Below are 1,153,433 nucleotides of genomic sequence, written 5' to 3' on the forward strand. Positions count from 1 at the left end.
TCCGGGTAGTGTCAACGTCACTTTGCCTCCAATGCATTGTCCTGTCGTGTTGCGGTCGGGTTAGCCAACTCTATGGTGCCTGCAGTTTAGGTGACTCCTATGTGGGCTGCGGGATCTGGCAATGAAGGCTGGTTCCATAGTGCCAATAGGACAAGCACCTCCTGTAGGACTGTGGGTTTTGGTAACTGCGGCCGGCTCGCGGCCTTGAACTTTTTTTTACATGGGTACCTTCTGCTACCCATCCGGGTTCCAGTACCGTCAGCTGGTTCTCAGCAGTGCCTTTGGATTAGGTGCCTCCTTCTCGGTATCCAAGTTCCACCAACGTCTGCTGGTCCTTGGTAGTGCTTTCTGGCACAGGTACCTCCTGCTTAGTAACCGAGTTCCAGTACCGTCAGCTGGTCTTCGGCAGTTCCATTGGCTCTTGTACCTTCTGCTACCCATCCGGGTTCCAGTACCGTCAGCTGGTCCTCGGTAGTTCCTCAGCTTTCTTGTACCTTCTGCTACATTTCCAAGTTCAAGCTTTTTGAAATGGTTCTTGGTAATCACTCTAGATCTCCCTGACGAGGACCCTGAAGACGAGGACCCTGAAGACCAACCCTAAGAAGACGAGGACCCCGAAGACGACGACCCTGAAGACGAGGACCCTGAAGACCACCCCGAAGAAGACGAGGACCCTGAAGACCACCCCGAAGAAGACGAGGACCCTGAAGACCACCCCGAAGAAGACGAGGACCCCGAAGACGAGGACCCAGAAGACCAACCCGAAGAAGACGAGGACCCCGAAGACGAGGACCCCCGAAGACGACGACCCTGAAGACCACCCCGAAGAAGACCAAGAAGATGACCCTGAAGAAGTTGACCAAGAAGACAAAGAAGAGAAGACAAGCACCAAGATACAGAAGAACAAGAGACAGAAAACCAAGAAGCAGAAATACAAGAAGCTGCAGAACAAAAAGCGGAAGAACATTAAGCATAAGACTAAAAATCAGAGCAAAAGATAATATCTAAATTATAAGCAGAAGATGACTAAGCAGTGTATGGGGGTGAGTCCGTTCCTCCTCGTGGTGCCCCTGGAAAAGACCTGCTGCTGCAGGCCAAACTGAATGCGGACAAATCCTGTTGTAAATCTTTTGTGACGGGCAGAACGAAAGGTGTAATGTCCAACCTTTTATAGATAACAACTACAGGAATGCCTGTCACAAATAAGAATATGATGAAGAAGAAGAATATGAAGAAGATGAAGAAGTAGAATATGAAGAATGTAAAAAAAAGAATAATACGAAGAAGGTGAAGAAGAAGAAGGTGAAGAAGAAGTGGATGAAAAAGATGCTGAGGATGATGAAGGAGAAAGTGTGGGAGAAGTAAAAAAGAAGGTGAAGAGCATGGAAGTAGTGAAATATAAATATCTGACAAAATATAAAAATACTTAACATAGTCAATATTTTCGTAACTCAGAACGTCTTAAAAAAAAAATTAATTCCTGCTATTCCATTTGATTGGGCTAAACCTCTATGCCTTTATTGTCTCCCCCACCTCCCCCAATACATTCTACATTATTCTTAGTTGTTTTCCTTCATGTAGAATTAACCTACAAGGAAAGAAAGGGTTTATTTTCTTTCCGATATTTCTGTCCCATTGACTTGCATTGGTTTCCGGTATCGGAATCGGCGATATCCGATACTTTTTCGGTATCGGTCCGATCCAATCTGATCCGATATTTCCCGATATCGGAAGGTATCGCTCAACACTACTCAAGATCAGATAACTATGAAGAGTTGGTGGAAAATCTCCTCAGAACATATAAGGATCTTGGCTGTAACAAGTAGAGATGAGCGGTGTTCGACTAGAACTGTTCGCCAATCTCAAATTCGAGCTGTTTTGGGCGGTGTTCGAGTTGTTCGACGAACCCGAACGATTTGCAAAAAATTCGGCTGTTCGAGGTTATGTTCGATAACTGTTCGTGCACCAAAAGCGTGTCCTGCATGTCTGGCACTCTTTAGAGCACCAATCATGCAGGGATTGTCTGCCACTCACTGTAATGCCACAGCCATGGTGGTTGTGGCATTGCAGTGATTTCCCAAATCGATGGGAACAGTGCCAACAGTGAAACATGAAAAGCCGGCAATTCATCAGCGGCATACACCGGTACCCGACAATTTAGAACCGAAAGAATAGAGCTTCACACATAGATTACACAGATAGAAACATGTCAGTCACACATATAAGAAGCACAGTGACAGTGTTGCTTACTGTACTTGTCATTTAGTGTAAAGGATTTATCAAAAAAAATAATAGTGTTTTCATGCACCGTCTCTTTAAAAAAGCCGGCCGGCAATTCAGCAGCGGTACCCGACAATTTATAACAGACAGAATAGAGCTTCACACATAGATTAGATAGATAGAAACATGTCAGTCACATATATATGAAGTACAGTGACAGTGTTGATTACTGTACTTGTCATTTAGTGTAAAGGATTTATTAAAAAAAATAATAGTGTTTTCATGCACCGTCTCTTTAAAAAAGCCAGCTGGCAATTCAGCAGCGGTACCCGACAATTTATAACAGACAGAATAGAGCTTCACACATAGATTAGATAGATAGAAACATGTCAGTCACATATATATGAAGTACAGTGACAGTGTTGATTACTGTACTTGTCATTTAGTGTAAAGGATTTATTAAAAAAAATAATAGTGTTTTCATGCACCGTCTCTTTAAAAAAGCCGGCCGGCAATTCAGCATCTGTACCCAACAATTTAGAATAGAAGGAATAGAGAATCACACATAGATTAGGTAGATAGAAACATGTCAGTCACATATATATGAAGTACAGTGACAGTGTTGCTTACTGTACTTGTCATTTAGTATAAAGGATTTATTAAAAAAAATAATAGTGTTTTCATGCACTGTCTCTTTAAAAAAGCCGGCCGGCAATTCAGCATCTGTACCTGACAATTTAGAATAGAAGGAATAGAGAATCACACATAGATTAGATAGATAGAAACAGGTCAGTCACATATATATGAAGTACAGTGACAGTGTTGCTTACTGTACTTGTCATTTAGTGTAAAGGATTTATTAAAAAAAAATAATAGTGTTTTCATGCACCGTCTCTTTAAAAAAGCCGGCCGGCAATTCAGCATCTGTACCCGACAATTTAGAATAGAAGGAATAGAGAATCACACATAGATTAGATAGATAGAAACATGTCAGTCACATATATATGAAGTACAGTGACAGTGTTGATTACTGTACTTGTCATTTAGTGTTAAAATAAAGGATTTATTTAAAAAAAAATTGGCGTGGGGATCCCCATAATTTTAGGCTCTAGCGGAGGTTAACCAGACGGCTGGGGCAGATGTTTGAAGCCTGGGAAGGGGGTAATATCCACGGAGCTTCCCAGGCTACTAATATCAGCCCCCAGCGGAATACCTAGCCTTTACTAGCTATTAAAATGGGGGACCCCCCAAAAAAATGACGTGGGGTCCCCCTATTTTAATAGCTAGCAAAGGCTAGGCAGACAGCTGGGGGCTGATATTAATAGCCCAGGAAGGGTTCCATGAATATTGGCCCCCTCCCAGGCTAGAAACACCAGCCGTCAGCCGCCCCAGAAATGGCGCATCCTTAGGATGCGCCAATTCTGGCACTTAGCCTCGCTCTTCCCACTGCCCTATAGCGGAGGCAGTGGGGTAATAGGGTTGGGGTTGATGTCAGCTTATAATGCCAGCTGACATCAAGCCCAGATTAGTAATGGAGAGGCGTCTATAAGACACCCCCATTACTAACCCCATAGTCAAAGTTAAAAGAAAAACACAAATACCCAGAATAAAGTCCTTTAATTGAAATAAAGACACATTCCTTTATTGTTCTAAATTAAACCATACTTACCACCACGCCCATTCCAGCTGAAGCCAACGATCTCCTGCAATAAAAGAAAAATAATAAAGCAACCTCATCCTTACCTTTCCATGGTTCCCACGACAGCTTCAGCTCTGCTACATCGAGATAACAGGCTGGACCGCAGCACAACGCTGCCATCCAGCCTGTCATCCCGCAGACACTGAGAAGCGCAGGCTTGCTTGCGCTACTCAGTGTCTGGCTGTGACGGCATCCAGATGAGCCGAGGTCATGTCCAATGAACTCGGCGCACCTCATGCACGTCACTGACAGCGTGGGAGAATTCTCACGCTGAAGCGCTGAGTGCAGGAGAATTTTCCCACGCTGTCAGTGACGTACATGAGGTGAGCCGAGTTCATTGTCGGCTCATCTGGATGCCGTCACAGTCAGACACTGAGGAGCGCAAGCATGCCTGCGCTTCTCAGTGTCTGCGGGATGACAGGCTGGATGGCAGCGTTCTGCAGGTCCAGCCTGTCATCTCGATGTAGCAGAGCTGAAGCTGTCCTGGGAACCATGGAAAGGTAAGGATGAGGTTGCTTTATTATTTTTCTTTTATTGCAGGAGATCGTTGGCTTCAGCTGGAATGGGCGTGATGGTAAGTATGGTTTAATTTAGAACAATAAAGAATTGTGTCTTTATTTCAATTAAAGGACTTTATTCTGGGTGTTTGTGTTTTTTTTTTAACTTTGACTATGGGGTTAGTAATGGGGGTGTCTTATAGACGCCTCTCCATTACTAACCTGGGCTTGATGTCAGCTGGCATTATAAGCTGACATCAACCCCAACCCTATTACCCCCTGCCACCGCACCAGGGCAGCGTGGAAGAGCGAGGCTAAGTGCCAGAATTGGCGCATCCTATGGAATGCGCCATTTCTGGGGCGGCTGACGGCTGGTGTTTCTAGCCTGGGAGGGGGTCAATATTCATGGCTCCCTTCCTGGGCTATTAATATCAGCCCCCAGCTGTCTGGCTAGCCTTTGCTAGCTATTAAATTAGGGGGGACCCCACGTCATTTTTTTTGGGGGGTCCTCCATTTTAATAGCTAGTAAAGGCTAGGTATTCAGCTGGGGGCTGATATTAGTAGCCTGGGAAGCTCCGTGGATATTACCCCCTTCCCAGGCTTCAAACATCTGCCCCAGTTGTCTGCTTAACCTCCGCTAGTGACTAAAATTACGGGGAACCCCACGCCAATTTTTTTTAATAATAAATCCTTTATTTTAATACTAAATGACAAGTACAGTAACCAACACTATCACAGTACTTATTATATATGTGACTGACATGTTTCTATCTATCTAATCTATGTGTGAAGCTCTATTCTGTCTGTTATAAATTGTCGGGTACCGCTGCTGAATTGCCGGCTGGCTTTTTTAAAGAGATGGTGCATGAAAACACTATTATATTTTTTAATAAATCCTTTACACTAAATGACAAGTACAGTAAGCAACACTGTCACTGTACTTCATATATATGTGACTGACATGTTTCTATCTATCTAATCTATGTGTTCACACTAGCAAAAAGAAGCAAAACCTACAAAAGACAAAAGACAAAAGACAAAAATATATCTCATACCCTACCATCATTATATATAAATGTAAAGCAAAGTTGCATAATAAATATAGGGTACTTAGTGAACTATTTTTGATCAAAAAAAGTATACAAGCCGTCCCACCAGCGGCAAGGTGACCCTAAATTGGGACGGTACCTATACTGCCTATATTAAAAACCTTACTGTATATCAAAGTTGAAGTAATGCATATAAAAGGGTAGACAAATAGGACCGGGTCCCAACTCCAGACCACTCAGGCCCGTGGTAAGCTACATATGTACCAGTCAGCTCAACAAAGGGGATGCCACACCCTTAAATTGCACAGAATGCAAACAAGATAAAAAACCAAGCAATGTGAACTGAGGTCTAAGATGGTAGACATGCAAGAATTAGGAGCATGTTCACACTAGCAAAAAGAAGCAAAACCTACAAAAGACAAAAGACAAAAATATATCTCATACCCTACCATCATTATATATAAATGTAAAGCAAAGTTGCATAATAAATATAGGGTACTTAGTGAACTATTTTTGATCAAAAAAAGTATACAAGCCGTCCCACCAGCGGCAAGGTGACCCTAAATTGGGACGGTACCTATACTGCCTATATTAAAAACCTTACTGTATATCAAAGTTGAAGTAATGCATATAAAAGGGTAGACAAATAGGACCGGGTCCCAACTCCAGACCACTCAGGCCCGTGGTAAGCTACATATGTACCAGTCAGCTCAACAAAGGGGATGCCACACCCTTAAATTGCACAGAATGCAAACAAGATAAAAAACCAAGCAATGTGAACTGAGGTCTAAGATGGTAGACATGCAAGAATTAGGAGCATGTTCACACTAGCAAAAAGAAGCAAAACCTACAAAAGACAAAAGACAAAAATATATCTCATACCCTACCATCATTATATATAAATGTAAAGCAAAGTTGCATAATAAATATAGGGTACTTAGTGAACTATTTTTGATCAAAAAAAGTATACAAGCCGTCCCATCAGCGGCAAGGTGACCCTAAATTGGGACGGTACCTATACTGCCTATATTAAAAACCTTACTGTATATCAAAGTTGAAGTAATGCATATAAAAGGGTAGACAAATAGGACCGGGTCCCAACTCCAGACCACTCAGGCCCGTGGTAAGCTACATATGTACCAGTCAGCTCAACAAAGGGGATGCCACACCCTTAAATTGCACAGAATGCAAACAAGATAAAAAACCAAGCAATGTGAACTGAGGTCTAAGATGGTAGACATGCAAGAATTAGGAGCATGTTCACACTAGCAAAAAGAAGCAAAACCTACAAAAGACAAAAGACAAAAGACAAAAATATATCTCATACCCTACCATCATTATATATAAATGTAAAGCAAAGTTGCATAATAAATATAGGGTACTTAGTGAACTATTTTTGATCAAAAAAAGTATACAAGCCGTCCCACCAGCGGCAAGGTGACCCTAAATTGGGACGGTACCTATACTGCCTATATTAAAAACCTTACTGTATATCAAAGTTGAAGTAATGCATATAAAAGGGTAGACAAATAGGACCGGGTCCCAACTCCAGACCACTCAGGCCCGTGGTAAGCTACATATGTACCAGTCAGCTCAACAAAGGGGATGCCACACCCTTAAATTGCACAGAATGCAAACAAGATAAAAAACCAAGCAATGTGAACTGAGGTCTAAGATGGTAGACATGCAAGAATTAGGAGCATGTTCACACTAGCAAAAAGAAGCAAAACCTACAAAAGACAAAAGACAAAAGACAAAAATATATCTCATACCCTACCATCATTATATATAAATGTAAAGCAAAGTTGCATAATAAATATAGGGTACTTAGTGAACTATTTTTGATCAAAAAAAGTATACAAGCCGTTCCACCAGCGGCAAGGTGACCCTAAATTGGGACGGTACCTATACTGCCTATATTAAAAACCTTACTGTATATCAAAGTTGAAGTAATGCATATAAAAGGGTAGACAAATAGGACCGGGTCCCAACTCCAGACCACCCAGGCCCGTGGTAAGCTACATATATACCAGTCAGCTCAACAAAGGGGATGCCACACCCTTAAATTGCACAGAATGCAAACAAGATAAAAAACCAAGCAATGTGAACTGAGGTCTAAGATGGTAGACATGCAAGAATTAGGAGCATGTTCACACTAGCAAAAAGAAGCAAAACCTACAAAAGACAAAAGACAAAAGACAAAAATATATCTCTTACCCTACCATCATTATATATAAATGTAAAGCAAAGTTGCATAATAAATATAGGGTACTTAGTGAACTATTTTTGATCAAAAAAAGTATACAAGCCGTCCCACCAGCGGCAAGGTGACCCTAAATTGGGACGGTACCTATACTGCCTATATTAAAAACCTTACTGTAGATCAAAGTTGAAGTAATACATATAAAAGGGTAGACAAATAGGACCGGGTCCCAACTCCAGACCACTCAGGCCCGTGGTAAGCTACATATGTACCAGTCAGCTCAACAAAGGGGATGCCACACCCTTAAATTGCACAGAATGCAAACAAGATAAAAAACCAAGCAATGTGAACTGAGGTCTAAGATGGTAGACATGCAAGAATTAGGAGCATGTTCACACTAGCAAAAAGAAGCAAAACCTACAAAAGACAAAAGACAAAAGACAAAAATATATCTCATACCCTACCATCATTATATATAAATGTAAAGCAAAGTTGCATAATAAATATAGGGTACTTAGTGAACTATTTTTGATCAAAAAAAGTATACAAGCCGTCCCACCAGCGGCAAGGTGACCCTAAATTGGGACGGTACCTATACTGCCTATATTAAAAACCTTACTGTATATCAAAGTTGAAGTAATGCATATAAAAGGGTAGACAAATAGGACCGGGTCCCAACTCCAGACCACTCAGGCCCGTGGTAAGCTACATATGTACCAGTCAGCTCAACAAAGGGGATGCCACACCCTTAAATTGCACAGAATGCAAACAAGATAAAAAACCAAGCAATGTGAACTGAGGTCTAAGATGGTAGACATGCAAGAATTAGGAGCATGTTCACACTAGCAAAAAGAAGCAAAACCTACAAAAGACAAAAGACAAAAATATATCTCATACCCTACCATCATTATATATAAATGTAAAGCAAAGTTGCATAATAAATATAGGGTACTTAGTGAACTATTTTTGATCAAAAAAAGTATACAAGCCGTCCCACCAGCGGCAAGGTGACCCTAAATTGGGACGGTACCTATACTGCCTATATTAAAAACCTTACTGTATATCAAAGTTGAAGTAATGCATATAAAAGGGTAGACAAATAGGACCGGGTCCCAACTCCAGACCACTCAGGCCTGTGGTAAGCTACATATGTACCAGTCAGCTCAACAAAGGGGATGCCACACCCTTAAATTGCACAGAATGCAAACAAGATAAAAAACCAAGCAATGTGAACTGAGGTTTTTAATATAGGCAGTATAGGTACCGTCCCAATTTAGGGTCACCTTGCCGCTGGTGGGACGGCTTGTATACTTTTTTTGATCAAAAATAGTTCACTAAGTACCCTATATTTATTATGCAACTTTGCTTTACATTTATATATAATGATGGTAGGGTATGAGATATATTTTTGTCTTTTGTCTTTTGTCTTTTGTAGGTTTTGCTTCTTTTTGCTAGTGTGAACATGCTCCTAATTCTTGCATGTCTACCATATTAGACCTCAGTTCACATTGCTTGGTTTTTTATCTTGTTTGCATTCTGTGCAATTTAAGGGTGTGGCATCCCCTTTGTTGAGCTGACTGGTACATATGTAGCTTACCACGGGCCTGAGTGGTCTGGAGTTGGGACCCGGTCCTATTTGTCTACCCTTTTATATGCATTACTTCAACTTTGATATACAGTAAGGTTTTTAATATAGGCAGTATAGGTACCGTCCCAATTTAGGGTCACCTTGCCGCTGGTGGGACGGCTTGTATACTTTTTTTGATCAAAAATAGTTCACTAAGTACCCTATATTTATTATGCAACTTTGCTTTACATTTATATATAATGATGGTAGGGTATGAGATATATTTTTGTCTTTTGTCTTTTGTCTTTTGTAGGTTTTGCTTCTTTTTGCTAGTGTGAACATGCTCCTAATTCTTGCATGTCTACCATCTTAGACCTCAGTTCACATTGCTTGGTTTTTTATCTTGTTTGCATTCTGTGCAATTTAAGGGTGTGGCATCCCCTTTGTTGAGCTGACTGGTACATATGTAGCTTACCACGGGCCTGAGTGGTCTGGAGTTGGGACCCGGTCCTATTTGTCTACCCTTTTATATGCATTACTTCAACTTTGATATACAGTAAGGTTTTTAATATAGGCAGTATAGGTACCGTCCCAATTTAGGGTCACCTTGCCGCTGGTGGGACGGCTTGTATACTTTTTTTGATCAAAAATAGTTCACTAAGTACCCTATATTTATTATGCAACTTTGCTTTACATTTATATATAATGATGGTAGGGTATGAGATATATTTTTGTCTTTTGTCTTTTGTAGGTTTTGCTTCTTTTTGCTAGTGTGAACATGCTCCTAATTCTTGCATGTCTACCATCTTAGACCTCAGTTCACATTGCTTGGTTTTTTATCTTGTTTGCATTCTGTGCAATTTAAGGGTGTGGCATCCCCTTTGTTGAGCTGACTGGTACATATGTAGCTTACCACGGGCCTGAGTGGTCTGGAGTTGGGACCCGGTCCTATTTGTCTACCCTTTTATATGCATTACTTCAACTTTGATATACAGTAAGGTTTTTAATATAGGCAGTATAGGTACCGTCCCAATTTAGGGTCACCTTGCCGCTGGTGGGACGGCTTGTATACTTTTTTTGATCAAAAATAGTTCACTAAGTACCCTATATTTATTATGCAACTTTGCTTTACATTTTTATATAATGATGGTAGGGTATGAGATATATTTTTGTCTTTTGTCTTTTGTAGGTTTTGCTAATCTATGTGTGATGCTCTATTCCTTCATGTCTAAATTGTCAGGTACTGGTGTATGCCGCTGCTGAATTGCCGGCCGGCTTTTTTAAAGAAAGCGTCTTCTGAGCAGTTTGTGAGCTTTTGGACACCTTTGAAGGTGTTTTCTATGTGTTTCTATGTGTTTTTGTTTGCCTGCCATTGGTTTTAACGGTGTTCGACGGTGTTCTAAGGTGTTCGACGAACAGTTCGACGAACAGTTCCTCGAACATCCCGGTGTTCGACGAACCGAACCGAACCCGAACACTACGGGGGTGGCTCAACACTAGTAACAAGTCCTTAAAGATTCATTTCTTAAATTCGCATCTAGACATTTTTCCACCAAACTGCTAGCAGTGAGCGATGAGCATGGTGAGAGATCTCTCCAAGATATTGCAGTTATGGAGAAAAGATATTAAGGAAAATAGACTCCATCAATGCTTGTAGATTACTGTTCGACAATTGTAAGAGACAAGAGACAAGCAAAAAAGAGTTGTCACTGAATGAGGACCAAATTTTGTAGTGCAATTTCTGTAACTTTATAATTCACGATAGTGTTTGGACATGTTTTCGTTATTTGAATTGTTGCTAAGTTTCCTCTAAATAAATATCAGAAAATTGGCATAACAACAAATACTGCATCTTTATATTTGCAAAAATAATAATGTACTGAAACTTTTATGCATTAATAATATGTAGCAGTAAAAGGAAAACTCTTGATATCATAGAAACAAGAGACAATTAAAATTTTTCATTGTCCGATTTCAATTCAGGAGGTCAAAATTATTAAAAAAAATGGCTCCTTTCATAACTGAACCTGACAACTTTTAAAAATATGTAGAACAGTGTAATCAAAGTGCCAGGGCGGGCTCACAGCCGCCGCTCACAATGCTGTGAGCTGCGACTGTAGCCACTTTAGCTTCACCTTTACGACTTACCATATTTCTTTGGACTATAAGAAGCACTGGGCCATAAGACGCACCGAGGTTTTAGAGGAGGAAAATAGAAAAAAAATTGAAGCAAAAAATGTGGTCATGATGCACTGTTATGGGGGATATGGGGGAGGGGGTCTGCTGTTGACACTGTTATAGGGGTAATGTTCCCCAATTCTGTACTAATATCCCCTATATTGGTATATATATGCCCCCCTTACTGTTATATATGGCCACCATCTCCATCCTGGTATACATGGCCCCCATTCCCAGCCTTGTATACATGGTCCCCCATCCTATCCAGGTATGCATAGCAACCCCATCCCCATCCTGGAATGCATGGCCACCCCATCCTCATCCTGGTATACATGGCACCCGCATCCTGGTATACATGGCACCCCCTTTCCCACCACGCTGCACACACAAAAAAAATAAAGGATTCTACTCGCCTTCCCTCTGCTCCAGCACTGCATACTATTCCGCTGCCAGCAGCTGATCTCACCGTGTAAGTAGCGCATTACGTCACTGCCATACGCCCTCACGCTGAGCAGTGAACATTCATTCTCCTTAATAGCGTACAGTGTCAGATGCAGCTGCCGCTCCGGCAGCGGCTTGGCGATCATGTGTGCCCGCTATTAAGGGGAATGAATATTCACTACTCTCCACTACCATGGGCATGGGGAGCAGTGAATATTAATTTTCTTTAACAGCGGGCACAGTGTTAGCTGCAGCGGGCGGCTCCTGCCTCCTATGCCCTGTTCCTCCACTGCTGCCGCTCCCCCAAAACCCACCACCATTCACAGCTATAAGATGCACCCCCCACTTTCCTCCAAAATTTTGGAGGAATAAAGTGCGTCTTACAGTCCAAAAAATATGGTAAAGCCCCTGGTTCTCAGGAGGAAATCAGTTCATTTTCTCCCACTAGCAGGGCTTTCAGAGAGGCATTCGTACAACCTTATAACATTATTAGCTGCAGATTAGCCCCATATCAGCAGGTCAATATCATTTGGGGACATGACTGGTTCCTTTTAAATAATAATTAGTGTTGAGCGAGCACTAAAATGCTTGGGTGTTCGAAGCTCGGGCCGAGCTCACCGTGATACTCGGGTGCACGACCCGAGCAACGAGCCCAATGTTAGTCTATGGGAGACCCGAGCATTTTTGCGGCGGCACCCCGGCTGTCTGTAGAAAGCCTAAAAAGTGCCCAAAACGATAGTGACAGTGCTCAAATGACATGGGGACAGCATGGGGATAGCCCCAGGAAGCATTTCTGACCCCCAGGTCACTGCTGTCAACAACGTGGTAAGAGGTATTAAGCCACTTTTACGGGCTTACAATAAAACGTTAAAACGTTCAAAAACTAAACTGAAACGGTTTTCCTGTGAAATATGTCAAGGAACTTCCTTTCCAGGGTAAAGACTTGTGTATAAGGTAAAATAAATAACCAAAAACAAAAATACTCCTCCACACCTTGGGCTATGTTCACTAGTAGCATTTTTTATGCGTTTTTGCACTTTTGTATTGCTTTCAACTGTGACAAATGCATTCATTTTAACATTTTACAACCTTATCTGGCCATGTGCTGTGTGACACATGCATACAGTGCTGAAAAGACATGGGAACAGCATGGGGAAGACCCCTGGAAGCATCTCTGCGGTCACTTCCTAAAAGTGTGCCCATCAGAAGTGATCCTTGCCACATCAGAAGATGCAGACTTGCAACTATCCCAATGCAAGTCCTTGTCCCAGGGCAGTGTTCAATTGTACCTCCCCCATTCCTTGCAATGCAAGCGCAAAGATGCAGCCTGCCACCCACCCACCCCTAGGCTCCAATACCATACTGCTTGCTTGCACTTGAAATTGGGCCTTTTAGGCATGTGGAGGCGAAATCTGGCCACCAAGTCATGGCTGCGTCGGTGGCCTGGTATCCATACTCAGTCCCCAGCCGCCCGGCGGCCGGGTGTCCACGCTTGGTCCCCAGCCGCCAGGGGGCGGCCGGGTGTCCATACTCGGTCCCCAGCCGCCCTGTAGCCGGGTGTCCATACTCGGTCCCCAGCCGCCCCGTAGCCGGGTGCCCACACACGGTCCCCAGCCGACTGGGGGCGGCCGGGGGTCCATAAACGGTCCCCAGCCGCCCCTATTTGAAGGTCAGCCTAACCACAAACACATGGACAAGTGAATGTGGCCAGGGATGGTCCATCTCACTGACGCCTTCACACTGGGTTAATATTGTGGAAGCCGGGACACAGTTGGACACTGGGATGCAACATGTCCTCCAGACATAGAGGATTGCGGGTCCTGGGTCAATCAGGCTTCAACACAAAGTTCAGAAGGTAGACAGCAGCAGTGGTCGGCCTCCTACACAACGAGTAAATTATTCATGATCATGAGGCCATCCATCTCCTTAGCTTTCTGTTCCTTGGAATGCAAGCGCATGTCTGTAGTAGTGGCTAGGCCTGAGGTGGTCAGCGTTTTGGCGCATATCCTACCTCCTCCGAGGATTGCTGGATGTTTTACTGCTACTATCCCAGTTCTATGACTCCCGTTAAAACAAAGCTTCAGGTGATGAATGGTGGATGTGGTGGTGGCAAAGAAGAAAGAGCAGGAGGAACAGGGACCATTCACATCAATATCAGGCCAGTCAACCACACATGTCTTGTAGGATATGTTTCTGTACCAAAAGGAGTGGTTCGACTACATAGTTATAGGGCATACAGTGAGTGCAATGCATACCAAAAATTTCGAGGCACTCCAATGCCTCTTGGAAGTGACATAGAGGTCAGAGGGCCTTAACTAAACCGTTTTTTCCATTTATAGCAACTGGGTCTCCTGTACACTGTTGGCCTAAGCAGGGAATGGAAGGCTTTCCAAAAATCATGAGGAACTACAATGCCCCTTGAAACAGACGTGGATTACAGCATACTAAAAACCTTCTACCCATTATTGGGGAGTGGGTCTCCCTTAGTGTTCGCCTATGCATTGAAAAGCAAAAGCTGACTAAAATTAGGAGGAAATGCAATGCCCGTTATAAGAGTCGTGGAGGTTAGAGGTAATTAAAAACAACATTTCAATGCCCCTTGGAAGAGCTGTGGAGTTCAGAGTGGTTTAACAAGACGGTTTTAATGCCCCTTGGAAGAGCTGTGGAGTTCAGAGTGGTTTACCAAGACAGTTTTAATGCCCCTTGGAAGAGTGGTGGAGGTCACAGTAGCTTAACAAGATGGTTTTAATGCCCCTTGGAAGAGTGGTGGAGGTCACAGTAGCTTAACAAGACGGTTTTAATGCCCCTTGGAAGAGACGTGGAGTTCAGACTGATTTAACAAGATGGTTTTAATGCCCCTTGGAAGAGTGGTGGAGGTCACAGTAGCTTAACAAGACGGTTTTAATGCCCCTTGGAAGAGACGTGGAGTTCAGAGTGGTTTAACAAGACGGTTTTAATGCCCCTTGGAAGAGACGTGGAGGTCACAGTAGCTTAACAAGACAGTTTTAATGCCCCTTGGAAGAGTGGTGGAGGTCACAGTAGCTTAACAAGATGGTTATAATGCCCCTTGGAAGAGTGGTGGAGGTCACAGTAGCTTAACAAGACAGTTGTAATGCCCCTTGGAAGAGTGGTGGAGGTTGCAGTGGAATAAAAAGACAATATCAATGCCCCTTGGAAGAGTGGTGGAGGTCACAGTAGCTTAACAAGATGGTTTTATTGCCCCTTAGAAGAGTGGTGGAGGTCGCAGTAGCTTAACAAGACAGTTTTAATGCCCCTTGGAAGACTGGTGGAGGTCGCAGTGGAATAAAAAGACAATATCAATGCCCCTTGGAAGAGTGGTGGAGGTCACAGTAGCTTAACAAGATGGTTTTAATGCCCCTTGGCAGAGTGGTGGAGGTCACAGTAGCTTAACAAGACAGTTTTAATGCCCCTTGAAAGAGTGGTGGAGGTCGCAGTGGAATAAAAAGACAATATCAATGCCCCTTGGAAGAGTGGTGAAGGTCACAGTAGCTTAACAAGACGGTTTTAATGCCCCTTGGAAGAGTGGTGGAGGTCACAGTAGCTTAACAAGAAGGTTTTCATGCACCTTACAAGAGCCATGCAGTACAGCATATTAAAAACATTATTCCCATTATTGGGGAGTGGGTCTCCCATAGTCTTTGCCTATGCTTTCCAAGCAAAAGCTGCCAAAAATTAGGACGGAGGAACTTGCAATGCTGGCAAACAAGAGCCATGCAGTACAGCATATTCAAAACATTATTCCCATTATTGGGGAGTGGGTCTCCCATAGTATTTGCCTATGCCTTCCAAGCAAAAGCTGCCAAAAATTAGGATGGAGGAACTTGCAATGCCCCTTACAAGAGCCATGCAGTACAGCATATTCAAAACATTATTCCCATTATTGGGGAGTGTGTCTCCCATAGTCTTTGCCTATGCCTTCCAAGCAAAAGTTGCCAAAAATTAGGGCGGAGGAACTTGCAATGCTGGCAAACAAGAGCCATGCAGTACAGCATATTCAAAATATTATTCCCATTATTGGGGAGTGGGTCTCCCATAGTCTTTGCCTATGACTTCCAAGCAAAGGCTGCCAAAAATTAGGACGGAGGAACTTGCAATGCTGGAAACACAGACCACGGTCACCCTGGTGGTATAGTGGTGGTGGAGGCTGAGGATAAGGAGAAGAGCAAAATACAGCCGAAATGAGGAAGCGTATACCCATGTGTGGGTGTGAAGCGGTGCATGGGAATCCACCTCCCGAAATAACACAGTGGATTTGACTTTATGTTAATCTGCTGTCATTTGGTGGTGATGAGAAGTCTGGCCAAATCCAGCCCTTGTTCATTTTGATAAGGGTCAGCTTGTCAGCATTGTCAGTTGACAGGCGAGTGCGCTTATCAGTTATAATTCCCCCAGCGGCACTAAAAACACGCTCCGATAACACGCTAGCGGCATGGCAGGCCACGACCTCCAAGGCGTACAGAGCGAGTTCATTCCAAGTGTCCAGCTTGGATACCCAATAATTAAAAGGCACAAAGGAATCATGGAGGATGCTGGTAAGGTCTGCAAGGTACTCCCTCACCATCTTTTGAAACTTTCCACTCCTTGTGAGAGTACCCCACGCCTCAGGGCCTGTAAACTGGGCGGGTCTCAGAAAACTGTCCCAGAACGTTGACAGTGTTCCCCTGCTTCTGCTGGATTGGAGTTGCGTCTCTCTCGCCTGTACGCCTTGGTTGGGTAACGAACTGTGACCTCTGCCGCTAGTGTGTTCAGATGGGAATTTTTTTAACAGTTCTGCAGCAAGGGCCTTCTGGTACTGCCCCATTTTTGTAGACCTCTCAACCTCAGGAATAAGAGAGTGAAAGTTCTCCTTGTAGCGGGGGTCTAAAAGCGTTACCAACCAGTAATGACTGTCACCCAACATTTTGACAACGCGAGGGTCACGGTTAAGGCAGCGTAGCATAAAGTTAGCCATGCGTGCCAGACTGGTAACGGGCAAGACTTCCGTGTCCTCACCAAGATGACGACTGACCATGCTCTCCTCCTCCTCCTCCCCCTGTCCTCAGGCCACCCATGCTGAACCGACCGTATGACAGTTGTACAGGTACTACAGTCTACAGTGCATGATACCAGCTCCTGTTCTTCCTCCTCATCCTCCTCATTGTCCCCCAATGCACGTTGGGATGAGATGAGGCTGGGTTATGTGTAATCGCCCGCTACGGCTTCTTGATCCATCTCATCATACTCTGGCTGCAATGCCTCCTCTTTAATTCTCTGCAGAGAGCATTGCAAAAGACAGACAAGTGGGATGCTGACGCTAATGATGGCGTCATCGCCACTCACCATCTTGGCGGACTCCTCAAAGTTTGTCAGGATGGTACATATCTCAGACATCCAGGTCCACTCCTGCGGTCTTATGTGTGGAGTCTGACCTGAATATTGACGGCCTTGTTGCAGCTGGTACTCCACAACTGCTCTCTTCTGCTCACAAATTCTTTGCAACATGTGGAGGGTAGAGTTCCAACGTGTGGGGTCATCAGACAGCAGTCGGTGTGCCGGAAGCTGCAAACGCTGCTGCAACACAGCAAGGGCGGTGGATGCTGTAGCCAACTTCCGAAAATGAGCTGACAGGCGGCGTACTTTGACGAGCAGATCTGGCAACTCGGGGTACGATTTAAGAAACTGCTGAACCACGAGGTTAAGCAAATGAGCCAGGCATGGTACATGTCTGATCTCGCCTCGCCTCAAAGCCGCCATCAGGTTACAGCCATTGTCATACACGACCATGCCTGGATGTAGGTTCAGCGGTCTCAGCCACAGATCTGCCTGCTCTTTCACAGCTGTCCACAACTCACAAGCAGTGTGAGGTTTATCACCTAAGCTTATGAGTTTCAGCACAGCCTGTTGCCGCTTGTCTGAGGCAGTACTGCAGTGCTTCCAGCTTGTAACTGATGTGGTGATTAGAGATGAGCGTTGTTCTACTCGAACTGTTCGCCAATCTCAAATTCGAGCTGTTTTGGGCGGTGTTCGAGCCGTTCGGCGAACACGAACAATTTGAGAAAAATTCGGCTGTTCGAGGTTATGTTTGATAACTGTTCGTGCACCAAAATCATAACTGGATTTTTTCTCAGTAATGATGAAAATTAATGTTAATACGCAGTTTGAGTGTACAGCGGGGTGGGGGGAGGGGCAGGGGATGGATCTCTGCAGGAACAATGAAGATCTCCATTTTTTTTTCTCTTTCCCGCATTTACAGTGGGGAGGTGCAATCTGTCAGCCTATCAGCAGCGCACACACGGAGTGAAGTGCTTTTTTTCACACAAGCAAGGGCATGTGTCATTGGCAGTGTATGTCACATGTCCTTGCCCTATAAGACCAAGCCATTTTCCCCGTCGCCACCATTTTCTCACTGCTGCAGCTGCGTGTTAGACGGCACCGCTGTTGCTGTGTGCGCTATACCTTGTTAATTTCAAGCCAATTTTCGCACAAATATACAGATAGCTTGGGAGTAGGGAATAGTTGTGATTGCAGTCCTTTTAAGGACTAGGTTAGAGCATTTCCTACGACTTTTATCAGGCAGGTCTGTGCTCTTAAATAGCTAGGTTGTGAGAGTAAAGACTAATTGTAATTGGAGTCCTTTTCAGGACTAGGTTACATCAGTTCCTATCAGTTTTTGCCAGGCAGGTCTGTGCCAGTGCTGTGCAAGTTTTTTTCACAGCATTTGGCTGAATCTAGCAAAGCTAATCCTTTTTGGCCTATTGCAGAGTGTGTTAGTCAGTGGAGTAGCCTATCTGTGTTGCAAGATATACCACCTGTGTATAGAATACCAATTTTTTTACTGCACCTAGTGAAGTAAAATCTTTTGGGCATAGCATCATTCTATTAGTCCATCTATACTGACCTCCATCAGGTTGCAAACTGAATCTAATTTTTTTCTGCATCTAGTTCTGAAAAAATATTTGGCCTTCTAGCAGTGTGTCGGACTTTCTCTATTAGTCCATCTATACTGACCTCCATCAGGTTGCAAATTCAAAATAATTTTTATCTGCATCTACAGTACCTCTGAAAAAATATTTGGGCTTCTAGCTGTGTGTGGGACTTGTTGTATTAGTCCATCTATACTGACCTCCATCAGGTTGCAAACTGAATATATTTTTTTCTGCATCTACCTCTGAAAAAATATTGGGCTTCTAGCTGTGTGTGGGACTTGTTGTATTAGTCCATCTATACTGACCTCCATCAGGTGGCAAACTGAATATAATTTTTTTCTGCATCTAGCTCTGAAAAAATATTTGGCCTTCTAGTAGTGTGTCGGACTTTCTCTATTAGTCCATCTATACTGACCTCCATCAGGTTGCAAATTAAAAATAATTTTTATCTGCATCTACAGTACCTCTGAAAAAATATTTGGCCTTCTAGCAGTGTGTCGGACTTTCTCTATTAGTCCATCTATACTGACCTCCATCAGGTTGCAAATTCAAAATAATTTTTATCTGCATCTAAAGTACCTCTGAAAAAATATTTGGGCTTCTAGCTGTGTGTGGGACTTGTTGTATTAGTCCATCTATACTGACCTCCATCAGGTTGCAAACTGAATATATTTTTTTCTGCATCTACCTCTGAAAAAATATTGGGCTTCTAGCTGTGTGTGGGTCTTGTTCTATTAATCCATCTATACAGACCTCCATCAGGTTGCAAACTGAATATAATTTTTTTCTGCATCTAGCTCTGAAAAAATATTTGGCCTTCTAGCAGTGTGTCGGACTTTCTCTATTAGTCCATCTATACTGACCTCCATCAGGTTGCAAATTCAAAATAATTTTTATCTGCATCTACAGTACCTCTGAAAAAATATTTGGGCTTCTAGCTGTGTGTGGGACTTGTTGTATTAGTCCATCTATACTGACCTCCATCAGGTTGCAAACTGAATATATTTTTTTCTGCATCTACCTCTGAAAAAATATTGGGCTTCTAGCTGTGTGTGGGACTTGTTGTATTAGTCCATCTATACTGACCTTCATCAGGTTGCAAACTGAATATATTTTTTTCTGCATCTACCTCTGAAAAAATATTGGGCTTCTAGCTGTGTGTGGGACTTGTTGTATTAGTCCATCTATACTGACCTCCATCAGGTTGCAAACTGAATATAATTTTTTTCTGCATCTAGCTCTGAAAAAATATTTGGCCTTCTAGTAGTGTGTCGGACTTTCTCTATTAGTCCATCTATACTGACCTCCATCAGGTTGCAAACTGAATATATTTTTTTCTGCATCTACCTCTGAAAAAATATTGGGCTTCTAGCTGTGTGTGGAACTTGTTGTATTAGTCCATCTATACTGACCTCCATCAGGTTGCAAACTGAATATAATTTTTTTCTGCATCTAGCTCTGAAAAAATATTTGGCCTTCTAGTAGTGTGTCGGACTTTCTCTATTAGTCCATCTATACTGACCTCCATCAGGTTGCAAATTCAAAATAATTTTTATCTGCATCTACAGTACCTCTGAAAAAATATTTGGGCTTCTAGCTGTGTGTGGGACTTGTTGTATTAGTCCATCTATACTGACCTCCATCAGGTTGCAAACTGAATATATTTTTTTCTGCATCTAGCTCTGAAAAAATATTTGGGCTTCTAGCTGTGTGTGGGACTTGTTGTATTAGTCCATTTATACTGACCTCCATCAGGTTGCAAACTGAATATATTTTTTTCTGCATCTACCTCTGAAAAAATATTGGGCTTCTAGCTGTGTGTGGGTCTTGTTCTATTAATCCATCTATACAGACCTCCATCAGGTTGCAAACTGAATATAATTTTTTTCTGCATCTAGCTCTGAAAAAATATTTGGCCTTCTAGCAGTGTGTCGGACTTTCTCTATTAGTCCATCTATACTGACCTCCATCAGGTTGCAAATTCAAAATAATTTTTATCTGCATCTACAGTACCTCTGAAAAAATATTTGGGCTTCTAGCTTTGTGTGGGACTTGTTGTATTAGTCCATCTATACTGACCTCCATCAGGTTGCAAACTGAATATATTTTTTTCTGCATCTACCTCTGAAAAAATATTGGGCTTCTAGCTGTGTGTGGGACCTGTTGTATTAGTCCATCTATACTGACCTCCATTAGGTTGCAAACTGAATATATTTTTTTCTGCATCTACCTCTGATAAAATATTGGGCTTCTAGCTGTGTGTGGGACTTGTTGTATTAGTCCATCTATACAGACCTCCATCAGGTTGCAAACTGAATATATTTTTTTCTGCATCTACCTCTGAAAAAATATTGGGCTTCTAGCTGTGTGTGGGACTTGTTGTATTAGTCCATCTATACTGACCTCCATCAGGTTGCAAATTGAATATAATTTTTTTCTGCATCTAACCCAGCCAATAGTTTTGGCCTAATACCACAGTCTGGCCACTCAGCTCTGCTCGGTTACCATCCATTGTTTTTTTGTGCAAACAACTCCAGAGTTGTGAATTAGTTAACCACCAAAATGAGTGGAAAAAGGCCTGCTGCTGGTGGAAAGGGGAATAGGCGTGTTGGGAAGGGGAAAAAAGGTTGTGTCCGTGGGGTAGGTGTTAAAGCAACAGTAACATCTGCAGAAGAAAGACCATCTTCCAGCCAAACTAAAATGTCTACTTCTTTTAGCGGACAATGTGATAAGATCCCTTTCTTACGGCCACGCCAATCGCTACAAATTCCAGATGAGGCACAAAAACAGCAGGTGCTTCAACGGATATCAAGTGCTCCTTTAAGTGGGCTCTCCTCCACATCAACTTCAACATCACAAATACTCCAGTCCTCAAAGGTGTCACCCAAATCGCACTTGCTTCCTCACAGCTCCCAAATCTCCAGCTGCCCGTCTGAGTATGAGGTAGAACAGATGGTTGAGTCTGCAGAGCTGTTTACTCATACTATAGCCTGGGAATCAGAGGTTGACTCCAGCGCTTCTGTGAATCCAGATGAGGAAATGATCTGCAGTGATGCCCAGAATCTTTATGAGTCGGATCCAGGACCAGACGCAGAAGGTTCTGACCATAATGTAGACCCTCATTCCCAAACTGTAACTCCTGTTGGTGGAGACAATGAGGAAGACGATGATAAGACTCAAATACCTGATTGGAGCGACAACTTTAGTTTTTTGTCAGGGCAGGAACAGGTTGGCTCTGAGGACGACGGGTGTGATAACACACAGGGTGATGATGATGAGGTTGGAGATCCCACTTACTGTCAACCCACAGTCAGCCAAGAGATGAGGTCAGCAGAGGAGGTGGAGGAAGATGCTAGTGACGACGAGGTCAGGTTGCGCCTTCCTGGACAGAGACGTAGTACTGGAAGCACGTCAACAACTGCATCCTCAAACACAACTCTGCCTCTCACCACAAGTCGTGGTGGCTCTTCAGGTCGCATGGGTGCTAAGCCTTGCATAGCCTGGGCATTTTTTCAGATCGATAAAGATGACCCAACTCGTGTTATCTGTAACATTTGTCAGCAAAAGCTAAGTAGAGGCCAAAAAATACATAGTTTGAGTACTTCATGCATGAACCGGCACATGGACATGAAGCATAAGTTGCAGTGGGAAGCTCAGTGTGCTACAATGCGGCCTAGCCGGCCGGGCCAACCACCGTCTGCCATATCTTGTGCATCCGCGGCCTCTTCATCCTCTGTGACTGAGGGGACAGCAGTCACACCTGTTTTGGGGCGCAGACCTGCCACCTCTTTACCCGCAACAGCCAGCGTGATTGGCAGGTCATCATTTTCTTTGGAGGTGGTAACACCAGCTGGTGTTGAGCGCTGTCCGACATCGATAGCACCACCTTTGGATCAAGGCAACCTACCATGTCCGCCTGCATCTTCCTCACAGACCGGCAGTTTGCCGGGGACACCCTTATCAACCCCGTCTAAGCACAATAGCCAGCCCTCGGTCGCTCAGATGTGGACAAGTAAAAGACCATTTCCTCCTAGCCATGAGAAAGCTAAGAGGTTGAATTTCACCATCTGCAAGCTCTTGGCTACAGAAATGCTGCCTTTCCGCCTGGTGGACACAGAGGATTTTCGAGACCTTATGTCCGTCGCAGTGCCCCAGTACCAGATGCCCAGTCGGCACTACTTCTCAAAGAAAGGTGTGCCTGCGCTCCACCAGCATGTCGCACACAACATCACCGCTTCTTTGAGAAACTCTTTGTGTGACAGGGTGCATTTCACCACAGACACTTGGACGAGTAGGCATGGACAGGGGCGTTACATGTCGCTGATTGGGCACTGGGTAACTATGGTGACAGCAGGACAAGGGGCTGCTGTCCAAGTCTTGCCGTTCCCACGAGTTGTGCGTCAATCCTCTTTATGTCAAAGTTCCTCCACTGCTTCTGCCTCCTCAACCTCCTCTCGGTCTTCCACCTGCACCCAAAGCCTGTCTGGTCATGCCACAAGCTTTCTAACTGCGCAGAAGGGATCCTGCACACCTCCTTACTATGCTGGCAGTAGGGCTCAACGTCATCAGGCGGTTTTTACTTTGAAATGTCTGGGAAATGTGAGTCACACAGCTGAGGAGTTGTGGTCAGCTCTGGAGAACCAATTTCATGAATGGTTGTCTCCACTGGACCTGAAACCAGGGAAGGCCGTGTGCGACAATGCTGCAAACCTGGGTGCGGCCCTTCGCCGGGGCAATGTCACACACGTGCCTTGTATGGCTCACGTGTTGAACCTGGTTGTCCAGCAATTTTTAGCCCACTATCCCAGACTAGATGGCCTTCTGCAGAGGGCACGGTCGCTGTGTGCTCACTTCCGCCGTTCGCATCCCGCAGCTCAGCGACTTACATCTCTACAGAAGTCGTTGGGCCTGCCACTTCACCGGCTAAAATGCGATGTGCCTACCCGGTGGAATTCAACTCTACACATGTTGCAGCGACTGTGGCAGCACCGACAAGCCCTGGTGCAATACGTTCTGACGTATAGCCTGGGCCAACGAGATTCAGAGGTGGGGCAAATCACGCTGGAGGAGTGGTCTCAGATCAGGGACCTATGCACCCTTCTGCACAGTTTTGAAATGGCGACGAAGATGTTTAGTGCTGACGATGCCATTATCAGCATGACTATTCCGGTGATTTACATGCTGGAGCACATGTTAAACAGAATTCGGAGTCAGGTGGTGGCACAAGAGGAGGTGGAGGAAGTAGAGGAGGAGGAGTTGTATGCGGAAGGGCTAACATCTGCAAGGTCCAGACGGTCGGCAGCACCAAGGCGGCAGGCATGTGAGGGTGGGGGAGATGGTTTTACCAGGGCGCATGGTAGCAGCCAAACTAGTGAGGAAGGTGCAGGAGCCCAGGAAGAAGTGGAGGACGAACTGATGGAAGACTCATCAGATGAGGGAGACCTTGATCACATTTCTGTTGTGCGAGGTTGGGGGGAGAGGACAGAGGAAGGAAGCATGATTGTTACCTCGCCACCAACACAACAGGGACTTGGTGCTCCTGGATGCGCAACACACATGAGTGCCTTCTTGCTGCACTACCTGCAACATGACCCTCGAATTGTGAGAATTAGAAATAATCCTGACTACTGGGTTGCCACACTGTTAGATCCCCGGTACAAAAGTAAATTTGCAGAAATTATTCCTGCCATAGAAAGGGATGCACGCATGCAGGAGTATCAGCAGAGACTGTTGCAGAATCTTACATGTGCTTTTCCACAAAATACCAGTGGTGCACGTAGTGAATCTCACAGTTCCAACTTGCCAACCGTGGGACCGTCAAGTGTTCAGCACTCAAACCGTAACAGAACCACAGTATCTGCTGGTAACATCAATTTTGCGGAATCATTTCACCACTTTTTTAGCCCATCCTTTGCAAGGCCACAGGAGACAAGAAGTCTGACACATAGTCAACGCCTAGAGACGATGGTACAGGAGTATCTCCAAGTAAACATTGAAGCCACGACTGTGTCACTGGACCCTTGCTCTTTTTGGGCTTCCAATCTGGATAAATGGCCGGAGCTAGCCACTTACGCCTTGGAGATCTTGTCATGCCCCGCAGCCAGCGTTCTGTCTGAACGTGTGTTCAGCGCTGCTGGTGGTGTGCTGACAGATAAGCGCACGCGGCTCTCCACTGATAATGTAGACAGACTCACGTTCATAAAGATGAACAAATCATGGATCCGAAACGACTTTTCTACCCCTGTGTCATCCTGGGGAGAGTAAAAGCTTGATGATTGGTTAAAATCACCCTACCAACCGTTTTAAGCTTTCAAATTACTAATCATGTTTATCTGTATCTTGACTGGAAAATAATTTGGGCTTTGTAGCAGTGTGCAGCACTGATCCTATTAGGCCATCTATAATAAGCTCCACCAGATTTAAAATTAAAAATAATTTTTAGCTGCATCTAGCCCGGAAAATAATTTTGGGGCTCCGAGATGCACAAGACACATAAGTGCCTTCTTGCTGCACTACCTGCAGCATGACCCTCATATTGTCAGAATTCTAAGTAATCATGACTACTGGGTTGCCACACTCTTAGATCCCCCAAACTTTTCGATCAACCTTTTCATTTTAATAAAGACCAAAAAAATGGTCATTTTTGAAATTATAAGCATTAGCAGGTTGTTAGAAACTGAAATCAAACAGTTTTCAACTCAAAACTTTATTCTAGGTGATGTTACATTTTCACATAGGACCCCTTGTTCGAAAGGAGCTTCTGAACTCTCTCGTCCATTGAATTTGTCAGGTTTTGGATGGTTTCTGCTTCAATTGTTTTGCATGAGGACAGAATACCCTCCCAGAGCTGTTGCTTAGATGTGAACTGCCTCCCGCCATCATAGACACTCTTTTTAATGATGCTCCAAAGGTTCTGAATGGGGTAGAGGTCAGGGGAGCATGGGGGTCACACCATAAGTTTGTCCCCTTTTATGCCCATATCAGCCAGAGATGCAGATGTTTTATGTGCAGCATGAGATGGTGCATTATCATGCAGAAAAATGATCTTCCTGTGAAATACACGGTTCTTCTTCTTGAACCATGGCAGGAAGTGCTGTTTGAGAAAATCCACATACATTATGGAGTTCATCTTTAGCGCCTTCAGGGATCCTAAAGGGGCCGACAATCTCTCTCCCCATGATTCCAGCCCAAAACATTACTCCACCTCCTCCTTGTTGGTGCTGTAGCCGTGTTTGCGTGGGGTGTCCATCAACCAGCCATCCTCCACTCCATCCATCTGGACCATCGAGCGCTGCACGGCACTCATCCGTGAACAAAACAGTTTTGAAATCAGTCTTCATGTAATGTTTGGCCCACTGGAGCCGTTTCTGCTTGTGTGAAGTGGATAGAGGAGGTCGACAGGATGGCGTATCCACAGCTGCAAACCTCTGAAGGACCCTGCATCTTGTTGTTCGGGGGACGTTGGAGGCACCAGCAGCTTCAAAAACTTGTCTGCTGCTATGACAAGGCTTTCTTGCCGCTGCTCTTTTAACCTGACGTAATTGCCTGTAGGAAAGAGTCCTCAATTTGCCCTTATCAGCACGCACACGTGTGTACTGTGAATCAGCTACATACTTCTTGATTGCCAAGACACTTCATCCTGATCATCGCACAATGTTGATTGTAGTCATGCCTTGACCTAAACACTCCACAATTTGTTGCTTCTCAGCAGCCGACACATCCTTTTTCTTTCCCATTTTGGCAGAAAATGTAGGCTGCTTAATAATGTGAGAGAGCCTTCTTAAGTAGTCTTGCCTTTCATTGGACACACCTGCCAAACTAATTAGCACAAGTGTCTGCAATTGCTTACAGTGATATAAAGAGCCCTGACACACATCACCATCAATGAGTTTAACTGACAAACAAACAAATTCTTCCCTTATCACTCCTAAACACTTTTTGCATAATAATTTGGAACGCAGTGTACATGTGCTTTTCCACAAAACACCAGTGGTTCACGTAGTGAATCTTACAGTTCTAACTTGCCAACCGTGGTCTGTATGGAATTGTTCAATAAAGGGCCCAAAATTAAGATAACATAGATGGGAGAGGTCTCTATGAATAGGAATTCCTAAGTATTTGATACCCTGTGAGGGCCAGGCAAAGGGAAAGTTGGACTGGATGGAATCCTATATGGATTTGGGGAGGGAGACATCGAGGGCCTCAGACTTCGCTGCATTGATTTTAAAATTTTACCATGTAACAAAGTGATCTATTTCAGCCATAACAGCAGGGATGGATATATGTGATTGAGTGATATATACTAGGACATCATCAGCAAATAGAGAGCACTTGTACTCGGTGCCTCCCACCTCAATCCACCTAATATTGGGGTTATGGCGAATTGATGAGAGCAGGTGCTCCGTCACTAGGATGTATAAGAGAGGGGACAGAGGACATCCCTGCCTTGTCCCATTGGTGATTGTGAAAGGTGATGAAAATGTTCTGACGCACCCCCTGGGCCTTGGGACACCCGGAGCCGGACCCTTTTTGGTGGATGCTGGTGGTTGTAGTCTTCGTGGCGGCAACCCGGTTCCGTGGCTCAGGGCGGTCAAACCAGTGGCGGAACTATTTATGTGGTTTTGATGTTTAAATGTCCGACTACGCCACCCGTGGATTGCGGTCAGAGTGAACCGCCGCTACAGGGCAGACCGCTGAGGCTGGTGTTGTGGGTGCAGCAGAGCGGGAGGAGTATAGCCTCAGGGCAGTGTATGCGGAGGATGGGGGTGATGGTGCAGGGCAGCAGCAGTAACGACACGGAGTCAGTGATGCAGTCCAGGGCCTTTACTCACAGTTCTTATTATCCAGACCACGTCTGCAGGTAACGGCTGCCCACGTCGTACTGTGCTCACCAGGTGAGGGGCTTAGACAACTCCCAGATAACTTTGGAGCACTTCACAGGACCCCCTTTGTGTGTCCTTTGTCTGGCCTTTCTTACCAACACTTCTGTCCGGCTGCCTCGGGCCTCCTCTTGGTAAACTTGGCGCCAGTTTCCCTGACCCTATCTGGTGCCTTCCTAGCGGGTGTAGCGAGGGGCTGCGCCACATAAAATGTCAGAGCCTCCGGTTTCTAGCTGAGGGTCGTTTCCTGCCTCCACTAGTTCGGGGACCGGTCTCCCCCTTTGGCCTGACCCCTCCACGCAGGTGGATTCGGGCGTGCGGTGGCGACTCGCCCGTCCGCACCCCTGGGATCCCTTCATTCCTCGTTTCTGGAGCCTTCTCCGCTCCTCTTCCTTCCTTCTCCCTCTTCCAGGCCTGGGCCTCTGTTACTAGGCCCGCCTCCGGAGCAGAGCTCATGCAGAGCCCCTGCTCCCTGCCACTTCTGCTCAGACTTCTCTGCACTGAACTAAGATGGTGCCCACCTTTTATACTCCCTTCTCAATGCACCCAGGAACTGCTTCCTCCCTGCTCCTGCACTACAGGGTTCCCCTTCCTCAGTGTTCCCTCCCCCCACTCCAGCCAGGGACAGGGACTGTCGTGCCCATCTCAGGGGCATATTGGTCGCCCTGCCCCATGGCAATGTGGTGTAATGCATGCAGGTGTCGGGTCCTGATCCACACTCCATGCTTACCTGAGAGTGAGATATCACACCTCTGGGTGAGGTGCAATACGTCTGTAGCAACCGAGCCCTCAGGGTGCTACAGTTCCATTTATCTTCAGCCTAGGTGACGTATTGCGATACAGGGCCGTGATTTTGGCTATAAAAGGGTCCCCTAGACCCCTACCCCAAGCTTTTTAAGAGAATCATATATGGCGTGCCAGGAGACTCTATGGAATGCTTTCTCAGCATCCAACGAGAGTATCTAATTACAAATTTTTAACTGCATCTAGCCCAGGAAATACTTTGTGCCTAGTAGCAGTGTCTGCTAGTCAGCGGATTATCCCGGCTGTTAAGCAAGCTACACCACCTGTAGTTTAGACACTTAATTTTTTCAAAGGAAATGCTTCGGGACCATGGGATACTTAGTGAAGAGCATCAGGAGGCACCCCAAGGCATAGGGGCTGGGACTGGCAGTAGGATGCCTTGCGGTGGACAGCCGAGCTCGATCCTTATAAAAGCTTTTTAACTGCAGCAGCTTTAGTGGACGCTACTGGAGCTGGAATTACCGCGGCTGCTGGCATGAGACTTGCCCTCCAATAGATCCTTGTAAATGGATTTAAAGTGTATTCATTCAAATTAGAGAGACAATTTAAATTAAAAAGCTTAGAGCTGCCTCCACCACAGGGGGGCTCGCTCGACCCACCAGCGGACAGGCACCAGTATTGGGAGAGGGGGGCTGGCCGTCAGGGTTCACCGCGGCTCTGGCACAAACCCGGCGACACGGAGGTGGCACGGGCAGGAGCGGACTGGCCGTGTCGGCTTCTCACTTTTTGGATTTTAGAAGGGCATGACATGCCTATATCTGTGTCTCCCCCTCCTTTTACTCCTCCACCTCTTTTATTTTCGCATGACTATATGTACTTGTCACTTTTCCATGTGTTAGTTATGTCTTCTGAGCAGTTTGTCAGCTTTTGGACACCTTTGAAGGTGTTTTCTATGTGTTTCTATGTGTTTTTGTTTGCCTGCCATTGGTTTTAACGGTGTTCGAAGGTGTTCGACGAACAGTTCGACGAACCGAACCGAACTCGAACACTACGGGGGTGGCTCAACACTAGTGGTGATATCTGAGATGGAGGCTGAACATGAGGAGGAGGAGGAGGATGATGCGCAGGAGCTGTACACTGTGGGGGCAACTCGGACTGACATAGGGCCCGCAATCCTCGGTGTGGGGAGGATGTGTTCTGTCCCAAGGTCCGACTGGGTCCCGGCTTCCACTATGTTTACCCAGTGTGCCGTCAGAGAGATTTACCGTCCCTGGCCACAAGCACTTGTCCACGTGTCCGTTGTCAGGTGGACTCTCCCATTAACTGCATTGTTGAGGGCACGGCAGATGTTTTGGGACACGTGCTTGTGTAGTGCGGGGATGGCACACCGGGCAAAATAGTGTCGGCTGGGGACCGAGTACCGAGGGACGGCCACCGCCATAAGGTTGTGGAAGGACTCCGTCTCCACCAGCCTAAAAGGCAGCATTTCCAATGCAAGCAGTCGTGAAATGTGCGAATTTAGGACTGTGGCCTGTGGGGCGTTGGCTGCGAATTTGCACTTTCGTTCAAAGGTCTGGGATATGGATAATTGAACGCTGCGGTGGACGTGGATGCTGTTTCTTGAGAAACTGCCATAACAAGTGAAAACTGAGAGGAGGGGGCATCTTTGCATGCAGTATGTAAAGGGGATTGCCTTCAACGCACAACAGGGGGTTCTCTTACACGCACAACAGCGGAAGAAGCAGTGGTGATGTAGCACCCTGAGGATTCGGCTGCTACAGGGGTATTACACCTCACTCCAGAGGTGTGGTATTCCACTCCCGGGTAAGGATGGAGTGTGGGACTGAGCTCAGTAGGCTGCATGCACTACATACATCCCATTTCCGGGGGACAGAACTACGGTACTCCCACCAAGTAAATGTGCAGGTACGACAGCGTCTGTCCCTGGCTGGAGTGGGAGGGGGGTGGAACATCCCAGTAGTGTAGGGGCAGATAGGGGGAGTACTCTGGGTAAAGCTAGGAGCTCATTGGGTGCTAGTCACCTGGGCTCACACATAGAGGGAGTATATATGGTGGGCACCATCTTAGGACAGGGTCTTTTTAGCAGAGGAGCTCAGCCAGGAGGACTGACAGGGAGCTGTGGCTCCGGCTGGGCCCAGCTCCAGGGCCAAGCCTGCATTGAAGAGAGAGAGGAGGAAGAAAGGCCCAGAGAAGCAGAGCCAGAGGGAACCCTGAGATCCCAGAATTAAGCCAGAAGGGTGAAGGGTTGGCAGAAGAGGGCACCGGATCCCAAGCTGGTGGAGGCAAAAGTAACCCTTAACCAGGAACCGGAGGTCGTGGGCAAGCTTTGCCACGACCCTCACCACATCCACCAGGAAGGTACACCAAGAGTAGGGTCAGAAAAGCCAGAGAAGGTTTTACCATAGAAGGCCCAAGGGAACCGGACAAAGGTGGATCCCTGGTGGGGACGGCCAGGAGAAAGAGAGAGAGAAGGGAGCTCAGGACCACGCTCCAGAACTGCCTGGGGGTTAGCCGAGTCCCACACCTGGTGAATGCAGCACGGCTCGGGTGGTCACTCAAGGCCAGAGTGACTGAAGGAACACCAGTGAGTAAAAACCCTGAAACTGCATCTCACGTCTCTGACTTTCCTTTCTGCACTATCACTACCTCCATCATCCGCACCAGCTGCCCTGAGGCCATACCCCTCCCGTTGGGGGTTATACCACCATCGCTGCACACATACTACCGGCCTCAGCGGACTGTTCTGCAGCGGCGGCCTTGTGACCGCAAATCAACGGGTGGCGTAGTCGACACAGAAACAACATCTACCAAGACTGCCACACACTTAGTTTGACACCCTGGGCACGGACCGGGTCACCGCCACAAGGACTACTACCCCTATCCAGATCCGGCTCCGGGTATCCCCTGAACATGGCCCAGGGGGCGCGTCAACTTTGGCGTAGTCGGCAGGATAACGTGCCCGCAACCACCGGGTACTGCGTGCCTGAAGAAAAGTTTATCTGTACCGTAAAAAGAAGTCTCCCGCCAATTCCGGAGGGTCCCCGCCATCGGACGCCATCACGGGTCATTTCCCGCCGGTTGCCCGCCATCTGCAGCTTTTTCCCGCCATCCACGGAGTTTCCCGCCACTGGGAGACGATTCCCGCCATCTGAGAAGATTTCCCGCCCTGGCAGAGTGGACGCCATTATGGGCGTGCCAGAGGGTGGTAAGAGACGACCTCCCATCGTGGGCCAGGACCAAGAATGGCGCCAAAAACGAAGACCGCCCCCACCAGCAGAGGCTGCGATGCTAGCGATGTCCATCAGCGTGGGGGGTCTGCCCCTGGAACTGACAATCACCAAGTTGCCCCAGGACCGCCCTGAGTGTGGGCGGATACAGAACAAAAGAGCGAAGATGGGTGCAGCCTGGAGGAGTCTGGAGGAGCCGTACCCGGAGATGGAGGGAGAGGCAGGCAGCACCGACCCTGTGGTCAGGAGCCTGATGCAAGCAACCACCCCACAAGACCTGGTGGAGATCCTGGCACAGCTCCCCCGAGACCGGGAGCGTGCACAGACCGCGCTGGAGGGCCTCGCACGGAGGATGGCCCAGGTGCAGCGAGAAACGCTGATGGAGTGGAGCAGGGAGATGGCCCAGCAGGCTGGAACCCGCCAGCGGAGCACACCACCCGCAACGAGGAACACGCCTGCCCCTGAAGAGGATGCAGAAGGGACGGAGGCCGGAGACGACGCCGCAGAGGGAGCTGAAGAGACGGAGGCAAGTAAAGGGGACGTTACTACCCCGAGCCCAGCCACCGTAAGCCTACCCCCGCTCCCCGTCGCAGAGCCCGAAGTCCCACTGATCGTGCCCGTTGCCGCACCGCTACCGCTCCAGACTAGGCCCCAAGCAGGAGCCGCGACCACGCCCCCTGTGACGTCACGCGCCTCAACCCTGAGCGCGGCCAAGCAGGAGACGCCACCGGCCTGGTCGCAAGGCCGAGTGCCCCCGGGCGCCGCCGTCTTCACGGTGCCCTTTACCTTCAGGGTACCCCAAGCCTGGTCGCAAGGCCTAGTGATCCCGGGCGCCGCTGCCACCACCGCGCCCTCAACTTCCACTGTGCCGCACCTGGGTGAAGACTTGTTTGCCCAGCACACTTGCCCGGATGGGCAGCCCTTTGCGTGGCCACCGGAGTACCACCATCCCCGACTCCGGAAAGAAAGACCCCTGGATGAGCCCCTAATCCCAGCTCCGGCGCCCGTCAAGATGACCCCGCTCTCGTTAGAGGAGGCGCAGTTTGAGTGGGACCCCGCAGGAGGAGACCTCATCGGGTTCACTCAGGAGACCCGGGCGGCCGCAACTGAGCGTGCGGAGTGCTGCCGCCAGCAGTTGGAAGTCTTTGAGCGAGAATGGAGAGAGAGACGGGTCCGCGAGGAGCGGCTACAAGTAAAGAGTGCAGAACAAAAGAGCCGGACCCGAAGGAACCCCCGTGCAGCCCACGGTCCCCGTGCCACCGGGACTGTAATCAAATTCCAACTGCAGCACGGTTGGGGCTTCATCAGAGATCATCACACCCCCGGCGACGTCTTCGTGACCAGAAGAGATGTCAAGTCCCACCTACCGGAGGGACACAGAGGTCGTGACCTTTACCTGGGTGATGAGGTCACCTTCACCCGGCACCAATGTGCCAAAGGACCCTATGCCCTTCATGTACACCGACTGACAGAGAAAGAGCTGAGGTGTCAGGAGGAGCAAGAGGACCCGGACGGGTCTGAAGGGTACACGGAGGAAGGAGCAGGAGGACGCCGCTACTAAAGTACGGTAAATGGAACTGTAAAATAGTTACCCGTTAGGGTACAGGAACTGTTACCATTATAGTCCCCGTTGGGACCAGCAAATTAAACTGTTACCCGTATGTCCCTTAATCCCACTGGCCGAGGACTGAGAGCGGTCATTCTTCCCTAATCCAACTGGCCGAGGACTGAGAGCGGCCACCTCCCCTTGTATATAGTTGCGCTTTCTAAGGCGCCCCCTACTGGTATTATAAGGAACTGTGTTTTTTCCAGAAGAGACTGTTGCACTTTACCCGGTCACAAGTTGCACCGTGGCCGGAGGAACAAGAATGTTTATAATGAAAAGTTTTATATGAAGAGTATTATGCTGCTGATATATATATAGTGTTTTATATGTTTATGATGTTTAAAAAAAAAATAAAAAATTGTATGTTATTGGATATTTTATTCTTCTACAGCCCGAGGACGTGCTGTGGTTTACCAGGGGGGAATGTAGCACCCTGAGGATTCGGCTGCTACAGGGGTATTACACCTCACTCCAGAGGTGTGGTATTCCACTCCCGGGTAAGGATGGAGTGTGGGACTGAGCTCAGTAGGCTGCATGCACTACATACATACATACATTTCCGGGGGACAGAACTACGGTACTCCCACCAAGTAAATGTGCAGGTACGACAGCGTCTGTCCCTGGCTGGAATGGGAGGGGGGTGGAACATCCCAGTAGTGTAGGGGCAGATAGGGGGAGTACTCTGGGTAAAGCTAGGAGCTCATTGGGTGCTAGTCACCTGGGCTCACACATAGAGGGAGTATATATGGTGGGCACCATCTTAGGACAGGGTCTTTTTAGCAGAGGAGCTCAGCCAGGAGGGCTGACAGGGAGCTGTGGCTCCGGCTGGGCCCAGCTCCAGGGCCAAGCCTGCATTGAAGAGAGAGAGGAGGAAGAAAGGCCCAGAGAAGCAGAGCCAGAGGGATCCCTGAGATCCCAGAATTAAGCCAGAAGGGTGAAGGGTTGGCAGAAGAGGGCACCGGATCCCAAGCTGGCGGAGGCAAAAGTAACCCTTAACCAGGAACCGGAGGTCGTGGGCAAGCTTTGCCACGACCCTCACCACATCCACCAGGAAGGTACACCAAGAGTAGGGTCAGGAAAGCCAGAGAAGGTTTTACCATAGAAGGCCCAAGGGAACCGGACAAAGGTGGATCCCTGGTGGGGACGGCCAGGAGAAAGAGAGAGAGAAGGGAGCTCAGGACCACGCTCCAGAACTGCCTGGGGGTTAGCCGAGTCCCACACCTGGTGAATGCAGCACGGCTCGGGTGGTCACTCAAGGCCAGAGTGACTGAAGGAACACCAGTGAGTAAAAACCCTGAAACTGCATCTCACGTCTCTGACTTTCCTTTCTGCACTATCACTACCTCCATCATCCGCACCAGCTGCCCTGAGGCCATACCCCTCCCGTTGGGGGTTATACCACCATCGCTGCACACATACTACCGGCCTCAGCGGACTGTTCTGCAGCGGCGGCCTTGTGACCGCAAATCAACGGGTGGCGTAGTCGACACAGAAACAACATCTACCAAGACTGCCACACACTTAGTTTGACACCCTGGGCACGGACCGTGTCACCGCCACAAGGACTACTACCCCTATCCAGATCCGGCTCCGGGTATCCCCTGAACATGGCCCAGGGGGCGCGTCAGTGACACCGGCTGACACTGGTCGTGGACCCTGGGGTTCGCCCCATAAAGTCGGGTGCTTTGCTGACATGTGCCTGATCATGCTGGTGGTGGTCAGGCTGGTAGTTTTGTCACCCCTGCTGATGCTTGCATGGCAGGTGGTACAAATGGCCTTTTTGGGGTTATCAGCAGAGTCTTTAAAAAAATTCCAGACTCTGGAAGACCTACCGGTTGTACTGGCAACGTCCCTCGTGTTGGTGTTACAGGGAACTGTTGCCCGCCTTCTGTGTACGGCCACCACACTGCTTCTTCCTGCCTGTTGGGGTACTCTGCCTCCCTCCCCCTGTGTGCTGCTGGCCTCGCTCTGCGTGTCCTCCTGCCACATTGGTTCAGTTACTAGATCATCCATCACCTTCTCCTCTTCCACTTGCGCCCCACGATCCTCCTCCTCACTTCGTGGCAATTGTGTCTCGTCATTGTCCACCTCTTGTGACAAATTGCCAGCATCGACTTCCTGTAGCCGTTCAAATATTTGGGCATCGCTACATGGGATCTCCTCTTCCACGACTTCAAGCGGAGCAGGTGAGGGGCACAAATATGGAAATGGACCAGTGAACAGCTCTTCAGAGTGTCCAAGTGTGGGATCAGTTGCTGTCTGACGACACTCGGCATGGTGGGAGGAAGGAGCATCAGGGTGAGGAGGAGTATGCGGTCGAGACTCACGGCTACTAAAACTTGACCGTGTGGAAGACAGACCGGAGGTGGTGGTGCCCAGGTAACTGGAAGTATTATCTGCTATCCAATTAATAACCTGTTCACACTGATCAGTTCGCAATACTGGTGTTGTAGTGTGCTTCCCTAGTAATTCGGTCAAGAAGTGGGAGCGAGAAGATGTGGCTGTTGGTTGTGGCACTTTTTTACCTTGGCTACGGCCCCGTCCTCTACACGCACCATCACCAGAACGTCCAGTTGCACGTCCCTTGCCACGTACCTTGCCCATTGTAAATATATTTGTGTCTGAACAGTCAGCGAGACACTATTACCGTTTTTTTTTTACGGAAAAAAGGCCAAAAGCAGGATAATACAGAGATTTGAACCGTGGAACTGCAAAACCACAGTTATAGTAATCTGGCCTACACCAGAATCTTTTAAACAGATATATTTGTGTCTGAACAGTCAGCAAGACACTATGACTGTTTTTTTAACGGAAAAAAGGCCAAAAGCAGGATAATACAGAGATTTGAACCGTGGAACTGCAAAACCACAGTTATAGTTATCTGGCCTACACCATAATCTTTTAAACAGATATATTTGTGTCTGAACAGTCAGCGAGACACTATTACTGTTTTTTTTTACGGAAAAAAGGCCAAAAGCAGAATAATACAGAGATTTGAACCGTGGAACTGCAAAACCACAGTTATAGTTATCTGGCCTACACCAGAATCTTTTAAACAGATATATTTGTGTCTGAACAGTCAGGGAGACACTATTACTGTTTTTTTTTACGGAAAAAAGGCCAAAAGCAGGATAATACAGAGATTTGAACCGTGGAAGAGGAAAACCACAGTTCTATTTCTCTTGCCTACACCAGAATCTTTTAAACAGATATATTTGTGTCTGAACAGTCAGGGAGACACTATTACTGTTTTTTTTTACGGAAAAAAGGCCAAAAGCAGGATAATACAGAGATTTGAACCGTGGAACTGCAAAACCACAGTTCTAGTTATCTCGTCTACACCAGAATCTTTTAAACAGATATATTTGTGTCTGAACAGTCAGCGAGACACTATTACTGTTTTTTTTTACGGAAAAAAGGCCAAAAGCAGGATAATACAGAGATTTGAACTGTGGAACTGCAAAACCACAGTTCTAGTTATCTCGCCTACACCAGAATCTTTTAAACAGATATATTTGTGTCTGAACAGTCAGGGAGACACTATTACTGTTTTTTTTTATGGAAAAAAGGCCAAAAGCAGGATGATGCAGAGATTTGTACCTTGGAACTGCAAAACCACAGTTATAGTAATCTGGCCCACACCAGAATCTTTTAAACAGATATATTTGTGTCTGAACAGTCAGCGAAACACTAGTACTGTTTTTTTTTTTTACGGAAAAAAGACCAAAAACTGCATAATACTGAGATTTGAACCGTGGAACTGCAAAACCACAGTTCTAGTTATCTAGCCTACACCATACTCTTTTAAACAGATATATTGGTGTCTGAACAGTCACAGACACACTCAATTTTTTTTTTTGGGGGGGGGAAATACCAAAAGGTTAATAAGACGCGTATTTTTACAGTCTGACTGAGGAAAAAAATACAGGCTTTAGATGAAAAAAAAAGGATTTTTCCTGGCCCCTGTGACCGGGGGATAAGTCTAGCAATTTGACCAGCAGGAGCACACAGTGTTTGTTGGTATAACCACTGCGTCTCCTATACAGCCTGCCTGTCTGCCTGATATCTGGGATGGATTTTAGTCCTGAGAAGGACGGTTTGTTTAATTTGGCAGGCTTTAGAGACCCTACACTACCTATTTTGCACTATATATCTCTCCCTAACTCAGCAGCACTGACCCTACACTGTCTGATCCCGGGCGACTGTGTCCAAGATGGTGGCGCCTGGTTTTAAATACTCGAGGTGACGCTGTGCGGCCAGCCAATCACTGTAATGCCCACAAACAACATGGCTGCGGCATTACAGTGACTGGCTGGCAATCCCTGCATGTACATTGGCTCTGTAAAGAGCGCCAAACATGCAGGGTGGAGACCCAAGCTCCCACCCGAGTAACCTGGAAATGCTTGGTGCTTGCCGAACATCCCGAGTAGTGAGATGCTCGGGCGAGTACCGAACAGTGTCGAGCATGCTCGCTCAACACTAATAATAATACAAAATTATTATAGTGGTCACAGCTCTGATTTTCTTACACAGAGCTCAACATTTCTTGATTCCCTTCACAGAAAGGGCCAGATTCATCGTTTGTGATTTCTTGTAGTCACTTTTCTTATTTTTTGTCTTGCTTTATTCCCTTTTTAGCATCAAATTCTTAGAATTGGCACATGCGATTCATGAATTTGGCGCAAAATAAAAAATATTTATCGTTTTTGTCTTTGTCCTTTTTTTTTTTTTTGCTTTTCAGCACCACGAGTCACAAATTCTTTAAAAAGTCGCACACCTCCAGAATCCTTACTCCAATCAGGGACTGGAGTAAGATGCTCCAAGAAAAATGCAACATTTGGCAAAAGTGGCATCTGGTGCAGGATACTCATAATGAGCGGCAGTATCCCTGACTGGAGTAAGATTTGTGATGAGGCACACAAGGAGGCGCACGTCACTTTTCCGATGCACCGGATTTATTAAGAGGTGTGTGCCCGTTGATGAACCCTGAGCATCTGACTCCAGCATGCCCTCTAATCAAGATCTACATAAACAATGCCAGTCTTGAATTGGGCCAATGGAAATAAGTTGCAAATGCTAAAGTCACTAAAAAAAACAAATTACTCTAGAAAAACTAGAGAAACAGCAATTATGAATTGAGGCCATCAGTTACATGAAACAATCAGGTTCAAAGAAGCTCACTGCATATGGATAGATACATTTCCACTATTTATTCAGTTCCAACAAGAATCTGTGCAAAAAATAAACTGTATATGTTTAGCATCTGTAACTGATATGCATCTGTACTATATTCCGTAACCACCAAGCCCCTGTACCATATATCATAACTGCCTAGAATTTACCATAACTGCAGAAACGTTTGAAAAAAAAATGACTACAAAATATTAAAATGTCCAAACATTAGTCTAGAAATGCATTATCCTTCCTTGCTAAATGAATAAAAACGAATAACATTCATAGTTGGTTGGCAATTTCTATTTTAGCATCTCGATGATTATATTTGAAGCAGCCTATGTGACTATATAACTATAACTCAACTCCCAGAAGCTCCTTAAGCCGAGGACAAGCTCCCTACCATCATATTCCCGTCCACTGGTAAATTATCCTGCACATGTTTTATGACTGCATCTATTTTAAACACCTCTTCACTGACCTCTAAGACTGAACAAGTATCTAAGCAGATTGTACAGATACATCTATGTGTGACTACATTATTCTCGTAACTCATGTTATCAGTTGTGTATGAATAGCCGTGTTGATCATTGTGAAAAACAACCCAGCCAAAGGTGCAGCAATGCATCAGGATTCTTCCCAGACAACTAATAGATCTTTTTGTTCATTTTAAGGGAAAGCACTGTGACATTGTCATTGGACACTTTCTTTAGTATGCAGAAGGCATAAAACACATTTTGTGGCACATTCGCTGTTTAAAATATTACCAGGCCATAAATCTTTGAATACCAAGGACATCTGAAAAATAACATTTCTCATATAACCTTGCACAGATGGCATGATTTATACGAAAGAGCAAACCATTTGCATACTGATCCCCTAAAGCTCTTAATACAATAATAAAAAATCTCTCAAGTTATTCATTTATTTTTGTCCTTCATTCTTTGATTTCTTTTCAGCAGCATACAATTTGTTACAGCATCTCAGGTCGGATGGCATCTCAGGGGATGTGTCTATATCTTCCAAGACTTCATAAGGTTGAAACCTAAACACAGTAAGACATATTTCTGATTTCAAGGTCAGGTGGAACAATTCTAAAGGATGCTATGAGACCCATAGAGATACATATTGCAGCTGCATAAAAAAATTGTAACTTGAAGCTACATAGCCCCTATTCAATACCTGCAACAGAGACCCCTATCATATGTCATTTATCATACTGCTATTTATTATAATATTGGCCCTTTCAGGCACAATAGCCAAGGTGCAACTGCTACCTCTGCACCTGCTATAGCTAAGCACCTACAGAGTTAACAATTTTGAAAATATTAGTTCAAAAATATTTTTATATGATGGAGCACCTAAAGGGGTATTCCTATTTAATACATGTATGGCATATCCAAAGGAAATGCATCCATCTCAGAAACAAGTCCTTGACACATGTCAAGGGCCATCTGGCAAATGTCAGATGAGCCAGTACAGCAGTGGGCTGCATCAGCTCACAGTAATTGTATCGGTATCTGTATCCTTTGTGGTAGAGAAGAGAACCATCGGCTCCCTGCTCCACCACTTACTCCAGCAGGCCGTTGGCTGCTTGTGGACAGCGGTCTGCTGGAAGCCGGCACAAATTAGAGGACATTAAATTGTATGATGACTTCACTACATTGTGCCTCCTGTGCCAGGCGGGAGCATCCTTCATTACAAAGCTAATACCAAGAAGCGGTGCTGTGCGTGCAGATAAGAGGTGTGATGAACTGCAAGATGAAGTTTTGTACAGAGGGGCAAAAAGGAGTGATTAACTACAGGATGGGGCTGTGTATGTGGCACCCCAGGGGTCTGGTTTTCCACAGTAATGTAATGTTATGTCTGAGAGCAGGTGGGAGGTCCTTTGGTCAGGGATCCTGTGCATGCCACACCTCCTGCCCAGTCTTGGGAGGGGAAGAACTTCCCCTGTATAAACCCTGGGCTGAGGCAGGGTTAGTCAGTCAAGGAGAGTAGAGACAAGAAACAGTCACAGGAAGAAACAGCAGAAGCTCAGTGGGAGCAATACTACTACAAGTCAGGGGCTGGCAGCTGCAGAGCTCGCCCTGACTGAGAAGCTTTCTTACCGGACCCGGCGTCCGAGGCTGTGGGGACTAACTCTTACCCAGCAGCAGAAGCCGACCGGCAGGGGATTTCAGGTCCTCAGGCCCAGAAACCCGAAGGCACGGTCACACGCGTGGGACCAGCACCGCCATCGTGGAGCGGAAGCCATTAGAAGGCCCCGAGTCACCGGCCATACGGGTGCGCACCACACGGTACACTCAGGGACGTGGGCTACTGATATCCGCTTCTAGCAAGGTAGCCAGAAGAGTACAGTCAAATTGGGAGGCCTACAACTCCGCCTGGCCAGGGGAGATCCCATCTGCTCAAGGACTGACCAGGCCCCGTTCACTAGCAAGTACTCCGGGAGGGTCTATCGTTGTTACCAGTAAAGACCCTGAATTACACCGCACCGTCTCTGAGTGGTTCCTGCTACCCCCATCATCCACATCTGCTGCCCTGAAGCCATACCCCTCCCGTTGGGGGTTATACCATCTACGCTGCACCATCCATCCACCAGCCTCAGCGGACTGTCTTGCAGTCCATAGCTGCATTCAACGGGTGGCGTAGTCGTCCTACATCTACCGCTGTTACATCGCCGCTCAGTTTGACTCCCTGGGCACGGACCGGGTCACCGCCACGAGACTACAACCCTCAAGAGATCCGGCTCCGGGTAAGCTCCCACGTGCGCAACGCAGCGCGACACAGGCCCAGGGGCGCGTCAACTTTGGCGTAGTCGGCAGGATTTCGTGCCCGCAACCACCGGGTACTGCGTGCCTGAAAAAGAGACTTTTCAAACTTACCTGTGGTGAAGATTCCCGCCATCCGGCGCCATCTTCAGCCTTCTTCCCGCCATCGGTGAAGTTTCCCGCCATCCGGCGCCATCTTCTGCCTTCTTCCTGCCATCCGTGGAGTTTTCCCGCCATTGGACGCCATCTTGAGGACGCCGCGCGGGAAGAAGAGGGGCGTGGACTCCGAAAGCGCGCGAGAACTGAAGCCCCGCCTCACGTCCGGACGTTGCGTAAGGTCCTGGAAGGAGCCCAGCAGACGCCGACGTCACAGGAGCGCGACGGAAGGTCCTCAACCCTGACGATCCACTGCGGAGCCGCGGCCTACGGAAGAGGATCATCGCAAGGTAGGCCACGGTCCACTAGGGGGGAGGAAGATGTCGGATACGGAGGAGAGCTTCACTGCCTCAACCCCCGCCAGCGCTACCTCTGCTGCAGTTATGCCCTTCACCATGCCCTATATCCCGGGAGCAGCTTGGCTACCCCAGTACTCAGGGGAGTCACATACCCTGCATGACTTTAGAGAAAAGCTGGATAGCCTCTTCCAGGTGTACCCCCTCACAGAAGAGCAAAAAGTGAGCATCCTGGTGGCCCAACTAACCGGGGCAGCCAAAAGGGAAGTAAAATCCTGGCCACCTGGGAGGAAGACTGTCGCAGGGATACTAACCCGGCTGAAGGACACCTTTGATACCCGCACCTCAGCCGAGATTAAGCTTAGATTCTACGGGTGCAAGCAGCGAGCGCATGAGAGTATAAGGGACTATGCACTAAACCTACAAGAGGCCCTGAGGGCCATTAAGCAGACACGACCCTGATGGAGTGGGAAACGAGGACAGGCTGTTGACCGAACAGTTTATAGAGGGACTGTATTGTAATACCCACCGAACCCAGTTGCGGGCAATGGCCTTACAGGATCCCCATCTGGGCTTTGCACAGTTCAAGGACAGAGCCATCCGGGTGCTCCGAGAACCGGCACCGGGTGGCGTTGTGACCCACAAGCGCCCTGCTATCACTTACCACCAGGAGGCGGCGCCCTTGTCGGCAGGGCCTGTGGGAGCTGATGCGCAGGCTTTGGACAATGACCCGGCTCCAGACCTACACCATCAGGTCCAAGAGCTAGCTAAGAGCGTTGCTGCGCTAACCCAAACTGTGCAGTCTTTACAGGCTTCCACCCCAGGGAAGATCCAGCTGGCATCCGGACCGGAGGACATCCCGTGGCGTCGACCAAGGAGGACCCCACCGGCCAGAGGAAGACCCAGTGACCGATACAGCGAGGACGGACGACCCATCTGCCGCCGCTGCAATCAACCTGGACATATGGCAAGGTACTGCTCTTTAAACGGGCACAACCTGGGGTAGAGGGCCAACCCCCAGGAAAAAGATCACCAGGCCCATCGAACTGGCGCGACAGATATGTGGGAGGACGTCCAGTCTTGCCTGTGGTACTGGATGGCATTCCCATGAGTGCCCTACTGGACACCGGGTCACAGGTCACCACCATCCCGTACGTGCTCTTTAAGCAGTACTGGAATGACTCGGATATTACCCGCTACCCTGACGACGACTTGAGTATCATCGCCAGCAATGGCCAGCCCGTGCCACAGATCGGATTTAAAGAGGTGACCATCAAAATCGGTAGAGTCAAACTGGCAGCACAGGGACTGATCATTGTAGATATTGACAAACATGAGAGTCACCCAAAAATAACTCTAGGAACTAATGTAATTGAAAATTGTCTTGCAGAGGTGATTTTCCTTTTACAGCAGGTTGCCAAGAACGCCAGCTCCGGCGAGCAGCGGGTGCTCCAGAAAGAGATCCGGGCACTGATGCGACGGCAACAGGTGGAACTCTCCGGCGGTGAGATTGGTAGCGTAAGAATGTGTGACCCTTTTCCTATTGCCATGCCCCCAAAAAGTGAAATGATGATTTGGTGCCGGGCAGCTATTGGTCTGAGAGGTAGAGATTACCAGGCAATGGTAGAACCAGTTTACTCAGACAGTAGGCCCACCATTTTGACAGCACGGGGGGTGGTCAATGTACTCCATGGGAGGGTGCCCGTTCGCATAATCAATATCGGGGAGAGGGAAGTGTACCTGCCCCGGTATGCCACGCTAGCCAAATTATATACCATTAACCAAAATGCTATACAATCTGTGGAACCCTTGCCTCCATCTCACCCGGAGGAAGGTAACGGCTCTAAGAAAACAAAGGAGGACTGGTGTCAGCAACTACATTTGGGTACTGACTCCACTCCCTCACATCAGAAACAGGGAGTCTATCGGGTGGTTCAAGAGTACGAGAGAGTGTTTAGTAAACACCCGTTAGACTTCGGGCGAGTCAAGGGGGTAGAACACCACATCCCCACGGGAGACCATCCTCCCATAAAAGAGAGGTATCGACCCGTACCCCCTGCACACTACCAACACGCCAAGGGGATGCTTAGAGACATGAAGGAGGCTGGGGTGATCAGGGATAGCTGTAGCCCCTGGGCAGCTCCACTAGTCTTAGTCCGAAAGAAAGACAACACCATGAGGATGTGTGTAGATTACCGGAAAATCAATCGTATCACACACAAGGATGCGTACCCCTTACCAAGGATAGAGGAGTCATTGGCTGCTTTAAGATCTGCTAACTTCTTCTCTACCTTGGATCTCACTAGCGGGTACTGGCAGGTTCCTGTAGCAGAGGCGGACCGGGAGAAGACCGCATTCACCACCCCGATGGGACTTAGCGAGTTCACCTGCATGCCGTTCGGACTCTGCAACGCACCGGGAACCTTCCAACGACTAATGGAGTGTTGTCTGGGCCACAGAAACTTCGAGACGGTCCTGTTGTACCTGGACGATGTCATCGTATATTCCAAGACGTATGAGGACCACCTGAAACACCTGGCGGAAGTGTTCGAAGCTCTGGCAAGTTACGGCCTAAAGGTGAAACCCTCCAAGTGTCACCTCCTGAAACCAAAGGTGCAGTACCTGGGACACGTGGTGAGCGCTGACAGAGTGGCTCCCGACCCTGATAAGATCACCGCAATTAAGGAATGGCCAAGCCCCTCCAGCGTAAAAGAAGTGCGGCAGTTCCTCGGGTTGGTAGGCTACTACCGAAGGTTTATTCCCGGTTTCACCAAAAAGGCAGCACCTATGCAGGACCTCCTGATAGGCCAGTCCCGGAAGGCCAAGAACCAGAAGCCGCCCTTCAAATGGGAGGAGCTGGAAGAAGAGTCCTTCCGCCAGCTGAAGATGGCCCTCACGGGGGACGAAATCCTGGCGTACCCGGATTATAGCCAGCCCTTTATCCTCTACACCGACGCCAGTAACATCGGGCTAGGAGCCGTACTGTCCCAGATCCAGCAGGGGAAGGAACGAGTAATCGCCTACGCCAGCCGAAAACTGCGACCCACCGAAAGGAACCCCGAGAATTACAGCTCATTTAAGCTAGAGTTCCTGGCCGTAGTATGGGCAGTCACCGAGCGCTTTAAGCATTACCTCGCTTCTTCCCGGTTCACCGTGTACACGGATAACAACCCGTTGACACACCTGGACACGGCAAGACTCGGTGCCCTGGAGCAGAGGTGGATGGCCCGTCTGTCCAACTACGAGTTCACAATCAAATACCGGGCAGGACGCTCCAATACCAACGCGGACGCCCTGTCCAGGATGCCCAACCTGCCGGACGGAGGAGAAGATCCGGAGGGACTGGAAGAAGTTGAACTCCCTGCGTTCCACCGTCATGGGACTATTCAGTATTCCCACCAGGTAAGGAGTAAGCAGACTGCTACGTTGAACCCCTTACCCCACTACAACTGGGCGGAAACGCAAGACAGCGACCCTGCCGTCCGACTGGTGAAGGAGATGCTGACTCGGCCGGAGGCTCGCCTTGAACCAGACGCTCCGGAGGAAGCCAAACAACTATGGGCAGAGAAGAGTCGACTGTTCCTTTACAAAGGGAAGTTGTGCCGCAGAATGGTTAACTCCCGGACGCATGAATTACTCTGGCAAGTAGTGGTGCCACGAAGGGACGCAGCCATGGTGATGGAGGCATACCACGACGGAGCTGGGCACTTCGGGTGGAAGAAGCTGGAGTTCCTGCTGCGCGAGCGGTTCCACTGGGTAGGCATGAGGGGAACCATTGAGAAGTGGTGCAGAGACTGTGGCCCGTGCAACCTGAGAAGGAAGGACCGTGCCAGCCAGAAGACTCCCCTGCAGTCCATCGTCACCCAGCAACCGTTGGAACTGGTAGCCTTGGATCATGTAAAACTGACCCCAAGCAGAAGTGGCTACGTCTACGCGTTAACCATCGTGGATCATTACTCCCGGTTTCTGGTTGTCGTCCCCGTCAAGGACTTAACGGCTCAAACAGCAGCTAGAGCCTTCCAGCAGCACTTTTGCCGTCCACACGGGTACCCGGACCAAGTGCTGACGGACCAGGGACCTGCCTTTGAAGCGGAGGTCTTCCAGGAATTCTGCAATCTGTATGGCTGCCGGAAGATAAGGACGACACCCTACCATCCGCAAACTAATGGACTTTGTGAGAAAATCAACCAGGTGGTAATGGATCTTCTAAAAACGTTGCCCCTGGAAGAACGCAGTCTGTGGCCCGAGAAGTTGCCCGATCTGGTGGACCTATACAACCACATCCCGGTGGGTTCCACCAGCTGTACCCCGGCTTACCTAATGAGGGCAAGACCTGGTAAGTTACCTGTTGACCTGGAAATGGGAGTCCTGACACCCGAGGACACTTCACCAGAAACAGACTGGGACACAGAGAGGCAGCAGCAGTACCGGAGAGTACAGGAGAGCGTGGAGCGAAGTCTCTGTCAGGCTAGGGAAAGACAAGAGAAAACTTACAACCAGTATGCTCCCGCTGTTCCCCTGGTACCCGGAGAGCAGGTCTTGAAGAGGAAGAGACGGCTCCACAAGTTGGATGACCAGTGGGAGAAGGACCCGTACACCGTACTGCCCTCAAGCCACGAGAACCCGAAGGTTTGTACCATCAGTAAAGACAGAGGGGAAACCACCGCCATTGTATCCCGGGACCACCTGAAGAAGTGTCCCGAACAACTGAGGAACCCTGAAGAGGAACAAGAAGACCATCGACCCGTAGAGGAAAGGGAAGATATGGTTAGTACTGTGCTCGGGGACTTCCCTCGGTCTTGGACTCAAGTCAATGGTGCAGTTGTGGTACCCGTACTCACCTTCCTCCAACCAGCATCCCAAGCACCTACGGAGCAACAGGTAGAGCTGGAAGAACAGCCGGTCCAGGAGGCAGAAGACTCCACACAAGCAGAACAGGAGGATCAACCCTCTGTTTATAGTGAGCCTGCCGTACCCCTAGTGAGACAAAGAGCCGGTAGACAGCTGCCCAGTTTACCCTTGACAGCTCCTACACCCTGTAGTTCAGGGCCAGACAGTCAGCTCCGTAGGTCCACTAGGGCCACTAGAGGCCAGTCACCCGCACGCTGGAGGATTTGAAGTGTATAAATTGTTTTATTTATGTTTATCTGTGTATTGTTGCTTGTGTATAATTTTGTGTTTCCAGTTATTTTTAGGAATCCTTGGTGGATTTACCGGGAATCCTTGTACATAGTTGGAGCGTAACCCAGGATGGACTAGAGACTGTTAAGGACTCGGGGTAGGACAGACCCCTACCTGGTTACGTCTCCCTGTTTTGGTGAAATGGACACCTTGCTTTCTTCAAAGACTGCACCCGGTTACGGACATGCCGTGACCACCTTTATGTGTTTCTTCTTATTGTACTGTTATTGTTGTTATATCTTGTTATGTTTTTCTAAAATATGTTTAGTCCCGGAGTACTAAATTTCACTAGGGGGGAATGTGGCACCCCAGGGGTCTGGTTTTCCACAGTAATGTAATGTTATGTCTGAGAGCAGGTGGGAGGTCCTTTGGTCAGGGATCCTGTGCATGCCACACCTCCTGCCCAGTCTTGGGAGGGGAAGAACTTCCCCTGTATAAACCCTGGGCTGAGGCAGGGTTAGTCAGTCAAGGAGAGTAGAGACAAGAAACAGTCACAGGAAGAAACAGCAGAAGCTCAGTGGGAGCAATACTACTACAAGTCAGGGGCTGGCAGCTGCAGAGCTCGCCCTGACTGAGAAGCTTTCTTACCGGACCCGGCGTCCGAGGCTGTGGGGACTAACTCTTACCCAGCAGCAGAAGCCGACCGGCAGGGGATTTCAGGTCCTCAGGCCCAGAAACCCGAAGGCACGGTCACACGCGTGGGACCAGCACCGCCATCGTGGAGCGGAAGCCATTAGAAGGCCCCGAGTCACTGGCCATACGGGTGCGCACCACACGGTACACTCAGGGACGTGGGCTACTGATATCCGCTTCTAGCAAGGTAGCCAGAAGAGTACAGTCAAATTGGGAGGCCTACAACTCCGCCTGGCCAGGGGAGATCCCATCTGCTCAAGGACTGACCAGGCCCCGTTCACTAGCAAGTACTCCGGGAGGGTCTATCGTTGTTACCAGTAAAGACCCTGAATTACACCGCACCGTCTCTGAGTGGTTCCTGCTACCCCCATCATCCACATCTGCTGCCCTGAGGCCATACCCCTCCCATTGGGGGTTATACCATCTACGCTGCACCATCCATCCACCGGCCTCAGCGGACTGTCTTGCAGCGGCAGCTCCATAGCTGCATTCAACGGGTGGCGTAGTCGTCCTACATCTACCGCTGTTACATCGCCGCTCAGTTTGACTCCCTGGGCACGGACCGGGTCACCGCCACGAGACTACAACCCTCAAGAGATCCGGCTCCGGGTAAGCTCCCGCGTGCGCAACGCAGCGCGACACAGGCCCAGGGGCGCGTCATGTACATGGTGCTAAAAGGATTGATGTGCTTCAGGATGGGTCTATGTATAACTGGCTGAAAAGTGTGATATACTGCACGATAGGCTGCATGCAGGAGTTGAAAAAAGTGATATACTGGAAGATGGGGTTGTGTGTAGAAGACTGAAATGACTGATGCACTATAAGATGGGGTTGCATATAGAGGTGACTATCCCAGGGGATGGGGATGACTCGGTACCCGGGCCTTTGCCTGGCCTTTGGGAATGTCGTGGTGGTTGGCTCCCGGGCCCATACCCTGGGGTCAGCTTTAAAAAGGGGATTGTTTGTTAATTTTATGAAAGTTTGTGACGCCACCTGTGGTATCTGGTGAGAAACACCAGTGCTGCGGCAGTCCACTGAGGCTGGTGATAAGGCAGCTCGATGGTATAGCTCCCCACAGGTGGAGCTAGGCCTCAGGGCAGCGTACGGAGAGGGGGATGCAGGACTGGCGAGACCCAGCTGGGTCAGAGCAAGAACGGGGACGGACACGGTAGTCACTTCAGTACCTTTTACTGGTGGTAATTCAGGCACATCCCGGAGCACTGTAGGGTGAAGGGTGCATATCAGGATCCTCCCCAATGAGCGGGTGTAGGGCCTCCTGTTTCTTGCCTCTGCGTAGTAAGTTTCTGACCCGCCGGAAGCTAGGCCTAACTTTATCTCTGTCCTGCACCAGCTGACGTTGTGGTAGGGCCTTCTCTTGGAGTGCACGCTCCCAGCTTACGGGGCCTATGTGTCTCCTGGCTCTGTTACGTATCAGCTCTCTGGTGAACCTGGGACCTGTAGTTCTCCAGGGATTCCGGTTATGCCTTACTGGGTCGTAGAGATCCCGGTAAGCTCGGACCCGGTGTCCGGTTTATGTTTCGGGGTGAGCTGGGTAAGCTCCTCTGCCCCCACTGCTACTCACTTTCCACTCGCCTTCGGCCATGCTCGGGCCCTCACTAGGCTACTCACACTAACGGCAGCTTGCCGCTCTTCACCGATCTTATGGCGTCGGCACACCTTAAGCTCACTATTCTGAGCTACAACTGAGTCTAGACTGGGCTTACCTCTGTAGACAGACTTCTGCAAAAACCGAACTGAGAACTCGGTCCCTCTCTGACTGTGAGCAGGAACTCTGTTCTGGCTAGACTGAACTGCCTGGCTCCACCTTCCCTATTTATATCCCTAACGGGCTCCCTCTGCTGGTCTGAGGTGGAAGGTGGAGATGTGTGAATGTTTATGGGGGCCTCTTCTGGAGGATTCCATCAATGCACTCTTCTAGGATCTGTGGTACCAAGCGCAGCTGGGCGCCACAGAGGCTTGAAAGGAGTGCTATACTGTAGGATGGAACTATGCATATGGGCTGAAAGAAGTGAGGTACTGCAGCAAAAGGGCTGTATATCAAGGAGTTGAGAGGAGTGATATACTGCAGGATGAGACTGCTTATAGAGGAGATGAAAAGAATGATGTACTATTTGATGGGCGTGAGAGGAACAATGTACTGCATAATGGGGCTGTATATTGAGGGGCTGAGAAGAGCAAAGTACTAAAGCATAGATCTGTGTATATGGAGGTTGAAAGGAATGATAAACTGCAGGATGGAGCTGTATATGAATGAGCTGAGAAAAGCATCATACTGCATGATGTGGCTGGTTATAGGGGAAATGAGTGGAGTAATGAACCGCAGGATGGGCTGTTTACAGAGGGGCTGAAGAGAGTGATATATTGCAGGGGTGGTCATGAGAGGGCTGAGAGAAATGATGTACTGCAGGAGATGGCTGCATACAAAGGGACTCAGAGGAGTGGTGATCTACAGAGTGGGAGCTTTTTTTTGTAAAATGGGACTGTATATTGAATGGTATACAAGGGAGGAGAGTACAGTTGAGCAAAACTATTCACAGTACCCTGGACACGCAGCAACATCAGTAGTCCATGGTCACTGGACCAAAGCCTTGTAAACTTACTCCTACTTGCTAGCATGCCTGGCTTCTCTTTTTATTGGAAGGTCTAGTTTAATGCCATCTCTCCACTGTGACGCAGACATGAAATTTTGCTGGGACAACTAATGAAAAGAAGAGCAAGGGTTGATGGTAGTTAGGAGGAGGCTTGTAAGGGTCTGGTATAGTTGCAACAGACTACCAAAGTGGACACTGGACACTGCTAATCATTTTTCTTAGCTCTAGAGGACAGTGATGTATTTTTACATGGAAGGGGGCTGAATGGGGAAGAGTGAAGTTATATTATTGGGATCTGGTAGATGCTGAATGGAAGGAAGTAATGATATTTACAATTTATGCATATTTTACAAGGTAATGTATGCTGTAGTGTTCTGAAGTGAGAGGAGTGATGTTATTACCTGGGACTGTATGTTAGAGGAGTTTGAAAGTGTGAATGAATTTATATTATTGGCATAGGACTGTATGTTGGATGTTTTTGATGTGTTTTTTGATGGGACTATAAGGTGGGAGGTGATGTTTAATTAAATCAATGTTGGAGGAAGCAAAAGAAGAGGAGTGATGTTTTGCATATGGGAATGGGTCTTGGAAGGGACTGAAAAGTGGGGAGTGAGGTTATTTATGTGACACCTAGAGCACAGTGAACCCAGTACACCTGGCATGGGTGGGATCCTTTTTGTTGTCACATGGACGTGCCCGACGCCTGGAGCTCCGGTGCAGTAAAATTGGGGTTAACGCATGTAGTACTGTCCCCTCGTCTCTATAGTGTTTAGTGGTGCTCCCCGTGGTGTTGGTGTGGTGGAGGGAGACAGGGGAGTCAGCAGGCAGTTTTAAAAGTAAACCAGATTGTCAAGATAATCACCAGTCCGGGAGGTTTCGCAGATCCACCCGCTGTGATCGTTTGTCACAAACATCTCTCTGTTGCCCCCTATCATCTGGACAATTATGCGATTGGCCAATAATTAATGGAGGAGGCCGCAAGCTGTTTCCACTAATAGGCCGGTTATTGGGAAACTAACAGTGAGCGTAAGGTATGTATACCTCTGATTCCAATGCATGGAATAACCCAAGACTATTTGCTGCCAGTGACGCGCCTGTGGCACCCCAGGGGTCTGGTCTCCACAGTAACAGCAATGTTATGTCTGAGAGCAGGTGGGAGGTCTCTTAGTCAGGAATCCTATGCATGCCACACCTCCTGCCCAGTCCTGGGAGGGGAAGAACTTCCCCTATATAAACCTGGGGTTGAGGCAGGGTTAGAGAGTTGAGAGGGAGAGTTCAGCCAGGAGGGCTGACAGGGAGCTGTGGCTCCGGCTGGGCCCAGCTCCTGGGCCATGCCAGAAGTAGAGACAGAGAAGAGAAGCAGCTATGGGAAGAAACAACAGGAGCTCTGTGGGAGCAGTGTTACAAGGAGTCAGGGGCTGGCAGCTGCAGAGCTCGCCCTGACTGAGAAGATTTCTTACCGGACCCGGAGTCCGAGGCTGTGGGGACTAACTCCTACCCAGCAGCAGAATCCGTCAGGCAGGGAATTTCAGGTCCTCTGGCCAAGAAACCCGAAGGCACGGTCACACGCATGGGACCAGCACCGCCATCGTGGAGCGGAAGCTACTAGAAGGCCCCGAGTCACCGGCCATACGGGTGAGCACCACACGGTACACTCAGGGACGTGGGCTACTTATACCCGCCTCTAGCAAGGTAGCCAGAAGAATACAGTTAGTTTGGGAGGCCTACAACTCCGCCTGGCCAGGGGAGATCCCATCTGCTCAAGGACTGACCAGGCCCCAATCGCTAGCCAGTACTCCGGGAGGGTCTATCGTTGTCACCAGTAAAGACCCTGAACTACACCGTACCGTCTCTGAGTGGTTCCTGCTACCCCCATCATCCACGTCGGCTGCCCTGAGGCCATACCCCTCCCGTTGGGGGTTATACTATCACGCTGCACAATCCTACCACCGGCCTCAGCGGTCTGCCCTGCAGCGGCAGCTCCTTCGCTGCATTCAACGGGTGGCGTAGTCGTCCAACATCTACCGCTAATACATCGCCGCTCAGTTTGACTCCCTGGGCACGGACCGGGTCCCCGCCACGAGACTACTACCCCCATCTGATCCGGATCCGGGTAAGCTCCCCCGTGCGCGCGATGCCGCGCGAAGCAGCAGGCCCAGGGGCGCGTCACGCCCCCTGGGCCGTGGGGTACCCGGTGCCGGGCCGGTAAATGCTGGGGGATGTCACAGTGGCGGTGACCCAGTCCATGACCCAGGTCATTCAATAGGGGAATATTTACAGGGGATTATAGTTTATAAAGTTTGTGACGCCACCTGTGGTATGCGGCTAAGGGAGCCGCCGCTGCGGAGCAGGTCCTCTGGAGCTGATGTTACTGCAGCAGGGATGGTGTGGCTCTCCACAGGTAGAGCTCAGCTACAGGGCAGTGTAGATGGAGAAGGTTATGCTGGGCGTTGTAGTGCAGGGGCTGATGGCGCAGCAAGAAACACAGAGACAAGGAAGTGCAGTCCTCAGGGTCTTTACTCACGGTTATTGCAGTCCAAGTTACAGGCGCCAAAGTAACTTCCCTCGTCGTGCTGCGCTTACTCAGTGAGGGGTTCAGTCCACCCTGAGGTATCTCTGGAGTACTTAGCAGGACCCCCTTCTGTGTCCTCTCTCTGGCCATCTCCCTGCACCTCATACCAAGTGTCCCCATCCGGTACCTGCGGGCCTTGTCGGGCGACGTCTGTTCCGTCCCAAGGGTCCTATATAGCTACCTTCTTGGTGAGACTGATATGGAATGTTGGGTGCAGGACTTGAAATACTGCAGCCTCCGGTTTCTAGTTAAGACATAGAGTTCTCTGCTAGTTAAGGGCACTGCCCGTACCCCTGGGGTCCCTTCTTCCGTTCCTGGAGCCCTTCCTGCACACTCTCCTCTTTCTCCAGTCCTGGGCCTCTCCTCAGGCCCTCTGCCTGAGCAGAGCTCCTGCAGAGCCCTGCTCCACTCCTCTCACTGTAGATTGTTCTCTCTCCTCTGACTGGACTGGCTTCTCTTCCTTAGATGGCTTCCCTTTTTATACCTTCCTCTCATGTGCTCCCCTAAGCTACTTCCTCCACTCACACCCACTACATGGTTCCCCTCTCTCTGAGTTCCCCCCCACTCCAGCCAGGAAAGGGGCTCAGCAAGAACCAGAGGCATCTTGCCCCTCCTGCTGGCCTGGAGTGGTGTGTTGGATGCAGGTGTTAGGGTCCCGGGCAGTACTCCTTCCTTACCTGAGAGTGAGATACCACACCTCTGGGTGAGATGCAGTACCTCTGTGGCGATCGAACCCTCAGGGGCGCCACACCAGCACCAGTCGTTTTTACAGGCTGATTGGACACCTGATAGGTAGCGTATGACTTCGGGGTGCGGTTTACAAAACAAAAGGAGCAGAACTATTAAATCGTATATTTAATTCAGAACGTTAGGCAGTGTTTATAACACTGGAATAGGGGAATAATTTCTTTCCATGTTTTCCGGTAGTACGTGACGCGCCCCCTGGGCCATGTGTGTGTGGGGAAACCCGGAACCGGACCCGTTGTGGACGCTGGGGGTTGTAGTACTTGCGTGGCAGGGACCCGGTCCCGTGGCTCAGGGTGGTCAACCCGAATGGCAGTCTATATGCTGAATGTCCGACTACGCCACCCGTGGATTGCGGTCAGAGGGAACCGCCGCTGCAGGGAAGACCGCTGAGGCTGGTGTTGTGGGTGCAGCAGAGGATAGTATAACTCCCCACGGGAGGAGTATAGCCTCAGGGCAGTAAATAGGGATGTTGGTGGTGATGGTGCGCGGGAGCAGCAGTAACCACACAGAGTCTGTCATGCAATTCAGGGTCTTTACTATTAGTGGTATTAAGCGACCCGTCCGGAATACAGGTTAACAATGGAGGCCTGGTCAGTCTGAGAGCAACTGGGAAATCCCGCTGGTCAGGGGGAGTTTGTAGGCCTACCGTACTGACTTCACTCTTTTTTGGCTATCCCGCTGTACTGTGGTGGTAGCCCACGTCCCTGAGTGTACCGTGCTGTTCTCACCCGTATGACTGGCGACTCGGGCCTTCCGTACCTCTCACCCCTCCGGGGCAGTAGTGGTCCCTCTCGTGTGGCTGAGCCTCCGGGCTTCCTTGGGCCAGAGGACTTGAAGTCCCCTGCGTGGTGGTTTTCTGCTGCTGGGCTTATAACCCTCACAGCCTCGGACTCCAGTGTCCGGCTTTTCAAGTCTCTAGTCAGGATGAGCTCTTCTAGCTCCCCTCCTGGCCTTGTGTTCCTCCTGTGCCTACAGGGACTCCTCAGCCTGCTGCTGACCTGTTCCTATCTGCAACTTGTCTGGAACTTCTCTGGAACTTCACTGTCTAACCCCGACCCAGATCCAGTTTATAAAGGGCAGGTTTCTCCCCTCCCTGGACTGAGGCAGGAGGTGCTGCATGCTAATTGTCCCCAACCAGGGAACCTCCCACCTGCTCTCAGACATGACATTGCTGCCACTGTGGCGACCAGACATGGGGTGCCACATTGTGAAAATTTAGTACTCCGGGACTAAACACATTTTGCAAAAACACAACATAACAGAGGATAAGCAATAACATAAACATATATACAAGTACATTTAGTTTTTATAGGTAACGACACTTCCATGACCAGGTGTCCTTGTCACCCAAGATGCATTTTGAGGGATCCGTCCCGAACCCTCCACGTAGGCCCTGGGGTGGCTACAGGGCGATGATGATCCAGAGTTGGACCATGTCTTCAGCCACCTCCACGGGTTTTGTGTTCTGTGGTCATCTTCAAAAGAGGGCACCTTACCAGCTGCACCTATGTACAAGGTACAGTTCCGGTTATTCATTGTTCATAACCTGTTAGTCCATGAACCCTGTCAGGTAACTAGAAAAACATAATTAGTAACCAGGCAACAAACATAAAACATTTGCAATATACAGGTAGATATTTACTTTGCATTTAAATTCTCCAACGATCGGGCATTTGACCTTTAGTGCTCCTGGTGGACCTACGTAACCCACTGTCTGGTGGTACTCTATTCGGGTCCCCTGTTTCCACCCCCTGTGTACTGGGTGTGCTCGTGTCTGCACTAGCAGTGTTTGCAGATGTCACGGGTAGGTTGGGCAGCTTTCTGCGTACTCTTTGGCTCACCACGGGCATGGCAGGTTCACTACTAGCAGAGGGTTGATTCTCCTGGGCTGCTGGTATGGACTCTTCTGCCTCCGGGGCCACTCGCTCTTCCAACACTACTTGCTCTTCTGCATGCCCTTGAGGGACTGGCTGGAGAAAGGTAAGGATGGGTACCACTATAGCGTTGTTGATTTGTGTCCAGGACCGGGGAAATTCTCCGAGCACTGTACTGACCATTTCTTCCCTTTCCTCCACGGGTTGAGGGCTATCTTGGTCTTCATCAGCACCTTGCAGCTGCTTGGGACACTTCTTCAGGTGGTCTCTGGAGACAGTGGCTGTGGTCTCTCCTCCATCCTTACTGATGACACATACCTTTGGGTTTTCATGGCTTGAGGGCAGTACGGTGTACGGGTCTTCCTCCCACTGGTCGTCCAACTTGTGGAACCATCTCTTCCTCTTCAAGACCTGCTCTCCAGGTGCAGGGGAGCAGCAGGAGCATGCTGGTTGTAATTCCTCTCTTGCCTCTCTCTTGCTTGAGACAGACTCCGCTCCACACTCTCCTGTACTTTCCGGTACTACTGCTGTCATTCTGTGTCCCAGTCTGGTTCTGGTGAGGTGTCCTCGGGTGTCAGGACTCCCATCTCCAGTTCAATTGGCAGCTTACCAGGTCTTGCTCTCATTAGGTAAGCTGGGGTGCAGTTGGTAGAACCCACTGGGATATGATTATACAAGTCCACCAGATCCGGCAGTTTCTCAGGCCACAGGCTGCGTTTCTCCAGAGGCAACGTCTTGAGCAGGTCTATTACTACCTGATTCATTTTCTCACACATCCCGTTGGTTTGGGGGTGGTAAGGCGTTCTCCTTATCTTCTTGCAGCCATACAGGTTGCAGAATTCCTGGAAGACTTCAGCCTCGAACGCTGGACCTTGATCAGTCAACACTTGCTCTGGATACCCGTGTGGACGGCAGAAATGCTGCTGAAAGGCTCTGGCGGCCGTCTGAGCTGTTAAGTCTTTGACAGGGACCACCACTAGGAACCGGGAGTAGTGATCTACGATTGTGAAGGCGTAGACGTATCCTGATCTGCTTGGAGCCAGCTTTACATGGTCCACCAGCTCAAGGGGCTGCTTTGTGATGATGGGCTGCAGGGGAGTCTTCTGGCTGGCGCGGTCTTTCCTCCTTAGGTTGCACGGGCCACAGTCTCTGCACCAACTCTCTATAGCCCCTCTTATGCCTACCCAGAAGAACCGCTCCCGCAACAGGAACTCCAGCTTCTTCCATCCAAAGTGCCCTGCTCCGTCATGGTATGCTTCTAGGACCATAGCCGCATCCCGCCTTGGGACCACTGCCTGCCAGATCAGCTCGTGCGTTCGAGAGTGGACGGTCCTGCGGCACATCCTCCCCTCATAGAGAAACAGCTTGCTCCTCTCCTTCCACAGCTGTTTGGTCTCTTCTGGAGCATCCGGATCAAGGTGGGCATCGGCCTGGGTCAGCATTTCTTTCACCAGGTGGACTGCGGGGTCACTATCTTGTGTCTCTGACAAGCCGTGGTGGGGTAAGGGATTGAACGTAGCGGCGGCAGAGCACTTCTCCTTTATGCAGTGGGAACACTGGGTGACTCCATGACGGTGGAATGCAGGGAGTTCAATTTCTTCCAGTTCTTCTGGATCCTCTCCCCCGTCCTGCAAGTGAGGCATTCTGGACAATGCATCTGCGTTGGCATTTGCGCGCCCTGTCCGGTATTTGATGGTAAATTCAAAATTGGACAGCCGGGCTATCCATCTCTGCTCTAGGGCACCAAGTCTTGCAGTGTCCAGGTGTGTCAACGGGTTGTTGTCCGTGTACACAGTGAACTTAGAAGAAGCCAGGTAATGCTTGAAGCATTCGGTGACTGCCCACACCACTGCCAGGAAATCTAGCTTGAAGGAGCTATAATTCTCAGGGTTTCTCTCTGTGGGTCTCAGCTTTCTGCTAGCATAAGCAATTACCCGTTCTCTGCCTTGCTGGATCTGGGACAGTACGGCTCCTAGCCCCACGTTACTGGCGTCGGTGTGGAGGATAAAAGGCAGGCTGTAATCAGGGTAGGCCAGGATTTCATCCCCCGTGAGGGCCATCTTCAGCTGGCGGAAAGACTCCTCCTCCAGCTTGTCCCACTTAAAGGGCGGCTTCTGACTTTTAGTCTTTGACTGACCTAACAGGAGGTCCTGCATAGGGGCTGCCATTTTGGTGAACCCGGAGATGAACCTTCAGTAGTAGCCTACCAACCCGAGGAACTGCCGCACTTCCTTTATGCTGGAGGGTCTTGGCCAGTCCTTAATCACCGTGACCTTGTCAGGGTCTGGGGCTACTCCGTCAGCACTCACCACGTGTCCCAGGTACTGTACTTTTGGCTTCAGTAGATGACACTTGGAGGGTTTCACCTTTAGGCCGAAGCCTGCCAGGGCATCGAACACCTCTGCCAGGTGCTTTAGATGGTCCTCATAGGTCTTGGAATACACGATGACATCGTCCAGGTAGAGTAGGACCGTCTCGAAATTTCTGTGTCCCAGACAGCACTCCATCAGCCTCTGGAAGGTCCCTGGTGCGTTGCAGAGTCCGAACGGCTTACAGTTGAATTCACTGAGACCCATCGGGGTGGTGAAGGTGGTCTTCTCCTTGTCTGACTCTGCTACAGGAACCTGCCAGTACCCGCTAGTGAGATCCAAAGTAGAGAAGAAGTTAGCAGATTTTAATGCAGCCAAAGACTCCTCTATCCTAAGTAACGGGTACGCATCTTTGTGTGTTATTCTGTTGACCTTTCTATAATCTACACACATGCTCATCATGCCATCTTTCTTTTTCACAAGAACTAGAGGAGCTGCCCAGGGGCTACAGCTATCCCTGATCACCCCAGCCTCCTTCATTTCTCGCAACATACCCTTGGCATTCTGATAGTGTGCAGGGGGTACAGGCCGGTATCTCTCTTTTATGGGCGGATGGTCTCCTGTGGGGATTTGGTGTTCTACCCCCTTTACTTGCCCAAAGTCTAGCGGGTGTTTACTAAAGACTCTTTCGTACTCCTGAACCACCCAGTAGATACCCTGTTTTTGGTGTGAGGGAGTGGAGTCGGTGCCCACATGCAGTTTCTGACACCAGTCCTCCATTTGTTTCTTGGAGCCGTTACCCTCCTCGGGTTGAGATGGAGGTAAGGGTTCCACGGCCTTTACAGAGTTCTGGTTAATGGTGAACAATTTGGCTAGAGTGGCATACCGGGGCAAGTGTACTTCTCTTTCCCCAATATTTAAGATGCGAACTGGTACCCTCCCATGGCGGACATCAACCACCCCCCGTGCTGTCAAAATGGTGGGCCTACTGTCTGAGTAAACGGGTTCTACCATAGCTTGATAGTCTCTACCTCTTAACCCAATTGCAGTCCGGCACCAGATCATCATTTCACTTTTTGGGGGCATGGCGATAGGGAACGGGTCGCTCATCCTAACGCTACCAATCTCACCACCAGACAGTTCTACCTGTTGAAGCATCATCAGGGCTCTGATCTCTTTTTGTAAGACACGCTGCTGGCTGGAGCTGGCATTCATTGCAACCTGCTGTAAAATAACAATTATCTCTGAAAGACAATTTTCAATAACGTTAGTACCCAAGGTTATTTTAGGGTGACTTTCACGACGGTCAATGTCCACAATAATCAGTCCCTGCGCCGGCAGTTCAACTTTACCAATTTTGATGTTTACCTCCTTGAACCCCACCTGCGGCACGGGCTGACCACTGCTGGCGATGATGCTCAAGTCATTATCTGGGTAGCGGGTAATATCCGTGTCATCCCAGTATCGCTTGAAAAGTACATAGGGGATGGTGATTACCTGTGACCCGGTGTCCAACAGTGCACTCATGGGAATGCCATCCAGTACCACAGGCAAGACAGGTCGTCCCCCCACATACTTGTCACGCAAGTTTGACGGGCCTGATGATCTTACACCTGGGGGTTGGCCCTCTGCCCCAGGTTGGGCCCGTTTAAATTACAGTACCTTCGCAATATGTCCTAGCTGGCTGCAGCGGCGGCAGATGGGATGTCCATCCTGGTCATAGCGGTCCGTTGGCTTCCCTCTGGACGATGGGATCCTCTTCGGATCCACCACGGGACGTCCTCCAGACTGGTAGCCAGCTGGATCTTTCCTGGAGAGGATACCTGCAACGACTGCACAGTCCTGGTTAGTGCGGCAACGCTTTTAGTCAGTTCTTGGACCTGATGGTGCAGGTCTGTAGACGGGGTACTATTCATAGTCTGTGCATTGGCTCCTGCAGATTCTGTAGACTTTGGCGCCGCCTCCTGGTGATAAGTGATAGTAGGGCGCCTGGAGGCCGCAACGCCGCCGGGTGCGGGTTCTCAGAGTACCCGGATGGCTCTGTCCTTAAACTGTGCAAAGTCTAACTCAGGGTTCTGCAGGGCCATCAGGCGTAACTGGGTTCGGTGGGCGCTGGACAGCAGACCCTCAATGAATTGTTCAGTCAGCAGTTCATCTGCATTCCTCACACTGTCACGGTCTGCCTGCTTGATGGCTCTCAGGGCCTCTTGCAAATTCGAAGCATAGTCTCTTATACTGTCTTGGGCCCGCTGCTTGCAACCAAAAAAATCTCATTTTGATCTCTGCTGAGGTGCGGGTACCAAAAATGTCCTTTAGATGGGCCAAAATCTCCTTCACGGTCCCCTTGTCCCTGACTGACCAGGACTTTACTTCTCGTTGGGCCGCGCCGGTTCACTGGCCTATCAGTATGGTCACTTTTTGTTCCTCCGTCAGGGGGTATACTTTAAACAGGCTATAAAGTCTCTCTTTAAAGTCGCTCAGGGTATACGACTCCCCTGAGTACTGGGCAACCAGGCCGCTCCAGGGATATAAGGCATCGTGAACGGCATTACTGCGGCAGCAGCCGTGCTGGCGGTGACAGTTCCCTCTGCTTCCATCATCCTCTTCCCCCCTAGTCAACCGTGGCCTACCTTCCGTTGCTTTTCTTCTGTAGGCCGCGGCTCCGCAGGCGATCGTCGGGGTTGAGGACCTTGCGTCGCGTCCTGGTGACGTCAGCGTCCGCTCGGCTCCTTTCAGGACCTTGTGCAGCGTCCGTGCGTAAGGCGGGGCTCCAGTTCTCGCGCGCTTTCATCGTCCCCTCTTCTTCCCGCGCGGCATCCCAAAGATGGCGCCCGATGGCGGGAAAATGGCCGCTGATGGCGGGAAACGGCTGCGGATGGCGGGAAACTCCACCAAAGTAAGTTTTACAGTCTTTCCTCAGGCACGCAGTACCCGTTGGTGGCGGGCACAAAATCCTGCCGACTACGCCAAAGTTGGCCGTGTGTGTGTGGGGATACCCGGAACCGGACCCGTTGTGGACGCTGGGGGTTGTAGTCCTTGTGTGGCAGGGACCCGGTCCCGTGGCTCAGGGTGGTCAACCCAAATGGCAGTCTATATGCTGAATGTCCGACTGCCACCCGTGGATTACGGTCAGAGTGAACCACCGCTGCAGGGCAGACCGCTGAGGCTGGTGATGTGGGTGTAGCAGAGGATAGTATAACTCCCCACGGGAGGAGTATAGCCTCAGGGCAGTAAATAGGGATGTTGGTGGTGATGGTGCGCGGGAGCAGCAGTAACCACATGGAGTCTGTCATGCAATTCAGGGTCTTTACTATAAGTGGTAGTAAGGGACCCGTCCGGAATACAGGTTAACAATGGAGGCCTGGTCAGTCTGAGAGCAACTGGGAAATCCCGCTGGTCAGGGGGAGTTTGTAGGCCTACCATACTGACTTCACTCTTTCTTGGCTATCCCGCTGTAGTGTGGAGGTAGCCCACATCCCTGAGTGTACCGTGCTGATCTCACCCGTATGACTGGTGACTCGGGCCTTCCGTACCTCTCTCCCCTCCGGGGCAGTAGTGGTCCCTCTCGTGGGGCTGAGCCTCCGGGCTTCCTTGGGCCAGAGGACTTGAAGTCCCCTGCATGGTGGTTTTCTGCTGCTGGGCTTATAACCCTCACAGCCTCGGACTCCAGTGTCCGGCTTTTCAAGTCTCTAGTCAGGATGAGCTCTTCTAGCTCCCCTCCTGGCCTTGTGTTCCTCCTGTGCCTACAGGGACTCCTCAGCCTGCTGCTGACCTGTCCCTATCTGCAACTTGTCTGGAACTTCTCTGGAACTTCACTGTCTAACCCCGACCCAGATCCAGTTTATAAAGGGCAGGTTTCTCCCCTCCCTGGACTGAGGCAGGAGGTGCTGCATGCTAATTGTCCCCAACCAGGGAACCTCCCACCTGCTCTCAGACATGACATTGCTGCCACTGTGGCGACCAGACCTGGGGTGCCACATACGTACAGAATGGGACAGAATGGTATGAAATTAGAGCCATACAGGTACTAATGATTAAGTGATTTATTTTCTAACTTTTCCTCCTTATGATATCAGCAAAGTTTCGATCCTCATCTTTACCACTTGACTGTGGTAGATTCTTTTTAGAGGAGTTGAAGTTGCTTAATCATTGTAATCCTATGAGATCCTCTATGTAGGTATCATAGGACTGTATTGAGAAAATCAACTTCTGGTCCTCACAGAAGATTCCGTATAATTCGTCTAATCTGAAATATGGTCACAATCACAAGATACAGAATAGGACCAGAATGACGCTAATATCAGAAGAGGACAGTGATCAGTAAGTATATGGACACATGCACACTGTATAACATGTATATTGCTAAGAAACAAAGAGATCTAAATCTTCTTTAGGAAAGATTTTTTAAAGGGAATTTGTCAGCCCAAAATGACTGTTCATACTGAGCACAGGTGTTTGGTACAACCTTGCCCTGGCCAAGCTGTTCAGTGCACCTTCCAAGCTACTTGTTTCCTATTAGTCTCCATGTTGCTCCGAATTCTGTAAAGCTAAACCAGTCAATCAGGGAAGAAGTGGGTTAAGATTGATGCAAAGCAATGCATTGAGCACATGTCCATGGTTTGAACTGTTATTTTGTGCTGACAGACTCTCTTTGATCATTTCACTCTATAGCAGTGTTTCCCAAACTCCAGTCCTCATGGCCCCCAAAAGATCAAGTTTTCAGGATTTCCTTAGTATTGCACAGGTGATGGTGACGCGCCCCCTGGGCCGTGGGGTACCCGGTGCCAGGCCGGTAGGTGCTGGGGGATGTCACAGTAGCGGTGACCCGGTCCGTGACCCAGGGCGGTCATTCAATAGGGAATTATTTACAGGGGATTTATAGACAAAGTTCGTGACGCCACCTGTGGTATGCGGCTAAGGGAGCTGCCACTGCGGAGCAGGTCCTCTGGAGCAGATGTTACTGCGGCAGAGATGGTGTGGCTCTCCACAGGTAGAGCTTAGCTCCAGGGCAGTGTAGATGTTATGGATTATGCTGGGCGTTGTAGTGCAGGGGGTGATGACGCAGGCAATAATCACAGAGACAGTGGGGTGCAGTCTTCCGAGTTTACTCACAGTTGTTAAATTCCTCAGGTTGCACTGTCCAGCTTACAGCCTCCCACGTTGCGCTGCGTTCACCAAGCAGGGGTTCAGCAATCCCCCAGATAATTCAGGAGCACTTAACGGGACCCCTTTCTGTGTGCCTTTCTCAGTCGTCTTCCTGCACTGGCACTCACCCTCCTGCCCTGCGCCTCGCAACCAGTGTCACAATCCGGTAGCCTCGGGTCTTGTCGGGCGACCTGCAGTCCCCTGGACCCTCTATGGCCTCCTTCTCGGCGATATAGTTGCGGATGTGGCCACTGCACCTTGCAAGTACAGCAGCCTCCGGTTCCTAGCTGAGCCTTGTAGTTCTCCACTAGTTAAGGAGCTGGTCCCCTCTGCGACTTGATCCCTCCACCGCCTGGCAGATTCGGGCGTACGGGTGGCCTCCAGCACTGCCCGTACCCCTGGGATCCCTTCTGTTCCTGGAGCCCTTCTCCTGCTCCCTCTCCTCTTCTCTCTCTCTCCTTCTCTCTCAGTCCTGGGCCTCCTACAAAGCCTCTGCTCCCCTCACTTTCCTCCTCTGACTGAACACTCTGACTGGACTGGACTGGCTTGTCTTTCTAAGATGGCCCCCCTTTTTATACAGCTTCCTTTCATGTGCTCCCCTAACTACGTCCTCCACCCACACCCACTACATGGTTCCCCCTCACTAGGTTCCCCCCCACTCCAGCCAGGGAAGGGGCTCAGCAAGAACCAGAGGCATCTTGCCCCCTCCTGCTGGCCTGGAGTGGTGTGTTGGATGCAGGTGTTAGGGTCCCGGGCAGTACTCCATCCTTACCCGAGAGTGAAATACCGCACCTCTGGGTGAGATGCAGTACCTCTGTGGCGACTGAACCCTCAGGGGTGCCAAAATGGCATTATTATCAAGGCATCAGAAATTGGCACTGGTTCTCTCACCTGTACCATACTAGGGAAATCCTTAAAACATGATCTTTTGGGGGCCGTGAGGACTGGAGTTTGGGAATCACTGCTCTATAGCTACTTACTACCTTGCAGAAGACACTTTAGAGAGTTTTTCGCTTTAAGGAAAGTGAACTTGGAGCTCTCTTATATATCTAAAATAAATCTAGTGTAAATAACTATCTTAAAGGGGTTCCAATAAACAAAGTACATTTTAATCAATAGATCTTGGAATAATAATGAGTTCCACAAGTGGATGAGCTGAGATAATCTTATGAATGCGCCTCTGCTACCTACTGTTATTCGTTGTATCCCACCATGCAGAGCTGCTCCAGTTTATGGCTGGCACATACCAGGGCCCAGTGGAGAGGGAAGTCAACACTGAAATCAGCATAATATGAAGCTGGTAACCAGTAAGATAACATGAAACCCAGTCTCCCAAGACATGAACTATAGGTGGCATATATACAGTGCCAGCAAAAAAAATCTTTACAAATTCAACGAAGCCACAAAATCTTAACGTTCAAGTGTTTTATTGCGGATATTTCGTTACAGTTAGTATTTTAATTAATTAGTATTGATATTTACATTTTGCTAAGCCAGTTTTGCTATTATATAGTTTTTGATTATCTCCTTCATTGTGTGCACGTTTAAGAAGTGAAATCATGATGCGGATTTTACACGTAAAGTTTTTTTTACTGCACAAATGTAAAGATTTTTTTTGCCGGCACAGTAATATAATAAATACCATAACAACTATACTTTTAAATGAACAGCCATAGTAAAATGATAGTTAAAAGCAATAGTCATCACATTACAAAATTAGAAGAGAAACAGGTCAGATAAGTCTACCAGATTAGTCATACAGAAGGAGACACATTAGTCATACTAAATGGGAGGAGACACAGATTAGATATTAGAAAAAACTTTTTGACAGTTAGGGTGATTAATGAGTGGAACAGGCTGCCACGAGAGGTGGTGAGTTCCCCTTCAATGGACGTCTTCAAACAGAGGCTGGACAGACATCTGTCTGAGATGATTTAGTGAATCCTGCTTTGAGCAGGGGGTTGGACCAGATGACCCAGGAGGTCCCTTCCAACTCTACCATTCTATGATTCTATGATTCTACAGGGACCACTCCAAAGCCCGTTTCGCATTAGCTTCTTCAAGAGGGGCTAGCCTCTGGTAAACTTACTCATGTTTATTATGATACAATATATATTATCTAACTTTTTACAATTTGTTCATAGGATTATGTTTATATTAGGAGCCACTATTAATCTTTATAGAATTTGGCTTCTAGTGAGGTTAAATTTAAAGTCTAGACTTCAGTAGAGAATAAAGTACAGTATTAAAAAGGCAATGCAGCAGAGCAGGGTAAAAAGACCCCACACACATCACCACTGAGGATAATGGCTCCCTCAGGGATGAAATGTAGGGTATACACGAAATATCCTTTATATAATAGAATGGTCAATAGGCAAAGTTTGTTTACTGGAAGAGGGAGGCCTGCACGAAGATTTAGGCAAAATCCTTGTCATGTGGAAATACAGCAAGAGCATGCATGAAAGGCAAATCCGAAGTATAGATAGAGACAAGTATCAAACAGATCTAAAGCATAGAAAATTGCGCACGTGCCAGATGGCGAATATATGAAGAAGGCAGATACCATATCAGAATAAATTCTGTGCATACCAGGCAACCAACACAAATATACATTAGACACTGCAATAGGAGTTTGGCACTAGTCACAAACATAGAAGGTGAACATTGACTCCAACCATTGTAAGACACAAAGAATAAGTAGTATATAAGATACTAATGCTGCAGTCTGGACATAGATTGATTTAGATGTTTGAAACCATAAAGAGGGACATTTAAACAGGGGACCTTTTATAATAAAAATATAAGTATGGAGAGATCAAAAAAAGGGTGATCATAAACCAATGCAGGCCAGTGTGAATTATGTGAACCATCAGAAAAGGGAGATAGGAAATGGAAATGACTATAACTGAAACAAAGCCCTAATGAGTAAAAACAATATAAGTGGTATATAATGTGTGAGGAGCAGCCATGAAAAATTTGCGGCAAAAATGGCGAAGAAGTCACTAATATGACAAAACGGCAAAAGTAACAAAATAAATAGTTATAAATAGCAGGTGGGTATAAAAAAATGAACAAAGCACTTTATAAAGCTGTGAATACTATAAAAGTTCAACAATGATAAAACTGTAAGTAGCTATCCTTCTACGGGGAATTCAGGTAATCAGGATAATCCAAGCTCTGTAAAATAGTGAACAGATCCGTTAGGGACATGTAGAAATTGAGTAGCCAATGGCATGATTTTGTTTCCTTCTCTTAGATATTTCCTAGTCAAGGCTAGGCTATACTGGATAAATGCCTATTTACTCTTTTGCATAATTCCTGTGTAGTTTGACCCACATGGCTTTTAGGATAATTGCAGGCAAGAGCATCGATGACATTGTAGGGTCAGCAGTTGATGTAGTCTTGTGCCCTGGCCTGTGGCAATGCTGTCCAGAAGATGAGCAGGATGAAACTAGAGTAGTGTAAAAGACTTTTACAGGCTGTAGTTTTGAGGAAAAAGGTAGTTGTAATATGGTCCTCTGTGATGGAGATCTTGAGGTCCAGGAAATGTGTAGATTCCAGGAAGTGAGAGGCCGCACTTAGCCAGAGATTATGTTTGGTGCGTGTGTATAATGATTCCACATCCATGGATACCAAATACCATCGTTGGGGATATTCAGCTTTTCCAATTGTTGAATCAGATGTAGAAAGTCTCTGATGTGTGAATCTGGTATGTCCTGGTTCTCTTGAGACAATGCAAGAAGATCACGAAAAGTCTATCTCTCATTTTAGACATTATGTGAATAATAGAAGGTTGTTAGTATGGTACAGTAGCTTGAAGATGTCTGGACTGTCGGCTTCGGTTGTATTATAAGCTGCTTCTAGATAGAATATAACTTTTACTAATATAAGTTAAAATAAAATTAAGCCACATGACATTAAAAATACAAACCCAAAATGATAAATTTGTTACCTATAACTCCATAACTCCTGCTCAGATTATATGAATGTAGCACCCTGAGGATTCGGCTGCTACAGGGGTATTACACCTCAAGCCAGAGGTGTGGTATTCCACTCCCGGGTAAGGATGGAGTGTGGAACTGAGCTCAGTAAGCTGCATACACTACATACATCCCATTTCCGGGGGACAGACCGACGGTACTCCCACCAGTATATGTGCAGGTACGACAGCGTCTGTCCCTGGCTGGAGTGGGAGGGGGGTGGAACATCCCAGTAGTGTAGGGGCAGATAGGGGGAGCAGTCTGGGTAATGCTAGGAGCTCATTGGGTGCTGGTCACCTGAGCTCACACATAGAGGGAGTATATAAGGTGGGAACCATCTTAGAACAGGGTCTTTTGTAGAGGTTTGGTCAGACAAGCAGAGCAGCTCAGCCAGCTCCAAGGCCAAGAGAGTGAGAGAGAGGAGAAAAGAAGGACCCAGAGGGGGAGAAGAGGGAACTCCAAGAACCCAAAATTAGACCAGAGGGTGAAGAGTTGGCACAAGGGTACCGGATCCCAAGCTGGCAGAGAGAAAAGCACACCTTAGCCAGGAACCGGAGGTCGTGGGCAGGATCTGCCACGACCCTCACCAAATCCACTAGAAAGGCATACCAAGCATAGGGTCAGGGAGCCCAGAGGAGGCTTGACCAACAAGAGACCCGAGGGAGCCGGACATAAGTGGATCCCTGGTGGGAACGGCCAGTAGAGAGGACAAGTCAGAAAGGGAGCTCAGGAACACGCTCCAGAATCACCTGGGGGTTGGCCGAGTCCAGGACCTGGTGGACGCAGCACGGCTCGGGTGGTCACTGAAGGCCGGAGTGACCAACACAAAAGCAGTAAGTAAAAACCCTGAACTGCACAGCCCGACTCTGAGTTTCATTACCATCCTCACTGCACCTCCACAACCACCATCCTCTGCAACTGACCCCCTGAGGCTATACCCCTCCCGTTGGGGGTTATACTACCTGAGCTGCACACACACCACCAGCCTCAGCGGACCCTGCTGCAGCGGCGGCCGTAGTGACCGCAAATCAACGGGTGGCGTAGTCGACACTAAAGAACATCCAGTAACATCTGTAGGACTGCCACACACTGAGCTTGACACCCTGGGCACGGACCGGGTCACCGCCACTCGGAGACTACAACCCCCATCTGATCCGGCTCCGGGTATCCCCCAAACAACACTGGCCCAGGGGGCGCGTCAACTTTGGCGTAGTCGGCAGGATAACGTGCCCGCAACAACCGGGTACTGCGTGCCTGAAGAAAAGTTCACCGTTACCTTAAAAAGAAGTCTCCCGCCGGTTCCGGAGGGTCCCCGCCAACGGACCCCATCACAGGTCGTTTCCCGCCGGTTGTCCGCCATTTGCAGCTTTTTCCCGCCATTTCCAAAGATTTCCCGCCTTGGAAGAGCGGACGCCATTATGGGCGTGCCAGAGGGTGGCAAGAGGTCACCTCCCATCGTGGGCCAGGTCGAAGAATGGCGCCAAAAGCGGAAACCGTGCCCACCAACAGAGACTGTGATGCTGGAAGTGTCCATCAGTGTGAGAGAACTGCCCCTGGAACTGACAATCACAAAGTTGCCCCGGGACCACCCCCAATGTGGGCGGAGACAGAACAAGAGAACGAAGATGGGTGTCGCCTGGAGCAGTCTGGAGAGAGCGCACCCGGAGACAAGAAGTCTGGAGAGGAGTCCAGAGAAAGCTTACCCGGAGATGGAGGGAGAGTCAGGCAGCACCGACCCAGTGGTCAGGAGCCTGCTACAAGCCACAACCCCACTAGGCCTAGTGGAGGTCCTGGCACAGCTCCCCCGAGACCGGGAGTGTGCACAGACTGCGCTGGAGGGCCTCGCACGGAGGATGGCCCGGGTGCAGCGAGAGACGTTGGCGGAGTGGAGCCGAGAGATGGCCCAGCGGACCGAAACCCGTCAGCGGAGCACGCCACCCGAGACGAGGAGACAGACCGCCTCTGAGGATGGTGCAGGAGGACTCAAGGCCGGAGACGGCGCCGAGAAGGGAGCTGAACGAATGGAGGCAGGTAAAGGGGACGTCTCTACCCCGAGCCGGGAAACCGCGTGCCTGCCCCAGCTCCCCGTCGCAGAGCCCGAAATTCCCCCTGCCGTGCCCGTCGCTGCATCGTCACCGCCGCAGACTAGGCCTCAACCGGAAACCGCGGCCGCGACCCCTGTGACGTCACGCGCTTCGACCCTGAGCGCGGCAAAGCAGGAAATACCATCGGCCTGGTCGCAAGGCCTAGTACACCCGGGCGCCGCCATTCCAACAGCGCCCCCTACCTCCGCGGAGCCACCAGCCTGGTCGCAGGGCCGAGTAACCACGGGCGCCGCCGTTCTTACGGTGCCCTTTTCCTTTAGCGTGCCCCAAGCCTGGTCGCAAGGCCTGGTCAACCCGGGCGACGCTACCACCACAGCGCCCATAACACCTAAAGTACCGCACCTGGGTGAGGACCTGTTCGCCCAGCATACATGCCCGGATGGGCAGCCCTTCATATGGCCCCAGGAGTACTACCAACTGGAACTCCAAAGGGCGAGGCCCCTGTGTGAGCCCCTGATTCCGGCTCCGAAGCCCGTCAGGAGGACCCAGCCCCCGCTAGAGGAGGCACAGTTTGAGTGGGACCCCACCGGAGGAGACCTCATGGGGTTCACTCAGGAGACTCGGGCGGCCGCAGCGGAGCGTGCAGAGTGCTGCCGCCAGCAGCTCGAGGTCTTCGAGAGGGAGCGGAGAGAGAGGCGGGTCCGGGAACAGCAAGCACAGATAAGGAGCGCGGAGCAGAAGAGCCGGACCAGGAGAGATCCCCGTGCAGCTCATGGTCCCCGTACCACCGGGACTGTGATTAAATTCAACCTGCAGCATGGGTGGGGCTTCATAAGAGACCATCATACCCCCGGCGACGTCTTTGTCACCCGCAGAGACGTAGAAAGCCATCTGCCGGAGGGACACAGAGGTCGTGACCTGTATGTAGGGGACGAGGTCACCTTCACCCGGCACAAGTGTGCCAAAGGACCCTACGCCCTCCATGTACATCGCCTGACGGAGGAGGAGCTGCGGTGTGAGGAGGAGCAGGAGGACCCGGACGGGTCTGAAGACAAAGAAGGAGCAGGAGGACGCCGTCGTTAAAGTACGGTAAAGAGACTGTAAATAGTTACCCATCGGGGTACAGTGAACTGTTGCTGCTTTAAATATGTCCCCGTTGGGACAAGAGTGAACTGTTAACCCGTGTGTCCCTATTCCCATTACCTGGCCGAGGACTGAGAGCGGCCATATTCCCCCTGTATATAGTTGCACTTTCTAAGGAGCCCTCTACAGGTTTTATAGGAAAACCGTGTTTCTAAAGGAGACTGTCGCACTTTTCCCGGTCACAAGTTGCACCGTGGCCGGAGGAGCAAGAGTGTTTACAAGGATGTTATTTATGAAAAGTTTTATATGAAAAGTTTTATTGCTGATAATATATGTGATGTTTTATATGTTTATGTTTATGAAAAAAATTGTATGTTTTGGATGTTTTTTATATCTTACAGCCCGAGGACGTGCTGTGGTTTACCAGGGGGGAATGTAGCACCCTGAGGATTCGGCTGCTACAGGGGTATTACACCTCAAGCCAGAGGTGTGGTATTCCACTCCCGGGTAAGGATGGAGTGTGGAACTGAGCTCAGTAAGCTGCATACACTACATACATCCCATTTCCGGGGGACAGACCGACGGTACTCCCACCAGTATATGTGCAGGTACGACAGCGTCTGTCCCTGGCTGGAGTGGGAGGGGGGTGGAACATCCCAGTAGTGTAGGGGCAGATAGGGGGAGCAGTCTGGGTAATGCTAGGAGCTCATTGGGTGCTGGTCACCTGAGCTCACACATAGAGGGAGTATATAAGGTGGGAACCATCTTAGAACAGGGTCTTTTGTAGAGGTTTGGTCAGACAAGCAGAGCAGCTCAGCCAGCTCCAAGGCCAAGAGAGTGAGAGAGAGAGGAGAAAAGAAGGACCCAGAGGGGGAGAAGAGGGAACTCCAAGAACCCAAAATTAGACCAGAGGGTGAAGAGTTGGCACAAGGGTACCGGATCCCAAGCTGGCAGAGAGAAAAGCACACCTTAGCCAGGAACCGGAGGTCGTGGGCAGGATCTGCCACGACCCTCACCAAATCCACTAGAAAGGCATACCAAGCATAGGGTCAGGGAGCCCAGAGGAGGCTTGACCAACAAGAGACCCGAGGGAGCAGGACATAAGTGGATCCCTGGTGGGAACGGCCAGTAGAGAGGACAAGTCAGAAAGGGAGCTCAGGAACACGCTCCAGAATTACCTGGGGGTTGGCCGAGTCCAGGACCTGGTGGACGCAGCACGGCTCGGGTGGTCACTCAAGGCCGGAGTGACCAACACAAAAGCAGTAAGTAAAAACCCTGAACTGCACAGCCCGACTCTGAGTTTCATTACCATCCTCACTGCACCTCCACAACCACCATCCTCTGCAACTGACCCCCTGAGGCTATACCCCTCCCGTTGGGGGTTATACTACCTGAGCTGCACACACACCACCAGCCTCAGCGGACCCTGCTGCAGCGGCGGCCGTAGTGACCGCAAATCAACGGGTGGCGTAGTCGACACTAAAGAACATCCAGTAACATCTGTAGGACTGCCACACACTGAGCTTGACACCCTGGGCACGGACCGGGTCACCGCCACTCGGAGACTACAACCCCCATCTGATCCGGCTCCGGGTATCCCCCAAACAACACTGGCCCAGGGGGCGCGTCATGAACATCAATGAGATAATCTAATTAAAAGCATGGTGGTCCATCTAGGTGGAAACAATATGTGAAGCATGCACCGGCCTTTTAGGTGTTAATGCTCTAGACGAAAGTAGAATGAAAATGGTCAAACCTTATGCAAATACAAGTTCCCCCAGCTCCTAAGCACAAACTACACATAGATAGGTTGAAACAGACAATGGTCAGATGTCACTGGGTCTGTGAATCACTTCAATCTAGCAACATAGTCAAAAAATGAGACAAAAAAACAAACAAGGTAAAGTAACAGTCTCACCCATTTAGTTGATCCAAAATGGTGGAGTCAATTGATACCAAAGATGTCAGAGTCGTCTAGTAACAATGGCATGAAAGACCCTAAATGTCGCTAAATTCTGATAGTTGAATGGCCCTTAGGTCTAGTGTTGAGCCACCCCCGTAGTGTTCGAGTTCGGTTCGGTTCGCCGAACTGTTCGTCGAACTGTTCGTCGAACACCTTCGAACACCGTTAAAACCAATGGCAGGCAAACAAAAACACATAGAAACACATAGAAAACACCTTCAAAGGTGTCCAAAAGCTGACAAACTGCTCAGAAGACACAACTAACACATGGAAAAGTGACAAGTACATATAGTCATGCGAAAAGAAAAGAGGTGGAGGAGTAAAAGGAGGGGGAGACACAGATATAGGCATGTCATGCCCTTCTAAAATCCAAAAAGTGAGAAGCCGACACTTTCAGTCCGCTCCTGCCCGTGCCACCTCCGCGTCGTCGGGTTTGTGCCAGAGCCGTGGTGAACCCTGACGGCCAGCCCCCCTCTCCCAATACTGGTGCCTGTCCGCTGGTGGGTCGAGCGAGCCCCCCTGTGGTGGAGGCAGCTCTAAGCTTTTTAATTTAAATTGTCTCTCTAATTTGATTGAATACACTTTAAATCCATTTACAAGGATCTATTGGAGGGCAAGTCTCATGCCAGCAGCCGCGTAATTCCAGCTCCAGTAGCGTCCACTAAAGCTGCTGCAGTTAAAAAGCTTTTATAAGGATCGAGCTCGGCTGTCCACCGCAAGGCATCCTACTGCCAGTCCCAGCCCCTATGCCTTGGGGTGCCTCCTGATGCTCTTCACTGAGTATCCCGTGGTCCCGAAGCATTTCCTTTGAAAAAATTAAGTGTCCAAACTACAGGTGGTGTAGCTTGCTTAACAGCCGGGATAATCCGCTGACTAGCAGACACTGCTACTAGGCACAAAGTATTTCCTGGGCTAGATGCAGTTAAAAATTTGTAATTAGATACTCTCGTTGGATGCTGAGAAAGCATTCCATAGAGTCTCCTGGCACGCCATATATGATTCTCTTAAAAAGCTTGGGGTAGGGGTCTAGGGGACCCTTTTATAGCCAAAATCACGGCCCTGTATCGCAATACGTCACCTAGGCTGAAGATAAATGGAACTGTAGCACCCTGAGGGCTCGGTTGCTACAGAGGTATTGCACCTCACCCAGAGGTGTGATATCTCACTCTCAGGTAAGGATGTAGTGTGGATCAGGACCCGACACCTGCATGCATTACACCACATTGCCGTGGGGCAGGGCGACCAATATGCCCCTGAGATGGGCACGACAGTCCCTGTCCCTGGCTGGAGTGGGGGGAGGGAACACTGAGGAAGGGGAACCCTGTAGTGCAGGAGCAGGGAGGAAGCAGTTCCTGGGTGCATTGAGAAGGGAGTATAAAAGGTGGGCACCATCTTAGTTCAGTGCAGAGAAGTCTGAGCAGAAGTGGCAGGGAGCAGGGGCTCTGCATGAGCTCTGCTCCGGAGGCGGGCCTAGTAATAGAGGCCCAGGCCTGGAAGAGGGAGAAGGAAGGAAGAGGAGCGGAGAAGGCTCCAGGAACGAGGAACGAAGGGATCCCAGGGGTGCGGACGGGCGAGTCGCCACCGCACGCCCGAATCCACCTGCGTGGAGGGGTCAGGCCAAAGGGGGAGACCGGTCCCCGAAACTAGTGGAGGCAGGAAACGACCGTCAGCTAGAAACAGGAGGCTGTGACATTTTATGTGGCGCAGCCCCTCGCTACACCCGCTAGGAAGGCACCACATAGGGTCAGGGAAACTGGCGCCAAGTTTACCAAGAGGAGGCCCGAGGCAGCCGGACAGAAGGGTTGGTAAGAAAGGCCAGACAAAGGACACACAAAGGGGGTCCTGTGAAGCGCCCCAAAGTTATCTGGGAGTTGTCTGAGCCCCTCACCTGGTGAGCACAGTACGACGTGGGCAGCCTTTACCTGCAGACGTGGTCTGGATAATAAGAACTGTGAGTAAAGGCCCTGGACTGCATCACTGACTCCGTGTCGTTACTGCTGCTGCCCTGCACCATCACCCCCATCCTCCGCATACACTGCCCTGAGGCTATACTCCTCCCGTGGGGCGTTATGCTACGCTCTGCTGCACCCACAACACCAGCCTCAGCGGTCTGCCCTGGAGCGGCGGTTCACTCTGACCGCAATCCACGGGTGGCGTAGTCGGACATTTAAACATCAAAACCACATAAATAGTTCCGCCACTGGTTTGACCGCCCTGAGCCACGGAACCGGGTCGCCGCCATGGAGACTACAACCACCAGCATCCACCAAAAAGGGTCCGGCTCCGGGTGTCCCAAGGCCCAGGGGGCGCGTCAGAACATTTTCATCACCTTTCACAATCACCAATGGGACAAGGCAGGGATGTTCTCTGTCCCCTCTCTTATACATCCTAGTGACGGAGCACCTGCTCTCATCAATTCGCCATAACCCCAATATTAGGTGGATTGAGGTGGGAGGCACCGAGTACAAGTGCTCTCTATTTGCTGATGATGTCCTAGTATATATCACTCAATCACATATATCCATCCATGCTGTTATGGCTGAAATAGATCACTTTGTTACATGGTCAAATTTTAAAATCAATGCAGCGACGTCTGAGGCCCTCAATGTCTCCCTCCCCAAATCCATATAGGATTCCATCCAGTCCAACTTTCCCTTTGCCTGGCCCTCACAGGGTATCAAATACTTAGGAATTCCTATTCATAGAGACCTCTCCCATCTATGTTATCTTAATTTTGGGCCCTTTATTGAACAACTCCATACAGACCACGGTTAGCAAGTTAGAACTGTAAGATTCACTACGTGAACCACTGGTGTTTTGTGGAAAAGCACATGTACACTGTGTTCCAAATTATTATGCAAAAAGTGTTTAGCAGTGATAAGGGAAGAATTTGTTTGTTTGTCAGTTAAACTCATTGATAGTGATGTGTGTCAGGGCTCTTTATATCACTGTAAGCAATTGCAGACACCTGTGCTAATTAGTTTGGCAGGTGTGTCCAATGAAAGGCAAGACTACTTAAGAAGGCTGTCTCACATTATTAAGCAGCCTACATTTTCTGCCAAAATGGGAAAGAAAAAGGATGTGTCGGCTGCTGAGAAGCAACAAATTGTGGAGTGTTTAGGTCAAGGCATGACTACAATCAACATTGTGCGATGATCAGGATGAAGTGTCTTGGCAATCAAGAAGTATGTAGCTGATTCACAGTACACACGTGTGCGTGCTGATAAGGGCAAATTGAGGACTCTTTCCTACAGGCAATTACGTCAGGTTGAAAGAGCAGCGGCAAAAAAGCCTTGTCATAGCAGCAGACAAGTTTTTGAGGCTGCTGGTGCCTCCAACGTCCCCCGAACAAGAAGATGCAGGGTCCTTCAGAGGTTTGCAGCTGTGCATACGCCATCCTGTCGACCTCCTCTATCCACTTCACACAAGCAGAAACGGCTCCAGTGGGCCAAACATTACATGAAGACTGATTTCAAAACTGTTTTGTTCACGGATGAGTGCCGTGCAGCGCTCGATGGTCCAGATGGATGGAGTGGAGGATGGCTGGTTGATGGACACCCCACGCAAACACGGCTACAGCGCCAACAAGGAGGAGGTGGAGTAATGTTTTGGGCTGGAATCATGGGGAGAGAGATTGTCGGCCCCTTTAGGATCCCTGAAGGCGCTAAAGATGAACTCCATAATGTATGTGGATTTTCTCAAACAGCACTTCCTGCCATGGTTCAAGAAGAAGAACCGTGTATTTCACAGCAAGATCATTTTTTTGCATGATAATGCACCATCTCATGCTGCACATAAAACATCTGCATCTCTGGCTGATATGGGCATAAAAGGTGACAAACTTATGGTGTGACCCCCATGCTCCCCTGACCTCTACCCCATTCAGAACCTTTGGAGCATCATTAAAAAGAGTGTCTATGATGGCGGGAGGCAGTTCACATCTAAGCAACAGCTCTGGGAGGGTATTCTGTCCTCATGCAAAACAATTGAAGCAGAAACCATCCAAAACCTGACAAATTCAATGGACGAGAGAGTTCAGAAGCTCCTTTCGAACAAGGGGTCCTATGTGAAAATGTAACATCACCTAGAATAAATTTTTGAGTTGAAAACTGTTTGATTTCAGTTTCTAACAACCTGCTAATGCTTATAATTTCAAAAATGACCATTTTTTTGGTCTTTATTAAAATGAAAAGGTTGATCAAAAAGTTTGGGGGATCTAAGAGTGTGGCAACCCAGTAGTCATGATTACTTCGAATTCTGACAATATGAGGGTCATGCTGCAGGTAGTGCAGCAAGAAGGCACTTATGTGTCTTGCGCATCTCGGAGCCCCAAAATTATTTTCCGGGCTAGATGCAGCTAAAAATTATTATTAATTTTAAATCTGGTGAAGCTTTAGTATAGATGGCCTAATAGGATCAGTGCTGCACACTGCTACAAAGCCCAAATTATTTTCCAGTCAAGATACAGATAAACATGATTAGTAATTTTAAATCTGGTGGAGCTTATTATAGATGGCCTAATAGAATCAGTGCTGCACACTGCTACAAAGCCCAAATTATTTTCTAGCCAAGATACAGATAAACATGATTAGTAATTTGAAAGCTTAAAACGGTTGGTAGGGTGATTTTAACCAATCATCAAGCTTTTACTCTCCCCAGAATGACACAGGGGTAGAAAAGTCGTTTCGGATCCATGATTTGTTCATCTTTATGAACGTGAGTCTGTCTACATTATCAGTGGAGAGCCGCGTGCGCTTATCTGTCAGCACACCACCAGCAGCGCTGAACACACGTTCAGACAGAACGCTGGCTGCGGGGCATGACAAGATCTCCAAGGCGTAAGTGGCTAGCTCCAGCCATTTATCCAGATTGGAAGCCCAAAAAGAGCAAGGGTTCAGTGACACAGTCGTGGCTTCAATGTTTACTTGGAGATACTCCTGTACCATCGTCTCTAGGCGTTGACTATGTGTCAGACTTCTTGTCTCCTGTGGCCTTGCAAAGGATGGGCTAAAAAAGTGGTGAAATGATTCCGCAAAATTGATGTTACCAGCAGATACTGTGGTTCTGTTACGGTTTGAGTGCTGAACACTTGACGGTCCCACGGTTGGCAAGTTGGAACTGTGAGATTGACTACGTGCACCACTGGTATTTTGTGGAAAAGCACATGTAAGATTCTGCAACAGTCTCTGCTGATACTCCTGCATGCGTGCATCCCTTTCTATGGCAGGAATAATTTCTGCAAATTTACTTTTGTACCGGGGATCTAACAGTGTGGCAACCCAGTAGTCAGGATTATTTCTAATTCTCACAATTCGAGGGTCATGTTGCAGGTAGTGCAGCAAGAAGGAACTCATGTGTGTTGCGCATCCAGGAGCACCAAGTCCCTGTTGTGTTGGTGGCGAGGTAACAATCATGCTTCCTTCCTCTGTCCTCTCCCCCCAACCTCGCACAACAGAAATGTGATCAAGGTCTCCCTCATCTGATGAGTCTTCCATCAGTTCGTCCTCCACTTCTTCCTGGGCTCCTGCACCTTCCTCACTAGTTTGGCTGCTACCATGCGCCCTGGTAAAACCATCTCCCCCACCCTCACATGCCTGTCGCCTTGGTGCTGCCGACCGTCTGGACCTTGCAGATGTTAGCCCTTCCGCATACAACTCCTCCTCCTCTACTTCCTCCACCTCCTCTTGTGCCACCACCTGACTCCGAATTCTGTTTAACATGTGCTCCAGCATGTAAATCACCGGAATAGTCATGCTGATAATGGCATCGTCAGCACTAAACATCTTCGTCGCCATTTCAAAACTGTGCAGAAGGGTGCATAGGTCCCTGATCTGAGACCACTCCTCCAGCGTGATTTGCCCCACCTCTGGATCTCGTTGGCCCAGGCTATACGTCAGAACGTATTGCACCAGGGCTTGTCGGTGCTGCCACAGTCGCTGCAACATGTGCAGAGTTGAATTCCACCGGGTAGGCACATCGCATTTTAGCCGGTGAAGTGGCAGGCCCAACGACTTCTGTAGAGATGTAAGTCACTGAGCTGCGGGATGCGAACGGCGGAAGTGAGCACACAGCGACCGTGCCCTCTGCAGAAGGCCATCTAGTCTGGGATAGTGGGCTAAAAATTGCTGGACAACCAGGTTCAACACGTGAGCCATACAAGGCACGTGTGTGACATTGCCCCGGCGAAGGGCCGCACCCAGGTTTGCAGCATTGTCGCACACGGCCTTCCCTGGTTTCAGGTCCAGTGGAGACAAACATTCATGAAATTGGTTCTCCAGAGCTGACCACAACTCCTCAGCTGTGTGACTCACATTTCCCAGACATTTCAATGTAAAAACCGCCTGATGACGTTGAGCCCTACTGCCAGCATAGTAAGGAGGTGTGCAGGATCCCTTCTGCGCAGTTAGAAAGCTTGTGGCATGACCAGACAGGCTTTGGGTGCAGGTGGAAGACCGAGAGGAGGTTGAGGAGGCAGAAGCAGTGGAGGAACTTTGACATAAAGAGGATTGACGCACAACTCGTGGGGACGGCAAGACTTGGACAGCAGCCCCTTGTCCTGCTGTCACCATAGTTACCCAGTGCCCAGTCAGCGACATGTAATGCCCCTGTCCATGCCTACTCGTCCAAGTGTCTGTGGTGAAATGCACCCTGTCACACACAAAGTTTCTCAAAGAAGCGGTGATGTTGTGTGCGACATGCTGGTGGAGCGCAGGCACACCTTTCTTTGAGAAGTAGTGCCGACTGGGCATCTGGTACTGGGGCACTGCGACCGACATAAGGTCTCGAAAATCCTCTGTGTCCACCAGGCGGAAAGGCAGCATTTCTGTAGCCAAGAGCTTGCAGATGGTGAAATTCAACCTCTTAGCTTTCTCATGGCTAGGAGGAAATGGTCTTTTACTTGTCCACATCTGAGGGACCGAGGGCTGGCTATTGTGCTTAGACGGGGTTGATAAGGGTGTCCCCGGCAAACTGCCGGTCTGTGAGGAAGATGCAGGCGGACATGTTAGGTTGCCTTGATCCAAAGGTGGTGCTATCGATGTCGGACAGCGCTCAACACCAGCTGGTGTTACCACCTCCAAAGAAAATGATGACCTGCCAATCACGCTGGCTGTTGCGGGTAAAGAGGTGACAGGTCTGCGCCCCAAAACAGGTGTGACTGCTGTCCCCCCAGTCACAGAGGATAAAGAGGCCGCGGATGCACAAGATATGGCAGACGGTGGTTGGCCCGGCCGGCTAGGCCGCATTGTAGCACACTGAGCTTCCCACTGCAACTTATGCTTCATGTCCATGTACCGGTTTATGCATGAAGTACTCAAACTATGTATTTTTTGGCCTCTACTTAGCTTTTGCTGACAAATGTTACAGATAACACGAGTTGGGTCATCTTTATCGATCTGAAAAAATGCCCAGGCTATGCAAGGCTTAGCACCCATGCGACCTGAAGAGCCACCACGACTTGTGGTGAGAGGCAGAGTTGTGTTTGAGGATGCAGTTGTTGACGTGCTTCCAGTACTACGTCTCTGTCCAGGAAGGCGCAACCTGACCTCGTCGTCACTAGCATCTTCCTCCACCTCCTCTGCTGACCTCATCTCTTGGCTGACTGTGGGTTGACAGTAAGTGGGATCTCCAACCTCATCATCATCACCCTGTGCGTTATCACACCCGTCGTCCTCAGAGCCAACCTGTTCCTGCCCTGACAAAAAACTAAAGTTGTCGCTCCAATCAGGTATTTGAGTCTTATCATCGTCTTCCTCATTGTCTCCACCAACAGAAGTTACAGTTTGGGAATGAGGGTCTACATTATGGTCAGAACCTTCTGCGTCTGGTCCTGGATCCGACTCATAAAGATTCTGGGCATCAGTGCAGATCATTTCCTCGTCTGGATTCACAGAAGCGCTGGAGTCGACCTCTGATTCCCAGGCTATAGTATGAGTAAACAGCTCTGCAGACTCAACCATCTGTTCTACCTCATACTCAGACGGGCAGCTGGAGATTTGGGAGCTGTGAGGAAGCAAGTGCGATTGGGGTGACACCTTTGAGGACTGGAGTATTTGTGATGTAGAAGTTGATGTGGAGGAGAGCCCACTTAAAGGAGCACTTGATATCCGTTGAAGCACCTGCTGTTTTTGTGCCTCATCTGGAATTTGTAGCGATTGGCGTGGCCGTAAGAAAGGGATCTTATCACATTGTCCGCTAAAAGAAGTAGACATTTTAGTTTGGCTGGAAGATGGTCTTTCTTCTGCAGATGTTACTGTTGCTTTAACACCTACCCCACGGACACAACCTTTTTTCCCCTTCCCAACACGCCTATTCCCCTTTCCACCAGCAGCAGGCCTTTTTCCACTCATTTTGGTGGTTAACTAATTCACAACTCTGGAGTTGTTTGCACAAAAAAACAATGGATGGGAACCGAGCAGAGCTGAGTGGCCAAACTGTGGTATTAGGCCAAAACTATTGGCTGGGTTAGATGCAGAAAAAAATTATATTCAATTTGCAACCTGATGGAGGTCAGTATAGATGGACTAATAGAACAAGTCCCACACACAGCTAGAAGCCCAAATATTTTTTCAGAGGTAGATGCAGAAAAAAAATATATTCAGTTTTCAACCTGATGGAGGTCAGTATAGATGAACTAATAGAGAAAGTCCCACACACTGCTAGAAGGCCAAATATTTTTTCAGAGCTAGATGCAGACAAAAAATTATTTTGAATTTGCAACGTGATGGAGGTCAGTATAGGTGGACTAATAGAACAAGTCCCACCCACTGCTAAAAGGCCAAATATTTTTTCAGAGCTAGATGCAGAAAAAAATTATATTCAGTTTGCAACCTGATGGAGGTCTGTATAGATGGATTAATAGAACAAGTCCCACACACAGCTAGAAGCCCAAATATTTTTTCAGAGGTAGATGCAGATAAAAATTATTTTTAATTTGCAACCTGATGGAGGTCAGTATAGATGGACTAACAGAGAAAGTCCCACACACTGCTAGAAGGCCAAATATTTTTACAGAGCTAGATGCAGATAAAAATTATTTTTAATTTGCAACCTGATGGAGGTCAGTATAGATGGACTAATAGAGAAAGTCCCACACAATGCTAGAAGGCCAAATATTTTTTCAGAGCTAGATGCAGATAAAAATTATATTCAATTTGCAACCTGATGGAGGTCAGTATAGATGGACTAATAGAACAAGTCCCACACACAGCTAGAAGCCCAAATATTTTTTCAGAGGTACTGTAGATGCAGATAAAAATTATTTTTAATTTGCAACCTGATGGAGGTCAGTATAGATGGACTAATACAACAAGTCCCACACACAGCTAGAAGCCCAATATTTTTTCAGAGGTAGATGCAGAAAAAAATATATTCAGTTTGCAACCTGATGGAGGTCAGTATAGATGGAGTAATAGAACAAGTCCCACACACAGCTAGAAGCCCAAATATTTTTTCAGAGGTAGATGCAGATAAAAATTATTTTTAATTTGCAACCTGATGGAGGTCAGTATAGATGGACTAATAGAGAAAGTCCCACACACTGCTAGAAGGCCAAATATTTTTTCAGAGCTAGATGCAGATAAAATTTATATTCAATTTGCAACCTGATGGAGGTCAGTATAGATGGACTAATAGAGAAAGTCCCACACACTGCTAGAAGGCCAAATATTTTTTCAGAGCTAGATGCAGATAAAAATTATATTCAATTTGCAACCTGATGGAGGTCAGTATAGATGGACTAATAGAACAAGTCCCACACACAGCTAGAAGTCCAAATATTTTTTCAGAGGTACTGTAGATGCAGATAAAAATTATTTTTAATTTGCAACCTGATGGAGGTCAGTATAGATGGACTAATAGAGAAAGTCCCACACACTGCTAGAAGGCCAAATATTTTTTCAGAGCTAGATGCAGAAAAAAATTATATTCAGTTTGCAACCTGATGGAGGTCAGTATAGATGGACTAATAGAGAAAGTCCCACACACTGCTAGAAGGCCACATATTTTTTCAGAGGTAGATGCAGAAAAAAATATATTCAGTTTGCAACCTGATGGAGGTCTGTATAGATGGATTAATAGAACAAGTCCCACACACAGCTAGAAGCCCAATATTTTTTCAGAGGTAGATGCAGAAAAAAATATATTCAGTTTGCAACCTGATGGAGGTCAGTATAGATGGACTAATACAACAAGTCCCACACACAGCTAGAAGCCCAATATTTTTTCAGAGGTAGATGCAGAAAAAAATATATTCAGTTTGCAACCTGATGGAGGTCTGTATAGATGGATTAATAGAACAAGTCCCACACACAGCTAGAAGCCCAATATTTTTTCAGAGGTAGATGCAGAAAAAAATATATTCAGTTTGCAACCTGATGGAGGTCAGTATAGATGGACTAATACAACAAGTCCCACACACAGCTAGAAGCCCAATATTTTTTCAGAGCTAGATGCAGAAAAAAATTATATTCAATTTGCAACCTGATGGAGGTCAGTATAGATGGACTAATAGAATGATGCGATGCCCAAAAGATTTTACTTCACTAGGTGCAGTAAAAAAATTGGTATTCTATACACAGGTGGTATATCTTGCAACACAGATAGGCTACTCCACTGACTAACACACTCTGCAATAGGCCAAAAAGGATTAGCTTTGCTAGATTCAGCCAAATGCTGTGAAAAAAACTTGCACAGCACTGGCACAGACCTGCCTGGCAAAAACTGATAGGAACTGATGTAACCTAGTCCTGAAAAGGACTCCAATTACAATTAGTCTTTACTCCCACAATCTATCTATTTAAGAGCACAGACCTGCCTGATAAAAGTCGTAGGAAATGCTGTAACCTAGTCCTTAAAAGGACTGCAATCACAACTATTCCCTACTCCCAAGCTATCTGTAGATTTGTGCGAAAATTGGCTTGAAATTAACAAGGTATAGCGCACACAGCAACAGCGGTGCCGTCTAACACGCAGCTGCAGCAGTGGGAAAATGGTGGCGACGGGAAAATGGCTTGGTCTTATAGGGCAAGGACATGTGACATACACTGCCAATGACACATGCCCTTGCTTGTGTGAAAAAAAGCACTTCGCTCCGTGTGTGCGCTGCTGATAGGCTGACAGATTGCACCTCCCCACTGTAAATGCGGGAAAGAGAAAAAAAAAATGGAGATCTTCATTGTTCCTGCAGAGATCCATCCCCTGCCCCTCCCCCCACCCCGCTGTACACTCAAACTGCGTATTAACATTACTTTTCATCATTACTGAGAAAAAATCCAGTTATGATTTTGGTGCACGAACAGTTATCGAACATAACCTCGAACAGCCGAATTTTTCTCAAATTGTTCGTGTTCGCCGAACGGCTCGAACACCGCCCAAAACAGCTCGAATTTGAGATTGGCGAACAGTTCGAGTAGAACAACGCTCATCTCTACTTAGGTCCCATTGACTCCGCACTTACAAGGGCAGTCCACAGCTGTCTCTGGAAAAAAAAATATGCTCTAGGAGTTCCCTATGTGCTATGCACTGTGACTGTGATCTATAGAGTTATAAGAGTCAAATTTGTCATTTTGGGTATATGATCACGTATTTTTTAATGTTGTGTGGCTTAATTTTAATTTATTATTATTATTTATTATTATAGCGCCATTTATTCCATGGCGCTTTATATGTGAAAGGGATATACACAGCACAAACAATTACAATAAATTTTGAACAATACAAGTAGGCGACTGGTACAGGGGGAGCGAGGACTCTGCCCGCGAGGGCTCACAATCTACTTATATTAGTAAAAGCTATATTTTATCTAGTTCTCACATTTTTGTTGTGAACATTATATGATCTGTGAACTATATTTCACATCAGTCTTATTTTATGTTGCAGAGCAGGTAGATGTTTGCCTTATTAGGGACACACTTTAAATCACATTTATTGTACAAGCTTTGGGCTTTTTAAGTGTTAATTATTTTTGATATTTGTCCTTATTTTTTGATCCAATGAATATATTTCACTATTAGTGATCCTCACCATTTACACAGTTTATTTGCTCTAATAACCTTTTCTGATGACTGCGGATGACATGTAGTAGGTGCTGCTGGTTAATTTACAATCCTCCTAACATCTCTGCAAATACCTGTTCTCTGAAGTGTCACAAATACAAAGTAATTCAGTGGATATAAAAAGTCTAAACACCCTTATTAAAATGCCCGGCTTTTGTCATGTAAAAAAATCATACAAAGATGAAGCATTTCAGATTTTTTTCTATATTTAACCCCTTTACCCCCGTGGGTGGTTTGCACGTTAATGACAGGCCAAGTTTTAGAATTCTGACCACTGTCTGAAATGCTTCAACGGATCCCACTGATTCTGAGATTGTATTTTCGAGACATATTGTACTTCATGATAGTGGTAAAATTTCTTCAATATGACTTGCATTTATTTGTGAAAAAATCTGAAATTTGGTGAAAATTTAGAAAATTCCTCAATTTTCAAACTTTGAATTTTCATGCCCTTAAATCAGAGAGATATATCACACAAAATAGTTAATAAATAACATTTACCACATGTCTATTTTAAATCAGCACAATTTTGGAACCCAAATTTTTTTCGGGGTTAACAGTTGACCTGCGATGTCTAATTTTTCCAACAAAATTTACAAAAACATTTTTTTAGGGACCACAGCACATTTAAAGTGAATTTGAGGGGCCTTTATGACAGAAAATACCCAAAAGTGACACCATTCTAAAAACTACACCCCTCAAGGTGCTCAACACCACATTCAAGAAGTTTATTAACCCTTCAGGTGCTTCACAGGAGTTTTTGGAATGTGGAAGAAAAAAATGAACATTTAACTTTTTTCACAAAAATGTTACTTTAGAACCCAACTTTTTTATTTTCGCAAAGGGCAACAGGAAAAAATGGATCCCAAAGTTTGCTGTGCAATTTCTCCTGAGAACGTCAATACCCAATATGTGGGGGCAAACCACTGTTTGGGCACATGGCAGGGCTCAGAAGGGAAAAAGCGCCATTTGACTTTTTGAATGTAAAATTTGCTTGAATAATTAGCGGACGCCATGTTGCGTTTGGGGAGCCGCTGATGTGCCTAAACAGTGGAAGCCCCCCACAATTGACACCATTTTGCAAACTAGACCCCTCAAGGAACTTATCTAGATGTGTGGGGAGCACCTTGAACCCCCAGGTGCTTCTCAGAAATTTATAACATTGAGCCGTAAAAATTAAATTTTCACATTTTTCCCACAAAAAATGCTTTTTTGCAATTTTGCATTTTCATAAGAGTAACAGGAGAAATTGTGCCATACCAATTGTTGTGCAATTTCTCCTGAGCACGCCAATACCCAATATGTGGGAGAAAACCACTGTTTGGGTACACGGCAGGGTTCAGAATGGAAGGAGCGCCATTTGACTTTCTGAATGCAAAATTTTCTTGAATAATTAGCGAACGCCATGTTGCGTTTGGAGAGCCCCTGATGTGCCTAAACAATGGAAACCCCCCATAATTAACTCCATTTTGGAAACCAGACCCCTCAGGAAACTTATCTAGATGTGTGGTGAGCACCTTGAACCCTCGGGTGCTTCACAGAAGTTTATAACATTGAGCCATAAAAATAAAACTTTCACATTTTTCCCACAAAAATGTTTTTCAGCCCCCAATTTTGCATTTTCATAAGGGTAACAGGAGAAATTGTGCTATACCATTTGTTGTGCAAGTTCTCCTGCGTAAGCGATACTCCATATGTGAGGAAAATACACTGTTCAGAATGGGAAGGAGCACTGTGTGACTTTTTGAATGCAAAATTGGCTGGAATTGAGACCAGACAGCATGTATCATTTGGAGAGCCCCTGATGTGCTTAAATAGTGGAAACCCCCCACAGGTGACCCCATTTTGGAAATTAGACCCCTCAAGGATTTTATCAAGGGGTATAGTGAACATTTTAAACCCAGAGATACGACACAGAAATTAATAACATTAGGTCATCATATTGAATAAGTTGTCATTAGTCTTGAGCGCTAGTGCTCGCTACTTAAGTTTGCATCGGATACTCAGATATGCTCCATGTATCATGGGTGCTCGAATGACATGCTCAAGTCCCCCGCCCCGCATGTTTCACGGTTATTAGATACCCAAAAAAAACATGTGCGAATCGCTCGTGCATGGCAGGCAATCCCCTTGAGTTTTTTTTGGCCGAGAGGCATATAGAGCGGAGACTCAAGTATGTCACTCGAGCACCCGCGATACCCGAGCATACCCAAGCACCTGATGCAAACTCATGTAGCAAGCACTTGCGCTCACCACTAATCACCATATTGTCATCATTTTTTTTCTTTACTTTTGAAAAAATCCCAACCCCAACACAACCCTAACCCTAACACACCCTTAACCAAAAGCCTAGCACAACCCTAACCCTAGCACAACCCTAACCCTAGTACAACTGTAACCCTAGCATAATCCTAACCAGAACCCTAACTCTAGCACAACCCTAACCCTAGCACAACCCTTACCCTAACCCTAGCACAACCCTAACGCTAGCACAACCCTAACCCTAGCCCTAGCACAACCCTAACCCTAGCACACCCTAACCCTAGTACAACCCTAACCCTAGCACAACCATAACCCTAACACAACCCTAGCACAACCCTAACCCAGCACAATCCTAACCCTAACCATAGCACAACCCTAACCCAATCCCTAGCACAGCCCTAACACTATCCCTAGCACAACCCTAACCCTAAACCTAACACAACCCTAACCCTAGAGTTAATTTTTTGCGCCGTTTCTCATGCGGTATAAGTGACGCACCCCTGGGCCTGTGTCGCGCAGCGTTGCGCATGCGGGAGCTTACCCGGAGCCGGATCTGTTGAGGGTTGTAGTCTCGTGGCGGTGATCCGGTCCGTGCCCAGGGAGTCAGACTAAGTGGCGCTGTATTAGCGGTAGATGTTGGACGACTACGCCACCCGTTGAGTACAGCTAAGGAGCTGCTGCTGCAGGGCAGACCGCTGAGGCCGGTGGTAGGATTGTGCAGCGTGATAGTATAACCCCTAACGGGAGGGGTATGGCCTCAGGGCAGCCGACGTGGATGATGGGGGTAGCAGGAACCACTCAGAGACGGTACGGTGTAGTTCAGGGTCTTTACTGGTGACAAAGATAGACCCTCCCGGAGTACTGGCTAGCGATTGGGGCCTGGTCAGTCCTTGAGCAGATGGGATCTCCCCTGGCCAGGCGGAGTTGTAGGCCTCCCAAACTAACTGTACTCTTCTGGCTACCTTGCTAGAGGCGGGTATAAGTAGCCCACGTCCCTGAGTGTACCGTGTGGTGCTCACCCGTATGGCCGGTGACTCGGGGCCTTCTAGAAGCTTCCGCTCCACGACGGCGGTGCTGGTCCCACGCGTGTGACCGTGCCTTCGGGTTTCTGGGCCAGAGGACCTGGAATCCCCTGCCTGACGGATTCTGCTGCTGGGTAGGAGTTAGTCCCCACAGCCTCGGACTCCGGGTCCGGTAAGAAATCTTCTCAGTCAGGGCGAGCTCTGCAGCTGCCAGCCCCTGACTCCTTGTAACACTGCTCCCACAGAGCTCCTGTTGTTTCTTCCCATAGTTGCTTCTCTTCTCTGTCTCTACTTCTGGCATGGCCCAGGAGCTGGGCCCAGCCGGAGCCACAGCTCCCTGTCAGCCCTCCTGGCTCAACTCTCCCTCTGAACTCCTTAACCCTGCCTCAGCCCCAGGTTTATATAGGGGAAGTCCTTCCCCTCCCAGGACTGGGCAGGAGGTGTGGCATGCATAGGATTCCTGACCAAGAGACCTCCCACCTGCTCTCAGACATAACATTGCATTACTGTGGAAACCAGACCCCTGGGGTGCCACATAAGTGAGTAGATAACTTTATACTTCTGGTCGGTGCGATTACAGCAATGCCAGATTCATATTGGGTTTTTATGACTGACAGCTGTCACACACTAAGAGACGCTTTTTTTGCAAAGACTAGTTTTTGCATCGCCATATTTTGAGAGCAATAATTTTTCCATATTTCGTCCGACAGTCATGTGATGGCTTGTTTTTTGTGGGACGAGCTGACGTTTTTAATGGTACCATTTTCAGGCACATGACATTTTTTGATCGCTTTCTATTCCGATTTATGTGAGGCAGGATAAACAAAAACCAACAATTCAGGAATTGTTTTTTTTTTTTTATTGCCGTTCTGCATGTGGTAAAATTGATAAGGTAGCTTTATTCTTCGGGTCAGTACGTTTAGAGCGGTACCACATTTGCATCATTTTTTTATGTTTTGGCGCTTTTACACAATGAAAACTATTTTATAGAAAAAATATTTTTTTTGGCATCGCTTTATTCTGAGAGCTATAACTTTTTTATTTTTCGACTGATTTAGCTCTATGGTGGCTTGTGGGACGATGACGTTTTCAGTGGTACCATTTTTATTTACATTTGTCTTTTTGATCGCGTTTTATTCCATTTTTTGTTTGGCAGTATGATGATAAAGCATTGTTTTTTGCTTAGTTTATTATTTTTTTTACCGTGTTTACTAAAGGGGTTAACTAGCAGGACAATTTTATAGGTCAGGTAGTTCCGGACGCGGTGATACCAAATATGTGTACGTTTATTGTTCAATATATTTTTATTTTTTTGGGATTGTTTTTTTCATTTTTTTTTTTAAATATTTTTACAATTTTATTTTATTTATTTTTTTCACTTTCTGACACTTTTTTAATTTTTACACTTTGTCCCACTATGGGATTTTCACTTTTTGTAGTCTGATCGCCTGTATAGCATAGAGCTGCAGCAGCATTTCTATGCTATTCAGCCTGTCAGCACTGCACAGGCAGAAGTTACTTAGATCGCAGCATTTCGGGGGTTAATATTCTGGGAGCAGTGCGGGACCACTCCTAGCACATAGCACCGGGTGTCAGCTGTGACAATCAGCAGACACCCAGGGGCGATCGCGCTCGCACAGTCTGTGTGCGGACGCAATCGCAAGGGCGTATTAATACGTATCTGGCCCAAAAGGCCCAGGGCATATATATGTGTTAATACGCCCAATGCCAGAAAGGGGTTAATGACACAATTCAATTGAAAAATCAACTGAAATCTTTTTGGGTGGAAAAAAAAATAAAGAACTAAAATAATTTGGTTGCATAAATATGTACACTGTTAAACTAATACTTTGTTGAACACCCTTGAAATGTATAACAACATTCAGTCTTTTTGCATAGGAGTCTATCAGCAGGGCACATATAGAATTAGCAATTTTTGCCCGCTCTTCCAGATTGCAAGGACCTCTCCTGTGCATAGCGCCCTCTTCAAGTCAACCACAGATTTTCAATTGTATTCAAGTCTTGGCTATTCAAAAATTTTATCTTTTTCTGGTGAAGTAATTCTTTGGTTGGTTTGGAGATATGCTGAGGGTTGTTGTTGTGCTGAAAGGTGAAATTCCTCTTCATCTTCAGGTTTTTAGTAGAAGTCTGAAGGTTTTGTTGCAAAATTGACTGATAGTTAGAAATGTTAATAATTCCCTCCACCATGACTAAAGCCCCAGTTTAAGTTGCTGATAAACATCTCCAAAGCATAATGTTGCCTCCACCATGCTTCTCTGTGGGTATGGCTTTCTTCTGGTGATGTCAGTGCTGTCTTTGTGCCAAACATACGTTTTGGAATTATGAGTAAAACGTTCAACCTAGCTCTCTTCAGACCATAACCCATTTTCCCACATTCTTATGATAGACTTTTTGTAGGTTTTGGCAAAACAGAGCCAGAATTTGATGTTTTTCTTTGTAAGAAAGGGCTTCGGTCTTGCCATCCTAATCCACGGGCCAGACATATGTAGAATATGGGAGATTATTGTCACATGCAATTCCTAACCAGTACTTGCCAGAAATTTCTGCAGCTCCTGTAAGGTTTTTGTAGGTGTTTTGGTAGTCTCCTAGACGAGTTTTCTTCTCATCTCTTCATCAGTTTTTGAGGCATGTCAAGTTCTAGGTAATCCCAAAGTCCAGGGTCCGACAACAAAGTATTAGAAACTCAGAATGTTAAGAACAAGGCACAGGGGAACAAGCCACACAGAGCTGAAAGCTACGACTGGCAGTTATCTGGGATAGACAGCTCAGTTAAGTAGCTAAGTAATCACTGGAACAGGGAACACCTGAAGGGAGCTCAGCACCTCCCAGACTCAAATTGGACAGCTGAGCTGTCACTCAAAATGCTGACAGTTCAGCACTTCCCTGCACCAGATAGGATGACTGAGCTGTCAATCAATGCATCCAAGATACACTGAGCGGTGGAATCATGACAATGAAAATCAACAAGAGGACAACAAAAAGGATTTGGCTTATATAATCAAAATGTAACCACAAAAGTAAGGTATTTTCTAAATTAGAATTTACCGTTAGAATGTAAGCCCGCAAGGGTAGGGTCCTCTCTTCCCTCTGTACCAGTCTGTCATTGTTAGTTCGTTTACTGTAAGTGATATTCAGTATCTATGAAACCCTTTTCTCATGTACAGCACCATGGACTCTATGGTGCTATATAAATAAATAATAATAATAAATTGGCAGTATGATTTTAATAAGAGGAGAGCATGCTAAAACTTTAGTTCTTGATATTTAGGTCATGGTACTACATAAGGCTGTCAAGCTAAAGGCAGAGAGGTGATCAGAGATTGTTTTACCCTTGTTCTCCGGGAATAGCGCTGAACTCAATAGCAGCAGTTGACTGAAGCTAAACTTAATCAACGAAGTCCAAAGGCCAAGTGCAAGAGGTACCCAAAGGAGCTATGCCAATAAGCCAAGGTATACTAGTTCAGACTACACTAAATTACACTCAACCTTTAACTTTTTGTCCCTTGATTTCAAGCAGCAGTTAATGACAACTCATTTGCCAAAACTCAGAAAATAGAAAACACTATTGTCTGAGGAGGGTACGGTCCTCTCATGTAGCACATCACTGCCCTTACTATGGTTTCTCTGCAGAGGGGCGTCTTGAGGCAGAACAATCCACCATGAATGAATTTTTTTATTCTGATGTGGTAATTATACTAACATTCACATACACCGTAAGTGTGGAAAGAGAAGAAACACCATACTGAAGACCTTTTCAATATGCTGATGTATGATTAATGCCCCTCTATGCACTTGCATTGGGAAAGTGAAAGAAATAATGTAGATGTAGAGCACAAAAGCATTAACAGCTAACCCTGCAGATGGGAGGAGTTTTTGGGAGTAAGAAGAGAGTTACTTCCTATTAGAGAAGTCAGCAGTTAGTAGTGAAGTGAGGAGAATAAAGCCAGTCACAGGTACGGTGACAGTCTAAGCTGCATACTGTGTGTGAGTGCAAGAAAGAGATTTTCTAAGTTAGCTAGCCCTGTACCTTTAATGGATAAAGTGTCCGTTTTGATCCAAATACAAACAGAACATCTTGGATCCTGAAAATGGAACAGATTGAAGGAGGGCTCAGCTGCAGTGGGTATGGTCAGGTCCTAAGAAGGTATAGCTTTGGGTTGTGTGTAACCCTGAGACAGCAAAGGGAAAGAGGGGCTGAAGAGGCAACATGTAGGCCTGACCAGGGAACCTTAGTGAAGGGATACTGGACTTGCCAGGCGGCGCACAGGTAACGCACAGAAGTGGGCTCAGGTTAGTGAAGGACAGTTTGTTGAAATTGAGTATTAATGTCAGGCATGTCTTATTCCTGAAATGTTGTTGCTAACAAGTGATGTGCCACCACAAGTGACCATGGCCATTATGTCACTTATGTCTTCACAGAAGATGTGAAAGCCATGTTTTGTACTTGCTATCTTGCAATATAAATGTTTCACTAGTTCCAACAGTAAAGTTCACTTTATTTTTATAAAATGGACTGAATCATTCCTCGCTATTGCTTTACATCTAGTATTCCTAAACCATCTTACATAAACAGTGCCTTGAAAAAGTATTTATACACCATGAATTTTTTAAAAATGTTTTCACATTACAGCCACAAACTTAAATGTATATTATTGGGATTTTATGTGATATACCAACATTTGTGTATTTGTGAAGTATAAAGGAAATTATAAATTTTTTTAAAATATTTTAAAAATATAAATATGAAAATTATTACGTGCATTTGTATTCAGCCCCCCGAGTCAATACCTTTCACTGCAATTACTGCTGCAAGTCTTTTGGGGTATGTCTCTACCATCTTTGCACATCTACAGGCTGAGATTTTTGCCCATTCTTCTATGCAAAGTAGCTCTAACTCAGTGAGATTGGATGGAGAGTGTCTGTGAACAGATTTTCAAATCTTGTCACAGATTCTCAGTGAGATTTTGACCTGGACTTTGACTGGGCCACTCATACACATGAATATGCTTTAAACTAAACCATTCCATTGTAGCTCTAGCAGTATGTTTATGGTCATTGTCCTGCTGGAAGGTGAAATTATGCCCCAATCTCAAGTCTTTTGCAGCCTCTGACAGGTTTTCCTCCAAGATTACCCTGTGTTTAGCTCCATTTATCTTCTCATCTACTTTGACTTCCCTGACCCTGCGAAAGAAAGGCATCCTCATAGCATGATGTTGCCACCACCATGATTGCCAGTGGGGATGTTGTTTTCAGGGTGATGTGCAGTGTTAGTTTTCCACCATATGTACCGTTTTGCATTTAGCCCAAAAAGTTCTACTTTAGTCTCAGCTGACCAGAGCACCTGCTTCCACAAGCTATCTGTGTCCCCCACATATCCAAATGGACTCTTTTCTGTGACTCAAATAAGAGATGTAGCTAAGAGTTCAGCATAGGATTGTGAAGCAGCAAAAACATATTTGAGTGGGTCCGTAGCCTAGGTAAAAATGTTTACAACTACGGAGATGCATCCTCAATAGATAACAATGCAGTTACTGAATAATGTTCACTATACAAAGCCCAAGACCGATATTACCACCATACGGTGACAACATAGTGCTAGGTACCAGTCCTGCAGAACAAACAGTTATATTAGCTGATTTACAGGCAGTGTAGGACATACCATTGGTGCAACCTGTGCAGTCGCAGTGGGGCTCAAGACGCAAAGAACTGTACATTTTGTTGAGTTATTGGACTACAAAGGGCCCATATATTATTGTGACATTCTTTTAGATGGGGTTATTCACGTTTCCAGTTGTTTCAATTTAGGCCAGACTAACATGACAACTTCCAGTGATGTATCATCTGTAGAATTACAGCACAGACACATTTCACTTATCACATTTTTAGAACTGTTCCCATCTTTTCTAAAAGTACGCAACCTCCCCATTCTGCTTATACACCTAAACTGATCTTGTTGCTGACTTAAAAAAGTCAATTTTTTAAGCTAATCTGTGCTGTATTGTTATACAAAACACAGTGTAACATACCTGGCGGCGTCCTTGCAAAGTGGTCCATCTCCCACTGTGCAAGAGCGCGCACTTGATCTCCAGTCCAGGGTGTCTCTCTGGCTTCCCTCCATGCTGTCTGTTTGCTTCTGTGTCTGCTGCTTAAGGGCGGCGCCCGATCACTTCCTGCTTTTTGTACCTGCTGCAGGCACACCCCTTGTGCGTCCTCAGCCTATTGCTGTCTATCACCTGGTATTTAAACCAGCTGCCCCAATTAACTGATGCCTGAGCATCTTGCCCTGTCAGTTGGCTTTTGTCTCTGACATGCCAGGTCCTGTCTATGTTACCAGTCTTGCAGTATCTGTTTCCATGTCTGTACTGTGTCCTATCTGTGTACCTTAACCTGCAGTCTGTACTCATTCCTTGCCTGTTCGTTCCGCCTTCCTGGAGGCTGTATTTCCAGGCCAGTCTGAACACGCTCCTTGCCTGTTCGTCCTGCCTCTCTGGGGGCCGTATTCCCAGACCCGCTCCAGTATCCCGCTGCAGTGTCGGTCTCCTCCGTACACTCAGTTCCAGTCTGAACTCTCTCCTATCTTTTACCTGTTTTTTCTCTATGTCCGTTCCTTTCCTTTTTCTGCAGAGTCTGTACTCGTACCTAACTCCTGCTCATTGTCACTGTACTTCCGTTTGTGAGTTTGTGGTCCACTCGCTACTTCTCTGCAAGTACCCTGTGGGTATCTGGTTCTGCCTTTCTCTTCTAGTCTGTTCTGTGTGAACAGAGCCTTGTCCACCGCGTCTGCGGTTTTCGCTTTGCTCAGCTCTGTCCACCGCGTCTGCGGTTTTCGCTTTGCTCAGCTCTGTCCACCGCGTCTGCGGTTTTCGCTTTGCTCAGCTCTGTCCACCGCGTCTGCGGTTTTCGCTTTGCCCAGCTCTGTCCACCGCGTCTGCGGTTTTCGCTTTGCTCAGCTCTTTCCACCGCGTCTGCGGTTTTCGCTTTGCTCAGCTCTGTCCACCGCGTCTGCGGTTTTCGCTTTGCCCAGCTCTGTCCACCGTGTCTGCGGTTTTCGCTTTGCTCAGCTCTGTCCACCGCGTCTGCGGTTTTCGCTTTGCTCAGCTCTGTCCACCGCGTCTGCGGTTTTCGCTTTGCTCAGCTCTGTCCACCGCGTCTGCGGTTTTCGCTTTGCCCAGCTCTGTCCACCGCGTCTGCGGTTTTCGCTTTGCTCAGCTCTGTCTACCGCGTCTGCGGTTTTCGCTTTGCTCAGCTCTGTCCACCGCGTCTGCGGTTTTCGCTTTGCTCAGCTCTGTCCACCACGTCTGCGGTTTTCGCTTTGCTCAGCTCTGTCCACCGCGTCTGCGGTTTTCGCTTTGCTCAGCTCTGTCCGCCGCGTCTGCGGTTTTCGCTTTGCTCAGCTCTGTCTACCACGTCTGCGGTTTTCGCTTTGCTCAGCTCTGTCCACCGCGTCTGCGGTTTTCGCTTTGCTCAGCTCTGTCCACCACGTCTGCGGTTTTCGCTTTGCTCAGCTCTGTCCACCGCGTCTGCGGTTTTCGCTTTGCTCAGCTCTGTCCGCCGCGTCTGCGGTTTTCGCTTTGCTCAGCTCTGTCCGCCGCGTCTGCGGTTTTCGCTTTGCTCAGCTCTGTCCACCGCGTCTGTGGTTTTCGCTTTGCTCAGCTCTGTCCGCCGCGTCTGCGGTTTTCGCTTTGCTCAGCTCTGTCCACCGCGTCTGCGGTTTTCGCTTTGCTCAGCTCTGTCCACCACGTCTGCGGTTTTCGCTTTGCCCAGCTCTGTCCACCGCGTCTGCGGTTTCGAATTTGTCTCCCAGTCTGTACTGGACCCTACCCAGCCTGCGCTCTAGTCTGCCTGTCTCTGTATTCCCCGGTGTGGGTCAACAGCCGTGTCCGGAGTTTGACCTGGAGTAGACCCTGGTTCCTCTGCTCGGTTCCTCCCTGGTGCACTGGCGTCGTATGCCGTCGTGCGACCTTGGTCGGATCGGGCAGATACTTAGTTACGCCCCTCCAGGCACTCTCCGGTTCATGGCACAGTGGAATCACTACATAAACACGCACACGCCAGTCAGTCCGGGCGTGTGCATTACAGCATGCTCAGGCCATGGTTCCCGTTGAGCCCCACGGCCTTCGCTCTCTGAGACTTTTTTCCAGCGAATACGTGCATTAAAAATAAATAATTTTTTTTTTTTCTCTAGCTGAGTTCCAGGCGAATTACGCACCCGTCCAGATGGATCTATCAGCTCTCGTTCCTGCGGATCCGCCACGTTACTATGGGGATCCAAGACAGAGTCGTGCTTTTGTGGAGCAATGCATGCTACACTTCAAGGCTTACCCTCTCTATTTTCCTTCCGATTGGGCTAAAGTGGCCTTTATGATTGACTACCTAGCGGGTGATGCCTTGAAATGGGTCACCCCCCTATGGGAAGCATGGGATCCTGTCGTCCTTGACCTGCAGGCCTTCCTGGTGGCCTTTCGTATGGTCTTCGAGGACCCTAACCCTGAAGCCCCTGCTGAAGCTTCACTTCCCAATATCCCGGAGCAGCCCCGACGGGTAATGTGTGTGGGTAGCGCACCTGTTCTCCTGCCTGAAGAGACTACTTCCTACCCAGAATCAACACAGGAGGACTTCCTGCATCCGGTATCTGATGCTTCACCCACTTTAACCGGTGAGCCTTTCCAAGGGTACTCTGAAGCAGTGATTACCTCCGAGTCTGTGCATCTCTGCTACCTGGCGGAGGACCCCCTGTTGCCTCCTGAATCCTCCGGGATACCACCTGATGACAAATGGAGAGAGACTTCCCTACACCCGGTACCCGATACTTCGTCCGCTCCGTCCTGTGAGCCTGACAATGGGTACCTCAAAGCGGTAGTTAATCCCGAGTCTCTATACCCCTCCGACCAGGCGGAGGACCTCCAGTTGTCTCCAGAGCCCTTCGGGGTGCTACCTGGTAGCGAATGGACAGAGCCTTCCCTATACTCTGTACCTGATACTTCGTCCAGTGAGTCCGACCTAGTGTACTCCGAAGCAGAGGTTATCCCCGAGTCTCTACACCCCTCCGACCAGGCGGAGGACCTCCAGTTGTCTCCTGAACCCTTCGGGGTGCTACCTAATAGCGAATGGACAGAGACTCTCCTATACTCGGTACCTGATACCTCGGTCGCTTCGTCCAGTGAGTCCAACCTAGTGTACTCCGAAGCAGAGGTTACTCCCGAGTCTCTACACCTCTCCGATCGGGCGGAGGACCTCCAGTTGTCTCCAGAACCCTTTGGGGTGCTACTTGGTAGTGAATGGACAGAGCCTTCCTTATACTCTGTACCTGATACCTCGCCCACTTCGTCCAGTGAGTCCGACCTAGTGTACTCCGAAGCAGAGGTTATCCCCGAGTCTCTACACCCCTCCGACCAGGCGGAGGACCTCCAGTTGTCTCCTGAACCCTTCGGGGTGCTACCTGATAGTGAATGGACAGAGACTCTCCTATACTCAGTACCTGATACCTCGCCCGCTTCATCCAGCGAGTCCGACCTGGTGTACTCTGAAGCAGAGGTTACCCCCGAGTCTCTATACCCCTCCGACCAGGTGGAGGACCTCCAGTTGTCTCTTGAACCCTTCGGGGTGCTACCTGATAACGAATGGACAGGTACTCTTCTATATTCGGTACCTGATACCTCGCCCGCTTCATCCAGCGAGTCCGACCTAGTGTACTCCGAAGCAGAGGTTACCCCCGAGTCTCTGCACTATTCCGACCCGGCGGAGGACCCCCAGTTGTTTTCTGAATCCTCCTGGGTACCACCAGATAACAAGGTAACAGGGACTTTTCTACACCTTGTACCTGATACCTCGCCCATTTCATCCTGTGAGTTTGACAAGATGTACCCCGAAGCAGAGGTTACCCCCGAGTCTCTGCACTCCTCCAACCCGGTGGAGGACTTCCAGTTGTCTCCTGAACCCTCTGGGGTGCTACCTGATAATAAGTGGAGAGAGACTTCCTTGTGTGCTGTTCCTGGTACTCCACCCGTTTCGTCTGTTGCTGAGGATGGCTGGATAGGAGGTAGCATCCTAGCTACCCAGATGAGATCAGTTTCTCCAGTGGACAGTGGAAGTGATCTCCTTGAAGTAAAGGATTGGCCCTCGAATTCCCTGCGGAACATTCTGGCAGGCCTGAAGAAGATGGGGCGTAAGGGGGGGGGGGGTACTGTAACATACCTGGCGGCATCCTTGCAAAGTGGTCCATCTCCCACTGTGCAAGAGCGCGCACTTGATCTCCAGTCCAGGGTGTCTCTCTGGCTTCCCTCCATGCTGTCTGTTTGCTTCTGTGTCTGCTGCTTAAGGGCGGCGCCCGATCACTTCCTGCTTTTTGTACCTGCTGCAGGCACACCCCTTGTACGTCCTCAGCCTATTGCTGTCTATCACCTGGTATTTAAACCAGCTGCCCCAATTAACTGATGCCTGAGCATCTTGCCCTGTCAGTTGGCTTTTGTCTCTGACATGCCAGGTCCTGTCTATGTTACCAGTCTTGCAGTATCTGTTTCCATGTCTGTACTGTGTCCTATCTGTGTACCTTAACCTGCAGTCTGTACTCGTTCCTTGCCTGTTCGTTCCGCCTTCCTGGAGGCTGTATTTCCAGGCCAGTCTGAACACGCTCCTTGCCTGTTCGTCCTGCCTCTCTGGGGGCCGTATTCCCAGACCCGCTCCTGTATCCCGCTGCAGTGTCGGTCTCCTCCGTACACTCAGTTCCAGTCTGAACTCTCTCCTATCTTTTACCTGTTTTTTCTCTATGTCAGTTCCTTTCCTTTTTCTGCAGAGTCTGTACTCGTACCTAACTCCTGCTCATTGTCACTGTACTTCCGTTTGTGAGTTTGTGGTCCACTCGCTACTTCTCTGCAAGTACCCTGTGGGTATCTGGTTCTGCCTTTCTCTTCTAGTCTGTTCTGTGTGAACAGAGCCTTGTCCACCGCGTCTGCGGTTTTCGTTTTGCTCAGCTCTGTCCACCGCGTCTGCGGTTTTCGCTTTGCTCAGCTCTGTCCACCGCGTCTGCGGTTTTCGCTTTGCCCAGCTCTGTCCACCGCGTCTGCGGTTTTCGCTTTGCTCAGCTCTGTCCACCGCGTCTGTGGTTTTCGCTTTGCTCAGCTCTGTCCACCGCGTCTGCGGTTTTCGCTTTGCTCAGCTCTGTCCACTGCGTCTGCGGTTTTTGCTTTGCTCCGCTCTGTCCACCGCGTCTGCGGTTTTCGCTTTGCTCAGCTCTGTCCACCGCGTCTGCGGTTTTCGCTTTGCTCAGCTCTGTCCACCGCGTCTGCGGTTTTCGCTTTGCTCAGCTCTGTCCACCGCGTCTGCGGTTTTCGCTTTGCTCAGCTCTGTCCGCCGCGTCTGCGGTTTTCGCTTTGCTCAGCTCTGTCCGCCGCGTCTGCGGTTTTCGCTTTGCTCAGCTCTGTCCGCCGCGTCTGCGGTTTTCGCTTTGCTCAGCTCTGTCCGCCGCGTCTGCGGTTTTCGCTTTGCTCAGCTCTGTCCGCCGCGTCTGCGGTTTTCGCTTTGCTCAGCTCTGTCCGCCGCGTCTGCGGTTTTCGCTTTGCTCAGCTCTGTCCGCCGCGTCTGCGGTTTTCGCTTTGCTCAGCTCTGTCCGCCGCGTCTGCGGTTTTCGCTTTGCTCAGCTCTGTCCGCCGCGTCTGCGGTTTTCGCTTTGCTCAGCTCTGTCCGCCGCGTCTGCGGTTTTCGCTTTGCTTAGCTCTGTCCGCCGCGTCTGCGGTTTTCGCTTTGCTCGGCCCTGTCCACCGCGTCTGCGGTTTCACTTTGCTCGGCCCTGTCCACCGCGTCTGCGGTTTCGCTTTGCTCGGACCTGTCCACCGCGTCTGCGGTTTCGAATTTGTCTCCCAGTCTGTACTGGACCCTACCCAGCCTGTGCTCTAGTCTGCCTGTCTCTGTATTCCCCGGTGTGGGTCAACAGCCGTGCCCGGAGTCTGACCTGGAGTAGACCCTGGTTCCTCTGCTCGGTTCCTCCCTGGTGCACTGGCGTCGTATGCCGTCGTGCGACCTTGGTCGGATCGGGCAGATACTTAGTTACGCCCCTCCAGGCACTCTCCGGTTCATGGCACAGTGGAATCACTACATAAACACTCACACGCCAGTCAGTCCGGGCGTGTGCATTACACACAGCTATAAATTTAGTTTTTTGTTTCTGCCTTTCGTTCCTCTTGAATTTCACTTAATTTCCTGCACCCACTTTGTTTACCTGCGATTCTACCAAACTTGACAGCTCCCTGTGGATGGTTGAGGTAGAGATGGATGGAGGGATGAGGAAGGGAGGGATGGATGAGGTAGAGATGGGTGGAGGGATGAGTAAGGGAGGCATGGATGGATGAGGTAGAGACGGATGGAGGGATGAGGAAGGGAGGGATGGATGAGGTAGAGATGCGTGGAGGGATGAGTAAGGAAGGCATGGATGGATGAGGTAGAGATGGATGGAGGGATGAGGAAGGGAGGGATGGATGGATGGATGAGGTACAGGTGGATGGAGGGATGAGGGAGGGATGGATGAGGTAGAGATGGGTGGAGGGATGAGTAAGGGAGGGATGGATGGATGAGGTAGAGATGGATGGAGGGATGAGGGAGGGAGGGATGGATGGATGAGGTAGAGATGGATGGAGGGATGAGGAAGGGAGGGATGGATGGATGAGTTAGAGATGGATGGAGGGATGAGGAAGGGAGGGATGGATGGATGAGTTAGAGATGGATGGAGGGATGAGGGAGGGATGGAGGGATGAGGTAGAGATGGGTGGAGGGATGAGTAAGGGAGGGATGGATGGATGAGGTAGAGATGGATGGAGGGATGAGGGAGGGATGGATGGTCTGATCAGCTGAGTGATTCTCCTGCTGCCTTGCACTGTGAGCTGTGTGGGGGCTGGAGCAGGAGGCAGGGGGAGAGTATTGTAGAGACTGGGGAAGGTGTCTTTTGTGACATCACCGACTAGTCTCTGCCAGATCGGAAAACTCTAGTAGGGGAGTGAGGCTACTCCAGAATCAGTAGAGAGCTGCTCACATGACTTGGTGTGCTATCCAGGATACCATGCAGAATGCTGACAGGGAGTATATTACAAACTGTTGGCATTCTGCAGCCTAGGTTCACCCACAAATTATACAGAAAGCTCGGACAACCCCTTTAATTGTCTTTATTAGTGCATCTGCTGTGTGGCATATGCTCCTCTTAGTGTCCCACATATTAATAAACATCACCACTGTGTGCCTTACATAGTAATAATGTCCACTTCTGTGTCCCACGCATAGTAATAACTCATCTTAATGCCCCCTCAGTGTGCCAAAAGATTAATAATGTCCCTGGAGCTCCATACAAAGTAAAATGCCTCAAGTTTCCACAAAGACTGAAAATGCCCTTCAGTGTCCCCCAAAAGTATAATGCCCCGTAAGTCCCCCCTTGAAAATTAATAGTGCCATAAAAGCCCCACCAAAAGTATTGTTGCCACCTTAGTCCCCCAACATCTAGTGAGGTAAGGATCAGGCAGTACAAATCTAAATCCTTGAGCTTTGTGTTTTCAGGGGAGATACAATACGATGTTTTTGTCAATGATTTCCTCACCTCCTACCAATGAAACCACATGAACGCTCGACTGAGCTGAGCATTCATGTGTATGGGAAAGTCTGGAGGAATAGCAGTCCGCTGGCTGAGCGTTTGGCCGACAGCTATTGTTTATGGCCAGCTTAACAATCTTACCTATATAAGCTACTCATGAAAAGCTATATTTTTGTTGATGCAGTTACAAATGATTTCTGTATAAAATTTCTGGATATAAATTCATATTGGGTAGACTATCTGGGACTGGCTTTATACAGGATCAGAGACTTTTAAACAAGTCTAAATAATAAACTTTATTTGTTTTACAATTTGTCTGGTATAGGTGCTAGTTGTGAATCTGCATTTGGCTCTGGGCAGTGTATTGTGTTCACAGAACTAGTATTAAATATGGAGGAAACGGAGAAGAGATATAAGTAGATTAGACAGGTGAGATCCATCATGTTGGACCCTTGATTCCCCTGATGGCTGCTGGATATTAGACTGATGATGGATTCAATGAGAATTTGTTGACGAAAATGTTATATATGTGGAGACATCATTAGGGACTGTGTAAAGGTTCAAGGAATTTGTGCAATATGTGAATTCAGATAAGAATGTGTAAAGTAACTGGACATAATTCATTGTCCCAAAATTTTAGCAAAGCACAGAATGCCTAAATTGGAGAAATGCTTAAAAGTGGCATGTAAAAGTTTGGGCACCCCTGGTCAAAATTAATGTTATTGTGAACAGTTATGCAAGTTGAAGATGAAATGATCTCTAAAAGGGCTAATGTTAAAGATTACAGATTTCCTTTGTATTTTAGGCAAAAAAAATATTGTCATTTTTTACATTTTAAAAAATTACGAAAAGGAAAATGAGCCAATACAAACGTTTGTGCAAAAAATATATACAAAATTTTGCTAGTGACTAGTGTTGAGCCACCCCCGTAGTGTTCGAGTTCGGTTCGGTTCGTCGAACACCCGTGTGTTCGCCGAACTGTTCGTCGAACTGTTCATCGAACACCGTTAAAACCAATGGCAGGCAAACAAAAACACATAGAAACACATAGAAAACACCTTCAAAGGTGTCCAAAAGCTGACAAACTGCTCAGAAGACACAACTAACACATGGAAAAGTGACAAGTACATATAGTCATGCGAAAAGAAAAGAGGTGGAGGAGTAAAAGGAGGGGGAGACACAGATATAGGCATGTCATGCCCTTCTAAAATCCAAAAAGTGAGAAGCCGACACGTTCAGTCCGCTCCTGCCCGTGCCACCTCCGCGTCGCCGGGTTTGTGCCAGAGCCGCGGTGAACCCTGACGGCCAGCCCCCCTCTCCCAATACTGGTGCCTGTCCGCTGGTGGGTCGAGCGAGCCCCCCTGTGGTGGAGGCAGCTCTAAGCTTTTTAATTTAAATTGTCTCTCTAATTTGAATGAATACACTTTAAATCCATTTACAAGGATCTATTGGAGGGCAAGTCTCATGCCAGCAGCCGCGTAATTCCAGCTCCAGTAGCGTCCACTAAAGCTGCTGCAGTTAAAAAGCTTTTATAAGGATCGAGCTCGGCTGTCCACCGCAAGGCATCCTACTGCCAGTCCCAGCCCCTATGCCTTGGGGTGCCTCCTGATGCTCTTCACTGAGTATCCCGTGGTCCCGAAGCATTTCCTTTGAAAAAATTAAGTGTCCAAACTACAGGTGGTGTAGCTTGCTTAACAGCCGGGATAATCCGCTGACTAGCAGACACTGCTACTAGGCACAAAGTATTTCCTGGGCTAGATGCAGTTAAAAATTTGTAATTAGATACTCTCGTTGGATGCTGAGAAAGCATTCCATAGAGTCTCCTGGCACGTCATATATGATTCTCTTAAAAAGCTTGGGGTAGGGGTCTAGGGGACCCTTTTATAGCCAAAATCACGGCCCTGTATCGCAATACGTCACCTAGGCTGAAGATAAATGGAACTGTAGCACCCTGAGGGCTCGGTTGCTACAGAGGTATTGCACCTCACCCAGAGGTGTGATATCTCACTCTCAGGTAAGGATGTAGTGTGGATCAGGACCCGACACCTGCATGCATTACACCACATTGCCGTGGGGCAGGGCGACCAATATGCCCCTGAGATGGGCACGACAGTCCCTGTCCCTGGCTGGAGTGGGGGGAGGGAACACTGAGGAAGGGGAACCCTGTAGTGCAGGAGCAGGGAGGAAGCAGTTCCTGGGTGCATTGAGAAGGGAGTATAAAAGGTGGGCACCATCTTAGTTCAGTGCAGAGAAGTCTGAGCAGAAGTGGCAGGGAGCAGGGGCTCTGCATGAGCTCTGCTCCGGAGGCGGGCCTAGTAACAGAGGCCCAGGCCTGGAAGAGGGAGAAGGAAGGAAGAGGAGCAGAGAAGGCTCCAGGAACGAGGAACGAAGGGATCCCAGGGGTGCGGACGGGCGAGTCGCCACCGCACGCCCGAATCCACCTGCGTGGAGGGGTCAGGCCAAAGGGGGAGACCGGTCCCCGAAACTAGTGGAGGCAGGAAACGACCCTCAGCTAGAAACAGGAGGCTGTGACATTTTATGTGGCGCAGCCCCTCGCTACACCCGCTAGGAAGGCACCACATAGGGTCAGGGAAACTGGCGCCAAGTTTACCAAGAGGAGGCCCGAGGCAGCCGGACAGAAGGGTTGGTAAGAAAGGCCAGACAAAGGACACACAAAGGGGGTCCTGTGAAGCGCTCCAAAGTTATCTGGGAGTTGTCTGAGCCCCTCACCTGGTGAGCACAGTACGACGTGGGCAGCCGTTACCTGCAGACGTGGTCTGGATAATAGGAACTGTGAGTAAAGGCCCTGGACTGCATCAATGACTCCGTGTCGTTACTGCTGCTGCCCTGCACCATCACCCCCATCCTCCGCATACACTGCCCTGAGGCTATACTCCTCCCGTAGGGAGTTATGCTACGCTCTGCTGCACCCACAACACCAGCCTCAGTGGTCTGCCCTGGAGCGGCGGTTCACTCTGACCGCAATCCACGGGTGGCGTAGTCGAACATTTAAACATCAAAACCACATAAATAGTTCCGCCACTGGTTTGACCGCCCTGAGCCACGGAACCGGGTCGCCGCCACGGAGACTACAACCACCAGCATCCACCAAAAAGGGTCCGGCTCCGGGTGTCCCAAGGCCCAGGGGGCGCGTCAGAACATTTTCATCACCTTTCACAATCACCAATGGGACAAGGCAGGGATGTTCTCTGTCCCCTCTCTTATACATCCTAGTGACGGAGCACCTGCTCTCATCAATTCGCCATAACCCCAATATTAGGTGGATTGAGGTGGGAGGCACCGAGTACAAGTGCTCTCTATTTGCTGATGATGTCCTAGTATATATCACTCAATCACATATATCCATCCATGCTGTTATGGCTGAAATAGATCACTTTGTTACATGGTCACATTTTAAAATCAATGCAGCGAAGTCTGAGGCCCTCGATGTCTCCCTCCCCAAATCCATATAGGATTCCATCCAGTCCAACTTTCCCTTTGCCTGGCCCTCACAGGGTATCAAATACTTAGGAATTCCTATTTATAGAGACCTCTCCCATCTCTGTTATCTTAATTTTGGGCCCTTTATTGAACAACTCCATACAGACCACGGTTGGCAAGTTAGAACTGTAAGATTCACTACGTGAACCACTGGTGTTTTGTGGAAAAGCACATGTACACTGTGTTCCAAATTATTATGCAAAAAGTGTTTAGGAGTGATAAGGGAAGAATTTGTTTGTTTGTCAGTTAAACTCATTGATGGTGATGTGTGTCAGGGCTCTTTATATCACTGTAAGCAATTGCAGACACCTGTGCTAATTAGTTTGGCAGGTGTGTCCAATGAAAGGCAAGACCACTTAAGAAGGCTGTCTCACATTATTAAGCAGCCTACATTCTCTACCCTATTCAGAACCTTTGGAGCATCATTAAAAGGAGTGTCTATGATGGCGGGAGGCAGTTCACATCTAAGCAACAGCTCTGGGAGGGTATTCTGTCCTCATGCAAAACAATTGAAGCAGAAACCATCCAAAACCTGACAAATTCAATGGACGAGAGAGTTCAGAAGCTCCTTTCGAACAAGGGGTCCTATGTGAAAATGTAACATCACCTAGAATAAAGTTTTGAGTTGAAAACTGTTTGATTTCAGTTTCTAACAACCTGCTAATGCTTATAATTTCAAAAATGACCATTTTTTTGGTCTTTATTAAAATGAAAAGGTTGATCGAAAAGTTTGGGGGATCTAAGAGTGTGGCAACCCAGTAGTCATGATTACTTCGAATTCTGACAATATGAGGGTCATGCTGCAGGTAGTGCAGCAAGAAGGCACTTATGTGTCTTGCGCATCTCGGAGCCCCAAAATTATTTTCCGGGCTAGATGCAGCTAAAAATTATTATTAATTTTAAATCTGGTGAAGCTTTAGTATAGATGGCCTAATAGGATCATTGCTGCACACTGCTACAAAGCCCAAATTATTTTCCAGTCAAGATACAGATAAACATGATTAGTAATTTTAAATCTGGTGGAGCTTATTATAGATGGCCTAATAGAATCAGTGCTGCACACTGCTACAAAGCCCAAATTATTTTCCAGCCAAGATACAGATAAACATGATTAGTAATTTGAAAGCTTAAAACGGTTGGTAGGGTGATTTTAACCAATCATCAAGCTTTTACTCTCCCCAGGATGACACAGGGGTAGAAAAGTCGTTTCGGATCCATGATTTGTTCATCTTTATGAACGTGAGTCTGTCTACATTATCAGTGGAGAGCCGCGTGCGCTTATCTGTCAGCACAGCACCAGCAGCGCTGAACACAGGTTCAGACAGAACGCTGGCTGCGGGGCATGACAAGATCTCCAAGGCGTAAGTGGCTAGCTCCGGCCATTTATCCAGATTGGAAGCCCAAAAAGAGCAAGGGTCCAGTGACACAGTCATGGCTTCAATGTTTACTTGTAGATACTCCTGTACCATCGTCTCTAGGCGTTGACTATGTGTCAGACTTCTTGTCTCCTGTGGCCTTGCAAAGGATGGGCTAAAAAAGTGGTGAAATGATTCCGCAAAATTGATGTTACCAGCAGATACTGTGGTTCTGTTACGGTTTGAGTGCTGAACACTTGACTGTCCCACGGTTGGCAAGTTGGAACTGTGAGATTCACTACGTGCACCACTGGTATTTTGTGGAAAAGCACATGTAAGATTCTGCAACAGTCTCTGCTGATACTCCTGCATGCGTGCATCCCTTTCTATGACAGGAATAATTTCTGCAAATTTACTTTTGTACCGGGGATCTAACAGTGTGGCAACCCAGTAGTCAGGATTATTTCTAATTCTCACAATTCGAGGGTCATGTTGCAGGTAGTGCAGCAAGAAGGCACTCATGTGTGTTGCGCATCCAGGAGCACCAAGTCTCTGTTGTGTTGGTGGCGAGGTAACAATCATGCTTCCTTCCTCTGTCCTCTCCCCCCAACCTTGCACAACAGAAATGTGATCAAGGTCTCCCTCATCTGATGAGTCTTCCATCAGTTCGTCCTCCACTTCTTCCTGGGCTCCTGCACCTTCCTCACTAGTTTGGCTGCTACCATGCGCCCTGGTAAAACCATCTCCCCCACCCTCACATGCCTGCCGCCTTGGTGCTGCCGACCGTCTGGACCTTGCAGATGTTAGCCCTTCCGCATACAACTCCTCCTCCTCTACTTCCTCCACCTCCTCTTGTGCCACCACCTGACTCCGAATTCTGTTTAACATGTGCTCCAGCATGTAAATCACCGGAATAGTCATGCTGATAATGGCATCGTCAGCACTAAACATCTTCGTCGCCATTTCAAAACTGTGCAGAAGGGTGCATAGGTCCCTGATCTGAGACCACTCCTCCAGCGTGATTTGCCCCACCTCTGGATCTCGTTGGCCCAGGCTATACGTCAGAACGTATTGCACCAGGGCTTGGCGGTGCTGCCACAGTCGCTGCAACATGTGCAGAGTTGAATTCCACCGGGTAGGCACATCGCATTTTAGCCGGTGAAGTGGCAGGCCCAACGACTTCTGTAGAGATGTAAGTCGCTGAGCTGCGGGATGCGAACGGCAGAAGTGAGCACACAGCGACCGTGCCCTCTGCAGAAGGCCATCTAGTCTGGGATAGTGGGCTAAAAATTGCTGGACAACCAGGTTCAACACGTGAGCCATACAAGGCACGTGTGTGACATTGCCCCGGCGAAGGGCCGCACCCAGGTTTGCAGCATTGTCGCACACGGCCTTCCCTGGTTTCAGGTCCAGTGGAGACAACCATTCATGAAATTGGTTCTCCAGAGCTGACCACAACTCCTCAGCTGTGTAACTCACATTTCCCAGACATTTCAATGTAAAAACCGCCTGATGACGTTGAGCCCTACTGCCAGCATAGTAAGGAGGTGTGCAGGATCCCTTCTGCGCAGTTAGAAAGCTTGTGGCATGACCAGACAGGCTTTGGGTGCAGGTGGAAGACCGAGAGGAGGTTGAGGAGGCAGAAGCAGTGGAGGAACTTTGACATAAAGAGGATTGACGCACAACTCGTGGGGACGGCAAGACTTGGACAGCAGCCCCTTGTCCTGCTGTCACCATAGTTACCCAGTGCCCAGTCAGCGACATGTAACGCCCCTGTCCATGCCTACTCGTCCAAGTGTCTGTGGTGAAATGCACCCTGTCACACACAGAGTTTCTCAAAGAAGCGGTGATGTTGTGTGCGACATGCTGGTGGAGCGCAGGCACACCTTTCTTTGAGAAGTAGTGCCGACTGGGCATCTGGTACTGGGGCACTGCGACGGACATAAGGTCTCGAAAATCCTCTGTGTCCACCAGGCAGAAAGGCAGCATTTCTGTAGCCAAGAGCTTGCAGATGGTGAAATTCAACCTCTTAGCTTTCTCATGGCTAGGAGGAAATGGTCTTTTACTTGTCCACATCTGAGGGACCGAGGGCTGGCTATTGTGCTTAGACGGGGTTGATAAGGGTGTCCCCGGCAAACTGCCGGTCTGTGAGGAAGATGCAGGCGGACATGTTAGGTTGCCTTGATCCAAAGGTGGTGCTATCGATGTCGGACAGCGCTCAACACCAGCTGGTGTTACCACCTCCAAAGAAAATGATGACCTGCCAATCACGCTGGCTGTTGCGGGTAAAGAGGTGGCAGGTCTGCGCCCCAAAACAGGTGTGACTGCTGTCCCCCCAGTCACAGAGGATGAAGAGGCCGCGGATGCACAAGATATGGCAGACGGTGGTTGGCCCGGCCGGCTAGGCCGCATTGTAGCACACTGAGCCTCCCACTGCAACTTATGCTTCATGTCCATGTGCCGGTTCATGCATGAAGTACTCAAACTATGTATTTTTTGGCCTCTACTTAGCTTTTGCTGACAAATGTTACAGATAACACGAGTTGGGTCATCTTTATCGATCTGAAAAAATGCTCAGGCTATGCAAGGCTTAGCACCCATGCGACCTGAAGAGCCACCACGACTTGTGGTGAGAGGCAGAGTTGTGTTTGAGGATGCAGTTTTTGACGTGCTTCCAGTACTACGTCTCTGTCCAGGAAGGCGCAACCTGACCTCGTCGTCACTAGCATCTTCCTCCACCTCCTCTGCTGACCTCATCTCTTGGCTGACTGTGGGTTGACAGTAAGTGGGATCTCCAACCTCATCATCATCACCCTGTGCGTTATCACACCCATCGTCCTCAGAGCCAACCTGTTCCTGCCCTGACAAAAAACTAAAGTTGTCGCTCCAATCAGGTATTTGAGTCTTATCATCATCTTCCTCATTGTCTCCACCAACAGGTGTTACAGTTTGGGAATGAGGGTCTACATTATGGTCAGAACCTTCTGCGTCTGGTCCTGGATCCGACTCATAAAGATTCTGGGCATCAGTGCAGATCATTTCCTCGTCTGGATTCACAGAAGCGCTGGAGTCGACCTCTGATTCCCAGGCTATAGTATGAGTAAACAGCTCTGCAGACTCAACCATCTGTTCTACCTCATACTCAGACGGGCAGCTGGAGATTTGGGAGCTGTGAGGAAGCAAGTGCGATTGGGGTGACACCTTTGAGGACTGGAGTATTTGTGATGTTGAAGTTGATGTGGAGGAGAGCCCACGTAAAGGAGCACTTGATATCCGTTGAAGCACCTGCTGTTTTTGTGCCTCATCTGGAATTTGTAGCGATTGGCGTGGCCGTAAGAAAGGGATCTTATCACATTGTCCGCTAAAAGAAGTAGACATTTTAGTTTGGCTGGAAGATGGTCTTTCTTCTGCAGATGTTACTGTTGCTTTAACACCTACCCCACGGACACAACTTTTTTTCCCCTTCCCAACACGCCTATTCCCCTTTCCACCAGCAGCAGGCCTTTTTCCACTCATTTTGGTGGTTAACTAATTCACAACTCTGGAGTTGTTTGCACAAAAAAACAATGGATGGGAACCGAGCAGAGCTGAGTGGCCAAACTGTGGTATTAGGCCAAAACTATTGGCTGGGTTAGATGCAGAAAAAAATTATATTCAATTTGCAACCTGATGGAGGTCAGTATAGATGGACTAATAGAGAAAGTCCCACACACTGCTAGAAGGCCAAATATTTTTTCAGAGCTAGATGCAGATAAAAATTATTTTTAATTTGCAACCTGATGGAGGTCAGTATAGATGGACTAATAGAGAAAGTCCCACACACTGCTAGAAGGCCAAATATTTTTTTCAGAGCTAGATGCAGAAAAAAATTATATTCAGTTTGCAACCTGATGGAGGTCAGTATAGATGGACTAATAGAGAAAGTCCCACACACTGCTAGAAGGCCAAATATTTTTTCAGAGCTAGATGCAGATAAAAATTATTTATAATTTGCAACCTGATGGAGGTCAGTATAGATGGACTAATAGAGAGAGTCCCACACACTGCTAGAAGGCCAAATATTTTTTCAGAGGTAGATGCAGATAAAAATTATTTTTAATTTGCAACCTGATGGAGGTCAGTATAGATGGACTAATAGAGAAAGTCCCCACACTGCTAGAAGGCCAAATATTTTTTCAGAGCTAGATGCAGATAAAAATTATATTCAATTTGCAACCTGATGGAGGTCAGTATAGATGGACTAATAGAACAAGTCCCACAAACAGCTAGAAGCCCAAATATTTTTTCAGACGTACTGTAGATGCAGATAAAAATTATTTTTAATTTGCAACCTGATGGAGGTCAGTATAGATGGACTAATAGAGAAAGTCCCACACACTGCTAGAAGGCCAAATATTTTTTCAGAGCTAGATGCAGAAAAAAATTATATTCAGTTTGCAACCTGATGGAGGTCAGTATAGATGGACTAATAGAGAAAGTCCCACACACTGCTAGAAGGCCAAATATTTTTTCAGAGCTAGATGCAGATAAAAATTATTTTTAATTTGCAACCTGATGGAGGTCAGTATAGATGGACTAATAGAGAAAGTCCCACACACTGCTAGAAGGCCAAATATTTTTTCAGAGCTAGATGCAGATAAAAATTATATTCAATTTGCAACCTGATGGAGGTCAGTATAGATGGACTAATAGAACAAGTCCCACACACAGCTAGAAGCCCAAATATTTTTTCAGAGGTACTGTAGATGCAGATAAAAATTATTTTTAATTTGCAACCTGATGGAGGTCAGTATAGATGGACTAATAGAGAAAGTCCCACACACTGCTAGAAGGCCAAATATTTTTTCAGAGCTAGATGCAGATAAAAATTATTTTTAATTTGCAACCTGATGGAAGTCAGTATAGATGGACTAATAGAGAAAGTCCCACACACTGCTAGAAGGTGAAATATTTTTTCAGAGCTAGATGCAGAAAAAAATTATATTCAGTTTGCAACCTGATATAGGTCAGTATAGATGGACTAATAGAGAAAGTCCCACACACTGCTAGAAGGCCAAATATTTTTTCAGAGCTAGATGCAGATACAAATTATTTTTAATTTGCAACCTGATGGAGGTCAGTATAGATGGACTAAGAGAGAAAGTCCCACACACAGCTAGAAGGCCAAATATTTTTTCAGAGCTAGATGCAGATAAAAATTATTTTTAATTTGCAACCTGATGGAGGTCAGTATAGATGGACTAATAGAGAAAGTCCCACACACTGCTAGAAGGCCAAATATTTTTTCAGAGCTAGATGCAGATAAAAATTATATTCAATTTGCAACCTGATGGAGGTCAGTATAGATGGACTAATAGAACAAGTCCCACACACAGCTAGAAGCCCAAATATTTTTTCAGAGGTACTGTAGATGCAGATAAAAATTATTTTTAATTTGCAACCTGATGGAGGTCAGTATAGATGGACTAATAGAGAAAGTCCCACACACTGCTAGAAGGCCAAATATTTTTTCAGAGCTAGATGCAGATAAAAATTATTTTTAATTTGCAACCTGATGGAGGTCAGTATAGATGGACTAATAGAGAAAGTCCCACACACTGCTAGAAGGCCAAATATTTTTTCAGAGCTAGATGCAGAAAAAAATTATATTCAGTTTGCAACCTGATGGAGGTCAGTATAGATGGACTAATAGAGAAAGTCCCACACACTGCTAGAAGGCCAAATATTTTTTCAGAGCTAGATGCAGATAAAAATTATTTTTAATTTGCAACCTGATGGAGGTCAGTATACATGGAATAATAGAGAGAGTCCCACACACTGCTAGAAGGCCAAATATTTTTTCAGAGCTAGATGCAGATAAAAATTATTTTTAATTTGCAACCTGATGGAGGTCAGTATAGATGGACTAATAGAGAAAGTCCCCACACTGCTAGAAGGCCAAATATTTTTTCAGAGCTAGATGCAGATAAAAATTATATTCAATTTGCAACCTGATGGAGGTCAGTATAGATGGACTAATAGAACAAGTCCCACACACAGCTAGAAGCCCAAATATTTTTTCAGAGGTACTGTAGATGCAGATAAAAATTATTTTTAATTTGCAACCTGATGGAGGTCAGTATAGATGGACTAATAGAGAAAGTCCCACACACTGCTAGAAGGCCAAATATTTTTTCAGAGCTAGATGCAGAAAAAAATTATATTCAGTTTGCAACCTGATGGAGGTCAGTATAGATGGACTAATAGAGAAAGTCCCACACACTGCTAGAAGGCCAAATATTTTTTCAGAGCTAGATGCAGATAAAAATTATTTTTAATTTGCAACCTGATGGAGGTCAGTATAGATGGACTAATAGAGAAAGTCCCACACACAGCTAGAAGGCCAAATATTTTTTCAGAGCTAGATGCAGATAAAAATTATATTCAATTTGCAACCTGATGAAGGTCAGTATAGATGGACTAATAGAACAAGTCCCACACACAGCTAGAAGCCCAAATATTTTTTCAGAGGTACTGTAGATGCAGATAAAAATTATTTTTAATTTGCAACCTGATGGAGGTCAGTATAGATGGACTAATAGAGAAAGTCCCACACACTGCTAGAAGGCCAAATATTTTTTCAGAGCTAGATGCAGATAAAAATTAGTTTTAATTTGCAACCTGATGGAGGTCAGTATAGATGGACTAATAGAGAAAGTCCCACACACTGCTAGAAGGCCAAATATTTTTTCAGAGCTAGATGCAGAAAAAAATTATATTCAGTTTGCAACCTGATGGCGGTCAGTATAGATGGACTAATAGAGAAAGTCCAACACACTGCTAGAAGGCCAAATATTTTTTCAGAGCTAGATGCAGATAAAAATTATTTTTAATTTGCAACCTGATTGAGGTCAGTATAGATGGACTAATAGAGAAAGTCCCACACACAGCTAGAAGGCCAAATATTTTTTCAGAGCTAGATGCAGATAAAAATTATTTTTAATTTGCAACCTGATGGAGGTCAGTATAGATGGACTAATAGAGAAAGTCCCACACACTGCTAGAAGGCCAAATATTTTTTCAGAGCTAGATGCAGATAAAAATTATATTCAATTTGCAACCTGATGGAGGTCAGTATAGATGGACTAATAGAAGAAGTCCCACACACAGCTAGAAGCCCAAATACTTTTTCAGAGGTACTGTAGATGCAGATAAAAATTATTTTTAATTTGCAACCTGATGGAGGTCAGTATAGATGGACTAATAGAGAAAGTCCCACACACTGCTAGAAGGATAAATATTTTTTCAGAGCTAGATGCAGAAAAAAATTATATTCAGTTTGCAACCTGATGGAGGTCAGTATAGATGGACTAATAGAGAAAGTCCCACACACTGCTAGAAGGCCAAATATTTTTTCAGAGCTAGATGCAGATAAAAATTATTTTTAATTTGCAACCTGATGGAGGTCAGTATAGATGGACTAATAGAGAAAGTCCCACACACTGCTAGAAGGCCAAATATTTTTTCAGAGCTAGATGCAGAAAAAAATTATATTCAGTTTGCAACCTGATGGAGGTCAGTATAGATGGACTAATAGAGAAAGTCCCACACACTGCTAGAAGGCCAAATATTTTTTCAGAGCTAGATGCAGATAAAAATTATTTTTAATTTGCAACCTGATGGAGGTCAGTATAGATGGACTAATAGAGAAAGTCCCACACACTGCTAGAAGGCCAAATATTTTTTCAGAGCTAGATGCAGATAAAAATTATTTTTAATTTGCAACCTGATGGAGGTCAGTATAGATGGACTAATAGAGAAAGTCCCACACACTGCTAGAAGGCCAAATATTTTTTCAGAGCTAGATGCAGATAAAAATTATATTCAATTTGCAACCTGATGGAGGTCAGTATAGATGGACTAATAGAACAAGTCCCACACACAGCTAGAAGCCCAAATATTTTTTCAGAGGTACTGTAGATGCAGATAAAAATTATTTTTAATTTGCAACCTGATGGAGGTCAGTATAGATGGACTAATAGAGAAAGTCCCACACACTGCTAGAAGGCCGAATATTTTTTCAGAGCTAGATGCAGAAAAAAATTATATTCAGTTTGCAACCTGATGGAGGTCAGTATAAATCGACTAATAGAGAAAGTCCAACACACTGCTAGAAGGCCAAATATTTTTTCAGAGCTAGATGCAGATAAAAATTATTTTTAATTTGCAACCTGATAGAGGTCAGTATAGATGGACTAATAGAGAAAGTCACACACACTGCTAGAAGGCCAAATATTTTTTCAGAGCTAGATGCAGATAAAAATTATATTCAATTTGCAACCTGATGGAGGTCAGTATAGATGGACTAATAGAACAATTCCCACACACAGCTAGAAGCCCAAATATTTTTTCAGAGGTACTGTAGATGCAGATAAAAATTATTTTTAATTTGCAACCTGATGGAGGTCAGTATAGATGGACTAATAGAGAAAGTCCCACACACTGCTAGAAGGTCAAATATTTTTTCAGAGCTAGATGCAGAAAAAAATTATATTCAGTTTGCAACCTGATGGAGGTCAGTATAGATGGACTAATAGAGAAAGTCCCACACACTGCTAGAAGGCCACATATTTTTTCAGAGGTAGATGCAGAAAAAAATATATTCAGTTTGCAACCTGATGGAGGTCTGTATAGATGGATTAATAGAACAAGTCCCACACACAGCTAGAAGCCCAATATTTTTTCAGAGGTAGATGCAGAAAAAAATATATTCAGTTTGCAACCTGATGGAGGTCTGTATAGATGGACTAATACAACAAGTTCCACACACAGCTAGAAGCCCAATATTTTTTCAGAGGTAGATGCAGAAAAAAATATATTCAGTTTGCAACCTGATGGAGGTCTGTATAGATGGATTAATAGAACAAGTCCCACACACAGCTAGAAGCCCAATATTTTTTCAGAGGTAGATGCAGAAAAAAATATATTCAGTTTGCAACTTGATGGAGGTCTGTATAGATGGATTAATAGAACAAGTCCCACACACAGCTAGAAGCCCAATATTTTTTCAGAGGTAGATGCAGAAAAAAATATATTCAGTTTGCAACCTGATGGAGGTCAGTATAGATGGACTAATACAACAAGTCCCACACACAGCTAGAAGCCCAATATTTTTTCAGAGCTAGATGCAGATAAAAATTATATTCAATTTGCAACCTGATGGAGGTCAGTATAGATGGACTAATAGAACAAGTCCCACACACAGCTAGAAGCCCAAATATTTTTTCAGAGGTACTGTAGATGCAGATAAAAATTATTTTTAATTTGCAACCTGATGGAGGTCAGTATAGATGGACTAATAGAGAAAGTCCCACACACTGCTAGAAGGCCAAATATTTTTTCAGAGCTAGATGCAGATAAAAATTATTTTTAATTTGCAACCTGATGGAGGTCAGTATAGATGGACTAATAGAGAGAGTCCCACACACTGCTAGAAGGCCAAATATTTTTTCAGAGCTAGATGCAGATAAAAATTATTTTTAATTTGCAACCTGATGGAGGTCAGTATAGATGGACTAATAGAACAAGTCCCACACACAGCTAGAAGCCCAAATATTTTTTCAGAGCTAGATGCAGATAAAAATTATATTCAATTTGCAACCTGATGAAGGTCAGTATAGATGGACTAATAGAACAAGTCCCACACACAGCTAGAAGCCCAAATATTTTTTCATAGGTACTGTAGATGCAGATAAAAATTATTTTTAATTTGCAACCTGATGGAGGTCAGTATAGATGGACTAATAAAGAAAGTCCCACACACTGCTAGAAGGCCAAATATTTTTTCAGAGCTAGATGCAGATAAAAATTATTTTTAATTTGCAACCTGATGGAGGTCAGTATAGATGGACTAATAGAGAAAGTCCCACACACTGCTAGAAGGCCAAATATTTTTTCAGAGCTAGATGCAGAAAAAAATTATATTCAGTTTGCAACCTGATGGAGGTCAGTATAGATGGACTAATAGAGAATGTCCCACACACTGCTAGAAGGCCAAATATTTTTTCAGAGCTAGATGCAGATAAAAATTATTTTTAATTTGCAACCTGATGGAGGTCAGTATAGATGGACTAATAGAGAAAGTCCCACACACAGCTAGAAGGCCAAATATTTTTTCAGAGCTAGATGCAGATAAAAATTATATTCAATTTGCAACCTGATGGAGGTCAGTATAGATGGACTAATAGAAAAAGTCCCACACACAGCTAGAAGCCCAAATACTTTTTCAGAGGTACTGTAGATGCAGATAAAAATTATTTTTAATTTGCAACCTGATGGAGGTCAGTATAGATGGACTAATAGAGAAAGTCCCACACACTGCTAGAAGGCCAAATATTTTTTCAGAGCTAGATGCAGAAAAAAATTATATTCAGTTTGCTACCTGATGGAGGTCAGTATAGATGGACTAATAGAGAAAGTCCCACACACTGCTAGAAGGCCAAATATTTTTTCAGAGCTAGATGCAGAAAAAAATTATATTCAGTTTGCAACCTGATGGAGGTCAGTATAGATGGACTAATAGAGAAAGTCCCACACACTGCTAGAAGGCCAAATATTTTTTCAGAGCTAGATGCAGATAAAAATTATTTTTAATTTGCAACCTGATGGAGGTCATTATAGATGGACTAATAGAGAAAGTCCCATACACTGCTAGAAGGCCAAATATTTTTTCAGAGCTAGATGCAGATAAAAATTATTTTTAATTTGCAACCTGATAGAGGTCAGTATAGATGGACTAATAGAGAAAGTCCCACACACTGCTAGAAGGCCAAATATTTTTTCAGAGCTAGATGCAGATAAAAATTATATTCAATTTGCAACCTGATGGAGGTCAGTATAGATGGACTAATAGAACAAGTCCCACACACAGCTAGAAGCCCAAATATTTTTTCAGAGGTACTGTAGATGCAGATAAAAATTATTTTTAATTTGCAACCTGATGGAGGTCAGTATAGATGGACTAATAGAGAAAGTCCCACACACTGCTAGAAGGCCGAATATTTTTTCAGAGCTAGATGCAGAAAAAAATTATATTCAGTTTGCAACCTGATGGAGGTCAGTATAAATCGACTAATAGAGAAAGTCCCACACACTGCTAGAAGGCCAAATATTTTTTCAGAGCTAGATGCAGATAAAAATTATTTTTAATTTGCAACCTGATAGAGGTCAGTATAGATGGACTAATAGAGAAAGTCCCACACACTGCTAGAAGGCCAAATATTTTTTCAGAGCTAGATGCAGATAAAAATTATATTCAATTTGCAACCTGATGGAGGTCAGTATAAATGGACTAATAGAACAATTCCCACACACAGCTAGAAGCCCAAATATTTTTTCAGAGGTACTGTAGATGCAGATAAAAATTATTTTTAATTTGCAACCTGATGGAGGTCAGTATAGATGGACTAATAGAGAAAGTCCCACACACTGCTACAAGGTCAAATATTTTTTCAGAGCTAGATGCAGAAAAAAATTATATTCAGTTTGCAACCTGATGGAGGTCAGTATAGATGGACTAATACAACAAGTCCCACACACAGCTAGAAGCCCAATATTTTTTCAGAGGTAGATGCAGAAAAAAATATATTCAGTTTGCAACCTGATGGAGGTCTGTATAGATGGACTAATACAACAAGTTCCACACACAGCTAGAAGCCCAATATTTTTTCAGAGGTAGATGCAGAAAAAAATATATTCAGTTTGCAACCTGATGGAGGTCTGTATAGATGGATTAATAGAACAAGTCCCACACACAGCTAGAAGCCCAATATTTTTTCAGAGGTAGATGCAGAAAAAAATATATTCAGTTTGCAACTTGATGGAGGTCTGTATAGATGGATTAATAGAACAAGTCCCACACACAGCTAGAAGCCCAATATTTTTTCAGAGGTAGATGCAGAAAAAAATATATTCAGTTTGCAACCTGATGGAGGTCAGTATAGATGGACTAATACAACAAGTCCCACACACAGCTAGAAGCCCAATATTTTTTCAGAGCTAGATGCAGATAAAAATTATATTCAATTTGCAACCTGATGGAGGTCAGTATAGATGGACTAATAGAACAAGTCCCACACACAGCTAGAAGCCCAAATATTTTTTCAGAGGTACTGTAGATGCAGATAAAAATTATTTTTAATTTGCAACCTGATGGAGGTCAGTATAGATGGACTAATAGAGAAAGTCCCACACACTGCTAGAAGGCCAAATATTTTTTCAGAGCTAGATGCAGATAAAAATTATTTTTAATTTGCAACCTGATGGAGGTCAGTATATATGGACGAATAGAGAAAGTCCAACACACTGCTAGAAGGCCAAATATTTTTTCAGAGCTAGATGCAGAAAAAAATTATATTCAGTTTGCAACCTGATGGAGGTCAGTATAGATGGACTAAAAGAGAAAGTCCCACACACTGCTAGAAGGCCAAATATTTTTTCAGAGCTAGATGCAGATAAAAATTATTTTTAATTTGCAACCTGATGGAGGTCAGTATAGATGGACTAATAGAGAGAGTCCCACACACTGCTAGAAGGCCAAATATTTTTTCAGAGCTAGATGCAGATAAAAATGATTTTTAATTTGCAACCTGATGGAGGTCAGTATAGATGGACTAATAGAGAAAGTCCCCACACTGCTAGAAGGCCAAATATTTTTTCAGAGCTAGATGCAGATAAAAATTATATTCAATTTGCAACCTGATGGAGGTCAGTATAGATGGACTAATAGAACAAGTCCCACACACAGCTAGAAGCCCAAATATTTTTTCAGAGGTACTGTAGATGCAGATAAAATTTATTTTTAATTTGCAACCTGATGGAGGTCAGTATAGATGGACTAATAGAGAAAGTCCCACACACTGCTAGAAGGCTAAATATTTTTTCAGAGCTAGATGCAGATAAAAATTATTTTTAATTTGCAACCTGATGGAGGTCAGTATAGATGGACTAATAGAGAAAGTCCCACACACTGCTAGAAGGCCAAATATTTTTTCAGAGCTAGATGCAGAAAAAAATTATATTCAGTTTGCAACCTGATGGAGGTCAGTATAGATGGACTAATAGAGAAAGTCCCACACACTGCTAGAAGGCCAAATATTTTTTCAGAGCTAGATGCAGATAAAAATTATTTTTAATTTGCAACCTGATGGAGGTCAGTATAGATGGACTAATAGAGAAAGTCCCACACACTGCTAGAAGGCCAAATATTTTTTCAGAGCTAGATGCAGATAAAAATTATTTTTAATTTGCAACCTGATGGAGGTCAGTATAGATGGACTAATAGAGAAAGTCCCACACACTGCTAGAAGGCCAAATATTTTTTCAGAGCTAGATGCAGATAAAAATTATATTCAATTTGCAACCTGATGGAGGTCAGTATAGATGGACTAATAGAACAAGTCCCACACACAGCTAGAAGCCCAAATATTTTTTCAGAGGTACTGTAGATGCAGATAAAAATTATTTTTAATTTGCAACCTGATGGAGGTCAGTATAGATGGACTAATAGAGAAAGTCCCACACACTGCTAGAAGGCCGAATATTTTTTCAGAGCTAGATGCAGAAAAAAATTATATTCAGTTTGCAACCTGATGGAGGTCAGTATAAATCGACTAATAGAGAAAGTCCCACACACTGCTAGAAGGCCAAATATTTTTTCAGAGCTAGATGCAGATAAAAATTATTTTTAATTTGCAACCTGATAGAGGTCAGTATAGATGGACTAATAGAGAAAGTCCCACACACTGCTAGAAGGCCAAATATTTTTTCAGAGCTAGATGCAGATAAAAATTATATTCAATTTGCAACCTGATGGAGGTCAGTATAGATGGACTAATAGAACAATTCCCACACACAGCTAGAAGCCCAAATATTTTTTCAGAGGTACTGTAGATGCAGATAAAAATTATTTTTAATTTGCAACCTGATAGAGGTCAGTATAGATGGACTAATAGAGAAAGTCCCACACACTGCTAGAAGGCCAAATATTTTTTCAGAGCTAGATGCAGATAAAAATTATATTCAATTTGCAACCTGATGAAGGTCAGTATAGATGGACTAATAGAACAAGTCCCACACACAGCTAGAAGCCCAAATATTTTTTCATAGGTACTGTAGATGCAGATAAAAATTATTTTTAATTTGCAACCTGATGGAGGTCAGTATAGATGGACTAATAGAGAAAGTCCCACACACTGCTAGAAGGCCAAATATTTTTTCAGAGCTAGATGCAGATAAAAATTATTTTTAATTTGCAACCTGATGGAGGTCAGTATAGATGGACTAATAGAGAAAGTCCCACACACTGCTAGAAGGCCAAATATTTTTTCAGAGCTAGATGCAGAAAAAAATTATATTCAGTTTGCAACCTGATGGAGGTCAGTATAGATGGACTAATAGAGAATGTCCCACACACTGCTAGAAGGCCAAATATTTTTTCAGAGCTAGATGCAGATAAAAATTATTTTTAATTTGCAACCTGATGGAGGTCAGTATAGATGGACTAATAGAGAAAGTCCCACACACAGCTAGAAGGCCAAATATTTTTTCAGAGCTAGATGCAGATAAAAATTATTTTTAATTTTGCAACCTGATGGAGGTCAGTATAGATGGACTAATAGAGAAAGTCCCACACACTGCTAGAAGGCCAAATATTTTTTCAGAGCTAGATGCAGATAAAAATTATATTCAATTTGCAACCTGATGGAGGTCAGTATAGATGGACTAATAGAAAAAGTCCCACACACAGCTAGAAGCCCAAATACTTTTTCAGAGGTACTGTAGATGCAGATAAAAATTATTTTTAATTTGCAACCTGATGGAGGTCAGTATAGATGGACTAATAGAGAAAGTCCCACACACTGCTAGAAGGCCAAATATTTTTTCAGAGCTAGATGCAGAAAAAAATTATATTCAGTTTGCAACCTGATGGAGGTCAGTATAGATGGACTAATAGAGAAAGTCCCACACACTGCTAGAAGGCCAAATATTTTTTCAGAGCTAGATGCAGAAAAAAATTATATTCAGTTTGCAACCTGATGGAGGTCAGTATAGATGGACTAATAGAGAAAGTCCCACACACTGCTAGAAGGCCAAATATTTTTTCAGAGCTAGATGCAGATAAAAATTATTTTTAATTTGCAACCTGATGGAGGTCATTATAGATGGACTAATAGAGAAAGTCCCATACACTGCTAGAAGGCCAAATATTTTTTCAGAGCTAGATGCAGATAAAAATTATATTTAATTTGCAACCTGATGGAGGTCAGTATAGATGGACTAATAGAACAAGTCCCACACACAGCTAGAAGCCCAAATATTTTTTCAGAGGTACTGTAGATGCAGATAAAAATTATTTTTAATTTGCAACCTGATGGAGGTCAGTATAGATGGACTAATAGAGAAAGTCCCACACACTGCTAGAAGGTCAAATATTTTTTCAGAGCTAGATGCAGAAAAAAATTATATTCAGTTTGCAACCTGATGGAGGTCAGTATAGATGGACTAATACAACAAGTCCCACACACAGCTAGAAGCCCAATATTTTTTCAGAGGTAGATGCAGAAAAAAATATATTCAGTTTGCAACCTGATGGAGGTCTGTATAGATGGACTAATACAACAAGTTCCACACACAGCTAGAAGCCCAATATTTTTTCAGAGGTAGATGCAGAAAAAAATATATTCAGTTTGCAACCTGATGGAGGTCTGTATAGATGGATTAATAGAACAAGTCCCACACACAGCTAGAAGCCCAATATTTTTTCAGAGGTAGATGCAGAAAAAAATATATTCAGTTTGCAACTTGATGGAGGTCTGTATAGATGGATTAATAGAACAAGTCCCACACACAGCTAGAAGCCCAATATTTTTTCAGAGGTAGATGCAGAAAAAAATATATTCAGTTTGCAACCTGATGGAGGTCAGTATAGATGGACTAATACAACAAGTCCCACACACAGCTAGAAGCCCAATATTTTTTCAGAGCTAGATGCAGATAAAAATTATATTCAATTTGCAACCTGATGGAGGTCAGTATAGATGGACTAATAGAAAAAGTCCCACACACAGCTAGAAGCCCAAATATTTTTTCAGAGGTACTGTAGATGCAGATAAAAATTATTTTTAATTTGCAACCTGATGGAGGTCAGTATAGATGGACTAATAGAGAAAGTCCCACACACTGCTAGAAGGCCAAATATTTTTTCAGAGCTAGATGCAGATAAAAATTATTTTTAATTTGCAACCTGATGGAGGTCAGTATAGATGGACTAATAGAGAAAGTCCAACACACTGCTAGAAGGCCAAATATTTTTTCAGAGCTAGATGCAGAAAAAAATTATATTCAGTTTGCAACCTGATGGAGGTCAGTATAGATGGACTAAAAGAGAAAGTCCCACACACTGCTAGAAGGCCAAATATTTTTTCAGAGCTAGATGCAGATAAAAATTATTTTTAATTTGCAACCTGATGGAGGTCAGTATAGATGGACTAATAGAGAGAGTCCCACACACTGCTAGAAGGCCAAATATTTTTTCAGAGCTAGATGCAGATAAAAATGATTTTTAATTTGCAACCTGATGGAGGTCAGTATAGATGGACTAATAGCGAAAGTCCCCACACTGCTAGAAGGCCAAATATTTTTTCAGAGCTAGATGCAGATAAAAATTATATTCAATTTGCAACCTGATGGAGGTCAGTATAGATGGACTAATAGAACAAGTCCCACACACAGCTAGAAGCCCAAATATTTTTTCAGAGGTACTGTAGATGCAGATAAAATTTATTTTTAATTTGCAACCTGATGGAGGTCAGTATAGATGGACTAATAGAGAAAGTCCCACACACTGCTAGAAGGCCAAATATTTTTTCAGAGCTAGATGCAGAAAAAAATTATATTCAGTTTGCAACCTGATGGAGGTCAGTATAGATGGACTAATAGAGAAAGTCCCACACACTGCTAGAAGGCCAAATATTTTTTCAGAGCTAGATGCAGATAAAAATTATTTTTAATTTGCAACCTGATGGAGGTCAGTATAGATGGACTAATAGAGAAAGTCCCACACACTGCTAGAAGGCCAAATATTTTTTCAGAGCTAGATGCAGATAAAAATTATATTCTATTTGCAACCTGATGGAGGTCAGTATAGATGGACTAATAGAACAAGTCCCACACACAGCTAGAAGCCCAAATATTTTTTCAGAGGTACTGTAGATGCAGATAAAAATTATTTTTAATTTGCAACCTGATGGAGGTCAGTATAGATGGACTAATAGAGAAAGTCCCACACACTGCTAGAAGGCCAAATATTTTTTCAGAGCTAGATGCAGATAAAAATTATTTTTAATTTGCAACCTGATGGTGGTCAGTATAGATGGACTAATAGAGAAAGTCCCACACACTGCTAGAAGGCCAAATATTTTTTCAGAGCTAGATGCAGAAAAAAATTATATTCAGTTTGCATCCTGATGGAGGTCAGTATAGATGGACTAATAGAGAAAGTCCCACACACTGCTAGAAGGCCAAATATTTTTTCAGAGCTAGATGCAGATAAAAATTATTTTTAATTTGCAACCTGATGGAGGTCAGTATAGATGGACTAATAGAGAAAGTCCCACACACAGCTAGAAGGCCAAATATTTTTTCAGAGCTAGATGCAGATAAAAATTATTTTTAATTTGCAACCTGATGGAGGTCAGTATAGATGGACTAATAGAGAAAGTCCCACACACTGCTAGAAGGCCAAATATTTTTTCAGAGCTAGATGCAGATAAAAAATATATTCAATTTGCAACCTGATGGAGGTCAGTATAGATGGACTAATAGAACAAGTCCCACACACAGCTAGAAGCCCAAATATTTTTTCAGAGGTACTGTAGATGCAGATAAAAATTATTTTTAATTTGCAACCTGATGGAGGTCAGTATAGATGGACTAATAGAGAAAGTCCCACACACTGCTAGAAGGCCAAATATTTTTTCAGAGCTAGATGCAGATAAAAATTATTTTTAATTTGCAACCTGATGGAGGTCAGGATAGATGGACTAATAGAGAAAGTCCCACACACTGCTAGAAGGCCAAATATGTTTTCAGAGCTAGATGCAGAAAAAAATTATATTCAGTTTGCAACCTGATGGAGGTCAGTATAGATGGACTAATAGAGAAAGTCCCACACACTGCTAGAAGGCCAAATATTTTTTCAGAGCTAGATGCAGATAAAAATTATTTTTAATTTGCAACCTGATGGAGGTCAGTATAGATGGACTAATAGAGAGAGTCCCACACACTGCTAGAAGGCCAAATATTTTTTCAGAGCTAGATGCAGATAAAAATTATTTTTAATTTGCAACCTGATGGAGGTCAGTATAGATGGACTAATAGAGAAAGTCCCCACACTGCTAGAAGGCCAAATATTTTTTCAGAGCTAGATGCAGATAAAAATTATATTCAATTTGCAACCTTATGGAGGTCAGTATAGATGGATTAATAGAACAAGTCCCACTCACAGCTAGAAGCCCAAATATTTTTTCAGAGGTACTGTAGATGCAGATAAAAATTATTTTTAATTTGCAACCTGATGGAGGTCAGTATAGATGGACTAATAGAGAAAGTCCCACACACTGCTAGAAGGCCAAATATTTTTTCAGAGCTAGATGCAGAAAAAAATTATATTCAGTTTGCAACCTGATGGAGGTCAGTATAGATGGACTAATAGAGAAAGTCCCACACACTGCTAGAAGGCCAAATATTTTTTCAGAGCTAGATGCAGATAAAAATTATTTTTAATTTGCAACCTGATGGAGGTCAGTATAGATGGACTAATAGAGAGAGTCCCACACACTGCTAGAAGGCCAAATATTTTTTCAGAGCTAGATGCAGATAAAAATTATTTTTAATTTGCAACCTGATGGAGGTCAGTATAGATGGACTAATAGAGAAAGTCCAACACACTGCTAGAAGGCCAAATATTTTTTCAGAGCTAGATGCAGAAAAAAATTATATTCAGTTTGCAACCTGATGGAGGTCAGTATAGATGGACTAAAAGAGAAAGTCCCACACACTGCTAGAAGGCCAAATATTTTTTCAGAGCTAGATGCAGATAAAAATTATTTTTAATTTGCAACCTGATGGAGGTCAGTATAGATGGACTAATAGAGAGAGTCCCACACACTGCTAGAAGGCCAAATATTTTTTCAGAGCTAGATGCAGATAAAAATGATTTTTAATTTGCAACCTGATGGAGGTCAGTATAGATGGACTAATAGAGAAAGTCCCCACACTGCTAGAAGGCCAAATATTTTTTCAGAGCTAGATGCAGATAAAAATTATATTCAATTTGCAACCTGATGGAGGTCAGTATAGATGGACTAATAGAACAAGTCCCACACACAGCTAGAAGCCCAAATATTTTTTCAGAAGTACTGTAGATGCAGATAAAATTTATTTTTAATTTGCAACCTGATGGAGGTCAGTATAGATGGACTAATAGAGAAAGTCCCACACACTGCTAGAAGGCCAAATATTTTTTCAGAGCTAGATGCAGAAAAAAATTATATTCAGTTTGCAACCTGATGGAGGTCAGTATAGATGGACTAATAGAGAAAGTCCCACACACTGCTAGAAGGCCAAATATTTTTTCAGAGCTAGATGCAGATAAAAATTATTTTTAATTTGCAACCTGATGGAGGTCAGTATAGATGGACTAATAGAGAAAGTCCCACACACTGCTAGAAGGCCAAATATTTTTTCAGAGCTAGATGCAGATAAAAATTATATTCTATTTGCAACCTGATGGAGGTCAGTATAGATGGACTAATAGAACAAGTCCCACACACAGCTAGAAGCCCAAATATTTTTTCAGAGGTACTGTAGATGCAGATAAAAATTATTTTTAATTTGCAACCTGATGGAGGTCAGTATAGATGGACTAATAGAGAAAGTCCCACACACTGCTAGAAGGCCAAATATTTTTTCAGAGCTAGATGCAGATAAAAATTATTTTTAATTTGCAACCTGATGGTGGTCAGTATAGATGGACTAATAGAGAAAGTCCCACACACTGCTAGAAGGCCAAATATTTTTTCAGAGCTAGATGCAGAAAAAAATTATATTCAGTTTGCATCCTGATGGAGGTCAGTATAGATGGACTAATAGAGAAAGTCCCACACACTGCTAGAAGGCCAAATATTTTTTCAGAGCTAGATGGAGATAAAAATTATTTTTAATTTGCAACCTGATGGAGGTCAGTATAGATGGACTAATAGAGAAAGTCCCACACACAGCTAGAAGGCCAAATATTTTTTCAGAGCTAGATGCAGATAAAAATTATTTTTAATTTGCAACCTGATGGAGGTCAGTATAGATGGACTAATAGAGAAAGTCCCACACACTGCTAGAATGCCAAATATTTTTTCAGAGCTAGATGCAGATAAAAATTATATTCAATTTGCAACCTGATGGAGGTCAGTATAGATGGACTAATAGAACAAGTCCCACACACAGCTAGAAGCCCAAATATTTTTTCAGAGGTACTGTAGATGCAGATAAAAATTATTTTTAATTTGCAACCTGATGGAGGTCAGTATAGATGGACTAATAGAGAAAGTCCCACACACTGCTAGAAGGCCAAATATTTTTTCAGAGCTAGATGCAGATAAAAATTATTTTTAATTTGCAACCTGATGGAGGTCAGGATAGATGGACTAATAGAGAAAGTCCCACACACTGCTAGAAGGCCAAATATTTTTTCAGAGCTAGATGCAGAAAAAAATTATATTCAGTTTGCAACCTGATGGAGGTCAGTATAGATGGACTAATAGAGAAAGTCCCACACACTGCTAGAAGGCCAAATATTTTTTCAGAGCTAGATGCAGATAAAAATTATTTTTAATTTGCAACCTGATGGAGGTCAGTATAGATGGACTAATAGAGAGAGTCCCACACACTGCTAGAAGGCCAAATATTTTTTCAGAGCTAGATGCAGATAAAAATTATTTTTAATTTGCAACCTGATGGAGGTCAGTATAGATGGACTAATAGAGAAAGTCCCCACACTGCTAGAAGGCCAAATATTTTTTCAGAGCTAGATGCAGATAAAAATTATATTCAATTTGCAACCTTATGGAGGTCAGTATAGATGGACTAATAGAACAAGTCCCACTCACAGCTAGAAGCCCAAATATTTTTTCAGAGGTACTGTAGATGCAGATAAAAATTATTTTTAATTTGCAACCTGATGGAGGTCAGTATAGATGGACTAATAGAGAAAGTCCCACACACTGCTAGAAGGCCAAATATTTTTTCAGAGCTAGATGCAGAAAAAAATTATATTCAGTTTGCAACCTGATGGAGGTCAGTATAGATGGACTAATAGAGAAAGTCCCACACACTGCTAGAAGGCCAAATATTTTTTCAGAGCTAGATGCAGATAAAAATTATTTTTAATTTGCAACCTGATGGAGGTCAGTATAGATGGACTAATAGAGAGAGTCCCACACACTGCTAGAAGGCCAAATATTTTTTCAGAGCTAGATGCAGATAAAAATTATATTTAATTTGCAACCTGATGGAGGTCAGTATAGATGGACTAATAGAGAAAGTCCCCACACTGCTAGAAGGCCAAATATTTTTTCAGAGCTAGATGCAGATAAAAATTATATTCAATTTGCAACCTGATGGAGGTCAGTATAGATGGACTAATAGAACAAGTCCCACACACAGCTAGAAGCCCAAATATTTTTTCAGAGGTACTGTAGATGCAGATAAAATTTATTTTTAATTTGCAACCTGATGGAGGTCAGTATAGATGGACTAATAGAGAAAGTCCCACACACTGCTAGAAGGCCAAATATTTTTTCAGAGCTAGATGCAGAAAAAAATTATATTCAGTTTGCAACCTGATGGATGTCAGTATAGATGGACTAATAGAGAAAGTCCCACACACTGCTAGAAGGCCAAATATTTTTTCAGAGCTAGATGCAGATAAAAATTATTTTTAATTTGCAACCTGATGGAGGTCAGTATAGATGGACTAATAGAGAAAGTCCCACACACTGCTAGAAGGCCAAATATTTTTTCAGAGCTAGATGCAGATAAAAATTATATTCTATTTGCAACCTGATGGAGGTCAGTATAGATGGACTAATAGAACAAGTCCCACACACAGCTAGAAGCCCAAATATTTTTTCAGAGGTACTGTAGATGCAGATAAAAATTATTTTTAATTTGCAACCTGATGGAGGTCAGTATAGATGGACTAATAGAGAAAGTCCCACACACTGCTAGAAGGCCAAATATTTTTTCAGAGCTAGATGCAGATAAAAATTATTTTTAATTTGCAACCTGATGGTGGTCAGTATAGATGGACTAATAGAGAAAGTCCCACACACTGCTAGAAGGCCAAATATTTTTTCAGAGTTAGATGCAGAAAAAAATTATATTCAGTTTGCAACCTGATGGAGGTCAGTATAGATGGACTAATAGAGAAAGTCCCACACACTGCTAGAAGGCCAAATATTTTTTCAGAGCTAGATGCAGATAAAAATTATATTCAATTTGCAACCTGATGGAGGTCAGTATAGATGGACTAATAGAACAAGTCCCACACACAGCTAGAAGCCCAAATATTTTTTCAGAGGTACTGTAGATGCAGATAAAAATTATTTTTAATTTGCAACCTGATGGAGGTCAGTATAGATGGACTAATAGAGAAAGTCCCACACACTGCTAGAAGGCCAAATATTTTTTCAGAGCTAGATGCAGATAAAAATTATTTTTAATTTGCAACCTGATGGAGGTCAGGATAGATGGACTAATAGAGAAAGTCCCACACACTGCTAGAAGGCCAAATATTTTTTCAGAGCTAGATGCAGAAAAAAATTATATTCAGTTTGCAACCTGATGGAGGTCAGTATAGATGGACTAATAGAGAAAGTCCCACACACTGCTAGAAGGCCAAATATTTTTTCAGAGCTAGATGCAGATAAAAATTATTTTTAATTTGCAACCTGATGGAGGTCAGTATAGATGGACTAATAGAGAGAGTCCCACACACTGCTAGAAGGCCAAATATTTTTTCAGAGCTAGATGCAGATAAAAATTATATTTAATTTGCAACCTGATGGAGGTCAGTATAGATGGACTAATAGAGAAAGTCCCCACACTGCTAGAAGGCCAAATATTTTTTCAGAGCTAGATGCAGATAAAAATTATATTCAATTTGCAACCTGATGGAGGTCAGTATAGATGGACTAATAGAACAAGTCCCACACACAGCTAGAAGCCCAAATATTTTTTCAGAGGTACTGTAGATGCAGATAAAAATTATTTTTAATTTGCAACCTGATGGAGGTCAGTATAGATGGACTAAAAGAGAAAGTCCCACACACTGCTAGAAGGCCAAATATTTTTTCAGAGCTAGATGCAGAAAAAAATTATATTCAGCTTGCAACCTGATGGAGGTCAGTATAGATGGACTAATAGAGAAAGTCCCACACACTGCTAGAATGCCAAATATTTTTTCAGAGCTAGATGCAGATAAAAATTATTTTTAATTTGCAACCTGATGGAGGTCAGTATAGATGGACTAATAGAGAAAGTCCCACACACTGCTAGAAGGCCAAATATTTTTTCAGAGCTAGATGCAGATAAAAATTATATTCAATTTGCAACCTGATGGAGGTCAGTATAGATGGACTAATAGAACAAGTCCCACACACAGCTAGAAGCCCAAATATTTTTTCAGAGGTACTGTAGATGCAGATAAAAATTATTTTTAATTTGCAACCTGATGGAGGTCAGTATAGATGGACTAATAGAGAAAGTCCAACACACTGCTAGAAGGCCAAATATTTTTTCAGAGCTAGATGCAGATAAAAATTATTTTTAATTTGCAACCTGATGGAGGTCAGTATAGATGGACTAATAGAGAAAGTCCCACACACTGCTAGAAGGCCAAATATTTTTTCAGAGCTAGATGCAGAAAAAAATTATATTCAGTTTGCAACCTGATGGAGGTCAGTATAGATGGACTAATAGAGAAAGTCCCACACACTGCTAGAAGGCCAAATATTTTTTCAGAGCTAGATGCAGATAAAAATTATTTTTAATTTGCAACCTGATGGAGGTCAGTATAGATGGACTAATAGAGAGAGTCCCACACACTGCTAGAAGGCCAAATATTTTTTCAGAGCTAGATGCAGATAAAAATTATATTTAATTTGCAACCTGATGGAGGTCAGTATAGATGGACTAATAGAGAAAGTCCCCACACTGCTAGAAGGCCAAATATTTTTTCAGAGCTAGATGCAGATAAAAATTATATTCAATTTGCAACCTGATGGAGGTCAGTATAGATGGACTAATAGAACAAGTCCCACACACAGCTAGAAGCCCAAATATTTTTTCAGAGGTACTGTAGATGCAGATAAAAATTATTTTTAATTTGCAACCTGATGGAGGTCAGTATAGATGGACTAAAAGAGAAAGTCCCACACACTGCTAGAAGGCCAAATATTTTTTCAGAGCTAGATGCAGAAAAAAATTATATTCAGCTTGCAACCTGATGGAGGTCAGTATAGATGGACTAATAGAGAAAGTCCCACACACTGCTAGAATGCCAAATATTTTTTCAGAGCTAGATGCAGATAAAAATTATTTTTAATTTGCAACCTGATGGAGGTCAGTATAGATGGACTAATAGAGAAAGTCCCACACACTGCTAGAAGGCCAAATATTTTTTCAGAGCTAGATGCAGATAAAAATTATATTCAATTTGCAACCTGATGGAGGTCAGTATAGATGGACTAATAGAACAAGTCCCACACACAGCTAGAAGCCCAAATATTTTTTCAGAGGTACTGTAGATGCAGATAAAAATTATTTTTAATTTGCAACCTGATGGAGGTCAGTATAGATGGACTAATAGAGAAAGTCCAACACACTGCTAGAAGGCCAAATATTTTTTCAGAGCTAGATGCAGATAAAAATTATTTTTAATTTGCAACCTGATGGAGGTCAGTATAGATGGACTAATAGAGAAAGTCCCACACACTGCTAGAAGGCCAAATATTTTTTCAGAGCTAGATGCAGAAAAAAATTATATTCAGTTTGCAACCTGATGGAGGTCAGTATAGATGGACTAATAGAGAAAGTCCCACACACTGCTAGAAGACCAAATATTTTTTCATAGCTAGATGCAGATAAAAATTATTTTTAATTTGCAACCTGATGGAGGTCAGTATAGATGGACTAATAGAGAAAGTCCCACACACAGCTAGAAGGCCAAATATTTTTTCAGAGCTAGATGCAGATAAAAATTATTTTTAATTTGCAACCTGATGGAGGTCAGTATAGATGGACTAATAGAGAAAGTCCCACACACAGCTAGAAGGCCAAATATTTTTTCAGAGCTAGATGCAGATAAAAATTATTTTTAATTTGCAACCTGATGGAGGTCAGTATAGATGGACTAATAGAGAAAGTCCCACACAGTGCTAGAAGGCCAAATATTTTTTCAGAGCTAGATGCAGATAAAAATTATATTCAATTTGCAACCTGATGGAGGTCAGTATAGATGGACTAATAGAACAAGTCCCACACACAGCTAGAAGCCCAAATATTTTTTCAGAGGTACTGTAGATGCAGATAAAAATTATTTTTAATTTGCAACCTGATGGAGGTCAGTATAGATGGACTAATAGAGAAAGTCCCACACACTGCTAGAAGGCCAAATATTTTTTCAGAGCTAGATGCAGATAAAAATTATATTCAGTTTGCAACCTGATGGAGGTCAGTATAGATGGACTAATAGAGAAAGTCCCACACACAGCTAGAAGGCCAAATATTTTTTCAGAGCTAGATGCAGATAAAAATTATATTCAATTTGCAACCTGATGGAGGTCAGTATAGATGGACTAATAGAACAAGTCCCACACACAGCTAGAAGCCCAAATATTTTTTCAGAGGTACTGTAGATGCAGATAAAAATTATTTTTAATTTGCAACCTGATGGAGGTCAGTATAGATGGACTAAAAGAGAAAGTCCCACACACTGCTAGAAGGCCAAATATTTTTTCAGAGCTAGATGCAGAAAAAAATTATATTCAGCTTGCAACCTGATGGAGGTCAGTATAGATGGACTAATAGAGAAAGTCCCACACACTGCTAGAATGCCAAATATTTTTTCAGAGGTACTGTAGATGCAGATAAAAATTATTTTTAATTTGCAACCTGATGGAGGTCAGTATAGATGGACTAATAGAGAAAGTCCAACACACTGCTAGAAGGCCAAATATTTTTTCAGAGCTAGATGCAGATAAAAATTATTTTTAATTTGCAACCTGATGGAGGTCAGTATAGATGGACTAATAGAGAAAGTCCCACACACAGCTAGAAGGCCAAATATTTTTTCAGAGCTAGATGCAGATAAAAATTATTTTTAATTTGCAACCTGATGGAGGTCAGTATAGATGGACTAATAGAGAAAGTCCCACACAGTGCTAGAAGGCCAAATATTTTTTCAGAGCTAGATGCAGATAAAAATTATATTCAATTTGCAACCTGATGGAGGTCAGTATAGATGGACTAATAGAACAAGTCCCACACACAGCTAGAAGCCCAAATATTTTTTCAGAGGTACTGTAGATGCAGATAAAAATTATTTTTAATTTGCAACCTGATGGAGGTCAGTATAGATGGACTAATAGAGAAAGTCCCACACACTGCTAGAAGGCCAAATATTTTTTCAGAGCTAGATGCAGATAAAAATTATATTCAGTTTGCAACCTGATGGAGGTCAGTATAGATGGACTAATAGAGAAAGTCCCACACACAGCTAGAAGGCCAAATATTTTTTCAGAGCTAGATGCAGATAAAAATTATTTTTAATTTGCAACCTGATGGAGGTCAGTATAGATGGACTAATAGAGAAAGTCCCACACACAGCTAGAAGGCCAAATATTTTTTCAGAGCTAGATGCAGATAAAAATTATATTCAATTTGCAACCTGATGGAGGTCAGTATAGATGGAATAATAGAACAAGTCCCACACACAGCTAGAAGCCCAAATATTTTTTCAGAGGTACTGTAGATGCAGATAAAAATTATTTTTAATTTGCAACCTGATGGAGGTCAGTATAGATGGACTAATAGAGAAAGTACCACACACTGCTAGAAGGCCAAATATTTTTTCAATGCTAGATGCAGATAAAAATTATTTTTAATTTGCAACCTGATGGAGGTCAGGATAGATGGACTAATAGAGAAAGTCCCACACACTGCTAGAAGGCCAAATATTTTTTCAGAGCTAGATGCAGAAAAAAATTATATTCAGTTTGCAACCTGATGGAGGTCAGTATAGATGGACTAATAGAGAAAGTCCCACACACTGCTAGAAGGCCAAATATTTTTTCAGAGCTAGATGCAGATAAAAATTATTTTTAATTTGCAACCTGATGGAGGTCAGTATAGATGGACTAATAGAGAGAGTCCCACACACTGCTAGAAGGCCAAATATTTTTTCAGAGCGAGATGCAGATAAAAATTATTTTTAATTTGCAACCTGATGGAGGTCAGTATAGATGGACTAATAGAGAAAGTCCCCACACTGCTAGAAGGCCAAATATTTTTTCAGAGCTAGATGCAGATAAAAATTATATTCAATTTGCAACCTGATGGAGGTCAGTATAGATGGACTAATAGAACAAGTCCCACACACAGCTAGAAGCCCAAATATTTTTTCAGAGGTACTGTAGATGCAGATAAAAATTATTTTTAATTTGCAACCTGATGGAGGTCAGTATAGATGGACTAATAGAGAAAGTCCCACACACTGCTAGAAGGCCAAATATTTTTTCAGAGCTAGATGCAGAAAAAAATTATATTCAGTTTGCAACCTGATGGAGGTCAGTATAGATGGACTAATAGAGAAAGTCCCACACACTGCTAGAAGGCCAAATATTTTTTCAGAGCTAGATGCAGATAAAAATTATTTTTAATTTGCAACCTGATGGAGGTCAGTATAGATGGACTAATAGAGAGAGTCCCACACACTGCTAGAAGGCCAAATATTTTTTCAGAGCTAGATGCAGATAAAAATTATATTTAATTTGCAACCTGATGGAGGTCAGTATAGATGGACTAATAGAGAAAGTCCCCACACTGCTAGAAGGCCAAATATTTTTTCAGAGCTAGATGCAGATAAAAATTATATTCAATTTGCAACCTGATGGAGGTCAGTATAGATGGACTAATAGAACAAGTCCCACACACAGCTAGAAGCCCAAATATTTTTTCAGAGGTACTGTAGATGCAGATAAAAATTATTTTTAATTTGCAACCTGATGGAGGTCAGTATAGATGGACTAATAGAGAAAGTCCCACACACTGCTAGAAGGCCAAATATTTTTTCAGAGCTAGATGCAGAAAAAAATTATATTCAGTTTGCAACCTGATGGAGGTCAGTATAGATGGACTAATAGAGAAAGTCCCACACACTGCTAGAATGCCAAATATTTTTTCAGAGCTAGATGCAGATAAAAATTATTTTTACTTTGCAACCTGATGGAGGTCAGTATAGATGGACTAATAGAGAAAGTCCCACACACTGCTAGAAGGCCAAATATTTTTTCAGAGCCAGATGCAGATAAAAATTATATTCAATTTGCAACCTGATGGAGGTCAGTATAGATGGACTAATAGAACAAGTCCCACACACAGCTAGAAGCCCAAATATTTTTTCAGAGGTACTGTAGATGCAGATAAAAATTATTTTTAATTTGCAACCTGATGGAGGTCAGTATAGATGGACTAATAGAGAAAGTCCCACACACTGCTAGAAGGCCAAATATTTTTTCAGAGCTAGATGCAGATAAAAATTATTTTTAATTTGCAACCTGATGGAGGTCAGTATAGATGGACTAATAGAGAAAGTCCCACACACTGCTAGAAGGCCAAATATTTTTTCAGAGCTAGATGCAGAAAAAAATTATATTCAGTTTGCAACCTGATGGAGGTCAGTATAGATGGACTAATAGAGAAAGTCCCACACACTGCTAGAAGGCCAAATATTTTTTCAGAGCTAGATGCAGATAAAAATTATTTTTAATTTGCAACCTGATGGAGGTCAGTATAGATGGACTAATAGAGAAAGTCCCACACACAGCTAGAAGGCCAAATATTTTTTCAGAGCTAGATGCAGATAAAAATTATTTTTAATTTGCAACCTGATGGAGGTCAGTATAGATGGACTAATAGAGAAAGTCCCACACACTGCTAGAAGGCCAAATATTTTTTCAGAGCTAGATGCAGATAAAAATTATATTCAATTTGCAACCTGATGGAGGTCAGTATAGATGGACTAATAGAACAAGTCCCACACACAGCTAGAAGCCCAAATATTTTTTCAGAGGTACTGTAGATGCAGATAAAAATTATTTTTAATTTGCAACCTGATGGAGGTCAGTATAGATGGACTAATAGAGAAAGTCCCACACACTGCTAGAAGGCCAAATATTTTTTCAGAGCTAGATGCAGATAAAAATTATATTCAATTTGCAACCTGATGGAGGTCAGTATAGATGGACTAATAGAACAAGTCCCACACACAGCTAGAAGCCAAAATATTTTTTCAGAGGTACTGTAGATGCAGATAAAAATTATTTTTAATTTGCAACCTGATGGAGGTCAGTATAGATGGACTAATAGAGAAAGTCCAACACACTGCTAGAAGGCCAAATATTTTTTCAGAGCTAGATGCAGATAAAAATTATTTTTAATTTGCAACCTGATGGAGGTCAGTGTAGATGGACTAATAGAGAAAGTCCCACACACTGCTAGAAGGCCAAATATTTTTTCAGAGCTAGATGCAGAAAAAAATTATATTCAGTTTGCAACCTGATGGAGGTCAGTATAGATGGACTAATAGAGAAAGTCCCACACACTGCTAGAAGGCCAAATATTTTTTCAGAGCTAGATGCAGATAAAAATTATTTTTAATTTGCAACCTGATGGAGGTCAGTATAGATGGACTAATAGAGAAAGTCCCACACACAGCTAGAAGGCCAAATATTTTTTCAGAGCTAGATGCAGATAAAAATTATTTTTAATTTGCAACCTGATGGAGGTCAGTATAGATGGACTAATAGAGAAAGTCCCACACACAGCTAGAAGGCCAAATATTTTTTCAGAGCTAGATGCAGATAAAAATTATTTTTAATTTGCAACCTGATGGAGGTCAGTATAGATGGACTAATAGAGAAAGTCCCACACAGTGCTAGAAGGCCAAATATTTTTTCAGAGCTAGATGCAGATAAAAATTATATTCAATTTGCAACCTGATGGAGGTCAGTATAGATGGACTAATAGAACAAGTCCCACACACAGCTAGAAGCCCAAATATTTTTTCAGAGGTTCTGTAGATGCAGATAAAAATTATTTTTAATTTGCAACCTGATGGAGGTCAGTATAGATGGACTAATAGAGAAAGTCCCACACACTGCTAGAAGGCCAAATATTTTTTCAGAGCTAGATGCAGATAAAAATTATATTCAGTTTGCAACCTGATGGAGGTCAGTATAGATGGACTAATAGAGAAAGTCCCACACACAGCTAGAAGGCCAAATATTTTTTCAGAGCTAGATGCAGATAAAAATTATTTTTAATTTGCAACCTGATGGAGGTCAGTATAGATGGACTAATAGAGAAAGTCCCACACACAGCTAGAAGGCCAAATATTTTTTCAGAGCTAGATGCAGATAAAAATTATTTTTAATTTGCAACCTGATGGAGGTCAGTATAGATGGACTAATAGAGAAAGTCCCACACACTGCTAGAAGGCCAAATATTTTTTCAGAGCTAGATGCAGATAAAAATTATATTCAATTTGCAACCTGATGGAGGTCAGTATAGATGGACTAATAGAACAAGTCCCACACACAGCTAGAAGCCCAAATATTTTTTCAGAGGTACTGTAGATGCAGATAAAAATTAATTTTAATTTGCAACCTGATGGAGGTCAGTATAGATGGACTAATAGAGAAAGTCCCACACACTGCTAGAAGGCCAAATATTTTTTCAATGCTAGATGCAGATAAAAATTATTTTTAATTTGCAACCTGATGGAGGTCAGGATAGATGGACTAATAGAGAAAGTCCCACACACTGCTAGAAGGCCAAATATTTTTTCAGAGCTAGATGCAGAAAAAAATTATATTCAGTTTGCAACCTGATGGAGGTCAGTATAGATGGACTAATAGAGAAAGTCCCACACACTGCTAGAAGGCCAAATATTTTTTCAGAGCTAGATGCAGATAAAAATTATTTTTAATTTGCAACCTGATGGAGGTCAGTATAGATGGACTAATATAGAGAGTCCCACACACTGCTAGAAGGCCAAATATTTTTTCAGAGCGAGATGCAGATAAAAATTATTTTTAATTTGCAACCTGATGGAGGTCAGTATAGATGGACTAATAGAGAAAGTCCCCACACTGCTAGAAGGCCAAATATTTTTTCAGAGCTAGATGCAGATAAAAATTATATTCAATTTGCAACCTGATGGAGGTCAGTATAGATGGACTAATAGAACAAGTCCCACACACAGCTAGAAGCCCAAATATTTTTTCAGAGGTACTGTAGATGCAGATAAAAATTATTTTTAATTTGCAACCTGATGGAGGTCAGTATAGATGGACTAATAGAGAAAGTCCCACACACTGCTAGAAGGCCAAATATTTTTTCAGAGCTAGATGCAGAAAAAAATTATATTCAGTTTGCAACCTGATGGAGGTCAGTATAGATGGACTAATAGAGAAAGTCCCACACACTGCTAGAAGGCCAAATATTTTTTCAGAGCTAGATGCAGATAAAAATTATTTTTAATTTGCAACCTGATGGAGGTCAGTATAGATGGACTAATAGAGAGAGTCCCACACACTGCTAGAAGGCCAAATATTTTTTCAGAGCTAGATGCAGATAAAAATTATATTTAATTTGCAACCTGATGGAGGTCAGTATAGATGGACTAATAGAGAAAGTCCCCACACTGCTAGAAGGCCAAATATTTTTTCAGAGCTAGATGCAGATAAAAATTATACTCAATTTGCAACCTGATGGAGGTCAGTATAGATGGACTAATAGAACAAGTCCCACACACAGCTAGAAGCCCAAATATTTTTTCAGAGGTACTGTAGATGCAGATAAAAATTATTTTTAATTTGCAACCTGATGGATGTCAGTATAGATGGACTAATAGACAAAGTCCCACACACTGCTAGAAGGCCAAATATTTTTTCAGAGCTAGAAGCAGAAAAAAATTATATTCAGTTTGCAACCTGATGGAGGTCAGTATAGATGGACTAATAGAGAAAGTCCCACACACTGCTAGAATGCCAAATATTTTTTCAGAGCTAGATGCAGATAAAAATTATTTTTAATTTGCAACCTGATGGAGGTCAGTATAGATGGACTAATAGAGAAAGTCCCACACACTGCTAGAAGGCCAAATATTTTTTCAGAGCCAGATGCAGATAAAAATTATATTCAATTTGCAACCTGATGGAGGTCAGTATAGATGGACTAATAGAACAAGTCCCACACACAGCTAGAAGCCCAAATATTTTTTCAGAGGTACTGTAGATGCAGATAAAAATTATTTTTAATTTGCAACCTGATGGAGGTCAGTATAGATGGACTAATAGAGAAAGTCCCACACACTGCTAGAAGGCCAAATATTTTTTCAGAGCTAGATGCAGATAAAAATTATTTTTAATTTGCAACCTGATGGAGGTCAGTATAGATGGACTAATAGAGAAAGTCCCACACACTGCTAGAAGGCCAAATATTTTTTCAGAGCTAGATGCAGAAAAAAATTATATTCAGTTTGCAACCTGATGGAGGTCAGTATAGATGGACTAATAGAGAAAGTCCCACACACTGCTAGAAGGCCAAATATTTTTTCAGAGCTAGATGCAGATAAAAATTATTTTTAATTTGCAACCTGATGGAGGTCAGTATAGATGGACTAATAGAGAAAGTCCCACACACAGCTAGAAGGCCAAATATTTTTTCAGAGCTAGATGCAGATAAAAATTATTTTTAATTTGCAACCTGATGGAGGTCAGTATAGATGGACTAATAGAGAAAGTCCCACACACTGCTAGAAGGCCAAATATTTTTTCAGAGCTAGATGCAGATAAAAATTATATTCAATTTGCAACCTGATGGAGGTCAGTATAGATGGACTAATAGAGAAAGTCCCACACACTGCTAGAAGCCCAAATATTTTTTCAGAGGTACTGTAGATGCAGATAAAAATTATTTTTAATTTGCAACCTGATGGAGGTCAGTATAGATGGACTAATAGAGAAAGTCCCACACACTGCTAGAAGGCCAAATATTTTTTCAGAGCTAGATGCAGATAAAAATTATATTCAATTTGCAACCTGATGGAGGTCAGTATAGATGGACTAATAGAACAAGTCCCACACACAGCTAGAAGCCCAAATATTTTTTCAGAGGTACTGTAGATGCAGATAAAAATTATTTTTAATTTGCAACCTGATGGAGGTCAGTATAGATGGACTAATAGAGAAAGTACCACACACTGCTAGAAGGCCAAATACTTTTTCAATGCTAGATGCAGATAAAAATTATTTTTAATTTGCAACCTGATGGAGGTCAGGATAGATGGACTAATAGAGAAAGTCCCACACACTGCTAGAAGGCCAAATATTTTTTCAGAGCTAGATGCAGAAAAAAATTATATTCAGTTTGCAACCTGATGGAGGTCAGTATAGATGGACTAATAGAGAAAGTCCCACACACTGCTAGAAGGCCAAATATTTTTTCAGAGCTAGATGCAGATAAAAATTATTTTTAATTTGCAACCTGATGGAGGTCAGTATAGATGGACTAATAGAGAGAGTCCCACACACTGCTAGAAGGCCAAATATTTTTTCAGAGCGAGATGCAGATAAAAATTATTTTTAATTTGCAACCTGATGGAGGTCAGTATAGATGGACTAATAGAGAAAGTCCCCACACTGCTAGAAGGCCAAATATTTTTTCAGAGCTAGATGCAGATAAAAATTATATTCAATTTGCAACCTGATGGAGGTCAGTATAGATGGACTAATAGAACAAGTCCCACACACAGCTAGAAGCCCAAATATTTTTTCAGAGGTACTGTAGATGCAGATAAAAATTATTTTTAATTTGCAACCTGATGGAGGTCAGTATAGATGGACTAATAGAGAAAGTCCCACACACTGCTAGAAGGCCAAATATTTTTTCAGAGCTAGATGCAGAAAAAAATTATATTCAGTTTGCAACCTGATGGAGGTCAGTATAGATGGACTAATAGAGAAAGTCCCACACACTGCTAGAAGGCCAAATATTTTTTCAGAGCTAGATGCAGATAAAAATTATTTTTAATTTGCAACCTGATGGAGGTCAGTATAGATGGACTAATAGAGAGAGTCCCACACACTGCTAGAAGGCCAAATATTTTTTCAGAGCTAGATGCAGATAAAAATTATATTTAATTTGCAACCTGATGGAGGTCAGTATAGATGGACTAATAGAGAAAGTCCCCACACTGCTAGAAGGCCAAATATTTTTTCAGAGCTAGATGCAGATAAAAATTATATTCAATTTGCAACCTGATGGAGGTCAGTATAGATGGACTAATAGAACAAGTCCCACACACAGCTAGAAGCCCAAATATTTTTTCAGAGGTACTGTAGATGCAGATAAAAATTATTTTTAATTTGCAACCTGATGGAGGTCAGTATAGATGGACTAATAGAGAAAGTCCCACACACTGCTAGAAGGCCAAATATTTTTTCAGAGCTAGATGCAGAAAAAAATTATATTCAGTTTGCAACCTGATGGAGGTCAGTATAGATGGACTAATAGAGAAAGTCCCACACACTGCTAGAATGCCAAATATTTTTTCAGAGCTAGATGCAGATAAAAATTATTTTTACTTTGCAACCTGATGGAGGTCAGTATAGATGGACTAATAGAGAAAGTCCCACACACTGCTAGAAGGCCAAATATTTTTTCAGAGCCAGATGCAGATAAAAATTATATTCAATTTGCAACCTGATGGAGGTCAGTATAGATGGACTAATAGAGAAAGTCCCACACACAGCTAGAAGCCCAAATATTTTTTCAGAGGTACTGTAGATGCAGATAAAAATTATTTTTAATTTGCAACCTGATGGAGGTCAGTATAGATGGACTAATAGAGAAAGTCCCACACACTGCTAGAAGGCCAAATATTTTTTCAGAGCTAGATGCAGATAAAAATTATTTTTAATTTGCAACCTGATGGAGGTCAGTATAGATGGACTAATAGAGAAAGTCCCACACACTGCTAGAAGGCCAAATATTTTTTCAGAGCTAGATGCAGAAAAAAATTATATTCAGTTTGCAACCTGATGGAGGTCAGTATAGATGGACTAATAGAGAAAGTCCCACACACTGCTAGAAGGCCAAATATTTTTTCAGAGCTAGATGCAGATAAAAATTATTTTTAATTTGCAACCTGATGGAGGTCAGTATAGATGGACTAATAGAGAAAGTCCCACACACAGCTAGAAGGCCAAATATTTTTTCAGAGCTAGATGCAGATAAAAATTATTTTTAATTTGCAACCTGATGGAGGTCAGTATAGATGGACTAATAGAGAAAGTCCCACACACTGCTAGAAGGCCAAATATTTTTTCAGAGCTAGATGCAGATAAAAATTATATTCAATTTGCAACCTGATGGAGGTCAGTATAGATGGACTAATAGAACAAGTCCCACACACAGCTAGAAGCCCAAATATTTTTTCAGAGGTACTGTAGATGCAGATAAAAATTATTTTTAATTTGCAACCTGATGGAGGTCAGTATAGATGGACTAATAGAGAAAGTCCCACACACTGCTAGAAGGCCAAATATTTTTTCAGAGCTAGATGCAGATAAAAATTATATTCAATTTGCAACCTGATGGAGGTCAGTATAGATGGACTAATAGAACAAGTCCCACACACTGCTAGAAGCCCAAATATTTTTTCAGAGGTACTGTAGATGCAGATAAAAATTATTTTTAATTTGCAACCTGATGGAGGTCAGTATAGATGGACTAATAGAGAAAGTCCAACACACTGCTAGAAGGCCAAATATTTTTTCAGAGCTAGATGCAGATAAAAATTATTTTTAATTTGCAACCTGATGGAGGTCAGTGTAGATGGACTAATAGAGAAAGTCCCACACACTGCTAGAAGGCCAAATATTTTTTCAGAGCTAGATGCAGAAAAAAATTATATTCAGTTTGCAACCTGATGGAGGTCAGTATAGATGGACTAATAGAGAAAGTCCCACACACTGCTAGAAGGCCAAATATTTTTTCAGAGCTAGATGCAGATAAAAATTATTTTTAATTTGCAACCTGATGGAGGTCAGTATAGATGGACTAATAGAGAAAGTCCCACACACAGCTAGAAGGCCAAATATTTTTTCAGAGCTAGATGCAGATAAAAATTATTTTTAATTTGCAACCTGATGGAGGTCAGTATAGATGGACTAATAGAGAAAGTCCCACACACAGCTAGAAGGCCAAATATTTTTTCAGAGCTAGATGCAGATAAAAATTATTTTTAATTTGCAACCTGATGGAGGTCAGTATAGATGGACTAATAGAGAAAGTCCCACACAGTGCTAGAAGGCCAAATATTTTTTCAGAGCTAGATGCAGATAAAAATTATATTCAATTTGCAACCTGATGGAGGTCAGTATAGATGGACTAATAGAACAAGTCCCACACACAGCTAGAAGCCCAAATATTTTTTCAGAGGTTCTGTAGATGCAGATAAAAATTATTTTTAATTTGCAACCTGATGGAGGTCAGTATAGATGGACTAATAGAGAAAGTCCCACACACTGCTAGAAGGCCAAATATTTTTTCAGAGCTAGATGCAGATAAAAATTATATTCAGTTTGCAACCTGATGGAGGTCAGTATAGATGGACTAATAGAGAAAGTCCCACACACAGCTAGAAGGCCAAATATTTTTTCAGAGCTAGATGCAGATAAAAATTATTTTTAATTTGCAACCTGATGGAGGTCAGTATAGATGGACTAATAGAGAAAGTCCCACACACAGCTAGAAGGCCAAATATTTTTTCAGAGCTAGATGCAGATAAAAATTATTTTTAATTTGCAACCTGATGGAGGTCAGTATAGATGGACTAATAGAGAAAGTCCCACACACTGCTAGAAGGCCAAATATTTTTTCAGAGCTAGATGCAGATAAAAATTATATTCAATTTGCAACCTGATGGAGGTCAGTATAGATGGACTAATAGAACAAGTCCCACACACAGCTAGAAGCCCAAATATTTTTTCAGAGGTACTGTAGATGCAGATAAAAATTATTTTTAATTTGCAACCTGATGGAGGTCAGGATAGATGGACTAATAGAGAAAGTCCCACACACTGCTAGAAGGCCAAATATTTTTTCAGAGCTAGATGCAGAAAAAAATTATATTCAGTTTGCAACCTGATGGAGGTCAGTATAGATGGACTAATAGAGAAAGTCCCACACACTGCTAGAAGGCCAAATATTTTTTCAGAGCTAGATGCAGATAAAAATTATTTTTAATTTGCAACCTGATGGAGGTCAGTATAGATGGACTAATAGAGAGAGTCCCACACACTGCTAGAAGGCCAAATATTTTTTCAGAGCGAGATGCAGATAAAAATTATTTTTAATTTGCAACCTGATGGAGGTCAGTATAGATGGACTAATAGAGAAAGTCCCCACACTGCTAGAAGGCCAAATATTTTTTCAGAGCTAGATGCAGATAAAAATTATATTCAATTTGCAACCTGATGGAGGTCAGTATAGATGGACTAATAGAACAAGTCCCACACACAGCTAGAAGCCCAAATATTTTTTCAGAGGTACTGTAGATGCAGATAAAAATTATTTTTAATTTGCAACCTGATGGAGGTCAGTATAGATGGACTAATAGAGAAAGTCCCACACACTGCTAGAAGGCCAAATATTTTTTCAGAGCTAGATGCAGAAAAAAATTATATTCAGTTTGCAACCTGATGGAGGTCAGTATAGATGGACTAATAGAGAAAGTCCCACACACTGCTAGAAGGCCAAATATTTTTTCAGAGCTAGATGCAGATAAAAATTATTTTTAATTTGCAACCTGATGGAGGTCAGTATAGATGGACTAATAGAGAGAGTCCCACACACTGCTAGAAGGCCAAATATTTTTTCAGAGCTAGATGCAGATAAAAATTATATTTAATTTGCAACCTGATGGAGGTCAGTATAGATGGACTAATAGAGAAAGTCCCCACACTGCTAGAAGGCCAAATATTTTTTCAGAGCTAGATGCAGATAAAAATTATATTCAATTTGCAACCTGATGGAGGTCAGTATAGATGGACTAATAGAACAAGTCCCACACACAGCTAGAAGCCCAAATATTTTTTCAGAGGTACTGTAGATGCAGATAAAAATTATTTTTAATTTGCAACCTGATGGAGGTCAGTATAGATGGACTAATAGACAAAGTCCCACACACTGCTAGAAGGCCAAATATTTTTTCAGAGCTAGATGCAGAAAAAAATTATATTCAGTTTGCAACCTGATGGAGGTCAGTATAGATGGACTAATAGAGAAAGTCCCACACACTGCTAGAATGCCAAATATTTTTTCAGAGCTAGATGCAGATAAAAATTATTTTTAATTTGCAACCTGATGGAGGTCAGTATAGATGGACTAATAGAGAAAGTCCCACACACTGCTAGAAGGCCAAATATTTTTTCAGAGCCAGATGCAGATAAAAATTATATTCAATTTGCAACCTGATGGAGGTCAGTATAGATGGACTAATAGAACAAGTCCCACACACAGCTAGAAGCCCAAATATTTTTTCAGAGGTACTGTAGATGCAGATAAAAATTATTTTTAATTTGCAACCTGATGGAGGTCAGTATAGATGGACTAATAGAGAAAGTCCCACACACTGCTAGAAGGCCAAATATTTTTTCAGAGCTAGATGCAGATAAAAATTATTTTTAATTTGCAACCTGATGGAGGTCAGTATAGATGGACTAATAGAGAAAGTCCCACACACTGCTAGAAGGCCAAATATTTTTTCAGAGCTAGATGCAGAAAAAAATTATATTCAGTTTGCAACCTGATGGAGGTCAGTATAGATGGACTAATAGAGAAAGTCCCACACACTGCTAGAAGGCCAAATATTTTTTCAGAGCTAGATGCAGATAAAAATTATTTTTAATTTGCAACCTGATGGAGGTCAGTATAGATGGACTAATAGAGAAAGTCCCACACACAGCTAGAAGGCCAAATATTTTTTCAGAGCTAGATGCAGATAAAAATTATTTTTAATTTGCAACCTGATGGAGGTCAGTATAGATGGACTAATAGAGAAAGTCCCACACACTGCTAGAAGGCCAAATATTTTTTCAGAGCTAGATGCAGATAAAAATTATATTCAATTTGCAACCTGATGGAGGTCAGTATAGATGGACTAATAGAGAAAGTCCCACACACTGCTAGAAGCCCAAATATTTTTTCAGAGGTACTGTAGATGCAGATAAAAATTATTTTTAATTTGCAACCTGATGGAGGTCAGTATAGATGGACTAATAGAGAAAGTCCCACACACTGCTAGAAGGCCAAATATTTTTTCAGAGCTAGATGCAGATAAAAATTATATTCAATTTGCAACCTGATGGAGGTCAGTATAGATGGACTAATAGAACAAGTCCCACACACAGCTAGAAGCCCAAATATTTTTTCAGAGGTACTGTAGATGCAGATAAAAATTATTTTTAATTTGCAACCTGATGGAGGTCAGTATAGATGTACTAATAGAGAAAGTCCCACACACTGCTAGAAGGCCAAATATTTTTTCAGAGCTAGATGCAGATAAAAATTATTTTTAATTTGCAACCTGATGGAGGTCAGTATAGATGGACTAATAGAGAAAGTCCCACACACTGCTAGAAGGCCAAATATTTTTTCAGAGCTAGATGCAGATAAAAATTATTTTTAATTTGCAACCTGATGGAGGTCAGTATAGATGGACTAATAGAGAAAGTCCCACACACTGCTAGAAGGCCAAATATTTTTTCAGAGCTAGATGCAGATAAAAATTATTTTTAATTTGCAACCTGATGGAGGTCAGTATAGATGGACTAATAGAGAAAGTCCCACACACTGCTAGAAGGCCAAATATTTTTTCAGAGCTAGATGCAGAAAAAAATTATATTCAGTTTGCAACCTGATGGAGGTCAGTATAGATGGACTAATAGAGAAAGTCCCACACACTGCTAGAAGGCCAAATATTTTTTCAGAGCTAGATGCAGATAAAAATTATTTTTAATTTGCAACCTGATGGAGGTCAGTATAGATGGACTAATAGAGAAAGTCCCACACACAGCTAGAAGGCCAAATATTTTTTCAGAGCTAGATGCAGATAAAAATTATTTTTAATTTGCAACCTGATGGAGGTCAGTATAGATGGACTAATAGAGAAAGTCCCACACACTGCTAGAAGGCCAAATATTTTTTCAGAGCTAGATGCAGATAAAAATTATATTCAATTTGCAACCTGATGGAGGTCAGTATAGATGGACTAATAGAGAAAGTCCCACACACAGCTAGAAGCCCAAATATTTTTTCAGAGGTACTGTAGATGCAGATAAAAATTATTTTTAATTTGCAACCTGATGGAGGTCAGTATAGATGGACTAATAGAGAAAGTCCAACACACTGCTAGAAGGCCAAATATTTTTTCAGAGCTAGATGCAGATAAAAATTATTTTTAATTTGCAACCTGATGGAGGTCAGTGTAGATGGACTAATAGAGAAAGTCCCACACACTGCTAGAAGGCCAAATATTTTTTCAGAGCTAGATGCAGAAAAAAATTATATTCAGTTTGCAACCTGATGGAGGTCAGTATAGATGGACTAATAGAGAAAGTCCCACACACTGCTAGAAGGCCAAATATTTTTTCAGAGCTAGATGCAGATAAAAATTATTTTTAATTTGCAACCTGATGGAGGTCAGTATAGATGGACTAATAGAGAAAGTCCCACACACAGCTAGAAGGCCAAATATTTTTTCAGAGCTAGATGCAGATAAAAATTATTTTTAATTTGCAACCTGATGGAGGTCAGTATAGATGGACTAATAGAGAAAGTCCCACACACAGCTAGAAGGCCAAATATTTTTTCAGAGCTAGATGCAGATAAAAATTATTTTTAATTTGCAACCTGATGGAGGTCAGTATAGATGGACTAATAGAGAAAGTCCCACACAGTGCTAGAAGGCCAAATATTTTTTCAGAGCTAGATGCAGATAAAAATTATATTCAATTTGCAACCTGATGGAGGTCAGTATAGATGGACTAATAGAACAAGTCCCACACACAGCTAGAAGCCCAAATATTTTTTCAGAGGTTCTGTAGATGCAGATAAAAATTATTTTTAATTTGCAACCTGATGGAGGTCAGTATAGATGGACTAATAGAGAAAGTCCCACACACTGCTAGAAGGCCAAATATTTTTTCAGAGCTAGATGCAGATAAAAATTATATTCAGTTTGCAACCTGATGGAGGTCAGTATAGATGGACTAATAGAGAAAGTCCCACACACAGCTAGAAGGCCAAATATTTTTTCAGAGCTAGATGCAGATAAAAATTATTTTTAATTTGCAACCTGATGGAGGTCAGTATAGATGGACTAATAGAGAAAGTCCCACACACAGCTAGAAGGCCAAATATTTTTTCAGAGCTAGATGCAGATAAAAATTATTTTTAATTTGCAACCTGATGGAGGTCAGTATAGATGGACTAATAGAGAAAGTCCCACACACTGCTAGAAGGCCAAATATTTTTTCAGAGCTAGATGCAGATAAAAATTATATTCAATTTGCAACCTGATGGAGGTCAGTATAGATGGACTAATAGAACAAGTCCCACACACAGCTAGAAGCCCAAATATTTTTTCAGAGGTACTGTAGATGCAGATAAAAATTATTTTTAATTTGCAACCTGATGGAGGTCAGGATAGATGGACTAATAGAGAAAGTCCCACACACTGCTAGAAGGCCAAATATTTTTTCAGAGCTAGATGCAGAAAAAAATTATATTCAGTTTGCAACCTGATGGAGGTCAGTATAGATGGACTAATAGAGAAAGTCCCACACACTGCTAGAAGGCCAAATATTTTTTCAGAGCTAGATGCAGATAAAAATTATTTTTAATTTGCAACCTGATGGAGGTCAGTATAGATGGACTAATAGAGAGAGTCCCACACACTGCTAGAAGGCCAAATATTTTTTCAGAGCGAGATGCAGATAAAAATTATTTTTAATTTGCAACCTGATGGAGGTCAGTATAGATGGACTAATAGAGAAAGTCCCCACACTGCTAGAAGGCCAAATATTTTTTCAGAGCTAGATGCAGATAAAAATTATATTCAATTTGCAACCTGATGGAGGTCAGTATAGATGGACTAATAGAACAAGTCCCACACACAGCTAGAAGCCCAAATATTTTTTCAGAGGTACTGTAGATGCAGATAAAAATTATTTTTAATTTGCAACCTGATGGAGGTCAGTATAGATGGACTAATAGAGAAAGTCCCACACACTGCTAGAAGGCCAAATATTTTTTCAGAGCTAGATGCAGAAAAAAATTATATTCAGTTTGCAACCTGATGGAGGTCAGTATAGATGGACTAATAGAGAAAGTCCCACACACTGCTAGAAGGCCAAATATTTTTTCAGAGCTAGATGCAGATAAAAATTATTTTTAATTTGCAACCTGATGGAGGTCAGTATAGATGGACTAATAGAGAGAGTCCCACACACTGCTAGAAGGCCAAATATTTTTTCAGAGCTAGATGCAGATAAAAATTATATTTAATTTGCAACCTGATGGAGGTCAGTATAGATGGACTAATAGAGAAAGTCCCCACACTGCTAGAAGGCCAAATATTTTTTCAGAGCTAGATGCAGATAAAAATTATATTCAATTTGCAACCTGATGGAGGTCAGTATAGATGGACTAATAGAACAAGTCCCACACACAGCTAGAAGCCCAAATATTTTTTCAGAGGTACTGTAGATGCAGATAAAAATTATTTTTAATTTGCAACCTGATGGAGGTCAGTATAGATGGACTAATAGACAAAGTCCCACACACTGCTAGAAGGCCAAATATTTTTTCAGAGCTAGATGCAGAAAAAAATTATATTCAGTTTGCAACCTGATGGAGGTCAGTATAGATGGACTAATAGAGAAAGTCCCACACACTGCTAGAATGCCAAATATTTTTTCAGAGCTAGATGCAGATAAAAATTATTTTTAATTTGCAACCTGATGGAGGTCAGTATAGATGGACTAATAGAGAAAGTCCCACACACTGCTAGAAGGCCAAATATTTTTTCAGAGCCAGATGCAGATAAAAATTATATTCAATTTGCAACCTGATGGAGGTCAGTATAGATGGACTAATAGAACAAGTCCCACACACAGCTAGAAGCCCAAATATTTTTTCAGAGGTACTGTAGATGCAGATAAAAATTATTTTTAATTTGCAACCTGATGGAGGTCAGTATAGATGGACTAATAGAGAAAGTCCCACACACTGCTAGAAGGCCAAATATTTTTTCAGAGCTAGATGCAGATAAAAATTATTTTTAATTTGCAACCTGATGGAGGTCAGTATAGATGGACTAATAGAGAAAGTCCCACACACTGCTAGAAGGCCAAATATTTTTTCAGAGCTAGATGCAGATAAAAATTATTTTTAATTTGCAACCTGATGGAGGTCAGTATAGATGGACTAATAGAGAAAGTCCCACACACTGCTAGAAGGCCAAATATTTTTTCAGAGCTAGATGCAGAAAAAAATTATATTCAGTTTGCAACCTGATGGAGGTCAGTATAGATGGACTAATAGAGAAAGTCCCACACACTGCTAGAAGGCCAAATATTTTTTCAGAGCTAGATGCAGATAAAAATTATTTTTAATTTGCAACCTGATGGAGGTCAGTATAGATGGACTAATAGAGAAAGTCCCACACACAGCTAGAAGGCCAAATATTTTTTCAGAGCTAGATGCAGATAAAAATTATTTTTAATTTGCAACCTGATGGAGGTCAGTATAGATGGACTAATAGAGAAAGTCCCACACACTGCTAGAAGGCCAAATATTTTTTCAGAGCTAGATGCAGATAAAAATTATATTCAATTTGCAACCTGATGGAGGTCAGTATAGATGGACTAATAGAGAAAGTCCCACACACAGCTAGAAGCCCAAATATTTTTTCAGAGGTACTGTAGATGCAGATAAAAATTATTTTTAATTTGCAACCTGATGGAGGTCAGTATAGATGGACTAATAGAGAAAGTCCAACACACTGCTAGAAGGCCAAATATTTTTTCAGAGCTAGATGCAGATAAAAATTATTTTTAATTTGCAACCTGATGGAGGTCAGTGTAGATGGACTAATAGAGAAAGTCCCACACACTGCTAGAAGGCCAAATATTTTTTCAGAGCTAGATGCAGAAAAAAATTATATTCAGTTTGCAACCTGATGGAGGTCAGTATAGATGGACTAATAGAGAAAGTCCCACACACTGCTAGAAGGCCAAATATTTTTTCAGAGCTAGATGCAGATAAAAATTATTTTTAATTTGCAACCTGATGGAGGTCAGTATAGATGGACTAATAGAGAAAGTCCCACACACAGCTAGAAGGCCAAATATTTTTTCAGAGCTAGATGCAGATAAAAATTATTTTTAATTTGCAACCTGATGGAGGTCAGTATAGATGGACTAATAGAGAAAGTCCCACACACAGCTAGAAGGCCAAATATTTTTTCAGAGCTAGATGCAGATAAAAATTATTTTTAATTTGCAACCTGATGGAGGTCAGTATAGATGGACTAATAGAGAAAGTCCCACACAGTGCTAGAAGGCCAAATATTTTTTCAGAGCTAGATGCAGATAAAAATTATATTCAATTTGCAACCTGATGGAGGTCAGTATAGATGGACTAATAGAACAAGTCCCACACACAGCTAGAAGCCCAAATATTTTTTCAGAGGTTCTGTAGATGCAGATAAAAATTATTTTTAATTTGCAACCTGATGGAGGTCAGTATAGATGGACTAATAGAGAAAGTCCCACACACTGCTAGAAGGCCAAATATTTTTTCAGAGCTAGATGCAGATAAAAATTATATTCAGTTTGCAACCTGATGGAGGTCAGTATAGATGGACTAATAGAGAAAGTCCCACACACAGCTAGAAGGCCAAATATTTTTTCAGAGCTAGATGCAGATAAAAATTATTTTTAATTTGCAACCTGATGGAGGTCAGTATAGATGGACTAATAGAGAAAGTCCCACACACAGCTAGAAGGCCAAATATTTTTTCAGAGCTAGATGCAGATAAAAATTATTTTTAATTTGCAACCTGATGGAGGTCAGTATAGATGGACTAATAGAGAAAGTCCCACACACTGCTAGAAGGCCAAATATTTTTTCAGAGCTAGATGCAGATAAAAATTATATTCAATTTGCAACCTGATGGAGGTCAGTATAGATGGACTAATAGAACAAGTCCCACACACAGCTAGAAGCCCAAATATTTTTTCAGAGGTACTGTAGATGCAGATAAAAATTATTTTTAATTTGCAACCTGATGGAGGTCAGGATAGATGGACTAATAGAGAAAGTCCCACACACTGCTAGAAGGCCAAATATTTTTTCAGAGCTAGATGCAGAAAAAAATTATATTCAGTTTGCAACCTGATGGAGGTCAGTATAGATGGACTAATAGAGAAAGTCCCACACACTGCTAGAAGGCCAAATATTTTTTCAGAGCTAGATGCAGATAAAAATTATTTTTAATTTGCAACCTGATGGAGGTCAGTATAGATGGACTAATAGAGAGAGTCCCACACACTGCTAGAAGGCCAAATATTTTTTCAGAGCGAGATGCAGATAAAAATTATTTTTAATTTGCAACCTGATGGAGGTCAGTATAGATGGACTAATAGAGAAAGTCCCCACACTGCTAGAAGGCCAAATATTTTTTCAGAGCTAGATGCAGATAAAAATTATATTCAATTTGCAACCTGATGGAGGTCAGTATAGATGGACTAATAGAACAAGTCCCACACACAGCTAGAAGCCCAAATATTTTTTCAGAGGTACTGTAGATGCAGATAAAAATTATTTTTAATTTGCAACCTGATGGAGGTCAGTATAGATGGACTAATAGAGAAAGTCCCACACACTGCTAGAAGGCCAAATATTTTTTCAGAGCTAGATGCAGAAAAAAATTATATTCAGTTTGCAACCTGATGGAGGTCAGTATAGATGGACTAATAGAGAAAGTCCCACACACTGCTAGAAGGCCAAATATTTTTTCAGAGCTAGATGCAGATAAAAATTATTTTTAATTTGCAACCTGATGGAGGTCAGTATAGATGGACTAATAGAGAGAGTCCCACACACTGCTAGAAGGCCAAATATTTTTTCAGAGCTAGATGCAGATAAAAATTATATTTAATTTGCAACCTGATGGAGGTCAGTATAGATGGACTAATAGAGAAAGTCCCCACACTGCTAGAAGGCCAAATATTTTTTCAGAGCTAGATGCAGATAAAAATTATATTCAATTTGCAACCTGATGGAGGTCAGTATAGATGGACTAATAGAACAAGTCCCACACACAGCTAGAAGCCCAAATATTTTTTCAGAGGTACTGTAGATGCAGATAAAAATTATTTTTAATTTGCAACCTGATGGAGGTCAGTATAGATGGACTAATAGACAAAGTCCCACACACTGCTAGAAGGCCAAATATTTTTTCAGAGCTAGATGCAGAAAAAAATTATATTCAGTTTGCAACCTGATGGAGGTCAGTATAGATGGACTAATAGAGAAAGTCCCACACACTGCTAGAATGCCAAATATTTTTTCAGAGCTAGATGCAGATAAAAATTATTTTTAATTTGCAACCTGATGGAGGTCAGTATAGATGGACTAATAGAGAAAGTCCCACACACTGCTAGAAGGCCAAATATTTTTTCAGAGCCAGATGCAGATAAAAATTATATTCAATTTGCAACCTGATGGAGGTCAGTATAGATGGACTAATAGAACAAGTCCCACACACAGCTAGAAGCCCAAATATTTTTTCAGAGGTACTGTAGATGCAGATAAAAATTATTTTTAATTTGCAACCTGATGGAGGTCAGTATAGATGGACTAATAGAGAAAGTCCCACACACTGCTAGAAGGCCAAATATTTTTTCAGAGCTAGATGCAGATAAAAATTATTTTTAATTTGCAACCTGATGGAGGTCAGTATAGATGGACTAATAGAGAAAGTCCCACACACTGCTAGAAGGCCAAATATTTTTTCAGAGCTAGATGCAGAAAAAAATTATATTCAGTTTGCAACCTGATGGAGGTCAGTATAGATGGACTAATAGAGAAAGTCCCACACACTGCTAGAAGGCCAAATATTTTTTCAGAGCTAGATGCAGATAAAAATTATTTTTAATTTGCAACCTGATGGAGGTCAGTATAGATGGACTAATAGAGAAAGTCCCACACACAGCTAGAAGGCCAAATATTTTTTCAGAGCTAGATGCAGATAAAAATTATTTTTAATTTGCAACCTGATGGAGGTCAGTATAGATGGACTAATAGAGAAAGTCCCACACACTGCTAGAAGGCCAAATATTTTTTCAGAGCTAGATGCAGATAAAAATTATATTCAATTTGCAACCTGATGGAGGTCAGTATAGATGGACTAATAGAGAAAGTCCCACACACTGCTAGAAGCCCAAATATTTTTTCAGAGGTACTGTAGATGCAGATAAAAATTATTTTTAATTTGCAACCTGATGGAGGTCAGTATAGATGGACTAATAGAGAAAGTCCCACACACTGCTAGAAGGCCAAATATTTTTTCAGAGCTAGATGCAGATAAAAATTATATTCAATTTGCAACCTGATGGAGGTCAGTATAGATGGACTAATAGAACAAGTCCCACACACAGCTAGAAGCCCAAATATTTTTTCAGAGGTACTGTAGATGCAGATAAAAATTATTTTTAATTTGCAACCTGATGGAGGTCAGTATAGATGGACTAATAGAGAAAGTCCCACACACTGCTAGAAGGCCAAATATTTTTTCAGAGCTAGATGCAGATAAAAATTATTTTTAATTTGCAACCTGATGGAGGTCAGTATAGATGGACTAATAGAGAAAGTCCCACACACTGCTAGAAGGCCAAATATTTTTTCAGAGCTAGATGCAGATAAAAATTATTTTTAATTTGCAACCTGATGGAGGTCAGTATAGATGGACTAATAGAGAAAGTCCCACACACTGCTAGAAGGCCAAATATTTTTTCAGAGCTAGATGCAGATAAAAATTATTTTTAATTTGCATCCTGATGGAGGTCAGTATAGATGGACTAATAGAGAAAGTCCCACACACTGCTAGAAGGCCAAATATTTTTTCAGAGCTAGATGCAGAAAAAAATTATATTCAGTTTGCAACCTGATGGAGGTCAGTATAGATGGACTAATAGAGAAAGTCCCACACACTGCTAGAAGGCCAAATATTTTTTCAGAGCTAGATGCAGATAAAAATTATTTTTAATTTGCAACCTGATGGAGGTCAGTATAGATGGACTAATAGAGAAAGTCCCACACACAGCTAGAAGGCCAAATATTTTTTCAGAGCTAGATGCAGATAAAAATTATTTTTAATTTGCAACCTGATGGAGGTCAGTATAGATGGACTAATAGAGAAAGTCCCACACACTGCTAGAAGGCCAAATATTTTTTCAGAGCTAGATGCAGATAAAAATTATATTCAATTTGCAACCTGATGGAGGTCAGTATAGATGGACTAATAGAGAAAGTCCCACACACAGCTAGAAGCCCAAATATTTTTTCAGAGGTACTGTAGATGCAGATAAAAATTATTTTTAATTTGCAACCTGATGGAGGTCAGTATAGATGGACTAATAGAGAAAGTCCCACACACTGCTAGAAGGCCAAATATTTTTTCAGAGCTAGATGCAGATAAAAATTATTTTTAATTTGCAACCTGATGGAGGTCAGTATAGATGGACTAATAGAGAAAGTCCCACACACTGCTAGAAGGCCAAATATTTTTTCAGAGCTAGATGCAGAAAAAAATTATATTCAGTTTGCAACCTGATGGAGGTCAGTATAGATGGACTAATAGAGAAAGTCCCACACACTGCTAGAAGGCCAAATATTTTTTCAGAGCTAGATGCAGATAAAAATTATTTTTAATTTGCAACCTGATGGAGGTCAGTATAGATGGACAAATAGAGAAAGTCCCACACACTGCTAGAAGGCCAAATATTTTTTCAGAGCTAGATGCAGATAAAAATTATTTTTAATTTGCAACCTGATGGAGGTCAGTATAGATGGACTAATAGAGAAAGTCCCACACACTGCTAGAAGGCCAAATATTTTTTCAGAGCTAGATGCAGATAAAAATTATATTCAATTTGCAACCTGATGGAGGTCAGTATAGATGGACTAATAGAACAAGTCCCACACACAGCTAGAAGCCCAAATATTTTTTCAGAGGTATTGTAGATGCAGATAAAAATTATTTTTAATTTGCAACCTGATGGAGGTCAGTATAGATGGACTTATAGAGAAAGTCCCACACACTGCTAGAAGGTCAAATATTTTTTCAGAGCTAGATGCAGAAAAAAATTATATTCAGTTTGCAACCTGATTGAGGTCAGTATAGATGGACTAATATAGAAAGTCCCACACACTGCTAGAAGGCCACATATTTTTTCAGAGGTAGATGTAGAAAAAAATATATTCAGTTTGCAACCTGATGGAGGTCAGTATAAATCGACTAATAGAGAAAGTCCCACACACTGCTAGAAGGCCAAATATTTTTTCAGGGCTAGATGCAGATAAAAATTATTTTTAATTTGCAACCTGATAGAGGTCAGTATAGATGGACTAATAGAGAAAGTCCCACACACTGCTAGAAGGCCAAATATTTTTTCAGAGCTAGATGCAGATAAAAATTATATTCAATTTGCAACCTGATGGAGGTCAGTATAGATGGACTAATAGAACAAGTCCCACACACAGCTAGAAGCCCAAATATTTTTTCAGAGGTACTGTAGATGCAGATAAAAATTATTTTTAATTTGCAACCTGATGGAGGTCAGTATAGATGGACTAATAGAGAAAGTCCCATACACTGCTAGAAGGTCAAATATTTTTTCAGAGCTAGATGCAGAAAAAAATTATATTCAGTTTGCAACCTGATGGAGGTCAGTATAGATGGACTAATAGAGAAAGTCCCACACACTGCTAGAAGGCCACATATTTTTTCAGAGGTAGATGCAGAAAAAAATATATTCAGTTTGCAACCTGATGGAGGTCTGTATAGATGGATTAATAGAACAAGTCCCACACACAGCTAGAAGCCCAATATTTTTTCAGAGGTAGATGCAGAAAAAAATATATTCAGTTTGCAACCTGATGGAGGTCTGTATAGATGGATTAATAGAACAAGTCCCACACACAGCTAGAAGCCCAATATTTTTTCAGAGGTAGATGCAGAAAAAAATATATTCAGTTTGCAACCTGATGGAGGTCAGTATAGATGGACTAATACAACAAGTCCCACACACAGCTAGAAGCCCAATATTTTTTCTGAGGTAGATGCAGAAAAAAATATATTCAGTTTGCAACCTGATGGAGGTCTGTATAGATAGATTAATAGAACAAGTCCCACACACAGCTAGAAGCCCAATATTTTTTCAGAGGTAGATGCAGAAAAAAATATATTCAGTTTGCAACCTGATGGAGGTCAGTATAGATGGACTAATACAACAAGTCCCACACACAGCTAGAAGCCCAATATTTTTTCAGAGGTAGATGCAGAAAAAAATATATTCAGTTTGCAACCTGATGGAGGTCTGTATAGATGGATTAATAGAACAAGTCCCACACACAGCTAGAAGCCCAATATTTTTTCAGAGGTAGATGCAGAAAAAAATATATTCAGTTTGCAACCTGATGGAGGTCTGTATAGATGGACTAATAGAATGATGCTATGCCCAAAAGATTTTACTTCACTAGGTGCAGTAAAAAAATTGGTATTCTATACACAGGTGGTATATCTTGCAACACAGATAGGCTACTCCACTGACTAACACACTCTGCAATAGGCCAAAAAGGATTAGCTTTGCTAGATTCAGCCAAATGCTGTGAAAAAAACTTGCACAGCACTGGCACAGACCTGCCTGGCAAAAACTGATAGGAACTGATGTAACCTAGTCCTGAAAAGGACTCCAATTCCAATTAGTCTTTACTCCCACAATCTATCTATTTAAGAGCACAGACCTGCCTGTTAAAAGTCATAGGAAATGCTGTAACCTAGTCCTTAAAAGGACTGCAATCACAACTATTCCCTACTCCCAAGCTATCTGTAGATTTGTGCGAAAATTGGCTTGAAATTAACAAGGTATAGCGCACACAGCAACAGCGGTGCCGTCTAACACGCAGCTGCAGCAGTGAGAAAATGGTGGCGACGGGGAAAATGGCTTGGTCTTATAGGGCAAGGACATGTGACATACACTGCCAATGACACATGCCCTTGCTTGTGTGAAAAAAAGCACTTCGCTCCGTGTGTGCGCTGCTGATAGGCTGACAGATTGCACCTCCCCACTGTAAATGCGGGAAAGAGAAAAAAAAAATGGAGATCTTCATTGTTCCTGCAGAGATCCATCCCCTGCCCCTCCCCCCACCCCGCTGTACACTCAAACTGCGTATTAACATTAATTTTCATCATTACTGAGAAAAAATCCAGTTATGATTTTGGTGCACGAACAGTTATCGAACATAACCTCGAACAGCCGAATTTTTCTCAAATTGTTCGTGTTCGCCGAACGGCTCGAACACCGCCCAAAACAGCTCGAATTTGAGATTGGCGAACAGTTCGAGTAGAACAACGCTCATCTCTACTAGTGACGCCGTAACTTTTTCAATTTTCACTCGAGGTAGTTAGATAAGGGCTTGTTCTTTGTAGGATAAGATGTAGTTTTTATTGGTCTCAATTAGTGATGAGTGAACGTGCTCGCAACTACTCGGTACTCTCCCGAGCATCATGGTGCTCGACAAGCTCGGCGTTCGGCCAGTATTTCTCGGTTGCTCGGGCAGGAACTCGGGTCCCCTCCTTTCATATTTGGCACTCTTTAGAGAACCATTGAACATGCAGGGATTGCCTTCCACGCACTGTAATGCTGTAGCCATGTTGGTTGTGGGCATTACAGTGATTGGCTGGCCGCACAGCATCATCAGGTCTATATAAGACTTGGCGCCGCTATGCTCGTCACAGTCACTCCGGAATCAGACAGTGTAGGGAGAGGTTCTGCTGAGTCAGCGAGAGATTTGCTTGTTTATAGTTAGTATAGGTATTTCATAACATATATATGTACATATATATATATATCCATCTGAACTAACAGTCCTTCTGAGGACTAATCCATCTGCATATTTTCAATGGTGAAGGTGATAGCAGGAGTAAGGCAGTCAGGGTATGTGATAGACTACAGTGCATGATACAGCACAAGAGGGTCCATTGCACGTTCAACTTCTGACTGATCCTGCTGTGACAAATATTTGTAGACATAGCCCCAGATATCAGGGGTCAGGGCTAATTTTTTTTTAATCTTAATCCTGATTATTTGCTTAAAAAGAAAAACAAAGTACACCATTTTAGTGCTCCATTTTCTTGTTAGCACTGCAGAATACAGCCAGATCTTATCCATATTACAGCGATAAAAATCCAGAAATTTGAACTGAACATGAAAAATATTGGCCTCCATTTCCATTTTGTTGCAATGTGTCGGTCAAGCTATTAACATGAGGTCGCTGTGAAGAATAAGATAAGATAAGATAAGATATACTTTATTTATCCCGGAGGAAATTGCGGTATCACAGCAGCAGAACACAGATCTCGAACATGACACATATGATAACATAACATTTGGAATGCTTTAGACATTGCTTTTCAGACATTTGTTAAACACCCCCATAGCTGTTGGAACAAACGATCTCCTGTATTTTTCCTTTTTACACCTTAGTTGTATTAGGCGATTGCTGAATGTGCTCTTCTGTTTCGCAAACAGTTCATAAAGCGGGTGTGTGTTGTTGCCCATTATAGCTCTGCACTTCTTCTTAATCCTATCCTCTACCACCTCTTCAAAAGTCCCAAGCTGTAGGCCCACCGTCGCGCTAGCCTTCTTTATAAGTTTGTTGAGCTTGTTGGCGTCAGCAACACGCACACTGTTACCCCAGCAAATTATTGCCGCAAAGGTGGCACTAGCCACAATGGATTGGTAGAACACCTCAAGCATTTTGCCACACACATTAAAAGACCTTAACTTCCTTAGGAAGTACAATCTACTCATCCCCTTCTTGTAGACCTTCTCCATGTGGCACTTCCAGTCTAGCTTGCTATCCAGGTAAACCCCCAAATATTTGAAACTGTCCACCATCTCCACATCCTGACCGTCAATGGTAACAGGTAGGCATACCTTCTTGCACCTTCCATAGCTCATCACCAACTCCCTGGTTTTCTTAACATTTAGTTCTAGATGGTTAGCCTGGCACCATACTACAAAGTCCGCAACCACCCTTCTATATTCCTCTTCATCCTGGTCCTTCTCAATACGGTCAACTATCACAGAGTCATCCGAGTACTTCTGGAGGTGACAACGGTCTGATTTATACTGAAAGTCAGCTGTGTACAATGTAAAGAGGAATGGCGACAGCACTGTTCCCTGCAGGGCTCCGACACTGCTCAGTACACTATCTGATGTAGCCGTCCCCCACCTAACAAACTGTGGCCTATTCGACAGGTAGTCAATTATCCAATTCACAAGTCCCTCATCCACCGCCATTTTAATCAACTTTCCACGCATTAAGAGTGGCTGTAATGTGTTGAACGCACTAGAGAAATCAAAGAACAAAGCACGCACTGTGGTTCCATCATTGTCCAAAAAGGAATAGTATTAGTAAACTACAGGCCTGCTACTTAAAACCATGGTTCTCTGTCAGATGTATCACATATAACTGCGTTCCAAAATCAGCCATTTCTGGCTTCCATTTCCATTTTGTTGCAGTGTGTCAGTAAAGCTATTCACACTAGGTCTTTGTGAAGAATAGTATTAGTAATCTTCAGTCCTGCTATTTAAAACCGTGGTTCTCTGTCAGACGTATCACATATAACTGTGTTCCAAAATCAGCCATTTCTGGCGTACATTTCCATTTTGTTGTAGTGTGTCAGTAAAGCTATTCACACGAGGTCTCTGTGAAGAATAGTATTAGTAAACTACAGACCTGCTATTTAAAACTGTGGTTCTCTGTCAGACGTATCAAATATATAACTGCGTTCCAAAATCAGTCTTTTCTGGCTTTCATTTCCATTTTTAATTCAAGAGGAGAATGTGTGAAGCGATGCCCAAATATTTGAGCAGCCACGGTCACATGAAAGCAAAGGTGGGAAAGTGCAATTACTGTCGCAAGAGGTGGATGATGATGATGAGACACAATTGCTAGAAAGTCAGGAGGAGGATCAGGATGTGGAAGTGAAAGACGAGGTGGTGGATGATATAGTAACTGACCCAACCTGACAGGGAAACATGCAGAGCGAGGAGAGCAGCACACAGGGGGAGGGAGGCGTAGCACCACAACAGGCAGAAAGAAGCAGTGTGGTGCCCGCAGACACAAGCCGGGAAAGCATTCCCCGTAAAGCCAACACAACGGAAGTTGCCAGTACAACTGTTAGGTCTTTCAGAGTCTGGTTGTTTTTTTTAAACACTGTCAAACTTTTGGGACAGTTTTCTCAGACCCTCCAATCGCACAGGCCCTGAGGCACGGGGTACTCTCACAAGGAGGGAAAAGTTTCGGAAGATGCTGAGGGAGTACCTTGCCGACTGTGCCAACGTCTTCCATGATTCCTCTGTGCCTTATAATTATTGGGTGTCCAAGCTGGACATGTGGCATGACTCTGCTCTCTACGCCTTGGAGGTCCTATCCTGCCCTGCCGCTAGCGTTTTGTCACAGCGGGATTTTAGTGCCGCTGATGGAATTGTAACCAATAGGCGCATCTGCCTGTCAACTGAAAATGCTGACAGGCTGACTCTTATAAAAATGAACAAGTGCTGCATTGGGTCAGACTTCTCAACACCACCGAATGATAGCAGCGTAACATAAACTCAAATACAGTGTCTTTTTTTGGGGAGGTCTAACTCTATTCCCATGCACCTCTGTCTTCACACCCAGACATGGGTATACTCTTCCTGACTTTGTCTATTTGCTCTTGTCCTCCTCCTTCTCCCCATCCTCATCCGCCACCACCATATCACCACCATATCTACCATATCACCATTAGTGTTGAGCCACCCCCGTAGTGTTCGAGTTCGGTTCGGTTCGTCGAACACCCGTGTGTTCGCCGAACTGTTCGTCGAACTGTTCGTCGAACACCTTCGAACACCGTTAAAACCAATGGCAGGCAAACAAAAACACATAGAAACACATAGAAAACACCTTCAAAGGTGTCCAAAAGCTGACAAACTGCTCAGAAGACACAACTAACACATGGAAAAGTGACAAGTACATATAGTCATGCGAAAAGAAAAGAGGTGGAGGAGTAAAAGGAGGGGGAGACACAGATATAGGCATGTCATGCCCTTCTAAAATCCAAAAAGTGAGAAGCCGACACGTTCAGTCCGCTCCTGCCCGTGCCACCTCCGCGTCGCCGGGTTTGTGCCAGAGCCGCGGTGAACCCTGACGGCCAGCCCTCCTCTTCCAATACTGGTGCCTGTCCGCTGGTGGGTCGAGCGAGCCCCCCTGTGGTGGAGGCAGCTCTAAGCTTTTTAATTTAAATTGTCTCTCTAATTTGAATGAATACACTTTAAATCCATTTACAAGGATCTATTGGAGGGCAAGTCTCATGCCAGCAGCCGCGTAATTCCAGCTCCAGTAGCGTCCACTAAAGCTGCTGCAGTTAAAAAGCTTTTATAAGGATCGAGCTTGGCTGTCCACCGCAAGGCATCCTACTGCCAGTCCCAGCCCCTATGCCTTGGGGTGCCTCCTGATGCTCTTCACTGAGTATCCCGTGGTCCCGAAGCATTTCCTTTGAAAAAATTAAGTGTCCAAACTACAGGTGGTGTAGCTTGCTTAACAGCCGGGATAATCCGCTGACTAGCAGACACTGCTACTAGGCACAAAGTATTTCCTGGGCTAGATGCAGTTAAAAATTTGTAATTAGATACTCTCGTTGGATGCTGAGAAAGCATTCCATAGAGTCTCCTGGCACGCCATATATGATTCTCTTAAAAAGCTTGGGGTAGGGGTCTAGGGGACCCTTTTATAGCCAAAATCACGGCCCTGTATCGCAATACGTCACCTAGGCTGAAGATAAATGGAACTGTAGCACCCTGAGGGCTCGGTTGCTACAGAGGTATTGCACCTCACCCAGAGGTGTGATATCTCACTCTCAGGTAAGGATGTAGTGTGGATCAGGACCCGACACCTGCATGCATTACACCACATTGCCGTGGGGCAGGGCGACCAATATGCCCCTGAGATGGGCACGACAGTCCCTGTCCCTGGCTGGAGTGGGGGGAGGGAACACTGAGGAAGGGGAACCCTGTAGTGCAGGAGCAGGGAGGAAGCAGTTCCTGGGTGCATTGAGAAGGGAGTATAAAAGGTGGGCACCATCTTAGTTCAGTGCAGAGAAGTCTGAGCAGAAGTGGCAGGGAGCAGGGGCTCTGCATGAGCTCTGCATGAGCTCTGCTCCGGAGGCGGGCCTAGTAACAGAGGCCCAGGCCTGGAAGAGGGAGAAGGAAGGAAGAGGAGCAGAGAAGGCTCCAGGAACGAGGAATGAAGGGATCCCAGGGGTGCGGACGGGCGAGTCGCCACCGCACGCCCGAATCCACCTGCGTGGAGGGGTCAGGCCAAAGGGGGAGACCGGTCCCCGAAACTAGTGGAGGCAGGAAACGACCCTCAGCTAGAAACAGGAGGCTGTGACATTTTATGTGGCGCAGCCCCTCGCTACACCCGCTAGGAAGGCACCACATAGGGTCAGGGAAACTGGCGCCAAGTTTACCAAGAGGAGGCCCGAGGCAGCCGGACAGAAGGGTTGGTAAGAAAGGCCAGACAAAGGACACACAAAGGGGGTCCTGAGAAGCGCTCCAAAGTTATCTAGGAGTTGTCTGAGCCCCTCACCTGGTGAGCACAGTACGACGTGGGCAGCCGTTACCTGCAGACGTGGTCTGGATAATAAGAACTGTGAGTAAAGGCCTTGGACTGCATCACTGACTCCGTGTCGTTACTGCTGCTGCCCTGCACCATCACCCCCATCCTCCGCATACACTGCCCTGAGGCTATACTCCTCCCGTGGGGAGTTATGCTACGCTCTGCTGCACCCACAACACCAGCCTCAGCGGTCTGCCCTGGAGCGGCGGTTCACTCTGACCGCAATCCACGGGTGGCGTAGTCGGACATTTAAACATCAAAACCACATAAATAGTTCCACCACTGGTTTGACCGCCCTGAGCCACGGAACCGGGTCGCCGCCACGGAGACTACAACCACCAGCATCCACCAAAAAGGGTCCGGCTCCGGGTGTCCCAAGGCCCAGGGGGCACGTCAGAACATTTTCATCACCTTTCACAATCACCAATGGGACAAGGCATGGATGTCCTCTGTCCCCTCTCTTATACATCCTAGTGACGGAGCACCTGCTCTCATCAATTCGCCATAACCCCAATATTAGGTGAATTGAGGTGGGAGGCACCGAGTACAAGTGCTGTCTATTTGCTGATGATGTCCTAGTATATATCACTCAATCACATATATCCATCCATGCTGTTATGGCTGAAATAGATCACTTTGTTACATGGTCAAATTTTAAAATCAATGCAGCGAAGTCTGAGGCCCTCGATGTCTCCCTCCCCAAATCCATATAGGATTCCATCCAGTCCAACTTTCCCTTTGCCTGGCCCTCACAGGGTATCAAATACTTAGGAATTCCTATTCATAGAGACCTCTCCCATCTATGTTATCTTAATTTTGGGCCCTTTATTGAACAATTCCATACAGACCACGGTTGGCAAGTTAGAACTGTAAGATTCACTACGTGAACCACTGGTGTTTTGTGGAAAAGCACATGTACACCGCGTTCCAAATTATTATGCAAAAAGTGTTTAGGAGTGATAAGGGAAGAATTTGTTTGTTTGTCAGTTAAACTCATTGATGGTGATGTGTGTCAGGGCTCTTTATATCACTGTAAGCAATTGCAGACACCTGTGCTAATTAGTTTGGCAGGTGTGTCCAATGAAAGGCAAGACTACTTAAGAAGGCTGTCTCACATTATTAAGCAGCCTACATTTTCTGCCAAAATGGGAAAGAAAAAGGATGTGTCGGCTGCTGAGAAGCAACAAATTGTGGAGTGTTTAGGTCAAGGCATGACTACAAACAACATTGTGCGATGATCAGGATGAAGTGTCTTGGCAATCAAGAAGTATGTAGCTGATTCACAGTACACACGTGTGAGTGCTGATAAGGGCAAATTGAGGACTCTTTCCTACAGGCAATTACGTCAGGTTGAAAGAGCAGCGGCAAAAAAGCCTTGTCATAGCAGCAGACAAGTTTTTGAAGCTGCTGGTGCCTCCAACGTCCCCCGAACAAGAAGATGCAGGGTCCTTCAGAGGTTTGCAGCTGTGCATACGCCATCCTGTCGACCTCCTCTATCCACTTCACACAAGCAGAAACGGCTCCAGTGGGCCAAACATTACATGAAGACTGATTTCAAAACTGTTTTGTTCACGGATGAGTGCCGTGCAGCGCTCGATGGTCCAGATGGATGGAGTGGAGGATGGCTGGTTGATGGACACCCCACGCAAACACGGCTACAGTGCCAACAAGGAGGAGGTGGAGTAATGTTTTGGGCTGGAATCATGGGGAGAGAGATTGTCGGCCCCTTTAGGATCCCTGAAGGCGCTAAAGATGAACTCCATAATGTATGTGGATTTTCTCAAACAGCACTTCCTGCCATGGTTCAAGAAGAAGAACCGTGTATTTCACAGCAAGATCATTTTTTTGCATGATAATGCACCATCTCATGCTGCACATAAAACATCTGCATCTCTGGCTGATATGGGCATAAAAGGGGACAAACTTATGGTGTGACCCCCATGCTCCCCTGACCTCTACCCCATTCAGAACCTTTGGAGCATCATTAAAAGGAGTGTCTATGATGGCGGGAGGCAGTTCACATCTAAGCAACAGCTCTGGGAGGGTATTCTGTCCTCATGCAAAACAATTGAAGCAGAAACCATCCAAAACCTGACAAATTCAATGGACGAGAGAGTTCAGAAGCTCCTTTCGAACAAGGGGTCCTATGTGAAAATGTAACATCACCTAGAATAAAGTTTTGAGTTGAAAACTGTTTGATTTCAGTTTCTAACAACCTGCTAATGCTTATAATTTCAAAAATGACCATTTTTTTGGTCTTTATTAAAATGAAAAGGTTGATCGAAAAGTTTGGGGGATCTAAGAGTGTGGCAACCCAGTAGTCATGATTACTTCGAATTCTGACAATATGAGGGTCATGCTGCAGGTAGTGCAGCAAGAAGGCACTTATGTGTCTTGCGCATCTCGGAGCCCCAAAATTATTTTCCGGGCTAGATGCAGCTAAAAATTATTATTAATTTTAAATCTGGTGAAGCTTTAGTATAGATGGCCTAATAGGATCAGTGCTGCACACTGCTACAAAGCCCAAATTATTTTCCAGTCAAGATACAGATAAACATGATTAGTAATTTTAAATCTGGTGGAGCTTATTATAGATGGCCTAATAGAATCAGTGCTGCACACTGCTACAAAGCCCAAATTATTTTCCAGCCAAGATACAGATAAACATGATTAGTAATTTGAAAGCTTAAAACGGTTGGTAGGGTGATTTTAACCAATCATCAAGCTTTTACTCTCCCCAGGATGACACAGGGGCAGAAAAGTCGTTTCGGATCCATGATTTGTTCATCTTTATGAACGTGAGTCTGTCTACATTATCAGTGGAGAGCCGCGTGCGCTTATCTGTCAGCACACCACCAGCAGCGCTGAACACACGTTCAGACAGAACGCTGGCTGCGGGGCATGACAAGATCTCCAAGGCGTAAGTGGCTAGCTCCGGCCATTTATCCAGATTGGAAGCCCAAAAAGAGCAAGGGTCCAGTGACACAGTCATGGCTTCAATGTTTACTTGGAGATACTCCTGTACCATCGTCTCTAGGCGTTGACTATGTGTCAGACTTCTTGTCTCCTGTGGCCTTGCAAAGGATGGGCTAAAAAAGTGGTGAAATGATTCCGCAAAATTGATGTTACCAGCAGATACTGTGGTTCTGTTACGGTTTGAGTGCTGAACACTTGACGGTCCCACGGTTGGCAAGTTGGAACCGTGAGATTCACTACGTGCACCACTGGTATTTTGTGGAAAAGCACATGTAAGATTCTGCAACAGTCTCTGCTGATACTCCTGCATGCGTGCATCCCTTTCTATGGCAGGAATAATTTCTGCAAATTTACTTTTGTACCGGGGATCTAACAGTGTGGCAACCCAGTAGTCAGGATTATTTCTAATTCTCACAATTCGAGGGTCATGTTGCAGGTAGTGCAGCAAGAAGGCACTCATGTGTGTTGCGCATCCAGGAGCACCAAGTCCCTGTTGTGTTGGTGGCGAGGTAACAATCATGCTTCCTTCCTCTGTCCTCTCCCCCCAACCTCGCACAACAGAAATGTGATCAAGGTCTCCCTCATCTGATGAGTCTTCCATCAGTTCGTCCTCCACTTCTTCCTGGGCTCCTGCACCTTCCTCACTAGTTTGGCTGCTACCATGCGCCCTGGTAAAACCATCTCCCCCACCCTCACATGCCTGCCGCCTTGGTGCTGCCGACCGTCTGGACCTTGCAGATGTTAGCTCTTCCGCATACAACTCCTCCTCCTCTACTTCCTCCACCTCCTCTTGTGCCACCACCTGACTCCGAATTCTGTTTAACATGTGCTCCAGCATGTAAATCACCGGAATAGTCATGCTGATAATGGCATCGTCAGCACTAAACATCTTCGTCGCCTATTCAAAACTGTGCAGAAGGGTGCATAGGTCCCTGATCTGAGACCACTCCTCCAGCGTGATTTGCCCCACCTCTGGATCTCGTTGGCCCAGGCTATACATCAGAACGTATTGCACCAGGGCTTGTCGGTGCTGCCACAGTCGCTGCAACATGTGCAGAGTTGAATTCCACCGGGTAGGCACATCGCATTTTAGCCGGTGAAGTGGCAGGCCCAACGACTTCTGTAGAGATGTAAGTCGCTGAGCTGCGGGATGCGAACGGCGGAAATGAGCACACAGCGACCGTGCCCTCTGCAGAAGGCCATCTAGTCTGGGATAGTGGGCTAAAAATTGCTGGACAACCAGGTTCAACACGTGAGCCATACAAGGCACGTGTGTGACATTACCCCGGCGAAGGGCCGCACCCAGGTTTGCAGCATTGTCGCACACAGCCTTCCCTGGTTTCAGGTCCAGTGGAGACAATCATTCATGAAATTGGTTCTCCAGAGCTGACCACAACTCCTCAGCTGTGTGACTCACATTTCCCAGACATTTCAATGTAAAAACCGCCTGATGACGTTGAGCCCTACTGCTAGCATAGTAAGGAGGTGTGCAGGATCCCTTCTGCGCAGTTAGAAAGCTTGTGGCATGACCAGACAGGCTTTGGGTGCAGGTGGAAGACCGAGAGGAGGTTGAGGAGGCAGAAGCAGTGGAGGAACTTTGATATAAAGAGGATTGACGCACAACTCGTGGGGACGGCAAGACTTGGACAGCAGCCCCTTGTCCTGCTGTCACCATAGTTACCCAGTGCCCAGTCAGCGACATGTAACGCCGCTGTCCATGCCTACTCGTCCAAGTGTCTGTGGTGAAATGCACTCTGTCACACACAGAGTTTCTCAAAGAAGCGGTGATGTTGTGTGCGACATGCTGGTGGAGCGCAGGCACACCTTTCTTTGAGAAGTAGTGCCGACTGGACATCTGGTACTGGGGCACTGCGACGGACATAAGGTCTCGAAAATCCTCTGTGTCCACCAGGCGGAAAAGCAGCATTTCTGTAGCCAAGAGCTTGCAGATGGTGAAATTCAACCTCTTAGCTTTCTCATGGCTAGGAGGAAATGGTCTTTTACTTGTCCACATCTGAGGGACCGAGGGCTGGCTATTGTGCTTAGACGGGGTTGATAAGGGTGTCCCCGGCAAACTGCCGGTCTGTGAGGAAGATGCAGGCGGACATGTTAGGTTGCCTTGATCCAAAGGTGGTGCTATCGATGTCAGACAGCGCTCAACACCAGCTGGTGTTACCACCTCCAAAGAAAATGATGACCTGCCAATCACGCTGGCTGTTGCGGGTAAAGAGGTGGCAGGTCTGCGCCCCAAAACAGGTGTGACTGCTGTCCCCCCAGTCACAGAGGATGAAGAGGCCGCGGATGCACAAGATATGGCAGACGGTGGTTGGCCCGGCCGGCTAGGCCGCATTGTAGCACACTGAGCTTCCCACTGCAACTTATGCTTCATGTCCATGTGCCGGTTCATGCATGAAGTACTCAAACTATGTATTTTTTGGCCTCTACTTAGCTTTTGCTGACAAATGTTACAGATAACACGAGTTGGGTCATCTTTATCGATCTGAAAAAATGCCCAGGCTATGCAAGGCTTAGCACCCATGCGACCTGAAGAGCCACCACGACTTGTGGTGAGAGGCAGAGTTGTGTTTGAGGATGCAGTTGTTGACGTGCTTCCAGTACTACATCTCTGTCCAGGAAGGCGCAACCTGACCTCGTCGTCACTAGCATCTTCCTCCACCTCCTCTGCTGACCTCATCTCTTGGCTGACTGTGGGTTGACAGTAAGTGGGATTTCCAACCTCATCATCATCACCCTGTGCGTTATCACACCCGTCGTCCTCAGAGCCAACCTGTTCCTGCCCTGACAAAAAACTAAAGTTGTCGCTCCAATCAGGTATTTGAGTCTTATCATCGTCTTCCTCATTGTCTCCACCAACAAGAGTTACAGTTTGGGAATGAGGGTCTACATTATGGTCAGAACCTTCTGCGTCTGGTCCTGGATCCGACTCATAAAGATTCTGGGCATCAGTGCAGATCATTTCCTCATCTGGATCCACAGAAGCGCTGGAGTCGACCTCTGATTACCAGGCTATAGTATGAGTAAACAGCTCTGCAGACTCAACCATCTGTTCTACCTCATACTCAGACGGGCAGCTGGAGATTTGGGAGCTGTGAGGAAGCAAGTGCGATTGGGGTGACACCTTTGAGGACTGGAGTATTTGTGATGTTGAAGTTGATGTGGAGGAGAGCCCACTTAAAGGAGCACTTGATATCCGTTGAAGCACCTGCTGTTTTTGTGCCTCATCTGGAATTTGTAGCGATTGGCGTGGCCGTAAGAAAGGGATCTTATTACATTGTCCGCTAAAAGAAGTAGACATTTTAGTTTGGCTGGAAGATGGTCTTTCTTCTGCAGATGTAACTGTTGCTTTAACACCTACCCCACGGACACAACCTTTTTTCCCCTTCCCAACACGCCTATTCCCCTTTCCACCAGCAGCAGGCCTTTTTCCACTCATTTTGGTGGTTAACTAATTCACAACTCTGGAGTTGTTTGCACAAAAAAACAATGGATGGGAACCGAGCAGAGCTGAGTGGCCAAACTGTGGTATTAGGCCAAAACTATTGGCTGGGTTAGATGCAGAAAAAAATTATATTCAATTTGCAACCTGATGGAGGTCAGTATAGATGGACTAATAGAGAAAGTCCGACACACTGCTAGAAGGCCAAATATTTTTTCAGAGCTAGATGCAGATAAAAATTATTTTTAATTTGCAACCTGATGGAGGTCAGTATAGATGGACTAATAGAGAAAGTCCCACACACTGCTAGAAGGCCAAATATTTTTTCAGAGCTAGATGCAGATAAAAATTATATTCAATTTGCAACCTGATGGAGTTCAGTATAGATGGACTAAAAGAACAAGTCCCACACACAGCTAGAAGCCCAAATATTTTTTCAGAGGTACTGTAGATGCAGATAAAAATTATTTTTAATTTGCAACCTGATGGAGGTCAGTATAGATGGACTAAAAGAGAAAGTCCCACACACTGCTAGAAGGCCAAATATTTTTTCAGAGCTAGATGCAGATAAAAATTATTTTTAATTTGCAACCTGATGGAGGTCAGTATAGCTGGACTAACAGAGAAAGTCCCACACACTGCTAGAAGGCCAAATATTTTTTCAGAGCTAGATGCAGATAAAAATTATATTCAATTTGCAACCTGATGGAGGTCAGTATAGATGGACTAATAGAACAAGTCCTACACACAGCTAGAAGCCCAAATATTTTTTCAGAGGTACTGTAGATGCTGATAAAAATTATTTTTAATTTGCAACCTGATGGAGGTCAGTATAGATGGACTAATAGAGAAAGTCCCACACACTGCTAGAAGGCCAAATATTTTTTCAGAGCTAGATGCAGATAAAAATTATATTCAATTTGCAACCTGATGGAGGTCAGTATAGATGGACTAATAGAACAAGTCCCACACACAGCTAGAAGCCCAAACATTTTTTCAGAGGTACTGTAGATGCAGATAAAAAATATTTTTAATTTGCAACCTGATGGAGGTCAGTATAGATGGACTAATAGAGAAAGTCCCACACACTGCTAGAAGGCCAAATATTTTTTCAGAGCTAGATGTAGAAATAAATTATATTCAGTTTGCAACCTGATGGAGGTCAGTATAGATGGACTAATAGAGAAAGTCCCACACACTGCTAGAAGGCCACATATTTTTTCAGAGGTAGATGCAGAAAAAAATATATTCAGTTTGCAACCTGATGGAGGTCTGTATAGATAGATTAATAGAACAAGTCCCACACACAGCTAGAAGCCCAATATTTTTTCAGAGGTAGATGCAGAAAAAAATATATTCAGTTTGCAACCTGATGGAGGTCAGTATAGATGGACTAATACAACAAGTCCCACACACAGCTAGAAGCCCAATATTTTTTCAGAGGTAGATGCAGAAAAAAATATATTCAGTTTGCAACCTGATGGAGGTCTGTATAGATGGACTAATACAACAAGTCCCACACACAGCTAGAAGCCCAATATTTTTTCAGAGGTAGATGCAGAAAAACATATATTCAGTTTGCAACCTGATGGAGGTCTGTATAGATGGATTAATAGAACAAGTCCCGCACACAGCTAGAAGCCCAATATTTTTTCAGAGGTAGATGCAGAAAAAAATATATTCAGTTTGCAACCTGATGGAGGTCTGTATAGATGGATTAATAGAACAAGTCCCACAGACAGCTAGAAGCCCAATATTTTTTCAGAGGTAGATGCAGAAAAAAATATATTCAGTTTGCAACCTGATGGAGGTCAGTATAGATGGACTAATACAACAAGTCCCACACACAGCTAGAAGCCCAATATTTTTTCAGAGGTAGATGCAGAAAAAAATATATTCAGTTTGCAACCTGATGGAGGTCTGTATAGATGGATTAATAGAACAAGTCCCACACACAGCTAGAAGCCCAATATTTTTTCAGAGGTAGATGCAGAAAAAAATATATTCAGTTTGCAATCTGATGGAGGTCAGTATAGATGGACTAATACAACAAGTCCCACACACAGCTAGAAGCCCAATATTTTTTCAGAGGTAGATGCAGAAAAAAATATATTCAGTTTGCAACCTGATGGAGGTCTGTATAGATGGATTAATAGAACAAGTCCCACACACAGCTAGAAGCCCAATATTTTTTCAGAGGTAGATGCAGAAAAAAATATATTCAGTTTACAACCTGATGGAGGTCAGTATAGATGGACTAATACAACAAGTTCCACACACAGCTAGAAGCCCAATATATTTTCAGAGCTAGATGCAGAAAAAAATTATATTCAATTTGCAACCTGATGGAGGTCAGTATAGATGGACTAATAGAATGATGCTATGCCCAAAAGATTTTACTTCACTAGGTGCAGTAAAAAAATTGGTATTCTATACACAGGTGGTATATCTTGCAACACAGATAGGCTACTCCACTGACTAACACACTCTGCAATAGGCCAAAAAGGATTAGCTTTGCTAGATTCAGCCAAATGCTGTGAAAAAAACTTGCACAGCACTGGCACAGACCTGCCTGGCAAAAACTGATAGGAACTGATGTAACCTAGTCCTGAAAAGGACTCCAATTACAATTAGTCTTTACTCCCACAATCTATCTATTTAAGAGCACAGACCTGCCTGATAAAAGTCATAGGAAATGCTGTAACCTAGTCCTTAAAAGGACTGCAATCACAACTATTCCCTACTCCCAAGCTATCTGTAGATTTGTGCGAAAATTGGCTTGAAATTAACAAGGTATAGCGCACACAGCAACAGCGGTGCCGTCTAACACGCAGCTGCAGCAGTGAGAAAATGGTGGCGACGGGGAAAATGGCTTGGTCTTATAGGGCAAGGACATGTGACATACACTGCCAATGACACATGCCCTTGCTTGTGTGAAAAAAAGCACTTCGCTCCATGTGTGCGCTGCTGATAGGCTGACAGATTGCACCTCCCCACTGTAAATGCGGGAAAGAGAAAAAAAAAAATGGAGATCTTCATTGTTCCTGCAGAGATCCATCCCCTGCCCCTCCCCCCACCCCGCTGTACACTCAAACTGCGTATTAACATTAATTTTCATCATTACTGAGAAAAAATCCAGTTATGATTTTGGTGCACGAACAGTTATCGAACATAAGCTCGAACAGCCAAATTTTTCTCAAATTGTTCGTGTTCGCCGAACGGCTCGAACACCGCCCAAAACAGCTCGAATTTGAGATTGGCGAACAGTTCGAGTAGAACAACGCTCATCTCCAATCACCATATCTACTTCTCTTGCAAGGGGCATTTGAGTTCCTCCACATTTTTGTCAGCCGTGGTATTCACTGCATAGGCAAACAGTATGTGAGACCCACTTCCCAATAATGGGAACATTTTTTTCAGGAGGCCCTCCGACCTCTACGTCTCTTGCAAAGGGCGTTGGAGTGCCTCCAAATTTTTGGCAGCCATTGCATTCACTGCATAGGCAAACAGTATGAGAGACCCACTTTCTAATAATTGGAACATGGTTTTCAGGAGGCTCTCCGACCTCTTTGTCTCTTGCAAGGGGCATTGAAATGCCTCCAAATTTTTGGCAGCCTTTGCAGTCACTGCATACTCAAGAACAGTATGGGAGACCCACCCCTTTCTAATGGGAACATGTTGTTACTGTGGCCCACCTCTATGTGTCTTTAAATTGTTATTGGGGTTTTTCCTAAATTTTGGCAGCCATTGCACTCACTGCATACCCTATAACTGGATAGCAAAACCACTCCTTTCTAATGGGAACATGTCGTTACTGTGGCCCAGCTATATGTGTCTTTAAATTGTTATTGGGGTTTTTCCCAAATTTTGGCAACCCTTACAGTTACTGCATAGGCATTACCACTACAGGAAACCCACTCCTTTCTAATGGGAGCATTTTTTTTCTAAGACCCTTCTCTATGTCTCTTCAAAGAGGTATTGGGGTGCGTCCACATTTTTGTCAGCCCTTGCAGTCACTGTATACGCAATAACAGTAAAGGAGACCCACTCTTTAATTATGGGAACAACAAAGCATAGCCGACTGCTGGCCCTTTAAGAATAGTAAGGGCCGTCTGATGGCCCTATAAAAATAGTGTTTGTGACTTTCAGAGTCCCTCCTTCATAAATGAAACAAGATGCGTCTGATCATGTCTCACACACCACATGGCAAGATAAGGTAGTAAAATGTTAAAATGACATTTACCAGTGAATGTATTTTTCACCGTTGAAAACAATGCAAAAGTGGAAAACGCATTAAAAACGCTACGTGTGAGCATAACCCAAGGTGTGAAGGAGCATTTTTGTTTTTGAAAATTTATTTTGCCTTATATACAAGTCATTACCCTGGAAAGGATGTTCCTTAACATTTTCACCAGGAAAATCCATTTTGGTTTCGTTTTTGTATGTTTTATTGTGAGTCCGTAAAAGTGGCATAATACTCTGACAACATTGTTGACAGCAGTGACCTGGGAGTCAGAGATGCTTCCAGGGGTCTTCCCCATGTTGTTCCCATGTCATTTGAGCACTGTTCCTATCGATTTGGGCAATTTTTAGGCCCTTTGCAGACCGCCGGGGGGGGGGTCAGAAAAATGCTCGAGATTCCCAAAGACTTACATTGGGGTCGTTGCTCGGACCGAGCACTCGAGCATTCCAATTTGCTTGACCCAAGCAACGAGTAGCCGAGCATTTTAGTTCTCGCTCATCACTTGTCTCCATAACTAATTTTTTGGTCTTGGGTATTTGTTGGATCTGTTCTACATGTTTATTGTCTGTTTAGTGTTTTAATAAAGTATTGCCACACTGTTTTACCTCACCCTGTGTTGTCAGAGTAGTATAATGGCCACAGGAAAACCCCGTATCTCCACATCCACCATCCGGGAGAATTCGAGGGTCAGGGATAGTCTAGGGTGCCCCTAGTTCAAGGGATCGGATAGGTGCCCTCAGTCCCTTGTCACTACATGACATAAGGAGTGTATATTGAACTGGTATGTCACTGAAAAATTCAACCCATAAGTGCACATAAGCAACGTTTTCTTGCCAGTGCATAACAGCAAAACATCAGAGACAGGATAAGCATCTCCTTACTTGTGGACATAATACAGGGACCACTGATCATTAGTGATTAGCGAGCACTAAAATGCTTGGGTACTCGTTGCTCGAGTCTAGAAAATTGGAATACTTGAGTGCTCGATGTAAGTCTATGGGAAACTTTTCCTTCGCCCTCCCCTGGCGGTCTGCAGATGGCCTACCAATTGCCCAAATCAATGGGAACAGTGCTCAAATGACATGGGAAGACCCCTGGAAGCATCTCTGACTCCCAGGTCACTGCTGTCAACAATGTTATCAGAGTATTACGCCACTTTTACGGACTCACAATAAAACATGCAAAAACGAAACCAAAATGGATTATCCTGGGAAAAATGTTAAGGAACATCCTTTTCAGGGTAATGACTTGTATATAAGGCAAAATAAATATACAAAAACAAAACTTCTCCTCCACACCTTGGGCTATGTTCACACGTAGCATTTTTAATGTGTTTTTGCACTTTTGCATTGCTTTCAACGGTGAAAAATGCATTCACTGGTAAATGTCATTTTAACATTTTACTACCTTATCTGGCCCTGTGGTGTGCGAGAAATGATCAGGCACATCCTGTTTCATTTATGAAGGAGGGACTCTGAAAGTCATAAAGCCTATTTTTATAGGGCCATCAGGCAGCCGTTACTATTCTAAAAGGGCCAGCAGTCGGCCCTCACTATTGTTAGAGGGCCATCAGCCAGCTATGCTTTGTTTTTCCCATTATTAACGAGTGGGTCTTCTATACTGTTATTGCATATGCAGTGACTGCAAGGGCTGCCAAACATTTGAACGCACCCCAATACCCGTTTGAAGAGACATAGAAGAGGGCCTCAGTAAAAAAAATGTTCCCATTATAAAGGAGTGGGTGTCCTATTGTGGAAATGCCCATGCAGTGACTGCAAGGGCTGCCAAAATTTGTGAAAAACCCAATAACAATTTAAAGACACATAGAGGTGGGCCACAGTAAAGACATGTTCCCATTAGAAAGGAGCAGGTCTGCTATCCAGTTATAGGGTATGCAGTGAGTACATAGCCTGCCAAAATTTTGGAAAAACCCCAATAACAATTTAAAGACACATAGAGGTGGGCCTCAGTAACGTCATGTTCCTATAAAGGAGCGGTTATGCTACCTAGTTATAGGGTATGCAGTCAGTACAACGGTTGCCAAAATTTGGAAAAAAAAACAATAACAATCTAAAGACACATAGAGGTGGGACTCACTAACGACATGTTCCTAGAAAGGAGTGATTCTGCTATCCAGTTATAGGGTATGCAGTGAGTAGAAGGGCTGCCAAAATTTGGGAAAAACCCCAATAATTTAAAGACACAAAGATGTGGGCATCAGTAACGTCATGTTCCTAGAAAGGAGCGGTTCTGCCATCCAGTTATAGATTATGCAGTCTGTAGAGGGGCTGCCAAAATTTGGGAAAAACCCCAATAACAATGTAAAGACACATAGAGGTGGGCCCCAGTAACGACATGTTCCTAGAAAGGAGCAGTTCTGCTATCCAGGTATATGGTATGCAGTGAGTACAAGGGCTAGCAAAATTTGGGAAAAACCTAATAACAATTTAAAGACACATAGAGGTGGGCCTCAGTAACAACACGTTCCTAGAAAGGAGTGAGTCTGCTATCCAGTTATAGGGTATGCAGTGAGTACATCAGCTGCCAAAATTTGGGAAAAACCCCAATAACAATTTAAAGACACATAGAGGTGGGACTCACTAACGACATGTTCCTAGAAAGGAGTGATTCTGCTATCCAGTTATAGGGTATGCAGTGAGTAGAAGGGCTGCCAAAATTTGGGAAAAACCCCAATAACAATTTAAAGACACATAGAGGTGGCCCTCAGTAACGACATGTTCCCATTAGAAAGGAGCGGTTCTGCTATGTAGTTATAGGGTATGCAGTGAGTACATCAGCTGCCAAAATTTGGGAAAAACCCCAATAACAATTTAAAGAGAAAGGTAGGCCTCAGTAACGAGTATGACATGTTCCCATTAGAAAGGAGTGGGTCTCCCATACTGTTCTTGTGCATACAGTGAATGAAATGGCTGCCAAAAATTTGGAGGCAATCCAAGACCCCTTGCAAGAGACGTAGAGGAAGGCCTCCTGAAAAAAATGTTCCAATTATTAGGAAGTGAGTCTCCCATACTGCTTGCGTATGCAGTGAATGCAACAGCTGCCAAAAATTTGGAAGCACTCCAATGCCCCTTGCAAGAGATGTAGAGGAGGGCCTCCTGAAAAAAATGTTCCCATTATTAGGAAGTGGGTCTTCCATACTGTTTGCCTATGCAGTGAATGCAACGGTTGCCAAAAATTTGGAGGCACTCCAATGCCCCTTGCAAGAGACGTAGAGGAGGGCCTCCTGAAAAAAATGTTCCCATTATTAGGAAGTGGGTCTCCCATACTGTTTGCCTATGCCGTGAATGCAACAGCTGCAAAAATTTGGAGGCACTCCAATGGCCCTTGTAAGAGATGTAGATATGGTGATATGGTAGATATGGTGGTGGAGGATGATGATGAGGAGAAAAAGGAGGACAAGAACAAATAGACAAAATCAGGAAGAGTATACCCATGTCTGGGTGTGAAGACAGAGGTGCATGGGAATAGAGTTAGACCTCCCAAAAAAGACACTGTATCAATCAGTGGTGTTGAGAAGTCTGGCCCAATCCAGCCCTTGTTCATTTTTATAAGAGTCAGCCTGTAAGCATTTTCAGTTGACAGGCGGATGAGCCTATCTGTTATAATTCCACCAGCGGCACTAAAATCCCGCTCTGACAGAACGCTAGCGGCAGGGCAGGCCAGGACTTCCAAGGTGTAGAGAGCCAGTTCATGCCATGTGTCCAGTTTGGACACCCAATAATTATAGGGCACAGAGGAATCATGGAGGACGTTGGTACGGTCAGCAAGATACTCCCTCAGCATCTTCCCAAACTTTTCCCTCCTTGTGAGAGTACCCTACACCTCAGGGCCTGTGCGATGGGAGGGTCTGAGAAAACTGTCCCAGAACTTTGAAAGTGTTCCCCTGCCTCTGCTGGATTGGATTTGTGTCTCTCTCGCCTGTACTCCTTGGTTGTCCAACGAACTGTGACCTCTACCGCCAGCATTTTCAAATGGGAATTTTTTTTAATAATTCCGCAACAAGGGCCTTCTGGTACTGCCTCATTTTAGTAGGCCTGTCCGGTGCGGGAATAAGAGACAGAAAGTTTTCCTTGTAGCGTGGGTGTAGAAGTGTCACCAACCAATAATGACTGTCACCCAAAATTTGGACAATGCGAGGGTCATGGGAAAGGCAGCGTAACATAAACTCAGCCATGTGTGCCACACTGCTAACAGGCAAGATTTCCTCACCAAGAGGATGACTGACCATGCTCTCCTCCTTCTCCTCATCCTACTCCTCCCTGCCTTCAGGCCATCCACATTGAAAAGACGGTATGACAGTTGTGCAGGTAGTACTTTCTATAGGGCCGGAAACTATATCCTGTTCTTCCTTCTCCTCTTTCTCATTGTCACCCAATCCACATTGGAATGAGATGAGGATGGGCTGTGTGGAATCTTCCTGTATGGTTCCTTGCTTCATCTCATCGTGCTCCGCCTGCAATGCATCCTCTTTAATTGTGAGCAGAGAGCGTTTCAGAAGACAGAGAAGCGGGATGGTGATGCTAATTATGGCGTCATCGCCGCTCACCATCTTGGTGGAGTCCTCAAAGTTTTGGAGGATGGTACAGATGTCTGACATCCATGTCCACTCCTGAGGTCTTATGTGTGGAGTCTGACCTGAATACCGATGGCCTTGTTGATGCTGGTAGTCAACAACTGCCCTCTTCTGCTCACAAATCCTTCCCAACATCTGCAATGTAGAGTTCCAATGTGTGGGGACATCGCACACTAGTCAGTGAGTTGGAAGCTGTAAACGCTGCTGAAGCACGGCAAGGGCGATTGAAGCTGTAGCTGACGTTCTAAAATGGGCACGCAAGCAGCGTAGTTTGACAAGCAGATCCGGGTAGGTTTTGAGAGACTGCTGAACCACGAGGTTGAGCACATGGGCCAGGCACTTCAGAGCTCGCCTCGCTTCAGTGCTGCAGTGCTTCCAGCTCGTGATTGATGTGGTCATTTCAGAGATGGAACCTGAAGAGGAGGTGCAGGAGCTGTAGAATGTGGGGGCAACCCTGATTGACCCAGGGCCCACAATCCTCGGCGTCAGGAGTTCTGTCCCAAGATTTGACTGGGTCCCGGCCTCCACTTTATTAACCCAGTGTGCCGTCAGTGAGATGTACCGTCCCTGCCCACAAGCACTTGTCCACGTGTCTGTGGTTAGGTGGACTTTCCCAGTAACTGTGTTTTGAGGGCATGGCTAATGTTGTGGGACACATGCAATGTGGAGACGGCTGGGGGCCGAGTACCAAAGGACAGCCGCCGCCATCAGCTTGCGGAAAGCTTATGTCTCCACAAGCCTAAAAGGCAACATATCGAGCGCAAGCATTCGCGAAATGTGTGAATTTAGTAGTGTGACCTGTGGGGCGTTGGCTGCGTATTTGCGCTTGCGTTCCAAGGACTGGGGTAGGGGCAACTGAACTCTGCGCTGGGACAAGGACGTGGACGTGCTTGCTGATGGTGCTAGTTGAGATTGTGCAACGACAGGTATAGGGTTGGAGGCATCTTTGCATGCAGGGGATTGGAGTACACGCACAACAGCGGAAGAAGCAGTGGTGTCACCCGTAGACACTTTTTCTGGACCCTGGGGTTCAGCCCACTTAGTCGGGTACTTTTCTGTCATGTGCCTGATCATGCTGGTGGTGGTCAGGCTGGTAGTTTTGCTACCCCTGCTGATGCTGGCCTGGCAGGTGGTGCAAATGGCCATTTTTGGGGTTATCTGGTGAGTCTTCAAATAACATCCAGACTCGGAAAGACCTAACAGTTGTACTGGCAACTTCTGTCGTGTTGGTGTTACGGGGAACACTTTCCCGCCTTCTGTCTTTGGCCACCACACTGTTTCTTCCTGCCTGTTGTGGTGCTACGCCTCCCTCCCCCTGTGTGCTGCTGTCCGCGCTATGCATGTCCTCCTGCCTGGTTGGATCAGTTACTATATAATTCACCACCTCGTCTTCCACTTCCGCACCCTGGTCCTCCTCCTGACTTTCTGGCAATTGTGTCTCATCATCATCCACCTCTTGTGACAGTATTTGCACTTTCCCACCTTTGCCTACGTGTGACCGTGGCTGCTCAAATATTTGGGCATCGCTACACGCATTCTGATCTTGACACGCTTGAAGCTGGCTGGGCAAGAGGCCCGAATCTACAAATGGAAAAGTGAACACCTCTTCTGAGTGTCCAATTGTGGGATCAGCTGTCTCCGGGCACTTGGCACGGTGAGAGGAAGGAGGATGACGGTGAGGACTATGTGGTCCAGACTCACGACTACTGAGACTTGACCGTGTGGAAGACAGGGTGGCGGTGGTGGTAAAGTCACTGGAAGCATTATCTGCTATCCAACCAATAACCTTTTGATACTGCTCTGTGTTCAATAGTTGTGTTCTGTCATCCCCTAGTAATCGGGACAGGAAGGTCGAGCAAGAAGATGTGGGTGTTTGTTGTGGCACAATTTCAGCTTGCCCACGGCCTCGGCAAAATGGAAAGGGAAGCCATAAATGGCGGATATGTGATACGTCTGATGGAGAACAACGGTTTTAAATAGCGGACCTGTAGTTTACTAATACTATTGTTCACAGTGACCTCGTATGAATAGCTTCACCGACACACTGCAACAAAATGGAAATGGAGGCCAATATTTTCCACGTTCAGTCAAATTTCTGGATTTTTATCGCTCTGATATGGAAAAGATCTGGCTGTATTCTGCAGTGCTAACAAGCAAATGGAGCAGAAAAATGGTGTACTCTGGATTGCTTTTTAAGCAAATAATCAGGATTAAGATGAAAAAAAAATGAGCCCTGGCCCCTGATACCTGGGACTATGTCTACAAATATCTGTAATAGCAGGATCAGTCAGAACATGCAATGGACCCTCTTGTGCTCTATGCACTACAGTCTGTCACATACCCAGCCTGCCTTGCTTTTTAAGCAAATAACCAGGATTAAGATAAAAAAAAAATTAGCCCTGGCCCCTGATATCTGGGGCTATGTCTACAAATATCTGTAACAACAGCAGCAGCAGGAACGTGCTATGGACCCTCTTGTGCTATATGCACCGCAGTCTGCCACCTATACTGCCTGCCTGCCTAACTCCTGCTATCACCACTGAATATATGCACCAGGATTATTCCTCAGAAGTACTGTTAGTTCACATTGATATATAGATATGCTACGCAATACCTATTCTAACTATAAACAAGCAAATATCTCCCTAACTCAGCAGCACCTCTCGCTGCTCTGCCTGATTCCGGGGTAGACTGTGACAAGCATAGCGGCGCCAGGTCTTAAATAGACCGGATGACGCTATGTGGCCAGGTAATCACTGTAATGCCCACAACTAACATGGCTACGGCATTACAGTGCATGGCAGGCAATCCCTGCATGTTCATTGGCTTTTTAAAGCAAGCAACCCGGAAATACTGTCCGAGTGCCGAGCTTGTCGAGCACAGTGATGCTCGGGCGAGTACTGAGTAGTGGCCAGCACGTTCGCTCATCACTGCTGAATATTTTGCCTTAGCAGGTGCACGGTAATCCAATTCTTCTGAAGTCACAGCTCATGTTTGATAAAAACCAGCACTAGTTTTCCATTAAAACTTATTTATTCAGAATCCATTAAAATCATTCACATTAGTTAGCAGAATAATGGCATGAATTCATAAATGCACATTAACAGTGGAAAATGTACATCTGACTGACGCATTTCAGTCCGATCTGGTCATTATTTGTAGACATGTAACATTGTTTCTCTGTTGATAATGTGCACTTATGGATTCATGCTATATAATGCTGCTAAGGTGGAGTATTTCCATGTATTTTACTGTATATTGACGTTTTATCAAACTTGTACACATGTTGAAACAAAAGGCAAAAAAATCACAGTTCCTCTTTTCCAGCCAACGAGTAGTACTAGTGCTACAGAGATAGGAGTAGTGATGATCATTGGCTGCTAATTACAGGAGATATCATCTATTACCTGCGTCTTTTTATAATTACTTGTCCAGCAAGTGTTATTCACCAGTTGCAGCGTCTGACACTGTAAATCAGCACAATCATAAGGTCAAACAAACTTTGCAGCGAGATTTTGTGTTGTGGAGAAGTCATAGGCGGCACACTGCTGAATATATGGTAACAGCTGTCTAGCTGCGCCCCCTGCTGGCAGACTCCAGTCCTATATGATAATGTTACTCAATCTGCTGCACTGTCTGTACTGTGCATAATCCAGGCACCAAAAAAAGCTGATGTCTCCATAGTTCAATTGTTACTATGCTTTAACAACTACCATTTAATATTACTTGATTTACTTTAAGTTTTATTATAGCACTTAACTACATTATTATTATTATTATTAGTATTAGTTAGAACCCTGATATATAAATTGGCAAGACCACACAATGCAATACATCCTGTGTTGCACTGCATTTTGGGAGATGTAGTTCTGGGTGTATGGTACTTGCCTTTAAGGGAATATTTAATCAGAATATGATCTTTATGATTCTTATGTCAATTGTATTTTTTCTTTATTTTTGGCAATTCTTTAAATTTTTCATATTATTCTTATTATTTATTATTATTATAGCGCCATTAATTCCATGGCGCTTTACATGTGAAAAGGATATATATAGCAAACAACAAGTACAACAATTTGAACAACAGCGAGTCACCGACTGGTACAGGAGGAGAGAAGGCTCGCAATCTACAAGATATCACAATTAGTGTATATATATGTTGCAATTTCCACGCTGGATATTGAGGATATTTTAGACTCATTCTTTGTGTTTTGCCATGAAATCCACATGTACATTAGCAGCTATAAAGTGACTCAGACCTTATACTTTGTCTTGAAGCGTCTAATGAGCGTGTGTAAAATTTGTTGTGAATTGAGGGGAAGCAGGGGGAGTTGTGACTTGTGACTATTGTGATTGGTGGATCCTGTCTTAACAGCTGTATATAGGGGTGTTGCATATGATTATAATCCTATCTGTGATGTTGATGATGATGATGATGATGATGATGATGAAACCTCTGGAAACTCTTCTTTAAAGAACAGAAAGTCGATATAATATAGTCCCAATGGTGTGGTGAGAATTGCAAAATTTCAATTTTTTTAAAATGTAGATTGTGATATAAAAAAATCTAAACATTTTTAATTAATTTAATACTAAAATCTGTTTTAAACAATAGTTCACTTTTACATCATGCAATCCCTTTAAAGACTACACAGCTTTAAAAATTAATTATATGTTCTTGGAGGGAACCTTGGTTAGAATGCTATAAGAAATGCAATATGTGTTGGAATGTTCCTTAAAATCCACGTCTATATATATATATAAAAACAAACTTTAGCATTTGGGGACTATGTCTAATGTTAAGATACAATATACATTATAATACAGGATATTTCAGAAATATACTTGAAGTGCAGAGCAGGGTAAAGTAATTAGCTATGTGCTTGTTAATACCTAATTATAATATGTGTAGCTATGCATTATATCTAATATATCTCAGGCAGAATAATTAACAATATATTTCATTTTGTTAGTACCGATAAGTCAGAAGATATACTTTGCAATATTTCTACGTCTCTTTTTTGCCATCTCCAGGCCACATTGAGTACTGCAGTTAATATTTTTCATTACATTTTTTTCACTCATTGTTGACTTTGCAGATATCATTTCTTACCTAGGGGTAAATTTAGCAATTTTTACATCTGCCCATGTTTGCCTGCAACAGTTTAGCAAGTTGGAAACATAATATTTGTAACAGAATGGACATTACAAAAAGTCACAACATACAGTACAGACCAAAAGTTTGGACACACCTTCTCATTTAAAGATTTTTCTGTATTTTCATGACTATGAAAATTGTACATTCACACTGAAGGTATCAAAACTATGAATTAACACATGTGGAATTATATACTTAACAAAAAAGTGTGAAACAACTGAAAATATGTCTTATATTCTAGGTTCTTCAAAGTAGCCACCTTTTGCTTTGATGACTGCTTTGCACACTCTTGGCATTCTCTTGAGAAGGTGTGTCCAAACTTTTGGTCTGTACTGTATATATTTTGTTATTGTTTTGTTTTTATTTAATCCATGTTTTTGCTAAAACAATTAATATAAAAACATTTCTTTCAAGATCTTTTGGATTAAGAGACATTTTTTCATTATGATTTTATGTGAGATGTCATTAAAGACACAACTATCTAGTGATGTAACCAGGAGGATTGATTTTTCTATTTAGCTTAGTGTCATTATCAATTAAAATTTAATATGTTTACACAATTTTTATAATATAAAATGTTCTTTATATTTTATTGCTGCGATTCACATCCGAACGGCAAACTGAAATTATAAATTGTAATTAGAAAAATGTCCACAGGGTGGCACTGTCTACATATAAATGGAGAACAGAAAAAAAGACCTAGGTAATACAGATGTATGTTGAGTGTTCACTAGGAATTCTCTCAATAGCTTCAGAACTGTTATTTTTCTGTTTATATTAAAACTAGGAGTTATTTTTAAACAGTATATCAATCCATAATGCAGATTTAAAGGGAACATGTCACCCTGAAAACGCTTTTTACATGCAGATATAGGGTTAATCTGCAGGTAAATAGCGTTATAATGCTGCCCGGCTGCCTTATTGAAAGTGCGGCTACTGGGAGAAAGTGAACTTATTTCCTTCCAGGAGCTGCCGGCTTTCCATCATAGAAGCATAAAAGATCTTCAACCGTCACCGTTCAGAGCACAGCTGGTTTGACAGCACTTCTGCGCAGAGTGAGCTGTCAATCAAAGTAACGGGGAGTTATTAAAGCTGCAGCTCAGTATAGTGAGCAGTGCTGGGAGCGGCGACTGTAGCCGCTATGCACATGGCCCCATGATTGTAAACCGCTGCAATAAGGTAATTTTCTCCCACTAGGTGCATTTTCAGTAACCATTGTAACACTATGGACCTGCAGATTGACCCCTCATCTGAAGGTAAATAGCATTTTTTGAGGTGATGAGGTCCCTTTAAGTATTACATTGTCTCGGAGGAGATGCCCTAGTCACCAACTGCAAGTAAATGGAGTTTGCATTAAAGTGCTATTAGAAGGCAAGCTAGTGAGGAAGCTAAAACTTAATTAGACAATGTTTTTATCATTCATTTGCCCATAATGTTTTACCTCCACCTTGTGCCAGTCATTACACTGGTTACCCATTCACTACAGGGTCCAATATAAACTCATTGCTCTCACCCACAAAGCTCTCCACAGTTCTGCACCACCTTATATCTCCTCTCTCATCTCAGTCTATCGTCCTACACGTGCTCTCCGTTCCACAAATGACCTAAGACTAACATCCCCCATAATCCGAATCTCGCACCTCCGTCTCCAAGACTTCTCTCGTGCTGCGGCAGTTCTCTGGAATGCTCTACCCCAGACGATCCGATTGATGCCTAGCCCCGATGTCTTCAAGCGCGCTTTAAAAACCCATCTCTTTAAACAAGCCTACCACCTCAAATACCCAGTAAACTAACTTTCCCCTGTTCCCTCCTAAATACTATTCAGAATCTGTTCCCTACTATTCATCTGTCTCTACACCCTCCATGCACACGATAACTGCACTCAGTAATTGAGTATTGCACTTGAACATACAGGCTGATGACTGGATCATACAGCTTTATATGATAATCCCGACTTATTACAATTGCCAGACCTGAATTAATAAGCACTTTCCACCTATTGTGTCCCCCTTTTCCTTGTAGATTGTAAGCTTGCGATCAGAGACCTCACTCCTAATGTAACTGTTTAAACTGTCTTACCTTGTATTGAATTTATTGTCTGTATATGTCACCACTTAATTGTAAAGTGCTGCGGAATATGTTGGCGCTATATAAATAAAAATTATTATTATTATTATCTTTCTTTATTTAAAGAGAATTTTAGCACATTTTTAAGTATTAAAGTATTGATATGACTGTGTGGATGCTTTTCCCCAAAATGAAAATTATACCATTTTTGCAAAGATCTGATTTGCTTGCCATGAGAAATATACCGTAGCATAGACCATATATAAATCATCAAACTGGAAGTGTACCGGGGGGCGTTTTCATTTATACAACTTCTTCAAAGGGGATTTACACACCTCTAGCGCATTTCCAGCCTGATTTGCATATGAATTCTTAGATGGATTTCCCATGATAGTGTAACATGTTGACATGTCTTTTTAGTAATGAGTTCATATTACTGACAGCATAAATTTCTCTTGCAATGACTTAGTCCGGCCATTAGGGGTCAGCAAGAAACAAGTAAAGAAAAAGCCTGGGATCTGTAAAAAAGCCCGGGAAACAGAACGAGGAAGTCCTCTGAGAAGACGAGATGTGTCTGATGCCCAGGGGGACGTTTGGGCACTTGTACAGACTGCAGCCAAACGGTGTGTCCAAGAAGAAGCTGTGCCTTGTGAGTAACTGAGATATGTGACCGGTCACCAACTGTGTAGTCAGTTAGGGAAAGCTAGTTAGTGATTCCAGTAGTGCTGAGAAATGCCTGGTGTATATCACTGCTGATGGACTGATCAGGCTTGATCCAGAGATTGTGAAGGATCTGACATACTAAGATTCTGTGTATGTGGATACTACAAAGGAGCCCTGTAGTGAACTACACTTTGGGACTGAGATTGATTCCAATTCCTGCTTACACCTGAATGTGCTGGAGAGCTTGGTGGAAGGAGAAGCTGATCAAACCCTGTGGCCGGAGATCAGGGTCTAATTAAAGGTTTAGTTTGTTAACTGTTTGCATATGTATTTAGTCTGAGAGATTTCTCTTTGCTCTTGTAGGAAGAGAAACTGTACACAGTATAGGTAACGCGTTGGCTAAATATATACATATATGAGTGTTCTCTAAGGGGAAAACAAGGGTACCCAGATCCCATTGTATTAGTGTGGGAGGGGGGTATAAGGTTATATTCCAGTGAGGACCATGTGCCACATCCATGGTAACATCCTGGGTAGGCCCTGTACTGAATAAGGGTGGGAGCGGCATAGCCAAGGGGTAGTTTGGCTCATTCCCGCGAGATTGGCACTTGGGCTCTCTCGGGCTGCATAACTTGTATTTTGTGTTAGTGGCTGTTGTGGCCCATATTTTGTAGAATAGTTTAACCCTGTCATTTGTGTGACCAATATAAAGAAAGTAATTTGCCACTATACGAGGTCGAAGTCATTCATAGCAGCGCCGTATCCCTTATACACATTCGACCGGCGTACCGGTTGTTACAATAGGTACCTTGTATCTAGAGATGAATGGATCTTTTGAAATCCAAATTCACTGTCTTCATCAAATTTGCCCAGAAAATTTGAAACATGGTTTGCCGTGAATCACATAACTAAAAGCCTCTAGTTTCCTACAAAATTCGTATCTAATAGTGTTGAGCCACCCCCGTAGTGTTCGAGTTCGGTTCGGTTCGTCGAACACCCGTGTGTTCGCCGAACTGTTCGTCGAACTGTTCGTCGAACACCTTCGAACACCGTTAAAACCAATGGCAGGCAAACAAAAACACATAGAAACACATAGAAAACACCTTCAAAGGTGTCCAAAAGCTGACAAACTGCTCAGAAGACACAACTAACACATGGAAAAGTGACAAGTACATATAGTCATGAGAAAAGAAAAGATGTGGAGGAGTAAAAGGAGGGGGAGACACAGATATAGGCATGTCATGCCCTTCTAAAATCCAAAAAGTGAGAAGCCGACACATTCAGTCCGCTCCTGCCCGTGCCACCTCCGTGTCGCCGGGTTTGTGCCAGAGCCGCGGTGAACCCTGACGGCCAGCCCCCCTCTCCCAATACTGGTGCCTGTCCGCTGGTGGGTCGAGCGAGCCCCCCTGTGGTGGAGGCAGCTCTAAGCTTTTTAATTTAAATTGTCTCTCTAATTTGAATGAATACACTTTAAATCCATTTACAAGGATCTATTGGAGGGCAAGTCTCATGCCAGCAGCCGCGTAATTCCAGCTCCAGTAGCGTCCACTAAAGCTGCTGCAGTTAAAAAGCTTTTATAAGGATCGAGCTCGGCTGTCCACCGCAAGGCATCCTACTGCCAGTCCCAGCCCCTATGCCTTGGGGTGCCTCCTGATGCTCTTCACTGAGTATCCCGTGGTCCCGAAGCATTTCCTTTGAAAAAATTAAGTGTCCAAACTACAGGTGGTGTAGCTTGCTTACCAGCCAGGATAATCCGCTGACTAGCAGACACTGCTACTAGGCACAAAGTATTTCCTGGGCTAGATGCAGTTAAAAATTTGTAATTAGATACTCTCGTTGGATGCTGAGAAAGCATTCCATAGAGTCTCCTGGCACGCCATATATGATTCTCTTAAAAAGCTTGGGGTAGGGGTCTAGGGGACCCTTTTATAGCCAAAATCACGGCCCTGTATCGCAATACGTCACCTAGGCTGAAGATAAATGGAACTGTAGCACCCTGAGGGCTCGGTTGCTACAGAGGTATTGCACCTCACCCAGAGGTGTGATATCTCACTCTCAGGTAAGGATGGAGTGTGGATCAGGACCCGACACCTGCATGCATTACACCACATTGCCGTGGGGCAGGGCGACCAATATGCCCCTGAGATGGGCACGACAGTCCCTGTCCCTGGCTGGAGTGGGGGGAGGGAACACTGAGGAAGGGGAACCCAGTAGTGCAGGAGCAGGGAGGAAGCAGTTCCTGGGTGCATTGAGAAGGGAGTATAAAAGGTGGGCACCATCTTAGTTCAGTGCAGAGAAGTCTGAGCAGAAGTGGCAGGGAGCAGGGGCTCTGCATGAGCTCTGCTCCGGAGGCGGGCCTAGTAACAGAGACCCAGGCCTGGAAGAGGGAGAAGGAAGGAAGAGGAGCGGAGAAGGCTCCAGGAACGAGGAACGAAGGGATCCCAGGGGTGCGGACGGGCGAGTCGCCACCGCACGCCCGAATCCACCTGCGTGGAGGGGTCAGGCCAAAGGGGGAGACCGGTCCCCAAAACTAGTGGAGGCAGGAAATGACCCTCAGCTAGAAACCGGAGGCTGTGACATTTTATGTGGCGCAGCCCCTCGCTACACCCACTAGGAGGGCAGCACATAGGGTCAGGGAAACTGGCGCCAAGTTTACCAAGAGGAGGCCCGAGGCAGCCGGACAGAAGGGTTGGTAAGAAAGGCCAGACAAAGGACACACAAAGGGGTCCTGTGAAGCGCTCCAAAGTTATCTGGGAGTTGTCTGAGCCCCTCACCTGGTGAGCACAGTACGACGTGGGCAGCCGTTACCTGCAGACGTGGTCTGGATAATAAGAACTGTGAGTAAAGGCCCTGGACTGCATCACTGACTCCGTGTCGTTACTGCTGCTGCCCTGCACCATCACCCCCATCCTCCGCATACACTTGCCCTAAGGCTATACTCCTCCCGTGGGGAGTTATGCTACGCTCTGCTGCACCCACAACACCAGCCTCAGCGGTCTGCGCTGCAGCGGCGGTTCACTATGACCGCAATCCACGGGTGGCGTAGTCGGACATTTAAACATCAAAACCACATAAATAGTTCCGCCACTGGTTTGACCGCCCTGAGCCACGGAACCGGGTCGCCGCCACGAAGACTACAACCACCAGCATCCACCAAAAAGGGTCCGGCTCCGGGTGTCCCAAGGCCCAGGGGGTGCATCAGAACATTTTCATCACCTTTCACAATCACCAATGGGACAAGGCAGGGATGTCCTCTGTCCCCTCTCTTATACATCCTAGTGACGGAGCACCTGCTCTCATCAATTCGCCATAACCCCAATATTAGGTGGATTGAGGTGGGAGGCACCGAGTACAAGTGCTCTCTATTTGCTGATGATGTACTAGTATATATCACTCAATCACATATATCCATCCATGCTGTTATGGCTGAAATAGATCACTTTGTTACATGATCAAATTTTAAAATCAATGCAGCGAAGTCTGAGGCCCTCGATGTCTCCCTCCCCAAATCCATATAGGATTCCATCCAGTCCAACTTTCCCTTTGCCTGGCCCTCACAGGGTATCAAATACTTAGGAATTCCTATTCATAGAGACCTCTCCCATCTATGTTATCTTAATTTTGGGCCCTTTATTGAACAACTCCATACAGACCACGGTTGGCAAGTTAGAACTGTAAGATTCACTACGTGAACCACTGGTGTTTTGTGGAAAAGCACATGTACACTGTGTTCCAAATTATTATGCAAAAAGTGTTTAGGAGTGATAACGGAAGAATTTGTTTGTTTGTCAGTTAAACTCATTGATGGTGATGTGTGTCAGGGCTCTTTATATCACTGTAAGCAATTGCAGACACCTGTGCTAATTAGTTAGGCAGGTGTGTCCAATTAAAGGCAAGAATACTTAAGAAGGCTGTCTCACATTATTAAGCAGCCTACATTTTCTGCCAAAATGGGAAAGAAAAAGGATGTGTCGGCTGCTGAGAAGCAACAAATGGTGGAGTGTTTAGGTCAAGGCATGACTACAATCAACATTGTGCGATGATCAGGATGAAGTGTCTTGGCAATCAAGAAGTATGTAGCTGATTCACAGTACACACGTGTGCGTGCTGATAAGGGCAAATTGAGGACTCTTTCCTACAGGCAATTACGTCAGGTTAAAAGAGCAGCGGCAAAAAAGCCTTGTCATAGCAGCAGACAAGTTTTTGAAGCTGCTGGTGCCTCCAACGTCCCCCGAACAACAAGATGCAGGGTCCTTCAGAGGTTTGCAGCTGTGCATATGCCATCCTGTCGACCTCCTCTATCCACTTCACACAAGCAGAAACGGCTCCAGTGGGCCAAACATTACATGAAGACTGATTTCAAAACTGTTTTGTTCACGGATGAGTGCCGTGCAGCGCTCGATGGTCCAGATGGATGGAGTGGAGGATGGCTGGTTGATGGACACCCCACGCAAACACGGCTACAGCGCCACCAAGGAGGAGGTGGAGTAATGTTTTGGGCTGGAATCATGGGGAGAGAGATTGTCGGCCCCTTTAGGATCCCTGAAGGCGCTAAAGATGAACTCCATAATGTATGTGGATTTTCTCAAACAGCACTTCCTGCCATGGTTCAAGAAGAAGAACCATGTATTTCACAGCAAGATCATTTTTTTGCATGATAATGCACCATCTCATGCTGCACATAAAACATCTGCATATCTGGCTGATATGGGCATAAAAGGGGACAAACTTATGGTGTGACCCCCATGCTCCCCTGACCTCTACCCCATTCAGAACCTCTGGAGCATCATCAAAAGGAGTGTCTATGATGGCGGGAGGCAGTTCACATCTAAGCAACAGCATTGGGAGGGTATTCTGTCCTCATGCAAAACAATTGAAGCAGAAACCATCCAAAACCTGACAAATTCAATGGACGATAGAGTTCAGAAGCTCCTTTCGAACAAGGGGTCCTATGTGAAAATGTAACATCACCTAGAATAAAGTTTTGAGTTGAAAACTGTTTGATTTCAGTTTCTAATAACCTGCTAATGCTTATAATTTCAAAAATGACCATTTTTTTGGTCTTTATTAAAATGAAAAGGTTGATCGAAAAGTTTGGGGGATCTAAGAGTGTGTGTAGTCATGATTACTTCGAATTCTGACAATATGAGGGTCATGTTGCAGGTAGTGCAGCAAGAAGGCACTTATGTATCTTGCGCATCTCGGAGCCCCAAAATTATTTTCCGAGCTAGATGCAGCTACAAATTATTATTAATTTTAAATCTGGTGGAGCTTAGTATAGATGGGCTAATAGGATCAGTGCTGCACACTGCTACAAAGCCCAAATTATTTTCCAGTCAAGATACAGATAAACATGATTAGTAATTTGAAAGCTTAAAACGGTTGGTAGGGTGATTTTAACCAATCATCAAGCTTTTACTCTCCCCAGGATAACACAGGGGTAGAAAAGTCGTTTCGGATCCATGATTTGTTCATCTTTATGAACGTGAGTCTGTCTACATTATCAGTGGAGAGCCGCGTGCGCTTATCTGTCAGCACACCACCAGCAGCGCTGAACACACGTTCAGACAGAACGCTGGCTGCGGGGCATGACAAGATCTCCAAGGCGTAAGTGGCTAGCTCCGGCCATTTATCCAGATTGGAAGCCCAAAAAGAGCAAGGGTCCAGTGACACAGTCATGGCTTCAATGTTTACTTGGAGATACTCCTGTACCATCGTCTCTAGGCGTTGACTATGTGTCAGACTTCTTGTCTCCTGTGGCCTTGCAAAGGATGGGCTAAAAAAGTGGTGAAATTATTCCGCAAAATTGATGCTACCAGCAGATACTGTGGTTCTGTTACGGTTTGAGTGCTGAACACTTGACGGTCCCACGGTTGGCAAGTTGGAACTGTGAGATTCACTACGTGCACCACTGGTGTTTTGTGGAAAAGCACATGTAAGATTCTGCAACAGTCTCTGCTGATACTCCTGCATGCGTGCATCCCTTTCTATGGCAGGAATAATTTCTGCAAATTTACTTTTGTACCAGGGATATAACAGTGTGGCAACCCAGTAGTCAGGATTATTTCTAATTCTCACAATTCGAGGGTCATGTTGCAGGTAGTGCAGCAAGAAGTACTCATGTGTGTTGCGCATCCAGGAGCACCAAGTCCCTGTTGTGTTGGTGGCGAGGTAACAATCATGCTTCCTTCCTCTGTCCTCTCCCCCCAACCTCGCACAACAGAAATGTGATCAAGGTCTCCCTCATCTGATGAGTCTTCCATCAGTTCGTCCTCCACTTCTTCCTGGGCTCCTGCACCTTCCTCACTAGTTTGGCTGCTACCATGCGCCCTGGTAAAACCATCTCCACCACCCTCACATGCCTGCCGCCTTGGTGCTGCCGACCGTCTGGACCTTGCAGATGTTAGCCCTTCCGCATACAACTCCTCCTCCTCTACTTCCTCCACCTCCTCTTGTGCCACCACCTGACTCCGAATTCTGTTTAACATGTGCTCCAGCATGTAAATCACCGGAATAGTCATGCTGATAATGGCATCGTCAGCACTAAACATCTTCGTCGCCATTTCAAAACTGTGCAGAAGGGTGCATAGGTCCCTGATCTGAGACCACTCCTCCAGCGTGATTTGCCCCACCTCCGGATCTCGTTGGCCCAGGCTATACGTCAGAACGTATTGCACCAGGGCTTGTCGGTGCTGCCACAGTCGCTGCAACATGTGCAGAGTTGAATTCCACCGGGTAGGCACATCGCATTTTAGCCGGTGAAGTGGCAGGCCCAACGACTTCTGTAGAGATGTAAGTCGCTGAGCTGCGGGATGCGAACGGCGGAAGTGAGCACACAGCGACCGTGCCCTCTGCAGAAGGCCATCTAGTCTGGGATAGTGGACTAAAAATTGCTGGACAACCAGGTTCAACACGTGAGCCATACAAGGCACGTGTGTAACATTGCCCCGGCGAAGGGCCGCACCCAGGTTTGCAGCATTGTCGCACACGGCCTTCCCTGGTTTCAGGTCCAGTGGAGACAACCATTCATGAAATTGGTTCTCCAGAGCTGACCACAACTCCTCAGCTGTGTGACTCACATTTCCCAGACATTTCAAAGTAAAAACCGCCTGATGACGTTGAGCCCTACTGCCAGCATAGTAAGGAGGTGTGCAGGATCCCTTCTGCGCAGTTAGAAAGCTTGTGGCATGACCAGACAGGCTTTGGGTGCAGGTGGAAGACCGAGAGGAGGTTGAGGAGGCAGAAGCAGTGGAGGAACTTTGACATAAAGAGGATTGACGTACAACTCGTGGGGACGGCAAGACTTGGACAGCAGCCCCTTGTCCTGCTGTCACCATAGTTACCCAGTGCCCAGTCAGCGACATGTAACGCCCCTGTCCATGCCTACTCGTCCAAGTGTCTGTGGTGAAATGCACCCTGTCACACACAGAGTTTCTCAAAGAAGCGGTGATGTTGTGTGCGACATGCTGGTGGAGCGCAGGCACACCTTTCTTTGAGAAGTAGTGCCGACTGGGCATCTGGTACTGGGGCACTGCGACGGACATAAGGTCTCGAAAATCCTCTGTGTCCACCAGGCGGAAAGGCAGCATTTCTGTAGCCAAGTGCTTGCAGATGGTGAAATTCAACCTCTTAGCTTTCTCATGGCTAGGAGGAAATGGTCTTTTACTTGTCCACATCTGAGGGACCGAGGGCTGGCTATTGTGCTTAGACGGGGTTGATAAGGGTGTCCCCGGCAAACTGCCGGTCTGTGAGGAAGATGCAGGCGGACATGTTAGGTTGCCTTGATCCAAAGGTGGTGCTATCGATGTCGGACAGCGCTCAACACCAGCTGGTGTTACCACCTCCAAAGAAAATGATGACCTGCCAATCACGCTGGCTGTTGCGGGTAAAGAGGTGGCAGGTCTGCGCCCCAAAACTGGTGTGACTGCTGTCCCCCCAGTCACAGAGGATGAAGAGGCTGCGGATGCACAAGATATGGCAGACGGTGGTTGGCCCGGCCGGCTAGGCCGCATTGTAGCACACTGAGCTTCCCACTGCAACTTATGCTTCATGTCCATGTGCCGGTTCGTGCATGAAGTACTCAAACTATGTATTTTTTGGCCTCTACTTAGCTTTTGCTGACAAATGTTACAGATAACACGAGTTGGGTCATCTTTATCGATCTGAAAAAATGCCCAGGCTATGCAAGGCTTAGCACCCATGCGACCTGAAGAGCCACCACGACTTGTGGTGAGAGGCAGAGTTGTGTTTGAGGATGCAGTTGTTGACGTGCTTCCAGTACTACATCTCTGTCCAGGAAGGCGCAACCTGACCTCGTCGTCACTAGCATCTTCCTCCACCTCCTCTGCTGACCTCATCTCTTGGCTGACTGTGGGTTGACAGTAAGTGGGATCTCCAACCTCATCATCATCACCCTGTGCGTTATCACACCCGTCGTCCTCAGAGCCAACCTGTTCCTGCCCTGACAAAAAACTAAAGCTGTCGCTCCAATCAGGTATTTGAGTCTCATCATTGTCTTCCTCATTGTCTCCACCAACAGGAGTTACAGTTTGGGAATGAGGGTCTACATTATGGTCAGAACCTTCTGCGTCTGGTCCTGGATCCGATTCATAAAGATTCTGGGCATCAGTGCAGATCATTTCCTCGTCTGGATTCACAGAAGCGCTGGAGTCGACCTCTGATTCCCAGGCTATAGTATGAGTAAACAGCTCTGCAGACTCAACCATCTGTTCTACCTCATACTCAGACGGGCAGCTGGAGATTTGGGAGCTGTGAGGAAGCAAGTGCGATTGGGGTGACACCTTTGAGGACTGGAGTATTTGTGATGTTGAAGTTGATGTGGAGGAGAGCCCACTTAAAGGAGCACTTGATATCCGTTGAAGCACCTGCTGTTTTTGTGCCTCATCTGGAATTTGTAGCGATTGGCGTGGCCGTAAGAAAGGGATCTTATCACATTGTCCGCTAAAAGAAGTAGACATTTTAGTTTGGCTGGAAGATGGTCTTTCTTCTGCAGATGTTACTGTTGCTTTAACACCTACCCCACGGACACAACCTTTTTTCCCCTTCCCAACACGCCTATTCCCCTTTCCACCAGCAGCAGGCCTTTTTCCACTCATTTTGGTGGTTAACTAATTCACAACTCTGGAGTTGTTTGCACAAAAAAACAATGGATGGGAACCGAGCAGAGCTGAGTGGCCAAACTGTGGTATTAGGCCAAAACTATTGGCTGGGTTAGATGCAGAAAAAAATTATATTCAATTTGCAACCTGATGGAGGTCAGTATAGATGGACTAATAGAGAAAGTCCCACACACAGCTAGAATCCCAAATATTTTTTCAGAGGTAGATGCAGAAAAAAAATATATTCAGTTTGCAACCTGATGGAGGTCAGTATAGATGGACTAATAGAGAAAGTCCCACACACTGCTAGAAGGCCAAATATTTTTTCAGAGCTGGATGCAGATAAAAATTATTTTTAATTTGCAACCTGATGGAGGTCAGTATAGATGGACTAATAGAGAAATTCCCATACACTGCTAGAAGGCCAAATATTTTTTCAGAGCTAGATGCAGAAAAAAATTATATTCAGTTTGCAACCTGATGGAGGTCAGTATAGATGGACTAATAGAACAAGTCCCACACACAGCTAGAAGCCCAAATATTTTTTCAGAGGTAGATGCAGATAAAAATTATGTTTAATTTGCAACCTGATGGAGGTCAGTATAGATGGACTAATAGAGAAAGTCCCACACACTGCTAGAAGGCCAAATATTTTTTCAGAGCTAGATGCAGACAAAAAATTATTTTCAGTTTGCAACCTGATGGAGGTCAGTATAGATGGACTAATAGAACAAGTCCCACACACAGCTAGAAGCCCAAATATTTTTTCAGAGGTAGATGCAGAAAAAAATTATATTCAGTTTGCAACCTGATGGAGGTCTGTATAGATGGATTAATAGAACAAGTCCCACATACAGCTAGAAGCCCAATATTTTTTCAGAGGTAGATGCAGAAAAAAAATATATTCAGTTTGCAACCTGATGGAGGTCAGTATAGATGGACTAATAGAGAAAGTCCCACACACTGCTAGAAGGCCAAATATTTTTTCAGAGCTAGATGCAGAAAAAAATTATATTCAGTTTGCAACCTAATGGAGGTCAGTATAGATGGACTAATAGAACAAGTCCCACACACAGCTAGAAGCCCAATTATTTTTTCAGAGGTAGATGCAGATAAAAATTATTTTTAATTTGCAACCTGATGGAGGTCAGTATAGATGGACTAATAGAACAAGTCCCACACACAGCTAGAAGCCCAAATATTTTTTCAGAAGTAGATGCAGAAAAAAATTATATTCAGTTTGCAACCTGATGGAGGTCTGTATAGAAGGATTAATAGAACAAGTCCCACACACAGCTAGAAGCCCAATATTTTTTCAGAGGTAGATGCAGAAAAAATATATATTCAGTTTGCAACCTGATGGAGGTCAGTATAGATGGACTAATAGAACAAGTCCCACACACAGCTAGAAGCCCAAATATTTTTTCAGAGGTAGATGCAGATAAAAATTGTTTTTAATTTGCAACCTGATGGAGGTCAGTATAGATGGACTAATAGAGAAAGTCCCACACACTGCTAGAAGGCCAAATATTTTTTCAGAGCTAGATGCAGACAAAAAATTATTTTCAGTTTGCAACCTGATGGAGGTCAGTATAGATGGACTAATAGAACAAGTCCCACACACAGCTAGAAGCCCAAATATTTTTTCACAGGTAGATGCAGAAAAAAATTATATTCAGTTTGCAACCTGATGGAGGTCTGTATAGATGGATTAATAGAACAAGTCCCACACACAGCTAGAAGCCCAAATATTTTTTCAGAGGTAGATGCAGACAAAAAATTATTTTCAATTTGCAACCTGATGGAGGTCAGTATAGATGGACTAATAGAGAAAGTCCCACACACAGCTAGAAGCCCAAATATTTTTTCAGAGCTAGATGCAGAAAAAAATTATATTCAGTTTGCAACCTGATGGAGGTCAGTATAGATGGACTAATAGAACAAGTCCCACACACAGCTAGAAGCCCAAATATTTTTTCAGTGGTAGATGCAGAAAAAAATTATATTCAGTTTGCAACCTGATGGAGGTCAGTATAGATGGACTAATAGAACAAGTCCCACACACTGCTAGAATGCCAAATATTTTTTCAGAGCTAGATGCAGAAAAAAAATATATTCAGTTTGCAACCTGATGGAGGTCAGTATGATGGACTAATAGAGAAAGTCCCACACACTGCTAGAAGGCCAAATATTTTTTCAGAGCTAGATGCAGACAAAAAATTATTTGCTAGAAGGCCAAATATTTTTTCAGAGCTGGATGCAGATAAAAATTATTTTTAATTTGCAACCTGATGGAGGTCAGTATAGATGGACTAATAGAGAAAGTCCCACACACTGCTAGAAGGCCAAATATTTTTTCAGAACTAGATGCAGAAAAAAATTATATTCTGTTTGCAACCTGATGGAGGTCAGTATAGATGGACTAATAGAACAAGTCCCACACACAGCTAGAAGCCCAAATATTTTTTCAGAGGTAGATGCAGATAAAAATTATTTTTAATTTGCAACCTGATGGAGGTCAGTATAGATGGACTAATAGAACAAGTCCCACACACAGCTAGAAGCCCAAATATTTTTTAAGAAGTAGATGCAGAAAAAAATGATATTCAGTTTGCAACTTGATGGAGGTCTGTATAGATGGATTAATAGAACAAGTCCCACACACAGCTAGAAGCCCAATATTTTTTCAGAGGTAGATGCAGAAAAAAAATATATTCAGTTTGCAACCTGATGGAGGTCAGTATAGATGGACTAATAGAGAAAGTCCCACACACTGCAATAAATCCACTGCAATATGTTGCCATGGAGCGGATAGCACAGGTAGAGGAAGAAGTCAACCAGTTGGAAGTTGCCTAGGCATCTTGTTACGGGCACAGGAAGAGCAAGCAGAGACAAAATCCACAACGCCTTTGCGCAGGGTAGGCCACCTATAATGTTGGGAAATTAGTAGAAGCGTCATCCTCTGACTGGCATGACCTGCCAATTTGGATGAATTACCCTAGAGTAAGACCCTCTTCCTATCTGGAGCCGCCACAAAGGTCTTACCAGGGGGAAGATGAGACAGCTCAAATGGGACAGTCATTATTCTTGATGGCACAATGATGTGTAGAGGCTCCTCCTCTTGATCAGGAGACAGAAATGATCGGGAAAGCGTGTCTGCCTTAATATTGTTGTCTACTGGACGGAAGTGGAGAGTGAAGTTGAAGCGAGCAAAGAAAAGAGTCCATCTGGCCTGACGAGGATTAAGTCATTGAGTGAACTGCAAGTAGGTGAGACTCTTGTGGTTCATGTAGATGACCATTGGATGCAAGGCCCCCTCTAGCAGGAACCGCCACTCCTCTAGTGCCAGCTTGATGGCAAGCAGTTCTCGATCTCCAATGGAATAATTGCGCTCCAAAGGAGTGAAGAGCTTGGAAAAGAAGCCGCAGGTCACCATTCACCTGGACGAGGACTTCTGGGTGAGATCTGCTCCAGCCCCAGAGGAAGAGGCGTCAACCTCCAGGAAAAACTGCTTGTTACTATCAGGATGATGAAACACTGGGGCAGAAGACAAGGCTTGTTTCAAGGATACAAAGGCACTTTCCGCCTTGGGAGTCCATTCCTTGGGATTAACCCCTTTGCGGGTCAGGGCAGCGATGGGAGCAGTCCAGGAGGAAAAATGAGGAATGAACTGGCGGTAATAATTGGCAAACCCCAGAAACCGCTGAATAGCCTTCAACCCCTCAGGTCGGGGCCACTTTAGAATGACAGACACTTTTTCGGGGTCGATCTTAAGCCTGGTCTCCAAAATTATGTATCCCAGGAAGGGAAGAGAAGTCTGTTCAAAGACACATTTCTCGATTTTGGCATACTGATAATTCTTCCTGAGCCTCTGCAATACTAGTCGAACGTCTCTTTGACGTGAGGGCAGATCAGAAGAGGACACCAGGATATCATCCAGGTACACTACCACACAAGAATATAGAAGATCTCGGAAGATGTCATTCACCAGTTCTTGGAAGACTGCTGGTGCGTTGCAGAGTCCGAAGGGCATCACGCGGTACTCATAGTGGCCATCCCGAGTGTTGAATGCCGTCTTCCACTCGTTACCCTGGCGAATCCCGACCAGATTGTATGCCCCACGGAGACCGAGCTTAGTAAAGACCTGTGCGCCCTTGAGGGGATCAAAAAACTTGGAGATGAGAGGCAGAGGATACTTGTTTTGATAGTAATCTGATTTAGACCCCTATAGTCGATGCAAGGGTGAAGAGAGCCATCCTTCTTCTTGACGAAGAAGAATCCTGCTCCATTCGGAGAGGTGGATTTCTGGATAAACTCCCTAGCAAGATTCTCTTCGATGTATTAGGATATGGCACGGGTCTCGGCCAACGACAGGGGGTAAATTCGACCTCGGGGTAGAGAAGCACCAGGAATGAGGTTGATAGGACAGTCATACGGCCTATGAGGTGGTAGTGTCTCAGCCTCCTTCTTGTTAAAGACGTCGGCGTATGACTAGTAGGGTGCAGGCAAGCCGGACACATTTTCTGGAGTAGGCGGAGGTCATGCCAGATGGACAGGAACCAAGCAGGTCTGGTGAAACACCTGGCCCCAGCAGGCACCTCTCCCGAACTCCAATTCAAAACTGGCTTGTGTGTCTGAAGCCAGGGTAGTCCAAGCAGTAAAGAATGAGAGAGGCTGGACAGCACATAGAGGGAGATTTTCTCCGAGTGTAGCATTCCTATCTGAAGAACTGCAGGCTTGGTGATGAACAAGATGGACTCTGAAAGGAGACTCCGATCCACGGAGGTAACTGCTAATGGATCCAAAAGACGTTGAATAGGGATCTGATACTGCTCTACAATGGCCTGTTGGATAAGATAGGCAGTCTTGAAAAAATGTATGTTACCACAGGTTATCGATACAGACAGAGTCAGGGATGGAGAGGAAGAATTTTTGCCCAAGACGACCTCTAGTAGCGATCCTAGGCACTGGAGTTTCCCGGTCTATCTGGACAAGAGCGGATTAGATGCTCCGAGCTGCCACAGTAAAAACATCTTTCCTCGGCGCGGTGGACCTCCTGGTGGGACTTAACCACCTTTACCTGGTCTACCTGCATAGCTTCTGGGGTATATGCCAAGGCAGAGGCTTGTTGAGAGACTGGCCTTTGGAAGGTTGGTGCAAGGCGCAGAGATTTTCTCTCACGGATCACCTCCTTAGAATGCTCCTGGAAGATCCGTGTAGCCAAAGACACCAGGTCGTCCAGAGAGGTAGGTATGTCACGACCGGCTAGTTCATCCTTGATCTGCCCAGTAAGGCCCTCCAAAAAGGTAGACCCCAGAGCCTGGTTGTTCCAGGCCAGTTCAGACACGAGGGTATGGAAACGTACAGCGTACTGGCCCACTGTGGGGTTCCCTTGGCGTAGACAAAGAAGAGAGAAGGCAGGGATTGAAGCTTGAAGAGGACAATTTGCATATTCCAGGTGCCTTCTGGGAAAAGCGAAGAGTCTCCTTCAGCTAGAAGATCGTTGGGTACAGCATCGCCAAACCGCGTGCCTGACAGCGTGCAAATTTGTTTAATTTGTTTATCCTAGGGTATCACAAGAAAGAAGACAGACATCAACTCAGCAGGGACAAGGAGCAGCATGGCAGATGTGACAACCTACATGGTGAGCTGCAACATGTGCTACATGTTCACAGATCGACCAGAAGCTGAAACCAACTTCACCTGCCAGAAGTGTAGACTACTGGCTCTTTTAGAAGAAAAGGTGCGGGGACTGGAAGAAAGAATTGCGACATTAAAACTCATCAAGGAAAATGAAGACTTCCTGGACAGAACAGAAGCGTCACTACTGGTCACGGAAAGTGAAGGAAGCGTCAGAGAACCTCCAGAGCCAGACAAGTGGAGGCAAGTGACCAAAAGAAGCAAGAAGACCATGGAGACACCACCAACCACACAACTGAGAAACAGATTCCAAGGACTTGTGGAGGACGAAGATGGCACACCTAAGGATGAGGCACTACCAGCAAGCAAAAAAGAAAAGAGCACCCAGAAACACCCAGAAGCGACAAGAAAAAGGACAGCCAAGAAGGGAAGAAGTGTGGTGGTGGTGGGAGACTCACTACTGAGAGGAACAGAAGCAGCTATCTGCAGACCGGACATAACCGCAAGAGAAGTATGCTGCCTCCCAGGGGCGAAGATCAAGGATGTTACCGATAGGATACCGAAGCTCATCAGTTCCAAGGATGTCCACCCATTTCTTCTGATACATGTTGGCACCAATGACACGGCAAAGAAGGACCTACCGACAATCTGCAAGGACTTTGAAGCACTGGGGAAGAAAGTAAAAGAACTGGATGCGCAGGTAGTTTTTTCTTCTATCCTTCCAGTAGATGGGCATGGTGTCAGGAGATGGAACAGGATCCTTGATGTGAACAACTGGCTGAGACGATGGTGCAGACAACAAGGATTTGGATTCCTGGACCACGGTGTGAATTACCTCTATGACGGACTCCTTGCCAGAGACGGACTACACCTCAACAAACCCGGGAAACACACATTCGCCAGGAGACTCGCAACGCTCATCAGGAGGGCGTTAAACTAGAAGAAGAGGGGATGAGAAGAAAAACGCCGGACACGAACATGCAACCAGAGAACATACTAATGAAAGATATGAAGTGCGACAAAGAAGGTCCAAGACAAGATACTTGGAAGGGAGGTAAGAAAATTTCTAATACAATCCACAGGGTGAAAATTGGAACAAAACAAAATTGTGTAAACTGCGTGCTAGCAAGTGCCAGAAGCCTGACAAACAAGATGGATGAACTGGAAGCAGAAATATATACAGGTAACTATGACATAGTGGGAATAACTGAGACATGGTTAGATGAAAGCTATGACAGGGCAGTTAACTTACAGGGTTACAGTCTGTTTAGAAGGGATCGAAGAAATCGGAAAGGGGGTGGAGTCTGTCTATATGTAAAGACGTGTCTAAAGCCTACAATACGGGAGGATGTATGGGAGGGAAATGAGGAGGTCGAGTCCTTATGGGTGGAGTTACATGGGGCCAAAAACAATAATAAAATTATCATAGGAGTCTGTTATAAACCACCAAATATAGCAGAAGCCACGTAAAGTCTATTAATGAGACAAATAGATGAAGTAGCAAAAAATAAAGAGGTGATTATTATGGGGGACTTCAACTACCCCGATATAGACTGGGAAACCGAAAGCTGTAGATCTCAGAAAGGAAACAGGTTTCTGTCAATTATCAAAGACAATTATTTGTCACAACTTGTGCAGGAACCAACTAGAGGGACGGCCCTTTTAGACTTAATATTAACTAACAGGCCAGACAGAATAACTGAGGTGCAGGTTGGGGGGCACCTGGGAAATAGTGACCACAACATTATACAATTCCACATGTGCTTCAGTAGAGTGCCCAGCAAGGGAGTCACAAAAACACTGAACTTCAGGAGGGCAAAGTTTGATCAGCTAAGAGATGCCCTTCACCTTATAGACTGGGATAGTATCTTTAGTAATAGGAGCACGGATAGAAAATGGGAAATTTTCAAAACAGTCCTACATAGTCACTTTAGAAGGTACATACCTTATGGGAATAAAAGGGCTAGGAATAAGAGGAAGCCAATGTGGCTAAATAAGGAAGTCAAGAGGGCAATGAAAATCAAACAAAGGGCTTTCGGTAAACTTAAACAAGAAGGCAGTGAGGAAGCGCTAATATCTTATAGGGAAAAAAACAAAATCTGTAAAAAACAAATAAGAATAGCAAAAGAGGAGACAGAGAGACTAATTGCCAAGGAAAGTAAAACGAATCCCAAACTGTTCTTTAACTATATAAACAGTATAAGGATTAAAACTGATGGAGATGGCCCATTGAAAAATAACCTGGGTAAAATCATAGAGGGCGATGAGGGTAAAGCAAACCTACTCAATAGCTTCTTCTCCACTGTTTTCACAAAAGAAAACAATTTATCGGAGGAAATTCAGAGTGATAAAGTAAACCCTCCGCTAAATATCACCCACCTAACCCAGGAGGAAGTTCAGAAACGCCTAAATAATATCAAAATAGACAAGTCACCAGGCCCAGATGACATTCACCCCGGGTACTAAAAGAATTAAGTAATGTGATAGACAGACCGCTGTATCTTATATTCAAGCACTCTTTATGGACAGGGACTGTCCCACTAGACTGGCGCCAAGCAAATGTGGTACCAATATTCAAAAAGGGGTCTAAAAGTGACCCTGGGAACTATAGACCAGTAAGTTTAACGTCTGTTGTGGGTAAATTGTTTGAAGGATTTCTTAGAGATGCTATTGTAGAATATCTTAATGATAATAACTGTCTAACTCCATATCAACATGGATTCATGAGGGATCGCTCCTGCCAAACAAACCTGATCGCCTTCTACGAGGAGGTGAGCTCACAGCTGGACCGGGGAGAGTCAGTGGATGTTGTATACCTTGACTTCTCCAAAGCATTTGATACCGTGCCACACAAAAGGTTGGTATATAAAATGAGAATGCTTGGTCTGGGGGATAATGTGTGCAAGTGGGTAAATAGCTGGCTGAGTGATAGAAAGCAGAGGGTGGTTATCAATGGAGTAAGCTCAGGGGGTGTCAGGGTTACTAGCGGGGTGCCTCAAGGGTCTGTCTTGGGCCCTATATTATTTAATATATTTATTAATGATATAGTGGAAGGGTTGCATAGTAAAATAGCAATATTTGCAGATGATACTAAACTTTGTAAAGTAGTTAATACAGATGAGGATAGGGCACAGCTACAGGAGGATTTAGATAAATTGGGGAGTTGGGCCAAAAAATGGCAAATGGGGTTCAATGCCGATAAATGTAAGGTCATGCACATGGGAAAGAAAAACAGCAGTCACCCATACATATTAAATGGGAAACCGTTGGGGAAATCTGACATGGAAAAGGACCTGGGCGTCTTGGTTAATAGCAAATTAAATTGGAGTGCCCAGTGTCAGGCAGCAGCTGCGAAGGCAAATAGAGTCATGGCATGCATCAGAAGAGGAATAGGGGCATATGATGAGAACATTGTTCTTCCTCTCTATAAAGCACTGGTAAGGCCGCACTTAGAATATTGTGCACAATTCTGGGCTCCGGTGCTCAGGAAAGACATATTGGAGCTAGAGAGGGTACAAAGGAGGGCGACTAATGTAATAAAGGGAATGGAGGGACTAGAATACCCAGAGAGGTTGTCAAAATTAGGCCTATTTACGTTGGAAAAGAGAAGGCTTAGGGGAGACCTCATAAACATGTATAAATACATCAGGGGGCAGTACAGAGATCTCTCACATGACCTGTTTATACCAAGGATGGTGACAAAGACGAGGGGGCACACTATGCGTCTGGAGGAAAGGAGGTTCCTGCACCAGCATAGAAGGGGATTCTTTACGGTCAGAGCCGTGAGACTCTGGAACTCTCTGGGAGAGGAAGTGGTGATGTCCAACTCACTTAATGAGTTCCAGAGAGGCCTGGACGCCTTTCTTGAGAACAGTAAAATTACATCTTATGCTTAGTGATAGTTAATTAATCCAGGGATTTAATCTGACTGTCAGATTGGTGTCGGGAAGTGAATTTTTCCTCAATGATGTAAATTGGCCTATACCGCATGTTTTTTTTTTGCCTTCCCCTGGATCAACGCTGCGGAATAGCTGCAGTGCACAAGAAATAGGCTGAACTGGATGAACGCTTGTCTTTTTTCGGCCTTATAAACTATGCAACTATGTAACTATGTAACTATGCAGTCGAGGATGTGCGGCCGGGCTCATCGAAAACCCTCCGGAAGGCCGCAAGAAAAGCCTGGAGGTTAAACACCAGAGGATCCCCTCTCTCCCATAGGGGGTTGAGCCATGCCAACACTTCTCTGGTGAGATGAGACATGATGAATGCACTAGTTGATGAAGCCCCAACATAGAGCGGGATCACCGCCAAAGCGTGGTGGAGCACATAGTCAGGGTCCTAAGTTGGGTGCCACACTGCCACTGAGTTGAGGGGCTGCCGGAGCGGATGCCGCTTGGTTAGAGGTGGACACAACCGGGGTGGACAGTGCATCCAAGCAGGAGTTAGCAGTCCGCAGATAGGACAAGATTGTATTCTGTTGAGATCTCTGGCGGAAGACCTCCTGTTACAGGTCTGAAAGCGAAGGAGCCTGCGAGCCACTGGATTCCATTGCCTTTGCAAACTGTTACGGGTTTGTATGGTGGAACCACTATGCCGTTGTACAAGGAGGGATCAGAGGGGCATAACTAAGAGCCCACCAAGGCCGACCCTGGCTACACGGCGGCTTAGTCGACTCAATGAACCAATGAGGGACCGGGCAGGGGGTCCAGGTGCCACTCTGGGACCGACCTTGTGTGAGAGCAGGCGACTTCCATGGGACTGACAGCCAAAGCAGACAGACATGGCAGATGGTCTGGCAGATGACCATGACTGGTAGGCAGGCAGCGCAGGTAGACAGGCAGGCTCAGCTGGCAGGGTGACTGGCAGGCACGGCAGAAAGACAGGCTGGCGGGCACGGCTGATAGGCTGGCGGGCACGGCTGATAGGCTGGCAGGCATGGCTTATAGACAGACTAGCAGGCAGCACTGGGACCTGAGGGCTGGAGAGAGTGTTTAGCACACAAAACAACAACTTTGCACAGGCAGCTCCATTTTGGAGGAGGTGTCTTAAATAACGGAAGTCCTCCTGCCATTGACCGTAGACATCTTCGGACAGCGCGGGTGGCCCCTTTAAGAAGCAGGGAACGCGTGCGCCCTAAGCACAGTGCCCGGGGATCTGTGCACACCCGGTCGAGCAGAGCATTGCAGCCAGTCAGAGGAGAGGCAGACGCCGGACAGGGGCCGCGGTGGTAAGGTGATCGGCGTCTCTGCCGGACAGGAGGCTGAGACGCCGGCGCTACAGAAGACTTCTCATCATCCCTCATCTGGTGACTCAGAATGGCTGATGTAGTCTTCACCTGGACCACCGTCATCTGACGGCTTGGAGGTTGATCGCCCACTTTTAGATAAGATGGGGCTATCAAAGGCGGTAGTTAATAACATCCACTTAAGAGGTGCAAGCACCAATGAAACCTATTCTACAATCAGAAAGGTTTTTTCAGATTGGTGTATAAAGAGCCAGGTGTCCTCTCATTCTCCTACCTTGCGGCACATCCTGAACTTCCTGATGGAACATTTTGACAAAGGTCTCAAGCCTAATACTATCAGAGTTCAGATATATGCCCAGTCAACAGTACTGAGGATAAGATCGTCCCTGGAACCACTTATCCAGAGGTTTATGAAAGCGTTCCAAAGAATCTGTTTGGTTGATATTAGGATTGCAAGCCCAGGATTAGGATCACTGCAGCAGGATGTTGCTCCTAGGAACCAGGAAGACAACTATTGTAGCAAGTAGGGAAATAGGACTTCCGCCGAGACCGTGAATGCCGAACAGTGTGTTGTCTGCCAGGTGCTTGGATTCTGCATATTGTGGATCGGATATACAGATTGCTGGGTGGGGCTGGGGAAACCCAGCAGTCATGGTACATATTGGTACCAATGACAAAGTTAGAGGGAGGTGGAAGGTGCTTAAAAATGATTACAGGGAACTAGGAGAGAAGCTGAAGGCCAGGACCTCCAAGGTGGTGTTTTCAGAAATACTGCCAGTGCCACGAGCATCACGAGAAAGACAGTGGGAGCTTAGAGAGATATATAAGTGACTTATAAATTGGTGCAGGAAGGAAGGGTTTGGGTTCATGGAGAACTGGGCCGACTTCGCTGTCGGCTACAGGCTCTACGGTAGGGTCGGGCTGCATATCAATGGGTTGGGTGCAGCTACGCTGGGGGAAAAATGCTTGTACGAATGGTGGAACATTTAAACTAGGGTGTGGGGGTAGGGAGGATAGTCGTGCTAATAAGGGGATAGATAGAGTAGACAGACAGAGTGAGACAGTAGGGGTTAATGAGGATCTAGGGGGGGCAGGGATATGCAAGGAAAGTAGGTAGCTGAGTAGGAGTAATAAATGCACTAATAGTATTAAATGTCTGCTGGCAAATGCAAGAAGTCTCGCAAACAAAATGAATGAACTGGAGACTCTTATGTCAGTCAAAGAGTATGAGTATGATCTCTCTCAAGTAAAACTAACAGGTCAAGCAAATTCTTATCCTCTCTTGCTGACAACTTTATCTTCCAAAAGGTAGGGGAGAAAACAAGGGGATCTGCTACTTTGGATCTAATCCTTATAAACAGGGAGGAAATGGTTGATGAGGTAAAGGTGGCTGGGACCCTAGGAGGCAGCGATCATGCTATTATAGAATTTTGGATAACTAGAGGAGGAAGACATGTGAAGACTCAAACTTCAAGGTTAGATTTTAGAAAGGCAGATTTTAAGAGACTCAGAAAGAGAATAGGAGGGATCCAATGGCTGGATGTACTTAAGGACAAAAATGTCCAGGAAGGATGGGAAATTTTTAAAAATGAGATTCTCAAAGCACAATCGTTAACAATCCCGAAAAGTAGGAAGAATGGGAAGCATTTAAGGAAACCAGGATGGATGAACACAGAACTTAAACACATGCTAAAAAGAAAGAAAGAAATGTTTATTAAATGGAAAGAGGGAGGCATATCTAAAGAAGATTATAATGCAGTCTGCAGATCCTGTAGGGCACGTATCAGAGTAGCTAAAGCTGACAATGAATTAAGGCTTGCAAGAGATGTCAAAAGCAATAAAAAAGGATTTTGGGGGTATGTCAAAAGTAAAAGAAAAGTCAAAGATGCTATAGGATTTTTACAGGATGAAAATGGAGAAATGGTAAGAGAGGATGTTGAGAAGGCTGAACTTTTTAATTCCTATTTTGCATCTGTTTTCTCTCAGAAAGAAAATGTAACATCAGCTGATCTTCACTGTCCTTTTAAAGGAATAGAGGAATCCAAGTTATCTGTAAACAGAAAGATTGTGAGGGAATATTTAGCTAACATAAATGAGTTTAAGTCTCCAGGTCCAGATGAATTACACCCCAGAGTACTGAAGGAGATCGTAGAAGAAATTTTAGAACCACTCTCCATAATCTTTGAAAATTCTTGGAGAACAGGAGAAGTCCCAGAAGACTGGAGAAGAGCAAATGTTGTTCCTATCTTCAAAAAGGGGAAGAAGGTGGACCCAGGGAACTATAGGCCGGTGAGTCTGACTTCTATACCAGGAAAGATCTTTGAACAAATTATTAAACAACATGTATGTAAGTACATGGATAAGAATGAAGTGATTAACCAGAGTCAGCATGGGTTTGTAACTAACAAGTCATGTCAGACTAACTTAATTTCCTTCTATGACAGAATCACTGACTGGGTGGATCAGGGAAATGCTGTAGATATAGTATATCTTGACTTCAGCAAAGCATCTCACACCATCCTTATTGAAAAAATGACCAAGTATGCAATGGACCAGGCAACTGTTAGGTGGATTCATAACTGGCTTAGTGATCGGACTCAAAGGGTGGTTGTAAATGGCTTCACATCCAGCTGGATGAATGTCTCAAGTGGGGTACCACAGGGCTCTGTTGTTCAACATCTTTATCAATGATTTAGATGAAGGAATTGAGGGTAAACTGATTAAATTTGCTGATGACACAAAGCTAGGAGGGATAGCTAATACTAGAGAAGAGAGAGAGAGGATTCAAAAAGACCTAAATAAACTGGAGCAGTGGGCAGCAACCAACAGAATGGTTTTTAACAGGGAAAAATGCAAAGTACTACATCTGGGCAATAAAAATGAAAAAAGCATATACAGAATGGGAGGAAAAGAGCTAAGCAACAGTACATGTGAAAAAGACTTAGGTATACTAATAGATCATAGACTGAACATGAGTCAACAGTGTGATGCAGCAGCAAAAAAGGCAAATACAATTCTGGGATGTATTAACAGAAGCATACAGTCTAGATCACGTGAAGTCATTATCGGTCTTTACTCCTCTTTGGTCAGACCTCATCTGGAATACTGTGTACAGTTTTGGGCACCACATTTTAAAAAAGACATAGACAAACTGGAGCAAGTTCAGAGAAGAGCGACCAGAATGGTGACTGGTCTGCAAACCATGTCCTATGCGGAATGGTTGCAGGATTTGGGAATGTTTAGCTTGCAAAAAAGAAGACTGAGAGGAGACTTAATAGCTGTCTACAAATATGTCAAGGGCTGTCACATTGTAGAAGGATCATCTTTATTCTCATTTGCACAAGGAAAGACTAGAAGCAATGGGATGAAACTAAATGGGAGGAGACACAGATTAGATATTAGAAAAAACTTTTTGACAGTTAGGGTGATTAATGAGTGGAACAGGCTGCCACGAGAGGTGGTGAGTTCCCCTTCAATGGACGTCTTCAAACAGAGGCTGGACAGACATCTGTCTGAGATGATCTAGTGAATCCTGCTTTGAGCAGGGGGTTGGACCAGATGACCCAGGAGGTCCCTTCCAACTCTACCATTCTATGATTCTATGATTCTATTCTATGATTCTATGTGGTGGGTATTATGGAAACCTGGCGGATGAAAGTCATGAGTGGGTGACAAACATGGAAGGATATACTACATTTAGAAAGGACAGGAAAGACAAAAAAGGTAGAAGGGTGTGTATTTTTGTAAGATCCAACTTAAAACTCAATGATGACATTGGGAGAAGCTGTGACAATGTAGAGTCAGTCTGAGTTAATGTACATGGGAATGGCATTAATGGAAAGCTTTTAATAGGAGTTTGTTACAAGCCTCCTAATATAGTTGTACTGGTAGAGGATGAAATGCTGCAACAAATTAAAAATGCAGCAAATAATAATAGAGTCCTTATTATGGGGATTTTAACTATCCAGATATTCAATGGGACATAGAATATTCCAGTTTGTGCTAAAAGCAGCAAGTTCCTATCCACAGTTCAGGACAATTACCTCTCTCAGCTGGTAGATAAACCAACCAGGGGATGTTATCTGTTGGATCTGGTTCTGTCAAATAGACCAGATGCAATTTCAGATCTACAGGTCTGGGAGCATTTGAGAAGCAATGACCATAATATGGTAAGTTTCAATGTAATATTCAATAAAATATTCTTGATGTACAATACAAAGTTTTATTCTGGTACCGTGTTAGCCAGAAAAATCGATGTAAATACTTGTATGCCAAAAATGACAAAAGTATTCTTGGGGTGATACCTTTATTGGCTAACCAGAAAATATATATATGAATTTACACAGACACACAATTAAGAATGAACTGGATACACCTGTGGGAAAACATTTCTCTGGCCGGGGACACTGTATGAAAGATCTAAAAGTTTTAATACTAAAAGGTCACTTCAAGGGCAACAGAGAAAGAAAAATTTGGGAATTCAAATTGATAAGGATGTTCAATTCACTGACAACAGGACTAAATATAACACCTGGCTTTATGACTCACTACATGGACACAATTCACACCTCCAGATAATTAATCATTCCCAAGGCCTCTCATTTTGCAACAAGAAACCCCCCAAAAAAACAAATTTGCTCTCCCTAACTTATCTGTAGGAGGCATCACAACTTACACCTCATGAACAAATGTCTTGTTGTAACATCTCTCAAATGCTGTGCCTTTTGTCTTATGAATTCATTTGCAATATTGCCTGAAGAAGGAGCCTCTGTGCTCTGAAAGCTTGCATATATATATATTTTCTGGTTAGCCAATAAAGGTATCACCCCAAGAATACTTTTGTCATTTTTGGCATACAAGTATACATCAATAAAACATTTCAAAAGGAAAAGGCAAAAACCTGGAACTTTAAGAAAGCTGATTTCAACAAAATAAGGGAAGAGCTTAATCGTGTAGATTGGGACTATGTCATGGTAACTGGGGATACCGAACGTAAATTGGGCATGTTTAAGGAAATACTACTAGAATCCTATCGAAAATGTATACCCTCTTGTAATAAAATGTCCAGGAATAAAAAGAAACCATTATGGATAAATAAGACAGTACAAAGTTTAATAAGACAAAAACAAAGGGCATTCAAAATCTTGAAAGCCGAGAATACAGAAATAGCATTTCAGGAGTATAAAGACCTAAATAAGAAATGTAGAAAAGAAATCAAGCTAGCAGAGTTATCTACAGAGAAACATATCTCCAGCGACATTAAAATAAAGTCCCAAAATTTTATAAATACATCAATGCCAAAAAAAACAAAAACAGATGGTATCGGGCCATTAAAAGATGTTAATAACAAGATAATTATAGAGGACAAAGAAAAGGCTGAGATACAGGCACTTTTTATCCATGTTCAATAACAAACTGTTTGTTCCAGGGATCTTTTAACAGGGCAAAAAAGTTCACCACCTGATAAAACTAGTTTAACACAAAAAGAAGTATGCCTGTGTCTGAGCAAATTAAACATTTGCCAGATCGCATTCATCCATGGATACTGAGGGAATTGAGCTCAGTAATTGACAGACCGCTCTATCTCATATTCTTAGACTCACTTTTAACAGGGGTAGTGCCACAGGATTGGAGGATAGCCAATGTAGAACCGATACTTAAGAAAGGTAAGAAGGTGGATCCAGGTAATTACCGTCCAGTAAGTGTGACATTGGTAGTGTGCAAAGTTTTTAAGGGCATCATAAGAGATTACCTTATAACAGAGGAGAATGAGAGTCTGCTATTAGGACAAATAGACAAAGTAGCAAAACATAATGAAGTGATTGTAATGGGGGATTTCAACTACCCGGATATTGACTGGGAAACAGAAACCTGTAGATCTCAGAAAGGAAAAAGGTTCTTGACAAATATTAAGGATAATTATCTCTCCCAACTAGTGCAGGAACCAACGAGAGGGAAGGCCGTGTTGGACTTAATATTGACTAATAGGCCTGATAGAATAACTGAGGTACAGATAGGGGGGCACCTAGGTAATAGCGACCATAATATTATCGACTTCAAAATGCCCTTCAGGAGGGTTATCAATAAGGGAACAACAAAAACAATAAACTTTAGGAGGGCGAAGTTTGATCAGCTGAAAGAAAGCCTTCAACTTATTGACTGGGACAAAGTTCTTAATCAAAGGAATACGAATAGTAACTGGGAAACCTTCAAAAGAATTCTGAATACTCAGTGCGAGAGATATATACCGTATGGGAATAAAAGGGCCAGAAATAAGAGGAAACCAATATGGTTGAACAAGAACGTAAAAGGGGCGTTAAATAGCAAAAAAGAGGCATTCAAGAGATTAAAACAGGAAAACAGTAAGGAGGCACTAATGTGTTACAAGGAAAAAACGAGAACCTGTAAAAAACAAATAAAAATAGCGAAGGAGGAAACAGAGAGACGTATTGCTAGGGAAAGTAGATGAAATCCCAAACTGTTCTTTACGTATATAAATAGTAAAAGGATTAAATCGGATAATATTGGACCGATAAAAAGTGAGGAAGGCAAAATCATAGAGAAAGATGAGGATAAAGCTAATCTATTAAATAAATTTTTTTCGACAACTTTCACAAAGGAAATCGAACTAACAGGAGAAGTGAGAAGTGACAAACTTAATCCTCCACTAAGTATGACAAATCTAACCAAAGCTGGGGTACAGAAACGCCTCAGTAACATTAAAATAAACAAATCACCAGGACCTGATGGCATACACCCACGGGTACTAAGGGAACTAAGTAATGTGATAGACAGACCGTTATATCTTATATTTAAGGACTCTGTTGAGACTGGGTCTGTGCCACTTGATTGGCGACAGGCGAATGTAGTGCCAATATTCAAAAAGGGAGCGAAAAGTGACGCCGGAAACTATCGGCGGGTGAGTCTGACGTCCGTTGTGGGCAAAATTTTTGAAAGCTTCATTAAAGAGGCAATTACGGAGCATCTTGATGCTAATAATCTTTTAATCCCGAACCAACATGGATTCATGAGGAATTGCTCCTGTCAAACAAACCTCATTGACTTCTACGAGGAGGTTAGCTCTCGAGTAGATCAGGGGGAACCAGTGGATGTCGTGTATCTCAACTTCTCAAAAGCGTTCGATAGCGTGCCACATAATAGGTTGGTATACAAAATGAGAATGATGGGGCTGGGGGAAAATGTCTGCAAGTGGGTAGCTAACTGGCTAAAGGATAGAAGGCAGAGGGTGGTTATAAATGGAATATACTCAGATTGGGTAAGCGTCACTAGTGGGGTACCACAGGGGTCTGTACTAGGCCCAATGTTATTTAATATCTTTATTAACGACATAGTCAACGGGATACATAGTAAAATATCAATATTTGCAGATGACACAAAGTTATGTAAAACAATTAATACAAAAGAGGACAGTGCAGACCTACAGCGTGATTTGGATAAGCTGGGTAGGTGGAGCATTAAATGGCAAATGAGGTTTAATGAGGAGAAATGTAAGGTCATACATATGGGAAGGAAAAATGGAAGTCACCAGTACTCACTGAATGGGAAATCATTGGGGAATTCAGAGATGGAGAAGGACTTGGGCATCTTGATTGATAGCAAACTAAATTGGAGTGCCCAAAGTCAGGCCGCTGCTGTAAGGGCAAACAGGGTAATGGGATGTATCAGAAGAGGTATAGCTGCAAAGGATGAGAACATTGTTCTTCCACTGTACAAAGCACTGGTCAGACCACACTTGGAATACTGTGCTCAGTTATGGGCCCCAATATATAGAAAGGATATAAATGAGCTTGAAAAGGTACAAAGGAGGGCAACAAAATTAATAAAGGGAATGGAGGGACTGCAATACCCAGAGAGGTTGGCAAAACTAGGATTATTCAGCCTGGAAAAGAGAAGGTTGAGGGGGGACATAATAAATGTGTACAAATATGTTAGGGGACAGTATAGAGATCTTGCCCGGGATTTGTTCAAAAGGAGGGATATTACGGTAACAAGAGGGCATTCACTAAGACTGGAAGAGAAAAGGTTTCAGCACCAGCATAGGAAGGGGTTCTTTACGGTAAGAGCAGTGAGAATATGGAATTCACTGAGTGAGGAGACGGTAATGTCGGATTCACTACACCAGTTCAAGCGGGGACTGGATGCATTTCTAGATACCAGGCAGATTTCAGCATATACTTAAAAATAAAATAAAATAGTAGGTTGATACAGGGATTTATTCTGACTGCTGGTTTCAGAGTCGGGAGGGAATTTTTCCTCAGGTGAAGATTGGCCAAATCATTTGGGGTTTTTGCCCTCCTCTGGATCAACTTTAGCAATTACAGAACTAACAGGTCGAACTTGATGGACGCAAGTCTTTATTCGGCTTTACAAACTATGTTACTATGTTACTATGTTACCTGCAGAGTTATATCACAGAGAATAATATAATAAATGATAATCAGCATGGATTCTTGAAAAGTAGGTTGTGTCTAACCAACATGTTGGGTTTCTATGAGGAGGTAAGTGCAAATTTGGATGTTGGTAATGCGGCTGATGTGATTTAACTGGACTTTGCGAAGGCATTTGATACTGTACCACATAACAGCCTTAAACTGAAGCTACAGAAGCAAGAACTTGGGGTAACTATATGCAGATGGGTAAGAAATTAGTTAAATGACAGGAAATAGGTTCTCTAAATGGAATATAGTCAGCAGTGGGGTGCGGCAGGGATCTGTGCTAGGACCGATTCTTTTTAACCTCTTTATTAATGACCTTGGGGATAGGATTGAGAGTAAATTGTCAGTCTTTGCTGATGACACCAAACTATGTAGAATACTAAAATTTGATCTTGACATTACGATATTGCAAAACGATCTGGATAAAATGACTGAATGAGCAAACACTTGGCCAATGAGGTTTAATGTAGGTGAATGTAAAGTAATGCACCTAGGACAGAGTAATCCTATTGCTGCATATACATTAAATGGGAGTATACTCGGGACTACAGAACAGGAGAAGGACTTGGGTATTCCGGTTACAAGTAATCTGAGCAGCAGTACTCAATGTCCAGCGGCAGCCGCAAAACAAGATTTTGAGGTGTATAAAAAGAGAAAAAATATCCCGTGATCCAAACGTACTGCTGTCCCTTTATAAATCACTGGTGAGGCCACTTCTGGAATATGGGATCCAGTTTTGGGCTCCACATTTTAAAAAGGATATTCAGAAGTTAAAGTCAGTTCAAAGGCGGGCAACTAGATTATTACAAAGTATAGAAGGCCTCTCATATGATGAGAGGCTGAAAAAGTTGAGCTAGCTTAGAAAAGTTGTCTAGCTTAGAAAAACAGCACCTTAGATGAGATCTCATTTACATGCATAAATATATGTGTTGTCAGTACAAAGGACTGACACATGACTTATTCCTTCCAAAGACCATAATAAGGACCAGGGGGCACTCAACACGGGTGGAAGAAAGGTGATTCTGGCAACTAAACAGGAAAGGGTTCTTTACAGTCAGCGCAGTCGGACTGTGGAATGCCGACCACAAGAGGTAATGATAGCAGACACTATAACAGCTTTCAAAAAAGGGCTGGATGATTTCCTCGATACGCATAACATTGTGAGTTACAGTTAAATTAGACGAAATGTTACAACTATAGTAATACATTTAGTACGGTAATAGTAATTACATAAGTAGTATCATGATTAGTTTTGATCCAGGGTTCTAGGACTGATTGCCTTTTCTCGGGGTCAAGAAGGAATTTTCCCCTGTGACACAAATTGTCTGAAGGTGTCCTGGGGTTTTTGCCTTCTTCAGTAACAGATTGAGGCATAGGGATTTTATTAATACCATTATTAGAATCACAATACTAATGCAAAGTATAAAACTAATTAAAAAAAATATATATAAACGGGTACTTCTTAATTATAATAGTGGAGCAGCAATAAAAATGGTAATAATAATAATACATTTGTGAGGCCTAGTCCCAGTTAGTTAGTAAGTTAGTCTAGTGTTAGTGTAAGGAGTACAATTGGGGAAGGGAGGTTGAACTTGATGGACCTAGATCTTTATTACTATGTTACTTTGTTGCTATGCAGTCTGACCGAAAATCAAAGATCCAGTTCCCAGATGGGACCTAGGACCTGTCTTGGAGCAACGTGGTAAGTCTTCGTTGGAACTTTTGGAGTCAGCAGATATAAATTACCTATCCCTCAAGAGCTGTTTTCTTGTGGCTATTATATCTGCAAGGAGAGTGAGTGAGATTCAGGCTGTGGCTTACAGACGACCTTATCTATATTTCTATAGGATCGAGTCCTGTTAAGAACACTATCTTCTTTTACCCTAAAGTGCCTTCCTTCTCTAATATAAACAAACAGATAGAGCTGTCAGTTTTTTATCCAGATCCTTCTTCCTTCGTCCAGAGAATCCTGCATTCCCTGGACGTTGGCAGGGCTCTAAAAGCATATGTGCAGGAGAGTACAGGAAGTCTGAACATCTCTTCCTTTTCTTCTCAGAGAAGAATAGGGTCAGAAGGTATCAAAAGTCTCCCTATCCAGATGGTTGAGGCAGAGTATTACTATTTGTTATGAGCAAGCAGGCCGTCAAGCTCCACAGGCTATAAAAGCCCACACCACTAGGGCTATGTCCACATCATGGGCAGAAAAAAGCTGCATACCTATTGAGCAGATCTGCAGGACAGCCTCTTGGCATTCGGGCCTTAACTTTGTGAAACATTATAGGCTGGACATCCAAGGTTCTGAAAAATCAGCCTTTAGCACAGTGGTTAATTACCATATACCCATTTGTGCTGCTGCAGAAGGACGACAAGGAAAGCATAATTTCTTACCATAAATTCTCTTTCCTTTAACCCCTTCACCCCAAGCCTGTTTTCACCTTCATGACCAGTGTTGCTTCATGTAGTAAAACTCTTGAATGCTTCATCGGAGCCCACTGATTCTGAGAATGTTTTTTCATGACATATTGTACTTCATGAAAGTGGTAAAAAAAATTTGATATGACTTGCGCTTAATTGTGATAAAACGGAAATTTGGCAAAAATTTTGAACATTTCCTTAAACCAGAGTTATGTCACGAAAAATAGTTAATAAATAACATTTCTCACAAGTCTACTTAACATCAGCACAATTTTTGAAGCATGATTATTTTTTGCTAGACAGTTAGAAGGTTTAAAAGTTGACCAGCAATTTCTCAAATTTGCAAAAACATTTTTTGAGAGACCACATAACATGTAAAGTGACTTTGAGGGGTCTATATGACAGAAAATACCCAAAAGTGACAACATTCTAAAAACTGCACCCCTCAAGATGCTCAAAACCATATTCAAAAAAGTTTATTAACCCTTCAGGTGCTTCACAGGAACTGAAGTAATGTGGGATGAAAAAATGAAGATTTAACTTTTTTTCACAAAAATTTTACTTTAGACACAATTGTTTTTCTTTTCACAAGGGTAACAGGAGAAATTAGACCCCAAAAATTGTTGTGCAATTTCTCCTGAGTACGCTGATACCCCATATGTCAGGGAAATCTACTGTTTGGGTGCACGGCAGGGCTCGGAATGGAAGGAGCAATGTTTGACCTTTTGAATGCAAAATTGACTGGAATCGAGAGCTGACACCATGTCGCATTTGGAGAGCCCCTGATGTACCTAAACAGTGGAAACCCCCAACAAATGACCCTATATTAGAATTGATCTAGTGTTTCCTGGTATGTGAGTTTTATACATATTTATAATGTAGTGGCATACATGAGTAGTGTAGAGTGCATCAGGTTGGCTCATGTGAGTTGTGTAGTGTACATCATGTTGGCATACGTAAGTTGCGTAGAGTGCCTCAGCTTGGTATACGTGGGTAGTGTAGAGTGCATCAGGTTGGCATATGTGAGTAGTGTAGCTTGCAACAGGTTGGTGTGGCGCCCCTGCTGCGCATTAGTGCCACAGATCCTAGAGGGGTGCATGGACGGATTCCTCCACAAGAGGCCCTCGTAGCATTCACACACCTCCACCTTTCACCTCAGACCACCAGAGGGAGCCCGGATAGGGATATAAATAGGGAAGGTGGAGCTAGTCAGTCAGTGTTCCTGCAGCAGATGAGCCTGAGAGAGGTCAGCCTGCAGTGGAGCTCAGTCTAGGAACCCTTTCCTCAGGGGACATAGGTAGTTCCAGTCCCTCTAGAGAGAGTTCAGACTCAAGAAGCTCAGTCAGTGAGCCTAAGGCATGCCGACGCCATAAGAACGGTGAAGAGTAGCGAGGCCTACTGCCAGTGTGAAGCCTAGTGAGGGCCCCGAGCGAGGCTGAAGGCAAGTGGAGTAAGCGAGCTACATAGGGGGCAGAGGAGCTTAGCCAGCTCACCCCAAGACCATATACCGGACACCAGGTCCGTGTCTACAAGGATCTCTAGGACCAGCAGAAACAAACGGAACCTCTGGCGAACTACATGTCCCAGGAACACCAGAAGCTGACCGTTATCCCAGGGTCAGAAATCACAGAGGCCCAAGATACCAGGGAGTGTGACCTCCAACAGAAGGCCCTACCACCAGGTCAGCAGGTGCAAGACAGAGACCAAGTTAGGCCTAGCTTCAGGCAGGTCATAAACTTAACAGGAAAAGGCAAGAAACAGGAGGCCCCACACCCGCTCACTGGGGAGAGTCCTGATATGCACCCTTCACCCTACAGTGCCCTGGATCGTGCCTGAAACACCACCAGTAAAGGTATTGAAGTGAACTATCGTGTGCGTGCCTATTCTTCCTCCGACCCGACTGGGTCCGCTCTGTCCTGCTTCCCTTCTCCTACGCTGCCCTGAGGCCCCGCTCCACCTGTGGGGAGCAGAACCAACTAAGCTGCCCGACCACTGACCTCAGAGGACTGTAGCAGCGCTGGTGATCCTCACCAGACACCACAGGTGGTGTCACGAACTTTCCTTATCCCATACACCTTTCCCTCATTTTTCCTTGCTTTTTAAAGAGTGACTCCAGGGTATGGCCCCGGGAGCCGGCCACCGCAGCATCACCCAAAACCGACAACAAGGCCCGGGCGCCGAGTCGCCCCCAACCCCTGGGCGCGTCATCTCTTCCTGGCGTCACGAACAGGATTCCGCACTTGCTGCAATGACGGAGTGTTGTGCCCGTTGCCACTGGGTACTGTGCGCCTTTAATCAGAACTGTTAATTTAACTGTGGCGAAGATTGCCGCCATTGTTGTGCCGCCGAGCGGGAAGAAGGGCGTAACCACGGGAAACTGAGAGGTGTACCTGCTAAAGCGCGCAAAGCCTCGGACACGCCCCACGCCTTGACGTCAAACCAGGAAGTGCCAGGTCCTGGAAGGAGCGCCGTTGAGCGCTCTGACGTAGGACACAAGCGACGCAAGATCCTGAAGAAGACCGTCACCTGCGGAGCTGCAGCCTACCGGGAGAAAAGAAGGTAGGCCACGGTTCGCTAGGGGGGCGCCAGAATGTCCGAAGAACAGCACAACGCCGGAGCACCGGTTAACCGTCCTGATGTTCAACCCGCGCTCGGCGCCGAGCAGGCCGAAGCAGCCGCTCCACCAGCAGGGCTTGTAACCCCTGTCATACCCATGGCCCTACCGTACATCCCTGGAGCGAAGTGACTCCCCCAGTACAGCGGCAAGAGCCGCTGTTGTATTGGGACAATTGACTGGTGCTGCGGGCGAGAAGTAGAAACCTGGTCGGCCACAGACCAGGAGTCAGTGTCCTCAATCTTTAAAAAGTTACAGACTGTCTTTGAGACAGACCTCCGGATGAGGTTCTACAACTGCTCTCAGCAACCGGAGGACAGTGTTCGGGACTATGCCTGGCATTTTCAAGGGGCCCTGCGAGCTCTGAAACAGGTTAGTCCAACCAGCATCAATGATGAAAATGAAATGCTGAAGGAACAGTTTATCCAGGGACTGAGGTCCCAAGAGGAGAGCAGGACTGTGCGTTGGTGGTCCCTGGATCATCCTGATGCCACCTTTGACACCCTTAAGGACATGGCTATAAAAGGACTGCAGCCCCTGGAAACAACTGCTATCCAATGTTACCAGGGTGGGGTCACCCCAGTGCCTGCAGCGTCCACTTTTCCCCGGTGGCTGCTGAAGCCAAGGTGCAAGCAACGTCCCCTAGTGAGCTGGACAGCCAGCGCTCTGAAGTGCGTCAGTTGAGCGAAACCCTGACCACTGTACTGAGTGCCCTGCAGCTGCGGACGGGGCCCGAGGAGGAAGGAAGGATCCTGCTAGCCGACAGCCCTGAGGATGTCCCCTGGATGAGAAGGAAGAAGAGGAAAACGCCGTCCACCGAGAGACCCTCTCTGGCACTGCTGCCACAAGACAGGTCACGCCATCTGGAGCTATCCTTTAAACGAGCAAACCCTGGGGCCGAGGGCCGACACCCAGGAGTAGACCCCTCAGGCCCATGAAACTGGTACCGCAGGTTCGTGGGAGGAAGACCTCTTCTGTCCATCATGCTGGACGGCCTCGCGACACCTGCTCTGCTGGACACAGGATCTCAGGTAACCATTCTGCCTGATGTCCTCTACAAAAGGTTCTGGTCCATAGACGAACTTCACCCACCAGATCCAAATCTTTACGTTTATGCCTCAAACGGCCTCCCCCTTAACCTAGTCGGGGTTAAAGATGTGGCAGTAAAGGTGGGAAGAGTGGAACTGAAGGACCAGGGACTAATTGTAGTAGAGACTAATCCTGATGACACGGGCTTGTATATGGCACTGGGCATGAATATTGTTAGTAACTGTTTGGGAGAAGTGGTGTTCTTGCTCCAACAGATAGCTGACACTGCCGGACCAGGGCAGAGAAGGGCGCTCCAGAAAGAGATCCGACCCCTTATGTACCAGCAACAGGTAAAGCTAACAGGCGGTGAAATTGGTAATGTACAGGTGACAGACCCGGTACCCATTGTGAATCCCCCGATGAGTGAAATGCTGATTTGGTGTAGAGCAGCAATAGGTCTCAAAGGACGGAGCTACCAGGCGGTAGTAGAATCCCTTAGCTCGGAACATAGACCTACACTCTTGACTGCCAGAGGGGTAGTGGATGTACGCAATGGGAGGGTGCCCATATGCCTCCTAAACTATGGGGAGGACGAGGTTAGATTACCACTCTACGCCACTGTTGCCAAACTGTACACAGTAAATAACAACTCCATACACACGGCGGAGTCCTTAACCTCACCAGATGAAGTGGAAGATAATGACCCGGCAACCCAGGTGGAGGATTGGTGTCAACAGCTCCATGTTGGGACAGACACCACTCCTGCCCATCAGAAGCAGGGTGTACACCGGGTGGTTCAGGAATACGAGCAGGTATTCAGTAAACACCCATTTGACTTTGGGAGGATTAAGGGGGTTCAACACCATATCCCCACAGGTGACCATCCACCCATCAAAGAACGTTACAGGCCTATACCACCAGCACACTACCAGAAGGCGAAGGAGATGTTGCACGACATGAAGAAGGCAGGGGTAGTAAGGGATAGTTGTAGTCCCTGGGCAGCTCCCCTAGTTCCAGTCAGGAAAAAGGACGGAAGCATGAGAATGTGTGTAGATTACAGACAAGTAAATCGCATTACACATAAAGATGCATACCCTTTACCACGTATAGAGGAATCCCTGGCTGCCTTAAAGTCTGCAAATTACTTCTCCACCCTTGACCTCACCAGTGGGTACTGGCAGGTAGCTGTTGCTAAGGAGGATCGGGAGAAGACGGCCTTCACCACCCCGATGGGACTCTGCGAGTTCAATAGTATGCCGTTTGGACTCTGCAACGCCCCCGGAACGTTCCAGAGATTGATGGAGTGCTGCCTGTGACACCGCAACTTTGAGACTGTACTACTACACCTGGATGACGTGATAGTGTACTCCAAAACGTATGAGGACCACTTGAAGCACCTGGCGGAGGTATTTGAGTCGCTGTCCCGGTATGGGATGAAGCTGAAGCTCTCAAAGTGCCACCTGCTCAAGCGAAAGGTACAGTACCTGGGGCACATCGTTAGTCCAGAGGGAGTAGCACCAGACCCGGAGAAGGTCACTGCCATCCAGAAACGGCCGGAGCCGAAGAGCCTCAAGGAGGTACGTCAGTTCCTGGGACTAGTCGGGTATTACCGGAGGTTTGTGAAGGACTAAACCAAGAAAGCGGCACCTTTGCAAGATCTCCTGGTAGGACAGTCTGGGAGAGGCAGAAACCCCCCGTTCCAGTGGGGTAAGGAGCAAGCTGAATCCTTTGAGGTGATGAAGGGGATCCTGACCGGCGAAGAGATCCTAGCCTACCCTGACTACAGCCAACCGTTCCTGCTGTACACTGATGCCAGCAATGAAGGAATAGGAGCTGTACTGAGTCAAAAGCAGGGTGGCCGAGAGAAGGTGATCGCCTATGCAAGCAGGAAGCTCCGCCCGACCGAGAGGAACCCAGAGAACTATAGCAGCTTCAAGTTGGAGTTCCTGGCCCTGGTCTGACCCATCACCGAGCAGTTCAAGCACTACCTAGCCTCCAGTAAATTCACTGCCTTCACTGATAACAACCCCTTGACTCATCTAGAAACAGCCAAGTTAGGAGCCATGGAGCAACGATGGATGGCTCGGCTGTCAAACTACCAATTCACTATTAAGTACCGGGCGGGCCGCAAGAACGCCAACACCGATGCCCTGTCCAGGATGCCTCACCAGTCAGACACTGAAGAGGAAGTGGATGACCTGGAGGAGATTGAACTACATGCCTTTCATCGGAATGGGATGGTCCACGAGCAACGAGCCTCCAGGAGACCTCGCGGTAAGACGTTAAACCCCCTGCCTCACCACAGCTGGAAGGAGACCTAGGACAGCGACCCGGTTGTCAGCCGTATCAAGGAATTGATAACCCAAGAAGGTTCCTCCCTGGAGAAGGATGCGTCTCTGCAAGCCAAGCAGCTGTGGAATGAGAGAAGCTGGCTGTTTATCTATCGAGAGAAGCTGTGCCGGAGGTACATCAATCCCAAGACCCATGAGATGGTATGGCAGATAGTGGTGCCCAAGACAGACATCCAGATGGTGTTGGAAGCCTACCACGATCAAGCGGGGCACTTTGGCTGGAAAAAGCTAGAGACCCTACTGAAGTGTCGATTTTACTGGGTAGGAATGCGCAGTTCCATTGAGAGGTGGTGTCGAAATTGCGGACCCTGTAGCCTCAGAAGAAAAGACTACTGCAGCCAGAAGGCACCCCTGCAACCCATCAAGACGACTCGACCCTTGGAGATCGTGGCCCTGTACCATGTCAAGCTGTCAGCCAGCAGGTCAGGATATTCCTATGCCCTGACCATGGTGGATCATTACTCCCGGTTCCTGGTGGTCGCCCCCGTCAAAGATCTGATGGCAGAGACAGCAGCGAAGACGTTCCAAGCGTACTTCTGCAGACCGCATGGATACCCTGAGCAGGTGCTGACTGATCAAGGCCCAACCTTCGAAGCCGAACTGTTCAAGGAGTTCTGCCATCGGTACGGGTGTAAAAAGATCAGGACTACACAGTATCACCCCCAAACCAACGGTCTCTGTGAAAAGATGAATAACATCATCATTGACCTGCTGAAGACCTTACTACTAGAGGAGAGAAATCAGTGGCCAGACCTACTTCCTCACCTGGTAGATCTGTACAACTACATACCTGTGAGTTCCACCAATTGTACTCCAGCATATCTCATGCGAGCAAGACCCGGGAAGTTGCCCATGGACTGGAGCTTGGTGTAGTAGAACCAGAAGCAGATATGTCCACTGAGGACTGGGACATGACCAGACAGGAGCAGTACAGAAGAGTACAGGCCTGTGTCGAAGACAGTCTCACTTGGGTGAGGGACAAGCAGGAAGCCCACTACAATAAAAGTGCGCCCGCAGAACCTTTCACACCAGGAGAAGTGGTGTTAAAAAGAAAAAGAAGAAACCACAAACTTGATGACCAGTGGGAGAGAGAACCCTACGCTGTGTTAAATTCAAGATTTGGTAACTGGAAGACCTGTCTAATTACTAAGGATGGAGGAATAACGACTGCAACGGTATCTAGAGACCATCTGAAGTTGTGTCCAGACCTGCTAAAGCCCCAAGAAGAAGTGCCTCTCACTGTATCGGAGGAGCCTAAAGAAGCAGTACTCCATACTGACTTAGGAGATTTCCCGGCAGATTGGCCTCAACTAGGAGGAGCAGTAATAATACCTGTGATCCACTTCTTTCAACAGCGAGAAGACCCTCCACAGCAAGTAGAACCTGTAAGAGCTTCAGAAGAGCCTGCTCAAGAAGAATCCCCGGAAGAAGAATCCCCGGTTGGAGCAGAGCAAGAAGGCCCAGCCAATGGTATACTTGCCAGTCCTGTAGAGAGGTTAAGGCAACCCTGCAGTCCCCCAACACTTAGACCTGACAGAATGGGAGGTAGTGAAAATACTAGTGCCTCAAGCATCCCAGTACCACGTAGGTCGACACGTACCACACGAGGTCAGACCCCTGTCAGATACAGAGAGTAAAGAAGGAGACTCTGAGGGTATGTGCCCACGTGGCGTTTTACAAGCGTATATGCTGCGGAATTTCCCCAGCGTAAACGCTTTAACAACGCTAGGTAATCCGCCCCCCATGGTCCTCAATGACAAGCCGCACTGTCAATGCCCATGCTGCGGATTTTTCCGCTGCGTTTATGCTGCGCTCAAAAATCCGCAGCATGTCCATTAATTTTGCACACAGCGTAATCGCCGCCATTGACTTGCATTGAGACGCATATAATCCGTGTCAGTACATTTGTACACACGGATTATATGTGTTTCAATGATATGCATTTCAATGTGCGGATGATACCCAAGTCTGTTGGAGAGAAGACTCTCATCCAGACCTGGGTACCATAGAAACGGTAAAAAAAAAGAATTTAAAATAAAAAATAAAGTTTATACTCACCTTCCGATGTCCTCCCGGTGTTATCTCTGCCGCGTCCGCTCTCTTGTAATGCTCCTGCTGTTGTGAAGGACCTGCCATGACGTCACTGAGTCATGTGACCCATCACATGGCTCAATGATGTCACCGCAGGTCCTTCACACCACCGCAAGCCGCCCAACACACCGGACGCGGCAGAGAGAACACCGGGAGGACAACGGAAGGTGAGTATAAACTTTATTTTTTTATTTTTTACCATTTTATTCTTTTTTTTAACTAACTTGGTCACACTACTATAAATCCATGCCGGTTGCATGGATTTATATAGTGTGAACAAGTTGTCAAGCATTTTTCCAAGTGATGCTAAAATCGCTTGGAAAGCGCTTGATAACCCGCATGCAGAAATGCATGCAAAGACGCTTCACAAACTATTCTACCTGGCGGGAAAACCGCATGTAAAAACCGCATGCGTTTTTCCTGCCAGGGAGAAGCGTAAAAAATATGCAGCATTTCTGCATCGTGGGCACATAGCCTGACAGTGTAGATAGTTGCCCCTGGGGTATTATATTGTGTATTTTCATATGTATGTATTTATTAACTTGTGTTTTGCATTATAATGGACAATCTAAGTGAAATGGACACTTTTCTTGTTTGCCCCTAACTACCCGTAAGGGTACATAAAGAACTTTGTGGCTGAGGACTATGTGCAGCCCAAAAACTATTTCTTGTAAATAATTGCACTCCCTGGAGTGCCCCTTTAGGTGACCTCAGAAGCCAAACCTGTCTGGTGTGGCACTAACAGAGGTCAAACTCAGGATTTCCATGCCCTGCAGCCACCCCAGCGCCTACGTGGAGGGTTTGGGACAGGTCCCTCAAGCTACCAAGTACTCTGCCCTGTGAGATGGACATCCTGTCGGGGAACCTCACCAAAAGAGACTCGAATTCTGAGGTTGCTTATTGCATATATGTATATATTGATTATTTATAATGTTTCATTATGTAACGTTCAAGCAAGTACCTCCCATAAAGGGAAGATTGTTATTATTGTTGTTTTTAAAAAATATTTCAGTCTGGGAGTACTGAGCATTAGTGCCACAGATCCTAGAGGGGTGCATGGACGGATTCCTCCACAAGAGGCCCTTGTAGCATTCACACACCTCCACGTTCCACCTCAGACCACCAGAGGGAGCCTGGATAGGGATATAAATAGGGAAGGTGGAGCTAGGCAGTCAGTGTTCCTGCAGTAGATGAGCCTGAGAGAGGTCAGCCTGCAGTGGAGCTCAGTCTAGGAACCCTTTCCTCAGGGGACATAGATAGTTCCAGTCCCTCTAGAGAGAGTTCAGACTCAAGAAGCTCAGTCAGTGAGCCTAAGGCGTGCCGACTAGTGTTGAACGAGCACTAAAATGCTCGGGCCGAGCTCGCCGTGATACTCGGGTGCTCGACCCGAGCAACGAGCCCAATGTTAGTCTATGGGAGACTCGAGCATTTTTGCGGTGGCACCCCCGGCAGTCTTTTAAAAGCCTAACAAGTGCCCAAAACGATAGTGACAGTGCTCAAATGACATGGGGACAGCATGGGGATTGCCCCAGGAAGCATTTCTGACCCCCAGGTCACTGCTGTCAGCAACGTGGTCAGAGGTATTAAGCCACTTTTACAGGCTCACAATAAAACGTTCAAAAACGAAAGTGAAACTTTTTTCCTGTGAAATATGTTAAGGAACATCCTTTCCAGGGAAAAGACTTGTGTATAAGTTAAAATAAATGACCAAAAACAAAAATACTCCTCCACACCTTCGGCTATGTTCACAAGTAGCATTTTTTATACGTTTTTGCACTTTTGTATTGCTTTCAACTATGATAAATGCATTCACCGGGAAATGTCATTTTAACATTTTACAACCTTATCTGGCCATGTGCTGTGTGACACATGCATAAAGTGCTGAAAATACATGGGAACAGCATGGGGAAGACCCCTGGAAGCATCTCTGACTCCCATGTCACTGTCTAAAAGTGTGCCCATCATAAGTGATCCTTGCCGCATCAGAAGATGCAGACTTGCAACTATCCCCATGCAAGTTCTAGTCCCAGGGCAGTGTTCAATTGTACCTCCCCCATTCCTTGCAATACAAGCGCAAGTATGCATCCTGCCACCCACCCACCCCCAGGCTGCAATACCATACTGCTTGCTTGAACTTGAAATTGGGCCTTTTAGGCATGTGGAGGCGGAATCTGGCCACCACGTCATGGCTGTGTTGGCGGCCTGGAATCCATACTCAGTCCCCAGCCGCCCGGTGGCCGGGTGTCCATAATCGGTCCCCAGCCGCCCCGCAGCCGGGTGTCCACACACGGTCCCCAGCCGCCTGGGGGCAGCCGGGTGTCCATATACGGTCCCCAGCCGCCCCTATTTCTCCTTGGAACATCCCCCCACACACTTTTCTTAGCCCGGCCTGCTTTAGGCAGCATTGGACGAGCCCACCAGAGAACCAGACTCCTCCGGTGGGCCCTGACTTCTCCATCAGTGGAGTTGAGAGTGCCAAGGTGAGGTGCATGATGATGATGACAGAAGTTAGCATCTGCTATGTTTTCTTTTAATGCAAGTGTAAGTGTGCAGCCTGCCACCCACCCACCCCCAGACTGCAATTCCATACTGCTAGCTTGCACTTGAAATGGGGCCTTTTAGTTTGGAGGAGGCCGAAGCTGGCCACTACCTCATGGCTTCGGCAGCGAGGTATCCATACTCAGTCCCCAGCCGCCCCTATTTGTCCTGGTGTGCCTTATACATAAGATTAAGCGCGTATATCAAAACATTACCTGTGCCCTCCCCAGTGCATTTAGTGGGAAGGAGAGCCTATTCCGCTGTAGTGTGTGCATGCCAAACCCCTGCTCATAGTACATGTGAAGATGTCTCCCACCTTGCACCTGTCATTGCAGACTTGCAACTATCCCCATTCAAGTCCTTGTCCCAGGGCAGTGTTCAATTGTACCTCTCCCATTCCTTGCAATGCAAGCGCAAGTATGCAGCCTGCCACCCACCCACCCCCAGGCTGCAATACCATACTGCTTGCTTGCTTGCACTTTAAATTGGGCCTTTTAGGCATGTGGAGGCGGAATCTGGCCACCACGCCATGGCTTTGTCAGCGGCCTGGTATCCATACTCAGTCCCCAGCCGCCAGGTGGCCGGGTGTCCCCGCTTGCTCCCCAGCCTCCAGGGGGTGGCCGGGTGTCCATACTCGGTTCCCAGCCACCCCTATTTGTCCCGGTAACCTTTCCCACACTTTTCTTAGCCTGGCCTGCTTTAGGGCAGCATTGGCCGAGCCCACCGGACTATCAGACTCCTCCGGCGGGCCCTGGCTTCTCCATCAGGGGAGTTGAGAGTGCCAAGGTGAGGAGCATGATGAGGATGATAGAAGTTAGCATCTGCTTTGTTTTGTTGTAATGCAAGCGCATGTATGTAGTAGCGGCTAGGCCTGAGGTGGTCAGCGTTTTGGCGCATATCCTACCTCCTCCGAGGATTGCTGGATGTTTTCCTGCTACTATCCAAGTTCTATGACTCCCTTTAAAACAAAGCTTCAGGTGATAAATGATGGATGAGGTAGTGGCAAAGGAGAAAGAGCAGGAGGAACAGGGACCATTCACATCAATATCAGGCCAGTCAACCAGATATGTCTTGTAGGATATGTTTCTGTAACAAAAGGAGCGGTTCGGCTACACAGTTATAGGGCATACAGTGAGTGCAATGCCTACCAAAAATTTCGAGGCACTCTAATGCCCCTTGGAAATGACATGGAGGTCAGAGGGCGTTAACTAAACCTTTTTTTCCATTTATAGCAACTGGGTCTCCTGTGCACTGTTGGCCTAAGCAGTGACTGGAAGGCTTTCCAAAAATTATGAGGAACTGCAATGCCCCTTACAAGAGCCATGTGTGGCATCCCAGGGGTCTGGTCACCACAGTAATAGAGATATTACGTCGGAGAGCAAGTGGGAGGTTTCCTGGTCAGGATCCCTTAAACATGCAACATCCTCCTGCCCCAGTCCTGGGAGGGGAGAATTCTGCCCTTAAAAACTGGATCTGGGGCGGGGTTGAGTGAGTCAGAGAACAGAGAACAGTCAGAGTCAGAGTGAGAGCAAGGGAAAGTAACAGCAAGGAGCTCTGTAGGAGCTAGGAGCTAAAGACCAGGGGCTGGAAGCTGAGCAGAGCTCGTCCTGGCAGAAGACAATAGGAACCGGACACAGTAGTCCGAGGCTGTGAGGACTTATATATCCAGCAGCAGAAACCAGCTGGCAGGGGATTCCAGGTCCTCTGGGGAGTTATCCCATTCTCTGCTGCGCACACAACACCAGCCTCAGCGGTCTGCCTCGCAGCGGTGGTACTCCCTGACCGCAATCCACGGGTGGCGCAGTCGGACAATTAACCTCAAAACCTAAGAAAGGCTGCCACTGGTTTGACCAGCCTGAGCCACGGGACCGGGTCACCGCCACGGAGACTACAGACCCCAGAGACCCGGCACCGGGTATCCCACATATGTGCATACATGGCCCACGGGGCACGTCACATGCAGTACAGCATATTACAAACATAAGTCCCATTATTGAGGAGTGGGTGTCCCTTAGTATTTGCTTATGCCTTGCAAGCAAAAGCTGCCAAAAATTAGGACGGAGCAACTTGCAATGCCCCTTACAAGAGCCATGCAGTACAGCATATTACAAACATAAGTCCCATTATTGGGGAGTGGGTGTCCCATAGTATTTGCTTATGCCTTGCAAGCAAAAGCTGCCAAAAATTAGGACGGAGCAACTTGCAATGCCCCTTACAAGAGCCATGCAGTACAGCATATTACAAACATAAGTCCCATTATTGGGGAGAGGGTCTCCCATAGTATTTGCTTATGCCTTGCAAGCAAAAGCTGCCAAAAATTAGGACGGAGCAACTTGCAATGCCCCTTACAAGAGCCATGCAGTACAGCATATTACAAACATAAGTCCCATTATTGGGGAGTGAGTCTCCCATAGTATTTGCTTATGCCTTGCAAGCAAAAGCTGCCAAAAATTAGGATGGAGCAACTTGCAATGCACCTTACAAGAGCCATGCAGTACAGCATATTACAAACATAAGTCCCATTATTGGGGAGTGGGTCTCCCATAGTATTTGCTTATGCCTTGCAAGCAAAAGCTGCCAAAAATTAGGACGGAGCAACTTGCAATGCCCCTTGCAAGAGCCATGCAGTACAGCATATTACAAACATAAGTCCCATTATTGGGGAGTGGGTCTCCCATAGTATTTGCTTATGCCTTGCAAGCAAAAGCTGCCAAAAATTAGGACGGAGCAACTTGCAATGCCCCTTACAAGAGCCATGCAGTACAGCATATTACAAACATAAGTCCCATTATTGGGGAGTGGGTCTCCCATAGTATTTGCTTATGCCTTGCAAGCAAAAGTTGCCAAAAATTAGGACGGAGCAACTTGCAATGCCCCTTACAAGAGCCACGCAGTACAGCATATTACAAACATAAGTCCCATTATTGGGGAGTGGGTCTCCCATAGTATTTGCTTATGCTTTACAAGAAACAGCTGCCAAAGATTAGGACAGAGCAACTTGCAATGCCCCTTACAAGAGCCATGCAGTACAGCATGTTACAAACATAAGTCCCATTATTGGGGAGTGGGTGTCCCATAGAATTTGCTTATGCCTTGCAAGCAAAAGCTGCCAAAAATAAGGACGGAGGAACTTGCAATGCCGGCACCCTGGTGATATAGTGGTGGTGGAGGCTGAGGATAAGGAGAAGAAGATAAAACAGCTGAAACGAGGAAGCGTATACCCATGTGTGGGTGTGAAGCGGTGCATGTGAATACACCTCCCGAAATAACACAGTGGATTTGACTTTATGTTACTCTGCTGTCATTTGGTGGTGATGAGAAGTCTGGCCCAATCCAGCCCTTGTTCATTTTGATAAGGGTCAGCTTGTCAGCATTGTCAGTTGACAGGCGAGTGCGCTTATCAGTTATAATTCCCCCAGCGGCACTAAAAACACGCTCCGATAACACACTAGCGGCAGGGCAGGCCAGGACCTCCAAGGCGCACAGAGCGAGTTCATTCCCAGTGTCCAGCTTGGATACCCAATAATTAAAAGGCACAGAGGAATCAGGGAGGACGCTGGTACGGTCGGCAAGGTACTCCCTCACCATCTTTTGAAACTTTCCACTCCTTGTGAGAGTACCCCGCGCCTCAGGGCCTGTAAGCTGGGCGGGTGTCAGAAAACTGTCCCAAAACGTTGACAGTGTTCCCCTGCCTCTGCTGGATTGGAGTTGCATCTCTCTCGCCTGTACGCCTTGGTTGGGCAACGAACTGTGACCTCTGCCGCTAGCGTGTTCAGATGGGAATTTTTTTAAGAGTTCTGCAGCAAGGGCCTTCTGGTACTGCCCCATTTTTGTAGACCTCTCCACCTCAGGAATAAGAGAGTAAAAGTTCTCCTTGTAGCGGGGGTCTACAAGTGTCACCAACCAGTAATGACTGTCACCCAACATTTTGACAACGCGAGGGTCACGGTTAAGGCAGCGTAACATAAAGTCAGCCATGCGTGCCAGACTGGTAACGGGCAAGATTTCCGTGTCCTCACCAAGATGACGACTGACCATGCTCTCCTCCTCCTCCTCCTCTTCCTCCTCCCCCCTGTCCTCAGGCCACTCACGCTGAACCGACGGTATGACACTTGTACAGGTACTACCGTCTACAATGCATGATAGCAGCTCCTGTTCTTCCTCCTCCTCCTCCTCCTCCTCCTCTTCCTCATTGTCCCCCAATGCACGTTGTGATGAGATGAGGCTGGGCTGTGTGTAATCGCCCGCTGCAGCTTCTTGATCCATCTCATTATACTCTGGCTGCAATGCTTCCTCTTTAATTCTCTGCAGAGAGCGTTGCAAAAGACAGACATGTGGGATGCTGTCACTATTGATGGCGTCATCGCCACTCACCATCTTGGTGGCCTCCTCAAAGTTTGTCAGGATGGTACATGTGTCAGACATCCAGGTCCACTACTGAGGTCTTATGTGTGGAGTCTGACCTGAATATCGACGGTCTTGTTGCAGCTGGTACTCCACAACTGCTCTCTTCTGCTCACAAATCCTTTGCAACATGTGGAGGGTAGAGTTCCAAAGTGTGGGGACATTACACAGCAGTCGGTGTGCCGGAAGCTGCAAACGCTGCTGCAACACAGCAAGGGCGGCGGAAGCTGTAGCCGACTTGCGAAAATGAGCTGACAGGCGGTGTACTTTCATGAGCAGATCTGGCAACTCGGGGTACGATTTAAGAAACCGCTGAACCACGAGGTTAAGCACATGAGCCAGGCATGTTATGTGTGTGATCTCACCTCGCCTCAGAGCCGCCACCAGGTTACGGCCATTGTCACACACGACCATGCCGGGACGTAGGTTCAGCGGTCTCAGCCACAGATCTGCCTGCTCTTTCACAGCTGTCCACAACTCACAAGCAGTGTGAGGTTTATCACCTAAGCTTATGAGTTTCAGCACAGCCTGTTGCTGCTTGGCGGAGGCAGTACTGCAATGCTTCCAGCTTGTAACTGATGTGGTGATATCTGAGATGGAGGCTGAACATGAGGAGGAGGAGGAGGATGCGCAGGAGCTGTACACTGTGGGGCCAACTCTGACTGACATAGGGCCCGCAATCCTCGGTGTGGGGAGGATGTGTTCCATCCCAAGGTCCGACTGGGTCCCGGCTTCCACTATATTTACCCAGTGTGCCGTCAGAGAGATGTACCGTCCCTGGCCACAAGCACTTGTCCACGTGTCCAATGTCAGGTGGACTTTCCCAGTAACTGCATTGTTGAGGGCACGGCAGATGCTTTTGGACACGTGCTTGTGTAGTGCGGGGATGGCACACCGGGCAAAATAGTGTCGGCTGGGGACCGAGTACCGAGGGACGGCCACCGCCATAAGATTGCGGAAGGATTCCGTCTCCACCAGCCTAAAAGGCAGCATTTCCAACGCAAGCAGTCGTGAAATGTGCGAATTTAGGACTGTGGCCTGTGGGGCGTTAGCTGCGAATTTCCGCTTTCGTTCAAAGGTCTGGGATATGGACAATTGAACGCTGCGGTGGGACGTGGACGTGGACGTTGATGCTGTTTCTTGAGAAACTGCCATAACAAGTGAAGACTGAGAGGAGGGGGCATCTTTACATGCAGTATGGACAGGGGATTGCCTTGCACACACAACAGGGGGTTCTATTGCACGCACAACAGAGGAAGAAGCAGTGGTGACACCCGCTGACACTGGTCGTGGACCCTGGGTTTCGCCCCACAAAGTCTGGTGCTTTGCTGCCATGTGCCTGATCATGCTGGTGGTGGTTAGGCTGGTAGTTTTGTCACCCTTGCTGATGCTGGCATGGCAGGTGGAACATATGGCCTTTTTGGGGTTATCAGCAGAGTCTTTAAAAAAATTCCAGACTCTGGAAGACCTACCGCTTGTACTGGCAACATCCCTCGTGTTGGTGTTATGGGGAATGGTTGCCTGCCTTCTGTCTGCGGCCACCACACTGCTTCTTCCTGCCTGTTGGGGTACTCTGCCTCCCTCCCCCTGTGTGCTGCTGGCCTCACTCTGAATGTCCTCCTTCCACGTTGGGTCAGTTACTAGATCATCCACCACCTCCTCCTCTTCCACTTGCGCACCACGATCCTCCTCCTTACTTCCTGGCAATTGTGTCACATCATCGTCCACCTCTTGTGACAGATTGCCAACGTCGACTTCCTGTGGCCGTGGCTGTTCAAATATTTGGGCATCGCAACATGAAATCTCCTCTTCCACCACTTCAAGCGCATCAGGCGAGGGGCCCAAATATGGAAATGAACCAGTGAACAGCTCTTCAGAGTGTCCAAGTGTGGGATCACTTGCTGTCTGACGACACTCGGCAAGGTGGGAGGAAAGAGCATCAGAGTGAGGAGGAGTATGCGGTCGAGACTCACGGCTACTAAGAGTTGACCGTGTGGAAGACAGACCGGAGGTGGTGGTGCCCAGGTAACTGGAAGTATTATCTGCTATCCAAGTAATAACCTGTTCACACTGATCAGTTCTCAATACTGGTGTTGTTCTGTGCTTCCCTAGTAATTCGGTCAAGAAGTGGGAGCGAGAAGATGTGGCTGTTGGTTGTGGCACATTTTCACCTTGGCCACGGCCCCGTCCTCTGCACGAACCATCACCAGAACGTCCACTTCCACGTCCCTTGCCACGCGCCTTGCCCATTGTAAATGAAGTAAAATAGCTTACACTTGCACTATCAATGGAAAAAGGGTAATAAAGAGTAGATTAGAACCGTGGGATGGCAAAACCACAGTTATTGTTTACTGGGGTATACCACACTTTTTTAAATAGAGATATTTGCGGCTGAACAGTGAGCGACACACTCAAACTGCTTTTTTTTTAGATACCAAAGGCCCAAACTGGATAGTACAGCGATTTGACCCGTGGAACTGCGAAACCACACTGGGATGTCGGGCCTACACAAGACTATTTTCAACAGATATATTTTTGTGTCACAACAGTCAGGAGACACTACTGTTTTTCTTTGCGGAAAATATACCAAAACCTGAATAATAGAGATTTTTTTACCGTGGGATGGCAAAACCACAGTTATTGTTTACTGGGGTATACCAGACTTTTTTAAATATATAGATTTGCGGCTGAACAGTGAGCGACACACTCAAACTGTTTTTTTTTTAGATACAAATGGCCCAAAATGGATAATGCAGAGGTTTGAACCGTGGAAGTGCAAAACAACACTTCTGTTTCTCTAGCCTACACCAGACTATTTTCAACAGTTATATTTGTTTCTGAAAAATCAGAGACACGCTTTTTTTTGGGGGGGGGGACACACCAAAAGGTTAATAAGACGGGTATTTGTACAGTGTGAAGGAGGAAAGAAAAAGGAGGATTTAGATGAAAAAAAAAGGATTTTTCCTGGCCCCCAACACCTGGTGCTAAGTCCAGCAATTTCAGCAACAGGAGCACACAGGACTGTAATGCAGCGTTTGTTTGTCTAACCACTGTGTCTCCTATACAGCCTGCCTGCCTGGTATCTGGGATGGATATTAGTCCTGAAAATGACTGTTTGTTTGTTCTGGCAGCCTTTACAGACCCTACACTAACTATTTCGCAGTTTATATCTCTCCCTAAATCAGCAGCACTGTCCCTACACTGTCTAACCCGGAGCGTCTGTGTCCAAGATGGCGGCGCCCGGTTTTAAATACTCGAGGTGACGCTGTGCGGCCAGCCAATCACTGTAATGCCCACAACCAACATGGCTGCAGCATTACAGTGACTGGCTGGCAATCCCTGCATGTTCATTGGCTCTGTAAAGGGCGCCAAACATGCAGGGCGGAGACCCAAGCTCCCGCCCGAGTAACCCGGAAATGCTCGGTGCTCGCCGAACATCCCAAGTAGCGTGATGCTCGGGCGAGTACCGAGCAGTGTCGAGCATGTTCGCTCAACACTAGTGCCGACGCCATAAGAGCGATGAAGAGTCGTGAGGCCTACTGCCAGTGTGAAGCCTAGTGAGGGCCCCGAGCGAGGCCGAAGGCAAGTGGAGTAAGCGAGCTACATAGGGGGCAGAGGAGATTAGCCAGCTCACCCCAAGACCATATACCAGACACCTGGTCCGTGTCTGCAAGGATCTCTAGGACCAGCAGAAACAACCAGAACCCCTGGCGAACTACATGTCCCAGGAACACCAGAATCACAGAGGTCCAAGATACCAGGGAGTTTGACCTCCAAAAGAAGGCCCTACCACCAGCTCAGCAGGTGCAAGACAGAGACCAAGTTAGGCCTAGCTTCAGGCAGGTCATAAACTTAGCAGGAAAAGGCAAGAAACAGGAGGCCCCACACCCACTCACTGGGGAGAGTCCTGACATGCACCCTTCACCCTACAGTGCCCTGGTTCGTGCCTGAAACACCACCAGTAAAGGTACTGAAGTGAACTGTCGTGTGTGTGCCTATTTTTCCTCCGACCCGGCTGGGTCCCCTCTGTCCTGCTTCCCTTCTCCTACGCTGCCCTCAGGCCCCGCTCCACCTGTGGGGAGCACAGCCACCTGCCTCAGAGGACTGTAGCAGCGCTGGTGATCCTCACCAGACACCACAGGTGGCGTCACGAACTTTCCCTATCCCATACACCTTTCCCCCATTTTTCCTTGCTTTTTAAAGAGTGACCCCAGGGTACGGCCCTGGGAGCCGGCCACCGTGGCATCCCCCAAAACTGACAACAAGGCCCGGGCGCCGAGTCGCCCCCATCCCCTGGGCGCGTCATTGGCATATGTGAAGTGTGTAGATTGTATCAGATTGGCATACGTGAGTTGTGTAGCGAACATCATGTTGGCATACGTGAGTTGTGTAGAGTGCATCAGGTTGGCATACGTGGGTAATGTAGAGCGCATCAGGTTGGCTTAAGTGAGTAGCATAGAGTGCATTAGGTTGGCATACATGAGTTGTGTAGAGTGCATCAGGTTGGCATACGTGTGTAGTTTCGAGTGCATCAGGTTGGCATACGTGAGTTGTGTAAGTCAGAAATGAATTTAGTAGTTCATGGATGTGTGGTACAGTTTGAAGCATTCTTTTATACACAGGCTAGGTTTGGCGGGGCATGTGTCACATTGATAAGTGGTGTCCTTGAATATCCCCCTTCTGTAACACATTCGGCACCTCTTTTGCGACCTTTCTTTCTTTGTGGTTTGAGGGACGTCACTGGGGAAAAGAAGCCTGGTATGATATGGGCACCTTCAGTTCTGGAAGTACAGGTGCTTACTCCTTCGTGACCTCCAAAGATTAGGGCCTTGATCACTACCTCCTGGAACTGAAGGTACGTAATGGTCTGGCCTGCACATCATGATAAAACTTAAATGTTGTACATTGCCATCTGAAAGATGTTCATGGCTAGCTTCTTGTACCACACCTTGGCTTTTTTCATGACACTGTAGGGCTGGAGGACTTGATAAGAGAGATTAACTCCCCCCATATTGTTGTTGCACCCCAGGACACAGTCTGGGGTGGTGACCTGTATAGAGGTACCTCATACAGTGGTGGGAGTGCTGCAATCACTATGTATAATGGTCAAGAAAAGGACATACCTCTTGTCCTTGTACTTGACCACCAGCATGTTGTCGCTACATTGGGCTCTGCTCTCACTCTTTGAGACTCGGGTCATTTTTTCACGTATGCGGTGTTTGTGTGTGTACCAAATTTTATCCAGGTGTATGAGTGTTTGGTGTAAACTTTTTTTATTTTAAAGAGAAAAAAAAAAATTGTTAAAATAAAAAACAAACTTACTAAATGACCGTCAGTAAAAAAAAAATTACTGAGCTCCCTGACTATATTCAGAAAAAAATACTGTAGTAGTCGCCGATTACTACAGTATATTTTTACTGTCCCTAATCTAGTCCTATTAACTAATCCTTTTTTTTATTCTTTTTTTTCCCACCAAAAAAAAAAAAAAAACAACAACCGGAGGCCTATCAGTGATGTGCGTCACTGAACAACGCCTGACAGCTGTAGGATGCACGCACAGATGGGATTCTTTTTCTCCGCGCTACCTGACACTAACTCTAACTAAATTCAGTAAAAAATACTGTAGTAGACGCCGATTGCTACTGTCCCTAATCTAATCCTATCAACTAATCTAAATTATTTTTTTTTACTTATTTTTTTGTCGGCTTCACTATCTGACACTAACGTTGAATAAATTTTGTAAAAAATACTCTAGTAGACTCTGATTACTACGGTATATTTTTACTGCCCCTAATCCAGTCCTATCAACTAATCTAAATTATTTATTTGTATTCTTTTTTCACAACAAAAAAAGAACAACCGGAGGTCGATCAGTGATGTACGTCACTGACCAGCGCTTGACGGCTGTAGTACACATTCATGGATGTAGTGCAAACAGGGGATTAAAAAATAGACAGGAAAAAAAGTCCTTGCCAAAAGCGAGCATGGGTGCCAATCAGTGATGTGCTTCTGATCAGCGGCTCTGCAGTTGTAGGACGCACACACAGGGGTGGTGCAAAAGGGGCGGAGATATAGATAGGAGGCTGAAGGACGCACAAACAAAAAAAATAGAGTGATCAAGTACTGATCAGCGCTCTGCGGCAGAAAGTGGGGCTATAGAGAGGGGGAGAGGTGGAAAAAGGTAGTAAAAGGGGGGAAAAAGGGGAGAAGGGGGATTGAGGTGGATTAGGAAAGATCAGGGATCAATAACGGATCAGGAATGGATCAGGAACATCTTCATTCTTTTATCAGGAATCACGGGAACACCAGCTGACCAGTGGCAGTGATGGCACAGACTTCAAAAAGTCTATGGCACCACAAGGCCCAGCACATTGCAACAGAACAGCAGGATGACCGCTTGGCATATGTCCGAAGCTAGAGTGAGGAAGTGTCATACTGAGGACAGATCGCCTCTGTGCACTCTGATTGGTGTGATTGACGTCATCATCCAATCACTCCAATCAAAGCTGTGCCTGGTGACGCTGCCATTGCGATCATAGGCTGGACATCAGTGTTCCAGGCAATTTCAGTGTCAGAATTGAACAGCCAATCACAGCGATCGTAGTTGCAGGGGCGGCGTCAACTCCCGTGATGACGACTCCCAATACCCTACTGCAAAATGAAGCAGGCACCTTAATGCTGCATTAAAGATAGGACTTATTCATACATCCAAGGTTGGTAAGTACCTATCATACTGTTCGTATGGATTTGACCAAGGTCGTGAAGCTGTTAATCTGAAGCAGCAGCAGCATGAACTTTCCCTCTAAATAATGTTGTGTTTTTTCTACAATTTTTTCTGGGACTAAGGGCTCTTGTTTATATGCGATATGTACACAAGAAAAAGAGGGGAAATAGTAGGTATATAAAGACAATTTAAACTAATTGCTATCACCTGTCCTTTGTTCCAGGAGGATAAAATCCCCATTGCTGCTTCTGCTTTGGACTAAAGGAAAGATAACGTACGGTAAGAAATTTCACTTTATTATGCCCTCCACTCTTGTGAACAGAGCCCTATCCTGCCTGGCTGCGCTCTGCGGCATTCCCGCCTGGTCGCGCTCTGCGGCATTCCCGCCAGGCCTCGCTGTGCGGCATTCCTGCCTGGCCACGCTCTGCAGCATTCCTGCGTGGCCATTCCTGCGGCATTCCTGCTTGGCCACTCCTGTGGCATTTCTGACTGGTCGCACCTGTGGCTCTGCCCTGCTCTGCTCTACATCCCGTCCGCACCTGCAGCTCTGCCCTGCACTGCTCTGCTTCCCGTCTGCACCTGCGGCTCTGCCCTGCTCTGCTCCGCTTCCAGTCCGCACCTGCAGCTCTACCATACTCTGCTTCCCATCCACACCTGCGGCTCTGCCCTGCACTGCTCCGCTTCCTGTCCGCACCTGCGGTTCTGCCCTGCAATGCTTTGCTTCCCGTCCGCACCAGCAGCTCTACCCTGCTCTGCTCCGCTTCCCATCTGCACCTGTGGCTCTGCCCTGCTCTGCTCCTCTTCCCGTCCGCACCTGCGGCTCTGCCCAGCTCTGCTTCCTGTCCGCTCCTGCGGTTCTGCTCCCGTCTGCACCTGCGGCTCTGCTCCTGTATCCCAGTCTGTACTGGTCCCTATCCAGGCTTTCTACCCGTTTGTCTGTATATCAGCAGTGCCTGCCTGCCTGTCTGTATACCAGCCGTGCTCGCCAGTACCTGCCTGCCTGTCTGTATATCAGCCATGCTCGCCTTCCTGTATATCAGCCGTGCCTGCCAGTACTTGCCTGCCTATCTGCATTCTAGTTGGACCTACCGCACCTGCCGGTGCTTATCTACACACCAGCAGAACCTTCCTGTTCCTGCATAACCCAGGTGTGAGGCAACAGCTGTGTGATCACGGTCTGCCCTGGAGTAGCACCTGGGCCACGTCCCTTGTCCCTCCTTGGACCACGGAGTCGTTAAGCCGGTGTATGTCTGAGGTCGGATCTGGCAAGGCCCCTAGTCACGCCCATTCAGGCACTCCTTGGTTTGTGACCCAGTAGGACCACAAACCACGCTGACGCCAAACAGTCCGGGCGTGAGCGTAACAGTTTGCTCAGGCCATGATCCCCGTTGAGTCCCATGGTCCTTCGCTCTCGGAGACATTTGAATATTTGACTGGCGAATATATGCAACAAGAAATTTTTTTTTCCAGAGCTGAAGTCCAGGCGGTTTTTGCACCAGCCCAAATGGAGCTACCGGCACTCTTTACTGCGGATCCACTACGGTACAAGGGATGTCCAGTCCCCAAGCCTCCAGGTCAGTCAGCAATGTCTTCATATTCTTCACCAGATCTGCTAGTCGCCAATTCACTGTGTGCTGAAGTCTCCGAAGGAAGGGAAGTGGAGGCTCTGTCCCCACACAGTCCCGACAATTGTACCAATGATCTAGCTTCAGGTACCGCTCCGCCTCGTAGACGTGTCATCTTAGAGACCAGATTGAAGACGGTCCCTAAGCAGGTATCTTCCTTCCCTAATAAGTCTGCCAATGAGTACGTCAATGCTGTGGTTACCCCCGAGCCTTTGCACCCCTCCAACCAGGCGGAGGACCTCCAGTTGTCTCTTGAATCCTCCAGGGAGCTTCCTGTTTTCAACAAGTGGAGAAAGACTTTCCTATGCCCTGTTCCTGGTACTTTGCCCACTACATCTGATGCTGACGATAGCTTGATGGGAAGAAGCATCCTAGTCACAAAGATGGTGAAACTTGTCTAGTTCTGGTGGACAGGAGAGGCAGTCTTCTTGAAAAAAAAGTCTTGGGAGTCTGTGAAGAAGAGTCTGTCTTCAGCTTCTGTGCAGAGAGTCCTCGCGGCCTTGAAGAGGGGGGCATAAAGGGGGGGATACTGTAACATCCCTGGCAGCTTGCTGGCATGGCTTCCCATCTCCCACCATGCAAGACCACCGACTTACCCAGTGCACCGTGTTCCTCTGCTTGCTGTGTGCATGTCTCTTGCCTGCAGGATTAGGGTGGCGCCACCAACACTTTCTGAGTCTTAAAGTTACAGAGCGTGCATTTCTAATCTGTCCCCAGCCTATTACTGTGAGGCACTGGATACGTAAACCACCTTCACCCATTGGGAGGTGCCTGAGCAATATTAACTTTCAGTGTGTTCTGTGCAACTGCTGAGTTGCCAGGTCCTGTCCTGTATCTTGCCTGTTTCTGCCACCCTGGGGGCTGAGTACCCAGGCCTGTACCAGTGTCCTGTATCTATCCTGTTCCACCACCCAGGGGATTGTGTACCCAGGCCTGTTACCTGTACCTGTGACTTCTAGTCTATTTCCGCTACCCTGGGGGCTGAATTCCCAGGCCCGCACCTGTATCTCATTCCGTTTATAAACAGCAGCCAACATGTCAAATAACCCCAAAAAAACGGGTCAGAATCCCGGATAACTGGGCCTTACCCAGACAGCCTACTCACAGCATATATAAAACCAAACAGAGACTAGGAGTATAAATAGCTTACAAAAGAAGAATGTTTATTAATAGATAAATATACAGTACAAAAATCCATTTTAAATATCATAAATGTAGGAGAAGGGGAAAAAAGTGCAAAGTGCCTAAACCAAGGTCCCCAAAAGTTCACTGCATCCCATCCCAAATGCTGAGGAAGTTGCCGCCATCAGAATTTCAAGCCACACTCACCACTGTAGTAGTGGCCTGAATGGATGTGGGAAAACCCCACTTACCAAGTAGGAAACAGTATGTACTCACCGCAAAGTGGATGGGAACGCCGGGAAGCGGGGAGCCTCAGGGTAGCAGGCACACCTCGACGCACGTTTCGCTGGCACAGGACAGCTTTCTCAAGAGGTGTGGTGAGTGGCTTTTTTTCCCCCTTCTCCTACATTTATGATATTTAAAATTGATTTTTGTACTGTATATTTATTAATAAATATTCTTCTTTTGTAAGCCATTTATACTCCTAGTCTCTGTTTGGTGCTGTATCTCATTCCTGTCTGAACTGTGTCCTATCCCATTACCTGTTGGCCTCTATGTCCGATCCTTCCCTTTACCTCCTGTGTCTGTTCCAGTACCTTTATCATATCCTGCAGTGTCTGTACCAGAACCTACCTGTTGTCTCTGTACTTCAGTTTGTGAGTGTGTCCACTCGCTACTTCATAGTAAGTACCCTGTGTGAATCTGGCTCTGTCTGTCCCATTTCCCTGTCCCAGTACTTATCCTCTGCATACTTGCTATTCCTCTGTGCTTTCCTGTACCTGTCTGTTCCTTGTGAACAAAGCCCTGTCCCGCCTGGCCGCGCTCTATGGCATTCCTGCCTGGCTGCTCCTGCATGTGCTTTGCATGTGGTCCAGGTGGAGATGGAGAAAGAATGTTCACAGGGTGATAATACCCAGCTCAGCCTCATCTCATCTTCCCAGCGCGGAATGGGTGATAATGAGGAAGAGAAGGCTGAAGAGGAGGAGAAACAGGAGATGGTTGCCTGCACTACAGAGGGTACGACTCACATCAGCTTCATCCCGTCTGTTCGTGGATGAGCTGAAGAGGATGAGGAAGAGGAGGAGGAGAGGGAGGAGTGGAGAATATGGAAGGTCATCTTGGTGGGGACAGGGAAGTCTTGCCTGTTGGGAGTCTGGCACACATGGCTGACTTTATATCCCACTGCCTTTCCCGTGACCCTCGTGTTATACGCATTTTGGCCAACAGTAATTGCTGGTTGTTTATCCTTCTCGACCCACGCTATAAAGAAAACTTTCCATCTCTCCTTCCTGCAGCTGAGAGGGCTAGTAAAATGGTGCAATACTAGAAAGCCATAGTCGAACAATTAGTGCAAAAATTCCCATTTGACAATGCTGGCGGCAAAGGTTATAGTTCAATTTGTCAGGTACGTCCACCAATTTGTCAGGGACAGCACCAGGGAGATCACACAATATTCCACCTCTGTCGTCACTCTGTCTGGATTGAGCAGGGATTCACGCACACACGATCCCAATTACTCACTACGAAGCTATCGGGAAGCAAGCAGAAAGTGTATGGCATACACACCTCCGGATTCCAATTCATGGAATATGTGTATACGCCCCCGTACGGTTATTACCAGCTTCACGATAGCCCAATTATTATTATTATTTTCTGCCACCACCAACCAAATTTGAAATATAATACAGGCCGGGTCGGATGCCTGCATTCTGGTAGCGCATGGCTTTGGGGGAGGACACGACTGCAGAGCAAAAGAAACAGAACTATTAAATTTTATATTTAATCCAAAAGGGAGGCAGTGTTTATGAAAAATATACAAAGATTTTACAAATGGACATTTACAATACAGAATATACAGTTACACAAAATAAACAGGATTAAGGAAGACTTATGTACTAGACAGATCGCAGAGACGATTCAGGGGGGCGCTCCAGTGATTTGACCGTTATTGAACGTGATCCTTTGCTTATAGAATCTAGACAATGAACACTGACCTCCCCTTCAGCTGTGTCTTTTATGCTGAAGGGAGAGACCTGGCCACACCCCCCCGTTGATGGGGCTCCAACCTTCATACTTTTATTAGAATATCTGGTTTCTGCGATAATTTCTCGCTGGTTGATCACAAAAGCCTGAAAGTGATACCATATTTTCCATTATGAATTTACCTTTCTTTAAAGTCTACACATGACATAGCTGCGGTCTGTTATTCTGGTACTTTTGCGCCACAGCTCCCCGGAGGAGGCATACAGCTATGGAAAAAGATGCATATTGTTCCTTAGCTGACCCTGCCACTAAAATTATGGGTCCCATTATTATCAGACGTATGGAACTTCAGATATTCCATATTTCTTGTCGGTGCCGAAAATCCTGGAGTTGCAGCTGGGAATTGTCCTGGTTATTGTGAACAGTGTTTGAACTTAACAAGCTGCATCCGCCTCACCCAGGTGTAGATTTATCACAAGCCTGTGTCACTGGAATACACACCCGCATGCTAATAGGGTTTTCCACCTCTTTGGGCTAGCAGCTGCCTGTTAGCCTCTTCTCATGTGTGTGCTAATTTGCATACAGACAGCTATTTAGATCGTCAGCTTTCCTCCGGTGACAAATACTATAGGAGAGGGGGGGTTAAACGGGGCTTGGGGAGAGCGACATTTTCTTAATATTTCCTTAATATTTTCTATGACAGGCAACCAAGGAGGAGAGACAAGGGAGACACACACCAGGTCCAACAGAGGCAGGGGAACACTATCACAGGTCACGGTTAGGTACAGTTTCATTAGACCCTTCTAGGCCCTGATGCGAAGAGTAGTCTGAAAAGGAGAGAAAAGTTAATGAAGATGATGAAGGAGTACCTAGCCAACTGTACCAGTGTCCTCCCTGATTCCTCTGTGCCGTACAACTATTGGGTATCCAACCTGGACTCGTGGCATGAACTGTCCCTCTATGCCTTGGGGGTGCTGACCTGCACTGCCGCTAGTGTTTTGTCAGAGCAGGTTTTTAGTGCTGCCGGGGGCATAATAACTGATAGGCGCATCCACCTGTCAACTGAAAATGCTGACAGGCTGAGTCTTATCAAAATGATCAAGGCCTGGGTTGACCCAGACTTCTCAACCCCAACAGCAGCAGATCATAAAGCCAATTCAAATTTTTTCCTTTTTTTCTGGTGTATTCACATGCACCCCCTCCCACCAAAAAAAAGGGGTATACAGTTCATAGTTTCTTCTTTTTCTTGTCCTTCTTCTCCTCCACCATATCAACATGGTCTTCATGATGCCCTCGCTCCAAATTTTTAGAGGGTCATTAGGTGGCCCTCACTCATCATTTTTAGAGAATCATCATGTGGCCCTCGCTCATAATTTTTAGAAAGTAAACAGACGGTCCTCGCTCATAATTTTTAGAGGGTCATCAGGTGGCTCTCACTCATAATTCTTAGAGGGAAAACAGGCATTTCTCGCTCATAATTTTTAGAGGGTCATCATGCGACCCTCGCTCTTAAATTTTCCAGGGTGTGTATGATGCCCTCCTTCATAATATTTGCAGGATGTGTATGAGGCCTACTTCTCCAATTCTCTTACATATATATATACAGTACAGACCAAAGGTTTGGACACACCTTCTCATTTAAAGATTTTTCTGTATTTTCATGACTTTGAAAATTGTACATTCACACTGAAGGCATCAAAACTATGAATTAACACATGTGGAATTATATACGTAACAAAAAAGTGTGAAACAATTGAAAATATGTCTTATATTCTAGGTTCTTCAAAGTAGCCACCTTTTGCTTTGATGACTGCTTTGCACACTCTTGGCATTCTCTTGATGAACTTCAAGAGGTAGTCACTGGAAATGGTTTTCACATCACAGGTGTGCCCTATCAGGTTTAATCAGTGGGATTTCTTGCCTTATAAATGGGGTTGGGACCATCAGTTGTGTTGTGCAGAAGTCAGGTGGCTACACAGCTGATAGTCCTACTGAATAGACTGTTAGAATTTGTATTATGGCAAGAAAAAAGCAGCTAAGTAAAGAAAAATGAGTGGCCATCATTACTTTAAGAAATGAAGGTCAGTCAGTCCGAAAAATTGGGAAAACTTTGAAAGTGTCCCCCAAGTGCAGTTGCAAAAACCATCAAGCGCTACAAAGAAACTGGCTCACATGAGGACCGCCCCAGGAAAGGAAGACCAAGAGTCACCTCTGCTTCTGACGATAAGTTTATCCGAGTCACTAGCCTCAGAAATCGCAGGTTAACAGCAGCTCAGATTAGAGACCAGGTCAATGCCACACAGAGTTCTAGCAGCAGACACATCTCTACAACAACTGTTAAGAGGAGACTTTGTGCAGCAGGCCTTCATGGTAAAATAGCTGCTAGAAAACCACTGCTAAGGACAGGCAATAAGCAAAAGAGACTTGTTTGGGCTAAAGAACACAAGGAATGGACATTAGACCAGTGGAAATCTGTGCTTTGGTCTGATGAGTCCAAATTTGAGATCTTTGGTTCCAACCACCGTGTCTTTGTGCGACGCAGAAAAGGTGAACGGATGGACTCTACATGCCTGGTTCCCACCGTGAAGCATGGAGGAGGTGTGATGGTGTGGGGGTGCTTTGGTGGTGACACTGTTGGGGATTTATTCAAAATTGAAGGCATACTGAACCAGCATGGCTACCACAGCATCTTGCAGCGGCATGATATTCCATTCGGTTTACGTTTAGTTGGACCATCATTTATTTTTCAACAGGACAATGACCCCAAACACACCTCTAGGCTGTGTAAGGGCTATTTGATCAAGGAGGAGAGTGATGGGGTGCTACGCCAGATGACCTGGCCTCCACAGTCACCAGACCTGAACCCAATCGAGATGGTTTGGGGTGAGCTGGACCGCAGAGTGAAGGCAAAAGGGGCCAACAAGTGCTAAGCATCTCTGGGAACTCCTTCAAGATTGTTGGAAGACCATTTCCGGTGACTACCTTTTGAAGCTCATCAAGAGAATGCCAAGAGTGTGCAAAGCAGTCATCAAAGTAAAGGGTGGCTACTTTGAAGAACCTAGAATATAAGACATATTTTCAGTTGTTTCACACTTTTTTGTTAAGTATATAATTCCACATGTGTTAATTCATAGTTTTGATGCCTTCAGTGTGAATGTACAATTTTCATAGTCATGAAAATACAGAAAAATCTTTAAATGAGAAGGTGTGTCCAAACTTTTGGTCTGTACTGTACACTGTGATCCAAATTATTATGCAAATAATATTTTCTCAGATTTTCCCAAATTACCTATATGAATTGCAGTCATTGTAATTTTCCAGTCAAATAACTATTAGAGTACAATTGAAAGGTTTTTGTACAAACTGCCTATGATAACAGTATATTTAAAAAAAAAATAAAAAACTCAAACTGCTCTCAAAATGCATGTTCCAAATTATTATGCACTGCAGAGTTTTCAACCTTTTCATTTTAATAAAGAACAAAAAAATGGTCATTTTTGAAATTATAAGCATTAGCAGGTTATTACAAACTGAAATCAAACAGTTTTCAACTCAAAACTTTATTCTAGGTGATGTTACATTTGCACATAGGACCGCTTGTTCGAAAGGAGCTTCTGAGCTCTCTCCTCCATTGAATTTGTCAGGTTTTGGATGGTTTCTGCTTCCAATTGTTTTGCATGAGGACAGAATACCCTCCCAGAGCTGTTGCTTAGATGTGAACTGCCTCCCGCCATCATAGACACTCCTTTTGATGATGCTCCAGAGGTTCTCAATGGGGTTGAGGTCAGGGGAGCATGGGTGCCACTCCATAAGTTTGTCCCCTTTTATGCCCATAGCAGCCAGAGATGCAGATGTGTTATGTGCAGCATGAGACAGTGCATTATCATGCATGAAAATGATCTTGTTGCAGAATGCACGGTTCTTTTTCTTGAACCATGGAAGGAAGTGCTGTTTGAGAAACTCAACATACATTATGGAGTTCATCTTTACCCCTTCAGGGATCCTAAAAGGGCCGACAATCTCTCTCCCCATGATTCCAGCCCAAAACATTACTCCACCTCCTCCTTGTTAGCGCCGTAGCCGTGTTTGCATGGGGTGTCCATCAACCAGCCATCCTCCACTCCATCCATCTGGACCATCGAGATCATCTCATGCATGATAATGCCCTTTCTCATGCTGCACATAACACATCTGCATCTCTGGCTGCTATGGGCATAAAAGGGGACAAACTTATGGTGTGGCACCCATGCTCCCCTGACTTCAACCCCATTGAGAACCTCTGGAGCATCATCAAAAGGAGTGTCTATGATGGCGGGAGGCAGTTCACATCTAAGCAACAGCTCTGGGAGGGTATTCTGTCCTCATGCAAAACAATTGGAAGCAGAAACCATCCAAAACCTGACAAATTCAATGGACGAGAGTTCAGAAGCTCCTTTCGAACAAGCGGTCCTATATGCAAATGTAACATCACCGAGAATAAAGTTTTGAGTTGAAACTTGTTTGATTTCAGTTTGTAATAACCTGCTAATGCTTATAATTTCAAAAATGACACTTTTTTTGTTCTTTATTAAAATGAAAAGGTTGAAAACTCTGCTGTGCATAATAATTTGGAACATCCATTTTGAGTGCAGTTTGAGTGTTTTATTTTTTTTAAAATATACTGTTATCATAGGCAGTTTGTACAAAAACCTTTCAATTGTACTCTAATAGTTATTTGACTGGAAAATTACAATGACTGCAATTCATATAGGTAATTTGGGAAAATCTGAGAAAATATTATTTGCATAATAATTTGGAACACAGTATTTATATATATACATACATACATATATATATATATATATATATATATATATATATATATATATATATATATATATATATATATATATATATATATATATATATATATATATATATATATATATACAGTTGTGCTCAAAAGTTTACATACCCAGGCAGAATGTTTCTTTTTTTGGCCTTGTTTCAGAGAATATGACTGATAACAAAAAAACTTTTTCTCCACTCATGGTTATTGGTTGGGTGAAGCCATTTATTGTCAAACAACTGTGTTTTCTCTTTTTAAATCTTAATGACAACCAAAAACATCCAGATGACCCTGATCAAAAGTTCATATAACCTGGTGATTTTGACCTGATAAAATGCACAGAATTTGACACAAATGGGTTTGAATGGCTACTAAATGTAACATCCTCACATGTGACCTTTTTGCTTGTAATCAGTGTGTGTGCATAAAAGCTGAGTGAGTTTCTGGGATCCAGACAGACTCTAGCATCTTTCATCCAGCCACTGACGTTTGTGCATTGTGAGTCATGGGGAAAGGAAAAGAATTGTCTACGGGAAAAGGTAGTTGAACTGTATAACACAGTAAAGGGATACAAAAAAATATCCAAGGAATTGATAATGCTAGTCAGCAGCGTTCAAACTGTGATTAACAAATGGAAAATCAGGGGCTCTGTAAAAACCAAACCACGGTCTGGTAGACCAACAAAAGTTTTGACCACAACTGCCAGGAAAATTGTTCGGGATGCAAAGAAAAACCCACAAATAACATCAGCTGAAATTCCGGACTCTCTGAGGCTCTGTGACTGTTTCAAGATGCACAATAAGGAGGCACAAGGTCGAGTCGCCAGAAGAAAGCCATTACTGCGCAAATGCCACAAAGTATCTCTCCTACAATATGCCAAACAGCACAGAGACAAACCTCAAAACTTCTGGAACAAGGTAATTTGGAGTGATGAGACCAAAATTGAACTTTTTGGCCACAACCATAAACGTTACATTTGGACAGAGGTCAACAAAGCCTATGATGAAAGGAACACCATTCTTACAGTAAAGCAGGGAGGTGGATCGCTGATGTTTTGGGGATGTATGAGCTACAAAGGCACAGGAAACTTGGTAAAAGTTGAAGGAAAGATGAATGCAGCACGTTATCAGCAAACACTGGAGGCAAATTTGCACTCATCAACCCGGAAGCGGAAGCTGCGCATGGGACGTACTTGGACGTTCCAACATGAAAACGATCCAAAACACAAGGTCAGGTCGACCTGTCATTGGCTACAGCAGAACAAAGTGAAGGTTCTGGAGGGGCCATCTTAGTCTCCTGACCTCAATATCATTGAGCCACTCTGGGAAGATCTCAAGCGCGCAGTTCATGCTAGACTGCCAAGGAATTTACAGGAACTGGAGGCTTTCTGTCAAGAAGAATGGGCAGCTTTACCATCTGAGAAATTAAAGAACCTCATCCACAACTATCACAAAAGACTTCAAGCTGTCATTGATGTTAGAGGGGGCAATACACGCTATTAAGAACTGGGGTATGTGAACTTTTGATCAGGGTCATTTGGATGTTTTTGGTTGTCATTAAGATTTAAAAAGAGAAAACACAGTAGTTTGACAATAAATGGTTTCACCCAACCAATAAGCATGAGTGGAGAAAAAGTTTTTTTGTTATCATTCATATTCTCTGGAACAAGGCCAAGAAAGGAAAAATTCTGCCTGGGTATGTAAACTTTTGAGCACAACTGCATATATGTATCCCCCAAGGATAAATGTTTTTTAGCCCTTTTTAGTCCCACTCCTTAAAAATGGGAAAAAATGTTTTCTGAGGCCTTCCTTTATCGGTCTTCCAGACTGTATTACAGTCCCTCCTTCAAATTTTTGGCAGCCTTTGCACTTATTGCAAAGGCTTAAGAGCCTAGGAGTCCCACTAGCTAACAATTTTAACAGAATGTATATGAGGCCCCCCTTTAAGTCTAATACAGGGTGTATCAGAGTCCATCTTCCTTCTAATTTTTGGCAGTTCTTGCATTATCTGCATAGGCTTTGTGAGTTTCAGAGTCCCTCATTCATAAATTAAACACACACCACATGCCCAGATAAGGTACTAAAATGTTAAAACTACATTTACCGGTAACTACCGGTGGGTGTAGTTTTAATTCCCCCTCTACTATGTCATCTACTGTAGTCAAAGGCAACAGGGAAATACGATGAGAGATGGCCTGGGTATTAAAGGTTGGAGAAGGCGGGTTTTTTTTTCTCTTTTTAATTTTGCCTTATATAAAAGTCATTATATACGAAAGAATGTTTCCTAACATTTTTTTCCTGTAAAATCCATTTCATCTTCGGTTTTGTATGTTTTATTGTCAGTCCATAAAAGTGACATAATTAGTGATGAGCGAACGTGCTCGCCACTGCTCGGTACTCGCCCGAGCATCACGGTGCTCGACAAGTTCGGCGCTCGGTGAGTATTTCTGGGTTGCTCGGGCGGAATTTCGGGTCCCTGCCCTGCATGTTGGGCGCTCTTTAGACAGCCAATGAACATGCAGGGATTGCTTGCCATGCACTGTAATGCTGTAGTCATGCTGATTGTGGGCATTACAGTGATTGGCTGGCTGCACAGCGTTATTAGTAGTGTTGAGCGAGCACTAAAATGCTCGGGTGCTCGAAGCTCGGGCCGAGCTCGCCGTGATACTCGGGTGCTCGACCCGAGCAACGAGCCCAATGTTAGTCTATGGGAGACTCGAGCATTTTTGCGGTGGCACCCCCGGCAGTCTTTTAAAAGCCTAACAAGTGCCCAAAACGATAGTGACAGTGCTCAAATGACATGGGAACAGCATGGGGAACGCCCCAGGAAGCATTTCTGACCCCCAGGTCACTGCTGTCAACAACGTGGTCAGAGGTATTAAGCCACTTTTACAGGCTCACAATAAAACGAAATTGAAACTTTTTTCCTGTGAAATATGTTAAGGAACATCCTTTCCAGGGAAAAGACTTGTGTATAAGTTAAAATAAATGACCAAAAACTAAAATACTCCTCCACACCTTCGGCTATGTTCACAAGTAGCATTTTTTATGCATTTTTGCACTTTTGTATTGCTTTCAACTATGACAAATGCATTTCACCGGGAAATGTCATTTTAACATTTTACAACCTTATCTGGCCATGTGCTGTGTGACACATGCATAAAGTGCTGAAAAGACATGGGAACAGCATGGGGAAGACCCCTGGAAGCATCTCTGACTCCCAGGTCACTGTCTAAAAGTGTGCCCATCATAAGTGATCCTTGCCGCATCAGAAGATGCAGACTTGCAACTATCCCCATTCAAGTCCTTGTCCCAGGGCAGTGTTCAATTGTACCTCTCCCATTCCTTGCAATGCAAGCGCAAGTATGCAGCCTGCCACCCACCCACCCCCAGGCTGCAATACCATACTGCTTGCTTGCTTGCACTTTAAATTGGGCCTTTTAGGCTTGTGGAGGCGGGTGTCCACACGGTCCCCAGCCGCCTGGGGGCAGTCGGGTGTCCATAAACGGTCCCCAGCCACCCCCATTTCTCCTTGAAACATCCCCCCACACACTTTTCTTAGCCCGGCCTGCTTTAGGCAGCATTGGACGAGCCCACCAGAGAACCAGACTCCTCCGGTGGGCCCTGACTTCTCCATCGGTGGAGTTGAGAGTGCCAAGGTGAGGAGCATGATGATGATGACAGAAGTTAGCATCTGCTATGTTTTCTTTTAATGCAAGTGTAAGTGTGCAGCCTGCCACCCACCCACCCCCAGACTGCAATTCATACTGCTATCTTGCACTTGAAATGGGGCCTTTTAGTTTAGAGGAGGCCGAAGCTGGCCACTACCTCATGGCTGCTTCGGCAGCAAGGTATCCATACTCAGTCCCCAGCCGCCCCTATTTGTCCTGGTGTGCCTTATACATAAGATTAAGCGCGTATACCAAAACATTACCTGTGCCCTCCCCAGTGCATTTAGTGGGAAGGAGAGCCTATTCCGCTGTAGTGTGTGCATGCCAAACCCCTGTTCATGGTACATGCGAAGATGCCTCCCACCTTGCACCTGTCGTTGCAGACTTGCAACTATCCCCATTCAAGTCCTTGTCCCAGTGCAGTGTTCAATTGTACCTCTCCCATTCCTTGCAATGCAAGCGCAAGTATGCAGCCTGCCACCCACCCACCCCCAGGCTGCAATACCATACTGCTTGCTTGCACTTTAAATTGGGCCTTTTAGGCATGTGGAGGCGGAATCTGGCCACCACGCCATGGCTGTGTCAGCGGCCCGGTATCCATACTCAGTCCCCAGCCGCCTGGTGGCCGGGTGTCCCCTTAGCCTGGCCTGCTTTAGGGAAGCATTGGCCGAGCCCACCGGACTATCAGACTCCTCCGGTGGGCCCTGGCTTCTCCATCAGGGGAGTTGAGAGTGCCAAGGTGAGGAGCATGATGAGGATGATAGAAGTTAGCATCTGCTTTGTTTTGTTGTAATGCAAGCGCATGTATGTAGTAGCGGCTAGGCCTGAGGAGGTCAGCGTTTTGGCGCATATCCTACCTCCTCCGAGGATTGCTGGATGTTTTCCTGCTACTATCCAAGTTCTATGACTCCCGTTAAAACAAAGCTTCAGGTGATAAATGATGGATGAGGTAGTGGCAAAGGAGAAAGAGCAGGAGGAACAGGGACCATTCACATCAATATCAGGCCAGTCAACCAGATATGTCTTGTAGGATATGTTTCTGTAACAAAAGGAGCGGTTCAGCTACACAGTTATAGGGCATACAGTGAGTGCAATGCCTACCAAAAATTTCGAGGCACTCCAATGCCCCTTGGAAATGACATGGAGGTCAGAGGGCGTTAACTAAACCTTTTTTTCCATTTATAGCAACTGGGTCTCCTGTGCACTGTTGGCCTAAGCAGTGAATGGAATGCTTTCCAAAAATTATGAGGTACTGCAATGCCCCTTACAAGAGCCATGTGTGGCACCCCAGGGGTCTGGTCACCACAGTAATAGAGATTACGTCGGAGAGCAAGTGTGAGGTTTCCTGGTCAGGATCCCTTAAACATGCAACATCCTCCTGCCCCAGTCCTGGGAGGGGAGAATTCTGCCCTTATAAACTGGATCTGGGGTGGGGTTGAGTGAGTCAGAGAACAGAGAACAGTCAGAGTCAGAGTGAGAGCAAGGGAAAGTATCAGCAAGGAGCTCTGTAGGAGCTAGGAGCAAAAGACGAGGGGCTGGAAGCTGAGCAGAACTCGCCCTGGCAGAAGACAATAGGAACCGGACACAGGAGTCCGAAGCTGTGAGGACTTATATATCCAGCAGCAGAAACCAGCCGGCAGGGGATTTCAGGTCCTCTGGCCATAGAAGCCCGGAGGCTCAGTCACAAGCAAGGGACCAGCACCGCCGTTGTGGAGCGGAGGCTAACAGAAGGCCCCAAGTCACCAGCCATACGGGTGAGCACTACACGGTACACTCAGGGACGTGGGCTACTTCTACCCGCTTACAGCAAGCTAGCCAGGAAGAGTGCAGACAGACGGGGAGGCCTACAACTCCACCTGGCCAGGGGAACTCCTGCTTGCTCACAGACTGACCAGGCCTCTTATGCTAGCCAGTACTCCCGGGAGGGTCTACCTTATAATCATCAGTAAAGACCCTGAACTGCACTGCAAAGACTCTGAGTCATTCCTGCTGCGCTCGTGCACCATCACCCCCATCATCCACACTCACTGCCCTGAGGCTATACTCCTCCCGAGGGGAGTTATCCCATTTTATGCTGCGCACACAACACCAGCCTCAGTGGTACTCCCTGACTGCAATCCAAGGGTGGCGCAGTCGGACAATTAACCTCAAAACCTAAGAAAGGCTGCCACTGGTTTGACCAGCCTGAGCCATGGGACCGGGTCACCGCCACGGAGACTACAGACCCCAGAGACCCGGCACCGGGTATCCCACACACGTGTACACACGGCCCAGGGGGCGCGTCACATGCAGTACAGCATATTACAAACATAAGTCCCATTATTGGGGAGTGAGTCTCCCATAGTATTTTCTTATGCTTTCCCAGCAAAAGCTGCCAAAAATTAGGATGGAGCAACTTGCAATGCCCCTTACAAGAGCCATGCAGTACAGCATATTACAAACATAAGTCCCATTATTGGGGAGTGAGTCTCCCATAGTATTTTCTTATGCTTTCCCAGCAAAAGCTGCCAAAAATTAGGATGGAGCAACTCGCAATGCCCCTTACAAGAGCCATGCAGTACAGCATATTACAAACATAAGTCCCATTATTGGGGAGTGGGTCTCCCATAGTATTTGCTTATGCTTTCCCAGCAAAAGCTGCGAAAAATTAGGACGGAGCAACTTGCAATGCCCCTTACAAGAGCCATGCAGTACAGCATATTACAAACATAAGTCCCATTATTGGGGAGTGGGTCTCCCATAGTATTTGCTTATGCTTTCCCAGCAAAAGCTGCGAAAAATTAGGACGGAGCAACTTGCAATGCCCCTTACAAGAGCCATGCAGTACAGCATATTACAAACATAAGTCCCATTATTGGGGAGCGGGTCTCCCATAGTATTTGCTTATGCTTTCCCAGCAAAAGCTGCCAAAAATTAGCACGGAGCAACTTGCAATGCCCCTTACAAGAGCCATGCAGTACAGCATATTACAAACATAAGTCCCATTATTGGGGAGTGGGTCTCCCATAGTGTTTGCTTATGCTTTCCCAGCAAAAGCTGCCAAAAATTAGGACGGAGAAACTTGCAATGCCCCTTACAAGAGCCATGCAGTACAGCATATTACAAACATAAGTCCCATTATTGGGGAGTGGGTGTCCCATAGTATTTGCTTATACTTTCCCAGCAAAAGCTGCCAAAAATTAGGACGGAGGAACTTGCAATGCTGGCACCCTGGTGGTAAAGTGGTGGTGGTGGAGGCTGAGGATAAGGAGAAGAAGATAAAACAGCCGAAACGAGGAAGCGTATACCCATGTGTGGGTGTGAAGCGGTGCATGTGAATACACCTCCCGAAATAACACAGTGGATTTGACTTTATGTTACTCTGCTGTCATTTGGTGGTGATGAGAAGTCTGGCCCAATCCAGCCCTTGTTCATTTTGATAAGGGTCAGCTTGTCAGCATTGTCAGTTGACAGGCGAGTGCGCTTATCAGTTATAATTCCCCCAGCGGCACTAAAAACACGCTCTGATAACACACTAGCGGCAGGGCAGGCCAGGACCTCCAAGGCGTACAGAGCGAGTTCATTCCAAGTGTCCAGCTTGGATACCCAATAATTAAAAGGCACAGAGGAATCACGGAGGACGCTGGTACGATCGGCAAGGTACTCCCTCACCATCTTTTGAAACTTTCCACTCCTTGTGAGAGTACCCCGCGCCTCAGGGCCTGTAAGCTGGGCGGGTGTCAGAAAACTGTCCCAGAACATTGACAGTGTTCCCCTGCCTCTGCTGGATTGGAGTTGCATCTCTCTCGCCTGTACGCCTTGGTTGGGCAACGAACTGTGACCTCTGCCGCTAGCGTGTTCAGATGTGAATTTTTTTAAGAGTTCTGCAGCAAGGGCCTTCTGGTATTTCCCCATTTTTGTAGACCTCTCCACCTCAGGAATAAGAGAGTGAAAGTTCTCCTTGTAGCGGGGGTTTACAAGTGTCACCAACCAGTAATGACTGTCACCCAACATTTTGACAACGCGAGGGTCACGGTTAAGGCAGCGTAACATAAAGTCAGCCATGCGTGCCAGACTGGTAACCGGCAAGATTTCCGTGTCCTCACCAAGATGACGACTGACCATGCTCTCCTCCTCCTTCTCCTCTTCCTCCTCCCCCCTGTCCTCAGGCCACCCACGCTGAACTGAGGGTATGACATTTGTACAGGTACTACCGTCTACAACGCGTGATAGCAGCTCCTGTTCTTTCTCCTCCTCCTCCTCCTCTCCCTCATTGTCCCCCAATGAACGTTGGGATGAGATGAGGCTGGGCTGTGTGTAATCGCCCGCTACGGCTTCTTGATCCATCTCATCATACTCTGGCTGCAATGCCTCCTCTTTAATTCTCTGCAGAGAGCGTTGCAAAAGACAGACAAGTGGGATGCTGACACTAATGATGGCGTCATCGCCACTCACCATCTTGGTGGCCTCCTCAAATTTTGTCAGGATGTTACATATGTCAGACATCCAGGTCCACTCCTGAGGTCTTATGTGTGGAGTCTGACCTGAATATCGACGGCCTTGTTGCAGCTGGTACTCCACAACTGCTCTCTTCTCACAAATCCTTTGCAACATGTGGAGGGTAGAGTTCCAACGTGTGGGGACATCACACACCAGTCTTTGTGCCGGAAGCTGCAAACGCTGCTGCAACACAGCAAGGGCGGCGGAAGCTGTAGCCGACTTGCGAAAATGAGCTGACAGGTGGCATACTTTCACGAGCAGATCTTGCAACTTGGGATACGATTTAAGAAACCGCTGAACCACGAGGTTAAGCACATGAGCCAGGCATGGTACGTGTGTGATCTCACCTCGCCTCAGAGCCGCCACCAGGTTACGGCCATTGTCACACACGACCATGCCGGGATGTAGGTTCAGCGGTCTCAGCCACAGCTGTCCACAACTGACAAGCAGTGTGAGGTTTATCTCCTAAGCTTATGAGTTTCAGCACAGCCTGTTGCCACTTGGCGGAGGCAGTACTGCAATGCTTCCAGCTTGTAACTGATGTGGTGATATCTGAGATGGAGGCTGAACATGAGGAGGAGGAGGAGGAGGAGGATGCGCAGGAGCTGTACACTGTGGTGGCAATTCTGACTGACATAGGGCCCGCAATCCTCGGTGTGGGGAGGATGTGTTCCGTCCCAAGGTTCGACTGGGTCCCGGCTTCCACTATGTTTACGCAGTGTGCCGTTAGAGAGATGTACCGTCCCTGGCCACAAGCACTTGTCCACGTGTCCGTTCTCAGGTGGACTCTCCCAGTAACTGCGTTGTTGAGGGCACGGCAGATGCTTTGGGACACGTGCTTGTGTAGTGCGGGGATGGCACACCGAGCAAAATAGTGTCGGCTGGGGACCGAGTACCGAGGACGGCCACCGCCATAAGATTGCGGAAGGATTCCGTCTCCACCAGCCTAAAAGGCAGCATTTCCAATGCAAGTTTTCGTGAAATGTGCGAATTTAGGACTGTGGCCTGTGGGGCGTTAGCTACGAATTTCCGCTTTCGTTCAAAGGTCTGGGATATCTATAATTGAACGCTGCGGTGGGACGTGGACGTGGACGTTGATGCTGTTTCTTGAGAAACTGCCATAACAAGTGAAGACTGAGAGGAGGGGGCATCTTTACATGCAGTATGGACAGGGGATTGCCTTGCACACACAACAGGGGGTTCTATTGCACGCACAACAGTGGACGAAGCAGTGGTGACAGCCGCTGACACTGGTCGTGGACCCTGGGTTTCGCCCCACAAAGTCGGGTGCTTTGCTGCCATGTGCCTGATCATGCTGGTGGTGGTCAGGCTGGTAGTTTTGTCACCCCTGCTGATGCTGGCATGGCAGGTGGAACATATGGCCTTTTTAGGGTTATCTGCAGAGTCTTAAAAAAATTCCAGACTCTGGAAGACCTACCGCTTGTACTGGCAACGTCCCTCGTGTTGGTGTTATGGGGAATGGTTGCCTGCCTTCTGTCTGCGGCCACCACACTGCTTCTTCCTGCCTGTTGGGGTACTCTGCCTCCCTCCCCCTGTGTGCTGCTGGCCTCACTCTGCTTGTCCTCCTTCCACGTTGGGTCAGTTACTAGATCATCCACCACCTCCTCCTCTTCCACTTGCGCACCACGATCCTCCTCCTCACTTCCAGGCAATTGTGTCTCGTCATCGTCCACCTCTTGTGACAGATTGACAACGTCGACTTCCTGTGGCCGTGCCTGTTCAAATATTTGGGCATCGCAACATGGGATCTCCTCTTCCACCACTTCAAGCGTATCAGGCGAGGGGCCCAAATATGGAAATGGACCAGTGAACAGCTCTTCAGAGTGTCCAAGTGTGGGATCACTTGCTGTCTGACGACACTCGGCATGGTGGGAGGAAGGAGCATCAGGGTGAGGAGGAGTATGCGGTCGAGACTCACGGCTACTAAGAGTTGACCGTGTGGAAGACAGACCGGAGGTGGTGGTGCCCAGGTAACTGGAAGTATTGTCTGCTATCCAATTAATAACCTGTTCACACTGATCAGTTCTCAATACTGGTGTTGTTCTGTGCTTCCCTAGTAATTCGGTCAAGAAGTGGGAGCGAGAAGATGTGGCTGTTGGTTGTGGCACATTTTCACCTTGGCCACGGCCCCGTCCTCTGCAAGAACCATCACCAGAACGTCCACTTCCATGTCCCTTGCCACGCGCCTTGCCCATTGTAAATGAAGTAAAATAGCTTACACTTGCACTATCAATGGAAAAAGGGTAATAAAGAGTAGATTAGAACCGTGGAAGAGGAAAACCACAGTTATTGTTTACTGGGGTATACCACACTTTTTTAAATAGAGATATTTGTGGCTGAACAGTGAGCGACACACTCAAACTGCTTATTTTTTAGATACCAAAGGCCCAAAACTGGATAGTACAGCGATTTGACCCGTGGAACTGTGAAACCACACTGGGATGTCGGGCCTACACAAGACTATTTTCAACAGATATATTTTTGTGTCACAACAGTCAGGAGACACTACTGTTTTTCTTTACGGAAAAAACTACCAAAACCTGAATAGAGATTTTTTACTGTGGAACAGCAAAACCACAGTTATAATTTACTGGTGTATACCAGGCTTTTTAAAATATATATATATTTGCGGCTGAACAGTGAGCGACACACTCAAACTGTTTTTTTTAGATACAAATGGCCCAAAAGTGGATAATACAGAGGTTTGTACCGTGGAACTGCAAAACCACACTTGTATTTCTCGGGCCTACACCAGACTATTTTCAACAGATATATTTGTGTCTGAAAAATCAGGGAGACACTACTTTTTTTTTTTTTTTACAGCAAAAAATGCAAAAAGCATGATAATAGAGATTTTTTACCGTGGAACAGCAAAAGCACACTTCTGTCTCTCTGGCCTACACCAGACTATTTTCAACAGATATATTTGTGTCTGAAAAATCAGGGAGACACTATTATTATTTTTATACAGCAAAAAATGCCAAAAACAGGATAATAGAGATGTTTTACCGTGGAACATCAAAACCACAGTAATAATTTAATGGTGTATACCAGGCTTTTTAAAATATATATATATTTGCGGCTGAACAGTGAGCGACACACTCAAACTGTTTTTTTTAGATACAAATGGCCCAAAAGTGGATAATACAGAGGTTTGTACCGTTGGAACTGCAAAACCACACTTGTATTTCTCGGGCCTACACCAGACTATTTTCAACAGATATATTTGTGTCTGAAAAATCAGGGAGACACTATTTTTTTTTTTTTTACAGCAAAAAATGCAAAAAGCAGGATAATAGAGATTTTTTACCGTGGAACAGCAAAAGCACACTTCTGTCTCTCTGGCCTACACCAGACTATTTTCAACAGATATATTTGTGTCTGAAAAATCAGGGAGACACTAATATTATTTTTATACAGCAAAAAATGCCAAAAACAGGATAATAGAGATGTTTTACCGTGGAACATCAAAATCACAGTAATAATTTACTGGTGTATACCAGGCTTTTTAAAATATATATATATTTGCGGCTGAACAGTGAGCGACACACTCAAACTGTTTTTTTTAGATACAAATGGCCCAAAAGTGGATAATACAGAGGTTTGTACCGTGGAACTGCAAAACCACACTTGTATTTCTCGGGCCTAGACCAGACTATTTTCAACAGATATATTTGTGTCTGAAAAATCAGGGAGATACTATTTTTTTTTTTTTACAGCAAAAAATGCAAAAAGCAGGATAATAGAGATTTTTTACCGTGGAACAGCAAAAGCACACCTCTGTCTCTCTGGCCTACACCAGACTATTTTCAACAGATATATTTGAGTCTGAAAAATCAGGGAGACACTTATTATTTTTATACAGCAAAAAATGGCAAAAACAGGATAATAGAGATGTTTTACCGTGGAACATCAAAACCACAGTAATAATTTACTGGTGTATACCAGGCTTTATAAAATATATATATATTTGCGGCTGAACAGTGAGCGGCACACTCAAACTGTTTTTTTTAGATACAAATGGCCCATAGAACTGCAAAACCACACTTCTATTTCTCTGGCCTACACCAGACTATTTTCAACAGATATGTTTGTGTCTGAAAAATCAGAGGCACACTTTTTTTTTTTTTTGTGGGGGGGGGGCACCAAAAGGTTAATAAGATGGGTATTTGTACATTGTGAAGGAGGAAAAAAAAAAGAGGATTTAGATAAAAAAAAGGATTTTTCCTGGCCCCTGGGACCTGGAGCTAAGTCCAGCAATTTCAGCAACAGGAGCAGCACACAGGACTCTAATGCAGCGTTTGCTGGTATAACCACTGCGTCTCCTATACAGCCTGCCTGCCTGATATACCTGGGATGGATATTAGTCCTGAGAAGGACTGTTTGATCTGGCAGCCTTTACAGACCCTACACTAACTATTTTGCAGGATATATCTCTCCCTAAATCAGCAGCGCTGTCCCTACACTGTCTGATCCGGAGCGACTGTGTCCAAGATGGCGGCGCCCGGTTTTAAATACTCGAGGTGATGCTGTGCGGCCAGCCAATCACTGTAATGCCCACAAACAACATGGCTGCGGCATTACAGTGACTGGCTGGCAATCCCTGCATGTTCATTGGCTCTGTAAAGAGCGCCAAACATGCAGGGCGGAGACCCGAGCTCCCGCCCGAGTAACCCGGGAATGCTCGGTGCTCGCCGAACATCCCGAGTAGCGTGATGCTCGGGCGAGTACCGAGCAGTGTCGAGCATGTTCGCTCAACACTAGTTATTAGGTTTATATAAGACTTGGCGCCGCTATGCTCATCACAGTCTACCCCGGAACAGGCAGAGTAGGGGGAGCTGCTGCTGAGTCAGGGAAAGATTTGCTTGTTTATAGTTAGTATAGGTATTCCACAACATATATATATATATATATCCATCTGAACTAACAGTCCTTCTGAGGACTAATCCAGCTGCATATATTCAGTGATGATAGCAGGAGTTAGGCAGGCAGGCAGACAGTGTATGTGGAGGACTGTAGTGCATATAGTGCAAGAGGGTCCATAGCACGTTCTGTCTGCTGCTGCTGTTCTTACAGATATTTGTAGACATAGCCCCAGGTATCAGGGGCCAGGGGAATTTTTTTTTTTTACCTTAATCCTGGTTATTTGCTTTAAAATCAGTCCAGAGTATACCATTTTTCCGCTCCATGTGCTTGTTAGCACTGCAGAATACAGCCAGATCTTTTCCATATTACAGCGATAAAAATCCAAAAATTTTAACTGAACTTGAAAAATATTGGCCTCCTTTTCCATTTTGTTGCAGTGTGGTGGTCAAGCTATTCACACTAGGTCTCTGTGAAGAATAGTATTAGTAAACTACAGGACTGCTATTTAAAACCGTGGTTCTCTGTTAGAAGTATCACATATAACAGCGTTCCAAAATCAGCCATTTCTGCCTTTTATTTCCATTTTGTTGCAGTGTGTCAGTCAAGCTATTCACAGTTGGTCTCTGTGAAGAATAGTATTAGTAAACTACAGGCCCGCTATTTAAAACCGTGGTTCTCTGTTAGACGTATCAGATATAACAGCGTTCCAAAATCAGCCATTTCTAGTGAGTATGGAAAATATTGACCTCCATTTAAAATGGGCAAGGTGATGGTGATGGTGAATGCAGAGGCCGAGGATGTGGCCGTGGGCAAGCTGAAATTGTGCCACAACAAACATCCACATCTTCTCGCTCGACCTTCCTGTCCCAATTACTAGGGGACCGCAGCACACCACTATTGAACCCAGAGCAGTGTCAAAAGGTTGTTTGTTGGATAGCAGATAATTCTTCCAGTCACTTTGCCACCACCACCACCCTGTCTTCGACACGGTCAAATCTCCGTAGCCATGAGTCTGGACCGCATATTCCTCACCCTGATCAACCTTCCACCCACCATGCTGAGGGCCAGGAGACAACTGATCCCACACTTGGACACTCAGAAGAGCTGTTCACTTTTCTATTTGTAGATTCGGGCCTCTTGAGTTTATGTTACGCTGCTTTTCCCGTGACCCTCGTGTTGTCTAAATTTTGGGTGACAGTCATTACTGGTTGGTGACACTTCTAGACCCACGCTGCAAGGAGAACTTTCTGTCTCTTATTCCCATGCTGGACAGGCCTAATAAAATGGGGCAATATCAAAATGCCATTGTTGCGGAATTATTAAAAAAATTCCCATCTGAGAACGCTGGCGGCAGAGGTCACAGTTCGTTGGACAAACAAGGAGTACACAGGCTAGAGAGACACAAATCCAATCCAGCAGAGGCAGGGGAACACTGTCAAAGTTCTGGGACAGTTTTCTCAGACCCTCCCATCTCATAGGCCCTGAGGTGCGGGGTACTCTCACAAGGAGGGAAAAGTTTTGGAAAATGCTGAGGGAGTATCTTGCTGACGGTACCAACGTCCTCCATGATTCCTCTGTGCCTTATAATTATTGGGTATCCAAGATGGACACGTGGCTCTCTACGCCTTGGAAGTCCTGGCCTGCCCTGCCGCTAGCATTTTGTCAGAGAGGGGTTTTAGTGCTGCTGGTGGAATTATAACTGATAGGAGCATCCGCCTGTCAACTGAAAATGCTGACAGGCTGACTCTTATAAAAATGAACAAGGGCTGATTTGGGCCAGACTTCTTAACACCACCGAATGATAGCAGCGTAACATAAAATACAGTGTCTTTTTTTTTTAGAGGTCTAACTCTATTCCCATGCACCTGTCTTCACATCAAGACATGGGTATATGCTTCCTGATTTTGTCTATTTGCTCTTGTCCTCCTCCTCCTCATCCTCCACCACCATATCACCACAATATCTACCATATCACCATATCTACGTCTCTTGCAAGGGGCTTTGGAGTTCCTCCAAATCTTTGGCAGCTGTTGCATTCACTGCATAGGCAAACAGTATGGGACACCCATTTCCTAATAATCGGAACATTGTTTTCAGGAGACCTTCCGACCTCTACGTCTCTTGCAAGGGGCATTGCCGTTCCTCCAAATTTTTGGCAGCAGTTGCATTCACTGCCTAGGCAAACATTATGGGAGATCGACTTTCTAATAATGGGACCATTGTTTTCAGGAGGCCCTCCGACCTATGCGTCTCTTGCAAGGGACATTGGAGTTCCTCCAAATTTTTGACAGCCATTGTGTGTCACCCTGGCCTGGATGCCACAAAGTGTAATAAAGCTGTGTCTGAGAGCAAGGGGGAGGTTCTCTAGTCAGGGGAACATTAGCATGCAATGCCTCCTGTTTCAGGCCAGTAGGGGGAGCTGGCTGCCCCTATAAAAGCAGGTACTGAGGGCAGGGTTAGAGAGAACTGGACGACCTATCTGAGGATTCAGGTCCCAGAGCAGAGAGGGACAGTTGTGTTGCACCTAAGAGGAAGTGTGGCAGGAGGAGAGCCACAAGCCAGAGACAAGAGGCGAAGAGAGCCTGTCTTGGCAGAGAAAAGACTTAATTTTACCAGACTTTGGTGTCTGAGGCTGGAAGGATTCCACATCCCCCAGCAGAGAACCAGTCCGCAAGGGACTGTATATTCCTTGGCCTAAGAAGCCTGGAGGCCCTGCCACAACCGAAGGGACCAGTAAAGCCGTACAAGGCTGGGAGCAGAAAGGAACCCACGTTGCAGGCCATACAGGCGAGAATACACGGAAAGCTCGGAAACGTGGGCTGTTACCCTATAACGAGGAGATAGCCAGAAGGAGCGCAGAAAGCACGGTAGGCCTACACACTCACCCTGACCAGGGCCAATTTCCCCGTTGCTCTCAGACATCCAGGTCCCCTCCTAGCTGGGACTGTTTATGGGTCAGTTTACCTGTTTCAGTAAAGACCCTGGACTGCAACCTATTGTCTGTGTGCTCCTTCGCGCCTCCAGCACTACCGGTACTGGGACTCTCACCACCATCACTCCCATCATCCACTACACTGCCCTGGGGCCGCACTCTTCCCGTGGGGAGTCACACCATCCCAGCTGCACACATCATCAGCCCCAGCGGTCTGCATGCAGCGGCGGTTCCTAATGACCGCAAATCCACGGGTGGCGTAGTCGGACATAAACATCAGCACATAACGGACTACCACTGGCCTGACCACCCTGAGCCACAGAACCGGGTTGCCACTACTACTCCCATCGTTCCCCCTATTGCCCGGATCCGAGTGCCCCACGGCCCAGGGGGCGAGTCAATTGCATTCACTGCATACGCAATAGCAGTATGGGAGACCCACTCCTTTCTAAAGGGAACATGTCGTTACTGTGGCCCTGCTCTATGTGTTTTTAAATTGTTATTGCGGTATTACCTAAATTTTGGCAGGTATACGCTATAACTGTATAGCAGACCAGCTCCTTTCTAATGGGAATATGTTGTTACTGTGGCCCAGGCTCTATGTGTCTTTAAATTGGTATTGGGGTTTTTCCTAAATTTTGGCAACCATTGGACTCACTGCATACCCTATAACTGTATAGCAAACCCGCTCCTTTCTAATGGGAACATGTCGTTACTGAAGCCCACCTCTATGTGTCTTTAAATTTTTATTGGGGTTTTTCCCAAATTTTGGCAGCCTTTGCAGTCACTGCATGGGCATTACCACTATAGGAGACCCACTCCTTTATAATGGGAACATATTTTTTACTGAGGCTCTCCTCTATGTCTCTTCAAAGGGGTATTGGGTAGCGTCCAAATTTTTGGCATCCCTTGCAGTCACTGCATATCCAATAACAATATAGGAGGCCCACTCTTTAACCGGTTCCCGACCGCCCACTGTACATAAACGTCGGCGCTGCCTGGGCTCTGTGCAGTGCCGATGTTTAAAAACAGTGGGTGGTCCCGCAGCGCTCAGGACCCCCAGGGTCCTGCTAGCGCTGCGGTACCGGTTCAGAGCGATAGCTCTGACATGTGGCATCATGGGGACCTGATTGGATCAGGTCCCCATGATGGTAACCTGTTCCTATCTTCTAGATGCCGCGATCCATAGCGATGCGGCATTTAAAAGATAGTGACAGCCGGTGGTCGGCGATCGGGACCCCCCACATACCTGCCAGCGGCGGGGATCCCGGTGCTGTGACCTCTGACATCATCGAGACCTGATTGGCTCAGGTCTCGATGAGGTCAGCGTCACACCAGCCAATCAGAGAGATCACCAGGGAAGTTTGTTTTAGCAACAAACTTTCCCGGGCGATCTGCCTGATAAATACATTGTTTCTCCTCCGATCTCAGTGAGAGAGCATAGGAGAAACACTGTGACAAGAGCTGTCAGCCTTGCCACAGTAAAAGTGAAAAAAATAAAATAAAAAAGAAAGTAAGAGTTAGAGTCAGTCAGTCCTGTCAGATCAGTCAGTCAGTCCTATCAGATCAGTCAGTCAGTCCTGTCAGATCAGTCAGTCAGTCCAGTCAGTCAGTCCTGTCAGATCAGTCAGTCAGATCTGTCAGTCAGTCAGTCCTGTCAGATCTGTCAGTCAGTCAGTCCTGTCAGATCTGTCAGTCAGTCAGTCCTGTCAGATCAGTCAGTCCTGTCAGTCAGTCAGTCCTGTCAGATCAGACCAGTCAGTCAGTCCTGTCAGATCTGTCAGTCAGTCAGTCCTGTCAGATCAGTCAGTCCTGTCAGTCAGTCCTGTCAGTCAGTCAGTCCTGTCAGATCAGTCAGTCCTGTCAGTCAGTCAGTCCTGTCAGATCAGTCCAGTCAGTCCTGTCAGATCAGTCAGTCCTGTCAGGTCAGTCAGTCCTGTCAGATCAGTCCGGTCAGTCCAGTCCGGTCAGTCCAGTCCGGTCAGTCCAGTCCGGTCCCGTCCTTTCAGTCCGGTCCGTTCAGTCCAGTCAAAAAATATAAAAATAAAATGGCCCGTCAGACTTATACCGCAGAAGAGGTGTATGCCCTGCTATGTTCTGACACTGATGACAGTGCAATCTCAGATGGAGATATGGATTTTGAGGGCTTTAGTAGCGGTGACACTGAGAGCTCAGAAATGAGCAGTGATTCTGTTCCATCCTCAAGCCCAAGGACCAGTACAGCAATAGGGGCAAATAGCGCTACTGGAGAAACGTCTCCAAATCAGGGAACACTGCCCAATACAAGCGCTGTCCCTGCTACCAGTGAATTGGCGCACGCCAGTGTACAAGGGGCGTTGCCACATGATCTAGCATTTCCCAGATGGGAGGCTTCGGATTCGGCTGCTCCATTCAGCCCTGATTTCAACGCCATTCCTGGTATAAATGTGGAGGTGGAAGATTTTGGACCAATTCATTTTTTTAATTTGTTTTTTACAGACAGCTTGCTAGAGCATATTATCGTGCAAACAAATTTATATGCATCCCAATTCATAAGCCAGAATCCCCGATCTTACTATGCTAGGGTAAATTTATGGACACCAACTAATGTCCTGGAAATAAAATTTTTTTTTAGGACTTACATTTGCCATGGGGCTTGTTAAAAAACCGAGCATTCGATCCTACTGGTCCAACCACCCTGTTCAAGCCACCCCTATGTTTTCAGTAGTTCTCCCTAGGACCCGTTATGAAATGCTCATGCGGTTTTGGCATTTTAACGACAATAGTCAATGCCTGCCCAGAAATGCCCCAGAACATGACAGGTTATATAAAATTAGACCCATCATTGAAAATTTGTCAGAAAAATTCTTAAGCCTCTACACCCCAACACAAAATATTTCTATAGATGAGTCCCTTGTAAAATTCAAAGGAAGACTGCACCTCAAGCAATTTATCCCATCTAAAAGGGCAAGGTTTGGAATAAAGCTCTATAAAATGTGCGAAAGTTCAACCAGATACACATCCGCTTTTCGCATATATGAGGGGAAAGATAGCCAACTAAACCCACCAGGATGCCCTACTTATCTGGGGACATCTGGAAAAATTGTTTGGGAGCTGATAAGTCCATTTTTTCAGAAAGGCTACAATCTATATGTGGACAATTATTACACCAGCATACCCCTATTTAAAAGTCTGGTTGAACACAACATCGGGGCTTGTGGGACCATCCGTAAAAACGGCCAGGGGTTTCCACAACCAGGGGCTGTACGCAACGGAGAGCTGCTTGCCCTGAAATATAGGGATAAGAGGGATATTTTTGTCCTCAACTCGATCCACACAGATGCCACAAGGGCCACTGTAGAACTAGGATCCACCACTCCGAAGCAAAAACCTGTGTCAGTCATTGACTACAACAAACACATGGGGGGTGTGGACCTTGCAGACCAGGTTCTACAGCCATACCAGGTATCAAGAAAGTCCTATACCTGGTATAAAAAGTTGGTTATTTATTTGTTTTAGGTGGCCACATACAATTCTTTTGTGTTGTACAAAAAAGCAGGAAATTCAGATCCTTTTCTTGATTATCAAGAAAAGGTAATTGAAAATCTTGTCTTTCAAAGTGTTAGCCCCGCTCATCCATTAGAATCTGAGGATGTGAAAAGACTCACTGAGCGACATTTTATTGCACTTATTCCAGCAACGGAAACAAGAAGGAACCCCCAGAAAAGATGTTGTGTATGTACTAAGAGAGGAATGAGGCGTGATACCCGCTACTATTGCCCACAATACCCATCATTGCCAGCCTTATGCGTCACTGACTGCTTTAAAATCTTCCACACAGAACCACGTTTTTAAACTGTAAAAATGTATCCCAATTTGTCATTCAAACATTTGGTTCATTTAGTGAATGACACATTCGAGTAGAGCTCACTTAATTTCCAGGGGGGGTTCTTCAGAATCTAAACCTTCCATTGCGTGCTTGTTTCTGGAAATCATCCATTGAGTTAAAATGGTCAATAAACCCATAGATGAATTCCCAGAGGGGTGTCAATTCCAAAATGGGGTCACTTCAGGGGGGATTCTTTAGCTCTGGTACTCTGAAAAGTGCCAGAACAGCATAAACCCCCCTGAAGTGACCCCATTATGGAAATGACACCTCTGTGGGAATTCATCTATGGGTTTAGTGACCATTTACCTATCTACTTATTTTCCCAAAACTAGATTAATTTATACAGAGGAGTAGATTGTAAAATTCGGTCACTTGTTGTGGGTTTCCTCTGTTTAGGCACCTCAGGGGCTCTCCAAATGCAACATGGCGTCCACTATCCATTCCAGTCAAATTTCCATTCCAAAAGTCAAATGGCGCTCCTTAACTTCCGAGCCATGCCGTGCGCCCAAACAGTGGCATTGCACCACATATGGGGTATCAGCATGCTCAGGAGAAATTGCACAACACATTTTGGGGTCCATTTTTTCTGGCTGCCCTTGTGAAAATTAAAAATTTGAGGCTAAAGTAGCAGTTTTGTGTTAAAAATGTGTTTTTTTATTTTCACACTTCAACATTATAAAATTCTGTGAAGCCCCTGGGGGTTCAAGGTGCTCACCACACATCTAGATAAGTTCCTTGAGGGGTCTAGTTTCCAAAATGGGGTGACTTGTTGGGGGTTTCCTCTGTTTAGGCACCTCAGGGTCTCTCCAAATGCAACATGGCGTCTGCTATCGATTCCAGTCAAATTTCCATTCCAAAAGTCAAATGGCGCTCCTTACCTTCCGAGCCATGCCGTGCGCCCAAACAGTGGTTTTGCACCACATATGGGGTATCAGCGTGCTCAGGAGAAATTGCACAACACATTTTGGGGTCCATTTTTTCTGGCTGCCCTTGTGAAAATTAAAAATTTGAGGCTAAAATAGCAGTTTTGTGTTAAAAATGTGTTTTTTTATTTTCACACTTCAACATTATAAAATTCTATGAAGCCCCTGGGGGTTCAAGGTGCTCACCACACATCTAGATAAGTTCCTTGAGGGGTCTAGTTTCCAAAATGGGGTGACTTGTTGGGGGTTTCCTCTGTTTAGGCACCTCAGGGGCTCTCCAAATGCAACATGGCGTCCGCTATCGATTCCAGTCAAATTTCCATTCCAAAAGTCAAATGGCGCTCCTTACCTTCCGAGCCATGCCGTGCGCCCAAACAGTGGTTTTGCACCACATATGGGGTATCAGCGTGCTCAGGAGAAATTGCACAACACATTTTGGGGTCCATTTTTTCTGGCTGCCCTTGTGAAAATTAAAAATTTGAGGCTAAAGTAGCAGTTTTGAGTTAAAAATGTGTTTTTTATTTTCACACTTCAACATTATAAAATTCTGTGAAGCCCCTGGGGGTTCAAGGTGCTCACCACACATCTAGATAAGTTCCTTGAGGGGTCTAGTTTCCAAAATGGGGTGACATGTTGGGGGTTTCCTCTGTTTAGGCACCTCAGGGGCTCTCCAAATGCAACATGGCGTCCGCTATCGATTCCAGTCAAATTTCCATTCCAAAAGTCAAATGGCGCTCCTTACCTTCCGAGCCATGCCGTGCGCCCAAACAGTGGTTTTGCACAACATATGGGGTATCAGCGTGCTCAGGAGAAATTGCACAACACATTTTGGGGTCCATTTTTTCTGGCTGCCCTTGTGAAAATTAAAAATTTGAGGCTAAAGTAGCAGTTTTGTGTTAAAAATGTGTTTTTTATTTTCACACTTCAACATTATAAAATTCTGTGAAGCCCCTGGGGGTTCAAGGTACTCACCACACATCTAGATAAGTTCCTTGAGGGGTGTAGTTTCCAAAATGTGGTGACTTGTTGGGGGTTTCCTCTGTTTAGGCACCTCAGGGTCTCTCCAAATGCAACATGGCGTCCGCTATCGATTCCAGTCAAATTTCCATTCCAAAAGTCAAATGGCGCTCCTTACCTTCCGAGCCATGCCGTGCGCCCAAACAGTGGTTTTGCACCACATATGGGGTATCAGCGTGCTCAGGAGAAATTGCACAACACATTTTGTGGTCCATTTTTTCTGGCTGCACTTGTGAAAATTAAAAATTTGAGGCTAAAGTAGCAGTTTTGTGTTAAAAATGTGTTTTTTTATTTTCACACTTCAACATTATAAAATTCTGTGAAGCCCCTGGGGGTTCAAGGTGCTCACCACACATCTAGATAAGTTCCTTGAGGGGTCTAGTTTCCAAAATGGGGTGACTTGTTGGAAGTTTCCTCTGTTTAGGCACCTCAGGGGCTCTCCAAATGCAACATGGGTTCCGCTATCGATTCCAGTCAAATTTCCATTCCAAAAGTCAAATGGCGCTCCTTACCTTCCGAGCCATGCCGTGCGCCCAATCAGTGGTTTTGCACCACATATGGGGTATCACCGTGCTCAGGAGAAATTGCACAACACATTTTGGGGTCCATTTTTTCTGGCTGCCCTTGTGAAAATTAAAAATTTGAGGCTAAATTAGCAGTTTTGTGTTAAAAATGTGTTTTTTTTATTTTCACACTTCAACATTATAAAATTCTGTGAAGCCCCTGGGGGTTCAAGGTGCTCACCACACAACTAGATAAGTTCCTTGAGGGGTCTAGTTTCCAAAATGGGGTGACTTGTTGGGGGTTTCCTCTGTTTAGGCACCTCAGGTCTCTCCAAATGCAACATGGCGTCCGCTATCGATTCCAATCAAATTTCCATTCCAAAAGTCAAATGGCGCTCCTTACCTTCCGAGCCATGCCGTGCGCCCAAACAGTGGTTTTCCACCATATATAGGGTATCATCGTGCTCAGGAGAAATTGCACAACACATTTTGGGGTCCATTTTTTCTGGCTGCCCTTGTGAAAATTAAAAATTTGAGGCTAAAATAGCAGTTTTGTGTTAAAAATGTGTTTTTTATTTTCACACTTCAACATTATAAAATTCTGTGAAGCCCCTGGGGGTTCAAGGTACTCACCACATATCTAGATATGTTCCTTGAGGGGTCTAGTTTCCAAAATGTGGTGACTTGTTGGGGGTTTCCTCTGTTTAGGCACCTCAGGGTCTCTCCAAATGCAACATGGCGTCCGCTATCGATTCCAGTCAAATTTCCATTCCAAAAGTCAAATGGCGCTCCTTACATTCCGAGCCATGCCGTGCGCCCAAACAGTGGTTTTGCACCACATATGGGGTATCAGCATGCTCAGGAGAAATTGCACAACACATTTTGTGGTCCATTTTTTCTGGCTGCCCTTGTGAAAATTAAAAATTTGAGGCTAAATTAGCAGTTTTGTGTTAAAAATGTGTTTTTTTTATTTTCACACTTCAACATTATAAAATTCTGTGAAGCGCCTGGGGGTTCAAGGTGCTCACCACACAACTAGATAAGTTCCTTGAGGGGTCTAGTTTCCAAAATGGGGTGACTTGTTGGGGGTTTCCTCTGTTTAGGCACCTCAGGTCTCTCCAAATGCAACATGGCGTCCGCTATCGATTCCAATCAAATTTCCATTCCAAAAGTCAAATGGCGCTCCTTACCTTCCGAGCCATGCCGTGCGCCCAAACAGTGGTTTTGCACCACATATGGGGTATCAGCGTGCTCAGGAGAAATTGCACAACACATTTTGCGGTCCATTTTTTCTGGCTGCACTTGTAAAAATTAAAAATTTGAGGCTAAAGTAGCAGTTTTGTGTTAAAAATGTGTTTTTTTATTTTCACACTTCAACATTATAAAATTCTGTGAAGCCCCTGGGGGTTCAAGGTGCTCACCACACATCTAGATAAGTTCCTTGAGGGGTCTAGTTTCCAAAATGGGGTGACTTGTTGGAAGTTTCCTCTGTTTAGGCACCTCAGGGGCTCTCCAAATGCAACATGGGGTCCGCTATCGATTCCAGTCAAATTTCCATTCCAAAAGTCAAATGGCGCTCCTTACCTTCCGAGCCATGCCGTGCGCCCAAACAGTGGTTTTGCACTACATATGGGGTATCAGCGTGCTCAGGAGAAATTGCACAACACATTTTGGGGTCCATTTTTTCTGGCGGCCCTTGTGAAAATTAAAAATTTGAGGCTAAATTAGCAGTTCTGTGTTAAAAATTTGTTTTTTTTATTTTCACACTTCAACATTATAAAATTCTGTGAAGCCCCTGGGGGTTCAAGGTGCTCACCACACAACTAGATAAGTTCCTTGAGGGGTCTAGTTTCCAAAATGGGGTGACTTGTTGGGGGTTTCCTCTGTTTAGGCACCTCAGGTCTCTCCAAATGCAACATGGCGTCCGCTATCGATTCCAATCAAATTTCCATTCCAAAAGTCAAATGGCGCTCCTTACCTTCCGAGCCATGCCGTGCGCCCAAACAGTGGTTTTCCACCATATATAGGGTATCATCGTGCTCAGGAGAAATTGCACAACACATTTTGGGGTCCATTTTTTCTGGCTGCCCTTGTGAAAATTAAAAATTTGAGGCTAAAATAGCAGTTTTGTGTTAAAAATGTGTTTTTTATTTTCACACTTCAACATTATAAAATTCTGTGAAGCCCCTGGGGGTTCAAGGTACTCACCACACATCTAGATAAGTTCCTTGAGGGGTCTAGTTTCCAAAATGTGGTGACTTGTTGGGGGTTTCCTCTGTTTAGGCACCTCAGGGTCTCTCCAAATGCAACATGGCGTCCGCTATCGATTCCAGTCAAATTTCCATTCCAAAAGTCAAATGGCGCTCCTTACCTTCCGAGCCATGCCGTGCGCCAAAACAGTGGTTTTGCACCACATATGGGGTATCGGCGTGCTCAGGAGAAATTGCACAACACATTTTGCGGTCCATTTTTTCTGGCTGCCCTTGTGAAAATTAAAAATTTGAGGCTAAAGTAGCAGTTTTGAGTTAAAAATGTGTTTTTTATTTTCACACTTCAACATTATAAAATTCTGTGAAGCCCCTGGGGGTTCAAGGTGCTCACCACACATCTAGATAAGTTCCTTGAGGGGTCTAGTTTCCAAAATGGGGTGACTTGTTGGGGGTTTCCTCTGTTTAGGCACCTCAGGGTCTCTCCAAATGCAACATGGCGTCCGCTATCGATTCCAGTCAAATTTCCATTCCAAAAGTCAAATGGCGCTCCTTACCTTCCGAGCCATGCCGTGCGCCCAAACAGTGGTTTTGCACCACATATGGGGTATCAGCGTGCTCAGGAGAAATTGCACAACACATTTTGGGGTCCATTTTTTCTGGCTGCCCTTGTGAAAATTAAAAATTTGAGGCTAAAGTAGCAGTTTTGAGTTAAAAATGTGTTTTTTATTTTCACACTTCAACATTATAAAATTCTGTGAAGCCCCTGGGGGTTCAAGGTGCTCACCACACATCTAGATAAGTTCCTTGAGGGGTCTAGTTTCCAAAATGGGGTGACTTGTTGGGGGTTTCCTCTGTTTAGGCACCTCAGGGTCTCTCCAAATGCAACATGGCGTCCGCTATCGATTCCAGTCAAATTTCCATTCCAAAAGTCAAATGGCGCTCCTTACCTTCCGAGCCATGCCGTGCGCCCAAACAGTGGTTTTGCACCACATATGGGGTATCAGCATGCTCAGGAGAAATTGCACAACACATTTTGTGGTCCATTTTTTCTGGCTGCCCTTGTGAAAATTAAAAATTTGAGGCTAAATTAGCAGTTTTGTGTTAAAAATGTGTTTTTTTTATTTTCACACTTCAACATTATAAAATTCTGTGAAGCGCCTGGGGGTTCAAGGTGCTCACCACACAACTAGATAAGTTCCTTGAGGGGTCTAGTTTCCAAAATGGGGTGACTTGTTGGGGGTTTCCTCTGTTTAGGCACCTCAGGTCTCTCCAAATGCAACATGGCGTCCGCTATCGATTCCAATCAAATTTCCATTCCAAAAGTCAAATGGCGCTCCTTACCTTCCGAGCCATGCCGTGCGCCCAAACAGTGGTTTTGCACCACATATGGGGTATCAGCGTGCTCAGGAGAAATTGCACAACACATTTCGGGGTCCATTTTTTCTGGATGCCCTTGTGAAAATTAAATTAAAAATTTGAGGCTAAAGTAGCAGTTTTGAGTTAAAAATGTGTTTTTTATTTTCACACTTCAACATTATAAAATTCTGTGAAGCCCCTGGGGGTTCAAGGTGCTCACCACACATCTAGATAAGTTCCTTGAGGGGTCTAGTTTCCAAAATGTGGTGACTTGTTGGGGGTTTCCTCTGTTTAGGCACCTCAGGGTCTCTCCAAATGCAACATGGCGTCCGCTATCGATTCCAGTCAAATTTCCATTCCAAAAGTCAAATGGCGCTCCTTACCTTCCGAGCCATGCCGTGCGCCCAAACAGTGGTTTTGCACCACATATGGGGTATCAGCGTGCTCAGGAGAAATTGCACAACACATTTTGCGGTCCATTTTTTCTGGCTGCACTTGTAAAAATTAAAAATTTGAGGCTAAAGTAGCAGTTTTGTGTTAAAAATGTGTTTTTTTATTTTCACACTTCAACATTATAAAATTCTGTGAAGCCCCTGGGGGTTCAAGGTGCTCACCACACATCTAGATAAGTTCCTTGAGGGGTCTAGTTTCCAAAATGGGGTGACTTGTTGGAAGTTTCCTCTGTTTAGGCACCTCAGGGGCTCTCCAAATGCAACATGGGGTCCGCTATCGATTCCAGTCAAATTTCCATTCCAAAAGTCAAATGGCGCTCCTTACCTTCCGAGCCATGCCGTGCGCCCAAACAGTGGTTTTGCACTACATATGGGGTATCAGCGTGCTCAGGAGAAATTGCACAACACATTTTGGGGTCCATTTTTTCTGGCGGCCCTTGTGAAAATTAAAAATTTCAGGCTAAATTAGCAGTTCTGTGTTAAAAATTTGTTTTTTTTATTTTCACACTTCAACATTATAAAATTCTGTGAAGCCCCTGGGGGTTCAAGGTGCTCACCACACAACTAGATAAGTTCCTTGAGGGGTCTAGTTTCCAAAATGGGGTGACTTGTTGGGGGTTTCCTCTGTTTAGGCACCTCAGGTCTCTCCAAATGCAACATGGCGTCCGCTATCGATTCCAATCAAATTTCCATTCCAAAAGTCAAATGGCGATCCTTACCTTCCGAGCCATGCCGTGCGCCCAAACAGTGGTTTTCCACCATATATAGGGTATCATCGTGCTCAGGAGAAATTGCACAACACATTTTGGGGTCCATTTTTTCTGGCTGCCCTTGTGAAAATTAAAAATTTGAGGCTAAAATAGCAGTTTTGTGTTAAAAATGTGGTTTTTATTTTCACACTTCAACATTATAAAATTCTGTGAAGCCCCTGGGGGTTCAAGGTACTCACCACACATCTAGATAAGTTCCTTGAGGGGTCTAGTTTCCAAAATGTGGTGACTTGTTGGGGGTTTCCTCTGTTTAGGCACCTCAGGGTCTCTCCAAATGCAACATGGCGTCCGCTATCGATTCCAGTCAAATTTCCATTCCAAAAGTCAAATGGCGCTCCTTACCTTCCGAGCCATGCCGTGCGCCAAAACAGTGGTTTTGCACCACATATGGGGTATCAGCGTGCTCAGGAGAAATTGCACAACACATTTTGGGGTCCATTTTTTCTGGCTGCCCTTGTGAAAATTAAAAATTTGAGGCTAAAGTAGCAGTTTTGAGTTAAAAATGTGTTTTTTATTTTCACACTTCAACATTATAAAATTCTGTGAAGCCCCTGGGGGTTCAAGGTGCTCACCACACATCTAGATAAGTTCCTTGAGGGGTCTAGTTTCCAAAATGGGGTGACTTGTTGGGGGTTTCCTCTGTTTAGGCACCTCAGGGTCTCTCCAAATGCAACATGGCGTCCGCTATCGATTCCAGTCAAATTTCCATTCCAAAAGTCAAATGGCGCTCTTTACCTTCCGAGCCATGCCGTGCGCCCAAACAGTGGTTTTGCACCACATATGGGGTATCAGCGTGCTCAGGAGAAATTGCACAACACATTTTGGGGTCCATTTTTTCTGGCTGCCCTTGTGAAAATTAAAAATTTGAGGCTAAAGTAGCAGTTTTGAGTTAAAAATGTGTTTTTTATTTTCACACTTCAACATTATAAAATTCTGTGAAGCCCCTGGGGGTTCAAGGTACTCACCACACACCTAGATAAGTTCCTTGAGGGGTGTAGTTTCCAAAATGTGGTGACTTGTTGGGGGTTTCCTCTGTTTAGGCACCTCAGGGTCTCTCCAAATGCAACATGGCGTCCGCTATCGATTCCAGTTAAATTTCCATTCCAAAAGTCAAATAGCGCTCCTTACCTTCCGAGCCATGCCGTGCGCCCAAACAGTGGTTTTGCACCACATATGCGGTATCAGCGTGCTCAGGAGAAGTTGCACAACATATTTTGTGGTCCATTTTTTCTGGCTGCCCTTGTGAAAATTAAAAATTTGAGGCTAAAGTAGCAGTTTTGTGTTAAAAATGTGTTTTTTTATTTTCACACTTCAACATTATAAAATTCTGTGAAGCCCCTGGGGGATCAAGGTGCTCACCACACATCTAGATAAGTTCCTTGAGGGGTCTAGTTTCCAAAATGGGGTGACTTGTTGGGGGTTTCCTCTGTTTAGGCACCTCAGGGTCTCTCCAAATGCAACATGGCGTCCGCTATCGATTCCAGTCAAATTTCCATTCCAAAAGTCAAATGGCGCTCCTTACCTTCCGAGCCATGCCGTGCGCCCAAACAGTGGTTTTGCACCACATATGGGGTATCAGCATGCTCAGGAGAAATTGCACAACACATTTTGTGGTCCATTTTTTCTGGCTGCCCTTGTGAAAATTAAAAATTTGAGGCTAAATTAGCAGTTTTGTGTTAAAAATGTGTTTTTTTTATTTTCACACTTCAACATTATAAAATTCTGTGAAGCGCCTGGGGGTTCAAGGTGCTCACCACACAACTAGATAAGTTCCTTGAGGGGTCTAGTTTCCAAAATGGGGTGACTTGTTGGGGGTTTCCTCTGTTTAGGCACCTCAGGTCTCTCCAAATGCAACATGGCGTCCGCTATCGATTCCAATCAGATTTCCATTCCAAAAGTCAAACGGCGCTCCTTACCTTCCGAGCCATGCCGTGCGCCCAAACAGTGGTTTTGCACCACATATGGGGTATCACCGTGCTCAGGAGAAATTGCACAACACATTTTGGGGTCCACTTTTTCTGGCTGCCCTTGTTAAAATTAAAAATTTGAGGCTAAAATAGCAGTTTTGTGTTAAAAATGTGGTTTTTATTTTCACACTTCAACATTATAAAATTCTGTGAAGCCCCTGGGGGTTCAAGGTGCTCACCACACATCTAGATAAGTTCCTTGAGGGGTCTAGTTTCCAAAATGGGGTGACTTGTTGGAAGTTTCCTCTGTTTAGGCACCTCAGGGGCTCTCCAAATGCAACATGGGGTCCGCTATCGATTCCAGTCAAATTTCCATTCCAAAAGTCAAATGGCGCTCCTTACCTTCCGAGCCATGCCGTGCGCCCAAACAGTGGTTTTGCACTACATATGGGGTATCAGCGTGCTCAGGAGAAATTGCACAACACATTTTGGGGTCCATTTTTTCTGGCGGCCCTTGTGAAAATTAAAAATTTGAGGCTAAATTAGCAGTTCTGTGTTAAAAATTTGTTTTTTTTATTTTCACACTTCAACATTATAAAATTCTGTGAAGCCCCTGGGGGTTCAAGGTGCTCACCACACAACTAGATAAGTTCCTTGAGGGGTCTAGTTTCCAAAATGGGGTGACTTGTTGGGGGTTTCCTCTGTTTAGGCACCTCAGGTCTCTCCAAATGCAACATGGCGTCCGCTATCGATTCCAATCAAATTTCCATTCCAAAAGTCAAATGGCGCTCCTTACCTTCCGAGCCATGCCGTGCGCCCAAACAGTGGTTTTCCACCATATATAGGGTATCATCGTGCTCAGGAGAAATTGCACAACACATTTTGGGGTCCATTTTTTCTGGCTGCCCTTGTGAAAATTAAAAATTTGAGGCTAAAATAGCAGTTTTGTGTTAAAAATGTGTTTTTTATTTTCACACTTCAACATTATAAAATTCTGTGAAGCCCCTGGGGGTTCAAGGTACTCACCACACATCTAGATAAGTTCCTTGAGGGGTCTAGTTTCCAAAATGTGGTGACTTGTTGGGGGTTTCCTCTGTTTAGGCACCTCAGGGTCTCTCCAAATGCAACATGGCGTCCGCTATCGATTCCAGTCAAATTTCCATTCCAAAAGTCAAATGGCGCTCCTTACCTTCCGAGCCATGCCGTGCGCCAAAACAGTGGTTTTGCACCACATATGGGGTATCGGCGTGCTCAGGAGAAATTGCACAACACATTTTGCGGTCCATTTTTTCTGGCTGCCCTTGTGAAAATTAAAAATTTGAGGCTAAAGTAGCAGTTTTGAGTTAAAAATGTGTTTTTTATTTTCACACTTCAACATTATAAAATTCTGTGAAGCCCCTGGGGGTTCAAGGTGCTCACCACACATCTAGATAAGTTCCTTGAGGGGTCTAGTTTCCAAAATGGGGTGACTTGTTGGGGGTTTCCTCTGTTTAGGCACCTCAGGGTCTCTCCAAATGCAACATGGCGTCCGCTATCGATTCCAGTCAAATTTCCATTCCAAAAGTCAAATGGCGCTCCTTACCTTCCGAGCCATGCCGTGCGCCCAAACAGTGGTTTTGCACCACATATGGGGTATCAGCGTGCTGAGGAGAAATTGCACAACACATTTTGGGGTCCATTTTTTCTGGCTGCCCTTGTGAAAATTAAAAATTTGAGGCTAAAGTAGCAGTTTTGAGTTAAAAATGTGTTTTTTATTTTCACACTTCAACATTATAAAATTCTGTGAAGCCCCTGGGGGTTCAAGGTGCTCACCACACATCTAGATAAGTTCCTTGAGGGGTCTAGTTTCCAAAATGGGGTGACTTGTTGGGGGTTTCCTCTGTTTAGGCACCTCAGGGTCTCTCCAAATGCAACATGGCGTCCGCTATCGATTCCAGTCAAATTTCCATTCCAAAAGTCAAATGGCGCTCCTTACCTTCCGAGCCATGCCGTGCGCCCAAACAGTGGTTTTGCACCACATATGGGGTATCAGCATGCTCAGGAGAAATTGCACAACACATTTTGTGGTCCATTTTTTCTGGCTGCCCTTGTGAAAATTAAAAATTTGAGGCTAAATTAGCAGTTTTGTGTTAAAAATGTGTTTTTTTTATTTTCACACTTCAACATTATAAAATTCTGTGAAGCGCCTGGGGGTTCAAGGTGCTCACCACACAACTAGATAAGTTCCTTGAGGGGTCTAGTTTCCAAAATGGGGTGACTTGTTGGGGGTTTCCTCTGTTTAGGCACCTCAGGTCTCTCCAAATGCAACATGGCGTCCGCTATCGATTCCAATCAAATTTCCATTCCAAAAGTCAAATGGCGCTCCTTACCTTCCGAGCCATGCCGTGCGCCCAAACAGTGGTTTTGCACCACATATGGGGTATCAGCGTGCTCAGGAGAAATTGCACAACACATTTCGGGGTCCATTTTTTCTGGCTGCCCTTGTGAAAATTAAATTAAAAATTTGAGGCTAAAGTAGCAGTTTTGAGTTAAAAATGTGTTTTTTATTTTCACACTTCAACATTATAAAATTCTGTGAAGCCCCTGGGGTTTCAAGGTGCTCACCACACATCTAGATAAGTTCCTTGAGGGGTCTAGTTTCCAAATTGGGGTGACTTGTTGGGGGTTTCCTCTGTTTAGGCACCTCAGGGGCTCTCCAAATGCAACATGGCGTCCGCTATCGATTCCAGTCAAATTTCCATTCCAAAAGTCAAATGGCGCTCCTTACCTTCCGAGCCATGCCGTGCGCCCAAACAGTGGTTTTGCACAACATATGGGGTATCAGCGTGCTCAGGAGAAATTGCACAACACATTTTGGGGTCCATTTTTTCTGGCTGCCCTTGTGAAAATTAAAAATTTGAGGCTAAAGTAGCAGTTTTGTGTTAAAAATGTGTTTTTTATATTCACACTTCAACATTATAAAATTCTGTGAAGCCCCTGGGGGTTCAAGGTACTCACCACACATCTAGATAAGTTCCTTGAGGGGTGTAGTTTCCAAAATGTGGTGACTTGTTGGGGGTTTCCTCTGTTTAGGCACCTCAGGGTCTCTCCAAATGCAACATGGCGTCCGCTATCGATTCCAGTCAAATTTCCATTCCAAAAGTCAAATGGCGCTCCTTACCTTCCGAGCCATGCCGTGCGCCCAAACAGTGGTTTTGCACCACATATGGGGTATCAGCGTGCTCAGGAGAAATTGCACAACACATTTTGCGGTCCATTTTTTCTGGCTGCACTTGTAAAAATTAAAAATTTGAGGCTAAAGTAGCAGTTTTGTGTTAAAAATGTGTTTTTTTATTTTCACACTTCAACATTATAAAATTCTGTGAAGCCCCTGGGGGTTCAAGGTGCTCACCACACATCTAGATAAGTTCCTTGAGGGGTCTAGTTTCCAAAATGGGGTGACTTGTTGGAAGTTGCCTCTGTTTAGGCACCTCAGGGGCTCTCCAAATGCAACATGGGGTCCGCTATCGATTCCAGTCAAATTTCCATTCCAAAAGTCAAATGGCGCTCCTTACCTTCCGAGCCATGCCGTGCGCCCAAACAGTGGTTTTGCACTACATATGGGGTATCAGCGTGCTCAGGAGAAATTGAACAACACATTTTGGGGTCCATTTTTTCTGGCGGCCCTTGTGAAAATTAAAAATTTGAGGCTAAATTAGCAGTTCTGTGTTAAAAATTTGTTTTTTTTATTTTCACACTTCAACATTATAAAATTCTGTGAAGCCCCTGGGGGTTCAAGGTGCTCACCACACAACTAGATAAGTTCCTTGAGGGGTCTAGTTTCCAAAATGGGGTGACTTGTTGGGGGTTTCCTCTGTTTAGGCACCTCAGGTCTCTCCAAATGCAACATGGCGTCCGCTATCGATTCCAATCAAATTTCCATTCCAAAAGTCAAATGGCGATCCTTACCTTCCGAGCCATGCCGTGCGCCCAAACAGTGGTTTTCCACCATATATAGGGTATCATCGTGCTCAGGAGAAATTGCACAACACATTTTGGGGTCCATTTTTTCTGGCTGCCCTTGTGAAAATTAAAAATTTGAGGCTAAAATAGCAGTTTTGTGTTAAAAATGTGGTTTTTATTTTCACACTTCAACATTATAAAATTCTGTGAAGCCCCTGGGGGTTCAAGGTACTCACCACACATCTAGATAAGTTCCTTGAGGGGTCTAGTTTCCAAAATGTGGTGACTTGTTGGGGGTTTCCTCTGTTTAGGCACCTCAGGGTCTCTCCAAATGCAACATGGCGTCCGCTATCGATTCCAGTCAAATTTCCATTCCAAAAGTCAAATGGCGCTCCTTACCTTCCGAGCCATGCCGTGCGCCAAAACAGTGGTTTTGCACCACATATGGGGTATCAGCGTGCTCAGGAGAAATTGCACAACACATTTTGGGGTCCATTTTTTCTGGCTGCCCTTGTGAAAATTAAAAATTTGAGGCTAAAGTAGCAGTTTTGAGTTAAAAATGTGTTTTTTATTTTCACACTTCAACATTATAAAATTCTGTGAAGCCCCTGGGGGTTCAAGGTGCTCACCACACATCTAGATAAGTTCCTTGAGGGGTCTAGTTTCCAAAATGGGGTGACTTGTTGGGGGTTTCCTCTGTTTAGGCACCTCAGGGTCTCTCCAAATGCAACATGGCGTCCGCTATCGATTCCAGTCAAATTTCCATTCCAAAAGTCAAATGGCGCTCCTTACCTTCCGAGCCATGCCGTGCGCCCAAACAGTGGTTTTGCACCACATATGGGGTATCAGCGTGCTCAGGAGAAATTGCACAACACATTTTGGGGTCCATTTTTTCTGGCTGCCCTTGTGAAAATTAAAAATTTGAGGCTAAAGTAGCAGTTTTGAGTTAAAAATGTGTTTTTTATTTTCACACTTCAACATTATAAAATTCTGTGAAGCCCCTGGGGGTTCAAGGTACTCACCACACACCTAGATAAGTTCCTTGAGGGGTGTAGTTTCCAAAATGTGGTGACTTGTTGGGGGTTTCCTCTGTTTAGGCACCTCAGGGTCTCTCCAAATGCAACATGGCGTCCGCTATCGATTCCAGTTAAATTTCCATTCCAAAAGTCAAATAGCGCTCCTTACCTTCCGAGCCATGCCGTGCGCCCAAACAGTGGTTTTGCACCACATATGCGGTATCAGCGTGCTCAGGAGAAGTTGCACAACATATTTTGTGGTCCATTTTTTCTGGCTGCCCTTGTGAAAATTAAAAATTTGAGGCTAAAGTAGCAGTTTTGTGTTAAAAATGTGTTTTTTTATTTTCACACTTCAACATTATAAAATTCTGTGAAGCCCCTGGGGGATCAAGGTGCTCACCACACATCTAGATAAGTTCCTTGAGGGGTCTAGTTTCCAAAATGGGGTGACTTGTTGGGGGTTTCCTCTGTTTAGGCACCTCAGGGTCTCTCCAAATGCAACATGGCGTCCGCTATCGATTCCAGTCAAATTTCCATTCCAAAAGTCAAATGGCGCTCCTTACCTTCCGAGCCATGCCGTGCGCCCAAACAGTGGTTTTGCACCACATATGGGGTATCAGCATGCTCAGGAGAAATTGCACAACACATTTTGTGGTCCATTTTTTCTGGCTGCCCTTGTGAAAATTAAAAATTTGAGGCTAAATTAGCAGTTTTGTGTTAAAAATGTGTTTTTTTTATTTTCACACTTCAACATTATAAAATTCTGTGAAGCGCCTGGGGGTTCAAGGTGCTCACCACACAACTAGATAAGTTCCTTGAGGGGTCTAGTTTCCAAAATGGGGTGACTTGTTGGGGGTTTCCTCTGTTTAGGCACCTCAGGTCTCTCCAAATGCAACATGGCGTCCGCTATCGATTCCAATCAGATTTCCATTCCAAAAGTCAAACGGCGCTCCTTACCTTCCGAGCCATGCCGTGCGCCCAAACAGTGGTTTTGCACCACATATGGGGTATCACCGTGCTCAGGAGAAATTGCACAACACATTTTGGGGTCCACTTTTTCTGGCTGCCCTTGTTAAAATTAAAAATTTGAGGCTAAAATAGCAGTTTTGTGTTAAAAATGTGGTTTTTATTTTCACACTTCAACATTATAAAATTCTGTGAAGCCCCTGGGGGTTCAAGGTGCTCACCACACATCTAGATAAGTTCCTTGAGGGGTCTAGTTTCCAAAATGGGGTGACTTGTTGGGGGTTTCCTCTGTTTAGGCACCTCAGGGTCTCTCCAAATGCAACATGGCGTCCGCTATCGATTCCAGTCAAATTTCCATTCCAAAAGTCAAATGGCGCTCCTTACATTCCGAGCCATGCCATGCGCCCAAACAGTGGTTTTGCACCACATATGGGGTATCAGCGTGCTCAGGAGAAATTGCACAACACATTTTGGGGTCCATTTTTTCTGGCTGCCCTTGTGAAAATTAAAAATTTGAGGCTAAAGTAGCAGTTTTGTGTTAAAAATGTGTTTTTTTATTTTCACACTTCAACATTATAAAATTCTGTGAAGCCCCTGGGGTTCAAGGTTCTCACCACACATGTAGATAAGTTCCTTGAGGGGTCTAGTTTCCAAAATGTGGTGACTTGTTGGGGGTTTCCTCTGTTTAGGCACCTCAGGGTCTCTCCAAATGCAACATGGCGTCCGCTATCGATTCCAGTCAAATTTCCATTCCAAAAGTCAAATGGCGCTCCTTACATTCCGAGCCATGCCGTGCGCCCAAACAGTGGTTTTGCACCACATATGGGGTATCAGCGTGCTCAAGAGAAATTGCACAACACATTTTGGGGTCCATTTTTCCTGGCTGCCCTTGTGAAAATTAAAAATTTGAGACTAAAGTAGCAGTTTTGTGTTAAAAATGTGTTTTTTTATTTTCACACTTCAACATTATAAAATTCTGTGGAGCCCCTGGGGGTTCAAGGTGCTCACCACACATCTAGATAAGTTCCTTGAGGGGTCTAGTTTCCAAAATGTGGTGACTTGTTGGGGGTTTCCTCTGTTTAGGCACCTCAGGGTCTCTCCAAATGCAACATGGTGTCCGCTATCGATTCCAGTCAAAATTTCCATTCCAAAAGTCAAATGGCGCTCCTTACCTTCCGAGCCATGCCGTGCGCCCAAACAATGGTTTTGCACCACATATGGGGTATCAGCATGCTCAGGGGAAATTGCACAACACATTTTGGGGTCCATTTTTTCTGGCTGCCCTTGTGAAAATTAAAAATTTGAGGCTAAAGTAGCAGTTTTGTGTTAAAAATGTGTTTTTTTATTTTCACACTTCAACATTATAAAATTCTGTGAAGCCCCTGGGGGTTCAAGGTGCTCACCACACAACTAGATAAGTTCCTTGAGGGGTCTAGTTTCCAAAATGTGGTGACTTGTTGGGGGTTTCCTCTGTTTAGGCACCTCAGGTCTCTCCAAATGCAACATGGCGTCCGCTATCGATTCCAATCAAATTTCCATTCCAAAAGTCAAATGGCGCTCTTTACATTCCGAGCCATGCTGTGCGCCCAAATAGTGCTTTTGCACCACATATGGGTTATCAGCGTGCTCAGGAGAAATTGCACAACACATTTTGGGGTCCATTTTTTCTGGCTGCCCTTGTGAAAATTAAAAATTTGAGGCTAAAGTAGCAGTTTTGAGTTAAAAATGTGTTTTTTATTTTCACACTTCAACATTATAAAATTCTGTGAAGTCCCTGGGGGCTCAAGGTGCTCACCACACATCTAGATAAGTTCCTTGAGGGGTTTAGTTTCCAAAATGGGGTGACTTGTTGGGGGTTTCCTCTGTTTAGGCACCTCAGGTCTCTCCAAATGCAACATGGCGTCCGCTATCGATTCCAATCAAATTTCCATTCCAAAAGTCAAATGGCGCTCCTTACCTTCCGAGCCATGTCGTGCGCCCAAATAGTGGTTTTGCACCACATATGGGGTATCACCGTGCTCAGGAGAAATTGCACAACACATTTTGGGGTCCATTTTTTCTGGCTGCCATTGTGAAAATTAAAAAATTGAGGCTAAAGTAGCAGTTTTGTGTTAAAAATGTGTTTTTTTATTTTCACACTTCAACATTATAAAATTCTGTGAAGCCCCTGGGGGTTCAAGGTGCTCACCACACATCTAGATAAGTTCCTTGAGGGGTCTAGTTTCCAAAATGGGGTGACTTGTTGGGGGTTTCCTCTGTTTAGGCACCTCAGGGGCTCTCCAAATGCAACATGGCGTCCGCTATCGATTCCAGTCAAATTTCCATTCCAAAAGTCAAATGGTGCTCCTTACCTTCCGAGCCATGCCGTGCGCCCAAACAGTGGTTTTGCACCACATATAGGGTATCATCGTGCTCAGGAGAAATTGCACAACACATTTTGGGGTCCATTTTTTCTGGCTGCCCTTGTGAAAATTAAAAATTTGAGGCTAAAATAGCAGTTTTGTGTTAAAAATGTGTTTTTTATTTTCACACTTCAACATTATAAAATTCTGTGAAGCCCCTGGGGGTTCAAGGTGCTCACCACACATCTAGATAAGTTCCTTGAGGGGTCTAGTTTCCAAAATGGGGTGACTTGTTGGGGGTTTCCTCTGTTTAGGCACCTCAGGGGCTCTCCAAATGCAACATGGCGTCCGCTATCGATTCCAGTCAAATTTCCATTCCAAAAGTAAAATGGCGCTCCTTACCTTCCGAGCCATGCCGTGCGCCCAAACAGTGGTTTTGCACAACATATGGGGTATCAGCGTGCTCAGGAGAAATTGCACAACACATTTTGGGGTCCATTTTTTCTGGCTGCCCTTGTGAAAATTAAAAATTTGAGGCTAAAGTAGCAGTTTTGTGTTAAAAATGTGTTTTTTATTTTCACACTTCAACATTATAAAATTCTGTGAAGCCCCTGGGGGTTCAAGGTGCTCACCACACAACTAGATAAGTTCCTTGAGGGGTCTAGTTTCCAAAATGTGGTGACTTGTTGGGGGTTTCCTCTGTTTAGGCACCTCAGGGTCTCTCCAAATGCAACATGGCGTCCGCTATCGATTCCAGTCAAATTTCCATTCCAAAAGTCAAATGGCGCTCCTTACCTTCCGAGCCATGTCGTGCGCCCAAACAGTGGTTTTGCACCACATATGGGGTATCAGCATGCTCAGGGGAAATTGCACAACACATTTTGGGGTCCATTTTTTCTGGCTGCCCTTGTGAAAATTAAAAATTTGAGGCTAAAGTAGCAGTTTTGTGTTAAAAATGTGTTTTTTTATTTTCACACTTCAACATTATAAAATTCTGTGAAGCCCCTGGGGGTTCAAGGTGCTCACCACACAACTAGATAAGTTCCTTGAGGGGTCTAGTTTCCAAAATGTGGTGACTTGTTGGGGGTTTCCTCTGTTTAGGCACCTCAGGTCTCTCCAAATGCAACATGGCGTCCGCTATCGATTCCAGTCAAATTTCCATTCCAAAAGTCAAATGGCGCTCCTTACCTTCCGAGCCATGCCGTGCGCCCAAACAGTGGTTTTGCACAACATATGGGGTATCAGCGTGCTCAGGAGAAATTGCACAACACATTTTGGGGTCCATTTTTCCTGGCTGCCCTTGTGAAAATTAAAAATTTGAGGCTAAAGTAGCAGTTTTGTGTTAAAAATGTGTTTTTTTATTTTCACACTTCAACATTATAAAATTCTGTGGAGCCCCTGGGGGTTCAAGGTGCTCACCACACATCTAGATAAGTTCCTTGAGGGGTCTAGTTTCCAAAATGTGGTGACTTGTTGGGGGTTTCCTCTGTTTAGGCACCTCAGGTCTCTCCAAATGCAACATGGCGTCCGCTATCGATTCCAGTCAAATTTCCATTCCAAAAGTCAAATGGCGCTCCTTACCTTCCGAGCCATGCCGTGCGCCCAAACAGTGGTTTTGCACAACATATGGGGTATCAGCGTGCTCAGGAGAAATTGCACAACACATTTTGGGGTCCATTTTTTCTGGCTGCCCTTGTGAAAATTAAAAATTTGAGGCTAAAGTAGCAGTTTTGTGTTAAAAATGTGTTTTTTATTTTCACACTTCAACATTATAAAATTCTGTGAAGCCCCTGGGGGTTCAAGGTGCTCACCACACAACTAGATAAGTTCCTTGAGGGGTCTAGTTTCCAAAATGTGGTGACTTGTTGGGGCTTTCCTCTGTTTAGGCACCTCAGGGGCTCTCCAAATGCAACATGGCGTCCGCTATCGATTCCAGTCAAATTTCCATTCCAAAAGTCAAATGGCGCTCCTTACCTTCCGAGCCATGCCGTGCGCCCAAACAGTGGTTTTGCACAACATATGGGGTATCAGCGTGCTCAGGAGAAATTGCACAACACATTTTGGGGTCCATTTTTTCTGGCTGCCCTTGTGAAAATTAAAAATTTGAGGCTAAAGTAGCAGTTTTGTGTTAAAAATGTGTTTTTTATTTTCACACTTCAACATTATAAAATTCTGTGAAGCCCCTGGGGGTTCAAGGTGCTCACCACACAACTAGATAAGTTCCTTGAGGGGTCTAGTTTCCAAAATGTGGTGACTTGTTGGGGGTTTCCTCTGTTTAGGCACCTCAGGGTCTCTCCAAATGCAACATGGCATCCGCTATCGATTCCAGTCAAATTTCCATTCCAAAAGTCAAATGGTGCTCCTTACCTTCCGAGCCATGTCGTGCGCCCAAACAGTTTTTTTGCACCACATATGGGGTATCAGCGTGCTCAGGAGAAATTGCACAACACATTTTGGCGTCCATTTTTTCTGTCTGCACTTGTGAAAATTAAAAATTTGAGGCTAAAGTAGCAGTTTTGTGTTAAAAATGTGTTTTTTTATTTTCACACTTCAACATTATAAAATTCTATGAAGCCCCTGGGGGTTCAAGGTGCTCACCACACATCTAGATAAGTTCCTTGAGGGGTCTAGTTTCCAAAATGGGGTGACTTGTTGGAAGTTTCCTCTGTTTAGGCACCTCAGGGGCTCTCCAAATGCAACATGGCGTCCGCTATCGATTCCAGTCAAATTTCCATTCCAAAAGTCAAATGGCGCTCCTTACCTTCCGAGCCATGCCGTGCGCCCAAACAGTGGTTTTGCACCACATATGGGGTATCAGCGTGCTCAGGAGAAATTGCACAACACATTTTGGGGTCATTTTTTCTGGCTGCCCTTGTGAAAATTAAAAATTTGAGGCTAAATTAGCACTTTTGTGTTAAAAATGTGTTTTTTTTATTTTCACACTTCAACATTATAAAATTCTGTGAAGCCCCTGGGGGTTCAAGGTGCTCACCACACAACTAGATAAGTTCCTTGAGGGGTCTAGTTTCCAAAATGGGGTGACTTGTTGGGGGTTTCCTCTGTTTAGGCACCTCAGGGGCTCTCCAAATGCAACATTGCGTCCGCTATCGATTCCAGTCAAATTTCCATTCCAAAAGTCAAATGGTGCTCCTTACCTTCCGAGCCATGCCGTGCGCCCAAACAGTGGTTTTGCACCACATATAGGGTATCATCGTGCTCAGGAGAAATTGCACAACACATTTTGGGGTCCATTTTTTCTGGCTGCCCTTGTGAAAATTAAAAATTTTGAGGCTAAAGTAGCAGTTTTGTGTTAAAAATGTGTTTTTTATTTTCACACTTCAACATTATAAAATTCTGTGAAGCCCCTGGGGGTTCAAGGTGCTCACCACACAACTAGATAAGTTCCTTGAGGGGTCTAGTTTCCAAAATGTGGTGACTTGTTGGGGGTTTCCTCTGTTTAGGCACCTCAGGTCTCTCCAAATGCAACATGGCGTCCGCTATCGATTCCAATCAAATTTCCATTCCAAAAGTCAAATGGCGCTCTTTACCTTCCGAGCCATGCTGTGCGCCCAAATAGTGGTTTTGCACCACATATGGGGTATCAGCGTGCTCAGGAGAAATTGCACAACACATTTTGGGGTCCATTTTTTCTGGCTGCCCTTGTGAAAATTAAAAATTTGAGGCTAAAATAGCAGTTTTGTGTTTAAAAATGTGTTTTTTATTTTCACACTTCAACATTATAAAATTCTGTGAAGCCCCTGGGGATTCAAAGTGCTCACCACACATCTAGATAAGTTCCTTGAGGGGTCTAGTTTCCAAAATGGGGTGACTTGTTGGGGGTTTCCTCTGTTTAGGCACCTCAGGCTCTCTCCAAATGCAACATGGCGTCCGCTATCGATTCCAGTCAAATTTCCATTCCAAAAGTCAAATGGCGCTCCTTACATTCCGAGCCATGCCGTGCGCCCAAACAGTGGTTTTGCACCACATATGGGGTATCAGCGTGCTCAGGAGAAATTGCACAACACATTTTGGGGTCCATTTTTCCTGGCTGCTCTTGTGAAAATTAAAAATTTCTGGCTAAAGTAGCAGTTTTGTGTTAAAAATGTGTTTTTTTATTTTCACACTTCAACATTATAAAATTCTGTGGAGCCCCTGGGGGTTCAAGGTGCTCACCACACATCTAGTTAAGTTCCTTGAGGGGTCTAGTTTCCAAAATGTGGTGACTTGTTGGGGGTTTCCTCTGTTTAGGCACCTCAGGGTCTCTCCAAATGCAACATGGTGTCCGCTATCGATTCCAGTCAAATTTCCATTCCAAAAGTCAAATGGCGCTCCTTACCTTCCGAGCCATGCCGTGCGCCCAAACAGTGATTTTGCACCACATATGGGGTATCAGCGTGCTCAGGAGAAATTGCACAACACATTTTGGGGTCCATTTTTTCTGGCTGCCCTTGTGAAAATTAAAAATTTGAGGCTAAAATAGCAGTTTTGTGTTAAAAATGTGTTTTTTTATTTTCACACTTCAACATTATAAAATTCTGTGAAGCCCCTGGGAGTTCAAGGTGCTCACCACACATCTAGATAAGTTCCTTGAGGGGTCTAGTTTCCAAAATGTGGTGACTTGTTGGGGGTTTCCTCTGTTTAGGCACCTCAGGGGCTCTCCAAATGCAACATGGCGTCCGCTACCGATTCCAGTCAAATTTCCATTCCAAAAGTCAAATGGCGCTCCTTACCTTCCGAGCCATGCCGTGCGCCCAAACAGTGGTTTTGCACCACATATGGGGTATCAGCGTGCTCAGGGGAAATTGCACAACACATTTTGGGGTCCATTTTTTCTGGCTGCCCTTGTGAAAATTAAAAATTTGAGGCTAAAGTAGCAGTTTTGTGTTAAAAATGTGTTTTTTTATTTTCACACTTCAACATTATAAAATTCTGTGAAGCCCCTGGGGGTTCAAGGTGCTCACCACACATCTAGATAAGTTCCTTGAGGGGTCTAGTTTCCAAAATGTGGTGACTTGTTGGGGGTTTCCTCTGTTTAGGCACCTCAGGGGCTCTCCAAATGCAACATGGCGTCCGCTATCGATTCCAGTCAAATTTTCATTCCAAAAGTCAAATGGCGCTCCTTACATTCCGAGCCATGCCGTGCGCCGAAACAGTGGTTTTGCACCACATATCGGGTATCAGCGTGCTCAGGAGAAATTGCAAAACACATTTTCGGGTCCATTTTTTCTGGCTGCCCTTGAGAAAATTAAAAATTTGAGGCTAAAGTAGCAGTTTTGTGTTAAAAATGTGTTTTTTTATTTTCACACTTCAACATTATAAAATACTGTGAAGCCCCTGGGGGTTCAAGGTGCTCACCACACATCTAGATAAGTTCCTTGAGGGGTCTAGTTTCCAAAATGTGGTGACTTGTTGGGGGTTTCCTCTGTTTAGGCACCTCAGGGGCTCTCCAAATGCAACATGGCGTCCGCTACCGATTCCAGTCAAATTTCCATTCCAAAAGTCAAATGGCGCTCCTTACCTTCCGAGCCATGCCGTGCGCCCAAACAGTGGTTTTGCACCACATATGGGGTATCAGCGTGCTCAGGGGAAATTGCACAACACATTTTGGGGTCCATTTTTTCTGGCTGCCCTTGTGAAAATTAAAAATTTGAGGCTAAAGTAGCAGTTTTGTGTTAAACATGTGTTTTTTATTTTCACACTTCAACATTATAAAATTCTGTGAAGCCCCTGGGGGTTCAAGGTGCTCACCACACATCTAGGTAAGTTCCTTGAGGGGTCTAGTTTCCAAAATGGGGTGACTTGTTGGGAGTTTCCTCTGTTTAGGCACCTCAGGGGCTCTCCAAATGCAACATGGCGTCCGCTACCGATTCCAGTAAAATTTCCAATCCAAAAGTCAAATGGCGCTCCTTACCTTCCGAGCCATGCCGTGCGCCCAAACAGTGGTTTTGCACCACATATTGGGTATCAGCGTGCTCAGGAGAAATTGCACAACACATTTTGGGGTCCATTTTTTCTGGCTGCCCTTGTGAAAATTAAAAATTTGAGGCTAAAGTAGCAGTTTTGTGTTAAAAATGTGTTTTTTATTTTCACACTTCAACATTATAAAATTCTGTGAAGCCCCTGGGGATTCAAAGTGCTCACCACACATCTAGATAAGTTCCTTGAGGGGTCTAGTTTCCAAAATGGAGTGACTTGTTGGGGGTTTCCTCTGTTTAGGCACCTCAGGGTCTCTCCAAATGCAACATGGCGTCCACTATCGATTCCAGTCAAATTTCCATTCCAAAAGTCAAATGGCGCTCCTTACCTTCCGAGCCATGCCGTGCGCCCAAACAGTGATTTTGCACCACTTATGGGGTATCAGCGTGTTCAGAAGAAATTGCACAACACATTTTGGGGTCCATTTTTTCTGGCTGCCCTTGTGAAAATTAAAAATTTGAGGCTAAAGTAGCAGTTTTGTGTTAAAAATATGTTTTTTTATTTTCACACTTCAACATTATAAAATTCTGTGAAGCCCCTGGGGGTTCAAGGTGCTCACCACACATCTAGATAAGTTCCTTGAGGGGTCTAGTTTCCAAAATGGGGTGACTTGTTTGGAGTTTCCTCTGTTTAGGCACCTCAGGGGCTCTCCAAATGCAACATGGTGTCCGCTATCGATTCCAGTCAAATTTCCTTTCCAAAAGTCAAATGGCGCTCCTTACCTTCCGAGCCATGCCGTGCGCCCAAACAGTGGTTTTGCACCACATATGGGGTATCAGCGTGCTCAGGAGAAATTGCACAACACATTTTGGCGTCCATTTTTTCTGGCTGCCCTTGTGAAAATTAAAAATTTGAGGCTAAAGTAGCAGTTTTGTGTTAAAAATGTGCTTTTTTATTTTCACACTTCAACATTATAAAATTCTGTGGAGCCCCTGGGGGTTCAAGGTGCTCACCACACATCTAGATAAGTTCCTTGAGGGGTCTAGTTTCCAAAATGTGGTGACTTGTTGGGGGTTTCCTCTGTTTAGGCACCTCAGGGTCTCTCCAAATGCAACATGGCGTCCGCTATCGATTCCAGTCAAATTTCCATTCTAAAAGTCAAATGGCGCTCCTTACCTTCCGAGCCATGCCGTGCGCCCAAACAGTGATTTTGCACCACATATGGGGTATCAGCGTGCTCAGGAGAAATTGCACAACACATTTTGTGTCCATTTTTTCTGGCTGCCCTTGTGAAAATTTAAAATTTGAGGCTAAAGTAGCAGTTTTGTGTTAAAAATGTGTTTTTTTATTTTCACACTTCAACATTATAAAATTCTGTGAAGCCCCTGGGGGTTCAAGGTGCTCACCACACATCTAGATAAGTTCCTTGAGGGGTCTAGTTTCCAAAATGGGGTGACTTGTTTGGAGTTTCCTCTGTTTAGGCACCTCAGGGGCTCTCCAAATGCAACATGGTGTCCGCTATCGATTCCAGTCAAATTTCCTTTCCAAAAGTCAAATGGCGCTCCTTACCTTCCGAGCCATGCCGTGCGCCCAAACAGTGGTTTTGCACCACATATGGGGTATCAGCATGCTCAGGAGAAATTGCACAACACATTTTGGCGTCCATTTTTTCTGGCTGCCCTTGTGAAAATTAAAAATTTGATGCTAAAGTAGCAGTTTTGTGTTAAAAATGTGCTTTTTTATTTTCACACTTCAACATTATAAAATTCTGTGGAGCCCCTGGGGGTTCAAGGTGCTCACCACACATCTAGATAAGTTCCTTGAGGGGTCTAGTTTCCAAAATGTGGTGACTTGTTGGGGGTTTCCTCTGTTTAGGCACCTCAGGGTCTCTCCAAATGCAACATGGCGTCCGCTATCGATTCCAGTCAAATTTCCATTCTAAAAGTCAAATGGCGCTCCTTACCTTCCGAGCCATGCCGTGCGCCCAAACAGTGATTTTGCACCACATATGGGGTATCAGCGTGCTCAGGAGAAATTGCACAACACATTTTGTGTCCATTTTTTCTGGCTGCCCTTGTGAAAATTTAAAATTTGAGGCTAAAGTAGCAGTTTTGTGTTAAAAATGTGTTTTTTTATTTTCACACTTCAACATTATAAAATTCTGTGAAGCCCCTGGGGGTTCAAGGTGCTCACCACACATCTAGATAAGTTCTTTGAGGGGTCTAGTTTAAAAAATGGGGTGACTTGTTGGGAGTTTCCTCTGTTTAGACACCTCAGGGGCTCTCCAAATGCAACATGACGTCCGCTATCGATTCCAGTCAAATTTCCATTCCAAAAGTCAAATGGCGCTCCTTACCTTCCGAGCCATGCCGTGCGCCCAAACAGTGATTTTGCACCACTTATGGGGTATCAGCGTGCTCAGGAGAAATTGCACAACACATTTTGGGGTCCATTTTTTCTGGCTGCCCTTGTGAAAATTAAAAATTTGAGGCTAAAGTAGCAGTTTTGTGTTAAAAATATGTTTTTTTATTTTCACACTTCAACATTATAAAATTCTGTGAAGCCCCTGGGGGTTCAAGGTGCTCACCACACATCTAGATAAGTTCCTTGAGGGGTCTAGTTTCCAAAATGGGGTGACTTGTTGTGGGTTTCCTCTGTTTAGGCACCTCAGGGGCTCTCCAAATGCAACATGGCGTCCGCTATCGATTCCAGTCAAATTTCCATTCCAAAAGTCAAATGGCGCTCCTTACCTTCCGAGCCATGCCGTGCGCCCAAACAGTGGTTTTGCACCACATATGGGGTATCAGCGTGCTCAGGAGAAATTGCACAACACATTTTGGCGTCCATTTTTTCTGGCTGCCCTTGTGAAAATTAAAAATTTGAGGCTAAAGTAGCAGTTTTGTGTTAAAAATGTGTTTTTTTATTTTCACACTTCAACATTATAAAATTCTGTGAAGCCCCTGGGGGTTCAAGGTGCTCACCACACATCTAGATAAGTTCCTTGAGGGGTCTAGTTTCCAAAATGGGGTGACTTGTTTGGAGTTTCCTCTGTTTAGGCACCTCAGGGGCTCTCCAAATGCAACATGGCGTCCGCTATCGATTCCAGTCAAATTTCCATTCCAAAAGTCAAATGGCGCTCCTTACCTTCCGAGCCATGCCGTGCGCCCAAACAGTGGTTTTGCACCACATATGGGGTATCAGCGTGCTCAGGAGAAATTGCACAACACATTTTGGCGTCCATTTTTTCTGGCTGCCCTTGTGAAAATTAAAAATTTGAGGCTAAAGTAGCAGTTTTGTGTTAAAAATGTGCTTTTTTATTTTCACACTTCAACATTATAAAATTCTGTGAAGCCCCTGGGGGTTCAAAGTGCTCACCACACATCTAGATAAGTTCCTTGAGGGGTCTAGTTTCCAAAATGGGGTGACTTGTTGGGGGTTTCCTCTGTTTAGGCACCTCAGGGTCTCTCCAAATGCAACATGGCGTCCGCTATCGATTCCAGTCAAATTTCCATTCCAAAAGTCAAATGGCGCTCCTTACATTCCGAGCCATGCCGTGCGCCCAAACAGTGGTTTTGCACCACATATGGGGTATCAGCGTGCTCAGGAGAAATTGCACAACACATTTTGGGGTCCATTTTTCCTGGCTGCCCTTGTGAAAATTAAAAATTTGAGGCTAAAGTAGCAGTTTTGTGTTAAAAATGTGTTTTTTATTTTCACACTTCAACATTATAAAATTCTGTGGAGCCCCTGGGGGTTCAAGGTGCTCACCACACATCTAGATAAGTTCCTTGAGGGGTCTAGTTTCCAAAATGTGGTGACTTGTTGGGGGTTTCCTCTGTTTAGGCACCTCAGGGTCTCTCCAAATGCAACATGGCGTCCGCTATCGATTCCAGTCAAATTTCCATTCTAAAAGTCAAATGGCGCTCCTTACCTTCCGAGCCATGCCGTGCGCCCAAACAGTGATTTTGCACCACATATGGGGTATCAGCGTGCTCAGGAGAAATTGCACAACACATTTTGTGTCCATTTTTTCTGGCTGCCCTTGTGAAAATTTAAAATTTGAGGCTAAAGTAGCAGTTTTGTGTTAAAAATGTGTTTTTTTATTTTCACACTTCAACATTATAAAATTCTGTGAAGCCCCTGGGGGTTCAAGGTGCTCACCACACATCTAGATAAGTTCTTTGAGGGGTCTAGTTTCCAAAATGGGGTGACTTGTTGGGAGTTTCCTCTGTTTAGACACCTCAGGGGCTCTCCAAATGCAACATGACGTCCGCTATCGATTCCAGTCAAATTTCCATTCCAAAAGTCAAATGGCGCTCCTTACCTTCCGAGCCATGCCGTGCGCCCAAACAGTGATTTTGCACCACTTATGGGGTATCAGCGTGCTCAGGAGAAATTGCACAACACATTTTGGGGTCCATTTTTTCTGGCTGCCCTTGTGAAAATTAAAAATTTGAGGCTAAAGTAGCAGTTTTGTGTTAAAAATATGTTTTTTTATTTTCACACTTCAACATTATAAAATTCTGTGAAGCCCCTGGGGGTTCAAGGTGCTCACCACACATCTAGATAAGTTCCTTGAAGGGGCTAGTTTCCAAAATGGGGTGACTTGTTTGGAGTTTCCTCTGTTTAGGCACCTCAGGGGCTCTCCAAATGCAACATGGCGTCCGCTATCGATTCCAGTCAAATTTCCATTCCAAAAGTCAAATGGCGCTCCTTACCTTCCGAGCCATGCCGTGCGCCCAAACAGTGGTTTTGCACCACATATGGGGTATCAGCGTGCTCAGGAGAAATTGCACAACACATTTTGGCGTCCATTTTTTCTGGCTGCCCTTGTGAAAATTAAAAATTTGAGGCTAAAGTAGCAGTTTTGTGTTAAAAATGTGTTTTTTTATTTTCACACTTCAACATTATAAAATTCTGTGAAGCCCCTGGGGGTTCAAAGGGCTCACCACACATCTAGATAAGTTCCTTGAGGGGTCTAGTTTCCAAAATGGGGTGACTTGTTGTGGGTTTCCTCTGTTTAGGCACCTCAGGGGCTCTCCAAATTCAACATGGCATCCGCTACCGATTCCAGTCAAATTTCCATTCCAAAAGTCAAATGGCGCTCCTTACCTTCCGAGCCATGCCGTGCGCCCAAACAGTGGTTTTGCACCACATGTGGGGTATCAGCATGCTCAGGGGAAATTGCACAACACCTTTTGGGGTCCATTTTTTCTGGCTGCCCTTGTGAAAATTAAAAATTTGAGGCTAAAGTAGCAGTTTTGTGTTAAAAATGTGTTTTTTTATTTTCACACTTCAACATTATAAAATTCTGTGGAGCCCCTGGGGGTTCAAGGTGCTCACCACACATCTAGATAAGTTCCTTGAGGGGTCTAGTTTCCAAAATGTGGTGACTTGTTGGGGGTTTCCTCTGTTTAGGCACCTCAGGGTCTCTCCAAATGCAACATGGTGTCCGCTATCGATTCCAGTCAAATTTCCATTCCAAAAGTCAAATGGCGCTCCTTACCTTCCGAGCCATGCCGTGCGCCCAAACAGTGATTTTGCACCACATATGGGGTATCAGCGTGCTCAGGAGAAATTGCACAACACATTTTGGGGTCCATTTTTTCTGGCTGCCCTTGTGAAAATTAAAAATTTGAGGCTAAAATAGCAGTTTTGTGTTAAAAATGTGTTTTTTTATTTTCACACTTCAACATTATAAAATTCTGTGAAGCCCCTGGGGGTTCAAGGTGCTCACCACACATCTAGATAAGTTCCTTGAGGGGTCTAGTTTCCAAAATGGGGTGACTTGTTGGGAGTTTCCACTGTTTAGGCACCTCAGGGGCTCTCCAAATGCAACATGGCATCCGCTATCGATTCCAGTCAAATTTCCATTCCAAAAGTCAAATGGCGCTCCTTACTTTCCAAGCCATGCCTTGCGCCCAAACAGTGGTTTTGCACCACATATGGGGTATCAGCGTGCTCAGGAGAAATGGCACAACACATTTTGGGGTCCATTTTTTCTGGTTGCCCTTGTGAAAATTAAAAATTTGAGGCTAAAATAGCAGTTTTGTGTTAAAAATGTGTTTTTTTATTTTCACACTTCAACATTATAAAATTCTGTGAAGCCCCTGGGGGTTCAAGGTGCTCACCACACATCTAGATAAGTTGCTTGAGGGGTCTAGTTTCCAAAATGTGGTGACTTGTTGGGGGTTTCCTCTGTTTAGGCACCTCAGGGGCTCTCCAAATGCAACATGGCGTCCGCTATCGATTCCAGTCAAATTTCCATTCCAAAAGTCAAATGGCGCTCCTTACATTCCGAGCCATGCCGTGCGCCGAAACAGTGGTTTTGCACCACATATGGGATATCAGCGTGCTCAGGAGAAATTGCAAAACACATTTTCGGGTCCATTTTTTCTGGCTGCCCTTGAGAAAATTAAAAATTTGAGGCTAAAGTAGCAGTTTTGTGTTAAAAATGTGTTTTTTTATTTTCACACTTCAACATTATAAAATACTGTGAAGCCCCTGGGGGTTCAAGGTGCTCACCACACATCTAGATAAGTTCCTTGAGGGGTCTAGTTTCCAAAATGTGGTGACTTGTTGGGGGTTTCCTCTGTTTAGGCACCTCAGGGGCTCTCCAAATGCAACATGGCGTCCGCTACCGATTCCAGTCAAATTTCCATTCCAAAAGTCAAATGGCGCTCCTTACCTTCCGAGCCATGCCGTGCGCCCAAACAGTGGTTTTGCACCACATATGGGGTATCAGCGTGCTCAGGGGAAATTGCACAACACATTTTGGGGTCCATTTTTTCTGGCTGCCCTTGTGAAAATTAAAAATTTGAGGCTAAAGTAGCAGTTTTGTGTTAAAAATGTGTTTTTTTATTTTCACACTTCAACATTATAAAATTCTGTGAAGCCCCTGGGGGTTCAAGGTGCTCACCACACATCTAGATAAGTTCCTTGAGGGGTCTAGTTTCCAAAATGTGGTGACTTGTTGGGGGTTTCCTCTGTTTAGGCACCTCAGGGGCTCTCCAAATGCAACATGGCGTCCGCTATCGATTCCAGTCAAATTTCCATTCCAAAAGTCAAATGGCGCTCCTTACATTCCGAGCCATGCCGTGCGCCGAAACAGTGGTTTTGCACCACATATGGGGTATCAGCGTGCTCAGGAGAAATTGCAAAACACATTTTCGGGTCCATTTTTTCTGGCTGCCCTTGAGAAAATTAAAAATTTGAGGCTAAAGTAGCAGTTTTGTGTTAAAAATGTGTTTTTTTATTTTCACACTTCAACATTATAAAATACTGTGAAGCCCCTGGGGGTTCAAGGTGCTCACCACACATCTAGATAAGTTCCTTGAGGGGTCTAGTTTCCAAAATGTGGTGACTTGTTGGGGGTTTCCTCTGTTTAGGCACCTCAGGGGCTCTCCAAATGCAACATGGCGTCCGCTACCGATTCCAGTCAAATTTCCATTCCAAAAGTCAAATGGCGCTCCTTACCTTCCGAGCCATGCCGTGCGCCCAAACAGTGGTTTTGCACCACATATGGGGTATCAGCGTGCTCAGGGGAAATTGCACAACACATTTTGGGGTCCATTTTTTCTGGCTGCCCTTGTGAAAATTAAAAATTTGAGGCTAAAGTAGCAGTTTTGTGTTAAACATGTGTTTTTTATTTTCACACTTCAACATTATAAAATTCTGTGAAGCCCCTGGGGGTTCAAGGTGCTCACCACACATCTAGGTAAGTTCCTTGAGGGGTCTAGTTTCCAAAATGGGGTGACTTGTTGGGAGTTTCCTCTGTTTAGGCACCTCAGGGGCTCTCCAAATGCAACATGGCGTCCGCTACCGATTCCAGTAAAATTTCCAATCCAAAAGTCAAATGGCGCTCCTTACCTTCCGAGCCATGCCGTGCGCCCAAACAGTGGTTTTGCACCACATATTGGGTATCAGCGTGCTCAGGAGAAATTGCACAACACATTTTGCGGTCCATTTTTTCTGGCTGCCCTTGTGAAAATTAAAAATTTGAGGCTAAAGTAGCAGTTTTGTGTTAAAAATGTGTTTTTTATTTTCACACTTCAACATTATAAAATTCTGTGAAGCCCCTGGGGATTCAAAGTGCTCACCACACATCTAGATAAGTTCCTTGAGGGGTCTAGTTTCCAAAATGGAGTGACTTGTTGGGGGTTTCCTCTGTTTAGGCACCTCAGGGTCTCTCCAAATGCAACATGGCGTCCACTATCGATTCCAGTCAAATTTCCATTCCAAAAGTCAAATGGCGCTCCTTACCTTCCGAGCCATGCCGTGCGCCCAAACAGTGATTTTGCACCACTTATGGGGTATCAGCGTGCTCAGAAGAAATTGCACAACACATTTTGGGGTCCATTTTTTCTGGCTGCCCTTGTGAAAATTAAAAATTTGAGGCTAAAGTAGCAGTTTTGTGTTAAAAATGTGCTTTTTTATTTTCACACTTCAACATTATAAAATTCTGTGAAGCCCCTGGGGGTTCAAAGTGCTCACCACACATCTAGATAAGTTCCTTGAGGGGTCTAGTTTCCAAAATGGGGTGACTTGTTGGGGGTTTCCTCTGTTTAGGCACCTCAGGGTCTCTCCAAATGCAACATGGCGTCCGCTATCGATTCCAGTCAAATTTCCATTCCAAAAGTCAAATGGCGCTCCTTACATTCCGAGCCATGCCGTGCGCCCAAACAGTGGTTTTGCACCACATATGGGGTATCAGCGTGCTCAGGAGAAATTGCACAACACATTTTGGGGTCCATTTTTCCTGGCTGCCCTTGTGAAAATTAAAAATTTGAGGCTAAAGTAGCAGTTTTGTGTTAAAAATGTGTTTTTTATTTTCACACTTCAACATTATAAAATTCTGTGGAGCCCCTGGGGGTTCAAGGTGCTCACCACACATCTAGATAAGTTCCTTGAGGGGTCTAGTTTCCAAAATGTGGTGACTTGTTGGGGGTTTCCTCTGTTTAGGCACCTCAGGGTCTCTCCAAATGCAACATGGCGTCCGCTATCGATTCCAGTCAAATTTCCATTCTAAAAGTCAAATGGCGCTCCTTATCTTCCGAGCCATGCCGTGCGCCCAAACAGTGATTTTGCACCACATATGGGGTATCAGCGTGCTCAGGAGAAATTGCACAACACATTTTGTGTCCATTTTTTCTGGCTGCCCTTGTGAAAATTTAAAATTTGAGGCTAAAGTAGCAGTTTTGTGTTAAAAATGTGTTTTTTTATTTTCACACTTCAACATTATAAAATTCTGTGAAGCCCCTGGGGGTTCAAGGTGCTCACCACACATCTAGATAAGTTCTTTGAGGGGTCTAGTTTAAAAAATGGGGTGACTTGTTGGGAGTTTCCTCTGTTTAGACACCTCAGGGGCTCTCCAAATGCAACATGACGTCCGCTATCGATTCCAGTCAAATTTCCATTCCAAAAGTCAAATGGCGCTCCTTACCTTCCGAGCCATGCCGTGCGCCCAAACAGTGATTTTGCACCACTTATGGGGTATCAGCGTGCTCAGGAGAAATTGCACAACACATTTTGGGGTCCATTTTTTCTGGCTGCCCTTGTGAAAATTAAAAATTTGAGGCTAAAGTAGCAGTTTTGTGTTAAAAATATGTTTTTTTATTTTCACACTTCAACATTATAAAATTCTGTGAAGCCCCTGGGGGTTCAAGGTGCTCACCACACATCTAGATAAGTTCCTTGAGGGGTCTAGTTTCCAAAATGTGGTGACTTGTTGGGGGTTTCCTCTGTTTAGGCACCTCAGGGGCTCTCCAAATGCAACATGGCGTCCGCTACCGATTCCAGTCAAATTTCCATTCCAAAAGTCAAATGGCGCTCCTTACCTTCCGAGCCATGCCGTGCGCCCAAACAGTGGTTTTGCACCACATATGGGGTATCAGCGTGCTCAGGGGAAATTGCACAACACATTTTGGGGTCCATTTTTTCTGGCTGCCCTTGTGAAAATTAAAAATTTGAGGCTAAAGTAGCAGTTTTGTGTTAAAAATGTGTTTTTTTATTTTCACACTTCAACATTATAAAATTCTGTGAAGCCCCTGGGGGTTCAAGGTGCTCACCACACATCTAGATAAGTTCCTTGAGGGGTCTAGTTTCCAAAATGTGGTGACTTGTTGGGGGTTTCCTCTGTTTAGGCACCTCAGGGGCTCTCCAAATGCAACATGGCGTCCGCTATCGATTCCAGTCAAATTTCCATTCCAAAAGTCAAATGGCGCTCCTTACATTCCGAGCCATGCCGTGCGCCGAAACAGTGGTTTTGCACCACATATGGGGTATCAGCGTGCTCAGGAGAAATTGCAAAACACATTTTCGGGTCCATTTTTTCTGGCTGCCCTTGAGAAAATTAAAAATTTGAGGCTAAAGTAGCAGTTTTGTGTTAAAAATGTGTTTTTTTATTTTCACACTTCAACATTATAAAATACTGTGAAGCCCCTGGGGGTTCAAGGTGCTCACCACACATCTAGATAAGTTCCTTGAGGGGTCTAGTTTCCAAAATGTGGTGACTTGTTGGGGGTTTCCTCTGTTTAGGCACCTCAGGGGCTCTCCAAATGCAACATGGCGTCCGCTACCGATTCCAGTCAAATTTCCATTCCAAAAGTCAAATGGCGCTCCTTACCTTCCGAGCCATGCCGTGCGCCCAAACAGTGGTTTTGCACCACATATGGGGTATCAGCGTGCTCAGGGGAAATTGCACAACACATTTTGGGGTCCATTTTTTCTGGCTGCCCTTGTGAAAATTAAAAATTTGAGGCTAAAGTAGCAGTTTTGTGTTAAACATGTGTTTTTTATTTTCACACTTCAACATTATAAAATTCTGTGAAGCCCCTGGGGGTTCAAGGTGCTCACCACACATCTAGGTAAGTTCCTTGAGGGGTCTAGTTTCCAAAATGGGGTGACTTGTTGGGAGTTTCCTCTGTTTAGGCACCTCAGGGGCTCTCCAAATGCAACATGGCGTCCGCTACCGATTCCAGTAAAATTTCCAATCCAAAAGTCAAATGGCGCTCCTTACCTTCCGAGCCATGCCGTGCGCCCAAACAGTGGTTTTGCACCACATATTGGGTATCAGCGTGCTCAGGAGAAATTGCACAACACATTTTGCGGTCCATTTTTTCTGGCTGCCCTTGTGAAAATTAAAAATTTGAGGCTAAAGTAGCAGTTTTGTGTTAAAAATGTGTTTTTTATTTTCACACTTCAACATTATAAAATTCTGTGAAGCCCCTGGGGATTCAAAGTGCTCACCACACATCTAGATAAGTTCCTTGAGGGGTCTAGTTTCCAAAATGGAGTGACTTGTTGGGGGTTTCCTCTGTTTAGGCACCTCAGGGTCTCTCCAAATGCAACATGGCGTCCACTATCGATTCCAGTCAAATTTCCATTCCAAATGTCAAATGGCGCTCCTTACCTTCCGAGCCATGCCGTGCGCCCAAACAGTGATTTTGCACCACTTATGGGGTATCAGCGTGCTCAGAAGAAATTGCACAACACATTTTGGGGTCCATTTTTTCTGGCTGCCCTTGTGAAAATTAAAAATTTGAGGCTAAAGTAGCAGTTTTGTGTTAAAAATATGTTTTTTTATTTTCACACTTCAACATTATAAAATTCTGTGAAGCCCCTGGGGGTTCAAGGTGCTCACCACACATCTAGATAAGTTCCTTGAGGGGTCTAGTTTCCAAAATGGGGTGACTTGTTTGGAGTTTCCTCTGTTTAGGCACCTCAGGGGCTCTCCAAATGCAACATGGCGTCCGCTATCGATTCCAGTCAAATTTCCATTCCAAAAGTCAAATGGCGCTCCTTAACTTCCGAGCCATGCCGTGCGCCCAAACAGTGGTTTTGCACCACATATGGGGTATCAGCGTGCTCAGGAGAAATTGCACAACACATTTTGGCGTCCATTTTTTCTGGCTGCCCTTGTGAAAATTAAAAATTTGAGGCTAAAGTAGCAGTTTTGTGTTAAAAATGTGCTTTTTTATTTTCACACTTCAACATTATAAAATTCTGTGAAGCCCCTGGGGGTTCAAAGTGCTCACCACACATCTAGATAAGTTCCTTGAGGGGTCTAGTTTCCAAAATGGGGTGACTTGTTGGGGGTTTCCTCTGTTTAGGCACCTCAGGGTCTCTCCAAATGCAACATGGCGTCCGCTATCGATTCCAGTCAAATTTCCATTCCAAAAGTCAAATGGCGCTCCTTACATTCCGAGCCATGCCGTGCGCCCAAACAGTGGTTTTGCACCACATATGGGGTATCAGCGTGCTCAGGAGAAATTGCACAACACATTTTGGGGTCCATTTTTCCTGGCTGCCCTTGTGAAAATTAAAAATTTGAGGCTAAAGTAGCAGTTTTGTGTTAAAAATGTGTTTTTTATTTTCACACTTCAACATTATAAAATTCTGTGGAGCCCCTGGGGGTTCAAGGTGCTCACCACACATCTAGATAAGTTCCTTGAGGGGTCTAGTTTCCAAAATGTGGTGACTTGTTGGGGGTTTCCTCTGTTTAGGCACCTCAGGGTCTCTCCAAATGCAACATGGCGTCCGCTATCGATTCCAGTCAAATTTCCATTCTAAAAGTCAAATGGCGCTCCTTACCTTCCGAGCCATGCCGTGCGCCCAAACAGTGATTTTGCACCACATATGGGGTATCAGCGTGCTCAGGAGAAATTGCACAACACATTTTGCGTCCATTTTTTCTGGCTGCCCTTGTGAAAATTAAAAATTTGAGGCTAAAGTAGCAGTTTTGTGTTAAAAATATGTTTTTTTATTTTCACACTTCAACATTATAAAATTCTGTGAAGCCCCTGGGGGTTCAAGGTGCTCACCACACATCTAGATAAGTTCTTTGAGGGGTCTAGTTTAAAAAATGGGGTGACTTGTTTGGAGTTTCCTCTGTTTAGGCACCTCAGGGGCTCTCCAAATGCAACATGGCGTCCGCTATCGATTCCAGTCAAATTTCCATTCCAAAAGTCAAATGGCGCTCCTTACCTTCCGAGCCATGCCGTGCGCCCAAACAGTGGTTTTGCACCACATATGGGGTATCAGCGTGCTCAGGAGAAATTGCACAACACATTTTGGCGTCCATTTTTTCTGGCTGCCCTTGTGAAAATTAAAAATTTGAGGCTAAAGTAGCAGTTTTGTGTTAAAAATGTGTTTTTTTATTTTCACACTTCAACATTATAAAATTCTGTGAAGCCCCTGGGGGTTCAAGGTGCTCACCACACATCTAGATAAGTTCCTTGAGGGGTCTAGTTTCCAAAATGGGGTGACTTGTTTGGAGTTTCCTCTGTTTAGGCACCTCAGGGGCTCTCCAAATGCAACATGGCGTCCGCTATCGATTCCAGTCAAATTTCCATTCCAAAAGTCAAATGGCGCTCCTTACCTTCCGAGCCATGCCGTGCGCCCAAACAGTGGTTTTGCACCACATATGGGGTATCAGCGTGCTCAGGAGAAATTGCACAACACATTTTGGCGTCCATTTTTTCTGGCTGCCCTTGTGAAAATTAAAAATTTGAGGCTAAAGTAGCAGTTTTGTGTTAAAAATGTGCTTTTTTATTTTCACACTTCAACATTATAAAATTCTGTGAAGCCCCTGGGGGTTCAAAGTGCTCACCACACATCTAGATAAGTTCCTTGAGGGGTCTAGTTTCCAAAATGGGGTGACTTGTTGGGGGTTTCCTCTGTTTAGGCACCTCAGGGTCTCTCCAAATGCAACATGGCGTCCGCTATCGATTCCAGTCAAATTTCCATTCTAAAAGTCAAATGGCGCTCCTTACCTTCCGAGCCATGCCGTGCGCCCAAACAGTGATTTTGCACCACATATGGGGTATCAGCGTGCTCAGGAGAAATTGCACAACACATTTTGTGTCCATTTTTTCTGGCTGCCCTTGTGAAAATTTAAAATTTGAGGCTAAAGTAGCAGTTTTGTGTTAAAAATGTGTTTTTTTATTTTCACACTTCAACATTATAAAATTCTGTGAAACCCCTGGGGGTTCAAGGTGCTCACCACACATCTAGATAAGTTCTTTGAGGGGTCTAGTTTCCAAAATGGGGTGACTTGTTGGGAGTTTCCTCTGTTTAGACACCTCAGGGGCTCTCCAAATGCAACATGACGTCCGCTATCGATTCCAGTCAAATTTCCATTCCAAAAGTCAAATGGCGCTCCTTACCTTCCGAGCCATGCCGTGCGCCCAAACAGTGATTTTGCACCACTTATGGGGTATCAGCGTACTCAGGAGAAATTGCACAACACATTTTGGGGTCCATTTTTTCTGGCTGCCCTTGTGAAAATTAAAAATTTGAGGCTAAAGTAGCAGTTTTGTGTTAAAAATATGTTTTTTTATTTTCACACTTCAACATTATAAAATTCTGTGAAGCCCCTGGGGGTTCAAGGTGCTCACCACACATCTAGATAAGTTCCTTGAGGGGTCTAGTTTCCAAAATGGGGTGACTTGTTTGGAGTTTCCTCTGTTTAGGCACCTCAGGGGCTCTCCAAATGCAACATGGCGTCCGCTATCGATTCCAGTCAAATTTCCATTCCAAAACTCAAATGGCGCTCCTTACCTTCCGAGCCATGCCGTGCGCCCAAACAGTGGTTTTGCACCACATATGGGGTATCAGCGTGCTCAGGAGAAATTGCACAACACATTTTGGCGTCCATTTTTTCTGGCTGCCCTTGTGAAAATTAAAAATTTGAGGCTAAAGTAGCAGTTTTGTGTTAAAAATGTGTTTTTTTATTTTCACACTTCAACATTATAAAATTCTGTGAAGCCCCTGGGGGTTCAAAGGGCTCACCACACATCTAGATAAGTTCCTTGAGGGGTCTAGTTTCCAAAATGGGGTGACTTGTTGTGGGTTTCCTCTGTTTAGGCACCTCAGGGGCTCTCCAAATTCAACATGGCGTCCGCTACCGATTCCAGTCAAATTTCCATTCCAAAAGTCAAATGGCGCTCCTTACCTTCCGAGCCATGCCGTGCGCCCAAACAGTGGTTTTGCACCACATGTGGGGTATCAGCATGCTCAGGGGAAATTGCACAACACATTTTGCGGTCCATTTTTTCTGGCTGCCCTTGTGAAAATTAAAAATTTGAGGCTAAAGTAGCAGTTTTGTGTTAAAAATGTGTTTTTTTATTTTCACACTTCAACATTATAAAATTCTGTGGAGCCCCTGGGGGTTCAAGGTGCTCACCACACATCTAGATAAGTTCCTTGAGGGGTCTAGTTTCCAAAATGTGGTGACTTGTTGGGGGTTTCCTCTGTTTAGGCACCTCAGGGTCTCTCCAAATGCAACATGGTGTCCGCTATCGATTCCAGTCAAATTTCCATTCCAAAAGTCAAATGGCGCTCCTTACCTTCCGAGCCATGCCGTGCGCCCAAACAGTGATTTTGCACCACATATGGGGTATCAGCGTGCTCAGGAGAAATTGCACAACACATTTTGGGGTCCATTTTTTCTGGCTGCCCTTGTGAAAATTAAAAATTTGAGGCTAAAATAGCAGTTTTGTGTTAAAAATGTGTTTTTTTATTTTCACACTTCAACATTATAAAATTCTGTGAAGCCCCTGGGGGTTCAAGGTGCTCACCACACATCTAGATAAGTTCCTTGAGGGGTCTAATTTCCAAAATGGGGTGACTTGTTGGGAGTTTCCACTGTTTAGGCACCTCAGGGGCTCTCCAAATGCAACATGGCATCCGCTATCGATTCCAGTCAAATTTCCATTCCAAAAGTCAAATGGCGCTCCTTACTTTCCAAGCCATGCCTTGCGCCCAAACAGTGGTTTTGCACCACATATGGGGTATCAGCGTGCTCAGGAGAAATGGCACAACACATTTTGGGGTCCATTTTTTCTGGTTGCCCTTGTGAAAATTAAAAATTTGAGGCTAAAGTAGCAGTTTTGTGTTAAAAATGTGTTTTTTTATTTTCACACTTCAACATTATAAAATTCTGTGAAGCCCCTGGGGGTTCAAGGTGCTCACCACACATCTAGATAAGTTGCTTGAGGGGTCTAGTTTCCAAAATGTGGTGACTTGTTGGGGGTTTCCTCTGTTTAGGCACCTCAGGGGCTCTCCAAATGCAACATGGCGTCCGCTATCGATTCCAGTCAAATTTCCATTCCAAAAGTCAAATGGCGCTCCTTACATTCCGAGCCATGCCGTGCGCCGAAACAGTGGTTTTGCACCACATATGGGATATCAGCGTGCTCAGGAGAAATTGCAAAACACATTTTCGGGTCCATTTTTTCTGGCTGCCCTTGAGAAAATTAAAAATTTGAGGCTAAAGTAGCAGTTTTGTGTTAAAAATGTGTTTTTTTATTTTCACACTTCAACATTATAAAATACTGTGAAGCCCCTGGGGGTTCAAGGTGCTCACCACACATCTAGATAAGTTCCTTGAGGGGTCTAGTTTCCAAAATGGAGTGACTTGTTGGGGGTTTCCTCTGTTTAGGCACCTCAGGGGCTCTCCAAATGCAACATGGCGTCCGCTACCGATTCCAGTCAAATTTCCATTCCAAAAGTCAAATGGCGCTCCTTACATTCCGAGCCATGCCGTGCGCCCAAACAGTGGTTTTGCACCACATATGGGGTATCAGCGTGCTCAGGGGAAATTGCACAACACATTTTGGGGTCCATTTTTTCTGGCTGCCCTTGTGAAAATTAAAAATTTGAGGCTAAAGTAGCAGTTTTGTGTTAAAAATGTGTTTTTTTATTTTCACACTTCAACATTATAAAATTCTGTGAAGCCCCTGGGGGTTCAAGGTGCTCACCACACATCTAGATAAGTTCCTTGAGGGGTCTAGTTTCCAAAATGTGGTGACTTGTTGGGGGTTTCCTCTGTTTAGGCACCTCAGGGGCTCTCCAAATGCAACATGGCGTCCGCTATCGATTCCAGTCAAATTTCCATTCCAAAAGTCAAATGGCGCTCCTTACATTCCGAGCCATGCCGTGCGCCGAAACAGTGGTTTTGCACCACATATGGGGTATCAGCGTGCTCAGGAGAAATTGCAAAACACATTTTCGGGTCCATTTTTTCTGGCTGCCCTTGAGAAAATTAAAAATTTGAGGCTAAAGTAGCAGTTTTGTGTTAAAAATGTGTTTTTTTATTTTCACACTTCAACATTATAAAATACTGTGAAGCCCCTGGGGGTTCAAGGTGGTCACCACACATCTAGATAAGTTCCTTGAGGGGTCTAGTTTCCAAAATGTGGTGACTTGTTGGGGGTTTCCTCTGTTTAGGCACCTCAGGGGCTCTCCAAATGCAACATGGCGTCCGCTACCGATTCCAGTCAAATTTCCATTCCAAAAGTCAAATGGCGCTCCTTACCTTCCGAGCCATGCCGTGCGCCCAAACAGTGGTTTTGCACCACATATGGGGTATCAGCGTGCTCAGGGGAAATTGCACAACACATTTTGGGGTCCATTTTTTCTGGCTGCCCTTGTGAAAATTAAAAATTTGAGGCTAAAGTAGCAGTTTTGTGTTAAACATGTGTTTTTTATTTTCACACTTCAACATTATAAAATTCTGTGAAGCCCCTGGGGGTTCAAGGTGCTCACCACACATCTAGGTAAGTTCCTTGAGGGGTCTAGTTTCCAAAATGGGGTGACTTGTTGGGAGTTTCCTCTGTTTAGGCACCTCAGGGGCTCTCCAAATGCAACATGGCGTCCGCTACCGATTCCAGTAAAATTTCCAATCCAAAAGTCAAATGGCGCTCCTTACCTTCCGAGCCATGCCGTGCGCCCAAACAGTGGTTTTGCACCACATATTGGGTATCAGCGTGCTCAGGAGAAATTGCACAACACATTTTGCGGTCCATTTTTTCTGGCTGCCCTTGTGAAAATTAAAAATTTGAGGCTAAAGTAGCAGTTTTGTGTTAAAAATGTGTTTTTTATTTTCACACTTCAACATTATAAAATTCTGTGAAGCCCCTGGGGATTCAAAGTGCTCACCACACATCTAGATAAGTTCCTTGAGGGGTCTAGTTTCCAAAATGGAGTGACTTGTTGGGGGTTTCCTCTGTTTAGGCACCTCAGGGTCTCTCCAAATGCAACATGGCGTCCACTATCGATTCCAGTCAAATTTCCATTCCAAAAGTCAAATGGCGCTCCTTACCTTCCGAGCCATGCCGTGCGCCCAAACAGTGATTTTCACCACTTATGGGGTATCAGCGTGCTCAGAAGAAATTGCACAACACATTTTGGGGTCCATTTTTTCTGGCTGCCCTTGTGAAAATTAAAAATTTGAGGCTAAAGTAGCAGTTTTGTGTTAAAAATATGTTTTTTTATTTTCACACTTCAACATTATAAAATTCTGTGAAGCCCCTGGGGGTTCAAGGTGCTCACCACACATCTAGATAAGTTCCTTGAGGGGTCTAGTTTCCAAAATGGGGTGACTTGTTTGGAGTTTCCTCTGTTTAGGCACCTCAGGGGCTCTCCAAATGCAACATGGCGTCCGCTACCGATTCCAGTCAAATTTCCATTCCAAAAGTCAAATGGCGCTCCTTACCTTCCGAGCCATGCCGTGCGCCCAAACAGTGGTTTTGCACCACATGTGGGGTATCAGCATGCTCAGGGGAAATTGCACAACACATTTTGGGGTCCATTTTTTCTGGCTGCCCTTGTGAAAATTAAAAATTTGAGGCTAAAGTAGCAGTTTTGTGTTAAAAATGTGTTTTTTTCTTTTCACACTTCAACATTATAAAATTCTGTGGAGCCCCTGGGGGTTCAAGGTGCTCACCACACATCTAGATAAGTTCCTTGAGGGGTCTAGTTTCCAAAATGTGGTGACTTGTTGGGGGTTTCCTCTGTTTAGGCACCTCAGGGTCTCTCCAAATGCAACATGGTGTCCGCTATCGATTCCAGTCAAATTTCCATTCCAAAAGTCAAATGGCGCTCCTTACCTTCCGAGCCATGCCGTGCGCCCAAACAGTGATTTTGCACCACATATGGGGTATCAGCGTGCTCAGGAGAAATTGCACAACACATTTTGGGGTCCATTTTTTCTGGCTGCCCTTGTGAAAATTAAAAATTTGAGGCTAAAATAGCAGTTGTGTGTTAAAAATGTGTTTTTTTATTTTCACACTTCAACATTATAAAATTCTGTGAAGCCCCTGGGGGTTCAAGGTGCTCACCACACATCTAGATAAGTTCCTTGAGGGGTCTAATTTCCAAAATGGGGTGACTTGTTGGGAGTTTCCACTGTTTAGGCACCTCAGGGGCTCTCCAAATGCAACATGGCATCCGCTATCGATTCCAGTCAAATTTCCATTCCAAAAGTCAAATGGCGCTCCTTACTTTCCAAGCCATGCCTTGCGCCCAAACAGTGGTTTTGCACCACATATGGGGTATCAGCGTGCTCAGGAGAAATGGCACAACACATTTTGGGGTCCATTTTTTCTGGTTGCCCTTGTGAAAATTAAAAATTTGAGGCTAAAGTAGCAGTTTTGTGTTAAAAATGTGTTTTTTTATTTTCACACTTCAACATTATAAAATTCTGTGAAGCCCCTGGGGGTTCAAGGTGCTCACCACACATCTAGATAAGTTGCTTGAGGGGTCTAGTTTCCAAAATGTGGTGACTTGTTGGGGGTTTCCTCTGTTTAGGCACCTCAGGGGCTCTCCAAATGCAACATGGCGTCCGCTATCGATTCCAGTCAAATTTCCATTCCAAAAGTCAAATGGCGCTCCTTACATTCCGAGCCATGCCGTGCGCCGAAACAGTGGTTTTGCACCACATATGGGATATCAGCGTGCTCAGGAGAAATTGCAAAACACATTTTCGGGTCCATTTTTTCTGGCTGCCCTTGAGAAAATTAAAAATTTGAGGCTAAAGTAGCAGTTTTGTGTTAAAAATGTGTTTTTTTATTTTCACACTTCAACATTATAAAATACTGTGAAGCCCCTGGGGGTTCAAGGTGCTCACCACACATCTAGATAAGTTCCTTGAGGGGTCTAGTTTCCAAAATGGAGTGACTTGTTGGGGGTTTCCTCTGTTTAGGCACCTCAGGGGCTCTCCAAATGCAACATGGCGTCCGCTACCGATTCCAGTCAAATTTCCATTCCAAAAGTCAAATGGCGCTCCTTACCTTCCGAGCCATGCCGTGCGCCCAAACAGTGGTTTTGCACCACATATGGGGTATCAGCGTGCTCAGGGGAAATTGCACAACACATTTTGGGGTCCATTTTTTCTGGCTGCCCTTGTGAAAATTAAAAATTTGAGGCTAAAGTAGCAGTTTTGTGTTAAAAATGTGTTTTTTTATTTTCACACTTCAACATTATAAAATTCTGTGAAGCCCCTGGGGGTTCAAGGTGCTCACCACACATCTAGATAAGTTCCTTGAGGGGTCTAGTTTCCAAAATGTGGTGACTTGTTGGGGGTTTCCTCTGTTTAGGCACCTCAGGGGCTCTCCAAATGCAACATGGCGTCCGCTATCGATTCCAGTCAAATTTCCATTCCAAAAGTCAAATGGCGCTCCTTACATTCCGAGCCATGCCGTGCGCCGAAACAGTGGTTTTGCACCACATATGGGGTATCAGCGTGCTCAGGAGAAATTGCAAAACACATTTTCGGGTCCATTTTTTCTGGCTGCCCTTGAGAAAATTAAAAATTTGAGGCTAAAGTAGCAGTTTTGTGTTAAAAATGTGTTTTTTTATTTTCACACTTCAACATTATAAAATACTGTGAAGCCCCTGGGGGTTCAAGGTGCTCACCACACATCTAGATAAGTTCCTTGAGGGGTCTAGTTTCCAAAATGTGGTGACTTGTTGGGGGTTTCCTCTGTTTAGGCACCTCAGGGGCTCTCCAAATGCAACATGGCGTCCGCTACCGATTCCAGTCAAATTTCCATTCCAAAAGTCAAATGGCGCTCCTTACCTTCCGAGCCATGCCGTGCGCCCAAACAGTGGTTTTGCACCACATATGGGGTATCAGCGTGCTCAGGGGAAATTGCACAACACATTTTGGGGTCCATTTTTTCTGGCTGCCCTTGTGAAAATTAAAAATTTGAGGCTAAAGTAGCAGTTTTGTGTTAAACATGTGTTTTTTATTTTCACACTTCAACATTATAAAATTCTGTGAAGCCCCTGGGGGTTCAAGGTGCTCACCACACATCTAGGTAAGTTCCTTGAGGGGTCTAGTTTCCAAAATGGGGTGACTTGTTGGGAGTTTCCTCTGTTTAGGCACCTCAGGGGCTCTCCAAATGCAACATGGCGTCCGCTACCGATTCCAGTAAAATTTCCAATCCAAAAGTCAAATGGCGCTCCTTACCTTCCGAGCCATGCCGTGCGCCCAAACAGTGGTTTTGCACCACATATTGGGTATCAGCGTGCTCAGGAGAAATTGCACAACATATTTTGCGGTCCATTTTTTCTGGCTGCCCTTGTGAAAATTAAAAATTTGAGGCTAAAGTAGCAGTTTTGTGTTAAAAATGTGTTTTTTATTTTCACACTTCAACATTATAAAATTCTGTGAAGCCCCTGGGGATTCAAAGTGCTCACCACACATCTAGATAAGTTCCTTGAGGGGTCTAGTTTCCAAAATGGAGTGACTTGTTGGGGGTTTCCTCTGTTTAGGCACCTCAGGGTCTCTCCAAATGCAACATGGCGTCCACTATCGATTCCAGTCAAATTTCCATTCCAAAAGTCAAATGGCGCTCCTTACCTTCCGAGCCATGCCGTGCGCCCAAACAGTGATTTTGCACCACTTATGGGGTATCAGCGTGCTCAGAAGAAATTGCACAACACATTTTGGGGTCCATTTTTTCTGGCTGCCCTTGTGAAAATTAAAAATTTGAGGCTAAAGTAGCAGTTTTGTGTTAAAAATATGTTTTTTTATTTTCACACTTCAACATTATAAAATTCTGTGAAGCCCCTGGGGGTTCAAGGTGCTCACCACACATCTAGATAAGTTCCTTGAGGGGTCTAGTTTCCAAAATGGGGTGACTTGTTTGGAGTTTCCTCTGTTTAGGCACCTCAGGGGCTCTCCAAATGCAACATGGCGTCCGCTATCGATTCCAGTCAAATTTCCATTCCAAAAGTCAAATGGCGCTCCTTAACTTCCGAGCCATGCCGTGCGCCCAAACAGTGGTTTTGCACCACATATGGGGTATCAGCGTGCTCAGGAGAAATTGCACAACACATTTTGGCGTCCATTTTTTCTGGCTGCCCTTGTGAAAATTAAAAATTTGAGGCTATAGTAGCAGTTTTGTGTTAAAAATGTGCTTTTTTATTTTCACACTTCAACATTATAAAATTCTGTGAAGCCCCTGGGGGTTCAAAGTGCTCACCACACATCTAGATAAGTTCCTTGAGGGGTCTAGTTTCCAAAATGGGGTGACTTGTTGGGGGTTTCCTCTGTTTAGGCACCTCAGGGTCTCTCCAAATGCAACATGGCGTCCGCTATCGATTCCAGTCAAATTTCCATTCCAAAAGTCAAATGGCGCTCCTTACATTCCGAGCCATGCCGTGCGCCCAAACAGTGGTTTTGCACCACATATGGGGTATCAGCGTGCTCAGGAGAAATTGCACAACACATTTTGGGGTCCATTTTTCCTGGCTCCCCTTGTGAAAATTAAAAATTTGAGGCTAAAGTAGCAGTTTTGTGTTAAAAATGTGTTTTTTATTTTCACACTTCAACATTATAAAATTCTGTGGAGCCCCTGGGGGTTCAAGGTGCTCACCACACATCTAGATAAGTTCCTTGAGGGGTCTAGTTTCCAAAATGTGGTGACTTGTTGGGGGTTTCCTCTGTTTAGGCACCTCAGGGTCTCTCCAAATGCAACATGGCGTCCGCTATCGATTCCAGTCAAATTTCCATTCTAAAAGTCAAATGGCGCTCCTTACCTTCCGAGCCATGCCGTGCGCCCAAACAGTGATTTTGCACCACATATGGGGTATCAGCGTGCTCAGGAGATATTGCACAACACATTTTGTGTCCATTTTTTCTGGCTGCCCTTGTGAAAATTTAAAATTTGAGGCTAAAGTAGCAGTTTTGTGTTAAAAATGTGTTTTTTTATTTTCACACTTCAACATTATAAAATTCTGTGAAGCCCCTGGGGTTTCAAGGTGCTCACCACACATCTAGATAAGTTCTTTGAGGGGTCTAGTTTCCAAAATGGGGTGACTTGTTGGGAGTTTCCTCTGTTTAGACACCTCAGGGGCTCTCCAAATGCAACATGACGTCCGCTATCGATTCCAGTCAAATTTCCATTCCAAAAGTCAAATGGCGCTCCTTACCTTCCGAGCCATGCCGTGCGCCCAAACAGTGATTTTGCACCACTTATGGGGTATCAGCGTGCTCAGGAGAAATTGCACAACACATTTTGGGGTCCATTTTTTCTGGCTGCCCTTGTGAAAATTAAAAATTTGAAGCTAAAGTAGCAGTTTTGTGTTAAAAATGTGTTTTTTTATTTTCACACTTCAACATTATAAAATTCTGTGAAGCCCCTGGGGGTTCAAAGGGCTCACCACACATCTAGATAAGTTCCTTGAGGGGTCTAGTTTCCAAAATGGGGTGACTTGTTGTGGGTTTCCTCTGTTTAGGCACCTCAGGGGCTCTCCAAATTCAACATGGCGTCCGCTACCGATTCCAGTCAAATTTCCATTCCAAAAGTCAAATGGCGCTCCTTACCTTCCGAGCCATGCCGTGCGCCCAAACAGTGGTTTTGCACCACATGTGGGGTATCAGCATGCTCAGGGGAAATTGCACAACACATTTTGGGGTCCATTTTTTCTGGCTGCCCTTGTGAAAATTAAAAATTTGATGCTAAAGTAGCAGTTTTGTGTTAAAAATGTGTTTTTTTATTTTCACACTTCAACATTATAAAATTCTGTGAAGCCCCTGGGGGTTCAAGGTGCTCACCACACATCTAGATAAGTTCCTTCAGGGGTCTAGTTTCCAAAATGGGGTCACTTGTTGGGGGTTTCCTCTGTTTAGGCACCTCAGGGGCTCTCCAAATGCAACATGGCGTCCGCTATCGATTCCAGTCAAATTTCCATTCCAAAAGTCAAATGGCGCTCCTTACCTTCCGAGCCATGTTGTGCGCCCAAACAGTGGTTTTGCACCACATATGGGGTATCAGCGTGCTCAGCAGAAATTGCACAACACATATTGGGGTCCATTTTTTCTGGCTGCCCTTGAGAAAATTAAAAATTTGAGGCTAAAATAGCAGTTTTGTGTTAAAAATGTGTTTTTTATTTTCACACTTCAACATTATAAAATTTTGTGAAGCCCCTGGGGTTTCAAGGTGCTCACCACACAACTAGATAAGTTCCATGAGGGGTCTAGTTTCCAAATGGGGTGACTTGTTGGGGGTTTCCTCTGTTTAGGCACCTCAGGTCTCTCCAAATGCAACATGGCGTCCGCAATCGATTCCAATCAAATTTCTATTCCAAAAGTCAAATGGCGCTCTTTACCTTCCGAGCCATGCCGTGCGCCCAAATAGTGGTTTTGCACCACATATGGGGTATCAGCGTGCTCAGGAGAAATTGCACAACACATTTTGCGGTCCATTTTTTCTGGCTGCCCTTGTGAAAATTAAAAATTTGATGCTAAAGTAGCAGTTTTGTGTTAAAAATGTGTTTTTTTATTTTCACACTTCAACATTATAAAATTCTGTGAAGCCCCTGGGGTATCAAGGTGCTCACCACACATCTAGATAAGTTCCTTGAGGGGTCTAGTTTCCAAAATGGGGTGACTTGTTGGGGGTTTCCTCTGTTTAGGCACCTCAGGGGCTCTCCAAATGCAACATGGCGACTGCTATCGATTCCAGTCAAATTTCCATTCCAAAAGTCAAATGGCGCTCCTTACCTTCCGAGCCATGCCGTGCGCCCAAACAGTGGTTTTGCACCACATATGGGGTATCAGCGTGCTCAGGAGAAATTGCACAACACATTTTGCGGTCCATTTTTTCTGGCTGCCCTTGTGAAAATTAAAAATTTGAGGCTAAAATAGCAGTTTTGTGTTAAAAATGTGTTTTTTATTTTCACACTTCAACATTATAAAATTCTGTGAAGCCCCTGGGGATTCAAAGTGCTCACCACACATCTCGATAAGTTCCTTGAGGGGTCTAGTTTCCAAAATGGGGTGACTTGTTGGGGGTTTCCTCTGTTTAGGCACCTCAGGGGCTCTCCAAATGCATCATGGCGTCCGCTACTGATTCCAGTCAAATTTCCATTCCAAAAGTCAAATGGTGCTCCTTACATTCCGAGCCTTGCCGTGCGCCCAAACAGTGGTTTTGCACCACATATGGGGTATCAGCGTGTTCAGGAGAAATTGCACAACACATTTTGGGGTCCATTTTTTCTGGCTGCCCTTGTGAAAATTAAAAATTTGAGGCTAAAGTAGCAGTTTTGTGTTAAAAATGTGTTTTTTTATTTTCACACTTCAACATTATAAAATTCTGTGAAGCCCCTGGGGGATCAAGGTGCTCACCACACATCTAGATAAGTTCCTTGAGGGGTCTAGTTTCCAAAATGGGGTGACTTGTTGGGGGTTTCCTCTGTTTAGGCACCTCAGGGGCTCTCCAAATGCAACATGGCGTCCGCTATCGATTCCAGTCAAATTTCCATTATAAAAGTCAAATGGCGCTCCTTACATTCCGAGCCATGCCGTGCGCCCAAACAGTGGTTTTGCACCACATATGGGGTTTCAGCGTGCTCAGGAGAAATTACACAACACATTTTCGGGTCCACTTTTTCTGGCTGCCCTTGAGAAAATTAAAAATTTGATGCTAAAGTAGCAGTTTTGTGTTAAAAATGTGTTTTTTCATTTTCACACTTCAACATTATAAAATTCTGTGAAGCCCCTGGGGGTTCAAGGTGCTCACCACACATCTAGATAAGTTCCTTGAGGGGTCTAGTTTCCAAAATGGGGTGACTTGTTGGGGGTTTCCTCTGTTTAGGCACCTCAGGGGCTCTCCAAATGCAACATGGCGTCCGCTATCGATTCCAGTCAAATTTCCATTCCAAAAGTCAAATGGCGATCCTTACCTTCCGAGCCATGCCGTGCGCCCAAACAGTGGTTTTGCACCACATATGGGGTATCAGCGTGCTCAGGAGAAATTGCACAACACATTTTGGGGTCCATTTTTTCTAGCTACCCTTGTGAAAATTAAAAATTTGAGGCTAAAATAGCAGTTTTGTGTTAAAAATGTGTTTTTTATTTTCACACTTCAACATTATAAAATTCTGTGAAGCCCCTGGGGATTCAAAGTGCTCACCACACATCTAGATAAGTTCCTTGAGGGGTCTAGTTTCCAAAATGTCGTGACTTGTTGGGGGTTTCCTCTGTTTAGGCACCTCAGGGGCTCTCCAAATGCAACATGGCGTCCGCTATCGATTCCAGTCAAATTTCCATTCCAAAAGTCAAATGGCGCTCCTTACCTTCCGAGCCATGCCGTGCGCCCAAACAGTGGTTTTGCACCACATATGGGGTATCAGCATGCTCAGGAGAAATTGCACAACACATTTTGGGGTCCATTTTTTCTGGCTGCCCTTGTGAAAATTAAAAATTTGAGGCTAAATTAGCAGTTTTGTGTTAAAAATGTGTTTTTTTATTTTCACACTTCAACATTATAAAATTCTGTGAAGCCCCTGGGGGTTCAAGGTGCTCACCACACATCTAGATAAGTTCCTTGAGGGGTATAGTTTGCAAAATGTGGTGACTTGTTGGGGGTTTCCTCTGTTTAGGCACCTCAGGGGCTCTCCAAATACAACATGGCGTCCGCTATCGATTCCAGTCAAATTTCCATTCCAAAAGTCAAATGGCGCTCCTTACCTTCCGAGCCATGCCGTGCGCCCAAACAGTGGTTTTGCACAACATATGGGGTATCAACGTGCTCAGGGGAAATTGAACAACACATTTTGGGATCCATTTTTTCTGGCTGCCCTTGTGAAAATTAAAAATTTGAGGCTAAATTAGCAGTTTTGTGTTAAAAATGTGTTTTTTTATTTTCACACTTCAACATTATAAAATTCTGTGAAGCCCCTGGGGGTTCAAGGTGCTCACCACACATCTAGATAAGTTCCTTGTGGGGTCTAGTTTCCAAAATGTGGTGACTTGTTGGGGGTTTCCTCTGTTTAGGCACCTCAAGTCTCTCCAAATGGAACATGGCGTCCGCTATCGATTCCAATCAAATTTCCATTCCAAAAGTCAAATGGCGCTCCTTACCTTCCGAGCCATGCCGTGCGCCCAAACAGTGGTTTTGCACCACATATGGGGTATCAGCGTGCTCATAAGAAATTGCAAAACACATTTTGGGGTCCATTTTTTCTGGCTGCCCTTGTGAAAATTAAAAATTTGAGGCTAAAGTAGCAGTTTTGTGTTAAAAATGTGTTTTTTTATTTTCACACTTCAACATTATAAAATTCTGTGAAGCCCCTGGGGGTTCAAGGTGCTCACCACACATCTAGATAAGTTCCATGTGGGCTCTAGTTTCCAAAATGGGGTGACTTGTTGGGGGTTTCCTCTGTTTAGGCACCTCAGGGGCTCTCCAAATGCAACATGGCGTCCGCTATCGATTCCAGTCAAATTTCCATTCCAAAAGTCAAATGGCACTCCTTACCTTCCAAGCCTTGTCGTGCGCCCAAACAGTGGCTTTGCACCACATATGGGGTATCAGCGTGCTCAGGAGAAATTGCACAACACATTTTGGGGTCCATTTTTTCTGGCTGCCCTTGTGAAAATTAAAAATTTGAGGTCAAAGTAGCAGTTTTGTGAAAAAAAGTTAAATGTTCATTGTTTTCTTCCACATTCCAAAAATTCCTGTGAAGCACCTGAAGGGTTAACAAACTTCTTGAATGTGGTTTTGAGCACCTTGAGGGGTGCAGTTTTTAGAATGCTATCACTTTTGGTTATTTTCTGTCATAAAGGCTCCTCAAAGTCACTTCAAATAAGATGTGGTCCCTAAAAAAATGTTTTTGTAAATTTTGTTGTAAAAATGAGAAATCGCCGGTCAAATTTAACCCTTATAGCTTCCTAACAAAAAAAAATTGGGGTTCCAAAATTGTGCTGATGTAAAGTAGACATGTGGGAAATGTTATTTATTAACTATTTTGTGTGATATATCTCTCTGATTAAAGGGCATGAAAATTCAAAGTTTGAAAATTGCAAAATTTTCAAAATTTTCGCCAAATTTCCAATTTTTTCACAAATAAACGCAAGTGATATCGAAGAAATTTTACCACTATCATGAAGTACAATATGTCACAAAAAAACAATCTCAGAATCAGGGGGATTCGCTGAAGCGTTCCAGAGTAATTACCTCATAAATTGACAGTGGTCAGAATTGAAAAAATTGGCCCGGTCACGAAGGCAAAAACAGGCTCTGGCGCGAAGTGGTTAACAATGGGAACAACAAAGCATAGCTGACTGCTGGCCCTTTAAGAATAGCAAGGGCTGCCTGATGGCCCTATAAAAATAGTGTTTGTGACTTTCAGAGTCCCTCCTTCATAAATGAAACAGGATGTGTCTGATCATGTCTCGCACACCACATGGCAAGATAAGGTAGTAAAATGTTAAAATGACATTTACCGGTGAATGTATTTTTCACCATTGAAAGCAATGCAAAAGTGCAAAAACGCATCAAAAACTCTACGTGTGAACACAGCCCAAGGTGTGGAGGAGCATTTTTGTATATTTATTTTGCCTTATATACAAGTCATTACCCTGGAAAGGATGTTCCTTAACATTTTTACCAGGAAAATCCATTTTGGTTTTGTTTTGGTATGTTTTATTGTAAGTCAGTAAAAGTGGCGTAATACTCTGACAACATTGTTGACAGCAGTGACCTGAGAGTCAGAGATGCTTCCAGGGGTCTTCCCCATGCTGTTCCCATGTCATTTGAGCACTGTTCCCAATCCCATTCGATTTGGGCAATTTTTAGGCATTTTGCAGACCACCGGGGGGAGCCACAGGAAAAATGCTCGAGTTTCCCATAGACTAACATTGGACTCGTTACTCGGACCGAGCACTCAAGCATTCCAATTTGCTCGACCTGAGCAACGAGTACCTGAGCATTTTAGTGCTCGCTCATCACTAGGCATAATACTCTAACAACATTGTTCCCAGCAGTGACCAGGGAGTGAGAGATGCATTCAGGTGTCTTCCCCATGCTGTTCCCATTCCGCTTGAGCACTGTTTCCATCTATTTCAGCAATTTTCCTGCCCCCCAGCCTTCCTGTTTGGGTCTTCCGGAAAAAAGCTTGAATTTCCCATTGACTTCCATTATATTCATAACTCGAGTCGAGACCCTATCCCTGCTACATTAAGTCTCATAGGAGGTGGAAAATTATCTTCATGTAGTTTGGGCAACAAATGAAAGATAGCAATTTTGGGGCAATCAGGGACCATGAGGTTTTTTTTTTAATTAATTGCTAATCCGAAACCCTGATTAACCATTCCCATCAGTACGCTTTTGTATGTGTTGGTGGGATTAGCCTCCAGTTTGTGATATGTAGATATTTAATTTAAAAGCTACTCATTTACGATTTTGTAAATATTTGCATCTAAAATTGCCAAGGCCCGACAATTATCATATTTTCTTATTATAATGGATTTATTTTGTTCCATTTCTTTTAATGCTTTTTATTAGTTCTGGGTGAGATTGCACTGGCTGAACCTCTGTATTGTGCTCTCATGAAGAACAGTAAGGTCTCTCCCATGATTTCCTATTAATTGTCAAGTGCTTCTACTATAGCCTGAATAGGATAAAATAATTCATTTTGTCAAGTGCTTCTACTATAGCCTGAATAGGATAAAATAATTAATTTCTGATATTAAAAGAGCTCTGTATATTATGGGTTTCCTGGGAATTACCAACAAACTCACTTCTTAATGATTATAAATTACATATTGCTATGTCATCTTGAAAGAACAATGAAGGTGTTTTAAAAAATGAAGGTACTTAGTGTGATGAGCTGAGGTTGTGGGTTGTAATTATCACCTAGGCAGGTTAAAAATTGAACTATTTTTATTCCTTACATCCATGGTCTTGCAGCGATTCCAGGTAGATGGTCACAATGCAATGTCCCCAGTCCAAAAGATCCCATCCTGGGGCCGATAGTTCCACTGCCCCTATACTAGGTGATACCCACAGTCTCCAAATTTTGGTTGGCCCACAGGTTTTGTATCTCCTGCCAGTATGGTCTTTAGTCACAGTCCATGCTCTATACCACGATTGTAGCACATGTCTCCCTCTCCAGCTGGCAATAACAGTCCTTAAGATAGTGCCTCACATCAAGTCAATAGATATCATGACTATAGCACGTGTATCAAGCTCCAGCCAGCAACCAATCTCCAAACATTTTTGTGGGTTCAGTGATGGGCAGAGGAGCAGACCTGTGTTCCACCTGATGGAGCCATGGTTCCTTGGGCTGTTCCTGCAGAGTCACTCTGGAGTGGGAGCCAGAGACTTTATACCCATAGCTTGAATTCAGGACATTCTTCCACAGGATTGGGGGAAGGTAGGGGAGGTATTTTCCTGATGCGGAGCCCATCACCTGGGACTTCATGTGACACTCCCTGTGGTGACAGATCCACTGGGTCTACTACCCTCATCCGATGGGACTAGTGGCTGGGAGAACAATGGCTTCATTGAGGCCCCTGAGACACTGAGGAGAGTAATGGAATGATTGCTTTTACATTTACCTTTACCAATCTCCTTTCTGGCCTTATGTATACATAAGATTCAGCAGTGCTTCTCTGTTTACTGTCGCTTAATAGAAACATTGATTTCAGAGGCTGAACACTTTACAAGTGAAATTAGTGTACTTAAAATGACGAGCAAGCAAATCTCTAATAAAACACAACAATAAGTTCGACATAACCGATGCTCCATGAGGGAAAGAGCCTGCATGTCTTAGATCCGTGGATTTCGCTCTACGTGCATTTATCCAATAGTCTTTAGTCAAAAGTCAGTATCTCACACTTAGGCTCTCATGAATTGGACAATTTTTATACTATCGGCTGCGGCAAGGCATGCCACATTAATGGGACCTTAACCCCATATGCCTCCCCTGGATTGAAAGCTTACAACTTTAAGGGCAGGTGGGATCCAGCTTTAATTAATTAGAGCTAGAGTTTTTAATAAGAGCTGGATCCTGCCTGCCCTTATAGTTGTAGATTTTCAGCCCCAAGAAGGCATATGTGGTTAGGTTAAATGAAAAATTACATTATTTCCACTAAAATTCTGCTTGAACTCTACATTTATCATTTTCACAAGGTGTAATAGGAGATAATGGACCATACAATTTGATATACAATTTCTCTGGAATGTGTCAATATTATATATGTGGTCAAAAACTGTAGTTTGTACTTATAGCAGGGCTCAGAATGGTAGAAGCGTTATTTGATTTTTGAAGCTCAAATTTTGCTAGAATTAATTGTAGATAACATGTTGCATGAGTCCCTGAGGTGTTAAACAGCAGAACCCTCCTCCTCCCATAAGTGACCCCATTTAGGAAAGTTGACCACTTAAGGAATTTATCTAGGGAGTGTGGTGAGCATTTTGAACCTACAATTATTTTACATAACTTCATAACACTGGGATGTGAAAAAAAATGTTTTATTTCCCCCAAAATTGTTTTTAGTCCTAAATTTGTCATTTTCACAAGGGCAAAAAGAATTCAGACTTTACACAATTCACAGTTCACAATTTCCTGAACAACACCCAATATGTAGTTGAAAACTGTTGTTTGGGCACGAGGCAGAACTGGAAAGTAAAGAGCAAAATTAATTGTTGGAGCACAAATCTGGCGGGAACAGATTGCGGATGCCTTGTTGCTCCTGCAGAGTTCCTGTAGTACCAAAACAAAAGAAACCTCCAACAAGAGACCCCATTTTGTAAACTAGATTCCTAAAGGAAATATTTTAGGAGTGTAGTGAGTTGTAGTGTGCATTTTAAACCTTCAGTTGTTCACAGACCTTTATATAATTGGGATATTAAAGTATTGGTTAAGCTCCAAATTTGTCATTTTCACAAGGGCTAATAAGAGAAAATGGACCACACAATTTGTGTAATTTCTCCCCAACGTGAGGATATCCCATATGAGTTAGAAAAGAAGAGCTATTTTTGAACACAAATTTGGCTGTAATAGATTGCAAACATCATGTTGCATTTGCAGAGAGCTACTAAGGAGACAAAAAAGAAGCCTCACCACAAATGACCCTATTTTGGAAAATAAATGCCTACAGAATTTGTCTAGGCATGCGGTGAGCATTTTTAACCCACAGGTGCATCAACAGAACTTCATAAGATTGGGCTGTGAAATTGAAAATTATTATTTTTTTCAGCTAAATATTACTTAAGCCTTAAAAGTTTCATTCTCACAAGATGTAATTTGAGAAATGGATCACAAAATTAGTTATGCAATTTCTATTGAATGTGGCAATACCCACATTATAGGGTTGCACGTGACTTTTTGATCACACAGCAGGTCTCAGAAGGGAAGGAGCGCCTTTTGGAATACAGATTTTGTTTGCATAGATTGTGAATGCTATTGTCAGAGCTCCAAGAGCACCAGAACAGCAAAACTCCCCCAAAAGTGACCCTATTTAGGAAACTACACTGCTTATACAATTCATCTAAGGGTGTAGTGAGTATTTTAAACCCTCAGGTGCCTCATAGGAAATAAAAAATGTTACCTTAGCTAAAATGTTATATTAGGTGCAAATTTTTCATTGTCACAAGGGGTAATATGTAAAAATGGACCCCAAAATTTGTTATGCAATCTTTCACGATGATATTGCACATGTCATCAGAAACCACTGTTTGTCCTCACGGTATATCTCAGAAGAAAGGAGCATCATTTGAATTTTGGAAAGCAGGTTTTGCCGGAATAGTTTGTAGGCACCATTGCAAAGCCCCTAAGGTACCAGAGCAATGGAAAACCTCCAAACACAAGCCCATTTTGGAAATGATACCCCTTTATGTATATATGTATGGTTGTAGTGATTATGTTAGCCCCACAGGTGTTTTCTAGAAAAAATCATGGAGTGGATATTGCAAAGTGAAAATTGTAAGTATGCCAATTTAGTATCCATACATTGTGACCAGCTCATGCTTCTGGAGACATGTACCCCATGCACACTGTGCGGCTCTGAGGAGAAGGGGATATTAGGATTTGGGAGAAAAGATGTAGCTTTATGGTAGGACCTAACAGGCTATTGTAACCCAAGGACATTACTTGGCCTTGGGTTGTAATCGGGAATCGCATAGATGCCAATAGGAGTAAAGAGGGAGCCTTCTCCATCTGTAAGCCATCTAGACACCATGTTTGCAATTGACAGTGGCATCTAAGGGCTCAAACAGCCCAAATTGAAGCTAAATCAATCGTGTCCCATGCAACAGATTGTTCCATATAATGTACAGCTGACATCTGTTGCATTTTCGCCACTATTAAAAAGATGGCACTGAGGAAAAAGGCCCAGTAATGTCCTCTGTAAAAAGGCATAAAAGTACACAAAGAGTGCCATTAAAAAAATATAAAAATATCAAACAATGGTAGAATTGTGTTTTTTTTTTCATGTGGCCTTACAAAAAGCAGAATGAAAGGAAGATTAAAAAGTTATGCTGGTTGTCTCGCTGTATTATTAGCCTAGCGTGCCTTGGTGATGTACACTCTTTGTTTAATGTGACTATTTTTATTCACTTGGAGTTAAAGGCTTGCTATGAAAATATTCAATAAAATCTACAGCTTGCCTTGCAAAATCAGCCCTCACACAACTTTGCCAAAGGAAATCAAGTCTTTGACTAGAGCAACACAAAAACATATTTTAAAATAGCTGTTATTGTGCAAAAGTATATAAATATGATATTTCCACAATCACACTGACTCTCAGAATAAAGTTAACATGGCATAATGCACGTTGAACGGCGTAAACAAATATGTTTTTTTATCTTTTGCTACATTTTTTTCTGAGAATGCAAATATGATGGTCAGTCTCAGAAAATCATCTTCGTATTGTTAAAACTATTTTGTTTTGTTTAATATAGAAATACATTTTCCTGAATTTGTTTCCTCGTTCTCTTCTCTCTTTTCTATTTGGCTTATTACATTTAGAACATCTTTGATAGTAACTTAGAAAATGTTATATATATAAAACAATGTAAATATAAACCAATGGTTGGAGTAATTTTATTTGAATAATAAAGTAGTGATTTTGCATATTTCAGGACAGATAGTGTCAAGTGTGCTTGTTATAACTGTGATGGGCTCCTTTCACAGCTTTGCTTATTTTTTTTTTACTTTACTTTTACATTTTCAAGAAACAAACCAATTTTTATCTTGAAGCTTAAACCTGAACATTAATTAAAGAAGTTAAACTCCCACTGTGACATTGTTGTAAATTTACCCATATACTGTGGAGGAGCCAATCTGATTAAATCTACTAACGTTTCCATCCAACTGTTTTCTTCTTATGGGGCCACTTGGCTATCCCACACATTCCTTCATTTTACATTTACATTTATCATGCAAAAGTACAGTGATAAAACTTAAAAATACTATAATTAGTCAACTGTCCCTAATGTTAGGGTAGGGGATGAAGCTCTCTCACTTTTGCCTAACCTACTGCACCCATATCCATGTAGAGGAGTAGATGACCAGAAAAGAGTATTTAACCAACATCTTAGTTGGGCATGTCGAACTGTGGAGTGCACATTTGGGATTCTGGTAAGTGGAGGGTCTTTATCTATGCTATCTAGTTGGTTGGGGCAACATTAGCCACCGTCATCAAAGCTATCTGTTTTCTGCCCAACTATGTTCATGGTCGTGAGAACTTAGACTTGTAAGTGGAGACACAAGGTGACTTTGATGATCTTCATGTCTATTGAGGCATGTGCCACCCATCCAACAATGCTACACAGGACAGAGATGCATTCACTGACTTCTTCAAGGGTCTTGAAGGTGCTGTGCTGAGCCAATCTGAAGAATAATTATGTAGTGCAGCCATGCCTTTAACTGACGCATGATTGTTGTTCTGAATGTGGTGTACCTACATGCTTCCTTTATTAATACATGTACATATGTTTATGTTTTTCTATTTTTTGTGGGGTTTTAGTCACATTTTGTGTATGTGTTTGACAAACCCTTAAAATACTTGTTTTGCAAACTTTTATTATCTGTTTCATGGCACAATAATTTTTGTTTTGATTACATTTTGAAGTTTCTGTTTGATTCAGTTTAATTATGATACATAAAATATATTTAATTTATGTCTGACATGTATACTTGTTTGATCACTATTATGTGAAATACACATTATGATGTGCCTAAGACTGTGGTCACAAGGCCGTCGATTGTCACATGCGAGAGAGTTGGGGCCGAATTGGGTGCTCTGATTATCTCACATGAAAGAATCGCAGCACAGGTGCGGAGGAGACGGAGGTAGTAATTTCTCCATCTTCTCCATTGCCTGTGTCCACAGTAATCAGACTGCACTCGGATGACATCTGAGTGCATTCCAATGTTTCACATGCACACATTGACCCTCCGGATAAGGGACAGGGCCTCAGCTCGAAGTTGCAAGGTGTCCATTGCCCAGAAGATTATTCGAGATTGCTGACACCGGTGGAACTTGGATGGGCTAAAGGGAAAAGGACAGCGTGGAGGGTTGGCCAGTGGGGCAGTTGTCCTTGATCAATTGTTCTTTGTTGCAATTCGAAAACTGTCGTTGAAGGAGATGGAAGCACTGAATGGGTCATCCCCACCTGTGGCCCCTTCCACTTCGACAGTAGGACTACTTGGTTGGAGTAGCCTGCCGCTCCCTTGGATGCAGTTTATCCAGCTAGGCAGGGCTACTCTAAAATTACCGAATTACATGGAAATAAGTCACATATTGAATTAACGTTGACATGCAAAAAGTTAGCAGCAAACACTATAAACTTGTTCCACTGCAGAATAACTTTAAGAATGTATAGTATACTAGTTTTGGACTATCCGCTAAAGGTTAACATGTGAGTTAAGCAATGCATGAATGTGAAAGCAAGATTGATCCCATGTGCATGCTGGCCCAGATCAACTACATCCAGTCTAAATATTTTATGTGCAGATACAAAAATGGAGAGGCGCTACTTCGATGGTAAGTTGGCATCTGCTTCTTGAAGTGGTCCCGCAACGATTTCTACCGTGTTCTGACATCCAGGTTTTTGAAAATGTTAAGAAATAAAAAACAATTATTAAAATATTTGCAAAAGTGTTGATAAAATATTTCACTATAAAAATAAACAATTGGATGAACAAATCAAATGTGTCTAAAGTCAAAGATAATTACAATTGGGTCAAATTAAACATTTCTGGCCATGTCTACTTTACTTGTTTGGATTTTTGCGGAAAAGCAACAGCTTTGCAAATGTGGTAATGATATAAAGGTCATTTTTCAACCATTTCAAAACAAATAACGAAAAAATATTTGACAAAGAACTTAATAAAAGCATACTAATAACCCCTCTCTGGTGTTTGGGTGCCCACCCCACTCTGTATACTGTACCATACACACTGCTGTTCACCCTTCAATAGTGTCAGGTCTGGTCGCTGTTCCCCAGAGCACCTTTATCCCAAAGATCGGGGCGGGCATGGATCTGAGAGGACAAGTACAAAATAAAAGGAACACTTTAATATTTTGTTAATCAAGTACATTTATTCACAAAACAGGATATTTTATGGTTGGGACATTGTATTACAGCCTCATATAAACACACTCAAACAATATAAAACATCTCAGTTTGTCAAAGACAAAAAATGGATATGAGGCATCATCAGTGGCATAGCTAGATTCTGATGGGCTCCGGAGCAAAATTTGGACTTTAGCCCCCTCCTGCATGTGTTCGTCAGATGTATGCATTCCAAATCCTGTGAAGACCCACGTGTTCACCCCCTCATGTGAAAATGCCCCCATCCTCTAATAATGTCCCCGATTTTGGTCACTTTCTGTAATAATGTCCCACATCCAGGCTCCTACCTTTAATAATGTCCTTCATCTTGGCCCCTTCCTGTAGCAATGTTTTCCATCCTGGCCCCTTCCTGTCATAATGTCCCCTATCCTGGCCCCTTCCAGTAACAATGTTTTCCATCCTGGCCCCTTCCTGTAATAATGTCCTCCATCCTGTTCCCCTTCCAGTAATATATGTCGCCCATCCTGGTATAATGCCACCATCCTGGGCTCCTTCCTGTAATATATGTTCCCCCCTGGTATAATGCCACCCATCCTCGGCCTCTTCTTGTAATATATACCACCCTCCAGCATGGATGCGGTCTCTGTGTGACCACGATCATTACACCCCTGAGCATCATGGTCTATAAAGGGACCTGATAAATACAGTACAGACAAAAAGTTTGGACACACATTCTCATTTAAAGATTTTTCTGTATTTTCATGACTTTGAAAATTGTACATTCACAATGAAGGCATCAAAACTATGAATTAACACATGTGGAATTATATACTTAACAAAAAAGTGTGAAACAAATGAAAATATGTCTTATATTCTAGGTTCTTCAAAGTAGCCACCTTTTGCTTTGATGACTGCTTTGCACACTCTTGGCATTCTCTTGATGAGCTTCAAGAGGTAGTCAATGGAAATGGTTTTCACTTCACAGGTGTGCCCTGTCAGGTTTAATAAGTGGGATTTATTGCCTTATAAATGGGGATGGGACCATCAGTTGTGTTGTGCAGAAGTCAGGTGGATACACAGCTGATAGTCCTACTGAATAGACTGTTAGAATTTGTATTATGGCAAGAAAAAAGCAGCTAAGTAAAGAAAAACAGTGGCCATCATTACTTTAAGAAATGAAAGTCAGTCAGTCTGAAAAATTGGGCAAACTTTGAAAGTGTCCCCAAGTGCAGGTGCAAAAACCATCAAGCGCTACAAAGAAACTGGCTCACATGAGGATCGCCCAAGGAAAGGAAGACGAAGAGTCACCTGTGCTTCTGAGGATAAGTTTATCCAAGTCACCAGCCTCAGAAATCGCAGGTTAACAGCAGCTCAGATTAGAGACCAGGTCAATGCCACACAGAGTTCTAGCAGCAGACACATCTCTACAACTGTTAAGAGGAGACTTTGTGCAGCAGGCCTTCATGGTAAAATAGCTGCTAGGAAACCACTGCTAAGGACAGGTAACAAGCAGAAGGGAATTGTTTGGGCTAAAGAACACAAGGAATGGACATTAGACCAGTGGAAATCTGTGCTTTGGTCTGATGAGTCCAAAGTTGAGATCTTTGGTTCCAACCATCGTGTCTTTGTGCGACGCAGAAAAGGTGAACGGATGGACTCTACATGCCTGGTTCCCACCGTGAAGCATGGAGGAGGAGGTGTGATGGTGTGGGGGTGCTTTGCTGGTGACACTGTTGGGGATTTATTCAAAATTGAAGGCATACTGAACCAGCATGGCTACCACAGCATCTTGCAGCAGCATGCTATTCCATCCAGTTTGCGTTTAGTTGGACCATCATTTATTTTTCAACAGGACAATGACCCCAAACACACCTCCAGGCTGTGTAAGGGCTATTTGACCAAGAAAGAGAGTGATGGGGTGCTACGCCAGATGACCTGGCCTCCACAGTCTCCAGACCTGAACCCAATCGAGATGGTTTGGGGTGAGCTGGACCGCAGAGTGAAGGCAAAAGGGCCAACAAGTGCTAAGCATCTCTGTGAACTCCTTCAAGATTGTTGGAAGACCATTTCCAGTGACTACCTCTTGAAGCTCATCAAGAGAATGCCAAGAGTGTGCAAAGCAGTCATCAAAGCAAAAGGTGGCTACTTTGAAGAACCTAGAATATAAGACATATTTTCAGTTGTTTCACACTTTGTTGTTAGTATATAATTCCACATGTGTTAATTCATAGTTTTGATGCCTTGAGTGAGAATGTACAATGAAAATGATGAAACGATGAAAAATCTTTAAATGAGAAGATGTGTCCAAACGTTTGGTCTGTACTGTACATATATAAATGGCTTTTGGGAAAAATAAATAAAATAAACAAACAGTCTATCATGAGGTTTCAGCAAATAAAGTTTACAGACAAATAGGTAGTTCTGGCGAAAAAATATATTTCCTAAAAAGCTGCAGACAAAATAGATAGTATAGAGACAGCACGTGCTTTTGCAAATTTGTAAAATGCCCAGTAACAAGCAAACTACTGTAATTCTATATTCAAAGCAATACATGGAAATATGTATTTCTGCATTGTGCATGCAGAATTGAAAAAGCCATAGCATTATAGATGAAAGACAAAGCATGTCCTAGAAACTAGTGAATTGTCACATTTGAGATCATGTCAATTTATGAAAGCTAACCACACTGCCTCCCCACAAAAGCTAAAAAAAAAATGAAGAATGCCACGTGGTAAACAATGTAACATGTGATGGTGGAATGGATGAAATAACAGTGAGAAAAATGAATATATGATGAATTAATCTTCCACATATGAGCCATATCTATTATTACTATTATTTAGCTTACCTACGTACAGTACTGTATATAAATAATTCCACAGACATCATCATCACTGTCCCCATTGTTGATAAAAATCTAAATTCCCTAACAATCTATTTAGAGTGTGGGAAGAAACCAGAGTACCCGGAAGAAGCCCGCACAAACACAGTAAGAACATAAAAAAACTCCTTGTAGATATTGGCTTTGGTGGGATTTGATCCCAGAAACCCAGAGCTACAAGGCTACAGTGCTAATCACTGAGCCACCATGCTGCAAATACAGTTGGGAAATTAAGTATTTGATACACTGCCAATACACAAGTTTTCCCACCTATAAAGAATAAAGAGGTCTGTAATTTTTATCATAGGTACACTTCAACTGTGAGAGACAGAATATTAAAAAAAAATCCAGAAAATCACATTGTATGATTTTTACATAATTAATTTGCATTTCATTGCATGAAATAACTATTTCATACAATAGAAAAACAGAACTTAATATTTGGTACAGAAATCTTTGTTTGCAATTACAGAGTTCAGATGTTTCCTGTAGTTCTTGACCAAGTTTGCACACACTGCAGCAGGGATTTTGGGCCACTCCTCCATACAGATCTTCTCCAGATCTTTCAGGTTTCAGGGCTGGAGCTGGGCAACATTGAGTTTCAGCTCCCTCCAAAGATTTTCTATTGGGTTCAGGTCTCGAGACTGGTTAGACCACTGCCGAACCTTGAAATGCTTCTTACGGAGCCACTCCTTAGTTGTCCTGGCTGTGTGTTTTGGGATCATTGTCATGCTGGAAGACCCAGCCATGACCCATCTTCAAAGTTCTTACTGAGGAAAGGAGGTTGTTTTCCAAAATCTCATGACACATGACCCCATCTATCCTCCCTTCAATATGGTGTAGTCATCCTTTCCCCTTTTCAGAAAAGCAACCCCAAAGTATGAGGTTTCCCCCACCATGCTTCATGTTTGGGACAGTGTTCTTGGGGTTGTACTCATCCTTCGTCTTCCTCCAAACACGGTGAACGGAGTTGATAACAAAAAGTTCTATTTTGGTCTGATCTGACTAGATGACCTTCTCCCATGCCTCCTCTAGATCATCCATATGGTCATTGGTGAACTTTAAATGGGCATGGACATGTGCAAACATGAGCACAGGGACCTTGCGTGCCCTTCAGAATTTTAATCCATGACGGCGTAGTGTGTTACTAATGGTAATCTTTAAGACTATGGTGGCAGCTTTCTTCGGGTCATTGACCAGGTCCTCCCATGTAGTTCTGGACTGATTCCTGACCTTTTTCAGAATCATCCTTACCCCGTGAGACGAAATCTTGCATGGAGCCCCAGACCGAGAAGATTGACAGTCATCTTGTGTTTCTACCATTTTATAATAATTATGTCAACAGTTGTTGCCTTCTCATCAAGCTGCTGGCCTATTGTCCTGCAGCCCATTCCATCTTTGTGCAGGTCTAGAATTGTATCTTTGGTGTTCTTAGACAGCTCTTTGCTCTTGGCCATGGTGGAGAGGTTGGAGTGTGATTGATTGTGTGGACAGGTATCTTTTATACAGATAACGAGTTCAAACAGGTGCAATTAATACAGATAATGAGTGCAGAGTAGGAGGGCTTCTTAAACTAATAGGTCTGTGATAGCCAGAATTCTTGCTGGTTGGTAGGTGATTAGTAATGAGCGAGCATGCTCGCTACTGCTCGGTGCTCGCCCGAGCATCTCACTGCTCGGGTCCCCTCCCTGCATGTATGGCGCTCTTTAGAGAGCCCATAAACATGCAGGGATTGCCTGCCATGCACTATAATGCCGCAGCCATGTTGGTTGTGGTCATTACAGTGATTGGCTGGCCACACAGCATCATCAGGTCTATATCAGACGTGGCGCCGCTGTGCTCGTCACAGTCACTCCAGATCAGACAGTATAGGGAGAGCTGCTGCTGTGTCAGGGAGAGATTTGATTGTGTATTAGATAGTGTAGGGAGAAAAACCGTACATTACACATATCCATCTTAACAAACAGTCCTTCTGAGGACTAATCCATCTGCAGAGATATCAGGCATTCAGGGTGTATAGGCAGGCGGTGTATATAGCAGACTGCAGTGCATATAGCACAAGAGGCTCCATTCCAATTCTGCCTTCTGCTGCTGTTAAATATTTCTATGCAAAGGTCCAGGTCTCAGGGGCCAGGAATACTTTTCTTTGTATCTTAATCCCCATTATCTGCTTAAAAAGCAATCCATAGAACACCGTTTTTCTGCGCCATTTGCTTGTTGGCACTGCAGAATACAGCCAGGTCCTTTCCATATTAGAGTGCTAGAAATCCAGCTATTTAAAACTGTGTTTTCTCCATCACATGGATGACATATACGTTGTCAGAAAACACTGCCTTTTCTGGCCTCCATTAAAAATTTCCTTTAGTGTGTCAGTGAAGCAATTCACAGCAGTTTGCTGTTCAAACTACTTACCTACAGGCCAGGTATTTAAAACTCTGTTTTCTCTATCACACGGATCACATATAAGTTCGCTCCAAACTCAGTCATTTGTAGTGAGCGTGGAAGATAAATGTGGCGCCCCTGAGGGTTCGACCGCCACAGGGATGCTGCACTTCTCTAATGGAGTGTGGTGTTCCTCCTCTGAGGTAAGGACAGTGTGATAGTCATGACCCAGCCTTTGCATCCAACACCACACTTCTCCACCAGAGGGAGCTAGTATACACTAGGTGCTGCTCCCCTGGTTACAGGGAGACTGAGGAACCAAGAGTTAGGGGAACCAGTTAGTGGGTGAGGGTGGAGGACTTACAAGTTAGTTACACTTTAAATTTCATATTTAATAAAAAGCCATCTTGGATCTTGGTCTTTCGCTGGTCCTTTGTCTAGCCTTTGCTAGTCTGTCGGCTGTCTCTGTGCTGTCAAAATACTGTGTGTAATGTGACCTCCCTCCCGGAGCGCAGATCCTGTGTGGGCCTGCACTGGCCAGGGACACAGCCCTCGTACCCTGGCCTTGGGACGAGAGGTAGGTTGTAGACCAGGAATGTCTCAACCCGGCCAAGGACCAGGATCAAGAAGGCCCGGAGCTTAAGAGTGTGGCTCCATAGCAAATGGATCCCAGGCAGGATGCAGACGGAGCAGTGTACGCCACCTGTCCTCGCCATGCTGATATATTCAGAGAGACTCCGGCTGCAAGAGGGGTACCGGCCCCCGACACCCGACCTTGCTACTCTACGTCCTGGTCGGGAAAGCCCGGTAGGCCCAGAGGATCCAACCGGGTATCGGACGGAGCGGAGCACCTACCCGTGCCCTTGTTCTGAAAGGAGTTCAGAGGGAGTCCCGGCCTATTTGCACACACACGGACAGGAAAGGATTCGGTCTGTAGTTCAGGAACACTCTGGTGTAGGGTCCCGACTGAATGCTGGACTTACACGGAGGTTGTCGGACCCCCGTCCCTGGTGACCGCAGGACTCCGCGGGGAGCAGGGAGTCGCCTTCCTTCTGCCATCTCTAAAGTAAGTAAAGCCTTGGAAGTTCACTTCTATGGCCTCCGGACTGTTTATTCTGTGCTACACCACACGACGCGGCGCCCGTCTCCCTCTACTACTACCCATCTCCTCCTGTCCCTCTGCCCTGAGGCCCTGCTCCGCCTGTGGGGAGTAGTAATAACTTTGGCCACCATAACACCATGCCTCAGCGGACTGCAGCGGCGCTGGTGGCCTTTCACCAGGCACCACAGGTGGAGTAGTCGTTAAATAAGCCACTCAACCCGGACGAGCCCACAACATCCTTTTTAATTTGACGGCCCTGAGAACGGGTCGGGTCCGGGCCACGGCTGCACCCCATCTCTCCATCACAGGCCCTGACTCTGAGTCCCCCATCACCCAGGGTAAACTAAAAGGGCTCTTTCGAGAATGAGGCATCACATAATGTCCTCCATTTAAAATGGGCAAGGCACGTGGCAAGGGACGGGGAACTGGACGTGATGGTAATGGTGCAAGCAGAGGCTGAGGACAAGGCCGTGGGCAAGCTGAAATTGTGCCACAAGACCGCAGCACACCACTATTGAACCCAGATCAGTGTCAAAAGGTTGTTGGTTGGATAGCGGATAATGCTTCCAGTCACTTAGCCAGCACCACCACCACCCTGTCTTCCACATGGTCAAGTCTCAGTAGCCATGAGTCTGGACTGCATATTCCTCACCCTGATCCTCCTTCCTCCCACCATGCCAAGTACCCAGAGACAACTGATCCCACACTTGGACACTCTGAAGAGTTGTTCATTTTTCCATTTATAGATTCGGGCCTCTCGCCCAGTCCACTTGAAGCGGGGCAAGAGGAGATGGTGTATAGCAATGCCCAAATATTTGAGCAGCCATGCTCACACGAAGGCGACGGTGAGAAAGTGTCACAAGAGGTGGACGATGATGAGACACAATTGCCAGAAAGTCTGGAGGAGGACCAGGGTGCGGAAGTGGAAGACGAGGTGGTGGATGATATAGTAACTGACCCAACCTGGCAGGAGGACAGCAGCACACAGGGGGAGGGAGGCAGAGCACCCCAACAGGCAGGAAGAAGCAGTGTTGTGGCCGCAGACAGAAGGCAGGCAACCATTCCCTGTAACACCAACATGAAGGAAGTTGCCAGTACAACTGTTAGGTCTTCCCGAGTCTGGTTGTTTTTTAAAGACTCTGCCGATAACCCCAAAAAGGCCATTTGCACCACCTGCCAGGCCAACATCAGCAGGGGTGGCAAAACAACCAGCCTGACCACCATCAGCATGATCAGGCACATGGCAGCAAAGCACCTGACTTTGTGGGCCGAACCCCAGTGTCCAGATACAGTGTCTGTGGGTGGCACCATGGCTTCTTCTGCTGTTTTGCATGCAAGCCAATCCCCTGTCCATGGTGCATGCGAAGACGCCTCCTGCCCTGCACCTGTCATTGCACACTCTCAAGTAGCAGCATCAGGAAGCACGTCCATGTCCTTGTTCCAGCGCAGCGTTCAGTTGTCCATACCCCAGTCCTTGAAACGCAAGCGCAAATATGCAGCCAACGCCCCACAGGCCACACTACTAAATTCTCACATTTCACGACTGCTTGCGTTCGAAATGTTGACTTTTAGGCTTGTGGAGATGGAAGCATTCCGCAACCTGATGGTGATGGCCGTCCCTCGGTACTTGGTCCCCAGCCACCACTATTTCTCCCGGCGTGCCGTCCCCGCATTACACAAGCATGTGTCCCAAAACATTAGCCGTGCTCTCAACAATGCTGTTACCGGTTAAGTCCACCTAACCACGGACACATGGACAAGTGCTTGTGGGCAGGGATGGTACATCTTGCTGACCTCACACTGGGTTAACATAGTGGAAGCCGGGACCCAGTCGGACCTTGGAACGGAACACATCCTCCCGACGCCAAGGATTTCGGGCCCTTGGTCAATCAGGGTTGCCCCCACGGTCTACATCTCCTGCACCTCATCCTCCTCAGCCTCCTTCTCCTCTTCGGCTTCCATCTCCGAAATGACCACATCAGTCACAAGCTGGAAGCACTGCAGCACTGCCTCGGCCAAGCGGCAACAGGCTGTGCTGAAGCTAATATGCTTAACTGAAAAACAACCCAACGCTGAAGAGTTGTGGACAGCTCTGAAAGAGCAAGCAGATCTGTGGCTCACACCGCTGAACCTACAGCCAGGTATAGTCGTATGTGACAATGGTCGGAACCTGGTGGCGGCTCTGAGGCGAGGCAAGCTCACACACGTACCATGCCTGGCCCATGTGCTTAACCTCATGGTTTAGCGGTTTCTAAAATCCTACCCAGAGCTGCCGGATCTGCTTGTTAAAGTATGCCGCCTGTGTGCCCATTTTAGAAAGTCAGCTACATCTTCCGCCGCCCTTGCAGTGTTTCAGCAGTGTTTGCAGCTTCCGGCTCACAGACTGTTGTGTGATGTCCTCACGCATTGGAACTCTACACTGCAAATGTTGGGAAGGATTTGTGAGCAGAAGAGGGCAGTTGTTGAGTACCAGCATCAACAAGGCCGTCGGTATTCAGTTCAGTCTCCACACATAAGACCTCAGGAGTGGACATGGATGTCAGACATATGTACCCTCCTCCAAAACTTTGAGGACTCCACCAAGATGGTGAGCGGCGATGATGCCATAATTAGCATCACCATCCCGCTTCTCTGTCTTCTGAAACACTCTCGGCTCACAATCAAAGAGGATGCATTGCAGGCGGAGCACGATGAGATGGAGCAAGGAACCATACAGGGTGATTACACACAGCCAAGCCTCATCTCATCCCAAAGTGGATTGAGTGACAATGAGGAGGAGGAGAAGGAAGGATAGGAGCTAGTTTCATGCACTATAGATGGTACTACCTGCACAGCTGTCATACCGTCTGTTCAGCATGGATGGCCAGCTGACAGAGAGGAGGAGGAGGAGAGCATGGTCAGTCATCCTCTTGGTGAGGACACGGAAGTCTTGCCTGCTAGTAGTCTGGCACGCATGGCTTAGTTTATGTTACGCTGCCTTTCCCATGTACCTTGCCGACCGTACCAACGTCCTCCGTGATTCCTTTGTGCCTTATAATTATTGGGTATCCAAGCTGAATACGTGGAATGAAGTGGCTCTCTATGCCTTAGAGGTCCTGGTCTGCCCTGCCGCCAGCATTTTATCAGAGCTGGTTTTTAGTGCCGCTGGTGGAATTATAACTGATAAGCGCATCCGCCTGTCAACTGAAAATGCTGACAGGCTGACTCTTATAAAAATGAACAAGGGCTGGATTGGGCCAGACTTCTCAACACCACCGAATGATAGCAGGGAGGTGTATTCCCATGTACCTTTTCACACCCACACATGAGTATATGCTTTCTGATTTTGGCTATTTGCTCTTGTCCTCCTCCTTCTCCTCATCTTCCACCACCATATCACCAGGGTGACCGTGGTCTGTGATGCAACACCCACATCATTTTTTTAAAGGGTGTTTAAATTTTTTTATACAGTATGTTCATGTATACCCCCAAGGGTAAATGTTTGTCAGCCCATACACTTAGTGCATGGGCATTACAAGTATAGGAGGCCCGCTCATTTCTAATGGGAACATTTTTTATGAGGCCCTCCTCCACGTCTCTTCCAAGGGGCATTAAAGTGCCTCCAAATTTTTGGCAGCCCTTGCATTCACTGCATAGGCCAACATTATGGGAGACTCTCTCCTTTCTAATGGGAGTTTGTCGTTACTGTGGCCCTGCTCTATGTGTCTTTAAATTGTTAGTGGGGTTTTCCTAAAATTGGTCAGCCGTTGGACTCACTGCATACCCTATAACTGTACAGCAGACCCTCTCCTTTCTAATGGGAACATGTCGTACCTTGTTACTGTGGCCCTGCTCTATGTGTCTTTAAATTCTTAGTGGGGTTTTTCCTAAAATTGGTCAGCCGTTGGACTCACGGCATACCCTATAACTGTAGAGCAGACCCTCTCCTTTCTAATGAGAACATGTCGTACTTGTTACTGTGGCCCTGTTCCATGTGTCTTTAAATTTTTAGTGGGGTTTTTCCTAAAATTGTTCAGCCGTTGCACTCACTGCATACCCTATAACTGTATAGCAGACCCTTTTCTTTCTAATGGGAACATGTCGTACCTTGTTACTGTGGCCCTATTCCGTGTGTCTTTAAATTCTTAGTGTGGTTTTTCCTAAAATTGGTCAACCGTTGTACTCACTGCATACCCTATAACTGTATAGCAGACCCTCTCCTTTCTAATGGGAACATGTTGTACCTTGTTACTGTGGCCCTGCTCCGTGTGTCTTTAAATTCTTAGTGGGGTTTTTCCTAAAATTAGTCAGCAGTTGGACTCACTGCATACCCTATAACTGTATAGCCGACCCTCTCCTTTCTAATGGGAACATGTCATACCTTGTTACTGTGGCCCTGCTCTATGTGTCTTTAAATTCTTAGTGGGGTTTTTCACAAATTTTGGCAGCCCTTGCAGTCACAGCATGGGCATTACCACTATAGGAGACCTGTTCCTTTATAATGGGAACATTTTTTTTACTGAGACCCTCCTCTATGTCTCTTCAAAGGGGTATTGGGTTGCGTCCAAATTTTTGGCAGCCCTTGCAGTCACTGGATACGCAATAACAGTATAGGAGACCCACTTGTTAATAATGGGAACAACAAAGCATAGCTGCCTGATGGCTCTCTAACAATAGCTACGGCCGGCTGCTGGCCTTTTAAGAATAGTGAGGGCCGTCTGATGTCCTTGTAAAAATAGGCTTTATGACTTTCAGAGTCCCTCCATCATAAATAAAAAAGGATGTGTCTGATGATGTGTCACACACCACATTGCCAGATAAGGTTGTAAATTGTTAAAATGGCATTTCCCAGTGAATGCATTTCTCTTAAAAGTAACGTAAAAAAAACAAAACAATAGGATCTTTCTTTAGTATAAAAAACAGTGTCACCAATTTAACCTCAATGTAATTACATTGTTCAGCTCATGCACCTCCTCCTCCATCTCCAAAATGATCACATCAGTCACAAGCTGACAGCACTGCAGCACTGTCTTGGCCAAGCGGCAACAGGCTGTGCTGAAGATAACATGCTTAATGCTTAATTGACAAACCGCCTAGCGCTGCAGAGTTGTTGAAAGCTGTAACACAGCAGCCTGATTTGTGGCTCTCACCGCTGAACATACGGCCAGGCATGGTCGTGTGTGACAATGGGCGGAACCTGGTGACGGAGAAATGACAGCCGGGGTAGATACGGTTTCCCTCTATGCCAGCCCTTTCACCGAGCTAAATAATATGGCTGTGGTGAAATACAACTCCCACTGAGAAGCTGTTTCAGATTGAAAAGCATTTTGCCCACCAGAGGATTTGATTCTGATGGCTAACCTTTCTCACCCGCTCAAGAGCCCCATAGCAGCTGCAAAGTTAGTGCTATCATGAACTCTCCTGAGGTAGAAACCAAGGCACACCAGAGGATTCTCTGGTGGCACCGTCCACCCCTGCGGAGAAGCAGTCCTGGCTAAGAAAAGTGTGTGGGAAGGTTCCCGGACACTCTATGGCTGCTTTTTTACTGAGACGGAAACACATGCAAACACGAGGAGAACATACAAAGTCCTTGCAGATGTTGTCCTTACTGGGATTTGAACCCAGGATCCCAGCGCTGCAAGCTTCAGTGCTAACCACTGATCAATGTGCTGCTGTTCACCCTCTAATATCTAACAGGCTGGAGAAAGTTGCACCTACTGCCACTCTATCTTCAGCTCCTTTGTGAGAAAATGTATTTGGGCAGCCACTCAGTCTACCAAATAAAATTCCTGAGAAGGAAATTAGGGAGGGCTTCGCTACTGGTATTGGGGGCAGTGCTAATACCATGGCGTCGTAAAGTTTGCTGAAAATATTCCAGGCTAGTAGGAGGCAAGCAAATTCCCACAGAAAAGTACCAGTAGTAATGTTCAGGCCACATTTCAAGTGCAAGCAGCTTTAGAGGACTTTCTGGGAGAAATGACACGGTTAGGTGGTCCTTCCCAGTAAGTGCACTGGGGAGAGCACGGTTAATGTTGTGGGACCCGTGCTTGTGGAAGGCAGAGGCGATACCAGGAAATATTTTGACTGCTGGGGACTGAGTATGGACACCGGGCCGCCGCCGGCATGAGGTTGTGAAAAGCTTCCGCCTCCACAAGCTTAAAAGGTCATATTTCAAGTGCAAAGAGCTGCCCAGGAATCTGGCAGTTTAGTGTTGCGGCCTGTGGATGGGTGGCTGGCTGCATACTTGCACTTGCATTCCAAGTAACAGAAAACCTCGGCAATATGAACTCTCCTGAAGGAGAAGCCAGGGCCCGCCGGAGGAGTCTCCGGTTCTCTGGTGAGCCCGTCCAACCCTGCCGAAAAGCAGCCCTGGCTAAGAAAAGTGTGGGGGAAGGTTCCCGGACACTCTATGGCTGCTTTTTTAATGTGGATCAGCCATGCTTATGCATGTTATTTCTCAAAACGCTTTACAGATCAGGCCATTGTCCTACTCTGTATTCAAGAAATTAAATGCGCAAAGAAGGATGTGTGTGTGTGTCAAAGCACCACCGACAAGTGCGAGTTGAGGTTGTACAGGCTGCCATTGCTTCTGCAGCCAGCTCAATTACAGGACTTCCTGAGAGAAATGACACGCAGGGTACATACGTTTCCCTCTATGCCAGTCCTTTCACCGAGCTAAATACAACTCTTAGCAAAAGAAGTTGTGGACTGGCTCCGTACCGTCCCTGGCCACATTCACCTGTCTACGTGTTTGTGGCTAGTCAGTCCTTCCCAGTAAGTGCACTGGGGAGGGCACGGGTAATGTTGTGGAACCCGTGCTTGTGGAAGGTGGAGGCAATACCGGGAAATATAGTGGCGGCTGTGGACCAAGTATGGACACCCAGCGGCCGCTGGTATGAGGTTGTGAAAAGCTTCCGCCTCCACGAGCCTAAAAGGCCACATTTCAAGTGCATGCAGCTGTCAAAAATTTGGCAGTATAGTATTGCAGCCTGTGGGTGGGTGGGTGGCTGCCTGCATACTTGCGCTTGCATTCCAAGGAATGGGGTAGGGACAACTAAATGCTGCAGTGGGACAAGGACGTGGACGGTGATTGTTGCAAGTCTGCAACGACAGGTGCATGCCGGGAGGCATCTTCGCATGCGCCAAGGATCTTCCCCATGCAGTTCCCATGTCTTTTCAGCACTGTATGCATGTGTCACACAGCACATGGCCAGATAAGGTTGTAAAATGTTAAAATGACATTTCCTGGTGAATGCATTTGTCTTGGTTGAAAGCAATTCAAAGTGCAAAAACGCATCAAAAACGCTACGTGTGAACATAGCCCAAGGTGTGGAGGAGTATTTTTGTTTTTTGGTCATTTATTTTGCCTTATATACAAGTCATTACCCTGGAAAGGATGTTCCTTAACATATTTCCCAGGAAAATCCATTTTGGTTTCGTTTTTGTATGTTTTATTGTGAGTCCGTAAATGTGGTGTAATACTCTGACCACGTTGCTGACAACAGTGATCTGGGAGTCAGAGATGCTTCCAGGGATCTTCCCCATGCTGTTCCCATGTCATGTGAGCACTGTTCCCATCGATTTGGGCAGTTTTTAGGCCCTCTGCAGTCCGCCGGGGGGAGCCACCTGAAAAATGCTCGAGTTTCCCATAGACTTACATTGGGCTCGTTGCTCGGGTCGAGCACCCGAGTATACCAATTTGCTCGACCCAAGCATCGAGCACCCGAGCATTTTAGTGCTCGCTCATCACTATAGGTGATGAAATACTTACTTCACGCAATAAAATGCAATTTAATTATTTAAAAATCATGGAAAGTGATTTTCTGGTTTTTATTATTAGATTCTGTCTCTCAGAGTTGTAGTGTACCTACGATAAAAATTGCAGACCTCTCCATTCCTAGTAGGTGGGAAAACCTGCAAAATTGACAGTGTATAAAATACTTATCTTCCCCACTGTATTTATAGGACAACAACACTTGCTTTTTCTATGAGTTCCACCACACCTATGTCTTTACTTCAGTATGAAGATTTGACTGCCATAATGTTTCTCACTCCTTTGATGTGCTTTCCACAGATCAAGAATGGTAATGATTTATTCCAAACCACCTCTTTTTAAATGAGTAGCAACAAATTTGGGGTGTGTGTGTGCTAACCTTTTTTAAATTATGAATAAGCAAAGGTAATATTTATCTGTGAAAATGATTGCAAAATGCTACAAAAGACATTGGTCTTCTGGTCATCTTTTGAACTTTCCCATTGTCTTTCATTGTTAAGTACAGAGCAGCTTCAGAGTGGAAAATGCCCTGAAGAATGGACATGTCACTTCTTTTAATTACTCAACGGCTTTCGATTACAAAAGTGATTAAAAGTTGTTGAAAACCCTAAAAATATGCACTGCCAGTCGTTTTTATATAGAGATGAAAATGTTCATTCTTTTGAGCGTTTTCTGGTCTTTTAGATGGTTTCCACCTGCAAAAGACATTGTGTGCACCCACATAAATAGTAATGTGGATATTCTCAGAGGACCCAATGATGCGATTCAACACAGATGGCGTTGCACGCTACATTCAGAATGCTGAACTACCAGAAACCTTTTAAAATATGGCACTCATTCAGCTCCTGCTCATCACTTACTTCGAGCATGCCTCTGCCTTCCACACACCCATGGGGAATGTGGTAGATTACAAGTTATGTTTAAACAAAATTCTCATTTCTGCTCCATTTTTTTAATAATAAAAATACATAAATAATCTCATTAAGACTTTAACCGATTCATATGTAAGAAAACACGGCACTTCTGGACCTGAGGTACATAAGTAGTATACCAATCCTTGATTCAAACCGTAAAAGACACTTGGCACTCATAAAGTACATTCCAAATGTTTTTTTATTAAACAAATGTGAGAAATCCAGAGATAATATAAGATGTTTCGGTCAATACACGAAGTTCATCAGTCTATCAAAAAATCATTAAAACAAACATAACATGTGAAAACAGAATAGAACTAAATTTACATAAATCATAATTTAAAGATTATATCAGAGGATAATAATATCAACCTGTCAATGAAGCAGATCTGTGTTCCTCCAGCAAGGGCCATAGTCCCTTAGGCTGGCATCCTGTAGAATTCAAATCTGTGTCCCTCTTGATGGAGGCATGGTATCCTGAAGAGCTGTCAAGTAGAGTGTTCCTTGCTGTGGTTTTGTAAAAGATTTTTGATACGGAGGCATATCCCCTTTATATAGTTCACAGCTGTCCTTTCAAGCCAACATCCACAGGTCAGAGGGAGGTGGGATGAGTTTAACTCACATTGTTTGAGTATTTAATAAATCTGCCTATAGTTTGTCCCGCTCTCTTTTGCAGGTCAACAAATTAGCTGGCCTGGTATAATGTGTAATCAGCATATTAGCAAACATCAAGGTTCAATGACCCTGTGTCCCTGTCTTCCAGAGATAAGAGACAATAAGTTACAACAAACATAAACTCAAGTGTCAACATTCAGACAATATGACATTGTATCCTGACCTACTGAAAATAGATGTCTGAATAATTAAGATTAAATGCAGAGTCATCACAACCCTATGTGAGAGAAATTGCTCTCCAAAGTTACTGACTGAAGTTACCTTGACCTGGCAGGAGAGGTCCCTCTCCATTGCTGCTCATCTGGATTTCGGCTCCACGGGCAACTTAATTCATCTGGATCAGGTCCATCAACTTCAGCTTCCTACTGAACAGCTGGATCACCCCCTGGCTATTGCCTCTATTGGCGGATGACTTCTAGAAGAATCTATTCAACTCATCACGCTGCCAGTCATGCTGCGGATTGAAGCCCGGCATACTTAAATGATTTCCTTCTACATGCTACCCATATCTGAGAATTCTGTTCTCCTGGGTCTTCCATGGCTGCGTCTACATGCGCTGGTTATTTACTGATCCTCCACTCAGGTACTTTATTGGTGATAGAGATGAGCGAAACTTTAAAGGTTGGATTCATTTCAAATCTGCGAACTTCCCGTTTTTCGCCAAACAATTCGTCGAACTGTTCGTCGAACGTATCCGAATCCCATTGGATTCAATGGGAGACAAAACCAAATGCATACACAACACCTTCAAAGGGGCCCAAAAGCTGCCAAAAAAGTTCAAATTAGAGGCAAATACCACCAAAGTGGCATCAATTTCACAAGAGTAGAAATAGTATAATCGAGGACCGACACCCTTCCACTACAGCCAACACACTAGATGGAGACCCAATCAGGAGTCTTCACATTTCCAAAAATTAGGGGCTTACACCACCAAAGTGGCATCAATTTGGTGTGGCAGTCCTTTAGGAACATTAATTTGAAAGTTCCGTCGTGGAAACTGGGTCCAAGGTTTATCGGTCCTTATAAAATCATAGCCGTTGTCAATCCCGTAGCGTTTCGCCTTGCTCTACCACCAACCTTTAGGATCCATAATGTTTTTCATAGTTCTTTCCTCAAAAACTATGTTGCATCTTCTGTACCATCACCTCTACCTCCATCACCTGTCATTGTCAACAGTAATTTGAAGTTTCAGATTGCTAAGATCTTGGATTCTCGTCTTTTTCTTCGGTCGCTTCACTATCTGGTACATTGGAGGGGGTATGGTCCTGAGGAGAGGATGTGGGTACCAGCATCTGAGGTTCATGCAGCCAGACTGGTCGAGGCTTTTCATACGGATCACCCCGATAGGCCTGCTCCTGAGGGTCCCGAGGTCGCTCGTAGAAGAGGGGGTACTGTCACGTGGTTACTGCGACAGTTTGGAGCCAGAAGATGCCAACGTTGGATGGTTCCTACTCCAGCTCCGAGAAGAAGTATTTCCCCATCATTTTAAATGTGTTTATTTCTTCCGGCAGAACAGGGGTTAAGCGGCCATGTTGGAATTCCCTGTGCTCACAGCTGAGCTCGGTTAGCCACTCCTTTTCCCTTTATAATCTGTGCTCTGATACTAATCCTTGTCAGAGCTAGCTTTTGCTGCATGGCTAATGGAGGGAGAGGAGTTCTTATGAGGAGAGTTTGTGGCTGTTGTCTGGTTTGTATGCGTGGTAATTCCTTCTCCTTCTCCATTTTTTGGCTTATTCCCCTACCTTCACACCCCAGTGCCTTCCTCTGTTATATATGAGTGAGTATTTAGTGTTCCTGGAGTTTTCTGTCTACCCCTGTCTGTGTAGCCCTGTTTGTCGGGTTGGTGTACTACGGGGCACTGTAGCACCCCCCTTCTCTGGTTGCGGGGAGTGAACAGACGGAGGGCTAACTTAGGAGTTAGGGCAAGGGTGGAGGCCCTGGCATCCTCACATTCAGAGGGGAAGGTGGGCATCCCGGGGAATAGGGCAAGCTAGGGCGCCCCCTAATGTTAGGCACAGGGTAGGAGCCCCTGGTCCCTGGTCATCCGACAGCTGTGCCATGACACTAGTATAATGGAGGACTGACACCCTTCCACTACAGCCAACCCACCAGATGGAGTCCCAATCAGGAGTCTCCACATTCCAAAAAATTAGGGCAGACACCAAAAAAAGTGACATCAATTTCACCAGATTAGAACTAGTATAATGGAGGACCAACACCCTTCCACTACAGCCAACCCACCAGATGGAGACCCAATCAGGAATCTCCACATTTAAAAAAATTAGAGGCAGACACCACCAATGTGGCATCAATTTCACCAGAGTAGGACTAGTATAATGGGGGACCGACACCCTTACACTACAGCCAACCCACCAGATGGATACCCAATCAGGAGTCTCCACATTTCAAAAAATTAGGGGCAGACATCATCATCAGCAGCAACAGCAAGCACACAAGCCACGACAAAGATATCACAGACTGCAATAATGCAAGATCAATGCAGCACACTAAAAAATACATCATCGCCTAGTTTGCACAGTCTGCGATTGGGGTGCAAAAGTCCTTGGAGATCCATGACTTGTTGATCTTTATGGAAGTTAGGCAGTCTACACTTTCAGAGGACATCCAGATGCGCTTATCCATCAGGACACTACCAGCAGCGCTGAAGACACGTTCTGAGAGAACACTGGCTGCAGGGCATGATAAAACCTCCAAGGCATGACAGGCAATCTCAGGCCACCCTTCCACTTTTGAAGGACAAAATGTAAAAGGGTCCAAACCCTCCCTGATGGAATTGATATTAAGCTTGAGATACTCCTGCACCATCCTCTCCAGTTATTCACCATGTGTCAGACTTGTACTCTGTTGTGCTCATGCACGAGCTGGTCTAAACAATGTGTGAAACGACTCACAGAAATTGCTTCTGCCACTTGACGTTCCTGGGTTTGAAAGTCTAGATCTGCAATTCACATTGTGTGCCTCATAGCTGTCTTGGGGAAATCCTGTCTTTAGGTTGTGTAAAAGCGTGTTTCGATATTCCAGCATGCACTCGTCCCTTTCCAGGGCAGGAAGAATCTGGCAAAATTTACTCTTGTATCGTGGATCTAACAGAGTGGCAATCCAGTAATCATATCACAGACTGCAATTCCGGAAGATAAATGCAGCACACTAAAAACTACAATATTGTCTAGTACAGTCTGCAATTGGGGTGCAAAAGTCCTTTGAAATCCATGACTTGTTCATCTTTATGAAAGTTAGGCGGTCAACACTTTCATGGGACAGCCGGCTGCGCTTATCCGTCAGGACACCACCAACAGTGCTGAAGACACGTTGTGAGAGAACGCTGGCTGCCGGGCATAATAAAACCTCCAAGGCGTGACAGGCGAGCTCAGACCATTCATCCCTTTTTGAAGACCAAAATGTTAAACGGTCAAAATCATCCCTGATGGTATTCATATTGAGCTCTAGATACTCCTCTACCATCCTCTCCAGTCGTTCACCACGTGTCAGACTTGTACTATGTTTCATACTATGTATGAAAGGACTCACAGAAATTGCTTCTGCCACTTACTCTGTTGTTTATGTTCCGGAGTTGACAAACTGACGTGCCGGAGGTTGAAAGGCTACAGCTGCAATGCACACTGTGTGCCTCACTCCTATCTTGGGGACAAGCTCTATTAAGGTTGCTTAAAAGCTTGTTTCGATACTCCAACATTAGTGGGTCCCTTTCCAGGGTGGGAAGCATCGGGCAAAATTTACTCTTATAACGTGGATCTAACAGAGTGGCAACCCAGTAGTCAGCACTATTTTGAATCTTAACAATACAGGGATCATGTTGCAGATAGTGCAGCAAGAAGGTGCTCATGTGTCAGGCTCTTCCATGAGGTCCAAGCCCATGGTGTTGGTGGCTGGGTAACATTGATCCCTGTTTCCTTCATCCCCACCGCCAACCAGGAACAACAGTAAGGAATCATTATCCTCTTCATCTCCTGACTGTTGCTCGCCCATCACCTCTTCCTACTCATCCTCCTCCATTTGTTCCTCGACTCCTGCACTTTCACTAACAGTTTGTCAGGTAATACAAGCCCCCCTCGATCATTGTAATATACCCTGCCTTGGTACTTGTCTGTGGGACGACAGAGTGGAACTTAAAGACATTGTTATCCCTTCCGCATCCTCCTCTGCTTCCTCCCCTTTTTCTGGGACCACCACCTCTTCCTGCAGGCTATTCAAAGTGTGCTCCAGCATGTAGATGACCAGAATAGTGATGCTGAAGACGGCATTGTCTGCGCTAACTATCTTAGTAGCCATTGAGCCATGCAAGGCATGTGTGTGAGTTTGCCCCAGCGTAGGGCAGCCACAAGGTTCTCGCCATTATCGCACATGGCCTTCCCTGGCTCTGGGTTCAGTGGAGACTGCCAGTGCTCAAACTCAGCCTGGATAGCTGTCCACAACTCTTGACCTGTGTGAAAGCGATCTCCAAGACATATTATTCTAATACTGCCTGATTGCGGTGAGCCCGGGCTGCGCAGTGTGGATGTGGGGGGGATTCTCTCTGCACTGTTGGAACATGTGTCTCGTTAAGGCAGAGGTTGAGGGTGCAGTTGGAGGCCCTAGAGGAGGTGGGGCAGGCAGAAGCACTGGAGGAAGTATTAGATATAGAGGTTTGTGCCGCAAGCCTTGGGGATTCCAAGACTTGTGGAGCAACCCCTTCCCCGCCTGCCTCCACAGCCACCAGAGTCACCCAGTGCACAGTCAGCAAGATGTAACGCCCCTGGCCATGCTTACTCGTCCAGGTGTATGTAGTGAAAAGTACCCTGGCAGACATATTTAGTCAAGGAACGGGTGATGTTGTCTGCGACATGCTATTGTAGAGCAGGCTCAGATTTCTTAGAGAAGTAATGGTGAAAGGGGAACTAGTACTGGGTGACTGCGACAGCCATCAGCTTTTAGAAACCGTCTATATCCACCAGGTGGAAAGGCAGCATTTCCATGGGCAACAGATTGGAGATGGTGGATTTCAAGCTCTTAGCTTTGGCATGTGTAGGATAAAACAATTTTACGTGACCACAATTGCAGGACTGAGGGCTAGCTGCAGTGATGAGAGAGGGTGGAGTAGGGTGAACACGACAAACTGCTGGACCGTGAGTGAGGTGCAGGCAGAGATGTTACAGTGGATTGAGAAAGACGTGGTGTGCTCTGTGAAGCAAAAACAGCAGGCATGTCCACTTCTGTAACAGCTGACGGGCTCTCACTCAGTGTGACTGGAGAGGGTAAACAAGACCCTGTGCAGTCTCAAAAAAGGTCCAGGCTAGGCCACTCTTGCCACACCTGCGAGCTGCAGACCCAAAACCGCTGCTTGGGATGCAGTGCTTGTCATAGCTGCATCACTCCGCGTCTGTGCGGGTATCAGCAACGTAACCTTCTCATCTTCCTCCTTCTCCACCTCCTCAGCTAAGCTACTCAGCTGCGTGCCTTTGGGTTCACACCAAGTGGAATCTATGACCTCATCACCATCCTCTCTGTTCTCCCATTCCTCACCCTGAGAGTCACAGTCCGTGTGCGCCTCAGGTATCTGAGTCTCATCAGGATCAACTATCCCCCGGGGTTAATATCTGGTGACGAAGATCAGGATTCTGCTCTGACCCTACTTCATCCTGCCCAGGATCCAACAGAAAAACATTTTGGGCATCGGTGCAGATGCTTTCCTCCTCTTGAGTCTGTGAATCTTTGAAGCAGACCTCTGATGCCCATGGCATAGAATGTGTGAACAGCTCTGCAGACTCGCCCGTCTGTGGATCCCTACAGTCAGTTGGGAGGTTGAAGATTTGTGATGAGGGGGGAAACAAGGGTAATTGGGGTGCAACCTCTGAGAACTGTACTGTGTATGATGTTGAGGTTGAAGAAGAGTAAAGGCCACTTGATGCAGCGCTTGCCATCCACTGGAGCACATTCTCACTCTGGTCCTCATCTACAAGGCATACCGCTGTTCGGCTGCCAAAGAAAGGGAGTGAAGTAGCCTGTCCAGTAACAGAAGTTGTCAGTTGTCTTTCGATAGTACGTGATGGTGTTGGTACACTAGAGCTTTCACTAACATTACCACCTACCTCACATACATCCTTGAACACCAAGCATATTCCCCCTTTCACCACAACCTCGCTTTTTTCCACTCATGTTGCTCAGATAGTGTGGTTGGAGCACGCTATTAGAAACAAAAAATTAGATTTTTTACTGTGGAGCCCAGGATACAGCAGAATCTCAGCGCCAAAAAATTACAAGCTGAGATGTGGCCTGCTGTATGTATAATGTTAGCAACAGAAGAAATTCGATTTTTTCCTGTGGATGAGGTCTGGATACAGTAGAATATATGTGCCAAAAAATTACAAGATGAGATGTGGCCTGCTATATGTATCACATTAGTAACATAAGAAATTTGATTTTTTACTGTGGATGAGGCCTAGCTACAGTAGAATATATGTGTCAAAAAATTACAAGCTCAAATGTGACCTGCTGTATGTATCACGTTACTAAGAGAAGAAATTTGATTTTTTACTGTGGAACCCTGTATACAGCTGAATTTCAGCGCCAAGAAATTACAAGCTGAGATGTGTCCTGCTTTATCACGTTAGTAACAGAATTTTTTTTTTTTTTTTTTTTACTGTGGACGAGCTTTGTAGAGAGCTGAATTTCACCATCAGAAAATTGCAAGCTGAGATGTGGCCTGCTGTATCATGGTAGTAACAGAAGAAATTAGATTTTTTTTTACTGTGAACGAGCCCTAGATACATCAGAATCTCTGCGCAAAAATATTGCAAACTGAGATGTGGCCTGCTGTATGTACCGCAGTAGGAACAGAAAAAAATAGAGTTTCAAAGGTGTATGCTGAAATGTGTAAGGTCAATTTCACAGCCACACAGGATCCTATCTATCTAAACTATCTGACTTAGAAGCAACCTCCTAGCTAACTATCTCAATCTCTCAGTATCTAGGAGCACCGCCAGGAGTAGCCTCTCTGCGCTGTTACACTGACAAAATGACACTAAAACAACATGTCCACTATTTATATGGAGAGGTACATGTGACTTCAGCAGCCAATGGCACAAGCCCTTGTGTCTGGACATTGTGGATGGTTCCTGCGCACTGATTGACTTGCCCGAATCTGCACATATTAAGTTAAGAAAAAAAAAATTAAGATTACAGCCTGATGATACTCTGAGCTCTCCCCACTCCCTCCCCTCATCAAGCAACTCCCACCCCGCTCATCATACAGCACCACTATCCTATGCAAAGTCATAAAAAATACAGTAGTGGAAACGCGATCATTTATTGCACTTTTGACGATTTGGGCTGATTTTCAGTCGGGTGTCCTATCAGGAATCCCAATGTGCAATGTTCGTGCTGAATTTAAAACAAAAAAACATTTTCCGAACATGTTCGCTCATCTCTAATAGGGGGCCATATTGTGCTTCTAACTGTTTAGCCAAGGTCGCGCCTAAGACTCTGCCTCCTCTGCCTTCGAACCTTGCTTCTCTGCCCATGCAGTATAATGCCTTTGCAGACGTCTTCTGTGTATAGAAAGCAGAGGTCCTGCCACCCCACAGACTATATGACTGTCCCGTTGAACTTCTTCCTGGTACTTCATCACCTCGGGGCCGGCTGTATCCTCTATCTCTACTTGAGACTAAGGCAATGTTCAAGTACATCAAAGAAAGCTTAGCCAAGGGGTTCATCCTTAATAGAGATGAGCGGTGTTCGACTAGAACTGTTCGCCAATCTCAAATTCGAGCTGTTTTGGGCAGTGTTCGAGTTGTTCGACGAACCCGAACGATTTGCAAAAAATTCGGCTGTTCGAGGTTATGTTCGATAACTGTTCGTGCACCAAAAGCGTGTCCTGCATGTCTGGTGCTATTTAGAGCACCAATCATGCAGGGATTGTCTGCCACTCACTGTAATGCCACAGCCATGGTGGTTGTGGCATTACAGTGATTGCCCAAATCGATGGGAACAGTGCCAACAGTGAAACATGAAAAGCCGGCAATTCAGCAGCGGCATACACCGGTACCCGACAATTTAGAACCGAAAGAATAGAGCTTCACACATAGATTAGATAGATATAAACATGTCAGCCACATATATACGAAGTACAGTGAAAGTGCTGCTTACTGTACTTGTCATTTAGCGTAAAGGATTTATCAAAAAAAATAATAGTGTTTTCATGCACCGTCTCTTTAAAAAAGCCGGCCGGCAATTAAGCAGCGGTACCCGACAATTTAGAATAGAAGGAATAGAGAATCACACATAGATTAGATAGATAGAAACATGTCAGTCACATATATATGAAGTACAGTGACAGTGTTGCTTACTGTACTTGTCATTTAGTGTAAAGGATTTATTAAAAAAAATAATAGTGTTTTCATGCACCGTCTCTTTAAAAAAGCCGGCCGGCAATTCAGCATCTGTACCCAACAATTTAGAATAGAAGGAATAGAGAATCACACATAGATTAGATAGATAGAAACATGTCAGTCACATATATATGAAGTACAGTGACAGTGTTGCTTACTGTACTTGTCATTTAGTGTAAAGGATTTATTAAAAAAAATAATAGTGTTTTCATGCACTGTCTCTTTAAGAAAGCCGGCCGGCAATTCAGCATCTGTATCCGACAATTTATAACAGACAGAATAGAGCTTCACACATAGATTAGATAGATAGAAACATGTCAGTCACATATATATGAAGTACAGTGATAGTGTTGGTTACTGTACTTGTCATTTAGTATTAAAATAAAGGATTTATTATTAAAAAAATTGGCGTGGGGTTCCCCTTCATTTTAGTCTCTAGCGGAGGTTAAGCAGACAGCTGGGGCAGATGTTTGAAGCCTGGGAAGGGGGTAATACCCACGGAGCTTCCCAGGCTACTAATATCAGCCCCCAGCTGAATACATAGCCTTTACTAGCTATTAAAATGGGGGACCCCCCAAAAAAAATGACGTGGGGTCCCCCCTAATTTAATAGCTAGCAAAGGCTAGGCAGACAGCTGGGGGCTGATATTAATAGCCCAGGAAGGGAGCCATGAATATTGGCCCCCTCCCAGGCTAGAAACACCAGCCGTCAGCCGCCCCAGAAATGGCGCATTCATAGGATGCGCCAATTCTGGCACTTAGCCTCGCTCTTCCACGCTGCCCTGGTGCGGTGGCAGGGGGTAATAGGGTTGGGGTTGATGTCAGCTTATAATGCCAGCTGACATCAAGCCCAGGTTAGTAATGGAGAGGCGTCTATAAGACACCCCCATTACTAACCTCATAGTCAAAGTTAAAAAAAACACAAACACCCAGAATAAAGTCCTTTAATTGAAATAAAGACACAATTCTTTATTGTTCTAAATTAAACCATACTTACCGTCACGCCCATTCCAGCTGAAGCCAACGATCTCCTGCAATAAAAGAAAAATAATAAAGCAACATCATCCTAATCTATGTGTGAAGCTCTATTCTGTCTGTTATAAATTGTCGGGTACAGATGCTGAATTGCCGGCCGGCTTTTTTAAAGAGACAGTGCATGAAAACACTATTATATTTTTAATAAATCCTTTACACTAAATGACAAGTACAGTAAGCAACACTGTCACTGTACTTCATATATATGTGACTGACATGTTTCTATCTATCTAATCTATGTGTGAGGCTCTATTCCTTCTTGTCTAAATTGTCGGGTACCGGTGTATGCCGCTGCTGAATTGCCGGCCGGCTTTTTTAAAGAAAGCGTCTTCTGAGCAGTTTGTCAGCTTTTGGACACCTTTGAAGGTGTTTTCTATGTGTTTCTATGTGTTTTTGTTTGCCTGCCATTGGTTTTAACGGTGTTCGAAGGTGTTCGACGAACAGTTCGACGAACAGTTCGGCGAACACACGGGTGTTCGACGAACCGAACTCGAACACTACGGGGGTGGCTCAACACTACTGTTCACCCTTCAATAGTGTCAGGTCTGGTCGCTGTTCCCCAGAGCACCTTTATCCCAAAGATCGGGACGGGCATGGATCTGAGAGGTGTTCGACGGTGTTCTAAGGTGTTCGACGATCAGTTCGACGAACAGTTCCTCGAACATCCCGGTGTTCGACGAACCGAACCCGAACACTACGGGGGTGGCTCAACACTAATCCTTAAGTCCTCTTCGCCAGCCGGTGCCAGTTTCTCCTTCGTGAAGTAGGATAGTTCCTTAAGCCCCTCTATAGACTATCGAGGTCTTCACAAAATCACTATAAAGAACAAGTACTCCCTGCTTTTGATTTCTGAGCTATTTGACAAGATTCGAGCTGCTAAGATTTTTACCAAATTGGATCAGCGAGTGGCTTACAACTTGATTCTTATCCGAAAAGGCCACAAATGGAAGACGGCCTTTAATACCCGTGACTCTCACGCTGAGTATCTTGTCATGCCTTTTGGTCTGTGTAATGCACCCGCTGCATTTCAGGAGTTTATTAATGAAATCTTCTGGGGTCTCATCTATGTTTCTGTGGTTGTGTATTTGGACAATATCCTGATTTTCTCCCCTGATCTACCTATTCACAGGACACATATTCGTCAGTTTCTGCAGCGTCTCTGGGAGAACAATTTTTTTGCCAAGTTGTCCAAATGTGTCCTCCGCTATATTGTTTCCAACCAGGGTCTTGAGCTGAGTCCAGAGAAGATTTCTGCCATACTCTCTTGGCCTCATCCCCAAGGTTTGCATGCCATCCTGCGCTTCATGGGTTTCGCCATCTTCAACAGGCAATTTATTCTGAACTTCTTGTCCCTTATGTCATCTATCTCTGCCTTAACCAAGAAGGGGGCTAATGCCAGAATCTGGTCTGAGTCGGCCGTGTTGGCCTTCCAGCATTTGAAAGAGGCCTTCGTGAGTGCTCTGGTGCTGCATCATCCAAAACCCAACAAGCAGTTTCTCTTGGAGGGAGATCCCTCACATATTGGTGCTGGGGCAGTGCTCCTGCAAAGAATTTCTTCGGGAAAGTCTGTCTCTTGCAGTTGTTTCTCCAAACTGTTTTTGCCGGCTGAGTGAAATTATGTCATTGGGGATCATGAGCTTTTATCTTTCACGATAATGCTCGAGGAATGACGATATTTCCTGGAAGGTGCCAGCTCTCTGGTATTAACATACACAGACCATACAAATCTTACCTTCCTGCAGCCCACCCAGCGGTTGAATTCTCGTCAAGCCAGGTGGGCTCATTTTGACTTTGAATTACACTTCTGTCCTGCAGAGGAGAATTTCAAAGCAGATGCCCTGTCTCGATCCTTTGATGTGACCAATTCTGTGGAGGAGCATCAGCAAATCATTGATCCAGCTAGGATTATTGAAGCAGCCCCTGTCCTTTTTAAAGACATACCTCCAGTCAAAACCTTTGTCCCTACTGCTAGAAGGAGGAGAGTTTTGTCCTGGACACACAAATCCAAGTTGGCTGGTCATATGGGCATATGCAAGTCCACTGAGCTGATTGCTTGTCGCTTCTGGTGGCCCTCGCTGGTCATGGATGTCCAGGATTTTGTAGCCACCTAATCACAGTGCGCCAGAAACAAGTCTGTCAGGGTCAAGCCTGCTGGCATCCTCCAACCTCTTCAACATACTGCTATGGACTTCATTATGGACCTGCCTCTCTCCGAGGGTTACAACACTATCTGGGTTGTTGTAGATCTGTTCTCTAAGATAGCTTACTTCATTTAATTTTAAATCATTTCATTTATACAGCATTCCACGTGCAGTATGATACCCCAACACACAGTATTATGTCCTTCACAGTACCCTACGCATATTATGATGCACACACAGCCCATCCACACAGTATGATGGTCCCCACAACCCACCATGCAGTGTAATGGACTCACAGAGTATGATGCACCCAAAGTCTCCACACACAGTATGATGTCTCCACAGCACCTCACACACTGTATGATGGCCCTCACAGCCCACACACAGTACAATGTCCCCAGAGTGCATTCCCTCACACACTGACTGACAATTTAAAAAAAATAGATGAAAATATAGAACAATTCACCCCCCCCTGTTTCCTCGATACACTGCTCCAATCTCTGCAGCCTGTGAATGAAGGTGCCATGCAGCAGATGCGATCTAATGATATCGTCACACCTGATACTCTCAGCCTCAGTTGCACATGCTGATTGTCAGAAGAAGGAGCCCATGACTCCCTGTTCCATCATTTTGTTCACTGGAATTTGTATCTTGACGATGCATGTTCTGGTTAAATTGAAACACCAGGTACTGCGTTGTATGAGATGCCACTGTTTCTATCCTATTGGTTGTTCCTGTCTGTGGGCCAAGCCTATGATAAAAACAAAATGAACAAATACCCTGCATTAAGTAAATAAGTAAATAGTAAAAGTGCATATAAATATCATAGGGTACTTAGTTGACACTATTTTGATCAAAAACACGTACAAGCCATCTCAACCGCGACAAGGTGTACCAAATCGGGCCAGTACCTAACTCTTGCAGTTCACCACACTATGTGTTAGCAGACCTCAAAATAGATGGGGGCAAAGTAGGACCTTGACCCAACTGTTCAGAGACCTGCCTGTGGAAAACTATATAGACAAAATGCCGGCCCAAAAGGAGGAGCCACACCACTGTTTGTACAAAGTACAAAAAACAGGTGTCTGAACAGTCGGTCTGTGTCCTGCTCTGCCCCCATCTATTTTGAGGTCTGCTAACACATAGTATGATGAACTACAAGAGTTAGGGTCTGTCTCGATTGGGTACACCTTGTGGCTTTTATGTTTTTTTTATCAAAATGGTGTCAATTAAGTATTCCATGTTATTTACATGTATTGCTATTTATTTATTTACTACAGGGTATTTGCTCATTTTGCTTTTATCCTAGGTTCTGTCTGTTAAATGATCACAGTGTGAATTTGCACCTACACATTGAACTTACACCAACATATGTTCCATCTTATTTCTTTTCGTTTTGTTCGTGTCTGTGGGCCAGACAAGAGCAGCCATAGGGTTGGATGTGGTCCGCCTTCCACACTTTGCCTAGGTCAGTTGTAGCAATAATCTCATGCTGACAAAATAGTGATACAACTACGCCAAGCAACCTGGCAAGTGACACATCTGTAGAATCAGGGTCTCTGTCTCTACATTATACTGCTCTCAGATCAGGCAACAAAAACCTGGTGACAGGCTGTGCGGGCGCGATCGCTGCCGGGTGTCAGCTGATTGTGACAGCTGACACCCGGTGCTATGTGCTGGGAGCGGTCCCGCACTGCTCCCGGCACATTAACCCCTGCAATGCTGCGATCGAAGTCGATCGCAGCATTGCGGTGACAAGGGGAGGTGATCGGGATACTCACCGCTCCTGCTGGCCTCCATTGCTGTCTGCCGCGGCTTCTCGGATGTTGCCTTGATGACCCGATGTCGTCATGACAACATCCGGGTCACCAGACAGCAGGAAGATATTTTGGACATGCGCAGTGCATGACCAAAATATCTTCTGCATCTGCAGCTCTGACAGCCTGTATAGTACAGGGATGGTGCTCCATCCCTGTGCTATACAGGCAATCAGAATAAAAGAAGTGAAAGTCCCATAGTGGGACAACAAATAAAAGTAAAAAAAAAGTGTCAGAAAGTGAAAGAAAAAAGAAAAAAAAATTGTAAAAATATAAAAAAAATAAAAAAAAAAAATAATCCACCAAAAATAAAAATATAATGTACCCATCAATAAATATAATGATGAAAAAAAACAAACAATAAAAGTACACATATTTGGTATCGCCATGTCTGGAACAACCTGACCTATAAAACTGTCCTACTAGTTAACCCCTTTAGTGAACACAGTAAAAATAAAAAATAAAAAACAAAGCAAAAAACAAAGCTTTATCATCATACTGCCAAACAAAAAATGGAATAACACGCGATAAAAAAGACAAATATAAATAAAAATGGTACCACTAAAAACGTCATCTTGTCCCGCAAAAAACAAGCTGCCATACAGCTCCATCAGCTGAAAAATAAAAAAGTTATAGCTCTCAGAATAAAACGATGCAAAAAAATTTTTTTTTCTATAAAATAGCTTTTATTGTGTAAAAGCGCCAAAACATAGAAAATCGATATAAATATGGTACCGCTATAAACGTACTGACCCGAAAAATAAAGCTTAATTTTACCACATGCGGAACAGCATAAATAAATAATAAAAAAAAACAATTCCTCAATTGTTGGCTTTTGTTTATTCTGCCTCCCAAAAATCAGAATAGAAAGCGATCAAAAAATGTCACATGCCTGAAAATGGCACCAATAAAAACGTCAACTCATCCCGCAAAAAACAAGCCGTCACATGACTCTGTCGGCCAAAACATAGAAAAATTATAGCTCTCAAAATATGACGATGCAAAAACTAGATTTTACAAAAAAAATGTTTTTTTAGTGTGTGACAGCTGTCAATTATAAAAACCCGATATGATTCTGGTATCACTGTAATCGCACCGACCCGAAGAAATAAAGTCATCTAATCACTTATATCACACGAGGAACTGCGCAAAAAATAAACTCTCGGGTTAGGGTTGTTCTAGGGTTAGGGTTGGGGTTAGGGTTAGGGTTGGGCTAGGGTTAGGTTTGAGGTTAGGGTTGGGGTTAGGGTTAGGGTTGGGCTAGGGTTAGGGTTGGGCTAGGGTTAGGGTTGGGGTTAGGGTTAGGGTTGGGCTAGGGTTAGGGTTAGGGCGGGGCTAGGGTTAGGGTTGTGTTAGGGTTGGGCTAGGGTTGGGCTACTGTTGGGGTTATGGTTGGTCTAGGGTTAGGGATGGGAATTTTTTCAAAAGTAAAAAAAAAAAATGACGATACGGCGAGTAGTATTGAGCGCAAGTGCTCGCTACTTGAGTTTGCATCGGGTGCTCGGGTATGCACTGAGTATCACGGGTGCTCGAGTGACATGCTCGAGTCTCTGCCCCATATGCTTCGCGGCCAAAAAAACTTTGCGGGGATTGCCTGCCATGCACGAGTGATCCTAGCATGTTTTTTTTTTGGGTGTCTAATAACTGTGAAACATGCGGGTGGGGACTCGAGCATGTCACTCGAGCACCCACGATACATGGTGCATACCTGAGTACCTGATGCAAACTCAAGAAGCGAGCACTTGCGCTCAAGACTAATGACAACTTATTCAATATGATGACCTAATGTTATCAAATTCTGTGTCGTACCTCTGGGTTCAAAATGTTCACTATACCCCTTGATAAAATCCTTGAGGGGTGTAGTTTCCAAAATGGGGTCACTTGTGGGGGTTTCCACTATTTAGGCTCTCCATGGCGTCCACTCTCGATTCCAGCCAATTTTGCGTTCAAAAAGTCACACAGTGCTCCTTCCCTTCTGAACTCTGCCGTGTGCCCAAACACTGTATTTTCCCCACATATGGGGTATTGGAGAACTCAGGAGAAATTGCACAAAAGTTTTTGGGTCCACTTTCTCCTCTTACCCTTGTGAAAATAAAAATATTGGGGCTAAAACATAATTTTTGTGGAAAAAATTTGATTTTTTTATTTTCACGGCTTCATGTTATAAACTTCTGTAAAACACTTAGGGGTTCAGGGTGCTCACCACACATCTAGATAAGTTCCCTGAGGGGTCTAGTTTCCAAAATGGTGTCACTTGTGGGGGGTTTCTACTGTTTAGGCACATCAGGGGCACATCCACTAATTATTCAAGCAAATTTTACATTCAAAAAGTCAAATGGTGCTCTTTCCCTTCCGAACCCTGCCGTTTGCCCAAGCAGTGGTTTTCCCCCACATATGGGGTATCAGCTTACTCAGGAGAAATTGCACATCAAACTGCATGATGCAATTTCTCCTGTTACTCTTATGAAAATGCAAAATTGGGGGCTGAAAAACATTTTGTGGGAAAAATGTGAAAAATTTTTTATTTTTACGGCTCAATGTTATAAACTTCTGTGAAGCACCTGGGGGATCAAGGTGCTCACCACACATCTAGATAAGTTCCCTGAGGGGTCTAGTTTCCAAAATGGTGTCACTTGTGGGGGGTTTCCACTGTTTAGGCACATCAGGGGCTCTCAAAACGCAACATGGCGTCCGCTAATTATTCAAGCAAATTTTACATTCAAAAAGTCAAATGGCGCTCCTTCCCTTCCGAACCCTGCCGTGCGCCCAAATAATGGCTTTCCCCCACATATGGGGTATCTGCTTACTCAGGAGAAATTGCAAAACAAACTGCATGGTGCAATTTCTCCTGTTACTCTTTTGAAAATGCAAAATTGGGGGCTGAAAAACATTTTTGTGCGAAAAATGTGAAAATTTTATTGTTACGGCTCAATGTTATAAACCTCTGTGAAGCACCTGGGGGATCAAGGTGCTCACCACACATCTAGATAAGTTCCCTGAGGGGTCTAGTTTCCAAAATGGTGTCACTTGTGGGGTTTTTCCACTGTTTAGGCACATGAGGGTCTCCCCAAACGCAACATGGTGTCCGCTAATTATTCAGGCAAATTTTACATTCAAAAAGTCAAATGGCGCTCCTTCCCTTCCAAACACTGCCGTGCACACAAACAGTGTTTTTTCCCCACATATGGGGTATTTGCGTGCTCAGGGGAAATTGCACAACAAATTTTGGGGTCCATTTTTTCCTGTTACCCCTGCAAAAATAAAAAAAATGGGTCTAAAGTAACATTTTTGTGAAAAAAGTTAAATGTTCATTTTTTTCTTCCACATTCCAAAAATTCCTGTGAAGTATTTGAAGCGTTAATAAAGTTCTTGAATGTAGTTTTGAGGGATGCAGTTTTTAGAATGGTGTCACTTTTGGGTGTTTTCTGTCCTAAAGACCCCTCAAAGTGACTTCAAATCTGATGTGGTCCCTAAAAAAATGATTTTGTAAATTTTGTTAGAAAAATGAGAAATCGCTGGTCAACTTTTAACCCTTATAGCTCCCTAATAAAAAAAAAATTGGTTCCAAAATTGTGCTGATGTAAAGTAGACATGTGGAAAATGTTATGTATTAACTTTTTTGTGTGACATATCTCTCTGATTTAAGGGCATAAAAGTTAAAATTTTGAAAATTGCAACATTTTCAAAATTTTCGCCAAATTTCCTTTTTTTTCACAAATAAATGCAACTGATATCGAAGAAATTTTTACCACAATCATGAAGTACAATATGTCACAAAAAAAACAATCTCAGAATCAGGGGGATCCGTTGAAGCGTTCCAGAGTAATTACCTCATAAATTGACAGTGGTCAGAATTGTAAAAATTGGCCTGGTCATTAACGTGCAAACCACCTTGGGTTGTAAAGGGGTTAATAAACTTATTTAGTAGATACTTGGTAGTGAATAACACCTATCTTGGCAACTGGCTTATATTTGACAGTGAAACGTGTATTTTGGCACATAATGCAGAAAATTATATTTTAACTTAATGCCGCAGCATTTCAGAGTCAAACATACATAGCTGAAATCCTGTAGCCAGTGTCTGTTAAATGCTGCCCGTGGATCAGGCAACATGTAGCTGCTGTCAGGTTCCCTTTGAGGCTATGTGCCCACATTGCGGAAATGAAGCAGAAAATTTCTGCTTCATTTCTGCATGTCCTTTCCCGGAAAAACGCATGCGGAATTCCGCAAGCGTTTATCGTGCGTTTTTCGCGCGTTTTTGACATGCGGAATTGCCTTGCGTTTTTTATTGCATTTGAAAGGCAATTCCGCATGCGGAAACACAAAATTAATTGACATGCTGCGGATTTTTGTGCGCATCAAAAACTCTGCGGAAAAATCCGCAGCATGGGCATAGAACTTGCGGAATCTCATTGGGGACCATGGGGTGCGGATTAACAAGCATTTTACAAGCGTTTCCTCTGCGGAAATTCCGCATCAAATACACTTATAAAACGCTACGTGGGCACATACCCTAACTGTGAATTTTAACATATAATGTTTATACATTTACACATTTATACATTATACTTATTTATTTATACATTTATTTATTTACAGGTTACAACCATTTTTGTATTTTTTTAAGTTATCATATCTTAGCCATTTCCCCAAATTTTAAGGTTTAAACTACATATATTTGTGAGAATTCTGATTCCTCTTCTCTCTTTTAAGAAATCTTAAGTGGTGCTTGAATGAATAAAGCACATTGTTAAAATTGTTCCGATGTTCAAACAGGTAAAATTTCAACTGGCAAGCCAAGATGTTATTAAAGAGCTCACAATCCAAAAAGCAGACATCTTGTGTCCACTGTCATTATGTTTTCTCACTTAGACTTTTCCATGAAATAAGGTAAAAAAAAACCTATATATCGATCCGTCATTTTATGCGTCTAAGCACTAAGCGATTGAACTGTTATACAAGTGATGATGGAAAAGACAAATTCAGAAAATAATACACCTTTTATCTTTTTTTTTAGAACTTTGCCATTAACTAAACAAGTCTAACTAATAAAATAAAAAGAAAATGAGACATCATCTAGATTACTGATCCTTAATAAAGAATTTATTATGAAATGTAACTATTTCTATGGATAGAAGGTTTAAAGTTCAAATTTAAGAACAGAGATTAATTTTAAAACCCAGTTTATATGCAGCAGAACTAATATTGGTATATTTTAAGTGCTGAAAGCAGGAAAGACAACAGTTCTGCAAGTTTCCTTTAGAATGCAACTTCACTTATGACCACCAGATGGCGAAGCATGACAAAAGAAGCAGTCAATAATAAGGAAAGGGCGTTTCCATTCAGTTCTTTGTCTCATTCATTTTATAGTTAATGCTGAAGACTGCTCAGACTTCTGCAAAGACTGCTGTATTCTGATCTATTGCATGTGGACTATTATTTGTATTTGTGGTTTTGACCTCAAATCAAGAGAATTGAAGGCTTTGGCAGGGACAGATGTCTGCAACAGCTCAGTCTTCTGTGACACTGCATAACCTGCTCTGGGGGAAGTATCTCAAGGTGATTCTGACGATTATGACAATGACTTGAGTGCTGACATCATTGTCTGACCTCCATTTTGGATGAAGAGAACTGCAGGCTCTGAAGAGGTATTTTCAGGTGAATGTAACATCTTTTATTTTAGAATCTCATCTCTTGGGATGATATAAAATCCAGTGTTCTGCTGGTGGAGTTGAATGCCTTGTGTTACCTCCTAGTGAGTGAAATTGATACAATTGTTTTTTCTGTTATTATTGAAACTATATTTACAAATAAATGTAATTCTCCAGTCTGTCAGTCATGTCATAGAATATTCTTTCTGATGTCAAAAAGATGGAGCATTGAACTCTCTGAACTAAAGAAATATTAGTAATGTTATTGTCATATATTGCATAGAAAATATTTACACCGGATCCATTATGACAATAAAAGTGTTTAGTCATTTCACATATTTATGTTTTTTTATATCAATAAAATGCTATTAACTAAATCTTATTTATGATCCATCTTTACGTTTTGTTTTATGTTAGTGTTCACACTGCCGATACAAAGCTCAAAACAGTTTATTGATAAAATGAAGGCTGTCCGGACCCTCACTAGTATACTGAGCGATTAGTAAGTTCAGTGCTTAAAGTGTAACTAAACTTTTTCATCTTTGGCAGTCACTTTAAATGCTGCAGATCGGTGGGGATCTGGATCTTGAGACCCTCGCTGATCACTTAGTAGATCCCTGAAAAGTGCGCGGCTCAAGAGAAAGAAACAGAACTCTCCGGTCTGAGCTGTACAGATCGAATAGAACGCATAGGCTTTTAGCTAATGCTTTTGATTGAATCCATACTCCGCTTTGCGCGCGCACTTAGACAGGAGAAGTGTGCTCCTGTCAACTGACCTGCGCACTGTATTAAAAGGAACCTGTCACATGAAAAAAACTCTATTAATCTGCAGATATGGGGTTAATAGCGTTCTGAACCTGCCCGGCTCCCGCTACCGGGAAAAAAATTAACTTTATTCCCCCGGTAGCGTTCTGACTTCAGTCATGGAGGGGGGGGCCTGCGCATGTTCAGTCACCACTCAGTGTATAGAGAGCAGCGGCTGTAAAGACGCCCGCGGCCCTGACTGATCAGCATTAGAACCGACTGTCAATCAGTGCCGGGGGCGCAATTATAGACGCTGCTCTTTATAAATATACAGAGTGAAGACAGAACTAGCACCGGTGCCGCCCTTGTGACTGAAACCCGAATGCTACCGGGGTGAATAAAGTTAATTTCTTCCCAGCAGCGGGGGTCTAAGTGCAGGCTCAGAGCTCTATTAATCTGCAGATTATTCCTATATCTGCAGGTTAATAGCGTTTTTTCATGTGACAGGTACCCTTTAAGCTCCATGGGGGTCTCAGAACCCAGACCCCCACCAATCTGAAGGCAATTAAAGTACCTGCCAAAGATAAAAAACCACCATGGAAGTAGCATAGAAGTATAGTTACTCCTATTTAAATAGTTTGAAGTTTGCTCCCCCTAGTGGTGACAGCAACAGCAAACAACCTGAATTTTTCTTTACTGGTGTATGTGGGAGATTAGAAGCTTGGTACCAGCTCTAACTGCTATAAATACAGAGATGACAGACCTTTTATGTCTGTGTTTTCACACACACATATATATATATATATATATATATATATATAGATATATATATATATATATATATATATATATATATAGATATATATATATATATAAAATGCCGGAACTAATTAATTAATCAAATAAGTTTGATCATTTCAAATACTCACGCATTGTGTATATGGAATGTATCAAAGAAAAATGTTATAAAAAATATGCTGATATTTATTACACGAAATCATCTACCCTATTAATTCAGATTTTCTTTTCCTTTTAATACATTGCTATTTTGTATATTGATTCTAGAATCAGAGCCGGACTTAGATAGTAGCGGGCTCCAGTGCAAGAACATATACGGGCCCTTTGTTGCCTAATAGCTCATCATAATGTACAATTTCACCTGATTTGGAGGTAGAAGTAGGCCCCTTACCTCTCGGGGGTCTTTACCCATGTGGCACAAATGATATGTTCGCTCCTGGCTAAAATTATTGTAATAGTATCCCACATCATTGATCTGCCTGCTAAAATATACCATTAGATAATACTAACTTCAATATTAACTGTTCCTTTTTGCAGCAGTTCATGTTCTGCATCTGCTAGTAGGTTTTGTTGGGTAGAGGGAAAACATGATGTGAGATAAGAGAATGTCATTTAGCATTTTAATAGTGTAAGTAATATATTATTAAAACAGTTCTATTATGATTGTGGTTCATTTTTTATTATTTCAATAAAAAAGTGTCCTTACTAGTTCTTACATTTTTTATCTATTGGTGCAATGTAAAATCATCCTCCATTTAATAAGGTTAGATTTGCCTTAAATAATTTAAGCCTATATTAAAACTACCATGTAACCTTAAAATACCCTTTTCTCCTGTTTATGGAATATCTGAAAATATCTGAAAATAATCCCCCAAGAAGTTTAGATAAAAAGTGACATTTAGTCATCCGATTATATAGGTTGTCATTCTTATTTTGTCCACTGGGTGTCAGTATATCTCCATTTTTCCCAGCCAGTGGAGTAAATAAGCTCTTGTGTTACTAGGAGATGTAATGGCTGCTGTTCTTCACATATTTTAAGACGACAAAAAGAATCAAGTAGTACATGGGAACATTAATGAAACTGGAGAACTGATTACCTTCCCTGCAATGGAGATTTCATCCTTCTCCTGGTTTGGCTGTGCAGTGCCTTCATTCAGAGGTGCATTTGTGCTCCAGATAGTCTTGGATCTGGTTTGCTGTCAGCTTCACTACTTGATCCCTGAAGAATCCAAACACGGCACCTTTGTGGGAAGGATAGCACAAGATCTTGGTCTAGAGATCTGGGAGATTAATTCCAGAATGTTACGGATTGTCTCAAGAGATGAAAAAGACTACTTTCAGGTAAATCTCCAAAATGGCATTTTATTTGTCAACACTATCATAGATAGAGAAGAAATTTGCCAAAAGATTCTTGTTTGTGTGCTTCATCTTGAAATAATTGTGGATAAACCTGTCCAAATATATCATGTAGATGTTGAAATTGAAGATATTAATGATAATTACCCTATGTTTTCAGCTAAACAATATAACATTGCATTACCAGAATCAAGAGTGGTTGGAACTAGGTTTCCACTAGAGGGCGCTGTGGATGATGACATAGGCATTAATTCTGTTAAAACCTACGAGCTCAGCCCAAATGTTTACTTTTCATTAGAAATACAAAAAGACAAGCATCAAAGTGAATCGCTTGATGTCGTTCTGAAGAAATCACTTGACAGAGAGAAAGAACCTCTGTTCAATTTAACTCTAACAGCCTTTGATGGTGGCAAGCCCAAATTAAGTGGTACAACTCAACTTGTTATATCTATCCAAGATGTCAATGATAACGCGCCAACTTTTTCCCAGTCTGTCTATGAAACATATTTGTTGGAAAATGCACAGAAGGGAACTGTTGTTGTGGAGCTGAACGCTACCGATGCAGATCTCGGTGAAAATGGAGAGGTTGTTTATGAGTTTAGCAACCAGGTTCCACCATTGATAAAGTTACTGTTTGATTTAAATGAGATTTCTGGGGAGATCAAAGTGGCCGGGGAAGTGGATTTTGAACAAAACAGTCACTATGATATCCGTATTGATGCCTTTGATAGAGGCCAATATCCAATGGCAGGGCACTGTAAAGTGCTGGTCAACGTAATAGATGTCAATGACAACCCTCCTGAGATGACAGTGACGTCTCTGTCTTTACCGGTTCCAGAAGATTCCCCAGTGGGGACAACGGTAGCAATTATAAGAATACAAGATAAAGATTCAGGTTCCAATGGTAAAGTGAATTGTCAAATAACTGAAAATGTCCCATTCAAATTAAAACTTTCCCTCCGAGAATACTATTCACTAGTAGTGAATGGACCTCTGGATCGTGAAGCCATCAACATGTACAAAATTGAAATTACTGCAAATGATGAGGGTGTACCAACCCTTTCCACATCTGAGACTCTTCTGGTGGAAATAAGTGACGTTAATGACAACGCACCAACTTTTAATCAACATTCGGACACTATTTTTATCATGGAAAATAACCCACCAGGATCTCATGTCTATACAGTTTCTGCCACTGATGGTGACGAAGATCAGAATTCATTTATAACATATTCTCTTATCGAAAGTATCATAGATGGAATCCCAATTATCTCCTACCTCTCGATAAACCCAGAAAATGGAAAGCTCTTTGCTTTGGTTTCCTTTGATCAAGAACAAGTCAGTTATTTTCAGTGTAAAGTCAGAGCGACAGATGCTGGATTTCCGCCATTAAGTGGTAATTTGACCTTGAGTATCTTTATAATTGACATCAATGACAACGCCCCAAGTCTATACACAACATCTTTAAACTTTGACTCGGAGGCTGCAGAAATTGTCCCTAGATCAGCGAAAATAGGAACCGTGGTGAGTAAAGTAAGAGCAACCGATGCAGATTCGGGATATAATGCTTGGCTCTCCTATGAGTTTAAAGACCCCGCTGAGCGGATTCCATTTGGAATTGGACGTCATAGTGGAGACATAAGTGTCGTTCGTCCTCTTCTTGAGGTCAACCAGGATGAATACAAACTAATTATTGTTATAAAAGACCATGGGGAACCAGGAATGTCGATCACGGTGACAATGACATTTGTATTAACTGAAAAAATGCAAGAAATTAGTGCTGAGCAAAACCTAAAAGGATTGAAAAATGAGGATTTTACAAATGCCAATACGTACCTAATAATAGCAATCTGCTTAATATCAGGGATTTTCTTAGTTACTCTTGTTATATATACGTTCATACGTTGGCAACAGTGCACTCAGGAAATAGATGACCTGAGGACGAACAATATGGGATCCATTGCTAGAAGCTGGACCTATTCCATGCAGCGTCAGTACAAATACTGTATGAATGGGATTTCCCCCAAAAATGACTTGATTTTCTTCACTCCAAGTTTAACTCAAGCATTAGATACTGACAGAAACCCTCATCAACCTGGATTCATGACTGGTCTATCAGCAAAGGTAAGACTACCTAAACCTCAGACTGATTCATGTACATTTATTAACGTATTATTGGACAAATGTGAATATTAGAGGCTATTACAGCTATTGGTGTAGCTGTGATATGGTTTTTCAAGTATTACGGCTTGATACTTCAGTATTTGAAAAAATGAAATAATTTTTGATACATTGTATTTTTTTCTATTGGCTACTATATCCCAGTTTTGTAAATAGAGGGGACTAGTTTTTTATTGGTTGTCTTGGAAATGTTCAGGGAACACCTAAGAATGAGCTGTAATGTGTAGTGGAACTTGGTAGCAATTGTTTAATCTCACTGCAGTGCCACCACAGGGGAAAGGTAGTATTACAACATACTTATTGAAATTAGAGTACTGCAAAGTAAGAATTCTTAAATAAAAGAAGGGCTTAATTATTTATTTTTATCAATTAAAAATGCAAAGTAAATGAACAAAAGAGAAATCTAAATCAATCAATATTCGGTTTGACCACTCTTTGCCTGCAGAACAGGATCAATTTTTCTAGGTACACTTTCAGAAAGTCAGAGATTTTGTAGGATTATACTTAGGTGTACAAGTAACCAATTATACCAAAAAGGTGATAATGATCAATGATTCAAATGCAGATTGAAACACATCCATTAACTGAAACAGAAACAGCTGCGCAGGATGTTTAAACCTGGGTGAGGAACAGCCAGACTCTGCTACAAAGGTGAGGTTGTGGAAGACAGATATCACAAGTCATACACCGTAACAAGATTGAGCAGCATCAGCAAGGTATCTCCCAGCAAAGATTTAAAAGCAGTTAAAGGTTTTGAGATGTTGAAGTTCTTTTGAAGAAGCATCCAAATATTGGCAATAATGTAGACCATCCATGCATTGGTTGGTCAATCAAACTTAGTGCAGCAGATAATAATAATTTTATTTATATTACGCCAACGTATTCCAAAGCACTTTACAGTTAAGCAGGGACATGTACATACAATAAAGACAATAGAAAGTAACACATAGTTCAACAGTTAGAGGAGGAGTGAGGGTCCTGCTCACAAGGTTACAATTTATAAGGAAGCAGGGGGGACACAATCTGAAAATGTGCTTGTCAGGTATAATCTAGCCATCATTATAATAAATAGGGGTTTTCAAATAAGCTGCATGACCTGGTTACTAATACAGTCACCAAGGGCTATTGGGTGCATGGAGGATGTGGAGAACGATAGCTAGGAGGGACCAGATCTGAGGAAAATTTAGAAGGAGGGAACAGGGAAGAATTAGATTAGTCAAGCAAGGTGATAGGCCTGTCTAAAGGGATGTGTTTTTAAAGCAAGCTTTAAAATGTGGGGGCTAGGTATTAATTGATTCATCCGGGGAAATGCATTTAAAAAAACTGGCGCAGCACAAGAGAAGTCTTGGAGACAGAAGTGGGAGGTTTGGATTGTGGAGGATGTTAGCCTTAGATCAGTGATAGAACCACCCAAGGGAATTGCAATATCGGGTAGATTAGTAGAGCGAGTAAACATGAATGACCCATCGTGCTTATTCCTCTTCAAAATTGGAAGAAGTCCAGCAGTGCTAACAGCTCAGATCTTACAGCAACCAGTAAGACCCAGCTACATCCATCTACTGGCCAGAAGTGGTCTTCATGGAAGAATTGTGGCCGAAATACCATACATTCGACTTGAAAAGGCCAAGCGACTCAACTATCCATGAAAACATAGGAACTGAGGTGCAGAAAAATAGCAGTAGGTGCTTTGGACTGATAAGTCAAAATTTGAAATATTTGACTATAACTGGAGACTGTTTGATTGGCAAAGGGCTTGTCATGGTACAATAATAAGTTTATTCGGGGAACAATGAAGCAAGTGATTGTTACTTGCAAGTTTGGGGCTGTGTTTCAGCAAATAGAGTTGGGGAATTGGTCAGGATTAATAGTTTGCTGAGAGCTAAAGGCAGATACTTATCCATCACGCAATGACATTAAGGAGGTGTTTGGCTCTAAATTTACTCTGCAGCGGGACAAAGGCCCCAAACATACAGCCAATATCATTATTCATTTCAGCGTAAAGAAACACAAGGAGTACTGGAAGTGACGATACAGCCCCCACACAGCCTTGCTCTCAACAACATAGAGTCAGTGTGATATTAAATGAAGAGATAGAAGGTTTTGCACAAGCCTGCATACACAGAAGATCTGTGGTTAGTTTTCCAAGATGTTTGGAACAACCGCCTTGACAAGTTCTTTCAAAAACTGTGTACAAGTGTGCCTACAAGAATTGATGCTGTTTTAAAGACAAAGGGCGATCACATCAAATATTTATTTGATTTAGATTTCTCTTTGTTCGTTCACTTGCATTTTATTTGATTAAAACAACTTATTCACACTTCATTTTTAAAGCATTCTTACTTTGCAACACTTTTTACACACATGCTTAATAATTTTGCACAGTACTGTATATATTCTTTATTCTTTGCATTTGTAAATGCCAACTAGAATAAAAAAAAGTAACTAGGTTATCTATTTTTTTGTTAGTTTTGATAAATAATATGTATAGTCTTTGGTGAACAGGCCAGCAATAGTTACAGTTTATGTTGGCATGGAAGGTATATTTTTTATGTTCTTTATGTGTATCTTATTCTTTTTTCTTTTATCTACTTCTTACTTTGGTCCCTAAACATACTTTAAAAAGGCTTAAAAAAGAAAAATATCATACGTGAGGGAAATCAAACTTATAATAATCACGACATATTAAATACAAGGATGAAAACTAATCATCATTTTCTGTTACATCCACAATTTCGGTTCTGGTTGCTGGTTTGAGACAAGCTTTAATCATCCAAAGGACTTTCAAGCTTTAGTGAATTTATCGTCAGGGTAAAAACTATTTTGCTTTAAGACTATATTCAAAGTGCCAATACATTTTCAGTTCTACTTAACCTAAAGCTTAACTTATAAGAGAATTTTGTTCTTATCAGAGCCATAGCATCAGTGACAACTGTGTTATAACAGATCCCAACAAAACCCGAGAATTCAGGCTGACTGGCGATGAGCGAGCGTGCTCGTTTAACCCTTTGCTGGTGCTTCCCGAGTATCTTCGGCGTGCTCGCATATTAAGTTTGAGTCCCTGCGTCTCCATGATTTATGGCTGTTAGACAGCCTCAACACATGTGAAGATTCCCTAACAAAGAGGCAATCCCTGCTTGTGTTGAGGCTGATTAACAACCATAAATATACGAGCACACCAAAGATACTCGGAAAGCATCGGCGAAAGGCGTTAAACGAGCACGCTTGCTCATCCCTAATGCTGACATAATATGATCTGTCAAGTTTCCATTAGAGTTTTGGTAGACCATGATATTCTTTCAATCTATACCTTAATCTATACCTTAATCCTTGACAGAAAAGTAAAAAACTCCTCATGAACACAGCAAAACTCAACATATTTGGAAAATATTTAGCCTATTATGTCAAATTTATATAAATATAAATATTTAATATATTATTTTTTTTTAAAAAAAATTAATTTATTATTTTATTAGAACTTGTCTAGGGCACATTTACAAGGTAAACAGAAAAATAAATAATATGATTTTATTAAATTACTATTTTTATATAAATCTTTTAAATAATTATTTTTGTATATCAAAGGATACCCTTCAGTATGTTGAGTTAAAACTTTATATAAAAGGTATTAGAAATGTTGGTCAAGAAAATTATGACTTTCCTTGTACACTTTTTTTCCACTGCTTGATGAACATTTGAGATAAGTTGTACAATGTCCAGTTTCAATTAAGGCAGGAAGTTGTTGGCATAATTAAACTAATTCTGTACTGCCCATAGACTATACAAGTCCAGCCAGTCCACGCTTTACTCTGCATTGACATTCTAAAATGTCAATGTAGTGTAAGAAGGTTGAGCAAGATCATGCAGCTATGAGGGTGGATAGATGGCTGACAGACACAGCCAGACTCCCCATAGAGAAAATAAAGTGCTGAACAAGTGCTTTTATATACATATTAGATAGCACTGACAGTACTTCCTACTCTGGACCCAGCAGTCATGTGGTCTCTGGGTGTAGGAAGGGTGCAAGAGCTGCTGTGTCCTAGAAGTCCCAGTCAGCTCTACTATGCAGTTAGGAAGTTGAAATTCCTCCTTAATTGGGGCTAATCTACCAGCCCCAGTTATAGGTGATATCAGCAATAAAAAGGATGTGTTAATATGTAAAAATGTCCCCCAAAGGTCTTTTAAATGTTTCAAATTTATAGAAAAATGTTTTCAATATATAAAAATAATTTCTATGGAAAGTGAAATATAATTTAAAATGTTTTAATGGTCCTTTATGGTCTTATAAAAAATGGGAAAAATTTACACACATCTCCTATATTTTTACAGGAATGTAAGAAATGACATAACACTTAAGATCCAGGTATTTAAAAAGGAGGCAAAAAATTGTATAGATATCTGAATGAAAACATTTTTTAAATCTGTTTAAAGAGCGTGTATGATAAACCCCCCAATAAATGATACAGAATGTTTCTGTGCTCGCAGAGTTCTTTCTTAAAATTACTTCAAATATGTCCTATACTTTGCTCTAATTTGGCGCTTTACTTGACTGATTGAGAGCTGATTGTAAGGAGCCTAGCCAACTGAGATGTTTATGCCTTATGTGTCTATATGCAATAATATACTGAATTTGAATTATAAAAAAAACTGAAATCCTTAATGAAGTTAGTGGAACATGGGTGGACACATCTGTAGTGGCCCATTATAGGATATGATCGATTTTTGGATATATTACATAGGAAAATCCTTTTTATTAGATCAGCCCCTATCAAGCTAAGGAAAGAATATCTGGCTTCTCTGACGAACCGCTATCAACTCTAATTTGTGGAGGAAGCTGGCAGCAAGTTTTGAACCCATTTTTGCAACATAATCATAGGGTAAATAAACTATTGCACATCTTTATAGTGAAGGAGCATGGTAGATCCTCCTAAGTGTGCAATACTGTTTGTAGTTTTTTTGCACTTTGACTGGTCTCATGTGCAAGACCTTTGCCTATCACTTTAAAGGGTGACAGTTGTGTTAATTTTTTAAAAACATATGAGACACTGCAGTCAGCTGCCAATCAGTGGGGCATCTGAGATCCCCACGATCACTCAAAACAACATTCTGAAGTGGATGGCTCTTTTAACCAGGGAGCACACAGAGCAGTGTATGGGCCCAGTAGTAAGTCTGTAAGTCTGTATAGCAGTCTGTATGCAAGCTGCTAAGAAGAGAAGCATAGTTAAGAGCAGTGTTTTGAGTGATTAGTTGGGGACCATGAAAAAAATATGATCATTAAACTTTAAATACTAATCAATGTGAACAGGATGTTTGCATGTTTAAATTCCCAGAGTAGTATTTCATGGCCAATAAGTCTCCTTACTCTGATTTGGCACAATCTAAAAAGTGAAATACAACCCCTTAGTGAAGGGCCTCTCACCTAGCCAAATCAGATATCCCGCCTTGCACTAATGAAGGGCAAAAACCTTGAAACATGTGGTTGCATATGGGGTTTTTGATTTGGCTTCTTAAATCATATGGCAAGGTTTGTTAAAAAGTTGATATTGCCTTTTAGGATTACAACACCCAATAGGTCACATTAAAGTTCCAGTCTTCTTCCTGTCAGAAGAGGCTATTTGCAAAACCAAAATTATGCCATTATATTGTTCAAAAAATGTATATTCAATAAATATTTTTGACAATTATTAATATTCAATATATTATTAATGAATTAATGCACACTCTAGGATATGATTGATTTTTGTATACATTAAATAGTAAAATCCTTGTTTTAGATCAGCTTTCCACAAGCTAATGACAATATATCTAGCTGCCCTGACTCCCAGCGATTGATTTTTGACATTGATTAAGGAAGGTGTTTTTGCTAGAATTCTGCTGTAAAACACCTTGAATTTTTGCAATATGTTTGTGCTACTTAAAGTTACGCAAAATTTTTGCAACTTTTGACATTTTATGCTAAGCAAAGTGAGCTTTGCTAAAGTGCATACAATTGTGGCCGGATGAGATGTGGGGAAGCATGCCTGTCAAATTCATGAAAATTTACACCACTTTAGTGATATCAGTTTCGCTAGTGCTGTACTGCAGGCCCTGATTGGAATAACATTTCTGGTGGAGACACACACACCAGTTGTAAATTGTATCTAATTAATTAAGTGGCATGTGCCTGTTAATAAATTAGTAATGCCTTACTCCAGCAGTTCCGTTCATTAAGACTGGTATGAAAAAAAACAGTCTTAATAAATTGGGTCCCACGTTTTTGGGGCTATTTTTTGCAGCACCACAGGGGAGGTAGAGTACTACACAATAGAATATCTGTATAATGCAAGAGCTTGTAAGGTTCCTATAAGTGTGCAATACATTTAGGTGAGGGATTGTGCAGGTGATTATGCAATCCCAATAAAGTGTCAAGTCACTTTTTTTAATATAATTTGCACTCAGGATTTCATTCTTCATAATAAAACTGCAGTGGCACCTAACTTCTTGCAAAGTATCATTCGTTTGGTGCTGATGGTCCTTTCTGAAAATAATAGGTAAAAATGTCAATTTTTAAAAATATTTTTTTATATGTTAATATTTTTTAAGCTCCTTTGTGATTGCCAGGAAACTTTGCAAATGATTTAAAATATGTTGATGCCAGATTATAAGAATAACAGAAAAAGGAAAAACAAATGACGGAAATATGCATAAAAAATGAAAATGAAATGCAAGCAAATCATAACATGTGTAAAGGATATAAAGAGTATATATATTTTTTTCAACAAATATCTTATTTAATAAACTATAAATATTTTAGAAATTGTGAGCCTTTATGATTTTGATTCTATTTCTTGGTTCGAAACAAGATTGTGAAGTAAATTTAACAAGAACAATAATAATAATAATGAAAAAATTGCAGACTTTTGCAAACTTACCTGATACAATTTTCTTCTCCCAAAGAAGCATGCATGGCTTGTAAGTCTCCTCACTCTGACATGCCAGGCCTGGCTTTTCACTCTCCACAAGGAGAAATGTTACCCCTTAGATCCTGCTCTTCCTTGCCAACACTTTTATATCTATGATAAGCTGTAACAAAATATAATGTTCATATATATATATATATATATATATATATATATAAAACAATATTATTTGTTAGTATTATAATTCATTTTTACTATTTATTTTATGAAAAATCGAAGTGTAACCAAAGCAAAAAACAAGTGTTTAACACAAAATTAAATTTAAAAACAATTATTACTATTAAAAACAATTGTGTACTTTATCTGTAAGATCATAAAAAACCCTACCTGGTGATTATAGTTAAGCAACTTTTAAGACTTCTCAGATTGTGCTATTATTTGACTTCTGTGTAAAAGAAGATATTTTTTAAGTTGATGATGATGATGATGACAAAATTATTTTACTATTAATAAATAAAACCCTTTTTATTGTATGTAATTTAAACAATTTCTTTCTTACTGAAGTGCACAATTCAAGGTTATGACATGCTTATTTTTGAAAAGAAGAAAAGATAATTGAAAGTAAAGTACTGTTATTAGGTATATTATTTCGTTAGATTATGCTTCGTTGTAGAATGCATGACTAATTTACAAGAAAGCAAAAAATTGTTTTCTGAATGTATTACTTGCTTAATTTATTTTTTCCAAAATACGTCATCTTTGCTATTTTTACCAATCAAATTGAGTTTCTTAAAAAAAATAAAAAAAATTATTTATTTTTGTTGTAGTTCAACATTTTATCACCAGATGTCACTATTACACAATTTTTATGGAAAAAAAATATACAGCTTCCAATCCATTTCTTTACTGCGTCAGGTTTTACTGTTTCATTGGCAAGACTATTTTTTTCTTCATAGGAAGATTTTCTTTCTATATAAATAATAGTCATTTGCAGAAATGTTTCTCCATTTGCATAAATGCTTATTGGGACCAAGACTGGGATTTGTCTTCATCATACAAATGACTACTGATCTAGTGCTGTGCCAGCTCCACTATGTTGTACCTGAGGAATCTAAACATGGAACATTTGTTGGAAGATTAGCTCAAGATCTGGGAATACACATCAGTGACATCAACTCCAGGAGACTGAGGATTGTTTCAAAAGATGACACAGACTATTTCCAGGTAAATCTGCAAAATGGTATATTATTTGTGAATAGGATTATAGACAGGGAGCACTTGTGTCCTGGGATTAGCATTTGCACAGTGCAGCTAGAAATAATTGTAGATAAACCAGTACAGATTCATCATGTTGATGTTGAAATTGAAGACATTAATGATAACTATCCAGTTTTCTCTGCAACTGAATATAAATTGTCTATATCAGAAGTGATGTTACCTGGATCCCACTTTCCACTAGAGGGAGCCGTTGACCCAGATATAGGTACAAACTCTGTGATAAATTATGAGCTCGGCACAAGTGAATATTTTGCACTTGACATACACACGTACACTCATGAAAGCAAGTCTGTTCAGCTTGTGTTGAACAAAGCTTTGGATAGAGAACAGATTCCTTTCCACAACTTAACACTGACTGCATATGATGGTGGTAAACCAAGATTAAGTGGCATGGTGCAACTCTATATCACAGTGCAAGATGTCAATGATAACGCACCATTGTTTAGTCAGTTATTTTACCGGGCCAGTTTGTTGGAAAACGCCCTTAACGGGACTATTGTCATCAAACTAAATGCAACTGATTCTGACCAAGGTCAAAATGCGGAGGTATTCTTTATATTCAAAGAACCAGTTTCCCAGCAGGTGTCTTCAGCTTTCACCATAGAATCAGAAACGGGGATAATTCGTTTTGACGGTGAAATTGATTATGAGAAGAAAAATATATATGAAATTCAAGTAGCTGCTATTGACAAAGGGCAGATAGCAATGACAGGACACTGTAAGATATTAGTGAACATCATAGATATTAATGATAATCCTCCAGAGATTATGGTGACCTCACTCAATGTCCCCATTCCTGAAGATGCCTTGAAAGGGTCAGTTGTTGCGGTTATTCGAGCATATGATAAAGATTCTGGAGAGAATGGAAGGGTCAATTGCCATATATCTAAAAATCTTCCATTTATAATAACTCCAACCTTACGAGAATACTTTTCATTGATGGTAAATGGACAACTTGACCGGGAAACCATAGCAGAATATGACATTGAAATTACAGCTAGAGATGAAGGTTCTCCTCCACTTTCGGTAACTAAATCACTTAAGATTCAAGTAAATGATGTTAATGATAATCCACCCACTTTTTTGCAAATATCTGAATCAGTGTCTATCAAAGAAAATAACCCTCCAGGCTCCCATATCTACACAGTGTCTGCAAGTGATCCAGATATCAGCCAGAATTCATTCATTACATACTCAATCATTGACATCACTGTTGATGGAATACCAATATCTTCATATATATCTATAAATCCAGAAAATGGGAAATTATTTGCTCTTTTATCTTTTGACCATGAGCATGTTTCACAATTTCAATGTCAGATAAAAGCCACCGATGCTGGACTACCACCACTGAGCAGTGAGGTGATGCTCTACATATTCATTGAAGATATTAATGATAATGCCCCAAGTGTTATTACCCCCTTACCAAATGCTGAGTCTGAAATTACAGAAGTTGTGCCAAGAGTAGGTAAAGCTGGCTATCTTGTGACTAAAATCAAAGCCATCGATGCAGACTCTGGCTACAATGGTTGGGTTTCCTATGAGCTTAAAGATTTTGGAAGAAATGCCCCCTTTACTATTGGGAAGCACACTGGAGATGTTATTTTATTGCGTCAACTTGTGGAATCAGATGATGATGAACACAGATTGACCATTGTACTAAAAGATCATGGAGACCCAGCAATGTCCACAACGGTGACTATTGTCCTCCTACTGGTGGACCCTGGAGAAGATTTACCAGCAGAAAGAAAAAAAGATAAAAGAAAAGATGTTGAACTTCCCGATGAAAATATTTACTTGATTCTGTCTATCTGTTTAATATCTGGAGTATTTCTTGTTACATTGATTACATATACAGTATTGAAATGGAATAAGTATACCCAGGAAATTGATGAACTGAAACAGAATAAAATGTGCCCCAGTATAGCCGGCAGCTGGACTTACTCTCAACAACGTCAGTATAAAGTCAACTTGAATGGCCTTCCTCCAAAAAATGATTTGATTCTTTTCACTCCGAACTTTCATCAGTCATCATTGGGTTATGTAAATTCTAATACTGGCAGCTTGGCATCAGAAGCTTCTGCAAAGGTAAGTGATCAATGTGAACTATATACATGTATTAGAAGCATTGGCAACCATATGACTCGTCATAGCAAAGATTGAAATAAGAGTCTTCTTCAAAGTTATCTCCATGAGCAGACTAAGGGGCTGAAAGCATGAAACGTTCTACTTATGTTGATTTCTGTTGTGTGTTTCCTACTATTTCCTTATTTTCTCCCCTCCATGATTCATAATGACAATTAATTGCTCCTCCTTTGTGATGTTTTTACATTTTTGTGCTTTTATTCTCCAGTTTTGTGGGACCCTTTGCTGCATGAATTAAAAATTAAATATCAATTCAATTTTAATCAATTATTTTAAAATCTGTATTGTTTTTTAGATTGTTTTGACGAGTATGTTCAGTTTATGTAGAAGTGTCATTTCTTTTTAATAATCTGCCTTTTACTGGTATATTTTAGGCATCTTTATCTCATACTAAAAAATATAATTTATTAACGTTATATTTTTTAAGTTATTTGAAAGGTCACATAACACATTGCCAATACCTGCTCATTTTTGTAATTTCCCAATACTTTTTAGCACAGCACCATGAAGTTATATGGGAAGCATATCAACGGTTTTGAGCTGCAATACCGAACACAGCCAATAGGTTAGACTGATGCTGTTTTTTTTGAAACTTGACCTTTTTAATATCAGTATGCTCATTTTTAAGAAGTTGTCTGCTAATAATAAGTATTATGTCTATATCTTAGGGGACATGGACATTATAGTAGAAGGGAGGGGGTGTCTCATGCTTGGAACTCCTCTCTATTAGCTATAGATGAAAGTTACTAACAAAGTGTAACCCTTGATCAGGTTTATCCAACATATGATCAGCAATAAAATGAATCTAGCGTGTAAAACTGCATATTTACTTTCAGCAATAACTGATAAAAGCTGCAAATAAATAAATTGTCATGCATCTCCGGACATTCTAGGATCCTCTATACATCAGTTAAAATGTTTCTTGATAACCATACCAAGGGGTATTCTCATCTTATGATATTGTTTAAATTAAGCAGCATGTAAAATATGCAAGTTTGATACTGACTTGCCTTTCCCAGGTGCTGTCATACTCCTGCAATGAAAGCTATTATCTTTCATAGTGTACAGCTCGTTTTCATTGAGGTCATCCACCAGACCCTGACTGAGTATGACAGTAGTTATATTGCAGGAAACTGGTTAACTCCTAAAATACCAGAAAGCTCTCTCCAGCTCATTTATTTCCATATCACAGCTATCTGATCACCTCACTCTCAGCTCCTGAGGAGCTGCTCTTATCAATCCTGTTGAATCACAATCTCCCAGCACGCAACATCATGACTTCCTGCATCATGGCTCCTACTATCCTGAGCTGTGGGCTTGTTCAAATGCCCTGTTATCTTTAAGTAAATACAGTGATTGAAGTGTTGCCTCAGAACTGCAGAACTTGGGATGGAGTTTATAGTTCCACTAATACTACAGCTCTACTACTCACCAGAACTGTCACTCAAAAAGGATTGCCCATCCCACCAGAAACTAGGACTTATGGAGACAGTAAGAAGACTGCAGAGTTGTGAGCTGCTCAAGATACAACTTAAAAATTTCCGCTTAAGTATGTATGAATGTACAGTACAGATCAAAAGTTTGGACACACCTTCTCATTTAAAGATTTTTCTGTATTTTCATGACTATGAAAATTGTACATTCACACTGAAGGCATCAAAACTATGAATTAACACATGTGGAATTATATACTTAACAAAAAAGTGAGAAACAACTGAAAATATGTCTATTATTCTAGGTTCTTCAAAGTAGCCACCTTTTGCTTTGATGACTGCTTTGCACACTCTCAGCATTCTCTTGATGAACTTCAAGAGGTAGTCACCGGAAATGGTCTTCCAACAATCTGAAGGAGTTCCCAGAGATGCTTAGCACTTGTTGGCCCTTTTGCCTTCACTCTGCGGTCCAGCTCACTCCAAACCAGGTCTGGTGACTGTGAAGGCCAGGTCATCTGGCATAGCACCCCATCACTCTCCTTCTTGGTCAAATAGCCCTTACACAGCCTGGAGGTGTGTTTGGGGTCATTGTCCTGTTGAAAAATAAATGATGGTCCAACTAAATGCAAACCAGATGGAATAGCATGCCACTGCAAGATGCTGTGGTAGCCATGCTGGTTCAGTATGCCTTAAATTTTGAATAAATCCCCAACAGTGTCACCTGCAAAGCACCCCCACACCATCACACCTCCTCCTCCATGCTTCACGGTGGAAACCAGGCATGTAGAGTCCATCCATTCACCTTTTCTGCGTCGCACAAAGACACGGTGGTTGGAACCAAAGATCTCAAATTTGGACTCATCAGACGAAAACACAGATTTCCACTGGTCTAATGTCCATTCCTTGTGTTCTTTAGCCCAAACAAGTCTCTTCTGCTTGTTGCCTGTCCTTAGCAGTGGTTTCCTAGCAGCTATTTTACCATGAAGGCCTGCTGCACAAAGTCTTCTCTTAACAGTTGTTGAAGAGATGTGTCTGCTGCTAGAACTCTGTGTGGCATTGACCTGGTCTCTAATCTGAGCTGCTGTTAACCTGCGATTGCTGAGGCTGGTGACACGGATAAACTTATCCTCAGAAGCAGAGGTGACTCTTGGTGTTCCTTTCCTGGGGCGGTCCTCATGTGAGCCAGTTTCTTTGTAGCCCTTGATGGTTTTTGCAACTGAACTTGGGGACACTTTCAAAGTTTTCCCAATTTTTCACACTGACTGACCTTCATTTCTTAAAGTAATGATGGCCACTCGTTTTTCTTTACTTAGCTGCTTTGTTCTTGCCATAATACAAATTCTTACAGTCTATTCAGTAGGACTATCAGCTGTGTATCCACCTGACTTCTCCACAACACAACTGATGGTCCCAACCCCATTTATAAGGCAAGAAATCCCACTTATTAAACCTGACAGGGCACACCTGTGAAGTGAAAAACATTTCCGGTGATTACCTCTTGAAGCTCATCAAGAGAATGCCAAGAGTGTGCAAAGCAGTCATCAAAGCAAAAGGTGGCTACTTTGAAGAACCTAGAATATAAGACATATTTTCAGTTGTTTCACACTTTTTTGTTAAGTATATAATTCCACATGTGTTAATTCATAGTTTTGATGCCTTCAGTGTGAATGTACAATTTTCATAGTCATGAAAATACAGAAAAATCTTTAAATGAGAAGGTGTGTCCAAACTTTTGGTCTGTACTGTATATTAATGAGTAATACACTTAGGATGCCACAGAAGCAATAGCTATAGAGTAGAAGTGTCATTTTTAATTAAAATTTAATGGTGGATGTACTGTGGAAAACTTTTTTGCTGAAACAGCTAAAAGGCAGTGGTGTTGGAAAATGAACCTGATGTGAACAATTGATCACCAAACTAGTGCTTAATAGGTTGTTATCCTAATAAAATTACAATTATGTGCCTGATAAATCCACCTTTGCATCAGTGCAGCTGCTTTTTGTTTATTTTCCAGCAGCTATGATGTTCGACCCACGTGACTGCTGCAGCCAATCATTGGACTGTATGTCACATTAATGGTAAAAAGATATCAACAAAGACCAGCAGGAACAACTCAAGTTTCAGTTCTGGAGCAGCAGGTGGTAATGGAAGGGTGTTAGTAGGGTAATGGCATTTCTTTCTGTTGGCCAAATGTTTGCTTATCTTGAAAAACCCCATTAAGAAGTTGGCAGTTAAAATTCACAAAGATTTTTACATCTACAGTAACTTAAATTTTAACATAAGGCATAATAATTGATCTAAAGCAAGAATGTATGATTAAAAGCATTAAAAGTGTTTTGTAAATGCAGAAAAAAATAAAGAATGAAAGAAAATTTATAATTGTATATTACTATACACTGTGTGCAGAATTATTAGGCAAGTTGTATTTTAGAGGATTATTTTTATTATTGATCAACAACTATGTTCTCAATCAACCGAAATGACTCAGAAATATCCAAGCTTAATATTTTTGGAAGTTGGAGTGGTTTTTTTTTAGATTTGGCTATCTTAGGAGGATATCTGTTTGTGCAGGTAACTATTACTGTGCAGAATTATTAGGCAACTTAATAAAAACCAAATACAATCCCATCTCACTTGTTTATTTTCACCAGGTAAACCAATATCAGTGCACAAAATTTAGAAATAAACATTTCTGACATGCAAAAACAAAAACCAAAAAAATTAGTGATCAATATAGCCACCTTTCTTTATGATGACACTCAACAGCATTCCATCCATAGATTCTGTCAGTTGCTTGATCTGTTTTCGATCAACATTGCGTGCAGCAGCCACCACAATCTCCCAGACACTGTTCCGAGAGGTGTACTGTTTTCCCTCCCTGTAGATCTCACATTTTATGATGGACCACAGGTTCTCTATGGAGTTCAGATCAGGTGAATAAGGGGGCCATGTCATTATTTTTTCTTTTTTTAGACCTTTACTGACCAGCCACGCTGTGGAGTAGTTGGATGCATGCTATGGAGCATTGTCCTGCATGAAAATCATGTTTTTCTTGAACGATACCGACTTCTTCCTGTACCACTGCTTGAAGAAGTTGTCTTCCAGAAACTGGCAGTAGGTCTGGGAGTTGAGCTTCACTCCATCCTCAACCCGAAAAGGTCCCACAAGTTCATCTTTGATGATACCAGCCCATACCAATACCCTACCTCCACCCTGCTGGCGTCTGAGTCGGAGTGGAGCTCTCTGCCCTTTATTGATCCAGCCTCTGGCCCATCCATCTGGCCCATCAAGAGTCATGCTCATTTCATCAGTCCATAAAACCTTTGAAAAATCAGTCTTAAGATATTTCTTGACCCATTCTTGACGTTTCATCTTATGTTTCTTGTTCAAAGGTGGTCGTTTTTCAGCCTCCCTTATCTTGGCCATGTCCCTGAGTATCGCACACCTTGTGCTTTTTGATACTCCAGTAAAGTTGCAGCTCTGAAATATGGCAAAACTGGTGGCATATGGCATCTTGGCAGCTTCACGCTTGATATTCCTCAATTCATAAACAGTTATTTTGCGTCTTTTTTGGACAACACGCTTCTTGCGACCCTGTTGGCTATTTGCCATGAAACGCTTGATTGTTCGGTGATCACGCTTCAAAAGTTTGGAAATTTCAAGACTGCTGCATCCCTCTGCAAGACATCTCACAATTTTTGACTTTTCAGAGCCTGTCAACTCTCTCTTCTGACCCATTTTGCCAAAGGAAAGGAAGTTGCCTAATAATTAAGCACACCTTATATAGGGTGCTGATGTTATTAGTCAACACCCCTCCTCATTACAGAGATGCACATCACCAGATTTACTTAATTGGTAGTTGGCTCTCAAGCCTATGCAGCTTGGAGTAGGACAACATGTACAGTTATATGAAAAAGTTTGGGCACCCCTATTAATCTTAAGCTTAATGTTTTATAAAAATTGATGTTTTTGCAACAGCTATTTCAGTTTGATATATATAATAACTGTTGGACACAGTAATGTTTCTGCCTTGAAATGAGGTTTATTGTACTAACAGAAAATGTGCAATCTGCATTCAAACAAAATTTGACAGGTGCATAAGTATGGGTACCTAACCAGAAAAGTGACATTAATATTTAGTAGATCCTCCTTTTGCAAAAATAACAGCCTCTAGTCGCTTCGTGTAGCTTTTAATGATTTCCTGAATCCTGGATGAAAGTATTTTTGACCATTCCTCTTTACAAAACAATTCCAGTTCAGTTAAGTTTGTTGGTCGCCAAGCATGGACAGCCCTCTTCAAATGATCCCACAGATGTTCAATGATATTCAGGTCTGGGGACTGAGATGGCCATTCCAGAACATTGCAATTGTTCCTCTGCATGAATAACTGAGTAGATTTGGAGCGGTGTTTTGGATCATTGTCTTGCTGAAAGATCCATCCCCTGCGTAACTTCAACTTTGTCACTGATTCTTGAACATTATTGTCAAGAATCTGCTGATACTGAGTGGAATCCATGCGTCCCTCAACTTTAACAAGATTCCCGGTATCGGCATTGGCCACACAGCCCCAAAGCATAATGGAACCTCCACCAAATTTTACTGTGGGTAGCAAGTGTTTTTTCTTGGAATGCTGTGTTTTTTTGCCGCCATGCATAATGCCTTTTTGTATGACCAAACAACTCAATCTTGGTTTCATCAGTCCACAGGACCTTCTTCCAAAAAGAAATTGGCTTCTCCAAATGTGCTTTTGCATACCTCAGCCGACTCTGTTTGTGGCGTGCTTGCAGAAACGGCTTCTTTCGCATCACTCTCCCATACAGCTTCTCCTTGTGCAAAGTGCGTTGTATAGTTGACGGATGCACAGTGACACCATCTGCAGCAAGTTGATGCTGCAGCTCTCTGGAGGTGGTCTGAGGATTGTCCTTGACTGATCTCACCATTCTTCTTCTCTGCCTTTCTGATGGTTTTCTTGGCCTGCCACTTCTGGCCTTAACAAGAACTGTCCCTGTGCTCTTCCATTTCCTTACTATGTTCCTCACAGTGAAAACTGACAGGTTAAATCTCTGAGTCAGCTTTTTGTATCCTTCCCCTGAACAACTATGTTGAATAATCTTTGTTTTCAGATCATTTGACAGTTGTTTTGAGGAGCCCATGATTCCACTCTTCAGAGGAGATTCAAACAGGAGAACAACTTGCAAGTGGCCACTTTAAGTAGCTTTTCTCATGATTGCATACACCTGGCTATGAAGTTCAAAGCTCAATGAGGTTACAAAACCAAAAAAAGGGCTTTAGTAAGTCAGTAAAAAGTAGGTAGGAGTATTTAAAACAAGAAAATGATAAGAGTGCCCATACTTATGCACCTGTCAAATTTTGTTTGAATGCAGATTGCACATTTTCTGTTAGTACAATAAACCTAATTTCAAGGCAGAAACATTACTGTGTCCAACAGTTATTACATATATCAAACTGAAATAGCTGTTGCAAAAACACCAATTTTTATAAAACAAGCTTAAGATTAATAGGGGTGCCCAAACTTTTTCATATAACTGTATAAAAAGTATCAAAGTGATCAAAATACGCATTTGCCTAATAATTCTGCACGCGGCGTATATAATTATATATAAAGTCTTAAGTCATTATATATAAATTCTTAAATATCTTTAGCTAGAAAATCACTTTTGTTTTGTCATGGAGGAAATCACTGAAATACATTAAAATTGCCACCACATTGGTATACGGACAGAAAACTGTACAATTGCGCATTGTCCATCAGGGACACCATGAAGATCGTCTCCCTACGAGTGTGCAGTGAAGCTGTGTTTAGTTCCTAGCTTTACTGACTGTGTGCGCATGCACCGGAGCCGATGCGTGTCACAGTCTATGAGCTGTGCACGCAATAGGGAGCGCATGCGCACACAGTCAGTGAAGCTGAGAACTAAACACAGCTCCACTGTGCACGTGCAGGGAGCTGCTATTCACGGCGCATGCGTGGATCGCCGATGGACAATGCGCAACAAAATACTCATTGCGCAAACGCAGATACTGGCATATACACTGCGCAAGTGTGGCTGACACTACAAAGTGCAAAAGCTCGGAATATGAACCCGAATATTCATGTGACGTTGCCACAAACCCGGGGACATAATTCAAATTGAGTGGGTGATGGCAAGCCTGACTGAATGCAATGAAGAACACCCCTATGACTAAATGAGCAAGTAAGATATCTATATATATAATCGTCTTATCCCGTCTGTCTGTCTGTCTGTGTGTCTGTCTGTCCAGGAAATCCTGCGTCGCTCATTGGTCCGGCAGCAGCCAATCAGCGCCGCGGGATTTCTGAAAAAAGATGGCGGCCGTTAGCGGCTCATCTGCTGGACGGAGCTCAGCGGCGTTGCAGCCGGGAGATGAGCGCTGCGAGGCGCTCATCTCCAGGCCGGCAACAGCAGAAGGACACCGACCGCCGGACCCATCTGCGGGATGGAGATGCAGCAGGGAGATGAGCGGCGCGAGGCGCTCATCTCCCAGCCGGTAGCAGCGGATGGACCGCCGGCGTCGCTGACCTCCATGCGGAAGGGAGGACTGGGGAGCGGCGCTGCAGGTCGGGATACTTCTCCTGCGAGCGCCCGCTCATGTCCCGGGTTCTCGCAGCGGAAGTACCCGCACAGGCAGCGGCGCTCCCCGGTCCTCACCAAGACAATTCGATGATTGGTCGTGGTCTTCGGACCCGACCAATCACTGATCTTAGCGCAAAAGCTAACCACTACTGTGCTGATTGGTCGCCGACGCTGCCCGCGACCAATCACCGATTTTCCGCTACATTTAAATATCGGCCGCGACCAAACAGCACAGCGGTGTTTAAATCTGGAGCCAAAATCGGTGATTGGTCGTGGCCGATATTTAAATTTGGCGCCCAAATCGATGATTGGTCGCGGACAGCGGCCGCGACCAATCAGCAGAGCGGTGTTTAACTTTAGCACAGTAGTGGTTAACTTTAGCCGCAAGATCGGTGATTGGTCGCGGGCCAAGACCGCGACCAATCACCGATTTGTGCGGCACATTTAAATAGCGGCCGCAACCAATTGGATGTCAGCGCCGCTCCCCGGTTCTCCCTTCACACCCTAGCCGCATGGATGTCAGCGGCGCTGCCTGTGCGGATACTTCCGCTGCGAGAACCCGGGACATGAGCGGGCGCTCGCAGCAGAAGTATCCCGACCCGCCGCTCCCCGGTCCTCCCTTCACACCCTAGCCGCTGATGTCCCCACAGTATCTGCATGGTGTTACAAAGATCCGGACATTTGTGTTAAAAATCGCTGATTGGTCGCTGGCGGTGCCCGCGACCATTCACCGATTTGGGCGCCAAATTTAAATATCGGCCGCGACCAATCACCGATCTTGGCTCCACATTTAAACACCGCTGTATTGATTGGTCGCGGCCGATATTTAAATTTGGTGCCCAAATCGGTGATTGGTCGCGGACAGCGGCCGCGACCAATCAGCAGAGCGGTGTTTAACTTTAGCGCCAAGATCACTGATTGGTCACGTGCGGAGAGCGTGACCAATCAGCGACTCGTATTGGTGAGGAGCGGGGAGCGGAATCGTATTAGTGAGGACCGGGGAGCGCCGCTGCCTGTGCGGCTACTTCCGCTGCGAGAACCTAGGACATGAGCGACTGCTCACAGCAGAAGTATCCCGACCCGCAGCACCGCTCCCCGGTCCTCCCTTCACACCCTAGCCGCTGATGTCCCCACAGTATCCGCATGGTGTTACAAAGATCCGGACATTTGTGTTAAAAATCGCTGATTGGTCGCTGGCGGTGCCCGCGACCATTCACCGATTTGGGCGCCAAATTTAAATATCGGCCGCGACCAATCACCGATCTTGGCTCCACATTTAAACACCACTGTACTGATTGATCGCGGCCGATATTTAAATTTGGCGCCCAAATCGGTGATTGGTCGCGGGCAGCGCCAGCGACCAATCAGCGATTTTTAATACAAATGTCTGGACCTTTGTAACACCATGCGGATACTGTGGGGAGATCAGCGGCTAGGGTGTGAAGGGAGGACCGGGGAGCGGCGCTGCGGGTTGGGATACTTCTGCTGTCGCTCATGTCCCAGGTTCTCGCAGCGGAAGTAGCCGCACAGGCAGCGGCGCTCCCCGATCCTCACTAATACGATTCCGCTCCCCGCTCCTCACCAATACGATTCGCTGATTGGTCGCGCTCTCCGCACGCGACCAATCAGTGATCTTGGCGCTAAAGTTAAACACCGCTCTGCTGATTGGTCGCGGCCGCTGCCCGCGACCAATCACCGATTTGGGCGCCACATTTAAATAGCGGCCGTGACCAATCACCGATCTTGCCGCCACATTTAAACACTGCTGTCCTAATTGGTCGCGGACGCCAGCCGCGACCAATCAGCGAGCTTGGCGCCAAATTTAAACAACGCTCTGCTGATTGGTCGCGGACGCCAGACGCGTCCAATCAGCGAGATTGGCGCCAAATTTAAACAAGGCTCTGCTGATTGATCGCGGTCGCTGTCCGATCAATCAGCAGTATTGGCGCAAAATTTAAACAACGCTCTGCTGATTGGTCGCGGCTTTCAGCCACGACTAATCAGCGTTTTTGTCTCCAAATTTAAACACCGCTCTGCATCGCTCTGCTGATTGGTCGCTGTCGCCGGCCGCGACCAATCAGCAGTATTGTCGCCAAATTTAAACACCTCTTTGCTGATTGGTCGCGGTCGCGACTAATCAGCGATTTTGGTGCCAAATTTAAACACGCTCTCCATTCCTCACTAACACGATTCGCTGATTGGACGCGGCCGCCGCCCGCGACCAATCAGCGATTTTGGCGGCAAATTTAAACACCGCTCTGCTGATTGGTCGCGGCCACCATCCGCGACCAATCAGCAAGATTGGCGCCAAATTTAAACAACGCTCTGCTGATTGGTCGAGGCTGGCGACTGCGACCAATCAGCAGAGCGATGCAGAGCGGGGTTTAAATTTGGCCCCAAAGTCGCTGATTAGTCGCGTCTGACGGCCGCGACAAATCAACAGAGCGTTGTTTAAATTTTGCGCCAAAATCGCTGATTGGTCGAGGCCATCAGACGCGACTAATCACCGACTTTGGGGCCAAATTTAAACCCTGCTCTGCGTCACTCTGCTGATTGGTCGCGGTCGGCGGCCGCGACCAATCAGCAGTATTGGCGCCAAATTTAAACACCGCTCTGCTGATTGGTCGTGACTAATCAGCGATTTTGGTGCCAAATTTAAACACGCTCTCCAGTCCTCACTAACACGGTTCGAAGATTGGTCGCGGCCGCCTCCCGCGACCAATCACCGATATTGCCGCCAAATTTAAACACCGCTTTGCTGATTGGTCGCGGTTGCCGCACGCGACCAATCAGCGATTTGGGTGCCAAATTTAAACGCCGCTCTGCTAATTGCGCCCTGTCGGCCGCATACCTATTCTAGAATACCCGATGCATTCGAATCGGGCCACCATCTAGTAACTATATAAAGTGTCTTTTGCAAATAATTATAGCGCCAATTTTCATGAAAAAAACCTGTTAGTGATGTTCCAAATGACATGACAGGTTTCCTTTAAGCAAAAAATTTGTTATTTTTTTGGTATTATTTCTCAAAATAATAACACTACCTACATCTTACAACATTTATTGCTAGAGTCACCATAATGTAAACCTATAAAGGGGGTGAATAACCACTAACAAGGAATTTGTATATTTACAATATATATATTTTTTAATACATACAAATTTCTTAAAATATATACTTCAGTGGGGGGCAGTGCATAAAATAAAGTTCACGACGAACACATAAGAAATGGATATTATATAAATAGTATTGTATTCTCTGAAAATAATGGTCTGTATATGAAGAATATAGCACAAAGTGTATATACAAAACAAATAAATTATTGAATTAATAAATAATAAATACAATAGAAACATACTGCATATATCAGATAACAGACAAACAATAGGGAAGATGTATCAATGAAAAATTAAAGACCGCAGGACTTACGTTTTGCTTTGAGAAAGCCAAAGACTTGAACATAATATATAATGCTTTATATCTAAAACATTATCCTAAATGATTTAATGTTAATTAATGATACATATACTGTGTATATATATATACATATTTATATATATATATACTGTATATATATATATCTATATATATATAGACATATATATCTATATATAGATATATATATATCTACACAGTGTGTATATACATATATATATATATATATCTATATATACTGTATATATATATACAGTGGGGAAAATAAGTATTTAATACACTGCCGATTTTACAAGGTTTCCCACCTACAAAGAATGGAGAGGTCTGTAATTTTTATCGTAGATACACTTCAACTGTGAGAGACAGAGTCTAAAAAGAAAAAGCAGAAAAGCACATTGTATGATTTTTAAATAATTAAATTGCATTTTATTGCATGAAATAAGTATTTGATCACCTACCAACCAGCAAGAATTCTGGCTTACATAGACCTGTTTATTTTTCTTTAAGAAGCCCTCCTCCTCTGCACTCATTACCTGTATTAATTGCACCTGTTTGAACTCTTTACTGTGTACAAAACACTTGTCCTCACACTCAATCACACTCCAACCTCTCCACCATGGCAATGACCAAAGGGCTGTTTAAGTACACCAGGGACAAAATTGTAGACCTACACAAGGCTGGGATGAGCTACAGGACAATAGGTACAGCTTGGTGAGAAGGGAACAACTGTTGGCACAATTATTAGAAAATGGAAGAAACACAAGATGACTGTCAATATTCCTTGGTCTGGGGCTCCGTGCAAGATTTCGCCTTTTGGGGTAAGGATGATTCTGAGAAAGGTCAGGAATCTGCCCAAAACTACACAGGAGGACTTGGCCAATGACCTGAAGAGAGCTGGGACCACGGTCTCAAACATTATCATTTGTAACACACTACGCCGTCATGGATTAAAATCCTGAAGGGCACGCAAGATCCCCCTGCTCACGCCAGCAAATGTCCAGTAATGACCATTTGAAGTCCACTAATGACCATCTGGGTGATCCAGAGGAGGCATGGGAAAAGGTCATGTAGTCAGATGAGACGAAAATAGAACTTTTTGGTATCAACTCCACTCGTTGTGTTTGGAGGAAGAAGGATGAGTACAACCCCAAGAGCATCATCCCAACCGTGAAGCATTGTGGCGGAAAAATCATACTTTGGGAGTGCTTTTCTTCAAAGGGGACAGGACGACTGCACCGTATTAAAGGGAGGATGGATGGGGTCATGTTTGGCAGGATTTTGGCCAACAACTTTCTTCTCTCAATAAGAGCATGGAAGATGTCTTCCAGCACAACAATGACCCGAAACACACAGCCAGAGCAACTAAGGAGTGGCTCAGTAAGAAGTATTTCAAGGTCCTGCAGTGACCTAGCCAGTCTCCAGACCTAAACCCAATAGAAAATGTTTGGAGGGAGCTGAAACTCAATGTTGCCCAGTGACAGCCCTGAAGCCTCAAAGAACCGGAGAAGATCTGTATGGAGGAGTGGGACAAAATCCCTGCTGCAGTGTGTGCAAACTTTGTCAAGAACTACAGGAAAAGTCTGTCCTCTGTAATTGCATACAAATGTTTCTTTACCAAATATTAAGTTCTGTTTTTCTATTGTGTCAAATACTTATTTCATGCAATAAAATGCTAATTGAGCATTAATATAAATTATCATTGCAGAAGCCACTGAATGATATAAGGTTAGATATTCAATTCCACTTTTTTTGCACCATGATAGCTCAGTGCGGTCTTATCTGTTTCAAGGTAAGTTTGGGTACATCCATATGGTGCATCAATTTGATACAAGTCGTATGTGTATCAATTTTGTAGAAATTTGCTGAAACCGGTGAATTTAAGCAATATGCCATTTGTGTAATATAAATTGCCTAAAATGGCAACTGCCATTTTACACATTGCAAAAGAGTGTATCAGTCAGAAAAAGATAACATTACCTCCAGAATGGAATGGGAAGGCTTTCCCATAATGCAGCAGAAGCAGGAGATGCCACAGGCATTTTGTGGTGCATGTGAAAGAATGCCACAGCTTCACTTAGGAATAGGTAAAACAGTTATAAAATACTGAATAAACTGTGCAGATAGTGTCTGTGACAGCAGAAAGATGAATATGATTAGTATGGGAGGAAAAGAAATTAATAAAGATTGAATTGATAAAGAGAATTTTGATTTGTGACAAATAGATTCACAAATTTAATTTCATAAAACATTTTTCAAAGGTGGCAAAATCTAATTTCAAATGCTTCACAGTATACAGTAAGTACAGTCTTGCATTGATGATGATGATGGTGATTGTAAAGATGCTTGTTGGTGTTTTTTTCTACAGATAAACAAGTATACATTAATTTGAATCACAGCATTCATTTTGTAAATATGTCATAGTCAGTCATGGTGAAATATTTGGTTTAACTTTACTTTTGTTATTATAAAAAATTGAGTAAAATTTAAATATAATTTATTTTTCTTTAATAAAGGACACTATTTACCCATTTACTGTAAAATCAATCATATCATTTATCCCTTAGAGTAGCAACAAAATCAAGTACCTGAACTTTTACAGCTGACAAAAAATAAAATTTTATTATATTTTTTGTAAAATTCTAAAGCACAGTCCAGAAAAGAAATAATACATTTAGACAATATAGTTTATTGAGTTGATATCAAAGCAATCTTTGTGAGCTTTATATCAGCAATGTATTTAAAAAATATAGAACATATTTCTAAAAGGTTTGGCTTTCTTACCTTTTTAATGACTATTTCTAATTCAATGATACGACTTTAAAACAGGCAGATTCAACATTAATGATATCTAACATCAAAGGTCGAAGAGTCAAATCATCACAAAGAGCAAATTCTAATATATAATGCACTTTTATTATAATTAATAATAAATATAGTTAAATAAATACTTTACAGTCCTAGCACTTTATAATACAAACAAATTAAAGAAATACAAAAATTTTAATTCTTAAAAAAAAAAATTACAGATACATCCCATAAACAAATTAAAAATGGGTAAATATTTTGCTATAAAAGCCATGGCTCCTTCTTCTGATTTATTTTCTAAATTTGAAAAAAAGCGATACAAGTGTCTCATAAAATAGATTTTAGCACAAACACCATACTTGTAATTGTATTTACACTGCAAAGGTGGAATAAACATAATAATACATTTACTCTCAAGTTACTCAAATTTTTAAGTCTTTTTTATCATTTATGCTATACTTAAGTCACATACTGTAAGTTGTTGCATTGGGAGCATAAATACTTATATATATCGTGCACAACAGAAATATTTTGTTGTTAATCAGAAGCATTAATACAGTATGTAACATTTTACTAAGAATGAATGAAGGAATGAATTAATGAATGATTAATTGAGCAAATTAATTATTTTTGTTTCTTGGTTTGGAAGCTACTAAAGTTGTAATTTTAAATTCTGATTTTCCATTTTAAATAAATATCACAAAAACAAATTTTAATACCATGACTCTATAATATACCTGCAATTCTAAAGAAATATTTCACCCAATATGATTTTTCTAATTGGGAATTTTGAGGATGTAAATATATTTTAAAGTCCATATTAGTAAGTTTTTCTGCAATTCAACACATTTTGATTCTCCCTAACTACAAAAAACGATTTATTTGGTAATTACTCCTTGTAGTTGATTATGATGATTTATAATTTGTCTTCATATATCTAATGTTTCATGATTGTTTATGAAGTTAGGAGAGACCGGATTATTCAGTAGGCTAAAATTTTGAAATAAGGGAGCAAGAGAGACAGAACATGATTGACAGAGAATACCCAGCGTGTCCAACTTCACCTTCCTCTATTAATGTTAGAGAAACCAGGACTTGACTATGAAAGAATCAATAGAGAAATCAACCCAATTCATAGCATTTGAAACCTTTTCAATTGGGTACTGTAACATTAAAATAAAATATGGTGTTCCCTTATGAGTTTCATGATTTTTATGTCACTGAAAATTATATTACATTTTTTTTAGACCAGCTAAAGTAGAGTATGTTTTGGGATTTTATATTTATTAGAAAGATTAACAATTATCTTACTATTTTTAAATATAAATAATGAAATCTGAAAATTGTGGATTCTGGTTTGTTTGTTAATTGAAGCTGAAATCCTTGTTCAAATTACAACACAAGAATGAATCTTTATGATTTCTTATGAAAATGGAGATTTACAATCTTTATAAAATGGTAGAATTAGTTATGGGAAAATATAGAGAAGTTTCATATCACAGCAGTTAACAATCCTTGTTAATCTTCTCTAAATTCCTTAACACCTCCTAGACCTCTGGTTGTTTCTTTCTTGCGACAACTTTTTCACGCCCATGTATATCGCTTATATATTAAAAAATATCAGTGTTTTAAACATTTTGGTAATGTTGTCTCTAGGTATATGTACTTAACATACCAATGCAGTAATTTCACTCTTTCAGATTACTGAAATATGAATGTTATGTTATCAGCACTGTAAACTCCTTACAATGAATACCATTGTATTAGTGTATTTCAATTGAGACCTCAACATTGGCATGCAATATTTTCACTCAAAGTGATCCAATGAAGTTGTGCATATTAATGTGAAAGCTACAATTTTGCAACAAACCAAATGTTGCCATGGAGCCCAAACTCGATCTGATACTTATTACAATCAATCACATCTCTGTGGGATTTCAGAGGATCTGGCCATCTTTGTAAACCAAACATAAATTACAAACAACCGATTCGTCCAGAAATATCAGCTATGTTAGTAATGTGACCTATTAGGTATTCATAACGTTGACATTTTGTTATGTATTCAGTTGACTCCTGTTATTTCCATATCCATACTTGAAGCACCTTAAAGGGGTATTCCCATCTCCAATATCCCATCCCAATATGTAGTAAGTGTAATAATAATAATATTAGCAAATATCTCCAATTAGAAATGTAGTATAGTTTTTCTGATTTGCTATGTCTCTTTCCTCATGTGCAGGCATTGCAGGACCTTAGGTATCCATGGTTATGACCACTGATATAGGTACAGTTAGCTAGTTGCTTGGGGTCGTAACCATGGATATCTAAGGTCCTGCAATGCCCTGCACATGAGGAAAAAGACATAGCAAATCAGAAAAACTATACTACATTTCTAATTGGAGATATTTGCTAATATTATTATTATTATTCTTACTACACATTGGGATGGGATATTGGAGATGGGAATACCCCTTTAAGGTGCTTCAAGTATGGATATGGAAATACCAGGAGTCATATGAAAATTAGAATGATGGTAGTGATGCAGGCAAAATGGTAGGTGCTTACCTCTGGGATAGGTGGAAGACTGCTGCAACTCTTCTCTGTATGGTCAGGTCAGTGGTGTGGATCGATGACCGTTAGTGCAGGCGAGTGGTAATGGAGGAAAAAAAAGAGCATGCTTTTCTCTTGGACAAAAAAAATCTGTGGTATTGTTAATAGCTTTAACTTTTTTATGCTAATAGAATACAGCAAACAAGTTTTCAGCTTTGGACTGGTGCCTTCATTAGGCCGTGTATGGTGTACAACCAATATTGTCCAGCAATTTAAACTCTGAAAATTGGCAGTAAGAAAACCTTCCAGGAAATGGAGGCAGGGTTAAAAATCATCTGCACATAAAAGATGTGATTGAATTGGTAAAGTATGGATAAGAACATTTTAAAAACATGATTAAGTTATGATGATGCGACACGATAATTAAGTAATCAGCATACCAGGTACAAATAAAATATTCATAATAATATTCATAACAATGTAAAAATGCAAGACATGCAGTTCTCATTTTAGTGCTGTGAATGACTCTCAGCTCAATACAAAAATATGCAGGAAAATGGTAACTGACAATTTACTGTGGCTACTATGCATAGAAGACTTTGGATATCCTGAGTTAGGTATATTAAATATATATTTTCCTTTGTTCCTTCAATGCTGATGGTTTCTAAAATTATAGTACAATTTCAGAGATTTCAATCAAGCCATATGATTTAAGGTTTTTCAGTTTATATACCCAGTATATTTATTTTTCCTTTAAAGCGTAACCATCGTTTTAATTTTTATTTCATAAATCAATAGTACACATGAAAATAAGCAACTTTGTAATATATCTTATCAGAGAAATCAAATTCTTTCTCTGACAAAATTGTTCAGTCATTATCATGGTAGCAAAAAAAGTTGCGACCCTTGTCCCCATTGCGGTCCCATGATTTTGCTAAATAATTGGTATAATAACTGGTAAAATAATAATCATTAAGAATAAATTTAATGAATGAGGAGAAATATTTCCTGTGAGGGTGGACAGAGTCACTGGTGATATATGTGAGGGGAGATATGTTTCACTGCGGCTACTAGCCTCAGTGAACTAAGCCTACCAATTTCCTCCAGCATGTTATGTGTTGGGGGTTAAACCACCATTTTGAAAGGGAGTGTTTTTTTGTGAATGACATTGAGAAGGGCGGGAGGTCATTCACCATATCTCCACCTCAGGGTGTGGCAGAGCAAGGTTAAATGCTCAGTCACTGTTTTTTTCCTCTGGTGTGGTCTGGAGAAAGAAGTCTCCAGACTGTGAGTGAAAGCCAGAGAGCTCCATAGAAGGACTTTGTTGAACCGGTTTGTGTTACCCAGAGCGGGCAAAACCCACTCACCTGTGGACTGTACTATACATTGTCTCTTTTTTTTGTTCTTCGTTATCCCAGAGAGGACATGTTTATTTTGTGGAACCCTGCTGAAGTTTATGTCACGTATTAATAAACCCACAGGAAGTTAACCCAAGACGTGTTTCCTGTGTCTGACTCTGTAAGAGCCGAGCAAGGTGCTTTACCACAGTGGTATATAGACATCTTGGTTTTAAAAGGTACTCACACATTCCAAACCTATGTTTATGTTCTAAAAATGCATAATAGTGTAAAAATATTGTGTAAAAAATATTTTTAAATATCATTTTATTGAATATTATAATAATGAGCCATGTTTTCTATTAGGAATAGACTTGATAAGAATATGATAAAAATTGAATGGAGCACTGTTGTTCATCCCCAATCAGTGTTTATATGCTGCTAGTGCTATTCTGATACTCCTATTGATTACCTATCCTGAGGACAGATAATTTATTTTAGATGGTTGGACACACCCTTTAAATTTATGAAAAGTGCTATCTAAAAATGTGCTGAAATGTGTGCAATTCCTTTTAGAATTAGGGGTAAATAATAAAAAAAAAAATGTATGTTTGCTTATTTAATGCATGAAAGTAGTATATATATTTTTGGGTGATATACAATGGGAGCGCACATTCTCATTTTGTTAGATAAATAGTATGTTACCAATATAACAATGACTGAGCAAAGCCTAATAGCAAGACAATGCTTGGACAAAAAGGAACACTATTCCTAAAACTCTTCTTGAAATTTGTGATAATTGGGAGCAAACATTATGCAATTTGACATGCCCTAAAAATTAAAATATGAGGCATTGGTCCAATAAATTAAAATTTCAACTATTTTAAAACATTTTGCTTGCCCATTCCTGCCAAACTTATTTAGAGCAGAAAAAGGTTTTAATTATTGGACTTCCTAATATGTGGAAATAACAATGTGGAGAAAAAATAAGGGAACACATTTTTATTATTACAAGGTATAGGTTTCACTACTGGGTGCAAACTATATGCCCATTGATGTGCCACACAACTTGAAATGAAAGTCATTGTCAAAATGATTTAAACTTACTACTTTAAAACCTGTGTATCTTTAAATAAAAATAAATAAAGAAGACATTTATAAATGTATTCATCATCTGAAAAAGCACACAATGACAGCAGTGCATATTTTAGAACCACTCATTTGTTCGATAAATAAAAATGTCTATTAGCTATAGGACATTCTTTATTGTATGCTCAAAATATAGAAGAGTTTTTTTTTTTTATTTCTATCTAATAATACCTTAAATGTGTTAAATACCATGATGCAACAACGCTTAACTTCACAGTTAATATGACACAATCCATTGAAATCTAACACATTGAGTGTTAAGTTAATGTTTGCTTCATATATAAAACGGTTGGATTAAAACTTGCTTTTGCTATTATCTTATTGTACGTCTACAGAGATGACATACCCTAAACTACTTGTACATTGACTATGCTTTACATGTGTCCACACTTCAATATTATAATAATGAATTTTTATCATGTGATCTTACTTTGCTTTTATATTATTTTAATTAAACCTTTCTGGCAAACTGATATAACTGTACATCAAGATTGCAAGCACATTTCTGTAATTTGACATATAGTTGCATCCCATGGATGGCATGGCTCAGAATTTACATCCTTGCAGGAACTATCCTAAGCAGGAGCCATCTGTTATACACAGCTAAGATTCCAGCACTTTAATCCCTCAGATGCCACTGAAGGGTTTGACAGAGGGAGATCTCTCCCTCTGTAAGCCTATCAGCACCACTACACTGCAAACATGAGATGCTGACAGCTGCTATGGCAGCAAGGAGACCTAACTAAGGCCTTTGTGTTATGTAGAGGATCAGAGGATCGTATGTTTATGTCCCATTATGGGACAGGTAAAAATAATGTTTATAGCTGTAAAAAATATAATTATAAAAATCCCAGTCTTAATAACAGAAAATCGTTTAATTGTGAAAAAAAAACATCCTAGGAAAAAAATAACTCATACTATAAACCTTGATTTATTGTGCACACTGAATTACTTAAAAAAAAAAATATATATATATATATAATAGTTTGCCAAAGTTGTTGGTTTTGTCTTGCTGCACAAAATATTAAATGAAAAAGTGATAAAAAAATTCTATGTAACCCAACGTGGTATCAATAAAAACTACAGCTTGTTACACAAAAAACCGAAGCCCCCATAGAGCACTGTGCTCTGAAAAATTAAAAAGTTATGCCTCTCCTATATGACAGCGATGAAAAAATATATATAATTGTTGAATTATAATGATATTTTTTCTTAAATGTATTTTTTGTGCAATAGCAAAACAAAAAAAAACATTATAAATGGTGCCTCATTGCAATTGTGTTGACACACATAATATACAGTACTTAACATCTCAGTTGTACTACTTGGTGAAGAATAAATCTATATGTAATCTGTTACCAGGTGTTTGCCACCTAATCTGAAAGCAGCATAATGTAGGAACAGAGACCCTGATTCCAGTGATGTGTCACATATGGGCTACTTGCTTAAGTTTTGATAAAATCACTGTTTACTTGCAGCAGATCTACCAGTTCATTAAAAGCAATTTCAGATGTATTATTTTTGTTCATGCATCCAAGAAAACAAATGAATTGAAAAGTGATCAAAAAATTGTATCAATAAAAACATATTGTTTACAAAAAACAACCCGAAATACAACTTTGTCTGCAGATAAATTAAAGTTATTTTGTTGTGTAATTTTTTTCACAAAAGATGCAAAAAAAAAGCTTAGATAAATTTGGTCTTGTGATCATATTGATCTGCAAAATAAAGATAACATGTCAATTATGCCTAAAGTGAATGGTGTTTAAAAACAAAATAATTTCAGAATTGATGCTTATTTTATTCACTTTGCCTACCAAAGACAGTTGTAAAAAGTTATCAAAAAGTTGTAAGTATCACAAAATAGTACCAATGAAATCTAGGCATTTTTTTTTGCAAATAAGTCCTCATATAGCTGCACTGATGGAAAATGATAAAACTTAGGTCTCTCAGAAAATAGAAACCAAAAAGTGATTTATTTTCAAAATATGTATATATTGTATAAAATAAAACAAAACTTTATACAAACTTTATAAATTTGGTATCGCTATGTCCTGACCTATGGAATAAAGCCTACACTTTATTTGTGGACAACAGTGAATATCATAAAATGTAAAATGCTAAAGAAAAACAGTCACAGAACTGCTGTTTTGTTAATATTTCTCCGAATAAAGAGTAAATAACAGTTAACTAGCAAATTATATGTACCCCAAAATATTTCTACAGTCAAATAGAACTAATAAAAAAAACAAGACCTCATATGACTAAGTTATCGAAACAATAAAAAAGTTATGGTTCTTGGAATGTGACAGTAAATGTTAGAACTCTCCTGTTAGGTTTTTTTTAGTTTGCTGGTCACATGACCATTTTTGCCTATTTAATCCAGCTCCGCCCTCCTGGTCTTGCTGGACTTCATTGTATTTACTACTCTTGAGCTAGCTTGCTCTGTTGCCGTTCTCTGTTAGTTTTGCTTGGTCTTCTGACCTCTATGCTTTTTGTTATGTGTTTGTCTTTGACTGCAACTATTTCTGCTAGGAGGTGTCCAAACTTATCCCAGTCCCTAGTTCTTGTAGGAATCCCTCCCTCACATCTATAGGTCTTCGTTCAGACTAGCTGAGGACTTTAGCGGGTCTGATCGCAGGATCAGGTTCCCCGTTACATCGTAGGGATCTAGTTTAGTTCTATTGTAGGGACAGTTCTCCTGTCTTTCTTTAGTCCCTGTAGCAGATCATAACAGTAAAAACTTTATGGTTCTTGGAATGTGACGATAAAAAAGTAAAAAAATGGATTGCCATAAATGCATAAACTATGACTAAGGTCATAATCATATTTTACTGAATATGTAATTTAAATAATGTAGCAAAAAGTTGCTGTGATGCTAAAAGGTTAAAAAACTGTTAAAATGTTTTGAATAGCTAATAATTAACCTATTTCTCTACATATTAAAATCTATTTGGTAACATACTGTTTATATTTTAAATCCAAAATGGTATTTATCTAGATTGAGGGTTTTTTGAGGGATACTATAAGTGAAAAAATACTTGTAGTGTTGCTTTTGTTTATCTTTTTCATAAATCCTCATTATAATGTTATTTTGTTATTAGTTTTTTTAAAATACAAGCTCTTTTCATATGATTATTATACATTCCAGACTTGCTAGTATTTATGAACCACTCTGAAAATGCATGGATACATGTATTATACAGTCATATGAAAAAGTTTGGGCACCCCTATTAATCTTAAGTTTAATGTTTTATAAAAATTGGTGTTTTTGCAACAGCTATTTAAGTTTGATATATGTAATAACTGTTGGACACAGTAATGTTTCTGCCTTGAAATGAGGTTTATTGTACTAACAGAAAATGTGCAATCTGCATTCAAACAAAATTTGACAGGTGCATAAGTATGGGCACCTCACCAGAAAAGTGACATTAATATTTAGTAGATCCTCCTTTTGCAAAAATAACAGCCTCTAGTCGCTTCCTGTAGCTTTTAATGATTTCCTGGATCCTGGATGAAGGTATTTTTGACCATTCCTCTTTACAAAACAATTCCAGTTCAGTTAAGTTTGATGGTCGCCGAGCATGGACAGCCCTCTTCAAATGATCCCACAGATGTTCAATGATATTCAGGTCTGGGGACTGGGATGGTCATTCCAGAACATTGTAATTGTTCCTATGCATGAATGCCTGAGTAGATTTGGAGCGGTGTTTTGGATCATTGTCTTGCTGAAAGATCCATCCCCTGCGTAACTTCAACTTTGTCACTGATTCTTGAACATTATTGTCAAGAATCTGCTGATACTGAGTGGAATCCATGCGTCCCTCAACTTTAACAAGATTCCCGGTGCCGGCATTGGCCACACAGCCCCAAAGCATGATGGAACCTCTACCAAATTTTACTGTGGGTAGCAAGTGTTTTTCTTGGAATGCTGTGTTTTTTTGCCGCCATGCATAACGCCTTTTTGTATGACCAAACAACTCAATCTTGGTTTCATCAGTCCACAGGACCTTCTTCCAAAAAGAAATTGGCTTCTCCAAATGTGCTTTTGCATACCTCAGCCGACTCTGTTTGTGGCGTGCTTGCAGAAACGGCTTCTTTCGCATCACTCTCCAATACAGCTTCTCCTTGTGCAAAGTGCGTTGTATAGTTGACCGATGCACAGTGACACCATCTGCAGCAAGTTGATGCTGCAGCTCTCTGGAGGTGGTCTGAGGATTGTCCTTGACTGATCTCACCATTCTTCTTCTCTGCCTTTCTGATGTTTTTCTTGGCCTGCCACTTCTGGCCTTAACAAGAACTGTCCCTGTGTTCTTCCATTTCCTTACTATGTTGCTCACAGTGGAAACTGACAGGTTAAATCTCTGAGACAGCATTTTGTATCCTTCCCCTGAACAACTATGTTGAATATTCTTTGTTTTCAGATCATTTGACAGTTGTTTTGATTAGCCCATGATGCCACTCTTCAGAGGAGATTCAAACAGGAGAACAACTTGCAAGTGCCACTTTTAGTAGCTTTTCTCATGATTGCATACACCTGGCTATGAAGTTCAAAGCTCAATGAGGTTACAAAACAAAAAAAAGTGCTTTAGTAAGTCAGTAAAAAGTAGGTAGGAGTATTTAAAACAAGAAAATGATAAGGGTGCCCATACTTATGCACCTGTCAAATTTTGTTTGAATGCAGATTGCACAATTTCTGTTAGTACAACAAATCTCATTTCAAGGCAGAAACACTACTGTGTCCAACAGTTATTACATATATCAAACTGAAATAGCTGTTGCAAAAGCACCAATTTTTATAAAACAATAAGTTTAAGATTAATAGGGGTGCCCAAACTTTTTCATATAACTGTATATATACATATATATATATATATATATATATATACAGTACAGACCAAAAGTTTGGAAACACCTTCTCATTTAAATATTTTTCTGTATTTTCATGACTATGAAAATTGCACATTCACACTAAAGGCATCAAAATTATAAATTAACACATGTGGAATTATATACTTAATAATATAGTGTGAAACAATTGCAAATATGTCTTATATTCTAGGTTCTTCAAAGTACCCACCTTTTACTTTCATGACTGCTTTGCACACTCTTGGCATTCTCTTGATGAGCTTCAAAAGGTAGTCACCGGAAATGGTCTTCCAACAATCTTGAAGGAGTTCCCAGAGATGCTTATCACTTGTTGGCCCTTTTGCCTTCACTCTGCGGTCCAGCTCAACCCAAACCATCTCGATTGGGTTCAGGTCTGGTGACTGTGGAGGCCAGGTCATCTGGCGTAGCACCCTATCCCTCCCTTTCTTGGTCAAATAGCCCTTACACAGCCTGGAGGTGTGTTTGGGGTCATTGGCTTGTTGAAAAATAAATGATGGTCCAACTAAATGCAAACCGGATGGAATAGCATGCCGCTGCAAGATGCTGTGGTAGCCATGCTGGTTCAGTATGCCTTCAATTTTGAATAAATCCCCAACATTGTCATCAGCAAAGCATCCCCACACCATCACACCTCCTCCTCCATGCTTCACGGTGGGAACCAGGCATGTAGAGTCCATACGTTCACCTTTTCTGTGTCGCACAAAGACACGGTGGTTGGAACCAAAGATCTCAAATTTGGACTCATCAGACCAAAGCACAGATTTCCACTGGTCTAATGTCCATTCCTTGTGTTCTTTAGCCCAAACAATTCTCTTCTGCTTGTTGCCTTTCCTTAGCAGTGGTTTCCTAGCAGCTGTTTTACCATGAAGGCTTGCTGCACAAAGTCTCCTCTTAACAGTTGTTGTAGAGATGTGTCTGCTGCTAGAACTCTGTGTGGCATTGACCTGGTCTCTAATCTGAGCTGCTGTTAACCTGCGATTTCTGAGGCTGGTGAGTCGGATAAACTTATCCTCAGAAGCAGAGGTGACTCTTGGTCTTCCTTTCCTGTTCCTGGGGCGGTCCTCATGTGAGCCAGTATCTTTTTATCGCTTGATGGTTCTTGCAACTACACTTGGGGACACTTTCAAAGTTTTCCCAATTTTTCGCACTGACTGACCTTCATTTCTTATAGTAATGATGGCCACTCGTTTTTCTTTACTTATGTACTTTTTTCTTGCCATAATACAAATTCTTACAGTCTATTCAGTAGGACTATCAGCTGTGTATGCACCAGACTTCTGTACAACACAACTGATGGTCCCAACCCCATTTATAAGGCAAGAAATTCCACTTATTAATCCTGACAGGGCATACCTGTGAAGGGAAAACCATTTTCGGTAACTACCACTTGAAGCTCATCAAGAGAATGCCAAGAGTGTGCAAAGCAGTCATCAAAGCAAAAGGTGGCTACTTTGAAGAACCTAGAATATAAGATATATTTTCAGTTGTTTCACACTTTTTTTGCTAAATATATAATTCAACATGTGTTAATTTATAGTTTTGATGCCTTCAGTGTGAATGTACAATTTTCATAGTCATGAAAATACAGAAAAAACTTTAAATGAGAAGGTGTGTCCAAACTTTTGGTCTGTACTGTATATATACAGTGAAGGAAATAAGTATTTGGTCCCTTGCTGTTTTTGTAAGTTTGCCCACTGACAAAGACATGAACATTCTATAATTTTAAGGGTAGGTTAATTTTAACATAGAGAGATAGAATATCCCCCAAAAAAATCAACAAAATCACATTGTATAAATTATATGCATTTTTTTTGCATATTGCAGTGAGAAATAAGTATTGGATCACTCTACCAAATAACACTTGGTGGCAAAACCATTGTTGGCAAGCACAGCAGTTAGATGTTTTTTGTAGTTGATGATGAGGGTTGCGCACATGTCAGGAGGAACGTTGCTCCACTCCTCTTTGCAGATCATCTCTAAATTTTTAAGATTTGAGGCTGTCGCTTGGCAACTCAGAGCTTCAACTCCCTCCATAAGTTTTCTATGGGATTAAGGTCTGGAGACTGGCTAGGCCACTCCATGACCTTAATGTGCTTCTTTTTGAGCCACTCCTTTGTTGCCTTGGCTATATGTTTTGGGTCATTGTCTTACTGGAAGACCCAGCCATGACCCATTTTTATTGTCCTGGTGGAGGGAAGGAGTTTGTCGCTCAGGATTTTACAATACATGACTCCATCAATTCTCCCATTGATGCAGTGAAGTAGTCCTGTGCCCTTAGCAGAGAAACACCCCCAAAACATAATGTTTCCACCTCCATACTTGACAGTGGGGACGGTGTTCTTTGGGTCATAGGCAGCATTTCTCTTCCTCCAAACACGGCTAGTTGAGTTAACGCCAAAGAGCTCAATTTTTGTCTCATCTGACTACAGCACCTTCTCCCAATAACACAGAATCATCCAGGTGTTCATTGGCAAACTTTAGATGGGCCTGCACATGTGCCTTCTTGAGCAGGGGGACCTTACGGGCGCTGCAGGATTTTAAACTTTTAAGGCATAATGTGTTACCAATGGTTTTCTTGGTGACTGTGGTCCCAGCTGCCTTGAGATCATTAACAAGTTCCCCCCGTGTTGTTTTAGGCTAATCTCTCACCTTCCTCATGATCAAGGTGAGATTTTGCATGGTGCCCCAGATCAATGTTGATTGACAATCATTTTGTATTTCTTCCATTTTATTTCTATTGCATCAACAGTTGTCTACTTCTCACCCAGCGTCTTACTTATGGTTTTGTAGCCCATTACAGCTTTGTGCAGGTCGATGATCTTGTCCCTGACATCCTTAGAAAGCTCTTTGGTCTTGCCCATGTTGTAGAGGTTAGAGTTTGACTGATCAATTGAGTCTGTGGACAGGAGTCTTTTATACAGGTGACTATGTAAGACAGCTGTCTTTAATACAGGTAACAAGTTGATTAGGAGTGTCTAACTGGTCTGTAGGAGACAGAACTCATAATGGTTTGTAGGGGATCAAATACTTATTTCTCACTGCAAAATGCAAATAAATTTATCTAATTTATACAATGTGATTTTCTTGATTTTTAGGGGGATATTCTATCTCTCAATGTTAAAATTAACCTACCCTTAAAATTATATGGATCAAATAATTATTTCCTTCACTGTATATATATATACATACATATGTGTGCACATATATATACACTGCTCTAAAAAATAAAGGGAACACTCAAATAACACATCCTAGATTTGAATGAATGAAATATTCTCATTGAATACTTTGTTCTGTACAAAGTTGAATGTGCTGGCAACAAAATCACACAAAAATCATCAACAGAAATCAAATTTATTAACCAATGGAGGCCTGGATTTGGAGTCACCCCCAAAATTAAAGTGGAAAAGCACACTACAGGCTGATCCAACTATGTAATGTCTTTAAAACAAGTCAAAATGAGGCTCAGTATTGTGTGTGGCCTCCATGTGCCTGTATGACCTCCCTACAACGCCTGGGCATGCTCCTGATGAGGTTGCGGATGGTCTCCTGTGGGATCTCCTCCCAGACCTGGACTAAAGCATCCGCCAACTCCTGGACAGTCTGTGTTGCTTCGTGATGTTGGTGGATGGAGCGAGACATGATGTCCCAGATGTGGATTCAGGTCTTGGGAATGGGTGGGCCAGTCCATAGCTTCAATGCCTTCATCTTGCTGGAACTGCTGACACATTCCAGCTACATGGGGTCTGGCATTGTCCAGCATTAGGAGGAACCCAGGGCCAATCGCACCAGTATATGGTCTCACAAGGGGTCTGAGGATCTCATCTCGGTACTTAATGGCAGTCAGGTTACCTCTGGCAAGCACATGGAGGGCAGTGTGGCCCTCCAAAGAAATGCCACCCCACACCATTACTGACCCACTGCCAAACCGGTCATGCTGAAGGATGTTGCAGGCAGCAGATCGCTCTTAACGGCGTCTCCAGACTCTGTCACGTCTGTCACATTTGCTCAGTGTGAACCTGCTTTCATCTGTGAAGAGCACAGGGTGCCAGTGACGACTTTGCCAATCCTGGTGTTCTGTGGCGAATGCCAAGCATCCTGCACGGTGTTGGGCTGTGAGCACAACCCCCATCTGTGGACGTCGGGCCCTCATACCACCCTCATGGAATCAGTTTCAAACCATTTGTGCAGACACATGCACATTTGTGGCCTGCTGGAGGTGATTTAGCAGGGCTCTGGCAGTGCTCCTCCTGCTCCTCCTTGTGCAAAGACAGAGGTAGCGGTCCTGCTGTTGGGTTGTTGCCCTCCTACGGCCCCCTCCACTTCTCCTGCTGTACTGGCCTGTCTCCTGGTAGCACCTCTGGACACTACGCTGACAGACACAGCAAACCTTCTTGCAACAGCTCGCATTGATGTGCCATCCTGGATGAGCTACACTACCTCAGCAACTTCTGTGGGTTGTAGAGTCCGCCTCATGCTACCACGAGTGTGAAAGCACAGCCAACATTCAAAAGTGACCAAAATATCAGCCAGAAAGCATTGGTACTGAGATGTGGTCTGTGGTCCCCACCTGCAGAACCAATCCTTTATTGAGTGTGTCTTGATAATTGCCAATAATTTCCATCTATTGTCTATTCCATTTGCACAACAGCATGTGAAATTGATTGTCAGTCAGTGTTGCTTCCTAAGTGGACAGTTTGATTTCACAGAAGTTTGATTCACTTGGAGATATATTCTGTTGTTTAAGTGTTCCCTTTATTTTTTTGAGCAAAGTATATATACAGTACAGACCAAAAGTTTGGACACACCTCATTTAAAGATTTTTCTGTATTTTCATGACTATGAAAATTGTACATTCACACTGAAGGCATCAAAACTATGAATTAACACATGTGGAATTATATACTTAACAAAAAAGTGTGAAACAACTGAAAATATGTCTTATATTCTAGGTTCTTCAAAGTAGCCACCTTTTGTTTTGATGACTGCTTTGCACACTCTTGGCATTCTCTTGATGAGCTTCAAGAGGTAGTCACCGGAAATGTTTTTCACTTCACAGGTGTGCCCTGTCAGGTTTAATAAGTGGGATTTCTTGCCTTATAAATGGGGTTGGGTTCATTAGTTGGGGTTCAGGTGGATACACAGCTGATAGTCCTACTGAATAGACTGTTAGAATTTGTATTATGGCAAGAAAAAATCAGCTAAGTAAAGAAAAACGAGTAGCCATCATTACTTTAAGAAATGCAGGTCAGTCAGTGAGAAAAATTGGGAAAACTTTGAAAGTGTCCCCAAGTGCAATTGCAAAAACCATCAAGCGCTACAAAGAAACTGGCTCACATGAGGACCGCCCCAGGAAAGGAACACCAAGAGTCACCTCTGCTTCTGAGGATAAGTTTATCCGAGTCACCAGCCTCAGCAATCGCAGGTTAACAGCAGCTCAGATTAGAGACCAGGTCAATGCCACACAGAGTTCTAGCAGCAGACACATCTCTTCAACAACTGTTAAGAGGAGACTTTGTGCAGCAGGCCTTCATGGTAAAATAGCTGCTAGGAAACCACTGCTAAGGACAGGCAACAAGCAGAAGAGACTTGTTTGGGCTAAAGAACACAAGGAATGGACATTAGACCAGTGGAAATCTGTGCTTTGTTCTGATGAGTCCAAATTTGAGATCTTTGGTTCCAACCACCGTGTCTCTGTGCGACGCAGAAAAGGTGAACGGATGGACTCTACATGCCTGGTTCCCACCGTGAAGCATGGAGGAGGAGGTGTGATGGTGTGGGGGTGCTTTGCTGGTGACACTGTTGGGGATTTATTCAAAATTGAAGGCATACTGAACCAGCATGGCTACCACAGCATCTTGCAGCGGCATGCTATTCCATCCGGTTTGCGTTTAGTTGGACCATCATTTATTTTTCAACAGGACAATGACCCCAAACACACCTCCAGGCTGTGTAAGGGTTATTTGACCAAGAAGGAGAGTGATGGGGTGCTACGCCAGATGACCTGGCCTCCACAGTCACCAGACCTGTACCCAATCGAGATGGTTTGGGGTGAGCTGGACTGCAGAGTGAAGGCAAAAGGGCCAACAAGTGATAAGCATCTCTGGGAGCTCCTTCAAGATTGTTGGAAGACCATTTCCGGTGACTACCTCTTGAAGCTCATCAAAAGAATGCCAAGAGTGTGCAAAGCAGTCATCAAAGCAAAAAGTGGCTACTGTGAAGAACCTAGAATATAAGACATATTTTCAGTTGTTTCACACTTTTTGTTAAGTATATAATTCCACATGTGTTAATTCATAGTTTTGATGCCTTCAGTGTGAATGTACAATTTTCATAGTCATGAAAATACAGAAAAATCTTTAAATGAGTAGGTGTGTCCAAACTTTTGGTCTGTACTGTATATATATATATATATATATATATATATATATATATATATATATATATATACATTGGGTAAAGTAAGTATTTGATACACTGCTGATTTTGCAAGTTTTCCCACCTACAAAGAATGACGAGGTCTGTAATTTTTATCGTAGGTACAATTCATCTGTGAGAGACAGGATCTTAAAAAAATCCAGAAAATCAAATTGTAGGATTTTCACATTATTAATTTGAACTTTATTGCATGAAATAAGTATTTGATGCAATAGAAAAACAGAACTTAATATTTGGTACAGAAACGTTTGTTTGCAATTACAGAGGTCAGATGTTTCCTGTAGTTCTTGACCAAGTTTGCACACACTGCAGCAGGGATTTTGGCCCATTCCACCATACAGACCTCTCCAGATCTTTCAAGTTTTCGGAACTGCTGCTGGGCAACATTGAGTTTTAGCTCCCTCCAAAGATTTTCTATTGGGTTCAGGTCTGGAGGCTGTAGGCCACTCTAGAATCTTGAAATGCTTCTTATGGAGCCATTCCTTAGTTGCCTTGGCTGTATGTTTCGGGTGATTGTCGCGCTGGAAGACCCAGCCACGACCCATCTTTAATGCTCTTACTGAGGGAAGGAGGTTATTGGCCAAAATCTCCCGATACATGACCCCATCCATCCTCCCTTCGATATGGTGCAGTTGTCCTGTGCCCTTTGCAGAAAAGCACCCCAAAGTATAATGTTACCCCACAATGCTTTACAGTTGGGATGGTGTTCTTAGGGTTGTACTGATCTTTCTTCTTCCTCCAAACACAACAAGTGGAGTTGATACCAAAAGTTCTATTTTTGTCTCTTCTGACCACATGACCTTCTCCCATGCCTCCTCTTGATTATCCAGTTGGTCACTGGTGAACTTTGAATGAGGAGGTCACAAGGTCCATATACCTTGTGACCTTATCAAATTTTAACATGATGTAATAAAAACTTGGAATTTTTTAATATAACTTTTTGGACCTGGAATTTTTCATTTCTTTTTCGCATTGATTCCATATGTGACCACATGTTGCTCCTTGCTTCGACACGCTGAAATCCGTGGAGGGTGAGCTGACTTCCATTTGTTCTCTATTGCTTTAAAACTCTGTACTCGGGGTTCAAAATTCCCAATCCTAAGATTGCTGGGGGTACTAGCGATCAGATCCCCAAAAATCAGTGAGTTATCCAATATCCTGTGGATAGGGGATAACTTGTTTCTTTGGAAATAACTAGTGTTGAGCGAGAATGTTCTGTTAACCCTTTCGCTGAGCACCGAGTATTTATAGCTGCTCGGTGATATGCTTGAATCGCTCCCGTGTGCATGATTTGCAACTGTTTGACAGTTTTATTACATGGGAGGAATGTCTATTTCTTACACATTCCTCACATGTAATAAAGCTGCCAAACAGTTGCAAATCATGCACACAGGAGCGATTTAACCATATCACCGAGCAGCTGTAAATACTCGGAGCTCGGCCCGAGCATACTCGGAACAGAACATACTCACTCAACACGCTTTCATGTTTATATTCCTAAGTTTCTGTGATTAATTTCTTTATTTTACAAATTTGGGCGGAAATGTATAAAACAGGGAATTAAAGTAGAATTAACCAACATTTAGTGATAAAATGTTAGTCATCAAGTTCTGGTGTTCTTGGTTTGTTAGTAAAATAAATGATAAATGAATTAATTAATTAATACATATAAAATGATCACAATACAAAGCTCCATTGTAAATTATTTGCCTTGTGTTGAGTGCTAAATTATCTATTCAGAATGAATGGTTCTGAAGGATCATGCGGCTGTGCTGCTATAAATTGATCTAAACATCTAGTCGTACATGCCAATTACGCCACATTGTTAATATATCATAGTATCATAGAATCATAGAATGTTAGAGTTGGAGGGGACATCCATGGTCATCGTGTCCAAACCCCTGCTCAATGTAGGATTCACTAAACCATCTCAGATGTCTGTCCAGCCTCTGTTTGAAGACATCCATTGTAGGAGAACTTACCACCTCTCCTGGCAGCCTGTTCCTCTCATTGATCACCCTCAGTGTCAAAAGTTTTTTCTAATATCTAATCTGCATCTTCTCCCTCTCAGTTTCACCCAATTGCTGCTCGTGTTTTCATATACAAATGAGTATAAGGATGATCCCTCTACACTTTGACATCCCTTCAGATATTTGTAGACAGCTATTAAGTCTCCTCTCAGTCTTCTTTTTTGCAAGCTAGACATTCCAAGATCCTTTAATTGTTCCTCGTAGGACATAGTTTGCAGTCCGCTTACTATCCTGCTGGCTCTTCTCTGAACTTGCTTCAGTTTTTCGATGTCTGTTTTAAATATTCCCATCTGAATCATCCTATGAGCGCTGTCTCTCTCCATCACTTAAATATTGTATTAAGGTTTTTGATTTGCAGGATGCTAAAATGTCTATTCATATGCACATATTCTCTGTAGCATGGGCACTCCTTCTTAATCATTCTGCGCAATTTAAAATATATTCTTTCTTATTATGTTTAAACATTTACAATTTTAATAAGAAATATTTGTATTCCTTTTACACTTTTTATTTCAGTTGTAATATTATTTTGCAAATGAACATCATATTATTAATTCTGCAACAATATATTTATTTTTCGGACTATAAGACCCACCCGACCATAAGACGCACCTAGGTTTTAGAGGAGGAAAATAGAAAAAAAATGTAAGCAAAAAATGTGGTCATGATGCCCTGTTAATGGGGAGGGGGTCTGCTGCTGACCCTGTTATAGGGGTAATGTCCCCCAATTCTGTTAATATCCCCTATCCTGGTGTACATGGCCTCCTCCTTCCTGTCATATGTGGCCCTCAACATCATATCCTAATATGCATGGCACCCCAATCCACCATCCTGGTAAGCATGGCACCCCAGTCCCCCATCCTGGTATGCATGTCATCCCAATCGCCCATCCTGGTATCCATTGCCCCCTCATCCCTCTTCTTGGTATGTATGGCACCCTTCATCCTGTTATGAATGGCCCTCCTCATCCTGCTATATATGGCCACCGTCATCCACGTATGTAAAGCCCCCCTCATCCTTCATCCCTGTATGTATGCCCCCCTTCATCCTTGTATGCATGACCCCCTTCATCCCTGTATGTATGGCCCCCCTCATGCCTCATCCCTGTATGGATAGTCCCCCTCATGCCTCATCCCTGTATGGATGACCCCCCTCATGCCTCATCCCTGTATGGATGGTCCCCCTCATCTCTGTATGTATGGACCCCTCATCCTGGTATGCTTGGCACCCCCTGATCCCTGTCACGCTGCACAGAAAAAAAATAAACTTTCATACTCACCTCCTCTCTCCTCCAGCACTGTGTCTCGCTCTCTGCCATAATAGTCATTGCTCCTCACGCCGGGACTGCGTGCGTGGGGAGCAGTGACCATTCATTATCCCTAATAGCGGACACGCTATGGGAGTGGGGAACAGTGAATATTCATTTTCTTTAGTAGCGGGCACTGTGTAGGCTGCAGCAGGCATTTCCCCCACATCCCCCACCACTCACAGCAACAGTATTTATGTATATCAGACTATAAAATTTTGGAGGAAAAAAGTGCGTCTTATAGTCTGAAAAATGCGATATGTTTGGAAATTTTTAAGCTGTAACAAGTAAGGATATTACCTTACTTTCATAGGCATCCAACAGAAAAGTTAAAAAGCATGTTTAAATCATTATAGGTTTGTTTGCAAACCTTTGATGTTCATATAAAAAAATTGATTTTATAGTGAATTTCTAATGCTAACATAATTGAAAAAAAACAAAAGTTGTTGCTCATTTCTTTAAACATTGGCACTTATCATTAATTAAATAATATTTAGAAAAGTTGAAGAATTATATGACATGTAAAGAATTAAATTAAATATAAAAACATTCACAAACTGCAATATTGCCAGCTGACACTAGACGGTACTGCATACCAACATATAGCATTATATTTCTATATTTTTCTGCAATTACCTCTGACGGAACATCTTGCAGTAGAAATTTCGGCCATGATAGAATTTCTCTTGTTTGTGTATTTTTATTCTGAGTAAGTGCTTTTTTATTGGAGAAATTCATTTTTTGCTAATTCAAGAAATGCTTGAACAAAAGAAGGATTATTACCTAAGGAGCAGACTGGTCCATTTTTTATTGCTTCATATGTATTGGGATGTGGTCCTGAGTCAGCTGCATTATATCATCCCTGAGGAATCCAAGCATGGCACCTTTGTCAGGAAATTGCTCAGGATCTTGGACTGGATATAGGTGAGATTAATTCCAGAATGTTACATATTGTCTCTAGAGATGAGAAGGAATATTTCCAGGTTAATCTGCAGAATGGAATCTTGTTTGTTAAAGAGACAATAGACAGAAGTGCAGTGTCCAAATACACCCTTCTGTATAATTCCTCTGCAGGTTATAGTAGAGAAGCCTGTGCAGATGTATCGTGTGGATGTAGAAATAGAAGATATCAATGACAATAGTCCGGTATTCTCCTCCAGTTTAAGTAATATAATAATTTCAGAATTCAGACCTGCAGGATCTCGTTTCCAATTGAAGGTAGCTGATGATCCAGATCTTGGAACAAAATCCATCATAAATTATGAGCTCAGTGCAAGTGATTCTTTTGCTTTGGATTTTCAAAAATATATGAATGAAATCAGATCATTAGAACTTGTGCTTAAGAAAGCCCTTGATAGAGAAAAGCAGTCTGTTCACAATTTGACACTTACAGCTTATGATGGAGGAAAACCAAGATTAAGTGGTACAACACATATCATCATTACTGTGGAAGATGTTAATGATAATGCTCCTGTGTTTGATCAACCATTTTACCAATGCAGTGTGACTGAAAATGCTGTGAAAGGGACATTGGTATTTAAGCTGAATGCTACAGATTTGGATCTCGGAAGAAACAGAGAAATATCATATGAATTAAGCAGTACAATAAGAGAGGAAGTGAAAAGAATCTTCAGTCTAGATAAACACACCGGAGAAATTAGAGTGAAAGGTGAAATTGATTTTGAAAAAATAAAAATATATGAAATTCATGTTGATGCTACTGACAATGGAGATCACCCAATGGTTGGACATTGTAAAGTTCTTGTGACTGTTGTAGATGTCAATGACAACCCTCCTGAGATGACGGTGACATCATTAGCAGTTCCTGTTCCTGAAAATTCTCCAAAGGGCACAACAGTTGCCATCATCAGTGTCCATGACAGGGATTCAGGGTCAAATGGAAAAGTTAACTGCCACATATCTTCCAATGATTTGCCTTTTATTATAAACCCAGCATTTATGGGGGATTTTTCTTTGACTGTGAATGGGCTACTAGATCGAGAAGTTAAAGATCAATATAAAGTTGTCATAATTGCAAGAGATGAAGGTTTTCCATCATTGTCTGTTTCAAAAACTCTAAAAATTGATTTTAGTGATGTAAATGACAAGGCTCCTCATTTTTCACAGTTAGTTGATACAATCATTATTCGAGAAAACAACCCCCCAGGTTCTCATGTCTACACAGCCTCAGCTTCTGACCCCGACATAGGCCAGAATTCGTTCATCACATATTCAATTATTGATACTTTTATTGATGGAATACCTATATCCTCTTATATGTCCATTAATCCAGAGAATAGGAAGGTGTTTGCTTTAGTTTCCTTTGACCACGAACAGGTGACATTTTTCCAGTGTCACATAAAAGCCACAGATGCTGGTCTTCATCCACTCAGCTCCAATCTGACACTAAATATCTTCATCAATGACATCAATGATAATGCACCCACATTTTCTCCATTCTACTCATCTCTGGAAATAAGTACTCCAAGATCGGCACAACCAGGACATCTTGTAACTAAAGTGAGCGCAACAGATTTGGATTCTGGATACAATGCCTTATTGTCTTATAATTTTAAGGATTTCACAGGAAAAATACCATTTGTTATTTCTCAGCAAACTGGAGAAATCAGTTTAAGACGTCACATTATGGAGTGAGATAATGATGAGTACAGATTAGTGGTAGTGGTTCAGGACCATGGAGAACCTGTCATGATGGCACTAACAGAAGTTCATGTTTCCTTGGTGGAATCTGGAGAGGAGATGAAGTTTGATAATCAGAATTTTAGAAAGGATGCCAATGAGTTTTCTGATGCAAATATTTATTTGGTTGTAGCAATCTGTGTTATTTCAAGTATATTTCTGATTACTTTAATCGCCTTCACTGTGCTAAAATGGCAAAAATACAGAGATGAAGTCTATGACCTGAAGGAAAATTACAAGATTTGCTCTAACACTGGAGGAAGCTGGATGTATTCTCAGCACACTCAATATAAAGTATGTTCCAACTCAATGCAGGGGAATAATGACTTAATAGTTCTCACACCAAATATTTCTCAATCTGTTAGCAATGAGGACCATGGAGCTCAACAAGGGTATCAGGTCAGTGATTTTTATTTTTATAACTATTCATTTACTCTATAATTTATAACACTCTGAAGGTATAAACCTTTTTTTCTTTCTTGAAGATTGTCCTTTTTTGGATATTTTTACGGAACTAATTTTAGCTACTAGGGCACTTATATGTTTCATATAGATACATGTTTTGAACATTATTATTTAACTTCTGTGTTACTTATATTTCTAATTGAATCCAACACTCCAAATAGCTGTTTCTACTGTACAATAACTGTAATTTAGCATAAATGTACATATGCAGCCTTTCTTAAACTGAAACAACAAAAAATATTACAATGCAGAAAGTCAACTCTTCACACTTAACACAGCAAAAGTTATTGCATTTGGAATATCTTTCTGCAGCATGATATAATTGAAATTTTAAGAAAGTCTACATTTTTATTTTTCATTGTGTATTTCATTTTTTTACCTTCATGTTGTTTTTGACTCAACATTTATTCTAGTCACTTTCTAATATATCTTCTTTGATATTGGATCATTATTTTCCCAATACAGCCCATCCATACTCTGCTGTAATTTGTGATGTTAGATGTGAAAATAATGCCTATCCCAGGCCACAGATAAGGAAAGTTTTGCAAACATTGCAAATTGAACAGACAAAATATGCTGTTGGTATTACCAGGACTAACAACATCTTGGGTTCTATTTTGAGAAGAATTTCTCAAACTAAAATTCACTTATAATGCAATCATTCTTCTTCATTAAAAAAGCTGTTATATATAAAAGTGATTTATTATAAAATGTAATAGTTATATTCATTAAATGCCAAAATTACTCTTAGTCATGGCTGTATATTATCAAAATTTGATATATCTTTCAGTATATGCTGCATTGTTGTAACTCTCTGTCGGGAGAGGCAGCAACTTCTTTCAATTTAATGTTATTTATCTTCATATATGTGTCTTATACAAAATATAAAATCTTAAAAATATTTTCTATATTTATTTTTCGGCAATTTAAAATATATAGTATTTATTTAGCAGTGATTAATTTTGACAATTAATAATGTAAAAATGTCACATGCTTACAACTTTATACCTCAATTTACTCTTGGATGAAATGAACTGAAAAATCTCAGATTTATAATTATGTATCATTAGTATCTATAGACATCAAATAATTTGGTCACGTGTCACGCCCCCTGAGGAACTCAACAGATGAAACGTGTGTAGGGGTTGAGGGACGCTGCATAATTTCGGTGCCTGTAATACAGCTGCCCTGTGGTATGTTAACCATCTTCTTACCATACTTTTGTATTAGCAATGTTAGTGTTTTTTATTTAACTCACAGTTTGCACTGTAGCACTATAGGGCAATATAGCTACAATTTCTTACAAAGTATATATATAATTAGGCACGTATATGCAACTGTCGATCCCTCACAGTACGGAGGTGATTTTTATCTTTTCATTGTCTGTATATTTTATTAATACAATTCTCTGTTTGCTGAATCAATTTGGTCTTTGATAAATTTATCAGATTTGGACCAAATTATTTGATGTCTATGGTCTTGCTGTTTCAGCTACTGTATTCGTAATTATAGGACAACATTTGCCTTTTTGATTGTAATCATTAGTATCTAGACTAATCTCTCATTGTGGATTACTTGATGCTCCTGCTAACATAGTTTCTTTTGAATGTGGTTTAATGAAAAGCAAATGAAAAGTAAACCAAAGAAAATAGCATATTTTCATTTTATGTGTTGTTTTTTTATTGTGCGACATCAGAACTATAGTTTTTTGTATAAGTCAATGATATATAGTGATTTTACTTAAAGAGAACCTGTAACTTGCTAAAAAAATGAGTTAAATTCTTTATAAAATCTAAAATTCCCCTGATTTTGCTGATCTTTTTTGTTTTGCGTTATGCCACTCTATTGCTGAGATATTCACATTTGTTGCTTTTTGCACGCAAAACATGAAATCTCCTCTTACAGTGCAACTGGGTCTTCTTTGGGGTTGTGCACTTTCACACCTCCCTCCCAGATGATGGCAAACACAGCTTTGCATCGTCTAGACTGCTCAATCAGCAGCCTAGTACTGATTGGCAATATTTGGGAGAAAGGGATGAAAGTGCACAACTCCACAGAAGACATGGAAGAAATGCCTCATTGGACTGCAAGGAGAAATTCCCCATATTGCACACGAAAAGCAACAAATGTGAATATCTCAACGATGGAGTAACACAATGCAAAACAGAAAAGAGCTGTGGAATCAGGGGAAATCAGGTTTATTGGTTTATTACAACGTATTTTACTCAATTTTTCGAGCAAGTGACTGGTCTTTTTCAAACTGCATCTAATACAGACAATGAGACCTAGACATATTGAAACTACCTTCCCTACCCTCTGTATTCCATGTCTGGAACATAGTTATTTACTCTAGTAAGATTTTTGAGTTTTCTTAACATTTACAAAAATTATATTGCTGTGAAAGATGATTGCTAAAAGCTGATAATTATATATATTATAATAATTTATATGGTGATGTGTACAACTAATGTAGGCAGAAAAAACATTAACCTCTGTATGCTTGATTTGTAGTTTAAAAACATGCTGAGAATGTATACATAGTTTATGGTTCTTAATATTACATACATTTGTTTCAAGCTTCAATATATTACTTTAAAAACTCTTTTTTACATAAATAGCTGGCCAAGTAATTTTGAGATTCTATTTTCAGTTATGTCTACCTTTATACAGTAATACCTTGAATTTTTTTTAAGTATTCCAATTTCATTCTGAAGAAATTCAATTTAGTATTGCGACTTTCGGCCAAAACTATCAACAGGATGTACTACACATCACAAGCACTGGGTAGCCACATATAGATACAAAATATCTATATAAAGCCACATATAGATGTAACAAAGACATCTCGGAACAGATTATGATGAAATCATGCTTGTTTTCTTAATGCTGGTCATCTCACACAACTCATCTCCAGATATGTGTGGAGCCAAGAGAAAAGATAAAGTTTTGCAAATCTGAAGAATAACAGTTCTTAAAAAAAAAAGAATTAAGATATTCGACACCAATGAAATGTCTAACATATTTCAAATAGATGACATATATATATATATATATATATTGTAATGCAGCAGCTTGCTAGCAATACTATATATGGTCCAGGATGTGTTTACCTGACCATGTACCTTCCCCTTTAACTGACTGGTCACATGACTGTGACATCACACAGGTCCTGTATGCACAGTAAAGGTTTGTACACATGACTGGGACAGCAAACAGGACCTATACACACAGCTGACTGATCACATGACTGTGACATCAGCAAGGTCCTGTCAGTATGTGTGCTCCGGGTGTGCACAGGATATATAAACCCTGGTGATTTGAGACAGGTGTGTTCGGTGTGAGGCGTGAGGCCTGTGCTCCGTGTGTGTGGGACACCATTTGTGAGAGGCCTAGTGAGGCCGAGTAAAGCCTGGCAGCCTGAAAGGCAAAGACTGGATCCTGTGCGGATGCTAGTGGCCTTGGAAGGCAGCGGCTTTGGAGTGAAGCCTGGTACCTGAAAGGTCGAGCCTGGATCCTGTGTGGATGCTAGTGGCCTTGGAAAGCAGAGGCTTGAGGAAGAGTCCTGAAAGGCAGAGCCTGGATCCTGTGTGGATGTCAGTGGTCTTTGAGGGAACGATGGCTGGAGACCCCTTCCTGGGAAGCCACAAAGCCACAGTTGTGGCAGATTAAATGGACTGCAGCAACTAAACCCGGCAAAGGTAATACACTTTGTTACATGGACTGTGTTATGGTCATTGATAATTTATTACCTTGCCGTAGGCTGTAACCTGGAGCAAGTGGGCCTGTGTGCCACTTGTCTCATGAATATTGTAGATATGTGTGTCGGCGTGCCACGGAGTTGGACCCGGTGAACTGTGGCTTATGATGTAATAAACTGCAACATTGTGAGAAAAACGTAAAGACATTGCACGTGTGCATTGATTGACGCAGCGAAGAGAGTAACCCCCAGTATGATAACTAGCGCTGCCTTACAATATTTAGTTAATGGACAAAAAATAGAGATCACTATGAAAAGGTATTACACTGTTTTTAACTAGTGCAGTGCCCAATTGGGAAGTACATTACTTAAGATGACACCAAACATAATAGTAATTTAAACTGCTTCAGGCTTTTCAACAGGCGTTACAGAATATAATTCACTAGCTTTGCCAGTCGCATAAACATTGCAGCATTATACATTGCAGAAGTAATCCCAAATTACAGCTTACTATCAGAACAAACCATTTTTAGGAAAATTTGGGATAGTAATAATTTACATTTGGATACCTAAATTAAAATATCCTCCATCCAACTGAAAAGAGTAAGTATTAGAACTACTCTGGAGCAATAGTAGTAGATAGTGCAAAATAGTAGTAGATAGTGCAAAACAAGGTTGGATGGTTATATTCCTATATGAAGCCTTAGGCAACAACAGAGCTTATTTCATCTCTCATGCACCTGTAAGTTTAAAGAAAACTATTAGAATAGACATTATGTATTTAAAAAACACATGTCATTAATTTATTGCACCTATAACAAATATTAAAATTAGTAAGTTGTTTTATTATTCTAAAACACAACATCTTGCATGAAATTAATGTATGGATTTCACATTGTTTTTAAGCAAATAATTATTACTGAAATTTGATAAGCAATATTTTTTAATACTTATACTGTTAGTTAAAATGAATCATCTTGGAGATTTCAAAATACAAACTTCATACATTATTAAAAAGAGCTGTTAGATCTGATGAGGTTAATGTGCTTGCTTTAAATATGCACTTCAGAATGGCTCGATAGCCATAGAAAAATTGTGGAATTGGACGAAGAGATTGCTGATGAAATTGAGAAATTCATAAGAGATACTAATGAGTTTTCTGACACAAATTTGTACCTGGTAGTTGCTGTCTGTACAATATTAATCATATTTCTCATTACTATAATAAAATTCACTATTTTAAAATGACAAAAATATAGAAAGGAAGTCGATCAGTTAACCGGTTCCCGACCGCCCACTGTAGATAAACGTCCGCGCTGCCTGGGCTCTGTGCAGCGCCGACGTTTAAAAACGGTGGGTGGTCTCGCAGTGCTCAGGACCCCCAGGGTCCTGCAAGCACTGCGATTCCGGTGCAGAGCGTTAGCTCTGACAGGGTACATCATCGGGACCTGATTAGATCAGGTCCCAGTGATGTTAACCCTTTGCTGTCTTCTATATGCTGTGATCTATAGTGATTGCGGCATATAGGAGACAGCAGGAAGAGAGGGGGTCGTCTTACTTACCTCCGAAGACCTCCGTTTCGTTTGAGGACCTGGGGTTGCTATGGCAGCTGGAGGTCACATGACCGCCTCCAGCTCTGCCATATATGGTGTCCTTCCTGTCTGGCTTCAGCCTGTATGTAGCTGATGCCAGACAGGAAACTGACTGAAACAGTCAGTGAAGATCTCATGTAATGTAATATATGTCTATTACATTACATGAGATCAGTGATCAGAAAAATAAAAATTAATGTCCCATACAGGGACTAAGTAAAAATGTAAAAAAAAGTAAAAAAAAGTTTTTAAACTATTAAAAAAAAAATCACAAAATAAATAAAAATAAATAAATCAAATATTAAACCAATAAATCCGTATATTATTACAAAACCAAAAAAAGTACACATATTTGGTATCGCCGCGTCCAAAACAACCCAAACTATAAAACTGTCACACTAATTAACTCCTTCTGTGCACACCGTAATAAAAATAAATAAAAAACGGAGCAAAAAAATATGCTTTTTCATCATATCGCCGAACAAAAAGTGGAAAAAAATGCGATCAAAAAGCAGAATAGAAATAAAAATGGTACCACTGAAAACTTCATCTTGTTCCGCAAAAAAAAGCCGCCATACAGCTCCATCAGCTGAAAAATAAAAAAGTTATAGCGCTCAGAATAAAGCAATGCAAAAAAATATATTTTTTTCTATAAAATTGTTTTATTGTGTAAAAGCGCCAAAACATAAAAAAAATACAGTAAGTGTAGTATCGCTGTAAACGTACTGACCCGAAGAATAACGCTGCCTGATCACTTTTACCACACGCAGAACGGCATAAAAAAACCCTCAAAAAACAATTCCTGAAGTGTTTGTTTTTGTTAACTTTACCTCCCAAAAAACGGAATAGAAAGCGATCAAAAAATGTCACGTATCCAAAAATGGTTCCAATAAAAATGTCAACTCGTCCCGCAAAAAACAAGCCATCACATGACTCTATCAGCCGAAATATGGAAAAATTATAGCTCTCAAAATATGGTGATGCAAAAACTAGATTTTGAAAAAAAAAGCGTATTTTAGTGTGTGACAGCTGTCAGTCATAAAAACCCGATATAAATCTGGTATCTCTGTAATCGCACCGACCCGAAGAATAAATTAATCTAATCAGTTATATCACACTAGGAACGGCATAAAAAATAAATAAAACAAATATTTTTCACCTGCTACTGATTTGTTTATTATGTCTCCCAAAGATCCCAGTAAGGCTCTGCTCACATTTATCCTGTGCTCTGCGCTGAGCACTTACACCAGAGTTTCCGTGTAAATCTCTGAAATACGTGATTCAGCCAGAACCCATGATGGAATGAGGCAGATATAGGCCACTGTGGACGCCGTCTAGCCTGGGATCCCACGGTGTCATTTGTTTTAGGCGTGCATGAAAGTGCGGTTGGCCACAGTTTTGTGCACTTCTGAAAAAAAGGACACCACTAAACAGAGGCCAGACGGAGTCCAGAGTAACTCTGCTGCCTCATTATAGTGAATGGATCCTGCAGGGGTTTCATCTGAATTACATCACTTGGAAATTTAGATGGAAACCCCGATGTAAGTGCTCAGCCTAGAGCGCCGGATAAATGTTACGTAAAATGTTCCCAATAAAAGCTTCAACTCAGTCCTCAAAAAAAGCTAGTCCCCACTCAGGTCCATCATCTGTTAAAAATATAAGGGACTTCCAAGTTACTAGTAGCAGAAAGGCTCTGGAAAAGCAAAATGGTCCTTGCCCCCCAAAAGAAATTCTGAAAATTTTGTGCTCCCAAATCCAAATGCCTATTCTACAATAATTTGTTCTCCAATTGTCAAATAGCACTCCTTCCCCCTCAAATCTCACCGTATGGCTAAGTGGTACGATACAGCCACATATGGGGTATTAACACTTTTAGAAGAAATTGTGTGACACATTTCGGCACCATTTTTACCCATTGCCCTGTGTGAAAATGTAAAATCTGAGGGTAAAACATTTTTTTGTGGTAAAAATATAATTATGCTTTTTTCACTGCCCAATGGTATAAATTTAAAAATTAAAAAATGCTCACTACTTCCCTAGATGAATTCCTTGAGAGGTGTAGTTTACAAAATGGGGTCACTTGTGGGGGTTTCTGCTGTTTTGGCATGTCAGCGACTCTTCAAATGTGACATGGTGTCTGCTGCCTATCCCAGCCAACATAGCGCTTCTTTCTCTTCCGAACCCTGCCGTACACCAAAGCAGTGGTTTTCCCCCACATATGGGGTATCGGCGTACTCAGGAGAAATTGTACAACAAATTTCATAGTGCAATTTATCCTGTTACCCTTATGATAATGCAAAATTAGGGAATGAAAAACATTTTTTATGGGAAAAATGTGAAAATTTTATTTTTACGGCTCAATATTATAAACTTCTGTGAAGCAGCTGGGGGTGCAAGGTGCTCACCACACATCTAGATAAGTTCCCTAAGGGGTCTAGTTTCCAAAATGGTGGCAATTGTGGGGGGTTACCACTGTTTAGGCACATTAGGGGCTCCCCAAATGTGACATGGCGTCCGCTAATTATTCAAACAAATTTTACATTCAAAAAGTCAAATGGCGCTCCTTCCCTTTCAAACCCTGCCATGTGCCCAAACAGTAATTTGCCTCCACATATGGGGTATCGGCGTGTTCAGGAGAAATTGCACAACAAATTTCATGGTGCAATTTATCCTGTTACCCTTATGATAATACAAAATTAGGGAATGAAAAACATTTTTGAGGGAAAAATGTGAAAATTTTATTTTTACGGCTCAATATTATAAACTTCTGTGAAGCAGCTGGGGGTGCAAGGTGCTCACCACACATCTAGATAAGTTCCCTAAGGGGTCTAGTTTCCAAAATGGTGGCACTTTTGGGGGGTTTCCACTGTTTAGGCACATTAGGGGCTCCCCAAATGTGACATGGCGTCCGCTAATTATTCAAACAAATTTTACATTCAAAAAGTCAAATGGCGCTCCTTCCCTTTCAAACCCTGCCATGTGCCCAAACAGTAATTTGCCTCCACATATAGGGTATCAGCATGTTCAGGAGAAATTGCATAACAAATTTCATGGTGCAATTTATCCTATTACCCTTATGATAATGCAAAATTAAGGGATGAAATACGGTTTTGTGGGAAAAATGTGAAAATTTTATTTTTACAGCTCAATATTATAAACTTCTGTGAAGCACCTTGGGGTTCAAGGTGCTCACCACACATCTAGATAAGTTCCCTAAGGGGTCTAGTTTCCAAAATGGTGTCACTTGTGGGGGGTTTCCACTGTTTAGGCACATCAGGGGCTCTCCAAACACAACATAGCGTCTGCTAATTATTCAGACAAATTTTACATTCAAAAAGTCTAATGGCGCTCCTTCCCTTCCGAACCCTGCCGTGCGCCCAAACAGTGGTTTTCCCTCACATATGGGGTATCAGCACGCTCAAGAGAAATTGCACAAAAAAATTTGGGGTCCATTTTTTCATGTTACCCCTGTGAAAATAAAAAAAATTGGGTCTAAAGTAACATTTTTGTGAAAAAAGTTAAATGTTAATTTTTTTCTTCCACATTCCAAAAATTCCTGTGAAGCACCTGAAGGGTTAATAAAGTTCTTGAATTGGTTTTGAGCACCTTGAGGGGTGCAGTTTTTAGAATGGTGTCACTTTTGGGTATTTTCTGTCATAAAGACCCCTCAAAGTGACTTCAAATATGATGTGGTCCCTAAAAAAATGTTTTGTAAATTTTGTTGGAAAAATGAGAAATCGCTGGTCAACTTTTAACCCTTATAGCTCCCTAACAAAAAAAAATTTTGGTTCCAAAATTGTGCTGATGTAAAGTAGACATGTGGGAAATGTTATTTATTAACTATTTTGTGTGACATATCTCTCTGATTTAAGGGCATGAAAATTCAAAGTTTGAAAATTGCAAAATTTTCAAAATTTTCGCCAAATTTCCAATTTTTTCACAAATAAACACAAGTTATATCGAAGAAATTTTACCACTTTCATGAAGTACAATATGTGACGAAAAAACAGTCTCAAAATCAGGGGAATACGTTGAAGCGTTCCAGAGTAATTACTTCATAAAGTGACAGTGGTCAGAATTGAAAAAATTGGCCCGGTCACGAAGGCAAAAACAGGCTCTGGCGCGAAGTGGTTAAAGGAGAATTACAAGATTTGTTCCAACACTGGAGCTAGTTGGATGTATTCTCAACAAACGCAATACAGATTATGTTCCAACTCAATGCAAGGGAAGAATGACTTAATAGTCTTCACTCCTAATTGTTCTCAAACTGCAGGCAACGATGATCAAGTAATCCAACAAATACCACAACCAAATCGTTATCAGGTAAGTCAAAAATTATTTGAAATGTTTATAGATGATAGCAAAACTGAAGAGTTTATACAAATTTTTAACTTTGAGTTGTAACAAATTTTGAACTAAAAGGTTATCATTTTCATCCCTAAAGTTGCCAAGAATGTCTGTAATCAAGTCAGAAAAAGCAGACCAAGAATATTTTCTATGGTTTTCATGGTATTAAGAAATTCTCTGTCTTTGATTGGAAGCGTAACTTGTGGGCCATCAAATATGCCAGCTTTGAACTTATCGTGTGAAAGCAGGAAATTTCGTACAGATGTACTTGAAGTACTCATCATTTCGATCCAAAGCCCTAACAAACTGTTTCATGAGTCCCAATTTCATATGCAGTGGGGGAGCAATACTTTCTGAGGATTAAAAGTGGTTCATTCTTGATATTCTTTTCACTGATCGAAATTTCTTTCTAGCTGGCCATTCTTTCCTTGTGTAATGCTCTGCCTTTGCTTGGCTATCCCAAAGGCTCAAGAAGCAAGGACATTTTGTGTATCTGCCTTGTTGTCCTAGAAGAATCTATATAACTTTCAGGTCACCACATAAAATACAGCAATGGTCATTATATTTGATTTTTTGGAGAATGGTTCTCATGCATTCATAAGTTTCTTGAGTGAGCAATAGGAATGGAAGCTAGTTTATTGCCATTGTGAAGCAACATACTTTACACTTCTCTTTGAACTGTCAATAAAAAACCTCCATTCTACAGTTAGACATCTATCACATTCCATTGACTCATTAAGTCCTTTGACGTTGATGCAGTATACAAGCTTCTCATCCATATGGAAATATTTTAGAAGATATTTTTCTCTGTTACGATACATAAATGTGGTAACGGGAGCCAGCAGGTTCTTTTCTCTAAGCCTTGAACCAAGTAACTCTGCTGATGACTTCGGGAGATCAAGATCTCATACCAGATCATTCAACTCAGCTTGAGTGAATGGCTGGCATATTCTGGTATAAGCTTCTAATGCCACAAAATCTTCGCCATCAGTGTCTTTGGAAAAATTGGACTGACAGAATTCATTGTCGTTGGAAATTTACAAAGTTATACAGATAGGTACAGGACTTTGTCGCAGTGAGCAACCGGTCTTAGAGCTTAAGAAATATTTGGGTACTGGATGAAAGATTTTGTCTTTGTGTTCATGCCTGTAAAATTTATCATGCAGAAGAAGCAGTCATCAACATGGTTTTGAGGCTCTTGCTACACCATTGAAACTCCAAAGCTGAAACTTTTTCTCTGACCCTTAGTCCACTGTCTCAGGTTTTCAACACATGTCCTGCACACTTTATGTGGTGCCCAAGGTTGTTCTTTGTCACCTAGTTTAAATATGCATGATAAGTTTTCCGCACAGTCACATATATTTGTCCTTTGTCTAGGTGTTGTAAAACAACCACAATTGTAACAGAATATATCAGGATCATTTCTTCACCATCCATGAGCTGTTCAAGTGTTGGATGACATATTCAACAAAATCCTTTTTACCAGAGTTATATTTGCTGCGACTTGTAGGCCTCTTGAATGACTGAATGCTGCCTTTGGTTTTCAAGATGCTTATATAGCAATAAAATTCTGATGTCAGCAAAAAAATGCTTATTGAGCAGTCTTCCTATTATTATACCGATTGCAGATTCAGCAATTCTTTTTGCATATTCAGCATATCAAAATAATCTAATTACAATTATATATAATGTTATGTTATTACTGCAAGAATTCCTTAGTAAGCAGCGTTTTGTGGAAAAAACGGACATGACTGGAGGAATCTTATGTGACTTTTGGATTCAGCACACATGCTATCTTGTAATCAGCAAAACCGCTGTAGAACAGTGGAAAGAACCATGAGCTGGGAAAATAAGGTAGAATTTAAAAACTTTTTTACAACTTTTTGATAGCTAAAAAAATATTGGGTTTAGAGCATTTGTATAATTTAGTGCACGTCATATACTGTATATTTCCTCACAACCACGCTATTTATATGAATAGCGATACAATTACAATTTTTTATAACATCATATACCCTTCTTTATTCTTCCAGTACCTCAGTACACTACTCGCCTGCTGTACTACCCGCCCTTCACATTCTTTTTCTTCCTCTTTCTTTCGTTTCAATCATCCCCAGTGCTCACCTATCCTCCAGTGAATGCCTGTCAGCATTAGAGAATCTGACCCACCGACTTACATTTTATGCAGAGCAATGACTTATGCTTCACAGTAATCGCAGTCAGAGGGGGTTCCTCCATTCTCTTATCATAGGCTTCATAGGAATACAGCCAACAGAGCGCGCACAGTCTTTTTCAAGATAAGCAAGCATCTTCTCTTTCACTATTCCACTATACTCCTGGTTTTCACAATAATAGCGCCTTTTTTCAATAAAAGCAGGTATATTCTCCTTCACTACTCCACTATTCTTTAAGTCTTCACAATATTGTTGTATTTTTAATGAAAACTAACAACTTCACTTCTTTAACTCCACAATATATTAATTTTATATTTGAAATATCTTTCTTTTTTTGTTTTCCTTCTTTTTTTGTTTTCCTTCTTTTTTTGTTTTTCCTTCTTTTCCCCTTTTCTATTCTCTCCTCTTTTTTCTTATATTTCTTATTTTTCCCCTCTTCTTCATCTCCCTTTCCTTCCAACACTCCCCCCTTCCGTCTCTTTTTTTCTTTTGAATTGTTTCATCATTTTGTTATTCTAAACAAAACACCCTTATTCACCTATATTTTTGCTCCTTTTTATTTCTAAAAACTAGTATTCTTATTCTTTACATATATCATTTTGCTTATTTCAAATTTATTTTTCTATCAAATTTCTAAGTTTGTGCAAAGGTGTTATCATGTATTATGTCGACAAGATAACATGATGTGCTGGTCATATGACCATGGAAGACCGTTTTTCACACTTCTTTTTGAATGTACTTTCTATTTATTTCCGCATTCTTGCAAGTTGTACCCTATCATTGTGGTTTGTCCTGATGAAGAGGTATGATCACCTCAAAACGCGTTGACAAATAAAACTTCATCCATACCGCATCTGGTCTCCTATTGTATATTGGATCCTTGGCAGTGCTGGTTTTATATCCACTTTCATCTCCAAGTTTGCAAGTGAAAGTTCTGACATTAATCCTGTAGAAATGTTGTGGAAGGGCCTGAAGTTAGCATTTCATGGGTGAAAACCCACTAAATAAAAGAGTTGAAGCTGTTTTCAAGGTATGAATGAGACAAAGTTCCTCCATGCTGATGTGTAAGACTAATTAACAATTACCAGAAATGTTTAGATACAGTTATTTCTGCACAAAGGTCACACCAGATATTGAAAGTAAAGGCTCATGTACTTCTGCCACTCACAGATGTGATATCGGATGATTTTCCTTATTTTAAAATTGACAAAGTCTAATATTTTTTACTCATTTATTTGATTTGGTACTTTTTATCTACTTTTACTGCTTGCATGAAAATATGTTTACATTTTATATTAAATGTAAGGTTCACAAACTCTCACATCCTCTATATCTTCCTCCACATCTACCTTCACATTTGGACCTTGCTAGTAAAATTAAATTAAAATGCTATATATCATTATTATTATGATTGAACCTTTAGAAATTCAAAATATCCAGGATCTACAATTTTTTCACAAAAAATTGATTTGCAGGGAATAAATTTGTCACATAAGAAAGGTAGATTAAATGTATTAAAATGATGTGGGTAACAGTGTAAGATTTCCCTATGTGTATGCTAGTTGGCTTAATGTGTTTAAATGGCCTCAGTAAGTTGGAAGAGATATTAGAGAGATGGGCACAGTTCTGGCATAGGACAATGTGTAGTAGTCATGATGCTACTTATGGACATATGAATCCTGTATTTCTTTGCCTACATTATGTAAAATGGTATTCTTTTTAAATAATTTAAAACTGGCCATAAGAGGAACAATAAGTGGGAAAAAACAGGTGGAGAGGAGAGCAGGAATGAGAAGTTATTAGCAGCAATAAAGATGTTAGCGTGGATTGGGTGTGTGATGAGCGCTTTGAGATGTGTTGCCTAACTTATAGCAAACATAGCAAATGAGAGTGGAATGGGAGAGAACGATAAAGACCCATGCAGCAGACAGTGACAGATACAATCTTCTACACTCTGTAAAATGTTGATGGCCATTTGAGTACATTTTTCACAAATTTAATTGCACATTGAACGAAATCTATGGAATTTCTGGAAATTCAACTCAAATTCGATTTGCATCAAATCAAATTGATCATCTCTAATCATTATATAATTTAACACATACAAATCCGTTTCCAATTCTGACATTTTACAGCTGAAATTAGGCTTGTTGTATCTGAAAAATTAAAAAATGTAAATATACATTTATTTGTTTTAATCACTTATATAGCGCAAATAATTCCACAGCACTTTAAAGACATCATCAACAAAACTTACATAATTACATAGTTGGTTAAAAAAGGAATTTTTCTTTCAAGTTCAACGGGTAAGTACAGAATACAATGTTGATGATAAGAAGGAAGGAAAGAAAGAAAGAAAGAAAGAAAGAAAGAAAGAAAGAGAGAAAGAAAGAAAGAAAGAAAGGAAGGAAGGAAGAAAGAAGGAAATATACTTTGTTTCCCTCTTTTATCGAGATGAAGGCTTAGATCCAATATGGCATTAGGTGATCTGTGCTAAAAGGGAAAACAATTCTCATACATAAAAGTAGGATAATATGCACAAAACTTATAATAAAGTAACAACAAAACACTTTCAAAGGCGGTGAAAGTAGAGATATACGTCCGCGTCGCTGAAAAATCCTCAAGTCAGGAACATGTAATAAAATCCTTGTTTATTGGTAAATGCCTACACGTTTCTGGGTGTTCCACACCCCTTCATCAGGGCACCAACAGATATCTGTTGGGGCCCTGATGAAGGGGTGTGGAACACCCAGAAACGTGTAGGCATTTACCAATAAACAAGGATTTTATTACATGTTCCTGACTTGAGGATTTTTCTGTGGCGCGGACGTATATCTCTACTTTCACCGCCTTTGGATTTATTCTGGTCCTGTGGGACACCTATTGGAGATCCGCTGCAGCTGCCTTTTATACGTTATGGTAGTTGTGTCCTCACACAACCAAACCAGGTGAGAACCACCTTTTTACTATTATTCCCTATGCCTACAGGTGTAACCCTATTGGGCTTTGCACTCTCTCTCTTTGTATTTTAACAAAACACTTTGGAATATGTAAGCACCATTCTGTAGACTTTTATCATGCTGTATCTCTAATAGGCCTACATTAGGGATCGTCCAGTTATTTACTCATCTGGTGTGGCCTCCCTTAAATTTTTATACTATAGGAGATCTTTTTTCACATGTTGGGACTCATTATAAAATATATATTTGATGGTATTAATCTTGTGCACATCCGTATGTTCCCATTCCATTTTTACCTTTGTGACTATTATATTCTATTATTGTATTAATTGTATCTGAATGTGAATAAAGTGAACTATCTTTATAATGTATGGAGTGGTGCTTGCTCTCATTGTATTTAAGTTATAACTTTTGCTGATTCTATTTATTTTTTGTTCATCTCCAGAGAAAAATGATTGATGTGAAGAAATAAACTGCTTACAGTAACTTATTAAACATTCCAAATGGAGTTTGATAGAAAATGCTGAAATAAAAATCACATATTGTAAATAAGTAATATAGAACAACAATTCTTAAATCCATATCACTAGTACATGGCGGAGAATCACAGGATAATTAGCAAAACAACACAAAATCCTGAGGGAGTGACCCAACAGGATAAAGCAAATGCAATAATACTCCAGATAATATAAAAACATGTATTTATGAAAAATTATTAAAATTTTAAGAATAATAAAAATCAAATAAAAGGCAATATATTCTCAGGAACACTACTGCGTCAGGCTATGTGTATTATATTGTATCACAAACTCTCCCTGAGGAAGCAGGGTGAAACGCGCATCGGGGCTAGGGACCGTTAGGTCAGAAGATCCTTATTCCAAAGGTATGTAATCATAAATTGTTACTTTTCCCTGATATGATGTTAAGTGGTTTTGTTGAATTCCCATATGTTGCTATGTGGTCTAATGCATAGACACAGTAGGATAATGGGTTGGAGTACATACTATATATAATTGATGTCACTAGTACTATTCTGAACTACCTATTCCCACCTATTTTTCCTTGCATTGAACCAACCTTTAACCGTTCACCATACTTAACTCTGAATACTATTTTCTTGTATTTTAGATATGTATATTTATATCAATATCTATGTTTAACCATTGTTGGTTGTTTATAAGTAATATATCTCTCTACTATGAGATTGAAGATATATGTCCCAATATAATACACATTGCCTGACTCAATAGTGTTCCTGAGGATATCTTACCTTTTATTTGTATTTTATTATGCCTCAAATGATTAATATTTTTTTAAATATACAAGCTTTTATAATATCTGAAGTATTATTGAATGCGTTTTATCCTGTTGGATCATTTCCTTGGGATTTTTGTGTTTTTTTGCATATTGTAAATATGCTGTACAGTAAAATGATCAGCACATTTCAGACTCATACAGTTGGGAAAAAAGTATTTAGTCAGCCACCAATTGTGCAAGTTCTCCCACTTAAAAAGATCAGAGAGGCCTGTAATTGACATCATAGGTAGACCTCAACTATGAGAGACAAAATGAGACAACAAATCCTGAAAATCACATTGTCTGATTTGGAAAGAAATTTTTTTCAAATTTTGGTGGATAATAAGCATTTGGTCAATTACAAACAAGCAAGATTTCTGGCTCTCACAGACCTGTAACTTCTTCTCTAAGAGGCTACTCTGTCCTCCATTCATTACCTGTAGTACTGGCACCTGTTTGAACTTGTTATCAGTGTAAAAGACACCTGTCCGCAACCTCAAACAGTCACACTCCAAACTCCACTACAGTGAAGACCAAAGAGCTGTCGAAGGACACCAAAAACAAAATTGTAGTACTGCACCAGGCTGGGAAGACTGAATCTGCAATAGGCAAGCAGCTTGGTGTGAAGAAATCAACTGTATGAGCAATAATTAGAAAATGGAAGACATACAAGACCACTTATAATATCCCTCGATCTGGGGCTCCACACAAGATCTCACCACGTGGGGTCAAAATGATTTCAAGAACGGTGAGCAAAAATCCCATAACCACATGAGGGGACCTAGTGAATGACCTGCAGAGAGATGGGACCAACGTTACACAGGCTACCATCAGTAACACACTACGCCCCCAGGGACTCAGATCTTGAAGTGCCAGAGGTGTCCTCCTGCTTAAGTCATTACATGTCCGGGCCCATCTGAAGTTTGCTAGAGAGCATTTGGATCCAGAAAAGTATTGAGAGAAAGTCATATGAAACCAAAGTAGAACTGTTTGGTAGAAACACAACTCGTCGTGTTTGGAGGAGAAAGAATGCTGAGTTGCATCCAAAGAACAACATACCTACTGTGAAGCATGGGGGTGGCAACATCATTTTTATGGGCTGTTTCTCTGCCAAGGGACCAGGACGACTGATCCATGTACATGAAAGAATGAATGGGGCCATGTATCGTGAGATTTTGAGTGCAAACCTCCTTCCATCAGCAAGGGCATTGAAGATGAAACGTGGCTGGGTCTTTCAGCATGACAACGATCCCAAGCACACCGCCAGGGCAATGAAGGAGTGGCTTTTTAAGAAGCATTTCAAGGTCCTGGAGTGGCCTAGCCAGTCTCTAGCTCTAAACCCTACAGAAAACCTTTGAAGGGAGTTGAAAGTCCATGTTGCCCAGCAACAGCCCCAAAACATCACTGCTCTAGAGGAGATCTGCATGGAGGAATGGGCCAACATACCAGCAACAGTGTGCGCCAACCTTGTGAACACTTACAGAAAACTTTTGACCTCTGTCATTGCCAACAAAGGATATATAACAAAGTATTGAGATGAACTTTTATAATTGTCCAAATACTTATTTTCCACCAAAATTTGAAAAAAGTTTCTTTTCAAATCAGACAATGTGATTTTCAGGATTTGTTTTCTCATTTTGTCTCTCATAGTTGAGGTCTACCTATGATGTCAATTACAGGCCTCTCTCCTCTTTTAAAGTGGGAGAACTTGCACAATTGGTGGCTGACTAAATACTTTTTTTCCCCACTGTAGCGCACTATGGAATTAATGTGGCACACGAGAGCAGTTTAATAGCAGAAGATTAGGAATTTAGCGTATTACCTAATATTTGTGTAAGAGTAGTTTAAGTGACACAGCTGCTAATTTACTAGGAGGGGACAAGATTCACAACTGAATCTTCTTTCAGACCTGGACAACATATAGGGTACAATGAATGCTCATTTAGCAACTGCAACATCCGTATTTTGACTTTGTTATAATAGGTTAAATTATTAGAAGGCAGTGATTATAAATTGTAGGCTATGAAAAATAAGTGCTTGTTTCTTGCAGAAAGAAACATTACTCACACCTCTAATCAGCTGATAATATTGCTGTACTTTGATCAAATACAAGGCTATGTCCACATTTTTATCAAAGAAAATTGAATACTGGCATCAGCTCATGTTTTTAACCACTTCTGCACCAAACTAAACATACTACATTTTATTGGAATGTGAAGCCTCGTAAAATGACCAGTTCTAAGATTGTTTTAATGAGCCTGCGTGTTCATCGGCCTTCATTATCACAATTCTTTGTGAAACGCACTTATCCATCCACAAACAGCTCTACTGCCTTCCATGAGGATACACTTTACAGGAAAGGAAGAATACAATGAACTTTATTCTTTTAATAATGTTTAAATGAAAGCTACACTTTGATTGCTATGGACAACAAAGACAGATTTAATGTAAGACAGTTTTGATTAAAGATGTCTGATATGCATTATCCTATGCAAACTGCACAAGGGAAATGATGTTCCTTTTTCACAAACCACACTGTATGACAATAAGTATAATTGAGACCTCAATGAGACTTTCTCCAAAATTCAAAAATTTGAAAGGAAAAACTGTCTTTTCTAGCAACCCTCAACTAATAAAGGAATAGAAGATGAATGACACTTCCCTGAAGATCCACTGTTGTTGATCTAATACTATGTTCTTATGTGCTTCTATGATTGCAATATAATATCGGTGATATTCTGCATGATAGATTACTTCTACTTCATATGCAAATTATTGTGATATTTTATTGAAGAAATGCAATTGTTAGACTGATTTGCAGTAGGAAACATGTTATATTTTGTGAGCTAAGCAAGGAAGAGATAACATTTAGCCAGGCTTACAATGGAGAGGAGTTTATGGAGCAAAAATAATGCTTCCTGGTTAGAGTTAGTCAGCAGATAGCATGGTTGTGGAGAATATAAGGACTTTAGTGTCTTACCTGATGTGTGTGTAATAGGAAGATTCTAGAGGTAGCAAATTGAAAAGTAACTAGAGAAGTGGCAGATACACTACCGTTCAAAAGTTTGGGGTCACCCAGACAATTTTGTGTTTTCCATGAAAACTCATACTTTTATTTATCAAATGAGTTGCAAAATGATTAGACAATATAGTCCAGACATTGACAAGGTTAGAAATAATGATTTTTATTTGAAAGAATAATTTTCTCCTTCAAACTTTGCTTTTGTCAAAGAATGCTCCCTTTGCAGCAATCACAGCATTGCAGACCTTTGGCATTCTAGCTGTTAATTTGCTGAGGTAATCTTGAGAAATTTCACCCCATGCTTCCTGAAGCCCCTCCCACAAGTTGGATTGGCTTGATGGGCATTTTTTGCGTACCATACGTTCAAGCTGCTCCCACAACAGCTCAATGGGGTTGAGATCTGGTGACTGAGCTAGCCACTACATTACAGATAGAATACAAGCTGCCTGCTTCTTCCCTAAATATTTCATGCATAATTTGGAGGTGTGCTTTGGGTCATTGTCCTGTTGTAAGATGAAATTGGCTCCAATCAAGCGCTGTCCACAGAGTATGGCATGGCATTGCAAAATGGAGTGATAGCCTACCTTATTCAAAATCCCATTTACCTTGTACAAATCTCCCTCTTTACCAGCACCAAAGCAACCCCAGACCATCACATTACCTCCACCATGCTTGACAGATGGCATCAGGCACTCTTCCAGCATCTTTTCAGTTGTTCTGTGTCTCACAAATGTTATTCTGTGTGATCCAAACACCTCAAACTTTGATTCGTCTGTCCATAAAACTTTTTTTCAATCTTCCTCTGTCCAATGTTTGTTTTCTTTTGACCATATTAATCTTTTCCTTTTATTAGCCAGTCTCAGATATAGATTTTTCTTTGCCACTTTGCCCTGAAGGCCAGCATCACAGAGTCGCCTCTTCACTGTAGACGTTGACACTGGCGTTTTGCGTGTACTATTTAATGAAGTTGCCAGTTGAGGAGCTGTGAGGCGTTGATTTCTCAAAGTAGAGACTCTAATGTACTTGTGTTGCTTAGTTGTGCAGCTGGGCCTCCCACTTCTCTTTCTACTCTGGTTAGAGCCTGTTTGTGCTCTCCTCTGAAGGGAGTAGTACACACCGTTGTAGGAAATGTTCAGTTTCTTGGCAACTTCTCGCATGGAATAGCCTTTATTTCTAAGAACAAGAATAGACTATCGAGTTTCACATGAAAGTTCTCTTTTTCTGGCCATTTTGAGAGTTTCATAGAGCAAACAAATGTAATGCTCCAGATTCTCAAATAGCTCAAAGGAAGGTCAATTTTATAGCTTCTCAAATCAGCCAAATCATATTCAGCTGGGCTAACATACTTGTGCAAGGGTTTTCTAGGGTTTTCTAAACATCCATTAGCCTTCTTACACAGTTAGCAAACACAATGTACCATTAAAACACTGGAGTGGTGGTTGTTGGAAATGGGCCTCTATACACCTATGTAGATATTGCAATAAAAACAAGATGTTTGCAGCTAGATTAGTCATTTACCACATTAACAATGTATGGAGTGTATTTCTAATTCATTTAATGTTAACTTCATTGAAAAAGAATGTGATTTTCTTTCAAAAATAATGAAATTTCTAAATGACCTCAAACTTTTGAACGGTAGTGTATATCCAGACATGTCTGGAAGATCCTTGATTTGACCATGAAAGAAGGGAAGTCAGCTGTAGTGAGTATGACTTGAAGCCAGAAGTAAAGTTGTGGGGCCCATGACAGCTAGAGAGAGGTGAACTGAATGAGGCAATGTGTAAGCTAGTCCTCGAAGTATAGGACCAAAGACTAGACTAAGCTAGTCAAAACATGGGTAGTAGAAATAGGATATAGACAGAAAGAAGATAATGTGAAGATGCAGAGTATGTTATTCATGCTGTGTTTATTAATATTATCTACATCACCTCTTGTAACCAATCTCATGCCTCTGTTGTATGCAGAAGATGAGTCTAATATACTAAAAACCTCCTACCTTTTTCTATATAGTTCACAAGCAGTTCATCAGTAAACAACATTTTATTTTCATTAAGTGGACTGAGACCTTCCTTGTGTACTGCATACATCTGGGGTGTCAATACCATTATTCAGTCATGCAACCTGAGCGGGAAACATCTTATTTTAAAATCATACACCCACCCTGAAAAAATCCATGGTGCTTAGGATCACTACAATCTCAGTCAAGAGACCAGGGTTTAAAAAGGATATACTGTATAATACATTTGAAATTATGTATATCATAGAACCATATTTTAGATGAAAGGTAGTCTTGTGAAAAAGGTTACTTGTCTGGTGGCTTCACTGTATCTAAAAAGTTGTTAATTATTACAAATATTTGAATAAATTGAGCTTAAATATAGTTATTTGGAGGTTACTGCCAAATTTACAATCAATATAGCGATATTCCTTAGTGTCAATATTTTTTCAAGACAAAATTTGCATGGCTATATCCTCAAACTAATCTGAACACAGATGACCAAATAACATCCAAACTACAGTGTTATAAACATGGTAGACAACAATGAACTAATTATTTAAAATCAATTAAATTTGGTAGACCATTATATATAAAATCTATAGTATAAAGCTTAATTAAGATTAGAAATAAGATATTAAGATGTAATAAAATTCTTCATTTTAGTATTTGTTTTAGTATGAAAAAAGTTATAAAATATTTTCAAATAAAATGTTTAATATCTCAAAACTAAATTTTAATTTGAAATTATTTATTTGAAAGTAAATATTTAAATAGAAAAACACCCAAATACATACCTTACATGTAAACTCAAAATTGAGCACTAGATGGCAATCCACACCAACTAATAAGCAGGAAGGAAAGAGGAAATGCATTTCTCTATCGCTAAATGAAAATCTTGCAGCAGGGATTCCGGCCATGACAGATTTTTTTTCCCAATTTCTTTCTGCTTCCATCAGCATTAGTGCCTTTATTACTGGACAAATCATCACCTCTACCTTCACTGATTTTAAGAAATGCTGAGTCAGAGAGAGGATTGTCATGCAAGGAGCAGGTTTGTCCATTTCTTTTTGTTACAAATATCGTGGGATGTGGTCCTGAGTCAGCTGCATTATATCATCCCTGAGGAATCCAAGCATGGCACCTTTGTCGGGAGAATTGCTCAGGATCTTGGACTGGATATAGGTGAGATTAATTCCAGAATGTTACATATTGTCTCTAGAGATGAGAAGGAATATTTCCAGGTTAATCTGCAGAATGGAATCTTGTTTGTTAAAGAGACAATAGACAGAGAAGTGCAGTGTCCAAATACACCCTTCTGTATAATTCCTCTGCAGGTTATTGTAGATAAGCCTGTGCAGATGTATCGTGTAGATGTAGAAATAGAAGATATCAATGACAATAGTCCTGTATTCTCCTCTAGTGTGACTAATCTTGTCATATCTGAAATGAAACCTGCAGGATCTCGTTTCCCATTAAAGGTGGCTTCTGATCCAGATCTTGGAACAAATTCTATCACCAACTATGAGCTCAGTGCAAGTGATTATTTTGCTTTGGATTTCCAAAAATATATTAATCAAATCAAATCATTGGAGCTTGTGCTGAAAAAAAATTTAGACAGAGAAAAGCAGTCTGTTCACAATCTCTCCCTTACAGCTTATGATGGAGGAAAACCAAGGCTAAGTGGCACCACACGTATTGTTGTTACTGTAGAAGACTTTAATGATAATGCTCCTGTGTTTGATCAGCCATTTTACCAATGCAGTGTTAATGAAAATGCTGTAGAAGGAACTTTAGTGTTTAAGCTGAATGCTACTGATCTGGATGTTGGGAAAAATGGAGAAATACTATATGATTTTAGTAATATGGTATCAGGAGAGGCAAAGGAAGTATTCATCTTAGACAAATACTTAGGAGAAATAAGAGTGAAAGGCAAACTGGATTTTGAAATTGTTGATATGTATGAAATCCAGGTTGAAGCTATTGATAATGGCGATCTTCAGCTGATTGGACATTGCAAAGTTCTGGTGACTGTTGTAGATGTCAATGACAACCCTCCTGACATGACTGTGACATCATTAGCAGTTCCTGTTCCTGAAAATTCTCCCCAGGGGACAACAGTTGCCATCATCAGTGTCCACGATAAAGATTCAGGATCAAATGGAAAAGTCCATTGCTCTATTTCTGAGCCTTCACCATTTAAGGTAAATCCAGCTTTCAAGAGTGATTTTTCTTTGACCGTGAATGGACCTTTGGATCGAGAAGTGAAAGATCAATATGAAGTTAGAATTACTGCAAGAGATGAAGGTTCTCCACCCCTGTCTACCTCAAAAACTTTGAAGATTGACATAAGTGATGCCAATGACAACGCTCCAAGATTTGTCCAGTCAGTAGACACAATATTTATTAAAGAGAACAACCCACCAGGGTCTCATATATATACAGCATCAGCCTCTGATCCAGATATTGGGCAGAATTCGTTTATTACTTACTCAATTAGGGAACGCACAATTGATGGAATTCCTATTTCCTCCTACCTTTCCATTAATCCAGAGAATGGGAAGGTCTTTGCCTTAGTATCATTTGACCATGAACAGATTTCGTATTTCCAGTGTTACATAAAAGCCACTGACGCTGGTCTTCGAGCCCTCAGCTCCAACCTTACTTTAAACATATTCATTGAGGATATTAATGATAATGCTCCTACATTCACCCCACTTCATTCTGAAATAACAATTAAAGCTTCAAAGTCAGCAGAACCTGGACACCTGATAACCAAAGTGAAGGCCGTAGATCTGGATTCTGGATACAACGCTTGGACATTTTACAAGTTAAAAGATCTTGAAGGATCTGGAAAATCTCCATTTATTATTACACATCAGACTGGAGAAATTACTTTGAAACGATCATTTACAGATTCTGATAATGATGAGTACAGATTGCATGTAGTAGCTCAGGATCATGGTGAACCAGTCATGACATCAGAGACACAAATTGTTATATCCGTGGTGGAGTCTGGAGAAGAATTGAAATTTGATAATCAAGAAACAAATGGGAATGGTGAAGAATTTTCTGATGCAAATGTTTACTTGGTTATTGCAATCTGCGTCATATCAAGTATTTTTCTTATTACTTTGATTGTGTTCACTGTGTTAAGATGGCAAAAATATCGAGATGAGGTCAATGAGCTAAAAGAAAATTACAGAATCTGCTCCAACACTGGAGGGAGCTGGATGTATTCCCAACACACTCAGTATAACATCAGTTCCAATTCATTTCGACCTAAAAGTGACTTGATAGTTTTCACTCCAAATAACTGTCAGACACCAGGAAATGAAGAGCAAGTCAATTCACAACAAGTTGTATTAAACTCCTCACATAAGGTAAGGTTGTACATCAATGATTTTATAAATGTATGTAAAATGGTATCTGGCTTTTTAAAAAAAAAAATTGATATATCTTAACACTTATCACAATTAAAAGTTATTATTCTTATAAACATGTAAACATAAAGATAAATTAGTGTACGAAAAAAGGCTTTATGACTGAACATATACAAAGTTTGATGCTGTCAGAGTTCCATTATGTTTGATAGGAAGAATCTGTTTATCCACTTTAAAGCCAAAACTATATGATGTAGATTCTAACTGCTCCATAATAAGTGAAAAATTCCTTCTTCGTTTCACATATCGTGTAACAATCAGAATATTTTCCTTGATCAATTTCTAAATCATAACCCTTAATATATTTTTTTGAGAAAGGCTTCCTAGCCTCCTTAAACTTGTTTAGCATATCGACTATTAGAACAGAGAGTTCCATAATCTCACTTCTGGTACAATAATAAACTTCAGTATGTGATGTTTATTAAATCTTATTTCTTCTACATGTCAAGGATGTCCCCTTGTCATCGTTGCAGGTCTAGGTGTAAAAAAGATCCATTCATATTTGTTTACATTGTCATTGGATAACTTCTAAGCCTTTGTTGTAAATTCGACTCTGTCTGATCCGAACAAGGTCAATAACAATTACATTAAAAAGAAGATGGCCCAATACTGACCCCTGTGATACTGATTGTTACCTCTGCCTGTATCAGAGTGAATCTTTTACATTAATAGCCACTCTGTTTTCTACCACTGTGTCAGTTTTTAACCCAATTATCCATATTTTCCCCAAGTTCCATTATTCTCATTTTATATACCAACATTTTATGTGCTTCTGTGGCACCCCAGGGGTCTGGTTTCCACAGTAATAGCAGTATTACGTCTGTGAGCAGGTGGGAGGTCTCCTGGGCAGGAATCCTAAGCATGCCACACCTCCTGCCCAGTCCTGGGAGGGGAAGAACTTCCCCTACATAAACTGGGGCTGAGGCAGGGTTAGAGAGAGGAGTTCCAGACAGAGACGGAGTCTGGTCTGGACACGCAGAAACAGGGACAGATAGACATCAGGAGCTCTGTAGGAGCCAAGGAGAAGCCCCAGGGGCTGGAGCTGTGCAGAGCTCGCCCTGGGAGAAGGTACTAAAACCGGACACAGGAGTCCGAGGCTGTGGGGACTAAGATATACCCAGCAGCAGAATCCATCCGGCAGGGGATTCCAGGTCCTCTGGCCATAAAAGCCCGGAGGCTCAGTCACAACGAAGGGACCAGCACCGCCATCCCGGAGCGGAGGCTAACACGAGTCCCCAAGTCACCAGCCATACGGGTGAGCACCACACGGTATACCCAGGGACGTGGGCTACTTGTAACCGCCGAAAGCAGGGTAGCCAGGAAGGGTACAGACTAACGGGAAGGCCTACAACTCCACCTGGCCAGGGGAACTCCGGCTTACTCGCAGACTAACCAGGCCCCAACTACTAGCCAGTACTACCGGGGGAATTTGCCTTGTACCATCAGTAAAGGCCCTGAACTGTACCCTCGCGTCTCCGTGCTTCCTTGTCGCACCGTTAGTGCTGGGACATCCACACCATCACTCCCAACATCACCCACATCCGCTGCCCTGAGGCCATACCTCTCCCGTTGGGGGTTATATCAACATTGCTGCACACCTATACCACCGGCCTCAGCGGTCTGCCCTGCAGCGGCGGTTTCATAACCGCATTCAACGGGTGGCGTAGTCGGACACTAATACCATCATACCAATAACTGCCACTTAGTTTGACCACCCTGGGCGCGGACCGGGTCACCGCCACACGAAGACTACTACCCCCATCGGATCCGGCTCCGGGTATCCCCCGCGCGCACGTGCGCCGCACTACAGCACTGGCCCAGGGGGTGAGTCACTTCCATATTGAATATCTTTGAAAAGTATAAATTGACAATATCCATGGCCTTACCATGGACCAATCTGGAGCATATCTTTTCATAGAAGCTGATCAGATTTGTTTAAAATTTAGCATTTTAATGTTGGGTTATGAGTTTATTTTTATTGAGAAACTCCAGGATAGTATCTTTTAGAAAACGCTCACATATTATGCCAATAATCTGTCATTTTGCCAACAATCAAAGTTAGATTTACCATACTATATTTTCCAGGCTTAATTTTTTAAGCCATTTTTTAATTTTGGCATCATATTTGCTATGCGCTAGACCAGTGGTGCAGACCCTGTTTTTCTGAAGTCATTAAATATTAGAAATAATGGTTTGTCTATCACAGTACTTAATCATTGCAGAACCTGGGCTTGCATGTCATCAGGATCTGGTGATTTGTCTATTGTGGTTGGCGATTTTGAAAGGGCACTGCCCTACTTGCTGGGTTAAGCAAGTGTTAATTAAAGAACAATTTATGGTATTCCTAAGCAAATATGTCATCTGTCATTAGGCTTTCTGTGTAAATACTGCAGAGAAGAAAGTGTTTATTAAGTTGTTTTTTGACTCATTCTCTACCACCATTTCGGCATGATCATTTAGAGAGGTCCAACACTATTATTTTTAAATATCTTACACTTTTTGTACTGAAGGATATTAAATAATACTTTGAAATTATTCTTACTTTTGTTTTGCAATGTATTTTTCTGTTTCAGTCTTTACTGCATTTATTTGCTATTTTTACACTATGTATAATTTTTTAATCACTATTCTTTTATTTTAGTATTTTAACACTCTCTTTATGTTTTGTTATGCATTTTAGAGCTCTATTTAGCCATTGTGTTTTTTTCCATTTTAACTTATTCATTTACATAATATATACATTGTGTAGAGGACATTGTCACAGTTTATAATATATTAACATCTCATAGCCAATGAAAGTTATTCTTCCTGAAGTTTAGTGTTTTTGTAGCTCATCTACTAAAAGTCAAAGGAGAGCTAAATAAGTAAAAAGATGGTGGGTCAGACTGGCAATCTGTGTGGCACATCGCGACATCTAGTTGGTAGGTCAGTGATGTCCTCACTTTGTGCATAGCTACACTAATTGTCATTAGGACAGCAGGGTAGACACCCAAATCTTGGACTGTCCCGCTGTATTTAGGTCATTTGTAACTTATGGATTTTGTTTTTTGGTCATTCATTCATAGTTGTAACAGCCATAACATTTTTTTTATCTAAGCTTCACTATATGACTTTGTTTTTTGCTAAAAGAGCTATCGTTTTTTTAAGTGTCATTTTGCCAAACGCATTTGTAGACATTAAATTTTCTGAAAAAAGTTGAGTTTAATGGAGAAAAAAACAACCACACCATTTTACGCCATTTACTTGGCACTATAAATAAACTATTCACTATATTGTACAGATTTATACAATTGCTGGGAGGCTAAATAAGTCCTCATTGTTTGCAGATTTATAATTATTTAAAAAAAGTGCATTAGGAAATGCTATTATTTTGTTTTTAACTATTTCAGTTATTTTGTAGGGATAAAAATCATTGACTTTTATTCTACCTTAACCCCGTATAACATATGACTTATATTTACCATTATCAATACTTTGATGCATGCTCAGATGCTGAGCCCACATATTTGCCCACAAATGACAGCTGATTCATGTTGCTTTAACAGCCCCGGGTGTATCGGTGCTCTGCCTGTGTCTGTTAAACAGTTAAATCGCGCTATCAATATCTGACAGCGGGATTTAACATGTGCCGGTTAGAAGGGCGTCATTCTAGCCGCCCATCGGCTCCTCTATCACATAATTGTCAGGCGCTGATGGGTTGTCTGCGGATGATCACAGCTTGAAGTCTCCTAAGGGGAATATTTAATACAGTAAAAAGTGAAAAAAGTTTTTTAAAATATGAAGAAAGAAAACATAAAAGTTTAAATCACCCCCCTTTAGCCACATTGAAAATAAAACAATTAAAAAATACACAAATTTGGTATTGCTGCATTCAGAAATGCCCAGTCTATCAAAATCTAAAATAGATTATTCCAATTGGTAAAAAAGCATAACGCAAAGAAAATAAAAATTCTGAATTATGTGTTTTTAGCCACCGCAACATTCCAAAAAATTCAATAAGAGGTGATCAAAACATGGTATCTACCCCAACATGGTATGAGTAAAAGCAGCTTACTACGCAAAAAATAAGCCTTGAGCATTAAGCCCCAGATTCTGAAAAATCAAAATGCTATGGGTCTAGGAAAATGGTGACAAACACAAAAACATTTTTCATGCAAATTTTGGATTTGTTTTCACATTTAAATAAAAAATAAACTATACATATTAGGTATCTGCATACTCATAATGACCTGGGGAATTATATTGCCAGGTCAGGTTTACCCTATAATGAATATGGTAAATAAAAAACCCAAAAAACAATTGTGGAATTGCATTTTTTTATAATTTCACCACGCTTGGAATTTTGTTTCCTGTTTTCCTGTGCACTATATGGTAATATCAATGGGGCCATTCAAATTACAACTCGTGAAGCAAAAAAAACCCTCATATGGCCATATTGATGGAAATGTAAAAAAGTTATGGCTCTTGGAAGAGGGGGAAGAAAAAATGGAAGCAAAAAAAACGGAAAATAGCCCAAGGTGGAAGGGGTTAAGTATACAGGTATAAAAGGTTTTGCTAGTATATAGAGATGTACTGAAATACATAGACATGTACTTTTCTATAATGGTAAAATGTGTCTGAAGAGAAGAATAACATTCACATGTCAGAAAATGTTGCGCTACTAGGAAGTGCTATGTGTGGCTCAAAGCGAAATCAGCTGCCTGCCATGTCAGTGGTTGTGTTTGAATGACAGTAAATATATCAAAGAAAGTGAATAATTTGCTTATTAAATAACTGTATGTTTAGAGCACAGCTGGCCCCTCCCCAAACGTCAGAGGAGCAAGAACTATACTATCAGATGTAACATCTGACCTATTGGTTAAAATTAGGTCTAGAACTGCTACTCCTCTTGTTAGGTCCTGCACCAGTTGTGAGAGATAATTGTCTTTGATTATTAGATATTTTTTACTATGCATTGCCATTTGTGAACATAATATAACATTGTAAATTAACATCCCATTCATAGCTCTTGTCCAGCCAAGTCTCCATTATCCCCTTTATATAATTATTCTCTTCCAACATTATCAATTTTAATTACTCAGTTTTATTAAGTTTCTGTCATTATTATACATGTACTCTGTGTATTTTTCTGTGTCTCTATTCTTCCTCTCTGTGTTAGTTGTTCTAATCCCTCCCCCATTCCCTCTCTACTTTCAATACTTACTCCCAGATCACTATCTAATTTCCTTCCCCTCCAGTCCAATAATTGCCCTTGCCCAACCCCTAGATTAAACACTTCTTGAACCTTCTAATCATTCTTGTCCCAAGCACTGGTGTACCCTCTACATTATGGTACAGCATCTAATACTTACTATAGAACCTGTATCCACCAGAGAAGTTGGCCCAGTTTTCCGGGAACCTGAAACCTTCCTTCCTACACAAATCCCTAAGACACTTATTTCCCTCCCTAATCTCCCTTTGCCTCTCTGGCATGGCACAGGTAAATATCTGAAATGAGCTTTTAGGACCTTCTACCTTCCTTTAACCTTGTTGTTGATTCCAATGTACACCATAACCACTGCTGCTGTAATAATGCATAATGACATCTTCCTCATCTTTCAACTTAGCAAACTTGCTGGGGTGTTCTAAATCAGGAATAGCCTCCCTAGCTCTCTTCCCTCTGACTCTCTTCCCTCTGGCCCACCTTCTGTCACTCAACTAGCTATCTCATTGTCCTGCAGCTCCATGCTACCATCCTCCTTCATATCTACCCTAGCTAGTATCTTTTCCGTCATCATCAAACTCCTTTCCATTTTGTCAATGGACCTCAGTGATGAAAATTGCTCATTTATAGCTAATACCTGGGCTTCCAGACGCTTGACATTCAGAAATCTTGCACAGCAGTATGCACCCTCAAATGGCTATTCAAGCACTGTGTACATGCACAAGATGTACACTGGATGGCATTTTACTAATGGGGATGACACAGATAACAAACAGAAATGTAGGCAATGCAGTCCTTGAATACAAGTTACTCCCTTCTAAACTTCCGGAATCCAAAGTCACTGAACTTCAAGAGAAACAATAAGGAAAAAACACACTTTAGAGCAAAACACTTGCCGTCTTGCTCACTCACTTTTTCAGGTACTTTTAAAGATGTTTGATTGTCCTAAGGTGAAATACAGTCTGCAAATCACTGCTGGGTATAAAAAATTAAATATCTAAAGAGTCATGCAGTCTGACTATCATTAACAAACACCTGTATAGATTATGACCATGTAATGTAGTCCCTTTGCTTTCTACGAAAGATCCTGAAGCATAGCCTGTGCTACTGTATGGTACCACTACCAAGGCAAAATATTATGGAAGCATATATGTAAGTACTGTATTCTCCCTTGAAACAATTATTTTTGAGACAACACACATCCACAAACTTTCTGCTATCCTGGTACTTTATTGGATCACTTCCAGTGGAAAATGGAAAAATAATAGTAGCACTGTACTTGTCCTAGCCAGACAAAATATGGTAGTTCTTGGGTCTTACATGTGATTTAACTTGAAGTATGTGGCAAAATAAAAAATGGATGTCAATTATTTTTCAGTTTCCTGCACTCAGGGTTATATTAAAGAAATACAAAATGAATCAGTTTTGTTTATAAGACAGAGACAAATGCAGCAAAAAACAAATGTACAGAATATGATCACTTCTGTCAATCTTGCCTCCCTAACTGTGTCTCACCACAACATGGGGGAGTTAATAGAGTTTTTTTTCTATAAAAATTCCTAACAGGTATTGATAAACCCATTAACTTATAAATTGAACAGAAAGTTTTTTTCTGAGACTTCTGGTTTTATTCTTAATAGAAAAGCATAGTTTACATCCATGGTCATAAAATAATGATGACAATTATGGAAATTAACTAACGGAAGCATAACCAATACTTCTTATTAAAACAGACACTGTAATAGAAACAGAGTTGAGAATATGTATTTAAATCAGACCAGAGCAATGTTGGTTGGGGGAGGAAGGTTGAACTTGATGGATGTAGGTCTTTATTCAACCTATGTTACTATGTTACTATGTTGGATCATAGAGGGCATGGATAGGTCAAATTGTCAACCACAAAATAAGTACTGTAGCCTTTGACCGGCATTTAGAATTTCTTGTTCTGTTACTCTCATTTTTCTCTAATATCTTCTTAAAGGAGTTAAGTATGAACACTGGATTCCTAGGTGGTAAACTGCTGAGATATCCCATAATAAAAATTGGGATCAAGAACCCATTTGAATAGAACCATTATCAAGCATATGCACTAAAACTCTATTAATTTTCTATGGCACCAATAGAAATTGCTGAGACCCGAACTCATAAACTTTTCAATATGAAAAAACTGTTTTGTTAGATCTATTAAATGATTTTTCAGAAAGTTGTTGTTTAATTTATTAATCATCAAGATGAAAATATGATAATAATTCCATTAGTACCATGATTAATAGCGGTACTACATTAAAATGCGATTAGGATATTCCATGATCAGAAAGTGGGAAAGGTTAAACTGCAGTAATAAAAATAAACCAGGTTTCTAATAAGGCAAGACAAAAATTCCAAGCATAGCTTTCCTAATTGTAATGCGAGATACACTGAAAAAACTGGTAGAAATTCTAACTCATGATGAAAAAAAAGTAACACACATCTAATTTCATATTCCAAAGAAATTTGAAGAAAGAAACTCTGTAATGTCTTAAATTTTTTCTGTAATAAATAAAGAAAAGCTTGCTACTAAATAAAAAAATGAATTTTAAAAACGTAAATATTTGAAAAAATCAAAAATAAACATTTTAGATTATTCATATGTACAAAATCTGTAAATATACATGTGTGTAATGTGAAAAATATGAACAAATATAAGTCTAATGATAATCTAAATTCCAGATTAAGGTTTGCAGCAAAGGCTGCTTAACATCAATATGGTTGACTTGTTTAGAAAGTGAGAAAACTGCAAAAGACAGTAAAACTAATCTTTTAAGAATAAAAATATATAGTACACATAAATATATGTTTACATGTATAAAAAAGCTTCAGCAGAAAATGTTTATGTCATGGAGTATGTAAATGTTTATTTGTTCACAAATGATAAAAAGAAAGTAATATTATTAAATATTTTTTTCTTGAGTCATAATAGGATTTTTTAGGACCATATTAAGTGATTCATTCTACTAAATAAGAAAAATGGGCCAAATAATTTGCAAAAAATGAATGTAAACATACCTATGTTTTTCTATATTTTTATTTGTCTATTCTAAGAGAATTTCGCTTACTATCTGCCAGACCAGTAATTTTCCTATTTTCACAGAACATATATGATAAAGAATATAAATTACCTGGCCATGTTGTTTATTTGTCTATTCTAAGAGAATTTCGCATACTATCTGCCAGACCAGTAATTTTCCTATTTTCACAGAACATATATGATAAAGAATATAAATTACCTGGCCATGTTGATTTTCAAATAGTTAAAATATATTTTCAAATGTGCAACTACTATGCTTGACAGCTATAAGTTAGTATTTTATCAGCTATAGTTTGAAAGTTAGTTAAAAGTTTAATATAAGAATATTCAAAAACAAGTAGAGGATGATATAAGTACACGCAGCTACCATTCCTTCATTAAAAGCAGTCCTAGTAAACCAAATTTACAGTACTAAACAGGAGTGCGAACATTTTTGGCAGTAGAGAGGAGCGGATCTGAAAAGAATGGAGTTCCCCTTCATCCTGGTATGTATGGCCCCCCATCACACCCATCCTGGTATGTATGGCACCTTCATCCCTCTTCCTGGTATGTATGGCACCTACATTCCTCTTCCTGGTATGTATGGCACTCGTCATCCCTGTATGTATGGGCCCCCTCATCCTGGTATGCTTTGCACCCCCTGATCCCCATCGCGCTGCACAGAAAAAAAATAAACAATTATACTCACCTCCTCTCTCCTCTCCATGGGTGTGGGTAGCAGTGAATATTCATTTTCTTTAATAGCGGGCACAGTGTTGGCTGCAGCAGGTGGCTGCTGCCTTCTGTGCAACCCTACTCCACTGCTGACGCTTCTCCCACATCCCCCACCACCCACAGTCACAGTATTTATGTATATTGGACTTTAAGACACACCCTCCACTTTCCTCCAGAATTTTGGATGAAAAAAGTGCGTCTTATAGTCTGAAAAATACGGTATTTTTTATTTTCTTAACAAATAAACTTTTTTCATAATTTTAATTTTTTAAACAAGTTTGGATTTCATAGTGACCTTTAGTACCAGTGTACAACAATAATGGATTATAATATGATGGCAAAATAGGTAGAAAATACTTAAAGTTTGCTTTTTTGGTTTGCTTTTATTAAGGATATTGAAATTGTGGATCTATCTATCTGTCTACAGTGGGGAAAATAAGTATTTGATACACTGCCGATTTTTTAAGTTTTCCCACCTACAAAGAATGGAGAGGTCTGTACTTTTTATCGTGGGTACACTTCAATTGTGAGAGACAGAATATTAAAAAGAAATCCAGAAAATCACAGTGTATGATTTTAACGTTATTAATTTGAACTTTATTCCATGAAATAACTATTTGATACAATAGAAAAACAAACAGAACTTAATATTTGGTGCAGAAACCTTTGTTTGCGATTACAAAAGTCAAACATTTGCTGTAGTTCTTGACCAAGTTTGCACACACTGCAGCAGGGATTTTGGCCCACTCCTCTATATGCATCTTCTCCAGTTCTTTCAGGTTTCGGGGATGTCGTGGGTCAACATTGAGTTTTAGCTCACTCCAAAGATTTTCTGATGGGTTGAGATCTGGAGACTGGATAGGCCACTCCAGAACTTTGAAATGCTTCATACAGAGCCACTGTTGCCCTGGCTGTGCGTTTTGGGTCATTGTCATTCTGGAAGACAGAGCCACTACCCATCTTCAATGCTCTTACTGAGGGAAGGAGGTTGTTGGCCAAAATCTTGCGATACATGACCCCATACATCCTCCCTTCAATAAAGTGCAGTTGTCCTGTCCCCTTTGCAGAAAAGAACTCACAATGTATGATTTTTCCCCCACCATGCTTCATGGTTGGAACGGTGGTTTTGGGGTTGTACTCATCCTTCTTCCTCCAAATACGCCAAGTGGAGTTGATACCAAAATGTTCTATTTTGGTCTCATCTGACCACATGACCTTCTCCTATGCCTTCTCTGGATCATTCAGTTGGTCATTGGTGAACTTCACACGGGCTTGGACATGTGCTGGCATAAGCAGAGGGACCTTGCATGCCCTGCAGGATTTTAATCCATGATAGCATAGTGTGTTACTAGCGGTAATGTTTGAGACTGTGATCCCTGCTCTGTTAAGTCATTGACCCGGTCCTCCCATGTAGTACTGGGCTGATTCTTGACCTTTCTCAGAATCATCCTTCCCCACGAGGCAAGATCTTGGAGACCCAGACCGAGGAAGATTGACAGTCATTTTGACTATTTTACATTTTCTAATAATTGTGAAAACAGTTATTGCCTTCATACCAAGCTGCTTGCCTATTGTCCTGTAGCTCCAGAAGAAGGGGTTGACATCAAAGTGGGAGGTGACTTGTTGGTCCACAACACCATGGGGAGTGACACAGACCCCACAGCTGATGGGGACACTACGAAAGTAGAAGAGAGTTCAGTCAGGAGGAGTTAAATGAGGTGAGAAAGTCCCACTCTCGTTGACAAAGGTGCAGAGGCCACAAAAAGTTGCTCCTGCAGCCTTTGCTGAAAGAATAAAGAAAGAAAATGCAATGCTGTGTGCATTTATTCCAAGTATGGATCCTCCTTCAGAAGCAGAAGAGATCAGGATGGAAGAGGAGGTGACATTGCCAGTAGCAACCTCCGGGACAGTAACAGACAACAAAGGAGACCAGGAGGAAGAGCTAGCCCAGAAGATGGTAGGTGTGACGACTCCTGTGTCTAACCAGGTAATTGAGGATCAATCAGCAGGGAACCTCATTGAAGTGTATGGTACTATAGCCAAGAAGGTTGAAGACTCCAAAGGCTGTTGGCCCTGAAACCTGAGCAGGATGATTGTTTGGAGACCAACGGTGAGACAGAAACTTCTCTGTACAAGTGCCTCATATATGTACCCGAATATTTGAGAGAAGAATGCACCAGCGAGTCAGTGCATGAAGAGTTTAAGAAGGCCGTGGGAGCCTGTAAGGTGTACTTGACCTCAGAAGCTAAACAGCTGGTGGTCCTGTCCACAACTGAAGTCACAGTGAAGAGGGTGGCTATCCTAAGTGACATGCACTGGCGATGTGTTCACACAAAGCGGATTGTCCGGTTGAAAACAGAGCAAGCCACTAAACAAATGTAGCTTATGAGAAAAGCTCAAAGTCTGCAGGAAGAAGTCATCTGGGTGCCTCATGCACTAGTAAGAAAGCTCATTGGGAGAAATGGCCAAGCCATGCATATGATGGTAAAGAAGTCTGGTGTGATGAAAGTAAGCAGTCCACGTGATCATCAGGACTTGATACCGGATGAATATGGCATTGTGTCATTCTCTGCTGTAGGAGCGGAAGAAAATCTTGCATATATATGAATGCTGATAGAGTACCGAGTGACCTACCTGTGAGAAGTAGAATAGTTGAATCTCGCCAGACTGCGAATGGAAAGACAGCGTCGCCTGAGCAGTAGAAGATGGCAGCCATCTGTAAATTGTGAGACCCGACAGAGAAAGGGCCCTCCAAATAATAGAATGACTGCAGTAGAAGTTAGAGACCTTTCAAAACGTCCTGAGGATAGTGGGCGTGGGTTTAGAGATAGTGAGTCCTCCAGTAACTCAGGTTTGAGAGGCCCATGCAAATGACCCAATAGAGTACGGGACAGTACGAAGTCAGTCTTGACCTTAGATACAAGGGCAAGTGAGTCACACTGCTGTATTGACCGCTGGGAGCGGGGGAAGTCTGACAAGGTTACGACTCGGAAATGTGACTTGACGAAGTTAGTGACAATGACGGATGGTAGGTACCTGAGGAATGGTCTAATGTTGATGACTAATGTTCCAGGGGCTGAGCAGCGCAAATGTCAAGTACATGGACTCTGTGTGAACTGTGGGTTATAATGTGATTGTGTATATCATGTGTTCAATACTGTGGGCTTGAACAAGAGGGGGAGGATATGTAATGCAGCGGCTTGGTGCATTGCCAAAATGTCTGAGGGGGTGTGTTCTCGCTGACCACATACCTCCCCTTCAGGTGACAGATCACATGACTGTGACATCATCACAGGTCCTGTGCGCACGGAAGAGATATATATCCGGGTGTTTTTGAAACACAGAGAATCAAGAGACCTGATCTCCATGCCTGGGACACCATTAGCCCTGGAGGGCACGAGGCCTGGAGACCACGTCTGGTGAGTCTTAAACCACAGCTTTGATGGAACAGAGCTGATAGAAGCAGCTAGTCCCGTCAAAGGTAAAAGACGGTGCTTGATATGAACATTAATGTTGTTACCTTGCTGAGGACTGTATCTGAAGCCAAGAGCGCATAGCTGCCACTGAAAGGCTCTAGAATATTATGTGTATAACATTCCTGTGAGCCACTGATATGGGCTATGTTATAAGCAGTTTATGATGTGTAATAAACTGCTGGACTTTAGTTTACTGGAAAACGTTGCATGTGTGCTTTAATTGACCCGGTGAAGTGAGTGCCCCTCAGCATGCTCAATAGCAATACCTCACATTATAAGATTAAATTAATTTTAGAAAACCATTGTTCTCTTTAAACTATTACTCACAATCATATTTAAACTCTCTTAGGTATCTTGGATTTTAAAAAAATCTGGTATTTTTTAACAGATGTCAGTCATTATCCATTCTTATATACAATCATGTAGTTTAAATCAGTTTTACTGTAAGTGGGAAAATAGTTAAATAATCATGGAAGAAAGTTATTTACATTTACAAACACATTTGGTATAGAAAGCTCAAGTGCATAAATTGATTTTGAAACCTATTATTTTATATAAATACAAAAAACAATATTACTTTTGTTAAATCCAATTGGGAAATAAACAAAACAAGGCAATTGCAAAGTGTAATAGAATGTAAACTTTCAATTAATATTTTATACAATGCAATTACTTTATTATGTCATTTGATGCAATTAGAACAGTGAACAATAAATGTAAAATATATAGAAATTACTGCTTAAACAAAAAATACAGAAATACCTGATATGCAACCTGAATGTTCAGCACTAGATGGCACTCCTCACCAACTAATAGCAGGAAGGAAAGAGGAAATGCATTTCTACATCGCTAAATGAAAATCTTGCAGCAGAGATTCCGGCCATGACAGATTTTTTTTCCCCAATTGCTTCATTCTTCCATCAGCATTAGTGCCTTTATTACTGGACAAATCATCACCTCTACCATCACTGATTTTAAGAAATGCTGAATCAGAGACAGGATTATCAAGCAAGGAGCAGGTTTGTCCATTTCTTTTTGTTACAAATATCGTGGGATGTGGTCTTGAGTCAGCTGCATTATATCATCCCTGAGGAATCCAAGCATGGCACCTTTGTCGGAAGAATTTCTCAGGATCTTGGACTGGATATAGGTGAGATTAATTCCAGAATGTTACATATTGTTTTTAGAGATGAGAAGGAATATTTCCAGGTTAATCTGCAGAATGGAATCTTGTTTGTTAAAGAGACAATAGACAGAGAAGTGCTGTGTCCAGATACACCCTTCTGTATAATTCCTCTGCAGGTTATTGTAGAGAAGCCTGTGCAGATGTATCGTGTGGATGTAGAAATAGAAGATATCAATGACAATAGTCCTGTATTCTCCTCTAGTGTGACTAATCTTGTCATATCAGAAGTAAAACATGCAGGATCTCGTTTCCCATTAGATATAGCTTCTGATCCAGATCTTGGTACAAATTCTATCACCAACTATGAGCTCAGTGCAAGTGAATATTTTGCTTTGGATTTCCAAAAATATATTAATCAAATCAAATCATTGGAGCTTGTGCTGAAAAAAAATTTAGACAGAGAAAAGCAGTCTGTTCACAATCTGTCCCTTACAGCTTATGATGGAGGCAAACCAAGGCTAAGTGGCACCACACGTATTGTTGTTACTGTAGAAGACTTTAATGATAATGCTCCTGTGTTTGATCAGCCATTTTACCAATGCAGTGTTAATGAAAATGCTGTAGAAGGAACTTTAGTGTTTAAGCTGAATGCTACTGATCTGGATGTTGGGAAAAATGGAGAAATACTATATTATTTTAGCAAAATGGTGTCAGGAGAGGCAAAGGAAGCGTTCATATTAGATAAAAGCATGGGAGAAATAAGAGTAAAAGGCAAGTTGGATTTTGAAACTAAAAAATTATATGAAATCCAGGTTGAAGCTACTGACAATGGAGATTATCAACATTTTGGACATTGCAAAGTTCTGGTGACTGTTGTAGATGTCAATGACAACCCTCCTGAGATGATTGTGACATCATTATCAGTTCCTGTTCCTGAAAATTCTCCCCAGGGGACAACAGTTGCCATCATCAGTGTCCATGATAGAGATTCAGGATCAAATGGAAAAGTCCACTGCTACATTTCTGAGCCTTCACCATTTAAGGTAAATCCAGCTTTCATGAGTGATTTTTCTTTGACCGTGAATGGACCTTTGGATCGAGAAGTGAAAGATCAATATGAAGTTACAATTACTGCAAGAGATGAAGGTTCTCCATGCCTGTCTACCTCAAAAAATCTGAAGATTGATATAAGTGACACCAACGACAACGCTCCAAAATTTGTCCAGTCAGTAGACACAATATTCATTAAAGAGAACAACCCACCAGGTTCTCATATATATACAGCATCAGCCTCTGACCCAGATATTGGGCAGAATTCATTCATTACTTACTCAATTAGGGAGCGCACAATTGATGGAATTCCTATTTCTTCCTATATTTCCGTTAATCCAGAGAATGGGAAGGTCTTTTCTTTAGTATCATTTGACCATGAACAGATTTCTTATTTCCGGTGTCATGTAAAAGCCACTGACGCTGGTCTACGAGCCCTCACCTCCAACCTTACTCTACACATATTCATTGAGGATATTAATGATAATGCTCCTATATTCACCCCACTTCATTCTGAAATAACTATCAAAGCTTCAAAGTCAGCAGAACCTGGACACCTGATAACTAAAGTGAAGGCCGTAGATTTGGATTCTGGATACAACGCTTGGACATTTTACAAGTTGAAGGATCTTGGGGGATCTGGAAAATTTCCATTTATAATTGCACATCAGACTGGAGAAATTACTTTGAAACGATCATTTACAGATTCTGATAATGATGAGTATAGATTGCATGTAGTAGCTCAGGATCATGGTGAACCGGTCATGACATCAGAAACACAAATTGTCATATCTGTGGTAGAGTCTGGAGAAGAATTAAAGTTTGATAATCAAGAAACCAAAGGAAATGTTGATGAATTTTCTGATGCAAATGTTTACTTGGTTATTGCAATCTGCATCATATCAAGTATTTTTCTTATTACTTTGATTGTGTTCACTGTGTTAAGATGGCAAAAATACAGAGATGAGGTCAATGAGCTAAAAGAAAATTACAGAATCTGCTCCAACACTGGAGGGAGCTGGATGTATTCCCAACACACTCAGTATAACATCAGTTCCAATTCATTTCGACCTAAAAGTGACTTGATAGTTTTCACTCCAAATAACTGTCAGACACCAGGGAATGAAGAGCAAGTCAATCCACAAGCAGTCTTATTGAACTCCTCATATAAGGTAAGACCAAAATATTATTATTTTTTTAATGGTACATGAAATAGTTTTTGGCTTAAAAAAAAGTCATACATTTTAGAACTCTTAATACTTAAAATTTAGTATGTTTGAAAAACTTGTAAAAATAAAATATAAAGTTAAAAATTGAAAATAAAATCTTGCATTACTGAACACATACAAAATAAGATGTATTCAAGTCATGTTTGGAGGCAGGAATTTCTCTACTTATCAATAGAAAGCCAAAAACTCCATCAGGCAGATGCTAATTTCCCACACATTGGTGCCCGAAACTGTCCTCTGTATTTAAAGCGGGGCCTAACTATCGACTTGTTCACCTTCAAAACTATGTTCTTCTCACGAGCCTCTCAACCACTTTTCATGCAACTCTTGTTTTGTCTTGCCTTAGCAGTAGCTGCTTAGCACTGATCAGTAAAGTGGAGTTTGCTGTCCTCCAATACTCCTAAGTCTTTTTCAGTGCCAATGTTACCTTGCATTTTACTATTTTGTACATAACTCTACACTTTCTTTTCTTTTTCCACATGCATGATCTTACATTTATGTGTATTAAACTTCAGCTGCCATTTCTGGGCCCAAGCCTTCAACTTACCTAAATCCCTCTATAATAAAAAAATTATACTCATCATTATTTATTACCTTGCAAGCAATAGTATCATCTGCAAATACTAAAAGTCTACTCTTTATACCCTCAACAAGGTTATCAATCAAAATAATAAAAAGACAAGGACCCAATACCGACCCCTGTGGTACCCAGTTGTTAACTATGCCCCAATCCAAGTGTGTACTGTTAATAACACACTCTCTTTCCTACTATTGAGCAAGTTTATAACCCAATTGACACATATTTTCTTCTAGTCCCATTGTTATTATTCTATGTACAAATATTTTGTATAGTATTATGCTGAATGTCTTTTCCAAGCTTTAAAGATCGACAAAATCCACTGCCTTACCCAGGTCAAGTCTGGAAATTCATAGAAGCTCTTTAGATTAGTTTGACTGGACCAACCCCTCATGAATTTATGTTGATACAAGCATATTAGGTTATTTTATTGAGATACCCCAGGATAACATCAGTTAGAAAATCTCAAAAATTTTGTTCACAATTGATTATAATCTTACCATTTTATAGTTTCTATGCTTAATTTTTGATCCTTTTTGAATACTGGGATTCCGGACTTGAATCATGATTATTCTACGTGCCAAAACCTGTAGGTTTGCCACTTTACTACTAACTACTTACTAATAACTACTTGTCATTATGGAGCTTTTAATTTATTCCTAATAAAGTTTACATTTTATAGGTTCAAGACATACCCTACTACGCTGGAGTTTTTTTAAAGGGTAATTTATAATTTCCTTAAGTAAAAATGTCAACTGTCATTGGATTTTCCTGAGGGAAAACTGTATAGAACTACCCTTTTTTAGATTTGCCTTTCCCTTATCCTCTTCCACTATGTCACCAAGATTATTTTTAAGAGTTCCAACACTATAATTTTTTAATCTCTTACTGTTTATGTAGCTAAGAGATATTTTTTGATTATTCTCACTTTCTTTGGCAATGAGTCAATTTGTCTCAATATTTGGGGCTTTTATTTGTTTTTTTTACAATTTATTTTTCTCCTTATACTCGGTACAATTCTAAATGGCTAGTCATTATCGTCTTACTTTATTTCTCTAAGCACTGTCTTTTTGCGCCTTTACTGTTATATTCAATCATATGATTTTTTCCCATTTCTAAGTTATTTATTCTTATAAGGTATAACGTATGCACATGACCTATTCAGGATGTTTATAGAAAAGTATCAAGTGCTTTGTGTACCATTATTTTTGAGCACATTGTCTCATTTTATGGTAAAAAGGTAGTCACTTAGGCTATGAAAATTTAATTTACTGAATTTTAGTCTTTTTTTAGCTGCTCTACTAAACATCTTATTAAATGGTGAAAACGTATTATGGTCACTATTACCTAAGTACTTCCCTGCTTGTACATTTAATATTCTGTCTGGCCTATTTGTTAAAATTAGGTCTTAAAATGCTCACCATTCCACCTTCTTGTTGGGTCCTGATTAGAGATTATTAGATCTGGCAAAATTGGAATTTTTGCGAATTTTCAAGGAATATTCGATTTGCAGAGAAGTTATTTTCCACAAATTTAATGTCCCCTATCTTGCTCTGGGGTCACTCCATGTGCAGAACCATAATGGGCCTCATTAGAGGAGCCAGAAGTCTGGGCTCAGTGTGAGAGGCCCTGAGATTTTGTTTGTGGCGGATATCAGAACATGTGATGAGGAATTGAATCGGTGATAGGGAGAAGCAGAGGAGCCGGAGAGGTGAGCGGTAAGGTAAGTATAAGGATTTTTTTAAATTATAATGACCCCTTACTGATGGATTATGGCCGCCGTTTTGCTGAATCAGCAAGGAAGTGAATTACAAAAAAATTGTATTTTGACCAAAGCGGATTTTTGTAAAATTTTAGTAGAATTTAATGCTACTCAAATGTATTCATCTCTAGTCCTGGACTAAATCTGAGAGGTAATTGTCTTTTATTATTCTCAAAAATCTGTTACCATTGTTGAAACTGTTCCACAATTTATGTCATGGTTAGAGATGAGCGTTGTTCTACTCGAACTGTTCGCCAATCTCAAATTCGAGCTGTTTTTGGCGGTGTTCGAGCCGTTCGGCGAACACGAACGATTTGAGAAAAATTCGGCTGTTCGAGGTTATGTTCGATAACTGTTCGTGCACCAAAATCATAACTGGATTTTTTCTCAGTAATGATGAAAATTAATGTTAATACGCAGTTTGAGTGTACAGCGGGGTGAGGGGAGGGGCAGGGGATGGATCTCTGCAGGAATAATGAAGATCTCCATTTTTTTTCTCTTTCCCGCATTTACAGTGGGGAGGTGCAATCTGTCAGCCTATCAGCAGCGCACACACGGAGCGAAGTGCTTTTTTCACACAAGCAAGGGCATGTGTCATTGGCAGTGTATGTCACATGTCCTTGCCCTATAAGACCAAGCCATTTTCCCCGTCGCCACCATTTTCTCACTGCTGCAGCTGCGTGTTAGACGGCACCGCTGTTGCTGTGTGCGCTATACCTTGTTAATTTCAAGCCAATTTTCGCACAAATCTACAGATAGCTTGGGAGTAGGGAATAGTTGTGATTGCAGTCCTTTTAAGGACTAGGTTACAGCATTTCCTACGACTTTTATTAGGCAGGTCTGTGCTCTTAAATAGATAGATTGTGGGAGTAAAGACTAATTGTAATTGCAGTCCTTTTCAGGACTAGGTTACATCAGTTCCTATCAGTTTTTGCCAGGCAGGTCTGTGCCAGTGCTGTGCAAGTTTTTTTCACAGCATTTGGCTGAATCTAGCAAAGCTAATCCTTTTTGGCCTATTGCAGAGTGTGTTAGTCAGTGGAGTAGCCTATCTGTGTTGCAAGATATACCACCTGTGTATAGAATACCAATTTTTTTACTGCACCTAGTGAAGTAAAATCTTTTGGGCATAGCATCGTTCTATTAGTCCATCTATACTGACTTCCATCAGGTTGCAAATTGAATATAATTTTTTTCTGCATCTAGCTCTGAAAAAATATTTGGGCTTCTAGCAGTGTGTGGGACTTGTTCTATTAGTCCATCTATACTGACCTCCATCAGGTTGCAAACTGAATATAATTTTTTTCTGCATCTAGCTCTGAAAAAATATTTGGCCTTCTAGCAGTGTGTGGGACTTTCTCTTTTAGTCCATCTATACTGACCTCCATCAGGTTGCAAACTGAATATATTTTTTTTCTGCATCTACCTCTGAAAAAATATTGGGCTTCTAGCTGTGTGTGGGACTTGTTCTATTAATCCATCTATACAGACCTCCATCAGGTTGCAAACTGAATATAATTTTTTTCTGCATCTACCTCTGAAAAAATATTTGGGCTTCTAGCTGTGTGTGGGACTTGTTCTATTAGTCCATCTATACTGACCTCCATCAGGTTACAAATTAAAAATATTTTTTATCTGCATCTACCTCTGAAAAAATATTTGGGCTTCTAGCTGTGTGGGGACTTGTTCTATTAGTCCATCTATACTGACCTCCATCAGGTTGCAAACTGAATATAATTTTTTTCTGCATCTAGCTCTGAAAAAATATTTGGCCTTCTAGCAGTGTGTGGGACTTTCTCTATTAGTCCATCTATACTGACCTCCATCAGGTTGCAAATTAAAAATAATTTTTATCTGCATCCAGCTCTGAAAAAATATTTGGCCTTCTAGCAGTGTGTGGGACTTTCTCTATTAGTCCATCTATACTGACCTCCATCAGGTTGCAAATTAAAAATAATTTTTTGTCTGCATCTATCTCTGAAAAAATATTTGGCCTTCTAGCAGTGTGTGGGACTTTCTCTATTAGTCCATCTATACTGGCCTCCATCAGGTTGCAAACTGAATATATTTTTTTTCTGCATCTACCTCTGAAAAAATATTGGGCTTCTAGCTGTGTGTGGGACTTGTTCTATTAATCCATCTATACAGACCTCCATCAGGTTTCAAGCTGATTATAATTTTTTTCTGCATCTACCTCTGAAAAAATATTTGGGCTTCTAGCTGTGTGTGGGACTTGTTCTATTAGTCCATCTATACTGACCTCCATCAGGTTGCAAATTAAAAATAATTTTTATCTGCATCTACCTCTGAAAAAATATTTGGGCTTCTAGCTGTGTGTGGGACTTGTTCTATTAGTCCATCTATACTGACCTCCATCAGGTTGCAAACTGAATGTAATTTTTTTCTGCATCTAGCTCTGAAAAAATATTTGGCCTTCTAGCAGTGTGTGGGACTTTCTCTGTTAGTCCAACTATACTGACCTCCATCAGGTTGCAAACTGAATATATTTTTTTTCTGCATCTACCTCTGAAAAAATATTGGCCTTCTAGCATTGTGTGGGACTTGTTCTATTAATCCATCTATACAGACCTCCATCAGGTTGCAAACTGAATATAATTTTTTTCTGCATCTACCTCTGAAAAAATATTTGGGCTTCTAGCTGTGTGTGGGACTTGTTCTATTAGTCCATCTATACTGACCTCCATCAGGTTGCAAACTGAAAATATTTTTTTGTCTGCATCTAGCTCTGAAAAAATATTTGGCCTTCTAGCAGTGTGTGGGACTTTCTCTATTAGTCCATCTATACTGACCTCCATCAGGTTTCAAGCTGATTATAATTTTTTTCTGCATCTACCTCTGAAAAAATATTTGGGCTTCTAGCTGTGTGTGGGACTTGTTCTATTAGTCCATCTATACTGACCTCCATCAGGTTGCAAATTAAAAATAATTTTTATCTGCATCTACCTCTGAAAAAATATTTGGGCTTCTAGCTGTGTGTGGGACTTGTTCTATTAGTCCATCTATACTGACCTCCATCAGGTTGCAAACTGAATGTAATTTTTTTCTGCATCTAGCTCTGAAAAAATATTTGGCCTTCTAGCAGTGTGTGGGACTTTCTCTGTTAGTCCAACTATACTGACCTCCATCAGGTTGCAAACTGAATATATTTTTTTTCTGCATCTACCTCTGAAAAAATATTGGCCTTCTAGCATTGTGTGGGACTTGTTCTATTAATCCATCTATACAGACCTCCATCAGGTTGCAAACTGAATATAATTTTTTTCTGCATCTACCTCTGAAAAAATATTTGGGCTTCTAGCTGTGTGTGGGACTTGTTCTATTAGTCCATCTATACTGACCTCCATCAGGTTGCAAACTGAAAATATTTTTTTGTCTGCATCTAGCTCTGAAAAAATATTTGGCCTTCTAGCAGTGTGTGGGACTTTCTCTATTAGTCCATCTATACTGACCTCCATCAGGTTGCAAACTGAATATAATTTTTTTCTGCATCTACCTCTGAAAAAATATTTGGCCTTCTAGCAGTGTGTGGGACTTTCTCTATTAGTCCATCTATACTGACCTCCATCAGGTTGCAAACTGAATATATTTTTTTTCTGCATCTACCTCTGAAAAAATATTTGGGCTTCTAGCTGTGTGTGGGACTTTCTCTATTAGTCCATCTATACTGACCTCCATCAGGTTGCAAATTGAATATAATTTTTTTCTGCATCTAACCCAGCCAATAGTTTTGGCCTAATACCACAGTTTGGCCACTCAGCTCTGCTCGGTTCCCATCCATTGTTTTTTTGTGCAAACAACTCCAGAGTTGTGAATTAGTTAACCACCAAAATGAGTGGAAAAAGGCCTGCTGCTGGTGGAAAGGGGAATAGGCGTGTTGGGAAGGGGAAAAAAGGTTGTGTCCGTGGGGTAGGTGTTAAAGCAACAGTAACATCTGCAGAAGAAAGACCATCTTCCAGCCAAACTAAAATGTCTACTTCTTTTAGCGGGCAATGTGATAAGATCCCTTTCTTACGGCCACGCCAATCGCTACAAATTCCAGATGAGGCACAAAAACATCAGGTGCTTCAACGGATATCAAGTGCTCCTTTAAGTGGGCTCTCCTCCACATCAACTTCAACATCACAAATACTCCAGTCCTCAAAGGTGTCACCCCAATCGCACTTGTTTCCTCACAGCTCCCAAATCTCCAGCTGCCCGTCTGAGTATGAGGTAGAACAGATGGTTGAGTCTGCAGAGCTGTTTACTCATACTATAGCCTGGGAATCAGAGGTTGACTCCAGTGCTTCTGTGAATCCAGACGAGGAAATGATCTGCACTGATGCCCAGAATCTTTATGAATCGCATCCAGGACCAGACGCAGAAGGTTCTGACCATAATGTAGACCCTCATTCCCAAACTGTAACTCCTGTTGGTGGAGACAATGAGGAAGACGATGATGAGACTCAAATACCTGATTGGAGCGACAACTTTAGTTTTTTGTCAGGGCAGGAACAGGTTGGCTCTGAGGACGACGGGTGTGATAACGCACAGGGTGATGATGATGAGGTTGGATATCCCACTTACTGTCAACGCACAGTCAGCCAAGAGATGAGGTCAGCAGAGGAGGTGGAGGAAGATGCTAGTGACGACGAGGTCAGGTTGCGCCTTCCTGGACAGAGACGTAGTAATAATAATAATAATAATAATAATATTTTTTATTTATATAGCGCCAACATATTCCGCAGCACTTTACAATTAAGCGGGGACATGTACAAACAATAAATTCAATACAAGGTGAGACAGTTTAACAGTTACATCAAGAGTGAGGTCCCTGCTCGCAAGCTTACAATCTACATGGAAATGGGGGGACACAATAGGTGGAAAGTGCTTGTTATTTCAGGTCTGGCAATTATAATAAGTCGGGATTATCATATAAAGCTGTATGATCCGGTCATCAGCCTGTATGTTAAAGTGCAATACTCAATTACCGAGTGCAGTTATCGAGTGCATGGAGGGTGTAGAAACAGATGAACAGTAGGGTGCAGATTCTGAATAGTATTTAGGAGGGAACAGGGGAAAGTTAGTTTACTGAGTAGTTGAGGTGGTAGGCTTGTTTAAAGAGATGGGTTTTTAAAGCGCGCTTGAAGACATCGGGGCTAGGCATCAATCGGATCGTCTGGGGTAGAGCATTCCAGAGAACTGGTGCAGCACGAGAGAAGTCTTGGAGACGGAGGTGTGAGGTTCGGATTATGGGGGATGTTAGCCTTAGGTCATTTGTGGAACGGAGGGCACGTGTAGGACGATAGACTGAGATGAGAGAGGAGATATAAGGTGGTGCAGAACTGTAGAGAGCTTTGTGGGTGAGAGCAATGAGTTTATATTGGACCCTGTAGTGAATGGGTAACCAGTGTAATGACTGGCACAAGGTGGAGGCATCGGTGAAGCGGCTGGACATAAATACGACCCTGGCTGCCGCATTCAGGACAGATTGGAGAGGGGAAATTTTGGTAAGAGGGAGACCGATCAGAAGAGAGTTGCAGTAGTCCAGACGAGAGTGAATAAGAGCGACAGTAAGAGTTTTAGCAGTTTCCAAAGTGAGAAAAGGTCGGATTCTGGAGATGTTTTTAAGATGCAGGTGACAAGAGCGAGTGAGTGATCGGATATAGGGAGTAAAGGAAAGGTTAGTGTCGAATATGACCCCAAGGCAGCGGGCGTGCTGCTTGGGAGTTATGGTTGACCCCTCCAAGGTAATTTCGATATTAGGTAGAGTTAGGTTACTAGAGGGGGGAAGCACAAGAAGTTCAGTTTTGGAGAGATTCAATTTGAGATAGAGGGAGGACATGATGCTAGACACAGCAGATAAACAATCCTTGGTGTTTTGTATTAGGGTAGGGGTGATGTCAGGGGAAGAAGTGTATAGTTGGGTGTCGTCAGCATAGAGATGATACTGGAACCCAAATCTGCTGATTGTTTGTCCAATAGGGGCAGTGTATAGAGAGAAGAGGAGGGGGCCTAGGACTGAGCCCTGAGGAACCCCGATAGTAAGGGGATGAGGAGGGGAAGAGGAGCCGGCAAAAGATACAGTGAAGGAGTGGTCAGAGAGGTAGGAGGAGAACCAGGAGAGAACGGTTTCCTTGAGGCCTATAGAGCGGAGCATAGTGAGGAGGAGCTGGTGATCCACAGTGTCAAATGCTGCAGAGAGATCCAGGAGAATCAGCAGGGAGCAGTGACCTTTGGATTTGGCTGTTAGTAGATCGTTAGAGACTTTAGTGAGGGCAGTTTCAGTGGAGTGTAAGGAGCGGAAACCAGATTGTAGAGGGTCGAGGAGAGTGTTATCTGAGAGATAGCGGATTAGACGGGAGTGGACCAAGCGTTCCAGGAGTTTAGAGATGAAGGGAAGATTAGAGACAGGTCTATAGTTAGCAGTGCAGTTCTGGTCCAGGGATGGCTTTTTAAGTAAAGGGGTTATGATGGCATGTTTAAATGATGAGGGAAAGATACCTGACGAAAGAGAGAGGTTAAATATTTTAGTCAGGTGAGTGGTGACCACCGGTGAGAGGGACTGCAGGAGATGTGAAGGAATGGGGTCACTGTTGCAGGTTGTAGGCCGAGAAGAAGCGAGGAGCTGGGTAACCTCTTCTTCTGTGACAGGCTCAAAGATGGCTAGTGAGCTTGAAGTGCAGTAGGGAAGGGGATCCAGGCACTGAGGAGATTGGGCTGAGATGTCCTGATGGATGTGGTTGATTTTTTCCAAGAAATAAGTGGCCAGATCCTCACTGCTGAGGTTGGTGGTGGGGGCCTGTGCTTTAGGTTTCAGGAGGGAGTTTAAGGTTTCGAAAAGTCGTTTTGGGTTGTTGGACATTGAAGTGATGAGGGTGGTGAAGTAGGATTGTTTGGCCAGATGAAGGGCAGAGTTATAAGTTTTGAGCATGAATTTATAGTGGATGAAGTCCTCTGCTAAAAGAGATTTTCTCCACTGACGCTCAGCACACCTCGAGCAACGTTGAAGAAAGCGTGTTTGCATCGTGTGCCAGGGCTGCCGTTGTCTGTGTCGGATCTTTCTGCGAGTAGAAGGAGCTGCTTCATCTAGGGCGCTCTTCAGTGTATTGTTGTAGTGTGACAATGCCAAGTCTGGACAGGAGAAGGAGGAGATGGGGGCTAAAGATGTGTGGAGATTGTCCATAAGCTGCTGGGTATTAATGGTACGTGTATTCCTATAAGTGTGGTAAGTGGGGGTGTCCCGGGTGAGGAGACAATTCTTAACAGAGAAGGAGAGAAGGTTGTGGTCCGAGAGCGGGAGAGGGAAGTTGGTAAAGTCATCCAGCAAGCAGAGACTGGAAAAAAACAGGTCCAGAGTGTTCCCGTCTTCATGGGTGGGAGAATTCGTAAACTGTGAGAGACGGAATGAAGAAGTTAGAGAAAGTAGATGAGAGGCAGATTGGGAGAGGGGGTCATCGATGGGGATGTTAAAGTCGCCCATGATGAGGGTGGGGATGTCACAGGATAGAAAGTGAGGAAGCCAGGTGGAAAAGTGATCCAAGAACTGGCGGGTGGAGCCTGGAGGGCGATACACGACTGCCACTCGCAGGGAGAAGGGTTTAAAGAGTCTGACGTCAACAACTGCATCCTCAAACACAACTCTGCCTCTCACCACAAGTCGTGGTGGCTCTTCAGGTCGCATGGGTGCTAAACCTTGCATAGCCTGGGCATTTTTTCAGATCGATAAAGATGACCCAACTCGTGTTATCTGTAACATTTGTCAGCAAAAGCTAAGTAGAGGCCAAAAAATACATAGTTTGAGTACTTCATGCATGAACCGGCACATGGACATGAAGCATAAGTTGCAGTGGGAAGCTCAGTGTGCTACAATGCGGCCTAGCCGGCCGGGCCAACCACCGTCTGCCATATTTTGTGCATCCGCGGCCTCTTCATCCTCTGTGACTGGGGGGACAGCAGTCACACCTGTTTTGGGGCGCAGACCTGCCACCTCTTTACCCGCAACAGCCAGCGTGATTGGCAGGTCATCATTTTCTTTGGAGGTGGTAGCACCAGCTGGTGTTGAGCGCTGTCCGACATCGATAGCACCACCTTTGGATCAAGGCAACCTAACATGTCCGCCTGCATCTTCCTCACAGACCGGCAGTTTGCCGGGGACACCCTTATCAACCCCGTCTAAGCACAATAGCCAGCCCTCGGTCCCTCAGATGTGGACAAGTAAAAGATCATTTCCTCCTAGCCATGAGAAAGCTAAGAGGTTGAATTTCACCATCTGCAAGCTCTTGGCTACAGAAATGCTGCCTTTCCGCCTGGTGGACACAGAGGATTTTCGAGACCTTATGTCCGTCGCAGTGCCCCAGTACCAGATGCCCAGTTGGCACTACTTCTCAAAGAAAGGTGTGCCTGCGCTCCACCAGCATGTCCCTCACAACATCACCGCTTCTTTGAGAAACTCTGTGAGTGACAGGGTGCATTTCACCACAGACACTTGGACGAGTAGGCATGGACAGGGACGTTACATGTCGCTGACTGGGCACTGGGTAACTATGGTGACAGCAGGACAAGGGGCTGCTGTCCAAGTCTTGCCGTCCCCACGAGTTGTGCGTCAATTCTCTTTATGTCAAAGTTCCTCCACTGCTTCTGCCTCCTCAACCTCCTCTCGGTCTTCCACCTGCACCCAAAGCCTGTCTGGTCATGCCACAAGCTTTCTAACTGCGCGGAAGGGATCCTACACACCTCCTTACTATGCTGGCAGTAGGGCTCAACGTCATCAGGCGATTTTTACTTTGAAATGTCTGGGAAATGTGAGTCACACAGCTGAGGAGTTGTGGTCAGCTCTGGAGAACCAATTTCATGAATGGTTGTCTCCACTGGACCTGAAACCAGGGAAGGCCGTGTGCGACAATGCTGCAAACCTGGGTGCGGCCCTTCGCCGGGGCAATGTCACACACGTGCCTTGTATGGCTCACGTGTTGAACCTGGTTGTCCAGCAATTTTTAGCCCACTATCCCAGACTAGATGGCCTTCTGCAGAGGGCACGGTCGCGTGGTGGCAAAAGAGGAGGTGGAGGAAGTAGAGGAGGAGGAGTTGTATGCGGAAGGGCTAACATCTGCAAGGTCCAGGCGGTCGGCAGCACCAAGGCGGCAGGCATGTGAGGGTGGGGGAGATGGTTTTACCAGGGCGCATGGTAGCAGCCAAACTAGTGAGGAAGGTGCAGGAGCCCAGGAAGAAGTGGAAGACGAACTGATGGAAGACTCATCAGATGAGTGAGACCTTGATCACATTTCTGTTGTGCGAGGTTGGGGGGAGAGGACAGAGGAAGGAAGCATGATTGTTACCTCGCCACCAACACAACAGGGACTTGGTGCTCCTGGATGCGCAACACACATGAGTGCCTTCTTGCTGCACTACCTGCAACATGACCCTCGAATTGTGAGAATTAGAAATAATCCTGACTACTGGGTTGCCACACTGTTAGATCCCCGGTACAAAAGTAAATTTGCAGAAATTATTCCTGCCATAGAAAGGGATGCACGCATGCAGGAGTATCAGCAGAGACTGTTGCAGAATCTTACATGTGCTTTTCCACAAAACACCAGTGGTGCACGTAGTGAATCTCACAGTTCCAACTTGCCAACCGTGGGACCGTCAAGTGTTCAGCACTCAAACCGTAACAGAACCACAGTATCTGCTGGCAACATCAATTTTGCGGAATAATTTCACCACTTTTTTAGCCCATCCTTTGCAAGGCCACAGGAGACAAGAAGTCTGACACATAGTCAACGCCTAGAGACGATGGTACAGGAGTATCTCCAAGTAAACATTGAAGCCATGACTGTGTCACTGGACCCTTGCTCTTTTTGGGCTTCCAATCTGGATAAATGGCCGGAGCTAGCCACTTACGCCTTGGAGATCTTGTCATGCCCCGCAGCCAGCGTTCTGTCTGAACGTGTGTTCAGCGCTGCTGGTGGTGTGCTGACAGATAAGCGCACGCGGCTCTCCACTGATAATGTAGACAGACTCACGTTCATAAAGATGAACAAATCATGGATCCGAAACGACTTTTCTACCCCTGTGTCATCCTGGGGAGAGTAAAAGCTTGATGATTGGTTAAAATCACCCTACCAACCGTTTTAAGCTTTCAAATTACTAATCATGTTTATCTGTATCTTGACTGGAAAATAATTTGGGCTTTGTAGCAGTGTGCAGCACTGATCCTATTAGCCCATCTATACTAAGCTCCACCAGATTTAAAATTAATAATAATTTGTATCTGCATCTAGCCCGGAAAATAATTTTGGGGCTCCGAGATGCGCAAGACACATAATTGCCTTCTTGCTGCAGTACCTGCAACATGACCCTCATATTGTCAGAATTCGAAGTAATCATGACTACTGGGTTGCCACACTCTTAGATCCCCCAAACTTTTCGATCAACCTTTTCATTTTAATAAAGACCAAAAAAATGGTCATTTTTGAAATTATAAGCATTAGCAGGTTATTAGAAACTGAAATCAAACAGTTTTCAACTCAAAACTTTATTCTAGGTGATGTTACATTTTCACATAGGACCCCTTGTTCGAAAGGAGCTTCTGAACTCTCTCGTCCATTGAATTTGTCAGGTTTTGGATGGTTTCTGCTTCAATTGTTTTGCATGAGGACAGAATACCCTCCCAGAGCTGTTGCTTAGATGTGAACTACCTCCCGCCATCATAGACACTCCTTTTGATGATGCTCCAGAGGTTCCGAATGGGGTAGAGGTCAGGGGAGCATGGGGGTCACACCATAAGTTTGTCCCCTTTTATGCCCATATCAGCCAGAGATGCAGTTGTTTTATGTGCAGCATGAGATGGTGCATTATCATGCAAAAAAATGATCTTGCTGTGAAATACATGGTTCTTCTTCTTGAACCATGGCAGGAAGTGCTGTTTGAGAAAATCCACATACATTATGGAGTTCATCTTTAGCGCCTTCAGGGATCCTAAAGGGGCCGACAATCTCTCTCCCCATGATTCCAGCCCAAAACATTACTCCACCTCCTCCTTGTTGGCGCTGTAGCCGTGTTTGCGTGGGGTGTCCATCAACCAGCCATCCTCCACTCCATCCATCTGGACCATCGAGCGCTGCACGGCACTCATCCGTGAACAAAACAGTTTTGAAATCAGTCTTCATGTAATGTTTGGCCAACTGGAGCCGTTTCTGCTTGTGTGAAGTGGATAGAGGAGGTCGACAGGATGGCATATGCACAGCTGCAAACCTCTGAAGGACCCTGCATCTTGTTGTTCGGGGGACGTTGGAGGCACCAGCAGCTTCAAAAACTTGTCTGCTGCTATGACAAGGCTTTCTTGCCGCTGCTCTTTTAACCTGACGTAATTGCCTGTAGGAAAGAGTCCTCAATTTGCCCTTATCAGCACGCACACGTGTGTACTGTGAATCAGCTACATACTTCTTGATTGCCAAGACACTTCATCCTGATCATTGCACAATGTTGATTGTAGTCATGCCTTGACCTAAACACTCCACAATTTGTTGCTTCTCAGCAGCTGACACATCCTTTTTCTTTCCCAATTTGGCAGAAAATGTAGGCTGCTTAATAATGTGAGACAGCCGTCTTAAGTAGTCTTGTCTTTCATTGGACACACCTGCCAAACTAATTAGCACAGGTGTCTGCAATTTCTTACAGTGATATAAAGAGCCCTGACACACATCACCATCAATGAGTTTAACTGACAAACAAACAAATTCTTCCCTTATCACTCCTAAACACTTTTTGCATAATAATTTGGAACACAGTGTACATGTGCTTTTCCACAAAACACCAGTGGTTCACGTAGTGAATCCTACAGTTCTAACTTGCCAACCGTGGTCTGTATGGAGTTGTTCAATAAAGGGCCCAAAATTAAGATAACATAGATGGGAGAGGTCTCTATGAATAGGAATTCCTAAGCATTTGATACCCTGTGAGGGCCAGGCAAAGGGAAAGTTGGACTGGATGGAATCCTATATGGATTTGGGGAGGGAGACATCGAGGGCCTCAGACTTCGCTGCATTGATTTTAAAATTTGACCATGTAACAAAGTGATCTATTTCAGCCATAACAGCATGGATGGATATATGTGATTGAGTGATATATACTAGTACATCATCAGCAAATAGAGAGCACTTGTACTCGGTGCCTCCCACCTCAATCCACCTAATATTGAGGTTATGGCGAATTGATGAGAGCAGGTGCTCCGTCACTAGGATGTATAAGAGAGGGGACAGAGGACATCCCTGCCTTGTCCCATTGGTGATTGTGAAAGGTGATGAAAATGTTCTGATGCACCCCCTGGGCCTTGGGACACCCAGAGCCGGACCCTTTTTGGTGGATGCTGGTGGTTGTAGTCTTCGTGGCGGCGACCCGGTTCCGTGGCTCAGGGTGGTCAAACCAGTGGCGGAACTATTTATGTGGTTTTGATGTTTAAATGTCCGACTACACCACCCGTGGATTGCGGTCAGAGTGAACCGCCGCTGCAGGGCAGACCGCTGAGGCTGGTGTTGTGGGTGCAGCAGAGCGTAGCATAACTACCCACGGGAGGAGTATAGCCTCAGGGCAGTGTATGCGAAGGATGGGGATGATGGTGCAGGGCAGCAGCAGTAACGACACGGAGTCAGTGATGCAGTCCAGGGCCTTTACTCACAGTTCTTATTATCCAGACCACGTCTGCAGGTAACGGCTGCCCACGTCATACTGTGCTCACCAGGTGAGGGGCTCAGACAACTCCCAGATAACTTTGGAGCGCTTCACAGGACCCCCTTTGTGTGTCCTTTGTCTGGCCTTTCTTACCAACACTTCTGTCCGGCTGCCTCGGGCCTCCTCTTGGTAAACTTGGCGCCAGTTTCCCTGACCCTATGTGCTGCCCTCCTAGCGGGTGTAGCGAGGGGCTGCACCACATAAAATGTCACAGCCTCCGGTTTCTAGCTGAGGGTCGTTTCCTGCCTCCACTAGTTTCGGGGACCGGTCTCCCCCTTTGGCCTGACCCCTCCATGCAGGTGGATTCGGGCGTGCGGTGGCGACTCGCCCGTCCGCACCCCTGGGATCCCTTCGTTCCTCGTTCCTGGAGCCTTCTCCGCTCCTCTTCCTTCCTTCTCCCTCTTCCAGGCCTGGGCTTCTGTTACTAGGCCCGCCTCCGGAGCAGAGCTCATGCAGAGCCCCTGCTCCCTGCCACTTCTGCTCAGACTTCTCTGCACTGAACTAAGATGGTGCCCACCTTTTATACTCCCTTCTCAATGCACCCAAGAACTGCTTCCTCCCTGCTCCTGCACTACAGGGTTCCCCTTCCTCAGTGTTCCCTCCCCCCACTCCAGCCAGGGACAGGGACTGTCGTGCCCATCTCAGGGGCATATTGGTCGCCCTGCCCCACGGCAATGTGGTGTAATGCAAGCAGGTGTCGGGTCCTGATCCACACTCCATCCTTACCTGAGAGTGAGATATCACACCTCTGGGTGAGGTGCAATACCTCTGTAGCAACCGAGCCCTCAGGGTGCTACAGTTCCATTTATCTTCAGCCTAGGTGACGTATTGCGATACAGGGCCGTGATTTTGGCTATAAAAGGGTCCCCTAGACCCCTACCCCAAGCTTTTTAAGAGAATCATATATGGCGTGCCAGGAGACTCTATGGAATGCTTTCTCAGCATCCAACGAGAGTATCTAATTACAAATTTTTAACTGCATCTAGCCCAGGAAATACTTTGTGCCTAGTAGCAGTGTCTGCTAGTCAGCGGATTATCCCGGCTGTTAAGCAAGCTACACCACCTGTAGTTTGGACACTTAATTTTTTCAAAGGAAATGCTTCGGGACCACGGGATACTCAGTGAAGAGCATCAGGAGGCACCCCAAGGCATAGGGGCTGGGACTGGCAGTAGGATGCCTTGCGGTGGACAGCCGAGCTCGATCCTTATAAAAGCTTTTTAACTGCAGCAGCTTTAGTGGACGCTACTGGAGCTGGAATTACGCGGCTGCTGGCATGAGACTTGCCCTCCAATAGATCCTTGTAAATGGATTTAAAGTGTATTCATTCAAATTAGAGAGACAATTTAAATTAAAAAGCTTAGAGCTGCCTCCACCACAGGGGGGCTCGCTCGACCCACCAGCGGACAGGCACCAGTATTGGGAGAGTGGGGGCTCTCCGTCAGGGTTCACCGCGGCTCTGGCACAAACCCGGCGACACGGAGGTGGCACGGGCAGGAGCGGACTGAACGTGTCGGCTTCTCACTTTTTGGATTTTAGAAGGGCATGACATGCCTATATCTGTGTCTCCCCCTCCTTTTACTCCTCCACCTCTTTTCTTTTCTCATGACTATATGTACTTGTCACTTTTCCATGTGTTAGTTGTGTCTTCTGAGCAGTTTGTCAGCTTTTGGACACCTTTGAAGGTGTTTTCTATGTGTTTCTATGTGTTTTTGTTTGCCTGCCATTGGTTTTAACGGTGTTCAAAGGTGTTCGACGAACAGTTCGACGAACACACGGGTGTTCGACGAACCGAACCGAACTCGAACACTACGGGGGTGGCTCAACACTAGTCATGGTAGTTGAAAGGCTCAATAATAATTACTTTACCTTGATTTGCTACCTTATCTATTTGCTTTAAGACCAGGTTCTCTGCTGTATCCATTATACATGGAGATAATTTCCTATCATTATTTTATTTTTCTTTATTTTTGTTTCGCCTTCAACTTATCTCCACAAGTAGGGACTCTACATTTTCATTTTCATTTGCTTCACAGATATTATTATGCAGGATGGGTCTTAGGAAACATTTTACATATAAGCAAATTTCTCCCTTGTGCAGATTTGTGCAATAATTCCTGAACAGAATCTTTAGCCATGTAAATTAATAACCTAAGCATAATTATCATTCAGCCATGTCTCCATTATCCCCACTATAACTCTACTTTTCCAGCATTATTAATTCTAATTCCTTGTTAATGAGGCTTCTGGAATTAATGTACATGCACTTAATGAATTTTTTCTATCTCTAATTCTCCTCTCTTTGTTAAATATTCTAACCCCTCCCACCATGCCACCCCTATTTTCATTACTTCATACCAGGTCACTATCTATGCTATCTTTCTTTGTACATTAGCTTTCCTCTCCCAGTCCCTAGTTTAAACACCAGCTTAACTCTTTAGCCATTTTTCCCTCAGTACAGCTACACCCACTCTATTGAGGTTCCGCCCATAGAATCTGTGGCCAACAGAAAAGTTGACTCAGTTCTCATGGAATCCAAAACCCTCCTTCATAAACAAATTCCTAAGAACTTATTTACCTCCCTAATCTCCTGCTGCCTCTCCAGCATGCCACGTGGTACATGTAGTATTTCAGAAAATACTACCTTTGAGGGCTTTGCTATGCTTAATTTTGTTTTTGGTGCAATGGGCACCATGCCTGCTAGATCCTTCTCCCAGTAATCTGTCAGCCCAGTCCGTGATTTGTCAAACTCAAGTACGAGAAAGACAACACACCAATCAACCATCACAACCTTTTGTGTCAAATTACCCTATCTGTATAATTCACTCCCCAACTACCAGCAATCATCTTAACTGACACACGCTCCTATTCTTCTTATTTGAGCAGACACTCCCCTAACTATCATTAAACATGTCTCATTACAGCAATGCTACCTCTGTACTAACATGCACCTCATCTGTTAACTTAGTAAACTTATTGGCGTGTGCCAGACTAGCCTGGGCTTCCAAACACTCAACCTGCACACATCTTGCACAGCTGTATGCACCCAGAAATTGCTGTTCAAGGATTGCATACTGTACATGCAACAAGATGTACACTGGATGGCATTATCAATCATGGAGCTTACTTTGTTATTGGGGATGACACATAGCAGGAATTTATACAATACAATCAGTGAATACAAGCCACTCCCTTATAAACATCCTTAATCCAACTTACTTTGAAGCAAAATGTACTTGCTCATTCGCTCTTACAGATACTTTTAAAGATGCTTACTGTCTTTAGGTCTAATATAGCCTGCAAAATACTTTTCTGCATGTAAAATTAAATAATTAAATAGAAAAGAGGATTGGCATGCACACTGTATTTCAAGCGAGGTGGTGGTGAAGTGGAATGTATCCAAATAAATCAATAGGAGTAATTCACCGCACTCTCTTATTTCAATGATTAATTAGTTTATTTCACAAATAGTGAGTAAGACTTCATGAACTGATATCAAAAAGGTGCAGGGAAAATGCAACAAGAAAAACTACAACGTTTAGACCCTAGCCTGGGTCTTATTCATATTGTCGCTCGGACTGTGTGGAAGATGAGCACTCCCACGCCTTCATCATGTGTGTCTCACTGTTACTATTTCTGAAATAAACTACTTTAATTTATCATTGAAATAAGCGAGTGCAGTGAATTACTTCCTATTAAAAAATTAAATATTCAGCTGGTGTGACTATTATTAAAGAAATACTCCCAAGAAATGTTTTATTCCCTAAACTTGTCTAAATGTGTATGTAATATAGGCGCGCTTTCATTTCATCTCTCCCTCCACGCCACACCATGTCACTAGGTAATTGTAGCATTATTTATACTATTATGATTACTGGACTCTAGGAATTGCTCCCATTGTCATTGGGCGTTCTTTCCAGATTTACCTGGTGACTATAAGTATCTATTAGGGCTTATTCTATGCCGTTATTTATGCTTTGAATTGTTCACATGTTATTTATCTCATACTTGTACACGTCTTTTTCAATTCAATGCATTCATATGTATGTGGCTATTGTGAGGGATCACATTGGGAGATCATGTCTCCTTCTTGGTTTTTTTTTACCTCCTGTTTATTCTGGTTATACTTTTCACTAGAACCACAAATCTGATATTATAATTTTTATGTTCTATTGTCATTCTTATTTATGATAAAGATCTTTGATATTTATATTTTCTTTCTCTCCCCTGATTCTTTTGTATGAGAGTCTCACCATCATACGCACCTATTTAGGTGACTGGTATGGGGTTTGTTCTGTTTTTTTTCTTTTGGTTCAGTCTATGTAATATAGTTTAAGTGCAATAAAATATTTACTGTTGCCATCTTCACTGATTTCCAGCCCCAGTCCGGTCCTCTTCTTACTCATGTGACTGAAACTCCAACTCACCACATCACATTGGTCTGTGTGTAATCCGGAAGTTGCTTGTACAATGTGGGTCCATGAGGGTCATAATGAATTTTCATAGGCTTACATTATAAAAGCAGCTTCAAGTTCACACATAAATCCCAGTGTGATCCGGCAAGTTGAAATTTAAGACACATGACTACTAGAGAAATGATTACTTGGTAATGTTCTCTGGTTGTTGGCAGTATATTTATTAGTATGCTGAAAATAATATCCATTTTATATTGTGTCACAATCATGATATGTTAAGAGATCACCATTACTGTGCTCTGCATATCTGATGCATTGTCACTGGTTAATATTCACAAAGCGAAAACAAGATATATTGATTGCATATGGTTATCCTGAGTAGTGTTGAGCGAATTTGTTCGGCATTTCAAATTGGGGTTCGTGTTCGGGGTTCAGGCTTGTTCGCGCAAAAAAAATCAGCTCTGCCCATGAACATCCCTAATTTTCCACACTGTCACGGAGATGTTATCTGTGTGACAGCGTGGCAAATCAGGGATGTTCGTGGGAGGAGACGATTTTATGGCGCGAACAAGCCGGAACCCCGAACACAAACCAGAATTTGAAATGCCGAACAAATTCGCTCAACACTAATCCTGAGGAGCAGCTTTTGCAAGCATTGTATGAGCAACTTCTGCAAGATACCCATAAAGTGTTCTAACATTATCGAAGGCCAGTAATTTTATGCAAAAGATAAAATTAACATATAAGGACATAGATAACAGAAGGCAACTCAACTTCTTTTATCTTATTTTCAAAAATACCTTTGCCACATTCTGGCAGTAAATATTTTGTTTAACCTGTTAGTTACTTTACCAATCATCAAGAGGTGGAATATGCTAATAATTCCATTAGTATCTTGATGAACAGCTTTATTATAGAAGAAATGCCATTAGGAAATTTAATGATTAGAAAATGGAAAAGACTGAATTGCAGTTATACAAATAAAACAGGTTACCGAAAACTACCAGTTTAGTCTTTCTTAGATCCATTGTAAGATATAGTAAAGTAATTTATAGAAAATCTATCTTATGGTAAAAATAAAACAATAATAATAATAATAACAAAACATCATAAACTTTCTAAATTCTTCAAAAGAAATTCTAGAGTTTAAAGACGACCATGTTTTAAAATGTCACATCAATTGAAGAAAGAGGGGCTTGTTGATAAACTAAAAACATTACATTTTAAAAATTAAAATATGTAAAAAAAAATTATTCAGGCATACATTTTCTAAATTATTTATATATTAAAAATCTGTAAATATATGTATGTAAATATGAAAAGCATAAACAAATAAAGTCTGATAATTGAGAATCTGAATTCTTGAATGAGGTATATGTAGCAACAGCTGCAAGAAGTCAACATAGTTGACCTGTTACAAAATAAGAAAACCATAGAAAACAGTATATATATACCTATACATATATATATATATATTCACTCTATATATACACATATATATATATATATGTGTATGTATATATATATATTCTTATATATATGATATATATAAATATATTTTTACACTTTATATTACAAAGCTGCAAAAGAAAATGTTTGTGCAAAAGTATATTAGGTCAAAAATGACACTGAGAAAGTAAATACATTAAATCCAAATTTCTAACAACTTTAGAATTAGATCGATTCTGTTTTCTTGAATATGAAAAATGGGCCAAATGTTTTAGGAGAGAATCATATAAACATATCTATGTTTTATCATTTTTGTCATCTGTGTGTTGTTAGAGAACTTAACTTAGTTGTCAGACCATTATTATTTTTCATGCTTTCACAGAACTTATATGATATAATATATTAATAGTCTTTCTGTATTGATTTTCAAACAGTAATAATATTTTCCAATGTTTAATGACTATACTTGACAACTATAAGCTAGTATCAGTTTTTGTTGGTTAGTTAGTAAGTTAGTTAAAATTGTATATGAGGTCATTTAACATCACATTTTAGGGAATGATATAATTACAATCAACACCCCTTTCTTCATGAAAAACAGCTCTTGTAAAACAAATCTTACTTTTTATGAAGTGTTGAGCAGAATCTCTGGATATTGTTGGCACATGAAAATATTTTTGGATTTTTTAAAGCATTTATTATGGTTTCTAACATGCGGATATTCAACACATTTATAATGATTTGTCTTGAGTGCAATATTTGTTTTCGGACATAGTTTGACAAAATGTGTTCAAAAAGTCCCCAGAAATGACTAATATATTCAAACTGAAAAAAAAAAGTTTGTTTATCCCAGAGATTTAGACATTAAGGGGCAAATTTATCATTTGTGCCAAATTTCTAGTAAGAATACATTTTGGGACAAATTATATTCATAACATAAAGATGGAGCCAAGTTCATGTTAATAAAGATAACACAGAATTTGGATACCATAGTTCAAAAGAGTGTAATTTGACCCCTACTTTGACTTAGGTCAATGGCTTTTTCATTGTTAAAGATTAACCAATGTTTTAATTCTTATTTCATAAATAAATAATACACATGAAAACAAGAAGCATTGTAAAATATCTTTTCAGAGAAATCTGCTCCTGTCTCCTACTGGACTGATCCTTCATTATCAAAATTGTCAATTGTCAGTTACATTCAATTTTCAGTAAAACAAATTTTTACATTACTGAGATAGGAAGTGACAGTTGCTATTGATGACATGTAGATGGAGGGGGGAAGAGAAAGAAAGGTCTTTTCCTTTTTGTCCTCTACACAGAATCTTATGAGTAGCATTTGTCATCTCTTATCTCATATAATATAACAATCAGAAGCAGATTTCTTTGATGAGATGTATTACAAAGTTCCTTATTTTCATATGTACTATTGATTGATGAAATAAAAAATAAAACAATGGCTACTGTTTAATTAATAGTAATAATCCTCTTAAGTGATATAACTTTCTGTGACAAGCTTTCAAGACGGTGCCTTATTTGTCAAGTTACACTTGGCTGCACATGAATATATCTAAAATAGATTATCAAGTCTACAATGAAGGAGAAATTAGGAATGATTATTTCTACAAACTTTAATAAAAATAAGTTGCCAATTTGTCATACCAGCAGTTAACTAGTTATTGTCTGACATGGGTCCTAAGTTCCTTATTAAGCACTAGGGAGACTCACTTGATTAAAGTACTTTAATATCAATAAATCTTGTAATAATAATATGTTCCACAATTTGATGGGTTAAAAAAATGTTCCTGTGCTGAGATAATCTTTTAAATGTGTTCCTGCTTTGTACTGTGTAATAGTTGTGTCTGACCGTGGAGGAACATGGTCTGATCATTCTACATCTCCTGGGCATGGGAGGAAATAGTGTTGAGCGAGTATGTTCTGTCCGAGTATGCTCGGGTCGAGCTTCGAGTATTTATAGCTGCTCAGTGATATGTTTGAATCCCTCCCGTGTGCATGATTTACAACTGTTTGGCAGCTTTATTACATGTGAGGAATGTATAAGAAATAGACATTCCTCCCATGTAATAAAACTGTCAAACAGTCGCAAATCATGCACACGGGAGCGATTCAAACATATCACCGAGCAGCTATAAATACTCAGAGCTCGGCCCGAGTGTACTCGGCGAAAGGGTTAACAGAACATACTCGCTCAACACTAGGAGATACCAAAAGAGAGTGTACAAACAGGACAGAATGTGGTTGCAGATGTTGATTTCTAGATTTCTAGAAACATTTCCCTGCCTGTTTCAATACAAGTTTAACGTCACAGAAAGAATAATCTGTGATCCCATGCTGTCCTGTCTATAGATTTTTTGCTCTGTCTCCTGGCCAAGAGGTGTGGTTTGTTCAGCCTATGAACTGGAGCAGCTCTGCACAGTCAGACACAGCCATTACACAGTACACAGCAGGGACACATTTATAAGATTATCTCAGCACAGGAGCATTTTTTTATAACACCAAAATGTGGAACTTATTTTTATTCCAAAGTTTATTAATTGTTTTTTTCATGGGTCTTTTAAGCACTGGAGAAGTCATATACAAAATATGCAATCTAGCTTTGGGCAACAGTTCAAAATATTAAATATCATTAAGATAAGGCAACAACAATATTAATGAGAAAGTTAAAATATCTTAGTTTTGAGAAAATTGCATCGCAACAATCTATTTGCTCAAGAGAAGAGAAGGATATAGATTATCTTAATAAGTAAATAACTCCTTTCCCTATTTTTATGTTATGTTAAATGTTTGCTAATATTGACTCAAGGTTGACTTGTATTACCAATGTAGAGTAAGAATGGCACACATGATGGTGAAATAGCTAGAATTGTAAAAATGTTTTATTTTCTTTCTTTTGTTTTTTTTTATTTTGCTATTAATAATGCTACAAACATTGTCAATCTTCTCTATACTTGACGTATTATCTTTCTATCTATATATCAATCATACTAAGATACTACTGCACTTTGAGTAATGATTGCAAGGGTCAACACCTAATTTTTAATTTTAACAAATCATTGTTCTTTTTACTTATACCCACAACTACATTTGTGCTTTCTTTTGTATTTTGGATTACATTTAAATTTGGTTCTTTTTCAACAGATGTCACTATTGGCAATTCATACCTGGCAAATTTCTAGTTTGCATGAGTTTTTCTGTAGATAGGAAAAAGTAAAGAAAATATGTAAGAATCATTATTAACCCTTTTAAATAATAACAATAATAATAATAATAGTTATCTTATACAAATATAACATTGGTTCTATTAGATTCAATATAAAAATAATCAAAACATAGCTAATGCAAGTTAAAAATGAGTGTTTCATTGTTGAGTAAAATACCAATTATTAATTCATGAAATATATTTGCTTTAATATTTTTTTTTATTATATTCATATTATATTATGAACATCAAATGTAAAAAATGTATGCAAAATATTTCTAAAACAAAAAATACAGACATACCTGACATGCAGTCTAAATATTTAGCACTAGATGGCACTCCTCACCAACTAATAGCAGGAAGGAAAGAGGAAATGCATTTCTCCATCGTTAACTGAAAATCTTGCAGCCGGGATTTCGGCCATGACAGATTTTTTTCACAATTTCTTCGTGCTTCCATCAGCATTAGTGCCTTTATTACTGGACTAATCATCACCTCTACCTTCACCGATTGTAAGAAATGCTGAATCAGAGACAGGATTATTCAGCAAGGAGCAGGTTTGTCCATTTCTTTTTGATACAAATATCGTGGGATGTGGTCCTGAGTCAGCTGCATTATATCATCCCTGAGGAATCCAAGCATGGCACCTTTGTCGGGAGAATTGCTCAGGATCTTGGACTAGATATAGGTGAGATTAATTCCCGAATGTTACATATTGTCTCTAGAGATGAGAAGGAATATTTCCAGGTTAATCTGCAGAATGGAATCTTGTTTGTTAAAGAGACAATAGACAGAGAAGTGCAGTGTCCAAATACACCCTTCTGTATAATTCCTCTGCAGGTTATAGTAGAGAAGCCTGTGCAGATGTATCGTGTGGATGTAGAAATAGAAGATATCAATGACAATAGTCCTGTATTCTCCTCTAGTGTGACTAATCTTGTCATATCAGAAGTAAAACCTGCAGGATCTCGTTTCCCATTGAAGATAGCTTCTGATCCAGATCTTGGTACAAATTCTATCACCAACTATGAGCTCAGTGCAAGTGAATATTTTGCTTTGGATTTCCAAAAATATATTAATCAAATCAAATCATTGGAGCTTGTGCTGAAAAAAAATTTAGACAGAGAAAAGCAGTCTGTTCACAATCTGTCCCTTACAGCTTATGATGGAGGCAAACCAAGGCTAAGTGGCACAACACGTATTGTTGTTACTGTAGAAGACTTTAATGATAATGCTCCTGTGTTTGATCAGCCATTTTACCAATGCAGTGTGAATGAAAATGCTGTAGAAGGAACTTTAGTATTTAAGCTGAATGCTACTGATCTGGATGTTGGGAAAAATGGAGAAATACTATATTATTTTAGCAACATGGTGTCAGAAGAGACAAAGAATTCATTCATTTTAGACCAATACACAGGAGAAATAAGAGTAAAAGGCAAACTAGATTTTGAAACTAAAAAAATATATGAAATCCAGGTTGAAGCTACTGACAATGGAGATATTCAATTTGTTGGACACTGCAAAGTTCTGGTGACTGTTGAAGATGTCAATGACAACCCTCCTGAGATGACTGTGACATCATTAGCAGTTTCTGTTCCTGAAAATTCTCCCCAAGGGACAACAGTTGCCATCATCAGTGTCCACGATAAAGATTCAGGATTAAATGGAAAAGTCCATTGCTACATTTCTGAGCCTTCATCATTTAAGGTAAATCCAGCTTTCATGAGTGATTTTTCTTTGACCGTGAATGGACCTTTGGATCGAGAATTGAAAGATCAATTTGAAGTCACAATTTCTGCAAGAGATGAGGGTTTTCCATCCCTGTCTACCTCAAAAACTCTGAAGATTGATATCAGTGATGCCAATGACAATGCTCCAAGATTCGTCCAGTCAGTAGACACAATATTTATTAAGGAGAACAACCCACCAGGGTCACATATATATACAGCATCAGCCTCTGACCCAGATATTGGGCAAAATTCATTCATTATTTATTCAATTAGGGAGCGCACAATTGATGGAATTCCTATTTCTTCCTACATTTCCATTAATCCAGAGAATGGGAAGGTCTTTGCTTTAGTATCATTTGACCATGAACAGATTTCTTATATCCAGTGTCACATAAAAGCCACTGACGCTGGTCTACGAGCCCTCAGCTCCAACCTTACTCTAAACATATTCATTGAGGATATTAATGATAATGCTCCTACATTCACCACACTTCACTCTGAAATAACAATCAAAGCTTCAAAGTCAGCAGAACCTGGACACCTGATAACTAAAGTGAAGGCTGTAGATCTGGATTCTGGATACAACGCTTGGACATTTTACAAATTGAAGGATCTTGGAGGATCTGGAAAATACCCATTTACTATTGCACATCAGACTGGAGAAATTACTTTGAAACGGTCATTTACAGATTCTGATAATGATGAGTACAGATTGCATGTAGTAGCTCAGGATCACGGTGAACCAGTTATGACATCAGAGACACAAATCATCATATCTGTTGTGGAGTCTGGAGAAGAATTGAAGTTTGATAATCAAGAGACTAAGAGGAATGGTGATGAATTTTCTGATGCAAATGTTTACTTGGTTGTTGCAATCTGCGTCATATCAACTATTTTTCTCATTACTTTGATTGTGTTCACTGTGTTAAGATGGCAAAAATATCGAGATGAGGTCAATGAGCTAAAAGAAAATTACAGAATCTGCTCCAACACTGGAGGGAGCTGGATGTATTCCCAACACACTCAGTATAACATCAGTTCCAATTCATTTCGACCTAAAAGTGACTTGATAGTTTTCACTCCAAATAACTCTCAGACACCAGGAAATGAAGAACAAGTCAATCCACAAGCGGTCTTATTGAACTCCTCATATAAGGTAAGACCAAAATATTATTATTTTTATATTGGTACATGAAATAGTTTTTGGCAAAAAAAAACCTCATATATGTTAGCACTCTTAATAGTTAAAATTTGAATATGGTTGAAAAAAAAATAAAGATAAAATACTGTGTATAAAAGTTTTTATGACTGAACACACACAAAAAAAGATGTATTCAAGACTCCGCTATTTTTGGAGGCAGGAATTTCTCTGTTTTCCAGTGTAAGCCAAATGCTCCATCTGGCAGATGTTAAAGGGTTGTCCACTACTAGGACACCCCCTTCTTAAACTAAATGTTAGGCCTCCTTAAATTAAAAAATCCTATACTCACCTCCTGTGCCAGCTCTGTTCCAGCGGGTCAGCACTCATGGTCCCAGGGCTGTGATGCAGTGGAATGACACTTGATGCCCGGCGCCCAATCAGCACTGGCTTCACTGTCTCATCCATTACAACATCTTTTGCTACCTTGTCTTTGTTGAAGGCCTAGGTGTAAAAATACCATTACAAAGATTTCTTTCCTGTCCATTTATATATCTGTACATTATAATAAGATCGGACCTTCGTCTTTTTTTTTACAAACTAAAAAAATAAAATTTAATAACAGGTCTTGGTATTATAGTTCACCTATTCCCTTAATAAACTTGGGCACTTTTTTGCACCTGCTTCAGTTTGACTATATCTTTATACATTGGTACCGAAAACTGTACTCTGCATTCAAAGTGGGATCTGACTATGGACTTGTTTATCTTCAAAACTATGTTCTTCTCATGAGTCTCTAAACCACTATTCACGCAGCTCATGTTTTTATTTGCCCTAGCAGTAGTTGCTTAGAACTGATCACTAAAGTGGAGTTTGCTGTGCTCCAATATACCTAAGTCTTTTGCAGTGCCAGTTTAACCTGATGTTTTACAATTTTTTTTACCTAAGCCTATACTTTATTTTCTCTTTTTATATGCATGTCCTTACATTTATGTATGTTAAACGTCAATTGCCATTTCTAGGCTAAAGTCTCCAACTTACCTAAATCCCTCTATAATAAAAATGTATTATCATCATTGATTACTACTAGTGATGAGCGAGCATGCTCGCCACTGCTCAGTACTCGCCCGAGTATCTCAGTACTCGAGATGCTCGGAGCTTGCCGAGTACTTTCGAGATGCTCGGGCGGGAGCTCGGGTCCCCGTCCTGCATGTTTGGCGCTATTTAGAGCACCAATCATGCAGGGATTGTCTGCCACTCACTGTAATGTCACAGCCATGGTGGTTGTGGCATTACAGTGATTGCCCAAATCGATGGGAACAGTGCTCACAGTGAAACATGAAAGGCCGGCAATTCAGCAGCGGCATACACCGGTACCCGACAATTTAGAACAGAAAGAATAGAGCATCACACATAGATTAGATAGATAGAAACATGTCAGTCACATATATAATAAGTACAGTGACAGTGTTGGTTACTATATTTGTCATTTAGTGTTAAAATAAAGGATTTATTAAAAAAAATTGGCGTGGGGTTCCCCATAATTTTAGTCTCTAGCGGAGGTTAAGTAGACGGCTGGGGCAGATGTTTGAAGCCTGGGAAGGGGGTATTACCCACGGAGCTTCCCAGGCTACTAATATCAGCCCCCAGCTGAATACCTAGCCTTTACTAGCTATTAAAAAGGGGGACCTGACAAAAAAATGACGTCTGGTCCCCCCTATTTTAATAGCTAGCAAAGGCTAGACAGACAGCTGGGGGCTGATAATAATAGCCCAGGAAGGGTGCTATGAATATTGCCCCCCTCCCAGGCTAGAAACACCAACCGTCAGCTGCCCCAGAAATGGCGCATCCATAGGATAGTGTGTTCCAAGTGCCCTGCTATGTTTTTCATGCACCCTCCTATATACCCTGCCTGCCTGTCTGCCTATATATTCTGCCTGCTTGACATTTAATTGAGCACTGTTTCCATTGATTTGGGCAATTTTTGACCTTCTGCTGACCGCCGGGGGGGACCGCCAGAAAAATGCTTGAGTTTCCCATAGACTTACATTGAGCTCGTTGCTCGGGTCGAGCACCCGAGTATTCCAATGTGCTTGACCCGAGCTTCGAGCACCCGAGCATTTTAGTGCTTGCTCATCACTAATTACTACCTTGCAAACATTAGTATCATCAGCAAATACTAAAAGTCTACTCTTTATAACCTGAACAAGCTTATCAATAAAAATAATAAAAAGACAAGGACCCAATTCTGACCCCTGTGTTACCCAGTTAACTATGCCCCAATCCTAGTGTGTACCGTTAATACCACCCTCTCTTTCCTATTATTGAGCAAGTTAATTCCCCAACTTACACATATTTTCATCTTGTCCAATCATTTTATGTGCAAATATTTTATATATTACCATATTGAATATCTTTTAAAAGGCCAGATAGACAATATCCATGGCCTTACTCAGGTCAGGTCTGGAAATTCACAGAAACTGCTCAGATTAGTTTGACTGGACCAATCCCTCATAAAGTTATGTTGATTCAAACCTTTAAGTTTATTTTTATTGAGAGATCCCAGGATAAAAACAGTTAGAAAAGCTCAAAGATTTTGTTCACAATTGATTTTAATCTTATCTTGTTATAGTTTCCATGCACAGTTTTTAATCCCTTTTTGAATATTGGGATTCAGGACTTGTACCTTGTACCATGACTATGCTTCTTGTCAAAACACATAGGTTCTCTACTTTACTACTAACAATATGGAAGTTTTAATTCATTCCTAACAAAGCTGACGTTTTATAGGTTAAGGACATATTATACGCTTCTATGCTGGAGTTTTTCAAACTCTTTTATATTTTTGAATTCTGGCGCAACATTTGCTATGCGCTGGTCATGTGGCACAGACCTTGTAATGAAGTCATTAAATATTACAAATAATGGAATGTCTATCATGGTAGTTAATTGCTGCAGTACTTGGGGGTGTATGCTATTTATACCATGTGATTTGTCTATTTTAGTGTCTTTGAGGCAGTGTCATCTTCCTTCAGGGTTAAATAAGTGACATTTAAAGGATAATTTATAATTTCCTTAAGTAAAAATGTCATCTGTCATTGGATTTTACTGAGTGAAAACTGTATAGCACTACCCATTTTTTAGATTTGCCTTTCCCTTATCCTCTTCCATTATGTCACCAAGATTATTTTTAAGAGTTCCAACACTATAATTTTTTAATCTCTTACTGTTTATGTAGCTAAGAGATATTTTTTGATTATTCTTACTTTCTTTGGCAGTGAGCCAGTTTGTCTCAATCTTTGGGGCCTTTGTTTGTTCAGGGTTTTTTTGAACAATTTATTTTTCTCCTTATACTCTGTACAATTTTAATGCTTACTCATTATCCTCTTACTTTAATTCTCTTTTTAGTTTCAGATCTTTTTGCGCCTTTACTATTATATTTAATCACAGTGGTTTTCTCCCATTTCTAACTTGTTTATTCTTATAAGATATAAAGTATGCACATGACCTATTCAGGATGTTTATAGAAGTGTATCAAGTGCTTTGTGTACCATTATTTTTGAGCACATTATCCCATTTTATGGTATCAAGGTAGTCTCTTAGCCTATGAAAATTCAATTTACTGAAGTTTAGTCTTTTTGTCGATTCTCTGACAAACATCTTATTTAATGGTAAAAACGTATTTTATTACAGTCACTATTATTTAAGTACATCCATGCTTGTACATTTGATATTATGTCTGGCCTATTTATTAAAATTAGGTCTTAAAATTCTCACCATTCCACTTTCTTGTTGGGTCCTGGTTAGAGATTATCAGATCAGGCAAAATTGGAATTTGTGCGAATTCGCCTGGGATATGCGATTCGCAGAGAAGTTATTCTCTGCAAATGTAATGTCCCTTATCATGCTCTGGGGTCACTCCATGTGCAGAATCATAATGGGCCCCATTAAAGGCAGAACTCCGGGCTCAGTTCCAGGCTTAGTGTGAGAGGCCCTTGGATTTTGTTTGCGGTGTGTATCAAAACATGTGACAAGTAATTGAATGGGTGATGAGGAGTAGCTGAGGAGCCAGAGAGGTGAGCAATAAGGTGAATATAAGGATTTTTTAAAAAATTTTAATGGCCTTTTACTGATGGATTATGTTTCTGAATCAGCACGGAAGCAAATTATAAAAAAATAGCATTTTGAACAATGAGGATTTTTGTAAAATTCGAGTAGAATTCAATTCTACTCAAATTTATTCATCTCTAGTCCTAGACTAAATCTACTTATCTCTACCAGTAGGGATTCTACACTTTCATTTTCATTTGCTTCACAGATATTATTATGCAAATGGATTTTAGGGTACATGTTACATATAAGCAAACTTCTCCCTCTTGCAGATTTGAACAATAATTCCTAAACAGAATCTATAGCCCTGAAAATTAATAACCTAGGCATAGTTAACTTTTAGCCATGTCTCCATTATCTCCACTAAAACTCTACTTTTCCAACATTATTAACTCTAATTCTTTATCTTATTAATGAGGCTTATGGGATTAATATTCATGCACTTAATGAATATTTTATATCTCTATTTTTCCTCGCTTAGTTAAATATTCTAACCCCTCCCACCATGCCACCCCTATTTTCATTACTTCATACCAGGTTACTATTTACACTATCTTTCCTTGTACTTTAGTTTTCCCCTCCCTGTCCCTAGTTTAAACACCACCTTTACTCTTTAGCCATTTTCCCCCCAGTACAGCTGCACCCTCTCTATTGAGGTTCAGCCCATAGAATCTGTGGCCAATAGAAAAGTTGACTCAGGTCTCATGGAACCCAAAACCCTCCATCATAAACCAATTCCTAAGAAACGTATTCACCTCCCTAATCTCTCGCTGCCTCTCCAGTGTGACACGTGGTACATGTGGTATTTCAGAAAATACTATCTTTGAGGTCTTTGATTTGCTTAACTTTGTTTTTGGTGCAATGGGCACCATGATTGCTAGATCCTTACTATCTTCTCCCAGTAATCTGTCAGCCCAATCGGTGATTTGTCAAATTCAAGTATAAGAAAGACAACACACCAATCAACGATCACAGCCTTTTGTGTCAAATTACCCTATCTGTATAATTCACTTCCTAACTACCAGCAATCATCTTAACTAATATACGCTCCTATTCTCCTTATTTGGATAGACACTCCCTTAACTATCTTTAAACATGTCTTGCTACAGAAATGCTACTTCTGTACTAACATGCACCTCATCTGTTAAATTAGTAAACTTATTGGCATGTGCCAGTAAGCCTGGGCTTCCAAACATTCAACCTGTACACATCTTGCACAGCAGTATTAACCCTGAAATGGCTGTCCAAGGATTGCATACATGTAACAAGATGTACACTGGATGGCATTATCAATGATGGAGCGCACTTTGTTAGTGGACATGACAAATGGCAGGAATTCATATGATACAATCAGTGAATACAAGCCACTCCCTTATAAACATCCTTAATCCAGCATACTTTGAAGCAAAATCTACTTGCTCACTCGCTTTTACAGATACTTTTAAAGATGCTTACTGTCTTTAGGTCTAATAAAGCCTGCAAATTACTTTTATGCATGTAAGATTAAATAATTAAATAGTCAGCTAGTGTGACTATCATTTAAGAAATACTCCCATGAAATGTTTTATTCCCTAAACTTGTCTAAATGTGTATGTAATATAATTTAAGTGCAATAAAATATTTACCTTTTCTATCTTCACTGGTTTCCAGCCCCAGACCGGTCCTCTTCTTACTCATGTGACTGAAACTCCAACTCACCACATCACATTGGTCTGTGTGTGATCCGGAAGTTGCTGTACAATGTGTGCCCATGGAGGGTCATAATGAGTTTTCATAGGCTTACATTATAAAAGCAGCTTCCAGTTCACTCATAAATCCCAGTGTGATCCGGCAAGTTGGAATTTCTGACACATGACTATTGGAGAATATTGGTAATGTTCTCTAGTTCTTGGCAGTATCTTTAGTAATATAATCAGGCAAGCTGAATACATGATTTCTATACTGTCCATTTTATATTGTGTCACAATCATGATATGTTAGGAAATTACCATTAGATTGCTCTGCATATCTGATGCATTGTGGCTGGTTTATATTCACAAAGCCAAAACAAGATATGTTGATTGAATATGGTTATCCTGAGAAGCACCTTTTGCAAGCATTGTATGAGCAATTTTTGAAAGTTACCCATAAAGTGTTCTAACATATCGAAGATCAGTTATTTTATGCAAAATATAAAATTAACGTATAAGGTGTCACGCAAGGCATGGGAAAAACTTAGTGTAACACAAAGGGAAGAGGGAAAGGGAGCTCAGACACTAGGAAACCGGAGAAGTGGAGACCTCCTAGGCTGATATAATATCACACTGTCTCCACTAACGTCCCTATATTGGTTCTACATCAATCGTCGTACGCGAACCTAGCCCTGTCCTTCCCTGGCATTAGGTCCTAGCTAGGGAAGAGAGGGGAATGAGCGCTAGTCAATCCCAACTGGCAACTAAAGACAACAAAGGGGAACACAGAGGGGAAAATAGCTTACCTGTCCTCATAGCTCCAAAGAGGAAGAAGTAATGCACTTGCTCCAAGCCTTCGCAAGGGGTAATGTGAGTATCGCTGGCTCCTTCCTCTAGCAGACAGCAGGTATTTATACATCCAGGCTAGGGTGTTAATTAGCAAGAGGAAGGTAGCTGCTGGGTCCTAGAGAGACAGTCTCTAAGAAGGTGTCTGTAATGCAAAACGAAGAGATCTCCTGCAACCAACTGCAGGGCGACTGTCTGTCACTTCTGACACACCCGTGACATAAGGACATAGATAACAGAAGGCAACTCAACTTCTCTTATCTTATTTTCAAAAACACGTTAAGGTAAACTCCTCGCCTGTAAGCACCTCGGACTTTTCTCTAAAGAAGGAAAAGCAAAGCTGATGTTATTTTTTGTTAACAAATAAATCTTGATTTTTTTCTGGATAAAAACAACAATAGTTTCAAATAATGTCAAAACTCTTATAAACTTTGCCATATAAGAAAAGTGTTCTGGCATTAAATATTTTGTATTTTGTATTTAGGTACACTGTAAGATATAGTGAAGCAATTTTTAGAAAATCTATCGCATTGGTAAAAAAAAAAAAAAATTATAATAATAATAACAGCGCATCATATACTTTCTTACTTATTAAAAAGAAATTCTGGAAATTAAAGACCATCATGTTTTAAAATGTCACGTAAATTGAAGAAAGAGGGGCTTGTCGATAAACTAAAAACATTGCATTTTAAAAATTTAAATATGTAAAATAAATCATTCATACATACATTTTCTAAATGATTTATATGCTCAAAATCTGTAAATATATGTATGTAAATGTGGAAAGCATAAACAAATAAAGTCTAATAATTGAGAATCTTAATTCTTGAATGAGGTATATGTAGCAACAGCTGCAAGAAGTCAATATAGTTGACCTGCTTACAAAATGAGAAAACCATAGAAAACAGTACATATATATAAATATATGTATATATATATATATATATATATATATATTCATTCACTGTATGTATATAAATATATATGTATATATATAAATATACTCATATATATAATACATATAAATATGCTTTTACATAATATATTATAAAGCTAAAAAAAGAAAATGTTTGTGCCATGCATTGTGCAAATGTATATTAGGTCAAAAGTAAGACTGAGAATGTAAGTACATTCAATCCAAATTTCTAACAACTTTATAATTATAGCGATTCATTTTGCTTGAATATGAAAAATGGGCCAAATGTTTTAGGAGAGATTCATATAAACATAACTATGTTTTATTATTTTTGTCATCCGTGTGTTCTTAGAGAATTTAACTTATTAGTTGTCAGACCATTATTTTTCATGCTTTCACAGAACTTATATGATATAATATATTAATAGTCTTTCTGCATTGATTTTCAAACAGTAATAATATTTTCCAATGTTTAATGACTATACTTGACAACTATAAGCTAGTATGTTTATCAGTTATTGTTGGTTAGTTAGTAAGTTAGTTAAAAATTTTATATGAGGTCATTTTACATCACATTTTAGGGAATGATATAATTACACGTAACCACCCTTGCTTCATGAAAAACAACTCTTGTAAAACAAATCTTAGCTTTTATAACATGATGAGCAAAATCTCTGGATATTGATGGCAAAGGTAAATATTTTTGAATTTTTCTAAAGCATTTATTATGGTTTCTAACACAGGGTTATTCAAGTCATTTATAATAATTTGTCTTAAGTGCAATATTTGTTTTCGGACATAGTTTTGATAAAACGTGTTCAAAAAGTCCTCATGAATGACTAATATTCAAACTGAAAAAAATATAAGTTTGTTTATCCCAGAGAGTTATACATTAAGGGGCAAATTTATCATTTGCATTTTCATGTCAAATTTCTAATAAGAATACATTTTGTCAATATGGACAATAGCCAATTTTTCTTTAACATTAAGATAGAGCGGGCTTATGTATGCCCGGAGTGTAAGAAAAAAAAGTTGCAAATAATATCTATATCATACTTTTACTTGCTAAGCAATCATGTCTATGTCTTTTGCTTAAATGGGCAGTATGTGACCTTATATTACATTATATTATATGTTTTGGGACAAAATATATTCATAACATAAAGATAGAGCCAAGTTTATGTTAACACAGATAACACAGAACTTGGATACCATGGTGAAAAATGTGTAATTTGACCTCTATGGCTTTTGCAATGTTAAGGATTAACCAATGTTTTAATTCATGTTTCATACATCAATAATAAACATGAAAATAAGAAACTTTGCAAAATATCTTATCAGAGAAATCTGCTCTTTTTTCCTCTTGGACTGATCATTCATTATCAAAATTGTCAATTGTCAGTTAAATTCTATTTTCAGTAAAACAAATTTTTACATTACTGAGGTAGTAGGTGACAGTTGCTATTGATGACATGTAGATGGAGGGGGAGGAGAAAAGAAGAGCTTCTCCTTTTCCTCCCTCTTCACCTCTACACAGAATCTTATAAGATAAGATAAGATAAGATATACTTTATTTATCCCGGAGGAAATTGCGGTATCACAGCAGCAGAACACAGATCTCGAACATGACACATATGATAACAAAACATTTGGAATACTTTAGACATTGCTTTTCAGACATTTGTTAAACACCCCCATAGCTGTTGGAACAAACGATCTCCTGTATTTTTCCTTTTTACACCTTAGTTGTATTAGGCGATTGCTGAATGTGCTCTTCTGTTTCGCAAACAGTTCATAAAGCGGGTGTGTGTTGTTGCCCATTATAGCTCTGCACTTCTTCTTAATCCTATCCTCTACCACCTCTTCAAAAGTCCCAAGCTGTAGGCCCACCGTCGCGCTAGCCTTCTTTATAAGTTTGTTGAGCTTGTTGGCGTCAGCAACACGCACACTGTTACCCCAGCAAATTATTGCCGCAAAGGTGGCACTAGCCACAATGGATTGGTAGAACACCTCAAGCATTTTGCCACACACATTAAAAGACCTTAACTTCCTTAGGAAGTACAATCTACTCATCCCCTTCTTGTAGACCTTCTCCATGTGGCACTTCCAGTCTAGCTTGCTATCCAGGTAAACCCCCAAATATTTGAAACTGTCCACCATCTCCACATCCAGACCGTCAATGGTAACAGGTAGGCATACCTTCTTGCACCTTCCATAGCTCATCACCAACTCCCTGGTTTTCTTAACATTTAGTTCTAGATGGTTAGCCTGGCACCATACTACAAAGTCCGCAACCACCCTTCTATATTCCTCTTCGTCCTGGTCCTTCCCAATACCGCCAACTATCACAGAGTCATCCGAGTACTTCTGGAGGTGACAACGGTCTGATTTATACTGAAAGTCAGCTGTGTACAATGTAAAGAGGAATGGCGACAGCACTGTTCCCTGCGGGGCTCCGACACTGCTCAGTACACTATCTGATGTAGCCGTCCCCCACCTAACAAACTGTGGCCTATCCGACAGGTAGTCAATTATCCAATTCACAAGTCCCTCATCCACCGCCATTTTAATCAACTTTCCTCGCAGTAAGAGTGGCTGTAATGTGTTGAACGCACTAGAGAAATCAAAGAACAAAGCACGCACTGTGGTTCCATCATTGTCCAAAAAGGAATGTACTGTTTGTAGCAGAGACGCTACAGCATCGTCCACACCCAGTCCCTGCCGGTACGCAAACTGAAGAGCATCAGTATGCGCCATCACCCTCGGACACAAGTGAGCAAGTACTATTCTCTCCAAGGACTTCATCGCATGCGATGTTAAGGCCACCGGTCTATAGTCCCCCGGGGAAGCCGGGAAGGTAGTCTTGGGAATCGGCACCAGGCAGGAAGTCTTCCATAGCACTGGTACTCTCTTTGATTGTAAGCTCTGGTTAAAGAGATGCTGGAAGACAGTACATAACTCATTTGCACACACTCTGAGGACACGTGGACTGAGACCGTCAGGCCCTGCTGCTTTGCCAATGGCCAGCTTACTAAACTGGTCCCTCACGTCATTTTTGGAGACCGAGAAATGATCTATTTCACCCCCTGTTAATTTAGCTAGTTGTTCCCCGGCCTCCTCCCCCTTCCCTGCTGCTACCGCACCTTTATTGCTGAATCTATTGAAGAACTGATTCATTTCATTAGCCATTATAAGTCCACCACCCCCCTGCTCCGACCTTGCCTTAAACCCAGTCACTAGCTTCATTCCAGCCCACACCTCTCTGGAGCTTTTTTGTGCAAATTGATTTTCTAATTTAACTCTGAATGCCTCACGGGCAATCTTAATTTTCCCCTTTAGGTCTCGCTGTATAATTTTCAATGCCTCCTTGTCCTTCCTTTTAAAAGCCAGTTTTTTCATGTTTAGTAGCATCTGTCATCTCTTATCTCATATAATGTAACAATTAGAAGCAGATTTCTTTGATGAGATGTATTACAAAGTTCCTTATTTTCATATGTACTATTGATTGATGAAATAAAAAATAAAACAATGGCTACTCTTTAAGTCATAATAATCCTCTTAAGTGATATAACTTTCTTTGACAAGTTTTCAAGATGGTGCATTATCTCTCAAGTTATACTTGGCTGCACTAGAATATATCTAAAATAGATTATCATCAAGTCTACAATGAAGGAAAGATTAGGAATGATTCAATCTATAAACTTTATTGAGAATATGATGCCATATTGCCATTCCAGCAGTTAACTAGCTGTTGTCTGACATGGGACATAAGTTTCTTATGAAGTACTAGGGAAACCCAGTTGATTAAAGGGGTTTTCCCAAGAACAAAGTGCCTTGGAATAATAATAAGTACCACAACTGAATGTGTTAAAAAAATGTTCCTGTGCTGAGAAAATCTTATAAATGTGCCCCTTCTGTGTACTGTGTAATGGTTGTGTCTGACCATGCAAGAAAATGGTCTGAACATACCACATCTCCTGCCCAGGGAGGACACAAAAGAGTATACAGATAGGACAGAATGGGATTGCAGGTCTTGCTTTCTTGAAACATTTTGCTGCCTGTTTGAATACAAGTTTAACATCACAGAAAGAATAATCTGTGATCTCATGCTGTCCTCTCTGTATATGTTTTGCTTTGTGTCCTGGCTAGGAGATGTGGTATGATCAGCCAATGAACTGGAGCAGCTCTGTATGGTCAGACATGGCGATTACAAAGTATATAGCAGGGATACATTTATAAGATTATTTTTTTAACACATTCAATTGTGAAATTTATTGTTATTTCAAAGTCAATTAATTTTTTTCATTGGTCCTTTAAGCACTGGAGAAGTCATATACAAAATATGCAATCTAGCTTTGGGCAACAGTTCCAAATATTACATATCATTAAGATAAAGCAACAACTATATTAATGAGAAAGTTAGAAGAACTTCCTTTTGAGAAAATGTCACTATTGGCAATTCATACCTAGAAAATTTGTAGTTTAAATGAGTTTTGCTGTAGATGGGAAAAAAGTTAAGAAACTTTGCAAGAAAAATTATTGACGCTTTTAAATAATAATAATAACTGTTATTATTATTGTTGTTATCTTATGCAAATATAATATTAGTTCTATTAGATTCAATAGAATCAGAACATGGCTAACAGAGACATAATAGAATGTCTCATTGTTGAGTAAACTACCAATTATTATTTTATAAAATATATTTACTTTAATATGTTTTTTGATAATATTGCATTATAAACATCAAATGTAAAAAATGTATGGAAATTATTTCTAAAATAAAAAATACAGACATACCTGACATGCAGTCTAAATATTTAGCACTAGATGGCACTCCTCTCTAACTAATAGCAGGAAGGAAAGAGGAAATGCATTTCTCCATCTTTAACTGAAAATCTTGCAGCCGGGATTCCGGCCATGACAGATTTTTTTTCACAATTTCTTCGTGCTTCCATCAGCATTAGTGCCTTTATTACTGGACTAATCATCACCTCTACCTTCACTGATTGTAAGAAATGCTGAATCAGAGACAGGATTATCAAGCACGGAGCAGGTTGGTTCATTTCTTTTTGATACAAATATCGTGGGATGTGGTCCTGAGTCAGCTGCATTATATCATCCCTGAGGAATCCAAGCATGGCACCTTTGTTGGGAGAATTGCTCAGGATCTTGGACTGGATATAGGTGAGATTAATTCCAGAATGTTACATATTGTCTCTAGAGATGAGAAGGAATATTTCCAGGTTAATCTGCAGAATGGAATCTTGTTTGTTAAAGAGACAATAGACAGAGAAGTGCTGTGTCCAGATACACCCTTCTGTATAATTGCTCTGCAGGTTATTGTAGATAAGCCTGTCCAGATGTATCGTGTAGATGTAGAAATAGAAGATATCAATGACAATAGTCCAGTATTCTCCTCTAGTGTGACTAATCTTCTCATATCAGAAGTAAAACCTGCAGGATCTCGTTTTCTATTAGATATAGCTTCTGATCCAGATCTAGGAACAAATTCTGTCACCAACTATGAGCTCAGTGCAAGTGAATATTTTGCTTTGGATTTCCAAAAATATATTAATCAAATCAAATCATTGGAGCTTGTGGTGAAAAAAAATCTAGACAGAGAAAAGCAGTCTGTTCACAATCTGTCCCTTACAGCTTATGATGGAGGCAAACCAAGGCTAAGTGGCACCACACGTATTGTTGTTACTGTAGAAGACTTTAATGATAATGCTCCTGTGTTTGATCAGCCATTTTACCAATGCAGTGTTAATGAAAATGCTGTAGAAGGAACTTTAGTGTTTAAGCTGAATGCTACTGATCTGGATGTTGGGAAAAATGGAGAAATACTATATTTTTTAAGCAAAATGGTGTCAGGAGAGGCAAAGGATTCATTCAACTTAGACAAATATACAGGAGAAATAAGACTAAAAGGTAAAATTGATTTTGAAGCTAAAAAATTATATGAAATCCAAGTTGAAGCTATTGATAATGGTGGAGATGTTCAATATGTTGGACATTGCAAAGTTCTGGTGACTGTTGTAGATGTCAATGACAACCCTCCTGAGATGACAGTGACATCATTATCAGTTCTTGTTCCTGAAAATTCTCCCCAGGGGACAACAGTTGCCATCATCAGTGTCCACGATAAAGATTCTGGATCAAATGGAAAAGTCCACTGCTACATTTCTGAGCCTTCACCATTTAAGGTAAATCCAGCTTTCATGAGTGATTTTTCTTTGACCGTGAATGGACCTTTGGATCGAGAAGTGAAAGATCAATATGAAGTTACAATTACCGCAAGAGATGAAGGTTCTCCATCCCTGTCTACCTCAAAAACTCTGAAGATTGATATCAGTGATGCCAATGACAACGCTCCAAGATTTGTCCAGTCAGTAGACACAATATTCATTAAGGAGAACAACCCACCAGGGTCTCATATATATGCAGCATCAGCCTCTGACCCAGATATTGGGCAGAATTCATTCATTACTTACTCAATTAGGGAACATACAATTGATGGAATTCCTATTTCTTCCTACATCTCCATTAATCCAGAGAATGGGAAGGTCTTTGCTTTAGTATCATTTGACCATGAACAGATTTCTTATATCCAGTGTCACATAAAAGCCACTGACGCTGGTCTACGAGCCCTCAGCTCCAACCTTACTCTAAACATATTCATTGAGGATATTAATGATAATGCTCCTACATTCACCCCACTCCATTCTGAAATAACAATTACAGTTTCTAAGAAAGCAGAACCTGGACACCTGATAACTAAAGTGAAGGCCGTAGATTTGGATTCTGGATACAACGCTTGGACATTTTACAAGTTGAAGGATTTTGGAGGATCTGGAAAATCTCCATTTACTATTGCACATCAGACTGGGGAAATCACTTTGAAACGGTCATTTACTGATTCTGACAATGATGAGTACAGATTGCATGTAGTAGCTCAGGATCATGGTGAACCAGTCATGGCATCAGAGACACAAATTGTTATATCTGTAGTGGAGTCTGGAGAAGAATTGAAGTTTGATAATCAAGAAATCAAAGGAAATGTTGATGATTTTTCTGATGCAAATGTTTACTTGGTTGTTGCAATCTGCATCATATCAACTCTTTTTCTTATTACTCTGATTGTGTTCACTGTGTTAAGATGGCAAAAATACCGAGATGAGGTCAATGAGCTAAAAGAAAATTACAGAATCTGCTCCAACACTGGAGGGAGCTGGATGTATTCCCAACACACTCAGTATAACATCAGTTCCAATTCATTTCAACCTAAAAGTGACTTGATAGTTTTCACTCCAAATAACTGTCAGACACCAGGGAATGAAGAGCGAGTCAATCCACAAGCGGTCTTATTGAACTCCTCATATAAGGTAAGACCAAAATATATATATGTTTAATGTTACATGAAATAGTGTTTTTACTTAAAAAAAACTCATACATTTTAGCACTCATAATACTTAATTTTAATGTTTGAAAAACTTGTAAAAAAAAATAAAGTTAAAAACTGTAAATAAAATCCTGTATTACTGAAGACATACAAAATAATATGTATAATAAAACTCCATCAAACAGATCCTAATTTCCCCAAATTAGATCAAAAATTCCTTCCCGATTCCACATATGACATCAGATTAGTTTCCTACTCCTTAAATATGGTACATTTACTATTACAATTTAAAATGTAATTTACTATTACATTTTTTTAAAATGCACAGTGGTCCTCCTTGAATGTGTTTCGTAAATCAACCAGTACAACATCCTGTGCTTCCTTATCTTTGTTGAATACCTAGGTTTAAAAGACCATTACAAAGATTTCTGTACTGTCCATTTATATAATTCTACATTGTAATAAGTTTGCACGTACGCCTTTTGCCTTTACAAGCTAAAAAAAAACATATTTGATAGCCTATCTTGGTTTCACAGTTCACCTATTCACTTAATAAATTTGGTCACTCTTTTCTGCACCTGCTCTAGTTCAACTATGTCTTTACACATTGGTGCCCAAAACTGTCCTCTGTATTCAAAGCGGGGCCTAACTATGGACTTGTTCACCTTAAAAACTATGTACTCAACCACTTTTCATGCAGCTCATGTTTTTTTTTGCCTTTGCAGTAGTTGCTTAGCACTGATCAGTAAAGTGGAGTTTGCTGTCCTCCAATACACCTAAGTCTTTTTCAGTGCCAGTTTTACCTTGCGTTTTACTATTTTCAACATAACTCTACAATTTATTCTTTTTTTCCATATGCATGATCTTACATTTATGTGTATTAAACCTCCACTGCCATTTCTGGGCCAAAGACTCCAACTTACCTAAATCCCTCTATAATAAAAAAAAATTATACTCATCATTGTTTATTACCTTGCAAACATTAGTATTATATGCCAATACTAAAAGTCTACTCTTTATGAACTCAACAAGGTTAATAATAAAAATAATAGAAAGACAAGGACCCAGTACCAACCCCTGTGGTACCCAGTTGTTAACTATGCCCCAATCGAGTGTGTACTGTTAATAATGCACTCTCTTTCCTGCTATTGAGCAAGGTGATAACCTACTGTAATTGACACATATTTTCTTCTAGTTCCATTGTTCTTATTTTATGTACAAATATTTTCTATAGTATCATGTTGAATGTCTTTTCAAATCTTCTACAGATAGACAATATCCACTGCCTTACTCAGGTCAAGTCTGGAAATTCATAGAAGCTATTCAGATTAGTTTGACAGGACCAACCCCTCATGCATTTTTTGTTGATACAAGCATATGAGGTTATTTTATTCATTTACCCCAGGATAACATCAGTTGGAAAACCTCAAAGATTTTATTCACAATTGATTTTAATCTTACCATTTTATAGTTTCTATGCTGTTTTTTATCCCTTTTTGAATATTGGGATTCAGGACTTGTACCATGATTATGCTACTTGCCAAAACGCATAGGTTTGCTACTTTACTACTGACAATATGGAAATTTTAATTTATTCCTAATAAAGTTGACATTTTATAGGTTCCAGACATACCCTACTACGGTGGAGTTTTTCAATCTGTTGTATATTTTTGAATACTGTTGCAACATTTGCTATGCGCTGGTCATGTGGCACAGACCTTGTAATGAAGTTATTAAATATTACAAATAATGGTCTGTCTATCATGGTACTTAACTGCTGCAGTACTGGGGGATGTATGCCATTTATATTATGTGATTTGTCTATTTTAGTGTATTTGAGACGGCGCCGTCTTCCTTCGGGATTAAATAAGTGATATTTAAAGGGTAATTTATTATTTCCTTAAGTAAAAATGTCATCTGTCATTGGATTTTCATGAGTGAAAACTGTATATAGCTACCTAGTTTTTAGATTTGCCTTTCCCTTATCCTCTTCCACTATTTCACCAAGATTATTTTTAAGAGTTCCAACACTATAATTTTTTAATCTCTTACTGTTTATGTAGCTAAGAGATATATTTTGATTACTCTTACTTTCCTTGGCAGTGAGTCATTTTCACAATCTTTGGGGTCTTTGTTTGTTCAGTTGTTTTTTTTGCACAATTTATTTTTCTCCTTATACTATACTCTGTACAAATTTAAATTACTCATGATCCTCTTACTTTAATTCTATTTTCACTTTTGTATCTTTATGCGCCTTTACTGTTATATTTAATCATAGTGGTTTTCTCCCATTTCTAACTTGTTTATTCTTATAAGATATAAAGTATGCACATGACCTATTCAGGATGTTTATAGAAGTGTATCAAGTGCTTTGTGTACCATTGTTTTTGAGCACATTGTCCCATTTTATGGTATCAAAGTAGTCTCTTAGCCTATGAAAACTCAATTTACTGAAGTTTAGTATTTTTGTAGATTCTCTGCTAAACATCTTATTAAATAGTGAAAATGTATTTTATTATGGTCACTATTATTTAAGTACATCCATACTTGTGCATTTGATATTCTGTCTGGCCTATTTATTAAAATTAGGCATTAAAATGCTCACCATTCCACCCTCTTGTTGGGTCCTGATTAGAGATTATCAGTTCAGACAAAATTGGAATTTGTGCAAATTTTCCTGAGATATTCGATTCGCAGAGAAGTTATTCTCTGCAAATGTAATGTCCCTTATCATACTCTGGGGTCACTCCATGTGCAGAACCATAATGGGCCTCATTAGAGCCAGAAGTCCGGGCTCAGTGTGAGAGGCCCTGGGATTTTGTTTGTGGCGGGTATCAGAAAATGTGATGAGGAATTGAATGGGTGATGGGGAGTAGCAGAGGAGCCAGAGAGGTGAGCGGTAAGGTAAGTATAAGGATTTTTAAAATTATAATGGCCCTTTACTGATGTATTATGGCCATTTTGCTCAATGCAGATTTTTACAAAATTCAAGTAGAATTCAATTCTACTCAAATTTATTAATCTCTAGTCCTGAACTAAATGTGAGAGGTAATTGTCTTTTATTATAGTCAAAAATCTATTACCAATGTTGAACCTGTTCCACAATTTATGTCATGGTAGTTGAAATGCTCAATAATAGTTACTTTACCTTGATTTGCTACCGTATCTATTTACTTTATGACCAGGTTCTCTGCTGTATGTATTATAATTGGATGTAAATTCCTATCATTATTTTATTTTTATTTCCCCCTCAACTTATCTCCATCAGTAGGGACATTTTCATTTTCATTTTCTTCACAGATATTATTATGCAGGATGGGTTTTAGGGAACATTTTACATATAAGCAAACATCTCCCTCTTGGAGATTTGTACAATAATTCCTGAACAGACTATAAAGCCCTTTAAAGTTATTTCTGTACGTTGTCATTCAGCCATGTCTCCAATTCTAATTCCTTTACCATGTTAATGAGGCTTCTGGGATTTGTATACATGCACTTAATGAATTTTTTGTATGTTTATTTTTCCTCTCTTTGTTAAATATTCTAACTGCTCCTGCCATGCCACCCCTACTTTCATTGCTTTATACCAGGTCACTATGTACACTTTCCCTTTACATTAATTTTCATTTCCCAGTCCCTACTTTAAACACCGCCCCAGATGTTTAGCCATTTTTCCCCCAGTACAGCTGCACTCTCTCTATTGAGGTTTAGCCCATAGAATCTATGGCCAACAGAAAAGTTGACTCTTCCCTCATAAATTCCTAAGCCACTTCCTAATCTCCCGCTGCATCTCCAATGTGCCACATGGTACAGGTAGGATTTCAGAAAATACTACCTTTGAGGTCCTTGCCTTGCTTAATTTTGTTTTTGGTGCCAATGGGCACCATGACTGCTGGATTCTTACTATCTTATCCCAGTAATCTGTCAACCTAGTCAATGATTTGTCAAACTCAAGTGCCAGAAAGAAAACATACCAATCAACGGTCACAGCCTTTTGTGTCAAATTAATCTATCTGTATAATTCATTCCCCAACTATCAGCAATCATCTTAATTGACATATGCTCCTATTCTCCTTACTTGGACAGACACTCCTCTAACTATCGTTAAATATGTCTTACTACAGCAATGCTACTTCCGTACTAACATGCAGCTCATCTGTTAACTTAGTAAACATCTTTGGCATGTGCCAATCTAGCCTGGGCTTCCAAACACTCAACCTGCACACATCTTGTTCAGCAGTATGCACCCTGAAATGGCTGTCCAAGGCTTGCATACATGTAACAAGATGTACACTGGATGGCATTATCAATCATGAAGCTCGCTTTGCTAGTGAGGATGACACATACTAGGAATTTATACAATGCAATCAGTGAATACAAGCCATTAGAGATGAACGAACATGTACAGGAAACATTTGGTAATTTCAAATTTGGCACAAACATTGCATATTCGGATTCATGATCAGACCCACAAGCGTTTTTACTCAAATTCAGCCAAAGTGAGGTAAATGATTGTGTTTCCACTAGTGTATTTTTTAGGACTTTGGCTAGGATCGTGGTGTTGTATGATGAGCCGGGGGAACGTGTTTGATGAGGGGAGGGGATGGGGAGTGGTCAGAAGGGCGGCGTATTGTTATTCTTAATTTTTTTTTCTTAACTTAATATGTGGAGATTACGACAAGCCAATCAGAGTGCAGGAACCATCCCCAACATCCAGAAACAAGGGATTGTGTCATGGGCTGCCGAAGTCACATGTCCCCCTCCATATAAAGAGTGTACATGTTGTTTTAGCTCCATTTTGACAGTGAAACAGTGCAGAGAGGCTGCTCCTGCTGCTGCTCCTGGATAATGAGAGAGTGAGATAGTTAGCTATTCGGTTGCTTATAAGTCAGATAGTTTAGACAGATAGGATCCTATGTGGCTGTGAAATCAACTTTCCAGCAGATCAATAGTTTTTGCTAATAGTATGGTCCAGACAGAGACACAAGGCCACATTTCAGCATAGAACTCTGTTGTGCCGATATAGTGCTCCATGCAGGAGTACACCTTTGAAACTTTAATTTTTTTCGGGTACTACCATGCTACTTAAAGCAGGCCACATCTGAGCTTGTAATTGTTTTGCTCTGAGATTCTGCTCTATCCAGGGCTCCACAGTACAAATTCGAATTGTTTTTGGTACTACTATGCGACATAAACAAGGTTACATCTGAGCTTGTAATTGTTTTGCGCTGAGATTCTGCTTTATCTAGGGCTCAACAGTAGAAAATCAAATTTTTTTCTGTCACTACCGTACTACATAAACAAGGCCCACAACTGAGCTTGTAACTGTTTTACACTGGGATTCTGCTCTATCCAGGGCTCCACAGTAGTGTTGAGCCACCCCCGTAGTGTTCAAGTTCGGTTCGGTTTGTCGAACACCCGTGTGTTTGCCGAACTGTTCGTGGAACTGTTCGTCGAACACCTTCGAACACCGTTAAAACCAATGGCAGGCAAACAAAAACACATAGTAACACATAGAAAACACCTTCAAAGGTGTCCAAAAGCTGACAAACTGCTCAGAAGACATAACTATCACATGGAAAAGTGACAAGTACATATAGTCATGCGAAAAGAAAAGAGGTGGAGGAGTAAAAGGAGGGGGAGACACAGATATAGGCATGTCATGCCCTTCTAAAATCCAAAAAGTGAGAAGCCGACACGACCAGTCCGTTCCTGCCCGTGCCACCTCCATGTCGCCGGGTTTGTGCCAGAGCCACGGTGGACCCTGACGGCCAGCCCCCCTCTCCCAATACTGGTGCACGTCCGCTGGTGGGTCGAGCGAGCCCCCCTGTGGTGGAGGCAGTTCTAAGCTTTTTAATTTAAATTGTCTCTCTAATTTGAATGAATACACTTTAAATCCTTTTACAAGGATCTATTGGAGGGCAAGTCTCATGCCAGCAGCCGCGTAATTCCAGCTCCAGTAGCGTCCACTAAAGCTGCTGCAGTTAAAAAGCTTTTATAAGGATCGAGCTCGGCTGTCCACCGCAAGGCATCCTACCGCCAGTCCCAGCCCCTATGCCTTGGGGTGCCTCCTGATGCTCTTCACTGAGTATCCCGTGGTCCCGAAGCATTTCCTTTGAAAAAATTAAGTGTCCAAACTACAGGTGGTGTAGCTTGCTTAACAGCCGGGATAATTCGCTGACTAGCAGACACTGCTACTAGGCACAAAGTATTTCCTGAGCTAGATGCAGTTAAAAATTTGTAATTAGATACTATCGTTGGATGCTGAGAAAGCATTCCATAGAGTCTCCTGGCACGCCATATATTATTCTCTTAAAAAGCTTGGGGTAGGGGTCTAGGGGACACTTTTATAGCCAAAATCACGGCCCTGTATCGCAATACGTCACCTAGGCTGAAGATAAATGGAACTGTAGCACCCTGAGGGCTCGGTTGCTACAGAAGTATTGCACCTCACCCAGAGGTGTGATATCTCACTCTCAGGTAAGGATGGAGTGTGGATCAGGACCCGACACCTGCATGCATTACACAACATTGCCTTGGGGCAGAGCGACCAATATGCCCCTGAGATGGGCACGACAGTCCCTGTCCCTGTCTGGAGTGGGGGAGGGAACACTGAGGAAGGGGAACCCTGTAGTGCAGGAGCAGGGAGGAAGCAGTTACTGGGTGCATTGAGAAGGGAGTATAAAAGGTGGGCACCATCTTAGTTCAGTGCAGAGAAGTCTGAGCAGAAGTGACAGGGAGCAGGGGCTCTGCATGAGCTCTGCTCCGGAGGCGGGCCTAGTAACAGAGGCCCAGGCCTGGAAGAGGGAGAAGGAAGGAAGAGGAGCGGAGAAGGCTCCAGGAACGAGAAGCAAAGGGATCCCAGGGGTGCGGACGGGCGAGTCGCCACCGCACGCCCGAATCCACCTGCGTGGAGGGGTCAGGCCAAAGGGGGAGACCGGTCCCCGAAACTAGTGGAGGCGGGAAACGACCCTCAGCTAGAAATCGGAGGCTGTGACATTTTATGTGGTGCAGCCCCTCGCTACACCCGCTAGGAAGACACCACATAGGGTCAAGGAAACTGGCGCCAAGTTTACCAAGAGGAGGTCCGAGGCAGCCGGACAGAAGGGTTGGTAAGAAAGGCCAGACAAAGGACACACAAAGGGGGTCCTGTGAAGCGCTCCAAAGTTATCTGGGAGTTTTCTGAGCCCCTCACCTGGTGAGCACAGTACGACGTGGGCAGCAGTTACCTGCAGAAGTGGGCTGGATAATAAGAACTGTGAGTAAAGGCCCTGGACTGCATCACTGACTCCATATCGTTACTGCTGCTGCCCTGCACCATCACCCCCATCCTCCGCATACACTGCCCTGAGGCTATACTCCTCCCGTGGGGAGTTATGCTACGCTCTGCTGCACCCACAACACCAGCCTCAGCGGTCTGCCCTGCAGCGGCGGTTCACTCTGACCGCAATCCACGGGTGGCGTAGTCGGACATTTAAACATCAAAACCACATAAATAGTTCCGCCACTGGTTTGACCACCCTGAGCCACGGAACCGGGTCGCCACCACGAAGACTACAACCACCAGCATCCACCAAAAAGGGTCCGGCTCCGGGTGTCCCAAGGCCCAGGGGGCGTGTCAGAACATTTTCATTACCTTTCATAATCACCAATGGGACATGGCAGGGATGTCCTCTGTCCCCTCTCTTATACATCCTAGTGACGGAGCACCTGCTCTCATCAATTTGCCATAACCCATATATTAGGTGGATTGAGGTGGGAGGCACCGAGTACAAGTGCTCTCTATTTGCTGATGATGTCCTAGTATATATCACTCAATCACATATATCCATCCCTGCTGTTATGGCTGAAATAGATCACTTTGTTACATGGTCAAATTTTAAAATCAATGCAGCGAAGTCTGAGGCCCTCGATGTCTCCCTCCCCAAATCCATACAGGATTCCATCCAATCCAACTTTCCCTTTGCCTGGCCCTCACAGGGTATCAAATACTTAGGAATTCCTATTCATAGAGACCTCTCCTGTCTATGTTATCTTAATTTTGGGCCCTTTATTGAACAACTCCATACAGACCACGGTTGGCAAGTTAGAACTGTAAGATTCACTACGTGAACCACTGGTGTTTTGTGGAAAAGCACATGTACACTGTGTTCCAAATTATTATGCAAAAAGTGTTTAGGAGTGATAAGGGAAGAATTTGCTTGTTTGTCAGTTAAACTCATTGATGGTGATGTGTGTCAGGGCTCTTTATATCACTGTAAGCAATTGCAGACACCTGTGCTAATTAGTTTGGCAGGTGTGTCCAATGAAAGGCAAGACTACTTAAGAAGGCTATCCCACATTATTAAGCAGCCTACATTTTCTGCCAAAATGGGAAAGAAAAAGGATGTGTCGGCTGCTGAGAAGCAACAAATTGTGGAGTGTTTAGGTCAAGGCATGACTACAATCAACATTGTGCGATGATCAGGATGAAGTGTCTTGGCAATCAAGAAGTATGTAGCTGATTCACAGTACACACGTGTGCGTGCTGACAAGGGCAAATTGAGGACTCTTTCCTACAGGCAATTATGTCAGGTTAAAAGAGCAGCGGCAAAAAAGCCTTGTCATAGCAGCAGACAAGTTTTTGAAGCTGCTGGTGCCTCCAACGTCCCCCGAACAACAAGATGCAGGGTCCTTCAGAGGTTTGCAGCTGTGCATACGCCATCCTGTCGACCTCCTCTATCCACTTCACACAAGCAGAAACGGCTCCAGTGGGCAAACATTACATGAAGACTGATTTCAAAACTGTTTTGTTCACGGATGAGTGCCGTGCAACGCTCGATGTTCCAGATGGATGGAGTGGAGGATGGCTGGTTGATGGACACCCCACGCAAACACGGCTACAGCGCCAACAAGGAGGAGGTGGAGTAATGTTTTGGGCTGGAATCATGGGGAGAGAGATTGTCGGCCCCTTTAGGATTCCTGAAGGGGTAAAGATGAACTCCATAATGTATGTGGAGTTTCTCAAACAGCACTTCCTGCCATGGTTCAAGAAGAAGAACTGTGTATTCCACAGCAAGATCATTTTTATGCATGATAATGCACCGTCTCATGCTGCACATAACACATCTGCATCTCTGGCTGATATGGGCATAAAAGGGAACAAACTTATGGTGTGACCCCCATGCTCCCCTGACCTCTACCCCATTCAGTACCTCTGGAGCATCATCAAAAGGAGTGTCTATGATGGCGGGAGGCAGTTCACATCTAAGCAACAGCTCTGGGAGGGTATTCTGTCCTCATGCAAAACAATTGAAGCAGAAACCATCCAAAACCTGACAAATTCAATGGACGAGAGAGTTCAGAAGCTCCTTTCGGACAAGGGGTCCTATGTGCAAATGTAACATCACCTAGAATAAAGTTTAGAGTTGAAAACTGTTTGATTTCAGTTTCTAATAACCTGCTAATGATTATAATTTCAAAAAGGACCATTTTTTTGGTCTTTATTAAAATGAAAAGGTTGATCGAAGAGTGTGGGGGATCTAAGAGTGTGGCAACCCAGTAGTCAGGAATACTTCGAATTCTGACAATCTGAGGGTCATGTTGCAGGTAGTGCAGCAAGAAGGCACTTATGTGTCTTGCGCATCTCGGAGCCCCAAAATTATTTTCCGGGCTAGATGCAGCTAAAAATTATTATTAATTTTAAATCTGGTGGAGCTTAGTATAGATGGCCTAATAGAATCAGTACTGCACACTGCTACAAAGCCCAAATTATTTTACAGCCAAGATACAGATAAACATGATTAGTAATTTTAAATCTGGTGGAGCTTAGTATAGATGGCCTAATAGAATCAGTGCTGCACACTGCTACAAAGCCCAAAGTATTTTCCAGCCAAGATATAGATAAACATGGTTAGTAATTTTAAATCTGGTGGAGCTTAGTATAGATGGCCTAATAGAATCAGTACTGCACACTGCTACAAAGCCCAAATTATTTTCCAGCCAAGATACAGATAAACATGATTAGTAATTTTAAATCTGGTAGAGCTTAGTATAGATGGCCTAATAGAATCAGTGCTGCACACTGCTACAAAGCCCAAAGTATTTTCCAGCCAAGATACAGATAAACATGAATAGTAATTTTAAATCTGGTGGAGCTTAGTATAGATGGCTTACTAGAATCAGTACTGCACACTGCTACAAAGCCCAAATTATTTTCCAGCCAAGATACAGATAAACATGATTAGTAATTTTAAATCTGGTGGAGCTTAGTATTGATGGCCTATTAGAATCAGTGATGCACACTGCTACAAAGCCCAAATTATTTTCCAGCCAAGATACAGATAAACATGATTAGTAATTTGAAAGCTTAAAACGGTTGGTGAGGTGATTTTAACCAATCATCAAGCTTTTACTCTCCCCAGGATGACACAGGGGTAGAAAAGTCATTTCGCATCCATGATTTCTTCATCTTTATGAACGTGAGTCTGTCTACATTATCAGTGGAGAGCTGCGTGCGCTTATCTATCAGCACACCACCAGCAGCGCTGAACACACGCTCAGACAGAACGCTGGCTGCGGGGCATGACAAGATCTCCAAGGCGTAAGTGGCTAGCTCCGGCCATTTATCCAGATTGGAAGCCGAAAAAGAGCAAGGGTCCAGTGACACAGTCATGGCTTCAATGTTTACTTGGAGATACTCCTGTACCATCGTCTCTAGGCATTGACTATGTGTCAGACTTCTTGTCTCCTGTGGCCTTGCAAAGGATGGGCAAAAAAAATGGTGAAATGAGTCTGCAAAATTGATGTTACCAGCAGATACTTTGTTTCTGTTACGGTTTGAGTGCTGAACACTCGACGGTCCCACGGTTGGCAAGTTGGAACTGTAAGATTCACTACGTGCACCACTGGTGTTTTGTGGAAAAGCACATGTAAGATTGTGCAACAGTCTCTGCTGATACTCCTGCATGCGTGCATCCCTTTCTATGGCAGGAATAATTTCTGCAAATTTACTTTTGCACCGGGGATCTAACAGTGTGGCTACCCAGTAGTCAGGATTATTTCTAATTCTCACAATTCGAGGGTCATGTTGCAGGTAGTGCAGCAAGAAGGCACTCATGTGTCTTGCGCATCCAGGAGCATCAAGTCCCTGTTGTGTTGGTGGCGAGGTAACAATCATGCTTCCTTCCTCTGTCCTCTCCCCCCAACCTCGCACAACAGAAATGTGATCAAGGTCCCCCTCATCTGATGAGTCTTCCATCAGTTCGTCCTCCACTTCTTCCTGGGCTCCTGCACCTTCCTCACTAGTTTGGCTGCTACCATGCGCCCTGGTAAAACCATCTCCCCCACCCTCACATGCCTGCCACCTTGGTGCTGCCGACCGTCTGGACCTTGCAGATGTTAGCCCTTCCGCATACAACTCCTCCTCCTCTACTTCCTCCACCTCCTCTTGTGCCACCACCTGACTCCGAATTCTGTTTAACATGTGCTCCAGCATGTAAATCACCGGAATAGTCATGCTGATAATGGCATCGTCAGCACTAAGCATCTTCGTCGCCATTTCAAAACTGTGCAGAAGGGTGCATAGGTCCCTGATCTGAGACCACTCCTCCAGCGTGATTTGCCCCACCTCTGGATCTCGTTGGCCCAGGCTATACGTCAGAACGTATTGCACCAGGGCTTGTCGGTGCTGCCACAGTCGCTGCAACATGTGCAGAGTTGAATTCCACCGGGTAGGCACATCGCATTTTAGCCGGTGAAGTGGCAGGCCACACGACTTCTGTAGAGATGTAAGTCGCTGAGCTGCGGGATGCGAACGGCAGAAGTGAGCACACAGCGACCGTGCCCTCTGCAGAAGGCCATCTAGTCCAGGATAGTGGGCTAAAAATTGCTGGACAACCAGGTTCAACATGTGAGCCATACAAGGCACGTGTGTGACATTGCTCCGGCAAAGGGCCGCACCCAGGTTTGCAGCATTGTCGCACACGGCCTTCCCTGGTTTCAGGTCCAGTGGAGACAACCATTCATGAAATTGGTTCTCCAGAGCTGACCACAACTCCTCAGCTGTGTGACTCACATTTCCCAGACATTTCAAAGTAAAAACCGCCTGATGACGTTGAGCCCTACTGCCAGCATAGTAAGGAGGTGTGCAGGATCCCTTCTGCGCAGTTAGAAAGCTTGTGGCATGACCAGACAAGCTTTGGGTGCAGGTGGAGGACCGAGAGGTGGTTGAGGAGGCAGAAGCAGTGGAGGAACTTTGAGATAAAGAGGATTGACGCACAACTCGTGGGGACGGCAAGACTTGGACAGCAGCCCCTTGTCCTGCTGTCACCATAGTTACCCAGTGCCCAGTCAGCGACATGTAATGCCCCTGTCCATGCCTACTCGTTCAAGTGTCTGTGGTGAAATGTACCCTGTCACACACAGAGTTTCTCAAAGAAGCGGTGATGTTGTGTGCGACATGCTGGTGGAGCGCAGGCACACCTTTCTTTGAGAAGTAGTGCCGACTGGGCATCTGGTACTGGGGCACTGCGACGGACATAAGGTCTCGAAAATCCTCTGTGTCCACCAGGTGGAAAGGCAGCACTTCTGTAGCCAAGAGCTTGCAGATGGTGAAATTCAACCTCTTAGCTTTCTCATGGCTAGGAGGAAATGGTCTTTTACTTGTCCACATCTGAGGGACCGAGGGCTGGCTGTTGTGCTTAGACGAGGTTGATAAGGGTGTCCCGGGCAAATTGCCGGTCTGTGAGGAAGATGCAGGCGGACATGTTAGGTTGCCTTGATCCAAAGGTGGTGCTATCGATGTCGGACAGCGCTCAACACCAGCTGGTGTTACCACCTCCAAAGAAAATGATGACTTGCCAATCACGCTGGCTTTTGTGGGTAAAGAGGTGGCAGGTCTGCATCCCAAAACAGGTGTGACTGCTGTCCTCCCAGTCACAGAGGATGAAGAGGCCGCGGATGCACAAGATATGGCAGACGGTGGCTGGCCCGGCCGGCTAGGCCGCATTGTAGCACAGTGAGCTTCCCACTGCAACTTATGCTTCATGTCCATGTGCCGGTTCATGCATGAAGTACTCAAACTATGTATTTTTTGGCCTCTACTTAGCTTTTGCTGACAAATGTTACAGATAACAAGAGTTGGGTCATCTTTATCGATCTGAAAAAATGCCCAGGCTATGCAAGGCTTAGCACCCATGCGACCTGAAGAGCCACCACGACTTGTGGTGAGAGGCAGAGTTGTGTTTGAGGATGCAGTTGTTGACGTGCTTCCAGTGCTACGTCTCTGTCCGGTAAGGTTCAACCTGACCTCGTCGTCACTAGCATTCTCCTCCACCTCCTCTGCTGACCTCATCTGTTTTCTGACTGTGGGTTGACAGTAAGTGGGATCTCCAACCTCATCATCTTCACCCTGTGCGTTATCACACCCGTCGTCCTCAGAGCCAACCTGTTCCTGCCCTGACAAAAAACTAAAGTTGTCGCTCCAATCAGGTATTTGAGTCTCATCATCGTCTTCCTCATTGTCTCCACCAACAGGAGTTACAGTTTGGGAATGAGGGTCTACATTATGGTCAGAACCTTCAGCGTCTGGTCCTGGATCCAACTCATAAAGATTCTGGGCATCAGTGCAGATCATTTCCTCGTCTGGATTCACAGAAGCGCTGGAGCCGACCTCTGATTCCCAGGCTATAGTATGAGTAAACAGCTCTGCAGACTCAACCATGTGTTCTACCTCATACTCAGACGGGCAGCTGGAGATTTGGGCGCTGTGAGGAGGCAAGTGCGATTGGGGTGACACCTTTGAGGACTGGAGTATTTGTGATGTTGAAGTTGATGTCGAGGAGAGCCCACTTAAAGGAGCACTTGATATCCGTTGAAGCACCTGCTGTTTTTGTGCCTCATCTGGAATTTGTAGCGATTGGCGTGGCCGTAAGAAAGGGATCTTATCACATTGTCCGCTAAAAGAAGTAGACATTTTAGTTTGGCTGGAAGATGGTCTTTCTTCTGCAGATGTTACTGTTGCTTTAACACCTACCCCATGGACACAACCTTTTTCCCCCTTCCCAACATGCCTATTCCCCTTTCCACCAGCAGCACGCCTTTTTCCACTCATTTTGGTGGTTAACTAATTCTCAACTCTGGAGTTGTTTGCACAAAAAAACAATGGATGGGAACGGAGCAGAGCTGAGTGGCCAAACTGAGGTATTAGGCCAAAACTATTGGCTGGGTTAGATGCAGAAAAAAATTATATTCAATTTGCAACCTGATGGAGGTCAATATAGATGGACTAATAGACCAAGTCCCACACACTGCTAGAAGCCCAAATATTTTTTCAGAGCTAGATGCAGAAAAAAATTATATTCAATTTGCAACCTGATGGAGGTCAGTATAGATGGACTAATAGACCCAGTCCCACACACTGCTAGAAGCCCAAATATTTTTTCAGAGCTAGATGCAGAAAAAAATTATATTCAATTTGCAACCTCATGGAGGTCAGTATAGATGAACTAATAGAACAAGTCCCACACACTGCTAGAAACCCAAATATTTTTTCAGAGCTAGATGAAGAAAAAAATTATTTTTAATTTGCAACCTGATGGAGGTCAGTATAGATGGACTAATAGACCAAGTCCCACACACTTCTAGAAGCCCAAATATTTTTTCAGAGCTAGATGCAGAAAAAAATTATATTCAATTTGCAACCTGATGGAGGTCAGTATAGATGGAATAATAGAACAAGTCCCACACACTGCTAGAAGCCCAAATATTTTTTCAGAGCTAGATGCAGAAAAAAATTATATTCAATTTGCAACCTGATGGAGGTCAGTATAGATGGACTAATAGAACAAGTCCCACACACTGCTAGAAGCCCAAATATGTTTTCAGAGCTAGATGCAGAAAAAAAATATTTTTAATTTGCAACTTGATGGAGGTCAGTATAGATGGACTAATAGACCAAGTCCCACACACTGCTAGAAGCCCAAATATTTTTTCAGACCTAGAAGCAGAAAAAAATTATATTCAATTTGCAACCTGATGGAGGTCAGTATAGATCGACTAATAGAACAAGTCCCACACATTGCTAGAAGCCCAAATATTTTTTCAGAGCTAGATGCAGAAAAAAAATATTTTTAATTTGCAACCTGATGGAGGTCAGTATAGATGGACTAACAGACCAAGTCCCACACACTGCTAGAAGCCCAAATATTTTTTCAGAGCTAGATGCAGAAAAAAATTACATTCAATTTGCAACCTGATGGAGGTCAGTATAGATGGACTAATAGACCAAGTCCCACACACTGCTAGAAGCCCAAATGATTTTTCAGAGCTAGATGCAGAAAAAGATTATATTCAATTTGCAATCTGATGGAGGTCAGTATAGATGGACTAATAGAACAAGTCCCACACACTGCTAGAAGCTCAAATATTTTTTCAGAGCTAGATGAAGAAAAAAATTATTTTTAATTTGCAACCTGATGGAGGTCAGTATAGATGGACTAATAGACCAAGTCCCACACACTGCTAGAAGCCCAAATATTTTTTCAGAGCTAGATGCAGAAAAAAATTATATTCAATTTGCAACCTGATGAAGGTCAGTATAGATGGACTAATAGAACAAGTCCCACACACTGCTAGAAGCCCAAATATTTTTTCAGAGCTAGATGCAGAAAAAAAATATTTTTAATTTGCAACCTGAAGGAGGTCAGTATAGATGGACTAATAGACCAAGTCCCACACACTGCTAGAAGCCCAAATATTTTTTCAGAGCTAGATGCAGAAAAAATTTATATTCAATTTGCAACCTGATGGAGGTCAGTTTAGATGGACCAATAGAACAAGTCCCACACACTGCTAGAAGCCCAAATTATTTTTCAGAGCTAGATGCAGGAAAAAAAATATTTTTAATTTGCAACCTGATGGAGGTCAGTATAGATGGACTAATAGACCAAGTCCCACACACTGCTAGAAGCCCAAATATTTTTTCAGAGCTAGATGCAGAAAAAAATTAAATTCAATTTGCAACCTGATGGATGTCAGTATAGATGGACTAATAGAACAAGTCCCACACACTGCTGGAAGCTCAAATTTTTTTCAGAGCTAGATGAACAAAAAAAATTATTTTTGATGTGCAACCTGATGGAGGTCAGTATAGATGGACTAATAGACCAAGTCCCACACACTGCTAGAAGCCCAAATATTTTTTCAGAGCTAGATGCAGAAAAAAATTATATTCAGTTTGCAACCTGATGGAGGTCAGTTTAGATGGACTAATAGAACAAGTCCCACACACTGCTAGAAGCCCAAATATTTTTTCAGAGCTAGATGCAGGAAAAAAAATATTTTTAATTTGCAACCTGATGGAGGTCAGTATAGATGGACTAATAGACCAAGTCCCACACACTGCTAGAAGCCCAAATATTTTTCAGAGCTAGATGCAGAAAAAAATTAAATTCAATTTGCAACCTGATGGAGGTCAGTATAGATGGACTAATAGAACAAGTCCCACACTCTGCTAGAAGCCCAAATATTTTTTCAGAGCTAGATGAAAAAAAAAATATTTTTAATTTGCAACCTGATGGAGGTCAGTATAGATGGACTAATAGACCTAGTCCCACACACTGCTAGAAGCCCAAATATTTTTTCAGAGCTAGATGCAGAAAAAAATTATATTCAATTTGCAACCTGATGGAGGTCAGTATAGATGGACTAATAGACCAAGTCCCACACACTGCTAGAAGCCCAAATATTTTTTCAGAGCTAGATGCAGAAAAAAATTACATTCAATTTGCAACCTGATGGAGGTCAGTATAGATGGACTAATAGACCAAGTCCCACACACTGCTAGAAGCTCAAATATTTTTTCAGAGCTAGATGAAGAAAAAAATTATTTTTAATTTGCAACCTGATGGAGGTCAGTATAGATGGACTAATAGACCAAGTCCCACACACTGCTAGAAGCCCAAATATTTTTTCAGAGCTAGATGCAGAAAAAAATTATATTCAATTTGCAACCTGATGAAGGTCAGTATAGATGGACTAATAGAACAAGTCCCACACACTGCTAGAAGCCCAAATATTTTTTAAGAGCTAGATGCAGAAAAAAAATATTTTTTATTTGCAACCTGATGGAGGTCAGTATAGATGGACTAATAGACCAAGTCCCACACATTGCTAGAAGCCCAAATATTTTTTCAGAACTAGATGCAGAAAAAAATTATATTCAATTTGCAACCTGATGGAGGTCAGTATCGATGGACTAATAGAACAAGTCCCACACACTGCTAGAAACCCAAATATTTTTTCAGAGCTTGATGAAGAAAAAAATTATTTTTAATTTGCAACCTGATGGAGGTCAGTATAGATGGACTAATAGACCAAGTCCCACACACTTCTAGAAGCCCAAATATTTTTTCAGAGCTAGATGCAGAAAAAAATTATATTCAATTTGCAACCTGATGGAGGTCAGTATAGATGGACTAATAGAACAAGTCCCACACACTGCTGGAAGCTCAAATTTTTTTTCAGAGCTAGGTGAACAAAAAAAATTATTTTTGATGTGCAACCTGATGGAGGTCAGTATAGATGGACTAATAGACCAAGTCCCACACACTGCTAGAAGCCCAAATATTTTTTCAGAGCTAGATGCAGAAAAAAATTATATTCAATTTGCAACCTGATGGAGGTCAGTATAGATGGACTAATAGAACATGTCCCACACACTGCTAGAAGCCCAAATATTTTTTCAGAGCTAGATGCAGAAAAAAAATATTTTTAATTTGCAACCTGATGGAGGTCAGTATAGATGGACTAACAGACCAAGTCCCACACACTGCTAGAAGCCCAAATATTTTTTCAGAGCTAGATGCAGAAAAAAATTACATTCAATTTGCAACCTGATGGAGGTCAGTATAGATGGAATAACAGAACAAGTCCCACACACTGCTAGAAGCCCAAATATTTTTTCAGAGCTAGATGCAGAAAAAAATTATATTCAATTTGCAACCTGATGGAGGTCAGTATAGATGGACTAATAGAACAAGTCCCACACACTGCTAGAAGCCCAAATATTTTTTCAGAGCTAGATGCAGAAAAAAAATATTTTTAATTTGCAACCTGATGGAGGTCAGTTTAGATGGACTAATAGACCAAGTCCCACACACTGCTAGAAGCCCAAATATTTTTTCAGAGCTAGATGCAGAAAAAAAATATTTTTAATTTGCAACCTGATGGAGGTCAGTATAGATGGTATAACAGAACAAGTCCCACACACTGCTAGAAGCCCAAATATTTTTTCAGAGCTAGATGCAGAAAAAAATTACATTCAATTTGCAACCTGATGGAGGTCAGTATAGATGGACTAATAGACAAAGTCCCACACACTGCTAGAAGCCCAAATGATTTTTCAGAGCTAGATGCAGGAAAAAAAATATTTTTAATTTGCAACCTGATGGAGGTCAGTATAGATGGACTAATAGACCAAGTCCCACACACTGCTAGAAGAACAAATGATTTTTCAGAGCTAGATGCAGAAAAATATTATATTCAATTTGCAACCTGATGGAGGTCAGTATAGATGGACTAATAGAACAAGTCCCACACACTGCTAGAAGCTCAAATATTTTTTCAGAGCTAGATGAAGAAAAAAATTATTTTTAATGTGCAACCTGATGGAGGTCAGTATAGATGGACTAATAGACCAAGTCCCACACACTGCTAGAAGCCCAAATATGTTTTCAGAGCTAGATGCAGAAAAAAATTATATTCAATTTGCAACCTGATGAAGGTCAGTATAGATGGACTAATAGAACAAGTCCCACACACTGCTAGAAGCCCAAATATTTTTTCAGAGCTAGATGCAGAAAAAAAAAATTTTTAATTTGCAACCTGATGGAGGTCAGTATAGATGGACTAATAGACCAAGTCCCAAACACTGCTAGAAGCACAAATATTTTTTCAGAGCTAGATGCAGAAAAAAATTATATTCAATTTGCAACCTGATGGAGGTCAGTTTAGATGGACTAATAGAACATGTCCCACACACTGCTAGAAGCCCAAATATTTTTTCAGAGCTAGATGCAGGAAAAAAAAATATTTTTAATTTGCAACCTGATGGAGGTCAGTATAGATGGACTAATAGACCAAGTCCCACACACTGCTAGAAGCCCAAATATTTTTTCAGAGCTAGATGCAGAAAAAAATTAAATTCAATTTGCAACCTGATGGATGTCAGTATAGATGGACTAATAGAACAAGTCCCACACACTGCTGGAAACTCAAATAATTTTTCAGAGCTAGATGAACAAAAAAAATTATTTTTGATGTGCAACCTGATGGAGGTCAGTATAGATGGACTAATAGACCAAGTCCCACACACTGCTAGAAGCCCAAATATTTTTTCAGAGCTAGGTGCAGAAAAAAATTATATTCAATTTGCAACCTGATGAAGGTCAGTATAGATGGACTAATAGAATAAGTCCCACACACTGCTAGAAGCCCAAATATTTTTTCAGAGCTAGATGCAGAAAAAAAATATTTTTAATTTGCAACCTGATGGAGGTCAGTATAGATGGACTAATATACCAAGTCCCACACACTGCTAGAAGCCCAAATATTTTTTCAGAGCTAGATGCAGAAAAAAATTATATTCAATTTGCAACCTGATGGAGGTCAGTTTAGATGGACTAATAGAACAAGTCCCACACACTGCTAGAAGCCCAAATATTTTTTCAGAGCTAGATGCATGAAAAAAAATATTTTTAATTTGCAACCTGATGTAGGTCAGTATAGATGGACTAATAGACCAAGTCCCACACACTGCTAGAAGCCCAAATATTTTTTCAGAGCTAGATGCAGAAAAAAATTAAATTCAATTTGCAACCTGATGGAGGTCAGTATAGATGGACTAATAGAACAAGTCCCACACTCGGCTAGAAGCCCAAATATTTTTTCAGAGCTAGATGAAAAAAAAAATATTTTTAATTTGCAACCTGATGGAGGTCAGTATAGATGGACTAATAGACCAAGTCCCACACACTGTTAGAAGCCCAAATATTTTTTCAGAGCTAGATGCAGAAAAAAATTATATTCAATTTGCAACCTGATGGAGGTCAGTATAGATGGACTAATAGACCAAGTCCCACACACTGCTAGAAGCCCAAATATTTTTTCAGAGCTAGATGCAGAAAAAAATTATATTCAATTTGCAACCTGATGAAGGTCAGTATAGATGGACTAATAGAACAAGTCCCACACACTGCTAGAAGCCCAAATATTTTTTCAGAGCTAGATGCAGAAAAAAAATATTTTTTATTTGCAACCTGATGGAGGTCAGTATAGATGGACTAATAGACCAAGTCCCACACACTGCTAGAAGACCAAATATTTTTTCAGAGCTAGATGCAGAAAAAAATTATATTCAATTTGCAACCTGATGGAGGTCAGTATAGATGGACTAATAGACCAAGTCCCACACACTGCTAGAAGCCCAAATATTTTTTCAGAGCTAGATGCAGAAAAAAATTAAATTCAATTTGCAACCTGATGGAGGTCAGTATAGATGAACTAATAGAACAAGTCCCACACACTGCTAGAAACCCAAATATTTTTTCAGAGCTTGATGAAGAAAAAAATTATTTTTAATTTGCAACCTGATGGAGGTCAGTATAGATGGACTAATAGAACAAGTCCCACACACTGCTAGAAGCCCAAATATTTTTTCAGAGCTAGATGCAGAAAAAAATTATATTCAATTTGCATCCTGATGGAGGTCAGTATAGATGGACTAATAGAACAAGTTCCACACTCTGCTAGAAGCCCAAATATTTTTTCAGAGCTAGATGCAGAAAAAAAATATTTTTAATTTGCAACCTGATGGAGGTCAGTATAGATGGACTAATAGACCAAGTCCCACACACTGCTAGAAGCCCAAATATTTTTTTAGAGCTAGAAGCAGAAAAAAATTATATTCAATTTGCAACCTGATGGAGGTCAGTATAGATGGACTAATAGAACAATTCCCACACACTGCTAGAAGCCCAAATATTTTTTCAGAGCTAGATGCAGAAAAAAATTACATTCAATTTGCAACCTGATGGAGGTCAGTATAGATGGACTAATAGACCAAGTCCCACACACTGCTAGAAGCCCAAATGATTTTTCAGAGCTAGATGCAGAAAAAGATTATATTCAATTTGCAACCTGATGGAGGTCAGTATAGATGGACTAATAGAATGATGCTATGCCCAAAAGGTTTTACTTCACTAGGTGCAGTAAAAAAATTGGTATTCTATACACAGGTGGTGTAGCTTGCAACACCGATAGGCTACTCCACTGACTAACACACTCTGCAATAGGCCAAAAAGGATTAGCTTTGCTAGATTTAGCCAAATGCTGTGAAAAAAACTTGCACAGCACTGGCACAGACCTGCCTGGCAAAAACTGATAGGAACTGATGTAACTTAGTCCTGAAAAGGACTGCAATTACAATTAGTCTTTACTCCCAACCTATCTATTTAAGAGCACAGACCCGATAAAAGTCGCAGAAAATGCTGAAACCTAGTCCTTAAAAGGACTGCAATCACAACTATTCCCTACTCCCAAGCTATCTGTAGATTTGTGCGAAAATTGGCTTGAAATTAACAAGGTATAGCGCACACAGCAACAGCGGTGCCGTCTAACACGCAGTTGCAGCAGTGAGGAAATGGTGGCGATGGGGAAAATGGCTGGGTCTTATAGGGCAAGGACATGTGACATACACTGCCAATGAAACATGCCCTTGCTTGTGTGAAGAAAAGCACTTCGCTCCGTGTGTGCGCTGCTGATAGGCTGACAGATTGCACCTCCCCACTGTAAATGCGGGAAAGAGAAAAAAAAATGGAGATCTTCATTATTCCTGCTGAGATCCATCCCCTGCCCCTCCCCCCGCCCCGCTGTACACTCAAACTGCATATTAACATTAATTTTCATTATTACTGAGAAAATATCCAGTTATGATTTTGGTGCACGAACAGTTATCGAACATAACCTCGAACAGCCGAATTTTTTCAAATCGTTCGTGTTCGCCGAACGGCTCGAACACCGCCCAAAACAGCTCGAATTTGAGATTGGCGAACAGTTCGAGTCGAACAATGCTCATCTCTACTCCACAGTAGAAAATCTAAATTTTTTCTGTAACTACCATGCTACATAAACAATGCCACATCTGAGCTTGTAATAATTTTTCCTGAGATTCTGCTCTATTCAGGGCTCCACAGTACAAAATCAATTTTTTATGTTACTATTGCACTGCATAATCAAGGCCACATTCGAGCTTGTAATTGTTTTGCGCTGACATTCTTCTCTATCCTGGGCTCCACAGTACAAAATCAATTGTTTTCTGTTACTACCATGCTATATAAACAAGGCCACATCTGAGCTTGTAATTGTTTTGCACCAAGAGTTTGCTCTTTCCAGGGCTCCACAGTAAAAAATCTAATTGTTTCTGGTACTACCATGCTACATAAAAAAGGCTACATCTGAGCTTGTAATTGTTTTGCGCTGAGATTCTGCTGTATCCAGGGCTCCACAATAGAAAATCAATTTTTTTTTTGTTACTACCATGCTACATAAACAAGGCCACATCTGAGCTTGTAATTGTTTTGCGCTGAGATTCTTCTCTATCCAGGGCTCCACAGTAGAAAATCTAATGTTTTTCTGTTACTACCATGCTACATAAGCAAGGCCACATCTGAACTTGTAATCATTTTGCGCTGAGATTCCGCTGTATCCAGGGCTCCACAGTACAAAGTCAATTTTTTATGTTACTACTTCACTACATAAACAAGGCCACATCTGAGCTTGTAATTGTTTTGCGCTGAGATTCTGCTCTGTCCAGGGCTCCACATTAGAAAATTGAATTGTTTCTGTGTTGCAATACTGGCGTAGTATATGTATAAGGTATATGTAGCAACATCTGCAAGAAGTAAATATAGTTGACTTATTTACAAAATGAGAAAAACAAAGAAAACAGTATATATACATACATACAAACAGATATAAAATCATTTACTGTATATACGTATATATAAATATATACATACTTACAATGGGTACAAAAGTATTCAGACCCCTTTAAATTTTTCATACTTTATTTCATTGCAGCCATTTGGTAAATTCTAAAAAGTTCATTTTTTTTTCTTATTAAAGTGTACTCTGCACCGCATCTTGACTGGAAAAAAACAGAAATGTAGAAATTTTTGCAAATTCATTAAAAAAGAAAAACTGAAACATCACATGGTCATAAGTATTCAGACCCTTTGCTTAGTATTGAGTAGAAGCACCCTTTTGAGCTAGTACAGCTATGAGTCTTCTTGGGAATGATGCAACAAGTTTTTCACACCTGGATTTGGGGATCCTCTGCCATTCTTCCTTGCAGATCCTCTCCACTTCCGTCAGGTTGGATGGTGAACGTTGGTGGACTGTCATTTTCAGGAATCTCCAGAGATGCTCAGTTGGGTTTAGGTCAGGGCTCTGGCTGGGCCAGTCAACAATGGTCACAGAGTTGTTCTGAAGCCACTCCTTTGTTATTTTAGCTGTGTGCTTAGGATCATTGTCTTTTTGGAAGGTGAATCTTTGGCCAAGTCTGAGGTCCAGAGAATTCTGGAAGAGGTTTTCATCCAGGATATCTCTGTACTTGGCCGCATTCATGTTTCCTTCAATTGCAACCAGTCATCCTGTCCCAGCAGGTGAAAAAAACCCCCATAGCATGATGCTGCCAGCTCCATGTTTCACTGTTGGGATTGTATTGGGCAGGTGATGAGCAGTGCCTGTTTTTTTCCACACATACTGCTGAGAATTATCACCAAAAAGTTCTATCTTCATCTCATCAGACCAGAGAATCTTATTTCTCATACTATGGGAGTCCTTCATGTGTTTTTGAGCAAACTCTATGTGGGCTTTCATATGTCTTGCACTGAGGAGAGGCTTACATCGGGCCACTCTGCCATAAAGGACCGACTGGTGGAGGGCTGCAGTGATAGTTGACTTTGTGGAACTTTCTCCCATCTCCCTACTGCATCTCTGGAGCTCAGCCACCGTGATCTTGGGGTTCTTCTTTACCGCTCTCACCAAGGCTCTTCTCCCACGATTGCTCAGTTTGGCTGGGCGGCCAGGTCTAGGAAGACTTCTGGTGGTCCCAAACTTCTTCCATTTAAGGATTATGGAGGCCACTTTGCTCTTAGGAACCTTGAGTAATGCAGAAATTCTTTTGTAACCTTGGCCAGATCTGTGCCTTGCCACAATTCTGTCTCTGAGCTCCTTGGGCAGTTCCTTTGAGCTCATGATTCTCATTTGGTCTGACATGCACTGTGAGCAGTGAGGTCTTATATAGACAGGCGTGTGTCTTTCCAAATCAAGTCCTATCAGTTTAATTAAACACAGCTGGACTCCAATGAAGGAGTAGATCACAAGGAAATGGACAGAATGTGACTTAAATATGAGTGTCTGAGCAAAGGGTCTGAATACTTATGACCGTATGATATATCAGTTTTTCTTTTTTAATAAATTTGCAAAAATTTCTACATTTCTGTTTTTTTCAGTCAAGATGAGGTGCAGAGTGTACATTAATGAGAAAAAATGAACTTTTTAGAATTTACCAAATGGCTGCAATGAAAAAAAGAGTGAAAAATTTAAAGGGGTCCGAATACTTTCCGTACCCACTGTATATATATAGTACATATAACTATATTTTTACACATTATATTACAATGGTACAAAAGAAAATGTTTGTGCCATGCATTTTGCAAAAGTATATTAGGTCAAAAGTGACACTGAGAATGTAAGTACGTTCAATCCAAATTTCTAACAACTTTAGAATAATAGCGATTCATTTTGCTCGAATATGAAAAGTGAACCAAATGATTTAGGAGAGATTCATATAAACATATCTGTTTTCTTATTTTTATCATCTGTGTCTTCTTGGAGAACTTAACTTATAAGTTGTCAGACTATTATTTTTCATGCTTTCACAGAACTTAAATGATATAAGACATTAATGACCTGTCTATATTGATTTTCAAACAGTAGTAATATTTTCCAATGTTCAATGACTATACTTGACAACTATAAGCTAGTATGTTTAGCAATTATTGTTGGTTAGTTAGTAAGTTAGTTATAAATTTTATATGAGGTCATTTAACATCACATTTTAGGGAATGATATAATTACACGGAACCTCCCTGGCTTCATGAAAAACAGCTCTTGTAAAACAAATCTTACTTTTTATGAAGTGCTGAGCAGAATCTCTGGATATTGTTGGCACATGCAAATATTTTTGAATTTTTCTAAGCATTTAATATGGTTTCTGACATGTGGATATTCAACACATTTATGATGATTTGTCTTAAGTGCAATATTTGTTTTAGGAGATAGTTTTGACAAAACGTGTTCAAAAAGTCCTCATAAATGACTAATATTCAAACTGAAAAAAATATGTTTGTTTATCCCAGAGAGTTATACATTAATGGGCAAATTTATCATTTGCATTTTTTGTGCCAAATTTCTAATAAGAATACATTTTGTCAATATGGACAATGGGCTATTTTTCTTTAACATTTAGATAGAGCGGGCTTATGTATGCCCGGAGTGTAAGAAAAAAAAGTTGCAAATAATATCTATGTCATACTTTTACTTGCTAAGCAATTATGTCCATGTATTCTGCTTAAATGTGCAGTATATGACCTTATATTACATTATATTATATGTTTTGGGACAAATTATATTCATAACATAAAGATGGAGCCCAATTTATGTTAACAAAGAAAACACAGAACTTGGATACTATGGTGCAAAAAAAGTGTAATTTGACCCCTACTTTGACTTAGGTCAATGGCTTTTGCAATGTTAAAGATTAACCAATGTTTTAATTCTGAATTCATAAATCAATAACAAATATGAAAATAAGAAACTTTGCAAAATATCTTATCAGAGAAATCTGCTCCTTTCTCCTCCTCGACTGATCATTCATTATCAAAATTGTCAATTCACAGTTAAATTCTATTTTCAGCAAGACAATTTTATTCAGAGGTGACAGTCGTTATTGATATCTCATATAATGTAACAATCAGAGGCAGACTTCTTTGATAAGATATATTACAAAGTTCTTTATTTTCATATGTACTATTGATTTATGAAATACAAATAAAACAATGGCTACTCTGTAAGTCATAATAATCCTCTTAAGTGATATAATTTTCTGTGACAAGTTTTTAAGATGGTACATTGTCTATCAAGTTATACTTGGCTGCACTAGAATATATCTAAAATAGATTATCATCAAGTCTACAATGAAGGAAAAATTTGGAATCATTATTTTTACAAACTTTAATAAGAATATGATACCAATTTGCTATACCTGCAGTTAATTAGGTATTGTCTGACATGGGACATAAGTTCCTTATTAAGCACTAGGGAGACCCACTTGATTGAAGGGGTGGTCCGGCTAAAAGGTACCCTATAATCAATAGATCTTGTAATAATAAGTTCCACAATTGGATGTGTTAAAAAAATGTTCCTGTGCTGAGATAATCTTATAAATGTGCCCCTGCTGTGTACTGTGTAATGATTGTGTCTGACATACAGGAACATGGTCTGATCATAACACAGTGGCCAGGGGAGGAAGCAAAAGAGCATACAGAGAGGATAGAATGGGATTATAGATGTTTATCTCTATAAACATTTCCCTGCCTGTTTGGATACAAGTTTTAGAATAATCTGCAATACAATTCTGTCCTGTGTGTAGATTTTTTGCTTTGTCCCCTAGCCAGGAGGTGTGGAATGTTCAGACGATGAACTGGAGCAGCTCTGCGCAGTCAGACACAGCAATTACACAGTACACAGCAGGGGCACATTTAAAAGATTATCTCAACACAGGAACATTTATTTTAAGACATCAAATTGTGAAACTTATTGTTATTCCAAAGTCAATTAATTAATTTTTTTCATGGGTCCTGTAAGCACTGGAGAAGTCATATATAAAATATGGAATCTTGATTTGGGCAACAGTTTAAAATATTACATATCATTAAGATAAAGCAACAACTATATTAATTAGAAAGAAAACCTATAAAGAATCCACTAAAAGTGGAGTCTAGCCCGATTACATAAACCAAACCAAAAAAGGGGGGGGACAAAGTCCTCTGATCTACAGTATATAATCACAGTAATTGAACCCTAAATGGATTTATAAGATATTATAACGATATATAAGTTTAACTAAAGGTTCAAATAGATATTAAAGGAATAAAAAATAAATCAGAGAGCTCTTTGTCAGGAAAAAACCGCGGGATCGGTTTTAGCACAAAGTCAATTTTATTAGAGAAATATAATCATACACATAGAAAATCCACATATGATGAGAAGAGACAAATTGCTAAAATATTTGCAGCAGTAGTGTGTAATAAGGACCCATGGGAACACAGAGGATTCCCAGCCCTCAATCAGAGTTGGCAGAAATTAACCCCCCACAAACAGGCATAACAGCCTCCAAGACAGCAAAGATTTGATTTAGATAGAAGTCAAAATGCGCTTAACAATAAGCACTAAAGAGATATAGCATGGCATAGTAAGATATCAGTAAAGGAGTGCTGTACCTGGAGACATATTAGCGTTGTGAGGGGAGGGCTGGAGAACCACACGAGCGCCTCGACGCGCGTTTCTCCTTCCGGCTTCGTCAGGGGTTAATTTCTGCCAACTCTGATTGAGGGCTGGGAATCCTCTGTGTTCCCATGGGTCCTTATTACACACTACTGCTGCAAATATTTTAGCAATTTGTCTCTTCTCATCATATGTGGATTTTCTATGTGTATGATTATATTTCTCTAATAAAATTGACTTTGTGCTAAAACCGATCCCGCGGTTTTTTCCTGACAAAGAGCTCTCTGATTTATTTTTTATTCCTTTGATATCTATTTGAACCTTTAGTTAAACTTATATATCGTTATAATATCTTATAAATCCATTTAGGGTTCAATTACTGTGATTATATACCCTATATTAATTAGAAAGCTATAAGACCTTAGTCTTGGGAAAATGGTATCATAACTTAATTTATTTACTCAAGAAAAGAGAAGGATTAAAGGATGAAACATTATGTTAATAGTAAACAACTTGTTTCACAATTTTTCTGATATGTTTACTATTGGCTAACATTCATTTAAGGTTGACTTGTATTACCAATACCAATGTAGAGTAAGTGTGAAACACAGTATAATGGTGAAATAGATAGAATTCTAAAAATGTTTTATTTTCTTACTTTTGATTTTAATTTTTCTACTAATAAGGCTATTACTATTGTCAATCCCGTCAATACTAGATATATTATCTATCTATCTATCTATCTATCTATCTATCTATCTATCTATCCATATATCAACCATACTAAGACACTACTAAACTTTGAGTAATAATTGCAAGGGTCAACAACACCTAATTTTTAATTTTTAGCAAATCATTATTTTTACTTATACTTACCACCATATTTGTGCTTTCTTATGTATTTTGGATTACATTTTGTTTTGGTCCTTTTCAAACATATGCCACTATTGACAATTCATAACTAGCAAATATCTAGCTTACATAAGTCTTGTTGTAGTTTGGAAAAAAGTAAAGAAAATATGTAAGAAACATTATTGACCCTTAATAATAATAATAATAATAATAATAATTATTATTATTATTATTGTTGTTGTTGCTATTATCTTTTACAAATATAACATTAGTTATATTAGATTCAAGAGAAAAATAATCAACATATGGCTAATATAAGATATAATAGAATGTTTCATTGTTGAGTAATATACCAATTATTATTTTATACAATACATTTACTGTAATATGTTCTTGATAATATTGTATTATGAACATCAAATGTAAAAAATGTATGCAAATTATTCCTCAAACAAAAAAAATACAGACATACCTGATATGCAGTCTAAATATTTAGCACTAGATGGCACTCCTCACCAACTAATAGCAGGAAGGAAAGAGGAAATGCATTTCTCCATCGTTAACTGAAAATCTTGCAGCCGGGATTCCGGCCATGACAGATTTTTTTTCACAATTTCTTCTTGCTTCCATCAGCATTAGTGCATTTATTACTGGACTAATCATCACCTCTACCTTCACTGATTTTAAGAAATGCTGAATCAGAGACAGGATTATCAAGCACGGAGCAGGTTGGTTCATTTATTTTTGTTACAAATATCGTGGGATGTGGTCCTGAGTCAGCTGCATTATATCATCCCTGAGGAATCCAAGCATGGCACCTTTGTCGGGAGAATTGCTCAGGATCTTGGACTGGATATAGGTGAGATTAATTCCAGAATGTTACACATTGTCTCTAGAGATGAGAAGGAATATTTCCAGGTTAATCTGCAGAATGGAATCTTGTTTGTTAAAGAGACAATAGACAGAGAAGTGTTGTGTCCAAATACACCCTTCTGTATAATTCCTCTGCAGGTTATTGTAGATAAGCCTGTGCAGATGTATCGTGTGGATGTAGAAATAGAAGATATCAATGACAATAGTCCTGTATTCTCCTCTAGTGTGACTAATCTTGTCATATCAGAAGTAAAGCATGCAGGATCTCGTATCCCATTGAAGATTGCTTCTGATCCAGATCTTGGAACAAATTCTATCACCAATTATGAGCTCAGTGCAAGTGATTATTTTGCTTTGGATTTCCAAAAATATATTAATCAAATCAAATCATTGGAGCTTGTGCTGAAAAAAAATGTAGATAGAGAAAAGCAGTCTCTTCACAATCTCTCCCTTACAGCTTATGATGGAGGCAAACCAAGGCTAAGTGGCACCACACATATTGTTGTTACTGTAGAAGACTTTAATGATAATGCTCCTGTGTTTGATCAGCCATTTTACCAATGCAGTGTTAATGAAAATGCTATAGAAGGAACTTTAGTGTTTAAGCTGAATGCTACTGATCTGGATGTTGGGAAAAATGGAGAAATACTATATGATTTTAGCCATATGGTGTCAGGAGAGGCAAAGGAAGCATTCATAATAGATAAAAACACTGGAGAAATAACAGTAAAAGGCAAGTTGGATTTTGAAACTGTTAATATGTATGAAATCCAGGTTGATGCTATTGATAATGGAGATGTTCAACATTTTGGACATTGCAAAGTTCTGGTGACAGTTGTAGATGTCAATGACAACCCTCCTGAGATGACAGTGACATCATTATCAGTTCCTGTTCCTGAAAATTCTCCCCAAGGGACAACAGTTGCCATCATCAGTGTCCACGATAAAGATTCAGGATCAAATGGAAAAGTCCACTGCTACATTTCTGAGCCTTCACCATTTAAGGTAAATCCAGCTTTCATGAGTGATTTTTCTTTGACCGTGAATGAACCTTTGGATCGAGAAGTGAAAGATCAATATGATGTTACAATTACTGCAAAGGATGAAGGTTTTCCATCCCTGTCTACCTCAAAAACTCTGAAGATTGATATAAGCGATGCCAATGACAATGCTCCAAGATTTGTCCAGTCAGTAGGCACAATATTCATTAAGGAGAACAACCCACCAGGGTCTCATATATATACAGCATCAGCCTCTGACCCAGATATTGGGCAGAATTCATTCATTACTTACTCAATTAGGGAACGTACAATTGATGGAATTCCTATTTCTTCCTACATTTCCATTAATCCAGAGAATGGGAAGGTTTTTGCTTTAGTATCATTTGACCATGAACAGATTTCTTATTTCCAGTGTCACATAAAAGCCACTGACGCTGGTCTACGAGCCCTCAGCTCCAACCTTACTCTAAACATATTCATTGAGGATATTAATGATAATGCTCCTACATTCACCCCACTTCATTCTGAAATAACAATCAAAGCCTCAAAGTCAGCAGAACCTGGACACCTGATAACTAAAGTGAAGGCCGTAGATCTGGATTCTGGATACAACGCTTGGACATTTTACAAGTTAAAGGATCTTGGAGGATCTGGAAAATCTCCATTTATAATTGCACATCAGACTGGAGAAATCACTTTGAAACGGTCATTTACAGATTCTGATAATGATGAGTACAGATTGCATGTAGTAGCTCAGGATCATGGTGAACCAGTCATGACGTCAGAAACACAAATTGTCATATCTGTAGTGGAGTCTGGAGAAGAATTGAAGTTTGATAATCAAGAAACCAAGGGGAATGGTGATGAATTTTCTGATGCAAATGTTTACTTGGTTGTTGCAATCTGCGTCATATCAACTATTTTTCTTATTACTTTGATTGTGTTCACTGTGTTAAGATGGCAAAAATACAGAGATGAGGTCAATGAGCTAAAAGAAAATTACAGAATCTGCTCCAACACTGGAGGGAGCTGGATGTATTCCCAACACACTCAGTATAACATCAGTTCCAATTCATTTCGACCCAAAAGTGACTTAATTGTCTTCACTCCAAATAACTGTCAGACACCAGGGAATGAAGAGCAAGTCAATCCACAAGCGGTCGTGTTAAACTCCTCCTATAAGGTAAGACTGACTATATAAAATAGTTTTGTTTTATAACTAAAACATTTTTGGATTAAAAAAAAAAATCTGATGTATCTTGCGACTTTTAATACTCTAAATTTATTATGTTTCAAAAAAATGTAAAAAGAAAATAAAAATAAAAACCTGTAAATAAAAGCCTTTATAACTGAACATCTGCAAAGTTGGATACTCTTAGAGCTCTATTATGTTTGGAAGCAAGAATATCTTTGTTCATCCAAAGAAATGCAAAAACCCTGTTAGGCAGATGCAAATTTCCATTCATTAGGTGAAAGATTTCTTCTTGTCTCTACAAATAGCATCAGACTAATTTCCTACTCACAAAATCTGGTACTCACAACCTTTAGTGTGATATGTTTGTGATGAAGGCTCCTGTTATTATAGAACTATTACCTGTTGCAAATAATGGTCTGTCTATCATATTACTTAATTCCTGTAGTGCTCAGAGGTGTATACCATCTGAACCTAGTAATATGTCTACTTTATTGTTTTTGAGGTGGTTCCACACTTCCTGCTTGGTTAAGCAGGTGACAATTAAAGATTTTTTTTACCTAAGTAAAAAATGGAATTTATCATTGGATTTTACTGCGTAAATACTGTAGAGAAGTCATTTATTAGATTGGCCTTTCCCTATTTATACTTGTAAGGTATATATTGTGCACAGTACTTATTCAGGATATTTATAAAACTGTATAAATTGCTTTGTATACATTTATTTTTGAAGGCATTGTCTCAGTATATTGTATTGAAATAGTTCCTTTGCCAATGATAATTCGCCTTGCTTAAGTTTAGTAGACCTTCCATCTATATAATTTTTTTATTTTTGGTGTCAATGTTCTCCAGACCACTGAGCCTCTCCCAGTAATCTATAAACCCCATCAGCAATGTTGAACTGCAGCATCTGGAAGACAATATGATGTTTACCAGTTGTGGTCTTTTGCTTAGATTGCCCTACATGTTTCAATAAAACCAGTGACTATCAGACCTGACTTACACTTTTATTCCCCTCCTTACTTGAGAAGATATTTCCCTAACTTTCATTGCACATGTCTTGCTGTAGTAATGCTACTATTGTACTAGTATGCCCGTCATATGCCAACTTAGCAAACTTGTTGAGGTGTACCAGATCAGGATTAGACTCTGTAACACGTTTGTCTCTGCCCCAACTTCTATTACCCAGGTAGCTGAGTCATTATCCGTACCTCCATGTCCATCCCCTACATCTACCCCAGTAACCACCTGTTCAGTGAGTAGCAAATTCCTTTCCATGTTTTCAATGGATCTCAGTGTTGCAAGCTGGCTGCTCATTTAGATCTAGTACCTGGGCTTCCAAATGTACAACGTGCACACATCTTGCACAGAAATATGTACCCTGAAACAGATGTTGAGGGATTGTGTACATGCAACAAAATGCACACTGGATGGTATTGTCAATAATGGATCTCATTTTACTAATGGGGATGATGCAAATATCAAACAGGAATTTCTATAATGCAATCAATGAATATAAATCATTCCGTTCTAAAATCTCTTAATCCAAAGTCATTGAATCTCAAATCACACGCTTAAGAATAAAACACACTTTGGAGCTAAGCACTCTCAAGCTCGTTCACTCGTATTTTTCAGGTACTTTTAAAGATGCATTCTTGTCCTTAGGAGCAACGCAATTCACTGCTCTGTTTGCAAAATTAAATAATTAAAGAAAAAGAGTCATGCAGTATGATTATCATTAAAGAAACACTCCTAAGAAATTTTTTTTCTCCCTAAGCATGTCTAAATATATTTGTAGTGTAGTAAAAGTGCAATAATAAACTTGCTGAGCACCATCTTCCCCGGGTCCATTGCCGCTCTGGTCCTTTTCTCACTCACATGACTAAAATTTTTACTCACCAGATCACTTTGGGGTTTATAAGCCGGAAGTTGATTTTACAATGTAAGTCTATGGAGCCTCGTTTTGACACTACTTAGGCTTGCAATGTAAAATTGATTTCCAGTTCACACGTAAACCATAGTGTAATAAAGCAACTCGGAATTGCAGTCATATGAATGATAAGGGGGCCAGAGTGACTTTGCTAACTGGAGAAGATAGTGATCAGGAAGTATATTATTGCACTTACATCACATCAAGTACACATTTACACACATTTAGGGATTAAACTATATTTTTTGGAGAGCTTCCTTAAGTAATACCAATACAGATTATGACCATGCATGTGATGTAACCCCTTTGTTTTTATACAAGAATCTATAGGCATTCCATGTGCCACTATAAGTGCCCTTTCAAGGCAAAATATTAAGAAAGTACTATATTCTCCCCTAGAAACTATTATTTTTTGAGACAATAAACTTTACAAGGTTTCTTAATTTCTTAAGGCCTTCTATAATTTCTTCTTCTGCTTCTGTTATTTTCTCTAATATAAGTTTCTAGGGTTTGTGCCTAAATTGGATCTTTAGGATAGGGGGTAAATGTGTGATTACTAGAGAACTATCTAGTAAGATCTCCACCAATAATAAGAATGGGGATTTCAAGTCCCCTATTTGAATGGAACCATGACCAAGTTTGCACTGAAAAGCGACAGCACACATGTGGGAGATCAATACTGTGGTCAAATAGGTTACTCCTGATGTCCATTATCATGAACAGTAGGAGTCCCAAAGGTGATAACTTACAATTTTGACACAATTTATTTTGCTGTGTGGCTATTGTTTTATTATCTTACAGATAAATTGTTATTATAATGTGCTCTAGTTCTTTAAGGCATCTTTAGTAATATGTTCAGCCAAGCTGAATGCATGGTTTCTAAACCAACCATGTTATTTTGTTTCGCAACCATAATATGTTTGGAGTTTACCATTGGAGTGCTCAGCATATCTGATGCATCATCAGTGGTTAAAGAAGCACTCCCGTTTAAGTATTTATCCTCTTAATATATTGCAATCATCATATTATATAGCATGGTGTAATTACAATTGCTCATTTGCCCTTCTAACTGCTAAAATGTTTCTCTTTTTTATGACATCACTCAATTAAAAACTGACCAGCTGACTCCTTCTAAGCTCTAGGTAGAAACAGGAAGTTAAATGTCCCTGTATGAGTCATTCCCTTCTTCAATTCCTGACCCAGCTGCTCTGCTCCTCCCCCATGCCAGGGACTTTAGCAGTGATGACTCCTGCAGGAAAAAAATATTTCCTTTTTCTACATAGAACTAGTTTGTTTTTAATCACGTGATGTCATAGACCTAATGTAAAAGAGTAGAATTAGCTGAGTCGAAGGGCAAAATGAGCAATTGTAAGTACACAGTGCCATTTAATATGATGACTGCAATTTATCAGGAAGATAAACATTTTGATGGAAGGAGTGCTTCTTTAATATCCACAAAACTAAAAAAGAATGTGATTGAATATGGCTATCCTGAGGAGCAGCTACTGCAAGCATTGTACAGTGTGAGCAATTTCTGCAAGCTACCCATAAAGTGTTACAACATTATCGAAGACCAGCTGCTTTACTGCTAAAAATAAAACAAATTAATTAGAAGACAGATTAACAAAAGGCAACTCAACTTCTTTCATCATATTGTTTTTCTTAACAAATATATCCAGATCTTTTTTGGATGAAACCAACAATAGTTTCAAATAATGTCAAAACTCCTTTACACTTGGCCATATGAAAAAATTGTTCTGTCAGATTCATTAACATTTTGCTGAAAGCTGTTGGCTAATTTATCAATAATCAAGAGATCAAATATTCTAATATCTCCATTAGTATCTTGATGAACAGCTATACTATAGTGGAAATGTCATTACTAAATTACATTATCAAAAAGTGCTAAAGGCTGGACTGCAGTTATAGAAATAGCACACAGATGACCAAAAACTACCAGTATGGCCCTTGGTAAATCCACTGATAGGCTGAAACTGAAAAAATATACATATATATATATATATATATATATATATATATATATCTATATATAAGATATAAGATTGCTACAAACGACAAAGAAAGCTAGATAGTTCAAAACACATAGCATTATTCATCTACCCCCCATGCCCTTTTCTCATGGATGTAATTTTTAACATGGACTAATTAAATGCATGTTTTTAGTTGGAGCTGGACACCACATTTTCTTTGGCTATTCACCCCATTTTGATCAGAATGTTCTTCCATGCTCCATTCATGAACCACACAGGTGAGCTGACTTTACCTTTTTGTTATGTTCTACAGATTATTTTCTCCCAGTATTTCACAGGCTTGTCTAAATGTTGTTGAGAAAATTTTAAATATGCTTTAACATACATACTGTTTTCAGCAATGGAGTCTTGCGTGGTGACCGTGCATACAGGTCATTGAGGTTGAGTGCATTACTTATAGTTTTCTTTGAAACAATTATACCTGCTGATTCCAGGTCTTTCTGTAGCTCTTCACAGGTGGTCCTTGGCTCTTGGACAACTCGTATGATAATTCTTTTCACTCCTCTGTTTAAAATCTGATCGTGGTTGTTTATGATGACATGATGTTCTTTCCACTTTCGGATTATGGCCCCAACAGTGCTCACTGGAGCCTTCAGTAGTTTAGAAATTCTTCTGTAACTAATGCCATCAGTATATTTTGCAACAATAAAGTTGCGAAGGTTTTGAGACAGCAAACTGGTTTTACCCACCACGAGATGTCTATTGATCTCTTGTATGGCTGCTTGGTATTGAGACACCTTTTTTAAGCCATGAGTTGAACTAGCTGATATTATTTTTCACTAAATGGCAGGGTTGCTTTCTAATTACTGATAGATTTCAGCTGGTGTCATGACTTTCCATGGCTTTTTGCACCTCTCTTCATGTGTGCAATACTTTTTCTCTGTGTCATTTCAAATTATTACACATATCTTAATTTATGGACATCTACGATTTGATTTCTCTGCCTTTGTGGATTGGTTCAGTTGTTACTGACATCTGGTGAGAATTTCATGTAAATAGCAACTTCAAAAATATATTTACTATATTGGTGAGGTGTTCATTACTTATTTCATCCACTGTATATATATCCACGTATTGGGTCACAAGTGACACTATGAAAGTAGAATTATTAAATACATTTTTTCTAACACCATAAGAATCATATGGATTCATTCTGCTCAAAAATGAAAAATAGGTGAAGTGGTTTATAAAAGGTTCATATAAATATACATATGTCTTCTTATCTCATGCTTACACAGAACTTATATGATATTAATGGCCTGTCTGTATTGATTTTAATTTAGTAGTAATACTATTTTCAAATGTTCAATGACTATACTTGGCAAGTATAAGCTGGTATGTTTATCAGTTATAGTTGGTTAGTTAGTTAAAAGTGTAATATGAAGTCATTAAACAACAAGTTTTAGAGAATTATATAATTACATATATATATAGAAACATATACAGTGGTGTGAAAAAGTTTTTGTCCCCTTCCTGATTTCTTATATTTTTGCATGTTTGTCACACTTATATGTTTCAGATTACAAAACAAATTTAAATATTAGACAAATATATCACAAGTAAACACAAAATGCAGTTTTTAAATGAAGGTCTGTATTATTAAGGGAAAAAGAAAGCCAAACCTACAGGGCCCTGTGTGAAAAAGTGATTGCAACCCCCCTTAAACATAAATTAACTATGGTTTATCACATCTTCGGAAAGCTGAGTTCTATTTCCCTAGCCACACACAGGCCTGATTACTGTCACACCTGTTCTCAATAAAGAAATCACTTAAATAAGACCTGTCTGACAAAGTGAAGTAGACCAAAAGATCCTCAAAAGCTAGACATCATTTAGTGATCCAAAGAAATTCAGGAACAAGTAATTGAGATCTATCAGTCTGGTAAAGGTTATAAAGCCATTTCTAAAGCTTTGGGACTCCAGCAAACCTCAGTGAGAGCCATTATCCACAAACGGCGAAAACATGGAACAGTAGGGAACCTTCCCAGGAGTGTCTGGCAGACCAAATTACCCCAAGAGCGCAGCAACAAGTCATCCAAGAGGTCACAAAAGACCCCAAAATAACATACAAAGGCTCATTTGCCGCAGTTAAGTTCAGTGTTTATGATTCCACCATTAGAAAGAGACTGAGCAAAAATGACATGCATGGCAGAGTTCCAAGATGAAAACCACTCTTGAGCAAAAAGAACATAAAGGCTCATCTCAGTTTTGCCAGAAAACATGTGGATGATCGCCAAGTCTTTTGGGAGAATACGGTGTAGACTGACGAGACAAAAGTTGAACATTTTGGAAGGTGTGTGTCAAATTACATCTGGCATAGAAGTAGCACAGCATTTTAGAAAAGGAACATCATACCAACAGTAAAATATAGTGGTGGTAGTGTGATGGTCTGGGGCTATTTTGCAGATTCAGGACCTGGAAGACTTGCTGTGGTAAAAGGAACCATGAATTCTGCTGTCTACCAAAAAATCCTGAAAGAGACTCTCCAGCCATCTGTTCGTGACCTCAAGCTGAAGCACACTTGGGTTATGCAGCAGGACAATGATCCGAAACATACCAGCAAGTACAAATCTGAATGGCTTAAGAAAAACAAAATTAAGACTTTGGAGTGGCCTAGTCGAAGTCCTGACCTTAATCCGATTGAGATGCTGTGGCATGACCTTTAAAAGGCGGTTCATGCTGGGAAACCCTCCAATGTGGTAAAATTACAACAATTTTGCTCAGATGAGTGGGCCAAAATTCCTCCGAGGCGTTGTAAAAGACTCATTGCCAGTTATCGCAAACACTTGATTGCAGTTGTTTCTGCTAAGGGTGGCCCAACCAGTTATTAGGTTTTAGTTGGCAATCACTTTTTCACACAGGGCCCTGTAGGTTTGGATTTCTTTTTCCCTAAAAGAGAACTTAATTTAAAAACTGCACTTTGTGTTTACTTGTGATATCTTTGTCTAATATTTTAATTTGTTTTGTGATCGGAAACATTTAAGTGTAACAAACATGCAAAAGAATAAGAAATCAGGAAGGGGACAGACACTTTTTCACACCACTGTAGATATATGTGTATATACTGTATATTAGTAGTATATATATAGAGCTAAGTTTACATTAACACGGATAACACAGCATTAGGTTATCTCTGTGCTGAAAAGTGTAATTCAACAACTAATTTGACTTAGATCAACGGCTTTAGTAATGTTAAATATCCTCTTAAATGAGAAAACCCTCTGTGACAAGTCCTTTTGATGGTGTGTTATTTATCAAGTTATTTTTGGCTGCATCTATATGTATCTAAAATGAATTATTATGAGGCCAACAACAGAGAAAAAGTTAGGAGTGATTATTTTACAAACGTTAATGAGAAGATGATTCCAATTTACCATATCTGCAGCTAACTTACTATTACGTGACATGGGACAAAAGTTTTTTATTAGGCACCAGGGAAGCCTACTCGATTAAGCACTGGAAATGTCATAACTAGAATATGCAACCTAGCTTTGGACAGACAAGAGTTAAAATTATTACATGTCATGAAGTTAAAGAATTATATTAATGAGAGTGTTAGAAGATATTAGTTTTGAGAAAATGGCATCAAAACTTAATTTATTTACTCGAAGGAAGAATAGGATAAAGGAATAAATATATATTGTCCTAATAGGTAACCCACTTATCTCACAAATGTTATGTTATGTTTATTGTTTAATATTGTTAATTTAAAGTTGACTTGTATTGTATTACCAAAGTAGAGAAATCATGAACAGTATAATAATATTTTTTATTAGAATTTTGGTATTAATAAGGCTATTAAAACAGTCAAACTTTGATATCTTCTAACTATTTATCTATCTATTTATTATTCTGAGATACAACTACTTTTTGAGTAATTATTGCAAGTATCAAAATCTACTTTTTAATTTTAGCAACTCATTGTTGTTTTTTCATTTATAAACACATTTGTGTTTTCCTATATATTTTGGATTACATTTTAATTGGGGACTTTTTCAACACATCTCACAATTTCCAGTTTATGCCTTTCAAATTTCTAGTTTAAATCCGCTTTGACATATTGCTATATGTCGGAAAAAGATAAGCAAATGCGTAAGAAACGTTAATGACTCGTTTGAATAATAATAGTTATTATTATTATTATTAGCAGTAGTTGCAGTAATAGCAGTAGTAGTAGTAGTATTACACAAATATAAAATTATATATATATATATATATATAAATATATATATATAAATCTAATAGAAAATAAGAAAACCATGGCTAATCCAATGTACAATAGAAAGTTTCATTGTTGGGTAAACTTGCAATTGATATTTTTTAAAATGTATTCACTGCAATATGCTTTTTGAAAATAATGGATTAAGAACATCAAATGTAAAAGGTGCATACAAATTATTTCTCAAACAAAAAAATACAGACATACCTGATATGCAGTCTAAATATTTAGCACTAGATGGCACTCCTCACCAACTAATAGCAGGAAGGAAAGAGGAAATGCATTTCTCCATCGTTAACTGAAAATCTTGCAGCAGGGATTCCGGCCATAACAGATTTTTTTCACAATTTCTTCGTGCTTCCATCAGCATTAGTGCCTTTATTACTGGACTAATCATCACCTCTACCTTCACTGATTTTAAGAAATGCTGAATCAGAGACAGGATTATCAAGCAAGAAGCAGGTTGGTTCATTTCTTTTTGATACAAATATCGTGGGATGTGGTCCTGAGTCAGCTGCATTATATCATCCCTGAGGAATCCAAGCATGGCACCTTTGTCGGGAGAATTGCTCAGGATCTTGGACTGGATATAGGTGAGATTAATTCCAGAATGTTACATATTGTCTCTAGAGATGAGAAGGAATATTTCCAGGTTAATCTGCAGAATGGAATCTTGTTTGTTAAAGAGACAATAGACAGAGAAGTGCTGTGTCCAGATACACCCTTCTGTATAATTCCTCTGCAGGTTATTGTAGATAAGCCTGTGCAGATGTATCGTGTGGATGTAGAAATAGAAGATATCAATGACAATAGTCCTGTATTCTCCTCTAGTGTGACTAATCTTGTGATATCAGAAGTAAAACCTGCAGGATCTCGTTTCCAATTGAAGATTGCTTCTGATCCAGATCTTGGTACAAATTCTGTCACCAACTATGAGCTCAGTGCAAGTGATTATTTTGCTTTGGATTTCCAAAAATATATAAATCAAATCAAATCATTGGAGCTTGTGCTGAAAAAAAATTTAGACAGAGAAAAGCAGTCTGTTCACAATCTGTCCCTTACAGCTTATGATGGAGGCAAACCAAGGCTAAGTGGCACCACACATATTGTTGTTACTGTGGAAGACTTTAATGATAATGCTCCTGTGTTTGATCAGCCATTTTTCCAATGCAGTGTTAATGAAAATGCTGTGGAAGGAACTTTAGTATTTAAACTGAATGCTACTGATCTGGATGTTGGGAAAAATGGAGAAATACTATATGATTTTAGCCATATGGTGTCAGGAGAGGCAAAGGAAGTGTTCATATTGGACAAATACACAGGAGAAATAAGGGTAAAAGGCAAGTTGGATTTTGAAACTAAAAAAATATATGAAATCCAGGTTGATGCCATTGATAATGGAGATGTTCAATATGTTGGACATTGCAAGGTTTTGGTGACTGTTGTAGATGTCAATGACAACCCTCCTGAGATGACAGTGACATCATTATCAGTTCCTGTTCCTGAAAATTCTCCTCAAGGCACAACAGTTGCCATCATCAGTGTCCATGATAGAGATTCAGGATCAAATGGAAAAGTCCACTGCTACATTTCTGAGCCTTCACCATTTAAGGTAAATCCAGCTTTCATGAGTGATTTTTCTTTGACCGTGAATGGACCTTTGGATCGAGAATTGAAAGATCAATATGATGTTACAATTACTGCAAGAGATAAAGGTTTTCCATCCCTGTCTACCTCAAAAACTCTGAAGATTGATATAAGCGATGCCAATGACAACGCTCCAAGATTTGTCCAGTCAGTAGACACAATATTCATTAAAGAGAACAACCCACCAGGGTCTCATATATATACAGTATCAACCTCTGACCCAGATATTGGGCAGAATTCATTTATTACTTACTCAATTAGGGAACGTACAATTGATGGAATTCCTATATCTTCTTACATTTCCGTTAATCCAGAGAATGGGAAGGTCTTTGCTTTAGTATCATTTGACCATGAACAGACTTCTTATTTTCAGTGTCACATAAAAGCCACTGACGCTGGTCTACGAGCCCTCAGCTCCAACCTTACTCTACACATATTCATTGAGGATATTAATGATAATGCTCCTACATTCACCCCACTTCATTCTGAAATAACAATCAAAGCTTCAAAGTCAGCAGAACCTGGACACCTGATAACTAAAGTGAAGGCTGTAGATCTGGATTCTGGATACAACGCTTGGACATTTTACAAGTTAAAGGATCTTGGAGGATCTGGAAAATCTCCATTTATAATTGCACATCAGACTGGAGAAATCACTTTGAAACGGTCATTTACAGATTCTGATAATGATGAGTACAGATTGCATGTAGTAGCTCAGGATCATGGTGAACCAGTCATGACATCAGAGACACAAATCATCATATCTGTGGTGGAGTCTGGAGAAGAATTGAAGTTTGATAATCAAGAGACCAAGGGGAATGGTGATGAATTTTCTGATGCAAATGTTTACTTGGTTATTGCAATCTGCATCATATCAAGTATTTTTCTCATTACTCTGATTGTGTACACTGTGTTAAGATGGCAAAAATACCGAGATGAGGTCAATGAGCTAAAAGAAAATTACAGAATCTGCTCCAACACTGGAGGGAGCTGGATGTATTCCCAACACACTCAGTATAACATCAGTTCCAATTCATTTAGACCTAAAAGTGACTTAATTGTCTTCACTCCAAATAACTGTCAGACACCAGGGAGTGAAGAGCAAGTCAATCCACAAGCGGTCGTTTTAAACTCCTCCTATAAGGTAAGACTGATTAAATAAAATACTTTTAGTTTTGTAATGAAATCGATTTTGGCTTTTTTTTTTTTTTAAATCCGATGTTTCTTATTAGGACTTTCTTAGGACTTTTATTACTCAAAATTTATTATGTTTTTAAGGTAAAGAATATTTATACCGTGTTAGCCAGTAGATAGAACAATATTGGAATCTGAGAGTCCTCAGTGGTTGATACCTTTTAATGGCTAACTGAAAAGATGGTAAACATAGCAAGCTTTCGAGACAGCTCAGGTCTCTTCTTCAGGCTAATAATGACACCAAATCTGAAAACACATATATATGTACATAGGCAAAAGAAAGAGAAGAAAAAAAAAAAAGGGAAAAAAAATCAATGCTCTGTGTTGTCGTAAATACGACAGGTGACGTGAAGCAGAGTCAGGCTAGGGAGGGGGAGAGGAGCTGGGAAAGTTAGAGCAAGATTCTAAGATAGGCAGAACATATTGTATTATTGGTATATGGTTAGTAACCTGTGGAGATCTGAAAATACTTAAGTGAGTTGTAGAAAGCGATAAATCAAAGCAAGAGAGTTCACATACATGTCAAAAGTTCATTGTCCTCAAAATGGAGTCTCTTGGAGATGTGATATCCCCAGTTGTCCTTTAAATTTTTATAACAACACATGAATATATGATATCCCCAAATGCCCATTTATTTTGTATAAAAGCTCATGAATCCATGTGATACATTTAATCCTGTTTTGAATGTATCAAAGGTTGTTATCAGTTTGTATTCCCAAATTCTTCTCTCCCTCCGAGATTTGAAGTTGCTTTTTAAGATGAGCAGATTCATATCTGTTAAACTGTGGTCAGGGCTGGAAAAGTGCTTTGCTACAGGTAGGTGCATACCTACCTACCTCATCGCCACACAATAAAAGAAAAGAGTATGCACTTACCTGTAGCAAAGCACTTTTCCAGCCCTGATCACAATTTAACAGATATGAATCTGCTCATCTTAAAAAGCAACTTCAAATCTCAGAGAGAGAGAAGAATTTGGGAATACAAACTGATAACAACCTTCAGGTCTATATATGATCTAGTGACCTTATGCTCATCATAGTCTACCCCGGAAACAGGCAGAGTAGGAACAGCTGCTGCTTAGTGAGGGACATAATTGGCATTTTAATAGTTAGATATAGATATTCCACAGCAAGCTATATGTCCATCTGAACTAACAGTCCTTCTGAGGACTAATCCAGCTGCATATATTACTGGTGATAGCATAAGTTAGGCAGGGTTTGTGGACAGTGTATACAGCACAATAGGGTCCATTGCACATTCTATGCACGTTCTGTCTGCTGCTGCTGTTACGTAGGTCTACATAGCAGGGCTATTTTTTTTGCTCTTAATCCTGATTAATCCTGATTATTTGCTTAAAAAGCAATACAGTACTATTTTACTGCTCCATTTGCTTGTTAGCAGAATATAGGCACATTTTTTTTGATTTTACACATTGCTGCATTGTGTGAGCAGAGAAACTTTTACATCACATCACACATAATTCAGACATTTTGTGGCGTGTGCCAAATATTACACTCCATTTAAAGCTAGCCATCTGTATTTTGTTGAACCTATTCACACTTAGTCACTGATAAATACTATACTACAAGGCCACAGCCTAAAACCGTGGTTGTCACATGTGATCGCATATTACTGCGGTAATAATTCAGACATTTTGTGGTGTGTGCCAAATATTGCACTCCATTTAAAGCCAGCCATCTGTGTTTTGTTGAACCAATTCACACTTGGTCGCTGACCCATACTATATTACAAGGCCACAGCCTAAAACTGTAGTCGTCATATGTGATTGCATATTACTGCGGTAATAATTCAGACATTTTGTGGTGCATGCCAAATATTACACACCATTTGAAATGGTAAAGTTGCGTGGCAAGGGATGAGGAAGTGAACATGATGGTAATGGTGCATGCAGAGGCCGAGGCCGTGGGCAAGATGAAACTGTGCCTATTGAGGGAGCACAACAAACACCCACATCATGTCGAACTATCTTCCTGTCCCAATTACCAGGGGGCCACGGAACACCACTCTTGAAGCCAGATCAGTGTGAAAACATTGTTGGTTGGATAGCAGATAATGCTTCCAGTCACTTTGCTACCACCACCACCACCCTGTCTTCCACATGGTCAAGTCTCAGTAGTCATGAGCCTAACCCACATATTCTTCACCCTGATCCTCCTTCCTCCCACCATGCCGAATGTCCGGAGACAAGTGATCCCACACTTGGACACTCTGAAGAGCTGTTCACTTTTCCATTTATAGATTCGGGCCTCGCGCCCGGCCAGCTTCAAGCGGGCAAGAGGAGATCGTATGTAGCGATGCCCAAATATTTGATCAGCCATGGTCACACAAAGGCATAGGCAATTACTGTCACAAGAGGTGTATGATAACGAGACACAATTGCCAGAAAGTCAGGAGGAGGACCAGGATGCAGAAGTTGAAGACGTGGTGGTGGACGATGAAGTCACTGACCAAACCTGACAAGGTGACATGCAGAGCAAAGACAGCAGCACATGGGTGGGGGGGTGCATAGCACCACAACAGACAGGAACAAGCAGTGTGGTTGCTACAGACACAAGGTGGCCAATCGTTCCCCGGAACACCAACACGATGGAAGTTGCCAGTCCAACTGTTAGGTCTTCACGAGTCTGGTTCTTTTTTAAAGACAGTCCAGATAACCCCAAAAAGGCCATTTGCAACATCTGCCAGGCCAGTATCGGCATGGACAGCAAAACAACCAGCCTGACCACCACCAGAATGCTTAGATACATGACAGCTAAGCACCCGAATAGGTGGGCCAAATGCTAGGGTCCAGAAACAGTGTCTGCGGGTTCTACCATTGCCTGTTCCGCTCTTGTGCATGCATGCCAATCCCCTTTCCATGGCGCAGGCGAAGATGCCGTCCCTTGGTACTTGGTCCCCAGCCGCCGCTATTTCTCCCTGTGTATCATTCCCGCATTACACAAGCAAGCACGTCTCCCAGAACATTAGCTGTGCCCTCAACAATGCAGTTACTGGGAAGGTCCACCTAACCACGGACACGTGGACAAATGTTTGTGGCCAGGGACAGTACATCTCGCTGATGGCACACTGAGTTAATATAGTGAAACCCGGAACCCAGTCAGACCTTGGGATGGAACACGTCCTCCCAATGCGGAAGATTGCGGGCCCTGGGTTAGTCAGAGTTGCCCCCACATTTTACAGCTCCTGCACCTCCTCCTCAGCCTCCATCTCCGAAATGACCACATTGGTCGCAAGCTGGAAGCACTGCAGCGCTGCCTCGGCCAAGCGGCAACATGCACTGTTGAAGCTAATATTCTTAGGGGACAAACTGCACACCTCTGAAGAGTTGTTGACAGTTGTAACAGAGCAGGCAGATCTGTGGATGTCACCACTGAACCTACAGCCAGGCATGGTCATGTGTGACAATAGCCGGAACCTGGTGGTGGCTCTGAAGCTTGGCAACCTCAAACACGTACCATGCTTGGCCCATGTGCTCAACCTAGTGGTTCAAAACCTACCCGGATCTGCCTGATCTGTCTGTCAAAGTACGCCGCATGTGTGCCCATTTCAAAAAGTCACCTACAGCTTCCGCCGCCCTTGCCGTGCTTCAGCAGCATTTGCAGTTTCCAGCTCACCGACTGGTGTGTGATATCACCACGTGTTGGAACTCAACCTTGCAGATGTTGGGAAGCATTTGTGAGCAGCAGAGGGCAGTTGATGAGTACCAGCTTCAACACACCCGTCAGCGTTAATGTCATGCTCCGCACATAAGAACTGAGGAGTTGGCATGAATGTCAGGCATCTGCGTCATCCTCCAAAACTTTGAGGACTCCATCAAGATGGTGAGTGGTGATGAATCAATAATTAGCATCAACATCCTGCTTCTCTGTCTTCTGAAATGCTTGCTGCTCACAATTAAAGAGGAGGCATTGCAGGCACAGCACGATGAGATGGAGCAAGAAACCATACAGGGTGATGCCATACAGTCCAGCCTCATTTAATCCCAATGTGGACTGGGTGCTAATGGGGAGGAGGAGAAAGAGGATGAGGAGGAACAGCAGTTGGTTTCCTGCACTACAGGTGGTTCTACCCACACTACATTCATACCATCTGTTCAGCAAGGATGGCCTGAAGAAAGGGAGAATGAGGAGTAGGAGGATGAGGAGGAGGAGTTCATGGACAGTCATCCTCTTGTTCAGCGCAGTGAAGACTTGGCTGGTAGCAGTCTGGCACACATGGCTGACTTTATGTTCCGCTGTCTTTCCCGTGACCCTTGCATTGTAAGCATTTTGGCCGACAGTAATTACTGGCTGGTCACACTTCTAGACTCACGCTACAAGGAGAACTTTCTATCTCTCTTTCCAGTGGAGGAGAGGTCTAATAAAATGTTGCAGTACCAAAAAGCCCTTGTTGGGGAATTATTTAAAAAATTCCCATCTTAAAATGCTAGCGGCAGAGGTCACAGTTCCCTGGACCATCCAAGGAGTACAGGCGAAGGAGACACAAATATGACACAGCAGAGGCAGGAGAACACTGTCAAGGTGTGGGACAGTTTTCTCAGACCCTCCCAGCACCCAGATCCTGAAGCGCAGGGTATTTTGATGAGGGAAAAGTTTTGGAAGATGCTGAAGGACTACCTTGCTGACCGTACCAACATCCTTCATGATTCCTCAGTGCCTTATAATTATTGGGTATCCAAGCTGGACATGTGGCAAGAACTGGCCTTGGAGGTGCTGGCCTGCCCTGCCGCTAGTGTTTTGTCAGAGCAGGTTTTTAGTGCTGCTGGGGGCATTATAACTGATAGGCGCATCCGCCTGTCAACTGAAAATGCTGACAGGCTGACTCTTATCAAAATGAAGAAGGGCTGGATTGGGCCAAACATCTCAACACCACCGGATGATAGCAGGGGAACATAAAGTCAAATCCTGTGGCTTTTTTGCAAGGTCTATTCCCATGCACCTCCTCACACCCAGACATGGGTATGCGCTTCCTGATTTTGGCTATTTTCTGCTGTCCTCCTCCTTCTCCTCATCCTCCACCACAACATCACCAGGGTGATATGGTGGCATTTGTAAGGGTGTTTATGATGCCCGTAGGAAAGTTTTTAGAGGCCTACCTCTAACATTCTGTATGTTATACAGTATATTCTGTTCATGTATACCCCCCAGGGGTATTACAAGTATAGGAGACCCACTCCTTTAGAATGGGAACATTTTTTTTACTGAGGCCCTCCTCTATGTCTCTTCAAAGGGGTATTGGAGTGCATCCTAATTTTTGGTAGCCCTTGCAATCACTGCATGGGCATTACCAATAAAGGAGACCCACTCCTTTATAATGGGAACATTTTTTTACTGAGGCCCTCCGCTATGTGTCTTTAAATTGGTAATGGGGTTTTTCCAAAATTAAGGCAGTCCTTTCAGTCACTGCATACGCAATAACTGTATAGCAGAACCGCTCCTTTATAATGGGAACATTTTCTTTACTGAGGCCCTCCTCTAAGTGTCTTCAAATTGGTATTGGGGTTTTTCCAAGATTTAGGCAGCCATTGCAGTCACTGCATACGTAATAACTGTATAGCAGAACCGCTCCTTTATAACGGGAACATTTTCTTTACTGAGGCCCTCCTCTAAGTGTCTTCAAATTGGTATTGTTTTTTTTTTCAAAATTTGGGCAGCCCTTTCAGTCACTGCATACACAATAACAGTATAGGAGACCCGCTCCTTAATAAAGGGAAATTATTTTTTTTAAATCAGGCCCTCTATGTGTCTTCAAGGGTGTATTGGGGTTTTTCCACATTTTGGACAGACTTTAGATTTACTGCATACGCTATAACACTGTAGGAGACCAGCTCCCTAATAATGAGATTTTTTTTAAATCAGGCCCTCTATGTCTTTTCAAAGGGGTATTGTTTTTTTTTCCAAATTTTGGGCAGGCCTTGAAGTCACTGCATATGCTATAACAGTATAGGAGACCCGCTCCTTAATAATGGGAACAACAAAGTATAGCCAGCTGATGGTCCTCTAACAATAGTGAGGGCCGACTGCACGCCCTTTAACAATAGTAAGGGCTTCCTGATGGCCCTATAAATATAGGCTTTGTGACTTTCAGAGTCCCTTCTTCATAAATGAAACAGGATGTGTCTAATCATGTCTTACATACCATATGGGCAGATAAGGTAGTAAAATGTTAAAATTACATTTACCGGTGAAGGTATTTTTCACCATTGAAAACAATGTCAAAGTGCAAAATGCATCAAAAACGCTACATGTGAACAAAGCCCAAGGTGTGGAGGAGCATTTTTTTTGGGGGGGGGGGGTGTTTATTTTACATTATATGCAAGTCATTACCCTGGAAAGGATGTTTGTTGACATTTTTTCCAGGAAAATCCATTTTGGTTTCATTTTTGTATGTTTTATTGTGAGTCCGTAAAAGTGGCGTAATACTCTGACAACATCATTCACAGCAGTGACCTGGGAGTCAGAGATGCTTCCAGGTGTCTTCCCCATGCTGTTTCCATGTCATTTCAGCACTTTACAGGATGTGTCTGATCATGTCTCACACACCACATGGCCGGATAAGCTAGTAAAATGTTAAAATGACATTTACTGGTGAATGTATTTTTCACAGTTGAAAGCAATGCAAAAGTGCAAAAACGCATTGAAATCGCTATGTATGAACATAGCCCTAGGCGTGGAGGAGCATTTTTGTTTTTGGTTATTTATTTTGCCTTATATACAAGTCATTACCCTGGAAAGGATGTTCCTTAACATTTTTTTTCCAGGAAAATCCATTTTGGTTTCATTTTTGTATGTTTTATTGTGGTGGTGTAATACTCTGACAAAAAATGCTCAAGTTTCCCATAGACTTACAATGGGCTCGTTGCTCGGGTCAAGCACCTAAGCATTCCAATTTGCTCAACCCGAGCAATGAGCACCCAAGCATTTTAGTGCTCACTCATCACTAATAATCATATATATATATATATATATATATATATATATATATATATATATATATACATTCAGTGAAATAAGTATTGAACACATCACCAATTTTCTAAGCATATATAACTCTAAAGGTGGTATTAACACCAAATTCTCACCAAATGTTTGTAATAACCTATGCAATCCACACAGACAAAGAAATCAAACCATAGAAGTCCATAAATTAAAAAGGTGTAGTCTCTTCCATAAATTTTCTATTGGATTTAGGTCAGGTGACTGGCTGAGCCACTCTAGCAGCTATATTTTCTTTCTCTGAAAACAATTGAGAGTTTCCTTGACTGTGTGTTTGTCTTGCTGAAATGTCCACCCTCGTTTAATCTTCATCATCCTTGTAGATGGCTGCAGATTTTTTTCAAGCATGTTTTGATAAATTTATATCTTCAATTAGTAATAATACTATTTTCAGATGTTCAATGACTATACTTGACAAGCATAAGCTAGTATGTTTATCAGTTATAGTTGGTTAGTTAGTTAAAAGTGTAATATGAAGTAATTAAAAAGCACATTTTAAAGACTTATATAATTGCATGCAGCCAACATGGCTTCATGAAAACCATGAAAAGCAGCTCTTGTAAAACATAAATCTACTTTCTTTTTATGAAATGCTGAGCAGAATATATATCTTTATATAAATATCTATCTATATAGATATTGATATCTATATATCTATATCTATACATACATATATCTACTGAGTATAGATATACACTGCTCAAAAAAATAAAGGGAACACTCAAATAACACATCCTAGATCTGAATGAATGAAATATTCTCATTGAAAACTTTCTTCTGTACAAAGTTGAATGTGCTGACAACAAAATCACACAAAAATCATCAATGGAAATCAAATTTATTAACCAATGGAGGCCTGGATTTGGGGTCACCCCCAAAAGTAAAGTGGAAAAACACACTACAGGCTGATCCAACTTTGATGTAATGTCCTTAAAACAAGTCAAAATGGGGCTCAGTATTGTGTGTGGCCTCCACGTGCCTGTATGACCTCCCTACAATGCCTGGGCATGATCCTGATGAGGTTGCGGATGGTCTCCTCTGGGATCTCCTCCCAGACCTGGACTAAAGAATCCGCCAACTCCTGGACAGTCTGTGGTGCAATGTGACGTTGGTGGATGGAGCGAGACATGATGTCCCAGATGTGCTCAATCGGATTCAGGTCTGGGGAATGGGCGGGCCAGTCCATGGCTTCAATGCCTTCATCTTGCAGGAACTGCTGACACACTCCAGCCACATGAGGTCTGGCATTGTCCTGCATTAGGAGGAACCCAGGGCCATCCACACCAGCATATGGTCTCACAAGGGGTCTGAGGATCTCATCTCAGTACGTAATGGCAGTCAGGTTACCTCCGGTGAGCACATGGAGGGCTGTGTGGTCCTCCAAAGAAATGCCACCCCACACCATTACTGACCCACTGCCAAACCGGTCATGCTGAAGGATGTTGCAGGCAGCAGATCGCTCTCCACGGCGTCTCCAGACTCTGTCACATCTGTCACATGTACTCAGTGTGAACTTGCTTTCATCTGTGAAGAGCACAGGGTGCCAGTGGCGACTTTGCCAATCCTGGTGTTCTGTGGCAAATGCCAAGCGTCCTGCACGGTGTTGGGTTGTGAGCACAACCCCCGTCTGTGGATGTAAGGCCCTCATACCACCTTCATGGAGTCAGTTTCTAACCGTTTGTGCAGACACATGCACATTTGTGGCCTGATGAAGGTCATTTTGCAGGGCTCTGGTAGTGCTCCTCCTGTTCCTCCTTGCACAAAGGCGGAGGTAGCAGTCCTGCTGCAGGGTTATTGCCCTCCTATGGCCCCCTCCACGTCTCCTGGTGTACTGGCCTGTCTCCTGGTAGCGCCTCCTTGTCTATTCCATTTGCACAACAGCATGTGAAATTGATTGTCAATCAATGTTGCTTCCTAAGGGGAAAGTTTGATTTCATAGAAGTTTGATCTACTTGGAGTTATATTCTGTTGTTTAAGTGTTCTCTTTATTTTTTGAGCAGTGTATATAGATATATAGAAACATATAGATTTATGTATATATATTAGTACTATATGTATATTGAGCTAAGTTTACATTAACATGGATAACACAGCAGTGGGTTATCTCTGCACAGAAAAGTGTAATTCAACAACTAATTTGTCTTAAGTCAATGGTTTTTGTAATGTTAAGTATCCTCTTAAATGAGAAAACCCTCTGTGACAAGTCCTTTCAATGGGGTGTTATTTGTCAAGTTATATTTGGCTGCATTTGTATGTATCTAAAATGGATTATTATGAGGCCAAAAACAGAGGAAAAGTTAGGAGTAATTATTTCTAGAAACGTTAATATTAAGATGATGCCAATTTGCCATATCCGCAGCTATCTAACTATTGTGTGACATGGGACAAAACTTCTTTATTATTCACTGGGGAAGCCTTCTTGATTAAGCACTGGAGATGTCAGATCGAAAATATTCAACCTAGCTTTGGACAGACATCAGTTCAAAATATTACATATCGTGAAGATAAACAACAACTATATCAATGAGAATATTGGAAGATATTAGTTTGAGAACATGGTATCATAATTCATTTTATTTACTGAAAAGAAGAATAAAATAAAGGATTAAATATATATTCTCATAATAGGTAAATTTAAAGTTGACTTGTATTGTATTACCAATGTAGAGTAATCATGAAGCACAGTATAATATTATTTTTTATTAGAATTTTGCTATTAATAAGGATATTAAAGTTGTCAAACTTTTCAATACTTGAAATCGTCTATCTGTCTATCTATCTATCTATCTATCTATCTATCTATCTATCTGTGGAGACACAAAGGTTGGCTGGTCCCCTCATCCACAGGCCCAAGCCTGCATGGACCAGAACTCATCCCACTGAATGCCCGGTTTCCTTTCGCATAATACTACTTAGAAAACACAGAGTGAGGATACAACAGTGTGGCAATACTTTATTGAACCACCAAACAGACAATAACATATAAAGCAGACCCAGCAAATACCCAAGATGGTGCAAAATTACAGAGTCTTGCCGTTCCGCTAACTCGCCGGGATTAGAGCAGCTGCTGCTAGCTTCCAGGGCCGACTACCCTCACCAGTGGCATCCTGCTTTTGGCAGGCACCCACAGAGATGAGGTAATAACAAGCTTAGGAAGCTGACAGTTCATTGAGTTATGTGGCCAGGTGACTGGATGGTCCCAATCTGGCTTCTCCGAATGTGTCCATGGGGCCAGGTGACCGGAGGGTCCCAAACTGGCTTCTCTGAGTGTATCCATGGGGGCCAGGTAACCAGAGGGTCCCAACCTGACTTCCCCAAATGTCTCCATGGAGCCAGGTGACCGTAGGGTCCCAACCTGGCTTCTCCAAACTCCAAACATCTCCATGGGGCCAGGTGACCTGAGGGTCCCATCCTGGCTTCCCTAAATGTCTCCATGGGTTCAGATGGTCCGTGGAGCAGATCTGTATTCATCCAGCTAGGGTCATGGTCCCTTAGGCTGGCATCCACTAGAATGTCAAATTTGTGTCCCTCTTGATGGAGCCATGGAGTTGTGGCTGTTGTTCTGTACAGTCTCGCTCTTTATCCCTCTTGATGGAGCCATGGTGTCTGGGCTGCTGTTCTGTAGAATGTTCCTGGCGGTTTTCCCCGATTTATAGGTCACAGCTCTTATTCAGGCATTTTTCCACAGGATTGGGAGAAGGTGGCAGGGATCATCTCTCTTTGTTTGAGTATTTAATCCATCTGCATAGTTTGTCCTCTTCTGTTTTGCAAGTCCACAAGCTACATGGACTCATAAAATGGAAAATCAACATATTAGCAAACATCGATTGTTAAAAGACCCTGCATCCCTGCTCTGCAAAATTAGCAGACAATAACCTGTAGGAGCTGATATAAAACGCAAACAGCAGACATTGAACAATTTGCAGATATCAATTCAACCTACAGGAAAAGTTAACATTCAAACTCATATGACAATAGTCCATGTGTCTTGACCAACGGAATAAAAACACATAAATTCCAAAGTCAACATTCAGACAATAGCCTTTGTTTCCTGGATTACTAAAAATAAACGTCTGGATAATTAAGATTAAATGTTGTGTCATCACACTATCTATCTATCATACTGACATACGACTACTTTTTGAGTAATTGTTGGAAGTATTAAAATCTACTTTTCAATTTAAGTAGCTCATTGTTCTTTTCTATTTAAAAATTCATTTGTGTCTTTTTATATATTTGTGATTAAATTTAAGTTGGGAACTATTTAAAGACATTTCACCATTGCCAGTTCATACCTTCAAATTTCTAGTTAAAATAAGCTTTGCTATATGGCGATATGTTGGAAAAAAAACTAAAGCAAATGTGTAAAAAACAGTATTGACCAGGTTGAATAATAATAATAATTATTATTGTTATTATTATTATTGCTATTAGTAGTAGTAGTAGTAGTATTGGTAGTAGTATAGGTAGTAGTAGAATTACACAAATATAAAATAAAATTATATATAAATCTGATAGAAAATAACTAAAACATGACTAATGCAAGGTATAATACTATTGTTGGGTAAACTTCAATTAATATTTTATACAATACATTTACTTTATTTTGATTTTTGATAATATTGGATTAAGGACATCAAATGTAAAAAGTGTATACAAATTATTTCTTAAACAAAAAAATACAGACATACCTGACATGCAGTCTAAATATTTAGCACTAGATGGCACTCCTCACCAACTAATAGCTGGAAGGAAAGAGGAAATGCATTTCTCCATCGTTAAATGAAAATCTTGCAGCAGGGATTCCGGCCATGACAGATTTTTTTTCACAATTTCTACGTGCTTCCATCAGCATTAGTGCCTTTATTACTGGACTAATCATCACCTCTACCATCACTGATTATAAGAAATGCTGAATCAGAGACAGGATTATCAAGCAAGGAGCAGGTTGGTTCATTTCTTTTTGTTACAAATATTGTGGGATGTGGTCCTGAGTCAGCTGCATTATATCATCCCTGAGGAATCCAAGCATGGCACCTTTGTCGGGAGAATTGCTCAGGATCTTGGACTGGATATAGGTGAGATTAATTCCAGAATGTTACATATTGTCTCTAGAGATGAGAAGGAATATTTCCAGGTTAATCTGCAGAATGGAATCTTGTTTGTTAAAGAGACAATAGACAGAGAAAAGCAGTGTCCATTTAAACCCTTCTGTATAATTCCTCTGCAGGTTATTGTAGATAAGCCTGTGCAGATGTATCGTGTAGATGTAGAAATAGAAGATATCAATGACAATAGTCCTGTATTCTCCTCTAGTGTGACTAATCTTGTCATATCAGAAGTAAAACCTGCAGGATCTCGTTTCCAATTGAATATAGCTTCTGATCCAGATCTTGGTACAAATTCTATCACCAACTATGAGCTCAGTGCAAGTGAATATTTTGCTTTGGATTTCCAAAAATATATTAATCAAATCAAATCATTGGAGCTTGTGCTGAAAAAAAATTTAGACAGAGAAAAGCAGTCTGTTCACAATCTGTCCCTTACAGCTTATGATGGAGGCAAACGAAGGCTAAGTGGCACCACACGTATTGTTGTTACTGTAGAAGACTTTAATGATAATGCTCCTGTGTTTGATCAGCCATTTTACCAATGCAGTGTTAATGAAAACGCTGTAGAAGGAACTTTAGTATTTAAGCTGAATGCTACTGATCTGGATGATGGGAAAAATGGAGAAATACTATATGATTTTAGCCATATGGTATCAGGAGAGGCAAAGGAGTCATTCATCTTAGACAAGTACACAGGAGAAATAAGAGTAAAAGGCAAACTGGACTTTGAAACTGTTAATATGTATGAAATCCAGGTTAATGCTATTGATAATGGAGATGTTCAATATGTTGGACACTGCAAGGTTTTGGTGACTGTTTTAGATGTCAATGACAACCCTCCTGAGATGACAGTGACATCATTAGCAGTTCCTGTTCCTGAAAATTCTCCCCAGGGGACAACAGTTGCCATCATCAGTGTCCACGATAAAGATTCAGGATCAAATGGAAAAGCCCACTGCTACATTTCTGAACCTTCACCATTTAAGGTAAATCCAGCTTTCATGAGTGATTTTTCTTTGACCGTGAATGGACCTTTGGATCGAGAAGTGAAAGATCAATATGAAGTTACAATTACTGCAAGAGATGAAGGTTCTCCATCCCTGTCTACCTCAAAAACTCTGAAGATTGATATAAGCGATGCCAATGACAACGCTCCAAGATTTGTCCAGTCAGTAGACACGATATTCATTAAGGAGAACAACCCACCAGGGTCTCATATATATACAGCATCAGCCTCTGACCCAGATATTGGGCAGAATTCATTCATTACTTACTCAATTAGGGAGCGCACAATTGATGGAATTCCTATATCTTCTTACATTTCCGTTAATCCGGAGAATGGGAAGGTCTTTGCTTTAGTATCATTTGACCATGAACAGATTTCTTATTTTCAGTGTCACATAAAAGCCACTGACGCTGGTCTGCGAGCCCTCAGCTCCAACCTTACTCTAAACATATTCATTGAGGATATTAATGATAATGCTCCTACATTCACCCCACTTCATTCTGAAATAACAATCAAAGCTTCAAAGTCAGCAGAACCTGGACACCTGATAACCAAAGTGAAGGCCGTAGATCTGGATTCTGGATACAACGCTTGGACATTTTACAAGTTGAAGGATTTTGGAGGATCTGGAAAATCTCCATTTATCATTGCACATCAAACTGGAGAAATTACTTTGAAACGACCATTTACAGATTCTGATAATGATGAGTACAGATTGCATGTAGTAGCTCAGGATCATGGTGAACCAGTCATGACGTCAGAGACACAAATTGTCATATCTGTGGTGGAATCTGGAGAAGAATTGAAGTTTGATAATCAAGAGACCAAGGGGAATGGTGATGAATTTTCTGATGCAAATGTTTACTTGGTTATTGCAATCTGCGTCATATCAAGCATTTTTCTTATTACTCTGATTGTGTTCACTGTGTTAAGATGGCAAAATTATCGAGATGAGGTCAATGAGCTAAAAGAAAATTACAGAATCTGCTCCAACACTGGAGGGAGCTGGATGTATTCCCAACACACACAGTATAACATCAGTTCCAATTCATTTAGACCTAAAAGTGACTTAATAGTTTTTACTCCAAATAACTGTCAGACACCGGGGAATGAAGAGCAAGTCAATCCACAAGCGGCCGTGTTAAACTCCTCCTATAAGGTAAGACTGATTCTATAAATTTTTCCTGGCTGATTTTAAAGATCTCAAATATCTTATTGTTTTTCTTACCTAAAACGTAATGTTATTGAAGACAAGCAAAAGCAGAATAAAAATAAATTTCAGTATGTAAAACCCCTTTGGTTAACCAAATAAAAATTCAAGACTTCATTATGTTTGGAAGTAAAAACATCTCTGTAGACTTTATTTAAATATTTTGACATGTACATATCAAAAAGGTAGAAATTCTGAAATGGCCCTTATGGAGGGAGTTGGATGCATTCCCAACACACTCAGTATAACATCAGTTCCAGTTAATTTAGACCTAAAAGTGACTTAATAACTGTCAGACACCAGGTAATGAAGAGCAAATGAATCCAGAAGTGGTCATGTTGTACTCTTCTTATAAGGTAATGCTGATGATATAAAATATTTCCTGGCTACTTTTAAAGATCTCATTTATTGTAGTGTTTCTCAAAGATAATATTATGTTAAGAAATAAAAAAAGCAAAGGATAAAACATAGTAGTGTACCTAAATGCTTATATGACTAAACATGTTCCTATGGTTAGGCATTTCATGGGCCATGGTACCTCTTCTAAAGTATCCTGTTATTGAAATACTTTATTCTCCCCCAGAAGAAATTATTATTTTGGGAAATACCTTTGTATGTCTCCTGCTTTTCCATTATTTTATTGAATCAATCTCACGGATTATTACAGATATTATATTAGTACAGGACTTGTACTGTTGCCTCACCATCTGGAATATGATGATGCCTGGGTATCATACCAGTTGAAATTCTTGCCAAAATTCAAAATGTATCTAAATGTATTGTTTGTCTATTCAGCTCAAAATAATTTCAGCAGCATAAAGAGAGTTATTTATGTAAGTCAAAGAAACATAAAGAGAAATTATCACTTAATGATAATGATGTCGATTTTTGGTAACAATTGCTAACAGATCATGATAAACCCATTCATTTTTTACTGGAAAGTTCTGTTTTTTGTGAAATTTCAAATTTTTGTAATTTAAAAAATTAGTACAGCATGTTTACTTTGTCATTAAAGAATGATAAAACCCACCAGAAATCAACTAATGGAAGCATCATTGGATAATTAATGAAAGCTTTCTTACAAGGCCTTTCTATGACCAATTTCTTCAGTAAACACTATAGTAGATTTACAGAGTTGGATCCATCCATGTAAAATTAAACCAATGCAATATTGGCTAAATCAAAGCAGGTTTAGATGGAAAAAACACTGTCCTCTGCTTAATCAGTATGTCAGTGTATTAGAGAATTTTAGAATTAAAGTTCTTGTTTGCTTTTTAAGAATAACTATCATTTTAATTTTTATTTAAAAAATCAATAGTACACGTAAAAATAAGCAACTTTGTAATATATCTTAGCAGAAAAATTAGCTACTTTTTCTGCCAAAATTGATCAGTCAATTTCAAAATGGGTAAAATCTATATTCAGTGAAGACAGACTTTTCCATTACTGAGATAGGAGATGGCAGATGCTACTGATAAGATTCTAGGTAGACGGGCGGAGGGAGGAACTAGAGGCAGAGCTCCATCCTCCTCCTCCCTCCTTCTATCTACATAGAATCTTATTATTTGCAGCTGTCATCTCCTATCTCAGTAATGGGAAAGTCTGTTTTCACTGAAGACAGATTTTATCCATGAATTCAGAATTTTGATAATGACTGATCATTTTTGGAATAGAAAGAAGTACATTTCTCTGATAAGATACATTACAAAGTTGCTTATTTTTACCTATACTATTGATTTATGAAATAAAAATGTAAACAACGGTTACTCTTTAAGGTAATTATAAATTACCTTGATGGTAATATGTGCTTAACAAGATATTACAAAGATTACCTATATGTAGGATAGATGGATAGTAGAGATGAGTGAATATATTCAAGTAGTATTGAATTCTACTCAAATTTTACAAAAATCCACATTTGCTAAAATGAAGATTTTTTGTAACACTCTTTCTCGTGAATTTAATATGTTGATGGCCGACTGTCCAACATTTTGTTGAACCAAAAATGACCATCAATAGATTAAAAAAAAACCACTCATACTTACATTACTGTTCAATTCTCCAGTCTTTCTGCTCCTCACCATCTCCTGTCTAGTCTTTGTTGCATCTACTTATCACCGCCACTCGCGATGAAAAATCTGGACCTCTTCAAGCCAGGCACAGACTTCTGGCTCTGATGAGAGCTGGTACGGTTCTGCGGATGCACTTGCAAGGTCATGATGTCTCTTGTCCAGTTCCCCAAGTGGTCCATTTCTCATCTTATCAACACTTTCGCTGGGTTGCAGGGTCCGGGACTTACAGTCCTGATGAGGCCTAGCAAAGTTCTTCACATGGTGGTGCAAAGTCACGATGTCATGACATATACTAGTCGGTGACCATAAATCTGATGAGAGGAGCTCAGAGGAGCTCAAACAAAATTAAGATAAAAGAGCTACAAATTTTTCTGTTATACTGTCAAATCGAATTCACTTACAGATTCTCAGTTACAGTGGTATGTAAAAGTTCAGGCACTCCTGGTCAACATTACTGTTATTGTGAACAGTTGAGCAAGTTGAAGATGAAATAATCTCTAAAAGGCCTAAAGTTAAAGGTGGCACATTTCATTTTTATTTTAGGCCAATATGTATATATATATATATATATATATATATAAAAACTGATTATAGGAATCTGGCACTCCAAAATAGTGAGAAAAAAGGATTTTATTTAATTACAGAATTCTTCAGAATTAATTTGACGTTTCGGCCTCATATGGCCTTCATCAGAACTGTAAATCAAAATAAAACAATCACATATGAGTAACAACTCCATAAATCAGAAAGTAGCAACAGTCAATTCATACGAGAATCAAATCGTGGAAAATAGGTGCAAGAAAAGTCCATATGAGCAAATACAGAATATCAATGCAAACAGTTTAATGGCATGGCTGCATAAATTATGTGTGATTCATAGACAATAAATAACTAGAGATGACCGTTGTTCTACTCGAACTGTTCGCCAATCTCAAATTCGAGCTGTTTTGGGCGGTGTTCGAGCCGGTCGGCGAACACGAACAATTTGAGAAAAATTCGGCTGTTCGAGGTTATGTTCGATAACTGTTCGTGCACCAAAATCATAACTGGATTTTTTCTCAGTAATGATGAAAATTAATGTTAATACGCAGTTTGAGTGTACAGCGGGGCGGGGGGAGGGGCAGGGGATGGATCTCTGCAGGAACAATGAAGATCTCCATTTTTTTTTCTCTTTCCCGCATTTGCAGTGGGGAGGTGCAATCTGTCAGCCTATCAGCAGCGCACACACGGAGCGAAGTGCTTTTTTTCACACAAGCAAGGGCATGTGTGATTGGCAGTGTATGTCACATGTCCTTGCCCTATAAGACCAAGCCATTTTCCCCGTCGCCACCATTTTCTCACTGCTGCAGCTGCGTGTTAGACGGCACCGCTGTTGCTGTGTGCGCTATACCTTGTTAATTTCAAGCCAAGTTTCGCACAAATATACAGATAGCTTGGGAGTAGGGAATAGTTGTGATTGCAGTCCTTTTAAGGACTAGGTTACAGCATTTCCTACGACTTTTATCAGGCAGGTCTGTGCTCTTAAATAGATAGATTGTGGGAGTAAAGACTAATTGTAATTGGAGTCCTTTTCAGGACTAGGTTACATCAGTTCCTATCAGTTTTTGCCAGGCAGGTCTGTGCCAGTGCTGTGCAAGTTTTTTTCACAGCATTTGGCTGAATCTAGCAAAGCTAATCCTTTTTGGCCTATTGCAGAGTGTGTTAGTCAGTGGAGTAGCCTATCTGTGTTGCAAGATATACCACCTGTGTATAGAATACCAATTTTTTTACTGCACCTAGTGAAGTAAAATCTTTTGGGCATAGCATCATTCTATTAGTCCATCTATACTGACCTCCATCAGGTTGCAAACTGAATATAATTTTTTTCTGCATCTAGCTCTGAAAAAATATTTGGGCTTCTAGCAGTGTGTGGGACTTGGTCTATTAGTCAATCTATACTGACCTCCATCAGGTTGCAAATTAAAAATAATTTTTTTCTTCATTTAGCTCTGAAAAAATATTTGGGCTTCTAGCAGTGTGTGGGACTTGTTCTATTAGTCCTTCTATACTGACCTCCAGCAGGTTGCAAATTGAATATAATTTTTTTCTGCATCTAGCTCTGAAAAAATATTTGGGCTTCTAGCGGTGTGTGGGACTTGGTCTATTAGTCCATCTATACTGACCTCCATCAGGTTGCAAATTAAAAATAATTTTTTTCTGCATCTAGCTCTGAAAAAATATTTGGGCTTCTAGCAGTGTGTGGGACTTGGTCTATTAGTCCATCTATACTGACCTCCATCAGGTTGCAAATTAAAAATAATTTTTTTCTGCATCTAGCTCTGAAAAAATATTTGGGCTTCTAGCGGTGTGTGGGACTTGGTCTATTAGTCCATCTATACTGACCTCCATCAGGTTGCAAATTAAAAATAATTTTTTTCTGCATCTAGCTCTGAAAAAATATTTGGGCTTCTAGCAGTGTGTGGGACTTGGTCTATTAGTCCATCTATACTGACCTCCATCAGGTTGCAAATTGAATAAAAAAATTTTCTGCATCTAGCTCTGAAAAAATATTTGGGCTTCTAGCGGTGTGTGGGACTTGGTCTATTAGTCCATCTATACTGACCTCCATCAGGTTGCAAATTAAAAATAATTTTTTTCTGCATCTAACCCAGCCAATAGTTTTGGCCTAATACCACAGTTTGGCCACTCAGCTCTGCTCGGTTACCATCCTTTTTTTTTTTGTGCAAACAACTCCAGAGTTGTGAATTAGTTAACCACCAAAATGAGTGGAAAAAGGCCTGCTGCTGGTGGAAAGGGGAATAGGCGTGTTGGGAAGGGGAAAAAAGGTTGTGTCCGTGGGGTAGGTGCAGAAGAAAGACCATCTTCCAGCCAAACTAAAATGTCTACTTCTTTTAGCGGACAATGTGATAAGATCCCTTTCTTACGGCCACGCCAATCGCTACAAATTCCAGATGAGGCACAAAAACAGCAGGTGCTTCAACGGATATCAAGTGCTCCTTTAAGTGGGCTCTCCTCCACATCAACTTCAACATCACAAATACTCCAGTCCTCAAAGGTGTCACCCAAATCGCACTTGCTTCCTCACAGCTCCCAAATATCCAGCTGCCCGTCTGAGTATGAGGTAGAACAGATGGTTGAGTCTGCAGAGCTGTTTACTCATACTATAGCCTGGGAATCAGAGGTCGACTCCAGCGCTTCTGTGAATCCAGACGAGGAAATGATCTGCACTGATGCCCAGAATCTTTATGAGTCGGATCCAGGACCAGACGCAGAAGGTTCTGACCATAATGTAGACCCTCATTCCCAAACTGTAACTCCTGTTGGTGGAGACAATGAGGAAGACGATGATAAGACTCAAATACCTGATTGGAGCGACAACTTTAGTTTTTTGTCAGGGCAGGAACAGGTTGGCTCTGAGGACGACGGGTGTGATAACGCACAGGGTGATGATGATGAGGTCGGAGATCCCACTTACTGTCAACCCACAGTCAGCCAAGAGATGAGGTCAGCAGAGGAGGTGGAGGAAGATGCTAGTGATGACGAGGTCAGGTTGCGCCTTCCTGGACAGAGACGTAGTACTGGAAGCACGTCAACAACTGCATCCTCAAACACAACTCTGCCTCTCACCACAAGTCGTGGTGGCTCTTCAGGTCGCATGGGTGCTAAGCCTTGCATAGCCTGGGCATTTTTTCAGATCGATAAAGATGACCCAACTCGTGTTATCTGTAACATTTGTCAGCAAAAGCTAAGTAGAGGCCAAAAAATACATAGTTTGAGTACTTCATGCATGAACCGGCACATGGACATGAAGCATAAGTTGCAGTGGGAAGCTCAGTGTGCTACAATGCGGTCTAGCCGGCCGGGCCAACAACCGTCTGCCATATCTTGTGCATCCGCGGCCTCTTCATCCTCTGTGACTGGGGGGACAGCAGTCACACCTGTTTTGGGGCGCAGACCTGCCACCTCTTTACCCGCAACAGCCAGCGTGATTGGCAAGTCATCATTTTCTTTGGAGGTGGTAACACCAGCTGGTCTTGAGCGCTGTCCGACATCAATAGCACCACCTTTGGATCAAGGCAACCTAACATGTCCGCCTGCATCTTCCTCACAGACCGGCAGTTTGCCGGGGACACCCTTATCAACCCCGTCTAAGCACAATAGCCAGCCCTCGGTCCCTCAGATGTGGACAAGTAAAAGACCATTTCCTCCTAGCCATGAGAAAGCTAAGAGGTTGAATTTCACCATCTGCAAGCTCTTGGCTACAGAAATGCTGCCTTTCCGCCTGGTGGACACAGAGGATTTTCGAGACCTTATGTCCGTCGCAGTGCCCCAGTACCAGATGCCCAGTCGGCACTACTTCTCAAAGAAAGGTGTGCCTGCGCTCCACCAGCATGTCGCACACAACATCACCGCTTCTTTGAGAAACTCTGTGTGTGACAGGGTGCATTTCACCACAGACACTTGGACGAGTAGGCATGGACAGGGGCGTTACATGTCGCTGACTGGGCACTGGGTAACTATGGTGACAGCAGGACAAGGGGCTGCTGTCCAAGTCTTGCCGTCCCCACGAGTTGTGCGTCAATCCTCTTTATGTCATTTTTCCTCCACTGCTTCTGCCTCCTCAACCTCCTCTCGGTCTTCCACCTGCACCCAAAGCCTGTCTGGTCATGCCACAAGCTTTCTAACTGCGCAGAAGGGATCCTGCACACCTCCTTACTATGCTGGCAGTAGGGCTCAACGTCATCAGGCGGTTTTTACATTGAAATGTCTGGGAAATGTGAGTCACACAGCTGAGGAGTTGTGGTCAGCTCTGGAGAACCAATTTCATGAATGGTTGTCTCCACTGGACCTGAAACCAGGGAAGGCCGTGTGCGACAATGCTGCAAACCTGGGTGCGGCCCTTCGCCGGGGCAATGTCACACACGTGCCTTGTATGGCTCACGTGTTGAACCTGGTTGTCCAGCAATTTTTAGCCCACTATCCCAGACTAGATGGCCTTCTGCAGAGGGCACGGTCGCTGTGTGCTCACTTCCGCCGTTCGCATCCCGCAGCTCAGCGACTTACATCTCTACAGAAGTCGTTGGGCCTGCCACTTCACCGGCTAAAATGCGATGTGCCTACCCGGTGGAATTCAACTCTGCACATGTTGCAGCGACTGTGGCAGCACCGACAAGCCCTGGTGCAATACGTTCTGACGTATAGCCTGGGCCAACGAGATTCAGAGGTGGGGCAAATCACGCTGGAGGAGTGGTCTCAGATCAGGGACCTATGCACCCTTCTGCACAGTTTTGAAATGGCGACGAAGATGTTTAGTGCTGACGATGCCATTATCAGCATGACTATTCCGGTGATTTACATGCTGGAGCACATGTTAAACAGAATTCGGAGTCAGGTGGTGGCACAAGAGGAGGTGGAGGAAGTAGAGGAGGAGGAGTTGTATGCGGAAGGGCTAACATCTGCAAGGTCCAGACGGTCGGCAGCACCAGGGCGGCAGGCATGTGAGGGTGGGGGAGATGATTTTACCAGGGCGCATGGTAGCAGCCAAACTAGTGAGGAAGGTGCAGGAGCCCAGGAAGAAGTGGAGGACGAACTGATGGAAGACTCATCAGATGAGGGAGACCTTGATCACATTTCTGTTGTGCGAGGTTGGGGGGAGAGGACAGAGGAAGGAAGCATGATTGTTACCTCGCCACCAACACAACAGGGACTTGGTGCTCCTGGATGCGCAACACACATGAGTGCCTTCTTGCTGCACTACCTGCAACATGACCCTCGAATTGTGAGAATTAGAAATAATCCTGACTACTGGGTTGCCACACTGTTAGATCCCCGGTACAAAAGTAAATTTGCAGAAATTATTCCTGCCATAGAAAGGGATGCACGCATGCAGGAGTATCAGCAGAGACTGTTGCAGAATCTTACATGTGCTTTTCCACAAAATACCAGTGGTGCACGTAGTGAATCTCTCAGTTCCAACTTGCCAACCGTGGTCTGTATGGAATTGTTCAATAAAGGGCCCAAAATTAAGATAACATAGATGGGAGAGGTCTCTATGAATAGGAATTCCTAAGTATTTGATACCCTGTGAGGGCCAGGCAAAGGGAACGTTGGACTGGATGGAATCCTATATGGATTTAGGGAGGGAGACATCGAGGGCCTCAGACTTCGCTGCATTGATTTTAAAATTTTACCATGTAACAAAGTGATCTATTTCAGCCATAACAGCAGGGATGGATATATGTGATTGAGTGATATATACTAGGACATCATCAGCAAATAGAGAGCACTTGTACTCGGTGCCTCCCACCTCAATCCACCTAATATTGGGGTTATGGCGAATTGATGAGAGCAGGTGCTCCGTCACTAGGATGTATAAGAGAGGGGACAGAGGACATCCCTGCCTTGTCCCATTGGTGATTGTGAAAGGTGATGAAAATGTTCTGACGCACCCCCTGGGCCTTGGGACACCCGGAGCCGGACCCTTTTTGGTGGATGCTGGTGGTTGTAGTCTTCGTGGCGGCGATCCGGTTCCGTGGCTCAGGGCGGTCAAACCAGTGGCGGAACTATTTATGTGGTTTTGATGTTTAAATGTCCGACTACGCCACCCGTGGATTGCGGTCAGAGTAAACCGCCGCTACAGGGCAGACCGCTAAGGCTGGTGTTGTGGGTGCAGCAGAGCGTAGCATAACTCCCCACGGGAGGAGTATAGCCTCAGGGCAGTGTATGCGGAGGATGGGGGTGATGGTGCAGGGCAGCAGCAGTAACGACACGGAGTCAGTGATGCAGTTCAGGGCCTTTACTCACAGTTCTTATTATCCAGACCACGTCTGCAGGTAACGGCTGCCCACGTCGTACTGTGCTCACCAGGTGAGGGGCTCAGACAACTCCCAGATAACTTTGGAGCGCTTCACAGGACCCCCTTTGTGTGTCCTTTGTCTGGCCTTTCTTACCAACACTTCTGTTCGGCTGCCTCGGGCCTCCTCTTGGTAAACTTGGCGCCAGTTTCCCTGACCCTATGTGGTGCCTTCCTAGCGGGTGGAGCAAGGGGCTGCGCCAAATAAAATGTCAGAGCCTCCGGTTTCTAGCTGAGGGTCGTTTCCTGCCTCCACTAGTTCGGGGACCGGTCTCCCCCTTTGGCCTGACCCCTCCACGCAGGTGGATTCGGGCGTGCGGTGGCGACTCGCCCGTCCGCACCCCTGGGATCCCTTCATTCCTCGTTCCTGGAGCCTTCTCCGCTCCTCTTCCTTCCTTCTCCCTCTTGCAGGCCTGGGCCTCTGTTACTAGGCCCGCCTCCGGAGCAGAGCTCATGCAGAGCCCCTGCTCCCTGCCACTTCTGCTCAGACTTCTCTGCACTGAACTAAGATGGTGCCCACCTTTTATACTCCCTTCTCAATGCACCCAGGAACTGCTTCCTCCCTGCTCCTGCACTGCAGGGTTCCCCTTCCTCAGTGTTCCCTCCCCCCACTCCAGCCAGGGACAGGGACTGTCGTGCCCATCTCAGGGGCATATTGGTCGCCCTGCCCCACGGCAATGTGGTGTAATGCATGCAGGTGTCGGGTCCTGATCCACACTCCATCCTTATCTGAGAGTGAGATATCACACCTCTGGGTGAGGTGCAATACGTCTGTAGCAACCGAGCCCTCGGTGCTACAGTTCCATTTATCTTCAGCCTAGGTGACGTATTGTGATACAGGGCCGTGATTTTGGCTATAAAAGGGTCCCCTAGACCCCTACCCCAAGCTTTTTAAGAGAATCATATATGGCGTGCCAGGAGACTCTATGGAATGCTTTCTCAGCATCCAACGAGAGTATCTACTTACAAATTTTTAACTGCATCTAGCCCAGGAAATACTTTGTGCCTAGTAGCAGTGTCTGCTAGTCAGCGGATTATCCCGGCTGTTAAGCAAGCTACACCACCTGTAGTTTGGACACTTAATTTTTTCAAAGGAAATGCTTCGGGACCACGGGATACTTAGTGAAGAGCATCAGGAGGCACCCCAAGGCATAGGGGCTGGGACTGGCACTAGGATGCCTTGCGGTGGACAGCCGAGCTCGATCCTTATAAAAGCTTTTTAACTGCAGCAGCTTTAGTGGACGCTACTGGAGCTGGAATTACGCGGCTGCTGGCATGAGACTTGCCCTCCAATAGATCCTTGTAAATGGATTTAAAGTGTATTCATTCAAATTAGAGGGACAATTTAAATTAAAAAGCTTAGAGCTGCCTCCACCACAGGGGGGCTCTCTCGACCCACCAGCGGACAGGCACCAGTATTGGGAGAGGGGGGCTGGCCGTCAGGGTTCACCGCGGCTCTGGCACAAACCCGGCGACACGGAGGTGGCACGGGCAGGAGCGGACTAGCCGTCTCGGCTTCTCACTTTTTGGATTTTAGAAGGGCATGACATGCCTATATCTGTGTCTCCCCCTCCTTTTACTCCTCCACCTCTTTTCTTTTCGCATGACTATATGTACTTGTCACTTTTCCATGTGTTAGTTGTGTCTTCTGAGCAGTTTGTCAACTTTTGGACACCTTTGAAGGTGTTTTCTATGTGTTTCTATGTGTTTTTGTTTGCCTGCCATTGGTTTTAATGGTGTTCGAAGGTGTTCGACGAACAGTTCGACGAACAGTTCGGCGAACACACGGGTGTTCGACGAACCGAACCGAACTCGAACACGACGGGGGTGGCTCAACACTATAAATAACTCAATGTATTTACTCAAAATTAGTAAGTTTACCAGGAAACTGCCCAATAGATACATGGGAGGTCAATCACATAGCTGCAAAACAAAGGGACAGTGGGAGTCACTATATATGCCAAGGGAAACACATTATTAGTATACAGAGAGTACACAACTCACCAGGGTCACAGGAGAGAGGGACCTCGCATATCGGCGCTGCATGAGAAAAGCACGACCGTGCTATAGGGAATGCGCTGAGTGACTGAGTGCTATAGTGCACTTATATATCGTTCCCATACTTCCGGGATGCGGTGCTAATACGGCACCCGGAAGTCACATGATGGACCCCTAAGAGCGTCACCGGAAGTGACGCGACGGCAGGAATATGTCGCCGCTATGTGTTTGCATTGGTGGGATTACACCTCAGGCACGGACCAGGAGGCAGCATGGTAGGGCAGACTCATAATGAGAGTAGGGAAGTTCCCATAAGCTAGTAACAATGATAGAATATGACTAGAAGAACTGCATAGGGACACTGCAGACAAATGTAAATAAAGGCGGAATAGAGGAGGGGAACATGAGTATTAACAGAGACCCAATATAGGACTAGGAAACGAGGAGAAAGATATGAGGAAGGAAGATATAAAAATAAATGTAAAAGTAAAATAGAACAAAAGGAAAAACGGAAAAAATAAGGAAAATTAGAAAAGGTAAGAAAAAGATAAAGAATAGAAGAATACAAAAAATAAAAATAAAAATAAGAATAAAAATAAAAATAAAAATAAAAAATAAAAAATAAATAAGTAAATAATAAAAATAAAAAATAAATAATAAAGAATAAAAATAAGAAAAAGAAATAAAAACAAAAACAAAAATAAAAATAAAAATAATAAAAAATAAAAATAAAAAATAAAAATAAAAATAAAAATAATAATAATAATAAAAAATAAAAAAATAAAAAAAAAATAAAAATAAAAAATAACAAAAGATAAAAAATAAAAATAAATAAATAAAAAAGTATAATATAAGAAATATAGTCATACCAGCCCGTGTGGTGATGAAATTCAATTTAATCGGCTCTGTTATAAAATAAGAGAAAAAAGGAAAAGTTATTAGATGAAACTGGAAATTTCATATTCCCTATTTAAACCGCTCGGTTCTAAGGTGTCCAATTTATGTATCCAGTAAGATTCATGACATTTTAATGTCCTGATTCTATCACCGCCTCTCCTTGGAGCTGGTACATGTTCGAGAATCTGGAATTTCAGCTGAGCAATATTGTGTTTAAACGATCGAAATGGAATGGAATGCGTAGATAGCTCTTGCCACATTGGATGCTTGACTTATGCTGTGATATGCGGTCCCGTATATGTTGGGTAGTTTCTCCAACATATACGAGACCGCAAGGGCATTTTATGGCATAAACAACATATGAAGAATCACATGTGAAGAAGTCTTTGAAGCTAATAGGCTCTCCCGTGTGGGGGTGAAAAAATTTGTCTCCTTTCTGTACATTGTTACACTGCGGACAGTGTAGACAAGGGAACGTTCCTCTTTTAGGAGTATGTAGAAACGTCTGTCTTGAAAGTACTTTTTTAGAGCCAATATCCGCTCGTACCAGTCTGTCACGAAGGTTAGTAGGTCGCCGAAAGCATGGCATAAAAGGCAATTTGAATTCGTCTACAGACGGGTAACTATCATGAAGAATGTGCCAGAATTTGCATATACTCTTATGTATTTTATACATAAAAGGGTGAAAGGTGTGTATTAAAGGTATCCGCTTCACCGATTGTTCCCTGCGGGAAGTTGGTTTAGACCTTATTTTAGACAGTAAAACTTGAGGATATCCCCTATTCAGGAACTTAGTCTCAGTTTCCAGGAGGCGTATATTCTTTGTCTCAGGATCGGAAACAATCCTGGTTACCCGACTAAATTGGGATATGGGAATGGATTCCTTCGTGGCTCTCGGGTGACAGCTCGCGAAATGTAATATATTATTGCGATCGGTCTCCTTCACAAAAAGGTCTACTATCAGTTCTCCATCAGACTTTTTGATAATTCTTGTGTCAAGAAAACTGACTGTCTCGGTATCATAATGTAACACAAATTGCAGCTCAGGCCATATCATTTTTCCACTGTTCAAACTGTTGTATCTGCTGCATCTACCACCGCCTCTACACCATTTAATCTAGATAACCTAGGTCTTAGAATCAAAAGTAGTTTTATGCCTCCTAAGAATAGTCCACCAGTGGAAACCTTTATTAGTCTGATTAATCGCGAAGTGGACGGTTTCAAAAAAGATGTCTCCAAGGGCAAATTCCACTGCCCTAGTAATATGTCTAACTCTGATCATTTGGCCCTGCAATCCCTAATCAAAGACAAGGAACTAATCATTAAACCCGCAGATAAGGGGGGAGCAGTGGTCATCATGGATCTTAAGGATTATATGGAGGAGACTAACCGTCAACTGTCTGACACTAATATTTACCAACCCTTAGCCTCTAATCCTACATCTAGAATAGCTTCTAGGATAAGGACTTTGGTGGCCAAATTTCAGGGCAATGGCACCATTGATAAGAAGGTGGGCGAATTTTTAACCAATCATCATCCCATTACCCCGGTTTTCTATGTACTACCTAAGGTGCACAAAAGACTACATAAACCTCCGGGACGGCCCATTGTGGCATCAACGAACTCAGTCCTCTCGCCACTTAGTATTTTACTAGAAAAGGTTTTGTCTCCACTAATCAGAAATATGAAATAATTTATTCTAGATACGAATGACTTCATTAAGATGATTCATAAGACTAAGCGAGTACCAATCGACTCCTTTTTAGCAACTTGGGACGTTAGTAGTCTTTACACCTCCATAAAGCACCACAAGGGTTTAGAGGCCGTGGTAGATTTACTGTCCTCCACATTTGACAATAAGAACAAGGTTGACTTCTGTGTTGAACTCTTGGATCTTGTCTTGACAGAGAATTTTTTCATGTTTGGTGATGATTTTTTTCTCCAGGTGCAAGGTACAGCAATGGGGTCCAATGTAGCCCCGCCCTATGCTAATTGTTTTATGACCTATTTCGAAGAGAAGTTCATCTATACTAATCACATCTTCAAACAAAACGCCTTGGTTTGGCGTCGTTATATAGACGATATTTTTTGCATATGGCGGGGCTCATTGGACTCCCTTCTCTCCTTTCATACCCATTTGAATCTGATATGGCCTGAACTGCAATTTGTGTTACATTATGATACCGAGACAGTCAGTTTTCTTGACACAAGAATTATCAAAAAGTCCGATGGAGAACTGATAGTAGACCTTTTTGTGAAGGAGACCGATTGCAATAATCTATTACATTTCTCGAGCTGTCACCCGAGAGCCACGAAGGAATCCATTCCCATATCCCAATTTAGTCGGGTAACCAGGATTGTTTCCGATCCTGAGACAAAGAATATACGCCTCCTGGAAACTGAGACTAAGTTCCTGAATAGGGGATATCCTCAAGTTTTACTGTCTAAAATAAGGTCTAAACCAACTTCCCGCAGGGAACAATCGGTGAAGCGGATACCTTTAATACACACCTTTCACCCTTTTATGCATAAAATACATAAGAGTACACGCAAATTCTGGCACATTCTTCATGATAGTTACCCGTCTGTAGGCGAATTCAAATTGCCTTTTATGCCATGCTTTCGGCAACCTACTAACCTTCGTGACAGACTGGTACGAGCGGATATTGGCTCTAAAAAAGTACTTTCAAGACAGACGTTTCTACATACTCCTAAAAGAGGAACGTTCCCTTGTCTACACTGTCCGCAGTGTAACAATGTACAGAAAGGAGACAAATTTTTTCACCCCCACACGGGAGAGCCTATTAGCTTCAAAGACTTCTTCACATGTGATTCTTCATATGTTGTTTATGCCATAAAATGCCCTTGCGGTCTCGTATATGTTGGAGAAACTACCCAACATATACGGGACCGCATATCACAGCATAAGTCAAGCATCCGATGTGGCAAGAACTATCTACCCATTCCATTTAATTTCGATCATTTTAAACACAATATTGCTCAGCTGAAATTCCAGATTCTCAAACATGTACCAGCTCCAAGGAGAGGCGGTGATAGAATCAGGACATTAAAATGTCGTGAATCTTACTGGATACATAAATCGGACACCTTAGAACCGAGGGGTTTAAATAGGGAATATGAAATTTCCAGTTTAATCTAATAACTTTTCCTTTTTTCTCTTATTTTATAACAGAGCCGATTAAATTGAATTTCATCACCACACAGGCTGGTATGACTATATTTCTTATATTATACTTTTTTATTTTTTAATTTTTATTTTTTATCTTTTGTTATTTTTTATTTTTTATTTTTATTTTTTATTATTATTATTATTATTATTTTTATTTTTATTTTTATTTTTTATTTTTTATTATTTTTATTTTTATTTTTGTTTTTGTTTTTATTTCTTTTTCTTATTTTTATTCTTTATTATTTATTTTTTTATTTTTATTATTTACTTATTTATTTATTTTTTTTATTTATTTATTTTTTTATTTTATTTATTTTTTTTTATTCTTATTTTTATTTTTATTTTTACTTTTTGTATTCTTCTATTCTTTATCTTTTTCTTATCTTTTCTAATTTTCCTTATTTTTTCCGTTTTTCCTTTTGTTCTATTTTACTTTTACATTTATTTTTATATCTTCCTTCCTCATATCTTTCTCCTCGTTTCCTAGTCCTATATTGGGTCTCTGTTAATACTCATGTTCCCCTCCTCTATTCCGCCTTTATTTACATTTGTCTGCAGTGTCCCTATGTAGTTCTTCTAGTCATATTCTATCATTGTTACTAGCTTATGGGAACTTCCCTACTCTCATTATGAGTCTGCCCTACCATGCTGCCTCCTGGTCCGTGCCTGAGGTGTAATCCCACCAATGCAAACACATAGCGGCGACATATTCCTGCCGTCGCGTCACTTCCGGTGACGCTCTTAGGGGTCCATCATGTGACTTCCGGGTGCCGTATTAGCACCGCATCCCGGAAGTATGGGAACGATATATAAGTGCACTATAGCACTCAGTCACTCAGCGCATTCCCTATAGCACAGTCGTGCTTTTCTCATGCAGCGCCGATATGCGAGGTCCCTCTCTCCTGTGACCCTGGTGAGTTGTGTACTCTCTGTATACTAATAATGTGTTTCCCGTGGCATATATAGTGACTCCCACTGTCCCTTTGTTTTGCAGCTATGTGATTGACCTCCCATCTATCTATTGCGCAGTTTCCTGGTAAACTTACTAATTTTGAGTAAATACATTGAGTTATTTATTGTCTATGAATCACACATAATTCATGCAGCCATGCCATTAAACTGTTTGCATTGATATTCTGTATTTGCTCATATGGACTTTTCTTGCACCTATTATCCACGATTTGATTCTCGTATGAATTGACTGTTGTTACTTTCTGATTTATGGAGTTGTTACTCATATGTGATTGTTTTATTTTGATTTACAGTTCTGATGAAGGCCATATGAGGCCGAAACGTCAAATTAATTCTGAAGAATTATGTAATTAAATAAAATCCTTTTTTCTCACTATTTTGGAGAGCCAGATTCCTATAATCATTTATAATTGGAGTGGAATCCTATCTGAGCACCCTATTAAATGGGAGTGCCACGTAGTCTTTTTTTTTATATATATATAGTCATATTTTACATTTTAAAAATACAAAAAGGAAAATGAGCTCATGCAAAAGTTTGTGCACCCTGCATGGTTGGTACCTCATAGCACCCCCTTTTGAGAGTAAATGATTTTTGTAGCCAGACAAGAGTCTTTGAATTCTTGATTTTCATCCATTCTTCCTTGGAAAATTCTTCCGGTTCTGTGAGATCCCTGGGTCATCTCGCATGCACTGCTATTTTGAGGTCTAGCCACAGGCTGTGAGGGCCATTGTAAAACATGCCATGCCACTGTAGAGATTGGCCATTTTCTTAATGTTAGTGCAGTTTTTCTCACAAAGTGACCAGCTCCTCTGTCCATACAATGGCTGCTGGTGGAGGAACGTATGAGCAGATCTGTTCATCAACATCCATCAATACAAAAACAACTTTTCCATGTGAGGTGTTTTACAATTGAAGAAGGTGTTGGACTGGTCTGGTCACATGACCCTACACCAGCAGCCATTTTTAGACAGATCTGCTGGTCAGTATGTGAGGAAAGCTACACTAACAAATGAAAGTGTACAACCTCTTAACCTGAGAATGAGTGACCTCCTTCTGATGGTCTAAAAGGAAAGATTGTAACTCTGTTTTTATCTGCCTTTTAATTAGCTCTTTTCAGCTGATTTGGGGCCACATACTACATTAAATTTTAATGCACAGGGAAACAAAAAGTCTGTAAAAGCCAAACTGTGCAAAATTTATAATGGAAAGCCAGAAAGGATAGGAATGGTGCCAATTAAATCTGCGCTCCTCCACACATGAATAAGGAATCAAGGTTCAATAAGAGTTCATCTTTTATTTAAGGCTAAAAAACGACGTATTTCATGGACGTCCTGTCCACTTCCTTGGGTATATAGCCATATTGGCTGTATAGAAAGTGGACAGGACGTCCACTGAATATATAGTTTTTTAGCCTTAAATAAAAGATGAACCTTGATTCCTTATCCATGTGTGGAGGAGCGCGGATTTAATTGGCACCACTCTTATCCTTTCTGGCTTTCTGTTATTTATCCCTCTGTGGATTCAGCGCTGCCTTCAGCCCTCCATTATACCTACCACATGTGTTGTGCATTTCACAACCCAAAAGGGTAAGCAATCCTCTTTCTGTTCTCTCATGACTTAATCTGGCAACAGTGCTATTTGCGCTCCTTTCTTTATTTACTTTTAGTACATTTGCAAAATTTATAATGAAACCCAATTGCAAAATGATTCATTTAGTTAAAAAAAATGTCTTCAAAGTTGGCCAACCACTGTTTATAGAATAGAAGGAAATAGCTTTGTATTTGGCTATCACTATTTTTTCTCATAGATTAAGAATGCAGTAGATACTGTGCACGACACCTACTCAACTCAAGCACCCCTATTCTTGTGAATGCTGTCAAACCCCCACAATCACACATTTACCATCTGTCCTGATCAATTAATATCTTAATATGACTCATTTAAGTATTCTCTCAACTGCGTTACTAATTAATAATTGTAATAAAAAAAAGGTAATCATCTCACCTGTCTGGTGCACAGCAAAAAGCCCTCTGTAGTAATATGGGTAGATCCTTGTAGAAGTCAGCAATCATAATATTCCATAAATAATTAAGTTTATTGTTCAGATTAAAGACATTAGTGGCAAATAGCAGCAACAAAAATAATTAAACATGTATACAATAATGGTAGAGAATAGAAGCACGTCTAATCAGGCATCCAGGCAACTAGTTTCTTACCAGTGCAGTCCTTAGTCTGAGCCTGTAAAACACCATACTACCACATAGGATATACATTCAGGATTTAATTACTATCTCAACCAAGTGAGTATGAATAACAAAAAAAAAAAAAATCACACATGAAAACAACGTTCATGAATAAGTATAAAAATATACAAAAATTCTATCTATAATTGAAACAATGTTTATCAAAAATATATATTAATACTAAAGAATTCAATCTGATCTTTATTATTAATATAACAGGAGATCAGATTTAATTCATTAGTATTAATATATATTTTTTGATACACATTGTTTCGTTTATAGATAGAATTTTTGCATATTTGTATACTTATTGATAAATATTTTCATGTGTGTTTTTTTTTTGTTATTCATACTCACCTGATTGAGATTGTAATTTAATCCTAAATGCATATCTTATGTGGTAGTATTGTGTTTTCCAGACTCAGACAAAGGCCACGGCCCCACTATCAGTATTCGGTCAGTATTTTTTCTCTGGAGTGGGAGCCAAAACCAGGTGAGGAACAATCAGAGAAAAGGTATAATAGAAACAAGTCACCAATTCTGCATTTATATGACCACTCCTGGTTTTGGCACCCACTCCTGAGAAAAAATACTGACCGAATACTGACCAAATACTGATAGTGGGGCAGTGGCATAAGGACTACATTGGTCAGAAACTAGTTGCCCAGATGCCTGATTAGATGTACGTTCATTCTCTAACATGGTTATATGTATTTTTAATTATTTTTGTTGCTGCTCTCTGCCACTCACATTTTTAATCTGAACAATAAACTTATTTTTTTATGGAATACTACGATTTATGGCTCCTACGTGGATCTATCCATATTACTAATTAATAATGTATAGAAATATTCCTTGCATATTTGCAATAATTATTTAATAATGGAATGAGTTACAAAATAGTATGTGATAGGTTTTATAAAAAAAATCATGATTATGACTTTTCTTTGTGCTTTTAGCACTCTGTACTTGGTACTTTTATAGCATTGCTGTACAGTTTTACTACTCATCTATTCTATTATAAATCCACCCCAACATGTACACTCCACTAATGACTCCTCACTATTGCATTAAAAATGCGTTGGGGTGGATTTTCCCTTTTGGGACTACAAGGTTTAGTATTACACTTGGATACTACCTTAGTAAGGGTGGGAACCACCACAGGGGACTCGAAAGGGCTAGTTAGGAAAAGAAAAACGGACAGTTCATCAGCTCACCGGTGTAGAAGATATATTGAAGCAGTGCGCGGTGCACAGAAGGATCAGGCTGGCTCCTGAGCTGAAACCATGGAAGAAATAGTGGAAAAATCCAGCAACCGCATAAAAAATATTTTTTATATATAAAACATCACATTTATTTTGATATGACTAAAAACAAAGAAAAAATGAAGATAATATAAAATAACAGGGTGGACACTAAGTCTACATGTTTCGAGCCTTACAGGCTCTTAGTCTTGACTTAGTCCCGATGTCCACCATTTTATTTTATATTATCTTCATTTTTTCTTTATTATTAGTTATATCCAAATAAATGTGATGTTTTATATATAAAAATATTTTTTTTGCAGTTGCTGGATTTTTTCAGCATTTCTCCCTAGCTAGGAAAAACCTTTCATATGCCTCAACTGCTCCCTAGGGGCTTCATGGACTACGACATCTTCCCGACTGGATTGGGTGAGATTGAAGCATTTATTACTAACACGGTTATTATATGGCACTTTATTACACGGTATTCATGCTTCTACATACCTATATTATGCCTGGTATCCTGATTTTATGATGTTAGATTAGGCTCTTCTGGTGTTTTTGGGATTATCCCTGTTATGTTAAGATGTTTATTAAAGGTTATATGTTATTATTAGAGTCTCTTCATGCTGCTTACTTATCATATTCTGAGAGATTTGTGTTGGACGTATAATTTGGTTGGTTATTGCTAGAGGTCTGCATTTAGCAGTAAGCAGTAACTTTTTAGATCCTATAATGTTTCACAAACATGACAAAGTAAGACATAAAATATAGAGTTTTTCAAAACTAATTAAGCAAAACTCCATTGGTTATTACCTAAAAACAGAGAATGGAATGTGTTAATGTGTTGACTATGGTTGTCCTAGACAATTTACAAAATCAACCCCTAAATTTTACAATGTTACTAAAGACCAGTTTCTTTACATCAAAATTTGACTTGGTAAAAGAGGAGGCAACTTTCTTGCTTTTTACCATCTCTTCAAAAACTGCTTGACCTACATAGGAAACGAAAAACTGCAGAGAAGAGTAAAACAAAAAACTTAATCAAAAGGTAAATAAATATTAAATATATGTGTATATGTTAAATAAAAGCTACTACTGAAAATAATGGTGTCTTGGACTATACAAGAGATTATGTGGGACACAGGTGACATTTAGAAGAATGAATAAAATAGTTAATACATATTTTCTATGATTAAAATAAATAAATATATAAAATGGACCAACTGGTTTGGAAATACTCCAGGTATACAAGGATTGTCCCTATCTATTTTTTATCTGTGTGTTGTTTTTGAAATTAGTTTAGTAATTGGAAATCCATTATTTTTTATGTTCTTTACAAAACACTTTTTATCTCTACAGATACGGTATTAATGTGCTGACAAAATGTTTATATTATCGCTATTTTCCAAAAATGTTCAATGACTATAAGCTAATATATTTAATAGTTATTGTTAAATAGTTGATTGTAAGTTTTAGATAAGCTTATTTAACAACAATTTTGAAAATGATTTAATGGTAAGTAGCCACCATGAAAATTAGCTTTTGTAAAAAAAAGAATTACTTTTTATGAAGTTTTCACTATTGGCATTATTGGTACTATTTAATATTTTTTTACTTTTGTAAAGCATTTGTTAAGGTTCCTGATATGCGGTTATGGCACAAGTGTAAGTCCATTTGTTAAGATTTGACTATTTGTTATGGGATAAATGCTAGGCAAGATTTGTTTTAAAACTATAGAAATGTTTTGAGTTCATATTTAAACTAGAAAGATGTTATAAGTTATTTATCCCCCAAGATTTGTACTAAAACATAATGGTTCCAAACATTGTGAAATTCAAGAAAATGTTATAACTAGCTAAATGGTCATTTTTTGACATATGAAGTTCAAAATTAATGTATGTGAACTTACAGATTTTGAGAGAAACAATATTCAGCCCATTCATACCTAAATAGGGATCATTTGTAAAGGGCTTGAACATCAGGAGGGGCCCAACACTCAACCGATCAGATGTTTTTTGTTCTGGTGGTGGCTAGATGCAAACACTCAATATGTAGCAGCATCAGCTCATATTTTTATGCATAGAAGCTGTGCTGCAGTAGTGGGTAGAGATAAGCGGACCCGAACTGTAATGTTCAAGATTCATACCGTACAACTGAACTCCGAACACAGACTTCTTCTCCAAGTCTGTTTTAGTGTTCGGAGTTCTAGGAGAACAGAGAGAGATAGAGACCCTCCTAGTCCTTTCTATGACCATTTTATAGCCCTTTTACAGCACTAAAGTTTGGGTCATCAATGATTTTTTTGAAGTTTGGGTTCAAGTTCGGGTAGAGTTCTGGTACCCGAACGGAACTTTGGATAAAAGTTCGGTCTAACCTGACAAACCCGAACATCCATGGGTCCGCTCATCCCTACTAGTACTTACTCTTTGAATGGAGATGCAATCAACAGTTCTGCTCAAAGTGTTTACATCTGGTCACCACTGAATTAAATAACAGCTGATCAGTAAAAGTGCTTGGTGTTGGGTACCCAAACCAATTTGCTTTTGATGAACTTATCTGTAGACAGGTCATCAAATCTTTATGCCCAGATAATTCATTTGGAGGAGGTTTTAGGAGTAATTATTGATAAGTTTACAGCATTATTACCATCTCAGCCTTTCATGCCTGAAGTGTGAATTACTCCATTCCAACTCCAACCACCGGAGATACAACAATTGGAACAGCAGAGAGCAGCTAAGCTACGCTGTTTCCATAGCTCTTAATGAATAAGAGTTACACAGTTTAGCACAATGATCTGTACTGTTTTTCTAACTCAGCAGTTACAAGATCATCATAGTTCAATATGGTTTAGAGCCTGAATGGAGTTATTCCTATCTTAGCAATGCAAGGATGAGATGGGAATAAATCTAAAATTGTACCTGTCGATTCATGAGAACTTGTGTCTGTATCATCTCCTTCTCTTCTTCCCTTTTCTCCTTTCTAAGGAACTTTACAAGTAAAAACTCCTATCTCCTATCTCAGATTTTACCTGTAAAAAGATCAGTCCAAGAGGAGAAAGAAGCAGATTATTCTGTATCATATTTCTTTTTCACTTGTATTATTGAGTCAGAAAAAAATAATACAACGGTTACTCTTTAAATATGCAATTGAGAATATGCTGCCATCTCTTATATTTGACACTAACTAGATATTGTAGAAATATACGCAACTTTATAATATATCTTATCAGAGAACTCTACTTCTTTCTCTGCCAGAATTGATCATTCTTTATCAAAATTTTCAATTCTTAGGTAAAATCTGTAGTCAGTGAAGACAGAATCTACCATTTCAGAGATAGGAGACGGCAGTTGATACTAAAAAGATTTTATATAGATTAAAGGTAAAGGAGGAGGGGGGCTCTGCCTCTAGCTCCTCCCTCCTTTCATTCTTTCATCTATATAGAATCTTATCAGTAGCAGCTGCCATCTCCTATCTCAGAAATGGTAGATTCTGTCTTCACTGAATACAGATTTTACCTAAGAATTGACAATTTTGATAAAGAATGATCAATTCTGGCAGAGAAATAAGCGGATTTCTCTGATAAGATATATTACAAAGTTGCTTATATTCACGTGTACTATTGATATATGAAATAAAAATTAAAACGACGGTTACCTTTAGGTAATTATTTTTTTTACTTAATTAAGCACTGGTATTTAGGATATGCAATGCAGTTTTAATAGTAGTAAGAAAAAAATATTTATCATGGAGCTAGAGAGTTCTCAAAGAAGAACTACAATACATAGATAAATAGAAGATTGTAGTTATAACAAAATGTATTAAACTAAACGTATTCGCTCTGCCAAAGAGAAAGACAAAGTGATATAGTAATACAGTTGTGATTAATATGTAAATGTTTTCTGTCTCAGTTTTTATATCCGATTTAAAGAAATTTACCAATATAGAGCAATAATGGACAATTATATGATGGAAACACTGGCAGCAATTGTTTTGTATATTTTTTATTACTTTTATTTAATGCTTGCTATTATGTTTTTGAAATTGTCAATCTTTTGTCCTATTATTGATTACAACTTAACTGTTTTTGCAATTCCAGAAAATGTTATACACATTTAGAAAGGAGATATAAAATGAAACTTACCTATTTTCTAAATCAATCTTTATTTCATTTTTTAAAAGATTGGATAGTTTCTTCAATCCCTGATTTAACACAGTAGCTATTTGAAATATTTATGGTCCGTCTATCTATCTATCTACCTATCTATCTATCTATCTATCTATCTATCACCTATCTATCAATCTATCTAGTTATCCAATCATGTTTATATACCACTACTTTTTCAATAAGAGAAATATCTTAATGTTCCTTTACTTTTTGCAAATCATTGTTTTCTTTTAACTTATACCTACATTAGTATTTATCTATTCCAATATTTTAAAAATGTCACTAGTTTAGAACATGTGCCAGTCAATGGCAATTCTTGACTATCATTTTCTTAATTAAATTTATTTTGCCATATGTGGGATAAACGTAAAACTGAAGAAACTATACTGACCATTTTAAACTAAACTGATAAGCAAGGATCAAGTGGAGACTGCTCAAAATTGGAGCTAAGGGATATGCAAATATTTATTTAAAAATTATTTTTATTGTTTGAAATATTAGTAATATTATCATTATTTTTATAAATGATATTAATATAAAACAATATTAATCTCGCTGAACCCAGTAAGAAAATATTAAAAATAAAGCAATTTCAAAGCATATTAGATTATTTCACTCTTTGGTAAACTTACAGTTCATGGTTTATACAACATATTTACTTTAATATGTGATTTGATAAAATTGTATTGTGTAAATCAAATGTAGAAAATGTATATAAATTACTGCTCCAAGAAAAAAATACAGACATACCTGACATGCATCCTAAAAATTGAGCACTAGATGGCACTGCTCACCAACTAATAGCAGGAAGGAAAGAGGAAATGCATTTCTCCATCATTGAATGAAAATCTTGCAGCAGGGATTCCAGCCATGATAGATTTTTCTTTTTCCCAATTTCTTCGTGCTTTCATCAGCATTAGTGCCTTTATTATTGGACTAATCATCACCTCTACCTTCACTGATTTTAAGAAATGCTGAATCAGAGACAGGATTATCAAGCAGGGACAAGGTTGGTTCATTTCTTTTTGATACAAATATCGTGGGATGTGGTCCTGAGTCAGCTGCATTATATCATCCCTGAGGAATCCAAGCATGGCACCTTTGTCGGGAGAATTGCTCAGGATCTTGGACTGGATATAGGTGAGATTAATTCCAGAATGTTACACATTGTCTCTAGAGATGAGAAGAAATATTTCCAGGTTAATCTGCAGAATGGAATCGTGTTTGTTAAAGAGACAATAGACAGAGAAGTGCAATGTCCAGATACACCCTTCTGTATAATTCCTCTGCAGGTTATTGTAGATAAGCCTGTCCAGATGTATCGTGTAGATGTAGAAATAGAAGATATCAATGATAATGGTCCGGTATTCTTCTCCAGCATTAATAATCTTGTTATATCAGAAGTCAGACCTGCAGGATCTCGTTATAGGTTAAATGGTGCAACAGATCCAGATCTTGGAACAAATTCTATCACTAACTATGAGCTCAGTGCAAGTGATTATTTTACTTTGGATTTTCAAAAATATTTGAATCAAATCAGATCATTGGAGCTTGTGCTGAAAAGATCCTTAGACAGAGAGAAGCAGTCTGTGCATAATCTGACACTCACAGCTTATGATGGAGGCAAACCAAGGCTAAGTGGTACAGCAAAGATTGTCATCACTGTAGAAGACTTTAATGATAATGCTCCTGTTTTTGATCAACCATTTTTCCAATGCAGTGTTAATGAAAATGCTCTTAAAGGGACTTTGGTCTTCAAGCTAAATGCTACAGATTTGGATGAAGGAAGAAATGGGGAAATATTGTATAAATTTACCAATGTAGTGTCAGGGGAAGTAAGCAACATATTTAGGCTGAACGAGTACACTGGAGAAATTAGAGTAAATGGAGAACTTGATTTTGAAACAACCAAAATGTTTGAAATTCAGGTTGATGCTATTGATAATGGCGATCTTCAGCTGATTCGACATTGCAAAGTTCTAGTGACTGTTGTAGATGTCAATGACAACCCTCCTGAGATGACAGTGACATCATTATCAGTTCCTGTTCCTGAAAATTCTCCCCAGGGGACAACAGTTGCCATCATCAGTGTCCACGATAAAGATTCAGGATCAAATGGAAAAGTCCATTGCTATATTTCTGAGCCTTCACCATTTAAGGTAAATCCAGCTTTCATGAGTGATTTTTCTTTGACCGTAAATGGACCTTTGGATCGAGAAGTGAAAGATCAATATGAAGTTACAATTACTGCAAGAGATGAAGGTTCTCCATCCCTGTCTACCTCAAAAACTCTGAAAATTGATATAAGTGACACCAATGACAACGCTCCAAGATTTGTCCAGTTAGTAGACACAATATTCATTAAGGAGAACAACCCACCAGGGTCTCATATATATACAGCATCAGCCTCTGACCCAGATATTGGGCAGAATTCATTCATTACTTACTCAATTAGGGAACGTACAATTGATGGAATTCCTATTTCCTCCTACATTTCCATTAATCCAGAGAATGGGAAGGTTTTTGCTTTAGTATCATTTGACCATGAACAGAGTTCTTATTTTCAGTGTCACATAAAAGCCACTGACGCTGGTCTACGAGCCCTCAGCTCCAACCTTACGCTAAACATATTCATTGAGGATATTAATGATAATGCTCCTACATTCACCCCACTTCACTCTGAAATAACAATCAAAGCTTCAAAGTCAGCAGAACCTGGACACCTGATAACTAAAGTGAAGGCCATAGATCTGGATTCTGGATACAACGCTTGGACATTTTACAAGATAAAGGATCTTGGAGGATCTGGAAAATCTCCATTTATCATTGCACATCAGACTGGAGAAATCACTTTAAAACGGTCATTTACAGATTCTGATAATGATGAGTACAGATTGCATGTAGTAGCTCAGGATCATGGTGAACCGGTCATGACGTCAGAGACACAAATTGTCATATCTGTGGTGGAGTCTGGAGAAGAATTGAAGTTTGATAATCAAGAGACCAAGGGGAATGTTGATGAATTTTTTTCTGATGCAAATGTTTACTTGGTTATTGCAATCTGTGTCATATCAACTGTTTTTCTTATTACTCTGATTGTGTTCACTGTGTTAAGATGGCAAAAATACAGAGATGAGGTCAATGAGATGAAAGAAAATTACAGAATCTGCTCCAACACTGGAGGGAGCTGGATGTATTCCCAACACACTCAGTATAACATCAGTTCCAATTCATTTCGACCCAAAAGTGACTTAATTGTCTTCACTCCAAATAACTGTCAGACACCAGGGAATGAAGAACAAGTCAATCCACAAGCGGTCGTATTAAACTCCTCCTATATGGTAAGACTGATAATATAAAATATTTCCTGCCTGCTTTTACAGATGTTATATAGCATAGTGTTTTACTTAAAACCTAATATTGTTGAAAACAAGCAAAAGGAAAATAAAAATGAAATTCTGTATGTAAAACCCCTTCAGTTGACCAAATAAAAAGTCAAGACTCTATTATGTTCGGAAGTAAGAATATCTCTGTAGACTGTTGAAATATTTTGCTGTGTACATATCAAAAGGGTAGAATTTTTGAAGCACTTGTAAAGTCTATGTAAATTAGTTGAACAGGCAGCCCCCTTGGACATTTTAAAGATGGCAACTGCCTAGATTTCAGAGGACATGTAGTAGGATTTACTGCATGAAGAACATCGGCAAAAACAGATATCAGTTCAGTGCAGCATCCGGTCAGACATCATGAACGTGCATTGCTCTATTCAGTCAACCAGACAGGACACTAAGTAGAGGTGGACTAAATGAGAAGATAAACAGCTTTCTTTAGCTTACTAAGAGTGAATATCCATTTCAGTCAGCCTGAGGCTGCACAATGATATATAGAAGTTGCCATCTTTGAAATCCTGACAGAGTGCACTAGATAAAGCATACCTGTTTGTAAAATAAATTTATTTAGAAAAATGTTTAATATTTAAATGTGTATTATTCATTTTATTTAATTATCTTATTACATTTCTCAGAGAACCCTTTAAACAAGATTGGCCATGAACACCGAACCATATTTCTCTTGTGTGTTTTGTACAAGATATTGCTTATCAGGCCTCATTGATGAAACTGTCTTACAGTTATAAGGTCATTGTTTATAGTAACAGTGAATTAGAGCTTTGCTTTTTTTTAACTGGAGCTGTTGAAAAATTTATGAGATCTATTGTTTCCTTTCCTGCTAGTCAAGTGAATATATCACATATGCCATATGACTGTTTTTCAGGTAAATTTTTGGACCTTCCCGATTTAGCAGAAACAGTATGCTTGGTTTGGTGCAGAAGTGGTATAACTTGACGCAAAATGAAAAAACAACAAAAGAAAACAAAAAATATTGTGTTTTGTTGAAAATATCCAGTAAATGGATTATGAGAAGCCAAAGGAAACTGACCCAAAAATTATCTCAACAAGTGCATGGTGCATGACATTACAATGACATGCATATTTCTATTGAAAACCTTTAATCTGAAGAAGGGATACCAGAAGTGTTTGGCATATCACAGTTGGCTACTGAATGTGATAGAGAATTTTGAACTTCTTGTCTCTCCTCTAAGAGGTAACCATGTCATTCTTTTATCATTATTCTGTACAAACCACACAAGGTAAACGGGGTCCCATTTTTTTTGGCCCATCTTGTATTAAAGAAGCATAAAAGGAGTCAGTTATGTTTGTAAGTCAGAGCCTGATGCAGCCATAGAGAGACCATCAGAACAAATGATCACACATCTCAAAACACCCTCCTTAAGTGTGCCTCAACAAGAAATGGGGGAGTTGATAACCTTTTTTTCATAACAGTTCTGAACAGATAATGATAAATCATTTCACTTGAGATTGGAGAGAATTTTTTGAACTTAGAAGTGTAACATAGTGAGTACAGAAAGTATTCTGACCCCTTTAAATATTTCACTCATTGTTTCATTGCAGCCATTTCGTAAATTCTAAAAAGTTTATTTTTTTTCTCAGTACACTAAGCACCCCATCTTGACTGAAAAAAACAGAAATGTAGAAATTTGAGCAAATTTTTTAAAAAAGAAAAACTGAAGTCATAAGTATTCAGACCCTTTGCTCAGACACTCATATTTAAGTCACATGCTGTCCACTTCCTTGTGATCCTCCTTAAGATAGTTCTACTCCTTCATTGGAGTCCAGCTGTGTTTAATTAAACTGATAGGACTTGATTTGGAAATGCACACACCTGTCTATATAAGACTTCACAGCTCACAGTGCATGTCAGACCAAATGAGAATCATGAACTCAAAGGAACTGCCCAAGGAGCTCAGAGACAGAATTGTGGCAAGGCACAGATCTGGCCAAGGATATAAAAGAATTTCTGCATTACTCAAGGTTCCTAAAAGCACAGTGGCCTCCATAATCCTTAAATCCTTCATGAGAGAGATAAAGAAGAACCCCAAGATCACTCTGGCTGAGCTCCAGAGATGCAGTGGGGAGATGGGAGAAAGTTCCACAAAGTCAACTATCACTGCAGCCCTCCACCAGTCGGGCTATTATGGCAGAGTGGCCCAACGGAAGCCTCACGTCAGTGCAAAACATATGAAAGCCCGCATAGAGTTTGCTCAAAAACACATGAAGGACTCATAGACTATGAGAGATAAGATTCTCTGGTCTGATGAGACAAAGATAGAACTTTTTGGTGATAATTCTAAGCGGTATGTGTGGAGAAAACCAGGCACTGCTCATCACCTGCCCAATACAATCCCAACAGTGAAACATGGTGGTGGCAGCATCATGCTATGGGGGTGTTCTTCAGCTGCAGGGACAGGATGACTAACTGCAATTGAAGGAAACATGAATGTGGCCAAGTACAGAGATATCCTGGATGAAAACCTCTTCCAGAGTGCCCTGGACCTCAGACTTGGCCAAAGGTTCACCTTCCAACAAGACAATGACCCTAAGCACACAGCTAAAATAACAAAGGAGTGGCTTCAGAGCAACTCTATGACCATATTTGATTGGCCCAGCCAGAGCCCTGACCTAAACTCAATTGAGCATCTCTGGAGAGATCTGAAAATGGCTGCCCACCAATGTTCACCATCCAACCTGACGGAACTGGAGAGGATCTGCAAGGAAGAATGGCAGAGGATCCCCAAATCCAGGTGTGAAAAACTTGTTGCATCATTCCCAAGAAGACTCATGGCTGTACTAGCTCAAAAGGGTGCTTCTACTCAATACTGAGCAAAGGGTCTGAATACTTATGACCATGTGATATTTCAGTTTTTCTTTTTTAATAAATTTGCAAAAATTTCTACATTTCTGTTTTTTTCAGTCAAGATGGGGTGCAGAGTGTACTTTAATGAGAAAAAAAATAAACTTTTTAGAATTTACAAAATGGCTGCAATGAAACAAAGAGTGAAAAATTTAAAGGGGTCTGAATACTTTCCATACCCACTGTATGTTTCGCTTTGGTTAGTTCATCTTTGCTCTTTCAGAGGCGTCTATATTTTCTTGCTCTAATAAAGTCATTTGTCTGTAATATATTTTTAAAATGAATGCATCAAAATTGGACTTAACTATTTCTAGAATAAGTGATATGTGTGCGATTCCTGAGTCTTCAACTTCTGGAGACCACATTGATCATGAGAATAATGATCCTAAGTCAAATGTTTGAAAGCAGCATTTGCCAAGCATGAGCATTGCAAATTCATTTATTGTCTATTGGACGATTAGAAACAATGTAAAGAGCTATAGCTATTTGTTACATAGACCTAAAATGGAGCAGGAGTGCATATGCACAATCACCATTCTATTCAAACAGGAAATTTGAGATTTTTGTCCTCATGAATATTGAGGATCATAAAAGTTCCTTACAGAACAATAGAAATAAATTTACATATTATTTGAAGCAATTTTTTATACTTGAAAGTGTAATATGTTTCACTTTGGGTAAATCATAGATATGGGTAGGCATCTTCACTCTCAGAGGCTTCTACAATTTCTTTCTCTGTTTCTGCACTTTGTTTTTAATATATGCATAAAGAGATTGTACCAAATCCATAAGTATTATGTGTGTAATTGTTGGGAACTCAACCACCCAACTGCTCATGATAATAAAGGGCAGCATGCTCAATAGATTGCTGTCTGATAAACAATACACATGTGCAATTGCTCTGCTTAGTGTTCCTATGTTTTCTATAACATAGCGGTGGCTTATCTCACCCGAGAACAACAGGATCGGCAGTCTGGAATCAGACATGCCACAACCTTATCTCCCCCAACTTCACTTCTTGGGGCAGAAGGGAAGGCCTCAATACATATTAGACTTTCAGCCGAGCCTTCAAGTATCAGAGGGTTTGGCCAACATTAATATAATTTGCATCTGGGTCCATGGAGTCCCAAAGTCCTTAATTGGAATAGAGTATTTGCAAAGCATGGGCATCACAAATCCATTCTTTGTCTTTGGGACTAATCGCAATGTATTTTGCTTTATTTATTCGTCCCATTAATCTAGATTGGAGAAAAGTGCTCATGCGCAACCACCATTCTATTCAAACAGAGAATTTGGGATCTCTGTACTCATTAACATTTGGGATCATAATAGTTCCTAACAGATTATAATAAATCATTTGATCTATGATAGAAGTGATTTTTTTTTTAAGTTATAAGTGTGATATGTTTCACTTTGGTAGTTTATCTTCACTCTTTCAGGGGCTTCTATTATTCCTTGGTCTGTTACTATCATTTGCCAGTAATGTATGTTTAATGGGATTATGCCAAAATTGAAACTTATTTTCTATACCAAGAATAAGTGATACACGTGTGATTCCTAGTATCTAACTGTTGAAGGTCTCACTGATCGCGATAATATTCAGTGATTCAGACAGGCAGTGGCTGTCTTTTTACTTTTTTTTAATACATGTTTCACCATTTATTTATTCTTTTTCAACTTTTATTTTCTCCTTTATTACACACATTATCTCCTCCCCCATGCACCCCCATGTAAAGTCATAAAATACCTTTTGTTGGGCCATTTAACATTTAAAACAATTTTTATATTGCTGATCTCATGTGTAACTGGGTCTGGTATGTTAGACCCAGTTAGAGGGCAAATTCAGACTCCTGCTTCAACAACCGAGTTGTTCTTGGTTTGCTATGATCCAGTAGTTCCTGCTCTCTCTTACACCCAGCAATCAAATGACTGCTGGGCTCAGAGGAGGAAGCACTGTCAGTGCTTCCTATACTGTACACACAGCACTAATTCAGCATAGTGTATGCAGCAATAAGGAAGGCAGAGATATTGATAATCCATCTCTGTCTTCTCCATGGTGAGCCTGGCTGTCTATGACAATTCCCCAGCTGCACTATTTTGTGTAGCTGCTTTTATATGCAATGACGTTCTAAAAGTCACTGCAGCGTAAAATGGGGACCACCTGGATGTTTAAACTCCATGGGCTGTCTACAAATGTTAAAATTTATTACTGAATAGTTATTAAAAGTTTAACATGACAAGTATTTAATGTCACAAGTAAATATGGGCAAGTTTTTGCAGACTTTAATATTTTTGGATCTGTTTAATGAATGTATTTTTGTTCATGACATGAGGTTTTGAATAAGTTTAAATCCATTCATCTATTTGTTATTGGACACATGGTGAGCAGAATGTTCAAGAAAATGTTAAACATCTTATATTGTAGACAAATGGAAAGGTGGATCTAAAACCGCGCTGCCAATCTCGGTTTTTATTTGTCAATGTGTTTTGAAGCATACACTTCCTCATCAGGACAAACCACTATATTGGATTTTAGTTCCATCTTTTCATTTGTCTATATTTTATCTGCCTCAATGGATCCTCAACAGCCTTCTGCTCTCACAAGCTAAAGCAGGAGTTGTGACTGTCACAATCCCACAAGTTGAGAATAAACAGTTTTTCCCTCTTTTTTACCGGATAAGACCCTATTTGCGCTTTATTGTCTCCCCAGCCTATTTTTATCCAAACATCTTACATTGAAATTGGAAAATTTAAGTTGTTTATCCCAGAGATTTGCACTGAGTCAATAAGGGGTGAATTTAATATTTGCAGATTTTTATTTTGCCCCTTTTTATAAGAGTTGGTTGTGCAATGCGCGATTAATTTTGTCCAGATGACACCCCCAGTTTAGTTATTTTAACATTCAATTAGAGCCAGAAAAAATTATCAAACTAATTCATATATTTTTTGAACAACTTTTACAGACATTCGGGGCACACTTCATTGGCATTGAATAAAATGGATACTAGTTGAATTTCCCAACTGAATTTGAGCTAGACTGATGTTTTCAAATTTGGAAGATTTACTCATCTGTAAGAGTGTCTGTGCCTGGAATACAAGAAAAAAATATTGCCAAACAAACCAAATAGTTCTAAATATGCAGCTTAATGGCATAAAAGGTTCAGTTTTGGAGCATATGATATATGTGATTAGCAATAAATATTGATATCAGGTTAACTTTTATTACCAATATATGACAGTGTAACAGATAGGAATAATGCAGCCAGTAACTACTTCCTATGGTTCGGGCATTAAACATTATTTTCTTTTATTTTGTCATTAATTATTATTCATGTTGTTAAAACTTACAATCTTTTATATTATTGTTGTTTACTGCCCAAATGTATTTGCAATACAAAGTCTTTGGAATTTTTTTTTTCTATGCACATTTATCATAATGATTTATTACTGTAATTTAACTAATGGCAAACATTCTAATCCAACTTTTTAATTTTAGCAAAATATTGTTCTACTTCAACAACTTTATATATATATACTATATATATTCTATACAACCTATTTCATTCCTTCTTATGTATTTTGGATGAAGGTTGAGTTTATATTTAACAAATACTTATCCATTGAAAAATTATTTTTAAGCCTAATATATTTTTGCTGAACAGTATGTGGGAAAAAGTTAAGTAAATGTGTAAGAAATTTATTGACAAGTTTAAATAAATATGATAGGGGATGCTTAAGTTTAGATTGTATATAAATGAAGCTAAAAGATGTGCAGGGTTTATTTTTTTTAAACAATAATGTGATCATTATAATATAATACAAAAAGGATTAATTTTGTTAGATCCAACAGGAAAACATTTAAAACAATGTTATCCTACAATGTAATATAATTCTTTAATGTTGCTTAAATTTACAAAAAATTTTTTTAGAAAATCTATTTCATTTGTAATTTTATTACAACTGAATTGTAAATATCAAATGTCAAAACAGTATACAAATGATTCCTCAATCAATAAAAATATATACATACCTGTCATGCAACCTAAAAATCGAGCACTAGATGGCACTCCTCACCAACTAATAGCAGGAAGGAAAGAGGAAATGCATTTCTGCAACGTGAAATGAAATTCTTGCAGCAGGGATCCCGGCCATGATAGATTTTTTTTTCCAATTCCTTCATTCTTCCATCAGCGTGAGTGCCTTTATTACTGGAGAAATCATCATCTTTATTATTAGAAAATGCTGAATCAGAGACAGGATTATCAAGCAGTGAACAGGTTGGTTCATTTCTTTTTGATACAAATATCGTGGGATGTGGTCCTGAGTCAGCTGCATTATATCATCCCTGAGGAATCCAAGCATGGCACCTTTGTCGGGAGAATTGCTCAAGATCTTGGACTGGATATAGGTGAGATTAATTCCAGAATGTTACATATTGTCTCTAGAGATGAGAAGAAATATTTCCAGGTTAATCTGCAGAATGGAATCTTGTTTGTTAAAGAGACAATAGACAGAGAAGTGCTGTGTCCAGATACACCCTTCTGTATAATTCCTCTGCAGGTTATTGTAGATAAGCCTGTGCAGATGTATCGTGTAGATGTAGAAATAGAAGATATCAATGACAATAGTCCGGTATTCTCCTCTAGTGTGACTAATCTTGTCATATCAGAAGGCAGACCTGCAGGATCTCGTTTCAGAATTAAAGGAGCTGAAGATCCAGATCTTGGAACAAATTCTATCACCAACTATGAGCTCAGTGCAAGTGATTATTTTGCTTTGGATTTTCAAAAATATTTGAATCAAATCAGATCACTGGAGCTTGTGCTTAAGAAGTCTTTAGACAGAGAAAAGCAGTCTGTTCACAATCTGACACTCACAGCTTATGATGGAGGAAAACCAAGGCTAAGTGGCACCACACGCATTGTTGTTACTGTGGAAGACTTTAATGATAATGCTCCTGTGTTTGATCAACCATTTTACCAATGCAGTGTTAATGAAAATGCTATTAAAGGGACTCTGGTGTTCAAACTAAATGCTACAGATTTGGATGATGGAAGAAATGGAGAAATACTATATGAATTTAGTAGTTTGGTATCCAGGGAGGTAAGCAATATTTTTAGCCTGAATCAGTACACAGGGGAAATTATAGTAAAAGGACAGCTGGATTTTGAAACAAGACATATGTATGAAATTCAAGTTGATGCTATTGATAATGGAGATCTGAAGCTTGTTGGACATTGCAAGGTACTAGTTACTGTTGTAGATGTCAATGACAATCCTCCTGAGATGACATTGACCTCATTATCAGTTCCTGTTCCTGAAAATTCTCCCCAAGGGACAACAGTTGCCATCATCAGTGTCCACGATAAAGATTCAGGATCAAATGGAAAAGTCCATTGCTATATTTCTGAGCCTTCACCATTTAAGGTAAATCCAGCCTTTATGAGTGATTTTTCTTTGACCGTGAATGGACCTTTGGATCGAGAAGTGAAAGATCAATATGAAGTTACAATTACCGCAAGAGATGAAGGTTCTCCATCCCTGTCTACCTCAAAAACTCTGAAAATTGATATAAGTGACACCAATGACAATGCTCCAAGATTTGTCCAGTTAGTAGACACAATATTCATTAAAGAGAACAACCCACCAGGTTCTCATATATATACAGCATCAGCCTCTGACCCAGATATTGGGCAGAATTCATTCATTACTTACTCAATTAGGGAGCGCACAATTGATGGAATTCCTATTTCTTCCTACATTTCCATTAATCCAGAGAATGGGAAGGTTTTTGCTTTAGTATCATTTGACCATGAACAGATTTCTTATTTCCAGTGTCACATAAGAGCCACTGACGCTGGTCTACGAGCCCTCAGCTCCAACCTTACTCTAAACATATTCATTGAGGATATTAATGATAATGCTCCTACATTCACCCCACTTCATTCTGAAATAACAATCAAAGCTTCAAAGTCAGCAGAACCTGGACACCTGATAACTAAAGTGAAGGCCGTAGATCTGGATTCTGGATACAACGCTTGGACATTTTACAAGTTAAAAGATCTTGGAGGATCTGGAAAATCTCCATTCATCATTGCACATCAAACTGGAGAAATCACTTTGAAACGGTCATTTACAGATTCAGATAATGATGAGTACAGATTGCATGTAGTAGCTCAGGATCATGGTGAACCGGTCATGACGTCAGAGACAAAAATCGTCATATCTGTAGTGGAGTCTGGAGAAGAATTGAAGTTTGATAATCAAGAGACCAAGGGGAATGATGATGAATTTTCTGATGCAAATGTTTACTTGGTTGTTGCAATCTGCGTCATATCAACTATTTTTCTTATTACTCTGATTGTGTTCACTGTGTTACGATGGCAAAAATACAGAGATGAGGTCAATGAGCTAAAAGAAAATTACAGAATCTGCTCCAACACTGGAGGGAGCTGGATGTATTCCCAACACACTCAGTATAACATCAGTTCCAATTCATTTCGACCCAAAAGTGACTTAATTGTCTTCACTCCAAATAACTGTCAGACACCAGGGAATGAAGAGCAAGTCAATCCACAAGCGGTCGTGTTAAATTCCTCCTATAAGGTAAGACTAATAAACAAAAAACTGTTTTCTCATATCTTGCATGAAAACGTCAAATATATTTGAAATTGAATTTCGAATTATGGCTAAAAAAAACATGTACAATAAGTAAACATTAACATAATTTCTTGATAGGTAAAAGAATTTGGACATTTTATGAAGAATCAAAGGTTATTATCATGCAAAACTATGTAAAATAATGGGTTTATTCGGATCAAAAATGTGGTGCAAATGGTTCAACTGCTGCAATATTAGTCACTTTTCAAGCTTTAATAATGTCTTTAACTGAGATAGCTGGGTAGCTCAATCTTTCAGGCACTTATAAAATTATTCTTCTGGCGTTTACATCCTACTTGGATGTTTTTCAAAATTTTAAGAAATAATTTTCTCACAGTTCCTTACTCACTGTAATACTGACATGATCCCTGCACTACCCCTAAGACCTATCTATGGAATGATTGTGTTTAACATGCTGAGGAGCAGATTGTGCAGTCAAATCAACAGACGGAATAATGGAATATATCTATGAATAGTAAGAAATCATGTAAACCCAGTTCTTTATATTGATAACTTTTAATTTAAGCGTTGAGTAAGAAAATTAAAACTGCGATGAATTTCTGTAGACACAGAGTTTATATTTTAAGCAGTTTTAAAGCAAATTTTTTCTCAGCCAAATAATTTCACCAAATTATATGTATACTTCATAAACATATGCAAAATGTCAAAATAGATTTAGGTTAAAAACAAACAAAAACTGGTAATATAAAGTTTTTTTCACTAGCAATATTTTTTTTTGTTTTTTGTTTTTTATAGGCCATGTCTGATAACCTTACCATTAGTGTTTTTTTTGTGGTTCTTATTGTATAGACTTAATTTTCAAAAATGACACTTTTTCTGGATTTCTTTTCTTTTTATTATTCCATTAATCAAAAGTAATGTAAACTTCGTGAAAATTTGACAGCCACAAGAATTGCATTTATTTTAAGTTGTTTCCTATTATTGCTTCTGATAAGTAAAACATTTTGAATAGTTAGTATTTAGCTAGTTTCTTTGGCTAAGATTAACAGTGGTGCAGATTTGCAATGGACTAGTTAGTTTTTCATTGATTCATAGAAGACATTCCCTGTTATGAAATTTTCTTTATCGGGCATAACTTTTATCAGTGTGCTATGTTTTATAAAGCTTTTGCATACTGGTGATCTTTTTAACCCCTTTCTGGCCCAGGGCGTATTAATACGTATCTGTGCCCTGGGCCTGATACGTATTAATACGCCCTGGCGATTTCGCCCGCACACAAGCGGCGCGGGCGAGATCGCCGCCGGGTGTCAGCTGATTGTCACAACTGACACCCGGTACTATGTGCAGGGAGCTGTCCCGCACTGCTCCCGAGACATTAACCCCCAAAATGCTGTGATCTAAATCGATCGCAGCATTCTGGTGGCAAGAGGAGGTAAGCGCTATACTTATCTTCTCTGCCGGCGTCTCGCAGCGTCTGAGTCCGGTCCCGGATGTTGCCATGGTGACCGTATGTCATCATGGCAACATCCGGGTCACCAGGAGGCAGGAAGTTGCTTTGGTCTTGCGCAGTACATGACCAAAGTAACTTCTCCCTGTGCAGCGCTGACAGGCTGCATGGCATAGGGAGCTGCTGATCTTTATGCCATGCAGGCGATCAAGCTGCAAAAAGTGAAAGTCCCATAGTGAGACAATGTGAACAAGTAATAAAAATGTCAGAAAGTGAAAAAAAAATGTAAAAAAATTGTACAAATATTTAAAAAAAAATGAAAAATATAATAAAAAAAATAAAAATATATTGTATCCATAAATAAATAATCTTTTGAAAAAAAAAAAAAAAACAAGAAAAGTACACATATTTGGTATCGCCGCATCCGGAACGATCTGACCTATAAAACTGTCTCGCTAGTTAACCCCTTTAGTAAACATGGTAAAAAAAAAAAAACGAAACATAAAACAATGTATTATCATCATACTGCCAAACATAAAATGGAATAAAACGCGATCAAAAAGACGAATGTAAATAAATATGGTACCGCTGAAAACGTCATCTTGTCCCGCAAAAAACAAGCCACCATACAGCTCAAACAACCAAAAAATAAAAAAGTTATAAGTTTCACAATAAAGCGATGCAAAAACAATTATTTTTTCTATAAAATAGTTTTTATTGTGTAAAAGCGCCAAACTATAAAAAAATATATAAATGCGGTACCACTGTAAATGTCATGACCCGAAGAATAAAGCTACCTTATCAATTTTACCACACGCAGAATGGCATAAAAAATAAAACAAAAACCAATTCCTGAATTGTTGGTTTTTGTTTACTCTGCCTCCCAAAAATCGGAATAGAAAGCGATCAAAATATGTCATTTGCCTGAAAATGGTACCAATAAAAACGTCAACTTGTCCCGCAAAAAAGAAGCTGTTACATGACTCTGTCGGCCGAAATATGGAAAAATTATAGCTCTCAAAATATGGCGATGCAAAAACTAGTCTTTGCAAAAAAATGCGTCTTTTAGTGTATGACAGCTTTCAATCATAAAAACCCGATATGAATCTGGCATCGCTGTAATTGCACCGACCCGAAGAATAAAGACATCTAATCACTTATACCACATGAGAAACGGCGTAAAAAATAAACTTTAGGGTTAGGGTTGTGCTAGGGTTTGGGTTAACGTTGGGCTAGGGTTAGGGTTGGGCTAGGGTTAGGCTAAGGTTAGGGTTAGGCTAGGGTTAGAATTTGGCAAGGGTTGGGCTAGGGTTAGGATTGGGCTAAGGTTGGGCTTGGGGTTGGGATTTTTTCAGAAGTAAAGAAAAAAAAATGATGATGATATGGCGACTAGTGAGCGCAAGTGCTCGCTACTTGATTTTGCATCGGGTGCTTGGGTATGCATCGAGAATGGCGGGAGCTCGAGTGACATGCTCGAGCGTCTGCCCCAAAAGTTTTGCAGCTGTTATTATCTAGGTAAGTTCCCTTAGGGGTCTAGTTTCCAAAATGGTGTTACTTGTGGGGGGTATCCACTGTTTAGGCACATCAGGGGCTCCCCAAACGCAACATGGTGTCCGCTAATTATTCAAGCAAATTTTACATTGAAAAAGTCAAATGGTGCTCCTTCCCTTCCGAACCCTGCCGTGCACCCAAACAGTGTTTTTTCCTCACATATGGGGTATCTGTATGCTCAGGGAAAATTGCACAACAAATTTTGGCATCCATTTTTTTCCTGTTACCCCTGCAAAAACAAAAAATTTTGGGTCTAAAGTAACATTTTTGTGAAAAAAGTTAAATGTTCATTTTTTTCCCCACATTCCAAAAATTCCTGTGAAGCACCTGAAGGGTTAATAAACATCTTGAATGTGGTTTTGAGCACCTTGAGGGTTGTAGTTTTTAGAATGGTGTCACTTTTTGGTATTTTCTGTCCTAAAGGCCCCTCAAAGTCACGTCAAATGTGATGTGGTCTCGAAAAAAATGGTTATGTAAATTTTGCTGTTAAAATGAGAAATCGCTGGTCAACTTTTAACCCTTATAGCTCCTACTGAAAAAAAAAAATTGGTTCTAAAATTGTGCTGATGTAAAGTAAACATGTGGGAAATGTTATTTATTAACTATTTTGTGTGACATACAGTACAGACCAAAAGTTTGGACACACCTTCTCATTTAAAGATTTTTCTGTATTTTCATGACTTTGAAAATTGTACATTCACACTGAAGGCATCAAAACTATGAATTAACACATGTGGAATCATATACTTAACAAAAAAGTGTGAAGCAACTGAAAATATGTCATATTCTAGGTTCTTCAAAGTAGCCAACTTTTGCTTTGATGACTGCTTTGCACACTCTTGGCATTCTGTTGATGAGCTTCAAGAGCTAGTCACCGGAAATGGTTTTCACTTCATAGGTGTGCCCTGTCAGGTTTAATAAGTGGGATTTCTTGCCTTATAAATGGTGTTGGGACCATCAGTTGTGTTGTGCAGAAGTCAGGTGGATACACAGCTGATAGTCCTACTGAATAGACTGTTAGAATTTGTATTATGGAAAGAAAAAAGCAGCTAAGTAAAGAAAAACGAGTGGCCATCATTGCTTTAAGAAATGAAGGTCAGTCAGTCCAAGAAAATGGGCAAACTTTGAAAGTGTCCCCAAGTGCAGTTGCAAAAACCATCAAGCGCTACAAAGAAACTGGCTCATATGAGGACCGCCCCAAGAAAGGAAGACCAAAAGTCACCTCTGCTTCTGAGGATAAGTTTATCCAAGTCACCAGCCTCAGAAATCGCAGGTTAACAGCATTTCATATTAGAGACCAGGTCAATGCCACACAGAGTTCTTGCAGCAGACACATCTCTACAACAACTGTTAAGAGGAGACTTTGTGCAGCAGGCTTTCATGGTAAAATAGCTGCTAGGAAACCACTGCTAAGGAGAGGCAACAAGCAGAAGAGACTTGCTTGGGCTAAAGAACACAAGGAATGGACATTAGACCAGTGGAAATCTGTGCTTTGGTCTGATGATTCCAAATTTGAGATCTTTGCTTCCAACCACCATGTCTTTGTGTGACGCAGAAAAGGTGAACGGATGGACTCTACATGCCTGGTTCCCACCGTGAAGCATGGAGGAGGAGGTGTGATGGTGTGGGGGTGCTTTGCTGATGACACTGTTGAGGATTTATTCAAAATTGAAGGCATACTGAACCAGCATGGCTACCACAGCATCTTGCAGCGGCATGCTATTCCATCCGGTTTGCGTTTAGTTGGACCATCATTTATTTTTCAACAGGACAATGACCCCAAACACACCTCCAAGCAGTGTAAGGGCTTTTTGACCAAGAAGGAGAGTGATGGGGTGCTACGCTAGATGACCTGGCCTCCACAGTCACCAGACCTGAACCTAATCGAGATGGTTTGGGGTGAGCTGGACCGGAGAGTGAAGGCAAACGGGCCAACAAGTGCTAAGCATCTCTGGGAACTCCTTCAAGATTGTTGAAAGACCATTTCCGGTGACTACCTCTTGAATCTCATCATGATAATGCCAAGAGTGTCGAAAGCAGTCATCAAAGCAAAAGGTGGCTACTTTGAAGAACCTAGAATATAAGACATATTTTCAGTTGTTTCACACTTTTTTGTTAAGTATATAATTCCACATGTGTTAATTCATAGTTTTGATACCTTCAGTGTGAATGTACAATTTTCATAGTCATGAAAATACAGAAAAATCTTAAAATGAGAAGGTGTGTCCAAACGTTTGGTCTGTACTGTATCTCTTTGACTTAAGGGCATAAAAATTAAAATTTAGAAAATTGCAAAATTTTCTAAATTTTCACCAAATTTCTGATTTTTTAACAAATAAACGCAAGTGATATCGAAGAAATGCTACCACTATCATGAAGTACAATATGTCACGAAAAAACAGTCTCAGAATCAGCGGGATCCATTGAAGCGTTCCAGAGTAATTACTTCATAAAGTGACAGTGGTCAGAATAGTAAAAATTGGCCTGTCATTAACGTGCAAACCACCCTCGGGGGTAAAGGGGTTAAACACATTTACTTCTTTTCAACAAGCGATGAAGAAAGCTATTAGGGGTTGAGATAGAGATTGGCTTGCATATCTGACTCTTTCTGGTTACTACTCAGATCTTTAGAATAGCATGAGTTGAAGACCATAGATGTTCTAAGTAAAATAAAACATTTGCTAGCCTTTCAAGCAATTTATACAAGCTTGAAATTAAGGGTAGTAAATCTTCTAATTGTCTAATATATTGTGCTTTATGTAGTATTACTTCTCCTATCTGAGGTGTATTGATTTTGTTAATTATAGTTCTGACACAGACATCAAATGAGGTCTTCTGAGATTTTTCACAAAGCTACCTGAGGTAGGGAATAATTTAAAATAGCCTATACTTGGTTCCTAATTCCCTAACTGCTCTAGAGATGCCACTTTGGTTTTCGTGGAAGTGATGATGTCACTTCTTTTAATCATCAGTGTAATCACAGCAAGAAATCCCTTGCCTTAGTGTTCTCATGCTGTACATGCAAACACCACCATTATGCCAGTTATTAGCAGGGATGTCAAGTGGCTAACGAAAAAGATATCACTTCTGGTTCCAGTGGGGTACACAAAAGCAGTGACAGTGGAAATTTCAATGGGTGCATATTTTTGGGGGCTTTTTGAAGTATTCCCTTACCTCAAGCTAGTTTTGTAAAATCCTCAAAAACTGTAAAAAGTTATATGGTGTGGTAGAGTGGCTTACTTGGCTGTACCCGGAGGTAGACACAAAACACTGTCTCCTTGAGGTTCGGATTGGTTTATTAAAAATGTCATAAACCAACCTAGAGTTCATAAAGTAAACACAGCCCATTCAGCATAACGACATAGCAAAATTAAAAGAAACACAACAGCCCGTATATCGGCCAGGGTCTGGCCACTCAGGGTTAACAATAGCACATGGTCCAGGTTAGCAAAAAACACAAGCTCCTCTCTCAGGAGCTAGCTTCTCCATACACTGAACAACACCTGAGTCAAAAGGCTGGCTATTTATAGCCCAGACCACACCCTGAGGTGGAGATATGGAGAGCAACCTCCCGCCCGCTCTATGGTTGTTCTCAACAAAACATGCTCTTTTAAATATGGTTGAAGAAGACTTCCACGTTTCACATCACTAAAACTAATAGCCTCAGTGAAACATATCTCCCCTCCAGTATTCTGCCAGTGACTTTGTCACAATGGATATTATTTGGTTTTGCGGATTAATTCTAATGGGTAACTTTCATAAAACCTTAAAGAGAAGCTGACAGGTGATACATGCTGCCCAAACTGTGGGCAGCATATTTCAGCCACTGGCTTTATGATCACAGCCAGGTATATTTGTCTCTGAAAGACTGTTACATATCAGAAGAAAATACTTTTAACAGCAGACCGAGCCATTCTGTGCACAGCTTGTACACGTGGGTCCCCGGTGGCCTCTCCTCATCCACTGACAGTGACTGACAAGCTTCTGTCTATACGGACTAGGAGAAGTTAAGGTGCAATCATCAAATAAGGTCATTACCTTGAGACATGGTGAAACAAATGGACCAAAGGGAGGACAGTAGGACATGTAAAGGCTAGATAGATATAATAGATAGATACAATTGTAGATACAATATAGGTTTACATTCTTTCCCATTTTTCTTAATGGTGTTTTAACTGAAAAAGTTCTGTCTGCCTTTTTTGTGTACAATATTTTTTCAATTGATCAATCATATTTCCTATCACATAGTCTAGAGCATATTTGTGATTCTTCTGATAAGAATGAATCCCAGGAAGTACAAATTATTTTACCCAAGTAGAAAAATATTTAGATTTCAGAGTCCTGAGTGGTTGATACCTTTTAATGGTTAACTAAAAAGATTGTGACAAATTGCAAGCTTTTGAAACTACTCAGGTTTCTTCATCAGGCATAGTATTTACTATGCCTGATGAAGAGACCTGAGTAGTCTCGAAAGCTTGCAATTTGTTACCATCTTTTCAGTTAGCCATTAAAAGGTATCAATCACTCAGGACTCTCAAATCTAAATATTTTTCTACTTGGGTAAATTAATTTCCTAGACTTGATGTTTCTTTCTTAGTTTTCTTTGAAAACCTAGATTGTTGCCAAACCATTATATTTGTCATACAGAGACTTCTTATAATGCATTTGATGGCTTAACAAAACGCTAATCTTACTATCTTTCTAAAAGGTTCTAGGGTAAAATATGACATACTGATTTTTTATTAAAAAAAAATGACATCACAATCAGTCACCATTCCTTTATGAAACAATTGTCCTTGATTTTTATGAAATAGTAGGAATATTAATATAAGGCTGCCATTGAATAAAGAGTATATAAGTTTTTCTAGATAATATGCTATGGATATTAATACTTTATGGGATTATTTGATTTGATTTTCCTGGGTAGAAACTATATGCAATAACATGTAATGACTGTCTAATCTTCACACTGAGTATATGTTCAACGGTGTATACTCAAAAAAAAGTCTCCTGGGACTATTATTATTAACCTTTTTGTAAATGAATAATGCAAACATTAATATTTTTTATACAAAAGAAGATAACATTTAACTCTTCAGTATACTTTTATGATATCTGGTAATAGCTATTCTAAATGTATTGGCTGATTTATCATTTTATTGGCAAATGATGTTGGCAAAGATAAGGTTATATATTCTAGAACAAAAACTGTGCAGGCAGTTTTTTGTGGGTGTGCAGTAGAGTTTTTAATTGCGTCTGCAGTAGAGAAAGATCTGATATAGGTGTAATTACTGAAAGTAAATGTAGTGATGTAATAACACATATAATAACTTTTGAAAGTATTCACCCCTCTGCATTTTTTGTGTTTTGCTACCTCACAACCTGGAATTTCACTGTTTTTCTTTTGAGGTTTGCATCAGTTCATATAAAGAACATGCCTACAACTGTGAACATTTGGGTTTCTTTTTATTGCGAAGCAAAGAACAAATACGACAAAATAGATGAAAACTTCAGTGTGCATAACTATTCACCCCCCTATAGTCAGTTCAGCCTCCTTTTGTGGCAATTACAGCTACAAGTCTCTTGGATAAGTCTCTATGATCTTTCCACGACTTGCCACTGGGATTTTTGCCCATTCCTCAAGGCGAAATTGCTCCAGCTCCTTTAAGTTAGATGGTTTCCTCTGGTGAACAGCAATCTTCAAGTCAGATCACAGATTCTCAATTGCATTAAGGTCTGGGCTTTGCCTAGGCCATTCCAAAACATTTACACATTTAACCTTAAATCACTTGAGTGTTGCTTTAGCAGTATTCTTTGGGTCATTGTCTTGTTGGAAGGTGAACCTCTGTCCCAGTCTCAAATCACTGACAGACTGAAACAGGCTTTGCTCAAGAATATCCCTGTATTTTGCACCATCCGTGTTCCCCTCAACTCGGACCATTTTCCCAGTCCCTGCTGCTGAAAAACATCCCCACAGCATGATGCTGCCACCACTGTGTTTCACTGTGGGGATGATGTTCTTGGGGTGATGACCTGTGTTGGTTTGGCGCCAGACATAGCGTTTACCTTGGTGGTGAAAAAGTTCAAATTTTGGTCTCATCTGACCACAGCACCTTCCTCAATACATTTGGGGAGTCTCCCACATGTCTTTTGGCAAACTCAAAATGAGCCTTACAATTTTTGTGTGTAAGTAAAGGATTTTTTCTGTGCACTGTTCCATAAAGGACACTTCTATGGAGTGTACAGCTTATTGTGGTCATATGGACAGATACTCCAGTCTCTGCTTGGGAACTGCAGCTCCTTCAGGATTACTTTTCGTCTCTCTGCTGCCTCTCTGATTAATGCCCTCCTTGCCCAGGCTGAGAATTTTGGTGGGAAGCTTTCTATTGGCAGATTTGTTGTGGTATCATGTACTTTCCATTTGATGATAATGGATTTGATGGTGCTCCAGGGGATCATCAGAGATTGGGATATTTTTTATTACCCAACCTTGACTTGTACTTCTCAACAACTTGGTCCATGACTTGTTTGGAGATCTCCTTGGTCTTCATTGTGTTGTTTGGTTAGTGGTGCCTCTTGCTTAATGGTGTTGCAGCCCCTGTGGCCTTTCATAAAAAGTGTGTATATACTGACAAACCATGCAACACTTAGATTGAACACAGGTGGACTTCCTTTCATTAAGATTGTGACTTATGAAGATAATTGTTTGCTTCATAGCAGCCCAGTAAGAAGCTACAACCTTATAAATACCTTTTTATACTGATGTTTTAATTCTTATATATATGTAAATAGGCTGCTAAAAATTTGGTTTGATAGTGCTCAAGATTTTAAGTTTATAAGAAAATTTTTAAATGGAACGTATCACTGTGAATAAAACTAGCCATTCTGGCAAAGCACTCTTTTAAAGATTCTGGGCTATAAAAATCATTTAGTAATTTAGTAAAGTATTCTATTTTACTGCTAATTTTACACAGAAAAGCTAACTAGCAAAGTAATATATAACATAAGAGAAATAAAGATCAATGAAATCAATGTGGAACACAGAACTAAAGAGAATTAACTTGAAGAGTTGCATGAATTGTTGTCAGTGTCTCCAGGACATCTAGTTTCATAGCTGCAATATAACTGACTTGTTCTTGTGACTCTGTTTATTAGGAAGTTCAAAAACGTGATTTTCATTGGATATAAGCAGCTTTTTACAAATATAAAACACATAACATCCAACCAGTTTTATTATGTGGATTTTTATGATTTGCTTTTTTTTTTTTAAATGCAACCTGCTTTGGATATATACTTTTTGGGGTTAGCTTTGCCGTAAGCTTCTCTGTAGGACGTGAAAAACACTATAAATAATGCATATTTAAAAATGTAATAAAATAAAAATGACAAAAAATTTAAAAAAGTGCTTGTAGAAAAAGCATGAAATAATTTTTTTGTAAGAATTTAAATAAAGGAAGCCTTTAAGAAATTAAAAAAGGCATAAACATATTTATTAACACTATTATCATATTCAGCAATAACTTGCTTTACTTGCAAGTTATTGCACATATAAAATCGATGCACGTGTAAGGTAAATTTTTTGTCTTATATGTACATTTTTTGTAAGATTTCCATAATTTTAGAAAGAATTATCTTTAAGTGTTATGAAATTTATATCCAATACAATATGAATAAAACATAAAAAAAGGAAATTCCCAATTTGTAGACTTGAGAATTGATAATATTGATAATGATGATGACTTCAACTTTATCTCTCAATTTTATCAGAAATGTTAGAAACATTTGTTTTCTAGTGTAGTCTTTAGGCTCATTATTCAATACTCAGACAAATAAAGTGTGAATGTTTATGAGTTATACTTTTTAACTCATTTGTAATACAAAACTAAATGTAGAATTTAACATTAAAAAATAAAAGAAATGTTTAAAAAGGAGTTGAGAAAATATTATGCATGTGTCATCATTTGTATCCATTTCTTTAAAAAAAAGTTTCCTTAAAAAAGACAACAATTTCCCAACTACTAAAATCTATTAATTCATATTTTCACTTTTATAAAAAAAAAAATAACAATCATGTAGTGATGTTTTAACTTATTTATGTGCACTATAATCTTTTTTATCTAGTAAATTATACTATGTCTATTCATTAAAAATATGTTTTACATTTAAATGTTTTAAATTTTTTTTAGTGTTTTAATTTAATTCTATTGAAGTAAACTGCATTATTAGTACAGAATTTCTTATACCACTGAACAACTTCTTTAAAAAAGTTAACAAATATTGTCAAACTGTTTTTATAAATAGCTAATTTTTGCCACATTTGCAGATTTTGACAATGTTTAATGGTGTTACATCATAATAATTATAGACTGATGTACATTGTAAAAATTGTGCAAGAGTTGGCAGCCAGTTTCTATACAAATATACAAATAAATCATAGGCAAATTAGCAAATAAAAAAATGAATTTAAAAAATAAACTTCTTCTCAGTATGGTAATAATAGCAGCAAAAGTAACAACATTTTACTTTAAATATTTACATTTAAGTTGCAAAATAAAATTGAGGCACAAGATGTCACTCCTCTCCTTATAATGGGAAAATGATGAAGCTTAAATATATTTTTCTGTTATTGAACGCTATGAGAGCGGCCATGATAGATTTTTTTTTAGATCCCGGCATGTTCAGTCAGTGTAAGTGCCTTATTGAATGGTGAAATTATCACCTTCGTTCTTCCAAATATTAAGCAATGATCACTCAAAAAGAAGAATACCATGCAAGAAGGATTTTAATCCATTGCTTATTGCTACACATGTCTTGGAATATGGTCTTATGCCAGCTGCACTATATCATCCCTGAGGAATCCAAGCATGGCACCTTTGTAGGAAGAATTGCTCAGGATCTTGGACTGGATATAGGTGAGATTAATTCCCGAATGTTACATATTGTCTCCAAAGATGAGAAAGAATATTTCCAGGTTAATCTGCAGAATGGAATCGTGTTTGTTAAAGAGACAATAGATCGAGAATCATTGTGTCCAGGGATGCAGATCTGTATTATTCCTCTGCAGGTTGTTGTAGATAAGCCTGTGCAGATGTATCGTGTAGATGTAGAAATAGAAGATATCAATGATAATAGACCTGCTTTCCAGTCCAGTCTGAGTAGTCTGCTGATTTCAGAAGTCATGCCTGTAGGATCTCGTTTTCATGTAGAGGGAGCTGTGGATCCAGATCTTGGAACAAATTCTGTTATAAATTATGAGCTCAGTGCAATTGATTACTTTTCATTGGATTTTCAAAAGTATATGAATCAAATTAGATCACTAGAACTCGTGCTTAGGAAACCTTTGGACAGAGTGAAGCAGAGTCTGTTCACAATCTGACACTCACAGCTTATGACGGAGGTAAACCTAGATTAAGTGGTACAACTCATATAGTCATCAATGTAGAAGATTTCAATGATAATGTTCCTGTGTTTGCTCAACCATTTTATCAAAGCACTGTGACTGAAAATGCTGGTAAAAGAACATTAATAATAAAGCTGAGTGTAACAGATTTAGACCAAGGGAAGGATGGTGAAATATCCTATGCTTTTAGTAAAACTGTAATGGAAAACATACATAATGTTTTCAGCCTTGACAAATATACAGGAGAAATAAGAGTCATTGGCGATGTGGATTTTGAAATATTAAAAATGTATGAAATTCAAGTTGATGATGTTGATAATGGAGATCCTCAGCTTGTTGGTCGTTATAAAGTTCTAGTGACTGTTGTAGATGTCAATGATAACCCACCCGTGATGATAGTGACATCATTATCAGTTCCTGTTCCTGAAAACTGACCGCAAGGGACAGCAGTCGCTATTATCAGTGTCCAAGACCAGGATTCAGGATTAAATGGAAAAGTTAACTGTCACATCACTGGGTCTGTACCCTTTAAAATAAATCCAGCCTTCATGGGAGACTTTTCAGTGATTGTTGTTGGACCTTTAGATAGAGAGATAAAAGATGAATTTGAAGTTTTCATTGTAGCTACAGATGAAGGTTCTCCAACTCTGTCTACTTCAAAAATGCTTAAAGTTGGCATCAGTGACATAAATGATAATGCCCCTCAATTTTATCAGCCAGTGGACACAATTTTTATTAAAGAAAATAATCCACCTGGATTACATGTCTACACAGCATCCACTTTGGACCCAGATGTTGGTCAGAATTCCTTTATTACATATTCTATTAATGATGGAGCAATTGACGGACTTCCAATATCTTCCTACCTCTCCATTAATCCTGGAAATGGAAACATTTTTTCTTTAATTTCATTTAATCATGAACAAATAAATCATTTAAATTTTTATGTAAAAGCCACTGATGCTAGTTTACCTTCACTAAGCTCTAATCTGACACTAAATGTTTTCATTGAAGACATCAATGACAATGCCCCTACATTTGTTCCTTTTTATGCAAGGACTTTAAAAACTCCAAAGTCAGCACAACCTGGACACCTAGTAACTCAAGTTCGAGCAGTGGATCAAGATTCTGGTTACAATGCTTGGATGCTGTATCATTTTAAAGATCTGGTAGGAAGAGCACCATTCTCTATCACTAAGCAAAATGGAGAAATATATTTAAAACGTTCCTTGACAGAGGCAGATAACGATGAATACAGACTAGAAGTGGTGGCTCAAGACCATGGAGAACGAGTTATGACTTCAGTTACTCAAATTATTATTTCCTTTGTTAAATCTGGAGAAGAAGTTATGTTTAATAACTATGAGTCAAAGGGAATTATTGTTGACTTTTCTGATACAAATGTTTACTTGGTTATTGCAATCTGCATAATTTCAAGTATATTTCTCATTACCTTAATTGTCTTTACCATCTCGAGATGGCAAAAATACAGAGATGAAGTTAATGAATTGAAGGAAAGTTACAAGATTTGTTCAAATACTGGTGGCAGTTGGATGTATTCTAAGCAAACCCAATATAGATTATGTTCCAGCTCAGTACCAGGAAAGAATGACTTGATTGTCCTCATACCCAGTGCTCAAACACCAAGCATTGAACAAAATTTCAGTCAACAACAAGCCATGTTAAATTCTATTTATAAGGTGAGATGACTTGCATTATCTCCTCCAGTCCTAATGAAAAAAGATCAAACATGTTTATTCAAGCATTATCAGATTTTTTTCATAATTCTTGTAAGTATGCATACATGTATCAGTCCTGGCAAGGTCCAGTCATAAAGTAAAAATCAGAATAACAAACGTATCATTGATGAACAAAGCACTACCTAGTGAATGAGATTTACTCCCATGTCCAGTACACATAAGTGTGATTACTGACACACTCAGTAATCAGGAAAGCTGAAAGAAGTGTTTGGAATGTGACACAGCTGAACTCTGCTGCACTTCCCCTCCCCACACACTGACTCATACAGGAGATTAGACTAGGAGATCAGAAATGTATCCTTATATCTCACACATTGAGAAACCTAAGCTATTGTGTGGGTGTGTTCTTTTTCTGCTCTATTGCTGTCTGCTTATGATTGGTCATCATCATACAGGGAGAAGTACACACACCCAGTGAAAACTCTGATAACACCCACTTGGACTTAAAACTAAAAATTAATTAATTAGGTGTTAAATACTTTGATAGTTAATATCTTTGCTCCAGAAAAGCAAGATAAAAAAACATAAAAACAAAAACAATTTGATTCCTCTCTGCGACCACTATTACATTGTGTGTCCAGTTCAACATTAAAAATGTGATGAAAGGTCTTCTTTTTACAGTACTAATGAGTATGGCCACATATATACTACATATTATGAAGCATTACATTTTAATTTACCTGCAATTTATCGTGATTTGTCTGTAGAAAGTATACAAATGTGTCTTCATAAAGGCAATGGTTAAAATCTGCAGTCTAATACGGTACCTGCTAAGTTAATGAGATCTCTATAATCTTATCTACACATTGCTGAAATTTTCTGCACATAAATTGACCTGATGTGTGTAATTTAAAATTATTTGTGTAGAATTCATTTTAATCATCATTTTTGCAAGTAGCTCTGCCTCCTCCTTCATGACTGACAGTTCTTTTGCTTGAAGTCACACTGTGAAGGAACTGTAGGCCAAGCAGGAGAAGGCAGCATTGGGCATGGAATGTAGCCAGAGTGACAAAGGCTTGATAAGACCTTCCACATGCCTAAAGCACTTCAGCCTCGTTTGCATATCAATTAAAATGCTGATTTCTCAGTGACAGAGGAAAAGACTGGCCAAGTAAAAGTATTGCTGGACTTGTCTTTGAAACTGTTACATGCCTTCATAAATATTTTAGGGGGTGAAATCGTACTGTCATATTCTCTTTAACTCTTTAGTGCCATCTACCCCTCTCAATCCCTCTGTCAGCCAAATCCCTATATAGATGTAATTGGATATTCTCGTAAGGCATATTTCATTGCAATATAGAAGTGTTACCAATCACATATTACCTTGGCAGACTAAAAATTAGCTGAATAAATAAAAAAATTAAATTTCTTGTGTAATAATTCAAACAATGAAAAAGCAATTGGTGAACATTTGTTCTTGCCATTTAATAGTATAGGGCATACATTTTTACTGTTTGAGCTTCACTATATGACCAAATATTCTTCTCTTCCATTTTGACTGTGGCTAGTACTTTTATGGTTTCATTTGAAACCATCTCAAAATAATTTTCTGTTTGAACTAATATGTAACTCACTTGTAATTGGTGTGTGCTGCCAATAAAACTATTGATATGACTGTATGACCAGAATATTTTCTATTTCCATTATTGCATTATATTACTAATAAGAAAAATCATTATGCCACGCAATATGTGTTATTGCTAATATGTAGACTTGTGGAGTATGGAATTTTAATTTAATTATGACATATAATAATTTCCAAGAATTTACATTAAAGACAGCACAGGCATGTTCTACTGTGCAAAAATTGTATCACTAAAGATTCCTTGTAAACCAATAAGGTTACAGCATACCTTGAATAAAATACTTATAGGATTATTCACAAAATAACAAGGTATCCCTATCCTAAGGATAGGAGATAATCTGCTGATTGCTTGAAGTCCAACCAAAGGGATCAATAATGAAACTGAGAATATGGCTCTGGAAACCCAAGAATGAAGCTAACTATGCATTGGTGGAGGTATTTTACTGATGTGGATCCCATCACCTTGGTTAGCATGCGAGATCCCCTGTGGTGACGGCTCTACTGGGTCTACTACCCCCATCCACATAATGAGACAAAAATAAATAAAACACAGCAATAAGTTTGATCTAACCAGTGCTCCATGCTGGAAAAAGTCTGCATCCCTTAGAGCCAATGATTCCACTCTATTTGCATTTGGCCCAATAGTTTTTAGAACAAGGCCAGCTCCTCACACTTGTGATTTTTCAAACTAAAGCAGTCAAATAAAATTCACAAATAATTTGACATAGAGAAACAATGGATTAATGGATTAATCCAAATAATACTTAATGCTAGTAAACATTATTAGTAAAATTATTTTTAAGAATTTATGTCTAGAAAATCTACAATAACTAAATTTTGCAAATAATTTCACAAGTTCACTGTTGGGTGTATAGACAAAGGGTGATCAGGCAGCAGTGATACCAATGCTTGAAGCCTGTGATGACTCAAAGTCTTTTTTCTTCATTAGGGGATGAGCAATTCTAGTGAGTATTACTTGTTTTAAAAACCAGTAAGCTAAGCAATAATCAAACAAAAATGGCATTATAGACTACTCAAAAAAACAAAAAGAGTGGTTCCAGCTCATCGAATGTGAAATTTTATTTAGGCAAAAATGAATAAATGGAATCCATGATACTCAGTTTATTTATTGTCTCTCTGTCTAAAAATCTTTAGACAGAGAAAAGCAGTCTGACTTACAGCTTATGATGGAGGCAAACCAAGGCTAAGTGGCACCACACAGATTATAACTGTAACTGTTGAAGATCTCAATGATAATGCTTCCTTCTTTAGCCAACCATTTTATCAGTGCTATGTATTATACGAAACATTGGTTATCAAGCTGAATGCAACTGATTTGGATAAAGGGAAAAATGGAGAAATAACATATATTTAGCAAAATGGTTAAGGATGCAAGAAATACCTTTAGCCTACACAAACACTCAGGAGAAATCAGAGTAATAGGGAAAGTGGACTCTGAAATAACTAATATGTATGAAATTCAAATTGATGCAATAGATAATAGAGATCACCCAATGGTTGGACATTGTAAAGTGCTTGTGACTGTTATTCATGTCAATGATAACCCTCCTGACGTGACATCATTATTAGTACCTATTCCAGAACACTCCCCACAGGGGACAATCATCGCTATCATCAGTGTTCATGATAAAGACTCAGGTTCAAATGGAAAGGTTTTTTCTTATATTTCTGGACTTTCAACTTTAAAATAAATCCTGCATTTTCAGGAGATTTTTCTCTGACGGTAAATGGAAAGTAAGACCGAGAAACCAAAGCCAAATATGAAATTGTTATAACTGCTAAAGATGAAGGATCTCCTCTAGTGATGAGCGAGCGTGTTCTGTTAACCCTTTCGGCGAGCATGCTCAGGTGCTCGCTGAGTATTTGCAGCGTGCTCGAATGGTATGTTAGAGTCACTGTGTGTGCATGATTTTCAACCGTTTGACAGGTTTAATACATGTGAGAAATGCCTAACAAGCAGGCATTCCTCACATGTATTAAAGCTGTCAAACAGTCGCAAATAATGCACTCGGAGTGACTCAAACATAAAATTTGAGCACGCCGAAGATACTCGGAGAACACCGCAGTATGCTTGTAAATCTTGAGTAATGAGCATTCTCGCTCATCACTAATCCCCTCCTTTGTCCATTTCAAAAATACTTCTTTGTGATGAAAGTGATGTCAATGATAATGCCCCATAATTTCATCAGTGTCTTAATATAGTTTTTATCAAGGAAAACAACCCACCAGGTTTTCATATCTATACTGCATTAGCGTCGGCTATTGATGTTAGTCAAAACTCCTTTATTTCATACTCAATCATTGACAGTACTATTGATGGAATCCCCATCTCTTCCTATATTTCCTTAAATCCAGAGAATGGAAAGGTGCTTGCACTGGTTTTATTTAATCATGAACAAGTTAGCTATTTTTTGTGTCATATAAAGGCCACTGATGCCGGTCTGCACCCTCTCAACCCAGATCTAACACTAAATATTTTTATCAAAGACATTAATGATGATATACATTCATTTTCACCTCTTTTTGCTGATATCATGATTAAAACTTCAAAACAATCCCAACCCAGACATCTCGTGACCAAAGTTAGAGCAATAGACCAAGATTCTGCATACAATGCTTGGATATTTTATAGTTTAAAGGATACGTCAGGAAAAATACCATTTACAATTTCTAATCAAAATGGAGAGATCAGATTAAAGAGTTAATTTGTGGATTGAGATAATGAAAAGTATAGACTTAATGTGATGGTACTAGACCATGGTGAACCAGTTATGACAGCAGTGGCACAAATTATAATCTCCATTGTGGAAACAGGAGGATTAATTTTATTGAAAAATTCTGAAACAAAAAACAGCAATGATGACTTGACTGATGCAAACATTTACTTAGTTGTAGTCATTTGCATAATTTCAAGTATATTTCTCATTACTTTAATTGCCTTTACCATTATCAGATGGCAAAAATCCAGAGGTGAAGTTAATGAACAGAAGGAAAACTATAAGATTTGTTCAAACACTGGAAGTAGCTGGATGTATTCTCAACAAACTCGATATAGAGTTTATTCCGACAAAAATGACTTAATTGTTTATACTTCAAATAATGCTCAAACTGCAAGTAATGAAAATCCAACAAATCTTCAGGGGGAATTGATATTTAAGGTTAGAAAACAAAGATTCAGAGAACACGATCATCAAAGAGTTCATTAACATATCTATTGTATTTTTTATATATATATATATATATATATATAGAGAGAGAGAGAGAGAGTACAGACCAAAAGTTTGGACACACCTTCTCATTTAAACATTTTTCTGTATTTTCATGACTATGAAAATTGTACATTCACACTGAAGGCATCAAAACTATAAATTGACACATGTGGAATTATATACTTAACAAAAAAGTGTGAAACAACTGAAAATATGTCTTATATTCTAGGTTCTTCAAAGTAGCCACCTTTTGCTTTGTTGACTGCTTAGCACACTCTTGGCATTCTCCTGATGAGCTTCAAGAGGTAGTCACTAGTGTTGAGCCACCCCCGTAGTGTTCGAGTTCGGTTCGGTTCATCGAACACCCGTATGTTCGTCGAACTGTTCATCGAACTGTTCATAAAACACCTTCGAACACCGTTAAAACCAATGGCAGGTAAACAAAAACACATAGAAACACATAGAAAACACATAGAAAACACTTCAAAGGTGTTCAAAAGCTGACAAACTGCTCAGAAGACAAAACTAACACATGGAAAAGTGACAAGTACATATAGTCATGCGAAAAGAAAAGAGGTGGAGGATTAAAAGGAGGGAGAGACACAGATATAGGCATGTCATGCCCTTCTAAAACCAAAAAAGTGCGAAGCCGACACGGCCAGTTCGCTCCTGCCCGTGCGACCTTCGTGTCGCCGGGTTTGTGCCAGAGCCGCGGTGGACCCTGACAGCCAGCCCCCCTCTCCCAATACTGGTGCCTGTCCGCTGGTGGGTCGAGCGAGCCCCCCTGTGGTGGAGGCAGGTCTAATCTTTTTAATTTAAATTGTCTCTCTAATTTGAATGAGTACACTTTAAATCCTTTTACAAGGATCTATTGGAGGGCAAGTCTCATGCCAGCAGCTGCGGTAATTCCAGCTCCAGTAGCGTCCACTAAAGCTGCAGCAGTTAAAAAGCTTTTAGAAAGATCAAGCTCAGCGGTCCACCGCAAGGCGTCCTACCGCCAGTCCCAGCCCCTGTGCCTTGGGGTGCCTCCCTGATGCTCTTCACTGAGTGTCCCGGGGGCCCGAAGCATTTCCTTTGAAAAAATGAAGTGTCCAAACTACAGGTGGTGTAGCTTGCTTAACAGCTGGGATAATCCGCTGACTAGCAGACACTGCTACTAGGCACAAAGTATTTCCTGGGCTAGATGCAGGTAAAATTTGTAATTAGATACTCTCGTTGGATGCTGAGAAAGCACTCCATAGAGTCTCCTGGCACGCCATATATTATTCTCTTAAAAAGCTTGGGGTAGGGGTCTAGGGGACCCTTTTATAGGCAAAATCACGGCCCTGTATCGCAATACGTCACCTAGGCTGAAGATAAATGGAACATTTTCATCACCTTTCATAATCACCAATGGGACAAGGCAGGGATGTCCTCTGTCCCCTCTCTTATACATCCTAGTGACGGAGCACTTGCTCTCATCAATTCGCCATAACCCCAATATTAGGTGGATTGAGGTGGGAGGCACCGAGTACAAGTGCTCTGCATTTGCTGATGATGTCCTAGTATATATCACTCAATCACATATATCCATCCCTGCTGTTATGGCTGAAATAGATCACTTTGTTACATGGTCAAATTTTAAAATCAATGCAGCGAAGTCTGAGGCCCTCGTTGTCTCCCTCACCAAATCCATACAGGATTCCATCCAGTCCAACTTTCCCTTTGCCTGGCCCTCACAGGGTATCAAATACTTAGAAATTCGTATTCATAGAGACCTCTCCCGTCTATGTTATCTTAATTTTGGGCCTTTTATTGAACAACTCCATACAGACCACGGTTGGCAAGTTAGAACTGTAAGATTCACTACGTGAACCACTGGTGTTTTGTGGAAAAGCACATGTACACTGTGTTCCAAATTATTATGCAAAAAGTGTTTAGGAGTGATAAGGTAAGAATTTTTTTGTTTGTCAGTTAAACTCATTGATCGTGATGTGTGTCAGGGCTCTTTATATCACTGTAAGCAATTGCAGACACCTGTGCTAATTAGTTTGGCAGGTGTGTCCAATGAAAGGCAAGACTACTTAAGAAGGCTGTCCCACATTATTATGCAGCCTACATTTTCTGCCAAAATGGGAAAGAAAAAGGATGTGTCGGCTGCTGAGAAGCAACAAATTGTGGCGTGTTTAGGTCAAGGCATGACTACAATCAACATTGCCAAGACACTTCATCCTGATCATCGCACAATCAAGAAGTATGTAGCTGATTCACAGTACACACGTGTGCGTGCTGATAAGGGAAAATTGAAGACTCTTTCCTACAGGCAATTACGTCAGGTTAAAAGAGCAGCGGCAAAAAAGTCTTGTCATAGCAGCAGACAAGTTTATGAAGTTGCTGGTGCCTCCAACGTCCCCCAAACAACAAGATGCAGGGTCCTTCAGAGGTTTGCAGCTGTGCGTAAGCCATCCTGTCGACCTCCTCTATCCACTGTACACAAACTGAAACGGCTCCAGTGGGCCAAATAATGCACGAAGACTGACTTCAAAACTGTTTTGTTCACCGATGAGTGCCGGGTAACCCTCGATGGTCCAGATGGATGGAGTGGAGGATGGCTGGTTGATGGACACCCCATGCAAACACGGCTATGGCGCCAACAAGGAGGAGATGGAGTAATGTTTTCTGCTGGAATCATGGGAAGAGAGATTGTCGGCCCCTTTAGGATCCCTGAAGGGGTAAAGATGAACTCCATAATGTATGTGGAGTTTCTCAAACAGCACTTCCTGCCATGGTTCAAGAAGAAGAACCGTCTATTCCACAGCAAGATCATTTTCATGCATGATAATGCACCGTCTCATGCTGCACATAACACATCTGCATCTCTTGCTGATATGGGCATAAAAGGGGACAAACTTATGGTGTGATCCCCATGCTCCCCTGACCTCAACCCCATTGAGAACCTCTGGAGCATCATCAAAAGGAGTGTCTATGATGGCGGGAGGCAGTACACATCTAAGCAACAGCTCTGGGAGGGTATTCTGTCCTTATGCAAAACAATTGAAGCAGAAACCATCCAAAACCTGACAAATTCAATGGACGAGAGAGTTCAGAAGCTCCATTCGAACAAGCGGTCCTATGTGCAAATGTAACATCACCTAGAATAAAGTTTTGAGTTGAAAACTGTTTGATTTCAGTTTCTAATAACCTGCTAATGCTTATAATTTCAAAAATGACCATTTTTTTGTTCTTTATTAAAATGAAAAGGTTGATCGAAGAGTGCGGGGGATCTAAGAGTGTGGCAACCCAGTAGTCAGGATTATTTCGAATTCTGACAATCTGAGGGTCATGTTACAGGTAATGCAGCAAGAAGGCATTCATGTGTCTTGCGCATCTAGGAGCCCCAAAATTATTTTTCGGGCTAGATGTAGCTAAAAATTATTATTAATTTTAAAGCTGGTGGAGTTTAGTATAGATGGCCTAATAGAATCAGTACTGCAAACTGCTACAAGGCCCAAATTATTTTCCATCCAAGATACAGATAAACATGATTAGTAATTTTAAATCTGGTGGAGTTTAGTATAGATGGCCTAATAGAATCCGTACTGCACCCTGCTACAAGGCCCAAATTATTTTCCAGCCAAGATACAGATAAACATGATTAGTAATTTGAAAGCTTAAAACGGTTGGTGAGGTGATTTTAACAAATCATCAAGCTTTTACTCTCCCCAGGATGACACAGGGGTAGAAAAGTGGTTTCGGATCCATGATTTGTTCATCTTTACGAACGTGAGTCTGTCTACATTATCAGTGGAGAGCCGCGTGCGCTTATCTGTCAGCACACCACCAGCAGCGGTGAACACACGTTCAGACAGAACGCTGGCTGCGGGGCATGACAAGATCTCCAAGGCGTAAGTGGCGAGCTCCGGCCATTTATCCAGATTGGAAGCCCAAAAAGAGCAAGGGTCCAGTGACACAGTCATGGCTTCAATGTTTACATGGAGATACTCCTGTACCATCATCTCTAGGCGTTGGCTATGTGTCAGACTTCTTGTCTCCTGTGGCCTTGCAAAGGATGGGCTAAAAAAGTGGTGAAATGATTCCGCAAAATTGATGTTACCAGCAGATACTGTGTTTCTGTTATGGTTTGAGTGCTGAACACTCGACGGTCCCACGGTTGGCAAGTTGGAACTGTGAGATTCACTACGTGCACCACTGGTGTTTTGTGGAAAAGCACATGTAAGATTCTGCAACAGTCTCTGCTGATACTCCTGCATGCGTGCATCTCTTTCTATGGCAGGAATAATTTCTGCAAATTTACTTTTGTACCGGGGATCTAACAGTGTGGCAACCCAGTAGTCAGGATTATTTCTAATTCTCACAATTCGAGGGTCATGTTGCGGGTAGTGCAGCAAGAAGGCACTCATGTATCTTGCACATCCATGAGCACCAAGTCCCTGTTGTGTTGGTGGCGAGGTAACAATCATGCTTCCTTCGTCTGCCCTCTCCCCCCAACCTCGCACAACAGAAATGTGATCAAGGTCTCCCTCATCTGATGAGTCTTCCATCAGTTCGTCCTCCACTTCTTCCTGGGCTCCTGCACCTTCCTCACTAGTTTGGTGGCTACCATGCGCCCTTGTAAAACCATCTCCCCCACCCTCACATGCCTGCTGCCTTGGTGCTGCCCACCATCTGGACCTTGCAGATGTTAGCCCTTCCGCATACAACTCCTCCTCTACTTCCTCCACCTCCTCTTGTGCCACCACCTGACTCCGAATTCTGTTTAACATGTGCTCCAGCATGTAAATCACCGGAATAGTCATGCTGATAATGGCATCGTCAGCACTAAACATCTTCGCCGCCATTTCAAAACTGTGCAGAAGGGTGCATAGGTCCCTGATCTGAGACCACTCCTCCAGCGTGATTTTCCCCACCTCTGGATCTCTTTGGCCCAGGCTGTACGTCAGAACGTATTGCACCAGGGCTTGTCGGTGCTGCCACAGTCGCTGCAACATGTGCAGAGTTGAATTCCACCGGGTAGGCACATCGCATTTTAGCCGGTGAAGTGGCAGGCCCAACGACTTCTGTAGAGATGTAAGTATCTGAGCTGCGGGATGCGAATGGCGGAAGTGAGCACACAGCGACTGTGCCCTCTGCAGAAGACCATCTAGTCAGGGATAGTGGGCTAAAAATTGCTGGACAACCAGGTTCAACACATGAGCAATACAAGGCACGTGTGTGACATTGCCCCGGGGAAGGGCCGCACCCAGGTTTTCAGCATTGTGGCACATGGCCTTCCCTGGTTTTAGGTCCAGTGGAGACAACCATTCATGAAACTGGTTCTCCAGAGCTGACCACAACTCCTCAGCTGTGTGACTCACATTTCCCAGACATTTCAAAGTAAAAACCACAGATGACGTTGAGCCCTGCTGCCAGCATAGTAAGGAGGTGTGCAGGATCCCTGCACAGTTAGAAAGCTTGTGGAATGACCAGACAGGCTTTGGGTGCAGGTGGAGGACCGAGAGGAGGTTGAGGAGGCTGAAGCAGTGGAGGAACTTCGAGATAAAGAGGATTGACGCACAACTCGTGGGGACGGCAAGACTTGGACAGCAGCCCCTTGTCCTGCTGTCACCATAGTTACCCAGTGCCCAGTCAGCGACATGTAACGCCCCTGTCCATGCCTACTTGTCCAAGTGTCTGTGGTGAAATGCACCCTGTCACACACAGAGTTTCTCAAAGAAGCGGTGATGTTGTGTGCGACATGCTGGTGGAGCGCAGGCACACCTTTCTTTGAGAAGTAGTGCCGACTGGGCATCTGGTACTGGGGCACTGCGACGGACATAAGGTCTCGAAAATCCTCTGTGTACACCAGGCAGAAAGGCAGCATTTCAGTAGCCAAGAGCTTGCAGATGGTGAAATTCAACCTCTTAGCTTTCTCATGGCTAGGAGGAAATGGTCTTTTACTTTTCCACATCTGAGGCTGGCTGTTGTGCTTAGACGGGGTTGATAAGGGTGTCCCCGGCAAACTGCCGATCTGTGAGGAAGATGCAGGCAGACATGTTAGGCTGCCTTGATCCAAAGGTGGTGCTATCGATGTCGGACAGCGCTTAACACCAGCTGGTGTTTCCACCTCCAAAGAAAATGATGACTGCTGTCCCCCCAGTCACAAAGGATGAAGAGGCCGCGGATGCACAAGATGTGGCAGATGGTGGTTGGCCCGGCTGGCTAGGCCGCATTGTAGCACAGTGAGCTTCCCACTGCAACTTATGCTTCATATCCATGTGCCGGTTCATGCATGAAGTACTCAAACTATGTATTTTTTGGCCTCTACTTAGCTTTTGCTGACAAATGTTACAGATAACACGAGTTGGGTCATCCTTATCGATCTGAAAAAATGCCCAGGCTATGCATGGCTTAGCACCCATGTGACCTGAAGAGCCACCACGACTTGTGGTCAGAGGCAGAGTTGTGTTTGAGGATGCAGTTGTTGACGTGCTTCCAGTACTACGTCTCTGTCCAGGAAGGCGCAACCTGACCTCATCGTGACTAGCATCCTCCTCCACCTCCTCTGCTGACCTCATCGACTGGCTGACTGTGGGTTAACATTAAGTGGAATCTCCAACCTCATCATCATCACCCTGTGTGTTATCACATCTGTCGTCCTCAGAGCCAACCTTTTCCTGCCCTGACAAAAAACTCAAGTTGTCGCTCCAATCAGGTATTGGAGTCTCATCATCATCTTCCTCATTGTCTCCACCAACAGGAGTTACAGTTTGGGAACGAGGATCTACATTATGGTCAGAACCTTCTGCGTCTGGTCCTGGATCCGACTCATAAAGATTCTGGGCATCAGTGCAGATCATTTCATTGTCTGGATTCACAGAAGCTCTGGAGCCGACCTCTGATTCCCAGGCTATAGTATGAGTAAACAGCTCTGCAGACTCAACCATCTGTTCTACCCCATACTCAGACGGGCTGCTGGAGACTTGGGAGCTGTGAGGAAGCAAGTGCGATTGGGGTGACACCTCTGAGGACTGGAGTATTTGCAATGTTGAGGTGGAGGAGAGCCCACTTAAAGGAGCACTTGATATCCGTTGAAGCACCTGCTGTTTTTGTGCCTCATCTGGAATTTGTAGCGATTAGTGTGGCCATAAGAAAGGGATCTTATCACACTGTCCGCTAAAAGAAGTAGACATCTTAGTTTGGCTGGAAGATGGTCTTTCTTCTGCAGATGTTACTGTTGCTTTAACACCAACCCCATGGACACAACCTTTTTTTCCCTTCTCAACATGCCTATTCCCCTTTCCACCAGCAGCAGGCCTTTTTTCCACTCATTTTGGTGGTTGACTAATTGACAACTCTGGAATTGTTTGCAAAAAAAACAATGGATGGGAACCGAGCAGAGCTGAGTGGCCAAACTGTGGTATTAGCCGAAAAGTATTGGCTGGGTTAGATTCAGTAAAACAAATTTATTACATACACAGGTGGTGGAGGTTAGTATACATGGACTAATAGAACAAGTCCCACACACTGCTACAAGCCCAAATATTTTTTCAGAGCTAGATGCAGATTAAAATTATTTTTAATTTGCAACCTGGTGGAGGTTAGTATAGATGGACTAATAGAACAAGTCCCACACACTGCTACAAGCCCAAGCCCAAATATTTTTTCAGAGCTAAATGCAGATAAATATTATTTTGAATTTGCAACCTGGTGGAGGTTAGTATAGATGGACTAATAGAACAAGTCCCACACACTGCTACAAGCCCAAGCCCAAATATTTTTTCAGAGCTAGATGCAGATAAAAATTATCTTGAATTTGCAACCTGGTGGAGATTAGTATAGGTGGACTAATAGAACAAGTCCCATACACTGCTAAAAGCCCAAGCCCAAATATTTTTACAGAGCTAGATGCAGATAAAAATTATTTTGAATTTGCAACCTGGTGGAGGTTAGTATAGATGGACTAATAAAACAAGTCCCACACACTGCTACAAGCCCAAGCCCAAATATTTTTTCAGAGCTAGATGCAGATAAAAATTATTTTGAATTTGCAACCTGGTGGAGGTTAGTATAGGTGGACTAATAGAACAAGTCCCACACACTGCTACAAGCCCAAGCCCAAATATTTTTTCAGAGCTAGATGCTGAAAAAAATTATTTTAAATTTGCAACCTGGTGGAGGTTAGTATAGATGGACTAATAGAACAAGTCCCACACACTGCTACAAGCCCAAGCCCAAATATTTTTGCAGACCTAGATGCAGATAAAAATTATTTTTAATTTGCAACCTGGTGGAGGTTAGTATAGATGGACTAATAGAACAAGTCCCACACACTGCTACAAGCCCAAACCCACATATTTTTTCAGAGCTAGATGCAGATAAAAATTATTTTGAATTTGCAACCTGGTGGAGATTAGTATAGGTGGACTAATAGAACAAGTCCCACACACTGCTACAAGCTCAAGCCGAAATATTTTTTCAGAGCTAGATGCAGATAAAAATTATTTTGAATTTGCAACCTGGTGGAGGTTAGTATAGATGGACTAATAGAACAAGTCCCACACACTGCTGCAAGCCCAAGCCCAAATATTTTTTCAGAGCTAGGTGCAGATAAAAATTATTTTTAATTTGCAACCTGGTGGAGCTTAGTATAGATGGACTAATATAACAAGTCCCACACACTGCTACAAGCCCAAGCCCACATATTTTTCTAGAGATAGATGCAGATAAAAATTATTTTTAATTTGCAACCTTGTGGAGGTTAGTAAAGATGGACTAATAGAACAAATCCCACACACTGCTACAAGCCCAAGCCCAAATATTGTTTCAGAGCTAGATGCAGATAAAAATTATTTGGAATTTGCAACCTGGTGGAGGTTAGTGTACATGGACTAATAGAACAAGTCTCACACACTGCTACAAGCCCAAGCCCAAATATTTTTGCAGAGCTAGATGCAGATAAAAATTATTTTTAATTTGCAACCTGGTGGAGGTTAGTATAGATGGACTAATAGAATAAGTCTCACACACTGCTACAAGCCCAAGCCCACATATTTTTTTCAGAGATATATGCAGATAAAAATTATTTTTAATTTGCAACCTGGTGGAGGTTAGTAAAGATGGACTAATAGAACAAGTCCCACACACTGCTACAAGCCCAAGCCCAAATATTTTTTCAGAGCTAGATGCAGATAAAAATTATTTTGAATTTGCAACCTGGTGGAGGTTAGTATAGATGGACTAATAGAACAAGTCCCACACACTGCTACAAGCCCAAGCCCAAATATTTTTTCAGAGCTAGATGCAGATCAAAATTATTTTGAATTTGCAACCTGGTGGAGGTTAGTATAGATGGACTAATAGAACAAGTCCCGCACAATGCTACAAGCCCAAGCCCACATATTTTTTCAGAGATAGATGCAGATAAAAATTATTTTTAATTTGCAACCTGGTGGAGGTTAGTAAAGATGGACTAATAGAACAAGTCCCACACACTGCTGCAAGCCCAAGCCCAAATATTTTTTCAGAGCTAGATGCAGATAAAAATTATTTTTAATTTGCAACCTGGTGGAGGTTAGTATAGATGGACTAATAGAACAAGTCCCACACACTGCTACAAGCCCAAGCCCAAATATTTTTTCAGAGCTAGATGCAGATAAAAATTATTTTGAATTTGCACCATGGTGGAGGTTTGTATAGATGGACTAATAAAACAAGTCCCACACACTGCTACAAGCCCAAGCCCAAATATATTTTCAGAGCTAGATGCAGATAAAAATTATTTTGAATTTGCAACCTGGTGGAGGTTAGTATAGATGGACTAATAGAACAAGTCCCACACACTGCTACAAGCCCAAATATTTTTTCAGAGCTAGATGCAGATAAAAATTATTTTGAATTTGCTACCTGCTGGAGGTTAGTATAGATGGAGTAATAGAACAAGTCCCACACACTGCTACAAGCCAAATATTTTTTCAGAGCTAGATGCAGATAAAAATTATTTGAATTTGAAACCTGGTGGAGGTTAGTATAGATGGACTAATAGAATGATGCTATGCCCAAAAGGTTTTACTTGGCTAGGTGCAGTAAAAAAAATTGTATTCTATACACAGGTGGTGTAGCTTGCAACACAGATAGGCTACTCCACTTACTAACACACACTGCAAGAGGCCAAAAAGGATTTTCTTAGCTAGATTTAGCCAAATGCTGTGAAAAAAACTTGCACAGCACTGGCACAGATCTGTCTGGCAAAAAGTGATAGGAACTGATGTAACCTAGCCCTCAAAATGACTGCAATTACAATTAGTCTTTACTCCCAACCTATCTATTTAAGAGCACAGACCTGCATGATAAAAGTGATAGGAACTGATGTAACCTAGCCCTCAAAAGGACTGCAATTACAATTAGTCTTTACTCCCAACCTATCTATTTAAGAGCACAGACCTGCCTGATAAAAGTCATAGGAAATGATGTAACCTAGTCATCAAAAGGACTGCAATCACAACTATTCCCTACTCCCAAGCTATCTGTAGATTTGTGCGAAAATTGGCTTGAAATTAACACTCAAAGTATAGTGCACACAGCAACAGCGGTGCCGTCTAACACGCAGCTGCAGCAGCGAGAAAATGGTGGCTACGTGGAAAATGGCTGGGTCTTATAGTGCAAGGACATGTGACATACACTGCCAATGACACATGCCCTTGCTTGTGTGAAAAAAAGCAGTTCGCTCCGTGTGTGCGCTGCTGATAGGCTGGCAGATTGCACCTCCCCACTGTAAATGCAGGAAAGAGAAAAAAAAATGGAGATCTTCATTATTTACGCAGAGATCCATCCCCTGCCCTTCTCCCCGCCCCGCTGTACACTGAAACCGCGTATTAACATTAATTTTCAGCATTACTGAGAAAAAATCCAGTTATGATTTTGGTATGCGAACAGTTATCGAACATAACCTCGAACAGCCGAATTTTTTTCAAATTGTTCGTGTTCGCCGAACGGCTCGAACACCGCCCAAAACAGCTCGAATTTGAGATTGGCGAACAGTTCGAGTCGAACACCGCTCATCTCTAGTAGTCACCGTAAATGGTCTTCCAACAATCTTGAAGGAGTTCCCAGAGATGTTTAGCACTTTTTGGCCCTTTTGCCTTCACTCTGTGGTCCAGCTCACCCAAACCATCTCGATTGGGTTCAGGTCTGGTGACTGTGGAGGCCAGGTTATCTGGCGTAGCACCCCATCACTCTCCTTCTTGGTTAAATAGCCTTACACAGCCTGGAGGTGTGTTTGCGGTCATTGTCCTATTGAAAAATAAATGATGGTCCAACTAAACGCAAACCGGATGGAATAGCAAGCCGCTGCAAGATGCTGTGGTAGCCATGCTGGTTCAGTATGCCTTCAATTTTGAATAAATCCCCAACAGTGTCACAAGCAAAGCACCCCCACACCATCATACCTCCTCCTCCATGCTTCATGGTGGGAACCAGGCATCTAGAGTCCATCCGTTCACCTTTTCTGCGTCGCACAAAGAAACTGTGGTTGGAACCAAAGATCTCAAATTTGGACTCAGCAGACCAAAGCGCAAATTTCCACTGGTCTAATGTCCATTCCTTGTGTTCTTTAGCCCAAACAAGTCTCTTCTGCAGTGACCTCACAGCAGGGGCCTGATCGCTGCAAAGTGTCACACATAGCAACATCGCTGGTGAGGTCGCTGTTGCGTCACCAAAACCGTGACACAGCAGCGATCTCGCTAGCGATCTCTCTATGTGAGACGGGGGCTTTAGTCTGTTAATAGAAATTCTAGATTCAAGTGTTATACAGTAAACTGTTGTAGTGTCTCACCATCACCACTTAGTGAGTGATTGTGAATTCAGAGTATAATCTGAACAACTACAACTTAATATCTGCCTTTTTTCACACACTACCAGCAAGCAAGGATAATATTAAAAAACTCATTGCAGATTTTGTAACTAAATCCAAATTCTGAATTCAAGGCTTGTTTTCCAGTATAAATGAAAGTGTGATCCCTGTGTTTTGAGCTGCGCCTTTTTTTCAGAGACATTCCCCAAATCCTAAAACTTAAACACAAGTGTTTACTTACCAAAGTGTACACATCACTTAAAAAATGTTTTGAGACTGTTTCATTGCTCCATTAGTCTAATATTAAACATGTACACACACCACCTGAATACAGCGTCAAGTTACACGTGCTTGTTATTGGGGCATGATCCTACCTAGATTTCCTGGTCCCGGCCTATTTTGTAAAGGCAGGTGGAATTTTTTTTATGAAAAGTGACATAATCCTAAAACTTAAATACAAGTGTTTACATACTGCATTGTTTTACATCTGCATTGTTTTAAATATTTTTTCAGCCCTCTTTATTGACCCAATTAGTCAAATATTAGAAGTGTACACAAGCCAACTGAGTAGAGTAGCCATTACATATGCTTTCTTGCGGCAAATGATTCAACCTACATTTTCTAGTCCCCTCCAATTTTGAAAAGGCACATAGTTTTTTTTCTTCAACTTTAATATAAAGGTCTCTTTATTTTTGGAATACCTCTTATGGCAGCTTAGTTCCCCTCCTTTGCTGCCATAACAGTTAATGTTGTACATAGGGATGTTTCCAATTATATGTATTTCTAGCCTGCTCCAAAGTTACCCTACCCACCACCCACTGTGGTCTGAGGAACATACTACAGGAGAAAAATTTCGAGTTGATATTTTGTAAGACATAAACAGTCAGCCTTTGTTCTCGGAAAACATGTTGCTGGAGGAGATAGACAACACAATTCTAATGCCAATCTGTGTTGTAGGCTCTGTTAGCCAAGGTGACAGGGATACTGAAGTAGATCTCTGAGCTAGGGCAACCTTCAGGGTGGGAATCAGGTGGGAGAGTGGGAGGCAAGAAGTGCTGGCCATTTTACACACATAGGCACATGTCATCAAATTAATGGAGATGACAATAATTCTGTGTTGAACAAAAATTAGGGATGATGAGGAGTTGAAGTTATCAAATTAGGAGTTTTCTGGCATCAGTGATACAAAGCACAGACAACATGCATCAGAAACATCCACTGAGCCCAAATCAGCTTTTCCTGTAGTCCGGTCTGGATCAGGTAATGCCACACGTGTTGTTAGCGAAGGAGACTCTGTTGCACCTGAAAGGTCATGTCATGGTGACAAGTGCTGGCTTTTCATGTGTGGGAATTATTTTCCACTTTGCTGGAGGACCAATCTATTGCATTGGGCAGGCTTTGCTGTGGAAAGTAAGCTGGATACATCCTGGCACACATGGAATAGAAATTACATACCTTCATCAGCACACAAAACTGGATCCCCTGTTCAAGCGAAGAAAGCAAACTGACCAGCAAGATGAGCAAAGCTCAAGTTGTCCTCTTTCCTCTCATCGTGATCACTTTTATGGTAACCAGTGTGTACCCGCAAGTGGTGCCTTGTTGTTGTCATCAGCCCCATCATCATCCTCCCCAACTTTTTTCCATACACTGTCAGAAAGAGATAATTTGTCAGAAAGGACAAAATTGTTGAAAATTATCCAACCAACATTCTTTGAATTTAACAAGTTTAAAAAAAATTATCAATTTTTCTAACATTGTTCAAAAAATGTTGGGGCAGTGGAAATGGCATATTAGCAGGAATATCAGTGTTCTCTAAACAGTAAAGCTTTTGTATAGTTGAAAGTTGCCAACTGCATGTATGACCATGTGACCACTATGCGCTCCCTGCAGAGTCAAGACTTCTCCATGTGTGCGTCCCCTGGGCAGGCCAGGGCAGGTCAGAAAGGGAAAATTGTTTTTAAAATTATTAAATCATAATTCTTTGAATTCCTTAAATGAAGATTTCTGCCTTTTACAAAAATATTAGAAGATTTCAGGGGTTGGGGTGTTGACTTAATAATAGGGAAATACAAGCACCATAATTGGTGATGTTTTTGCACAGTGGAAGGTTGACCATTATGTGCTTCCTGCAGGGTTAGAAAGGGAAAGCTTATCACAAATGGCCAAATTGTTTCAAATTTTCAAAACTAAATTCCTTGATTTCCATTAGTGGAATTTTCTTTCACAAAATTAAAATTTGACAAATATATGAGGCAGAAGCTGCACCAATGATAATATATATGACATGACGGACCAGATGGCTTATCTGCCAGTGCAAACACTGATGCACATGAGCAAATAGAATTGTACCATCTGAACAGCAAGGTTCATTCCTACCTAGACTGTGAACATTTTCAAGCAGATACCCTCTTCCCCAATCCCATGGATTTCTGGGTTAACAAATTGGACCAGTGGCAAGATCTTGCTCAGTTTGACATGGGCTGCTGTCATGTCCAGCCCTAAGGTGATTTCAGAGAGGGTGTTCATCATGGCCAGTGGATTTGTCACACCAGAGTGGACCAGGTTATAAGGGTGAAAAATGAATATTTGTCAAAAATGAATCAAGTATGTATCAGTGCAGACTTTCATGTGCCGTTGATTGATCCCAATGACTAAATTGGCTGTATCACCTGTCTGCCCACATGACCATTGACTGTTATCTACATTGTTCTGCTGCTTCCAGAGCCGATGGACCACACTCTGTCAGACATCTCTTCCCTGTCCATCATGTCATCTACATTTTAGTAATGCTGCTGCCGGGGCTGCCATTACTGGCCCTAAACTTCCAAGCATTTTATGACCTGCCCTGCCTTATATCTCTACCATACTGCTCCTATCACAGCCACTGCACAGCCACGCCATCCACACAACTTCCAGCTGCCTACTGTGTTTTATAATGCTAGACTGTACAGCAGCTACTGTGCTGCTGTTGCTGGCCCTAAACTGCCACATATCTCCTTGCTTGCCCCAACTTATCTCTATCGTGCTGCTCCTGCCAAAGCCACGCCAGCCACACACTTCCTTGCTGAACACTGTGTTTTATAGTGCTAGGCAGTAATACTGAAGTTGGTAAGAATACACTCATGTTTATGTTCCATCAAGAAACAGCTCTCAAAATAAGGCTACTTTTTTAAAAGGCTTAGGGACAAAAAGCCAGAACTTATTCATGTTCAAAAGCGTTCAACTGTTTTGTCTCCAGAAAAAAGGGGATAATATGGAATGGCTTGATAAAAAGCCTTTGTAATTACCTAATGCAGATCCCAAAAAAGGAATAATGTTTTTCACTTCTAGTTAATTTTCACATTCAAAACATTATAGTAGACCTGTTTTGTCCTGCTAATTAAAGAGATAGTTTTTGGAAAGTTAATGAAAAAGCTATTGTTTTTTCATTTAGCAATCTGGTAGGCTCTTTACACTCCACAAAAAGGTTTAATTGTTGAGCCCAACCATTCGATTGACTCCGAGTGGAACTTACAGTATTTTTTACATAATTTCCAGGCAATTAGAGGCTTTTCAATTATGCGTTCCGTGTGAATTTATTAGCTTAAAGGGGTATTCCCATCTACAAGATCCTATCCCAATATGTAGTAGGAGTAATAATAATAATATTAGCAAATGCCTACAATTAGAAATGTAGTATAGTATTTTATAGTATTTTTGATTCGCCATGCCACTTACCTCATGTGCAGGCAATACAGGACCTTAGGTATCCATGGTTATGACCACTAGCAGCTAGCTAACTAACTGTCACTTTATCAGTGGACATAACCATGGATACATAAGGTCCTGTATTGCCAGCACATGAGGAAAGAGACACAGCAAATCAAAAATATTATACTACATTTCTAATTGTAGGTATTTGCTAATATTATTATTATTATTACAACTACTACATATTGGGATAGGATCTTGGAGATGGGAATACCCCTTTAAGCTAATAAATTCACACGGAACGCATAATTAAAAAGCACATGTATGTATTCCTTGGACAGCCGGTCGAGGTTGCTTTCTGCTGCGCGAGATGTGTGCACGTTGTGCGTTTGGAAGCCCAGATACTGGATCTAAATGAGCAGCTGGCAACACTGAGATCCATTGACAATATGGAAAGGAGTTTGCTGCTCACTGAGCAGCAGCTCACTGGGGTAGATGTGGGGGAGGGAGGTAGTCGGGAGCTGCAGGACAGTGAGGTCGCTAGTTGGGTGACAGTTAGAAGGAGTGGTAGAGGGAAGAGTGCCAGGGAGGCTAGTCCTGATCTGGCACACCCCAATAAGTTTGCAAAGTTGGCAGATGAGGGGAGTGATGGTACAGTGGTAGCACTACTGCAGCAAGGCATGTCCCCTGAAAGCCGGAGGAATGTCAGCTCCAGTAAAGAGGGAAATAGGAGAGTAGCGCAGACCAGGCAGGTGCTCGTAGTGGGGGACTCAATTATTAGAGGAACAGATAGGGCAATATGTCACAAAGAAAGGGATCATCGAACAGTGTGCTGCCTACCTGGCGCTCGAGTCCGGCACATCGCTGATCGGGTTGACAGATTACTGGGAGGGGATGGTGAGGACCCAGCGGTCATGGTGCACAATGGCACAAAAGACAAAGTTAGAGGTAGGTGGAAGGTCCTTACAGATGATTTCAGGGAATTAGGCTGCAAGCTGAAAGCAAGGACCTCCAAGGTGGTATTCTCTGAAATACTACCGGTACCACGTGCCACGCCAGAGAGGCAACGGGAGATTAGGGAGATAAATAAGTCGCTCAAGAACTGGTGTAGGAAGGAGGGATTTGGGTTCCTGGAGAACTGGGCCGACTTCTCAGTTGGCTACAGACTCTATGCTAGGGACAGGCTGCACCTTAATGGGGAGGGTGCAGCTGTGCTGGGGGAGAAAATGGCTAGAAGGTTGGAGGAGTGTTTAAACTAGGGATTGGGGGGGAGGGTATTCATTTTACAGGTGGGGAAGATAGTGCAGATAGTGACCTGGGCACAAATAAAGAAATTGGGGGTGGGGTTAGAACACTCAATAAAATAAGAAGGAATAGAGGTACAGAGAGATACATAAAATGCATGTATACTAATGCCAGAAGCCTCACCGACAAAATGGAGGAATTAGAATTAATTTTGTTGGAAAATAATTATGACATGGTAGGGATATCTGAGACGTGGCTGGGCGAGAGCCATGACTGGGCAGTTAATTTACAGGGCTATAGTCTGTTCAGAAATGACCGTACAAACAAGCGAGGGGGGGGTGTGTGTTTATATGTAAAATCATCCTTAAAACCTGTCTTGCGGGAGGATATATGTGAATCTAATGAAAATGTAGAGTCCCTGTGGGTGGAGATAAGGGGAGGGGGAAAAAATAATAAATTACTGATAGGAGTTTGTTATAAGTCTCCAAAAATAATGGAAGTAGCAGAGAATATCCTCGTAAAGCAAATAGATGAAGCAGCGACTCAAGGACAAGTCATTATTATGGGAGACTTCAACTACCCTGAAATACATTGGGGGACAGAAACATGTAGTTCAAGCAAAGGAAATAGGTTTTTGACTACTATGAGAAACAATTACCTTTCACAACTGGTTCAGGACCCAACAAGAAGGGGGGCACTGCTAGACCTAATATTAACCAATAGGCCAGACCGCATATCAAATATACGAGCTGGGGGTCACTTGGGTAATAGTGATCACAAAATAATACGTTTTCATGTAACCTTTAATAAGATGTGTAGTAGAGGGGTTACAAGGACACTAAACTTCAGGAAGGCAAATTTCCAACGATTAAGAGATGATCTTAGTGCAATAAACTGGGACGATATCCTGAGACATAAAACTACACAAAGCAAATGGGAGAAATTTATTAACATCCTGAATAGGACCTGTGTACAATATATACCCTATGGGAATAAACATGCTAGAAATAAGAGGAAACCACTATGGCTAAATAGAGCTGTAAGGGGCGCAATAAGTGACAAAAAGAAAGCATTTAGAGAACTAAAGCAAGTAGGTAGTGATGAGGCATTAAATAAATATAGAAAATTAAATAAATTATGTAAAAACCAAATCAAGGCAGCAAAGATTGAGGCAGAGAGAATCATTGCCAGAGAAAGTAAAAATAACCCCAAAATATTCTTTAACTACATAAATAGTAAAAAACTAAAAAATGATAGTGTTGGCCCCGTTAAAAATAGTCTGGGTGAAATGGTGGATGAGGATGAGGAAAAAGCCAATAGCTAAATGATTTTTTTTCAACCGTATTTACACAAGAAAATCGCATGACAGAAAACATGATTAGTGATAACAAAAATTCTCCAGTAAATGTCACTTGCTTAACCCAGCAGGAAGTACGGCGGCGTCTAAAAATCACTAAAGTTGACAAATCCCATGGGCCCGGATGGGATACACCCGCGAGTACTGCAGGAATTAAGTTACGTCATAGATAGACCATTATTTTTAATCTTTAAAGATTCCATAATAACAGGGTCTGTACCACAGGACTGACGTATAGCAAATGTGGTGCCAATATTCAAAAAAGGGGACAAAAACTGAACTTGGAAATTATAGGCCGGTAAGCTTAACCTCTACTGTGGGTAAAATCCTGGAGGGTTTCCTAAGAGATGCTATACTAGAGTATCTGAAGAAGAATAACCTCATGACCCAATATCAACATGGGTTTACGAGGGACCGTTCCTGTCAAACTAATCTGATCAGTTTTTATGAGGAGGCAAGTTCTGGACTGGACCAAGGAAATGCAGTGGATGTTGTGTATATGGACTTTTTAAAAGCTTTTGATACGGTTCCACACAAAAGGTTGATACATAAAATGAGAACAATGGGGATAGGGGAAAATATATGTATGTGGGTTAAGAATTGGCTCAGTGATAGAAAACAAAGGGTGGTTATTAATGGAAAACACTCAGACTGAGTCTCAGTTAACAGTGGGGTACCACAGGGGTCAGTATTGGGCCCCCTTCTTTTTAACATATTTATTAATGACCTTGTAGGGGGCATACAGAGTAATATTTCAATATTTGCAGATGACACTAAACTCTGCAGGGTAATCAATACAGAGGAGGACAATTTTATATTACAGGAGGATCTATGTAAACTAGAAGCTTGGGCTGATAAATGGCAAATGAGCTTTAATGGGGATAAATGTAAGGTAATGCACTTGGGCAGAGGAAATAACATGTATAATTATATGCTTAATTGTAAAACACTGGGCAAAACTGTAACTGAAAAAGACCTGGGTGTATTGGTGGACGACAAGCTCACGTTTAGTGGCCAGTGTCAGGCTGCTGCTGCAAAGGCAAATAAAATAATGGGATGCATTAAAAGAGGCATAGATGCTCATGAGGAGAACATAATTTTACCTCTATACAAGTCATTAGTGCGACCACACTTAGAATACTGTGTACAGTTCTGGTCTCCGGTGTATAAGAAAGACATAGCTGAACTAGAGCGGGTGCAGAGAAGACCGACCAAGGTTATTAGAGGACTGGGGGGGTCTGCAATACCAAGACAGGTTATTACACTTGGGGTTATTTACTGTGGAAAAAAGAAGGCTTAGGGGTGATCTTATTACTATGTACAAGTTTATGAGGGGACAGTACAAAGACCTTTCTACTGATCTTTTTACTCTGAGGCCTGAGACGGGGACAAGGGGGCATCTTCTATGTCTGGAGGAAAGAAGGTTTAAACATAATCACAGACGGGGATTCTTTACTGTAAGAGCAGTGAGACTATGGAACTCTCTGCCGCATGATGTTGTAATGAGTGATTCACTGTTAAAATTTAAGAAGGGCATAGATGCCTTTCTTGAAAAGTATAATATTACAGGTTATAAATACTAGATTCCTTGATAGGGCATTGATCCAGGGAACTAGTCTGATTGTCGTATGGAGTCGGGAAGGAATTTTTTTCCTTTTCCCCAATGTGGAGCTTAGTGTTTGCCACATGGTTTTTTTTTGCATTCCTCTGGATCAACAAGTTAGGCTATGGGTTGAACTAGATGGACTTAGTCTTCCTTCAACCTTAAAAACTATGTTACTATGTTACATATTGGAATAGGATCTTGGAGATGGGAATACCCCTTTAACTCCAAAAGGCCAGAGCCAATTTTTTGTTTTTGTGTTTTTTCTCTCCCTTCTTCCAAGAGTCATGACTTTTATATTTTTCCAGTGACATTGCCATATGAGGGCTCTTTTTTTTGGGTGGGACGAGTTGTAGTTTTCAATGATGCCATAATGTACTGGAAAATAGAAAAATAAATTCCAAATACAGTAAAATGTAATAAAAAAGATAAAATAATGCTCTAAATTTTTTGGGCTTTGTTTAAAACCATTGAATTTGAATTTAAAACAATCCACTCTTCTCTAGGTATCCCCTAGAATAATGTTGTAACAAAATTTACATATGTAACAACTGATTAATGAAATTTACATTTTGACAAGCTAACTATTATCTTATTCACAAATTTCCTGTATGGTTAAAACGAGAAATAAAGGTACTAGTATTTTAGACTGTATGGGGAATGAATTTGAATGAAACTCCCCCTACTATATCTTATATAAATATAGTATTAGAAATAGATTTAACTTAGAAAGAAAAATAGTTTTGAACTCCTTTGTAGAGACAGGAGGATCAGTGGGTGCTCTCATCGGCTGGCCTGTCTGTCTTTAGACAGGGCTCATCCCATTGAACGTCCGTTCTCCTTCCTCATGGGCAGAATAATACTCAGACAACACAGGGTGAGGGTAACACAATGGGGTGATACATTATTGGATCACCTACAGTCAATAATAAAGATCACAGTCCCAGCAAGTACATAAGATGGTGCAAATGACAGAGTCTTATTCTTCCGCAGGCTCGTCGGGAATTAGAACATCTGTGACTTCAGGGGTTCCAGGGCCAACTACCACAACCAGTAGCACCCTGTATTTGGTGGGCACCAACAGACAGGAGGTAGTGGCAAGCTTAGGAAGCTGACAGAGTCCATTGAGATACATGGCCAGGTGACCTGATTGTCCCAACCTGGGTTCTCCAAACGTTTCCATTGGTTCAGTGATGGGCAGTGGATCAAATCTGTATTCCTCCAGTTGGAGCCATTGTTCCTTGGCTGCTGCCCTCTAGAGTCTCACTATTGAATGAGAGGGGTCCCTTTCTTACCTACTGCTGTCTTTCTGGGCATTACACACAGGTTTGGGGGGAGGTGGGAGGATGTCATCTCTCATTGTTTGAGTGTTCAATTAACCTGCATATTTTGCCCTGCAATGTTTGCAAAGCAACAAGATGCATGGAATGGTATAATGGGTAGTCAGCAGACATTCACCAATTAAAAAACATCAATTTTTCAATTAACCTGCACCTTTGTCATTCAATGACAGCAGAAAATGAAGCTGCAGGGACTGATTCAATAGGTAGTCAGCAGGCATTCACCAAATTAACAAACATTATTTTTTTAATTAACCTGCACCTTTGTCATTCAAGGACAGCAGAAAATGAAGCTGCAGGGACTGATACAATAGGTAGTCAGCAAGCATTTAACAAACCAACAAACATCAATTGTACCTACAACAAGAGTCAGCGTTCAATCTCATATGAACGATAACAATATAAATTGCCCGATTAAGCAGTCTGAACATAAATAGTTAGTATTAAAACACCTTTATTGTTTTTACAAGTCAGTATGTGGTGGCAAATAAGCAAGAGCACATACACATGATTAAAATACAAAACACAGAAGGGTTTGAATAAAAATACTATCTACTATGTACAGGATAGAAACCAGGGAAAAGAATAATATGGAGACATTGTTAGAAATGTTACTATTATCCCCAAACATGTGTCTGATCATAGGAGACCTAGAGTGTAAGGAATACCTTGACTGGGTATATTTGACATGTGTTATCATCAAGGGTATAAATAAATTTAGATAGTTGTTCAAATATGTACAGCCCGTACTGTAGAGGTCAATGAAATGGCATAGGAGTAATATACATATGTTTGACAACAGAAGTATATATAAAAAATAGTTATTCAAGTATACGTGATCTATATAATAGAAGTCAGTGGTATGCCATAAATAATTGCACAGAGCCCTAGGCCTATAGTAGCATATATAAAGAGTAATTATTCAAATATAAATGACCTATATGATAGAAGTCAAAGGTATGCCATAAGTAATTGCATAAAGCACTAGGCCTATAATGAATATTCAGAGATAATTATAATATGTTACACATGCCCTATATGGTTTTGCACAGTCCTTCACCAGCCATAGTGGATATTGTATGAAAGTGCAGGATTAGGGACATTGTTCATACCTAGGTCAGATGGAGTCCTGTAGAGAGCATGGTGCTCACCACTGAACAATAGCTCTTGTCCCTGGGCCTACTGAATAATACTTATGGCATAATTAAGAACAAACGCAGCATTGTATCATCCCTGATTTGAGAACATAATGAAATTAGCAAGTAAATAAGTAATTACATGATTATGAAAGAAAATTAATTTTAAAAATTGTGTTGGGCCTAACAGGCTATATGTATTTTGTTGTTTAAAAATGTTTTATAATATTTGGATCCCCAAGTATCTGGAACATAAGGATGTATGATGACGCAGCTTACCATTAACCAACATCATTTTTAAAAAGAGGACACTATAAATTCTAGACTAATTATTTGGTTGAACTTTTAAATTAGATACTTGGACAGTCTGTATTTAAAGTCTAACTGCACTTAAAGAGGTGGTCCACTTCAATGTATAATGCACCCATCGATTTAAACCTTTTAAATAAGTATTTTTTAAAAATACAGTACCTTATGTTGCCATATGTGCCTGTGAGCAGTGCTATCGCTGCTTGATCAGTCATTATCGCGTGACCCCCGACTCCTGCCGCCACTAACATCCACTGATGTCACATCAACTTCTGGACTCCCTTGCATCACCGAGGAGTGACCCAGTATCATGTACTATCCCTCAATGACTGGGCTGTGGGCGGTGTTTCACCGCACATCACAGCCGTATCTAGAGCACACTGTAGAAGCTTCCCCTCTCTCCTTTGCTTTCATTGGCTGCATACTGGGCTGAGACATGCGGTGGAACACCGCCCACAGCTCAGTCACTCAAGGGGACTGCGTGAGATTGGGTCACGCCTCGGTGATGCAAGGGAATCTGGATTGTGACATCACTGGATGTCAATAGCGGCTGCAGTCAGGGTCACTTGATAGGGACTAAGCGAGCAGTGATAGCGCCGCTCACAGACACATACAACAACATAAGATATTTACAAAAATACTTATTTAAAAGGTTTAAATTGATGGGCGCATTATATAATGTAGGTGAGGAGACTTTTATAGCCGCAATTCTCCTCTGGGAAATATGCAAATCTGTTGTTGAAAATAGTTTCCATTTAAATCTGATTAAAAAAACTCTTCATGTGTATGTAATTTAGCAATCTACTGACAGCAATCCAAGAATGTTAAAAAACTGGAAATACTCAACATAAAAAAGTCCAAGATACCTTAAGTGTGTTTTCTAGTTTCCCAGGCACAGTTTGTTAAGAAAAAATATCCCTTACTCACCCTCCTGAGGTCCATTGCTGAATCCATTGTCTTTTATTGTCTGTCTGCAATGCTGCAGTTAAAAAGTGAGCTTAATCGCTCTGCTCAAGTAGATGGCATGAGTTGCTCAAGCCTCTGAGCTCACTAATTGGTTGCAGTCCTGGCAATGTGATGTGCAGTGGTAAAAGCTCACTTCTAGACCGGTGGAGGGTGAGTAAAGCCAGGAAACCCTTTTAAGAGCAGGTGTACCCCACAGTATTTTCTCTCATCTGATAAAATTGGGCCGATAATGCAAATCACACTCTGATTAGAGTTTGATAACAGTGTGATCCGATTTTCTCAGATGAGGAGAAGATGGAGAAAAAAATGTCTCCATCTTCTCCATTCTGTCAGTCCATGAAAATCCGACTTCACTTGGATGTCATCTGAATGTGGTTCGACTTTTTCCATGTGCTCCTTGACTTACATGGCTGAGTGCAGTCCGAATATCAGATCCAACTTGGACACGCTGTGATTTATTCCTCGGACGTGTGCACGATCCCACAGCATAACAATGGCCCAAGTGAGATCCGATGTTTTGCAGGATCGCACTCGGACAGAAAATACGGTTATGTGCAAGAGCCCTAATAAATATACTCCATCTTGGTTAGGCATTGCAGGAAATATCTCAGGGCAAGGGAAACTATTAATTATTAACAACTAGTGTACAACATTATTGGAAGTTTTTTTAATCTTTTTTAAAACATATTTTTTTGTCAATAAACAAAACATTGTTCTGTTGAAAAACATTGTAGAAAAAACATTATACTTTTATTATGTTTTACTTTTACAAGATGAAAGTTTAAGGGAACGTAAAGACGTAAGACGTGGTTATTGCTGGTTTACTTTTTAGGAACTGCAATAAATTCTTTTATACTTAATACAATTGTTAGCCAATAAAGCATAGCTGAGACAAACATGAAATATGTGACATCAAAGTCATTGATTTTGGTTAATGCAATTGCATTTTTATTTAACATACATGGAAGTTAAATTGCAACTATTTTTTTTTTAAAAAAATGGTGCTTACATGTAATTGGAGCTAGTTGAATTATCAAGGTTTAGCACTAGATGTCACTCCACACCAACGTTTGGCAATGATGCACAAATCCCTTTCTCCGTTATTAGTTCTGAATGCCTGGCTTGGAGGATTTCAGCCATGATTGGTTTTCTTCATATTGTGGATCCCTATGCAATGTCAATGCCTTATTGACAGGGAAATTGCCTTGTTCATCCTTCACAAATTAAAGAAATGCTAAATCAAATACAGGATTATCAAGCAAGAAGCAGGTTGGTCTATTTCTTATTACTGCACATGTCATGGGATGTGGTCCTGAGTCAGCTGCATTATATCATCCCTGAGGAATCCAAGCATGGCACCTTTGTCGGGAGAATTGCTCAGGATCTTGGACTGGATATAGGTGAGATTAATTCCAGAATGTTACATATTGTCTCTAGAGATGAGAAGGAATATTTCCAGGTTAATCTGCAGAATGGAATCTTGTTTGTTAAAGAGACAATAGACAGAGAAGTGCAGTGTCCATTTAAACCCTTCTGTATAATTCCTCTGCAGGTTATTGTAGATAAGCCTGTGCAGATGTATCGTGTGGATGTAGAAATAGAAGATATCAATGACAATAGTCCAGTTTTCCCCTTGGGAGTGTTGAATCTTGTGATATCAGAGCTCAGACCTGCAGGATCTCGGTTTCTTCTAGAGGCAGCAGTTGATCCAGATATTGGAACAAATTCTGTTATAAACTATGAGCTCAGTGCAAGTGATTATTTTGCTTTAGATTTTCAGAAATATATGAATCAAATCAGATCAGTGGAACTTGTATTGAAGAAACCTTTAGACAGAGAAAAACAGTCTTTTCACAATCTTACACTTACAGCTTATGATGGAGGCAAACCAAGACTCAGTGGAACAACTAATGTTGTGATCACTGTGGAAGATGTTAATGATAATGCCCCTTCTTTTTATCAGCCGTTTTACCAATGTATTGTCACTGAAAATGCAATTCTAGGGAGTTTAGTCATCAAGTTGAACGCCACTGATTTAGACCAGGGAAAGAATGGAGAAATAATATATGAATTTGGAAAGCAGGTGACGGAAGAAATTAGCAACATTTTTACTTTAAACAAAGACACGGGGGAAATACAAGTAAAAGGTGAAGTGGACTTTGAAACTGTTGCAATGTATGAAATTCAAGTTGATGCTGTTGATAATGGAGATCACCCAATGGTTGGACATTGTAAAGTTCTAGTGACTGTTGTTGATGTCAATGACAACCCTCCTGAGATGACTATAACATCACTATCTGTTCCGATTCCAGAGAACTCTCCTCAAGGTACAACTGTAGCAATAATCAGCATCCATGACAAAGATTCTGGATTAAATGGTAAAGTAAACTGTTATATTTTAGAGAAAACACCCTTCAAAATCAACCCTGCATTTATGTCAGATTTTTCCCTCACGGTGAATGGACAACTGGACAGAGAGACAAAATCTCAATATACCGTTGTCATTACTGCAAAAGATGAAGGCCTTCCACCGCTTTCTGTATCAACAACCCTTATAATTGATATCAGTGATGTAAATGACAGTGCTCCTCAATTTCAACAATCATATGATACAATATTTATCAAGGAAAACAATCCCCCAGGTTCTCTTGCCTATACAGCATCAGCCTTTGACCCAGATGTTGGCCAAAATTCCTTCATCACATATTCGATTAGTGACAACACCATTGATGGCATTTCCATATCTTCTTACATCTCCATTAATCCTGAGAATGGGAAGGTTTTTGCTTTAGTGTCATTTGATCATGAACAAATTACATATTTCCAGTGCCATGTAAAAGCCACTGATGCTGGTCTACCTCCGCTAAGCTCTAATCTGACACTAAATATTTTTATTGAAGATATTAACGACAATGCCCCTACCTTTGCTCCATTTCATGCATCAGCAGTAGTCAAAACTCCAAGGTCTGCCCAGCCTGGATACCTAGTAACGAAAGTGAGAGCAATTGATCCTGATTCTGGTTATAATGCTTTGATGTCTTATCATTTTAGGGATTTATTAGGCAAAATACCATTTACCATTTCTCACCAAACTGGGGACATAAGTTTAAAACGGCAATTTATGGATACAGATAATGATGAATACAGATTAGTTGTGGTGGCTCAGGACCATGGAGAACCAACTATGACTGCAATAGCACAAGTTATCATCTCCTTGGTGGACTCTGAAGAGGAGATAAAGCTTGACAACTATGAATCAAGAGGCAATATTGAAGAAATGCCTGATGCAAATGTTTATTTGGTTACAGCCATCTGCATAATTTCAAGCATTTTTCTTATTACTTTGATTGTGTTCACTGTTTTAAAATGGCAAAAATACCGAGATGAGGTCAATGATCTGAAAGAAAGCTACAAAATCTGCTCCAACACTGGAGGGAGCTGGATGTATTCACAACAAACTCAATACAGAGTATGCTCAAACTCTCAACAAGCAAAGAATGATTTGATCATGTTCACTCCAAACTTCTCTCAATCACCAGGAACTGAACATTTTGGGAGTCATCAAGGCGTCATCTTAAATCAGGTGAGAAAATTCCCCAAAATAATTTCTCTTCTACAATTAGCAAATAGCATGCAAGGAGTTGTTATTAAAATGTAATAATTTTCCTTATACTCCAGATGAAAAGTTTGCATGTCCTATGTTTATTAAAGGAAAACTAACTAGGAGACAAACTCTAAGGGCTCGTTCCATATGAGGGATAAACTCTAAAGGCTCGTTCCATATGAGGAACAACTCTAAGGGCTCGTTCCAAACTCTAAGAGCTCGTACCACATGATTCGAAAGCTTGCTGACTAAGTTGAAACCAGAGAGCACACTGACCAATGTAAATCAATAGGGCCTTTCAAATGACAGTTATTTCATATGGACAATCGAAGCAGCACTATTTTCTTCTGAGTATCAGATGAAAATCACCTATAGGCTGTGTGCCCACTATGCGTTTTTTAAGCGCTTCCGCAGTGGCAATTCCGCTGCAGAAACGCTTAAAAAACGCTTGGTAGAAGGTCTGCCATGTTCCCCAATGATAATCCGCATGTGCTGTGCACATGCTGCGGAAATTTCCGCTGTGGATTATCATTTCGGGAAAAATACGCAGCACTACCAATTATTTTGCGGAAACGCAGCGTTTTTGACGCCATTGACTTGCATTGGAAAGCATGGAATCCGCATCACTGCATCTGTACATGCGGAATCCATGAGTTTCAATGTGCGGATGGTACCCGGGTTTGGAGAAGAGGAGACTCTCCTTCGGATCCGGGTACCATAGAACCTGTATAAAAAAGAATAAAATAAAAAAAAATATTATACTTACCTTCTGATGGCCCCCGGTGTGCTTGTCTTGGCTTGCCAGCAGCTCGCGATGGACTGAAGGACCTGCGCTGACGTAATTTAGTCATGTGACGGGTCACAAGACCGCTGACGTCGGCAGGTCCTTAAATCTACCGCGAGCTGCCGGCAAGCAGAGACAAGGACACCGGGGGCCATCAGAAGGTAAGTATATATTTATTTTTTCTTTTTTACCATTCTTTAGGGTCACACTATATAAATCCATGCCGGTTGCATGGATTTATATACTGTGACCAAGTTGTCAAGCACTTTCCAAGTGATGCTAAAATCCCTTGGAGAGCGCTTGACAACCCGCATGCGGAAATGCATGTGAAGAAGGCTTCACATCCGCATGTCCCTGGCAGGAAAAATGCATGTACAATCCGCATGCGTTTTTTCTGCCAGGGAGATGCAGAAACGCTCAGGAAAAAATCCGGAGCATTTCTGCATCGTGGGTACATAGCCATACAAGTCTATCGGTGCGCAAAATTTTTTTTTAATCCCCTATGGATCATCTGTGTGGCATCTGATTTTACAGATACATTTCCATTATTAACCTAGAAAACTGAATTTTATCATTTAAATTTTAAAATGTTGATGTATAAAAACAGATGCCACACCGATGTCATACAGACGTTAACTATGGGCATACGGACAAATGACAATATGAATGAAAATTCTTCTTACGCTCACCTAACACAAAGTTAACCGCCAGCAGTGTAGCACAGTTCCTTTGGACCTAACCAGCAGAATTAATTGTTAGGACCACCATAGTTCTTTACAGAACTTGTACAGTTCTAATTTTAATTGCATGATTAACTTTATTATCAATGCACACACAGGAAATATTACCAATAAGGTCTAATATGTTATATATAAACCCCAGTGTGAAGTGATTGTCTCCAAGGTCAACACTGTTGTACTGTATTAGGAGAAAATTATTGTTTCAGTTCTTATGATCAATAAAACATTCTCTGGTCCTCTATTGGGCCAGTCCAAGCCTAATTGCTAATCCTTCCTTAAAGGGAATCTGTCAGCAGGTTTTTGCTATGTAATCTGAAGACAGCAGAAGATAGGGGCTGAGACACAGATTTCAAGGATGTGTTAAGTGGATGTGAGTTGTTGTTTACTTAAAATGAGGGTGTTATTCCTGGGGATTATCACTGCCAGACTGGTGCTCATGTGAGCATTGGTCCGACTCCACCCCCTCCTCTGATAAGCAGCTCACTGTCAATATACAATATACGCAGAAAGCTGTGATGTAGGTAGGGTTAGCATTCTCAGCTCTGCTTCATGATACATCTAGATTTTGTCACAACTGCTGCACCAAGTAAATTAAATGATAGATTGTTTGAATCAAGGTCTCTGCCCCTACATCATGCTGGTCTCAAAGACCTGCTGATAGATTCCCTTTAAAGAATGAATCAGTAAATTAATAGAAAACTTATAATTCAGTGCTGATCCCTGCCATTATCCTCCTTCTTGTAACGTCAATATTAGACTATGCAAAATTATCTGTGGTACCCAATAACAGTAATAATGCAGGATGTTCACATGCTTCTAACGGCCAGCATTGCCACCTACTGCTTATGTGATATAGTAGAGATGAGCGGATTGATCCACGGAGGATCGATTTCAAGAAAAATTTTCTGAAATTTGCTGTTTTATGCCAATTCAAATTATTTGAGATTTGACTTGCTGTTTGCAAAAAAAACCTTGCACTGCACCATTTCCCACATTGCTAAAGCATCACAGAATGGGCTAAAATAATTTTGAATTAACGCGCAGGCTTCGTCTTAATGCTCTGCCACTATGACATCTTAGAGATTATCATACCTTGTGTACCTGGGCCATCACTGATTAGCCACTCCGAGTGGCGCACAGTTTGAATGGCAGACTTGTTTTCAATCTCCAGTGTCACTGGGTAAGTCTCTCTCTCCTGTAAAGTGCAAGTTCTTATGGTCAGCGGGGTCCTCTCTCTCCTGTAGAGTGTAAGCTCTTATGGTCAGCGGGGTCCTATCTCTCTACTATAGTATGTAAGCCTTTATGGTCAGCAGGGTCGTTTCACTTCTGTAAATTGTAAGCTCTTATGGTCAGTGAGGTCCTCTCTCTCCTGTAGAGTGTAAGCTTTTATCGCCAGTGGGGTCCTCTCTCTCTCTCCTGTAGCGTGTAAGCTCTTATGGTCAGTGGGGTCCTCTCTCTGTCCTGTAGCATTTAAGCTTTTATGGTGAGTGGGGTCCTCTCTCTCCTGTAGCATGTAAGCTCTTATGGTCAGTGGGGTCCTCTCTCTCTCCTTTAGCATTTAAGCTTTTATGGTCAGTGGGATCCTCTCTCCTGTAGCGTGCAAGCTCTTATGGTCAGTGGGGTCCTCTCTCTCTCCTGTAGCATTTAAGCTTTTATGGTCAGTGGGGTCCTCTCTCATTCCTGTAACATATAAGCTCTTGTGGTCAGTGGGGTCCTCTCTTTCTCTAATGTAGCGTTTAAGCTTTTATGGTCAGTGGGGTCCTCTCTCTCTCTCCTTCAGCAGTTGACGAATTTAAATTTCAAAAGATCCGCTCATCTATATTATCTAGTAGTAGCAGTAGCACTCCAGCAGAGGCACTCTGAATACTGTATATTTAAGTAGGTGTTAAGCAAACTGCACAAATAGAAAATAACTTCTAAGATTTCCTAAAGTATTCTATTTGAATTACTCATTTATCAAAACAAAAATATATATTTTTATAGTTTTTAAATAAATTTCAGTATACAAGTGTTGCTAAAAATATAACTAATTGGCCAGTATGAGATAAAAAGATCTATGTATGTATGTATGTATCTATCTATCTATTTATCTATCTATCTATCTATCTATCTATCTATCTATCTATCTATCTATCTTTGTTTACTTTATTTATTCATCTTTGCTAAATTGATTTAGAGATGGGGTATCTAATCTCGAGGGATGTGAAGTCTGACAAATGCATTTAAATGTACAAATTGTTTCCATAACAACCAGTGTGTATAAAATAACTTTGTAAGAGGGTAAATGGGGTCATCTCTTATTAAATGGGTAACTTCGCTGGGTTCCAGCTCCATAAATTGTGTATTTCCAACTTCCATGGGATATGACAACAGCTGATCGCTGTGGGTGTCAGTTGCTGGATAGGCCAACAATACATTATGGACAATCCTTTTAACGCCTTTACCCCCGAAGGTGGTTTGCACGTTAAAGACCAGGCCAATTTTTACAGTTCTGACCAGTGTCACTTTATGAGGTAATAACTCTGGAACGCTTCAATGGATCCCGGTGATTCTGAGACTGTTTTTTCATGACATATTGTACTTCACTATAGTGGTAAAATTTCTTCGATATGACTTGCATTTATTTGTGAAAAAATTGGAAATTTGGCAAAAATTTAGAAAATTTGTAATTTTCAAACTTTGAATTTTCATGCAGTTAAATCAGAGCAATATGTCATACAAAATAGTTAATAAATAACATTTACCACATGTCTACTTTACATCAGCACAAATTTGGAACCAAAATATGTTTTTTTCAGGAAATTATAAGGGTTAAAAGTTGACCAGCGATTTATTTTTTCAACAAAATTTACAAAACCATTTTTTTAGGAACCACATCACATTTGAAGCAACTTTGAGGGGCCTTTATGACAGAAAATACCCAAAAGTGACACCATTCTAAAAACTCCACCATTTTATTAAACCTTCAGGTGTTTCACAGGAATTTTTGGAATGTGGAAGAAAAATATGAACATTTAACTTTTTTCACTAAAAATGTTACTTTAGACTTCATTTTTTTTATTTTTGCAATGGTGACAGGAAAAAAAGGACACCAAAATTTGTTATGCAATTTATCCTGAGCATGCCAATATCCCATATGTGGGGGAAAACCACTGTTTGGGCGCACGGCAGGACTCGGAACGGAAGGAATGCCATTTGACTTTTTTAATGTAAAATTTGCTTGAATAATTAGCGGACGCCAGGTTGCATTTGGGGAGCCCCTGATGTGCATAAACAGTGGAAACCCCCCCCAAATGACACCAATTTGGAAACTAGACCCCTCAGGGAACTTATATAGATGTGTGGTGAGCACCTTGAACCCCAAAGTGCTTCACATAAGTTTATAACATTGAGCCGTAAAAATAAAATGTTCACATTTTTCCCACAAAAATGTTTTTCAGCCTCCAATTTTGCATTTTCATAAGGGTAACAGGAGACATTTTACCATACCATTTGTTGTGCAATTTCTACTGAGTAAGCCAATACCCCATATGTTGGAGAAAACCACTGTTTGGGTACACGGCAGGGTTCGGAAAGGAAGGAGTGCCATTTGACTTTTTGATTGTAAAATTTGCTTGAATAATTAGCGGATGTCATGTTGCATTTGGGGAGCCCCTGATGTGCCTAAACAGTGGAAACCCCCCCACAAGTGAAACTATTTTAGAAACTAAACACCTCAGGAATCTTATCCAGATGTGTGGTGAGCTCCTGAACCCCCAGGTGCTTCGCAGAAGTTTATAACATAGAGCAGTGAAAATAAAAAAATCAAACTTTTTCCACAAAAATGATATTTTAGCCCCAAATTTTTTATTTTCACAAGGATAAGAGAAGAAAATGGAAAAAAAAACTGTTGTGCAATTTCTCCTGAGTACGCCAATACCCCATATGTGGGAAAAATGCACCGTTTGGGCGCACGGCAGGGTTTAGAAGGGAAGGAGCACTGTGTGACTTTTTGAACGCAAAATTGACTGGAATCAAGAGGAAACGCCATGTCTCGTTTGGAGAGCCTCTGATGCGCCTAAATAGTGGAAAACCCCCACAAGTGACCCTATTTTGGAAACTAAACCCCTCAAGGATTTTATCAAGGGGTATAGTGAACATTTTGAAGGCAGAGGAGCAACACAGAATTTGATAACATTAGGTCATCATATTGAATAAGTTGTCATTAGTCTTGAGCGCAAGTGCTCGCTTCTTGAGTTTGCATCGGGTACTCGGGTATGCATCATACATCGCGGGTGCTCGAGTGACATGCTCGAGTCCCCGCCCCGCATTTTTCACGGTTGTTAGACACCCACAAAAAAGCATGCAGGGATCGATTATGCATGGCAGGCAATTCCTGCAAGGTTTTTTTGGCCGCGAAGCATATGGGGCAGAGCCTCGAGCATGTCACTCGAGAACCCATGATACTCGATGCATACCCAAGCACCCGATGCAATATCAAGTAGCAAGCATTTGTGCTCAACATTAGTTGCCATATTGTCATCATTTTTTTTTTACTTTAGGAAAATCCCAACCCCAACACAACCCTAACCCTAGCACAACCCTAACCCTAGCAAACCCTAACCCTAGCACAACCCTAACCCTAGCACAATCCAAAACCTAGCATAACCCTAACCCTAGTGCAACCCTAACCTTAGCACAACCCTAACCCTAGCACAACCCTAACCCTAACACTCGCACAACCCTAACCCAACCCTAACCCTAGCACAACCCTAACCCTAGTGCAACCCTAACCATAGCACAACCCTAACCCTAGCACAACCATAGCCCTAGCACAACCCTACCCCTAACACAACCCTAACCCTAGCACAACCCTAATGCTAGAGTTTATTTTTTACGCCTTTCCTTGTGCGGTGTAAGTGATTAGACAACTTTATTCTTCGGGGTGGTGCGATTACTGCGATACCAGATTCATAACGGGTTTTTATAATTGACAGTTGTCACACACTAAAAACCCCTATTTTTTGCAAAGACTAGTTTTTGCATCACCATATTTTGAGAGCTATAATTTTTCCAGATTTCGGCCGACAGAGTCATGTGATGCCTTGTTTTTTTGCGGGACAAGTTGACGTTTTTATTGGTACCATTTTCGGGCATGTGACATTTTTTGATCGTTTTCTATTCCGATTTTTGGGATGCAGAATAAACAAAAATCAACAATTCAGGAATTGTTTTTTTGTTTTTTTTTATGCCGTTCCGCGTGTGGTAAAATTGATAAGGCAGCATTATTCTTCGGGTCAGTAGGTTTACAGCGCTACCACATTTGTATTATTTTTATGTTTTGGCGCTTTTACACAATAAAAACAATTTTATTGAAAAAATAATTTTTTTGTATCGCTTTATTCTGAGAGCTATAACTTTTTTGCAGGACAAGATGACGTTTTCAGCAGTATCATTTTTATTTACATTCGTCTTTTTGATCGCATTTTATTCCATTTTTTGTTTGGCCATATGATGATAAAGCATAGTTTTTTGCTTAATATTTTATTTACTTTTTTTACCGTGTTCACTAAAGGAGTTAACTAGTGGGACAGTTTTATAGATCAGGTCGTTCTGGACGCGGCAATACCAAATATGTTTACTTTTATTAGTTTGTTTTTTTATTTTTTATAATAATATTTATTTATGGGTACAATTTATCTTTATGGATTATTTTTTTCATTTTTTTAAATATTTTTACTTTTTTTTAAATATTTTTTCGCTTTCTAATACTTTTTTTTACTTTTACATTTTGTCCCACTATGGGACTTTCATTTTTTGCAGACTGATCACTTGCATAGCATAGAAATGCAGCAGCATTTGCATGCTATGTTGCATGTTAGTGCTGCACACTCAGAAGTTACTTTGATCGTGCACTGCGCATGATCAAAGTAACTTCCTGCTACCTGGTGACCCGGATGTCATCATGACGACATCAGGTCTTCATGACAACTACCGGGACCCGGTACAGACAGCGCAGGACGCCGGAGACAACGTAAGTAAGCCGCGCTTACCTTCCCTTGCTCCCAGAATGCTGCGATTGACTTCGATCGCAACATTTTGGGGGTTAATGTGCTGGGAGCAGTGCTTAACCACTCATGGCACATAGCACCGGGTGTCAACTGTGAGAATCAGCTGACACCCGGCTGCCATGACCCCACACCGATTGTGTGGTGGTACAATCGCAGTGCGCATAATAGTACGTGCTTGGTCCAATAGGCGCAGGGCACAGGGACATACTATTACTGAGCACGTCAGAAAGGGGTTAAGCAACAGTGGTTGGCCACTGTTTGTTTAATTTCAGTCAGCAAAATTAGCTACTTATTAATTAAAGGATAGTTTGTCAAATAAATTACAAGATGCTGAAAATTGCCTCTGTCTGTATATAGTGCATTAATTGTACAGAGCCAAGTCAAAAGCTGGTGGCTCAGAGATTCAGATCAAATCAAATCAGCATGAATAGATAGTGCCCCAAAGACTTCAACCCATTTCAAGCTGTTTAACACAATATATTATTTGTAATGTCAATGTGATACTAATATATCAATAGCCAGTTTAATAACTCACTGAATTTTCAGACTTTGTATGCTGTTTAAAAAAAAACTGTCCAAAAAATTATGCTTTTTGGGGGGAAGATGCCTGCCAGTGTTTAATACATGTACAGTTATGCAGAAGAAGCAATGGCTCTTTAACAAATGGTCCAATAATCTCGTTTTTTGGGGAATATGAAAATGGGAATGATTATGTAATTCTATAATTTTCGTGATCGAATACCCTACATGCAAAAACTATAAAAAGCTATAATTTTGAAATCATGTTCTCAATTAATATTAGTCAAGAAATTACACGTGTTTCTGATTGGTCTTATATATTCTAATACATGATTAATTAATATATTTGCTGAATCAATTTTATTAAATAAAAGGCCTTGTTATGATCTTATTAATTAATGGGTATTGTATTCTCCTACTGAAAAAATTTACATCCTGGCACATGTGCTCTTGATTTTTGAGACCCTACGAGTGTCCACAGACTAGCGTATGCGCGCCAGTACCATGTGGAAATTTGAACACTGGAATTTTTAGCTGTAATGCACCTACGCTTACTAACCAAAGGTCAGCACGCCTTCCTACTGTTTACTTGTCAGGTGTCGAGGTGGGATTTGGAACACATGTAGTGCAAAATTAAAATGCCATGTGAGGCTTTAAAAGTCTCTGTGCATCTACAGCGAGTGAACTAAGTATTGAACATGTCAACAATTTTCTAAGTAAACATATAGTATTTCTCAGTGCTATTGACTAGAGTTGAGCCACCCCCGTAGTGTTCGGGTTCGGTTTGGTTCGTCGAACACCGGTATGTTCGCCGAACTGTTCGTCGAACACCGTTAAAACCAATGGCAGGCAAACAAAAACACATAGAAACACATAGAAAACACCTTCAAAGGTGTCCAAAAGCTGACAAACTGCTCAGAAGACATAACTAACACATGGAAAAGTGACAAGTACATATAGTCATGCGAAAAGAAAAGAGGTGGAGGAGTAAAAGGAGGAGGAGACACAGATATAGGCATGTCATGCCCTTCTAAAATCAAGTAAGGCTGGAGTAAAAATCTAAAATCAGCCTACCAACACCCAGACGTCGTGACAAGAAAATTAAAAAAAGAAATATCTTTAGGTAGAATGGCGGTTCCATTCAGAGCACTTTTCTTACAAGACGTAGTGGTATCCCCTTTGTGAGTTGTGCCAAAAACGGAACCCAATACATTCGGACTAATCCACCATTTGTCATATCCAAGGGGCAGGTCAGTAAACGACAACATCGATGCGGAACCAAGTACAGTAGTATATACTGTACATCCTTTGACAAGGCAATCAGGCGGATCAAGAAGTTGGGAAGGGTCACCCTAATGGCCAAAACAGACATTGATGCGGCGTTCCGATTACTTACTACCTTGCCTCCAAATAGTGTCCACCTATTGGGCTGCTTCTGGGAACGAGCAAACTATATAGATCGCTGTTTGCCCATGGGGTGGTCCAGATCCTGCTCACTATTTGAGGCGTTTAGTTGCTTCCTCGAATGGGTTGTAATGGACGTTTCTAAGGGGGCACATATTATCCATTACCTCGACAACTTCTTATGCCTGGGCCCAAAAGATTCGCCACAGTGTGAATACATGCGGTAGTCCACCTGTGAGAAGGAGAGAGCTGGAGGGAGAGCGGACACCACAGAGCCGAGGGGTTAGATGGAGAACGGAAGAAGGAAAGAGGGCGAGGGAGGTAAGGGAGTACAGTGGAAGGCTGACCTGAGCTCCCCCACGTTCCTGCTGGGCGGGAAACAGCCCTGGGAAGAAAAGCCGCTTGCGCATCCCTTTGAGGTTACGGGCGCGAGCGGGCAGAGGGACTACGCTGGAGTGCGAAGCCGACACGGCCAGTCCGTTCCTGCCCGTGCGACCTCCGTGTCGCCGGTTTTGTGCCAGAGCCGCGGTGGACCCTGACGGCCAGTCCTCCTCTCCCAATACTGGTGCCTGTCCACTGGTGGGTCGAGCCCCCCACGGTGGAGGCAGGTCTAAGCTCTGTAATTTAAACTGGCTCTGTAATTTAAATGAGTACACTTTAAATCCTTTTACAAGGATCTATTGGAGGGCAAGTCTGATGCCAGCAGCCACGGTAGTTCCAGCTCCAGTAGCGTCCACTAAAGCTGCTGCAGTTAAAAAGCTTTTATAAGGATCGAGGTTTGCGGTCCACCGCAAGGCGTGCTACTGCCGGTTCCAGCCCCTTTGCCTTGGGGTGCCTCCCCGATGCTCTTCACTGAGTGTCCCGGGGGCCCGAAGAATTTCCTTTGAAAAAATTAAGTGTCCAAATCACAGGTGGTGTAGCTTGCTTATCAGCTGGGATACTACGCTGACTAGCAGACACTGCTACTAGGCCCAAAGTATTGCCTGGGCTAGATGCAGTTAAAAATTTGTAATTAGATCTACAGACACTGAAGCTTTGGAGCAGACCTCTGATTCCCAGGCTATAGTATGAGTAAACAGCTCTTCAGACTCAACCATCTGTGTTACCCCAAGCCATAGTGTATGTAGTTTCTTACGGTTAAAAGGGGGGGGGGAGACCCGACCCACCTGGAATTGATGATGCCAACGTCATGTAAAACACAGCAAGGGGACTCCAAAAAGAGTCTCCATTTTTTCCAAAAATTGTGGCACAGACACCACTTAAGTGGCATCAATTGTCCCAGAGTTGGTTAAAATGGTTGGTGAGGTGATTTTCCAAAATCCTCAAGCTTTTAGTCTCCCCAGGATGACACATGTGGGGCAGATGGTGGTTGGCCCGGCCGCTAGGCCTCATTGTAGCACAGTGAGCTTCGCACTGCAATATAAGCTTCATATCCATGTAACGGTTCTTGCATGAAGTACTCAAACTATGGATTTTTTGGCCTCTACTTAGCTTTTGGTGACAAATATTACAGATAACATGAGTTGGGTCATCCTTATCGATCTGAAAAAATGCCCAGGCTATGCAAGGCTTAGAGTCCATGCGACTTGAAGAGCGACCACGACTTGTGGTCAGAGGCAGAGTTGTGGTTGAGGATGCAGTTGTTGACGTGCTTCCAGTACTCCGTCTCTGTGCAGGAAGGCGCAACCTAACCTCGTCATCACTAGCATCCTCCTCCACCTCCTCTGCTGACCTCATCGACTGACTGACTGTGGGTTGACAGTAAGTGGGATCTCCAACCTCGTCATCATCACCCTGTGTGTTTTCACACCCGTTGTCCTCAGAGCCAACCTCTTCCTGCCCTGACCGAAAAGTCAAGTTGTCGCTCCAATCAGGTATTTTAGTCTCATCATCGTCTTCATCATTGTCTCCACCAACAGGAGTTACAGTTTGGGAACGAGGGTCTACATTATGCTCAGAACCTTCCTCATCTGGTCCTGGATCCGACTCATAAAGATTCTGGGCATCAGTGCAGATCATTTCCTCGTCTGGATTAACAGAAGCTCTGGAGCAGACCTCCGTTTCCCAGGCTATAGTATGAGTAAACAGCTCTGCAGACTCAACCATTTGTGTTACCCCATACTCAGACGGGCAGCTGGAGACTTGGGAGCTGTGAGGATGCAAGTGCGATTGGGGTGACACCTCTGAGGACTGGAGTATTTGTGATGTTGAAGTTGAGGTGGAGGAGAGCCCACTTGAAGGAGCACTTGATATCCGTTGAAGCACCTGCTGTTTTTGTGCCTCATCTGGCATTTGTAGCGATGGGCGTGTCCATAAGAAAGGGATCGTATCACATTGTCCACGAAAAGAAGTAGACATCTTAGTTTGGCTGGAGGATGGTCTTTCTTCTGCAGATGTTACTGTTGCTTTAACACCTACCACACGGACACAACCTTTTTTTCCCTTTCCAACACGCCTATTCCCCTTTTCACCAGCAGCAGGCCTTTTGCCACTCATTTTGGTGGTTAACTAATTGACAACTCTGGAGTTGTTTGCACAAAAAACATTGCATGGAAACCGAGCAGAGCTGAGTGGCCAAACTGTGGTACTAGCCCAAGAGGATTGGCTGGGTTAGATGCAGTAAAACAATTTTATTAGATACACAGGAGGTGTAGCTTGGTACAGATAGGCTACTACAATGAGTAACAGACACTGCTACAGGCCCAAATGTATTTACTGGGCTAGATGCAGTAAAAAATTGTTATTAAATACAAATGTGGTGTAGCTTGGTACAGATGGGCTACTACAATGAGTAACAGACACTGCTACAGGCCCAAAAGGTTTTACTTGGCTAGATGCAGTAAAAAATTGTTATTAAATACAAAGGTGGTGTAGCTTGGTACAGATGGGCTACTACAATGAGTAACAGACACTGCTACAGGCCTGAAAAGGATTTACTGGGCTAGATGCAGTGAAAAGTTGTTATTAAATACAAAGGTGGTGCAGCTTGGTACAGATGGGCTACTACAATGAGTAACAGACACTGCTACAGGCCCAAAAGTATTTACTGGGCTAGATGCAGTAAAAATTGTTATTAAATACAAATGTGGTGTAGCTTGGTACAGATGGGCTACTACAATGAGTAACAGACACTGCTACAGGCCCAAAAGGATTTACTGGGCTAGATGCAGTAAAAAATTGTTATTAAATACAAAGGTGGGGTAGGTTGGTACAGATGGGCTACTTCATTGAGTAACAGAAAATGCTACAGGCCCAAAATTATTTACTTGGCTAGATGCAGTAAAAAATTGTTATTAAATACAAAGGTGGTGTAGCTTGGTACAGATGGGCTACTCCACTGTCTACCAGACACTGCTACTATGCCCAAAAGGTTTTCCTTGGCTAGATGCAGTAAAAAGTTGTTATTAAATACACAGGTGGTGTAGCTTGGTACAGATGGGCTACTACAATGAGTAACAGACACTGCTACAGGCCCAAAAGTATTCACTGGGCTAGATGCAGTAAAAAATTGTTATTAAATACAAAGGTGGTGTAGCTTGGTACAGATGGGCTACTACAATGAGTAACAGACACTGCTACAGGCCCAAAAGGATTTACTGGGCTAGTTGCAGTAAAAAAATTGTTATTAAATACAAAGGTGGTATTGCTTGGTACAGATGGGCTACTACAATGAGTAACAGACACTGCTACAGGCCCAAAAGTATTTACTGGGCTTGATGCAGTAAAAAATTGTTATTAAATACAAAGGTGGTGTAGCTTGGTACAGATACGCTACTACAATGAGTAACAGACACTGCTACAGGCCCAAAAGTATTTACTGGGCTAGATGCAGTAAAAAATTGTTATTAAACACAAAGGTGGTGTAGCTTGGCACAAATGGTCTACTCCAATGAGTACCAGACACTGCTACAGGCCCAAAAGGATTTACTGGGCTAGATGCAGTAAAAAATGTTATTAAATACAAAGGTGGTGTAGCTTGGTACAGATGGGCTACTCCACTGACTACCAGACACTGCTACTATGCCCAAAAGGTTTTACTTGGCTAGATGCAGTAAAAAATTGTTATTAAATACAAAGGTGGTGTAGCTTGGTACAGATGGGCTACTACAATGAGTAACAGACACTGTTAAAGGCCCAAAAGGATTTACTGGGCTAGATGCACTAAAAAATTGTTATTAAATACAAAGGTGGTGTAGCTTGGTACAGATGGGATACTACAATGAGTAACAGACACTACTACAGGCCCAAAAGGATTTACTGGGCTAGATGCAGTAAAAAATTGTTATTAAATACAAAGGTGGTGTAGCTTGGTACACATGGTCTACTACAATGAACAACAGACACTGCTACAGGCCCAAAAGTATTTACTAGGCTGGATGCAGTAAAAAAATGTTATTAAATACAAAGGTTGTGTAGCTTGGTACAGATGGGCTACTACAATGAGTAACAGACACTGCTACTATGCCCAAAAGGTTTTACTTGGCTAAATGCAGTAAAAAATTGTTATTAAATACAAAGGTGGTGTAGCTTGGTACAGATGGGCTACTCCACTGACTACCAGACACTGCTACTATGCCCAAAAGGTTTTACTTGGCTAGATGCAGTAAAAAATTGTTATTAAATACACAGGTGGTGTAGCTTGGTACAGATGGGCTACTCCACTGACTACCAGACACTGCTACTATGCCCAAAAGGTTTTACTTGGCTAGATGCAGTAAAAAATTGTTATTAGATACAAAGGTGGTGTAGCTTGGTACAGATGGGCTACTACAATGAGTAACAGACACTGCTACAGGCCCAAAAGTATTCACTGGGCTAGATGCAGCAAAAAATTGTTATTAAATACAAAGGTAGTGTAGCTTGGTACAGATGGACTACTACAATGAGTAACAGACACTGCTACAGGCCCAAAAGGATATACTGGGCTATATGCTGTAAAAAATTGTTATTAAATACAAAGGTGGTGTAGCTCGGTACAGATGGGCTACTCCACTGACTACCAGACACTGCTACTATGCCCAAAAAGTTTGACTTGGCTAGATGCAGTAAAACATAGTTATTAAATACAAAGGTGGTGTAGCTTGGAACAGATGGGCTACTCCAATGAGTAACAGACACTGCTACTATGCCCAAAAGGTTTTACTTGGCTAGTTGCAGTAAAAAATTGGTATTAGATACACAGGTGGTGTAGCTTGCAACACAGATAGGCAACTCCACTGACTAACACACACTGCTAGAGGTCCAAAAGGATTGGCTTAGCTAGATTTAGCCAAATGCTGTGAAAAACACTTGCACAGCACTGGCACAGACCTGCCTGGCAAAAAGTGCTAGGAACTGCTGTAACCTAGCCCTCAAAAGGGCTGCAATTACAACTAATCCCTACTCCCTAAACATATCTGTCTATTTAAGAGCAAATTTGCTTGCAGTTCAAACAGTTGCAAATTATAGCACCCACAGCAGCAGCGGTGCCGTCTAACACTCAGCTGCAGCAGTGAGAAAATGGTGGCGATGGGGAAAATGGCTGGGTCTTATAGGGCAAGGACATGTGACATACACAGCCAATGACACATGCCCTTGCTTGTGTGAAAAAAAGCTCTTCGCTGCGTGTGTGCGCTGCTGATAGGCTGACAGACTGCACCTCCCCACTGTAAATGCGGGAAAGAAAAAAAAAATGGAGATCGGCATTATTTCTGCAGAGATCCATCCCCTGCCCCTCCCCCCGCCCACCTTACACTGAAACTGTCTATTAACGTTGATTAACAGTATTACTGTGAAAAAATTCAGTTACGATTTTGGTGCACGAACAGTTATCGAACATAACCTCGAACAGCCGGATTTTTTGCAAATCATTCGGGTTTGTCGAACGGCTCGAACACCGCCCAAAACAGCTCGAATTTGAGATTGGCGAACAGTTCGAGTCGAACACCGCTCATCTCTACTATTGACATGAAATTATCAATGGGCAAAAATCACACCTGAACAATGCATACCTCTAGTTTCTCCCTACAGGCGTCTTGAAGCTGTCATCGCCAACAAAGGCTTTTGTATGAAGTATTAAATAGATTTCAGTAAGCGTGTTCAATACTTTTTCCCTGTGTTAATTCTCAAGATTACACATAACTTAATTTCTGGACATGTATGGTTTAATTGATTTGCCTTTGTGGATTGGATGGATTGTTACCAACATCTGGTGAGAATTTCATGTCAATAACAGCTTTAGAAATATATATACTTAGAAAATTGGTGACATGTTCAATACTTATTTCACTCGTCGTATGTTTACTGCCAGTTCCCTCTTCCTACTTTAAGAAATTGCAAAATTTGCAGTGAAACCTGTTGTCCACAAACCCTTATTTGTGTTTATAACCAAACAGTAGCTAGTCTAATGCTGTAATAAAGAAGTATTGTAGACACCTTCAAACAGTAACAAATTTAATTTAATTTACTGTACAAGGCGACACAATATGTTAATTACAATAATTGAATGTAGTGTGGTAATATGTGCTTTTGTTGCCTTCAGGCAAATTGTTTTCAGAATTCAAGGGAACACTACTGGGATCATTAATTTTAAAGTGCACCTGTCAGCAGGATTGTGCTCAGTAAACTACATACACTGTCAGGTTAGCATCGTTACACTGATTAAAATGATACCTTGCTTGATGAAATCCATCCTGTAGTTCTTTTATAATCTTTATTTTCATTCCTGAGATAATGATATTCTCGTGCTTAGGGGCGGGCCTTTGGGGAGGGCTTTTATGTGGTGCTTTGCTTATGTATTCAACTGTATGGCTTCTGACAGGTAACTGAGCCTTCAGTGATCTGCCTCCTATTTTAAATACTGCATGTGTAATTGTGGTACAAATCTTGAAATGTACATGCAGCAAAATGGCCCCGCCGCCCGCTCATATGCATTAGCATCTCTCGTTTGCCGAAAGATGCTATTGTTCAAGCGCCACCGCCGGCGCCATATTGCTGCAGCCAAATTTTTTTTCCTCCAGCAAAATGGCACTTGAGTGTGTGGAGTAGCATGTATCGCTTGCCGATAGATGCTACTGCGCAAGTGCCGATAGCGATGCCATTTTGATTGAGGAAAAATAAATTTGCCTGCTATTACACATCCGCGGGCGGCAGGATCCCCTGACCAAGGCATCGCCAAAACGCGCATCAAGGCGCATCATGCAGCACACGGCACCATGGACCACCAGGTAGTTTCACACTTTGGGATTTTTCCCTCCTTCTCTCCCCTACCTTTCATTGTCACTGACATTTGAAGAGAAGTATTAATCCTTGACACAAGGGTAGTGAGGTGGCTTAGGCAGCCTGATGGGATCCACTGATTTGGTCTTTGGATGTTGGAGGCTCATTATCATTTGGTCTCCTCCTTTTACTGGCAATGTGTCTATTCTTCAGATTCAGAGCACCTTCATATATTTGCAATTTTAGCACCATATGCCTGATAATTACGTGCTAGCTGGTAGTTTGAAATTATGTTTCCATGAATTTCATACGTATAATGCACTTTAGATGAATTTGATATGTGAATCACGTTGTTGATACATTTCCTCATAAGACAGGCAATTTATTCATAGCGATATCCATATCTGCCTATCCAGCTTGCTACCCCTTTTGCTTCTTTGCATTTGTGCAAGATGCAAATATATATATATATATATATATATATATATATATATATATATATACACCTCTTCATATTTTGTTTACATGTCTTCATAGTGTATATTCCTTTTTCTCCTTGCGTCATTTGCTCTATTATACTTGGTGGAGACAGTGTGCAAATCCAACTTGGTTATTATATTTTCCTGGATGTGTCCTGGTGTAATTATATACTAACGGGATATAAGTTTTGTATTGTCTGTATAACAGTGTTTTTATGTGTTTTTATACTCGTGTGTGTGCACCATTCACAGTGCCATGGTTACTTATTGATCATATAATAAAGGCTTTTTATAATTATTCTGAGTCTAATCACTTTGTATTTGCATCTTCTATAACCAGTTTGTTCATTTTTTCTTTTTGGTATTGAGTTTATTCCGAATGGTCAGTCATTCAGATATGTCCAGGCGGATATATGTCATATGTTATTTAGATATCTGAAGTTATTACATCGCTGCTCCTCTGACATAGTACGATTGCTGTGTCCAGTGTGTTCTGCATTATCCTGCCAGAGGCAGTAGACAATAGTGTTGAGCCACCCCCGCAGTGTTCGAGTTCGGTTCGGTTCGTCGAACACCCGTGTGTTTGCCGAACTGTTCGTCGAACTGTTCGTCGAACACCTTCGAACACCGTTAAAACCAATGGCAGGCAAACAAAAACATATAGAAACACATAGAAAACACCTTCAAAGGTATCCAAAAGAAGACAAACTGCTCAGAAGACATAACTAACACATGGAAAAGTGACAAGTACATATAGTCATGCGAAAAGAAAAGAGGTGGAGGAGTAAAAGGAGGGGGAGACACAGATATAGGCAAGTCATGCCCTTCTAAAATCCAAAAAGTGAGAAGCCGACACGGCCAGTTCGTTCCTGCCCGTGCCACCTCTGTGTCGCCGGGTTTGTGCCAGAGCCGCATTGGACCATGACGGCCAGCGCCCCTCTCCCAATACTGGTGCCTGTCCGCTGGTGGGTCGAGCGAGCCCCCCTGTGGTGGAGGCAGCTCTAAGCTTTTTAATTTAAATTGTCTCTCTAATTTGAATGAATACACTTTAAATCCTTTTACAAGGATCTATTGGAGGGCAAGTCTCATGCCAGCAGCCGCGTAATTCCAGCTCCAGTAGCGTCCACTAAAGCTGCTGCAGTTAAAAAGCTTTTATAAGGATCGAGCTCAGCTGTCCACCGCAAGGCGTCCTACCGCCAGTCCCAGCCCCTATGCCTTGGGGTGCCTCCTGATGCTCTTCACTGAGTATCCCGTGGTCCCGAAGCATTTCCTTTGAAAAAATTAAGTGTCCAAACTACAGGTGGTGTAGCTTGCTTAACAGCCGGGATAATCCGCTGAGTAGCAGACACTGCTACTAGGCACAAAGTATTTCCTGGGATAGATGCAGTTAAAAATTTATAATTAGATACTCTCGTTGGATGCTGAGAAAGCATTCCATAGAGTCTCCTGGCACTCCATATAATATCCTCTTAAAAAGCTTGGGGTAGGGGTCTAGGGGACCCTTTTATAGGCAAAATCACGGCCCTGTATCGCAATACGTCACCTAGGCTGAAGATAAATGGAACTGTACCACCCTGAGGGCTCGGTTGCTACAGATGTATTGCACCTCACTCAGAGGTGTGATATCTCACTCTCAAGTAAGGATGGAGTGTGGATCAGGACCCGACACCTGCGTGCATTACATCACATTGCCGTGGGGCAGGGCGACCAATATGCCCCTGAGATGGGCACGACAGTCGTTTTCCTTTGCTGGAGTGGGGGGAGGGAACACTGAGGAAGGGGAACCCTGTAGTGCAGGAGCAGGGAGGAAGCAGTTCCTGGGTGCATTGAGAAGGGAGTATAAAAGGTGGGCACCATCTTAGTTCAATGCAGAGAAGTCTGAGCAGAAGTGACAGGGAGCAGGGGCTCTGCATGAGCTGTGCTCCGGAGGCAGGCCTAGTAACAGAGGCCCAGGCCTGGAAGAGGGAGAAGGAAGGAAGAGGAGCGGAGAAGGCTCCAGGAACGAGGAACGAAGGGATCCCAGGCGTGTGGACGGGCGAGTCGCCACCGCACGCCCGAATCCACCTGCGTGGAGGGGTCAGGCCAAAGGGGGAGACCGGTCCCCGGAACTAGTGGAGGCGGGAAACGACCCTCAGCTAGAAACCGGAGGCTGTGACATTGAATGTGGCGCAGCCCCTCGCTACACCCGCTAGGAAGGCACCACATAGGGTCAGGGAAACTGGTGCCAAGTTTACCAAGAGGAGGCCCGAGGCTGCCGGACAGAAGGGTTGGTAAGAAAGGCCAGACAAAGGACACACAAAGGGGTTTCTGTGAAGCGCTCCAAAGTTATCTGGGAGTTGTCTGAGCCCCTCACCTGGTGAGCACAGTACGACGTGGGCAGCCTTTACCTGCAGAAGTAGTCTGGATAATAAGAACTGTGAGTAAAGGCCCTGGACTGCATCACTGACTCCGTGTCGTTACTGCTGCTGCCCTGCACCATCACCTCTATCCTCCGCATACACTGCCCTGAGGCTATACTCCTCCCGTGGGGAGTTATGCTACGCTCTGCTGCACCCACAACACCAGGCTCAGTGGTCTGCCCTGCAGCGGAGGTTCACTCTGACCGCAATCCATGAGTGGTGTAGTCGGACATTTAAACATCAAAACCACATAAATAGTTCCTCCACTGGTTTGACCGCCCTGAGCCATGGAACCGGGTCGCCGCCACAGAGACTACAACCACCAGCATCCACCAAAAAGGGTCCGGCTCCGGGTGTCTCAAGGCCCAGGGGGCGCGTCAGAACATTTTCATCACCTTTCATAATCACCAATGGGACAAGGCAGGGATGTCCTCTGTCACCTCTCTTATACATCCTAGTGACGGAGCACCTGCTCTCATCAATTCGTCATAACCCCAATATTAGGTGGATTGAGGTGTGAGGCACCGAGTACAAGTGCTCTCTATTTGCTGATAATGTCCTAGTATATATCACTCAATCACATATATCCATCCCTGCTGTTATGGCTGAAATAGATCACTTTGTTACATGGTCAAATTTTAAAATCAATGCAGCAAAGTCTGAGGCCCTCGATGTCTCTCTCCCCAAATCCATACAGGATTCCATCAAGTCCAACTTTCCCTTTGCCTGTCCCTCACAGGGTATCAAATACTTAGGAATTCCTATTCATAGAAACCTCTCCCGTCTATGTTATCTTAATTTTGGGCCCTTTATTGAACAACTCCATACAGACCATGGTTGGCAAGTTAGAACTGTAAGATTCACTACGTGAACCACTGGTGTTTTGTGGAAAAGCACATGTACACTGTGTTCCAAATTATTGTGCAAAAAGTGTTTAGGAGTGATAAGGGAAGAATTTGTTTGTTTATCAGTTAAACTCATTGATGGTGATGTGTGTCAGGGCTCTTTATATCACTGTAAGCAATTGCAGACACCTGTGCTAATTAGTTTGGCAGGTGTGTCCAATGAAAGGCAAGACTGCTTAAGAAAGCTGTCCCACATTATTAAGCAGCCTACATTTTCTGCCAAAATGGGAAAGAAAAAGGATGTGTCGGCTGCTGAGAAGCAACAAATTGTGGAGTGTTTAGGTCAAGGCATGACTACAATCAACATTGTGCGATGATCAGGATGAAGTGTCTTGGCAATCAAGAAGTATGTAGCTGATTCACAGTACACACGTGTGCATGCTGATAAGGGCAAATTGAGGACTCTTTCCTACAGGCAATTACGTCAGGTTAAAAGAGCAGCGGCAAAAAAGCCTTGTCATAGCAGCAGACAAGTTTTTGAAACTGCTGGTGCCTCCAACGTCCCCCGAACAACAAGATGCAGGGTCGTTCAGAGGTTTGCAGCTGTGCGTACGCCATCCTGTCGACCTCCTCTATCCACTGCACACAAGCAGAAACGGCTCCAGTGGGCCAAACAATACATGAAGACTGACTTCAAAACTGTTTTGTTCACGGATGAGTGCCGTGCAACGCTCGATGGTCCAGATGGATGGAGTGGAGGATGGCTGGTTGATGGACACCCCACGCTAACACGGCTACAGCGCCAACAAGGAGGAGGTGGAGTAATGTTTTGGGCTGGAATCATGGGGAGAGAGATTGTCGGCCCCTTTAGGATCCCTGAAGGGGTAAATATGAACTCCATAATGTATGTGGAGTTTCTCAAACAGCACTTCCTGCCATGGTTCAAGAAGAAGAACCGTGTATTCCACAGCAACATCATTTTCATGCATGATAATGCACCGTCTCATGCTGCACATAACACATCTGCATCTCTGGCTGATATGGGCATAAAAGGGGACAAACTTATGGTGTGACCCCCATGCTCCCCTGACCTCTACCCCATTCAGAACCTCTGGAGCATCATCAAAAGGAGTGTCTATGATGGCGGGAGGCAGTTCACATCTAAGCAACAGCTCTGGGAGGGTATTCTGTCCTCATGCAAAACAATTGAAGCAGAAACCATCCAAAACCTGACAAATTCAATGGACGAGAGAGTTCAAAAGCTCCTTTCGAACAAGGGGTCCTATGTGCAAATGTAACATAACCTAGAATAAAGTTTTCAGTTGAAAACTGTTTGATTTCAGTTTCTAATAACCTGCTAATGCTTATAATTTCAAAAATTACCATTTTTTTGGTCTTTATTAAATATATCTAAGAGTGTGGCAACCCAGGAGTCAGGATTACTTCGAATTCTGACAATCTGAGGGTCATGTTGCAGGTAGTGCAGCAAGAAGGCACTTATGTGTCTTGCGCATCTCGGATAACCAAAAATTATTTTCCAAGCTAGTTGCAGCTAAAAATTATTATTAATTTTAAATCTGGTGGAGCTTAGTATAGATGGCCTAATAGAATCAGTACTGCACACTGCTACAAAGCCCAAATTATTTTCCAGCCAAGATACAGATAAACATGATTAGTAATTTGAAAGCTTAAAACGGTTGGTGAGGTGATTTTAACCAATCATCAAGCTTTTACTCTCCCCAGGATGACACAGGGTTAGAAAAGTCGTTTCGGATCCATGCTTTGTTCATCTTTATGAACGTGAGTCTGTCTACATTATCAGTGAAGAGCCGCGTGCGCTTATCTGTCAGCAAACCACCAGCAGCGCTGAACACACGTTCAGACAGAACGCTGGCTGCGAGGCATGACAAGATCTCCAAGGCGTAAGTGGCGAGCTTCGGCCATTTATCCAGAATGGAAGCCCAAAAAGAGCAAGAGTCCAGTGACACAGTCATGGCTTCAATGTTTACTTGGAGATACTCCTGTACCATCGTCTCTAGGCGTTTTGGCCTTGCAAAGGATGGGCTAAAAAAGTGGTGAAATGATTCCGCAAAATTGATGTTACCAGCAGATACTGTGTTTCTGTTACGGTTTGAGTGCTGAAAACTCGACGGTCCCACAGTTGGCAAGTTTGAACTGTGAGATTCACTACGTGCACCACTGGTGTTTTGTGGAAAAGCACATGTTAGATTCTGCAACAGTCTCTGCTGATACTCCTGCATGCGTGCATCCCTTTCTATGGCAGGAATAATTTCTGCAAATTTACTTTTGTACCAGGGATCTAACAGTGTGGCAACCCAGAAGTCAGGATTATTTCTAATTCTCACAATTCGAGGGTCATGTTGCAGGTAGTGCAGCAAGAAGGCACTCATGTGTCTTGCGCATCCAGGAGTACCAAGTCCCTGTTGTGTTGGTGGCGAGGTAACAATCATGCTTCCTTCCTCTGTCCTCTCCCCCCAACCTCGCACAACAGAAATGAGATCAAGGTCTCCCTCATCTGATGAGTCTTCCATCAGTTCGTCCTCCACTTCTTCCTGGGCTCCTGCACCTTCCTCACTAGTTTGGCTGCTTCCATGCGCCCTCATAAAACCATCTCCCCCACCCTCACATGCCTGCCGCCTTGGTGCTGCCGACAGTCTGGACCTTGCAGATGTTAGCCCTTCCGCATACAACTCCTCCTCCTCTACTTCCTCCACCTCCACTTGTGCCACCACCTGACTCTGAATTCTGTTTAACATGTGCTCCAGCATGTAAATCACCGGAATAGTCATGCTGATAATGGCATCGTCATCACTAAACATCTTCGTCGCCCTTTCAAAACTGTGCAGAAGGGTGCATAGGTCCCTGATCTGAGACCACTCCTCCAGCGTGATTTGCCCCACCTCTGGATCTCTTTGGCCCAGGCTATACGTCAGAACATATTGCACCAGTGCTTGTCGGTGCTGCCACAGTCGCTGCAACATGTGCAGAGTTGAATTCCACCGGGTAGGCACATCGCATTTTAGCCGGTGAAGTGGCAGGCTCAGCGACTTCTGTAGAGATGTAAGTCGCTGAGCTGCGGGATGCGAACGGCGGAAGTGAGCACACAGCAACTGTGCCCTCTGCAGAAGGCCATCTAGTCCGGGATAGTGGGCTAAAAATTGCTGGACATCCAGGTTCAACACGTGAGCCAGACAAGGCACGTGTGTGACATTGCCCCGGCGAAGGGCCGCACCCAGGTTTGCAGCATTGTCGCACACGGCCTTCCCTGGTTTCAGGTCCAGTGGAGACAACCATTCATGAAATTGGTTCTCCAGAGCTGACCACAACTCCTCAGCTGTGTGACTCACATTTCCCAGACATTTCAAAGTAAAAATCGCCTGATGACGTTGAGCCCTACTGCCAGCATAGTAAGGAGGTGTGCAGGATCCCTTCTGCGCAGTTAGAAAGCTTGTGGCATGACCAGAGAGGCTTTGGGTGCAGGTGGAGGACCGAGAGGTGGTTGAGGAGGCAGAAGCAGTGGAGGAACTTTGAGATAAAGAGGATTGACGCACAACTCGTGGGGACGGCAAGACTTGGACAGCAGCCCCTTGTCCTGCTGTCACCATAGTTACCCAGTGCCCAGTCAGCGACATGTAACGCCCCTGTCCATGCCTACTCGTCCAAGTGTCTGTGGTGAAATGTACCCTGTCACACACAGAATTTCTCAAAGAAGTGGTGATGTTGTGTGCAACATGCTGGTGGAGCGCAGGCGCACCTTTCTTTGAGAAGTAGTGCCGACTGGGCATCTGGTACTGGGGCACTGCGATGGACATAAGGTCTCGAAAATCCTCTGTGTCCACCAGGCGGAAAGGCAGCATTTCTGTAGCCAAGAGCTTGCAGATGGTGAAATTCAACCTCTTAGCTTTCTCATGGCTAGGAGGAAATGGTCTTTTTCTTGTCCACATCTGAGGGACCGAGGGCTGGTTGTTGTGTTTAGATGGGGTTGATAAGGGTGTCCCCGGCAAACTGCCGGTCTGTGAGGAAGATGCAGGCGGACATGTTAGGTTGCCTTGATCCAAAGGTGGTGCTATCGATGTCGGACAGCGCTCAACACCAGCTGGTGTTACCACCTCCAAAGAAAATGATGACCTGACAATCACGCTGGCTGTTGCGGGTAAAGAGGTGGCAGGTCTGCGTCCCAAAACAGGTGTGACTGCTGTCCCCCCAGTCACAGAGGATGAAGAGGCCGCGGATGCACAAGATGGGGCAGACGGTGGTTGGCCCAGTGAGCTTCCCACTGCAACTTATGCTTCATGTCCATGTGTCGGTTCATGCATGAAGTACTCAAACTATGTATTTTTTGGCCTCTACTTAGCTTTTGTTGACAAATGTTACAGATAACACGAGTTGGGTCATCTTTATCGATCTGAAAAAATGCCCAGGCTATGCAAGGCTTAGCACCCATGCGACCTGAAGAGCCACCATGACTTGTGGTCAGAGGCACAGTTGTGTTTGAGGATGCAGTTGTTGACGTGCTTCCAGTACTATGTCTCTGTCCAGGAAGGCGCAACCTGACCTCGTCGTCACTAGCATCCTCCTCCACCTCCTCTGCTGACCTCATCTCTTGGCTGACTGTGGGTTGACAGTAAGTGGGATCTCCAACCTCATCATCATCACCCTGTGTGTTATCACACCCCTCGTCCTCAGAGCCAAACTGTTCCTGCCCTGACAAAAAACTAAAGTAGTCGCTCCAATCAGGTATTTGAGTCTCATCATCGTCTTCCTCATTGTCTCCACCAACAGGAGTTACAGTTTGGGAATGAGGGTCTACATTATGGTCAGAACCTTCTGCGTCTGGTCCTGGATCCGACTCATAAAGATTCTGGGCATCAGTGCAGATCATTTCCTCGTCTGGATTCACAGAAGCGCTAGAGCCGACCTCTGATTCCCAGGCTATAGTATGAGTAAACTGCTCTGCAGACTCAACCATCTGTTCTACCTCATACTCAGACGGGCAGCTGGAGATTTGGGAGCTGTGAGGAAGCAAGTGCGATTTGGGTGACACCTCTGAGGACTGGAGTATTTGTGATGTTGAAGTTGATGTGGAGGAGAGCCCACTTAAAGGAGCCCTTGATATCCGTTGAAGCACCTGCTGTTTTTGTGCCTCATCTGGAATTTGTAGCGATTGGCATGGCCGTAAGAAAGGGGTCTTATCACATTGTCCGCTAAAAGAAGTAGACATTTTAGTTTGGCTGGAAGATGGTCTTTCTTCTGCAGATGTTACTGTTGCTTTAACACCTACCCCACGGACACAACCTTTTTTCCCCTTCCCAACACGCCTATTCCCCTTTTCCGCCAGCAGCAGGCCTTTTTCCACTCATTTTGGTGGTTAACTAATTCACAACTCTGGAGTTGTTTGCACAAAAAAACAATGGATGCTAACCGAGCAGAGCTGAGTGGCCAAACTGTGGTATTAGGCCAAAACTATTGTCTGGGTTAGATGCAGAAAAAAATTATATTCAATTTGCAACCTGATGGAGGTCAGTATAGATGGACTAATAGAACAAGTCCCACACACTGCTTGGAGGCCAAATATTTTTTCAGAGCTAGATGCAGAAAAAAATTCTATTCAATTTGCAACCTGATGGAGGTCAGTATAGATGGACTAATAGAACAAGTCCCACACACTGCTAGAAGGCCAAATATTTTTTCAGAGCTAGATGCAGATAAAAATTATTTTTAATTAGCAACCTGATGGAGGTCAGTATAGATGGACTAATAGAACAAGTTCCACACACTGCTAGAAGGCCAAATATTTTTTCAGAGCTTGATGCAGATAAAAATTATTTTTAATTTGCAACCTGATGGAGGTCAGTAAAGATGGACTAATAGAACAAGTCCCACACCCTGCTAGAAGGCCAAATATTTTTTCAGAGCTAGATGCAGAAAAAAAATATATTATATTTGCAACCTGATGGAGGTCAGTATAGATGGACTAATAGAACAAGTCCCACACACTGCTAGAAGGCCAAATATTTTTTCAGAGCTAGATGCAGAAAAAAATTATATTCAATTTGCAACCTGATGGAGGTCAGTATAGATGGACTAATAGAACAAGTCCCACACACTGCTAGAAGGCCAAATATTTTTTCAGAGCTAGATGCAGAAAAAAATTATATTCAATTTGCAACCTGATGGAGGTCAGTATAGATGGACTAATAGAACAAGTCCCACACACTGCTAGAAGGAAAAATATTTTTTCAGAGCTAGATGCAGAAAAAAATTATTTTTAATTTGCAACCTGATGGAGGTCAGTAAAGATGGACTAATAGAACAAGTCCCACACACTGCTATAAGGCCAAATATTTTTTCAGAGCTAGATGCAGAAAAAAATTATATTCAATTTGCAACCTGATGGAGGTCAGTATAGATGGACTAATAGAACAAGTCCCACACACAGCTATAAGGCCAAATATTTTTTCAGAGCTAGATGCAGAAAAAAATTATATTCAATTTGCAACCTGATGGAGGTCAGTATAGATGGACTAATAGAACAAGTCCCACACACTGCTAGAAGGCCAAATATTTTTTCAGAGCTAGATGCAGATAAAAATTATTTTTAATTTGCAACCTGATGGAGGTCAGTATAAATGGACTAATAGAACAAGTCCCACACACTGCTAGAAGGCCAAATATTTTTTCAGAGCTAGATGCAGATTAAAATTATTTTTAATTTGCAACCTGATGGAGGTCAGTTTAGATGGACTAATAGAACAAGTCCCACACCCTGCTAGAAGGCCAAATATTTTTTCAGAGCTAGATGCAGAAAAAAAATATATTATATTTGCAACCTGATGGAGGTCAGTATAGATGGACTAATAGAACAAGTCCCACACACTGCTAGAAGGCCAAATATTTTTTCAGAGCTAGATGCAGAAAAAAATTATATTCAATTTGCAACCTGATGGAGGTCAGTATAGATGGACTAATAGAACAAGTCCCACACACTGCTAGAAGGCCAAATATTTTTTCAGAGCTAGATGCAGATAAAAATTATTTTTAATTTGCAACCTGATGGAGGTCAGTATAGATGGACTAATAGAGCAAGTCCCACACACTGCTAGAAGGCCAAATATTTTTTCAGAGCTAGATGCAGAAAAAAATTATATTCAATTTGCAACCTGATGGAGGTCAGTATAGATGGACTAATAGAACAAGTCCCACACACTGCTAGAAGGCCAAATATTTTTTCAGAGCTAGATGCAGAAAAAAATTATATTCAATTTGCAACCTGATGGAGGTCAGTATAGATGGACTAATAGAACAAGTCCCACACACTGCTAGAAGGCCAAATATTTTTTCAGAGGTAGATGCAGAAAAAAATTATATTCAATTTGCAACCTGATGGAGGTCAGTATAGATGGACTAATAGAACAAGTCCCACACACTGCTAGAAGGCCAAATATTTTTTCAGAGCTAGATGCAGAAAAAAATTATATTCAATTTGCAACCTGATGGAGGTCAGTATAGATGGACTAATAGAACAAGTCCCACACACTGCTAGAAGGAAAAATATTTTTTCAGAGCTAGATGCAGATAAAAATTATTTTTAATTTGCAACCTAATGGATGTCAGTATAGATGGACTAATAGAACAAGTCCCACACACTGCTAGAAGGCCAAATATTTTTTCAGAGCTAGATGCAGATAGAAATTATTTTTAATTTGCAACCTGATGGAGGTCAGTATAGATCGACTAATAGAACAAGTCCCACACACTGCTAGAAGGCCAAATATTTTTTCAGAGCTAGATGCAGAAAAAAATTATATTCAATTTGCAACCTGATGGAGGTCAGTATAGATGGACTAATAGAACAAGTCCCACACACTGCTAGAAGGCCAAATATTTTTTCAGAGCTAGATGCAGAAAAAATTTATATTCAATTTGCAACCTGATGGAGGTCAGTATAGATGGACTAATAGAACAAGTCCCACACACTGCTAGAAGGCCAAATATTTTTTCAGAGCTAGATGCAAATAAAAATTATTTATAATTTGCAACCTGATGGAGGTCAGTATAGATGGACTAATAGAACAAGTCCCACACACTGCTAGAAGGCCAAATATTTTTTCAGAGCTAGATGCAGATAAAACTTATTTTTAAATTGCAACCTGATGGAGGTCAGTATAGATGGACTAATAGAACAAGTCCCACACACTGCTAGAAGGCCAAATATTTTTTCAGAGCTAGATGCAGATAAAAATTATTTTTAATTTGCAACCTGATGGAGGTCAGTATAGATGGACTAATAGAACAAGTCTCACACACTGCTAGAAGGTCAAATATTTTTTCAGAGCTAGATGCAGAAAAAAATGATATTCAATTTGCAACCTGATGGAGGTCAGTATAGATGGACTAATAGATCAAGTCCCACACACTGCTAGAAGGCCAAATATTTTTTCAGAGCTAGATGCAGATAAAAATTATTTTTAGTTTGCAACCTGATGGAGGTCAGTATAGATGAACTAATGGAACAAGTCCCACACAATGCTAGAAGGCCAAATATGTTTTCAGAGCTAGATGCAGAAAAAAATTATATTCAATTTGCAACCTGATGGAGGTCAGTATAGATGGACTAATAGAATGATCCTATGCCCAAAAGGTTTTACTTCACTAGGTGCAGTAAAAAAATTGGTATTCTATACACAGGTGGTGTAGCTTGCAACACAGATAGGCTACTCCACTGACTAACACAAAGGATTAGCTTTGCTAGATTTATCCAAATGCTGTGAAAAAAACTTGCACAGCACTGGCACAGACCTGCCTGGCAAAAACTGATAGGAGCTGATCTAACTTAGTTCTGAAAAGGACTGCAATTACAATTAGTCTTTACTCCCAACCTATCTATTTAAGAACACAGACCTGCCTGATAAAAGTCGTAGGAAATGCTGTAACCTAGTCCTTAAAAGGACTGCAATCACAACTATTTCCTACTCCCAAGCTATCTGTAGATTTGTGCGAAAATTGGCTTTAAATTAACAAGGTATAGCGCACACAGCAACAACGGTGCCGTCTAACACGCAGCTGCAGCAGTGAGAAAATGGTGGCGACGGGGAAAATGGCTGGGTCTTATAGGGCAAGGACATGTGACATACACTGCCAATGACACATGCCCTTGCTTGTGTGAAAAAAAGCAGTTCGCTCCGTGTGTGCTCTGCTGATAGGCTGACAGACTGCACCTCCCCACTGTAAATGCGGGAAAGAGAAAAAAAAAATGGAGATCTTCATTATTCCTGCAGAGATCCATCCCCTGCCCCTCCCCCCGCCCTGCTGTACACTCAAACTGCGTATTAACATTAATTTTCAGCATTACTGAGAAAAAATCCAGTTATGATTTTGGTGCACGAACAGTTATCGAACATAACCTCGAACAGCCGAATTTTTTTCAAATCGTTCGTGTTCGCCGAACGGCTCGAACACCGCCCAAAACAGCTCGAATTTGAGATTGGCGAACAGTTCGAGTTGAACAACGCTCATCTCTAGTAGACAACTGTGCCCTCAGTCTTCTGCTGTTGGCTTGGTGGCTAGTGCCAAAAGTGCTGCTGCTACATATGCTAGACAGTCCCAAAATCGTACTGTCAGGTGCCATGGCATTGATGTTTCCTTTTAAATTGCCCTGTCCAGACATTTTTAACCCCTTACTGACATGTGATGCGCAAGACTGTAGTGGGTGCATGGAGGGGGTTCACGGGCTGAGTCCGCCCCATACTTTGCAGATAATAGCCTTGACACACAGCCAGGACCTGCCTCTAACAGCTACGGAGGGAGCAGAATTCTGTTGACCTGTTAAATTCCACTGTCAAAGACTGACAGCAGCATTGACAGTGTGCCAGCATGGGAGCGCTTCATTCTGTGCACCCATCAGCGCCTTCGTGGCACAATCACGGAGTGCCGATGGGCTGCTATGACAGCCTAGGGTCTGTTGAAAACCTCCATGCCTGTCATTACGGAGCTCCTTTGAAACCCAGCCTGTGGGCGGACGTCAAAGAAGACTGTGATTTTTATAACACAGTACAAGCAATCAGACGATCGCAGGTTCAAATCCCCTAAGGGGGCTAAAAAATACAGTAAAAAGCATAAAAAACCTTTAAAAAAGGTGGAATCACCCCTCATTTCCCTATTAAAAATAAAGATATTCAAATTTTTTTAAAAAAAATATACATATGTGGTATGGTGACACATTCTAAAATATATATTGTTGTATTTTTTTCACCATAAAAATAATAGAAAGAAAATGGATAAGTTTGGGATCACCATAATCTTAGTGATGAGGATAATCATATTGTTAGGTCATTTTTACCACACATTGTGCGTTATAAAAAAATTTCCTAAAAAACAATGTCAGAATTGCAATTTTTTTTTCACAATTTCACCGCACTTGGAAATGTTTTCCAGTACACTATGTGGTAAAATGAATGGAATCATTCAAAACATAAAACTCTTCCTGCAAAAGAGAAAGCCCTATACATCTATGCAGATGGAAAAATAAAAAAGTTATGTCTCTTGGAACTAAAGTAAAAAGTAAAAGTTAAAATCTGCTTGATTGATGCAGAAAATACAAATGATAATATTGGGGGCACAGTCAGACACTGCACAATGACATGTGCAAATAGTGCCGTGACACACAAAACTTTCGCAAATGTAACAAACCTTAATGATGATGTTTAAATCTGCTAGTTTAATGCAAAAAATACAAAAATGTATATTTGGTGTGATCGTAGCAGGCGCAAAAAAATGAGTTCTATGTCATGATATACGATATTTTAAAACACCAAAATAAAATTAACAGTGATGTTTAAATTTGCTTGTTTGATGCAAAAAATATCAATGGCAATATTTGGTTTGTCAGACACGGCAAAGTGAGAAGTGTAAAATAATAGTACATATAAAATTTTTTCTGATGAACAAAAATTACCCTCTGTGTGTAAATTTGCTATGAGGATCCAAAGTCAATGTAACTTGTCTTTTATTTCAGCAAGTACTGTACAGAGTATTGGGTCACATTTCAGCCCATCCCGAGCGTTCGTTAACCACTGAACCACCATATATAAAGTAATCGACAGGAAATGACATCACAAGTATCACTATAGAGGGATGACCTCACAACTTAATTAACAAAGATAAAGCAAAACAAAGCCTACTGATATGAAATTAAAAAGAACAATCATATGATCAGGAATATATATAATGTACAGTGATAGTATATATCCAACCAAAATGAGATAAGTGTAAATTGTGCCATTTATTCATTTAATTCGAACATTGCTTATTGCGGTATCTATTCTCAGTTTCTTGAAATATTCAATGAATCTGTAGTGTCTAAGAAAGGAGAGAAAAAAAAGGAATGTTATAAGTATACAGAAAGATCTCCACATTAATTGGCTAATCTCCTATTCTTTATTAAGTCACCTAGGCTCCATTGTTTGTAACAAATGGATCCAAAATGCTTATCTATGGTGAAGCAGCCTTTCTATGTTATTACCCCCTACTCTTTTCTTTAAAACGATTGGGTAGAGATGAGAAAGTATTTCCACATCTAATTATGGACCCCCGGCTTCCATTCATCAGTGACCCACAATCGCATTGGCACGTTCCATTTGAACACCATTGTCAGGGATTGAGAGCGACATTTAAATGGTTAACAGCAGTGATCAGTGCTGAGCTCCGACCATGGCTGTTGAAGACAGATGGCGCCTACGTAATATAGCTGGCAGCTACTTTATGCAGAGAAAGAGCTCTTGGATTGCAATATGTGAAATCTCTGCTTGTAGTTTATCGGGGCATTTCTCAAGTCTTCTCTGAGGGTGTGCACTTTCACAGCTTCTTCCCAGACAGTGCAAGTCATAGCTCATCAGCTGTAATTGTCAGTCTATGTGTGTGAGGGGAGAAAGTAAACACCCCCAGAGATAGCTCTGAAGAAAATGCCCAGTGGCACTAAAAGCAGAGATTTCACATATTGTACTCAAAAAGCAATAAATATGTCTGCAATGGAGAGATGCAGCACAAAAAACAGAAAAATCAGGGGAACTCAATGCATTTAACTATTTTTTTTGAGTTAGTGAAATTCTCTATTTAAAGGGAATCTGTCAGCAGGATGTCACACCCCAAACTATTTATATGTGCATGTATCTCTTTCAAAGCTCAGCAATACTTTTTCATGGCCAGTTCATTCTTCTGTTACCGAGAAATCAGTGTTTGAATTGATATTATGCTGCCTTTTCTGCTTGATTGTTCCGTTGCCTGAAGGTATACAGGAGGGAGGCTGTCAATCAAGCAAGAGGAGAAGGTGCTGGGCGGAGAATAGAGCTGGAGTGACAGAGGCTTCAGATCTACAATAGCTCTTTAGATTCATTTGCATTTCAACTCAAACTCTGATTTCTTAGTAATGGAGGAATGGACTGGCTATGTAAAAGTTACTCTGGATTTGTTTTTCAAAGATCTACATGCGCATAAAAATATTTTTTTGTTGAAATCCTGCGGACAGATTCCCTTTATGTCAGCAGCACTGGGTGATTGTGAGTTGCATCACTGACAACAGTAGATCCCTGCCTACCATAATGTTAGTGATTCCTGGCTCTCTCTCAATATTCTCTTGCCCTCACACATTATCTATCTCCTTTTCCCTGAGTTCTGAAGTCCTCTCAGTTATCTACATTCCCCACAAGATGGCGCCAGTATCTTCTGCTCAATCTTTTATAGTTGTTATGAGTCATCAGTGACCTCACACCAATAATCCCTAATGATTGGCTATGCTGCAGGGTAAGTTGCATGCCACAAGGCATAATGGGAAAGCCCTTAGGACCACTACAGAGCTAATGAGATTATTAGAATTATTCGGAATTATAAATTTTGACAAATTTTGAAAAATTAGTACTGAACTCGATTCCCACAAAATCAATTCACCCATCTCTAGTCTCCTACTTTAAAATCAACTCCTTTAGATCCAATAGCCTTCATCAAATAAATTCGGAGTAAACTGCTTAGAACAATATAGACAATTAACATTAGATAAGCTATGAAGCAGTAAAAATGATGATGTTGCCTAAAATATTTAATAATTTAAGAACAATCCCAATCCCAGTGGTACTTTCTTAATTATTTCCTAGTATCTAATCTTAAAATAAAAAAAAATAAATGCCCTAAAGTTCCAGCATTCATTTTATATATAAAAACTGAGACTTGGTCTAGGCTGTCTATGTGCTTGCCCGTTGGCACAAAAAATAATTTCAAGTCACTTTATTCTGAGAGCAATAACTTTTTGTTTTTAAATGTTAAAGGTTTGTTTTTTGCATGGTGAGCTGAAATTTTTACTTGTGTCACTTTGGAGAATATATGACTTTATTTAATTTCATTGGGTTAAGGTAGAAGACTAAAAAACAGCAATTCCTCCATTCTTGGTATAACTGTAGAAAAAAAAGAAATGGACCGTACGTGCAATATATATATAATCCAGCTTTGTTGATTTTTTTATGACATTTGCCAAGGACAAGTATTGTAATTAGTGATGAGCGAGCATGCTCGTTTAACCCTTTCACTGAGCATGATCGGGTACTTACCAAGTATCTTCGGCGTGCTCATATATTATGTTCGAGTCCCTGCGTCTGCATGATTTACAGCTGTTACACAGCCTGAACACATGCAAGGATTGCCTGTTTGTTAGGGAATCCTCACTTGTTTTGAGCTGTAAATCATGCAGACGCAGAGACTCGAACATAATATACGAGCACGCCGAGGATACTCAGGAAGCACCCGAGCGTTCTTGGTGAAAGGGTTAAACGAACACACTCGTTCATCACTAATTGTAATGTAGTAATAGTTGTGATCTTTATGGACATTGAATTACCAATTGTGTTCATATGGCATTATCCCTTTGGCTCTGCATATCAGGTTTCACAGCCTTATAATATGAATGATCCATCTGTTGCTCATTAGGTCATCGATATCAGATTGATCGGGGTCTCATCTCCACACCCTACCCCATAGGTCAGCTCTTTTCAGCTGACTTGCATTTCTCGGTAATGGTCACTACACAATGAATGGAGCTGAACTGCTCCAGCTCCGTTCATTGTTTCCATCTGGCCGGACCCGAGGATGAAAACAGCTGATAGGTGGTGATTAGAGATGAGCGGTGTTCGACTAGAACTGTTCGCCAATCTCAAATTCTAGCTGTTTTGGGCGGTGTTCGAGTCGTTCGACGAACGCGAACGATTTGCAAAAAATTCGGCTGTTCGAGGTTATGTTCGATAACTGTTCATGCACCAAAAGCGTAACTGGATTTTTTTCACATAATGCAGGGTTTGTCTGCTACTCACTGTAATGCCACAGCCATGGTGGTTGTGGCATTACAGTGGTTGCCCAAATCGATGGGAACAGTGCTCACAGTGAAACATGAAAAGCCGGCAATTCAGCAGCGGCATACACCGGTACCCGACAATTTAGAACAGAAAGAATAGAGCATCACACATAGATTAGATAGATAGAAACATGTCAGTCACATATATAATAAGTACAGTGACAGTGTTGGTTACTGTACTTGTCATTTAGTGTTAAAGGATTTATTTAAAAAAATAATAGTGTTTTCATGCACCGTCTCTTTAAAAAAGCCAGCCGGCAATTCAGCATCGGTACCCGACAATTTAGAACAGAAAGAATAGAGCATCACACATAGATTAGATAGATAGAAACATGTCAGTCACATATATAAAAAAGTACAGTGATAGTGTTGATTACTGTACTTGTCATTTAGTGTTAAAATAAAGGATTTATAAAAAAAAAATTGGCATGGGGTTCCCCGTAATTTTAGTCTCCAGCGGAGGTTAAGCAGACTGCTGGGGTAGATGTTTGAAGCCTGGGAAGGGGATAATACCCACGGAGCTTCCCAGAGTACTAATATCAGCCCCGAGCTGAATACCTAGCCTTTACTACCTATTAAAAAGGGCGACCCCCCAAAAAAATGATGTGGGGTGCCCCCTATTTTAATAGCTAGCAAAGGCTAGGCAGACAGCTGGGGGCTGATATTAATAGCCCAGGACGGGTGCCATGAATATTGGCCCCCTCCCAGGCTAGAAACACCAGCCATCAGCCGCCCCAGAAATGGCGCATCCATAGGATGCGCCAATTCTGGCACTTAGCCTCGCTCTTCCCACTGCCCTGTAGTGGTGGCAGTGGGGTAATAGGGCTGGGGTTGATGTCAGCTTATAATGCCAGCTGACATCAAGCCCAGGTTAGTAATGGAGAGGCGACTACAAGACACCCCCATTACTAACCCCATAGTCAAAGTTAAAAAAAAACACAAACACCCAGAATAAAGTACTTTAATTGAAATAAGCACACAATTCTTTAATGTTCTAAATTAAACCATACTTAAAATCACGCCCATTCCAGCTGAAGCCGACGATCTCCTGCAATAAAAGTAAAATAATAAACCAACCTCATCCATACCTTTCCATGGTTCCCAGGATGGCTCCGGCTCTGCTACATTCACATGACAGGCTGGATCGCAGCAGAAAGCTGCCATCCAGCTTGCCATGCCACAGGCACTGAGAAGCGAAGGCATGCTTGCGCTTCTCAGTGTCTCGCTGTGACGGCATCCAGATGAGCTGAATTCATGTCCAATGAACTCAGCTCACCTCATGCACGTCGCTGACAGCGTGGGAAAATTGTCCTGCGCTTACAGTGAGCGCAGGAGAAATTCATGAAATAATTAAAAAAAAATTGACATGGGGCTTCGCCCTATTTTTGTGTCCAGCCAGGTACAGCAGGCAGGAACGGGCTTCCCCCAACCACCAGCTGCCTATTTGTACCTGGCCGGACACAACAATATAGGGAAGCCCTTTTTTTAATTATTTCATGAATTTCATGAAATAATTAAAAAAAAAAATTCGTGGGGCTTCACCCTATTTTTGTGTCTAGCCAGGTACAACTAGGCAGCTGGGGGCTGGAATCCGCAGCGCAGGGAGGCCCAAGCTTTCTGGGCCTCACCAGCTGGAAATTGCAGTCCGCAGCCACCCCAGAAAATGGGGCGTTCATAGAAGCGCCATCTTCTGGTGCTGTACCCAACTCATCCAGGGCCCTGGTGCAGTGGCTCACTGGGTAATAAAGGGGTTAGGGCCAGCTTGGTATTATCAGCTGACCCTAAGCCCGAAATTCATGGGGTCACGCCAATATTAGACATAACCGCCATGAATTTCTAGTAAAGTATTTAAAAAAAACACAACACCCAGAATAAAGTCCTTTAATTGAAATAAACACACAATTCTTTAATGTTCTAAATTAAACCATACTTACCATCACGCCCATTCCTGCTGAAGCCAATGTCTTCTGCAATAAAAGTAAAATAATAAACCAACCTCATCCTTACCTTTCCATGGTTCCCAGGACGGCTTCAGCTCTGCTACATTCACATGAAAGGCTGGATCACAGCCGAAAGCTGCCATCCAGTTTGCCATGCCGCAGACACTGAGAAACGCAGGCATGCCTGCGCTCCTCAGTGTCTGGCTGTGATGGCATCCAGATGAGCCGAGTTCATGTCCAATGAACTCAGCTTGCCTCATTCACGTCACTGATAGCGTGGGAAAATTGTCCTGCGCTTGCCGTGAGCGCAGGAGAATTCTCTCACGCTCACCGCAAGCGCAGGAGAATTTTCCCACGCTGTCAGTGACGTCCATGACGTGAGCTGAGTTCATTGGACATTATAAGCTGACATCAACCCCAGCCCTATTACCCCACTGCCACCGCTACAGGGCAGTGGGAAGAGCGAGGCTAAGCGCCAGAATTGGCGCATCCTATGGATGCGCCATTTCTGGGGCGGCTGACGACTGGTGTTTCTAGCCTGGGAGGGGGCCAATATTCATGGCACCCTTCCTGGGCTATTAATATCAGCCCCCAGCTGTCTGCCTAGCCTTTGCTAGCTATTAAAATAGGGGGGACCCCACGTAATTTTTTTTTTGTGTCGCCCATTTTAATAGCTAGTAAAGGCTAGGTATTCAGCTGGGGGCTGTTATTAGTAGCCTGGGAAGCTCCGTGGGTATTACCCCCTTCCCAGGCTTCAAACATCTGCCCCAGACGTCTGCTTAACCTCTGCTAGAGACTAAAATTACGGGGAACCCCACGCCAATTTTTTTTTTAATAAATCCTTTATTTTAACACTAAATGACAAGTACAGTAATCAACACTATCATTGTACTTATTATATATGTGACTGACATGTTTCTATCTATCTAATCTATGTGTGATACTCTATTCTTTCGGTTCTAAATTGTCGGATACCGATGTTGAATTGCCGGCCAGATTTTTAAAGAGACGGTGCATGAAAACACTATTATTTTTTTAATAAATCCTTTAACACTAAATGACAAGTACAGTAACCAACACTGTCACTGTACTTCTTATATATGTGACTGACATGTTTCTATCTATCTAATCTATGTGTGATGCTCTATTCTTTCTGTTCCAAATTGTCAGGTACCGATGCTAAATTACCGGCTGTTTTTTTTTAAGAGAGTGTCTTCTGAGCAGTTTGTCAGCTTTTGGACACCTTTGAAGGTGTTTTCTAAGTGTTTTTGTTTGCCTGCCATTGGTTTTAATGGTGTTCGACGGTGTTCGACAGTGTTCTAAGATGTTCGACGAACAGTTCCACGAACATCCCGGTGTTCGAAGAACCAAACCCGAACACTACGGGGGTGGCTCAACACTAGTGGTTATGTCAGGTGTTGAACTCTCATGATCTGATATTGATGATCTATCCTAAATTGGTCATCGCTATAACATGGCCAGGCAACCCATTTAAGTGTATACGAAGTGAGCTCTAAGCAACTTCCTATGACTTCTAATGATTACGCTGAGGGTTTAAATCTTATGACCGCGCCACTATTTTGGAACCATCCAGAGAGCAGTTGGGGGATTGAGAAAACAAACATTTCAATTGAATTTAACATGATGACACTAGATAATTTACATGCTTTGTTGTTGCTCTAGTAAATCACTGACTGTAGTGGACAAAATATTAAAATATAACATTTATTATTATCCTTAAAATTAAATAATTTCCAATCAATTGTGCTATTTACAGTCTATCCACATGCCTCTGCAACCTCTTGCAGGGTCATTATGTGGATACTAATACTTGATAAATAAATATAGAAAGAATTTATCTCTTTAAATATTAATCCCAATTGTGCTGTCTATTCTTTCTAATTATCACTAGGGGAGCTATAGTTCTCCATTGGTGAATAATATAGCTATATTCTGTATCTCTGTACGGTATCTTTTTGTATGTCCAAAATATTGATGTACCAAAATGATCTCCTCAATGGCTAGATATATACAGTACAGACCAAAAGTACACACCTTCTCATTTAAAGATTTTCTGTATTTTCATGACTATGAAAATTGTACATTCACACTGAAAGCATTAAAACTATGAATTAACACATGTGGAATTATATACTTAACAAAAAAGTGTGAAACAACTGAAAATATGTCTTATATTCTAGGTTCTTCAAAGTAGCCACCTTTTGCTTTGATGACTGCTTTGCACACTCTTGGCATTCTCTTGATGAGCTTCAAGAGGTAGTCACCGGAAATGGTTTTCACTTCACAGGTGTGCCCTGTCAGGTTTAATAAGTGGGATTTCTTGCCTTATAAATGGGGTTTGGACCATCAGTTGTGTTGTGCAGAAGTCTGGTGGATGCACAGCTGATAGTCCTACTGAATAGACTGTTAGAATTTGTATTATGGCAAGAACAAAGCAGCTGAGTAAAGAAAAATGAGTGGCCATCATTACTTTAAGAAATGAATGTAAGTCAGTGCGAAAAATTGGGAAAACTTTGAAAGTGTTCCCAAGTGCAGTTGCAAAAACCATCAAGCGCTACAAAGAAACTGGCTCACATGAGGATCGCCCCAGGAAAGGAAGACCAAGAGTCACCTCTGCTTCTGAGGATGTTTATCTGAGTCACCAGCCTCAGAAATCGCAGGTTAACAGCAGCTCAGATTAGAGACCAGGTCAATGCCACACAGAATTCTAGCAGCATACACATCTCTTCAACAACTGTTAAGAGGATACTTTGTGCAGCAGGCCTTCATGGTAAAATAGCTGCTAGGAAACCACTGCTCAGAACAGGCAACAAGCAGAAGAGACTTGTTTGGGCTAAAGAACACAAGGAATGGACATTAGACCAGTGGAAATATGTGCTTTGGTCTGATGAGTCCAAATTTGAGATCTTTGGTTCCAACAACCGTGTCTCTATGCGACGCAGAAAAGGTGAACGGATGGACTCTACATGCCTGGTTCCCACCGTGAAGCATGGAGGAGGCGGTGTGATGGTGTGGGGGTGCTTTGCTGGTGACACTGTTGGGGATTTATTCAAAATTGAAGGCATACTGAACCAGCATGGCTACCACAGCATCTTGCAGCGGCATGCTATTCCATTCGGTTTGCGTTTAGTTGGACCATCATTTATTTTTCAACAGGACAATGACCCCAAACACACCTCCAGGCTGTGTAAGGGCTATTTGACCAAGAAGGAGAGTGATGGGGTGCTACGCCAGATGACCTGGCCTTCACAGTTACCAGACCTGAACCCAATCGAGATGGTTTGGGGTGAGCTGGACCGCAGAGTGAAGGCAAAAGGGCCAACAAGTGCTAAGTATCTCTGGGAACTCCATCAAGATTGTTGGAAGACCATTTCTGGTGACTACCTTTTCAAGCTCATTAAGAGAATGCCAAGAGTGTGCAAAGCAATCATCAAAGCAAAAGTTGGCTACTTTGAAGAACCTAGAATATAATACATATTTTCAGTTGTTTCACACTTTTTTGTTAAGTATATAATTCCACATGTGTTAATTCATAGTTTTGATGCCTTCAGTGTGAATGTACAATTTTCATAGTCATGAAAATACAAAAAATGTTTAAATGAGAAGGTGTGTCCAAACTTTTGGTTTTTACTGTATATCACCACTTTCCTTTCATGATTTTATATCAATATTGCACCATGCCCTTCAAGCTCGTAGTTTATACCCCAACCTCATCATTAAGGATCTTCTGACAATCTCAAAATGACCTTTCTACTAGACATATAGTGCTATGGTCTCATAATCATCAATCCTATCAATAACTATAATGGATATATTGCATTCTGCCTATCCAATATCTATAATATATCTCAATGTAAGTTTCCTCTAAATCATGCTCCACTCATAGAGGTCCTAGATCTTAGCCTATAATAATTTATTAAAGAGCATCTTTTGGATGCACAGCACCTAGACTGCCTGGTGTCACTACTCCTATTATGTATTGCTACAATATACTATATATGCACATAGATAAATCCTGCCTCATATAACTAAATCCTGCTTCAACGCGTTTCACCCCCCATATACATTCGGTGGGCACATCAGGAGTGATAAGAATTGCGTGCATGCATATTGCATGCATATAGGATATTGTAGCAATTTATTGACTTATTGGACAATTTTGAGTTGTCTAGGTCCTCTTTCAGTGAATCCCTGTTGCTCTAGTACCAGGCCTGAAGGGGAATTTACCACGGGAGATAATAGAACATGTGATTCCAAGAGAACAAGACATTTTTTGATTCTGTAAAAGTAATAAATTATGCATATTCCAACTCATATCACAGATGTTTAACTTCTCGACCTCTGAATTTAATGAGCACTTAATATTTAATGTTTGTTCTCCATAAACTTTTGGGAACCATCAATTTTTGCATTATATTTTTTATTATCCTGGCAGCTCATATAGATAATTATTAATAATTGTGGCTCAGTGATTAGCACTTCAGCCTTGCAGCGCTGGGGTCCTGGGTAGTGTTGAGCCACCCCCGTAGTGTTCGAGTTCGGTTCGGTTCGTCGAACACCCGTGTGTTCGCCGAACTGTTCGTCGAACTGTTCGTCGAACTGTTCGTCGAACACCTTCGAACACCGTTAAAACCAATGGCAGGCAAACAAAAACACATAGAAACACATAGAAAACACCTTCAAAGGTGTCCAAAAGCTGACAAACTGCTCAGAAGACATAACTAACACATGGAAAAGTGACAAGTACATATAGTCATGCAAAAATAAAAGAGGTGGAGGAGTAAAAGGAGGGGGAGACACAGATATAGGCATGTCATGCCCTTCTAAAATCCAAAAAGTGAGAAGCCGACACGGCCAGTCCGCTCCTGCCCGTGCCACCTCCGTGTCGCCGGGTTTGTGCCAGAGCCGCGGTGAACCCTGACGGCCAGCCCCCCTCTCCCAATACTGGTGCCTGTCCGCTGGTGGGTCGAGCGAGCCCCCCTGTGGTGGAGGCAGCTCTAAGCTTTTTAATTTAAATTGTCTCTCTAATTTGAATGAATACACTTTAAATCCATTTACAAGGATCTATTGGAGGGCAAGTCTCATGCCAGCAGCCGCGGTAATTCCAGCTCCAGTAGCGTCCACTAAAGCTGCTGCAGTTAAAAAGCTTTTATAAGGATCGAGCTCGGCTTTCCACCGCAAGGCATCCTACTGCCAGTCCCAGCCCCTATGCCTTGGGGTGCCTCCTGATTCTCTTCACTAAGTATCCCATGGTCCCGAAGCATTTCCTTTGAAAAAATTAAGTGTCTAAACTACAGGTGGTGCAGCTTGCTTAACAGCCGGGATAATCCGCTCACTAGCAGACACTGCTACTAGGCACAAAGTATTTCCTGGGCTAGATGCAGTTAAAAATTTGTAATTAGATACTCTCGTTGGATGCTGAGAAAGCATTCCATAGAGTCTCCTGGCACGCCATATATGATTCTCTTAAAAAGCTTGGGGTAGGGGTCTAGGGGACCCTTTTATAGCCAAAATCACGGCCCTGTATCGCAATACGTCACCTAGGCTGAAGATAAATGGAACTGTAGCACACTGAGGGCTCGGTTGCTACAGACGTATTGCACCTCACCCAGAGGTGTGATATCTCACTCTCAGGTAAGGATGGAGTGTGGATCAGGACCCGACACCTGCATGCATTACACCACATTGCCGTGGGGCAGGGCGACCAATATGCCCCTGAGATGGGCACGACAGTCCCTGTCCCTGGCTGGAGTGGGGGGAGGGAACACTGAGGAAGGGGAACCCTGTAGTGCAGGAGCAGGGAGGAAGCAGTTCCTGGGTGTATTGAGAAGGGAGTATAAAAGGTGGGCACCATCTTAGTTCAGTGCAGAGAAGTCTGAGCAGAAGTGGCAGGGAGCAGGGGCTCTGCATGAGCTCTGCTCCGGAGGCGGGCCTAGTAACAGAGGCCCAGGCCTGGAAGAGGGAGAAGGAAGGAAGAGGAGCGGAGAAGGCTCCAGGAACGAGGAATGAAGGGATCCCAGGGGTGCGGACGGGCGAGTCGCCACCGCACGCCCGAATCCACCTGCGTGGAGGGGTCAGGCCAAAGGGGGAGACCGGTCCCCGAACTAGTGGAGGCAGGAAACGACCCTCAGCTAGAAACCGGAGGCTCTGACATTTTATGTGGCGCAGCCCCTCGCTACACCCGCTAGGAAGGCACCACATAGGGTCAGGGAAACTGGCGCCAAGTTTACCAAGAGGAGGCCCGAGGCAGCCGGACAGAAGTGTTGGTAAGAAAGGCCAGACAAAGGACACACAAAGGGGGTCCTGTGAAGTGCTCCAAAGTTATCTGGGAGTTGTCTGAGCCCCTCACCTGGTGAGCACAGTACGACGTGGGCAGCCGTTACCTGCAGACGTGGTCTGGATAATAAGAACTGTGAGTAAAGGCCCTGAACTGCATCACTGACTCCGTGTCGTTACTGCTGCTGCCCTGCACCATCACCCCCATCCTCCGCATACACTGCCCTGAGGCTATACTCCTCCCGTGGGGAGTTATGCTATGCTCTGCTGCACCCACAACACCAGCCTCAGTGGTCTGCCCTGTAGCGGCGGTTCACTCTGACCGCAATCCACGGGTGGCGTAGTCGGACATTTAAACATGAAAACCACATAAATAGTTCCGCCACTGGTTTGACCGCCCTGAGCCACGGAACTGGGTCACCGCCACGAAGACTACAACCACCAGCATCCACCAATAAGGGTCCGGCTCCGGGTGTCCCAAGGCCCAGGGGGTGCGTCAGAACATTTTCATCACCTTTCACAATCACCAATGGGACAAGGCAGTGATGTCCTCTGTCCCCTCTCTTATACATCCTAGTGATGGAGCACCTGCTCTCATCAATTCGCCATAACCCCAATATTAGGTGGATTGAGGTGGGAGGCACCGAGTACAAGTGCTCTCTATTTGCTGATGATGTCCTAGTATATATCACTCAATCACATATATCCATCCATGCTGTTATGGCTGAAATAGATCACTTTGTTACATGGTAAAATTTTAAAATCAATGCAGCGAAGTCTGAGGCCCTCGATGTCTCCCTCCCCAAATCCATATAGGATTCCATCCAGTCCAACTTTCCCTTTGCCTGGCCCTCACAGGGTATCAAATACTTAGGAATTCCTATTCATAGAGACCTCTCCCATCTATGTTATCTTAATTTTGGGCCCTTTATTGAACAACTCCATACAGACCACGGTTGGCAAGTTAGAACTGTAAGATTCACTACGTGAACCACTGGTGTTTTGTGGAAAAGCACATGTACACTGCGTTCCAAATTATTATACAAAAAGTGTTTAGGAGTGATAAGGGAAGAATTTGTTTGTTTGTCAGTAAAACTCATTGCTGGTGATGTGTGTCAGGGCTCTTTATATCACTGTAAGCAATTGCAGACACCTGTGCTAATTAGTTTGGCAGGTGTGTCCAATGAAAGGCAAGACTACTTAAGAAGGCTCTCTCACATTATTAAGCAGCCTACATTTTCTGCCAAAATGGGAAAGAAAAAGGATGTGTCGGCTGCTGAGAAGCAACAAATTGTGGAGTGTTTTAGGTCAAGGCATGACTACAATCAACATTGTGCGATGATCAGGATGAAGTGTCTTGGCAATCAAGAAGTATGTAGCTGATTCACAGTACACACGTGTGCGTGCTGATAAGGGCAAATTGAGGACTCTTTCCTACAGGCAATTACGTCAGGTTGAAAGAGCAGCGGCAAAAAAGCCTTGTCATAGCAGCAGACAAGTTTTTGAAGCTGCTTGTGCCTCCAACGTCCCCCGAACAACAAGATGCAGGGTCCTTCAGAGGTTTGCAGCTGTGCATGCGCCATCCTGTCGACCTCCTCTATCCACTTCACACAAGCAGAAACGGCTCCAGTGGGCCAAACATTACATGAAGACTGATTTCAAAACTGTTTTGTTCACGGATGAGTGCCGTGCAGCGCTTGATGGTCCAGATGGATGGAGTGGAGGATGGCTGGTTGATGGACACCCCACGCAAACACGGCTACAGCGCCAACAAGGAGGAGGTGGAGTAATGTTTTGGGCTGGAATCATGGGGAGAGAGATTGTCGGCCCCTTTAGGATCCCTGAAGGCGCTAAAGATGAACTCCATAATGTATGTGGATTTTCTCAAACAGCACTTCCTGCCATGGTTCAAGAAGAAGAACCGTGTATTTCACAGCAAGATCATTTTTCTGCATGATAATGCACCATCTCATGCTGCACATAAAACATCTGCATCTCTGGCTGATATAGGCATAAAAGGGGACAAACTTATGGTGTGACCCCCATGCTCCCCTGACCTCTACCCCATTCAGAACCTTTGGAGCATCATTAAAAGGAGTGTCTATGATGGCGGGAGGCAGTTCACATCTAAGCAACAGCTCTGGGAGGGTATTCTGTCCTCATGCAAAACAATTGAAGCAGAAACCATCCAAAACCTGACAAATTCAATGGACGAGAGAGTTCAGAAGCTCCTTTCGAACAAGGGGTCCTATGTGAAAATGTAACATCACCTAGAATAAAGTTTTGAGTTGAAAACTGTTTGATTTCAGTTTCTAACAACCTGCTAATGCTTATAATTTCAAAAATGACCATTTTTTTGGTCTTTATTAAAATGAAAAGGTTGATCGAAAAGTTTGGGGGATCTAAGAGTGTGGCAACCCAGTAGTCATGATTACTTCGAATTCTGACAATATGAGGGTCATGCTGCAGGTAGTGCAGCAAGAAGGCACTTATGTGCCTTGCGCATCTCGGAGCCCCAAAATTATTTTTCGGGCTAGATGCAGCTAAAAATTATTTTTAATTTTAAATCTGGTGAAGCTTTAGTATAGATGGCCTAATAGGATCAGTGCTGCACACTGCTACAAAGCCCAAATTATTTTCCAGTCAAGATACAGATAAACATGATTAGTAATTTGAAAGCTTAAAACGGTTGGTAGGGTGATTTTAACCAATCATCAAGCTTTTACTCTCCCCAGGATGACACAGGGGTAGAAAAGTCGTTTCGGATCCATGATTTGTTCATCTTTATGAACGTGAGTCTGTCTACTTTATCAGTGGAGAGCCGCGTGTGCTTATCTGTCAGCACACCACCAGCAGCGCTGAACACACGTTCAGACAGAACGCTGGCTGCGGGGCATGACAAGATCTCCAAGGCGTAAGTGGCTAGCTCCGGCCATTTATCCAGATTGGAAGCCCAAAAAGAGCAAGGGTCCAGTGACACAGTCGTGGCTTCAATGTTTACTTGGAGAAACTCCTGTACCATCGTCTCTAGGCGTTGACTATGTGTCAGACTTCTTGTCTCCTGTGGCCTTGCAAAGGATGGGCTAAAAAAGTGGTGAAATGATTCCGCAAAATTGATGATACCAGCAGATACTGTGGTTCTGTTACGGTTTGAGTGCTGAACACTTGACGGTCCCACGGTTGGCAAGTTATAACTGTGAGATTCACTATGTGCACCACTGGTATTTTGTGGAAAAGCACATGTAAGATTCTGCAACAGTCTCTGCTGATACTCCTGCATGCGTGCATCCCTTTCTATGGCAGGAATAATTTCTGCAAATTTACTTTTGTACCGGGGATCTAACAGTGTGGCAACCCAGTAGTCAGGATTATTTCTAATTCTCACAATTCGAGGGTCATGTTGCAGGTAGTGCAGCAAGAAGGCACTCATGTGTGTTGCGCATCCAGGAGCACCAAGTCCCTGTTGTGTTGGTGGCGAGGTAACAATCATGCTTCCTTCCTCTGTCCTCTCCCCCCAACCTCGCACAACAGAAATGTGATCAAGGTCTCCCTCATCTGATGAGTCTTCCATCAGTTCGTCCTCCACTTCTTCCTGGGCTCCTGCACCTTCCTCACTAGTTTGGCTGCTACCATGCGCCCTGGTAAAACCATCTCCCCCACCCTCACATGCCTGCCGCCTTGGTGCTGCCGACCGTCTGGACCTTGCAGATGTTAGCCCTTCCGCATACAACTCCTCCTCCTCTACTTCCTCCACCTCCTCTTGTGCCACCACCTGACTCCGAATTCTGTTTAACATGTGCTCCAGCATGTAAATCACCGGAATAGTCATGCTGATAATGGCATCGTCAGCACTAAACATCTTCGTCGCCATTTCAAAACTGTGCAGAAGGGTGCATAGGTCCCTGATCTGAGACCACTCCTCCAGCGTGATTTGCCCCACCTCTGAATCTCGTTGGCCCAGGCTATACGTCAGAACGTATTGCACCAGGGCTTGTCGGTGCTGCCACAGTCGCTGCAACATGTGCAGAGTTGAATTCCACTGGGTAGGCACATCGCATTTTAGCCGGTGAAGTGGCAGGCCCAACGACTTCTGTAGAGATGTAAGTCGCTGAGCTGCGGGATGCGAACGGCGGAAGTGAGCACACAGCGACCGTGCCCTCTGCAGAAGGCCATCTAGTCTGGGATAGTGGGCTAAAAATTGCTGGACAACCAGGTTCAACACGTGAGCCATACAAGGCACGTGTGTGACATTGCCCCGGCGAAGGGCCGCACCCAGGTTTGCAGCATTGTCGCACACGGCCTTCCCTGGTTTCAGGTCCAGTGGAGACAACCATTCATGAAATTGGTTCTCCAGAGCTGACCACAACTCCTCAGCTGTGTGACTCACATTTCCCAGACATTTCAATGTAAAAACCGCCTGATGACGTTGAGCCCTACTGCCAGCATAGTAAGGAGGTGTGCAGGATCCCTTCTGCGCAGTTAGAAAGCTTGTGGCATGACCAGACAGGCTTTGGGTGCAGGTGGAAGACCGAGAGGAGGTTGAGGAGGCAGAAGCAGGGGAGGAACTTTGACATAAAGAGGATTGACGCACAACTCGTGGGGACGGCAAGACTTGGACAGCAGCCCCTTGTCCTGCTGTCACCATAGTTACCCAGTGCCCAGTCAGCGACATGTAACGCCCCTGTCCATGCCTACTCGTCCAAGTGTCTGTGGTGAAATGCACCCTGTCACACACAGAGTTTCTCAAGGAAGCGGTGATGTTGTGTGCGACATGCTGGTGGAGCGCAGGCACACCTTTCTTTGAGAAGTAGTGCCGACTGGGCATCTGGTACTGGGGCACTGCGACGGACATAAGGTCTCGAAAATCCTCTGTGTCCACCAGGCGGAAAGGCAGCATTTCTGTAGCCAAGAGCTTGCAGATGGTGAAATTCAACCTCTTAGCTTTCTCATGGCTAGGAGGAAATGGTCTTTTACTTGTCCACATCTGAGGGACCGAGGGCTGGCTATTGTGCTTAGACGGGGTTGATAAGGGTGTCCCCGGCAAACTGCCGGTCTGTGAGGAAGATGCAGGCGGACATGTTAGGTTGCCTTGATCCAAAGGTGGTGCTATCGATGTCGGACAGCGCTCAACACCAGCTGGTGTTACCACCTCCAAAGAAAATGATGACCTGCCAATCACGCTGGCTGTTGCGGGTAAAGAGGTGGCAGGTCTGCGCCCCAAAACAGGTGTGACTGCTGTCCCCCCAGTCACAGAGGATGAAGAGGCCGCGGATGCACAAGATATGGCAGACGGTGATTGGCCCGGCCGGCTAGGCCGCATTGTAGCACACTGAGCTTCCCACTGCAACTTATGCTTCATGTCCATGTGCCGGTTCATGCATGAAGTACTCAAACTATGTATTTTTTGGCCTCTACTTAGCTTTTGCTGACAAATGTTACAGATAACACGAGTTGGGTCATCTTTATCGATCTGAAAAAATGCCCAGGCTATGCAAGGCTTAGCACCCATGCGACCTGAAGAGCCACCACGACTTGTGGTGAGAGGCAGAGTTGTGTTTGAGGATGCAGTTGTTGACGTGCTTCCAGTACTACGTCTCTGTCCAGGAAGGCGCAACCTGACCTCGTCGTCACTAGCATCTTCCTCCACCTCCTCTGCTGACCTCATCTCTTGGCTGACTGTGGGTTGACAGTAAGTGGGATCTCCGACCTCATCATCATCACCCTGTGCGTTATCACACCCGTCGTCCTCAGAGCCAACCTGTTCCTGCCCTGACAAAAAACTAAAGTTGTCGCTCCAATCAGGTATTTGAGTCTTATCATCGTCTTCCTCATTGTCTCCACCAACAGGAGTTACAGTTTGGGAATGAGGGTCTACATTATGGTCAGAACCTTCTGCGTCTGGTCCTGGATCCGACTCATAAAGATTCTGGGCATCAGAGCAGATCATTTCCTCGTCTGGATTCACAGAAGCGCTGGAGTCGACCTCTGATTCCCAGGCTATAGTATGAGTAAACAGCTCTGCAGACTCAACCATCTGTTCTACCTCATACTCAGACGGGCAGCTGGAGATTTGGGAGCTGTGAGGAAGCAAGTGCGATTTAGGTGACACCTTTGAGGACTGGAGTATTTGTGATGTTGAAGTTGATGTGGAGGAGAGCCCACTTAAAGGAGCACTTGATATCCGTTGAAGCACCTGCTGTTTTTGTGCCTCATCTGGAATTTGTAGCGATTGGCGTGGCCGTAAGAAAGGGATCTTATCACATTGTCCGCTAAAAGAAGTAGACATTTTAGTTTGGCTGGAAGATGGTCTTTCTTCTGCAGATGTTACTGTTGCTTTAACACCTACCCCACGGACACAACCTTTTTTCCCCTTCCCAACACGCCTATTCCCCTTTCCACCAGCAGCAGGCCTTTTTCCACTCATTTTGGTGGTTACCTAATTCACAACTCTGGAGTTGTTTGCACAAAAAAACAATGTATGGTAACCGAGCAGAGCTGAGTGGCCAAACTGTGGTATTAGGCCAAAACTATTGGCTGGGTTAGATGCAGAAAAAAATTATTTTGAATTTGCAACCTGATGGAGGTCAGTATAGATGGACTAATACAAATAGTCCCACACACTGCCAGAAGCCCAAATATTTTTTCAGAGGTACTGTAGATGCAGATAAAAATTATTTTTAATTTGCAACCTGATGGAGGTCAGTATAGATGGACTAATAGACCAAGTCCCACACACCGCTAGAAGCCCAAATATTTTTTCAGAGCTAGATGCAGAAAAAAATTATTTTTAATTTGCAACCTGATGGAGGTCAGTATAGATGGACTAATAGACCAAGTCCCACACACCGCTAGAAGCCCAAATATTTTTTCAGAGCTAGATGCAGAAAAAAAATATTTTTAATTTGCAACCTGATGGAGGTCAGTATAGATGGACTAATAGACCAAGTCCCACACACTGCTAGAAGCCCAAATATTTTTTCATAGCTAGATGCAGAAAAAATTTATTTTTAATTTGCAACCTGATGGAGGTCAGTATAGATGGACTAATAGACCAAGTCCCACACACTGCTAGAAGCCCAAATATTTTTTCAGAGCTAGATGCAGAAAAAAATTATTTTTAATTTGCAACCTGATGGAGGTCAGTATAGATGGACTAATAGACCAAGTCCCACCCACCGCTAGAAGCCCAAATATATTTTCAGAGCTCGATGCAGAAAAAAATTATTTTTAATTTGCAACCTGATGGAGGTCAGTATAGATGGACTAATAGACCAAGTCCCACACACTGCTAGAAGCCCAAATATTTTTTCAGAGCTAGATGCAGAAAAAAATTATTTTTAATTTGCAACCTGATGGAGGTCAGTATAGATGGACTAATAGACCAAGTCCCACACACCGCTAGAAGCCCAACTATTTTTTCAGAGCTAGATGAAGAAAAAAATTATATTCAATTTGCAACCTGCTGGAGGTCAGTATAGAAGGACTAATAGAACAAGTCCCACACACTGCTAGAAGCCCAAATATTTTTTCAGAGCTAAATGAAGAAAAAAATTATTTTTAATTTGCAACCTGATGGAGGTCAGTATAGATGGACTAATAGACCAAGTCCCACACACTGCTAGAAGCCCAAATATTTTTTCAGAGCTAGATGCAGAAAAATATTATTTTTAATTTGCAACCTGATGGAGGTCAGTATAGATGGACTAATAGACCAAGTCCCACACACCGCCAGAAGCCCAACTATTTTTTCAGAGCTAGATGCAGAAAAAAATTATATTCAATTTGCAACCTGCTGGAGGTCAGTATAGAAGGACTAATAGAACAAGTCCCACACACTGCTAGAAGCCCAAATATTTTTTCAGAGCTAAATGAAGAAAAAAATTATTTTTAATTTGCAACCTGATGGAGGTCAGTATAGATGGACTAATAGACCAAGTCCCACACACTGCTAGAAGCCCAAATATTTTTTCAGAGCTAGATGCAGAAAAAAATTATATTCAGTTTGCAACCTGATGGAGGTCAGTATAGATGGACTAATAGAATGATGCTATGCCCAAAAGATTTTACTTCACTAGGTGCAGTAAAAAAATTGGTATTCTATACACAGGTGTTATATCTTGCAACACAGATAGGCTACTCCACTGACTAACACACTCTGCCATAGGCCAAAAAGGATTAGCTTTGCTAGATTCAGCCAAATGCTGTGAAAAAAACTTGCACAGCACTGGCACAGACCTGCCTGGCAAAAACTGATAGGAACTCATGTAACCTAGTCCTGAAAAGGACTCCAATTACAATTAGTCTTTACTCCCACAACCTATCTATTTAAGAGCACAGACCTCCCTGATAAAAGTCGTAGGAAATGCTGTAACCTAGTCCTTAAAAGGACTGCAATCACAACTATTCCCTACTCCCAAGCTATCTGTATATTTGTGCGAAAATTGGCTTGAAATTAACAAGGTATAGCGCACACAGCAACAGCGGTGCCGTCTAACACGCAGCTGCAGCAGTGAGAAAATGGTGGCGACGGGGAAAATGGCTTGGTCTTATAGGGCAAGGACATGTGACATACACTGCCAATGACACATGCCCTTGCTTGTGTGAAAAAAAGCACTTCGCTCCGTGTGTGCGCTGCTGATAGGCTGACAGATTGCACCTCCCCACTGCAAATGCGGGAAAGAGAAAAAAAAATGGAGATCTTCATTGTTCCTGCAGAGATCCATCCCCTGCCCCTCCCCCCACAACGCTGTACACTCAAACTGCGTATTAACATTAATTTTCATCATTACTGAGAAAAAATCCAGTTATGATTTTGGTGCACGAACAGTTATCGAACATAACCTCGAACAGCCGAATTTTTCTCAAATTGTTCGTGTTCGCCGAACGGCTCGAACACCGCCCAAAACAGCTCGAATTTGAGATTGGCGAACAGTTTGAGTAGAACAACGCTCATCTCTAGTCCTGGGTTCAAATCCCACCAAGGACAACATCTGCAAGGTGTTTGTATGCTCTCCCTGTGTTTGCGTCGGTTTCCTCCATGTTCTCCGGTTTCCTCCCACACTCCAAAGACATACTGATAGGGAATTTAGATTGTGAGCCCCAATGGGGACAGTGCCCATAATGTCTGTAAAGCGCTATGGAATTAATGGCGCTATATAAGTGAGTAAATAAATAAATAATTTGGAAAGGTCATTAAAACTTTTAAATATTTTCTACTAGATCCCATTTCCTATGCCTAAAATGTGTTGAAAATGCCATTAGTAAGTGTTGGAGATTTAGAAGAGAGGATGAAAGTAAAATGCATAACTAGTGGCATTGTGCAAATATTACTACATCCTAGTTGGAAACATATTGAATTGTGGTATTTTGACTGGAAATGTGGAGTAGAAGATGAACTGCAATGTCCTCCAGTAACATTGACTCTGGGGGCTAAATAGCCATATGGCAGGAGGCGATATGCAAATATTACATTACCCTGATTCACAAATTTACCTATGCGTCTAAATAATAATAATAAACTGGTTAGTTTGTTAAATGAGTGCTGAGATGCTGTCTTTTTCTGTACATAATTACTCAAGTGCCAACACCTGCGGGCCCACCAGGGAATTCACCGGAACTCCTGTCGGCCAGTCCAAGCCTGGTGAAACAAATATCCATACCTATTGGTATTGAGCAAATATTAATCCCTACTGCTTGGAAACATATTGTATGATCTTGAATGTATTATTCTATTTACCTTAATGGAATCTGACAGTTATACTGTTATGTTTAGTTTTGGATGCTTTCTCAATAGAAGTTATAACATTGATTTCCCATATTTTCATGTTTGCGAGAGATACAATAGAAAAATAGTAGTGTCCCAAAAAGGGCAGGATAAAATAACTTTATTTATCATAACTATTTCATAGAATTGAGGATAACCAAGAAAACCTGGAGACAACCAAAATATTTTTAATTCTTGAGTAAATGGGTACAAGTTTACAATTTATGTGCCCTAAATATATAAATCAACTGTAAATATCTTTTCTTCATTTGTGGAAAAATACCATATTTGTATTTAAATTTGCCTAAATATTGTACATGGGTGGCTTACTATGTTTTGTATCGCTTTGCAGTACATTGAGAAAACTCTTATTATATAAAACTTTACTATGTAAAGAAAAAAATGAAGAAAAATTGACACATTGGAACAAATTAAATAATTATTTTTTTCTTTATATCTAAATAAATAAATATACTCTGACATAAATATACAGAAAATACAATTGAAATGGACAACATTGTTTTATTGTGGATCAAAATAATGTTAAAGTTATATAATATATGGCACTTAATTATTATTTTTTTTTAAACCAGCTGTAAAATCTTGAACAGACTGCAGAGGTCACTGTTCACTTATCTATAACTCATAGAAACAGAATAATTTGCCTCCATCTTTGCTAGTTTATCTCCTATTTCGGAACAGTTCAGCTAGAACTGAACTCTCTTCGATCTCCAGGCTCCAAAAAAACACTGGATTTGGCAATATACTCTCCAGTATTAAGGAATATATGAAATGTTCTGGCTCAATCATATTAATGAAGTCATGGTCAGGTTGGTGCACTTTATATTCCTGCAAATATCGTGGGATCTGGTCTTGTGTCAGCTGCATTACATCATCCCAGAGGAATCCAAGCACGGAACGTTTGTTGGAAGGATATCTCAAGACCTTGGACTGGAAATGGGTGAGATTAATTCTAGAATGCTGCGGATAGTTTCTAGAGTTGACAGAGAATTTTTCCAGGTTAATTTGCAGAATGGCATTCTTTTTGTGAATAATATTATAGACAGAGAAGTAATATGTTCAGATATAGCCATCTGCATTATTCCTCTGCAGGTTATTGTAGATAAGCCTGTGCAGATGTATCAAGTAGAGGTAGAAATAGAAGATATCAATGACAATAGTCCAGCTTTTTCTTCTACTGTGTATAACCTGATGATATCAGAATGGAAAAGTGCAGGCTCTAGATTTCCTTTAGAGGGAGCAGTTGATGCTGATGTCGGCTCAAATGCAATTAAGAACTATGAATTAAGTGTGAATGATTACTTTGTATTAGATTTTCAAAAATATATGAATGAAATTCGGACTTTAGAACTCGTACTGAAGAAGCCACTTGACAGGGAAAAGCAGTCTACACTCAATCTTACGTTGATATCTTATGATGGTGGTAAACCAAGATTAAGTGGCACCGCACAGCTTACCATCACTGTGGAGGATGCCAATGACAACTCTCCAACTTTTGATCAACCATTTTACCAGTGTAGTGTGCCAGAAGATGCATCAATAGGAACATTGGTGGTAAAATTAAATGCCACTGATTTAGACCAAGGAAGAAATGGTGAAATCATGTATACCTTTAATAAATTGTCATCAGCAAAAATAATGAACATTTTTAGTTTGAATCCTCAGTCTGGAGAAATTAAACTTATAGAGAACTTGGATTTTGAAAATACTAAAAGATATGAACTTCATGTGGATGCCATTGATAGTGTAGATCAGCCAATGGTTGGACACTGTAAAGTTCTAGTGAGCGTTGTAGATGTCAATGACAATGCTCCTGAAATAATCTTAACATCCCTATCAGTGCCTATCCCTGAGGATTCACCACAAGGAACAACAGTTGCTATCATCAGTGTTCCTGACAAGGATTCAGGAAACAATGGAAAAGTAAAATGTAAAATTTCCCAAAATATACCATTCAAAATAAATCCTGCTTTAATGGGGCATTTTTCTCTAACAGTAGACGCCCCATTAGATAGAGAATTAAAGTCCAAGTATGAAGTTAGAATTACTGCAACAGATGAAGGTTCACCTCCATTGTCGGTTTCCAAAACACTTGATCTTGATATTAGTGATGTGAATGACAATTCTCCTTACTTCATGCAGTCTACTGACACAGTTATTGTCAAAGAAAACAATCCACCGGGCTCACATATCTATACAGCATCAGCGGTGGACCCAGATGATGGCCAGAATTCCTTTATTTCATACTCAATTATTGAAAGCACAATTGATGGGATTCCCAAATGCTCCTATGTCTCCATCAGTCCTGAAAATGGAAAATTATTTGCTTTATTTTCATTTGATCATGAACATTTGTCTTATTTCCAGTGTATTATAAAAGCTACAGATGCTGGTCTTCCTCCACTTAGCTCCAGTTTAGTATTAAACATCTTCATTGAAGACATCAATGACAATGCTCCTAGCTTTGCTCTTCTTGGTTCTTCAGTTTTAATCAAAACTCCTAAAACAGTTCAACCTGGTCAACTCATAACTAAAGTGAAAGCAGTGGATCTAGACTCTGGATATAATGCTTGGTTATCGTATAGTTTTATGGATTTACCAATAAACATACCATTTTCTATTTCCCAACAAACTGGAGAAATCCATGTTAGACGTTTATTTACAGATTCAGATAATGAAGAATACAAACTAACTGTGGTAGCTAAGGACCATGGAGAACCTGTCATGACTGCCACAACACCAATTTTTATTTCCTTGGTGGATTTCAGAGAATTTTTTTATAACTCTCCAGACTCCACTTTAGATGAAAATATTTTAGATACTAATGTGTATTTAGTTGTTGCTATTTGTGCAATCTCAACAATATTTCTCATTACGTTAATTGTTTTTACTATTTTAAAATGGCAAAAGTACAAAGATGAGGTCAATGAGTTGAAGGAAAACTATAAAATATGTTCCAACACTGGAGGTAGCTGGATGTATTCACAAGAAAGCCAATCGAAATTATATCTAAATTCAGTACAACCCAAAAATGACTTAATGGTGTTTACACCGAATAGTTTTCATACCACAGGAATAAATGGCGTTGTTGATGGGGTTCTCATAAATTCTTCTAAGGTGAGTATTGCATTCTATATATTTAAATGTTTAATTGCAAATTATTTTCATTCATCATTTATTTTAGATTATTGGTGGAGGAACATGAGACTTGAGACTTTGGTTTAATTAATGTTGAAGCTAGTGTTATGACTTATATAACCAAATTGGTCATGGAAGTTTCATCTCCAAAGGGATTAGAAAATAGATAAAAACGTATTTTATTTCCTCTTCGGTTAGGCTAGGTGAATCGGAAAAGATATTAAAAAAGAAACACATATCCTATGCATTTTGAACCCCAATTGGTTCTTTATAATCATAATGATGTTTCTTAATCATCATGACTAAGAGCCAATCAGGGTTAGAAACGCATAGGCTATGTGTTTTTTTTTTATATTTTTTCTGATTCTCCTATGTGATTTTAACCAATGATGGAAAAAAGTAAATTTTTATGTATTTTCTACTTCCTTTGGAGCTGGATATTCCCATACCAAACTGCTTCTATTGTTTTTTGTGGGACTCAGCCCTTGGATCTGTGCACCATCTTACTGAATATCGCATGGCCACTAATTTACTATTGGAACGCAATAGCTGATTTTTTCTTCTTTTTATATTGTTATGACTCCTTTGCTGCTAACTGTTCAATAGAATGACATAATTAGTGTATAGCCATTTTCTTTACTGTGGTTAAAAGTATGGTGATGAGCACTGAAACCTATACAAAGGCAGTATTTTCATTTTTGTGTTGGGAGCATAAATGTTGAAGTGGATTTGCAATTATTTTTATGGTATCTCTGTCAACCCACATATAGCAGGCAGTCAGTGGATGAGATGGCAGCTGAGGGTCTTACAAAGACCTCTAGACATTGCATGGCTTGGTATGCCTCTGATTTCTGGTTTTACACTGACATAAGTTTACAAAAAAATGATATCAGCGATCAAACATTAGCAGCATTAGCATGTGAAGTTCAAGGATGGAACCAAATAAATAATGTAAAATAAAGTTGTTTTTTGTTTAAGAGAAACAATATCTTTTTTGTTCATAAAAAAGTTGTTTTATTTTGTAAAAGTGTAGAAAATATATATTTTTTGCTACAGCTTTTAACATACAAATGTACAGATGTAGCATTTTTTTACCTAACATAGAATTAATTAATGGCCAGACTCATCCAGTCCCAACGAAGTCTTGCAGCGGAGACGCCCAGGTCACGGGCTACCAAAGTTCAAGTAATGAGAAAGCAAGCAAAGATGTCTCCAGCAGGACCAGAGTTGTATACATCTTGTTAAAACTTCACTTTTAATTTCAAATTGTAAAAGCAAAGGATGAGTTACAGAATGAGCAATATAGCGGCTCTTAGGTACAGCACATTCCAACGGGTTTCGGCTAAACCTTATTCATGGAATAATGTGAGAACTAAGCCTACTAGCTGAAGTTAAATAAAAAACACTTCTTGGTGATTGCTTCAGGTGTTGGACCACAGCCCAGAGGAGAATTAACCCATTATTGGCAGCTAAAATTAACTACAGCAAAAAAGCACAAAAACTACATAAAATTGGACATTTTATGTAGTTTTTGTGCTTTTTTACTGTAGTTAATTTTTAACTTCAGCTAGTAGGCTGAAACAGAAATTAGCCTCAACAGACAACAGAAATTAGCCTCCATTTTTTCTGTAAATACAGAAGCCAGTACACCCACAACTAGCGGCTCTTCAAACTGCGATTTTAAATATCTTTTTAAAGAATTGGAATCAAAAATGAGAAAAGAAAAAAAAATGTGGTGGGATTGCACTTTTTTAAAATCCTATGTCTCTAGAAACATGATCCCGCGTGGATTAAGGATAAAAAAATCCTGCACTTTTCCTTATCCAGAAAATTTCAAAAAGGAGTGGGATGAAATACTCTCTACATATTTGTTAAATGTGATGTCTTTGATTATTAAATATGAAGATATGGAACTTATAAAAATAAAGGAGGAAATTAATTCTGTACGTGGCTCAATAAATTCTTATGGGGACAATGAAGAAATTACAGCATTAAACAAAGAAATCCTTCAAAAAATTGAAAAACTGGAAAATGAACTGATTGAAAATAAAAAATCTAAGTTCAACAGAGACCTACAGGATTATGAAACTAATGAAGTTTACTCCTGGAAAGCTAATAGACGGTTAACCAGAGGAAAAGACAGGTACAGAAACAGATCGGTCAGCTTTGCCAGCTACAACACCTCTGTTAACTCCTCACTGTCAACATCAAGGGAAAACGGGTCAGATACCTCACTAAATTCAGAAGCCAGCTCATCATACAGTTTAAGATCAAGCAGTGATAAACATTTCTTGACTTCAAAAAACGATCAAGGAGAGGGGGCAAGAAACATAAAAAGAAAACAAACGAAAAAACAACATCTTCACCATTAGTAATGACTTCAGAGATATGGAACCTTTCTTCCTACATCCTATCAGAAAATCAGATAAATGTCTTATCAAAAGGACTGAATTTTGCACCAACATCGGAATTTGATCTGTTTAAAACTATTCTTGATGTCAACAAACTGGCTAGAAATCTTACGATCAAATGTCATTTTTATAATGAAAGAGAGACACGTGATTTACTTTTTCCTGAGGATCCTTTGCATGAAGCACAAGAATTTATTCCACCATTTAAAGACTTATGTAATCTAACACGCTTAAGAAATCTACAATCAGACTCTAGAACTCCAGAAATTTCACTAAATAAGTCTTTCAAAACACATAATCCCTTGTTTTATCCGCTTAAATCTAGACCAGCGGTATTAGACAACTTTCAAGAACTAATTGAAAGAGACTTGGTCAATCTGAATAATAACCATACCTTTGCTCTGCAGAATTTGAGAAAAGAAGAGCAAAAAGCCTTAGAGGAAATCAAAGAGAACAAGGATTTAATAATTAAAAGAGCTGATAAAGGAGGGGCAATAGTGGCATTAAATGCAGGTCTTTATAAAAAACTTAATTTAAATATGCTCAATGATAACACCATTTACCAAAATTTGCCAACTAATCCAACTAGTATTATTCAAAAAATTTTTTTTTCTTTATTGAATGAAGGCCTAAGTTTGGGAGCACTGGATAAAAAAATCTTTGAATATCTTGCTAATAGTGTTGAGCGATACCTTCCGATATCAGGAAATATCGTATCGGATTGGATCGGGCCGATACCCAAAAAGTATCGGATATCGCCGATTCCGATACCGGAAACCAATGCAAGTCAATGGGACACAAATATCGGAATGAAAATAAACCCTTTCTTTCCTTGTAGGTTAATTCTACATGAAGTAAAACAACTAAGAATAATGTAGAATGACATGAAAAGCCGGCAATTCATCAGCGGCATTCACCGGTACCCGACAATTTACAACAGAAAGAATAGAGCTTCACACATAGATTAGATAGATAGAAACATGTCAGTCACATATATATGAAGTACAGTGACAGTGTTGCTTACTGTACTTGTCATTTAGTGTAAAGGATTTATTTAAAAAAATATTAGTGTTTTCGTGCACCGTCTCTTTAAAAAAGCCGGCCGGCAATTCAGCAGCGGTACCCGACAATTTATAACAGACAGAATAGAGCTTCACACATAGATTAGATAGATAGAAACATGTCAGCCACATATATAAGAAGTACAGTATTATTACTGTACTTGTCATTTAGTGTAAAGGATATATTTAAAAAAATAATAGTGTTTTCATGCACCGTCTCTTTAAGAAAGCCGGCCGGCAATTCAGCATCTGTACCCGACAATTTAGAATAGAAAGAATAGAGAATCACACATAGATTAGATAGATAGAAACATGTCAGTCACATATATATGAAGTACAGTGACAGTGTTGCTTACTGTACTTGTCATTTAGTGTTAAAATAAAGGATTTATTTAAAAAAAAATTGGCGTGGGGTTCCCCTTAATTTTAGGCTCTAGCGGAGGTTAAGCAGACAGCTGGGGCAGATGTTTGAAGCCTGGGAAGGGGGTAATACCCACGGAGCTTCCCAGGCTACTAATATCAGCCCCCAGCTGAATACCTAGCCTTTACTAGCTATTAAAATGGGGGAACCCCCCCAAAAAAATGACGTGGGGTCCCCCCTAATTTAATAGCTAGCAAAGGCTAGGCAGACAGCTGGGGGCTGATATTAATAGCCCAGGAAGGGAGCCATGAATATTGGCCCCCTCCCAGGCTAGAAACACCAGCCTTCAGCCGCCCCAGAAATGGCGCATCCATAGGATGCGCCAATTCTGGCACTTAGCCTCGCTCTTCCACGCTGCCCTGGTGCGGTGGCAGGGGGTAATAGGGTTGGGGTTGATGTCAGCTTATAATGCCAGCTGACATCAAGCCCAGGTTAGTAATGGAGAGGCGTCTATAAGACACCCCCATTACTAACCCCATAGTCAAAGTTAAAAGAAAACACAAACACCCAGAATAAAGTCCTTTAATTGAAATAAAGACACAATTCTTTATTGTTCTAAATTAAACCATACTTACCATCACGCCCATTCCAGCTGAAGCCAACGATCTCCTGCAATAAAAGTAAAATAATAAAGCAACCTCATCCTTACCTTTCCATGGTTCCCACGACAGCTTCAGCTCTGCTACATCGAGATGACAGGCTGGACCGCAGCAGAACGCTGCCATCCAGCCTGTCATCCCGCAGACACTGAGAAGCGCAGGCATGCTTGCGCTCCTCAGTGTCTCTCTGTGACGTCATCCAGATGAGCCGAGTTCATGTCCAATGAACTCAGCTCACCTCATGCACGTCACTGACAGCGTGGGAAAATTCTCCTGCACTCAGCGCTTCAGCGTGAGAATTCTCCCACGCTGTCAGTGACATACATGAGGTGAGGTCATGTCCAATGAACTCAGCTCACCTCATGCACGTCACTGACAGCGTGGGAAAATTCTCACGCTGAAGTGCTGAGTGCAGGAGAATTTTCCCACGCTGTCAGTGACGTACATGAGGTGAGCTGAGTTCATTGGACATGACCTCGGCTCATCTGGATGCCGTCACAGCCAGACACTGAGGAGTGGAAGTATGCCTGCGCTTCTCAGTGTCTGCGGGATGACAGGATGGATGGCAGCGTTCTGCTGCGGTCCAGCCTGTCATCTCGATGTAGCAGAGCTGAAGCTGTCGTGGGAGCCATGGAAAGGTAAGGATGATGTTGCTTTATTATTTTACTTTTATTGCAGGAGATCGTTGGCTTCAGCTGGAATGGGCGTGATGGTAAGTATGGTTTAATTTAGAACAATAAAGAATTGTGTGTTTATTTCAATTAAAGGACTTTTTTCTGGGTGTTGTGCTTTTTTAAATACTTTACTAGAAATTCATGGTGGTCATGTCTAATATTGGCGTGACCCCATGAATTTCGGGCTTAGGGCCAGCTGATAATGTCAAGCTGGCCTTAACCCCTTTATTACCCAGTGAGCCACCGCACCAGGGCCCTGGATGAGTTGGGTACAGTGCCAGAAGATGGCGCTTCTATGAACGCGCCATTTTCTGGGGCGGCTGCGGACTGCAAATTGCAGCAGGGGTGGCCCAGAAAGCTTGGGTCTCCCTGCGCTGCGGATTCCAGCCCCCAGTTGCCTAGTTGTATCTGGCTGGGCACAAAAATAGGGCGAAGCCCCACGCATTTTTTTTTTAAATTATTTCATGAAATTCATGGAATAATTAAGAAAAAAAGGGCTTCCCTATATTGTTGTGTCCAACCAGGTACAAATAGGCAGCTGGTGGTTGGGGGCAGCCCATTCCTGCCTGCTGTACCTGGCTGGACACAAATATAGTGCGAAGCCCCACGTCAATTTTTTTTTAATTATTTCATGAAATAATTTTTTTAAAAAAGGGCTTCCCTATATTGTTGTGTCCGGCCAGGTACAAATAGGCAGCTGGTGGTTGGGGGCAGCCTATTCCTGCCTGCTGTACCTGGCTGGACACAAATATAGGGCGAAGCCCCACGTCAATTTTTTTTAAAATAAATCCTTTATTTTAACACTAAATGACATTTGAGGAGTTAATAAAGATGCAGTCCCTAAATTATTATTTATTTTTTAATTAATTTTTCCCAAAACTTTTGACGTGGGCTTCGCCATATTTTTGTATGCCAGCCAGGTACAGCATCCAGCTTCTATGAACGCGCCATTTTCCGGAGTGGCTGCGGACTGCAATTTTCAGCGGGGGGGGGGGGCAGAAAGCTTGGGCCTCCCTGCGCTGCAGATTCCATCCCCCAGCTGCCTAGTTGTACCTGGCTGGACACAAAAATAGGGAGAAGCTTCACGTATTTTTTTTTTTAATTATTTCATGAAATTCATGAAATAATTAAGAAAAAAAGGGCTTCCCTATATTGTTGTGTCCAACCAGGTACAAATAGGCAGCTGGTGGTTGGGGGCAGCCCGTTCCTCCCTGCTGTACCTGGCTGGACACAAATATAGTGCGAAGCCCCACGTCAATTTTTTTTAAATCATTTCAGGAAATTCATGAAATAATTAAAAACAATTGATGTGGGGCTTCGCCCTATATTTGTGTCCAGTCAGGTACAGCAGGCAGGAACGGGCTGCCCCCAACCACCAGCTGCCTATTTGTACCTAGCCGGACACAACAATATAGGGAAGCCCTTTTTTTCTTAATTATTCCATGAATTTCATGAATTTAAAAAAAAAAAACGTGGAGCTTTGCAATATTTTTGTGTCCAGCCAGGTACAACTAGGCAGCTGGGGGCTGGAATCTGCAGCGCAGGGAGGCCCAAGCTTTCTGGGCCCCACCCGCTGCAAATTGCAGTCCGCAGCCACCCCGGAAAATGGCGCGTTCATAGAAGCGCCATCTTCTGGCTCTGTACCCAACTCATCCAGGGCCCTGGTGCGGTGGCTCACTGGGTAATAAAGGGGTTAAGGCCAGCTTGGCATTATCAGCTGGCCCTAAGCCCGAAATTCATGGGGTCACGCCAATATTAGACATGACCACCATGAATTTCTAGTAAAGTATTTAAAAAAAACACAAACACCCAGAAAAAAGTCCTTTAATTGAAATAAACACACAATTCTTTATTGTTCTAAATTAAACCATACTTACCATCACGCCCATTCCAGCTGAAGCCAACGATCTCCTGCAATAAAAGAAAAATAATAAAGCAACCTCATCCTTACCTTTCCATGGCTCCCACGACGGCTCCAGCTCTGCTACATCGAGATGACAGGCTGGACCGCAGCAGAACGCTGCCATCCAGCCTGTCATCCCGCAGACACTGAGAAGCGCAGGCATACTTCCACTCCTCAGTGTCTGGCTGTGACGGCATTAAGATGAGCCGACAATGAACTCGGCTCACCTCATGTACGTCACTGACAGCGTGGGAGAATTCTCCTGCACTCAGCGCTTCAGCGTGAGAATTTTCCCACGCTGTCAGTGACGTGCATGAGGTGAGGTCATGTCCAATGAACTCGGCGCACCTCATGCACGTCACTGACAGCGTGGGAAAATTCTCACGCTGAAGCGCTGAGTGCAGGAGAATTTTCCCACGCTGTCAGTGACGTGCATGAGGTGAGCTGAGTCCATTGGACATGACCTCGGCTCATCTGGATGCCGTCACAGCGAGACACTGAGGAGCGCAAGCATGCCTGCGCTTCTCAGTGTCTGCGGGATGACAGGCTGGATGGCAGCGTTCTGCTGCGGTCCAGCCTGTCATCTCGATGTAGCAGAGCTGAAGCTGTCCTGGGAACCATGGAAAGGTAAGGATGAGGTTGCTTTATTATTTTACTTTTATTGCAGGAGATCGTTGGCTTCAGCTGGAATGGGCGTGACTGTAAGTATGGTTTAATTTAGAACAATAAAGAATTGTGTCTTTATTTCAATTAAAGGACTTTTTTCTGGGTGTTTGTGCTTTTTTTAAATACTTTACTAGAAATTCATGGTGGTCATGTCTAATATTGGCGTGACCCCATGAATTTCGGGCTTAGGGCCAGCTGATAATGCCAAGCTGGCCTTAACCCCTTTATTACCCAGTGAGCCACCGCACCAGGGCCCTGGATGAGTTGGGTACAGCGCCAGAAGATGGCGCTTCTATGAACGCGCCATTTTCCGGGGCGGCTGCGGACTGCAATTTGCAGCGGGTGGGGCCCAGAAAGCTTGGGCCTCCCTGCGCTGCGGATTCCAGCCCCCAGCTGCCTTGTTGTACCTGGCTGGACACAAAAATAGGGCGAAGCCCCACGTATTTTTTTTTTTAATTATTTCATGAAATTCATGGAATAATTAAGAAAAAAAGGGCTTCCCTATATTGTTGTGTCCGGCTAGGTACAAATAGGCAGCTGGTGGTTGGGGGCAGCCCGTTCCTGCCTGCTGTACCTGACTGGACACAAATATAGGGCGAAGCCCCACATAATTTTTTTTTAATTATTTCATGAATTTCCTGAAATAATTAAAAAAAAATTGACGTGGGGCTTTGCACTATATTTGGGTCCAGCCAGGTACAGCAGGCAGGAACGGGCTGCCCCCAACCACCAGCTGCCTATTTGTACCTGGTTGGACACAACAATATAGGGAAGCCCTTTTTTTCTTAATTATTCCATGAATTTCATGAAATAATTAAAAAAAAAAAAACGTGGAGCTTCTCCCTATTTTTGTGTCCAGCCAGGTACAGCTAGGCAGCTGGGGGATGGAATCTGCAGCGCAGGGAGGCCCAAGCTTTCTGCCCCCCGCTGAAAATTGCAGTCCGCAGCCGCCCCGGAAAATGGCGCGTTCATAGAAGCTGGATGCTGTACCTGGCTGGCATACAAAAATATGGCGAAGCCCACGTCAAAAGTTTTGGGAAAAATTAATTAAAAAATAAATAATAATTTAGGGACTGCATCTTTATTAACTCCTCAAATGTCATTTAGTGTTAAAATAATGGATTTATTTTAAAAAAAAATAGCGTGGGATCCCCCATAATTTTAGTCTCTAGCGGAGGTTAAGCAGACGGCTGGGGCAGATGTTTGAAGCCTGGGAAGGGGGTAAAACCCACGGAGCTTCCCAGGCTACTAATATCAGCCCCCAGCTGAATACCTAGCCTTTACTAGCTATTAAAATGGGGGACCCCCCCCCAAAAAATGACGTGGGGTCCCCCCTATTTTAATAGCTAGCAAAGGCTAGGCAGACAGCTGGGGGCTGATATTAATAGCCCAGGAAGGGTGCCATGAATATTGGCCCCCTCCCAGGCTAGAAACACCAGTCGTCAGCCGCCCCAGAAATGGCGCATCCATAGGATGCGCCAACTCTGGCACTTAGCCTCGCTCTTCCACGCTGCCCTGGTGCGGTGGCAGGGGGTAATAGTGGTGGGGTTCATGTCAGCGCCAGCTGCCATGAAGCCCAGGTTAGTAATGATGGGCGTCTATAAGACACCCCCATTACTAACCTACAAAGTGTTAAAAAGAAAAAACACACACTACACCCAGAAAAAAATAATTTATTTGAAATAAAACACACAATTTTATTTAATTCTTAGTTTACTAAAAATAATAGTTACCTGTCCACGTTCCTGCGCTGATCTCCCATGCACAGCTGTCACATCTGGAGATGGTGACAGCTGTGCATGGCTGCTGTAAGCTCACGCTGCCGGGAACACGTCCGCTCCCGGCAGCGGGAGCCACTGACTGAGGTCACCGGAGTGCATTCAGGCAGCGCAGCTCCGGAGACCTCCTTTATGGCACTGCTGTACCGTGGGAATTTCTCACGATACTAAGGAGCTAACCGGAGCAGCGCTGCCTGAACTCCGGTGAACCCTTACGGCCCCGTCATTCTAGCGGCGGCAGCGGTTCAGAGCTGTCACATTCTATGTGGCTGCTCTGAACTGGAGATCTTCGTGGGACACTCGTGGACTGCTACGGAGGGGTAAGGATAAGGTTGTGGTTTATTATTTTATATTTTATTACAGGAGATCGATGGCTTCGGGGAATTAGGTGTCTTGGTGAGTATAGGTGTAGTTTTTTATTTTTTACTTTATTTTAGGTGGCGATCGGCGGGGACAGGTAATGCATGAACTAATTTCTTTTAGGTAACCACTGGCCACCAATGACATGTATTTAACATTTATTGGGGACACAGTAGGGCAATTTAAATAGCAGGATCAGTCTGATGGGAACTACTGCTCCCATCGAGCTGATCCTGCTGGCACGAGTGGACGGGGGACAGACATAGGCCGATGGGAGTAGTAGTGTCACATCGGCCTATGTCTGCCTGCACGCACACACACCACACACACCCGCACACATCGCACAGACACCCCGCACACACACCCGCACACACACCCGCACACACCCCACACAAACATCGCGCACACACCCCGCACACACACCCCGCACACACACTAATCATGATGGGTCTGGGAGGTGAGGCTGACCTGTGCGGCCGTGGGAAAGTTCATGTGAGTTCATGCAGTCAAGCATGAACTCACATGAACCCTCTGAGGGCACCGCGGCGACTTCAAATGAACAGCTGATCGGCATCACCTGATACCTCAGCTGTTCATTTGAAATAACCGGCGGGAAAGCGCAGCACAGAACGGGAAAGCCGGCGGTGAAGTCTTTTCACTGCCGGCTTCCCCGCCCGGGTCCTTCACTCCCCGCTCCTTGGAGCTGCGCTCCCCGCCCGGTCCTAACTTACGATCGGGATGGGAGGTGGCGAGGGGAGCGGAGGATCGGGGTGGGAGGCTGCGGGGAAGCAGTATGGGGCTGTGTGATTGTTTAAAAGCCGGCGGCTTTATACCGCGCGCCGGCTTTTAAACAATCAGGAGAATTCTCCCCCGCTGGGATGGCATTCTGATGACAGGCTGGATCGCGCTGCCATCCAACTTGTCATCCTTCACAGACACTGCAGAGCGCAGGCATTATGGGAACTTCCGATTCCGGTATCCGATATTGTAAAAGTATCGGAATTAAGTATCGGAATTCCGATACCGCGAATATCGGCCGATACCCGATATTACAGTATCGGAATGCTCAACACTACTTGCTATAGAACATCCTGTTATTCCCATTCTTCACTCACTTCCTAAAATACATAAAGATGTCTTTCCCCCTCTGCTTAGACCCATCATCTCAGGAATTGGCTCTCTTGGTGAGAGACTTGGAGAATGGGTGGATCATTACTTACAACCTTTGGTTGTTGATATACCAGGATATATTAGAGATTCTAAAACTATCGCCAATACTTTTGATGGATTTGAGTGGAACAGGGATTTTCAATGGCTTACATGCGATGTAGAGGGGTTATACCCCTCTATACCGCACGATATTGCCATTCGCTGTTTAGATAAGTTCCTTGAAAAATATAGCTCTTATGAAACCAATATACACAATTTTCTTATTTCAGCAGTAGGATTTTTGTTGAATAATAATTTTTTCACCTTTGATGGTCGCTATTATCTGCAAAAACGGGGAGTCAGCATGGGGGGAAAATTCTCCCGATCATTGGCTAATATTGTCATGGCCACCTGGGAAGAGACCGATGTTTTTTCAGATTCAAACCCGTTTTTGAAATATATAGATGATTTACTTCTTGTTTGGACAGGCTTTCCCCATCTTATCACAGATTTTGTCAAATATATCAATAAAAATAATTATAATCTTAAATTTACATCTCACACTGACAAAAATCTATTAACTTTTTAGATGTAACACTTGAAGGTAATGATGATATGAAGCGAGTTTTGATCTCACCATTAAGGAAAAAAACGGCAGGTAATAGCATTCTGCAAGCAAGCTCTTGCCATCCTCCCCACAATATTAAAAATATCCCAGTGGGAGAAATGATCAGGTTAAAGAGGAACTCCTCAACAGAAAAGAGTTATCAAGAGGCAGCCTCCAGCACTAAAAACAGACTAGCTTTAAGAGGATACTCTAAAGGCATTCTAAACAGAGCAGAAAAAATAGTAGCTAATATAGACAGAAAGGATTTATTGAAAAATCGATCCAAAAAAGAACCAAGCAGATTTAAAAATACGAAAAATACGGTTGTGTTTACTACACAATTTAGCCCACAGTTCAACAGTATTGTCAATATCATAAAAAAATATATACCCATGCTAAATCAGGACCCCACTCTAGTGAAAATCATGGACAATTGTTCCATAAAATATATAGCTAAAAAAGCTCCCACTATAGGTTCACTGGTTTCTCCGAGTCTTTTTTGTACAAAAAATTCTCATTTTCCATCAGAAACCTGGCTCACTTTAAAAGGGTTTTATAATTGTGGCCATAGTAGGTGCATTTCTTGCAAATACGCACACAAAAGTGTTTCCTTTCAGTCTGAAATCACCAAAAAAATATACAAAATCAGCACCTTCTTAAACTGCAATTCAGAAGGGGTTATATACCTTGCAGAATGTATTGCTTGTAAGCTACAGTATGTAGGCTGTACCACAGGACCTTTAAAAATACGCATCCGTCGTCATATGTCGGATGCATGAAATCCTAACAGCCTAAACAAATCGGCAGTATCAAAACACTTTGCAAATGTTCACCATGGAGATCTAAATAACTTCAGATTTAAAGCAATAGAAAAAGTTTTTAAGCCGGAGAGAGGTGGTGACCACAGGAGAAAAATCCTGAACCGAGAATCATTCTGGATTTTTCTCTTGTGTACTAGATTTCCGCAAGGTTTGAATGTGAGACAGGATCTCATTTTACAATATACTTAGTCTCACGTATTCATGTTCGACAGTACTTTGATAATATATTTCCTTTGTGGTCATAATAGAATGCACTGTCTAACTGTTTAACTGCTTTATTGTTCAATGCTTATATTTATGACTTTTGCATCCTTTTTCCATAAAAGGGAGAGAAAAAAAGAAAAAAAATTTTTTTTTCTCTAAGATATATATATATATTTTTTTCTCAAAGATATATATTTTTTTTTTTTTTTTAATGGGACTACATATACTAACTATATTTATACTCTAATGGTGTTTAAACAGTCATGCTCACCAGACATAAAGGATGCTTAGTGATTATTATGATCATTATTATGTGTTTTACTGCTCCATGGCATAAAAGATCTTTTTGTTTTTGTTTCTGCATGTATCTCTCACTCATTTTGTATTTCCACTAATTTTGTATTCCATTCTATCTCATGTCCAATTTTATGTAGTTTTTGTGCTTTTTTGCTGTAGTTAATTTTAGCTGCCAATAATGGGTTAATTCTCCTCTGGGCTGTGGTCCAACACCTGAAGCAATCACCAAGAAGTGTTTTTTATTTAACTTCAGCTAGTAGGCTTAGTTCTCACATTATTCCATGAATAAGGTTTAGCCGAAACGCGTTGGAATGTGCTGTACCTAAGAGCCGCTATATTGCTCATTCTGTAACTCATCCTTTGCTTTTACAATTTGAAATTAAAAGTGAAGTTTTAACAAGATATATACAACCCTGGTCCTGCTGGAGACATCTTTGCTTGCTTTCTCATAGAATTAATTAACCCCTTCCCGACATGCACCGTACGTGTACTGCTCTGCGGGAGCTGGGTTCCCGCAAAGAGCAGTACATGTACATCGCAGTGATCGGACGGGCTCACGCTGAGTGCCGCCGCGATCTGTGTGCTAGCACCGATCATGGTTGTTTAACTCCTCTAATGCTGCTCTCAATAGTGACAGCGACATCGCAGGACACCGCAGAAGGAGTGGGCTCCCTCTGTGATCCCATCAGCACAACGCGATGTGATTGCGTTGTTTTTGATGGTCTCCATGGTGACCCTCGGTTCCAAGATGGCCACGGGGTCCTACAGGGTCCTGCAGGAAGGTGACCTGTCAGCGCCTGCTTAGAGAGCAGGAGCTGAGATGCCTCCTTCCTGCCTGTCAGACACTGCTCTGATGCTCTGCAGTGCAGATGCATTGCAGAGCATCAGTTCAGCGATCTGACAGTTTCTTAATGATGTCCCTCCCTGGGAAAATGTAAAAAAGTAAAAAAACAGTTAATAAAAATTATAAAAATATATATATATTTTTTTTTAAAAAATCACAAAATAAAGAAAAAAAAAGAAAAAATATTAATCCAATAAATATATTTATTTGTGTAAAAAAATAAAATAAAAAAGTACACATATTTAGTATCGCCGCATTCGTAACGACCTGACCTATAAAACTGTTCCACGAGTTAACCCCTTCAGTGAGCAACGTGAAAAAAAAGTAAAAAACTAGGCAAAAAACGATGCTTCATCATCATGCCGCCGAACAAAAAGTGGAATAAAACGCATTCAAAAAGATGCCTGTAAATAAATATGGTACCACTGAAAACGTCATCTTGTCTCACAAAATACAAGCCACCATACAACTCTGTCAGCAGAAAAATAAAAAAGTTACAGCTCTCAGAATAAAGCGATGCCAAAATAATTATTTTTTCTATAAAATAGTTTTTATTGTGTTAAAGTGCCAAAACATGAAAAAAAATTATATAAATTGGTATCGATGTAATCGCAGCGACCCGAAGAATAAATCTGTCTTATCAATTTTACCACACGTGGAACGGCATAAAAAAAATCCCAAAAAACCAATTGCTGAATTGCTGGATTTTATTCATTCTCCCTCCCAAAAAATGGCATAGAAAGCGATCAAAAAATGTCATGTGCCCGAAAATTGTACCAATAAATACGTCAACTTGTCCCGCAAAAATCAAGCCCTTACATGACTCTGTCGGCAGTAATATGGAAAAATTATAGGTCTCAAAATAAGGCGATGCAAAAACTTGTTTTTACAATAAAAAGCGGCTTTTAGTGTGTAACAGCTGCCAAACATAAAAACCCGATATAAATCTGGTATCACTATAATCGCACTGACCCGAAGAATAAAGTCGTCTAATCACGAAGAATGGCGTAAAAAATAAATAAAAACAATTCTTCACATGCTGTTGATTGGTTCTTTGTGCCTCCCAAAGATCGCAGTAAGGCTTGGCTCACATTTATCTGGTGCTCTGCACTGAGCACTTACACCAGGGTTTCCATATAAATCTCTGAAATATGTGATTCAAACGGGATCCCTGGTGGAAGATTACCTGTAATGAGGCAGATGGAGGCACTGTGGATGCCGTCTGGCCTATGATCCGGCAGTGTCCATCTTTTTACTAGGTGTGCATAAAAGTGTCGTCGGCCACATTTCGGTGCACTTCTGAAAAGAAGGACAATGCTGACCAGAGGCCAGATGGAGTCCAGAGTAACTCTACTGCCTCATTGTAGTGAATGGATCGCTTGGGGATTTCATCTGAATCATGTCACTTGGAGATTTAGATGGAAACCCTGATATAAGTGCTCAGCGTAGAGTGCAAGAAAAATGTGATCCAAAATGTTATGTAAAATGTTCCCAATAAAAGCTTCAACTCCATTCACAAAAAAAAGTCCCCACTCAGGTCCATCATCTGTTAACAATAATATAGGGGCTTCCTCATTACTTGTAGCACAAAGGCTCTAGAAAAATGAAATGGCTCCTCGCCCTCCAAAAGGAATCCAGCGAATTCTGTGCTCCCAAATTCAAATGTCTCCCTTTCTTCTGAGCTCCAGTGTGTGTCTAAACCGCAGTTAACGTCCACATGTTTGGCATTCCTGTAGCGATGAGAGCCTGCCTAATTTATGGGTGCATGTTTCCAGAAGCATGAGCTGAGCATAATGTACTGGTCACTACAATGTCTTGGTCGCTACAGCGTACTGGTCACTACAGAGGCAGTTTTCAATCTTAACTTAGCAACATCCACTGCTGCTTGTTTCTGGAAAACACCCATGGAGTCAAAATTGTCACTACACCTGTATATAAATTCACAAAGGGGTATAATTTCCAAAATGGGGTCACTTGAGGGGTATTCTGTTCTTCTAGCACGTAGGGGCTCTGTATATAGAGTCCGCAAACTATTCTAGGACAATCTGCGCTCCAGGAGGCAAAAAGCGCTCCGTCCCTCCAGAGTCTCGCCGTGTGGCTAAGCAGTACTGTACATCCACATATGGGATATTTCTACATTCAGCAGACATTGTGGGACAAATTTTGGTGCCATTTTTACCCGTTTCCCAGTGTGAAAATGTAAAATCTGGGGCTAAAAAAATTTTTTCGTGGTAAAAATGTAATTATTTTTTCTTCACTGCCCAATGGTATAAAATTATGTGACACACCTGTGGTGTCAATATGATCACTGCACCCCTAGATGAATTCATTGAGAGGTGTAGTTTGTAAAATGGGGTCACTTATGGGGGGGTTCAGCTGATCTGGCACCTCAGGGGCTCTACCAATGTGACATGGCACCCTCAAACCAGCCCAACAAAATTTGAACTCTAATATGGGTCTTCTTCCCTTCTGAGCTTTTCACTATGCCTCTAAAGTAGTTTTTGCATACTCAAGAGAAATTGCACAACAAATTTAGGGTTCCATTTTCTCCTTTTACCCTTGTGAAAATGCAAAACTTTGTGCTAAAAAGCATTCTTGAGGGAAAAATTTGTTTTTTTTTATTTTCACGGTTTAATGTTCTAAACTTCTGTGAAGCACTTGGGGGTTCAAGGTGCTCACCACCCATCTAGATAAGTTCCCTGAGGGGTCTAGTTTCTAAGTAGTCACTTGTGTCACTTGTGGGGGGTTTCCACTGTTTAGGCACATCAGCGGCCCTCCAAACGCGACATGGAGTCCGTTAATTATGCCAGCAAATTTTACATTCAAAAAGTCAAATGGCTCTCATTCCCTTCCAAGCCCTGCTGTATGCCCAAACAGTGGTTTCCTCCCACATATTGGGTATCGGTGTGCTCAGGAGAAGTTGCACTACAAATTTTGGGGTACATTTTCTCCTGTTACACTTGTGAAAGTAAAAAAATTGGGTCTAAAGTAACATTTTTGTAAAAAAAAAGTTAAATGTTAATTTTTTTCTTCCACATTCCAAAAATTTCTGTGAAGCACCTGAAGAGTTAATAAACTTCTTGAATGTGATTTTGAGCACACTGAGGGCTGCAGTTTTTAGAATGGTGTCACTTTTGGGTATTTTCTGTCATAGAGACCCCTCAAAGTCACTTCAAATGTGATGTGGTCCCTAAAAAAATTGGTTTTGTAAATTTTATTGGAAAAATGAGAAAGCACTGGTCAACTTTTAATCCTTATAACTTCCTAACGAAAAAAAATGTTGGTTCCAAAATTGTTCTGATGTAAAGTAGACATGTGGGAAATGTTATTTATTAACTACTTTGTGTGACATACAGTATCTCTCTGATTTAAGGACATAAAGATTAAAATTTTGAAATGTTCAAAATTTTCAAAATTTTTGCCAAATTTCCATTTTTTTCACAAATAAACGTAAGTCATATCAAATAAATTTTACCACTATCATGAAGTACAATATGTCATGAAAATACAGTCTCAGAATCAGGGGGATCCGTTGAAGCGTTCCAGAGTAATTACCTCATAAAGTGACAGTGGTCAGAATTAAAAAAAATTGGCCTGGTCAGGAAGGTGAAAACAGGCTTCGGGGTGAAAGGGTTAAAATGAATTAACTATACTCAAATATATATTGTGATGATGAGAAAGCTGCAAATGGACAATTCACACCAAAAGTCATTGAAGAAATCAAGTTACATGTAACGTTACACATTTTTGCCTTAGTATACAGCCTCATCAAGTTATGTGTGTCATGTTAGTAAATGCTACAACTATACAGATACATAGCATAAATAATTATAAAAAAAATTGTTCCAAAAATAAAAGGTTATGTGGTCAGGTTCATTGTGAGCTCCCCATGGATGTAAACTAAGGCACACAAAGCGATTTTGATGCATTTTTGTGGCGGGTTTCCCGCCACGGAAATGTATCAAAAACGCTTGTAATTGGTCTGCCATGCATTGCAATGCAAATCAGCATGTGCTGTGCACATGATGCAGAAATCTCAGCTCCGGATTGGTATTGCGTTAAAAACCGCAGCACTACCGTTGCTCGAGCATTTCCGCCACGAATTTGCGCCCATTGACTTGAATTGAAACGTAGCAAAACAGCAGGTAACCTGTGGATTTGCTGCATTTCATTTAAATTCAATGGCCGCAAATTTGAGGTGGAAACACGCTGCGTGTGGTACCCAGGTTGGGAGAGGAGGCTACTTCCCCTTTCATCCGATCACCGCTCTCGCTGATAACAGCGAAAGCAACAGCTCTGCTCTGCCCAGCCTGTGTGCCCGCAGTATAAAAACAAAATAAATAATAAAGTAAAAATAAAAAAAAACCTTTTATACTCACCTGTCCAGCGCCCCCGGTGTCCTCCTGGTTCCCGGTGGTGATCTCCCGGTGGCTGGTGGTACACTGTGGGGAGCAGGCTCGCTCCCCTCAGTGTACTGAGCTTCCAGGACCTGCGGTGATGTCAGCGATCAGGTGATCGGTCATGCGACCGATCAGTTGATGTTTACGTCACCGCAGGTACTGCAGTACAGTACCTGTGGTGACGTGAGCATCAGCTGATTGGTCACGTGACCGATCAGCTGATGATCACGTGACCTCCCCGTGGGAGCATTCTCAAGAATGCTCTCATGGTGGTTAGCTCACCGGGGCTCATCAGCTGATCTTCAGCTGATGAATTCCAGTGACCTCCTTCAGCAACTTATACTGACAGGAGTGATTTTACACTCCTGTCAGTATACATTGCAGTGATTGCTGATGTCACTGCTGTAGAAGTGACACGGATCGTCGAGGGACAATTGACGGTGATCGTGGACTGTGTCGTTGACGGTGGACAGGTGAAGGATATGGTTGTTTGTTTTTTATTTTATTTTCCAGAAGATCGATAGCTTCGCGGAGGCATACAATAAAGTTTTTTAAAAAAAACATGTGTTTTTTATTTCATTAAAATACTTTATTCTGGACGTGTTTTTATTGAAAAGATGGCGACTATTTTACCACGCGGTTAGTAATGGGGGCGTATTATAGACGCCCTCCATTACTAACCTGGGCTTCATGTCAGCCGCCAATATAAGGCTGATGTGAACCCCAACCCCATTACCCCACTGTGACCGCTACAGGGCAGTGGGCAGAGCGAGGCTAAGCGCCAAATTTGGCACATCTTATGAATGCGCCATTTCTGGGACTGCTGAGGGGTGATATTAATATTATATTCATGGCCCTTCCATGGCTAATAATATCAGCCCACAGCTGTCTAGTTTAGCCTCTGTGGGTTAGATTTTATAGGGGGACCCCACATAAATTCTTTCTGGGGTCCCACTGTAATCTAGTCAGTAAAGGCTAAACAAACAGCTGTGGGCTGATATTAATAGCCAGGGAACATTGTTGGCTAAAGGCTCCTTCCCCGGCTACTAATATCAGCCCCCAGTGGTCGGCTTTCCCTCTGCTGGTTGACGGGAGCCCACGGCATTGTTTTTTTAATTTTAGGCTCTGTGCCAACGATCCAGACGTAGCAGGGCTTTGGATGCAAATTTTTGCTGCGTCCAAAACGTTGCATTCTATTGAACGCAGGTAAATCCACATGTGTTCACTGAACCAAGCGGATTTACCGCATTCAATACTTTCTAGTGGTCAAATTTCTGTTGCGCAGACTAGCGACTCTGCAAGAGAATTTGACATGCTGCAGTCCTGAAAGATGCACTGCATGTCAGTGTCCATGGGTGATCGGAAGCCTCAGATGCACGCATAGTGGACATGGGATTTCTACAGATCCCATCCACTATGCTGTAACATCTAGACGCTGCAGGTTTGACGCTATATAAACAAGCAGCATCAAACCTGCAGTGGTTCTTGACCCTTGCCACGTACCCAAACTCACCCGCAGCATGTCAATTTCTGTAGCAGACATGCTAGTCTCTGCTGCAGATTTTGACCGATTGAAGTGTCATTATATGCAGTGGATTCACATGTACCGACAACAAAAGTGTGGCATTAGAACACCGTGTTTTGGATGCAACATAAATACGTTGAGTCCAAATCGCTGCTGAGTGCTGCTCAGGGGGACATAGCAGCTAATGAACCAGCTGTGAGATGTTAATTATGGCAAGGGAAAATGTTTGCCTAATCGTACCTTCCCAGGCTAAAATTAGCAGCTCACAGCAGCCGCATAAATTACATGAATGGAAATGCTAATGAAAATTGGGCAAATAGGACTAGCTGACACCCAGCTATTTTGTTTGATAATGATAAGGTGTCAATCAGACCTTACATGACCAAACTTAATTAAAATAAAGTCAAGAGTTAAATAAACACACAGACACAGAGCAAACACTTTATTTGAAATACAACAGACCCATTCTTTAATCATTTAAATTAATCAATATACTCACCTCAGTTCTTAACCCAAGGGTTTAAGCAATGCCCCACCAAATAACTTTATTTAGCTCCAAAAAGCATTCATTGATGTACAAAAACGCATAAAAAATGCTTCAAAAACAGCATGTAAAAATGTGTAAAAAACGCATCAAAAATGCATGTAATCTGCAAGCATTTTTTCTGCCAGGGAGAGGCAAAAACACTCAGGAAATTTCTGTTTCAAATCCGCATCGTGCGCACATAGCCTAAAAATGTAAAAAAAAAATCCAAGTAATTTTTTTTTTTAATTCATTATATTCTAAACAAGTAAAAAAATAAAACATTAAATGCACTGAGGTGGATTACTGAAAAAAAGTATTCTAAGAATAAGTGGAATAAATGTACCACTTGCAATAAACATGGAGAAACAGAGAAAGACAATACAATTATACCATAAAAAACTCAAAAGGGATAAGAAATAGAATTCTTATTACAAAGATTAAAAAGGGAGAATAGAAGGATAGTAAACATCTACTAATACTGCAGCCAATGGAGAATTAAAAGTATAGAGAAATTGAGATATAGAAATAAAGATAACTGGGTATTTGAACAATTACGCAATAATTTTTTTTTGTGGTTTCACAATCGTTACCTGTCTCTAAGTCATGTCATGTTGTTAATAAAGTAAAGTCCTTTCATATGTTTTTTTATGGTACTAGAGATGAGCAAATTTATTTGAGTGGAATTTAATTCTCAAATTTAACATAAATGTATATTCTCCATATATTTGTAACTCGCTCCGCATGAATTTAGCAAAATGGCGAGCAGCTGCTTCACCATTTTGCTGAAACATAGAGGGCCAGAAAAATTTATTTATAAAATAATAATAATAATAATAGCCACCTCTCTGCTCAACTGTCATGCTGCCCCAGCCGACCACTGTTAGGTCCTAGGTGCCTCTTCTTATCCCCTTCTATTTTTTTGCACATCCTCTTCCACCTCTTTACCCTAGGCTAAGCCTTTTGGGCATGTCTAGGCTTCTGACCATCATAACCATCATAACGTGCCATCATAACGTTAAGGTGTGTGTCGCCAAAGTGACTGTAAGGCATGCTGGGACGTCAGTGATGTCAGGTGCCTGAAATCTTGGCGCAAGGTGAGTCTTATTTTTTTTTATTTTTTAAATCCCACATTAATTATGAAAATAAAAAAACATTCAATGTGCTTCGGAATAACCTTGCTGCAAATTGAATTTCTCTGTAAAATATACAGGATCTACGTTATTTGATTTGCCGAATTCAAATCTCAGCAGATCCACTCATCTCTACTTACTACAGATCTGTACAGTGACACCAAAAATAAAGTATCTATTACGAAACAGATGAAAGTGGAGGCATAAAGTGGAAGCAGGCACGTACATTTTATTATAATATGTTGCATCCGCTTCAATTCATCTTTGTAAAAAAAAAAATCTTTGGGAAGTAGCAGATCTTTTAACTGACCCTTGAAAAAAATGGATAAAAAATACTGACACTTTAACTTATGCAAACATAAAGCAATAGGCTTGCATATGTTTTTTAAAGGCTTTAATGTAAAAAAAATAGAAGTATAACTTTTGTTTGTTTTTTAAGATAAAAATACATATGAATAACATTCAAAGCCTATGAGTTTCGTATGACCGACTGATGCCACCCGATAAGGCATCTTCGGACAGTTGTTTTTTTATATTTCTTTTACAGTCATACGTCTTGGCATATGTTTGTTTTAAGGCAATTAAGGAAGGAAAGACATGAAGATGGCATGGTTTATGTTAATTTTAAAAACTGTGAAAATATAATCCAAATGTATAGTAAAAGTCCTCATACATCACACTACTGATAAATACTAGAATAGAGAAGGTCTGCTTAATAAATTTCAGAAAATGTATGCCAAAATTACAGACTTGCATATATTTGGCCCATAGAAAATAGTCGGATACTTTGCATGTTCAACAGTGCAGAACAAGTAGTAAAATGAAGCAGAGAAAGTGGGATTCATGGGTGGCGCTGAAGCCAGTTTTTTAATCTTCGGGTGTAAACTGGGGTGTAAAACAAAACGCGTTTCTCAAATGGACCAACTTTTTCATCAGATTAGTTACTAACCTAAAGAAGAAGACAGTCTGTCTTTGAAACATATTGTTTTGAAATGTCTCAATATACAAATCTTGCTGCTGAAACTATATATCTCATATTCCACATGCTGATAAAGTATGCTAATAATGTAATTAAAATCACCGTGAATTTATTTCTACTGTCATCATCATCATCATTCGAGATGAACTTAATAAAATTTGCAGGTCCCTGCAAATTTGAACAATTTGCAATTTGGTTCATGAGGATTGCCAAAAATGAATGTCTGGTAACAGTTCACACACTCCCCAAGACTGCAGCAGTTAGAGAGCTGCTGACATCTAGTAGGGTCACACATGGGGCTGGACTGGGACTAAAAAACATCCCTGACATACATAGACCCCATGTTATGCACACGCCCGGGCTAAGCGGCGTGTGCGTGTGATTGGTAGTGATTCCACTGGACCGTGCCGGAGAGTGAATGCCTGGAGGGGCGTGACTAAGTATTCACCCGATCCGACCAGGGTCGCACGACGGCATACGACGCCAGTGCACCAAGGAGGAACCGAGCAGAGGGACCAGGTGCTACTCCAGGACAGACCCCGGACACAGCTGTTGACCCACACAGGGGAATACAGGAACAGGCTGGTAGGCTGGCACGCAGACTGGTGGGTATAGGCAGGCACGACTGGTATGCAGGCAGGCGGGTATGCAGGCAGGGGGGTAAAGGCAAGCACAGCTAGAGTGCAGACAGGGAGGCACTAGCAGGTAGGAACACAGGCGGGATAGGACCCAGTACACACCGGGACTCAGGAACAATACAGGCAGAGGGTTACAGGCTAGCACAGCTAGAGTGCAGACAAGGCTGAGCAGGGAGGACAGGGCTCTGTTAACACGGAACGGACAGGAAGGGAAAGACAGAGCCAGATACTCACACAGTACTTGCAGAGACAACAAGCAGGAGTTAGGTACGAGTTCAGACTCTGCAGAAAAAGGAAGGGAACGGACATAGAGGCAAAACAGGTAAAGGACAGGAGAAAGTTCAGACTGGAACTGAGTGTACAGAGGAGACCGACACTGCAGAGGGATACAGGAGCGAGTCTGGGAATACGGCCCCCAGAGAGGCGGAACGAACAGGCAAGGAGCGTGTTCAGACAGGACAGACCAGACACAGGAGCGGGTCTAGGAAATCGGCCACTAGAAGGCGGAACGAACAGGCAAAGAGCGTGTTCAGACAGGACAGACAAGACACAGGAGCGGGTCTAGGAAATCGGCCACTAGAAGGCGGAACGAACAGGCAAGGAGCGTGTTCAGACAGGACAGACAAGAGAACACAGAAAGGACTCAGTTCAGACACGGGAACTAATACCGCAAAGCAGGAGACATACAGGACTTAGTTCAGACACGGGAACTAATACCGCAAAGCAGGAGACATACAGGACACAGTTCAGACACGGGAGCTGATACCGCAAAGCAGGAGACATACAGGACTCAGTTCAGACACGGGAACTGATACAAAAAGCAGGAGACATACAGGACTCAGTTCAGACACGGGAACTGATACAAAAAGCAGGAGACATACAGGACTCAGTTCAGACACGGGAACTGATACAAAAAGCAGGAGACATACAGGACTCAGTTCAGACACGGGAACTGATACAAAAAGCAGGAGACATACAGGACTCAGTTCAGACACGGGAACTGATACAAAAAGCAGGAGACATACAGGACTCAGTTCAGACACGGGAACTGATACAAAAAGCAGGAGACATACAGGACTTAGTTCAGACACGGGAACTAATACCGCAAAGCAGGAGAAATACAGGACTCAGTTCAGACACGGGAACTGATACAAAAAGCAGGAGACATACAGGACTCAGTTCAGACACGGGAACTGATACAAAAAGCAGGAGACATACAGGACTTAGTTCAGACACGGGAACTAATACCGCAAAGCAGGAGACATACAGGACTAAGTTCAGACAGGCCTGGAAATACAGCCTCCAGGAAAGGCAGACAAGGAAACAAAGACGGGACCTGGCACCTTCAGAGTGCAAGCACACACTGAAGGAAAACACTATGCTCAGGCAGGGATAGAAGGGAGCTGCTGAGCTATATACCAAGTGTCAGACAGCAATAGGCTGAGGACGCACAAGGGGTGTGACCCACAGCAGGTACAAAAAGCAGGAAGTGATCGGGCGCCGCCCTTAAGCAGCAGAGACAGACACAAACAGACAGCATGGAGGGAAGCCAGAGAGACATTCTGGACAGGAGATCAAGTGCGCGCTCCTGCACAGTGGGAGATGGACCACTATGCAAGGACGCCGCCAGGTATGTTACAGTACCTCCCCCCTTACGCCCCCTCTTCTTCAGGCCTGCCAGAATCTTCCGCAGGGAATTCGAGGACCAGTCGTTCACTGGGTTGGAGGGGAACAGAGACTTGAGGGTAATCTCTGCTTCGAGGTACATCTTGTCAAGCTCACAGGAAAAAATAGACGGGTTATCAGGTACATAATGAGGAAAAGTCACTGTCTCTTTGTTATCTGGTGGTATCCCGGAGGATTCAGGAAACAACTGGAGGTCCTCCGCCGGGTCAGAAGAGTGCAGAGGCTCAGAGAAAACAACTGCTTCAGACTACACTAGGTCGGACTCACTGGAGGAAGCAGGCGAGGTATCGGGTACCGAGTATATGAAAGTCTCTGTCCATTCACCACCAGGTGGCACCCCGAAGGGTTCTGGAGACAGCTGGCGGTCCTCCGCCTGGTCAGAGGGGTGTAGAGACTCACGGGTAACCTCTGCTTCAGAGTACACTAGGTCGGACTCACTGGACGAAGCAAGCGAGGTATCAGATCCAGGATATAGGAAAGTCTCTGTCCATTCACCACCAGGTGGCACCCCGAAGGGTTCTGAACACAACTGGAGGTCCTCCGCCTGGTCGGAGGGGTGTAGAGACTTGGGAGTAACCTCTGCTTCGGAGTACACTAGGTTGGACTCACTGGAGGAAGCAGGCGAGGTATCGGGTACCGAGTATAGGAAAGTCTCTGTCCATTCACCACCAGGTGGCACCCCGAAGGGTTCTGAACACAACTGGAGGTCCTCCGCCTGGTCGGAGGGGTGTAGAGACTCGGGAGTAACTTCTGCTTCGGAGTACACTAGGTTGGACTCACTGGACGAAGCGAGCGAGGTATCAGGTACAGAGTATAGGAGAGTCTCTGTCCTTTCGCTACCAGGTAGTACCCCGAAGGGTTCAGGAGACAACTGGAGATCCTCCGCCTGGTCGGAGGGGTGTAGAGACTCGGAGGTAACTACCACTTTGGGGTACCCATTGTCAGGCTCACAGGACGAAGCGGACAAAGTATTGAGTACCGGGTGTAGAGAAGTGTCTCTCCATTTGTCATCGAGTGGTATCCCGGAGGATTCAGGAGGCAACAGGGGATCCTCCGCCAGGTAGTAGAGGTGCACAGACTCAGAGGTAACCACAGCTTTGGAGCATCCTTGGACATGCACACCGGTTAAAGAGAGAGAAGCATCTGATGCCGGGTGCAGGAAGTTCTCCTGTGTGGAGTCTGGATGGGCAGAAGTCTCTTCGGGCAGGAGAACTGGTGCACTACCCACGCACATTACCCATTGGGGTTTCTCCGGGATACAGGGAGATGAAGCTTCAGTAGGGACTTCAAGGTTGGGGTCAGGAGGTCTCAGGGAGGACAGACCCTGGCGTGACGGCTTGCCTCTACGTCTAGCACGTCTGGACTGCCTCTTGAGGTTGAGAGAAGTATTCCGGAAAGCGTAGTCACCCTGTGAGGATTCTGGGTGGGCAGTAGTCTCATTGGGCTGGAGGACTATTGCGCTACCCACACACATTACCCATTGGGGCTGCTCCGGGATATTGGGAGGTGAAGCTTCAGCAGGAGCCTCCGGGTTAGGATCATCGAAGACCATTAGAAAGGCCACCAGGAAGGCCATTAGGTCCCGGAGGATTGGATCCTGTGTTTCATATAGGGGGTTGATCCATTCCAAGGCATCACCCGCCAGGTAAGACATAATAAAGGCCACTTTAGCCCAATAGGAAGGAAAATAGAGAGGGTAGGCCTTAAAGTGTAGCATGCATTGCTCCACAAATGCACGACACTGTCTTGGATCCCCATAGTAACGTGGCGGATCCGCAGGAACGAGAGCTGATAGATCCATCTGGACGGTAAGTAATTCGCCTGGAACTCAGCTAAGGAAAAAAAAAAAAAATTTATTTATTTATTTTAATGCATATATTCGCTGGAAAACTTCTCAGAGGGCGAAGGCCGTGGGGCTCAACGGGAACCATGTCCTGAGCATGCTGTTATGCACACGCCCGGGCTAAGCGGCGTGTGCGTGTGATTGGTAGTGATTCCACTGGACCGTGCCGGAGAGTGAATGCCTGGAGGGGCGTGACTAAGTATTCACCCGATCCGACCAGGGTCGCACGACGGCATACGACGCCAGTGCACCAAGGAGGAACCGAGCAGAGGGACCAGGTGCTACTCCAGGACAGACCCCGGACACAGCTGTTGACCCACACAGGGGAATACAGGAACAGGCTGGTAGGCTGGCACGCAGACTGGTGGGTATAGGCAGGCACGACTGGTATGCAGGCAGGCGGGTATGCAGGCAGGGGGGTAAAGGCAAGCACAGCTAGAGTGCAGACAGGGAGGCACTAGCAGGTAGGAACACAGGCGGGATAGGACCCAGTACACACCGGGACTCAGGAACAATACAGGCAGAGGGTTACAGGCTAGCACAGCTAGAGTGCAGACAAGGCTGAACAGGGAGGACAGGGCTCTGTTAACACGGAACGGACAGGAAGGGAAAGACAGAGCCAGATACTCACACAGTACTTGCAGAGACAACAAGCAGGAGTTAGGTACGAGTTCAGACTCTGCAGAAAAAGGAAGGGAACGGACATAGAGGCAAAACAGGTAAAGGACAGGAGAAAGTTCAGACTGGAACTGAGTGTACAGAGGAGACCGACACTGCAGAGGGATACAGGAGCGAGTCTGGGAATACGGCCCCCAGAGAGGCGGAACGAACAGGCAAGGAGCGTGTTCAGACAGGACAGACCAGACACAGGAGCGGGTCTAGGAAATCGGCCACTAGAAGGCGGAACGAACAGGCAAAGAGCGTGTTCAGACAGGACAGACAAGACACAGGAGCGGGTCTAGGAAATCGGCCACTAGAAGGCGGAACGAACAGGCAAGGAGCGTGTTCAGACAGGACAGACAAGAGAACACAGAAAGGACTCAGTTCAGACACGGGAGCTGATACCGCAAAGCAGGAGACATACAGGACTCAGTTCAGACACGGGAACTAATACCGCAAAGCAGGAGACATACAGGACACAGTTCAGACACGGGAGCTGATACCGCAAAGCAGGAGACATACAGGACTCAGTTCAGACACGGGAACTGATACAAAAAGCAGGAGACATACAGGACTCAGTTCAGACACGGGAACTGATACAAAAAGCAGGAGACATACAGGACTCAGTTCAGACACGGGAACTGATACAAAAAGCAGGAGACATACAGGACTCAGTTCAGACACGGGAACTGATACAAAAAGCAGGAGACATACAGGACTCAGTTCAGACACGGGAACTGATACAAAAAGCAGGAGACATACAGGACTCAGTTCAGACACGGGAACTGATACAAAAAGCAGGAGACATACAGGACTCAGTTCAGACACGGGAACTGATACAAAAAGCAGGAGACATACAGGACTTAGTTCAGACACGGGAACTAATACCGCAAAGCAGGAGAAATACAGGACTCAGTTCAGACACGGGAACTGATACAAAAAGCAGGAGACATACAGGACTCAGTTCAGACACGGGAACTGATACAAAAAGCAGGAGACATACAGGACTTAGTTCAGACACGGGAACTAATACCGCAAAGCAGGAGACATACAGGACTAAGTTCAGACAGGCCTGGAAATACAGCCTCCAGGAAAGGCAGACAAGGAAACAAAGACGGGACCTGGCACCTTCAGAGTGCAAGCACACACTGAAGGAAAACACTATGCTCAGGCAGGGATAGAAGGGAGCTGCTGAGCTATATACCAAGTGTCAGACAGCAATAGGCTGAGGACGCACAAGGGGTGTGACCCACAGCAGGTACAAAAAGCAGGAAGTGATCGGGCGCCGCCCTTAAGCAGCAGAGACAGACACAAACAGACAGCATGGAGGGAAGCCAGAGAGACATTCTGGACAGGAGATCAAGTGCACGCTCCTGCACAGTGGGAGATGGACCACTATGCAAGGACGCCGCCAGGTATGTTACACCCCACTAGGCCACATACAATATTGCCTTTCTCCAATCCCAAAAATAAAGTTTTGAAGTAGCAACCCTAAAAGTTCATATTGAGTTTTCAAGGCGCATTATCACATGACTTAAGATAATAGCCAAAACCAACATTTCAATTTTGAGATTTTGGTTTTGGCTATTATCCTAAATCATGTGATAAGGCTCCTTGAAGAGTCAATACTGACTTTTAGGATAGCGAATTCCTATAGGTGGCAGTAGAGTTCTAGTTCTCTTCCTCTCTGAAGAGACAATTTTCATATTTCCCAAAGGAGCATTGTGCCTTAAAAGTCTCCTCACCTTGACATGCTTAACATGTCACTCTCAGCAAGGAGAAATGTTACCCCTTGGATTCTTAGAATAAGACTTGTCTATAGTTCACGTGTCATTGATGCAGAAGTGAGCAACCTTTTTAAGCTGCGTTCACACATTTCAGTGTTTTTTGTTGCAATTTTTGAAAATTGTGGCAAGACAGTGTGTTTTTGTCGCAACTGCAGCAAAAAACTAATTGTGACAAGATCTTATAAGAGCAGCATTAATAAATTGACAACTGGGTGTTTTCATTCCTGTGTCAAAAGCCTGTGTCACTATTCACAGAGTTCAATGATTGAATCTGTTAAGAGGAGAAATGATGACAGCCAGTTGTCAATTAGGTCATGGCTACAGAGACTTTGGCCATGTTCCTACAAAGTGGTTAGTGCAGAAATATCATCATACCTAAATATAAATTCCCCCATAGAGTTAGTGATGAATAGTCCATAATTACATACATGCAGGGGCGGACATATCATTGGTGCAACATGTGCAGCTGTTTAGGGGTCCAAGAGATAAGGGGGCCCAACTCCACCTCCAAAGCAGCAATGAACTTCTGTCATAGGAGAACTTCTGGACTGGAAAGGGCCCATATAGTGTTCTTGCACAGGGACCTTTTTCTGTCTGTGTCTGCCACTGCATACGTGCTATTCAGTAGATGCAGACAAGACAGTCAGGGAAGAACTACTTAGAGCTTCAGTATGTTCGCAACAGATATTCAAAAAAGAAACACAATGATGGCGACCTACAAGTGACACTGTAACATAATGAGAGACATCTACTATCCACATAGACCCTACATGACCAGCAATAAGCGTGGACCCTAAACACATATTCATCACTAAGCCGATATGTAGGAAATACCTGTGAGAACGATCAGCTCCATTATAAGAATGTAGTCGCTGAATCACGAGTGCATCTTTATCAGGATTCCATCACAAATGTTTTTTATTTGTGGCTCATAAAAATACCTTTAGTCTGATGCATATTTTGAAAGCCTTTTATTATTAATTAAACTAGCCTTATTATATGCCTAGAGACTTGGCTGCATGTTACCTGTAGCTCACTCATATATACATATGCAGTAGTGTTGAGCCACCCCCGTAGTGTTCGGGTTCGGTTCGGTTCGTCGAACACCGGGATGTTCGAGGAACTGTTCGTCGAACTGTTCGTCGAACACCTTAGAACACCGTCGAACACCGTTAAAACCAATGGCAGGCAAACAAAAACACATAGAAACACATAGAAAACACCTGCAAAGGTGTCCAAAAGCTGACAAACTGCTCAGAAGACACTCTCTTTAAAAAAGCCGGCCGGCAAATTCAGCAGCGGCATACACCGGTACCCGACAATTTAGACAAGAAGGAATAGAGCATCACACATAGATTAGATAGATAGAAACATGTCAGTCACACATATAAGAAGCACAGTGACAGTGTTGGTTACTGCACTTGTCATTTAGTGTAAAGGATTTATTAAAAAAAATATTAGTGTTTTCATGCACCGTCTCTTTAAAAAAGCCGGCCGGCAATTCAGCATCTGTACCCGACAATTTAGAACAGAAAGAATAGAGCTTCACACATAGATTAGATAGATAGAAACATGTCAGTCACATATATAATAAGTACAGTGATAGTGTTGCTTACTGTACTTGTCATTTAGTGTAAAGGATTTATTTAAAAAAATAATAGTGTTTTCATGCACTGTCTCTTTAAAAAAGCCGGCCGGCAATTCAGCAGCGGTACCCGACAATTTAGAACAGAAAGATAGAGCATCACACATAGATTAGATAGATAGAAACATGTCAGTCACATATATATGAAGTACAGTGATAGTGTTGGTTACTGTACTTGTCATTTAGTATTAAAATAAAGGATTTATTATTAAAAAAATTGGCGTGGGGTTCCCCTTAATTTTAGGCTCTAGCGGAGGTTAAGCAGACGGCTGGGGCAGATGTTTGAAGCCTGGGAAGGGGGTAATACCCACGGAGCTTCCCAGGCTACTAATATCAGCCCCCAGCTGAATACATAGCCTTTACTAGCTATTAAAATGGGGGACCCCCCAAAAAAAATGACGTGGGGTCCCCCCTAATTTAATAGCTAGCAAAGGCTAGGCAGACAGCTGGGGGCTGATATTAATAGCCCAGGAAGGGAGCCATGAATATTGGCCCCCTCCCAGGCTAGAAACACCAGCCGTCAGCCGCCCCAGAAATGGCGCATTCATAGGATGCGCCAATTCTGGCACTTAGCCTCGCTCTTCCACGCTGCCCTGGTGCGGTGGCAGGGGGTAATAGGGTTGGGGTTGATGTCAGCTTATAATGCCAGCTGACATCAAGCCCAGGTTAGTAATGGAGAGGCGTCTATAAGACACCCCCATTACTAACCCCATAGTCAAAGTTAAAAAAAACACAAACACCCAGAATAAAGTCCTTTAATTGAAATAAAGACACAATTCTTTATTGTTCTAAATTAAACCATACTTACCGTCACGCCCATTCCAGCTGAAGCCAACGATCTCCTGCAATAAAAGAAAAATAATAAAGCAACCTCATCCTTACCTTTCCATGGTTCCCACGACAGCTTCAGCTCTGCTACATCGAGATGACAGGCTGGACCGCAGCAGAACGCTGCCATCCAGCCTGTCATCCCGCAGACACTGAGAAGCGCAGGCTTGCTTGCGCTGCTCAGCGTCTCTCTGTGACGACATCCAGATGAGCCGAGTTCATGTCCAATGAACTCGGCTCACCTCATTCACGTCACTGACAGCGTGGGAAAATTCTCACGCTGAAGCGCTGATTGCAGGAGAATTTTCCCACGCTGTCAGTGACGTGCAGGAGGTGAGCTGAGTTCATTGGACATGAGCTCACCTCATGCACATCACTGACAGCGTGGGAGAATTCTCCTGCACTCAGCACTTCAGCGTGAGAATTTTCCCACGCTGTCAGTGACGTGCATGAGGTGAGCCGAGTTCATTGGACATGACCTCGGCTCATCTGGATGCCGTCACAGCGAGACAGTGAGGAGCGCAAGCATGCCTGCGCTTCTCAGTGTCTGCGGGATGACAGACTGGATGGCAGCGTTCTGCTGCGGTCCAGCCAGTCATCTCGATGTAGCAGAGCTGAAGCTGTCGTGGGAACCATGGAAAGGTAAGGATGAGGTTGGTTTATTATTTTTCTTTTATTGCAGGAGATCGTTGGCTTCAGCTGGAATGGGTGTGATGGTAAGTATGGTTTAATTTAGAACAATAAAGAATTGTGTCTTTATTTCAATTAAAGGACTTTATTCTGGGTGTTGTGTTTTTTTTAAATACTTTACAAGAAATTCATGGCGGTCATGTCTAATACTGGCGTGACCCCATGAATTTTGGGCTTGGGGCCAGCTGATAATACCAAGCTGGCCCTAACCCCTTTATTACCCAGTGAGCCACCGCACCAGGGCCCTGGATGAGTTGGGTACAGCGCCAGAAGATGGCGCTTCTATGAACGCGCCATTTTCCGGGGTGGCTGCGGACTGCAATTTGTAGCGGGGGGGGGCCCAGAAAGCTTGGGCCTCCCTGCGCTGCAGATTCCAGCCCCCAGCTGCCTAGTTGTACCTGGCTGGACACAAAAATAGGGCGAAGCCCCACGTACTTTTTTTTTAATTATTTCATGAAATTCATGAAATAATTAAGAAAAAAAGGCCTTCCCTATATTGTTGTGTCCGGCCAGGTACAAATAGGCAGCTGGTGGTTGGGGGCAGCCCGTTCCTGCCTGCTGTACCTGGCTGGACACAAATATTGTGCGAAGCCCCACTTCAATTTTTTTTAATTATTTCATGAAATTCATGAAATAATTAAGAAAAAAAGGGCTTCCCTATATTGTTGTGTCCGGCCAGGTACAAATAGGCAGCTGGTGGATGGGGGCAGCCCGTTCCTGCCTGCTGTACCTGGCTGGACACAAATATAGTGCGAAGCCCCACTTAAATTTTTTTAAATTATTTCAGGAAATTCATGAAATAATTTAAAAAAAATTGACGTGGGGCTTCGCACTATATTTGTGTCCAGCCAGGTACAGCAGGCAGGAACGGGCTGCCCCCAACCACCAGCTGCCTATTTGTACCTGGCCGGACACAACAATATAGGGAAGTCCTTTTTTTCTTAATTATTTCATGAAATAATTTAAAGAAAATTGACGTGGGGCTTCGCCCTGTTTTTGTGTCGAGCCTGGTACAACTAGGCAGCTGGGGGCTGGAATCCGCAGCGCAGGGAGGCCCAAGCTTTCTGGGCCACCCCCGCTGCAAATTGCAGTCCGCAGCCACCCCGGAAAATGGCGCGTTCATAGAAGCGCCATCTTCTGGCGCTGTACCCAACTCATCCAGGGCCCTGATGCGGTGGCTCACTGGGTAATAAAGGGGTTAGGGCCAGCTTGGCATTATCAGCTGGCCCTAAGCCCGAAATTCATGGGGTCACGCCAATATTAGACATGACCACCATGAATTTCTAGTAAAGTATTTAAAAAAAACACAACACCCAGAAAAAAGTCCTTTAATTGAAATAAACACACAATTCTTTATTGTTCTAAATTAAACCATACTTACCATCACGCCCATTCCAGCTGAAGCCAACGATCTCCTGAAATAAAAGAAAAATAATAAAGCAACATCATCCTTACCTTTCCATGGTTCCCATGACAGCTTCAGCTCTGCTACATCGAGATGACAGGCTGGACCGCAGCAGAACGCTGCCATCCAGTCTGTCATCCCGCAGACACTGAGAAGCGCAGGCTTGCTTGCGCTCCACAGTGTCTCTCTGTGAGGGCATCCAGATGAGCCGAGTTAATGTCCAATGAACTCGGCTCACCTCATGCACGTCACTGACAGCGTGGGAAAATTCTCCTGCACTCAGCGCTTCAGCGTGGGAGAATTCTCACACTGAAGCGCTGAGTGCAGGAGAATTCTCCCACGCTGTCAGTGACGTGCAGGAGGTGAGCTGAGTTCATTGGACATGAGCTCACCTTATGCACGTCACTGACAGCGTGGGAAAATTCTCCTGCACTCAGCGCTTCAGCTTGAGAATTTTCCCACGCTGTCAGTGACGTGCATGAGGTGAGCCGAGTTCATTGGACATGAACTCGGCTCATCTGGATGTCGTCACAGAGAGACGCTGAGCAGCGCAAGCAAGCCTGCGCTTCTCAGTGTCTGCGGGATGAGAGGCTGGATGGCAGCGTTCTGCTGCGGTCCAGCCTGTCATCTCGATGTAGCAGAGCTGAAGCTGTCGTGGGAACCATGGAAAGGTAAGGATGAGGTTGCTTTATTATTTTTCTTTTATTGCAGGAGATCGTTGGCTTCAGCTGGAATGGGCGTGACGGTAAGTATGGTTTAATTTAGAACAATAAAGGACTGTGTCTTTATTTCAATTAAAGGACTTTATTCTGGGTGTTTGTGTTTTTTTTAACTTTGACTATGGGGTTAGTAATGGGGGTGTCTTATAGACGCCTCTCCATTACTAACCTGGGCTTGATGTCAGCTGGCATTATAAGCTGACATCAACCCCAACCCTATTACCCCCTGCCACCGCACCAGGGCAGCGTGGAAGAGCGAGGCTAAGTGCCAGAATTGGCGCATCCTATGAATGCGCCATTTCTGGGGCGGCTGACGGCTGGTGTTTCTAGCCTGGGAGGGGGCCAATATTCATGGCTCCCTTCCTGGGCTATTAATATCAGCCCCCAGCTGTCTGCCTAGCCTTTGCTAGCTATTAAATTAGGGGGGACCCCACGTCATTTTTTTTGGGGGGTCCCCCATTTTAATAGCTAGTAAAGGCTAGGTATTCAGCTGGGGGCTGATATTAGTAGCCTGGGAAGCTCCGTGGGTATTACCCCCTTCCCAGGCTTCAAACATCTGCCCCAGCCGTCTGCTTAACCTCCGCTAGAGCCTAAAATTAAGGGGAACCCCACGCCAATTTTTTTAATAATAAATCCTTTATTTTAATACTAAATGACAAGTACAGTAACCAACACTATCACTGTACTTCATATATATGTGGCTGACATGTTTCTATCTATCTAATCTATGTGTGATGCTCTATCTTTCTGTTCTAAATTGTCGGGTACCGCTGCTGAATTGCCGGCCGGCTTTTTTAAAGAGACGGTGCATGAAAACACTATTATTTTTTTTGATAAATCCTTTACGCTAAATGACAAGTACAGTAAGCAGCACTTTCACTGTACTTCGTATATATGTGGCTGACATGTTTATATCTATCTAATCTATGTGTGAAGCTCTATTCTTTCGGTTCTAAATTGTCGGGTACAGGTGTATGCCGCTGCTGAATTGCCGGCTTTTCATGTTTCACTGTTGGCACTGTTCCCATCGATTTGGGCAATCACTGTAATGCCACAACCACCATGGCTGTGGCATTACAGTGAGTGGCAGACAATCCATGCAGGACACGCTTTTGGTGTACGAACAGTTATCGAACATAACCTCGAACAGCCGAATTTTTTGCAAATCGTTCGGGTTCGTCGAACAACTCGAACACCGCCCAAAACAGCTCGAATTTGAGATTGGCGAACAGTTCTAGTCGAACACCGCTCATCTCTAATATGCAGATGATGAGGTGCATATAAACACTTATGGATAAAGGAAGAACATTATGGACAATGTAAGTTTATAAAACTTAGGCTCACATACCCAGAGAGGGTGATCAGTGCTGAACATACATATATTATGGGGTAGACATTAGCATCAGATCAGTTTTCTGGAGCCAAGATCTATCTGATCTCACCCCCCACTGATGGCATGTAGCGGCACCCTGCACTCTGAAAAATCCAAGACCCCATTACCATAATGCATGCCGAGCTGTGTTGTACAGGGTGCATAGTGTCTTTGAGGGTCCTGAGCTTTTGTCTCGTCACACAATGTTCTGCATGCATATTTTATTCCAATGGATTGTCTAGTACTTTAATATTGATGGCCTATCCTTAAGATAAGTCATCAACACCAGATCACTGGGGGTGCGACACTCAGCATCCCCACCAAACACCTGTTCCAAAGCTGTACCTCTTGTGTGAGGGTGTGTACTTGACCAATCAGGCAGGCAGCAACACAGTGGGGAAAAGAGAACACATCTTTTTCTCCTCACTTATCTCAGCAGTTATTGTGTGAAGATACAGCAGAGCTGAGTTACAGTATGTATCATTGCTAACCCTTCCAGATCTCATCTCATGGCAGACAGTGTGGTGGCAGGGTGAGAGCTGACAGCCTTGTGAGAAGAGATCTGGAAGTGTTTGTAATGATGCATAACTCGGCTCAGCTGTGTGAATACACATTACAGTGGGTACGGAAAGTATTCAGACCCTTTTACATTTTTCACTCTTTGTTTCATTGCAGCCATTTGGTAAATTCTAAAAAGTTCATTTTTTTTCTCATTAAAGTACACTCTGCACCCCATTTTGACTGAAAAAAACAGAAATGTAGAAATTTTTACAAATTTATTAAAAAAGAAAAACTGAAATATCACATGGTCATAAGTATTCAGACCCTTTGCACAGACACTCATATTTAAGTCACATGCTGTCCATTTCCTTGTGATCCTCCTTGAGATGGTTTTACTCCTTCATTGGAGTCCAGCTGTGTTTAATTAAACTGATAGGACTTGATTTGGAAAGTCACACACCTGTCTATATAAGACTGCACCGCTCACAGTGCATGTCAGACCAAATGAGAATCATGAGCTCAAAGGAACTGCCCAAGGAGTTCAGAGACAGAATTGTGGCAAGGCACAGATCTGGCCAAGGTTACAAAACAATTTCTGCATTCCTCAAGGCTCCTAAGAGCACAGTGGCCTCCATAATAAATTTCCAACATTTTTTTTGGGAACCTATTCAGTTTTGAAGTGACTATGGGGGTCCTATATATTGGAAAAACCCCAAAAGTGATATCATTTTAAAAACTGCATTAGTCAACATATTAAAAACTGGTGTCAGGTAGTTTTTTAACCCTTCAGGTACATTTCAGGAATTAATGCAAAGTGGCATAACAGGAATGAAAAAATTTTATTTTTACTACCTAAATGTTGCTAACGTCTGAACAGGCCACTATAGCCGGCAGACACTAAGGCAGTTATTTGGCCTTGAGTTGCCATGGTAAACATTAAGACCACACACTCATAATCTCAGGGTGCCAATGGGGTTAAAGAGGGAGCTCCCACACTCTATTAACCATTTAAATGCTGTAGTCACTATTGACAACAGCATCTAAAGGGTTAAACGGCCATGGTCGGTGTCAACACTGATCGTCACTGATGCAGCAAGTTGTCAGCTATATCGTACAGCTGACAGCTACAGGACTGTCATCTGTCTGGGGATGCTATTCACTTATATCTCAGGTCAATAAAAAGACGTATTCGTGGTCAATAAGGGGTTAAATTGGTATCCTCATTTTAACCAATAAATGTTTTTTTTGCTGAAGGAAAGTTATCCACTTTTCTAACATACTTCAAATCATTTCCTATGATTCCAAAATCTCTTCTTGCTCTCATTGGATAACAACTTTCATTGTGCATTTTTAGTGGAATCTATTCTGGCCATATGATGATCATACATGGGCGAAGCTCATTATGGTATTGTCTGCTCATGAGCCTTGTACCCGTGTGATCATCACATGGTCAGAATAGATTGTATCCACAAAAAATAAACAATGAAGTTTCTTTATCCAATGACAGCAAACAGAGAGCATGAAGAATTAATACAGAAATTATATTGGACAATTGTGTCGTTTTTCTTTGTACCAATAATCCACTTCTTCGGTACTAGCCCTTTAAGCACTATGAGTTTATAAATTCTTACTGATGCCACAAGATGTCAGTATGTATTAGCCTGTCATAGTGTGAGGGTGAGGTGAATAAATGATGCACATATATTTTCTGTCATGTCCTTTCTTCATAACTCAAGAATAACTATTGTTACCTGAAATGATATTATATACTGCTACAACCCTGTCTACACTTACTTCTTGCTGTGAGTCATTATGGGATTAGCACGGAAGCTCAGGATTTTGCATTGGTGGAGGTGGATTCACCTGTTGATCTATTTGATTGACGCTACAAATGGACAAATCAGTTATGCAATTATGGAAGAACTAGAAAAAGGAACCATAATTGGGAATTTAGCACAAGATTTACAAATGGACCCCAAACTTCTCTTCAATCGTAAGTTCCACATGATTTATGATACCAAAATTCAGTATTGTGACATTAACTCCATCACTGGCACTCTGCATATTACAAATACGATTGATCGTGAAGAGCTGTGTGGCAGCAGTGCCCATTGTGTGATAAGACTGGGACTTGTAATGGATGTGCCATTAGTACTTTATCACATAGAAATAAACATCCTAGATATTAATGATAATGCTCCGTGTTTCAAAGAAAATGAGATTGTTTTGGCAATTGCGGAGTCAACTGATTCTGGCAGTCGTTTCCCATTAGAAGGAGCTTTTGATCCGGATGCCAGCTCCAACTCAGTTTGCTCATACTTTATGAGCCCAAATGACTTGATTGATATAGATGTCCATGTAAGTGATTACAAAATGAAATCATTAACACTGGTATTAAAAATTGCATTAGATCGAGAGCAACAAGCGATCTACGTATTAACACTTACTGCTTCTGACTGTGGCAAGCCAAAACTGACTGGAACAGCTCAGATTAAGATTCTAGTGCAAGACGCTAATGATAATCCACCCGTCTTTTCGGACTCTCTCTACAGGTTAACCATACCTGAAAGTTATACAGTCGGAAATGTACTCATGACAGTCAATGCCACCGATATCGATGAAGGCAAGAATAGTGATATTGAATACTCATTTAGCAGCATTGTGCCGATAAACGTGCAGAAGATGTTTGATATAGACAAGGAAAGTGGCGAGATTAGTCTCAAAGCTAATATTGACTATGAAGAAACAACATTTTATGAGTTCAGAGTTCAGGCTAGAGATCATGGTCAGCTACCCCTGACAGGACACTGTAAGGTCATTGTGGAGATAACTGATGTCAACGACAATTCTCCAGAAATTAAGGTGACATCTTTATCAAGTATTAAAGAGGATGCAAAACCTGGCTTTGTAATAGCCCTTCTTACTGTCACCGATAAGGATTCTGGAAACAATAGCAAGGTGTCTTGTGAAATACCTGACCACCTTCCATTTACATTGAAATCTAAGTTCTTAAATTACTATTCATTGGTCCTCAAACATAGCCTTGATAGAGAATCTACAGAAGAATATAATGTTCTTATTTCAGCTACTGACTCTGGATTCCCTTCCTTATCTTCAGCTACTTTAATAACATTTACTGTGTTGGATGTCAATGACAACCCCCCCATATTTCTAAATCCCTCATTTAGGATTTCAGTCCCTGAAAACACCCTTCCTGAAACTTTGATTTTTCAAGTTTCAGCTCTAGATAAGGACAGTAATGAAAATGCTCAGCTTTCTTATTTTCTTATGCCGAGTAGCATTGGACATGTCAAGTTGTCTAGCTTTATCGCAATTCATTCTGATTCTGGCAAAATATTTTTGGTAAACTCGATTGATTATGAAAAAATACAAATGTTCTGTATAGTAATTGAAGCCAAAGATCATGGATCACCATCTTTAAGCACCACGGCTAGCCTCACTGTGTTTGTTCAGGACAAAAATGATAATTCACCCCAAATACTACCATCACTATTTACCGGTGAAGTCTGGAGATCAACCCAAGTAGGACATGTCATCACCAAAGTCAAAGCATTTGATCTAGATTCTGGCTATAATGCCTGGCTCAGGTATGAAATGATATCCTTCACTAATGCTTCACTATTTAGGGTGGAGCTGTATACAGGGGATATAATTGTATCAAGAGTCATTGAAGAAACTGATGAAGATTTACAAAATATATTCATTATGATTAAAGATCATGGAGAACCCCCAAAATCCACAATGACAGTGGTAACTATCACTCTATTGCAATCTAGGGAAGAAGAATTGGACAATATTGCATTATTAGGCAAGGATAAAATGATCATTGTGGACTTTAATGGCCATCTGATCATTGCTATTTCTTTTATCTCAAGTATCTTTTTGCTCGCTGTTGTATCATACATTGGGGTCAAATATGTAAAAACTTTCAGAATCATAAGTAAAGTAATTAAAACTGAAGATTGTGTAAGTAATGATTGGACTTGGACAGAAAGCAAGAAAAGAGATTATAATTTCACTCCAATGTACGTTAATGCTCAGTCAGACTACAATACTGCTCCACACCAACCATGGACCTATTATTCAGCAGATGAAGTCCTTTTTCCAGGACAGATGCCAGAGGATGCCTGTACATTGAGGGCAGAAAGCGAGGTAAGAAATACAGAAGTTTTGAAGTCCTAATCTTGACAAGCTTGTATATTCATCCCATCTAGTAGATAGATACTTTAGTCCAGATAAAGAGGTTGGCAGAGGGGATAAGTTCATATAAAGATATACACACAAGTCTGATGGTTGATGTTTCTGGAGTAACTAGTTTTATTTGCCCATTAGTGATGGACAACCAAAAGTTCAATTTGTGGGCAATATAAATTGTACTAAAATAATTATATGTAAAGGTGAGCAAATAAATTCAAGTGGCATTGAATTCTACTCGAATTTTACAAAAATCTGCATTCGTCAAAATGCGTATTTTTTTAAATCGTTTCTGTGCGGATTCAGTCGGTGGCTTCCATTTTTCTGAACCATAAAAGGCCATCAAAAGGTTAAAAAAATAAAAAAAATTCTTATGCTCACCATAACACTCACCTCTCTGGCCCGTCCGCTCCTCGCCTGTCTGGTTTTAGTCGCATCTTTTGATCGCCTCCACTTGTGCTGACATCACAGGATACGTGACATCATGACAACATGACATCATGACATTTTGCATGCTTCTGCAGAACCCTCTTAGGTTTCATCAGAGCCAGAAGTTCCAACTTGCTGAGAGAGGCCGAGGGATTTCAGGTCGAACGTTGAGGAAGAGAAGAAGTGGAGACCAGACGGGTTATGGTGACAAGTGGAAGGGCTGAAGAGGTGATCAGAAGCTGAGTATAAGAATTTTTTTTAATTTTTACAAATCAAATTTATTCTACCCTGGGGTTTGGAGAGACTCCAGAGCATTAGGGACATTCAATTCGTAAAGAAAAACTTCACCAAAAATTGACTTCCCAGTAAAGTCCATGTGAACAGGCGAATTGGAAATTTGCCTGAGCCACTCATCTCTAATTAGGTGTAATGTAAATTAATTAAAAAATATGTTAGTTGCTTGCATGAAGTAACTTTAATCTCCGCCCTTCAACTCATCAATGTTAAATATAGGTATTTTTTGAGCAGGACAAATTTGTTTGAGTTGAATTGAATTCTTCTCAAATTTTACAAAAATCTGGATTCTCTCGGATCCGAATATTTAGAAATTTACTGCAAATTCAATATAACGGTGGACACTTTGCCACCATGTTACTGAGCCAAATAGGGCCTATGAAGTGGCCACAAAAAATTGTATACTCACCTAAACACTTACAGCCCGCCATCCGGTCCTCTGCTCATTTTATTTTGTCTTCTCCCATCACATGCATCCTCTTTGGCCTGCTTCACTCTCCATCATAGCTGCTAGCACAGAGTATGCCGCTTTTGTGCTCACTATCCCTCAAGTGATGTATATCGTAGCGTCATGGCATCACAATTTGCTCCACGATGGCACAGCACACAGTGACGTAAGAGGCCTAGAGAGAATGAAGCAAGCTAATGAGGTATACACATGATGGGAAGGCGACAAGAATAGGTGCCGATGACTATATTGCGGGTTGCATTAACAATGTAACAGGGGAGCGATGAGGTGAATATTAATTTTGTTTTTACATCCAATGTTTATTATGCTCCAGGGTCTGGAGAGAACCAAGTGAATAATAGGGAAAATTCAATTTGCATCAAACAATTTTGTTGTGAATAAAATTTCCCTGTTAAAATCAAATGATTTGCTGAATTCAAATCTGGGCAGATTCGCTCATCTCCTATCTCTTCAGATAAAAAAAATCAGAAGCATTCACAATTTTGATATTTAGGCTTAGAGGCTTCTCCTTAACTTTGTATGTGCAGCTACAAAATAGTGTAGCCAGTGGCAATATAGCACCCTATTCATTCAGATACAGAACGTAACATGTATGGATGTGGCCTGCTTAATATGTAGCGCTGCACCTCCTGTGCAATCACAAGCTTGACAGAGGACCTGTCACAGGTCAGAAGTGGCAAGTTTTTTCTTGTGTTTTACTACTACTTCTTCAATGAGTAATATGTTTAATTTTTTTTTCATTTTGTTTTTCAATTCTGCCATGTGTTTCTACAGATAGAGGTCATTTTGTTAGTTCTAATTTTTATGGTCTTTAACAAGGGGCATTGCTCACAGAATTTTTGGAGGGCTTGTCTTTAGGCTGCTCTGTATTATTATCCTGTGAGTACGTCCCCTTAGAAAAGACCATAAATATTTGCACTAAGAAAAAAAGCCCATATCTCTGGTACAATATACTGGATTTAAAAAAAACCCACAATTGTTTATTGATTTAGTTGTAAAGTATGTCTGATGAACATGCAATACAATGTCTGTCTTCCTCTAGCTCCTACTTCTCCTGTCATCTCATCTCTCATAAATGTGAAAATCCCTTTCCCTTCAGAAATGTGAAATCTGTCTTCAATGAAGCCAGATTTTATCCATGAATTGAGAATAGGTGTCCAGTCCAGAAAGAAGAAAAAAGCAGATTACTCTATTAAAGGGAATGTGTCATCCCCTGGGAGATATCAGACCTCTACTATGGCCATACAGGGTATAGAAAAGTGAATCCATACTTACCTTATGGCCCATAGCAGAGGTCTGATTGCAGAGAAATCTGGTTTTATAAAGTCTATTTTCCAGAGGCTTGGCGTCCAGGGGACTCTAAGCAAACCCCTCCTATCTGCTTACAATTCCCCTAAATCGCCACCTCTGTGCTAAATTACCATATACCCCCCTCCCGTGTACATCACAGGGCCCTGTGACTGGCCCTGTGACGTACCCTGCTCTACCTCCCCTCCCGCGCATGCACAAAGCGCCGCTCCCATGGAGAGCGCTTTGTTTCCCTCCGGCCCCGTTTGGCTGCGTACTGCCAGCAGAGCGGAAGTCTCAGTGACTCGCCATCGCTGGCGTAATACAAGGCTGCGGCGCAGTACGCAGCCAAACGGGGCCTGGAGGAAAACAAAGCACTCTCCATAGGAATGGCGCTTTGCTCATGCGCGGGAGGGGAGGCAGATCAGGGCACATCACAGGGCCTGTCACAGGGCCCTGTGACATGTGTAGCACCCTGAGGATTCGGCTGCTACAGGGGTATTACACCTCAAGCCAGAGGTGTGGTATTCCACTCCCGGGTAAGGATGGAGTGTGGAACTGAGCTCAGTAGGCTGCATGCACTACACACATCCCATTTCCGGGGGACAGACCAATGGTACTCCCACTAGAGAAATGTGCAGGTACGACAGTGTCTGTCCCTGGCTGGAGTGGGAGGGGGGTGGAACATCCCAGTAGTGTAGGGGCAGATAGGGGGAGCAGTCTGGGTAATGCTAGGAGCTCATTGGGTGCTGGTCACCTGAGCTCACACATAGAGGGAGTATATAAGGTGGGAACCATCTTAGATCAGGGTCAGTCAGTCAGTCAGTCAGTCAGTCTGTCAGTCTTTTGTAGAGTGAGTCAGAGGAAGAGAGCAGAGGAGAAGAGCAGCTCCAAGGCCCAGAGAGAGAGAGGAGAAAGAAGGACCCAGAGGGGGAGAAGAGAGAACTCCAAGAACCCAAGATTAGATCAGCGGGTGAAGAGTTGGCATAAGGGTACCGGATCCCAAGCTGGTGGAGGGCCCTAATCCTTAGCCAGAGACCGGAGGTCGTGGGCAGGATCTGCCACGACCACCCACTAAATCCACCCGGAAGGCAGACCAAGAATAGGGTCAGGGAACCCAGAGACAAGGGTTTACCAACAAGAGGCCCGAGGGAGCCGGACTTAGGTGGATCCCTGGTGGGGAAGGTCAGAGAGAAGGAACGTCAGAAAGGGAGCTCAGGATCACGCTCCAGAATTACTTGGGAGTTGGCCGAGTCCAGGACCTGGTGGACGCAGCACGGCTCGGGCGGTCACTCAAGGCCGGAGTGACCAGCATAACAGCAGTAAGTAAAGACCCTGAACTGCACAGCCCGACTCTGAGTCTCATTACCATCCTCACTGCACCTCCACAACCACCATCCTCTACACCTGACCCCCTGAGGCTATACCCCTCCCGTTGGGGGTTATACTACCTGAGCTGCACACACATCACCAGCCTCAGTGGACCCTGCTGCAGCGGCGGCCGTATTGACCGCAATTCAATGGGTGGCGTAGTCGACATAAAAGAACATCTAGTAACATCTATAAGGACTGCCACACACTGAGCTTGACACCCTGGGCACGGACCGGGTCACCGCCACTCGGAGACTACAACCCCCATCTGATCCGGCTCCGGGTATCCCCCAAACAACACTGGCCCAGGGGGCGCATCAACTTTGGCGTAGTCGGCAGGATTACGTGCCCGCAACAACCGGGTACTGCGTGCCTGAAGAAAAGTTCACCGTTACCTTAAAAAGAAGTCTCCCGCCGGTTCCGGAGGGTCCCCGCCAACGGACCCCATCACAGGTCGTTTCCCGCCGGTTGTCCGCCATTTGCAGCTTTTTCCCGCCATTTCCAAAGATTTCCCGCCTTGGAAAACCGGACGCCATTATGGGCGTGCCAGAGGGTGGCAAAAGGCCACCTCCCATCGTGGGCCAGGTCGAAGAATGGCGCCAAAAGCGGAAACCGCGCCCACCAACAGAGACTGTGATGCTGGAAGTGTCCATCAGCGTAAGAGAACTGCCCCTGGAACTGACAATCACAAAGTTGCCCCGGGACCACCCTCAATGTGGGCGGAGACAGAAGAAAAGAACGAAGATGGGTGCAGCCTGGAGGAGTCTGGAGAGAGCGCACCCGGAGACAAGAGGTCTGGAGAGGACTCCGGAGAAGTCGTACCCGGAGATGGAGGGAGAGACAGGCAGCACCGACCCAGTGGTCAGGAGCCTGCTGCAAGCAACAACCCCACTAGGCTTAGTGGAGATCCTAGCACAGCTCCCCCGAGACCGGGAGTGTGCACAGACCGCGCTGGAGGGTCTCGCACGGAGGATGGCTCAGGTGCAGCAAGACACGCTGACGGAGTGGAGCCGTGAGATGGCCCAGCAGACCGAAACCCGACAGCGGAGCACGCCACCCGAGACGAGGAGACAGACCGCCTCTGAGGATGGTGCAGGAGGACTGAAGGCCGGAGACGGCGCCGAGAAGGGAGCTGAACGGACGGAGGCAGGTAAAGGGGACGTCTCTACCCCAAGCCGGGAAACCGCGTGCCTGCCCCAGCTCCCCGTCGCAGAGCCCGAAGTTCCCCCTGCCGTGCCCGTCGCTGCATCGTCACCGCCGCCGACTAGGCCTCAACCGGAAACCGCGGCCGCGACCCCTGTGACGTCACACGCCTCGACCTCGAGCGTGGCCAAGCAGGAAATACCATCAGCCTGGTCGCAAGGCCTAGTACCCCCGGGCGCCGCAATTCCAACAGCGCCCCCTACCTCCGCGGAGCCACCGGCCTGGTCGCAGGGCCGAGTAACCCAGGGCGCCGCCGTTCTTACGGTGCCCTTTGCCTTTAGGGTGCCCCAAGCCTGGTCGCAAGGCCTGGTCAACCCGGGCGCCGCTACCATCAACGTGCCCTCAACATCTAGAGTGCCGCACCTGGGTGAAAATCTATTTGCCCAGCATACGTGCCCGGATGGGCAGCCCTTTGTATGGCCCCAGGAGTACATTCAGCTGGAACTCCAGAGAGCAAGGCCCATGTGCGAGCCCCTGATTCCGGCTCCGAAGCCTGTAAAGAGGACCTCACCCCCGCTGGAGGAGGCACAGTTTGAGTGGGACCCCACCGGAGAAGACCTCATGGGGTTCACTCAGGAGACTCGGGCGGCCGCAGCGGAGCGTGCAGAGTGCTGCCGGCAGCAGCTCGAAGTCTTCGAGAGGGAGCGGAGAGAGAGGCGGGTCCGGGAACAGCAAGCACAGATAAGGAGCGCGGAGCAGAAGAGCCGGACCAGGAGGAATCCCCGTGCAGCTCATGGTCCCCCTTCCACCGGGACTGTGATAAAATTCAACATGCAGCATGGGTGGGGCTTCATTAGAGACCATCATACCCCCGGCGACGTCTTTGTGACCCGCAGAGACGTAGAAAGCCATCTGCCGGAGGGACACAGAGGTCGTGACCTGTATGTAGGGGACGAGGTCACCTTCACCCGGCACAAGTGTGCCAAAGGACCCTACGCCCTCCATGTGCATCGCCTGACGGAGGAGGAGCTGCGGTGTGAGGAGGAGCAAGAGGGCCCGGACGGGTCTGAAACTGAAACCAACCAACAAGAAAGAGCAGGAGGACGCCGTCGTTGAAGTACGGTAGAGAGAGACTGTATAAAGTTGCCCGTCGGGGTACCAAGAACTGTTATTTATTTAAAATATGTTCCCCGTTGGGACAAAGTGTGAACTGATGCCCGTGTGTCCCTAGTTCCTAATACCTGGCCGAGGACTGAGAGCGGCCATATCCCCTTTGTATATAGTTGCGCTTCCTAAAGCGCCCCCTACTGGTTTTATGGGAAAACCATTTTTCTTCAAGAAACTGTCGCACTTTACCCGGTCACAAGTTGCACCGTGACCGGAGGAACCAGAGACAGGAATGTTTACAAGAATGTTATTTATGAAAACGTTTTATTGCTGATATATATATGATGTTTTATATGTTTATGATGTTTTTGAAAAAAAAAAAAAAATTGTATGTTTGTGGATGTTTTTATCTTTAACAGCCCGAGGACGTGCTGTGATTTACCAGGGGGGAATGTAGCACCCTGAGGATTCGGCTGCTACAGGAGTATTACACCTCAAGCCAGAGGTGTGGTATTCCACTCCCAGGTAAGGATGGAGTGTGGAACTGAGCTCAGTAGGCTGCATGCACTACACACATCCCATTTCCGGGGGACAGACCAATGGTACTCCCACTAGAGAAATGTGCAGGTACCACAGTGTCTGTCCCTGGCTGGAGTGGGAGGGGGGTGGAACATCCCAGTAGTGTAGGGGCAGATAGGGGGAGCAGTCTGGGTAATGCTAGGAGCTCATTGGGTGCTGGTCACCTGAGCTCACACATAGAGGGAGTATATAAGGTGGGAACCATCTTAGATCAGGGTCAGTCAGTCAGTCAGTCAGTCAGTCAGTCTGTCAGTCTTTTGTAGAGTGAGTCAGAGGAAGAGAGCAGAGGAGAAGAGCAGCTCCAAGGCCCAGAGAGAGAGAGGAGAAAGAAGGACCCAGAGGGGGAGAAGAGAGAACTCCAAGAACCCAAGATTAGATCAGCGGGTGAAGAGTTGGCATAAGGGTACCAGATCCCAAGCTGGTGGAGGGCCCTAATCCTTAGCCAGAGACCGGAGGTCGTGGGCAGGATCTGCCACGACCACCCACTAAATCCACCCGGAAGGCAGACCAAGAATAGGGTCAGGGAACCCAGAGACAAGGGTTTACCAACAAGAGGCCCGAGGGAGCCGGACTTAGGTGGATCCCTGGTGGGGAAGGCCAGAGAGAAGGAACGTCAGAAAGGGAGCTCAGGATCACGCTCCAGAATTACTTGGGAGTTGGCCGAGTCCAGGACCTATTGGACGCAGCACGGCTCGGGCGGTCACTCAAGGCCGGAGTGACCAGCATAACAGCAGTAAGTAAAGACCCTGAACTGCACAGCCCGACTCTGAGTCTCATTACCATCCTCACTGCACCTCCACAACCACCATCCTCTACACCTGACCCCCTGAGGCTATACCCCTCCCGTTGGGGGTTATACTACCTGAGCTGCACACACATCACCAGCCTCAGCAGACCCTGCTGCAGCGGCGGCCGTATTGACCGCAATTCAACGGGTGGCGTAGTCGACATAAAAGAACATCTAGTAACATCTATAAGGACTGCCACACACTGAGCTTGACACCCTGGGCACGGACCGGGTCACCGCCACTCGGAGACTACAACCCCCATCTGATCCGGCTCCGGGTATCCCCCAAACAACACTGGCCCAGGGGGCACGTCACATGCAGGGGAGGGGGGGATATGGTAATTTAGCCCAGAGGTGGCGATTTAGGGGAATAGTAAGCAGATAGGAGGGGTTTGCTTAGAGTCCACCAGACGCCAAGCCTCTGGAAAACAGACTTTATAAAACCAGATTTCTCTGCAATCAGACCTCTGCTATGGGCCATTCAGGTAAGTATAGATTTACTTTTCTATCACCTGTATGCCCATAGAAAAGGTCTGATATCACCCCAGGGGGGTGACAGATTCCCTTAAAGATATTGTTTTATTTTATATCTCCACTTCTACTATTGATTTATGAAAAATAATATTTACTCATTAAATGTCAGACACATAGTTTCATTCTATGTTTATGTTCCAAAAACTGTGCTAATACTTCATCCACATCAGGAGATTTATAAAATATTCAGGCGATTTTGCTACATATTAATATAGAAAACAAAAATGTTTTAAGGAGCTTTAGAGGATAAAGCTGCACTTAGCCTCATAGATAACAACTAACACATCTAACATTGTAGTCAGAAATGAAGCAGCCCTGTGTACTAAAGATCAAAGAATAGTGCCTATGATTTTCAATTATTTAAAGATCTTTAGCAGATTATTAATATTGACATAGGTTAAAGGGATGGTCCGAAACTAACATATATTTTAAATGTCTGTCTAATATACAGTCCTTTCTAATATACTTTCTAATATACTTTCATAAAAAATTCCCTATCGCTCCCTCACTACACCATGTAACTGCTTTATTTTTATTTTTACCTACTTACAGTTTGATGCTTCATTTCAGAATTCCCAGTGCATGCTGGGATACTCAAACAAGACATTATCAGGGGGCAGAGGTTGAGGTCACCACCCTGAAATGAATCATCATCTTGGGGGTCAGGGCTGGTCTTTGCTTGCTGGATTATCTCCTTGCAATGCGTAATGCCAGTGCGCTTTCTTGCCGGCTTTTCATTTCTCATCAGAGCTGGTGAGAGAGCGCACTGTCACTGTGTATTAAAAAGAAAATTGAACTGTGACAAAATCCAACTGAGCATATATCAGAATTGACAACCAACGCAAGCTCAATACAGCAGGGACTAGCCCAGCCCCTGAAACGGACGTCATTGATAACACTACGTTTCAGGGTGGGGTCAGATATGTTGAGGTAATTTTGACATTTCAAAGACTGTGTTTGTGTTCAGAGCTTTAATGTTCAATACAGTCCTAGATGAACTAAACGTGTTACACATGCTTTTGGGGCAATTAAAGGCTTAGCAATACTTGTGATTTGAGGTGATTCGATTCTCTGCTAATCCCATTTTTGGAAAAATTTGGTGAAGCAGACAAACTTGACTTTCAAACGATTTTATTATATCTCATCATATCTTTTTCCAGTTCATGACCCTCATAAATTGTTAAAATACACAGTAATATTTCTGCAGATACAGAAGTGGCATGAGGGGATGACATGCACAAATTAGTAGTTTTTCTTTGGGTGCCAAAAGACCTTGTTGGAGAATTCTGGTGAAGACTTTGTTATTCATGTGCATAAGAAAAGTCAGTGACTCGTGCTGAATATAAAATTATATCATATCCTGCTGAAGAGCAGGGAATAGAGCTTTACTGTAGCACATCGAATACACAGCATATTAGAAGCTTCATCACTGTAGATGTTATACTTGCCTGAATGAATTGCTAATGTTTCCATCCATGAATAAGCAAGCAATTGCATCATGTCACAGTTAACAAACACAGAAAGGGAGAATGGAAGACACTTCATAAACACCTAATGAGGTTGATCAGTGATATGAACCAAGTAGTGTCTATAGCAATCTAGGCAAGACACTAATGAAAAACAAACTGCCATTTGTAATGAAAGAAGGGCAACCAAGTTAATAGGCTGAATACAAAAGGAAAATATGAATATAACTATCAAGTGATATCGGCAAATCTTTTAAATTTCAAATTCGCCAACTTCACTAAATTTGCCCCAAAAAATCAGATTTGCGCTGAATAAATTTGAATGAATCTCAATACTGGAAGGCTTGTAATTGCTCAAAAAATACACAAGGGAGAGACAAGAGAGAAAGAGACACAGAGAGAGAACCCAGCTGACCATAAGAGCTTACACTCTACAGAAGAGACAGAGAGAGGACCCTGCTGACCATAAGAGCTTACACTCTACAGGAGAGAGAGAAATATACTGTGTATACAGAGGACCACACTGACCATAAGAGCTTATACTCTACAGGAGAGAGAGAAGTATACTGTATATAGAGAGGACCACACTGACCATAAGAGCTTACACTCTACAGGAGAGAGAGAAGTATACTGTATATCGAGAGGACCACACTGACCATACGAGCTTACACTCTACAGGAGAGAGAGAAATATACTGTATATAGAGAGGACCACACTGACCAAAAGAGCTTACACTCTACAGGAGAGATAGAGAACTCCTCTGACTATAAGAGCTTACACTCTACAGGAGAGACAGAGAGAGGATACTGCTGACAATAAGAGCTCACACTCTACAGAAGAGACAGAGAGAGGATCCTGCTGACCATAAGAGCTCACACTCTACAGAAGGGACAGAGAGAGGATCCTGCTGACCATAAGAGCTCACATTCTACAGAAGAGACAGAGAGAGGATCCTGCTGACCTTAAGAGCTTACACTCTACAGAAGAGACAGAGAGAGGACCCTTCTGACCATAAGAGGTTACACTCTACAGAAGAGACAGAGAGAGGATCCTGCTGCCAATGTTGAGCCACCCCCGTAGTGTTCGAGTTCGGTTCGGTTCGTCGAACACCCATGTGTTCGCCGAACTGTTCGTCGAACTGTTCGTCGAACACCTTCGAACACCGTTAAAACCAATGGCAGGCAAACAAAAACACATAGAAACACATAGAAAACACCTTCAAAGGTGTCCAAAAGCTGACAAACTGCTCAGAAGACACAACTAACACATGGAAAAGTGACAAGTACATATAGTCATGCGAAAAGAAAAGAGGTGGAGGAGTAAAAGGAGGGGGAGACACAGATATAGGCATGTCATGCCCTTCTAAAATCCAAAAAGTGAGAAGCCGAGACGGCCAGTCCGCTCCTGCCCGTGCCACCTCCGTGTCGCCGGGTTTGTGCCAGAGCCGCGGTGAACCCTGACGGCCAGCCCCCCTCTCCCAATACTGGTGCCTGTCCGCTGGTGGGTCGAGAGAGCCCCCCTGTGGTGGAGGCAGCTCTAAGCTTTTTAATTTAAATTGTCCCTCTAATTTGAATGAATACACTTTAAATCCATTTACAAGGATCTATTGGAGGGCAAGTCTCATGCCAGCAGCCGCGTAATTCCAGCTCCAGTAGCGTCCACTAAAGCTGCTGCAGTTAAAAAGCTTTTATAAGGATCGAGCTCGGCTGTCCACCGCAAGGCATCCTAGTGCCAGTCCCAGCCCCTATGCCTTGGGGTGCCTCCTGATGCTCTTCACTAAGTATCCCGTGGTCCCGAAGCATTTCCTTTGAAAAAATTAAGTGTCCAAACTACAGGTGGTGTAGCTTGCTTAACAGCCGGGATAATCCGCTGACTAGCAGACACTGCTACTAGGCACAAAGTATTTCCTGGGCTAGATGCAGTTAAAAATTTGTAAGTAGATACTCTCGTTGGATGCTGAGAAAGCATTCCATAGAGTCTCCTGGCACGCCATATATGATTCTCTTAAAATGCTTGGGGTAGGGGTCTAGGGGACCCTTTTATAGCCAAAATCACGGCACTGTATCACAATACGTCACCTAGGCTGAAGATAAATGGAACTGTAGCACCGAGGGCTCGGTTGCTACAGACGTATTGCACCTCACCCAGAGGTGTGATATCTCACTCTCAGATAAGGATGGAGTGTGGATCAGGACCCGACACCTGCATGCATTACACCACATTGCCGTGGGGCAGGGCGACCAATATGCCCCTGAGATGGGCACGACAGTCCCTGTCCCTGGCTGGAGTAGGGGGAGGGAACACTGAGGAAGGGGAACCCTGCAGTGCAGGAGCAGGGAGGAAGCAGTTCCTGGGTGCATTGAGAAGGGAGTATAAAAGGTGGGCACCATCTTAGTTCAGTGCAGAGAAGTCTGAGCAGAAGTGGCAGGGAGCAGGGGCTCTGCATGAGCTCTGCTCCGGAGGCGGGCCTAGTAACAGAGGCCCAGGCCTGCAAGAGGGAGAAGGAAGGAAGAGGAGCGGAGAAGGCTCCAGGAACGAGGAATGAAGGGATCCCAGGGGTGCGGACGGGCGAGTCGCCACCGCACGCCCGAATCCACCTGCGTGGAGGGGTCAGGCCAAAGGGGGAGACCGGTCCCCGAACTAGTGGAGGCAGGAAACGACCCTCAGCTAGAAACCGGAGGCTCTGACATTTTATGTGGCGCAGCCCCTTGCTCCACCCGCTAGGAAGGCACCACATAGGGTCAGGGAAACTGGCGCCAAGTTTACCAAGAGGAGGCCCGAGGCAGCCGGACAGAAGTGTTGGTAAGAAAGGCCAGACAAAGGACACACAAAGGGGGTCCTGTGAAGCGCTCCAAAGTTATCTGGGAGTTGTCTGAGCCCCTCACCTGGTGAGCACAGTACGACGTGGGCAGCCGTTACCTGCAGACGTGGTCTGGATAATAAGAACTGTGAGTAAAGGCCCTGAACTGCATCACTGACTCCGTGTCGTTACTGCTGCTGCCCTGCACCATCACCCCCATCCTCCGCATACACTGCGCTGAGGCTATACTCCTCCCGTGGGGAGTTATGCTACGCTCTGCTGCACCCACAACACCAGCCTTAGCGGTCTGCCCTGTAGCGGCGGTTCACTCTGACCGCAATCCACGGGTGGCGTAGTCGGACATTTAAACATCAAAACCACATAAATAGTTCCGCCACTGGTTTGACCGCCCTGAGCCACGGAACCGGATCGCCGCCACGAAGACTACAACCACCAGCATCCACCAAAAAGGGTCCGGCTCCGGGTGTCCCAAGGCCCAGGGGGTGCGTCAGAACATTTTCATCACCTTTCACAATCACCAATGGGACAAGGCAGGGATGTCCTCTGTCCCCTCTCTTATACATCCTAGTGACGGAGCACCTGCTCTCATCAATTCGCCATAACCCCAATATTAGGTGGATTGAGGTGGGAGGCACCGACTACAAGTGCTCTCTATTTGCTGATGATGTCCTAGTATATATCACTCAATCACATATATCCATCCCTGCTGTTATGGCTGAAATAGATCACTTTGTTACATGGTAAAATTTTAAAATCAATGCAGCGAAGTCTGAGGCCCTCGATGTCTCCCTCCCTAAATCCATATAGGATTCCATCCAGTCCAACTTTCCCTTTGCCTGGCCCTCACAGGGTATCAAATACTTAGGAATTCCTATTCATAGAGACCTCTCCCATCTATGTCATCTTAATTTTGGGCCCTTTATTGAACAATTCCATACAGACCACGGTTGGCAAGTTGGAACTGTGAGATTCACTACGTGCACCACTGGTATTTTGTGGAAAAGCACATGTAAGATTCTGCAACAGTCTCTGCTGATACTCCTGCATGCGTGCATCCCTTTCTATGGCAGGAATAATTTCTGCAAATTTACTTTTGTACCGGGGATCTAACAGTGTGGCAACCCAGTAGTCAGGATTATTTCTAATTCTCACAATTCGAGGGTCATGTTGCAGGTAGTGCAGCAAGAAGGCACTCATGTGTGTTGCGCATCCAGGAGCACCAAGTCCCTGTTGTGTTGGTGGCGAGGTAACAATCATGCTTCCTTCCTCTGTCCTCTCCCCCCAACCTCGCACAACAGAAATGTGATCAAGGTCTCCCTCATCTGATGAGTCTTCCATCAGTTCGTCCTCCACTTCTTCCTGGGCTCCTGCACCTTCCTCACTAGTTTGGCTCCTACCATGCGCCCTGGTAAAATCATCTCCCCCACCCTCACATGCCTGCCGCCCTGGTGCTGCCGACCGTCTGGACCTTGCAGATGTTAGCCCTTCCGCATACAACTCCTCCTCCTCTACTTCCTCCACCTCCTCTTGTGCCACCACCTGACTCCGAATTCTGTTTAACATGTGCTCCAGCATGTAAATCACCGGAATAGTCATGCTGATAATGGCATCGTCAGCACTAAACATCTTCGTCGCCATTTCAAAACTGTGCAGAAGGGTGCATAGGTCCCTGATCTGAGACCACTCCTCCAGCGTGATTTGCCCCATCTCTGAATCTCGTTGGCCCAGGCTATATGTCAGAACGTATTGCACCAGGGCTTGTCGGTGCTGCCACAGTCGCTGCAACATGTGCAGAGTTGAATTCCACCGGGTAGGCACATCGCATTTTAGCCGGTGAAGTGGCAGGCCCAACGACTTCTGTAGAGATGTAAGTCGCTGAGCTGCGGGATGCGAACGGCGGAAGTGAGCACACAGCGACCGTGCCCTCTGCAGAAGGCCATCTAGTCTGGGATAGTGGGCTAAAAATTGCTGGACAACCAGGTTCAACACGTGAGCCATACAAGGCACGTGTGTGACATTGCCCCGGCGAAGGGCCGCACCCAGGTTTGCAGCATTGTCGCACACGGCCTTCCCTGGTTTCAGGTCCAGTGGAGACAACCATTCATGAAATTGGTTCTCCAGAGCTGACCACAACTCCTCAGCTGTGTGACTCACATTTCCCAGACATTTCAATGTAAAAACCGCCTGATGACGTTGAGCCCTAATGCCAGCATAGTAAAGAAGGTGTGCAGGATCCCTTCTGCGCAGTTAGAAAGCTTGTGGCATGACCAGACAGGCTTTGGGTGCAGGTGGAAGACCGAGAGGAGGTTGAGGAGGCAGAAGCAGTGGAGGAAAAATGACATAAAGAGGATTGACGTACAACTCGTGGGGACGGCAAGACTTGGACAGCAGCCCCTTGTCCTGCTGTCACCATAGTTACCCAGTGCCCAGTCAGCGACATGTAACGCCCCTGTCCATGCCTACTCGTCCAAGTGTCTGTGGTGAAATGCACCCTGTCACACACAGAGTTTCTCAAGGAAGCGGTGATGTTGTGTGCGACATGCTGGTGGAGCGCAGGCACACCTTTCTTTGAGAAGTAGTGCCGACTGGGCATCTGGTACTGGGGCACTGCGACGGACATAAGGTCTCGAAAATCCTCTGTGTCCACCAGGCGGAAAGGCAGCATTTATGTAGTCAAGAGCTTAAAGATGGTGAAATTCAACCTCTTAGCTTTCTCATGGCTAGGAGGAAATGGTCTTTTACTTGTCCACATCTGAGGGACCGAGGGCTGGCTATTGTGCTTAGACGGGGTTGATAAGGGTGTCCCCGGCAAACTGCCGGTCTGTGAGGAAGATGCAGGCGGACATGTTAGGTTGCCTTGATCCAAAGGTGGTGCTATCGATGTCGGACAGCGCTCAAGACCAGCTGATGTTACCACCTCCAAAGAAAATGATGACCTGCCAATCACGCTGGCTGTTGCGGGTAAAGAGGTGGCAGGTCTGCGCCCCAAAACAGGTGTGACTGCTGTCCCCCCAGTCACAGAGGATGAAGAGGCCGCGGATGCACAAGATATGGCAGACGGTGGTTGGCCCGGCCGGCTAGACCGCATTGTAGCACACTGAGCTTCCCACTGCAACTTATGCTTCATGTCCATGTGCCGGTTCATGCATGAAGTACTCAAACTATGTATTTTTTGGCCTCTACTTAGCTTTTGCTGACAAATGTTACAGATAACACGAGTTGGGTCATCTTTATCGATCTGAAAAAATGCCCAGGCTATGCAAGGCTTAGCACCCATGCGACCTGAAGATCCACCACGACTTGTGGTGAGAGGCAGAGTTGTGTTTGAGGATGCAGTTGTTGACGTGCTTCCAGTACTACGTCTCTGTCCAGGAAGGCGCAACCTGACCTCGTCGTCACTAGCATCTTCCTCCACCTCCTCTGCTGACCTCATCTCTTGGCTGACTGTGGGTTGACAGTAAGTGGGATCTCCGACCTCATCATCATCACCCTGTGCGTTATCACACCCGTCGTCCTCAGAGCCAACCTGTTCCTGCCCTGACAAAAAACTAAAGTTGTCGCACCAATCAGGTATTTGAGTCTTATCATCGTCTTCCTCATTGTCTCCACCAACAGGAGTTACAGTTTGGGAATGAGGGTCTACATTATGGTCAGAACCTTCTGCGTCTGGTCCTGGATCCGACTCATAAAGATTCTGGGCATCAGTGCAGATCATTTCCTCGTCTGGATTCACAGAAGCGCTGGAGTCGACCTCTGATTCCCAGGCTATAGTATGAGTAAACAGCTCTGCAGACTCAACCATCTGTTCTACCTCATACTCAGACGGGCAGCTGGAGATTTGGGAGCTGTGAGGAAGCAAGTGCGATTTGGGTGACACCTTTGAGGACTGGAGTATTTGTGATGTTGAAGTTGATGTGGAGGAGAGCCCACTTAAAGGAGCACTTGATATCCGTTGAAGCACCTGCTGTTTTTGTGCCTCACCTGGAATTTGTAGCGATTGGCGTGGCCGTAAGAAAGGGATCTTATCACATTGTCCGCTAAAAGAAGTAGACATTTTAGTTTGGCTGGAAGATGGTCTTTCTTCTGCACCTACCCCACGGACACAACCTTTTTTCCCCTTCCCAACACGCCTATTCCCCTTTCCACCAGCAGCAGGCCTTTTTCCACTCATTTTGGTGGTTAACTAATTCACAACTCTGGAGTTGTTTGCACAAAAAAACAATGGATGGTAACCGAGCAGAGCTGAGTGGCCAAACTGTGGTATTAGGCCAAAACTATTGGCTGGGTTAGATGCAGAAAAAAATTATTTTTAATTTGCAACCTGATGGAGATCAGTATAGATGGACTAATAGACCAAGTCCCACACACCGCTAGAAGCCCAAATATTTTTTCAGAGCTAGATGCAGAAAATTTTTTTATTCAATTTGCAACCTGATGGAGGTCAGTATAGATGGACTAATAGACCAAGTCCCACACACTGCTAGAAGCCCAAATATTTTTTCAGAGCTAGATGCAGAAAAAAATTATTTTTAATTTGCAACCTGATGGAGGTCAGTATAGATGGACTAATAGACCAAGTCCCACACACCGCTAGAAGCCCAAATATTTTTTCAGAGCTAGATGCAGAAAAAAATTATTTTTAATTTGCAACCTGATGGAGGTCAGTATAGATGGACTAATAGACCAAGTCCCACACACCGCTAGAAGCCCAAATATTTTTTCAGAGCTAGATGCAGAAAAAAATTATATTCAATTTGCAACCTGCTGGAGGTCAGTATAGAAGGACTAATAGAACAAGTCCCACACACTGCTAGAAGCCCAAATATTTTTTCAGAGCTAAATGAAGAAAAAAATTATTTTTAATTTGCAACCTGATGGAGGTCAGTATAGATGGACTAATAGACCAAGTCCCACACACTGCTAGAAGCCCAAATATTTTTTCAGAGCTAGATGCAGAAAAAAATTATTTTTAATTTGCAACCTGATGGAGGTCAGTATAGATGGACTAATAGACCAAGTCCCACACACTGCTAGAAGCCCAAATATTTTTTCAGAGCTAGATGCAGAAAAAAATTATTTTTAATTTGCAACCTGATGGAGGTCAGTATAGATGGACTAATAGACCAAGTCCCACACACCGCTAGAAGCCCAAATATTTTTTCAGAGCTAGATGCAGAAAAAAATTATATTCAATTTGCAACCTGCTGGACGTCAGTATAGAAGGACTAATAGAACAAGTCCCACACACTGCTAGAAGCCCAAATATTTTTTCAGAGCTAAATGAAGAAAAAAATTATTTTTAATTTGCAACCTGATGGAGGTCAGTATAGATGGACTAATAGACCAAGTCCCACACACTGCTAGAAGCCCAAATATTTTTTCAGAGCTAGATGCAGAAAAAAATTATTTTTAATTTGCAACCTGATGGAGGTCAGTATAGATGGACTAATAGACCAAGTCCCACACACCGCTAGAAGCCCAAATATTTTTTCAGAGCTAGATGCAGAAATTTTTTTTATTCAATTTGCAACCTGATGGAGGTCAGTATAGATGGACTAATAGACCAAGTCCCACACACTGCTAGAAGCCCAAATATTTTTTCAGAGCTAGATGCAGAAAAAAATTATTTTTAATTTGCAACCTGATGGAGGTCAGTATAGATGGACTAATAGACCAAGTCCCACACACTGCTAGAAGCCCAAATATTTTTTCAGAGCTAGATGCAGAAAAAAATTATTTTTAATTTGCAACCTGATGGAGGTCAGTATAGATGGACTAATAGAACAAGTCCCACACGCTGCTAGAAGCCCAAATATTTTTTCAGAGATAAATGAAGAAAAAAATTATTTTTAATTTGCAACCTGATGGAGGTCAGTATAGATGGACTAATAGACCAAGTCCCACACACTGCTAGAAGCCCAAATATTTTTTCAGAGCTAGATGCAGAAAAAAATTATTTTTAATTTGCAACCTGATGGAGGTCAGTATAGATGGACTAATAGACCAAGTCCCACACACCGCTAGAAGCCCAAATATTTTTTCAGAGCTAGATGCAGAAAAAAATTATATTCAATTTGCAACCTGCTGGACGTCAGTATAGAAGGACTAATAGAACAAGTCCCACACACTACTAGAAGCCCAAATATTTTTTCAGAGCTAAATGAAGAAAAAAATTATTTTTAATTTGCAACCTGATGGAGGTCAGTATAGATGGACTAATAGACCAAGTCCCACACACTGCTAGAAGCCCAAATATTTTTTCAGAGCTAGATGCAGAAAAAAATTATTTTTAATTTGCAACCTGATGGAGGTCAGTATAGATGGACTAATAGACCAAGTCCCACACACCGCTAGAAGCCCAAATATTTTTTCAGAGCTAGATGCAGAAAATTTTTTTATTCAATTTGCAACCTGATGGAGGTCAGTATAGATGGACTAATAGACCAAGTCCCACACACTGCTAGAAGCCCAAATATTTTTTCAGAGCTAGATGCAGAAAAAAATTATTTTTAATTTGCAACCTGATGGAGGTCAGTATAGATGGACTAATAGACCAAGTCCCACACACTGCTAGAAGCCCAAATATTTTTTCAGAGCTAGATGCAGAAAAAAATTATTTTTAATTTGCAACCTGATGGAGGTCAGTATAGATGGACTAATAGAACAAGTCCCACACGCTGCTAGAAGCCCAAATATTTTTTCAGAGATAAATGAAGAAAAAAATTATTTTTAATTTGCAACCTGATGGAGGTCAGTATAGATGGACTAATAGACCAAGTCCCACACACTGCTAGAAGCCCAAATATTTTTTCAGAGCTAGATGCAGAAAAAAATTATATTCAGTTTGCAACCTGATGGAGGTCAGTATAGATGGACTAATAGAATGATGCTATGCCCAAAAGATTTTACTTCACTAGGTGCAGTAAAAAAATTGGTATTCTATACACAGGTGGTATATCTTGCAACACAGATAGGCTACTCCACTGACTAACACACTCTGCAATAGGCCAAAAAGGATTAGCTTTGCTAGATTCAGCCAAATGCTGTGAAAAAAACTTGCACAGCACTGGCACAGACCTGCCTGGCAAAAACTGATAGGAACTGATGTAACCTAGTCCTGAAAAGGACTCCAATTACAATTAGTCTTTACTCCCACAATCTATCTATTTAAGAGCACAGACCTGCCTGATAAAAGTCGTAGGAAATGCTGTAACCTAGTCCTTAAAAGGACTGCAATCACAACTATTCCCTACTCCCAAGCTATCTGTATATTTATGCGAAAATTGGCTTGAAATTAACAAGGTATAGCGCACACAGCAACAGCGGTGCCGTCTAACACGCAGCTGCAGCAGTGAGAAAATGGTGGCGACGGGGAAAATGGCTTGGTCTTATAGGGCAAGGACATGTGACATACACTGCCAATCACACATGCCCTTGCTTGTGTGAAAAAAAGCACTTCGCTCCGTGTGTGCGCTGCTGATAGGCTGACAGATTGCACCTCCCCACTGCAAATGCGGGAAAGAGAAAAAAAAATGGAGATCTTCATTGTTCCTGCAGAGATCCATCCCCTGCCCCTCCCCCCGCCCCGCTGTACACTCAAACTGCGTATTAACATTAATTTTCATCATTACTGAGAAAAAATCCAGTTATGATTTTGGTGCACGAACAGTTATCGAACATAACCTCGAACAGCCGAATTTTTCTCAAATTGTTCGTGTTCGCCGACCGGCTCGAACACCGCCCAAAACAGCTCGAATTTGAGATTGGCGAACAGTTCGAGTAGAACAACGCTCATCTCTACTGCTGACCATAAGAGCTTACTCTCTACAGAAGAGACAGAGAGAGGATCCTGCTGACCATAAGAGCTTACACTCTACAGAAGAGACAGAGACAGGGTCCTGCTGACCATAAGAGCTTACACTCTACAGGAGAGATAGGGAACTCCTCTGACCATAAGAGCTTACACTGTAAAGGAAAGACAGAGAGAGGATACTGCTGACCATAAGAGCTTACACTCTACAGAAGAGACAGAGAGAGGATACTGCGGACCATAAGAGCTTACACTCTTCAGGATATAGAGAGAGAGGACCCCACTGATTATAAGAGCTTACACTCTACAAAAGAGAGAGAGGACCCTACTGACCATAAGAGCTTACACTCTACAGAAGAGACATAGAGGGGCTCCTGCTGACCATAAGAGCTTACACTGTACAGAAGAGACAGAGAGAGGATACTGCTGACCATAAGAGCTTACACTCTACAGAACAGACAGAGAGAGGATACTGCTGATCATAAGAGCTTATACTGTACAGATGAGAGAACCCTGCTGATCATAAGAGGTCACACTCTACAGGAGAGACAGAGAGAGGATACTGCTGTCCATAAGAGCTTGCACTCTACAGGAGAGAGAGATAGGACCCCACTGACCATAAGAGATTACAAACTACAGGAGACAGAGAGAGGACAGCGCTGATCATAAGAGCTTACACTCTACAGGAGAGAGAAAGGAAACTGTTGATCATAAGAGCTTACGCTTTACAGGACAAAGGACATAAATAGGTATATTAAAGCATAACATAGATGCTATAAAGTGCAATGCTAACACCCTAGTCAATAGTAAATTGTTGCAATCTCACTTAATCCAGAAGACAGGTTGCTACAATTCATGGAGCCACTTGAGGGCCACTCAACATGAATGCCTGATTGTCCCTAGTTCTCCCTCTTATGACCTGACAACTCTTCCGATGCGTTTCTGCCTCATTGCCCGGTATCCTCAGGGGCATGTATATGCTGGGGGTGAACGAGTAATAGGGCATAATTACAAAAATCTTGTGTTAGATAATCATCCAAACACAAGAACCACAACAGGCCCTGTAGTGACCGGCAGACATTATCCGGTGTGCAGAGTTCAGCACAAGTATAAACATTTTTTTATGGGTATTAGCATTGCGCTTTATAGCATCTATGTTATGCTTTATTATTCCTATTTATGTCCCTTGTCCTTTAAACAGGTGGTCTGTATGGGTTCTTAATCCTTATTTTTAAACGTTACTATTAAAAGTTGTATTTTAACAATAGAAACTCTTAATGCTATTTACTGACTTTATTCTTGGACACTTACATCCTACTGTGGTTTAGGTTTATTATTGCTGTATAACTGTCCAAATCAGCAGTTACTTATCTGACTGACAACTATAATCTAGCTTCTATATTTTAATAAATGCATAATAAAGGTTACATTTGATATTAACGATACCTTAACAACATTTATACACTGAAAATGTTCAACTGTGCTGCCTGTAGATAGAGAAACTAACTATACCTCTGTTCAGTGAAGTCAGATTATTATACATTATATCATCTCATCAACAAGTCACTGTAGTCCTATTAATGAAAGTCTGTCAACATAAAATGACTGTTCAAACCTAGCACAAGCACTCAGTTTATCCTTGGCATGGTCAAGCAGTTCAGTGCACCTTCCCATATACTTGGTTTCCTACTATCACCACTCTCCACCAACTCCTGTAAAATCAATCAAGGTAGAAGGAAATAGATGGAAAACATGTAAGTGGGAAGCGGCACTGAACTGTTTGCCATGCCAAGTGCACCAAGTGCCTGTGCTTGGTGTGTACGGTGCTGACCGACTCCCTTAAACAGGATCACAGTGTCTTGGACTCAATAGTTGTTTTGATGGACTCATATTTCCTCAGTTGCAACAGAATAGAGTGTTTATGTGTCACTTTGGCTGAGTGGTTACTATAAAATGTAACAGCTTACACACCAGTGACCGGCAGAGGGGCCAAAGAGCCACCAAGGTGTAACATTTCCTGACATCAGCCTGCATTATTACAAAATAACAGTGATTGTCTGTCCGCTGTCTCTAATATCAAGTCCTCCCTCTCTCTGAAGCTGTCAAAAACTGAACTCCTTGTGTTTCCTCCCTCTACTAACCTACCTATGCCCGATATTGCCATCTCCGTGTGTGGCTCCACCATTACTCCCCAGCAACACTCTCACTGTCTTGGGGTCATATTTGATTCAGATTTTTCATTCACTCCCTACATCTGATCACTCACTCGCTCATGTCATCTACACCTCAGAAAGATCTCTAGAATTCAACCTTTTCTTTGACTCTACAAAAACTCTTACTTTTGCTCTTACTTATTCTCGTCTGCACTACTGCAACTCTCTACTAATTGGTCTCCCCCTTACTAAGCTTTCCCCTCTCCAATCCGTCCTGAATGCAGCAACCAGGATCATATTCCTCGCCAACTGCTATACCGATGCAGTCATTGCAATGGTTACCCATCCGCTACAGTGTCCAATATAAACTCATCCCTCTCACCCACAAAGTGCTCCACGCTTCAGCACCACCCTACATCTCCTCCCTTCTCAGTCTACCACACTATCAGTGCCCTCCATTCTGCTAATGACCTACAATTAAAATCCTCAATAATCCGAACCTCCCATTCGCGTCTCCAAAACTTCTCACGTGCTGCACCAATTCTTTGGAATGCACTACCCTGGATAATTCGATTAATTCCCAGTACCCACAGTTTTAAGCGTGCCCTAAAAACCCATTTCTTGAGACTGGCCTATCACCCCACCACACTTTTCTAACTATCCCTGTTTTGGCCATACAACATTTTCTTCAAAATCAGGACCTTCAAAGCATCTGTTCACACCCCCCCCCATGCACTTTATAGCCTTCTTTGTCTGTACTGTACACATACTGGCTGTTGATCAGTGCATGCAGGATTATGTGAATACCTTATGTATTATATTGATGGCTGAATCATACAATATAAGCATTTTTTACCATTCCCCTTCGTGTTTCTGCTATTTCCTCATAGGTTGTAAGCTTGCGAGCAAGGCCCTCACTCCTCTTGGTATCTGAGTTATGTGTTATTCTGTAATGTCTTTATTGTCTGTACTAATCCCTTCTAAAATGTAAAGTGCTGCGGAATATGTTGGCGCTATAGAAATAAAAATTATTATTATTACTTGGGGACACTGGGAGTTACCCAACTCCAGCAGTGACCCACAGAGGGACATTCTTTGCTCACAGGCATAGCTATTTTTGTCAGGAACCCCTGCTGGGCCGATGTGCACACTCCTCTAACTTTGTGGCTACAAAGAATTTAAGTATCTCTGCACTCTATATTGTCAAGTGTCAGTATAAAAAATGTTTTTAAAGATTCATGATTTTTTGGTGTTTGGCTTCTTACATCTGGCGCCACAAACCATCACTTGAGAACCATTGTGAACTGGATGAAGCACCTCTGAGCGAAACCCTCATGATCCACCAAGTGAATATGAATGGATTCCCATTAGTGTAAGCAGTGGGGTTTAGTGGGGCCTAAAGAGAACAGACACTTATCTAAGAGATCACAATTACCTATTCTATGGTTATGATTTTAGAACGCTCATTTAACCTACTGTTCTATATTTTCACCAGTCACTCAAAATAAGTACGAAGATTCTTTTGACTGCAGGTAGATGGGCAAAACTATTCACTTGGTCAATTCCACAGTCTTGAGCTGCAAGGTACAATATCCATTATAACATAATTGTTCAAGTGGTCTAATTGTTTAATAAGCTCACTGAGACTTTAATATCAATGTCCTATCCCTATGTTTAAATAGAATCTGTCAACAGGTTTTTGACATTTACTCTGAAAACAGAATGATGTAGGGGCAGAGACCCTGATTGCAAGTGATGTGTCACTTACTGGACTGTATGTTGTTGTTTCAATAAAATCAGTGCTTTATCAACAGGAGGACTAGTTGTCTCATGCCATGTAGTCCTCCTGCTCTGTGTAACTCCCACCACCGATTAGCAGCTTTCTGCCTATGTACTGTGTGCACCGAAATCTGTCAATCAGAGGTGTGGGCAGGGTTATAAAAAATTCAGTAGTCAGAGTACTGGGAGACGTGTAGCAGACAAAATAGTAACTGCAGTAACCAGTATACTAAATGATATGTCGCTGGAATCAGAGTCTCTACCCTACATTATGCTGCTCTCAGATAACAGAGCAAAAACCTGATGTCAGAACCTGATGTCAGATTCCCTTTTAGTGGCGGGGACACCAGAAAAACCATACCAGGCGCAGCATCTTCTATGGGTTGAAGAGCATCTCTCAGCAGGTTTTTGCTATGTAATATGAAGACAGTAGGATTTAGGGCCTAAAACATAGATTATTAGGCTGTGTGCTGATGTGCTGTTCATTTACGGTGAAGGTTTTATCATCAGGACATTATCACAGTCAGGACTGGTTCTCATGTGAGCCCTGGTCAGACCACGCCCCCTCCTCTGACAACCAGTGTTTCTATACACAGTACACAGAAAGCTGTGATGTGGGTGAGGTTAGCTTTCTGAGCTCTGCTACATGCTACATCTAAAAACTCTGATTGTGTCACAACTACTGCACCCAATATACTAAGTGATACATCACTGGAATTAGGGTCTCTTTTCCTACATCATGCTGCTCCCAAATGAGGTAGCAAAAACCTGCTGACAGATTCCCTTTAATCACAATGCCACTGTAAAGAATGATTGGGATGTGGCACCTGCAGGAACAATGCAGCCATTCTTTGTGATTATCAGTGAGAGAGCCACAGGAGAGATATACTTGTCCTTAAGGAGACCCTCAATGTTAAAGTCCAAGAAGACCCCGTTAAAGCTTGCTGAATTGTATTTGTGCTACAATTTAATGGGGTTGAGTTTCTCAAGGTCATGTCCTCTTTTCATCAAGAAAGGTGATGTCGATACCTTGAAAACAGATTGAGACAATCAATCTTTCCTCCCTTTTACTTTCTACTGACATATTGCCTGCATATATGGAAAATTGTAGAGAATAATCTTCAGTGAAGGGATTCACCTTTTCACCCATTACTTCTCCGGAACAGAAATAATTTGTACAATTTTATTTCTAATTACTAATTCCAAATAATATAGATATTGCCCTTGCCTAATTTTTTCAATACATTCCTCTTGTACATTATATTTTTTTTTCTTCCATGTATGAAAATGTGTGATTTTTCTATTTATTTCCATACTTATTCCATACTACAGAGTTTCTTGTGAATGTATGATAATCTCGTACAGTAAAGGAAAGAATGTAACCAAATTATCTGTTAAATGAGTCCAATGTAGCCGCAGAACTGATTCAGTGGAGGAGACAATTTTTTTTTACCGTTTCTAAAACATAAATTTTTGCATTCAAAGTGCTAAACAATTAATGTGAACAATACTGGCAGCAGTATTGATTGCCAGGACAAATGTCAGATGACATTGCTGCTGGGCATGATTAGACATCCCTGCTGGTGACAGTAGGTGACAATTGTCAGGGTTGGAAACCGCTGTAAAGAGATTCCTGTAACTTCAATTGTCGTGTAATTAAAAAATCAAACAAAAAATAATTACAAAGATCTGTAAATAATAAATGGCATAGTAAATTGTAAAGATTTCTCTATCTGGTTTTAAAAAAAGTTGTTTAAAATTTGAAAACAAACTTTATTTTACTATGTACTCCATAATATTGCAATACCAAAAATTATGGAATTATGATAATCACAGGATCGATTGACATTTTAGTCATATGCAAATGATAAAAAAAGTTAAATAACATTTCCAAACATCTTTATTTATTTAGTATGGTGTATAAATGCCACATGCAGAAATGCCCGCAGTTATACCTTTTGGCATGCTATCAATAAGGATATTAATGGTTGTCTGAGGAATGTTAATAGTTGTCGGAGGAAGGATCCACGGCTGGGAGCTCCCTTTACAATTTCCATTCAATGACTTCCCACATGTGCTCGATTGGAGATAAGTCTGTAGAAGCTGAAGATAGCACGTTTAGGCCATACAGCCAGAAAATATGCAGCCTGGTGCTATCTAGTTGAAAAACGGCTCTTCGGACACTTTCATGTTCTCTCATGAAAGCCTCTTCATGACGTAGACCACATGGTCTCCAGAGCAATCACTGGATATCGTTGTGTCCATGACAAAAGAAGCTCTCACCATTTAATTGGATAGACCTCACCCCCCACCTCTATAATTGTTACATTTGAAATCAATTAAACACCTGGACATTTGGCTTCTAATCAAATCTCTTGCAAATACCTTCTAATGATTTGTATAGACACTGTTTGATGTCTTAGACTTGGTATGTGATGTCCTATTTCACTTGCAGTAGAGAGTGGACCATTTTGAACCATCCTTCAAATCTGATGAGAGCATGTGGGCAACACCATGTAGAGGCCTTCACGAGGGAATATCACACCTATTATGGTGGGGGGTGGCATATTGCAGGTCGAACACTGACAGCTTGGGGCCCCTATGCAAGAAATATGTCAGGGCCCCCCTCCCTGCCCGGCATGCTGCTTATGATGAGGGCAATCTGGCAATGGAACCCCCGGAACCTTGAGCTCTATAGATAATGAATAGAGCAGAGGCAAAGTATGCACAACTCTGCTTCATTCAGGACAAGACTGAAGAGCCCTGTTCTCAGAAATTTCTGGGGGGGGCCCAGTGGTCGAATCCCCAGTGATCAGCAAGTTATCCCCAATCTGATGGATTTGGCATAACTTGATTATTTTGTGAATAACCCTTTAAATAGCCAGGTTGATTCTTATGTTCCTTAAAATTACAGTATCATACATGAACCAAAAACAAATATGTTCACACACATACATGCCATACATACACACACATATGTACATACACACATACCGTACATAAATACACATACATACACTGTACATACGCACACATACATATACCGTACATACATACACACATATACACACATGGTCAAAATTGTTGGTACCCCTCGTTTAATGAAAGAAAAACCTACAATGGTCACAGAAATAACTTGAACTCATGAAATAGGCCTGGACAGAAATGATGGTACCCCTGAAAATAATGTGACAAAAGGGACATGTTAAATCAAGTTGTGTCCACTAATTAGCATCACAAGTGTCTACAATCTTGTAATCAGTCAGTGGGCCTGTATATAGGGCTACAGATGTGTACCACACTCAACATGGACCAGAGGAAGCAAATAAAAGAGTTGTCTCAGGAGATTAGAAAGAAAATGATAGACAAACATGTTAAAGGTAAAGGTTATAAGACCATCTCCAAGCAGCTTGATGTTCCTGTGACTACAGTTGTACATATTATTTAGAAATGTAAGATCCATGGGACTGTAGCCAACCTCCCTGGACATTGCCACAGTAGGAAAATTGATGACAAATCAAAGAGACGGATAATACGAATGGTAACAAAAGAGCCCAGGAAAACTTCTTAAGAGATTAAAGATGAACTTCAAGCTCAAGGAACATCAGTGTCAGATCGCACTATCCATCGTTGTTTGATCCAAAGTGGACTTCATGGGAGACGACCAAGGTGAACACCATTGTTGAACAAAATCCTAAAAAAGCCAGACTTGAATTTGCCAAACTACATGTTGACAAGCCACAAAGCTTCTGGGAGAATGTCCTATGGACAGATGAGACAAAAATGGAAGTTTTTGGCAAGGCACATCAGTTCTATGTTCACAGACGGAAAAATGAAGCATATCAAGAAAACAACACTATCCCTACTGTGAAACATGGAGGAGGCTCTGTTATGTTCTGGGGCTGCTTTGCTGCATCTGGCACAGGGTGCCTTGAATCTGTGCAGGGTACAATGAAATCTCAAGACCATCAAGGGATTCTAGAGAGAAATGTGCTGCCCAGTGTCAGAAAGCTTGGTCTCAGTCGCAGGTCATGGGTCTTGCAACAGGATAATGACCCAAAACACATAGCTAAAAACACCCAAGAATGGCTAAGAGGAAAACATTGGACTATTCTGAAGTGGCCTTCTATGAGCCCTGACCTAAATCCTATTGAGCATCTTTGGAAAGAATTGAAACATGGCGTCTGGAAAAGGCAACCTTCAAACACGAGACAACTGGAGCAGTTTGCTCATGAGGAGTGGGCCAAAATACCTATCGAGAGGTGCAGAAGTCTCATTGACACTTACAGGAATCGTTTGATTGCAGTGATAGCCTCAAAAGGTTGTTCAACAAAATATTACGTTAAGAGTACCATCATTTCTGTCCAGGCCTATTTCATGAGTTTAATTTTTTTTTAAATTCTGAGGAAGCAGGGTTGAAAAGCAATGTCTGACTTTCATTTGTTCATTTTCATAGATTTTTAATTTATTATTACTTTTGTCAGATTCAAGGTATTTCTGTGACTATTGTGGGTTTTTCTTTCATTAAACGAGGAGTACCAACAATTTTGACCACGTGTGTATATACATACACATATACCGTACATACACAAACACATCACCGTACATACATATATACATAACGTACATACACACACATATACCGTACTTACATACCATATACACATACTGTACATACATACACATATAGCGTATATACATACAAAGACACACACACATATACCGATACACATATACCGTACATACATACAGATATACCATATATACACACAGATACATGCACATATACCATGGATACATACACATATACCACGCATACATATACATATTGTACACACACATACACATATATCGTACAGAGACACACAGATAAACATATATACACACACACCCAAATATACACATATACATACACATATATACACATAAACATACAAGTAGTAATCTAGATCAGGTGTTCAGATAAGCTGTGGGGGAGGTCAGCCACATAGTTCAGAGATCAGCTGGAGAGGGCTGCAGAAACCACTGTGGAGGATGGGGACACAGCAGAGAGGACAGTCTGATACCAGCTCCATGCTGCAGTGCTGTCCCGTGCTTCCCCATGCAGATAGCCTCCTCCCCCGACCTCTTCTCTGACAGATGCTGCTGGGAATGGAACAGTGGAGGAAGCAGAATACACACAGTCAGTCCTGCTCTTCCTCCGCTGTTGTCTGACTCCCCAGTGTGCTGTGCGGCCTGGGCTCGCTGACTACAGGTGAGAACTCACCATTGGGACACGCCATGCATGAGGACAGAGACAGCAGCCAGTGAGCACTCTCATCAGTCTGGTGAGTAAAGCGTTCATTGGCCAGCTCTCTCTTCCTGCATGACATGCCCCCTTTTTGAATTCCTGCATTCTGCGCACCGTTCTCTCCCCGGCTCTGGGTCAGAATGATTATGGGCTGGTGTGGGAGGGGTCCCATGCTGCTTGACATCAGGCCCCTCTCACTTCCGCCCGTAACATTGACTAAGTGGCCCCATATGTCCTGCATGGTCTGCCTCTATGAGCAGTACACTCCTGCCTGCAAGGACCCCCCTCCACTTCCGGGCCCCGATGCAGTTGCATCGGCTGCACAGGCAGTATGTCCGCCCTTGGCATATTGTATACTAGTCGGACCCCTCTAGTCTTCATTACAGATACATTAACAACTCGGTGTTAGGGCTTGTTCAGATGTCAGTTTTTCATGTATAAGTTCTATCCTTGCTTTTCAAGGATAGAAATTGTAGCTATGAGGCTATTGACATGTCTATGCATTTTTGGGGGCCGATTGGTCACAGGGTCCAATTTTCATCAGAGTCTTGGATCAAACTTGCCAATGCAAATCTTATTGTCTGTGAAAACATCTGACAGCACTCTGATGCCATACATGTGCTGTCTGTGTTTTGCAGACTGTTTAATTGGAAAAGCTTAAAGGGGTTGTCCGCTCAAAAGTGAAAAGTCTGCAGTCACACTGTGTGACTGCAGACTTGGGAATCCCCCCAGCGCAGGCACTGTGCGCTGCGGGGATTCGCCGGTATGAGACCTGGGACTGGAGGGTATGTATAAACTATACATACCCCTGGCCATTCAGCGCCACCTCGCTCCATACACTTGTAAGGAGCAAGGCCACGCCTCATCTAGTGAGGTGGACTGCCAGTAGGAGTGTCCAACTAGAAGGCGCGGCCTTGCTCAATACAAGTGTATGGAGAGCAAGGCCGCACCCACTAGCCGGGGATATGTATAAATGAGTCTCATAGAGGCGAATCCCAGCAGCGCACAGTGCCTGCGCTGGGGAGATTCATAAGTCGGCAGTCACACAGAGTGACTGCAGACTTATTACTTTTGACCAGACAACCCCTTTAAGAAACTTTCATACTTTTTTTTCATTCTGAAAAAAATTGATGAAACCCGGACCAAACTCTGGTGGTAAAAACTGACCTACTGACCAAATTAGGCAATTATGCACGGTAAACTTTATTTGATGCAGTCTACTATAGAGTATATCACCGTTAGTTAGAGATGAATGGATCAGTCTGAGGAGGATCGAGTTCCAGTCAAATTTCCTGAACTCTGCATTTTCATGCAGATCGCAGAAAAAAAAACCCTTTCCTAGTTTCAGAGAGTAGGTTAAGGTCTTTCTGTTTGGTTGTTCGGACCTCCCTATAATGCCTTGCAGCTATGACATCACAGTTCAGAGGTTCTTTGTCCAACACAGTTTATAGAGCAGAGTCAATTTCCATCTCCAGAGTCATTGAGTAAGTCTATCTCTCCTGTACAGTGTAAGATCTTATAATCAGTGGAGTTCTGTTTTTTTTTATTATTATTATTCAAACATCTAATTTATTCATAACTCAGATTAGTTCTTTATGGCTCGCTCACCCTGTTGTATAATACAGAGGAATTCTATGCAAGAAAACATCACATTGCATTCTGACCAATGTTATTAAATGAGTCAGTACTCATCTGCAAGTTTTTTCTCAGCTCGGACTAAAAAAAAGTCGCAGCGTGCTGATATTGTCTGTGAGAATCGCATTGCACTCGCGAATGCAAGTCAATGGGGGCGAGAAAAAAATTGCATGGCACATGGACCATACGTGTGCCGTCTGATGTTTACGCACACATCGCAAACCCGACATTTCATCAGCCGAGTAATTTCACAGACCGAATTGTCAGAATAGAGAGATAGAATAGATATATAGATAGATTAGATAGACTAGATAGATGTCACAATAAATTAACACCCTTTAGTGCCTTTTATTTGGCACTAAAGGGTGTTTAGCCTTATTTCACCTATTAATTAAATAGTAATAACAAAAATTATGTGGGGTCCCCCTATCTATATATATAATTGTCTTGTCCCATCTGTCTGTCTCTCTGTCTTTCTTTCTGTCTGTCTGTCCAGGAAATCCTGCATCGCTCATTGGTCCGGCAGCGGCCAATCAGCGCAGCGGGATTTCTGAAAAAAGATGATGGCAGTTAGCGGCTCATCTGCGGGACGGAGCTCAGCGGCGATGCAGCCGGGAGATGACCGGCGCGAGGCGCTCATCTCCTGACCGCCGGCGACGCTGACCTCCATGCGGCTAGGGTGTCAAGGGAGGACCGGGGAGCGGCGCTGCGGGTCGGGATACTTCTGCTGCGAACGCCCGCTCATGTCCCGGGTTCTCGCAGCGGAAGTAGCCATACAGGCAGCGGCGCTGACATCCATGCGGCTAGGGTGTCAAGGGAGGACCGGGGAGCGGCGCTGTGGGGCGGGATACTTCTGCTGCGAACGCCCGCTCATGTCCCGGGTTCTCGCAGCGGAAGTAGCCGCACAGGCAGCGGCGCTCCCCTGTCCTCACCAATACGATTCCGCTCCCCGGTCCTCACCAATACGATTCGATGATTGGTCGCGATCTCTCGCCACGACCAATCACTGATCTTGGCCCAAAAGTTAAACACCGCTGTGCTGATTGGTAACGGACGCTATTTAAATGTGGCGCCCAAATCGGTGATTGGTCGCGGGCAGCATCCGCGACCAATCAGCAGAGCGGTGTTTAAATGTGGCGCCCAAATCGGTGATTGGTCGTTTAGCGCCCGCGACCAATCAGCGATTTTGAACACAAATGTCCGGACCTTGGTATCACCATGCGGCTACTGTCGGGAGATCAGCGGCTAGGGTGTCAAGGGAGGACCGGGGAGCGGCGCTGTGGGTCGGGATACTTCTGCTGTGAGCAGTCGCTCATCTCCCGCCTTCTCGCAGCGGAAGTAGCCGCACAGGCAGCAGTGCTCCCCGGTCCTCACCAATACGATTCCGCTCCCCGATCCGCACCAATATGATTCGCTGATTGGTCGCGGTATCCTCACCCGACAAATCAGTGATCTTGGCGCAAAATGTAGACACCGCTGTGCTGATTGGTCACGGACGCCAGCCGCGACAAATCAGCGAGCTTGGCGCCAAATTTAAACAACACGCAGCTGATTGGTCGCGGCTGCCAGCTGCGACCAATCAGCGAGATTGGCGCCAAATTTAAACAACGCTCTGCTGATTGGTCACGGCTGCCAGTCGTGACCAATCAGCGAGATTGGCGCTAAAATTTAAACAACGCTCTGCTGATTGGTCGCGGACTCCAGCCGCGACCAATCAGCGACATTGGCGCCAAACGTAAACAGCGCTCTGCTGATTGGTCGCGGTTGCCAGCCGCGACAAATCAGCGAGATTGGCGCCAAATTTAAACAACGCTCTGCTGATTGGTTGCGACCGCGAGCCGCAAACAATCAGCGATTTTGGCGCCAAATTTAAACAACGCTCTGCTGATTAGTCGCGGCTGCCAGCCGCGACTAATCAGCGAGATTGGCCCCAAATTTAAACATCGCTCTGCTGATTGGTCGCGGCTGCCGACCGCGACCAATCAGCATTATTGGCGCCAAATTTAAACCCCGCTCTTCTGATTGGTCGCGGTCGCCGGCCGCAACCAATCAGCAGTATTGGCGCCAAATTTAAACCTCACTCTGCTGATTAGTCGCAACCACCGGCCGTGACCAATCAGCGATATTGCCGCCAAATTTAAACACCGCTCTGCTGATTGGTTGCGGCCGTGACCAATCACCATTATTGGCGCCAAATTTAAATACCGCTCTGCTGATCGGTCGCGACCGCCGGCTGCAACCAATCAGCATTATTGGCGCCAAATTTAAACACCGCTCTGCCGATTGCGCCCGGTCAGCCGCATACATATTCTAGAATACCCGATGCGTTAGAATCGGGCCACCATCTAGTTTCTTATAACCAGCTAAGGGAAAGCAGACAGCTGCGGGCTTATATTATCAGACTGGGAAGGGCCAGTTAGCCTTGAACCTTCCCAGCCTATTAATATCAGCCCACTGCTGTCTGCATTGCCTTTGCTGGTTATCAAAAATTGGGGAAACCCTAAAAAAATAAAGAAGGGTCCCCTCATTTTGATAACCAGCAAAGGCAATGCAGACAGCTGTGGGCTGATATTCATAGACTGGGAACATCCATTGTTATGTGGCCCTTCCCAGCTCCATACACTGGGCGAAGAAGATGGGGATCGTCCATCTTTTAGATTATGGCGGACTGGTGTGGATTATTATTATTTTTTTAATAAATGGGTGAAAGAGTGCAATTGTCAGGGAGTGAATTTTACAAATAAAAGACTTTTGTGTTTGTGTTTATTTCTATTGACTACAGGGTTAGTAATGGGGGTGTCTGACAAACACCTTTCTATTACTAACGCCAGGGCTTGATGTCATCAATGCCACATCAACATCAACCCCTCAAACCCATTACCCATAGTAAACGATAAAAAGAATATATAGTGGGGAAAATAAGTAATTGATACACTGTAGATTTTGCAAGTTTTCCCACCTTCAAAGAATGGAGAGGTCTGTAATTTTTATTGTAGGTACACTTCAACTGTGAGAGACAGAATCTAAGGCCACGACCCCACTATCAGTGTTTGGTCAGTATTTTTTCTCAGGAGTGGGAGCCAAAACCAGGTGAGTAACAATCAGAGAAAAGGTATAATAGAAACAAGTGCATCAATTCTGCATTTATCATCCACTTCTGGTTTTGGCTCCCACTCCTGAGAAAAAATACTGACCAAATACTGACCAAATACTCAAAGTGGGGCTGTGACCTAAAAATAAAAACCAGAAAATCACATTGCATGATTTTTAAATAATTAAATTGCATATTATTGCATGAAATAAGTATTTGATCACCTGCCAACCAGCAAAAATTCTGGCTGTCACAGACCTGTTAGTTTTTCTTTAAGAAGCCCTCCTATTTTGCACTCATTACTAGAGATGAGCGTTGTTCTACTCGAACTGTTCGCCAATCTCAAATTCGAGCTGTTTTGGGCGGTGTTCGAGCCGGTCGGCGAACACGAACAATTTGAGAAAAATTCGGCTGTTCGAGGTTATGTTCGATAACTGTTCGTGCACCAAAATCATAACTGGATTTTTTCTCAGTAATGATGAAAATTAATGTTAATACGCAGTTTGAGTGTACAGCGGGGCGGGGGGAGGGGCAGGGGATGGATCTCTGCAGGAACAATGAAGATCTCCATTTTTTTTTCTCTTTCCCGCATTTGCAGTGGGGAGGTGCAATCTGTCAGCCTATCAGCAGCGCACACACAGAGCGAAGTGCTTTTTTTCACACAAGCAAGGGCATGTGTGATTGGCAGTGTATGTCACATGTCCTTGCCCTATAAGACCAAGCCATTTTCCCCGTCGCCACCATTTTCTCACTGCTGCAGCTGCGTGTTAGACGGCACCGCTGTTGCTGTGTGCGCTATACCTTGTTAATTTCAAGCCAATTTTCGCACAAATATACAGATAGCTTGGGAGTAGGGAATAGTTGTGATTGCAGTCCTTTTAAGGACTAGGTTACAGCATTTCCTACGACTTTTATCAGGCAGGTCTGTGCTCTTAAATAGATAGATTGTGGGAGTAAAGACTAATTGTAATTGGAGTCCTTTTCAGGACTAGGTTACATCAGTTCCTATCAGTTTTTGCCAGGCAGGTCTGTGCCAGTGCTGTGCAAGTTTTTTTCACAGCATTTGGCTGAATCTAGCAAAGCTAATCCTTTTTGGCCTATTGCAGAGTGTGTTAGTCAGTGGAGTAGCCTATCTGTGTTGCAAGATATACCACCTGTGTATAGAATACCAATTTTTTTACTGCACCTAGTGAAGTAAAATCTTTTGGGCATAGCATCATTCTATTAGTCCATCTATACTGACCTCCATCAGGTTGCAAACTGAATATAATTTATTTCTGCATCTAGCTCTGAAAAAATATTTGGGCTTCTAGCGGTGTGTGGGACTTGGTCTATTAGTCCATCTATACTGACCTCCATCAGGTTGCAAATTAAAAATATTTTTTTTCTGCATCTAGCTCTGAAAAAATATTTGGGCTTCTAGCAGTGTGTGGGACTTGGTCTATTAGTCCATCTATACTGACCTCCATCAGGTTGCAAATTAAAAATAATTTTTTTCTGCATCTAGCTCTGAAAAAATATTTGGGCTTCTAGCGGTGTGTGGGACTTGGTCTATTAGTCCATCTATACTGACCTCCATCAGGTTGCAAATTAAAAATAATTTTTTTCTGCATCTAGCTCTGAAAAAATATTTGGGCTTCTAGCAGTGTGTGGGACTTGGTCTATTAGTCCATCTATACTGACCTCCATCAGGTTGCAAATTAAAAATAATTTTTTTCTGCATCTAGCTCTGAAAAAATATTTGGGCTTCTAGCGGTGTGTGGGACTTGGTCTATTAGTCCATCTATACTGACCTCCATCAGGTTGCAAATTAAAAATATTTTTTTTCTGCATCTAGCTCTGAAAAAATATTTGGGCTTCTAGCAGTGTGTGGGACTTGGTCTATTAGTCCATCTATACTGACCTCCATCAGGTTGCAAATTAAAAATAATTTTTTTCTGCATCTAGCTCTGAAAAAATATTTGGGCTTCTAGCAGCGTGTGGGACTTGTTCTATTAGTCCATCTATACTGACCTCCATCAGGTTGCAAATTAAAAATAATTTTTTTCTGCATCTAGCTCTGAAAAAATATTTGGGCTTCTAGCAGTGTGTGGGACTTGGTCTATTAGTCCATCTATACTGACCTCCATCAGGTTGCAAATTAAAAATAATTTTTTTCTGCATCTAGCTCTGAAAAAATATTTGGGCTTCTAGCAGTGTGTGGGACTTGGTCTATTAGTCCATCTATACTGACCTCCATCAGGTTGCAAATTGAATAAAAAAATTTTCTGCATCTAGCTCTGAAAAAATATTTGGGCTTCTAGCGGTGTGTGGGACTTGGTCTATTAGTCCATCTATACTGACCTCCATCAGGTTGCAAATTAAAAATAATTTTTTTCTGCATCTAGCTCTGAAAAAATATTTGGGCTTCTAGCAGTGTGTGGGACTTGGTCTATTAGTCCATCTATACTGACCTCCATCAGGTTGCAAATTGAATAAAAAAAATTTCTGCATCTAGCTCTGAAAAAATATTTGGGCTTCTAGCAGTGTGTGGGACTTGGTCTATTAGTCCATCTATACTGACCTCCATCAGGTTGCAAATTAAAAATATTTTTTTTCTGCATCTAGCTCTGAAAAAATATTTGGGCTTCTAGCAGTGTGTGGGACTTGGTCTATTAGTCCATCTATACTGACCTCCATCAGGTTGCAAATTAAAAATAATTTTTTTCTTCATTTATCTCTGAAAAAATATTTGGGCTTCTAGCAGCGTGTGGGACTTGTTCTATTAGTCCATCTATACTGACCTCCATCAGGTTGCAAATTAAAAATAATTTTTTTCTGCATCTAGCTCTGAAAAAATATTTGGGCTTCTAGCAGTGTGTGGGACTTGGTCTATTAGTCCATCTATACTGACCTCCATCAGGTTGCAAATTGAATAAAAAAAATTTCTGCATCTAGCTCTGAAAAAATATTTGGGCTTCTAGCAGTGTGTGGGACTTGGTCTATTAGTCCATCTATACTGACCTCCATCAGGTTGCAAATTGAATAAAAAAATTTTCTGCATCTAGCTCTGAAAAAATATTTGGGCTTCTAGCGGTGTGTGGGACTTGGTCTATTAGTCCATCTATACTGACCTCCATCAGGTTGCAAATTAAAAATAATTTTTTTCTGCATCTAGCTCTGAAAAAATATTTGGGCTTCTAGCAGTGTGTGGGACTTTTTCTATTAGTCCATCTATACTGACCTCCATCAGGTTGCAAATTAAAAATAATTTTTTTCTGCATCTAGCTCTGAAAAAATATTTGGGCTTCTAGCAGTGTGTGGGACTTGGTCTATTAGTCCATCTATACTGACCTCCATCAGGTTGCAAATTAAAAATAATTTTTTTCTTCATTTATCTCTGAAAAAATATTTGGGCTTCTAGCAGCGTGTGGGACTTGTTCTATTAGTCCATCTATACTGACCTCCATCAGGTTGCAAATTAAAAATAATTTTTTTCTGCATCTAGCCCAGCCAATAGTTTTGGCCTAATACCACAGTTTGGCCACTCAGCTCTGCTCGGTTACCATCCATTGTTTTTTTGTGCAAACAACTCCAGAGTTGTGAATTAGTTAACCACCAAAATGAGTGGAAAAAGGCCTGCTGCTGGTGGAAAGGGGAATAGGCGTGTTGGGAAGGGGAAAAAAGGTTGTGTCCGTGGGGTAGGTGCAGAAGAAAGACCATCTTCCAGCCAATCTAAAATGTCTACTTCTTTTAGCGGACAATGTGATAAGATCCCTTTCTTACGGCCACGCCAATCGCTACAAATTCCAGATGAGGCACAAAAACAGCAGGTGCTTCAACGGATATCAAGTGCTCCTTTAAGTGGGCTCTCCTCCACATCAACTTCAACATCACAAATACTCCAGTCCTCAAAGGTGTCACCCAAATCGCACTTGCTTCCTCACAGCTCCCAAATCTCCAGCTGCCCGTCTGAGTATGAGGTAGAACAGATGGTTGAGTCTGCAGAGCTGTTTACTCATACTATAGCCTGGGAATCAGAGGTCGACTCCAGCGCTTCTGTGAATCCAGACGAGGAAATGATCTGCACTGATGCCCAGAATCTTTATGAGTCGGATCCAGGACCAGACGCAGAAGGTTCTGACCATAATGTAGACCCTCATTCCCAAACTGTAACTCCTGTTGGTGGAGACAATGAGGAAGACAATGATAAGACTCAAATTCCTGATTGGAGCGACAACTTTAGTTTTTTGTCAGGGCAGGAACAGGTTGGCTCTGAGGACGACGGGTGTGATAACGCACAGGGTGATGATGATGAGGTCGGAGATCCCACTTACTGTCAACCCACAGTCAGCCAAGAGATGAGGTCAGCAGAGGAGGTGGAGGAAGATGCTAGTGACGACGAGGTCAGGTTGCGCCTTCCTGGACAGAGACGTAGTACTGGAAGCACGTCAACAACTGCATCCTCAAACACAACTCTGCCTCTCACCACAAGTCGTGGTGGCTCTTCAGGTCGCATGGGTGCTAAGCCTTGCATAGCCTGGGCATTTTTTCAGATCGATAAAGATGACCCAACTCGTGTTATCTGTAACATTTGTCAGCAAAAGCTAAGTAGAGGCCAAAAAATACATAGTTTGAGTACTTCATGCATGAACCGCCACATGGACATGAAGCATAAGTTGCAGTGGGAAGCTCAGTGTGCTACAATGCGGCCTAGCCGGCCGGGCCAATCACCGTCTGCCATATCTTGTGCATCCGCGGCCTCTTCATCCTCTGTGACTGGGGGGACAGCAGTCACACCTGTTTTGGGGCGCAGACCTGCCACCTCTTTACCCGCAACAGCCAGCGTGATTGGCAGGTCATCATTTTCTTTGGAGGTGGTAACACCAGCTGGTGTTGAGCGCTGTCCGACATCGATAGCACCACCTTTGGATCAAGGCAACCTAACATGTCCGCCTGCATCTTCCTCACAGACCGGCAGTTTGCCGGGGACACCCTTATCAACCCCGTCTAAGCACAATAGCCAGCCCTCGGTCCCTCAGATGTGGACAAGTAAAAGACCATTTCCTCCTAGCCATGAGAAAGCTAAGAGGTTGAATTTCACCATCTGCAAGCTCTTGGCTACAGAAATGCTGCCTTTCCGCCTGGTGGACACAGAGGATTTTCGAGACCTTATGTCCGTCGCAGTGCCCCAGTACCAGATGCCCAGTCGGCACTACTTCTCAAAGAAAGGTGTGCCTGCGCTCCACCAGCATGTCGCACACAACATCACCGCTTCTTTGAGAAACTCTGTGTGTGACAGGGTGCATTTCACCACAGACACTTGGACGAGTAGGCATGGACAGGGGCGTTACATGTCGCTGACTGGGCACTGGGTAACTATGGTGACAGCAGGACAAGGGGCTGCTGTCCAAGTCTTGCCGTCCCCACGAGTTGTGCGTCAATCCTCTTTATGTCAAAGTTCCTCCACTGCTTCTGCCTCCTCAACCTCCTCTCGGTCTTCCACCTGCACCCAAAGCCTGTCTGGTTATGCCACAAGCTTTCTAACTGCGCAGAAGGGATCCTGCACACCTCCTTACTATGGTGGCAGTAGGGCTCAACGTCATCAGGCGGTTTTTACATTGAAATGTCTGGGAAATGTGAGTCACACAGCTGAGGAGTTGTGGTCAGCTCTGGAGAACCAATTTCATGAATGGTTGTCTCCACTGGACCTGAAACCAGGGAAGGCCGTGTGCGACAATGCTGCAAACCTGGGTGCGGCCCTTCGCCGGGGCAATGTCACACACGTGCCTTGTATGGCTCACGTGTTGAACCTGGTTGTCCAGCAATTTTTAGCCCACTATCCCAGACTAGATGGCCTTCTGCAGAGGGCACGGTCGCTGTGTGCTCACTTCCGCCGTTCGCATCCCGCAGCTCAGCGACTTACATCTCTACAGAAGTCGTTGGGCCTGCCACTTCACCGGCTAAAATGCGATGTGCCTACCCGGTGGAATTCAACTCTGCACATGTTGCAGCGACTGTGGCAGCACCGACAAGCCCTGGTGCAATACGTTCTGACGTATAGCCTGGGCCAACGAGATTCAGAGGTGGGGCAAATCACGCTGGAGGAGTGGTCTCAGATCAGGAACCTATGCACCCTTCTGCACAGTTTTGAAATGGAGACGAAGATGTTTAGTGCTGACGATGCCATTATCAGCATGACTATTCCGGTGATTTACATGCTGGAGCACATGTTAAACAGAATTCGGAGTCAGGTGGTGGCACAAGAGGAGGTGGAGGAAGTAGAGGAGGAGGAGTTGTATGCGGAAGGGCTAACATCTGCAAGGTCCAGACGGTCGGCAGCACCAAGGCGGCAGGCATGTGAGGGTGGGGGAGATGGTTTTACCAGGGCGCATGGTAGCAGCCAAACTAGTGAGGAAGGTGCAGGAGCCCAGGAAGAAGTGGAGGACGAACTGATGGAAGACTCATCAGATGAGGGAGACCTTGATCACATTTCTGTTGTGCGAGGTTGGGGGGAGAGGACAGAGGAAGGAAGCATGATTGTTACCTCGCCACCAACACAACAGGGACTTGGTGCTCCTGGATGCGCAACACACATGAGTGCCTTCTTGCTGCACTACCTGCAACATGACCCTCGAATTGTGAGAATTAGAAATAATCCTGACTACTGGGTTGCCACACTGTTAGATCCCCGGTACAAAAGTAAATTTGCAGAAATTATTCCTGCCATAGAAAGGGATGCACGCATGCAGGAGTATCAGCAGAGACTGTTGCAGAATCTTACATGTGCTTTTCCACAAAATACCAGTGGTGCACGTAGTGAATCTCACAGTTCCAACTTGCCAACCGTGGGACCGTCAAGTGTTCAGCACTCAAACCGTAACAGAACCACAGTATCTGCTGGTAACATCAATTTTGCGGAATAATTTCACCACTTTTTTAGCCCATCCTTTGCAAGGCCACAGGAGACAAGAAGTCTGACACATAGTCAACGCCTAGAGACGATGGTACAGGAGTATCTCCAAGTAAACATTGAAGCCACGACTGTGTCACTGGACCCTTGCTCTTTTTGGGCTTCCAATCTGGATAAATGGCCGGAGCTAGCCACTTACGCCTTGGAGATCTTGTCATGCCCCGCAGCCAGCGTTCTGTCTGAACGTGTTTTCAGCGCTGCTGGTGGTGTGCTGACAGATAAGCGCACGCGGCTCTCCACTGATAATGTAGACAGACTCACGTTCATAAAGATGAACAAATCATGGATCCGAAACGACTTTTCTACCCCTGTGTCATCCTGGGGAGAGTAAAAGCTTGATGATTGGTTAAAATCACCCTACCAACCGTTTTAAGCTTTCAAATTACTAATCATGTTTATCTGTATCTTGACTGGAAAATAATTTGGGCTTTGTAGCAGTGTGCAGCACTGATCCTATTAGGCCATCTATAATAAGCTTCACCAGATTTAAAATTAAAAATAATTTTTAGCTGCATCTAGCCCGGAAAATAATTTTGGGGCTCCGAGATGCGCAAGACACATAAGTGCCTTCTTGCTGCACTACCTGCAGCATGACCCTCATATTGTCAGAATTCGAAGTAATCATGACTACTGGGTTGCCACACTCTTAGATCCCCCAAACTTTTCGATCAACCTTTTCATTTTAATAAAGACCAAAAAAATGGTCATTTTTGAAATTATAAGCATTAGCAGGTTGTTAGAAACTGAAATCAAACAGTTTTCAACTCAAAACTTTATTCTAGGTGATGTTACATTTTCACATAGGACCCCTTGTTCGAAAGGAGCTTCTGAACTCTCTCGTCCATTGAATTTGTCAGGTTTTGGATGGTTTCTGCTTCAATTGTTTTGCATGAGGACAGAATGCCCTCCCAGAGCTGTTGCTTAGATGTGAACTGCCTCCCGCCATCATAGACACTCCTTTTAATGATGCTCCAAAGGTTCTGAATGGGGTAGAGGTCAGGGGAGCATGGGGGTCACACCATAAGTTTGTCCCCTTTTATGCCCATATCAGCCAGAGATGCAGATGTTTTATGTGCAGCATGAGATGGTGCATTATCATGCAGAAAAATGATCTTGCTGTGAAATACACGGTTCTTCTTCTTGAACCATGGCAGGAAGTGCTGTTTGAGAAAATCCACATACATTATGGAGTTCATCTTTAGCGCCTTCAGGGATCCTAAAGGGGCCGACAATCTCTCTCCCCATGATTCCAGCCCAAAACATTACTCCACCTCCTCCTTGTTGGCGCTGTAGCCGTGTTTGCGTGGGGTGTCCATCAACCAGCCATCCTCCACTCCATTCATCTGGACCATCGAGCGCTGCACGGCACTCATCCGTGAACAAAACAGTTTTGAAATCAGTCTTCATGTAATGTTTGGCCCACTGGAGCCGTTTCTGCTTGTGTGAAGTGGATAGAGGAGGTCGACAGGATGGCATATGCACAGCTGCAAACCTCTGAAGGACCCTGCATCTTGTTGTTCGGGGGACGTTGGAGGCACAAGCAGCTTCAAAAACTTGTCTGCTGCTATGACAAGGCTTTTTTGCCGCTGCTGTTTCAACCTGACGTAATTGCCTGTAGGAAAGAGTCCTCAATTTGCCCTTATCAGCACGCACACGTGTGTACTGTGAATCAGCTACATACTTCTTGATTGCCAAGACACTTCATCCTGATCATCGCACAATGTTGATTGTAGTCATGCCTTGACCTAAACACTCCACAATTTGTTGCTTCTCAGCAGCCGACACATCCTTTTTCTTTCCCATTTTGGCAGAAAATGTAGGCTGCTTAATAATGTGAGAGAGCCTTCTTAAGTAGTCTTGCCTTTCATTGGACACACCTGCCAAACTAATTAGCACAGGTGTCTGCAATTGCTTACAGTGATATAAAGAGCCCTGACACACATCACCATCAATGAGTTTAACTGACAAACAAACAAATTCTTCCCTTATCACTCCTAAACACTTTTTGCATAATAATTTGGAACGCGGTGTACATGTGCTTTTCCACAAAACACCAGTGGTTCACGTAGTGAATCTTACAGTTCTAACTTGCCAACCGTGGTCTGTATGGAATTGTTCAATAAAGGGCCCAAAATTAAGATAACATAGATGGGAGAGGTCTCTATGAATAGGAATTCCTAAGTATTTGATACCCTGTGAGGGCCAGGCAAAGGGAAAGTTGGACTGGATGGAATCCTATATGGATTTAGGGAGGGAGACATCGAGGGCCTCAGACTTCGCTGCATTGATTTTAAAATTTGACCATGTAACAAAGTGATCTATTTCAGCCATAACAGCAGGGATGGGTATATGTGATTGAGTGATATATACTAGGACATCATCAGCAAATAGAGAGCACTTGTACTCGGTGCCTCCCACCTCAATCCACCTAATATTGGGGTTATGGCGAATTGATGAGAGCAGGTGCTCCGTCACTAGGATGTATAAGAGAGGGGACAGAGGACATCCCTGCCTTGTCCCATTGGTGATTGTGAAAGGTGATGAAAATGTTCTGACGCACCCCCTGGGCCTTGGGACACCCGGAGCCGGACACTTTTTGGTGGATGCTGGTGGTTGTAGTCTTCGTGGCGGCGATCCGGTTCCGTGGCTCAGGGCGGTCAAACCAGTGGCGGAACTATTTATGTGGTTTTGATGTTTAAATGTCCGACTACGCCACCCGTGGATTGCCTTCAGAGTGAACCGCCGCTACAGGGCAGACCGCTAAGGCTGGTGTTGTGGGTGCAGCAGAGCGTAGCATAACTCCCCACGGGAGGAGTATAGCCTCAGGGCAGTGTATGCGGAGGATGTGGGTGATGGTGCAGGGCAGCAGCAGTAACGACACGGAGTCAGTGATGCAGTTCAGGGACTTTACTCACAGTTCTTATTATCCAGACCACGTCTGCAGGTAACGGCTGCCCACGTCGTACTGTGCTCACCAGGTGAGGGGCTCAGACAACTCCCAGATAACTTTGGAGCGCTTCACAGGACCCCCTTTGTGTGTCCTTTGTCTGGCCTTTCTTACCAACACTTCTGTCCGGCTGCCTCGGGCCTCCTCTTGGTAAACTTGGCGCCAGTTTCCCTGACCCTATGTGGTGCCTTCCTAGCGGGTGGAGCAAGGGGCTGCACCACATAAAATGTCAGAGCCTCCGGTTTCTAGCTGAGGGTCGTTTCCTGCCTCCACTAGTTCGGGGACCGGTCTCCCCCTTTGGCCTGACCCCTCCACGCAGGTGGATTCGGGCGTGCGGTGGCGACTCGCCCGTCCGCACCCCTGGGATCCCTTCATTCCTCGTTCCTGGAGCCTTCTCCACTCCTCTTCCTTCCTTCTCCCTCTTGCAGGCCTGGGCCTCTGTTACTAGGCCCGCCTCCGGAGCAGAGCTCATGCAGAGCCCCTGCTCCCTGCCACTTCTGCTCAGACTTCTCTGCACTGAACTAAGATGGTGCCCACCTTTTATACTCCCTTCTCAATGCACCCAGGAACTGCTTCCTCCCTGCTCCTGCACTGCAGGGTTCCCCTTCCTCAGTGTTCCCTCCCCCTACTCCAGCCAGGGACAGGGACTGTCGTGCCCATCTCAGGGGCATATTGGTCGCCCTGCCCCACGGCAATGTGGTGTAATGCATGCAGGTGTCGGGTCCTGATCCACACTCCATCCTTATCTGAGAGTGAGATATCACACCTCTGGGTGAGGTGCAATACGTCTGTAGCAACCGAGCCCTCGGTGCTACAGTTCCATTTATCTTCAGCCTAGGTGACGTATTGTGATACAGGGCCATGATTTTGGCTATAAAAGGGTCCCCTAGACCCCTACCCCAAGCTTTTTAAGAGAATCATATATGGCGTGCCAGGAGACTCTATGGAATGCTTTCTCAGCATCCAACAAGAGTATCTACTTACAAATTTTTAACTGCATCTAGCCCAGGAAATACTTTGTGCCTAGTAGCAGTGTCTGCTAGTCAGCGGATTATCCCGGCTGTTAAGCAAGCTACACCACCTGTAGTTTGGACACTTAATTTTTTCAAAGGAAATGCTTCGGGACCACAGGATACTTAGTGAAGAGCATCAGGAGGCACCCCAAGGCATAGGGGCTGGGACTGGCACTAGGATGCCTTGCGGTGGACAGCCGAGCTCGATCCTTATAAAAGCTTTTTAACTGCAGCAGCTTTAGTGGACGCTACTGGAGCTGGAATTACGCGGCTGCTGGCATGAGACTTGCCCTCCAATAGATCCTTGTAAATGGATTTAAAGTGTATTCATTCAAATTAGAGGGACAATTTAAATTAAAAAGCTTAGAGCTGCCTCCACCACAGGGGGGCTCTCTCGACCCACCAGCGGACAGGCACCAGTATTGGGAGAGGGGGGCTGGCCGTCAGGGTTCACCGCGGCTCTGGCACAAACCCGGCGACACGGAGGTGGCACGGGCAGGAGCGGACTGGCCGTCTCGGCTTCTCACTTTTTGGATTTTAGAAGGGCATGACATGCCTATATCTGTGTCTCCCCCTCCTTTTACTCCTCCACCTCTTTTCTTTTCGCATGACTATATGTACTTGTCACTTTTCCATGTGTTAGTTGTGTCTTCTGAGCAGTTTGTCAGCTTTTGGACACCTTTGAAGGTGTTTTCTATGTGTTTCTATGTGTTTTTGTTTGCCTGCCATTGGTTTTAACGGTGTTCGAAGGTGTTCGACGAACAGTTCGACGAACCGAACCGAACTCGAACACTACGGGGGTGGCTCAACACTACTCATTACCTGTATTAATTGCACCTGTTTTAACTCCTTACCTGTATAAAAGACACCTATCCACACTCTCAATCAGACTCCAACCTCTGTACTACAGGAAATGACTGACCTCTGTATTTGCAAACAAAAGTTTCTGTACCAAATATTAAGTTCTGTTTTTCTATTGTATCGAATACTTATTTCATGCAATAAAACACAAATTAATTATGTAAAAATCATACAATGTGATTTTCTTGATTTTTTTTTTCGATTCTGTCTCTCACAGTTGAAGTGCAGCTATGGTACAAATTACAGACCTCTCCATTCTTTGTAGGTGGGAAAACATGCAAAATCGGCAGTGTATCAAATACTTATTTTCCTCACTGTATGTGCTAGACAATGTTGGTATGAAACACCCAAATGGTAGCAGAAACAACAAGGATGATGTGCCCACCCCGACGTGCGTTTCGGCGTAGCCTTTGTCAACAACAGTATCTAACCTCACAAATGCTTATCTCGATGAATGGGCAAAAATGGCCACAAACACCTCCAATATCTTGCAGAAAGACTTCGCAGGAGAGTGGAAGCTGTTATATCTGCAAAGTGGGGACTAAATCATATGAATGCCTATAGATTTAGAATGGGATGTCATTAGGGCTCCTGTGGGTATAATATGTAGGTGTCCCAATACTTTTATCCACATAGTATATACTGTATATTCATTTAAACTTTCCACATTTTATATTTAAGTTCAAGTTATATGAAAAAAACACAGCTAAAAATCCCCAAATGATACAAATGTAGTAAAACAGTAGGCAAGTGAATAGCTATAATCCTAATATCACTGAGACTACTAGTATTTTAGCAAATTCGAATTCTTCGATCAATGCTTTTTCAGCCAGTTCTTTTTACTTGAGTGTAACTTGAACGTTCTGTGTTTTTACTCGTTAATCATTGCAATAACATTGGGCAGGGTGATCAATATCAGTGAGGATAATTAAAGATTGATATCTCACCATCTACCTTGTATGATCCATCCAGACTGTAATAACCAGAAAAGGCCTGTGTAATATAATAATTTCAACGGTGAACCGAACAATGTAGACAAAGTTTTATAGCACAATTAACCCTTTAAGGACAGGCACATTTTTAATTTTTGCTTTTATTTTTTTTCCCTCCATTTTTTTTGCACACTAAGCTGACGTTTTTATTGCTAACATTTTGGGGTACATACTGATCAATTTTTAGGGCATTTTTATGGAAAAAGCAGAAAATACTGGTGTTTTTTGGGGGGGTTTACTTTTATATTCTAAGAGATCTGACTTTTCCAGATCTCAATGTATTTACCAAATATATTTCTTTCTTTCATTTTTTATTTCTTTAGCTTTGAATGGGGAAAAGGAGGGTGATCTAAACATTTATTCTTTTTTTATAACATTTTTTTATTTTTACTTTATTCTTTTTAGTCCTCTTGGGGAACTTTAACCTGTAATCAAATTACTAAAGTATTACAGTTAAAACCTAAGACAGAAGCAAAATATACATACACCCAGCTGCAAGTAAATAAGTAAAAGCTGCATAATTCGGTCACCAGCCAGTGTCTGTCTAAGTGCAGTCACCAAGTGTTATTAGGTGCATGGAGGATGTGGCGACAGATGAATATGAGGGACCAGATTCTGAGGACAATTTGGAGAAAGGGAGCAGTGAAGTAAGGTGATAGGTCTGTCTTAAGAGAAATGTTTCTAAGGCACACTTAAAAATGTAGGGGCTAGGTATTAATTGGATTGTCCGGGGTAGTGCATTCCATAAAACTGGTACAGCACAAGAGAAGTCTTAGAGAAGTGTGAGGTTCAGATTATGTAGGATGTTTGTCTTAGATCAGTTGCAGAATGGAAAGCACAGGTCGGGTAATAGACAAGAGATAAGGAAGGAGATGTAAGGAGATGCAGAACTGGGGCAACAAGATTGAGGCATCGGTGTAGTGGCTGGACAGAAATACAATTCTGGTGGCTGCATTCAGGATGGATTGAAGAGGAGAAAGTTGCAGTAGTCTAGGAAAGAATGAATAAGAGCAACAGTAAGAATTTTTTCAGTTGCAAAGGTGAGAAAAGGTCATATTCTTGACATATTTTTAAGATGAAGGTGACACGAGCGAGTGAGAGATTGGATATAGGGAGATAATGTGGATCTACATACAGTAACATGTAAAAGTTTGGGCACCCCTGGTCAAAATTCCTGCTATTGTGAACAGTTAAGAAAGTTGAAGAAGAAACGATCTCTAAAAGGCCTAAAGTTAAAGATGACACATTTCCTATGTATTTAATCAAAAATAATATATATTTTCATCTATTACATTTTAAAAATTACAAAAAGGAAATTGGGCCACTGTACAGCCTTAATTGCTAAGAAGTACAAGCTAATGTGATTTATCACTCAATACTGCCAGAGTAGTATCAAATTTACTGCATTTTGCAACAAAACATAGAGCTGAAGTCATAAAAAGCTATACTAATACCATATTTTTCAATGTCTGCAATCATCTAATTTTAGATAAAGGTAAACAAAAATAATCTTCTACCGAAAATGTATTCTGACATTTGAAAGATTGCCAACAAAAGGTCAGATTACGTTTCACCTTAATAACCCACTTACCAGGTCAATTATCTATCTATTCATCTATCTATCCATCCATCTATCCATCCATCAGCAAAGCATGAATAATAAATAGGTTTTGATTTTTTTGTCACAATTCCTTATTTGCATTCTTAGACCTCATTCTGACATCCCTGTTTTACAAACATGTTCTATTTATGTTCTTCAGTGATATAATCTGAACCCATCATAGTCTCTGACGTGTTGACATATCCGTGATTTTTTTGAGAAATAAGGCTATGTTTACACACGTTGTGTTTTTTTCTCTTGCAAATCTGCTGCTTTTCTCTAGCAGGAAAACAGCTGCGTAAAAAACACGCGTATTTGCTGCGGATTTTTAATCACCCATTACTTCCTATGGGTGAAAAATCGCAGCAAATGCGCAGGTGCTTTTTCTGTTGCAGAAACGCTGAAAGAAGTGACACGCTCTATTTTCCAAATACGCAATCAAGGCAGAAAATACACAGCAAACAAAAAGCAACATGTGTGAACAGAGAATTCTGGTTTCTCATAAACTTTGCTGGTACTGCTAGACGCAGCTGAAAATTTGCATAAAGATGTGTGAACAAAGCCTTAGTATCTGCAAAAAATCAAATGAAGACATGACTGTTTTTGAACTGAGTCATTGAGTCATTAACTCGCCCTTTCAAATCAATGGTTCCGTAAAGAAAAAATGTATAGCACACGGATAAGAGGAGCTTGGAGATTTTATTTTATTTATTTGTTGATTTATTTTTTGCATACGAATAAATAAGATGCGATATAAATGGTAATAATGGACACATGGATGAAAATCAGATCCAGCAATAAACAATCCTTTTTATATGTGTCGAGTACCTCCTCGTTGATTTTCCCTTAATTCTAGCAAACTAGTAGAGTATGCTCATATTGAGTACTTGACAGTCTACACACCCATATAGTAAGTGGCATGCTCAAATAATTGTTTGGATAAATGAGCTATGAGCGTATATGAGCTCTTACCAAGTTTGGGGTCTTGCAGGCAAGAAAACTAATTTATGTATTCTATTTAGCATATCAAATTCCTGCCACATAGCATAGTATCTATCTTAGGGTAGGTTCACACAACTGTTTTCTCTCCATCCGAGAAAAAAGGTTTGATTATCCAATGGCTGTCCGATTATTTTTCACAGACCCATAGACTTGAATGGGCTAGCGCCACTCGATTCTCGTGCACGTTGTGATTTTTTTCCGAGGAAGAAATTGGACATAAGCACAGCTCATAGAATAACAGGGGCATGAGTACTATCCTCAAAATCATTGACAGAACTCATCTTATTTAAACTGTCATGTGCACGAGCCCTTACCTTTATGTTGGATGGTCCCAATCTCCCCTTTAGTAAATGTTCCATTAAGAGTTTAAAACTGGTTCATCTGATCTACGCGATCAGAATAAGACCAATTACCTAGCAAAGCTCAACGCATTCACAGGATTACCCCAAATACAGGACGGAGTGTGTCACCCCCAAAATGCATGTTTAACTAACTATACCATGATATAGGAGACTTAGTGCCCAGAAAAATTATGCTAACACTGTACTTGTTGTTGGAACGATGACAGAGAAAATTATTTTTAATTTGTATGCAAACAAAGGGGCTTCGATGCACCCTTGGCTGGGCCAAGAGCTCAGCGCATATTCTACCCCCCCATCATTTTGCATGTTAAGGGCTTTCCACTTCTGATTGACAGAGATCACTCCTCAGAGTGGGCACCGTTTAAGACATGAGGTATGTGCACATTCTCCTCCCTGGCTCCTCTTGCTCCACTTCTGTTTGTTTTAATGTAGCAAGCGGTAAGCACAGTCAGTGTCAGTGCACAAGCGCACACACAAGCCAGCACAAGTATGATTATTATAGGGGCTTGGTACCCTATATTTATATATTTATTTTTCTCACTTATATATTATAATATATGTATTAATTCCACAGCACTTTACAGACATTATCATCACTGTCCCCATTGGGGCTCACAATCTAGATGCCCTTTGGAGTGTGGGAGGAAACTGGAGAACCTGGAGGAAACCTGCGCAAACACGGGATGAACATATGCAAATTGTCTCTTCAGAGAGGAAGAGGACTAGAACTCTAGAGCCACCTATAGGAAGTAGCAATCCTAAAAGTCAATAGTGACCCTTTATCAAGGCTTATCACATGACTTAGGATATAAGCCGAACCAGAAACTCAATTTGCAGACACTGTTTTGTGGGACTGCCCCTCATCAGTGCAAAGTGTGAGTTCTGGTTTGGCTGTTTGAGAGGCGTCAGACCGGTATCTAAGGTGTAACATTTCTTCTTGCGTAGAGCGACATGTTAAGCATGTCACGGTGAGGAGACTTTTAAAGCCGCAATGCTTCTCTGGGAAATATGCAAATTGTCTCTTCAAAGAGGAAGGGGACCAAAACTCTAGTGCCACCTACAGGAAGTAGCAATCCTAAAAGTCAATAGTGACCCTTTAACGAGCCTTATCACATGACTTAGGATATAAGCAAGAACCAGAAGAACATATAAACTCCTTGCAGATGTTGTCCTTGGTGAGATTTGAACCCAGGACCGTAGAGCTGCAAAGCCACCATGCTGCCCTAACTAATGGTATAGTTTATTTAAAATGCATTTTGAGGGTGAAAAACTCCCTTCAAAGTCTTAGCTGACTGAATTTATGGACCCAAGAAGTGGAAATTGTGAAAAAAATTATGAAACTTTAAATTATTGTGGTGCTCAGTTTGCTAAGACACATATTGTAAAAGTTTAACAATCATGATCAAGAGACACCTTGGTCTTCGAATGAATGTTCTCACTGGATTGTTTACCACCTTACATTATAAAGCATACTCTAGAAATACTCTAGAAATATGTGACTCGCCCCCTGGGCCGCGGGGCACTCGGGACCGGGCTTCAGTGTAATGATGGGGGTAGTAGTGGCGACCCGGTCCCGTGGCTCAGGGTGGTCAGACCAGTGGCAGTCTTTTATCTGTTTTAGGTAATGTCCGACTACGCCACCCGTGGATTGCGGCTATTATGAACCGCCGCTGCAAGGCAATCCCCTGAGGCTGATGGTGTGTGCAGCTGAGATCGTATAGCTCCCCACGGGAAGAGTGTAGCCCCAGGGCAGTGTAGTAGATGGTGGGGGTGATGGTGCAGGAAGTCCTAGTACCGTTAGTGCTGGCGAAGTAAAAAGCACAAAGACAACATGTTGCAGTCCAGGGTCTTTTACTCACAGTTCGTATACTCCAAGCCACTTCTGCACAGGTAGTGAATACCCAAGCCGTGCGGTGTCCACCAGGTGAGGGGCTCGGTCAACCCCTAGGCAATTCAGGAGCATGGCACAGGACTCCCTTCTATCCTTCCTCTGGCTGGTGCCCCACCAGTGACCAAGCTTTTGTCCAGCTGCCGCGGATCTATGCGGGTAAACATGGGCCCCATTTCCCGCTATCCTATATGGTGCCTTCCTAGCAAGGTTTAGCAGGGGGTCGCACCAAGTGATGATCACGACGTCCGGTTCTTGGCTAAGGATTATTTGCCTCCACCAATTTGGGATCCGGTACCCTTTTCTTGCCTGACCCGTCACCCGTAATTTCCTGGGTCCTTAGGGTCCCTTCTGCCTTCTTGTTTCTGAGCCCTTCTGTTTCTCCGTCACTTCTCCTCCTTTCCTGTTCCTTCTTCTCCTCCTTCCCTCGGCTTCTTCTCCAGGCCTACTTCTCCTTCTCCTCCCAGGCTCCGGCCTTCACCCTAGGCCTGCCTTTGAGCAGAGCTCCTACAGAGCCTCCGTTCCCTGTCTTCTCCTCTCACAGACTGCGCACTCAACTAAGATGGGGCCCACCTTTTATACCTCCCCTCTCTGTGTGAGCTCAGGTGACCAGCACCCAATGAGCTCCTACCTATGCTCAGAAACCGTCCCCTTCTGCTCCTACATCACTGGGTTTTCCTCCCCACTCCCCACTCCAGCCAGGGACATGGTCTGTCGTGCCTGCATTACTGTATAAATGGGAGCACCGTTGAGCTGTCCCCTGGAAATGGGGTGTGTGTGATGCATGCAGCTAACTGAGCCCTGGTCCACACTCCATCCTTACCCGGGAGTGGAATACCACACCTCTGGCAGAGGTGCAATACTCCTGTAGCGGCCGAACCCTCGGGGCGCTACATTCCCCCCTGGTAAACCACAGCACGTCCTCGGGCTGGAAAAGAGTAAAGCCATTTGATTACAAGACATGCAAAACTTTTTCAAAACTTTTTACATTAGAAAACGGACGACATTGTTCAATTTCCTTTATGGGAAACACTTTTCTTTGTCACTGTTAATACTACCGGAACTCTTCTGTCATATAAAACATTCTCATTATCATATAGCAGCATATAAAACTTTTCATATCAAACATTTTCTTAAGTAAAACATATTCTTGTGTGCTGGCCGCGGTGCAACTTGCGACCAGGTGTTCATTCTTCTTAAAGGTGCAACAATAGTTGTCTTGAGGTAGACGTTGCAGTCTTTTTTTTATAAAACCAATAGGGGGCGCTTTAGGAAGCGCAACTATTTACAGGGGCGGGCGTTCTCAGTCCTCGGCCAGTTTTGGGAAGGGGAATGGCTGCTCTCAGTCCTCAGCCAGGTAAATTGGGGAGGGGGACAACTTTTAAACAGGTAGCAGTCCCATAATAGTCCCAACGGGGACCACACACTCAGTGGCAACAGTCCCACAACAGTTCCTTTTACCCTGACGGGTAACTATGTACATTGGCGTTTTTTTTCCTTGCTCTCTACAGTCGTCCTCCATACGCGCCTTGCTCCTCCTGGTCATCTTCAGGCCCGTCCGGGCCCTCTTGACTCCCTCCATGATAATACTGCAGCTCTTCTTCTGTTAGCCGGTGAACGTGGAGGGCGTACCACCCTTTTACACCCTTATGCCGGGAGTAGGTCACCACGTCACCAGGGTACAGGTCTCGTCCTCGATGTCCCTCTGGCAGGTGACTCTCGACGTCCCTCCGGGTCACAAAGACGTCGCTGATGGTCTCAGGATCTTTAATGAAGCCCCAGCCGTGCTCCATTTGAAATTTCACCATGGTCCCGGTGACTCTGGGACCACTGGCGGCTCGGGGGTTCTGTCGGGCTCTCCTTTTCTGCTCTGCACTTTGTACTTGGAGCCGCTCTTGCCGGGCATGCCGCTCCCGCTGCTCTCTCTCAAACATCGCCAACTGCTGACGGCAGGACTCTTGTCGACGGGCTGCGTCCGCCCGGGTTTCTTGGGTGAACCCCATCAGATTTTCTCCGGTGGCGTCCCATTCGAACTGAGCGTCCTCGAGCGGGGGTTGGGCATCGTCCATAGGCTCCGGAACAGGGATTAGGAGTTCAGGTGCGGCTCCGGCCTCCGCAGACAGGCTTCTCTGGAGGCGGGGGTTGACATACTCGGGCGGCCAGATGAAGGGCTGCCAGTCCGGACCGGTGTGCTGGGCGAACAAGTCCGCGCCCAGGGGCTGTATGGCAGAGGGCACCGGTGGGGGAGCGGCGCCTGGGGGCACTCGGCCTTGCGACCAGGCCGGTGGTCATCTTCCGGTCGTGCCCGGGAGTGGAACAGCCGAGGCAAGGGGCGCTGGCGGGGTAGCGACGCCCGGAGGTACTAGGCCTTGCGACCCGGCCTGTGGCGTCCGTTTCTTAATTGCGCCCGGGGTTAAAGGGCACGGCGCAGGGCGGGGCGTAACCGCGGCGCTTACAGCCGGGGGCCTAGCTGGTGGCGGCAGAGGCGTGGTGACATGTACGGTTCCCGGGGCTTCGGGCTTCGCAACGGGTGGCTGAGGCAGGCTCGCGGCTTCAGGGCTGGGGGTGGTAACGTTCCCGTTACCTGCCTCGGTCATTGCAGCCTCCTCCGCGGCATCGTCCTCGGACTCCGGTCCACCTTCACTGCCCTCGGAGGCAGGCGTGCTGCTAGGTGGTGGTAGCGCCTCCTGCGGTCGGGTCACGGTCTGCCGGGCCAACTCTTCCTTCCACCCGGCGATCACATCCCGCTGCGCCCGGACCATCCTCCGGTCCAGATCTTCTAACGCAGCTCGCGCATGCTCCGGGCTCTTGGGGAGCTGTGCTAGCAGCTCCGCGAAGCTGCAGGGTGGCTCGGCCTGCAGCAGGACACGCGCAAGGGTACTGGTGCTGTTCTCTTCCTCCCTTCCCGGGTGCGGTCAGTACAGACTGATCCAAACCACACCCGGCCCCACAGTTTTCTTCTCCTTCCGCCCCCATTGGGGGTGGTCTTGGGGCAATCTGCTGACAATCACTTTCAGGGGCAGCTCCCCCACCTTGATGGACATCTCTACAGCCGCACTCATGGCTGTTGGGGGTGGGCTCCTTCTTTGGTGCCATTCTGGGACCTGGCCCACGATGGGAGGTGGCTTCCTGTGGTCTTTTGGCACGCACATTATGGCGCTCGTTCTTCTGAGTCGGGCGCCATCTTTAATACAGTAAAACAGTCTCTTTTCAGGAGCGTAATACTCGTTTGTGGCGGGTTGGTCACAATCCTGCCGACTATGCCAAAGCTGACTCGCCCCCTGAGCCGCGGGGCACTCGGGACCGGGCTTCAGTGAATTGATGGGGGTAGTAGTGGCGACCCAGTCCCGTGGCTCAGGGTGGTCAGACCAGTGGCAGTCTTTTATCTGTTTTAGGTAATGTGCGACTACGCCACCCGTGGATTGCGGCTATTATGAACTGCCGCTGCAAGGCAATCCCCTGAGGCTGATGGTGTGTGCAGCTGAGATCGTATAGCTCCCCATGGGAAGAGTGTAGCCCCAGGGCAGTGTAGTAGATGGTGGGGGTGATGGTGCAGGGAGTCCTAGTACCGTTAGTGCTGGCGAAGTAAAAAGCACAAAGACAACATGTTGCAGTCCAGGGTCTTTTACTCACAGTTCGTATACTCCAAGCCACTTCTGTACAGGTAGTGACTACCCAAGCCGTGCGGTGTCCACCAGGTGAGGGGCTCGGTCAACCCCTAGGCAATTCAGGAGCATGGCACAGGACTCCCTTCTATCCTTCCTCTGGCTGGTGCCCCACCAGTGACCAAGCTTTTGTCCAGCTGCCACGGATCTATGCGGGTAAACGTGGGCCCCGTTTCCCGCTATCCTATATGGTGCCTTCCTAGCAAGTTTTAGCAGGGGGTCGCACCAAGTGATGATCACGACCTCCGGTTCTTGGCTAAAGATTATTTGCCTTCACCAATTTGGGATCCGGTACCCTTTTCTTGCCTGACCCGTCACCCGTAATTTCCTGGGTCCTTAGGGTCCCTTCTGCCTTCTTGTTTCTGAGCCCTTCTGTTTCTCCGTCACTTCTCTTCCTTTCCTGTTCCTTCTTCTCCTCCTTCCCTCGGCCTCTTCTCCAGGCCTACTTCTCCATCTCCTCCCAGGCTCCGGCCTTCACCCTAGGCCTGCCTTTGAGCAGAGCTCCTACAGAGCCTCCGCTCCCTGTCTTCTCCTCGCACAGACAGCGCACTCATCTAAGTTGGTGCCCACCTTTTATACCTCCCCTCTCTGTGTGAGCTCAGGTGACCAGTACCCAATGAGCTCCTACCTATGCTCAGAAACCGTCCCCTTCTGCTCCTACATCACTGGGTTTTCCTCCCCGCTCCCCACTCCAGCCAGGGACATGGTCTGTCGTGCCTGCATTACTGTATAAATGTGAGCACCGTTGAGCTGTCCCCCGGAAATGGGGTGTGTGTGATGCATGCAGCTAACTGAGCCCTGGTCCACACTCCATCCTTACCCGGGAGTGGAATACCACACCTCTGGCAGAGGTGCAATACCCCTGTAGCGGCCGAACCCTCGGGGCGCTACATATGTATATAAAATTTTTAAATAAAATGTGAAAACGAATTGCATATTGGTATATTCTGCATACTGTAAATGTATGCCCTTGTCACATTTTGGTCATTTGACAACTGACACCACTGGGATTAACTGCTGAGAGGTAGAATACAAACACAATTCAGCTAGAGCTGATTAAATATATACTGTATGCTTTAAGCTGCTTATACTATTAGCTCGGGCATCCAGATATAATTAGAATTTAAGTACATAGCATTGTAAAGGATGGAAGAGATTTGGAGCAATATAAAACTTCAGGATGATGTTGCAGTGTAATAACCCAGAAGGTCATGGAATCCTAGGTTTCGAGTTCTCTTGGTGTCATGGTGCTTTCAAGGCAAGCGCTGACCATGGCTTTTAATATTGACATCTGGTCAAGAGAACCTGGCTGAAAATACTAAATTGGCCTGTGGTGGTGGTGGTGTTAGTTGTGGTGTATGTCCTTTTTAGCAGTATCCAAGGTAGTGGAATGATGATGCAGTAATGGCTGTCAAGGACCTTATCCCACAAGCAGATTTCATGATGTCAGTAAGTTTTGTCATTGAAGACTGTTTTCACTAACTTTCTACAGAGTGTGATCAAATACAATGTACAGATGTAGCAGAAATATACAGTGCTCAGCATAAAGGAGTACACCCACTTTGCAAAGTAAGATTTTAATCAATATCTCACTGAACACAAGAACAATTTCCAAAATTTTGATAAGACTGAGATTCCTAGAACATTTTTTAACCCATAACATGAAGGTAAGGTTAATAATATAACTTTCATTACAAAATCTTCAGTTTAACTGAAATAAGTTGAGGTACTGTAGAAATGAATGCACCTCAAAATAAAAAAAACTACTACATCTAGTAGTCTATATGATCTCTATGATTTTTAATGGCAGCATTAAGTCTTCTAGGCATGGAATGAGCAAGTTGGAGATATATTTCAACATCTATTTTTTTCCATCATTCAACAATGACCTCTTTTAGAGCCTGGATGCTGGATGCAGAGTGATGCTCAACTTGCCTCTTCAGAATTCCCCATACGTTTTCGATTGGGTTCAGATCAGGAGACAAACTTGGTCAATGAAACACTTTCACCCTATTCTTCTTAAGAAATTCAACAGATATGTGTTTTCAATCATTCTCATGTTGGAAAAGTGCACGTCTACCAAGGGCACAGAGTGATGGTAGCATCTTTTCTTTCAATATAGAGCAGTATATCGGTGAATTCATGATATCATCAAATGAATGAAGCTCCCCGACAACAGCAGCACTCATGCAGTCCCACATAACGATAATGCAACCACCACCTTTCACTGCAGGCACCATGCATTTAGAAAAATGAGTTTAGAAAAATGCATGATGCCTACAGTGAAACATTGTGGTGGCTGTGCCCTTATGTGGGCTGAATAAGTGCTGCTGGTGTTGGGGAGCTACATTTCATTGATGGTATCATGAATTCACAAATGAATTGCTCTATTTTGAAAGAGAAGAATCTACCATCACTCAGTGTCACACACATCTGTTGCATTTCTGAAGAAGAATGGAGTGAAAGTGATTCAATGGCCAAGAATGTCTCCTGATCGGAACCCAACCAAAACACCTATGGGGAATTCTGGAGAGACAGGTTGAGCATCACACTCCATCCAGCATCCAGGCTCTAAGAGGGGTGATTCTTGAAGAATGGAAAAAGATGTAGTATGTCGCCAATTTCTTCACTCCATGCTTAGAAGACTTGGTGCTGTACTTAAGGTCATACAAAGTTTGTATGACCTCCTGTCATGTACTAGATGTGTGTGAGTGGACAATTCTTACCTCAACACTACTGGTATTTCCAGTATTAGATCAGTAAGACATTTTGGACAGCAGTTAGAGGGGACTCTTGTTACCTCAGAACCTCTAGTATTTCCAGTATTACATGGGAAAACCAGTATGGACAACAATGTGAACAGCATCTTCTTACCTCTGCCCTTCTTGTGTGAGTGGACCCTTCTTACCTTAAAATTCCTGGTATCTCCAGTGTTAGCTAAAAAAAACATAGTGGATAGCAGTGTGAGCTGCCTCTTCTTAACTTAACACTAGTGTTGAGCGATACCTTCCGATATCGGGAAATATCGGATCGGATTGGATCGGACCGATACCGAAAAAGTATCGGATATCGCCGATTCCGATACCGGAAACCAATGCAAGTCAATGGGACATAAATATCGGAATTAAAATAAACCCTTTCTTTCCTTGTAGGTTATTTCTACATGAAGGAAAACAACTAAGAATAATGTAGAATGTATTGGGGGAGGTGGGGGAGACAATAAAGGCATAGAGGTTTAGCCCAGTCAAATGGAATAGCAGGAATTAATATTTTTTTATTATGTTCTGAGTTACGGAAATATTAACTATGTTAAGTATTTTTATATTTTGTCAGATATTTATGTTTCACTACTTCCATGCTCTTCACCTTCTTTTTTACTTCTCCCACACTTTCTCCTTCATCATCCTCAGCATCTTTTTCATCCACTTCTTCTTCACCTTCTTCTTCTTCACCTTCTTCGTATTATTCTTTTTTTTACATTCTTCATATTCTACTTCTTCATCTTCTTCATATTCTTCTTCTTCATCATATTCTTATTTGTGACAGGCATTCCTGTAGTTGTTATCTATAAAAGGTTGGACATTACACCTTTCGTTCTGCCCGTCACAAAAGATTTACAACAGGATTTGTCCGCGTTCAGTTTGGCCTGCAGCAGCAGGTCTTTTCCAGGGGCACCACGAGGAGGAACGGACTCACCCCCATACACTGCTTAGTCATCTTCTGCTTATAATTTAGATATTATCTTTTGCTCTGATTTTTAGTCTTATGCTTAATGTTCTTCCGCTTTTTGTTCTGCAGCTTCTTGTATTTCTGCTTCTTGGTTTTCTGTCTCTTGTTTTTCTGTATCTTGGTGCTTGTCTTCTCTTCTTTGTCTTCTTGGTCAACTTCTTCAGGGTCATCTTCTTGGTCTTCTTCGGGGTGGTCTTCAGGGTCGTCGTCTTCGGGGGTCCTCGTCTTCGGGGTCCTCGTCTTCTTCGGGTTGGTCTTCTGGGTCCTCGTCTTCGGGGTCCTCGTCTTCTTCGGGGTGGTCTTCAGGGTCCTCGTCTTCTTCGGGGTGGTCTTCAGGGTCCTCGTCTTCTTCGGGGTGGTCTTCAGGGTCCTCGTCTTCAGGGTCATTGTCTTCGGGGTCCTCGTCTTCTTAGGGTTGGTCTTCAGGGTCCTCGTCTTCAGGGTCCTCGTCAGGGAGATCCAGAGTGATTACCAAGAACCATTTCAAAAAGCTTGAACTTGGAAATGTAGCAGAAGGTACAAGAAAGCTGAGGAACTACCGAGGACCAGCTGACGGTACTGGAACCCGGATGGATAGCAGAAGGTACAAGAGCCAATGGAACTACCGAGGACCAGCTGATGTTACTGGAACTCGGTTACTAAGCAGGAGGTACCTGTGCCAGAAAGCACTACCAAGGACCAGCAGACGTTGGTGGAACTTGGATACCGAGAAGGAGGCACCTAATCCAAAGGCACTGCCGAGAACCAGCTGACGGTACTGGAACCCGGATGGGTAGCAGAAGGTACAAGAGCCAATGGAACTACCGAGGACCAGCTGATGTTACTGGAACCCGGATGGGTAGCAGAAGGTACAAGAGCCAATGGAACTACCGAGGACCAGCTGATGTTACTGGAACTCGGTTACTAAGCAGGAGGTACCTGTGCCAGAAAGCACTACCAAGGACCAGCAGACGTTGGTGGAACTTGGATACCGAGAAGGAGGCACCTAATCCAAAGGCACTGCCGAGAACCAGCTGACGGTACTGGAACCCGGATGGGTAGCAGAAGATACAAGAGCAAATGGAACTACCGAGGACCAGCTGACGGTACTGGAACCCGGATGGGTAGCAGAAGGTACAAGAGCCAATGGAACTACCGAGGACCAGCTGATGTTACTGGAACTCGGTTACTAAGCAGGAGGTACCTGTGCCAGAAAGCACTACCAAGGACCAGCAGACGTTGGTGGAACTTGGATACCGAGAAGGAGGCACCTAATCCAAAGGCACTGCCGAGAACCAGCTGACGGTACTGGAACCCGGATGGGTAGCAGAAGGTACAAGAGCCAATGGAACTACCGAGGACCAGCTGATGTTACTGGAACCCGGATGGGTAGCAGAAGGTACAAGAGCCAATGGAACTACCGAGGACCAGCTGATGTTACTGGAACTCGGTTACTAAGCAGGAGGTACCTGTGCCAGAAAGCACTACCAAGGACCAGCAGACGTTGGTGGAACTTGGATACCGAGAAGGAGGCACCTAATCCAAAGGCACTGCCGAGAACCAGCTGACGGTACTGGAACCCGGATGGGTAGCAGAAGGTACCCATGTAAAAAAAAAGTTCAAGGCCGCGAGCCGGCCGCAGTTACCAAAACCCACAGTCCTACAGAGGGTGCTTGTCCTATTGGCACTATGGAACCAGCCTTCATTGCCAGATCCCGCAGCCCACATAGGAGTCACCTAAACTGCAGGCACCATAGAGTCGGCTAACCCGACCGCAACACGACAGGACAACGCATTGGAGGCAAAGTGACGTTGACACTACCCGGAAACAGCTGGCGTGCTGGAACCAGGCTGGGCAGGAGGGAGTACCCGTGCCAAAGACACTGCCGAGAACCAGCTGACGGTACTGGAACCCGGATGGGTAGCAGAAGATACAAGAGCAAATGGAACTACCGAGGACCAGCTGACGGTACTGGAACCCGGATGGGTAGCAGAAGGTACAAGAGCCAATGGAACTACCGAGGACCAGCTGATGTTACTGGAACTCGGTTACTAAGCAGGAGGTACCTGTGCCAGAAAGCACTACCAAGGACCAGCAGACGTTGGTGGAACTTGGATACCGAGAAGGAGGCACCTAATCCAAAGGCACTGCCGAGAACCAGCTGACGGTACTGGAACCCGGATGGGTAGCAGAAGGTACCCATGTAAAAAAAAAGTTCAAGGCCGCGAGCCGGCCGCAGTTACCAAAACCCACAGTCCTACAGAGGGTGCTTGTCCTATTGGCACTATGGAACCAGCCTTCATTGCCAGATCCCGCAGCCCACATAGGAGTCACCTAAACTGCAGGCACCATAGAGTCGGCTAACCCGACCGCAACACGACAGGACAACGCATTGGAGGCAAAGTGACGTTGACACTACCCGGAAACAGCTGGCGTGCTGGAACCAGGCTGGGCAGGAGGGAGTACCCGTGCCAAAGACACTGCCGAGAACCAGCTGACGGTACTGGAACCCGGATGGGTAGCAGAAGATACAAGAGCAAATGGAACTACCGAGGACCAGCTGACGGTACTGGAACCCGGATGGGTAGCAGAAGGTACAAGAGCCAATGGAACTACCGAGGACCAGCTGATGTTACTGGAACTCGGTTACTAAGCAGGAGGTACCTGTGCCAGAAAGCACTACCAAGGACCAGCAGACGTTGGTGGAACTTGGATACCGAGAAGGAGGCACCTAATCCAAAGGCACTGCCGAGAACCAGCTGACGGTACTGGAACCCGGATGGGTAGCAGAAGGTACCCATGTAAAAAAAAAGTTCAAGGCCGCGAGCCGGCCGCAGTTACCAAAACCCACAGTCCTACAGAGGGTGCTTGTCCTATTGGCACTATGGAACCAGCCTTCATTGCCAGATCCCGCAGCCCACATAGGAGTCACCTAAACTGCAGGCACCATAGAGTCGGCTAACCCGACCGCAACACGACAGGACAACGCATTGGAGGCAAAGTGACGTTGACACTACCCGGAAACAGCTGGCGTGCTGGAACCAGGCTGGGCAGGAGGGAGTACCCGTGCCAAAGACACTGCCGAGAACCAGCTGACGGTACTGGAACCCGGATGGGTAGCAGAAGGTACAAGAGCCAATGGAACTGCCAAGAACCAGCTGGCGGTGCTGGAGCCCAGGGTAAATACTAAAAACAGAAGAGCCAGAGGTGTATTTGGAGGAGGTTTTAAATCCGTACTACAGTGGATGTGGACAAAGCAGGAGAATTTGCCGGACACACAGCTGGGGATCAGCTGACGTTACTGAATCCCAATAACACTGGAGCAAGCGTTGACTGTGCAGACGGCACTTCTGAGCAGCAACTAGCGGTATTGGAGCCCAGGGTAAATACTAAAAACGGAGGAGCCAGAGGTGTAATTGGAGCAAGTTTTAAATAAGTAGCACAGTGAATATGGACAGAGCAGGAGAAATTGCCGTGAACACAGCAGGGGAACAGCTGACGTTACCGAACCCCAATAACACCGCAGCAAGTGTTGACTGTGCAGACGGCACTTCCGAGCGCCAACTGGCGGTGCTGGAGCCCAGGGATAAGAATGAAAACAGAGGAGCCAGAGGTGTAATTGGAGCAACTTTAAAATCTGTAGTAGTGAGAATGTGGACAGAGCAGGAGAAATTGCCGTCCGCACAGCAGGGGAACAGCTGACGTTACTGAACCCCAATAACATGGTAGCAAGTGTTGACTGTGCAGACAGCACTTCCGAGCGCCAACTGGCGGTGCTGGAGCCCAGGGATAAGAATGAAAACAGAGGAGCCAGAGGTGTAATTGGAGCAACTTTAAAATCTGTAGTAGTGAGAATGTGGACAGAGCAGGAGAAATTGCCGTCCGCACAGCAGGGGAACAGCTGACGTTACTGAACCCCAATAACACGGCAGCAAGTGTTGACTGTGCAGACGGCACTTCCGAGCGCCAACTGGCGGTGCTGGAGCCCAGGGATAAGAATGAAAACAGAGGAGCCAGAGGTGTAATTCGAGCAACTTTAAAATGTGTAGTACAGTGGATTTGGACAAAGCAGGAGAAATTGCCGTCCGCACAGCAGGAGAACAGCTGACGTTACTGAACCCCAATAACACGGCAGCAAGTGTTGACTGTGCAGACGGCACTTCCGTGCGCCAACTGGCGGTGTTGGAGCTCAGGGATAATACTGAAAACAGAGGAGCCAGAGGTGTAATTGGAGCAACTTTAAAATCTGTAGTAGTGAGAATGTGGACAGAGCAGGAGAAATTGCCGTCCGCACAGCAGGGGAACAGCTGACGTTACTGAACCCCAATAACATGGTAGCAAGTGTTGACTGTGCAGACAGCACTTCCGAGCGCCAACTGGCGGTGCTGGAGCCCAGGGATAAGAATGAAAACAGAGGAGCCAGAGGAGTAATTGGAGCAACTTTAAAATGTGTAGTACAGTGGATGTGGACAAATCAGGAGAAATTGCCGTCCGCACAGCAGGAGAACAGCTGACGTTACTGAACCCCAATAACACGGCAGCAAGTGTTGACTGTGCAGACGGCACTTCCGAGCGCCAACTGGCGGTGTTGGAGCTCAGGGATTACAGTTCAGGTGGTAGAAACATGAACAGAACAGGAGACCTGGATACTGTTGCCAACCAATTATTTATTCTGGAAGAGGACTGGCAAATTCATGAGAGATCCAGGCCTTGTTCATTTTGAGAAAAGTAAGCCGGTCAACGTTATCGGAGGATAGTCGCATGCGACGGTCTGTTAGTACACCACCTGCGGCACTAAAGACGCGTTCCGATAATACACTAGCAGCAGGGCAAGCTAGCACCTCCAGTGCATACTGACTAAGCTCTGGCCATGTATCCAGCTTACAGACCCAAAACTTGAAGGGAGAAGAGCCGTCTGGGAGTACACTAAGAGGGCAAGACATGTAGTCTGTCACCATCTGACGGAAACGTTGCCTCCTGCTGACTGGAGCTGTCTGTGATGGTGTAGACATTTGTGGCGGCGGGGACACAAAACTTTGCCACATTTCGGCCATACTGGTCTTGCCTTGTGCTGAGGCGCTGCTTCTGCTCCCTCTTTGTGCAGAGCTTCCTCCACTGCCTCGACGCACTGAGCTGCTTTGTAAAGCACTAGCAGCACTGCTCTCGGTTGGAATGGAGAACATGATGGAATGCACCAGTGCGTCTTGGTACTCCCGCATTTTACGCTCCCGGTTCAATGGTGTTATGAGGCTTTGTAAGTTGTCCCGGTAGCGAGGATCTAGGAGGGTGGACACCCAATAATCAGCCGTGTTGAGAATGTGGGCGATGCGGCGGTCGTTTCTGAGGCACTGCAGCATGAAATCAACCATGTGCTGCAGACTGCCAACTGGCCAAGAAACGCTGTCCCCTGCTTGAGGCGTGATCTCTGCCTGCTCTGCATCACCCCACCCTCGCTCTAGATACTGACTACTAGAGCATTGTGTACCTCCCTCCTCTGGACAGATGTCTTCCTCATCCATTGACTCCTCCTCATCCTCCTCACAAAGTGTCCCCTGCCTAGGCCTTTGTGAGGAACCACATTGCGCAGACTGTAGAGAAGCAGATGGCATTTGTGACTCCTCATCCTCCACCTCTTCCAAAACCTCGTCCCTTAGTGCTTGCAGTGTTTTTTCAAGCAGGCAGATAAGGGGGATAGTCATGCTGACTAGTGCATCATCTGCACTCGCCATCCGCGTGGAATAATCGAAGGCACGCAAAACGTGGCAAATGTCCTTCATAGAGGCCCACTCAGTGGTGGTGAAGTGTGAACGGCGCGCACTGCGACTTGTTTGCGCCTGCTGCAGCTGGTACTCCATTACTGCTGCCTGCTGCTCACACAACCTCTCCAACATATGTAACGTTGAATTCCACCTGGTGGGTAGGTCACATATGATGCGATGTTCCGGAAGACATAATCGGCGCTGCAGAGCTGCAATGCGTGATCTTGCATTGCTGGAACGCCGCAAGTGAGCGCACTCTATGCGGACCTTGTGAAGCAGTGCATCAAGATCCGGATAGTCCCTCAAAAATCTCTGCACGACCAAGTTGAGCACATGTGCCAGACATGGGATGTGAGTGAGGTTGCCTAGGCCCAGAGCTGCCACCAGATTTCGGCCATTGTCACACACTACCATGCCTGGCTGGAGATTCGCTGGCACAAACCACACGTCACTCTGCTGCTTGATGGCATTCCAGAGCTCCTGCGCTGTGTGGCTTCGATTCCCCAAAGAAATTAATTTTAATACGGCCTGTTGACGTTTGGCCACGGCTGTGCTCATATCGGTCATCATAACAGGTAACCGTTCACGGGTCGATGTGGAGGTAGACCGTGACGGCTCCTGCAGCGCTGATTCAGAGGAACTGGAGTATGAGGAGGAGTCAATGTGTACAGACTGGATTCCTGCAATCCTTGGAGTTGGCAGAACACGTACAGCGCCACTCTCAAGATCTGTACCCGGCTCCACAACATTTACCCAATGGGCAGTGAGGGAAAGGTATCGTCCCTGTCCATGCTTACTGGTCCACGCATCAGTGGTCAGGTGGACCTTGCTACTGACGGCGTTTTGTAGCGCATGTTTAATTTTTCCCTCCACATGATGTTGCAGGGCAGGGACGGCTTGCCTGCTGAAATAAAAGCGGCTGGGCACGTTGTATTGTGGGACTGCCAATGCCATAAAGTTACGGAATGTGTCAGTCTCCACCAGCCTGAATGATAGCATTTCAAGGGCCAGTAGTTTAGCAATGCCAGCATTCAGAGCCTGTGCTCGGGGGTGGTTTGCCGAGTATGGGCGCCTTTTCTCCCATGCCTGTGCTAACGATGGCTGTAGACTGGCCTGGGAGTGTGAGGATGACTGGGAAAGTGGTGCTGTGGGTGGAATTACACTGTGTCTCTGTACAACAGTGCCAGAGATTCTTCCATGGCGATCCTGTGAGGAAGCCGAACCAGCTGTGTGTGAGCTGGAGGAAGAGGCTACAACACGAGCTGAAGAGGTGGTAGGTGGCGCTGTAGGTTGGCCTAGGTCTTCAGTGTGTTTGTGTAACTCCACCACGTGCTTGGTCCGCACATGTTTCCACATATTTGTGGTATTGAGGTTGCTGACACTTTTCCCTCTTTTCACCTTCTGATTACACAGCTTGCATTTGACAAAGCAAATGTCATCTGCAACTGTGTCAAAAAAGGACCAGGCACTGCAAGTCTTGGGAGCGCCCGCTTTGGATTTTGGAAGAGCCATGCTCCTAATGGGTGCCGAAGTGGAGGCTACAGGCAACCAAGTCTGCCCCCTCCCTCTCCCTCCTTTTTGGGCCGTTCGGGGAATCTCTTCCTCAGAGCTGCTCCCACCACCTTCCTGTCCCTCACGCCATGATGGGTCAAGGACCTCATCATCTACACCACCCTCTTCAAACAACTGCTTCTCCTGGGTAGTCTTGACAGCACAGTACGCACCAGAAAGTGGCACCTGAGTCTCATCATCAGATGCGTACTGAGGTGTGCTGCTGACCATAGGCACTGGCCCACCCGCCTCTTCAGATTCAGAGAGACAAAACGGTTGCGCATCACTGCATACTACCTCTTCTTCAAATTCTCGAATTCTGCTTGGCTGGCCCCCTCTTTCCAAGCCAAGAGATTCAGAGAACAGAAGTAGAGATGGCTCCTGTCCAGGGCTCTCTGACTGCCTGGGCAATTTGGCAGGTGGTGAAGAGACAGATGGGTGCTCTTCAGTGCTCAGGACCTGAGAGGATCTGGAACTAATTGAAGTCGATGCGTTAGCTGCCATCCATCCGACAACGGCTTCAATTTGGTCCTCGCGCAGCAGTGGGGTACGGCTAGCTCCTACAAAGCTGCGCATAAAGGACTGTTCCCTGGTAAAACTGGGGGATGCTGAGTCACTGGTGCCCGCAGCAGGCACAGAATCCCCACGTCCTCTCCCTGCAGGCACAGAATCCTCACGTCCTCTCCCTGCAGAAACTCCACGCCCACGACCACGACCACATGCCTTACTCCCTGCCTTCTTCATCTTGGTAGACTGATAAAGATAGGCAGAAAAGTACTAAGGGCTTAGTGTGCTTATTCCTGAACAGCTGCTAACAGGTATAAGAAACACTAATTTTATAAAGTGTGGACTAGACTTTAATATGAGCTAATGTGGCCTACACAACTGTAAAGTGGAGTGTTTGGTGAACTTTATTTAGGTTTTTTTTGTCACAAAAAGACACTGGATGTGCCTAAAGATGTAATAACGATAGTATCACAAACTTTTTGTAGCTATTACAATGTAGGAAGGTAACCTACAATGCAATAGATGAGGCTGCAAAAAATAGGCTAATACTAATCTGGCTGGGGCTGCAGGGCCCAATGCTGCAGAAAGGCTCCTCTATCTACTCCTATATAGTGTGTTTGGAATCAATTTAGCTGAATATGGATGGAACCACCACACTAATAGGAGATATCAGGAAAAATTATGAATTGGCAATAAAGGACAATGTATGAGGCAGTGACACACACTGAGTGCACTACAACCAGACGGGGTTGAAGCACACACTACAGGGTGAGCTGCACTCACACACCAGACCTTGCAGACAGCGGTGAACAGTACAGATGCAGAGCACTGTGCACTAGTGCTGCAAGACGGAAAAAAAATTCTCTATCTACTCCTATATAGTGTGTTTGGAACCAATTTAGCTGAATACAGATGGAACCACCACACTAATAGGAGATATCAGGAAAAATTATGAATTGGCAAAAAAGGACAATGTATGAGGCAGTGACACACACTGAGTGCACTACAACCAGACTTGGCTGAAGCACACACTACAGGGTGAGCTGCACTCACACACACAGACCTTGCAGATAGCGGTGAACAGCACAGGGAACTGTGCACTAGCACTGCAAGGCACAGTGATTTAGAAAGTAGCTTGGGTAAAGCAGTATAGAGCAAATAGGTAGCTAAAACTGTCCCTCAGAACAACAGCGTCCTATCCCTAACTGAATTCACAGCAGAGTGAGCTCAAAATGGCGGCGGTGGCTTTTATAGTGCATCATGACATCATTTCAGCAGCCAATCACAGCCATGCCATTAGTTAAGATGCCTACATGCCTAACAGGATGTGCCCACACTTCTTAGGATCCTCATTGGCTGAATAAAATGAAAATGTCTCATTGCATTATGGGAACTTCCGATTCCGGTATACGATATTGCAATAGTATCGGAATTAAGTATCGGAATTCCGATACCGCGAATATCGGCCGATACCCGATATTTCAGTATCGGAATGCTCAACACTACTTAACACCCTTGGAATTTCAAAATTTATATAAAAAAGACAGAGAGAACAGCAGTGTGAGCAGCTTCTTCTTACTTTGGCACCCCTGTATCTCCAGTATTACATCAGAAAGACATGGCGGACAGTAGTGTGAGCAGATTTTTCTTACCTCAGCACTCCTGGTATCACTAGTATTAGACCATAAAGACATGGTAAGCAGCAGTATGAGTAGCATTTTTGTACCTCAGCACCCAAGTATCACTAGTATTAGATAGGAAAAACATAATGAAAAGCAGTGTGAGCAGCCTATTTTTACATCTTGGTATCTTCAGTATTATATCAGAAAGACATGATGTTTAGCAGTGTGAATGACCTTGTCTTATCTCAGCAAACCTGGTATCTCCAGTATTTCATCATAAAGACATGGTTGACTGCAGTGTTAGTAGTCTCTTCTTATCTCAGCACTCTTCATATCAAAATTATTAGAACAGAAAGACATAGTAGACAGCAATGTGAACAACCACTTTTTACCTCAGCAATTCTGGTATTACCAGAATTAGATCAGAAAGGGTGGACAGACAAAGTGAACAGTCTCTTCTTGCCTCAGCACCTCTGGTATCTCCAGTATATAGACAAAGAGGAGCTTAGCACCTTAGAGCCCTTAGAGACAGAGAGACCTTAGCACTCCTGGTATATCCAGCATTAGATGGCGGACAGCAGTGTTAACAGCCTCTTATACCATCAGCACCCCTGGTATATCCATTATCTATATATATAATTGTCTTATCCCATCTGTCTGTCTCTGTCTGTCTGTCTGTGTGTCTGTCTGTCCAGGAAATCCCGCGTCGCTCATTGGTCCGGCAGCGGCCAATCAGCGCCGCGGGATTTCAGAAAAAAAATGGCGGCCGTTAGCGGCTCATCTGCGGGATGGAGCTCAGCGGCGTTGCAGCCGGGAGATGAGCGCCGCAAGGCGCTCATCTCTCGGCCGGTACCAGCAGAAGGACCCCGACCGCCGGACCCATCTGCGGGACTTAGATGCAGCCGGGAGATGAGCGGCGCGAGGCGCTCATGTCCCGGCCGGTAGCAGCGGAAGGACCTCCGGCGTCGCTGACATCCATGCGGAAGGGAGGACCAGGGAGCGGCGCTGCGGGTCGGGATACTTCTGCTGCGAGCGCCCGCTCATGTCCCGGGTTCTCGCAGCGGAAGTAGCCGCACAGGCAGCGGCGCTCCCCGGTCCTCACTAATACGATTCCGCTCCCCGCTCCTCACCAATACGATTCGCTGATTGGTCGCGCTCTCCGCATGCGACCAATCAGTGATCTTGGTGCTAAAGTTAAACACCGCTCTGCTGATTGGTCGCGGCCGCTGCCCGCGACCAATCACCAATTTGGGCGCTACATTTAAATAGCGGCCGCGACCAATCACCGATCTTGCCGCCAAATTTAAACAACGCTCTGCTGATTGGTCGCGGATGCCAGACGCGTCCAATCAGCGAGATTGGCGCCAAATTTAAACAACGCTCTGCTGATTGATCGCGGTCGCTGGCCGAGATCAATCAGCAGTATTGGCGCAAAATTTAAACAACGCTATGCTGATTGGTCGAGGCCGTCAGCCGCGATTAATCAGCGATTTTGGTGCCAAATATAAACACTGCTCTGCTGATTGTCGCGGCCGGCGACCAATCAGCGATTTTGGCGCCAAATTTAAACCCCGCTCTGCATCGCTCTGCTGATTGGTCGCGGTCGCCGGCCGCGACCAATCAGCAGTATTGTCGCCAAATTTAAACACCTCTTTGCTGATTGGTCGCGGTCGCGACTAATCAGCGATTTTGGTGCCAAATTTAAACACGCTCTCCATTCCTCACTAACGCGGTTCGCTGATTGGTCGCGGCCGCCGCCCGCGACCAATCAGCGATTTTGGCGCCAACTTTAAACATCGCTCTGCTGATTGATCGCGGCCGCCATCCGCGACCAATCAGCGAGATTGGCGCCAAATTTAAACAACGCTCTGCTGATTGGTCGCGGTCGCCGGCCTCGACCAATCAGCAGAGCGATGCAGAGCGGGGTTTAAATTTGGTCCCAAAGTCGCTGATTAGTTGCGTCTGACGGCCGCGACCAATCAGCAGAGCATTGTTTAAATTTTGCGCCAAAATCGCTGATTGGTCGCGGCCGGCGGCCTCGACCAATCAGCGATTTTGGCGCCAAATTTAAACACCGCTCTGCTGATTGGTCGCGGCCGGCGACCAATCAGCGATTTTGGTGCAAAATTTAAACCCCGCTCTGTATCGCTCTGCTGATTGGTCACGGTCGGCGGCCGCGACCAATCCGCAGTATTGGCGCCAAATTTAAACACCCCTCTGCTGATTGGTCGCGACTAATCAGCGGTTTTGGTGCCAATTTTAAACACGCTCTCCAGTCCTCACTAACACGGTTTGCAGATTGGTCGCAACCGCCGCCTGCGACCAAACACCGCTTTGCTGATTGGTCGCAGTTGCCTAACGCGACCAATCAGCGATTTGGGCGCCAAATTTAAACGCCGCTCTGCTAATTGCGCCCTGTCGGCCGCATACCTATTCTAGAATACCCGATGCGTTAGAATCGGGCCACCATCTAGTTAGATTAATAAACAGCAAGGACAGTAGTGTGAGTCACCTTTTTTTATCTTAGCACCCCTGTTATCACCAATATTAGATCAAAAATACCAGAAGGAGGGCAGTGTGAGGAGTCTCTTCTTACCACAGCACTCCTGGTACAACAGAATTAGATAGGGTTTACAGCAGTTTAAGCAGGCTCTTCTTACTTCAGCATACTTGATATTGCTAGTATTAGTTCAGAAATACATAGTGGACAGCAGTGTGAACAGCCTCCTCTTACCTCAGTGCCCCTGATATCACAAGTAATAGATCAAAAGGCCGGGGTAGACAGTAGTGTGAGAAGCCAATTATTACCTCAGCACTCCTTGTATCTCCAGCATTTTCAAATTTAGTGACTCTGTTCTTTCATTGTCATCACTCCACTGCGATGGTTTGCTGACATTTCCAATGTCATCAGCATCATCATCATCAGTTTTACTGTGACTGTCTGCATCATCTTGTGTCTGCACCAAGTCTATGTCCTCCTCCACATCCATAAAATGACATTCGGCCTTCTCATCCTCCTTCAAATGCTCCAGCATGTGACATGGACCTTGAGAGTTCCACACAGACACAGGGCAGCGTTGAACGGGTGCAAATTGGTGTTCTTCCTCCGTCCACTATTGTATGCTGGTGAGTGCTTTTCCTGGATAAACATTAGCATTAGTGATGAGTGAACAAGCTCGCCACTGCTCGGTTCTCGCCCAAGCATCTCTCTGCTCAAGATGCTCAGCGCTCTGCGAGTATTTCCTGGTTGCTCGGGCGGGAGCTCGGGTCCCCTCCCTGCATGTTTGGCGCTCTTTAGAGAGCCAATGAACATGCAGGGATTGCCTGCCATACACTGTAATGCCGTAGCCATGTTGGTTGTGGCATTACAGTGATTGGCTGGCCGTACAGCATCATCAGGTGTATATAGAACCGGGTGCCGCCATGCTCGTCACAGTCTACCCCGGAATCAGGGAGAAGTGCTGCTGCGTCAGGGAGAGATTTGCTTGTTTAGAGTTAGTATAGGTATTCCACAACATATCTATATATATAATCGTCTTATCCCGTCTGTCTGTCTGTCTGTCTGTCCAGGAAATCCCGCGTCGCTCATTGGTCCGGCAGCGGCCAATCAGTGACGCGGAATTTCAGAAAAAACATGGCGGCTATTAGCGGCTCATCTGCGGGACGGAGATGCAGCCGGGAGATGACCAGCGCGAGGCGCTCATCTCCCGGCCACTAGCAGCAGAAGGACCTCAACCGCCGGCGCCGCTGACCTCCATGCGGCTAGGGTGTCAAGGTAGGACCGGGGAGCGGCGCTGCGGGTCGGGATACTTCTGCTGCGAGCAGCCGCTCATCTCCCGGCTTCTCGCAGCGGAAGTAGCCACACAGGCAGCGGCGCTCCCCGGTCCTCACCAATATATTCCGCTCCCCGGTCCTCACCAATACGATTCGCTGATTGGTCGTGGTCTCCGGCAGCGACCAATCAGTGATCTTGGCACAAAAGTTAAACACCGCTGTGCTGATTGGTCACGGCCGATGCCCGCGACCAATCACCGGTTTGGGCGCCACATTTAAATAGCGGCCGCGACCAATCACCGATCTTGGCGCCACATTTAAACACTGCTGTGCTGATTGGTCGCGGACGCTGCCCACGACCAATCAGCGATTTTGACGCCACATTTAAACACTACTGTGCTGATTGGTCGCGGACGCTGCCCGCGACCAATCTGCGATCTTGCCGACACATTTAAACACTGCTGTGCTGATTGGTCGCGGACGCCAGCCGCGACCAATCAGCGATTTTGGCGCCAAATTTAAACAACGCTCTGCTGATTGGTCGCGGCTGCCAGCTGCGACCAATCAGCGAGATTGGCGCCAAATTTAAACAATGCTCTGCTGATTGGTCGCGGACTCCAGCCGCGACCAATCAGTGAGATTGGCGCCAAATGTAAACAACGCTCTGCTGATTGGTCGCGGCCGCCAGCCACGACCAATCAGCGAGATTGGCGCCAAATTTAAACAACACTCTGCTGATTGGTCGCGGACGCCAGCTGTGACCAATCAGCGAGATTGGCGCCAAATTTAAACAACGCTCTGCTGATTGGTTGCGGCCGCCAGCCGACCACGACCAATCAGCGAGATTGGCGCAAAATTTAAACAATGCTCTGCTGATTGGTTTGCGGCCGCCAGCCGACCGCGACCAATCAGCGAGATTGGCGCTAAATTTAAGCAACGCTCTGATCTCCCGACGGCAAGTGTGAACAGAGGACCGAGGAGCGGCGCCGCCGGTCGGGATGCTTCTGCTGCGAGCAGCCGCTCATCTCCCAGCTGCTCGCAGCGGAAGTACCCGCACAGGCAGCGCCGCTCCCCGGTCCTCACTAATACGACGCTGATTGGTCGCGGTCGCCGGCTGCGACCAATCAGCATTATTGGCGCGAAATTTAAACCCCGCTCTGCTGATTGGTCGCGGTGGCCGGCCGCGACCAATCAGCGATTTTGGTGCCAAATTTAAACAACGCTCTGCTGATTGGTCGCGGTCGCCGGCCGTGACCAATCAGCGATATTGGCGCCAAATTTAAACCCCGCTCTGCTGATTGGTTGCGACTGCCGGGCGCGACCAATCAGCGATATTGGCGCCAAATGTAAACCCCGCTCTGCTGATTGGTCGCGGTCGCCGGCCGTGACCAATCAGCATTATTGGCGCCAAATTTAAACCCCGCTCTGCTGATTGGTTGCGACTGCCGGGCGCGACCAGTCAGCGATTTTGGCGCCAAATGTAAACCCCGCTCTGCTGATTGGTCCCGGTGGCCGGCCATGACCAATCAGCGATTTTGGTGCCAAATTTAAACAATGCTCTGGTGATTGGTCGCGGTCGCCGGCCGCGACCAATCAGCAGTATCGGCGCCAAATTTAAACCCCCCTCTGCTGATTGGACGTGGTGGCCGGCCGCGACCAATCAGCGAATTTGGTGCCAAATTTAAACAACGCTCTGCTGATTGGTCGCGGATGCCAGACGCGTCCAATCAGCAATATTGGCACAAAATTTAAACACCGCTCTGCTGATTGGTCGCGGTCACCGGCCGCGACCAATCAGCAGTATTGGCGCCAAATTTAAACCCCGCTCTGCTGATTAGTCGCAACCACCGGCCGTGACCAATCAGCGATATTGGCGCCAAATTAAAACACCGCTTCGCTGATTGGTCGCGGTGGCCGGCCGCGACCCAGTAGCGATATTGTCGCCAAATTTAAACAACGCTCTGCTGATTGGTCGCGGTTGCCGGCCGCGACTAATCAGCATTATTGCCGCCAAATTTAAACACCGCTTTACTGATTTGTCGCGGTGGCCGGCCACGACCAATCAGCGATATTGGTGCCAAATTTAAACACCGCTCTGCTGATTGGTCGCAGTTACCAGTCGCGACTAATCAGCATTATTGGCGCCAAATTTAAACACCGCTCTGCTGATTGGTCGCGGCCATGACCAATCACCATTATTGGCGCCAAATTTAAACCCCGCTCTGCTGATTGGTCGCGTTCGCTGGCAGCGACCAATCAGCATTATTGGAGCCAAATTTAAACCCCGCTCTGCTGATTAGTCGCGACCGCCGGCCGTGACCAATCAGCGATATAGGCGCCAAATTTTAACACCGCTTTGCTGATTGGTCACGGTTGCCAGCCGCGACCAATCATTGATTTTGGTGCCAAATTTAAACACGCTCTCCAGTCCTCACTAACACGGTTTGCTGATTGGTCGCGGCCACCGCCTGCGACCAATCACCGATATTGCAGCCAAATTTAAACACTGCTTTGCTGATTGGTCGCGGTTGCCGGCAAGTGTGAAGGGAGGACCGGGGAACGGCGCAGCCAGTCGGGAAACTTCTGCTGCGAGCAGCCGGTCATCTCCCGGCTGCTCGCAGCGGAAGTACCCGCACAGGCAGCGCCGCTCCCCGGTCCTCACTAATATGATTTGCTGATTGGTCGCGGCCGCCGGCCGCAACAAATCAGCCATATTGGCGCCAAATTTAAACACCGCTCTGCTGATTGGTCGCAGCCGGCGGTACAGGGTGCCAGTGGCGACTTTGCCAATCCTCGTGTTCTGTGGCAAATGCCAAGCGTCCTGCACGGTGTTGGGCTGTGAGCACAACCCCCATCTGTGGACGTCGGGCCCTCATACCACCCTCATGGAGTTGGTTTCTAACAGGTTGAGCAGACACATGCACATTTGTGGCCTGCTGGAGGTCATTTTACAGGGCTCTGGCAGTGCTCCTCCTGTTCCTCTTTGGACAAAGGCGGAGGTAGCGGTCCTGCTGCTGGGTTATGGCCCTCCTACGGCCCCCTCCACGTCTCCTGGTGTACTGGTCTGTCTCCTGGTAGCCCCTCCAGCCTCTGGACACTACGCTGACAGACATAGCAAACCTTCTTGCCACAGCTTGCATTGATCTGCCATCCTGAATGAGCTGCACTACCTGAGCAACTTCTGTGGGTTGTAGAGTACGTCTCATGCTACCACGAGTGTGAAAGCACAACCAACATTCAAAAGTGACCAAAACATCAGCCAGAAAGCATTGGTACTGAGATGTGGTCTGTGGTCCCCACCTGCAGAACCACTCATTTATTGAGTGTGTCTTGATAATTGCCAATAATTTCCATCTATTGTGTATTCCATTTGCAGAGCAGCATGTGAAATTGATTGTCAATCAGTGTTGCTTCCTAAGTGGACAGTTTGATTTCACAGAAGTTTGATTTACTTGGAGTTGTATTCTGTTGTTTAAGTGTTCCCTTTATTTTTTAGCAGTGTATATACTGTATATATATATATATATATATATATATATATATATATATATATACAGTATATCAGAGCTAGGCAGGCAGGCGGTGTATGTGGCAGACTGCAGTGTATAATACAGCATAAGAGTTTCCATTCCAGTTCTGTCTACTACTTCTGTTACAGATATTTCTACAAATAGCTCCAGGTATCAGGGGCCAGGGATAATTATTTTTTTGATCTTAATCCTGATTATTTGGTTAAAACGCAATCCAGAGAACATCGTTTTCCTGCTCCATTTGCTTGTTACCACAGCAGAATACAGCCAGATTCTTTCCATATTACAGTGATAAAAATCCAAAAATTTGTAGTGAACGTGGAAAATATTGGCCTCCATGTAAATTTTGTTGCAGTGTGTCAGTGAAGTTATTGATACCAGGTCACCATGAAAAATAGTAACCTACAGGCCAGCATTTTAAAACTGTGGTTTTCCGTCACACGTATCACATACAAGTTCGCTCCAAATTCAGCCATTTCTGGCCTCCATGTAAATTTTGTTGCAGTGTGTCAGCGAAGTTATTGATACCAGGTCGCTGTGAAAAATAGTAACCTACAGGCCAGCATTTTAAAACTGTGGTTTTCTGTCACACGTATCACATACAAGTTTGTTCAAAATTCAGCCATTTCTGGCCTCCATGTAAATTTTGTGGCAGTGTGTTAATGAAGTTATTGACACCAGGTCAATGTAAAAAATAGTACTCTAGAGGCCAGCTATTTAAAACTGTGATTTTCCGTCACACGTATCACATACAAGTTCGCTCCAAATTTAGCCATTTCTGGCCTCCATGTAAATTTTGTTGCAGTGTGTCAGTGAAGTTATTGACACCAGGTCGCTGTAAAAAAATAGTAACCTACAGGCCAGCTATTTAAAACTGTGGTTTCCCGTCACACGAATCACATACAAGTTCGCTCCAAATTCAGCCATTTCTGGCCTCCATGTAAATTTTGTTGCAGTGTGTCAGTGAAGTTATTGACACCAGGTCGCTGTGAAAAATAGTAACCTACAGGCCAGCTATTTAAACCTGTGGTTTTCCGTCACACGTATTACATACAAGTTCGCTCCAAATTCAGCCATTTCTGGCCTCCATTTAACTTTTGCTGCAGTGAGTCAGTGAAGATATTGACACCAGGTCGCTGTGAAAAATAGTAACCTACAGGCCAATTATTTTCCGTCACACGTATCACATATCACTGAGGTTCAAATCCAGTCATTTGTTGTGAACGTGGAAAATATTGTCCTTCATATAAAATGGGCAAGGCACGTGGCAAGGGACGGGGAAGTGGACGTGATGGTGATGGTGCATGCAGAGGATGAGGCAGAGGCCGTGGGCAAGCTGAAATTGTGCCACAACAAACATCCACATCTTCTCGCTTGATCTTCCTGTCCCAATTAATAGGGGACCGCAGAACACCACTATTGAACACAGAGCAGTGTGAAAAGGTTATTGGTTGAATAGGAGATAATGCTTCCAGTCACTTAGCCACCACCACCACCATCATCCTGTCTTCCACACGGTCAAGTCTCAGTAGCCGTGAGTCTGGACTGCATATTCCTCACCCTGATACTTCTTCCTCCCACCATGCCGAGTGCCCAGAGACAACTGATCCCACACTTGGACACTCCGAAGAGCTGTTCATTTTTTCAGTTATAGATTCGGGCCTCTCGCCCGGTCCACTTGAAGCGGGGCAAGAGGAGACCGCATGTAGCGATGTACAAATATTTGAGCAGCCACAGTTACACAAAGGCGACGGTGGGAAACTGTCACAAGAGGTGGATGATGATGAGACACAATTGCCAGAAAGTCAGGAGGAGGACCAGGGTGCGGTAGTGGAAGATGAGGTGGTGGACGATGAAGTCACTGACCCAACCTGGCAAGGTGACATGCGACAGCAGCACACAGGGGGAGGGAGGCGTAGCACCACAAGAGGCAAGAACAAGCAGTGTGGTGGCTGCAGACAGAAGGCGGGCAACCGTTCCCCATAACTTCAACACAACGGAAGTTGCCAGTACAACTGTTAGGTCTTCCTGAGTCTGATTGTTTTTTAAAGACTCTGTCAATTACCCCCAAAAGGCCATTTGCACCACCTGCCAGGCCTGCATCAGCAGGGGTAGCAAAACTAGCAGCCTGACCACCACAAGCATTATCAGCCACATAGCAGCAAAGCACCCGACTAAGTGGGCCGAACCCCTGGGTTCAGCAACAGTGTCTGCGGGTGACATCACTGCTTGTTCCACTGTTGTACGTGCACGCCAATCCCCTGTCCATGGCACATGCCAAAATGCCTCCCGCTCTGCACCTGTCATTGAACACTCTCAACTAGCACCATCAGCAAGCACGTCCATGTCCTTGTACCAACGCAGCGTTCAGTTGTCCCTACCCCAGTCCTTGGAAAGCAAGCGCAAATACGCAGCCAACACCCCACAGGCCACACTACTAAATTCACACATTTCGCGAATGCTTGCACTCGAAATGTTGCCTTTTAGGCTCGTAGAGACGGAAGCTTTCCGCAACCTGATGGTGGCGGCCTTCCCTCGGTACTCGGTCCCCAGCCACCACTATTTCTCCCGGTGTGCCGTCCCCGCATTACACGTGGACAAGTGCTTGTGGGCAGGGATGGTACATCTCGCTGATGGCACAATGGGTTAACATAGTGGAAGCCTGGACAAAGTCGGACTTTGGGACGGAACACGACCTCCCGACACCGAGGATTGCGGGCCCTGGGTCAATCAGGGTTTCCCCCACATTCTACAGCTCCTGCACCTCCTCCTCCTATTCAGCCTGCATCTCCGAAATTACCACATCGGTCTCAAGCTGGAAGCACTGCAGCACTGCCTCGGCCAAGCGGCAACAGGCTGTGCGGAAGCTAATATGCTTAGGTGACAAACCACACAACGCTAAAGAGTTGTGGACAGCTCTGAAAGAGTAGGCAGATCTGTGGCTGACACCGCTGAACCTACAGCCAGGCATGGTCGTGTGTGAATTTCAGAGTCCCTCCATCATAAATGAAACAGGATGTATCTGATTATGTGTCACACACCACATGGACAGATAAGGTTGTAAAATATTAAAATGACATTTCCCGGTGAATGCATTTGTCACCGTTGATGGCAATGCAAAAGTGCAAAAACGCATCAAAGACGATATGTGTGAACATTAGAGATGAGCAGTATTCGACTTGAACTGTTCGCCAATCTCAAATTCGAGCTGTTTTGGGCGGTGTTCGAGCCGTTCGACGAACCCGAACGATTTGCAAAAAATCTGGTTGTTCGAGGTTATGTTCGATAACTGTTCGTGCACCAAAATCGTAACTGGATTTTTTCACAGTAATACTGTTAATCAATGTTAATACACATTTTCAGTGCACAGCGGGCGGGGGGAGGGGCAGGGGATGGATCTCTGCAGAAATAATGCCGATCTCCATTTTTTTTTTTATTTCCGCATTTACAGTGGGGCGGTGCAGTCTGTCAGCCTATCAGCAGCGCACACACGCAGCAAAGTGCTTTTTTTTCACACAAGCAAGGGCATGTGTCATTGGCTGTGTATGTCACATGTCCTTGCCCTATAAGACCAAGCCATTTTCCCCGTCGCCACCATTTTCTCACTGCTGCAGCTGAGTGTTAGACGGCACCGCTGCTGCTGTTAGCGCTATATTGTGTAACTGTGAATTAAATAGACAGAAAGGTTTAGGGAATAGGGACTAGTTTGTAATTGCAGCCCTTTTGAGGGCTAGGTTACAGCAGTTCCTAGCACTTTTTGCCAGGCAGGTCTGTGCCAGTGCTGTGCAAATGTTTTTCACAGCATTTGGCTAAATCTAACTAAGCCAATCCTTTTGGGCCTCTAGCAGTGTGTGTTAGTCCATAGAGTAGCCTATCTGTGTTGCAAGCTACACCACCTGTGTATCTAATACCATTTTTTTACTGCACCTAGCCAAGTAAAACCTTTTGGGCATAGTAGCAGTGTCTGTTACTCATTGTAGTAGCCCATCTGTACCAAGCTCCACCACCTTTGAATTTAATAACATTTTTTTACTGCATCTAGCCCAGTAAATAATTTTGGGCCTGTAGCAGTGTCTGTTACTCATTGTAGTAGCCCATCTGTACCAAGCACCACCACCTTTGAATTTAATAACAATTTTTTACTGCATCTAGCCCAGTAAATAATTTTGGGCCTGTAGCAGTGTCTGTTACTCATTGTAGTAGCCCATCTGTACCAAGCTACACCACCTTTGTATTTAATAACAAATTTTTTACTGCATCTAGCCCAGTAAATAATTTTGGACCTGTAGCAGTGTTTGTTACTCATTGTAGTAGCCCATCTGTACCAAGCTCCACCACCTTTGAATTTAATAACAATTTTTTACTGCATCTAGCCCAGTAAATAATTTTGGGCCTGTAGCAGTGTCTGTTTCTCATTGTAGTAGCCCATCTGTACCAAGCTACACCACCTTTGAATTTAATAACATTTTTTTTACTGCATCTAGCCCAGTTAATAATTTTGGGCCTGTAGCAGTGTCTGTTACTCATTGTAGTAGCCCATCTGTACCAAGCTACACCACCTTTGAATTTAATTACAATTTTTTACTGCATCTAGCCCAGTAAATAATTTTGGGCCTGTAGCAGTGTCTGTTACTCATTGTAGTAGCCCATCTGTACCAAGCTACACCACCTTTGAATTTAATAACAATTTTTTACTGCATCTAGCCCAGTAAATAATTTTGGGCCTGTAGCAGTGTCTGTTACTCATTGTAGTAGCCCATCTGTACCAAGCTATACCACCTTTGAATTTAATAACAATTTTTTACTGCATCTAGCCCAGAAAATAATTTTGGACCTGTAGCAGTGTCTGTTACTTGTTGTGGTAGCCCATCTGTAGAAAGCTATACCACCTTTGAATTTAATAACAATTTTTTACTGCATCTAGCCCAGTAAATAATTTTGGGCCTGTAGCAGTGTCTGTTACTCATTGTAGTAGCCCATCTGTACCAAGCTACACCACCTTTGAATTTAATAACAATTTTTTACTGCATCTAGCCCAGTAAATAATTGTGGGCATAGTAGCAGTGTCTGTAAATCATTGTAGTAGCCCATCTGTACCAAGCTACACCACTTTTGAATTTAATAACAATTTTTTACTGCATCTAGCCCAGTAAATAATTTTGGGCATAGTAGCAGTGTCTGTTACTCATTGTAGCAGCCCATCTGTACCAAGCTACACCACCTTTGAATTTAATAAAAAATTTTTACTGCATCTAGCCCAGTAAATAATTTTGGGCATAGTAGCAGTGTCTGTTACTCATTGGAGTAGCCCATCTGTACCAAGCTACACCACCTTTGTATTTAATAATACGCTTCATAACAAAAAACACCAGCCTAGCGCACTGCATTAATAAGATGGCATCATCATCTCTCCCAGTGCTAGGCCTACTACGCCGGCTAGCATTCCTGTGCCTAAAACACAATGTATGGGTCCGCGCTAGCCACAATGCTGAGGGGTCTAACGCTGATGCTAACGATTTATCACAATTCAATTGGCAGATTTTCACAGAGCTCCTCCCCAACGCCCACCCATCGGGCAACAGTTGCCCACCCTCCCTATGGGATCTAGTGGCGAATAGTTGATGCCATTAATCAGAGCGTCAGTTGCCCCGTCGACGTGGCAAGCATACGGTAAGGCATGGGAAGGGTGGACACGACTAGTAGCAGGCAGACGGGTTGACCAATGTGAACAAGCCAGATTACAAGTCACCATAGAATTTCTCCACCAGCTAATGATGGGGGGCATATCAGGGGTGTCAGCACAGCGGTGTCTGACCGGAGTAGCATTTCACTCCCAACTACTGAATTGAGGAGATGTGACAAAGAGATTCATCATCAGACAATCCATAAAAGGGTGGAAAAGGGGTCAGCCAAGTCAGGAATGTAGACGTCCTGTCCCGTGTCACTAAAACTGATTTCTCACATCATATCCCTAACACAATTAACATGACACTGACAATTTGAAGCAACACTACTGTCTACTGCATTTGCGATCGCCTTATTCGGGGCGCTATGCATAAGCGAATTAGTCCCTCAATCCAAAATTACCACCAGTGGAGGCTCATTACAGCAGGACGTACTCATAGAAAATAATACAATACGTCTATGCATACGCAAATCGAAAATGGTTCCAGCGGGCAGGAGCACTTGGGTACTTCTACAACCCACAAACGGTACACTGAGTCGGGTAACAATAGTAAAAACATATATAACCATCAGATCACAAAGTAATTTCTTCCTATCACACATTGATGGAACGCCATTATCAAGATACCAGTTCCAAGCTATATTTAATAAATGCCTAACATCGGCAGGGTACCACCCCAAAGATTACGGGACACACTCATTCCGTATAGGCGCGGCCATGGAAGCAGCAAGAGCAGGACTGTCAGAAACGGAAGTTCAGAGGATATGGAGATGGCGATCCACGTGTTTGGCGAGATACATAAGACCGGACTTGTTATCCTAACGTGGTTTGTTTCTTTTACAGGTGACGCTAAGCCAACAGTGTGAGTGATAGGCCACTCGTATATATATTGGGCAGAAAAAAGGGCGAAAGTCCACCCAGGCGGGAGGAAATTAGAGTTTCATAACACATATTTCAACTGGAGAGCTATTAGAGGCCTGCAATGGCCACAGGTACTAATGGAGGTAATCAAGGTAGGGAGAGAGGCAAGAGGTCCGGTCATCTTAGTTATACAGGCCGGGGGAAACGACCCCCATCACAAGAGCGCATAACTAATAGAGATGAGCATTGTTCTACTCGAACTGTTCGCCAATCTCAAATTCGAGCTGTTTTGGGCGGTGTTCGAGCCGTTCGGCGAACACGAACGATTTAAGAAAAATTCGGCTGTTCGAGGTTATGTTCGATAACTGTTCGTGCACCAAAATCATAACTGGATTTTTTCTCAGTAATGATGAAAATTAATGTTAATACGCAGTTTGAGTGTACAGCGGGGTGGGGGGAGGGGCAGGGGATGGATCTCTGCAGGAATAATGAAGAACTCCACTTTTTTTTCTCTTTCCCGCATTTACAGTGGGGAGGTGCAATCTGTCAGCCTATCAGCAGCGCACACATGGAGCGAAGTGCTTTTTTTCACACAAGCAAGGGCATGTGTCATTGGCAGTGTATGTCACATGTCCTTGCCCTATAAGACCCAGCCATTTTCCCTGTCGCCACCATTTTCTCACTGCTGCAGCTGCATGTTAGACGGCACCGCTGTTGCTGTGTGCACTATACCTTGTTAATTTCAAGCCAATTTTCGCACAAATCTACAGATAGCTTGGGAGTAGGGAATAGTTGTGATTGCAGTCCTTTTAAGGACTAGGTTACAGCATTTCCTACGACTTTTATCAGGCAGGTCTGTGCTCTTAAATAGATAGATTGTGGGAGTAAAGACTAATTGTAATTGCAGTCCTTTTCAGGACTAGGTTACATCAGTTCCTATCAGTTTTTGCCAGGCAGGTCTGTGCCAGTGCTGTGCAAGTTTTTTTCACAGCATTTGGCTGAATCTAGCAAAGCTAATCCTTTTTGGCCTATTGCAGAGTGTGTTAGTCAGTGGAGTAGCCTATCTGTGTTGCAAGACATACCACCTGTGTATAGAATACCAATTTTTTTACTGCACCTAGTGAAGTAAAATCTTTTGGGCATAGCATCATTCTATTAGTCCATCTATACTGACCTCCATCAGGTTGCAAATTGAATATAATTTTTTTCTGCATCTAGCTCTGAAAAAATATTTTGGCTTCTAGCAGTGTGTGGGACTTGTTCTATTAGTCCATCTATACTGACCTCCATCAGGTTGAAAACTGAATATAATTTTTTTCTGCATCTAGCGCTGAAAAAATATTTGGGCTTCTAGCAGTGTGTGGGACTTGTTCTATTAGTCCATATATACTGACCTCCATCACGTTGCAAATTCAAAATAATTTTTTGTCTGCATCTAGCTCTGAAAAAATATTTGGCCTTCTAGCAGTGTATGGGACTTTCTCTATTAGTCCATCTATACTGACCTCCATCAGGCTGCAAATTAAAAATAATTTTTATCTGCATCTACCTCTGAAAAAATATTTGGCCTTCTAGCTGTGTGTGGGACTTGTTCTATTAGTCCATCTATACTGACCTCCATCAGGTTGCAAACTGAATATAATTTTTTTCTGCATCTAGCTCTGAAAAAATATTTGGCCTTCTAGCAGTGTGTGGGACTTTCTCTATTAGTCCATCTATACTGACCTCCATCAGGTTGCAAATTAAAAATAATTTATATCTGCATCTAGCTCTGAAAAAATATTTGGCCTTCTAGCAGTGTGTGGGACTTTCTCTATTAGTCCATCTATACTGACCTCCATCAGGTTGCAAATTAAAAATAATTTTTTGTCTGCATCTAGCTCTGAAAAAATATTTGGCCTTCTAGCAGTGTGTGGGACTTTCTCTATGAGTCCATCTATACTGACCTCCATCAGGCTGCAAATTAAAAATAATTTTTATCTGCATCTACCTCTGAAAAAATATTTGGCCTTCTAGCAGTGTGTGGGACTTGTTCTATTAGTCCATATATACTGACCTCCATCAGGTTGCAAATTGAGTATCATTTTTTTCTGCATCTACTTCTGAAAAAATGTTTGGGCTTCTAGCAGTGTGTGGGACTTGGTCTATTAGTCCATCTATACTGATCTCCATCAGGTTGCAAATTAAAAATAATTTTTATCTGCATCTAGCTCTGAAAAAATATTTGGGCTTCTAGCTGTGTGTGGGACTTGTTCTATTAGTCCATCTATACTGACCTCCATCAGGTTGCAAACTGAATATCATTTTTTTCTGCATCTACCTCAGAAAAAAAATTTGGGCTTCTAGCAGTGTGTGGGACTTGTTCTATTAGTCCATCTATACTGACCTCCATCAGGTTGCAAATTGAATATAATTTTTTTCTGCATCTACTTCTGAAAAAATATTTGGGCTTCTAGCAGTGTGTGGGACTTGGTCTATTAGTCCATCTACACTGACCTCCATCAGGTTGCAAATTAAAAATAATTTTTATCTGCATCTAGCTCTGAAAAAGTATTTGGGCTTCTAGCAGTGTGTGGGACTTGGTCTATTAGTCCATCTATACTGATCTCCATCAGGTTGCAAATTAAAAATAATTTTTATCTGCATCTAGCTCTGAAAAAGTATTTGGGCTTCTAGCAGTGTGTGGGACTTGGTCTATTAGTCCATCTATACTGACCTCCATCAGGTTGCAAATTGAATATAATTTTTTTCTGCATCTAGCTCTGAAAAAATATTTGGGCTTCTAGCAGTGTGTGGGACTTGTTCTATTAGTCCATCTATACTAACCTACACCAGGTTGCAAATTCAATATAATTTTATTCTGCATCTAGCTCTGAAAAAATATTTGGGCTTCTAGCAGTGTGTGGGACTTGTTCTATTAGTCCATCTATACTGACCTCCATCAGGTTGCAAATTGAATATCATTTTTTTCTGCATCTACTTCTGAAAAAATGTTTGGGCTTCTAGCAGTGTGTGGGACTTGGTCTATTAGTCCATCTATACTGATCTCCATCAGGTTGCAAATTAAAAATAATTTTTATCTGCATCTAGCTCTGAAAAAATATTTGGGCTTCTAGCTGTGTGTGGGACTTGTTCTATTAGTCCATCTATACTGACCTCCATCAGGTTGGAAATTGAATATAATTTTTTTCTGCATCTACTTCTGAAAAAATATTTGGGCTTCTAGCAGTGTGTGGGACTTGGTCTATTAGTCCATCTACACTGACCTCCATCAGGTTGCAAATTAAAAATAATTTTTATCTGCATCTAGCTCTGTAAAATTATTTGGGCTTCTAGCAGTGTGTGAGACTTGGTCTATTAGTCCATCTATACTGATCTCTATCAGGTTGTAAATTAAAAATAATTTTTATCTGCATCTAGCTCTGAAAAAGTATTTGGGCTTCTAGCAGTGTGTGGGACTTGGTCTATTAGTCCATCTATACTGACCTCCATCAGGTTGCAAATTGAATATCATTTTTTCTGCATCTAGCTCTGAAAAAATATTTGGGCTTCTAGCAGTGTGTGGGACTTGTTCTATTAGTCCATCTATACTAACCTACACCAGGTGGCAAATTCAATATAATTTTATTCTGCATCTAGCTCTGAAAAAATATTTGGGCTTCTAGCAGTGTGTGGGACTTGTTCTATTAGTCCATCTATACTGACCTCCTTCAGGTTGCAAATTGAATATCATTTTTTTCTGCATCTAGCTCTGAAAAAATATTTGGGCTTCTAGCAGTGTGTGGGACTGAGTCTATTAGTTCATCTATACTGACCTCCATCAGGTTGCAAATTAAAAATAATTTTTATCTGCATCTAGCTCTGAAAAAATATTTGGGCTTCTAGCAGTGTGTGGGACTCATTGTATTAGGCCATCTATATCAAGCTCCACCAGCTTTGAAATTAATTATAATTTTTAGCTGCATCTAGCCCTGAAAATAATTTTTCCCAATAGTGGTAGCAATAGAAATATGGAGCGCGCGCCTGGCTAACAAAAATATACGCTTCATATCACAAAACACCAGCCTAGCGCACTGCATTAATAAGATGGCATCATCGTCTCTCCCAGTGCTAGGCCTACTACGCAGGCTAGCATTCCTGTGCCTAAAACACAATGTATGGGTCCGCGCTAGCCACTATGCTGAGGGGTATAAAGCTGCTGCTAACGCTTTATAACAATTCAATTGGCAGATTTTCACAGAGCTCTTCCACAACGCCCACCCATCGGGCAACAGTTGCCCACCCTCCCTATGGGATCTAGTGGCGAATAGTTGATGCCATTAATCAGAGCGTCAGTTGCCCTGTCAGCGTGGCAAGCTTACGGTAAGGCATGGGAAGAGTGGACATGACTAGTAGCAGGCAGACGGGTTGACCAATGTGAACAAGCCAGATCACAAGTCACCATAGAATTTCTCCACCAGCTAATGATGAGGGGCATATCAGGAGCGTCAGCGCAGCGGTGTCTGACCGGAGTAGCATTTCACTTCCAACTACTGAATTGGGGAGATGTGACAAAGATTCATCATCAGACAATCCATAAAAGGGTGGAAAAGGGGTCAGCCAAGTCAGGAATGTAGACGTCCCGTCCCGTGTCACTAAAACTGATTTCTCACATCATATCCCTAACACCATTAACATGACACTCACAATTTGAAGCAACACTAATGTCTACTGCATTTGTGATCGCCTTCTTCGGGGCGCTATGTATAAGCGAATTAGTCCCTCAATCCAAAATTACCACCAGTGGAGGCTTATTACACCAGGACGTAGTCATAGCCAATAATGCAATACGTCTACGCATACACCAATCGAAAACGGTTCCAGCGGGCAGGGGTACTTGGGTACTTCTACAACCCACAAACGGTACACTGAGTCGGGTAACAATAGTAAAAACATATCTAACCATCAGATCACAAAGTAATTTCTTCCTATCACACATTGATGGAACGCCATTATCAAGATACCTGTTCCAAGCTATATTTAATAAATGCATAACATCGGCAGGGAACCACCCCAAAGATTACGGGACACACTCATTCCGCATAGGTGCGGCCACGGAAGCAGCAAGAGCAGGACTGTCAGAAACGGAAGTTCAGAGGATAGGGAGATGGCGATCCACGTGTTTGGCGAGATACATAAGACCGGACTTGTTATCCTAACGTGGTTTGTTTCTTTTACAGGTGACGCTAAGCCAACAGTGTGAGTGATAGGCCACTCGTATATATATTGGGCACAAAAAAGGGCGAAAGTCCGCCCAGGCGGGAGGAAATTAGAGTTTCATAACACATATTTCAACTGGAGAGGTATTAGAGGCCTGCTATGGCCACAGGTACTAATGGAGGTAATCAAGGTAGGGAGAGAGGCAAGAGGTCCGGTCATCTTAGTTATACCGGCCGGGGGAAACAGCCTAGGTCATCACAAGAGCGCATAACTAATGGCAATAATGAAACTAGACACTGAGCGCTTCAGAGAATTTTTCACAAAATTAGCTATAGTATGGTCAGAGATTGTGCCGATAGCGGTATGGCAAGGTGCGCGAGACATCACGGCCATCGAATGGACAAGGCGGGTAATAAATATTCGGATGGCAAAATTTAAAAGAGACAGAGGCGGTGTAGTGATACGACACCGACAACTGGAAGGAGATACAGCAGGTCTCATACGGCCCGACGGTGTTCACTTAATAGATATTGGACTGGACATATTCCTGTCAGGACTCCAGGACGGAGTGGAACAAGCGTTAAGAGTGATGGGTGGGGGTCAGAGTCCTGCATACGAGTACGCTGGATCCTCCGTGGCCTGGAAATAGAAAGGACATGTTGGAGAGTTACACTTGTTGGCCAACTTGCCGGAGTGGGGACCCAGGGCATGCTGCAACAAGCTGAATTATTTTAGAAATAAAATGCCTTTCTAATGGAATGAGTATAAAGAGTTAATAAAGCTGTGACCGATCCTCACCCATCCAGTTGTAAGAGTTACATTATTGTATTGTCCATGAAAGGGGGGCGGTAGGGGGGCTGAGCGTCTGGGTTTGGTTGGGGGTCCCCACAGTCTGCCTAGGCTAGATTCATTTAAAAATTCTTATTAGATACACAGGCGGTGCAGCTTGCTTCGCAGCTGGGCTACTATGCCCAAAGTATTGCCTAGGCTAGATGCAGTTAAAAATTCTACGCTGACTAGCAGACACTGAAGATTTGGAGCAGACCTCTGAGTAAACAGCTCTTCAGACTCAACCATCTGTGTTACCCCAAGCCATAGTGTATGTAGTTTCTTACAGTTAAAAGGGGGGGGTGCGACCCAACCCACCTGGAATTGACGATGCCAACGTCACGTAAGACACAGCAAGGGGACTCCCAAAATTGTGGCACAGACACCACTTAACCCTAGAATGCATACCTGTGGCCTTGCAGGCCCGCCCAGTTAATTGTTTTCTATTTTCTGCAAGATTACTTTAGTTAGAATTTTGAAACTCTAGGTATTCTTCATGTATATAGTTGTTTGTCATTTGAGTTTGAGTTATTCCATGTTATTTGCACACGGGCCTAAAGGGCCCCAGGTATGTGAAAGTGTAGATTTTTATGGTCATGCGTTCTAGGGTTAAGTGGCATCAATTGCCCCACTGTTGCTTAAAACGGTTGGTGAGGTGATTTTACCAAATCCCCAAGCTTTTAGTCTCCCAAGGATGACACAGGGGTAGAAATGTCCTTGCGAATCCATGATTTGTTCATCTTTATGAACGTGAGTCTGTCTACATTCTCAGTGGACAGCCGCGTGCACTTATCTGTCAGCACACCACCAGCAGCGCTGAACACACGTTCAGAGAGAACGCTGGCTGCATGGCATGACAAGATCTCCAAGGCGTGAGTGGCGAGCTCCGGCGATTATTCCAGATTGGAATACCAAAATGAGCAAGGGTCCAGTGACACAGTCATGGCTTCGATGTTCACTTGGAGATTCTCCTGTACCATCCTCTCTAGGCATTGACTATGTGTCAGACTTCTTGTCTCCTGTGGCCTTGCAAAGGATGGTCTAAAAAAGTGGTGAAACGATTCCACAAAATTGCTGTTACCAGCAGATACTGTGTTACTGTTACTGTTTGAGTGATGAAGACTCGACAGTCCCACCATTGGCAAGTTAGAACTGTGAGATTCACTACGTGCACCACTGGTGTTTTCTGGAAAAGCACATGTAAGATTCTGCAACAGCGTCTGCAGATACTCCTGCATTCGTCAATACCTTTTTATGGCAGGAATTATTTCGGCAAATATACTTTTGCACCGGGGATCTAAGAGTGTGGCAACCCAGTAGTCGGGATTACTTCGAATTCTGACAATCCGGGGGTCATGTTGCAGGTAGTGCAGCAAGAAGGCACTCATGTGTCTTGCGCATCCAGAAGTACCAAGTCCTTGTTGTGTTGGTAGCGAGGTAAGAATCATGCTTCCTTCCTCTGCCCTCTCCCTCCAACCTCGCACAACAGAAATGTGATCAAGGTCTCCCTCATCTGATGAGTCTTCCATGCCCATCGCCAGTTCGTCCTCCACTTCTTCCTCGGCTCCTGCACCTTCCTCAACAGTTTGGCTGCTACCATGCGCCCTGGTTAATCCCTCTCCCCCACCCTCCCATGCCTGCCGCCTTGGTGCTGCCAACCGTCTGGACCTTGGAGATGTTATCCCTTCCGCATATGACTCCTCCTCTACTTACTCCACCTCCTCTTGTCCCACCACCTGACTCTGAATTCTGTTTAACGTGTGCTCCAGCATGTAAATCACCGGAATAGTCATGCTGATAATGGCATCGTCAGCAATAAACATCTTCGTCGCCATTTCAAAACTGTGCAGAAGGGTGCATAGGTCCCTGATCTGAGACCACTCCTGCAGCGTGATTTGCCCCACCTCTGGATCTCGTTGGCCCAGGCTATATGTCAGAACGTATTGCATCAGGGCTTGTCAGTCGCTGCAACATGTGCAGAGTTGAATTCCACCGGGTAGGCACATCGCATTTCTGCCGGTGAACTGGCAGGCCCAACGACTTGTGTAGAGATGTAAGTCGTTGAGCTGCGGGATGCGAACGGCGGAAGTGAGCACACAGCGACCGTGCCCTCTGCAGAAGGCCATCTAGTCCAGGATAGTGGGCTAAAAATTGCTGGACAACCAGGTTCAACACGTGAGCCATACAAGGCACGTGTGTGACATTGCCCCGGTGAAGGGCCGCACCCAGGTTTGCAGCATTGTCGCACACGGCCTTCCCTGGTTGCAGGTCCAGTGGAGACAACCATTCATGAAACTGGGTCTCCAGAGCTGACCACAACTCCTCAGCTGTGTGACTCACATTTCCCAGACATTTCAAAGTAAACACCGCCTGATGCCGTTGAGCCCTGCTGCCAGCATAGTAGGAGGTGTGCAGGATTCCTTCTGCGCAGTTAGAAAGCAGGTGGCATTACCAGACAGGCTTTGGGTGCAGGTGGAGGACCGAGAGGAGGTTGAGGAGGCAGAAGAAGTGGAGGAACTTCTAGATAAAGAGGACTGATGCACAACTCGTGGGGACGGCAAGACTTAGACAGCAGCCCCTTGTCCTGCTGTCACCATAGTTACCCAGTGCCCAGTCAGCGACACGTAACGCCCCTGTCCATACCTACTCATCCAAGTGTCTGTGGTGAAATGCACCCTGTCACACACAGAGTTTCTCAAAGAAGTGGTGATGTTGTGTGCGACATGCTGGTGTAGCTCAGGCACACCTTTCTTTGAGAAGTAGTGCCGACTGGGCATCTGGTACTGGGGCACTGCGACGGACATAAGGTCTCGAAAATCCTCTGTGTCCTCCAGGTGGAAAGGCAGCATTTCTGTAGCCAACAGCTTGCAGATGGTGAAATTCAACCTCTTAGCTTTGTCATGGCTAGGAGGAAATGGTCTTTTACTTGTCCACATCAGGGTGAGGAGGAGTATGCGTTCGAGACTCACGGCTACTAAGAGTTGACCGTGTGGAAGACAGGCCGGAGGTGGTGGTGCCCAGGTAACTGGAAGTATTATCTGCTATCAAATTAATAACCTGTTCACACTGATCAGTTCGCAATACTGGTGTTGTTCTGTGCTTCCCTAGTAATTCGGTCAAGAAGTGGGAGCGAGATGATGTGGCTGTTGGTTGTGGCACATCTTCACCTTGGCCACGGGCCCGTCCTCTGCACGCACCATCACCAGAATGTCCACTTCCACGTCCCTTGCCACGCCCCTTGCCCATTGTAAAGGAAGTAAAATAGCTTACACTCGCACTATCAATGTAAAAAGGGTAATAAAAAGTAGATTAGAACCGTGGAAGAGGAAAACCACAGTTCTATTTCTCTGGCCTACACCTGACTCTTTTAAACAATCTGAACAATCAGGGAGAAACTATTACTGTTTTTCTTTACGGAAAAAATACCAAAAGCTGAATAATAGAGATTTCTTACCGTGGAACAGCAAAACCACAGCTATAATTTACTAGTGTATACCAGACTTTTTTAAATATATATATTTGCGGCTGAACAGTGAGCGACACACTCAAGCTGCTTTTTTTTGATACAAATGGCCCAAAAGTGGATAATACAGAGGTTTGAACCGTGGAACTGCAAAACCACGCTTGTATTTCTCGGGCCTACACCAGACTATTTTCAACAGATATATTTGTGTCTGAACAATCAGGAGACACTATTATTTATTTTTTACGGCAAAAATTGCGAAAAGCAGGATAATACAGAGATTTGACCCGTGGAACTGCAAAACCACACTTGTATTTCTCGGGCCTACACCAGACTATTTTCAACAGATATATTTGTGTCTGAACAATCAGGAGACACTATTATTTATTTTTTACGGCAAAAAATGCCAAAAGCAGGATAATAGAGATTTTTTACTGTGGAACAGCAAAAGCACACTTCTGTCTCTCTGGCCTACACCAGACTATTTTCTGTCTCTCTGGCCTATACCAGACTATTTTCAACAGATATATTTGTGTCTGAAAAATCAGGGAGCCACTATTATTTTATTTTTTACGGCAAAAAATGCCAAAAGCAGGATAATACAGAGGTTTGAACCGTGGAACTGCAAAACCACACTTGTATTTCTCGGGCCTACACCAGACTATTTTCAACAGATATATTTGTGTCTGAACAATCAAGAGACACTATTATTTATTTTTTACGGCAAAAAATGCCAAAAGCAGGATAATAGAGATTTTTTACCGTGGAACAGCAAAACCACAGTTATAATTTACTGGTGTATACCATACTTTTTTAAATATATATATTTGCGGCTGAACAGTGAGCGACACACTGAAACTGTTTTTTTTAGATACAAATGGCCTAAAAGTGGATAATACACAGGTTTGAACCGTGGAACTGCAAAACCACACATGTATTTCTCGGGCCTACACCAGACTATTTTCAACAGATATATTTGTGTCTGAACAATCAGGAGACACTATTATTTATTTTTTACGGCAAAAATTGCGAAAAGCAGGATAATACAGAGATTTGACCCGTGGAACTGCAAAACCACACTTGTATTTCTCGGGCCTACACCAGACTATTTTCAACAGATATATTTGTGTCTGAACAATCAGGAGACACTATTATTTATTTTTTACGGCAAAAAATGCCAAAAGCAGGATAATACAGATTTTTTTCTGTGGAACAGCAAAAGCACACTTCTGTCTCTCTGGCCTACACCAGACTATTTTCAACAGACATATTTGTGTCTGAGATATCAGGGAGACACTATTATTTTTTTTTTTACGGCAAAAAATGCCAAAAGCAGGATAATAGATATTTTTTACTGTGGAACAGCAAAAGCACACTTCTGTCTCTCTGGCCTACACCAGACTATTTTCAACAGATATATTTGTGTCTGAAAAATCAGGGAGACACTATTATTTATTTTTTTTATGGCAAAAAATGCCAAAAGCAGGATAATAGAGATTTTTTACCGTGGAGCAGCAAAAGCACACTTCTGTCTCTCTGGCCTACACCAGACTATTTTCAACAGATATATTTGTGTCTGAAAAATCAGTTAGACACTATTATTTTTTTTTTTACGGCAAAAAATGCCAAAAGCAGGATAATAGAGATTTTTTACCGTAGAAAAACAAAACCACACTTCTGTCTCTCTGGCCTACACCAGACTATTTTCAACAGATATATTTGTGTCTGAAAAATCAGGGAGACACTATTATTTTTTTTTTTACGGCACAAAATGCCAAAAACAGGATAATAGAGTTTTTTTACTGTGGAACAGCAAAACCACAGTTATAATTTACTGGTGTATACCAGACTTTTTTTAAATATATATATTTGCGGCTGAACAGTGAGCAACACACTCAAACTGTTTTTTTTTAGATACAAATGGCCCATGGAACTGCAAAACCACACTTCTATTTCTCTGACCTACACCAGACTATTTTCAACAGATATATTTGTGTCTGAAAAATCAGAGACACACTTTTTTTTGGGGGGGGGGGCACCAAAAGGTTAATAAGACGGGTATTTGTACAGTGTGAAGGAGGAAAAAAAAAGAGGATTTAGATGAAAAAAAAAGATTTTTCCTGGCCCCCGAGACCTGGAGCTAAGTCCAGCAATTTCAGAAACAGGACCACACAGGACTGTAATGCAGCGTTTGCTCGTATAACCACTGCGTCTCCTATACAGCCTGCCTGCCTGATATCTGGGATGGATATTAGTCCTGAGAAGGACTGTTTTTTTGATCTGGCAGCCTTTACAGACCCTACACTAACTATTTCGCAGGATATATCTCTCCCTAAATCAGCAGCGCTGTCCCTACACTGTCTGATCCGGAGCGACTGTGTCCAAGATGGCGGCGCCCGGTTTTAAATACTCGAGGTGACGCTGTGCGGCCAGCCAATCACTGTAATGCCCACAAACAACATGCCTGCAGCATTACAGTGACTGGCTGGCAATCCCTGCATGTTCATTGGCTCTGTAAAGAGCGCCAAACATGCAGGGCGGAGACCCGAGCTCCCGCCCGAGTAACTCAGAAATGCTCGGTGCTCGCCGAACATCCCGAGTAGCGTGATGCTCGGGCGAGTACCAAGCAGTGTCGAGCATGCTCACTCAACACTAGTGTTGTTACTAGTGGCTAACACACTTTTATCTGTTATATTAGGTTTTTTTCTATATAACCCTACCCCATCCATTGCCCATACGACATTTGTGTTTAGCATACTTTTTTACACAAGGATAATGTTTAATTTGTTTCTAAACTTTGGTGACATAATAAGCCAACTCCCCCGAAAAAGGGGACATAACCAGAAATGCTTGGCACTGGAAGGGTTCACTTCATGAACAATCAGGATAAATCAACAAGTTCTGACCCATAACATCAGTATGTATGTGTCTCTATAATTTGACAATTTAAACAGGTATGGCAAAACAGACCTGCACAATTAAATATCTCAATTTACTGTAATAATACTGCAAGTGTAGTTCCCCTAGCCAAAATGGAGCATGTAAAACCTAATGCCAGGAGGTCTATTGTAGCCTAAAAATACTACAACAGACCACAGTATAGTTGAGTAGTGTACTGTTGCCAAAAAGGAATATTGAAATAGGTAGGCAAACGTGAAACAAGCTTTTTTTTGTATTTTTTGGGGGAGAGATATTTTTGGCTTAAAATTCTCCCGCTCTTAACAAAAAATACTTAACTCCCAAATAAAAAGGTCACTACATTGGTACAAGCATGGAAAGTAATTTGCGTCAACATCCAGCACTGGCCCCTATGATTGCTAAATGTGACTAGTCAAACAGTTGCAAAACTTAAACTTTTTATTTTTTTTCATATCTTTATAATTTTATATGTTTAATTTTTAAATATTGACAATCCTCCCTTTTCAACCAAATTGAAATGATCTTCAACTGGTTTATTAAAAAATGCTTCATAAACCAGTCCAAATCAAATTAGACATAGTCAGTCTTCTTGTTAGCATAAACAGACAACACTCATTACAGTCCGCGTAACTATGGGGTTCACCTGCTCAGAAAACAGGGTTCAGCTTTTTTTTAGCAAGAGCACAGCTCTGGAGGTCAGCTGACCATCAGAGCACACAGTACGCTGAATGAGTCCTGAGGCTAAGCTTTTATACCCTGTACTACACCCTGGGGGGAAGATATGCTGAACAGCCGCCCCGCCAAGCTCTTTAACTGTTCACAAAAAACCTGGCCCTGTCATGGCTGATTAACCCATCTCAGCACATAACATGCGGGAGCAAACTTCCTGGTTCATATCACTGAAGCTATCAACCTCAGTTGAACATTGCAAAAAAAACATTTGGTTTTTTTACTTGAAAAAGATGCCAGTACGGCGTTGAAGTTAATAAAAAGCCTTTTCATCATCATCATCATCATCTCTGAAGAATTGATTCACTTCAGCAGCGCAGCCCAGCTACGTGTTTATCCAACTGGATCCAACCTCAGTGAAACATATCTCCCCTCCAATATATTACCAGTGACCCAGTTACTGTACATATTCCCCCCTGTTACTTATGGCACCTTCAGTCACTAGACAGGGAACTCTCAACAAGGCATCTGTCGTGTAGCAATTAGTTTTCCTGGCCTATGCTCCACATGGAAGCTGAAGTCCTGGAGTGCCAGGAATCACCTAGTCACCAGGGCATTCTTCCCATTCCTTTCCTTCATCCATTCCAGGTCTGACACTAACCTGAACTTTCGGTCTAGAAGGTAGCATTTCAAAGTGTCAATCATCTATTTGATGGCCAAACATTCTTTTTCCACGATGGCATAATTCTTTTTACAGGAGGAGAGTTTCCTACTTAGGTACAGGATTGGATGTTCCTCCCCATTTATTTCTTGTACCAACAAGGCTCCCAACCCGATCTCTGAAGCGTCCGTCTGGACCACTAACTACTTCTTGAAGTCCGGCGCTACCAAGACTGGCCATTTCCAAAGAGCTAGCTTCAACTTCTGGAAAGTCACCTCTGCTTCAGAAGTCCACTTGGCCATTGATGACTTTGTGCCCTTAAGAAGGTCGGTGAGAGGTGTGGCTCTCATGGTGTAATTCGGGATGAAACGCTGATAGTATCCCATAATTCCTAGAAACACCCTAACCTTTTTCTTTGAGATTGGTTGTGGCCAGCTCTGGATTGCCTCCACTTTGTTGTCCTGCAGCTTGATTTCACCCCTAATGATAATATAGCCTAAGTATTTGGCCTCTTCCTTTCCCATGAAGCACTTCTTTGGGTCCATGGTAAACCCCGCCTTCCTCAGTGCATCCAGTTCCGCCTGGACCTTTTGCAGATAACTTTCCCAATTCAGGCTGAAGATCACAATATTTTCTAGGCAAACTGTGGCGCATTTCCTGTGAGGAGTTAGGAGCAGGTCCATGAGCCTTTGGAAGGTGGCTGGGGCTCCTTGCAGATGAAAAGGCATCCTGGTGTATTATAAATACCTTTCAGGCATAGAGAAGGTCATTTTCTCTTTGGCCACTTGGGACATGGGGATTTGTTAGTACCCTTTCGTTAGGTCAAGGGTGATGATGTACCTTGCTGACCTAAGCTTCTCAATGAGTTCATCGACCCGGGGCATCGGATATGCATCAAACTTGGACACCTTATTCAGCTTACGATAATCATTACAAAATCACCATTCTACATCTGGCTTTGGCACAAGAACAATGGGGCTGGACCAGCTCATTCTCCTCACCTCATTCGAAATCACGTCACGACGGGCTTCAGGGATTCGATATGGTTCAAGGTTTACCCAACGTGCGGTTTCATCAGAACTTCGTGCTCCACAGTCTGAATACATCCCGACAACTCTGAAAACAGATATTTGTTTTTGCTGAAGGAGTTCTCAGCACTATTGTTTCTGGGCCGGTGATAGTATCTCTGCCACCTCGACATCGGCTCCAGGATTGGCCCCTAGGCACGGAGCTTCCATGAGCTTCCTATCTGATCCGTCAAGATCTCCTTTTGGCAGGCCGGTCGGGGAAAAGATATGGACCAATTCTCAGCAATACTTCTGGCGGAGGAGTTTCTTAGGGGTACTGCCTCTGGGTACCGTGACACATAGTCCAGGACCACCAGGATATATTGAGGCATCCAAGTAGACCTATAATGGGTAACGGCACTAGGGGACTCCGGAAGAGACCAGGGCGGTTAGCTGGCAAGTGCGACAGGACCTACAAAAGTTTAAAATCTCTCGGTCACATCCGGGCCAGTAGAACCTTCAATGGACCCGCTCTTGGGTCTTGTCTACATTCATTTGACCGCCCAAGACATGAGCCATGGGCCATGTCTAACACCTTATGTCTGGCATGTGGGGTCATCAGCAGACCTCCGGCTGTCATGACAACCCATTGGCGCTCTGCAGTCACGGACACACCGTCCATGGGAGTGTGGAACGACACCCCCCCTGCTGGCCCATGTTAAATACCTCCCCCTGAGCTTAGTCACCTGATATAGCAAATCTCCATTTACTGCAAAGTATGGAAGCCTGGTGTCAGTCCCCGGCTCTTGAGCAACTCCATTTAAAACAGTGACATTATCAAACGCCCCTTTTAGCATAAGGTCCTTCAGTTGAGAAGTCCCAAAAGTTCTCCCCGGAAGTCCCCAACTCTGGGATGTTGGCCTCATGGGTCGTTGTCTCAACCCCATCATCAGCAAGCGCACACAGGGGGAACTTACCCACCTCCAACTGCAATGGTTTTTTTTTAAGGTGATCATGCTCTTTTCTCAATAACTTGGCATGCCCCCTTTTCGCTAAAAGTGCCAGAATAAGGTAAAGTCCCACCCTATTATAGCCAGGTGTATCAGGTCCTTAACCACTCCGACCTCATGGGACTCAGTGCCACAGTTAATTTCTATGGTCACTTTGGCGGCAGATTAGTCCTTAGCATCCCCGTGTATACAGCGGACGCCCACAATCCTTCTGGAGATCTACTGCTGGGGAAGTGTGGCCCTTAACAAGGTCACCAAACTCCCCGTGTCCAAGAGTTCTGACACCAGTACACTATTTACTGTCATGGTACATGTCTGCGGCCCCTTTTCTAGTTGACAGTCCACGCTGCAGGCCGGATAAGTGCAATATGAACCGCACCACCCTAGGCTGCAGTCCATCAGTTTGGCGAACATGGAACAATGAGTGCCTATGTGCCCCAGACCCTGACACCTCCAACAAATTAAGCTCTTAACGCCAACCCTCGGTAAACCATTAGCAGGCCCTTGGGACCTTGGACGCCCCATTTTTGGCTCTATTACCCCTTTTTTGAGACTGAGTCACTTTTTGGGTACCCCAGTACAGGGGTGCGATGGCACCTACCTATCCACTATGCCAAACAGGTCATCCGCATTCTGATGATCTTCCTGAGAAACCCAAGTCTAGGGAGAGTGTGAATAAATCTGTCCATAACCACGTGCTCGACCATATGTGCTGGGGTGGAGGACTCTGGTTGAAATCACTTCTGGACAAGATATAGCAAGTCAAACATTTGAGAGAGGGGGGGGCTTGTTGCCGAAATATGCCCAGTGGTGAACCCGTTGTGTCCTGACAAAGTTACTCATAAGAGTGCCAATATTTATATTTTCAGTTTGGCATAATCCTTTGCATTCTGTAATGCCAGCTCATAATAAACCTTTTGGAGCTCACCAGTTAGATAGGGCGCCAGCATCTCTGCCAACTGTACCGGCGGCAGCTTCTCCTGTTCAGCGTCCCTTTCAAATACAGCCAAAGATGCCTTGACATCGTCCCCCAAGATCATCTTTTGAAAGTCTAGTCTTACTGCTGGAGCTGCGGGAGTCATCACTTGGCCTTAGGGGTGGGGTAGTCACCCTGCCGCGGACTGCATCTGGAAGGAATTCCATCTGCTACTGAGTGTAGGTGATGTTCTTATTAATGGTCTTCCAGGTTGCTGATCCTCAATGCAGGACAGGAGAGGGGGAGGGCAGGTCACGTTATTCAGCCACATATTACCCCAACACAATAGCCAACGGCTCACTATAAAGTACTCCCAAAACAGTTCCCACGTGTATTAACAGAGGAAATAAATGTTAGGGAACCGACCAAAGTGTTTGGCCGTATCTAACACTGCATAAGCGGTTAACAAGATTACCTGGTCCAGGATCACTGGAGCTCCATCATGACACCTCCAGAACAGTCAGTCACAGATGATGACTCTTGGCAAGTAATTATTTTATATTTTGTAATTTTCAGCAAGACCAGAGATAAATCTATATTTCTATTAGTAGTCATGATTAATCCTATTTCAACAATATTACCAATATTTTACACAGTTCTAACCTGCTTAGGCACTGTAAGATGTAGAGGCAAATCTAATGACAACCATTGACTGTGGTGGTGTCTGCATCATGTGCTACCACATGCCAATCAACATTTGCTCCTGCTAATCCCTTCCAGAAGTATACACCTGTATTGTCATCTATTACCCTCCAACATTAAATATGCGTTTTATCAGAACAAGATTCTAAGCTCATCCAGTAAATCATTATATCTCTAGTTTTCTTGATTTCAAAATGGAGCCACTGCTAGTGATGCAATTATCCAATTGTCCCATTGTCTCCCATCAACCATTTTTTCAGTATTAGTTGTTCCACTACTTTATTCTCCCCAACCCTTCCAAGTGACTTATGTTCAACTTGTTAAAATCTTTTTATAAAATATTTGCTACAGTTCACTAGAATTTTGTTTTTGATTAATGAACATTATAAAAGGGATAGATACTCTTCTCCTAAAGCGTACCTCCCAACTTTTGAAAAACAGAAAGATGGGCAAGTCATGCCGCAAATTTTGTCCACGCCCATTTACTATTTTTTTTTTACCCTGGCAGGAGGAGATGTCAGAGGGGTGGTGGTAGTGAGGGAAATTCAGCAGACACCTGAGACTGCAGGAATGGATCCAAATCCAGGACTGTCTGCTGTATCCAGGATGGTTGGGACTAGAGATGAATAGATTGATTCACAGGACTCCAGTCCAGAGTCCAGGTCAGTGGTACCTGGTGGCTGCATGGGAGGACTGACAATCTCTTACCTTCCGGCATCCACGGCGCGGCTTTTGATAAGCCACGGCCGGCGCGATGTCATCTGAGTATCCTGCTAATCTCTAGTTGGGACCTATGAATTTGATCATTCATTCACAGTCATAACTTTCTCTTTTTTTAAGCAAGCTTCACTATATCACATCTGGCCTTTTGTTGTTCATAAGGCCATGTTCACACGTTGCGTAAATACTGTGTTTTTTGTTTTCTGCAGGTGTTCACAACAAATTACGCAATAACCATATTCTCAGATTATTGCATTTATGCTGCATTTTTATGCCTTTTACTCCTTATTTGATTTGTTTTTGGTGCAGATGTGAAGCCGCATTTTTTAAGTGTTTTATATAGTACATAAAAGCTTTGATTCTGCACTTAAAAAAGTAACTGCAGTTTTTTACATGTATTTTTTTAGACTCTACATTGAAGCCCCTAGAGAAAAAATGTGTCAAAACTGCACTATTCAGCAGCGTCTTTAGACGCACAGTTGGCACAGTTTTCAATAAATCACATCCTCTTTGCTTGGACAGTTAAACACAGCTAAATTTCTGTGCAAATAAACAGCAAAAAACACACCCCATTTATACTACATGTGAACACGACCTAAACATCAAGCAAACCTGATGTAATTTTATGAGAACTCCGCCATTGGTGCGTCTAAAGACGCTGCTAAAATACAGGGACATATAGATACACTGCTATGTATAGATGTATCTCTATGTACCTGTATCATCTGCTTTTGGGATCACTGCCTGCAATGCATCTCAAGTATACCAGATTCTCCCATAATCAGCAATGCAGGCTGTGGCTCATTGCTAGAGCTACAAACTGCAAACTAAGACATCATGAGTTCAATTCCTGGTGGAGAGAAAATAATAATTTATTTCATTTATCTGTGAGCAGAGAGATGCTGGCCATGCCCCCAAGAAGGAGGAGCTACAGAGCGATGAAGACATCAAAGAAAAGAGAGTGAGAATTGGGCCATGTTCACACGCTCAGTATGAATAATGGGAAAAAATGCAAAAGTGGTGACGTCTTTCTATTATACTTTTCCTCTGATTGTCCCTCTCCTGGTTTTGGCTTACAAATACTGATCTAAAATACTGAACAAATACTGAACGTGTGAACATGGCCTAAGTCTTGGGATACAGCCCTAACGTAGCGGGACTGAGCTATCAAATCGGGACAGATTCTGACACTTGGGAGCTATGCCTAATGCATTGTCTCAAAGTTGCAATCAAGATTACTCAACCCTCATTGCAAATTAAGCTTATTAGCATAATTTGTATACGTTTCTGCTGTTTGCAATAAACCAATCAAGCAAGAAGAAATGAAAATAGATCAACACAACTAATATAACTAGTGGTTTCTCTAAATTCAACAAAAAATACCACTTTTATTGAGCACTGTAGTATCAGAATTATACAACCCTTCCTGACCAGCATAGAGTACCTTTGGCAGTTATAACGTAATGCAAACATGTTGCATAGCCAGTTGCCCATTTCTGGCAGCCTTCCTGAGAAATCTTAGCCCTTTCCGCATGGGTAATAGCCTCCAGCTCAATAATATTCTTGGGATTGCATGCCACAACCACCTTCTTCAAATACAGATAAATACAGTTGTATGAAAAAGTTTGGGCACCCCTATTAATCTTAAGCTTATTGTTTTATAAAAATTGGTGTTTTTGCAACAGACAGCTATTTCAGTTTGATATATGTAATAACTGTTGGACACAGTAATGTTTCTGCCTTGAAATGAGGTTTATTGTACTAACAGAAAATGTGCAATCTGCATTCAAACAAAATTTGACAGGTGCATAAGTATGGGCACCTCACCAGAAAAGTGACTAATATTTATTAGATCCTCCTTTTGCAAAATAACAGCCTCTAGTCGCTTCCTGTAGCTTTTAATGAGTTCCTGGATCCTGGATGAAGGTATTTTTGACCATTCCTCTTTACAAAACAATTCCAGTTCAGCTAAGTTTGATGGTCGCCGAGCATGGACAGCCCTCTTCAAATGATCCCACAGATGTTCAATGATATTCAGGTCTGGGGACTGGGATGGCCATTCCAGAACATTGCAATTGTTCCTCTGCATCAATGCCTGAGTAGATTTGGAGCGGTGTTTTGGATCATGGTCTTGCTGAAAGATCCATCCCCTGCGTAACTTCAACTTTATCACTGATTCTTGAACATTATTGTCAAGAATCTGCTGATACTGAGTGGAATCCATGCGTCCCTCAACTTTAACAAGATTCCCGGTGCCGGCATTGGCCACACAGCATGATGGAACCTCCACCAAATTTTACTGTGGGTAGCAAGTGTTTTTCTTGGAATGCTGTGTTTTTTTGCCACCATGCATAACGCCTTTTTGTATGACCAAACAACTCAATCTTGGTTTCATCAGTGCACAGGTCCTTCTTCCAAAAGCAAATTGGCTTCTCCAATTGTGCTTTTGCATACCTCAGCCGACTCTGGTTGTGGTGTGCTTGCAGAAACCGCTTCTTTTGCATCACTCTCCCATACAGCTTCTCCTTGTGCAAAGTGCGCTGTATAGTTGACCGATGCACAGTGACACCATCTGCAGCAAGTTGATGCTGCAGCTTTCTGGAGGTGGTCTGAGGATTGTCCTTGACTGATCTGACCATTCTTCTTCTCTGCCTTTCTGATGTTTTTCTTGGCCTGCCACTTCTGGCCTTAACAAGAACTGTCCCTGTGTTCTTCCATTTCCTTACTATGTTCCTCACAGTGGAAACTGACAGGTTAAATCTCTGAGACAGCTTTTTGTATCCTTCCCCTGAGCAACTATGTTGAATAATCTTTGTTTTCAGATCATTTGACAGTTGTTTTGAGGAGCCCATGATGCCACTCTTCAGAGGAGATTCAAACAGGAGAACAACTTGCTAGTGGCCACTTTAAGTAGCTTTACTCATGATTGCATGCACCTGGCTATGAAGTTCAAAGCTCAATGAGGTTGCAAAACCAAAAAAAGTGCTTTAGTAAGTCAGTAAAAAGTAGGTAGGAGTATTTAAAACAAGAAAATGATAAGGGTGCCCATACTTATGCCCATACTTATGCACCTGTCAAATTTTGTTTGAATGCAGATTGCACATTTTCTGTTAGTACAATAAACCTCATTTCAAGGCAGAAACATTACTGTGTCCAACAGTTATTACATATATCAAACTGAAATAGCTGTTGCAAAAACACCAATTTTTATAAAACATTAAGCTTAAGATTAATAGGGGTGCCCAAACTTTTTCATATAACTGTATAAAAGTGGAATTTTGAGTTACATTTTGAGAAACCACTTGCTTTATTAGCTGTGTTGAGCTATTTAAATTGTCCTTATTGGCTTATTGCAAAGAGCATAAAATTTGCCAATTTTGCTAATAAACCTAATTTGCACTGGGGGTTTTATTATGTTGATTGTAACTTTACATTACAGATGAGTCCTTCTTTACCTTTTCTCTTGGCTCAACATATCATCTGATGTGTGATTTGAGTATAACAGTTTTTAAAACCAATTTGATTTCATGATAAATCATGAGGTGTTTATGGTTTAAACAAAACAAGAATTCAATGATTTCAAAATTTCTTTTAGCCATATTTTATTCATAACGGAAAATTGAACACAGATCTGAAGGTGAACGACATTTATTAATTTCAATTGAAAAAAATCAACCAATTTAGAAATTGATAGCGGCAACACATCTAAAAAAAGAGAGAAGATGGCAGTGTTTTTGCATTATGATGATGCATGGCTTCTTCTTTTCAATATAGAGCTTTAAAGAGAATCTGTCATCATTAATTTGTATGTTACAGCAAAGGTATGGCCATAATGGCACTGTTATAGATTCAGAAGATACCGTTAGAGAAGATATCCACATCCTGGTTGTCCTTTAATCCGCATTTGAAGTTTGGATGTCATGACTAGAGATGAGCGTTGTTCTACTCGAACTGTTCGCCAATCTCAAATTCGAGCTGTTTTGGGCGGTGTTCGAGCCGTTCGGCGAACACGAACAATTTGAGAAAAATTCGGCTGTTTGAGGTTATGTTCGATAACTGTTCGTGCACCAAAATCATAACTGGATTTTTTCTCAGTAATGATGAAAATTAATGTTAATACGCAGTTTGAGTGTACAGCGGGGTGGGGGGAGGGGCAGGGGATGGATCTCTGCAGGAACAATGAAGATCTCCATTTTTTTTTCTCTTTCCCGCATTTGCAGTGGGGAGGTGCAATCTGTCAGCCTATCAGCAGCGCACACACGGAGCGAAGTGCTTTTTTTCACACAAGCAAGGGCATGTGTCATTGGCAGTGTATGTCACATGTCCTTGCCCTATAAGACCAAGCCATTTTCCCCGTCGCCACCATTTTCTCACTGCTGCAGCTGCGTGTTAGACGGCACCGCTGTTGCTGTGTGCGCTATACCTTGTTAATTTCAAGCCAATTTTCGCACAAATATACAGATAGCTTGGGAGTAGGGAATAGTTGTGATTGCAGTCCTTTTAAGGACTAGGTTACAGCATTTCCTACGACTTTTATCAGGGAGGTCTGTGCTCTTAAATAGATAGGTTGTGGGAGTAAAGACTAATTGTAATTGGAGTCCTTTTCAGGACTAGGTTACATGAGTTCCTATCAGTTTTTGCCAGGCAGGTCTGTGCCAGTGCTGTGCAAGTTTTTTTCACAGCATTTGGCTGAATCTAGCAAAGCTAATCCTTTTTGGCCTATTGCAGAGTGTGTTAGTCAGTGGAGTAGCCTATCTGTGTTGCAAGATATAACACCTGTGTATAGAATACCAATTTTTTTACTGCACCTAGTGAAGTAAAATCTTTTGGGCATAGCATCATTCTATTAGTCCATCTATACTGACCTCCATCAGGTTGCAAACTGAATATAATTTTTTTCTGCATCTAGCTCTGAAAAAATATTTGGGCTTCTAGCAGTGTGTGGGACTTGGTCTATTAGTCCATCTATACTGACCTCCATCAGGTTGCAAATTAAAAATAATTTTTTTCTGCATCTAGCTATGAAAAAATATTTGGGCTTCTAGCAGTGTGTGGGACTTGATCTATTAGTCCATCTATACTGACCTCCATCAGGTTGCAAATTAAAAATATTTTTTTTCTGCATCTAGCTCTGAAAAAATATTTGGGCTTCTAGCAGTGTGTGGGACTTGGTCTATTAGTCCATCTATACTGACCTCCATCAGGTTGCAAATTAAAAATAATTTTTTTCTGCATCTAGCTCTGAAAAAATATTTGGGCTTCTAGCAGTGTGTGGGACTTGGTCTATTAGTCCATCTATACTGACCTCCATCAGGTTGCAAATTAAAAATAATTTTTTCTTCATTTAGCTCTGAAAAAATATTTGGGTTTCTAGCAGTGTGTGGGACTTGTTCTATTAGTCCTTCTATACTGACCTCCAGCAGGTTGCAAATTGAATATAATTTTTTTCTGCATCTAGCTCTGAAAAAATAGTTCGGCTTCTAGCGGTGTGTGGGACTTGGTCTATTAGTCCATCTATACTGACCTCCATCAGGTTGCAAATTAAAAATAATTTTTTTCTGCATCTAGCTCTGAAAAAATATTTGGGCTTCTAGCAGTGTGTGGGACTTGGTCTATTAGTCCATCTATACTGACCTCCATCAGGTTGCAAATTAAAAATAATTTTTTTCTGCATCTAGCTCTGAAAAAATATTTGGGCTTCTAGCGGTGTATGGGACTTGGTCTATTAGTCCATCTATACTGACCTCCATCAGGTTGCAAATTAAAAATAATTTTTTTCTGCATCTAGCTATGAAAAAATATTTGGGCTTCTAGCAGTGTGTGGGACTTGGTCTATTAGTCCATCTATACTGACCTCCATCAGGTTGCAAATTAAAAATATTTTTTTTCTGCATCTAGCTCTGAAAAAATATTTGGGCTTCTAGCAGTGTGTGGGACTTGGTCTATTAGTCCATCTATACTGACCTCCATCAGGTTGCAAATTAAAAATAATTTTTTTCTGCATCTAGCTCTGAAAAAATATTTGGGCTTCTAGCAGTGTGTGGGACTTGGTCTATTAGTCCATCTATACTGACCTCCATCAGGTTGCAAATTAAAAATAATTTTTTTCTTCATTTAGCTCTGAAAAAATATTTGGGCTTCTAGCAGTGTGTGGGACTTGTTCTATTAGTCCTTCTATACTGACCTCCAGCAGGTTGCAAATTGAATATAATTTTTTTCTGCATCTAGCTCTGAAAAAATAGTTGGGCTTCTAGCGGTGTGTGGGACTTGGTCTGTTAGTCCATCTATACTGACCTCCATCAGGTTGCAAATTAAAAATATTTTTTTTCTGCATCTAGCTCTGAAAAAATATTTGGGCTTCTAGCAGTGTGTGGGACTTGGTCTATTAGTCCATCTATACTGACCTCCATCAGGTTGCAAATTAAAAATAATTTTTTTCTGCATCTAGCTCTGAAAAAATATTTGGGCTTCTAGCAGTGTGTGGGACTTGGTCTATTAGTCCATCTATACTGACCTCCATCAGGTTGCAAATTAAAAATAATTTTTTTCTTCATTTAGCTCTGAAAAAATATTTGGGCTTCTAGCAGTGTGTGGGACTTGTTCTATTAGTCCTTCTATACTGACCTCCAGCAGGTTGCAAATTGAATATAATTTTTTTCTGCATCTAGCTCTGAAAAAATAGTTGGGCTTCTAGCGGTGTGTGGGACTTGGTCTATTAGTCCATCTATACTGACCTCCATCAGGTTGCAAATTAAAAATAATTTTTTTCTGCATCTAGCTCTGAAAAAATATTTGGGCTTCTAGCAGTGTGTGGGACTTGGTCTATTAGTCCATCTATACTGACCTCCATCAGGTTGCAAATTAAAAATAATTTTCATCTGCATCTACAGTACCTCTGAAAAAATATTTGGGCTTCTAGCAGTGTGTGGGACTATTTGTATTAGTCCATCTATACTGACCTCCATCAGGTTGCAAATTCAAAATAGTTTTTTTCTGCATCTAACCCAGCCAATAGTTTTGGCCTAATACCACAGTTTGGCCACTCAGCTCTGCTCGATTACCATCCATTGTTTTTTTGTGCAAACATCTCCAGAGTTGTGAATTAGTTAACCACCAAAATGAGTGGAAAAAGGCCTGCTGCAGGTGGAAAGGGGAATAGGCGTGTTGGGAAGGGGAAAAAAGGTTGTGTCCGTGGGGTAGGTGTTAAAGCAACAGTAACATCTGCAGAAGAAAGACCATCTTCCAGCCAAACTAAAATGTCTACTTCTTTTAGCGGACAATGTGATAAGATCCCTTTCTTACGGCCACGCCAATCGCTACAAATTCCAGATGAGGCACAAAAACAGCAGGTGCTTCAACGGATATCAAGTGCTCCTTTAAGTGGGCTCTCCTCCACATCAACTTCAACATCACAAATACTCCAGTCCTCAAAGGTGTCACCCAAATCGCACTTGCTTCCTCACAGCTCCCAAATCTCCAGCTGCCCGTCTGAGTATGAGGTAGAACAGATGGTTGAGTCTGCAGAGCTGTTTACTCATACTATAGCCTGGGAATCAGAGGTCGACTCCAGCGCTTCTGTGAATCCAGACGAGGAAATGATCTGCACTGATGCCCAGAATCTTTATGAGTCGGATCCAGGACCAGACGCAGAAGGTTCTGACCATAATGTAGACCCTCATTCCCAAACTGTAACTCCTGTTGGTGGAGACAATGAGGAAGACGATGATAAGACTCAAATACCTGATTGGAGCGACAACTTTAGTTTTTTGTCAGGGCAGGAACAGGTTGGCTCTGAGGACGACGGGTGTGATAACGCACAGGGTGATGATGATGAGGTCGGAGATCCCACTTACTGTCAACCCACAGTCAGCCAAGAGATGAGGTCAGCAGAGGAGGTGGAGGAAGATGCTAGTGACGACGAGGTCAGGTTGCGCCTTCCTGGACAGAGACGTAGTACTGGAAGCACGTCAACAACTGCATCCTCAAACACAACTCTGCCTCTCACCACAAGTCGTGGTGGCTCTTCAGGTCGCATGGGTGCTAAGCCTTGCATAGCCTAGGCATTTTTTCAGATCGATAAAGATGACCCAACTCGTGTTATCTGTAACATTTGTCAGCAAAAGCTAAGTAGAGGCCAAAAAATACATAGTTTGAGTACTTCATGCATGAACCGGCACATGGACATGAAGCATAAGTTGCAGTGGGAAGCTCAGTGTGCTACAATGCGGCCTAGCCGGCCGGGCCAATCACCGTCTGCCATATCTTGTGCATCCGCGGCCTCTTCATCCTCTGTGACTGGGGGGACAGCAGTCACACCTGTTTTGGGGCGCAGACCTGCCACCTCTTTACCCGCAACAGCCAGCGTGATTGGCAGGTCATCATTTTCTTTGGAGGTGGTAACACCAGCTGGTGTTGAGCGCTGTACGACATCGATAGCACCACCTTTGGATCAAGGCAACCTAACATGTCCGCCTGCATCTTCCTCACAGACCGGCAGTTTGCCGGGGACACCCTTATCAACCCCGTCTAAGCACAATAGCCAGCCCTCGGTCCCTCAGATGTGGACAAGTAAAAGACCATTTCCTCCTAGCCATGAGAAAGCTAAGAGGTTGAATTTCACCATCTGCAAGCTCTTGGCTACAGAAATGCTGCCTTTCCGCCTGGTGGACACAGAGGATTTTCGAGACCTTATGTCCGTCGCAGTGCCCCAGTACCAGATGCCCAGTCGGCACTACTTCTCAAAGAAAGGTGTGCCTGCGCTCCACCAGCATGTCGCACACAACATCACCGCTTCTTTGAGAAACTCTGTGTGTGACAGGGTGCATTTCACCACAGACACTTGGACGAGTAGGCATGGACAGGGGCGTTACATGTCGCTGACTGGGCACTGGGTAACTATGGTGACAGCAGGACAAGGGGCTGCTGTCCAAGTCTTGCCGTCCCCACGAGTTGTGCGTCAATCCTCTTTATGTCAAAGTTCCTCCACTGCTTCTGCCTCCTCAACCTCCTCTCGGTCTTCCACCTGCACCCAAAGCCTGTCTGGTCATGCCACAAGCTTTCTAACTGCGCAGAAGGGATCCTGCACACCTCCTTACTATGCTGGCAGTAGGGCTCAACGTCATCAGGTGGTTTTTACATTGAAATGTCTGGGAAATGTGAGTCACACAGCTGAGGAGTTGTGGTCAGCTCTGGAGAACCAATTTCATGAATGGTTGTCTCCACTGGACCTGAAACCAGGGAAGGCCGTGTGCGACAATGCTGCAAACCTGGGTGCGGCCCTTCGCCGGGGCAATGTCACACACGTGCCTTGTATGGCTCACGTGTTGAACCTGGTTGTCCAGCAATTTTTAGCCCACTATCCCAGACTAGATGGCCTTCTGCAGAGGGCACGGTCGCTGTGTGCTCACTTCCGCCGTTCGCATCCCGCAGCTCAGCGACTTACATCTCTACAGAAGTCGTTGGGCCTGCCACTTCACCGGCTAAAATGCGATGTGCCTACCCGGTGGAATTCAACTCTGCACATGTTGCAGCGACTGTGGCAGCACCGACAAGCCCTGGTGCAATACGTTCTGACGTATAGCCTGGGCCAACGAGATTCAGAGGTGGGGCAAATCACGCTGGAGGAGTGGTCTCAGATCAGGGACCTATGCACCCTTCTGCACAGTTTTGAAATGGCGACGAAGATGTTTAGTGCTGACGATGCCATTATCAGCATGACTATTCCGGTGATTTACATGCTGGAGCACATGTTAAACAGAATTCGGAGTCAGGTGGTGGCACAAGAGGAGGTGGAGGAAGTAGAGGAGGAGGAGTTGTATGCGGAAGGGCTAACATCTGCAAGTTCCAGACGGTCGGCAGCACCAAGGCGGCAGGCATGTGAGGGTGGGAGAGATGGTTTTACTAGGGCGCATGGTAGCAGCCAAACTAGTGAGGAAGGTGCAGGAGCCCAGGAAGAAGTGGAGGACGAACTGATGGAAGACTCATCAGATGAGGGAGACCTTGATCACATTTCTTTTGTGCGAGGTTGGGGGGAGAGGACAGAGGAAGGAAGCATGATTGTTACCTCGCCACCAACACAACAGGGACTTGGTGCTCCTGGATGCGCAACACACATGAGTGCCTTCTTGCTGCACTACCTGCAACATGACCCTCGAATTGTGAGAATTAGAAATAATCCTGACTACTGGGTTGCCACACTGTTAGATCCTCGGTACAAAAGTAAATTTGCAGAAATTATTCCTGCCATAGAAAGGGATGCACGCATGCAGGAGTATCAGCAGAGACTGTTGCAGAATCTTACATGTGCTTTTCCACAAAATACCAGTGGTGCACGTAGTGAATCTCACAGTTCCAACTTGCCAACCGTGGGACCGTCAAGTGTTCAGCACTCAAACCGTAACAGAACCACAGTATCTGCTGGTAACATCAATTTTGCGGAATCATTTCACCACTTTTTTAGCCCATCCTTTGCAAGGCCACAGGAGACAAGAAGTCTGACACATAGTCAACGCCTAGATACGATGGTACAGGAGTATCTCCAAGTAAACATTGAAGCCACGACTGTGTCACTGGACCCTTGCTCTTTTTGGGCTTCCAATCTGGATAAATGGCCGGAGCTAGCCACTTACGCCTTGGAGATCTTGTCATGCCCCGCAGCCAGCGTTCTGTCTGAACGTGTGTTCAGCGCTGCTGGTGGTGTGCTGACAGATAAGCGCACGCGGCTCTCCACTGATAATGTAGACAGACTCACGTTCATAAAGATGAACAAATCATGGATCCGAAACGACTTTTCTACCCCTGTGTCATCCTGGGGAGAGTAAAAGCTTGATGATTGGTTAAAATCATCCTACCAACCGTTTTAAGCTTTCAAATTACTAATCATGTTTATCTGTATCTTGACTGGAAAATAATTTGGGCTTTGTAGCAGTGTGCAGCACTGATCCTATTAGGCCATCTATACTAAAGCTTCACCAGATTTAAAATTAAAAATAATTTTTAGCTGCATCTAGCCCGGAAAATAATTTTGGGGCTCCGAGATGCGCAAGGCACATAAGTGCCTTCTTGCTGCACTACCTGCAGCATGACCCTCATATTGTCAGAATTCGAAGTAATCATGACTACTGAGTTGCCACACTCTTAGATCCCCCAAACTTTTCGATCAACCTTTTCATTTTAATAAAGACCAAAAAAATGGTCATTTTTGAAATTATAAGCATTAGCAGGTTGTTAGAAACTGAAATCAAACAGTTTTCAACTCAAAACTTTATTCTAGGTGATGTTACATTTTCACATAGGACCCCTTGTTCGAAAGGAGCTTCTGAACTCTCTCGTCCATTGAATTTGTCAGGTTTTGGATGGTTTCTGCTTCAATTGTTTTGCATGAGGACAGAATACCCTCCCAGAGCTGTTGCTTAGATGTGAACTGCCTCCCGCCATCATAGACACTCCTTTTAATGATGCTCCAAAGGTTCTGAATGGGGTAGAGGTCAGGGGAGCATGGGGGTCACACCATAAGTTTGTCCCCTTTTATGCCCATATCAGCCAGAGATGCAGATGTTTTATGTGCAGCATGAGATGGTGCATTATCATGCAGAAAAATGATCTTGCTGTGAAATACACGGTTCTTCTTCTTGAACCATGGCAGGAAGTGCTGTTTGAGAAAATCCACATACATTATGGAGTTCATCTTTAGCGCCTTCAGGGATCCTAAAGGGGCCGACAATCTCTCTCCCCATGATTCCAGCCCAAAACATTACTCCACCTCCTCCTTGTTGGCGCTGTAGCCGTGTTTGCGTGGGGTGTCCATCAACCAGCCATCCTCCACTCCATCCATCTGGACCATCGAGCACTGCACGGCACTCATCCGTGAACAAAACAGTTTTGAAATCAGTCTTCATGTAATGTTTGGCCCACTGGAGCCGTTTCTGCTTGTGTGAAGTGGATAGAGGAGGTCGACAGGATGGCGCATGCACAGCTGCAAACCTCTGAAGGACCCTGCATCTTGTTGTTCGGGGGACGTTGGAGGCACAAGCAGCTTCAAAAACTTGTCTGCTGCTATGACAAGGCTTTTTTGCCGCTGCTCTTTCAACCTGACGTAATTGCCTGTAGGAAAGAGTCCTCAATTTGCCCTTATCAGCACGCACACGTGTGTACTGTGAATCAGCTACATACTTCTTGATTGCCAAGACACTTCATCCTGATCCTCGCACAATGTTGATTGTAGTCATGCCTTGACCTAAACACTCCACAATTTGTTGCTTCTCAGCAGCCGACACATCCTTTTTCTTTCCCATTTTGGCAGAAAATGTAGGCTGCTTAATAATGTGAGAGAGCCTTCTTAAGTAGTCTTGCCTTTCATTGGACACACCTGCCAAACTAATTAGCACAGGTGTCTGCAATTGCTTACAGTGATATAAAGAGCCCTGACACACATCACCATCAATGAGTTTAACTGACAAACAAACAAATTCTTCCCTTATCACTCCTAAACACTTTTTGTATAATAATTTGGAACGCAGTGTACATGTGCTTTTCCACAAAACACCAGTGGTTCACGTAGTGAATCTTACAGTTCTAACTTGCCAACCGTGGTCTGTATGGAGTTGTTCAATAAAGGGCCCAAAATTAAGATAACATAGATGGGAGAGGTCTCTATGAATAGGAATTCCTAAGTATTTGATACCCTGTGAGGGCCAGGCAAAGGGAAAGTTGGACTGGATGGAATCCTATATGGATTTGGGGAGGGAGACATCGAGGGCCTCAGACTTCGCTGCATTGATTTTAAAATTTTACCATGTAACAAAGTGATCTATTTCAGCCATAACAGCATGGATGGATATATGTGATTGAGTGATATATACTAGGACATCATCAGCAAATAGAGAGCACTTGTACTCGGTGCCTCCCACTTCAATCCACCTAATATTGGGGTTATGGCGAATTGATGAGAGCAGGTGCTCCGTCACTAGGATGTATAAGAGAGGGGACAGAGGACATCACTGCCTTGTCCCATTGGTGATTGTGAAAGGTGATGAAAATGTTCTGACGCACCCCCTGGGCCTTGGGACACCCGGAGCCGGACCCTTTTTGGTGGATGCTGGTGGTTGTAGTCTTCGTGGCGGCGACCCAGTTCCGTGGCTCAGGGCGGTCAAACCAGTGGCGGAACTATTTATGTGGTTTTCATGTTTAAATGTCCGACTATGCCACCCGTGGATTGCGGTCAGAGTGAACCGCCGCTACAGGGCAGACCACTGAGGCTGGTGTTGTGGGTGCAGCAGAGCGTAGCATAACTCCCCACGGGAGGAGTATAGCCTCAGGGCAGTGTATGCGGAGGATGGGGGTGATGGTGCAGGGCAGCAGCAGTAACGACATGGAGTCAGTGATGCAGTTCACGGCCTTTACTCACAGTTCTTATTATCCAGACCACGTCTGCAGGTAACGGCTGCCCACGTCGTACTGTGCTCACCAGGTGAGGGGCTCAGACAACTCCCAGATAACTTTGGAGCACTTCACAGGACCCCCTTTGTGTGTCCTTTGTCTGGCCTTTCTTACCAACACTTCTGTCCGGCTGCCTCGGGCCTCCTCTTGGTAAACTTGGCGCCAGTTTCCCTGACCCTATGTGGTGCCTTCCTAGCGGGTGTAGCGAGGGGCTGCGCCACATAAAATGTCAGAGCCTCCGGTTTCTAGCTGAGGGTCGTTTCCTGCCTCCACTAGTTCGGGGACCGGTCTCCCCCTTTGGCCTGACCCCTCCACGCAGGTGGATTCGGGCGTGCGGTGGCGACTCGCCCGTCCGCACCCCTGGGATCCCTTCATTCCTCGTTCCTGGAGCCTTCTCCGCTCCTCTTCCTTCCTTCTCCCTCTTCCAGGCCTGGGCCTCTGTTACTAGGCCCGCCTCCGGAGCAGAGCTCATGCAGAGCCCCTGCTCCCTGCCACTTCTGCTCAGACTTCTCTGCACTGAACTAAGATGGTGCCCACCTTTTATACTCCCTTCTCAATGCACCCAGGAACTGCTTCCTCCCTGCTCCTGCACTACAGGGTTCCCCTTCCTCAGTGTTCCCTCCCCCCACTCCAGCCAGGGACAGGGACTGTCGTGCCCATCTCAGGGGCATATTGGTCACCCTGCCCCACGGCAATGTGGTGTAATGCATGCAGGTGTCGGGTCCTGATCCACACTCCATCCTTACCTGAGAGTGAGATATCACACCTCTGGGTGAGGTGCAATACGTCTGTAGCAACCGAGCCCTCAGGGTGCTACAGTTCCATTTATCTTCAGCCTAGGTGACATATTGCGATACAGGGCCGTGATTTTGGCTATAAAAGGGTCCCTTAGACCCCTACCCCAAGCTTTTTAAGAGAATCATATATGGCGTGCCAGGAGACTCTATGGAATGCTTTCTCAGCATCCAACGAGAGTATCTAATTACAAATTTTTAACTGCATCTAGCCCAGGAAATACTTTGTGCCTAGTAGCAGTGTCTGCTAGTGAGCGGATTATCCCGGCTGTTAAGCAAGCTGCACCACCTGTAGTTTAGACACTTAATTTTTTCAAAGGAAATGCTTCGGGACCATAGGATACTTAGTGAAGAGCATCAGGAGGCACCCCAAGGCATAGGGGCTGGGACTGGCAGTAGGATGCCTTGCGGTGGACAGCCGAGCTCGATCCTTATAAAAGCTTTTTAACTGCAGCAGCTTTAGTGGACGCTACTGGAGCTGGAATTACGCGGCTGCTGGCATGAGACTTGCCCTCCAATAGATCCTTGTAAATGGATTTAAAGTGTATTCATTCAAATTAGAGAGACAATTTAAATTAAAAAGCTTAGAGCTGCCTCCACCACAGGGGGGCTCGCTCGACCCACCAGCGGACAGGCACCAGTATTGGGAGAGGGGGGCTGGCCATCAGGGTTCACCGCGGCTCTGGCACAAACCCGGCGACACGGAGGTGGCACGGGCAGGAGCGGACTGGCCGTGTCGGCTTCTCACTTTTTGGATTTTAGAAGGGCATGACATGCCTATATCTGTGTCTCCCCCTCCTTTTACTCCTCCACCTCTTTTATTTTCGCATGACTATATGTACTTGTCACTTTTCCATGTGTTAGTTGTGTCTTCTGAGCAGTTTGTCAGCTTTTGGACACCTTTGAAGGTGTTTTCTATGTGTTTCTATGTGTTTTTGTTTGCCTGCCATTGGTTTTAACGGTGTTCGAAGGTGTTCGACGAACAGTTCGACGAACAGTTCGGCGAACACACGGGTGTTCGACGAACCGAACCGAACTCGAACACTACGGGGGTGGCTCAACACTAGTCATGACCTTTTCGGTGCATAGGGACGGGACTGTGGGTAGGGTCTTTGGCTTTGGCCCGGCCCCTCCACCTGCCTCTGGTACCTGTTTCTGCCTTCTCTTTTAAAGTCTGCGCCGGTGCCTTCTTCGTTGCGGGTGTCGCTTGCCTAGATTGATCTCCTGGCAATCTTCAGTAAAATAGCAGCAGTGGCAGCGCATGCGCAGATTTAGATCTCGGTTCAACGACGAGTTGATCTCTCAATCTGCCACCAGCGCCATTTTACTGATGACCACTGGGAGGGCAATATGCGCATGCATCACCACGGCACCATTTTAATGAAGACCACCGGGAGATGAATCTGTGCATGCACCACCACTGGTGTCATTTTACTGAAGACTGTTGGGAGATTAATCTGAACATGTGCCGCCCGCGATGAGCACAGCGCTCACTAGACCTTTAGAAAAGGAGGCAGATACCGACACCAGAGGCAGAGCCATTGACCCTACCCACAGTCACGCCCCTATAAACCTCAAATGCGGATTAAAGAACCACCAAGTGGATTTCTTCACTGAAGGTATCTATTGAATCTATATAACAATGTCATTGTGGTCATGCCTTTGCTTTAACATACAAATTCGTGATGACAGGTTCTCTTTAACATGCATTTGTGGATTGCACAGCGAATTATATTCACACACAATGATTTCGGGGAGTATTCCTGAGCCCATGCTGTGATTTGAAAGCCTGTCTTCAATGTAGCGCCACCTGAGGGCCAGTAGATCACAAGCATCCAATATGGACTGTCGGCCTTGTCCCTTGTGCACGCGGATTTCTCCAGAATCTCTGAATCTTTTTGATGATCGTAAAACAAGATCCATTTTAAAAAAGTGGGAAGGGAGAGGGGCAATATTGCAGGCTTTTTGCATATTTTGGATTATTTTTTAGCTGAGAGCACACAATCTACTGGTGAAAATTGCAATGAAACCAATAAAAAAAGAAACACAACAAAAGCAAAAAATAACTAAAAAATAAAATGCACTGACACCGAATAGCTGAGATGAGTTGTCTTCTGGTCAAGATAGAAACATAAGTGCCAGGATGGCTCTGTGCTCATCTTTTTTGCTAGAATTAATTTGGTCTGATGTGAATAACTACATTCTGGGGACAACTCTGAAATATATGTAGCCATTATGCATTATGTGAATGATGGGAAATAGAATGAAATTAATAAGTGACCTATGAATTGCTAATGTGACTTTCTTCTCAATGAAAACCAGACAGTAAAAATGTATAACCTCAGTAGTAGAATCAGAGACTACAACTATACTAGCGGAGACAGTTTCCATGGTAACTGAAGCAATTGTTACTTAGCAACGTTTCCTGCTTGTGAGTGGGAATTCCTGCTTTGATTATGGCATAGTAATTCATTTTGGTTATTTTAGCAAGCACATTTCTGCTTTTACTAATCAACACTACTGTTAGAAAAACATGATGGGTAGGACTACATAGATACAATTATTTTATATTCATCTACGATTCACCTTTGATTTTTTCACATTATGCAGAATAGTGTCTGTGTGGAAAGAAAATAGCAAAAAGCTACGGCATAGCGGCAGACCCTCAAAACGTTTGTGGGTTTATCATTAAAAATTCCACCAAATGCATGAAAAGTAAGTAAATGTAGATTGGTGGGGGTTTAGGTCAGCAATCTTTTTAATGATTGGTGGGGGTTTCAGAATCCAGCCCCCTCTGATGTTAAACATTTACTTACTCTTTAATTATGACCTTTTTTTGGAATTCTTTTAGGACCTGTCCATACTTAAAGGGAGTCTGTTACCCCCTGTCTAAAAATTAAACCATTTACACATTCATAGAAGGGACTTAGCCCCTAAAAAATTTAACTTGTGGTACGGATCGTAATCATTTTGTTTTAAGTAGAAACAATTTTATTAGATATGTTAATGAGGGGGTTTCGGTGCACCTGTAACAAGGCCAAGTGTTTGTAGTACTATTCGCGCCCCTCAATTGCCACCCTTTCCGCCTCTTCTTGTGATGATTGGGAGCACTACAAGGAGCACTGCCTGTATTGAATCCTCAGCCCTGCACGTGCTGATGCTACAGGAGCCGAGAGCTCACACAATGTTAGTGTACGGGCGCCTTCTGACTTCCCTGTCCTGCCTGCAGTGGCCACTCGCTGCACATAGGATCACACAGCAGCAGTTGGCCAATGCTGACAGGAGAAGGAGATAAGATTGCATTCTAATACTGCATGAGTCGACCGCACACAGTGTTAGGGCATGAACGTATAACATGACCGAGTGCTATCTGATGCTCTTATTGGCCCACTGTTATACTGCAAGGCAGTACAGAGCTGCTTTTTTTTTTCTCATGCCAATTCGGCATAACGAAAACAATCACAGCATGGTGCGGGTGCATGTGAAACATCACAGTACACTCGGATGTCGTGCGAGTGCAAACCGATGTACGCACACAGAGACAAAGAAGAAGAATGAGAAATTTAGTTCTCTGTCTTCTCTCATGTGTGATACAATTCTCTCATGTGAAAGAATCAGATCACACAAAGGTGACACTCGGATCAAACTCTGACAGAGTTACATATACAGTAACAGGACCAAGCTGACTACAAATATACAGCACCAAAACCGCCTCAGTACACAAATACAGTACTAGATCCACCAAGAGTACAGGGATACATCACCAAAACCACCATCAGTACATGAATACAACACTAGAACTACCAATAGTACATGAAAACATCACCAGAACAACCATCAGTACATTAATAGATCATCAGTACATGAATACAGCAACAGAATAATCATCTGTATATGAATACAACACCAAAATCATTATCAGTACATCAAAACAGCAGCAGAACAACCAACAGTACATGAATGCATCATCAGTGCCATCATTAATACAGGACGAAAAACATGAATACATCACCAGCATCAACATCAGTACATGAATACAGCACCAGAACCACCAACAGTATATGAATAAATCATCAGAACCACCATCAGTAAATGAATACAGCAACAGAACAATCATCATTTCATTAATATATCACTTGAACCATCATCAGTACATGAATACAGCGCCAAATTTAGTACAACAATCATTTTCAATTATAGAAAAACACCAGCTCACCTAGAGTCAGGCGTCCTGAAGCACGGAATACGAGGGACCACTCGTGGTACAAAATCCAAGGAAAAAATTGAAATATTACAGCTTCATAAATATTCCAAAAATGTATTCTTTAAAAATGAATTTCATAATCAGAACAAGGAACAACGCATTTTGAACGCAACAGACCTGCATTCTTTATCGGAGCTCTGATAAAGAATGCAGGTGTGTTGCGTTCGAAACTCGTTGCTCCTTGTTCTGATTATGGAATCCGTTTTTAAAGAATACATTTTTGGAACATTTATGAAGATGGAATCTTTCCCTTTTTTTCCAAACATTTTCAATGTCGGGTCAGCACCCACAAAATACAATGGTATCACATGAATCTACAAGTCCTATTATGTCCTTAACAATGGTAAGGAGATACTAGGAGTTGTCGTTACCAGTCATCATGAGACTACAGACCACACAGGAACCATAGTACTGATTAGAAGCAGAGAGTATCACAAATAAACATTTTCCCCCACATACCTTATAGATGACACCTTCTCTGATTGGAATCATACTCATCCCTTTCATCTCCATCTGGTCCAGTGGTCCAGACAACATGATGACTTTGGGCATCCACAGATTGTCTCTGCAGATGTTTATCTTCTCCGGTTTTCTGATGCATATCACAAAATGGCACCCTTAAAAATAACATTGTAATACTGCTGAATAAAAATATCTGCCCACGTTCTGCCCTGAATAAATAACTGTCCCTCACTATGCTCCCTGAATGAAATATGACTCCCCCAGTCCCACTTATGGTACATAGCTTCCAAACTGTCCTCGCTTATAATATATTGCTTCCACACTGTCCACCCTTATGAACTATAATACACCATTACTCCTCATGATCTATAGCTGCCGCACCATTCAACCTTATGAATTATAACTTCCATGATTTACTATAATAGTAATACTCCTGTGCTTCCCTATAATGATAATGATCCCCATTGTGCCTAATTATAATAATGCCCCACAGGCCATGATAAGCAGTATGATGGCCACCATAGCCCTCCATACATAGTATGATGGCTACCACAGCCTTCCATATACACAGTATGATGTTCACCACAACCCATCATATGCAGTATGATAGCCACCACAGCTCCCCATGCACATTATGATGGCCGCTAAAGCCTCCTACACACAGTATAATTCCCTATAGCACCATATACACATTATGAATGTCCTCACAACCCTCCACACACAGTATACTTCCCTATAGTCCCCTATACATAGTATGATGGCTCCTTCAGCCCTCCACACACAGTTGTGTTAGGCTTACCTGGTGAGGTGGAGTCTCTAAGCCTCAGGTGCGGGTGGGCACATGGACACTGGGCCTTGATGCAAGTAGGAAGGCACGTGGGCATCAGGACAGACGGAGTGGAACCCAGCAGGGATGAATGGAAGCACAAACACAAAAAGCTCAGATGGTGGAACCAACAAGCATAGGACTAGGAGTCTTAATACCAAGATACCTCCTAGAGAAAGTGGCACAGCAAGGAGCCGATGGCTTTCTGCTCCAGCAGAGCTGATAACAGTATTGGCATCTTGAGGATGTTGATACTGTTACTCATTTTGAAAGATAGTGTATGGTTTAAAGAACACCACATTGAATGTGTAATCATTAAATATATATTTATAAAATAAAACACAGATCTATTCATATTGCTGCTTGTAAAACGGACTAATATATGACCTGTCGTTATTCAATACTAGAGAGGGAGGTGGCCAAAAGACCAAGAAGAACGACAAGGAAGACCATATTATAAATATAGAAATACTTTATTAATCATATATATATACAGGGTAAGTGAGGAAAGATGCATAGGGAAAACACACATATATTAAAAACAAAAGACGGCTAGGCATTGCAGTGGCAACCTATATAATGAAATCACACCTGTAATAGGTGTATATAACAAGCTCATATACTGTAAGAATCAGAGGTGGGTATACCCAAGTTACACTTGACACACTACATGTGCCTATTAGTTAAATCAAGACTAAACCCATTTAATACCTCACAAGAGCCAATGCCAGGTGTCCAGATCATCGCGCTGCAGCTGTCGCCCAACGCGCGTTTCAGCCCAAGCCTTTCTCAAGGGGTCTAGTTTTGCAAGCTGACGCAGTTCACTTCTGGTCCGGCACAGCTCCTGGATGAGAGGCAAAATGCTACCCTCTGAGAGTCACTTAAGACCACCACTTCAGGCGAGATGGTTATCTTGTCTTATGGGAGAAGCAGGTCTACATTAAAGACATGCATAGGGGGCACATTTTCATGTGCAGTACATACAGCGTAACTCTTTAACACAAGCATAATGGCACGCCTTGCTTGCATAAACAGTGTCACACTTTTAAATGCAATCACAGATTTTATACATATAGATACTGTATACACACAGAGGTCGAATTTTACATATACATGTATATATACAAAGGCAAGCTTTAACACATACAGTACAGACCAAAAGTTTGGACACACCTTCTCATTTTAAGATTTTTCTGTATTTTCATGACTATGAAAATTGTACATTCACAATGAAGGCATCAAAACTATGAATTAACACATGTGGAATTATATAGTTAACAAAAAAGTGTGAAACAACTGAAAATATGTCTTATATTCTAGGTTCTTCAAAGTAGCCACCTTTTGCTTTGATGACTGCTTTGCACACTCTTGGCATTCTCTTGATGAGCTTCAAGAGGTAGTCACCGGAAATGGTTTTCACTTCACAGGTGTGCCCTGTCAGGTTTAATAAGTGGGATTTCTTGCCTTATAAATGGGGTTGAGACCATCAGTTGTGTTGCGCAGAAGTCTTGTGGATACACAGCTGATAGTCCTACTGAATAGACTGTTAGAATTTGTATTAAGGCAAGAAAAAAGCAGCTAAGTAAAGAAAAACGAGTGGCCATCATTACTTTAAGAAATGAAGGTCAGTCAGTGCGAAAATTGGGCAAACTTTGAAAGTGTCCCCAAGTGCAGTTGCAAAAACCATCAAGCACTACAAAGAAACTGGCTCACATGAGGACCGCCCCAGGAAAGGAAGACCAAGAGTCACCTCTGCTTCTGAGGATAAGTTTATCCGAGTCACCAGCCTCAGAAATCGCAGGTTAACAGCAGCTCAGATTAGAGACCAGGTCAATGCCACACAGAGTTCTAGCAGCAGACACATCTCTTCAACAACTGTTAAGATGAGGCGTTGTGCAGCTGGCCTTCATGGTAAAATAGCTGCTAGGAAACCACTGCTAAGGACAGGCAACCAGCAGAAGAGACTTGTTTGGGCTAAAGAACACAAGAAATGGACATTAGACCAGTGGAAATCTGTGCTTTGGTCTGATGAGTCCAAATTTTAGATCTTTGGTTCCAACCACCGTGTCTTTGTGCAACGCAGAAAAGGTGAACGGATGGACTCTACATACCTGGTTCCCACCGTGAAGCATGGAGGAGGAGGTGTGATGGTGTGGAGGTGCTTTGCTGGTGACACTGTTGGGGATTTATTCAAAATTGATGGCATACTGAACCAGCATGGCTACCACAGCATCTTGCAGCGGCATGCTATTCCATCCAGTTTGCGTTTAGTTGGACCATTATTTATTTTTCAACAGGACAATGACCCCAAACACACCTCCAGGCTGTGTAAGGGCTATTTGACCAAGAGGGCTAGTGATGGGGTGCTACGCCAGATGACCTGGCCTCCACAGTCACCAGACCTGAACCCAATCGAGAAGGTTTGGGGTGAGTTGGCCCGCAGAGTGAAGGCAAAAGGGCCAACAAGTGCTAAGCATCTCTGGGAACTCCTTCAAGATTGTGGGAAGACCATTTCCGGTGAGTACCTCTTGAAGCTCATCAAGAGAATGCCAAGAGTGTGCAAAGCAGTCATCAAAGCAAAAGGTGGCTACTTTGAAGAACCTAGAATATAAGACATATTTTCAGTTGTTTCACACTTTTTTGTTAACTATATAATTCCACATGTGTTAATTCATAGTTTTGATGCCTTCAGTGTGAATGTACAATTTTCATAGTTATGAAAATACAGAAAAATCTTAAAATGAGAACGTGTGTCCAAACTTTTGGTCTGTACTATACATAAATATTACACAAACACATACACACAAAAATAAATATTTATATATATCATGTGTGGTTGCTTTGGCATTTGTATTGGTCCGATCCAGTTGGAGGAGCACCCGTCCATCAAAAATACCATCTGAGTCTTACCCAGAGTCTCTACCATTCAGTTCTCACTGCCTTTGCCAGCTGCTGGGACACTCTCCCCCTCACAGCAAACAGTTGCTGCATTGAAAGCAAGTTTTTTCATGTTTCCTAGTAAAGTCCAGAGTATTGAGGGTACTTGGTAATGGCAACTATGCTATTTATGCAGCATTGAAGCATCAGTGAAGTATTTTTTTCTATTTCATACCTCTCCTTAAAGGGGTTGTCCACTACTAGTACAACCCCTTCTTGAACTAAATGTTTAGCCCCGATGAAATAAAAAACCTATACTCATCTCCCGTGCCGGTGCAGTTCCAGCGGTGTCGGTACTCGCGGTCCTGGGGCTCTGGTGTGGTGGAATAACACATGGTGCCCAGCACCCAATCAGCGCTGACGTCACTGTCCCCGTCTTCGGACGTTTTGAACATGAAGAGGACGTCCGAGCTGCGGCAGTTCATCTCTGACTTCCTCTTCATGTTCAATTTCGTACGAAGGTGAGGAAAGTGACACCAGCACTGATTTGGTGCCGGGCATCATGTGTCATAACAGCCGCATAAGAGTCTCGATATCGCAAGTGCCGACACCACTGGAACAGCGCCGGAACGGGAGGTGAGTATGTTTTTTTTATTTTATCAGGGCCAAACATTTAGTTCAAGAAGGGGTTGTCCTAGTAGTGGACAACCCTTTTTAATGTTGTAAGATTCCTGAAAACCCCTTTAAACTTAATGCACTACTCAGGGGAGTGAGCGGTGTAAGGAGACTGAACACATAGGTTCACAATTCACTAGCCTAGATCCTGTTGAGTCAGCTCAATACTTGTGACGAAAAATCAAATGTAGCATTAGTAAAGTTTGCTTTATGGTCTACATCTTCTAGCAGGCATTTATAGGGAATCCAATGGATAATATTCCCCATAGGTTTGGAGGTTAGGAGTCAGCGTCATCAGCATTTGACTCTAAGGAGGTTAATATCCGCTCTGGAAACAGCTGACTGTTACTTGCAGAGTATCATCAGATATTGAACATTATCAATGTCTGTGCCAAAGAGAATCACATGGGAAATCTCCTGCAAGGAAGTTTTCTTACTATTGGCTCTTATATGTCATCGAAAAAAAAACTTACAACACCATAAATCAGTTGATAAGCATGGTAAATGTCAGTGGCTGAAACAGTTTTGCTGATCTCGGTTCTATGTGCATAGACCTGAATATATACTGTTAGATTCCCACAATGAGTTTTTGGTGACTTTTTGACACTTTTTGTGTATATTCTCTGTACGAAAAAACGTTCCAGAAAAGTGAATGGGATTTTTCAAAATATCACGCCCACTGTGCTTTTTTTTTTTTTTTTACCCTGCGTAAAATGACCTGCAGTGAGTGTTTAAAATCCACAACGTGACAATTTCTCTTGTGGCTACACTGAGTTTATGTGATCTTTTTCCCCATAGAACTGCATTAGATGCGGAAAATTTGCAGGTAAAAAATGCACATAGTCTGCACATGACTGTATCAATAAAGCTTTGTCAAAGCCAAATAACATAAAGTATTAAAAACAAAGAAGCTTTATTTAAAGGGGTTGTCCGGGACTGTAACATTGATGGCATATCCTTAGGATAGGTCATGAATATCTGATTGGTGGGGGTGCAACACCCGACACCCGCGTGGATCAACAGCTCAGTTAAGGAGCTGCACAGCACAGTTCTGTCGACTGTATAGTGGCCGCGGTGGGGAATTCACATCCGTCCCTTATTTAAATCAATAGGGGGTGGATGTGCAGTACCTAGCCGCGACCACTATTCCGCCGATGGAGCTGTGCAGCTCCGTAATTCCACAACACTGCCAGGTGTTGCTCCCCCACCAATCAGATATTGATGACCTATCCTAAGGATATGCCATCAGTGTTAAAGTTCTGAACAACCCTTTAAACCAATGGATACAAAAATAGAGAAAAAAACTGCAGCGGCACAAACACAATAAAAATGAGGGCACAAAAACATACTCAAAAATGCAATGAAAAATAAAAATAATAGGTGCAGAAATGCGGCAACATCAAACATTCACCAAGTACTCATCATGGGAATGTAGCCTAACCCGTAGGGGATCTAGAAGGCAATAAGCTCATTCACTTGCTCATTTGCAAGCAGCTTCAGCCAACTCTGCCGGGAATGAGACCCCTCACTATTTGCATCTACGTGTAACAGATATTAAAAAAACAAGTAAAACTTTTAAGATCAGTCCAGTGAGTGGAACAACAGATGGTTGTGCAACACCTCAATTTATAAATATATTCCACTCTAAAAGGTGTGTACATGACCTGTATGCCTAAGGGAGAAGATATAAGCCTGCTTTCCCTGGAGACAAGCTGCTGCCAGCAGTGTCTGGCGGTGCCTTACTCCATTCTTCCCCTGAGGACACAGACTACACAAGCTCAGCCAAGCTTTGCATCTTCTCTCCTTCTCTTTTCATATTTTTCTAGTTAGCTATTAGGTAATTCAATCAGGCATTGCCTTTTGTATTTTATTTTTCTCCTTTGAGGAAAACCATTGGATTAGGTCCTTTTATAGGAATTGTCCCTTTTCTAACCTTGTCTTACATGTGGTGTTTTGGTACTTAAATGGGTTGTCCAAATATGCATCCCAATATGAGCGCCACTGAGGATGTCGCGTTTGCAATAACTACTGGGACGCAAAGCAGTATTGGCATGTACTGATCAGGCAAGGTGACAATACCTGCCCTTCGTGCTCAGGTCCTGGCAAATATGTCACAGGGTCATCAGAGTCGCTCACCTCCCAGTATAGAGGTCAGCCTTGTGGATAATCCCTCTAAAGACTTTATATACCTGCAGACAGGCGGTGTGCTCTATGGCTGACTAGATTATTTTTTCGAACAGGCCATATCCATGGCCATAGTAGCATACTATATGTCAATATATTCTTCTATTTCCAGGAGGAATCATAGAGGTTGAGGTTGGATTTCTTATATGTGCATGCATCTATATATAGGTCTATGTGTGCACAATTAAGCCTTAAAAGGGTGGTCCGACACCCATAATATCCTTTATAAATATGCATCTTTTACCCCTAACCACTTTTGTAATTTGCTTTATTATAAATGTCTCTATCCTCCTCCCTGACTTGCCGTTCTCTAAATTTATATTTTTTCTTTACTTCTTGTAATGTTTCATTTGAGGGGAGTCTCAAACAGGATGTCACAAGAGGATGGCCCCGCGGTCACTTCCCTACAGCTTCTATCACCCGCTGAAACAAGACGTCATCACGGGGCTGTGGTCACTTACCAAAGCTTCTGTCACCGCCATCTCCTGATGACATCCTGGTTCAGTAGTAGTGATGGAGAAGCGACTGCAACTTCAGTGGCCGCTGCCACACTTCTGTCACCGCCATCCACATCTTCAGTTGCCACTTTTGTCCCCGCTTCCTCTTTCCCTGAAATGAAGTATCAGGGGGCGGTGACAGAAGTAGGGTGAGTGACAGCAGCGCTGCCCCACAGCTTCTATCAATGCCCTCAAATAAACCGTCATCAGGGGGCGGTGACAGAAGTAGGGTGAGTGACAGCAGCGCCGTCCCACATCTTCTATCACGGCCCTCAAATAAACCGTCATCAGGGGGCGGTGACAGAAGTAGGGTGAGTGACAGCAATGCCGCCACACAGCTTCTATCACTGCCCTCAAATAAACCGTCATCAGGGAGCGGTGACAGAAGTAGGGTGAGTGACAGCAGCGCCACCCCACAGCTTCTATCACTGCCCTCAAATGAACAGTCATCAGAGGGCAGTGACAGAAGTAGGATGAGTGACAGCAGCGCTGCCCCACAGCTTTTATAATTGCCATAAAATGAACTGTCATCAGGGGGTGGTGACAGATGTAGGGTGAGTGACAGCAATGCCGCCCCACAGCTTATATCTGGGCGAGTGACAGCAATGCCACCCCACAGTTTCTATCACTGCCATCAAATGAACCGTCATCAGGGGGCGGTGACAGAAGCAGGGTGAGTGACAGCAGTGCCTCCCTTGATGATGATTCATTTGAGGGTTTCAAGGAAACTGGTTGCATTGTCAGAAAAAGGGATGATGTTGGCGACTGAAGATGCAGGCGGTGGCCACAGAAGCTGCGGTGACTTCTCCATCACCCTCCACACCCCTGAAACATGACATCGTCAGGGGTTGGCGGTAACAGAAGCTGTGGTAAATGACCACAGTGGCGCCCCCCCTAATGACGTCCCATTTCAATGGGGTGATAGAAGCTGTGTCTATGGGGCTATCCTCCTGTGATAAGGGAGATAAAGGGATGAGGATAGGGAAAATGGTAGGGAAATTTATAATAAAGCAAATTACAAAAGTGGTTAGGGTTTAAAGATAGATATTTATAAGGGCAGTATATATCAGACAACCCCTTTAATTCCAATGAGGACTGTGTAAATCTCTAAAACAATATTGTAATGATAATAATAATGATGATAATGATACAAATCACAATGATAATGACATTTATCCACAAATGCAGATAGGGGCAGTGATCTGCACAATCCGGCTCATTCCTGTCAGCTTCAGTTTCCTGAAAAGCAGAAGCCATGCTGTCAGCAGCCGCTGTGCAGGACACAACCTTCAGCTCCCTCCTCTGACATTATGCTCAGCCGTCGCCATCACACGTTGTGTCTCTGCTTCTTCCCGCAATGATGGCGCCTCAGTGAGGATCTGATGCAGCCCTGAGGTAACAGTGGTGTGTGCGGCGGCTGCGGGGGGCTTCATTGTAGCACCGGAAGGAGACTGGAGTCGGAAGCACCTGAGCTGCTGACATGTTGGATTGTGCTCTGCTGCGCTGAGGCAGGGGATGGTGTGCCAGCAGCAGCAGGAGCAGCAGGAGCAGCAGCACGGAGGAGCAGGCACGGGGGGCGGAGGGGCAGGCACGGCAGCGCACGCCACATCTCCACAGCGGATTCCTTCGTGCACTCATCAGATTTCTGCAATGCTGGATATAATGGTGCTGGGACCCAGCCCTGGCTGCATGGCTGAGGCTGTGCCCGGCTGCTAGGTGCTGGCTGCACCCTGGATGACAGGCGCTGCCCGGCTTTATCTGCTGCTTCCTGGGCGCTGTCCACACGATCGGTGCTGAAGAAGCCCCCGCCGCCGCCGATTTGCTGTCCGCCCTGCAGGTACTGAAGCTATGGTTCTCTAGCACACCGCCCCCGGCTCAAGGAGCAGAAGAAGCGACCCCCGACCAGGCCGATCTGTGCACAGAACAAAGCAATGGATTTATTGGGAAGGCAGCCGCCCCCGGTGCCCGCCGCAGCCCCCCCAGCGCTGCCTGCCCTGCACACATGGTAACCTGATGCGGTTTGCTATCTGGGGGCTTCCAGGATAAAGGATGTGAGTCAGGGAGGTTTGGGGAGGGGTCCGATGAGCTCTATTTCCCGGCTACAATGGCTTTCACCCAGGGGTGCATTGGGCTCCTTGTGTCAGTGTACCTGAGCTTGGCTACAGGGCAGCTTAGATACTCGGTGAGGGAAGAGTTAAACCATGGGGCTTTTGTAGGCAATGTGATTAGTGATCTGGGTCTGGATCTGAAGCAGATCCCCTCTCGCGGCTTCCGGATCACGTCCGGTAACAGCAGGCAGTACTTTGATTTGAACCTGAGTAACGGGGTATTATTCGTGAATAGGACCATAGATCGGGAAAGTCTGTGCGAGCCCACCCCCCCCTGCCTGATAAACCTGGGGGTGGTGATAGAGAACCCCGTGGAGGTGCACAATATCGAGGTAGAGATTTTAGACATCAATGACCACGCTCCAAAATTTCCTAGAGATGGGTACCACCTAGAGATTAGTGAGTCAGCCGTGCCCAACGCCAGGTTCCCCATCGAGAGCGCACAAGACCCCGATATAGGCACCAACTCGATCCAGACCTACAAGCTCAGCGACAATGATTACTTTGCCCTCGATTTAAAGACTTTCAGTGGCAACAGCAAGCTGATCGAGATGGTGCTGAAGAAGCCATTAGACAGGGAGCAAAATGTCCTACATCAGTTAGTTCTCACAGCTATAGACGGAGGGAACCCTCCGAAATCTGGGACGGCCCAAATTTCCATCCGCGTGATGGACACAAATGACAACACCCCATTTTTCGATAAGTCTACCTACAAAGCCAGTCTGCTGGAGAACTCACCAGCCGGGACTTTAGTTGTTAAACTGAATGCATCTGATCCAGATGAAGGGTCCAATGGGGAAGTCACCTATTCATTTAGCAGTTTTATGCCCCAGAAAGTAAGACAGTTATTTAATATCGAACCCAGCACTGGAGAAGTGAGGGTGAGTGGGGTTTTGGACTATGAAAAGTCTTCATCCTATGAGATTTATGTCCAAGCCATTGACAAAGGGCCCGTTCCTATGACAGGACATTGCAAAGTGTTAGTAGAGATGATCGATGCCAATGATAACGCCCCGGAGATTGTGGTGACTTCCAATTATTCACCGATTGCTGAAAACTCCCAGGTGGATACCGTGGTGGCTTTAATGAGCGTGACAGATAAAGATTCGGGAATGAATAAGCAGGTCAGCCTGACCATCCAGCCAAACCTTCCATTTAAGCTAAACTCTTTCAAAAATACCTTCAAGCTATTAACGGATGGTAAACTAGATCGTGAAAAGTGCTCTTCTTATAATATCACCATCACCGCCATAGATTCTGGTGTCCCACCTCTGTCGTCTCAGAAGACTCTATATGTGCAAATCTCAGACGTGAATGACAACTCTCCGGTGTTCGAGGAGTCCTCTTACTCTGTGTATGTGCTGGAAAACAACGCTCCGGGGGTATCACTTTTCTCAGTAAAAGCCATGGATCCAGATGCCAATGAGAATGCGTTTGTCTCCTATCTAATCCTCCAAGGTGATGTCGAAGGCATTCCAGTTTCCTCTTATGTTTCCATCAAGTCCGACAATGGCACTTTATATGCCGTTCAGTCGTTTGACTATGAAAAACTTCGAGAATTTCGCTTCGTCGTTCAAGCACAAGATGCTGGAAACCCCCCACTCAGCAGCTCCGCCACGGTCAATTTTTTCATTTTGGATCAAAACGATCATGCCCCAAAGATTCTGTATCCCGCTCCAACAAACAGCACAAGATCTATCGAGATGATTCCACGGGCGGCAGGTGTCGACTATCTAGTCACCAAAGTCATCGCGGTTGACGTTGATTCAGGACAAAACGCTTGGCTGTCCTATACTTTGGGCAAAGCCACCGATCCAAAACTTTTTAAGGTGTCTTTACATACGGGCGAAATAAGGACTACAAGGAAAGTTGCAGATGACGTTATTACAAGCTACAATGTGACCGTCATTGTGAAAGACAATGGGGAGCCACCGCTTTCTTCATCGACCACCATAAGCATTGCGGTGGTGGATAGGATCTCAAAAATTGTCCCTGACTCGCAACGTCACGTAAAAAACAGCACAAGCTATTCTGAAATGACAATTTATCTGATTATCGCTTTATGCTCCATATCCTTTCTATTCCTTTTGACTCTACTGATCATTTTTATTCTGAAATGCTGCAAATGTAACTGCAATGCTGGTCCTTGTTGTGCATGTTGCTGTGCCGTTCCCAATCAAGACCCTACAGAGATGCCTAAACCAGCCAACAATAACATCGAGACCAGGCTGCCCGCCGGAGCACAAGTGCAGCCTCATTTTATAGAAGTCAGGGGCAATGGGTCACTGACCAAGACTTACTGCTACAAGGCCTGTATGACTGCAGGATCGGGAAGTGACACATTCATGTTTTATAACACTGGGATTCCAATGGGGACAGGTCCGCAGGCTGTGATCGCCGACCGAAATCTCAAAAGAATGAGCGGACAAAGTTTTCAAAACTTAATCATCTTGAAAAGTGAAGCAAGTACTCCGGTGGAGGTAAGACTTTCCCTTTTATGCTTCTTACTATATAGAAAAATTATTCATTTCTACTATAAATGCTTTGTTACATATCAACAATAAAGTTATTAAATATCATAATTAATAATAATTAAAGACACTGAATCAGTTTAGGCAGTGCCTAAATCTGGGGCTCCAAAACCCATTAAATCAATAATGCAGGAAAAGTTGTGCATTTTAGGAATGTGATGGAACAAAAAAAATAGGAATAGTCCTGACTTAGTTACATATGATACGTGATTTGAGTTTTAATTATACTGTGAGAAGATATTGACCTATATGTTAAATGGATGGATGGAGGATGTGGATGGCATCATCATATATAAAAAATAATGGGAGCCATTTATCAAATACTGTGTATCATGAACTTTTCACTGGATTATTATAATGCATCCCTTAAAGGGGTTGTTAAACAAGCAGGCACAGTAGAAAAAAAAAATAAGGAAAAAATGTGGTCACGAATCACTGTTAAGGGGGAGGGGGTCTGCTGCTGACACTGGTGTAGGGGTAATGTCCCCCAATTCAGTTAATATCCCCCATCCTGGTATATATGCCCCCCCTTCCTATTATATGTGGCCTCCATCCCCATCCTGGTATGCATGGCACCCCCCCATCCTGGTATGCATGGCACCCCTCATCCATATCCTGGTATGCATGGCCCCCTCATCCTTATCCTGGTATGCATGGCACAGCAATCCCCATCCTGGTATGCATGACACCCTTCATCCCTATCTTTGTATGCATGACACCTCTCATCCCTATCCTGGTATGCATGGCCCCCTCATCCTTATCCTGGTATGCATGGCCCCCTCTTCCCCAATCCTGGTATGCATGACACAGCAATCCCCATCATGGTATGCATGACACCCCTCATCCCTATCCTGGTATGCATGGCACAGCAATCCCCATCCTGGTATACATGGTCCCCCTCATCCCTATCCAGGTATGGATGACACCCCTCATCCCTATCCTGGTATGCATGGCACAGCAATCCCCATCCTGGTATGCATGACACCCCTCATCCCTATCCTGGTATGCATGGCCCCCTCATCCTTATACTGGTATGCATGGCACAGCAATCCCCATCCTGGTATGCATGATACCCCTCATTCCTATCCTGGTATGCATGGCACAGCAATCCCCATCTTGGTATGCATTACACCCCTCATCCCTATCCTGGTATGCTTGGCACAGCAATCCCCATCCTGGTATGCATGACACCCCTCATCCCTATCCTGGTATGCATGGCACCCCTCACCCCTATCCTGGTATGTATGGCACAGTAATCCCCATCCTGGTATGCATGACACCCCTCATCCCTATCCTGGTATGCATGGCACAGCAATCCCCATCCTGGTCTGCATGACACCCCTCATCCCTATCCTGGTATGGTTCACACCCCTCATCCCTATCCTGGTATGCATGGCATGGCACAGCTATCCCCATCCTGGTATGCATGGTCCCCCTCATCCCTATCCAGGTATGGATGACACCCCTCATCCCTATACTGATATGCATGGCACAGCAATCCCCATCCTGGTATGCATGACACCCCTCATTCCTATCCTGGTATGCATGGCCCCCTCATCCTTATCCTGGTATGCATGGCACAGCAATCCCCATCTTGGTATGCATTACACCCCTCATCCCTATCCTGGTATGCATGGCACAGCAATCCCCATCCTGGTATGCATGGCACCCTCAACACTATCCTGGTATGCATGGCACAGCAATCCCCATCCTGGTCTGCATGACACCCCTCATCCCTATCCTGGTATGCATGGCACAGCAATCCCTATCCTGGTATGCATGACACCCCTCATCCCTATCCTGGTATACATGGCACCCCTAATCCCTATCCTGGTATCATGGCACAGCAATCCCCATCCTGGCATGCATGGCCCCCTCATCCCTATCCTGGTATGCATGACACCCCTCATCCCTATCCTGGTATGCATGAAACAGCAATCCCCATCCTTGTATGCATGACACCCCTCATCCCTATCCTGGTATGCATGGCCCCCTCATCCTTATCCTGGTATGTATGGCCCCCTCTTCCCCAATCCTGGTATGCATGGCACAGCAATTCCCATCTTGGTATGCATGACACCCCTCATCCCTATCCTGGTATGCATGGCACCCCTCATCCCTATCCTGGTATGCATGGCACAGCAATCCCCATCCTTGTATGTATGACACCCCTCATCCCCAATCCTGGTATGCATGACACCCCTCATCCCCAATCCTGGTATGCATGGCACCCCTCATCCCCAATCCTGGTATGCATGGCACCCCTCATCCCCAATCCTGGTATGTATGGCACAGCAATCCCCATCCTGGTATGCATGATACCCCTCATCCCCATCCTAGTATACATGGCCCCATCATCCTTGTCCTGGTGTGCATGGCCCCCTCATCCCTATCTTGGTATGCATGGCCTCCTCATTTTTTTCCTGGTATGCATGGCCGTCCTAATCCCCATCACGCTGCACATAAAAAAATAAACACTCCTACCAACGTTCTCTCTCTTCTAGCGCTGCGTCTTGTCTGCTCGCACTGATCTCACCATGTGAGCCGCGCATGACATCACTACCATGCGCGGCTCACAGGGTGAGATCAGCTGCTAGAAAAGTCACTGCTCCCCACGCCGGGACTGTGTGTGTGGGGAGCAGTGACTTCATGCTCCTTCATAGCCGGCATACAGTGTAGGCACAGCGCTGCTCCTGCTGCTGCCGGGCGATTGCATGTGCTTGCTATTAAAGGGCATGAATATTCACCCCTCTCCACGGGCATGGGGAGCAGTGAATATTCATGCCCTTTAGCAGCTGGGACAGTGTAGGCTGCAGCAGGCGGCTGCTGCCTCCTGTGCCCCGCTCCCTCGCTGCTACCGCTCCCCCCACATCCCAAACAGTATATATACCCCCACCCCAACGTTTGGACTATAAGACGCACCCCCCATTTTCCTGCAAAATTTTGGAGGAAAAAAGTGCGCCTTAGGCTATGTGCATACGATGCGGAAATTCCCGCCAAAATCCGCATTCGTTTTTTCCTCTCCCTGGCAGAAAAAAATGTATGCGGAATTTACATGCGTTTTTTCTGCCAGGGAGAAGCGTTTTTAGCTTTTTTACATGCGTTTTAAAGCACTTTTCCAAGCGATTTTGAGCAGCACTTGGAAAAGTGCTTGACAATTTGGTCACACAATATAAATCCATACAACCGGCATGGATTTATATTGTGTGACCATAAAATATTTTAAAAAAAGGAATTACAAAATAAAAAACATTCATACTCACCTTCCGCCGTCCCCCGGTGTCCTCCCGACGATGATGCGCTCTCCTCGGCTCCCAGCGGTGATGTGCAAGGACCTTCGCTGGCGTCATTTAGTCAGCTGATGGTCACGCGACCATCACTTGATCGCTGACGTCGGCACTGGAGAGGTGAGTATGAATATTTTTTTTTATTTTTAACTTTATAATTCTTTTTTAACTTGTAGGTGCGATGGTACCTGGGTTGGATGAGAGTCTCCTCTTCTCCAGACCCGGGTACCATCTGCGCATTAAATCTTATGCGGTCCAATGCAAGTCAATGGCGGCGATTTCGCAGCGGAATCACACTAGAATTGGTCTTGCTGCGGTTTTTACCGCAATGCGAATTCGGAGTGGAAATTTCCGCATGATGTGCACAGCACATGCGGATTTGCATTGCAGTACATGGCTGACCTATTACAAGCGATTTTAATGCGTTTTCGCTGTGTTTTCGTGGCGAAAATCCGCCGCAAAAACGCATTAAATCCGCATCGTGTGCACATAGCTTTTGAGTCTGAAAAATGCGGTAAATGGATGGCACTATTGCATATGTCATCTGTCACCCATAGGATCTTATGTTAAAAATGTATCCCTTTACCATACACTTTGTTTTACTGGTTTCCATAATTCACTATATTCTTCCACACCATTTTTTTTTTCGTTACTGATAATGACCAGGTGGACAGAGGCATCTATCTTTGCCTCCATCTGATTTGGGAGGCACTTTCAGTGTCAGATGTGGAGCACCATGGACACCTTCATTGTCAGTCTCCCCAGAATATACACTAAGCATAAAGGGAAACAACATTCTAGTAAGGCCTCATTCACACATCCACATAAAGCACGGACGTGAAACCCCGGTACCAGTGTCATCAGTGTTTTCCATCAGTGTGTCATCCATGTGTTATCAATATGTCATCCGTGTGTCATCAGTGTGTCATCCGTGTGTTATCAATATGTCATCCGTGTGTCATCAGTGTATCATCTGTGTGTTATCAATATGTCATCAGAGTGTCATCAGTATATCATCCGTGTGTCATCAGTGTGTTATCAGTATATCATCCGTGTGTTATCAATATGTCATCCGTGTGTCATCAGTGTCATCCGTCTGTTATCAATATGTCATCCGTGTGTCATCAGTGTATCATCAGTGTCATCCATGTGTTATCAATATGTCATCAGAGTGTCATCAGTATATCATCCGTGTGTCATCAGTGTCATCAGTATATCATCCGTGTGTCATCAGTGTGCTATCAGTATGTCATCCGTGTGTCATCCATGTGTCATCAGTGTCATCCGTGTGTTATCAATATGTCATCCGTGTGTCATCAGTGTATCATACGTATGTTATCAGTGTATCATCTGTGTGCTATCAATATGTCATCAGTGTCATCAGTATATCATCCATGTGTTATCAATATGTCATCCGTGTGTCATCAGTGTATCATCCGTGTGTTATCAATATGTCATCAGAGTGTCATCAGTATATCATCCGTGTGTCATCAGTATGTCATCCATGTGTCATCAGTGTGTCATCCGTGTGTCATCGGTAAGTCATCCGTGTGCCATTAGTGTGTCATCCGTGTGTCATCAGTATGTCATCCATGTGTCATCAGTGTGTTATCAGTATGTCATCCGAGTGTCATCAGTGTATCATCAGTGTATCATCAGTGTGTCATCCGTGTGTCATCAGTGTGTCATCAGTGTGTCATTAGTGTGTCATCAGTGTGTCATCCGCATGTCATCAGTGTCATCAGAGTGTCATCAGTGTGTCATCAGTATGTCATCAGTGTGTCATTCGCATGTCATCAGTGTCATCCATGTGCCATCCGTATGTCATCAGTGTGTCATCTATGTGTCATCAGTGTCATCCGTGTGCCATCAGTGTGTCATCTGTGTGTCATCAGTGTGTCATCCGTGTATCATCAGTGTCATCCGTGTGCCATCCGTATGTCATCGGTGTGTCATCAGTATCATCCTTGTGTCATCCGTGTGCCATCCGTATGTCATCTGTGTGTCATCAGTATATCATCTGTATGTCATCAGTGTGTCCAGTTTTACCATCAGTGTGTCTTGAGTGTGTCATCTGTATGTCATCAGTGTGTCATCCGTGTATCATCAGTGTATCATCCGTGTGTCATCAGTATATCATCTGTGTGTCATCACTGTGTCATCAGTGTGGTTATCCGTGTTTTTCAGATATGAATAATGAAAGAATGAAAATTAGAAAGCTCCTCCTGTACTTTGCAATGTTAAACCCGCACAGCACACTGATGCCACACTGATGCCACATGGATGTCACCTGTGTGCTGTGCGTCTTTTTCATGGACCCATAGACCTGTATTGGCCCTTGTCGTCCGTGTTGTCGGAAAAAAATGGTCATGCCTCTGTGTTTTTTGCATGGACACGCGGTTTGGGTAAAAACACAGATACAGTGCTGGCCAAAAGTATTGGAACCCCTGCAATTCTGTCAGATAATACTCAGTTTCTTCCTGAAAATGATTACAATCACAAATTCTTTGGTATTATTATCTTCATTTAATTTGCTTGCAAGGAAAAAACACAAAAGAGAATGAAGCAAAAATCAAATCATTGATCATTTCACACAAAACTCCAAAAATGGGCCAGACAAAAGTATTGGCACCCTCAGCCTAATACTTGGTTGCGCAACCTTTAGCCAAAATAACTGCGAACAACCACTTCCGGTAACCATCAATGAGTTTCTTACAATGCTCTGCTGGAATTGTAGACCATTCTTCTTTGGCAAACTGCTCCAGGTCCTTCTCCAAACTGCCATTTTGAGATCTCTCCACAGGTGTTCTATGGGATTTAGGTCTGGACTCATTGCTGGCCACCTTAGAAGTCTCCAGTGCTTTCTCGCAAACCATTTTATAGTGCTTTTGAAAGTGTGTTTTGGGTCATTGTCCTGCTGGAAGACCCATGACCTCTGAGGGAGACCGAGCTTTCTCACACTGGGCCCTACATTATGCTGCAAAATTTGTTGGTAGTCTTCAGACTTCATAATGCCATGCACACGGTCAAGCAGTCCAGTGCCAGAGGCAGCAAAGCAACCCCAAAACATCAGGGAACCTCCGCCATGTTTGACTGTAGGGACCGTGCTCTTTTCTTTGAATGCCTCTTTTTTTCCTGTACACTCTATGTTGATGCTTTTTCCCAAAAAGCTCTACTTTTGTCTCATCTGACCAGAGAACATTCTTCCAAAACGTTTTAGGCTTTCTCAGGTAAGTTTTGGCAAACTCCAGCCTGGCTTTTTTATGTCTCGGGGTAAGAAGTGGGGTCTTCCTGGGTATCCTACCATACAGTCCCTTTTCATTCAGACGCCGACGGATAGTACGGGTTGACACTGTTGTACCCTCGGACTGCAGGACAGCTTGAACTTGTTTGGATGTTAGTCGAGGTTCTTTATCCACCATCCGCACAATCTTGCGTTGAAATCTCTCGTCAATTTTTCTTTTCTGTCCACATCTAGGGAGGTTAGCCACAGTGCCATGGGCTTTAAACTTCTTGATGACACTGCGCACAGAAGACACAGGAACATTCAGGTCTTTGGAGATGGACTTGTAGCCTTGAGATTGCTCATGCTTCCTCACAATTTGGTTTCTCAAGTCCTCAGACAGTTCTTTGGTCTTCTTTCTTTTCTCCATGCTCAATGTGGTACACACAAGGACACAGGACAGAGGTTGAGTCAACTTTAATCCATGTTAACTGGCTGCAAGTGTGATTTAGTTATTGCCAACACCTGTTAGGTGCCACAGGTAAGTTACAGGTGCTGTTAATTACATGAATTAGAGAAGCATCACATGATTTTTCAAAGGGTGCCAATACTTTTGTGCACCCCCTTTTTTAGGTTTGGTGTGGAATTATATCCAATTTGGCTTTAGGACAATTCTTTTTGTGTTTTTTTCATTGAAGACAAATTAAATGAAGAGAATAATACCAAAGAATTTGTGATTGCAATCATTTTCAGGAAGAAACTGAGTATTATCTGACAGAATTGCAGGGGTGCCAATACTTTTGGCCAGCACTGTATGTGAGCAGCGCCCTTGGTTATAATTGATATGTGTGGTATCTTTGAAACAAACGGATACCACACGTACTGGAAACACGGATGTGTGAACGAGGCCTAACATGGTCATACAATGGAAATCATTTGTTTTCAATATGCACTATCAATTACAATTAATTCTGCACAGTACCCCATACCGACACAGCACAATAAGGTTTGCACAAGTTTATGAACATTTATTAAACTCCATACATTTTTATTTCCACTAATGTAGTTATATGAGGCCTTCTTTTTCACGTTTCCATATGTGCCATTTTGATGAACATTTAATTTATTGAATAATTTTTATTAGAGGAAACAAAAAAGAGACAAGTTTGCCATCCATCATTGTTATTTCCCTTGTCAGTATACCATGAATACAATTATTTGCAAAGTGAATAACTTTATTCTGTGGTTGATAATGAGGAGGGTATTGCTTAATCACTTATATATTCATCTGAATTGTGTCATACTCTAACACTATTGTGTATCAGCATTACGACACGGTCCCACTATCAGTGTTTGGTCAGTATTCAATCAGTATTTTTTGTCAGCAGGGGGAGACAAACCAGGAGTGGGTGATAAATGCAGAATTGGTGACTTGTTTCTATTATTCCTTTTCTCTGATTGTTCCTCACCTGGTTTTGGCTCCCACTCCTGAGAAAAAATACTGACCGAATACTGACCAAATACTGATAGTGGGGCTGTGGCCTTGATTCGCTGAGAAGTTATTTTCCACAAATTTATTGTCCCTTATTTTGCTCTGGGGTCTCTCGAGACGTAAGATGTAAAAAATAAAAATAAATCCTTATTCACCTGTTCAGTCCTCGCCGCATCTTTAGATTGCCACCACTCGCGTTGAAATCCTGAAGTTTGGATGGATTCTGAGATGTCATGACACCACGAGCTTGCGCAGAACCCTCCCCGGCCTCATCAAAGCTGGAAGGCCCAGGGATTTTAGCACGGGTTGCAACAATCGGAAAATGCGTCGAGAACCAGACAGGTGACGGTGAGAAGCAGAGAGGTTGGAGAGGAGAGCAGTTAGGTGATTATAAGGCTTTTTATTTAAACATTTCAAAGGGTTTCTACATTTCCGAAAAATGACGGCCAAAAAATCCACGCGGATGCTTATTACAAAAAAAACAGCATTTTGGCGAATGCTAATTTTTGTAAGATTCGATTAGAATTCATTTTTACCCAAATTTATTTGCTCATTTCTATTTAAAATACATCAGGATCCTGAGAAATGAAGAACTTGTGTGTGATCTCATAACTCATGAATAGGAGGATAAATTCAGCCCCTATTTACAGATGCGTCCACTATTATCTTTTCTTCAATTTGTTTAAAGCACCACTCCAGCACTTTTTTTTCACCGCAGGAGTGGTGCTGTAACGGGTTTGTCCGGTCAAAACCGATACGTCTGCAGTCACTTTGTGTGACTGCAGACTTATGAATTCCCCCCGGCGCACGCACTGTGCGCTGTGGGGATTCACCATTTTGAGACCCGGTATCGGAGGGTATGTATGAGTTATACATACTCCTGGCCAGTAGGCGTGGCCTCGCTCTCCATGCACTTGTACCTCTAGTCAGCCACACCACTGGCCAGCCACGTCACTAGACAAGGTGCAGCCTCAGCTCAATAAAAGTGTATGGAGTGAGGCTGCGCCCACTCGCCAGGGATATGCACCCACTCGCCAGGGGTATGCATAACTCATACATACCCTCCGTTACCGGGTCTGAAATCGACGAATCCCCACAGCGCACACAGAGTGACTGCAGACTTATCGGTTGTGACCGGACAACTCCTTTAAGCATAAGACCCATGCCCCCGGTCATATTCTCACCCTCTGGCGACTTTACCGTTTTTCAGCGTTGGTCTGGTCCCATGGCGCCATCTTATGGGCACAGCTTCTGAGTGGCTGGAACTCAGAAGCTACATCACAAGCTCTCAATGCAAGTCTAGGATCAGGGAACTTAGATTAGTTGCACCACTCCGGCGCTGAAATAAAAAAACCCACTGGAGTGGTTCTTTAATAAATGGACTTTTTAGCATGTGCAGGTTTCCAATATGTATTATGTTCAGGCTTTTAGGATACAGATGACATGTGCGCTTTACTACATAGGCAAGTAGACTACATCTTTTCCATTACAGTATATTGGCTGCTTCATGGTATATAGCATAGTATACCATATTTACCAAAAAAAACTGCTACTAGGTAAAGCAGAATAAACATCTAGTGGAAAATCAGTGTTTAGTACTTAGAGGAATGTGGCAGCTCCATCGCCAATGAGGACACACACAACACCATCCACAATCCATTGTCATCTCTTGGACTTTCATAGCAGAACTAACATACACATTTCATATCTGAAGAAAGTCCCATCTGTTAAATATGCATTTTAACTCTGAAATGGATCTTCTTTGAGAAGTTCTTGTTCTTTATTATCCTTACTAGTGTTCCCTTTGTGATGTTAACCAATGGTACTTTATAAACTAGTTCTTTTCATGTCAAAAAACAAAGCTGTGATAGCAGTAAAATTAGAATTAGACTTATGGAGGTTTACTGAAGATCAATGAAATGAAAGAAATGCAGAAGAGATCTAAATGAATTGTGGAACATGTGCATGGCAATGTGTTATTCTTGGAGGCTGCCAGCCATCTTTAGGTCTTGGCAGCAGACACTTATTAAACTTACATCTGTGCTTCCCATTCTGGAGGTCAGCACTTCATAGCTTTGCCTTTAGTCAGTCATCTGTGCATCACATTGTTATCAGTTTCTACATAAATCATGAGAAAGGACAAATCAGTTGTGTACTTTGTACGTTTGACAGTTTTCCAGCCACATCTTTAGTAGCCGGCAGCCTGCTGGTTTATCACTTTAACCTATTTCTCTCCCGTGGCTTCGAGCTGCAGAGCATTTTCACATGCAATATTCACATTTCTGCTTTCCACATCACAGGACATTGATGTTCTCTGGTTTATTATTATTAATATTGCATTTTTCAAAAACTAAAAGTTTAGGACTAGTGATGAGCGAGCATGCTCGTTTAACCCTTTCACCGAGCACGCTCAGGTGCTTTCCGAGTATCTTCGGCGTGCTCGTATATTATATTCCAGTCCCTGCGTCTGCATGATTTATGGCTGTTAGACAGCTTTAGCACATGTGAGAATTCCCTAACAAACAGGCAATCCCTGCATGTGTTGAAGCTGACTAACAGCCATAAATCATACAGACGCCAGGACAGGAACATAATATACCACCATGCCGAAGATACTCGGAAAGCACCCGAGCGTGCTTGGCGAAAGGGTTAAGCACACTCGCTCATCACTATTTAAGACCTAAAGATTAGCTGTCGCTGTTATGGACTCGTAAATAAGCTTATTGGTATTGTACCCTAAAGGAGTTTAAAAAGTGGGTTTAAGGGTTAAGATTTCACCTTGTGGAAAGTGACATGACAAGGTAAGGAGACTTATAGGCCATGCAGTGCAGAGTTGGGAAATTAAATAAATACAATATTAAAATAAATATTTAATTTTCCAGAGGAGCATTACATGGCCTATGAGTCTCCTTACCTTGGAATGTCAGGCATGTCACTCTCCACAAGGAGAAACGTTACCCCATTCAACCCACATTTCACTCTTTTAGGGTATAATACAGGCCTGTCATTCTCCACAACGAGAGACATTAGCTCTTAGACCCCACTCAGAGGCCTCTCATACAGCCAACTCAGATCTCTTGCTTTGCACTAAAGAGGGGCAACATCGTGAAACATGTATCTACAAATTGGGATTCTGGTTTGGCTTTTATCCTAAGTCATGTGGCAAGGCTCGTTAAAGGGTCGATATTCACTCTTAGGATCGCTACTTCCAATAGGTGGCGCTAGAGTTCAAGTCCTTTTCCTCTATGAAGATGCAATTTGCATCTTTAAAATGGGGTTTAAAATAAATGTACTGTCCTGTGGAGTGATAGCTTTCAGCCAATCATTAGTTCTGAAAAAAGCATTTTCATCCCATCTATTTCTTATTATTTCAATTGGTTATCAATGGGTTTGATTAGAAAACAGATGGGCTGGGCATGGGCTGTTATAGGTATTATATATCTCAATCTTCTATGGTTGAATGAGATTGAGTTGCAATAGCAATAGGAATCAATGGAATCAATGGAAATAAGTAAGGGTCCATTTAAATGGACCAACAGGTGGCACGATATGACCGGCAGTCTTTGAATGAGCAAACCAAACAGTGCAAACTGCCATAGTTCTCTGCAGTGTGCGTCCTTTTTACACTGTGCTGCACAAGAGATTATTCCATACAATGAACGCGCGTTTTGCTCGTTCATTGGGTGATCGGCAGCCTGTTTACACGGCAAGATAATCGTGATCTTTTACGATTATCTTGTACCTTAAATGCTCCTTAAAGAGAATCTATCACCAGGTTTTTGCTACCTCATCTGAAAGCAGCATAAGGTAAGGACAGAGACGCTGATTCCAACGATGTGTCACTTAGTTTACTGGGTGCAACAGTTGTGATAAAATCAAAGTTATTAGATGTAGAATGTAGCAGAGCTCAGAAAGCTAATCCCGTCCACAGCTTTCTATGTACATTGTATAGTGACAGAGAGCTTCTTATAAGAGGAGGGTGTGTGGTCGGACCAGGGCTCACATACACTGTGGTCTAGGCAGTGATAATCTCCTGGTGATAAAACATTCATTGTATGGAAACAACATGCCACAGCCTAATAAGGGAAACACGTTTGAAATCTGTGTCTCAGCTACTCCATTATGCCATCGTCAGATTACACAGCAAAAACCTGCTGATAGATTCCCTTTAACACTGTTACTGGAAAAAGAAAAGTCTATTCTTTTCAGGTGTTGTATGACTTTGACAATCCCTGCTAGAAACTGAGTGATCAGATCATAGCACATCTGACTTCTGAATCTGCTAAGTGGGATAAAGTGTAGGCGGCCATACATTTTCCCTACAGTGGCCATAAATTGTATTATGATATGTTTTTTTTTAATATGGCTGTTTAAATTACTGTGTCCGGAAAGTCTAGATTTACTAAAATGTAACATTGTCCTATAGCGAAAGAAGCGAGTCACCATTATTGCTTTAAAGGGAATGTGTCATCAGAAAATGACCTGTTTTTAACCTATTAATAAATAAAAATAAAACATAAAGTAAAATAAACATTTTTTTAAAAAAGCGAATCTCTAAACTCTTTATAAGATAAAGCCAGTTTTCATTGCGATCAGTGATCCTGATAATGGGCCGACACGTCCTGTTCTGTAGAGATCACTTTTCAGTAATTATCTCATTATCATCAGAGGCAGGATTACATGAAAGATGTCGCATATGGACAATAAACACAGGATCCATTGTTGATAAGAGGTGATGTCACAGCTCGCCTCCTCCCCCTAATTACACAAGTCACAGACGGTGTCCACAGCAATTTTTAATAGAAGTCAGTGAGTCATTGCCAGACTAAAGATTCCTATGAACCTTGTGCCTTCATTTATGGATGTCCTTGAATACTATTAAGCTCGCTGGTCAGACATGTTGCCGCCCCACAATCTTGTATAGAATAAAAGAAATCTACAATCAGAAATGGATTTACTGTAAGTGATACAGTCACTCTAAAAGGAATCTGTCACCTGAGAGCAGCATGGTGTAGGGCAGAGACCCTGATTCCAATGATATGTCACTTTCTTTACTGGGTGCTGCAGTTTTGATTAAAAACTGTTTTATCTGCTTCAAATCTGCCAGATCTCTGAATGCTGAGCTCTAAATAACCCCTCCCATATCACTGATTGGACACTTTCAGTGTACACTGTGCATAGGCAGAAAGCTACCAATCAGTGGTGAGGGCGTGGTTTGACTACATGACAGCAGGTTTAGCAGTCCACTAATGATAATCTCTTGCTTATTAAAAAAAATATTTTATAAAAACTCCAGCAAGCAACCCAGTAAGTGATACAATGCTGGAATTGGGGTCTCGGGCCCTCCGTATTGCTGATCTCAGATTGGCAAAAACCTGGTGATATTTCCTTTAAATGAGGAGATGGCACATAATGCGATTAATGCATTTTATTCAGCTCCAAACAGAGTGAATTTTAGTCACTTAGCTGCAGACGTAGAGGGATCCAGATGATTATCTATAGAGGGAATGGCTGTGCTGATTGCAGAATACATGTACTTAACGGAAAGCAGTTGGCTTCTGGAAGGTTTGCACTGGCAATAATAGTATACTTTACTAATAAGTGGCCTTAATTCCTGGAACAGGTCTGCCTGTTCCATCAGCAGGGTATTGATTTCTTATTATTCTTGCAACACCAAATAAATACCAGGCCTGACCGACTCCTATCTATCAATATTCATTTGATTGATACATAATGTAAAATGACAATGAATCTGATAATATATGCAAGAAGGTAAGGGTGCTGCACAGGACAAATGAATACCCCTGTGATACCAATTTTACTAGGCATCTCTATGCTAACACAGATATTTTACAAGGTTTTGACTTTCTTACAGCCCAGAGATTATATTGTAAGATTTCTCTTTTCGTCTGTTTTGTTTTTAAGGTTACCAAGATGCTCAAGACTTAAACTAAACTTACTACTATAGCAGTTCCTGAATGCTGAGCTGTCTATGACTCCACCCTGATCACTGATTGGCAGCTTACTGTGTACACTGTGCATAGGCAGAAAGCTACCAATCAGAGGTGGGGACGGGGTCATACATAAATATAGAGGACTACATGGAAGCAGGTTTGGTAGTCCTCTAGTCATAATCTTCTGATAAATGTGCTTTTATCAAAACTACAGCAAGCAGCCCAGTAAGTGACTCATCGTTGGACATCTCTACATTATGCTGTTCTCAGATTAGATGGCAAAACCGGGTGATGGTTTACCTTTAAATATGGTTGAAACTCCAGTTTCTTACAACACAAATTTAAAGGGGTTATCTGGGCATAGCAGATCATGTTATTTGCTCCGGTGGGGGCTGGACACCCAGTCACCACTAAAAGACCTGGACTGCACCTTGCATGAAAATATACGTACATGACACATGTATATATTTACATTATTCACACATACTGTACATACACATGCCACACATATACATTCAGTAATTAAGCATACTTACCTTTGTTCAGAACTGTTATACCTCAGCAGTAGAAAGGAAGCCATGGTGAGCAGAGAGCAGACTTCTTACTCTACTGTCTATCCCACCAGAGCTGTCACCTTAATCAGTTTACAACAGCTGCTAAGGAGCTCCAGCTGTTGTAACTCAAAGGAAAACTAGAATCTTCAGCCACCCTTTGTCATGGGTGTGTCAGAAGTGACAGACAGTTGCCCTGCAGTTGGTTGCAGAAGATCTCTTCATTTGGCATTACAGACACCTTCTTAGCTGTCTCACTCTAGGACCCAGCGGATACCTCCCTCCAGCTAATTGACACCCAGGCTTGGTGTTTAAATACTGGCTGTTCATTCCTAGAGGAAGATGCCGATGATATTCACATGATCCCCTTGTGAAATCTTGGAGCAAGTGCAGTTCTTACTTCCTCTCTGGTGCTAAGAGGACGTATGTGCCATCTTTCTGAAGTCGACTCAAGCTAAGCTACTTCCCCCGTGTCTGTCTCCCCTTGCTGTCTTTAGTTGTCAGTGGTGATCGACTAGTTAACATTCCCCCCTTCCCTATCCAGGACCAAGCGCTAGGGAAATACAGGGATAGGTTCCTGTGCGGCGATTGGTGAGGAACCAATATAGGGACGGTTGGGGAGCCAGGGTGATTTCAGATCAGCCTTCACTTCCCCCTTTCCCCTAGTGTCTGGGCTCCCTTCCCCTCATTCCTTCGTGTCTCACTTTGTCTTTCGTACACTGTGCTTGACACCCTTAGGCTATGTTCACATGCTGCTTTTTTTTTCTGGAGGGATACCTGCTCTCTTCGCAGTAAAGAAGCGGCTTAAAAAAAGCTTACTTTTTATGGTCTTTACCAAGTGAGCCACGTCTGTACTGCACTCTATTCCTAAATCGTAGACTGTGAGCCCTCGCGGGCAGGGTCCTCGCTCCTCCTGTACCAGTCGCTGACTCGTTTTGTTAAGATTATGTAAATGCTTTTCTTATGTATATCCCTATCACATGTAAAGCGCCATGGAATAAATGGCGCTATAATAATAAATAATAATAATAATAATAATAATAAATAGAGATGAGCGTTGTTCGACTCGAACTGTTCGCCAATCTCAAATTCGAGCTGTTTTGGGCGGTGTTCGAGCCGTTCGGTGAACACGAACAATTTGAAAAAAATTTGGCTGTTCGAGGTTATGTTCGATAACTGTTCGTGCACCAAAATCATAACTGGATTTTTTCTCAGTAATGCTGAAAATTAATGTTAATACGCAGATTGAGTGTTCAGCGGGGCGGGGGGAGGGGCAGGGGATTGATCTCTGCAGGAATAATGAAGATCTCCATTTTTTTTTCTCTTTCCCGCATTTACAGTGGGGAGGTGCAATCTGTCACCCTATCAGCAGAGCACACACGGAGCGAAGTGCTTTTTTTCACACAAGCAAGGGCATGTGTCATTGGCAGTGTATGTCACATGTCCTTGCCCTATAAGACCCAGCCATTTTCCCCGTCGCCACCATTTTCTCACTGCTGCAGCTGCGTGTTAGACGGCACCGCTGTTGCTGTGTGCGCTATACCTTGTTAATTTAAAGCCAATTTTCGCACAAATCTACAGATAGCTTGGGAGTAGGGAAGAGCTGTGATTGCAGTCCTTTTAAGGACTAGGTTACAGCATTTCCTACGACTTTTATCAGGCAGGTCTGTGCTCTTAAATAGATAGGTTGGGAGTAAAGACTAATTGTAATTGCAGTCCTTTTCATAACTAAGTTAGATCAGTTCCTATCACTTTTTGCCAGGCAGGTCTGTGCCAGTGCTGTGCAAGTTTTTTTCACAGCATTTGGCTAAATCTAGCAAAGCTAATCCTTTTTGGCCTATTGCAGAGTGTGTTAGTCAGTGGAGTAGCCTATCTGTGTTGCAAGATATACCACCTGTGTATAGAATACCAATTTTTTTACTGCACCTAGTGAAGTAAAACCTTTTGGGCATAGCATCATTCTATTAGTCCATCTATACTGACCTCCATCAGGTTGCAAATTGAATCTATTTTTTTTCTGCATCTAGCTCTGAAAAAATATTTGGGCTTCTAACAGTGTGTGGGACTTGTTCTATTAGTCCATCTATACTGACCTTCATCAGGTTGCAAATTAAAAATAATTTTTATCTGCATCTAGCTCTGAAAAAATATTTGGGCTTCTAGCTGTGTGTGGGACTTGTTCTATTAGTCCATCTATACTGACCTCCATCAGGTTGCAAATTAAAAATAATTTTTATCTGCATCTACCTCTGAAAAAATATTTGGGCTTCTAGCAGTGTGTGGGACTTGGTCTATTAGTCCATCTATACTGACCTCCATCAGGTTGCAAACTGAATATAATTTTTTTCTGCATCTAGCTCTGAAAAAATATTTGGGCTTCTAGCAGTGTGTGGGACTTGTTCTATTAGTCCATCTATACTGACCTCCATCAGGTTGCAAATTGTATATAATTTTTTTCTGCATCTAACTCTGAAAAAATATTTGGGCTTCTAGCAGTGTGTGGGACTTGTTCTATTAGTCCATCTATACTGACCTCCATCAGGTTGCAAATTGAATATAATTTTTTTCTGCATCTAGCTCTGAAAAAATATTTGGGCTTCTAGCAGTGTGTGGGACTTGGTCTATTAGTCCATCTATACTGACCTCCATCAGGTTGCAAATTGAATATAATTTTTTTCTGCATCTAGCTCTGAAAAAATATTTGGGCTTCTAGCAGTGTGTGGGACTTGTTCTATTAGTCCATCTATACTGACCTCCATCAGGTTGCAAATTAAAAATAATTTTTTTCTGCATCTACCTCTGAAAAAATGTTTGGGCTTCTAGCAGTGTGTGCGACTTGTTCTATTAGTCCATCTATCCTGACCTCCATCAGGTTGCAAATTGAATATAATTTTTTTCTGCATCTAGCTCTGAAAAAATATTTGGGCTTCTAGCAGTGTGTGGGACTTGGTCTATTAGTCCATCTATACTGACCTCCATCAGGTTGCAAATTAAAAATATTTTTTTTCTACATCTAGCTCTGAAAAAATATTTGAGCTTCTAGCAGTGTGTGGGACTTGGTCTATTAGTCCATCTATACTGATCTCCATCAGGTTGCAAATTCAATATAATTTTTTTTTGCATCTAGCTCTGAAAAAATATTTGGGCTTCTAGCAGTGTGTGAGACTTGGTCTATTAGTCCATCTATACTGACCTCCATCAGGTTGCAAATTGAATATAATTTTTTTCTGCATCTAGCCCTGAAAAAATATTTGGGCTTCTAGCAGTGTGTGAGACTTGGTCTATTAGTCCATCGATACTGACCTCCATCAGGTTGCAAATTGAATATAATTTTTTTCTGCATCTAGCCCTGAAAAAATATTTGGGCTTCTAGCAGTGTGTGAGACTTGGTCTATTAGTCCATCTATACTGACCTCCATCAGGTTGCAAATTAAAAATATTTTTTTTCTGCATCTAGCTCTGAAAAATTATTTGGGCTTCTAGCAGTTTGTGCAACTTGTTCTATTAGTCCATCTATACTGACCTCCATCAGGTTGCAAATTGAATATAATTTTTTTCTGCATCTAGCTCTGAAAAAATATTTGGGCTTCTAGCAGTGTGTGGGACTTGGTCTATTAGTCCATCTATACTGACCTCCATCACGTTGCAAATTGAATATAATTTTTTTCTGCATCTAGCTCTGAAAAAATATTTGGGCTTCTAGCAGTGTGTGGGACTTGGTCTATTAGTCCATCTATACTGACCTCCATCAGGTTGCAAATTCAATATAATTTTTTTCTGCATCTAGCTCTGAAAAAATATTTGGGCTTCTAGCAGTGTGTGGGACTTGGTCTATTAGTCCATCTATACTGACCTCCATCAGGTTGCAAATTCAATATAATTTTTTTCTGCATCTAGCTCTGAAAAAATATTTGGGCTTCTAACAGTGTGTGGGACTTGGTCTATTAGTCCATCTATACTGACCTCCATCAGGTTGCAAATTGAATATACTTTTTTTCTGCATCTAGCTCTGAAAAAATATTTGGGCTTCTAGCAGTGTGTGGGACTTGTTCTATTAGTCCATCTATACTGACCTCCATCAGGTTGCAAATTGAATATACTTTTTTTCTGCATCTAGCTCTGAAAAAATATTTGGGCTTCTAGCAGTGTGTGGGACTTGGTCTATTAGTCCATCTATACTGACCTCCATCAGGTTGCAAATTAAAAATATTTTTTTTTCTGCATCTAGCTCTGAAAAAATATTTGGGCTTCTAGCAGTGTATGGGACTTGGTCTATTAGTCCATCTATACTGACCTCCATCAGGTTGCAAATTCAATATAATTTTTTTCTGCATCTAGCCCTGAAAAAAATATTTGGGTTTCTAGCAGTGTGTGGGACTTGTTCTATTAGTCCATCTATACTGACCTCCATCAGGTTGCAAATTGAATATAATTTTTTTCTGCATCTGGCTCTGAAAAAATATTTGGGCTTCTAGCAATGTGTGGGACTTGGTCTATTAGTCCATCTATACTGACCTCCATCAGGTTGCAAATTGAATATAATTTTTTTCTGCATCTAGCTCTGAAAAAATATTTGGGCTTCTAGCAGTGTGTGGGACTTGGTCTATTAGTCCATCTATACTGACCTCCATCAGGTTGCAAATTGATTATAATTTTTTTCTGCATCTAACCCAGCCAATAGTTTTGGCCTAATACCACAGTTTGGCCACTCAGCTCTGCTCGGTTCCCATCCCTTGTTTTTTTGTGCAAACAACTCCAGAGTTGTGAATTAGTTAACCACCAAAATGAGTGGAAAAAGGCCTGCTGCTGGTGGAAAGGGGAATAGGCGTGTTGGGAAGGGGAAAAAAGGTTGTGTCCATGGGGTAGGTGTTAAAGCAACAGTAACATCTGCAGAAGAAAGACCATCTTCCAGCAAACTAAAATGTCTCCTTCTTTTAGCGGACAATGTGATAAGATCCCTTTCTTACGACCACGCCAATCGCTACAAATTCCAGATGCGGCACAGAAACAGCAGGTGCTTCAACGGATATCAAGTGCTCCTTTAAGTGGGCTCTCCTCCACATCAACTTCAACATCACAAATACTCCAGTCCTCAAAGGTGTCACCCCAATCCCACTTGCTTCCTCACAGCTCCCAAATCTCCAGCTGCCCGTCTGAGTATGAGGTAGAACAGATGGTTGAGTCTGCAGAGCTGTTTTCTCATACTATAGCCTGGGAATCAGAGGTCGGCTCCAGCGCTTCTGTGAATCCAGACGAGGAAATGATCTGCACTGGTGCCCAGAATCTTTATGAGTCGGATCCAGGACCAGACGCTGAAGGTTCTGACCATAATGTAGATCATTATTCCCAAACTGTAACTCATGTTGGTGGAGACAATGAGGAAGACGATGATTAGACTCAAATACCTGATTGGAGCGGCAACTTTAGTTTTTTGCCAGGGCAGGAACAGGTTGGCTCTGAGGACGACGGGTGTGATAACGCACAGGGTGATGATGATGAGGTTGGAGTTCCCACTTACTGTCAACCTACAGTCAGCCAAGAGATGAGGTCAGCAGAGGAGGTGGAGGAGAATGCTAGTGACGACGAGGTCAGGTTGCGCCTTCCTGGACAGAGACGTAGTACTGGAAGCACGTCAACAACCGCATCCTCAAACACAACTCAGCCTCTCACCACAAGTCGTGGTGGCTCTTCAGGTCGCATGGGTGCTAAGCCTTGCATAGCCTGGGCATTTTTTCAGATCGATAAAGATGACCCAACTCGTGTTATCTGTAACATTTGTCAGCAAAAGCTAAGTAGAGGCCAAAAAATACATAGTTTGAGTACTTCATGCATGAACCGGCACATGGACATGAAGCATAAGTTGCAGTGGGAAGCTCACTGTGCTACAATGCGGCCTAGCCGGCCGGGCCAACCACCGTCTGCCATATCTTGTGCATCCGCGGCCTCTTCATCCTCTGTGACTTGGGGGACAGCAGTCACACCTGTTTTGGGACGCAGACCTGCCACCTCTTTACCCGCAACAGCCAGCGTGATTGGCAGGTCATCATTTTCTTTGGAGGTGGTAACACCAGCTGGTGTTGAGCGCTGTCCGACATCGATAGCACCACCTTTGGATCAAGGCAACCTAACATGTCCGCCTGCATCTTCCTCACAGACCGGCAGTTTGCCAGGGACACCCTTATCAACCCCGTCTAAGCACAATAGCCAGCCCTCGGTCCCTCAGATGTAGACAAGTAAAAGACCATTTCCTCCTAGCCATGAGAAAGCTAAGAGGTTGAATTTCACCATCTGCAAGCTCTTGGCTACAGAAATGCTGCCTTTCCGCCTGGTGGACACAGAGGATTTTCGAGACCTTATGTCCGTCGCAGTGCCCCATTACCAGATGCCCAGTCGGCACTACTTCTCAAAGAAAGGTGTGCCTGCGCTCCACCAGCATGTCGCACACAACATCACCGCTTCTTTGAGAAACTCTGTGTGTGACAGGGTGCATTTCACCACAGACACTTGGAAGAGTAGGCATGGACAGGGGCGTTACATGTCGCTGACTGGGCACTGGGTAACTATAGTGACAGCAGGACAAGGGGCTGCTGTCCAAGTCTTGCCGTCCCCACGGGTTGTGCGTCAATCCTCTTTATGTCAAAGTTCCTCCACTGCTTCTGCCTCCTCAACCTCCTCTCGGTCCTCCACCTGCACGCAAAGCCTGTCTGGTCATGCCACAAGCTTTCTAACTGCGCAGAAGGGATCCTGCACACCTCCTTACTATGCTGGCAGTAGGGCTCAACGTCATCAGGCGGTTTATACTTTGAAATGTCTGGGAAATGTGAGTCACACAGCTGAGGAGTTGTGGTCAGCTCTGGAGAACCAATTTCATGAATGATTGTCTCCACTGGACCTGAAACCAGGGAAGGCCGTGTGCGACATTGCCGCAAACCTGGGTGCGGCCCTTCGCCGGGGCAATGTCACACACGTGCCTTGTATGGCTCACGTGTTGAACCTGGTTGTCCAGCAATTTTTAGCCCACTATCCCGGACTAGATGGCCTTCTGCAGAGGACATGGTCGCTTTGTGCTCACTTCCGCCGTTCGCATCCCGCAGCTCAGCGACTTACATCTCTACAGAAGTCGTTGGGCCTGCCACTTCACCGGCTAAAATGCGATGTGCCTACCCGGTGGAATTCAACTCTGCACATGTTGCAGCGACTGTGGCAGCACCGACAAGCCCTGGTGCAATACGTTCTGACGTTTAGCCTGGGCCAACGAGATCCAGAGGTGGGGCAAATCACGCTGGAGGAGTGGTCTCAGATCAGGGACCTATGCACCCTTCTGCACAGTTTTGAAATGGCGACGAAGATGTTTAGTGCTGACTATGCCATTATCAGCATGACTATTCCGGTGATTTACATGCTGGAGCACATATTAAACAGAATTCGGAGTCAGGTGGTGGCACAAGAGGAGGTGGAGGAAGTAGAGGAGGAGGAGTTGTATGCAGAAGGGCTAACATCTGCAAGGTCCAGATGGTCGGCAGCACCAAGGCGGCAGGCATGTGAGGGTGGGGGAGATGGTTTTACCAGGGCGCATGGTAGCAGCCAAACTAGTGAGGAAGGTGCAGGAGCCCAGGAAGAAGTGGAGGGCGAACTGATGGAAGACTCATCAGATGAGGGAGACCTTGATCACATTTCTGTGGTGCGAGGTTGGGGGGAGAGGACAGAGGAAGGAAGCATGATTGTTACCTCACCACCAACACAACAGGGACTTGGTGCTCCTGGATGCGCAACACACATGAGTGCCTTCTTGCTGCACTACCTGCAACATGACCCTCGAATTGTGAGAATTAGAAATAATCCTGACTACTGGGTTGCCACACTGTTAGATCCCCGATACAAAAGTAAATTTGCAGAAATTATTCCTGCCATAGAAAGGGATGCACGCATGCAGGAGTATCAGCAGAGACTGTTGCAGAATCTTACATGTGCTTTTCCACAAAACACCAGTGATGTACGTAGTGAATCTCACAGTTCCAACTTGCCAACCGTGGGACCGTCGAGTGTTCAGCACTCAAACCGTAACAGAAACACAGTATCTGCTGGTAACATCAATTTTGCGGAATCATTTCACCACTTTTTTAGCCCATTCTTTGCAAGGCCACAGGAGACAAGAAGTCTGACACATAGTCAACGCCTAGAGACGATGGTACAGGAGTATCTCCAAGTAAACATTGAAGCCATGACTGTGTCACTGGACCCTTGCTCTTTTTGGGCTTCCAATCTGGATAAATGGCCGGAGCTAGCCACTTACGCCTTGGAGATCTTGTCATGCCCCGCAGCCAGCGTTCTGTCTGAACATGTGTTCAGCGCTGCTGGTGGTGTGCTGACAGATAAGCGCACGCGGCTCTCCACTGACAATGTAGAAAGACTCACGTTCATAAAGATGAACAAATCATGGATCCGAAACGACTTTTCTACCCCTGTGTCATCCTGGGGAGAGTAAAAGCTTGATGATTGGTTAAAATCACCTCACCAACCATTTTAAGCTTTCAAATTACTAATCATGTTTATCTGTATCTTGGCTGGAAAATTATTTGGGCTTTGTAGCAGTGTGCAGTACTGATTCTATTAGGCCATCTATACTAAGTTCCACCAGATTTAAAATTACTAATCATGTTTATCTGTATCTTGGCTGGAAAATAATTTGGGCTTTGTAGCAGTGTGCAGTAGTGTTGAGCCACCCCCGTAGTGTTTGAGTTCGGTTCGGTTCGTCGAACACCCGTGTGTTCGCCGAACTGTTCGTCGAACTGTTCGTCGAACACCTTCGAACACCGTTAAAACCAATGGCAGGCAAACAAAAACACATAGAAACACATAGAAAACACCTTCAAAGGTGTCCAAAAGCTGACAAACTGCTCAGAAGACACGACTAACACATGGAAAAGTGACAAGTACATATAGTCATGAGAAAAGAAAAGAGGTGGAGGAGTAAAAGGAGGGGGAGACACAGATGTCATGTCATGCCCTTCTAAAATCCAAAAAGTGAGAAGCCGACACGTTCAGTCCGCTCCTGCCCGTGCCACCTCCGTGTCGCCGGGTTTGTGCCAGAGCAGCGGTGAACCCTGACGGCCAGCCCCCCTCTCCCAATACTGGTGCCTGTCCGCTGGTGGGTCGAGCGAGCCCCCCTGTGGTGGAGGCAGCTCTAAGCTTTTTAATTTAAATTGTCTCTCTAATTTGAATGAATACACTTTAAATCCATTTACAAGGATCTATTGGAGGGCAAGTCTCATGCCAGCAGCCGCGTATTTTCAGCTCCTGTAGCGTCCACTAAAGCTGCTGCAGTTAAAAAGCTTTTATAAGGATCGAGCTCGGCTGTCCACCGCAAGGCATCCTACTGCCAGTCCCAGCCCCTATGCCTTGGGGTGCCTCCTGATGCTCTTCACTGAGTATCCCGTGGTCCCGAAGCATTTCCTTTGAAAAAATTAAGTGTCCAAACTACAGGTGGTGTAGCTTGCTTAACAGCTGGGATAATCCGCTGACTAGCAGACACTGCTACTAGGCACAAAGTATTTCCTGGGCTAGATGCAGTTAAAAATTTGTAATTAGATACTCTCGTTGGATGCTGAGAAAGCATTCCATAGAGTCTCCTGGCACGCCATATATGATTCTCTTAAAAAGCTTGGGGTAGGGGTCTAGGGGACCCTTTTATTGCCAAAATCACGGCCCTGTATCGCAATACGTCACCTAGGCTGAAGATAAATGGAACTGTAGCACCCTGAGGGCTCGGTTGCTACAGAGGTATTGCACCTCACCCAGAGGTGTGATATCTCACTCTCAGGTAAGGATGGAGTGTGGATCAGGACCCGACACCTGCATGCATTACACCACATTGCCGTGGGGCAGGGCGACCAATATGCCCCTGAGATGGGCACGACAGTCCCTGTCCCTGGCTGGAGTGGGGGGAGGGAACACTGAGGAAGGGGAACCCTGTAGTGCAGGAGCAGGGAGGAAGCAGTTCCTGGGTGCATTGAGAAGGGAGTATAAAAGGTGGGCACCATCTTAGTTCAGTGCAGAGAAGTCTGAGCAGAAGTGGCAGGGAGCAGGGGCTCTGCATGAGCTCTGCTCCGGAGGCGGGCCTAGTAACAGAGGCCCAGGCCTGGAAGAGGGAGAAGGAAGGAAGAGGAGCGGAGAAGGCTCCAGGAACGAGGAACGAAGGGATCCCAGGGGTGCGGACGGGCGAGTCGCCACCGCACGCCCGAATCCACCTGCATGGAGGGGTCAGGCCAAAGGGGGAGACCGGTCCCCGAAACTAGTGGAGGCAGGAAACGACCCTCAGCTAGAAACCGGAGGCTGTGACATTTTATGTGGCGCAGCCCCTCGCTACACCCGCTAGGAGGGCAGCACATAGGGTCCGGGAAACTGGCGCCAAGTTTACCAAGAGGAGGCCCGAGGCAGCCGGACAGAAGGGTTGGTAAGAAAGGCCAGACAAAGGACACACAAAGGGGGTCCTGTGAAGCGCTCCAAAGTTATCTGGGAGTTGTCTGATCCCCTCACCTGGTGAGCACAGTACGACGTGGGCAGCCGTTACCTGCAGACATGGTCTGGATAATAAGAACTGTGAGTAAAGGCCCTGGACTGCATCACTGACTCCGTGTCGTTACTGCTGCTGCCCTGCACCATCACTCCCATCCTCCGCATACACTGCCCTGAGGCTATACTCCTCCCGTGGGGAGTTATGCTACGCTCTGCTGCACCCACAACACCAGCCTCAGCGGTCTGCCCTGCAGCGGCGGTTCACTCTGATCGCAATCCACGGGTGGCGTAGTCGGACATTTAAACATCAAAACCACATAAATAGTTCCGCCACTGTTTTGACCACCCTGATCCATGGAACCGGGTCGCCGCCACGAAGACTACAACCACCAGCATCCACCAAAAGGGGTCCGGCATCGGGTGTCCCAAGGCCCAGGGGGTGCATCAGAACATTTTCATCACCTTTCACAATCACCAATGGGACAAGGCAGGGATGTCCTTTGTCCCCTCTCTTATACATCCTAGTGACGGAGCACCTGCTCTCATCAATTCGCCATAACCCCAATATTAGGTGGATTGAGGTGGGAGGCACCGAGTACAAGTGCTCTCTATTTGCTGATGATGTACTAGTATATATCACTCAATCACATATATCCATCCATGCTGTTATGGCTGAAATAGATCACTTTATTACATGGTCAAATTTTAAAATCAATGCAGCGAAGTCTGAGGCCCTCGATGTCTCCCTCCCCAAATCCATATAGGATTCCATCCAGTCCAACTTTCCCTTTGCCTGGCCCTCACAGGGTATCAAATACTTAGGAATTCCTATTCATAGAGACCTCTCCCATCTATGTTATCTTAATTTTGGGCCCTTTATTGAACAACTCCATACAGACCACGGTTGGCAAGTTAGAACTGTAAGATTCACTACGTGAACCACTGGTGTTTTGTGGAAAAGCACATGTACACTGTGTTCCAAATTATTATGCAAAAAGTGTTTAGGAGTGATAAGGGAAGAATTTGTTTGTTTGTCAGTTAAACTCATTGATGGTGATGTGTGTCAGGGCTCTTTATATCACTGTAAGCAATTGCAGACACCTGTGCTAATTAGTTTGGCAGGTGTGTCCAATGAAAGGCAAGACTACTTAAGAAGGCTGTCTCACATTATTAAGCAGCCTACATTTTCTGCCAAAATGGGAAAGAAAAAGGATGTGTCGGCTGCTGAGAAGCAACAAATTGTGGAGTGTTTAGGTCAAGGCATGACTACAATCAACATTGTGCGATGATCAGGATGAAGTGTCTTGGCAATCAAGAAGTATGTAGCTGATTCACAGTACACACGTGTGCGTGCTGATAAGGGCAAATTGAGGACTCTTTCCTACAGGCAATTACGTCAGGTTAAAAGAGCAGCGGCAAAAAAGCCTTGTCATAGCAGCAGACAAGTTTTTGAAGCTGCTGGTGCCTCCAACGTCCCCCGATCAACAAGATGCAGGGTCCTTCAGAGGTTTGCAGCTGTGCATATGCCATCCTGTCGACCTCCTCTATCCACTTCACACAAGCAGAAACGGCTCCAGTGGGCCAAACATTACATGAAGACTGATTTCAAAACTGTTTTGTTCACGGATGAGTGCCGTGCAGCGCTCGATGGTCCAGATGGATGGAGTGGAGGATGGCTGGTTGATGGACACCCCACGCAAACACGGCTACAGCGCCAACGAGGAGGTGGAGTAATGTTTTGGGCTGGAATCATGGGGAGAGAGATTGTCGGCCCCTTTAGGATCCCTGAAGGCGCTAAAGATGAACTCCATAATGTATGTGGATTTTCTCAAACAGCACTTCCTGCCATGGTTCAAGAAGAAGAACCATGTATTTCACAGCAAGATCATTTTTTTTGCATGATAACGCACCATCTCATGCTGCACATAAAACATCTGCATCTCTGGCTGATATGGGCATAAAAGGGGACAAACTTATGGTGTGACCCCCATGCTCCCCTGACCTCTACCCCATTCAGAACCTCTGGAGCATCATCAAAAGGAGTGTCTATGATGGCGGGAGGCAGTTCACATCTAAGCAACAGCTCTGGGAGGGTATTCTGTCCTCATGCAAAACAATTGAAGCAGAAACCATCCAAAACCTGACAAATTCAATGGACGAGAGAGTTCAGAAGCTCCTTTCGAACAAGGGGTCCTATGTGAAAATGTAACATCACCTAGAATAAAGTTTTGAGTTGAAAACTGTTTGATTTCAGTTTCTAATAACCTGCTAATGCTTATAATTTCAAAAATGACCATTTTTTTGGTCTTTATTAAAATGAAAAGGTTGGTCGAAAAGTTTGGGGGATCTAAGAGTGTGGCAACCCAGTAGTCATGATTACTTCAAATTCTGACAATATGAGGGTCATGTTGCAGGTAGTGCACCAAGAAGGCACTTATGTGTCTTGCGCATCTCGGAGCCCCAAAATTATTTTCCGGGCTAGATGCAGCTAAAAATTATTATTAATTTTAAATCTGGTGGAGCTTAGTATAGATGGGCTAATAGGATCAGTGCTGCACACTGCTACAAAGCCCAAATTATTTTCCAGTCAAGATATAGATAAACATGATTAGTAATTTGAAAGCTTAAAACAGTTGGTAGGGTGATTTTAACCAATCATCAAGCTTTTACTCTCCCCAGGATGACACAGGGGTAGAAAAGTCGTTTCGGATCCATGATTTGTTCATCTTTATGAACGTGAGTCTGTCTACATTATCAGTGGAGAGCCGCGTGCGCTTATCTGTCAGCACACCACCAGCAGCGCTGAACACACGTTCAGACAGAATGCTGGCTGCGGGGCATGACAAGATCTCCAAGGCGTAAGTGGCTAGCTCCGGCCATTTATCCAGATTGGAAGCCCAAAAAGAGCAAGGGTCCAGTGACACAGTCATGGCTTCAATGTTTACTTGGAGATACTCCTGTACCATCGTCTCTAGGCGTTGACTATGTGTCAGACTTCTTGTCTCCTGTGGCCTTGCAAAGGATGGGCTGAAAAAGTGGTGAAATGATTCCGCAAAATTGATGTTAGCAGCAGATACTGTGGTTCTGTTACGGTTTGAGTGCTGAACACTTGACGGTCCCACAGTTGGCAAGTTGGAACTGTGAGATTCACTACGTGCACCACTAGTGTTTTGTGGAAAAGCACATGTAAGATTCTGCAACAGTCTCTGCTGATACTCCTGCATGCGTGCATCCCTTTCTATGGCAGGAATAATTTCTGCAAATTTACTTTTGTACCGGGGATCTAACAGTGTGGCAACCCAGTAGTCAGGATTATTTCTAATTCTCACAATTCGAGGGTCATGTTGCAGGTAGTGCAGCAAGAAGGCACTCATGTGTGTTGCGCATCCAGGAGCACCAAGTCCCTGTTGTGTTGGTGGCGAGGTAACAATCATGCTTCCTTCCTCTGTCCTCTCCCCCCAACCTCGCACAACAGAAATGTGATCAAGGTCTCCCTCATCTGATGAGTCTTCCATCAGTTCGTCCTCCACTTCTTCCTGGGCTCCTGCACCTTCCTCACTAGTTTGGCTGCTACCATGCGCCCTGGTAAAACCATCTCCCCCACCCTCACATGCCTGCCGCCTTGGTGCTGCCGACCGTCTGGACCTTGCAGATGTTAGCCCTTCCGCATACAACTCCTCCTCCTCTACTTCCTCCACCTCCTCTTGTGCCACCACCTGACTCCGAATTCTGTTTAACATGTGCTCCAACATGTAAATCACCGGAATAGTCATGCTGATAATGGCATCGTCAGCACTAAACATCTTCGTCGCCATTTCAAAACTGTGCAGAAGGGTGCATAGGTCCCTGATCTGAGACCACTCCTCCAGCGTGATTTGCCCCACCTCCGGATCTCGTTGGCCCAGGCTATACGTCAGAACGTATTGCACCAGGGCTTGTCGGTGCTGCCACAGTCGCTGCAACATGTGCAGAGTTGAATTCCACCGGGTAGGCACATCGCATTTTAGCCGGTGAAGTGGCAGGCCCAACGACTTCTGTAGAGATGTAAGTCGCTGAGCTGCGGGATGCGAACGGCGGAAGTGAGCACACAGCTACCGTGCCCTCTGCAGAAGGCCATCTAGTCTGGGATAGTGGGCTAAAAATTGCTGGACAACCAGGTTCAACACGTGAGCCATACAAGGCACGTGTGTGACATTGCCCCGGCGAAGGGCCGCACCCAGGTTTGCAGCATTGTCGCACACGGCCTTCCCTGGTTTCAGGTCCAGTGGAGACAACCATTCATGAAATTGGTTCTCCAGAGCTGACCACAACTCCTCAGCTGTGTGACTCACATTTCCCAGACATTTCAAAGTAAAAACCGCCTGATGACGTTGAGCCCTACTGCCAGCATAGTAAGGAGGTGTGCAGGATCCCTTCTGCGCAGTTAGAAAGCTTGTGGCATGACCAGACAGGCTTTGGGTGCAGGTGGAAGACCGAGAGGAGGTTGAGGAGGCAGAAGCAGTGGAGGAACTTTGACATAAAGAGGATTGACGCACAACTCGTGTGGACTGCAAGACTTGGACAGCAGCCCCTTGTCCTGCTGTCACCATAGTTACCCTGTGCCCAGTCAGTGACATGTAACGCCCCTGTCCATGCCTACTCGTCCAAGTGTCTGTTGTGAATAGCACCCTGTCACACACAGAGTTTCTCAAAGAAGCGGTGATGTTGTGTGCGACATGCTGGTGGAGCGCAGGCACACCTTTCTTTGAGAAGTAGTGCCGACTGGGCATCTGTTACTGGGGCACTGCGACGGACATAAGGTCTCGAAAATCCTCTGTGTCCACCAGGCGGAAAGGCAGCATTTCTGTAGCCAAGAGCTTGCAGATGGTGAAATTCAACCTCTTAGCTTTCTCATGGCTAGGAGGAAATGGTCTTTTACTTGTCCACATCTGAGGGACCGAGGGCTGGCTATTGTGCTTAGACGGGGTTGATAAGGGTGTCCCCGGCAAACTGCCGGTCTGTGAGGAAGATGCAGGCGGACATGTTAGGTTGCCTTGATCCAAAGGTGGTGCTATCGATGTCGGACAGCGCTCAACACCAGCTGGTGTTACCACCTCCAAAGAAAATGATGACCTGCCAATCACGCTGGCTGTTGCGGGTAAAGAGGTGGCAGGTCTGCGCCCCAAAACAGGTGTGACTGCTGTCCCCCCAGTCACAGAGGATGACGAGGCCGCGGATGCACAAGATATGGCAGACGGTGGTTGGCCCGGCCGGCTAGGCCGCATTGTAGCACACTGAGCTTCCCACTGCAACTTATGCTTCATGTCCATGTGCCGGTTCATGCATGAAGTACTCAAACTATGTATTTTTTGGCCTCTACTTAGCTTTTGCTGACAAATGTTACAGATAACACGAGTTGGGTCATCTTTATCGATCTGAAAAAATGCCCAGGCTATGCAAGGCTTAGCACCCATGCGACCTGAAGAGCCACCACGACTTGTGGTGAGAGGCAGAGTTGTGTTTGAGGATGCAGTTGTTGACGTGCTTTCAGTACTACGTCTCTGTCCAGGAAGGCGCAACCTGACCTCGTCGTCACTAGCATCTTCCTCCACCTCCTCTGCTGACCTCATCTCTTGGCTGACTGTGGGTTGACAGTAAGTGGGATCTCCAACCTCATCATCATCACCCTGAGCGTTATCACACCCGTCGTCCTCAGAGCCAACCTGTTCCTGCCCTGACAAAAAACTAAAGTTGTCGCTCCAATCAGGTATTTGAGTCTCATCATCGTCTTCCTAATTGTCTCCACCAACAGGAGTTACAGTTTGGGAATGAGGGTCTACATTATGGTCAGAACCTTCTGCGTCTGGTCCTGGATCCGATTCATAAAGATTCTGGGCATCAGTGCAGATCATTTCCTCGTCTGGATTCACAGAAGCGCTGGAGTCGACCTCTGATTCCCAGGCTATAGTATGAGTAAACAGCTCTGCAGACTCAACCATCTGTTCTACCTCATACTCAGACGGGCAGCTGGATATTTGGGAGCTGTGAGGAAGCAAGTGCGATTGGGGTGACACCTTTGAGGACTGGAGTATTTGTGATGTTGAAGTTGATGTGGAGGAGAGCCCACTTAAAGGAGCACTTGATATCCGTTGAAGCACCTGCTCTTTTTGTGCCTCATCTGGAATTTGTAGCGATTGGCGTGGCCGTAAGAAAGGGATCTTATCACATTGTCCGCTAAAAGAAGTAGACATTTTAGTTTGGCTGGAAGATGGTCTTTCTTCTGCAGATATTACTGTTGCTTTAACACCTACAGCACGGACACAACCTTTTTTCCCCTTCCCAACACGCCTATTCCCCTTTCCACCAGCAGCAGGCCTTTTTCCACTCATTTTGGTGGTTAACTAATTCACAACTCTGGAGTTGTTTGCACAAAAAAACAATGGATGGGAACCGAGCAGAGCTGAGTGGCCAAACTGTGGTATTAGGCCAACTATTGGCTGGGTTAGATGCAGAAAAAAGTTATATTCAATTTGCAACCTGATGGAGGTCAGTATAGATGGACTAATAGAGAAAGTCCCACACACAGCTAGAAGCCCAAATATTTTTTCAGAGGTAGATGCAGAAAAAAAATATATTCAGTTTGAAACCTGATGGAGGTCAGTATAGATGGACTAATAGAGAAAGTCCCACACACTGCTAGAAGGCCAAATATTTTTTCAGAGCTAGATGCAGACAAAAAATTATTTTTAATTTGCAACCTGATGGAGGTCAGTATAGATGGACTAATAGAGAAAGTCCCACACACTGCTAGAAGGCCAAATATTTTTTCAGAGCTGGATGCAGATAAAAATTATTTTTAATTTGCAACCTGATGGAGTTCAGTATAGATGGACTAATAGAGAAAGTTCCACACACTGCTAGAAGGCCAAATATTTTTTCAGAGCTAGATGCAGAAAAAAATTATATTCAGTTTGCAACCTGATGGAGGTCAGTATAGATGGACTAATAGAACAAGTCTCACACACAGCTAGAAGCCCAAATATTTTTTCAGACTTAGATGCAGATAAAAATTATTTTTAATTTGCAACCTGATGGAGGTCAGTATAGATGGACTAATAGAGAAAGTCCCACACACTGCTAGAAGGCCAAATATTTTTTCAGAGCTAGATGCAGACAAAAAATTATTTTCAGTTTGCAACCTGATGGAGGTCAGTATAGATGGACTAATAGAACAAGTCCCACACACAGCTAGAAGCCCAAATATTTTTTCAGAGGTAGATGCAGAAAAAAATTATATTCAGTTTGCAACCTGATGGAGGTCTGTATAGATGGATTAATAGAACAAGTCCCACACACAGCTAGAAGCCCAATATTTTTTCAGAGGTAGATGCAGAAAAAAAATATATTCAGTTTGCAACCTGATGGAGGTCAGTATAGATGGACTAATAGAGAAAGTCCCACACACTGCTAGAAGGCCAAATATTTTTTCAGAGCTAGATGCAGGCAAAGAATTATTTTTAATTTGCAACCTGATGGAGGTCAGTATAGATGGACTAATAGAGAAAGTCCCACACACTGCTAGAAGGCCAAATATTTTTTCAGAGCTGGATGCAGATAAAAATTATTTTTAATTTGCAACCTAATGGAGGTCAGTATAGATGGACTAATAGAGAAAGTCCCACACACTGCTAGAAGGCCAAATATTTTTTCAGAGCTGGATGCAGATAAAAATTATTTTTAATTTGCAACCTGATGTAGGTCAGTATAGATGGACTAATAGAGAAAGTCCCACACACTGCTAGAAGGCCAAATATTTTTTCAGAGCTAGATGCAGAAAAAAATTATTTTCAGTTTGCAACCTGATGGAGGTCAGTATAGATGGACTAATAGAACAAGTCCCACACACAGCTAGAAGCCCAAATATTTTTTCAGAGGTAGATGCAGAAAAAAATTATATTCAGTTTGCAACCTGATGGAGGTCTGTATAGATGGATTAATAGAACAAGTCCCACACACAGCTAGAAGCCCAATATTTTTTCAGAGGTAGATGCAGAAAAAAAATATATTCAGTTTGCAACCTGATGGAGGTCAGTATAGATGGACTAATAGAACAAGTCCCACACACTGCTAGAAGCCCAAATATTTTTTCAGAGCTAGATGCAGAAAAAAATTATATTCAATTTGCAACCTGATGGAGGTCAGTATAGATGGACTAATAGAATGATGCTATGCCCAAAAGATTTTACTTCACTAGGTGCAGTAAAAAAATTGGTATTCTATACACAGGTGGTATATCTTGCAACACAGATAGGCTACTCCACTGACTAACACACTCTGCAATAGGCCAAAAAGTATTAGCTTTGCTAGATTCAGCCAAATGCTGTGAAAAAAACTTGCACAGCACTGGCACAGACCTGCCTGGCAAAAACTGATAGGAACTGATGTAACCTAGTCCTGAAAAGGACTGCAATTACAATTAGTCTTTACTCCCACAATCTATCTATTTAAGAGCACAGACCTGCCTGATAAAAGTCGTAGGAAATGCTGTAACCTAGTCCTTAAAAGGACTGCAATCACAACTATTCCCTACTCCCAAGCTATCTGTAGATTTGTGCGAAAATTGGCTTGAAATTAACAAGGTATAGCGCACACAGCAACAGCGGTGCCATCTAACACGCAGCTGCAGCAGTGAGAAAATGGTGGCGAAGGGGAAAATGGCTTGGTCTTATAGGGCAAGGACATGTGACATACACTGCCAATGACACATGCCCTTGCTTGTGTGAAAAAAGCACTTCGCTCCGTGTGTGCGCTGCTGATAGGCTGACAGATTGCACCTCCCCACTGTAAATGCGGGAAAGAGAAAAAAAAATGGAGATCTTCATTATTCCTGCAGAGATCAATCCCCTGCCCCTCCCCCCATCCCGCTGTACACTCAATCTGCGTATTAACATTAATTTTCATCATTACTGAGAAAAAATCCAGTTATGATTTTGGTGCACGAACAGTTATCGAACATAACCTCGAACAGCCGAATTTTTCTCAAATCGTTCGTGTTCGCCAAACAGCTCGAACACCGCCCAAAACAGCTCGAATTTGAGATTGGCGAACAGTTCGAGTAGAACAATGCTCATCTCTAGTGTGCAGTACTGATTCTACTAGGCCATCTATACTAAGCTCCACCAGGTTTAAAATTAATAATAATTTTTAGCTTCATCTAGCCTGGAAAATAATTTTGGGGCTCCGAGATGCGCAATACACATAAGTGCCTTCTTGCTGCACTACCTGCAACATGACCCTCAGATTGTCAGAATTCGAAGTAATCATGACTACTGGGTTGCCACACTCTTAGATCCCCCACACTCTTAGATCAACCTTTTCATTTTAATAAAGACCAAAAAAATGGTCATTTTTGAAATTATAAGTATTAGCAGGTTATTAGAAACTGAAATCAAACAGTTTTCAACTCAAAACTTTATTCTAGGTGATGTTACATTTGCACATAGGACCCCTTGTTCGAAAGGAGCTTCTGAACTCTCTCGTCCATTGAATTTGTCAGGTTTTGGATGGTTTCTGCTTCATTTGTTTTGCATGAGGACAGAATACCCTCCCAGAGCTGTTGCTTAGATGTGAACTGCCTCCCGCCATCATAGACACTCCTTTTGATGATGCTCCAGAGGTTCTGAATGGGTTAGAGGTCAGGGGAGCATGGGGGTCACAGCATAAGTTTGTCCCCTTTTATGCCCATATCAGCCAGAGATGCAGATGTGTTATGTGCAGCATGAGACGGTGCATTATCATGCATAAAAATGATCTTGCTGTGGAATACAAGGTTCTTCTTCTTGAACCATGGCAGGAAGTGCTGTTTGAGAAACTCCACATACATTATGGAGTTCATCTTTAGCGCCTTCAGGGATCCTAAAGGGGCCGACAATCTCTCTCCCCATGATTCCAGCCCAAAACATTACTCCACCTCCTCCTTGTTGGTGCTGTAGCCGTGTTTGCGTGGGGTGTCCATCAACCAGCCATCCTCCACTCCATCCATCTGGACCATCGAGCGTTGCACGGCACTCATCCGTGAACAAAACAGTTTTGAAATCAGTCTTCATGTAATGTTTGGCCCACTGGAGCCGTTTCTGATTGTGTGAAGTGGATAGAGGAGGTCGACAGGATGGCGTACGCACAGCTGCAAACCTCTGAAGGACCCTGCATCTTGTTGTTCGGGGGACGTTGGAGGCACCAGCAGCTTTAAAAACTTGTCTGCTGCTGTGACAAGGCTTTTTTGCCGCTGCTCTTTTAACCTGACGTAATTGCCTGTAGGAAAGAGTCCTCAATTTGCCCTTATCAGCACGCACACGTGTGTACTGTGAATCAGCTACATACTTCTTGATTGCCAAGACACTTCATCCTGATCATCGCACAATGTTGATTGTAGTCATGCCTTGACCTAAAACACTCCACAATTTGTTGCTTCTCAGCAGCCGACACATCCTTTTTCTTTCCCATTTTGGCAGAAAATGTAGGCTGCTTAGTAATGTATGACAGCCTTCTTAAGTAGTCTTGCCTTTCATTGGACACACCTGCCAAACTAATTAGCACAGGTGTCCGCAATTGCTTACCGTGATATAAAGAGCCCTGACACACATCACCATCAATGAGTTTAACTGACAAACAAACAAATTCTTCCCTTATCACTCCTAAACACTTTTTGCATAATAATTTGGAACACAGTGTACATGTGCTTTTCCACAAAACACCAGTGGTTCACGTAGTGAATCTTACAGTTCTAACTTGCCAACCGTGGTCTGTATGGAGTTGTTCAATAAAGGGCCCAAAATTAAGATAACATAGACGGGAGAGTTCTCTATGAATAGGAATTCCTAAGTATTTGATACCCTGTGATGGCCAGGCAAAGGGAAAGTTGGACTGGATGGAATCCTGTATGGATTTTGGGAGGGAGACATCGAGGGCCTCAGACTTCGCTGCATTGATTTTAAAATTTGACCATGTAACAAAGTGATCTATTTCAACCATAACAGCAGGGATGGATATATGTGATTGAGTGATATATACTAGGACATCATCAGCAAATAGAGAGCACTTGTACTCGGTGCCTCCCACCTTAATCCACCTAATATTGGGGTTATGGCGAATTGATGAGAGCAGGTGCTCCGTCACTAGGATGTATAAGAGAGGGGACAGAGGACATCCCTGCCTTGTCCCATTGGTGATTATGAAAGGTGATGAAAATGTTCAGACGCGCCCCCTGGGCCTTGGGACACCCGGTGCCGGACCCTTTTTGGTGGATGCTGGTGGTTGTAGTCTCCGTGGGGGTGACCCGGTTCTGTGGCTCAGGGCGGTCAAACCAGTGGCGGAACTATTTATGTGGTTTTGATGTTTAAATGTCCGACTACGCCACCCGTGGATTGCAGTCCGAGTGAACCGCCGCTGCAGGGCAGACCGCTGAGGCTGGTGTTGTGGGTGCAGCAGAGCGTAGCATAACTCACCACGGGAGGAGTATAGCCTCAGGGCAGTGTATGCGGAGGATGTGGGTGATGGTGCAGGGCAGCAGCAGTAACGACACAGAGTCAGTGATACAGTCCAGGGCCTTTACTCACAGTTCTTATTATCCAGACCACTTCTGCAGGTAACGGCTGCCCACGTCGTACTGTGCTTACCAGGTAAGGGGCTCAGACAACTCCCAGATAACTTTGGAGCGCTTCACAGGACCCCCTTTGTGTGTCCTTTGTCTGGCCTTTCTTACCAACACTTCTGTCCGGCTGCCTCAGGCCTCCTCTTGGTAAACTTGGCACCAGTTTCCCTGACCCTATGTGGTGCCTTCCTAGCGGGTGTAGCGAGGGGCTGCGCCACATAAAATGTCACAGCCTCCGGTTTCTAGCTGAGGGTCGTTTCCCGCCTCCACTAGTTTCAGGGACCGGTCTCCCCCTTCGGCCTGACCCCTCCACGCAGGTGGATTCGGGCGTGCTGTGGCGACTCGCCCGTCCGCACCCCTGGGATCCCTTCGTTCCTCGTTCCTGGAGCCTTCTCCACTCCTCTTCCTTCCTTCTCCCTCTTCCAGGCCTGGGCCTCTGTTACTAGGCCCGCCTCCGGAGCAGAGCTCATGCAGAGCCCCTGCTCCCTGCCACTTCTGCTCAGACTTCTCTGCACTGAACTAAGATGGTGCCCACCTTTTATACTTCCTTCTCAATGCACCCAGGACTTGCTTCCTCCCTGTCCCTGCACTATAGGGTTCCCCTTCCTCATTGTTCCCTCCTCCCACTCCAGCCAGGGACAGGGACTGTCGTGCCTATCTCAGAGGCATATTGGTCTCCCTGCCCCACGGCAATGTGGTGTAATGCATGCAGGTGTCGGGGTCCTGATCCACACTCCATCCTTACCTGAGAGTGAGATATCACACCTCTGGGTGAGGTGCAATACCTCTGTAGCAACCAAGCCCTCGGGGTGCTACAGTTCCATTTATCTTCAGCCTAGGTGACGTATTGCGATACAGGGCCATGATTTTGGCTATAAAAGGGTCCCCTAGACCCCTACCCCAAGCTTTTTAAGAGAATAATATATGGCGTGCCAGGAGACTCTATGGAATGCTTTCTCAGCATCCAACGAGAGTATCTAATTACAAATTTTTAACTGCTTCTAGCCCAGGAAATACTTTGTGCCTAGTAGCAGTGTCTGCTAGTCAGCGGATTATCCCAGCTGTTAAGCAAGCTACACCACCTGTAGTTTGGACACTTAATTTTTTCAAAGGAAATTCTTCGGGACCCCGGAATACTAAGTGAAGAGCATCAGGAGGCACCCCAAGGCATAGGGGCTGGGACTGGCGGTAGGATGCCTTGCAGTGGACCGCCGAGCTCGATCCTTATGAAAGCTTTTTAACTGCAGCAGCTTTAGTGGACGCTACAGGAGCTGGAATTACGCGGCTGCTGGCATGAGACTTGCCCTCCAATAGATCCTTGTAAAAGGATTTAAAGTGTATTCATTCAAATTAGAGAGACAATTTAAATTAAAAAGCTTATACCTGCCTCCACCACAGGGGGCTCGCTCGACCCACCAGCGGACAGGCACCAGTATTGGGAGAGGGGGGCTGGCCGTCAGGGTCCACCGCGGCTCTGGCACAAACCCGGCGATACGGAGGTGGCACGGGCAGGAACGGACTGGCCGTGTCGGCTTCTCACTTTTTGGATTTTAGAAGGGTATGACATGCCTATATCTGTGTCTCCCCCTCCTTTTACTCCTCCACCTCTTTTCTTTTCGCATGACTATATGTACTTGTCACTTTTCCATGTGTTAGTTATGTCTTCTGAGCAGTTTGTCAGCTTTTGGACACCTTTGAAGGTGTTTTCTATGTGTTTATATGTGTTTTTGTTTGCCTGCCATTCGTTTTAACGGTGTTCGAAGGTGTTCGACGAACAGTTCGTCGAACAGTTCGGCGAACACAAGGGTGTTCGACGAACCGAACCGAACTCGAACACTACGGGGGTGGCTCAACACTATTCCTAAATTCTAATAAGTTCCTTCTTAGCAATTGCTCTAGAATTGTAAAATCTAATTTTAATCTATGCTCATTTTATGCAGAAATCCATGAGAACTAGTTCGATGGGTCATTGATTCCACCGGACTAACCCTCCCTGGGGCGTGATTGCAAGAGCGACTTCACCATTGGATCGTTGCAAATCTAGTGCATGCGCTGGAAGTGCAGATTAATACTTGATTTTACAGTTTTAGAGCAATCGTTAAGGCATAAGAAATTATTTTTTAGAATGTAGAAGTAGAGTACAGTAGAGATAAGGCGGTGGTTTAGGGGGCTAGGGCAGCTAACAGGAGAAGAGCAAATGTTGTTCCTATCTTCAAAAAGGGGAAGAAGGTGGACCCAGGGAACTATAGGCCGGTGAGTCTGACTTCTATACCAGGAAAGATCTTTGAACAAATTATTAAACAACATGTATGTAAGTACATGGATAAGAATGAAGTGATTAACCAGAGTCAGCATGGGTTTGTAACTAACAAGTCATGTCAGACTAACTTAATTTCCTTCTATGACAGAATCACTGACTGGGTGGATCAGGGAAATGCTGTAGATATAGTATATCTTGACTTCAGCAAAGCATTTGACAAAGTATCTCACACCATCCTTATTGAAAAAATGACCAAGTATGCAATGGACCAGGCAACTGTTAGGTGGATTCATAACTGGCTTAGTGATCGGACTCAAAGGGTGGTTGTAAATGGCTTCACATCCAGCTGGATGAATGTCTCAAGTGGGGTACCACAGGGCTCCGTCCTGGGACCTGTATTGTTCAACATCTTTATCAATGATTTAGATGAAGGAATTGAGGGTAAACTGATTAAATTTGCTGATGACACAAAGCTAGGAGGGATAGCTAATACTAGAGAAGAGAGAGAGAGGATTCAAAAAGACCTAAATAAACTGGAGCAGTGGGCAGCAACCAACAGAATGGTTTTTAACAGGGAAAAATGCAAAGTACTACATCTGGGCAATAAAAATGAAAAAAGCATATACAGAATGGGAGGAATAGAGCTAAGCAACAGTACATGTGAAAAAGACTTAGGTATACTAATAGATCATAGACTGAACATGAGTCAACAGTGTGATGCAGCAGCAAAAAAGGCAAATACAATTCTGGGATGTATTAACAGAAGCATACAGTCTAGATCACGTGAAGTCATTATCGGTCTTTACTCCTCTTTGGTCAGACCTCATCTGGAATACTGTGTACAGTTTTGGGCACCACATTTTAAAAAAGACATAGACAAACTGGAGCAAGTTCAGAGAAGAGCGACCAGAATGGTGACTGGTCTGCAAACCATGTCCTATGAGGAACGGTTGCAGGATTTGGGAATGTTTAGCTTGCAAAAAAGAAGACTGAGAGGAGACTTAATAGCTGTCTACAAATATGTCAAGGGCTGTCACATTGTAGAAGGATCATCTTTATTCTCATTTGCACAAGGAAAGACTAGAAGCAATGGGATGAAACTAAATGGGAGGAGACACAGATTAGATATTAGAAAAAACTTTTTGACAGTTAGGGTGATTAATGAGTGGAACAGGCTGCCACGAGAGGTGGTGAGTTCCCCTTCAATGGACGTCTTCAAACAGAGGCTGGACAGACATCTGTCTGAGATGATCTAGTGAATCCTGCTTTGAGCAGGGGGTTGGACCAGATGACCCAGGAGGTCCCTTCCAACTCTACCATTCTATGATTCTATGATTCTATGATTCTATGAAATTAGGACTGTTTTGCAATAAAAAGAAATAACCCTTCAATTTTATTGTTTATTAGGTGTTAGGTACATTTTCCAATTTTTAATCTTTTGCAGACTATTCAGATCCCATGAAGATTATTCGACCAGAACTCTCCCTAATTGAATTGAATGTTTCATTAGTTTAATGTCCCCTGAATGAAGTTAAGGTCATCTTGTTACTTACGATCTTTTATCATCATAAGAGTGTTTACAGTAAATCCATAAATTACAGTTCACAGATAAATTTCTTGTATCTAGCAGTAATGTATTTATTATTATTGTACTTGCAAATAAATTCAGAGAAAAATCCAGTATAGATTTCTTGAACCCTATAGTAATAACCAAGGTTTGTTCACACTTGGATTGTTTGTGTTATATTAGGTTTTAATTGCTTTTTGATGATTTCAATATGTTTATTAAAATGAAGATGACAAACTACTTCCAGATCGCCCATAGACGAAAAACGCCTGGGCGGTCATCGTTCAACTCTGCAGTGATGTTCTAAAACATCACTACATAGTAGAGTAGCTGCATGTGACCCTGTAGCTCAGTAGAGGGGATCCCACTGTCAGACACAGCCCGGCTCCTCATAGAGAAGGCAGAGATGGTTTCTTATCATCTTCGCTTTCCCAATAGCTGTATAAAGCAATATAACGTTCTAATAGCACTTCCTCATCCAGAACCATCGGTCACTTGGTCGCTTAGTGTAGGGAGAACGGGAGCATCTGGGTTCTAGGAGACTCAGCTCTAGGGGGCATCTGGGTTCTAGGATACTCAGCTATAAGGGCATCTGGGTTCTAGTAGACTCAGTTCTAGGGAGCATTTGGGTTCTAGGGGACTCAGTTCTAGGGAGCATTTGGGTTCTAGGGGACTCAGTTCTAGGGAGCATCCGGGTTCTAGGAGACTCAGTTCTAGGGAGCATTTGATTTCTAGGGGACTCAGTTCTAGGGAGCATCTGGGTTCTAGGAGACTCAGTTCTAGGGAGCATCTGGGTTCTAGGAGACTCAGTTCTAGGGAGCATTTGGGTTCTAGGGGATTCAGTTCTAGGGAGCATCTGGGTTCTAGGAGACTCAGTTCTAGGGAGCATCTGGGTATTAGGAGACTCAGTTCTAGGGAGCATCTGGTTTCTAGGAGACTCAGTTCTATGGAGCATCTGGGTTCCAGGAGACTCAGTTTTACTATGTAGCCAGGAGGCTTCATTTCCACTATTAGGGTAATACGACTATATTTTCGGTCCGTGTGCGATCCAACAAAACATCGGATTGCACTCAGACCAATGTTATTCTTCGAGGCTGAACGGGATCTTGAGAGTGGCAGTCAAATGAAAAAAGTTGTCATTGAAAAGTCAACTATTTTAAACTTCTTAAGAGAGAGTCACATGGCCGTATTACTCATACGAAGATTGCATCGCAATGCACGGACTGGCCGTTGGCTCTCTTACTCAAACGTCACAGCTGCATAGAAATACATGCTGTCATGCTGGGGTCAGGAGAACCGCCATTGTGATGCGATCCTTGTCTGAGTTATACAGCCATGTGACTCTCTCTTAAGAAGCTTAAAATGGTTGACTTTTCCCCTTAGGAACACAATTTACTCCATTAACATCTAGTCTTAGTCATATTTGACCAAGTATAGAGTAAAATTATTTTCATTAGAATCCATTAAAGAGGTCGTCTCAACATTGTAAATAGCTAAAATTTGTAAACCAATATTATTTGTTATAACTCATATCCAAAAAAGAGAAGAGATCTATAATTTAGATAAAAGCTCCAAAGTTTATTAAGAATTTTCATAAAATATATCAAAGAAAAAATTATTTAAAACAAGGATACCTCAGAAGGACCTGACCACTGCTGCAAAAACAAGTATATTGCTAGACCCAGAAAAATGGATAGAACATCATAGAAATTCATACATAGTGTATTGTCAGTGCAGAAAAGATTGTATGTACTATGTCTCTACCTCTTTTCCTCATTTTACTGTATCAAGTCTCTTATTAATAAACCCACTTCTCTCCTAAAGGAATAGGTAATGACTGTATTGAGAATTATTTACCTGGTAATAAGTAATTTTCTGAGGGTCACAAAGAAATTAAGCAGGTCTGCATGGTCCCTTTACCCCGACGCGCGTTTCGCTAATGTGTCTTCTTCCTGGGGGCGTGAATAATATGGGGATCATTGCTGGGTTAAATACGTCTCTAAACCAATCTGTACATGTCACTTCACTGATAACTAGAGGGAGGCATTTCTACGTAATGATCAGGGTGGTACTGTTGGAGCCAGCGGTTACTAGGTGGCACGCGTGGGTTTATTACTAAGAGACCTGATACTGTAAAATGTGGAAAAGAAGTAGAGACATAGTATATACAATCTTCTGTTGAGAAAAATCCTCTAAAACTTACAGAAAAAGGAATAATTTGCATAAGTATGGTACATATACAGTAGTAGAATAGATATGCAAGAACAAGCATTGTTGACCAAAAAGACTGGAAATGACATGTTCAATTGCACAGACCATCATGTGCATGAATAATCCTTGAATGTCTTTCTTTTTTTGCTTCCTGATAAAAGATGGTGCCAGAAAATAGGATTTCACTTGTTTTCACTCTGGCCACAGCTATGTGTGCTATGCCATATTAAGTTGCATGTGTTCTGCTGACAGTTGCCGGTGTCTGTTTTCCAATCTGTCGTTTGTATTTTTATCTTCGTTCTGATGTGGAGAATTACTTAGCAGATGACAATGTCTCTGGCACCAAATGTCATGTTTTATTACTCAAAACAGTTTGCTACTAAGCAGGGCCTCGCGGTACTAGGCTAGTTTTGTGGCAGAACTAATGTGTTCATCTTGTAATATATTTGTTATCAACCTTAGAGGTGTTTTCTATCATATTCTTTCAATTAGGAGGATGTGACATATCAATAACAAATTTGCAGAGTTAAAGAACAATGTTAAAAGTAGACTGGATAAGAATATTTGCTATTCTGGTAAAGTGATATATGACTGTCATTTCCTTTAAGTGTTATTTCGAAGATTTCATGATTTTTTTTTACTAAAATGTTAATATATTACAGGTAGTGATGAGCGAGTATGTTCGTTTAATCCTTTCGGCGAGTATGCTCGGGCGAGTACCGAGTATCTTCAGCGTACTCGGTGATATGTTTGAATCACTCCCATGTGCATGATTTGCGACTGTTTGACAGCTTTAATACATGTGAGGAATTCTTGTTTCTTTCGCATTCCTCACATGTATTAAAGCTTTCAAACAGTCACAAATCATGCACACAGGAGTGATTTAAACATATCACCGAGTACGCTGAAGATACTCGATACTCTCCCGAGCATACTCACCGAAAGGGTTAACCGAACATACTCGCTCATCACTAATTACAGGATTTATCCAGTTTTTTGCTGTTTTTAAACTGGATATAGAAGCTAAAATGAAGCTGGTTACAAAGCGAGACTCACTGGGTTAGCTTCTACCACCACCGTTTTTTAGTAATTTTCTATGTATCCAAGTCATTATTTTCCACTTTGTAATATTTGATCTGGTAAGTTTTCCAAACTATCTGAGTTTATTCAATAATTGTGCTTTCAATGAATTCAAAATGTTCCTTCACTACTTTTGTGGATTAAGACACAAAAGTCCTGATCTATCAAGACTGGCTCTTTGCATGGTGGTCCAGATGAAGGGCTCTTTAGAGTAATTTGCACCAACTTTATTAAGAAGTGTGCTCCTCCTAGTAAATTTCACGTGTCTTTCAGCTGCCATGTGCCATGGTCAGGAGTGTATTTCTGTCTCAATTCTTTTCACGTTTTGGCAAAAATTATGATAGATTTGTCATCCACACTTGGCCATACCACCTCCCCATTAAGTTCTACTCAATTTTCAAAAGGTTGGCACAGGTGGCTCAGGACTGGCAACAAAAAAGAAAAAAACTTCAAAAAGTTGTTACATTTTTGCTCAACTACAATTTCCACAAATATTTGGGCACAGAATTCTGGTGAAAACTGATGAATCAGACTAAAAGTGACCAAGTAGTTAAGTAAAACCATGAAGCCATAAACACCATACTTTTTGAATATCTTAAGTTGGGAAGGTGTTCGGCCGCTGTACTGAAAGTGTGCCACCTGGGAGAAAATTAACTTTGTTCCTCCCGGGAGGAGTCAGCGTTCAATCATACCGGCGTGCCTATGCGGCTACAAACACCACTCAGTATGCTTTAAGTGACAACTGTAAGCACACAACGGCACTTTGACTGACAGCCGACTCTGCACTGATGCACTACAGAGCTGGCTGTCAAATAAAGTGCCGTTGCATGCTTACAACCGCTGGTGACAGTATACTGATTGGTGTCTGTAGCTACCTCTATAATTGAACGCTGGTGGCTCCTGGGAGGAATTCTCCCAGGTGTCGAACTTTCAGAACGGCGGCTGGACACATTGCTAACGCTACTAGCTTGCAGATTAACCCTAAATATCCAGGTTAATAGCATTACCTGACGTGAAAGGTTCCCTTTAATAATCATGGTTGCTACTATCTTTTTTTGATTTTTTTGTTTTGGCCTACAGTCAAAAATCATAGAAAGGTTTTTACAGTCACAGTTGGAAATCAACAACATTCCATTAATATTATAAGTAATATAGTCAGGACTTGAACTAATGTGATCTGGGCTACTAGGCATTATATTTAATTGGCTCCTCTTTACCAATAAAAATAGGCATGATGGTAGATTTAGGATGAGAAGACCTTGTTTCAGTAAACAAGTTGCATTTGTGAAACACTTTTCATTTGATTAGTCCTAACAATTAAGCTTTAAAGAGTGATGTATCTGATAAAGTAGCGGTGGGCTTACTTTGGCCCTGGACCCTTGCTAACTAACATAAAGTCCCACTGGTCAGATCAGCACAGTTTATTGCTGAGAATACTATTGTGATCACATTATTATAGTGTATTGTAATTGATAAAATATTGATAAATACAATGGCAATGCCTAGCTCCTCAGCCAAGATCAAAATTATTTGGCAGTTGGAAACACTGAAGGGAATCTGCACTATAGCTCAATTATATAAGATTTATTCTATATGTCAAATTTGATAACAATGCTTGGGTCTCAACAAGAAGATCTCTAGCTACTTCTTGACGATTTAGAGACTGTAAATGTCCGGGCGTTCCTTGTTCTAATCGGCAGTGATGAAACCTGCTGTCAGCCAGAGAACCAGCTGTCAGCCAGCTGTCACAGTCCCCATAGAGAAGGAAGAGATGGTTTATTACCATTTCTGCCTACTCTATCGCTGTATATATAGTGCCAAACAAGCGCTTATATCATTATGAGGCTTGTTGGGATGTTTGCTTTACCATAATTTCCTTTAAATGTGATGTCAATGATTTAATAATTTTTTATTGAATTATAAAATTGTGCTGAATAGGAAGCACTGACAGTGCTTACTTCTCTGGACCCAGTGATCATGTGATCGCAGGGCTCTTGGGAGAAAACAGGAGCTGCTGGGTCATAGGAGACCCAGGAAGCTCTGCTATACAGGCAGGAGACTGAATTTCCCCTTTAAATGTAGCTAATACATTAGCCTCAGTGAGAGGGTAAATTGTATGAAAAAATATTTCCATTTTGAAATCCCCCCCAAGGATCTTTTATGACATTATGGGGTAAAAAATGTGTGAAATAGATAAAATCTGTATAAATAAATAAAAATCATAAAAAAAAACAAAACAAAAACAGAGAACAATCCAAATTGCTTTTACTAGCCCCGCTCCTGTAAAAAAACAAAAAAAAAAAACGTAAAAAAAACATGTATATCTGACGTATATGAAAAACGGAAACACATTTTAAAATGTATTTTTGTGGTCACACAAAGATGTGAAAATCATCTGATACGGATTTCCTTTTTCCCCACTGATATCTGCAGAAAGATAAAAGAAGAGAATAATATAACAATTATATTATTTTTCAAGTGTAAGGATGTGATATTGGTATCATAGATATATATAATAATGGAAACCATAGTAATTACATATGCAGTTTATTTTAGTGTTCTTCGTAGCCTTCTAGAAATGGGTTTTTCAGGACTACAAACCCTAAACAGTTGAAGAGTTAAACTGATAATTCTATTAGCAGTCTTTCTGAGAAAATATGTGCATTGGACTGTACATAATGGCAATAAAAATCTTCATCCGCTTTAGAAAACATCAGACAGTCTTAAGCAATGTTTCAGGATTTTGCCCTTCTTCCAAGTAGACATGTGATAGAAATGTTACAGCTCACAGACATGGCCTCGGGTGGATCTGTATTTAGGATCACCAATGGAGTACAATGCAGCAGGATATTTTTGTGAATGTGTTTGATCCCAAAGCAGCTTCCAAAGTGGATTCATTTATATATATTTAATATAAATAATTTTACGGTCTTTGCCCTGGAGTTTTCCCCTGAATTATCACCACATAGAAAAATGCAGCAGAATTTATTTTAAGTGGTGTTACGTCTATTCGAATTTTAAGAAGGAACTCTATGACCTTATCTTTGAAGGGCATTTACAGGAAGAGTTGTGCCGAGCATATTTGATACATGAAATGTACTAAATTCGATTTTTGATGGTTTTATTACATTATGATAATGAGTAGCAATGGTCTGGTTATTCTTATACTTGGATTAGTCATCGCATTCATTTTTTTCAGAAGCTCAAAGCAGAGACATGATGCTAAAAACCAAGGTTATACAGTACAGACCAAAAGTTTGGACACACCTTCTCATTTAAAGATTTTTCTGTATTTTCATGACTATGAAAATTGTTGTACATTCACACTGAAGGCATCAAAACTATGAATTAACACATGTGGAATTATATACTTAACAAAAAAGTGTGAAACAACTGAAAATATGTCTTATATTCTAGGTTCTTCAAAGTAGCCACCTTTTGCTTTGATGACTGCTTTGCACCCTCTTGACATCCTCTTGATGATCTTCAAGAGGTAGTCACTGGAAATGGTCTTCCAACAATCTTGAAGGAGTTCCCAGAGATGCTTAGCACTTGTTGGCCCTTTTGCCTTCACTCTGCGGTCCAGCTCACCCCAAACCATCTCGATTGAGTTCAGGTCTGGTGACTGTGGAGACCAGGTCATCTGGCGTAGCACCCCATCACTCTCCCTCTTGGTCAAATAGCCCTTACACAGCCTGGAGGTGTGTTTGGGGTCATTGTCCTGTTGAAAAATAAATGATGGTCCAATTAAACGCAAACCGGATGGAATAGCATGCCGCTGCCAGATGCTGTGGTAGCCATGCTGGTTCAGTATGCCTTCAATTGTGAATAAATCCCCAACAGTGTCACCAGCAAAGCACCCCCACACCATCACACCTCCTCCTCTATGCTTCACGGTGGGAACCAGGCATGTAGAGTCCATCCGTTCACCTTTTCTGCGTCGCACAAAGACACGGTGGTTGGAACCAAAGATCTCAAATTTGGACTCATGAGACCAAAGCACAGATTTCCACTGGTCTAAATGTCCATTCCTTGTGTTCTTTAGCCCAAACAAGTCTCTTCTCCTTGTTGCCTGTCCTTAGCAGTGGTTTCCTAGCAGCTATTTTACCATGAAGGCCTGCTGCACAAAGTCTCTTCTTAACAATTGTTGAAGAGATGTGTCTGCTGCTAGAACTCTGTGTGGCATTGATCTGGTTTCTAATCTGAGCTGCTATAAGGCAAGAAATTAAACCTGACAGGGCACACCTGTGAAGTGAAAACCATTTCCGGTGACTACCTCTTGAAGCTCATCAAGAGAATGCCAAGAGTGTGCAAAGCAGTCATCAAAGCAAAAGGTGGCTACTTTGAAGAACCTAGAATATAAAACATATTTTCAGTTGTTTCACACTTTTTTGTTAAGTATATAATTCCACATGTGTTAATTCATAGTTTTGATGCCTTCAGTGTGAATGTACAATTTTCAGAGTCATGAAAATACAGAAAAATCTTTAAATGAGAAGGTGTGTCCAAACTTTTGGTCTGTACTGTACATAAAATTATGGTTCCCTTTACCTAGTATTATTTGATGCCACCCTTCTGGTGCTCGTCAGCCCCCTACACTTCCAACCAACTCTGTCTGAAGAACCTTCTGTCTCCTATAAATGATCTTTGGGTTAATTCCTTACATATTTGTTTGCTGACGCATGAAGTAAACGTCTGACTTACATGGGCCAAACCTCCATGGCCCCACAGTAGATGGTTGGTACAACATGTCTTTAACGTAACGGTAAACCTAATTGTAAACTGAAGATTCACATTAAAGTAAACCTTGTCAAAAAGACCCCAAACCAACACATTGGACTACAACAAACAATAATGTGACAAAAAAGCACACCAGTGTCAATATCCAATGGGTGCTATAACAGAAGATATACACCCCCAACTATGCGGCACCCCAACACAATGCAACTAGTTGGTGTCTAAACACTGTGAGAGACATGGAGAGGTCTATCTTTTATATGTTTACGCTGCCAATTACCAGACAGCATCCTTCACTCCCCTGATGAATCTTTTATGAGGAAAGGCGTCGGGATATCCTTCTGGACCCTGCTACTACGAAATTGTAGGCCCTAAGACCCCCTTCTGTACCCATATATGAGGGACCCATAAGGAACGACCACAGATGCATCTGTACATTTCCAGTCAGACCATTCCTTTTTGACGTTCTTTATTACATGTGCCTCCATGGTATATACCATCTCTGTACTTTCATGTTTAGACACCATAGGATATAAAAGATAGACCTCTCCATGTCCAATTTGTCTTTTGTGGCAGTTTTGGGTTTGTTCTATTTTATGTGACCCAACAAATGTTATTGGACCAGTGGGTCATCTGTACACCATTAATTTTGCTATTTATACCAAATTATAGATTCATGTATGAGCTCCTGCACACTGTGTGCTGAGTACTCATTGAAATGACATCAAAGAGTACAATATGAGCTGTTATTAAAGGGAACCTGCCAGCAGATTTTTAGACCCAAAGTAACATTATCACAGTAAAGTACCTGATATGATGATTACTTCCATACCTTTATATTATAAATCTGTGTCTTTGTTGTTTCTTGATCCTTTGACTATTTTTTATTCAAGTTAACTCCTAAGAGCTGAGGCTTGGTCTGCACTTACATCTCGCCGGCTTCTCTGGCCTCTTTCTCCTCCCGGCACCACCCTCATGCCAGTGATTGACAGGTCACTCTTCTCTGTGATCTGCTCACCCGGCTGACTTCTTGCTCATACATAGTAACGTCCCGATGACGTTGTGAGAGCCGGAATATCCATCTGTGTGAGCACTGCCCCTGGGACTGATGGCACCTGCACATGATGTCGGCCAGAGGATCAGGTCATAAAGACTGACTTCTTGCACAGACGCCATCATTTCCGGGGGCGGCGCATGCACAGATGAATGTTCTAGCTCCCGCAACTGCAACAGTTTTAAACTGTATATGAAAATTAAACATTAATACCTTGTGACATTGCACCATCTACATAATTTGCATATTCCCGTTAATTGTGTATTGGCAACATTAATATGAAGTTTAAAGGGTAAAACTCAAACTCCTTAAAGGGATTATCAATATCAGTGGGATAACGACACATAGCACCCCAACCAATTAGTGTTTTCAACTCTGCTGGTGCCTGGATGTAGGCAGTGTATGGAGTCAGAACAGCTCCATTCACTTTGTAGTGGCCATTCCTGTTCACCTCCTAATCACTGAGCTCCAGTACCCAGGAACAGTCACTACACTGAGCAGAACTGTGCTGTTGGGTCCATTTACTGAAAACAGCTGATAGATGGGGGTGTTGGGTGTCAGATCTCAACCAATCTGTTGATGACCTATCTTATTGCTCTTTTTGCTCGTGTTTTATTTTTGTTGCTCCTATGACTATTTCCTTTTTTGTATTTTTTTGTACTTTTTTTAAATTTGCTGTACGATTTCAGATATTTTATTTAGAGGTGATTTGTATGGTATTTACTAAGGCGGTGTGGCTCATTGGAGTCTCTCACAGGACGAAATTGGGGACACATCTATATATCTGTAGTTTTTTTGGTCTCACATGCATTTTAGAGACCAAAAAGTGATACTACATTTTTTGGCCTGTAATATTCAACGAAGGGTAGGTGCACACGACCGTTTTCTCTCCATCTAAGAAGAATGGTACAATTGCTCATACTCTGATCATCATGTGATCAGAGTGGCATCAGTTTTTCTGAGAATTGGAAAAAAAAAAAAGTTTTTCCATGTTCTCCATTTTGTCAGTCCGTGAAAATCTGAACACACTCTCATGTCATCCGAGTGCAGTCAGATGTTTTTCATACCCATAGACTTACAGTGCAGATTTTGGCATTTTTGACATGTCTCTGATTTTTTCTTTGGACCACTCAGACCGAAAAAAAACATCGGACATGTGCACAGCCCCATAGAATATCATGGGTTTCAAGTGCTATCCGTGAAAACCACAGATAACTCTCATCTGGTATAATTGGTTGTGTGCACGAGCCCTAATATTAATAAGCATAATTTTATAGGAATTACGAAATATTAAATTTCTCATAGGTTAATTTGGGATATAATATTATTGACAACCTGTTTAGACTAAGAACAGTTTATATAACACAGACTTTTTTTGAGATTCTTGCCTATTTTGATTTTTTCTTATTGTCTACAGTACAAGTGAAGGTATTTATAAAAATATTTTGTATGCTATATACAAAACACTAGTATTCACTAAGCTATATACTGAATATTGTTAGATTTATACTTTTTATTTCATCATTTGTTTCAAAGTAATGAGTAAAAAATTGTTTGATCAACCATGTATATGGTTGTATATTAGAATTACACAACTTTTGGTATAGTCAGTTGCTGAAAATCACCTTACGTAGGTACATTCATGTGCAAAATATGCCCCAGTAAATTTATTATCATACAACTCATATCGAGAACTAAAAATGATGTATTTTTATTGTTCTCTTAAGGGCCTAACCTTACAACATACTGTGCACAATACTGCCAGACTTATAAAGTAAGATGGAAGAGGCAAGATGAGGTTGAGAGGACAGAGAAGTATCAAGGTCACCCAAAGACAATTTATCATAGCCTTAAAAATGGTGTCCTGTTCCCCCACCAAAAAAGACTAGCTCTGTAGAATAAACTGCCGTTCTTTGTTTGAGATCCTTCCCTGTAAGCAGCAGATGTTGTAGAAAATTCTTCCTTGGGCAGAGAAGGAGCTTTATTGAGAAACTCAACAGTGTAGGTTCAAAGGAATGAGAATACAAGCAATACAGCAGATGTTCATAGAGATGGCAGCATACGTGGGTGTGTGCCGCGAGCACCATGTGCCGGGGGTGGGCGATACCCAAATACACAAAGAGAACAAAGAGGATACATTACAGAAAAAAGAGACAACATTATCTCACAAAGACCTGACATGACAATATTTACGATCTCTGCGGCAAACCCTTCTCTATAGCCCTCTTATCCTCCGTTGAGTGTTGTAATGACATCTATGTTGACACCAAGGACCTGCAGAAATTGCATCTACACACATAAATTCTACTACTTTGACAGCGCTATTGACCATTGGTATTATTATTCCCCTTTCCTTTTCACCATTGACCACTGAACCCATCACTATACTTCTGTTCTATCGCTACTTGTATTCACTGCCACCAACACTGACTTATATTGAAATTTACTACTTAATTCCTATTAAACATAAGAATACCTCAAAGGGGTTTTCCATATTCGGCAAACTTGTGTCACCCGATGCAGTTTATTATAAAAGACTAGTTAAATGAATGCATAGACATGAAGGCCACAAACCAAAGATGAAAAAGAACCCAATCCTGGTGTAGATGTAGCAACCACATCCTAGTACACATGAAAAAGAAATGTCATCCAGAGATTGAGTCCAGTTAAGGTGCCATGAACTATAGATAGATTCCATGGATGACTAAGGACCCATTTTGATGGTTCAATAATCTAGAAATGAGTGTTCCTGATAATTGTCCCTTCTAAACAGATGGGCAATCACACTACAAACGAGTAAAATTCTCGTTCAATGGGTTCAATGATTTTTAAGCTCACTTAATAATCATTGTTATTGGCAGTACATTGTCCTATTATGTTTGCCATCCTTTTTAGACAGGCCGATAGTCTTGAATCTAGCATTCCTACAAACTGTTATGTCTGTCAGAGGCCACAGGCTCAACAATGCAACATTGGGCCGACTTGGCCCAAGCCACTCACTCTGGCAGATTCCAGGGGCACCCTGGCCTTCACCCTTAAACTCCTGTACAGGGATCTGTTCTTCAAATGGGATCCAGTGGGGGTCCACTGGATTGCTTGCACGGAAAAGTGAACCATAGGTAAGAGAATCAGGAGGTCGGTGTAGGGACAAAGAAGGAAAAGTGTCAAAAAGCAAGTCAAGGTCAAAAATCAGGAATCTCTACTGGAAGAATAGCAAGGCATAAGTTACACAGAAGCAAGTCCGATTATGGGTGAAATCAGACTGTCACATTACTCTTGTGAGGATCACATCGCAATCCTTAGACTGGCCGTCTGCTCTGCTGACCTGACCGTGACTGCATGTATTTCTGTGCAGCTGTCATGCTGAGGTCAGGAAAGCCTACTGCCAGTCTGAGAATTGCGATGGGATCCTCGCACAAGTAATATGGCCGTCTAACTGCACCTAAAACTGGCAGTGGGCAGCAGGATTTCAGGACCTTAAATAGTTTGTAGCCCCACCCAAACCACATAGCAGTTACCAAGTCCCACTAGAACTGTCACCCTGTGTCGCTTGCAAAAAGATTGCATCGCCGCCTGGCAACAGGAGCAGGGACGGAAAGGGCAGGTACCAATACACGTCACACAAATGCTCATATCTTGATTATCAGCCCAAAATTAAGTAAACGGCAATTATTTTGTATAACCTACTTTGTTAAAAATGAACTTGTGCCTGTTTTTTTTTGTACCTGTACAGTATTGTGTAAAGGTTTCCACAGTTTTTTTTAACTGTCCAAAAAAGAAATCTGTGAAAAGCAATGAAGACTTTCAAGAACCAAAAACCTGTTCAGTTAGCAGAAGGCTAATGCACTCTTACACTGTAGTGAAATCAATTATTTAAGAACACATAAAAGGTTATTTGTTGGAAATGTTTTATTACACATATTGGCAACAGTGGTGCAGAAGAACTCCAGGTTTGTCAAACAAGAAATAATCAAAATAATTACTTTTAAATTTGACATTGTAAGATACTTACATTTTTGCAGATGGCTCCCAAAGCTTATGGGGTCCCATCTCCTCTAACGACTTAATCCATTTTTTCTCTAATTTTTGAACCATGTAAATGAAAAACATCCGATTTTGATTTTTTTTATTCTGATCAGGGTCCTCATTCATGCACGCGTTTTTTAATCGATTCACTGGATGTTTACAATTGTTGGCTATATAATCCAACATTTTTATTTTAATTACACAAATAAATTTTCACGTTTTTTTTTTTTTTAAATTCAGTCTGCAGAATGGTAAATTAAGAATTGTCATTACATGTAAAAGATACTTCTATCTTTTTTTTTTTTTTTAAATTGGCAAACACAGTGCAAATGTTTGATCCTTTATGTTGACATTGATTGCATACATTACAGAATTTCTAACTGGAACTAAACATTTGTTCTTATTTGCTTCTTCAGCCAAAACATCCTAACCCAGACTGGCGTTACTCTGCATCACTAAAAGCTGCAATGCAGGGGTGAGTACATATTTCATTTTATATTTCAATACATATGACACAAAACAAAGACAACATTACCAGACAGCAAAAAATATGGTGCTCTGACATCGTCCTTCATCAATATTTAGATTTCATTTAAAAAAGTTAAATCTATAGTATAGCGTGTTCTTGTTCTTACTGTAATTTTAATGAATGTTTTCTATATACTCCTTGGTTATAAATGTTAATTTATAGAACTTAATAAAAAAGAAATCAGCAATGAATAATTTAATTTGGGAAGTCCAATGTCTTGGCAAGAGCTGACCCTATGTGGTGGCAGAAAGAGCCCATAGGAGTACATTTTAAAGGCATGTAACTGTTATTTATTTATTTTTGTTTAAAGGGAATCTGTCATGTAAAAAAAAAATGCTATCGACCTGCAGATATAGGGTTAATCTGCAGGTTAATAGCATTCTAAGGCTATGTTCACACATCATGTTTTTTTTGCGTCAATTTTCTGTATCAAAACATGGTCTCAAGGGAGTTTTGTTCAGGATTTTTCGTGCAGTTTTGGTGATTTTTTCAGCCTTTTTTCAACCTTTTTTCAGCGTTGTTTTCACTGTTTTTCTGTCTCTTTTTTACATGTACATAAAGTTCAGTGAGAAAAAAAAAAATTCTATTTTGGCATCAAAAACTCAAAAAAATTTGGTACGTTTTTTCAGCGTTTTTTTCACCACCCATTACTTCCTATGGGTGAAAAATTGCTGAAAGAAGTGGCATGCTCTATTTTCCAAAAAAAAACATGCAAGACACAAAATCCTGAACAAAAAAAAAAAAAACATGATGTGTGAACTAAGAATTCTGGAATCTCATAGACTTTGCTGGTACTGCAAAATGCAGCTAAAAATTTGCATAAAAAAAAAACGCTGAAAAAATCCTGATATGTGAACATAGCCTAAAGCTGTTTGGCTGCTGCACTGAAAGCTCAAAATGAACTTTACTCCCCAATTGAAGCCTTCAGCTTTCAGTCATTACATAGTGAGTCATTATACATGAAGTCAGTACATAGTGAGCAGCAGCCATAACCATGCCCTGGCACTGACTGACAGTCAGCTCTTTACTAATGCACTGCTGAGCTGGCTGTCAGTCCGTGCTAAGGCGTCATTACAGCCACTACAGTAACTGAAGCCTTGATGGCCAAGCCTTCATGCTTTTATAGCGCCATTACATACATTGTCATCACTGTCCCGATTTGGGCTCACAATCTAAATTCCCTAACAGTATGTATTTGGAGTGTGGGAGGAAACCGGAGAACCCAGAAGAAACTCACACAACAATGGGGAGAACGTACACAGGTGCTTGTCCGGCCTTAGTCTACAAGTCTCCAGTCACTCTATGGGACTGCAGAATTGTGAATCCTCACTGTGTGCTATGAGGACTTTCCGGTGCCGGCACCTGGATCGGGCGGTTATGTGACCGCAAGTATGCGATTTTCATACTTCTGGCCTTATTCTAACAAGTCTATGTCCTGCCACGCTCATCACACACTTGTGATCATGCGCCTGGTGCTGACACCGGAGAATCTTCACAGTGTGCAGTGCACACAATGTGAGGATTCACAAGTCTGCGGTCACATAGAGCGACTGTAGACTTGTAGCCTAAGGCCGGAAAACCCTTCTAAAGTGTTAAATAGAATATAGAATAAATGTGTAATATGCAATTTGTTATTGACTTTTTCCATTGTCAGGTCACCTTTTTATGGATTCATGCAATCATGACTCCTAAAAAGGCAATCTCCATGGCTCTACATGGACCCTTATGATAAAAGAACGGTAGCCAGTATGATATATGTGCTTCAAAGTGTACTGAAAATGGTATGGCTTCTGAATATTACCATGGTTTAGTTATCAATCCATGGTTTACGAGATAAGATTAAAATACATTGCAGAAAAGAAGAATAAAATTTACTGTATTATATGTTCATGCAAATGTTTTGGCCAAAATTATTAGTGAAAATGATCATCTGAGCTAAATGGATATAATGTGTCTTGTTACACCCTCTCAATCCCTGCTCTGGGCATGACATGGTGTGTTAGTTTTGTCCACAGTGTTCTTCACATCATATGTGAAATAAGTAATTTAAGGGAAAAAATATTTAAAACATCTTTAAAGTTTGAAATAACTCTGTGTGTACTCTACTGGTACAAAAGGTATTGAATATACTTCTGGTTACCATACATAGTAGAATACTGTAGGTTAGAGTATTCCACTGATATTGGAGCTTCAGGTGAGTTTTCATGACAAATTATTTTTTAATATTGTTTTGTTGATTCCTCTAACATCAAAAATAAGAGCAATTCCCTAAAAAAGTGATGAAAAGTGATATCTTAATGGTATAATACTGTTTAATATTATTTTATAATACAACCCCTATCTGAAAAAAAGCTTGGAAAGCTGTGTAAAATATAAAGAAACAAGAATGTAATGATCTGGAAATCTCTTGTCGCCATATTTTATTCACAACAGGACATAGAAAACGCATAAAAAGGTGAAAGTTTAGACATTTTTTCATTTCATTTGAAAAAAAAATTAACTCATTTAGAAACTGATGACATCTCAAAAAAGTTGGGACAGAGCCATGTCTACCATTGTGTAGCATCCTCTCTTCTTTTTACAACAGTCTATAAACGTCTCTGAATGAGGAGACAAATGTTGGAGTTTTGGGAGAGAAACATTGTCCCATTCTTGTCTCATGGAGGGTTCTCGCTGCTCAACAGTCCCGGACCTTTGCCATATGTTTTCTATTGGTGAACGGTCTGGACGTCTGGCTAAGAGATTTCCAAATCCTTGCATTTTCGTTTCTTTTACATTTTAAATGGCGTCCCAACTTTTTTGGAATTGGGGTAGTACAATGTATTATATGTAATTATATTGCGTAATATTATATTACATTAGTATTGTGACCAAGTATAGGTAAGTAAGGCCTCTTTCTTACTGTAATGTTTTGGATTTCTCTAACACCACAGACGTTTCAATGGAATTATTTGTTCCTTTCCAATTAGTCACTACATCAGTTATCTAGTAATCCAAAATCTATGATCTATGAGTTTATTGAAACAAAGAGTGCTGTACTCAGATCTTCAGCTATAAGTTCTGAACCCTGTTCCACGAGGATTTCTTACGACTTGTCTCTGATGCAAGACACTTTGTTGGCTTTGTTGGCGCGTACTTCGAATTATGCGTGAAGGGGCTGGTAAATTGCTCATTTCAGTAGCCAAGTTAGCACCTTTCTTTATCTATACCAGTGTTTTCCAACTCCAGTGCTCAAGAGCCACCAACAGATCGTGTTTTCTGGATTTCCTTAGTATTGCATAGGTGATAATTCCATCACCTGTTCAATACTAAAGAAATCCTGAAAACATGACCTGCTGGTGGCTTTTGAGGACTGGAGTTGAGGAACACTGGTCTATCCATAGGCTTTGACTGAGAAGAGCATTGGATTAGCTATTTAAATGAGTGGTCAGCTGACCGTTCTCACACAGCATCAGTCATGTGCGACACAGGAACAAAAATTTAATATGACCTATAGGAACCGAGGAACCAGAGCTCATGCTAAAAGTTTAAGGGTTTGTCCCCTACTAAGACAACGCTTTCTTGATCTAAATGAAGCGCTGACGTCACTGTTCCCGCCTTTGGACAAATTGAACATGAAGAGGAAGTCAGAGATCAGCTGCAGCCCAGACTTCCTTTTGATGTTTGATTTGTCCGAAGGTGACGTAGTTAACAACTTCTTTAAGCCACCATTTTTATCATCAATGTACCTGCACTAAGACTCATTTATTTGAAGGATGAATTATATTTTTCAGTGGCACAAATTTAGAATACATATAAATTATTCATTTTTGATTTAGATTTTTTTGTTGTTTTTGAGGAAGTTAGAAAAATTATGTTGTTAACTTTATTCTATATGGCATAGGTAAGAGTAAAGCATTTTTTTTTAAATTTTGAGTAACAGTATCAGAAAAGACATACTGTAACTTTATTCTTTGGCCAATTACAATTGGGGTTTTGCCAAATTTGCATTTTTTAAGTGAACTATTTAAAAAAATGTAAAAAATTGTTATTTTATGTTTTTTTTGGAGGGTGGCTCACATTTTCTGCTTGATTGCTTATTTAATGCTTGGAAATTCATGGTGTTTCAAAGAATTATTGCCTGCCAGTATTACAATTCAGCCAATCTATTAGGTCATGCCTCTCGAATGGCCTGATACTTATGGCTGACCAGGAGTCCTTTTTTAGTTTCCCAGCAGCCAGGCCCCCATTATCACATTATGGGGGCAAGTAGACTGATAGAATAGACCCCTTTAAAACACCATCGATTTGGACATTATTAGCTTCAACATCAGAGGAGATTGAATGATTGGAGACCAGTAGTGATGAGCGAGCATGTCTTGTTTACCCTTTCGGTGAGCATGCTCTGGTGCTCACCAAGTAGTTTCGGCGTGCTCGGCATCTATGTTAGTGTCGCTGCGGCTGCATGTGTCGCGGCTGTTAGACAACTGTGACACATGCAGGTATTGCCTAACAAACAGCCGCGACACATGCAGCTGTGGCGACACTAACATAGATGTTGAGCATGCTGAAAGGGTTAACAACACACTCTCGCTCATCACTAGAGACCAGCCGTTTTGGGGGTTCGGCATTTGGATTTCGCAGCGCATGCTACTACAATTTTCTTCACTGTACAAAGGCAGCGCATCAGGAGAAAACACCTTAATGGCCACTGTACAACCACTGTAAGGAGGTAGTTAAGAGTTAAGGATGCCTAAATCTATGACTCTTTAAAAAGATTTTAAAATAGTAATATTAATAATATTATCTCTTAATAATGCAAACATATATAAAGTGGTACAAACTTGTTTTTGTTTTTTAGATTTGTCAGAGAAATAAAATCTGGTAATTTGAATGATAATCTTGCAGAGCTGCGAATTCACCCAAAAGTCCCAGGTGTTACATTGTTTTTAGGGCCCCTCTCTCAGTCACCATTGCAGTTCACCCAGTCTGAGTCATGTCTATACATTTGATTGTGTCTTTTGAGGGCCAAGCAAGGAGCAGAACGTCATTTAGATCCTCCACAGCATACCCAAGCTTTCCCCTAAATTATTATCCCTCTCATGGAGATGGAGCGGTCAACGGTCAGCACCGTCCATCGCAGCTAGATGTCCTATCAGCATACTGCACAGCCGCAGCCCAACGCAACTCTGCATAGCTCACTAATAGGTAGGCCAATCAGGCCAAGGTTGTCTCCTCGAGTTCTTCCCACTGTGCTCAGGTACCTCATGTGGCACTAGGCAGAAGACCCTTTAGGGAATAGGAGATGCAAGGCCATGAGTGGTATGGCAGAGTGGTTAGAGACCGGCTTTGTGAGCTGTGTCCAGAGCATTCCTCAAGTAGGAAACATAGGAGCAGAATCAAGGAGGTCAGTTGACTGGAAGCAATCAAGGTGGCACCCTGGAGGAGAAGTATCATCAAGTGGCACTGCTCACAACCTACTCACCCGTCATACTCATATTATACTGTGTTCAGCTAAAACCTCGAAAAAAAAACCTCTATTAATACAGATACTTTATTTTCCTTCCGTTCCAAGTTTGTCATCTATGTCTCCACAGATCTTCACACATCTGTTACATTACTATCTCAGATCTAACAGTCCTACCAGCACATAACACGTATTGCCCCCAAGAGAATGGGAATAGAATCTGGAGGCACAGATGGGGAACTGTGAACTGACAGACCCGAACAGGCAGCTTTGAGGTTGGGGACCACTAATAAATTCAAAGACCACATGTTTCTTTTACTGGCCATTAAATGGCATAAAGTTCATTAAACTTGTACACATTTGCACAATTGTTTTGCCACTTTTTTCCTCTTTTGACGAAATTAAAGCCTGACAAGAAGAGTGAGCGTGAAATTGCAGGACACATTTACTAAATAGAGATGGAAAAAAAAGAGAAAATTTTAGGAACGTATACTTAATATGGATGTGTATAACAGGTATTCATTTTGAAATACACATATTTGCATCACATATATTAAAGGTTTTACCCACTACCTGGACAGCCCCTTTTAAAGAAAATTGGAAGAAATGAACTGCAACATAAGTTGGTGTGCCTGCAATGTGTAGGTTAATGTTCACATGGGCCACTGAAAAGGACAAAATCTAAGATAAAACCGAAATAAGCAAATACCCTGCACTAAATAAATAAATGGCAACCCCCTTTAAAAAAAAGTAGTTATGAAAATAATATATACCCACCTCTCGCACCGGTCTCCCAGGGCCCGCTTAAATTTCTCACGCTATTCACAGACATAACAATGTCATTCCTGCCCCTGGAGACCTGGCGCTGATATTCTTAAAAGGGCGCCTATGCTTTAGGTATTTGTTTTTGCAAGGGGGAATAACTCCATTTAAAAAGAGGTTTCCTTTAAGAAGTGTGCCATTAATAATTCAATATGAGCAAATCTTACAATGTACTGCTGGAGAGTACATCATTGTTTATTTTATACAGCATCATTATGTTTCCACTGTCCCCATCACAAGCTAAATTCCCTATCAGTATGTATTTGGAGTATGGGAGGAAATCTGAGAACCCGGAGGAAACCCACGCAAAAACGGGGAGAACATACAAACTCCCTAAATATTTTTGGGGGATTTAAACCTAGGACTAGTGATGAACGAGTATGTTCTGTTAACCCTTTCGGCGAGCATGCTCGGGTGCTCACCGAGTATCTTCGGCATGCTCGGGTGTTATGTTTTCGTCACTCCGTGCTCATGATTTGCGACTGTTTGACAGCTTTAATACATGTGAGGAATGCCTAAGAAACAGGCATTCCTCACATGTATCAAAGCTGTCAAACAGTCGCAAATCATGAGCACAGAGTGACAAAAACATAACACCCGAGCACGACGAAGATACTTGGAAAACACCCGAGCATGCTCGTAAATCTCGAGTAACGAGTATGCTCGCTTATCAATACCTAGGACCCCAGCGCTCCAATGCTACAATGCTAACCCATTGAGCCACCACATTGGCCATGTTATGGGCCAATGAGTAGAAAATTAGCTCTTCTAAACTATTCATGCAAAGCCCTCCTTTATTACTTAATATTATTGACTATATGAAGTAAAGTTTACAAGCTGGGAGATCCATACCGTACTGTATATCTGCCATATCCTCTAATATTTTATGCCCATTTGTTCACATAGAGTAGGGAGATCCTCCGGTGATCAGGAAAAAGTGTGTGTAAATCTTTGGAGACTGTCTGCTCTTTAGGAAATCTTCATTACCTCATTAGAGTGATAGTTCTTCACAACAGCCAAACTAATGGAGTCCATAGACCCTTTTAACTTGCCATAAATCAAACAACTCCCACAAAAAATATTGGTGCAATTGTATTCTGAACCACGAGGAGCTTATAAAGTCTGTGTTACATAACTGTGTTTAGTTTAGATTCGCCGTGACCATTTTAGGTTTATAAACCTGGTTGTGGCCATATTCAAGATTTATACATTCTCATTGTCTGAAAAACATAAACCAATATGTAACCGAATACAAGTTCTTTATTGTAAATGCCCTGGAGAATAATGGGTCTAGGAGGATTGCAAAGATTCTATAAAGTCCAATTTGGGTACACTTGGTTTGCTTAATGCAATTTTGGCATATGCGCACAATGCCTATGAAGCCAAAGGTAGAGTAGGCAGTGGGCACCTGGTCACACTGTTCTTCATCTTCTACCATTACATAGAGCTAATCTCTTGTATTCATTCTCTATTTTGTTATCTTTAATGATGTAATCGATGGTGTGATATTGTCTGTATGCAATAAAACATTATTTTTAGACAACCACACAGAACTGCATAGAGAATTTCTTTTATTTTTTAATTAATGAGTCTTCCAGTGAAAACAAGTTATCACCTATCCACGTGATAGGTGATAACTGGTTCATCAGTTGGGGACCCGTACGAATCAGAGGAATGGGGAACTTTGCTGTCTGTTAGAATGGAGCATTATTGCACATACTGAACTGCTGCTCCATTAATTCACCTTGAGGTCTGCCAAACACTGTGCTTGTTGTTTTTGGCGGTTCCCATAAAGAATAAATGGTGTTGCAGACGTATGCCTGAACTGCTGATCCATTTTGTAACTGGCGATAAATATTGCTCAATCTGCTGATCAGTGCTGGTCCCAGTGGTCAAACTCTCACCAAGAGTTATCACCTATCATGTAGACACCAACTGATCAACAATTTATCACCTGTCCTGTGGAAATCCGCAAGTTATCACCTATTTTGTAGACACCAACCTACCAATATTCTATTACCTATCCTGTGGACACCCACCGATCACCATGTTATCACCTGTCCTGTTGACACCCACTAATCAGCAAGTTATCACCTATCCTGTTGAGATCCACCAATCAGCAAGTTATCACCTATCCTGTGGATTTCCCCCAATCAGCAAATTATCACCTATCCTGTTGACACCCACTGATCAGCAAGTTATCACCTATCCTGTTGACACCCACCAATCAGCAAGGTATCATTTTTCCTTTGAACAACCACTGATCAGTAAGTTATCACCTATCCCGTGGACACCCACCGATCAGCAAGTTATCAACTATCCTTTGTAAACCCACCAATCAGCGAGGTATCATTTATCCTTTGGACAACAATCGATCAGCAAGTTTTCTCCTGTCCTGTGGACACCCACTGATCAGCAAGTTATCTCCTGTCCTGTGGACACTTACCGATCAGCAAGTTATGTCCTATCCTGTGGACACCCACCGATCAGCAAGTTATCACCTTTCCTGTGGACACCCACCTATCAGCAAGTTATCACTTATCCTGTTGACACCCACCGATCAGCAAGTTATCACCTATCCTGTGGACACCCACCTATCAGCAAGTTATCACTTATCCTGTTGACACCCACCGATCAGCAAGTTATCATCTATCCTGTAGTCACCCACCAATCATCCAGTTATCATCTATCCTGTGGACACCCACTGATCAGCAAGTTATCACCTATCCTGTGGACACCCACCGATCAAGTTATTACCTATCCCATAGACCCAGAAAAATAATTATTCTGCTCAACAAATTTTTATTAAAATTTCTTCAATGCTTCATTCCAAAATTGTTTAAAACAGATACAGCAAATCCATTAGAAAACCATTCCACCATCAGATTTCGGACCTCAAGTTCCCTTACGTATAGAATAAATTGAAATATACATTTCTTGACCATTCTTTCTTTGGATTTACAAGGTGCGCCAAGACAGTGGCGAGGTTCCGAGCCCTGAGTACCTCTCTATTGTGAACTGGCTATTTTCACCTTCATAAACCCTATCCTGTGAACACCCACTTATCACCTTTTTACAGCCAGGCTGACCTTTAAGTATCATATCCTAAGTTTATTATTATGAGCAAAAAACTGACACTTCAGCAATAAAAATATTAATAAAGATACTACAGATCGCTTAGGTACCCTGTTCCTGAATGCAGCCTATTTTAAGTGTATACAACAACTGTTTGTTACCTGTCCTTTAATTATTTTCCCGTCTGCATACATGACAGGACGTAAATGTTTTTGGTTTAAGAACACTCGAAAAGGTCAACCAGAAACACCACTGTTGTCCTTTGTGTGTTTCTTGAACTGTAGCTTATCCCTTATTTATGAATTTATGGGGAAGGACTGCAATACCAGACACCACCCATGGGCAAGACTGGCGGTGTTTATAAAAAAATGTAATCTCTTATTTCTAATATATTGTGTATGATCCCTCCAATATTAGCCTTATTGCACATTAGACCTTATTGTCATCAGCGTTCATAGCATTTCATGGTGATGCTGCTTTGTGTATACCAGCAGAGTGCCTGTTCAGCATTATATTCCCCGGGAGGACTGTACTAAATTGTGGGTTGTAGACATGTAATGTAATTTATGGATATCTCACAATCGTATTATGTAAAGGACAATGTGATTAGGTGCCGTATGCAGGAATGACTAACCAGATGTCTGCTGATGATTAAATGTGCAGAGCATGTGCTATGGCGCTAGATAGAAAGACTGGATGACCACTCACCGTAATTGCATTTACATATATGACAACATTCATAGTGTAAAGATAATGGGGTTCTCCAGGACTCAACTATTGATTGCCAATCTTAATGCGGCTGAGTAGACAATGAAGACAACACAATGCTCAGAAGAATTCTTCAGTGGTCCGGGAGAATAACCATGGTGCTGTAATAACATTATAAGGGATCTCCTGTTATGTATCCTTTGGATTCCTACTTGTGAATTTCCACTGCTGTACTTATTCTTACTGATCTGTAGTTGGATTTGAAAAAGGGCTCTGTTCGAGCCAGAAACGCATAGTAAAATTACTTGAATATATCTGGAGTGTGGAATCCTCATGGTTTACCACAGCACGGTCATCTTCAAACACCTATCCTCTAATCCATATTCTTACTGCGATGGCTCAGTTCAGAAAAAACATCTGTCTGAAGCCCCCATACATACACATTGGATGGCTGTCAGCTGAACGATGGTTCAGGCTATCGTTCTGCCAGCATCGATCTTGGCCATCTCCCCCTTACACAGAAGTACTCACTCTGCCGATCGATGGTTCTGGCCATCGTTCTGTCAGCATCTATCTCGGCCATCTCCCCCATACACAGGCGTACTCACTCTGCCGAACAATCGTTCAGGCCATCGTTCTGCCAGCATCTATCTCAGCCATCTCCCCTATACTCAGGAGTACTCACTCTGCCGAACAATGGTTCAAGCCATCGTTCTGCCAGCATCTATCTCGGCCATCTCCCTCATACACAGGAGTACTCACTCTGCCGAAAAATGGTTCAGGCTATCGTTCTGCCAGCATCGATCTCGGCCATCTTCCCCATATACAGGAGTACTCACTCTGCCGAACGATGGTTCAGGCCATCGTTCTGCCTGCATCAATCTCGGCCATCTCCCCCATACACATGAGTACTCACTCTGCCGAACAATGGTTCAGGCCATCGTTCTGCCAGAATCTATCTCGGCCATCTCCCTATACACAGGAGTACTCACTCTTCCAAACGATGGTTCAGGCCATCGTTCTGCCAGCATCTATCTCGGCCATCTCTCCCATACACAGGAGTATTCACTCTGCCGATCTATGGTTCAGGCTATCGTTCTGCCAGCATCTATCTCGGCCATCTCCCCCATACACAGGAGTACTCACTCTGCCGAACAATGGTTCAGGCTATCGTTCTGCCAGCATCGATCTCGGCCATCTCCCCCATACACAGGAGTACTCACTCTGCCGAACGATGGTTCAGGCCATCGTTCTGCCAGCATCTATCTCGGCCATCTCCCTCATACACAGGAGTACTCACTCTGCCGAAAAATGGTTCAGGCTATCGTTCTGCCAGCATCGATCTCGGCCATCTTCCCCATATACAGGAGTACTCACTCTGCCGAACGATGGTTCAGGCCATCGTTCTGCCTGCATCAATCTCGGCCATCTCCCCCATACATATGAGTACTCACTCTGCCGAACAATGGTTCAGGCCATCGTTCTGCCAGAATCTATCTCGGCCATCTCCCTATACACAGGAGTACTCACTCTTCCAAACGATGGTTCAGGCCATCGTTCTGCCAGCATCTATCTCGGCCATCTCTCCCATACACAGGAGTATTCACTCTGCCGATCTATGGTTCAGGCTATCGTTCTGCCAGCATCTATCTCGGCCATCTCCCCCATACACAGGAGTACTCACTCTGCCGAACAATGGTTCAGGCTATCGTTCTGCCAGCATCGATCTCGGCCATCTCCCCCATACACAGGAGTACTCACTCTGCCGAACGATGGTTCAGGCCATCGTTCTGCCAGCATCGATCTCGGCCATCTCCCCCATACACATGAGTACTCTCTCTGCCGAACAATGGTTCAGGCCATCGTTCTGCCAGCATCTGTCTCGGCCATCTCCCCTATACACAGGAGTACTCACTCTTCCGAACAATGGTTCAGGCCATCGTTCTGCCAGCATCTATCTCGGCCATCTCTCCCATACACAGGAGTATTCACTGTGCCGATCTATGGTTCAGGCCATTGTTCTGCCAGCATCTATCTCAGCCATCTCCCCTACACACAGGAGTACTCACTCTGCCGAACAATGGTTCAGGCCATCTTTCTGCCAGCATCTATCTTGGCCATCTCCCCTACACACAGGAGTACTCACTCTTCCGAACGATGGTTCAGGCCATCGTTCTGCCAGCATCTATCTCGGCCATCTCTCCCATACGCAGGAGTACTCACTCTGCCGATCTATGGTTCAGGCCATCGTTCTGCCAGCATCTATCTCGGCCATCTCCCCCATACACAGGAGTACTCACTCTGCCGAATGATGATTCAGGCCATCATTCTGCCAGCTTCTATCTCGGCCATCTCCCCCATGCACAGGAGTACTCACTCTGCCGAATGTCTCAGGCCATCGTTCTGCCAGCATCTATCTCGGCCATCTCTCACATACACAGAAGTACTCACTCTGCCGAATGGCTCAGGCCATCGTTCTGCCAGCATCTATCTCGGCCATCTCCCACATACACAGGAGCACTCACTCTGCCAAGCTCTCCGCTCTTCTCTATGAAAGAGCTGCTGGTGCTGAAATCATCGACAGTCTGAAGTCGGACATGCCGGTTCCTTAACTCCCCCAACAAACAATTGTCCAGGGCTCCCATACACATTTGACTCTCAACCGAACCCGTTGTTAATAGTGGATTCAGCCAAAATTAGTCTAATTTGTATGGGGGGGCTTAACCCCTTCGCACTCCAGCAATTTTCCGTTTTCATTTTTTTCTCCCCTCTTTCCAAGAGCCAGAAGTTTTTTATTTTTCCGTCCACATAATGAGGGCTTGTTTTTTGCTGGACAAGTTGTACTTTGGAATGACACCATTAAGTTTATCATATGATGCACTAGAAAGCAGGAAAAAAATTCCATGTGCATTAAAATTGCAAATTTAGTGCAATTTTACAATTGTTTTTTGAGTTTTTTACCCCATGTTCACTATACAGTAACACTGACCTGGCGATATGATTCTTCAGGTCAGTATGAGTACGCAAATACCAAACATGTATAGTTTTTTTTTTCATTTAAGTGGTGAAAAAAATTTGGAAACTTGTAAAAAAATCTTTTTGCCTTTGCCGCCATTTTCTGAGACCTGTAATGTTTTAATTTTTCGGAATATGGAGCTTTGTGAGGGCTTATTTTTGCGCCCTAAGCTGACGCTTTAACTGATACAATAAATTGCAATAACAGGTGATCAAAAAGATCGTATCTACCCCAAAATGGTATGAATAAAAACAGCACATAATAATGATATATGATAAGTGTTATATGTTGGCACACTTCTTTACCAAAGTTAGAAATTTTTTGTAGTTTGAAAAACTGTGATGAAAAGTGTAAGACAATAATACATAACAAGTTGGGTACATAATAAGTGAACTAAAAGAAATGTAGTATATCAGTGCTTAATGTGTAATTTTTACTCAGCCATATAGAATTAGTAATACATAAAAAAAGAGGGAGAATAGAGATACTATATAGGAAAAATTCAACCGTAGCAAATCTCAGCCCCTGCACACATTTCACAAATTATATGGGTTAGGGGCTTTGGTATTGCCTCAAATTAAGCATCAAATTAAACCAGTGTGCACGAGGCTTTAGCGATTGTCCTTATCTGATGAACTCATCTATATGTTTACAGGCATGATTATCACTTATTAAAGGGAATCTGTCAGCAGGTTTTTGCTATGTAATTTGAGGACAGCATAATATAGCAGCTGAGACACAGATTTTAGCAATGTGTCACCTACTGGGCTGTATGCTGTTGTTTCCATACAATGAAGGTTTTATTACCAGGAAATTATTGCTGCACGGACCACAGTGCATGTGAGCCCTGGTACGACAACGCCCCCTCCTCTGATAAGCTATAGTGTGGGTGGGATTAGCTTTCTGAGCTCTGCTGCATGCTATCTAAAAACTGATTGTGTCATGACTACTGCATCCAGTAAGTGATTCATCACTGGAATCAGGGTCTCTTTCCTTAGATTATGCTGCTGTCAGTTGAGGTAGCAAAAACCTGGTTGCAAATTCCCTTTAAACGTTGTGTAAGGTCCTAAACAATCTTTTTTTTCCTTTTTTGTTATTTTTCTACATTTGTTTTATATCCAAAATGAATGATTACTAAAAGGAAAGGGATGGGGAGCAAGTATTATTAGAAGCTTATACTTATGTTGTTTTTTTAGATCTTTGGATCCATCCCCATGCCTTGCATAGTAAGATGCAAAGTGTAAATGTGTACTAACAGGCTCATCACAAAACTTTCCAAAACATTTATTTAGCCTTTTATTGTTTTATGTTTACTGTGGTTCCTTTATTTTGGTTTTCAGAGTCATATATTACAACAATTGTCATAAAAGCAATTATACATTACATTATCCACTGAGCTCTACAGTAGTCTGACATTTCCTGTTCTGCAGAGATCACTTCTCGCAGCTCTATCAAAGCCAAAATTACAATAAAAGGTAACATCTGTATAACAAAGCTGAGAGCAGATGACGCAAGATCACGCCATTGACAATAACGCTGTATGTGATGAGCGTAGTCTCTATTCCACCCCATTCAGTCACCTGGAAATATCACAGAACCTGCCGACAAAAGTCTTCTCTTTTATCACATGATTGCAATAAGTACAAAGAATACAGGTTACACAATCCCTTTCATGTTTTGTATTTGGGATATTTTTTGCTATGTGTAAAAATGTTGTTACAAGCCAACCTTACCTTTCTTCTGCTATTATTGTCTTGTACAGTGCTGTACATATGGAAGGAGCAGCAGTCTTACGTGGCGCTCCGGTAGGACTCGAACAACAGTGGCCAACGGTTTCCAGTGCAACAGCAGGTAAAGCGGCCTCTATAAAAGAAATGGGGGTAATACAAGATTATTTTATATAATAGGTGGAAACTAGAATCTGAATCCAGTATATGGTACAGCAAAACCAGACAGTCCAAAAACGGCTCAATTTATTTGCGGGAAAAAAATAAAAAAGCAACAACTTTTAAAACAATATAATACAGCATATAGTGGATGAAATTATAACAAAAGGATAACTTACATATTTAAGAAAACAAGGAAATAAATGTTACACATATACAGTATAGATAGATATGAGATAGATAGATATATACCGTATTTTTCGGACTATAAGACGCACCGGACCATAAAACGCACCTAGGTTTTAAAGGAGGAAAATAGGAAAAAAATTTTAAGCAAAAAATGTGGTCATGATGCCCTGTTATGGGGGAGGGGGTCTGCTGCTGACACTGGTATTGGGGTAATGTCCCCCAATTCTGTTAATATCCTCTATCCTGGTATGTATGGCCCCTCCTTCCTGGTATAAGTGGCCCCCATCCCATCCTGGTATGCATGGCACCCCTTTATCCCCCATCCTTGTTTGCATGGCACCCCTTTATCCCCCATCCTGGTATGCAAGGCACCCCTTTATACCTCATCTTGGTATGCATGGCACCCCTTTATCCTCCCATCCTGGTATGCATGGCACCCTCTGAGCCCCCATCCTGGTATGTATGGCACCTTCTGAGCCCCCATCCTGGTATGCATGGCACCCCTCTGAGCCCCCATCCTGGTATGTTTGGCACCTTCTGAGCCCCAATCCTGGTATGTATGGCACCTTCTGAGCCCCCATCCTGATATGCATGGCACCCCTCTGAGCCCCCATCCTGATATGCATGGCACCCCTCTGAGCCCCCATCCTGGTATGTATGTTACCCTCTGAGCCCCCATCATGCTGCCTACAAAAAAAAAGAACAATCACACTCACCTCCTCTCACCTCCAGCGCTGTCCCGCTCTGCTGCCGACACTCTCACTGTGTGAGCGGCGCATGGCAGTGCGCATGGCGTCCCTGCCATGCGCTCTCACACAGTGTGAGACTCTGTACTGGAATAGTCACTGCTCCCCACGCCGGGACTCTGTGCGTGGGGAGCAGTGACCATTCAGTCTGTCCAATAGCCGGCACACTGTACTGCAGCGCGGCTCCTGCTGCCGTTCTGTGTTCAGTGTGCCTGCTATTAAAGACCATGGATATTCACTACATGGGAGTGAGTTGTAGCGAATATTCATGAGCTTTAATAGCGGGCACAGTGAGCACAGAGCGGCAGCAGGAGCCGCACTGTGGCTCCAGTGTGCCGACTATTAAGAGAAATGAATATTCATTGCTCTCCACGCCCATGGGGGTTGGGGAGCAGGGAATATTCATTTTCTTTAGTAGCGGGTTCAGCGTAGGCTGCAGCAGGCGGCTGCTGCCTCCTGTGCCCCGCTGATCCCCCACTGCTGCTCCCCCACACCCACCACCATGCAGCCATACAATAATATAGTATTCGGACTATAAGACGCACCCCCCACTTTCCTCCAAAATTTTGGAGGAAAAAAGTGTGTCTTATAGTCCGAAAAATACGGTAGATACATAGATAATAGATAGATATGTAGATAGAGAGATAGATAGATAGATAGATAGATATATGAATATGTAGATAATATGTAAATTGATATATGGATAGATAGATAGATACATACATACATAGATACATATATAGATAGATAGATACATAGATAGATATGTTGGTAGATAGATATATGGATATCTAGATAATATGTAGATAGATAGATAGATAGATATATGTATAGATAATAGATAGATATATGGATAGATATAAAATAGATGATAGATAGATAATATGTAGATATGTATATAGATACATAGATATGTAGCTAGATAGATATATGTATATATAGATAATATGTAGATAGATATGTAGATATATAAATACATACATACATATATAGATAGATAGACTGGGGCAAGATATCAAAAACATGAATGGACCCTCCACCTTGTTCTTCCATGTAAATTAATGTATAAACTGATGCATATAGCAGAATGACTACTGACACCTGACAACCAAAGGATGTCATTTATTGTATCTTCAGTCATTTATTACATCTTCTGCTCCAAGCAGAACCTTCATTGTGGGGCAAGACAACAGAGAGTTTTTTTCCCACTAAATAATCTATGATTCTGCACCTAAGAGAAGGCACTTTAGACTATAGGCTCAGTGGCAGCCGCTAATGACATGGCCAGGATGATAGATGGCACAGAACATCACTGCATCAACCTAACCAAGGTCAACAATTGCTTCATCAGATGTCTAATCCGCCTCAAGGCTTTTTTTCCCCTCAGATACTGAACTCAGGGACAGAAAAAGCTCTTTTAATGCACATGACAAGGATTTCACAATATGTCACGCCCCACCTTGGCTTCCAAAGATCACTATGATAGCTGACAGAAGGATTAGAATTTATAAAAGTTTTTACTAATTTTTACGATTTCCATTTGGCACCAAGTCACTAGTTTCCACCAAGCCCCAATCAACATGGCACCGTCCGATCTTGTTAGTAGGCCAGGAAACCTGCACAAATACAGCATGAGGAGGGACAGACATAGCAAATGTTAACTTACAGAGGTTATCTTGGACTTTAACGTTGATGGCCTCACCTCAAGATAGGTAATCAATGTCTGATCGGTGACAGTGCGACAACTGACACCTCCGCCGATCAGCTGCTCCCGGTGTCGGCTGCGGTTGGAACTTCTCAGTTATGGAGCTTCACAGCACAGCTCAGTCAACTGTATAGTGGCTGCAGCCGGGTCCTGCACATCCACCCCCTATTCATATCAACAAGGGGCGGAAGTGCAGTACCCAGCCGCTCCCTGGTCTGGCACTGGAAGACATGATGTCACCTTTCAACCAGCCTGAGGACCATTGTGGCTTGTTATAGCCCACAGCAGTCAGATGATTTGAACCGCAGGTCATTGGATGTTTTCTGATGGCACACAGTTCACGTTACCTGACTGCTGCAGCTGATCACAAGTCGCAGTGGTCTTGTGGCTGGTTGAACAGTGACGTCATCATTTAGCGCGGACCATGGATCCAGGAGGGTGACAGCAGGTGACCGTTTCATGGTACTTTGCTGGTTCTCGGTAACGTGTTAACCGTACAGTAAACATTTGACATCGACTTGAAACACAATACAGCGGGTAAGAAAATGAAGATACAAATAGGAAATATATTTGCATCAAACATTCAATATTAATTTGTAGTCTCAATTAAAGATTTTGGCTCTTTTTTTTCTAAGAATCCTTGGGAGAGAAATCCGTGGAGCCCAAGTAGAGAGCTGTCTCATTAGAGCCGTCTCATTTACTGCTGACTGCAGCTGAAATAACATGATTAAGAATTCATGAAGTCGGTGTTAAACTTACTGGTGGAGCGTCTGCCTCACTGATGTCTTCGTGCACTCAACATTTTATCCTGTTCTGCTTTTTTTCAATTCCCTGCCGCTTCTGACTTTAATTCACTGCGTCTGATTTTTATTCACTCCCCCATCTGCCTTTCTTTCTGTTTTGACTTTTTGCTCTATTTCTTTCTTTCTCTCCCACGTGTCTGGCTTTCTTTCTCTTTTTTTTTTCATGGTCCATTCCCACTGCATTGTACTTTGCATGGTATTACATAGCAGTAGGAAAAGGCAGCGTCCCCTTTGGGTAATGAGCTCCAGTGGTCAGACCCCACTGGTCACATTGCTGCATGTCCTGATTGTTTCCCAGTGTGTAGGGAACAATTGTTAACTCTACTAAGAACGTCCAGGAGACTCACAGAAGAAATAGAGACCTCTCATACTTCCAAGAGAGTCGGCAAATATCTGTGGCTTTGTTGATACCTTCCTTTAATCAACAGTTCTGCAGACTGGGATCAAGGGGGCAGATTGTCACGCACAGTGTAGGAAAGACAAAGTGCAACACGAAGGGACAGGGGGAAGGGAGCCCAGACACTAGGGAAAGGGGGAAGTGGAGACCTCCTAGGCTGATTTAATGTCATCCTGGCTCCCCTGCCGTCCTTATATTGGTTTCTCACCAATCGCCGCACAGAAGCCTATCCCTGTATTTCCCTAACGCTTGGCCCTGGATAGGTCACTTGCTGGTCTGCATGTTGTCATTTTGCCACAATCACTCTCTTTTCTGCTGCAGATCCATTAGTGCTCAGAATGCTGAGTCCTGTATAACCCCGCCCACATCACCGATTGGCAGCTTTCTTACAGTGTACATAGAAAACTGCCAATCAGTGGTGGGGGCGGGGTTACGCAGAACAGTTGACTAGGAGGCACGAGACATCTAGTCCTGTAGTGATAATCTCCTACTGATAAATTACTGATTGTATTGGCACAATATCACACAGCCTAGAGAGTGACACATCACTGGAATTAGGGTCTCAGCCCCCACATCATATTGCTCTCAGATTGCATAGCAAAACCTGCTGACAGATTCCCTTTAAGAAGACATGGAAAATATTTCTACTAATGGCTTTCCACTATTTTATATATTTACTTGTTGGTATCTTCAACAGTCTTCTATATTTAGTTTAATAAAGTACCGGTATACACTCAAAATAATGAATATATATACATATATATATATATATATATATATATATATATATATATATACACGGTACATATAAGATCTTTGCTACTTTTTTTTAATTATATGCAAAGTAATGTTTCCATTGATTGTTATGCCCTATAATCACATTATGCAGAAACAGTGAAGTGCGAGTCTTGCAAGTTCTGAGTTTTCAGTCTGCTTTGGGAACTTATCTAGATCTGGGTTGAGAAAGACAGTAAGTCAGCATAAGATTATCTTTTGATGTACACTAATGTACTGCAAGTGCACTCACTTGAAATTTTAAGCAACCAATAGAAGCTTTTATCTGTTAATTATTTATAACATGTCAATAAGCTAAAATAATGTCAAAATTACATTTCAAGTGGCTAGGAGCCAAAGAAAGGAAGGCAAAGGGAAGATGATTTGCTTTGTTTTATTATAGATTGATTTAGGTACAGTGGCGTCTTTGTCAGAGAAATGGTAAATTAAGTTTAAAGCCAACACATGTAATAATATGTGTTTGTGAGTGTAAAATAATTTCTATTTTCTATCATTAGCTTCTAAATGGCAAGACACTGGGCAAAGCTGACAAGGAAAGAAACTTGGGAATATTACAGGACTGTAAAATGAACTGTAGGAAACAATGGCAGGCAGCTGCGGTCAAGGCATATAGGCAGGGGTGTGCACAGAAATCATCGGGCCCCATAGCAGAAGTTCTAATTTGCCCCCCACTCCCCCCCCAAAAAAATAATAATAACTAATATTCGGTGGGGTCACAGAAGAGCATATCTCATAACTTTCCAGCCTTTACAAAGACATTTTCCTCCTACTGAAGCTCTAGATTCCCCTTTCATTGCACCCATAAAGTATGATGACAGCAAAAGTGCCCCCACAAACACTTTATGATACCCCACAGTGAATTCCTCCACAGTACCCTCCACATGCACAGTATGATGACCCTACTGTACTCCACCTCAACTCCTCCGGCAAAGTTTGGTGACCCCCACACAGCCCTTCATGCAGTATAATGGCCCACACGCCTCTCCACACTGTATAATGGCCTACACGAACCCTCAGTATAATGACCCCCACACAGCCCTCTACATAGTACGATGGACTCCACACAAACCTTCACATTGTATATATACTATAATGGCCCCCACATAGCCCTCCAAATATTATAATGGCCCCCACATAGCCCTGAAAATTTTATAATGGCACATAGCATTTCATATAGTATAATGGACCTCACATAGCCCTCCATATAGTATAATGCCCCTTATAGTCTTCCATATAGTATAATGCACCCCTTATAGTCCTCCATGTAGTATAATGCGCTCCCACAGTCCTCCATATAGCATAATGCACCCCCCTTAGTCCTCCATAAAGCATAATGCACCCCATGGTCTTCCATATGGTATAATTCACCCCTTAGTTCTCCATGTAGTATAATTCACCCCATAGTCCTTCATATAGAATAATGCACCCCATAGTCCTCCATACAGTATACTGCACTCCCCATAGTCCTCTATTTAGTGTAATGCACCACCCATAGTCTTCCATATGGTGTAATGCACCCCCCATAGTCCTCCATATAGTATAATGCACTCCCCTAGTCCTCCATATAGTATAATGTGCCCCCATAAACTTCCACATAGTACAATGCCCCCCCCACAGTCCTCCATATAGTATACTATATATCCATATATTATACTATATGGAGGACTGTGGGGGGCCCATAATCCTTCATAGAGTATAATGCACCCCATAGTCCTCTATACAGTATAATGCTCTCACCATAGTCCTCCATATAGTATAATTCACCCCATAGTTTTCCATATTGTATAATGCCTCCCCATAGTTCTCTGTATAGTAAATTGCACTCCCCATAATCCTCCATATAATATAATGCTTCCCCCATAGTTCTCCATATAGTATAATAGTATAATGCACCGCATAGTCCTCCACATAGTGTAATGCACCCCCCATAGTCCTCCATAAAGTATGCCACCACAATGTATTTACCGATTTAAAAAAAAATACAATACTCACCTTTCCTCCTCATTTTCAAGCTGCTCCAGTCTCTCGTCTGCAATGCTGAGATGTCAGATGCCAAGGAAGAATGATGGAGGAGAAATCATCAGCTGATGCTCCCTTCTCCATCATTATTTTCAACTGTATAGGCATCCAGGATGCCGATACCGTTGAACGTGCAATGACGGGCAGGTGGAGCACTTGGGGGGGCACTGAACCCCCGAAGCTCACACGTCCCATAGCAGCCGCGTGCCTTGCTGCCATTGGTGGTATGCCACTGCATTTAAGGTTATGGAACATAGATGCATTTGATGAGAACTACATAGAATTGCAGTCATGGTCAAAAGTTTTGAGACTGATACAAACTTTGGTTTTCACAAAGTTTGCTGCTTCATTGTTTTTAGATCTTTTCATTAGATGTTTCTAGGGCTACTGAAGTACAATTATAAACATTTCATACGTTTTTAGACTTGTATTGATAAATACATCAAGTTTATGCAAAAGCCCAATATTTTCAATATTGACCCTTATTTTTTAAGACTTTTGGAATTCTTCTGGCAGCTGGATATCGGCTTCTGGGGCAAATCCTGACAGATGACAGCCCATTCTAGTCTAATCAGTAGTTAGAGTTTATCACAGGTCTGTGTTTTTCTTTGTCCACTCGTTTTTTGAGGATTAACCACAGGTTCTCAATTGATTGAGATCTAGGGATTTTCTTGACCATGTACTAAAGTTTTCAATCTTTTATTCACTGAGCTACTTCGTTATCATTTTGCCTTGTGACATGGTCTCCATCGTGTATTGTTCATAACCAAATTGCTCCTGGATCACAGGGATAAGTTGCTCTTGGAGCATGTTTAGATCCCATTATTCATGGCCTTAGCCAACTCCTTTAGATGTAAAGAAACCTCACACATAAATGGTCTCAAGATGCTTAACTGTTGGCACGACACAGGATTCAGGGTAGTGCTCACCTTTTCATCTCCAGACAATCATTTTTCTACATGTCCCAAACAGTCTGAAGTGGGCTTCATCAGAGCAAAGAACTTTGTAGGAAGTACAGACATTGGAATGCAGAGGACTGAAAGATTTCATTCAAGAAGACTCATTAACCTCTTGATTGACCTCTTGCTCTGCACGGCTATTGCTGAGTTCTGCTGCTGGGTAGCAAGTGGCATTAGGTATCACGTAAGGCGAGGGAAAGACTAAGTGCACAATGATGGGAAGAGGGGGTGGAAGCCCAAACACTAGGGAATGGAGGAGTGGAGACCCCTAGGCAGATCTGACAACACCCTAACTGCCCTAACGTCCATAAATAGGTTCCACACCTATCGCTGAGCGGGAAACCTAATCCCTGACTGCCCCTAGCGCTAGGCCCTAGATAGGGAGGGGACGGGGTGAGCACTTGTCAGTCCCCACTGCAACCAAAGACAAACAGGATACAGACCAGGGAATACACTTAGCTTGAGAAGACACCAGAGAGGTCACGCCAACTATCCTCCAAGGGAAGTCCAAGAAGACACTAGTCGACTACTAGCACTTCAGGACAGGACAGAGAAAAATAGATCTATCACCGGCGATTATCTGGAGAGACTGAATGTATTTAAACATCCAGCAAGGGTGTCTCAATTAGCAGCTGAAGGTGGAGGTCACTGCTAGGTCCTAGAAGGAAAAGGATATCACTACACTACAGAGATGAAAAGATCAAGATGGTGCCGGCAGAGCCAAGCGCAATGACCTTCTACAGCTAGTTCCGGAGCGACTGTCTATCACACCTGACACATCCGTGACATTAGGGCAGAGTGGGACCATTAACATTGAGGAGCCTGTGAAGTGTTTCCACCCAGGCACCACCCAGATGACTAGTGCATAGTGACGGTGGTTTAATAACTAAATCTTAGATGGAAAGTTCCTTTTATGAATTTATAAAATTTGGCATTTTATTATATATTAAAAATACTGGTACAGGTCTTGTCCTTTATTAATATAGTCCTAAAATTAGGAGATTCCATTAAGAAACTGACCATACTAACATCATGTCTAGTGGTCACATGACCTAGCAGTAGTTTATTGCCTTTTTACCTGTAAATGAATGAGAATTAAGAGCGATGATGATGGTTGTTAGTCACGCACCATTTTGTATGTCTACAGCTATTAGTCATTGCAGTCGCAAGTTAGATCAATTGACCTTTAGACATGACATCTATATGGATGACCTTGTGGCCCCAGGTATACAGAATAAGAGATAGCAGGAGACCGCCACCTAATCTCAGAAATATTTGTTAACATGGGCTATGGTGCTATTTTTTCTTTAAATTTCATGAGCGAGACTATCAATGAATCATACACATGCTGCATTTTTTTCTTCTTTGTCTAAACAAAGAGCTTCCTAATTGAGAGAAGCAGAACCAGGTCAACTGCCAAATGTATTTATGCTATTCTGTAGGTCCTCGTCAGCCTCTGGGCATCGCAGAAACAGAGGAACATCATAAAGTAACTGAATGGATAGATCCAAAAACTTAAGGAAATGATCGGAAATCATATTCATGCAAATAGTAGACCTTCATAAATAAAATCTTCACTCTTTGCCTTTCACATTAATTAGATGCATGAAAATACTTGTTAGCAGCACATCCAGTGTGATTCATAGAGGTGGCGAGGAGCAGTTTACACATTTATTACTGCGGACGGAAAATCTCCAGTTGTTGAAGGTGACAATAATACAAACTGCAAGAACAGATACTTATACAAAATCATAGCAAATCTACATTACTATAACATTCATTTATTCTGCTCATCTAGATCAATGTATCAATTTAAATGAATAGGACCCTACTTAACATCAGTAAATAGCGAGAGTAATACTAAGTAATGCCATACTTATCTAAGATGGGGAATTGTTTTCTGCCATGCTGAATCTGCCTTTAAGGGAATCAGTCAGCACAATCCATCCTCCCCACCCCAAACTATTTAAAGAGTCCGGACAGGTTGCTCCCTGAAAGATAATGTCATCCATATCTTAATTTATGCAATTTGTTGTTCCCTGATTTGAAAAAAAACCTGCTGTTTTAGGGAATATGCAAAAAAGACGTAAGTTTTAATTTTTATATGATAAATTAATAGTACATGTGAAAATAAGAAAAATAGAATCTTATCAGCAGCAGCTCTCATCTCCTATCTCAGTGATGTAACAATATGTCTTCACTGAATACACATTTGACCCAGGAATTGAGAATTTTGAGAATGAAGGATCAGTCCTGGCGGAGAAAGAAACAGATTTCCCTGATGAGATATATTATAAAGTTTCTTATTTGCATGTGTGCTATTGATTTATGAAGAAAAATTTAAATGACTGTTACGACCTTGAGATTTTCCGTTTTTGCGTATCCGTTTTTTTTGCTGCCTTTCGTCCTAGAGCCATAACTTTTTTATTTTTTTGGTCAATATGGCCGAAAGAGGGCTTGTTTTTTGCCGGACAAGTTGTACTTTTGAAGGCCACCATTGGTATTACCATATCATGTACTGGAAATGTGAAAAAAATTCAAAGTGCGGTGAAATTGCAAAAAAAGTGCAATTTCATAATTGTTTTTTTTTTTTACTATGTTCACTAAATTAAAAAACTGACCTGCCATTATTATTCTCCAGGTCATTACGAGTTTGCAGATACCAAACATGTATAGGTTCTTTTCTATTTAAGTGGTGAAAAAAAAAAAAAAGTTTGGAAAAAAGATAATTGGCGCCATTTTCCGAGACCCATCGCATCTCCATTTTTTGGGATCTGGGGCCGGGTGAGGGCTTATTTTTTGCATGCCAAGCTGACTTTAGCACCTGTGATCTTACTTAGTGATGGCAGAAACATCAAATTTAAAGAGCACCTTTCACCTGTTTTAGCATGTTAATCTAGCCATATCATGGTGGCTGCAGAGATGAATAAAATGTATTTTTATTTTTAATTTCTCATCTGTTGCGGAGATATTAGCCTGTAAAGCTTGGATTTTACTTTGGTGTTCAACCAAGGAAACGTTAGCAGAGATTCATCTCTGGGGTCATGTACTTATTCTCCTGCATGAAATTGTCCAATCATTAGCAGGAGGTGTAATGAAAAAAAACAACACTCCCCTAGAGAATGTCAGATTTAGCTTTTTCTATGTGCTCTGCTCTCCTGACTGATCTCACTTCTGGCATCGTCTGTGTAGATTAGAGCCGAGCTATGTTCCATTACAAACACCACTTGCAGCTTTTATCCGTTGTAACATAAAAGCTACAAGATGTGTTTGTAATAACACATAGCTCTACTCAATTACCCAATTGCCACACTGACCACTGTGAAAACTGCAAGAGGTGTTTTTAAAGGGAATCTGTCACCACTTTGGAGTTATCAGACCACTACTATGGCCATGCAGGGTATAGAAAAGTAAATCTATACATACCTGTATGGCCCATAGTAGAGGTTTGATTGCAGAGAAAAGCGCTTTAATCAACTCTATTTTGTACAGGCTTGGGGTTCGGGGGACGCAAAATCCCTGCCTATGTGCTTATTATTCCCCGAAATCCCCGCCTATATGCTTAATTATCATACCCCCCCTCCCCTGCACGTCACAGGGACCTGTGACGTGCACTGTGCTGCCTGACTTCCCGGACATGCGGAAAGCGCCGCTCACATGGAGCAAATCTGGGGGGAAAAAGTGCATCTTATAAAGCGAAAAATACGGTATATTGAAAAATTTTAAACATTTATGTTAACACAGACTTCTATTCCCTCAGCACAGACAAAATTAAATGCACTGAAAAACACAGATTAGAAATTAGAGATGATTGAATTTACAGAGATTCAAATTTGGCAAATCTTTCAAATTTCTTGAGAAATTCAGTTTGAATTGCAAGTTATTCGATGCAAATTGAATGTTTCTTAATAGGCTCTAGTGTCTTCACTTTGTGCCAGGACGTCTGGGGCTCTGACACTACTGCACACCATTTCGTCGTGGCACACGTCGTGATGTCACATTACAATGTCACCCGAGGCTTAGTCCGCTCCTCTGTGGGATGCACATCATGATTTCACGATGTGCACAATGATGGCACGGTGCACATGGACATCAGTGACCTACATGCACCAGACTGGTGAAGGCAAAAAGAACAGGCACAGACAGGGGCATAAATAGAAATCATGGAGCCCCACAGCAGAAGTCCTTATTGTCTCCCTTCCCCACACTCTTCTCCAAAAAAATAAAATAAATAAGATTCGGCGGGATCACAGAAGAGCATGTCCCACAAATTTTGCCCCTAGTGAAGCACTTTAGTGTTCCTACACATTAAGATACCCCTTTCATGGCACCCATAAAGTGTGATACCAACAAAAGTGTATGATACCCCTATAGTAAATTCCATCACAGTACCTTCCACTCAGACAGTATGAGGATCCCAATGTCCACAACCCCCCTCAAAGTATGATACCCCGACAGTGACCCAACACAGTATGATGTCCCCACAGAGACTCCAACACAGTATGGTGGCCCCCATCCTCACAGACACACCAACACAGTATGGTAACCCCCATAGACAGTATGATGGCTCCCACAGTCCTCCACATATAGGAAGATGGCCAAGACACAGTCCTCCCACACAGTATGAGGCCCCCCACAGCTTTCCACACAATGTGATGGCCTCCACACAATATAAAGGCCCTCCACACAGTATAATAGCCCTCCACACAGTATGATGGCCCTCACATAACCCTCCACACAGGATGACAGATCCTACACTACCTTTTACATTGTACAATTGCCCACACACAGTATAATTCTCCCATATAACCCGCCAAACAGTATAATTGGTGTCCAAATAGTGTAATGAAAACCACATAGCCCTCCAAACAGTATAATGACCCCCAACATAGCCCTCCAAACACTATAATGTCCACCAATATAGCCCTCCAATCAGTACAATGGTCCAACAGAAAGCCCTCCAAACAGTATAGTGGCCCCCAACATAGCGGTCTAGACAGTGTAAGGGCCACCAACATAGATCTCTAAACAATATAATGGTCCCCAAAATATACTCGCTGATTAAAAAAATAGGATTTTTGACATATCAATCACAACTATAACATTACATTTGTCTAGAAGCTAATTCCCCCATGATGTCCTGATGAAATGCTACTTACTGCATGCAGAAATCCTGCAGTAATCAAACAGTTATATTACAGTTAATTACATCCTATGTACTTATATTGATTTTAGATCCCATTCCATAGCACTTAATTATTTTAATGATTAGTTGAAGTGATACATGTGTGTTTTATCAGCTCCTGCATGTTAAATAATTATAGGTTCCATTTTATCTGGGCAAATGGAGTGAATCAATAGTTAAAGAAATTTATAATTAGCTCATCTATTTCAGACCCTATCCACAAAAGCATTATTGTTGGATTTTTCACTGACTGTAGAACTTCCTTATTAGATGATAATATAATTATTTGCCTATGAAAAGATATTATCTTCATCTGTAATTTTCTGCACACAATAAGCATAATTTTTTTTAATAGTTAGAAGAAAAGCTGCAATTTTGTTATGATGTTACTAAAAACTAAAGCTGCCATTTGTCAAATATAGTTATCAGACTATTTTTAATATAATTCTGATTTCATATGTTCCCTAATAACAAAAATATCCCAAAAATAAAAAAAATACTAACACTTATTTCATGAAGTTTCCATTAATAATTTTTTTTTGACGATGTGTTCAAGTAGTTGAAAAATACCCTCACTGTTCACACTAGAATTTTCTCACTGTCATTGGTTATGGTCACATGACTGTGTTTTCGGTGTTGCCCGGGGTAAAAGCTGACTGCACTAGGACCATTTTTTCTTAAACAGACCGAATGTCAGTGTGAAAATAATTGCATTATGTATTAGTTTCTTCCATATTTTGGATGAGACTCGCCCATTCAAGTCTATGGGTGCACAAAAAAAAAATTTAATCCTATACAGAGCAACCCCATAGTATCCGATTTTTATGGATACTTTGCCATTAATAAGATAGGAAACTGATTTTGGGTTTGTAACTTTTATTCACTACATAAAAAAATAAAAAGGAATGCCATAGAAATGCCATACAGATAGCATACGGATGACATTACAGATGAAAAATCGTCCATTTTTTGAGGATAAAAATTGGGTGATTTTTTTATACCCTCATATGAACTTAGACATTCTGTAATGTTTTTATGGGATTTATCTGAAAGTGATTTTTCTGACCTGACATCAGTTTGCCTCTTTTCTGGCAAACTAAATGGTTTGGGCACCTGAGCAAATCCCATTTTGACCTTGCTATAATCCTTACACTGACAATGCATAATAAAAGACTTAGCTCTCCCTTCAGAAAGTTTTTCAGATTATAAAATGTCTAACTTCAAGGCTTAACTAAATTTAAAGGTCTTGGAAATGATTTTTGATTGGGACTCTATCGCACCTCTGCAACCCATACCCCAAATGAGCCCATTTTCACATAATAGAGTTAAGAATTTATTTTAGTATATGGTATTAGTAAAAAAATATATAATTTCACTTAATTTTTTATTTAAATTGCATGCCTCCAACAAAAGATGGTGGTCTACTGATTCTGAAACAGGCTTTTTTTTATTTACCCATCTGTTCCAAAGTTATGTTTCATGGTAATAAAGGGTGCCTAATCTGCAAACTTTCACTTCAACCAATTGGGTGTATACCTCATAATTTCTTTCTCTGTGGGCATTTGCTTTTTTTCTCTGTGACATTGGCCAATCATAACATGGCCATGTTATAGAGGTGAAAAAAAACAACCGAGAAGGTCACAGTTGCTGCCTGGCTCAACATTTTCTTCTGAGCACTCCACAGTTGGCATGTCCCTTCCTGCTATTGGAATGACGAAGGAAAGTGCATTAACTGAAACATAGTTGAGTCTGCTTCAGCTCTCCTGCACTGATGTTCTCTTCAGCTCCTTCGCTTCAATAGCAGAAAGGGACGAGGCGAGTGTGGAGTTCTCAGTGTGGTTACATGAGACAAACCAGGAGAACAAGTCGAGCCAGGCTGCAGCTGTGATCTCTGTGGGCCTTTGCTTTATCCCTTCTATAATGGAGCCGTGTTCTGATTGGCCAGCATCATAAAGGAGAAAAAGGTTTATAGTACATGCCCAATCCCAGTTGGTTAGAGGGGAATTTTGTACATTGGGCTCTCTTCACTAATGGAAGGTGTAACTTTGGAATGGAGTGACACAGAAAAAAAGAAACACTGTTCCAAAATGAGAAAAAGAGATACACAGTTTAAATTAAAAAATCCAGTAAAACTTCCCCTGTTAGAAAGAAGATCACCATCTTATTATACATGTTGTTTTTTTGGTGGCTTTGTCACTGATGCCTTTTTCTTTTTCTTCACATTCATATATATATATATATATATATATATATATATATATATATATATATATGCAAGTTTGACACCCCCGCCGATCAGCTGTTATCGGTGTTGGCTGCCTGGAAGTAATCACTTGCTGAACTGTTCCATCTACTTGTACTGCACATCCGCCTCCTATTCAAATCAATGGGAGGCTGATGTGTAGTACCCTGCGGCGGCCACTACAAGTAGACGGAGCAGCTCGGAAATTGAGTACTTCTGTCCAGCGGCTGCCACCGATAACAGCTGATCGGCAGGGTGATTGGTGTTGGCCGATCAGACATTGCTGACCTATCCTAAGCATAGGTCATCAGTGTAAAAGTAGTAGACAACCTCTTTAACACTTATCAAGTGATTTTTCAGGCAGTTCCTGGTTGAATCCGCCTGAAAAAGACTCCATGTGCATATACCCTAAATATGCTAAAGTATAGTGGCACCACTCCAAAAATACAGTGGTTTTATAAAACTGTGTCCTCAATTTTGTAAAAATCAAAGTAGAAACTGTTCAACAACTGTGTGACATAGCCTTATTGGTTTATCCAGAGATATGTAGGGAAGGTCGTTAGTTAAAATGAATGTTCATGCAGACCCTTATTCCTGATTAGCACAAGAAATCTAGTAAAAAAAGAATTCTTGAAATATGAAGATCTCTGTGCAGCAGATAAAGTCATACAATCAAGTAGATAATCATCTTATTATACAGTTTTTTTGTGTCTGTAATTTCTCTAATGGAGAATATGGCCCATGAGGATTATTCTAAATATAATACCGTCCTGAACTTGTGAACTGTGCAGGCAATGTTCAGACGCAGAAGTACTAGAGCTGCTTAAGAATTCAGGTTTCCTTCCAGATCATTGCTTATCCACTGTGTCTATCTTTTGTAGATTTAACTCTTGAAATGTTTGCATTTCCGAACGCCTTTATGAAAAGCTTTTGCACTGTCTGTGCCAAGTCCACAGTAATTAGTGTTAGGGGCAAGGTCATGTTCTCAATCGCCTTGTCGGATGAGGATGATGTTGCTAAATGAGGCGACATAACGATAACCAGAGGACAGGCTTATTAGACAACATTGCATTCGTTTGTCTGATGTTTATCGTGAGCGTTAATGTGTAACTTAGGTAATTTACAAGCTTTTTCTGTATTTTCCTATGTCTGTGATACTGGGCGAGATTGTAATAGAGGCCATTTAATAAAATCTGCTCTGTTCATTGAGAAAAGCAGTGACCGGAATTGTATGCATTGGTGAATGAATGGAGGGTGGGACGGCTTTTCTCGGCACGCCATTCTCCCTGTACAGTGCAGTAGAGAAAGCCTTCATGATAGTCACTGTCAGACAAACATTTCATATTAAATCACAAAATAATACATATTTTATAATGTAGATAAAAAATAAAGCTTTAATCCCTCCTAGATTGTATTTTGTTACCATTAGTGGATAATCTGAATGAGGAAGATAAAAAAAAGCGAAGAGTGCTGTTGGCACAGCGAGAATTCATATGGAAAGGGCATACTAAAAATAGACAACCCTGCATCTGTTCTCTATGTGTAGAGCTAATGAATGAATACATTAAGAACCGGACGCGTTCCAAATAATTACAGGGAGATCTAGCCTGTGTGTAATTGTACCAGGAATATCAGGAAACAACTGCTTTAGGTTCATGTCAAATTCTCCGCTTTTTTGTTGTTTAAATTGCAACTATTATGAAATACGCAACTATGTAGCCAAGGATTGGAAGAAGGGAGAAGACTCTATTTTTCCATGTACAAAACCATTCCTGGCTTTGGCTTTAATATCTGCATTAAAAAAACTGAAAAACATTCCCTTATGGTAGTCAAAGGACTTGTCTAGCTGTAGAATATTGATAAACTGTCTCTAAAGGCATAATAAAAATTGAGAGTCCTCAGTGGTTGATACCTTTTAATGGCTAACTGAACGGGTGATGACAAATTGTAAGCTTATGAGACTACTTTTAGGTTTCTTCATCAGGCATAGTTCGCGCAATATCTGAAGAATGGATCCAGTTGGATAAAACACAATAGGTGGGCTGCGCTGCTGGAGTAAGCTGATTCTTGAACAATGATGAAAAGGGTTATTTATTTGCAACGCGTTTCAGCGCTGTACCGTTGTCTTTATCAGGTGAGAGAAAAACCTTATTATCATTGTTGAAGAATTGGTTTACTCCAGCAGCGCAGCCCACCTAGCGTGTTTTATCCAACTGGATCCCCTATTTCCTGGAGGATCTATCCATCAGCCACGGGGCAGCAGCAGCTGTTTTTCTTCATGCTTACATAGGAGTTGTGCCTGTCACAACTCCACCAGGTGAGTGTAACCAGCTCTTACCCGCTCTCCCTCCAGGGAGTATCACCCTGTTGTGCACTCTGTTCCTCATATCTAGATATTTAATCAATATCTGAAGAGTGTCATATGTATACAAGTCAGGACATAGGAATAGTATAGTAAGCAGAATTATCAATATGGGAAAGAGAGAAAACAGTTATGGCAGTAGATATTGGAGCTTTCATAGATTACATAACAGGATGAATAGACCTAAAGCCGGTCATACACATTAGATGGCTGTCGGTGGAAAGATGCTTCAGCTGAATGTTGACCGACCGCTATCTGGGCCGTCTCTCCCATACATATGAGCACTCACTCAGCCGAGTACTTAAATGCTATCTTTGAGAAAGCCATCAACAGGCATCTCTGCCTGTGGCTTATCTCCAGCAGAACATTACGATCGGTAGTCCGAAATCGGACACAACCCCTTACACATGAGAGTGTCATGCGAACCTGGTGATATTGGTGGGTTCAGTTAACATAAGTTAATGTATAGAGACCGTAAGTACTTCTGCTTTTTGTCGTGACCTGTTCAGTTAGTCATTAAATCAACCACTGAGGACTCAATTTTTCTTTTTTTTTCTAACTATTGGCTCTAAAAGTAAAAATATATATTTTTCCCGTGACTTAGCCTTAGGCAAATGTTGTCAGTCAGCATGAATTATCTGTACATTATTTTACAGAAGTTTTATGCTTATCTGCTATTACTGTATGATGACAGTTCTTGTATAGGCTGAAACTCTTAAGGCTAAAGTTCCAAGGTGCCCCATGCCATTTGTGAGCCTGCAAGACCACTTGCAACCTCCTTTTCCTATAAAAAAACATTAAAGTTATGGAAAAGTAGCAAGAATCCCAAGATTTTACTTCCATTCTCGTATATCCCACATGTACAAAAACTGTTGGAATTTCCACTTCATGCTTAAAAAAATAAAGGGTTTGTAACCCTCAATGGCATAATGGCTTTGATGCTGTTTGAATAATAGAGGTGGTCTTGCAGTTCACTCTTATTATGCATAAAATTGTTCACAGCCTAACTGTAGTCACTGTGTGGATACTGACAGTAATGTCCATGTAGCCAACACTTCTAGTGGAGAGCAAATTCATAAAATAACCAAGGAGCATGCTACTTTTTTCTATTAGGTTTAAGTCATGTGCACACAGTGTCTTTAAAGCAGTTGTCTGGCCTCGAGGTACAAGTCTGCAATCACTCAGCACTGTGCGCTTTGAGGATTCTCCAGCAATGAGAGCAGGCAGTCATGTGACCATAAGTATGCGATTTGTATACTTCCGGCCACATTCCGACTAGACTTGTCTGGCCTCAGTCAACACACTTGGATTAACTGAGGCCCCGCTCGTCAAGTCGGCATGTGACCACATGCATGCAAATCGCATACTTGTGGTCACGTGTCTGCCGCTCCACAGGAGACTCTACACAGCGCTCGCACTGCAGACTTGTACTGTAAGGCCGGACAACCCTTTTAATAAAGCAGCGGAACGGCAGAGTTTTTCAAGGCAAAGCTGCTTCCAGAAAAAGCCACTGGTCTTTTTCCTGAATCAGCTTTGTTGTTGGTTTTGCTGTAGTTTTTGTGCCACTGGTGTCTTTTTACTATAGTTTAAACTATAACTAGCCAGCATCGTCCTGGCAGAAGACACCCAAAGAATGATCAAAGAATCTACTTCTTTTAACCGCTTCATTGTTTCTGAACCCAGAAGTGGTTAACAGAAGTAGCAAGACATGGACCATGTGCACAGCAATGTTGTTTTTGCATTGCTGTGCACTATGTTCATTGTTTTGTTGCATTTTTGCATTGTTTTTGCAGAATGGTTTCAGGCAGGATCCACCTGAAAAAGACATTATGTACATACTGTATACCCTAATCATATGACATCGATCAGGAAAAAACTGTGCACATCAGAATAGGAAGGTACACCTTAGACTAATATGAATGCCGTATGATACTAGAGTCTTTACAGAACTGTAATGTAGGAGTCTGAGCCTTAAAAGCATTGACCTTTCCTATCAAGCATCACATGTCTATACCTCCCATCCCTGTAGGACTTTATTGCAATGTATGTTAATAAACTCCAGGCTTCATTATTCCATAAAACCATTATGTTAATAATACACAAGTAAAAAAAAAAGGTTGCTCCAAAGTGGAGACACTTTTTAATATCAAACTTCTGTCTCCTTATAGTTTTCTGTAGATAGATAAGCCTTACCTATTAAATGTTATTACTCTTGGTATGACCTCAATAAGTTTGGCAGGGATTTTATTAGACCTTTGGAGAATCAGATGCATTGAAGCTACCAACAATGCTTCAATTGACAGATAAAGATCTGTAATGTTCTGTGGTAAACCAGACAGAAGTTTAATTTCCTGAAAAGGCAGATAAAGCTGAGCTCATAAGCAAATCTGGTTAACTCTGTGTTGGATTAGGATTTGCAGTGTCCTCTTTTCAGTGCCTGAAAATATAACAGTTTACATGCCCTAATTTTGTAAATCATTATATAATAATATTAATTACAGAGGGTTGTGGTTGTAATGCTAGAACCATATGTCTGTGTTTTGACATGAACTAATCTATTTACCGTGTAATTATGTTATTTTTTCTGACTAGAGAACATAGAATAGAATTTATATCAATTATAAATTCAAACAAAAAGCCAATCATGTATCATCTAGATATTTTTGTTATACTTTACATATACTTGTGATTATATTCTATCTGAGAAACCAATTTTCAGATGCACTGCTATGTAATGTTTTATCGGATAGCACTTGGACCAATGTTGTACTATGGGGCAGTGCAGATCTACGTTTTTTTCTCATGCCAATTCGGCATGAGAAAAAACATGCAGCATGCTGAGAGTGCATCCAATCAGATCATGAGCACCATTATATGTCTACGGGTTTATAAAAAACATCGTCCAACAACCGCTGACTCAGACAATGGAGAAGATGGAGAAATTAAGTTCTCCATCTTCTTCACACCTCTGCTGTGATTCCCTCATGCAAGAGAATTAGATCACACTCTGATGACACTTGACTCACAGTCTAGCAGAGTTTGAGTTATGACAAACTGTCATTTGCATAATCAACCCGATTCTCTCGCATAAGAGAACATATAGCCGTCTGACCACAGCCATAAACTGTATTTTTTGGACCACAAGACACACTTCACATTTAGACAGCAAAAAATAGGAAAAACATTTTTCCTATTAGTTAAAGCTTCCCTGGTGGTGTAAAGTGGAAGGGTCATTATTACAAATGTTAATGCATTAGTGTAGAATATGGAGGTAATAAATGTATTGTTAGTGTTTCTCTACAGTGTGTGTATTGTACACACACAGCTCTGCTACATATGTACATATCCATACACACAGCTCTCCTACATGTACACATATAGACACACACACATCTCTGCTACATATGCATATATAAACACACACAGCTGTGCTACATATGCACATATAGACACAGCTCTGCTACATATGCATATATAAACACACACAGTTCTGCTATATATGCATATATAAACACAAAGCTTTGCTACATATGTTTATATAAACACACACAACTGTGCTACATATACAGATATAGACATACACTGCCCTGCTAGATATGCACATATACATACACACCTAGTTTTGCTATGTATTCACATATAGACACACACATCTCGCCTACATATGCACATATAGACAAAAACAGCTCTGCTAAATGCACATATAGACACAGCTCTGCTACATGCACATATAGATTCACACAGCTCTGCTACATGCACATATAGACACACAGTTCTGCTAAATGCACACTACATGCACATATAGACACACACAGCTCTGCTACATGCACATTTACACACACACACACACTATATTACCACATCTTGCAGTTCTTGAGTGGGACTTGAATGGAGGCTGGGAGCTTTCAGGTCATGTGATTAGTCCTGGAGCTGGTAAAGTAGAAGGTCCTTCAGCTGCTCAGCTCATACAAACTCCATTCAGGTCCTGGTAGCTTCTTCTCCTGCTCTGTACCGATAAATAGGGAAAGAGCGCAATAGGGTCTTATCCAGGTAAAAATAATAAGTAGAACTGCTCACATTGTAGGGTTGTGTGAGACACAACACCTAAAAAGCCTAGAATCCAGATGCAGCAGCTTCCAGAAAATATTTCAGAATAAAGTATCAGGAATGGAAGTAATTCTGTGCTACCAGGAAAAACGACAAACCAGTAGTGAGGTAAAATGTAGGTTTATTGTCAACGCATTTCAGAGTCCACTGACTTCTTCTTCAGGACAACCATACATAAAGAATTCCCCATTTATTCGATTATAAATGTGCTGTGAATTGCTATACTGGAAAGCTTCTAATTGCTTGGAAAATGCATACAGGTATATACTGAATGTATATTCTTCAAGCAGAAGATTGATATCATCAGACAAAGCTTTTGCCATAAGTCCCCACAGTCCCTCCTCATATCTACTCAAATCTCCTCCTCCAAAACCAGCTTCTCCGCCATCACGGAAGATCAACTTTCCTCTTTACTCTCAAAGTCACATCTCACTACCTGTGAACTTGACCCAATCCCATCTCACCTCATCCCAAATTTTACCACAGTCTTCATCCCAACCCTAACCCACCTCTTCAATCTGTCACTAACAACTGGTGTCTTCCCCTCATGCTTCAAACATGCCTCGATCACTCCCATCCTCAAAAAGCCATCCCTTGACCCATCCTCTCTGTCTAGCTATCTAGCCCCATATCACTTCTCCCGTATGCCTCAAAACTGCTGGAACAACAGTCCATCTTGAGCTGTCCTCCCACCTCTCCTCCTGCTCTACACCTTCATCCTGGGGCAGGTCATAGAGTCTCACGGCTTTCAGTATTACCTCGATGCTGACGACTAGTGTTGAGCCACCCCCGTAGTGTTCGAGTTCGGTTCGGTTCGTCGAACACCCGTGTGTTCGCCGATCTGTTCGTCGAACTGTTCGTCGAACACCTTCGAACACCGTTAAAACCAATGGCAGGCAAACAAAAACACATAGAAACACATAGAAAACACCTTCAAAGGTGTCCAAAAGCTGACAAACTGCTCAGAAGACACAACTAACACATGGAAAAGTGACAAGTACATATAGTCATGCGAAAAGAAAAGAGGTGGAGGAGTAAAAGGAGGGGGAGACACAGATATAGGCATGTCATCCCCTTCTAAAATCCAAAAAGTGAGAAGCCGACACGGCCAGTCCGTTCCTGCCTGTGCCACCTCTGTGTCGCCGGGTTTGTGCCAGAGCCGCGGTGGACCCTGACGGCCAGCCCCCCTATCCCAATACTGGTGCCTGTCCGCCGGTGGGTCGAGGCCCCCCACGGTGGGGGGGAGTAACATCTGCAGAAGAAAGACCATCTTCCAGCCAAACTAAGATGTCGACTTCTTTTCGTGGACAATGTGATACGATCCCATTCTTACGGACACGCCCATCGCTACAAATTCTAGATGAGGCACAAAACAGCAGGTGCTTCAACGGATATCAAGTGCTCCTTCAAGTGGGCTCTCCATCACCTCAATTTCAACATCACAAATACTCCAGTCCTCAGAGGTGTCACCCCAATCGCACTTGCTTCCTCACAGCTCCCAAGTCTCCAGCTGCCCGTCTGAGTATGGGGTAACACAGATGGCTGAGTCTGCCCAGCTGTTTACTCATACTATAGTCTGGGAAACGGAGGTCTGCTCCAGAGCTTCTGTTAATCCAGATGAGGAAATGATCTGATCCGATGCCCAGAATCTTTATAAGTTGGATCCAGGACCAGATGAAGAAGATTCTGAGCATAATGTAGACCCTTGTTCCCAAACTGTAACTCCTGTTGGTGGAGACAATGATGAAGACGATGATGAGACTCAAATACCTGATTGGAGCGACAACTTGACTTTTCGGTCAGGGCAGGAAGAGGTTGGCTCTGAGGGCGACGGGTGTGATAACACACAGGGTGATGATGACGAGGTTGGAGATCCCACTTACTGTCAACCCACAGCCAGACAGTCGATGAGGTCAGCAGAGGAGGTGGAGGAGGATGTGACTAGCCCTGGGGATGGGGATGACTCGGTACCCGGGCATTTGCCTGGCCTTGGGGATGTCGCGGTGGTCGGCTCCCTCGCCCGTACCCTGGGGTCTCTCTTTAAAAGGGTGGATAATTGTTAATTTTATAAGAGTTCATGACGCCACCTGTGGTATCTGGTGACAAGCACCAGCGCTGCAGCAGTCCACTGAGGCCGGTGATAAGGCAGCTCGATGGTATAGCTCCCCACAGGTGGAGCTAGGTCTCAGGGCAGCGTATGCAGGGGGAATGCAGGACAGGTGAGACCCAGCTGGGTCAGAGCAAGAACGGGAACGGACACGGTAGTCACTTCAGTACCTTGGTGGAAATTCAGGCACATCCCGGAGCACTGTAGGGTGAAGGGTGCATATCAGGATCCTCCCCAATGAGCGGGTGTAGGGCCTCCTGTTTCTTGCCTCTGCGTAGTAAGTTTCTGACCTGCCTGGAGCTAGGCCTAACTTTGTCTCTGTCCTGCGCTGGCTGACCTTGTGGTAGGGCCTTCTCTTGGAGTTCACGCTCCCAGTATGCGGGGCCTAAGCGTCTCCTGGCTCTGTTACATATCAGCACCTTAGCGATCCTGGGACTTGTAGTTCTCCAGGGATTCCGGTTATGCCTTACTGGGTCATAGAGATACCGGTAAGCTCGGATCCTGTGTCCGGTAAATGCTTCGGGGTGAGCTGGTTAAGCTCCTCTGCCCCTTATGTACTAACTCGCCACTCACCTTCGGCCTACTCGGGCCCTCACTAGGCTATACACACTAACGGCAGCTTGCCGCGCTTCACTGATCTTACGGCACCGGCACACCTTAAGCTCTATCTGGGCTCCGTGAATCTAGCAAGCAGGAGCCTCGTGCTCCACTGCTGAACTATTAACTGCGTTCTCTAGACTAGACTGAGCTCCACTGCAGACTGACCTCTCTTAGGCTACTCTACTGCAGGAACTGCCTAGCTCCACTTTCCCTATTTATATCCCTAACGGGCTCCCTCTGCTGGTCTGAGGTGGAAGGTGGAGATGTGTGAATGTTTATGGGGGCCTCTTGTGGAGGATTCCATCAATGCACTCTTGTAGGATCTGTGATACCAAGCGAAGCGGGGCATCACAGATGCTATTGATGACGAGGTTAGGTTGCGCCTTCCTGAACAGAAACGGAGTACTGGAAGCACGTCAACAACTGCATCCTCAACCACAACTCTGCCTCTGACCACAAGTCGTAGTGGCTCTTCAGGTCACATGGGCTCTAAGCCTTGCATAGCCTGGGCATTTATTCAGATCGATAAGGATGACCCAACTCATGTTATCTGTAATATTTGTCAGCAAAAGCTAAGTAGAGGCCAAAAAATACATAGTTTGAGTACTTCATGCATGTACCGTCACATGGATATGAAGCATAAGTTGCAGTGGGAAGCTCACTGTGCTACAATGCGGCCTAGCTGGCTGGGCCAACCACCGTCTGCCCCATCTTGTGCATCCGCAGCCTCTTCATCCTCTGTGACTGGGGGGACAGCAGTCACACATGTTTTTGGACGCAGACCTGCCACCTCTTTACCCGCAACAGCCAGTGTGATTGGCAGGTCGTCAGTTCATTGGGAAGTGGAAACACCTGCTAGTGTTGAGCGTTCTCCGACATCGAGAGCACCACCTTTGGATCAAGGCAACCTAACATGTCCGCCTGCATCTTCCTCACAGACCGGCAGTTGCCGGGGACACTCTACTCAACACCGTCTAAGCACAACAGCCAGCTCTCGGTCCCTCAGATGTGGAAAAGTAAAAGACCATTTCCTCCTAGCCATGAGAAAGCTAAGAGGTTGAATTTCACCATCTGCAAGCTGTTGGCTACAGAAATGCTGCCTTTCCACCTGGAGGACACAGAGGATTTTCAAGACCTTATGTCCGTCACAGTGCCCCAGTACCAGATGCCCAGTCGGCACTACTTCTCAAAGAAAGGTGTGCCTGCGCTCCACTAGCATGTCGCACACAACATCACCGCTTCTTTGAGAAACTCTGTGTGTGACAGGGTGCACTTCACCACAGACACTTGGACGAGAAGGCATGGACAGGGGCGTTACATGTCGCTGACTGGGCACTGGGTAACTATCGTGACAGCAGGACAAGGGGCTGCTGTCCAAGTCTTACCGTCCCCACGAGTTGTGTGTTAATCCTCTTTATCTCGAACTTCCTCCACTGCTTCTGCCTCCTCAACCTCCTCTCGGTCCTCCACCTGCACCCAAAGCCTGTCTGGTAATGCCACCTGCTTTCTAACTGCGCAGAAGGAATCCTGCACACCTCCTTACTATGCTGGCAGCAGGGCTCAACGCATCAGTGTTTACTTTGAAATGTCTGGGAAATGTGAGTCACACAGCTGAGGAGTTTTGGTCAGCTCTGGAGACCCAGTTTCATGAAAGGTTGTCTCCACTGGACCTGCAACCAGGGAAGGCCATGTGCGACAATGCTGCAAACCTGGGTGCGGCACTTCGCCGGGGCAATGTCACACACGTGCCTTGTATGGCTCACGTGTTGAACCTGGTTGTCCAGCAATTTTTAGCCCACTATCCCGGACTAGATGGCCTTCTGCAGAATGCACGGTCGCTGTGTGCTCACTTCCGCCGTTCGCATCCCGCAGTTCAACGACTTACATCTCTACAGAAGTCGTTGGGCCTGCCAGTTCACCGGCTGAAATGCGATGTGCCGACACGGTGGAATTCAACTCTGCACATGTTGCAGCGACTGTGGCAGCACCGACAAGCCCTGGTGCAATACGTTCTGACGTATAGCCTGGGCCAACGAGATCCAGAGGTGGGGCAAATCACGCTGGAGGAGTGGTCTCAAATCAGGGACCTATGCACCCTTCTGCACAGTCTTGAAATGGTGACGAAGATGTTTAGTGCTGACGATGCCATTATCAGCATAACTATTACGGTGATTTACATGCTGGAGCACATGTTAAACAGAATTCGGAGTCAGGTGGTGGGACAAGAGGAGGTGGAGGAAGTAGAGGAGGAGTCGTATGCGGAAGGGATAACATCTCCAAGGTCCAGACGGTTGGCAGCACCAAGGCGGCAGGCATGGGAGGGTGGGGGAGAGGGATTAACCAGGGCGCATGGTAGCAGCCAAACTGTTGAGGAAGGTGCAGGAGCCGAGGAAGAAGTGGAGGACGAACTGGCAATGGGCATGGAAGACTCATCAGATGAGGGAGACCTTGATCACATTTCTGTTGTGCGAGGTTGGAGGGAGAGGGCAGAGGAGGAAGCATGATTCTTACCTCGCTACCAACACAACAAGGACTTGGTCCTTCTGGATGCGCAAGACACATGAGTGCCTTCTTGCTGCACTACCTGCAACATGACCCCCGGATTGTCAGAATTCGAAGTAATCCCGACTACTGGGTTGCCACACTGTTAGATCCCCGGTACAAAAGTATATTTGCCGAAATAATTCCTGCCATAAAAAGGTATTGACGAATGCAGGAGTATCTGTTGCAGAATCTTACATGTACTTTTCCACAAAATACCAGTGGTGCACGTAGTGAATCTCACAGTTCTAACTTGCCAACGGTGGGACTGTCGAGTCTTCATCACTCAAACAGTAACAGTAACACAGTATCTGCTGGTAACAGCAATTTTGTGGAATCGTTTCACCACTTTTTTAGACCATCCTTTGCAAAGCCACAGGAGACAAGAAGTCTGACACATAGTCAATGCCTAGAGAGGATGGTACAGGAGAATCTCCAAGTGAACATCGAAGCCATGACTGTGTCACTGGACCCTTGCTCATTTTGGTATTCCAATCTTGAAAAATCGCCGGAGCTCGCCACTCACGCCTTGGAGATCTTGTCATGCCATGCAGCCAGCGTTCTCTCTGAACGTGTGTTCAGCGCTGCTGGTGGTGTGCTGACAGATAAGCGCACGTGGCTGTCCACTGAGAATGTAGACAGACTCACGTTCATAAAGATGATCAAATCATGGATTCGCAAGGACATTTCTACCCCTGTGTCATCCTTGGGAGACTAAAAGCTTGGGGATTTGGTAAAATCACCTCACCAACCATTTTAAGCAACAGTGGGGCAATTGATGCCACTTAACCCTAGAACACATGACCATAAAAATCTACACTTTCACATACCTGGGGCCCTTTAGGCCCGTGTGCAAATAACATGGAATAACTCAAACTCAAATGACAAACAACTATATACATGAAGAATACCTAGAGTTTCAAAATTCTAACTAAAGCAATCTTGCAGAAAATAGAAAACAATTAACTGGGCGGGCCTGCAAGGCCACAGGTATGCGTTCTAGGGTTAAGTGGTGTCTGTGCCACAATTTTGGGAGTCCCCTTGCTGTGTCTTACGTGACGTTGGCATCGTCAATTCCAGGTGGGTTGGGTCGCACCCCCCCCTTTTAACTGTAAGAAACTACATACACTATGGCTTGGGGTAACACAGATGGTTCAGTCTGAAGAGCTGTTTACTCAGAGGTCTGCTCCAAATCTTCAGTGTCTGCTAGTCAGCGTAGAATTTTTAACTGCATCTAGCCTAGGCAATACTTTGAGCGTAGTAGCCCAGCTGCGAAGCAAGCTGCACCGCCTGTGTATCTAATAAGAATTTTTAAATTAATCTAGCCTAGGCAGACTGTGGGGACCCCCAACCAAACCCAGATGCTCAGCCCCCCTACCGCCCCCCTTTCATGGACAACCCAATAATGTAACTCTTACAACTGGATGGGTGAGGATCGGTCACAGCTTTATTAACTCTTTATACTCATTCCATTAGAAAGGCATTTTATTTCTAAAATAATTCAGCTTGTTGCAGCATGCCCTGGGTCCCCACTCCGGCAAGTTGGCCAACAAGTGTAACTCTCCAACATGTCCTTTCTATTTCCAGGCCACGGAGGATCCAGTGTACTCGTATGCAGGACTCTGACCCCCACCCATCACTCTTAACGCTTGTTCCACTCCATCCTGGAGTCCTGACAGGAATATGTCCAGTCCAATATCTATTAAGTGAACACCGTCGGGCCGTATGAGGCCTGCTTTATCTCCTTCCAGTTGTCGGTGTCGTATCACTACACCGCCTCTGTCTCTTCTAAATTTTGCCATCCGAATATTTATTACCCACCTTGTCCATTCGATGGCCGTGATGTCTCGCGCACCTTGCCATACCGCTATCGGCACAATCTCTGACCATACTATAGCTAATTTTGTGAAAAATTCTCTGAAGCGCTCAGTGTCTAGTTTCATTATTGCCATTAGTTATGCGCTCTTGTGATGACCTAGGTTGTTTCCCCCGGCCTGTATAACTAAGATGACCGGACCTCTTGCCTCTCTCCCTACCTTGATTACCTCCATTAGTACCTGTGGCCATAGCAGGCCTCTAATACCTCTCCAGTTGAAATATGTGTTATGAAACTCTAATTTCCTCCCGCCTGGGCGGACTTTCGCCCTTTTTTGTGCCCAATATATATACGAGTGGCCTATCACTCACACTGTTGGCTTAGCGTCACCTGTAAAAGAAACAAAACACGTTAGGATAACAAGTCCGGTCTTATGTATCTCGCCAAACACGTGGATCGCCATCTCCCTATCCTCTGAACTTCCGTTTCTGACAGTCCTGCTCTTGCTGCTTCCGTGGCCGCACCTATGCGGAATGAGTGTGTCCCGTAATCTTTGGGGTGGTTCCCTGCCGATGTTATGCATTTATTAAATATAGCTTGGAACAGGTATCTTGATAATGGTGTTCCATCAATGTGTGATACGAAGAAATTACTTTGTGATCTGATGGTTAGATATGTTTTTACTATTGTTACCCGACTCAGTGTACCGTTTGTGGGTTGTAGAAGTACCCAAGTACCCCTGCCCGCTGGAACCGTTTTCGATTGGTGTATGCGTACACGTATTGCATTATTAGCTATGACTACTTCCTGGTGTAATAAGCGTCCACTGGTGGTAATTTTGGATTGAGGGACTAATTCGCTTATACATAGCGCCCCGAAGAAGGCGATCACAAATGCAGTAGACATTAGTGTTGCTTCAAATTGTGAGTGTCATGTTAATGGTGTTAGGGATAAGATGTGAGAAATCAGTTTTAGTGACACGGGACGGGACGTCTACATTCCTGAATTGGCTGACCCCTTTTCCACCCTTTTATGGATTGTCTGATGATGAATCTTTGTCACATCTCCCCAATTCAGTAGTTGGAAGTGAAATGCTACTCCGGTCAGACACCGCTGCGCTGACGCCCCTGATATGCCCCTCATCATTAGCTAGTGGAGAAATTCTATGGTGACTTGTGATCTGGCTTGTTCACATTGGTCAACCCGTCTGCCTGCTACTAGTCGTGTCCACTCTTCCCATGCCTTACCGTATGCTTGCCACGTTGACGGGGCAACTGACGCTCTGATTAATGGCATCAACTATTCGCCACTAGATCCCATAGGGAGGGTGGGCAACTGTTGCCCGATGGGTGGGCGTTGTGGAAGAGCTCTGTGAAAATCTGCCAATTGAATTGTTATAAAGCGTTAGCAGCAGCTTTATACCCCTCAGCATAGTGTCTAGCGCGGACCCATACATTGTGTTTTAGGCACAGGAATACTAGCCTGCGTAGTAGGCCTAGCACTGGGAGAGACGATGATGCCATCTTATTAATGCAGTGCGCTAGGCTGGTGTTTTGTGTTATGAAGCGTATATTTTTGTTAGCCAGGCGCGCGCCCCATATTTCTATTGCTACCACTATTGGGAAAAATTATTTTCAGGGCTAGATGCAGCTAAAAATTATTATTAATTTCAAAGCTGGTGGAGCTTGGTATAGATGGCCTAATACAATGAGTCCCACAGACTGCTAGAAGCCCAAATATTTTTTCAGAGGTAGATGCAGATAAAAATTATTTTTAATTTGCAACCTGATGGAGGTCAGTATAGATGGACTAATACAACAAGTCCCACACACAGCTAGAAGCCCAATATTTTTTCAGAGCTAGATGCAGACAAAAAATTATTTTGAATTTGCAACCTGATGGAGGTCAGTATAGATGGACTAATAGAGAAAGTCCCACACACTGCTAGAAGGCCAAATATTTTTTCAGAGCTAGATGCAGAAAAAAATTATATTCAGTTTGCAACCTGATGGAGGTCAGTATAGATGGACTAATAGAGAAAGTCCCACACACTGCTAGAAGGCCACATATTTTTTCAGAGGTAGATGCAGAAAAAATATATTCAGTTTGCAACCTGATGGAGGTCTGTATAGATGGATTAATAGAACAAGTCCCACACACAGCTAGAAGCCCAATATTTTTTCAGAGGTAGATGCAGAAAAAAATATATTCAGTTTGCAACCTGATGGAGGTCAGTATAGATGGACTAATACAACAAGTCCCACACACAGCTAGAAGCCCAATATTTTTTCAGAGGTAGATGCAGAAAAAAATATATTCAGTTTGCAACCTGATGGAGGTCTGTATAGATGGATTAATAGAACAAGTCCCACACACAGCTAGAAGCCCAAATATTTTTTCAGAGGTAGATGCAGATAAAAATTATTTTTAATTTGCAACCTGATGGAGGTCAGTATAGATGGACTAATAGAGAAAGTCCCACACACTGCTAGAAGGCCAGATATTTTTTCAGAGCTAGATGCAGAAAAAAATTATATTCAGTTTGCAACCTGATGGAGGTCAGTATAGATGGACTAATAGAACAAGTCCCACACACAGCTAGAAGCCCAAATATTTTTTCAGAGGTAGATGCAGATAAAAATTATTTTTAATTTGCAACCTGATGGAGGTCAGTATAGATGGACTAATAGAGAAAGTCCCACACACTGCTAGAAGGCCAAATATTTTTTTCAGAGCTAGATGCAGATAAAAATTATATTCAATTTGCAACCTGATGGAGGTCAGTATAGATGGACTAATAGAACAAGTCCCACACACAGCTAGAAGCCCAAATATTTTTTCAGAGGTACTGTAGATGCAGATAAAAATTATTTTTAATTTGCAACCTGATGGAGGTCAGTATAGATGGACTAATACAACAAGTCCCACACACAGCTAGAAGCCCAATATTTTTTCAGAGGTAGATGCAGAAAAAAATATATTCAGTTTGCAACCTGATGGAGGTCTGTATAGATGGATTAATAGAACAAGTCCCACACACAGCTAGAAGCCCAATATTTTTTCAGAGGTAGATGCAGAAAAAAATATATTCAGTTTGCAACCTGATGGAGGTCTGTATAGATGGATTAATAGAACAAGTCCCACACACAGCTAGAAGCCCAATATTTTTTCAGAGGTAGATGCAGAAAAAAATATATTCAGTTTGCAACCTGATGGAGGTCAGTATAGATGGACTAATACAACAAGTCCCACACACAGCTAGAAGCCCAATATTTTTTCAGAGCTAGATGCAGAAAAAAATTATATTCAATTTGCAACCTGATGGAGGTCAGTATAGATGGACTAATAGAATGATGCTATGCCCAAAAGATTTTACTTCATTAGGTGCAGTAAAAAATTGGTATTCTATACACAGGTGGTATATCTTGCAACACAGATAGGCTACTCCACTGACTAACACACTCTGCAATAGGCCAAAAAGGATTAGCTTTGCTAGATTCAGCCAAATGCTGTGAAAAAAACTTGCACAGCACTGGCACAGACCTGCCTGGCATAAACTGATAGGAACTGATGTAACCTAGTCCTGAAAAGGACTCCAATTACAATTAGTCTTTACTCCCACAACCTATCTATTTAAGAGCACAGACCTGCCTGATAAAAGTCATAGGAAATGCTGTAACCTAGTCCTTAAAAGGACTGCAATCACAACTATTCCCTACTCCCAAGCTATCTGTAGATTTGTGCGAAAATTGGCTTGAAATTAACAAGGTATAGCGCACACAGCAACAGCGGTGCCGTCTAACACGCAGCTGCAGCAGTGAGAAAATGGTGGCGACGGGGAAAATGGCTTGGTCTTATAGGGCAAGGACATGTGACATACACTGCCAATGACACATGCCCTTGCTTGTGTGAAAAAAAGCACTTCGCTCCGTGTGTGCGCTGCTGATAGGCTGACAGATTGCACCTCCCCACTGTAAATGCGGGAAAGAGAAAAAAAAATGGAGATCTTCATTGTTCCTGCAGAGATCCATCCCCTGCACCTCCCCCCACCCCGTTGTACACTCAAACTGCGTATTAACATTAATTTTCATCATTACTGAGAAAAAATCCAGTTATGATTTTGGTACACGAACAGTTATCGAACATAACCTCGAACAGCCGAATTTTTCTCAAATTGTTCGTGTTCGCCGAACGGCTCGAACACCGCCCAAAGCAGCTCGAATTTGAGATTGGCGAACAGTTCGAGTAGAACAACGCTCATCTCTACTGACGACACACAGATCTACCTCTCTGGACCTGATATCACCTTCTTACTAACCAGAATCCCACACTGCCTGTCCGCTATTTCATCTTTCTTCTCTGGTAAATTGCTAAAACTTAATATGGATAAAACTGAATTCATTATCTTTCCCCCATCTCGCTCAACCACCCCATCTGACCTATCCATCAAAGTCAATGGCTGCCCACTCTCCCCAGTCCCTCAAGCTTGCTGCCTCGCGCTAACCCTTGTCTCTGATCTCTCCTTCAAACCTCATATCCAAGCCCTTTTCACTTCCTGCCGACTCCAGATCAAAAATATTTCCCGGATCCGCACATTCCTCAACCATGAATTTGCTAAAACCCTTGTGCACGCCCTCATCATCTCTCTCCTCGACTCCTGAAACCTCCTGCTCTGTGGCCTCCATTCTAACACTCTCGCACCCCTCCAATCTATCCTAAACTCTGCTGCCTGACTAATCCACCTGTCCCCCCCGCTATTCCCCAGCCTCTTCCCTCTGTCAATCCCTTTACTGGCTCCCCATTGCCCAGAGACTCCAGTTCAAAACCCTAACCATGGCATATAAAGCCATCCACAACCTGTCTCCTCCATACATCGGTGACCTAGTCTCCTGGTACTTACCTGCACGCAACCTCTGATCCTCACAAGATCTCCTTCTCTACTCCCCACTTATTTCCTCTTCCCACATTCGCATACAAGATTTCTTCTGTGCATCCCCCCTACTCTGGAACTCTCTACCCCAACATATCAGACTCTCACCTACTGTGGAAACCTTCAAAAGGAACCTGAAGAGCCACCTCTTTCAAGAATCCTACAACCTGCAGTAACCCTCACCTATTGTATCCTCACCCATCCCTTGTAGATTGTGAGCCCTTGCGGGCAGGGTCCTCTCTCCTCTTGTACCAGTCGCCCATTCGTTTTTGTTCAAGTTATTGTACTTGTTTGCGATGTATACCCCCTTTTAAACATGTAAAGTGCCATGGAATTAATGGCGCTATAATAATTAATAATAATAATACTGTAAGACTATATACATTTTTGCAAGGGAAAGAAAGAATAAGAGAGACCACGCATTTGCACAAAACTACGTTAGCCTGCTCTACACCAGTGCGGTATTTGGTGTCGACCATGTGTGGGTTTTATTTTGCAATCCTCGCAAATCAAATATCAAATTGTTCGAATTTCAGGAAATTCGACTAAAAGTCAATCCTCAGCGGATCAATCCGTTCATCACTAAAAGTCACCTTGACTTTTCCAAAAAAACATTATATTCTCCGGAATCCAATTATTTTGTGATTCAGTTTGTGCAAACCCAAATCAAAATTTTGCTGATTTGTGTACATCAAGGAAAGGAGTGAACAAAATAAAAAAACACCTTGCCACTCACCCGTCCCACTTCCTCAGTCCCCTATCTGGTTATTTGTGCAGATTTCTCCTGTCTCTTACTTAATACACGTGGCGTCCACTTCCTCTGTTATCACTGTGTGCAGGGACTTCAGGTCAGAGGAATCTGCATGGAGGGCCAGATGGGGGTCTGCAGCCTTTATTATGTTCTGGGGTCTGTAGACCACAATCCCAAAGCATAATAAGGTATATTGGATTTCCATTGAATAAAGTTGATGCAAATCAAATTTCTTGGCCAAATTTAAATGAATTGCTTAATTAGAATTTTGACAGATTCGCTCATCATCAGTTTTACATCTGCTGACTGGTACAGTCTATAAAGATAAAATGTTATTTTTTTTATTATTGTGTTTATAATAAGGCCTTCAGCTTGCTTGCGAGCTTCGAGACTTGATGGATGAATGATCTGTAGGAAGATCGATCTTGTACAAGTCTAGAGAGGTCCAGCAGGGTCTTCTCCGCTGTTTTCTTAATAGTATCAAAAATGTTGTTATGTTATTTATGTATTGTTCAAAATAATCCAAATAATTCTTAAAACTTGCAAGTATTTGTTCACCATGTCTTACTAAGAAGGTAAACTAATTTTAGTCTAGGATTTCTTGGATTTGTCTAAATGTATACATACATATACCCTGTATACTTACATGATTATTTTAATTATTTACATCTTTAATTTTTGCAGAACCAGAAGGAGGAGAAGTGTCTCCCCCTGTAGGAGCTGGTGTGAATTGCAACAGCTGGACCTTCAAATATGGACCTGGCAATCAAAAACAACCAGTACCACAAATACCACCAGATTTTCCGGAGAATTTTATTATCCCAGGATCCCCAGCCATCATTTCGATCCGCCAGGACCAACCATCAGCCCAAGGTCATAAAAGTAACTTTATAACCTTTGGCAAAAAAGAAGAAACTAAGAAGAAAAAGAAGAAGAAGAAGGGAAACAAGAACCAAGAGAAAGGAAATAATCCGACCGACAACAATGATCAATGAAAGGAGATCGAAGCCAATTATAATCCCATTTTTGTAAGAAATAATGTAGCAACAAAGTTAAATTTCTTCCTACTGTTAATGCACCTTCCTAAGAACAAAAAGACTGCAACATTCAAGCCTGAAAATCTATACATATATGTCTATATTATTTACCAGATTATGTCTTAAAGCTTTATTATGTCAAATGTTTAACCATATGACACTCAGCTGTTGTCTCTCACATCCAAAGAACACAGTGGCAGTTTGTGCATATATTATAGTAAGTGACTGTTAAGGCCGATGTCTCTGTAAATAGTTACTGTGTATTGTACAGAAAATGCATTTTATCCAGTTAGCCATGAAAGAAGATGAAAGTATACATTTCAGCCATATAACAGAAGTAACTCTGGGCAGAAATAGAGTAAAACAGAGGGGAATCACTAAGTAGATAGGCCAATTAATGTCATATCATTCCAAATATTACAGATAACGAGATTGTCTAAATTATCACTATTGTACATTAAAACTCTATAGCAGTAAAAGCCATCATTTACATTACTATCTTCATTATATTTAAAAAAAAAACATTGAAAAAAAAACGTGAAGACGTTAAATTTAAAGAAATTCCTCAGGAATCAATATAGTTAGTATGCTACCATATATATGTGTTTGCCCATGATAGAAATCTGTATATAGAAATTGCCTGAAATTAAAAAAGGGGCAAATTATAATAAGATAAAAGCAAAAAAAATGTTAAAAAAATAAATATAAAAAAGTAACTATTCAGACATAGCAAGATCGTAGTATTTAGCTTACATTTTAATAGTCTTTTGAACAATACACTAGAAAGCTGGCACCAAATAATGTCTTACATTGTGGAGCGGGATGCAGATTGCTTGATCTATTTTGTGTCAATTTGACCATTCTTTTGCTTTGTTCACACCCTGCTGTTTTTCATGTTTAGTACAGATGTCAAAAAATACTTCCAATGTATACATTAAATGTTTAGTACTGGCATATGCAACTATATGCCTTACAGTCACTCATTAATTTTGTTTCAACAAGATGAGGGAAGCAGGGTGAGTGATCCAATGCCGCCCACTGGTGACAATTTGTGTGGAGGTGGTGATAGAAGATGTGAGGTGGTGCTTCTATCACTCACCCTGCTTCTATCACCGCGCCCTGGTGGTATCTCATTTCGCAGCAAGATGTTTAGGCTTATGGGTATAGAAGCAGACTACGAGTATATTGGTCACTTCTCCCACAACTTCTAACAGCGCCATTAATTCAGGACATCTTCAGAGGGCGGCAATGAAACAAACTGTGGTAAATAACCGTAGTGCCACCCCTTGATGACATCCTGTTTCAGGTGGGATGATAAATCCTGTGGGGAAGTGAATGCAGCCACAACCTCCTGATTACGCCTCCTTTGAGACCCTCTCAAATAAAACATCACAGGAAGTGGAGGAAAAAACACATTCAGGGATTAGCAGGATAGGAAAAAGCGTAAGGTCTTTTATAATACAACAAATTACAAAAGTGGTTAGGGTGTAAAAATAGATATTTATATAAGATTTTTTATATATCGGACTACCCCTTAAGGACCCAAAATCATTAAATAAAAGTTAGCGGAAATGAGTGATTTCCATTATAATGAGCAATTGTCTGTTTTGGTTAAACCAACCCATGCCGAAAAAAAAATGATCATTATCATTCAAAACATCAATCGGGATGCCAGATTTTTAAACATTTGTTGCATCATCGGCCAAAAAAGTCCAACTTGATTTATGCTATCTGAGATTCTTCTTTTCACATTGACAAGTTGCCATTTTTCTGACTGATGAATTATTATTCATCACCTAGCTTTTGTATTATGTGTACGGACGCCTTTAGTATCCTATAGAATATCTTGGGAGTATTTTCTTGCCTGCACCCTAATTAAATTACTATACAAGTGAACAAAGCATTACTGGTAATGTGGAACTGCTGGTGCGCCATTGTCAATTTCTATTGACTTTCATGGAATAAGATTATGCACATTAGCCAAAGTTGTCACAATCATTGCATAAATCAATGCATTGTATTGCTGTATTGTATATGAGGAGTAAATCTCCCTCCAGCCATATAATGTGTTTGACAAAAAGGAAATGAATCTTCAAAATACATTGTGCTATATATTGATAAGACAGTGGACAATGTTAAAAAGTTACTGCTGATTCTCAATATTTTTACAAATTTGTAAGCAATGGTGTACATTCATCTGTACTGCGGTACATCACAACTACTCCCATACAATAATTGTTATCGCTTGTTTTAATGACTTAACTTTTGCAAATTACTTGCGTACTTTGCACTTTTCATCTTGCTTTAAACACATTTAGGGCTCGTACAGACAAGCTTGTTTTCGGTCTGAATGCGATCCAGCAAAACATCGGATCACACTTGGACCAGTGTTATTCTATAGGTCCTTGCATTGTACATATCTGATGTATTTTAAACTCTAAGTAAAAAATCACAACATCCAAAATTTCTTTAAATCAGATTACACTTGGCCATGCAAATCAATGAGTTTGTGGAAACCATCAAGCTGCACTCGGATGTCATCTGAGTGGGGTCCAATTTTCACAGACTGACAGAATGGAGGAGATAGAAATTTTTTTTTACATCTTCTCGTCATCTGAGAAAATCAGATCCCACTCTGATCTTACACTGATCAAACTCTGATCAGAGTGTGATTGGCATATTCAGACCTGTTTTCTCAGTCGAGAGAAAATCAGTCGTGTGACCCTAACCTCATGTGAAGAAATAAAAATGCAAATGTATGAACAAATTCCCTTTTGCAATATATTAACTATTTGGTATAGAAGACTATCCTGAATTAGGCATGTTGAGGTAATTGAATCCAGTTGCATAGCTTTGGTTACCCTTTTTCGTTGAAGTGCTTCAAAAATAATTTTTAATAATCTTTATTTTTTTAAATTATTTGTAACTATTTTATTTTTTTCATAATTTAGTACACACTCAAAGTGCATTATTTAATTTATAAATTCAAAAATGTATATTACAATGTATTATATAGGGAAACTATCACTAAATTTTTCTACCCCAAATGTAGACAGCATGAGACCCTGATTTGAGTGATCTATCACTTACTGGCTTTGGATAAAATCAATTTATCTGCTGCAGTTCTCTGAATGCTGAGCTTTGTATAACCACGCCCACACCACTGATTAGCAGCTTTCTGTATTACACTGTGCATAGGCAGAAAGCTGCCAATCAGTGGTGGTGGTGGGGTAATACAGAGCTCATTAATATGGAGGACTACATAGCAGCAGGTTTACTAGTCCTCTAGTGATAATCTCCTGCTGGTAAAGCTGTGATTTTATTAAAACTATAGGCAGCAGCCCAGTAAGTGACACATCACTGGAATCAAAGTCTCTGGTTCTACTTTATGCGGCTCTCAGATTAGGTTGAAGAAAACTGCAGACCAATTAACCTTAAGTTTTCATTTCCTTAATTTGTCTCTCTAGTTCTATCATTTACTTATATTTCACTTGTAACATGTAAAAATTGCATTAAAGAAAAGGATAAAAAATTGCATCAAATATGCCCGTCAGGTGCTGCAGGGTTTCTTTAAAGAATTGGAATTTGTGTCCCTTTCTGCCATATGTAAAGCAAATGTCCAAAAATTAAATAACTGGGCAGCACATTTAGGAACTGCAAATGTGTAAAATTCCGATAAGATTCTTTAAAAATAACATAAGTATAAAGATTAACATGTGGTGCTAACTTGATTAGTGGAGGGCAATTTTGATTAGATGTCTTTGCCAATTTAGACACTAATTTTTAGACCATACAAGCCACAAAAACAAGAAAAAAAGATAAATAATGATAGACATCTGTAACATTTACATTAACTGTATATTAAAGCCTCTCTCTTACCTTAGATGACTTAAGATAATTAATGTTTGTGGATTCGCTGTGTTGCTAGTTGCTACTTATTGATATGTAAAACTAGATGTAGAGCCAGTGCTGTACTTTAAAAAAATAAAATAATAAAAAAATATGAGAGGACATGCACAGAAAAAAATAATTTCCTTCGAAAAGGAGATTTTTTTTCAACTGAAACTTTTGTACAATATGCTGTATATTTGTGAATGATATAAATAGGTCTTTTATGAAGGCCGGCTTGTTTTTCAGTGACACAATAGTCACAATAATCACAGAATTTGCTAAATCATGTGTATTGTATTGTTCACTCGGCACCACTTCTATTAGATCACCACGTGGCCAAACATTGCATGTGTTAATGATATACAAAAAAAAACAGCTTACTGTAAATCTGCACACTAACACTAATATCTCTGGAAACTTAACTTTACTGCAAACTTTCCAACATATGAAGATCTCACATATATACTTAGTTACAGATGACATAATCTGTATATATTGATATTACTTTTTGTGGGTTGCTGCATCTCACAAATGGGTTTTGGTTTCATTTTTGCCTTTCTTAGAAAAGGACATGAACTGCCAAGTGTATCACACTGCAAATAAAAACATATGCTCCTATGCTCCTAAGAAAGTCCAACATATATTTATTCTGTGCTTGTGTATGTGAATGCAAAACGCTACAATCAGTTATAGCTGACCTTAACTGTTGAATGTAAATCCATATATTTATTTCTTTTTGTACACTTGTGAAAAGGTGAAGTAGTGTTGATTTTTAATTAACTGATGTTCATCTTTTTGATTTCAAATTACACAGTAAAATCTTTCTTATTTCAAAAACTATTCGGTGGTCCCTTCTTTTGTGTTTTATTTGTAGACACAATGTGTCACCACTCAATGTCGGGTATCCCGGGACTAGGTGTTCCTTCTCTGTCCCTAATGTTAGGAGGCACCCCAGATTACTTCTAAAGGTGAAGGTGCCAGGGCAATATACCTTGCTGAGCTCGTGAATCCGCCCTCAGTCTGCTCCCTCCCCCCACCCAGGGAAGAAGGGAGTAGTGGTCTACTGCAATACTCCAACCAGACTAACAAGGTAATGCAAACAGGGATAAAGGAAAATACAAATCATACAAATATGCACACACAAGCAACAGAGGAAAACACTGGGGAGTAGAGGATGGGGAAAAACCGAAGTAGAAGGAGAGGATTTGCACACAACCAAAACCACGCAAGAGTCTCAGATAAATCCACCAAACACCTCAAACAACAACACTCCACCAACTACTGAACCATGCAGCAATGAAGCTAGCTCTGGCAATTGCTGCTTGCCAGAGTCCAGTATATACTGGAGAGAGGAGTGGCCAACAGTGAACAGCTGAGAGCCTTAATGTAGGTAAGCTTCCAGGAGCTCTGTACTGAGCAGATTAACCCTTGCACTGCTATAAGAAACATACACTGTTTCTAGTCAGTGCAGGAGTAGGAGAAATCAGTCTTCTGGCTCCTCTCTGTGGTGGCACACCCATGACACAATGATCATGAAGCTGAAAAAAACATTGATGTCATATTATTAATCTATATGTATATTTATAAAGAAGACCTGTCACCAATAAATATGCCAATACACAGCGGAACGCTCTTCTGTCTCAGGAATACCAAGAGCGAGAAGCCAAACAGATTGCACGGATAACCTATAGGTTGCCCTTTTTACCAATTAGTTTGATTTTGGCACACTGCTGGTCCCAAATCTTTATTACAGCAATCTTCTCTAGAGATTAATTATCTAGATAAATTGATAGGTACAGAGGTAAATTCAATTTTCTGCAGGCGGCATTGGAACATACAAATAGTTGTCAAGACATTTGTCAGCAAAATAAAACATCTAGGGGTCATCATACACATTAGATTATAATTTGCAAAAAAGCCTATCTAGAAGGAAGAGGACAGGTCTCTGGTGCCACCAATTGGATGCAGAAATCCCAAAAGTTAATATCGAGCCTTGCCAGATGATTTCGGATAAGAAGCCAAACCAGAAAATCCATTTGCAGACATGGTGTTTTGGGGTGTTGCCCCTCCTCAGTGCGAAGCAGGAGATCTGATTTCACTAGGCGAGACGACTCTGACTGTGGTCCAAGGGGGAACATTTCTCCTTGTGGAGAGTGCCAAGCTGGCATAAGGAGATTTATAGGCCATGCAATTCTCCTCTGGGAATATAAATATTTAAATAGCCTCTTCATGAGGAAGAGTACTGGATCTCTGGCATATCCTATTGGCTGTAGCAATCCTATCAGTCAATATCGACCATTTAAAGAACTTTGCCACATGACTTAAGGTAAAACGCGAAACCAGAAAATCCATTTGCAAACAAGTGTTTCATGGCATTGTCCCTCCATAGTGCAAAGCAGGAGATCTGATTTAACTAGGTGATAGGCCTTTGATTGGGGACATAAAGGGGAACATTTCATTAGATTATAGTCAGCTAAGCCCTTTTGCTGGCCGACTATGTCCTCCAACATATGATCTCAAGGGAATAAAGCATAGAGCACCAGGAATTTTGGGCTCCATACTGGCAAAATTTTTGGGCCCCCTTGAGACTCCGCCCATGCTCCACCCCAGCTCCACCTCCATCCCTCAAACCTTCCATGGTCCCATCGCCCACTCTTGTAAAAACTTTCTGCACCACGTCTTCACCAATCACACATTAACAGGTCCCATCGAACACCAAATCACATACATAGCCAGCAGCTTTTGTTTTGGCCAAAAGATTTTTTAATTCACTACCACAACAAGGAGACTCTTCTGGCCGGGTACTATTCTACTCTTACCTATTAAACATTTGTTATAATACCCAATATTCTTTTTAGCTATATTTTTATTTAAGGGAATGTGTCACACACATATTTTTTAAAATGACCAAAAATACCACATACAAGGGACAAATACCATCACGCCATGATCAGACCACATATTACCACCACATAGTGACTGAATAATACCACATACAAGGGACAAATACTGTCACACCATGACCAGACCACATATTATCACCACATAGTGACCAAATAATACCACATACAAGGGACAAATACCGCCACACCATGACCAGACCACATATTACCACCATATAGTGACCGAATACTGTAATACTGATCATTAATACTGATAAGCGAACGAGCTCGCCACTGCTCAGTACTCGCCTGAGCATCTCACTGCTAGGCAGGCAGGCAGTGTATGTGTCAAACTGCAGTGCATATAGTGCAAGATGGTCCATTGAACGTTCCTCCTGCTGCTGTTCTTACAGATATTTGAAAACATAGCCCCAGATATCAGGGGCCAGGGAAAAAAATCCTGGTTATTTGCTTAAAAAGCAATCCAGAGTACACCATTTTTCTGCTCCATTTGCTTATTGGCACTGCAGAATACAGCCAGATCCTTTCCATATTACAGCAATAAAAATCCAGAAATTTGTAGTGCACGTAGAAAATATTGGCCTCCATTTAAATTTTGTTGCAGTGTGTCAGTGAAGTTATTGACACGAGGTCGCTGTGAAAAATAGTAACCTATAGGCCAGATATTTAAAACTGTGGTTTTCCGTCACATGTATCACATAAAAGTGTGCTCCAAATTCAGCCATTTCAGGCCTCCATTTAAATTTTGTTGCAGTGTGTCAGTGAAGTTATTGGCACGAGGTCGCTGTGAAAAATAGTATCCTACAGGCCAGCTACTTAAAACTGTGGTTTTCCGTCACACGTATCACTGCTAGTGATGGGCGAGCACTACAATGCTTGGGTGCTCGATGCTCGGGTCGAGCAAATTGGAATACTCGGATGCTCGACCCAAACAATGAGCCCAATGTAAGTCTATGGGAAACTCAAGCATTTTTCAGGCAGCTCCCCCCGGCGGTCTGCAGAGGGCCTAAAAATTGCCCAAATCGATGGGAACAGTGTTCAAATGACATGGGGACAGCATGGGGAAGACCCCTGGAAACATTTCTGACTCCCAGGTCACTGTTGTCAACAATGTTGTCAGAGGTATTACGCCACTTTTACGGACTCACAATAAAACATACAAAAACGAATACAAAATAGATTTTCCTGGGAAATATGTTAAGGAACATCCTTTCAAGGGTAATGACTTGTATATAAGGCAAAATAAATAACCAAAAACAAAAATGCTCCTGCACACCTTGGGCTATGTTCACAAGTAGAGTTTTTGATGCGTTTTTGCATTGCTTTCAACCAAGACAAATGCATTCACTGGGAAATGTCATTTTAACATTTTACAACCTTATCTGGCCATGTGGTGTGTGACACATCATCAGACACATACATGCAGTGCTGAAAAGACATGGGAACATCATGGGGAAGACCTCTGGAAGCATCTTTGACTCCCAGGTCACTGCCTAAAAGTGTGCCCATCATAAGTGATCCTTGACGCATGCGAAGACGCCTCCCACCATGCACCTGTCTTTGCAGACTTGCAACAATCACCGTCCATGTCCTTGTCCCAGTGCAGCGTTCAGTTGTCCCTACTCCATTCCTTGGAATGCAAGCGCAAGTATGCAGCCAGCCACCCACCCACAGGCTGCAATACTATACTGCCAAATTTTTGACATCTGCTTGCACTTGAAATGTGGCCTTTTAGGCTCGTGGAGGCGGAAGCTTTTCATAACCTCATGCCGGCGGCGTTCGGGTGTCCATACTCGGTCCCCAGCCTCCATTATTTCTACCGGTATAGTCTCCGCCTTCCACAAGCACGGGTCCCACAACATTACCCGTGCCCTCCCCAGTGCACTTACTGGGAAGGACCGCCTACCCACAAACACGTGGTCAAGTTAATGTGGCCAGGGATGGTACGGAGCCAGTCCACAGCTTTTTTTGCTGAGATGTATTTCACCACAGCCATATTGTTTAGCTTGGTGAAAGGACTTGAGAAACCATATCTACTCGAGCTGTCCTTTCTCCCAGGAAGTCCTCTAACGCGGCTTTGACTTGAAATGTGGCTTTTAAGCTCGTGGAGGAGGAAGCTTTTCATAACCTCATGACGGTGGTGGCCGGGTGTCCATACTCGGTCCCCAGCTGCCACTATTTCTCCCGGTATTGTCTCTGCCTGCCACAAGCACGGGTCCCACAACATTACCCGTGCCCTCCCCAGTGCACTTACTGGGAAGAACCGCCTACCCACAAACACGTGCTCAAGTGAATGTGGCCAGGGACGGTAAACAGCCAGTCCACAGCTTTTTTTGCTGAGAGTTGTATTTCACCACAGCCATATTCTTTTGCTTGGTGAAAGGACTGGCATAGAGGGAAACCATATCTACTCTGGGTGTCATTTCTCCCATGAAGTCTTCTAATGCAGCTTGCAGCAGAAGCAATGGCAGCCCATCCAACAACAACTCGCACTTGTCGGTGGTGCTTTGACACACAAACATCTTTCTTTGCGCATTTAATTTCATGAGTACAGAGTTGGGCAATGGCCTGATCTGCAATGCGGTTTGAGAAATAACATGCATAAGCACGTCCGATCCACATTAAAAGAGCAGCCATAGAGTGTCCGGGAACCTTCCCCCATACTTTTCTTAGCCAGGGCTGCTTCTCGGCAGGGTGGGACGGGCCCACCAAAAAACCGGAGACTCCTCCGGGGGCCCTGGCTTATCCTTCAGGAGAGTTCATAGTGCCGAGGCGAGGCCATGATGATGATTGAGGCCACCATCTGCTTAATTTTCTTCTACTTGGAATGCAAGCGCAAGTATGCAGCCAGCCACCCAACCACTTACACACAGGCCACAGTACTAAACTGCCAGATTTCGGGGGCAGCTGCTTGCACTTGAAATGTGGTCTTTTAGGCACATGGAGGCATAAGCTTTTCAAAAACCTCATGCCTCATGCCTCGTGTCCATACTCGGTCCCCAGCCGCCACTATTTCTCCCGGTGTTGTCTCCGCCTTCTACAAGCGCAGGTCCCTGAACATTACTGCTGGTACTTTTTTGTGGGAATCTGCTTGCCTCCTACCAGCCTGGAATATTTCCAGTAAATTATGGCACGACGCCATGGTGTTAGCACTGCCCCCAGTACCAGTAGCGAAGCCATCCCCAATTTCCTTCTCAGGAATTTTATTTGGTAGACTGAGTGGCTTTCCAAATACATTAGTATCTCACAAAGGAGCTGAAGATAGAGTGGCAGTAGGTGCAAGTTTCTCCAGCCTGTTAGATATCAGAGGGTGAAGCACATTGGCTCAGTGGTTAGTACTGAAGCCTTGCAGCGCTGGGATCCTGGGTTCAAATCCCAGCAAGGACAACATCTGCAAGGATTTTTTATGTTCTCCCCGTGTTTGCGTGGGTTTCCACCTCAGTAAAAAAGCAGCCATAGAGTATCCGGGAACCTTCCCACACACTTTTCTTAGCCATGACTGCTTCTCGGCAGGGTTGGATGGTCCCACCAGAGAATCCTCTGATGTGCCCTGGCTTCTACATCAGGAGAGTTCATGATAGCGCTAACTTTTCAGCTGCTATGGGGCTCTTGAGCGGAGGAGAAAGGTGAGCCCTCAGAATCAAATCCTCTGGTGGACCCAGTGTTTTTCAATCTGAAACAGCTTCTCAGTGGGAGTTGTATTTCACCATATTCTTTAGCTCGGTGAAAGGACTGGCATAGAGAGAAACCGTATCTACTCCGGCTGTCATTTCTCCTTCACCAGGATCCGCCCATTGTCACACACGACCATGCCTGGCTGTATGTTCAGCAGTGAAAGCCATAGATCAGGCTGCTGTGTTACAGTTTTCAACAACTCTGCAGCGCTGGGTGGTTTGTCACCTAAGCACTAAGCATGTTATCTTCAGCACAGCCTGTTGCCTCTTGGCCAAGGCAGTGCTGCAGTGCTTTCAGCTTGTGACTGATATGGTCATTTTGAAGATGGAGGAGGAGGTGCAGGAGCTGAACAATATGATTACATTGAGGTTACATTGGCGACTCTGTTTTTTATACTAAAGAAAGATCCTACTGCTTGAGGGTTTTTTTACGTTATTTTTTATGACAAATGCATTCACCAGGAAATGTAATTTTAATATTTTACAACCTTATCTGGCCATGTGGTGTGTGACACATCATCAGACACATCCTGTTTCATTTATGATGGAGGGAATCTGAAAGTCACAAAGCCTATTTTTGTGGAGCCATGAGGCGGCCCTTACTATACTTAAAAGGCCAGCAGTCGGCCCTTGCTATTATTAGAGAGCCATCAGCCGGCTATGCTTTTGGATGCAGCCCAATACCCCTTTGAAGAGACATAGAGGAGGGTCTCAGTAAAAAAAATGTTCCCATTATAAAGAAGCGGGTCTCCTATAGTGGTAATGCCCATGTTGTGACTGCAAGGGCTGGCCAAAATTTGGGAAAAACCCCACTAAGAAGTTAAAGACACATAGAGCAGGGCCACAGTAATGACATGTTTTCATTACAAAGGAGCGGGTGTGCTATACAGTTATAGGGTATGCAGTGAGTCCAATGGCTGACCATATTTACAAAAAAAACCACTAACAATTTAAAAACACATAGAGCAGGGCCACAGTAACAAGTACGACATGTTCCCATTTGAAGGGAGAGGGTCTGCTATCCAGTTATAGGGTATGCAGTGAGTCCAGCGGCTGACTAAATTTAGGAAAAATCCCACTAAGAATTTAAAGACACATAGAGCAGGGCCACAGTAATGACATGTTTCCATTACAAAGGAGCAGATGTGCTATACAGTTATAGGGTATGCAGTGAGTCCAATGGCTGACCAAATTTAGGAAAAACCCCACAAACATTTTAAATACACATAGAGCCAGGCCACAGTAACGAGTACAACATGTTCCCATTAGAAAGGAGAGGGTCTGATATCCAGTTATAGGGTATGCAGTGAGTCCAACGGCTGACCAAATTTAGGAAAAATCCCACTAAGAATTTAAAGACACATAGAGCAGGGCCACAGTAACGACAAATTCCCATTAGAAAGGAGATGGTCTCCCATAGTGTTGGCCTATGCAGTGAATGCAAGGGCTGCCAAAAATTGGGAGGCACTCCAATGCCCCTTGGAAGAGACTTAGAGGGCCTCATAAATAAATGTTCCCATTAGAAAGGAGCGGGTCTTCTATACTTGTAATGCCCATGCACTAAGTGTATGGGATGACAAACATTTACCCTTGGGGGGTATACATGAACATACTGTATAAAAAATTTTTTTTACGGGCATCATAAACACCCTTTAAAAAAATTACGTGGGTGTTGAATCACGGACCACTGTCACCGTGGTGATATGGTGGTGGAGGATGAGGATGAGGAGAAGGAGGAGGACAAGAGTAAATAACCAAAATCAGGAAGCGTATACCCATGTGTGGGTGTGAAGAGGTGCATGGGAATACACCTCCCAAAAAAAGACACTGGATTTGAGTTTAGGTTGCGCTGCTATCATTCGGTGGTGTTGAGAAGTCTGGCACAATCCTGCCCTTGTTCATTTTTATAAGAGTCAGCCTGTCAGCATTTTCAGTTGACAGGTGGATGCGCTTATCAGTTATAGTTCCACCAGCGGCACTAAAAACCCGCTCTGATAAAACGCTAGCAGCAGGGCAGGCCAGGACCTCCAAGGCGTACAGAGCGAGTTCATTCCAAGTGTCCAGCTTGGATACCCAATAATTAAAAGGCACAGAGGAATCACGGAGGACGTTGGTACGGTCAGCAAGGTACTCCCTCAGCATCTTTTCAAACTTTGCACTCCTTGTGAGAGTACCCCACACCTCAGGGCCTGTGCGATGGGAGGGGCTGAGAAAATTCTTCCAGAACTTTGACAGTGTTCCCCGCCTCTGCTGGATTGAAGTTGTGTCTCTCTCGCCTGTACTCCTTGGTTGTCCAACGAACTGTGACCTCTGCAGCCAGCGTTTTCAGATGGGAATTTTTTTTAATAGTTCCGCAACAAGGGCCTTCTGGTACTGTCCCATTTTTGTAGACCTGTCCGCCTCAGGAATAAGAGATATAAAGGTCCCCTTGTAGCATGGGTCTAGAAGTGTCACCAACCAGTAATGACTGTCACCCAAAATTTTGAGAACGTGAGGGTCATGGGAAAGGCAGCGTAACATAAACTCAGCCATGCGTGCCTGACTGCTAACAGGCAAGACTTCCGTGTCCTCACCAAGAGGATGACTGACCATGCTCTCCTCCTCCTTTCTGTCCTCTGGCCATCCATGCTGAACAGACAGTATGACAGTTGTGCAGGTAGTACCGTCTATAGCACATGAAATTAGCTACTGTTCTTCCTCCTCCTACTCCTCCTCCTCATTGTCACCCAATCCACGTTGGGATGAGATGAGGCTGGGCTGTGTGTAATCACCCTGTATGGTTCCTTGCTCCATCTCATCGTGCTCCGCCTGCAATGCATCCTCTTTTATTGTAAACAGAGAGCGTTTCAGAAGACAGAGAAGCGGGATGGTGACGCTAATTATGGCATCATCGCCGCTCACCATCTTGGTGGAGTCCTCAAAGTTATGGAGGATGGCACATATGTCTGACATCCATGTCCACTCCTGAGGTCTTATGTGTGGGGTCTGAACTGAATACAGACGGCCTTGTTGATGCTGGTACTCAACAACTGCTCTCTTCTGCTCACAAATCCTTCCCAACATCTGCAGTGTAGAGTTCCAACACGTGGGGACATCACATACCAGTCTGTGAGCTGGAAACTGCAAACCCTGCTGAAACACGTCAAGGGCGGCGGAAGCTGTAGGTGACTTTCTAAAATGGGCACACAGGCGGCGTACATTAACCACTTTACAGCCTGTGCCGTATTAGTACGCACAGGCGGTAATCCCCCGGTTCAGTGAGGGCTCCGGCGCTGAGCCCGCACTGAACCGAGCACATGTCAGCTGATTATTACAGCTGACATGTGCCCGCAACAGCCGCGGGTGGAATCGCGATCCACCCGTGGCTTTAAACATGTTAAATGCCGCTGTCAATCTCTGACAGCGGCATTTAATAGCACCGCGCCGGAAGCGCGTCACTTACCCCGCCCATCGGTGACCCCATCACATGATCATGGGTTACCGATGGGTGGTAATGACAACCCTGGGTCTGCAGCAGACTCCAGTGGTTGTCATGCGCTGGTCGCTATGAGCGCCACCTAGAGGTCGGCGCTCATAGCACAGGACCATTTCTGATACATACAGGTGATCTGCTGATCATCTGTATGTAGCAGAGGCGATCAGACAAGTGCTGCTTCTAGTCTCCTATGGAGACTATAGAAGCAAGCAAAAAGTGAAAAAAAATGTTTTTTAAAATATTAAAAAAATTAAAAAAATATAAAAGTTTAAATCACCCCCCCTTTCACCCCATTCAAAATAAAATAATAAAACAAAACCCTACATACACATATTTGGTATCGCCGCGTTCAGAATCGCCTGATCTATCAACATAAAAAAAGAATTAATCCGATCGGTAAACGGCGTAACGAGAAAAAATTTCTAAACGCCAGAATTACGTTTTTTCATCGCCGCAACATCGCAATAAAATGCAATAACGGGCGATCAAAACATCGGATCTACAAGAAAATGGTATCAATAAAAACTTCAGCTTGGTGCACAAAAAATATGCCCTCACTCGGCCCCAGATCCCGAAAAATGGAGACACTACAGGTCTTAGAAAATGGCCCTATTTTTTTTTTTTTACCAAACTTTGGAATTTTTTTTCACCACTTGAATGAAAAAGAACCTATACATGTTTGGTGTCTATGAACTCGTAATGACCAGGAGAATAATAATGGCAGGTCAGTTTTAGCATTCAGTGAAAGTGGTACAAAAAATAAAAAAAACATCTGTGGTATTGCACTTTTTTTGCAATTTCACCGCACTTGGAATTTTTTTCCCCATTTTCCCGTACATAAGATGGTAAAACTAGCAATGGCGTTGAAAATTAAAACTCGTCCCACAAAAAATAAGCCCTCACACGGCCATATTGACCAAAAAATAATAACGCTATGGCTCTGGGAACAAAGGGAGCAAAAAACGAAAATGCAAAAAAGGAAAATCCCAGGGCTGTGAAGGGGTTAACAAGCAGATCTGGCAGCTCCGGGCAGGATTTGAGAAACCGCAGAACCACAAGGTTAAGCACATGGGCCAGGCATGGTACGTGTGTGAGCTCGCCTCGCCTCAGAGCCGCCACCAGGTTCCGGCCATTGTCACACATGACCATGCCTGGCTGTAGGTTCAGCGGTGTCAGCCATAGATCTGCCTGCTCTTTCAGAGCTGTCCACAACTCTTCTGCATTGTGCAGTTTGTCACCTAAGCATATAAGCTGAAGAGTAGGAAGAGGCTGAGGAGGATGAGGTGCAGCAGCTGTAGACTTTGGGGGCAACCCTGATTGACCTAGGGTCCGCAATCCTCGGTGTCAGGAGGACGTGTTCCGTCCCAATGTCCGACTGGGTCCCGGCTTCCACTATGTTAACCCAGTGTGCCATCGCCTTTGTTTGACCGTGACTGCTCAAATATTTGGGCATTGCTACATGCCATCTCCTCTTGCCTCGCTTCAAGTGGACCGGGTGAGAGGTCCGAATCTATAAATGGAAAAGTGAACAGCTCTTCGGAGTGTCCAAGTGTGGGATCAGTTGTCTCTGGGAACTCGGCATGGTGGGAGGAAGGTGGTTAACGGTGGGGAATATGCGGTCCAGACTCACGGCTACTGAGACTTGACCGTGTGGAAGGCAAGGTGGTGGTGGCGGCAAAGTGACTGGAAGCATTATCTGCTATCCAAACAATAACCTTTTCACACTGCTCTGTGTTCAATAGTGGTGTTCTGCAGTCCCCTATTAATTGGGACAGGAAGGTCGAGCGAGAAGATGTGGGTGTTTGTTGTGGCACAATTTCAGCTTGCCCACGGCCTCGGGCTCTGCATGCACCATCATCATCATCACGCCCAGTTCCCTGTCCCTTGCCACGTGCCTTGCCCATTTTAAATGGAGGACATTATCTTCCACGCTCACTACAAATGACTGAATTTGGAGCGAACTAATATGTGATCTGCGTGATGGAGAAACCACAGTTTAAAATACCTGGCCTGTAGGTAACTATTTTGAACATCAAACTGGTGTCAATTGCTTCACTGACACACTTGAAACTAATTTTTAATGGAGGTCATAAATGGCAGTATTTTCTGAAAACATATATTTGATCCATGTGATGTAGAAAACACAGTTTTATTTAGCTGGATTTTTATAGCTGTAACATGGAAAGGACCTGGCTGTATTCTGCAGTACCAACAAGCAAATGGCGCAGAAAAACTGTGTTCTCTGGATTGATTTTTAAGCAAATAAAGAGGATTAAGATGCAAAAAAAATTATTCCTGGCCCCTGAGACCTGGGCCTGTTTCTAGAAATATCTAACAGCAGCAGCAGACAGAATTGGAATGGAGCCTCTTGTGCTATGTGCACTGCAGTCTGCTATATACACTGCCAGCCTGCCTATATAAACTGCCTGCCTGATATCTCTGCAGATGGATTAGTCCTCAGAAGAGAAGGACTGTTTGTTGAGATGGATATGTGTCTCTAATATAGTTTGGTACACCTACACTAACTAGAAACAAGCAAATCTCTCCCTAGCTCAGCAGCAGCTCTCCCTACACTGTCTGATTCCGGAGTGACTGTGACGAGCATGGCGGCGCCAGGTGTGATATAAACCTGATTACACTGTGCGGCCAGCCAATCACTGTAATGCTACAACCAACATGGCTACGGCATTACAGTGAGAGGCAGGCAATCTATGCATGTTCATTGGCGCTCTAAAGAGCACCAAACATGCAGGGAGGAGACCCGAGCTCCAGCCGAGCAACCCCAGAAATACTCAGCGAGGGCCTAGCATCTCGAGCAGTGAGATGCTTGGGCGAACACCGAGCATTAGCGAGCATGCTCGCTCATCACTAATCACTGCAGTTCAAATTCAGCCATTTCTGGCCTCCATTTAAATTTTGTTGCAGTGTGTCAGTGAAGTTATTGACACGAGGTAGCCGTGAAAAATAGTAACCTACAGGCTAGCTATTTAAAACTGTGATTTTCTGTCACACGGATCACATGTAAGTGCGCTCCAAATTCAGCCATTTGTAGTGAAAAATATTGTCCTCCATTTAAAATGGGCAAGGTGCATGACAAGGGACGGGAAAGTGGACGTGATGGTGCATGCAGAGGCCGAGGCCGTGGTCAAGCTGAAATTGTGCCACAACAAATACCCACATCTTCTCGCTCGACCTTCCTGTCCACCACCACCACCCTGTCTTCTACACGGTCAAGTCTCACTAGCCATGAGTCTGGACTGCGTATTCCTCACCCTTATCCGCCTTCCTCCCACTGATCCCACACTTAGACACTCCGAAGAGCTGTTCACATTTACATTTATAGATTCAGGCCTCTTGCCCGGTCCACTTGAAGCGGGGCAAGAGGAGATTGCATGTAGCGATGCCCAAATATTTGAGCAAAGATACAAAAACTACCGCACTCGAACAACATAGACGGGACACGGAGAGTAAAAAACGAATCAAGTTCGCAAGAGACCTAGAAGACTACCAACAAGACAAGGTTTACAGATGGCGCGACAGACAAGCCCCGAGGCGCAACTATACATATCACAGAAACTACTCATCAGATCCCTCCACTTCAGGCTCGGAGACAGACAGACATGCCCCCATTTCTTCTACTCGTTTTTTAGGCACACAGAAGAGAAACACGAGAAGAAAAGGACCAGACGAGGAGGCGCCCGGAAGAAGCAAAACGGACTTCACCCGGATTACCCGCTCTCAGGTACTACAACGTTAGTAGTTAATATCTCTTCACGATCCCTCAGCATAGCTGAGATCTCTGCCTTACAAAAAGGACTGAACTTCTGCCCCTCCAGCAGGTGTAACACATTCATGCTCGATATGGAGCTTCAGAGATTTTATCGCTCCATACGTCTCAAAGCTCACTTCGCACATGAACCTGCATCCACGAGCTTTCAAACCACTCCACTACCAGACCCAGTCCAAATCACTGCAGCTAGCCTCGGCCTTAAGTCTAAAAGCACATACCGTCCACCCAGGGACAAACATGCGGTAGAAACCTTTATAGGTTTTATCAACAGCTCCTTTGAACAATTAAGGGGGGACATGCAAAAAGGCCTGATCCATTACCATCACAATATGTCAAGTGTAGACAAACAGGCCCTCAAATCTCTAGTGACCGACAAAACTATTATAATCAAACCGGCTGACAAGGGAGGGGCCATTGTAGTCATGGATGCAAATAAATACACTCATGAAATACAACGACAACTAAATGACAGTAAGGTATACTCTGCATTAGAAAGAGATCCCACACATGACATCAGTACGTCAATTCTTAACACAGTTGACCATTATTTGGCACAGAAAACAATTGATCTCAAAACACGAGACTTTTTAATAAAAAAATATCCCATTACACCAGTATTCTACATCCTTCCCAAAATTCATAAAGATCTTGAAAACCCCCCGGGCCGTCCCATTGTGGCCTCTACAGATTCTATACTGTCCCCGTTATCCATCTTTTTGGAAAAAATACTGACTCCTTTGACTCAGAAAAATCCATCTTACTTATTGGACACAGGGGCCTTCCTTGATATAATCCATTCTATTCATCAAATACCACCCACTGCCTTTCTTGTCACTCTTGATGTCAATAGCTTGTACACATCTATTCCCCATATCAAAGGCATAGAATGTGTGGGCAACTTGCTAAATAGATTCAACACACCCGTGGACACAGAATCTCTGCATAGATCTATTAACCTCAGTCCTCACCAAAAACTTCTTCTTGTTTGGGAACACCTTCTATCTTCAAAAACAGGGGACCGCGATGGGCTCAAATGTAGCGCCCCCGTACGCCAACTGCTATATGGCGGAATTCGAACAGGAAATTGTCTATTCCAACGACCTGTACAAAGCACATGCGATCACATGGAAAAGGTATATAGACGATATTTTCCTCATATGGGGGGGCCCTTTAGAAACTCTTGAGACCTTTTTTGACATCATCAACACGGCATGGGAAGGCCTTAAGTTTACAATGACTTTTAGTCCCGAGTCTATCAATTTTCTAGATACCAAGGTCATTAAAAATGAAAAGGGAATATTGTCCACAGATCTATATGTCAAACCAACGGACAGAAATGGCTTACTTCATTTTGACAGTGCACATCCCAAATCCACGATCTCATCTATACCCAAGTCCCAATTCCACAGTGTGAAACGCATAGTGAGCGACACCACCACACAGGACACACGTCTTAGAGAGATGCAATAGAAATTTATGGAACGGGGGTATCCCCCAGCTCTCTTACAAGAATCTCTCAACCCAGACACTCGAAGTCGCCACACCACCTCGGACCGTCTCCCCTTTGTCCACACTTACCACCCTGCAGTACGTATCCTTCATAAAAGGATCCATCAACACTGGAAAATTCTACACACTGCATACCCATCAGTTCCTGAATTCAAAAACCCCTTCCTCCCATGCTTCAAAAGAGCACCCAATATAAGAGACCGCCTGATCCGAGCTGATTTACCCACCAACCCTCCTATACCCAGACAAAGATTCCTTGCTAACCCCAAAACTGGGACTTTTCCCTGTCTCCATTGCTTTCAATGCAACAATGTCATCAGGGGTAACACGTTTTACCACCCACACTCCGGCAAACAATTTCACATCAGAGATTTCTTCACATGCAACTCCTCCTTCGTAGTCTATCTCATCAAGTGCCTGTGTGGTCTCATCTATATCGGGGAAACTACCCAACCGGTCAAAGACCGTATATCAAAACACAAATCCACTATTCGTTGTAAAAACCTCCTTCTACCCATACCACACCACTTTTCTACCGCTGGACACACCATCTCACAACTCAAATTTCAAGTAATAGATCATGTACCCATCCCACGGAGAGGCGGCGACCGCATCCGTATGCTTAAACGCTGTGAATCTTTCTGGATTCATGAACTTCAAACATTGTCCCCTAAAGGACTTAATCGGGACTATGACCTGCTCTCTTTTATTTAATTGGTCCACAATGAATACTAGTACACAGCTAGCCGCGTTTATAATGGGACTTTCTCAGTACGTATTTAGTGATGGACTCCACTCCCATTCTGTACAATTGGTTATGCTTTACATAATTCTGTATGATTTGTTCTGTCCTGCACAATACTTTATCTGAAAAGTTATCTAGAGTAATTGATATACTTAGAGTATATTCTCTTTTTCCTCATGTACATGCTTGTGGTTTTTAATGTGTTCTCCCCCTCTTCTCTCCCCAGCAACCTTCCTAATACCTCCACTTCCTTCCCTGCTCCCTATGGATGTCCCCTCTCGAGATTCCACCTCCTACCTGCTTCCTACACCAAGCTACACACCTTCTACAAGCAGTGGAATGCACCGCTCTTCTCCTGGAACGCAAATATGGGATACTTCCGCTCATGTGACTATCATGTGACCCGATGATGCGCGTTCGCGTCATTTCCGGTTCAGGTCCTCTTGGCAGCGCGCACTTCAGCGTCCCACCGCTCACACCACACACACCTCCTCCCCTTCCTCCCACCATATATATAACCCCAGGGTGACACTCCATACACTGCATCACCTCTGACAAGCGGTGGATACCGCGTCTATACCTTACTCTGGACCTCTGTTTCCAGGTATGTGTCACCCTCCTTTAGCCCCCTGAGCCTGTAGTCTCTTGTAAAAGCCTCTCTCATTTTGTGATATCCCATTACAGCTTTTTTTACTGACGTTCCATTCCTGGCCTATACTCCTAAGTATATGTTCCAGTTCTTTGCTCAGGTATGCCCCTTCTTTGTACATCTACATTCTTACTTGTTTCCTATATAGTCCCCTTTTTTTAATGGGTTCATTTCTGCCTTACAGCAATCTTAGTGGATTCCTTTTTCCACCTTCATGACCCGTACCTTGGTATGTTACCTCTTTCTCTTTTTTTCACACATTCCCCATGGGACATCCTTCCTAACTCCTCCCTGTTCCCTTCCTCCCTTCGTGTCGCCCTATGAAGGTAGCCTTTTGACTTACAAGAATTGCACTTGTTTATGTTTTCCTCTGACGATGTCAACTGACGTTCGCAGAACACATGATCATTACTATATGTAACTGTGTGTTTGTTGTTTTCTTGTTTTTGTAGTACACTGATGAAGGTCCCGAGGGACCGAAACGTTTGTTTATTTGATTGTACCCACTTCATTAAAAACTTTATATCCAATTTTCTAAATTCCTTGAGTGCCGGGTTTTTCTAATATATAACAAATATTTGAGCAGTCACAATTCCATGAAGGCGACAGTGGGAAACTGTCACAATAGGTGGATGATGATGAAACACAATTGCCAGAAAGTCAGGAAGAGGACCAGGGTGCGGAAGTGGAAGATGAGGAGGTGGACGATGAAGTCACTGACCCAACCTGGCAAGGTGACATGCAGAGCGAGGATAGCAGCACACAAGGGGAGGGAGGCAGTGCACCCCAACAGGCTGTGTGGTGGCCGTTGACAGAAGGCGGGCAACCGTTCCCCATAACACCAACACGACGGAAGTTGCCAGTACAACCGTTAGGTCTTCACGAGTATGGTTGTTTGTTAAAGACTCTACCGATAACCCCAAAAATGGCATTTGCACCACCTGCCAGGCCAGCATCAGCAGGGGTAGCAAAACAAGCAACCTAACCACCACCAGCATGATCAGGCACATGGCAGCAAAGCACCCGACTAAGTGGGCCGAACCCCGAGGTCCAGGAACAGTGTCTTCGGGTGACACCACTGCTTCTTCCACTGTTGTGCGTGTACGCCAATCCCTTGTCCATGGCACATGCGAAGATGCCTCCTGCCCTGCACCTGTCATTGCACACTCTCAACTAGCACCATCAGCAAGCACGTCCATGTCCTTGTCCCAGCGCAGCGTTCAGTTGTCCATACCCCAGTCCTTGGAACGCAAGCACAAATACGCAGCCAACATCCCACAAGCCACACTAAATTCACACATTTTGCGAATGCTTGTGCTCGAAATGTTGCCTTTTAGGCTCGTGGAGACGGAAGCTTTCCACAACCTGATGGCAGTGGCCGTCCCTCGGTACTCGGTCCCCAGCCGCCACTATTTCTCCCGCTGTGCTGTCCCCACATTACACAAGCACGTGTCCCACAACATTAGCCTTGCCCACAACAATGCAGTTACCGGGAAAGTCCACCTAACCACGGACACATTGACAAGTGCTTTTGGACAGGGACAGTACTTCTCACTGACGGCACACTGGGTTAACATAGTGGAAGCCGGGATCCAGTCGGACCTTGGGACGGAACACATGATCCTGACGCTGAGGATTGCGGACCCTAGGTTAATCAGGGTTTCCCCCACATTCTACAGCTCCTGCACCTCATCCTCCTCCTCCTCCTCTTCAGCCTCCATCTCCAAAATGATCACATCAGTCACAAGCTGGAAGCAATGCAGCACTGCCTCGGCCAAGCGGCAACAGGTTATGCTGAAGCTCATATGCTTAGGTGACAAACAGCACAATGCTGAACAGTTGTGGACAGCTCTGAAATAGCAGGCAGATCTGTGGCTGACACCGCTGAACCTACAGCCAGGCATGGTCATGTGTGACAATGGCCGGAACCTGGTGGTGGCTCTGAGGCGAGGCGAGCTCACACACGTACCATGCCTGGCCCATGTGCTTAACCTTGTGGTTCAGCGGTTTCTCAAAACCTACACGGATCTGCCGGATCTGCTTGTCAAAGTACGCCCCCTTTGTGCTCATTTTAGAAAGTGAGCTACAGCTTTTGCCGCCCTCGCTGTGCTTCAGCAGCATTTGCTGCTTCCGGCTTACCAACTGGTGTGTGATGTCCCCACGTGTTGGAGCTCTTAATTGCAGATGATGGGAAGGATTTGTGAGCAGAAAAGGGCAGTTGTTGACTATCAGCATCAACAAGGTAGTCCGTATTCAGTTCAGACTCCACACATAAGACCTCAGGTGTGGACATGGATGTCAGACATATGTACCATCCTCCAAAACTTTGAGGACTCCACCAAGATGGTGAACAGCGATGATGCCATAATTAGCTTCACCATCCCACTTCTCTGTCTTCTGAAACGCTCTCTGCTCACAATTAAAGAGGATGCATTGCAGGCAGAGCAAGATGTGATGGAGCAAGAAACCATGCAGGGTGACTACACACAGCCCAGCCTCATCTCATCCCAATGTGGATTGGGTGACAATGAGGAAGAGGAGGAGGAGGAAGAACAGGAGCTAGTTTCCTGTGCTATAGACAGTACTACTTGCACAACTGTCATACCGTCTGTTCAGCGTGGATGGCCTGAGGACACGGAGGAGGAGGAAGAGGAGGAGAGTATGGTCAGTCGTCCTCTTAATGAGGAGACGGAAGTTTTACCTCTTTGCAGTCTGTCACACATGGCTGAGTTTATGTTACGCTGCCTTTCCCGTGACCCTCGCATTGTCCAAATTTTGGGTGACAGTCATTATTGGTTGGTGACACTTATAGACCCATGCTACAAGGAGAACTTTCTGTCTCTTATTCCCATGCAGGACAGACCTAATAAAATGGAGCAGTACGAGATGGCCCTTGTTGCGGAATAATTAAAAAAATTCCCATCTGAAAACGCTGGCGGCAGTGGTCACAGTTCGTTGGACAACCAAGGAGTACAGGTGAGAGAGACACAAATGCAATCAAGCAGAGGCAGAGGAACACTGTCAAAGTTCCAGGACAGTTTTCTCAGACCCTCCCATCGCACAAGTCCTGATGCGCGGGGTACTCTCCCAAGGAGGGAAATGTTGCGGAAGATGCTGAGGGAGTACCTTGCCGACCATACCAACATCCTCCGTGATTCCTCTGTGCCTTATAATTATTGGGTATCCAAGCTGGACAAGTGGCATGAACTGGCTCCCTATGCTTTGGAGGTCCTGGCCTGCCCTGCCACTAGCATTTTGTCAGAGGGGGGTTTTTAGTGCCTCTTGTGGAATTATAACTAATAGGCGCATCCGCTTGTCAACTGAAAATGCTGACAGGCTGACTCATATAAAAATGAACAATGGCTGGATTGGACCAGACTTCTCAACACCACTGAATGATAGCAGTGTAGCATAAACTCAAATACAGTGGTTTTTTTGGGGGATGTCTAACTATTCCCATGCACCTGATTTTGTCTATTTGCTCTTGTTCTCCTCCTTCTCCGCATCCTCATCCTCCACTACAATAACACCACCATATCTACCATATCAACATATCTACGTCTCTTGCAAGGGGCATTGGAGTTCCTCCAAATTTTTGGCAGCCGTTGCTTCACTGTATAGGCAAACAGTATGGGAAACACACTTCCTAATAATGGGAACATTGTCTTCAGGAGGCCCTCCGACCTCTACGTCTCTTGCAAGGGGCATTGGAGTTCCTCCAAATTTTTGGCAGCCATTGCTTCACTGCATAGGCAAACAGTATGGGAGACACACTTCCTAATAATGGGAACATTGTCTTCAGGAGGCCCTCCGACCTCTACGTCTCTTGCAAGGGGCATTGGAGTGCCTCCAAATTTTGGCAGCCATTGCAGTCACTGCATTCGCAATAACTGTATATTAGACCCACTCGTTAATAATGGGAACAGCAAAGCATTTTTTAGGAGCTGCTGGAAAAATGCTCGAGTTTCCCATAGACTTACATTGGGCTCGTTACTCGGACCGAGCACTTAAGCATTCCAATGTGCTCGCTCATCACTAATCATTAATAGAAAAACAGAATACTAATATTATCATAAGTAACATTATACACAGGAGCTCTGTGCATAGTATACAGTGTATAGTGTCAATGTACAGGTAATACCGTGATCATCTGTGACATTATACACAGGAGCCCTGTGTATAGTATGTAGTGTATAGTGTCAGTGTACAGAGAACACAGTGACTTACTGGTGACGTCTCTATTTGAAGTCCTTCATCTTCGCTTTTCCGCTTCATCCAGCGCAGACCGCCATCACTTCTTCTACCCAGGACTCGTTTCTGCATAAAATAACACAGTTATCTAGAGCAGATTACAGACCACATTCCCCAATTTTTCCCCAACTGTCCCCCAAAGTGACATAGTGCTAGTGCTGATACAAACACTTTTAGATTGTAATTGCATCCTCATCAGTTCTAGGTTTCTAGGTCAGTTTGTTTACCCTGTACTTCTTACATATGCATTCTTTTTAATGCTGCAATGTTTAACACTGCAAAGTCGGCTAATCTAAGCGGACTTTTAGACTTAACCCCTTAAGGACCGAGCCACTTTGTACGTTAATGAACGAGCTTCATTTTCCAAAACTAACCAGCATCACTTTAGGAGGTAATAACTCTGGAACACTTTAACATATCCCAGTAATTCTGAGAATGTTTTTTCGTGACATGTTGTACTTCAAGTTAGTGGTAAATTTTGGTCGTTATGATTTGTTTTATTTATGAAAATATCAAAAATTTGACAAAATTGTTATTGCAATTTTCAAACTTTAATTTTTTTATTTTTTTATCAGATAGTCATACCACACAAAATAGTTAATAAATAACATCTCTAATATGTCTACTTTATATCTGCATCATTTTTTAAGCATATTTTTTTTTTTTGCTAGGAAGTTAGAAGGGTTAAAAGTTTATCAGCAATTTCTTATTTTTGCAACAAAATTTACAAACCCATTTTTTAAGGGGCCACATCACATTTGAAGTGAAAAAGTTTATTATGCTGAGCACTCGGGGTTTCCATCTAAATCTACAAAATACGTGATTCGTATGAAAACCCAGAGGGATTCATTCACTATAATGAGGCAGCAGAGTTACTCTGGACTAGAGATGAGCGTTGTTCGACTCGAACTGTTCGCCAATCTCAAATTCGAGCTGTTTTGGGCGGTGTTCGAGCCGTTCGGCGAACACGAACGATTTGAGAAAAATTCGGCTGTTCGAGGTTATGTTCGATAACTGTTCGTGCACCAAAATCATAACTGGATTTTTTCTCAGTAATGATGAAAATTAATGTTAATACGCAGTTTGAGTGTACAGCGGGGTTGGGGGAGGGGCAGGGGATGGATCTCGGCAGGAATAATGAAGATCTCCATTTTTTTTTCTCTTTCCCGCATTTACAGTGGGGAGGTGCAATCTGTCAGCCTATCAGCAGTGCACACACGGAGCGAAGTGCTTTTTTTCACACAAGCAAGGGCATGTGTCATTGGCAGTGTATGTCACATGTCCTTGCCCTATAAGACCAAGCCATTTTCCCCGTCGCCACCATTCTCTCACTGCTGCAGCTGCGTGTTAGACGGCACCGCTGTTGCTGTGTGCGCTATACCTTGTTAATTTCAAGCCAATTTTTGCACAAATCTACAGATAGCTTTGGAGTAGGGAATAGTTGTGATTGCAGTCCTTTTAAGGACTAGGTTACAGTATTTCCTACGACTTTTATCAGGCAGGTCTGTGCTCTTAAATAGAAAGATTGTGGGAGTAAAGACTAATTGTAATTGCAATTCTTTTTCAATTCTAGGTTACATCAGTTCCTATCAGTTTTTGCCAGGCAGGTCTGTGCCAGTGCTATGCAAGTTTTTTTCACAGCATTTGGCTGAATCTAGCAAAGCTAATCCTTTTTGGCCTATTGCAGAGTGTGTTAGTCAGTGGAGTAGCCTATCTGTGTTGCAAGATATACCACCTGTGTATAGAATACCAATTTTTTTACTGCACCTAGTGAAGTAAAATCTTTTGGGCATAGCATCATTCTATTAGTCCATCTATACTGACCTCCATCAGGTTGCAAATTGAATATAATTTTTTTCTGCATCTAGCTCTGAAAAATATTTGGGCTTCTAGCAGTGTGTGGGACTTGTTCTATTAGTCCATCTATACTGACCTCCATCAGGTTGCAAACTGAATATAATTTTTTTCTGCATCTAGCTCTGAAAAAATATTTGGGCTTCTAGCAGTGTGTGGGACTTGTTCTATTAGTCCATCTATACTGACCTCCATCAGGTTGCAAACTGAATATAATTTTTTTCTGCATCTAGCTCTGAAAAAATATTTGGCCTTCTAGCAGTGTGTGGGACTTGTTCTATTAGTCCATCTATACTGACCTCCATCACTCTGCAAATTCAAAATAATTTTTTGTCTGCATCTAGCTCTGAAAAAATATTTGGCCTTCTAGCAGTGTGTGGGACTTTCTCTATTAGTCCATCTATACTGACCTCCATCAGGTTGCAAATTAAAAATAATTTTTATCTGCATCTACCTCTGAAAAAATAGTTGTGCTTCTAGCTGTGTGTGGGACTTGTTCTATTAGTCCATCTATACTGACCTCCATCAGGTTGCAAACTGAATATAATTTTTTTCTGCATCTAGCTCTGAAAAAATATTTGGCCTTCTAGCAGTGTGTGGGATTTTCTCTATTAGTCCATCTATACTGACCTCCATCAGGTTGCAAATTAAAAATAATTTTATGTCTGCATGTAGCTCTGAAAAAATATTTTACCTTCTAGCAGTGTGTGGGACTTTCTCTATTAGTCCATCTATACTGACCTCCATCAGGTTGCAAATTCAAAATAATTTTTTGTCTGCATCTAGCTCTGAAAAAATATTTGGCCTTCTAGCAGTGTGTGGAACTTTCTCTATTAGTCCATCTATACTGACCTCCATCAGGCTGCAAATTAAAAATAATTTTTATCTGCATCTACCTCTGAAAAAATATTTGGCCTTCTAGCTGTGTGTGGGACTTGTTCTATTAGTCCATCTATACTGACCTCCATCAGGTTGCAAACTGAATATAATTTTTTTCTGCATCTAGCTCTGAAAAAATATTTGGCCTTCTAGCAGTGTGTGGGACTTTCTCTATTAGTCCATCTATACTGACCTCCATCAGGTTGTAAATTAAAAATAATTTATATCTGCATCTAGCTCTGAAAAAAAAATTGGCCTTCTAGCAGTGTGTGGGACTTTCTCTATTAGTCCATCTATACTGACCTCCATCAGGTTGCAAACTGAATATATTTTTTTTCTGCATCTACCTCTGAAAAAATATTGGGCTTCTAGCTGTATATGGGACTTGTTCTATTAATCCATCTATACAGACCTCCATCAGGTTGTAAATTGAATATAATTTTTTTCTGCATCTACCTCTGAAAAAATATTTGGACTTCTAGCTTTGTGTGGGACTTGTTCTATTAGTCCATCTATACTGACCTCCAACAGGTTGCAAACTGAATATAATTTTTTTCTGCATCTAGCTCTGAAAAAATATTTGGCATTCTAGCAGTGTGTGGGACTTTCTCTATTAGTCCATCTATACTGACCTCCATCAGGTTGCAAATTAAAAATAATTTATATCTGCATCTAGCTCTGAAAAAATATTTGGCCTTAGAGCAGTGTGTGGGACTTTCTCTATTAGTCCATCTATACTGACCTCCATCAGGTTGCAAACTGAATATAATTTTTTTCTGCATCTACCTCTGAAAAAATATTTGGGCTTCTAGCTGTGTGTGGGACTTATTCTATTAGTCCATCTATACTGAACTCCATCAGGTTGCAAACTGAATATAATTTTTTTCTGCATCTAGCTCTGAAAAAATATTTGGCCTTCTAGCAGTGTGTGGGACTTTCTCTATTAGTCCATCTATACTGACCTCCATCAGGTTGCAAATTAAAAATAATTTTTATCTGCATCTAGCTCTGAAAAAATATTTGGCCTTCTAGCAGTGTGTGGGACTTTCTCTCTTAGTCCATCTATACTGACCTCCATCAGGTTGCAAATTAAAAATAATTTTTTGTCTGCATCTAGCTCTGAAAAAATATTTGGCCTTCTAGCAGTGTGTGGGACTTTCTCTATTAGTCCATCTATACTGACCTCCATCAGGTTGCAAATTCAAAATAATTTTTTGTCTGCATCTAGCTCTGAAAAAATATTTGGCCTTCTAGCAGTGTGTGGGACTTTCTCTATTAGTCCATCTATTCTGACCTCCATTAGGCTGCAAATTAAAATAATTTTTATCTGCATCTACCTCTGAAAAAATATTTGCCTTCTATCTGTGTGGGACTTGTTCTATTAGTCCATCTATACTGACCTCCATCAGGTTGCAAACTGAATATAATTTTTTTCTGCATCTAGCTCTGAAAAAATATTTGGCCTTCTAGCAGTGTGTGGGACTTGTTCTATTAGTCCATCTATACTGACCTCCAACAGGTTGGAAACTGAATATAATTTTTTTCTGCATCTAGCTCTGAAAAAATATTTGGCATTCTAGCAGTGTGTGGGACTTTCTCTATTAGTCCATCTATACTGACCTCCATCAGGTTGCAAATTAAAAATAATTTATATCTGCATCTAGCTCTGAAAAAATATTTGGCCTTCTAGCAGTGTGTGGGACTTTCTCTATTAGTCCATCTATACTGACCTCCATCAGGTTGCAAACTGAATATAATTTTTTTCTGCATCTACCTCTGGAAAAATATTTGGGCTTCTATCTGTGTGTGGGACATATTCTATTAGTCCATCTATACTGAACTCCATCAGGTTGCAAACTGAATCTAATTTTTTTCTGCATCTAGCTCTGAAAAAATATTTGGCCTTCTAGCAGTGTGTGGGACTTTCTGTATTAGTCCATCTATACTGACCTCCATCAGGTTGCAAATTAAAAATAATTTTTATCTGCATCTAGCTCTGAAAAAATATTTGGCCTTCTAGCAGTGTGTGGGACTTTCTCTCTTAGTCCATCTATACTGACCTCCATCAGGTTGCAAATTAAAAATAATTTTTTGTCTGCATCTAGCTCTGAAAAAATATTTGGCCTTCTAGCAGTGTGTGGGACTTTCTCTATTAGTCCATCTATACTGACCTCCATCAGGTTGCAAATTCAAAATAATTTTTTGTCTGCATCTAGCTCTGAAAAAATATTTGGCCTTCTAACAGTGTGTGGGAATTTCTCTATTAGTCCATCTATTCTGACCTCCATTAGGCTGCAAATTAAAATAATTTTTATCTGCATCTACCTCTGAAAAAATATTTGCCTTCTAGCTGTGTGTGGGACTTGTTCTATTAGTCCATCTATACTGACCTCCATCAGGTTGCAAACTGAATATATTTTTTTTCTGCATCTAGCTCTGAAAAAATATTTGGCCTTCTAGCAGTGTGTGGGACTTTCTCTATTAGTCCATCTATACTGACCTCCATCAGGTTTCAAATTAAAAATAATTTATATCTGCATCTAGCTCTGAAAAAATATTTGGCCTTCTAGCAGTGTGTGGGACTTTCTCTATTAGTCCATCTATACTGACCTCCATCAGGTTGCAAATTAAAAATAATTTTTTGTTTGCATCTAGCTCTGAAAAAATATTTGGCCTTCTAGCAGTGTGTGGGACTTTCTCTATTAGTCCATCTATACTGACCTCCATCAGGTTGCAAACTGAATATATTTTTTTTCTGCATCTACCTCTGAAAAAATATTTGGGCTTCTAGCTGTGTGTAGGACTTGTTCTATTAGTCCATCTATACTGACCTCCATCAGTTTGCAAACTGAACACAATTTTTTTCTGCATCTACCTCTGAAAAAATAATTGGGCTTCTAGCTGTATGTGGGACTTGTTCTATTAGTCCATCTATACTGACCTCCATCAGGTTGCAAATTGAGTATAATTTTTTTCTGCATCTAACCCAGCCAATAGTTTTGGCCTAATACCACAGTTTGGCCACTCAGCTCTGCTCGGTTCCCATCCATTGTTTCTTTGTGCAAACAACTCCAGAGTTGTGAATTAGTTAACCACCAAAATGAGTGGAAAAAGGCCTGCTAATGGTGGAAAGGGGAATAGGCGTGTTGGGAAGGGGAAAAAAAGGTTGTGTCCGTGGGGTAGGTGTTAAAGCAACAGTAACATCTGCAGAAGAAAGACCATCTTCCAGCCAAACTAAAATGTCTACTTCTTTTAGCGGACAATGTGATAAGATCCCTTTCTTACGGCCACGCCACTCGCTACAAATTCCAGATGAGGGACAAAAACAGCAGGTGCTTCAACGGATATCAAGTGCTCCTTTAAGTGGGCTCTCCTCCACATCAACTTCAACATCACAAATACTCCAGTCCTCAAAGGTGTCACCCCAATCGCACTTGCTTCCTCACAGCTCCCAAATCTCCAGCTGCCCGTCTGAGTATGAGGTAGAACAGATGGTTGAGTCTGCAGAGCTGTTTACTCATACTATAGCCTGGGAATCAGAGGTCGACTCCAGCGCTTCTGTGAATCCAGACGAGGAAATGATCTGCACTGATGCCCAGAATCTTTATGAGTCGAATCCAGGACCAGACGCAGAAGGTTCTGACCATAATGTAGACCCTCATTCCCAAACTGTAACTCCTGTTGGTGGAGACAATGAGGAAGACGATGATGAGACTCAAATACCTGATTGGAGCGACAACTTTAGTTTTTTGTCAGGGCAGGAACAGGTTGGCTCTGAGGACGACGGGTGTGATAACGCACAGGGTGATGATGATGAGGTTGGAGATCCCACTTACTGTCAACCCACAGTCAGCCAAGAGATGAGGTCAGCAGAGGAGGTGGAGGAAGATGCTAGTGACGACGAGGTCAGGTTGCGCCTTCCTGGACAGAGACGTAGTACTGTAAGCACGTCAACAACTGCATCCTCAAACACAACTCTGCCTCTCACCACAAGTCGTGGTGGCTCTTCAGGTCGCATGGGTGCTAAGCCTTGCATAGCCTGGGCATTTTTTCAGATCGATAAAGATGACCCAACTCGCGTTATCTGTAACATTTGTCAGCAAAAGCTAAGTAGAGGCCAAAAAATACATAGTTTGAGTACTTCATGCATGAACCGGCACATGGACATGAAGCATAAGTTGCAGTGGGAAGCTCAGTGTGCTACAATGCGGCCTAGCCGGCCGGGCCCAACCACCATCTGCCATATCTTGTGCATCCGCGTCCTCTTCATCCTCTGTGACTGGGGGGACAGCAGTCACACCTGTTTTGGGGCGCAGACCTGCCACCTCTTTACCCGCAACAGCCAGCGTGATTGGCAGGTCATCATTTTCTTTGGAGGTAGTAACACCAGCTGGTGTTGAGCGCTGTCCGACATCGATAGCACCACCTTTGGATCAAGGCAACCTAACATGTCCGCCTGCATCTTCCTCACAGACCGGCAGTTTGCCGGGGACACCCTTATCAACCCCGTCTAAGCACAATAGCCAGCCCTCGGTCCCTCAGATGTGGACAAGTAAAAGACCATTTCCTCCTAGCCATGAGAAAGCTAAGAGGTTGAATTTCACCATCTGCAAGCTCTTGGCTTCAGAAATGCTGCCTTTCCGCCTGGTGGACACAGAGGATTTTCGAGACCTTATGTCCGTCGCAGTGCCCCAGTACCAGATGCCCAGTCGGCACTACTTCTCAAAGAAAGGTGTGCCTGGGCTCCACCAGCATGTCGCACACAACATCTCCGCTTCTTTGAGAAACTCTGTGTGTGACAGGGTGCATTTCACCACAGACACTTGGATGAGTAGGCATGGACAGGGGCGTTACATGTCGCTGACTGGGCACTGGGTAACTATGGTGACAGCAGGACAAGGGGCTGCAGTCCAAGTCTTGCCGTCCCCACGAGTTGTGCGTCAATCCTCTTTATGTCAAAGTTCCTCCACTGCTTCTGCCTCCTCAACCTCCTCTCGGTCTTCCACCTGCACCCAAAGCCTGTCTGGTCATGCCACAAGCTTTCTAACTGCGCAGAAGGGATCCTGCACACCTCCTTACTATGCTGGCAGTAGGGCTCAACGTCATCAGGCGGTTTTTACTTTGAAATGTCTTGGAAATGTGAGTCACACAGCTGAGGAGTTGTGGTCAGCTCTGGAGAACCAATTTCATGAATGGTTGTCTCCACTGGTCCTGAAACCAGGGAAGGCCGTGTGCGACAATGCTGCAAACCTGGGTGTGGCCATTCGCCGGGGCAATGTCACACACGTGCCTTGTATGGCTCACGTGTTGAACCAGGTTGTCCAGCAATTTTTAGCCCACTATCCCAGACTAGATGGCATTCTGCAGAGGGCATGGTCGCTGTGTGCTCACTTCCGCCGTTCGCATCCCGCAGCTCAGCGACTTACATCTCTACAGAAGTCGTTGGGCCTGCCACTTCACCGGCTAAAATGCGATGTGCCTACCCGGTGGAATTCAACTCTGCACATGTTGCAGCGACTGTGGCAGCACCGACAAGCCCTGGTACAATACGTTCTGATGTATAGCCTGGGCCAACGAGATCCAGAGGTGGGGCAAATCACGCTGGAGGAGTGGTCTCAGATCAGGGACCTATGCACCCTTCTGCACAGTTTTGAAATGGCGACGAAGATGTTTAGTGCTGACGATGCCATTATCAGCATGACTATTCCGGTGATTTACATGCTGGAGCACATGTTAAACAAAATTCGGAGTCAGGTGGTGGCACAAGAGGAGGTGGAGGAAGTAGAGGAGGAGGAGTTGTATGCGGAAGGGCTAACATCTGCAAGGTCCAGACGGTCGGCAGCACCAAGGAGGCAGGCATGTGAGGGTGGGGGAGATGGTTTTACCAGGGCGCATGGTAGCAGCCAAACTAGTGAGGAAGGTGCAGGAGCCCAGGAAGAAGTGGAGGATGAACTGATGGAAGACTCATCAGATGAGGGAGACCTTGATCACATTTCTGTTGTGCGAGGTTGGGGGGAGAGGACAGAGGAAGGAAGCATGATTGTTACCTCGCCACCAACACAACAGGGACTTGGTGCTCCTGGATGCGCAACACACATGAGTGCCTTCTTGCTGCACTACCTGCAACATGACCCTCGAATTGTGAGAATTAGAAATAATCCTGACTACTGGGTTGCCACACTGTTAGATCCCCGGTACAAAAGTAAATTTGGAGAAATTATTCCTGCCATAGAAAGGGATGCACGCATGCAGGAGTATCAGCAGAGACTGTTGCAGAATCTTACATGTGCTTTTCCACAAAACACCAGTGGTGCACGTAGTGAATCTCACAGTTCCAACTTGCCAACAGTGGGACCGTCAAGTGTTCAGCACTCAAACCGTAACAGAACCACAGTATCTGCTGGTAACATCAATTTTGCGGAATCATTTCACCACTTTTTTAGCCCATCCTTTGCAAGGCCACAGGAGACAAGAAGTCTGACACATAGTCAACGCCTAGAGACGATGGTACAGGAGTATCTCCAAGTAAACATTGAAGCCATGACTGTGTCACTGGACCCTTGCTCTTTTTGGGCTTCCAATCTGGATAAATGGCCGGAGCTAGTCACTTACGCCTTGGAGATCTTGTCATGCCCCGCAGCCAGCGTTCTGTCTGAACGTGTGTTCAGCGCTGCTGGTGGTGTGCTGACAGATAAGCGCACGCGGCTCTCCACTGATAATGTAGACAGACTCACGTTCATAAAGATGAACAAATCATGGATCCAAAACGACTTTTCTACCCCTGTGTCATCCTGGGGAGAGTAAAAGCTTGATGATTGGTTAAAATCACCCTACCAACCGTTTTAAGCTTTCAAATTACTAATCATGTTTATCTGTATCTTGGCTGAAAAATAATTTGGGCTTTGTAGCAGTGTGCAGCACTGATTCTATTAGGCCATCTATAATAAGCTCCACCAGATTTAAAATTACTAATCATGTTTATCTGTATCTTGACTGGAAAATAATTTGGGCTTTGTAGCAGTGTGCAGCACTGATCCTATTAGGCCATCTATACTAAGCTCCACCAGATTTAAAATTAATAATAATTTTTAGCTGCATCTAGCCCGGAAAATAATTTTGGGGCTCCGAGATGCGCAAGACACATAAGTGCCTTCTTGCTGCACTACCTGCAACATGACCCTCATATTGTCAGAATTCGAAGTAATCATGACTACTGGGTTGCCACACTCTTAGATCCCCCAAACTTTTCGATCAACCTTTTCATTTTAATAAAGACCAAAAAAATGGTCATTTTTGAAATTATAAGCATTAGCAGGTTATTAGAAACTGAAATCAAACAGTTTTCAACTCAAAACTTTATTCTAGGTGATGTTACATTTTCACATAGGACCCCTTGTTCGAAAGGAGCTTCTGAACTCCCTCGTCCATTGAATTTGTCAGGTTTTGGATGGTTTCTGCTTCAATTGTTTTGCATGAGGACAGAATACCCTCCCAGAGCTGTTGCTTAGATGTGAACTGCCTCCCGCCATCATAGACACTCCTTTTGATGATGCTCCAGAGGTTCTGAATGGGGTAGAGGTCAGGGGAGCATGGGGGTCACACCATAAGTTTGTCCCCTTTTATGCCCATATCAGCCAGAGATGCAGATGTTTTATGTGCAGCATGAGATAGTGCATTATCATGCAAAAAAATGATCTTGCTGTGAAATACACGGTTCTTCTTCTTGAACCATGGCAGGAAGTGCTGTTTGAGAAAATCCACATACATTATGGAGTTCATCTTTAGCGCCTTCAGGGATCCTAAAGGGGCCGACAATCTCTCTCCCCATGATTCCAGCCCAAAACATTACTCCACCTCCTCCTTGTTGGCGCTGTAGCCGTGTTTGCATGGGGTGTCCATCAACCAGCCATCTTCCACTCCATCCATCTGGACCATCGAGCGCTGCACGGCACTCATCCGTGAACAAAACAGTTTTGAAATCAGTCTTCATGTAATGTTTGGCCCACTGGAGCCGTTTCTGCTTGTGTGAAGTGGATAGAGGAGGTCGACAGGATGGCGTATGCACAGCTGCAAACCTCTGAAGGACCGTGCATCTTGTTGTTCGGGGGACGTTGGAGGCACCAGCAGCTTCAAAAACTTGTCTGCTGCTATGACAAGGCTTTTTTGCCGCTGCTCTTTTAACCTGACGTAATTGCCTGTAGGAAAGAGTCCTCAATTTGCCCTTATCAGCACGCACACGTGTGTACTGTGAATCAGCTACATACTTCTTGATTGCCAAGACACTTCATCCTGATCATCGCACAATGTTGATTGTAGTCATGCCTTGACCTAAACACTCCACAATTTGTTGCTTCTCAGCAGCCGACACATCCTTTTTCTTTCCCATTTTGGCAGAAAATGTAGGCTGCTTAATAATGTGAGACAGCCTTCTTAAGTAGTCTTGCCTTTCATTGGACACACCTGCCAAACTAATTAGCACAGGTGTCTACAATTGCTTACAGTGATATAAAGAGCCCTGACACACATCACCATCAATGAGTTTAACTGACAAACAAACAAATTCTTCCCTTATCACTCCTAAACACTTTTTGCATAATAATTTGGAACACAGTGTACATGTGCTTTTCCACAAAACAACAGTGGTTCACCTAGTGAATCTTACAGTTCTAACTTGCCAACCGTGGTCTGTATGGAGTTGTTCAATAAAGGGCCCAAAATTAAGATAACATAGATGGGAGAGGTCTCTATGAATAGGAATTCCTAAGTATTTGATACCCTGTGAGGGCCAGGCAAAGGGAAAGTTGGACTGGATGGAATCCTATATGGATTTGGGAAGGGAGACATCGAGGGCCTCAGACTTCGCTGCATTGATTTTAAAATTTGACCATGTAGCAAAGTGATCTATTTCAGCCATAACAGCATGGATGGATATATGTGATTGAGTGATATATACTAGGACATCATCAGCAAATAGAGAGCACTTGTACTCGGTGCCTCCCACCTCAATCCACCTAATATTGGGGTTATGGCAAATTGATGAGAGCAGGTGCTCCGTCACTAGGATGTATAAGAGAGGGGACAGAGGACATCCCTGCCTTGTCCCATTGGTGATTGTGAAAGGTGATGAAAATGTTCTGATGCACCCCCTGGGCCTTGGGACACCCGGAGCCGGACCCTTTTTGGTGGATGCTGGTGGTTGTAGTCTTCGTGGCGGCGACCCGGTTCCGTGGCTCAGGGTGGTCAAACCAGTGGCGGAACTATTTATGTGGTTTTGATGTTTAAATGTCCGACTACGACACCCGTGGATTGCGGTCAGAGTGAACCGCTGCTGCAGGGCAGACCGCTGAGGCTGGTGTTGTGGGTGCAGCAGAGCGTAGCATAACTCCCCACGGGAGGAGTATAGCCTCAGGACAGTGTATGCGGAGGATGGGGGTGATGGTGCAGAGCAGCAGCAGTAACGACACAGAGTCAGTGATGCAGTCCAGGGCCTTTACTCACAGTTCTTATTATCCAGACCACGTCTGCAGGTAACGGCTGCCCACGTCGTACTGTGCTCACCAGGTGAGGGGCTCAGACAACTCCCAGATAACTTTGGAGCGCTTCACAGGACCCCCTTTGTGTGTCCTTTGTCTGGCCTTTCTTACCAACCCTTCTGTCCGGCTGCCTCGGGCCTCCTCTTGGTAAACTTGGCTCCAGTTTCCCTGACCCTATGTGGTGCCTTCCTAGCGGGTGTAGCGAGGGGCTGCGCCACATAAAATGTCACAGCCTCCGGTTTCTAGCTGAGGGTCGTTTCCTGCCTCCACTAGTTTCGGGGACCGGTCTCCCCCTTTGGCCTGACCCCTCCACGCAGGTGGATTCGGGCGTGCGGTGGCGACTCGCCCGTCCGCATCCCTGGGATCCCTTCATTCCTCGTTCCTGGACCCTTCTCCGCTCCTCTTCCTTCCTTCTCCCTCTTCCAGGCCTGGGCCTCTGTTACTAGGCCCGCCTCCGTAGCAGAGCTCATGCAGAGCCCCTGCTCCCTGCCACTTCTGCTCAGACTTCTCTGCACTGAACTAAGATGGTGCCCACCTTTTATACTCCCTTCTCAATGCACCCAGGAACTGCTTCCTCCCTGCTCCTGCACTACAGGGTTCCCCTTCCTCAGTGTTCCCTCCCCCCACTCCAGCCAGGGACAGGGACTGTCGTGCCCATCTCAGAGGCATATTGGTCGCCCTGCCCCACGGCAATGTTGTGTAATGCATGCAGGTGTCGGGTCCTGATCCACACTCCATCCTTACCTGAGAGTGAGATATCACACCTCTGGGTGAGGTGCAATACCTCTGTAGCAACCGAGCCCTCAGGGTGCTACAGTTCCATTTATCTTCAGCCTAGGTGACGTATTGTGATACAGGGCCGTGATTTTGGCTATAAAAGGGTCCCCTAGACCCCTACCCCAAGCTTTTTAAGAGAATCATATATGGCGTGCCAGGAGACTCTATGGAATGCTTTCTCAGCATCCAACGAGAGTATCTAATTACAAATTTTTAACTGCCTCTAGCCCAGGAAATACTTTGTGCCTAGTAGCAGTGTCTGCTAGTCAGCGGATTATCCTGGCTGTTAAGCAAGCTACACCACCTGTAGTTTGGACACTTAATTTTTTCAAAGGAAATGCTTCGGGACCACGGGATACTCAGTGAAGAGCATCAGGAGGCACCCCAAGGCATAGGGGCTGGGACTGGCAGTAGGATGCCTTGCGGTGGACAGCCGAGCTCGATCCTTATAAAAGCTTTTTAACTGCAGCAGCTTTAGTGGACGCTACTGGAGCTGGAATTACGCGGCTGCTGGCATGAGACTTGCCCTCCAATAGATCCTTGTAAATGGATTTAAAGTGTATTCATTCAAATTAGAGAGACAATTTAAATTAAAAAGCTTAGAGCTGCCTCCACCACAGGGGGGCTCGCTCGACCCACCAGCGGACAGGCACCAGTATTGGGAGAGGGGGGCTGGCCGTCAGGGTTCACCGCGGCTCTGGCATAAACCCGGCGACACGGAGGTGACACGGGCAGGAGCGGACTGAACGTGTCGGCTTCTCACTTTTTGGATTTTAGAAGGGCATGACATGCCTATATCTGTGTCTCCCCCTCCTTTTACTCCTCCACCTCATTTCTTTTCGCATGACTATATGTACTTGTCACTTTTCCATGTGTTAGTTGTGTCTTCTGAGCAGTTTGTCAGCTTTTGGACACCTTTGAAGGTGTTTTCTATGTGTTTCTATGTGTTTTTGTTTGCCTGCCATTGGTTTTAACGGTGTTCGAAGGTGTTCGACGAACAGTTCGACGAACAGTTCGAGGAACACACGGGTGTTCGACGAACCGAACCGAACTCGAACACTACGGGGGTGGCTCAACACTACTCTGGACTCCTTCTGGCTTCTGTTTGACAGTATCGGGCTTTTTAGAGGTGCCCAAAACTGTGGCGGACTGTGCTTTTATGCATGCCTAAAAAGACGGACACCACTGGATCATAGGCCAGACAACAGCCACAGTGCCTCCATCTGCCTCATTATAGGGCATCTCCGGTCCGTATATCTGTCTGAATCACCTATTTCAGAGATTTACATGGAAACCCCGATGTAAGCGCTCAGTTTAATGTGCAGGATAAATGTGAGCTGAGCCATACTGCGGTCAACAAACAAATCAACAGCAGGTAAAGAATGTTTTTTTTTTTTTTTTTTTACGCCGTTCCTCACACTAAAAGATGCTTTTTTTTGCCAAATAAAGTTTTTGCATCACCATATTTTGAGAGCTATAATTTTTCCAAATTGCTGCCGACAGAGTCATGTGAAGGCTTGTTTTTTGTGGGACAAGTTGACACTTTTATTGGTACCATTTTCAGGCAGATAACCATTTTTTGATTGCTTTCAATTCCAATTTTTAGGAGACAGAATATACAAAACCCAGCAATTCAGGAATTTTTTATTTATTTATTTTTTTTTTATGCCGTTCACTGTGTGGTAAAAATGATAAGACAGCTTTGATCTTTGGATATGAAAAGGAGAAGACAGCGTCCATGCAGGGTGTTGAGTTGCAAAAAAAGGATTTATTCCGCCATTCCAAAACAACATTTTGACCCTATATGGGCCTTTGGATCGAAACGTTGATTTGGAATGGTGGAATAAATCCTTTTTTTGCAACTCAACACCCTGCATGGATGCTGTCTTCTCCTTTTCATATGCATGTATACCCCCAAGTGGGTTCCTTGGGGATTATTGATGTGTGTCCTCTACAGCAGATATGAGCGGTGTTCGACTTGAACTGTTCACCAATCTCAAATTCGAGCTGTTTTGGGCGGTGTTCGAGCCGTTCGGCGAACACGAACGATTTGAAAAAAATTCGACTGTTCGAGGTTATGTTCGATAACTGTTCGTGCACCAAAATCATAACTGGATTTTTTCGCAGTAATGATGAAAATTAATGTTAATACGCAGTTTGAGTGTACAGCGGGGCGGGGGGAGGGGCAGGGGATGGATCTCTGCAGGAATAATGAAGAGCTCCATTTTTTTTTTCTCTTTCCCGCATTTACTGTGGGGAGGTGCAATCTGTCAGCCTATCAGCAGCGCACACACAGAGTAAAGTGCTTTTTTTCACACAAGCAAGGGCATGTGTCATTGGCAGTGTATGTCACATGTCCTTGCCCTATAAGACCCAGCCATTTTCCCCGTCGCCACCATTTTCTCACTGCTACAGCAGCGTGTTAGACGGCACCGCTGTTGCTGTGTGCGCTATACCTTGTTAATTTCAAGCCAATTTTCGCACAAATCTACACATAGCTTGGGAGTAGGGAATAGTTGTGATTGCAGTCCTTTTAAGGACTAGGTTACATCATTTCCTACGACTTTTATGAGGCAGGTCTGTGCTCTTAAATAGATAGGTTGGGACTAAAGACTAATTGTAATTGCAGTCCTTTTCAGGACTAGGTTACATCAGTTCCTATCAGTTTTTGCCAGGCAGGTCTGTGCCAGTGCTATGCAAGTTTTTTTCACAGCAAGCTACACCACCTCTGTATAGAATACCATTTTTTTTACTGCACCTAGTGAAGTAAAACCTTTTGGGCATAGAATCATTCTATTAGTCCATCTATACAGACCTCCATAAGGTTGCAAATTGAATATATTTTTTTTCTGCATCTACCTCTGAAAAAATATTTGGGCTTCTAGCTGTGTGTGGGACTTGTTCTATTAGTCCATCTATACTGACCTCCATCAGGTTGCAAATTGAATATAATATTTTTCTGCATCTAGCTCTGAAAAAATATTTGGCCTTCTAGCAGTGTGTGGGACTTGTTCTATTAGTCCATCTATACTGACCTCCATCAGGTTGCAAATTTAATATAACATTTTTCTGCATCTAGCTCTGAAAAAATATTTGGCCTTCTAGCAGTGTGTGGGACTTGTTCTATTAGTCCATCTATACTGACCTCCATCAGGTTGCAAATTGAATATAATATTTTTCTGCATCTAGCTCTGAAAAAATATTTGGGCTTCTAGCTTTGTGTGGGATTGTTCTATTAGTCCATCTATACTGACCTCCATCAGGTTGCAAATTAAATATAATATTTTTCTGCATCTAGCTCTGAAAAAATATTTGTCCTTCTATCAGTGTGTAGGACTTGTTCTATTAGTCCATCTATACTGACCTCCATCAGGTTGCAAACTGAATATAATATTTTTCTGCATCTAGCTCTGAAAAAATATTTGGGCTTCTAGCAGTGTGTGGGACTTGTTCTATTAGTCCATCTATACAGACCTCCATCAGGTTGCAAATTGAATATAACATTTTTCTGCATCTAGCTCTGAAAAAATATTTGGCCTTCTAGCAGTGTGTGGGACTTGTTCTATTAGTCCATCTATACAGACCTCCATCAGGTTGCAAATTGAATATAATTTTTTTCTGCATCTACCTCTGAAAAAATATTTGGGCTTCTAGCTGTGTGTGGGACTTGTTCTATTAGTCCATCTATAATGACCTCCATCAGGTTGCAAATTGAATATCATTTTTTTCTGCATCTAGCTCTAAAAAAATAATTGGCCTTCTAGCAGTGTGTGGGACTTGTTCTATTAGTCCATCTATACTGACCTCCATCAGGTTGCAAATTGAATATAATATTTTTCTGCATCTACCTCTGAAAAAATATTTGGCCTTCTAGCAGTGTGTGGGACTTGTTCTATTAGTCCATCTATACTGACCTCCATCAGGTTGCAAATTGAACATAATATTTTTCTGCATCTAGCTTTGAAAAAATATTTGGGCTTCTAGCATTGTGTGGGACATGTTCTATTAGTCCATCTATACTGACCTCCATCAGGTTGCAAATTGAATATAATTTTTTTCTGCATCTACCTCTGAAAAAATATTTGGGCTTCTAGCTGTGTGTGGGACTTGTTCTATTAGTCAATCTATACTGACCTCCATCAGGTTGCAAATTGAATATCATTTTTTTCTGCATCTAGCTCTAAAAAAATAATTGGCCTTCTAGCAGTGTGTGGGACTTGTTCTATTAGTCCATCTATACTGACCTCCATCAGGTTGCAAATTGAATATAATTTTTTTCTGCATCTACTTCTGAAAAAATATTTGGGCTTCTAGCTGTGTGTGGGACTTGTTCAATTAGTCCATCTATACTGACCTCCATCAGGTTGCAAATTGAATATCATTTTTTTCTGCATCTAGCTCTGAAAAAATATTTGGCCTTCTAGCAGTGTGTGGGACTTGTTCTATTAGTCCATTTATACTGACCTCCATCAGGTTGCAAATTGAATATAACATTTTTCTGCATCTAGCTCTGAAAAAATATTTGGCCTTCTAGCAGTGTGTAGGACTTGTTCTATTGGTCCATCTATACTGACCTCCATCAGGTTGCAAATTGAATATAATTTTTTTCAGCATCTACCTCTGAAAAAATATTTGGGCTTCTAGCTGTGTGTGGGACTTGTTCTATTAGTCCATATATACTGACCTCCATCAGGTTGCAAATTGAATATCATTTTTTTCTGCATCTAGCTCTAAAAAAATAATTGGCCTTCTAGCAGTGTGTGGGACTTGTTCTATTAGTCCATCTATACTGACCTCCATCAGGTTGCAAAGTGAATATAATTTTTTTCTGCATCTACCTCTGAAAAAATATTTCGGCTTCTAGCTGTGTGTGGGACTTGTTCTATTAGTCCATCTATACTGACCTCCATCAGGTTGCAAATTGAATATCATTTTTTTCTGCATCTAGCTCTAAAAAAATAATTGGCCTTCTAGCAGTGTGTGGGACTTGTTCTATTAGTCCATCTATACTGACCTCCATCAGGTTGCAAAGTGAATATAATTTTTTTCTGCATCTACCTCTGAAAAAATATTTGGGCTTCTAGCAATGTGTGGGACTTGTTCTATTAGTCCATCTATACTGACCTCCATCAGGTTGCAAATTGAATATAATATTTTTCTGCATCTACCTCTGAAAAAATATTTGGCCTTCTAGCAGTGTGTGGGACTTGTTCTATTAGTCCATCTATACTGACCTCCATCAGGTTGCAAATTGAATATAATATTTTTCTGCATCTAGCTTTGAAAAAATATTTGGGCTTCTAGCAGTGTGTGGGACTTGTTCTATTAGTCCATCTATACTGACCTCCATCAGGTTGCAAATTGAATATAATTTTTTTCTGCATCTACTTCTGAAAAAATATTTGGGCTTCTAGCTGTGTGTGGGACTTGTTCTATTAGTCCATCTATACTGACCTCCATCAGGTTGCAAATTGAATATCATTTTTTTCTGCATCTAGCTCTGAAAAAATATTTGGCCTTCTAGCAGTGTGTGGGACTTGTTCTATTAGTCCATCTATACTGACCTCCATCAGGTTGGAAATTGAATATAATATTTTTCTGCATCTAGCTCTGAAAAAATATTTGGCCTTCTAGCAGTGTGTGGGACTTGTTCTATTAGTCCATCTATACTGACCTCCATCATGTTGCAAATTGAATATAATTTTTTTCTGCATCTAGCTCTGAAAAAATATTTGGGCTTCTAGCAGTGTGTGGGACTTGTTCTATTAGTCCATCTATACTGACATCCATCAGATTGCAAAGTGAATATAATTTTTTTCTGCATCTACCTCTGAAAAAATATTTGGGCTTCTAGCAATGTGTGGGACTTGTTCTATTAGTCCATCTATACTGACCTCCATCAGGTTGCAAATTGAATATAATATTTTTCTGCATCTACCTCTGAAAAAATATTTGGCCTTCTAGCAGTGTGTGGGACTTGTTCTATTAGTCCATCTATACTGACCTCCATCAGGTTGCAAATTGAATATAATATTTTTCTGCATCTAGCTTTGAAAAAATATTTGGGCTTCTAGCAGTGTGTGGGACTTGTTCTATTAGTCCATCTATACTGACCTCCATCAGGTTGCAAATTGAATATAATTTTTTTCTGCATCTACTTCTGAAAAAATATTTGGGCTTCTAGCGGTGTGTGGGACTTGTTCTATTAGTCCATCAATACTGACCTCCATCAGGTTGCAAATTGAATATCATTTTTTTCTGCATCTAGCTCTGAAAAAATATTTGGCCTTCTAGCAGTGTGTGGGACTTGTTCTATTAGTCCATCTATACTGACCTCCATCAGGTTGGAAATTGAATATAATATTTTTCTGCATCTAGCTCTGAAAAAATATTTGGCCTTCTAGCAGTGTGTGGGACTTGTTCTATTAGTCCATCTATACTGACCTCCATCATGTTGCAAATTGAATATAATTTTTTTCTGCATCTTGCTCTGAAAAAATATTTGGCCTTCTAGCAGTGTGTGGGACTTGTTCTATTAGTCCATCTATACTGACCTCCATCAGGTTGCAAATTGAATCTAATTTTTTTCTGCATCTACTTCTGAAAAAATATTTGGGCTTCTAGCTGTGTGTGGGACTTGTTCTATTAGTCCATCTATACTGACCTCCATCAGGTTGCAAATTGAATATCATTTTTTTCTGCATCTAGCTCTGAAAAAATATTTGGCCTTCTAGCAGTGTGTGGGACTTGTTCTATTAGTCCATCTATACTGACCTCCATCAGGTTGGAAATTGAATATAATATTTTTCTGCATCTAGCTCTGAAAAAATATTTGGCCTTCTAGCAGTGTGTGGGACTTGTTCTATTAGTCCATCTATACTAACCTCCATCATGTTGCAAATTGAATATAATTTTTTTCTGCATCTAGCTCTGAAAAAATATTTGGGCTTCTAGCTGTGTGTGGGACTTGTTCTATTAGTCCATCTATACTGACCTCCATCAGGTTGCAAATTGAATATCATTTTTTTCTGCATCTAGCTCTAAAAAAATAATTGGCCTTCTAGCAGTGTGTGGGACTTGTTCTATTAGTCCATCTATACTGACCTCCATCAGGTTGCAAAGTGAATATAATATTTTTCTGCATCTACCTCTGAAAAAATATTTGGCCTTCTAGCAGTGTGTGGGACTTGTTCTATTAGTCCATCTATACTGACCTCCATCAGGTTGCAAATTGAATATAATATTTTTCTGCATCTAGCTTTGAAAAAATATTTGGGCTTCTAGCAGTGTGTGGGACTTGTTCTATTAGTCCATCTATACTGACCTCCATCAGGTTGCAAATTGAATATAATTTTTTTCTGCATCTACTTCTGAAAAAATATTTGGGCTTCTAGCTGTGTGTGGGACTTGTTCTATTAGTCCATCTATACTGACCTCCATCAGGTTGCAAATTGAATATCATTTTTTTCTGCATCTAGCTCTGAAAAAATATTTGGCCTTCTAGCAGTGTGTGGGACTTGTTCTATTAGTCCATCTATACTGACCTCCATCAGGTTGGAAATTGAATATAATATTTTTCTGCATCTAGCTCTGAAAAAATATTTGGCCTTCTAGCAGTGTGTGGGACTTGTTCTAGTAGTCCATCTATACTGACCTCCATCATGTTGCAAATTGAATATAATTTTTTTCTGCATCTAGCTCAGAAAAAATATTTGGGCTTCTAGCTGTGTGTGGGACTTGTTCTATTAGTCCATCTATACTGACCTCCATCAGGTTGCAAACTGAATATAATTTTTTTCTGCATCTACCTCTGAAAAAATATTTGGGCTTCTAGCTGTGTGTGGGATTTGTTATAATAGTCCATCTATACTGACCTCCATCAGGTTGCAAATTGAATATAATATTTTTCTACATCTACCTCTGAAAAGATATTTGGGCTTCTAGCTGTGTGTGGGACTTGTTCTATTAGTCCATCTATACTGACCTCGATCAGGTTGCAAATTGAATATAATTTTTTTCTGCATCTAGCTCTGATAAAATATTTGGGCTTCTAGCTGTGTGTGGGAATTGTTCTATTAGTCCATCTATACAGGTTGCAAATTGATTATAATTTTTTTCTGCATCTAGCTCTAAAAAAATAATTGGCCTTCTAGCAGTGTGTGGGACTTGTTCTATTAGTCCATCTATACTGACCTCCATCATGTTGCAAAGTGAATATAATTTTTTTCTGCATCTACCTCTGAAAAAATATTTGGGCTTCTAGCTGTGTGTGGGACTTGTTCTATTAGTCGATCTATACTGACCTCCATCAGGTTGCAAATTGAATATCATTTTTTTCTGCATCTAGCTCTAAAAAAATAATTGGCCTTCTAGCAGTGTGTGGGACTTGTTCTATTAGTCCATCTATACTGACATCCATCAGATTGCAAAGTGAATATAATTTTTTTCTGCATCTACCTCTGAAAAAATATTTGGGCTTCTAGCAATGTGTGGGACTTGTTCTATTAGTCCATCTATACTGACCTCCATCAGGTTGCAAATTGAATATAATATTTTTCTGCATCTACCTCTGAAAAAATATTTGGCCTTCTAGCAGTGTGTGGGACTTGTTCTATTAGTCCATCTATACTGACCTCCATCAGGTTGCAAATTGAATATAATATTTTTCTGCATCTAGCTTTGAAAAAATATTTGGGCTTCTAGCAGTGTGTGGGACTTGTTCTATTAGTCCATCTATACTGACCTCCATCAGGTTGCAAATTGAATATAATTTTTTTCTGCATCTACTTCTGAAAAAATATTTGGGCTTCTAGCTGTGTGTGGGACTTGTTCTATTAGTCCATCTATACTGACCTCCATCAGGTTGCAAATTGAATATTATTTTTTTCTGCAATTAGCTCTGAAAAAATAATTGGCCTTCTAGCAGTGTGTGGGACTTGTTCTATTAGTCCATCTATACTGACCTCCATCAGGTTGGAAATTGAATATAATATTTTTCTGCATCTAGCTCTGAAAAAATATTTGGCCTTCTAGCAGTGTGTGGGACTTGTTCTATTAGTCCATCTATACTGACCTCCATCATGTTGCAAATTGAATATAATTTTTTTCTGCATCTAGCTCTGAAAAAATATTTGGGCTTCTAGCTGTGTGTGGGACTTGTTCTATTAGTCCATCTATACTGACCTCCATCAGGTTGCAAACTGAATATAATTTTTTTCTGCATCTACCTCTGAAAAAATATTTGGGCTTCTAGCTGTGTGTGGGATTTGTTATAATAGTCCATCTATACTGACCTCCATCAGGTTGCAAATTGAATATAATATTTTTCTACATCTACCTCTGAAAAGATATTTGGGCTTCTAGCTGTGTGTGGGACTTGTTCTATTAGTCCATCTATACTGACCTCGATCAGGTTGCAAATTGAATATAATTTTTTTCTGCATCTAGCTCTGATAAAATATTTGGGCTTCTAGCTGTGTGTGGGAATTGTTCTATTAGTCCATCTATACAGGTTGCAAATTGATTATAATTTTTTTCTGCATCTAGCTCTAAAAAAATAATTGGCCTTCTAGCAGTGTGTGGGACTTGTTCTATTAGTCCATCTATACTGACCTCCATCAGGTTGCAAAGTGAATATAATTTTTTTCTGCATCTACCTCTGAAAAAATATTTGGGCTTCTAGCTGTGTGTGGGACTTGTTCTATTAGTCCATCTATACTGACCTCCATCAGGTTGCAAATTGAATATCATTTTTTTCTGCATCTAGCTCTAAAAAAATAATTGGCCTTCTAGCAGTGTGTGGGACTTGTTCTATTAGTCCATCTATACTGACATCCATCAGATTGCAAAGTGAATATAATTTTTTTCTGCATCTACCTCTGAAAAAATATTTGGGCTTCTAGCAATGTGTGGGACTTGTTCTATTAGTCCATCTATACTGACCTCCATCAGGTTGCAAATTGAATATAATATTTTTCTGCATCTACCTCTGAAAAAATATTTGGCCTTCTAGCAGTGTGTGGGACTTGTTCTATTAGTCCATCTATACTGACCTCCATCAGGTTGCAAATTGAATATAATATTTTTCTGCATCTAGCTTTGAAAAAATATTTGGGCTTCTAGCAGTGTGTGGGACTTGTTCTATTAGTCCATCTATACTGACCTCCATCAGGTTGCAAATTGAATATAATTTTTTTCTGCATCTACTTCTGAAAAAATATTTGGGCTTCTAGCTGTGTGTGGGACTTGTTCTATTAGTCCATCTATACTGACCTCCATCAGGTTGCAAATTGAATATTATTTTTTTCTGCATCTAGCTCTGAAAAAATAATTGGCCTTCTAGCAGTGTGTGGGACTTGTTCTATTAGTCCATCTATACTGACCTCCATCAGGTTGGAAATTGAATATAATATTTTTCTGCATCTAGCTCTGAAAAAATATTTGGCCTTCTAGCAGTGTGTGGGACTTGTTCTATTAGTCCATCTATACTGACCTCCATCATGTTGCAAATTGAATATAATTTTTTTCTGCATCTAGCTCTGAAAAAATATTTGGGCTTCTAGCTGTGTGTGGGACTTGTTCTATTAGTCCATCTATACTGACCTCCATCAGGTTGCAAACTGAATATAATTTTTTTCTGCATCTACCTCTGAAAAAATATTTGGGCTTCTAGCTGTGTGTGGGATTTGTTATAATAGTCCATCTATACTGACCTCCATCAGGTTGCAAATTGAATATAATATTTTTCTACATCTACCTCTGAAAAGATATTTGGGCTTCTAGCTGTGTGTGGGACTTGTTCTATTAGTCCATCTATACTGACCTCGATCAGGTTGCAAATTGAATATAATTTTTTTCTGCATCTAGCTCTGATAAAATATTTGGGCTTCTAGCTGTGTGTGGGAATTGTTCTATTAGTCCATCTATACAGGTTGCAAATTGATTATAATTTTTTTCTGCATCTAGCTCTAAAAAAATAATTGGCCTTCTAGCAGTGTGTGGGACTTGTTCTATTAGTCCATCTATACTGACCTCCATCAGGTTGCAAAGTGAATATAATTTTTTTCTGCATCTACCTCTGAAAAAATATTTGGGCTTCTAGCTGTGTGTGGGACTTGTTCTATTAGTCCATCTATACTGACCTCCATCAGGTTGCAAATTGAATATCATTTTTTTCTGCATCTAGCTCTAAAAAAATAATTGGCCTTCTAGCAGTGTGTGGGACTTGTTCTATTAGTCCATCTATACTGACATCCATCAGATTGCAAAGTGAATATAATTTTTTTCTGCATCTACCTCTGAAAAAATATTTGGGCTTCTAGCAATGTGTGGGACTTGTTCTATTAGTCCATCTATACTGACCTCCATCAGGTTGCAAATTGAATATAATATTTTTCTGCATCTACCTCTGAAAAAATATTTGGCCTTCTAGCAGTGTGTGGGACTTGTTCTATTAGTCCATCTATACTGACCTCCATCAGGTTGCAAATTGAATATAATATTTTTCTGCATCTAGCTTTGAAAAAATATTTGGGCTTCTAGCAGTGTGTGGGACTTGTTCTATTAGTCCATCTATACTGACCTCCATTAGGTTGCAAATTGAATATAATTTTTTTCTGCATCTACTTCTGAAAAAATATTTGGGCTTCTAGCGGTGTGTGGGACTTGTTCTATTAGTCCATCTATACTGACCTCCATCAGGTTGCAAATTGAATATCATTTTTTTCTGCATCTAGCTCTGAAAAAATATTTGGCCTTCTAGCAGTGTGTGGGACTTGTTCTATTAGTCCATCTATACTGACCTCCATCAGGTTGGAAATTGAATATAATATTTTTCTGCATCTAGCTCTGAAAAAATATTTGGCCTTCTAGCAGTGTGTGGGACTTGTTCTATTAGTCCATCTATACTGACCTCCATCATGTTGCAAATTGAATATAATTGTTTTCTGCATCTTGCTCTGAAAAAATATTTGGCCTTCTAGCAGTGTGTGGGACTTGTTCTATTAGTCCATCTATACTGACCTCCATCAGGTTGCAAATTGAATATAATTTTTTTCTGCATCTACTTCTGAAAAAATATTTGGGCTTCTAGCTGTGTGTGGGACTTGTTCTATTAGTCCATCTATACTGACCTCCATCAGGTTGCAAATTGAATATCATTTTTTTCTGCATCTAGCTCTGAAAAAATATTTGGCCTTCTAGCAGTGTGTGGGACTTGTTCTCTTAGTCCATCTATACTGACCTCCATCAGGTTGGAAATTGAATATAATATTTTTCTGCATCTAGCTCTGAAAAAATATTTGGCCTTCTAGCAGTGTGTGGGACTTGTTCTATTAGTCCATCTATACTGACCTCCATCATGTTGCAAATTGAATATAATTTTTTTCTGCATCTAGCTCTGAAAAAATATTTGGGCTTCTAGCTGTGTGTGGGACTTATTCTATTAGTCCATCTATACTGACCTCCATCAGGTTGCAAACTGAATATAATTTTTTTCTGCATCTACCTCTGAAAAAATATTTGGGCTTCTAGCTGTGTGTGGGATTTGTTATAATAGTCCATCTATACTGACCTCCATCAGGTTGCAAATTGAATATAATATTTTTCTACATCTACCTCTGAAAAGATATTTGGGCTTCTAGCTGTGTGTGGGACTTGTTCTATTAGTCCATCTATACTGACCTCGATCAGGTTGCAAATTGAATATAATTTTTTTCTCCATCTAGCTCTGATAAAATATTTGGACTTCTAGCTGTGTGTGGGACTTGTTCTATTAGTCCATCTATACTGACCTCCATCAGGTTGCAAATTGAATATCATTTTTTTCTGCATCTACCTCTGAAAAAATATTTGGGCTTCTAGCTGTGTGTGGGATTTGTTATATTAGTCCATCTATACTGACCTCCATCAGGTTGCAAATTGAATATAATATTTTTCTACATCTACCTCTGAAAAAATATTTGGGCTTCTAGCTGTGTGTGGGACTTGTTCTTTTAGTCCATCTATACTGACCTCGATCAGGTTGCAAATTGAATATAATTTTTTTCTGCATCTAGCTCTGATAAAATATTTGGGCTTCTAGCTGTGTGTGCGACTTGTTCTATTAGTCCATCTATACAGGTTGCAAATTGAATATAATTTTTTTCTGCATCTAGCTCTGAAAAAATATTTGGCCTTCTAGCAGTGTGTGGGACTTGTTCCATTAGTCCATCTATACTGACCTCCATCAGGTTGCAAATTGAATATAATATTTTTCTGCATCTAGCTCTGAAAAAATATTTGGGCTTCTAGCTGTGTGTGGTACTTGTTCTATTAGTCCATCTATACTGACCTCCATCAGGTTGCAAACTGAATATAATTTTTTTCTGCATCTAACCCAGACAATAGTTTTGGCCTAATACCACAGTTTGGCCACTGAGCTCTGCTCGGTTCCCATCCATTGTTTTTTTGTGCAAACAACTCCAGAGTTGTGAATTAGTTAACCATCAAAATGAGTGGAAAAAGGCCTGCTGCTGGTGTAAAGGGGAATAGGCGTGTTGAGATGGGGAAAAAAGGTTGTGTCCATGGAGTAGGTGTTAAAGCAACAGTAACATCTGCAGAAGAAAGACCATCTTCCAGCAAAACTAAAATGTCTACTTCTTTTAGCGGACAATGTGATAAGATCCCTTTCTTACGGCCACGCCAATCACTACAAATTCCAGATGAGGCACAAAAACAGCAGGTGCTTCAACGGATATCAAGTGCTCCTTTAAGTGGGCTCTCCTCCACATCAACTTCAACATCACAAATACTCCAGTCCTCAGAGGTGTCACCCCAATCGCACTTGATTCCTCACAGCTCCCAAATCTCCAGCTGCCCATCTGAGTATGAGGTAGAACAGATGGTTGAGTCTGCAGAGCTGTTTACTCATACTATAGCCTGGGAATCAGAGGTCGGCTACAGCGCTTCTGTGAATCCAGACGAGGAAATGATCTGCACTGATGCCCAGAATCTTTATGAGTCGAATCCAGGACCAGACGCAGAAGGTTCTGACCATAATGTAGACCCTCATTCCCAAACTGTAACTCCTGTTGGTGGAGACAATGAGGAAGACGATGATGAGACTCAAATACCTGATTGGAGCGACAACTTTAGTTTTTTGTCAGGGCAGGAACAGGTTGGCTCTAAGGACGACGGGTGTGATAACACACAGGGTGATGATGATGAGGTTGGAGATCCCACTTACTGTCAACCCTTAGTCAGCCAAGAGATGAGGTCAGCAGAGGAGGTGGAGGAGGATGCTAGTGACGACGAGGTCAGGTTGCGCCTGCCTGGACAGAGACGTAGTACTGGAAGCAAGTCAACAACTTCATCCTCAAACACAACACTGCCTCTGACCACAAGTCGTGGTGGCTCTTCATGTCGCATGGGTGCTAAGCCTTGCATAGCCTGGGCATTTTTTCAGATCGATAAAGATGACCCAACTCGTGTTATCTGTAACCTTTGTCAACAAAAGCTAAGTAGAGGCCAAAAAATACATAGTTTGAGTACTTCATGCATGAACCGGCACATGGACATGAAGCATAAGTTGCAGTGGGAAGCTCACTGTGCTACAATGCGTCCTAGCCGGCCGGGCCAACCACCGTCTGCCCCATCTTGTGCATCTGCGGCCTCTTCATCCTCTGTGACTGGGGGGACAGCAGTCACACCTGTTTTGGGATGCAGACCTGCCACCTCTTTACCCGCAACAGCCAGCTTGATTGGCAGGTCATCATTTTCTTTGGAGGTGGTAACACCAGCTGGTGTTGAGCGCTGTCCGACATCGATAGCACCACCTTTGGATCAAGGCAACCTAACATGTCCGCCTGCATCTTCCTCACAGACCGGCAGTTTGCCGGGGACACCCTTATCAACCCTGTCTAAGCACAACAGCCAGCCGTCAGTCCCTCAGATGTGGACAAGTAAAAGACCATTTCCTCCTAGCCATGAGAAAGCTAAGAGGTTGAATTTCACCATCTGCAAGCTCTTGGCTACAGAAATTCTGCCTTTCCGCCTGGTGGACACAGAGGATTTTTGAGACCTTAAGTCCGTCGCAGAGCCCCAGTACAAGATGCCCAGTCGGCACTACTTCTCAAAGAGAGGTGTGCCTGCGCTCCACCAGCATGTCGCACACAACATCACCGATTCTTTTAGAAACTCTGTGTGTGGCAGGGTGCATTTCACCACAGACACTTGGATGAGTAGGCATGGACAGGGGCGTTACATGTCGCTGACTGGGCACTGGGTAACTATGGTGACAACAGGACAAGGGCCTGCTGTCCAAGTCTTGCCATCCCCACGAGTTGTGCGTCAATCCTCTTTATGTCAAAGTTCCTCCACTGCTTCTGCCTCCTCAACCTCCTCTCGGTCCTCCACCTGCACCCAAAGCCTGTCTGGTCATGCCACAAGCTTTCTAACTGTGCAGTAGGGATCCTGCACACCTCCTTACTATGCTGGCAGTAGGGCTCAATGTCATCAGGCGGTTTTTACTTTGAAATGTCTGGGAAATGTGAGTCACACAGCTGAGGAGTTGTGGTCAGCTCTGGAGAACCAATTTCATGAATGGTTGTCTCCACTGGACCTGAAACCAGGGAAGGCCGTGTGCGACAATGCTGCAAACCTGGGTGTGGCCCTTCGCCGGGGCAATGTCACACATGTGCCTTGTATGGCTCACATGTTGAACCTGGTTGTCCAGCAATTTTTAGCCCACTATCCCGGACTAGATGGCCTTCTGCAGAGGGCACGGTCACTGTGTGCTCACTTCCGCCGTTCGCATCCCGCAGCTCAGCGACTTACATCTCTACAGAAGTCGTTGGGCCTGCCACTTCACCGGCTAAAATGCGATGTGCCTACCCGGTGGAATTCAACTCTGCACATGTTGCAGCGACTGTGGCAGCACCGACAAGCCCTGGTGCAATACGTTGTGAGGTATAGCCTGGGCCAACGGGATCCAGAGGTGGGGCAAATCACGCTGGAGGAGTGGTCTCAGATCAGGGACCTATGCACCCTTCTGAACAGTTTTGAAATGGCGACAAAGATGTTTAGTGGTGACGATGCCATTATCAGCATGACTATTCCGGTGATTTACATGCTGGAGCACATGTTAAACAGAATTCGGAGTCAGGTGGTGGCACAAGAGGAGGTGGAGGAAGTAGAGGAGGAGGAGTTGTATGCGGAAGGGCTAACATCTGCAAGGTCCAGACGGTCGGCAGCACCAAGGCGGCAGGCATGTGAGGGTGGGGGAGATGGTTTTACCAGGGCGCATGGTAGCAGCCAAACTAGTGAGGAAGGTGCAGGAGCCCAGGAAGAAGTGGAGGACGAACTGATGGAAGACTCATCAGATGAGGGAGACCTTGATCACATTTCTTTTGTGCGAGGTTGGGGGGAGAGGACAGAGGAAGGAAGCATGATTGTTACCTCGCCACCAACACAACAGGGACTTGGTGCTCCTGGATGCGCAAGACACATGAGTGCCTTCTTGCTGCACTACCTGCCACATGACCCTCGAAATGGGAGAATTAGAAATAATCCTGACTACTGGGTTGCCACACTGTTAGATCCCCGGTACAAAAGTAAATTTGCAGAAATGATTCTTGCCATAGAAAGGGATGCACGCATGCAGGAGTATCAGAAGAGACTGTTGCAGAATCTTACATGTGCTTTTCCACAAAACACCAGTGGTGCACGTAGTGAATCTCACAGTTCCAACTTGCCAACCGTGGGACCGTCGAGTGTTCAGCACTCAAACCGTAACAGAAACACAGTATCTGCTGGTAACATCAATTTTGCGTAATCATTTCACCACTTTTTTAGCTCATCCTTTGCAAGGCCACAGGAGACAAGAAGTCTGACACATAGTCAACGCCTAGAGACAATGGTACAGGAGTATCTCCAAGTAAACATTGAAGCCATGACTGTGTCACTGGACCCTTGCTCTTTTTGGGCTTCCAATCTGGATAAATGGCCGGAGCTCGCCACTTACGCCTTGGAGATCTTGTCATGCCCCGCAGCCAGCGTTCTGTCTGAACGTGTGTTCAGCGCTGCTGGTGGTGTGCTGACAGATAAGCGCACGCGGCTCTCCACTGATAATGTAGACAGACTCACGTTCATAAAGATGAAAAAATCATGGATCCAAAACGACTTTTCTACCCCTGGGTCATCCTGGGGAGAGTAAAAGCTTGATCATTGGTTAAAATCACCTCACCAACCGTTTTAAGCTTTCAAATTACTAATCATGTTTATCTGTATCTTGGCTGGAAAATAATTTGGGCTTTGTAGCAGTGTGCAGTACTGATTCTATTGGGCCATCTATACTAAGCTCCACCAGATTTAAAATTAATAATAATTTTTAGCTGCATCTAGCCCGGAAAATAATTTTGGGGCTCCGAGATGCGCAAGACACATAAGTGCCTTCTTGCTGCACTACCTGCAACATGACCCTCAGATTGTCAGAATTCGAAGTAATCCTGACTACTGGGTTGCCACACTCTTAGATCCCCGACACTCTTCGATCAACCTTTTCATTTTAATAAAGACCAAAAAAATGGTCATTTTTGAAATTATAAGCATTAGCAGGTTATTAGAAACTGAAATCAAAAAGTTTTCAACTCAAAACTTTATTCTAGGTGATGTTACATTTGCACATAGGACCCCTGGTTCGAAAGGAGCTTCTGAACTCTCTTGTCCATTGAATTTGTCAGGTTTTGGATGGTTTCTGCTTCAATTGTTTTGCATGAGGACAGAATACCCTCCCAGAGCGGTTGCTTAGATGTGAACTGCCTCCCGCCATCATAGACACTCTTTTGATGATGCTCCAGAGGTTCTGAATGGGGTAGAGGTCAGGGGAGCATGGGGGTCACACCATAAGTTTGTCCCCTTTTATGCCCATATCAGCCAGAGATGCAGATGTGTTATGTGCAGCATGATACGGTGCATTATCATGCATGAAAATGATCTTGCTGCGGAATACATGGTTCTTCTTCTTGAACCATGGCAGGAAGTGCTGTTTGAGAAACTCCACATACATTATGGAGTTCATCTTTACCCCTTCAGGGATCCTAAAGGGGCTGACAATCTCTCTCCCCATGATTCCAGCCCAAAACATTACTCCACATCCTCCTTTTTGGCGCTGTAGCCGTGTTTGCGTGGGGTGTCCATCAACCATCCATCCTCCTCTCCATCCATCTGGACCATCGAGCGTTGCACGGCACTCATCCGTGAACAAAACAGTTTTGAAATCAGTCTTCATGTAATGTTTGGCCCACTGGAGCCATTTCTGCTTGTGTGCAGAGGATAGAGGAGGTCGACAGGATGGCGTACGCACAGCTGCAAACCTCTGAAGGACCCTGCATCTTGTTGTTCGGGGACATTGGAGGCACCAGCAGCTTCAAAAACTTGTCTACTGCTATGACAAGGCTTTTTTGCCGCTGCTCATTTAACCTGACGTAATTGCCTGTAAGAAAGAGTCCTCAATTTGCCCTTATCAGCACGCACACGTGTGTACTGTGAATCAGCTACATACTTCTTGATTGCCAAGACACTTCATCCTGATCATCGCACAATGTTGATTGTAGTCATGCCTTGACCTAAACACTCCACAATTTGTTGCTTCTCAGCAGCCGACACATCCTTTTTCTTTCCCATTTTGGCAGAAAATGTAGGCTGCTTAATAATGTGGGACAGCCTTCTTAAGTAGTCTTGCCGTTCATTGGACACACCTGCCAAACTAATTAGCACAGGTGTCTGCAATTGCTTACAGTGATATAAAGAGCCCTGACACACATCACCATCAATGAGTTTAACTGAGAAACAAACAAATTCTTCCCTTATCACTCCTAAACACTTTTTGCATAATAATTTGGAACACAGTGTACATGTGCTTTTCCACAAAACACCAGTGGTTCACGTAGTGAATCTTACAGTTCTAACTTGCCAACCGTGGTCTGTATAGAGTTGTTCAATAAAGGGCCCAAAATTAAGATAACATAGACAGGAGAGGTCTCTATGAATAAGAATTCCTAAGAATTTGATACCCTGTGAGGGCCAGGCAAAGGGAAAGTTGGACTGGATGGAATCCTGTATGGATTTGGGGAGGGAGACATCAAGGGCCTCAGACTTCGCTGTATTGATTTTAAAATTTGACCATGTAAGAAAGTGGCTCAACACTACTCTACAGTAAGTGCTGCCAGCCACAAGTCTTTTTTTTTAGCTTTAATCTTTGGGTCAGTACGATTACAGCGATATAACATTTATATCATTATTTTTATGTTTTGTTGCTTTTACGCAACAGAAACTATTTTGTAGAAAAAATATTGTTTTTGCATCACTATTGTCACACAAGGTGAGGGAAAGACTAAGTGCAACATGAAGGGAAGAGGGGGAGGAAACCCAAACAATAGGGAAAGAGGGAGTGGAAACCCCTAGGCAGATTTAATATCACCCTGCCTACTCTATCAACCCTATATAGGTTGCACACCTATCGCCGAGCAGGAACCTAAGCCCTGAATGTCCCTAGAGCTTGGCCCTAGATAGGGAAGAGAGAGGGTGAGCACTAGTCAAGATCCACTACAAACTAAAGACAACCAGGTAGTCAAGCAAAGGGGATAGACTTAGCTTGAGTAGGCACCAGAGAGATAACGCCAACTGTCCTCCAATAGCACCAGAGAAGAAACTAGCCGACTGCTAGTGCTCCATGCCTACACAGAGGTACATAGAACTATCAACGGTGACTCTCTGGAGAAACTGAAACTATTTAACTACCCAGCAAGGGTGTGTCAATCAGCAGCAGAAGGTGGAGATCGCTGCTGGGTCCTAAAGAAAGAAGGATATACCTATACTACAGAGATGAGGGAATCAAGAAGGTGTCTGGAATGTCAAACGCAGTGACCTTCTACAGCCTGCTCCAGAGCGACTGTCTGTCAAACCTGACACACCCGTGACAGCTATATTCTGAGAGCTAAAACTTTTTTATTTTTTCACTGATGGAGCTGTATGGCAGCTTTTTTTTGTGGGACAAGATGATGTTTTCAGCTAGACTAATTTTATTTACATTGGTCTTTTTGATCGCGTTTTATTCCACTTTTTTTCCTGCAGTATGAAGAAAAAAACATAGTTTTTTGCCAATTTTTTTACAGTGTTCACTGAAGAGGTTAAGTAGTGGGACAGTTTTATAGGTTAGGGCGTTACTGATGCAGTGATACCAAATACATGCTCTTTTATTGTTTATTTTTGTTTTTACATAATGCATTGCAGCTGGATGTACCTCCGAGTGACATGACAACCATCGACTTCCCGTGATCCCGATCGCGGCATCTGGAGGGTTAAAAAATCCTCTTTGTTACCAACTGGAAAATTATGAACTACTGGAATCCCAACTCCTGTCTTTAGGGATGTTAGTCAAGATTAGCAAGTATCGCTTTGGGCTACAAAGTAAATAGAAAGTTGTGGAAGGCGCTTTTGTTTTAGAGGGAATCTCCAGGGTGAATTGTGGAATCAGTGCAGATCTCCGGAGTAGGATGTGCTGGATTTGTGGCAGAGGTGGGAATTGAAAAATAAAATAATCACGAATAACCATGAGGACAATTTTTTGGGGGATTTACCACTATTTACCCTGGAGATTTCCTCTGAAACGGAAGCGCCTTCCTCAACTTTCTATGTACATGTATCCACCTGGTAAGGAATTGTTTGGGAAGGAATAATTACCTCCACAATCTATTTGAACGGCAGCATACCAATGAACGAACCCATGTGGTTTTCAGATGACGCTTAGAGTTGTGCCTATTTGCACATCCCTTGCAGGTGAGTGTGAAATAAGCATTTACCATACCTGGCATTGTATACATTCACTACACTTAGATAGCGCTTTATTTTTTTTTTCCCCCTTATTTTATCCTTTCCAGAATTTTTTTGCATTACAAAGGACACCATCAGAAAGCAAAATGTGGAACAATTTGGTAGATGTAATCGTTTGGGGAGCAGAAAGTATCTGACAAGTTCTCTTTCACCATATACAAAACCATGCGAACTTAGCCAGCTCTCTATGTGTACTATTATTTTGAGAAGTGGTTTTAATGCAATTTTTATACATTATTATTATATTATCTTTATGATAGTAAAGAATTACCAGCTCCGATTTCGATTTAACGTATACAACAACTAAAAATGACCCAGGCCTCTTTAATGAGCATCAGATTGCTATTGATTTGGAAAGTCACAATTTAAATGTAAGCTGCAGGGTCAGTTGGGGAAACCCAAGTTAATTAATTATGCTTTTAGAGGCGGTTAGCATTGCTAATTGAGACGCTTTAGGGTAAATTCTCCATTAAAATAAAAAAAACAAGCATTGCCTTTGCAAATGCTTTGCTTAATAGTTATATAATCATTGAATCACAAGAAGGCACACAATTTATTAGTAGAATACACGATATTGAACTCCAGCACAGCTCTACACTAACATTCAGTATTTTAATATCATTACTAGAGATGAGCGAATGTTTCAATGTTTGGTTCGGATTACGATCATCGAATTTGCAATATTTGCCAATTTATTCTTCGAATATTCATCAAACATTGCCGAACACCATAGGATTCAATGGGGGGCAAAAACAAATGCATATACAACACTTTCACATGGGCCCAAAAGCTGCCAAAACACATTAAATTAGGGGCAGACAGCAGGAAAGTGCCATCAATTGACCCAGAGTACAAGTACTATAATTATTATTATTACCGTGACATTTATTCCGTGGTGCTTTACATGTGAAAAAGGGTCACCGACTGGTACAAGAGGAGAGAGGACCCTGCCTGCGAGGGCTCACAGTCAACAAGGGATGGGTGAGGATACAGTAGGTCAGGGTACAGCTGGTCGTGCATCGGTATACTGGAGCTAGGGTTACCCCAGATTGTCAGAAGAAGTGGGTCTTCAGCTTCCTTTTCAAGGTTTCCACAGTAGGTGAGATTCTGATGTGTTGGGGTACACAGTTACACAGTAGGGGAGATGAACGGGACAATTCTTGAATGCGATTGTGACAAGAAGAGATAAGAGGGAAGTAGAGAAAGAGATCTTGGAAGGATGGGAGGTTGCCTGCTGGTAAGTACAGGGGGACTAGGTTACAGATGTATGGAGGAAACCGGTTTTTGATGGCTTGGTATGCCGAAGTTAGGCTTTTAGGGTGCGAGAGTGGTAGAAGGGAGGCCACAGAGCAGGAGCTTGCAGTAGTCGAGGCGGGAGAGGATGAAGGCGTGCACTGGTGTTTTTGTAGATTCATGGTTGAGGAATGTGCGAATACCGGAGATATTTTGGAGATGGAGTCGGCAGCAAGTGGAAAGGGCTTGGATCTGACGTTTGAAGGACAGATTAGAGTGGGCAGCCATTGACTTTTATGGATAGGTCAGTTGGGGGGTGAATGAGATGATGGAAGGATGATGAATTTTGTTTTATCCATCTTAAGTTTTACAAATCTAGCAGAGAATAAAGCTGAAATAGCAAACACACATTTTGGGCTTCTGGTTAGTAGGGAGGTGATAACAGGTCCAGAAAGGTTGATCTGTGTGTCAGCAGCATAGAGGTGATACTGAAAGCTGCGAGACTCCACAAGCTGTCCCAGGCCGAAGTTGTAGATTGGAGAAGAGCAGGGGTCCTAGAACTGAATCTTGGGGGACACTGACACATAGAGGGCGAGATGAGGAGGTGGTGTGTGAGTCGGAGACACTGAATGTCCGGTCGGTTAGGTATGAAGAGATTCAAGATTAGAGATGAGCGAATGTTTCAATATTCAGTTCGGATTACGACTGTCTAATCTGCAATATTCGCTGATTTATTCGTTGAATATTTGCCGAACATTGCCGAACGCCATAACATTCAATGGGGGGCAAAAAATTGCATATACAACACCTTCAAACAGGCCGAAAAGCTGCCAAAACACATCAGATTAGGGGTAGACACCTAGAAACTGCCATCAATTGACAGAGAGTACAAGTACTATAACTATTATTATTACAGCGACATTTATTCCGTGGCGCTTTACATGGGAAAAGGGGTCACCGACTGGTACAAGAGGAGAGAGCACCCTGCCCAAGAGGGCACACAAACAATCTACAAGGGATGGGTGAGGATTAGTATTGAGCAAGCACTAAAATGCTCGGGTGCTCAAAGCTCGGGTCGAGCTCACCGTGATACTCGGGTGCTTGACCCGAGCAACGAGCCCAATGTTAGTCTATGGGAGACCCGAGCATTTTTGCGGCGGCACCCCCGGCAGTCTGTAGAAAGCCTAAAAAGTGCCCAAAACGATAGTGACAGTGCTCAAATGACATGGGGACAGCATGGGGATCGCCCCAGGAAGCATTTCTGACCCCCAGGTCACTGCTGTTAACAACGTGGTCAGAGGTATTAAGCCACTTTAACGGGCTCACAATAAAACGTTCAAAAGTGAAACTGAAACGGTTTTCCTGTGAAATATGTCAAGGAACTTCCTTTCCAGGGTAAAGACTTGTGTATAAGGTAAAATAAATAACCAAAAACAAAAATACTCCTCCACACCTTGGGCTATGTTCACAAGTAGCATTTTTTATGCGTTTTTGCACTTTTGTATTGCTTTCAACCATGACAAATGCATTCACTGGGAAATGTCATTTTAACATTTTACAATCTTATCTGGCCATGTGCTGTGTGACACAGGCATACAGTGCTGAAAATACATGGGAACAGCATGGGGAGGACCCCTGGAAGCATCTCTGACACCCAGGTCACTGCCTAAAAGTGTGCCCATCAGAAGTGATCCTTTCCGCATCAGAAGATGCAGACTTGCAACTATCCCCGTGCAAGTCCTTGTCCCAGGGCAGTGTTCAATTGTACCTCCCCATTCCTTGCAATGCAAGCATAAGTGTGCAACCTGCCACCCACCCACCCCCAGGCTGCAATGCCATACTGCTAGCTTGCTTGCACTTTAAGTGGGGCCTTTTAGTTTGGAGGAGGCCGAAGCTGGCCACTACCTCATGGCTGCTTCGGCAGCGAGGTATCCATACTCAGTCCCCAGCCGCCCCGAGGCCGGGTGTCCACACACGGTACCCGCCGCCTGGGGGCGGCCGGGTGTCCATAAACGGTCCCCAGCCGCCCCTATTTCTCCTTGGAACATCCCCCCACACACTTTTCTTAGCCCGGCCTGCTTTAGGGCAGCATTGGACGAGCCCATGAGAGAACCAGACTCCTCCGGTGGGCCCTGGCTTCTCCATCAGGAGAGTTGAGAGTGCCAAGGTGAGGAGCATGATGATGATGATAGAAGTTAGCATCTGCTTTGTTTTCTTGGAATGCAAGCGTAAGTGTGCAACCTGCAACCAACCCACCCCCAGGCTGCAATACCATACTGCTAGTTTGCTTGCACTTGAAATTGGGCTTTTTAGGCATGTTGAGGCAGACGCCGGCCACCATGTCATGGCTGCATCGGCGGCCTGGTATCCATACTCAGTCCCCAGCCGCCCGGCGGCCGGGTGTCCACGCTCGGTCCCCAGCCGCCAGGGGGCGGCCGGGTGTCCATACTCGGTCCCCAGCTGCCCCGCGGCCGGGTGTCCACACACGGTCCCCAGCCACCTGGGGGCGACCGGGTGTCCATAAACGGTCCCCAGCCGCCCGTATTTCTCCTTGGAAATTCTCCCCACACTTTTCTTAGCCCGGCCTGCTTTAGGACAGCATTGGACGAGCCCACCAGAGAACCAAACTCCTCCGGTGGGCCCTGGCTTCTCCATCAGGGGAGTTGAGAGTGCCAAGATGAGGAGCATGATGATGATGATAGAAGTTAGCATCTGCTTTGTTTTCTTGGAATGCAAGCGCATGTATGTAGTAGCGGCTAGGCCTGAGGTTGTCAGCGTTTTTGCGCATATCCTACCTCCTCCGAGGATTGCTGGATGTTTTCCTGCTACTATCCCAGTTCTATGACTCCTGTAAAAACAAAGCTTCAGGTGATGAATGATGGATGAGGTGGTGGTAAAGGAGAAAGAGCAGGAGGAACAGGGACCAATCACATCAATATTAGGCCAGTCATCCACACATGTCTAGTAGGATATGTTTCTGTACCAAAAGGAGCGGTTTGGCTACACAGTTATAGGGCATGCAGTGAGTGCAATGCCTACCAAAAATTTCGAGGCACTCCAATGCTCCTTGGAAGTGACATGGAGGTCAGAGGGCCTTAACTAAACCGTTTTTTCCATTTATAGCAACTGGGTCTCCTGTGCACTGTTGGCCTAAGCAGTGAATGGAAGGCTTTCCAAAAATTATGAGGAACTGCAATGCCCCTTGAAACAGACGTGGATTACAGCATACTAAAACCCTTCTACCCATTATTGGGGAGTGGGTCTCCCTTAGTGTTCGCTTATGCATTGAAAAACAAAAGCTGACTAAAATTAGGAGGAAATGCAATGCCCGTTGGAAGAATGGTGGAGTTCGCAGTGATATAAAAAGACAATATCAATGCCCCTTGAAAAAGTGGTGGAGGTCGCAGTAGCTTAACAAGACGGTTTTAATGCCCCTTGGAAATGTGGTGGAGGTCTCAGTTGCTTAACAAGACGGTTCAAATGCCCCTTGGAAGAGACGTGGAGGTTGCAGTAGCTTAACAAACAGTTTAAATGCCCCTTGGAAGAGACGTGGAGGTCGCAGTAGCTTTACAAGACGGTTTTAATGTCCCTTGGAAAAGTGGTGGAGGCCTCAGTTGCTTAACAAGACGGTTCAAATGCCCCTTGGAAGAGACGTGGAGGTTGCAGTAGCTTAACAAGACGGTTTTAATGCCCCTTGGAAAAGTGATGGAGGTCTCAGTTGCTTAACAAGACGCTTTAAATGCCCCTTGGAAGAGACGTGGAGGTTGCAGTAGCTTAACAAGACGGTTTAAATGCCCCTTGGAAGAGACGTGGAGGTCGCAGTAGCTTAACAAGACGGTTTAAATGCCCCTCGGAAGAGACGTGGAGGTCGCAGTAGCTTAATAAGACGGTTTTAATGCCCCTTGGAAAAGTGGTGGAGGTCTCAGTTGCTTAACAAGACGGTTTAAATGCCCCTTGGAAGAGACGTGGATGTTGCAGTAGCTTAACAAGACGGTTTAAATGCCCCTTGGAAGAGACGTGGAGGTCGCAGTAGCTTAACAAGATGGTTTTAATGTCCCTTGGAAAAGTGGTGGAGGTCTCAGTTGCTCAGTTGCTTAACAAGATGGTTTAAATGCCCCTTGGAAGAGACGTGGAGGTTGCAGTAGCTTAACAAGACAGTTTAAATTCCCCTTGGAAGAGATGTGGAGGTTGCAGTAGCTTAACAAGATGGTTTTAATGCCCCTTGGAAAAGTGGTGGAGGTTGCAGTAGCTTAACAATACGATTTTAATGCCCCTTATAAGAGCCATGCAGTACAGCATATTAAAAACATTATTCCCATTATTGGGGAGTGGGTCTCCCATAGTCTTTGCCTATGCCTTCCAAGCAAAAGCTGGCAAAAATTAGGACGGAGGAACTTGCAATGCTGGCAACACGGACCACGGTCACCCTGTAATGCCTCCTCTTTAATTCTCTGCAGAGAGCGTTGCAAAATACAGACAAGTGGGATGCTGACGCTAATGATGGCGTTATCGCCACTCACCATATTGGTGGACTCCTCAAAGTTTGTCAGGATGGTACATATGTCAGACATCCAGGTCCACTCCAGAGGTCTTATGTGTGGAGTCTGACCTGAATATCGACGGCCTTGAGGCAGCTGGTACTCCACAACTGCTCTCTTCTGCTCACAAATCCTTTGCAACATGTGGAGGGTAGAGTTCCAATGTGTGGGGACATCACACACCAGTCGGTGTGCCGGAAGCTGCAAACGCTGCTGCAACACAGCAAGGGCGGCGGAAGCTGTAGCCGACTTGCGAAAATGAGCTGCCTTGCGGCGTACTTTGACAAGCAGATCTGGCAACTCGGGGTACAATTTAAGAAACTGCTGAACCACGAGGTTAAGCACATGAGCCAGGCATGGTACGTGTGTGATCTCGCCTCGCCTCAGAGCCGCCACCAGGTTATGGCCATTGTCACACACGACCATGCCTGGATGTAGGTTCAGCGGTCTCAGCCACAGATCTGCCTGCTCTTTCACAGCTGTCCACAACTCACAAGCAGTGTGAGGTTTATCACCTAAGCTTATGAGTTTCAGCACAGCCTGTTGCCGCTTGTCTGAGGCAGTACTGCAGTGCTTTCAGCTTATAATTCATGTGGTGATATCAGAGATGGAGGCTGAACATGAGGAGGAGGATAATGCGCAGGAGCTGTACACTGTGGGGGCAACTCTGACTGACATAGGGCCCGCAATCCTCGGTGTGGGGAGGATGTGTTCCGTCCCAATGTCCGACTGGGTCCCGGCTTCCACTATGTTTACCCAGTGTGCCTTCAGGGCAATGTACCGTCCCTGGCCACAAGCACTTGTCCATGTGTCCGTTGTCAGGTGGACTCTCCCAGTAACTGCGTTGTTGAGGGCACGGCATATGTTTTGGGACACGTGCTTGTGTAGTGCGGGGATGGCACACCGGGCAAAATAGTGTCAGCTGGGGACCGAGTACCGAGGGACGGCCACCGCCATAAGGTTGCAGAAGGATTCCGTCTCCACTAGCCTAAAAGTCAGCATTTCCAACGCAAGCAGTCGTGAAATGTGTGAATTTAGGACTGTGGCCTGTGGGCCGTTGGCTGCGAATTTGCGCTTTCGTTCCCTCACATCATCCCTATTCCCTCACATCTCCTTCAATCCATTGCTCCAGCTGTCACCACTCACCTAACAAAAATTTTCAACCTTTCCCTCTCATCTGGTATCTTTCCCTCTTCTTTTAAACACGTCAGCATACAACCATTACTTAAAAAACCATCCCTTGACCAAAACTGCACGGCCAACTACAGACCTGTTTCCAATCTTCCCTTTATCTCTAAACTCCTGGAACGCCTGGTCCACTCCCGTCTCATCCACTATCTCTCAGACAACTCTCTTCTTGACCCTTTACAATCTGGTTTCTGCTCTTTACATTCTACTGAAACTGCCCTCACTAAAGTCTCTAATGATTTACTAACAGCTAAATCTAATGGTCACTACTCCCTGCTGATTCTCCTGGATCTCTCCGCAGCATTCGACACCGTGGATCACCAGCTCCTCCTCACTATGCTCCACACTATTGGCCTCAAGGACACTGTTCTCTCCTGGTTCTCCTCCTATCTCTCTGACCGCTCCTTCTCTGTGTCTTTTGCGGGCTCCTCCTCCTCCCTACTTCCCCTTACTGTCGGGGTTCCTCAAGGATCAGTTCTAGGCCCCCTTCTTTTCTCCTTATACACTGCTCCTTTTGGACAAACAATCAGCAGATTCGGTTTTCAGTACCATCTCTATGCTGATGACACCCAATTATACACCTCTGCTCCGGACATCACCCCTGCATTACTACAAAAGACCAGTGATTGTCTTTCTGCTGTGTCTAACATTATGTCCTCCCTCTACCTAAAACTGAATCTGTCAAAAACTGAACTACCCATCTTTCCTCCCTCCACTAACCTACCTGTGCCCGATATTGCCATTTCTGATTGTGGCTCAACCATTACTCCCCAGCAACAAGCCCGCTGTCTTGGGGTCATTTTTGATTCAGATCTTTCTTTCACTCCTCACATCAAATCACTCGCTCGTTCATGTCATCTACACCTCAAAAACATCTCAAGAATCAGGACTTTTCTCACCTTTGACTCGGCAAAAACTCTTACTGTAGCTCTTATTCATTCTCGTCTTGACTATTGCAATGCTCTACTAATCGGTCTTCCTCTTACTAAACTCTCCCCTCTCCAATCAGTCCTTAACGCAGCAGCCAGGATCATATTCCTCGCCAACCGCTACACCGATGCCTCTTCCCTGTGCCAGTCATTGCATTGGTTGCCCATACAACATAGAGTTCAATTTAAACTATTCACTATTACACTCAAAGCACTCCATGCTTCAGTACCCCTCTACATCTCCTCTCTTGTCTCAGTCTACCACCCTACACGTGCCCTCCGTTCTGCAAATGACTTAAAACTAAAATCCTCCATAATCCGAACTTCCCACTACCGTCTCCAAGATTTCTCGCGTGCTGCGCCAATTCTTTGGAATGCACTACCCAGGACAGTTCGATTAATTCCCAATACCCGTAGTTTCAAGCGAACCCTAAAAACACATTTCTTTAGACTGATGCATCGCCTAAACCTATCGTCCGTCCCAGTTTTCCCCCATATTAAAATCTTCTTCAACTTCAGGTTCATACCAACCATGCACTTAATAGCCTCTGTCAGGACTGTACACATACTGACTGGCGACCAGTCCATGTATTATTATTTATCCTATTTAGTATATCAAGGCTGCATTGCACAATATATGTACTTTTTACCTTTTGTGTCTCCCCCATTTCCTCATAGACTGTAAGCTTGCGAGCAGGGCCCTCACTCCTTTCGATATGAGATATGCTTATTCTGTATTGTCTGTATATGTCCCCCCTAAAATTTGTAAAGTGCTGCGGAATATGTTGGCGCTATAAAAATAAAAACTATTATTATTATTATTATAAAGGTCTGGGATATGGACAATTGAATGCTGCGGTGGGACGTGGACGTGGACGTTGATGCTGTTTCTTGAGAAACTGCCATAACAAGTGAAGACTGAGAGGAGGGGGCATCTTTGCATGCAGTATGGACAGGGGATTGCCTTGCACACACAACAGGGGGTTCTATTACACGCACAACAGCGGAAGAAGCAGTAGTGACACCCGCTGACACTGATCGTGGACCCTGGGGTTCACCCCACAAAGTCGGGTGCTTTGCCGACATGTGCCTGATCATGCTGGTGGTGGTCAGGCTGGTAGTTTTGTCACCCCTGCTGATGCTGGCATGGCAGGTGGTACAAATGGCCTTTTTGGGGTTATCAGCAGAGTCTTTAAAACAATTCCAGACTCTGGAAGACCTACCGGTTGTACTAGCAACGTCCCTCGTGTTGGTGTTATGGGGAACCACCACTTCAAGCGGAGCAGGCGAGGGGCACAAATATGGAAATGGACCAGTGAATAGCTCTTCAGAGTGTCCAAGTGTGGGATCAGTTGCTGTCTGACGACACTCGGCATGGTGGGAGGAAGGAGCATCAGGGTGAGGAAGAGTATGGGGTCAAGACTCACGACTACTAAAACTTGACCGTGTGGAAAACAGACCGCAGGTGGTGGTGCCCAGGTAACTGGAAGTATTATCTGCTATCCAATTAATAACCTGTTCACACTGATCAGTTAGCAATAGTGGTCTTGTTGTTGTGTGCTTCCCTAGTAATTCGGTAAAGAACTGGGAGCGAGAAGATGTGGCTGTTGGTTGTGGCACATTTTCACCTTGGCCACGGCCCCATCCTCTACACGCACCATCACCAGAACGTCCAGCTCCACGTCCCTTGCCATGCGCCTTGCCAATTGTAAATGAAGTAAAATAGCTTATACTCGCACTATCAATGGAAAAGGGTATAAAAAAGGAGATTAGAACCGTGGAAGAGGAAAACCACAGTTCTATTTCTCTGGCCTGCACCAGAATCTTTTAAACAGATATATTTGTGACTGAACAGACAGGGAGACACTATTACTGTTTTTTTTTACGTAAAACAGGCCAAATGCTGGATAATACTGAGATTTTAACAGTGGAACTGAAAAACCACAGTTCTAATTTACTGGCATATACCAGACTTTTTTAAATAGATATATTTGGGGCTGAACAGTCAGCGACACACTCAAACTGTTTTTTTTATGTAAAAAAGGCCTAAAAGTGGATAATACAGAGATTTGAACCGTGGAAATGCAAAACCACAGTTATAGTTATGTGGCATACACCAGAATCTTTCAAACAGATATATTTGTGTCTGAACAATCAGGGAGACACTATTACTGTTTTTCATTACGGAAAAAATACCAAAAGCTGGATAATACAGAGATTTGACCCGTGGAACTGCAAAACCACAGTTCTAGTTATCTGGACTACACCAGACTCTTTTAAACAGATATATTTGTGTCTGAACAGTCAGCGAGACACTCAAAATGTTTTTTTTATGCAAAAAAGTGCATAATACATAGATTTGAACCGTGGAACTGCAAAACCACAGTTCTAGTTATCTGGCATACATCAGACTCTTTTAAACAGATATATTTGTGTCTGAACAGCCAGCGAGACACTCAAAATGGGTTTTTTTATGCAAAAAAGGCAGAAAAGTGGATAATACAGAGATTTGAACCATGGAACTGCAAAACCACAGTTCTAGTTCTCTGGCCTACACCAGACTCTTTTAAACAGATATATTTGTGTCTGAACAGTCAGCGAGACCCTCAAAATGTTTTTTTCATGCAAAAAGGTGGATTACACCCAGATTTGAACCGTGGCAGAGGAAAACCACAGTTCTAGTTATCTGGCCTACACCAGACTCTTTTAAACAGATATATTTGTGTCTGAACAGTCAGTGAGACACTTAAAATGTTTTTTTTATGCAGAAAGGTGGGTTACACCCAGATTTGAACCGTGGAAGAGGAAAACCACAGTTCTAATTATTTGGCCTAAACCAGAATCTTTTAAACAGATATATTTGTGTCTGAACAGTCAGCGAGACACTCAAAATGTTTTTTTTAATGGAAAAAATGCAAAAAAGTGAATAATACAGAGATTTGAACCGTGGAACTGCAAAACCACAGTTCTAGTTATCTGGCCTACACCAGACTCTTTTAAACAGATATATTTGTGTCTGAATAGTCAGCGAGACACTCAAAATGATTTTTGTTATGCAAAAAGGTGGATTACACCCAGATTGAACCGTGGAAGAAGAAAACAAGAGTTCCAGTTATCTGGCCTACAACAGACTCTTTTAAACAGATATATTTGTGTCTGAACACTCACAGACACACTAAATTTTTTTTTGGGAGGGGGGAAATACCAAAAGGTTAATAAGACGGGTATTTGTACAGTCTGAATGAGGAAAAAAAAAAAGAGGATTTAGATGGAAAAAAAGGATTTTTCCTGGCTCGTGAGACCTGGGCTAAGTCTAGCAATTTGAAAAGCAGCACACAGGACTGTAATGCAGTGTTTGTTGGTATAACCACTGCATCTCCTATACAGCCTGCCTGCCTGCCTGCCTGATATCTGGGATGGATATTAGTCTTGAGAAGGACTGTTGGTTTGATTTTCCAGGCTTTAGAGACCCTACACTACCTATTTCGCAGTATAAATCCCTCCCTAGCTCAGCACCACTCTCCCTACACCATCTGATCCGGAGCGACTGTGTCCAAGATGGCGGTACCCGGTTTTAAATACTCGAGGTGACGTTGTGCGGCCAGCCAATCACTGTAATGCCCACAAACAACATGGCTGCAGCATTACAGTGACTGGCTGGCAATCTCTGCATGTTCATTGGATCTGTAAAGAGCGCCAAACGTTCAGGGCGGAGACCCGAGCTCCTACCCGAGTAACCGGGAAATGCTCGGTGCTCGCCGAACATCCCGAGTAGTGAGATGCTCGGGCGAGTACCGAGCAGTGTGGAGCATGCTCGCTCAACACTAATGGAGACTCAATCAGGATTCTCCACAATTCCAAATATTAGTGGCAGACATCAGCAAAGTGGCTTCAATTTCAGTACAGTAGAAATTGTAGAATTAGGAATGACACCTCTTCCAATACAACCAAACCAATAGATGGAGACTAGTGATGAGCGAGCACTAAAATGCTTGGGTACTCGTTGATCTGGTCGAGCAAATTGGAATACTCGGGTGCTCGACCCGAGCAATGAGCCCAATGTAAGTCTATGGGAAACTGGAGCATTTTTCAGGCGGCTCCCCCCGGCAGTCTGCAGAGGGCAAAAAAATTGCCAAAATCGATGGGAACAGTGCTCAAATGACATGGGAACAGCATGGGGAAGACCCCTAGAAGCATTTCTGACTCCCAGGTCACTGCTGTCAACAACGTTGTCAGAGGTATTAAGCCACTTTTACAGTCTCACAATAAAACATACCAAAACCAAACCAAAATGGATTTTCCTGGGAAATATGTTACGGAACATCCTTTCCATGACATGTACAATGTATATAAAGCAAAATAAATAACTAAAAACAAAAATACTTCTCCACACCTTGGGCTATGTTCACACATAGCGTTTTTGATGCATTTTTGCACTTTTGCATTGCTTTCAACCGTGACAAATGCATTCACTGGGAAATGTCATTTTAACATTTTACAACCTTATCTGGCCATGTGGTGTGTGACACATCATCAGACACATGCATACAGTGCTGAAAAGACATGGGAACAGCATGGGGAAGACCTCTGGAAGCATTTCTGACTCCCAGGTCACTGCCTAAAAGTGTGCCCATCATAAGTGATCCTTGGCGCATGCGAAGATGCCTTCTGCCATGCACCTGTCGTTGCAGACTTGCAACAATCACAGTCCACGTCCTTGTCCCAGTGCAGCATTCAGTTGTCCCTAACGCATTCCTTGGAATGCAAGCGCAAGTATGGAGCCAGCCACCCACCCACAGGCTGCAATACTATACTGCCAAATTTTTGACATCTGCTTGCACTTGAAATGTGGCCTTTTAGGCTCGTGGAGGCGGAAGCTTTTCATAACCTCATGCCAGCGGTGGCCGGGTGTCCATACTCGGTCCCCAGCCACCACTGTTTCTCCCAGTGACACCTCCGCCTTCCACAAGCACGGGTCCCACAACATTACCCGTGCCCTCCCCAGTGCACTTACTGGGAAGGACCGCCTAACCACAAACACGTAGACAAGTGAATGTGGCCATGGAAGGTACAGAGCCAGTCCACAACTTTTTTTGCTGAGAGTTGTATTTAGCTCGGTGAAAGTACTGGCATAGAGGGAAAGCGTATCTACTCCGGCTGTCATTTCTCTGTCACCAGGTTCCGCCCATTGACACACACGACCATGCCTGGCTGTTTGTTCAGCGGTGAGAGCCACAGATCAGGCTGCTGTGTTACAGCTTTCAACAACTCTGCAGCGCTGGGCGTTTTGTCAATTAAGCATTAAGCATGTTATCTTCAGCACAGCCAGTTGCCGCTTGGCAAAGGCAGTGCTGCAGTGCTGTCAGCTTGTTACTGATGTGGTCATTTCGGAGATGGAGGAGGAGGTGCATGAGCTGAACAATGTGATTACATTGAGGTTAAATTGGTGACACTGTTTTTTATACTAAAGAAAGATGCTATTGTTTTGTTTTTTTTACGTTTTTTTTTAAGACAAATGCATTCACCGGGAAATGTCATTTTAACATTTTACAACCTTATCTGGCAATGTGATGTGTGACACATTATCAGACACATCCTGTTTTATTTATGATTGAGGGACTCTGAAAGTCATAAAACCTATTTTTATAGGGACATCAGACGGCCCTTACTATTCTTGAAAGGCCAGCAGTAGGCCCTCGCTATTGTTAGAGAGCCATCAGTCGGCTATGCTTTGTTGTTCCCATTATTAACAAGTGGGTCTCCTATGCTGTTATTGCATATGCAGTGACTGCAAGGGCTGCCAAAAATTTGGACACAACCCAATACCCCTTTGAAGAGACATAGAGGAGGGTCTCAGTAAAAAAAATGTTCCCATTATAAAGGAGCGGGTCTCCTATAGTGGTAATGCCCATGCTGTGACTGCAAGGGCTGCAAAAATTTGGAAAAAACCCCACTAAGAATTTAAAGACACACAGAGCAGGGCCACAGTAACAAGTACGACATGTTCCCATTGGAAAGGAGAGAGTCTGCTATACTGTTATAGGGTATGCAGTGAGTCCAACGGCTGACCAAATTTAGGAAAAACGCCACTAAGAATTTAAAGACACACAGGGCAGGGCCACAGTAACAAGTATGACATGTTCCCATTAGAAAGGAGAGAGTCTGCTATACAGTTATAGGGTATGCAGTGAGTCCAGCGGCTGACAAATTTTAGGAAAAACCCCACTAAGAATTTAAAGACACATAGATCAGGGCCACAGTAATGACAAATTCCCATTAGAAAGGAGAGAGTCTCCCATAGTGTTGGCCTATGCAGTGAATGCAAGGGCTGCCAAAAATTGGGAGGCACTTCAATGCCCCTTCGAAGAGACCTGGAAGAGGGCCTCATAAAAAAAATTCCCATTAGAAATGAGTGGGCCTCATATACTTGTAATGCCCATGCACTAAGTGTATGGGATGACAAGCGTTTACCCCTGGGGGGTATACATGGACATACTGTATAAAAAATTTTTTTTACGGGCATCATAAACACGCTTTAAAAAATTAGGTGGGTGTTGCATCACGGACCACGGTCACCCCGGTGATATGGTGGTGGAGGATGAGGAGAAGGAGGAGCACAAGAGCAAATAGCCAAAATCAGGAAGCGTATACCCATGTGTGGGTGTGAAAAGGTGCATGGGAATACACCTCCCAACAAAAGACACTGGATTTGAATTTATGTTGCGCTGCTATCATTTGGTGGTGTTAAGAAGTCTGGCCCAATCCAGCCCTTGTTCTTTTTTATAAGAGTCAACCTGCCAGCATTTTCAGTTGACAGGCGGATGCGCTTATCAGTTATAATTCCACCAGGGGCACTAAAAACCCGCTCTGATAAAATGCAGGCGGCAGGGCAGGCCAGGACCTCCAAGGCATAGAGAGGCAGTTCATTCCACATATCAAGCTTGGATACCAAATAATCATAAGGCACAGAGGAATCACGGAGGACGTTGGTACAGTCGGCAAGGTACTCCCTCAGCATCTTCCCAAACTTTGCACTCCTTGTGAGAGTACCCCGCGCCTCAGGGCCTGTGCGATGGGAGAGTCTGAGAAAACTCTCCCAGAACTTTGACAGTGTTCCCCTGCCTCTGCTGGATTGGAGTTGTGTCTCTCTTGCCTGTACTCCCTGCTTGTCCAACGAAGTGTGCCCTCTGCCGCCAGCATTTTCAGGTGGGAATTTTTTTAATAGTTCCGCAACAAGGACCTTCTGGTACAGTACCATTTTTGTAGACCTGTCCGCCTCAGGAATAAGAGATATAAAGTTCTCCTTGTAGCGTGGGTCTAGAAGTGTCACCTACCAGTAATGACTGTCACCCAAAATTTTGAGAACGTGAGGGTCATGGGAAAGGCAGCGTAACATAAACTCAACCATGCGTGCCAGACTACTAACAGGCAAGACTTCCATGTCCTCACCAAGAGGATGACTGACCATGCTCTCTCCTTCCTCCTCCTCTCTGTCCTCTGGCCATCCACGCTGAACAGACGGTATGACAGCTGTGCAGGTAGTACCGTCTATAGTGCATGAAACTAGCTCCTGTCCTTCCTCCTCTTCCTCCTCTTCCTCACTGTCACCCAATCCACGTTGGTATGAGATGAGGCTTGGCTGTGTGTAATCACCCTGCATGGTTCCTTGCTCCATCTCATCGTGCACCATCTGCAATGCATCCTCTTTGATTGTGAGCAGAGAGTGTTTCAGAAGACAGAGAAGCTGGATGGTGACGCTAATTATGGCGTCATCGCAGCTCACCATCTTGGTGGAGTCCTCAAAGTTTTGGAGGATGGTACATATGTCTGACATCCATGTCCACTCCTGAGGTCTTATGTGTGGAGTCTGAACTGAATACCGATGGCCTTGTTGATGCTGGTACTCAACAACTGCCCTCTTCTGCTCACAAATCCTTCCCAACATCTGCAGTGTAGAGTTCCAACGCGTGGGGATATCACACACCAGTCTGTGAGCTGGAAACTGCAAACGCTGCTGAAACACTGCAAGGGCGGCGGAAACTGTAGCTGACTTTCTAAAATGGGCACACAGGCGGCGTACTTTAACAAGCAGATCCAGCAGCTCCGGATAGGATTTGAGAAACCGCTGAACCACAAGGTTAAGCACATGGGCCAGGCATGGTACTTGTGTGAGCTCGCCTCACCTCAGAGCCGCCACCAGGTTACGGCCATTGTCACACACGACTATGCCTGGCTGTAGGTTCAGCGGTGTGAGCCACAGATCTGCCTGCTTTTTCAGAGCTGTCCACAACTCTTCAGCATTGTGCGGTATTTCACCTAAGCATATTAGCTTCAGCACAGCCTGTTGCCGCTTTTCCAAGGCAGTGCTGCAGTGCTTCCAGCTTGTGACTGATGTGGTCATTTCGGAGAAAGAGGCTGAAGAGGAGGAGGAGGCTGAGGAGTATGAGGTGCAGGAGCTGTAGACCATGGAGGCAACCCTGATTGACCTAGGGCCCGCAATCCTTGGCGTCGGAAGGACATGTTCCGTCCCAAGGTCCGACTGGGTCCCGGCTTCCACTATGTTAACCCAGTGTGCCGTCAGTGAGATGTACCATCCCTGCCCACAAGCACTTCTCCACGTGTCCGTGGTTAGGTGGACTTTACCGGTAACTGCGTTGTTGAGGGTACGGCTAATGTTTTGGGACACGTGCTTATGTAATGCGGGGAAGGCACACCGGGAGAAATAGTGGCTGCTGGGGACCGAGTACCGAGGGACGGCCTCCACCATCAGGTTGCGGAATGCGTCCATCTCTATGAGCCTAAAAGGCAACATTTTGAGAAATGTGAGAATTTAGTAGTGTGGCCTGTGGGGCGTTGGCTGCATATTTACGCTTGCGTTCCAAGGACTGGGGTATGGACAACTGAATGCTGCGCTGGGACAAGGACATAGACGTGTTTCCTGATGCTGCTACTTGAGAGTATGCAACGACAGGTGCAGGGCAGGAGGCATCTTCGCATGCACCATGCACAGGGGATTGGCTTGCATGCACAACAGCGGAAGAAGCAATGGTGCCACCCGCAGACACTGTTCCTGGACCCTGTGGTTCGGCCCACAGAGTCGGGTGCTTTGCTGCCATGTGCCTGATCATGCTGGTGGTGGTCAGGCTGGTCGTTTTGCCACCCCTGCTGATGCTGGCCTGGCAGGTGGTGCAAATGGCCTTTTTGGGGTTATTGGCAGAGTCTTTAAAAAGCAACCAGAATCGGGAAGACCTAACAGTTGTACTGGCAACTTCCTTTGTATTGTTGTTACGCGGAACTGTTGCCTGCCTTCTGTCTGCGGCCACCACACTGCTTCTTCCTGCCTGTTGGGGTGCTCTGCTTCCCTCCCCCTGTGTGCTGCATGTCCTCCTGCCAGGTTGGGTCAGTTACTATATCATCAACCACCTCGTCTTCCACTTCCGCACCCTGGTCCTCCTCCTGACTTTCTCTTCATCGTCCACCTCTTTTGATACTTTCCCACTGTCGCCTTCGTGTGACAGTGGCTGCTCAAATATTTGGGCATCGCTACACGCGATCTCCTCTTGCTCCGCTTCAAGTGGACCGGGTGAGAGGCCCGAATTTATAAATGGAAAAGTGAACAGCTCTTCAGAGTGTCCAAGTGTGGGATTAGTTGTCTCTGGGTACTCGGCATGGTGGGAGGTAGGAGGATCAGGGTGAAGAATATGCGGTCCACATTCACGGCTACTGAGACTTGACCGTGTGGAAGACAGGGTGGTGGTAGTGGTGGGTAAGTGACTGGAAGCATTATCCGCTATCCAACCAACAACCTTTTGACACTGCTCTGGGTTCAACAGTGGTGTGCTGCGGTCCCCTAGAAATTGGGACAGGAAGGTCAGGCGAGAAGATGTGGGCCTTGTCCTCGGCCTCTGCATGCACCATTACCATCACGTCCAGTTCCCCGTCACTTGCCACGTGCCTTGCCCATTTTAAATGGAGAACAGTATCTTCCACGCTCACTACAAATGACGGAGTTTGGAGCGAACTTATATGTGATCCGTGTAACGGAGAAAACAGAGTTTTAAATAACTGGCCTGTGGGTAAGTAGTTTGAACAGCAAACTGCTGTGAATTGCTTCACTGACACACTAAAGGAAATTTTTAATGGAGGCCAGAAATGGCAGCATTTTCTGACAACGTATATGTGATCCGTGTGATGGCAAAAACAGTGTTTTAAATACATGGCCTGTAGGTAAGTAGTTTGAACAGCAAACTTCTGTGAATTGCTTCACTGACACACTAAAGGAAATTTTTAATGGAGGCCAGAAATGGCAGTATTTTCTGACAGCGTATATGTGATCCGTATGACGGAGAAAACAGAGTTTTAAATACCTGACCATTAGGTAAGGAGTTTGAATCGCAAACTGCTGTGTAATTGTTTCACTGACACACTAAAGGAAATTTTTAATGGAGGCCAGAAATGGCAGTATTTTCTGACAACATATATGTGATCCGTGTGATGGAGAAAACAGAGTTTTAAATACCTGGCCTGTAGGTAAGTAGTTTGAACAGCAAACTGGTGTGAATTGCTTTGTAACATACCTGGCGGCGTCCTTGCATGGTGGTCCATCTCCCACTGTGCAAGAGCGCGCACTTGATCTCCAGTCCAGAATGTCTCTCTGGCTTCCCTCCATGCTGTCTGTTTGTGTCTGTTTCTGCTGCTTAAGGGCGGCGCCCGATCACTTCCTGCTTTTTGTACCTGCTGTGGGTCACACCCCTTGTGCGTCCTCAGCCTATTGCTGTCTGTCACCTGGTATATAGCTCAGCTGCTCCCATCTATCCCTGCCTGAGCAGAGTGTTTCATTCAGTGTGTGCTTGCACTCTGAAGGTGCCAGGTCCCGTTCTTTGTCTCCTGCTTTGCGGTATCAGTTCCCGTGTCTGAACTGAGTCCTGTCTATGTCTCCTGCCTTGCGGTATCAGTTCCCGTGTCTGAACTGAGTCCTGTCTATGTCTCCTGCCTTGCGGTATCAGTTCCCGTGTCTGAACTGAGTCCTGTCTGTGTTATCTTGTCTGTCCTGTCTGAACACGCTCCTTGCCTGTTCGTCCCGCCTCTCTGGGGGCCGATTACCCAGACCTGCTCCTGTATCTTGTCTGTCCTGTCTGAACACGCTCCTTGCCTGTTCGTTCCGCCTCTCTGGGGGCCGTATTCCCAGACCCGCTCCTGTGTCCCGCTCCTGTGTCGGTCTCGTCCGTACACTCAGTTCCAGTCTGTACTCTCTCCTATCTTTCATCTGTCTTTTCTCTATGTCTGTTCCTTTCCTTTTTCTGCAGAGTCTGAACTCGTACCTAACTCCTGTCTGTTGTCCCTGTACTCCCGTTTGTGAGTTTGTGGTCCACTCGCTACTTCACTGCAGGTGCCCTGTGGGTGTCTGGCTCTGCCTTTCCCTTCCTGTCTGTTCCGTGTGAACAGAGCCCTGTCCCCCCTGCTCAGCCTTGCCTGCTCTGACTCCTTTGCTCACCGCTCAGGCGGTTCTAGCCTGCTCTGACTCCTTTGCTTACCGCTCCGGCGGTTCTAGCCTGCTCTGACTCCTTTGCTCGCTGCTCCGGCAGCCTTGCTCCGCTCTGACCCTTTTGCTCACTGCTCCGGCAGTCTCGCTCCGCTCTTATCCTTTTGCTCACTGCTCCGGCAGTCTTGCTCCACTCTTGCTCACCGCTCCAGGCGGTCTCGTCCTGCTTTACTCTTGCTCACTGCTCCGGCAGTCTCCCTCAGCTCTGACCCTTTGCTCACCGCTCCTGGCGGCCTTGTCCTGCTCTACTCTTGCTCACCGCTCCAGGCGGCCTTGTCCTGCCCTGTTCTCGCTCACCTCTCTGGGCGGCCTCACTCTGCTGTGTTTGTCCGCCACATCTGTGGTTCTGTTCCTGAGTCCCAGTGTGTACTGGGTCCTATCCCGCCAGTGTCCCTACCTGCTAGTGCCTCCCTGTCTGCACTCTAGCTGTGCTTGCCTGTACCCCCCTGCCTGCATACCCGCCTGCCTGCATACCAGTCGTGCCTGCCTATACCCACCAGTCTGTGTGCCAGCCTACCAGTCTGTTCCTGTATTCCCCTGTGTGGGTCAACAGCCGTGTCCGGGGTCTGTCCTGGAGTAGCACCTGGTCCCTCTGCTCGGTTCCTCCTTGGTGCACTGGCGTCGTATGCCGTCGTGCGACCCTGGTCGGATCGGGTGAATACCTAGTTACGCCCCTCCAGGCATTCATTCTCTGGCACGGTCCAGTGGAATCACTACAATCACACGCACACGCCGCTCAGCCCGGGCGTGTGCATTACATGCTTCACTGACATACGGAAGGAAATTTTTAGTGGAGGCCAGAAATGGCAGTATTTTCTGACAACGTATATGTGATCCGTGTGACAGAGAAAACAGAGTTTTAAATAGCTTGCCTGTAGGTAAGTAGTTTGAACAGCAAACTGCTGTGAAGTGCTTCACTGACACACTAAGGGAAATTTTTAGTGGAGGCCAGAAATGGCAGTATTTTCTGACAACGTATATGTGATCCGTGTGACGGAGAAAACAGAATTTTCAGTACCTGGCCTGTAGGTAAGTAGTTTGAACAGCAAACTGCTGTGAATTGCTTCACTGACACACTAAAGGAAATTTTTAATGGAGGCCAAAAATGGCAACATTTTCTGACAACGTATATGTGATCCGTGTGACAGAGATAACAGAGTTTTAAATACCTGACCTTTAGGTAAGAAGTTTGAATCGCAAACTGCTGTGAATTGCTTCACTGACACACTAAAGGAAATTTTTAATGGAGGCCAGAAATGGCAGTATTTTCATACAACGTATATGTGATCCGTGTGACGGAGAAAACAGAGTTTTCAGTACATGGACTGTAGGTAAGTAGTTTGAACAGCAAACTGCTGTGAATCGCTTCACTGACACATTAAAGGAAATTTTTAATGGAGGCCAGAAATGGCAGTATTTTCTGACAATGTATATGTGATTCATGTGACGGCGAAAAGAGAGTTTTAAATACCTGGCCTGTAGGTCAGTAGTTTGAAGAGCAAACTGCTGTGTATTGCTTCACTGACACATTAAAGGTAACTTTTAGTGGAGGCCAGAAATGGCAGTGTTTTCTGACAACGTATATGTGATCCGTGTGATGGAGAAAACAGAGTTTTAAATACCTGGCCTGTAGGTAAGTAGTTTGAAGAGCAAACTGCTGTGTATTGCTTCACTGACACAGTAAAGGAAATTTTTAGTGGAGGCCAGAAATGGCAGTATTTTCTGACAACGTATATGTGATACGTGTGACGGAGAAAACAGAATTTTCAGTACCTGGCCTGTAGGTAAGTAGTTTGAACAGCAAACTGCTGTGAATCACTTCACTGACACACTAAAGACACACTAAAAAATTTTAATAGAGTCCAGAAATGGCAGTATTTTCTGACAGCGTATATGTGATCCGTGTGACGGAGAAAAAAGAGTTTTAAATACCTGGCCTGCAGGTGAGTAGCTTGAACAGCAAACTGCTGTGAATTGCTTCACTGACACACTAAAGGAAATTTTTAATGGAGGCCAAAAATGGCAACATTTTCTGACAACGTATATGTGATCCGTGTGACAGAGATAACAGAGTTTTAAATACCTGACCTTTAGGTAAGGAGTTTGAATCGCAAACTGCTGTGAATTGCTTCACTGACACACTAAAGGAAATCTTTAGTGTAGACCAGAAATGGCAGTATTTTCTGAAAACATATATGTGATCCGTGTGACGGAGAAAACAGAGTTTTCAGTACATGGCCTGTAGGTAAGTAGTTTAAACAGAAAACTGCTGTGAATTTCTTCACTGACTCACTAAAGGAAATCTTTAGTGTAGGCCAGAAATGGCAGTATTTTCTAACAACGGACTATATATGTGATCCGCGTGATGGAGAAAACAGAGTTTTAAATACCAGGCCTGTAGGTAAGTAGTTTGAACAGCAAACTGCTGTGAATTGCTTCACTGACACACAAAAGCAAATTTATAGTGGAGGCCAGAAATGGCAGTATTTTCTGACAACGTATATGTGATCCGTGTGATGGAGAAAACAGAGTTTTAAATACCTGGCCTGTACAGTAGGTAAGTAGTTTGAACAGCAGACTGCTGTGAATTGCTTCACTGACACACTAAGGGAAATTTTTAATGGAGGCCAGAAATGGCAGTATTTTCTGACAACGTATATATGTGATCCGTGTGACAGAGAAAACAGAGTTTTAAGTAACTGGCCTGCAGGTAAGTAGATGAACAGCAAACTGCTGTGAATTGCTTCACTGACACACTGAAAGAAATTATTAATGGAGGTCTGAAATGGCAGTATTTTCTGACAATGTATATGTGATCCGTGTGATGGAGAAAATAGAGTTTTGAATACCTGGCCTGTAGGTAAGTAGTTTGAACAGCAAACTGCTGTGAATTGCTTCACTGACACACTGAAAGAAATTTTTAAGGAAGGCCAGAAATGGCAGTATTTTCTGACAACGTATATGTGATCCGTGTGATGGAGAAAACAGTTTTAAATACCTGGCCTGTAGTTAAGTACTTTGAACAGCAAACTGCTGTGAATTGTTTCACTGACACACTAAAGAAATTTTTAAGGGAGGCCAGAAATGGCAGTATTTTCTGACAACGTATATGTGATCCGTGTGACAGAGAAAACAGAGTTTTAAAAAGCTGGCCTGTAGGTAAGTAGTTTGAACAGAAAACTTCTGTGAATTGCTTCACTGACACACTGAAGGAAATTTTTAATGGAGGCCAGAAATGGCAGTATTTTCTGACAACGTATATGTGATCCGTGTGACGGAGAAAACAGAGTTTTCAATACCTGGTGTAATGCAGCGCCTTGCTTGGCATTACTTTAATGGTCCAGTGTATGTTTTGACTGAACAGGTACCGTCCCCTCAGCTGACTGGTCACATGACTGTGACATCACACAGGTCCTTCTGCACACCGAAGGTCTGAACACTATACTGTGACATCATCTCAGGTCCTGTCTGTGTGTGTGTGTGTGCTACATTATATAAAAACCATGTTAATTTGAGACAGAGGTGAGAGAGGCGTGAGGCCTGTTCCCCGTGTGTGTGGGACACCGTTCGTGTGAAGCCTAATGAGGCCAAGTGAAGCCTGGCAGCCTGAAAGGTCGAGACTGGATCCTGTGAGTGGATGTTAGTGGCCTTGGAAGGCAGCGGCTTGCTGAAGAGTCCTGAAAGGCGCATGCTGGATGTCAAGTGTGGAAGACATACCAGTAGCCTTTGAGGGTACGAGGGCTGGAGACCCCCATCTGGGAAAACCGGCTTGGTGAAGAGTCCTGAAAGGCTTAGGCTGGATGCTGTGTGTGTGAAACATACCAGTAGCCTTAGACGGGACGACGGCTAGAGATCCCCATCTGGGAAGCCGCAAAGCACAGTGGTGGCAAAACCAAAGGGACTGAAGCAGCTGTAACCCGTCAAAGGTAAAGACAGTGCTTATTGTGGACATTTAAGTTAGTACCTTGCTGAAGGCTGTAACTTGGGCCAATTGGGCCTGTCTGCTACTTGAGAGACTCCCGGATGTTAAGTGTGAAAACATGCCGGTGATAAACTAAGATGGACTGTGTGAACTGCTTTTTATAACAATAATAAACGGCTGTATTGTGAAATACCGGAAGGACATTGCACGTGTGCTTAATTTACCCGGTGCAGCGAGTATCCCCCAGTATGATGACTAGCGCTGCCTTACACTGGCCTGTAGATTAGTAGTTTGAACAGCAAACTGCTGTGAATTGCTTCGCTGACACAGTAAAGGAAATTTTTACCGGAGGCCAGAAATGTCAGTATTTTCTGACAACGTATATGTGATCCGTGTGAAGGAGAAAACAGAGTTTTAAATACCTGGCCTGTAGGTAAGTAGTTTGAACAGCAAACTGCTGTGAATTGCTTCACTGACACACTGAAGGAAATTTTTAATGGAGGCCAGAAATGGCAGTATTTTCTGACAACGTATATGTGATCCATGTGTCGGCGAAAAGAGAGTTTTCAATACCTGGCCTGTAGGTAAGTAGCTTGAAGAGCAAACTGCTGTGAATTAGTTCACTGACACAGTAAAGGAAATTTTTAGTGGAGGCCAGAAATGGCAGTATTTTCTGACAACATATATGTGATCCGTGTTACGGAGAAAACAGAGTTTTAATTAGCTGGCCTGTAGGTAAGTAGTTTGAATAGCAAACTGCTGTGAATTGCTTCACTGACACACTAAAGAAATTTTTTAAGGGAGGCCAGAAATGGCAGTATTTTCTGACAACGTATATATGATCCATGTGACGGAAAAAACAGAGTTTTAAATACCTGGCCTGTAGGTAAGTAGTTTGAACAGCAAACTGCTGTGAATAGCTTCACTGACACACTAAAGGAAATTTTTAGTCGAGGCCAGAAATGGCAGTATTTTCTGACAACGTATATATGTGATCCGTGTGACAGAAAAAACAGAGTTTTAAGTAACTGGTCTGTAGGTAAGTAGTTTGAACAGCAAACTTCTGTGAATTGCTTCACTGGCACACTGAAAGAAATTATTAATGGAGGCCAGAAATGGCAGTATTTTCTGACAACATATATGTGATCCGTGTGATGGAGAAAACAGAGTTTTGAATACCTGGCCTGTAGGTAAGTAGTTTGAACAGCAAACTGCTGTGAATTGCTTCACTGACACACTGAAAGAAATTATTAAGGGAGGCCAGAATGGCAGGATTTTCAGACATTTTATATGTGATCCGTTTGACGGAGAAAACACAGTTTTAAATAGCTGGATTTCTAGCGCTCTAATATGGAAAGGACCTGGCTGTATTCTGCAGCGCCAATAAGCAAATGGCGCAGAAAAACGGTGTTCTCTGGATTGCTTTTTAAGCAAATAATGAGAATTAAGATCCAAAAAAAAAGTATTCCTGGCCCCTGAGACCTGGGCCTTTGTATAGAAATATCTAACAGCAGCAGATGGCAGAATTCGAATGGAGCCTCTTGTGCTATATGCACTGTAGTCTGCTATATACACTGCCTGCCTATATACACTGCCTTCCTGATATCTCTGCAGATGGATTAGTCCTAAAAAGGACTGTTTGTTAAGATGGATATGTGTAATGTACTTTTTTTCTCCCTACACTACCTAATACAGAAGCAAATCTCTCCCTGACGCAGCAGCACCTCTCCCTACACTGTCTGATCTGTAGTGACTGTGACGAGCATGGCGGCGCCAGGTCTGATAGAGACCTGATAAAGCTGTGCGGCCAGCCAATCAATGTAATGCCCACAACCAACATGGCTACGGCATTACAGTGCATGGCAGGCAATCCCTGCATGTTCATTGGCTCTCTAAAGAGTGCCAAACATGCAGGGAGGGGACCCGAGTTCCCGCCCGAGCAACCTGGAAATAATCGTTAAGCACCGAGCATCTCGAGCAGTGAGATGCTCGGGCGAGCACCGAGCAGTAGCGAGCATGCTCGCTCATCACTAATGGAGACCCAATCAAGATTCTCCACATTTCCAAAAATTAGTGGCAGACACCAGCAAAGTGGCATCAATTTCAGTACAGTAGAAATTGTAGAATTAGGAACGACACCTTTTCCAATACAGCCAACCCAATAGATGGAGACCCAATCAGGATTCTCCACATTTCCAAAAATTAGAGGCAGACACCTGCAAAGTGGCATCAATTTCAGTAGAGTAAATAATTGTAGAATTAGGAATGACACCTCTTCCACTACAACCAACCCAATAGAGACCCAATCAGGATTCTCAACATTTCCAAAAATTAGGGCCTAAAACCACCAAAGTGGCATCAATTTCACTACAGTAGAAGTAGTGTAATTAGGACCAACACCTTTTCCAGTACAGCCAACCCAGGAGATGGAGACCTAATTAGGAGTGTTCACATTTCCCTAAATTAGGGCCTAAGACCACCAAAGTGGCATCAATTTCAGTACATTAGAAGTAATATAATGGAGACCAAAACCTCTTCCAGTACAGCCAACCCAGGAGATGGAGACCTAACCAGGAGTGTTCACATTTCCCTAAATTAGGGCCTAACACCACCGAAGTGGCATCAATTTCAGTACATTAGAAGTAGTTTAATGGAGACCAAAACCTCTTCTACTACAGCCAACCCAATAGATGGAGACCTAATCAGAATTCTCCACAGTTCCAAAAATTAGTGGCAGACACCAGCAAAGTGGCATCAATTTCAGTACAGTAGAAATTGCAGAATTAGGAATGACACCTCTTCCACTACAGCCAACCCAATAGATGGAGACTCAATCAGGAGTGTTCACATTTTAAAAAATTAGAGCCTAAAACCACCAAAGTGGCATCAATTTCAGCAGAGTAGAAGTAGTGTAATGGGGACCGACACCTCTTCTACTATAGCCAACCCAGCAAATGGAGACACAACCAGGAGTGTTCACATTTAAAAAAATGAGGGCTAAAGACCACCATTTCCATGGCCAACATATTGGAGATGATGAAGTTCAACCTCTTAGCTTTGTCATGTGTAAATGGAAGCAATCTTTTACGTGGCCACAACTGCAGGACCAATGGCTGGCTGCAGTGCTGAGAGAGTGAACCGGACAAACTGCTGGACCGAGAGTGAGGTGCAGGCAGAGAGGTTACGATGGATTGAGAAACATGTGGTGTGCTCAGTGAAACAAGCACAGCAGTCATGTCCGCTTCCTTTACAGCTGACGGGCTCTCACTCAGCCTGACTGGAGCGGGTAGAGAGCCGGAGGTTCTGCGGCGGGAGATCTGAGTGACAATACTTGGCACGGTAACAGAGGAGGAGGAAGAAGCACCGGATTCGGTTAATGGGGCAGCTGATGGCTGTTGAGGTCCACTGGTTTGCATTTCAGTGCAGTGAGATTCCCAATTTAACGCATGTTGTGTGCGCATGTGAAGGTTCATGCATGTAGTAGTCAAATTATTGCACTTTTTCCCTCTACTGGGTATTTTCTTGCAAAGTTTGCAGATAAAGTGAGTTGACTCATCCTTTGTGGTGACAAAAAAGGCCCAGGCTAGGCAATCTTTGCTGCCCCTGCGAGCTGCAAACCCGTGAGCGCTGCTGACCACAGCCTCACTTGTGGCTAAGGATTCAGTGCTCCTCGTGCTTGCATCACTCTGTGTCTGCGCTGTAGGGTGAAACGTAACCTCCTCATGTTCCTCCTCCACCTCTTCAGATGAGCTACTCAGCTGCATAAATCTGGGTTCACACCAAGTAGGATAATCAGCCTCGTCATCATCCAATGTGTTAACCCATTCCTCGCTCTCAGAGTCACCCTTCTCATCTTGTTGCCCGACAGCACAGTACAGTCCACATGAGGCTCAGGTATCTGAGTCTCAGAAGGATCACCTCCCTCGCCGGTGGTTAATGTCTGGTGACGAGGATCAGGAACCTGCTCGGACCCCACTTCGTCCTGCCCCGAATCCAACCTAAAAAAATTTTGGACATCGGTGCAAATGCTTTCCCCCTCTTCTTGACTCTGTGAATGTTTGGAGTACATTTCTGATGCTCATGGTATATAAAGGGTGCACAGTTCTACAGACTCGCCTATCTGTGCTTCGCTACAGTCAGTTGGGCAGTTGGACAGTTGTGACGCAGGGGGGAAGCAAGGGAAATTGGGTTGCCACCTCTGTGGACTGTACTATGTGTGATGTTGAGGTGGAGGAAGAAGAGGTTAGGCCGCTTGAACCAGCACTTGCCATCCACTGGAGCACCTGCTATTTCTGGCCCTTATCAACAAGGCTTATCACTGTTCGGCTGCCAAAGAAAGGGAGTGGAGTAGCCCGTCCAGTAACAAAAGTTGCCAGTTGTCTTCAGATAGGACATGACGGTGTTGGTTCACTAGTCCTTTCACTAACATTACCACCTACCTCACGTATACCTTGAACACCAAGCTTATTCCCCCTTCAACCACGACCTCTCTTTTCCCACTCATGTTGCTCTGATACTGTGGTAGGAGCATGCTATTAGCAAAACAAAATTAGATTTTTTTTCTCTGCAACCGCTCTGCACACACCTGAATTTCAGCGGCACTAAATGACAAAGTAAGATATGGCTTGCTGTATAACGTTGCTAAAAGAAGAAAGTATTTTTTTTAGTGTGGATGAGGCCTGTAAAACATAGCAGATATGGTAAGAACAATTTCAAACTGAGTTGTCCCCTGCTGAATCAAGTTAGAAACAGATAGAAGATATTTCAAACTCCGATCTAGCCTGCTGTATCATGTTAGGAACAGCAAAAAATAGAATTTCACCGCCACTAAAGGACTAGGTGGCTTATAGCAGAGTGTAACACGTTTGCGAGAGAAAAAAATAGTTTTGGACTCTGGCTAGCAACAGAAAAAAATATATTTTTTTACTCTGAAAACAGCTGAAGTTCACCGCCACTAAAATAGTAGCTGGCTTATAACAGAGTGTATCACATTTGCGGCAGACAAAAATACTTTTTGTAGTCTGGCTAGCAACAGAAAAAATATATTTTTTTACACTGAAAACAGTTGAAGTTCACCGCCACTAAAGTAGTAGTTGGCTTATAGCAGAGTGTATCACGTTTGTCACAGAAAAAAAATATTTTTTTGACTCTGCCTAGCAGCAGAAAAAATATAAGTTTTACACTGAAAACAGCTGAAATTCACCCACTAAAAAATGAAAAAGTGGGCAACTATAGCTTGCACTATCACATTAGCAAATGAAAAAAAAAGTTTTTTGTGCTCTGCACTGAGAAGCTCTGCAGAGTCTGCAGACAGCTGAATTTCAACCAACAAAATCAAAAGGTAGGCTGCAAGTGCTTGCTTGCTTTATCACATTAGCAAGTGAAAAAATAGATTGAAGGGATACTCGTGTATACAGCACAATGCAAGTAGGGCACAACACAGTTGTATGCCATGGGCCCTGCTGTTTCTGTCTGAATCTCAGTAATTGCACAAGAAAAAAAAAGTGCTGCAAGGTCGATTTCACAGGTACACAGCAGAGGACTTATCTACACTATGTGACTTCCAAACAAGCACCCATCTATCTAGCTAATATCTCTCATTAAACAGGAGCACACTGAGCAGGAGCATCTATCACCAGTGACATGCATAAAATGGTGCTGAGGGAACATGGCCTCTCTTTATATAGAGAGGACATGTGATTTCATCAGCCAATGGCAGAAGCCCTTGTGTCTGGACAGTGTGGATGCTTCCTGCGCTCTGATTGGCAAGCCGCGCTTCCCTCGCTTAAAGTTACAAGAAAAAAAATAGATTACAAGCGCGCCGCTGCTCTAACCTCTTCTGAGCTCTCACCAGCCCCTCCACTCATCTAACACATTCCCCTGCTTATCATACACAAGCACTATGCTAGCCAAACTGTTATAAATGCTGTAGTTGCCCCGCTATCACGTTCCCGCACTTATTCGCCGAACGGTTCCGATTTTCCCGAATTTAAGTTAAAATGCTCGCAATTCCGATCACGAATCCGAATGTGCCAAATTTAACTTTTGAGATCGGATTTCGAACATATTCGCTCATCACTAGTTGGGACTAGACATGAACAGAATGGGTCTCTTGCCCAGCATCCAGGTCAGTTGTACCTGGTGGCTGGAGAGCAGGCTGCAAATCTCTAACCATCCTCCATTCCTGGTGCAGTGTTTGATTAACCAGGGCAGCACGACGTCATCTGTGCATCCTGCTCATCTCTAGTTGGGACCTGTGGATTATTTTTTGTTCCCTCATTAAAAGTTGGAGCAGTCAGAACTTTATCATCTTTATGTAGCTTCACTATATGACATCTGGCTTCTGGTGTTCTGTGAATTTCTGGAATTGGTAATGTTGGAGCCACAAGCAAGTAACTTTTAAACAGGGAATTTTCTGGCTTCTGGTGTCTGTAAGGTCGTGTTCACACATTGCAGAATATTGATATTAAAACCTTACCATTTGTCAAGTGACATACATATGGATAAGGGCAGAGAGACTGAACCCCTAGTAGAAGCAAGGACTTGAGAGGCAGAATGAACCTTTCAGCTCAGACAAAGGGCAGCCACACCCTTATATGCACTGAAGCACACTAAACTACAAAGAAAAAACAATAACAATATTCTCACCCTTATTTGATGTGTTTTTAGTGTAGATGTGCAGCTGCATTTTTAAGGTGCTTTTTATAGTACAGAAAAGCTTTGATTCTGCACTTAATAAAGTATCTGCACTTTTTTTTTAAATTCCACATAGAAGCATCTAGAGAAAAAAAAGCACCAAAACCACAAAGTTCAGCCGCGTCCGTGGACACACAGTGGGCACCTTTTTTGTTAAAGTAGTTTTAATTAAGGATTTTTTACATAAATGGGGTAAAGAAAAAGGGGGGAGACATATAAATACACAGTAATATAGAAGCAAAAAAGAGCAAAATAAAACCATAAAAGCGAAATGTAAAGGGATGAAAGATATAGGCAAAATAATGGGTGGAAAGGGTTAAGGATGAGAAGGGGGAGGGAAAAATATGGTTTATTAATAGTGTTGAGCCACCCCCGTAGTGTTCGAGTTCGGTTCGGTTCGTCGAACACCCGTGTGTTCGCCGAACTGTTCGTCGAACTGTTCGTCGAACACCTTCGAACACCGTTAAAACCAATGGCAGGCAAACAAAAACACATAGAAACACATAGAAAACACCTTCAAAGGTGTCCAAAAGCTGACAAACTGCTCAGAAGACACAACTAACACATGGAAAAGTGACAAGTACATATAGTCATGCGAAAAGAAAAGAGGTGGAGGAGTAAAAGGAGGGGGAGACACAGATATAGGCATGTCATGCCCTTCTAAAATCCAAAAAGTGAGAAGCCGAGACGGCCAGTCCGCTCCTGCCCGTGCCACCTCCGTGTCGCCGGGTTTGTGCCAGAGCCGCGGTGAACCCTGACGGCCAGCCCCCCTCTCCCAATACTGGTGCCTGTCCGCTGGTGGGTCGAGAGAGCCCCCCTGTGGTGGAGGCAGCTCTAAGCTTTTTAATTTAAATTGTCCCTCTAATTTGAATGAATACACTTTAAATCCATTTACAAGGATCTATTGGAGGGCAAGTCTCATGCCAGCAGCCGCGTAATTCCAGCTCCAGTAGCGTCCACTAAAGCTGCTGCAGTTTAAAAGCTTTTATAAGGATCGAGCTCGGCTGTCCACCGCAAGGCATCCTAGTGCCAGTCCCAGCCCCTATGCCTTGGGGTGCCTCCTGATGCTCTTCACTAAGTATCCCGTGGTCCCGAAGCATTTCCTTTGAAAAAATTAAGTGTCCAAACTACAGGTGGTGTAGCTTGCTTAACAGCCGGGATAATCCGCTGACTAGCAGACACTGCTACTAGGCACAAAGTATTTCCTGGGCTAGATGCAGTTAAAAATTTGTAAGTAGATACTCTCGTTGGATGCTGAGAAAGCATTCCATAGAGTCTCCTGGCACGCCATATATGATTCTCTTAAAAAGCTTGGGGTAGGGGTCTAGGGGACCCTTTTATAGCCAAAATCACGGCCCTGTATCACAATACGTCACCTAGGCTGAAGATAAATGGAACTGTAGCACCGAGGGCTCGGTTGCTACAGACGTATTGCACCTCACCCAGAGGTGTGATATCTCACTCTCAGATAAGGATGGAGTGTGGATCAGGACCCGACACCTGCATGCATTACACCACATTGCCGTGGGGCAGGGCGACCAATATGCCCCTGAGATGGGCACGACAGTCCCTGTCCCTGGCTGGAGTGGGGGGAGGGAACACTGAGGAAGGGGAACCCTGCAGTGCAGGAGCAGGGAGGAAGCAGTTCCTGGGTGCATTGAGAAGGGAGTATAAAAGGTGGGCACCATCTTAGTTCAGTGCAGAGAAGTCTGAGCAGAAGTGGCAGGGAGCAGGGGCTCTGCATGAGCTCTGCTCCGGAGGCGGGCCTAGTAACAGAGGCCCAGGCCTGCAAGAGGGAGAAGGAAGGAAGAGGAGCGGAGAAGGCTCCAGGAACGAGGAATGAAGGGATCCCAGGGGTGCGGACGGGCGAGTCGCCACCGCACGCCCGAATCCACCTGCGTGGAGGGGTCAGGCCAAAGGGGGAGACCGGTCCCCGAACTAGTGGAGGCAGGAAACGACCCTCAGCTAGAAACCGGAGGCTCTGACATTTTATGTGGCGCAGCCCCTTGCTCCACCCGCTAGGAAGGCACCACATAGGGTCAGGGAAACTGGCGCCAAGTTTACCAAGAGGAGGCCCGAGGCAGCCGGACAGAAGTGTTGGTAAGAAAGGCCAGACAAAGGACACACAAAGGGGGTCCTGTGAAGCGCTCCAAAGTTATCTGGGAGTTGTCTGAGCCCCTCACCTGGTGAGCACAGTACGACGTGGGCAGCCGTTACCTGCAGACGTGGTCTGGATAATAAGAACTGTGAGTAAAGGCCCTGAACTGCATCACTGACTCCGTGTCGTTACTGCTGCTGCCCTGCACCATCACCCCCATCCTCCGCATACACTGCCCTGAGGCTATACTCCTCCCGTGGGGAGTTATGCTACGCTCTGCTGCACCCACAACACCAGCCTTAGCGGTCTGCCCTGTAGCGGCGGTTCACTCTGACCGCAATCCACGGGTGGCGTAGTCGGACATTTAAACATCAAAACCACATAAATAGTTCCGCCACTGGTTTGACCGCCCTGAGCCACGGAACCGGATCGCCGCCACGAAGACTACAACCACCAGCATCCACCAAAAAGGGTCCGGCTCCGGGTGTCCCAAGGCCCAGGGGGTGCGTCAGAACATTTTCATCACCTTTCACAATCACCAATGGGACAAGGCAGGGATGTCCTCTGTCCCCTCTCTTATACATCCTAGTGACGGAGCACCTGCTCTCATCAATTCGCCATAACCCCAATATTAGGTGGATTGAGGTGGGAGGCACCGAGTACAAGTGCTCTCTATTTGCTGATGATGTCCTAGTATATATCACTCAATCACATATATTCATCCCTGCTGTTATGGCTGAAATAGATCACTTTGTTACATGGTAAAATTTTAAAATCAATGCAGCGAAATCTGAGGCCCTCGATGTCTCCCTCCCTAAATCCATATAGGATTCCATCCAGTCCAACTTTCCCTTTGCCTGGCCCTCACAGGGTATCAAATACTTAGGAATTCCTATTCATAGAGACCTCTCCCATCTATGTTATCTATGTTATCTTAATTTTGGGCCCTTTATTGAACAATTCCATACAGACCACGGTTGTCAAGTTAGAACTGTAAGATTCACTACGTGAACCACTGGTGTTTTGTGGAAAAGCACATGTACACCGCGTTCCAAATTATTATGCAGAAAGTGTTTAGGAGTGATAAGGGAAGAATTTGTTTGTTTGTCAGTTAAACTCATTGATGGTGATGTGTGTCAGGGCTCTTTATATCACTGTAAGCAATTGCAGACACCTGTGCTAATTAGTTTGGCAGGTGTGTCCAATGAAAGGCAAGACTACTTAAGAAGGCTCTCTCACATTATTAAGCAGCCTACATTTTCTGCCAAAATGGGAAAGAAAAAGGATGTGTCGGCTGCTGAGAAGCAACAAATTGTGGAGTGTTTAGGTCAAGGCATGACTACAATCAACATTGTGCGATGATCAGGATGAAGTGTCTTGGCAATCAAGAAGTATGTAGCTGATTCACAGTACACACGTGTGCGTGCTGATAAGGGCAAATTGAGGACTCTTTCCTACAGGCAATTACGTCAGGTTGAAAAAGCAGCAGCAAAAAAGCCTTGTCATAGCAGCAGACAAGTTTTTGAAGCTGCTTGTGCCTCCAACGTCCCCCGAACAACAAGATGCAGGGTCCTTCAGAGGTTTGCAGCTGTGCATACGCCATCCTGTCGACCTCCTCTACCCACTTCACACAAGCAGAAACGGCTCCAGTGGGCCAAACATTACATGAAGACTGATTTCAAAACTGTTTTGTTCACGGATGAGTGCCGTGCAGCGCTCGATGGTCCAGATGAATGGAGTGGAGGATGGCTGGTTGATGGACACCCCACGCAAACACGGCTACAGCGCCAACAAGGAGGAGGTGGAGTAATGTTTTGGGCTGGAATCATGGGGAGAGAGATTGTCGGCCCCTTTAGGATCCCTGAAGGCGCTAAAGATGAACTCCATAATGTATGTGGATTTTCTCAAACAGCACTTCCTGCCATGGTTCAAGAAGAAGAACCGTGTATTTCACAGCAAGATCATTTTTCTGCATGATAATGCACCATCTCATGCTGCACATAAAACATCTGCATCTCTGGCTGATATGGGCATAAAAGGGGACAAACTTATGGTGTGACCCCCATGCTCCCCTGACCTCTACCCCATTCAGAACCTTTGGAGCATCATTAAAAGGAGTGTCTATGATGGCGGGAGGGTGTTCACATCTAAGCAACAGCTCTGGGAGGGTATTCTGTCCTCATGCAAAACAATTGAAGCAGAAACCATCCAAAACCTGACAAATTCAATGGACGAGAGAGTTCAGAAGCTCCTTTCGAACAAGGGGTCCTATGTGAAAATGTAACATCACCTAGAATAAAGTTTTGAGTTGAAAACTGTTTGATTTCAGTTTCTAACAACCTGCTAATGCTTATAATTTCAAAAATGACCATTTTTTTGGTCTTTATTAAAATGAAAAGGTTGATCGAAAAGTTTGGGGGATCTAAGAGTGTGGCAACCCAGTAGTCATGATTACTTCGAATTCTGACAATATGAGGGTCATGCTGCAGGTAGTGCAGCAAGAAGGCACTTATGTGTCTTGCGCATCTCGGAGCCCCAAAATTATTTTCCGGGCTAGATGCAGCTAAAAATTATTTTTAATTTTAAATCTGGTGAAGCTTATTATAGATGGCCTAATAGGATCAGTGCTGCACACTGCTACAAAGCCCAAATTATTTTCCAGTCAAGATACAGATAAACATGATTAGTAATTTGAAAGCTTAAAACGGTTGGTAGGGTGATTTTAACCAATCATCAAGCTTTTACTCTCCCCAGGATGACACAGGGGTAGAAAAGTCGTTTCGGATCCATGATTTGTTCATCTTTATGAACGTGAGTCTGTCTACATTATCAGTGGAGAGCCGCGTGCGCTTATCTGTCAGCACACCACCAGCAGCGCTGAACACACGTTCAGACAGAACGCTGGCTGCGGGGCATGACAAGATCTCCAAGGCGTAAGTGGCTAGCTCCGGCCATTTATCCAGATTGGAAGCCCAAAAAGAGCAAGGGTCCAGTGACACAGTCGTGGCTTCAATGTTTACTTGGAGATACTCCTGTACCATCGTCTCTAGGCGTTGACTATGTGTCAGACTTCTTGTCTCCTGTGGCCTTGCAAAGGATGGGCTAAAAAAGTGGTGAAATGATTCCGCAAAATTGATGTTACCAGCAGATACTGTGGTTCTGTTACGGTTTGAGTGCTGAACACTTGACGGTCCCACGGTTGGCAAGTTGGAACTGTGAGATTCACTACGTGCACCACTGGTATTTTATGGAAAAGCACATGTAAGATTCTGCAACAGTCTCTGCTGATACTCCTGCATGCGTGCATCCCTTTCTATGGCAGGAATAATTTCTGCAAATTTACTTTTGTACCGGGGATCTAACAGTGTGGCAACCCAGTAGTCAGGATTATTTCTAATTCTCACAATTCGAGGGTCATGTTGCAGGTACTGCAGCAAGAAGGCACTCATGTGTGTTGCGCATCCAGGAGCACCAAGTCCCTGTTGTGTTGGTTGCGAGGTAACAATCATGCTTCCTTCCTCTGTCCTCTCCCCCCAACCTCGCACAACAGAAATGTGATCAAGGTCTCCCTCATCTGATGAGTCTTCCATCAGTTCGTCCTCCACTTCTTCCTGGGCTCCTGCACCTTCCTCACTAGTTTGGCTGCTACCATGCGCCCTGGTAAAACCATCTCCCCCACCCTCACATGCCTGCCGCCTTGGTGCTGCCGACCGTCTGGACCTTGCAGATGTTAGCCCTTCCGCATACAACTCCTCCTCCTCTACTTCCTCCACCTCCTCTTGTGCCACCACCTGACTCCGAATTCTGTTTAACATGTGCTCCAGCATGTAAATCACCGGAATAGTCATGCTGATAATGGCATCGTCAGCACTAAACATCTTCGTCGCCATTTCAAAACTGTGCAGAAGGGTGCATAGGTCCCTGATCTGAGACCACTCCTCCAGCGTGATTTGCCCCACCTCTGAATCTCGTTGGCCCAGGCTATACGTCAGAACGTATTGCACCAGGGCTTGTCGGTGCTGCCACAGTCGCTGCAACATGTGCAGAGTTGAATTCCACCGGGTAGGCACATCGCATTTTAGCCGGTGAAGTGGCAGGCCCAACGACTTCTGTAGAGATGTAAGTCGCTGAGCTGCGGGATGCGAACGGCGGAAGTGAGCACACAGCGACCGTGCCCTCTGCAGAAGGCCATCTAGTCTGGGATAGTGGGCTAAAAATTGCTGGACAACCAGGTTCAACACGTGAGCCATACAAGGCACGTGTGTGACATTGCCCCGGCGAAGGGCCGCACCCAGGTTTGCAGCATTGTCGCACACGGCCTTCCCTGGTTTCAGGTCCAGTGGAGACAACCATTCATGAAATTGGTTCTCCAGAGCTGACCACAACTCCTCAGCTGTGTGACTCACATTTCCCAGACATTTCAATGTAAAAACCGCCTGATGACGTTGAGCCCTACTGCCAGCATAGTAAGGAGGTGTGCAGGATCCCTTCTGCGCAGTTAGAAAGCTTGTGGCATTACCAGACAGGCTTTGGGTGCAGGTGGAAGACCGAGAGGAGGTTGAGGAGGCAGAAGCAGTGGAGGAACTTTGACATAAAGAGGATTGACGCACAACTCGTGGGGACGGCAAGACTTGGACAGCAGCCCCTTGTCCTGCTGTCACCATAGTTACCCAGTGCCCAGTCAGCGACATGTAACGCCCCTGTCCATGCCTACTCGTCCAAGTGTCTGTGGTGAAATGCACCCTGTCACACACAGAGTTTCTCAAAGAAGCGGTGATGTTGTGTGCGACATGCTGGTGGAGCGCAGGCACACCTTTCTTTGAGAAGTAGTGCCGACTGGGCATCTGGTACTGGGGCACTGCGACGGACATAAGGTCTCGAAAATCCTCTGTGTCCACCAGGCGGAAAGGCAGCATTTCTGTAGCCAAGAGCTTGCAGATGGTGAAATTCAACCTCTTAGCTTTCTAATGGCTAGGAGGAAATGGTCTTTTACTTGTCCACATCTGAGGGACCGAGGGCTGGCTATTGTGCTTAGACGGGGTTGATAAGGGTGTTCCCGGCAAACTGCCGGTCTGTGAGGAAGATGCAGGCGGACATGTTAGGTTGCCTTGATCCAAAGGTGGTGCTATCGATGTCGGACAGCGCTCAACACCAGCTGGTGTTACCACCTCCAAAGAAAATGATGACCTGCCAATCACGCTGGCTGTTGCGGGTAAAGAGGTGGCAGGTCTGCGCCCCAAAACAGGTGTGACTGCTGTCCCCCCAGTCACAGAGGATGAAGAGGCCGCGGATGCACAAGATATGGCAGACGGAGATTGGCCCGGCCGGCTAGGCCGCATTGTAGCACACTGAGCTTCCCACTGCAACTTATGCTTCATGTCCATGTGCCGGTTCATGCATGAAGTACTCAAACTATGTATTTTTTGGCCTCTACTTAGCTTTTGCTGACAAATGTTACAGATAACACGAGTTGGGTCATCTTTATCGATCTGAAAAAATGCCCAGGCTATGCAAGGCTTAGCACCCATGCGACCTGAAGAGCCACCACGACTTGTGGTGAGAGGCAGAGTTGTGTTTGAGGATGCAGTTGTTGACGTGCTTTCAGTACTACGTCTCTGTCCAGGAAGGCGCAACCTGACCTCGTCGTCACTAGCATCTTCCTCCACCTCCTCTGCTGACCTCATCTCTTGGCTGACTGTGGGTTGACAGTAAGTGGGATCTCCGACCTCATCATCATCACCCTGTGCGTTATCACACCCGTCGTTCTCAGAGCCAACCTGTTCCTGCCCTGACAAAAAACTAAAGTTGTCGCTCCAATCAGGTATTTGAGTCTTATCATCGTCTTCCTCATTGTCTCGACCAACAGGAGTTACAGTTTGGGAATGAGGGTCTACATTATTGTCAGAACCTTCTGCGTCTGGTCCTGGATCCGACTCATAAAGATTCTGGGCATCAGTGCAGATCATTTCCTCGTCTGGATTCACAGAAGCGCTGGAGTCGACCTCTGATTCCCAGGCTATAGTATGAGTAAACAGCTCTGCAGACTCAACCATCTGTTCTACCTCATACTCAGACGGGCAGCTGGAGATTTGGGAGCTGTGAGGAAGCAAGTGCGATTTGGGTGACACCTTTGAGGACTGGAGTATTTGTGATGTTGAAGTTGATGTGGAGGAGAGCCCACTTAAAGGAGCACTTGATATCCTTTGAAGCACCTGCTGTTTTTGTGCCTCATCTGGAATTTGTAGCGATTGGCGTGGCCGTAAGAAAGGGTTCTTATCACATTGTCCGCTAAAAGAAGTAGACATTTTAGTTTGGCTGGAAGATGGTCTTTCTTCTGCAGATGTTACTGTTGCTTTAACACCTACCCCACGGACACAACCTTTTTTCCCCTTCCCAACACGCCTATTCCCCTTTCCACCAGCAGCAGGCCTTTTTCCACTCATTTTGGTGGTTAACTAATTCACAACTCTGGAGTTGTTTGCACAAAAAAACAATGGATGGTAACCGAGCAGAGCTGAGTGGCCAAACTGTGGTATTAGGCCAAAACTATTGGCTGGGTTAGATGCAGAAAAAAATTATTTTGAATTTGCAACCTGATGGAGGTCAGTATAGATGGACTAATACAAATAGTCCCACACACTGCTAGAAGCCCAAATATTTTTTCAGAGGTACTGTAGATGCAGATAAAAATTATTTTTAATTTGCAACCTGATGGAGGTCAGTATAGATGGACTAATAGACCAAGTCCCACACACTGCTAGAAGCCCAAATATTTTTTCAGAGCTAGATGCAGAAAAAAAATATTTTTAATTTGCAACCTGATGGAGGTCAGTATAGATGGACTAATAGACCAAGTCCCACACACCGCTAGAAGCCCAACTATTTTTTCAGAGCTAGATGCAGTAAAAAATTATATTCAATTTGCAACCTGCTGGAGGTCAGTATAGAAGGACTAATAGAACAAGTCCCACACACTGCTAGAAGCCCAAATATTTTTTCAGAGCTAAATGAAGAAAAAAATTATTTTTAATTTGCAACCTGATGGAGGTCAGTATAGATGGACTAATAGACCAAGTCCCAAACACTGCTAGAAGCCCAAATATTTTTTCAGAGCTAGATGCAGAAAAAAAATATTTTTAATTTGCAACCTGATGGAGGTCAGTATAGATGGACTAATAGACCAAGTCCCACACACCGCTAGAAGCCCAAATATTTTTTCAGAGCTAGATGCAGAAAAAAATTATTTTTAATTTGCAACCTGATGGAGGTCAGTATAGATGGACTAATAGACCAAGTCCCACACACTGCTAGAAGCCCAAATATTTTTTCAGAGCTAGATGCAGAAAAAAATTATTTTTAATTTGCAACCTGATGGAGGTCAGTATAGATGGACTAGTAGACCAAGTCCCACACACCGCTAGAAGCCCAAATATTTTTTCAGAGCTAGATGCAGAAAAAAATTATTTTTAATTTGCAACCTGATGGAGGTCAGTATAGATGGACTAATAGACCAAGTCCCACACACTGCTAGAAGCCCAAATATTTTTTCAGAGCTAGATGCAGAAAAAAATTATTTTTAATTTGCAACCTGATGGAGGTCAGTATAGATGGACTAATAGACCAAGTCCCACACACCGCTAGAAGCCCAAATATTTTTTCAGAGCTAGATGCAGAAAAAAATTATTTTTAATTTGCAACCTGATGGAGGTCAGTATAGATGGACTAATAGACCAAGTCCCACACACTGCTAGAAGCCCAAATATTTTTTCAGAGCTAGATGCAGAAAAAAATTATTTTTAATTTGCAACCTGATGGAGGTCAGTATAGATGGACTAATAGACCAAGTCCCACACACTGCTAGAAGCCCAAATATTTTTTCAGAGCTAGATGCAGAAAATAATTATTTTTAATTTGCAACCTGATGGAGGTCAGTATAGATGGACTAATAGACCAAGTCCCACACACTGCTAGAAGCCCAAATATTTTTTCAGAGCTAGATGCAGAAAAAAATTATATTCAGTTTGCAACCTGATGGAGGTCAGTATAGATGGACTAATAGAATGATGCTATGCCCAAAAGATTTTACTTCACTAGGTGCAGTAAAAAAATTGGTATTCTATACACAGGTGGTATATCTTGCAACACAGATAGGCTACTCCACTGACTAACACACTCTGCAATAGGCCAAAAAGGATTAGCTTTGCTAGATTCAGCCAAATGCTGTGAAAAAAACTTGCACAGCACTGGCACAGACCTGCCTGGCAAAAACTGATAGGAACTGATGTAACCTAGTCCTGAAAAGGACTCCAATTACAATTAGTCTTTACTCCCACAATCTATCTATTTAAGAGCACAGACCTGCCTGATAAAAGTCGTAGGAAATGCTGTAACCTAGTCCTTAAAAGGACTGCAATCACAACTATTCCCTACTCCCAAGCTATCTGTATATTTGTGCGAAAATTGGCTTGAAATTAACAAGGTATAGCGCACACAGCAACAGCGGTGCCGTCTAACACGCAGCTGCAGCAGTGAGAAAATGGTGGCGACGGGGAAAATGGCTTGGTCTTATAGGGCAAGGACATGTGACATACACTGCCAATCACACATGCCCTTGCTTGTGTGAAAAAAAGCACTTCGCTCCGTGTGTGCGCTGCTGATAGGCTGACAGATTGCACCTCCCCACTGCAAATGCGGGAAAGAGAAAAAAAAATGGAGATCTTCATTGTTCCTGCAGAGATCCATCCCCTGCCCCTCCCCCCGCCCCGCTGTACACTCAAACTGCGTATTAACATTAATTTTCATCATTACTGAGAAAAAATCCAGTTATGATTTTGGTGCACGAACAGTTATCGAACATAACCTCGAACAGCCGAATTTTTCTCAAATTGTTCGTGTTCGCCGACCGGCTCGAACACCGCCCAAAACAGCTCGAATTTGAGATTGGCGAACAGTTCGAGTAGAACAACGCTCATCTCTATTTATTAAGGAAAATGGGAAAAATGGAAAAAGAAAAAATTAAAGGGCTAGATGGAAAATGAAAAATATTGATATGTACAGGATATGCAAGGGAAAGAGGTTATAATACACTTAAAAGATACCTCATATATAAAACATTTAAGAGGTAGGAGGGGAAGAAAAGGAATGGGAAAGGCAAGGAAAGAAAATGAAAAGGAGCAACACCTGTAAAAACAGGTGGAGAGACAGGAATATAGATAAATACTAACTTTTAAGTAATGTAAACGGAAGATTTTGGTACTCAGTGTAAAATCCTTCTCTATAAGCCTTCACTGGGGGACACAGGAAACCATGGGTGTATGCTGCTGCTGTAATTACAAGGATACCCGGGTATCTTAAAGTTACGATACCATTAACCTCAGATGTAGTCTATCACAGGCCTGTGAATCGCGGTTGCTGCAGCTAGTCCTGGAAAACTTTGGCGCCAAAACAAAAACAGCGTTCACAAAATCAGCCAAGGTTCCTTGTCTAGTTGGCCGATGCCGAGCCCACACGCCGGGGACTTTAGTCCTGTAGCCTCAGGTTAAGGTATGGGAAGATCTCTTCACAAGACTTGTCAGTATCACTCAATGGGAATGGCACCGGACCCCTTCTTTCCTCTCGCATTCACTCACTCTTTTCTAGACCACCGACCACGTGCTCCATCACAGAAATGGATTCCTAAGACTCTTCCCTTCTCACTCGACACTTGGCTCCTTCAGCACAAAGTCTCTAGTCCACTCAGCATGGACTTCCACAAAACTCTACAGAGCCACACAGCTTTCCCCAGCTCAGCACATGTTCTTAAGCAGGGACAGGGGTTAACAAACTCCACAGGGAAGCGTGTAGAGACAGCGTCTTGTTGCAGCTCAGTTCTCTCAGACTTCCTGTCTCGCCTCTCACACAGCAGACACTCTCAGAACGCACAGGGTTTCCAGCTCTGCCCCTGCTCTGAGCTCAGCCCGGCAAAAGTCACAGGGTCCTAATGCTCTCCTGCTGCTATCACAGTTCACACTCTCACACTGCCACTAGGAGGCTGACACTTCGCAGAAAAAAAGGCTAACTCTTCCCCAGCAGGCTACACCCATCATCTTGGAGAGAACAAACCAGTTTGTGAGAAAGCAGTAGGAAAGGAGGTATAAAAGAGATTACTCTAAGATGAACCAACAATGGCAAAATCAAGGCCGGGTGCTGTGTCACCCAATGAAAGCTCTGAGAAAAGGATTTTACGGTGAGTACCAAAAATCTTCCCTTCTCTTTCGTTTCATTGGAGGACACAGGAAACCATGGGACATCCTAAAGCAGTCCCTAGGGTGGGAAGAGACAAGTACTCAAAAGATAAGGTTGGTCCACTTCTGCACGATTGACCTTCCAATTTAGATTGGCATTGCTGAGGCTGAGTTGAGATACCGTGTAGTATAAGAAGAAGTGTGAACCGAAGATCAGAAAGGACGAACCATCCATGGAGCGATAGAAGGATTCAAGACAATCTAGGAGTGTCCCCCTTCGGGGGAGGAACTGCAGAGGAAAAAACAGAACAATGAGTTCAGCCTGAAGCACCAGACTGTCTAATTTAGCGCTCTACCCTGTATGTAAGCCAAGGCCACGCGGCCTTGGATAGAGGGGAGCTCGAAGACAGTTCCCGGGCCAGAAAACAAGTGTCTTTGAACACTTCCCACCTCCGACAGGCTAGAGAGGAGGATAGTCTCTCCCATACAGGGAAAAACTTTGCCCAGTGGGATGAACTAAGGACCAATCTGGGGGCGAGCACCCTGTTCCATGTGTTACATTGTCCCCCAACTTAGCTCAAGCAGAGATGAGAGAAGCAGGGGAAAAAGAGGACAGGGAGATGGTCCTGAGAGAATCTATCCCTCAAAGGGAAGGATAGAGAACTCTTACTGTGAGAGTAAAAACCTTGTTGCCAACGGAGGGAAGATTCCACCCACGGTAGGATTAATCATGATGACACCTGTCAGGCTGGAGTAACGACCGTCCATCTGAAAGGAAAGCTCTCAGGAGATCCTTACCTGCCTCTGGAAATGATCCACTGGTCCGTGTTACGCTGGACAGGGCCGGCTTGAGGAACGCCATCATATCCTGATAGGTGGAAGTTCTCATCGAAAGAGAAAGTTACGGTAAGAAACACGGCATTAATGAGGTCCTTGTCTGGTAAACGACAGACTGGCTCAGGTTGTGGAACCAGGTGTTCCACAAAAAGGGGTCTGGAGACCGATAGCCCGTTTTGGCCCTAGACAAGTGGTAATCCTAAAACGAAGGAAGAAAAGACGAGTACCTGCATGCGGAATCGTGAATCCAAAGATGAGTCTCCTGAGATGAGCTTCATTAACAACCGTTCATCCTGCAAATGTTGGGTGCTGCCAACAACTGTCTCTGGAAGTGGGAACTTCTGTCTGGTCACGTGTTAAGCCGGATAGGACCGGCTTGAGGAAGGGCTTCCATGTCCTGAAAAGAGGAAGTTCTGCAGTCGAAAGGGAAAATTCGGCAAGAGGCATAGCATTACTGAGATACCTGACCTGTAGGAGGTATTCATGTGCTTCGTCTCAAGGCATTTAGAGACCCTAGGTTCGCTTTGGCACAAGACAGGTGACGGTTTTGCAAGGGAAGAAGAAAAGGCGAGCACATGTATGCGGAATTGTCTCCCTAGAAGAGTTCCGCAAACAACCAATTATCCAGCTGATGAAAGTGTTGCCGACAACTGTAGGGAAAGAGAAAAAACAGGGTCAACAACCCGTGTAGAACCTGTTAAAGACTTGAGAAGGTCTGTTTCTGAGGAAACAAGAATGTGAGTGCTGACAAACCAACAGGCTGTGGATAGTAGATCAAATACTAGACGGTTAGCAAAAAACAGACAAACGCACTGTAGCTGCTAATAAGGGAGGTAGTAGGTCTGATCCACTAAGGATAATGGACAGAGAGCCCAGATATATATAAGATAGGTCAATGCTCCATAGATGTTTCCATGGAATGCCAGGTGGATTTATGCCATCGAAACAAGAAGGCTGTATAGCTATGGCCATGGATGTTAGCGGGTCTGCCTGTGTAGTCGTTCCATAGGTATGGTCGTGGAGTTGGTGGAACACTAGGTATGTTCCATAAAGGAAGCTCTACAACTGTGGACATGGAGGATGAAGTGTTCTGATGTACTACAAGAGCGGCAGAGTACCAAACTGCCAAGGTATGGGTAACTACTCTGTAATGAGAGTAATAACTCTGGAGATATTTCAGTTCTGACTTACTATCGCAAGTAGGAACAGTGTGAGGGCACAACCTTGGTGAATTGTGGGCCTGTCCATAGGGAGAGGCATAAAACAACTCCTGTGTGTACCATAAACAAGGAAACCTGCTGTAGGCAAGGCATCCTGCCGGTACCATGGTATTATATGACCAGCAACCGTAGGCTGCGGAAGAATTCTAGGACGATACCTGCTCGGGACACCATTTCCTGAGTATACCTGATTCGCAGGGGCACTCTATCAGGTCTCTCCATGATTGGAGGTGAAAAACAGTCTCGAGAAGAGGTTGGTCTTCATGAAAGAGGTTTGTCGTCCTTGACTTAGGTCTGCTTGACAGCTGATACCGGCTTGTTCATCATGTCTTGTGGCCTGGAGGGGCCGGTTCGAGTCTAGATCGGAATCTGACTCGGTTAGCAGGGTGGAGAGGTCCGACTGTAAAGCTTTCTTTGGAAAAGAGAAGCGAGACATGGGAGTAGAGGAAAACAAGGGGAGTCCAGACGTGAAGCAGGAGGGCACCCGCTCCCTGGCACTCTGCATGATCTGCCGTAGACGCATGCGTCTGATACATCTTGGGAAATGATCAGAAAAGCTGAGGCGGATGACTTGTTAGGCAGTCGCAAAATGACCTCTACCAATGGTTTGTGTGGTTGGTTACTGGATGAAATAAGGCGGCAACCATCGGAAAGCCGCTTTCGATCCTTGAGGCGGGGAGCTCCAGAGAGAAGTGTGTGATTGTGGTTGTTGCGGTTGATGCACAGAGATTCCTGCTGACCAATGGGCATAATTGTAGTACCCTAATACCATAAGAACCATGATGGTCTTAATATGGGCTGCCCCACAATCTACACAGTTTTGGGATGACCCACAAACTCTATGGTTTTGGAACAAAATGATCCAAAAGCTATGGTTTTGGAATGAATTATCCCATCAACTCTATGGTTTTAGAATGAAATGTCCCTCAAACTCTGTGGTTTTGGAAAGAAATGCCCCACAAACTCTATGGTTTGGAATGGAATGCCCCACAAGCTTTATGGTTTGGAATGAAATATCTCACAAACTATCGTTTAGGAATGAAATGTCACACAAACTATAATGGACAGTTTAGAAAAAAAGGGTGGCCGATGGGGAAACGGTCAAGGTGACTGGGCCCAAGAGACCGATGGCTGGGACAGGGCCTACCTTATGTTGAGAGGGGGACTGCGATGTTGACTGCACGTGGGTTAACGGCTGAAGCAGTGCCAGGAGCCGAGGAGGCCAGGAGCTGTTGTGACAGAGGCCGCGGCTGGGTGACGAAGGGAGTGGCTGTGGTAGTGCCAGAGCCTGTGGCTGGCACTGCAAAAGAGGCTGTTGCTGTGACCCCGGCCGTGGCATTTTCCGTGACTCCAAGCAGTGCAGAGATGGAGGCCACATGAGTAATGGCACCAGCGTGAGAGTGAGGGGACAGAGTCAAAAAGGGCGCACAGAGGAAAAGTAACGACAGCAGGGATTGGATGGAAAAAAGAGGCCAGGAAGAGTCCGTGGCTCTGAGGGGCTAATGGTGAAGTAGGGGGCTTTTCTACACATGGAATGAATTAAGCCGAAGCCAGGGCCTACATTTTGAAAAAGGGGAATGGTATCCAGCTGGAGGCAGTCCTGTGGAACTCCCGCCACCTGAAGTAAAAAAAAACTGTAGAAGGGAGGGTACCTATCTATGGAGAGACTACGAAACCTTCTTCATAGTTCAGAAGACAGCATCAGGAGCCCCCGGGTGAGGGGGTCTTTGGAATAAGAATGACTTCCTTCCTGCACCGTCGCCGTCCCCGACAGTTCAGAAGACGTGTTGACCCTGGATGAGGGGAGGATCACTGACTAGGGATCACAGTCTTCCTCCCGGCCCGCTCCGATGAGGGGGTTGGGGGGGATTCAGGACCATCCACCACGAGCCACCAATAGCCAACCCAAGAGGCTTTGGAAGAGTTAGGGGGAAAAAAGGGTCCTCCCTTTTAGACAAGAGAGTGGACGATGTGGGCGACACCACATTGTTCTCTCTGTCCCAAAAGGTGGGAAATCAGGGTGAGCAGTTATACCCTGTTGCCCAAAGTCACAAGCTGTATCTGAAAAAGAAAGGGGAAAACCTTAATAAAACACAACAAGATGATAGAGACGGGTCTGAATGCAAACCCCCCATGTCTTGCCTCCTTGGGCACTAAGCAAAAACTGGTTAGTCCCCCAATGAAGCGATAGAAAAATACTGTTTGTTGAATTCTAATAGCAGATGCAGTTTTCATGAAATCACATACACTTTGCTTGGACAGTTAAACACAGCAGAAATTTGTTGCAAAAAAGCAGCAGAAAATACGCAGCATTTACACTTCATGCGAACACGGTCTAAATTTTGAAGCAAAGTGGATGTGAAATCTCCGTTCTCTGTGGTCTAAAGTTGCTGCTGAACTCTGCAGTTTTGGTGCATCTCTATAGGCTTCTTCTGAAAAAAATGCATGAAGAAAAAAACACTGCTGCATTTTTAAGTGTAGAATCAAAGCTTTTCAGTAATATTAAAAAAGCGTTAAAAACTCTGCTTCATATCTGCCCCCAAATCACATGAAATAAGCGGAAAAACGCAAAAAAAGAAACGCAGTAAACACGCAATAATTGGAGAAGATTGTTATTGTGTTGTGTGGTGAGGACACCTGCAGAAAAAAAGCAGCAGAAAGAAAGCAGCATTTACGCTACGTGTGAACACGGCCTCAGCATTACAGTTTTTTTTACATTTTTTATGGGTTTAATAGAGAAAAAAATAAATTACGACTTTTTTTTTTATTGGGTAGATAGACACCAAAAAAAAAAGTTTTGTAATTGCTTGTTATTTTTACTACTTTTAGGCTACGTTCCCACAAACAGGAACATGTAATGTCGCTGCGTCCAAAACGCTGCATTCTAATCACACAGGTAAATCTGCATGTGTTGTAATGACATTCTATTGTGGAAATTTCTGTAGCAGAGACTGGAGTCTCCGCAACAGAAATTAACGTGCTGCGGCTCGTAAACCCGCATCGCAGGTGAGTTTATGCAGCGTCAAATAGAAGGGCAGTGGGTATGGGATTTCTATAAATCTCATCCACTGTCCTTGTATCGTAGAACGCAGCATTTTGGATGCAGCACAGGTGAGCTGTGTCCAAAAGGCTGCTCTTCCTAATTGTGAACTCATAGCCTTATAGGAACAAAATAAATAATTTTCTTCCTATAATAATACAGACACCATAAAAATACATTGTTATGTACAATGTTTCTATGGAGATGTATACTGTGCTTCTGGATTCATTGCCTGCAATATAGAGGTCAAGATAACCAAATTCTCTTTCATTATGGGCTGTAGTCCAGTGATAAGAGCAACAGCCTCTGAACATTGTATTCACACTGTGATGTGAGTTTGAGTCCTGGGTGAGACCCAATACCAGGAGGGAGAAGAAGTGAATAATTTAATTTATGCACTGAGAAGTGATGAGCTGCCTCACCCCATGAGAAGGAGGAGCTACGGAGCGATGAAAAGAGGTAAGTATAGAAGCCGGGAGAACAGTTGTGCCGTGACGCTATAATTATCAGTATAGCCCCTACTGTGGATATTGAGGGCTCTGGGCAAATAACCAGTCTTCATCCCCGATGCTGGTCCTGTGTACAAGTATACAGAACAAGTTGTTTAAATGTAAATATAAGGTGACTGTGGTGAATATCTAAATCAGTATTCAAGGAGTTCAAACAAACATGCAAATGAGGAACAGGTGTTTTCCATAGAACCATATTCACACTTTCATTCAACAAGCATGGAGATTAAGTAGAGGCATCTGAATATATGTATGCATAACAATAGAAGAGTCCATTTACATCTATATCTATAAACAAGCAATAGTTCATACTTTGCAATCACTGAAATGAAGATAGTGATTCTCTGCTGTTTTTTCACAGTCCATGCCGGGAGAATGGACATTTAACAGAGATCCTGTCAAGGAAATAATCAACATCCTTGTTATGAATTCACAGATCATACCGTTCCTTGGCTTAATATTTCATGTAACAATGTTGTTTTAGGCTCACATTTTTCATATTTACAAGGATAACAGGAAAAAATGGAACCCAAAATTTGTTGTGCAATTTCTCATGAGCAAAGCCCATATTTGCTGGGAAACTATTGTTTGGGCGCATGGCAGGGATTGGAAGGGAAGGGGCACCATTTGAATTTTGGAGAGCAAAATTGGCTGTTGCGTTTACAGAGCTCCCCATGTGAGCACAAAGTGGAACCCCCCCCCCAAAATTGACCCCATTTTGTAAACTACACCCATCAAGTAATATATCTAGAGGAATGATGAGCCTCTTGAACCGACAGGTGCTTCACAAATTTTTATACCATTAAACCATGAAAATGAAAAAAAAAATTCCCATGAAAATGTTGCTTTAGCCCTATATTTTTCATTTTCACAAGGGTAACAGGAGAAAATGGACCCCAAACTTTGATGTCCAATTTCTCCTAAGTTCACTGATACCCTACATGTGGTGGAGAACTATTGTTTGTGCATACAGCATGGCTTGAAAAGAACGGCATGCCATTTGAATTCTGGAGCAAAATATTGGCTGGACTAGATTGAGGATGCCATGTTGCATTTGAAGAGCCCTTGATATTCCAATACAGAAGAAACACCAAAAAGTGACCCCATTTTGGAAACCACATCCCTCAAGGAATTCATATGTGGGTACTAAGTACTAGGTCCTACAAGTGTTGCACAGAACAGGGACGTGAAAATTAAAAAATAATTTTTTCCAACAAAAATGTTGCTTTATCCCCACATTTTTCATTTTCACAAGAGAAGCATAAGTAATTGGACAATGCCCCTATATGTCAGGAAAACTATTTAGGCACATGTCACAAAACCAGGCTTAGTTATCTATCCAGTGAAATAAGTGAAGATCTAAATTGTATAAAATATAGTTTTTTATTATTATTTTTTTATAAATTCCAAAGAAAACAGAAAGGTGGTGACATATGAGGGATACATATTCTGAATATTCTGTATACAGAAAGATAAATGTAAATCTGTAATAATTGTGGTTACAGGTTTATACCAAAAGTTAAGGATATAGATTGACACTTTTTATTATTGCACAAAAGCTGTTATACTTTTTCAAGTGCTGGAGTAATGGTTCAAATAATTGATATTAACGCCTAGCACACCTTTTACATCAATCCACCTTGTGAATTCTGAGGGGTCTTTAATAATGTAGCAACTCCCCAAATGAAAATATTTGTTTAAATAGAAGCATATAGTTCACGGTCACAGACAATAAAGTGCATAAAATGCTTTTAAGGTTATAGTATCATTCAATGTGTATAAAATCAATACAAATAATAAACAGATAATTCCCAGAATACCCTTTACTCCTACACCCTGAATCAAGGGGAGGCTGTAATAATAGAGCAGTCCTCAAAATTAAAACATATATCATTATATTATCAACTCATTTCCTGAATTCTTGAACACCATAAAAAGAGCTCTAAGTGATTTAACTGCAATTATACCATGGAATAATTGAGTCAAAAGAGCCTATTTACCTGCAAAGAGTACCACTGATGAGGAGTGTGTGCACAGAGTTGCGTCCCTCTGCCCTGACGTGCGTTTCGCCCGTGTGCTTTGGGAGGGGGAGTATCTGGGCAGTGGAGCATCACATGTTAAATATGCAGACGGGCCAGTGGGAGAGAGTTAAGTGTAACGTCAGTGCGTACGCAGGTTAAAATGGCTAATGCAGAAAGCCCCACTGGTGACCCTATTTTGGAAACTACGGAATTCATCTAGAGGTGTAGTGAGCATTTTTAACCCTTAAGCTATTCACAGAATTGTCTAACATTGGGTTCAGTAAAACATAAATTACCATTTTTTTCTACAAAAATGTTGCTTTGGTCCCAAGTTTTTACTTTTCAAAAGTGGTAATAGGGGAAAATGAGTGATACAGTTTGTTACTAAATTTTTCTGAGTACGCCAATATCCCATACAGTATGTAGCCAAAAACTACATTTGATGCAAGTGGCAAAGCTGAGAAGGAATTGGCTTGCAGATATTGCTGGAATGGTTTGAGGGTTCCATGTCACATTGGAAAAGTCCCTGACATGCCAGAAAAGCAGACCCGCCACAAGTGACCCCACTGTACAAACTACACCCATCAATTAATTCATTTAGCGTGCAGTCAGCATATTGACACTACATGTGCCTCACATAATTTATACCATTGGGTAGTGAAGAAAGAATAATTACAGTTTTACCACAAAAATGTTGTTTTAGCCAAAAGTTTTTAATTTTTTAAAAGGCTAATAGGAAAAAATGGACCCCACTTTGTTGTGCAATTTCTCCTGAGTGTGTCAATACCCTGCATGTAATTGGGAACTACTTATCAGGCACAGTGGAAAGCTCAGAAGGGAAGGAGCGCCATATTATAATGCAGATTTTGCTATTATGATGCCACACGACATTGGTAGAGTTCCCGAGGTGCCAGAACAGCAGAACCACGCTATAAGTAATCCCATTTTACAAACTACACATCTCAATGAATTCATATAATGGGGCAATTACCATATTAACACCACAGGTGTGTCACAGAATTTTGTACCATTGTGCAGTGAAGAAAAAATACATTTTTACAACAAAAAAATAATTTTAACCCCAGATTTGACTTTTTCTGGGTAAAAATGGCACCAAAATTTGTCACACAATTTCTGCTGAATGTGGCACTACCCCATATGTGTCTGTGCAGGACTGCTTAGCCACACGGTGAGACTTGGGAGGGTATGAGTATTATTTGACTTTTAGTGAACAAATTTTTGTTGAATAGTTTGCGGAACCCATATACAGAGCCCTTAAGTGCCTGAAGAGCAAAATCTTATCCTCAAGTGACCCTATTTTGGAAATCTCACCCCTCTGGCAATTTATCTACAGCTGTAATGACAATTCTGACTTCATATGTGTTTTTCAGAAAAAAAGCTGCAATGGATGTTGCAGAGTGAAAATTGCAAATCTGCCATTATAATGCATGTACATTCCAGTGTCCATTACATTTTAGAGCCCACACATCGTGCCCAGCTCATGCTTTTGGAGAAATGGACGCATAAATTAAGCGGGCTCTCATCGCTAGAGAAAAGCAAAATATGTGGATGATAAATGTTGTTTGTGCACATTGTGGGGCTCAGAAGGGATGGAAGTATTTGGATTTGGGGAGTGAAGATTTAGCTGGATTTCTTTTGCAGGGCGAGGAGCCATAGCGCTTTTCCAGAGCTTTTGTGTTACCAGTAACGTGGAAGCCTCACATTTTTCCATTGGCAGATGACAGACCTTAGTGGGGACTTCTATCTTTTGGATTGAGTTGAAGCTTTTATTTGGAACATTTTACATAAAATTTTGGATCACATTTATCCTGTGCTCTACTCTGAGCACTTACATTGGAGTTTGCATCTAAATCTCCTAATGACGTGTTTCAGATGAAACCCCTGAGGGATCCATTCACTATAATGAGGCATCTGAGTTACACTCAACTACATCTGGCCTCTGTTCAGCGGTGTCAGTCTTTTCAGAGGTGCACAAAACTCTGATCGACCGCACTTTTATGCACGCTTAAAAAGATGGACACCGCCGGATCATATGTCAGACAGAGTACAGGGAATCTTCCATTGAGGGTTCCGTCTGAATCACGTATTTCAGAGATTTACACGGAAACCCCTGTGTAAATCTCTGGATTTGCACCACCATATTTTGAGAGCTATAATTTTTCTAGATTTCTGCCGACAGAGTCATGTGAGGGCTTGCTTTTTGCAGATTAAGTTGAAGGTTTTTTTGGTAACATTTCGGGACACATAACATTTTTGATCACTTTCTATTCCGACTTTTGGGAGGCAGAATAAACAAAAAACAGCAATTCAGGAATTTTTTTTTATGCCATTCACAGTGTTTCTAACAAAAACATATACTCAGAGGAAAAAAAAAATTAAATAGTTTAATATACATATTACCTTAAAATTCAAATAAAAAAGAAAATCACTCATTCCTCAAAAATGTGAGTAACGACAATAGAATGTGTCAATAAAATATGTAGTGATTATTATGCATACATTAGATAGATATATAATCAATATAATCAATACATCAGATTCATGTGTCCCTTCACTATTTTCCAATACCCCTAATAGGTCTATTTCACATCCCTATTATACACAAACTATGATATTACGCTATTGATGGCCCAGCAATATATCCATTTCTTAAAGGTTAGTAGGTATTTACACTAGGCAAATAAAATAATGGGATGCATTAAAAGAGGCATAGCTGCTCATGAGGAGAACATAATTTTACCTCTATACAAGTCACTAATGCGACCACACTTAGAATACTGTGTACAGTTCTGGTCTCCGGTGTATAAGAAAGACATAGCTGAACTAGAGCGGGTGCAGAGAAGAGCGACCAAGGTTATTAGAGGACTGGGGGTCTGCAATACCAAGACAGGTTATTACACTTGGGGTTATTTACTGTGGAAAAAAGAAGGCTTAGGGGTGATCTTATTACTATGTACAAGTATATGAGGGGACAGTACAAAGACCTTTCTACTGATCGTTTTATTCTGAGGCCTGAGACGGGGACAAGAGGGCATCTTCTACGTCTGGAGGAAAGAAGGTTTAATCATAATCACAGACGGGGATTCTTTACTGTAAGAGCAGTGAGACTATGGAGCTCTCTGCCGCATGATGTTGTAATGTGTGATTCACTACTAAAATTTAAGAAGGGCATGGATGCCTTTCTTGAAAAGTATAATATTACAGGTTATATCTACTAGATTCCTTGATAGGGCATTGATCCAGGGAACTAGTCTGATTGTCGTATGGAGTCGGGAAGGAATTTTTTTCCCCAATGTGGAGCTTAGTGTTTGCCACATGGGTTTTTTTTGCCTTCCTCTGGATTAACATGTTAGGCTATGGGTTGAACTTGATGGACTTAGTCTTCCTTCATCCTTAAAAACTATGTTACTATGTTACTATGTTATGCGGGCAGTAATGTTTAGTTGTATAAAAAGAAAAAAAAAAAGAAAAAAAAGGTGTAGTCAAATAGATTTATCGTCTCTCCCTGATAACTCTCATTTAACACTTCTTGACCGCAGCGGTTGGTACCCTAGCATCACTCACATGTCGGGTGTTCCTGGTTTACCTAGATGATCATATATCAAAATGGTGTATCACAAATTACGACATACAACATTATTAAAAGATGCGTTAAAAATATGACCTTGATGTAATCACAACAGATAAAAGATAAAAAACGGTCCCCTTTATATTACCACCATAAAAGAAGGCAGGCTGATATTTCTGGTTGTAACATCAAATAAAACTGCAATAGTACAATTGCTTATTGAGTCCATCTGGACTAAGGGATTTTAGCCGAAATATCCATTGACTTTCTTTTTGCACAACCTATTCCAATCTCCTTTACGAGGATTTTTTCTCACAACTGTGTGGCAACAGTGATAAGACAGCTTTATTCTTTGGGTCAATATGGTCACAAAGATACCACATTTATATAAAAAAAAGGAATTTGCCGCTTTTACAAAATAAAAACAATTTTATAGAAAAAATAAATGTTTTTGTATTGCTGTATTCTGAGAGCTATAGTTTTTTTTATTTCTCTGCTGACGGAGTTATATGGCAGGACAAGATGTTTTCAGTGATACCATTTTTATTTACATTTCACTCTTTGATAGCGTTTTATCCAACATTTTTTTCAGCGGTATTATGAAAAACATAGTTTTTTCACTTTTTTATTTCATTTTTTTTTTTATGGTGTCCACTGAAGGGGTTAATTAGTTTGACAGTTTTATAGATCCGGTCGTTCTGGAAGTGGCAATACCAAATATGTGTACTTTTTTGTTTAATTTAGTTTTTTCATTAAAATACATTTTAATTAGTATAATAGTTCTTCTTTTTCTTATTATTTATTTTGTGATTTTTATTAAATATTTTTACAAGGGGTGTACATAGGAATCATGAGGCCCCATAGTAGAAGTTCTAATTAGGCCCCCCCCTTCCCCCAAAAAAATAAATAAATAGAATAATTGTCTGGATCACAGAAAAGTATATCTCACAATTTTGTAGCTTTTACAAAGTAATTTTAGTCTTGCTAAGTCCTAGATTCCTCTTTCATTGCCCACATAAGGTATGATGCCAACAAAAGTGCCTCCCAAACACAGCATGATACCCCCATTGTGCATTCCTCCACATTGGCCTCCACATGAATAGTATACTGACCCTACTGTACCCCACCGTAACTCCCAAGGCAAAGTATGGTGACTCCAAAACTGTATGATTCCCCAACTGTGACCCCCATACAGCCCTCCATGCAGTATAATGGGCCTACATACAGTATAATGGCCCCACATCTCTCCACACTGTATAATGGCCTGCACTAGCCCTCCATACAATATAATGGCCCCCACACAAACCTTCACACTGTATAATTGCTTACATACAGTATAATGGCCCCCCACATAGCCCTCCAAATATATTAATGCGCCCCCATAGTCCTCCATATAGTATAATGCGCCCCTCCATAATCTTCCATATAGTATTCTGCACTCCCCATGGTACTCCATATAATAAAATGCACTCCCCATGGTCCACCATATAATATAATAAACTCCTTATGGTCCTCCATAGAATATAATGCACACCTCTTGGTCCTCCATAGAATATAATGAACTCTCCATGGTCCTCCATATAATACAATGCACTCCCCATGGTCCTCCATAGAATATAATGCACTCCCCATGGTATGGTCCTCCATAAAATATAATTCACTCCCCATGGTCATCCAGAGAATATAATGTGCTCCCCATGGTCCTCCATAAAATATAATGCACTCCCCATGGTCCTCCATAGAATATAATGCAATCCCCCATGGTCCTCCATAGAATATAATGCACACCACATGGTCCTCCATAGAATATAATGCACTTGCCATGGTCCTCCATAGAATATGATGCACTCGCCATCATCCTTCTTAGAATATAATGTACTTGCCATGGTCCTCCATAGAATATAATTCTCTCCCCATAGTCCTCCATAGAATATGATGCACTTCCCATGGTCCTCCATAAAATATAATGCACTCCCCGTGGTTCTCCATAGAATATAATGCTCTCCTCACGGTCCTCCATAGAAGACAATGCACTCCCTATGGTCCTCCAGAGAATATATTGCTCTCCCTATGGGTCTCCATAGAATATAATGCATACCCTGTGGTCATCCATAGAATGTAATGCACTCCCTATGGTGCTCCATAGTATATAATGCACTCCCCATGGTCCTCTATAAAATATAATGCACTCTTCATGCTCCGCCATATAATATAAAGCAGTCGCCATGGTCTTCCATAGATTACAATGCACTCCCCATGGTCCTTCATAGAATATAATACTTTCCCCATTGTCCTCCATAGAATATAATGCACTCCCCATGGTCCTCCATAAAATATAATCTTATCCCCATGGTCCTCCACTGAACATAATGCACTCCCCATGGTCCTCCATAGAATATCATGTACTCCCCATGGTCCTCCATAGAATAGAATGCTCTCCCCATGGTCCTTTATATGATATAATGAATGTTCTCTCCATGGTTCTCCATACTCCATTATGGCCACCAGTCACTGATTTAAAAAAAAAATACAATACTCACCTGCCCTCGTTCCACCCAATGCTCCACTCTCCTGAGTGTGTGGTGTGAAGCACCGTACATCTCAGCTCAACAGCTGTAATGACATCATCGTGCCCGCTGCGCTGAGACATCATATGCCGAGGAAGAATGATGTTGACGCTCCCTCCTCTATTATGATTGGTTGCACAGAGGGGGAGCCCGGTGCAGATGCTGGCACTGAGCTCCCTCGGCTAACGGGCCCCACAGCAGTCACGTGGCCTGCCACCATTGGCAGTATGCCACTGTCACTGGTATAATGCATTGCAATATTCATGTATTGCAATGCATTATACCTGTCACTGATACACTAACAAAATGCCTTTTAGACCATGCTCCTTGCATGTTCTAACAAGCCACCATTGGCAGACTTAGAGATCATTATTGGACCTCTGGTTGCCATTACTACCATCAGCAGCCTGCGAATATATCTCATGGGGGTGTTGATTGGGTGGGAGCTTATGTGCCCATCGCGGGAATGCCGATCAGGTGGGAGCAGCTTATGTGCCCACACGATTGCTATGATGTAACTGTATGTCAATTTGTGGGAATCCCTTTCCGAGCATGACTTACAGTTATGTCATATATCATGAAAGGGTTAAACAACTTACTCTTTATGCCTGCACATAGTTTGCATGATTATATTTGTTGCATAGTTGGTGGCTATTTCAGCTCTTAGCATTTCAGACTCTAAAGTCAGATATTTTGCAAATTTTTATATGCAACTATTTACTAAGTGCAAAATATTATACTTTTGCTGTCAATTTTGTTTTCTCATTGGCCAATGACCAGCTAATGTTTCTCAATGTTTTTTTCTGTTTAATGTGCATATTATTTTTTATATATGCACAATTTTTCCTGCAATGCATTTAATGTTTGCAGAGTTGAGGAGAATTTTTAAATAATAAAATGTAGGCAAATCAATTACTCATTCATCTTCTTGTATTTATTGGTGTGCTTATTACTTCTGAATTGTTTGTGTTCCTTTTTTCCATGAACAAGATGGTTCATAGAAACAGGGACCATGGTCAGGCCACAGCGCCACTGTTTCTGATATGTAGTGGAGAAGTATAATTGTCTGCTATTAAATTACAAGTAGTAGAAGAAGAAGTCTATAGCAAAAACAGTTGAGCTTTGAAATAAAAATACTCTATGAGCACATTAAAGTTTTTTTCCATTGGAGATACATTTTAAGTCAATCAACATTGCATTTGAAACTCAAAATGTGATAAATAAGCAATAAGGAAAATACATATTAATATACCTATGTCTTAAGCCTCATCTATATAGAGTAAATCTATATTACAAGACTGCACTTATCCTGCATCATTCATTTTTAATATAGATGATCATAACTCAGTCCCTAAAGGAATGATGGCGCATGCAACTCTAAAGTATTTAGTTACATAACACTATCAATATGTGCAGTCTTGACACAACTGTCTGCCAGTCCTCATGCACAGACCTGTTTTATAACAATTGCCTTTATGAGTATAAGTTCTACATTTGCTTTAAATGTGCAATAAATAATGATAATCATAGATATACTGTATATCAGTTCATGTGTTTTAAAGATACACACTTTGAAAAGCTTCTTGAATTGACTGTGCTCTGCATTTAGACTGTTAATAGCCAAGCGCTCTGAATAAACGGCTTAGTTGTGCACTTTAATCCCCTACCATTGTAAATTTACAGCATAGGTTTAAATCCTCATATTTGGCAGGAGTACATTGAGTTCTCTTGTTATCAATGACATCTGAGGATCTCAAGGAGTCAAGGAGTAGATAGGATCACATATATCACTTCACAGGAATATGTCAGCAGGTTTTTGCTATGTAATCTGAGGGAAGCATGCGGTAGGGGCTGAAACACTGATTTCAGGGATGTGTCATTTATTAGGCTGTGTGCTGTTGTTTCAATACAATAAGTGTTTTATCAGCAGGAGATTATCGCTGCCCAGAGTGGTGCCCGCTTGAGACCTAGTCCAACCATGCACTCATCACTGATTGGTAGTTTACTGTTAATATACATTGTACACAGAGAGCTATGGTGTGGGTAGGGTTGGCTTTCTGAGCTCTGCTAAATGCTACATCTAAAAACTCTGTCACAACTACTGCACCCAGTATACTAAGTGATACATCGCTTGAATCAGGGTCTCTTTTCCTCCATCATGCTGTTCTCTGATGAAGTAACAAAAACCTGGTCACAGATTCCCTTAATTGAGAGCTATTACGTAAATAATGGAAGTGGTCAAGTGCACTCCAGCATGTCAGAATGGCTGAGGGGCACAAATTTTCCTAATATATAAATGTTCTTGATCTGTATCTTTACATTTGGACTTCATTTTACTTATCTCTGTAATTACAGGTAATGCTTTTATACTTACTCCATTGCTCCTATTACCTCCTATAGAGAAGGTGATTAGTGATGAGCGAACATGCTCGCCACGACTCGGTACTCGCCCGAGCATCATTGTGCTCGACAAGCTCGGCAAGTATTTCCGGTGTGCTCGGGCGGGAGCTCAGGTCCCCATCCTGCATGTTTGACGCTCTTTAGAGAGCCAATGAACATGCAAGGATTGCTTGCCACGCACTGTAATGCCGTACCCATGATGGTTGTGGAATTACAGTAATTGGCTGGCCGCATAGCGTCTTCCGGTCTATATAAGACCTGGTGGCGCTATGCTCATCACAGTCTAACCCGGAAATAGGCGGAAAAGGGAGAGCTGCTGCTGAGTGAGGGAGAAATTTGCTTGTTTATAGTTAGTTTAGGTATTCCACAGTATATCTATATATCCATCTGAACTAACAGTCCTTCTGAGGACTAATCCAACTGCATATATTCAGTGGTGATAGCAGGAGTTAGGTAGACTGGCAGGATTTGTGGCAGACTGCAGGGTATACAGCACAAGAGGGTCCATTGCATGTTTTTTTGTGCTGTTGCTGTTACAGATATTTGTAGACATAGCCCCAGATATCAGGGGCCAGGGCTAATTTTTTTTTATATTAATCCTGATTATTTGCTTAAAAAGCAATCCAGAGTACACCATTTTTCTAATCCATTTGCTTGTTAGCACTGCAGAATACAGCCAGATCTTTTCCATATTACAGCGATAAAAATCCCGAAATTTGTAGTGAACATGGAAAATATTGGCCTCCATTTACAGTTTGTTGCAGTATTTCAGTGAAGCTATTCACACGAGGTTGCAGTGAATAATAGTAACCTACAGGACAGCTATTTAAAACTGTGATTGTTCGTCAGACGTATCACATATCACTGCGTTCCAAATTCAGCCATTTCTGGCTTCCATTTACAGTTTGTTGCAGTGTGTCAGTGAAGCTATTCACATGTGCTTTCTGTGAAGAATAGTAAACTACAAGTCCGCTATTTAAAACCGTGGTTGTCTGTCAGATTAATGACATATAACTGCAGTTCAAATCCAGCAAATTGTAGTGAACGTGGAAAATATTGTCCTCCATTTAAAATGGGAAAAGCACCTGGCAAGAGACAGGGAAGTGGTAGTGATGATGATGGTGCATGCAGAGGCCGAGGTCGTGAGCAAGCTGAAATTGTGCCACAACAAACACCCACATCTTGTCGCTTGACCTTCCTGTCCCAATTACTAGGGGACCACAGAACACCACTATTGAACACAGAGCAGTGTCAAAAGGTTGTTAGTTGGATATAAGATACTGCTTCTGGTCACTTTGCCACCACCACCACCACCCTGTCTTCCACACGGTCAAGTCTCAGTAGCCGTGAGTCTGGCGCGCATATTCCTCACCCTGATCCTCCTTCCTCCTTCCATGCTGAGTGCCCGGAGACAACTGATCCCACACTTAGACACTCCAAAGAGCTGTTCACTTTTCCATTTATAGATTTGGGCCTCTCGCATGGCCAGCTTCAAGTGGGCTAGATTAGAACGCATGCAGCGATGCCCAAATATTTGAGCAGCCATGGTCACACTAAGGCAATGGTGGGAAAGTGCAATTACTGTCGCAAGAGGTGGATGATGACACACAATTGCCAGAAAGTCAGGAGGAGGACCAGGATGCGGAAGTGGAAGACGAGGTGGTGGATGATATAGTAACTGACCCAACCTGACAGGGGGACATGCAGAGCAAGGACAACAGCACACAGGGGGAGGGAGGTGTAGCACCACAACAGCCAGGAAGCAGCAGTGTGGTGACCGCAGACACAAGGCGGGAAAACGTTCCTCGTAACACCAACACGAAGGAAGTTGCTATTACAACTGTTAGGTCTTCCAGAGTCTGGTTGTTTTTTAAAGACTCTGCAGATAACCCCAAAAAGGCATTTGTGCCATCTGGCAGGCCAGCATCAGCAGGGGTAGCAAAACTAGCAGCCTGACCACCACCAGCATGATCAGGAACATGACAGCAAAGCACCCGACTAGGTGGGCCGAACGCCAGGGTCCAGAAACAGTGTCTGCAGGTGACACCACTGCTTCTTCCGCTGTTGTGCATGCATGCCAATCCCCTGTCCATGGTGCATGCGAAGATGTCTCCCGCCCTGCACCTTTTGTTGCACACTCTCAACTAGCACCATCAGCAAGCACGTTCACGTCCTTGTCCCAGTGCAGTGTTCAGTTGTCCCTACCCCAGTCCTTGGAACACAAATACAAATACGCAGCCAACGCCCCACAGGCCACAGTACTAAATTCACACATGTCGCGAATGCTTGCGCTCAAAATGTTGCCTTTTAGGCTTGTGGAGATAGAAGCTTTCCGCAACCTGGTGGCGGCGGCTGTCCCTCGGTCCTCGGTCCCCTGCCGCCACTATTTCTCCCATTGTGCCATCCCCGCATTACACAAGCAGATGTCCAACAGCATTAGCCGTGCCCTCAACAACGCAGTTACTGGGAAAGTCCGCCTAACCACGGACACATGGTTGTGGACACGTGCTTGCGGTACATCTCGCTGATGGCACACTGGGTTAATATAGTGGAAGCCAGTACCCAGTCGCACCTTGGGATGGAACACATCCTCCCAACATCAAGGATTGCGAGCCCTGAGTCAATCAGGGTTGCCCCCACATTCCACAGCTCCTGCACCTCCTTCTCCTCCTCTTCAGCCTCCATCTCCGAAATGACCACATCAGTCAGATGCTGGAAGCACTGCATCACTGCCTCGGCCAAGCGTCAACAGGCTGTGCTGAAGCTAATATGCTTGGGTGACAAACTGCACAACGCTGAAGAGTTGTGGACAGCTCTGAAAGATCAGATCTGTGGCTGACACCGCTGAACCTACAGCCAGGCATGGTCGCGTGTGACAATGGTTGGTGGCGGCTCTGAAGTGAGGCAAGCTCACACATGTACCATGCCTGGCCCATGTGCTTAACCTCATGGTTCATCGGTTTCTCAAAACCTACGCAGATCTGCCGAATCAGCTTGTCAAAGTACGCCGCGGGTGTGCCCATTTTAGAAAGTCAGCTACAGCTTCCACCGCCTTTGCTGTGCTTCAGCAGCGTTTGCAGCTTCCAGCTCACCGACTGGTGTGCGATGTCCCCACTCGTTGGAACTCTATATTGCAGATGTTGCGAAGGATTTGTGAGCAGAAGAGGGCAGTTGTTGACTACCAGCATCAACACGGCCTTCGGTATTCAGTTCAGACTCCACACATAAGACCTCAGGAGTGGACATGGATGTCAGACATCTGAACCATCCTCCAAAACTTTGAGGATTCCACCAAGATGGTGAGCGGCGATGACGCCATAATTAGCACCACCATCCCGCTTCTCTGTCTTCTGAAATGCTCGCTGCTCACAAAAAGGATGCATTGCAGGGGGAGCACGATGAGATGGAGAAAGGAACCATACAGGGTGATTCTACAGAGCACAGCCTCATCTCATCCCAACGTGGATTGTGTGACAAAGAGGAAGAGTAGGAGGAGGAAGAATAGGAGATAGTTTCCTGTGCTATAGACGGCACTACCTGCACAACTGTCATACCGTCTGTTCAATTTGGATGGCCTGAGGACAAGGAGGAGAAGGAGGATGAGGAAGATAGCATGGTCAGTCATCCTCTTGGTGAGTACATGGAAGTCTTGCCTGTTAGCAGTCTGGCACACATGACTGAGTTTATGTTACGCTGCCTTTCCCATGACCCTCATGTTGTCCAAATTTTGGGTGACAGTCATTACTGGTTGGTGATACTTCTAGACCCATGCTTGTTGCGGAATTATTAAAAAAATTTCCATCTGAAAACGCTGGCGGCAGAGGTCACAGTTCGTTGGACAACCAAGGAGTACAGGCGCGAGAGACACAACTCCAATCCAGTAGAGGCAGAGGAAAACTGTCAAAGTTCTGGGACAGTTTTCTCAGACCCTCCCATTGGACAGGCCCTGATGCGCAGGGTACTCTCTCAAGGAGGGAAAAGTTTGGGAAGATGCTGAAGGAGTACCTTTCCGACCATACCAACTTCCTCCATGATTCCTCTGTGCCTTATAATTATTGGGTATCCAAGCTGGACACGTGGCATGAACTGTCTCTCTTCGCGTTGGAGGTCCTGGCCGGCCCTGCCGCTAGCGTTTTGTCAGAGCGGGTTTTTAGTGCTGCCTGGGGAATTATAACTGATAGGCGCATCTGCCTGTCAACTGAATATTATAAAAAGTTTACTCTTATAAAAATGAACAAGGGCTGGATTGAGCCAGACTTCTCAACACTACTGAATGATAGCAGTGTAACACAAACTCAAATCCAGTGTCTTTTTTTGGGGAGGTCTATTCCCATGCACCTCCTAACACCCAGACACGGGTATACGCTTCCTGATTTTGTCTATTTGCTCTTGTCCTCCTCCTTCTCCTCATCCTCCACCACCATATTATTCATCACCAAGTCTACCATATCACCTCCTCTACATCTCTTGCAAGGGGCATTGGAGTTCCTCCAAATTTTTGGCAGCCGTTGCATTCACTGCAAAGGCACACAGTATGGAAGACCCACTTTCTAATAATGGGAAAAAAAGTTCAGAAGGCCCCCCTTTATGTCTCTTGCAAAGGGCATTAGAGTGCCTCCAAATTTTTAGCAGCCGTTGCAGTCACTGCATATGCAAGAACAGTATGGGAACATGTCGTTAATGAGGCCCACCTCTATGTGTCTTTAAATTGTTATTGGTGTTTTTTCCCAAATTTAGACAGCCTTTGTACTCACTGCATACTCGATAACTGTATAGCAGAACTGCTCCTTTCTAATGGGAACATGTCGTTACTGAGGCCCACCTCTATGTGTGTTTAAATTGTTATTCTGGTCTTTCCCAAATTTTGGCAGCCGTTGGACTCACTGCATACCCTATAACTGCATACCAGAACCGCTCCTTTCTAATGGGAACATGTCTTTACTGAGGCCCCCCTCTATGTGTCTTTAAATTGGTATTGGGTTTTTTTCCAAATGTAGGCAGCCCTTGCAGTCACTGCATGGGCATTACCACTATAGGAGACCCACTCCTTTATAATGGGAGCATTTTTTTAACTGAGGCCCTCCTCTACGTCTCTTCAAAGGGGTATTGGGGTGCGTCCAAATTTTTGGCAGCTCTTGCAGTCACTGCATATGCAATAACAGTACTGGAGACCCACTTGTTAATAATGGGAACAACAAAGCATAGCCTGCTGATGGCTCTCTAACAATAGCGAGGGCCAACTGCTGGTCCTTTAAGAATAGTAAGGGCCGCTTGATGGCGCCTCTAAAATTAGGCTTTGTGACTTTCAGAGTCCCTCCTTCATAAATGAAACAGGATGTGTCTGATAATGTCTCACACACCACATGGCCAGATAAGGTTGTAAAATGTTAAAATGACATTTACCGGTGAATGTATTTTTCACCGATGAAAGCAATGCAAAAGTGCAAAAACGCATCAAAAACGCTACGTGTGAACATAGCCCAAGGTGTAGAGGAGCATTTTTGTTTTTGGTTATTTATTTTGCCTTATATACAAGTCATTACCCTAGAAAGGATGTTCCTTAACATTTTTCCCAGCAAAATTCATTTTGGTTTCGTTTTTGTATGTTTTATTGTGAGTCCGTAAAAGTGGCGTAATACATTGTTGACAGCAGTGCAGCAGTGACCTGGGAGTCGTAGATGCTTCCAGGGGTGTTCCCCATGCTGTTCCCATGTCATTTGAGCACTGTTCCCATTGATTTGGGCAATTTTTAGGCCCTCTGCAGACCGCCGGGGGAAGCCGCCTGAAAATTGCTCGAGTTTCTCATAGACTTACATTGGGCTCGTTGCTCAGTTCCAATTTGCTCGACCTCCGCATCAAGCACCCTAGCATTTTAGTGCTTGCCCATCACTAGACAGGATCTTAAAAAAATCCAGAAAATCACATTGTATGATTTTTACATTATTAATTTGAACTTTATTGCATGAAATAAGTATTTGATCCAATAGAAAAACAGAACTTAATATTTGGTACAGAAACCTTTGTTTGCAATTACAGTATGGGAGGCACACTTCCTAATAATGGGACCATTGTTTTCAGGAGGCCCTCCGACCTCTACGTCTCTTGCAAGAGGCATTGGAATTCCTCAAAATGTTTTGGCAGGCGTTGCAGTCACTGCATCCGTAATAACAGTATAGGAGACCCACTCATTAATAATGGGAACAACAAAGCATTTTTTAGGCCCTCTGCAGACCGCAACGAGTACCCGAGCATTTTTGTGCTCGCTCATCACTAAAGGTGATACATTTAGATGATATTTGACTATATGATGGTTAAACTTTGAAATTGTCACACATACATATAAAGTGCCGTTGGGTGAGCTGCTGCTCCATGACGCCCTGGCACGTTACAGAAAAATTAAGTCTCAGTCTCAATGTGCTATCAGGTGTGTGGTGCGTTACACTCACTGTCTGTAGCTGCAGGCCTCCATTGTCTCCAGGCCTCCATCTTCAGGAGCCGCCGAACATAAATCAGGGGACACCCAGTTCGTTTCAGCACAAAGAAGTTTACTGGACAGTTCAAGTTCATCAGATTGTAACACACTTCTCATTTCTTGTGTCCCTAATACAGTACACTTTTGGCAATTCTATCCATTTTTCCTGGACTATCCCTACACTCACTGATCTTGTCAGCCCTAGGGATTCCCAGTCCAGTTCCACATTACAGCCGAGATCCATTACTTCATCCACACACGTATCATGTCCATCTTCCTCTGTACGCCAGGGGATAAGATTATTTTCCTAGCACCTGTATTGAGCCTTGAGCTCCGGACGTTGCAAGAATGTCTGCAGGGGATTTTGTAAGGCCTTGTGCTGCCCAAACATTAGGTTCTCGCTTTTTGCTATCAGCCAACTGCACCTTGAACGTGACCCTGTCACCTTAGCTAACAAACTCCCAATCGGCCTAACTATCAGGAAGCATTTTTTTACTGGGACTTGCTCCTTCCACTATGGGCTAGTCCAGAACTTTAACTTTATCTGTCCCTACAGTCTGTAGCTGGGCATATCTCTCTCACAAGCACTAAGCATTACATTTCTATATATTAAGCATATGTGATAGAGTCACTGGCAGAGTGCTGAAGGAGAGATATGTTTCACTGCGGCTGTTAGCTTCAGTGAATTGAAACCTTGAAGTTTTCTCCAGCATGTTATATGATGGGGGATTAAACCACCATTTTAAAAGGGCCTGTTTTTTTTGTGAATGGCTATAGTGTGGGTGGGATGTCATTCACCATATCTCCACCCCAGGGTGTGGCCTGGACTATAAATAGCCAGCCTTTTGACTCCGGTGTTGTTCAGTGTATAGAGAGGCTAGCTCTTGAGAGAGAAGCTTGTGTTTTGTGCTAACCTGGTCCATGAGTTATTGCTAACAGACCCCGGCTGATGTAAGGACTAGTGTTGAGCGAACATGCTCGAGCCTGCTCGGTACTCGCCCGAGCATCAGGCTACTCGGGATGTTCGGCGAGCACCAAGCATTTCCAGGTTACTCGGGCGGGAGCTCGGGTCTCCGCCCTGCATGTTTGGCGCTCTTTACAAAGCCAATGAACATGCAGGGATTGCCAGCCAGTCACTGTAATGCTGCAGCCATGTTGGTTGTGGGCATTACAGTGATTGGCTGGCCGCACAGCGAGTATTTAAAACCGAGCGCCGCTATCTTGGACACAGTCGCTCATGATCAGACAGTGTAGGGACAGTGCTGCTGATTTAAGGAGAGATATAAACTGCGAAATAGTTAGTGTAGGATCTGTAAAGGCTGCCAGATCAAACAATTTTGATTATATCTATTTAAAAAAGTCTGGTTTTGCAGTTCTATGGGTCAAATCTCTGTACTATCCAGTTTTGGGCCTTTGGTATAAAAAAAAACACAGTTTGAGTGTGTCGCTCACTGTTCAGCCGCAATTATATCTTTTTTAAAAAAGTCTGGTATACCCCAGTAAACAATAACTGTGGTTTTGCCATCCCACGGTAAAAAATCTCTATTATTCAGGTTTTGGTATTTTTTACGTAAAGAAAAACAGTAATAGTTTCTCCCTGATTGTTCAGATTGTTTAAAAGAGTCGGGTGTAGGCCAGGTAAATAGAACTGTGGTTTTCCTCTTCCACGGTTCTAATCTACTTTTTATTACCCTTTTTCCATTGATAGTGCAAGTGTAAGCTATTTTACTTCCTTTACAATGGGCAAGGCGCGTGGAAGTGGACGTTCTGGTGATGGTTCGTGCAGAGGACAGGGCCATGGCCAAGGTGAAAATGTGCCACAACCAACAGCCACATCTTCTCGCTCCCACTTCTTGACCGAATTACTAGGGAAGCACAGAACAACACCAGTATTGAGAACTGATCAGTGTGAACAGGTTATTAATTGGATAGCAGATAATACTTCCAGTTACCTGGGCACCACCACCTCCGGTCTGTCTTCCACATGGTCAACTCTTAGTAGCCGTGAGTCTCGACCGCATACTCCTCCTCACCCTGATGCTCCTTCCTCCCACCATGCCGAGTGTCATCAGACAGCAAGTGATCCCACACTTGGACACTCTGAAGAGCTGTTCACTGGTCCATTTCCATATTTGTGCCCCTTGCCTGATACGCTTGAAGTGGTGGAAGAGGAGATCCCATGTAGCGATGCGCAAATATTTGAACAGCCACGGCCACAGGAAGTCGACGCTGGCAATTTGTCACAAGAGGTGGACGATGACGAGACACAATTGCCAGGAAGTGAGGAGGAGCATCGTGGTGCGCAAGTGGAAGAGGAGGAGGTGGTGGATGATCTAGTAACTGACCCAACGTTGCAGGAGGACATGCAGATTGAGGCCAGCAGCACACAGGGGGAGGGAGGCAGAGTACCCCAACAGGCAGGAAGAAGCAGTGTGGTGGCCGCAGACAGAAGGCGGGCAACCGTTCCCCATAACACCAACACGAGGGACATTGCCAGTACAAGTGGTAGGTCTTCCAGAGTCTGGAATTTTTTAAAGACTCTGCTGATAACCCCAAAAAGGCCATATGTTCCACCTGCCATGCCAGCATCAGCAGGGGTGACAAAACTACCAGCCTGACCACCACCAGCATGATCAGGCACATGGCAGCAAAGTACCCGACTTTGTGGGGCGAAACCCAGAGTCCACGACCAGTGTCAGCGGGTGTCATCACTGCTTCTTCCACTGTTGTGCGTGCAATAGAACCCCCTATTGTGTGTGCAAGGCAATCCCCTGTCCATTCTGCATGTAAAGATGCCCCCTTCTCTCAGTCTTCACTTGTTATGGCAGTTTCTCAAGAAACAGCATCAACATCCACGTCCACGTCCCACCGCAGCGTTCAATTGTCCGTATCCCAGATCTTTGAACGAAAGCGGAAATTCGCAGCTAACGCCCCACAGGCCACAGTCCTAAATTCGCACATTTCACGACTGCTTGCGTTGGAAATGCTGCCTTTTAGGCTGGTGGAGATGGAATCCTTCCGCAATCTTACGGCGGTGGCTGTCCCTCGGTACTCGGTCCCCAGCCGACACTATTTTGCCCGGTGTGCCATCCCCGCACTACACAAGCACGTGTCCCAAAGCATCTGCCGTGCCCTCAACAACGCAGTTACTGGGAGAGTCCACCTGACAACGGACACGTGGACAAGTGCTTGTGGCCAGGGACGGTAGATCTCTCTGACGGCACACTGGGTAAACATAGTGGAAGCCGGGACCCAGTCGGACCTTGGGAAGGAACACATCCTCCCCACACCGATGATTGCGGGCCCTATGTCAGTCATAGATGCCCCCACAGTGTATAGCTCCTGCGCATCATCCTCCTCCTCATGTTCAGCCTCCATCTCAGATATCACCACATCAGTTAAAAGCTGGAAGCACTGCAGTACTGCCTCCGCCAAGCGGCAACAGGCTGTGCTGAAACTCATAAGCTTAGGTGATAAACCTCACACTGCTTGTGAGTTGTGGACAGCTGTGAAAGAGCAGGCAGATCTGTGGCTGAGACCGCTGAACCTACATCCCGGTATGGTCGTGTGTGACAATAGCCGTAACCTGGTGGCGGCTCTGAGGCGAGGTGAGATCACACACGTACCATGCCTGGCTCATGTGCTTAACCTCGTGGTTCAGCGGTTTCTTAAATCGTACCCCGAGTTGCCAGATCTGCTCGTGAAAGTACGCCGCCTGTCAGCTCATTTTCGCAAGTCGGCTACAGCTTCCGCCGCCCTTGCTGTGTTACAGCAGCGTTTGCAGCTTCCGGCACACCGACTGGTGTGTGATGTCCCCACACATTGGAACTCAACCCTCCACATGTTGCAAAGGATTTGTGAGCAGAAGAGAACAGTTGTGGAGTACCAGATGCAACAAGGCCGTCAATATTCAGGTCAGACTCCACACATAAGACCTCAGGAGTGGACCTGGATGTCTGACATATGTACCATCCTGACAAACCTTGAGGAGGCCACCAAGATGGTGAATGGCGATGACGCCATCATTAGTGTCAGCATCCCACTTGTCTGTCTTTTGCAACGCTCTCTGCAGAGAATTAAAGAGGAGGCATTGCAACCAGAGTATGATGAGATGGATCAAGAAGCTGTAGTGGGCGATTACACACAGCCCAGCCTCATCTCATGCCAATGTGCATTGGGGGACAATGAGGGAGGGGAGGAGGAGGAGGAGGAGGAGGAAGAACAGGAGCTGCTATCATGCACTGTAGACGGTAGTACCTGTACAAGTGTCATACCGTCGGTTCAGCGTGGGTGGCCTGAGGACAGTGGGGAGGAGGAGGAGGAGGAGGAGGAGGAGAGCATGGTCAGTCGTCATCTTGGTGAGGACGCGGAAATCTTGCCCGTTACCAGTCTGGCACGCATGGCTGACTTTATGTTACGCTGCCTTAACCGTGACCCTCGCGTTGTCAAAATGTTGGGTGACAGTCATTACTGGTTGGTGACACTTTTAGACCCCCGCTACAAGGAGAACTTTCACTCTCTTATTCCTGAGGTGGAGAGGTCTACAAAAATGGGGCAGTACCAGAAGGCCCTTGCTGCAGAACTGTTAAAAAAATTCCCATCTGAACACACTAGCTGCAGAGGTCACAGTTCATTGCCCAACCAAGGCGTACAGGCGAGAGAGATGTATCTCCAATCCAGCAGAGGCAGGGGAACACTGTCAACATTCTTGGACAGATTTATGACACCCGCCCAGCTTACAGGCCCTGAGGCGTGGGGTACTCTCACAAGAAGTGGAAAGTTTCAAAAGATGGTGAGGGAGTACCTTGCCGACCATACCAGCGTCCTCCGTGATTCCTCTGTGCCTTTTAATTATTGGGTATCCAAGCTGGACACTTGGAATGAACTCACTCTGTACGCCTTGGAGGTCCTGGCATGCCCTGCCGCTAGCGTGTTATCGGAGCGTGATTTTAGTGCCGCTGGGGGAATTATAACTGATAAGCGCACTCGCCTGTCAACTGACAATGCTGACAAGCTGACAATTATCAAAATGAACAAGGGCTGGATTGGGCCAGACTTCTCATCACCACCAAATGACAGCAGAGTAACATAAAGTCAAATTCACTGTGTTATTTCGGGAGGTGTATTCACATGCACCGCTTCACACCCACACATGGGTATACGCTTCCTCATTTTGGCTGTTTTATGTTCTTCTCCTTATCCTCAGCCTCCACCACCACTATACCACCAGGGTGAACATGGTCCGTGTTGCCATTATTGAAAGTTCCTCCGTCCTTATTTTTGTCAGCTTTTGCTTGGAAGGCATAAGCAAAGACTGTGGGAGACCCACTCCCCAATAATGGGAATAAAATTTTTAAGATGCTGTACTGTATGGCTCTTGTAAGGGGCATTAAAACCGTCTTGTTAAGCTACTGTGACCTCCACCACTTTTCCAAGGTGCATTAAAACCGTCTTGTTAAGCTACTGGGACCTCCACGTCTCTTCCGAGGGGCATTAAAACCGTCTTGTTAAGCTACTGTGACCTCCACGTCTCTTCCGAGGGGCATTAAAACAGTCTTGTTAAGCTACTGTGGCCTCCACCACTTTTCCAAGGGGCATTAAAACCGTCTTGTTAAGCTACTGTGACCTCCACCACTTTTCCAAGGGGCATTAAAACCGTCTTGTTAAGCTACTGCGACCTCCACCACATTTCCAAGGGGCATTAAAACCGTCTTGTTAAGCTACTGGGATCTCCACGTCTCTTTCATGGGGCATTAAAAGCATCTTGTTAAACCACTCTGAACTCCACAGCTCTTCCAAGGGGCATTGACATGTTGCTTTTAATTAACTCTAACCTCCACGACTCTTCGAACTGGCATTGCATTTCCTCCTAATTTTTGGCAGCTTTTGCTTGGAAGGCATAAGCAAAAACTATGGGAGACCCACTCCCCAATAATGGGAATAATGTTTGTAATATGCTGTACTGCATGGCTCTTGTAAGGGGCATTGCAAGTTCCTCCGTCCTAATTTTTGGCAGCTTGTGCTTGGAAGGCACAAGCAAAGACTGTGGGAGACCCACTCCCCAATAATGGGAATAATGTTTGTATTATGCTGTACTGCATGGCTCTTGTAAGGGGCATTGCAAGTTCCTCCGTGCTAATTATTGGCACCTTTTGCTTGGAAGGCATAAGCAAAGACTATGGGAGACCCACTCCCCAATAATGGGAATAATGTTTTTAAGATGCTGTACTGTATGGCTCTTGTAAGGGGCATTAAAACCGTCTTGTTAAGCTACTGGGACCTCCACGTCTCTTCCGAGGGACATTAAAACCGTCTTGTTAAGCTACTGTGACCTCCACGTCTCTTCCGAGGGGCATTAAAACCATCTTGTTAAGCTACTGTGACCTCCACCACTTTTCCAAGGGGCATTAAAACCGTCTTGTTAAGCTACTGCAACCTCCACCACTTTTCCAAGGGGCATTAAACCGTCTTGTTAAGCTACTGTGACCTCCACGTCTCTTCCAAGGGGCATTCAAACCGTCTTGTTAAGCTACTGGGACCTCCACGTCTCTTCCGAGGGGCATTAAAACCGTCTTGTTAAGCTACTGTGACCTCAACGTCTCTTCCGAAGGGCATTAAAACCATCTTGTTAAGCTACTGTGACCTCCACGTCTCTTCAAAGGGGCATTAAAAGCGTCTTCTTAAACCATTCTGAACTCCACAGCTCTTCCAACGGGCATTGAAATGTTGTTTTTAATTACCTCTAACCTCCACGACTCTTCCAACGGGCATTGCATTTCCTCCTAATTTTAGTCAGCTTTTGCTTTTCAATGCAAAGGCGAAAACTAAGGGAGACCCACTCCCCAATAATGGGTAGAAGGTTTTTAGTACGCTGTCATCCACGTCTGTTTCAAGGGGCATTGCAATTCCTCATAATTTTTGGAAAGCCTTCCATTCACTGCTTAGGCCAACAGTGTACAGGAGACCCAGTTGCTATAAATGGAAAAAAACGGTTTAGTTAAGGCCCTCTGACCTCCATGTCATTTCCAAGGGGCATTGGAGTGCCTCAATTTTTTTGGTAGGCATTACACTCACTGTATGCCCTATAACTGTGTAGCCGAACTGCTCCTTTTGTTACATAAACATATCATACAAGACATATGTGGTTGACTGGCCTGATATAGATGTGAATGGTCCCTGTTCCTCCTGCTCTTTCTCCTTTGCCACCACCTCATCCATCATTTATCACCTGAAGCTTTACTTTAACGGGAGTCATAGAACTGGGATAGTAGCAGGAAAACATCCAGCAATCCTGGGAGGAGGTAGGATATGCGCCAAAACGCTGACCACCTCAGGCTTAGCCGCTACTACATACATGCGCTTGCATTCCAACAAAACAAAGCAGATCCTAACTTCTATCATCATCATCATGCTCCTCACCTTGGCACTCTCAACTCCCCTGATGGAGAAGCCAGGGCCCACCGGAGGAGTCTGGTTCTCTGGTGGGCTCGTCCAATGCTGCCCTAAAGCAGGCCAGGCTAAGAAAAGTGTGTGGGAAGGTGACAGGAGAAATAGGGGCTGCTAGGGACCGTTTATGGACACCTGTCCGCCCCCATGCAGCTGGGGACCGTGTGTGGACACCTGGCCGTGGGGCGGCTGGGGACCGAGTCTGCACACCCGGCCGCACCCTGGCAGCTGGGAACCGAGCGTGGACACCCGGCCGCCGGGTGGCTGGGGACTGAGTATGGATACCTCGCTGCAGAAGCAGCCATGAGGTAGTGGCCAGCTTCGGCCTCCTCCAAACTAAAAGGCCCCATTTCAAGTGCAAGCTAGCATTATGGCTTTGCAGCCTGGGGGTGGGTGGGTGGCTTGCTGCACACTTAAGCTTGCATTCCAAGATAACAAAGCAGATGCTAACTTCTATCATCATCATCATGCTCCTCACCTTGGCACTCTCAACTCCCCTGATGGAGAAGCCAGGGCCCACCGGAGGAGTCTGGTTCTCTGGTGGGCTCGTCCAATGCTGCCCTAAAGCAGGCCAGGCTAAGAAAAGTGTGTGGGAAGGTGACAGGAGAAATAGGGGCGCCTGGGGACCGTTTATGGACACCCGGCTGCCCCCTGGCGGCTGGGGACCGAGCGTGGACACCCGGCCGCCGGGCGGCTGGGGACTGAGTATGGATACCAGCCATGAGGTAGTGGCCAGCTTCGGCCTCCTCCAAACTAAAAGGCCCCATTTCAAGTGCAAGCTAGCAGTATAGTATTGCAGCCTGCGAGTGGGTGGGTGGGTGGTTGGCTACATATTTGCACTTACATTGCAAGGAATGGGGGAGGTAATATTGAACACTGCCCTGGGACAAGGACTTGCACGGGATAGTTGCAAGTCTGCATCTTCTGATGTGGCAAGGATAACTTCTGATGGGCACACTTTTAGGCAGTGACCTGGGTGTCAGAGATGCTTCCAGGGGTCTTAACCATGCTATTCCCATGTCTTTTCAGCACTGTATGCATGTGTCACACAGCACATGGCCAGATAAGGTTGTAAAATGTTAAAATGACATTTCCCAGTGAATGCATTAGTCACGGTTGAAAGCAATACAAAAGTGCAAAAACGCATAAAAAATGCTACTTGTGAACATAGCCCAAGGTGTGGAGGAGTATTTTTTTTTTGGTTATTTATTTTACCTTATACACAAGTCTTTACCTTGGAAAGGAACTTCCTTAACATATTTCAAAGGAAAGCAGTTTCAGTTTCATTTTTGAACCTTTCATTGTGAGCCCGTAAAAGTGGCTTAATACCTCTGACCACGTTGTTGACAGCAGTGAACTGGGGGTCAGAAATGCTTCCTGGGGCGATCCCCATGCTGTCCCCAAGTCATTTGAGCACTGTCACTATCATTTTGGGCACTTGTTAGGCTTTTAAAAGACTGCCGGGGGTGCCGCCGCAAAAATGCTCGGGTCTCCCATAGACTAACATTGGGCTCGTTGCTCAGGTCGAGCACCCGAGTATCACGGCGAGCTCGGCCCGAGCTTCGAGCACCCAAGCATTTTAGTGCTCGCTCAACACTAGTGAGATCCACTCATTTCCTTCTTTGTTATTTTTGAGCACTTGTTTATGATTATGTATATTATCTAACTGTCCGGACATTATATGTAAAGAGATATGACATTTATAGATATAAGAGTTTATTATTAGTGATGAGCAAGCACTAAAATGCTCGGGTACTCGTTGCTCGGGTCGAGCAAATTGGAAAACTTGGGTGCTCAACCCGAGCAACGAGCACAATGTAAGTCTATGGGAAACTCGAGTATTTTTCAGGCGGCTCCCCCCGGCGGTCTGAAGAGGGCCTAAAAATTGCCCAAATTGATGGGAACAGTGCTCCAATGGCATGGGAACAGCATGGGGAAAACCCCTGGAAGCATTTCTGACTCCCAGATGACTGCAGTCAACAACGTGGTCAGAGTATTACGCCACTTTTACGGACTCACAATAAAACATACAAAAACGAAACCAAAATGGATTTTCCTGGGAAATATGTTAAGAAACATCCTTTCCAGGGTAATGACTTGTATATAAGGCAAAATAAATAACCAAAAACAAAAATACTCATCCACACCTTGGGCTATGTTCACACGTAGTGTTTTTGATGCGTTTTTGCACTTTTGCATTGCTTTCAACCAAGACAAATGCATTCACCAGGAAATGTCATTTTAACATTTTAGAACCTTATCTGGCAATGTGGTGTGTGACACATCATCAGACACATGCATACAGTGCTTAAAAGACATGGGAACAGCATGGGGAAGACCTCTGGAAGCATCTCTGACTCCCAGGTCACTGCCTAAAAAGTGTGCTCATCATAAGTGATCCTTGGTGCATGCAAAGATGCCTCCAGCCATGCACCTGTCATTGCAGACTTGCAACAATCACCGTCCACGTCCTTGTCCCACTGCAGTGTTCAGTTGTCCCTACCCCATTCCTTGGAATGCAAGCGCAAGTATTCAGGCAGCCACCCTACCACCCACTGGCTGCAAAACTATATACTGCCAAATTTTTGACAGCTGCTTGCACTTGAAATGTGGCCTTTTAGGCTCGTGGAGGCGGAAGCTTTTCATAACCTCATGCCGGCGGCTTCCGGGTGTCCATACTCAGTCCCCAGCCACCACTATATTTCCCGGTATCGCCTCCGCCTTCTACAAACACAGGTCCCACAACATCACCCGTGCCCTCCCCAGTGCACTTACTGGGAAGGACCACCTAACCACAAACACGTGGACATTTGAATGTGGCCAGGGATGGAATGGAGAAAGTCCACAACTTTTTTTGCTAAGAGTTGTATTTAGCTCGGTGAAAGGACTGGCATAGAGGGAAACCGTATCTACCCTGCGTGTCATTTCTCCCAGTAAGTCCTGTAATTGAGCTTGTTGCAAAAGCAATGGCAGCCCATCCAACATCAACTCGCACTTGTCGGTGGTGCTTTGACACACACACATCTTTCTTTGCGCATTTAATTTCTTGAATACAGAGTTGGACAATGGCCTGATCTGTAATGCGTTTTGAGAAATAACATGCATAAGCATGGCCGATCCACATTAAAAAAGCAGCCATAGAGTGTCCGGGAACCTTCCCTCATGCTTTTCTGAGCCAGGGCTGCTTTGCGGCAGGGTTGGACGGGCTCACCAGAGAACCGGAGACTCATCCGACGGGCCCTGGCTTCTCCTTCAGGAGAGTTCATAGTGCCGAGGTGAGGCCATGATGATGATAGAGGCCACCATCTTCATAGTTTTCTGTTACTTGGAATGCAAGTGCAAGTGTGCAAGTATGCAGCCAGCCACCCACCCACCCACCCACAGGCCGCAACACTAAACTGCCAGATTTCTGGGCAGCTCTTTGCACTTGAAATATGTCCTTTCAAGCTCGTAGAGGCGGAAGCTTTTCACAACCTCATGCCGGCGGCAGCCGGGTGTCCATACTCGGTCCCCAGCTGCCACTATATTTCCCGGTATCGCCTCCGCCTTCCACAAGCACAAGTCCCACAACATTACCCGTGCCCTCCCCAGTGCACTTACATGGGGGAAGGACCGCCTAACCACAAACATGTGGACAGGTGAATGTGGCCAGGGACGGTACGGAGCCAGTCCACAACTTTTTTGCTAAGAGTTTTATTTAGCTCAGTGAAAGGACTGACATAGAGGGAAACCGTACCTACCCTGCGTGTCATTTCTCCCAGAAAGTCCTCTAAAGCTGCTTGCACTTGAAATGTGGCCTGAACATTACTCCTGGTACTTTTCTGTGGGAATTTGCTTGCCTCCTACCAGCCTGGAATATTTCCAGCAAACTATGGTACGACGCCATGGTATTAGCACTGCCCCCAGTACCAGTAGCGAAGCCATCCCCAATTTCCTTCTCAGGAATTTTATTTGGTAGACTGAGTGGCTGCCCAAATAAATTTTTTCACAAAGGAGCTGAAGAGAGAGTGGCAGCAGGTGCATGTTTCACCAGCCTGTTAGATATTAGAGGGTGAACGGCAGCACATTGGATCAGTGGTTAGCACTGAAGTCTTGCAGCGCTGGGATCCTGGGTTCAAATCCCAGCAAGGACATCTGCAAGGACTTTGTAAGTTCTCCCCATGTTTGCGTGTGTTTCCTCCTCAGTAAAAAAGCAGCCATAGAGTGTCCGGGAACCTTCCAACACACTTTTCTTAGCCAGGACTGCTTCTCGGCAGGGTTGGACGGTCCCACCAGAGAATCCTTTGGTGTTCCTTGGTTTCTACCTCAGGAGAGTTCATGATAGCGCTAACTTTGCAGCTGCTATGGGGCTCTTGAGCGGGTGAGAAAGGTTAGCCCTCAGAATCAAATCCTCTGGTGGGCACAATGTTTTTCAATCTGAAACAGCTTCTCAGTGGGAGTTACATTTCACCACAGCCATATACTTTAGCTCGATGAAAGGACTGGCATAGAGGGAAACCGTATCTACCCCGGCTGTCATTTCTCCTTCACCAGGTTCCGCCCATTGTCACACATGACCATGCCTGGCTGTATGTTCAGTGGTGAGAGCCACAGATCAGGCTGCTGTGTTACAGCTTTCAACAACTCTGCAGCGCTGGGCGGTTTGTCAATTAAGCAATAAGCATGTTATCTTCAGCACAGCCTGTTGCCGCTTGGCCAAGGCAGTGCTGCAGTGCTGTCAGTTTGTGACTGATGTGGTCATTTCGGAGATGGAGGAGGAGGTGCATGAGCTGAACAATGTGATTACATTGAGGTTAAATTGGTGACGCTGTTTTTTATACTAAAGAAAGATCCTATTGTTTTGGTTTTTTTACGTTATTTTTTAAGACAAATGCATTCACCGGGAAATGTCCTTTTAACATTTTACAACCTTATCTGGCAATGTGGTATGTGACACATCATCAGACACATCCTGTTTTATTTTTGATGGAGGGACTTTGAAAGTCATAAAGCCTATTTTTATAGGGACATCAGATGGCCCTTACTATTCTTAAAAGGCCAGCAGTCGGCCCTAGCTATTGCTAGAGAGCCATCTGCCGGCTATGCTTTGTTGTTCCCATTATTAACAAGTGGGTCTCCTATACTGTTATTGCGTATCCAGTGACTGCAAGGGCTGCCAAAAATTTGGACGCAACCCAATACCCCTTTGAAGAAACACAGAGGAGGGTCTCAGTAAAAATATGTTCCCTTTATTAAGGAGCGGGTCTCCTATAGTGGTAATGCCCATGCTGTGACTGCAAGGGCTGCCAAAATTTGGGAAAAACCCCACTAAGAATTTAATGACACACACAGCAGGGCCACAGTAACAAGGTACGACATGTTCCCATTAGAAAGGAGAGAGTCTGCTATACAATTATAGGGTTTGCAGTAAGTCCAACGGCTGACCAGTTTTAGGAAAAACCCCACTAAGAATTTAAAGACACATAGAGCAGGGCCACAGTAACGACAAATTCCCATTAGAAAGGAGAGAGTCTCCCATAGTGTTGGCCTATGCAGTGAATGCAAGGGCTGCCAAAAATTTGGAGGCACTTCAATGACCCTTGGAATAGACGTGAAGGAGGGCCTCATAAAAAAATGTTCCTATTAGAAAGGAGCAGGCCCCCTATACTTGTAATGCCCATGCACTATGTGTATGGGCTGATAAACATTTACCCCTTGGGGGGTATACATGAACATACTGTATAAAAAAAATTTTTTACGGGCATCATAAACACCCTTTAAAAAAATTATGTGGGTGTTACATCACGGACCACTGTCACCATGGTAATATGGTGGTGGAGGATGAGAAGAAGGAGGACAAGAGCAAATAGCCAAAATCAGGAAGCATATACCCATGTGTGGGTGTGAAAAGGTGCATGGGAATACACCTCCCAAGAAAAGACACTGGATTTGAGTTTATGTTATGCTGCTATCATTCGGTGGTGTTAAGAAGTCTGGCCCAATCCTGCCCTTGTTCATTTTTATAAGAGTCAGCCTGTCAGCATTTTCAGTTGACAGGTGGATGCGCTTATCAGTTATAATTCCACCAGCGGCACTAAAAACCCGCTCTGATAAAACGCTGGCGGCAGGGCAGGCCAGGACCTCCAAGGCATAGAGAGCCAGTTCATTCCACGTATCTAGCTTGGATACCCAATAATTATAAGGCACAGCGGAATCACGGAGGACGTTGGTACAGTCGGCAAGGTACTCCCTCAGCATCTTCCCAAACTTTGCACTCCTTGTGAGAGTACCCTGCGCCTCAGGGCCTGTGCGATGGGAGGGTTTGAGAAAACTCTCTCAGAACTTTGAAAGTGTTCCCATGCCTCTGCTGGATTGAAGTTGTGTCTCTCTCGCCTGTACTCCTTTGTTGTCCAACGAAGTGTGCCCTCTGCCGCCAGCGTTTTCAGATGGGAATTTTTTTAATAGTTCCGCAAAAAGGGCCTTCTGGTACTGCCCCATTTTTGTCCACCTGTCCACCTGAGGAATAAGAGATATAAAGTTCTCCTTGTAGCGTGGGTCTATAAGTGTCACCAACCAGTAATGACTGTCACCCAAAATTTTGAGAATGCGAGGGTCATGGGAAAGGCAGTGTAACATAAACTCAGCCATGCGTGCCAGACTACTAACAGGCAAGACTTCCATGTCCTCACCAAGAGGATGACTGACCATGCTCTCCTCCTCCTCCTCTCTGTCCTCTGGCCATCCACACTGAACAAACGGTATGTTTGATGAGATGAGCGGAGGCTTGGCTGTGTGTAATCACCCTGTATGGTTCCTTGCTCCATCTCATCGTGCTCCGCCTGCAATGCATATTCTCTGATTGTGAGAAGAGAGCGTTTCAGAAGACAGAAAAGCGGGATGGTGACGCTAATTATGGCGTCATCACCGCTCACCATCTTGATGGAGTCCTCAAAGTTTTGGAGGATGGTACATATGTCTGACATCCATGTCCACTCCTGAGGTCTTATGTGTTGAGTCTTAACTGAATACTGACGGCCTTGTTGATGCTGGTACTCAACAACTGCCCTCTTCTGCTCACAAATCCTTCCCAACATCTGCAGTGTAGAGTTCCAATGCGTGGGGACATCACACACCAATCTGTGAGCCGGAAGCTGCAAATGCTGCTGAAACACTGCAAGGGCGGCGGAAGCTGTAGCTGACTTTCTAAAATGGGCACACCGGCAGCGTACTTTAACAAGCAGATCCAGCAGCTCCGGGTAGGATTTGAGAAACTGCTGAACCACGAGGTTAAGCACATGGGCGAGGCATGGTACGTGTGTGAGCTCGCCTCAGATCCGCCACCAGGTTCCGGCCATTGTCACACACAACCATGCCTGGGTGTAGGTTCAGCGGTGTGAGACACAAATCTGCCTGCTTTTTCAGAGCTGTCCACAACTCTTCAGCATTGTGCGGTTTTTCACCTAAGTATATTAGCTTCAGAACAGCCTGTTGCCGCTTGACCGAGGCAGTGCTGCAATGCTTCCAGCTTGTGGCTGATGTGGTCATTTTGGAGATGGAGGCTGAAGAGGAAGAGGAGGCTGAGGAGGATGAGGTGCAGGAGCTGTAGACCGTGGGCGCAATCCTTGGCGTCGGGAGGACGTGTTCCATCCCAAGGTCTGACTGGGTCCCGGCTTTCACTATGTTAACCCAGTGTGCCGTCAGCGAGATGTACTGTTCCTGCCCACAAACACTTGTCCACGTGTCCGTGGTTAGGTGGACTTTACCGGTAACTGCTTTGTTGAGAGCACGGCTAATGTTTTCGGACACGTGCTTGTGTAATGCGGGGACGGCACATCGGGAGAAATAGTGGCGGCTAGGGACCGAGTACCGAGGGACGGCCGCCGCCATCAGGCTGTGGAATGCTTCCGTCTCCACGAGCCTAAAAGGAAACATTTCGAGTGCAAGCAGTCGTGAAATGTGAGAATTTAATAGTGTGGCCTGTGGGCCATTGGCTGTATATTTGCGCTTGCGTTCCAAGGACTGGAGTATGGACAACTGAACGCTGCGCTGGGACAAGGACATGGACGTGCTTCCTGATGCTGCTACTTGAGAGTGTGCAGCGACAGGTGTAGGACAGGAGGCATCTTCGCATGCACCATGGACAGGGGATTGGCTTTCATGCACAACAGCGTAAGAAGCAATAGAGCCACCCGCAGACACTGTTCCTGGACCTTGGGGTTCGGCCCACAAAGTCGGGTGCTTTGCTGCCATGTCCCTGATCATGCTGGTGGTGGTCAGGCTGGTCGTTTTGCCACCTACTGATGCTGGCCTGGCAGGTGGTGCAAATGGCCTTTTTGGGGTTATCAGCAGTGTCTTTAAAAAACAACCAGACTTGGGAAGACCTAACAGTTGTACTGTCAACTTCCTTTGTGTTGTTGTTACGGGGAACGGTTGCCCGCCTTCTGTCTGTGGCCACCACACTGCTTCTTCCTGCCTGTTGGGATGCTCTGCCTCCCTTCCCCTGTGTGCTGCTGTCCTCGCTCTGCATGTTCTCCTGTCAGGTTGGGTCAGTTACTATATCTTCCACCACGTCGTCTTCCACTTCTGCATCCTGGTCCTCCTCCTGACTTTCTGGCAATTGTTTCTCATCATCGTCCACCTATTGTGACACTTTCCCACCGTCGCCTTCGTGTGATTGTGGCTGCTCAAATATTTGGGCATCGCTACACGCGATCTCCTCTTGCCCCGCTTCAAGTGGACCAGGCGAGAGGCCCGAATCTATAAATGGAAAAGTGAACTGTTCTTCAGAGTTTCCAAGTGTGGGATCAGTTGTCTCTGGGTACTCGGCATGGTGGGAGGAAGGAGGATCAGGGTGAGGAATATGCAGTCCAGATTCACGGCTACTGAGACTTGACGGTGTGGAAGACAGGGAGGTGGTGGTGGTGGCTAAGTGACTGGAAGCATTATCTGCTATCCAACCAACAACCTTTTGACACTGCTCTAGGTTCAATAGTGCTGTGCTGCGGTCCCCTAGAAATTGGGACAGGAAGGTCAGGTGAGAAGATGTGTGTGTTTGTTGTGGCACAATTTCGGCGTGCCCACGGCCTTGTCCTCTGCATGCACCATTACCATCACGTCCAGTTCCCCGTCCCTTGCCATGTGCCTTGCCCATTTTAAATGGAGGACAGTACCTTCCGCGCTCACTGCAAATGACTGATTTTGGAGCGAACTTATATGTGATCCGTGTGATGGAGAAAGCAGAGTTTTAAATACCTGGCCTGTAGGTAACTAGTATGACCAGCAAACTGGTGTGAATTGCTTCACTGACACACTAAAGGAAATTTTTAATGGAGGCCAGAAATGGCAGTATTTTCTGACAACGTATATGTGATCCTTTTGACGGAGAAAACACAGTTTTAAATAGCTGGACTTCTAGCGCTCTAATATGGAAAGGCCCTGGCTGTATTCTGCAGTGCCAACAAGCAAATGGCGCAGAAAAAACGGTGTTCTCTGGATTGCTTTTTAAGCAAATTATGAGGATTAAGATCCAAAGAAAAGTATTCCTGGCCCCTGAAACCTGGGCCTTTGTATAGAAATATCTAACAGCAGCAGAAGGTAGAATTGGAATGGAGCCTCTTGTGCTATATGCACTGCAGTCTGCTATACACCCTGCCTGCCTGATATCTCTGCAGATGGATTAGTCCTCAGAAGGACTGTTTGTTAAGATGGATATGTGTAATGTACGTTTTTCTCCTTACACTACCTAATACACAATCAAATCTCTAGCTCAGCAGCAGCTCTCCCTATACTGTCTGATCCGGAGTGACTGTGACGAGCATGGCGGCGCCAGGTCTGATATAGACCTGATGACGCTGTGCGGCCAGCCAATCACTGTAATGCCCACAACCAACATGGCTATGGCATTACAGTGCATGGCAGGCAATCCCTGCATGTTCATTGGCTCTCTAAAGAGCGTCAAACATGCAGGGAGGGGTCCTGAGTTCCCGTCCGAGCAACCCGGAAATACTCGGCGAGTGCCGAGCATCTCGAGCAGTAAGATGCTCGGTCGATCACCGAGCAGTAGCGAGCATGTTTGCTCATCACTAGTGCTCTTAAATGTCCCAAGGGTTAGTAGGGTCATTTTGGTTAAGTTTTTTGGGGTTTATGGTAATTGAAGCCAATATTTTATGATAACATGTAAAAGTTAAGTTTTAGAGAATCCTCAAGGCTGTATTTGTGGGTTTCTGATTCTGAGTTGTATCCTGCCGTATGTTAAGCAGGTGGCTGCTAGTTGATTACTCTGATTGTTCCTCATCTGGATTTGTCTCCCACTCCTGAGAAAAAATACTGACCAAATACTGACCAAATACTGATAGTTGGGCTGTGGCCTAGGGGTAATATTTGTCTTCCCTGAATAGAGATTTTCCCATTACTAAGATAGGCGTTGGCAGTTGTTGCTCATAAAGATTTATAGACAGACTCCTATATCTGTCGTTTTAGGAAAACTTGCAGTACAATATCTGTCTCTGCCTTTATAATCTCCCTCCTCCTCCATAGAATTTTAAAAGCATCAACTGTCATCCCCTATCTCAATAATGTGAAACTTGGTCTACACTGAATACAAATTGTACAGATTTCACACATGAAGTGAGCATGAAAGATCAATCCTGGTAAAGAAGATTTCCCTGATAAGCTCCTTATCTTCACATGTAGAAGAGTGGTAGATCTACGTCTGAGGTAGATTGCTTCTTATTGCATTTTTGGCGGCTTTGCAGCTGCCAAACAAACTGAAAATCTTGCACTTTCTTTTTTTTACGTCATTTATTAATTTAATTAGTATAATTTTTTTTTTATTTTTATATTTTTTCATTTCTTTAATTTTAATGAATGAGTGATTTACATTTTTATATTTTTGAATTTTCCATTTTTTTTACTTTTGACTTTATTTTTTAGTCATGTAAGGACACTTGAAACTTGCTATCATCTGATCATTTGTACTATGTACTGCAATAAAGTAGTATGCAGTATATAGTAAATAACATAGTCTCACATGAACGCCAGTCACAGGCTGGTCTTTAAAGGTGCACTGTCACAGCAGGTATAGGGATCTTCAGGAGGCACCTGGCTGCCATGGCACCCCATCGGGGCCTTTCAATTTTACTGTGGGGTGGAGGTTGGTGTTCGGGCATTGAGTATGTGGAACAGTGCACACCCCACTCCCTCGGACTGCTTGAAAATCAGAGCAGGTGTAGCTCAGCAGCAAACGCTGCTTTTAGAGGCAGAAGATGGCTGAATAACACAGCCATCATCTGCCGGCAATAACACAGAATCAGATTCTGAGCCTGCTTCAAAGAAAAGGATCCGACATAACAAGTACCAGTAGTCGTACGTCCTGGAAAGGGTAAATTCTGCCAAATGTTCCACTGTATTTTAGATATTATAATTAGTGATGAACGAGTGTGCTCAGAAATGCCCGGTACTCGCCCAATCATCTCACTGTTCGAGATGATTGGCGCTTCCGGGATGCTCGGGTCCTCGCCCTGCATGTTTGGTGCAGGGATTGCCTGCCACTCACTATAATGCTGTAGCCATGTTGGTTGTGGCATTACAGTGATTGGCTGGCAACATAGCGTCATCGGGTCTTTATAAAACCCAGTGACCCTATGCTCATCACAGTCTACCCCGGAAACAGGCAGAGTAGGGAGAGGTGCTCCTGAGTGAGAGAGAGAATTGGCGATTTATTAGTTAGGTAGAGCAAGATATATATCCATCTAAACTAACAGTCCTTTTAAGGACTAATCCAGCTGCATATATTACTGGTGATAGCAGGAGTTAGGCAGGCAGAGTTTATGAATAATGTATACAGCAAAATATGGTCCATTGCACATTCTGTCTGCTGCTGTTACATATGTCCATAACCCTAAATTTCAGGACTAATTTTTTTCTTTGCTCTTAATCCTTATTATTTGTTTTGAAGACACATAGAGGGCCTGATTTAAAAATAAAATTCTCATTATTAAGGAGCGGGTCTCCTATAGTGTTACAGCGTATGCAGTAACTGTAAGGCCTGCTCAAAATTTGGAAAAACTCCAATACACCTTTGAAGACACATAGAGGGCCTGATTTAAAAAACAAATTCCCATTATTAAGGAGCAGGTCTCCTATAGTGTTATAGCATAAGCAAATCTTTATTTATATAGCGCCAACATATTCTGCAGCACTTTACAATTCAAAAGTTCATATGCAACAGTCATAAGCAACATAGCTAAAGATAATACAATAATTAAAGAAAAAATAATGATGACCCTGCTCGTAAGAGCTTACAATCTACAATGAGGTGGGGTCACACAAAGTACAGGGGCTTATTTACAATGATGGTCCAGCCATCTTAAGGGGATGAGGGATAGATAAAGGCTGCATGAGCTAGTCACCAGCCAAGTGTAAGGCCTGCCCAAAATTTGGAAAAACCCCAATACACCTTTGAAGACACATATAGGGCCTGATTTAAAAAAAAAAAAAAACATTATTAAGGAGCGGGTCTCCTAAAGTGTTATAGCGTATTCAGTGGAATATTTGGCATGCTCCCCGAAATGTCTGTACTTTTACCGCAGTAATATGCGATCACATGTGATGACCACGGTTTTAGGTTGTGGCCTTGTAGTATAGTATTGGTCAGCAACCATGTGTGAATAGGTTCAACAAAACACAGATGGCTGACTTAAATGGAGTGGAATATTTGGCTCGCTCCAAAATATGTCAGTATTATTACTGCAGTAATATGGTATCACGTGTGATGATGGAATAGTTTCTCTGCTTCCACAATGCAGCAATATGAATGAAATAAAAAAAATCTGCCTGTAATCCGCTAACAAGCAAATGGAGCAGAAAAATGGAGTACTGTATTTCTTTTTAAGCAAATAATCAGGATTAAGAGAAAAAAAATAGCCCTGATATGTAGGGCTATGGATATCTGTAACAGCAGCAGCAGACAGAACGTGCACAAAACGTACAATGGACCCTATTGTGCTGTATACAGTGTGCACAAACCCTGCCTGCCTAACTCCTGCTATCACCAGTAATATATGCAGCTGGATGAGTCCTCAGAAGGACTGTAGTTTAGATGTATGTATAGCTGTGGAATACCTCACTAAAACAACCACCAATTCTGTCCCTCACTTGGTAGCAGCTCTCTCTACTCTGCCTGTTTCCGGGGTACACTGTGACGAGCATAGTATCACCGGGTCTTATATAGACTTGATGACGCTATGCGGCTAGCCAATCACTGTAATGCCACAATCAACATGGCTACGGCATTATAGTGAGTAGTAGGTAATCCATGCATGTTAATTGGCTCACTAAAGACCGCCAAATGTGAGGGGAGGGGATCCGAGCTCCCGCCCGAGAATCCCGGAAAAACTCACTAAGCACCGAGCATCTCGAGCACTGAGATGCTCGGGCGAGTACTGAGCAGCTGTGAGCAGCTGTTTTTGTATGTTTTATTGTGAGTCCATAAAAGTGGTGTAATATTCTGACAAGGTTGTTCACAGCAGTGACCTGGGAGTCAGAGATGCTTCCAGGGGTCTTCCCCATGCTGTTCCCATGTCATTTGAGCACTGTTCCCGTCGGTTTGGCCAATTTTTAGGCCCCCTCCAGACCTCCGGGTGGGGGTAGCCAGAAAAATTCTCGATTTTCCCATTGACTTACATTGGGCTCGTTACTCGGGACGATTACGATTAGCTTGACCCGAGCAACGAGCACCCGAGAATTTTAGTGCTTGTTCATCACTAATTATAATATATTACAATTGTTAATTCAGAATGTTAGGGTGCATTTAGGAAAAGTGACAGTGCAACATTAGACCAGACAGTCACAAAATGTTCCCTATGTATCATATAGTGGTTCATGTTGTTCTATAAATCTGTCTAATTTGTATACTGTCCCTTGATGGCTAACTTTGTGTTAGAAATGTGCACCACAATTTCCAGACCATGTCCCTTAGTCAGACAAGACAAGGCATAAAAATGTGTACAATACATCATTCATATGGTTCAAGTAATGGATGACAGTTTTTGGTGCAAACTAAGAACCAATTTTGGAGCATTGAGCGTGATAAATGTTCCTCATTGTGTTTGTGTGAGTGATGTACAGTACAGACCAAAAGTTTGGACACACCTTCTCATTTAAAGATTTTTCTGTATTTTCATGACTATGAAAATTATACATTCACACTGAAGGCATCAAAACTATGAATTAATAGTGTTGAGCCACCCCCGTAGTGTTCGGGTTCGGTTCGGTTCGTCGAACACCGGGATGTTCGAGGAACTGTTCGTAGAACTGTTTGTCAAACACCTTAGAACACCGTCGAACACCGTTAAAACCAATGGCAGGCAAACAAAAACACATAGAAACACATAGAAAACACCTGCAAAGGTGTCCAAAAGCTGACAAACTGCTCAGAAGACACTCTCTTTAAAAAAGCCGGCCGGCAAATTCAGCAGCGGCATACACCGGTACCCGACAATTTAGACAAGAAGGAATAGAGCATCACACATAGATTAGATAGATAGAAACATGTCAGTCACACATATAAGAAGCACAGTGACAGTGTTGGTTACTGCACTTGTCATTTAGTGTAAAGGATTTATTAAAAAAAATATTAGTGTTTTCATGCACCGTCTCTTTAAAAAAGCCGGCCGGCAATTCAGCATCTGTACCCGACAATTTAGAACAGAAAGAATAGAGCTTCACACATAGATTAGATAGATAGAAACATGTCAGTCACATATATAATAAGTACAGTGATAGTGTTGCTTACTGTACTTGTCATTTAGTGTAAAGGATTTATTTAAAAAAATAATAGTGTTTTCATGCACTGTCTCTTTAAAAAAGCCGGCCGGCAATTCAGCAGCGGTACCCGACAATTTAGAACAGAAAGATAGAGCATCACACATAGATTAGATAGATAGAAACATGTCAGTCACATATATATGAAGTACAGTGATAGTGTTGGTTACTGTACTTGTCATTTAGTATTAAAATAAAGGATTTATTATTAAAAAAATTGGCGTAGGGTTCCCCTTAATTTTAGGCTCTAGCGGAGGTTAAGCAGACGGCTGGGGCAGATGTTTGAAGCCTGGGAAGGGGGTAATACCCACGGAGCTTCCCAGGCTACTAATATCAGCCCCCAGCTGAATACATAGCCTTTACTAGCTATTAAAATGGGGGACCCCCCAAAAAAAATGACGTGGGGTCCCCCCTAATTTAATAGCTAGCAAGGGCTAGGCAGACAGCTGGGGGCTGATATTAATAGCCCAGGAAGGGAGCCATGAATATTGGCCCCCTCCCAGGCTAGAAACACCAGCCGTCAGCCGCCCCAGAAATGGCGCATTCATAGGATGCGCCAATTCTGGCACTTAGCCTCGCTCTTCCACGCTGCCCTGGTGCGGTGGCAGGGGGTAATAGGGTTGGGGTTGATGTCAGCTTATAATGCCAGCTGACATCAAGCCCAGGTTAGTAATGGAGAGGCGTCTATAAGACACCCCCATTACTAACCCCATAGTCAAAGTTAAAAAAACACAAACACCCAGAATAAAGTCCTTTAATTGAAATAAAGACACAATCCTTTATTGTTCTAAATTAAACCATACTTACCATCACGCCCATTCCAGCTGAAGCCAACGATCTCCTGCAATAAAAGAAAAATAATAAAGCAACCTCATCCTTACCTTTCCATGGTTCCCACGACAGCTTCAGCTCTGCTACATCGAGATGACAGGCTGGACCGCAGCAGAACGCTGCCATCCTGCCTGTCATCCCGCAGACACTGAGAAGCGCAGGCTTGCTTGCGCTGCTCAGCGTCTCTCTGTGATGACATCCAGATGAGCCGAGTTCATGTCCAATGAACTCGGCTCACCTCATGCACGTCACTGACAGCGTGGGAAAATTCTCACGCTGAAGCGCTGATTGCAGGAGAATTTTCCCACGCTGTCAGTGACGTGCAGGAGGTGAGCTGAGTTCATTGGACATGAGCTCACCTCATGCACATCACTGACAGCGTGGGAGAATTCTCCTGCACTCAGCACTTCAGCGTGAGAATTTTCCCACGCTGTCAGTGACGTGCATGAGGTGAGCCGAGTTCATTGGACATGACCTCGGCTCATCTGGATGCCGTCACAGTGAGACAGTGAGGAGCGCAAGCATGCCTGCGCTTCTCAGTGTCTGCGGGATGACAGACTGGATGGCAGCGTTCTGCTGCGGTCCAGCCAGTCATCTCGATGTAGCAGAGCTGAAGCTGTCGTGGGAACCATGGAAAGGTAAGGATGAGGTTGGTTTATTATTTTTCTTTTATTGCAGGAGATCGTTGGCTTCAGCTGGAATGGGTGTGATGGTAAGTATGGTTTAATTTAGAACAATAAAGAATTGTGTCTTTATTTCAATTAAAGGACTTTATTCTGGGTGTTGTGTTTTTTTTAAATACTTTACTAGAAATTCATGGCGGTCATGTCTAATACTGGCGTGACCCCATGAATTTTGGGCTTGGGGCCAGCTGATAATACCAAGCTGGCCCTAACCCCTTTATTACCCAGTGATCCACCGCACCAGGGCCCTGGATGAGTTGGGTACAGCGCCAGAAGATGGCGCTTCTATGAACGCGCCATTTTCCGGGGTGGCTGCGGACTGCAATTTGTAGCGGGGGGGGCCCAGAAAGCTTGGGCCTCCCTGCGCTGCAGATTCCAGCCCCCAGCTGCCTAGTTGTACCTGGCTGGACACAAAAATAGGGCGAAGCCCCACGTACTTTTTTTTTAATTATTTCATGAAATTCATGAAATAATTAAGAAAAAAAGGCCTTCCCTATATTGTTGTGTCCGGCCAGGTACAAATAGGCAGCTGGTGGTTGGGGGCAGCCCGTTCCTGCCTGCTGTACCTGGCTGGACACAAATATAGTGCGAAGCCCCACTTCAATTTTTTTTAATTATTTCATGAAATTCATGAAATAATTAAGAAAAAAAGGGCTTCCCTATATTGTTGTGTCCGGCCAGGTACAAATAGGCAGCTGGTGGATGGGGGCAGCCCGTTCCTGCCTGCTGTACCTGGCTGGACACAAATATAGTGCGAAGCCCCACTTCAATTTTTTTAAATTATTTCAGGAAATTCATGAAATAATTTAAAAAAAATTGACGTGGGGCTTCGCACTATATTTGTGTCCAGCCAGGTACAGCAGGCAGGAACGGGCTGCCCCCAACCACCAGCTGCCTATTTGTACCTGGCCGGACACAACAATATAGGGAAGCCCTTTTTTTCTTAATTATTTCATGAAATAATTTAAAGAAAATTGACGTGGGGCTTCGCCCTGTTTTTGTGTCCAGCCAGGTACAACTAGGCAGCTGGGGGCTGGAATCCGCAGCGCAGGGAGGCCCAAGCTTTCTGGGCCACCCCCGCTGCAAATTGCAGTCCGCAGCCACCCCGGAAAATGGCGCGTTCATAGAAGCGCCATCTTCTGGCGCTGTACCCAACTCATCCAGGGCCCTGATGCGGTGGCTCACTGGGTAATAAAGGGGTTAGGGCCAGCTTGGCATTATCAGCTGGCCCTAAGCCCGAAATTCATGGGGTCACGCCAATATTAGACATGACCACCATGAATTTCTAGTAAAGTATTTAAAAAAAACACAACACCCAGAAAAAAGTCCTTTAATTGAAATAAACACACAATTCTTTATTGTTCTAAATTAAACCATACTTACCATCACGCCCATTCCAGCTGAAGCCAACGATCTACTGAAATAAAAGAAAAATAATAAAGCAACATCATCCTTACCTTTCCATGGTTCCCATGACAGCTTCAGCTCTGCTACATCGAGATGACAGGCTGGACCGCAGCAGAACGCTGCCATCCAGCCTGTCATCCCGCAGACACTGAGAAGCGCAGGCTTGCTTGCGCTCCACAGTGTCTCTCTGTGAGGGCATCCAGATGAGCCGAGTTAATGTCCAATGAACTCGGCTCACCTCATGCACATCACTGACAGCGTGGGAAAATTCTCCTGCACTCAGCGCTTCAGCGTGGGAGAATTCTCACACTGAAGCGCTGAGTGCAGGAGAATTCTCCCACGCTGTCAGTGACGTGCAGGAGGTGAGCTGAGTTCATTGGACATGAGCTCACCTTATGCACGTCACTGACAGCGTGGGAAAATTCTCCTGCACTCAGCGCTTCAGCGTGGGAGAATTCTCACGCTGAAGCGCTGAGTGCAGGAGAATTCTCCCACGCTGTCAGTGACGTGCAGGAGGTGAGCTGAGTTCATTGGACATGAGCTCACCTTATGCACGTCACTGACAGCGTGGGAGAATTCTCCTGCACTCACCGCTTCAGCGTGAGAATTTTCCCACGCTGTCAGTGACGTGCATGAGGTGAGCCGAGTTCATTGGACATGAACTCGGCTCATCTGGATGTCGTCACAGAGAGACGCTGAGCAGCGCAAGCAAGCCTGCGCTTCTCAGTGTCTGCGGGATGAGAGGCTGGATGGCAGCGTTCTGCTGCGGTCCAGCCTGTCATCTCGATGTAGCAGAGCTGAAGCTGTCGTGGGAACCATGGAAAGGTAAGGATGAGGTTGCTTTATTATTTTTCTTTTATTGCAGGAGATCGTTGGCTTCAGCCGGAATGGGCGTGACGGTAAGTATGGTTTAATTTAGAACAATAAAGGATTGTGTCTTTATTTCAATTAAAGGACTTTATTCTGGGTGTTTGTGTTTTTTTTAACTTTGACTATGGGGTTAGTAATGGGGGTGTCTTATAGACGCCTCTCCATTACTAACCTGGGCTTGATGTCAGCTGGCATTATAAGCTGACATCAACCCCAACCCTATTACCCCCTGCCACCGCACCAGGGCAGCGTGGAAGAGCGAGGCTAAGTGCCAGAATTGGCGCATCCTATGAATGCGCCATTTCTGGGGCGGCTGACGGCTGGTGTTTCTAGCCTGGGAGGGGGCCAATATTCATGGCTCCCTTCCTGGGCTATTAATATCAGCCCCCAGCTGTCTGCCTAGCCTTTGCTAGCTATTAAATTAGGGGGGACCCCACGTCATTTTTTTGGGGGGGTCCCCCATTTTAATAGCTAGTAAAGGCTATGTATTCAGCTGGGGGCTGATATTAGTAGCCTGGGAAGCTCCGTGGGTATTACCCCCTTCCCAGGCTTCAAACATCTGCCCCAGCCGTCTGCTTAACCTCCGCTAGAGCCTAAAATTAAGGGGAACCCCACGCCAATTTTTTTAATAATAAATCCTTTATTTTAATACTAAATGACAAGTACAGTAACCAACACTATCACTGTACTTCATATATATGTGACTGACATGTTTCTATCTATCTAATCTATGTGTGAAGCTCTATTCTGTCTGTTATAAATTGTCGGGTACCGCTGCTGAATTGCCGGCCGGCTTTTTTAAAGAGACGGTGCATGAAAACACTATTATTTTTTTTGATAAATCCTTTACGCTAAATGACAAGTACAGTAAGCAACACTGTCACTGTACTTCGTATATATGTGGCTGACATGTTTCTATCTATCTAATCTATGTGTGAAGCTCTATTCTGTCTGTTATAAATTGTCGGGTACCGCTGCTGAATTGCCGGCCGGCTTTTTTAAAGAGACGGTGCATGAAAACACTATTATTTTTTTTGATAAATCCTTTACGCTAAATGACAAGTACAGTAAGCAACACTGTCACTGTGCTTCTTATATGTGTGACTGACATGTTTATATCTATCTAATCTATGTGTGAAGCTCTATTCTTTCGGTTCTAAATTGTCGGGTACAGGTGTATGCCGCTGCTGAATTGCCGGCTTTTCATGTTTCACTGTTGGCACTGTTCCCATCGATTTGGGCAATCACTGTAATGCCACAACCACCATGGCTGTGGCATTACAGTGAGTGGCAGACAATCCCTGCATGATTGGTGCTCTAAATAGCGCCAGACATGCAGGACACGCTTTTGGTGCACGAACAGTTATCGAACATAACCTCGAACAGCCGAATTTTTTGCAAATCGTTCGGGTTCGTCGAACAACTCGAACACCGCCCAAAACAGCTCGAAATTGAGATTGGCGAACAGTTCTAGTCGAACACCGCTCATCTCTATGAATTAACACATGTGGAATTATATACTTAACAAAAAAGTGTGAAACAACTGAAAATATGACTTATATTCTAGGTTCTTCAAAGTAGCCACCTTTTGCTTTGATGACTGCTTTGTACACTCTTGGCATTCTCTTGATGAGCTTCAAGAGGTAGTCACCGGAAATGGTCTTCCAAAAATCTTGAAGGAGTTCCCAGAGATGATTAGCACTTGTTGCCGCTTTTGCCTTCACTCTGCGGTCCAGCTCACCCCAAACCATCTCGATATGGTTCAGGTCTGGTGACTGTGGATGCCAGGTCATCTGGCGAAGCACCCCATAACTCTCCCTCTTGGTCAAATAGCCTGGAGGTGTGTTTGAGGTCATTGTCCTGTTGAAAAATAAATGATGGTCCAACTAAATGCAAACCGGATGGAATAGCATGCAGCTGCAAGATGCTGTGGTAGCCATGCTGGTTCTGTATGCCTTCAATTTTGAATAAATCTCCAACAGAGTCACCAGCAAAGCACCCCCTCACCATCACACCTCCTCCTCCATGCTTCATGGTGGGAACCAGGCATGTAGAGTCCATCCGTTCACCTTTTCTGCGTCTCACAAAGATACGGTGGTTGGAACCAAAGATCTCAAATTTGGACTCATCAGACCAAAGCACAGATTTCCACTGGTCTAATGTCCATTCCTTGTGTTCTTTAGCCCAAACAAGTCTCTTCTGATTTGCCTGTCCTTAGCAGTGGTTTCCTAGCAGCTATTTTACCATGAAGGCCTGCTGCACAAAGTCTCCTCTTAACAGTTGTTGTAGAGATGTATCTGCTGCTCGAACTCTGTGTGGCATTGACCTGGTCTCTAATCTGATCTGCTGTTAATCTGCGATTTCTGAGGCTGGTGACTTGGATAAACTTATCCTCAGAAGCAGAGGTGACTCTTGGTCTTCCTTTCCTGGGCGGTCCTCATGTGAGCCAGTTTCTTTGTAGCGCTTGATGGTTTTTGCAACTGCACTTGGGGACACTTTCAAACTTTCCCAATTTTTCGGACTGACTGACCTTCATTTCTTAAAGTAATGATGGCCACTCATTTTTCTTTACTTAGCTGCTTTTTACTTGCCATAATACAAATTCTAACAGTCTATTCAGTAGGACTATTAGCTGTGTATCCACCATACTTCTGCACAACACAACTGATGGTCCCCACCCCATTTATAAGGCAAGAAATCCCACTTATTAAACCTGACAGGGCACACCTGTGAAGTGAAAACCATTTCCGGTGACTACCTCTTGAAGCTCATCAAGAGAATGCCAAGAGTGTGCAAAGCAGTCATCAAAGCAAAAGGTGGCTACTTTGAAGAACCTAGAATATAAGACATATTTTCAGTTGTTTCACACTTTTTTGTTAAGTATATAATTCCACATATGTTAATTCATAGTTTTGATGCCTTCAGTGTGAATGTACAATTTTCATAGTCATGAAAATACAGAAAAATCTTAAAATGAGAAGGTGTGTCCAAACTTTTGGTCTGTACTGTATGTAGGTCCCATTTTGAGCCCTGATAGTAAACATGTAGTATATTCTTTGGTTCATAAACCTTTAATATTTTTTTTTAAATTATATTCTTTGTATTAAAAGTATACAAAACAGTGCTGAGGGTTAGAGACAACAGGACAATAACACTGAAACAGAAGAAAAACTTTTATATATCATATTTTATATTACAAAAATGCAGAAATCTAAATGCTAGGACATAATTAAATCAATCCATAAATGGAAATTAAGATTGTAAAAAAAAGTTCAAAGATTAAAAAATTAGAAATTTTACTAATTTAGAAAATTTTTGAATAAAAGTATAATTGTTACATGTCATTATATAACTGTGTAGAAAAACTACAAAGATTAGAAGATTTTTCACCCAACTGATACCAAGTACAGAATTATATAGTCAAGGCGCTTTGTCTGAAATAATTTGATAAAAAGATTAAACCTTTTTTCTTTTTTTAACTGTGGCTACTCAACCTGGACACGCAATAAAAAGCCAGTATCCATATAATTGTGAAATCAGCATTGTACAGAGTCTGGGAAGTTAATAGGTTTTAAAAAGGTTGCAGACTGTGCTGTAAGTGTGAATGTCAATAGAGCATCGATTTGCAGTTACATTTAGCCATCTTCACTTGACAAATTAGTTAGTAATGTCTTATTTGTTTCTTTTAAATTAATCTCCTTAAGGGGATGGAGTACATATCTTTTTACTTTGATATCTTCTTTCTAAAGTGCACTTTTTTTCTTTTCCTAGAACCCTCCCATTCTTCTTTGCCTGTAAAGTGACTTAAATCTGAAGGAAACATAATCACTTTAACCCCTTACTGACATCCGCTGTACATATACAGTGCAAATCATTAGCTGGTGTATGGAGCAGCCTCACGGAGTGAGCTCGCCCCATACTCAGCAGGTAATGTCTGTGTATAAGAGCCATGACCTGCCTCTAATAGCCGCAAGCTCTACACAAGACTCTTAACTTATTAACTGCCGCTGTCAAATTGTCACAGTGGCATTGACAGAGTGCCGGGGTTATGCACATGCTCCCATCTGATTTCCTCGTGCTCCACGTTGGGCTTCTGAAGTAGCCTGGCGTCCTCCCATGTAATGAACATCCAAGGCCTATTTAAGATTTCCAAGACTAATGCCTGTTCTTGGTATTGCTCAAAGACTTGATAATAACGCTATTAGCTGTTGTGCAGCGTTCCAGTCCACAGTCATCAGGAGTAGAGATGAGCAGACCCTTAAAAGTTTGAGCTTGTCGGGTTCGGCTGAGCTTGACCCATACTTGACCGCAGACCGGAACCCCATATAAGTCAATGGAGACGCAAATTTTGGTGCGATAAAATGGCTGTAAAATGGTCATAGTAAGAGCTAGGGGGAAGCAAAATGGGGATAGGAGCAGGAGAATTGACTTGCAAACAAATATGTATAGGGATTGTTTTAAGGGATACTTAAAATAACATAGAATAAAAAAATATATATTAATAATAATGTTGAACGAACAAGGAGGCGGAGGTCCAAATGGAGGAGTGAGCAGTGCCTTGCGTGTGTCTTTTACTATTCTTATTAATAAATAAATGATTTAAAAATGATGTGGGGTCCCCCTATTTTTAATAACCAGGGAAGTGAAAGCCGACAGCCGTGAGCTGGTCTTATTATGCTGGGAAGTGGCCAATATCCATGGACCTGCCCAGCTTATTAATATCAGCCCCCAGCTATCTGCTTTGCAGAAGACTGGGGTCTGATATTATTAATAAGATGGGAAGATCCATGGGATTTTCCCCTTCCCAGCATAATAAGACCAGCTCACAGCTGTCTGCTTTTCTTTCGCTGGTTATTAAAAATACGAGGAACCCCACGTAGGTTTTTTAATTATTTATTTATTTTACACTGTCCCTATGCTAATCACAGCACAATAGCGGAGCCACCCGTGACCCGGCATTTATATAGGCCGAGTCACGTGTTATGTTGGCCAATCACAAATGGCTGTGATAACTGAAGAAGTGCCCACAGCCTAAACACTTGATGATTGGCTGTGCTGCAGCCTTTTAACAAGCTTTATCAAGCATCCAAACTCCGAACTGTACCACGGACTTCTCAAGGACTTCTGGGAGAAGCCTATGTTTGGAATTCAGCACCAGACACTAGGTATCCGGTATGAACCCCAAATTTTACTGTTCAGATTTACTCATCCCTACTGCTCAGCTAAAAAGATTTGTCCCAAAACATGTGGTAGGAAAATAAATATTACCATCTGCATAGATCATAGAATCACAAGAATGACAAAGAATTATACAATGATCAGCTCCAGGGATATCAAAGAAGATCTTAAGGTACCTGTGAGTTGTGCAACTATTTGAAGACACTTACGTGAAGCCAAACTATTGCAAGAAACATTCATAAAGTACCATTGCTAAAAAAAGACATGTTGAAACTGTTACAGTTTGCCAATCAACACATTGTCTGGCGTAAGTTGTTTGTGGGAGAGGGCCTCATCTTCCAAACTTTTTCAAATCCTACCCATATCACAAGCTTTTTAAATTTGTCCCAAAAATTATTCAGAGGCCAAGTCAATTTCTTGTTTTTTTCCATCTTGTTTTGTTTCTTGTTGTCTCATATGAGTATCATCTGCTGGAAATGAGTGTTCATTCTGGTCACATATATCTCTTCCACAGTCCAGAACGTGATAGCTTTTTGATCTGCACACCTTCATATGCACACACATCTTTTTTCGATGCACTGATTGACAGATTCATGCTTTTTATGGTGATCTGTAAACAGAAATTCAGAAAAGCAGGCAAAATTAAGTGATTTAATAACCATTCGCAGTTTCACTGTACCATCCGTATTTACACGGTAGTTGTGGGAGAAGGCCTCATCTTCCAAACTTTTTCAAATCCAATCCACTACACAATCTTTTTAAATTCGTCCCAAAATGTTTTCAGTGGCCAAGTCAAGTTCTTGCTTTTTGTCATCTTGTTTTGTTTCTTGTTGTCTCATATGAGTATCATCTTCTGGAAATGAGTGTTCCTTCTGATCGCATACATCTATTCCACAGTCCACAACATGATACCTTTTTTCTATGCATTCATTGACAGATTCAGGCTTTTTATGATTACCTGTAGACAGAAATTCACAAAAGGTACTGATTTAATGACCATTCGCAGTTTCACTGTACCATCTGTGTGTACGCAGTAGTCATAGGAGAAGGCCTCATCTTCCAATCTTTTTCCAATCCAATTCACAATCTTTTTAAATTCATCCAAAAACATTTCTGGGGCCAAGTCAAGTTCTTGCTTTGTCCCATCTTGTTGTATTTCTTGTCAAATGTCAGTATCATGTGATGGAAATGAGTAGAGATGAGCAAATCCAAACTGTAAAGTTTGTGGTTTTTACCGGACACCTAGCATCTGGTGATAAACTCCGAACATGGACTTTTTTCGTTTGATGTATTGTTGGTGTACGGATGAAGAAAAAAGTTTGTTCAAAGGCTGCAGTGCAGCCAACCAACAAGCTTGTAGGCTGTGGACACATCACAGCCAAGTATTAGCATGGCTGTTATTGGCCGGCACACCATGTGACCCGGCCTGTATAACCACTGGATCACGGATGGCGCCGCCATTCTGCTCTGACAGTTTTAGGTTCTGTGTGTGTACTTTGCCAAAAAGCCTCTGTGTGTGTACTCTGCACTAGTGTTGAGCCACCCCCGTAGTGTTCGAGTTTGGTTCGGTTCGTCGAACACCCGTGTGTTCGCCGAACTGTTCGTCGAACTGTTCGTCGAACACCTTCGAACACCGTTAAAACCAATGGCAGGCAAACAAAAACACATAGAAACACATAGAAAACACCTTCAAAGGTGTCCAAAAGCTGACAAACTGCTCAGAAGACACAACTAACACATGGAAAAGTGACAAGTACATATAGTCATGCGAAAAGAAAAGAGGTGGAGGAGTAAAAGGAGGGGGAGACACAGATATAGGCATGTCATTCCCTTCTAAAATCCAAAAAGTGAGAAGCCGACACGTTCAGTCCGCTCCTGCCCGTGCCACCTCCGTGTCGCCGGGTTTGTGCCGTCAGGGTTCACCGCGGCCAGCCCCCCTCTCCCAATACTGGTGCCTATCCGCTGGTGGGTCGAGCGAGCCCCCCTGTGGTGGAGGCAGCTCTAAGCTTTTTAATTTAAATTGTCTCTCTAATTTGAATGAATACACTTTAAATCCATTTACAAGGATCTATTGGAGGACAAGTCTCATGCCAGCAGCCGCGTAATTCCAGCTCCAGTAGCGTCCACTAAAGCTGCTGCAGTTAAAAAGCTTTTATAAGGATCGAGCTCGGCTGTCCACCGCAAGGCATCCTACTGCCAGTCCCAGCCCCTATACCTTGGGGTGCCTCCTGATGCTCTTCACTGAGTATCCCGTGGTCCCGAAGCATTTGCTTTGAAAAAATTAAGTGTCCAAAGTACAGGTGGTGTAGCTTGCTTAACAGCCGGGATAATCCGCTGACTAGCAGACACTGCTACTAGGCACAAAGTATTTCCTGGGCTAGATGCAGTTAAAAATTTGTAATTAGATACTCTCGTTGGATGCTGAGAAAGCATTCCATAGAGTCTCCTGGCACGCCATATATGATTCTCTTAAAAAGCTTGGGGTAGGGGTCTAGGGGACCCATTTATAGCCAAAATCACGGCCCTGTATCACAATACGTCACCTAGGCTGAAGATAAATGGAACTGTAGCACCCTGAGGGCTCGGTTGCTACAGAGGTATTGCACCTCACCCAGAGGTGTGATATCTCACTCTCAGGTAAGGATGGAGTGTGGATCAGGACCCGACACCTGCATGCATTACACCACATTGCCGTGGGGCAGGGCGACCAATATGCCTCTGAGATGGGCACGACAGTCCCTGTCCCTGGCTGGAGTGGGGGGAGGGAACACTGAGGAAAGGGAACCCTGTAGTGCAGGAGCAGGGAGGAAGCAGTTCCTGGGTGCATTGAGAAGGGAGTATAAATGGTGGGCACCATCTTAGTTCAGTGCAGAGAAGTCTGAGCAGAAGTGGCAGGGAGCAGGGGCTCTGCATGAGCTCTGCTCCGGAGGCGGGCCTAGTAACAGAGGCCCAGGCCTGGAAGAGGGAGAAGGAAGGAAGAGGAGCGGAGAAGGCTCCAGGAAAGAGGAATGAAGGGATCCCAGGGGTGCGGACGGGTGAATCGCCACCGCACGCCCGAATCCACCTGCGTGGAGGGGTCAGGCCAAAGGGGGAGACTGGTCCCCGAAACTAGTGGAGGCAGGAAACGACCCTCAGCTAGAAACCGGAGGCTGTGACATTTTATGTGGCGCAGCCCCTCGCTACACCCACTAGGAAGGCACCACATAGGGTCAGGGAAACTGGCGCCAAGTTTACAAGAGGAGGCCCGAGGCAGCCGGACAGAAGGGTTGGTAAGAAAGGCCAGACAAAGGACACACAAAGGGGGTCCTGTGAAGCGCTCCAAAGTTATCTGGGAGTTGTCTGAGCCCCTCACCTGGTGAGCACAGTACGACGTGGGCAGCCGTTACCTGCAGACGTGGTCTGGATAATAAGAACTGTGAGTAAAGGCCCTGGACTGAATCACTGACTCCGTGTCGTTACTGCTGCTGCCCTGCACCATCAACCCCATCCTCCGTATACACTGCCCTGAGGCTATACTCCTCCCGTGGGGAGTTATGCTACGCTCTGCTGCACCCACAACACCAGCCTCAGCGGTCTGCCCTGCAGCGGCGGTTCACTCTGACCGCAATCCACGGGTGGCGTAGTTGGACATTTAAACATCAAAACCACATAAATAGTTCCGCCACTGGTTTGACCACCCTGAGCCATGGAACCGGGTCGCCGCCACGAAGACTACAACCACCAGCATCCACCAAAAAGGGTCCGGCTCCGGGTGTCCCAAGGCCCAGGGGGTGCATCAGAACATTTTCATCACCTTTCACAATCACCAATGGGACAAGGCAGGGATGTCCTCTGTCCCCTCTCTTATACATCCTAGTGATGGAGCACCTGCTCTCATCAATTTGCCATAACCCCAATATTAGGTGGATTGAGGTGGGAGGCACCGAGTACAAGTGCTCTCTATTTGGTGATGATGTCCTAGTATATATCACTCAATCACATATATCCATCCATGCTGTTATGGCTGAAATAGATCACTTTGCTACATGGTCAAATTTTAAAATCAATGCAGCGAAGTCTGAGGCCCTCGATGTCTCCCTCCCCAAATCCATATAGGATTCCATCCAGTCCAATTTTCCCTTTGCCTGGCCCTCACAGGGTATCAAATACTTAGGAATTCCTATTCATAGAGACCTCTCCCATCTATGTTATCTTAATTTTGGGCCCTTTATTGAACAACTCCATACAGACCACGGTTGGCAAGTTAGAACTGTAAGAGTCACTACGTGAACCACTGGTGTTTTGTGGAAAAGCACATGTACACTGTGTTCCAAATTATTATGCAAAAAGTGTTTCGGAGTGATAAGGGAAGAATTTGTTTGTTTGTCAGTTAAACTCATTGATGGTGATGTGTGTCAGGGCTCTTTATATCACTGTAAGCAATTGCAGACACCAGTGCTAATTAGTTTGGCAGGTGTGTCCAATGAAAGGCAAGACTACTTAAGAAGGCTGTCTCACATTATTAAGCAGCCTACATTTTCTGCCAAAATGGGAAAGAAAAAGGATGTGTCGGCTGCTGAGAAGCAACAAATCGTGGAGTGTTTAGGTCAAGGCATGACTACAATCAACATTGTGCGATGATCAGGATGAAGTGTCTTGGCAATCAAGAAGTATGTAGCTGATTCACAGTACACACGTGTGCGTGCTGATAAGGGCAAATTGAGGACTCTTTCCTACAGGCAATTACGTCAGGTTAAAAGAGCAGCGGCAAAAAAGCCTTGTCATAGCAGCAGACAAGTTTTTGAAGCTGCTGGTGCCTCCAATGTCCCCCGAACAACAAGATGCAGGGTCCTTCAGAGGTTTGCAGCTGTGCATACGCCATCCTGTCGACCTTCTCTATCCACTTCACACAAGCAGAAACGGCTCAAGTGGGCCAAACATTACATGAAGACTGATTTCAAAACTGTTTTGTTCACGGATGAGTGCCGTGCAGCGCTCGATGGTCCAGATGGATGGAGTGGAGGATGGCTGGTTGATGGACACCCCACGCAAACACGGCTACAGCGCCAACAAGGAGGAGGTGGAGTAATGTTTTGGGCTGGAATCATGGGGAGAGAGATTGTCGGTCCCTTTAGGATCCCTGAAGGCGCTAAAGATGAACTCCATAATGTATGTGGATTTTCTCAAACAGCACTTCCTGCCATGGTTCAAGAAGAAGAACCGTGTATTTCACAGCAAGATCATTTTTTTGCATGATAATGCACCATCACATGCTGCACATAAAACATCTGCATCTCTGGCTGATATGGGCATAAAAGGGGACAAACTTATGGTGTGACCCCCATGCTCCCCTGACCTCTACCCCATTCAGAATCTCTGGAGCATCATCAAAAGGAGTGTCTATGATGGCGGGAGGCAGTTCACATCTAAGCAACAGCTCTGGGAGGGTATTCTGTCCTCAAGCAAAACAATTGAAGCAGAAACCATCCAAAACCTGACAAATTCAATGGACGAGAGAGTTCAGAAGCTCCTTTCGAACAAGGGGTCCTATGTGAAAATGTAACATCACCTAGAATAAAGTTTTGAGTTGAAAACTGTTTGATTTCAGTTTCTAATAACCTGCTAATGCTTATAATTTCAAAAATGACCATTTTTTTGGTCTTTATTAAAATGAAAAGTTTGATCGAAAAGTTTGGGGGATCTAAGAGTGTGGCAACCCAGTAGTCATGATTACTTCGAATTCTGACAATATGAGGGTCATGTTGCAGGTAGTGCAGCAAGAAGGCACTTATGTGTCTTGCGCATCTCGGAGCCCCAAAATTATTTTCCGGGCTAGATGCAGCTAAAAATTATTATTAATTTTAAATCTGGTGGAGCTTAGTATAGATGGCCTAATAGGATCAGTGCTGCACACTGCTACAAAGCCCAAATTATTTTCCAGTCAAGATACAGATAAACATGATTAGTAATTTTAAATCTGGTGGAGCTTATTATAGATGGCCTAATAGAATCAGTGCTGCACACTGCTACAAAGCCCAAATTATTTTCCAGCCAAGATACAGATAAACATGATTAGTAATTTGAAAGTTTAAAACGGTTGGTAGGGTGATTTTAACCAATCATCAAGCTTTTACTCTCCCCAGGATGACACAGGGGTAGAAAAGTCGTTTCGGATCCATGATTTGTTCATCTTTATGAACGTGAGTCTGTCTACATTATCAGTGGAGAGCCGCGTGCGCTTATCTGTCAGCACACCACCAGCAGCGCTGAACACACGTTCAGACAGAACGCTGGCTGCGGGGCATGACAAGATCTCCAAGGCGTAAGTGGCTAGCTCCGGCCATTTATCCAGATTGGAAGCCCAAAAAGAGCAAGGGTCCAGTGACACAGTAATGGCTTCAATGTTTACTTGGAGATACTCCTGTACCATCGTCTCTAGGCGTTGACTATGTGTCAGACTTCTTGTCTCCTGTGGCCTTGCAAAGGATGGGCTAAAAAAGTGGTGAAATGATTCCGCAAAATTGATGTTACCAGCAGATACTGTGGTTCTGTTACGGTTTGAGTGCTGAACACTTGACGGTCCCACGGTTGGCAAGTTGGAACTGTAAGATTCACTACGTGCACCACTGGTGTTTTGTGGAAAAGCACATGTAAGATTCTGCAACAGTCTCTGCTGATACTCCTGCATGTGTGCATCCCTTTCTATGGCAGGAATAATTTCTGCAAATTTACTTTTGTACCGGAGATCTAACAGTGTGGCAACCCAGTAGTCAGGATTATTTCTAATTCTCACAATTCGAGGGTCATGTTGCAGGTAGTGCAGCAAGAAGGCACTCATGTGTGTTGCGCATCCAGGAGCACCAAGTCCCTGTTGTGTTGGTGGTGAGGTAACAATCATGCTTCCTTCCTCTGTCCTCTCCCCCCAACCTCGCACAAAAGAAATGTGATCAAGGTCTCCCTCATCTGATGAGTCTTCCATCAGTTCGTCCTCCACTTCTTCCTGGGCTCCTGCACCTTCCTCACTAGTTTGGCTGCTACCATGCGCCCTGGTAAAACCATCTCCCCCACCCTCACATGCCTGCCGCCTTGGTGCTGCCGACCGTCTGCACCTTGCAGATGTTAGCCCTTCCGCATACAACTCCTCCTCCTCTACTTCCTCCACCTCCTCTTGTGCCACCACCTGACTCCGAATTCTGTTTAACATGTGTTCCAGCATGTAAATCACCGGAATAGTCATGCTGATAATGGCATCGTCAGCACTAAACATCTTCGTCGCCATTTCAAAACTGTGCAGAAGGGTGCATAGCTCCCTGATCTGAGACCACTCCTCCAGCGTGATTTGCCCCACCTCTGGATCTCGTTGGCACAGGCTATACGTCAGAACGTATTGCACCAGGGCTTGTCGGTGCTGCCACAGTCGCTGCAACATGTGCACTCTAGTCTGGAATAGTGGGCTAAAAATTGCTGGACAACCAGGTTCAACACGTGAGCCATACAAGGCACGTGTGTGACATTGCCCCGGCGAAGGGCCGCACCCAGGTTTGCAGCATTGTCGCACACGGCCTTCCCTGGTTTCAGGTCCAGTGGAGACAACCATTCATGAAATTGGTTCTCCAGAGCTGACCACAACTCCTCAGCTGTGTGACTCACATTTCCCAGACATTTCAAAGTAAAAACGGCCTGATGACGTTGAGCCCTACTGCCAGCATAGTAAGGAGGTGTGCAGGATCCCTTCTGCGCAGTTAGAAAGCTTGTGGCATGACCAAACAGGCTTTGGGTGCAGGTGGAAGACCGAGAGGAGGTTGAGGAGGCAGAAGCAGTGGAGGAACTTTGACATAAAGAGGATTGACGCACAACTCGTGGGGACGGCAAGACTTGGACAGCAGCCCCTTGTCCTGCTGTCACCATAGTTACCCAGTGCCCAGTCAGCGACATGTAACGCCCCAGTCCATGCCTACTCGTTCAAGTGTCTGTGGTGAAATGCACCCTGTCACAAACAGAGTTTCTCAAAGAAGCGGTGATGTTGTGTGCGACATGCTGGTGGAGCACAGGCACACCTTTCTTTGAGAAGTAGTGCCGACTGGGCATCTGGTACTGGGGCACTGCGACGGACATAAGGTCTCGAAAATCCTCTGTGTCCACCAGGCGGAAAAGCAGCATTTCTGTAGCCAAGAGCTTGCAGATGGTGAAATTCAACCTCTTAGCTTTCTCATGGCTAGGAGGAAATGGTCTTTTACTTGTCCACATCTGAGGGACCGAGGGCTGGCTATTGTGCTTAGACGGGGTTGATAAGGGTGTCCCCGGCAAACTGCCGGTCTGTGAGGAAGATGCAGGCGGACATGTTAGGTTGCCTTGATCCAAAGGTGGTGCTATCGATGTCGGACAGCGCTCAATACCAGCTGGTGTTACCACCTCCAAAGAAAATGATGACCTGCCAATCACGCTGGCTGTTGCGGGTAAAGAGGTGGCAGGTCTGCGCCCCAAAACAGGTGTGACTGCTGTCCCCCCAGTCACAGAGGATGAAGAGGCCGCGGATGCACAAGATATGGCAGATGGTTGGCCCGGCCGGCTAGGCCGCATTGTAGCACACTGAGCTTCCCACTGCAACTTATGCTTCATGTCCATGTGCCGGTTCATGCATGAAGTACTCAAACTATGTATTTTTTGGCCTCTACTTAGCTTTTGCTGACAAATGTTACAGATAACACGAGTTGGGTCATCTTTATCGATCTGAAAAAATGCCCAGGCTATGCAAGGCTTAGCACCCATGCAACCTGAAGAGCCACTACGACTTGTGGTGAGAGGCAGAGTTGTGTTTGAGGATGCAGTTGTTGACGTGCTTCCAGTACTACGTCTCTGTCCAGGAAGGCGCAACCTGACCTCGTCGTCACTATCATCTTCCTCCACCTCCTCTGCTGACCTCATCTCTTGGCTGACTGTGGATTGACAGTAAGTGGGATCTCCAACCTCATCATCATCACCCTGTGCGTTATCACACCCGTCGTCCTCAGAGCCAACCTGTTCCTGCCCTGACAAAAAACTAAAGTTGTCGCTCCAATCAGGTATTTGAGTCTCATCATCGTCTTCCTCATTGTCTCCACCAACAGGAGTTACAGTTTGGGAACGAGGGTCTACATTATGGTCAGAACCTTCTGCGTCTGGTCCTGGATCCAACTCATAAAGATTCTGGGCATCAGTGCAGATCATTTCCTCGTCTGGATTCACAGAAGCGCTGGAGTCGACCTCTGATTACCAGGCTATAGTATGAGTAAACAGCTCTGCAGACTCAACCATCTGTTCTACCTCATACTCAGACGGGCAGCTGGAGATTTGGGACCTGTGAGGAAGCAAGTGCGATTGGGGTGACACCTTTGAGGACTGGAGTATTTGTGATGTTGAAGTTGATGTGGAGGAGAGCCCACGTAAAGGAGCACTTGATATCCGTTGAAGCACCTGCTGTTTTTGTGCCTCATCTGGAATTTGTAGCGATTGGCGTGGCCGTAAGAAAGGGATCTTATCACATTGTCCGCTAAAAGAAGTAGACATTTTAGTTTGGCTGGAAGATGGTCTTTCTTCTGCAGAAGTTACTGTTGCTTTAACACCTACCCCACGGACACAACCTTTTTTCCCCTTCCCAACACGCCTATTCCCCTTTCCACCAGCAGCAGGCCTTTTTCCACTCATTTTGGTGGTTAACTAATTCACAACTCTGGAGTTGTTTGCACAAAAAAACAATGGATTGGAACCGAGCAGAGCTGAGTGGCCAAACTGTGGTATTAGGCCAAAACTATTGGCTGGGTTAGATGCAGAAAAAAATTATATTCAATTTGCAACCTGATGGAGGTCAGTATAGATGGACTAATAGAGCAAGTCCCACACACAGCTAGAAGCCCAAATATTTTTTCAGAGGTAGATGCAGAAAAAAATTGTATTCAGTTTGCAACCTGATGGAGGTCAGTATTGATGGATTAATAGAACAAGTCCTACACACAGCTAGAAGCCCAAATATTTTTTCAGAGGTAGATGCAGAAAAAAAATATATTCAGTTTGCAACCTGATGGAGGTCAGTATAGATGGACTAATAGAGAAAGTCCCACACACTGCTAGAAGGCCAAATATTTTTTCAGAGCTAGATGCAGACAAAAAATTATTTTTAATTTGCAACCTGATGGAGGTCAGTATAGATGGACTAATAGAGAAAGTCCCACACACTGCTAGAAGGCCAAATATTTTTTCAGAGCTAGATACAGATATAAATTATTTTTAATTTGCAACCTGATGGAGGTCAGTATAGATGGACTAATAGAGAAAGTCCTACACACTGCTAGAAGGCCAAATATTTTTTCAGAGCTAGATGCAGAAAAAAATTATATTCAGTTTGCAACCTGATGGAGGTCAGTATAGATGGACTAATAGAACAAGTCCCACACACAGCTAGAAGGCCAAATATTTTTTCAGAGGTAGATGCAGATAAAAATTATTTTTAATTTGCAGCCTGATGGAGGTCAGTATAGATGGACTAATAGAGAAAGTCCCACACACTGCTAGAAGGCCAAATATTTTTTCAGAGCTAGATGCAGACAAAAAATTATTTTGAATTTGCAACCTGATGGAGGTCAGTATAGATGGACTAATAGAGAAAGTCCCACACAGTGCTAGAAGGCCAAATATTTTTTCAGAGCTAGTTGCAGAAAAAAATTATTTTTAATTTGCAACCTGATGGAGGTCAGTATAGATGGACTAATAGAGAAAGTCCCACACACTGCTAGAAGGCCAAATATTTTTTCAGAGCTAGATGCAGATAGAAATTATTTTTAATTTGCAATCTGATGGAGGTCAGTATAGATGGACTAATAGAGAAAGTCCCACACACTGCTATAAGTACAAATATTTTTTCAGAGCTAGATGCAGAAAAAAATTATATTCAGTTTGCAACCTGATGGAGGTTAGTATAGATGGACTAATAGAACAAGTCCCACACACAGCTAGAAGCCCAAATATTTTTTCAGAGGTAGATGCAGAAAAAAATTATATTCAGTTTGCAACCTGATGGAGGTTAGTATAGATGGACTAATAGAGAAAGTCCCACACACTGCTAGAAGGCCAAATATTTTTTCAGAGCTAGATGCAGACAAAAAATTATTTTTAATTTGCAACCTGATGGAGGTCAGTATAGATGGACTAATAGAGAAAGTCCCACACACTGCTAGAAGGCCAAATATTTTTTCAGAGCTAGATGCAGATATAAATTATTTTTAATTTGCAACCTGATGGAGGTCAGTATAGATGGACTAATAGAGAAAGTCCCACACACTGCTAGAAGGCCAAATATTTTTTCAGAGCTAGATGCAGATAAAAATTATTTTTAATTTGCAACCTGATGGAGGTCAGTATAGATGGACTAATAGAGAAAGTCCCACACACTGCTAGAAGGCCAAATATTTTTTCAGAGCTAGATGCAGAAAAAAATTATATTCAGTTTGCAACCTGATGGAGGTCAGTATAGATGGACTAATAGAACAAGTCCCACACACAGCTAGAAGCCCAAATATTTTTTCAGAGGTAGATGCAGATAAAAATTATTTTTAATTTGCAACCTGATGAAGGTCAGTATAGATGGACTAATAGAGAAAGTCCCACACACTGCTAGAAGGCCAAATATTTTTTCAGAGCTAGATGCAGACAAAAAATTATTTTGAATTTGCAGCGTGATGGAGGTCAGTATAGATGGACTAATAGAACAAGTCCCACACACTGCTAGAAGGCCAAATATTTTTTCAGAGCTAGATGCAGAAAAAAATTATATTCAGTTTGCAACCTGATGGAGGTCAGTATAGATGGACTAATAGAACAAGTCCCACACACTGCTAGAAGCCCAAATATTTTTTCAGAGCTAGATGCAGAAAAACATTACATTCAATTTGCAACCTGATGGAGGTCAGTATAGATGGACTAATAGAATGATGCTATGCCCAAAAGATTTTACTTCACTAGGTGCAGTAAAAAAATTGGTGTTCTATACACAGGTGGTATATCTTGCAACACAGATAGGCTACTCCACTGACTAACACACTCTGCAATAGGCCAAAAAGGATTAGCTTTGCTAGATTCAGCCAAATGCTGTGAAAAAAACTTGCACAGCACTGGCACAGACCTGCCTGGCAAAAACTGATAGGAACTGATGTAACCTAGTCCTGAAAAGGACTGCAATTACAATTAGTCTTTACTCCCACAATCTATCTATTTAAGAGCACAGACCTGCCTGATAAAAGTCGTAGGAAATGCTGTAACCTAGTCCTTAAAAGGACTGCAATCACAACTATTCCCTACTCCCAAGCTATCTGTAGATTTGTGCAAAAATTGGCTTGAAATTAATAAGGTATAGCGCACACAGCAACAGCGGTACCGTCTAACACGCAGCTGCAGCAGTGAGAAAATGGTCGCGACGTTGAAAATGGCTTGGTCTTATAGGGCAAGGACATGTGACATACACTGCCAATGACACATGCCCTTGCTTGTGTGAAAAAAAGCACTTCGCTCCGTGTGTGCGCTGCTGATAGGCTGACAGATTGCACCTCCCCACTGTAAATGCGGGAAAGAGAAAAAAAAATGGAGATCTTCATTATTCCTGCAGAGATCCATCCCCTGCCCCTCCCCCCACCCCACTGTACACTCAAACTGCGTATTAACATTAATTTTCATCATTACTGAGAAAAAATCCAGTTATGATTTTGGTGCACGAACAGTTATCGAACATAACCTCGAACAGCCGAATTTTTCTCAAATCATTCGTGTTCGCCGAACGGCTCGAATACCGCCCAAAACAGCTCAAATTTGAGATTGGCAAACAGTTCGAGTCGAACAACGCTCATCTCTACTCTGCACCTGTGTCTGTGGGAGTACTCTGCCAAAAAGCCTGTGTAGGTATACTCTGCAACGGAGCCTCAGTGGGAGTACTTTGCTAAACAGCCTCGCTGTTTTTTTTTTAATTTTAATTTGAGGAGGCCCCAAAACATTGGGAATGGCAAATTGTAATGAATGTGAGCTTTCCCATGTTGGCTGTGGACAGGCAGATGCGCCGGTCTGTGATCATATTCCCTGCCATAATAAACACACGTTCCAGCTGTACACTTTCCGCAGGGCAGACCAGCACCTCCAAGTCGTCAAGGGCAAGCTCAGATTGTGTGTTCATTTTGTATACCCCGAAGTTAAATGGGGCCTGTGAAGACACGGGGGTCTCCTGTGGGCATAATACTACTCAGACAACACAGGGTGAGGGTAAAAAAGTGTGGCAATACTTTATTGAAACAGACAAAAAACATATAGAACAGTCGCAGCAAATACCCAAGATGGTGAAAAATTACAAAGTCTCACCAGGATTTGAGCAGCTGCGATTTCGGAGCTTCCAGGGTCAACAACCACAACCAGTGGCACCCCCCTTTTGGGCGGGCATTCACAGAGAAGAGGTAGCGGCAAACTTAGGAAGCTGACAGTCCATTGAGGTACATGACCAGGTGACCGGAGGGTCCCAACTAGAGATGAGCGTTGTTCTACTCGAACTGTTCGCCAATCTCAAATTCGAGCTGTTTTGGGCGGTGTTCGAGCCGGTCGGCGAACACGAACAATTTGAGAAAAATTCGGCTGTTCGAGGTTATGTTCGATAACTGTTCGTGCACCAAAATCATAACTGGATTTTTTCTCAGTAATGATGAAAATTAATGTTAATACGCAGTTTGAGTGTACAGCGGGGCAGGGGGAGGGGCAGGGGATGGATCTCTGCAGGAACAATGAAGATCTCCATTTTTTTTCTCTTTCCCGCATTTGCAGTGGGGAGGTGCAATCTGTCAGCCTATCAGCAGCGCACACACGGAGCGAAGTGCTTTTTTTCACACAAGCAAGGGCATGTGTGATTGGCAGTGTATGTCACATGTCCTTGCCCTATAAGACCAAGCCATTTTCCCCGTCGCCACCATTTTCTCACTGCTGCAGCTGCGTGTTAGACGGCACCGCTGTTGCTGTGTGCGCTATACCTTGTTAATTTCAAGCCAATTTTCGCACAAATATACAGATAGCTTGGGAGTAGGGAATAGTTGTGATTGCAGTCCTTTTAAGGACTAGGTTACAGCATTTCCTACGACTTTTATCAAGCAGGTCTGTGCTCTTAAATAGATAGATTGTGGGAGTAAAGACTAATTGTAATTGGAGTCCTTTTCAGGACTAGGTTACATCAGTTCCTATCAGTTTTTGCCAGGCAGGTCTGTGCCAGTGCTGTGCAAGTTTTTTTCACAGCATTTGGCTGAATCTAGCAAAGCTAATCATTTTTGGCCTATTGCAGAGTGTGTTAGTCAGTGGAGTAGCCTATCTGTGTTGCAAGATATACCACCTGTGTATAGAATACCAATTTTTTTACTGCACCTAGTGAAGTAAAATCTTTTGGGCATAGCATCATTCTATTAGTCCATCTATACTGACCTCCATCAGGTTGCAAACTGAATATAATTTTTTTCTGCATCTAGCTCTGAAAAAATATTTGGGCTTCTAGCAGTGTGTGGGACTTGGTCTATTAGTCCATCTATACTGACCTCCATCAGGTTGCAAATTAAAAATAATTTTTTTCTTCATTTAGCTCTGAAAAAATATTTGGGCTTCTAGCAGTGTGTGGGACTTGTTCTATTAGTCCTTCTATACTGACCTCCAGCAGGTTGCAAATTGAATATAATTTTTTTCTGCATCTAGCTCTGAAAAAATATTTGGGCTTCTAGCGGTGTGTGGGACTTGGTCTATTAGTCCATCTATACTGACCTCCATCAGGTTGCAAATTAAAAATATTTTTTTTCTGCATCTAGCTCTGAAAAAATATTTGGGCTTCTAGCAGTGTGTGGGACTTGGTCTATTAGTCCATCTATACTGACCTCCATCAGGTTGCAAATTAAAAATAATTTTTTCCTTCATTTATCTCTGAAAAAATATTTGGGCTTCTAGCAGCGTGTGGGACTTGTTCTATTAGTCCATCTATATTGACCTCCATCAGGTTGCAAATTAAAAATAATTTTTTTCTGCATCTAGCTCTGAAAAAATATTTGGGCTTCTAGCAGTGTGTGGGACTTGGTCTATTAGTCCATCTATACTGACCTCCATCAGGTTGCAAATTAAAAATAATTTTTTTCTTCATTTAGCTCTGAAAAAATATTTGGGCTTCTAGCAGTGTGTGGGACTTGTTCTATTAGTCCTTCTATACTGACCTCCAGCAGGTTGCAAATTGAATATAATTTTTTTCTGCATCTAGCTCTGAAAAAATATTTGGGCTTCTAGCGGTGTGTGGGACTTGGTCTATTAGTCCATCTATACTGACCTCCATCAGGTTGCAAATTAAAAATAATTTTTTTCTGCATCTAGCTCTGAAAAAATATTTGGGCTTCTAGCAGTGTGTGGGACTTGGTCTATTAGTCCATCTATACTGACCTCCATCAGGTTGCAAATTAAAAATAATTTTTTTCTGCATCTAGCTCTGAAAAAATATTTGGGCTTCTAGCAGTGTGTGGGACTTGGTCTATTAGTCCATCTATACTGACCTCCATCAGGTTGCAAATTGAATAAAAAAAATTTCTGCATCTAGCTCTGAAAAAATATTTGGGCTTCTAGCGGTGTGTGGGACTTGGTCTATTAGTCCATCTATACTGACCTCCATCAGATTGCAAATTAAAAATAATTTTTTTCTGCATCTAGCTCTGAAAAAATATTTGGGCTTCTAGCAGTGTGTGGGACTTGGTCTATTAGTCCATCTATACTGACCTCCATCAGGTTGCAAATTGAATAAAAAAATTTTCTGCATCTAGCTCTGAAAAACTATTTGGGCTTCTAGCGATGTGTGGGACTTGGTCTATTAGTCCATCTATACTGACCTCCATCAGGTTGCAAATTAAAAATAATTTTTTTCTGCATCTAACCCAGCCAATAGTTTTGGCCTAATACCACAGTTTGGCCACTCAGCTCTGCTCGGTTCCCATCCATTGTTTTTTTGTGCAAACAACTCCAGAGTTGTGAATTAGTTAACCACCAAAATGAGTGGAAAAAGGCCTGCTGCTGGTGGAAAGGGGAATAGGCGTGTTGGGAAGGGGAAAAAAGGTTGTGTCCGTGGGGTAGGTGCAGAAGAAAGACCATCTTCCAGCCAAACTAAAATGTCTACTTCTTTTAGCGGACAATGTGATAAGATCCCTTTCTTACGGCCACGCCAATCGCTACAAATTCCAGATGAGGCACAAAAACAGCAGGTGCTTCAACGGATATCAAGTGCTCCTTTAAGTGGGCTCTCCTCCACATCAACTTCAACATCACAAATACTCCAGTCCTCAAAGGTGTCACCCAAATCGCACTTGCTTCCTCACAGCTCCCAAATCTCCAGCTGCCCGTCTGAGTATGAGGTAGAACAGATGGTTGAGTCTGCAGAGCTGTTTACTCATACTATAGCCTGGGAATCAGAGGTCGACTCCAGCGCTTCTGTGAATCCAGACGAGGAAATGATCTGCACTGATGCCCAGAATCTTTATGAGTCGGATCCAGGACCAGACGCAGAAGGTTCTGACCATAATGTAGACCCTCATTCCCAAACTGTAACTCCTGTTGGTGGAGACAATGAGGAAGACGATGATAAGACTCAAATACCTGATTGGAGCGACAACTTTAGTTTTTTGTCAGTTCAGGAACAGGTTGGCTCTGAGGACGACGGGTGTGATAACGCACAGGGTGATGATGATGAGGTCGGAGATCCCACTTACTGTCAACCCACAGTCAGCCAAGAGATGAGGTCAGCAGAGGAGGTGGAGGAAGATGCTAGTGACGACGAGGTCAGGTTGCGCCTTCCTGGACAGAGACGTAGTACTGGAAGCACGTCAACAACTGCATCCTCAAACACAACTCTGCCTCTCACCACAAGTCATGGTGGCTCTTCAGGTCGCATGGGTGCTAAGCCTTGCATAGCCTGGGCATTTTTTCAGATCGATAAAGATGACCCAACTCGTGTTATCTGTAACATTTGTCAGCAAAAGATAAGTAGAGGCCAAAAAATACATAGTTTGAGTACTTCATGCATGAACCGGCACATGGACATGAAGCATAAGTTGCAGTGGGAAGCTCAGTGTGCTACAATGCGGCCTAGCCTGCCGGGCCAACCACCGTCTGCCATATCTTGTGCATCCGCGGCCTCTTCATCCTCTGTGACTGGGGGGACAGCAGTCACACCTGTTTTGGGGCGCAGACCTGCCACCTCTTTACCCGCAACAGCCAGCGTGATTGGCAGGTCATCATTTTCTTTGGAGGTGGTAACACCAGCTGGTCTTGAGCGCTGTCCGACATCGATAGCACCACCTTTGGATCAAGGCAACCTAACATGTCCGCCTGCATCTTCCTCACAGACCGGCAGTTTGCCGGGGACACCCTTATCAACCCCGTCTAAGCACAATAGCCAGCCCTCGGTCCCTCAGATGTGGACAAGTAAAAGACCATTTCCTCCTAGCCATGAGAAAGCTAAGAGGTTGAATTTCACCATCTGCAAGCTCTTGGCTACAGAAATGCTGCCTTTCCGCCTGGTGGACACAGAGGATTTTCGAGACCTTATGTCCGTCGCAGTGCCCCAGTACCAGATGCCCAGTCGGCACTACTTCTCAAAGAAAGGTGTGCCTGCGCTCCACCAGCATGTCGCACACAACATCACCGCTTCTTTGAGAAACTCTGTGTGTGACAGGGTGCATTTCACCACAGACACTTGGACGAGTAGGCATGGACAGGGGCGTTACATGTCGCTGACTGGGCACTGGGTAACTATGGTGACAGCAGGACAAGGGGCTGCTGTCCAAGTCTTGCCGTCCCCACGAGTTGTGCGTCAATCCTCTTTATGTCAAAGTTCCTCCACTGCTTCTGCCTCCTCAACCTCCTCTCGGTTTTCCACCTGCACCCAAAGCCTGTCTGGTCATGCCACAAGCTTTCTAACTGCGCAGAAGGGATCCTGCACACCTCCTTACTATGCTGGCAGTAGGGCTCAACGTCATCAGGCGGTTTTTACATTGAAATGTCTTGGAAATGTGAGTCACACAGCTGAGGAGTTGTGGTCAGCTCTGGAGAACCAATTTCATGAATGGTTGTCTCCACTGGACCTGAAACCAGGGAAGGCCGTGTGCGACAATGCTGCAAACCTGGGTGCGGCCCTTCGCCGGGGCAATGTCACACACGTGCCTTGTATGGCTCACGTGTTGAACCTGGTTGTCCAGCAATTTTTAGCCCACTATCCCGGACTAGATGGCCTTCTGCAGAGGGCACGGTCGCTGTGTGCTCACTTCCGCCGTTCGCATCCCGCAGCTCAGCGACTTACATCTCTACAGAAGTCGTTGGGCCTGCCACTTCACCGGCTAAAATGCGATGTGCCTACCCGGTGGAATTCAACTCTGCACATGTTGCAGCGACTGTGGCAGCACCGACAAGCCCTGGTGCAATACGTTCTGACGTATAGCCTGGGCCAACGAGATTCAGAGGTGGGGCAAATCACGCTGGAGGAGTGGTCTCAGATCAGGGACCTATGCACCCTTCTGCACAGTTTTGAAATGGCGACGAAGATGTTTAGTGCTGACGATGCCATTATCAGCATGACTATTCCGGTGATTTACATGCTGGAGCACATGTTAAACAGAATTCGGAGTCAGGTGGTGGCACAAGAGGAGGTGGAGGAAGTAGAGGAGGAGGAGTTGTATGCGGAAGGGCTAACATCTGCAAGGTCCAGACGGTCGGCAGCACCAAGGCGGCAGGCATGTGAGGGTGGGGGAGATGATTTTACCAGGGCGCATGGTAGCAGCCAAACTAGTGAGGAAGGTGCAGGAGCCCAGGAAGAAGTGGAGGACGAACTGATGGGAGACTCATCAGATGAGGGAGACCTTGATCACATTTCTGTTGTGCGAGGTTGGGGGGAGAGGACAGAGGAAGGAAGCATGATTGTTACCTCGCCACCAACACAACAGGGACTTGGTGCTCCTGGATGCGCAACACACATGAGTGCCTTCTTGCTGCACTACCTGCAACATGACCCTCGAATTGTGAGAATTAGAAATAATCCTGACTACTGGGTTGCCACACTGTTAGATCCCCGGTACAAAAGTAAATTTGCAGAAATTATTCCTGCCATAGAAAGGGATGCACGCATGCAGGAGTATCAGCAGAGACTGTTGCAGAATCTTACATGTGCTTTTCCACAAAATACCAGTGGTGCACGTAGTGAATCTCACAGTTCCAACTTGCCAACCGTGGGACCGTCAAGTGTTCAGCACTCAAACCGTAACAGAACCACAGTATCTGCTGGTAACATCAATTTTGCGGAATCATTTCACCACTTTTTTAGCCCATCCTTTGCAAGGCCACAGGAGACAAGAAGTCTGACACATAGTCAACGCCTAGAGACGATGGTACAGGAGTATCTCCAAGTATACATTGAAGCCACGACTGTGTCACTGGACCCTTGCTCTTTTTGGGCTTCCAATCTGGATAAATGGCCGGAGCTAGCCACTTACGCCTTGGAGATCTTGTCATGCCCCGCAGCCAGCGTTCTGTCTGAACGTGTGTTCAGCGCTGCTGGTGGTGTGCTGACAGATAAGCGCACGCGGCTCTCCACTGATAATGTAGACAGGCTCACGTTCATAAAGATGAACAAATCATGGATCCGAAACGACTTTTCTACCCCTGTGTCATCCTGGGGAGAGTAAAAGCTTGATGATTGGTTAAAATCACCCTACCAACCGTTTTAAGCTTTCAAATTACTAATCATGTTTATCTGTATCTTGACTGGAAAATAATTTGGGCTTTGTAGCAGTGTGCAGCACTGATCCTATTAGGCCATCTATAATAAGCTTCACCAGATTTAAAATTAAAAATAATTTTTAGCTGCATCTAGCCCGGAAAATAATTTTGGGGCTCCGAGATGCGCAAGACACATAAGTGCCTTCTTGCTGCACTACCTGCAGCATGACCCTCATATTGTCAGAATTCGAAGTAATCATGACTACTGGGTTCCCACACTCTTAGATCCCCCAAACTTTTCGATCAACCTTTTCATTTTAATAAAGACCAAAAAAATGGTCATTTTTGAAATTATAAGCATTAGCAGGTTGTTAGAAACTGAAATCAAACAGTTTTCAACTCAAAACTTTATTCTAGGTGATGTTACATTTTCACATAGGACCCCTTGTTCGAAAGGAGCTTCTGAACTCTCTCGTCCATTGAATTTGTCAGGTTTTGGATGGTTTCTGCTTCAATTGTTTTGCATGAGGACAGAATACCCTCCCAGAGCTGTTGCTTAGATGTGAACTGCCTCCCGCCATCATAGACACTCCTTTTAATGATGCTCCAAAGGTTCTGAATTTGGTAGAGGTCAGGGGAGCATGGGGGTCACACCATAAGTTTGTCCCCTTTTATGCCCATATCAGCCAGAGATGCAGATGTTTTATGTGCAGCATGAGATGGTGCATTATCATGCAGAAAAATGATCTTGCTGTGAAATACACGGTTCTTCTTCTTGAACCATGGCAGGAAGTGCTGTTTGAGAAAATCCACATACATTATGGAGTTCATCTTTAGCGCCTTCAGGGATCCTAAAGGGGCCGACAATCTCTCTCCCCATGATTCCAGCCCAAAACATTACTCCACCTCTTCCTTGTTGGCGCTGTAGCCGTGTTTGCGTGGGGTGTCCATCAACCAGCCATCCTCCACTCCATTCATCTGGACCATCGAGCGCTGCACGGCACTCATCCGTGAACAAAACAGTTTTGAAATCAGTCTTCATGTAATGTTTGGCCCACTGGAGCCGTTTCTGCTTGTGTGAAGTGGATAGAGGAGGTCGACAGGATGGCGTATGCACAGCTGCAAACCTCTGAAGGACCCTGCATCTTGTTGTTCGGGGGACGTTGGAGGCACAAGCAGCTTCAAAAACTTGTCTGCTGCTATGACAAGGCTTTTTTGCCGCTGCTCTTTCAACCTGACGTAATTGCCTGTAGGAAAGAGTCCTCAATTTGCCCTTATCAGCACGCACACGTGTGTACTGTGAATCAGCTACATACTTCTTGATTGCCAAGACACTTCATCCTGATCATCGCACAATGTTGATTGTAGTCATGCCTTGACCTAAACACTCCACAATTTGTTGCTTCTCAGCAGCCGACACATCCTTTTTTTTTCCCATTTTGGCAGAAAATGTAGGCTGCTTAATAATGTGAGAGAGCCTTCTTAAGTAGTCTTGCCTTTCATTGGACACACCTGCCAAACTAATTAGCACAGGTGTCTGCAATTGCTTACAGTGATATAAAGAGCCCTGACACACATCACCATCAATGAGTTTAACTGACAAACAAACAAATTCTTCCCTTATCACTCCTAAACACTTTTTGCATAATAATTTAGAACGCGGTGTACATGTGCTTTTCCACAAAACACCAGTGGTTCACGTAGTGAATCTTACAGTTCTAACTTGCCAACCGTGGTCTGTATGGAATTGTTCAATAAAGGGCCCAAAATTAAGATAACATAGATGGGAGAGGTCTCTATGAATAGGAATTCCTAAGTATTTGATACCCTGTGAGGGCCAGGCAAAGGGAAAGTTGGACTGGATGGAATCCTATATGGATTTAGGGAGGGAGACATCGAGGACCTCAGACTTCGCTGCATTGATTTTAAAATTTTACCATGTAACAAAGTGATCTATTTCAGCCATAACAGCAGGGATGGATATATGTCATTGAGTGATATATACTAGGACATCATCAGCAAATAGAGAGCACTTGTACTCGGTGCCTCCCACCTCAATCCACCTAATATTGGGGTTATGGCGAATTGATGAGAGCAGGTGCTCCGTCACTAGGATGTATAAGAGAGGGGACAGAGGACATCCTTGCCTTGTCCCATTGGTGATTGTGAAAGGTGATGAAAATGTTCTGACGCACCCCTGGGCCTTGGGACACCCGGAGCCGGACCCTTTTTGGTGGATGCTGGTGGTTGTAGTCTTCGTGGCGGCGATCCGGTTCCGTGGCTCAGGGCGGTCAAACCAGTGGCGGAACTATTTATGTGGTTTTGATGTTTAAATGTCCGACTACGCCACCCGTAAATTGCGGTCAGAGTGAACCGCCGCTACAGGGCAGACCGCTAAGGCTGGTGTTGTGGGTGCAGCAGAGCGTAGCATAACTCCCCATGGGAGGAGTATAGCCTCAGGGCAGTGTATGCGGAGGATGGGGGTGATGGTGCAGGGCAGCAGCAGTAACGACACGGAGTCAGTGATGCAGTTCAGGGCCTTTACTCACAGTTCTTATTATCCAGACCACGTCTGCAGGTAACGGCTGCCCACGTCGTACTGTGCTCACCAGGTGAGGGGCTCAGACAACTCCCAGATAACTTTGGAGCGCTTCACAGGACCCCCTTTGTGTGTCCTTTGTCTGGCCTTTCTTACCAACACTTCTGTCCGGCTGCCTCGGGCCTCCTCTTTGTAAACTTGGCGCCAGTTTCCCTGACCCTATGTGGTGCCTTCCTAGCGGGTGGAGCAAGGGGCTGCGCCACATAAAATGTCAGAGCCTCCGGTTTCTAGCTGAGGGTCGTTTCCTGCCTCCACTAGTTCGGGGACCGGTCTCCCCCTTTGGCCTGACCCCTCCACGCAGGTGGATTCGGGCGTGCGGTGGCGACTCTCCCGTCCGCACCCCTGGGATCCCTTCATTCCTCGTTCCTGGAGCCTTCTCCGCTCCTCTTCCTTCCTTCTCCCTCTTGCAGGCCTGGGCCTCTGTTACTAGGCCCGCCTCCGGAGCAGAGCTCATGCAGAGCCCCTGCTCCCTGCCACTTCTGCTCAGACTTCTCTGCACTGAACTAAGATGGTGCCCACCTTTTATACTCCCTTCTCAATGCACCCAGGAACTGCTTCCTCCCTGCTCCTGCACTACAGGGTTCCCCTTCCTCAGTGTTCCCTCCCCCCACTCCAGCCAGGGACAGGGACTGTCGTGCCCATCTCAGGGGCATATTGGTCGCCCTGCCCCACGGCAATGTGGTGTAATGCATGCAGGTGTCGGGTCCTGATCCACACTCCATCCTTACCTGAGAGTGAGATATCACACCTCTGGGTGAGGTGCAATACGTCTGTAGCAACCGAGCCCTCAGGGTGCTACAGTTCCATTTATCTTCAGCCTAGGTGACGTATTGCCATACAGGGCAGTGATTTTGGCTATAAAAGGGTCCCCTAGACCCCTACCCCAAGCTCTTTAAGAGAATCATATATGGCGTGCCAGGAGACTCTATGGAATGCTTTCTCAGCATCCAACGAGAGTATCTAATTGCAAATTTTTAACTGCATCTAGCCCAGGAAATACTTTGTGCCTAGTAGCAGTGTCTGCTAGTCAGCGGATTATCCCGGCTGTTAAGCAAGCTACACCACCTGTAGTTTAGACACTTAATTTTTTCAAAGGAAATGCTTCGGGACCATGGGATACTTAGTGAAGAGCATCAGGAGGCACCCCAAGGCATAGGGGCTGGGACTGGCAGTAGGATGCCTTGCGGTGGACAGCCGAGCTCGATCCTTATAAAAGCTTTTTAACTGCAGCAGCTTTAGTGGACGCTACTGGAGCTGGAATTACCGCGGCTGCTGGCATGAGACTTGCCCTCCAATAGATCCTTGTAAATGGATTTAAAGTGTATTCATTCAAATTAGAGAGACAATTTAAATTAAAAAGCTTAGAGCTGCCTCCACCACAGGGGGGCTCGCTCGACCCACCAGCGGACAGGCACCAGTATTGGGAGAGGGGGGCTGGCCGTCAGGGTTCACCGCGGCTCTGGCACAAACCCGGCGACACGGAGGTGGCACGGGCAGGAGCGGACTGGCCGTGTCGGCTTCTCACTTTTTGGATTTTAGAAGGGCATGACATGCCTATATCTGTGTCTCCCCCTCCTTTTACTCCTCCACCTCTTTTATTTTCGCATGACTATATGTACTTGTCACTTTTCCATGTGTTAGTTATGTCTTCTGAGCAGTTTGTCAGCTTTTGGACACCTTTGAAGGTGTTTTCTATGTGTTTCTATGTGTTTTTGTTTGCCTGCCATTGGTTTTAACGGTGTTCGAAGGTGTTCGACGAACAGTTCGACGAACAGTTCGGCGAACACACGGGTGTTCGACGAACCGAACCGAACTCGAACACTACGGGGGTGGCTCAACACTAGTCCCAACCTGGCTCCTCCAAACATATCCTTATGTTCCAGGTGACCGGAGGATCCCAACCTGGCTATTAGTGATGAGCGAGCATGCTCGTTTAACCCTTTAAACGAGCATGCTCGGGTACTCACTGAGTAGTTTTGTCGTGCTCGGCATTTCAGTAACAGCCGCTGCATGTGTCACATCTGTTAGACAGCTGTAATACATGCAGGGATAGCGTGTTTGACTGTAGACAGAAGACAGGCTATCCCTGCACGTATCACAACTGTCTAACAGATGTGACACATGCAGCCGCGGCAGCTGTTACTGAAACGTCAAGCACGCCAAAACTACTCGGCGAGTTCCCGAGTGTGCTCGTTTAAAGGGTTAAACAAGCACGTTCGCTCATCACTACTGGTACCCCAAACATATCCATGGGTTCCAAGTGACCGTAGGATCCCAACCTGGGTATCCCAAACATATCCATGGGTTCCAGGTGACTGGAGGGTCACAACCTGGCTACCCCAAACATCTCCATGGGATCAGGTGACCTGAGGGTCCTAGCCTAGTTTCCCCAAATGTATCACTGGGGGTAAGGTGACCAGAGGGGCACAATCCTAGCTTCCCCAAACATCTCCATGGGGCCAGGCGACCGGATGGTCCCAACCTTGCTTCTCCGAACATATCCATTGGACCAGCTGACTGGAGGGTCACAATCCTGGGGATTTGAGCAGCTGATTTCGAGGCTTCCAGGCCAACTACCACAACCAGTGGCACCCCGCTTTGGGAAGACACCCACAGAGAGGAGGTAGCAGCAAGCATAGGAAGCTGACAATCCATTGAGGTATGTGACCAGGTGACCGGAGGGTCCCAATCTGGCTCCTGTAAATATATCCATTGGTTCCAGGTGACCAAAGGGTCCAAACCTGGCTCCTGTAAATATATCCATTGGTTCCAGGTGACTGGAGGGTCCCAACCTGGCTCCTGTAAATATATCCATTGGTTCCAGGTGACCAAATGGTCCCAACCTGGCTATCCCTAACATCTCCTCCGCAGCTGTTGCCAATCACGTGCCTCGCCTTACTATCCCTGGAGTAGGCTACAACTGGGGGTGGAGGGAGATGAGCACTAGTCAACCTCCGCTAGCACTCTAAAGACAAAAGGGGAAGACAACACAGGGGATTTACAACTTAGCTTTAGAAGAAACTCCAACAGGGCACACAGCCTCAAGACTCCAAAGAGAACATTATGCTACTTCAGCCAAGCTCCAAGAAGGAATGAGTATAACCGGCAACGCCCACCTAGAGAGACCAGGTATAAATACACCCAGGCCAGAGGAAGGTAGTCGCTGGGTCCTAAAGACAACTTTCTATCTAGGAAGCTGCCTGCAATGCCAAACATAGAGATCTCCTACAGTCCACTGCCGGGCGACTGTCTGTCACCTCCGACACACCCGTAACACTACTCCAAACATCTCCATGGGTTTAAGGTGACTGGAGGGTCCCAACCTAGCTACCTCAAACATCTCCATAGGTTCCAGGTGACTGGAGGGTCCTAACCTAACTACTCCAAATATCTCCTTGGTTTTCAGGTGACTGGAGGGTTACAACCTGGCTACCTCAAACATCTCCATGGGACCAGGTGTCAGGAGGGTCCTAACCTAGTTTCCCCAAATGTATCCCTGGGGGTCAGGTGACCGGAGGGTCACAATCCTAGCTTCCCCAAACATCTCCATGGGGCCAGGTGACCGGATGGTCCCAACCTGGCTTATCCGAACATATCCATGGGACCTAGCTGTTGCTAGGCAATTCACTCTGATTCGTCTTGCAGAGCGATAGAAATCCCTTTTTAATATTTACATCTGTGGCTCAGGTAATCATCCACAGGTCAGGGAAGGAGGTAGTAGGAACTCATCTCTCGGTGTTTGAGCATTTAATTAATTTGCATAGTTTGTCCTCCATTGCTCCGCAGGTCAACAAGCCACATGGACTTATACAATGGTAATCAACATATTTAGCAAACATCCATTGGTCAATGATCCTGCGTCCCTGTCTTGCAAACATATTAGTATAATAAATAGTGTTGAGCGAACATGCTCGACACTGCTCGGTACTCGCCCGAGCATCACGCTACTCGGGATGTTCGGCGAGCACCGAGCATTTCCGGGTTCCTCGGGCAGGAGCTCGGGTCTCCGCCCTGCATGTTTTGCTCTCTTTACAGAGCCAATGAACATGCAGGGATTGCCAGCCAGTCACTGTAATGCTGCAGCCATGTTGGTTGTGGGCATTACAGTGAGTGGCTGGCCGCACAGCGTCACCTCGAGTATTTAAAACGGGGCGCCGCCATCTTGGACACAGTCGCTCCGGATTAGACAGTGTAGGGACAGCGCTGCTGATTTAGGGAGAGATATAAACTGCGAAATAGTTAGTGTAGGGTCTGTAAAGGCTGCCAGAACAAACAAACAGTCCTTTTCAGGACTAATATCCATCCCAGATACCAGGCAGGCAGGCTGTATAGGAGACACAGTGGTTATACCAGCAAGCGCTGCATTACAGTCCTGTGTGCTCCTGTTGCTGAAATTGCTGGACTTAGGACCAGGTGTCGAGGGCCAGGAAAAATCCTTTTTTTTCCATCTAAATCCTCCTTTTTTTTCCTCCTTCACACTGTACAAATACCCGTCTTATTAACCTTTTGGTGTGTCCCCCCTCCCCCCCCCAAAAAAAAGCCTGTCTCTGATTTTTCAGACACAAATATAACTGTTGAAAATAGTCTGGTGTAGGCTAGAGAAACAGAAGTGTTGTTTTGCACTTCCACGGTTCAAATCTCTGTATTATCCATTTTGGAACTTTTCTATCTAAAAAAAAAAACAGTTTGAGTGTGTCGCTCACTGTTCAGCCGCAAATATCTCTATTTAAAAAAGTGAAAAAGTGTGGTATACCCCAGTAAACAATAACTGTGGTTTTGCCATCCCACGGTAAAAAATCTCTATTATTCAGCTTTTGGTAGTTTTTTCCGTAAAGAAAAACAGTAGTGTCTCCTGACTGTTGTGACACAAAAATATATCTGTTGAAAATAGTCTTGTGTAGGCCCGACATCCCAGTGTGGTTTCGCAGTTCCACGGGTCAAATGGCTGTACTATCCAGTTTTGGGCCTTTGGTATTTAAAAAAAAAGCAGTTTGAGTGTGTCGCTCACTGTTCAGCCGCAAATATCTCTATTTAAAAAAGTGTGGTATACCCCAGTAAACAATAACTGTGGTTTTGCCATCCCACGGAAAAAATCTCTATTATTCAGCTTTTGGTAGTTTTTTCCGTAAAGAAAAACAGTAGTGTCTCCTGACTGTTGTGACACAAAAATATATCTGTTGAAAATAGTCTTGTGTAGGCCCGACATCCCAGTGTGGTTTCGCAGTTCCACGGGTCAAATCGCTGTACTATCCAGTTTTGGGCCTTTGGTATCTAAAAAAAAGCAGTTTGAGTGTGTCGCTCACTGTTCAGCCGCAAATATCTCTATTTAAAAAAGTGTTGTATACCCCAGTAAACAATAACTGTGGTTTTGCCATCCCACGGTAAAAAATCTCTATTATTCAGCTTTTGGTAGTTTTTTCCGTAAAGAAAAACAGTAGCGTCTGCTGACTGTTGTGACACAAAAATATATCTGTTGAAAATAGTTTTGTGTAGGACCGACATCCCAGTGTGGTTTCACAGTTCCACGGGTCAAATCGCTGTACTATCCAGTTTTAGGCCTTTGATATCTAAAAAAATAGCAGTTTGAGTGTGTCGCTCACTGTTCAGCCGCAAATATCTCTATTTAAAAAAGTGTGGTATACCCCAGTAAACAATAACTGTGGTTTTGCCATCCCACAGTAAAAAATCTCTATTATTCAGCTTTTGGTAGTTTTTTCCGTAAAGAAAAACAGTAGTGTCTCCTGACTGTTGTGACACAAAAATATATCTGTTGAAAATAGTCTTGTGTAGGCCCGACATCCCAGTGTGGTTTCGCAGTTCCACGGGTCAAATCGCTGTACTCTCCAGTTTTGGGCCTTTGGTATTTAAAAAAAAAGCAGTTTGAGTGTGTCGCTCACTGTTCAGTCGCAAATATCTCTATTTAAAAAAGTGTGGTATACCCCAGTAAACAATAACTGTGGTTTTGCCATCCCACAGTAAAAAATCTCTATTATTCAGCTTTTGGTAGTTTTTTCCGTAAAGAAAAACAGTAGTGTCTCCTGACTGTTGTGACACAAAAATATATCTGTTGAAAATAGTCTTGTGTAGGCCCGACATCCCAGTGTGGTTTCGCAGTTCCACGGGTCAAATCGCTGTACTCTCCAGTTTTGGGCCTTTGGTATTTAAAAAAAAAGCAGTTTGAGTGTGTCGCTCACTGTTCAGCCGCAAATATCTCTATTTAAAAAAGTGTGGTATACCCCAGTAAACAATAACTGTGGTTTTGCCGTCCCACAGTAAAAAATCTCTATTATTCAGCTTTTGGTAGTTTTTTCTGTAAAGAAAAACAGTAGTGTCTCCTGACTGTTGTGACACAAAAATATATCTGTTGAAAATAGTCTTGTGTAGGCCCGACATCCCAGTGTGGTTTCGCAGTTCCACGGGTCAAATCGCTGTACTCTCCAGTTTTGGGCCTTTGGTATTTAAAAAAAAAGCAGTTTGAGTGTGTCGCTCACTGTTCAGCCGCAAATATCTCTATTTAAAAAAGTGTGGTATACCCCAGTAAACAATAACTGTGGTTTTGCCATCCCACAGTAAAAAATCTCTATTATTCAGCTTTTGGTAGTTTTTTCCGTAAAGAAAAACAGTAGTGTCTCCTGACTGTTGTGACACAAAAATATATCTGTTGAAAATAGTCTTGTGTAGGCCCGACATCCCAGTGTGGTTTCGCAGTTCCACGGGTCAAATCGCTGTACTATCCAGTTTTGGGCCTTTGGTATCTAAAAAAAAAGCAGTTTGAGTGTGTCGCTCACTGTTCAGCCGCAAATATCTCTATTTAAAAAAGTGTGGTACACCCCAGTAAACAATAACTGTGGTTTTGCCATCCCACGGTAAAAAATCTCTATTATTCAGCTTTTGGTAGTTTTTTCCGTAAAGAAAAACAGTAGTGTCTCCTGACTGTTGTGACACAAAAATATATCTGTTGAAAATAGTCTTGTGTAGGCCCGACATCCCAGT

The 1,153,433-nt window shown here is 43.0% G+C and overlaps 1 protein-coding gene across 21 annotated transcripts; it reads left to right on the forward strand.

Annotated features, from left to right (window-relative positions):
• Nucleotides 1-365,404: 365,404 nt before the first annotated feature.
• LOC141164433 (protocadherin alpha-C2-like) lies at nucleotides 365,405-973,778 on the forward strand. Of its 21 annotated transcripts, none has more exons than XM_073649644.1 (4): nucleotides 365,408-367,907; nucleotides 918,691-918,749; nucleotides 933,633-933,721; nucleotides 968,695-973,778. In XM_073649644.1, the coding sequence occupies exons 1-4, from the start codon at nucleotides 365,535-365,537 to the stop codon at nucleotides 969,003-969,005; spliced, it is 2,832 nt and encodes a 943-aa protein (XP_073505745.1). In that variant the 5' UTR covers nucleotides 365,408-365,534; the 3' UTR covers nucleotides 969,006-973,778. The 21 variants fall into 21 exon arrangements, with proteins under 21 accessions (XP_073505758.1, XP_073505745.1, XP_073505747.1 ...); XM_073649646.1 differs by lacking the exon at nucleotides 365,408-367,907 and adding an exon at nucleotides 375,755-378,226; XM_073649651.1 differs by lacking the exon at nucleotides 365,408-367,907 and adding an exon at nucleotides 437,401-439,903.
• The last annotated feature ends 179,655 nt before the right edge of the window (nucleotides 973,779-1,153,433 follow it).

This window comes from Phyllobates terribilis, unplaced genomic scaffold (genome assembly GCF_046119375.1).
Source record: "Phyllobates terribilis strain yellow unplaced genomic scaffold, ASM4611937v1 Scaffold_10__3_contigs__length_209671492, whole genome shotgun sequence".
Lineage (NCBI taxonomy): Eukaryota > Metazoa > Chordata > Amphibia > Anura > Dendrobatidae > Phyllobates > Phyllobates terribilis.

What these genes read in the sequence shown, in the direction of transcription:
- LOC141164433 (XM_073649643.1), top strand. Translation starts at nt 862,154, where the DNA reads ATGGCTTTCACCCAGGGGTGCATTGGGCTCCTTGTGTCAGTGTACCTG. An exon ending in AAGCAAGTACTCCGGTGGAG is followed by an intron (nt 864,638 to 918,690) that starts GTAAGACTTTCC and finishes TTGCTTCTTCAG; the next exon opens with CCAAAACATCCTAACCCAGA. An exon ending in GGTTTCCAGTGCAACAGCAG is followed by an intron (nt 933,722 to 968,694) that starts GTAAAGCGGCCT and finishes TAATTTTTGCAG; the next exon opens with AACCAGAAGGAGGAGAAGTG.